The sequence below is a fragment of the Erithacus rubecula genome (genome assembly GCF_903797595.1).
Source record: "Erithacus rubecula genome assembly, chromosome: 1".
Lineage (NCBI taxonomy): Eukaryota > Metazoa > Chordata > Aves > Passeriformes > Muscicapidae > Erithacus > Erithacus rubecula.
This window is the reverse complement of record NC_136658.1, coordinates 15,402,688-16,417,905: the sequence shown is the minus strand read 5'-3', so window position 1 is coordinate 16,417,905 and position 1,015,218 is coordinate 15,402,688. Positions and strand designations below refer to the sequence as shown.

The window sequence follows — 1,015,218 nt, the reverse complement described above, 5'->3', positions numbered from 1 at the left end:
CCTGCTGAGAGGGGCTGGGGGTGGGAGGTCAGCTTTGGACAATCATGTGAAATGCAGCATCACATCATTGTCACAGCAGTGTTGGCAGTGGTTCTTGTCAGTGTGGGGTTTTCTTGTTTGTTGTCAACTTCTCAGAAGATCCATCAACATTTTTCAAGATGGAAAAAGGCTGAAGGAAAGCTTTCTGGGACAGCTTTTGAATGTCAGGGTGGACATTTCTGTGTGTTCTTCTTGATGTGCTGCTCCCCATTTTCATATTTTATTAGGGTGACTATATAAGTAGACAGGGTCTTGGTGGTGCATGAGGAATGTTAAGCTGATTTAATAGGATGTTTGAAGTGTTTGTGTGTGTTTCTGGACAAACAGCAAGCTAAGGCAGAAAACAAAACAGCCAGACAGGATATTAAACACATCCTGGGTTGTGGCAGGATGAGATCTTGGCAGTATTTACTTGGTGCAGAGTCACAGGGCCAAAGGGACTTGGAGACATCAGCTAGAGAATTTCCAAGGCAGGTTAAGCTATACTTAGCACAGACCTGATGGGTGTTGAACTTGTCCTTAAAAGCCTCTTAATAGTGGAGAATCAGCCACTTCCTATGCTCTTTTTTCCAGTGTTTGATTGTCTGTTTGAGGGTGGTTTGTTCCCCCAGTGCCTGAAGTACAGAATTTTAGGATATAGGAAAAAAAAACAGTGTCCTCAAATGATGTTAGATGGAGGAACATTTTAGCTGTTTTTATAAATGTGACCTTAGAACTAATGGTCAGATAAAATCTGAGACAAGATTTTCAAGGAGCGCCAGCCCAACTTTGCTCACCACAGGACTCCTCCATGCCTTTGAAAACCTCTTTCTTTGAATAGTGTGTCAGGTTGGTGGTTAATAGCCATATCAGAGAGGTTCAAAGAGACCTTTCTCCTCGTGCTGTGTTTTCTATCCAGTAGTTGCCTTCAATTTTTATTTTTTTTACAGAGTTCAGACAGTGAAAAAAACCAAAAGCCAAACCAAAAAAAATACCCAACCCCAAACCAACCCAGCTTGCCAGCCTTTTTCCTTGGTACCCTTTTCAGATACTACAAGGCCATCAGTAAAGCCATATTATGAGGAGGAAACCAAAGGAGAACAGCATCTATTTTGTTAGGCAGTGCTTTTGCCAGCCACAGTAAGAGGCTGGAGAGCCAACAGGGGCCAGAGCCTGCCCTTGGCTACAGCTTTTATCTATCTGCTGCTTCCTGCCTTGGAAAAAGCCTTTTTCCTGACTATCCTCTGGTGGGATGCTGCTGGCAAGGCATCACCTGTGTTTGCAGCAAGGTCCCTGCTGGGGTCTGATCAGCCTCTCCCTGAAAGATGTGGGGAAAGCTGCATGCAATGGTGTTGGCAGTGCAGGGACCAGGATATCCCTGAGTCTCTGCTTTGAGACATGGTTGTGCCTGCAATACTCTCTCCAGCTCCAAACCAGGACTGATTTGGAATGATTTTGAAACACTTGGGAGACTAATGGAGCAGGGCCAGTGTGTTACAAGAGCTGTGCCTTCCCCTGCTGCCCATGCACCAGTTTACCTGGGGCAGTGACGCAGTTTATTGAGGAGTCTCTGAGTGACAGAGACCCATTGCTGGGAACAGGCACCCAATGGGGAAGCAAAGGGGAGAGCACATCCCTCAAGCTGGGCAGTTTTCTTCATTTTCTGCCTTTTGTGGTTCATCAGGAAGCTCTCAGCCTGGACTCCTGGTCACTGTGCTTGGTGCCCTGGGTAGGGCAGGGCTTTGCCACACTCACCAGAAATTGCAGAAGTGGTCAGCAAATCTCTTACACTCTACTGGTCCAGGCAGAGATTGCCCCAGCCACTCTGGCATGTACTGGGACCTGCCCCAGACCAGCAGCCCTGCTCTTCATGGCCACACAGAGCTGGAGGTGAGGAAGGTGATGGCAAAGCCCCATGGCACGGGAGGCAGGCAGCACTGGTGCCTGCTCCTTGTAGCCCCACATTGCCAGAGTCCTGGCCAGCAGCACTCCCCAGGGCTGCTAAGGCTCTGAGCAGCAGCCTGCACAGCCATGGCTCCATAGGAAGAGCTGCAGGCAGTGGCAGAGGTGGCCCTGTTGCTGGAGGTGCTCAATGCCCCTCATATTGCCCCATTGAGCTGCTCCATGGGGTGGCACAGAGCTGGGCACTGGCACCCAGGGAGTCACAGCAAAGCAGCACAGGGACTGTGTGCTGTGTTGGGAGCTGAGACAAGTGGTACCACTGGCAGGACACAGCAGAGGCTTCCTAGAGATGCTCACTCCAGGTGACATGGCCCCAGTTATGGGCATGGATATGGCATGGAGCTTGGATGCATGGGGAGCCCAGGGCTGTTCAGTTCCAGTGTGAACCTTTGATGAAATCCCTGTGCTGACCAAAGACTGACTTTGAAGGGCAGTGTCTCCACAGACACCCCCTGCAGAAGCTGGCATTCTCCAAGCATGGAGAGAGAAAATATTTATTGGCATAAAAAGTAAAAGGGGGCAACAGAGCAGTCTAGAAAATGCAATTTCCTCAACAACTTTGTGATTGGAAGAATTGACACTATAAAAGGGGAAACCAAGCTTGTGGGAGGGATGAAATTATTTTCTCCAAGCCCAATAATCACCCTGGCTTAGTGCTAGGAGTTTTTCCTCCTGTTGCCACACACAGCCTGTGAAATATGGTGCCTGTTATCAGGCTGCACTTCACTTGCAAATTATCCAGTATGTTCAGCAGTCCTTGGCTTTCACCATCAATGTAGACGTTAGTGATGCCTGGGGAAGGAAGAGTGTTTTCCTCAATGTTTCACAGTTTTCTCCTGCTCTCATAGACTCTTAATCCTTCATGCACCCCCTGATTTTGTCAGTGCTGCTTGCCCCTGGGAATGCTACCTGGAATAAGCAAAAGCAAGTTACAGTGGAGACAAAAGTGACAAAAAAAGTTGCTCTTTACAGCAGATCAGCCAGAGTATGACTTCCAAATTGCACCCTGTTACTCAGTAGTCAATAAAACCACAAGAGCAGCCAGTATGGATGAATATTTAGCTGATTTTACAGTGTAATTGTTTCTCACTTAAAATTTGCCTTTTTTTTGTCCTTTCCTCCCAGCATAACAAGGTGTTTCCTGCATTTTTCCTGCTCTTGAGTATCAGCATGTGCTTTGAGTCCTGTAGAGCTGGAGAGGAGTTACTAACAGAACTGAAAAATAACTCTGATCCCCTTACCCTTGCATGCACAAAATTCTTAGCAAAATACAAAAAAAGGGCATTTCTCCTGTGTTGTGCTTGCACAGTCTGTGTCAATGGCAAAGCAAAGTCTAAGGGCATAAATTAGGTGAAGTGATGCTCTGTGGTGATGCAGGGACTGAAGTGACTGAGTTTTAAGCAGCGTTCCTACACATTGGCTTTCCTGATATGGGCAGAAGTATTTGCATCATGCACCATAAAGCTCAGCTTCCAGCTTTTGTGTGCACCCCTCTTCTTGTGGTACTTTCCTGCCTGCTCCCAGTGGGTACCTGAATGAGACAAAGAAGGAGACCTGCTGCTTGGATAGCTAAGACTGCTTCTGAGTTTTCTTGACATACCAGTCAGGAACTTTCTATCTTTACTGTTTTGTAACCAAAGATGCAGAGGGCACAATTCAGCAAGGATTGCTCTTGGGTACAGACCATCCTTCCTTCCCTAACACTGCAAATACATCCTGTTCCATCAGGGCATCCTTTCAAATATCTATTGTTAAGCTCCCATATCAAAATCAGAATTATTAGGAGAAACTGTTTATTATTACACTTTTCTGGATGCATGTCTATCAAAGATGGTTTTGTTGAGTGTGTGCTGTGTGCTCCTGGCCAGATGCTGGAGCTTGCACTGGAGGTGGTCTCTGGCTGGGGTGCAGGGGAGCAGAGTGGTCACTTGTGCAGGTGGGACCATGCTGAGCCACATGGGCTGGACCCTGGATTGGCAGGAAATGTGGCAGGCTGTGGGGGATGCCCTCAACACTGCTGGGACAGAGCACCTGCAGTGTGACCACTGCTCTGGGAAGAGGCTTCTAGAAACCCTCAGGCAGGGAATGTGCTGAGTGACATCTGTGTCATGAACAAAAGTGATGTGACATCTCTTGTGAGCAGCAAGGACTGGGCTGAGAGCAGTGGCACTGCTTACAGGAGTGGCCTCATCCCTCCATCCCCGTTTTTAGGAGGAAATCCATTGGAAAGGGTGTTGCCTGTCTGCATGGGCGTGCTCCCACTTTGCCTTTGGGAGTGACAAACAGGGAGCAGACTGGAAAAGGGTGGCACAAAAGGCACCCAGGGCCTGCTGGACCTTTGTGGTGCTCCCTGCAAATGTCTCTCCCTTCCTCATCCCCTGCTGGCAGCTTGGGCTTGGCTCTTGGGCAGCAGCAGCAGGCTTTGCTCCCTGCCTGCTGTGGGGAGCACGAGGCTCAAATGGCCCAGTTGGAGATTTCACCAAAATGTGTTAAAGGCATTTTCTCAAATAGTCAGTTTTAATTTTGATAAGTCATATTTAGTAGCCTTAAGGACACTGGCTGTGTGAGAGGAAAGGGTAATGTCCTGGGAACAAAGCTGAATGAATGAGTGCTGTGTGAAGGGCTGCTGAGAGTTTGGTGTGGGGTGAGAGGCATCACATCTTCCTTTAGGAGAGAGGAGCCCTTGCCATGTGGTTGAAAAATGTGGTGGGGTTGACAAGGGAAGCACTTTGACTGAGAAATGTTCTTTTAGATTAAACAACAAAATTCTGCATGCACATACAGACTAGATCTTCATAACGCAGCAGGCTTTGACAGTGTACTGCAGCATTATTGCTATTTATAATCAACAATTACTAACACTATAATCCAGTAAACTTAGTGATAGCAATTACAGCAACATAAATAGCAATCCAGATGACTAAAGGCATTGCTGTCAATGCAGGTGGCAGCTATAGCATTAGAAAAAGAAGTTGGAGGGAAGATATCAGGACTTGATATGTGAGCTTGGGTCTGCTAGTCTTTTATATACCATTTTTAATATACTTCCTGAAAATGAAGCTTCAGAAAGGTACACTGCCTCTTTAAAATTAGTCTAGGAACTACAGGTAGTTCACATTATTTTTAAAATAATAAATCTCTATATATATCTATATTAAAATATATATGTATACATAAGTTGGCTAGCCTACCTTGTGGAAAGGCTGCAGCTAAACTAAGTCTGAGCTAATATTGTATTACCATGGTCTTCTGGTTTGTAGATAGCCCTTCCTTATTAGATGAGGTTCTGTTCTTGCTCCACAGAAGGTGCCTGTGTATATAACTCCTTTGTATTGCTTTCTGCAGAGTCCCTTATATATTTCTTACTACTAATGCTGTGTAGAAAAGGAAATCCAGAGATTTTACTACTGATAATTAACCATATAATGGCCATTAGCAAAATAAAGATTTAGTTGTTTGGGAAACAGATTATTTATATTGTGTATGGTTTATTGCCTGATAACTTGTTTGGTGACTGGATATTCTTTTCCTTCTCCTGGTCCTTTTCTGCTTTTTCCAGCTATGGTGTTTACTCCTCACTTTGATTATCTAGCAGGCAATAAAGTATATTGTATGTTTTGAAGCCAAGTGGTGTGCTCCTTACTCGTGCACCGTGGGCAGCAGGTGCCTCTCCAGCCACAGCTGGCACCTCTCACAGGTGGGCACCAGGACAACAACCTGGCAGCTCTGGCAGGAGCTGTCACAGCCTTGCTTCCCTGGCCCTCCCTAAGGACATGAGGGCACAGAGGAGGCACTGCATCTCTTCTGAACTCACCACCCATTTTAACTTCTCTGGCATGGACAGCACTGGCACTGGCAGCTCCTGGCTCTCTTGACAGCCTGGTGCTGCTGGGTTTTCACTCTGGGGAATGAGCTCCATGCTCCTGCCAGGCTCAGGTCCTGTGACAGCAGGGGCCCTCTGTGCTTTCCTGCACTCAGGGCAATGCATCCTCCATGCCCAGCAGCACACAGCCAGGCAAACACTCACACACATGGCCCACACAGACCTGCTTCTTTGGGGCTGCACTGCTTTGGTTTGCTTTGCTTTGAACAGGGAACCAAGTTTCTGCATGGCAGTTCCTCCCTCCTGAATCTGGCAGATTTTTTTCTGTGGTTCAGAGATTTCACTCAGGGGTCACTGGTGGGAGTGCACCCTTGGCTGTGTTTGCAGGAGGAGCTCATCCTTCTCTCCTGCATTCCCTTCTTCAGCTGGGGCTGCTCAGAGGCCACCTGTCCCCTCCCCAGGGGACACAGAGCATTGCCCCGTGCTCTGCCCTCCCCTCAATGCTCCCAAAGCCTGCTCTTCTCCAGGAGCCACGGCCCTGCTCCTGTGCAGGGGCTCAGGGACAGGGGGAGACCCACCTCCCACTAAAGATCCTGGGAAACAAACAGCTTTGGCATCTGGGAAATGAACCTGCTTAAAAAACTCAGCCAGCATCATTTTCTGGTGTTTGTTTTGCCCCATTCCACCCTGAAGCAAAAGTCAAAATGGTGGCACTGCCTGTGCAGAAAAACTTCCCAAAAAAATAAAGCCCTCTCATTTGTAAGTGAAAACAGAATTTTTGTTTTAGTTCTTATCTTCACATTATTTGCTGCTTTTTGCATGGCTCTATGTGTGCATTCTACATGTAAGTACACCTTAGTGTCCATCCTTACTAGTAATTCAAAATAATGGAATTGTTCCCTGGGTACTGATGCTCTAGATGGTGGCAGCTGTGAACACAACATTATTTTTTCAGTTTTGCATTTGTGCAGCCCTGCTCAAGCTCCTGCCTGTGCCTCTTTGATCCCTGCACCATAGGCTGGGTTTCTTGGAGAGAGTGGACAGGACAGGCTGCTGCACATGACTCCTTGAAAAGTACAAATCTCCAGTTTGGTCCCTGACCATCTGCATCTTTCCTGCTGGGAAAAACAAAACAAAACAAAAAAAAAAAAACCCAAAAAAACCAAAAAACAAAAAAAAAACCCACAAAAATTGCTTTTAAGTATCTAGGATTTTTTATTTTTTTTTTTTTTTAATCAACAGAGAAAATGAACCAGAGACTTGTATCCAGGAAATGCCTGGCTTTATCTTGTGGTTGCTGCATGATGAGGGAAAAAGATCACTCCCATTTCTAAGTAGTGGAACTCCTCTCTTGGACCTTGACCCCCTCAAATAATCTTGTGTCCTCAGATGCCTGTGCCAGAAATTGGCCTTATTTGCACATCCCACCTGGAGAAATCAGTTGGTGAAGTAGGCAGCAGCAAAGCTGGTGGCTCTGAGTGGGCACAGCAGCCCACAACATCTATATTCAGCAACTAATGAGCACTGGAGAAGTCTCAATTATGAAGCATATTTTATATGCATGTGTGTCTATATTGTCTATTTTTTCCTTTTTAAAATTACTTATGATGGCATATTTATGATTGAGAGTTTAGTTGTTGTTTTATTTTTTTCTTCCACAGGGCAAATTGAATCCTCAGAGGCTTTTTATGCCAGCACAAATGAGATGTGTAAAAAGAAGGGTTGCTGCAGGTACCTGGGGAGGTAAATGCCTTCCTCTCCAGCTGGTAATCACAGGAATTGTTTGTACAAACAAAATGAACCTTGTGTTTGTGCCTGGTGTCCCCAGAGGAATCCCTGGTGCTCCCAGGTTTGAGGAGGGAAGGCTTGGGTGTGCTCCAGGCTCCTCCAGAGCTGTGCTTTGGTAAATCCCCAGCTTCAGCCACACCAGAGCTGTTCTGTCATTTCTTGCACCATTTGGTGAATGGTTTGAGCCAGCTTCCCAAAGTCAAGGTCATGCACCCCAGAGAACTAAGAAATGCTTTCAGGTTGACTCAAGTCTGGCAAATGGTGGTGAGGAGCTTCTTGGTTTGGGTGAAAGCAGAGTCAGGGATGCCCCAGTGGGTTCAGGAAACAGTGCTGCTGGTTATCAGCTCAGCTGTCTCAGGACATGTGGCTGGCAGGGTTATGGAGAGGTTCTTCAATTAAACAGCTGATTTAGGACAAAAAATGGCTTCTGTTTCAGCCTGCAAGGCCTGGGGCTCAGCTGTGTGAGCATCCTCACAGCTCGTGGGCTCCCATCTCCTGCACAGGGGCAGGGGCTCATCCTGACCAGCCATAAATAAAGCTGGGCACCATGGGCCATTTGGGGCAGGAATCATCATCCTCCTACTCACTGTATATCATCAGCTTCCTCTTCATTTAGGTAGATTCGAGGACACACTTGGGCTGGCACTTAACTGCCCAGCATAAGGACAATTAATTTAATTAGAAGCCTGATACTGCAAGGCACAGAGAAGAATCCTCAGTGATGCTCATAGATGTAAAATCTTAACCAAAGTGCTCCACCTTTTCTGGTCCTAATTTCTCCCTAGCTAACTAGAAGGGGCTTTGTCACTGATATGTCTCACTCATTGTACTTTCTTGAGCTTTCTATGCTCTAAATGGCTGATACAAAGCCTGATGGTTCTGATGGCTCACCATGAGATTTAAAATACCATGTGAGAAGACATTTGCCTGCAGACTTTCAGCAATTCTTTTTTATCCAGATAGAGCTGGGGAAAGGAAAACCAAATGCAAATATTTTCAGTGCTGGCCTTCCCTTGCTTTCTTAATCTCAAGATCACTGGTGTAAGTAAATGACAATCAGAAAAGATCTTTTTACAAGGAGGTCCTTTAAAGGTCAAAGGAAAATATTCCTAGGTATTTATGTGTAATAGAATGATTCCCTTGCTTTACATGTTACTAAAAAAAAAAATCCAGTGTATTAATAACTCACAGACTTTTAAGGCAAATTTTAGTTGTCTGAAAAGTGTGGATTAGTGATTTACTTGATTCATCCTTTGGGGGCTGGAGTATGGTTGATTCATCACTACAGCTTTAGCTGGGTGTTAAATCTCCTTTTACTTTTCTTCTTCCTCCAGCTTGCTTCGTGTCTAGTTCCTGTTGATTTTCATAGGAGTTGGAGCTGCTAATCCCTCTGAAATGTTTGAAAAATCTCAGAGCTTTCCTTAGGGAAACATGCAGAGCACAGGGATGTAAAGGATGGAACCATCAGCCACCCCACTGTCCCCCAGGGCTCACAGCCTGGGCTGCCACCCATTTCCAGTGTGCTTTGCTTTCTTATTCCCAAAGCTCTGGAAAACACCAGTGGAGAAGATGGAACCTGAAGGGAGGGGAAGATCCCCTGCAGCACAGTGGGGGTGTCTGCCCAAGAGGAAAAAACAGGAATAGGGAAGGGAAAAGGGGGGTAAATCCCTGGTGGGAGTTCAGTAATCCTGATGGAAGGTTTATTCCTTCAAAGGCTGGGACTGCAGAGCTGCAGTGGGTGTGAATCCCACCCCTGCAGGGTGCTGCCAGCCCCTGCTCCAAGCCTTGTCCCTATTTTCCAGGTGTCTGTGTGAGCACTGGCAAGGTTTGATATCCTGTGGTATCCTTTGGTATCCCCACAATTCTCTCCCAGGTCAGATCCAAAAAGGGTCTGTGAGTACTTTTCTGGAAAGCTCTCCTGCTTTTCTGTGCGTGCAAGTTTATTTCCATTGACTTTGGCTGAGGAACCACATCTGCTGCCTGGAGCAGGGAGTATATTCATGGTCTAACAACATAAAACCCAACAGGTTCTATTAATTCAGCAATGTTACTGAAAGGCATAATCCAAATTAACTAATTATGGCTAATTTTTTATTACTTTACCCTTTCCATGCTTTGCTACTGCCTGCCTGGTGATGTATCTTATTGCAGAGATTTAACCAGTTCCTGGCTCTGTCCCTGCAGAGGGCAATCAGTCCCCAAAATGTTTGACTTCAGGAGTGCCTCCAATTGATTTCCCTTTGCCAAGCAAAGCATTTCCCAAAATGCATCTGATTTTGAGGCAGCTTTTTCTTATATTTTTCCTTTTTATAACAAGTCACCAAAGGTAAACCACCTTCCATTATTGGAGGAAGAAGGACAATGACACACCCGTCCCACCTGGCTCATCAAACTTTTATCAGAGTCAGTTTAAATTGCCATAAGCCTGGGGAGATGCTGGGTATATCTCACTGGTGTTGCTCCAGCTCTCAAGAGTTGTTAAACTGGCACCACTGGTATTCATGTAAATCAGTTTACTTCACCCTCATCCCTATTCCTCAGACTTGTTTCAGACAGTGGGGTGATCCAGGCTGTGCCCCTGCCTGAACATGAAAATATTTTGGCTGCCTGGTACAGGCAAAGTTCAGCTACAGCATTTGGTGGCAATTCAAATATTTACAGCAGCCTGTGCAGGAAGTGGTGGTGCAAGGGCAGCTTCTCCCCAGTGAAATGCTTCAAGTGCACAAGCAGCATAAAAAACCCAAGCTCTGAGGCTCAGCTGTAGTTTCATCACATTTTGACACACAGATTTAGGGGTTATGCTTCTGACAGCAGCATCAAACATCAGGTGTGACACTCCTGGAGGCACCCTGGTGTTTCTATGGAGCAGCTCCCAGAAGGACTAAAATCAGTGCAGAATCATGAAAAATAACGCAGCACAATCCAAAGCTTTCTCTTCATTTTTAGTTATTTAGGAAATTCAGTGGTTCTCAAGCTGTGTGCCCATAGGTTATCAGTCTCCTGCAGACCCAGGCAAGCCACTGATGCTTTTCTTGTAGTACAGTACAGACTTGTGTGAGTACACTCCCTTCTTGGTGTCAGAGCTGCCTGTATCCACACTTTACACTGACTGGGCACTGTTGCAAACTAAGCCACAACAAGCTCTATCCTGATGCCCACACCAGATATTATTATTCAGGCTGTATCATAGGCAAGCACAGTGGACCTGGCCCAAAATACCCAGTAAGGGAGGCAAATCCCTTTCATACCCAAGGCACTCCTTGCAACCACCAAATTGTGCCAGATTTGCTGCAAAACTGGAGACTCAGTAATGCTTTGGCTCATGCTGGATCCTCCTGGCAGGAGGATGGTGATGCATGTGCATTAATTATTTTTTTTTCTGGCATGTAATGAGCTGGCAGCTCCATGCAGCAAACACAAGCCAGCTCTCAGAAGATGTACAGGTCCTCCTCTGGGACACTTCCAGCCTTGCATCTGCCAAGGACCTTCCATGCATGGGGCAGACAGACAGACAGACTACACCCAGTGCTATGTAAAACCCTTGAAACCTTAATACAAAGCCAGTGACTCAGCTGTCTTGTTTTAGTCCATTGCAGGAAATTACTTGCTAATGAGTCATTTGAAAAATCACCCATGACTGCCCTTGTCACACTGCTTTGCCTTGCTGGCTGAGGGGGAGGAAGAGGGAGCTCAGGGAGAGCCACCCTGGGCTCAGAGCCTGTCCAGGAGGGCCACCAGAGCAGTGTCAGTCATCCATGGGAGCAAAGGAGCACAAGCACAGGTGAAAGTCCAGCCTTTCCCCCCCTCAGCAGGTGCACACATGCACACATCTCAGTTTTGGAGTGCAGACTGTGCTGCAGAAAGGGGAAGCCAAAGCCCTGTGTGCAGAGTTGGCTCTGATCAGGGATGAAGCTGAGGGCAGACCCCAGCCCATGAAAATCAAAGCAGCATTTTCTCTGGCCCCTTCCCAGGGCCCTCCCATCTCCATGTGCTGGGGTCTGGTGTGCAAGCAGGGAGAGAGCCCCTGGCTGGGTCTGTGTGCTCAGGTCACAGCAGCTGAGCAAAACCCAAAAACCCACAGCAGTGGTGTCTCCAGTGGGACCATGGCACTGTGGGGTCTTCAGCTGCAAGTCTGGGCTCTCCTGTCCTGCTGCAGCACACAGACGTGGGGTCTCCAGCACTGCTAACTCAATAAATGCAGCAGTCTCTGACACAGATGCTTTTCCAGCAGCCAGTCTATTGCTGTTCAGAAGAAATGTTATTTCTGACTAACTGCTCTATGCTTCTCTTATGCTGCCTCCGTGGAAAGCTTTTATCAAATATTCATATCACATCAAGTATTTGTTGTGGGATAAAGGGCTGGTGGTGAAGACCCAGTGTCTAACACCACCAGGAACCAGCACCAGCAAATGTCATTTGAGATCCAAAGGAGAGAGAAAAAGCCACCCAAACCCCCTTGCAATTAGGGAAGGAACTTACTGTTTCAAGGAAACACTAGCTGTGAAGATGGGGTGACATCCAAATGCTCAGGAAGCACACACAGGTCAATGTTTTGAGGAACCCCCACCCCCACATGATGTACTTACACCCTGAGCAATCTGCAGGGAACTGAAATGTTTGCAAATGCCCAGGAAGCAAAAACCCCTTTCTTTTAAAACTTTAATTCATAGTTCAAACACATCTTGAAAATCTGCCCACAGACATTGTAATGTTTGGTGGTGTTGAAGCTGGGTGAGGTTTAATGCCAGCTCATGGAGGGAGAGTGAGCAAGTCAGTGAGAGACCACCCTGCCTTTGTCTGCACATAAACAGAAGAATAAAAGCAGTCTAAGTAAGAAAGAGAGATCATTCACTAAAATATTTGCCTAGACCAGATGGCTCTGGTGACTCAGACAAAATACTCCTCCTGCTACAAGCCAGCTGTAAAAGAACTGTGGTGTGCCATTTAGGAAAAATGACACAGCGTGGTGCAGAGCCTATCTAGGAAATGTGGAGGGGAAAAAAAAGCACTCACATGTCCCATTTAAAAATTAAAAAGGTTTATCTGGATCACTTCTCCAGTCTAGCACCAGCTTGGTAGTTGCCTATGTGCCAGGATGGGGTGTGGGACAGATCAGGGATTGGTTTGTTACTCAGCATTTTTTGCTTTAATAAGTTAAGATAAATGAGAACTTTTAAACACGTGTTTTTAAACTGCTTATTTTAAGCAGCTGAGTTTAAATTCTGGATCTATTTTTCTCCATCCATAAAAAAATGACAGTATTTCAAAAGCTCCTGTTCAAATGATTCACTCTGATGCAGATACCATCTGAATTAAAACAAAGCATGAACCCAACAACCATACTCACTAAGGAAGAATTAAACCACTAAAGACAGTTTTTAATGGGTCTTTATGAATAATCATGACATTTTCCCCCAGTTGCTCTTTTTTTTTATTATTTATTTTAGTAGATACAATCCTCTGCATAAGAGAATTCATGCCAGTTTGAAGAGCATTCAAGACAAACAGCCTCTGGAGGCAGGATGGGCTCTGCTCTCCCAAATGCAAGGACTGCTCATTAAAATGTAATGCTGACCATCCTCCTCACAGGCTGTTGGCCTTTTTGGCACAGGACATACACAGAATTTCAGTGCTTCCCAGGAAACAACAGTGCTTTTGTGAACTGAGGGCTGTACCCAAAGAAAAGGAGTCACAAAGCACTGTCCCCATGATCTCCCATGACCCAGAAGCCTATCTGGCCTCATGCATGGCTCAAGTCCTCATTCTTCTGGCAGCCAAAAGCACACCTTGCCCATCCCAGGAATCACAAGGGGTTAGGGTTTTTCCCTTTGCATGAAATTTCATTTCAGATGGTCACTGTATCCTTTCTCACACACTTCCCACCTGTAGTCATGTCTGTCCCATCTTGACAGGAGCTTTTTCCTGTAGTCAAGCTCCCAGAGCAGCAGCATCCATCCTGGCAGTCTGATTACCATTTTTACAGGTGTGTCTGACCTCCTGTGGGCTGAGATAAAGCCATGGGTGTCTAGAAGACCTGGGGCCATGGCAATCTCACACCTGGCATTGCAAAATGGAGAGGTCCAGCAGCCCCAGGTGCTGTGTCACCAGAGCTGTGTGTGTGTGGAGCCCTTCTGCTGCACTGATCTGTTCTTTGAGGAGTTCAGTCCATCCCAACCTTCTGCTTTGGTCCATTGCTGTGTGCTCCCAGCACTGCTCATGGCAGCAGCTCCCTGTGCAGGCAGATGTGAAGGTGGAAAATTTTTCCTTGGTTGCTCTTTTTGAATTGTTAGAACATTAACATGAGCATCAGCAAAAGGACTTTTAAAACTGGTCTGTCTCTCCATCCCTGTGCAGAGTCAGCTTTTTGTCTGCTCCTGCAGGTCTGGGGAAGTGATTCTTGCACCTTCATTCCTTGTGTTGTCATGCCCTGCCACAGACTATTTTTTTTTTTTTTTTTAATTAGTCTGTTAGTTCCAATCCTTCCTCTAAGGCCATGTTTCCCTGGACTTAGGGCCATTTTTATCCTGGGCTCCCTGGATGCCCTGAAACAGTCACATCTCCAAAAACCCAGCAGTGGCCTGAAGCCTCCACTGGCCCTTTTTAATAATTTTCTTCCATGTGACTTGTGACTTTCTCTTCCTGTGCCTCAGAGAATTCACTTCAGACTCAAAAACACTGACTGGTGTCAAAACCACAATATGTGAGAGACAATACCACTGGAAGGGACTAGAGATTCTACATTTCTTACCTACACTTGTCAAAGCTGTCAAACACCTTGCATTAAAAGCAGTTATGGATTTTTAATTTTATTTGCTTTTACACCAAAGCACAAATAACCTTTTGCTGCTATTGGCACGGGCCATGTCTTTCTGAGCAGTTTCAGTTCACTCCTGTGGTGCTAACAGAGACCAGCCTGCTATTAAATCAAACCCAAACTAAACCTTGCATTTGTCTGTCTTGAGGGGGTCTGGGTGTTTGAAGGGGCATCTCAGAGGCTGCACCTGGCAGAATCCAGGCTGAGCTGCTCTGGGTGAGGGTTAGAAACGATGGGACAAAACCTAAACCAGGAACCTGATCCACCAGCCACCCTTTAGAGACTCACAATTGTGTGCAGGGGCACACAAGGGAAGTGGGGAAAGCACTCCCCCACTCTAGCTATTTTAGGCTAGAATGCAGAGAAATTTACCAATTATTAACTCTGCAGAATCAGCAAGAGGCACTGTCTCTTTTTGCCAGGTGTTCCTTTGGACTGAGAAGCCTGGAATGAGCCCTGGCCTTGACCCACCCACATGGCTCAGTGGCAGTACTTCCAAAGCAGCTGCCTTTCCCCCCCTCCACTGGTCTTGTTTATTTTGGGTGACCTGATCATGCACCAGAAAACTGCTTTTTACTGTGTCAGGTAGGCCATTATTATACTTTGTTAAAACCCCTGTTGTGGCTGAGCTATGAATAAGGTGAAGGACATGGAGCTCTGCTCCCTGCCACCCTCCATGTTCCTTGTGCCTCTGCAATAACAACACTCAGCCCTCTTCTCATCTTTAGTCCCTCACTGGCAAAATTGGGTTTTGCATCTTTTGGGGTCACCAGAACACCTTCAGGAACCCAGACAGTAAGAGGAGATCTCAGAGTGCTGATGTTCTCTCCAGATGACCAGATACCAGGTGATGCAGATCTCAGGGAATTTCAGATGTCATCAGTTCTTCTTTGGCACATAAGGAACTTTGGCACCTAGAGATGCTTGGAGTCCAATGAGATCTGACTGTCACCTGCATTTATGGCTTTAAAAATATTTCCCTTGGCAAAGCTATTCTTTCATTTGGTTTATTTTCAGACCTGTGAGATCACTGTGCTGAGGAATGTTATGCTAAAGACATGCTTACAACAGCAAATCCATGTACATTTGCTTTAATAAAAAATAAAATTTAGCCACAGATTGATTGGGCTGGCAAAATTACCTATAAATCCAGAAAATAGTTCCCTTTAGGGAGCAAAAGGTTCACAGGTCTTCAAACTTGTATGTCCATTGTAGGGCAATGGTTTCAGAGCTTGCAGTTTGGACACTCCCCTTTAGTCATGTGGGTTTAATATCTCTCCAGTTCCATGGATTCAAGTGAAGCACAAGCCTTGCAATGGGCCCTCCCTCACTGGGGCTGTCACTCCTTGGGAAGAGGGGAACACTTTCCAAATATATTAAGAAGCAACCTGGATTCACTTCTGCTCTTCAGGAAGGCTGAAACCAACCTGGTGATGAACTGGTGATGGCACACAACAGGGGCTAAGCATCAAAGTAAGAACAGGTTTCTCTCACCTGCCAAGGGCTGGAACAGTGCTGAGGAAGTTAAAAGAGCAGGATGAAGGCAAGGGAAGGCTTTGCCATAGTTTGGTGAACTGTACCAGCTACAGCTGCTGCTGTGATCCCCCACAACCAGTTCAGCATGGAGGAAATACTGCTGGAGCCTCTCCCTCCTCCTCCCTTTTGCCAGCCCCTGCTCTTCTCTGCAGAGCCTGTGAGCTCCCAGTGCTTCCTCCTGGCTGTTCCCCAGCCCCTGCCCTGGCAGCTCCTGCTATGCAGGAGGTTGTTTTGTTCAGGTTTCCCAGCCCGAGGCTGTAATCTGGATTAAGAGCAGGCTCAGGGCATGTCACAGGCTCAGTCTGTCACCAAGTGCCCATGGTAAATGGGCTGTTTTCTGTGGTGGGTAAATAAACAAGTAGTGACTTGCACCTTTCAGCACAGGCTTTCCTCTTGTGCCGTTTGTTTTGTTTTAACATCTTTTCCCTCCTTGCCTTTGATATGCACTGTGCTATTAATTCACCCTCAGAGCATGTCAAGAGCTCACAGTGTTACCAATGAAACAGATGTAGTTCCTTTAGCTGTTCCTGGGGCACAGGAACCACCTTCTCCTTTGTCACCTTCCCTGTGACTGCCAGAGTCATGACGTGTTTTATCCCAGGTTAATTGTACTTCCTCATTGCTGCTGTAATCAGCTTCATTTCCTGTTCAGTAAGATATTTAAAGCTGTTTATGCTTTGGTGTTCTGGTCTACTGCCGCTGCAAACACCAACACCCATCTCATGGTTCAGGGGATGGTGATTTTACTCCCCAGTTGCCCATTACTATCTGGTTTATACCATTCCCAGAGAACTGGTATGAGGAAAAAAGGGCAGTGTAAAGGGCAACCTAACAGGGCTAGGGTAGTATCAAGGCATCACCTTTGTTAAATAAACAGAGCTGTAAGGGTGCCACCCTGCTCCAAGGCTTACTGAGCATCCGTCCCCACTCATCCCCCTTGTGGGAGCCTCTCCCCCTGCTGCAGGCAGGGGAGGAACTGAGTCCCTCTCCCTGCATCCTGTGGGAGCAGTGGAGGAGGCACCAGGGTCCAACAGGAGGCAAAGGCCCCAGTGCCCCCTGCTCAATCTTCTGATGGGATGAGGTCCTCCAGTGGCCACAGCATCAGAGGACAGGGCAGGTAAGGGGTACTGCAAAGAAAAAACAATTGCCCTCCTCCCCATAACCACCTTTTTAACACATATTTCTTTACACTGTCACATTAAATAACATGGCAGTAGTTTTCAGCTTTCTCAGTCTATCAAAAAGGAACTTTTTTCCAACCTGCAGACCAGGTAAGGGAGGACGGTTTAGGTTCTTACAGTGGTACCTGTTTATCTGTGCCAGCCAAAACCTCACAAACTTCCTAGAACAGAAAGTGCCTGGCCCCATCCAAGCCTGGTGCAGCAGCATTTTCATTCTTAACTGTAACTCCAGCTACAGAGGGATTGTTTCTGAAAACCTGTTTTATAATTACAGTGCAGGATACAAATAAATCTATTTGCATGCTGGGCTCCTTTAATTACAATTTATAACACTTTATTACAATCCTTAAATTCTCAGTGTTTCTTGAAGCAGGACAAATCAAAGTTTCCAAGTTCTACCTAGGCTAACTCCCACACCTGCAGAGCTGTGCAGACACAGTCCCTTCATTTCCACTTCATCTTCAACAGCTGAATTTTCTTTTTCACTGAGCTGAACTAAATAAGAAATGTCAGAAACCCCTGATCACCTTTTTCTTTAGTGAAACTATCTTAACTGGCTATGCTCAAACTTAGATGAAATTAATTGCAATGAATAGATCTTAAAGATCCCTTTTCTCCTTACTGATGTCTGAACTTCTCTTTGTCTTTGGATGAACCTGCTGGCTAACAGGTTCCACTGTGGATTTCCACTGATCAGTTGTTTTTTTTGTTTTCCTCTTTCCCATGTATCTAGTTTATTAAAGCATATAATGCTTTCTTACACATAAAAAAAAAAAAAAACAAAACAACAACAGCAACATCAACAACAAAAAAAACAAAACCAAAAAACCCCCCAAAAACCCAACAAAACCCTAACTGCCCAAAGTACAACTAAATACTCTTGCTCTATCCTGCAGCACTTCTGGAAGACAAAAATGAAAATTAATGCAACCAAATATAAGTACCCTCAAGCCAAGTTCTGAAAAATGTCTGTGTTTTTCCACAGGTCTGGTAACCATTCCAATTTTAACCCACCTATTGTGCAGCCTTAAAAGAAAGGCAGAGGGAGTGTGGGATGGGGTAGGAAAGGGGAAGACTAATTACTAGAATAGTTTCAAAATCTTTCAGTGTCTGCAGGTACCTGAATTGTGAATGACACTAAAATTCAGTACTTTAATTCAAATTGAAGGAGTGCCAGACCTTACTCTTCACTGAGCAGTTGCTGTGCCCAGGGGACATCACTGAGGTGTGAGGTAGAATCTGACTTGATGTGACAACTGCACATCCCCAAGGACCTCCACATGCTCAGCTGCTTGGTCACATGCAGACAGCAGCACTTTACAGAATCATGAAATTATTAAGGTCAGAAAAGACCTCCAAGATCATTAATGCCAACTTTTAACTGAACACCATGCTGTCAACAAAACTCTTATCACCATCGAATCCAATGACTCCACCACTTCCCTGGGGAGCCTGTTCCAATGCTTGACAACCCCTTCAGTGAAGAAACAGAAATAGTCCCGTAACTCTGGAGGGTCCAAAAGCACCAATTTTAGCAATGTTAGGAGAAACTTTTCACACTCTGCCAGCAAACTTGCAGTTCCTATGCTCTTTAGTTCTCCCACCAAACTTGTATTCATGGCAGACTTCTCTTCCCTTCACAGCACCCACTCTCCAGCCCAGTAATTTCAAAAGCCCCCATTCTGTATTCTTTAAAAACAAGCAAGCAAAATAACAGAAGGAAGGCAAAATTTGTTTCAACACTGCAGCTTTCCTCCCCCAAAGCAGATGATCCTTGTCTCTGTGCTATTTACATTTGTGCATTTAAGTTTCTTGGCAATCCATTATTTCATTGAAAAGTAGTCTGGTTCTGCCCTTTTCTTGTACTTTATGAGTACTCCCTGCCCTTTTCCCACAGCCCAGCTGCAGTGTGAAGGGTTTGGGGTACAGCTCCCAGCCCATGCCCTACCCCTGCTGCATTTCTGCCACAGGCACAGTAGGGAACCAACAAGGAAACTAGATGAATTCCAGTTCATACTTTTTCCATTGTGAAAGCTTTGCAAGAGTCCTCAAGGATACAGGAAGCAAGAGGTACTGAAGCCCAAGGCAGTACTGGCTGCATCTGTAACTAAAGCACAGAGTGGTAGAGCACAAAAGGATAATTTCCCATAGGAAAGAAACACAAATTCTTCTGCAAAGTAGAAATGAACCAGAGGCTGTCCACTTCTACTCTTAGGCAGGTAACTTGGTAGCAACTGCAGAATTACAGAGCTCTGAACCAGTCCTTTCAGAGAACTTCTGAACTGCTAGTTCAGGCTTGGGTTGGTTTTCCTGGTCAAAGTGACTGGAGCAGTCTGGATCACAGGCACTGGGCATCACTGATGGTACTGTGATGAGATATTTGCCAGTCACATGCATGACAAGACTAGCACCATTTCTCTCCAAAGTTCAAGCATGCAGTCTTCCTGAGCTTGCAGTTCTCCCTGCAGATGGGTCCCTGCATAGAGAATTTGAAAACTGTTAAAATTCTGTTTAATAGCTCAAACTGTGGTTCATGGCTCCTTTAGAGAAAAATGTGTGTCTAGGTGAAATCACACAACATTTCTGAAGAGGCACTGAAGTTCAACAGCCACAGTTAAAGTCATCTTGAACAAGCAAAGGAATTGCCAATGATTTCCACTGTTCCCATCAGCTCAGCTCCACTGAAGAGGATGTGTAAGTAGAAAGGCCATCAGGCAGGACTTGCAGCTCCTCTCTCCACAGTTAAACAAACATTAAAGACACCTTCAGGAAATCCAGAACTTATCCAGCAGTGCTTTAGCAGTAACATAAGGGATCCTCTTCTCACAGAAATACCATTCCAGGGCTGCAAAGACAGACTGGACAGAGGTGCTGCTCTGCTGTTTCTGAAGTTACAGGGGCAGCAGCAGCTTGTTATTCCTCATTTCCTCCCACAGCACACTCAGGTGACAACATTTGATGGCTGATGTTGGAGAGCTCAACTGAAGTTATTACAAGGCAGCCTACACACTTGTTTCACCATCTGGACGACCTTTGTAAGGAGAAACCCACCCAAAATCATCTGCAGCAGCCAATGTGGCACTGAGAACATTTCTGTAGATCCAGTAATACATAAGGGCAGGGAGAAGAGCAGCTATTACTATGAATTTATGGAAGCAGCTACAGACATTCAATGTACCAGCAACAAGAAAATCTCCCGCAAAAACAACTTAAAATGACTTTATTTTTTAAGTATATTAGCACAGTATTTACAAAATCATTTCATGTTTCATAAATAAAAAGTTTCTTGGGTAAAGACTATAGATCTATAGATATTTAAAATGTCTATATATTTATATATACACACATATGTACACACACAAATGAAAGCATACAGTTATGAACAACTTTGGTTTAAACTACTGGTGGGAAAGGGCTGGCTGAGTGTACCAATGACTTTTTAAACTCTCACTTCTGAATTCCCACCTAGAAGAAATCCAGCCCTTAACACAACAGGATGGTGGGGTTCTCCCATTTCTGGGGCCACAGTTCTGCAGCCCATAGACAGCCACTGAGCTTCTTATGTTTTGACAATTCCTAGGAACAGCTTGGCCTGATCCCACGGTGACAGAGCAGGGTTCTGCTGCAGTTTGCTTTACAAACATTAACATAAAGCTATTATACATAATTGTTTTTATAAGGCAGAATACCTCAACAGAATTCCAGCTGATTTGGTTTTATATTCCTTGGTTGCTAAGACTTTCAATTTGCCAGAGGGAATCACTAGTTATAAACAGGGAGCACTGCACAGTACTAAATTAGAAAATTTTTTATTTTGAATTGTAATGGAGAACCATCTCCCATCATTAGTTAGATATCACTGAGATTATGGAAAAACCTGCACTAAAAGATTCATATGTAAGAGCTCAAACCTTACATGAATACTCCCACTGGTAAAGCAGGACAGTAAGTATGAGCCATGCATGCTTCTCCCATATTTTATTGTATGGGTAACCCTCTTCCCTGTGTCCAGTTCCATTGACCCCAGTGAGGGCTGGCCCATGTCTTGCTTTAAATGGCTCAATCCTGCAGCCATGGCAAGAGGGATGATTACAACAGCACCTATTGTAAAATCAGACACTTAATTTTGCTTTGTTGAATTCTTAATGCAACTCAGAGCTCAACGTGCAGAGACCCAAATCCCTGCAACATGCACCCACAACATGGATATGAACCTTGGTTTGTAACATTCAACTCTGAGAAGTGCCAAATTACTCAGTATCTTTAAAAACATGGATTTTATTACATGACTGCTTGGCAACAGCTTTCCAAACCAAGTTTTAAATTGTTAGGAGAAAACCGTGTGTGCCTTTGAAATACAGTACCTTAGTACAAACAGGAAACAGTGTCAAGATTTCTACAAAGCATACACAAAGTCCAAGAGCAGCCAACTATATTGGAACAACTCTCAAAACAACTGTAAAACACAGCAGAATCTCATGGAATGTGCAAGTTCTAGTAAACTTATTTTTAACCATACCATTAGATATATACAGAAACTGAGATTCCTCACTCATCAGCTCCTCATACTTTTTATTTTATGTATTTGTGATGTAATGGCAGCAACACAAACCTGGGCCAGAAATTATATAGCTCTTTTCCATTCCACAAAACAAGGTTTTAAACTCTGTCAAAAATATACTAAATAGGACAACTCCTATTTTTATGAAGCATCCACGACTTTCACAAATTCACTGAGTTAAGAAAGCCTGAAATTGCTTCCATTTCCACACACTGCACAACATGAACACACACAAGAACCACATTCAGCATTAAGATTACCAGCTCCTGTGCTCTGTAATTCCAGTGCTGAATTAGGCTCCAACAGCTGAGCAGTTTCTCATCAAAGGATACAGAAGGGGCACGGAGAGCCCTCTCACAGGACAAAAATATCAGCCACCAGAGCACACGTGACTACTGTCCACAGAGAGGAATACTGAAGTCTCATGGAATTAGAACTCTGTTAATAATTTCAGGAGAGCTGGGAGTATACTTTGTACTTATGCAACTTCGTGTGTAACTTTTTATTTCTTTTTTTTTAAAATAAAAATTTGCTGAATGTCAGAAAATATGTATTTGTACAATCTCTACCTCCTTCTTGTATCATACACGTAAACCATACTTTGTCCATGCACACAAATAAAGAAAACAATAGTCTAAATGGTATTGCAATCTCTGGGCTCAGCAGGCCCATTATCAAAGCAGTGATTAATGATAGTTTTTGAAAATAATACCACTAAGGATTACTGCAGGGAGACTCTGTACTGGGCAAATAGTGCTTTTTATATCCTCACCCTCAACCATCCCATATACACCACAACAAAAGAAAATAAAGATCACATGTGGGCAAACACACATGTTCCTTGCTACAGCTGCTGTGACTATAAAATTATGTCATTTATATCAAAAGCACTTTTGCCACACATGCAAAACAACTAGATTCCTGAATTTCTTCTTGTTGAGTAGTGCATCTTCAAGGCCACGGTGTATCAACAACGGTGTACTTTTTATATACGCATCACATAACTCTGCAGTTCTGGGAATTCAAAAAGAAAGAAAAAGAAATGTTGTTTGGGAAGTACAGCAATGTTTTGAGCTGCATATGCAAGTCACAGCTTACAGTTTTTGCTTTTTTTTTTTCATTTCAAAATTGCAGGCACATTTAGCATTCAAATAGTAGAAAAATGCGTTACTAACAGCAAGTGATGTTTCAGCCTCTCCACAAAAGAAAGTGGACACTGTCTTGGAGCTTTCACTCATGAATTTGAATAAGCTGAAGTGGCTCGGGCTCAGCTGTCTGACCCACCCTGTCCATGTATTCTAATGCTAGTTTACTTTTTTTTGTAAGCTAGTTCAGCTTCAGCATCTGATTCATCCCTGCTTCAGTGTGTGTGTGAATTTTCCAGGGAAGGTTAACACAGAAGCAGGTAGAGCTCAAGAGGTTACTGCCTCCAGCATGTGAGTCAGAGCATTTGCCTTCCATCTGTAAAACCTTCTGTCACTGGTTAGGAGCCATCTTTCAGAGCAGAAAAGCAGACTTCTAGCTCTACCCTAAAATTAAACAGGTAATTGACAATTTCTGTGCTCCACCTCAGCACTAGAATGTAGGTTTTCATAACCTAAATGAGACCCAAGAAAAAACAGGCAACTTATTTAAAAATGGATCTCCAAGCAAAATTCTGCCTTGTTCTTCAGCAGCATGAGGTAACTGCAGAGAGCCCATCCTGATCTCCCTTCTGGTCTGCTTGAATGCAGTGGACTGGCAAATTTATTTCCTGGTCTCAACTCTCTCAAGAACAAGCAGCAGCCAATTCTGGAGAAGGCCCTGCCTTCCACTCCATGCAGCTCAGATTACACTAACTGGTACACATTTATCCATTGTCCTTTGTACTGTAGGAGTGCTTATATTCCTACTGGTTTAGAAAATAATTATATGGGATATTTGGATGAACCAAATGTAGTAGTCATAAGTAACACAAACCAAACAGCACATGGTATTTGTAAGGAAGCCTGCTTTAAAAACTCATACACCTTTTCCCAATTAGAGCTAACTAGTACCTCATTTATTTGCTCATTGTCAATTAATGCCTCCTAGAAATGGCATGATATAAAAGTATTTCAAGTGAGCTAACAGATTTGGAGTAGGTTTACTCTTTATCCCAAGCAGCAAAATGTTGTAATTGTAATTGAATTCAAGAGTACTAAGCTAAAGGTCTAGTGATGCCTCATGACAAGCTTGCTCAGTATTCAGGGAGAAACATAAGTACCAATAGCATCAACAAGTGCTTTTTTTATCCTATTCCCATGAAAAGTACAGCTGCTGAATAGAAGAGACACAATAATACTGTTTTTATTTTCAAACCTTATCATCTAGCCTAAAATTTAAGCTCTTCACTGAGAGCAATCTGAAAAATAATAAATTGCATGAAATCTGATTGGAATACAATCCAACAAAACCTAGAGAATTCAAGTAACACCTAAAGAGAGGGAGAGGGAGATAAAGTTAATTTTAAACCACTTTCCTGTGAATTTCCTTTGGAGATCACCAATTAAATGCAGAGAGAAAGCTTAGTTATATCAACAGCAATAAAACAAAACAAAAAACCAACCCAAACAGAACAACCCACACCACCAAGGAAACATTCCATGCATCTTAAATACTACATGAGCCTAAAGGAAACATAAAGCTATTTGACTTTCCACATTTGATCAGAACCATACTATTGCACAGTTCCCCCATACATTTTTCCTTTTCAATTAAATATAATTTGAATAAGAACAGCACCTGTCCTGAAACCTGTCCTTCAGGTTTCATTGAATTAGCACTGAGTAATTTTAAACATCAAAACCCTCAAATGCTTAGCCATTAAATCAAATATCTGCTAGACTTACCATCATTCTAACATCACTCCTTTTGCATCTTTAAAAGTCAAAAGAATGGATTAGTAATGAGCGAAATAGAAATAAATGCTTCATAGTTAATATTCAGGTCAATTCTAAAATTCAGGTTAGAATGCTACTACTCAGCATGCCAATTAGTGAACATAACAGCAAAAAAAAAGCAAAGAAACCAAAACAAAGTCATCCCTTTTCCACTGTAAATTTCCCTCACCTTAAGTGCTATCAGAATCTCCCAACACCATGAGAGTTTCCCCAACCCAAGGAAATATGAAGAGAATAGAGAGGGAAGAACAGATTTTGCTGCGATCATTAAGTATTTCACCTAAATAAATCTTTCTGAAGAATTAACATCAATTTTCAATACTAGTCCCTCTTCTTCCCTTAAAGCTGGACATTTTGCAAAGCAAGAGATAATATTGTGAGATACTAGATTTGTCCTAAAACAGTCAAACAGTGCCTCTGGCTAGCAAGCACAGTGGCATAAAACAGGGAGTCTGGAGCTGCAGGCAACATTTCAACAAGAAATCAAACTCTTACTGATTCACAGAGCCACATAAGTTGCCACACTGATCTGCCATCTTAGTGCTGTGGTATTGGGAATTAGAACCATCTTTATCCATAATTAATCCCCTAATGAGAAGATAAACCTTGAATATCACCTACCATTTAGTGGTTCTTCTACAGCTTTCTGCAAAACATTTAAAAATATATATATGTATAAAAAGCCTTCATGTTTACTTCTGGCTGGCCACAGTTAAATTACTCTAATTGACATATACAGTAAGTAGTGATTCTACAAAAACGAAGAAAGCTTAATGTTAATCAAATTAATGACTAAAGGTCTGGAAAAAAAAAAATGTAGCAATCAATAGCTGCATTCTCCAGGTGTTTTCCCTTACTGTGATCTTTACCCAGATGAAATACCCCTAGGTGGCAGCGGAAGCCATGCAGATATTACTTTTAAGCTCTAAAACCTAACTGATTATTTCTGTCATTTGATCAATGGTTAGTAACAAAGCAGCAGGACTAAAAAATTAAAAAAAATTAGTAGCCAAGCAAATCAAGTGGAATCTCCTCAAAGAGAAATACATGACAGTTGTGCATTTAGTCTAGTAGACAATCATCAGAAACAACACATGCAACCTTACAGAAATGCTTTAAAAAAAAAAAAAAAAAATCAGTACTTGGATAAGATGGCAAATTTCAAAAACACATCTTTTTGCCCTCCGACTCAGGAAAATCTCAAGAATAATTTTTTAAGTGTGCCTCAGTGTCAAAATGATGTCTTTCACCAATAATAAGTTTTCCATAGTCTTTAGATGACACAGAGTCAAAGTGTATTCTTAAAATTACTTCACACCTATTTATTGCCTCAAGGCACAGCAATATAGGCTGAACAGCCCTTGACAGAAACAAGCAGCATATTAACACACTCCAATTTCCACCAGGTCACAAATTGTATCACTTGAATTCCTCTGTATCTAGCCCTCAGCTAGATAACAACCCTGCAGCTGCATATTTGTACTTGCTGAGGTTTCCAATGACCTCTAAGTTTTGGAAACTTATTTTGTTTTCTTTTCTGTCCCCAATTCAGAGAACATCACATTAATTCCTGTGTTGCTGTGGCTATTTATTTCTCAATTCCTTGCTGCCATGGAAGACCACCTAGTGAGGAGAGCAGCTCATAAAGAGTACAGAGTTCTCATCAAAGGATGCTGATTTCTAGTTCAAAGCTTATTTACAACCAAAACTAAGTTGAGGAAAAAACCCCACCCTCCTCTTGCCCTGTTTACTTCCATTCTACAACTAAGCACAATGATGTTAGATAAAGGCAAGATTTCATTTTGAATAAAGCATATCTTCAATTCATTTTTCAGCTCATTTTTATAACATAATTATCTCTTAACCTCTTTTCCTTCCGTATTTTTTTCTCTCTGTGCACTTGTGTTCCTTCCATAAAGGAGGACTAGTCTTCTGATATACTGCTCTTTAGAATGAAAATGGATGACTAAAAGCAAAGGAAGTAAAAAAAACCTAAAAATCTCCTGTCCTAACTGCAGTCAGCTCTGTTAAAAACCATCTTCCTTCAACAGCTGAGTCTCAGGCTCTAGACTGGAGACCTGAAAATGTGTCTCAAATGATGGCTGGCATCCAAAAGGTGGAATGAGTTAGTATTTGCCAGATTCCCCTGCTACAAGGAAGTTTTACTGATATTCAACAGCTGTGCCTCTTTCCTTGCTTCTGGAAAACACCAGAAATCAGGCAGTTCACATTCATGGATCACCCTAAAGCACTGTGTAAGTCTGAAAATTACTGTTTTGGGAACTATTATTCTAAAATTCAAAACTACCAACTGGAAAACCTTATTAAAAAAAAAAAAAAAAAGTTATTTTTCAATTTGTTCTGTGTTATCTAAAGACAGGAACTTTCTTTTCAGAAGGTTTCATCAAATTAGGGGGCATTATAGAAAAATCAGAAAATGGTCAAGGCTATGCCATCTGTATAGCCAGGAACTGAAGAGGATACCAAAGGGTTCTGGTGTACAAGCCCATAGGAAAAAACCTTTTAATTCTTTGTTACAGGCCACCTAGATATTTTGCACTCATGTTAATGAAAAAAAACTTTTTAATAAGGTGAGCAAAATGGCTTTTAAATATTCAGGTGGAAGAGTGTATTGTAAAAAAATGCCAATCCTCCACCACCTTTCAGTGAGAGCAATGGGAACTCCATTTGGGCACAACAGTCGGAGCAGCCCTAGGTCAGGGTGGCAGTTACAGTACCACAGACACACTCAGTAGGGACAATGGAGACCACCAACTCACTCAACATTAGACATCTGTTACACAGCCAGAACTGGTGCTTGCTACCAACCTGGTCTGAATTCGAACTAGTGAAGAAAGGTTCAGTATCTCACTACAATCCCCTGAGCCATCTAGTCACCCCAAATTTATTAATTTTAAGCTTACCCCCGGACGAGGATGATCTTTCATTCTGGAACCTAAAATAATTACAAAAAAGTGACCAAGCAGATGAATAAATGCCACACAATCAACCAAAAGAAAACACAGAACCACAGAATTGTTAAGGTTGGAGAAGACCTCCCAGAATATCAAGCCCAATCCCAGCAGCATCACCACCTTCACCACTAAATCATGCCCCCAAGGGCCACACCTAAACATCTCTTCCAGTGATCATGATTTCACCATGTCCTGGGCAGCCTGTTTCAATGCCTGACCACCCTTTCAGAGAAGACATTCTTCCTAATATCCAAACTAAACCTCCCTTGCCACAACTTGAGGCCATTTCTTCTTATCTTGTCACTTGCAACCTTGGAAAAGGTATTGTCTACTGATAAAACTTACAACAGATAATTGAACACATAACTTACAACACATAATTGAAGCTTTCCCTCTCCAAAGCTATTTAATTCTATGATCTGGAAATTCTTAGAACTTCTAAGCATTCTTCTGTTTGGTTTAGGAACCAATCTTATAATGTACAGTGTGTCCCTCATGCACTCAGCTCTAAAGGTGAATTAAGCTACTCATTATTCATTGTGCTTCTTTTGGCATGCTAGAATCTACCCCAACAGTCATATTCTTCAACCAGCACAATCAAACCAGAAATGCAACATTTATGCAGACCATGAGCACACAGTATTGGAGTCAATACAAGTGCACACAAGTAAACCAAAGTCAATAAAATATAAATCTATTGTTGTTATTAAAAGGCTTGACTCGCATCTGCCATATTTTTTATTCATCTTCATTTATCTTGGATATCAAGTATTAGGCATTCTGCCTTAATATTTCTCTACTGGAAATTCTCCCTGTCTCAGGGTCTATTATTTCTGGCCATGGAGAGACTGCATGGTTCAGAGCAGACTTGTGACTGCACACACTGTGAACACTCCAGCTTGAGTCTGGAAGCAACACATCCTCAACTGCACAGTTCTGTGTCCACAGAAGGTGGACAACAACATGTTTGAAGAGCCTTGGTGCACAACTTGAACAAATATCACTCTGACCCAAGCTGTAGAGTCCATACATTATGCTGTGGTGTGGCAGCATTCCAATCACACAGCATAGCTGGGTTTTGCTTATTTAGCACATTTTTAAATCTCTCATCTTTTTGATATCTGATGAACAGATCAGTTTCTGAAACAGTTTATTTTCAGTTTCTTTTCTCCTGGGTTTTAAAATGAAGCAGGAAGAAAATCAGGGTTCACTAAAATGAAAGGTATGCATTCAAATTGCTCTCCTTTTAACCTACTTCTAACCAGTGCAAATCAGTAAGCAGATTTCTGCTTCTTTAAATCTATGTTTTGATAAGCTTTTGGCACCACTATCTCACAGTCCACTCTACAGAATCCTTGACACCTTTTTGCTCTCTTCATTCTCAAATTCAGCTGGCCAATTGTGTAAATGCAGTACTTGAACAGCAACATCCCTCCTACAACTGAAACACTCTTACTTAAGAAACCTGGCTATGTTAATCTTGAAGATCTTGAAGCAGTTTATGATGATAGACTGTGGGTTTCTTAACTCAAGATTTCCCACATGCTCTATGAAACAAAGCCAACACATACAGACAACTTTTCAGTAATTCTTAAAACTATGTAACTGTGAGATCACACCTTGTGCTCAAATAATTTATGTCTACTTGAAAGGAAAATAATGCAGAATATTAGGTGCTACTTACCCATAATAAACACGTAAGCCAGACTGAGCAAACTTGCAATAGCCATAATAGCTATGCCAGCAATCAGAACAGACCCATGTAATGGAGGACAGGCTGGGAAAAACACAATAAAAGAACTGTATCAACTGATACAAAAAAGTACAAACTCTTATTTTCAAGATATGACTACTTAGTAAAATATATAAACCTGATAAAGACAGGCATGATTAATTTCACTTTCAAAGCTATCCTACAACTACTCCTGCCTCTTTCTTTTTTTGTATACATTCTTTAGTGATACAAGGCATTATCCTGCTTACCTCAACTGTTCTAGGTGTTTAGGTACTCCAGTGTCATTCACTGCAATTGATAATGTTCTTTCATTAACAATATTTTCCGTTTAAATTTACATCCTCAATCCCAACTGTTTTGGACTGTATGTGACAGAATACAATACTGCTACTGTTATTGCAACTATCTGTCAGCTCAACCCAGTTCAAGGTCACTGAGCTGAACTCCTAGAGATACAGCTAACACTACCATGGATGACCTGGGAGAACACCCTGAAAAAACTAGGAACATTTTTCATTTACAAGCATTGTAAAAACATCCTCCAAAAAAACCCTGTATTAATGCTTTACCAGAATTCTCGCATCAGTTTATTTTACTATTATAACTTACAGAACTCACAAATACTTCTGTAAATACTGAACAATAAGCATAAAAGTCAAATCACAACTCCACTGAAAGGGCTATCATTTCACTCAGATTAGACAAATCTTTAAAAACCACTTCAAGGAGAAGTAGGTCTTAAATCTCCAACTTGATCAATTCCTAAAATGAAGTGTATTTGTACAAAACAATAAAGCAGGAGCACAAAGTGCCTACAAGGAACACAAATATGTATTCTCCTACTAAATATACTGCCAAGCAGTCCTAAACTGACCCTTTTTCTCTGCTGCAGGGTTCTCTGTGGCACAGGGGAGGGCAGGGAGGGGACAAAGGGAGGCCGCGTGGTTAGCTGGTGTTCCTTTACCCTGACAGCTCCTCAGCAATGAAACAGTGTCAGCCACAACCACACTTACAACTGCCTGAGAACACTTCCAAGTTTACTGTTTCTATATTTACCTTCTAAATGTGTTTTTAATTGTTTCATTTATGCTCAGTTGCATACAAGCGGAGATTAGCAAGGAATTTCTGATTTAATCACTGAACATGAGAAAATTATTATTTAATTTCTAATTACCTTAGGCCTCAGTAAGAATAACAGTAATAGTCACCCAAAATTAACACTAACATGCAAAATTAAAACAATTAACTATTTTTTAAAAGCAGCTGCTCACAGAATGCAGTCATGAAACTGATGTATGTAATACTTCCTTTAGGCTATTCTTTCACCAGATAAAAAAACATTAGCACAGTAGTCCTAAACTACACTTACAGAAGTTACTAGCTAACATTCCATGTAGTGGAGCCATTTTCACAGAGTTATAGTGTTAGAAATAAACAATTATCAGGTGTAGACAGGAGTAAAAAGCACACTTTCCCAGAAGACTTAACTGCTTACCTGGGACACACAGTGCAAAACCAACCAGAGCAATTATAAAACCAAGAAGTTTCAAACCTATCAGAGCCAAGGTTGCCTGAAGCTGACTGTCAAAAACTGGCAAAAAAAGAAACAAAATTGTAAAATTTTACTACAGAGACATAAAAGACAGATAATTGCATAAAGCTAGAAAACAGATTCTCCTAAATTCTAAACTCAGCCAGTCAGCATGATAACAAACTCACAAGTCACTGCAAGTCAAGGCTCTTGTATGTATACATACATAAAATTATGTATATAAAAATAGCATTATAAACAAACCACAATTAGAAAAAAATGGAACCCACATTCTCAGAGCTAGTTATTCAACACAGTTCCTAAACCCAGGAAGGGAGAGCAGAAATCACTCAAGAGGTGCTACCCTAAATCTTACTGTTCAAGCAGGTAAGTCCTACTTCCATGAAGCAACTCAGCCCAACAAACACAGGCTACACATTTTGTTTCAAGATATTATAAATGTGATGAACCCAGGATGCTACTGTAGCACCTGTTTATAAAAATTAGAATATCTTGTAGATCATGGGAGGAGCTCAGTTTTTTTTTATCCACATGTTAGTGTGTAAATAAATACTCACCAATTCCAAACATGACATACTGAAGTGGTACCAAAATCACTGCAGGGATTACCATTAGACCAAGGCCAGCCTGATTTTGTACAGTATAGCCATCTGCAAACATTTATGTGGGAATCAGTAAAACCAAAATTGTTAACTGGAGTACAGCACAAAGCAACAAACATAAATCAAATCACCAAATTTCCTGAGTCCAGAAAGAAATCCCACTGAAGGACCAGAAGTCACTCTTTGGTCTCTAATATTCACCCAAGGCAGTAGGATAGAAAATTAACAGATTTGGAGTCTGCATCTTCCTATGATCACTTGAGGACCTGAAAACTCCAATGCTGTTTCTGCTGTAGTCTGTATATTTTTATTTAAAAGTTAGTAGATGGCAACTAATAGGCAGTACTAACTTCCATACTACAGAATGGAACAGATTGTTATCTGCTCTTATTCCCTTAAATTAAGAGAACAATTTTATTCACTTACCTTGGATAAAAAGACCAGCACCCACAGCAGCTACTACTGCAAAGATGACAAGTGCTACAATCATGCACACTTTCCTCTGAGATCCAATTTCGTATTTTAATACTTAAAGAGACAGAGAGGGAAACAATCAGACATACAGATTCTCTTGCTGAAATCCACTGATCTATAATTTGGACTGTTCCTAAATAAACTCACTCAATCTTGCAAAAATTAAAGTTTTATACACTCCCAAGATTTAATTTGTTTTCATTGTTTGATATGGTTAATATGGCTTACTCAGAAAAATGACAGCTGGCATCAGTGCTCTGGTCAAATTCTTACTTTCTTCTTCCATACAATTCAGCTGATATGTTATCAAAGTAACTTTGAGACATGGTACAGGTTAATTCAGGTAGATGCACTGCTGGCATTTAAATGTTACAGGGAATTTGTTACTCAGCTGAGTGTCAGAGAAGGATTCAGAAATTTCAGGTTTCATTCTCTTCCTCATGACACTGGGTGAGCTCGGACACGTCACATCACCTCTGTTCCCAAAGGAACTTAAATCCTAACAGCCAATCCTGTAAACAAAAGTCCCAAAACCCTTATTTCAAACAAATTAACACAATACCACCCCCCTCCCCACCCAGTGCACGAAACCAAGATAACATACATTCCCAAATATTACACAGAAAAATCATGCCCCAATATAACAATCTATTTAAAGGCATAAAGTATCACTGGTGGACTCCCAGGTTATCCAAAAGAGTATAAATTAAAGAAAAAAAACATACCAACACAAAAAAATCCCAACAAAAAGTAAGTACACCCATATTTATTAAGTAAGAGATAGAACACTTCATTTCCCCACAGAGGCCAAGACCTTTCAATTAATTGCCCAGGTGCAAAAACATCCAAGCAAGCTAAAATTACTCTTATAAAATGGCAATGCTTCTCCATGAAATTATTACTTTCCTAAAAATGTTGAAGTTCTGCTATGAATGCAGGGCAATGGGAAGCCCTGAACAGATCAGAGCTTCCTGTATAAGATACGAAAATCAGGAATACAACAATACAGAGATAAAATAATTTTTTTAATTATGCATTAGTTTTCAACCTCGGACCATGGATGGACCTTTGAAAAGTCACCTAACACTTCCAGAGATTCATAAAACAATAATAAAGGAAGTTATATATAGATGGCTGAATACGTATATTATTATTAAAAATCTCTCCGAGTGAAATTACTTTCAATTTCTTATGGACTTGACTCTTAGCTGAAATGTTTCTCTTTTTTAATTTATTTTTTGGAAGTCTATAAATTGAAAAAGGCTGAAAAACCTCAAAGACTGATGTAACAAATTGCACCATCTGAAAGACCAGGACATAAAGCACACTCTGCATTGCACAGATGTTGGATAACAGTTCATAAAGAACATCTAAGGATGTCTTGACACTGGTGAATTGATGCACTGCTTCTAAAAACATTTAACAAAATCACCAATGTCAGTGTTAAATTATAATTAAGTCAGTGCTAAAAGACTAATAAAAAGTTTTACATTAAGAAAGCACACCATCCTTCTCTTATATTGATTTTATGGCCATATAATGAGACATTTTTGAATTATTCAATTCATGGTGAATCAACAGTGAAGAAAAGCTTCACACACACCACATACGTCTCTGTGTATTATCAGGATCAATTCCCACACATCTTTTAGATGTGGGCACCACCCTTCATTTTACATGGATGCCTTTATGCATGGAAGTGATTTCATCATTCATGGATAAATCAGTAACTGCAAAGAATTAAAGAGTAAATACTTACCAATAAATGTTAACTGAGCTGCACACAAAATAACAAGTAAGATCACCAATGATACGATGACAGCCCTTTCCACAAGAAGGAACCATGATCCTAGAGAAAAAACAAAGATAAATAGTAGGAAGAGAACAGAAACTGAGGCTTTTTGCTTTATATTTATCACTCTTCTTAGGCTATGCCCTAGATTATCCAATACTATATGCAATTTAACATTAAGAACTATAATTGGCTAAGAAATCTATGTCCTCTGCCTATGTACTTTTCACCCTGATCTTCTGGGTGACAACCTACTTTTTCAGTACTTCTGGTTATCCCAGTATTTTCCAAACTGGAAATATTAACTTCCACTGGAGCAGAGAATATGCTGGTGGTAACTTGTGGCACTACAAGCTACTGAACTTGTGGAACTATGAAAACATCTATAAATCAGAAAAACAGTATTTAGGCTAAGCAGAGAAGATATGAGAAGTCCAATTTGATGCCTCCTCAGCCATTCTCATCTACTTTCAATGGCAGTTGAAAGAAGAAATTCAATTGTGTGGTAAGGAATACAGGAGCTAGCCTAAGTGAGAGGGAAACATTGCCTTGTTAATTGTAGGTCTTCCCAACATCATCCATCTAGGCTTTTTTCCCCTGCATTTTGGATGCCTTAGGCTGTTCAGTCAGTCATGCTTTAAGACTCTGTAAGCCACCTTCCAACACAAAATTCTGAGAATATCTCCACTGAACTAGAAAATGAAGTTAATTCTTGCATCTCTGCTCATATATTCATTTAGGCTCACTTAGTGGAATCCAAAGTCTCAATTTCTTATTTTATACTTGCCACCATTCCTCTGCCTGCACATTTGCTTCCACAGAAATTTCTAATCTCCATTAAGATACATATTTGTTGCATTTTTCTCCATACATAGAAGTTAGATCTGTTGCTCCAGAAACATGTAACTAAGCAGAAATGCCTCACAATTTTCAATGACAATTAAATACCCTGAGGGCAGCTTTTAAGTTCAGAAGTCTCCCTCTTTCCCCTCCCTCCCCTCCTCCCACGAGAGGTCACAGAAGTAGATACAGTGCATACAATGGAAATACAAGGCACTAAGCTGAAGCAAGAAAATGGAGAAATAGCTGCTAACTTCTAACTCACCAAAACAAGGTTAATTTATTGAATTGTTTAAAGCAAGACTTTTTGCTTCATTCACAATAAGGAAAAAGCAACTAATATTGAACAGCAGCCACTCCTGAATAGGCCAAATCCCAGCAATGCTGTTCAATGCAACTGAGAATAGCCAAAGAAAGTAACTGCAAGCAGAGACTCTGAGAACCACTTCACTTCCTCTTTAGCATTTCCAGCTGACACTATCACATAAAAGAAAGCAGCCAAGAAGCCTGGTATCTGCTGGGGCTTCAGCGAGCAACACAGACCACGTGTGGTCCGGCCCTGGAGTCAAAGAACTTCCTGTAGAGAAGCTGCAGACACATGCAGCATGCAAGGAAGAGAAACTGCTGAATGCATTTATTGGAAATATACTTCCCTTACTCTGGCGCTCCACAGTAATCAACTAAACTCCTGGCATAAAGTAGTGCTTTGAGAGCCAATATAGGGCAGTCAGTTCCAAGCTAAGAAGAGAGATTTCCAGACTGGGGGGAAGGAAGAGTGAAGAGAAGAGGTAAAACGGGAAGAAGACAAGAAGAAACAAAAAGGATGAGAAAAGAGAAGAGAAAAAGCAGCAATAAAAGAATGGTAAAGAAAAAGAAAACAGGGAAACTTGACTGTCACTCTCCTGATCAGGAAAGAGTGTCTGTGCACAGAGATGAGGGCACTTGGCACAGAAATCTTGCTCACACTGCTACACACTGCCTAGGTGAATCCAGGAATTCTCTAAAGAGAGATGCAGGATAGCTGGCTCTTTGTATGACTATCTTTGTAAAAGCATCAGTTGGAACATGCTAGCAGTGACAGCATGAATTCATTGCTCAGAAATGACTGAGTGAAGACTGGTACAGGATTTCCAGTATCCACTAACCCTTTCCAAAACTCACTACACTTTCTTCTATTAGCTTATTGTCTCAAGAGTTTCTCTAGAGCACTGAGGAGAAGCAAGCAACAAAACATTGTGCAGAAGAACTGAGAGAGAGGGAGCAAGCAACCATGTTTCCTTCACCCTCAAACCTAGGTTTTACATTTTCAAGCACATAGTCTCAAGCCTAATGTAACCTCAAAACTATGAATTTTTCACCAACCACATTTTTCCTCTGGTGTTTCGTCACCGCAACTGGCAACTAGAAAATGAAATTAGAAAAATTGTATCAGTTTCCTGCTCGGTTGTCTTTATAGTGACTTCATAATTATAAACACAGAGAAAAATAAAACTTGTAAATGGTACTTGATTCTGCTGCACTCTCAAGACTTGCTTCCTATTCTGGAGCGTAACACTGAATTGCATGAACAGTCACAAAAGTGTGAGTAAGCTGTAAGAGAATGAAGGAAACAGAGACTGTGTATTTCCCCTGTTTTTGCAGAAATGAAGAAATGAATGATTTTCTAAGAAATTAATGATTTTCTAGTATTTTCACTTCTAATGGCTTTGCCCTTCTCAATTTCAGGATCATGTTTGCTTTGCAGGGTATATGGTTAACCCAACAACTAGACCTAACTGAGAATTACACAAATATCTGCAGCAGGACACAAGCAACTTTTGTTTGAGTTTCACAAATATTTTATTGCAAAATGAGAAAACTAATAGCAAAAGCAAACAAAATTCTAGAGTTCGTGGGAAAGGCTCTGTGTGCTACACATATGCAACACATTCAGTGCTTCTGAGCAGCTCTCCAGAGGCAAGTCTCCCACGCCAAACAGATGAACGGGGCACACCTATGTCCAGTGAAACTGTCACATCTGCATAGCACTTGACAGATAACCCCTGCACAGCAGAACCCCCTTATTCAACAGCTGAGGCGCTGGAGAGTGTGGGCTGGGACCGACAAGATAAAGTGAAATAGCTCTCTAGATGAAAAATTCATTTAGTGGATCTCATTCATTTTAACATCACTTCAAACACTACCTTTTGAAGATGATGCTTAGTTAGGAAACTACAAGTCACCATCTAGCAGTAGCATTTTCAACCTCGCTAAAAAACTACCTTCAGATTGAGCTCTAGAACTCTTAAACCAGAATTTCTGTTAGTTCTACCTGTAGTTTTCCAGGAGAGTTAAAGGTTGCAAGAAGCAATTCTTCCAAGAAAACATCTCTGCAGCCACTGTGATGGATGTATACATTTCAGTATTATGAAGACGATAAGAAATATGCCATGCAATAACATGAGACTGCTGAATATATCAGCATCTATATAATCAAAAAGATGTGGGAAAGCACAGATTGCCCTAAATCACACTCTGACATTAGTACAGAATAAAAAAATATGTTCAGATTTTCCCATGGAAGCACTCCCCTCTAACTTAAACCAAAATAAGCCACATTAGCTTACAAGTTAGAAGGTCTGGGTACTACATTTCTTGTATTTCACTTTAAAGGAATACATTGCCAAGTTCATTATTTTTCTCCTTCCCTTAAGGTTTTGCTTGCTTTCCCTCCCAACAGGTTCTGAAACAATAGCAGACAACTCACCTGAGCCGTTTCTAAGTTCCATTCTTAATTCTCCTTCTCTGTTTGATTCTGTTACTTCACAGCTGTAATTTCCAACAACTGCTTCGTTACTCTTGAGCACCAGTGAGGCATCACCATCGGTTAAATTATCGGGGTGTAAAAATGTTGCAGATGAAAACAAGGGAGCAACATTATATTTCTTGTTTCCTCCACGATAAGAAAAAATTGTATCTCCTTCCTTTTTCCATATAACAAACATGGCATTTTCATTTTTCTGCCTTAGATTAGTCACGTAACAAGGTAAAACTACAGTTTTATTACAGCCAGTTTTTTCTATAACATTTGTCCCAGTAAGTATCAACTGAGCAGAACCTATAAAGAAAAATGAGAATTGACACATTCAGAATTACTTCTTAATACTTGAGAACAAAGAATAGATAATTACAACAAGCGAATTGGGAAAACAAAACAAACTCTCCCATGAAACCACAAAAGGCAATCATGTTTTAAGGGATCAAGAGAAGACAAAAAATGTATAATTATAATTATATATATATAATTATATATATATAATATATAATTCTACTCTACACAGACTCAGCCATTCTCACATTCATTTAATTAATTTAACCATTATAGATACCATAACCTATAATACATTTTTTTTTAAAAATTGGGTTGCCATTTATTTACTTGGACACTTCTCCTATTTCACATGTGGAAATGCTGCCTGGCTTCTGCAAAGCATACAGATAACATTAGCTACAGGCTGTCCCACTGATGTTCAGCTTTTTCCTGCTGAACTAGAAGCTGAAGTCCAGGCATCAGCTCCACACAAGCTTCCTTTATAGTTTATTAAGGACACAGGGAAGAAAGTCTTAGTATTACACTTCTGAGAGAAGGCAGGCAGGGCAGTTTAGTCAAGAAAGCTTTGCCACTTGTTCCTTCTTATCTCTGAAGGTGGAGCCAAATGCCCATAGGTTTAGATCATTTCTTGCAAATTCTCTCTCCTTTCCAGTGGAGAAGGTGCACACACAACACCACATATTAAATGAGATTACTACTTAGCATTTAACTGCATACACAACAGAATTGAAAATGGAGAATTTGTAAAAATGACCAACCTGTATTACAAATCACTGTGATTAATGTATCCAACAATCACATTCAGTGCAGGTAAGGAAAAATAAACACCTCACAGGATTATGTTACCACTGCTGGGTTTTCCCATCTCTCTCCTACACTGCACTACAGCTCTAAAATAATAGCACTGACTGACCACTGTTACAAGAAAGACTTAAACCCTATACAAAGATTTTATCAGAAATGAATCCATTCATCAGTTCTTAAAAAAGTTCTTGTACAAGCACTATATAAATTACATCAGGAGCCAGAAAAAAAGAGGTTAATTAAACTAGCTTGTCTGTGAGCTATGAAGGCTTTGAATATTTTATTTTCTCTATTTTTCCTTGCTTGTATGAAATCATAACAAAGTTTAATAGCTTTCTTCATAGTAATTGCTCTCCAAAGTCCCAAAGACATTAATAATTCAAAATGCTTTACTACACCCATCTGATAAAACCAAATATGGAAAAGGATACGACACTCCCCTAATACTGTAAGCACTGACACTAACTGGAATAGCTCCAGGGACTTCTTGGGAACTGCTGATACTCACATGCATAAAACCAGCTCAGAATGATGATATGTATTTAATGACTAAACTTAATGAGGACAAGGGAAGAAAGAAAGAAAGAAAAAAAGGGAAAAAACCCAAAAAACTTATGTCACTATTTGCAGTAGCTCTTTCTGTTTCCTTCTCAAATCAAGAGTCTCAGATCACATTTAAAAAACACTCCTGTTTTAAATATCTCCTTAACAGTCTAACACTGTTTCCTGGATTACTACTGAATACCAAGACCTTAAAATAAACTGGCTTTGCATATAATATGCATGATGGCACTTCACGATGAAGGAAGAAGCATTTTCTGGTTTACTCATTGTGTTGCATTTTTTAACTAATAAACACAACAAAAGGAAACTATACACAAACCTCAACCTATGCCCTAATAAAAAACAAACGCACGCAATTAAAAGCTTCAATGGTTCTTTGTGAAATAAATTTCACATGTTTCCTCACTAAATCATGATAATAACTATTGGGATTTTTCTTCTTTTTCAGAGCCAGAATATTTGCATTTCAAGGCAGAGGTTGTGTGGCTGCTCTCCCACTGAAGGGAGCCCTACAGACGGCTTTCTACAGATAGTACTTCCACTACCAACTTCCCAACAATTCTGATGGTAAGAGAATGCCAAGAGAAGCCTCTCCCAAACAGCTACCAAATCCTGCCGGCAATAGATTAATGGGTGGGCTCTCAGCCTCCAACTTTCTCGTAGATTATAATTTTAAGAGGTGTCACATGAAGGTGACAATTTCAGAGACTTATACTAAGCAACGTGGGGGATTCCGAAGAACTTGCAATTGCAAAAGAAGCCACAGAAAGGTCGCTGCACACACACTGCAAATTCAAAATTGCCGCACACAGCAAACTGCTAAAGTTTGGTCATTCCACCCGATGGGAGCCGGCCCTTCTCACCTTCTCACGCAAACCACGCTGGGCACTTGACACTTAATCCAGTCTACTGCTAAGCCCGGAACCCAGCCTGCAATTTCGGCAGGTTTAAACACTCCAGTTTCGATGTGCTGCTTACTGACAGAACACGCTACAGCGCACCTGCACCTCGCTGAAATTTTGTTAACTGTCCCCCCACCGCGTTTCTTCTCAAGTCAGAGAAATAGGAATTTAAGATTGGGTGATGTCAACTGCATTTCGATGGCACACAAACCTAATATTAAAGATGAAGAAACGCCGCCAGCCCTAGACCAGCTGTTCCGGGAAGGCACACGGAGCTGAGCTGCCCTAAAGCACACGGAGGTGAGGAGCAAAGCTCCGGGCACGCTGTCTCTCCTCTCCCCCGCAACTTGTGCGGGGAGCAGCGCACCGCCGGCCCGGGGAGGACGCGGGCGGCGGCGGCGGGGGCTGGACGACAGCGTGCGTTGTTTGTGGGAGTGTGCATGTGCCCGCTCGTTCCCCAAGGATGGCGATCTACCGCTACGCAGTCCCACACACGCCGGCTACCAGCAGAACGGCCGGGAGCCGCGGGCAGGAGCGCCGCGGGTCCCCTCGCCGAGCGGCGGGAGAGGCGGCGGAACGGGCGGCGGCCGCTCCGCCCCGCTGGCCCCGGCACCGGCCCCCGCTCGCCGCCACCGCACCCTCCCCTTCCCGCGGCTCGGGGGGCGGCTCAGCCCTTCCCTCACAGCCCGGGGGCCCCGCCGGAGAGACACCGCCGGGATACCCGCGCCGGGATGCTCCTGCGGGCGATCGCTGCGGCCGCAGCCGGAGGAGTCGAGACGGCGAGGGAAAGGAGGGAGAGAAGGCGGGAGCGCGGGTGCGGCGGGCACTCACCTGTGCGCAGGGCGCCGAGCAGCACGGAGGCGGCCAGCAGCCACATGGCGGAGCGGCGGCGGCGGCGCGGCCCGGCGCAACGACAGCTCGCGGCGCCGCAGCGGGCGGGCGGCGGAGGCGGGGCGCTCCCGCTGCTGATTGGCTGCGGCGCCGCAGCGGGGGCAGCGGCCGAGCCCGCTCCCCCTCCTTCGCAGCCCGCGGGGTGAGCTGCGATAAGGCTTGGTTTTGGTGGCGTTTCGTGCCGTCTGAAAGTGATTAGCAGGACGTGTAGCCCACGCCTGCCCGAGCTCCGGGGCCGCGGGGCTGTGGTTCGCGTTTCCCCGCACGCATAGCGCGGAGGGTCGCGGTCGGGGCTCGGTAAAATGGCTGCCAGGGGAAGGTGCCGGCTCTAATAAAAGGGGAAGCGTTCGCAGGGTGACTCCTCCAGCGCTTTATTGATTACGAAAGAGCTTGATTTTTTAAAGGGTAAAGACCCCGCTGGGGTGAGCGGGGCCGCGGCCCGGCGGGAGCGCTGTAGTTTGCCCCGTCCCTGCCCCGCCGTCAGCTGGCCGGGCCTCAGCGCACCCTCCGTGTCGCCCGCGCAGCACCGGCCTGGCCACGGCAATGTTCGCTCCTGGCTGCAGCATACGCACCAAGTGCACGGGAAACACAAGGCTTTCAAAAACACGGAAGAACTTGGAGATGATCAATTGTTGCACTTCATTTGAAAGCGAGGATAAATGCTCCTTTTTCCTATGTTTTCAGTAATACATATATTTGACTCAGCATATGTTTCAACGACTTGTTTTGTTTGTTTTTTTCCAGGACTAGCTCTTATTAGAACTTTTAACATAGAGTTGTCTTAAAATTTTGAATCTGCATACTTTTTTCTCAAACATATGTTAGTGAAGCATTAAAAAAAAAAAAAAGTCTGCTAAATATATTTGGGAACACACCTTTATGTACGTTTATAGACATGTATATATTTACAGTGTTGTTACGAGTCCCAGAGTTCAACAGAGGACGAAAGCCAGGGCAGAATCAAAATTCTGTGAGAAGCTGATTTTTCACAGGTTTTGTGTCTCCTGTGGATTTATTGCATTTATGGGGGTTTGCAACATTTATATTGGCTCATATTGGGTGGGTCTACCCCACAAACATCCCCCTGCTTCCTGAGTCTGTATTCTCTTAAAATTTCTCTAGCCCTCCCTAAGTAATTAATGAGCACTGAGGCCTTGACTGCTGCATTTGTTTCCTCCAGATATTCACAAAGCACTCAGACATCCTCCGGCATTCAAGTTCAGTAAAAAGCCTTGAGCTGTGGGAACCATCTGACTCGAGAAACGATGGAGGGGGCTGGCACAAAGCTGCTGATCCTGCTGCTGCCAGACTGACTCAGATGATGTTCTCTGGAGGCCAGAAGAGATGAGCTGGAGCAGAGGGTACCAGGGAAGACATGTCTGCGTCAGCCGTAGCTCGTATCTGTGTCTGTGCCCTGCGTGCCAGCACGTTGGTAGCCACGGGCTCTGGGTCCCCTTTGTGGGGAGCAGCATTTTCTGTGAGAAAACCAGGGATGCTCTCCTGCTGCAGAGAGGAGAAGGCTACAGCTGCAGCACGCACTTTTCTCTGTTGCTAAGGTAACACATATCACACCCACGCTGGCCTAGAAGCAAAACAGCGCGCATGGGAAATTCGGTATGGCCAGGAGCCCCGCGTGGGAGAGCACTGCTCTCCAGGTGCTGCTGCCTCCTGTACTACTGAGCTGGGTCTCAAATCCCTCACAGGCAACTCTTCACATGCAGTTTCCCTGACTGTGTTGGAGGTTGCTGTGCCATTCAGCTAGGTGTGCACCTGAAATACTTTGTCTCGTAATGCTCTGCCTTCTGCTGCTGAGAAAGGTCTGTAATGCCTCTGCTTGCTGATGGTTTCAGGCAGCAGGACTGTGCAGCACAAGGCAATTAGATGCCCACTGAAACATAGGGTGGGCAGCTCTGTTTTCCATTCTGAACCAGGAACACAGAGCAACCTCTTCTGTAATACAAGAGCTGCATGTTTTTAAGCACTTTTTAACATAATTCTTGTTTTGCCCAGCAGTGTGTGCTGTCGAAGCTCACAGAGAAACACATCTCAGCAGCTGTGAAAAGCACATCCCTAATACTGAATTGTCTTTATGTCCAAGTGCTCCAAAAGTGAGAGGTCATATATTTTGAAAACTGCCTGACTCTCTCATTTATGACTTCCACGGCACAATTCTGGCTTTTAAATTAGGCAACTAATTTTATTACCACTACTAGGCATAGATCTGCCATTTTATACTGGTTTGCAGCTCTTTGGAGTGCCATTGATCTCTCTCTGGGGTCAGCAAGCTGTGACAGGCACGAGTCACATACAAAAGCCAATGAACAGGAGGCAGAAACTGCTGTGGCTGGCAGGAAACTGCTGCAGAGTGACATAAAAGCCTGAATGCCTAAAGCAAAGGGTGTCAGTAGCTGTGATTTGTCAAACCAACTGTGAGGGCTGTCTCCCTTGGCAAGAAATGCAGTGGCCAGGCCTCCATCTGTTCCTGGACTCACTCACCACAAGTACCTTACACAGAAACCACCAACACCCAGAGCTCACAGGGCAGCAACAAAGCAGTGGTGGGTAATACCTTGTTCTCCCTCAGGCACCACAAAGGATTCACAGAGGAGCCTTTTATCCCTCTCACTTCTGATCTGGAAACCTAAGCGTGCCGAGGTTAAATGAACTGACTAAGGCTGCATAATTAGCCAGTGGCAGAGCTGAGAATAGATACCATCTCCATTTTTCCAGGCCTAACATCTAACTCTTAGGCCCTTCTTGGGGGCATAGGCAGGGCTAGCAAAACTGTATACCACAACTCTATAGAATATGACATTTTTAGAACAGGCTCAACCCTGAACTTACTACAGTTACAAAAAAAAAAAAAAGGAAAACAAAATGAAACCAAACAAAAGCACGGAAAAAAAAAAATTAAAATGAAAAACAACAATATTTTCTTTTTAAGAGTGTTCCTGCCTGGGCAAGAAGGTAAAAATGGAATTCAAGTGACATTTATAAATATTAATGGAATTCTAAGCACTAGCACATTAAATAAGTTCCCAAGGGCCAAAGCCTGAATTAACTTTGAGTAATAGTTGCTGAAGTCCTAGGCAAAAATAAAGCAATGCTGTGAAGAAATGTTAACCTTTGACAGATGTTTGGTAGGGCAAAAATGCAGTCATTTGTCCTCCATTTAAAAACAAACTATTTTAGGCAAACAGTGCTTCTTTCATGCTCCCAACCCTCCCATTCTTCGCTTGCTCTCTTTCTACTCTTGTTGTATGCTTGAATATATTTTTTGCATTTTCCTTTTTTCAGCAGCTGCTATAGTAGCTGGGATTCACCAGGTAACTTAGTGGCATTAGTGACTTAGTGGGGGCATATGGGAGACAAGAAATCCTGTTCACTCTCAACAGAAAGCACTCTGGGGAAGGTTCAGCTAACAGTGAGATAAGGGGGAGGGGTGAAACTCCAGCCTGTGAAACTCCCCTGCCGTGAGGGCTTCTGAGCACAGATTTGTGTTCCAGGTCACTGAACCCCTGCTGCAGGCCACAGCTGAGACAGCTGGGTAGAGCAACCTGGGGGTTACCTGCAGCTGCCCTCCACTGACACAGACCTGGATCAGGTTATTGACAAGCCAAGGGGAATTACATGTCATGGTAGCTAGGCAGTGAAGATGGTGATCTGCTTTCACCTTAGGCATTTTGCTCCTTCCAAGAACGTCCTGTAATGGTGAAGCAGTATGTCTCATTCCAGCTAAGTTACTTTGTTCTCAGGGGTTCTAGAAACCTCTCATTTCAGGCAAGATTCACTCAGAGAGAGGGTCAATTCTTCTAAAATATTTAAGGAGAAATGGTCATAGCTTTGAAGCTGTTTAAAGACATGACTTCCCATGAAGTGCTAGTCAAAGTCCTTTTTGATGTCAGAGAGAATTAGGCTCTACCTGTCCTCAAATATCTGGCTCAGTCACCTAAATGCATTTACAAAGCTGGCATTAGCAGCTTTCATTAGTGGCTGGCAGGTCTCTGAGAACAGAGAACACACTGTCCCCCACACTAGGAGTCTTTGTTAGTAGTGCACCCATTATGTTCAATTAGTCTCAGCATGGAGCATATGCTGACCGTGCCTTGCACTTTGCCTGTCTGTCCAGCCTGGGGGCACCTCCCAGCCCAGCCCAGCCCAGCCCAGCCCAGCCCAGCCCAGCCCAGCCCAGCCCAGCCCAGCTCAGCCCAATCACCACCCAGGTTCTGCAGCCTGCAAAGGCCCAGGGCAACACAGTGCCACTGCCTCATAAACACAACGAGATCCCAGCCAGAAAAGAAGGGCTGTGCCTGCTCCCCCTCTCCACTGCAGCAGCCACAGTCACAGTGATGTCCCCTCTGAAATCACACCCATGGACAAGAACGGTCTGTGTTGTGAGATGTCTGCAGAGACACCCATGCCCACTGACTCTGCAGTGCTGCAGACTGGCTGCCTGCCTGCCTTCAGCCAGGATGGGCTGAGCATCACCTGAGGCCTCCCAGACTTCCTTTACATGGCACATTCTCAGTGTGGTCTTGTGCTTTGTCCTCTCCCTCCTTCTCCTCCCTAGCCCCAACCCAGTCTGCTGCCGTCTTTCACAAAATCCATAGAAATATAATTATCATGGAGGTGTCTGCCTCTGGCAGTTTTTTCCTTTGGAAATAATTATAATTGGCTGTGGCAGTTAAAAACTTATCGGTGTAGACAGATGACAGACAGTACAATCACATAAGCTTCCCTCTGAGAAAATAAAGCTAAAACCCATTTATCATCCTGGATGGAAACAAAAGGTCTTCCTTTGAAGAGCCAGGCTGTGAAAACACAAAGAGAAGACTGTTATGCCCATGTCTGTGGTAGATAACCAAGCACAAGAAGTCCATTGCAGCATGATGGCACTGTAGTAATTATAATATCACTGCTTTCATCTGTGGAATACCTAGATGGGGACATATCACCCCACTCAGAGGCAGTAACTGAGGTCTCAAGAGGATAGTTAAGCCACAGGGACCTGAAGAGTGACTGCACCACAAACAGAAAAATGTAAGCATATGCACATAGCATCTGTTAGGGCTATTTGTGTGGGGATCCACTGCTGGACATGGATCACTTATTCCTGGAGTAAGTCATTAACTGCCCTCTCCCAGAGAACAGAAATGTTTGATTCTTAGGTATATCTCCAAAGCACAATCTCCTGGAACCATCTTTCCTGTGGCAGCTCACATGCCATCCCCAGGAGGAGTGCTTGCTGTCTTCACTCAGCTTCCTAGCAGAACCCAGACAAGGACTGCAGCCTTTAGAATCACAGAATGACTTTGGTTGGAAGGGGCCTTAAAGATCATCTAGTTCCAATTCCCACCACATCTCTGCCACACACAGCAACAGCTTCCACTAAACAATGTTGCTCAAAATCCCATCCAGCTTGGCCTTCAACAGGAATGGCACATTCACAGCTTCTCTGGCCAGCCTCTTCCAGTGTCTCACCACCCTCACAGTTAATAATTTCTTCCTAACATCTAATGCAAATCTCTCAGTTTAAAGCTATTTCTCCTTGTCCTATCACTACTTGCCCTTGTCAGTAGCCCTCTCCAGCTTTCTCGCAGGTCCCTTTAGGTATTGGAAGGCTGCTCTAAATGCTCCCCAGAGCCTTCTTTTCTCTAGGCTGGACAACCTCAACACTCTCAGCCTTGTCTTCCTTCTGTCTTGGTTCATTCTCCAACTGGGCAGGATAATCTACCCACCCTACACAAAGTCTTTTTTTTTTTTTTAGTAGTCATTTTTTGCAAATTATTTTAGCATCTGGCTCCTCTTTGGCCTGAAGGTTTTTTAATAGCATGCAGGTTGGCATTCACTGATTTTCTTCTTAATGCATCCAAATTCTGGTTGGGTGCAATTGGGGAGGCAAGTGAGAGGGCTTCTCTCATTGCTAATTTAAAACAATTAAACAATTCATAAGAATTCCTGAGATGTTTTTAAGCAAGTGAAATCTGGGTGAGGAGAATGGTTGTCTTGTGGAAGTTGCTGACTACCCAGTACATATGAAACAGATGATAGCCTCAAATTCCATGAGACATGCTTGGATCTGATGGCATTTGCAGAAACACAAAGAAAAATATTGTTAGCATGCAACAGTTGTTGTATGGGAGAGGGACAAGACAGGAATAGAGAGGAGGGAGGATGGGAGAGATAAGGACAGAGAAATACCAGAAATGGAACTGCATAAAATGTTTTCTCTAGGTTTAGTTCTCAGGATTACAGACAATCCACCAATAAATTCACTAATTGACAGGCCACACATGCAGCCACATTAATGTCACAACTATGTCACTTGGTGAAGAGCTTGATTTCACAGACTTCTGTCTTTGGAGGAAATTGTAGATAGTTTCTACCTTTTTTTTTTTTTTTTTTTTTTTTTTTTTTTTTTTTTTTTAAATAATCTTCTTGGCTTCCAACAGCTTTGCTGGTTGAATTTCCCCTTCCAGCTAAAAAAAGAAATTAGACTGATTTCTTTTGGCAGCTGTGAAATGGTTGCATATTGTGTATGTTTTCTTGATAAGCTTGCATGAAATGGAATTGGTTTTCTTTTGATGGATACACCTCTTTCAGCACAATGTCCCCACAAGATTAACAAGTGCTTAATATTTTTAGAGACTTTTTATGTGCATCTAATGTCATGTATGCTACTTCTACAGAGCATTATGAGTAGCACATGAAGCTGTTTGAATGGGGAGGCTGAACTGACTGAGGAATGTTTCCCCAGTGAGTGTGCAACATGATTTGTGACAATGTGTAGTTTCCTAGCCACAAAGTTTCAGTCAATGGCAAGAACTTCCTGAGATTTGGGCCAAATTCAGGTGCTGTACAATACATGAAGGGCTGTGCTGGATGTACCCTAAAAGCAGTTTGACCCCATGTTCTATAATGACAACACCCAGATGCAGGTGCCTGGGGACAATGCAATAGTCCTTACTTTCTTGGATACCCAGCCTCCAGTCTATTTTAGCTCAGACTCCCTGAGCTCCCATTTTCTGCATATATTAGAGCCCACAATAGAGAGAGAGAAGAGATGCAACTTCCACTGAACACAACAGATATTACACTGAAAAGCACCGTGGGTGAATGTGATTGCTCTGACTGCTTGTATGGTTATGAGCCTCAGCCTACTCTGTGCTCAGTGCAATGCTATTATTAAGAATAAACTCAATGAATGACAAAGGAGATGTTCCAAGACAACAGAAAAAAAGGCCAAAATGAGTATAAAAGGGTAATAATATTCTACAAGATCTTAATTATTATAATAGTATGAGATAAAGTGGCTGGCATTTTGCCATTCTTTTCCCCAATATTTAATTTAGCCATGAAGGTCTTTCAAAACTATAATCATGAGACTCCAGAGGGGAGTGACCAGCAAGGAATCTATTCTTCTTGAAAGAAAAAACTTTTGAAAGGTGGAAGTAGGATAATTTAATCGTTTCTCTGACAGAACCTCTCAAGAATGAGGTCAAATGTAAGAAAAATTAAGTACTGGAATAATTAGCAGAGTATTTTAGTTATGTAATATTTGCCTGTCTGCATGGTGAAACTCTTCAGTACAGGTGGGACCCAATAATGGCTAATGGAGAATCACAGGCTGGCATTGCAGGTGGCAGCTAGACCACCAGTGCAAGCAGGTTGTGCATTGCCAACAGAAAATTCCCCCATGCCTTCCTTTCCCATTTCCCATTCTTTGTCTTCTCAAGGGGCTCCTGACCTGACTGCATGGGGTGGGTGGGCAGAGGGAGCTCCCACCAGATCAGTTTTCAGCCTGATCTGTGAGCTGTTCCTGCTCATCACACCGCTGTGCATTGGCAACTTCTGCAGGGAAGTGATAGAAACGTGCAGATGAGGAAACAAAAGGGCAGCTGAACACACCCACTGCAGCTTCTCATTAGCTCAGCTCGTTGCAGCACGAAAGGTGGAGTCCCAGGGCCATGTTTGTTTTTTCCCACTGTAGCTGTCAGGCAGAGTGCTTCATCTCTGGACAGGCTTCATCCCAACGCCTGCCTGTACAGCTGAGGCTTTCAGAGCCAGGGTAGGCAGAGCACAAGGCACTGCCATCTCCAGTTTGGTGGATCCCTGTGGGGCCAGGAGTCTTCCCAGGCAGACTGGCCCAGGCCCGGGGCACACAGACATATGGTTGGTCTGTGGCTCTGGGGCAGGATGCCAGGGACAGGCAGTGCTCCAGCTGAGCCCTAGCTGGAACTCTGCTACTGGTTTCTACAGCATTCTGGCCTCCTCATGTGGACGTTTTTCCACCTGAATTTAGTTATGCATGAGTATTTTCAACCAACTTGTCATCACAAGTCTTGAGTTTGGAGTAGGGACAAATAAGAAACAAGGATGAAATTAATTTTCTGAGTTACATGAAGCAACTTTAAATTTAGCTTATGGCTTTCCTCAAGGAGCTGGTCTCCAATAGATGCTTTGAACTAGGTTTTATTTAGCTGTAACTGTCTTTAAACCTGCCTGAAATGATAATTGTGGGTTCAGCCCTTTGACCAAATTTGAACTTGCAAACAGGAAAAAAAGGGAAGTGTTCAACAGGAACTCCACTGGAGGTACCACTGGTCAACTGATAAAAACGGTAAAACAGCTTCAGTTTTGTTTCAAGCTTCCCTATTAATTGTGAAAATTATACCAAGCACAAAACATTAAATAATTAATCCTGTTTATCTACCAACTAGCAGCAGTTAAATGCAGCTTATCTCCATAGAGAAAAAAAAAAAAAAAAAAAAGAAAGAAAAGCAAAAGCAAAAACAGTGCCCTGGAAAGGGTTACTTTAAAAATTCCCCCCTTCTCCTCGAGGCTGCAGCCAAACAAGGCTTGTAGCTGTTACGGGCAGGGCCTTGCTTGTACTACTGCAAGAGTTTACACCATGCTTAACTGTTTCATTGTGGCTGCAGCAAATAATGCAGTATCTGCCTGCAGAACAGTGGGAACTGCTCCAGCTATTCAGAGACCAGAACTGGAAGAGCTACTAACAAAGGAGTTTTATGTGGAAACCAGCACTATTCTCGCATACTCAGCTCACTGGTTTCTGTCTTACTCCTCCTCCCCCCTTCATCTTCTTCCGTTTAGAATTTCCTTTGCTTGTGTATCTGTTTCTGAAGTGGCTTAGACTCTTGTCCTCACCTAACCTTTTAACTCCCTCCTGGCTTTTCTCCTCTCCTTATTTAATTTCTTCTTGTGGCTTTTGGACACCAAAGTTAGCAGTGGCAAACAGGTTTGTTTGTTTGTTTGTTTGTTTGTTTGGGGTGTTTGTGTGTGTGCATAGCTGGTGGGAATGTCCAGTGACTTGTATTAGCTTACATTAAAGCTGTAGAGGAGTTCCATTTCTTATGTCTGTTCTCCTCACCCTCAATACCTCTTTTTAACCTCTTTGAATGAGCTGCACCTTTTTCTTATTTTGTGTTTTTCTCTCACTTTTCACTCTCATAACATATATGCTCATTCCAGTGCTATTTTCTTCCTTGCTGGCTTTTCTCTGCAAGTGCAGAAATCTGTTCTGCCCCTCTGCATGACAGAAACATGCTCCTCCACCTACTGATGTTTCAGCCTTACCATTTCCTTTTTGGAATTGTTTCTCTGCATGGGCAGGTCCAATTGTTTTTTTGTGTTCCCCAGCTTTGTCTTCCAAGTCCGTAGTACATGGGAATGGTGATTACTACCATGTCCTGAACTTTGCCTTTCCTCCCTCTGCATGCTGGTACTGTTGCAGATACCTGTAGTTCCATTTTCAGCTCTCTTCAAGGCAGAGGGTATAGTGTCTGCAAGTCAGGCTGGCCACTGAAAACAACATCCTGCTTTGCCTGAAACAACTTTATGTAGAAGTCCAGAGTCACTTCCTTCTGATAAGGTGGCATATATGCCTGGGAATATGACTTCTGGATAAGAGCAAGGTGTGGCTTAGTGATATAACTGCCCTGGCTAGTCATGTGCTAGGAACCACAAGCAACAGGAAAACTTAAACACTGTTGTTTCCTGCATGTCCTGGTAAGTGTAATGCAAAACAGTCACTCAAAATAGCAATTGTCACTTGAAAATATGACTCATTTTGACACTCTTGGATGTTTTAACTGTATACCATTTGTAGGGCTCTAATGACTCAGTGTGAAGATTTGCTTGAACAGCTTGTGAAAGGCAGGTCAGTGCTAGAATTAACCTGAGTCCACAGCAGCTCTTCTAGGGAGGTGGCCCTCGGTGAAAGGAGCCCCTGAGCACTGGCAGATGTATTCCAACATAGGGTGAAAAGCACCAAGAAGAGACTTCCAGTACTAACCTGACCAGCCACTGAAAACAGATGCCTTTTTGTCTGGCTTTTGTTTTGAAATGGCCAATAAGAACAGATCAGCACTGGCACCATTGTCTGTAATAAATGTGTCTTCACGCAGGGGAAGACTGTGGTGTATTGTAAACAGTCATGGCACTGAGTAAAGCATAATGGATCACACAAGTGCCACAAAGGATACATTTGCCAAAGCATGGTTTAAAGATTGGGATCTGTATAATAGAGCTGGCACACTTAAGACACGGAGAAAAGGAGCTATCAGCATTTTCTGGAATGAAATATAGGATGGATTGTCATAAGAAGACTTAATAATGCTCTACTGCTATTGCATTTTCTGCATCACAGTCAAGCTTTATCCGCTGCTTGTCAGAAGGTCTCTCACACTGATAAACTGGTATTTTGTATTCTGAGTCTCTAAAAAATAAATTACATGTTTCATCTCAAATGCAGATTTAGTTACTGTTGAGCACTGAAAGATCTTTCTGTAGGCCATGCATCTTGCTCACTGCTCTATTCTTCAAGCTTTATGCTGGGGTCACTCTGCTAAAATCAGGAATGGCAAATTCGGGTGTTTAGAGACACAATATACTGGCACAGGATAAAAATCTGAGTCCTGTAGGGAATATTACAGCCTTCTAGAACATACATTGTCTGGCCATATCTTCTTCTGTTTCTTCTTTTCTTCCACCACTGAACAGAACTGCTGTTCTTCACAAATGAAAGCTTTGCTCCTCCTAGCCAAACCTTATGATGGTAAAGGTCAAGTTAAACTGCTTTGAAACTCTGGGTATCAATACAACTCTTTGTGGTGCAGATAAAAAGGAAGTATTTTTGCAGAAGCAGGTGATTTTGAAAGGTGCAACATAAAAATGTCTGTCCACCAGACAAAGATAAATGATCCAGGCTAAATTCTGAGGCTTCAGGCATAAAGGTTATTCCATATCGAAAAGAGAGAAGTGGTGAAGAACTGGAAAAACACAGGTGAGATAGGAAAGCCCATCCTTACTCAAAAGCCTGACCCCAAAAACTAGTAAAGAGATCAACTCAATAAAAATACTTGAATTTGTGAGCAGATTCTGTTTTATTTTCTGCTGTTTATTTGATTCATTCTAGGCCAAAAGTTACCACTTGGCTTCTTCACCACTTCCTCCTCCCCCTGATTAGAACAATCAATGGGATGCTGAGTTTTGATTAGCTGCTTTTAGAAAGGTGACAAGCACCATGGTGTTCACCTTCCCTCTGTTTGTAGCTGCACTAGCAAATTCAATGTGTCCAGCCTTCTACAGGAGAGAAGCACAGTAGAAACTGTGGTTTTGCTGACAGGAAATGGGACCAGCTTCCTGCCTCTCATCTCCTGGCACCCACACTGCATCGGTGTCAGCAGTGGCTGCTCAGAGGTGGCACTATACAGAGACAAACCAAATCAGCTACACCCAGCTTAGCAGATCTCAGTTGGACTGACAACATCCGTTACATTCAGGTCATGTTGTCAAACTTCTCTGCACTTCAGAGAGATGCAGATCAACTAGAAGCAACAAATGGAATATACCTAAGTGAAGACATGTTTTGTACATTGAAGCCAAGATAGTATGGAAGAGCTTTTCAAAGGAAGCTCTTTCATTCTACCCATATGAATTTGTTACCTGTATTTCAATCCTGTTCACAACTGAGAGAAAACTGAGCTGGCTTTTAGTTGTTTCTCTTCTTTAACACAGTTACCTGCAATTCCTTTTTTCGATAAGAGCTCTCACAAACCCCCACACCCTAACTGGTATGTCCTTATTCAAGCAAAAGTCAGCATACTGGATTACTTATAGAAGAAACCCTCCAAACCTGCCACACCTTGCCACACCTAGAGTATGCTCTTCTGTTCCAGGAAAATCTCAGAAAAGTATTTTGTATTCTTTGTTGTCAATATTACATAGCTGAAGATGATGAAAATCTTCAGGAATGTTTTGCTTGAGTTTACAGGCACTCTACAGATAGCTGTAATTAAATGGCTGCTGGACAAATTAGTACAAAATTAATGAGTGACACTTTTAAGATCAGTTTTCGTTGTTATTACTGTTGCAAGACAGCATGTGATAAACTTGGCAGAAATTCTTCCTGCCGTCATACCAGGAACTTGTGCACCTCTTGTAAAAAAGGAAATAATGTTCAACAGATGCTGTCAAACCTTTTGAAACCTTCTGCACCATTTTTTTGGCACTAGTTTCCAGGAAAATTTGACAAACAGCCTCTCCCTTTTGGTCCGACTATTGGCTAGTATCCTTTCTCAAATGTAGGGAAATGGAGGCAAAATGCTCATGGACAAGCCACACTGAAGAAGGATAGGGAGAACTCCCTAAAACCTTACAAGATCCCCTGTGCCAAGATACAACAACAAACTTCTGCCCTAAAGCTAGAGAAGGGATAGGAAACTTTTTGTCCAGGAGATGTCTACACTACACAGTTTAATTCTTTGTGTTACTATTGAATAACACTAAGGTGTCATTTGAAATGTTGTCATCCTTTGAAAACCACAGAAACAAGAAAATATTTTTGAATTAATAATTTCAATTAGTGTGTTATCAAGAGTAATATTATTAGAAATAATTATTCTGTCCTTCTGACCTTACAATATTCACCTCTGTTGATTTTTAGAACAAGATGCATGTGAGCATCTCAGCTACTTCTGGGATGGAGTGCTGGAATACAGCTAATCCTAATTACTAAGACCAGGAGTGAAAAAAGAACGGAGTAAAACTAGGCAGTAAGTGAAAGACTAGCATTATTCAAATCGTTACTTACTCTCAATAAAAAGCTCTCAACCCTGCTCATTCCAGTGTTGTGTGGGCTGTTACTAGGAGGCTGAAAGACATTTCCAGCAACACCAAGCCCTGCAGCAACAGCTAAGTATTAGCTAACACACGAGAAAGCCCTGGTAATGGCACTTGCTGAATGAAAAATATATTGAAAGGAGGAAATGGCAGATGAAAAAAACCTTTGCTATCTCCATGCCTTCTGTGGAAAGTCCCTACCTATGAGCAGTATTCATGCAGAAAAGCCAGTACTCATATTCTGTTTACTTTAACGTCGCAGGTACTGATTAACTTTTCCCGAGCTTTGTTTGATGCCTTTGCCAGGTATCACCCAACTACTTCCTAAAGCCAATGGCAAGCAGTGGAGCTGCAGGAAGTAGGGCAGGGTTTTCACAGGCATGTTGCTGTGCTGCTGGTTCCAGCCCCGGGAGAGGCCGGCCTGTGCAGCTGCCCCGGGGGCACACTGCAGCATTGACAGCCCTGCGCGGGCACACGGCCAGCGCAGCATCAACCAACTCCTTCTTTTGCTAATTAACATTTGTCAAACTTGGACAGGAGCCCAGGGTGCAAAATTTGGATGCAAAATTCAAAGAGTGGAGAAGCTGGAAATGTTCACACACAGGCTCTTCATTTGTGCTTAGTTTTTTTTATAGGTCATGCACAGATGACTTACTTGCTCTTACTGTAACTTACAATTAGCATTATAGTGATTTTTTTTTTGGTATGTTGTAGCTCACAGTAGAGCTGTAGAGAAAAAAAAAAAAAAAGTTTAATAGTAGGTGGACATAAAGGTTTTCCCTTTTTCAAGAAAAAAATTTCCCTGAAGTTCCTCTTTTGGGTAGGTGAAGAGGGGAAGGTCTTTAACGCCATCAGCAGACAGGAGTGAGAATAGTTTGACCAGATCTGTGAGTTGTTTATAACAGTCATTTCTCAAACTCATGTGAACTCATTCAGCTTCCTGCACAGCACTCAACAATATAAATTCAAATGATTAATGTCTCTCAGTGCTGAAACAATAAATTGTCAGCCTATGATTGAAAGCCACATTTAAACTCTTGCAATTCCAGTGTTAAGTCACCAAGTCTAAAGGAGGTAGTCTGTGAGAGAAATGGATTAAAAGGTAAAAAAGCAGTCCTTTGCACATTTTATCAGCACAATTCCTGCTATCTGCTGACATTAGAAGAGAATGGGGAGCGGGGTACTATATTTATTAAAGGGTAATGAATGTAATCAGTCTCAAATATCCTAAATGACCTATAAACAGCACCTCTACTAGAGTACCTAGCACTAAGGCTATTTTCAGTTCCCAGCAGGCACTTACATCCTAGCCTAGACAAAAGACAGGGAAATAAGACATTGGGTCATGTCATGAGGCTCAGAGATACTTCAGAGCTGAAGAAACCCTAAGAAGTAATATGCTGCAAGTGTTCCTTTCCTGGAACTTTGAGGAGTACACGCAAGAGAGTGAGCTGGCTAATGATGAGCCTTCCTCAACAATGTTTCCAAGAGCCAAGTGCCAGCTCATACCAGGGCCACATACAAGACTGAACTATTGCAATCCTCACAGCAAAGACAAAACCCATGGCTTCCCTAGCCCAGGTGAGCAAAGGAAGCTCCTTCTTTCTCTCTGCACGATTTCTGGGTCTGTCTACAGGCTGCTTCTACTTGGCTTCTCGTAAAATCTGACAGTGACACTTTGCATCCATGCTGATGTTCCCGAGAACTGAAAATGTTAAGAGACCTTGGAAGAAGACAGCTGGATACAAAGGTTAACTCTTGTGAATAGTCCTGCTTTCCTAAATCCTCTCCAGATGAAGAGAGACTCTTTTTTTAGAACAGCTTTAGATGCATCCTACTAACTTAGGGACATCTTTGTTTTGTTGGTCTTCTGTTCTGACACTGCATAGATAATGAGCAGTGCAGGAAGTAATGTGAACCAAGTGATTTAATTTTAATGTGGCTTCTGCTTCCTGCACTGATTCAGCAGTGGAATAATTACACGGATCCTTGCTTCTCTAGAAGGGCCTTTCAGGCTGCTGATGGCAGCCCTCACTGCTCCCCTCTGCTTTTAAGGAAGGTGGTGTGGCCACTTGCTGAATCAGTAAGGCTGTTTTCAAAGCAGGGTCAAGTGCTTTTACTGTCTCAAGGGGCAAATACCACTCTTTGCTAGATGACAATTAAAGGCCATGTATCACTCATTGAGATAACAACAGAAGTGTTCTACTTAAATGAAGGCAGTTTCAGACAGTCCCATTAAAAATAATCAATTCCAGATGATTAGCACAATAGTTAGAATTACTTTGGCACAAAGGAGGTTTTTCTTCTGGAGATTTTTGTCACATTAGGGGGTTTTCAGCCATGTTTGTCATAACAGATTCACTGCTAATAGAATAAGAGGCTCAGTTCATAAGGAAAGGTTTTGATTAATCTTGTGTATTATATCAGCATGAAGGAGGAGTTTTTTTGAGGAAAGCATTTACATAAACAGCATTTATACAACACAACATTGCAATCCAAAAGTGTCAGTGAGCTGCTTTGCAGGCAATGCAAAAGGGAGTTGCTTTATCTTAAGTTGAAGTAAAGCCACTGTTAAAGTAAATATGCAGTAGCAACAGCACCTAACAAAGGGAACATGAATAATAACTTTTCTAATTTCAGCTGAATGTGGGAGGATAGAGGTAGGCAGCAAAAGGAGCTGGAAACCAATTTCCAGAGTGATTCATAGAGATTTTCAGCAGTAGCTTGCACAGGTAAATTGCAATAGTCGACATTTACAGATAGCTTTCACTTATTAAAATCCAATAGGTTTAGGGCTTTTTCTTTTTGGCAAATCAAATACTGAAACACAACAACCTTGCACTGGCTTATAGTACTGACTGTGTCAAGTATCTTGACTTTCAGACACAGAACTGATCCACTGATTCTGCAAAATACTGCTCACCTTTAAGTGAGAGATGAATGACAGAGCCTGCAGAAATTAGGCAAAGATTTTAATGCCACTGGAATTGTACTAACATTGTTCATGGCTCATAACCAACCAGAACCAAAAGGATGTACTAGTACTTTAATAAGGTTATTTCTTTGCTCCATACTCCTTCATTACCACTAACATCTAGAATCACTCCCTACCTACACATTTACTAAGACAAAGCAAGCTCCCTGTTGCCATTACATTCCCAACCCCTTCCTCCTACATTTTTCTTCTCATTCTGTATTACTCAACTAGATTTGGCAACATTTTTCCTTCACAGAAATCAAAAGTGGGTGTTCTGACACAAGAACAGAAAACAAGAATAATCCACATTATGTCCACAGAGCTCTTCTAAATACTATAAATGAAAGCAGCATTTGACCGAATGCTAATATAAAGTGATTCTGAAACAATGATGGCACATGAAAAAAATGAGAAAGCCAAGAGTAATTTCCAAACAATACTTTTCACCCTCTTTGGTCTTATATAGATTTTGGTACTGTTAAAGGAGTCTTGCAGTTGATACCAGTTTTGACCCAGTCTGTTAGAAAAGGTAATGCTGTATTATTTCAGTATCTTCAAACACTTTATCTAAATGTATGTCAGTGGCAATGTCAGATGTTTTACCTTCATTTCAAATCCTTTGCAAGCAATTTCCTTTCAGTACTGCAGAGTATCAAGATTACAGGCTGTCAGCATCACTCTACAGACTTTCACACAACGTAACATTTTCCAAAGAAATAAAGACATCTTCAGTAACAAGAATTTATTAGTATATTTGGAAGAAATATGCAGTAAATCTTAAGAGCACAGAACTAAACATGGCTCCCTCTAGAGTCTAAAGTGTGCATGCTACTTCTTTAAAAGTGCAACTTTTAACAAGTATCTTGTTCAAAAGGAACATGAAAAAAAACCCAAAAAACCATCCTCCTACCCCAACAAAAACAAAACCTCTGAGCTCACAAAAAAGCAAATGGTAAAAAATTGCATTTTGGGCAAACCAAGTCCAAGCAATTTTAATAGTCATCTACTGTGGCTTCTGGAATCACTGTTGCATGCATATCTCTAGTCATATTGGATTTCTCTTTCAGCTTTGACTGGAGCAATGTGTGTTCCATTACACCAATCTGTATGTCCATCTGAATGGTTTCTTGCCTCAATTTTGTTAAGGCCTGTTTAATCCTCACAAGAGGAGCTGTCCAAAAAAAGATAAACAGTAAAACTCTGTCAGCCACCTAACACAAAGGCATTGTTTGCTGTAATTCACTCCTTAAAAATGAAGGGTTGAATGAACAAAAGGGTGCTCTACTCCAAAGACATGATTGTACCGATACATAATTTTTAATATGCAAAACACTTTAAAGACAGAAATAGGCAATGACAATTTTGCTGTCTTCTTGACATCTAAGAGCTTCATAAAAATGTGCATCAACATTAAGACAGGTTTTTCAATGATGTGTTTTGCTCAACTGAAAGCCTTATCCCCATACCTGACTTGAGGTTTGATAGAGAACTGAAGACACCTTCAGCAGGGTGTGAAAATCTTACCTGTGAAAAGCTATTAAAATGTTTTGTGCCCTATATTTTGTTTCTAATCCCTCCCTTCCCACTAATATGATTTTGCTCCTTGTAATTGCTCTTATTCTTATTTTAATAAGGTACATATAATGAAATTGTCACCAAGAATAAAGGGTGTGTTGTCTGAAAGCAGAAATGTACTCACCACCATCAGTCATACTGCTTTCTTTCTCTTCTGTTTCCTGCTTTACTTTCTCTAATGCTTCTGTAACCTTAAAATAGATTTTTTTTTTCTTAATTAAGCCAGATGAATATCTAACTTTAAAAGTCTCTGGTGAATAACTGCTTTTATTAAAAAATTAATCTCTTACTTTTTAGATAAAGAAGAACAATTCTTCAAACATTCAGAAATTTTTAATTTAACTAAATTAATGTTGTAAAAAATTACAGAAAAAGGGTGACAATTTGACCAAACACCATGGTGTTACTGAAAATCTATGCATCCCCAATAACAACAATGTGTTTCAATGTGACACTGGATGGAAGAACAAAGGAACCAATAGCCCTACAGATCAAGATTCATCAAATAATCATGCTCACTGCCTTTCTGATGCCCAAGCATCAGGACTTCAGCATGTCACACTGTAAACCCGAGAATCAGCACTGCAGCAAAAGAAGGTGCTGGCACTGGCACAGGTACAGATATGTAAAATCCACATAAGAAGAACAAAAGTGCATTTCAACACTGTCTAGCAACCAGTTTGCCTTTGCAGACAATGCAGAAAAGCCAATGTATGATTCTAAAGTATAGCCAAGGTAATTATCCAGTATTCTTGTCTATAATGTGAAAATAGCCCTTCCTTAAGGCCTCAGTAAGCCTTTTCAGCAAGAAAAAGGAATCACTGCTGCATTGTTACTGGATGCCTGCAGTGGTAATGGTATTGCCAGGTGGGCTGAGGTCTGATTACATGCCTGAAAACAGATCAGTTCTAACATCCAATGTATCTGGTTTACCTCAGACATGTGCCACTGCACACAAGTGGTTAGAAGAATGCCAGCTAGTAACATATTCACCATTACTTATCAGTCAGTCAGCTCCCAAAGCACACACTGTAAATCTGAAGTCATCACAAAACACTTTGTCAGACTAATGTCCTTGAAAATAAAATAGCTCAAATTCTGCAGAATTCATACATTCAGAAATCTTTGCTAGAAAATTCACATTATACTGCTGTATTACCTACTGCAGCTGCACATGGTGATCACTATAGGTCCCTTCCAAGTCAACTGTTCCATTCTGTTCTAAAACATCTCAAACTTGTACAATTTCTAACACATTCTTATTGTGTGACCTATTTTATGCAACTATTCCTGAGACTTTATTGTCTAATAAATAAAGTTGGTTTCTAAAACCAAAACAGAGCCATTTAAAAAATTTCTGAATTGGATAAAGAGTTGAAGTATTTGGAAATTGGGCTGTAATTCTAAATGAAATGCTATGCAACACTCAACATGGGGAGGCAGGAGACAGGAGATGTTTGTTAAAATTTGGCAAAGCACCAATATAAAGGAAAAAGAAAATCTGCAACAGAAAACCAGATTTAGGTAATAAGATAATATGATGTATGGAAAAAAATTACTATTTAATCAAATATTGCTTTTAAGTGCCTGGAAGATAAAAATTTCAAATGGTTAATTTTAAATAAAAATAAGAGTTAAACTTTTCTTCTTCCAAAGAATTTATGGGCATGATTTATTAATCCCCTCTAATTCTTGGACACCTACTCCAAACAAAGAATAATCTTTAACATGAATCAAAAATAACTGGGTTCATTAAACTGCAACCACTAAATGCCAACTCTCTGAAGACTGTTTTAAAATAAAATGTGTTTTACCTCAGAAAGCACTCTAATCTTTTCAGCTACTCTTCCACTTCTCTCCTGGTACTTCTCTTTAGCCTGGAAAGAAACATGTCTTTGCTGTAATGACAGAGTTGAAAAGATGTATGCAGATAGCTCAGAGAAAACTTCAAGACTTGCTCTCATATGATCCAGTTCCAGAAACTCTCCCACAAAGCCCCAGTGAGTTTTACAGATGAGGACAGGCTTGAAACATCAGCCCCTCCAACGACTATCATTCAAAAATGTAAAGCAGTAAATAATCCAAATACACACTTGATAAGAACTATGTTTTCTAATAATTTACATGAGGAAATAAACATGAAGAAAATCTGCCATAATGCAAAAAGGATTGAATACTGAAATCCAGAATAATACTTCATCAACAGTAAACTACTGTATAGAAGATACCTTAACAGCAAGGCAAACAAAGGTACAGAGATCAAATTCTGTCAGCATTATTGTCACCATGACCACAACTAGCTTGCCAAAAGGCAGGGTATAATGCCTCCTAAACAGGGGATCAAAAAGCTTCTCACAAAACACTCTATTGGCATAGAAACTAAATGAAGCAAAGAAGCAATCAGAGTGCTTTGTGCACGTTAGCACCAGTACTCAATCTAAGGGATGAATGCTGGACTGAGACTGTAGTTTTTCCCCTCCTGACAGATGTGTGAACTTCACAGGGGAAGCAGAACTAGCAATTTACTAGCTGCTCAAGACTGGCAATAGCTATACATAATACTCAGGCAAAACCATCTATTTTCCCCTGCAGAATAGTTGAATAAAAATTGCTAGTTTAGCTTAGGAAGAACATAATTTGACAGCCAATCAACATTTCCCCTGCTTTATATCCAACAGCAGAATTCATAGATAGCTCACTCTATGTCATCTTTGCTTCTACCTTCATTTATAAGCAAGTTAATCCTGGAGAAGGCAACAACAAAAGATCAGCAATACCTCACTCAGCAAGGCTTGTGCTGAACGGTATTCTTGAACCAAGTGCTCCAACTGATTGTTGATGTACTTTTCCCTGCTATTGATCTTCTCCAGTGTTCTGCTGATTTCATTATGGAGCTTGTCAAGGTAACCCTAGAAAATCACATTCTGTGGGTTGACAGTATACAGACAGTATGCAAAGAGTATCAAAATGGTGCTGTAGTTAAGAAAGGCTATGGAAGCCTACAGAGAGAGGGAAAAATAGTACAGAAATACTGTGTTTAGCCTACAAAAAATTATTCCAAATGTGTTCTGGTTTGCCCACCTCCTTTGCATGTATTTCAGTCTTTACTGCTTCATCACTCTCCCCTCCTCAATCAATTACAAATGTCAATGTCAGCAAGTTACTCTAGCAACAGTATTTGAGAGTATATTGGGGATTTTAACAGAAGCTTCAGATTGTATTTTTCTATTTTGTGCTCCGTAGTCAGGATGTACTTATGGTAATGTATTAATTACTGGACTCAGATACCCCTGTTAATCCTCACACATACAACTCTGTCCACAAGGTATTTTGCCACCAGCACCACCCTTAATGATCATTATTGTATCTTTCCCTTTTTAATTTTACAGCAATAGCACAATAAAATTGTCAATAGTTCTTAATACATATCAAATAAAAGAGAAAATTAAAATGCTGACGGATTAGTAAAATATCCTCTACATGAAAGACATACCCTGGTTTCTTTCAAAGAAGAATCAATTGCATCCTTATGCTGATGCATTTGATCTACATGAATCCTCCAATCCTAAAAAAAGACATCACAAATTAAAACACAGGTAAGTACAACTTTTATCCTTCTCTGATTACTAAACAACAGAAGGTATGCAAAGCAGGGACAGTTCTCTTTTATACTATTGCCATGTATCATCCTGCCACTGCCATGTTCATAGCCAGGGGCACTGGCTCAATGTGACACAATTTATAAATCTCCTAAATGTCACATGTGACACTCAAATCCATAAACAAACACAGACATCCTCACTGATACCACAGTAGCTATGCTTTTTAGAGTCTGATCTTCATGGAACTATTTCTGCTAGAAAGCACTCTGGGCACAAATACTAAAAATATTGATTGTAGCTGCACTAGTTCAGCTTATTCTTACACAAAATGAGTGCTTTTGATGCCCAACACCTATCAATTCTGGTCTATCTGTTCTTTCCCTTCTATTTTAGATCTTACTGTTACCAGGAAAAGAATGGAGAGAAATGAAAGAGGCAGAAATACCAAAACTTGGTTTTGATAATGGGATACAATTAGAAGGGGGAAAATTATTTCCAGCTTCAAGACCATAGGAAACATACATGGACTCAGGGGTGGGAGATGAGAAAAGTGCTGTGAATTGGCACAGCACACCAGGTAATGAGCCACTAGAGAAAATGTGTTTATGTTCTGTTTCAGGTTTGCAGGAGACTCATGAGCTCTTATTGGTCTGGTGACAATTGTTCACAATTTGCCAAACTTTGGAGTTTAAATAAAAACAACAGGCACACAACTCATCCCCACCTCTGTCCAGGACTTTCCAGTAAATTCTAGTTTCTAGTGCCATTGATTAAACCATTAATACTCTCCTGGTACTATGTTTACATGCACAGCTTAGAAAACAGAATATGATGTTTTTCTGGCAGAATGGAAAAAGGACAAACACTTCTCTCCAATTATTTCTGAAAGAAGCCAGAAAAAGAATAATCCCCTTTTCATGCTCATTTTGACATATTCCTTAAGGTCAAGAGATGGTGCATTAAGCTGGAAGCTAGTAAACCTCACATCCTACAGTGGCTTTAATTTTTCATGTATCTCTTTATTAAGTTTTAATTCCTCACTGTGAGACTCAAGCATCATGTTCTCTGCAACAGATGGGCTTACTGAGGATCACAGCAGAGTGGGTCGAGCCAGGCAATTCTTCACACAGAAAAATGCAGTATGGTGTAAGACAGGCAAGCAGCTCAGCAGACAGTTGAAGGTTTCCCCTATTTTTGGCAAGATAATTATCTTTCATTGTATTCATGTATATGCAATGTATTGCTACAGATTGCTCCAACACCCCAGCTACCTGGGTCACTGCAAATGAACAATTTCAATACTGCACTGATCTGTGTGTGCTACACAAGCTCCTAGAAAGAATGCTTATGGCAATGCCAGGAGAAGGTCCTGGCATTTGGGTTTGGACTTGCCAAAGATGCCTACTTTTAAGCTGCTCATTCTAGACTCCTAGAGATAGACTATGGAGAGAAATACACAGTTCTAAGACCTTCACCCTTGACACAGTTACCAGGATATGGTGAACAAAAACAGTTGCAAAAGTGCTCACTTTTTTCACTAAACATAAGGAGAGTTCAGGATGACTAGACTGGGGTACAGATCTACTTTACTGTCATGTAAAGTTGACCAAAAGGAATTCCATACAATCAGCCTTTCATGTGGTTGAGAAATGGAAGAGGCGAAAGGTAAGACCATCAGCTGTCCTTCAAGAAGATGTTTTAACAGTTGTTAAACTGAGGATAAAATATTTTAGAAGTGTGAATACATTGGAAATGTCAGAGGACTGAAAAGAATCCACACTGAATAAATATATAGAAATAAGGTGCCTTGTAATCAGCAGGGAAAAAAATGTAATACTGAAAAAGCACCTTACTGAAAATTATTGCTTCTAGGGTCAAAGTAACTGACAAAGGTTCAATTGAGAGCCCATTACTCACAGGTCTTTCCATGACCAAAGACAACAACTGCAAACAGAAAGCAAACAGCATTGACTGAAATCACATTTTAATCACCATGTGTACACAGACAAATTCATTCTTCCATACCTTATTGTCAGTCCTGACTGTGACTTTCAGCTGTGGAAGTACACGTTCCACTTCCAGATTCCACTCTGCTGCATCTGTTGTGGACTGTAAAATCTCTTCTTGCTTTGCAGTGTCATTCATGTTCTGTGTAAAAACCACAAAGTTTATACATAAAATATCATTGTTATGCACAATGAGAACTGTTAAAAATCACTATAATGGCTTGTGGTGTTAATATTAGAAAAATATTTATATCCAGAATGATCTAGACTACAGATTAAACAGATTTGTTTAATGGTTCTCTTTGAATTCATAAAGAATTAAAACGAGTATATCTTCTCATCAAGTGAAACAATTAAATGTATATATTAAGAAATAATACATTTCACACATGTTGCATGCATGTAGAGTTAAAATATACTCATGAAACTAATAGCATGTTTCTCTAGAAGTCTCTGTAAAAAATTCTTGCAAATGTTCCCAGCAGCCCTTCAGTGATATCAGTTTAGAAACTGGCTGCACATTGTTCTTTCAAAATAATATTATTACATAATATCTGATTAATTTCAGATGGGGTGTTTTTTCAAGTAAAGACTATACAAGTAATTCTAGATTTAATAAATGTAAAAAATCTCTCAAGAGAGGACTGATGGGTAACAACTTACTGATCTGTACGTTTGTGCCTTTAAAACATTCAGGTCAATATAATTTTCTTCATTGTCTGACTCTTCTTCCTGAAGAGAAGTTTCAAAGTAAGGCTTCAGTAAGTAATGCACAATCTTTCCCCATAGTTTTATTTTGCAGGAGCCAAAACCAGACAGTATTAAGTTCTATATTTCTGAATAAAACAAGACATGGAGATTTTATGATATGGAACTTATGGAGAGACATAATACCTAGGACAAGCTAAAGATCAAAGCTACCCCACACTTCCTTCAGAGCACCACAGTACAAACAAACAAACCCCAAACCCTAAACCTAAGGCCTTTGACATCAAACAGCCCATTATCAATTGTTGTATGATAATTGTATTTTTAAAAGTATTTTTTAAAGCTCTATCTTAAAAATAAAACCCCATCACAACAAAAACGAAACCACAACCAGACCTCAACAGAGTTTTCAAGATTTTGTTGGCACTATATATTTGGAGTTACAGAATGATCTTCAGTATGCAGAATAACACAACAGAAATTGAGGTAATTGATTTTTTTCTTGCCCATGAGATCACACACTCTGCTCACGTATTCTATAACTGTTAAGGCCTCAAAATTTCTTCCTTTCATGACTACAATCAGCTGAGAGCCATCACCTGTAAATAATGATGCTTTTTCTGTGCATTAACCTTCATTTATCTATTCTGTATTTCATTTGCCATTTTACCACCCCTACACTTCACCTTACACACCTTGTCCCCCTCTTAAATGTCTTTTCCCACAAAATTTTTCCAAAATTTTCAAAGTGAAATTTTATCATCCACCTCCTTTCTAAACATATCACAAAAGCTGCAGCAACACACGTCTTTAGAGTAAAATTATTCAAGACTCAGTGAAAACCTTGGAGTTTATTCCTCTTTCCTCTACTTTACCCAGTTTTTAACTAACAGGGACCACTATTTTCTTCTGGCATGTTTGACTCCAAGATCCCTGAATGCTTGCAAGAAATCAAGACTAGATTGGGACTACATTTTGTTAAATGGACAATACACATTTGTGCAGCATTTAAAAAAATCATACCAGAGGAACAAAAAGACTGGTTATCAGAACTGAGAAACTGAGAAACCAAACTGTGCAGATTTCCTTGCACATCCAGCCTCACTGCCTACTGCTAGCCACCTAATACAGGCTATCCCATTCCACTAGATATACAGAACTAGGCTGGTCTCTGTCAGCCACATTGGTTTTATTCCAAAGAATCAAAACCAAAGAACAATCAAGGAACTTCATAATTAGCATAAATTGCTGGAAATATTGTTAATTCAGTTATGGACACAGCTAATATCAATATACTGGCAGCAACAACAGACTGGGCAAAAAAAAAATACATTGGCATTTAATTAATCCCTGTAGCACCACTAGGAGCTCTAACAAATGAGTATCCTTTTGACATAAACTTCCTGGTAATGTAATACCTAGTAAAGAAATAACAACTCAGTGGTTTTATTAACACACATACATTCCAAAAAACTAACAGAACACATTGGTTGTGAAAATCATGGCCTAGGACGATACCTGAGAGCAAACTCAGAGGTTCTTTGAAGGATTTCAACTGTGCTTTAGTTAACTGTTTCATCCCCACTTCCCAATTTAAGCAGCTTAGACCTTAACAAGATACAGAAAAGAGCAGACAGCTGATTGTTTTCCTATTTTAACCCTTTAGTTTAACATCGAGTAGATTTATCAGTAGAAAATAAATAATTCTGAATCTCTGTGTTTTTAATGCATAGTTAGATTCCACTGCACATAAGACCATACACTCTTTCTTGAAGAGTTAATCTTACCTAAAAAGCAACAAAAAGAGAATCTAACAATGCAGGAATGGAGCTGCAGGAAAAAACCTGAACAGCTAATTAAAAAGACTTCTTAAACAAAGTCAAACAAAATGAACATTGAATAAAAATTTCCTCGTAGTGGACCAATACTAATATAATCAAATAAACCTACTGCAACATCCTCTTCCAGTCTACTAAGTGTTAATTCTGCATCATCTTCTGTTATTTCTTCTTCTTCTGGCTCTTCTGTTGGGTATACTGGCCTGAAATTAATGCAAAGAACAGCACAGCCTTTAAACACAAAAATATGTAAATATCTCTGCAAACAAAACATTTCATGAGAAAAACAGATGATGTGGAACACAGTGATTAGTGTTTCACAACTTAAATAAATATACACTCAACCTTGAAAATCTTGTTCATCTTAGACTGTCTTAAAAGTAAAGGCAGTACAGTACATTCACACTACAGAGTCATGTAGGAAGTAAATTCTGGGGTTTTTCTCTATTGATCTAAGCTCTTAAAATTCAAGTGTAAGTCACCACAGGCTTATTTTCAGCCTACAGTGGAATTTGCATACTAAAGAAAAGCAATAGTAAAATATTTCCAATGTAGAAATTACTTTGTTATATCAATTTCAAAACCCATCAGAGGAAAAGAATAATAAAGAACACTTTTAAAGACATTTTCATATACTGGAGATTACGTGTCATCTAGTTTGTCCTAAGACTTCCTTCAGATTAAATAAAATTACTCTAGTTGACTTGCAACATGATCATAATGTGCACAACTCCAGGAATTTATTATTGATTTATAGAGCCTAAAAGGATATTAAATGTTTCAACTCAAATATCAGATTAACAAGGAGTTATGTGTAGGGAAGTAACAAAAAAAAAAGTCATCAGTTAAACCTTAATTAGCTAAGTCTATAATGGTCCAAACTCAGCCTTGCTGGTGACAGGCCAGTTGTGTGAAATTGCATTAGGAATTAATTGGCTGTCCTGCTTCAAGCCTAGTTGAATTTTCCAGCTCATGAAATGTCAAGTAAAACGCTTTTAGTCATTCCCATGTTTTATTTTACCACTACAACTTACATCTGTTTGCTGGAAAACAATGAAAAAGGGAAGATGCTTAGAAGTATACTGTACCTTTTCCAGCTAAACCCAGTGTGTTTCAAAGCTTCTTCAGCTAAACAATCAAGAACATAGCACACTTGCTCTCCGCAGCCTGTCTTTAATTTTGAGGGAGGAAAATCCACAGGCCTTCCCTAAAATAAAGAGACAAACTGTTTACTAATGGCCCAACAACCCAAATTTCCTTGTAGGGAGATAAGTTTCTGTACATTAAAAATAAAGTGTCCCTTGGGTATGAAAATTTTATTGATGACAACTTCCATTCTTCTCCTATGCAGCCCCAGTGAGGCAACAGAAGGAAAAGCAGACAAAGCCAAGGAACAGATGCAGTGTAGAAATCTCTAAGCACGTGGTAAGAGGATACTCCCAGGGAGCAGAAGAGACAGAAGCCACAAGTGACAATGCAAGGTAAGAACAGTTATACAGAAACTCAAGTAGTGAGACTTAACTACCAACTTTTCAACAGTGCCCTGTTTGCTCCAGATCTTATTTATAAAGTATTTTAATTAATTGCGGTCATGCAGAATAAACATATTAGTTTGTTACAGTTTAACTCCTTTAGAGAACAGCATCCTTAACATTATTCCCAGCTGCACTACAAATTAAGTCATTGGCTTTGGCAGGAGCAGGACCACAAACTGCGTAAACCTTCCAGATAAAATCTGTGAAAATGATGCTACTATAAATGAGCAACATATGTGGCACTGCAAAAGGTAAGCCTGGCTTAATCCATTCTACAGCCTGTAGAGCAAAACTAACTGGAATCATTTATAAAACCATTTTTGTAGTGCTAAAAAAATTAGCAAGTAGGTACAGCCTATGTAAACTTCCAATTAAGTAAGCAACATAATACAAACAGGTAGGAAAGGTGCTGGGAGCAGAGCCGGCAGGCGAGCAGGGTGTGGCTGCTGCTATTTCCAAGGGAATGCAGGTGTGGCCCGTGCGGCACTCACAAAGGACCGCAGCTCCGAGAGCACGTTTGAAATCACGGCGTTGGGGTCGTCGCTCTCCTGCGGCTGCTCGAAGGGATGTCCCGCCTTGCTGATCAGCCAAGCGGCGAGCGTGCAGAACATGAAGAACTGCTCTCCGGGGTTGGTGGGCAGCGCAAAGTAGTGCCTGTTCAAAAATGGTACGTGTGGTGAGCTCCTACAACTTTATAGGTAAGCAGAGGCTGCAGAGCAGTTTCTTTACACAGTTTTCTCAATGAGCAACCCATCTGAATGAAATTCAGGATGTCTAGTTTCACACATAACCACAGAAGAGCAAGTTTTCTACACTCAGCTGGCTTATTTCCAGCTTTGAGTAAGTTTTTAGTCAACACCAGACTTGGCTGCCAAGTTCCCCAAATCACCTCCCCTTCACACTTTCCTCAAGAGATGGAGAGGATGGTGTTTACACCCGTAAACTCAGCTCAGATCAGGAGCATGTTCTGAAGTGATCCTCCACCTGTCCTTACGTACTCCGTGCTTTCAATGAGAATTGGATCTGATTTGAACCACACCAAATTCAAATATGTGGACCTAACAAGAATTCAGTCTATAAAACCAGACCACAGTCAGCTATTGCCACTAGAGTATAAATTAGATGCACGCTGGATACTGAAATGTACTGACACAGCTGCTCACTAAGGTGCACAAAGGAGTGCTGCCCTGCTCCAAACATTCCAATGGTCCAAGAGCAGGCTAAAACTTACCAACTTACAGCCACTGTACTCATACTTGAGCCTCCTTCTCAAAAAGGGAAAACCTGGACTCCCGTACCACACTTTTGCTTATAAAAAGCTTAATTCTATAACCCTTAACTTTCCACCCTGCTGTGGAGCCTGGCTGAAATTGACAGACAGGTTTAAAAGTTATTTGGGCAGATGGATACTGGGAGCACATGGGTCCTGTTTCTCAGGCTTCCTGTCTCCCACCATAATTAAAAGAAAGGAAAAAAAACCCCCAAAACATTTCATATGAAACAAATATGTACCAGATACAAAACCCCAGCCTTACCAACAACGGGTCCAAGACCCTCTTTGTAAAGGGTTAAAGGGTAAAAAAATATACATGCCCCATGAAAAGCTATTCTGATATTCAAGACATTTGGAGTTATTTAGAATAACTTAGAATTTAGGCAGAGCTATTTCCTGGGGAATAGGTAAAGTTATTTCTTGCACAGGTACCCTGGCGTGCAGATATCCAGTACCTGCCGGGCGCAGGGATGGTCAAGGAACTATTTACTTATCGCATCTCAGCCTTTCGCGTTTTGAAAGCTTCCAGCTACCACGAGAAGCTTTACAATAGCTGGTTTTCCCTTGGGCCAGGCATGCTGCCATGCTCGGAAGCGGCAGGGATTCCCTGGCAGGGATTCCTTGGCAGGGATTTCCGTCCCCCCGCCCGCCCGCCAGGGCCAGCAGGAGCCGCGGGCCAGCAGCACCTGGAGAGAGGCCGCATGTTGTGGCGCCGCAGCGCCTCCTCCTCGTAGCTCAGCAGCTTTAGCTTGTCCAGCAGGTCCTCCATGAGCACGAACTTATGGAAAGCCGCGCCGGGGCCGCGCTCCGCCGGCCCTTCCTCGGCCCGCTCCCCGCGTCGCCCCACAGCGCCTTCCTCCGCCATCTTTACCATAGCGACAGGGGCGGGCTCGGGGCGGTGCCGGGGCGGTCCCAGCGAGGTGAGATCAAAGTTTCCAGCTTTGGAAACTCGCAAAGTTTTACGCTCTCCTCTCTGCCCGCTGACGGGCTTCGGGACGTCTCGCTCTGTGGGATCCGGAGCGGGCAGCGGCTGCACTCACGGGCCGGGATCGGAGAAGTGAGTCTGTGCAGCCGAGCGCTGCGGCGCTAGGCACGGGGGCCGGCTGGAAGCGCCGCGGGCGGGCTGGGGAAGGCAGCGGGGGGAAAGCTCCGTCTCCGGCTGGGATTGTGCTTGGCCCCGGTGAGGCAGGGCTGTGTCCACTCTGAACACCTCACCACCAGACAGGGGCTTTGAGGTGCTGCAGCGTGTCCAGAGAAGGGCGACGGAGCTGGTGAAGGGCTGTTGCCATGTAGAGCCCCTCAGAAAAAACTTTACCACTTTACCACTCTTTATAGCTGGAAGGAAGTTGTAGCAGGTCGGGGTCTGTCTATTCGCCCAGTTAACTACTAACAGGGCTAGAGGACATGGGCTCAAGCTGCGCCAGGGCACATTTGGATTGGATTCTGGGAGGAATTTCCTCACTTAAAGGGTTTTTCAAGCATTACCGTGAGCTGCCCGGGTTCATCACCATCCCTGAAAGTGTTGAACAAACGACTGGTGGTGTCACTTAATGCCGTGGTCTAGTTCAGAAATTCATTCATTCAGAGGTTGGACTCGATGATCTCAGAGGTCTTTTCCAACCGAAATGATTCCATGAATGCAAGACACACCTCACCTCTGTACTAGCACCAGCCAAAGGTCGTTGAGGGGAGAAACTCCTTCCAGCCACTTCTTCCTGCATTTTGTTTGTCTTCCCGAAAATACCTGAGTCGTTCTGTTCTGCTGGAAACCAGCTGGCACACACAAGTCTTGAATTGTCCAGGAGAGAATAAGTCACTGTTAAAATACTGTTAGAAGATAATTACCTAACCTAGCCCTAGGCACCTAATTCTTTTCAGATGACCAGCCTTTCGAGAAGTCTCATGGTTATTTTTACCTTGCATTCTTGTTCTGCTGAGCCCGCAGAGATCTGAGCCCGCTCCCCGTGCCAGATTCCTGCGCTCTGTCCCGTACGAGAATTGTCGCATTTCGAGCGCTATCGTGAATGTTTTAAACCATACATTTAAGTGTATTGCTCGCTCATTTCCTCTCTTACAGTCTGCAAGAGTTTTGGGCTTGACAGGCGAAGGAAATGATTAAGAGAAAAGGTTTTTTCAGCCCGAAGAAAGGAAGGCAAAAGGCGTGAAATCTTCGCGTGTGCTGGATCGCAGATCTGTCTCACTGTACGTAGAAACAGCTGCTTGCTTCTCTTTATGGGACGAAGTTGCACATGAATAACTTGAGCCCTGTGCCATGCGGGAGGGGCACTCGGAGTGCAGCCAGAGAGGCAAAGATCACCCGGGAGAGAGATTGTGGAACTTTCTTCCACTGGGAGCATTTCTCAACAACTAAAGTATGAAGTTAACATTTAGGTTGGAAGGGTTTCATTGTGGAGAGTCGGACAAATTTTTTTTCAGTTTTGCTATAGGAAATCGTCTGAAGATTCAGTGAGGAAGGAAATTCTAGAAAGATGGTATCATTGTGGCAGCTAGGAGATTTTAGCAGGATGTGATTAACGTGTTTTTAGAATTTTACATATTTGTTTTTCTTGTTTGCTTGTTGGTAAAAATTAAAATCTGGCATTTCCCAGTCCTCGTAAGTGTGTGTATGCTTAAAATGTGTTGTTCTTAAGTTGCATTGAAGAGGAATTAATCAGAATCCTTTGTACTAAGAAGTAAATAATTTTTTTTTTGAAAGGAGGAATACTTCAATATGCATATCTGTTCTCACAGAGGGAGGAAGTACACTGAACTGCCAGTGCAGGAGTGCTCTGATCAAGTTTCAGCTTGAATGTAGAGCTCAAAGATGAGGAAATACTTTGATTCAGTTTGGTCACTGATTAACAAGAAAAAGAAAGCATGTGTTATTTTCCTGTAGGGATCAAAGAAAATGCAGCATTCCCCCTACTATTATTTGAACTGTTCAGTATGTCTTTGGAGATGCATTTTAGCACCTTGTCTTGCTCTCAGAAATCCTGGCTGAGCTGCTTTCCAGTTGAATTTGTGGTGGTTCTGTATGAAATAATTCTCCTGAAAACTAGAGCATCAGTAACTAGCATGACTACAGTGATCTTAATTCTAGTTGGGCACTGTCTGTATATGTAATTCCATATTGATATTTCACTACAGAGCCTTAGGGCATGATTTCTTGGTTGTGCCACTTATATTTGTGACAAACAGGAAAACCATGGGTCTTCAGTACTTTGCAGTTTAACTCTCATTATCAGCATACACACATTATTCCTGTAAGACCCCAGAACTTGCTGAGAAGACTGGCCAGAACCTACACTCGTCAGATTTTTCTGCAGACCAGCACACATTTTTCTCTGATGGGAAGATCCAAAGCTAAGGTTTGTGCTGAACATGAAAATTTCCACCAAAGTAGTTGTAGCTGTGTATTTTGGAGCAGGGTTATGGGGCACAGCTAGAAGGTGGGAGGCAGTGTGCACTGTCCATGCAGCTCCCAAAGGCATCACAGAGGTACCTCTGGAGCCATGTCACTCTCAGAGCATCACTGCCAATGAAAGGTGGCTGTCAATTAAATATGGCAGATCCCTCACTAAGGGAAACACAGATTTGATTGCAGTTTCTGAAATTCAACATCAAGCATGGTATATTGTGTTGATCAAGTTGGAAGTGTAGGTAAATAAGCAAAAAAATTCCAATAAAATATCATGTACCCCATTTGCCAATGTGAGGGGTAAAGGAGGTAGATACTGGCAATTTTTGCTGACATGGAACAAAATTATAATTTTTTTTTTACCATGGCATCTACTTCTGTCTCAGATTTATTCTGGTGCCTCTATTCTTTTTTGTTTCATTCTGGTTTTTTTTGTCTAAAAGAATAGTGACAATACATAAAACAATCACACTAGCTTTTCAAAAGAAATATTACTCAAAAATCCTTGGGATTTAGGATTCACATCCACCACAGACACAGTCTAACACACCAGTCAAAATTATTCATAATACTAAGAAGTCTGACTAGCAAGCCTGCTAAACCTGTGTCCTATGTCATTTAGAAATGGTACCTATAGCTGCCTTTGGGGGAGAAAACAAGTCTTTTAAGTCTTTTCAAGTTACTTGATTCATGAGGTAGTTTCTCCACTGGGTATGCTGTATTTCAGGATAGTAAGACTGCATACTTCCTCCACTCAGGTAAAAGTTACAGTAAGATTATTTTTTTCCTGTTATGAATGAGAGGTTCCTTCATTGCTGTCTGGCAAAACAAAAGATATGGTGAGAGAGTCTCCTCCTCCTTTGCATTCCTACCCTAGATTTCCATGCACATGTTCTTAAAATTGTAAAAAGTGTGAGAAGTTCCCTATATCTGCACTATTTGCAAATGCAATCAAATTTCCCACCCCGGAAAGCCAAATGTTGCAGTAATCAGAAAAATATCTTAAGAAGTAAAGAAAAACAGGCTTGACAAGGGACATCCTTTTGCAAATTTTAGTTGACAAGTTTTCCTTGATGTCCTGTTCAGGAATGATGAAGATTTGTATTCCCTAGCCCTGTAAAAATATTGAGAGTAAACACTTTCTATTTATTAAAGTATTAATCTGCAAGGAGCTACAGGGTAATGAGAGGGCCTCCACCATTATGTAATGCATAGGATCATATAATAAATGACTTTAAAGGCCAAAAATCTGAACCAAGTCTGTTGCAAACACAAAAAACAAGCTGTGGAAAGGAAATTATATTATATGGGCATGTCTTTGATCTGCATTTAAACAGGTTTTCTCCCCTGCTTTTATTTTGTCAGTTTGACATGAATCTACAAACCCATGAAGAAACAAAAGGACAGAACATACCATCTGTTATCATCTCTTTATTTCTCATCACTGCTACACTTTGGGGTAGGTTTTCATCATTATGAAAAATAATAAAGAGGACCATTATTGCTAATTTTTGTTAAGGAGAGTTAATGAATTCAAACACTGTTTACTAATGGTAAATAATTGATTTTAGGTAATGTAAAACACTTGTGAAGCAAAAGACTGTTTGTCAGGGGGCTGCATGAATGGCTGTGGCCATTGGGCACATTGAGCCCCCAGACTGTTTCCTGCCAATGTTTCTGCCCCACAGCTCAGTAGGCAGTGCTTTTCAGTTCTGACTGAAATGGTTTGTAGCAAATTGGCTGACTTTGCATTGAGAAGACTAAGGAAAAGTAATTTGGTGGCCCATGGCAATCACTACCTGTCTAACAGGTTGTCTTACCTTGGCTAAGAAGATCGATGATGATGCTAAGTCAATGCAGTCAGTTTTCTAAACAATTAATTTAAAATTGCTCTTGTATGCCAGCAAGGCCTAAGTTAAATGTTGACAGAAATGAGATGCTACTTCTGTGAATTTGTGGAATGCACACCTTAATTATCTCAAGGGGCTGAGACAGAGCTTCCTGATGCTGTCTGTGATGGCAAAGCTGTTTCAAGAAGTTCTGTCCTTCCCATCAGTTGCAGTGCCATGTCTTTCTTTCCTGAGATGGTACAGCTGCTTGGCACTGTGTGAGGGTGGTTGGTAACATGGGGCATTGCAGTATGGCACTGTGGATGTTTGAACATGTAGGAAGCTGCAGCTCAAATGGCTTTTAAAGTCTAAGGTGGAAAAGATGTGGTTCAAGGTGTGGGAATACGTTTGAAGCTCAGGTGGTAAGGTGGTAGTGTGCTAATTTGAGTATGTAGGTGCTTACTTGGGATCTCTATGTAAACTGATTAGAAGTTCAAAGAGCAGAGCTCTGTGTTATAATCCTGATTAAACTGAATGGACACCCTTGCTGTCCCAAGAGACTCATGTGACAGAAAAGCCATGAAAGAGACGTTAGCACACCTGAAAGAGCAATTTTTGTCAGGGATAAAGAAGGGCAGAAATATACTTGTAGACTTGATTAAATTTATTCATTTGTACTTATGGGCTTTAGGTTTTACAGAACAGGTAGAAGTGACAGGGCTGTTTTCCAAGGATTGCATCCTCCCTTGTAGTTTTACACCTGGCCGTGATGAAGTAATTCACTGGAGCAAAGAGAACAAAATAGTGCACAGTTACTACCGACAGAAGGATCAGCTGGAACAACAAGATCCACATTACAGAGACAGAACACAGCTTTTCCATGAGAACATCCCTAGTGGAAATGCCTCCTTGAAACTTAGCAACCTGACTGTGACTGACCAGGGCTCTTACACCTGCTACGTGGGAACAACACAAGATCGAACAGAAGTGGAAGTGCTGCTGCACCTAAGAGGTCAGTAAGGCATCCAAACCCCTTTTTTTGCACCACTACAAATGGGATGGCACCAACAGATTTCCTTGTGTTGTTTCTCCCATGGAATCAAAATCCTCCAATCCTGCAGTGCAACTTTTGGGCCTGATGGTGTTATGAAGCAACTTTTTTTCTCTGGTGAAATGTTGTAACATGGATTGGAAAATTTTAGTGCAGCACTTGTTTTCATAACCTACTGCACCCTGATTTCCAAGGGGTAATTACATGGTGCATATAATGTGGCTTCTTAGAACAATACATATCTTGGCATTGTAAGCAGTTTTGCTTTCTTCTGGAATCAAACATAGATTGTTTTGTTCTCAGCTATATTTGTTCTCCTCAATGGTATTTCAAAAGAGCAATCACTTTCAGTTGAAAACTATTTTGTAAGTAGTAGGATTTACTTTTTTTTTTTTTTTAAATCTACAGCTCCTTCTTCTTTTGCACTGGAATACCAAAAGACAAACACAGAAAGGAGACTGAACTGCAATGCCTTTCTCACTTATCCAGCACCAAATATATTTTGGGTACAAGGCAATGTATCTGTCCAAGAGACAGACTGGAAGGAGACCAGGAATGGAGTTCTCTATTCTATCAGAAGTTACAAGGACATTATAAACACAGCAGATACTTACTACTGTCATATTAATTTCCATCATGATGTGTGGACTGCTGAATGGAAGATGATGCAAGGTAGGAATGAAATCTCTTCCTGCATTGCTACTGAATTTCACAGCTGGCTTCAGAGTCAAACTAAAGACAGTCTTTCTGCAGTAGGGCAACAGGGACATGGGACAGTGCAAAAGGATTTCTCTTTGAAATGCATTTGTTGGGATTGCAAGGCAGCATTACAAGTTACTTCCCTGAAGTAGGAATGAGAGGGGCTAGCTCACCCTTCTGTAAGTTAGCTTTCCTCTTAACATCTTTTCTATATCAGTTTCACATTTTAAGAGGTTCTTAATAAACAAACTTTACCCTCTATCAATAGAAGATTTTTGCCTATTTGGCCAATTTCATGAATACATGGAAACCTTAGAGAATTATGCAGGTTCTGTGAGGGAGGTGACAGTTTACCTGCTGCTTTAGCTGTGTATCATCTTCACTCTATCCATTTTCCATCTTTTGCCAGACTTTCATTGGCACTGTTTGATCCTTTCATTGTACTTCTTTTCCCATACATCCTCAAGTACCAGCCTGAGTGAACAGCAGCTCATTTTGTTAGTTAAGAAAAAGCAGAACTATGGCATTTCAACTCTGGTGTGTCTTCCTCCTGAATTTCATGGGAAATTCAAATCAAGTGAATATCTGGTGCTTTTCAACCTCTCCTGTTTCTTAGGAAATATTTTTAATTGAAGGAAGAGCAATGCAAGAGCAGCTCCCTTGTGAGATGTGCATTAATGTTTCCATCACCCTGCTTACCCCTAAAGTATACTCAGACACTCTCAGTTCCTAACCCACTGCATAAGCTCCAGAACAAGAGTGCAGTTTTTAATTTACATGGAATAGCTTACAATATGGAAGGTTTCAAGTATGGCATCATAGTAGCTAACAAGTGCACTGTATGTTTTGTTATCTGTGCCTCTGATCCGCAAATGAAAAAGGTACATTTCATTAATGGTTTTTTTTTAACATTTCTCTGCATCCATTTAACCCTTCAGTAGAATATTTTGAAAACAAACTGCTTTCCTTTTGTTTCTATAATAGCAGTGTAGGGTACAATTTTGGTTTTTTTGTCTCCATGATTTTTCAGCCCCACACTTCTGTTCATTAAACCCTCCCCCCAGAAATCAAGTGTAGTTATACCATGTCAAAACAATCTATTATCTTCCTCTCCAGCTGACTGCCAGCCACCATTGCTGTCAAATCAATAGTTGTGGTATGATGTTAATTTGTCTTGTATTAGTATTTTATATATTAGGTGTTAATTCTACTTACCTGCCTTCATCTTCCCTTTCCTGTTTTTTTAAAGCTATTCATTAATTGTTAAATGTTCAATATAGACAAGTACTTAAGTCCATCATAGCTGAAAGTTATTTCTAACTGCCTACAATGTTTTTATTCTTTTAGTTAAATTATGTTATGTTTTATCCTTTTGCTTCAGATGTGCAGGTATGTGGTCAGTTGCATTTTCTCTCTGCTCCCAGCATGTGGAATTTCCTGCTGTTTTACATAGTAGCCTAGACTAGACTGCATCACTTCTATTAATGAGCCCCTCAATTAGAAGAAAAATAGTCAAATTTTTAAAAAAGGATTTTTATAAATGTTGTCAGTACCAATTAGGTTTTTTAGTGTAAGATAGTCTTGTTTTTAAATCTTCAGATGCTTCAAGAAACATACTGTGATATTTTAATATATCAAAGTAATGAAATATGTTTTTGTATTTGTTCATGGTGACATCAAACCTCAGAAAAAAATCAGAAAATGTGTAAATAACCTTCATAGTATTTTCCAAAAAAGGTGCAGAGATCTCTTTATCTGTTTCAGATAAACTTTTTAAAAAGGAAGGAGATCGCGTCATAATTCCTTGTGGCCATGGCAGTGACACTGCAAGCACTGATGGTTTCAGTGTGGTCTGGACATTACACAGAAATGCAGAGACCTCAATCCTGGCCTCCTTCAATGGCACATTCCACTCTCCCCAGCCTCGAGTCCAGATTGACCAGAATGACTTTTCACTGATGTTGGATAATCTTACTGCAGATGACAGTGGAGAATATCTGTGCAACATTTCAACACCTCTCTACACAAAACTTACTGTGAGCACTTTGCTTGTTGGTAAGTTGCTGCTCCTTCCATTTCAGAGGATGAGAATCAGTTAGGACAATGTACAGCCAAAAAGCCAGAAATCTGTAAAATACTGAGAAAAAACCATCTTGATTGGTACAGTTGGCTCAGAAACTAAGGAAGCTACCTAAGATGAGTTTATTTAAAGACTAGAAGTTTATGTTTTTCAGTCAGCTGTTTATTGTGGTAAAGGTTATGAAATCTGTGTCTGCCTTCCGTTGCCACAACTTCTGTCATAGCTGAGGACATAGCAGGGCTGTCAGAATTCTGTCCTAAATGCTCTGCTGACAGCAAACATAGCTCTAAAGGTAACAGAGAGATGATGGGAAGCCCAAAGCATGTAGTGTAAGTTCAGCTGCAGAAGAAAGCTTGTTGAGAGCATACAGTTGTTATTTTCAAAGCTCTAATTCTACACAGCAGGCCTTTTTTAGGCCTGGGGATATATATGTTTAAATGCATGTCTGTGTTTTTATGAGCTATAGTAAATTCCCAGCTGTAAAATCTTAGTTACAGTTATTTCTTTGTCAGTAGCACATACAACAGTAGCACACAGACATTTCACAGAATTAAAAACAATCACCTAAAAGATTGAGAACTAATATAGGACACTTCTAAACAAAGAAGTGAACTTGAAGCAAGTCAGTAACACATGAAAAATAGATGCAACATAACAGAAAAGGGGGTAGAATAAGTGGTAATAACTACAGATGAGCACCTTTGTGGTCTTCAGTACAGCCTGGAAGCAGATAAGCATCTGGAGACAGCAGGGAATGGGCTAGACCATGTTGGATAGCAGTCATGGCACAGCAGCTGCTGAGCCATCTGAAGGGTTTCCAAGGACCAGTGGAAAGATGTCTTTAGAGGGAAAAAACGAGATTGATTTATAATCATCTCTCCCGTGTAAGGAAGGGTTGCAGCTTAAAGTTCCTCTTCTAAAGAGAAGCAGCTCCTCTTCTCTTCTGATTGTGGTTACAGAGTCAAGTTCTTCTGGCAGTTTGGTGCTGTGCAGAGGTTTCTTCTAGGTGGGCTTTGATCTCCTGTGGAATCCATGGTTATCACTCATCTCAGGATTTCTTGTGTCCACCTGGATTGCATGGTTGCACTATGAAGCTGGGCAATGTTTCATTGTTTTTAATTCCAGTTGCAAAGATTTTGCAGCAGGACTGGTGAGATTTATGATCCAGGCTGGATAATATTTACAGAACTGCTTACTGTAAATCAGCAGTGCTGTTCATGGCACTGAGCACCAAACCTGGAGACAGTGCTTAGCACACTGGGCAGTTGATTGGTTTTAAATGGGACTTGTATTAAGAAGCTGTCAAACCCTATCCCATGAGCACACATGGAATTTGCTATCTGCACAATTAAGTACAATAATCTGCTTTTGACTATTCACACTTAAGTCAGCAAAGTATCACTTCAAAATCTTACAGTATGAGTCAAGTAACTTGAATATTGTTGTCCTTGTCTCAGTTTCATTTTAATGTTTTTCTCCCTACATCTTACATTTTTGATTATAAATAAGAAAAAAATAATTGCTTTTATGTGTTTATTGAATAATAGTGAATATTTGTGATATAAATCACTTTTGTTTTGTATTTGTATTTTTAAAGAAAATTCAGGTAACACCTGGAAAATTGTGCTAGTAGTGCTTGCAGTGTTTGCAGCAGCAGCAGCAGTAACAGCAGGGGTACTTTACTGTCTCAAGGTATGTACAACCATTAGAGCAATTATTTTTAAGATACTGTTGGTACCAAGCCGCTCAAGATTTGAGTGAGGGTTTGAGCCAAATTTTGCAACTTTAAAAAAAATTGGTGGTCAGTAGCTGTAGCTAGATTGTTATGATTAAACAGCTGCACTGTTAGCATTGTTTGCTAGGCTGATCTTTTGTTTTAAGAAAAAGGAAGACAATCCCAATGTGAACAGGCTCTCTGGAAAAGGGCCACCGGGAGTGAAGTCAAAAGAACTGAGCAGTAAGTGGGGGAAGGTAATTCTGGCAGTGGGAGATTGAAACCCATTGACCACCTCCTCAAAAAGGACCCCCAACTCAAACTGAAGTGAAATACCTAAATCCAGACCTTGAATGTTTGACTAAAACATACATTTGATTTTCATAGTTTAAATCACACAAAAAAGATTGAAAATGTAGGAAGGTAAGTTTCAGCATAAATAAATTGTCCTCATGTTTGCTATTTTCTTAGTCTGAAGGCCCTCTGTGGTGCATCTCTGCAATAGTACTTTGATCATAACAATGTCAACAAGCGTTTGATCAGATGCTCTTCTGTGCTTTACAAAAGGATGAAAGAGTTGGTTACCCTTCACAAATATTTTCCAATAACTTGCTTAAAGAAAGATCAAATTGCTGAATTTTCTCATTTTTCTTTAAGACCAAAAAGAATCCAAAACGTGAAGTTTCTCAAACAGTGCTCATACCTGGTCTTCATTAGGGTCCAAATTGCTGTTTAATTGTATGCAATGTCAAAGCTTGTCAAAACCTCTGTTTGAAAAGTGATACTAAATTGCTTTGTGTAGAAGACCCTTAAAACCATATGGTCCCTGTCCTCATCTCTCTGCACACCTCTCCTCTTTACTAGACTACAGCATCTTCAAGTGGATGCATTTTATTCTCATGTGTTTGTAAGAGGTTGGCTCTGTCTTAGAATTTTGTCTCTTTCCTCTGGAATTGAAGTGAGCATCCTTAAAAATCCAAACTTTAGTTCTTAGTCCATCCTTCTGTGCCTGACCCTATCCATGGAGAGATTTACCTTCAAACTCCCTCTGTCTGAAGGTTTTGTCACAGTCTGGATTTGGTAAGCTTCAGCTGACATTTTATGAAGGGTATCATGAGGTACAGCAAAGAGACAGAAAACTGATATTATTATACCTCAGTCTTTTTAAATTTTTCTCTCTACATTGAAATTCACGTACATGCAGCTTATTAAACAGTTGTAACGTGCTTATAAGTGGTAATACACTTTGAGATGCAGTTGTCTAAACAATTTAAGCAAGATTAAGGTATCTTGGGACCTGTTGACCTCTCAAACATATTGTAATCAGAGGCAGTGGAACAGTTTACAGGTTAACTCAGCTCTGGTTATGTTGATCAAGGACAAGATAGAAAGAACGGGAATGTTTCTACACTATTTTGTGGGTGCTTATTTTACTCAGATAATGCTAAAATGGGAAATGCTGACTTATCTTTATAGTGAATATGTCTTGTTCTGTTCTCACCAGGGGATTAATTTTACACATCAGTAGTTCTTACGAGTATTTTTATTTTGTCTAGACAAAGAAGAGAGGTGTGCGCGCTCATAGGGGGCGACAGTCCCCTGGGCCCCCGGAGTCCGAGTGGATCAATGCAGAAAGCCAATGAGAGGAGCCCCCCTTGCCAAGCACACCCTGCCTGGCACCTGACAGCCAACACAACAGCAGAGCAGAAGGCAAGGGTGAGGAACATAGGCTGGGCCAGGGGCTTTAAGGGACAGAAGTGAGGGCAGGGTTTAGGGTCAGGAATCAATGACAATAGAGCTGGGGAGGAGCTTAAGGCAGGGTTTGCACTACAGGAACCAATGAGAATGGGCCAATAGGGCCTCCTGCTTTAGGGCATCTCCAAAGGGGATGTCCAAACAGGGGCTTGGCACAAGGGAGGAATGACAACTGGAGGGAGGAGGAACTGGGAATGTTCAGGAACAAAGGGTAGGGCTAGGACAGGATTGACAGGTGGGGTACAACTTTGGACAAAATCATTAACATGGAGGCCAACAGGACAAACCATTCACATAAAAACACACCACAACAGAGAGAAGTCCTATGAACATCTTATCATACAGGAAGAAAACAGCTTTCTGCACACAGGTACTACTGAGATTGGTGATGAAAAGAACAAATAGTTCCTCCATCTGCTCCCTTGAGTTATACTGAGAGCCACAGGGAAATGTCATCTTCTGAGCAACAGTAATGGACAAATGAGGAGGAGAAAAAGTCAGTGGACACTTGCTTGTGAAAACGCACATAGCAGGGCATCTCACCCCCATGTGAGATTATCTGTTGCTTGTTTACTTGTGAGTTAACTCAAACCAGACAAAGCTGTCTTGTAGTGAGTTATTTTGGCAGCATGGGATTACCATTGGTCTGGCATCTCCCAGCTGACAATAAGCATCTTACTGTGGAAGTGAGATCTTGTGGAAGCTAAGATTTAATTAGCATATGCAGTTTGATAACCAAAATGCCTTGGCAAGAGCAAACAGAGCTTTGAAGATTACAAGAAGATTGGATCAAGACTGGCGACAGGAAAGAAGATTGAACTAAGTAGAAGTGTAAAGTTTGTCTGTGTGATGTTTAACACAATGAATGAAGAAAAAAGTTACTAGTCTTCCTAAAAATGGTATATAAGCATATGTAGCTCGCAGTAAATTTGGTTTCTGATCAAAAATCAGTAGTCCTCCTCTCTCTCTCAATTGTCGATAGGATCTGGAAAGAGAAACTGGATTTCTGATTGAAGGCACCTACCTTTACAAACTGTATAAGCTACTTCAAACGTTCTCAAATCAGAACTCTGAATTTTCCTGGAAATGTGGAAGTTCTACTTAGAACCCCTGCTTTGTGGTTCTTCCTCTGGGGGATGGGTATTTCTTTTGCTAGTTTTAATATTGGAATCTTGATATCATGCAATGTTTTATGTAATTTATTGATAGTTTTTCTATTTCATACTGTGTTGTAAGTAGCTCTGATTAAGACTTTGATGTGTTACCTCCTGTCTGTTCAATAAGTAACTCATTTTATTAATAGAGCTGATCTGCCATCCTTAGAACTTGCAGGCCAGAGTGATTTCTTAAATTTAAGCTCTTGCAAAAATCTGAGGCTAAGATAGGGCTTGTCTGAAGCTCTGACTTGTCCTGTGACAAATCAGCATGCAAAACTGGATTTTCTAAAGGAAGAAAGAAATTTCTAGAGAAAAAGAAATTCCTAAATTTTGAGGGATTTTTTTTTTTTTTTTCAGGATGAGAGAAAGAGAGCTTACGGGTTTTCATTTCATTTAGTATTTTAAAGCAAAAATCATGTCTGCTGTGGCGAGTCCGAGCCCAGCTGAGTGGTGGGGGGAGCAGAAAAGTGTCAGAGTGGGAACAGCTGTGGGGAACAAAACAGTGGCAGACTGAGGTGTGAGAAGATGAATTGATGCCAAGCACAGCAGTCTGGAAAATGGACGGTGTGACATGGAGCATCCAGCCTCTGGGAGTTTGTCCATCATTGTTTTCAATTGTCTCAGGCTCAGGGGTAGGAGATGTTAGCTGTGGGAGCCTCCCCTTCCATGTTGCTTTTGTCCTGGGGGCCACATGGTGTATGGGAATGGAGCTGGCAGCACTGGAGCAGCTGTCACCTTGTCCTTGTCACGGGGGACCACATGGACATGACCTACAGGGAGTGTCTGCCATCTTGTCTTTGTGCCAGGGGCCACCTGGAGCAAAGGTGAGGTGGTGAGCACCTTTTTTTGTGGACAAACCATCTCTTTTTGTATACTTTTGTTATTAACATTGTTTGTCTTTAATTAAATTGTCTCAAACCACAGTCTGTTTCTGTCTCTCTCTTACCAGAAAGGGGTGTTAGGAAGGGGAGTGGCTTATTTGTAGTTCAAATTTAGGAGTGGCTTATTTGGAGTTTAATTGTCTGGCTGGCGTTAAACCACTATGGACCACTTCCCTGTTTAAAGGCAAAAAAATATTTAAGAGAATTATCTGAGCCACAGGGAGGAGTCCCATGTCACTATCTCCTGTGCTGTCCTGCAGCTGGCAAAGAGAAGTCCCTTGACTAGTGGTAGTGGAAGCTTATAAATTGACTGTTCATATGAAAATCTTTACTTTCTCTTCTCCTCCAAAGCTCAGGGTCCTGCAGGCAGGACAAATGGAAGCTGGGTTATCCCAGCTTTAAGGGCTGTCCTCTTCCACAGGTTTAATCAGTGCTGCTGTCCTGGTTGCAGCCAGGACAGGGTTATTTTTTTGCAGTAGCCATGACCAGAACCCTAATGTTATTTGGTACCACCCCACTTCATGGGGCTGGGGTGGGGAGAGGGATTCTTTTTGGGGTAGAAGGGGTCACGTCAAGGAGGGGTCTATGGTGAGCACCATCTCTTTTGTACACTTTTTTAGTTAATATTGTTGGTGTTACTATTAATTTTCTTATGTCATTGCTGTTTCCAGGAAATTGTTCTTAGCCTGTAATCTTTCACCTTTCATACTTTCAACTCCCAACTCCATTTCAGGAATGGGAAGGGGGAAGGAAGAGAGAGTGAGAGAGTGAACTGTTCATAAATCAGGACAGCTGCTTTAACAATCTGCATATGAAATACATGAGGCTCTGAAGCATGACTGGATTTGCCCTTAGTTTTGATTTTGTCAGAGATCTGCCAATTAGGATTTGTTCCAACATAATGAAGTTGGCTGTTGGCGAGATGTAATCTTCTATTGATCCCTGAGGCTTGGCAAAATAGAAACACAGATGAATTAAATACTCATACAGTTTATTTGAATTTTCAGTTGATGTTTATTTCTGTAAGTGCTTTTTTTTTTTTTTTTTTTTTTTTTTTTTCCTACAGCTTTCGTTGTGCCTGATTATATTTTTCTCATATCTGTCAGCTTGGACTGTTTTATTCCTCTTCGTGAACCTGAAATGAAATTGAGATAATATACATCTGTTAAAAATAGAAGTGTTAAGGGTTTTTAGTGTAAGTTCACAAGTAAATGACAAAAGCTTCACTAATGCTTCTGCTCCCTGGTATTAGCAGTTTGTATCTGAAATAGACTAGCAGCAGTCTAGCCAACATTGGCTATTTTATTCCAGCTAACAATGCAGGTATCCTGTCTTCATTCTAGAATATAGATCCTTTTGATGGCAGAGGACTTCTACAACCCTTTTTCAATAGATGGTGGTGCTCTGAATCACACACACTCCCCAGAGTATCCAGGAAATGGGTACTGGTAGCAGTAGACATGGCATTTCTAATGCTACAGGATTAAAGTAGTCTCTACAGTGCCCTTCTCTCCCCAAAGGAGATATCATGATTTTTGGGACAGGAGTCTCCACCTGAATGTGTTTCCTGGCAGACCCTTCTTGTGGAGCTGCCACCTCTACAAGCACCACTGAGCTCATCTTTTGGCAGTGCAACACTCTGCTGCATTGCCAGAGCTGCAATCAGTGTTGGCAAACACAATCTGATTAGTAAAAACAGGCATCACTTTCCTGTGACTTCTGCATATTTGAGGCAGAAGGACCAGTAAGGTGCAAGAAATAAACAGGAACCTTAAAAGTATTTTTAAAAATAAATTATTTTCCTGGTGTACCTATTTCAGTGTTTGTGTGATGCCATGGCTTTGTGAATCCTTAAATGAATCTATATTAGTTTGATAGGAGTAGAATAATTTAGAAAAATCTGTGGAAATTTTTTATCCTTAGAAGCTGCAGATCTTTTGAGGTTCACTACAGTACAGCTTCCATTGTAAATAAATGTGTGAGAAACCAGATATTCAGGTAGTTTTAATGTATCTTTGCTCTAGATGGTGGAGCAAAAGTGATTTATATCAGTCAAAGACTGATATAAGACTTAATTAGGCCAATATAAAAGCAGAAATTAAGAGTGTAAAGGTATTTTCTCCCTTTTCTTAGCCTGGGAGCTATCAACTCCATAAAATTTATGTGATATTAAGCATGGAAGTTTGTTTCACTTGCAAATGAAATAGATTTAGCAATGACCCAGCTCCTCTCTCTGTCATCTCTAAAAGTAACAACCCCACTCTTACTTGCCCTGTTTGCCACAAACAAGTTGATAAGTTTGCTTTCAGTTCCAGACTAGGTTCTTAAGTGCCTTCATTCTGCTGCTATTTAGTTAAAGTGCAAAATACCACAAATTACTTCCCAGCACCTAAGTGACTAATCACCAATATTTTCTTTTCAACCAGCTCTTCAAGTTGTATAATACAAGTTCATTGAAAGAGCAATGTTAAAATATCTGTTGATGTGGTAATACCCAGGCTCTACTACATACATAGAAAGGTGGAGTCTTTTAATATCTCTCATAAAAAGAAAACCCCAAAGAAATCCACCAGATCACCAGTTCTGCTTTTGCTGCTGAGAACAGAGGTTAAAAGACAACAAAAATACAGAGAATATATTTTGTCTAAGTGTCAGATTGCTCTCCTACGGGGTTACCTTAATATTAAAATAAAGGGCAGAGGGAAACAAAAAAAGTGTAGAAACACAAGAATTTATCCTAGTCTACACTACTTTCAGAGATGTAACAGATGCAGAGTTTCCACTATTGTGTGTTAAACACTCACATCTACCCCATACAGTATGTTCATACCTTTTTCATGCCAATGTCTCTTGACTTGCTCCTCAGCTTATTCACTTGAGATTCAGCTATTTCAGCCCTTTCTTCAGCATCATCCAGATCATGTTGCTGTTTTCTGTACTTTGAGAGGTACAGATTGGCTTGAGCTTCCTGGTGAGAAAAAAGAGAGCAGCTGATTTCCTCCTGTCCACATGAAACAAAGCTTTTAATTTCAAGTGGGATGGAAAGTGCTCAGCATGAGTAGGTAACAGCTGTATGGGCACCACTTGCCTCCTGCAGAACTGAGATTGTTGTTGTTTTACAAAGTTGATATTTCTAGTGGCATTTTTCATGTTAAGTGACCTGAAATGCTCTCAATGTGTCTTCTGAGGGGCTAGGAGGAAAAAAGTCCCTCCTGTTTTTTCCCTTCCTCCCCTTTTCTTGCAAATTATACTGCAGTCTTAGGATAAAATGGAATACTTTTTGTTAAATATAATCAACACATATACTATGTATTTTATTATATTTACTATATGTATGCTATATATTTTATTTATATATAATGTAAATATGGTTTATATGCAGGACTTATATAGATATGAAAAGAAATATTTATGGACACAAAATGTGTATTTGTACTGGAAGTTTTTATGGATAAAACATTGTGGGTTTAGAACAATGCATCTCTCAAAGGTAAAAAGGCCCAAATAGTTACTTACAGCTTCCTCTGCTTGGTGCTTGTAACTCTTCACTTTTAATTGTAGCTTGTCAATCAGATCCTGCATCCTGGCAAGATTCTTCTTATCTTCTTCTGCCTGTATCAAAACACCATTAATTGGATTGATAGACTAAAAAGGCTTAAAGCATCTCCCACAACACAATAATTATGGATGCCGTACATATTTTAGAAACTTAGAGCTCAAAGCACAAACTAGCCATGTCCTGTGTACCCATGAGAAAATTTTTATAGCATCATTGAATATGTGTCTAAGTGTGGAGGGGGAAGACTGAGAGTACCCTTCCCATGTATAGATTAATATATATAGATATATATGTGCCCACACTTTCTGAGGTGTGCAGATTCACACAGGCAGAGTTCCTTGCTCAGGGGTGAGGAGCACACTTGTCATTATAAAGCATGTCATTAGACATTGAAGCAGATAGGGGTGAGCCTAGAACTATGTAATTTGCATAATTTGAAGTTTGATTCTCAGGCATTTCTGGTAAAAAAAGCCTAGTTTGAGGTGTCACACTCCATAAGCAGAGGGACCAGCTAATTCTGCCCGCTCACTGTATTTGAAAAAAACAACCTTCAGCTTCTGCATACAAAAGTCAAAGTAAAACAACAGGTAGGAGCCCAAATAATCTCCTAAGGCAGATGGATGGGTTTATCTTCTTAATGCTGTTCAAAGCAAAAGGATAAGTGCTCTGTGCTGCAGGCCTTTTTTGAAGGGCAAGGATCATGAGCTGCTGTTAGCAAACCTGCAGGAGTCTCAAGACTAGACCCTGCTGCTCAATAATAGGTGACAGAGCCCTGGGACTCAGCAACCCTATGATGAGCAGGGTATTAGAGTCACCTGAGTCCTTCTGGCTCCTTTTAGCAACAGCAGCACAGCTGAGAGGGAGCTGGGCTCTTTCTTCCCTTGCATTGTAAATAGGCATTGGAGCCTGTTCCATATTAATACTGTGCCAAAACTGTCCAAACCCCAGCAACAGAGGCTTTCTAACATTAGTTACAGCAAATCAGGCAAGAAGATGATCACTGGCACAGGTTGCCTAGAGAAGCTGTGGATGCCCCATCCCTGGAGATGTTCAGAGCCAGGCTGGATGGGGCTCTGAGCAGCTTGGTGTGGTTGAAGGTGTCCCTGCACATGGCAGGGGTGTTGGAATGAGATGATCCCCAAGGTCCCTTTCAACCCAAAGCATTCTGTGATGGAAGCCCTAGGGGAATGTCCCTCCTGCAATCAGACAGCTCTGACTAGGGCCATCCTTCACCCTTCAGTGTGGCACTGAGGCTGTTTATGGCATTCCTTGCAGAGCCCTGGAGGTTGCAGCATACCTGGTAAGTCAGCTCCTTTATGCGCCTCTCAAACTTGCGGGCTCCTTTTTGGGAATCCGAATTGCGGCGGAGTTCAGCCTCAAGGTCATTCTCCAGCTCACGAACCTGCAAAAAACAAAAAACCTTGCATTACACTACATATATGTAAAGCAGCAGATAATTTTATTCCCAGTTCAAGAAACACTGACTTGCTAGGCATCTCCACAGAGTCAAATTTCAGGAAGAGATCAAAATGTCATCTTTCTGCTCTTTTTCATAAAAGTATTCCAGCTGCACCATCAGTCAGAGCTGCAGACATGTGCAAAGGCCAAAAAAGCTTAACCAAAGCAAGTATTGGGAGAGGCTTTTGCTGATTTTAGGTGCTGAGGTTTTTAATTCTGTTTTAGTCAAGGCTTTGTTCATCTGCTGGTCAGCAGCTTGTAGCTGGATAATTAAGGGGAAGCATGCCTCCCCTGCTCACCTGCATTTTGTGAAACAGAGGAAAGTTTCCATACTACCCCTTCTCAGCCTCTGTGAACTTATCAGGTAGCACTAGGCTACCAATCTGGTGCAAATTCAGTAAAGAGAAGGCAGTGGTCTGAAGCTGGATCACAAACTTACCCTGGATTCCAGTTTTTGGATCTGCTTCTTGCCACCTTTCAGAGCTATTTGTTCTGCTTCATCCAGTCGCTTCTGGAGGTCTTTAATGGTTTGCTCCATGTTCTTCTTCATTCTCTCTAAATGAGCACTAGTATCCTGCTCCTTTTTGAGCTCCTCAGCCATCATTGCTGCCTGAAAAACAACCACATTTTACAGGAAATCCCATATGCTGTTGGATTGTGTTTCAGAATAAATTGTGGAAGGATAGTCCTGAACTGTCCCTTATTTGGATAATTCACTATAGCCAAAGCTCCACAGAATACCTTCTGTGTGTATATCTTGCCTGGACAGAGAAAATGGAAGGACAGAAAAACCTTGGAGGGCTTTTATCCCATCTCTGTTCTAATGCTTTTACTTAAGATTCCACCTCTCCCTTTTTCTTGTTTTCTTTATATCTGTGCTAAACCACTAGGGCTCTCATTTATAATGCCTCCAGGTAAGCCTGTGACATTCACTACACTTCAGTGTCCTTAGACACTGTGGTATGAAAAGAAGTGAGCAAGGAACCAGCCTACTTACATCTGTGATTGCTTTCTTGGCTTTTTCTTCTGCATTCCGGCACTCCTGGAGTGCCTCTTCCACTTCATTCTGCATCTGGGAAATGTCACCCTCCAGCTTCTTCTTTTGGTTGATCAAGCTTGTGTTCTTTTATAAAGTTTTCCCCAAATTAATAGTGGAAAAGGAGGAAAAGTGATGATTAGAGACAATTCCTGTAAATACCATAACACACCAAGGTTTCTGATTTTTGCCACTGGTGGATTACTCAGAGCAATATTTGAGAGTGGAGACCCAGGTATATGGTAAGGGCTGGCTTGACTAGCATACATAGGTTCAGACTGAAGAAATATTAAAAATTGTCTCGAAGCTGTAAATATTCAGATTTGATCCAGATAAAATAATAAGCAGTAGGCCAAAATAGAAGAATGAATAAGGCTGTTCAATTTAGTAAATTAATGATCCTTAATCAGCCAGTGAGGTGATTAAAATGTCAGCAATGCAAAACAGCCTGTAGCATATTTTCATTTCTTTGTGACTACTATTTGGTGAAGAGAAGATTTGGGTTTTAGTAAAAATGCTGTCATGCCCTTCCATGGCACCCTAGAAGTGGCAGTGTCTACCTGGACAAAATCCATAGGCTGACCTTGATGGACACCTGCAGGCACAGAGAGCACTTTGGTGCCAGTGGGTTCCTGTGGTTTCCTACCCTGTTCTCCCTATTGTGACAGCTCAGCCCCTCAGCAACATCACAAAAGCAGAGCCTGCGTTGCTCTCCAGAGGAATGCCTCACTGTCCAGGGCATGGCTTAACTACAGCAGGAAACTGGTTTTGTAACAGGAAAGAATGAAAGAAGTCAAATTTACTCTTTTTATTTTCCATCAGTGTTTTTTTCCTGGAAGCTGTTTAAAGCAGTTGGATGAATCATCAGTTCCAGCTAACTTGGAGTCAGCTGGCACATCTCCTGAGTGACTTAACTCCTCTGCCCCATTTTCCCTCTGGGGGGATGGCAGGATGTGTCTGACTCGTTATGGCCACAGGCAGACAGTGTCAGTGACCAACAGAGAAGGCTCAGGTTAACCAGTGAGGGAGAGGGCACAGAAAAAGCCAACCTGACTGTGAAGCAGGTTCACACGTTCGGTGGCTTCCAGCAGTTCATGCTCTGCCAGCTTCCTTGCCCGTTCAGTCTGGTCCAGCAAAGCCCTCAGCTCATCCAGCTCTGACTGGAGAAGATTGTTCCTCCTGTCAGAGACTGCCAGCTGCTCCTTCAGATCTTCATTCACGTGCCCTGAATCATCCAGCTGCACCTGAAGCTCCTAAAATAAAGCATCACAATTTCATTTCAAGCCTCTGTCCTTATATCAGAGAAGCCCAGATTGCAGCAGCTACCTGGGACCAACCTCAAGAATTTCAGTGCTTTTAAAATTTATTATGTTGTTATTTTTTTTCAAGACTGTAAGATGAATAGCTTTTGTGGTATATGGTGCAATGGAGGAAAAAAAATCTGTGTGCTCAAATCTCTCAGAGCTGGTGATTCTAGGAGAGGAGACAACAAGAGGAAACACTTCCTTTTTTTTTTTAAAGCTATTACAAACATTGATGCAAACAACAAAGCTGAATATATACACACTCCCTGTACTCCAGACAGCCCACTTGCTCTCTGCTTCTTTTAAAAACCTTGTGAGCTCATGAGAAAATCACAGGTTTTCAGCTCCTCATGCTGCAGCTTTCTACCCCTCCAAGAGGCTGCAGCCAGCAAGGGTTTTATGACTGTATCTCATCCAGCTTGTGTGCAAGTCTGAGAAGAAATCCACATTTCAGTATTCTCTGAGTATCACCAAGGCTTTCCCTCTACATTGTTGGGAGTAGCTTCCCTCTTATTTACCATCCCCACTGCTGTTTTGCTCTGTGCTAAGGAAACCCAACCCAGTGAGTAACTCTGGGTGCTTGGTGGGGCACCAGTACCTTTATCTGTGTCTGCAAGACACGTGCTGACTTGGTTGCTTCTGCAGCATGCCTGTTGGCATGGCTGAGCTGGATTTCCATCTCATTGAGGTCCCCTTCCATCTTCTTCTTCAGCCGGATGGCCTCGTTCCTGCTGCGGGCTTCAGAATCCAGGGTGGACTGCAGGGAATCTATGGCACGTTGCTGGTTTCTCCTGAAAAGGACATGGAGGATGAACAGAATGATTTTCCTCTCTGTTCAGGGACATAGAAGTACTTGCAGAAGTATTTCACTTTCTCAAAGTGTCTCCCTTCCAGAAATAGTGTGTATCTGACTGACACAGGTAGCACACATACTACACACACAACACACAGTTTCCAGAGCCTCACTGCTGGTGTGCTTCACACCCTCAGCTGACTCCTGATCTGTCAGCATCTCTAGCATCCTCCTTCTGTGTTTTCTTTGGCAGTACTGGAGCAAGGAGCACTCTCAGAGCTCTTATGAACACAAACAAGTACGGATTTGAACCTATAAAAAGCACTTCCAGCCTAACAGTCACTTACTAAAATATTTACTGAATAATTTCCTGCAATTATTTGCATCTCAGCTTTTTGCTGAAGGCTTTAGTGGAGAGGATTAATCACATTGGAGGTAGGCTGCTACGTTCTAAGCTCTAGGTGCTCTTTAGAGTAAATGGCATGTTGTAAACTACAATTTATTGTGTCTTAAAATAGATGTTGAAAAAGCTTTTATTGTGGTAATTATAAGGGAAATGATTCATTAACACAAATCTGTGTTACAGACATCCAAATTTAGAAGTTATTAAACCCACCCAGTTGACAGCCTGGTCCCCCTGGGAAAGGCAGCTTAATGTCAATTTAAAGACAAAACAGATACAAACAGCCTAATTTTCTTGATTCTGTATCAGAGAAATCCTATAACAAAAGTTTTGCTCTCTTACAACCAGAAAGCAACTCAAAGCATAGAATATGACACACATGGAAGCATTTCTTTTGCTGCTGGCCAAGTTCTGCTGAAAGTGTAGGAGTTCTGGGAAGTTACCAAGTCAACAAGAAAAAACTTGAGGGCTTTATTGCTTCAGCAAGATAGTGAACTGTGCCCTAGACTCACAGAAAACAGCACAGAATGTCTGCTGAACACTCACTGTGAAGCTGAAGCAGAAAGCAGTGATTAGCACAGCTTGTCCTGACATCTCTGCAATCCAGACATCTGCAGGACACCAGAAGGTGAAAGGGCCAAAATATTCTTGGTTTTGAAGCACTTAACACATCAATCCCTCTTGATGTGCTGGCCAGGGTGGGCCTTGGACTTCCCCTTCCCTACCCTTTAGCCTATCAATGACCAATGGCAGGATCCTTGAATTAATGACATTACAACACTGACTAATTCAAAGTTTTCTGAATAACTGAATAATATTATTCTGAATAATAATAGACTAGCATGGCCTTCTCTTAAGGGTATAACTCTTCAGACTTGCATTTCTGCTGAGTGGGAGGGGAGAGACAAAAGACACCATTCTCCTCTCATCCAATTGGTTTCCATTTTTTCCTATTTATCCATCTTACCTGCAAGTTCCTCTCCTGTTCCATTCACACTTTCTGCACATCTGCAATTCTCACTGTTTACCCAAATGCTGTACACATAGCAGCAAGCTTCTCACATCCTCCCACACTCAGTGTAGCTGTAATTGCATAAATTAACTAAATGCCTTTAGAGAGCACAGGTTTGAGCACCACTGAGGCAATTACTGCTAATTTTGCCTGGGGGTCCCCTTGGGAAGCAGCCTAATCCACACAGGATTAGAAGATGGCAGCTCTCTAGATCTACTCACCTCCATACTGTCAACATACAGAGTTAGTGGCCCTGGTCTGCTGTGAATTGATTCTGCCAGCCAGTTTTTTCTACAGCTGCAGTGTGTTATGCATGATGGTTTTAATTGTACACTGTCAGAGACTGATCTGACAGGAACATCTAAACTGAGCAAGGGAAATGTGGCAGGGCTGCACTTTGGCAAATAGTCAGGACTGTAGTAGTTTCTGATACTGAAAGTATCTTCCTATGCTGGCATAACTGCCTGTGGTGCATTTAACTACCTTGGGTCTTGAGAATAGTTGCAGTCTTTTCAGATTTTAACTTAAGAAACATGGTGCTTCCTGCACAGTACCTTATATTTTCCATTTCTTCCTCCTTTTCTGCTAGTTTCCTTTCAAACTCTGCTTTAACCTGAGAAAGTTCAAGCTGAAAACGAAGGGTCTTGCTTTCTTCATGCTCCAAAGCTCCCTGAAATAGAAAACACCAAGAGCTTGCAAACCAGGAATTGATTTTTTTTTCCCCAAACCACAAACAGCTGCACAAACATGATCCCTTCACACTCCTCTTCCTGTTTCTTCCTTCCATTTCTCTCTCTTGGCAAGCCAAAACAACACATTTATTTGCCTTCTAATGCAACCTGACAGCTGGAAAATGGAGCAGCAAGCTCCTCAGAGGACAAATTGTCAAGCAGTCAGTCCACAGCTCACAAAAAACACCCAAGCAACACACCAACACCTTCAGCCCTGCCTGCATGGTTTTGACATCAACAGATGTTCCCTGCTCCACCTCTGTACAGACACCCTCTGAAAATTCACAGACTTGTAAGGGACAGGGATAAGCTGAAACAAGATTGTGGCTGGGAGAGTGAAGGGATCCACATATCCATCTCCTGCTGCTCACAAAAATCTCTCCACATAACAAAGCGTTGTAATCTGCCCCATTACATAACTTTATTTGGCAAGCTGGCTTCAAGGAAAGAAATAACAGAGATTACCTCTGTATGACAAAATGCAAAAACTCTCTGTCCTTTCTTTCCAATTAATACTAAGACAAGTCTGTGAAACTGGGATGATTTGTTCTTATGTTTTTATTCCCACATTTCTCTCATATGTGGAAGTGAAGCACTAAGCAAACAACAGCCTACAGAGAAATAACAAGGCCTCTGACTTTCAGGTCTTGCATAAGCCAGGCTCAGTGCCATTCTGTCTCCCTGCTGCTCTCACTGAACAGGAATGAAAGCACAGAACTAAATACATGATGGGAGGTGCTCTGTGAAGGGTGAAACTGCACAAGCTTAGCTGTGCTCCCCTCGAGAGAATAAGGAAACAGAATGAGGATTGTGAAAACAAAGCTGTGCAAAATCCCTGCTGATCTCCAGCCAACATGCAGCAGGTCTGTCATATACATACATCAAACCAGGAACCACAACATATTAATGGGAATGGCACGTGGAAATTCTTTGTCATCAGCAATGACTGCCAGAGGCCCAAATTCACAAGAAAGGGAGAAAATCTGCATTAACCTATTTCTTTCACATTTAGAATAAGATGCATCACTTCACTTTTGTTAGTTCCTAATAACACTGAGTTTTAGAAAGCCATTCTACACAGTCCAGGAAAGTAAACTTAGATTCCTCAAGAACTGATGTATTCTTCTTGGCAAGGGAAGTTTTTTGACAGTACATAATCATTCTCCACATCTCAGAGCTGTGAAAGGAAGACATAGTCTGGGAAAGTAGGGCAGATGAAAAGGATGGAAAATCCTGATAAAGACTCCTTTCCCCTTGAGCTTTTTTTCTTTACCTCTGCTTCTTCCAGAGCCAGCTGAACTTCCGACTTCTCTTGCTCAACCTGCTTCTTGATTTTTTCTATTTCATGGAGGCTTTTGTTTCCTTCACTAATCTGATTGGTCAGATCAGAAATCTCCTCTGAAAAAAAATAAAGAGGATGGATAGATGGATGGATGGATGGATGGATGGATGGATGGATGGATGGATGGATGGATGGATGGATGGATGGATGGATGGATGGATGGATTTAGCAAACAGTTTGGAACAGCCTGCAATTCATGGAGTGTTGAATAGAGGACCCATACTTAAGACTGCTGCCTCAAGGGCTCTTCTGTTCAAGAGTCTTGCCTTACTTTCACTTACAGCAAGATTTTTTACTTGTGACTTGAAGGCACAGCTTTTCTTGGGATTAATGCTTTTTGAAGTGGCTATAGTGACTCAGTTTTTATCTGTGATCTGCAGGCTAGGAGCACCATGCTCTGCTGTTTAGGCTTCATCCTCTGCACCTCTATAATCTTTCTTGTTCCTCCCCTGAGTCTGCCTCCTCTGCCAGTGGGTTTCATTGACAAAGGCAAGCCTTCTCTGCTCTGCCCATACCAGTCTCTGTGTTCAAAACATTCACTGGCAGCATCAGTGTCTGGAAGGCTCATCTCAGCATAAGATAAACACCTCTTTCCCACACTGCTGCTGCACCTCTCCAGCCATCTGCTGATGTGGCTGCAGGACATGAATGAAGCCTACCTTGGAGGTTCTTGTTTTCCCTCTTCAAAGTCTCCAGGTGGTCCAGTGTCTCCTCATAGGCATTCTTCAGCTTGAAGAGCTCAGTGCTGAGGCCACGGGCCTCCTTCTGGGAAGCCTCCAGCTCTGCCTGTGACTCTTCATACTTCTGCTTCCAGTCACTGATGACCTTGTCAAAACCCCGCTGCTTCTTGTCCAGCGAGGCAGCTGCTGAGTTGGCCTTCTCCAGGTCAATCATCATGTCTTCCAGCTCATTCTGCAGCCTGTGCTTGGTCTTTTCCAGAGAAGAGCACTTGGCATTGGCTGCCTCAATTGCTTCTTCAGCTTCTTGCAGGCGAGCAGCGAGCTTCTTCCTACCAGGTGGGAAGACAGAGTGAAATGACCAAGTGTCACTGCTGCATGTTATCCAGAAAAACTGACACCAAAGCAATAACTCAGTAAATCAGTTCTGAAAGGGAAAACAGGTGAAATGGAAGAGGTGAGGATGAGGACAGGGCAAGGGGAAGAGGAATAGAGAAGGAAGCTGAGCCTCTAGAGAGAAGGGACTATAATGGAAAAAAACAGCTTAAATTATGGATACTGGTATGTGGCAAAATATTTTGTGTGTGTCTATGAATATTTGCAATTAACTTCTGAACTCTCAAGCATATCAGCTAACTACTTACTAGCTGTAACCAGTATGGGCTGATTGTATATTTTTTATAAGACCTGCTCATTTGACAGTGTCATTTTCGTCCAGTTAAAAGATATGAGGCAACCACCACTTAGGAGGCTGGTCATGCCCTGGGCTTTTGTTCATAGACTATTTAGATTGGGAAAACAGGGAGTCCTGGCAAGAAGAGGTGCTGGAAAGAAAGGGCAGCCTAGAAAGATGATCATGGAGATATTAGATGAAGAAAATATGCTGAAAGTTTGGTAAGATCCTGCAGATGAGAGATCTGCAGAGGCAGAAGTTGGAGATGTTCAGAGACCTTGCCCAGCAGTCTGAGTCTGGTAACTGGGAGCAGCTGTACAGTGTGAGCCAACATGACTTTCTGCCTTACTTTTCCAGAGCAGCCATCATCTCCCAGTGGGAAAGGGAAGTCAAGACCAAGGAAACATAGTAGTGGGCCAGGGCAAAGTAAGAGAGTGTGACAATTAAGTAGGACTATCTAATTGTGTGAGTTCTCAAATAAACCCCAGTATCCACAGCCACTGAGAGACAAGCACTGAGTAGAAATATTGACCTGCCCAAGCAATATGAAGAACAGGACAGCCCCAAATTACAGCATTGAGTCAGAGGGACTTTCCAACCAGGAAAATTTCCAGCCCTATTTCCTTAGCACACAGGAAGGTGAGCACAGTCCTGCCAGTCAGGACTGAAGCCCACGTAACTCACTTGGCATCTTCCAGCTCCTCAGTTCTCTGAATGGCATCAGTCTCATACTTGGTTCTCCACTGTGCCACCTCTGCATTTCCCTTGGAGAGAGCCCGCTGCAGCTCTGCCTTGGCCTCCTGCTCCTCCTCATACTGCTCCCGCAAGAGATCACAGTCGTGCCTGGCCGCTTGCAGGGCGTGAGCCAGGGCGTTCTTGGACTGCAGGGAGAGAAAGGTCACAGCATTGCAAGGTGACCTACAGCAAAACCAAAACAAACAGCCCCTAGGAACTCAAAGGGAGGCTTAAGCTTCTTTTTTTTCCTTTTTGCCTCTGGCTTTGATGGCCCAGGTCAAGTGACATGAAAATTGTTGGAAGTCATCCCTAACTGGTGACATGAGGAGAAAGTTATCAGGACAATATCAGGATAATTTATCAACTTTGAAGAAACAACCCAAACTTTTAAAATGTAGGACCTGAGATTTTGGCTATCCTACTGGGTAAGTTTTATTTAGCATTTATGTGTGCTGATGACTTTCCCAAACTCTTCTCTTGTGACTTGCCTCAGTCAAGGGTGGAAACTTAAATCAGTACAATTAGTAGGAATCATTGTCACTCCTGCATCCCATTTCAGCTTTTATCTAGGCTACAATTGAACACTCTTTTTCCATTCCTTTTCAAGGAATGGGACAGAAAGCATTACCTTGGTTTCCTCTTCTAGCTGTCTCTTAAGTTCTTCAATCTGTTGTGTAAAGGATGTTTTTCCCCGGGACAGCTGACTTATCAGAGACTCCTTCTCCTCAAGTTGTCTAGTAAACTCACCTGCCACAAGATTTGACAAATAAAAAAGAAAAGAGCAAGATGATGAAATGACAAAGTTGCAGTCAAAAATCATAGTCCCACCTGTCTAATTCTGCTGAGGAAAAGAACTCACAGTGATTGTGATGGACCTGTTGTGAAGCTACTTCTGAAGTTGTAGCCATCAGGATAGTTTTTATTGGATTATTTTTTATTTTTGTTTTTTAGGGGTGAGTTTAGTGACTTGGGTTTTCTTTCTTGGTCGTTTGGGGTTTTTTGTACTGTCAATAGCTTGATTCATTAATTTTACTTCAGTTTTTATATCAGACTAGATTGATCCTTACTTTCACGGGCAGCTGTAGCTGGTTTTACTTTTTTCACTATTTTTTATTGCTTTTAGGCTGACTTTTTTTTTTAGTGGGTGCAAAGCATCCCTGAGAACTTTACAATGACCAGCATACAGAAAGATGAGCACAGGAAGTGTGTCTCTGCAGGGCAAAAACCACAGTCTTACAGGAGACACAGAAGTTACAACAGGAAATGAAAAATATATTTGAAAATACACAGAACAGTGATGTCTGATGAGTATGCAGAAATTAAACAATACTGCTCTGGCCAAAAAGGTAGCAAGAAGTTAGAGGATATGTGGTATTTAGAGGCTATGTGAACATCTTCTAGGGTGCAATGCTCAATGAGGAAGATGGGATTCACATAGACCCAACTCCTTTTCCTCTCTAGCATTTCTAGATGCACATATCCTTGTTCCTGAAACAACAGGTACCTAGGCAGCCTGGCACGTCCTGGGTTCTGAGCTGGCACATCCTATTTGGCTCATGAGACAATATCACTCTATGCTGATAAATGTGGGTATAGATTTGTTTTAAAAGCCAGTCCAAGGCAAGGTTTCCCCACCAAGGTTATAAGAATCCTGAAGATAGAAATGTCAAAAGACACAAAGCTACTGCTCCATTCAGCAATCCCATCCCTGCCACTCTCAGTGGAGATGCCATTGCAGAACACATCTCACTGATGCAATGCAGAGGTGCCCCATATAAATTCCTGGGAAACAGTCTATCTGGGTGGAGCATGCACATACCATTCTCACTCTGGAGTTTAGTCTTCTGAGTAGTGAGGTCGTTCATGAGGCGAGTCATTTCCTCCAGTTTTGTTTTTGTCTCATTCAGATGGTCTTCATAAGTGCGACAAAGCTTCTCTGCATTGGCCTAATGGGGATCAGGAGAAAAGACAGAGAAAGTTGCGGCCTCCAGGCAAACATTCGGAAGCTGTAGCCTTCAAAATGTATCTTTTTTTCTGTGTGTTTGTCTTCCAGGGGAATGGCAGACACAAACATCACAGCAGTAGAGCAGGAAAGTGCAGCCCTATGTCTATGATCCCAGGCCATGGAACTCCCCATAAGGCCTTCCACGTTTGTTTTTCCTGAATTGTGTTCTGAATGTAAGCACCAGTGTAAAAAGACTCTGCAAGAACTTTAGCAGCAGTCACATGCCTATGAAGTTCAGACATAGCTGCCTCATAATTGCTAGATGGGAAAATCACCTCCAATGAAAATTGCTCTACTGATTCTGCTTTAATTGCCATTTATCATAAATTGGGTTTGATGACAGCTTTCTAACTCTGAGAATACTGACATTTCTTTTTCCTCACTTGCACTGAAAGAAATCTATTTCAAGTGCTCTGAAAGCTACTGAGATTATCTACTTAGGAAACAAAATCCACAATTCATCTGTAGGAAGTGAAAATACATGGTGTGGCCATGCAAGCCTTTGCTTTGCACTCCATGCTGACATGGATCAAAACTGTGAACCAAGGGCAGGATCTGAGAGGACTCTGCTTAGGGTGAGACATATCCTGGCTTGGATGGCATCACTCCAGTTGTGACCAGCCTGGAGGAGCCTAATTTACATGACATGTTTTTGTGCCCTGAGATACATGGATAAATGGTATGCCTGGGACTGAGCATGCACTGTGTGTTTCAGACAGGCCATCTTAATTGCTGTCCCATCTCTAGAGAAGAAGGGCTGCAGCATCAGCTGGGTAAGGGAGACATGATGCAAGACACCACCTTCTAAAAAGCCTCAACCACACCAGGGTGTGTTGGGTTGATGTGGCCAGAAATGTGCATTCTATTACCATCTGTTGAAGCTGGGTGGGATAGTGACCCTTATCTCCATGGCACATATTATCTGCTAATGAGCCATCTTTAAGACAAGGTGAAACAATAATCTTTATCTTTTTCACAACCCATCCTCCCTCCAGGAAGATATAATCTGCTGCTGGGCCATTCAATCCCACTGTATGACTGATAAAATTACATCATCCCACTGGGAGATGTTCCAGCCACGGGGAGGAGCCAAGCCCTTCCTACCTAGATAAAAACGGAGATTTTAGACAACAAGATACCTTCTTTCCACTGGATTCCAGAGGAAAACCAGACCTTTCCACATCATCCCTGGACCTTCAGAGGAAAACTGCACCTTCTCCAGGAGCACTGCTCCAGCTGAACCACATCTGCCACTGCAGGAGGATGCAGCCACCATTGAATGGGACTGCTACCAACACCCTGACTGACTGACAGGGTGTCAGGCTGTATTCTGACTCTGTCAGTGTTTTGGGATTGTTCTTTGTAATACTCCATTTCTATTTTAATTTTCCTAGTAAAGAATTGTTATTCCTAATTCCTCTATCTTTGCCTGAGAGCCCCTTAATTTTAAACTTATAATAATTTGGAGGAGGGGGGTTTACATTCTCCATTTCAAAGAGAAGCTTCTGCCTTTATTGGCAGACACCTGTCCTTCAAACCCGAACACAGGGAAACCTTCAGACCAGCCTTATCTACCCAAGACTTTTAGTGTCTTTGGGAAGCCTCAGGACCCTTACTTTTCCCTTGACCATCTGCTCCATGTTGGATGTCAGATCATCCACTTCCATCTTCAGCTCGCTTTTCTCCTTCTCCAGCTTCTGCTTGACCCTCTGCAGGTTGTCCAGCTGCTCGCCCATCTCGGCCACGCTGTCGGAGTGCTTCTTCCTGAGCGTGGCGGCCGTGGCCTCGTAGTGCAGCGTGGCCTCCTCCAGGTCCCGCCGCAGCTTCAGGAACTCGGCCTCGCGCTTCTTGTTCATCTCCAGCTGCGCGGCCGTGGCGCCCCCGGCCTCCTCCAGCCGCTCGCTCAGCTCCTCCAGCTCCCGCGCCAGGTCCGACCTCTGCTTCTCCACCTTGGCCCGAGCAGCTCTTTCTGCTTCCAGCTCCTCTTCCAGTTCTTCTATACGAGCCTGCCACAGAAATGTGAACACTTTTGGGTCAGTTTTAGGATGACTCCCAGCAGAAGACCATGAGGCATTGTTGTATTTCACTAATTTGGTTTATATTGCAATGAGAAAAATGGTTTGCGCTGTACTCCCCTGAAGCTCTGTGAAGTTGTTTCAGCATTCATTCCCTTAGCTCCTCCCTGCCGGTGCAATCCCTTTGGCTGCAGCTCGGTTTCCCCTCCCCTCACCCTGGGTTTGAAATCCTCACCACTGCTTTGTTCTCCCTCATTTTCCCTTGGAAGCCTTCAGGAATATAGCTTGGATTGTCCCAGGAAAAGGAGCTGCCTTGTTTTTTGCTTTGTCCATGTTGAGCTCCCTCCATCTCTGACCTAGAGCTAGCCAGAAGAAAGGTTGGATAGTGGGGGAATCACGACATGTGGTGCCCAACCTGGGGCCTGCCACAAGGTGAGACCCCACGCAGTGATCATGACAAGGCACCTCACAAACTGTAAAACCCTCTGCCAGCCCACATTTTACCTCGCTGGCAGAAGCTCAGCAGTTTAAGGACTTGCCCATTTGTGCCGGTAAATCAGATCCTGAGCTACAGTAATGGTGATGAGTCACATCTAACTGGCAGTAGATTGCTCTGCAAGTTCTAGTTCAAGATATACAGGTCCAGTGCCTTCACCTTGTGTTCACTTTGTGTTTGACATTCAGCCAAAGTAAATGTGAGGAGTTACATGCTAGTAGGAGTAACAGCAACAAATTCTCATTTTAAGACCTCCATGACTGGAGTAATTTCGCTCTAGAAGTGTTAAAGCAAGGTTTCAATACAGCAGTGTGTAGAACTTCCTGGTTAACAAATATTTATTGGAAGCAGTCTTTTTTATTAAAGGATTATTTTCACCACTCTGCACTTTACATCCAAGTTATACAAATATTCTTTATTAACAAAAAAGGTGGAGCTGTTATTTTTGGGTCCAGACATTGTGTTTGGACCGTGCTGAATTTCTTTGACTTTTTAATTTCTGTTGAAAATTTCCTGTGTGTTTTAACCTTTTCTCTAAATTTGGAATCCTTGCTTATCACAGCTGAACTCCTCTCCAGCACCTACCTGGTTTGGAACAATATTATTTGTTTAAAACAAAACATCAGATCCTTTCTGCCTTGCCTGAAACCACTGCCATTCAGTGGTCATCTGTTCTGCTAGTGGGAGGTAACCATCCTCAGGGGGAAAAGGGATCTGTCTGGGAAGCTATGGAGATGTACCACTTTGTATCTCAAAAAGGAGCTCCAGCTAACCATGAAAAGTTTCTGCAAAGTCTTTCAGTGAGGCACAAAGAGAAACTTGTCCTAAGATATACGATAACAAAGCAAGCTGACCTGAAGCTCCTTGATCTTCTTCTGCAGCTGCATCACTATAGCTTGTTCATCCTCTATCTTTGAATTCAGCTGGCTCATTTCAAATTCTTTCCTGGCACAGAAAGGAAAATCCTGCTGTGACAATTTGCCTTGAAGCTTCAAGTTAGGATTTTGAAATTTTTAAAGAGTTGTTCAATAAAACTTCTAGCATATCTAAAAATGAGAACAATTGTCATGTATTGCAATTTGCATGAAAACACATTTTCCTCTGAGCAGCAGTTTCCAAGTCAAGCCTCTGCATGCATTTGTGCAATTATATTTCTGGTTCTTTGTATCATACAAAAACAACACTATTTTAAGATTCAATGGAAAAACATATTTAACAAGAGTCAGGTCTCCTAACAACGCTACCACAGCTAGTTAGGATGAACAGCTTTAGAGAATTTCTTCAGCTTTCTCCTCTAAGCAATGAAAAACATTAGTAAGTTTCTGGGTTGCTCATTTTTAATGTAAGAAAGTTTAATGAATTCTAATGTTTCAGGTATCGTGTATGCAAGAGTAATTTTGCCTCCCTCCTTGGCTACACGTTTTCATAATGGAATTTTCTTACAGCCATCAGAGCAGGATGACACCTGAAGGCTCTTAAATGACACTGTTACTGTGCTGCTTTATTTGATACAACAGAATCAACTTCTTACTTTTTCAGCTTTTCTTCCATCTGCAGCTTATCATTCTCCAAGTCCATGACACTCTCTTGGGTCAGCTTCAAATCCCCTTCCAGTTTGCGCTTTGCCCTTTCTAGATCCATCCTCACCTTCTTCTCTTGTTCAAGTGATCCCTCGAGCTTTAGGAGCAAAGTCACTTAATGAATATATTGAATATAGGTGGTTTACAGCAGTCAGATATAGGCTGTGCCCCATTCTGTGCTGTGTGAGCTGTGAAGTAGAAGCACTTAAACACAAGCATCCTAGTTTACAGGGTTTGTTTTCTAGCAGCCAAGTGAGATAAGGGCTAAAGAAATAGAACAAAAGGGTTAGTCTATGCTTTACATTTGGGCAAGCATTACAATTCTCTTAGCAGCAAAGTTCTGCTTGACTTCATGCCAGTTACACTGCAAGTGCAAGTTGGGACGATTTTCCCTTGTTACTGCAATCCTTTGAAAGGCTGAACAGAGATCAATTTTTGTGGTGTTCCTGCAATTATACATTTTACAGACGGTACAAGGAGTACATTTCTAAAATGAGAGGACTATATTTCAAAGTTTTGCAACCTTTCAGTCTCACAAAAGGTCCACTGTAAGTAGTGGTCAAACGAGCCTCCTGAAACATAAAGAGCCAGCTTACATCATCCACTTGCTGTTCCAGTTTCACTTTAGCTTTGCTCAGTGTGTTAACCTTGTCCTCTTCTGCTTGCAGGTCATCTAGAACTTGCTGATGAGATTCCTGCAAGGACTTTTTCTCCTTGGTAAGTTTGCTGATATTCTCATCAAGTGTTGCCATTTCTTCTGTCAGATTTTTGACCTGTGTGAGAAAGGAAGATGTGTTTGTAAGACTTTGAAGGAAGGGATTATTACAACATGTCTCAAATGACTATCTGGTCTGAACTTGTTAGCAGGAAAATAAGAGAAAGAAAGGGATCTCTCCCCTCTCAGCACCTCATGTCTTTTTGAATTAAATTGCCATCAAGGGAGTTAATGTCTGCCAGCTTTTAGTGTGAGGGTAGTACATTATTTCAAACATACTAAATTATTTTCAGAGTCACTCCCATTGTGATGGACTCCAGCTTCTGATTCTTTGTGGGAGGAGTAGGAGATGAGCTTTTTATATTTACAGGAAGAGAGATGGAGGAATTCATGGTTACTTAAAAATGCCCCAAATAGGTATAATTCTTTAGCTGTGAGTGCACTCACTTCTTTAGAAGTGCAGTAAGACTCACTTAAAAAAAAAAAAAAAAAGGGAAACCTAGATTCAGAGGTAAAAATTTTTACCTCATAAGGTCAAATTACTGTATCTACTGACCCTTCAGTGGCCTGTGTAACAGTGTAAAACCATCACAAGACCTGTATCATTTGTTGCAAAGGTAATCCATGCCCAGCCTCTTTTGAGCACGTGGTGAAGTTCTGAATGTACCTTGTTTTCAGTAGCATGTTTCTCCTTCTCTACTTTTGCAAGTGTTATTTCAAGATCATCAATATCCTTCTTGAGCTCAGAGCACTCATCTTCCAATTTTCTCTTCTTAGAAGTCAGCTCAGAATTCATCTCTTCCTCATCCTCCACCCTCTCTGTCAGTTCCTTGACTTTGGCTTCCAGCTGAATCTTGGATTTAATCAGCAAGTCACAGCGTTCCTCAGCATCTGCCAGAGTGTCTTGCTCCTGGTGTGGCACAAGGAAGAGGATAGCAATGATTGCCTGGCCTTTTTTCTCCCTCCAGCCTGTAACTGGCCAGGGAGCCTGATACACAGCAACAAAGCAGTGTGAGGAAAACTTCCCATTCTTGATTTTAGAAGGCAAGTAATTAACAGAGCAGGATGAGACAGTGGTGAGCATGACTACAAGAGTACTTGCATGTGTTACTGCTATGGACATTGCCTTGAACAGAATCTGTAAAGATTTGCATTGTTAGCCCACCTGGTTACATGTTAAAATATGAGAACTTCTATCCACTCAGAATTTTGGCAAGGCTCTGACAAGATCAACAGCTTTTTTTAAATTAAATTCCACTAACACTCTAGTCTGTAAATCTTTGAGTTTCTAAGAACTTCTAGTAAGTGTATAGATCTATGTGTCTACTCACAGCTTGGAGCTGGAGAAGCAAATCATTTTTTTCCTGAACTAAAGACACTTGCTTTTCCTCAAGTTCCTTTCTCCGGGCTTCAGATTTTTCCAGGGCCTCCTTCAGTTTCAAGAATTCTTCCTTCATATTGGCCATCTCCTTTTCAGTTTCTGCACTCTTCAGGAGAGGCTTGATCTTAAAGAAGAGCTTCATCCAAGGCCAGTTCTTGACAGCCATAAAAGCACGGATGTTCCACTGAATTACAAGAAGGGCGTCCCTGGTTTAAGAGAGAAGAAAGAAAATTCTCTAAATCTTAGCCTGGATTGAAAAAGTGAGTGGTTTCTTTTTTTCATTTTCAGTCAGTTTCATGGTTTTGTTATCTGAGCAGTATTAGGAGCCTGTGCTAATTTCCAAAAGATACTTCCTCCAGATCTCTTTATTTTTGGAGACACAAAAATTTTTCCAAATCTCATTTTCACCAAAGCTGCAGGCAACTAATATACAGTTGCTACTATTTTTATCACACATACACTTAAAGCTTTTAATTTAGGGTTATCTATAGCTTTAGGGACTGTAATTAATGGCTCTATTCAACTTATAATTAAATGTTAATTACTATTATCTGCTAAGATTTAAGGGGATGCCTTCCTACCTGCGCTCCACTATCTTCTGGAACTCAATCCGCATCAATCTGCCGCGCGCTCTTGCCTGGATCATGGTTAAGATTTTCGCGAGTCTCTCATCCCTCATTTCTTCCAGATGGCCCAAGAGACCAGCCTTGAAGAACACCTGGTACATGCACAGATGTCAGCTCACCACGAAGAAGGATTTATACCAGAGCTACACTGACCTTGCTGAAATACACTGGTATTCTCATTGACACATTATAAACTAGAAGAGTATAGAGGGCCAAATACCCCTTGCATAAGGGACTTCACTGTACAGTTCCAGAGTTATTTCAAAACAGGGTTTTATCTCCCCAGTTTTGAATAGGACAAACTATTTTACCACCACAATACCTTTCAGCTGTGGCAGGGTTCCAAGTAGGTCAGCTGAACCACAGCTCCTGACCCCCAGAAATCCCTGCTAATGGGATCATGTGGGAATTCCACATGGCCTCATTTCAAAAGATGCAGATGACCTTGTGGTCCATCTATGTTTGAATGTACCTATATTACACTAAATAAGCTACTGTTTTACTGGGGGGCATGGAGCATCAGCTGCTGCTGTGTCTGCTTACAGAGTTGCTCCAATAAAAGCTTTCTGGGAATCTGAGCCAGAGTGTTAAATTTCCTCTAGCACAGCTTAGAACCTACTATCATTTTGCTGCTATTCTCCTAGTTTCTTGTATTATTAAATCTCCATTAAACACCACCACCAGAAATTGCAGTGTCCTATTCTGCAAATTAAATACTAGATCTATCACTTTTCTCTTTACATAAGCAATGATAGTTACCTTGGTGTGTCCAAAACGATATTGAGTATGGTCAACATCTAAAGATGCCATCAGTTTTTCAGCAGCTTTTCTGCTGTCCACAAACTTATCCTCTGGAATTGCTCCTGGATTCAGGATGCGGTACCTGGTAATAACAAATTAAAAATCCATAAAATAAGCTTAGATTCTGCTTTAGTTTTTTCTCCCTCTTCCCCCAAAGACTTAAAAAAAAAAAAAAAATACAAAACCAAACCAAAATGCCCAGGGTAAACCACCTGCTTTATATCTACATAGAAACAAGGAAGAGCAGAATTCTGCCTTCCACATCGGGCAAACTGAATGGAAGATAAATGGAGCAGAAGACAATCACATCTGTGCATTACCTTTGTTTGAAGTCAGCATAAAGCACCCTGTTGGGGAAACCCTTCCTGCAGATACGGATGCCTTCCAGGACACCATTACAGCGGAGCTGGTGCAAGACCAGGAATGCATCCATTTCTCCTGCAGGGGGGAAACAAGGCTAAGTTAAAAGGAGTTTCACCTTCATTTCCCCAAGGAAACCAGAAAATGTGAGATGACATCTCCTGAGAGAGCAACATGATTGGATAAGGTAAAAAGCAGAGGCAGTATTTAAATACAATCTGGTGAGTCAGAAGTAAGTAATAGAATGACAGTGTTAAATATTCTAACATTTTAAGATTATTGTCTTTTTCATACCTGGAGTTTTTGATTCATTGGGGATAATGCATCGTACAAAGTGAGGGGCTGTAGATTTTAGGTTAGTCATCAGCTTATTTAAATTTTCCTAGAACAAACATATTAAAAATATGATTAGCTTGAGCAGTTTAGTGCAATTCCAATCATTTCTTTGGTTTGCTGGTTGCTAATTTAGGAAGCTCATTTTTCTAAAAAGTTCTCCAGCAAAACTATAAGCTTACCAAAATTATTACAGAGAAATATGTTCAAATAAACCAAAGTATGATTTAACATTATGATAGTATTCCACATCAGCATTAGCAAAGATATGTGTTTAATTACAACCCCAGAAACTCAAATCCCCAAATGAACAGCAAGCAAGACTCAGCATCATTTCTGTAAAACCAACTGCATCTTTGCCTAGTCACTTCCCCACTCCGTGGGGAGATCTCACCTTTCCCACCTGCTCCTCATAAAGGCTGGGTTTTTGTCTAATGGCCAAACATTTCCCTTTATTGGTCTTTATCCCAGGCAGATAGCAAGCTAGCTCAGAAGAAGCCAGCCATTCAGTGATCACCAGGCTCTGAGGAAAGTGTTTTGTCCAGTAAGTAGGAAATGGAGACTATGGGAGGTGGAATGCAATGCCATCAGCACAACTGTGTAACCTGCAGATTTCTCATACACTAGCCAGGAACACAAGCAGCCTGAGATGGATACTAGCAGCTGCTTGTGTGCTGGAAAGTGAGCTTCTATGTGTGGCTTATTAATTATTGTCTGAATGCTCCTTCAGCTGGTAAGATACAGGTCTCCATTTCCTGTGATTTCCCTTCATGGGGAGATGAGAAATGACATGACTAGTGGGTAACTGCATCCTTCCCAACCTGAGGTTTACCTACATTACACCTTCCTCATTGCTACCCATAGAAATGAGAGTAATGGTAAGAAAAAAAAGGTAAATAGCTCAGTTTTTCCTCAGGCACAATCCTAGTGACAGCTTCCACCAGGAGCACATGCCAGTCCCAGAAAAAGGAAATAACTGAGGAAACAAGGAGCTTTGTGCCACTTCATTCAACAACTTTTGTTTTCCATGACTGCTCTAACCCTAGGATCTAAAGCAGTAATCAGATAGGACTAGCAAATTACTTGTAATCAGTTCCTGTTCCAAAGACAAGCATGTAAGCAACAAAGTAAGAGATACAGGTTGTTGGCACCATTTTGTGATATTTTCTCAAACACAGTAAAAGAGAACAATTTCCTGACTGCAAGATGATGAAATGGAGCAGCCCCCGGCATGCAGTTTTAATAGCAGTGTATTTCCTTAGCTAAGGTTAATAACCCTGTCCACAAATCAAATTTCAGTGTTGGATTTCAATATTTTTCTTGTCCATTACAATCCTTAACATTCTCTTGCAACACATTGCCTTCCCTCAAAGCTCCAGGTGTGGAGAGGCAACAAACCTTGTGCAATGAGGACACTGTTTGGAAAGAAGCACCTTTCTTGCGTTTCTTTTCTCCACCCTGGTCACCTAAGGAGAGAAAAAGAAGCATAAACCAATCTGTATCTCAGTAAGGGGTGCAGGCAGAGTGTGGAAAACAGACCATTTTAATAGTGCTGCTCTATTTGACTAAAAGGCACTGATTGCTCAGTTTTATACAAGACATTCTGACAATCACACATTTTCAGCTCTCTGTCCATAGTTAGGAATGTTGTCAAAGACCACTGAAAACTTTCTGGATTGCATTTGCATTTCAGATCTATACTGCATCGCTTCTTATGCAGAAAAGCCCATAAATATGAATATGGCAGAAAAATAACTTTTAACAAAAGTAATTTGTAGTTTGTTAAAATGTCCATAGGGTTAGATGATGTAGAAAAAGAAAAACTTTAGGAAAAATAATGCTTACAGAAAATTTGTACTGCACATTGTACTGTATAGAAACTGGTTCTCTGCTATGCAGACACTGAACTTGTGCAAGTAAGATTTGTCTAGAATAGAGGGAAATAAGTATTTGTAATTTTAGATGTAGTAACTTTGCATCCTCTGAATTTTGCCTAAAACTTTGGAGTCAAAATCACTCAGGTCCTCTCAAGGAATGCTAGTTTCTGACAGGACCTTTACAAAATTTCACAGGTTCCTGAAATGACCCAAAAATGTACAGCAGTTGCTGCAGCTTTCCAAGCAATAGGCCATTAGATCATTCCCAAGAGATCTGTCATCGTGTCACCTGTCAACATAAAAGGAGAAGTGAAGAGTGCATGTGCTTGATGCAATTATCCACAGCCATTCCCCCTTCAGAAGGTGACACTGCTGAGACTGGAAAAGGCTAATCTGGACAGCCTGTTCCTTTCTCTTGTCACCAAAGAAGAGCAAGGTAGTATTTGGACAGACAGGAATATCCACAGGCAAATAGGCAGTGAGTAACTTGCAAGGATTTGCTTGTGGCAGGATGTTTGTTATTTACATTCAGCTTCCTCTCATTCACATTTCGAAGTCTTCAGCCTGCTGCTTCCTAGGAAGGTGTCATGTGGCTCATGACAAGAGCATCTCTTGAAATGAGGTTTCTAATAAACAGGCTGTAAGTCATTGCAACTTTAGGACATAAGAGCTACATCTTTGTAAGGAATACCAGTTATTTACTTTAAAAACCAATTGTACTTGAAAGAACAATATTCTGAATGTTTGCTACTTCCCTTCTCATAACAAAGAGTTATGAGAATAGAGACAGAGAATGGGATAGAGTTTAAATATGTCCTCAGATAGACATTATTATGTTGTACATTGGTACAATGTACATTGTCAAATTAAAAAAAAAAAAAAAAAAAGCAGCAAGCAAAAAGGAAAACATTGGCAAAGCCTTCTGCTGTGGCCAGTGTGGGATGGTGTTCCAGTACCTTCAGTGTGTACTTGCCACTAATCCAATAAAATATTCCAAAATTCTCTCTTAAACTTGGTATTTCTTCTTTATTTCAGGGGGACTAGCAAGGAGAACTACAGCAGGAGAAATGAGAGCTGTTCTTTTTTAGTTGGCATTTATGTAGACAATCTTTTGTGCAACACTTGGCTGCATATGTGAACCCTTGCATGCTCAGGCTTCCACTGGGCTGTTCACAGCACAGCTTTCCTTGCCACAGTTGCTCAGAGGTGCTGTACATTCAACCCAGCTGAGTTAATGGTCTTCTTCCCATAACTGGCTAACTCCTACAGCTGCTGTGCACATCTGAATAATTAGTCACCGCCTCAATCTAGCAGTGAGGCAATTGCAGGGGAGAGAATTGCTTCGTTTCTGAAATTCATTCCCAAGCACACATCCCAAAACCCAAGGAAAGGCCATGTGAGCTGGTTCTGCTTACCACTGTCAGCACCAATGTAGCTTTCAAACAAGCTTGCCAGGAGTTTGTTGGATGATTTCTGGAAAATGCCTACCACAGTTTCATTAAGTGGGTCCTTGTTCTTCTCCAGCCACCCAATGATGTTGTAGGGAACCTACAGCAAGGCAATGAAAACAAAGCAGATGTTGCAAATGTTGCCCTCCAGAGCAGCCAGGAATTCTTTGCAGTTCCGCTTGGAGCCAATGACCTTGGAGCCAATGACCTGTACTCAGAGCAGTACCAGCTGCCCTGGTTTTCATCATTTCCCCTCCAGTTCTCTGCTTCCTAATTCCCAAACCTCTCTTCCTAATAATCAGAGTGGGAATCCTACACACCCCTTCCAAACTATCTGGTCCCTACATCTTGTCATGGATTCTGTGAGGTTATCTGTGGAGATAGCCATTGGTGTTCCAGAAACCCTTTTAAAAAGTGCTGAAGTATAAATCACACAAGTAATAATTTAACATCAAAATAGCATGCTACACTGGAATAATTAAGGTTTTCTAATAGAATCTTAATGATTACAAACTAACTCCAGGACTTCGCCACAGCTCTGTGTAGTGCAAAAATATGTTCCATTATCAGTGCACGAGGGACTAGAAATTCTAATTTTCTTTGCTGAATGCATTAACAACTACAGATAAGTACCAAGATCAGCATAATTTCTTTTAATAATTACAAAATTAGCTTAATGTTCAATTATAATTTAAAATTAACAACATCAGGTAAATTCCTGCTCTGCTATGCTGAGGCTTCTTATCAGTTGTAGTTGGATTAAAAATTCCTGTGACTCTCTCAAATTCTTTCTGCCTGTCTAGTCTGAAAATAGAACTTCAAAGTTCATGTTTTGGCTCAGGTATCACAGTACTGGATTATGTTCTCACTCACCTCAACACCAATGAACCTGAAAACTGAACTACCACATCAGAGCTAACCACACTTCCTTTTGCTATTTTGACACGCTTGTCCTAAAATGAGTAAAAAGTGATTTTTTCTTTTAACCATCCCTTGAGTTAAAGAAGAAATTAGTTCACTTTTCCAGGAAACCAAGGTGAAAAGTTAGATGCTGCTGCTCTTTAATTACTAGTCTCACTCAGATTGGAGGAAAAGTGATAAATGCAAAGCATTTATTTATTACAGCAAAAGTACTATTAGCCCTCCTCAGTTTATTTCATTCTATTTGTGCATCTAAGGAGCAGATGTCCTGGAGTCTGGTGGCATCTCTGCTGCAACACTTGTGCAGAAGGAGTAGGTATTTGTTTTTACTGCTCACCTTTCCTTTCTCCCCCTCTTCATCCCCTCCCTGTTGTGTGCTACAGCCAAGCCCCACCTGGAAGATCTCTGATGCAAAGTCTACCTGCCAGCAGAGGAACTTACTGCACCAGCATAGTGAAGGAGTTCAAAGTGAGCTTCATATTTCCTTTTCTTATCAGGCCTGGGCTTCTGTAGGTTGGGTGACTTGCCAAGATGGTTGTCGTAGAGTTTGGATTTGAAAGTCATATCTGTAGCTTTTGGGAACATGCACTCCTCTTCAAGGATAGACAGGATTCCCAGGGGCTGTGGATTTAAGAGCATCTGTGTTGTGAAATGTTTAGGCTACCTGCCCTCAGTGGCTATGCAGCCTGGAAGTTTTATCTGATGGAATTTTAAGCTTGCAAAATTTCTTCTCGACCTGAGGAGGAAGTCTTTGAATATTCTGCTAAAATAGTAACCACCCCATTGACTATTCAGTGTGTGACCTTTGGCTATTCAGTATGTCACTTCTGCCTTAGGAGGCTTTATGATGACTTCCAGAAAGAGTTTGATTTCTCTTTCAGGGCAGCTGGACCAACTAGCATTTTATCATTCACATCTCAGGAAGAGATCAACAAACCTCAGAGCCCTGGGCAGATTGGTTTTGAGGGATTAGGATCACACAGATATCACACAGTAATAATGCACTGTGTGATATTAGGATATCACACAGAGATCCTGCCCTGGGACAAGAAAGGGATCAAATAGAAGACCACTTAATAATAAGACTTTCTACTTCAGGTGTTATGAATTTCCTGCTAATGCAAGATGCAAAATTTAATGTTTCCTCACAGATCAGCAGGGTTAGATGCTGTGCCATAAAACACAGCAGAAAGAGAGATACAAAGAGATACAGCAGGGGACAACTGTCCCCACCAGGACCATATTATACTCTCAAAGAAGGGAAAAGGAAAAGCATATCCCATGCTGGGGAAGTGGTGAGAGGTTTCTTTCCTTTTCAGGATAGAAGGAGCACAAAGGACTTTGCACATCAGCATGTAATGAGAGAAAGAAAAGCCTCCTGGGAGAGACATACAGGGCACAACACTGAAACATTGCATTTGCCCTGAAAAACTGACAATGAAACATAGGTGGTACAGACTAAATGGAGGAGCAGCAGGGACACACAAAAAGTGCAAACCAGGGAAGATGATACAGCCATACAAATTACCAATTACAGCTTGTTGGCTCTGTAAGGCAGAATTCCAAAGGTAAAGCTGAGTGGCCACAAATATTGATTTTCCTTTGATTCTGTATTGCAGATAGAAAGGCAAGAAACTTGTCCTGCTGCTTATCCTGCTCTGGGATAGAGTCCTGGCCCATGAGTACACATCCAAGGGAGCATCACAAATAAAACCATTTCAGTGAATAGTCCTTGGCATGTACATACCTTCTCAATTAGATCAATGCAGGCCTGCAGGTCCATGCCAAAGTCAATGAATACCCAGTCAATGCCTTCCTTCTTATACTCTTCTTGCTCCAGGACAAACATGTGATGATTGAAAAACTGTTGCAGTTTCTCATTAGTGTAATTGATGCACAGCTGCTCAAAGCTGTTAAACTGCAGAAAGGGATAAAAAAGAAGCATTTGCACTGCAGTCAGCTTGGTGGAACAGAAAGAAGGAAACTGTTTACAGCCCAAAGCATATGAGATGTTGTTCCCAAGAACTATTGTCATATCCAGCCAAGTGGTTTTTGTATCTATTCATGGGGAAAAAAATCCATGTAAAATCTTGCACATTATTTGCCTTATGGTTTTCTCAGCACTTTGTCTTCTGTTCATTTTGAAAAAGAAACACCCAACCAAGAACTAGGTTTTATGACCTTCCACCCAGTCCTCACATATTAATACTCACATCAAAAATTTCAAACCCAGCAATATCCAGGACTCCAATGAAGAACTGCCTTGGCAGCTTAGTGTCCAAGGTCTTGTTGATACGGACCACCAGCCATTTGAACATTCGATCATACACTGCCTTAGATAAGGCCCCAACAGCATACAGAACCTAAAATACATAAAAAAATAATATAAATAAAATAAATAAAAATAATAAAATTTTAGAATACTGCAGTGTGAAAAACAATTCACTGTGGAACACAAAGATTTTGGTGCAGTAGACTATTTCAATGTCTGTTTACAGTTTAAATGAAATTTCCCAATGGTTTATATAATCGCCAAGGCATAGTTAATACAAGACACAGTTTCTCCTGCTATCTCTGCTGAATTTCCTTCAAATCACTGTTAAATATATGGATATCTACTAACATGTATGTGAAGTACTCACAAAGTACATCTTGAGAAACAGCTGGACAGCAAGTTGCAAGTGTTTTAATCCATTATAATTCTGTGAAGTAAGGCAGCAGAAACTCACAGGCCAGATGCCAGCTATGATGTCCAGAGCTACTGCCAGAGTGGAGTGGAGGTTTATGCTCAAATTGTTAATTGACATTTGCCTCTAATTTTTGAGGGATTCTATAGCATGAGCAGGCAATAGGAAAACTCTGTCTAAAATCTCTTCTTTAGCCAGTGCATATCTTCATCATGAGGTTACACCTCTCTGTAGCAGTTTTCTAGTTTCTGAGCCTGTACCATAGGCCACTTTCAAACAGCAACTTTTATTGTAACCAAAATGCTGCAGCATCTTCTACAATATTGCTACAGCTGCAGCATAGCAACCCAAGGACTCTTTTTCCCTTAAATTAGGAGATAATTTTAAATGGATATTGGCTTTAGCTGAGTGAGGTCACACAGAGATTAAAATTACATGAATAATGAATGAGTGATGAGTGAATAAATAATCCATGGCTCAAATCTTCTAGGTAACTATTCTCATCCAGAATTAGCTCTCAATCCCCATGTGGTTTTACTGCTCCTGGTTTCCTGGAGTGGCTGCTACTAACATATCAGAAAAACAATTCTATCAAAAGTAGTGCTGGCCAATATTCCTTTGTCAGTCTCTTGCCAAGTTTCCCTCAATTTCACCATGTATTTCCCCAGGTTTGGGGATATACAATGAGAACAGGTACTAGAGGCTCATGTTAATATTTCTAGCAGCTGTCTGTCTCTCTGAGATGTTACAGGCAAACCCTTAAGGCTTGCAGGATACATATCCAAGTATCCTGAAAGTGTCTCCTTACCTGTTCAACACTTTGACCTTTGGTCACATACTCATTGCCAACTTTCACTCTGGGGTGCAGCAAACCCTTAATCAAATCAGAGGAGTTGATTCCCATCAGGTAGGCAGCTTTGTCAGCACCTGGTCAGGAGAAACAAGGTTTCAATAGGCTTTAAACTTCTGCATGGAAACATGCCCAGCTAAAAATTATATTAAGTACATTCAGTTCAAAAGACAAATTGGATAAAGACCTTGATGTCTTCGTTGATTTGTGTTAGGTATGCCTGTACTCTCCCTTGTGGTAAGTCATCTGACTACTTTATACCCCAGTTGCTGCAAGAATCTCACTTTAAAAACTCTTCAGGTTTAGGGAAAAGAACATATATCCACACTGTTTACAGACAGTTTCAGGTGCAATAGTAAATAAAGAATCAGGACTTAAAATCATGGAAGTTAAGGCAACAGGATTTCACAACCATTTTTTTGCAAATTGTATAAAAAATGGAACTTGATTCTGTTTGGCTGTGTCTGTTCATCTCCTGCTGGGTAGGGTTATCCACCACTGAATAAGCCTGCTACAAATAAAATACTCTTGGCTGATCAGGACCTATAGTGTGCAAGAACAAAGCAAACAGGCTGCTGCTTCCTCAGCACAGTGCCAGACTTTTGAAGCTGAGAAGTAATTTTAGTTGTTATTCTTACTTTCAGTGCCATCAGCCTCTGCCTGCTCTTCTCGGGGTCTTTGCTTGAATTTCATATTCCCAAAGTGCATGATGGCACCTGTGAGCTTGTAGGAGCCAGCCTTCTCATCAGGCACAAATCCCAAGATGTCCATGGCTTGCTGTGAAAAGCAAACACAGGTGTGTTGTCCCTTCCCTGCTCAAAAGCAGTGGTGTTTGCAGCCCCACAATCTACCTTTGCATGGCAGATATTGCTGTACTAACAAGGGTGCTATCATCCAAAGCAGCCACTGGAACACCCTGGAGACCCAGCAGTGGCAGGGGAGCCAGGGGAGAGCTCTTTTCGTCTAGCATTTTATATATAAAATATTATACAAGGTGTACATTTCATGAAGCAAGGCCAGATTCAAAATCTAACAGTTTACCAAGCCCTGTGCTTCACAGTCTGAATGCAGTTAAGACCCAATCCTGCTTTTGCTTTAGTCCCATAGTTTCAGGAACAGAAGTAAGGTTTCTCCCAGCAGTCTTCCTCCCCTGATCTAGGAAATCCAAAGTCAAATCCATACAGACTTACATCTGTTGCCAACAATTCTTCTCCATCATCCAAGTTGTCCACTGTAACTACTCCTTGTGAGCAGAAGTGGTAGTCATATGGGTTGGTAGAGATCAGTAGCATGTCTGTAAAAGAACTGCCAAGGTCAAAACTGCCATCCTTTCAGGCTATCCTCAAAAATGGAGATGGAAAAATCAACTGGAACCTACATTTGTCTCTGCGCTGCTGAGTTGTTTTGTTGTTTTTATTTTAATGACTGAAGGGCAGAAACCAGCTCTCTTATCTACTATGTTAGTCTGAAGATGTAGAGAAAGTGTGAATAAAAACAATATGGAAATACTCCATATTAACATCTACTATGCATACACTTCCATTGAGTTCATAATTTCCTGTATAGCCCTGCCTCACATGCTTTTAGGGATAAAAATCCCATCTAAATAGAGAGGAGAAAAAGATTTTGGTATGATCCAAGACAGAGAATTTGGGCATGGCTCCCCTTTTTTATGACAGACTCAGAGAGTAGTGACTTCCAGCACTCTTTGCAGAAGACAGTTTGGCTTTTGACAAACAGTAGTCAGAATATGGCTTGCTCCATTGTCATTCCTTCATATCAAAACCAAAAAATGCAGAGTTATATTCTACAAAGCTAGCTGGCTCTAAAAGTACAGCCAGAGTCCTGGAAGTTTCACCCACATTCACCAGACCGAGGTTTGGTCTAGATTTCCATCTTTTACGTGCAGACACACATCCCTGCATATCTAAATATGTATGTATGTATGTAAATAAATGGCTATCAATATGTGTTTATATGAAATATTATTCTATATAACACTGTCTTACTTTGCTATGTAGTCACCCTGATATATATTATTTATCTATAGTTATGCTCATCCATACTTATTATGGATATTTATACTTATCCATATTTAGATACAGATGTGTTTATATACAAGCACATGCTTTTTTTTTGTCTACAAAACAGAAGCCCCTGTTGGTTTCAGCCTCTTCAAGAGCCTGCAGACATGTTCCTGCTGGCCAGAAAGGCATGAGCTGTTGTGGAGCACACAGAGAGTTTATGAGAAACAGAGCATTTTCCCAGCACAGGGATTCTCACAGGAATCTCAGTGCAAAGCTTCCTTGAAATCTTTCCTGTAATTGCCATTAATTAGGCCACGTAAAGATTAGAGTGTTAGGGACTTGACCACGCACTGTCAAGATAATAAGACTTCAAAAGAGATTATGATTGCTATGGCTTAGTGGGAGTTTAGAAGAGCAATAAAGTGACTCTCCAAGATATTTTGCAGAATGTGTTCCTTCAGAGCACAGATTGAAGTCAGCAAAGCACGTCGTTTAAATAACTAGTGAAGGTTTTGTTTCCAAACATCTTGGCCCCTCTCTGCCCCCCTCCAGCGGGTCTGTGGGACCACACTGAGCCAGGGGAGGCTTGAAAGGGGTAATCACCACATAATCAGCAGCAGGCAGCTTTGAATATTCTCTCCTGCTACACAGCACGCTGGGGTGTCAGTTTTGTCACTTGGGGCAGAAAGGGAAAACTAGCTTTTCTTTGTGGACCTATAAGGAAATCTTCTCATATGTGAAAATCTGGATAATTAAAGTTTTATCACCACAAATGCTTTGGAGGCATAGTATTTTCCAGATGTTTTGAGACCTTGGATTACACAAATTCAGTGTGACACTTTTTGCCTTTGTAATGCTATGTTTTTAAAAGTCCTGCCTGAGACTTACTCCTATTAGATTAATCTGTAATATGAGAAAAAAATGGTCTGTGCTGCTGCCACTGGAACAACATCTCTAAAAGATTGTGTTTGACAGTGGAAGTTCAGTTTCAAGTGGAAGTATAAGGGTCTTTCTGCACATGGGTTTGCCTCCTAACCCCTTATCCACTGTCTATTCACTTTTAGGCTCCTAAAAGCTGTGGATCCACATAATGCTTACCTAGTAACTCTGGTTTCTTTCCTGACAGGATTTGGTAGAAGATGTGATAGTCTCTTTCACCAGGTTGCTGGAAAATCACTCGGGATTTCTCCAATAAATCTAGTCACACAAAAGAAAATTCAGTGAGAAAGGGTCTCACAGCTTTCAGATGAGCAATTATATTTTTTTAAAAAGAGAGAGTTTTCTGCTTACAAATCTCAATATCAGCAGATGACAGTTTGCCTGTCGTTCCAAAGTGGATTCGGATAAATTTACCCTAATTCACAGAGAAGAATATTCTAATTAGTGCATATAGTATACACAGAGGGAAACAAAGAATACAGCTTGAAGGCAATCATTTGGCCCAAAGAATCAATTTATGCAAACCCCTTGGCTTTGCATAGGCATATTTTCAACAAAAAATATCAAACAATGATATTACTGTCTTCCAAGCCTAAATCTGTGCATAGAGCTATGTAATCTGCTTGTGGAGAAAGGATAACAGTGTACTTATCTGCCAGGCTAAGACATGGCAAAGCACATGGATTCCAGTTGCATGATGCAGGTTTACTGTAATGCAGGACTCAGAGCATTAAGCCTGGGCTAAGACACAGAGGCTCCTTTTTTGGCTTCTCCACATTTGCTGTCCTAACTTACATGTGCCTATTTATGCCAGAAGAGTGCTGTGATTTTACACAGCCTTGCCCATTAAATTTACATATCCAGCTCTCCCAATTCATAAAAAATTAGTAGTTTTCATTTAGTCTCTCATATTAAAACACACAAACTTTTAAAATCAATTAATTTCCATTCCAGCTGACAAACTCCTTACACAACTGTGTAGCTTTGCAGATGATTGCAACCTCTGGTCCTCTTGCACCCCTTCCAGTTCAATTTTTAACAGAATTTGTTAGGGAAGCATGAGCTCCAAACTCAGGCTTGTCATCCTCATGCCAAGCCCTGATGTGTCAGAGGCAGAGCTCCCAAGAGGATTGCTCTCCCTCAAACCTCATGAAGAGGAGGAGAGCCCCAAGGCAATGGCAGCACAGAGGAACAAGCAGGGACTGAGCCAAAAAGGTAAACCTAATGACTCCAGGGCAGGAGAACTGCTGCAGGCAGTCTGCACAGGGGAGGATGTGGGAGGGAGCAGGGACTGTGGTGTATTCTGGCACTCAGTGGCAAAGTACAGCTACTATGGGAAGGGGGAAAGACAGACTAGTGGAAAAAGGGGTAGGAAAATAATGCAGAGGCAGTTCTAAGGAAGAACTACCACTGCTGCTCAAAGGGTTTCCTAAAACTGGGCTTTGTGTTCTGTTCATTTTGAACAATTTAAACAGTTTAAACAATTATTCATCTTTCTTTCTTTCTCTTCAGGTTTTTGTTAGATCCTACTATGTTATTTTTCCCCTCTGTGGAAAATAGTTTTAGTGGGCAAAAAGCAATTTATGAAGGTATTATGACATAGATGTTACTAACTGGCCATTGTTGAATAAGTTATCACTAGATTATGCTGCAGACTTACAAAACGTGAGGAATTGTCATTTCTCAGGGTTTTGGCATTTCCAAAAGCTTCGAGGGCTGGGTTTGCTTGAATGATTTGATCCTCCAAGGTTCCCTAGAAATCAAGGTTGAAATACTATTGAGAAACCTACATGCCACAGACTCAGCTGTCAGCTCTAGCCCAGCCATGCATTCACTTCCAGAGTGAAGCCTCTGTAGCAAAGTGATTTATTTGGCCTCACCCCAGGGGCAGCACAGTGTGAATGGCAGAACAGAGAGTCCATCAATCAATTATGAGTGCTTAAAAAGCCTCGAAAATTCTGCTGCTCCCTACTGTTTGGCTTTGTAGGTTTATATTTTGTGCCATCTTCATGAGAAAGAAATCACCAGTGTACTTAGGAGCATAGGAAGGAGGAATGTGTGTAGGAGAGGGGCTACTGAAGGCAGTGACAAGCACTAGGATGATGCATTTGATTTGAAAGCACTCAGGGCTTGTAGCATTTGGGATTTTTGAAGATGAGAAAAGCTTTAACTGTTGCTTGAGCGGGGTTCAGTTTGGGAAGTGAATGACTTTTCCTGCCAGGGCTTCTGGGATCATTCATCATTCAGCTGGGAACCACACAAACTGAAATGCTGGGGCTCGTGACACATCTGACAGAGCCCAACAGAGCTGCTAGGCAAAAATAAAAAAGCAAAGCTGATGACTTACCCCAGTTTTGGTAGCTGGCTGTTGACAAAATAGGAACAGAATGGAGAGAAAAAAAAAAGAGAGAGAATGTGAATGCTAAGACAGAGAACAAGACAAAACATAACAATTAGCAAGGTTAGCTGTCTTGTGGGCACCAACACACCAGCAGTGCTTTTTGAAGCCTTCAAAAAGCATGTGTGGCTGCTACTTTGCATTCACCACACACCACAATGTTGCAAAATCAGATATTGCAGCTGCAAGATGTTTCATGCAGTTTATCAGGTTGCCTTTTAGTTTTATTATCATCACCCTTTTTTCCCCCTAAAATTATCCAGCAGTTCAAGTGTGGCACTTATTGCCTAGAACTCATCTATTTGCATTTATACTCTTTTATTCTTGCCATCTAGCAGCAGGCTCTTCTCTCTGTTCACTTAGTTGGTGTTTTGGTCTATCATAGGACATCTGCAGAGCAAAAGCAGGCAGGTTTCTGCAGAGCAAGTTCAAACAACAAGCTCGGGGTAGGAGCACCACTGTTGGATGAGCACAGCAGGTTTTGGACACCTCAATGAGCACCAGCCTGACTGCATGCAGGAAGCTGGCTCTGGACAACTCAAGCATTTGTTAGGAAAGCCTTGCAGGGCTCAGGAGGATGTATCTTAGAGTTTGATGACGTGAGTTCTGCGCACAGGCTCGAAGCATGGCTGAAATTTTGGCCTTTATAAATACAACTCGTAGGAATCAGCCGATTCACCACAAAAGAGCACTGAACCCTTCAAGTGCAATGAAGCTCATAGCAAATAAGCTCATAACAACACAAGATAAAAAGCAGCATGAACACAGTATTCACTGTAACCTTAGAGAGCACTTGTAAGCAGAACAGCACTTATCCAAACAGAAATACAGAAAAGCTGATTGAAAAATAATATCCTTTGTCAAAACAATCCTTTTTTTGGAGCACAAAAAAGCTTTCAATGAAACAGTCATCTTGATGAGAAGTTATAATCCTAGTCTCTTTGAAGACTATTTTCCATTAAAAAAAAAAAATTTTTTTTCTTTGCAGTCTCCCCATCTCTTTTGACCAGTTTTAACACAATCAGAAGGACGTTTAGCACACGCAAAGATTGAAAGTACCAGGAAAAAAAAAAGATAAGTGGCAGCAACAAGCATCTGTCCAGAACAAGAGGTGGTGTTTCTGCCTCAACTGGAGCATGGTACACTCATGTGTGCATTTCTCCCTTCAGAACAGCATGCTCTCAGTACTGCAGACTCGTGAGGTTAGCTGTACCCAAGAGAGGAATCTTGGGAGTCTGAAATGAGTCAGACAGCAGCAGACTTACGTTCTTTTTGCCAGTCTCACCCAGGGCTGCCACTGTGGCGAAGTACTGGATGACTCGTTTTGTGTTGACAGTCTTGCCAGCACCGGATTCTCCGCTAGAGGAAGGAAAAAAAACCCCTTGTTCAAACAGCTGCAACTCATCCCTTTAAACCCTGCCCAGCCAGGTCCCCCCTCAAGGCTGTTCTCAGACTCACTGAGGCTGGTATCTGCAGCCTGTTGCTCAGCCATTTCTGTGGAAATACATCAAATTGACTGAATGAAGAGGTGCAGCCCTATGACAGCAGTAACTCGTTCTTTACACAACTCATCTCATAAGCCCTGTACAAACCCATGCTACACTGAGCTTCTCTTTGGGGCATGAAGTTTAATTACAAGCATCCAGACTAGCTCTTTAGGGTATACATATATACAGCTAATGAGCTAGAAAAAATAGAGGAAAGCTGCAGTAATTAGCCAGCATTACTCAAGAGCACATGTAACTTTGTAGAGACACCCAAGTCTCCATCCTTTTATGCTTGCCAGTAAATGTCACCTCTTCTTTTCTGCCTTGGTCATCTCCCCTCTTTTGATCCATCTATACAACACTCTGAAATATGACTTTCAGCAAGAGTAACCACACCGAACAGAAGGAGTCCTCTGTATCCAAAGAAGACATTCAACAGAAAGGCTAATCCTGCAAGGAGCAGTTTTAATTGCCTGCTGAGTTGTTTTCATGCCTGGAATGTTCACCAGATGGGGATCAGAAATGGGCCAGGCTCCATCAAACCTTTAGCTGCTCCTTTCTCATGGAGGCCAAGTTAACCATCAGGTTGCCAAATTGACAGTTACTCAGTTCCAGGCAATTTGGCTGAAATTTTAAGAGTCAACTTGTATTTTATCAGGGCTTTTTTCTTAAAAGTTTTTCATAGCAACAGTGTCTCAAATCAGTCAAAAAAGAACTTACGTGATCAGCATGGACTGATTCTCCCGATCTGTGGAGGGGAAAAAAAGAAAAAAGAGAGAGAAACTTAGTAGAGTGTACAAATCACTTATTATAATTGCAAATGAGTACCAGAATCAGTCATGCAAGGACAGGAGATAATCACATAAAGCAAAGACACAAAGATAAAAACTGGTATCATTTAGAATGATTTCCAGAAGTGCAAGTTACAGCTCTGCCCTGAATCCTTCTCTTGTGTTTTGCTCAAATTGGTATTAAATACCTGTCAGTTGTACACATTCATCTGTGTCTGGGAAACTATAATAAAGAAGGTAACTTCCTGTTCTGAAAACATTTATCCTCTTAATCCTCAGTGTGTCTTTGCTCATGTCTGACCTTTTTGCTCCTGCAATACTAGACCAATCCCAGTAATTTTGCTCATTTTTCACAGGCTGTTCCTTAAAATGCATGTGCATTCCTCTTCAGCTGGCCATGCTGCTGGAACTAAGCAGCCTATTGTCCACGCCTAATTGCCTGATCAGAAACAAGCATTTATTAGAACACTCTTCAACCCTAATATATTATTAATCAAGTTCAGCAAATGCTAAATCATGGCAGCTTCCCAAGTCATCGAGCCTAAATTCCTCTTTTCTTTTTATAATTCCAGTTATCATGGCAGGCTACATATTGAGCAGCCTTATCTGATTAAAGAGCATCTCTTTGCAGCTACACACACATCCTCTCTGCCTGGTGCTTTTTGTCCCCTCACAGCTAAGGCACTTTTCCATTTTGTCAGAACCAAGTGTCACAGGATGCCTTCTGGTCTAAGTCTCTTTTGGACCTGGTGTGAGCACATCACTGCTGCCCTCTGCTGATAACTCTTTTTTTCCCAGTAAGGTGAGGGTCAGGGTGAGGAAATTTCCCAGGGAAATCAGGAGTTCTCTGCCACAGTGTTGGTGCCACAGCAGTGGCTGTGACACTGCCACAGGTCAGGGTCATGCCAGCAGAGTACTCACACCACCCACAAGGCTTGGTGTCTTGGGTTGCAATGCAGGATCTGACCAAAAGTATGTATTCTAACATCATCTGTTGAAAACAGGTAGGGCAGTGATCCTTATCTCTGTGGGACATATTCTCTGTTAATGGGTCATATTTAAAGCAAGGTGGGGCAATCATCTTTATCTTTTCCACAGCCCATCCTCCCTACAGAAAGATATCATCTGCTGCTGGGCCATTCAGTCCCACGGCGTGACTGATAAAATTACATCATCCCACTGGGAGATTCTCCAGCCAGGGGAGGAGCTAAGCCCTTCCTACCTAGATAAAAACTGAGATTTGGAACATCAGAGCAGCCTTTTTCCACTGGATTCCAGAGGAAAGCCAGACCTTTCCATATCATCCCTGGAGCTTCAGATGAAAACTGCACCCTTCTGCAGGAGCACTGCTCCAGCTGAACCACATCTGCCACTGCAGGAGGATGCAGCCACCAACTGGGACTGCTACCAACACCCTGACTGACAGGGTGTCAGGCTGTATTCTGACTCTGTCAGTGTTTTGAGATTGTTCTTTGTAATATTATATTTCTATTTTACTGCATTTCTATTTTAATTTTCCTAGTAAAGAACGGTTATTCCTGTTCCCATATTTTTGCCTGAGAGCCCCTTAATTTCAAAATTATAATAATTTGGAGGGAAGGGGTTTACATCCTCCATTTCAAAGAGAGTCTCCTGCCTTTCTTAGAAGACACCTGTCTTTCAAACCAAGACACTTGGCTTCACTGGCCTTTGAACACACACATCTTATCAGCATCGTGATATGGAGAAGAAACTGACTGGAGGTTTGTTTCTGAGTTTGGGAAAGCATTACAGACCTTTGGGACCTGGCCCCATTTCCACTATGAGCTGATGGATTCACTCAGGCCAGGCAGCTCAATCTGACAGCCACAGGCAGAGGCAGGGCAGTTTAGGAACAAAACAAATATTTGGAAACACACTCATCTATAAAACCATCACGGACTGCTAAGCCTATGCCTGTGGGCTATTCCCTGTCAGTTCCATGCTGCAGAACTCCTGCACAGCTCCTGCAGCAGGGTCCCATCAGCAGGCAGTGATCCCATCAGCAGGCAGTGGCACTCACTCCGCAGCATGTCGTGGTAGGCGTTGTCGGCGATGGAGAAGATGTGCGGAGGAGCCTCCGAGCGCCGCTTGCCTTTGTACGCCGCCACAACCTCCGACTTGTAGACCGGCAGCCACTTGTAGGGGTTGATGGTCACGCAGAATAAACCCGAGTATGTCTAGAGAGTGCACAAGGGCAGAGTGAAAAAATCCACTCAGGTGGTAAGGAAAAAAAGTCTTGGTTAACCAGCAGGATGTGGCGTTGCCAGCTGATGATTTGGGTTTGAATTCTGACTTGAATTTCAGACTTTCTGAATTTCAGAAGCTACTGGTTTGCTAAGTGACTTCCTAATTGTAATTCATACCAAAACTACCAATACTAAACAGTTTTCAAAAGTGGGAAAGTGTTTTTGAGATGCCAATCACAAATGGAAACATCCCCATCAGTAAAAAAAAGGAGCAGCAAATAGGCTTGTGTCTGATTTTGTGCTTTTGTTCTTTTGTGCTGCTCCATGGGTGTTATTTCATTTTGAAAACAGACACTGCTGTGAAAAGTCACAGCTTCCCTGTTTGAACTCAAATTTTAGGTGGAGAAACAACCTCCCCTTATTAATTTCATGCAAGAACCTCAAGACAATTTCTGGTGGGCATTCAAAGAGAAAAACCACTTCATATTGTTGTACCCCAAAGCTGTGGAACCTTTTTCAGGTTTTGGAGATGCCATGTTGGTAAAAATCTCTTTATAGTTCCTCTCTGAATGATATATATTAGTACTCTGGGGCCTGGTCACTGAGAAAGAATGAGCTGTGGGTTGTAACCCTAGGCAATTGGTGTCAGCTGGTAACTTTTCAAGTACTTAGCCTAACTTGAGGCAATATCTTCAAAGAAACCAGATTACCATATGGGCACTATCACTACATGCACATAAATTATTGAATTCAATTAAGTTCTAAAAGTTTCAGGTGAAATCCAGGTCCCTTCCCCTAAAAATAACATTAGAGCATGCTCCTGGATGGCCTTGGCATGAATCCTCTGTCTGTTTTCTAGAAAGAAAAAGAAATTTACACCCCTACCAGTAAACAGATTAAGGCAAGATGTCAGTTTAATTTTCTACCTATACTGATCTGCAAACAAACCTATGCATTAGGCCCTACATGTCCATACAGGGGTTATTAGAGAAACACAGAAAATGTTTGACAATCAGAATTAAAATGACTAATGTTGGATTTGCTCTTCTAATGAATATCAAAAAACAGAGCCAGGATTGGGTAAAAAATCAATGGATTCCTTTGACTGATTTGAAACAACTGAATACAGCTAACTGAGAGCAAAAGAAATCTCCATGGCTGGAGACATGAATTAATATTAGAATGTGGAAAATAAACTGGGTCTCCCCAACACCTTGACTTAAGAAAAGAAATAGCAAAACTAGGGAGCCAGACACCATCTTGCTCATTCAGTTTTGTGTCTGTATTCAGCCAGCTCCAAGCAGCATCTTCCTTGAGGTGAAGAGCAAGACCCTCACTTTTGTGACTTATCAGAGTTGTAAAATGAACATGAAGTGCAGGACATGCTCACACACAGTGGCAGCACATGCCAGGTTGCTAAATCTACCCTTGCAGGGGTCCTTACATAGATCATCCAGTTGCTGTATCGCTTCCTCAGGTTGTACAGCACGGACGCCTCGTTCAGGTGGGTCAGCATAGACATGTCCTCTATCATGTCAAATTTGGGAGGGTTCATTGTCTGCACATCATCTTCTTTAATAGTCATGGTCTGCAAAGATAAACAGATACACCAACACTGGATTACACTGGGATGCTCTGTTGCTTCATACACCTTATGGAAGAAAACACATTTTTCCCCCAGCTGAGGGAAGTTCTCCAGCCTAATCCCTGCCTGCAATCCACAATACCGTGTATTCCCACAGGTGGCAGAAGAATGGGGGAAGGCTGAGATGATAAAAGCACGATGCTATGGCTGCAAAAGAAGCCATGAGATTTGGCTAGAGCCTGGGTTTTTAGCTCTGGGCACCAAACCAGAACTGGCTGGTTGCAAATCTCCAGTCTCAGCCCGCCCCCGGCTGTGCCGTGGCTGATGCTCACCCACCCATCACTGCACTGCTGGCTTTCCCTTGGTGGTTTTTGTGTGTTATCCTACCCTGAGCTGGCATCAGTTACTGGGGCCTCCCATTCACAGCCCATTTCATGAACCAGGCTGAAACCAGGACAATTCTGTAGCTTGCAGCTCTGGCCTTGTTAGTGACAGATCAGATATAAACAGCTGTGTACCCTTCCATCCGTTGTCTGCACGGTCACTTTGCCCTCGCTGGTTTCCGTAATTTCAGCTTCAACGTAAGCTTTCTTTTCATCAGGAACCCAACATTTCTTCTTCCCTGTGAAATTAAGAAGACTGAGAATTCACAGCCTTGCATCAAACAGCAGCACCATGCCTAGCTAAGTGAGACTGCTGGATTACTTTTTTCTGCAGAAGCAACACAAAACCTCTGGGATTGCAGCAGATTGGCAGTGCTGGGAAGCTGCATGATGAAGCAGAAGGCATAGGGCTCCCAAATGTTGTCTTCCTTTGAAACTACTGCTCAGCTTCCTCTAGATCCTTCTAGCACAAGGTGTCAAAATATTTCACAAATGCTGGCTAAGCCCCAGTCTCCATGGGAAATCCATAATCATTATCACCAGTGTGCAGATGGAGGGACTGAGATCCAAGCCCAAATTAAGGCGTTTGCTAAAAAGTCACACACAGAATTTCAAACTGCTCAGAGAATCCAGCCCACATTATTTGACTACCAGCTATCAGGTTTAACCTTATTCCTTCACATTCTTCTGAGATTTGTGTTGAAAAACAGTAATATTAATAACTCACATTGAGTTACATATGTGCCTTTTTAGAGTTTGGAGCAGCTGCACTAGGCTTTAGGTCTTTAGTTACAGCAACTGCTGTGAATAGTGAAAGGCCACAGTTATTGATGTATTCACACTTCCTACTAAACCTCAGGGCTCATGGAAACCCATTTAATGAAAAATAAAGTATGGGGAAATAAAGCTAACATCACATTATTTTACAGGCTGCAAAGCAAGTAAGACATCTAGTGAGGCCACAGAAAACATCAGTGTCTGTTGTTTTTCTCTAAAACTGACAGAGACATGATTCCACTTTTAGCAGAGCACAACTAATACACCTTGCTTCTAAATCTAGATAAACACTTATTTGCCATAGATTATTTTTATTTTTTACTATCTGAAAGTTTTTAACAGCTTTGCAGAATAAAGGAACCCAAACTTGGTTGAACCAGCTACCTCCAACAGCAGCAGCACAGCAGTGACAAGGGAGGCTTTGCATCCTGCTTTGCTCTGCATTTCTTTGACTGCATTTGCATGTAACCCTTACCCCTCTGAACCAGCCCCTGGCAGCACCAAGGGCTGTGAGCCTGCAACTCACCATCAAAGGCAACAGTCTGAGCCTTCATCAGCTCCTTCTCGCTCTTTCGGAGGTAGGGAGCAGCCTCCCCAAACTCTGACATATCGACCATCATCTTGGCAAGGGTTCAAGGGGGCACAGCTCACAGAGGAAAAACAAAGGCACCCAGTCTGCCAAAGAAAGAGGGGAAAAAAATCAAAATGGTTGTCTATTTTGTGAACAATTTCAGGCAATATAAAATGCTCAGCATAACGTGGCAGAACAAAGGCATGATTAATGCTAAACACAAATGCCTAACACAGATTTGGGACTATGCTGCACTTTGAGTTTAACCCTTCCTGGGCTCTGTTGAAAGTCAGACAGATCTTGAAGGGTTCTAGGCATCAAATTGTTCATGGTTATCTCCATAGGAGGATTTTGTCTCTTTTTTTGTGGCACAAATGGTGCTCAAGAGCAGGAGGGACCACTGGAATCTGTGATTTTAAAAACCACGTAGCAGGGGCCTCTTCTGGCCCCTTTCAAACTTGCCTGGAGCAAAGGTAAGCTGTCCTGCAGGTCTCCCTGGGGCTGTGCCACTCAGCCCATTCTAGTACATCCCAGGCAGGCTTTTTCTGGGAAACAAGGAGTGAGGCTTCTCTGCTGCAGGGATGAATGCCCACGCTCCCACTGCAGGCAGTCAGCACTGGGGCTGGAAACAGCTCTGCTCCCTGCTCTTCTCTGATTCAGGAATTGGCATGCCAGTACAAGCAGGACTAATATGGTCCTGTGCTGGTGCAGCTTCCCAGGTGCTGCTCCCTCTGAATTCACCATTCTGGGCATCCTCCTGCAGCAGGGCATGCTGTGAGCACATGGCTCTGCAGAGCTGGTGCAGGAGCTTCACATGTTTTCAGATTGCTTTGAGTTTATCAGTCCAGTCTAATTCCTACATTTGTTTTCTCAAATGAGAAGAGCACCGTGTTTAGGAGTCTTTTTTCATGAAAGAGAGGGCAGGGGACATGGGTCTCAGTGAGACTAATTTGATGCATTTGTACTGCCAAGTAATTAATTTGTTTTGTACTCTCTAAAATGATCAAACAGATATGCTGGGGTTTTTAATTTTGTTTTGAAATTTTTTTTACAGACACAGACATAAATAATTACACACACATAAACTATTCAGCATGTTGTCCAGAGAATGTCTAAAAGAAGTTCCACTGCTACAAGCTGCACACACACAATTTTAGAATTTCAGGTTTGCTTTTTTTAAGTCAGGACACCATTTGACTACTATTTAAAGCTGTATAAGTGACCCTTGGGTTAATCTCTTCCCTTATTTTATTTACTCTGCAATATCCAGGGCAGCTGGATAATTTTTCAAGACCCCTAGCAAGACAGACACTGTAGTCTTTCAAAATTTAATTCAGTTTTTTTCTAACAAAATCCTGGTAGAGATAAAAACTCCTCATCAACTCAGGCAGCTTTTTTCCCAACATGTTCCTCCCAGGGAATGTAAAGCCCTAAGACAGCAGAGTTGCCAAAGTGTTACATCCAGCCCTCTCCCACTGCTGCAGTAAAAGCTTGATACCTTCTGTCTTGTTGCTGTAGGGCAAAAAATTTCTTTCTGAAAACTAGCCTTAATTTTTTCTAGATTTTAAAGTAATTTTTTAAATCCTAGTCTTTTTAAAGTTTAAGCACCTGCATAAGCATCAGTATTGCTAATTATTTTAACATCATCTGAACTGACCAAAATTCCCAGTTGGAGGCAAAACTCAATGGCAGAGCCTTTCTTGCCCTCTGTGTGTGTCTCAGCTGTAGTGGAGCAATGAAATTTCATCAGTTCAGACATTTAACAGAATAGTTAGAGGACAAAAGTGTCATTTCACATCAAACATGCAAATGCCAGAGGGGCCACTCCAGTGTTAATCTCTAGAACCCAGGGCAGGTTCCCACAAGTCCTAGAAAACACTAAGGTGTTTGGAATCACTTTTGTGCAGCCTGGCTCCATTTGCAGACCTCCTATGGACAGTTCCTCAGCTATCACCTCCTTTCCTTTCCCACTCTCATGTTCAGGGTGGACCATGACAGCGAGTGTAAAGCAGCATCCTGGTGGCTGGGAGAGAATCCTTCAGCAGCCTGGGGGTTTGGAGTTAGGGCAGAGGCTCAGCCAGGCAGCACACACCTTGGGGTGCAGAGAACTCAGCAAGGCAAATCCATCAGCAGATACAAGAAGTGGGAAATTCTGGTTTTTTATGGATACAAGATTGTTTTTAAAATGCAGAATAGTCGGGAAAGACAAGGCTAAAGCTAAAGGTGTTCTCTGCTGTAGCTAACAACAAAAAAAGCCAGCTGTTGTACATCAGCTGTGGGTGATGCTTGAAAATGCCTGCTCCCTGGAATGCTGATTCCATCTCCAACTCCATCAGGGATGCTGATATTGTTGTTACACAAAGTGAAGTGGCACGTCCAACACCAACAGTTCGATGGTGCATCCAGACTTGGAAAAAAGGGACCTTGTCTGTCTTTACTGGAGCTGCTGGAAGTGACTGCAGCACTGAGGGCAGGCAGGGATAATGCAACAGCAGCTGCAGTGGCACTGCCTGGCCTGCAAAGGGAGCCCAGTAATGCTCCAAGGGCTGTAACTCAGGCTGCATTAAGGAATGCCTCCAACCAACAAGCTGCTTAAAATTGAAAATTGCATTTGCCATCATCTCTTGCAATGACAGAGAAGGCAAAAAGATGACTTGCAGGCACTGGCTGATCATTTCAGTCAGATGCATAATTACAAGGGACCTGACACTTCCCTAAGTGGTTATTCCAGCTGGTTAAATGAATGCACTGATGTTAGAGAAGAAACATGTATTTGCTTTTTTACCACTTGAGAAGCATCCTACAGTGACTACCACAGGTTAGATGTTTACTGATACTGAGGCTAAAGCTTTAAGCCACATGAAAACCTTAATCATATCAAACCCACAGTACAGTGTTAGAACACAGCACCCACACTTAAAAGTGAGAGAGGTTGGTACTCACCCTGGAGAGCACACAGAAAGTGTCACAGCTCTGCCTGGTCCAGACTTTATATGCTCCTATCTCAAGGTCACTGCTGATAACTGTGTAAAGGCATCAGCAGTTTCCCCCCATGCCTATATTTGTCCCTGGATCCCAGCTGAGGAGACAATTCCCAAGGAGGGGACACGTGTGGCTGTGCCCTGACGAAGGGGGGCAGGAATGTCAGTGGGGAGTGGCACTCTCTGTCCTGGCCACCCCTAGCCACACCATTCTTGCTCCATGACTTCATGGAAGAAGCCTTTCCTGCTTCTGTGTTTTCACTAGGGCAAGTATTGCTTTTCCAAGGCTTTTAGAACTTAATTACCGTGGACTTTTGCAGCAGGAATAAGTGATTATTAAGGGAATTTGGTTATGTGAGCCAAATTCCCTTCAAGCAACAAGGCTAGGATGTGGGTTCTCACATCCCAGCCAAGGGCTTTAAATCCCTTTTTGGCCCCCAGGAGTTTTAATGCCAAGACTATAGGCTCAGGGTTGAAATACACATGGGTTTCCCAGTTTATGAACAAAGCAAGACAGGGAAGAAATCTAAGAATGTATTGACTCTGTAAAGTGAATCACAGGTAAGAAACAAAATAAGCATCAATTTTAGTGAGTCCTTTGCTTCAGGAAACTAATTTATGAGTCTCGATTTAGGCAATGTCTGGCCTTTTTATTGTAAACTCATTTTTCCTGTGAAAAAAGCACCATGAGTAATTCAGGTCTCATTTCATTGCAACCCATAAATAACAAAACAACTGACACAGCCAGATTGATTTGTTTTTACCAGCACAGGTAGATATATAGGTTTTCTTTGGTTCTAGCATAAGCTGAATATAAAAGGAGAAAGGAAAATAAATATTGTGGATAATGCTTGCTGGCCACAAGGGAAGACAATATATTTATGCTCTACAAAACTCAATTCCAAGGAAGCAAAGGAGGGAGCTTATCCACAACTTCATTGAATTCCTAGATACCCACAGGAACAAGTGGCTTGGTTTGTGACCAGGCAAGAAGGAAAATGTCTGCATAGTGAGTCTGCTATTTTTAAAGCTGTTATGCTGATGACTGGACAGGGACAGGTTGTACAGACAAAGCTGGTTTGTAAGAAACAGGAATTTCTGGAAGTGATAGGCTCAAAGACAGGAGATTGATGTGGCAGCACTGAGGATTTGAGCACTTTAGTAACTTGGTATTTTTAGCATTTGGGGAATGCAACCAAGAGACTGAGAATCACTACTGCTGTGCTACAGACATGCTCACCTCCTGGCAGACTGGAGAAGAAAATGCTCTGCTAGGGAGCAGAGACAGGGCTAAGAGCTAGGGATGAAGCTTTCCATCCTGGTCTGGATTCATCTGTGACGGGAACCTGCCCTGGAGCTGAACACAAGCAGCTTGTGTCACATTCTAGAGTTTGGCTGTCACACTCACACCAGAACTGCTGCCTAGCCTGCTGCTTTAGAGGTGTTTGGTGCCCTGCAGCACAGATGTGTCAGTGTCAGATCTAAACCACCACCTTTTCGCTTTATATCTGGCAAAAATGAAAAATGAAGTGGCAATTTTGGCTGCTAAAGTGAACAGTGAGTGGTTGTGCAAACTCAAGCAGATGCTCCTGATCACATAGTCTGAAATAAGGTAAATCACAAGCATCATCAAGATTTATGGATATTATTAATCTACTGCAAAGGCTGAGAATATGATTATTTCAAGCCATGAGGATATAAAATGCTGATACTCTCTCCCTCTTGCTCCTCTCTCACACAGCCAGAAGCTTTATTTCTAAACACAATATTCCCATTTACCACCTAGATTGCTTAGAAGAAGCCATCTTCTTACAAATACCCTGCTATCACTTACATCTCTTCTGTTCTGCAAATATTCAGCTTTCATCAGTCCTGCATGTACACTGCAATCTTGCTCCCACGCCTCCCTTTTCTTTTTTGGGGTTGCAAACAACTGTTTCCATAGCTAATTCTAAAGCAATTTCAGCACTTGTGTTGCTTAGAAAGGGACACAGCTAACCAATTCAAACATAATCAATTTATTTTCTTTGCTAGCCTGATGAGAATGGCTACTGCACATTAATTCTGCTTTTCTGGAGTTTTTTTGCTTTCTCTTCGTATACAACAGAAATTGCAGCACATTTTCCTTAGATTAAATTTCTAACAGGGACAACCAAAGACATTTGTCTCTTGCAGGGCTACTTTTAGAAAGGTTAATGCTGGTCACTGTTTCTAGGGAAACAAGGGTCTTTGATAAGGAGCTCTTGTGTCTAAACTATTTTTAATAACATTACATATTGGAAAGGAATGCAATAACATTTATCAGCTCTAGACAGAAGATAGTGTCAATATTGTCTAATATAGAAAAGCTGTAGAAGCTCAGCTGTGAACCCTCTCTATTTTCTTAGACAAAAAGATCAACCAGCTAGCTGAGCTTTGACAAATGCTGGCCTTTAGACTACTCTTAATAGAATGTTTACTGTAATAACCTGGCACTCATGAAAAGCAACATCAATGAGAGAGAAGGACACCAGTTCAAGATACAGATGCTTGGAGAAAACATCTTTGGAGTCAGGATCCTCTGGGTTGTTCTACAAAAAAGCAGAAGGACTATCACTCCACAAGATGCATCTAAAGAGACTGAGAACCTATTGTTTACCTCAGGGGCTTTTTGGTCACTGGATCCTGCTGCTGTTGCAGTCTCTATTTAAAAAACAAATGGGAAGGAACAAAAATGTCTTAGCTGGATGAGAATGTTCATTCATCTGGGAATAATTTTAGGAGAAGAAAGGTGCTAACATCATATCCTGGAGTCAAACCAGACCCATTCTATACAAATGATGCATTTTGTCTTGTGAAGAATCATGGCTTAATTCTTCAAGCTGTTGATGGCCTTAAGAGAAACTGAAGGGGGAGAAAAAAATTAGATTTAAAAATAGTTGCACTCTGCTACATCTCTTAAGGATGAGAAAATTGGCACTGAACAGAACATTGAAAGTGTGTTTATGACAGCTAGATTCCCATTATTAGACTGGAGATTTTCAGGTCTCTGCCAGCCTTTGTGCTCCCCCTGCTGCAGTGCCTGTGCTCACTGTGCCATGGACACACATTCCTGCAGCATGAAGAGGTGTCAGGAGCATCTCTTTACCTTCCTTTCAGCAGCACCACTTGAAATGCTTTCCCTCAATTAATTCTTTGCTGACAGTTACTGTGTGGTGAGGCAGTAGAAGGGAAATTTAAATCTCTCTGTGGAAAGCATCCGCTTTCATACAAACACGCCTGGTGAAATCATTCCTAAGCCACCCAAAATGTTTATAGTGCCTTTTAAGCCACTGTAATCCGTGATCTACTGCTAGCAACATGCAAATCCCTGACACCTCTCCCTGTTTTGAGCAGCATGGGGTCAGCAGAGCCTGCAGAGCATTAACCCCCCAAACCACAGGAGTGTAGCCAATCCTCCCAGCTCGGTCTCAGCCTCCCATCCCATGCCAAGCACTGAGCTCTGGGATGAGCTCTGCTCCCAGCCCAGCCTGGGACAACAGACATCTCAGAGCTGTCACTGCTGCCTCTCCCCTGCTGACACTCCATCATTACGGTATCTGAAGGACGTTTAGATAGGTCAGGTTTTTAATGGGAGAGCTTGGCTTCTGGGAGTGAGACTGACAGCCTTTTGAGAGCAGATTAACAGCGCTGATAAATCAATCCCAGACTGACTCACAGCTGTAAGAAAAGTAAGAAGATGAAAAAGGAGCCCAGTTAAATAAATGGTCTCAGTTCTCTGGCTCTGGAGATGTACCAGGGGAGGGAAAGAAAGCTTTTCTCGTGTGCCTCGTCACTCTTCTTTCTCCAAATTTGACCCCATCCCCCACTCCCCCAATGCCCTCTGTGGGAAGTTCTCCATCTCCAGTGATCTTGAGCATCCCGCCCTGCCCATCAGGTCAGAGATTAATGGCATGTTTTCAGAATTGCTGTGCATCTTTTTCCCAGCTATCACATAGCCTAATCGCCATTAGTGAATTTTGGGTTCCCCCCTCACCTTAAACTACTCTGCATTATCCATAACCACTGGGGGAAGGCAGAGGGTTAAAAGCATTAATAATGCATGTAGGCAGTTCAGGTTGATCTTTTGAGCATTCATTAATGAAACATTTGTTTGCCTAGTATGTCATTGGAATTACCGTAGTCCTGCCACCAATTCCATTAAACCATCCTCAAGCTGATAGCAGAAGTATTTTAGTCTTGATCAATGCAAGGAAAAATAGAAATCTCCCAAGGGTTTGTATTACACAATCTGACTTCAAAGACAGGGCACTTCATTAGCCTACTTCAGCCTCTGATATGATGCACTCTGTCTGCTCAAGCAGCCTGAAAACCACATTTCCATTTCAATAGGCAGCACTGTCCTAAAATACTCCTAGGTCTTCAGACACAACATATTCTAGCTCCTGGTGCCAAGCTCCTGCAAGACAACTTGTCTTTTTTTTGCCTTTTTTATATTTCAGCTTCAAGGGTTCAGAGCTTGCCCTTCAGGTATGGGTAGGGGTGGGTACAGCCCTTGCTGAATGCCTGGCTTTGCTGCTGTGGAAGCTTATTTTTCAGAGGAGCTGAGGGGGAATGAAGTAAAATATTCATGCCCCTTTAGACACAGGAGGTTTTGTGATTTTTCAATTTTTCGCTGCTCTAACTCTATGAGTCATAACTCAACTTTCAGTCAAGGATTGTTTCTATCTTTTGTTTACCTTATGCCAACTGCAAACTACACTAAAATATGCAGAGACAGTTTAATTGGTGAAACAATTGTCGTGGGGATACTTTATTAACTTTGCAAGTGCTGACAGAATAAACTCAATGTGATTGGCATGATGCTAAATAGCAGGAAAAACTGCAGGAAGGAGACTGTGTGTTTTTTAGCATTTACATTCTGTAAGCAACAACAAAACATTATTTTCTTCCAAATACGGATACACCGGGCTGGTCACCTCTGCTGAAAACTCAGTCAGCAAAGCTCCTTGAAATATTAAGGCCAGTTTTTAAAGCAAATCCATTTCCAGAAGTATTATGTTCTGCCTGAAAAAGCACAAGTGTGTGCTTCTCACATGGCCTAATGATTTGATGCTTTTTGTCAGTTGAATTTAAACACCTCCAAAAATGGACACGACATCCTTCTCTCCAACAGCAATACTCTGGAGTGACTGGTGGTGTGTGCATGCATGTGTATATATAGGAGAGGCACACAGATATATATATTTATACATACATCTGTGTGTATATCTAGACATATCTATACATATATATAGACTTATAAACATGAAAACAAGTTTATTTTCTAACCTCTCCCCTCCCAGCTGTGATGCTCCCCACTTGGAGCTCAGTACTGGAACAAACCAGCTTTTCCTTGGGAGACCTGCAGGACTGACCCTGCCAGTGCTGTTGTGCCACAGCAGAGCCATGGCACACTCACCCTGCTGTGCTCCCCTGATGCTGGAGCTGAAATCCTGCCCCAGCAAACCCCCAGGGCAGAGATGGGAAAGGGGGCAGCTGTTTGGGGTGGGCAGAGCCAGGAGTGAGGAGGTGGCAGGAGTTACAGGAGAGAGGGCTGGTGAGAACAGTCTGTGCTGGACCACCCAGAGGAGCCCATGGATCCCACAGGAGCAAGGCTGCACTACCTACCTAGCCCAGAACACAGGGAGACACCATCACTGAGACCAGCCAGGCATTGCCTTTGAGGAGGACAACCCATTTTATCACAGCAGTGAGCAGCAGCTGAGATTGCCAGTGAGCCTACAGGAACAACTCTCTTCTGAGTCACAGTGGATCCCCTGCAGCAGCCAATCCTGTTGGAACAGAATCGACTTGAGTTGATTTTAAATACATATTTTTTTCTTTCAGATCTGAAATACTCACTTTGTCTTTACAGGAAAAAAAAAAATTAAGGAGATGAAACAAAAAAAAAAAAAAATCAGATCATATACTTGAGGCTTCTTGCACAAAGCCAATGTATATGTACATTGTACATATGTACAGCTCTGTATATAGTTTTAGGCACTTTAGGTCTCACCCAATGGTCTAGGAAAGAAAAGGGAAAGAGAATATTAACATATCCAGCATGATGAAGCAAAGCTAGATTGCTGAAGCTTCACTTTACCAGCAGCATGAAAACACTAAAGAACTTGTTTGACAAGACCACCAGCCCAGCTGAGTGACTCATTTTCACCAAAATTCACTCAACAGAAAATCTTGGATTTGGATCTGTGCAGCCTGTCCCACAGGAACTTCTCACCATCAGGTCCATCTATTAAATCTCTTCACAAACAGAGCATTTGGGAACAGTCTTGGTTGAAGGTCTGTTTATCACCCTGTGGGTTCATCTCACATTTTCAGATGCCATTCTGTAGGTCTGGTGGTTGTGCCTTGCTTCTGCTAGAGGAGAGAATGAGATCATAACAAAAACTCCTGCAGGGCAACAAAAACACATTTTTGTTGATATAGTGATAGAAAAATGTATATCATGCTTTAAAAACCAACCTGATGTTTTCCTGGGAATCCAAATTTACAGCAAGAGGCTAACTGAAAAATTTAACACAGAACTTTGAGAAAAATATGGGTTATTTTGGGGTTTGAAAATATGCTTTATAAAAAAAATATAAGGGGAAAGGAGGAAGGGGAGGAGAGGGAGAGGAAGAGGGAGAGGGAGAGGGAGAGGGAGAGGGAGAGGGAGAGGGAGAGGGAGAGGGAGAGGGAGAGGGAGAGGGAGAGGGAGAGGGAGAGGGAGAGGGAGAGGAGGAGGGAGAGGGAGAGGGAAGGAAGGGAAGGAGGAAGGGAGAGGGAGAAGGAAGGAAAAGGAAAGGAAAGGAAAGGAAAGGAAAGGAAAGGAAAAGGAAAGGAAAGGGAAAGGAAAGGAAAGGAAAGGAAAGGAAAGGAAAGGAAAGGAAAGGAAAGGAAAGGAAAGGAAAGGAAAGGAAAGGAAAGGAAAGGAAAGGAAAGGAAAGGAAAGGAAAGGAAGGAAAGGAAAGGAAAGGAAAGGAAAGGAAAGGAAAGGAAAGGAAAGGAAAGGAAAAGGAAAGGAAAGGAAAGGAAAGGAAAGGAAAAGAAGAAAAGGAAAGGAAAGGAAAGGAAAGGAAAGGAAAAGGAAAGGAAAGGAAAGGAAAGGAAAGGAAAGGAAAGGAAAGGAAAGGAAAGGAAAGGAAAGGAAAGGAAAGGAAAGGAAAGGAAAGGAAAGGAAAGGAAAGGAAAGGAAAGGAAAGGAGAAAGGGATCTATATTTTTTTGGCTGGATTATTCTGCCTCTTGCCTGTCAAGCAATATGGTCCTGGTAGAATCTCGGGTTCTTCTTGTACTGCAGTTGATGAACAGGGATTTTCCAGAGCAGAAAAATCTCCCCTGATGTCATCACCCAAATGTGCACCAGAACCACAGGGAAGGAACTTCAGATCTAAAGTCCAGGTGGTTTCCACTGGATTGCCAGCATGGCCTGGATGCCTGTCTTCATCCATTACTGACACTCCATAATTCAAGATATGCAGAAGCATCCATGATCAGAAGGACAATCAAATTAAATACACAAAAAGTGTGATGGAAGAATTGCTGACACCTAGGAAAGGGAAACTGAGGCAAAGGTAGGGGCTACATCCATATAAATAATGAGGCATTTAGTCACTAGCTGATTACCTTCAAAGAAGAAGGACTAGGCAGTGTGTTCATGGTCATGTTGGACCAGAATTGTCCAGGCAATAGGGCTGCAGGAATTTGACAATGCCCTCAGAGCAAATCCCACCCTTCTCCATGGGGAAACAGGCTTCTCATGACATGGGCCAGCTTTGTCACACTTACTTGGTTCTAAAAGGGGGAATTTTACCTGTGTGAAAACGAATAGCAAGTTGTTTCTTACCCAAGCAGCTTATTCAAGAACGAGACGAGCAGATTTTGGATGCTGCACATGTAAGGAGCAGTGCACTAATTGGCACTGCTGTTCACAACAGAATAGGAGATACATTCAAAGGCAATAGCAATTTCCATTATACTTCCAGTTACAGTGAAAAGAGATTGGCTCACTCTTCACTGGACACACAGATTTGAGTTTTAGCTATTTGCAACAATTGGAAAACTGTCCTGGATACACCTGAATGCTTACAGTTTTCTAGTGCCACATGGGATGTGTGTACCTTGTCAGGTAAAAAGCATGCCCATTAAAGTATGACACCAACTAGCAGAATTTATTGCAATGAGAGAACTAATCAGAAAGCAGATATATAGATTCATTCCCCAGAAATAATAAACCAAATGAGATTTAAGACCAAGTCCAACAGTAGGCACCATTCTGTCCCATATTCATGCAATTTAGACAGGTCTTAATGATTTTTTCATAGCATATACATGAAGTTCAGACCCAAGTACTTCCTTAACCAGGAGGGACAGAGTCTTTCAGACTACAGATTCAAGATGTGTTTTAATGAGAGTTTAAGAAAAGTATGAAGCTTATGGGAGAAGGTTCCAAAAGGACAAATGAAACAGAACCTTCCACACTCTCCCTATTCCCAGTGTCTCAGTTGCTAGCAGTAACAATGTGTGACATGTCACATGGGGCTGTGCTGAGATGAGCTCCACACCCCTGACCCTGAATCACTGATAAAGCCATGACATGGAAAAAAGGGCAGCCTGAGTGCCTTCACAACAGCCCAGCTCTGGGATCAGCAGAGCCTGCCAGAGCCCTGTTATCTCCAATAAGTGTCTCCTACCCCTGCTATCAGAGCCAGGAGTGAAGAGGTATTAGCAGCAGAAAGGTATTTTTGCACTGTGCCCCCTCACTGGAGGGGGCTGCTGTCTGTGTCCCCTGTCCAGCATGGGGAGCACAGATGTGTGGGGCAAGGGGACCCAGCCACAAGAGCTGCTGGAAGGGGACACTCAAAGAGAACCCAAACCAGTCATTCAGCCATACCTGGGCAAACTCAGAGCATTTGGTTTTCCCCAGAGTCACCTCCTTTCTGTCCCTGCCCTCATCTAAGGACAAGATGCTCTAGGAGGTGACCTGTGATCTCCGTTCACACCCTTCTCTTCTTGGGCTTGGGGAAAGCACATGGCAGAAGCAGAACACCAAGAGACCTCCTTGCCTGTGGTTCCACATTTACAAAGGCAGAAAAGAACAGCTAGCAGAGATTTGTTTCAATCTTATTTCTCCTTTATTCACTAATGTCTTCAAAGATATCCCCTTCCTCCCCAAAATGAACCCTTCACTGAAAGAACAGTGTGGACACTTCACCTACTCCAACCTGACTAAAGATATTAAGCACTGACATAATTCACAAGATTCAGCACTTGCCATATTTATAAGAGTTTCTTTGCAGATCTCAAATATCAAAAAAAGGAATCCAGTACTTGCTAAGAGAATATCTTCCTAGGCATAAAAGATTAGAGTCTCTAAATAAAATAAAAGCTTAAAATTCTGTGTGAACTGATGATAAGAACAGATCATTAATATTAAAAATGCAAATACAGAGAGTATATATACCACCCTCCCACACCAATGGTATTTCTGATCAGCCAGTGAAGTAAATCCAGCCCAGCATTTATGCACTCAGCTCGAAGTAAAATATTAAGGACAGAATAACAGTTAGGAATATGACAATGATGTTGCCTCCAATAGTCTCCAATCAAGCATCACTAATCCAGGAAATTAAGAGATGAGATAAAAAGAAGCCCAACTGAATTGAAATAAGAAACATGCAGCTACAGCCTTCAAAAATTCTTCATGTTGTGGCACAGTGAGGACAGATTGTGACTCAGGCATCTGCTTGTATTCCTATGAGCCTTTTTAGAGCTGATTCCACCTTTCTGGATTCACTGAATGAGTAATCACTAGCATTCATTCATTTTATCAGGGGTTTTTTTCCTTCCTCTTCAGGAAGTTCCTATTTCAAAATGTCTGTGTGGAGACTGAATGAGAGGCACCAGCTGGGGCTCCTGTACAAGATTTCTGTCCTCCTGAAGCAGCAGAGTGCTATTTTAAGGGCAGAGCCACTGGAGAAGTATAAGACAACCAGCAGTCACCAACCCCTAAAGAGGCTGGCACCTGGTTTGCCTGACTGAAGCATCAGTCAAACCTGCACAAAGCCCATTCCACATGGGTTTGGCTTTTCATATGGCTTAGGGCATTTTTTTCTCTAAAGGGAGAACATTTACATAGAAATGCTGGAGGGATCCTAGCAGCACCAAATGTTCTCTGTGGTTCTCCCTCATTCCCAGCAGCAGGCAAGGTCTCAGTGGTGTGAGGGGACATTTCAAGCAGAAACATGCAAGCCATTCAACCATTAAACTATTTAACCTTTAAAGACTAAAGCTAAGTGACACAGCTAATCCACCAGTGAAAGTCTGTGTGTTCTCTGTCTCCCCATAAGAGTGACATTCCAGCCACTGCAGAAGACTGATGGTAAATTGCATTATTTCCAATTTCATGGTGGAACTAGTTAAATTTTTTTAGGCTATACTCTAGATGTAACATTAAATACAGCCACTGCTAATAACTTAGCTTAATTATTAGCTGATTTATTCATATACATGCAGGCAGAAGATTTCAATTATTTTTAATTATGTGGAAAGTTCCAAGTGTCTTTTTTATTCCATTAAGATCATCCAAAACTCTGTAAAACCTGCAAGCGCTTAATTCTTTAAATGACAGTTTTTAATTAATTTGAACTCAGGCTAATTAAAATATTTGTAGACTGCAACAACCTATTTAATTTTTGAAAGGCAAGCTTTTACATCTCAGCAAATATGTTCTATTTGCCATTGGGATTAAAGATCCAGCCCCTATTTGAAGTGCAAAACCCTCTTCACCCTTAACAGTGGAATTACAAGTGGCAGCAGGTAATAGAAGTGCTCCATGGGCTTGGGCTGTATGCTACCAACCACCTGCTGAGCACACCCAAGGCCACTGCTCCCACTTGCATGAAAATCTGGGCACTGGAGACAGGAACAAGAGCTTCAGCAAGCCTTTGGTGGTAACAGCCTTGGCTTAACCCCTCACCTATCAAACTTACCTGCTTGTGCAGCACTGGATAAAGGAGGAATCCAGTGCCCCCTGTGGCAGCCACCAACAGCCACCCTGCAACACAATTTGCTAGGTACTCCACAGGACCTCTAGCTTCAGTGGGTAGCTTAAAAAAGGAAAGGAAAAGGACTTTAAATTTGTAAGCAACAAAAATAAGGCTGTGGTTGTGCTACAGATGTCTCACAATCCACACGACTTTTGCCTTCACTGATGATTTCTAATGCCATTTGACAAAGGAGAAGTGGCTCTGATCACAGTCCAACAAGTTAGTGGCTGGCTGCAGGCTGGACTATGAAACTAACACATTTAGGAGTAGTTTTTCTGTACCCCAGAGCCCAGGCTTGCTTGCACCTCCTTAATTTCCAAGCCAGCATCATGATGTGCCATTTCCACTCCAGTGGAATAATCTCCCCAGGGACAGGAGAGACCCCATTGCTGGAAAGTTGTAGGATGTGGTTGGACCAGGTGCTATACAATCCCACCTAGGCTCCCTTTCCCATGGCAGGGTGGACCAGGTGATCTTTCCAGAGGCTTCTATGATCTCTGTTTACTATGATCATTAAGGGCACAGAAAAGAAGAAACTTCTCTGCAGAGCAAAAAAAAAAGGCTTAAGGAGGACAAAGGAGCTGTTCCCAATAGATTTTGCTGCTTTCAGTCTGCAATGCTTTACAGGCATGAAAGTCACCAAGTCCTTGAGTGGCATGAGCCAAGTTGGGTTTTCATCACGACACCTTCACACAGCTGCTGGCAATGAGCTTCCTTCACACACAAATATAGCTGATCAACTATCACACAGTGATTGTTGGCTTGATTCCTCCCTTTAGAGTGAGCAATGCACAGAGCCATAGTAACCAGCTCCTGCCACCCAGTCCTCCTCTTCTGAAGGCAATCCATTTATGCATGGCTCTGTGAAGAGGAGTTCACATTTCCCCTGTCTGCAAGAGCAGGAGAGGGAGTTCTGGCTCTGTGGCTCTGCCACACGCTGCAGACATGACAAGGAGTGACCTTGGCTATTGTTCTCTAAGTGGTTTCCCAACATGTCACATGCATCTCTTACCCACTTATCGAGCCACTTGAGTCTGTGTAAACCAGCCAATATTCTCTTTCCTAGGCAGGGTTGTTAAAAATGCTACATCAGTGTGCAGTAATATCTCCAAACAAATTTCTCAGTCAAGGTATTAATAGCTTTAAGGTGTTGGAAAAACATTTTCAACGAGTTAATGGAGCTTCATAGCAAAATAGGCTTGTAGCTAACATTCACATTAGCATTTCTCCTGCCTAAAGAATTTTGAATCTGAGGACATTTAGCTTTTAATGCTTTAAAGATATGAGCATGCCTGAGCCTTTAACACAAGATAACAAAATCCAATTTCACTTGTCTTGATCAGCCTTTGTAAGTGTTGCTACTCAAGTGCTGAACTCCAGTCCCATATCTGATCTAAGCTTTATCCCTTCCTAAATGGGTAAAAATAAACACATCCTTTCTTGCCCTTTATGGACACAAAAACATTGCAAAGAAGGAAGAACACATGTACTCTGAAGGACTGAGCCAACCAGCAAAAATTATCTCAAAAGGGCATGCAGCAGACAGTACTTTAGTTGTTGAGCTCTTTATGGTAAATAGTGGTGCTTATATATAATATAAAAGATTATTATGGCAGTTTAGACTATAGACCTGTAAAAAAAAAAAAAAAATCTCACCTCTTTCCCAGAAAGCCCTTAAGAGGTTACAGAGACCTTTGCATAGAGGAATATGCAGAGACCAAGAAAAAGTCTAAATCTATAGTGATACTTTTAATTGCTATACAGTACTTTACTGAATGACTGAAAGGGAAGCTGACCATATGCATGAACTGTGGAAAGCAACTATTTTAGACAGATTAAAACAGGTTTGACCTAAATGCCCAAGCCCAAAATTTACCACAGCCCAGCTGGCATCAGTGGCCCATGGAATCCCTGAGCTGTGAGGCACAAGTGCAACTATCCAACAAAAAATTACCAGTTTCTATCAGTGCTGTAAATGGGTATTGTTTAATATTTCAGTCCAGCAGAGTTCTCATCCAAGCACATGTCCTTGTTAGATTTTCCTGGGACTGATGATGTTTTATGAGTCTGGGAGTAACCCAGGAAAATGTTATCACTGAACAACAGACAGAGACTAATTCCAGACTTCAGCTACCTGATATAAAATTGTTATCACACTTTAACAAATGGAAAATAGTGGCCAAAGATTAGGACCATTCATTCTATCTCTCTTCTAATTACTTTCAACTTTAAGTTCTGAGAAATGGAAGAACTCTGGGGAGGTGTTGGTGTAGGGAACACTCTGGTTTGTGTAAGACAAGCCCCATGCTTCTTAGGTTGTGGGGCAACCTCCACTCTTACATCCTTCTATCCATTTTTTAAATTACATGCATCACATGTGATGGTAAATTTCTTACAGATTTAAACAGTAATACTTTACTATTTAACACTTTCCCTCTTGGACTTATTTACATAAAACACCAGCTTTATCTCAACAGGTTAATAAGGAAAGATAGAAGGGACGTAACAAATATTACCCTCCAACAAACAGCAAAGTTATCACCTGGAGAGCTGCAGCTCAGGATTTACACTCACTTGGGCTCAGCCAAAAGGCTTCTCACCCTCCAGCAATGGTCACTTGCAATCCTCCTTGCAAGCAGAGTTGGTAAGCTAATAAAATCCTGACTGTAGCTTAGATCTAGCTATCTATCCTTTCTTCTCACCAGCTTATGAATAAACATGACAGAATCATCAGGCCTTGAGTAGTTAGACATATAATAAACAAGGTTTGGGAGCAGGAGGGAAAGAAGGAAAGAAAAATGTCATTTGAGTACTCCAGGCTTCAGAAATAGAACACAAATTGGAGACTGTGTGACCTCGCTCCAGCACCTGCGTGCATACGCGCTCTGCTTCCAGGGCTCTGATTAGATGCTATTTTTCCCTGGGGGCTCTGCCTGGTTCTGCATATGAGATAGGTCTGCGTGGGGAGGAAGGCAGAGTCAGGTGGTGAAGGAGACTCTGCTGTCTGCTTGTCCCTTTCCACTCTGTTGCAGAAGCTGCCTTCTGTCTGAGTCAGAGGTGGGAAAAAAAAAGATGGTTTTAAGATTCAAGTAATTGCTTGCTCCATTAGTATGCCAGGAGGAGTCACTACAAAGTACCTCTGTGATGGCAAGCAAGCCATTTACACCAACTTTTAGACAGACAACTACCATAACTGTTTGCATTTCCTGTGTAGCTAGAGGTTGAAACCCTAAACAGATTTACCTGGAGATGCTGAGTGGAAGCACATGAAGTACTGCAGCCAAAGCCATCAGGAGCAGCTTCTGGAGTGATGGGAAGCACACCCATGCATGCAGGTGTGAAGTGCTGTGGACCAACAAATGGGAGTTTTCAACTTTTTACATAAGGAGATCCAAATCAGCAGTTTATTCCAATGTGTGCAGGTAGCATGAAGGCAATTTATGTGAACACTGCAACAATAAGCACCCCACAGAAATGAGTGACTGAGAAAGGCTGCACACTGCGTACTCTATCTTAGGGTTTCATAGCCACAGGCAGGCATAACTTGGCACATACATAACCACAGAATATGCTCAGCTGTAAGGGATCCTCAGGGGTCACTGAGTTCAGCTGCTGGCCCTGCACAGGACACCCCAAGAGTCACACCCTGTGCCTGACAGCATTGTCCAAACACTCTTGAGCTCTGTCAGGCTGGTGCTGCCACCACTGCCCTGGGGAGCCTGTTCCAGTGCTCAGCCACCCTCTGGGAAGAACCTTTTCTAATATCCAACCTAAACCTCCCCTGACAGCCTCATGCCATTCCTTTGGGGGTGTTTGAGCACTGTCTGAGCAGCAGCAGCCTTTGAGCAGTTAGGGGCAGGCAGGAGCAGCCTCTGGCATGGCACTCCTGGAGCAGAGCAGCCTCTGGAGACTCTGGTTTAACCTCTCTGGGAGGGTAGCATGCATCAGCCAGCCCAGGGACTGTGAAATCTGAGCACACCTTGCCTAAAAACACAGAGCACTTTGGCCAGACACTAACCAGAGAGGATGCTGTTTACCGGCATATCCATACACACTCCTCCCCAACAAAAATGACTTCTGAATAGTGAAAGGCACAAAGGCATTTACTTGATTTTTGCAGAATACAGCTGAAGCAATAGTGATGCCTGGAAAGGATGATCTGGAACAGAGACTAGACAGAGCAAAAGAGATAAAATAGGTATTCATTGAAAGGATACACCTTGGGAAGTGCAAGAGCCTGGCTGGGTCTACATCCAAATCAAATCCAAGATGGATCCTGGTCATGAGTTTTTACACTAAGTTTTGGTTCATCTACATATTGGGGTCAATTGTCCAACCACATTCCCAGGTTATGAAGTCTCAGCCCCCTGGCTTGCCCCCTTCCCTTTGCTGTTGTTTCTGCTTTTTGGCTAAGGGGTGTCCTTGATTCTCCAACTGGGAAGGGATTGTTTTGTCCAACTACCATGTGAAGAGAACTTACTAACACCTAATAGAAAGTTTCACAGTTAGACACTAAGCAGAGAGAATTACACACTAAGAGAATCTGAAAAATACAAAAGCTAAAACTCAAGGCATCAATAGCACAATGCCTCAAAGCACATTCTGAGATCTTTGGTTTTGAAGCAAATTGCTGAACTGATACTGAAATGAACACAATAACTCTGAGATTTCCCACTGCTTTAGAAAGCCACAACAAAACTTACATTGTTTCACCTCATCCTGAATATAAGCAAGAAAATTAAATGCTTCTTTCAAAACTAGCTTCACTTCCAATCACTAGATATGTGACAAAAATAAACCAAAGATATTTTCCTCAGCTTTAGCCTCAAAGGATAAAAAGAGGAACAATTAAGGCACTCACCATGACCATGAACAAGCAGAGACAGTCCCCACACTCCAACCAAGATAAAACAAAATATATTGTAACTGATCAGCACTGGACTTTTTTTTTTCATTTAAATATCAGGCTTATCAGTAGTCCCTGGCTTTTTAAATTACAATAGCCTTATATTTCCTTATAGGACATCCTGGCTGTGCTGTAAAACATAGCTGAAATTCAATTTCAAAATTCAATAAGCAAATAACATACCCAGATAGATTATTCTGAAGTAAAACTGAATCAAAACAAGTGCTGCTTGATTACAAAATTAGTTTTTAATAATATAATACAGTGTAAAAAACCTAAACCAGATTGTTAACTCAGTTACTCTGAAGAAACATTTAACCAATACAGTATTTATACAGTATTTGTTCTCTCATGTAAAGGCTTAGCTACCTATGGGTAAATCAAGGGCTGGCCATCCCTGCTATGAGGGGGATCCCAGCAGTATGAGGTGCTTGTTCTGCATGCAGAGATAACCTTTTCAAACATGTACAAGATCCTTTGGAATTTAATCAGTGCCTATTCAGTGACAACTCACAGGCTGGACTAGAGTCTCTGTAACATGAGCCAGCTGCTTTCAAAGAAAACTGCAGTTAACTATGATACTACAGTAGCTTAGTCAAAGAAATCTGTGAGTTTTTCACTCCTGTCTTAGGACCTGGTGACACAATCTCCCCTTTCCATGTACTCTCTTCTTTCCTTATCCCAGAGTACAGGCAATGCTGGAGATGTCTCAGGAAAACAAAAACAACCTGCTGTCTCCCTAGGCTTGCCATGTTGCAATGAGGAATGTGCAAGCCACCTCCATCCCATTTCTCAAACACTGATGATTTCTGATGCACAGCTTTAGAATGAAAAGAAGTCTTAATGCCCTGCAAGCAATCAATGCTTTCAAAGTCCATCTAAGCAACAACAGTACAATGCCCACTGCCAAGGAACATGTTGTCCTTGGCTTGTTGCTTCTTTCTTTAAGGAGAAAGTCTGGAGCTTTGTATCACACACATGCACAGGATGCTGTGTTCAGGACTGAGATTGATTGGGTAGTGGCTGAAAAGATACTTCAGATCACTCAAAAATATACTTTAAAATCCTCTGGACCTCCTTCCTTCCTCCATACACCAAATAAAGTGTTTCACTAGCTGCTTTCCTCAAGGTCATGCAAAGGCTCAGCCATTGTCCCAGCAGCTTTGGATTCAGTTTTACAATGATGCACAGTTGATACACAGAGGTTGAATACTTCCTAGTGCCATTAAGACTTCTTGCTTAGCCTGTGGTCCCTTTTGTCTCTGCAGTCCATTTTCCAAGCTAGGCCAGGGCCTGCACTGCCACACTTAAGTTCTGTGGAAGGTGAACCCACAGATCTTTCCTCACAGTCAGCCTTATCCCCAACACTGTCCATTTTGTTTCTTTGTCTCCTCAGTCAGCATTGAAAATACATAAGGCTAACTAAAGGAGAAAGTTGTATACCAATAGTTTTATTACATTCCTTTCCCTTTTTAGGGTTTCTCCACAAACCTGTTCAGAAGGGAAGATGCATCACACAGTGATGCTGTTACACATTTCTCCTAGAAAGATGGGTCAGTGGGGCAAACACCACAAAAGTTTTAATAGTTAAGCACCAGGAGTTTGCATATTTCCATTTCCAAAGGCATCCTCAGTAACCAAACCAAAAATATTGTTGGCAAAATGCAAAGTGGCTGCAATGTTTGCTCAACACCCAACACAGTCTAAAAATAATGGGTCAGGAAGACACACTATACACTGGTAGCAACACATCACATAAGGGATCCTATAACTCCTGAGTTCCCATTTTTAGACAAAAAGCTAATGGCCATGAAAAAAATCCCCAACCTAGACCAAATTCCACCTTCTGCACTCAAATTGCCTCTTAAAGCTCAGTTAAAAAGTCACTTGGGCAAAGCCATGCAGGCATAAGAGGAAACACAGAGAGTTTCAATTGGAATGCTGAGCATGAAACACACACATGGACCCAGCTGGCTCCTCTCAGAAACTGCCCTTTACAGCAATCATTCATAGCAAGACAAAATCTTCCAGCTAACCAGCAGCTCCTCACCAAGATCATGAGGCAATCTCAGGTCACAGAGCAACATGTCAGACAGGATGTGAGGTTGTTCCTTAGGAAAGGTTTAACATATTGCAAATATGAGAACCTCAGGCACAGCAGATTTAAACAGAAGCTGGGCATAAAAACGAGGCTCATGCTACCTTGTTAGTTCTGCTCTGAAATGGATGTCCTTGTGGATACAGCTGGGCAGAGCAACCCAGACTGTCACTCAGGAGGTGGGGAAGTACCTGACCCTGGCCTGGGACTCCAGGGTATTTACATCAACAGCTACACAGCTGCCAGTGTGGCATCACTCAGCCTATTTACCCCTCATTTCTCTGCACTCCTAGGAAAGGATCCAATTTAGATTGGGCTGGGGTAGAGAGAAAAGGATGTGTCACTGGGGACATAAAGCTAGCAGACTGTTCCTAATTTCATCACTCTGCAGAAGGGAAACTGGTGAGGGAGATGGAAAGGAAGCATGCTTCAGTGAACAAATCTGAAGATTCAAAAGTAACCAGATGGGAATGGATGGAGGAGTTTATTTATATATAAACCAACTTTGCAAGGTTGAAAGCATTTTTAAAGAAATAAGTACTCGCCTAAAAATACTTCATCTTTAGCTGCTAACAATAAACTCTAAGAAAAAGGAGCAGAGAACTTCTTACAGATTCACAAGAGTGTTGAACCAAAGCTTTAAAGATGGGTGCCACAATTTTGGTGGAGTCTGTCCCATTTTTGGCCTGCACTTATTCCAGACAAGTGCACTGCTGGATCATTCTAGACATGTCCCTCTGAATCAGGAAAAATGTAAGCATAAAATAGAGCTGGCATAAATCCTGACAGCAACTAAAACTTTTGGCACTGCTGAATCCATAGCATACGTGGTTTCTAGATTTCTTTATTCAGATTTTTATGTTTTGTTTACACCATCACTAAATAAATCCTACTGGTCACCATGAGCACTAAGCATTTCCTGGAAAAGCTCTTTATTAGATTGCCTGTTTTAAACAGGCCTCCTTACCAGCCCTTATATTTAGGATCACTTTCTACTTCCTACAGCAAAGCCATGCTTTCAGTTTGTAAAGCTCCAAATTCTTACTGTTTGTAATATTGTTTGTATTAACCTTATCCTGAAGTTAAGAAAATTCCAGCTGAAGTTCCACAAGGTTGGGAGGAAAAGCTTTTTTTTTCTAGATTAAGTTGCATGTGCTAGCACAAATACCACAGCACAGATATTTTGGCCACACTACTACCACTACTAATAAAAAGCTCTGTCTTTCATAGATAAATGTGGGGTGAGAGGGACAATGGAAGCTGGGAATTGGTTCAGATAATCTTGCCATTCCATCTTCTATGTAAGGAGAGAATGATCAATTGCATTTTATTCAAAAGTGAGAGCACCATTCCACACATAGCCTGTTTTATCCCAGAGGTGGGAAAGGCTCCAATAATAGATCCAAACAGCACACAAGGAAAGCTTCCTAATCTGAAAGACAGATTTCACCAGGGAAAAACAAATGGTAAGCACTGTCAGTTGGAATCAGTGGTGAAAGAGAGGTGAAGAGATGGAGAAGAAGGGGACAGTGAAAGCCTAAAATGAACCACCAGGGAAATAGAAAAAGATCAAAGGATGCAGAATTGAGACTAAGTGCTGAAATGAAGACAACACAACAGGTGATGAATTGAAGACCAACTCCAAACCCTTTATTGTGTCATTATTCCCAGTAAGTAAACCAAATATGAAATAGCACAGAAAATACATAGAACAGAAAAATATATACACATTTAAGGGTATTTTTAGGCATAAATGAAATAACATAAAAAGCCATATAGAACCACATGCTAAATGGAAAACTTTCTCCAGATTATGTAGAGCAAAAGGCAGCTACTTTCAGATAAGAAGTACTGGAGTGCCTGATGTTGAGACATGAGGATGCTCAGAACTAAGACAGCACAAAAGTCTCTGCTTGTAGAACATGCAATTGACAACCTGACATGATGCAGATAATTAAAAATCGACTATTGCAGAGCTATTTTTTGTGCTGGTGCCTGCTACTCCCTGCACTAAATGAGAGAGCCTGTGGGGAAAGGGAAAAAAGTCCAATAGCACAGTGGATATGGCACACATGAATATGAATGGAACATGAACATGAATATAAAAACAGCAGAGGGGACTTCATTACAGAACTAACAGTAATATCAAGATGCCTAAAAGCCAAACCCCTTACACAGATATTTCTTTGCATGAATTAAGTACAAAAATCTCCAAGTTATTTACAGTAAAGAGATATATGTTTTAAACAAAAATTTAAACAGACATCAATTTATTTTCTAGTTCTATTAGCCACTATTCATTGCTATTTGGAAAAATACTGCCACAGAAGAAGACAGAAATGCTGTCAAAATGTCTTGATGTGTCCATGCATTTATTTGCTATACAACCCAGAGTTCAGCTACACTTAGCTTAGAATAGCATATTGAAACAGTACATTTTTCCAGTGGGAAAAGAAAAAAAAAAAATCAATATTTATATACTCTGGATTCTGTCTCATAAATGCTAAAGATTAATTTGCCATTTTCTGCAGACATGTACCTACCTTATTGCTGCCTTACTCTGATAAGCAGCTTAATGTTTTTCCCTCCCATTCCAACATCTGACAAAGTCAAACTGATATTTATCAATTTACTTATTAACATGCTTGGCATTTCCTACTAGAATTTGTTTACTTGAGCACTTTCTGGTAGAAAAGGAGGGAGAAAACCAAAAATACAAAACCCCTCCCAACATTTACTTACCCCTTCCCCATGACCAAGAGATTTAAAGAGAAAGAATCCATGTCTACAAATTTACTTGGGCACTAAAAGTTTTTAACTCATTACACTGACAGTTTCTTTCCCAACTGAGTTTGCAAAACTCCAACAAAACCCCTGAATTTAGCAGCTCTGATAACACTTTTTTTTGTTGCTGGCCTTTCTAAGCAATAACTGCATTATGGAAAAAGGCAACCAAACTGCATGTGTTGTGTATAAAGCTGGCAGTCACTCCTATAATTTAGCTCACTTAATAGAATACAAAGCACAGGAAACAGAACCCTACAAACTGAGGTTCACTGTTTCTGCTTGCCACCACTTAGTTTGTGAATTACTGAAAGCATGCTGGTGTATTTGTCCAATTCTTCCTTCTGCAGATTTACAAGTGCTTCTTTTTCTGCCAAGCATCCTTCCAATTGGGATATTTGAACTTCCAGAGAAGATGCCTGCAGAAACAAACAAAATATTATAGTTTCCTCCATTACCAACTGAAAAAACACACAATATAGTGAAAGCTGAATGGCCTGGTGGTGAACTTAAGCAAGTAATTAAAAGCCAGTTTTGAAATTACAAGCTTGTTTCAGGAATCTCCCTCAGCTGTACAGTCAGTGCACATGAATGGTTCCAGCTACTGCCACACTGCAAAATGTTGGATACCATGGGAAAGCACCAACCCCTTTATTATCATTGTGCTACCATCTACATTTAATTTCAAACATCCCACCAGTAAATATTTACTGAGAAAAAAAAATTGCTATATACTGGATAATACTGCCTGAGGAGATTAAACTTTTGCTTCCAGGAAATGGAAATACAATAAATGTGTCTGTCAGACTGCACATTTTGCATTTGCTGATCATTTTGCAATAAAATGAATCTCTGCCTTGTGATTTTAGAGGAAACCTTACCTGCAGTCAAGAACACATAGGCTGCACTGAAGCTTGGGGGATTTAGTTTGAGGATTTTTTTTGTTTGGTTTGTTTGTTTGTTTTTGGTTGGGTTTTTTTTCTGTTTTTTGTTTTGTTAACATTATCCTGTTAACTTTACACTGCTAAAGTCCCTCTTTTGAGGGAAAGAAAAAGACACTTTTTCTTGGAGATTTTTTTTTTCTTTTTTACAATTTCAGTGATCTAAAGAACTCCAGGTGCATTTTGGTGCACAGATATGTACCTTAATTCAATGCAAGAAAGGGAGGGAATGCAAGCTGATCCACATTTTCAGTAGTCAAAACTACCAAAGAGGAATTTGTTACACTCTGTTATTTAACATTATGCCTGTAATTAACAGGTTTGGCAGGCTTTTTTCCCTTCCCAATATTACATACACACACCATGCATCATAGAGGCTCATTAGGACTTGATCCTGAATTAAAACTCAAGAAGCACACAATTAAAGCTGAGAAAATTTGTTGTGTCCACTACTACATCAGTTACTCTAGGGTCTTTAGGTATTTAACCACCAAAATACTGATCAACCAACTGTATTAATTGAACATCTACCTAAAACTCCAGTCTCAGGATTGGAGGTGCAAGTAATTCCTTACCTTGACACTCAATTCTTCCCTTGCTTGCTGTGTTTCACTTAATTCCTTTCTAAGAATATTGATAGTTTGTTCCATATCTGTTTTTTCTTTCTGTTGAGTTTTTATTTTTTCTTCTAGAACATTTATATTCTGTAGCAAGGCTTAAGAAAACAAACACATTAAAAGATTGGATGCCAGCTTAGAAAACAGATACTGCATTGGTCTAGGGAACAAGGGGCTTTTTTTTTTTTTTTTTTTTTAGACTTAACATGGCTGCTAATTGAATTACTGAGTAGTGCCACCTACTGCTAAATTTTAGTTGTTGCTTCCAGTCATATGCAGAGAGAGTTAAATTAAGCTTTTCTAATTTCCAGTTCCTACAGATAATAGTTCTAATGGACATGTTGCAAGAAGATCCTGAAGGGACATGCTATGAAGAGATTCAGTGAAGTCTGGGAAATCAACTTCATGCATACTTTCTAAAAAATTAAAATTTGTATTTGTTTCATTCAACAATTAAATTATATATCTGTGGCCAATTTTTAAGGCTTAGAAATTGCTCAGTAAGATATAGCAGCTTATCTACAGCCCATAATAACAGCATCTAGTTAATACAGTTAGTTCTCTAGATTCAGTGACCTTTAGGTAGGTGACTTACTTTCTATTGTGCCATCTCTCTCCTGTAGCTTTTGCTGTAATTCATTTCTGTGATCTTCACTTTCTCTTAATTGTGCAGCAGTCCTAAATGTGCAGAGAAATAAATTTTTAATCATTAAAATGAGATATGCCACTATTTCCCTGTCCTAAAAAGCTAAAATGATTTTTGTATTATTTCCAATTGCTGTCAAGAGCTTCAAATCATCAAACCTATGAATGTGCATGGTGTGAGCAGAGATAGATCTTATTTCCTTCCTGCCACCACGACACAGTCACTGCCCTTCTCTGATCATGCCAGGAACTACTGAAAAAGCTGGAGCACAAAGTCCAGAAACTGGTGCCTTTGACCACAGCCACAAATAATTCAAAATACTGTGCAGAACTAAAATTGTCATTCAATACAGGCAAAAATTCCCTGCCATTAGTGATTAATGATGCTGGGGTTTTAGTTCTTACAATGCTCCTGAAGTGACAATCAGTCAGTAAAACCTGTTTCAGGTATTTTCCCTGCAAAGACATCTATACACAAAAAATGCAATTCTGAACATCTCCTGGATTGTCACACAACACTCAAAAGTGACCACACCATAAGACAGTGCCACAGCTTGTGTACAGGCCTGTCTCAGTTCTCACTAGTTCAGGTAATGCTCAGTTTCCACCCATTAAATGCAGAGGTACTGGCATCTACAGCTCTTAACATGAGCACTTCACACTCTCTGAAGCTAATCTACTTTTTCCATTAACAGCCTAATTTCTAAGGCATATTCTACTTGCCACTTGCCTTGCCTACATGGCATTTGCTGTCATTTTTGTTTACTTGTTTATTCACTTGCTATCTGCCAGTTTCTAAGCTGCAGCCTCTAGCAAGAGTGAGGGATGTGCACTTCCACAGTCTCCATTTCTGTGGCAGTTCAAGAGTATCTATAAAATAAACTGCTCCTCCAGACTGGCATTAACAAGGGTCAGTTTTCATCAGAATATCTCCCTAATAACCCTGAGCTGCATATTGCACCATTAGATTTAAGTAGCCAAATTTATTCAGTAGCAAACTAATGTATCAATATGAAAATTTTCCATCTGAATCAGAACTCAAGGCAGTGATTTGGACTGCTCTGATTACTGACAAGGCAAGAGCCTGGAAGGGTGAAGTGAACTTTGCAAGTTAAACCAAGAATAGCATTTTATTTCTCAACTGAATACAAAGCCTGCCTATGAACATATTTTAAAGACATTTCCTGAAAAATTATGCATTAAATAAATTTTATCAAGGAAGAGTTCTATATTTCCTTAGTTACATTGGTGAAAGGTATATAAGACCTCTATTTTAAGTCATCAAAAAGGAAAAACTACAATTACTCCTCAAGAAGACATAGGTAATGCTAGTTTTATAGTTGGAAAAGATGTTTTATATACCACAGGCAGAATACCACCCATCAGGACTTCTAATACAATTTTCAAACATGTTCATTTAGTAGGGTTGGTTGTTTTCTTTTTTTTCCCTAATTGACAACATTAAGAGAACACTTGCAGACTAAAAGAGAATACACAGAAATCTTTGGGTGATAAAAGCATTTAAGAATTCAACAACAACCAAAATTATACCTCCACACTCTCCCAAGTGCACCTTAGAAATGGGTCATCATTTTTCTCTTCCTGTTATTTCTCTTCCTGTTATCATCTTTCTATTCATGTTATAAAGTCTGTCAATATTTCCTCCCCATCTCCAACCAATTAAAGAGCAAATAAAATAAACCAGCAAAGTCAGTACTACAAATTCTCATCCAACACATCCAATACTGAAGCATCTTTGGCTTTCTCAAACTTCACTTCTCAGGTGTTACTTAAAGCACAGCTGAAAAACTGAGTGCTATTTAAAAGTGCTATTTAGTTTTACTGTTTGACTTGCTTTAAAAGGACTGAACAGAACTTACCTGTCATTCTGCTGCTTGAGTGATTCATTCAGTTTTGTCATTGCTTCCACTTGTTTATTTAGTGAATTGCATGTAATCTGTAGATCTTTATATTGTCTTTCAGTTGTTTCATACCTACAAATGAAATGCAATTGCTTTTGAAGAGAGCTTTAATAGTTTGCCAAATAAAAATACTTGGCATGATCTGTGCAATCATCCTACTCAAGCAACAATCAAGGTGTTTTTGGAAGGGGGGAGTGTTCAGTTGAGTGTGTTTTGGTGACAGCTGGCTGTTAGTGTGTTAGATTTTTTGAGGTTTATTTTTTAATTAATATACTTAGAATCCTAGACTCATTTATATTGGAAAAAATGCTTTAGATCATTGAGTCAAACCATTAATCCAGCACTGCCAAGTCCACCACTAAACCATATCCCTAAATGCCCCATCTACACATTTTTTAGACTCCCTAGGGATAGTGACTTAGCCACTTTCCTGGGAAGCCTCTTCCAATACTTGACTTGGAAGAAGAAAACAGACAAACCAGCCAAGCCTCAGAGGATCCCTTAAATATCCTGAATCATCCTTGATTAGGAAGCGACCTCCTTCCAGTAGAAAACTTTTAGGAATTGACAAAACTATAAATACCTTTAGAAATTTGCAAAGAGCTAATCTGTAACAGTTTGTCTATGTCAGTCAACTTTTAAGGAACCCTTTAAGCTAGTCTGTGACCTTCTATGAGCTTGTCTTGTGATACTAAAAACTGAACATACTGAAGACAATGCAGTGTGTAATTAATACAGGCTTACGAGGCAGATTTCATGCTCTAAGCAAACATTTTCCTATCTTCCTACCAGAAGGCAATTTCTATCCCCTGATGTTAATTGATTGTTTTTAAGAAACAGCATATTTGAAGTATGAAGGTTGTTTAAAAAAGTAAGTTTTTGTTTCAGAAACACATTGTAAGAATTAGAAAGTTTTGTTCCTATTTTGGAGAATTTAAAACTGTTAGATACTAGAGTGAGGCTGATTGCCTATGAACTAGGCAATACATATTCACAAAGTGTATGACTGCATATAATTCAAGCAAAAATGGTGGCACTTCCACAATGACCATACTAGACACTTATTCAAGAGATCTAGTAATGGAAAAAAGCTTTTCACATTTTCCTACCTCAATGACTCCTTTATTGGCAGCAATATGCTTTCAAAATTGTCTAATAATGCTTGTTCCTGTTATTAAGCAAGAAACTTGATCTCAATGTTATCAGTTCCTTTGCCTTGCTGACACCTAGTGACCAGATCAGTTGAGTTGAGAAGTCAAAGCTCTTTTAAGCCTTTATTCTTCCAAAGCACATTCTAATTTCAAATATTTTCTATCTTTATGTCCTTTGTGCATCTCACATATTCTTTTTAGCTAAAGATCTTAAAGAAATAACACTTATAAATAACTCAGGACATACAATGTGCCTCCTTCCTCCATACCTCACTTTTACCTAATTTAAGTCAAATTTGGTACAGACTTGAGCAACAATGCCAAGTCCTACATTATGCAAACATACTGATATTGGCTGTTTCTCCAGAACTGCATGTCATCAAGATAAGACCATAAGATCAAAGAGAGACACTGAGAGCATGGTATAATGCTAACAGAAACTAAGCATCTGTGTCTTAGAGAACAATGCTCCCTTTTTATACAAAGCTTGTTCTATGTCCTGAACTGGACCATCAGCACCTACAATTCAGTTCTCCTTCCACTGAAAGCTGAATGTTCATATATTAATAAATTTAACTCTGTTAAATGTAACATAAATTTGAGTTCCTGAATTACTTAAGTTAACCTTATTGACAAGCATACAGAAGAAAAAAAAAAAAGAACTTTTCACTTAAAAACACGACAGCATGTAATGTTGCTCTTCTAATGAGCCTAGTCCAGTAAAGGACATCATAACTCTTTTCAGATGAAATAGTTGTTTAGAGATCCTACATGTCATCTTACCTCTGAAGCAGATCAAGAGAGGATTTTTTTAGTACTTCATGCTCTTCAGCAACTGCCTGCAATTTCCTGTTGTGCTGAAAGAGCTGTTCAATATCAGCCTGTGCTCTTTCAGATTCCACCTGTTGAGCTTTCAGCAAATCGTTAAGCTCTTCATTTTTTCGTTCTGCATCCTTCAGCATTGCAGCAAGAGCTCTTGCCTTTGAGTGGAAAGATACACACAAAATAAAAATTAAACAAAAAAACCCCCAAACCCAAAACCAAAAGCCACATACATTAAAGGGAATTCTGTTTCTCAAGTTGTATTAAGCATGCTTGAGGCCATAGATCTAACAGCAAAATGTCTACATTAAGAGAATAAATTCTCTCGCCTAATATTAACTACAAATTAATTGGCTCACTAAATTCCTTTAGCTCATTTTATAGACAATGGGAGAGAAGAAGGAAGAACAAAGTAAAAGATGATACATTTTAGCTGTGAATTTAGTAACCTGTATCACAATCTTTAATATAACCTTTAAAGAACAGAAATTATTCTCACTTTTCAACATGCAGCTCAAATACAGACTCCACAAAAACAAGCTTTATTTGAAGGTTCATCTCTGACCAGTGAATCAAAAGGCACAAACAGGGAACAGTTCTTTATATACCAGCAAATTCTATAGAGAATTCTAGTAAGTGGGTTTATTAATTTTTAATATTGCTGAATAAACACTAATGGTTAACAAACAATAATGAGTAGAGTAAGTTGGTTTTGTTGACTTCCTGTAAGCAAAAGGACATTAAAGAAAACTGTGCCAAAGAGCAATCCAAAGGAAAAGAGGATGTTCATGGTGAAAATTAAGACTGCCCCAACTTGCAAGCACAGTTTAGAGATAAGCAGTATAGTTTCCAAAGCCAAAAGCTACCAAAGCTACCCAGACAATCATTACTCAGTCCCACCTTGAAGCTCCTCTACTTACCTCAGACTCAGCCTGGGCTCTCTGACACCGGTACTGAGCCATCAGCCTCTCAGCCTGAGCCAGAGCTACTGCCTTCACTTCCAGGAGATCCTGCAGCCTTGTTTCTTTGGACTGCATATAGGGAGAACATTTCTCATTAACATTTTCTGAAAGTACCAACTGCAGTGTCCCCATGCACATTAGGTTGCACTCACTGCTAATGCTGACAGCTTCTGCTCGTAGACATCCATTATGCCAGATATCCTCACATCAGCCAAAGGCTCCTTCATCTGTGGAAACATTTTCCAGTTACTGATACTGGAAATTTCTATTTACTTACACAGGTAATGTGTGCCTAGAGCTCAGTAGTTTTGTCAACTCCACCTGCCACTAGGCTTTTCGAATTTTCATTTTTGTATCTGAGGCTATCTACTCATAGATATTCACCTGACCCTTGAGAAAAGTCTGTGAACAATTGAACTGGTTAAGCTTAATAGGAGTCATCTGCAGAACACTGTCAGTCCAGCACTATAAAAAGGTAAAATCACCATTTAAAAATCATTCCCTTTGGTCTATGCTGGAGAATTAGCAGGCCCCTCATAGGACACCTAAAATAATCTACCCTAACATTAACAGCACAAAATACATATGGTTAAAACCCCTTGTTCATACTCTGTGTCCACTCAACATACAGATTAAGAGAAAAGGCCCAGGAAAGTTTCTCTAGGATACTGGAAAGGATACTATTGAGGACCTAGAAAATGTACTGTGTTAACCTAATGATGTGTATGGCACAACAAGTCCTAAGTGTTTATTAAAGTATATGCCTGAGTCAAGTGAGAATGCTACTTAGTGATTTCAGGATATTTTCTCTTAGGCAGTGCTGCAATAACACCAATTCTGAGCAGCTGTTCACAGATGCTGATACATAACCAAGTGCAAACTATGCCAGATGTTCACACATTGAGCACCTACAGAAAAGCCACCATCTCTGCACCATCCTGAACCACTACATAAGAATCCTTTTCACAAATTAACAGGAGATACTGTGGAGCTCCAGTTCTCAGCTCATTTTTCTGTCCCTAAAGTATGAAACATGTAGTTTATTTTCCTACTTGCAAACTTAAAATATCTAAAGGACATAGAAATTACTCTAAGAAAAGCTCCAAGAATGAAATTCCCTTCATTCTCTCTGAAAAATGATACTATGAAAGGTGTTTTCTCAATTATGTTTTTACAAGCATTTGAGTTTCACATATACAGACACATATACAGACACAACTCAAATACTGGATATTTGCAGTAAATGTGCATATTGATTTTGAATTACTAATTAGAAGGTCTAAGAAAAGAATCACTCAACAATTCACCAACAACTTTTTCCCCTAAAAAAAAAAAAAAATAAATCGAAGCAGGTTTTTTACTTTTTATTCTGTCACATTACTGGAAGCTGCTGCATTAGTGCTGTGTAGGCACCTGTGGTTGCTTTGATTTACAGTAATATAAACACAGCAATGCACCCACAGACTGTGACATGCAGTCCTGAAAAGGATGATCTATGGGAACATCCAGTGGGGCAGAGTAAAAAGTAAGCCAAGGAAGACTCACCTGACCTTTTTCACTGTAATTCTGGCAGCTGACTGGAACTGGTAGCTCTCTGAGTTTCACTTTTATCAGTTACAACAAAGAGATAAGAGTAACAAAGCAAAGGCTGGAGGCAATATCACTAATACAGATATCAAGCTGTTATCAAGAAACTTTCTATACTTTTTCCCAATTTGCATGCTGTTCTTTTAAGCCAAAAGAAAACAGAATCAATAACCCATCTCTAAGTCCAAAGCAGCTACAAAGCAGCTAGCTTGCTTTGAACAGAAAAGGGAAAGAGGAGATATATTCTCAGTATCTGCCAGGATGGCCCACAAAAGCAGCACACAGTATGCAGGGCCTGGTTGAGTCTCTCATTCACAATACAAGTTGCTGCAGAGGAAGGAAAAAATTCCTTCTGAAATAATACAGTACCTTTCCAAGAAGGCCACAAAAACTGACCTGCAAGTGCTAGAGTCAGCTACAGCCAACAAAAGGAGAATGTCAGTATGTGTGTTCAGGCACACAAGAGATGCACCACACTTTCTTAAAGCAGCCCTACTTCAGGTGCAGCTCAACATAGCATTTCTGAATTCTGCTCAGGATCTCAGTAAAAAGAGTATGTTCCAAACACACAGGAATCTAAACAAACCTGTTACACACATGGTAGTCTGACACTTGGATTTTAATTTCCATTCCTGCCAGTAAAAAAAAAAAAAGTCAAATGTTTCACAAGGGTATATAAATTCTACTAACCTCTAGTCCAGAATGAAGTTTTTGTATTAATTCCTCAATATTTGAAGCCTTGGATTCATTATTTGAAGGATAGGATGAAGAACACCTCACTGAAGTAGTGCTGATCACAGGTGACTGCATTTGGATTCTCTTAGCTGTGTGCTGCATTTCTTGCTGTCTGTAGGCATTATTTGCTGCAATGCTTTCACCCAGCCTGTACAAACATGAGGCTATTAACACAACCTGATACAATTAGCATTGCAAGGATTGAAGAAAACAATATCATAACAAAATTTACAGTCACATTTGCATTACCACACATTACAAAGATGCGTGCTGGGCATGTGCTCAAACTCAGATAGAGAAAAAGGGAAAAAAATTTATTATGGCTAGCCTTTAGAGACAAATACAGAATCTCATCAGAAAGGGAATAGTGCTCAGCTCTTTTTGAGCAACACATCATGTCTCTTATGAATCTGAGAAACAGGTTATTTCACCTGCTATTATTCAACTTAACTAGGCCACTGTTTGTCTCAAATAAGGCTGAGGAAGTATTTAGTAAGTTTTTGTTAGGCATAAAAATAAGATTGAATCAAGAAAAGGCAAAGTGCAAGCAATAAACCTAATTTTTTTCCTTGTCTGCAATTCTATTTTACAATACTGTATTGCATACAGCACATTTTTTAAGTTTTAACCAAAATTGAAGTATGCAGATAAAAGTGTAATCTGTGTAAATTTGTATAGAGAACTCAAAAGCTTAGAAAAAAATAATTTCAGCAGCTATATTCCAGTATCTGTTGTAATTTGTGGCTGGTATTTTCAAGGCAGGTACCAATAACATGTTTCAAACAAGAATGATAAACCAAAGGAGCTGATTTTAGAGGCAGCAGTTATAAATTTTTTGTTCTTGATAAATTCCTTAATTATTAAGCTATCCCAACCACTTCACTGAAGTGCTGTCTCAATTGCTTCCTAAGTGAGCATAGCCTATTTTTAACTTGCATTTATAAACATATTATTTGGCTGTTCCATTGTACAATTGCAGACATATTTGATTGTACAGATCCTTCATTCTTTCAGCCACACTATTCATTACTGGCCATTATAAAAATGTTTCATATATCCACAAACCCATAAATTATAGGATAATTAAGGTTGAAAGGGAACCATCTACAGACCACCTACTTCAACTCCCCTGCTCTTAGCAGGTTGCCCAGGACTATGCCTTGTAGTTTTGACTCTCTCAAAGGATGAAGACTCCACAATTTCTCTGGGCAACATTCTCCAGTGTGACCTTCCCTTGCAGTAAAAAGGTTTATTTTCTTATATTTAAAGATATCTAAAAGGTTTTTTCTTGTATTTCAGTTTGTGCCTACATCTGTCCTGTCAGTGTCACTGGCTCCATGTCTTTTATTCTTTTCTATCAGACATTTCAACACACTGATAAGAACCCTACAAGTCTTCCCAAAAGTAAGCAAGCTCAGCTCTTGCAGTCTCACCTTGTGTAATACATGCTCATACCTCAAACTCCTCCCTAGACTCACTCTAGGATGTCTGTATCTCTCTTGCCTTGTGTCTTGTCTGGAGAGCCCAGGCCTGGACACACTACAGGTGTGGTCTCACCACAGCTGAGCAGAGGGCAATGATCACCTCCTTTGCCCTGTCATCAGGACTCTTCCAAGTGCACTTCAGAGTGCTACTGATCATCTTTGCCATTCTTGAAGACAGAAGTTACAGAAGTTTGTTTTCACCTAGTCTTCAGGAACCTCTCTTAATCACTATGAATTTTCCAAGACATTCTGGAGTGGCTTTGGAATGACAAAAGGGAGCTCCCTAAGTACTCAAGGGCACATCCTGTCATGTGTTCTTGATCTCTGTACACCCAGCTATTTTAAATTTTCCATAACCTGACCCTGTGCCATCCAGAGTATGTCTTGCCTACTCTAGGCTTTCCCATTGCTTTCAGGCACATTGCTCTGCCTCTAGGAATCCTCAGTATGTCAACCTTTTCCATGCCCTTTGTCAAAAGGTCCCCTGGCCCACTCAGCAGAAAGGCACATATTTTCATGTCTGGCTTTTGCTGCTGATGAAATGATGTTTCTGGTTGCCTTGACATCCATCAAGTTCAACTCCAGGTTGTGATGCAATTTAAAATATTTTCTTAATGTATTTTATTGCATCTACAGAAAAAAACCTCCATCAAACAGCTTCTCAATACTTTATCCATTGTTTAAACCACCTTAAATACTACCTGAACTGCCATCTATCTGTGTCTTATCCTCATCTGTTCTTGCAAAACAGTGAGCAAAGCTTTAGGAACTGAAGAATGACACATCTGACAGAGTTCATTAGAGAGAAATCTGACAGTCAGAATATTAGATGCATCCTAAGTTTCAAGCACAGACTTCAGACAAATGAGCACTTAGGGACAGGAGTAAATTGCTCCTCTGCTGTCCAGGATCTGACATAAAATGAACACCATCAGCATTGCAATGGCTTCCTCTGGCCTCCAGGATCACTACTGTCTCATAAGTGCACATACAGCAGAAACAAGACAGTTTTTTCACAGTTCCTTGTCTATGATAAGCTGAAAATAGTACTCCAAAAAACATGAATATCACTAAGCCCATAAAAATGTCAAATCTAACAAGAGTATCACAAAAATACTTACACTATGGCAGGAAAATCTGGTAAGGGTGCAGCCTCAAACAAAATTTTAAGCCCCACTTGGACTCGCTCCCCATGGTTTGATGTTAAAGCAAATGTCAAAGGTGTAACCAAGCGCTGATCCTAAAAAAGAAATTAATTTGGTCAAAAGAAGAAACAGCAGATAACAACAACTACAAAACCCCATGAAACACAAACTACCAAAGCATCACAATATCAAGGCCCATAAGCACAGAAATGTTTTATTCAAAACTTAAGTTACCTTCTCAAAGTTTGCCTAAGTTTCTAAGCCTGAAGTCCATGGAAGACAAGTGATTTTAAAAATAGTTTATACTTCTGAGTATTTGAAATCATGTTTTACATTAAAGGCAACACAACAGGTAAAGAGGCTAGTTAATTCCTGCAAGTTTTCAAGTGCTTGATACTCAACATAAAAGGTCACTAGCTGAAGTTATATTAATCATGGACTTTAAAACTCATTGTTTGTTACCCATTAAATTACATAACTTCCATTCTAGAATGAAAAAATCTTCAAAACAGTAAGTGTTTGTCTGGATTGCTTTTCCACCTATAAAGTAAATTATTAAGGTACCATCTGACCAATGGGTACCATAAACTGCTTTGGCCAGGCAAAGTTCCAATTAGATGTACATATTTAATAGTAACCAGCCCCACAAACAGTTACAATGTTGTGGTAATTGCCTTCTAGTTTGCTACCTTTAAAAAACAGTCAAAATGCAGTCTTAAAAGGATAATTCTTACCAGGCAGCTAAAATACGATTTCATATGCATTACAAAGAAATGACTGCAGTAAAAGCAAACTGCTGTTATTTTGGAAGAATTAATAGTGAAACAACCTTTAGGAATTGTCCATAACGGACTATATTTTCCTAGAAGCTTTACCACTTCAGAGATAAGCATGCAAAACATTTATAACTAGAACTACTGTAGTGCAGTGACACTTTAGTTCACAGATACATTTCATAAAACATTTTAAACATACCTGTAATATTTTGTAGAAGCTGACCTTCATACCAGGTACATCCTCCTGCAATCTGCTCATAAGATCAAGCGTTTTCAAAATAATATCAGCAGCAAGTTTGCTTTTAAACATCCAAGTAGAAAGCAAATTGGGTTGGGGAAAAAAAAAAAAAAAGGTGAGATGTCAAATCAGCACTGACAAATTCAGTCAAATTAAAAAAAACTAATTAACACCTTCACAAGGAAAATAAATATATCTAGCAAGGCAACAATGATAGAACCAAAGAGATCATATTGAGTTCTCTGGATGTCTGCCTGAGCTTCTCCATCCAAGGATGGCAAACAGTGTGGACCAAAACTGTCACTTCCAGATTGAAAGTGAGAAGGGTTTAATTATAAGTCCAGTTATAATTCACTGGGTTTTGGCCATATAATGTATAGCTATACTGACTTTCAGCTATATCAACACTGAGCTGAAGGAATGCATATTTAATTTTCAGTGCAACAAGTGCCCTCCACAGTGATGTGTGACATTTTGGAACTCTGCATAAAAACAAAATGAGAAATCAAATGCCATGAGCAGTTCTAGTAAGCTTTAACTCGGATCAGCCTGAATTACTGCATGAGGTTTAAGGTCATTGTTGCATGTAAGTGGAATTCCAGCTTATGCCAAAAACATTATCTGAATGAACTGACCAGCAAGATTACTTTGTATTCCACAAAAAATACTAAGTTTGATTTAATACCAATATTAATTTATATGCATTTAAATGGTACTTTCAACTACCATATTTTTCCATTGCAAAAACATTGCAACTCTCACACCAGTCATGCTTAATTAGATTTTAGAGAAATATGTGTGCTCACCACATTTTGGAGTCCACCAATTTTGTCCCCAAACCAGTATCAATTCCACTATAAGGAAACTGGTGTTCTATCAGACATGTGCAGTGGCTGGCAGTCAGCATCTTTGAGACATGCATTTTCAGTGTGTCATCTCTGCAGAGCAGTAGGCAGAGTTAAGAATAAATTCAATAGACCTATGCCTAGATATTGCCACCAAAAGGCAACCTTTTGTAATAATAAGAGACACAAAAGCTAGGGCATCAAAGCACAAGAGCCTCTAAAAATGCTTTTAATACCCAACAACATAAAACATTTAAATCATGCTTAAGTCACAAGCCAAATCAGCTTCACATTTCAGTTAATACACACTTATTGGTGAAGGGAAACCTCAATAAAATGGGTGGCATAAAGAAACACAGTGAACAAAAGGCAGTCCCTAATACAAGAACCAGCTACCTAGAAGCAAACTAGCAGAGACTTCTCCACAGAACTCAGCTTTAATGCAGGACTACACCCTGCAGTCTTGTCCTCCTTACTAAACTTACTGTGGACACTAAGGACTCAATGAGAGTGTAAAACTATCATTCCACATTATTTTTGTTGTTTCTCTGATCTAAATTAGTATCATATTTAGCTGGGAGCCACACTTGACTTAGCTATGCATCAATACTACATGGATCAAGGAGATGGCTGCCCAAATTCCCCACATAATTTCAACAAGAAAACAGTCATTGCTTTTTATCTGCAAAGTGCTTCTGTTCTGTTGAATAGACACAGCATTTTATCCTGCACCACTGTATTACAAAATCATTTCACAGCAATCAGAATGCTACTTTAGATCTTGCAAGATGACACTCCTAAGTAAAATTAGGGCAGTTATTGTCATTAGAAGCTATTAAAATGACCCAAGGTGGACATGTCTTGTAACATCTCAGAGCAATCATGGGGAGGAATAATAAATCAGCTGCCAATAAGCACATAAAAAGGATATTTGTCAGGACATTAATAGCCTTGACCATTCTTTCACACTTTTTCTTCACTAATAGCTCATCCACAATCTGTTCTGGCATCTGAAGATGATCAAGAAGAACAGGCAGCAAAAGATCCATAAAGTGGTCAGGTGATTCGCCATTCTTATTGTTAATAACATCCTGTAATAAAGACATTTTATTTTATGTCAATATTTAAAAGTACAGTACAAAGAAGCCAAGCCTACTCTAGCCCCTCCTGCACCAGTCTGTGTTTCTGCTTTCCCAGCCTCTTGCTATTTCAGGTTTAAGATGGCTGACCCTTATCATACTAGGGGAGGAAGTATACAGGGAACTGAAACAGCAAGAACTTCCTCATTTCTCAAAGTCCTAGAAAGGAATTCTCATAGTTTTCTACCTACCTCATTACTTCATAAACTGCCATGTCTTACACTTACAACACAGACATATTTCTAAAATATTGCGTGTCTTTAAAAGAATGGTTGTTTTATGAAGCATTTTTATTTCAACATAACTTACAATGAACTTTATTACAGATATTTTTGTATGCACTATTTTTCAAGTCAGATGACAATAGTTGTTTAAAAATAATTTTAAAATAAGAGCTACTAAGTAGCCCTTTAAACTCAATTATCAGTCTTGGTACCTCAAAAATCTCTTTGAATAGTTGCAATGCTAGACCTGAACAGTCTTCAGAGCCTTCCAATGGTTGGTTTGACAAGTGCACCAATGCAACAGATGGCTCAAAGCTCTTTGAGCGAGTCCCAAGCCTGGTGTTTCCAGAGACTGGCAAAGCAGCTGGCTGCAGTATCGCCTGCCGCAGGGTGTGACGCAGTTCCAGCACAGAGCAGAAGGCAAGCAGCAGCTCTAAGATCTGTGGGAAGTGAGGAAGAGTTCAAATGCTTTTAAATCAAGCACTTGTACAGAAAGTGCAACTCCCATAACACAAGTCTAAAGAGATAAGCAAGTCCTATGAAACTCCTTTTAGCACTTGAAAGTTTTCTGAGGAATAATTTTCTTTCTTTGAAGCCAAGTCAGCAGCAGAAACACTTCATTGGACTGGTGAACGTTTGTGACAGTATTCAGTATACTGCTTTCTTTTCTGTGGTCGTGACTGCTGGTTCGTGGTACAGTAAGAAGTACAAACATGTATACACTCAGCATGAAGAAAGCCATCAAAGAGAAAACCACCCTGGGAAGCTCCTTGTCAACATGCCTCTCTAAATAAATCCAATAAAACACACCAAAAATCTCACAGAGAGAAATAGTAGCACCTATTCTTAACTAGGATGTGTAACACATTCATAGAGAGAAGCTCCAGATCTGTTTCACAGATATATTTAGCCCCAACATTTTCACATTTCATATTTTAGCCTGTAGTGACAGATAGCCAATGTTTCATTTGTGTAAAGTGGTAGTGAGACAAAGTTGAATGTAACAGTTCGCTGCTTAAACAGAAGCGACATCTATTTGTTCAGCTAAGGTGAGAACACATTCCTACATGTTTGAAATTAGCATCAGGGTTCCCTGATCACCAGTTGAAGTCTGAGTAGTATTAACTCAGAGAGTAAAGTGGGATACCCTGCTTTCTCAGTAGATCCCAAAATTTCTTATTAGCCAAAGCACAAAAGGTGTTTATGTTGGCTTTTTGCCTTTACATCTGCTGCCTGAAAGCAGACAGGCAATCTGGCAAAAACCCCAACACTACAAATTCTACCTGACAGCCTTCTGAATAACTAGAAAATATAAGCTTGGTGAATTCTCTAGGTCATTTAAAAGTCCTGAAGTCAGTGTATTTCATTACCAACCATTGTACACAAGAAACCTATTTATAACAACAGAAAAGCAACAAGATTAAGATTGTAGCCTCTTGGCCTTTAACTGAAGAAGTATACCTTAGAAGATGAATCAGGATCCCTTCCATGAAGAAGATCTAATACTTGACCAAGGCAAGAGGTGAAGTGCTTGTATCTACAGCATGCATAGAAAATAAAAAAATTATAAATAAAAGTGAATTTCAGCACATTTAGAAAATTACACCAAGTGATAAATGGAAGTGCCCCTTTCTCCTTCTTACCCCCAAATACTTCAAGTACAGTGATAGTTTTGATAATTTAATTTCTATTTGAAACAGCACAAGCATTCAAAATATTCTAAGAATTAAATCAAATTCCTTAAAATAAGCTATGATTTTTCAGCTATTCTTACTGTTTTAGATTGGAAATCAGCAATTTTTTTAGATTTTTTTAGATTGAAAATCTGCTAGTAGAATTTGCAGAATTACTAGTCAAGCTCTCCACAGAACCACTCTTACATCCCTCCCCTTGTAAAATAATTACTTCTTAAAACTTCAACCATACTATTCCACTTCAACATTATATAGCATGGTAAAAGGCAGGTTAAGTACTCATCTTGTTGTCTGATTACCAACACTGTCCAGACAAAAAGTTAACAGAACAGGATATTCAATATTCTTTCAGTGACAATGAAAAAAACAGGTTTTGAGTCACACTTCTGTGTCAAACTAGTAACCCAGCAACTCTTTAGGTTCAGAAATAGCAGTTATAATTATAATCAACTAGCAACATTCAAAATGCATCTTGGGATTGTTTTTCCTAGTGTTTGGTTTCCTATTAGGAAATTAAGCCATACCTGGTAAGATAATCTGCAACTTTGGGGTTCTTCATAAGATCCATAAGTAGATCAACAGAATATTTTCTTGTTAGAGGATCTCCATTTACAACAATATTGAATATTAACTGAAATGTCTGATGGATATTTCGAGCATGAAAGAGCTGAAAGGAAGAAGAAAGTTAAGTATAGGCACATACATTGCTTGGTGTCTTGCTTATTAAAACTAGCTGGAATTATAATTTTATATGGACAGTGACAACTGGTTTTATTTTGTTTTTACAACTTAGGAATAGAAACAAATTCAAAGACTCACTTACTTTTTCTCCTACTTCTTCATTTAGGGTAAGGCTTGATAATACTGAAAGTGCAAACACAACCATAGTCAAACTGCTATGGGCCAAGAAACTAATCAAGGTACGATAGAAACTCTTCACATTATTCTACAGTAAAAAGGAGAAAAAAAAGGTATTACAAACCCACCAAATTTACAGGTTTGACATATTTATACCTAAGCCATACAAATAATGAATAATACAAAAATAAGTTAGTATGGTAACAGTTGTCTAGGAAAGCTATTTCATTGTTCTGCTGCACAATACTGGCATTGATGCTAATGTTCTCTTTTGAACCTGTATAAGGAAAAATCAGAAAAAACACCCCAAAATCAACCAAGGAAGAAATTTTACCATTATTTTAAAGAAATATGAGAAAGTCACTTTGCTAAAGCCTATAAGAGAAAATAATCACTGAAAATTGACTTCCATCCCTTCTCTGATTAATGATCAGATCTGACAATAGTTTCCTTTTTTTTTTTTTTTGCTCCCTGCCTCTCTTTCAAGGTGAACAGAACAACATTTGCTTTTATGTGGATGAATTTCTTTCTGAATTAAAAAATGTTTGCACTGATTTATGAAGACACAGGAACCAAGTAGTTCTGATATGTATATGTATTTGAGGATTCAAGGCCCTGACACAAAGATCAGTGCTATTTTATTGATTTATCTTTTGAAAGGCAAATCTCTTTCTTGCTTACCAAAAATCCACCTACAGTCTTTATGTTTTAATGACATTTAATTTTTCTAAGGAAGAATGATCAAATTTTAAAATCACCTTTCAGCTGCAGAGAACAGTTGCAAAAACCAAATGCCTAACACAAGCCAGGGCAACAACACAGCAATGTAACAAAGAGAATGAAAATTCTCAGCTTCCTCTTCTATAGGTTATTTTCTCCACCATGGGAGAAATAACGGCCCATTGGGCAGAACAAGCAGGTCAGGGTTATCACTGCTGAAAGCAAGCTACCTAGAGTCAGTTAACTCTTACCTTAAGCCAGAGAATCATGACACAAAAGCAAAGCTCTTACCGAAGATTTTATCTGACTTTGAATAGACAAGTTGTGACGACAGAGGTTTGCCAGGAGTCCTAAACACGGTATTGTTAACTCATCTTCAGTGGATTGACTTAAAAGAAAAGCCCAAAAGATGTGTTCATTGAAGCATCCTGAATTTAATTACATGAAATTTTAGAGTGGGGGCTGAGAGAGCTGGTTGGTGGACTTTTATTTTGTTTTGTGTCTTGGTGGGAGCTTGTTTTTTAATGAGACACCATTTCACCATACAAAGCAAAATTCAGATTATAATCCATGCAGTGTGGGCAGCTTTTAACTGAGTATATCTGAAAGAAACCCCAAAGTATTAGAGATCACTGCTATCAGAGGTCATTTATTACATATACTTCTAAGATTCATCAGATTTATTTCAAGGACATTTGAATAAAATTTTTATTAATCTAACAAGTCTGCTCCTAGTGACAAGCATGAATTTTCTTCTAGTTTTTCTCTTTGTCAGCTCCCTGCTCCCAGAGCTGTGGAGGTAGACTGAGGCCAATTAATATTCCATCACCCAAAGTCCCACAATCATTGCATTTGACAATCTGTAACAAGTGCATACAAAGGAAAAGGAAAGTCAATTAAAAGTCAATTTCAAAGGAAAGTCTATTAACTTCAGAGCACAGCTCACTCTGGAGATTCAGGTTAGTACAGTACTCTAATGGCCTTCTGAAAGTTTAGCAACTTAGTTCACTGTTTCCCATAAGAGAAAACACCAAGTACACACTTACACGTGATGCATTAGAAACAAAATTAATCCATCGATGTTGGCACCAGCACAAAAGATGGGAATGTTGTAGGTTAGTCTCAGCAGCAACTGAATACCCTGAGGAAACAGAAAGCTGTTCACATGCCGGTCCTACACCATCTCAGGAGGAAACTTACAAAAGATGAAACTGAAAGGACAAGTATCAAGATGCCACAACTGAATTAATTTTCAGACTCTAACATTAGCATAACAATTACACAAGTTGCTGCAAGCACATTGTAATGTCCTACCATACTGATGTACTTAGCAAAAGCCCAAGATGATTATTGAGATTTTATTTTGACAGAGAAGTTACCTTTTCAGCCCATTAAATTCTCCACCTTTGCCTCACCAGCAAGTTCTTCATTCTGTCAGTGATAAACAGGCTTTGTCCTAAGGTCTAGAAGTCTCATCAAAATCCAGAAAGTAGTTTGCAAGCTCTTGCAGAAAGGATACTTACAGGAAGACTGCCAACAGATCTAAGGGTAGCAAAATCCTTCATACAGAACTCTTCTGGCACATAACTGAAGCCAATACATTCAAACATGACAGAAATCACAGCAGAGGTTAGCAGTTAAAACAAAACCTCACCATTTAGATATCTAAGAGCTTCAAGATCTTAAGATTTGATCTATCTGGTGACTACAAAATCTGTCCTATTGACTGGCCGGACACTTGGATCCCTAGTGGGACTCCTAGAGCTTTGAGAAACATGCAAACCACAAGAAAAAGGATCTTTACTGGATGCCTGACTTATTTTTCCACAGAACAAGAGCCACAGGACTGCTAGTAAATTAATTTTCTGCTTTTCAGAAAAAGACAAATGACAACAGGCAACTAGCAAGTACTTGCTGAAAACTTAGGGGAAAACCTGTGCATATTAGGAAAAAATACAGAAACCTTTAAGGGCAGGTTAAAATTGGCGAGTTCAAACTGATAGATGTCAGACATTCACTGTAAGCTTTGATTAGTACAGTGCCTGGCATTCACTGGCAGACAGCACTGACTAGAAAAGAGGAGACCACACATGCTTTGCAAACCTCCCATGAAAACAGACAGCCACAGCTTTCACTCATTCCCAGTCACCTGTCAAAGAACTGATTAGACAAAATGATCTCCAGGCTTGTGTTATGAAACAGGCTTGTGTCAGGAGAAACAGCCAAATACCTCAACTGGAAATCAATCTTCTGATTATTATATGCACACAGTACAATGTTTATTATGTAACAGTAGCCAAATATTATTAAGCATTAGCTCCTTTACCTGTAATAAGACTGGGTCACTCAGATTAGTAGAACATCGATGAACCACTCCTGCCAGCACGCTGGTCAGATTGTAGGTGTCCTGGAGAGCTTCTCTAGTCTCTGTGTCTGAAGCTGGAATTTAGGAATTATTAGCAAAAGCCCTATCTAATTGCAAAAGAAACTTTAGCTACCAGTTGAAGCAGAAGCCAAAGTCTCTGACCAGCTCTTCATGCATGTTTTAAAGGTAACTACAAATAAATGACAACTCCTAGGCACTTGCCTCTCTACCTCACTTCTGGACATACAGTTAATTATAATACTAATCCATTTTCTTAAAATGCTTGGACACTGAAAGAATATCTACCTCCTACCTACCAAGTTTCAGTTCTGAGATTTTGAAACCTGCACTTCAAAGGCTTAGCTCTTAAACTCAATGAGCCCAGTTTCTTGCCTCATGCTATGGTGGACAAGTAGACTCAATAGGATTAATAACTTAATAGGGTAATCTAGCAAAAGTTAAATACATAAATGGAAGCCAGTACTGCTTAGGAAATCCTCAAAGAGATGTAGCAAAGCAGGTAAAGCAATAGATCATTTGGAAGAGACTTCATTCTTAAAATTTTCCAGACTGAACCCCAGCAACAAATATAATTTTACAGTAACTGTTCCAAAAACATAAAAGAAAGCTCAGAGAGGCTTAAACTCCATGAATCAGAGAAGATAAATAAGGGAGCATCATAAAGGACTCAAATATTGAATAACTACTCACATATGATGAGAAACTAAGCAGTGCAGGGATAACTTTTCCTTGAATATGTAGGTTCTGCTCTGAGCAGAACCTGGAGCTCCCTGGACAATGAAGTCTCATTTCCATGAAATAGAGGGGCAACAAAAACCCAAAAAAGGCATTTCAAGACACAAATAAAAGGCAGTATAATCTCTTTTGCAGTTGAATAACTTAATGCACACAAGCCCAGGCTATTGGAGAGCCCACACTGCCAGCTAACACTCAAGAGGGAGAGGAAAACTGAGGTGATGACAGTTGAGGATGTGACAACTTCTCCCTATCCTTGCATGCCCAAGCCAGGCTTCTCACTTTAAAAGAGGGTAGTCTTTTCCAGCTTCAAAAAAAAAAAAACAGGACAAGAGAATAATTCCTCACCCTTCCCAATGGATAAACAAATTCTGACAAGCACGATCATTGTCATTCACAGGGATGACTTCAAATCTCCTTCTCACTGCAATTTAACATTTTAACAAGTGGCTTAGCCAAGCACTCCACTACAATGAAAAGTACTTCATCTTTCACACGTTATGCTTCTTCCAAGAAATCCATCACCCACAGCACAGAATTAGCATCCATCTTATCTTTCCTTGCCCAGAAAAAAAGATAAAAAGTTCAGATGCAAACCTTACCTAGCTGTGACAGCAAAGTAACCACGGACAAAGCCAGAGAAGGGTTTATATTAGTGTCCTCCAGGAGCTCTACAAGGCAACTGAGACATTCACTTGGTAGAATCTGGTTTGAAGCAAAAAACCGGGTAAGCTTCAGTCCAGAGATAACCTGGGGATGAAAGGAGAAAAACAAACTTACTTACTCAACTGCTACAATGTAATTGGCATAGAAGTGAAAGCACAGATTTGTATAAAAGAGATTTGGTCCTACTTGAAAAATTGAGAATATAAGTACCACTCTAATAGGACATTGGTATTCAAATCTGCTGGGGGAAAAAAACACTAATGGAAGAAATCTGCTTTTCATTCCTTTCTATTGGAAAGTGCGAGTTTTATTTATTTTGAAAGAACAACCCAAGAGATTCAAATACAAACACGTAGCAATCAGCCTGCCTTCCAAAGCCTGGACAGGGACACAAAGGAACCTGAGCTCGGAGAACCCTATATAAGAAAATGCCAAAAATTATACACCTTCACACCAACACAGGCAGACACGATTTACATTTTGCATAATGGAGACATTATGTCGGTTTTGCGTATTCACTCTGTGTCTCTTTACAAGGGACACAGAGAAGAAAGCAAAGGGAGATACTCTCATATAAACGTTCTAGCAATTAAAATAAATCTGCATTTGCAAAAGGCAACTTGGAGATTAATTCAAAGGCCACCATACAAGTTGTACACAAAGATGAAGCTTTAGATCAGAGAAATGCATTGGCCTTAGCAGAAAACACGTTTGTATGGGTGTTAGACGGAACTGGAAAACTCCAGACACAAGCCCAGTTCGTCATTCACACGCTATTTCTTAAGCGAAACGATTCATGCAGACCAGAATTTCGGGGATAAATAAAAAGCAAGCCCCTTGTAACACATACTATACAGACTCACAACACACCTCCGTAAACACACCGTAACACTTTATAATAACAGCCACCACAGCCACCCGCTCCCACCGCGGCCCCGGGCCGGGCGCCGCTCCCACCTCCAGGCTGCGCTGCAGCAGCGCGGCGTTGTGCGCGGTCTTGGCGGCGCGGTACTGCGCGGCTGCGAGGAGCAGGCCCTTCATGCAGCCCGGGGCGTCCATGGCGGCGCGGCCCCTCAGGCGCTCCGCACTCGGCCCGCTCTCGCATTTCCCGCCGCCGCCGCCATCGTGACGCAGCGGCCACTGAGCGCCAGCGGCCGCCGCGCGGCACCACGGGAGGCGCCGCCGCCGCCATCTTGCTTAAGGGAGACGGGAGGGCAGGCGCCACTTCACGGGGAGATAGCGGGAGTGCAGACGCTTGGGTCGGTGACACCGGCATTAGTGCCGGGGCGATCCAGAGGGATGCTTTTCCTAAGCGGAGTTCTGTATGGTTGGGGTGAGCGGAGTCTGGAGAGCCGCCTCCGATTAGAGCTGCCATCCGTTCCCACCTGGCTCCCGCAGCCCTGCCTCGCCTTCCTGCTTTCTGCCTAGTCCCCATTATCCTTTCTTCGCCTTCTAGGGAGGGCCAGAAGCCATGTTCTCTTTCCCGCCCGTCGCCTTTCCCGCGCGAATGGGAAGCTTTGGCGGTGTCCCGGCGATGGCGAGAATCGAACCCGCGGCCTCCCAGCCCTGCCGCTCGTCCGCCTCGCACAGCGCCCCCGCAGGCCGCGGCGGGCACAGCGCCCGCCCGCGCTGTCCGAGCCGCAGCAGGAATCGTTCCCTCGCAACCCGCGCGGTTGGAGCGCCTCGGGATCGACACCAGGAGCGCGCCCTTCTCGGGCCATGTTCTTCCTTACACCGTGTGCTCTCACCTTTCGAGGGTACGAGAGGTTCCACCCCCCCCGACATGGACACACGCACACACTCAGCCACGCACCTTTGGGATGTCGGCAGGCAGATGCTGCTGTGTGAAGCTTTTGAACGTATTTTCTCAGTTTGTGCGTGGATTGTTTTCTGCCATATTAGGCCTGCAAATGTGTGCAGGAATGTTCATATTGGCCTGTATATTTTCCTATACTGTTAATAGGAAAATCGTTGCTGTAAAGCACGGGTGAGAAATGTGAATGTACGTGTCATTGTGTCTCTTTTTCCTCTTTTTGATCCTTTTTGTGTCCCCTGCTTCACATGGCTGCTGCAAGGGAACACTGGAGAAGTGACTGGAGCATGTATTTGAACTCACCCTCAGTCCTGGATGCCACAGCAGGAGCTGCAGCCAGCACCACTGTTGTGAATCTGAGTCCCAAACACGCTGCCAGGTGCCACCTGAAAGGGACCCAGCCCTTGTCCCCTGCTCAGCCGTCAGAGTCACTCGGTAGGCACCGTGAGGCTGGGATTCCTTGTCACTTGACCTTTTCCCAAGGCTGAACGTCAGTGTGACAGGGTAAACACCTGGGGGACTGCTGAGACTCTCATTTCAGAACAAACCTGCAGTGTTGTGCTTTGTTAATGACCGTGCTGCTGGAGGTGGGGTGTCATCACAGCAGCTCCTCAGTCTGGTACCTGTGGTAACCAGCTCTCAGACAGGCTGCTGGATTCTGCACGTAGAGAGACGCATCACTTATGTGCTTCTACAGAGCAAGGGCTGCGGTGTTTGTGTCCCATAGTACTATTTTTCATGGACAATTCTTTTCTTTTTTTTTTTTTTTTTAATTTTTCTTTTCAATTGATGAAAAAAAAATCGAATATTACCCATTAAAATATATCAATAATTGGTTGAGGGTCTTAAACATACAACCAATACAAATGTCTTCCTAACAGTCTCAAAGGGTGAGGGAGTCTGTAGCAGTGACTGGAAGACTCAGGATATTCCATTTCTAGCTGTGGCTGCTAATTGCAGGCCACCTTCAGAACTAAAGTATTTATTAAATATTTAAAATTCGGAGTGATAGTAAAGCAAATTCTTACATTTAAAACAAACAAACAACAAAAGATAATATACATAATACAGAACTAATGCCAGTAGAAAATGAAATGGAGTAAGCACTCCTATATATACAGAACCTATTAAAAAGTGATGTGTTCATACTGACATAGATGTAGAACTTGTAGTCTTCTTGTAATCTGCCAGAACCATTTCTCAACATTGAAAGTATTTCACATAATTTTCCTCTGTTTGGTTAGTTTTTTATGGTATGGATTTAACACAGGATTTTTGTTTTAATTTGCATTATTCAAACCACGGACTTCTAGTATTCCTTGACATTGCTGAAATACTGTTCACTCCTCCAACAATGAGGCAACATGAATCATGTGCAAAATAACATAGTTTGGGGATTTTAAAGCATCTTACAATGCCAATAGTTTTGTCATCTATGGTTTTTATCAATACCTATCAATTCTGCCATAAATTTCTGCTTTATGCCCGTTCATTTAAGATATTTGTATTGCTGCCTTCTAACAGAATGCTCACTCTAGCAGTCAACATCTTGGACAATTTACTGGCTAAAAACCTCCAGAAGATACATACATGGACACAAGCTACCTTCCCCCCATACCTATGTGTGTGTGTATGTGTCTGTAACAAAAAGCATTTCTTTTATTGCTGAGCAAACATGCATAAAACTTGTACAGGATCTGCTGGTAGAAGATACAGCTACTCTGCAGAAGGAGAAGGGTAATTCCAGATCTGGAGCAAAGCACACCCAGCTAGAAGCTCTCTGCAGCTGAGGCACCGTGCTGGGGCACATCCTGGCAGCTTCCCCAACCATCAGGGTAAGACATGGACGTAATCACCGCTGTCATCAACTTCTGTGAAATAATCAATAAATAAATTTAAAAAAAAGGTCAATGTCATTGCAAGGCACTCTTCTGAAAGACCTGGGAAGCAGCACAGCCTGTGGCAGGGCAGGTATCAGTAACTCAGTTTGGTTTCTCTATGTTTTCTCTGCTATTGCAGGGCCAGTGTTTAGGCCCCCTGTCCTATGGACTGGATTCTCCAGGAACACACCTGCAGGCAAAGCCAGCAAGCACTGTTAACAGTTGTATCCACATGATACCTCCTTCTTCCTTAGCAATAGTCAAATGTTAGAAATTGTCCCTTCTTGGTAAATCAGATCAATAGCCAAGATATCTGTGACTTACAGAACACATCCTTTCTTCTGTAATTAAATACACAAGAGAAAAGTTCTCGTGCCAACTAAAGGAGAAGAGCTTGAAAAATCCTGTTCTATCTTACACTTTGTCAGATTGGTTATGGTTTTTGACATGCCAGGAAAAAGGCAGAAATTCAATGCTTGGAACTCAAAGCTGCACTGTGGAAACCTATTGCTCTTCAAGCAGCTGCCTTCAGAAAAGCTGTTCCTAGGCTAGAAAACAAAGCTCAAATATCTCCAACCACCAGGATTGTGACTCCAGTCCCCTGAGCACTGGTTGTGCTGGAGCTCTCAGTCCCACGTGTGCAGCAAAGGCAGCTGCTGGTGGCAGGTGAGGGACACAGGACAGGGAAACTGGGTGCTTGCTTTAGGGAGCACTGCCATGCTTTGGGTAGTGCCTGTTTCAGAGAAAGCCAGCATGACATTTTTATAAGCCCCTTCTGTGGGCATGTAATAATGCCCACAGTCTGAGAGGGAAGTTTGGAATGCTGTACAAGTAAAATTAAAATAAAAAAGAATTCTAAAGTAGTTTGATTACTTCTAAAAAGCTTCCATTTTTAATGGAAGACTATACATATTTTGACACTGAAATGAAAGGCTTTGTTTTCTTCCCTGTGAGTCCAGATGAGGACATTGTTCATCTTCAAGAAAAATTCCTATTGCAGAACCAAAAATAAAATACGTATTACACCCGATTTTTCCATCATCCATGAACGAGAGAGCTGTAGGCAGCTTTTTCATCATTGCGTGTCTCTAGCAACTTTAATTTGCTCATTTGTTGTGGGTGAGGGTAAGTAACCTGTGAATAACCATTTCAGTGAACATATGAGAGAAGGGAGGATGTAAAACTTCTGTCCATGCAAGAAGACATTTAGCAAGACATTCACCACAAACCTGTCAATTTTCTCATCTTTCAAAAAAACCACAAAGGCAGAGCTTCTCACCATCATAAATGCTGTCCATTTCTGACTTGCACCTCTGGCTTCTTCGCAAGTCCTTCGGTTTCTTCACTGGATAACGGAGGTTTATTACCAGTCCTTGGTTTGGCTTTTCAAAAGTGTATATTAAGTCCTTTAAGGTTTTGAAGGTCCTTTCTGGAGTACCTGCAGAAGTCTGTAAGGAAAGGATGACAAAATATGTTTGCAAGTTCCCTTCACATGGAGTCCCCTAAATGAAAAGAATGATAAGTTGTTTCTGTTTACCAAGGAGCTATTTTGCAAACAGGTTTGGTGACAGAATATTGCACTGTCCTTAAAACACTAGGGACATCCATTTGGAGCCATGGTTACTGCACTAAAAGTAACTTTCCCTCACCATCTTTTTTTTTTTTTTTTTTTTTTTCCAAAAAGAACATCAGTTAAATTATTGGTGTAGATGTGTGCTGTAGTGATCCACTACAGCAGAGTGTTGAAGAGCAACAGCATTACACACTGCACTCTGGCATCAGAGTATAGGGATAACGTATTTAGTTCTCACTTCAAATATTGCCTTTAAATAACTAGGTGATGAACAGAACCCAAACTTTTACAAAATATCAGCATTGGCAAGCAAATGTCGTGTGCACAAAGCTGTTCTTTAATTATGTGTTCATATGACAGGACTGAACTGCCCCTGCAGCTCAGCCCTGCAGGGATCTGTGTGTGGGCTTTACAGTGCTGTGACTTCAGGGCACTGACAGACAGTGAGCAGCCTACAAGTAGTCACTAAAAGAGAATGGGGCTTTGGTCTCAATCTCCTAGCTAACAAAGAAACATGTATGTATTTTCTTTGGTTTTCTGCATCCTTCATCTTCCATTCAGCCCTGGATGGACTGGGTGCCAATGCCTCTGTGTAATGGGTCTGGCTGGGACGAGCTAATTTCTTCACAGCAACCTACATAGTGCTATGCTCTGAATTTGTGATTGTGACAATGCTGATAACACAGCCATGTTGTGGGTGTTCATGCAGCATTAAGGATGCTCGTGCAGCATTAAGGATGTCTCTTGCACTTGGTTCCACTGGTGAGTAAGCTGGGAGTGTGCAAGATGCTGGCTATCCCATCTCACCCCATCTGACTCTGTATTCAGCAACAGAATCTTAGGGAAAGGGAGGATGTTTGTGGTTATGTGTGTGCTGAGGCCTCACTTTTCAGGAGGTCACTAAAGACCTGCCTCCTGATGGGACAGAATTACTAAACTTTTTTGCTTTGCCTGTGTACAAAGCACAACTTTACCTATTTACCTATTACACTGTATTTTATCTGCTCCAGGAGTTTCCTTAGTTTTGCTATTTGTGTTCTCTTTCCCCACCCTGTCTTGCTAAGGAAGGAGGGAGTGAGCAGCTGTGGGGGTGCTTAGCACCAGCCTTGCTGGTTGAGACCAGCTTGCTGTACTCTAGAAAGCTCATGGCTGAATCTGGCCTTAAAAAAAACCCCAAAGCAACCTCTTCTCCACCATCAATACATTATTTCAGCCAGTTATTTTAGTAAGCCAAAATAATCTGACTTAAAATTTTTAAAAACTGAATTCTTCTTTCACATTACTGCAAAACTTTATAAGGAAGAATGGGTTTAAAAAGTCTAAAAATATCTATGCTATATGCTGACAGAAATGACAGCATAACCCCAGTAGAGTGGCTAAGGTCCAAAGAAGAATATTTTTTGTCAGCAAACCATTCTTCATGGGAAATTGTGTCTTTCATACACAGGCAAAACCACTAATAAGCAATAAATTACCAGCATATGAGAGCTTGGAGTGTTCTTTATGAAGTGATTTCCTCATTCCACTTAAATGCTGCTTAATATTGGCAGTCCTCTTGGCTGTGCTACTACAAGCAGGAGAGTGAGCCAGCTTTTAGGTGTCCTTTCACATTGCCTGGGGATTTGATTGATGCATTAGTCTCTCTTACACTTGTTTTACTTAAATAAGCAGCAATTTTTGGCATTGTCACTTCAGGAGCCTCACAATCACACAGAATTATAGATTCTTTAAATCAAAAAGATCATTGCAATATCTCAGATTGCTGTGAGATGCTGCATGCATTAGCAGTGCTTTCAAGTAGAAAGAGGTAATTAGGAACAAGAGAAAGAAAAGTAATAGATATTTCATCAGTGCTCTCAAAAAGAAATAGTAAAATGAAAAAGCAGCTGGTTAACAAATTAGAGAGCCACTTAAATTATAAGGAAATTCTACAAACACAAGAGCTACCTTTTGAGTTCATCTATACTAAGAATCGAGTAGAGAGCAAACTTAGAAATATTTTCTACAGTATTGTGTTTATGGTTTTTTTTTAAAATCTATGATCGTAGACTAAAATGACAATAGATTAAAATGATCATTGATCATAGATGAATTTAAGATCTTTTAATATATAATTTTTTAAAAATCCATGATCCTTACTGCATTCTTTAGAGATGTAGTGAGAATCACTCACCTGTATTCTGAAATGTCCTTGGTGTTCCCTGAAGATGCGGTAAGTGTAGATGAGGTCCTCAAAGCTGTGAAAAACATTGTATACATAATACATCGCATTAGTGAAGTAGATATATCTGCAAACAGTATTAATGACCTGAGAAGTGCAGTACAATTGAACGAGGTAGACACAAAAAAGCAAAAGAGAAGAGATCCTAGAGACTACAAAATGAGTGAAGGTTTAATATCTTGAAATACAAGATTACTCTAACTCGGGGTTTGAAAAAACATATGAACTAAACCAGCCTAACAGAGTCCTTTTTAATAAGCATAATTTTATTCCACAGACATCAACTCTTCTCATCTCTCTCTTATCTTCCTACCACCCTAACCTTCATTTTGCATTTGTCACAAGAAGGCTGTTGAATTCTTGGAGAGATGTTGGCAGAAAATGGCCTCCAGTCACAGCACCCAGAAAATGACTGTATGGCTTCTGCTCCTAAGAATAATGTTCTTCCTTTGCATTTCCCAGGATTTTAGTTATTTTTCATAATATGCAAGTGTTTGAACACTGAGGCTATTGATGTCTCTGGATATATTTTGTCAACAGAAATAAAAGCTTTATCAGATTCCACAACAGCAGCAACTCAGGAGGTGAACTGGAGATTGTGACTGTGATCAAAAAAGGTAGCAGAGTTGCAAGAAAATATACATCACAAGTAAGTGAGGATGTTGGAGAGAGGGGGGAGAAGCATCTGAAAACAAGTGTTTTTAACTGGTATGCCTGTTCATCAGGAGGACTTCAGCTGTACCTATGTGGCTATGTGAATTGAATTGTCATGAGTAGGAGAATCTTGGGGCAAAAACCTGGTGCAGGGGATTTGTGTAGAAATGGAGGGCTACTCTGAAAATAAACTACTTTGTTCTGCCAAAGAGTTACTATGAACTGAGATCAGAATAAGGCTTCCAATTATAACGGGTTTATTTTAATTCAAAGAGTGGTATGACAGGGATGCATATTTTGGTTTTTGCTTTCTTGAGATACCTGTGGAAATCCACATATTCCTTGGTGAAGAGTACTTCTATAAATGTGAGTGTTCATTCTTAGCACAGAGACAGAGAAGTGAGTCAAAGAACTACCTGGAACTGATCATTTTTGAGACCTGTTCTTTACTGATCAATTACATTTTAAAATGTTACTGCCTGGATATTATTCAGCTACTATAATTTTTACTAAATAAACATGAAACTACCATTAAAATGGAAATTTCTGTTTCCTTATTAACTTCTAAATGCTTACCAAGAGCTAATAATAGGGTACAAATAAACAAAATGTTTGGTCTGGAAGAAAAGTGAGGTGAGAGGGAGAATGGCATGTTGAACAGTAAGGAGAACAGTAGCAAAACCAGCAGGTCTGAAGCGAGGCACTGTCAGAGACCTGGGGTAATTCTGGATGAGTGTGCTGTGGAGGAAGGTGCAGCAGCAGAGCTGTGCACCTTGCCTGGTTAAAGGAGAGATTCATTTGGACTAGTCCCACCATTCTGGCTCCCAGGTCCTCCATGGGAGCGCACTCCCCCCCATATCCCAGGAAAAAAAGACAAGAAGGTTTGTTTGCTGTAGCAATCGGATCAGTATCTCTGCCCACAGATCAGTTAATCTGAGAAGGGTTTATCAGTTTGCACATCAACCGTCTTAGGTGCTAAACAATGTGTTAAGATGCAATTCTAATTCAAAATAATAGATCTTTCTTTGAACATCACTAAGAGTTTCAGTGTTGATTGCCCCCAGTTTTAAGGCAGTTTCTGAGGCAGTTCTCAGCCAGTGCAGTAATATCATCCCATGTGCTGTCTGAACACAAGCGTTGCTCTGACCTGTGCAAGCCACCACCTGTGCACACTGCTGCCCCTCTCACAGTTTAACTGCATTAGTTCATGTCAGCATTATAGTCAAATCCACTAAGCACTTCAGTTTTTTACCAGCTTTTAACACTAAAACCCACAGAGACAAATGGAAGTCACGTTTTTTCACATGCCTGCACAGAATATTGTTGCCCTTAAAAAAAAAATTAAAATAAAAAGATGAAAAGAAAAGCAACTGTGTTGGTGTGGCACAAGGCTTAGCTCAAGTTCTAACTAACATTGTCATTCTTCCTCTGTGTTAGGTTTCCCATTTTTCCCTTCTGACAGAGTATGCATGCACATTCCCTCCCTTCTCTCTGACCTTCCCTCATCCCCTGCATTGTCTCATTCCACACCAGAATGAAAGCAGGTTCCTGTAGCTCCCTTGCTGTGGGCTCTGTTTGTCCCTCACTTGCTATTTCTCTTCTCCTCATTCTGTTATTTTGCAGACCTCCCTTCTTCTACCCACAACCCAATAGTGCACCATTTCTCTCTCCCTTTTTCTCCCCTCTCTGAAGCAAGGGGGTCAGAAGTTAAAAGATGATTGGTTTAGAGCAGCAGTTGAGACAAGGCATATTGCTTAACATTTGCTGTGCTTGCTGAAGCAAGATGAGAGAATGCCAGATAAGAAAGGTTCCTCAAACCCCTGGACTGGCCTAAACCAGCCTTGTGGTTTGAACTGTGACCAGGAGACCGGGGAGCATGTACAAGGCAAGATGAAAAGTTCAGCTCAGAGAAAGATTCATCTTGCTTCATCCTGACCACCACCTTAGGACCACCAGAAAGTACTGTGCAAGTACAGGAAGACTTTGTAATTCTAATACAGGGCTAGGTGAGGCTAGGGAATGAATATGCATAGATATATCATGAAGCTTGATGCACATGTAACATTTCATACTAAGAAACATTAAATAAAAAAGAGGGAATAAAAAGAGAGTTGAGCTCTTTGGCAGGCACGCACGTCTTTGTGGAGAGACCCCACATGCACGTGGTGCTGAATAGAACACCTGCTTTGTACCTTACTCTGTGAGTTATAGAACCTTTCCATGAATCATCTCCATTGATTTGCTTAATAAGAAATTCATTTCTAGTGATTGATAAAAGCATCCTCTCATATTTTTTTAATTAATTAGATGCGTAAAAGGTTTTCATGCCACACTCCAACGTATCCGCAGTGAGAGTGCAAAACTTCATAGGTTCAAAGACCTAGATTCTAGTTTTTAAACCTTGAATGCATTATGAACAGATAAATTATATATGAAAAGTGCAAAAAGGGAAATAAAAGTGCTATTCCCTACAGAAAAAGAAAATACTAAAATTTTAATAGTAGTGATTTAAGCTTCAGACTAGAAATAGCAGTTTTCTCTGCCCATCTTGTCTGTGGATTTGTCGTACGAATTCAGACAGAATTTTGTTATTTTCAGCCTCAGCCTGTGTTCTTATATCAGGTAAAATTCTTTTGAAACACAAGGCTGAGCTTTCATCAGACAGAAATTCTACAAAGGAGGAAGTGTTTTGTAACACACTGTGGGACTTCTAAGTGTCTCAACAGTGCTAAAATGCTGTTTACTCATCATTACAGAGGCAGTTACTTTGAGTAAGGTTCTTAGCATGGTTTGTCAGGCTGAACTATTTTCTCTGGGCTCCCCTTGTTTTCTGCAGATAGAGACCAGCATCACCAGATTATAGTTAATTTACCATCTGTTACATAAAAGGGTCTTTTGGAAATGCCACCCTCTCACTAGTCACTAAAGCAAACCTAAAGTAACCAGCACTATTTGAATACACAGACACACTCCCTTGGAGTCTGTTAATATCAGGGAAGAGCTATTAATGTTAGAGAAGATGATTGTTGTCTTTGGATCCAACTGAAAACTCATAAAAAGTCAGTGTTAGAGTACTTACAAAACACAGAGACACAAGGCTCCTTCCACACTCTCACTCTCCCGTATTAAATAGCTGCCATTCTGTTTCTTCCTGCTCAGCAGCTCTTCACAGGCTTTTCTTGTTATCTTCCCATGAAAAAATGGGAATTCCATGGACAAAAAAAAACAAGGTATCTTGCCTTTCAAAGCAGTATTAGAGCAAGTCAGAAGCCTGTCATGGAAAGAAGGCTTATTCCAAAGGCAGCTTCCTGCAGATATCTGAAGCTGGAGGGGCCAAGAACACACAGGAGTTCATCTGTGGTGTTTCCTGAGCTGTCTCCAGTGAGGTGGGTTAGGTCTGCAGCTTGACAGCTCATGTGCTCCGTGGAGGCAGGAAAGGGTTGGTCTACACTGCTCACAGTCCACATCAAAAAGGAAGACAATTTTGTCACCTTATACCAGCAGACTTCTGGGTTATGTATCACACCTCTACGCTATGGAATCACTAAGTTCACACTTAGGTGTTATAGTTATTTTTTTAAGTTAACTTTTATGTTTAAAGGGGCTCAATGCCCAGCAAATAGGGTCCTATGCTTCTGGAATAAGTCAGGATTGTATAGCACTAAAAAGCACTCTTATATTTTTTTCAGATAATTTTGAGAAAAGAAAATAAGTGTTTGTGATATTTTAATCACCTTCAGTCATGAAGCCATAGAAAGTGCCAGAAAAAACTTGGCTATTCTCTATTCATGCAGAGTTTTAAACAAATTTTGTCAAAATAATCTGTAGAATGACACAAGGTGTTTAATAGAGGAACAGTGTGAGATGCAGGGACTGCTGTCATCTTGATCATAGAGAAAAACAACCTGTGAACTGATGGAACACTTAAGCAAAACCATGTTTTACATGCAGCTGTTACATTCATACTTTTTCTCTGACAACTTTGTCCATACAAACATCTTAGGTTGATATTTGTGTGTTTCACTGCAAGTTGATCATGCATCACACTGAGACCATTTCCAGACGGTATTTTAGTTAGTTCAGGAATGAAGTAACTCTAAAAAGGTACTGGTTTGTCTCAAAGAAATGTAGAGACTTAAGGACAAAACACCTTCCAAGAGAGAAATTGAGAAACGGCAAGTCCAAGGTGATGCTGCTGCTGAGGTCTGTCCTGCAATGACCACAGGTTACTGATAAAACAAGTCCTGATCACCAAGGGGATGAACTTGTTTATGTGCTTAGCTCTTCAGACCAGCTTGTCTGGTCTGTCCAAATAAAGACAGCTGCATTTGGAATAAGTCTTGTTTTATCCTCCAATGGGATGGGGATAGTGATATTGGGAGGGAAACACCCCAGTCTTGTAAGCATCCTTAAGAGCATGTGACAAAGATTCTCCTTATCAAACACACTTGTATTTTCCTCAGGTTAAAACTGTTTGTAGCTTTTTTTCTACACATTGTATAAATAAGCAATTTCCATGAGGTTTTGTGAGGTGAATGGCTTTTCCAGAAGCCCAGCTCTGCAAATGAAGAGCAGCAGCTGCTCAGCACTGTCCTGCTTCAGGCAGGTTCTCTCCTTGCATTGAAAGAAAGGCAGATAGGAAAAAATTGCAAATTCCTCTTTCAAGAAGGTAATAAATAGATGTTCTTCACCATTTTCCATGAAGATGTCATTACCTAGGTGCAGAAATATAAGACAGTAGTTTCAGTAGATCTTGCAGGTCTGAGCGTAGAAATTACTTAAAGTGAAACGGCAACCACACGCTGCCTGCTGACATCTTAGCAGAGTGTTTGTCTGATAAAAATCAAAAAACCTTAAGAAGGAGAAAGTTCTTGAGGAAAAATGGAGCTGGGGTCTCCTTCCAGCAGCAGGCACCATCCACTGGCCCAATCACCTTCACCTCAGTTGTCTCCACAGCTCCCTGAGTGCATTCAGGAATTAGCATTCAGGAATTAGCATTGTCCTTTTGCCTCACCTTACCTGTCTGTGGCATTCAAATGGAGTTGAGAGTAGGAGCTTGACTGAAAAGCAGAAATCATTAAAATATACCAAAGAAAGGGGTCTGGGAGGGAGAAAGGAGAGGCTGTAAATATGGTGTTGTCAGTCACTAAATATGGTTGTGTGTATTTGTTTGAGGGCTAATCCAGGGCAAAAACACAACAGGACTTGCAGATCCTAGCCTGGGATACCTGTTGATGGATGCTGTGTAACACCTGGAAGGTTGGGAATTTCCTTGTCAGTCACCATAGAGCTGCACCATGTGCCTCACCACAACTTGTACCACACAGCACTGAATATTTACTGTGCATGTAGGAATCACATAACAATATATTTCCATGGGCTCAATATAGCTGTGAACTCTGAGCAAACTTTTCCTAATACAAACATTTCTAGTTTAGCAAATCTCACAAGTATTTTTGGCTTACACAAACCTGCATACCCTGGCTGCCTCCCCAGACAAGTGTGAAGAGTGGTAAGAGATATGACCTGATGAAATTGAGTCTGATTGAATGTGTGATGAAGGACCTGGGGAGCTGGAATGGCAGCCATGCCCCAAGGTCTGGGGTTTGGGTGGTTGAGCAGTTGCACCAGGCTGAGCCCCTGGGAATCTTAGCTACACCAAACCAAGCAATAGCTGTTTTGAATCTCTACTTAAAGTCATTTTACACCATTCCCAAATAAAATTGGGTTGTTTTTTATTTCTCATCCACTTAAGGAGATTTCACAGTTCCTAGAATAGCCTCCTGCAGTGACTATCCTTTCAGATGGCAGAGAACAGGGGAAAAACAAACTCCTTTTTCCTGAGAGTCTGCCTCTAGGTCTGCTTCTACCACAGCATGGGAAAAAACCCCAGAGTTTCGCTTCCTAAAAATCTTCTGGATGTCAAAACAATTACTTCCTTCAGTCAATCTTATCTTTTCTGAACTCAGTTCAATCACTTCCTTCAGTCATTTTCCACAAGCCACCTTTTCTTGCAATTCTTTTCTTTTCTCTGTCACAACTTTGGCTACTACTTTTATAAAATTTGATGCCTGTAAATAAGCAAAGTCTTTTGATTAGAAGAGCAGGATAGTTAGCCACTTTTCACAGAAGAGCTGCTAGAGAAACAAGACCTGCAACATTTTGGCAGCAATACCAAGCCCTCACTGACCTGAACTAATTTTCTTTTTTTATTTATTTTTTCCCTCCTGTTATTGTAAAACTTAGCAAGGCCATTTCATAGTGACACCTCACGTTAACAAGCAGTAGTTCTGGTTCTGCAATGCCTCCTTTGCTACAGCTCTAGCACAGCAAAGCTCTTGACTGCTCTTGACTGCCTTCTGTAAAACAGGAAATCTGGGGAGAAGCTGGGCTGCTTGAGGGTCAGACATTCACTGAATCACCAGGCAGAGTGTGGGATACCAGGGCTAAAAAGAAGCTGTGGTCAAAAGCAAAACCAGTGTGCTTGAACTGTTGTGAGTAAAGCAAGGAGCTGAAGGGTCATTTGTTATCTGGCCAAAAAGAAAAATAAAAAACAAAAAAACAGCCACAACATAAGAAAACAGGAAGAAAGTTGAGTTCTAGCTAAATCTCCTGAAATGTGAGTTCTTGTTGACCTGTGTCACTGGGCAGTCCCAGTCCTGTGCCTTACTCTACCAACAGAGCCAATGAGGTTTTTGCAAGAAGAACTGTTACAGCAAAAAATTACATTTAATTTCAATTTACAACTTTAGCATGGTATCTACACCAGGCTGTACTTTTGCAATTTACTGTGCCTGGATACAAAGGGATTTTTTTGGCCATATCTGTTGATAGCAAGATTTACTTGAGACTGAAAGAAAAATCATTAGGATGCAAATTCAAGAAGAAAATTGAACTAGTGTGTCTATTATTTAGAGATTGCTGCTACAGCTGTCTGTGGTGGCCCAAGGCATCAGAGCTCTGCCATTAGCTTTCTAATAAAATATAAACCTAGGAGGAAAAGCCTGTTTTATAACCCTCTTAACACACTGCCTATTTTTTTAAATACAAGTAAAGAGAAAATGATAGTTCAAAATGAAAGTGGTAGCTCAAAATGAACTGAGAATGATAGCCCAAACTTGTCCATGCTAAAATTTTAATTAAAAAGTCACAGTCAAGCAAATAAAAAAAGGTTTATAAGATACATGAATATGTGTAAGTAGTGGGTTTTGGTCTTAAAATTATCTAGCACTTTGCTTAAAAGTTTACTTAAAGGTCAGAGTCATAAAACAATAATTTAATAATTTCTTTCTCACTGGCAACCACATTGTCAGGATTCAGAGTGATCCATATTCAATTACTCTCTGGGCTTATAATAGCTGAATTGTTCATATTTAAATGTTATGATCTGCCTCTGAGGCAGGGCAACTGAGGCTCTTGTTAATAAATCCCTTGGAGTGAATTAGAGTGAAACAATACTGAATGACCAGTGTATATATGAGGCATACTTATTTTAAAACAATTTTCATTGCAGCAGAAAGAAGGAAAGTAACCATGTTAGTTCTTTTCTATAAAAATATATCCTGGAAATTCAGCTTCTAAGACATCATTCATTGGTCTCAAACATCACATAAATTAATTAAATGCAGTAAAAAGTTAATTCACGTTGTTGCCTGGAAAGGCTGACCTGGAACAGAGACTAGACAGAGCAAAAGGGATAAATTAGGTATTTATTGAAAGGATACACCTTGGGCAGTGCCAGAGCCTGGCTGGGGCTACACCCAAATCAAATCCAAGATGGATCCTGGTCATGAGTTTTTACACTTTTATAAATTTTGGTTCATCTACATATTGGGGTCAATTGTCCAACCACATTCCCAGGTTATGCAGTCTCAGCCCCTGGCTTGCCCCCTTTCCCTTTGCTGTTGTTTCTGCCTTTTGAGTGATGGATGTCCTTGATTCTCTAGCTGGGATGGGATTGTTTTATCTAACTACCCTACCCTACTAACACCTAATATGAAGTTTCCCAGTTACACACTAAGCAGCAGAGATTGTGAAAAATATAAAAGCTAAACTCCAAGGCATCAACATCATAATGCCTCCAAAGTACTGCCTTCCTGTTAAGAAATGTGCAAATAAGGCTGTAGGAAGTGACAAACCTTACTTACACTTAATCATGTTTCTATACTTCTGCTACATACTCCATCAGATATAACTGCACTATAAAAGTTGGAGCTTTTGTCTTAATATTTGACAAGACCTTGACCAGGGTGTTTATCTGCCCTTCACATCTAGAGTCATATTAACAGTATCATCATTTTTACCTTGTGAATTTTCTCTTACTAGTAGATCTTTTTACCATTACTAATATTTTCCTAGTCACTGACTTACATTGTTTTGTCCAGAATGCTGTGTGCATGGCAGTACAGCTTGCCACATTGGAACAGTGCCACCTTTGCATACTACTGAAAACTACAGTTATTTCCCCTCCCTCCCCTTCAGTAATCAGGCACTGAATAATGTAAAGAAAAACAGGATGACAACATATAAACTTCAGAGGGCTCTTGCATTGTTTTCTAAACCACTTGAATGCCAGCATTTAATTTGTATCCCACAACTACCAAACTTCCTTCACATAATCCTCTTCCTTTACTGATGGTCTGGGCAGCACTACAGAGAGGTGATCAGAGAACCAGACTCTCCAAGTACAGGCAGTGCATGCACAGGACAAAATGATGGTCCCAGCTCTCAAGAGTTTACAGGACAAGATCACACAGGGCTTGGATTCATATCTTGGGAAGGACAGACATGAATCCCCATACAGAAGCTTATGCTTGAAAGTATCAACTTTCTAAAGCCAAAGGCTAAAACACAATTGGAGTTTCAGTTATGGATAGAAAAAAGTGGGGTCAGAAGAATAAGCTAGGAGAACTGATTAAAGAAGAATTTGTGGAGCTTATCAGAAGCAAATAAAGCACTTAGGTTGACCATCTGGTTTAAGCCAAAAGCCATTTTTATATCCCAGTTCCAAAAATGGTGACGAGCAGATATGTAGAAAGAGTAGCATACCCCTTTTTGTGCAAAAGTGAGTACAGTTCTTGTACAAAAGAGGATAAATACTGTGAAAGGGCAACTAGGAAAAGAACCTTATCTGTAAAAATCAGTAGGAAAATACATGTCCTGCTAGACAGAAGCTGCAAAGTTCAGATGAAGGCTGAATATGGGAACCTACAGATGCCCCAGCAAAGGTGACATTCAGCTTTGTGTCTCTTTAGTTGTGTTGTGTGGCAGAGAACATAGTGGAGGAATGGTTTTAGGGGAAACTGGTAGCCCTAGATTCCAAGAGAATGCATCAATTAAATTAAAGAGGTCTGTCAGCCAGTTGTCTCAGTCAGAATTCTCTGTGATTCCCCAAAGGAAAACCAGCAAGAAGCAAAGGGAATCCCTCAAGGAGAGTGGAAATCCAACAGAGCAGGTGATAGGATGGAAGGGAGGCATGCAGAAAAAAGGGCACAGGATGAGCAGCAGGCAGTAGGAAGCATAAGTGAGATCCTGTAAGGAGTCCCTAAAGTGAGGGGCACTAAAGCCAGGGGAAGAGTGGCTGGTGTCTCAAGGCCAGGCACACTCATCCAGCAGGTCAGTGGCTGAGGTCAGCCACACAGGGAGGGAAAGGCAGAGGAAAGGCAACAAAGGAGGGAAAGGAAGAGAACTAGGGAAAAAAAAAAAAAAGATTAATGAATGAAACAAAACCTGATTTTCCTGAAAAACAATCAAAGGCTGATGAGAATAATAAAAAAGGGAAAATATCCAAGGACCGCTTGACCTAATTTATTTAAAGGCATATCAGCAAGCACTGATCATACAAGTGATTCATTAGGGCAGTATGAAGCACAGGTACCATGACTTTCATGTGAATATAGCCCATGAACTGCCCTGCAGGATGGTTTTCCCACACTGCTTCAGCTTCTCTGATCAAATTAATTTTGATCTTCTCCAGCACAGTTGTATTTGAGCTGGTGAACTTTTCTCTTTTTCAAGGACAGGTATAAAAGTGACCTGAGTGGAGACCCTATGAGGATTCCCAGCTTTTCTGTGGATTTCAGAGCCTAAGAGCTTCACTTTGGCAGCTTACTATTTGCCTGCAAAGGCACCTGCTTCTCTCCATGAGAAACATTCTCCCTAACCCTTCACTGGTCTCCTGCTAGTTTTCATTATTTTGAAAATAATTAGATGAAAATTTAAGAAATTAGATTGTAGTTTAGCATTTGAGCCTAAATCAGTGCTTATAGACCTCCAAAATAGTTAGAGAACCTTTGTTCTTTTTGACACAAAGGCCAACATTATCAAGGGCTTTGTGTTTTTACAGCATGCCTAGATTAGAAGTGCTGAGCCAGGCAGGAGCATGGTTTTTGTCACTTGATTAAGAGGGGAAAAAGGACTTGAACTACTGCAGCATAGCTATATCAGACTCTCTTGCTGATGGAGTTCTCACTTCTGCTCCATTTTGACTCCCTTTCTCAGATAAAGCTTCCCACTGCTACTGTTGCTACTATCAAATTCATATTCAAACCCAAATGCTCCATCTCACAGCATGAAAGCTGAGTGCAATGATTCTCTGGCTTGGTGCCTCTGAAAATAACTCCTCTGCACTGGTTAAAATAATCATGAAGAAGGAAGCAGAAATGAAAATTAATGGCACAAACACTTCAATTTTTCTTTGGAAGTCTGGGAGTTTATCAACAAAGTTTACTTAACTCCTGTAGAGGAGAGAGGGGCAAGAATTTGTGATTACATAAAGACTGTTATATCTGTATAGATATGCTCCATTTAAAAGGAGGAAAATACACCTTACTATGCAATTATTTGTGGTTCAGCTCTGCTCTGCAGCCTGTCCTATTTGCAGGTCAACACCTCACTCCTGTGATGTAGAAAATACATCAGTTTGGATATGGAGCCACAAGGACCTTTTTAGTCACCTGTGAATAAAATACTTGTTATGAGACACCACATAATATCTGCGCAAAAAATTTTTAAATGTTCTGCAGCTGTAATTAGGACCAAAAGAGAACAACTGCAGTGCAGAAACCCTTTGCATACAAACTTCAAGGGCCCTGAATGCAGCCCCCAGGGATGACTGCCAGCCCCATGGAAAGAGCCCTGAACATGACTCCAAAACTGTGCAAGTGGAACATCTGGACTTACAGCAAAACTAGATTTTATCCACAAATTTCCTTGCAAAATTGGAGATGGTTAGTCTGGTGGTAAAAGGTGATTTTTAACAGCAGAGCTTTCAGCAGACTATCAAGTAGATCTGTTTTCTTGCACACCCTCTGAGAGCCCTATTAAGCCCTTCCCTTGCTCTTTGCTACATGCTGGGCTTTTTTTGTTTTAGTGAGGAGTTTTTTCAGCAGTTTTACTGCTGAAAAATATGGAAGGTCTGTCATGCTGGTTTGTCACTTCATGATCCATTAAATTGCCTTCTCAAACTGAGAGCTGCTCTGTAGGTTTCCTCAACAACTTTCATGAAATAACATCTCACTCAGCTTGTTACAAACAAATATGCAATGGTTACATCTAATACAGGGCTAACAGCAGGTGGGGTAGACTTTGGCTTTAGAAAGGTACTCAGTTGTTAAACTTTAGATCCCCAAAACAAGTGAGAAATTCCTTTCCTAGTGAGAGAGAAAACAGATTTCTGGATAACATTACAGAATTTGTCCAGTTATTTGTTTTAAACTGCAATTAAATAATGTATAGAAAATAAGAAGGAACTAACAAGGTAACTGGTATAAATTGACAAAACAGAAATCTCATCTCTGTCTTAACATATTATATTTAGGCAATACACATCTCTATATCTATCTAAAGAGAGGCAGAGAGGGTTTTTACCACCAAGCTTAGAGTAACTCTGTGAAGGCATAGGACTGTAATTGAGACCAGTTTCAAGAGGCTTCCATGGGGCTCCCTTGTATCTATATTTTTTGGCTGGAACATACTGTTATTATTCCACTATTTTTAAATTTCAAACAGCTGAGTTAAGAGAGAGCAAAGAAAAAGAAGTTCATTTTGTCATCTTGTGAAAAAGTGAGGCTGATGGGTACATGGTCACCCTGTGTCCCGTGGTGATTGGTAATTTCCTGTACATTTCATTCCTTTTGTTTTGACTTTTCTCCCTGGATTGAGGGCCACAGCAGGATGCTGAGGCCAGCCTCAAATTTTGACATGTTCCATTTTCATGAATTAACTCCAGCCTTGTATAAGGTGGGAAAAAACACTCTTACATGTTAAAAAACAGGTACAGAGAAGAGCAAGGCAGGGATTTACCCATCCACCTCAGCATGGGGCTGCCCTGGTGTCCTGGTTTGGAGGACAGGTATCTGCCAATAAAGGCAGAAGACTCTTTGAAATGTAGAATGTAAACCCCCTCCCTCTGAATCATTATAATTTTGAAATTAAGGGGCTCTCAGGCAAAGATATGGGGATTAGCAATAACAGTTCTTTACTAGGAAAATTAAAATAGAAATACAGTATTGCAAAGAATAAACCAAAACACTGCCAGAGTCAGAATACAACCTGACACCCTGTCAGTCAGTCAGGGTGGTGGTAGCAGTCCCATTAAATGGTGGCTGCATCCTCCTGCAGACACTGAGAAGGGTGGAATGGGGGATTGCCAGGCCTGGGGAATTGCTGGGTTTTCCAAATAACCTGCAAAGCCTCCAGGCCTCCAAATATTCCTCTCCCTTGTCCTTCAAGGCACCAGGAATATAAAGTATAAGCACAAATTACAGCACCTCTGTGGGTTCATGGGTTTATAAATCCCCAGAAGTGAGGATTAAATGAAATGTTTGCATCTTCTCCACAGAGACAGGAGACAATTCAACTGGTTTTGGACACCTGACTGAATTATACAAACTGTGGCCATGAACCATGTCACCCAACTCGCAGAACTGACTCCTTCCTCTTGGGCTATCTGAATCCCAAATTGTCTGACACAGATGCAGGATACTCTTCACAGGGGCAGATTGCAACTCCTGCTTCAGATCTCAGGAAAATTGAGTGGCTTCTTGCAATTAGAAGGCATTGATTAAATCTCTTTGGTTTAATTTAAAGAAAAATCAGAATGTGTTATTTTTCTCATTTGCTAATCCCAGATTACCTTGGTCTTTCTGGTAACTGGTTTTTGTCAAGTGTCTTTTCCCCCACACATTGTGGAACAGAGAGAGGTAATGCTTTTCAGACACTCATACCACTCTGCCTTCCTCCTTCCTATAGGTGTGAAGGTTGTGTTTCCACAGCCAACACTGAGCACCACACAGGCTTCCCAACACAGCCCTGAACAGAAAGGCTGGAAATGCACATTATTTCCATACAGGAGCCTTGCCTCCCACCCCAGTAAACAGAGCAAGGGAGAGCATGTGTCACCTGCATTCACTCTGAAGCTCCCCCAGATTATCTCATGAGTGCCTAGTGCCTTCTGGTGTGTAACACCAGAGCTGCACTTCAGCCAAAAATACTCCAGGGGCTCAGGTTGGTTCTCAGGTTAGTTCTGCTTAAGCCTGTCTCCACCAGTCCCCATTCTTTGCATTTTCATGTTTAAGATTGGATTTCAAAAAACCCCCATGAAGACAAGGTAGGCTCGTGGTCAAAACTGGATATTAATAACCACAAAGCAAGCTGCTGTTTCAGTGAAATGCAGTGTTCTTAAGGCATAATATATTAAACCTAAGTGTGACGACAAAGCCTTCTCTGTTCCCCTGGCATTAGTTCTGAAAGCTGTCTGCAGTCTCTAGATGGCACTGTGACTCTTTATAATGATTAATCTAAAATTACCAACCCTTGTAAAAAAGTGCATTGCCAGTTGAGTAAGAAGTCACAGCCTCCAAGTGACTCTCTTCCATCCCTTATATATCAGACATGCAATCATAGCTGTGTTTATAGTGCCTGTTTCCTTCTTGGGTCACAGCACAAGCTTATGCTTTATAAAATTCCTCCCTCAGTGTGTTCACAATCAATACCAGACATACAATACAGCCAGCTGGTGCTGTTTTACTCATGTGCTCTTTCTTAAGTAATCTGAATTATCCAGTTAGAGATTTCTTTCCCTACCATTCAGTCCCTGTACTCTGGATGTAGCAGTACCTGTGGCCAGGTTGTTAATTCTGATTAGAAGCACATACCTGAAGAGCTGATCAGCCTTTCACAATTGCAGGGTGTTGGTGTGATCAATCAGTGATAGTGAATTTAGTGCCAGCCATCATGTTATTAAAGGCATGGAGAGACATATTATCCAAAGTCTTAAATTAATAGAGAGAACAATTTTTCCTGCTTCCAAACTGGAAATGAATATAATTTAAAAGTTTTCAAGTATAAATCAATTTTCTAATCTACATTACTATTCAAAATAGCCACTTGCAGAAACACAAGTGAAGGTGTTGGAGGGTGAGCAAACCAAAAGCACCAAAAGCAGGTTCAAGATCTCATGGATCTTTTGTATTATCAGAGACTGGCATTTAGTCACCTCCGGATTCATAATGATAAAAGCTTCTAACATGATTTCCTTAATGGAAAGCAGCATGATAGCTGTCATGATGAAAGATCAGGCTTAACATTTTGAATGAGCATTCTGTGTATTTGGGCTGCACTTGGATATTGTCGCTAAGAGCACTACAGAATTAGGATGAGAGAAGAACAGTTTTCACAAAGAAGATTAATCTGTTCCAACCCACTGAGAAGTCCAGTGCATTATATAATCCTTTCTTATTTGTAATACATACTTTAAAATACCGGTTGATGTTATCATTATGTGACCACACTATGTTTCAAAAAGAGATATAAATAATGTTATAATGGAGGAACAACAAGTTGGAATAAAGTTATCAAGTGAAAATGACAGAATTCTTTGTGGTCACACACCACAGAGGCCTAAGCTGTTTTACCCTCACTTCTGGGATGCAAAAGTATGCATCTCTCCTAAATTCAAGTAAAATGTTTCATATTTGCACAAAGAAGATGTCACTGCTACAAGGAGAAGCCTAAGCCAAGGCCACAGGGCCTGAGACAGTCAATTGGTTCAGTTTCTGTCCTACAGAGTGGATCCAGGCTCTACTCAGACTGGGTGTTTGTGATTTCTTAGCACAGCCATCAACAAAGATGGCAAGAGGACTGGAAGGAATAATAACCACCACTGAATTCCATTAAGTCCTAGACAAATCTCTCCATGTAGCAAATTTTTTTATAATATTCATCAGGGACCAGGGAGTATTATGGTACAAGGATGATCCACACAAATATTGCCAATAAATAATGCTGGCTCATAATTTTGTGTCTCAGATCTCAGTGGGAAAATGAGACACAACTGTAAGATATAATTAGTAAATTCATGAATAGTTGAAGTGAGGAAACTTTAAACTTTTAGCTTTAAGTTGGTTTTCAAGTGATGCGTTTAATTTTTCTAATATCCCCACTGTTCCTCCAAGATTATTTGTCTGTTTTGGACAATTTTCATTGCAACAGGGAATTTTACCAGAACAGCCAAGCCCTCAGAAGTGGAATTGAACATTCTCTGAAACAAACTCGTGTTACCTGGTGCCTGTGCAAGGGGGGAGAGGAGTGATGGCCATTTGGATCCTGTTCTGCAGGATGGAAATGCTCAGGCTCCAGTTGCTGCTGGTGCAGTGTGTGCATCTGCCAGGCTTGGACTGTGGCCCTGAGCAGCCTAGAGAGGAATGTTTCATATCAACAAGTGCATTTTGTGGTTGTTGTTGTGTAAATATGCTGCTGTACAACAACTGATTGAGTTCTGAAGATCACAAATCCTCTGCAACAACTAAGCACATGATGATGTGCACTTCAGCTGTCATGGGGCTTATGGAGATGGATGGACCAAGGCAGGCATAGAATTACAGCAATAAATCAGTTTATACCTGCTTCTTGCCTCAGTGTCAATGAGATTGTGTTCTGACCCACATTTAACTAGAAATTTGAACTAAATGAGAAGTTAATCTGAAATAATCTAGTTTCTTTTTTGAAAAATGAATACTATGTTTTTACCATCCATGTCCACAGAAGAAGCAAAGTGAAAACAGTTTTTTTAATGGAAAAGCTGTTGCATTTTTTGGTCCTCTCTCCTATTCCCCACATCTTCATTCAAACACAAGAATAAAGCAACTGATGGTGCACCCTACAGTAAATATGGCACTTCAGTAATTCTGCATTTCATTTGTCAGTTTATACTGTGCTCCTTGGAAATCTGAAGATCTATTGGTTTCATTCATACCAGAAAGCTACAAGAGATGAACTTGTCAGTAAGGTCTACCTGCTTCTGGTCCTCAAATGCCATTTGCTTACAGATTGAATGCCATTTTAACACTCCTGATTCCAGAACACCAACTCACATCTGTCTTCTTGCTCCATTACAGAAAATAAAACCCAAGCTTGTTCTATGCCAAGATGAGAAGTATATTTTATCTAGGGAATAGAAGTAACATTCAAAGACAAGTCACAAATCTTTCTTCCAAATTCGTGGAAAACAAAAAAGGTCCTTATGAAAGATGAAAGTTGTTTTGAGGAAGATTTGAAGGGGCTAAGCCTTATTTCTTATGTATTTGTGATATGAAGTTCCACTTTTGATTGCAACCCACTTGTTTAAGGGGGTACAGATTTTGATTCATAGCTTCTTATTTAAATTGGATTTCTGATTCTTTTATGATTTTAACTGAAATAAAAACAACATAAACATTTGTTTCAACTCAAAGATTTGAAAATATTATTTTTTTCAGGGTTGGGGATTTGAATATTTCAGAACTTTGCTCTGAGAAGCAATAATGATTTAACCATTGCCCTGCTTCACAGTAAAATATATAAATTTTTAGCTGATTTTCCTACTGGAAATTCAATTTCTTAAATGTCCCAATTTGCACTGTAATTTTCTTCCTTTGCATCTGCCTCATCACACACCCCAGGCACAGAGACAAGGAAACAGTTAAATATCTTCTTTGAGAAGCTTCTCTGATATCTGCCTGATGTTATAAATCACTTTGAGTGTCCTGGAAAAGTTGTGTTGGCTTTCCTCATGCAAAATGAGACTGGGAGTTTACACAGGGAGCAGCCTTTGTGTACCAGCTGGGATAATTTGGGTAATTTGGATAGGGGTACAGTAATCCCTCCTAGCTGGCAGCAGAGCATTGGCAGTGTTTGTCCTGGCCATCTGATTAAGCACTTCTGTGCTTCTGAACATGGGGCCTGAATATTTTCCTCCTTTTTCTGATTGTTCAGTTTCAAGTAATTTAGATTTGTTACAATTGAATATTTGTTATTAATTAAACTGTTAATTTATTTCCCTAAGGGAAAAATCTGCATTTTATTCTGTTTTGTCAGGACACTCTTCATAGACACAGGCTGTGTAAAATTTCTAAAATCAAGGTACTTAGTACAAGTTTTCAGCATTTTAACTTGGAATTTCCTTTGGCTTTTACTTGCATCTCATTATTTCTTTCTTTGCTTATAATATGAAAGGATTAGTTGAGTGCAAGTCCTTACTGCCAGTCAACAGTTCCTCTTGTTTTTCCAGCCTATTTGCTGTTCCCTGAGAGTCTCAGCAATTATTCTTGGCTCTTTTTCTGTCCATGTGTTTCCTTGTTTATCTGTAAGAGGTTCTGTACAAATCTTGATGAATGTTATTGAATCACCAATGCTCTTTGCTGCACCTCCTCTGTTTCCTTGTTATTCAAATGCTTCTGATGCATTTGGTGTCTTGTGCTTTGTTTTACATCCATATTTTTAAAATCTTTATTGCAGGTGTTCACAGAAAAAACAAGGCTCACCTTTGCTTGTTTACTTTCTTAATATAGATTTTACATTTGTTCATTTGAAAGTGAACACAACAGAACATCCAAGCCATTGGTTGATGTTTCTCACACGAGAGAATTCAGGGGGATTAGAATGTGCTTGTGAATGTCCAGCTTTTTGAAACTCGAGCCCTGCACTCCAGTATCACTTGAAATTGTTATGGTAACATCTTCTTTTATTAGCTGGTTGCCAGTAGCTGTCTTAGTGCTGTTTTGTTCCTGAAATGTGATTTTAGTTTTGCAAACGAGGCTGTGTTTGGTGTCAGCTCCTTTGGTATTTCAGACATGAAACCTCAATCTGCTGAAGGCCACATCCAGATCCCACGGGCTGACCCAGACCCCAGCATGGCTCTTGCTCCCTGCACTGAATATTCATGGTCCTGGCTGGCCACAAGAGCCCTGCCTGCTTTCTGGTGCAGGGCTGCACTGGCACAAGCACTAATCACATCCCAGGTGCAGCCCCCAGGTAGGATATAACTAAACTCATAAATATGTATAAAGGGTGTTTATCAGCTTCTGACCTTTATTTCAAGACTTCAGGGATTTGCAGAAACACAAGGGAGTCCTGTTTGATCACATTTTACACCCTGCTCCTAAAGAGGGAACAATCAAAAAAGTTTTTTCTGATTCTTTACTGCTGTGTAAAATACTGTTGAAGCAGCAGACAGATACTGCTTTGCTTTCTGGGCTGTCACTTCAAATCAGTTAGAGAAAATACCAGCTTTGGTTGTATCAATAAATAGAGGAAAGGTCTTTTGATTGCCAAATTTGGCAATCTGTAATTTGGGAATAAGATCTCTATCAATACAGATATCCAGTCGTAGTATTAGTCACTGCTAAATGGAGAGGGAAATTAAATTTTCCTTTTTTCCCACTGCAAGCTAGGAGGTGATCTGTGGTATTAAAATAATGGTGCAAACTTGCATAAATTAAGGGACTCAAGTGCTAAAACATTTGTCCTCAGTAATTTTCTGCCGTTACAAGGTAATTATTATTTTACATTTAACAAATTTCATAATTTTAAGCCTATTATAGACAGCTACAATTGAGTGCCACTATATACTAGTCAATCTCAAACATTTTCTATTACATAATTACAAATCTTTATTTCTGAATAATATTTGCTGTGGAGTCAAAGTCTAGAAACTGTAGGATAGTATTGTTTCCAATTGCAGTAAGGATGAGAACCAAAGGCTCTGTTTAAATGGACTATTCAGATTGCAGCATATTCTGGGTGTGTTATAGAGGGTGTTCAGGGGGGGAAACCACATTTTTTTGGTGCAGAGACAGCTCTGTCTCAGGTTTCAAATCAAGCTGTTTTGTATGAAGAACCTCTTTTGAGCAATCACAGTATTAGAGAAGTGAAAAATTATGCATCAAACTGAGGATGCTGGCTAGAAAAGCTAAAATGCTATTCTTAAACCTTTTTGAATGAATTATTTAACGCTCATTTTGCTTTGTAGGCACAGGATTCAACAGCACGACTGAAAATAAGGAGCTGAAATTAGGAATCTTTCTGATTTCTCAAGCTAAGCACTATTGCCCATTTTAAAGAGACTTCTTTATATGGTTCATAATGATCTCTGTACCCCCTAACCCAGCATTTGAGATACGTTCTCGGTACTTGGAGTCGGACTACCACACATAACCTTGCTTGTGTAACCAACAAGGTCAAAATAATTCCATCTTTCAGTCTTGACTTCCATAAATTATACCACCCTCGTGTTCTGAGGCAAAGAAAAAGCTTTCAGGCAGTGCTGCTGGTTAATGAATTCAGCCCTTGCATGTGTTACACAAGGGTCATCTTGCCATACACCATTCAGGCAAAACAGTGATTGGAAGAGCAGGCACAGCTTCTTGGAAATTTCTCTGACAAGCTTGGGGCACAAAGCCAGTGCTTTTCAAAAGATTTCCTCTCTATGTCAGTGTTCTAGCATGACACTTTCCTAACAGTCCTGTTCTGCCAGCTTCAAAAATGCATTCCCTATCAGTGTCCTAACCTTTTCTCTGTTGTCCAGAATGACTTCAGAGGCTGACTGTGATTATGTGCTCTAGAGCAGTAAGGAACAATTGGGGCTTTCTGATCCAATATTCACCATTTGCCCTTCATGTGGCCTTATCAGGCTGCCCACTGCAGACAAACACTGACTCCAGAAATAAATTCTAGTTCAGATAGAGCAAAACAGAGAAATATGGCAGAAAACCATTTCTACAATCACACAACATTTAAGGGTTTTCAAGACCTTAACTTACCCTTGCTTTTAAATAAAGCATACTCAATTATAGTACAAAAAAACCCAAACCAACAATGCAGATTGATGCTGGGGAATGTGCTAAGAGAAGGCAAGCAGTTACATGTCCAAGCATGGCTTGGAATTGTCCCCTATTGCTTTTGGAATGGAAGTGCCAAACCATCATCTTTCTGGCACCATTCAGGATCAGTTGAGTTTTGCTTATGCTTCCTGTCTATGTCTTGGTTGAAGGAAGAGCTCAGTGACAGACATAGTGGGCAGCCCTTTGCATCAGAAAGAGCTCCCTAACAGTTTAACTCTGCATTGCACTTTGTCATTCTCCTTAAGCACACAGATCAAAGCAGTTGATGTATCAGACTGACTGAGCTTGATGTGGCGTAGGCAACCCCAATAGTAAAATGTCCTCAATGAAGCAGGGCCATCTGAACTCTTTATTCCCTGTAACGGGACAACCATTACAATCATTGCCAAAACTCAGAAGATTGACTTCAAAGAGTTTGTCACAAATGTCTAATTCTGCTCTGAGTTGGGCTACAGAAGTAAAACATTTCTCAACACTTAGATTGAAAACTTTTTACAACTCAGATTTTAAAATGTTTTTTCTAGGAAGGAACAAGAAGTCCAAAAAAGACAACACATAGCATTAATGAAATTGGACCTTATGTCTCTTACCTTTGGCAAGCATGTAATTTTTTGTTACCAATCCCCTGTAAATTCAAGCATTTCAATTTTCAGAAGGAACTGCTTCCAGTAAATAAACAGCGGCTGGGATGAATGAGGATTAGATGATTTGCACTTGTGAGCTCTTGTCTTCTTAACTTGTATTGTTGTTGCAAAAGGTTGGGGAGTTTTCTGTGTGTTTCACACACCAGTCCTCCCTCAGCATCCCCCTTTGGACCATGCAATATTCTTACTGCAGCCGTGCTGAGTCCCATTGCAAGAGTCTTGCTTGAAACCTAGAAGCAAATGGGGGAAGCTCTGTTGGCTGAGCCATTGAATAAAAAAACCCCACAAACCACAAGCAAAGAATCAGAGCACAGCCTTTGGTTACATGCTAGACCATGAAATGTTATTTCAACATGAAGGACAGATCTGGGGTGAGTTGTGATCAAGTCAGAGAACCTCACAAACAATTAAAACTATGACCATTATAATGCTCAGATGTTTCCTTACCCCAAGAAACATCAACTATAGCTCACTGAAGTTTATCACCCCAGTGCAAACATTTCAAAAATACAGATTTTGACCAGTCATTTTCATTGCCTGCAGCTCTAACATTCAACATGAAAATAAATGGTAACCCTTGAGAGATGGATTTGCTGATGCAGCTGGCTCATTCTATGTCTAAATGAAACATGATCTCCCTAAGGCTAAAGGTTGTTTTATAATTATTTACCTAAAGATTGATGGTATCCATGGGCTTACTTCATTACTTATTTTAAGTTTTCTCTGCTATCTCTTACCAGTCTCTCTAACAATGGTTTAGCTTATTGCCTCTGTGGTTAGCACTGTATTTTTCCACTGAGAATCCCTGCATAAGCAACTGAAAAACGTTCTGCATAACCAACAGATTTGTAGAAAACAAAGCTTAGTTACCCTTTTGTGTTTATATGGGAGGTGCCACTTTTCTAACTTGGCAGCCACGTTAAACAATATATTCACAATCTGGTTTCTGTGACTAAAACTCATTGGAAGGACTTACCTGTGCAGTGTGAAGGTATGGGACTCATATACTTGTTACTAATATATATTTTTTTGCCTTGTTGGCACTGTCTGAGCTTTTATTTCATCATTACTATGTTGATTCTAATAAAGAAATTAGTATAATTAGTAGTTTATATATATTACTGATAGACGGGGCAAACTTAACTTGCATTCTTCTTAAGCATATTTAGGTGTTTTCTTCAGTGAAAGGGTAGATTTTCAGGATTCTTATACCATAAATTTGTTTATTTATTAGTAGCAGTCATTAGGCTAGTTGAATGTTCCTGTTCAATGTGGTATATTTAAACTTTGAGAATAGACTGACTTAAGAGATTTGATTTTTCATTTTCATTTTCATTCATATCATATAAAAATAATATTAGAGCTAAACAACATTTAAAAAAACCAAAACCAAACAAAAAAAAACCAAATCCAAAACCTGATACAGTAGTTGATTAAACAGATTTGCCTAATGTTTTGTCTGAAAATTCTTTCCCCTTCCACTTTTTAAAGGAAGAGAATGATTTTAGAAAGAAGGAAAGATTTTGCTATGAATTGCATGCAAGTCAAGAATAAAAGATCTAGAAGTAATTTTGCTGAATTAAAAAAAAAAAAAAACCAAAGGAAAAAATACATTCTTTAAGGAAAGTTCACTGATTAGTAGTGATGTGCTAACAGAAAAGAATCCAGCAAGATGTAGGTGGGGTGAGGTGGGGGTAAAGACATCTTCATTTGTACAACAGTGATCCAGCTCTCAGGAAACTGGTCCAGATCTGACCATACATATAGATTTATTTAGAATAATTTTCTGTGTTGTCAACACTAGCTGGATTTTTGTGTGTAGAAGCCTTTCCTTTGAAATTTATCTTATGAGCATTCAAAACTGAGAATTTAACTACTTAGTTGCATTGCAGTGTTCAGTACATTAATACTCCCCTGTGTGTTAAATAAATATTTATGGCCTGGGAGGAAGGCTCATAACTAACAATGGTTATATGTAACTAAACTTTGGTGGTTTCTGAAGAGTAAAGCAGTTCTTGACAATGACACATCTGTGTTTCTCTCTGGCAAGTTCTGCTACTTTATTTGCAGTAAACGGGTTCTTGAGAGCTGAGGATTGCTCTGAGTGTAATCCAGTTGAGTGCTCAAATGCATCCTTACCTTTAACTATACAAATATCCCTGCTGAATTCAAGAGGTGCATATAAGACAAAATATATGCTACTCAGTGCTTTGATGAATCATGACCAGAATGCACAAACCTGCAGGACTGCATCACACAGGGCTTATTTTCATTGTCCTTGATACACTGATATTTATGGGGAATATCACTTTTAAGGCCAATACAGGCTGGAAAGCATAACAGCTTGGTCTGTGAAAGTAAGCAATTTACAATTTCAGAGTTTATACTGCATGTTTGACACTAGGAAGCACACCTAGACAAACTGGGATTTTACAGTTTAGAAAAAGAATCTCAGACAGAAAATTACTTTTAAATGCAGAAGGCTACTCCTCTTTCCAATTGGAACCTGTTTTGTTCTTCTCTTGATGATCTTTACAGAACTGGCATAGTTAGAGAATTTATTTTACTTGACAAAAAAAAAAAAAAGTTTGATAAGAGCATCTATTACAGGTCTTATACAGTTATAGGACTTTGAGTCAAAAATATAGACTCTTTCTCTGCTGGTACTCACAACTTTAAACCTGTGAAGAGTACCATAGTGGATAGGAACCTGCTAAAATAGTGACAAAAGTAGCCAGTGACCCAAACTGAAGAGGATTTTAGGCTTTTGTCACATGAATAACACATAGGGCTAAAAGCAAGACCTTGACATGGCCAGGCTCGTGCATTCCCTTTTCCACAGCTGGAACAAGCACATTCCCCACAAACAGCCTATCTCTGGATCCATGAGATTCAGTAAATAGCAAGTCAATCCTCATGGCTGCAATCTAGGATGGGCCTTAATCTGAACTACTTTTTATGGGCCTGCTTGTAAGACAAAAACATAATTACAGCTACCTCACTAATGTGAAATGTTTCCACATGTGTAACTATTTGCAGAGCCATTTCTATTGGCACAAGTGGAAGCCAGGATAGACTTTTGTATTCATCTGTAAGAAAACAACAGCCTTCAAAAATTCTGCAAAATTAAAGGAGACATTTGTTTGGTTCAGGCTATCCCTCAATTTTCCAGTACCCTTTTCATCCCTTTCATGCTCTGAGGGACTCTACTGCTTACACATTACCTTTCCTTTTTGTTCTGAGCTTTTGCAGGAGTGCAGTAGAGAAATTTATCTGTTGGTTGAAGGTGGGAAGAGGCTGAACAAGCTTTAGGCAGGAGACAGTAGAGGTGAAATTAGAGGAGGGATAAATCAGACTCTTCCCTGCAGCTTTCACAGAGCTACTCATAATCCTACATGTATTTTAGAACTTCCTTTCAGCCACAGGTAGCATTAACTAAAAAATCTAAAATCCTCCCCCCTTTTTCTTATATACTCAGACATTCTGCTGTATGAGGTACAGCAGGGTGGAACTTGGATGTTTTTTAGCACTGGAGTGAGCAGAGAACTATTCTGCATTTCAGTTTCTATCTATAAACACCAATGGCTTTTCTCTGTATCATAAGAACATCATGGCTGTATGTGCACTTTACACCTGGATACTCCAGTGAAAACAGACCAAAGGTAGACTTTGTTCTGTGTAAAACTGTAGTACCTGGGGGGTAACCTGCTTCCTGCATGGAGTGGAAGCTCTCCTTTCCACTCAACCTGAGCAGCAGCTGCTGACACATCCCTGTTCCATCAATGTGGAGCACTGAGGCTTCTCCTGAGCAGCTCAGATGCTGCAGGCAGTGCTCTAAGTCCAGACCAGATTGCTCCTTCAGCTCCTTGATTTGGTGAAATGTGGGATGTATTCCTCTTAACTGACTGTGCCTCACTTGCTCCTACCTCCTCCACCCCACAAATTATCTTTCTACTTAATATGCATACAAAATTACAGTGAATTGATTTAATATGAATTTGAAATAGTCTCTGCATTAGCTTTGCTTTCTTAAAACGTTTTTCATTTTCAGCTACACCTTTTATGACCCAAGTCTGAGTCTGAGAGTTCTTTTTCTTTTGTAATAGGCAATACTGGTATTTCTTTGTAAAAACACCTGCAATAATGATACATTTATATTGTGAGGATGAGGCACATTTAAACGTCCAGGATTCCTCTGCACTTATATTTGTCCCAATTATGCAAAAAGCTCATGTTCTTCACCAGACATTCAATTTTGTAATAGAAATCTCTAATTTGCAACACTTCCACAGTTTCATAAGCCAAAACAAGACATTTTGTTGTCTTTGGAGTCTATTTAATTAGCTTGGCCTTTGGTCTGTCTACCTCTGGAGCTGAGTGTAAGAGTATTTCTTTCAGCTTACGGTTCTGCTGAGTTAACCTCCAGCTATTTCAAAAATCCTTACTAACTGTTGGGAATTTTGATCATTTTCATACATATTTTATAGACTGTTGAACTGGTTCCCCTTCCCATCTGCTATTTACTTTCCTCTAGTTCAGGTGAGCATTGTTATTCCATGTAGGACTAATGCAGTGTGCTGAAGGAACCCAAACACCAGAAATAATCAAAGTAAATGGTTTACTGATTACAGTGGGATGCAGATTCCTTCTCACCATCTGGGAAAATACACAGTGGCTTTTTTTTTTTTTTTTCCCCAGGATGTTTGCAGTGTAAGGGAAAATGCACAGTTTTATGGGTCACAGGAAATGTTAATCATCAAATTAAAACATCAAATATTGTCTGCCTTCAGACACAGCAATTCAGTAATTAAAAAGAGTTTATCAGTTCAAAAGGAGAAGTAGCATCACAAGCAACTTCTACTGTATAACTGCATACTGTATCCCTGTGCTATGATAGGCCATGCTTTTTCTGGGAAGCTATTTTAGAGCTTTAGAAGCAAATAAAAATAGTTTACCTCTGAATTATTTGTCTCAAATATTTTAAAAAATTACATTTACACTGTGTTTCTTTGTTGGTGGTTGTGGCTTTTTTTCCTACCACCAAGAATAAAACACATTCTGATTTAATCATGAGAGTCCAAGAGCTGAATGAGATTCTTGGTCTAGATCTGGAGCTCCTTTACTTCAAACCATTCAGCAAGGCAACTCTATAAACTCTATACTCACCAAGGGTATTGTTTCTAGATATCAATTCAGTTCTATCATCACATCTAAAATTATAGTTACAAACTGTTTTCCAAATGTCATGTGTGTGAGCTTTTAATTTATGCTGAATGCTTGACTCTATTTCACCAGCTTGTTTTTCAGAAAAAGAAACAGAAGCAGAACCTTCTGCAGCACTCCTCCTCACTCATCCACAAAGTAATTTGCAGACATCCCTAAGAAAGAAGCATGGAAATGAAAACCAATTAATTGCAAAATAATCAAAAAGTCATTGAAGTGATTTTCATAATCTTATAAATGAAAGGTAATTATAAAATGGAAGTATGACATACGTAATTAAATACAATATGATAAAAGTTTATGTTTGTTATTCCATTAAGCTTTTAGACTAATTACTATGCCAAATGTGGGAGAATTTGATTTAAAAAAATTGATTAAATACTGATTAAAAAGGGAAAAGGAAATAAATGATGTTTTCCCCATAGAAAATATGAGGAAACCTGTCTTGACTTTAAAAGCAGGAGTTTACTCCAAATCCTCAGTTCTCATGGGTTGGCTGAAATGCTCCATCTTTTCTCCACTTGCTTCTTCTTCCATGCCTCTTGCACAAGAACGTGGTGATTGTTCTGGCTATGAGCATTAAATGGGTAAATTGAATTTTATCTGTTCTGCAGAAGTATTTGTATGGTTTTTTTTGTCTGTTCTATATGCAGCCAGCTGCTTCCCATTGTCCTAACCTAAAAATAATTTTTCACTCATTGCAGTGATTATTGCACATAAATTTGAAAAAAACAATTATTTGCATCATTTTCTTTAGTTGCATGTCCTCTAAGGATCCATGAATTAGTTACCTCTCAGACAGTTCTGTAGTCTGTAGACTCAGCTTTTGCTAAAGAAGTCTCTAGGGTTTGGGGTTTTTTCCTATTTTTTTTTTTCTTCTAACATACATGCATAAAAAAGTAGAGTTTTCTTGAATCAAGAAGCTGTGTGTAGGGCTATTTCTAGCTATAACATTTGAAGAGGTGAATCTGAATTTAACATTTTCAGAAATTCTCCAGAGCACCAGGGGCTCAAAGGTGTGCTGACTGCTGTGGATATTTTGCTGCTGTTAAGTATTTCACAGTTCATGTAGCACAAGCACTGCCTGGTACTTAGAAGCATCCTTTGCAGCTTGACATTAAACTAAGTGCAGTGTTAAATTGCTTTGAAATATTTCACTTTGAAATCTCTAAGCCCTTGAGTAGCTTGGGAAAAATGCAATAGCACTCTCACCCACTGAAGAGACCCAGAACCAGTCAAAGGACTTTCCCACAAAGATACTCTGGCTTGAAGTTAAGCTTCTTCAGTCACTTATTCAAATTTGAGCAGGGTTTCAGAGTTTTGTTCTCTCAGTGTAATGTGCACATGCATACATCCCTCTCAGGTAAGAGCATAAAGCAGGTGCTGCTGCTGTGCCCCCAGAGGCCAGTGCTCTTAAAAGTGCTCCAAAAATCACAGTCCTACAGCACTTGGCTCTGTAGAAAGGCAGATCACCAAACCTCCTTCAGTGGATGATGGATAGAACAGGATTTTGGGTATTCAGCTCTGGTGCCTAATCAAAGCTGCACTATCCTTGGATGCGAGAGGTTTAGGTTATGTAGGTTCCCTAAAAAACTCTTTTTACAGAATAAATTGTGTGAAGTACAAAATGAACAGGAGTCTCCCACTGACCTGCACACAAACCAGTGATGTTAAACTAGTTGTTGTAGGACAAGAGTTGGGCATCTCCCCACTCCAATGCTGTGTAGTTGGCAACTGCTGTACAATATTAACAGTGCTGCTTCCAGAATCTTAACAGGGGTTTTGGGCTTAGAATAGAGGCTGGTTTTAAGTGATTACACCAGGATATAAATGATTCTTTAAGCTACCATGAAGACCTAGGAATAATTTTGAAACATTAACTGAAGAACTAGAGAAGGAGCAGAATGAGACACACAAATCTTTTAAGACTGGTTTCCCTGCACAGCCTGTGTTAAATATGGCACATCAGCACTAATTGTTTTTATATTCAAATCTCTGCCTACTTTATTTGAAGCCTACTGGAACAAGCAGCTCCTAAAAAACACCCAGAAGAAACTAACCCTGTATTCTGAGCACACATAGGCTGAAACTAAAGACATCATCTCTGAATATGATGGGGAAAACAAGTTTGAAGGCAATCTTCTGAGTGGAAACCGTGGGAGGGGAAGACTCTTCAGTAAAGAGAAGAGAGAAAACCTCACAACTAAATGGTATGCAATGAAAGTATGTTAATTTCACAATGCCCTTAAATCCTCAAATCTACAAGAGCAGTCATGGACACTGAAAGCCTGTGCTTATCCACAGGCTGAGACCCATATGACCATGAATAATTCCCAAGTTTGCTTACAGTCCTATACATCACTCCAGTTTGGACATGAAGGTGTGCTCTAATCACGGGCTTGGAGCAAGTAAGAGACCTGTGGCTGCTAGAAATCCTGGTAGCAGCAAGGTGGTGGACAAATCACATATTTCACATATCAGTTCACTCAAAGTCGCCTCTTATTTATCAAAGTTTCAAAAGTTTACATCTTGGAAATGAGATCCTATAATCATCACCACACTTATGCCATGCAATCAGCAAACAGTGATGGCATGTGTATGGATTTTGGTTTAGAGCTTGCCAAGGTGTCAGTCTCCACCAATGTCCTCCCTGCTTACTAATATTCAAATTTAACCAAGTGTTCTGAAGCAAAAAGGGTTTCTAAAGAAAAGGTGTGTACATTTGCTATTTATACACACTTATTTTTTAAAACATTCCTGTCATAGGTGTGTGTTTTCACCTTCTTTCTAATCTGTAGATCTGGTTTATAACAATGAAATATTTTCACCCATCCTTCCCTTTCCTCCTTATTTCTTGAATTTGGGCTCTGCTTGTAGCTGGGACCTAATTTTAAGAAAGTGTGGGAAAAGTTACCAGGACTGGATCTCAATCTTAAAGTTGTGCTACTTTCTGTTTAGGAGTAAAAGACATCACAAGCCTCTTCTGGGACATCAGATGCAGTTTCTTGTCTGCATTACAATTGTGGCAACTTGTGCATCTGACATAGTCACAGCCATAGGTAGTAACGGGCAATTGTTTTGCTTTAAAGTCATATACGTCTTAAGTGGGGTGGAAAAAACCCAACCAACTCTTCCAAGGTCTCAATTCACCTTAAAAAGGGACCCTATTAAGAAATTTTGGATACAGTTTTGCCGCAGTGAAATAAGGATGTAGGAGGTCTGATCTTTGAAAAGTCAAACTCCACAGATGTGATTTACTAGTATAGTTTCACTGCTTGGGTTAGATACCTGGGAAGCTTTTTACAGTTTGCATCCAAAAGGAACATTTTATGGGCTCCACATTTTCCTTTGTTAGAGAGTGAGGAACCCTACTCTGCTGGAGAACTGGAGACAGGAACACCTCACCAGAGAAAACACAGGGACTAAAACCTAAACTGTATTTCTGCATTAACATTGTCATTCCTCTCCTCTCTGCCTTAGTTTCCTTTGTGGAATGAGAGGCAGAAGTGACAGCTATGTAAATACTTTGCACTTCATGAATGGAGAGGCATCAGATTTAAAAAAACAAAACCAAAACCCCAGCCCCAGCAATTACCAGAACATTGACCAGAGCATTCTGCTGCAAGGAGTATCTGAAGGAACAGGGGCACCAGGTACCAGCAGCACTTCACCACCCTCTCATTCCTGACTAGTGAGTTACAAGATACATTGAAAAGTAGAGATAGGCACTCACCTGATCATATTCCTTGAAAACATTTTCAAATTGCAAAGCTCTGAGAAATACTTCTCTTCATTTAGCCAAGAAAGAAATACAATCAAACTACTGAAAGAAAGAATTCATGAAAACTTTGATGCAAAATGATACCCAGATCAAAAAGTCTCCAGTGGAATGAATATCTTCCCAAATCTGAACTAGACACACTTGAGTGACAGCCATTATGCATAAGACTAGGGGCCAAATAATCTTATATTCTTGTCACGTTCCCAGTGCTTTTCATCCTTCTTACCTTTTTTTTGCTCATACTTTCAAGCAGTTCAAAATCATTTATTTGGCATTTTTTATTGTGCTAGCTGCTTATTCCTGGTGTTATCTAATAGGATTAGGGGGATGCAGAAGGTGGGGATGTGCTGGCCCTGTAATACTTTGGGAGATTAAATGTTTTCTTTGTAACATTTTAAAGTCTTGTTTCATTTTGCACCAATTTAAAATGGAATGATTTCCCCCCCTCCCCTCCTTCCCCACCTCCTCCTATGTTTGAAGAGTGGTGTGTCACCTTGAAAAACAGCATGTGGGATCAAGATGAGAGAGGCAGGAGAGAAAAGCTTTCAGAAGCAGATCTGTTGTCCTGTGGGAATCAAAACTGTAAATCTGAAAAGCACAGGATTAACTATAATCTGAGATTTCAGAAGAGAAGTAAGGAAACTGCATGCTCTTCATATTCTTGTTAAAAGTAGTTTTCTCCTTAGAAAGAGAGTGACGTAAAACATCAGGTAAGATTTATCATTGCATCTCAGAAGCAATTCAAAAGGAAGTTGATACATTTGCTAGAATTATGCAGTTTATATAAATACATCCCTTTTCTTTCTATAAATAAATATTTTCTAACAAGTGGAATGGTGAGATATTAAAAACCCCACTGTCCAGTAGTAAATTAGAAGTACACAGCACAGGAGCTCACAGATGTATCCATACAACCTACTATGGAAATTAAGATGCATTACCTAAAAATCCTGTTACAGCCTTGCTGATGTTACTGTGTCTGAATGCAACATGAACAACGACAGATATAAGATGTTGTTCTAGGAAAGGGCATAATGCTGCAATGGACACCTCTGAAAGCCCTTGTCCCTTCCATGAGCAGAGCATTTGGCAAGGAAGAAGGATCAGGGAGTGGAATATTTAAAGATACATAAAGGCAAGAGCAGTCAGGCTTCACAGGAGGCATTGCTGACTCTAATTTTGTCTCAGCTGCTTTCAGATACAAAGCAGAGTACATGAAGTGAGGAAAGTGGCCAGGCTGCATCTGGCTTTCACCCTGACTAGCAACTTATGCAGCCTCGACCTCCCATGCCTGAGTCTCTCTTGTCACATCGAGCTGCTCACACATGACACAAGTCAGTGCTGGCAGGAAGCAGCCTTATTCCACACTGCAGACACATGCCAAGAGCTCTTAAAGAAATAAAACCAAATCTCTAGGGCTTGGTCAGAGGAGTTCCAGATCCAGGTTGTGATCAAGAAGGCTTAACTCTTTACTCACTGTTAATTCATGCATGGATTACTGTAAGAGAAAAGAAAAGCACCCCAGCTTTCAGTTATATGGGCTGTTTTGCATTTAAACTTTAAATGCATCCTTAGACCTTCCTGAATCCTGTCTCTTTCACCTTCACTTTCCTACCCTGTTCTCTACCCTGCTTCACGTTTTTTACCAAATCTGCTTTCTGCTGGAATTTAACTCCTACTGTTCCCTGTGATTTTGATCTGCACATAGGGAAAGTTAATGTTCAAAACCAGCAATTAGTGATATGTCAAAGCTGCTAAAATGAGCTGAATAATGCAAGCAGACATGTAAGAAACCTTCCTTGTATATATTTACTTCTTCCACAGCAGATTGATCAATTTGCTATTGGTAGGAACATGCTCAGCATAATTCTAAATAACAGATTCCCATTCATCCTCCTCCACTAATCTTCAGGAGCATTTGGCTTGGAGGAGTCATTATATCCCAAATTCATCTAACCCTCTCTATTATGCCATTTAATTAACATCTGTGATGTCAGTGAAGCACTTGGGGTTTCATTTGTAACCTGTACCAAACCTAGCTACAGACATTGATGATAAATGAAGCATCGGGTTCTATGTGAAACATTATTACACAATACATCAGTTTTATGCCAGAGTTACTGATGCTTTCATGGTCACTGTATTCAGAGAAATGGGCCTGTACTCACATGGGCTTCATAATTTGAATAGCAAGCATCTTTTAGATTGACAAAGTCATTTATAAAACCTGCACCATGACTCAGGGCAAGTTATGTAAATCAGTTTTTCGTGAAGTGAGCCTTGCTGCTGCTTTCTGTTGATTAATGTGGTCTGCATATTCTCTGGAGAAATTCCTAATCCCTACCAGTATCCTGAAAATAACATTATGCTAACAAAGGCCATTTTTCACTTGTAATCCTACCCAATTAAATTTCAGCAATGGATTTTTGCATATGGACATATGTAATTGATTTCCTAAGCAATTAGTAAAGGTTTTGCTGTCTGATGAACAGTCCAGTGAAGTGTTTCCTGGTTTGGGGCTGGCTTTGTCCAGGTGTAGTGAATGCAGGAGCCTCAGCCAACAGTTTTCACAGACATGTGGGTAGCCAGGAGAACCTGGAATGGTCCTTTCCACTTTTTCTTAAGTAGTTCATCATTCCACATGTGGATGTATACCTAATCCCTGGATTGATGAGGATGTACCTGAATGTCCAAGGCTGTTGAGGATGTTAAACAACAAACCTATGCAAAACTGAGAGTTCTTTTCCCAAAGATAATACACACTTTTTAAAATTACTGTTTCCTAACACATGGCTTTCTCCTGAGTTACTTAGTTTGATACAGCCTGCCTTAAATAACTTCATAAGGACTTAATATTTTTTTCAGTCTAGGCTAATAAGGTTTAATAAGGCTAAAGACAAAGCCTGAGGCCATTTTAGTGAAGTTTTTTGACAAATCTTACTTATTTGCCATTTCAAGTTTTGCTTTATCCTTCCTACTTTTCCACTGGACTGAGGTCTCTAAGGAGTGTGGAGATACCATGTGACTCCCAAGCACTTTGCATAAACTTCAAATTGTTTCAGCCACAGAGTGAAATTGTCTGAAGACAGGCCCAGTGGTAGCCCAAATCTGGATATAATTTCCTTTAAGAAAACTTCTGTTACTTTTTGAGTTTTGTTGGTGTGACAGACAAAGGCTTCTGGCCATCCAGAAAAACCTATCTACCAAGAATAATATCAATAATAATCTTTCCAGGGTAGTTCTAAAAAATAGGTCTTGGTTTAAGACAGTTTAAAGAGGTGGGCGCTTTAGAATGAGTAACCTCCCCTTACTTCCATCCAGTCCCTGTCCACCAATAAGGAACAAATAAAAACAAGTAGATGTAAGTGAATGGATAACAATTTATTGATAAGTGAAACAGCAACAGTCAAAGAAATAACTGAAGTAATCACTAGATAGTAATCCTTAGATAAAAAATTGCTAACTTTTACAAATCTCATGAGAACAAATCAACAGTAATTAATCACTAGATAGTAATCACTAGAGACAAAACTGCTAACTTTTACAAATCTCATGAGAACAGACACCCAAAATGGTGAAACACCTGCAGAGTACCCAGCCTCAGCTATTTGCTCAGTTTGCAAACTTCACTCCAAAGCAGTTTTTGATAGTATGCAGTAAGTAGTATGTAGTCACAGGGTCAAAGACTGGTGTCCACAGAGGAGCCCTGCAAAAAATCAACTTTATTTGAATCAAGGGAGAGTCTAGTGGGCCATAATCCTGCAGCATCTCTCAAGTTTTAGGAGGATCCAGCCTCCTTTGATCCTAAACGCCCAACTTCATGTTGCCCTCCTCCTTTCCGCATTGGCTGAGGTACTAGGAATGTACAAACCTCCCAAGCGCCTATTATATATATACCTTCCTTCCAACATCTACCCCCACACCCATTCTTCTAGAATATGGTTGGATCTTTCAGGTTATCTAGTTATATGGTCTGATCTCTCCAAGACTGTCTCTAGGAAAACCGGAAATTTTAAAAATTTTCTCACATGAACTAGGCTCTGTGGATCACGAACAGGGAAAGCTCTGAGTAGCTTGCTGCGGTAAGAGACTTGCTGGATTTTCTCTAAAACTTCAATAGTCTTGGCTTGTTGCTGGATTGTGGCTTCCAGCCTTGCCGTTTGAATTTGGAGCCTGAAAAAGAATTACAGGCCTTAGGATACAAGTGCACAAGAGAACAATGAAAGAGCATGAAAGAACATCTTCTAAAACAAAAGCATCTTTGAAAATCGAGCATTAGCATCTCACTAGGCTGCAAGATGACAGTCCTGTTGTGTTCACAGAATCATGCAAGGTGAAGCCTTGCTCCCCTGTCTTACCGTCGAATGCGCTCTTCCAGCCGGGGGATAGCTGCAGCTGAAGAATCCATACGATCAGCCAGGAGGCTTTGCATGCTCCTCAGAATTGTTACTACCTTATTCTCCTTTAGGGCATTCTTGAATGACTCAGCATAATAATCATTCTTGTGAGAAGGTTCTTTCAGGTACTTGAGCTGTCAAACCACAAGAACAATCCCCAGTAGAAAGCTTTTATATCTTAAAATAATAGGGTGCTTTGACTCTGATGATAACTTTCAAAACCTCTGTTACTTCATCTCTCCTACACCAAGTTCCTTGGCCAACAGCTAAGGAAATGATCTTTCATAAGCATGGCAAAATCGGTGCAAATGTGACAACAAGAGCAATGTTTTTACTGCTGAAATTACATCATTAGATGAGTTGGCCAGCAGGTTTGGGGAGGCAATTGTCCCTTTCTACTCTGCTCTTGTGGGACTCCACCTAAAGAACTGTGTCACCCCCTGAGGCCTCCAGCACAAGGCATATACCAGAGGCCAGAGTAGGGCCACAAAGACATTCACAGGGCTGCAATACCTCTCCCATGGAAAAAAGCTGAGGGACATGGGATTTTTCAGTCTGGGAAAAAGCAGGCTCTGGCCAAATCTTATTAGAGCCTTTTAGCACAGAAAGAAGGAGAGATATTTCTAACAAGGATTGTAGTGACACATCAAAAGGCAATGCTTTAAAATGAAAACACAATAGATTCAGATTAGATATGAGAAAGAAAATTTTCAAAGTATTGTGATGGAACACTGGACCAGGTTGTCCATAGGAGTTGTGCTCATCTCTGGACGTGTTCAAAATGAAGCTGAATGGGACTTCAAGCAGCTTCTTTTTACAGCTCTTCTGATTCAAATACATATGAAATTAGGTCCAAAATACAGCTCAGGTCCAGATTAATTATCTTCTCTCAACATTGTTCCAAAATGAACTTACTAGCAAGAACACATGCTTACAATGATAGGCTCTATTTAGGTATATTTGCATCTGTCTCTAGGAGTCACCTGTTTGTCCTGTTCAGAATCTATTTGAGTTGAAGAATCAACCTTTAGCTGAAGGTCTTCTCCGTGGAATGCAGGAAGCCAAGCAAGCAAGAAAAAAGAGAAACGAGTTGGGAAACAAATCCTCAGCAGGACTGCAGCATCACACCGCCTTCAAGCAGCGATCATGAAGAAACGTGAATTCTGCCAAGGGTAGTGTCAGAGCTCAGGAAGAGAGCTAAGTACCTTATTCTCAGAAAAGATGAAATATTCCTCCTGTTCTGCTCTTGCAGCTGATAATAGAGATAAAAAATAAGACTGTTGCGGCTGTATGTGCTTATTTCACTTTGTTTTCCAAAAATGAGTCACTCCAGAGAGACTCACAAAGGTAACCATGTAGTCCCTCTGAAATTACCTTTGATGGGCTCCATTGCAGCAGAGCTCACAATGACTCTGTTTTGGGCTGCAGCAGGAACCTGTACATTGGCCAACACTTTGCCTTCACCTTCAGAATCAGTCTGCATAATTTAAAAATGTCAGAACTTGCACAGGCTGCTTCCAACCTCAAAGTTTCTGCTTCAGGCAAGAGGCCTAACACTAGAGATATCAGGTAGTGGAAAGACACTCCATAAGCCTAAACCAAAAAAGGAATTTTTCTCTCTAGTGAATTTCAGTAGATAACTGACTCAAGTGGTTTCTGTAGGTTGTTGTTAATAAAAGTGGAATGAAGGAAGGGGGAGGAGGAAATAATCAAGAAATCTTTCTCTGACTTCTTTTTTTGTTATTAATAGATGTCTTCTTGTAATCTTTTAAGCCTGCCTTGAATCTGCTCCTAAATCCTGTCTCTAAAGGAAGCCAAATATAATAAAATTGGCAAACCCAAGTCACACCATGACACCTAGCTAGAGAGAACCTAGTCAGAAGAAATTCTGGATCATCCACAACCATTTGACATTGACTGAATCCCCCTGCTGGCTGCAAGACTCCATCTTCCTTCATCCCTTCTCCACATGCTGGTTTCAAGACCCCTAAGGAAAGATAAGCACATTATAGCTATGAGTGTTTCTTTTTCTCAGCTTTTCTGCATCTAGTTCACTCCAGAGAGGCTCACAAAGGTAAACATGTAGTCCCTCTGAAATTACCTTTGCCACATTCCATTGCAGCAGAGAGAGCATCCAACTTGTTGCTGCTTGCAGGGGGAAGCTGGACAGCAGCTGACATTTTCCCTTCACCTTCAGAATCAGTCTGTGTTAAGTAAAAAAAACAGCATACATGAGAAGTGGCACAGGCTGCCTCTCCACCCACTTCCACACCCAAAGCTTCTGCTTCAGCCAAGAGGCCTAACAAGAGAGGGATCAGGTGGTGGAAAGAACAAAAAGGGCAAACAGAATGTTTGGCATCTCTCTTGCATAGATCTTTCAAAACACGACAAAGTCCTGCTGCCCAAGCTAGAGAGAACCTAGGCAGAAGAATTTCTGGATCATCTACAGGATCATCCACAACCATTTGACATTGACTGGATCCACAGAAGAGATCTCTAATGTAGGAAAAACCAATTCTGACAATGCCTAGAAGCCTTCTAGGACTTCAGAGGACTGTAACCAGGAGAATTTCTATTTCTTTGCCCTAGAAATCCTACAACTATCACCTGTAAGGAGGTCCATGACACTAGCTGGACCTCACTTTGTCCCTGTCCCAACTGAACAGCTTGTCTGGAGGAACAGTAGTGTGTCAATGTCCAAGATATGAACGTGTGGCAGAAGCAAACACAAAGGAAAATGCAGCAGGTGAGTCAGAGAGACCCGCACTGTCTGCCTCAGGGAAGGTACCTCAGAATCCCAGGGAGAATCATTGTCTTCATCTATTGCTTCTCCCCCTGCTGGCTGCAAGACTCCATCTTCCTTCATCCTTTCTCCACATTTGTTTCAAGAACCCTAAGAAAAGATAAGCACATTATAGCTATGAGTGTTTCTTTCTCTGCTTTTCTGCATCCTCTTCACTCCAGAGAGGCTCACAAAGGTAAACATTTAGTCCCTCTGAAATTGCCATTGATGTGCTCCACTACAGCAGAGTGAGCATCAAACTTGTTGCTGTTTACAGCAAGAAGCTGGACAGCAGCTGACATTTTCCCTTCACCTTCAGAATCAGTCTGTGTTAAGTAAAAAAACACACATGAGAAGTGGCACAGGCTGCCTCTCCACACCCAAAGCTTCTGCTTCATCCAAGAGGCCTAACAAGAGAGGGATCAGGTGGTGGAAAGAACAAACAGGGGAAACAGCACATTTGGCATCTCTCTTGCGTAGATCTTTCAAAATTGGACAAAGTCCACCTGCCCAAGCATGCTGGTTTCACATGGAGGGGGGAATGGCAGCCGCCTGGGAAGAGCAGCACAAAAGCCTGGAAACGGGGGGGCTGTCCCCTCTCTGGGAACTTCCTCTGTGGGTAGTGGGAACCAATCAAGAACCTGATTTATTGGTTGACATCCCAGGTGGCCAATGAAAAGTTATTTCGCTTTCATAAATCACGTTGCTAGGGTGATTCGCCCTCTTTGTCCTTCTGGCTGTGAGGCCGGTAGCAACCCCCAGGGCCCCGGCCCCAGGCGGCCCCGGCTCTGCTCTGCTCTGCTCGGCTTTGGCGCAGCCCGGCTCGGCTCCCTGCTCCGGCTCAGCCCAACCCCCTGGCTCCGGCTTGGCCTTTGTAATAAACGGAGATGGAGCAGGGCCAAGGCCTTTATTAAATAGCAGCTCTTTTATTGAAAAATTGGAGGGGTCGTCAAGGACCAACACCTGCTGCTGCTTGCCTAGGCGATGCTGGGAGGAGGTTCTCAGCAATCCCGACCAAAGGTAAGGATGGGAGTTCCAGCCTCGTGGACACGTCATGAACTCTCTTGAGGCTCCTTGGTCTGGGGGTGTCACTCTTCTCAACAGCTCCTTAGTTCATGGCTAGTTAGTTTGGACTTCCACTGAAGAGGTGTTTCTTGGGAGTTCTGGAAACTTTGCATATGGGGCGGTGACTTTTGATTGACAGGGGGCAGCAGCAGGCAGCCGGAAGTGAAGTGAGGGACAGGGCGGAAGTAGGAAGTGATTGAACTAGAACTGGGATTGTTTGGGAAAGTACAAACAGAGGGCGAACTTGGGGATACAGAACATGCACATCAAGAACAGTATGTTGCTCAACATTTTAACAGAGGGGACAACTCTTAAAACTATTTGTAACCCTTAATTTTATGGCTGCTGAACCTTTTTATTTACCTCAGCCCTGGCCCCGGCCCTGGTTCGTTTCCAGCCCCGGCACAGCCCCGACACAGCCCTAACATGGCACGGCCCCGACACGGCCCTAACATGGCACGGCCCTAACATGGCACGGCCCAAACACAGCACGGCCCCGACACAGCTTGGCTCGGCTCCGCTGTCCACACAGCATGGTCGATCAGGGCCATAGGGGAGCCACCGAGGGCTCACCTTTCCCCCCGCCCCGTTCTGAGAAGAAAGGCTCCACATAACCACATGGCTCAGAGGTTTTCCAGCAATGGCCTGGCCCAGCTTCTCCATGTCCTGCATGCAGCTTTAACCCTTTTAATGCCTGGATAGGACTCTAGATCTTCTGAGCTCCCCGGAATGAGAGGAACGAAGAGGAATTCTACTGAAGTCACTGAAATGAAAGCTAACTTTCCAGATGGGAAAAGATTGAAGAGTTGCCACCGTTAAGTAGATGAAAACCATTTTTGTGAGCTATGAGGGGACTGTGACTGCACTAAAATTCCTTTAAACTGAGAAATATACCTGGGGAGGTTGGGTGCGTGAGAGGAGGACCTCTTGCCTCGAGGAAATGGGGCTCTCTGTTTTGGGACAGGAAATATGGACGGAGACATTTAATAGAAAAAGAGATGAAGAGAATTTTGATTTCAGCACCCTGCCTTTGAAAATAGTACCCCAAATGTAGTATAACACATGGCACAGCTCTGGAGGGACTGTGGAAATAGGAGGAAATCCATAGTTGGCAGTTATTCCCCAGGCTGATGCAAACTGTGAAGGTGAAGACACTCCCTAAGCCTAAACCAAAAAAGGAATTTTTCTCTCTAGAGTGAATAGAAATTATTATTTCAGTAGATAACTGACTGAAGTGGTTTCTGTAGGTTGTTGTTAAGAAATGTGGAATGAAGGAAGGGGGAGGAGGAAATAATCAAGAAATCTTTCTCTGACTTCTTTTTTTGTTATTAATAGCTGTCTTCTTGTAATCTTTTAAGCCTGCCTTGAATCTGCTCCTAAATCCTGTCTCTAAAGGAAGCCAAATATAATAAAATTGGCAAAACCAAGTCAGACCGTGACACCTAGCTAGAGAGAACCTAGTCAGAAGAAATTCTGGATCATCCACAACCATTTGACATTGACTGAAGAAGAGATCTGTGAGGTAAGAAAAACCAATACTGACAATGCCTATAAGCCTTCTAGAACTTCAGAGGACTGTAACCAGGAGAAGTCTTACTTCTTTGCCCTAGAAATCCCACATGGACATCACCTGTAAGGAGGTCCAGGACACTAGCTGGACCTCACTTTGTCCCTGTCCCAACTGAACAGTTTGTCTGGAGGAAGAGTAGCATGTCAATGTCCAAGATCTGAATGTGTGGCAGAAGCAGCATCAAAGGATAATGGAGCATTTGAGTCAGAGGGACCCGCACTGTCTGCCTCAGGGAAGGTACCTCAGAATCCCAGGGAGAATCATTGTCTTCATCTTTTGCTTCTCCTCCTGCTGGCTGCAAGACTCCATCTTCCTCCATCCCTTCTCCACATGCTGGTTTCAAGACCCCTAAGGAAAGATAAGCACATTATAGCTATGAGTGTTTCTTTCTCTGCTTTTCTGCATCTAGTTCACTTCAGAGAGGCTCACAAAGGTAAACATGTAGTCCCTCTGAAATTACCTTTGCCACATTCCATTGCAGCAGAGAGAGCATCCAACTTGTTGCTGTTTGCAGGGGGAAGCTGGACAGCAGCTGACATTTTCCCTTCAGCTTCAGAATCAGTCTGTGTTAAGTAAAAAAACCAGCATACATGAGAAGTGGCACAGGCTGCCTCTCCACCCAATTCCATGCTCAGAGTTTCGGCTTCATCCAAGAGTCCTAACAAGAGAGGGATCAGGTGGTGGAAAGAACAAAAAGGGCAAACAGAATGTTTGGCATCTCTCTTGCATATGTCTTTCAAAACTGGACAAAGTCCTGCTGCCCAAGCTAGAGAGAACCTAGGCAGAAGAATTTCTGGATCGTCTACAGCATCATCCTCTACCATTTGACATTGACTGGATCCACAAAAGGGATCTGTGAGGTAGGAAAAACCAATTCTGAGAATGCCTAGAAGCCTTCTAGGACTTCAGGGGTGATATTACTCAAATTGCACATTTTGCCAAGCCCTTGAACTAAATCTAGTATAAGGTTCCCAGTTTCTCCAGAGGAAGCTACAGGTCTTTGAGCTACTATTCTACAAATATAGAAATATGGTCTTCATTAAAGTTTTCATTTCACACAAACACTACCATACACTCTATAACTATCAAAAAATTCACTTGATTCCAAGTAGAGTTTATTAACATTTCTTTTCAATCTTTTCAATTTCCTTAGCAAAAGCATTACATGCCATAATCAGTGTAAGATCCCACAAATTCCAAGGCACAACACCTGCAACAGCTGTTCTGAGTCATGACAAAATACATGTTTCCTACTTTGTCCTAACATAATCTAAAAAATAAAGGTTGAGATAAAGCAAAGCATCTTCTGCAAAATATTTCTGAACTCTCTTAGGAAACCTGAGTTGAGCTGGTAGACCCTTTGTTAAACTGAAGAAAATGAGTAAAATATAACTAAGTAGCTGCTTATTTAATTTCTCTTTTATTTTTTCCCCCTAATTATATTTTTAAATACCTCTTAAATGTATCTCCCACGTGTAAATTAAGGAAAATTTGATTTAATGCACAGAGATGACCAGTTGCCAGCAATGCCAGATTTGATAATTAGCTCAAAATCTTCATTGCTCCAATTCTTCCAGTGGGTTCCTTCTTTTTTTTTTTTTTTTTTTTCTGAATTTGTCACATTTCCTGTCCTGTTGCTTTGCCAAAATCCTGATAATCCCAAAAAAGAGACACCCCAGCAATGCTATTGCAGGATTTCATGCTGTGTTCTCACTTACTGTCCTCGTTACCCAAATGCAAAGCAATTAAATTAAAATTTGGTATTGAAACTTCAGTGTAACAAAGCTGCCCTACAGTCTTTCTTTAATCTGCAAACAGGGAACTGGAAGAAAGTCCCTGCAGTTTATCATTATAGGCCACACAACCTCAAGTTTCTCTGTGACTCCAGTTTCTTCTGTTAATCCTGTTCTTCTGTTGTTCCACTAAGATGTGAAACAGAATTTCAAGACAGCTTTAGGAAAATGGTTGGAAGTTCTATGTCCATCTGAAATCCTAAAATATCCAAGTGGGAATGTTTTTTATTAACTGCTGATACTGGAGATAACAAATTCCTTTTTGGTGTGTGGCTAAGCAGAATAGTTCTGAATCACCCTTTCCTTCCTGCCAGTGAAGCAGCAAGGGTCTAACCAGTAACTACAGAACTCAACTCGCTTCCCTCTGAGCCTGTTGCAATCTCTGGTTTATTCATGGGAGGCAGGACCTTTCCATAATTTAAGATTTTACTGTATTCCCATGAAATACTCTGTTTTGGTCTCCTTTTATATTCGAGAGGAAAAAAGATGAGCTTTCAAAAGGCTTAGCTTAATTATCAGAAGATATTATCTAAGAAGAGCAGCTGTAAGATTTAAATAACTTCAAGTGGCCATTTAGAGATCTGCAAAGCATTCAGTCTTTTCATATTATTTAACTATTGTAGGACTCATTCAAACAGCCATGGGAGACTAGAAAATGTATTTCTAAATTAACGAGAAAGTTATTAAGGAAAAAATCTAGTAGGTTGATGGAGATAGATAACCTACCTACACTCTCTTCATTTTGAGTTAATTAGCACTTTCTAATGCAACACTATTTCACAGCATTTGCATTCTAAGTGCTGGAGAGGGAACAACGACTCAGATGAACAGGTCTTGAAATTAGTATGTTGAAGCTTTAAGGAATGTTTAAACATGAGGGGAACAAGAGGTACCATTTATAGGCAGCTATGCTGCTGAAGAAGACAAAGGTAAGTAGAAGGTATTTCAGCTTAGTGCTTTCCTAAAAGAAGATCACTTGAAAATAGATTAACAGATATTGCCTATGATCTGCAGGAGGCCCAAACCTTTATTTAATAGCAGGCCAGAAGACAAAGGAGTTACCTGTTATCAGTTCATTTTTAGTTCCACCTACTATGTGTCTGAAACTTTGCAGCCAGAGATAAATATAGTCCCTCCTCCAGAATCCTTTCTGCCATCAAAGAATGGAGCCTACTGGGCAGAAAAAGCAATAAATTGTGACAATGACATGACCTTACAAAAATATTATAGTAATTATGCTTTAAACTGCTGAATTATTCTGGGGGCCTGACAGTAAGAACTGGGACATAAAGCAATGTTTACACACATGTATACATGTAAGCATATATGCAAAAGAATATTAGTCCAGAGCACTAAGTACAAAGTAGTTACGTGGGTAGTTTGTGCAATATTTAGAATATAAAGTCATTTATTCCTGTTTCATGTTTTTGTAGTAATGTTTGCCAAGCAATGCAATACTGATAATTAATTACATATACATCTATTTTTTTGAGACATCATAAGTATTTCTGGCATCCCAGGAATTTTAACATCCTTGTCTAAAATATACACATAATAACTTAATTACAAGGAAATCTATCTCCAGTCTTTTAATATGTACATTTACCAATGCCACTATAAAATAATGCATGAAATATCTGCAGGTTTCCTTCACGTATTTTCCAGCCTCAAAGAAAATAATCTGCCAGATCACATTTACAGCCACCAAGAAATTCCTTATTGTATATAGATACGAATATTAGAAGACTGAGTGCCAAGAGTGAAAGATGAATGACCCTGAACTAAAAAAAATAATGTCCTCCTCCTATTCTTCCTGTACCTTGCCAAGAAAGTTAAAGACAGAATGTATTTTACTTTGAAAAACTTACTTGTTTAGCACAGCCTGCAAGTAGCAGAAGCCTTGCTTGCTTTTTTTCTTGAGAGCTTTAAAATTTGATTTTGTGTAGCAACTTGCAAGCCAGTCTCAGAGCCAACAGAGTATTTCAGTTGCCTGGAATAAAAGCAATCCTCAAGTCAAGTTTTGTCCATACAAAGTACCAGGAGTTATTATTCCCTTGTGTGAAGATCTGAAATGAACAGGTAAAACAACCTTGTGTTGCTGGCATGAACAAACTGCTGCAAAGAAAGCTCTGCATGGAACTGCATTTCACTGCACTCTGTTTTGTGTGTAAAACACTGGAGCAGGTTGCCCAGGACAAGGCTCTGAGCAATCTGATCCAGTTGAAGATGTCCCTGATTACTGCAGGGAACTTTAAACCAAATTCCTTACAACCCAAATGACTCTATAATTCTACAATTTAGGACAGGAAGACTTTCAAAAAACCCAAGTGCCACAAAAATGTAAATAAATATGAAGAAAAAGCTAAAGCTTCCTTGCTTTTCAGTCCAAGGAAGCTTCCCCAAAACATTAATAACTTTTAGTCCATAGCACACAAAAATTTTGAAATAAAGTTATTTTTGCACCGAAGTTTAAAATGTAGGCAAGAATATTTAAATGGGATTTTTTCATTTTGAAGACAGATGATCATCAAAACCAGGTATTTTTCACAGACCTTTTCAATATAGTGGCATTCTCCAATTTGCAGCAGTTTTGCCAGAAGTGAGAAAAAAAGAAACCCCAAACCCATGGACATATCTCTCTGGTTTGCAAGCTAATCTCTGTTTTAAGGTAGATTTTTAAGCTACTTGTGTGTTGAAGTAGCTTCTTAAAAGTAAATGGTCAAAAAAAGTATAGATATGTGCATACTGAGTAGTAATCCAGGTTTTCAGTTCCTCTTTGGACAACCTGGAATGAAGAGTGAACACAGGAGGAATCTGGTTGTGTTATCTATTTATATTCCCAGTTACAAGACAGCTATTTCTTGCAAAGCAAAGAGGGAGCAGGGTAGATAGACCAGCCATTTCCTTCAGTCAGAGAACTTCCAAACTTTGTCACTACCTGGGTAATGGATTTGTGCAAACCCTAGGAGATTTACCTAGCAGTACTCATGGGATTTGTATGCATCCCCCATCTTTTCTGCATGTATCTGTAGGCTTCAGACAAAATCTAGCAGCAAACCCAAGGGTTCTCCACATCCAGCAGCATTTCAGGTTCACTTAATTAAAAAAAAAAAAAATTTGCTCTTGATGCTCCCTCTTACAGCAGCACAGTAATGAGGTAAGTGCTAGAGCCAAGAAGAGCAGAGCTGGAATGTTGCTGCAAAGAACATACAAAACTATTTTAAGAATATTAAAGTCCTGGGTTTCCAGTACTGCCCAGATGAGGAGATATCATAATGGCTGAGTTCATCTTAAGTTATACCACGTGCCCTGAATTCAATATTTAGTATTTTAGGGGATCACATCCCATCTTTTCTGAATTCAAAATAGCTGACTGAAGGAGGAAATTGTCTACTCTGCTATATCCTGTTCTAGCCATTTGGGGTATTCTGTCACCAGACCTCCTGGAGCCTGCTCTCTTTAGCACAAGCCAGTTTACTCCTTCATTACAAATTGTCATTCAAAATAAATGTGTAGGTGAAGGAGGAAGCAGAATCCCAGTAGTGAAGGACTTGTGAATTAAATCCCTTTTTAGCCTAGAATTGCCATTATAGCCCTTCACTGTATAGTTGTTGCTGGTATTTGCTCCAGCAGTTAGTGAACCCACCAAGCAACTCCCTACATCTTTTGTGTAGCTGCTGCTAGATGAGTTTGATCTGGATTTGGGGTTCTTGCAGTTTTTTTCTTCCTGACCTTCAGAAGGGAGCTGATTTCTCACTGTCTTCCTTGACCTAAATTACTCAGGAGATAAAAGCAGAAAGACTAAGGTGCAGGACACTGGCTGAGAGATATTAATATGGAGCCTGGAACCCAAGACCCTCCCGAGGAAATCAATTTTCCAGGACATCACATCTTCAGCCACACACTGCTTTCACTATCAAAAGGACAGCTCACCTACTGCTGCAAGGAGTCTGCATGGTACAGTCATCTAGCCTTTAATTTGTGCATGAAAATTAAACAGAGGCTTTAGCCTTGCTTATTGCTTATGCAGGTGAAATAGGGGGTGGGAGAAGGCGACAGAAATAAGATTTGAAGAGGGTATAGTGAATTGTATTGGATTGAATTGCAAAGGTTCAAATGGGCTTATCAGTCAGGCAAGAGACATGAAGAAAGGACAATTCACTGTGCAGCAGTGCTGCTAACAAGGGCTGCATATCATGAAAGGTCAATGACCTTTTGTCATAGCTTTGGCATTCATCTTCTAAACCATTGCCTAATTCCTCTAATTTGCCTAGTTGTGTTCAGCAGCCCCTTTGTGCTTTCTGAGATGCTGCTCTTGCCCACAGGGAGTCCCAGAGCTTTTCTCTGGGAGCTGGCTGCTACCCACACTTCTTAATGTCCCCATAAAAGCATTTTCCATTGGAGATCCTCGGGCTTGTTGAGATTTCTTAGCATGCAGAGGTGGGCAGCATCCTGAACAGTGGAGAGGCAGCAGACACCTGTTGACTGAAGTCTTCAGCAAGTCACTTCACATCTCATAGGTGTTAACCAGTGACCCTACATGCTTGCTGCAGTAAGGGAGGGAAATGTTCCAGCTCCTGAAGGTCTGGCTTGAACCTGCTTAAAGAATCAACAGAAAATTTTCCCATTCTTCCTCCACTCACCTTCCTTTCCGTATAAATTCACCACGTTCCCTACATCTCTTCATGTCTCATTTCAACAGTGATAAAAAACTCTTCTTGCCTTTTGCTTTGAGGTCTTCTTTTTTCTTGTAAAAGCATCCCCTTTCATTCAGGTGTCTTCAGTTCTACTATTTGTTTTGATATATGTCTTTTGTTGCCCTAATTACTGCTCCTTGCTACATATTTTTCCATTTCCCTTACATGTATGTATAACTTTTGTTTCATAGCTTCCTGTGTCTTCAGTCCTTGCTTTGTTTAGTGTTCTGATTTTCCTCTGTAGACCCACTCGAATAAATAAAAGTTGTTTTCATTATAAACTCAGAAGAACATGTTACATTGTGGTGACACATTAGTCTGACTAGTCATAGCTACAATACACTTTGTCCTTTGAAGGAATCCAAGATTGCAAAGATTTTTGACCCCAAAGGGGATAAAAAGTCAACCATTTAAAATGAGTTTCTGAAAACTATGTACTATACATCCACATTTTTTAAGAGAAGAAATATATGATGACATGCTTCTGAAGCAGGAGATTCAAGAACGTATTCAAGAAATACTTGCTCAAGCAATTCCAAAATGAAACATCAAAACAATTTTAATGGAAAGTTTAGATCACATTTAAGATGACATTTTGGAAGAAAAATCATATGGTAAATGTTACCAACTCCAATTGTGAGCTTTCTAGACAAACTACTCAAACAGAGAAAGGTGCATATTGCCATTCATATAGTCATTGGGTAAATATAAAACTGGCTAATGTCAAGTTTGACACCACAAGAGAATGGTTTTATCTTGGGTACACACATCTGTAAAGGTCATTAGTGCCAGAATGAGATGCACATGGCACCGTGGAGTCACAAGGCTCTGGCAGAGCCCAAAATGACACAAGGAATCACTATCCTACTTGTTCCCCAAACTTCCCAGGAGTAGATTATAATAAAAGTAATTCCTAGAGTAGGTTCAAGTTTCAAGACAAAATTTTAAGTTTTGCAAGCCATTGCCATGGAAAAAAAGACAAATATACAAGCTAGAACACTTTTGTATTTCTGTTTAGCCTTACTTTGCTGGAGTGTGAAATTTTATAGGAAAAAAAAAATCTTACCTTGCAGTTTAAGACCAAACCCTTGAATTTTACAGAAGTTTCATGAAGTAGATTATTTCACACTTCTGTACCTGAAACATCATCTTTGCTGCAAGATCTTCATGAGTTTCAAACGTGAAGATAGAGATACAAAATAAAAAACTTCCCCCAAATGTGCTTTTTTTTCATCTACACATATTTTTTAGGATAATGAAACAGTTTTAAAAATTGAACTATATCATTAGTTTTCCCTAGTCAATATGCAGAGGTATAATAGCAGCACTGCTTATTGTAAAAAACAATATAGATCACAGAATCTTCTGCTCAGTCTGGAGATCAGTTTCTGGTCCTAAATATATTTTGTTGTGAAATATTAAAGTCTTCTAGCTGTAGAAACTGTCACCAATTCTCCATTTGATTTCCTTTACTAGACAAATCAGTTACTACCACCAAATTATTTAGTACAGAGAAAAGAACAACAAAGTCTTCTTTCAGTTCACTTGCTGGGTGAACAGTAATCTGCAATAAAGCCTTATAATAAAATAAGAAAATGGCCTAAATACACAAAACTGCCATCAAAATATTGGGATATTGTCCTTGTCCAAACTTAGAGCCTGGTGTGCCACAAATAATGATTTTTGCTGCCTGTTCTGTAGGGGAGCTCTGCTCAGGTGTCCTGTGCTCCCTCTCCTGGCTTGCCTTAGGCACTACTGTTTGCAAACAAGCTTTAGCATTTCTTGCTCAGAAAGTGGCCACCAAGTGCTCTCTGTGGCAATGAATGAAATAATTTGCTATGACACAGCTCAAGACTGTATTCAAGTGTCACCTGTGTAAGGTGCCAGAAGTATCATTTTGTACAAGTCTATGATGCATAAAAGTCTTACATATTTCTTTTTGCTCATGTTTGTTTATAACTTGGGGCAAAGTAAGACAGAAGTAGCTTGATCCAAGTCGTACATTCCTCTGACATTAGGAAGAACATGTTCATAAAAGTTGGAATGCTTCAATGGTTTTCCCTCCTAGAAAACAAGATACTACTATGATATTCCAGATATGTTTTTTTATTCAGTTCAGGACACAAAAAGATCCTTGCCCCTCTCTGTAATCATCTGCACTAACTCATCAGACTGTTCAGTTTCCGTAAAACAAGGTAAGAAGAAAATCTGTCTAGTAAATCAGCTGATTAATGGATGGAAAAAAAACCAAACTATAATTAACTCCAAGCTGGTAGCACTTCACTATCCTGAAGATTACTTCTGTATTTTTTTCACCAAACAGAGTAACCAGTTCTAAGATTCTGTCTCCCTTGTTAATATTCTGGCTTTATTCAATCTGTTCATACCTACTACATGTACAAAACTTAGAAATGCAGAACACCCAGAACCTTTAAATTTGTAACTGCAACAGTTTCTGGATCTGTAATTTTAGAACTGACTGGCTGATGGCTGGGAAGGGATGGCCCAAGACATGAGTTGTACCCTAGACTCCAGTGAATAAGTTGTGTACTTGCAAATAGAAAAGTAGAAAAGATGTTGTAATTTCTATAAAATGGAGATAGGGAAGAAAAATCAAAGACAGACCAAAAAATAGTTAAGTGCTAATACAAAGCTTCACAAATAGGGCTTCACTTAAAAATTGAATATGAGCATATATAAACATATTTTTCTATTAGTGATCTCTGGAGCATCTCATCACTAAGTGGTGCTGCTGTACAACAAAAGAGGGAGCCTTGTGCTTCTGTAAAATAGGAAGCAAAACCGTGGTCTCTCTTCACACATCACAGGCAGTAACAGGATAGAAAGATTACAACATCTGAGACATATCTGTGCAGGTCTAATCATTGCAGTCAGAGCTCCCTTAAGGCAAACTTAAATTAACTAACCTGAGATTCTGAATGATGCAACTTCATGCCTGATCTAACACTGAAAAAGAGGCCCTGATGATGGAGCACTAGTCAGTGATGAGGAAACAAGATAGAATACAGAGTGAGTCCTCCCTAGCAGAGGGGGCAGGTTGGGCTGACTGAGATCCAGAGAAGCAAAAAGTGCATTTTCATTTTAAGATAATTCCAAATTTCTCAGGTGAACACAGCACACCCTGTCTAGGAGCTGACAGCAACAGGACATTCATGATCCACTCCCATGCACAACAAACCATGACAGTGTCAAGTGCCTAAAGGATGAGGAATGTTCCAAGCATGGAGCACATAAAGCTGTCAGGTAAGTTTGTCACAAATCACTCAGCTCTCAGCTGGGAAGCTGAGGAGAGCTGGCACTGGAAAGAGACCATGATGGTCTGTGGCAGCTGAACATGCTTTTCTAAGCTGATACTGAAAGCAATTGCCATGACAATAAGGATTAGGCAGGCAGCTGATATAGTTGGCATGCACATCTATGCATATCAGGGATGCTAATGAGGCCCCTTCTTTGCTGGGATTGCTGAGGGTCAGAACAGACCATGTACAAATACCCTCTTCTCTATCAGCACCATTAGTAAGGGGAGTCAATAGTTAAAATACCTTGCCAGTGACAATCAAAATCCAGGTTAAAGTCTGAAGTCAGAAAGCCACCAACAACTTGTCTAAGAAGAAAAAGAAAAAGGCTTTGTTTACAAATGGTTCATTTTCTTCTGCATCAGTAGATGGTGCTCTTCATATTCTCTCAGAGGTTACTTCTAAACACAGTGCTTTTATGCCTGGGGCTGAAATATCTAAGTGCTTTTTCCACACCCCCTTCTTCATCTCCTTAAATTGCCAAACCCTCTTCCCTCTAAAGTGGCTGGACAATAATCATATTAGTGCTCAATGGGTCCAGTCAGGAACTTTAGAATTATCTGTCATGGTAAATAACCAAAGGAGGCAGAGAACATGTAGGATTTCTGTGCCTTTCTGGAAGGCTATCACTCAGTAAATACTAATGTGATCCTTCTGAAGGGGTCTCATGCTTCTGTCCATGAGCAGCAGAGTGACAGCACCTCTCACAAGTGCTTATAGGTGTACAGTATTTACAGCCAGCATATAAATTTAACACATTGGAGATGCATGAAAACCACACTGCACACCTCTGTAACACCACTTACTCCTGTGAGGCTTCTCAGAATCCTAGACACTGCAAACAGCTGCTTTCAGATAAAATTCCCAAGTGCAGAATGAGGGAGGACACATCCTAGGAAAGCAACACAAATACCATCCCATTTTCTGAGACCCAGACCAGACATGCATGATCTATCCAGCAGCAAATCCAGCTGTCCTCATCTTTACAGGCAGGCACAGAATTTCCTTACTCTGGAAATGGAGCATCTGGGCATTTGTTCCACTGAATTCACTGTAACTCAGGCAGGTGATGGAATATCACAGGGTCTGTAAATAGTCTCGGAGGCATGACGAAACAGAATCAATTTCTGGGATAACAGGAAGAAAATAACTCCAAATATACATACACATAAATCAAGGAAGCTGGCACACTTACATGAAAGTGCTGTAAATGATGCAGTACTGAGCAGAACTCTGTCCTTTCTGAGTGGTCTTTTAAGTCTACAGGCTTCTATAAACAGCATTCTTTTTTCATGGCTTCCTTCTGAGTCTGGCTCTAGAAGCTGCTCTAAAGACAATGTGTAGTATGAAATGACATAAATTTATGAAAAATATTGCAAAATGCAGCCAGTCCACAAGGTGGTAAGACCACAAACCACAAAAAGTGGCACTGACACCACTGAGGTCGCAATACATTGCAGTACTTGCCCATGAGTTTCCCCACCAGAGGGGAAACAAACTAATAAAATGAGCCAAAAATCTCACCCCCACCTGAAAAAAAATCCCCAAATTTCAAGGGGGCATTTGTAACCTGTACTGCTGCCTTAATTCCCTAGCACACCTGATCAGGAGGTGTTATTCCTCAGAGGCCTGAGACAACCCACAGCAAACCACACAGAATTAAGACTTCCTCAAGAATTAACTCCTCTGCAGCTGCTCCCTTTTTGTACCCAGAAATGCCCCTATTTTTTTGTTTGCTGGTTTGTTGTTACTCTTTTGCCTTTGTGTAGAGCCTGCTGTGTGTCCTTGGCAGGAGGCACAGTATTTCCTTAGAGCAGGTGAGGGGAAGAAGGATAGAGTGGCAAGATTCAACACCTCCACAGACTTTTTTTCACATAAATGAATAAGGTTCATATCTCCACTACCTGTTGCCCCTGTCCTGGCACAGTCCTTATGAAAAGGCTCAGTTTGGCTCTTGCAGCAGTGCTCACAAAAATTTCAGGAGAGATGCTGTCCAAGAGCTCTACCACAGAGCTTAGCACCATCATCTGAGGCTCAATGCCTCTGGCTACTTTAATGAAATATCTCCCACTTCATGGGGCCTTTGTTATCTATTCTTTACTGAAACAATTAGAGTTCTGCTCTGTGTTTTTCACCTACATATATTTATTTTTTACCTCTTTTTCATCTTGAATACTGTCTTTCTTTTCCCTGCAGTATTGGCCAGTTATCCTTTCCAGTAAGACTCATGATCCCATTCAACCTTTGATGTAACAGAGTCATTGTTAAACTCAAGTATCCATAACCCGAGGAATTTCCTGAGAGCAAAGGAATTCAGCTTCAATATGTGCTGCTGAAAAGCATGCACAGAGACTTTGGAACTTGCTGTCTCAGTCTGCATTTTCATGATTTCTTTGAGCTAGAATATTTGCCTTGAGAAAGCACTGAATATGAAATGAAGATAAATACAGCTTTGGCACTCAGTGCACTCTGCTTTTTCATTCCTTATTCTAATGAAACAACACAAACCCCAGTATTTTTCTCCCGACAAAAGCCATGTATCTGATAGCCCAGAAAATCCCTTTCTGTACCTTGAACACCTTTCTCAGAAATGCCACCCTGCTGTGGCAAACTGAATTATATATCTTGTCCTGATGTTTACTGAACATATAAATTGGTTTGTTTACACTCCATGCTCTGCTCTCTCTAGATAAGACACGCTTTGAACAGAGAAGGGCAGAGGAAATGGGAAAAAAAGAGTATGGAATTTACTGCACTGGGAAGATTCTAGTTCCTGCTGAGGGCATGGGACAGGTTCTATTCTTAAGGTAGAAAGATCAGTACAGAACAGAGCTGACCTGAAAGAAAGGAGCTTGAAAAACTCTCCAAATTAAACAGATGATTGCTAGAAGGATCTGATGCTCTGGCTGCTCAGTTTATCATCGTAAGAAAGTCTTTGCACAGGACAGATGGATGTATTTACCATTTTAAAATCCTCTAATTAAATCTTAGTTAGGGTTAAGCTAGCAGAAAAGCCATTATGCTTGCCAGAAATCACAGGTATCAGATATGAAACAACACAGGTATTGATTCCACTGCAGGATAACAAACATCTTCATCTCTGAGCTGCAGCAGGGCAGCTGCCAATTAATCAGCATCCTCAGTGTGCTGCTGAGGGAAGGGAATGATATGGCAAGTCTGTACAAAATAACCCTGAAGCAAGATAGGAACTCTTTGACTACTCAAGAAGCTAGTTGGCTCTAAGAAATGCTAGTTTCATGGGTGACACCTCACTACTTGGTTAGTGTTCTCTAAGTTTAAAAGATTTGCCTTGACTCCCCTCTGCCTTCCATTAGAAGACATCAGTGACACGCTGCTAAAGGCCTGTGAAAGCAGCCAAGCCTCTGTTCTTTGTCCTATTAAGGCTGTCAGGCCTCTCATCTGAGGTAAGACAACCTTGCCCAGTTGTCTCCCATTACATGCTTCTCTGCCATCAGAGCTTCCCTTTGTGAACCAGTGCAGGAGAGATGCTCCAGCTCTGCTCTTCAGCTAGGGAAGCAAGTCACATCAGGAAAGACAGTGCCCCAAATGTAACCTGCCCACAGCAAAGTGCCAGGGGGAGTCCCTCACCCAGCACAGCAGCAGGATGCTCACAGCAGCAGGTGTCACAGCAGGAAAGCAGAGACATGAAAGGATGGCACTCTAAGTGCTGCCAGACACATATTAGTGAGATGCCTGATAGTAGCTTTCTGCTCCCTCTTTTGCTTCTCCACACCTGAAATGTAACCATCTAAATCATCTATATGACATCTTTAAAAACAATGGCATCAAAGTGAGAAGTACAGTTAGTATTTCATAGTTTGTCAGGCTCTCTACAGCCACAGGGAAATATTACCCAATTAATACAATAAATCGTGTTATAAACCACAAGCCTGTTAGGTAGGGTAGGAACTACCTCACCCCAGGAATTGTAGAAGTGCTAGTACAATGCCCTTCCTGAAACCTACACACTTTTATCTATAAATGCATTGAATCTTCACATTTCTCTGGTGCTAAATTAGACAGGAATTAATGCTCTCAGCAAGTCACTGGAGACCTCAACTTGCAAATACAGCGATACTCATAGAAAACGCAGAGCCAAGACTGCATATATACCACAGATCTGTTTGTGCAAAGAGAAGCTGTGTGTGAAGGAAATTGTGTGTAATTACTGCACTCAGCAGAAGCCAACCTGCATTCCTCACTGGGTACCACCCTTCCATCATGGCTTTAAACAATCTCACAGAGCTGCTGCTGGGAAAGGTGTGCATTCTAATTCAAGGTTGGCTGTGTGATCATGCTCTGTATGGTGCACAGTATTTATTGGTTTCACTTTATAAAGAGTTTTGATGCATTTCAAAGACGGAGAGTCCTGTAATAATACCAGATTTTAAAAAGCACTTTCGTACAGATTCTTTTTTGTATGGCATGTCTCTGGATTTCATTGCCTGAAATAAGCAGGCACATTAAAATACAGAACTCCATTATATGATAGTAGTGAAAAAAAATAGCTTCAAATCACAGTATTAGTGTATGAATCATGCACCCAATTATACATTTAACCAGTGACAGAAAACTTAGTGAGGTCTCTGAGCTTTTTCCTCCCAATTGAAAAAAAAGAGAAGGTATCAACAGTTTCTTAAAGAGAATCTCCTTAGCCTCCAGTCATGGAGAAAGAAACTCTGGGTTTTGATGTCAGAATTGCATGTTTGTTCAACACTGTTACCAGTGCAAACTTTTAATGTATACTGAAAGCTAACAATGGTTAAAAGAAAACCAGTCATGTACATATGGAGAAGATCCCAGCTTTTCTCTGCAAGCCACAGTTTTGCTATTGGTACTGAGCTGAGCATGATCCAGGAAAACTAGTGCAAAGCACATGAGAACCTTTCATCTCTGTGTGATCCAGTGGCCCTCTGTGATCTATCTGTCCCATGATGTGCATGGTTTCAAACACAGAATAAAAGCATTCAGTAGGACAAAGACACAAACCAGAATGGCCAGCCTTTATCACACTTTTTTTCCTCCCCAAGTAGCTGGAAAACCCAGCCTGTGACTGTTCAGCTAAAATGGATAACTTTCCAAAACTGACAGAAAATAATTTGCACTCTTCTCTCTATTTTAGCATGGTGCTCTAACTCCTGAAAATGTTTTACGTCAAGTAAAGGCAGAGCAATGTTTGAAACTGCTTTATTTGTTTGAATCTGCTTTATTCAGGATGCTTGAGCCACAGCAAAGATGAACAGTTTTAAGCATGCATTTTATTTATGTGCTGAGAAGAAATTAGAGCTCAGTGCACAAAGATCAAACACTATTCTCTTGCTTGTTTCACTTTGCTTTCAAGCTTCAGGCATGCTTGTACTTTTTCTGTTCTCTCGCTGAGATTCGGGTACAGCATTTAATCCACCTCCTTTTTCCTCTCTACCCTCTTATACTACTTAAAACCATGCTACCTCTTTATTAATGAGGTGTAGAAAAGGTTGAAAAATGTCTTGATCTACCTGCCTTCTCTGCTTGAAGAGATTGCCACCAAATTCCTGAGTTCCATTGAGAAGAATTTTTCTTTTCAGCAGCTGCAGAGTTTGACCTAAGGAGTATTCTATGAACTATATAGCTATGGTACACTTTCTGCTGAAATGACAGCCAGTTTTCAAGATGGAAATGCCATCTTTTTTTGCAGTGCTCAAGCAGAGGGATAGCACTGCTGGCTGCTTTGAAGTAATTCAGCTCCCATCTCAGCCACAATATCTTTGCTCCCCCAGCCATATCTGACATGGAGAACCAAACCTACACAAACATAAGTGGTGATGTAGAAGGATGTGCATCTTATTTTATGCATCAATTACCTCAGTATCCGAACAGAAATCTCTAAATAGCAACCAAATCAAACAATTGGCTATCACCTTTAAACATTAAGTAATTTTGTTCTCTAGATTATAAAAAGAGAAAATCCACTCATGCAAATATTTCTCCATCCCTGGATAGTGCTACAAATAAAGCACTGACTAAGCAACCCATCAAGAATTTGTTGGCACCAATAATAGCACACAGAGCAACTCTTTCCTAGTTATCAGCTATGGAAGTGGGAGCTGCACACACACAATAAATAAGACAGAAAATACTCCTGAGGAGCAGATTTCATAAAAGAAAAACACCTTTCTTAACCAAACCCAAAATAAGCTATTAAGGATAGAACATGAATAAAAAGAACTTTAGTAGCCTAGATTATAAAGAAAACAAAAATTGAACTATTGGGATTATTTTGCTAGTTCAAGGTAGCCACAACAGAGCTTATTTAGAGCCTATCAGTGTTTAGGCAATGCCAGACTTTTGAAAGAATATGGTCTTATGTTAAACAGGAAGTTTAGTGAAATGTGCCATGAGATTTGTCTTGGGAAAATTATCTTGGAAAAGTTTGTCATAGACTCATGGAATGGTTTGGAAGGAGCATTAAAGATCATCTAGTTCCAAACCAAAGTCCTCCCTTTGCAGCTGCAGCATTTGTGCATGCCAGAGTAAGGTCACCCACGACACCTGAAGGAGTCCAGGACTGCATTTTTTATCTCTCACACAGAGACAGGAGTTCTGCCTGTGCCCTGCCTCCTTCACACAGACACTCCAATCCAGGACTCTCATGCTCAAAGAAAACTCCTGGAACAGAATCTACTTTGGCCTCTGAGAAACACCAAAATGTAGGACAGACTTTCAACGTTTTGTGGGACAAAACAGCCATTTTCCACACACCTGTGCTCTTATTTTCTGTAAATGCTAACAGGTCTCTGGCAGTTTAAACTACAAAAGAAGCAGTACACCCTTTGCTGAGCTCAAATGTGCTGCTCGACAGGAAGTAGTAAGAAAACAATGTTTTAACAGCCGTGGATGTGGCAAGATGAGCGCTTTTATCTGCTTACCAGAAGCTTCTTTAAATAGAGATGCGACCACAACAAGCTGAAAGGTTCAGTAGTTAAGTGATTCAGTTCAAATTCATTACTCCAATGCGTCACTGACCACTTTTTAAGGCTTAGCTTAGCTTCACAGTTATATCAAAACTTTTAACCTGCACATACACTAATTAGATCTAAGCAATCATTAAGCTGCACTGCAGAGATACATTGGCTTACTGGCAAATATTTACAATCAGATTAAGTTGAAGCAGGCTCCTATTTTTTTCATTTCCTTGCCACTGCCACTTGTCAGACATGTACATGACTTGCACTTTACTTCCAGTTCAGTGGTTCTCCTACTGCCCCCTGACACCTGTTCATGTGAGGGAAATAGTGTCCCTCTGGATAAAATGCAGGAGGGATTTTAGAGGGGAAAACTATGTAGTTCAAGTGTTTTCACCTGCAATGTCAGGGCAAAGTGAGGTATGAGCATTCACATACATACCAGAGTCTGACTTCTTACAAGAGCCCTCAACAAGACAGCCTAGACTAGGTCTCCACCAGATTTTATAGAGCTGAGAACTTTTCTTGTGTATAGAAGCACAGGCCAACATGAACCATGCTGCAATAATACAGGCTTTAAAAAGTGGTGGAAGAGACAGTGTGCAAATGCAGAGACAGCATCCTGAGTTACAGCAATTCATTACCTGCAATACCAGACACCCAGCAGAGTGCAGGGGTGCTTTTGCCCAAAGTAAGAGCTATTTCCATTCAGAACTCTGCCTGGGAACACTTCACTCAAGGTAGAACAAGTTTAGCTGACTGGAACACGAAGGACAAGCTTCTGACATTCTCGTGGCCATGATGAGAAAGCCCACCATGAAGGCTAAGCTGGTTAAGGACAGTCTGCAGAGCAGGAGTCAGCTTCATCCCTTCAGCAACGAGGACGAGCGAGGAGTCAGCTTATCAGTCCAGGACAGATTTGGGCTGCTCAGGGTGTTTTTCCACAAGGCTTCAGGTCACATGAGTTGGGATTTCTACATGGGCTCCGACAGAGCTACATGGACATGCTTGTGGTAGTCCCAAGAAACTTTTAAAAGAACAAGCTCGGTATTTTAGGGTTGTTATCTTGCTCATGAATTCTTCTTGCACTTTGGTCAAAGTTGATAGAGTTGTGAGCTTGCTACCAAGCACAGAGTGGAGCCTGCTGGCTTCACTAGGATGTCTCACATGAAGAATAGTTGCAGGGCCAGGCCTTTGGTTGCCCAGGGGAAAGTATTTGCCCACACTCTTATATAAGTGTGTCAAGAGAGAACTAAAAAAATCCTAAAACGGGTAAATGGATTATAGCACTTTAATAGGAAATTCATTCTTCTTGTAGCTATTGAAAGAAAAATCTCTAGAGATTACATCTCTCTCAGTATACAGTGTCTATCTGAGCTGAAAATAGCAGCTAGTGAAGTCAATGGAATAGCCACACTTTCTTTCTGCAGTTTTTGAATTAAGTGGCATCTGGGCTGTTTTCTCTCTGCTAAGTACACAGGGACTGCTCCTCTATCTCAAAGTGTGCAGCACAGAAAACACCACCCAAAGCTGCACAAGAATGCAGTGTTAGATTTCAAGGGACATCTTTCACTGCAGAATTTCCAAGATAAGAATTTTTCTCTTTATTGCCCTTGATAATAAGGTTTTCAGAAATAAAACCACCCAGTGGTTTCCCCACAGGAAACCCATGATACTGCTTTTAATAGGAGCCACAATTTCAGGGGCAGTTAATGAGATAGCATTTTGCTTAACACTGGTTTTAAGTAAAGCTGTGATTAAAGACAGGCCTGTCTACAATGCAAAAAGGACCCTAATTAGTTTTTTTAAAATTTTATCATTAAGTACAAAATTCACTGTAAGAGATAGTAGAGCTCTCTGCAGTATTTGAAGCTCACTTGAAAGGCCTCACTCCTTCTGGCAGCTATTTTAAACCAACCTCTCTCCTGTAGCACTGTTCTCATTTGTGCTCACTGCAAAGGAGACCAGGTCTGCACCTGACACTGAAGTAAAGCTTCAAAGAACAGCTTGAAAGAACACTTCTACTTCTGCACTTCAGCATAAACCAAATTGAAAACATTTCTGCTGTAGTTACTTTGCCCAGAAAATTCTCAAATTTCATTATTGAAAATAGATTTCCACTTCAATCAGAAACATAATTTACATCTTGCAGCAATACCTATTCTTTTCAAGACTTCTACTACAAATAGTGTCTCTTACATTCTTTGCAAGGGGATTTCCACTGCAACATGTAGCATAGGAAATATTATGATTTTTCAAAGAAAGGTTGTAATTTGAGTAGTAATAGAGAAAGTAGGCATTTGAGGCCTGATGGTGGTGTCAGTTGTGCCACTTATTTCACCTTCAGGAAGCCAGAACAAACATGCATTCTGCAGTTTTAGAAAAGCACAACTTGCTGGCAACTTACATACATTACAAAATGTACTTTATGTACTGTTTGACTCCATTTCAGCACAGACTCACTCCTTCATATACATCTGTGCACATCAGTATTTAGTTGTGCTCCATTTACCTTCCCCAAGAACTTCAGTAGCAGGAGCTATTCCCAGCCAAGGCAGATGTCCACTTGAGACAGACTCTCCTCGAGATACCAGCATGATGCATTTACCAAAGATCACATAAGCAGTTAAGCAGGCAGAGATACTTTCCCAGAACATGTACCCAGGAATTTATAGCTTGGGGACTTAAAGAGGAGGAAATACCCTTGTATGCAGTAGATGGGGATGAAGTAGCATTACCTTATGTCCTGTCTTTCTAAATATAGTTATGATTTGTCCTTGTCTCTGTTATCCTCAATAACAGCACTTTAGGCAGACTGCTGGCTCCCTAAGATTTTAAAGTAGCACTGATACAAAGGAAAGGGAAAAAAGAAGCCTCATATTCACAAAGGATTCTACTGCCTGAAGCGAATATTTTCTTACTATCTAACAGAGCCTTCTGTCTCTTGCAGGCTGCCCAAAATAGCATACCAAGTTCACATTTATTCCAACAGGCTTTGCTTTTGCAGCCATTTGAAGCTGATACAGTACAGCAATGATTTGCTCTTGGAGAGGAGATTTATTAACACACCAGAAGGGCTACAAGCCCAGAAATCCCCTGCTGCATTCTCAGTATTCACCTTTCCATTATGCTCCTAATTATCTCCAAAGGAGTTTATTTCTTGTAAGCTTCTTGTTTAGGCTGATAAGCATTTTATTCTGAATCCTCTGCAGATCTCAGATTTACTCCTCGTGCTCTTAGCTGAGAAATTAAGCAACTGTCTTCATTTTCACAATGCACCTCTTCCACCCTCTCCAGTTTCTCTCTCAGTTCAATATCCTTCTATAAGTATTTCCACCATTTTGAGAATTTTCAGATTAAGTCTTCCTGCTCTATTCACTACATTATGATAAAGCTCCGAGTAGTTAAGAGTCTATATCACCCTTAGACTTAAATGGGATATATTATATTAATCAGGACTAATCTGTTCCTTCATGTTCAAATAAAATGCTAATCCAGTAAATTATTTCTTAAGTATTGATCCAAGGCAGTTAATACAAAAATAATAATCCAAAGTAATAGCATGCCAAGTAAACACAGATTGCAGAGGACATTTTCTCACATGAGAGCCTTTCTTGAAGAGCAGAGTTTTACATTGCTCCTTAGACTACACTGAGGGCTATTTCAGTTTATGTATTCCAAAAAGACAAACAAGGTCATGTGATTTACATTTTTTCCTAATAAACCCCTCCTACTTCTACATTAGACATTGTAGGAAATCAAACCGTTTGCTCTGAAGAAAAACCCCAAAACCCAACCTATATCTAAACCATCAGAAGTTAACAAAAGGTTTCTATGACAGTGCTCAGCATGCAGGCTTCCTCTGGAAGAAGCTACTTTGATTCTGAGAGTAAAATGGTTTCTCTACCTAAACACAGACATGTTTCATTAAATTCTAAAGTAAAATACACACAGTAAGCCACATGCTGATTTATCCTTTCCTTCCACGACTGTACGGGATTGTAGCTCCAGATTCATAAACTCTAAAGAATGGAGGAATGACATGATGTTATTCTAACCTGACTTTCAAGAGCTGGCAGTGTTATAATTCCTTCATCACGCCTCTGAATCCTGATGTTGCTGAACTGTAGGTTCTCAGCAATGATTTCAGACTTGGTTTAGAAACTTCAAGAGAGGAAGAGCCATGTAGCACTCCTAGGTAAAACAGTTCTGTAATTTAGTTTAAGAGATACTAAATTCTTCTGTTGAATTCAGCATAACATTAAACCCAAGAAGAGTTAGAGTGTGAATATGAATATTACAAAAGTAAGTTTGCATCACATAAATGAAACTATTAGTCCTGTATATGTCCTTCTGAGACAAGACAGGTGGATAATAAATACAAGGGTACACAAAAAATACTTTAATTCTCTCTTGGAGGCATACACTGAAGGAGAATGCACGTTTGCTGGTAAAAGCTGAACCACATTTCCTGTTTGTAAGAAAGGAGGTGAAAAAAAAGACTGGAGGGATTTGAGATTGACGGCAGCTCTAAAGACAAGTTCACCCTGCCAGGTTCAAAACAAAAGAGTATCCAACATCTGCCAACATAACTTGATTTCCTGTTGGATAAAGGGGAGGGGAGTATTCCTAGAAACAGCAAAACCAGGTAAGCCTTATCTTTTAAACTTGTTAACATAGGAGCAGTAGAACCATGCTATGGTAGATTAGCAATCCTCCAAGAAGGTGGTTCAGGGTGCTAAACCTTCTTTAATTAAGGTTTGGTAACAAATATTAAGCACTGGATTAGTTTTATGCTGAAAATACAGTGCTATGGGCCTTCTTGTTTTACAATGTGCTGTTTCCTTTCTGAAGTACAAAGTTGGTATCTTACAAACCAATTTGTTGTGCACTAATTAATTGCAGTTTAAGGAATCTTTTCAGATAATTAATCCTGTATTTAAATCTCACACAGGTGAAAGCATTTTAAACGCTAATTTAACATTTATCAGTCTCTTTATGGGTTTCTTTTTCTAAGGGCCATTAATACAAAATATTATTTATATCAACATTTAATTAGAAGGGGGGAGGAAAGGCAGTTTTATCTAATCTTTAACAAATTTGTAGACAAAAACAGGAGAAAAGAAAACCATTTTGTGCTCAGATCATCTCCATAAATCTGGTAGCAATTAATCTGCCTTTGTGGATGACACGTAGATATACAGATGGCATGTCCAGCTAGATGGTGTGTGTTCCTCACCTCACATGCCTTTCCAGTACAAAAACCTGGTAGAGGTATGTCATCTCCCTGTTATCCTTTGTGATGGATTCTCTAAACAAAATACATTAGAGCAAGGAGGAGCAAAATGTAGCACTTCTGCTACCTACTCTTATGTTGTCAAGAGAACAAATATCCAACACAAATGGTTAAATCAAGAACAAATAACCAAAACTCTATTTATTCCCATGCTTTGTCCCTGTTGCTGGAGAAAGTTGCCAATAGACTTTTAAAGAGAAAAAACCAGAATTAACTACGTATTTAGAAGGTCTTCTGTTTGTCTGTATTTTGTGGTGTGAATATGGTACCTTCAGTTCATAATTGTAAAATATACTGAGAGTTGGTGAGTAACCCCATCCCTAAAGCCAGAAAAGTAGAAACATTATCCAAATAAGCAACTTACCTAAGATAGATGTTCTACTTGGATGGTACTCCAAGTTTAACTTGGTTTTCAAAGAGAAATGGAAGAACAGCAGCGTAAGAATATATCATTAATATTAGAGAGAGTCTGATATTAAATCAAAATACTGTCATCTTTATAACTATTAAATATATTACTTCTCCACTCACACATCCCAAAGCCTTTTAACAATAGAAAAAGAATTGTTGCCCCTTTCATGAAACCTTTGGGCATATAATGAATTTTTTCCTTTCGCAGAGCACATTACTTTGAGAATACTTCAATATTATTTCTCATAACAAATATCTACCCTTAACTACCGCCACAGACTATCACAGAAAACTCTGATGGAATTTGAGCTTATTGTTTTGGAATCATAGTGTCCTATTCCAAAGTAGCCTAATTATTTCATGCGACTTTTTTCAAAAAATACAACTAAAAAAAAAATATTTAATTTGATGGCTTGAATGAATACAGTGAATACACCCTGAATACAGAGTCATGAGTTCTTTGGACTAAATATACATTACATAAAAAGAATTAATATCATTTTGCTCCATTGGAGAATAGATGACTTGAATGAGAATTAAATTTAGAGAATGTAATTAAAGGCACCATTTCAAAATGGAATATTTTTAGTCTAATATACTTGCTGTTTATTTCTCACTCACTATCTACAGTTTCCTTATCATATTTTTGTCTATCTACAGTTTCCTTATCATATTTTTTGTTTTTAGCACAACCTGTTAACTGTGAGAGGTTGCATCTGCTATTGTTCATTTAGGGAGGGCAGTGTAATTATCTGTGGAGACAAATTGTTCTTCACACACTCAGCTTTCCTTCTAATGCTGCTGTTTTCAGAGTAGTTAATATTGAAATAATGGAGCTATAAATATAAGCAGAAAATCAGAAACACCTATAAGGACAAGAAGACTTGGGAAAGATCTGGGAGTTGCATATCTGTAAAGCAAGGATATAAAATTGGAATTTCTCACATTTTGTATCAGGGTAATACAATTAGATTGAAACTAATGTTAGACTGGCATAGAGCTCTCAGAACAGCACCACTACACCTCTGATCCAAGTGTTTACAAGGCTTTTATGGGCTAAGTAAAAACTGCTTCTCCCATACAAGTAGTGTTGACTGACAAATAAATAGCTAGTATTGCAAAAACAAGCAAACAAAAATATACTGAAGTCACACAAATGTTTGCATACATTCTACTGAAACACAAGCAGATGTTTAAGTCAGTGTTGTGGAAAATAAATTTAAAAATAAACGAAGTAGTGTTCATCTGGGTAGAAATTTAAATGTTCTTTTCTTAATTTACCCACACCCATGAAATTTCCTAAATCATGTTTAATAAAGAACTATAGATTGTGAGATTTAAAACATTGGTACCTTTTATGAGAAATCCAAGTTTCGTATCTTTTTTTTCCCCCTAGAATGTTTTTAAAGTTCTTGAGAAGTAGGATTGCTCAAATGCTATAGAATTTAAACTTGAAAACTAAAAAGAAAAAAAATTGTATCCAACCTCTACTATTTTCCAGATAATGATTTCAATTTAAATCAAAAGCTGAAACAGGAAAATAGTACTTGTCAACAAAAAGTGGGTCAGTTAAGGGTTGAAAATAGTCAAATTGAAACTAAGTTTTACTTCTACTCTGGAAACACTGGGGAAAAATTGAATTCCTGAATCAGAGAGATAAATGACAACATTCTATGTGAAGAAAAAGGAACAATATTAGATCATAACTGTACTTTAGGTACCTGCTCACTCTTTCCCTGGGGTGTTTCAGGAAAGACAGAGTGCCATGGTGTAAGGTGTTGTTCAGTCACAGGCTGGTGATTGTTGATGCACCCTGGTAAGATCTTCTCAGTGTAGGATCTCCCATGCTTTTAATTCTTTCCCTGAAAAATTGGAATGATGTAGAGCTGGGAATGCTGTCTGTCCTTGTGATTGTCCATATCTCATTGAAAAAAAAAAAAAAAAAAAAAATGCCTTTTAACACAGAAAGGAGTATTGCAGTGATAAAGAGCTCTCAAACACCTTTGGGAAAATTCAAGTGGCAGAAAGGAAGGGAAAGAGGATGTTTAGTTTAAAAAGAAGAATAAACGTTCACTGAAAGTAACATGTACAAAAAAAATAAAAAAAGAAAAGAAAAATTAAAAGTCTGTCAAAAAATTATAGCTTATTTGCTTTGCTTCGTTTCTTCTAAAAGAGTTCTGTTCAGGAAAGAATCCTGCATCCCAGAAGCCTGGGTGATTTGTGATTTTTTGCTATCAGTGCTTCTCTTATCTTGTTTTGTCATTATAAAAACATCTCAGGTTTGGAGTACAACAGAACAAAAAGAGCACTGGCAACACCAGCACAACAAGGGGCCAAAACCTGTAAAGAGGTTTTGAGCTGGAGCTGGTCAATCAAGGAACAAAGGTGGAGCAAATTGTCACTGTCCCCTGGCCAGCAACATGGAAAAGTGCATTCCTGTACTCCTTCAACTCAGCTTTACTTCAGAAACAAACAAAATGTCAGCTTCCCCAGGGAATCCAGATATGCCAAAAAACAGCCAAGTGCATTAAAGACCAGTATTGTCCAACCCAGCCCCTTGACTGCTCTGCTCCAGCTGCACTTTTCTTTTTGTGCACTATTAGAGGAGCTCATTAGCTCTGGGCATCAGGCAGGCTTCACCTCAAACCCTCCAAATCTCAGAGCATGGTGCATGCCTCTGGGGAAAGTTAAGAATCAAGCTGCAAGCTCCTTTCACCCACTTGTTTGGCTCCGTGTTTGCTCTGCCAAGGAAAGCTTTCACAGGCCATTCACAGCAGTGCTGGCAATTTTGGCCACTGGACAGCCACAAACAGGTTATTTGCTTTGGCATGGTTTGTGATGGGAAACTTGTATGAGCTGGGTTAATCAAAGAGTTAATAAATGAAAAAAAAAAATAGATTTGCTGCAGGGGGTTTCTTTCCTGGCTTTCTTATTGCAAGTTTAGAGCAAAAGAAAATTTTGTTCACATAAGTGGACCCACCTTTTACTGAATGATTTTCCAGGAGCTGTTTGAACTTTTCCTGCAGTAATACTGGTTCCCAGCTGATGCTTATCCTTTGCCACCACTTCCTCTGGTTTCTCAGGCAAGAAAATAAGTACAAGTAAGTGGTTTTAATAGCTGGAAAACAATGCAGGAAAACCAAATTTTGACTTGTTTTGCAGAGATTTTTAAAACATTAGTCTTATTATTCAGAGACCCATCCAGCAAATTTGTTTTGACTAAATTCAGAACTAATTTCATGATCTGTAGAATTAGCTAAGAATTTACTGACTTAAAGACAACTTCAAAAATAATTTCAAAACTGTCCAGTAAAATGACATTTTTCTTTATTAATTTCTGATTTTTACTACATCTTACAGTCAAACCAATAGCTTAATCTTTGGTTGAATTCCAACAAAACAGCATTTCTGCCAGCAGTTTATTAAAATTGCTTTCTTATTGTTTAGCATCTGGTTTTGATATTAATTATTTAGCTTGTATAGCAATAGTTGTCAGAGAGTAAACAACAAAATAGCAGCTTCGATTACAGAGAAAGCAAAAATCAGCCAAGCATGAAGAATATAGTAAAACTCTTAGACAACACAAATAGCAAATTTTCTTTCAGTTACAGGAATGGACTGCCATTTTTCTGTCTGGGGAGTTTTGGCCTTCCTGAGTTTGGCTCTGCTTGTTTCATTGTCACTGAATATTTCACACTGCATGAAAAAGAAGCAAGGTAACCAATGTCTCTTTGTAAGGAATCGAGTTTCAGTGTTTGAAGCCATCCCTGCTCAGAGATATCAAGTCAACAAATTGATTCTTCTGAATCTTAAAGTTACATTTTGGCAAAAATTATTTTACTAGAGAGGATTTAGCTTTTAAAAATTTTTAGGAGAGTCAGGTATGATTACAGAATGATTGCCCACTGCCCGATCCACTGCTAAAACCAGGTACCCAAATCCATTCTCTGAAGGCAAATTAGCAGAACAAGAAGAATTTAACTCTAAATTTTTATTCTTAAAGTATATTTTTAATACCTGCAATTTCCTTGCCTAGGAAGTATACTTTTCCTATAACTGGTTATTATTTATACTTCAATTTAAAAATTAAAAATTAAATTAAGTACATTGATATAAAATACATTAGAGAAAATTTTCTCATCCCCAAATTCCTAAATGCTAATTTCATTTTCAGATTTTATGTCCTATCAGTGTATTTTGGAAAAACATTCGAATTGTTTTCCATAATGAGATTCTACTGTATTTCTTAAACCAATGTGTCTCTTGTATGACTACAGTGATTCTTGGTTTTGATTTAAATTAACTTCTACTTTTTGGCAGATTGTGCCAGTGCAACCTGTCTTTCTGTGCAATTCCATGGTTAGGAAGTTGTACAATCCTCACCCTTCCCTTTACCCAGTGAAAACTGCACCTGTGCTGTACATGTAGGGATGGGCAGGGCAACACTGGTGACTTCAACAAGGCTAAATACAGCTGTGTATATAAACCACATAAACAGAAGGCATGTGCTCATAAACTGAGCTCAAGTATTAGAGAATCAGATATTCACAGGATATTAAGAGAGCTGCTGGAGTCTTTTGGGATGGGTGTGTATTGAGCTTTTGGTTTATTTTTTTTTTTTTGTTTTATTTTGTGGTTTAGGGTGACTAGGCAGGTATTTCTGTGAGGAAGAATCACAGTCATTTACAAAATTAACCTGACCAAGGTTTAGGTCAGAGTGGCTGGTGCTGCATCACTCATTGAATTGGAGCTTACTGTGGTAAATTCTGGAGTCCTGGAGCAGAGTTTGAAAATCAGGCATTCCTGAATTATTTATCAAGCTCTAGCATGAAATCTCTTTGTAGCCATTGCCTCTCTGCTTCAATTTCTTCATCTGTGTGGATCACAGGATCTCTTCTTCAGACATACCAGCAGAACTAGTAAAATAAATAAACCTGTCAGTTTGTAATATTAACACAATTCACCTCTCCAGACAGAGAAAACCTGAGAGGAAAAGATGAGGGAGAGGCAGAAGGTAGAGGAAATAAAGAATTAATCATATGTGTTATGATACATTTTTTGGCTACTGCAAGCAAGTGCAGACTTTGCAGCCACAGCACAGGGCTACAAGACAAACATTTCTTGCATTTAACAAAAGTTAAGTTACTTGAAAAAAGTAGAGGGACAGCTGAAGATCCTGAGAACCAGAGCTTTCAACTGTATTCTCTAAAACAAAATGAAAAGCATGCCTGTTGAGACAATTATCTGAAGTGTTGTGAAATAACGTTTTATTTTCTCTTAACTTGTTTTTTTTAAAAAAAATTCCAGCTAAAATGCATAAAGACTACGAAGAGAGCAATCCAAGGTAAGTTGCATTAAAAAGTTTCTTTCTGGCAAGGGTAAAATATGCAATAAATAATGAGAGATGGCTTTGAAGGAATAGAGGAAAATTCAATATCTGATGCAGTCTGCCTGGAAATGTTGGTTGTGGGAAAAACGTTTCCAAAAAAAAAACTCATGGAAAAAAATTCACATGTGAGATACATCCTCCAGTCATTTTATCAACAATGAAATAATTGCATGCTAATACCACAATTTTATCTGAAAGTGCAAAATATTGAGCTAAACCACCATTATCTATCACTTAATAATTCCATAATAATTTAAAAGAACTCTCAGCTCTCACAAAAGAGTGATAAATTATAGTCTGATAGTTAATATTTGTGAAGCAATAATTTACATGTATTTACATTTCATAACCATCTTTTACACATGGCCAAAAGCAATAAAACAGTCTGTTTACAGCTGCAGGATACCTCATGATCTGTTACACAAATCTGTTTCAAGTCTCTCTGTCTTATGCCATACAGAAATAAAACCCAAACCAAGCCCAAACTCTAGAAAACAGAAATGAATTAAGCCTCATCTCAACCCAAATATAAAAGGTCCTGGAAACAAAAATACAAAAGCCTGCACCTGTTACCCAAACCCAATTCTCAATTACAAATTTTCTTGAAATTGGGAAGTCTCTATTTGTCTATTACTTCCTGTTCAGATGAAAAACATCCCTGAATGTGGTGTTAGAGCACAACTTCACCCCCTTGAGGGGACACAATCTAGGGGTAGAAAAGTAAAAAGGCTACACAGTGCTTCCCACTAGCAATTCCCATTTTACAGACCCACCTTGAAAAATTTTTAGGTAACACTAAGTAATGAAACACAAATATAATTAAAAATACAAAGCTAAACTTGGCTTTGGTCTTCTCTGTGTCAATAGAAGCATTTTAGTTGAATCAAGAGGGGACCCTTTAAGAACAGCACCCCAGAAGACACACATAGTGCTTTATTTTGTATTGCAGAGTGGTCTCAGGGGACATAAATTGTGTTCCTTTCAGTGATCATTAATATTTTTTACTCTACCTCTAACTGTAGCTTAATGGTCTTGAGATTAACTTTGTGCTTAATGATGTTACAGGAAAGGAGAGTTCAGTTCTGGGCTAGGTAACATATCTCTCCTGAGAATACCCAGACTGCCATTTCTGCCCCTTTTAATACTTTTGGTCTTGTTTATAATATCACAAACAATTTGCTATATATTGATATACACATAGAATCTGCATATGTGCATAAACATTTACTAAAATAGAGTATGGAGGTGCTAAATAAATCATATTCTGTGAATTAAAAGTATTTTTTCATTCCCTTGTAGCTATGATGGCTATGACACAGAAGATTATCCAGTTTATGGCAATCTCAATCAAGATATTTTAGGTAAGCTTCATTTTAGGAACATATGTCTGTTCAGTGGCTATAAAAATGTATGATTAAAAAATGACTGACTGACATTTTTGCATCTCTCAAATGGCAAACTTGAGAATCAACATCTTTTCAATCAATGGTATCATTGAAATTATTAAAAGATACTTGGGATAGAAATGCAAACCTTCATACCGCACTACTATTTATAAGAGTAGATCTCATATCAAATTTGATTTTTTACAGTCCATATGGTCCTGTTCAGCCAAGTATCTCAAAACAAAGAGCTTGTCTAAATGTAAAGCTGCACTAACTGGAACAGCTTGATCCATGCCTATTAAAGTGATCTAAAGCACACATTACTCACAGCCCAAGGTCAGTGCTCCCACAGAAGCAGGCAGAAACAAACACATACCAGTTCTCTGCTGTGGCTATACACATATCACCAGCAGCACTGACAAATGTGCTGAAGCCCAGCAGCTGAATGGTGGGCAGACAGCTTGGCTTTGCTTTACTGTGCTCAAGTTAATCCTTGGCAGAGAGACACCACTTTAAAAACTGTAACATCCTATAACTGCAGCAAGAGCTGGATATGCTGAGGGTTTGTTTCTTGAAGCCTTTATGGAGTTAAAGCAGCATTTAAGTAGCAAGAACACAATTTTTTTCTGCAAGCCTTAATTGGGGCTAAGCAAAACTAAAGCACATGAACTTCAGGAGAAAAAAAGAAAAAAGCCCAAACAAACCCAACTTTTTAATACACAGTTTATATAAATTTAATCAAGTCAACACTCAAATGCAGTGACATTGTAAAAGTCTGAAAACTGTAACAAAGCAATCTGTTCTACTGGTTGCTAAAATGAGGTATAACGTGAGAAAATAACTAGAATCAAATTCACAGAAAACTGAAGTAGACTCAGGAATAGAATTTAATCACCAGCTGCAGCAACTCACAACCACTTTCTCAGCCAAAGAAAAAGGCTGCCTGTGCTGAAAAATTCATCAGTATGTGGCTACCTCTTAATTGCAAGAAGTCCTCCCACCACTCTAAAATGATGCCCATACAGTGAATAATGAGAAGCTTCTTCTTCATATGAACACAAAATGATTTTCATTTTCACAGTATGTGTCTGAATTTCTTGGCTATTTACCTTTCTATAATTAGAGGGAGAGATCTGTGTGTGATTTCAAAACAAACACAGATATCCTACCAAAGCAAATTGGGGGGAGTGCATTCTCTAACAGAGAATCTTTTGGTCTGATCTTTTAAGACTCAGTAGGATGTCTTAATAAAAGGTTTTTCTACTTTGATAAATTACAGAAGAATGTTGTTACGAGCAGATGAAGTCCCAGCCTCAAAGACCAGTTAACCAGCTACAGGTATTTTTAACTTTTGTTATGGATTTCTGAATTAGGGTAATATGGTCTGTCTCAGAGTTCATTTATCCTATAACAAAATATAACAAAAATATTCATTCTCTCACAAAAATTACCATGCATTAGTATCTCAGTTCATCACGGTATTTCACTTGACCCTCCATTCAATCTGATTCATTAATAAGGAACAATAATTATAGACAACTCAGTTCCACACAATACAGCATAATACAGCTCAGCCACAGGCATGCAGATCACAGGGCATTAAATTTGCATCCATAACCATGGCTTATGTAAAGAAATAATTTTATTTGTTTTGTTTATCAACCAAATGAAAGCACAAGTTTCATCACTTGATGCTCATGAGTTTGACTGGCTTTCTCCTGTCCAGTGCAAAATCTATATGCCTTAACCAGGAAAAGATTGTTTTCTATTGATTTATACTTTGTTGAGATACCTGTATGCCTAAGAACACGCAAGCTTCAAATGAAGTTTGCCTGTAATTGAAGCATTCCTAGCATCAATTTCCTGAGCTGACTGCCATGCACTGCATAAGAACTGATTTCCAGACTCTCACAGAGTATTTCCAGCAGGTAAAGAACAACTTTTTTCTTCTAAACATTCCAATGTCAATAGTCATTGATGGTCTGTCTTGAAAAGCACAAAAAACCAGAGTAAAGACACAAAAAGCATACATTGCTACAAAAAGTACTGGAAATAAGATTCTATATGCAGACAAGAATCATCCATCTGGTTTTCTGCACAGACAAACCTGTTAATAATGTTGTTAATAACTGGATTCTAACTAAAAAAATTAAAAAATGAGAAAAAAACCCAGATCAGTAAATGTCTTGCATCCCAAAGAACCTGGTCTTATTACATAAACTTCCCTCCTTCCCACAGAGGATCTTCCCTATGATACCTTAATGAATTTCTCCATATTGCCACTACAAGCCATTTATCATTAGTTTATAATTATCTGTTTTCCATTCTCCTACAGTTTAACAATTTGTACTTTTAATGAGTTACTTTAAAGTCAGTTTAGGCAAATTTCAGGTAGAATTATGATTAGAGTATAGACATACTTGAAGTCTTAGATATAAATTTAAAGCAAGGATAACTACTGAACGTTAAAGTGAATTTTCTTTTAGGTGGAGTCTGCCAATCAGATGTGTTATGCCTCACTTGATCACAGTGCCAAGGGAAAACGCAGAAAACCAAGGAGAAAGAAAGATCCTTCATCAGAAAATGATGAAGGAGAAAGATCATCTAACCCCACAGTGTCTTCCAAAGTTAGCATTTACCTCAATAGTGAGCAGTTGGCTGCTGAAAACACAGCAAATGTAGAAGCCATTCATGATGATCCCATCAGATTAATGGGCTTGATTCATAATAAAAAAGGAGAACCAAATATGTAATGAACCAAAAATGTAACCATTGTAAAATGTAAAGTGAGATTTCCTTTTTCATTCTGGAGGAGCAATGAAGCATTAGGGATAATATTCCAGAAAGCTGACATATAAACAGTGGTATGAAATGGGTAAGTTAAGTGTTCCAAACTGTCTGCCAAGCATATTTATAGACTAAGCAAGACATAGGTCCAGACTGCCACTCAGATGGATCTGCCTTTCAGAAGACAAAGAGCTGCAGAAGCTGTAGCTCACCATTCACATGATAGTGATTCCAGTAAAAATTGATCCTGTTTTAAACAATCATCAGCTTTCAAGCAATTCTAAAAGACCTTGTTGTCTATAGAGCTCTAGCAGACTACAATTCTGTATTAACTTCAATACTTTTGAAATGAGATTGTATTTCATACTTGCACACTGGGTGATTAGCTGTTTCCAATTAAGAACTGATCTGCTGCTCCACACTGTGAACTTTCTGACTGCCACTGGTCTATGGCAATGACTGCAGAATAATTTAAGAGCTGATTTGAAGTAGTAATCGTACATCTCATGAAACTTAGCAGTATCTTTATATACCTTTACTTTGCTCTAACAATACAAGAGTGCATCTCAAATCTCAACTCCTCTACTAGTGTAATACTGTGTACAGCTGCATTCAAGGATCCACAAATATATTATCAAACCATCAATAACAATAAATCTAGGGAGGATTTCTTCCTTCTAATACTCTATGTTATGTTTACATTCCCATTGGGTTTTCCATTGCCATCCTCACTATTTTAGAAAAACAAAAAGTGCTTTTTATTTCCCCAAATGCTTCCCTCACTGCGTGCACATTCATTTGAAGACTAAATTCTTTAAATGGTAACTTTTTAGTGAGTATCTATTCTTATATTCTGGGAGTCATTAAGTAGTCACATTAGGAAACAAAACAAGTTGATGTAATGTGTCTGCCTCTAGGTGTCAGACACTTCCAACTTCTCAAAAAACCAGTATATTGGAGCCTTTAAAATCTACACAGAGTGGTGGCAAGGAGGTGAAACTCTGAAGAACACAGAGCCCTAAAACTGTGTGAGGTCCTGAAAGAGATAGACCTGGAAACAAAAAGCTCATAGTACAGAGTGCCAACACCTTCTAAAAGCAGAAATGGATGGACACATCAGGGGATGAAACAAATCTATGGGAAAAAAACAAACAATCAAGAGTTAAATTCAACCTGTCATTTTAGTCTGATAACTAATTTAATGGGAATAAAGTACTCACTTCTCTCATGCAGTGTACATGTAACAGTAAGTCCATTTCATGGGATTTAAGTACATTTAGTCTCCTTTCTAGTCTCAGTCTTCATTGTTTAGTTCAGCTATGTGTTATGCCAATTTTTATCAGCTGCTTTCCCGTGCACCATAGTTTTTTCAAAGAGCAGGGCATTTTTGTAAATATTCGCTACATATATATATATACACACACACACTTCCTTTCCACATTTAATCACTGCCTCCAATAAATTGCTGATTGTGGCTCTCAGACATCCTATCAACTATTTCCAAGGCATTTGTAATGCTGCCACATTCAAATTTAGCGTTATTTTTTGGCTCTTTACCTCCCCATCTGCTTAAATAAGCAATCTAACATCCTAATTTTAAGGAGTTTTGGGGTAGTTTTCAAGTGACTAGTGAACCCAGGAAAAAACACATACAATATTGCTGAAGATCTTCAGGACATTAGAGAAAGACCTGCATAAACTATCATATATTGGTTTAATTCTTTACATGTAAAGCAAGTTTCAACTAACTACAACAGAAGATGAAGTTCTAGGTTTATACTGTCTCAATAACCTCATCTGTTTTTCCACTATTCCTTCAAAAAAGTTTATAACAAAGAGAAGTAGTGTAAGGCTCTTTTATTAAATTAGGTAAGCTTAACATTCAAGTTCAATGGAACAGTAAAGAATGAGTAAACAAGAGGAAATGTGGTGGAAAAAGCAAAACTGTTTGGAAGGGTAGAAGAATGGAACTCAAAACATGAGAGAGCAGGTAGCACCACTGATATCTTTGTAATTTGAGACAGATGTATTCCAGCAGTAATTACAGCATTTGATAATCATTGCATATGTACCTGGCTAAACAGTATCATTAGGAAAAACAATACAGACTTCTGCTTGTATCATACTATTAAGAGTCTGCTGACTCACATGATGTGGAAGGATCAGCTCTAAAATTACAAACTCTATCTCCCTTTTTTGCTGCTGCTAGCAAAACATGGCATTGGAATGATCTTATCTTCCAACACTTAAAAATTTTCCAAGAATGACCTCTTTAAATTATTTCAAAGGAATCTTCATGGAAACAATTGTGCTATATTGAATAAACAAACTTACCTTCCTTACCTGTGTGAGCTGCATTAAAGTTGCTGTGTAGAAGTCATACCTAGATTCAGAACAGTTCCAAACCCCAATTCCAGTTGACTTCTAAGTTACTTTAGGACAGAAAACAATGAAATATGTAATCTCTCAGTACTGTTGTATCAAGAAATAATGGGAAATAGATACCTCAACAACACCAAGAGGAAGATAGCTCATAAAACTTATTTCCTACAGTGCATCCATGTCTGGAAAGAGAAGAAAAAAGAGCCCTAAGAGAATTCCTAAAATACAGTATTTTGTTGCTGTCATGGAAAGAAAGATAACATCCAAATTGTGAAGGATGGAATGTGTGCAGAAGTTCTTACTGCAGAGAGAACCTCACTAGAGCAGGCTTCTTGTCCTATTCAAGAACAATACTTAAAATAAAAATATTTTGGTTTTAAGAGCTAAAATAAAACCCTCCTGTGTGTGTAAAAATAAACTAAAGCCAAAGAAAACCAATTTCTTCCTTCTGGATTTGCTCATGCAGGTATACAAACTCCTCCTGAGAATTCACATAGGTATAATAAAAATGTTGAAAGCAGATGTTTGTTCAGAACAGTTATTTATTTAGAACATGTATTGTATAACATAGAATTTAATTGAAACACAAAATACAATTATCAAACCTACTATAAAGTTTTATTGAACAATCAACTTTAGCAACTTACATAGAAACTTTTAACATTAACATTGCATAGCAGACTCAAGCCATAGCAGACTGCAGTGAATTTGGGTCTGTGTACATTCAGAAAACATGAATAAGAACCAATTTAGGTAAATGAGGTTGTCCCTTGTTACTAACACAATAACAATCAAAGCTTACATCAACTTTGGTGATCTATGAAAAAAATGTTAAAATTAACATGGCATACAACAGTGAATCTGGTTCTGTACTGATACACTCAAAAAACATGAATAGGCAGGAATTTAGGTAAATGAGTTTGTTCCTTATTATTAATACAATAAAAATAAAAATTTATTATCAAATTATAAAAGCAGATTATTTCTTTACAAATACTGCCAAGTATAAAATTCCAACTTGGTCATAAATTGAGTAAGAAGTGTCAAGTGCCCTGTCAAAAGGAACAAACTCTTTCCCAAAGATTTTATTACAAGAAAGTATAAACCAGAACTAGTTGTGTATTGCCTACATATAATTAAAAACCTTTGTCTCTTGGAAGAAGAAGCAACACTGAATAAAACCCAACCTATATAAAAGTGTCTTATCTCTATCAGTCCATGAATGTTTCTTGATGAGCTTTAACCAGAGTCATCCAAGGGATTCCTACAACTCATCCTCATCAGTGTAGCTTAGTTTTCTGTATACCCTAAGGAAAAAAACCCAAAACCTCTGTTTAGATGATCAAGTAAATTACACAAAAATACTATATTTGTTGAAACTGCAATGAACAGAATGAAATTGAAACAAGTTGTCAAAGCAAGGTATCTGAACATTTTGACTGTGAACAGCAACACAGCTCCTTGTCTGCTTTCCTGTGTGCTTTCAGATGGAGAGGAAGCTTTTCATGCTGTATCATTTTAATGCCTCTATAGTGCTACTACACCAAAGTAATGACTGGTGTAGTTATATATATATATATATATGTAGATATAAACTATAACTATATATATATATAGTTATATTTATATATATATATATAACTATAAATAGTTATATCTATTAAACTCTGAGATGCAATCTTTGAATGTATTCACAACTAGATAAAAGTTAAAGACATAAGTGAGAACATAAATGCATAAATTTTCTCTCATATTTTGAACTAATTTGGTTTATGTCTGACAATTAAGTGTAGCAGTAAAGCTGTACAACAGCATTCACACAGAGCTGAAGAAAAGTTCATTAGTTATAAACATTTTCTTTGCAGAAATCTTTTCTAATCAACTTCTAGATAAAGGCAATCTAGTTCCAGATAGAAAGACAATATTCCTTTTCACAGCCATTCATTAGAATATACAGCATTTTGCCACATGGCTTAGGCATTAAACTTCTGAGAGATCTGAAGCCATTAAAAAGCTTCACTGCTGGGAACCATAGAAAACTAAAAATATCACACCACAGGCCTCAGGAAGCTTTCCAGCTGACAGTCCATTTTGGCTACAAATCAAACACGTTTTTGTGCAATTAAAGAACAAAGAAATGGATTTTTATTCCAGATGACCTGGAAGAAAATCCTGAAATCTTGATTTCTCTACTTATATGCATTAAAGAAAGAAAAACCTTTTCCATTAGAACAGTAACTAATCTTAGAGGAATGGCTATTTTGTATGGGGAGACAGGATAACGTAAGGATTTCCTTCCAAAAGGAAATCCAAGAACTGCTCAGGTAAATGGACATACTCAACATCACAGAAATGTCCTTGCATATTCATCAGCTTGTCTCCAATCTTCCATTATATCAAAAATAATCCAAATATAATCTTTATCAATATTGTATGCATTGGTAACACAAGCCTCTAAATTTCAATTCCCTATTTCCTTAAACTGAAACACATTACAGTTAGAGCAAAAAAAGCATGTAAAAATGTTTTGGTAAAATTTTAGAAATTTTTAGAGAGCTTCTAATGATTTTTAAATCCTTAGAATATTAAATCTTGGTAATTAAAAATCCAAGAGAGCTGAGGCTTGATATTCTTTTAAAAGTTATATATATTCTAAGAAAAACAGACATATTAGGCCAGCATTCAGGGAACTGGAGAGTGCCATGCTTCCAGAGAACTAAAGAGACTGCCAGTAGTGACAACAGGAGGAGAGGATCTCTGATATGATCCAAGCAGAGCCACTGCTTGTTTACACAGAGCCAAAATACAGGTAATGATGACCAGATGCACAGAGGCCAACTTTTGCAAGTCCTTTTAAAAGACAATATGCTGCACTCCTCTCTGAAAGGACTTCTCAGCTTAAAGACACAGCCACAATCAAAACAATTCCATAGAATACCTAAAATAAAAAATGCCTCTAGAATGAACACCAGATAAGGACTACAGTAGGTATTCAGTTAAGTCATCTTCCTGTCCTGTGCTCAGCAACTCTCCTTGCTGGAATCTGGCTAGTTTAGACCAGACACTTGCCTCTCAGTGTTCAAGTCTACTGGTGTGATTAGCTTGGGCTCTCCCACACACATTTTCATTCTACAAGTATGCATGTCACCTCATATCTTTAATTCAGGCCAAGAGCAGTAAGAATTCATTTTGAAATCTCTTTTTGAAAGAGGCTATTACCATTACCTTCGGTGACACTTCCTCACATTCCTGGGAGAGCTGCAATTCTCTATTGCCCCAGGCCAACTAGGGTGCACATCTGCAGTCCCAGATTCTGGTGATGAGAAACAGTGGATGGAAAGGGCAAGAACAATGTTGAGTAGTCCAAAGATTACAGAATGGTGCTTAAGTATTAACCTATTTAAACATTGGAGATACTCCAATGGGCAAATTTTCCTTAAGAAAATACTCTCGCGCAAATTAATAAAGTGTCTGAAACTAACCTTGCAGGGAAGTGCCAGTATCAAGAAAAGTTTTATCTGAAGAATCATGAAATCCAGAGCCCTGAAAATAAAGCAGCAACACTTAACATTCATGAAAAAAAAAAAAAAATACTATTTCACAGCTTGCCTCAGAAAAAATGATAGTGAACTTGGAAACAAGAGTCTGATTTAAATCAACAAGTTCACTGATTCCTGTGAAACCATACAAATATTAATTTGTTTGTTTCACCTTGTCCATCTAAAAAATTAATGTCATCATTTCAGAAGGACATCACCATAACTGAGTCACTATTTGAGACCATTTTAACAAGTGACATTGTCTATTAAAATGGAATAATTTAAAACCACTTCAAATTTAATATTTATTGACTGCTTCCTCACTTGAGACAGGACACCTGATATTCTCAAGCCCCCACAACTGGAAAACATCCTTACTGATCAAAAAGCACTGCAAGTATGCTATCCCTAGTTCCAACAGCTTGCAGCTCCAATCCATTCTTAAACCCTTCTCCAAATATCTAAAGGTGCACAATTTTTTTTCCCCAATGTCCTTTAAATACCTGACAATGAGAATTGTGATCTGCAAAGAAGTGGGGGTTGCTGTAGTTGCTCAAAAAATCCATGCCAGCTGTCTGAAGATTACCCTTTTTATTGAGGGGAAGCTCTTGACATTTCTTTGAAGAAAAACAATGTCCTGGTATAAGTTTCAGTCGCTTTTCTGGTGAAAGAAGATAGTTTTGAAAATTTCCTGTTCTTTTAACTCTGGAAGTTGCAGAATAAGTTCGGACAGGAGAATTAACAAGAGCATTTACAGTTTCAGGCATCTGTATTTCTTCATATTTCCTGTAATTTGAAGCTGTCTGAAACCAAGGAAATTTTGGAACAGACTTGCTACACAATTTCTCACAGATCCTGCCATATTCTGTATCAAGCTTTTTAGTGGACCACCCAAAATTACTCTTCACTAATCTTCCTTTTTCTTCATGGTTCTGTGAGTTTATAAGAGGTCTTGTCAATGTCAAAGACTTTTGGAATTTTTCAGAACACACTTTGTAGTAGAGTTCATCAAATGCATCTTTGTATTTATTGGGTGTCTTTGAAGGATTCTGCTTCATAAACCAGGAAGAAAATGAGCCTTTGTGCTGGAAAGAAGTTTGTCTTTCAGAAATTATTTTTTCAGTATACATGAATGCAGTATTTGATGATTTTGCAGGAGAACAATTTATGATAGGCATAGAATTGTTACTATTGCCAGGGAAACTGCAAGCAGATGAATGCACCTCTGAGGTAACAACACAAAAGTCAGTTTTCTGAGTCTCACTCTTTTTTACAAAATGAAGTGCTCTTAAATATGAACTGGCAGTAGATGTTATAAAACTGGGTTCTGAGAAACGTTTGTAAGCCAGTTTTTCACTTTCTGCATATTCTGAATTCCTTGGTGAGGCAGTAGTCTGTAATTCATCTTCAACTAGAAATGTCTCTCCCATTCTATCCATAACATCAGGAAAAGCAGTGTATTTGTAAACTTCTTGGCCCTTTCCAGGGGCCAAATGTTCTAAACTTGAGTTAGAGTAGCCCATTTTGAGTGGATGTGTATCAGTATAAGGCACCAGATCAGATGAATTATTAATGAGGCAATTGTCACAAGAGAATTCTCTGCTCTCATTTCCAAAAGTTGGACTCCAGTTGTCTTCACTTCTACAGCTACTTGTGCTGTGAAACACTTTCTTTAGTTTAGAGGGTCTGAACCCTCTCATTTTGGGTAGGGTGACATTGAGCTTTGGTCTTTTAGAATGCCGTCTCTTGAACCTTAAGTGTCCCAACATGTACTTTAACACCTTCCTCTGAGAATGCTTTGTCATGAGCTTAGAAAATATCTCTACCATTGCTGGATACAAGTCTCCAAGAGTTGTGTTGCTCCAGGAGCAGTCCTCATCTGCATACTGATATTCTCCAAGAATACTATCATGAAAAGCCAAGCTCAGTTCTGGACTAGTTTTATGTCTGGGTGAGGCTATTGTATTTGAAGAACTGAGAGCACCAGAATGATGTAACTGTAGATATATGGAGGAAGAACATTCATTTAACAATTCTAGCTTCTTTCTACAAACAGCAGCTTGATTGCCTATTCAGAAAAAAAGACCAACAAAACAAACCAAGAATGACAATGAGTCAAAAAACAAAAACGGAAGACACAAAAAAAACCAAACCTATTAAGACACTCCCAGTAATCTACTGTATGACTTCAAAACAGCTGCATATGACCCAGATAGACTTACTGTAATATAATATTTCATTAAGTGCTAAGCTTAATTATTAATTAAACATCCATTAGTGCCAAGCTAAAACGGATGATTAACATGCAATCAATTATGGAAGAAATTAATACAATTCCTAACCACATAGAATTCACATATTATAGAAGAAAAATTAAATGTATTGGACAACACTCATTATGAAAAGTACCATAATATAAAGATATTCATTGCAGAGGAAGACTTCTTTGCTCTTTGTGACTCTTGATCAAAAGTAACAGTGTTATCCAAAAGGTTTTATTACTTTTTTTTCCTGTGTTCCTTGAAAGCTTTGCATTTGGAAAGTAAAAGGGCAGCTTTAGCTTTCAAAAACATGATGAAAATAATGCTTTTTGTGGTTGTTAAGCCACAAATATTTACAGCAAAACTCATAGGATTGCACCAAGTCTGGAAAGATTCTGAAGAAAGTTTAGTAGCAAAGTACCACTTTGACTACCAGTTATGGACAGACTCAAAGCCACTGTATTACATTCCCTGACTTTACAATAGGAAGAACTAAAAAATATTGCCTACAGTGAGATAAATAATGCTGAATTTTGTCACTAAAGCTGGATTTATGTATGCAAGTTATTTCCATTTTTCAAATACATTTTGCCATAACCAAAATCATGTCTAATTTCCTTCTGAAATCCAGCCTATTCCACTTCTTAGCTGGACAAATCATGCCATTGCATTTAATAGAAATGAAGTATTTTTTTCCAATGAATTTCAATAAAACCACATTTTCTACTTAATATATTTGACCAAGAGACAAAAAACTTCATTGTACCAAACGGTTCCTTCACTGGTGAAGTCAAACCATGACCTTTGGATGAACGTGGAGATGTTATCTGAAAAACAAAGAAAAAAAACCATCTATTCTTCTGAGTTTTTTGCATGTTAAAGATAACATCAAAACTTACTTGTGAATCCCTCTCCTCTTGCTATTCTGGGTCATGTACAGTTATGGCCTTTAGGGGCTCAGCCAAGTCCAGACAAAATGGAAGACATCTAGTCTAAGATGGCAATAAGAACTTTCAGGAGTTACTAGTTTAATCTTGGAAAGCTATTGATCATTTCTTTTCAACTTAGACATTATGTACCGTGCATTAATCCCCTTCCCAAATATAAGAACTTATCCATGGACATATATACACAGACCCCTGAATAATCTGGCTGTCTCTGGCAGCTCAAGGAGAAAGGACAAGCTGTACCCTGTATCACCACACATCACCTCTGATCTTCCTCACCCCCCAAAACAAAATAAAGCTAATTCTTTTTTTTTCACTGCAAAGCTCAAATTTAGATTTTTAGAGGATGTACAGCTCAAAGATCAACCTGCACATCATGGTTCAAAGAATAAAGCAAAAAAGTGAAGATGAATGTGTAAATCACTGGCTCTGTTTCTTCCATATCATAGCTGTCAAAACGCCAAGACCCTATAACTTTTACACAGACAACAAGCAGAAAGACAATGGCAGAACCACAGAGAAGTTGTGTTAGAATTCATTGTGCTACCCACTTAGAGCTCTTATTTGATTCCAAGTAGCTAATAACTGAGAAGAGGAGAAATAGGGTACCGTTATCCATTTGGGTATTTCTGTCTCATCAGCTTGTACTATCAAATCCACTTGAACTCTTCCTTTCTTTTGCATTTGTCCATCATCTACATTCAGATTCTTAGAGGAAAATAAAACTATTAAACCGTATAGAAACTACTGGCAGAGACAGCTCCAAACTGATTATTCAGATTTACTGCAAACTAGCAATCTTCACATGAGGATATACAACCAACATAAATTTATTGTTAATGTACACATTTTATGGAAAAAAACCCAAACCAAAAATCAACCCACAAACCCCAAGAGGAAAAGAAAAGAAAAAGGGGAAAGGGTTACAAAGCTCTGATAATTACAGCTGCAAATTTTTACATGTATTCTTCCCACCCTGTGAGAGCTCAAATACAAATTAAGGTCTATCCTGCAATAACCCTCTATGTAAAATCTAAGAGAATTTTGTAAGAAAAGGCAATTCCTTAGTCAAACTGTCACTTTCTGAAGCAGATTGTATGAGCTGCTGTCAGAGAGAGGACACTAGCACTATGCTCAACAAGTAAGGGAAGTAAATCCCATTTTTGGTAAAGGTGTTTGAGCAAGCAGAACACAGGATTAAAAGGGCTGCACACACAAAGTGTGTGTTCATTTTTCTTCAACAGTGTAAATACTCTGGGCAGTCCTGATCACAGTCTAGTTTGGGAAGCAACAGTAGAAGGGTCCAGTCTGCTTTTCTTCTAGCAGCCATTATTACACATTTACCATTTGCTTTAAATCATGTTACCAATATATGCTAGGCTCTCAGATCAATGACCATACTTTTTAGAGGTGTTTTCACCTTATGATCCATCTGGTCACTCTTTTTCTTTACCTATGAAAGCTTCAGAGTTGCCTTTTGGTGTACATTGCATGTACTAGTAAGCCATTCTATGGCTTTCTCTGCTAAAAATGTGCATTAAGATGGAGTCTTTTGCTGACTCTATCATCTCATGGGGCATGTGTGAACAATTCTAAGAGTTAATAGTTTCTATTGAACACAAAATCATTTGATGAACATATTAGACATCCAAAATTTTTACCTGGAGGTGAATGTCCTTAGGTTTTCTTCTTACTGAGACTATATCACCACTTCCTGCACCTGCAATTTGAAGGTAAACATTAAATAAAATATAGCTGCATTCAAAACAGGAATGTTTTTAAACACACACCATCCAAGTTATTGACTGGATTGTTTTCATTCTATAAAATAGTTTTCTACACTAAAAATTTTAGCTGTATTACATTCCCATTTCATTTCTAATTGAAAAGCATGGTTTGTGGGCTAATGAATGACTTGAGCAACAAAGGGTAAAGAACACATTTTTGCAAGCACTTCTTTAAGACTAGAATATTAAACATTTTATATAGTAAACATTTGTTACTATTTATAAAGACAAACATATATTAATATTTATATATTAAACATTTCAGGGAGTAAAATATTTTTTACAGCTCTTTCTTTTCTTGCTTTGTAAGGTTCATTATTCATTAAGGCATAATTCCCACTACATTCCTAAATATCCAAACAAAGATAGCAAGGACTTTCTATCACACTTCCTCTTAGTAGCCTCCTATTGGCAAAACCAGCTTGGAACTCAAAGTGAGAAATCAGGCACACTTGATATTATGAAAAAACAAATCTGAAACTTTAAACTCAGGTTTTAGGTGTTCTATAAATATTTTTGTGGATGAAACACAGCAATATATTTTTTCCTAGATGTAGCCAGACTTTCTAATTCATCATTAGCTAAAATCTGTCATCCGTGAGCATAAAATATATGAGTGCACTTTAAGCCCTGATTTCTGAATTTCCCTGGAGTCACCAGAGGGAAGGAAAAAGGTAAAGAGAATAACCCTGGAAACTGTGAGTGAAAAAAAATCTTGGTGATGATACCTACCACATGACTGCCTCATCATATCATTCTAATATTGCTGTTTTGGCCATACAATCGTCTTCCTCCAGTAGAATTGGGCACAAACCTGTCAGATTGCTTCCTAAATGTTCATCAAGATGAACAGACTAGACTGCTACAAAAATAGGCAGTTCTTGAAATAACAGAGCAACTCCTATGTCCAGGAACAATTGACTTCATCACATCAATTATAAGTTATTAGAAAACATCCTGTATCATAGAATGAGTTTATTTGTGGAATATTCTCCAAGTTAATCCTCCAAAAACTAATTTTAGTCTATCTTCAATGTACTGGCAAGCATACTTTCAAATCACTGGAACTTCAGTTATTAGCAGAGGTCTGTGGCAGAGAATGGAAAAATAAAAGTATTTTCTCCAGGGAACCTGAAAATGCTTTTAAAGGCCAAAAGGGAAATTCAGTAACTCATTTGCATCTCAAAGCAGAACAGAGAAGAAAAAAAGGAAAGTTCTCACCTTTCTCTCAAAAATATGACCTATAATACAGAAAGCTTTTTCACAGGAGATGCACCCAAACAGAATTATTACCTAAATTATAACTTATTCATCCCTTTGCCCAAGTAAATTCATTTTTCTGTGACAGTATCCTACTAGAAACAAGTAATTGTTCAGATATACTCTGCCATATTACTTCCTGTGAAAGCAAAGAGGGTAATCCTAATAACTACCCCTGTTAAGGATAGACTAATACTTGCAGGTCCAGGTAAAAGCTGTTCCACTTGACTTTTACCTGCTGTAGACAGGCTTTGCATACTTTCAATAGAAAAATGGCATATAATACCTGGAAGGAACTCTGCCCTCACTGAGATGTGGGAAGTATTCTAAATGAATACTAAAAATTGAAAACACATGCCAAAACTAAAATTTTTAGCCAAAGCAGCTAAGGACAGATTTTTGCTTAAGTTAGTATGTCCTATTGGTAACTTCTTATGTATTAAAAAAACCAACCAGAACCAAACCAAGAAAAAACAAAAAAAGCCCAAAAAAACCCTACCAAAACAGCCAAAACACCATACAGCCAAAACACCAGGGTGAACTCATTTCTTGTGTGAGGAATCCAATCCCATATCCCTAAGAATCTAATTACTACATCTTACAGTATTTGGAGGTAGCTGGAACTCATGGAGGTTTCAACAAATCTCTCCAGTGTCTTCACAGACCATTCATAAGAGGAGGAAAAGTGAATAATGAAAATACCAGAGTCTGAAGCACTTCACTCTCTTGTCCCAAAAGACAAACGACATGTACAAGCAGAACTAAAAAATATTTACTACAGTGACCTAATGCTACTGAAATTTCTGACCCTGCATATCAGCCCCTGAGGCTGCATATGAAAATCTGGATTTATGTATGCAAGTTATTTATTTCCATTTTTCAAATACATTTTGCCATAACCAAAATCATGTCTAATTTCCTTCTGAAATCCAGCCTATTCCACTTCTTAGCTGGACAAATCATGCCATTGCATTTAATGGAAATGAAGTATTTTTTTCCAATGAATTTCAATAAAACCACATTTTCTACTTAAGATATTTGACCAAGAGACAAAAAACTTCATTGTACCAAACGGTTCCTTCACTGGTGAAGTCAAACCATGACCTTTGGATGAACGTGGAGATGTTATCTGAAAAACAAAGAAAGAAAAAACCAACTATTCTTCTGAGTTTTTTGCATGTTAAAGATAACATCAAAACTTACTTGTGACTCCCTCTCCTCTTGCTATTCTGGGTCATGTACAGTTATGGCCTTTAGGGGCTCAGCCAAGTCCAGACAAAATGGAAGACATCTAGTCCAAGACCGCAATGAGAACTTTCAGGAGTTACTAGTTTAATCTTGGAAAGCTATTGATCATTTCTTTTCAACTTAGACATTATGTACCGTGCATTAATCCCCTTCCTAAATATAAGAACTTATCCATGGACATATATACACAGACCCCTGAATAATCTGGCTGTCTCTGGCAGCTCAAGGAGAAAGGACAAGCTGTACCCTGTATCACCACACATCACCTCTGATCTTCCTCACCCCCCAAAACAAAATAAAGCTAATTCATTTTTTATCACTGCAAAGCTCAAATTTAGATTTTTAGAGGATGTACAGCTCAAAGATCAACCTGCACATCATGGTTCAAAGAATAAAGCAAAAAAGTGAAGATGAATGTGTAAATCACTGGCTCTGTTTCTTCCATATCATAGCTGTCAAAATGCCAAGACCCTATAACTTTTACACAGACAACAAGCAGAAAGACAATGGCAGAACCACAGAGAAGTTGTGTTAGAATTCATTGTGCTACCCACTTAAAGAGCTCTTATTTGATTCCAAGTAGCTAATAACTGAGAAGAGGAGAAATAGGGTACCGTTATCCATTTGGGTATTTCTGTCTCATCAGCTTGTACTATCAAATCCACTTGAACTCTTCCTTTCTTTTGCATTTGTCCATCATCTACATTCAGATTCTTAGAGGAAAATAAAATTATTAAACCGTATAGAAACTACTGGCAGAGACAGCTCCAAACTGATTATTCAGATTCACTGCAAACTGGCAATCTTCACATGAGGATATACAACCAACATAAATTTATTGTTAATGTACACATTTTATGGAAAAAAACCCAAACCAAAAATCAACCCACAAACCCCAAGAGGAAAAGAAAAGAAAAAAGGGAAAGGGTTACAAAGTTCTGATTATTACAGCTGCAAATTTTTACATGTATTCTTCCCACCCTGTGAGAGCTCAAATACAAATTAAGGTCTATCCTGCAATAACCCTCTATGTAAAATCTAAGAGAATTTTGTAAGAAAAGGCAATTCCTTAGTCAAACTGTCACTTTCTGAAGCAGATTGTATGAGCTGCTGTCAGAGAGAGGACACTAGCACTATGCTCAACAAGTAAGGGAAGTAAATCCCATTTTTGGTAAAGGTGTTTGAGCAAGCAGAACACAGGATTAAAAGGGCTGCACACACAAAGTGTGTGTTCATTTTTCTTCAACAGTGTAAATACTCTGGGCAGTCCTGATCACAGTCTAGTTTGGGAAGCAACAGTAGAAGGGTCCAGTCTGCTTTTCTTACACATTACATGTCTGCCATTATTACAGATTTACCATTTGCTTTAAATCATATTACCAATATATGCTAGGCTCTCAGATCAATGACCATACTTTTTAGAGGTGTTTTCACCTTATGATCCATCTGGCCACTCTTTTTCTTTACCTATGAAAACTTCAGAGTTGCCTTTTGGTGTACATTGCATGTACTTGTAAGCCATTCTGTGGCTTTCTCTGCCCTACTGGTATTACCAAGACAATAATATCACTTGTCATTGCTCTTTGTGACACTATTTATTGAACTCCTCCTTGGCTAAAAATGTGCATTAAGATGGAGTCTTTTGCTGACTCTATCATCTCATGGGGCATGTGTGAACAATTCTAAGAGTTAATAGTTTCTACTGAACACAAAATCAGTTGATTAACATATTAGACATCCAAAATTTTTACCTGGAGGTGAATGCCCTTAAGTTTTCTTCTTACTGAGACTATATCACTACTTTCTTCACCTGCAATTTGAAGGTAAACATTAAATAAAATATAGCTGCATTCAAAACAGGAATGTTTTTAAACAAATACTGTTTAAACACACAGATTGCACTGTTTTCATTCTATAAAATAGTTTTCTACACTATAAATTTTAACCATTACATTTCCATTTCAATTCCAGCTGAAAACTATGGTTTGTGGGTTCATAAATGACTCGACTGGAGAAACGAAGGACAAAGAAATCTTGTTTGCAATCGCTTCTTTAAGTGTTATATTAAAGATTTCAGAAAGCAAAATATATTTTAAAACTCCTTGTCTCCCATCTCTTCCTAGACCATTTATAGGAAGAGAAGTCACTTACTTGTATGCTGCTGTGAAAATACCAGTCTGAAGCACTTCACTCAGTTTTCCCAAAAGTGCAAAAGACAACATACTCTTACAGGAGCCAAACTACAGCTGCCTCAAATTTTTTTCCTCTATTTCATTGAGCAGGTTAAGAAAAAAAAGTCTGCTTTCTATATCAGCATAAATTATTTTATTATTCAAATACTTATTTGACATTTTCCTGTCAAATAATAGTAAGAAATATTTCCCTCAACAGGGAAGTAATTGCCAGCTTTAGAGGTAGCTATGTATATGAACAAGTTAATTTAATACCTGCATATTTAAAGCCTAAGCTAACCATACTTTACTGCAACTGCTCTTTCCTCCATTAACTTCTAACTACTGCCCAGCCATAGCTTAATCTTTGAAAAATTAAAGTTTTTATTTGCTCAAGTATAAAAAATCTTGAATAATACTAGTTTTAAATACTAAAAAAAAAACCTCAAAGACTGATTCCACTAATTAATGCAATCAAATAATTATTTGGGAATATAAGGTCAAAACCTCTCCACAAAACTTCACAAGACTGATGTAAAAACCTTTACAAGCACAGCTGAAAAATTGTTGCAATTGACTCCAAGCCTCTGTTTACCACTCCCCTAATATTTGATGCATCTCTTTTAATACTAATAAAATTCCCACTGACATCCAGGCCAAGGTTTATATTTCACTGTTCCTTTCTTTACTAAGAAAGGACAGTTGATCATATTCCACACTGACTTTCCAATGTATCAGGGAATCTGTACTGAAATTTCAAAGAGGAATATTAATATTGCTTTCATAAAACTACCCATACCTCAGACTCTTGCTATTCCTTTTGTCTACCTTCTGAAACGGTACAGAATGTTCATAAAAACTAATTTTACTATATTAGAAAGTGATGAAAAATTTTCTTAACAAGTTAAAAGTAGTAAATTAAAAAAACCCACCTGAATCGGATGTATCCACACAAGATTTCTCAGAAGATTCCTTAAAAGCACATGAAAAGAATTTTAATACCTGATAACTTAAGCTATATTAATTAACCTGTAAAATTTTCTGCTTTCAGTACTTGCTTAATTTTTTGAGGGGTGGTGATAGTGAAACAAACAGTTGTATTCCATAAATTCTCTGCAAGTCACCATCTTTATTAACAAATCTATACACAAACTTAGAGTCAAAAGGAGCTATTCTAGACTATACAGATTTTACAAATACTTCTACAAGTTAGACCCACATATTGTCTAAATAAAAAGGCATTTGATGATTAAAAGCCTATATCCAACTGCTCTCTCTTCACCTTCAAATAAACCTGATAATTCAGCTTAGATCCACAACTGATATCGTGGTACAGGGCCACCTGCTCATAAATAATTTCTTAGCTTTTGACTACATAAATACATTTTCTCAAAGAGGCTATCATAGGATGGTTTGGGTCAGAAGGGACCTTAAAGATCATTTAGTACCAAACTCTCTGATGGTCAGACTGCTCAAAGCCTTCCACAGCCTGGCCTGGAACACTCCATAAAAACAGATGCAATGTGGTGCCCATACCTGTTGTACTGCTGAGTGTTCATCTTCAAAATCACTGCTCTGTTGCTTTGGTATTTCTTAGCATGAATGGGAGGGGAAAAAAAAAAAAGAAAAGTTCTATTACTTTTACAATATCTATCCCCTCTTGTAATTTTTGTTTTAAATTTCTTTTATTTTTCTCCCTATTTATGTCTTATCACAGTGACTTTAGTAATTGGTTTCTTTTTCTGACTCACTCTGGCCAATCACAGTACTATGAAACACAAACCAAAGTACTCCAGCACACTTTTTATCACTCTTGAACAGTGCAGGAAACCTGTTTTGTGTGCTTTGTGTTCAAGGCACCTGTGCCTATCTTCTAGCATGGTATGTGCTGTTTTTACAGTGGAGTGTGATACCCTTGGTTGGCTCAAGTTGCTTTCAAAATGGTCTCTTCAGCACTTGATTATTCCAAAATAAGTCTACTACTTTGAACTTCTTTGCAGGAAATTGAACAAATTTTACTTGAAGTTTTAGCCCACATTTGTCAGACACCTTTCCCAGTGGTCAGTCCTACCTGGTATCATCTGAGAGGTAATTAAGGGTATCCTCACTTCTGTTATTTACTTAAAGTATAAACCAATCAAGTGCACAGGACAAATCCTGCAAAAAAAATCCCCCATGTTTCCCTCAAGTTTGGACACAGACCACTGATAATTATTCTAAGCACAGTTTTCCAACCAGTGGCTATAAAACCATTCTCTCATAAAATTCATCAAACATGTAACTAGAAGGCTCTGGCTTAAGTCTGTAACCTTCTCTGGAAATTACTCTTCATTATTCTGCAAAACAGTTCTGCAGTACTTCCTTTACAATGTATTTTTAGAAGCTGAAAAGTGCATTTTCCAAACATATCTGGATTGGGGACACAGGAAATTAGAAGAACACAGTAGCTTCCAGTTGTCCAATTGAAATCCCTTACTGAGCAAGGTCTATGAAACACCACTGAGAATATTTTGTTTCAAAAAAAAAATTCAAGGAAAGAAACCATTTTAAGTGGCTAATATATGACAAAAATATTACTTCTCTTGGAGGCTGAAATTTAACATACCTGGTCCTCCCCTATTCAGAGCTGCCATATACTAAAAAAGAAAGACCCACCACTCAAAGGATTGTCATTTTAATCAGTGAAACTTGATGAGGGTGCTGGACATTCTATCCACACAGCAAAACTTGAATCTAGCAAAATTCAGAACTGTGAGTTGGAAAAAACACAACTTATATTCCAGGGGAAGAAGTTAATTGATAAATATTTGGTTTAATGTTTACACTTAATTGCACAATACTTTACGTGTCTTACAAAACACATAGGTCTACTTAAGAATAAACAAGTAAAATTCATGCATTAGTTTCAATAACCCATAGTAAGAAGTATCTTTTTCCTTTTTTGGGTTGAGGGCTTTAGATGTGTTGGATGTTTTGTCTTTTAGATTTTTTTTAAGGCTAACAGCAACCACAACCAGACAGCTCAAATCTTTACTCATGTGTCTTTGTGTTTCAAAAAAAGTCAGAGCAAGATAGGGTTTTCTTAACCTGGATACATTTGATGAGATTCTTTTTTTCATAGAATATGTAATATTTTTTTATAGAACATGTAAATATTCTCTAAATATATTGTAAATGCAAATCTATGCAGGCTTGTTTTTTATAAGGAAAGCTATTCATCCAACTTTAATATTTAGTTAGATATTTCTTCCTTAAGATAAGATAACTTAAAAAAATTTAAATAATACTTTTCTTGAGTTACATTAGAAGCTGCAAAAATACATATTACCCATTTTTCTGCTTTTCTATGTCATCTGTAATGCAATACACTAAATCTAAAATTAATAAGATCAAGACTTTGTAGCATTAAAGAATGCCAAGTAAACTACTTTCTTTTAAGAGCTTCTAAGACATTCAGATCTTGAATTAGACCAGCAAAGATTAGCAAAATATTTCTTCTAAAAGATGTCAAATACCTTATCTTTGAAAAAAAAAATTACTTTCTTTCCAAGTTTTACCACAGACTAGCCAAATATTGCACTACTTGGCCCCATCAGCTAAATGGAGCAAGAGGTAAAGGTCTGGACCATCTGAAACTTTTTGTACCAGACCCTTATTTGCCAGCTCTACATTTAAATTTCTTCAAAGCCTGTACCTGACCACTGTATGGAGCAATTTTCTGGTAGTGTTGTGGAGGAAGAAAGGTGCTAGGCAGTGCTTTGTCCAGTGGTGTTCCAAATAAAAGTTTCTCAGATGAATGCCATAAAATAACAGTGTAAAACCACCACTTCAAAATCCTGAGCAAATACAGCCCAACATATCTTTACTGAACTATACTGGAAAATTCCCTCTCCCCCATCATTTATCCCAGTAAAAATATATATTTTGTTGGAACAGACAACTTCTTTTCAGAAAAATGCTCAGATGTCACAAATCCCCCTAAGCAGTATCATATTTACACTTTGGTGTACAGACTTGTTTTGATTTATATCCTGGAACTTGATTTCTAATGAAGTAACTGTATCCTACTTTTTCCTGGATTCATTGAATATACTGAACAATCTGCTAAGTGTTTGATAGCCCAGTATGGAGATTCATTAGATTCTTATAGTACATATTTTTTAATATGCCCACTTATCTAGTAATTTTCAAAAAGCTAACAACATTCATATTTCTCCACTACATGCACATAAGTCAGGTTTGGAACTGTTAAGATTCCATGGTTATTGGACAAAACTGACAAATACAACAAAAAACTCTTTGATTAATTGATAAGGAATGCTTATTTAAATCAACTTGTTATGATAGTACCACAAATTATAATGTATTCACTCATCTTAAATACTTTAAATTACATTTCTGAATCCTTTTGAACATAAGTATTGCTGTTTAATTAGATGGTTGTCACACAAAACCCAGTGAGTATTCTAAAGGGTTTTGCATGAACCTGGATATCTTCTTTTAAGACAAGACTCTTTGGATAAGATAATTTATAGCAGGTTTTTTTTTAAACACTTTACCTGTATTCCATTGACTTGGCCTATTACGCTGCAATAAAAAAAAAAAAAAAAAAACCAGTCAGAATAATCCAAGAATAGCAAAATAATTTTAATTATTGCCTTTATTTACTTTAGAATAGCCCACAACTACATAGCCATTTGATTTCCTCAGGTTTTCCCATGGCCTGACCAGAAAAGCCACAAATATCTAGTAAAACTCACCTGACCACTTTTCCCCTTACTTTTGCTGCTAAAAATCACTGCAAGAACATCCCTTGGTCCACATAAGAGGCTAAGACAGAATTTCCCTTAGAGTCTTTAATGGATTTAGTTGGGAAACTGGTGCAGCAACGCCGAGTAGGCTGTGCAAGAGGAGTGGAAAGGGAGCCACAAATACATCCTCTTTTTGGTCTCTGTTACATCCACCCTTGTTCCCTTGGACTGAAATTCATTCCTCATGCCCTCACTCTGTGTTAACTACCAAGGCATACCACACAGGCCATGGGCTTATCTGACACACTGCAGAGATTCTTCAATTACTTTGATAATTAAATATTTCAGAGGGAAAAAAACCCAAAAACTAAAAGATCAGGAAGCCCTGTGTAATTGATGAGCTGATTACCTGAACCAAGAGAAATTGATTCAATATGTTAACTTCACTGAAAAGATTCTGATCAGTTCCAAAAATAGACATTCTCAGCAGACAGAAATTACAAAAAAAAAAAAAAAAAAAAAGCTGGTTTACAAGTGATGCTAACCACTGATAAATGGTCAACTATTTTAGTCTAATGCATCTGAACATCTTAAATTATTCTAAAACCCAGTTTTAAGGCAGAAATTGATCTCATTAATACTACCTAAAATATTATATAGCACGGCAAAATTAGAATATAATTCTATCTATCTACACATACATAAAGAAAAAGTGCTGCTTTTGGCTGCATGGTAGGACTGTATTATTAAATACCTTAAACATTTCCTTTTTCCATTTTTTAATTTCCTTTCTTGACACTTGCCCCCATTTTTTTGGTCCTAGAAAAAAAAAAGTAAAAATATTAACACATCTTTTCTTGTAACAAACAAACAAACATTTAGGAAAAACATGTTACAGAACAACAAAGCATTATCAAATCTGAACAGTCTCCACTACACTTGCTGAAATAAAAATTTAGGGGAAACCAACGGAATACAGTAATCCAAGTTAATTGAGAAGACAGCCAAGGCAATACATGCTGAGTCTAGCTTTCAACAATGCAGAACTGTATACAAGCTTTGCAGCTGAAAGAACTTGAGAGCAGGTGAACCTACAGACACCAATTCTCTCCTGAATCAGAGAATAGGGAAAGGTGAAGGCACACAAAGAGAGCAACTTAGGGACACTAAAGTCGGTGCAAAGGAAGGAGAGGGAGGAAGGGGTGCTCTGGGCCTTGGAGATGGAATTGTTCTACAAGCTGTGGTGAGGACTATAATACTTACAATACTTATTACTTACTTCAAATACAATACTTATTTCCCTGTAAGTTGTGAAGTGAATAGAAGGATGGAGAATTCAACTCACAGCCCATGATAAAAAAGTAATCCTGCTAGAACGTGTGAATGCTGAGAAGCTGTGATCTGGTGAGAGGCTTGAAGAGAGAGAGAGAGAGACCCTTGGTTCCAGAGATAGAGTAAGAGAACCTTGCTTTTATACTAGAACAGCTCATCCTTAAAAATTGCAGCCCATGAACTAATGGCCCAAGGAAAAAAAATAGTTGTGAGAAGACTGCTCTGCCCATTGACTGACCCACACTGAAGCAGGTTTTGGGTAAGACTGTGACTTGTAAAAATTAAAACCACGTTAAAAAAGTTAACAGAAAACTCTCTCCTGCAGAAAGGAACCAATGGCATAGCAAAAGAAACTCTTCTCCCTAAGCGAAATAAGAACAAATTTTAAAAGTGATTTGCTGACCAAAACTCCCATGTTTTTGTTTCCCTGTGGTGTTGTTGAGAAAGAAAAAAAGGCTGGGGGTGAGGGGGAAAGTACTCTAAAGGTTTTAGTTCACATTACCTTCTTTTCAGTTCTGTCAATAAATGTACCTTCATACCTTTTGAAGTGTTTTTCTACTAATCTTTATCTCACCCCACAAGGTTTTTAATTGTTTTTCCCCCTCCTCTGTCCTTTGCTTCCTCTCAGTCGTCTCCATTACGTTTCTTCTTATAAATCATCCAAATATTACCCATTTTTATCCTGAACTTTGATAATAACTATTGTCTTGTTTTAAATGGGAGCATGAAATAGACTAAAAGTGCACATATGAGTAAAGTAAACTCTTAGTATTATACCAAAGTCTACCTATGAAATGTCATACCTTAGTGAGCATCTGTCAACCTTATACTGTAGATGCCAACACTTGTATGCTTTACTAAGTCTAAAGATAAAGAATGTAAACTTGTAGCTTCAAGGAGTTCTTACCCTCAGGTGTTTGATAAGTGAGAGTATCCAGGGAAACAACGAAGTCATCTTCAAAAGGATGATTATACTAAATAAAAAAAAAAAAAGCATGAAATATTAGAACAAACGATCAAAACAACACCTTTACATTCATTTAATGCATTGTTTTTAGGATAATTCTTTGTTTTATCCTAAACACGAAGTTATCAGTGTGTTGTTTTATTGGCTAAGCGATCTGGATATATTAACTCCTAGAAGAAACCAGTGTATTTTAAACACGTGTGCAAGACATTCAAGCCTCAAGGTCTAAGCCAGCCAGTGCCAAAACAGGGCTCCAGAGAGTTCTCAAAAGCACTTAAGTCACTCTCTTACAGTTTCACACAAACTTGCATTGCAGAGACTAAAAGCAGCCCCCACCTAAGACGAGAAAAACCTTCTAGAGCCAGATTCAGCCCGGTGGCAGCACAAAACATCTCCCGAAATTCGGAATAAAAGGAGTAATGCCGGAATAAACGCGAGCGTCTGTGCACGGAGGAGGAGCATTCCCACACCTTTAACACAAAGCACCGAGGGAGTCTCCCGCTTTCTTTTCATGGAAAACTCCTCCTCTGACGCAAGCTGATCGCGGTTAAGGACACAATCAGGTCATCGCGCTCTTGTGACTCAGTCGCGTTCCCAGCCCTGGCAGCCCCAGGTGCCCGTTTTGAGGCTGCGTTCCGGGAGCTGCCTCTCCCGGCCCGCTCCTGCCAAAGCTCCGCACAGACCGCGCCGCTGCTCTCAGCCCCCGCCCGCCTCAGGACGGGAGGAGCTCAGGCGGCCCGCAACCCGCGGCCGCCCCGCTCGCACGGCTCACCTGTTCCAGGATGCGGCTCATGGAGAGCATGAAGCGGGCGTTGCTGTGCCGCAGCCCCTCCCGCACCGCCGCATCGTGCTCCGCGGAGCAGCGCGGCTCCATGGCGCCGGCCTGGGCGCTCGGACCCCCCCCGCTCGCCGTAGCGCGTTCGGCGGTTTCGTCCCCGATTCAAATCACGCGCCTCCTCCCCCTCGCCGCCTCCCATTGGCTCTTGCTCAAATCAGTCCTGGGGCTACAGCCAATCCAAGCGCGCGGTGGAGGGTTTTGTGTTCTGATTGGTTGTCGGAGCTGCGGAGTGCCCGATCACCCACCCCCCCCCCCCCAAGTCCTGGCTTTCAGAGCCGAGCCATGCGCGGAGGGGGGTCACTGTTCTACCTGGCAACAGCGGCTGCCCACGGACTCCCATTGGCTGCGGGGCCGACGGCTGCGGCGGCGGGCTCCCATTGGCTGCGGCGCACGGCTGGGTGCAAGGTCCGTGTCCCGCCGGCAGACGCGCCGCCGCGGGGGCAGGAGGTGGCTCGGGGCTGTTTGCGGCCTGGGCGGCTTGTGGCACACATTTGCAGATTTACAGAGCGTTGTGTCCCTCTGGGATTCGCACAGACGGCCAGAGGAGTCGGGGCTGGGCAATCTGGTGCTCTGCGCCCGGCAGTCACACCCTCCCCAGTCCCTCTGCTAAGGCGCAGGCTGGAGGCCCCTGGGGCAGAGTGGAACTAGCAAAGCCAAAGCGTGACCTGCTCTCCTGGTTTGGAGAACAGGTGTCTGCCAATAAAGGCAGAAGCTTCTCTTTGATATGGAGAATATAAAGCCCCTTCCGTCAAATTATTATAATTTTGAAATTAAGGGGCTCTCAGAAAAAGATAGGGGAATTAGGAATAAAAATTATTTACTTGGAAAATTAAAATAGAAATACAGTATTACAGAGAACAATCCCAAAACACTGACACAGTCAGAATACAGCCTGACACCCTGTCAGTCAGTCAGGGTGTTTGTAACAGTCCCATTCAATGGTGGCTGCATCCTCCTGCAGTGGCAGGTGTGGTTCAGCTGGAGCAGTGCTCCTGTAGAAGGTGCAGTTTTCCTCTGAAGGTCCAGGGATGATGTGGGAAGGTCTGACTTTCCTCTGGAATCCAGTGGAAAGATGGATAATTTGGTGTCCAAAATCTCAGTTTTTATTTAGGTAGGAAAGGCTTGGCTCCTCCCCCTGGCTGGAGCATCTCCCAGTGGGATGATGTAATTTTATCAGTCATACAGTGGGACTGAATGGCCCATTAGCAGATGATATCTATCTTCCTGGAGGGAGGATGGGTTGTGGAAAAGATAAAGATGATTGTCCCACCTGGTTTTAAAGATGGCCCATTAGCAGATGGTATGTGCCACAAAGATGCAGGTCATTGCCCCACCCAGCTTCAACAGATGGTGACAGAATACACATTTCTGGTCACATCAACCCAACACACCTGCCCACTGGCACTGGTATTTTGGATACCATTCCATTCCTTCCCAATATTCTTCAAGTAACCATTGTTTTTTTACAAATAAAGATTTTTTTTTTTAAAAAAGCAAAATACCATCTGCAGATCTAATTCCTTGGAACCTCCCATTACAAAAACATTTGCCATTTTGGTAATGTAAAGACAGATACAATTTATGTAATCCCTTGTTATTTAAAGCTGATTGGTGTTTGCTCATTATTCAGTGGTATTAATTTTTTTTTTTTTTTTTTTTTTAATGGTAGGACTTCAGAAGAATACATTGTGTCATCTAAGAAGCTGTCGCTAAGTCCTTACCCTGTTTCTGGCAGCTCTTATTCTTTTTCTGGCTCTTCATTGTGGCCTTACCATTTTTCAGGGTATGATTTTTTTTTTTCATGCCACCACGGCATGAAATGCTGCACTCTGTGTTTAAATAATGTGTATGCTAAAAGATTACTGAAGTGTTGATTTTTACTTGCAGGAAGATAAAAAATGAGTGTGGTCATTCCAAGGTGACACAACAGTTAGCAATCCTACATATGTCACTGTAATTGCACCAGGATGGCTGCAGGACAAATTATCTTAAAGAAACCAGAATCTCACTGATAAACACCTAATTCTATATTCTTTATTTTTCTTGATACACACCTAGGAGTAGATTTGCAAAGGCTCTCAATGCTTTCTCTTTACATTCACTTGGATGGAAGCCATTCTTTGAATATATCAAAGCTTATATAAACTTCCTAAGATTGAAAAATAGGGGAAAAAAGTATAACTACCCTGAATAAATTTGAATCTCTGTATCACAGATTGAAAAAATTGATGTGCACCCAGTGGTTTGAAGCAAGTCCCTATAATCTTTCCTTTCCCATCAGTAAAATATACTATTAATTTCACTTCCTTGAACAGGTGGAATATAATTTCTGTGATACTTTCAACATGTCAAATATTGGGATAGTTTGGAATAGTAGTAGGGATTTTATTAGTAGACAAGTAAATCTATACAAGCTCAGGGCAAGTTTTACATGATGTGCAGAGAATGAGATCTGGAGCCCCACATTTAGAGAAGGATAAAAGGAAGTAACAAGTGACTAACTATTCAACACTTCCAACTTTCAAAGTGCTAATCATATGGAAAGAAATTCATTAAGTTGCTTGTGGGGAAAAAAGAAGCATGAGAATATCTCTGTTTTTTCACTGTCAGGTTTAGGGTCATGATGGACTTTGTGGTGGTGTTCTGTGGTCCCCTTGCTGTGCTTTGGTAACTTAAGACTGAAATACAGTGCACACACAGGATAAAATTAACTACTTTCCTCTGGCATTTCCTAGCATAGGACTCACTCACTTTACAGCCTTAATGTCTGTTAATTCCTTAATATATGATTTTCTACTAGAAATAAAAGAAGTAACCCCTTACTTATATTATATTTGAGGTAATCACCAACCTTGGAAAACAAGGGTATGATCTAGTTATTTCAGTTTTATCTGGAAGTTACTTATGCTGTTTTGAATTCATGGAACACCTCAGTAGAGTGACAGGAGCACTCAAGTGCAAAAAAATTATTCTACCACCTGTAAGAAAAAATGAGATTGACATTCTGGAGCTGTGCATGAAAACTGTCCTAAACCAGCAGTAACTGGTATATTTGACAAGGTGTGACCAAAAACTTTTACACTGCATGACCTTAAGAACCACAAAGTCAACAAAGATTAGCTAATGTTTGGGTGAATTTATGTAGACTGCAGAGCTAGATTGTGGATCGAACTGTTGACAATCTAAAGAAAATTGCATAATGTTCACTCTTTATTTAGTAATAAGAGTGACCATTGTGTCCTTTTTTGCTAGAAAAAAGAATGTATTATGTACATGATACAGAAACATGTATATGATACAGAAACAGACACTTCAAGAAGAAAACTTCTTGGTGCTCTGTAGCACCAGAAGCTCATCCTCTGTTCTGTCTTAGCTCTCTATCTACTGCTTTTCTGTTGAGTAGGTCTGTGCAGAAATGTTTGATTGACAGAAGATTTAACTTCAACTATTCTTTGATTAATTTGATTAATTTGACTTGTGGAAGAATAATGAGTTGAGTGTGTCATTGTTTACCCTATGGTTTGCTGCTATGTGTAATTGTCTTATTCATGGTGTTTATTCATATTTGGAGAGGCCTGTGTCCTCCTCAGCTCATAATTTAGTCCAGCCTCAAGCTTTGATTTTATCCCTTTAATCCATTTATCACTTTTTAAAAAAAATAAATCAGAACATCTGCACTAAGTGATCATTTTTACTATTCTGCTCTGAACTTTCTCCAGTCAGTCAGTATCCTTGACTACCTAGGCATCTGGAATAAAAAATAATTTTCTGAAAGCAACCTCTGAAGGACCATATAAAAAGCAATTTACACATTTATTTTCTGTAAATGTTGATCTTCAGATACAGCCAAAACATCACATTGACTATTGAGATGACAAACTCCTCTCCCTTCAGCATATTTCTTCTGGATTGCACGCTGCTCTCTCTCTTTGTGCAAGGGAGTTTGAAGGCATTAAATAACTGCTCTTTTCCAGAAAGCCTTGCACAGCTCAGCTTGTGTCAAGCCAGTGAATATAATTAGAGTCAGAGACTGTAAAAAAACCCTGAGGAGAGTGGAGGTGGGGAGTACCTGTAGGCATGCAGGAGAGCTGTGGAAAAGGGAAGCGTGAGCATCCCAGGAAAACACCACAGTAAAAGAGTGAGCACAGGCCAGGTGCTGCAGCAGGCACTTTGTATCATTCCCTCTGCAAGGAGCCTTGCCTTCCCTGCTCTCAGAGGGGTGGGAGGGAAAATGCTGTTTTACTCCTCCTTACTCACAACTCCATCCAAAGTCATAAATTAATTTCTTCACATAAGGCAATCTCTGCATGAGTGTCTGTTACACATACAAATGTTTCCAAACCTTATCATAATTAAACACACCCAAGCACTCCATAACTCTGCTTATATAAAGCATGAAAGAAAACAAAAAAAAAACCCAACCACACTTGGCCATCAGGAAGGCATAAAAAATCTTGCTTGTCAAATCAAAAATGTTGCTGAGCTTCCAAACACAGTCCTGGGATGAGTAACATTATTTAGGTCCCGATTTCTGAAAATAGTGTGCAGTCCTGCTGAAAGCAGATTTGGAGCAGGCTCTAAGGCTGCACTTGCTGTATTGCTTGTTTTCTGAAGGCTTTGTTCTGCTCCCAGTTGTCAAGACCATGAGTAATTTTGTTTGGGAGTGATTTTATTAGTTGCAGTCTAATCACTCCTCTGCCAGAATGGGACTTCAATATTTTCATTTTTTGGTTGTGATCTACTGGATCTGGCTGGCATGAAGCTAACTCTTCATAGCATCCCTTTGGTGCTAAGTTTTGGGTTTGTGGCTAAAGAAGATGATGTTGGTAAGACAATAATTATGTGGCTACTGCTGAACACAAAGCTTCTGCTTTTTTCCCTGCTGTGCTGCTCCTTCCCCACTCCAGTGAGTATGAGTGGGCTGGACCTGTGCAAGAAGTTAGGAGGAGACCCAATAAGACATCTGACCTGAACTGAGCAAAGGGATGTTCCATGCTGTACAATGTTATGCTCTGCAATAAAACCTGGCGTAGAGGAAGAAGAAGATGTTGGGTCTTTTTTCATTCATGTTGGCCAATACTTACAGACTTCTCTTGTGGGAAATGATGAGTCATTGCCTTTGCATCACTTAGTTCTCATAGGATTGTTTTCCCCCTTCTGTCACTTATTCAAGTGTCTTTATCTTAAATCCTCAGTTTTCTTACATTTTTTCTTCCTATTCTCTTCTGTTCTGTGGTGTGTGTGGATGCTTAGCTACCAGCAGGACTCAACCTACAGCAGGTTATTTCTGCTGTATTACCTGGTTATTTCTGAAGCCTTCTGATCACTGAGATATGTCTGACTGCCAGCTCAGTTATAAAGACAGGTCCCAGGTTCAACCACTCTCCCTGTGGATAGAGAAATAAACAATTACTAGGACAATAATCACCATGAAATGGTCAATCCTTTTTCCGTCACATGTGGGAATGCAGAAGTGAGAACAAAAGTAATTTTTAATCATTTAGGACTCGGGGTACAAATCTAATGGAATCTAATGGAATTATATTGCTATTGAAGCAAAGAATGAGAATTTCCTTGAACAGGAATGAGCGATTCTTGTCCTTTTCACTACTCATTACTGTCCTCAGTTTTCAGCATCTGTTGAAATGTTTCAGCATCTGTCTGGATTAACTTTTGCTTCAAACTCTTCACTCTCTCTGGCGTTTTGTAGAAGTAGCTCTGTAGCTCCTGCGTGAGTTGGCAAAGAATTGAGTCACCAATGTGCTGAACAAATGGCACAACTCAACAGCCACATCATGCCTCTCTTGCATAGATATCAAACTGCTTCACAAAACATGGCAAGAATTATTAACTTTGCCTTGATAGACAGAAAACCCAAGGCACAGAATTAAGTGATTTGCCAAGGGTGTTGTGTGTGTGCACGTGCTGTTGGCACATCGATGAATAAGCTGTAAGCTCACCTTAAATTCTGGTCCAGCATCCCCTTGCTTGACAGTATTGACATTTAACTAATCATAGCCAGTTCCCCTGGGTGCTCCCACACAGGTCAGTGTGGAAGGCTCAGGATGTCCCCCCTGGATGCTGGTGCTCCTGAGGCATGCACAGCTTCTTGTCATGTCCCTTTCAATCTGCCTTTGAAGGAAAGGAATCAACCACTGCCTGTGACCCCACTCGTTCCTGCCAGCTTGCACAAATGGATGATTGCAGTCAGGAACATTGGAGGTGATGGAAAAGCACATTCATCTGTAACAGAGACCACTAAAAGATGTGCTGTAATCATCACTGCTACCTAACCTCTGTCCTGCATGAGCCGATTAAATCGTTTAAAATGTTTGAACACAGCACTCATTGTGATCAATGTCATTCTGTTGATCAGATCAGTGGGAATGGAGAGTAAAACCCCATTTACTGAACAACAAATATTGGCTGTGTTTCCAAAAACAGGCCAAGGGCTTATTGAAAAGAATATTGATTGAGCCAAGAAAACATCGAGCAGTTATAAAAGTTTAATCATATTCTCATTCAAGCCTGCCTTCAGTGCCAGGAATTAAAATTCTCCCATCTCCCGAGGATGGAAGATACATTTCCATAATGTTCTGTAAGCTTCCAATGCTTAGCATCTGTACTGAATGGTGGAATTATTCTTTGCAAGTGATTTAGCTGAGATACATGGTGCTTTCTGCACCTAGTGAATAAATTACACACAAACAAGCTGTAATTTCGTGAATGTTTCTTTATTTGCAATTGTTTAGCAAAAAGATGGGCAAGGTACTTTTGAAATGGTCAGAATAAATATTTGGTCTTCATGACTGAACAACATATCATGTCTCTCAAATCAGATGAAATTCCAATGATTCCTCCTCTAGAAAAGATTGGTTTCATTACAAGGGTGTGTCTATGTCTTAATTAGAAAACTGCTCATAAACATTTTCAGTGGGCTGAGAAAACTACTGTATGCAGGGAGCGAAAGGCTGTGTTCAGAATGGCACAAGTGCTGTGGCAGTGTCTGGTTATTGAGGCACTGTGGGGTTAGAGAGCAGAAGTGTTTGCCAGGAGAAAACAGGAAATTGTTTTTCTGGGCTCTGCTTGTGAAGACTTACACTTTTCTAAGCTAAGCTCTCTGCTGTGGAGAGCAAAACCAAAAGAGAGCTACGTGTAAGCTACTGTGGTATCTCAGTGGCTTCTAAATAACCATGACTGCAGCATTAGCAAGGATGGGAGGGTTACACAGGGCATGGACACCTCTACACACCAGGAAGTCCTCACACATGCTGCTGTATTCTCAGGTAATTTTGTATGGCAGGTACCTGGCTACGCAGAGTTATGTGGTATGTACACTTATGTGTTGTAAAATTGACTAATATCCTACCCAAAAAAAGGATGTGCTGTGAATCCTTTCCCCTTCACAAAGCTTGTAGGAATTCATGGCTGCAGGGTTGGTGGGTGGAAAAGCTTTACAGACATGTCCTGATTGTCTCAGTACTCTGAATCCTGATGACTTGTGAATTCTAAAATGAGGAGTTAAACCTAGTCTGGGCTCATAGGCTTCAATTTTCTTTGTCTGGACTGTCACTTCTGAAATGCAAAGGACAGTTGCATTGGTATGTGGAGTTCTGAATTTCTGTCTTCCTCTTTCTGCCCCCACTCTTCAGTTGCCATCTGTGAGATCTCTTCAAGGAAGTGGAGGGAAATTTCATACATGGAGAATACTTTAAAATTAAGTTAGTGCCTGTGCCAAGGTGGCTGAAAAATTGGGGTGCAAAAACAAAAAGAAAATAAAAATCAAAAGGGATAAAAGACCTGGCAGCAAGTGCTAAGTAGAAAATAAAAATGTGTGATATATTTGGTAGGGATAGCTTGGGTGAAGGTAGCTAAAATTAGAATCATGGTCAAGAGGAAGAGTATAAGCCTTGAAAATGTTGAAACATCAACAGAATCACACAGTGTGGATGCAGGAAGGCTCTTTTCCCAAGGCAGAAAGGAACAGCATCTTCCTACTTAAAAAAAAAAAAAACAAACAAAAAAAACCCAATAAGAACAGAAAAGCAACAAGGAGTTATAAACTAATTCTTATGATTTGTCTGGGAAGGGAACGGTCAAAGTAGCAAGTCCAGAGCAGAGGGCTCTGCAGAGCTGTGGTGTCCTGAGGCACCTTGCCTACATTCACTTATCCAATCCTGCATCTCACACTCATGGATTCATAGAACAGTACCCCTAGCTCCAGCTGTACACCCTCTGCACAAAGCCAGTGCAGTGCTTCCTAATGGGACCTGTGCTTGGAAATGCCCCATTTGAGGACATGTTCCCAGTCTACACTCTGGTACCATTGTTCTTCATATCATCCTGGAGCCTGTTGTGTAACTCTGAGCTACCTGTGTGTTTGTTAGGCTGCTTTGACAAGATGAATATTGTGCCCCATGTAAATTAACCCAATATTCTCAGTTAAAAATTCAGTTTCCTTTTTGGCACGGTTAAATCAAATAATTCAGAAAGAAAACAAAAGTATTGCTTTTTCTGCCTTACTCTTATGATGCATGAGGTTAACATTTATTTGCTTAGACATTCCTCTGTGATTAGAGGATGTCTGGTAAGGTAACACAGCCCTATACTGTGAAGTGGGGGATAAAATTATCTCAGCAAGGAGGTGGGTGCTGGGAGGGAGCAAAGCAGCTGCTAGTGAAGGGGTTGTACCTTTTGCTTATGTGTTTTAAAGGATTACATGGATTAGCAGTGCGTGGAGAAACAGCAACCCATCAGGAATCATTTACATATATGCAGTAGGTTATGGATAGAGGGGAAATTAGAGCTGGATTTATACAGCTCACTGTAGCTGGTCCCCATATTACTATGGAGGTTGTGAATGATCAACAAAATCTCCTTTAAGAAAAATTTTGCTTATTTGGACACCTCCATCTCTGTCCTCTTTTCAGTATCACAGAAACATGTGGAGATAGACTTGTAGCCAAATAATAATTTCACAAACTCCACAGAAGTTAACTAACAGCATCTGTGGCAGTTTTTACTGCATATTGCCACAGCATGTGAAATGATTCTCAGTGATTAGTAGTCTTGTCATGGGAATAGTGTCACAAGACCTCCTTGCACCGTGGCTCTCATTTCCAGATGTCTCTGTTTTAGATATATAGGAAAGGATGCTTGAATGTATCTCTTCTGTAAAAAGGAAGATTCTTCTTCTCAGTGTGCCTTGAATGTTAATGCAAAGCAGAAATGAAAGAAATTAAACCAAGAAGCATGAGTAGCACATATATAAGTAAAAAGTTTTCTCTGTCATAAAACTACTCCCCAGATGCTGACAAGCCATTTTTATCTGTCCCCTCCTGCTTGTTCTGAGGGTCTCTTTTCCTCTCCCTTTATCTTGCACTAGTACTTTGGGCAAGTAGAAGGAAGCAGAAAGGATTTGGAGGGGGAAAAACCCCACTTCAGCAACAAGCAGACAAAACAATGAGAACAGGAAAAAAGACACGAACAATGAGTGAGTCCAGAGGAGAGAACAGCAAGATAATTAAAGAGATGGATCCCATCTCCTAGGGGGAAGGCTGAGAAAATTGGACTCTTCAGCCTAGAGAAGAGATGGCTTTGAGTTGATTTCATTGCAGCCTTCAAGTACCTGAAGGACGCCTATGAGAAAAATGGAGAGAGACTTTTTACAAGGGCGGGTAGTGACAGGAGAAGGAGGGTGGCTTCAAACTGAAAGATGGCAGGTTTAGACTGAATATTAGGAATTTTTTTTTTTTCCTCTGTGAGGGTGATGAGACTCTGGAATGTGTTGCTCAGAGAAGCTGTGAGCACCCCATCCCTGGAAGTGTTCAAGGCCAGGTTGGATGGAGCTGGTAGGAGGTGTCCCTGCCCAAGGCAGAGGAGCCTGAACTGGATGGTCTTTGGGGTTCTTTCCAGTCCAGTCTAAGCCATTCTGTGTTTGTGTGATTCTGTGGTTTGTTGGACAGTTACCCTCCAACTTTTACACCTGCAGGATAGTAAATTCTTACACCTCCATACTCCTTTTGTCTCTTTGAGAACCACTGATTAGCACTTCCCTTTAATCCTGGCAAATTGCTTCTTGCTATTGTGCACATTTGGCTTCTCTCCAAAGGTGTGGCAGCATTTGACACTTTTCTAGAGAGGAAGGTGTGAAGGACAGCAGACCACATCCTGAGTCTGCGTGGGCACAAATGTGCTTTCTGCACCAATCAAAACCACCAGAAAATAGCAAATTAAGATTTATAATTGTGTTCTCCACAGGCATTTACTAACCCTGGTAGATAGAACAAGTTTCTGTGAGCTTCTCTTTTTGGAGAGCAAGACTGTGCATTTATTTTGCTTGATTTTTTTATAATTAAGCTTCTGGAGATGGTTGGTCTCATGTGCTGAACTACCACTCCAAGAATTTCCTCTTTCCATTGCTAATCTAAGAAAAAGCAGTTCCTAACTTGGGTACTTGGGAATCTCACCATCTTAGATAATGAAAAAATTGACTGATCCTTAAAAAGCTTGGTATCTTTTGTGTATTTTTGTGTATTTTTTAATGACTTGGAAAATGACTAAATTATTATATTCTTCCCTAGAAGCTGATTGCTAACTGACACAGCCATTAGAGGCTGAGCTGGTGAACAGGATATGAAACATTGACACCTAACTAGAAAATAAAAAAGGACAAGGGAAAAAGATTATCTTTTGAGATGAGCACCCTTAGTATAATAAGAACAATAAAAACATGTTTAATTGCAAATGTTCAACTTTTTAAAAAGTGAGCTTTTAAATCTGAGGGGATTTGAAATCCTCCAAGATAGAAGCAGTTTGTCAAATATTTGTAATTTAAATAAAAAGAGAAGAAAAAGTGCAAACTCTTCCAATATTGTCCAGAACCATTAAAGCTAAGTGCTGGAGGTATGCTGCAAGTGTGAACAAAAAAAATAAAAAAAAGCACATAATTTTTATTGCTTTGGGAACAAAAATGGAAAAGGCATGTGAATGGATGGTAAGAATGAAAAGCTGTCCCTGAAGCCTGATGGGAGTTTAGTCTCTTTTGATACCCTCAAAATTGTGTCAACCCTTTCCATGAATATTTCACTGTTTTTAAAAGGAAAATTATCATTATTCTTATGCATCACCTGTTTTTAGAAAATGTTTTCCCAATACTTCTTACATTCCTTCCCTACATCCTTCAGCAGTAGCCTACAGAAATACATAGAAGGTTAATAAAAGTGCTACATAAAAGGTTAATGGGTCCTACACAAAAGGTTAATAAGAGTGCATAAATCAAGAATTTGATGCATTCTTTAGATGTTGGTGAAAAAATTCTGTTCTGGTTTGCTATCGATGGAATCATTGACTTATATGGGACCACAAATGGACTTCAAGTTCATATTCATTTATCATTCTGAGTGTACTTTGTGTTTTCCAGGAAAGGTGAAATTTAGAACATCTGTAATTGCTATGTATATGCAAGTGACTAGTTGGCTCATGGGATAGGAGAGTAAAATACTAACCATTTTCTCTTTATGTCAATTACTCACTTAGCTGCCAATTGCCATTCAGAGGGCACTTGTGAGGAAGAATTTACTGTGTTTCCTAAATAAATAACATTTTCCACAGCATGGAAAATTCTCCATCCCAACATATCTAAGGTTGCTACCTTACTAACTTGCACAGCTAATGAAAGTAATCTAGGGAGAAGCAATGAAAAGTGCCTTTGTTTTATTGAGCTGTTGAACATTCTCAGTGAATAAACAGAAGATGTCTTGGGTGGTTAGTTCCCTTGGTATTGGAGAAATCAGGTGCAGTAGCAGTGCAGAAGAAACTGCTGGGCAGATTATCACTATTTCAGATTCTTTATTTGTAACATTGCTAATCTGATTTCTTCTGAGTGGTAGAAAATTTCAGAAGACTATTTTAGTTTGTACTTTGTACAGGAGATGATAAGTGATGACAGGCTAATTTGTCTGAGCTCTTTTGAACTTTGTCTTCAGTGCATTGTTGGAAAAGTTCTTTGGTTCTGTTAGGGCAGCAAGGAAAGCCAAATTTCAGACAGACCCTCAGATTAATTGCCATATATTTATGTTTTTGTTGTGCAGTAGTTGTCAGGTATTGTCTGAGGTACAGGACATGAACATGCCTCTCCACAGCCTCAGTCTCTTCTTCCTTTTTCTCCTTTCCATACTTTGCCAATTAGGCTTACCTTTAGAATATGTCCCTTAGGGTCAGAGATTGTCACATCATGATATTCCTTTGATGAGTCCTGATCTTTGCCACCTCCCTTCCCTTTTAAGGTTTATTCCCCTTTTTCTTTTCCTTACGGTTTTTGGGTTCCTGTGACTCCATCCAGTCCTCCCTCCCAGCATCTCCAGTATTCTGCACAGGACATGAGTTTGGGTAAACAGTGCAGCTTGAACTGAGGAAAAAAATTCAGGCCTTAATTTCAAACTGGAGCCAGATAGTTTAGGAACTCAAAAGTTATTGATTCAATACATTGTTGTCTTCAAGCACAGTAAAAACTGCCTAGAAAGGTATTTGAATTTGGTTGTAGACTTGGAGGTGTTCAAGACCAGGCTGGCTGAGTAAACTGGTCTAGTGGTAAATTGGTCTATGTTTATCAACTTACAAAAAATATTTAGATATAATCTTATCTGTAGTTGCAAACACATGGAGTTACTGTAGATAAATAATTTTTGGAATTATGTGCCACAGTGTTTACATTAAAATGCACAGGTTCTTGCATCCTAATTTCACAGGATTCTGCTAAATGGTTTTCTATTAGTGTAGGAAATGAGCATTTCAGCTATACCTTCCTAATTTAGTGTAACGAAACATTACCAAGAATTTCGTTACATACATTGTTTTATAATGCAATACAGAACTCTCCCAAAATTGGTAATTTGCTTCATATGATTACACTTATGCAGAAAAATTAGGCAAATTTAAATGGAAATACTCGTTTTTAAATCCACTTATATAAAAAAGTCAGCATATATAGATAGTAGTTATTTTTCCAAGTCTATTACTTCATTAGTTTAAAACAAAAAATCCCAAATACAGCTGTTTCCATACATCCAAGCTGCTTAGATTGAGTCATTGTATTTTAAATATTGTAAAGTCAGTTCTGAAGGACACCACCTTCATAGGGTTTAAATACAAAAGCATCAGACTAAGAACAGTGACTTTCTGAAGTCTGGGTGTGAGAAAACTGACAGTGACATATTTATGTATCAAAGATGAATAAATAAAAGAACTTAAAATTCAAAGCATCAGCAATCTCATACATAATTTTATTTTTTTAAAATATTTTTATTAAGGATATAAAAGATTCAAATGTCAGAACTATAATGTCAGAACTGTTTATAATGTCAAGTGATGCATGTTGCATATTTTCTCTATATTCCATTGATCAAACAAAACCTGGGATAATAATTGTAGATGATGGAATACATTTCATGTGCAAATGGACATGAATTTGAAGTAAATTTTGAAGAAAAACTCATGTCAAAGTCTTAATAAGTGCTTTGTTCAACCTGCACCGATTTGTGCATGAATTATTTTGCTTATTTCTGATGTTTCTAGCAGTAATTAGTACTAGTGTGATGCCTGCAGGGCATTGTCAGGCAATCAGAACTTAGTCTTATGATATAATACAGTAATTTGATAAAACTTGTTACAGACTTGAGAGAGAAACAATCCTGATAGAACCAGAACTATAGTTTTCCCTTTGCACACATTTCATGCCATTTCATTTCAGCTTGTAGAATTAGTTTTGTTATTTACAAAGTAAGGTTGTGCTTTGAGCCTCCTTTCCTAAAAAAAATGAAGACTATGTGATCATGTCATCTGCAAATGCCTTCCCTGCAATCCTGGCTACCATCTGCAGAGGCAATTGCAAGCCAGTTTGACAAGAGGTAGAAATCTCAGAAAGATTCAATTGCTAAAAGCTTTCACCTAGGTATTTAGACAGGGCAAAGATACCTAAAATAGTTAGGGAAAGGCTGTTTTGCAGAAGTACAAGTTACCCTATACCTCTTACCTTTTGTGTCATGCAGCCATGGCAAAGAGCCCAGTAAAGACATTTTTTTTGCAAAGGAGAACATACAAGTCAAAGGACAGAAATCTCTGGTAGTGCTTACAAAATGGTTTTGGCTTTGCTATTCTTTGAACTTCCAGTTCTGCTTTACAAAGACAACAAAATTTAATTCCAACAATTTTATAAAAGCTTAATTTGAAAGAACAGTGGATGAGCCCTTGAAAAAACATCAAAATATCACATTATTTTAATTAACATATATAATAAAATCAAGAGTAGTAGAGACCTTGTTAAGGAGGATCGTGGGAATATTAAGCTAACTGAAGTGTTTCCCAGAGAACTTAATCCAATTTTGAGTACTGATTAGAGCAAATGTTAGGTTAATACAAAGTAGGCTTTGTTCTTAATTCATCTGGATAGAACACAGTCCTACCTAAAAGCTTGTGCCCACACTTTAGATAATAGGTTAAAGAACACATATTTAAAAGAAAAATAGTAACTTTGTTTCTTCTAGAAAAGCTGTAGTTTGTGTTATTTTCATTATTTTGTTGATTAGTCTGAACAGAAGAGAACGTGCTGTTTTCAGTTTGGGTAATTTTCTTCATAGTAGCTGGTATGAGACTGTGTTTTGGATTTGTGACCAGGACAATATTGATAACACAAAGATGTTTTCATTACTGCTGAGAAGCTCTTGCACAGTGTCAAGTCCTCTTCTGCCTCTCACCCCACCACTGAGTGGGCTGGGGGTGCACAAGGAGTTGTGAGGGGACACAGCTGGGACAGCTGGCCCCAAGTGACCACAGGAATATCCCACACTGTGAGAAATCATGCTCTGCATATAAAGCTGGGTGAGAAGAAGGAAGGGAGGGGATGTTCAAAGTGATCTTCTCAAGTCACCCTTATGCTTGATGGATCCATGCTTTCCATGGAGATGGCTGAACATCTGGCTGCCTGTGGCAAACAGTGAATGAATTCCTTGCTTTGCTCTGCTTGTGTGCATTTTCTTTCCATATTAAACTTTATCTCAGCCCACAAGTTATCTCACTCACTCTTCCAATTCTCTTCTCCATCCCACTAGAACGGAGTGAGTGAGCAGCTAGCCAGGGTTTGACCACAACATGTCCACAGAGATCAAATAAGTTACTTTTACTGCATAAAATATCTTTTCTATTATACGCAGGAAAATTTTTTTCTTTTTTCCCCCTGTGGCTGCCACAGTCATTAACAAGGGAAAGAATAAAGAAAATAAAAAGAGATATATGAAGAGTGAAAATCGTTACTCCTGGAGAAGGCTGCTCAGTATTGCCCAGGCAGGCTTTGACAACACCAAGCCCTCTGAATATAACAAATGTTATCTTCCTTGAAATGATGACACAGAGACCACCTCCATGACTGGATCCTTCAGACACTGTTTCTCCTGCCGTTCTGTATGATTTTGAGCACGTTGGAAAGGTCAAAACTTTGTGTGATCAATTCCATTAGGCCCTCATCCTTTTCCACACCATTGATAAACTCTTCCAAAGTCAGTTCCCCTAAAAGAAAGTCAGATACTCTTTAGAAACTGAGAAACCCAGCAATCTCTCCAGCAAACAAAAACCCATCTATTTCAGATTCAACCCCTTATGAAAGTTGCTGATAGGCAAATGCAAGTAGAATATTTGCTAATGTTTTCTCACTTTGCATCAGTCAGATCCTAGAACTGACTCACTTGTTTTTCTGTTAAAACAGGTCAAATGCAGCTTTCACTAAGGCCTGAGACAATTATAAGTGCTCATAAGTGTGTGTAAAGAGGCTCTAATGAAGCCTATATCAGGGCTGAATTTAGATGTACTGGCTAACAGGAATTTATCTTAGAGCTGGTTTTAAAAGAGATTAGAGTGTGATTTGCTATGGATTAGTGGGCATAGTCCCTGTGTTGACTACTAGGATTATTTAGAGCCATGATCAGATATAGGAAAAAAAAAAAAAAAAAGAGGTTTGATGGATACATTCTTCTCAGGAACTGAAATGGCCATTTAGAGTGTGATTTTTGTTGGGCTCATATCAAAATAGGTTAATAACTTAGAAGTTTCAAGACAACAATAAAACTATTTTAGTCCTTTGTTGAAGAGTAGGAATATTGTTTAATGTTCTTTCTCTTGTCCTGCTCTTTTCCCTGTCAGCAAAGGCCAGTTCTAGGCATGTGTCTGTTTCCAAAGTACACAGAGATGTATGCAGTTCTCTGTCTATGGGTTGTTCCAGTGATAGTGTTTTACCTTGAGAGGAGAAATAAATCTTGGTTTAATAAGAAAAGCCAGATTGTTTCCTCTGAGAACGGTTTAAAGTTTCTTGTTAAATTCACAACAATGAATGATTTCTCAGTAATATAAGAGATGACAAGGGCCAGGCAAAGAGGAAAATAGTTGGATGAGTTAAGGCCCGAGGGTGCAGGGGAGCAGCAATTCAAGTCATGTGTATGTCTGGTGAATGCTTAGTATGCTGACTTTTGGCTGTTTTCAGGTTTAAGTACTCCCTGTAGGGGTTTTTTTGTATCTTGGTTTTTGTCCATGGCAGCCTTTGAAACTTCATCTGACATGAAAAAGGCACAAGATCAGCATTTGAAAAATGTGAAAAAGTTTGCTTTTGTTTTAGTCACATCTGTCCTTGCTATACTGGTGACAGGCTCATATAAAGAGGAAGATTATAATTGGACAGAAGTCTTGGTTCTTAGGCTTCCATGAAAGTACTAAGACCCTCTCCAGTAGCTAGCATGCAGAGCCCTGAGGAAGTTTGTACTTCTTTTTTCAATAACAGCCTATATAATCATTCCACAGGCAGAATCAGAACAAGCCATCTCTGTACACTTGCATGCATCATCCTGCTTTGTCACTCATCCACTCACTCCCTCTGAACTCTCCTGCTATCCCAGGCACTCCTCTTAGTTACCCTCTCCTTCCCTCTGTATTGCCTTTGACTCAGGTCTTTGTGTGGATGGGGTTCCTGGACTCATCCCATGGACATGATGCACCATTTTCCTCTCATTCAGGTCAGCTGGTCTGGGGCTCCCTCTTTGTATTGGGTTGCAATACAGGATGTGACCGGAAATGTGTATTTTGTCACCATCTGCTGAAGCCGGGTGGGGCAGTGATCCTTATCTCCATGTCACATACCATCTGCTATTGCGCCATCTTTAAAACCAGGTGGGACAAGCATCTTTATCTTTTCCACAACCCATCCTCCCTCCAGGAAGATATCATCTGCTAATGGGCCATTCAGTCCCACTGTGTGACTGATAAAATTACATCATCCCACTGGGAGATGCTCCAGCCAAGGGGAGGAGCCAAGCCTTTCCTACCTAGACAAAAACTGAGATTTTGGATACCAAGATACCTTCTTTCCACTGGATTCCAGAGGAAAACCAGACCTTTCCACATAATCCCTGGACCTTCAGAGGAAAACTGCACCTTCTACAGGAGCACTGCTCCAGCTGAACCACATCTGCCACTGCAGGAGGATGCAGCCACCATTTATTGGGACTGCTACCAACACCCTGACTGACAAGGTGTCAGGTTATATTCTGACTCTGTCAGTGTTTTGGGACTGTTCTCTGTAATGCTGTATTTCTATTTTAATTTTCCTAGAAAAGAACTGTTATTCCTAATTCCCATATCTTTGCCAGAGAGCCCCTTAATTTCAAAATTATAATAATTTGATGGAAGGGGCTTTATATTCTCCATTTCAAAGAGAAGCTTCTGCCTTTATTGGCAGACACCTGTCCTTCAAACCAGGACACTCCTCTTGATCCCCAGCTGTCCATTTTGAGGTACCAATAGCAGGCATACAAACCACACTGAAGTTACCAGGTGAAGTTACACAGGCAGGCCCAGACTCACTGCTGCTGTGATGGGCCTCAGATTTCTGTCAGATAATGAAAATAAATTGCAAAACCAACAGATTTGTTCTTTACAACTCATGGGATAATTTATTACATATTAATGTAAGGAAGGACTTTGCAATTTATTTGTCTATTTGCATTTTTCTTTAATAAGCTACAGGAAGGTAGCAGAGTTGAAGCTAAACTTGGTAAAACTTGGCCCATTGCTCAAGTTGAGGTAATCCTGTTGTTTTCCAGGAATTTAAAAACTTAGAAACTATGGAACCACTATGAAAATAACCCTGTATATGCCATGTTCTGGATTTTCCTTGTTAAAAGGTATGACACAAATAATGGTCTAGCTCAGATAGAGTAATTACTTGCCAGGAAACATATGGTCAAAGCAGTGAATAGTCATAGAATTTGGGTTAGATTTTGACTGTGTTGTTTGGACTACTTTCGTAATTTGTCTTCACCCAAAGAGTGGGCCAAGGAGATGGGTCAAAAATTATCCTCTAATGCATCTTCCACATGCATCACAAGACCACTGTTACTTTTATACACTCTTATTATATACTCTGATTATATACTCTTTTATATACTCTGATTATATATTGCAATCAACTTTTTAACCTCAATGCACCAAGACTTTGCCAAACTGCCAAAAATTCCTCTCTATGATCTGACTTTGCTCTTTTTTGCTTTCCTAATGTTCCTGATTTATCAATGATCTCAACAATTGCTGTAAAACATAGTTGCCAGTGGAAAGAGCATCTTCATGGTTGGAAGTATGAGGGGGGACTTCAACAAATTTTCAATTAGAAACAACTCTGAAGCAGTGAAATGAAATTGTATTCCAATTGCAAGACCAATTGGTATCACCTAGTATCTTGAGGAAAAAACAGGAGCATATCACTTAGCATGTGTTGACAGCCAGCCTTCCAGGAACATCCAATATGCTCACCAGTGTTTAGAAATTGCTAGAGCATGTGCAACCATGCATCTTATTTGGATCTTTTTAAGGATTTAAAATAGATTATACCAACACAAATATATTACTCCCCCACTGCCAATCACACTTTCATTTTGCTGTGCAGCCTGAGAATTGGCATTTTGGATGAGCAGTGCAGGACCTCTGTTTTAGCCCTTACTGCACGTAATTCCTTTGTCAGTTGACTTACACTTCACTGCAGAGCTGAAGTAAAATAGTGGCAAAGAAGAACAGATTCAGGATTTCAGTTATCTAAACCTATTATTCTTCAGTCACATGTAAATCCCTTCTTGCAGAGGAATCTCTGCCAAGGCCAACAAAACCTGGTTCTTACCGTCATTGTTCACATCTATCTTCTGAAATATCATGTTTGTGAACTCTTCAGCACTCATGTTGGTGTAGCCATTAATAGCCTGGATAGCCTGAGGGAAGAAACACAAATGTTCTTTCAGGACTTTTCCCATCAAGTTGTGAAAACAATACACTGGCAGAAGCAGTACTTGAAGTGCAACTCTTTAGTTCACAAACCCTTTCAAAAATCACTAAATAAATAGATATTTCAAGTAAATCTTCAGTAATGAGCACTGGAAATTTAATTAACATAACACAGCCTGGAGATTACAGACTAATTTGAATATCTCTGAAGGTCTGAAGAACCCTGTGGCACCTCTGCTCTGTAATACACTTTAGATTCCACATCAGCATTTTTATCTGCCCCTAGAGAGTTCTGTGCCCTTTGGTCTGTGTGATTTAAATGCAATATTGTTTTTTCCCAGCTGAAAGCACATGCAGAGAAAGCCTAAGTAATTTTTCTATTCAGGCATGTTTGATTTAGTAATTACAAATAAAGTCAGACGTGCAGTCCTTGAAGTTGGCAGAGTTTACTTGTCTTCCAGAGAAGTTAAGAAAACCAGAAGACTTCACCCTTTTTCTTTTTTTCCTTTTTTTTTTTTTTTTTTTTTTTTTTTTGGTGGTAAAATGACTCAATATTTTGAGTAAAAATATAGACGTACAATTTTTGAAAAATTGTGTCCAATTGAATGGGAAAATTTGTGCATATATAGACATGCAAATACATTATATAATGAGCACACTATAGATTTTGTTTTTCAGCACTTAAATTATCTTGAGGTGAACTCTGTTGTGTAAGATAAGTCACTGTATGTGCCACTTGTTTCTTTTGGTGCCTTTTCATAATATGTTAGACCTCATATTTTAGAACAATGAAAGTTAAGCCTATTCAGCACTGATATATAATTCTTTACCAATTGAAATCATAAAAATGCCCCCTCCAAATGCCCCAAATTCCTGTCTGTTTAAAAAAGCAGCAATAATTTTGCAAAATTGGTTACATAAACTTGTTTCTATTACTAATTTGTACTTTAGGTACTTTTAGTGCTTTATATGTCTGACCCTCCTGCAGCAGTCTTCAGTAGAAAGTTGTGTCCCTTCCACAGTTAAATTTATTGCAGTGCCAAGAGTAAATTAGTGGTTCCTGAAGTATTTGAGTCACTGACTACCACAGAAGCCCCTTAAAAATAAAATACTGGGCATTGAAAGGGTGCATGGTTGTCTGGAAGGGGTTTTGATGGCTGGTAGTGATATGCTGGTCCATAGTTTGCATAGCTGTAGAGACAGATTTAATAGCACTTGGGTGTTTTTAAGTTAATGTCTCAGATATGACACATCTCTTTGGACAAGCCCTTGCTTACTGATGCTTATTATAAGCTGGACACCCCTTAATGTCTGTGAGCTTGCTTGTTCTTTTTTTCTTTTAGGGCCCACCATTTTTAATCTAGTCTAAGTCAATGATTTATGCAGGTTTAAGTTAAAGTTCTTATACTCCAAATAAGATGAAAACACACAGAGGTCTAAACTGGTTTTAAAATCAGGTAAGTTAAAAAAGAAATATTCTTTACATTGAAAGGATTTAAATTTTAATTCTCATTTTGGATAAAACCCCAGAAAAACCACTGTTGACTCATTGGCTCTGGGTGAAAATTAATGGAGAATATTTGTGAAAGATGGATTTCGTTAGTCTCAAAGCATAAATCTGGAAGATTCAGCCTCTCCTTCTCCCTTTAGAAAGCTGCTCTTCAGGTGATCAGCTTTATTTGTTTGACCCAGTGGCTCCATCTGGCTCCAGTTCCTTTCAGTTTTAGCTGCAGCTATTTAAAGTCTCTAACAGTGACTGGCTTGGCACCAGCAGTAATGCAGAATCCAGGAAAAGTGTTTTCCTTGTTTGTTATGACATTAAAACTGTACTTAAGTTTGCTGCTCCCTGCAGCAAAACTTTGATCTGTAGTGAGTCTTGTACATTTAGGGAGCAGTATTGAGTCATATATAATTGTAAGGAGCCCTAACACACCTTTTGGATGAAAGCAGCTAATGAAGAGCACAGTATTATTTCATTAGAGCAAGTTGAAAATCATGGAGATAATTTTAAAGAAAGAATTGCACTTCTTTGGTGTTATGGGTTTGAAGTGGACCCATTTTCTCAAAATTTTGAAAGCATTTTTTATCCAAATATCACTGTGTGATTTAATAGTAAAATTATATTTCCATTATTTAGTTTTAAAATAGGCATAATGGCATTTGTAGTAAACAAATCTAAAAGTCTTTAAAAAATTAAAATATTGTAGTATTTTGATGCCATCTATATTTTTCTTGCTGCAAGATCAGTTTGAGGAGCCAGTTTTCCACAACAGACTGGCACATATACTTGTAACCATCTGTTTTATTCATTATGCTGCTACAGTTCTACCCTGCCTTATAGTATAGTTTATCACAGTAATGTCTCTACTGTTTCTACAGTATTTCACTTTCAGTAAAGTATTTTATCTGTAGAACTGTGGTTTAAAGTAAAATACTACTTAGATGTGTTCAATAAGGAAGAAACTAATGTCAGGAGTGTCACTACTAGACACTGTTAATTCTGGCTTTACAACCATAAAACATTAGATAAAGTACTGACAATCCATTTACAGCACATGATGAACCACTGTTTCAGGAGCAATGCACTATATCAGATGCTCTTGCTATTGGTCATAACTTGCTTACCCTGAATATGCTTAATAGTTCTTTTTTGTCAATGCATCCATTTCCATCAGCATCGTATAGCTTGAAATACCATTTCAATTTCTGGTCAATTTTCCCTCGTATAACCAAATTTATTGCAGCTATGAACTCCAAGAAGTCTATAAATCCATCCTAAGAGAGAGAGAGAGGGAGAGAAAAAAACACACCTATTTAACAACATTGGTTTTCTGTTCTTTCAGGCAATTGCACAGAAACAAGTAATCAAATTCCCTACAACACACATTGATTTATGAAGCACCTTAACATAGAAATCTTCAGTGGTGTTAGAAAAGGATAAAGGGATGCACTCAACTGGAAGAGATATAGAAGATGTGTTAGGAAGAAAAGTTTTGTTCTCCCCTGAAATCCAAGAGTTTTGGAGGTGAGGGGCAAATCTGTTCTGATCAATTGTTATTGACAGTTTTTAAGAGGAAAAGAAACAGTTTTGTGGCAGACTGCCATGTGAAAAAGAGGAGTTTGGGATATCTGGTTTGGTGCTAATGAGATAGCTACAGTGGAGTTGTTTACATCTACATTGCAGAACTATGTATGATTTCCATTGCCACAGAGCTGTTCCAGGTGTTATTCATCTGACATATCATGTAATAAGTGTTTTAAAATTGTAACCAATACTCTGGCACGAAACCTAAGTACTGTGGTTTATCCAAATAAAAATCAAGTTTCTCTGATGAACATTTTGCATGGGATATAAAGCCTTCAAGGCATGAGCCAGTCTCTATAAATTAAGGATTGGGGATATTTATGGGGAGAGAGCATTTCAGATTGATTTAATTCATTATTTTCTTACTGCTTTGCTCAAGCTACTGATAGAAGCCTGTCAAGGACAGTCCCCCATAGTCAGGTTTTTCTGTTTCTGTAAAAATGTGGTTAGGATGGAAGAAACAGTTGATGAATTTTGGAGCATATTTGCTCCAACTGTTTCTCATGTGCATACAAAAAGAATTAACAGCTGGTAAATTTAGTCTTGTGATCAGAATCCAACTGATCAGAATCCAATTGGTCAGAATCCAATTGCTCAGAAAACCTTGGAAAGAGTTGTCAATTTCAGATGGCCTTTGACTGAAAAGAGAAGGTTGGATGAATATCCAGTAGGTTTAGCATGTTACTTAGTGATTATTGTCATATATCAACAGACATCTTGCCAGTTGAAGTTTACAATCAGCAGGCATTAATCAGTCCTCAATACTGTACTACAGGAAAAGAAGTCCTGTAAGGATGTGGTGTAACTCATTGCCAAAATCAGAATCCTAAAATCTTTATGTTGAAAAAGACCCTTAAGGTCATCAGGTCAGTTAACTCAGAACTGCCAAGTCCATCACTAAACTGTGTCCCTAAGTGCCACACCTAACATGTCTTTTGAAGACTTCCAGGCACTATCAGTATATTTTTGTGACAAGGAACCAAAATGTGAGCATGCGAAGAATGACAACAAACAGGAATTTATAAAGGCTAGAATATACTGAAATTGAGAGCTCTGCTGACCAACATTCCATTGAAAATGCCTAAAATTATCCCCACACATCTACCTGTCTAGATTCAATCACAATAGATTTGTGGGAGTGAATGTGGGTTCTCAAAGACTGGATGTATTTTTTTAATAGGAGTCCATCCTCTTTTCTTTTTGCCCCTGTTTTTTATTTTTTTCATACTCCTTTTAGATTCCTCCCATTTGTGCCCTCATGATGCTGATCTGGGTCAGAGCTCCTGGGAGCCCCTTGCAGTGCTTGTTTTGATTTCTGTGCAAGGCTGATCAGCAGAGTGGCACCTAAGAGATAAATCCAGTGTATTCAAACACACTGAATTCAGCCTTCATGCAGAAATGGTGTGTGCATAGGTCGTGCAGACTGACCATTGCATCACAGACCCTCTGCAGGTTCTCTTTACTCTAATTGCAATCACCAGCAAATGCAGCAAAGACCATTCAACCCCTGTTGAAGATTAAATGAAATTTGACAGTAACTACATATAATTTTCAAACAAAATTAGGCCCAGTATTAAAAGCAGATGCTTAACCAAAAATGGCATATCACACACTACAAACTTAATCTTCTTTTTTGGCACATGGACTTAAATTTCCATTTTGCAAGTATTATTTCAAGAAGGATCACATAAAGTATTTTAATGGAAGTCAAAATGTATTTTGCTGATTGCATTTCCATCATCTGATTTGATATATCTATTAAGAATGTGGTTAAATGCATTTCACATTGCTGCTTTTTTACTGCATTTCATACTGCTTATTGCAACTACAGATTAATTTTAGGATTGCTGGATGTCCATGACCAGATTAATTTTCTTCTTTCTTCCTTACATTTCACTTGGGATTTTGGAAAATATTATTTTGTTTGCTTTCTTTCTGCATCTTGGTGTCACTATTGTTTCTCTGACAGAGCATCAGAAGTTTGGACAATGTAATAACCAGTCTAATGTGTTTGGATATGTAATTCTGATCTGCTGGATTATATGGTGTGTCCCAAATAGGAAGGGACTGAAAGCCAGGGTCAAAAAACTCCCACCTCTGAAAAACACCTGGGAGAAATTTGAAGCTGTCAGGAAAGCCCTTGCCACTTTCTGCAGTCGTGCAAAAACTACTGGTGACATGGTAACCAGCAGCCAGTTTCTTTTTCTCAGGAATAGAAATACTGAGAAGGTTGACATGTTTGTCTACTTGATGTGGAACCAGAAGTATTTCATAAAAGCATTGATGAAAAATGTGATGTTTTCCTTTCTACACCAAAACACATATATTGTAGGTAAAAAAGGGAAAAATTAATGGTATGCAGAAGGCTACGTGTGATCTTGTTACACATATACAGAACTTTCTGAGATAAAGAGAAATACTGCACTTTTTACAGTAGCATCTGAAAACACTACATTAAACAGTGAAAAACATCATAACAGTAACCTATACTGGTTCTGTGAGTACAACAAATAATGCAATAACTGTGTTGTGATGTTATTAAAAGAAAACTGCTGTGCTGATTTACCCATCTGCTGCTCTATAATCATTCTCAATACAAGTATCTAGGTAGGTCCTGATGTGTCTCTGGGCTCTGTAAAACACCTCTCTGCAGCATGCACAGCAATGTATCTGTTGCCTGTTAGGAAGTCATTAATTCACAAGCAAAGGGCTACTGTAAGAATAATAAAATAAATTTTTAAATAATGCCCAACAAGATAATAAGCAGAGTTGATTACCAGTGGAGGAAGATAGAAGTTATTTAGTTTTGATGTTTAACTCTGTAATTGTCAAATATTTGCAATATTTTAAAATGGAATTAATGCTAGTGAAACCTGCTTATTCATCAGCTTAGGGTACAAGACAAATTTGGGTGTATGAAGGTTTCTTTTCCATGTCTGCATGGTGCTGACTCTACCTTCCTTGTCTGCAGCACATTGCCATGGGCATCTATAGGGATGGTGAAGTCCTCCCCTGCCCAAATGAACAGAGGCACATGGAGTCAGTTCACAGGGTACCCCTCTGGGAATGGTGCAAAATAGGGACAGAACTCTACTAGTGTGGATCTGAGGAGTGGTCTGGAGACATACCAAAGAGATGGATTCAGAACTTCTTTTACCTGTCCCAAAGTCTTCTGTATTTCTATACATACTAGGCTTAAGAAAAATGTAGATATTTTCTTATTCTTTTAACAGCTTGACTGGATGAACTAGAGATTTAGGGACACTTAAGGGTCATGCATGTGTCCTTTGATATTGTGATTTTGTAACTTGTTTTGCTTTTGCTGATGAGTCATTTCTTAAGCCACTTGCAACAGATTGATTCACGCAACACAGACAAAAGGAGGCTCCAAAAGTGGAAGGAGAGCTTGCTGGTTGTATGAAATTGGTCCTCGGGGCACTACCATGTGTGGCTGCCTAGGGCCCAGAGCCCATTTCAGTGTTTCCTTAGCTACTGGATCTCCTGAGGAGAAAGGAATTTAATTTTGTCCTTTCTTATGAGAGGTTTTTGCTTCAGGCTGTCAGTCTACGTACCTTTACTGGTGGCTGCTCACCATTATTTGATGAGAGATGTGTGTCCCCTGGGGCAAAGCTGGGCAGTGAGGGACTGCCACATTATACAACAGCTATTAATACCCCAGCCCTAAAGCTGTAGGAGGGCATTACCCTTTGGCTCCTAGAATAGAACTGCTAATCTTCACAGATCCTTAAAAAACTCTTAGGACTTCAAACTACAGAGATTAAAAATAATTGACTTGTCATCTATGAATACACAGCTGATCTGAAACAGCATGGTTATCTAAGGTTGTGCCAGAGTGATCTGAACTTGGTGTTTTGGCTGCCTAGCTCTTCCCTGAGAGTGATTTCCTGGCAGTGACAGGGATCCCCTACAGGGATAGTCAGACATCTCACACCACATGCTGTGGCCAGGCATGTGGAAAGGGACAATTTCTGTCCCTGAAAACCCTATGGTGAAAGAACTCATCGTCTTACTTGGACTACTGTGTGCTCTACCAAGAGTCTGTACACAATAAGCAGTGCCTTGTTTCCAAAATTTGCTCCTGAAAAATCTCTAAACTTTGTTGGACAGCTGGAGAATAGCTCAAACTGTTTATCAGATTTAATAACTGTGCAAACATAGATGGTCCAGGTATTTCAACTTAGGCCTTAAGTCATTAAGCCACCTCCTTTCCCAACTGCTTGTCTTTCAGAATAGTCCTTAAACCTCTTAAGGCAGAAGGAGGAGGCATGGGTCAAACAGCTCAAAATAACTGTGAAATTTATAGCTAATCCTATGTACTTCTTTCTCTCTGGGTCCAATTTCAAATATAGCGCTGCTTTCTCTGCCCTCAGAAACCTAAAGGAGGATTCATTTCACTCCAATTCTTCTTCCCTCATTTCATGGAATCAGAGAATGATAGAATCATTTAAGGTTAGAAAAGGCCTTAAAGATCATTGAGTCCAACCATTCTTGGTTTGTTTTCATTTTCTGAGTATTTTCATCTATACTTAAAGGCTGCATATGATATTATTGAAGGAATAAAGATCTACTTGTAATTCTGTTACTTTGATATTTCCCTAGGATCTTGTATTGGAGTTTGGTCTTGGCCAGACTCACAAGTTTCCTAAGTAAATGGAGCTGGCATTTGTCATAGGGCCGGGTAAACATCAGCAAGCAAAGATTATTACATAAGGATGAAGAACAGAGCAGAGATTAGGAGCTGCAGATTCTTAAGTGGTTTTGTAATCGTTGTATTCTTACTGTTACGTAAAGAGATGAGGCTGTACTGACCAAACTGTTACACAAGGTTCTGCTTTGCACTGGTGAAGAGAACCTGCAAGGTTTGGGGACCTAGAAATTAGCAGGACATTTGTGTTGGAGGAGTTGGAAATGCAGAGCCAGCTATGTGTGCTTGCTCTCAGACTTGTAGGCTACCCTGGTAAACCTTGTGAAATCCAAAATGTTAAGATGGCAAACAACTTTATTTCTTTAAAATTAACGACTGCCCCCTAACTCCCTGAATGACTGAAAATTTTCTTTTAAGGTTACTAGAGAAGACAGAGAAGTCACCAGACTGGGGTCTCTGCCCACAAAGGCTGTACTGAAAAGACCTAGCCCTCTGCCATCCTCTCCTGCATGCTGGGATTTAGCTTTCTGCACTCCTAATTTTGAGCCTTTACCTGTGCTTTTAGGAACATCTTTCCCAACTTGAAGCAGTAGGCAAGAGAGGAAAAACACTAAAAAATACAGCCATGACAACACATTTTCCAGCAAATTCCTTGCTTATAAGGCTAGCAGATTTTTCTTGTTTGACAAATTCAAAAACATAGCAAGACAAATCACCAGGAGAAGTTGTCTTGGTTTGAAAGAAAGACATATGCCAAGGAAGGCAGGAAAAAATATGACCCCCTTCCCTCCAAATTATTTAACTTTGTATTTAATGGCCTTTCAGGCAGAGATATGGGAAAAGGAATAACAGTTCTTTATTAGTATGCATAACAAGACAGACAAACAAACAACAACAGCAGCAGCAACAGACAGAGCCAGAATCTCAAGCACAGCCTTCTCTGGGCTGCGGGCACTTTCCCCTTGGTGCAGTTCCAGTCAGAGCCAGCAGGGGCACTGGTGGCTCCCGGCTGGGCAGGACAGGTGTGATGATTCCTCCAAGCCTGCAGAGGGCACTGTGGCTTGAGCTCAGTCCTGTCTGCCTTACGGGATCTAAAACTTTTAGATCATAACTCAAAACTCATAGTGTTAAATCCTACAGTCAAGAATTCAACTGTACTTGCATTAAGGAAGTGATGATTTAAATGATAGTGTAGGCTTTTAGTTGGTAATGACAAATTATTACAGTACAAGTTTGTGTTGTCACAGCAGTGTTGGATTCAGACCCTTTGTAGCTTCTGCTCCAGAATCCCAGGGGTCGGCCTCGGGTCTCACCAGGCACCTTCTGCCAAAGGTTCCAGGACAGACCATGGTTCCCAGCTGCAGAGTAAAGCACATTCTTTACCTCTGGTCCTGTCCTGACTGGGCCAAGGGCCACTGCATGAGCGATTTCCTGTTTGATCTGGGCAAAAGCTTGCTGTTGTTCGGGGCCCCAATGGAAATCGTTCTTCTTGCGAGTGACCTGGTAGAGAGGGCTCACAATCTGACTGTACTCAGGTATGTGCATTCTCCAAAAGCCGATAGCACCTAGAAAAGCTTGTGTCTCCTTCTTGCTTGTTGGTGGGGACATTGCAGTGATCTTATTATGACTTCAGTGGGGATCTGGCGCCGTCCATCCTGCCACTTCACTCCCAGGAACTGGATCTCTCCGGCAGGTTCTTTGACTTTGCTCTTTTTAATGGTGAAACAGGCTCCCAGCAAAATCTGGATGATCTTCTCTCCTTTCTCAAACACCTCCATTGCTGTGTTCCCCCACACAATGATGTCATCGATGTACTGCAAATGTTCTGGACTCTCACCCTTTCCAGTGCAGCCTGGATCAGTTTGTGGCAGATGGTGGGGCTGTGCTTCCACCCCTGGGGCAGTCAGTTCCAGGTGTACTGCACGCCCCTCCAGGTGAAAGCAAACTGAGGCCTGCACTCTGATGCCAAAGGAATGGAGAAGAATGCATTTGCAATGTCAATGGTGGCATACCACCTTGCTGCCTTGGACTCCAGCTTGTACTGGAGTTCCAGCATGTCCGGCACGGCAGCGCTCAGCGGTGGAGTCACTTCATTCAATGCCCAATAGTCCACAGTCAGTCTCCATTCTCCATCAGATTTCTGCACAGGCCAGATAGGACTGTTGAAGGGTGAGTGGCTCTTGCTGACACCCCTTGGCTCTCTAGATCACGGATCATTTTGTGGATGGGGATCACAGCATCTCGATTTGTCCGGTACTGCCAGCGGTGCACGGTCATGGTGGCAATTGGCACCTGTTGCTCAGTCACTTTCAGGAGTCCTACTGCAGAGGGATTTTCTGACAGTCCAGGCAAGGTGTTCAACTGCTTAATGCTCTCTGTCACTACAGCAGCTATTCCAAAAGCCCACCTGAACCCCTTTGGGTCTTTGTAGTAACCATTCCTAAGGAAGTATATGCCTGGAATGCATGGTGCCCCTGGGCCAGTTACAGTTATTATTGGTTATTATTCCTTTCCTGGACTTACATAGTGGAGGTTCCTTCCAGGGGATCTGACAGAACATCCTCCTTGCTGTAATACCCTGCACCTTGCTTGTGGGAGGTTGAGGCTACCTTCATTTTAGTGCGGTTCCCTCGGTTAGCATTTCCCTTCCTGAGCTGACGCACCCGGGTGCCAGGACAGAAGTGGGTTTCACATCCCATTTTCCCATGTCTTCCCCATGGTCACACAAAAAGAACCACAGGTCAGCTTGTGGGGTGTACCCTCTCTCCTTTGCTGGGGGACATTGGGCTCTAAATTTGGGGCCTGTAACTCGCACTGGTGCTGCACTGGTCTTCTTCACCTCCTCCCTCATCCCTCTCATCTCCTCTTTAAACTCCTTTTTGAGTCCCTTAACCACAGCAGAGAAATGAGCCTGCATTGGGCCATTGACCATACTCATATCACACTCATGCTTCTGAGTCTGTTGTCGACATAACCCACTGTCTCTTGGTGGTTATCAGCATTAATTTTTGCAATGAAGGTGGTGTATTGTGATGGCCCTGGATTTGCCAGATTCCACAACATCTGCCCTGAGCTCCTGACCTTTTTGGGGTCATTACTGTGCTGTCCATCACTTCCATGAATTCTTCCACCTTAGTCATTTCCTTTGTTCCTTTTAGGTACCAGTTGTCACTGTGTCTTACCAACAGATGAGAACAGAGAGAAAGAAGCACATGGAAAAATCCTAACCACCAACAAAAGTGCACACTGAAGATGTGCATATTTTCTAGTGGCAAAGATTTGGGTGCTTCTATATAATGTTCTGTGAATCTCAAGTGTTGTATGAAAGACAGATCCTAAAAGTTACATGCATATACTATAAATGCCTTAACTACTTGTATTATTATAGCAGACTCTTACTTGTATTATTACAGTAGACTGTTACTAAAATAACTGGTTTATTCTTAATTAACATATAAAAAGACAGTTATGCCTTAAAAGAAGCCTTAAAATTTATTTCAATAAAAGAAGCACCTTCCTGAACTGTTTTGTATTAAAACTACTTTCCCTTTTACCTTCATCGTAATTTAAGAAGTAATACTTAAAAAAAATTATGATTAATTGTCCAAGGTTAATCTCCATTGCCTATTCACATAATGTGATAAAATTAGTGTTACCTGATAATGGTATATGCTCCAAATGCTTCCTAAGCTCAGTCAAAGCTACAGAACACATGAACTTAAATGAACTTTTCAAAGAAACTCTAACCTAATCCAGACCAGCTACATATCCAGGCTGTGTGATGCAAGGAAAAATCAAATGAAGTATTAGTCTGTAACACTTATCTGCTTGAATATTTTAAAATTTAGATTTTAAAGAGAAACACTTATTAGAAATTAGCCTTTTGGAAATGCAAAAAAACAACCAACAAAAACTCAAAAAAACCCCCAAAAACAAAGAAGGTCACTGAATTCTGCAATGCTGTAATAGAGATCTGAGACAGACATTTCTTTAATGTCCCATGTAAAGAATTGGCCTTCCATGCTTGATGATGCTGTGTCACTACTGGGGAATTACCTCTGGTCTAAAACTTTTAGATCTGAACTCAAACTCAGAACGTTAAATCCTACAGTCAAGAATTCAACAAATACAGTCAAGTATTTGCATTAAGCAAGTGATGATTTTAATGATAATGTAGGCTTTTATTTGGTAGTGATATTATTATAGCATAAGTTGGTACTGTCACAGCAGTGTGTCCTGTGACAAATCACTAGAAAGTAAAATTAAGATTATGAAATTGCACTGTGTGAAGTACTTATATTACAGAGTCCTTTTTTATTTGTTTTTTGGAACCAATATATAAAATTGAATGTAAAAGAAATTGTGAGGTAGATTAGAAGGAGAAAAAAAGCATTCTTCAGTATAGTCTGTAAATAAATAGAGTAGTATTTGCAAACAGGTGAACTAGTCATAGAGCATGGAATTTTTTATCAGGGCACTGCACCTTTCAAAGGCACTTAAGCATACTGAGAGAAATTAGGTAACTGTACTGCTTTGAACACAGCAAAGCATAATTTAACCTCCTCATTTACAGTAATCAAGCTAGTTACTTTACATTTGAGATAATTTTATGCAACATTACTCCAAATTAAGGAAGAGCAAATGACTTGGCTTTGTTGTTTCTGTTGCTTTTGTTGGATTGTGTCTGAAAGTAATGGGAGCAAGATTTTTATACGTCACCTTCAAAAAGTCCAGATATATCAGGAAATAAGAGCTGTAAATTTTTGTTACTTCTGACAGAAGACTTACTTCTGTCTAGGACATATCTAGAGCCTTGTTTTCTTCTAGCCCTTGGTTTGGAAGCTGATTAATTTTTCTTTTGACATACAATAATTTTTTTTATTGCTGACTACAATGTGATAGCAATTAGACAAGACAGACTATCTTAAAACAAAAATAAGCTTTCTAGGCTTTTCTTGTTGTGGAAGCATTTATGAGAGCAACAAAGCCTTCAAATTCAGAAAAAGCAAGTTGGGCTTCTCTGGGAAAAGTGGAAGTGCCTGGCCAATAGAAGAATCATGGAAAAGGGATAATGTAAAACATCCTGCCTCAATGAAATATCAGTTTTTATGATTCTTAGCCCCATGGTGTAATGCAGATGTTGATGCTGCATCCTTGTAGCTTTGGCTAGGCTGGTTGGTTGGAGCAGGCTAAGAAAAGTGTCCAAGGAGTCATTTCAGGATGAAGACTTCCCTGAAGTTATGTGTGTTGCTGAACTTATGTTTGCTCAATTATTCAGAGCTTTATGACACAAAAGGGGAAAGTAGTTCAGGAGAGTTAGGGAAACTATTTCTCTGATTATCATCCTTACTTTCTATCAGCTATTACACACAGTTTTATTGTGTCAGCTTTGGTAATGTCTCCAAACATGTAAGGATGTTGCAAAAAGGCTAAGTGACTCCTTAGGCAGCCTGACAATTGATATCACAGCTGCTATTCCCAGTTCTGAGGATGCAGCAGAGCAAGACACTCTGGGAAAGGAAGCCCAACTGAAAATTGTATTTTCCAGGGAAGGACAGTTAGCAAAGTCATCCTGAGCCATTATAGTTAATCCCACATGAAGAAGAATGCTTAAGATTCAGGTTCTTGGTAGTTTTTGAAGCATTGCTCTCACATTTTTTCATCCTTTAAGAGCTCTTCATACCTTCTGTGGTCATGTGGGAGGCAGGTAACACCTGCTAGGTAACAATTGCTCAGTTGGGCCCTGCAGTCTTTAACAAAATAATATCTTCACTAGAATTTCTGGAGTAAATGCTTCATAGAGATGAAAGAACATTCCTCTCTCTCTCACAATTCTTAAAGTGGAAAAAGTGGAAGGAAAAACACAACTGAAAGTCAAATGAAGAATAAATTATATAAGCAGTAAAAGACCTCTGAAAAATATATCATCTTTCTGTGGACATTTGTATGCTTTTCATGGGATAGGAGGTGCAGCCACTGCTTTAATAGAGAATTTCATGGCCAAATGACTCTCATTTCCTTCTACTGAAATGCCAAAAATGGTGTACTTGGCTAACCACACTCATGCCCTTATAATCAAAAGAAGATAACATCTATTTATATCCAGAACACAAAATCAGATGCTGAAAACTCTACATGAAAATATGAACTATAAAGACACAGCAGGACAGTGGGGAAGGAGCTAGAATGAGAAAAAAGGAAAGGCAGTCTGCCTCCCAACACTCCTTAGCTTTATTCAAAGTAAAAGGAGTGAAGGGAAACAGTTATTCTTCAGGGAAAAAAAAATACAAGAAAAAAGGAAAAAAAAAATTAATTTGAGATTTAGTTTACACTGCTATGTAGTCATCCCTACACACAACAAAGTTATATTGAAATAACATATTATTTGCATTTCTTATTATCTGTTCTACATCAAACATCCTTTTAAAACTTTCTTCTTTATATTTTAAATTGATTAATTTTAAAATCTTTTTTTATCATTCTAATCTGCATAATGTTGGTATATGAACTCTATCAGAGAACTACTTTACATTTTAAATGAAAAAGAGAAAGTATAAAAATGATTAAAGATTGACATCAGCTGGTGGCACCTTATCTAAAGATTTCTAAAACAGCTGTGGAGTGTCCATTTCTGTGAATCTACCAACTTTATCTCTGAATAAGAAGCAGCAGAAAACAGTGTTCTCTGATGTGGACTGTCCAATGTTTTATAAATTTTAATAGAAAATCCTTCAACTTGTGTAACTTTCCTTCAGTGCTACATACCTATTAATCTTCTTTACTCTTCACAGTCATCTTACCTTTTAAAATCCAATTTTCTTACAAAGCAGCAGACACTTATTCCTGCAGCTAGTTTCAATTAATGCCAAAAGAAGCAGTAAGAGAACTACAACAGCAGCATCCCATTTTCAGTCCATTGCATTAAGTGTTAAATGGCTATGCAAATTTTGTCCTTCAGAGGTCATAAGAACTTAATCAATCAATCAATTAATTTTTATTCTTCAGTTTTTATTTATAATGGCACAACCTATTTGCAAGCTAACAGGAAATGAATGACAGTGATCTGAGTTTCTGATTTAATGAAAGAAGATATTCCAGAATAAGTCTTAAATAGTAGCAGGGCTGACTGTAAAATTTTTCCTTATTTCTGCCTAAGAGCAAGTAACACTTCCAATGTATTATGGATAGGCCAGACATTATTTTTCTAGATATGTTTTCTCTAACATCAGTGAAACCTCTTTTTGATGGATGTCATAGTAATGAAATATTATACATATTCCCACTGTAAACCAAATATACATCAGTATATTTGGCAACTTGGCACTACTGAGATATTATAGGCGAACATAACTATTTCTTCTCTAAAATTCATCATTAGGATGCATGAACTAGGACTCCCAGTTTTGTGTGAGATGCAGGGGAAGAAAAAAAGGAGGAAGAATTAAATGTGTTTGTATGTTCTTGCACATTTGTCCTTTTAGCTTAAGGATGAAGAAGACAGGTAATTTTTCCCTAAGGAGGGACTCTTCAAATCTAGAAAAGGAATCCTTAAAAAAATTAATTTGGTTGCACTTGTATTTTAATAAACACATTATTTTTGAAAGTTTTCATTGAAAAGCTGTGGCAAAAGATAAACCTACCACTTATTATCCTGCCAATGTCATTATATAAATAATGCTTACAAGTATTAATGTATGAGTCATCAATGAAACGTTTGCTTGAAATGCTACCTTCTGCACTCCTTGTGATAATCTCAGGGGAAATGAACTTTGCAATTACAGTTCTGAATGTTCAGCATTTTTATTTTTCAATGCTGTTAAGAATTATGAAGAACAGCTTTCAACCTTCACTAGCATATTTATTCATTTGCTTGTTTTTGTGTTTAATAATTAGCAAAGCACCCCACAAAGAGCAAGGAAGAACTGGAAAAGCTTCACATGATAGTCCCTGTTTTTATAAACTTTAAAAAATTAAAAAGACATCTGTGTTCTTGGTGTATAGGGTCATTTAGTTATGAAACCACTGGTGGTCTGCACAGGAGGCACACTAGAAAGGGTTAGTGCTTTTTTATATGTTCCTGAGAAGAGTGTCTGTAACAGAATTCAGTTGGAAGCAGCAAAACTGATGAGAAGATGAAATTGACAACTGTAATTGCATCCCACAGTCCCACTGGCAGCCTGTGAGATTAATATTCCACACCTTACATGCTAGAGGTTTTAAACTGGGCACACATGGAGCAGAGGAGAAAATCTGTGCACCTTTCAAGAGTGTTTTACCATCTTGTTCTATGTTATATACCTCCAAAAATGGATGTCCTCAGATTAACTCCAGGCATTAGGCTGCTATAATGGGAATTGTAGATTAATCACAGAGCTAACTCTTTAGTAGAGCTTTCTGAGCAGATTCCTATTTTGAGAAAACGGAAGCCTACGTGTGAAAAAGATATTTTAAACTGAGAAGACCATATTAAATGACTCTGGTTTTCCATAACGGGTTTCTCTAGCTTTAGATAAGCTGTAAACTAGTTCCTAAACTATATGATTTTTATAAATTTCAGCAATAGAAGTAATAACAATTTAAAATTGCAAAAGTCCATTATTAAACCATGGTTAGAGCAGGAAAAAATCAGGTCATATATCTCTAAAAAGTCAGCTAGGGAAAGCATGGGAGAAGGTTCAAGTTTGCCAGCCATCTAATTATAACAGCCCTTTTATATGAAGGGCAATTTTAAGAATAAGGAAATAATTTCTATCAAGAAGTTTTGCATACTCCACCAGTCACTTCGAAAGCAAAACCCAGACAAGAATGCAGTGAAAAAGGAAACAAAATTTTGATGTTCATACCTCAGAAGCTGTTAAAGTGCTGAAGGAACTGAATGCAAGCAAAACCAACCAAGTTATTTCTGAATTTATGCATTATGCACTTACATCCACTAACTTCTGTGGCTTAGAGATGAAAGATTCTCATCTGCTCAACAGTGTCTAAATGTTCTACATAACATCACTGACTCCTTATTTGTACAATAACAGCTGCCATTTCAGAGCCCATAGTGTGATACCCCATCCCCATCAGCCATTAACTGACCACTCTTCATGCAGCTGTACTTAACTAAAAATTTTCAGGATCAAATCCTCCATTTTTGCCCAAAATCCAGGAGCAGAGAAAAATCTGTAGAAAGGTTATAGGACAAAAGTGAGTACATGAAGTAAAGAGATCCCCTTATTTTACCTCAACAACATACAACATTCCTTTCTTCCCACCCTAAGAAGCTGGCTGTTGCCACTTCATTCTCAGCTTAATCGTGTAAAAAACATCACAGCCATGTACTTGAAAAGCATTTGATCAATGCTTCTTGTTTCTAAAAGTATTCTTTAAACATAGCGGCCATTCATCTTGGTAATAAATAAAAAAATTAAATTTATGAAAAGAGTGCTTTTAACAATGCTAGAAAAAGAAGAGGAAAACAATCATTATACTGAATAGAGATTAAAATACAGCAAATCTGCAAAGCTCTGTATAAAGTTGCCATGGGCACAGGATATAAATCTTGCATCTTAAATTGCTCCTTTCCAATTTTTTTTGAATAAAAATATCTGTTTGTCTCAAATATGCCAGTTTTGGTTTCATTTGCCTGACATCCTTCCCTAGCAAGGTTGATCCTCTCAATATTTAACATACTTTTACAAATGCCCACAGGCTATTGATCAGCATACATTTCTGAGCTTTGCTGAACTCCAGCTTGATTCCCAGCTGCTCTATTGTTTAATACCTATTTCTCTACTTTGTTTTCTTTGTTTTTGTAATTTTTCTTTTAGTTTTCCTGGGAGACTGAATTCCTGGTCATTACCCTGGTCATTTCCCCATTCTGTAGTCTGTATTGATTTTAGCTCATCCAAGGCAGACAAAGATGAAGACAAAAGTTCAGAAAGATGCAGCAAGAAGAGAGGGAGTTCAGTCACACAGATGAGGCAGCTGAGATGTTTCAGGACAGCGATCCTGAAAGCTCTGCTGAAAAGGCAGTGACAGCCCTGGAGCAGCTCTTCATGCCTCTCTGATTTTTACACCATACCTACCTCCTGTCTACCTTTAAAATATGTAATAAATTCCCCCAAGCATCTGTCCTCTAGCTGTCATAAATAAAAGCAGTTGTTTTAGTATCTGGCAGCTTAACTCTTCGTGTAAAAGTGATGATAGCCTGCAGAGCAGAGTGATACAACTCTGATTATACAGAGAAGCAACAATTAGCAGATGATTCCTATTTTGTTTTAAGTTGTCTTTAGCCACTGCCACAGCAAAGGGTGAGCTAGGCAGTTTTTCTCTAACCTGCTTTGATCCCACTCTCCTCACTTTTGCATTAATCCAGAATCTGAAGGTCTCAACGATTCTGAAGGTTTCACAGGACTGCAGAGCATGAGCCCTAGGCTGCTCAGCATCACCTTGAGTGGGTCTCAAGGTGCCAGCTCCAGGACCTTACAAACAGGAGGCAGTGCTCAAGAAAAGGGTGCCACACAGATGTACCAGATGATGGTGTCTTCAGCCTTGTCTGTACTGCTATGGACAATATATCTTGTCTATCTGGGAGCCAGCTACATTACAGAGAGCTGAATGCAATCACAAGCAGTTATTGCAGTACAAAGAAGGGTAAATTAAAGTATAGTCTGGAGAAATTGCTTGACCTCTCCATTCAGTAGTATTTGGTCTTGTGACATACACTGAGTGTGAGCCCCTCATCTGAGTTGCTTTTCGTTCTGCCACACATTTCTCTGAGGAAATCCATTTATATTTTCATTGTCAGTTAAGTACAGACCATATTTCCCCTATGTCTAACATAAAAACATATTAACTTTGAGCACACCAACATTTTCATATGCTTATATACAAGCACAGGATAAGCAATGAATAGAAGAATAACCAATGAACTGGAAATTGCATATCTTTTTAAGAATTGTTTCCTGGCACTTTTTAAGTGTCTCTAGACTTCTAAAAAAAGTCCTAATTCAAACCCTCAAAGCACAGTCTCACTTTTTCACCTCTAGTGCACCTTAATGGCAAACCTGTCCACAAGAGCAGGTTTGACAGGATAGCACAAAGAGAAGCCTGCAGGCTACAACTCACAAATAAAGAAATAGTATGAGATTAAAACAAAATAAAGAAAAAAAGGTTTACCTGGTTCAGATCAAAGATATCAAATACTCGTTTAATGTATAGGTCTCCCTGTGGATCCAGCCCTTGAAGATCTAAAAGCTTCTTGAATTCGTGCAGACTAAGCAGCCCAGATGGACATTCTCTCATAAATTTTCTGTAATAATGGTGCATCTGTGCAGGAGCATCTGGCAATGATTCTTGGGAACCCATGTTGTTACACAGTAAGCATTCCTTTCTGTCTGTTCACGTTTCTATCTTCCAGGTTCAAAGTCCTGCTCATGACCACAACTCGGGTTAACAGAGCTTTTAAATGGCTACGTTAAACATCTTAGAGAGAAGTTTCTATTTTTACGTAGTGGATGTCTCTACTCATGAGATTATCTTTAATGCCCAGATCTGAAATAGATGGGATTTCAAATTGTGGCTAAAATAAAGCAAAGAGCACCATGGGCAAATTATAGTTCATCACTGTTCCATTGGCTACAAACATATCTGTTATTTAAAAAATAAAGAGGATATTCTAAAAGTGATTGTTTTCAAATTACAAACCATTAGCAACACATGAGAGTCTAATTCTGGAATAGCTATGAGGAATAGCTCTAATTTTTGCTGCAAATAAGGATGGAAAAGTTGAGAATGCAAACAATTACATTCTCTTTGCTGTAAGTGGATAAAGCCCTACTAAAACTTGAGCCCTTTGTACTCCTCCTTCATGTACTTTTCAATCATAAATATGCTGTGTGTTATCTTGTATTTGTGTGCAAATCACATCCTATTTCTTCTCACTCAGCATGGGTTTCCAGATGTAATACACTGTTTTGGTCATTAGCCTTGTCACAGAATTTGAGTGGAAGAGGGATATTTTACAGTAACTTCCTAAACAGGAATCAACATAGTCTGGTAAATAAATTAAAAACAGGTTTGCTCTTGGTCAGTGCTATAGTCCTGCTTTTTATTTTGCAGCCTTCAGGAGCTGATTTTCTTCTTCTTCATAAGCTCAGGGAAGGGGTTAGGTATCAGTAATGCTTCTATACTGATTAGCTTTTATACAAGGAGATGAGCAGCTCAGGAACATTACTATAGGACAAAGTAATGAAGACCTATAAATACCAGTGTAAACATACAGGGTGTTAGTGATGCAGAAACAAGACACTGCCACTCATCCTTTTCATTTATAATTGTGCAGTGGAGTTAAAGAGCACAGTCCTGTGAGGTGGTGCGTGCCCATGAAAAATGGCAACCATCCTCCAGCCTGGCTTCAGCCAGAGAGCAACCAATATTATAGGATCAGGTCAGTTTTTGAGAGGGTCTCCCATATTTCTAATGGTCTGTACTTCAACTCTCTCCTCAAGGACGTGAGTAAGTTTATTATCATAGAATTCAAAATATGCCATATGAGTAAGAAAGTTTGAACACTTCCCAGGTGCCCACGAACCTCTGAAGATAAAACAGAAAGATACAGACAGTGCCATCAGTTTAGCAAAAACTGTTCCAGTAGGCAAAGGACATAAATCAAAGTGGATAGCTGGTGTGTTGCCTTTCCTACAGAGACCACATCCCAGCCCTGGACCTGCTGTGTGATCCCAGTGACTGACAGAATGGGAGCACACCCTGTGCAGGCATTTAATCTGCAGGTGTGGGCTGGCTACAACACTGAGGGTGATTGAAGGTGATGTAAGGACAAGGGAGGTGAAAGGAAAGCAGACAAACCTCTTGGGATGCAGTCTGATGACAATTCTGAACTTCCTTCTTCACCCATCATGCTCTGTTCTTAAAGGAATGACCAGTGATTGTGTCAAACAGCAAAGACAGGTATTGTGATTGAACCCAAGTGGCAACTGAGTACTGTAGACAGCTGTGATCACTCTCACCCCACCCTGCCCCTGGTGGGATGGGGAGGAATATAGGAAAAAAACTGGTAGAACTACTGAGTTACTATATTTATTTCAATTATCACACTATAAGAATAGTTCAATAACTGAAATAAAATAAATATAGTTACTAATAATGATAATGCAGGAGAGGAATAAAACCAAAGACAAACAGTGTTGTACAATACAATTACTCATCACCCTCTGAACAATGCCCAGCCCATCCCTGAGCAACAATTGGCCCCTCCCAGCCAGCTCCCCTCAGTTTATATATTGAGCATGACATGCTATGGTATGGAATATCCCTTTGGCCAGTTTGGGTCAGCTGTCCTGGCTGTGATCCCTCCCAGCTTCTTGTGGACCTCTTCAGTGGCAGAGCATGAGATAGAAAGTCCTTGACTGAGGATAAACCCTACACAGCAACAACCAGAGCATCAATGTGTTATCAATATTACTCTTGCTAAATCTAAAACACAGCATTGTACCACATAGTAGGATGAAAATGACCTCTATTCCAGCTGAAACCAAGACAACAGAGTATCAGGAACAAGACTTAAGCAGGCTGAAAATATGATATGATATGGTTAGGTTAAGAGCTGTTAAGAACTCACCCAGTGCTGGTCATCCTTCCCCTTTTCTCCCTTTCACTTGGGCAGTAACAGCTCCCTCCCATCTCTTCACCTGACCTTGTACAGACTCTGGTCACTGAATTTCTCTCTAGGCACAGGGAACTTGGGAGTTGTCACATATACTGATCCCTCTCCCCTCCCTCCTCTTTTCTCCCCCTCAAAAAAACCATATATTACTTCTGCTTGTTGCTTCCAAATGGCAGGTCTTTGGAAAATGTGCCCACAGTGATTGAGGGACATGAGACTGCTGCACTGCCTTAAAGAAATTTGACTTTTTGTCAGATTTTGTGCATTCTGGCAAAAGGCTTACAAGAGAATATTAAGTAAAAGTTGGAATGCTTTTAAAGTAATACCTGTTTTCAGAATCCCTTTAGCTTAATAAAAATAATTGAAACACCTGTAAAGACAGCAAAAATGCCTGGGTAAAAAATTATCTGATTTATAGTTCAGTCTCACAGCATCCCTCACCCCTAGTAAGGGACTAGAACGGTATAATTTGGTTGATATAACACCTGACATAAAAAGAAAGGAGAGTTTTATGGGGCACAAAAAGACTAAAATTTATAACCCTCTGCATAGTCTGATGGCATTTAATGAGCTGCAGACAAAGCATGTGCTGAGGTTGTAGAAATTCTATAGAACTCACCTGTTCCAGAAGCTAAAGATATTGAAGCATTTCTATTTATAAATAAAAATAGAAAAACTAGTAACAACATGGAGCTGAACTGAATAAGTTAATATGGCAAAGACATTCCAAAGAATGCTGAAACAATGGGTGGAGAGACTAGTTTGTGTATAGAAAACCCAGTGAAACAATTCCTAATGAGTGATCTGTACCAAATGAGCTGATTCTAAAAGGTGAAGATAAAACTACAGTATCTACTGAGATGCCAAGAAGCTTTCTGTAATCTGTAAAATATTCTGGGAATAAAAAAAACAAAACAAAACAAAAAAACCCAAACATACAAAGAGGCAACAGTGGGACTTTGCACTTGCACCAAAAATGATAGTCCCATAATAAAAATTGCTGGTTCAAGGACAGTCAATGCAACAACATGGGCACACAGAAAATGCACATCGCAGATAAAGCAAAACTGTCTCTGTAGGGAACCATGAGAAAAAAAGATCAGATTCCATAGTTCAGCTCTGAAAATGGTATAGAAGCTCTTAGCTTTAGAAGGGATCATGTAATTTAGATTTCTTTACAAGTGAAAAAAGGTGGTTTTCTGACTGAGGTTGAAAATAGAGGTTGAGTCTTTTAGAAAAAGCCCACATCACAGCAAAATGAAACTTCCCAGCAGGGTGATCAGGAACTAACTTGAAATATAAAAAAACAGAAAACTATTAAAAACAGTGGTGCCTTGGCAGTTGGCAGCCCACATTACATCCCTGTGTTGTGAAACAAGGAGGACACACTTCTTTCCCCTCTGATAAATGCAGCTGAATGCTACCTCTTTAAAGTGTAATACAAAAAAGAGAACTGCTATCTCATGAAGTGGCAAAGGCCAAGTTTTACATATATTTGAATAAAAATCTTATCTACAGATTTTTGTGTAAATTCATGTCATCTTTGCCAATTAACTTTTTGCATCTGCTCCAGCTCAATCCAGCCCCACTTTCTGTTTCCTTCCTCAGCAATTTCTTCGTGGTGTTTTCTCTGAGAAAAGCCACATCTCTCACTTGTGTGACTCAGCTCATGCTTCTGTACTTTGCTCCATCCCTCTCTTTCTCCATCCCTTCCTTTCCAGCACTCTGTTGCTATCAGATGCTGGATCCTACCAGGAGATCTGCCACACTCATTTCAGTGCCAGGTGAGTGCCTGTGTGGCCAGGACCAGAGGAAGCACCAATACCAGGGGCATTCCCATGTCCCTGGCTTCAGAGCATGGTTCCTTCCCCCTATCCTGCCAGCTCCCTCTAGGACCTTCCAGTTCCCCAGGGGCATGTGGCCACTCATCATCTGTGGCCAACTTCAGAGTCCATTTATGTCCCTTAAGGTAGGTGCAACCTACCTCCAGAGAGACTACCTAGACTCAAATGAAAAAGGGTCATCTGGACAAGACACAAAATTTTGGAAAGAGAAAGCTGTCCTCCCAGAAGAGCTGGAATGGCCTATCCTAGTAATAAATTTTACCTATGAAGGCTTTCAGTGTTAAGGTTTGTTTGCTTTTTTTTTTTTTTTTAATTTTTAAGACACAAACTATTTGGTCCCAACCATCACTATCTTCTCCTTATGGACCAATCTACAATTTTCTAACTGTTGGAATGAGTGCTTAGCTTCTCAATTCTGCATTTCTTCTATGCATGATACAAGGAGGAAGACCAAGCTGACCTTTCTCTCTTTTATCTTCATCAGAATGTAGCTTGCTTTTAAGGGTTGTACTTCTCTCCTTTATAAATCAGAAGGATTTTGCCCAAATGAGACAATTTCTAGTAGGACACAACCCCCTAATCTGAGGTAAGAGGACTCACAAATTCTTGCTAACTCAAGCACGTGGATGGGGAAAAGAGATATCATTGCTGCTTTCTGTGGGGTTTAAATCTTGGCACCATTGTGGGACACAATTGCTGAATTATTCTCTCATTGAAAACACTGATCAAGCACTGGCCCAATGCTAGTTTACAGCCACATTCCTTGTGTGCCTGCTGCTATAGTTGTACAATTAACTCCTTGAGTTTTTGTATAGCTTTAAAACTGAGCAAGAAGGCAGTGACCATTAAAATAATATACCCATAAGAGCCTATTATGTCTGATTTCTTTTTGTAGTACTGCTTGATTATTCCTGACATGGAGATTATGAGTATAGCTCAATGATACACATCTTGGTGATGAGAAAGTCAACTGTGCTTATCTTAGTTGTTCAGAGCCCAGCCTAGGAAGACTTTTTTTTTTGTTATTAAATCAGTTGCAGATGTAATTTTGTGGGTGCTGTTAGCTACACATGCTACAGTGTGCCCATATCTATAAATAACCAGCAAACCATGCATAATGAAATAACAAGTCTTATCCTTCCCACAGAACCATTTGTACTGCTGTTCCTTTAGTTGTAATGATTATGGGAAGAGCTCTGGGATACCAATTTTCCACTTCCATTTGGAGTTCATGAGTTACAATGAGGACCCACTGCTGAAGCTGCTATTTTCATCAAGGTTTCTAGCTGCTGGAGAGGTGCACCCTCCTTTGTCAGGAGGGGAAGACAGGAATGTTTTCTTTAATAGCTATTGTGAATTCACTGCTTTTCCTAAACTCTGTGTGGGCAGAGCTTGGGCTGCAGCTTGTCTGGTGGGCATCAGGGAACTGCAAGTGGGATTAACAATCCCTGCTACTAATCCCTGCTGACCTGCTGCTTTTCAGTGGTCTTATTACAAATGAAGGGAAAGAGTCCTCTCATCAGGGAAAATATGAGAGGACAGTGAAATGTCCTGGCTTCATCTGGGAAAACTTTTCTATGCTGATGAACTAGATGGAGGTATCCCCAGAGATCTTCCTATTAATAGTAACAGATCAAAATTAACACTCACCCCAACAACGTTTTGATGCCACAGGCTGTTTTCATGAAGGGCTTCAGCTTAGACAAATTGGATTTTTCCAGTTAATAATGCTACATATAGATCCTTAAACAACTCTAAATCCTGGCTTCCTGTTTTTATCTGCCTACACAGCTCAACTATTTGGAAGAAATTTGAAATTATTTTTTAATTTTTTTTTCCTACTAGCAATAGAATCCCCTGAGTTAAGCACTTTGGAAAAAGGAAAGCCAAGCCAATAGAGTTATCAGCAAACATTTAATTAAAAGATGAGGCTGTTTTCCCTAATTAGGTGCAGCTGTTTTGGTTGGAAACGTTTTCCTTCCTGGGGCCCAAAGTCTATCCCAAGGTGAGCAGAGACTGAGCCACTGGCATCTCCTAGTGGCCTGGGCTTGCAAGACAAGGGCTCGTGTTCTTGCTAAAAGCATGGTGATATTTCTGTTCAGTAATCCCGGTTCCAGAGCTTTTCTGGGACACTGGAGAGGCTTTGTGCAGAGACACCTCCAGGGGCTGGAGCTTGTGCCACTGCCAGCCCCCTCTACAGTGAGCAAACAACCACATTGATTTATTTATTTATTGTGTTGTTTCTGTCAGCTCTGCTGCAGATGGAAAATTAATCACTTGTTAAGATTTTAACTATCTTTTCTACACTTTTTCTCCACAGCTGGAATTTCAGTTCCACAAGGGTTTCAATTAATGTCTAAAGAAGGGATGAAGCACTATTTCCTCTTTCCACTCCTTGAATATTTATTCCCATCTCTTTATACTTGTGCCTCGTTTTTGTAAATTTTACTTTTTGCTTTACGTTTCACTTGTTTCTTCCCTCTCCTCAAAAGCTGTTATCTACTTATTCCTGTCTATTCCTGTTTTTTTGACTGTACTTTTCCCACTCCATTTGTCAATTCTTTCAATTTATCTTGAAGTGACAATCTTCTTTCTGATATATGCAAAAATTTAAGTCTGCCTCCCTTCCACTACCTATTTTTAAAAGCTGCTTTTTTATAAGAGGTGAATAGAGAAGTAAAACAACTGTATAACTTTTTTACAAGCTTTCCAAATAAGAATAAAAATGGCAATGATAAAATAAAGAAGAAAACCAAAAAAGATTATTTGTAACTGTGTAAAAAGGCAGCTCTGAACAGAATTTATTTTAGAAATGTTGGGGAAAGTAATTTTTAAAGAGGTGAATGAAGACAAAAATATTCACACAGCCTACCAGTAGTGAAAGGGGAAAACCTGAGGATTTTAAGGCTCTCATCCATAGCCCCACATACAAGGAAACAAACTCATTTGGAGATGTTTGAAGAGCTTGTCAATAGGTGGCTCCTTCTCTTTGTCTGGAATGACCTTGACATGTTCCCAGGTGCTTCTGCAGGGACTCTCTTGAAGACAAAACATGACATTTATCCTCATGTTGTATAAGAGCTTGTGGCAGGTTTGCAGCCTTGGTACTCTTGCTAAACTTGAAATAGACTATGCAGCATCATTATCATTGGAAAAAAATGTTCAGATCTCAAAGAAATCTTCCACAGAAAATATCAGGTTATTTAAATGCTAACATGGGTGAAATTCACATGACAGCACCTGAAGAAAGGGTATAAATCAGAGCTAGAGCAATTTGGGAAGGAATCTTCTTACTGAAAACAAGACTCTTCATGACTCTCCAATTAAAAATACACACTTTGATTTAACATCCCATCTAAACAAAGCATGGTATAAGTACTTTTCCTGTTACAATCCTAAGGTTAAAAAGAACTAACAACACGTCTTCATGTATATAAATCTGAAACAGCAAGAGCATGGGGAGGCAGTAGAAAGTAATCATATTGCTTCATTTGCATAATCCACTTAACACACTTGTTCTGTTCACAGGCTCAGTGATGGATTTTCAGATAATAAAGTGATAGAAATTTGAATATTTAAAGCATAGCACTTTTGCCATCGTAGAAACTGGAAGCTGACAGAATCATCTTCAGCAATTTCAGGTTCAGGGAGAAGTTTGCATTCAGCTAAGTTTGTTGTTTGCTTGGAATCTCACTTCCTAAAATTTAAACACATGCATGCTACAAGAAATTTAATCTCAAATTATTTTCCTCATCCACTAATGTCATAGATCTGGCAGTGATTTTTACCACCATGGCAGCAGAGAAAATCTGATCCTCTAGCAAAGAAAATTAATGTGAAGAATTCAGGGTGGAGTATGGAGGGGACAGGGTGAAGAAAACAAAAGAAAACTAATGCTGAAATTTTTAACATCAAAATAAAATGGCATTATGGGTTTTTGCACCTGTACATGTTATGCCACTTCAAAACCTTGATTTACATTAGGATTTTTTCATAAGCTGATTAAAAAATTATCTTCTGGTAAGAAACACTGTTAGTTTCCACTGACTCAGGCAAGTTTTTTTTCCCTTGATGTATAGGGCAGGGCAGATAGTCTTGGCTTATCTGACTTGGAAAGAGCTGAGTCATCTTGAAGTAAGACCCTTTGTCTCAGCTGAACACAGAAAGGAATCTTGAGCTGGATTTCTGCATTAAGACCAGAATCCAGAAGATGAATGCTTGTCCATTGTACTCTGCCTGAGCCATGCTCTTGTCAGGAGTATTGATGCAGTCAGAATGACCAAGAATTCTATGAAGATACTGAGAAAGCCATGCCAAGCCATAAAGCTCCCACATGCATTTTTCTTGGCAAGCTGGTATGGCCACAGTTCATTCTGCTTACTCCCTAAGCCAGCCTGATGCCCCACAGAATGACTTCCCAGGAAACATCAATTACAACAGATAAATATACACATCATGTCTAACTAACCAGATGCAGTGTGAATGCCAAAGAGAAAATTTATGAAATCCTGGCATGTTGTTTGAGAGGTCCTGGTTTTTGTTTGCCACAGGGTTTTCAATGAGGCTTTCACAAGACTTTATTCAAGGCAAAAAAAGAGTGAAACTGAGCTAAAGCTTATCTAGATGCTATGTGTTGTATCTGAATAATGTAGATTTTTAAATTAGTATTTAAAGGGGAAAAGTAAAACATTCAGATAAAACATTCTGGTTCACTTGATTCATTTCCCTAGGATTAAGCCTTTCCAACTATTAAATTATACAAATAGATTGGGCAGAAATTAAAACTTGCCAGCCATTTTTCTGGGAATGGAAGCCCCATTCTTCATCTTATTTCCATCTCCAAATGGATATAGACTATACAATCTTATGTAATTGACAATTCTAAATGTGCCATTCCTGTTCTGCCTTCTAAATAACTCTGCCTGGTCCTATTGCTGCAGCTGAGCAACAGTTCAATTAAGAAAGCACACAATAAAATCTATGCCTCAGATTAGAAGTAGCTAGTGGAGGATTGTTACAACATCCTGCAGAACAGGAAATGAATATCAGATATTTAGTGGAAGCACATTATTAAATAATGAGATTTTAAGCCTAGTATAAGCAGTTTTACAGTGGATTTTATGAAGCCCTAAAGGCCAACTCATTGTTAAATTTCATTAAAATGGGGGGAAGACTTCCAAACTGATAAAAAAACTGAAGCATCTTTTTTTTTTTTTTTCTGTCTAACATGGAACATTAATTAAACAAGCCCTTTTGGGAATAGCAAAACAAAGGCCTAGACCCATACAAACTATCTCTTTTGTACCCCCAAATGCTGGTACCCCAGCTCCATCCTGTATTTTCTCTAGGCAAAAGGAAACAAATGCCTGATCATTTTGTCAGCCAACTATTGCCCTAAACAATGAATAAAAGCTTAATTCTGCATGATTCATCATTCTGGGTGTGTCTCTGCTACCCAACTGCCAAATTTTATGAAAACATTAGGAACTGATTAACCGAAATGCCTACTCTTTGAAATTTGTTGGAAATACACCAACTGAATAAAAAATTCAGGGGATAGCAGAGAAGGAGATGAGAGATTCATTGGTAGTAAGAGTCAAACTCAAGTGTATATAAACTAACAAGTTTAAGGCATACATCTTAATATTCCTCAGATAACTTGAGCAAACAATTCATGGGTGATAAGCTACTTCTAGTGGGAGAAAGGCAATTAGGAACTTCTAAAATACCAACAAACCCAAAGATATTCTCCCATAAAATAAAAAGCCAAAATCCCCAGCACCCAAAGCTCCCCACACTTTTCAAGAAATTTAAGTGTCAAGGGCTTTTTGCAGTACACATTAACTCTAAACTGGAAAAGCTCTTAGGTGAGCTCAGACACTGTCCATGTGCACTGTCTAGGAAGGTTAGCATTCATAAAGCTCTACTGGAGAACTTAATGCATCAAATTAACAATTTCTGCCAGTCAGGTTTCATATTTGTAGACTGGAAGTTTGCTCATCATCTGTAATTAGCACATTTATTAAGTTAGGTGGTAGTACTTAATCAAATTTTGATGTGTTTAACCATCTGGTAATTGGCAGAGGGAAGAAAAGAACATGCAAGGAGCTGATTTTATAGGAAGGGTCCTTGAGGATTGTGGAAGAATTACATAATTCCAAAAAAAGCAAGTGGAATTGGGAGTGGAGATGTGTATGGAAACACAAGAAAACAGCGTAATAGAGGTAATGTTGCATGTAAAAATACACAAGGTATCTTATACTCTCAGCATTTTCTGAAGCAAGTATAATTAATTCCATAATTATTAATAGAAAGGCAATGTCTAGAACAGAAAAATGTCTGGGGCAGTTATGGCTATTTGGACCAGTTTTAACCTGCTATTAAAGTAATTTTCAAAATGTAAAAACAAATTTTTCATTACATGTCTGAACTTATTGGAATAAGTAATGTGGGTAGATGACACTAACGCTTTATTGTTTTTTAAAAATATTTTTTATACCAAGATAGGCCCATCTGTTGTACTAGCTGAAATCTGAGTTTGTATTATTGACAATTCAGCCTAAACCTAATTTCTGTGATTTTTTAGGGAATACAGATGGATCACTCCTTTTGTCACATTTGGTAGAATGTGTTACCTTGGCTTAAGGGGAAAATAACTCTGGATGTGTCTCATGGATGGAAGGAACCTGCATGGAATAAAATTAGACAGCAGTGCATCTAACAGCCACTGGACATATCTTTAGCAGGACCTGTGTTGCTAAGCAGTAAAATTGGGATGATGTATCAAAACCAGATGTGCCTTTGGAAAAGGGGATTGATTGATACTGAATTAGAACACAGAAGGTGTTCAGAATGAATCCTGCACAGAAGGAATACTATTGTGCCTGTGTTGCATAATCTGAAAGCATTAATACCTATGGATCCAGCTGAACACTCACTGCCTTGGAATGATTTTTCAAGCATCTATATAAATAAAAATTTCAATCATTAATGCACACTGAAAATAATAATAAAAATATCTGGTTTTCAAAGATGAGAAACCATCAGCATGCACTGGAATGACATTTTAGTAGTGTAATTCTAGTATTAGTATGAAACTTTCAAATTGGCAAAATGTACTGGGAACAGAGCATTCAGCATTGTTTTCCAGCCACTCTCATTTATCTGCTCAGAGTTTCCATTGAATCACTTCCATTACCTCTGAGCAGGGAACTTGAACTTCCCTGAGACATCTCTGAGTGCATCAAACCCTCTTATAAATCCATAAGAAAGCCAGGAAGTCAAGAATGTATTCTTACCTTATTCATGTCAAATGTGTGAAATACTTGTTCAACATAGTTGTTAGCTTCAGGAGTAAGTCCATGCAGATCCAGGACATGTTTAAATTCATGCAGGCAAAGCTGTCCAGATGGGCACTCCTTCATAAATTTTGTGTACCAGTGGTGAATTTCCATGGCATTGATGTCATCTGCTGATCCAGCAGCACCCATTGCATCAAACATACCAGGTAACCTTTCTCAGTATTTATTCATCCAAATGCTGATTCTTGCTTCCCAGCAATGATCATTCAAACACCAGCTCTGCCTTTGAGAGCTACTTTAAACCTCTTACAGGTCACTACCAAGATAGGCTAAGTAAATATAGCACCCTAGAAAGATTACTGGCACCCAGTTTTAGTAGCCTGTGGTTTTAGCAGCTAATTACAGTCTTTGTGCACAGTCAGTCTGCAGAGCCTCAGATGAACTGATTATTCTGGTTCTCATCTTGCATCTGTGGTGCTAAAGGTATTTAAACTGGATGAATATTGAAAAAGTAACATGGAGGAACTTTGAGGGTAATTTCTAAATCTTAATTTTGATAATTTATGAAGCTTTAACTAAAACTTAGAACCATTAATACATTTCATGCAGCTGCTTTTGAGTAAATGACTTTTCTGATGGTTTATCTTATTTCTGTATATATATGGTGATCCAAATCTTACCTGACAGGTCAAAACTGCAACACATCTTAGATAACCTGGAAAAACTGAAAGCCATACACTAAACACAAAAAACTCACCTTTAGACAGTAGGTTCTACAAGCATCTGAATCTTCTGTAAGACAATGTTATCCTGAAAATTGCATTCCTCCTGCCATTGCTCCTTCAATCCCATCCTTTCCCTTCCCTTAGGCCAGCAGAAGTGTTTGTGGTTGCACCTGGGAGCAAGTGTTAGAACAGATCCAGGCAAAACCTTGCAATAAGATTGAATACCAATAAATACAGTCAGCTTTAGAAAATATTGCTTACATTTGTGCATTGCCTGGTGGCACAATACTGGGTTCTACAAGAGAACAGATAAAGTGAGGGTGGAAAAGGGTGGCCAGCAGTATGGGGAGTGCAGCTTCTGCTGCTTCAAAATTGTTTGTGGAAACTTGTAGTGCCATAATGTTTGTGCTGTATTGCAGTACACAGCAGTGTACAGGTTGACAGCATTTTAGCCCTACAGCAGATACTGTGGCATGCAGTAGAGACTAAACTGGTAGAATGTAAAATACAGCTGTTACACCTAAGGCTAGTGCAAAGGGCGTGTCCCACCAGTGGCACTGCAGTGATGTCTCACCAGAGGAAGGTGAGCACCCCTTGAGCAGCTCTGCCCTGGAGAGAAGGGCACAGTCCCACTGCCCTGGAGTGCATGAGATGGATTCTCCTCTGGGCCAAGGCTTCTGCTTGCTCGGCTACAAAAGCAGTGTCAACAGTCAGGAGAGACAAATGTGGTCTCAAGATGGCAAAGGAACTGAATGCTACTGTTGGATGTGTCAGGAGACCTGGTTTTCAGTGCCAGGACTGATGGGCATTGTGGTGGTGCATCCATGGGGTGTGCACTGCAGGCAGAACCAGCTGGCCAAGCTGGCCCTGGTACACAAGGTGTAGGGCCATGGCATGCAGGTTCATGTGCTCCTCCAGTATTTTTAGGTAAATAAAGTGCTGTGCTGTACTAATCATGTAAGATCAGAATTGCAAGGTATTTTTCAGAAAGGGGTACAAGCCTCCAGTGAAAAAGGGCCACAAGCTGGGCTGTTGCTGGGACAGACTTTCAGCACATATTTGCACCTACTTGCATAAACCAGAGTCTGCAGCCAGTCAGGGCAATGCTGCTGAAGAGGGAGAGAAGGAAGAAAAAAGTGCACGTGGATGTCTGGTGGACTTCAATAGAGACATATACTGTAGTTATCATTAAAATGTGATTTTTTCCTAATCTCTGCTCATGCCTTGCATCACTTTTAACAGTCTCCCCAGAGCAAAAATAGCTGCCCACTAACATCCTGTCAGTTATAAGATCAAGACCTTCAACAGCGAGAAGCAGCAGGGATTCTCTTTATGAAATACTGAATAAAACCAGAATCTGAAACATGTGAAGTGGTATTTGGAAATACATCTCTTCAAAATATCCCTAGCAGGCAAAGAATGCCATATATTTTATAACAAAGAATAGAAAGAAAAAGAAAAGCAGCTTAAAATGGCAATCTTCAGTCTTTTACTGTTTTCCATCAAATCTAAATTTACAATAGTTAGGAATTTGAGATGCCAATGCAGAATTTCCCAAGTGTATATCTACCAAATTTCTTGTTCAATGAAAAGAGGAAGTTTTAAAACACTCACATATTACTCCAAATTCTTCCCCTCCACTCCTCCTGCTCTCCCAAAATAACAGCAGTGCTCAAAGGAAAAAAATCAAAGGTTTGAACCACAGATTTCAGAAGCCCTTTTTTTAGTAAATAAAGTGGCCTGCAATTTGTTTTGTACATTTTCATTTTCAAACCTTCTTCTGAAAAAAGCAACAGCATAAATGGGAATATTAAAAAGACAAGCCATCTCAGTCCTTGAAAATGAGCATATTTCTTTCATATGGCATGGAAGACTCTCCAAACACTGTTGTTCTTGTCCTTCTGGAAGACAAGGTTAAAATGTTCGAAAAAAAATCTACATTTTATTTAAACAACTCTTCAAGATAATCGTCAAGCTATTTTAAATTATCAATTTGGTGAAGCTGACAAAACCCATCAAATTTTAAGGTGGAGCATTTGAAAAAATAAGTTTATGACTTGCTTATCAGCAAAGGTCATTATTTAAAAAAATAATTTAAGGAAAACATGGGAAGACTTGAAGAAGCAGGGCAATAAACCAGACTAAACTGGAAACATGGAAGCTAGAATTAGGTGTGAGTAGGAGAAGAAGCTGCTTTTCAAGTTCTTGGCCATGTTCCTGCTAGAATAGCTTTACTGAGGGATTATAGTGATGAAGTGCACACAGATTAGAAGGGCTATGCTGGCAACACTGTTCTTTTTAGCCATTTAATATCCTCACTTTCACTCTGAGTTAAAGCTCCTTCTCTATTTAAAGCACAATTTTCTCAGACTTATTGCATGTCCACATCCAGGTTAGCTGGGCAGTACATTTCTTCATGTGCATTACCTTCCAACAAAGGCCAGGAGCAGAATGAGGGAGAATGTAGAAGCAGTGAACTCTCATAGGTCTGCAGGCAATGTAGTACAAAAAAGGAAAAGCAGATGGAAAAGAGAAGCAACACCTATCAGAGGGACTGTCAGGACTTTGAGAATAGGGATAGGAGAGAAGGCAGGGCACTTCAAGAAAGGATGAAAAAATTATATATTAAATTCTGCCATAAATGTGAGGCCTGAAAAGAAAAAAACTGAATTTATGCATTACAGTAAAAAACAAAATTTAGTTCCAACAACTTAAATCCAGCATCAAGGGTTACACACACAGAAACCTATTGCCTGAGCAGTGTCCCTATCAAACAAGCCTCTGCTTATTTGACTCTGAGTTTGATTTTAAAGAACCATCCAGGTCACCTGGAACGTTCTAACCCTGTTCCAGATGGCACTTAGACCTTCATATTTGATGGTGGGGACTCAAGGCTACCAACACAGGTTATGAGATAAAAACCCTTAAGGATGTGATAGACTGTATCTAGGAAACTCCAAGTTTTCTATGGATTATGCTATAAAATATAGGGGAAAATTTAATGAAGCATTTGAAACTTAAGAATTGCAGAAAACAAGATCAGGACAGAGAAATCCACATCTAATACAGGCAGAAGCTTCAAGACACTAAACTCTGACCCCAGCTTTTACCCAAAATATTCACACTAAGTCTCTCTCGTTATATATTAGCACCATCAGTCTCTGCAAGCCACAGGAATAAAAAACTTGGACTTAAAGATGTAGGAAGACAGCACCATTTAAAAGTTTTATCTGATCCCCTTACTACAGTGACAGGCAATGGTCTTATCTGTAGACATAAAAACCAGAAGTTATTAAAATGAAAATTCTTATTTTCCTTTAACCTCAAGGGTGCCTTTCTGGAATTCTTTGAAACATTCCTGCAAAGTAATTTGAAAAATTATTGGACCTCTTTAAAAAAAAGAAAAAAGAAGAATGTTTGTGCAGTTTTAATGTGGAACTGATTAGCACAAGTATGGAGGCTAAAAGTAAATATGAGTTTAAAAAACCAGAAAAATTCAGGTAGGAAAAGCCTATTTAACCCATTTGCTGAACTTCTTTGAAAGAGTGGCCACAGGCTGCTGGAAGCAGTGAGGGTGACAGGGGTGCCTCTTCCCTGGGCATGTGCTCCTGGATTTTGCCAGGGACAGGAGAAGTGTGGCTATTTTTGTACCAGATATGATCCAGAGAGTGTTTAACTGGCTTGCTTTTGTCCAGATGGTGTTCAGACTGACTGACTGAAGATCAAGAATTTTGGAAAAATTATGGTGTTTTAAAGGTCCTGTCTTAGATGGATGTCTGAGTACAATGCAGGCAAACCTGATTTATTTTCTAAATTGCATATTTGTCATAAAGGCATTCATGTAAATTATATTTTTTCTATAGTTTCTATTAGCATCTTGCTATAATGTTTTTCACACAGGTTACTGCTTCTTTATTAGAGCACTTTCTGATTTAATTTGCTTATAAGCTTCTCATTGTGCTTGTATGTGAAAATACACAATCCTGAATACACAATAATAAACCTGTAAATTAGTGCCTTGTTACTGTTTTAGGTCCTGTATCTGTTTTTTTACATGACAAAAATACTTATGCAGAAATTTGTCTGCTACCAAAGTTATGAAGCATAAAGGGACAACAAAGTTTTACTGAAATCAACTAATAAGAGAACAGATCATTGTGCTAGTTTATACTGAGGAGATGACTAGATGGCAATTAAACTTTAATTCTTCCTCTTTTTATACTGAGTAATAATTTCTTGTGGTCCTCAAACTTCTTTAGATGCCTTTTAAAATTAGTTTTGTAAGTGGGTCCTGAATTGTTGTTAAGGTTAGTTAAGTAATGCTACTAAAGCCCTTTATAAAGTATTAAGGTGACACTGTAATCTCTCTGGGACTCTTACACAACACACACTACTCTGTATTAAAAAAAAGCAAAACAACAACCATCCCCTTTCCTACCTAAGTAGAAAAAAGAGATAGGAAAAATAAAACTTATTTCTTCTTCAGAAGGATAGTAAATATCATAAAATTCACCAATTTTATTTATTGAAATAAACAAATAATATTTGATAAGTGATTATATAAACTCAGTTTGAAGAACATGTACAACATGCTTACACCACCTTGCAAAGAATTCTGACATTTAATAAATCCCAATTTGATTTGATAGCAGTAATTGCATGTAATCTGTCAGTCCCTCCCTGAGATAGACCCTGGGATTATCTAAGTGACAAGATTAGTGCAATGGGAACAGGCAGAGGAATTCATGGCACACAAAGCATCAGATTCTCTCAGGAGCCAGAGGCACTCAGTGGGAAACATGAGCATGTTCAAATCCAGTGCAGCAGGGGATAACTATATAAACTACCAAAAATCCAAAGATGGATATCTGTGCTATCTGTGCTTATAGCTGAACGTGCTACTAACTCTGGAAGCCCAGAACCAGCCACATTTTGCTTATTTTCTTAAATAACAAGAAATTAAATTTAATGCAATTAAAAAGTCCCTGTGAAGGGACTTGAGTAATTCTGCCATCTTTCTCCTCAGTCTGCTAACTTTTCCTTGAAAAGCCATGTTTGCAGTTCACAGCTTTGCTGCAGTTTGCAAGCATAGGCTGCTTTGTGAATATGGCAATGGGGAGAATTTTAAAACATCTTTAATTTTAAAATAGTATGAGAACTTTTAAATCCAAACAGGGTGTTTCATTTTATATCCTGAATACAGGCAGCCTGAAAGTCCCTTTAGAATATATTTCTAGTGAAAACTACTGATGAATGTAAATATCCATTAGGATGTAGAGAATTACAAGCTAGTAACTCATCATAGTTAATAATCCCTAACAGAAGACATGCAAAGAGTGGCCTGTAAGGTCCATCCATGGCTTGTGCCATGTGCAGCAGCAGCTGATGTAGAATGGACTTGTGTGATTCCAGTAACTTACTTTGTACCATATCCAAAACCTTTGGCCAGCCACGATGCCAATTTTTTACATTAGTGAGTTCAGACTGAAAAAAAACAGGTAACTTTTGTTACTCCTGTATTTTTCTGTCAGAAGGAACCTGAAGAGTTGAGAGCAAGGTATAGTAATGGCATAGGACAAAGAAAACAATAAGGAAAATAATATCTTTTTATCTTGCTGTCAGCATTTGATATTACATCCCAAGAGGCAATGCACAAAAATAAAACCAGCATGGAATTTAATTTAAAAGAAAGATGCATGAAGGTCTTTCAACCTTTTATAGTTTATATTCCTCAAGAGGAATTTCATCACCACTGTGCTATGCAGCTCTGACTGTGCTCTACAGTTCTCATGCTGCCACAGCAATCTCAAGGTAGTTCCTGGCTGCTGTAATTCTTGACAAACTTTCAGATATCAAAAAGTACCAGCAGGCACAACATTTATTTTAATGTTTTTTGGTTTTTTTTAAACTGAGTATTGACAAAGAGTATTGCTGTGTGTTTTTAGTCTGAAAACCTGATAAAGGCACACATTAGAACACTTACAGAGAAGCTGTGCTCTGTGAATAAGAAAGAACAACTCCAGTGTATTTAGAGGAGGAATGCACATGCATAATCAGCACATGCAATTAAAATAAAGGCAAGAAAATCTGTTAGAATTTAGAGTGCAAAGATCATTGTTTCCAGACATTTTTGTTGATCTATTGCAGATTTCTTTTTCGCATTTTTAAATTGTTTTCATCATCATGGTACAGGTCATAATATCAGCATTCAGTATTAAGAGTAAATCACTTGGAATGAAAAATTTGGCTCAGACTTTTTTGAAAATTTTCAAATTTTGAAATTTGAAAAGAAACTAAGGGGAAAAATGCAGACTGGGATTCTAAAGTAGTCTTAAGAGTTAATTTTAAGCAAAGAAATGTGCCCTTTAGCCTAAAAAGTGGGAGCTTCATATTCTGTTTGTGCAACCAGCTGTTAGACTAAGACCCTGTAATAGACTAGTTTCCTTCTATCACAGTTCTTAAAAATCACCATGTTGATATGATTTGTCTAAAACATGAGATACACTTCTTGGAGCAATTCCTCTCAGTCTGAAGAGCTACCCAAAATTACTCCTTGCTTTTGGATTAATGAGTTTGAGACCAATTTTCCAGGCTGTTAGCAAAGAAATTAATGTATTCACTTATTCACCTCCTTCAAAAAACAAAAAAATCTCAAAAACCAGTTATGTGAAGTAAAATCTGTCTGTTAGTCTTTTGCTAATTTTGACTGCCAAAATATTTTGCAAGAATAACTAAAAGCTAAAGCTATGCTCAAGTTTTATGAATTAGCCTGTTTGTCTACTTCACATAATTTAAGAAACCTCTTTGAAGTATTAAACATATTTTTGTTAATAAATTCAGGAACATAAATAAAATCATGCTCTTTTTCCTTGGAAAGAGCGTCCACAAAACATTGCAACACCTATTCAGCAGCATGTCTTTAAAGAAAATTTTACCTGGACATGGCATGATTTCAGTTGTTTAAGAGGAATCTTATTTAGAAAGGAAAATAATTAGTATTTATATTCACAAGGTATTGTGTGTGTATAAAATGAGTGAAAAAATTTGTAAAGAAGAAACAACTGAACAAATAGAGAAAGGAGAGAACAGTAATTAAATTCAGGAGGATATAGAAGCCCTAGCTGAGCAAATTAACTCTTTATCATCAGCAGGTGAATAACAACTGGTGATTTGTCCTCTTATGCCTTAAAGGTGACATTGGAGTATTTAAAAATAATAAGTCTGCAGTACTGGAGTAAAAGGCCAGGACAATGGATAAATATGCCCTCTAGTCCTATTACAAGTTTTGTGTTCTTTGATCTAAAAGAAAACTCAAAAGAAGAAGGGTGAAAGACTGTCTAGTACTCTAGAGCACCTCCTGGAAAAGTTTAATAGTCTGAAGTTTGTTTCTGTGAAAACCCTCTAAGAATGTGGATGTGCACTTTGGACAAGCAGCTGCTGACATCTCCCAGTAACATAAATTCCCAGTAAGCACACACAGGTACTAAACACTCCTTTAAGTCAGCATAGGACAAAATATTAAAAGGTCTCTGAAAAAAAAAATTCCTGGGTCCTTGATGGGGAAGCAATTCAAACTTTGCATGCCAATATCTGATGTTTAATTTTTACCTTAAAGGTATCTGACAGTTTTTAATTCTAAATTGAATTAGCAGTTTGCAGAAGCTGCAGGAAAGCAGCTTATTGATGGGAACAGTGAGCTGCAGCTTCTCTGAATGCCTTCTGAGTTCACTGTACATCTGCACAGTTGTAGAAACAACTGGGTGGCAATTTGTCTGCAGAAGCAAAACATGACAATTAAGCACATACAGCTTGGAGTGGTAAAAATCAGCAAGTTGAGTAGCTGCACTTACCCAGAGTGACTCCTCAAGTGTAACAATTTCTGTTGTGATTGTGGTGGGCTGTCTCTCTGGCCAGCTGCCCACCCAACTGGTCTCATTTGACCTTGTCAGCAGGACAGGGGAGAAAAGAAAATGAAAAAGCTCCAGAGCCAAGTTAAAGAGAGGGAGTTTGCTTACCAATTACTCTCATGAGGAAAATATACTTGACTTGGAGAAAATTAATTTAGTTTATTCTCCATTAAAATGGATTACTAACAGAAAGACAAAACAAAACCCAAAGTCCCTCTTTTTGACATGCTCAACTTCACTCTCTCCCTCCTGACTCCTCTACTCCCTCCTTCCAAGCAGTGCAGGGAATGGGGGATGTGGTAAGTCCATAACAGCTCCTCTTTTCCTCTCCTTACTGTTCTGCAGGCTACAGTACTTCCCATGGGCTACAGCACTCCAGGATCAACCTGCTCCAGCATGGGTTCTCCATGGACCATGGCTCCTGCAGGAATGTCCACTGGACCAAGTGTGGTTCTTCCCACGGGCTGCAGTGGGGGTGTCTGCTCCAGCATGATGTCCTGCAGGGACAATCTCTGCCTGGACACCTGGAACATCTTCTCCTCTGACTGTGGTGTCTGCAGGGCAGTTTGTGCAGCATTTTGCCCTTTCTCTCCTGAGGGGCAGCTGCTGTGCTGCAGGGTTCAGCTGTGCCCTGTGGTCAGTCTGGTGGGATGAGCTGGAGGTGGCTGTGCTCAGCATGGGGCACTCCCACCACTCCCCACCAAGGACACTCTGCAGCCCCCAGCACCTGAACATTGCTTCAACCACAGTTTCAGTGCAGCTGAGGATGGGGACAAAAGCAGACTGTGTCTGTATGGAAAAACAGGAGAAACCAATCACTTCCCATACAAAAATCACTGGAAAAATTGTGACAATGCCACAGGGTCACCGTGGTTTCCCATGAAGCAGGAACTCTCCATTCTGAGTGAATGCAATCAGGCAGACTGCAGACATAGATGTAAGATCTCCAGGTGTGCAGGCAAACTGATCTCTTAAAAGCCTATGTTTGGGAAAAAAAAAACCCAAACAACAGCAGATCTCTGAGAAATTCAATAACAATAAAAGCAAATGCACATCAGTGATGAAGATTTCCAGAGCACCATGGCCAGGAGAGCCATTTCTTGGTCACTCAGTCAGGGCATCTGACTAAGAGCCTTGGAATGCAGCTATCCCCTCATACAGTGGAGGGAAAGAAACTGTGCAACAAATGAAACCAATGCTTTTAAATGCTACAAGGCTTTAACTTCTTGTAACTCAGTCAAGGCTTTTATGGAGAAAGATTAAAATCATACATACAAAGTGTGCTTACAAGACTTCAGTGCTTACCATTCCACTAGAAGTAGCAGAAAATGCCCTTAATGGGCAGTTTCTAATTTAGTACACTTTTAAGTAGCTGAAAACTTCTAAATTCTATGATAATTAATTCTGGGGTTTTTTTCAACCAGCTGTATAAAGTGAAACCAAACCATCTGGCCACCATAGTGTATAATTTGCTGTGATTAAAATTAAAGAACTGGACTGCAGGCCAACTCTTTTTGCAACCCCATGTGTCTTCACACTGTATCTGTACTATGTGTGTCTTCCACACAGTGCCAGTAGTAGTACAGAAAGCTTTTATATTTTAATTTTACTTCAATGATGGAAATAATCCATGTTTTAAAAAACAATTATTTTAGATAAGAAGCTGCAGCACAGAAAGAGATTTGTCTTAGATGTGCAGTAAAGCCATGCTGGTACCAGAGTGTGTGCAGATCTGACACCTGACTGAGTCACTTGGCATCTTGGGGTGGGGTCCCCTCCCATGACTCTGTCTCCATCCATGGAAGGGGTGATGAAGAGCTGCTTTCTGCTGTGGGGCTGCTGCAGCTCCCACTGGATATTTTAGGGTGTATTTACTCAAGGCTCTGCTTGCACAGTGGTTTTGATTTCAGCAAGGAGAGTAGGAGCAACAGCAGAGAAAAGGGGTGAAGGAGGAACTTCTTTCAGACAGAATATTCATGTTGCTTAATCTGAATTGCCTGATAACTCTGTTTGAATTACTGAATGTCTTAAGATAGATGCAAAGCAATCAAGGATGTCATTTCAATAAATGAAGTGCAACCAAAATCACAAATAGAGGCTAAACGCATCTAGAAACTGTACTGCAAGCTTGTGTGAGATCTTGCCTTACACACCGAATTATTGTGCCACTGTGCTCAGAGAGTAAGGGAAGTCAGCTTCTTGCAAGCTTAGTGTTACCTGCACCAAGTCTGACACTGGCAACACTTCAGACTCCTGTGCTTCTGGCCTTAAGGTTGCTGTCTTTCCCCACAGAGCAGTGTTTAAAGGCTGGGTTTATTGGCAGAAAAGCCACCTTAGGGAACCACTGATATTTCTGGCAATTTTATTGGACATCTGTTCAGTTTTGGGCACATAGTAATGATAAGGCTGCTATATCATGCTTATAACACATTTGAAAAGACTGCTTAATGCAGGAACTAAAATCTGATGGTTCAATGGCAGTTTGCCTTGCTCATCTACAAACTGCATTTACTGAATAAAAGAATAACAAAACAATACACAGCAGTTTTTCCTCAGTCAAAATCACTAAGATGTTTTTGAGTGACTTCAACATTTTTTTCTAATTAAGAAACTGTTTTTCTTTCTCAGAAAATAACTTAGAGTCATTATATTAAAAATCTTAATGAAATAGCTGGCCACAGCAGTCACTGGAACAGAAATATCACCATTTTGTTAATAATTACCTTTAAAACTTCTTCAGATCTCCACTTTTTTATTTCACAAGTTGATAATCCTTAAATAAGAAGCCTGGTTAAGATTTGACATTGCAAACTTAGTTCCTGACTATATATTTTCTTTACTTGAAGAAAAATGTACTAAACTATGCTTTGTCCAGTGGTTCAATGAAAAAGACTCCTGGAGAGCAGAAATCAACTGTGAGACTGGGTGCTCTTTAGACCTGACTTACAACTTCTTAGATTTAATGGTCAGTATTAACAGAGGTGTGGAATATGCCCCTAATTCTGTCATTTGGTTAGTATACCACTTTTTTTTTTTTTTTTTTTTTTTTCAGGGGGTAAATGGGCTGAATTAACTCTTGTTGCTTCTGTCTTCAGAACCTGACTTAACACTTTGCATTTTACTACAGACCAAACAGTGTTTTGAGACAAATCTGCCAAGTGAGTAAGTTTGGTGTTTTATCCCTCTGTAAAACATGCAGTGCATCACAAGCCAAATTAAAAATGCAGTAAAAAGTGAGTTACAAAGACAACTTAGACAGCACTTCTGCCACAACACATGCATTTTAAATTTTAAGTGCAATGTTTCAAAGCTACACTTTCAAATCCTCATTCCTCCTTCAAATCTGGGAGAAATACAACATCTGCCAAAAACTTACACGTTCAACTTTTACAATTTCCTGAGAGTTGAGTTCAGCACTAAACCACAGATTTCCTCCCTCATCCAAGGACAAACTACTTGCATCTTATTCAACTCACTGTCCTGAAAAGGGAAGAGTCTTTTGGCCCCTGAACACCATCCTGAACACCCACAGGAGGCATGACTATTACTGGCTTCAGAGACAGACACAGGAGGCAGTGAGGGATGAAAATCCTCACTTCACCCTGCTAAATCCACCATTACACTATGGTGATGTGACAGCAAAGAGCCAAATACCTGCCACTTTCATCCTGCTGAAGTGCTGAAACAGGGATTAGAGTTATATAATGCTGTAAAATAGGAATTCAGCATGTGAAGGGAGGAATCTCTCAGCTCCCTTCCTTATTAAAATCACTGCTCACATGGATGAACAGCACTGCCCCTATAGACAAAAAACCAGCTAAACCCTCAAAACTAACTCTCACCCAAGCATAGTGTTGCAAAATCACATTCCAGAGTGAACACTTGAGTGCCTGAGAATTTCTGCTTAGAATACAATTGTAGGGCACATGTCCTAGACAGCTGGAAACTTGGTCAGGTGTTTTTCACAGTGCTCAAATTTTGTTTATATTTGCCCATAAGGCTCTGAAGCAGACTGAAAAATTATTGAAAATTATCTGTGCACAAGGTGAGCACAGCAGGATTTCTAAAACATTTGCAAAGGAAAGCTTGTCTTGGATGAGAGGTTGGAATTTCCAGTGTTCTCCTTCCTACAATGCACAAGAAGATCCCAAGATCCTGTGAATGCTGTCACTGCACCAGTTTCTATGTGATGGTACAGACTTCTCCAGTACACTAAATAAGCAGAGAGAAGAAGAAGAAACTTAGAAACTTCAATAAAGTTAGAGGTCCTCTTCCTCAGCAGCTCTTATGGCTTCTTAGCTGTTAACTGAAGTTACCACAGTTGGTGTCAAACTGAAACTTGAAATCAGGGAGACCAGGCTGTCCTTATTTTTGAGTCAGGGCTCTGGAATCAGGTGAAACCTTTCCTGGGCTGAGAATGCTGTTCCCAGGGTTCTGGGCTGGGGGACTCTGATTTCCTACAACCCTGAAAGGCCACTTGGTCCAGAAAGCAGGGAGCAAGGGGTGACTATCCCAGCCACTTCAGCCAGGCAGAAAAAAATGAGGCATAACAGCAAAGTGAAGGCAAAGAGCTGACAGAAAACTTGCTAAGTTCAAGTAGATTTGAACCCTTCCAAGTGATGGTGTTACTAATACTTCTCTGGAAGAGAAAAGGTTGGAAGAGTTTGGAAGAACTGGAGTGAAAACAGCTCAGGTATTAAATGTCTGCTTGTGATTTGGGAAGAAGAGTATATGTTTCTTGGAAAAGCAGGGAATCCTTAACAGCCTGGCTGTGTCAGGCTAGAGTGTAATACACACAGTGCAAAACAAATAAATGTTGATTAAATAGTTTGTTTTGCCCACGGGAGTTCAGTAGCATCAGTCAGGGATTAACAGAACATATTCTTTCATCCAGCAGGAGACAGGTGCTTTTGTAGCAGAGAGACAAGTGAATTAGTTGTAAATTTTATTAAAGAGCAAATAAGAAGTGGTTGGTGGAAAGAAAGCTTAGGAATGAATTAACTTAAGCATGCAGAATCAAGCAATTAACAGATAAATGGCAACTTTTGCACAAAAATAAAGTTAAACAGACTAAAATTCTAAGAAACACCTAGTGTTGTGTATTTTGGAATTTAAAGAAGTGTTGGGTATTTCACACTAAAATATCTAGTATTTCAGTACCTTGGAAATATTCTGACAGTTGCCATCTTCAGAAATACTACATTATTTAAGAAATATGCTAAAACAAAACTTTATTTGGTGGGCTTTCTGTCACTGACCTTTAAGAGAAGCACATGAAAAAATTCAAAGCAACAATTCTCAGTTTTTATAGTACTGTACTGGTAAAGTGCAGAAATTGATGCTGCACGCAGCAGCAGATCAAGACACCACATAAAGATAAATGATTGAAGCACTGCAGAGAAATTATTTGTCCAGAAACTACCTCATTCTGATATAATATTATTTTAGTACCTGCATTAGTGTTACTGAAGTGCCTTTTCCATTTATCTTACCTCTGCACAGCCTACATGTTTTTACACTCATCCATCCAAAAAAGAACAAGGTAGTTGGCTGAATGCTACATTGCATTTAACCAGCCTGACAAGAGTAGGGTCAGACATCCAACACTCCAGCCTAGGGAGTCTTATTATAGCAAATTTATGAGAGCAGATGCTGCTCCAAGCCTTGCAAGACTCTGTGTTGTGTTTGGCACACTGGAGTTCAGCAGTTACATCTTCTTGCAGCTGCATAAAGTAGCAATTATATTGTTCTAACTACATGCTAAAAATGTACCACTGAAATTAAGCTAGCATGATTAAGGGATCTGAAGCCTTGGACAAGCTCTAGACTTTAATACACTGGGTGAATAGCAAGGTCTTAGAAAAAGACTTCTTTCTTTTTGGCAGTTTAGTGGATTGGTGTTTAATCACTGCTTTTAAAGTCTTCTTTCTGAATATAGTTGAGGCTGTTTTTTATCAACAATGTCAGATTTATTGTCTTAACCCTATATTTATAAGATAAATTACCAGTAAATGAAGAAGAATAAGAATAAACAAGAATTCTATAGACATAATTTGCATCAAGAGGGATTTATTTGCAGAAAAAAGTAAAATTATTCTTAGTTTTTCAAGATTGACTGCACTTATGATTTAAATCTTTAAAAGAATAAAATAGTTGTTCAAGTGGGTATAGAAGGCAAAATCCCATGTATAAGACTCAATTAAGATCACATTCAAATCTAGGAAAAGCCTCATTCCAAAGTAAGCCTTCAGACTCCTCTTGAAGCAAAGTTTACAAAATGCCATGTATATTAAATTAAGGTTTTCAAAATTAGCTTAACCTACCTCATTTTTGCTTAAAAAAGGCTGTAGCTTACAAGAGTGAAATGCTGTGTTTCATCAGGTGCAACTGCATCTTACTTTACTTTGGCTTCTATTTTCATCAGAAATAGGTCCACTGATGTTAATGGGTTTTAAATGGTGGAGCTGAGCTATAAATATTTCCTTATTAGTTATTTCCCATTTCAATCCAATACAGTTTCAAACACCAGCTCATCATTATTATAAAACAGATTATGACACTGTCTTTATATTGAACAACAAATTTTTCTCACTTTACCTATTCTCTCCTATACTCCTGGTGAATGGAGGTGGTGGGGGTGTGAGGGAGTAGCTGGACATAATATAGAAAAAAAGAGATATCTGTATATCTAAGTGCACCCAAAGCATTTTACTAGATCTGGTGAAAAAGATTAAACTTTTTTCAAGTGCTTTGACTGAATTAATTCTCTTAAATACATCTGTCTAGTGATGGTTACTAAATAATATCATAAATCATAAGCAGATATAGAGACCTCTAAGAGAAGTGGCTGAAGTAATGGGAATGTTCAAAAAATCTGACAGAGAAGCTCCAAACTCCCAGGGCAGTGCCAGCTCAGTCTCTTTGCTCATTCTGCCCTGGGGCATGCAGAGTCCAAAAGGAAGAAGCAGAAACAAGGCTGGTTTTGCAGGGTCTCTATTGGAGACAGAAACTGAAAACTCTTTTGATCAGAGGTGCAGATTCCTACTGGCCTACAATTTCCCATCATTTATCTATAGCACAGAACTGCTTCAACTGCCCTGTTTAATTGCCTCCTGAAAAGTGATTGGGTAATTTCACACTTTCTCTTAGATGTTAAGTTTATTATACAAAACTTTATCTCAGAGAACTGTTATATATTTCAGAAGACAAGGGTTTTGTAACAGAGCTGGTTGCAGGCCTTTATTACAGAGGTGATATGAGTTACCATCTGAGAATAGCAGATTCTCTTTCATAGTGTAATTGGCATTGATTATCTTCTGTCCATGTGCACTGTTGCTTATCAGTAGAGATGCCCCAGAAAGATGGTTTGCTGTTGTGTCTTTGTACAGTACTGAAACTTTCTTTGCCATCACAGAAATTTGATTATCAGCCACAATGAAATCAGATTGACTAGAGAAGTTAATCATGGAGCTAGATGTCTGGTGTAGAAGTCAAGGAAAGTCAAGAATTATTACATCACAAAATAAGACAGGCAAACTTCTAACTTAAACCAAAAAAAAAAAAAAAAAAAAATACAAACCAAAAAGCCAAAAACTCAACAACAAAAAAAGACCCTTCTCCCTACAAAAAAACCCTCAAACACAACAACAGAAAACCAAACCCAACACCAAAACTTACCTCCAATCCCCCAGAATTAAAGGGAAGGAAGCAATGTAATGTTTTCCAAGGAAGGAAAGGATCAGGACAGATGTAACTTACTCCAGTTCTCAACAACACATTCCTACAAATAGAAAGCAATGCTGAAGCTATTACTGTCACACTCAGGCATGATGATAAGTGTTAAAAATAATAAACTACCTATCTGAACACATAAAAATGAGGCAAAGTATGGTATAATGATTATCAGACATTTCAGCTAGTTCTGAAACAGGGATAATACGTGTTCTGCAAACTATCCATCAAAGCTATCCTACATTATTCCATGTGACAGATTAAATGGCTGATCTCAGTGTATGTGAAATTGCCAGATATCCAGGAACTTAGGAAAACACAAGCCAGTTTTCAAAAAGAGCTTGGTCTTAGTAGTAGTAAAAATTACTACTTTTATTCTGCCAAAATGCCAGCGTTTGCATGGTTTACAACATAAAAATGAGAGAAAGACTCTGTGCAGAGAACCAGGCAAGGAAAGGTAAATCACAGTATGAGAGGTGTAACAAGCTGAGACAGTGATAAAGGCTAAAAGGAACTCCCATGGAATCACAAAACATAAGCATTGTGGGGGTGGCATACCTGGGGAGAATTATGCAGTAATTTTGAAAAGTTAATGTTTAAAGCATAACCATTTGGGATGAGTTTATAGCTCTTCACCATTTACAGGGCAGAATAGGAATTAAAGACAGACTGGGATTGAATGAGGCAGGGTAGGTAAAACTTGTGTTATGGTGAATGATTGTTCAATAAAAAAAAATAAAAATTAATGTAACACAAAAAAATGTCCTAAAGTTGTCTTGGTGCTTGGTGCTATCCTCAGCACCAAGTACTGTGTATAGACTCAATTTTTGTTTGCACATCAGGAGAACAGGCCATCTATTACAGAAAGGAAACAGCTGGTGAGAAATTTCATTTGTAACATTTGGTACAATCTGCAAAAATCGGGCCAGATGATACTAATTTCTACTGCAATTCCATCATGCATATGCCTTAAAAATGAGTTTATTTGCATGCAGACAGGTATTCATTTGAAGGAAAAACATGGAACAAAATGTAAACAAAAGTAACACAACGATGGTTCATCTTGACAAAAAGGACTGACACCTAAACAGTTTCCTGTGACATCACTCCAAAATGGATAAATTCCAAGGTCTGATAATAGATGTAACACACCCTTTGAGTCTTGCTTAGTGCCAAACTTTGTATCCCTTATGAGAAACTATTGTGTGGTATAAGCACTCAAAGCTTTACTGACATTTAGCTTAATGGAATTATTTTTCTTTCAATCAGCTCAGGAATGTTCTGCTCTTAAATTAACTGCTAATTCCTAATGCACACCTACTATCCATACATACTGCCATTACTCCTTGACTTGAAACTCCTTCTCTTTCTGCACCAAAGTTGCCAGAAATTGATGCAGATTTCATTTGTTCAATTGAAAAATGACATTAGAATTTTGTTTTTTTTGATGCTCTTTGTGCACTAGAAATCCCATTCTTTACTGCAGTGAAAGTTTACAACAAATCAATGAACATAACCTGCTAATACTGCTTAAGCTTTGCCTGACTTTACTTCTTATGCTTTGCCTCTTGATTATGGAATATTTTTAGGAAATTACTTTTGCAGTATTTCTTCATGATTTTGGAAACTGGCCTCTGGCCTATCAAATTTCCATTTCTGAAAGTTAATACATATTAAATGTCTTTACCCCTCATTTACAGCATCAATAGGTTTTCTCTTTTCTTTTTTTTTTTCTTTTTTTTTTTTTTTTTTTTTTGAAAGGAGTGTAAAGAGAGAAAGGAAAAAATAAACCTGCTATTTAGAGGGTTTGATATCTTTCTAGGTCGTTTATATTTGTGCAACTACTTGTAAGAACATATTAATTGAAGTTATATATCAGATTTGTTGGTTGACTTTCACTGCATCACCAACCTTACGTTTTCAAGAGCAGTCAGCACTTTAAGATAGATGATCCACAAGTAATTAAGTCAAATGATATCCCAAGCCAGAGATTTAGAGTGCTCAGTCACCATATTAAGAGTATTACTGACTTTAAGACATTGAAAGTCCATCCCTGTTACTTTTCCTGCTACAGCACAGCCTTTTGTCATGGCTTACAAGAGCCATGGTAAATTCATATTTTTGCACTAATGTTTTCAACCTGGAGTGGTAGTACAGCACTGTAAAACACCAGTTTAAAAGACGTTTCTTTAAGCAGCAGGAGGTTTAGCATCACCCCTGTGATCAATTTTGATACAATTTGTTGCAATAGAACAGCTCTGGCATTTTAAAGAAATTCCTCACATAGATAATTTCTGGACCACTGTTTTTCACATCAATTTTAGCAGCATCTGCAGTTCACAAAACAGGTGATTTCCTTGAGATTGGGAAGAGGTACCTGCAAAATTACATAGGAAGCAAGCTAGGCTAGGTATTTTTACCTTAAAAAGATACATGTTGAATGCCTTCACATTTTGAAATCAATCTCTGGGATACCTCCCTCTCTGTGTCACATTGCAAAATATGTTTCCTTTTGAAAAAGTCTTGAGATTGTTAGAGGACATTCCAGATGGGACTTGCACTTCTGTGCTGGGGTGCATGGAGGAGATCATAAATCACATTTCTGGGTAATGAATGAACACACCTCCATGATAAAAAATCCCAGTTCAGAGTTCTGGTTTAAGTGACATGCTTTCAGGAAAGAGGCATCTCTTTAAAGCCCCATTTTCTTGTGCAACATCCTGCTTGTAGAAAAAATGTGAGTGAAACTGGATGCTTTTACATTGCACTGATTGACTGCTATAGGAAAAAGAATAGTTTTCAATTAATAGCTTATTGGCTGACAAGCCTTTATCTTTTTCCTAGCACTTAGGTTAATGACAGGTTAATCTTCCTAAGACAGATCTGACACAGCTCTTTTTCAGGAAATCAGAAAACCAATAAAAGCCTAATCAGTTCACACGTGGCCTCTCTACTACTTGCTGCTGATATGACCAGGCATTATTTTATCAGGTAAAACCAATATTTTATGTAATCTTCAGCTGGAGTCAACAATAGGGAAAAGCAAACAAACCAGAATGCAAACAATCATGCTCATACTCAATAAAGTTGCAGTGAAAGGAGGAAAAATGGGCTGCAAGAGGATAAATTTTTCCCCAACCTTTTTGAGTGATCAATGTGCATCCTAAAGCATGAAGACTGACAGCACCAATAAGTTTTTATCCTAGCCAGTTTAACTAAAAGCATTACTCATGTCATGCCTTATAATTTAGACTTGTATTAACATACAGCTTTATTTACTACTCTCTGACATCCTATTTGTTCTAGCACCACACAGAAATGTGGGGCAAGGTGAATTATAGGAGCTATAAGACCACATTATTTTCCAAATGTATATACATTAACATTCTATCCCTTTCTTTCAGGAATGAAATCTGTAGTGAGAGAGGCCTGGTCTCTATCCAAGGCAAAGACATTTGCTTAGTTCACACATACACTCTTCTTCTGTCTTTAATCTTTCAAGACGTGTGTGTGGGTGGAGTTTTCAGCCATCTGAAACAAAAGTGGTTCTATCATTTTGATACTTGAGGGAATGTGAGAACAATCTTATTGAAGAAAAGTTTTTTTTTTGTTCTGAATAAAAAAAGATAGCAAAGTACAGTGAGCTAACTGTCTCTAAAATGCTTTGGGAGCTATTCTAATGGAAAAAACATAAGTATAATCAAACTTTCACGGAAGTAATGTGATTAGTTCCCTTGTCAAAAGCATGACCTACAGTAGTGTAAGAGGTTATTGCCAAATCTAAGAAGCTTTAATCCTGAGTTGATCCAATCACCATAATAAAATTACCATTGCACAAGATGAGCTTCATCATAATTTGTGAGCTAAAAGATGAGTGGAAATATGTGTGGTTCAGCAAACAAATGCTCTTTCCAAAGCACTTGCTAACTATACAGTATTTACCAAACATGTGCTCCTGAATTTGGTATTTCATACAGCCTGTGTCAAAGGCAGTAAAAAAATCTTGCTCTGAACTACCAACTGGTTTCAAAATGTAGATGTTAAAATATATAGCTAGAATCTATAATTACAAGAAAACTTTTCATCAAGAAATGAGATATGGTAAAATTTAATCACCATGTTTACCATTTTAAGATCAGTGTGCAGAGTAAAGGTCCTAGGAGAGAAATTTTTTAATAGACACCAAATTCTGTATGCTTGAGGGGAAAATATTAATGGTTCCCTGAACAACCACTGTGATAAAAGCAGCTAGAGCTAACCTTACATTTGTGTTTTGATCTGCAGCAAATGTGAGTGAAACAATAGAAAGTGACATGAAAATAGGTGTGTAACCACAGCAAAAAGAGCACACACCTATTTCTAGAGACCTGGAGATTGTTCCAGGGAAGTGATTATCCATTGAAGTGCTAAGGAATGTCATAATTTATGCATTAAACCCTAACCAAACCAGCTCAACATTTAATGTGTTAATTCTTCCTATAAAGTCAAATACCAGTTACAGAGTACAGAAGTTTCTGCAACTGCACCATGGGCTGCCCTTCATTTGATCTGTTCTTTTGGTCTTTTCTATGTGGCATTTAACAGAACAAATTTTTTGTTAAAATTTTATTTTACTGTGTTTCCTCTTCCATGTACCTCTGTCTGTAAAATGACAAAAGGAAGAACCTGTGTTTCAGTGACACTCTGGCCTGTGCACACAAATGATCCCCTGGGGAAAATCAGTGGTTCTTTAATTATATTAAAACTACCTCAGAATTTGAAATGAGGTTTCTCATGTTCTTGGAAAAGAAAGCACAACAGCATTTATTACACACACTCCAACAGCATTTTCAGCCCAGGCTTTGATTTGTTTGTGCAAGAGCCCTTTTAAAAACACTGAGAACAATCCCTCCCTCTAGAAACTCACTCTTAATGAGTCTAAAACAAGCAAGATTCAGTCCATGGGACTGTCTTACACCAGCCCAGGAGACAGCTGTGGTGGGCACACCTGTGTGGCTCTCACCTGCCACAAGCTGTGTGCCAGCCAGTAAGCAGGGCTCTCAAAGAAAGAGTCAATGTTTTACTTTGAGTTAAGTGTCAAAATAACTTGTGACAACATTTGCACAATCTTCAGTGTTTCTGAAAGCAGATTTGAACCTGCTTGGTTACAAAAATATCACTTTGCAGAGCTAAAGGTAAGGTGGAGCATGAGAGACTGCAATGCTGTATCTCAGGAGCATGGGGATGATCCTCAGGCTCCAAAGGAAAAGACAATATGCTCATCCTCCAGGTGGTTTAGTTTCCTTTGGAGATGGAAAATATTTATCCTAATTACAGCACCTTTTGAACCCACTTTTTGCATGTTACCCTTTTTCTTCCCTACAGGTCTCTGGGCAGAGAAATGATGGAACTGAACCCTCAAGTAAAATTAGTTTTGGTGCTTGCTTTTGTGCTTACTCAGAGGAAGGAAGAGGCCAGCTATGCTGAGACCTGCACCCCTTCTGCTTGATTAGTCTACTTAAGAATTATCCATGTTTGATTTTACTGAGTATCTCATAAATAAGTGTAAAGTTTGACCTTTTCTAATTCCCTGCTAACACTAAATGCCTTTCCAATGAGATAGACTATCCCTGTGAGACACAGCATGACTTTTCTGGGGACAAGTTTCTATTTTGCACAATGTAAAGCCAGAAGCTGACTGTGTGCATGTAGTGTTTTCATTTTTATTCTAGGACTCTTTCATAAGAATTTGTCAGAAAGCATGAAACCAAACAAAGAAATTCATTTGTTCCTGGGGCTCTGCTGCCTCCAGAATGAAGAGCTAGCTGTTTGTGGTCCTGATGAAAAGCCCTCTAGGAAAAAGGTGCATGAAATTTTGGCACTTAGTTATTTATGCCTGTCATTAAATGGTAAAGACTCACTAAATGTCTATTCAAAAGGTTAGCTACTGACATTTTAAGTTAATGCTCAGATTCAGCATGCCCCCTGATGTAGCAGCACAAAGAAACAACTACAGAAATAAGCTGCAATCCCCCTTTTCCAAATGTGCAACTACCTTTAAAAGCAGGTGGGAAAAAAAAGGGTAATTTCAGCTGTGGACACCTCCTTTCTCAGAGATTATTCAGCCTGGGCATGTTCTGGTGATATCAAACCACCTCTCCCTACTCCCAGGCAGAGCAAACACACAAACTGAGGCATACAATTTCCTGGGCATTACCACCTGAACTCTGCATTTTCTGTTTTTAGGAAACTTAGGACATGAGAATATGAAATGTCCCATCATTTTTTCTTCTCAAAGGTCTTGAGGTTGGGTGTTTACTAGACTCTCCAGAAGACTGGAGGATGAGCAGAATGCAAAGTTATCTAAAAAGCTACTTATCAAAAACTGAAATAGAAATGTTTTAATATGAGCAGTTTGCATGGTAAATTTTAATAGATCACACAAGTTCAACAAGAAATTATATCTCACTTTTGGATTCCTTAAGAGCTATTTTGCATACATCTACAACACAAAGAAAACACACTCTCTGCAGAATTTTTTTTCCACAATATTCTTTGCATGAAGAATACTGGCTTTGTAAGAGTGGTCACTCAGCATTAAATTGGAGTTTCTTCATGGAATAAATGCATATATCAATTTCATAAGTGTGAGGCCAAAATACTACAGGTAAATTTGTTATCTGGTTCAGCACAGGGGCCTTTCTCACCACCTAGTCTATTCCCAGAAATGCTATAAGAAAATTCTAAAGGGAGAACAGGAAAAGGGTAAGTCATATGTAATACTGCTGCAACAGCTTTCAGCTACTTTCAGTTGAAATTTTTACATGAAATTTCTGTTCATTTTCTAGAAAATAGCTAAAGTATTTTTATACTGAAAAGAAACACAAATTCTCAAAAATATGAATGCATTTATACTTCATTTCTGGGAAAAAAATTAGTACCACTTAAACCATGTGTAATAATGCCTATTTTCTCTTCTTTTTTCTTTTTCTTTCCTAAGAATAAAGGTTTGCATTGCATTTTGAAAAGTATATATTATGCATCACTTTTCTGCATTTTGCTGTCACTACATTTTAGAAATTAATTTATTATTCTTTGATAAGTGATTTAATTTCAAGAAGCATGCAATAAAGAGCTTAACCCCTCCTTCACTTGGAAAACCTCAAAAGAATTTGTAGTTTGAGAATTTAGAAGAAAGGGACTCTAGTGAAAGCAATGGTGCTCTACTTGAAAAGGCTGTGGCATAAAGAGGTAGTACAAAGCCACCATGATAAAATGCACAAATTTGTCAAAATTCCTTTGGATCCATGCACAACTGAAGTGTTATCCTTATTCATTTGTACAGTGGAAAAAACATTTATCTTAACTGCAAGAGTGCTTTGAAAGTATTACCACTGAGAGAAAGGCAAATTCGGAGGATGGAGTTATATTTAGATTTTTCAAGAGAAATTGGCAAGGGATTTCAATCAAAGAAGGTACAATAAAATGTGGAATAAAAAAAGCTGTCCAAAAAGAAAAAAGAAAACATTCATAGCAGGAAGATTTCAGTTCAGCAAAGGTGGCTTCAATGCCTGAACCCTTTCTGCCATCTGGAAAGGCAGTTCTAGGAGCCAGAGACTGCCCTCAGACTGAAAAGCCAATAGTTTATTTTATCATTTTAGATAAATGTGAAAGGTTCTAAGGAAAAAAAATAGCCAGTATGGCAGTAACACAAGTGTATCAAATTAAATTTTAAAGTAAAGTTTCAACATTTCTATGATAGCTGGTGCATGGTGACTCATGAAACCTTTATTTGCCTCATTTATGGACCATCAGTGCATTCCTATATTCTACATGCTCTAAACTCTTTACTAAATCCTTGTCTCATAACTCTTTTGGGAGAGCTAACAACTTGGCATAAATAAAGCAGGATTAAGTAAGAACTGAAAACATTGGGCTAAATAGAACATAGAGATTATGCTACCAGGCAATTAAATACTGAGATATAGAAGATAAGAGCAACAAAAACAAAGATAACCAATGCTGGAATAGACAAGCTTCAGGGAATAAAAGAAAGCTAGATGAAGACAAGAGTAATCCAATTGGTGAGCTTGGTGACAAGCCACATTCCTGAATGAAGTTTTAAGGAAACAATACTAAGAAGACGTGTGCATTTGGCAATCAGAAGGAGAAATTCTGAAATACAAAGAATTCGGCTTGTAACTTAATCTACAGGGAATTTCTGATCAATGTGTCAATTATATAGGGAGATGTAATTTGTTCTAGAGAAGAAATAAATATAAATAGGAACTTTGATAATGAAGAATTTGCTTGTAAATCCTGTATGAAGAGCAGAAAAATTATCAAATATACAGATGAGCTGAAGGGATAAAAGAGAAGAGTATTTCCAGCCTTGCAAAGAACATCATTAGAGGTGGAGTCAATGTGCTTTCCTATATCTGGAGTGATTTCAGTTTTTCTATTAAAAGCAGTTTAAAAGATAATCCACACTACTGACCATCCTTATGTGAGCATGTTTCTGGCTGGCAACTTTTGCAAGACTTGAGATGTTTCCAAGCATCTGATTCTTATATAAACTGTGGTCAGAAATCCTTAATCAACCAAACCAAGATATTGGCCAGAGCACAGTGGTGAAACCCTCAACAGAACAAACTTCCCCAAAATGAAGTGACTTGAATGGAAAATCTGATGAAACAACAGGTCACTATGTCACTGTGATGTCACTAAGTCACTATGATGTCACTATGGAGATAAAAACCACATGGGCTATGAGACTGAGGACAGGAAAAAAGGGATAATTTGAAAAATCAGCCAAAGATGTGGTTAACAGTGAGGCAGAGAGAAGGCTCCATGCTGCAGAAGGAAAGCCTGATCTTCTGAAGTGATACATAATAGAGTGTATGGAGATGGGAAAGAAAATGAGTGTGAGAAGACATCAAACCACACCCTGCAGAACACCTGCAAGTATTGATGAATGGCAGAATGGTGCACTCTGTTATTCCCACTTTACCAAAGAGCTGGAAAGACAGCAGACATTTAAGAAATGATGTGCAAAATCCACCTTCTTCAACTGCCACACATTCAAAGAGACAAAGCACCAAGGAGTCCCAGCAGTGTAATAGGGCTCTGAAAAGAGAGGTCTTGCCACTCTGGAAAGCCTAGGGTGGAGAAGTCCCACTTTCTGAAGGAAGCTCCAGCAGCTGTCCCTCTGTCACAGAGCAGGCTGTGGTGCTGAGATCCTGGCTCTGTGCAGCTGAAGAGCAGATGGTGCTGTGGCACAAACACTGCAGATGCTGCACGGGGCAGGAGGCTTTGTGTGACACTGCACAGCCTGTGAGCAGACAGCACAAGGGACACAGGAGAACTGATTTCATGTGAATTAACAAAATCAGCTTAGTATTCACTTGTGGGGCTATAAAGAAAAATAAAATATGAAGCAATTTCCTGTCCTTTTATCACTACCTAGCAAAGGGCAGAAATTACCTGAGGTGCTGTGCCTTCATCTCTGATTAGTGATAACAACTCTGTCAGTCTTCTTCTTGGAAAATAGTGGAATAGTTTGAAAAAGAGCATAATGTGACAGAAAGATGGAATGAGGTAGTCTAAAAATGAACATGCCAAGCAATTTTTAGAACTATGCAACCACTGCATATCTAGTCGATAAGGAAAATTTCAACTGCTAAGAGAGCAATTAGACATTAAATATATTTAAGGAAAATCTTATGATCTCTTTTTCTCTCAAGAAAAGACAGATTCAGAAATCAGGATTTAAAGAATGGTACTATGCACCACAAAATGATAATTTGCTCAAACAGTAATTTTCTGTTCCCTAAATATGGCAGAAACAAGCAGATGTCCTAGTTCACACTATTAGAAATTTGTTTCTGAGAACAAGAACTTTGTCATCTGAAGAAGCACAAAACTATACAGTTTTGTGATGCAAATCCCTGTGAACAGCAAATGTTTGCCCCTTGATTTAATTTAACAGTGCTTAATGCAAGATTTCTCTTTGGAAACCATATGCTGGGCTTAGGCTCAAGATCCTGAAAGGCATACTTGAATTTGAACTACTCCTGGCCACTCCTTCCATGGACTAAGGAAAAAATTCTGTAACAGCATTTAGGAAACAATTCGGCTGTGAACTATTACTGTATCTTCTTCCTTAAAACTTAAATTCCCTAAACATGTTACTACTTTAAAGCAAATGCTGATTTCTGTATTTCAGGTTTAAGAAGAAAGTCTGCATCTTTCAAACTTGTCAACATCTGTTTCATTCTTAGCAAACTTGGTGTTTGGCAATAATGTATAATTATTTCAGATATTATTATTATTATTATCAAATGTACTGCATTTGGATAAGAGGTTATGGCAGCTGACTGCAGATTCCTAATGCCTATATGAGTTAAGGCAAACTTAAAAAACATTAATAGATTAAATGTAGTATCACTGCTTTAAATTTTGTACAGTCAGAATATTTTTTGTGGAAAATGGATTAAGAGATTTTTATGTTGTTTTTTATTTTTTTTTAATACAAAAAGTGTAAAACAAGTAATCTTTAAGTAGGCAATGGTACCCCATAGCTGCCATGGGACAAGTAACTGTGGCCCACAATACCTTTAACCCCTTTTTTCTCTTTCCTTCCCAGGGCCTAGAGAGGGAAGGGAGCCCAGAAAACAAACAAAAAATATCAACTTCTTAGTTCTCAAATCCAGACTGAGTTCAGCAGAACTTTTCAAAGACAAACTATAAATTAGTCAAAAGCTGGATAATCTTCAAGTAACAGCTCATCTGGGACTACAGATTTTCTAGTTGTTTTTGATGTCTCTCAATTGACTCTCCTAGCATGACCTTTTTTTTTTTTTTTTTTTTTTTTGTCATTTGACAAATGTAGTAGTTTCTTCAAAGTGCTCAGAGGAATAGAGGGTAAGCACTCTGGTCTATCAGACTACAGGACAGAGCCAATCAATACATGAGAAAGAAGCAACAGGAGCAGAATATTATGTGCTAACATTATATCACATTACCTGGCAAGAAGTTATGTTTAATGATTTAGGCCACAGCACTGTTCTCACACAGTTTTGTTCTCCAGAGTGACTGGAAGAAAGGCTTTGTTTTATACAATAGATCCTTCTCTGAATGCATTCTGCATCATTCCTGTTAACATCAAATGATAAAATGGGCATTTTTAATTTTAGCTGTCAGCTCTAGGAAGCACACACCTCAGACACAGGCACTGCATGCACAGCACCACTGCTTACTAGATCTGCAAGAAAGGCTGGCTGTTAATTGCACAGAAGGCAGGTAAAACCCACTTTTTTTGTAAAGATGGTGCTAAAATTATACAGCCAGAATTGAACACTGATGTGAAGAGACTGGCTGAGCATCACAGGGACAACAGCTTTTCCTTGTCCCTTAGTTTCTTTTAGTAAAGCAATCAGAAGTGAAACCTTACTTTTGTTTGCAAAATTAATTTTCAGACTAGAACTACACCATGCATGCAGGTCTCCAACACGACTTTGTACCATCAAAGAAAAGGGTCCCCAGCTCTCTCTGTGGGATCTGTCTCCTCAATTTCCCACACAGAACAGTTTTCTGGTAAGATCCCATGAAGCTGCCTGGTTTTCAGTCACATATTCATTTACCCTCACCAGGATGAGGTCCTGGGAAGTGAAATTATGAGCATGAGAGAAAGAGTTGAGTGACTCAAATATTTTAAGCTCACTGTTAGGCTGGGTCCAACAGGTGCCATCAATATTTGGTGTATTTTTGCAGAGATGGAAGAAAACCACAGCCTATTATTAGATCATGAGAGTGAATTTATCAGAGGGAATTTGCTGGCAGCTGTGCCTGGTCAAAAGAGGCTATGTACTTTATTCCTATAACTACATTTAGACATGTATAGCAATATAATTATGCAATAAGAGAGCATATCATAAACACAGTAATTCAAAATTTAGTTTTTACACGTCCTTTTACTGGGTGTGATTTATTACTGTAGCAACACTGCAGGTAGCTAATGGAGGAACACCACCACCAAAAGGACCCAAGTGATGAATTGAAAGATTTGTTTCCTCCAAAGCCCTGAGGATATTTGCACAAATCCTTAGAACCTCCACCTTCCACAGTAGAGGGGTATGTTTGAACTCTCCATGTAAGACACACTCTGGGGGACAACCAGAGAGAGCAAACCAAAGCAGTTACCAAATTATTGTAAAGGTGGGACTTAATGTCTAACCCTGTGCCCCATTTTTTCATTTCTTCTGAATAACATATTTAACCACATCCTTCATTACCAATCATTTCTTGGATTAATTTAATGCATCAAGATGAATGTAAGCACACAGTTGTTGTTAAAAACCTCCAGAGTAGCCCATTACAGAGGAGCCTGCTTTTCATATTCCCTGACCTACTGCCACATCCCAGAATGGGTAACACTCAGGGCAGATGAAGTGCCATGGCTTGAAGTGTCAGAGATGATGGCCCATCCAGGAGTAGGCATGACTGAAATCTGCTGTCAGCCTTCTCATTAAAAAGTTGGGAATTTGGACCATAAATCCTTCAAGGGGAGAAAATATGGCGCCATAGAAATGACATGACATATAAAAAGCTATCTGAAGTAGATCCAAAATGTTTGCAAGAGTGATGGCCCTAACAGGAGTCACATTACTAATGAAGACATCTCTCGTTTCATAGCTGGTGCCCAGTACAGAGTGCATTGCCATGCTGGCAGCAGTGTTGAGTTTGCAAGGCCTCAGGACAGCAGCTTCTCAAGTTTGCTTTGTCTAAGCTTCTCTTGAACTGCCTGCAATTTCCCAGCTTAACTACAATAGAATTTTTTCTAATGATCATGTGGCTATGCTTAATTTGCTTTATTATTGCTTATCTTTGTATGGTACAATAGTTTTATCCAGATATTCTCTGTAAAAGGCACCACAGCAGCTTGGAAAGTGGGGACACAGGAGATGGTCTGGAGAAGTGCAGGCATGGGATGGTAAGAGATGGGTCAGTCTCACACAGGAGCCCCAGAACTATCCACAGCTCACCACTGGTCATCTGGAAAATTGCAGACTGAGAGCTGAGCAGCACCTCAACAGAGCTACAAGGAGAATGGAGCACAAACATGCAGTTTGAATGAAATAGATAGGAAATGGATAGGAAATTCAGCTGCACCATGAACTACTTAGTAAAGAGCAAGCAAGGTGCATGACACATTAGCAAACACAGGAGAAATCAAAAAGATCATCTTCTTAATGGCTAAAGATTTGAGCTGCATGGTCCCCTTCCATTTCTGAAAGCTTCAATGCCCAAGGGGCACTGGAAGGCTGAGCATAATATCAGGAGAAGTAGCAGATACCAGGGAGCATGAATATGACAGCTCTATAGTATTATACTTTTTCTTTCAAAGTACTTATTTTTTTCCTATGACAACTTCAGTGGGATAATAAACATTATTCAATTAGACAGTTAATTTTCCATTTGGACATAAAATAATTTCTTGGCATTACACATTATGTGCTTCTTCTTTTGTCCTGAATGAAAACATGAGAATAATGATATGCAGGTATGATTTTGCTTACAGAGGCCTTTCCACAACAGGATTTAGCATAGTTAGTATGTTTTATTCAAAATAATAATAATTTCCTTCCTTCACGCATGCAAATTTAAAAGCAAAACTGGTCAATCATGTTATTTGCTTTTCCTGGTAGAATTTTTGCAACTCTATTCATATCTAGCAATAATTTAAATGCTCAAACTCTTTTGGTTCCTACTTGGTCAAAACTTTAACAGAGCTAATCTGTTGTATATAGGTTTTTTTGTGTGACTTAAACAGTAATTCACAGTCCAGAATGTTTTCTAAATTTTGCTTCCTGTGGAGAGAAATCAATATTTTTCTAATTATCCTTTCAACATCTTAAAGATACTTGAGAAATGACTAACCAATAACCAATTCTGCTGTCAGTATTTCATATTGCAATTCACACTGCTGGCTTTCATTTCCACTCCACTGAATTCCAGCACTCTCAGTGTCCCAGAAGTCACAGAAATGCACAAAGGATTGTGCTGCAGCTTCAGCTCAAGTTGACTACCTGTTCTACTGGTTTGGCTCCAGAAGGTGATCCATACATTTGCATTCAAGTGCCTTGGGAAAATCAGACAGATATTAAATTTTAGGACTTGCAATTTATTATTCAAGTAATTGTGTCTTTCTGAATCTGAAAATGAGTACCTTGCATGCTGCTTTGAGGTTGAGCAGCACAAAGTTCTGATAATCTAAGACAAATTTTGGTGAGTCCTGTTCATTTGGTGTTTGTCACTAGTTTTTCTGTGTCACAGCAGAGACTTTTCTGCTACTGATATAGGCTGAGCATTAAGTGCAAGTACAAGTCAAATATCTGGTTCTTTTGCCACAACTTTTCAATCTTCGGTGTATGAAACTATATGTATCTAATGGATAAAGAAAATAATTTTATATTTTTGACTCTACACTGAAGCAGAGGAAGATATATAAGATAGAGACATTTAAAATTTCATACACCATCTGTGCCTTTTTCCTTTTTAACTGTAAAGGCAATTTAAATGTCATGTTCTTCACTCTTACTGTTATTACAGTAGTCTCCTTCATGAAAACAGACAACCTAAACAAGAAAATACTGTATTTCGAGACATTGAGGGGAAAGAATACCCACCCTGCTGTAGTAGGTTTTCCTTGAAGAAACCTCTTACTAAACTTTGACTTGGAATTCCTGTCTCCTCAGTTCTTCAGAATTACTTGTGCTGCACTTGTTTAATCACTTTATGATAAACTGAGACATAGGAATAGCTTCCTATTATAAAGTCAGTAGGTGAAGCTGACCATCTGTAAAATAAAAATTGCCATGGGATGGCTGAAAGCTGTGACAAAAAAAGGCTGAAAATTAAATCTGAACTGAACTGGCAAGGCCTCTGCTCACAGTGTGTTGCTGACATGAGTCCAGCCCCTGGAATGCAAGGAAGAGTGAGACAGCTTTAAAGGGAGCACACTTCTGGAAGATAATACTTCCAAGAAGAGTTTAGAATGATGATTAATATTAGATTTATATGTGTAGACTTAGATTAAAATCTTTGTCTCCATTCTTCTTTTCTGGAATTAATGAGTCCTGGTATACTGTGATGCTCTGAACTGCTGCAGTCTCTTGTGTGTCTTCAGAAGTGACCCAACAAAAACTGACAAAAATGAAATTAGCAAATCAGCCTTTAAAAATTGTTGACACAATTTTTAGGCAGAGATGGAAAATTAAGAAAGAGGGTATTAAAAAATAAACCGTGGAAAAAATCAAATGAGAGAGCTGCAGTGTATTCTTGAGGTGCTGGAAAGAGCAGAAGCAAGGTGCTTTATTTTTATATTTTTAGGGGTACTACCTTGCTAAATTCTAACTGTTTTTTCACTTCATGTAGCTCCAAATACATTGGTTTACCACACTGAGTGACAATGGGAATTTCTGCCTGGCCTCATTAATATTAAAATGCCCCCGAGGCTTTTACAGAGCATTTGTCACCTACAAACTAAACATGTTCCAGAATGAAACCAAATGAAATTACCCTCTTTGGGTTTAGAAAAAAAACCTCAAACAAACCAAACCCCAAAACCAGCCAATTATCCTGTGCATGACCTCCATGTTTGAGTATTTTCAGAGTTTATGGCTGAAGAATGCACATATGGGAAGAAAATTTTTTTCCATATCAAGAAGCACACCTGGACAAGAAGCTCTCTGAAGCCAGCAGCTGCTGGGACACACACCTGTGTGACATTATGCTGCCCTCCAAGGGCTTTCTTCCAGAGGCCACAGAAGCATCAGGATTGTCTTTTTTTCAATTAACTATCTCCCTGACATATGGACTGCAGCAAGATTGATTATTTCATTTCTGCTAAGTCCTCTTAAAATCCTTAAATGCACAGGAAGCATTTCTTCATCACTAAACTCCACTAGGTAAGTTGTGAACTCCTGGATACCTATAATTTGAAGACATGTTTTAAGTGCCTAGTGCCAAATAGAAGTGGAGATGTGTGGATAGCAGAGCATTCCCCAGAGATGTGTTGTTATTTCTTCTCAGAATGAAAGCCATTCCTAAACCCCAAGACACAAATGTAAGGAAAAGATACTTTAGCATTAATTTGTAAAATACATTCCCTAAAAAATCTCTAGAGATTTCAAACTACATTTTAACTAGATCATTTTTCTTGAAGATAAATATGTTCCAGTCTCCTATGATGAAAAACACTCACAGACCAAGCAAGATTTTTGAATGCAGATGCATTTAAGTTCTGGAAAACTTTACAGAGGCATTAAAAATAAAATTTTGAGGATTTCTCATTAATTTGATAAGCATGTTTGTATCAAAGCAATTAATAATAATGGAGTCAAAAATTATGTAAATACTTTGCTTATTTCATTTTAGGGCTTAAATTCTACATATTTTAACTCAAAAAAATTAATAAATCTACTCATGGGCATTTAGGTTTGGAAAAGAAATTGCTGAGAATCTCAAGATCACAGGAAACAATGGAAGATTTAGTGTCAAAAAATACAGAGCTGGGTAAATTTCAGAAAAAATATTTCTCATCCTCTCCTTGTCTCCAACAGAATGTCTCAGAAGAACAAGGCAGTTTTGTTTTGGTGAAGCATGTAGAGCACACATTACAGGAAGTGTTTATAAGTGTGCATGGCATACATGGGTACAATTTGTTTTCTTACTCTAGGTTTGAAGCTCATTGAGAGCTGCTGAAAATTCTACCTTGGTGCCAGGTGAATGGACTTGGTTGCCCAGTTATCTGGGTGTCCAGACAGTTCTATCTGTTTGTGTTCTGCACAGAATGCCCCCAGCATTTCTGTGCAGCATAATGGGAAAATGGCAGGAAAAGTTAATGGCTGCACACCTTATGTGCCTGTTTCCCTGCAATTACCCCCCCTGCTCCTTGTAACTGCAGAACTGGTAGTTCATTGCCCCAGCCCCTCTCTTGAAACATCCTTGGGTGCTGCACACCTGACCAGGTTAACTATGGGCCTCTGTGCATTTTTTGAAGCAGGGACTTCTGCTTAATTTTATGTTTTACCAAAGCTGAATTGCTTTTGAGGTGATCTGTATGACTCAGCAACTATGACTAGTTTTCTAAATCTCATAAGCAACAAGCAAACAAGCCTTAATGCTGCACCCAGAGGTATTGGCAGCCTGAAAAGATGAGGAGCACCCTCTCCTCCACTCCACATTACTGTCCCTGAAATCCCAGTGTGTGCTTGCACAGGTGTTTGGGCTCTCAGAGCCACAGGGAAGTCACCAGAAGTGGGTTCTTGTTGGAACTCAAAAGCCTGAGAGTTCTGAACTTTCTGTGCTTTCTGACACTGACCCCCAAGGGAACATTGCTTTTGTGTTGAAGCCTTGGAGAAGGCTTCCAAATTTGAGTGATGGAGTTAAAATCATGGATGTGTAGTTAGAATGGAAGTGTGTAATTGCACATGGGGAAGGGTTTTGAGTTTGGGGTTTTAAAATATATTAGTAAGTATGGGACAAAATGAAGGTTCTTGAGCATTATCTCTTCCTTTATGTTTCATCTTTTTCCTAGTTTCAAGTACTAGGTTTTAGTTAGATAGTTAGTGCTGCACTGCACTAGCTAACTTGTGCAAGTCACAAGTGTTTAGTTATTAGGTCAAAAGTATAAATAATATCAATGTCAGCTCTTAATTGGATAGTTAGGCTTTAAAAGACCTTGTAACTAGCTAGATCCGCCTCCATTTTGCTCACTTATAGCTGTAGTTAGAAGTACTGCAAAAAATCTCTGCACTATAAATAAGATTTAATAAGCAACTGAGCCCAAACATGAAAAAAAATGTCTCTTGTGTATTCTATCCTGACTCTAAGTGAAAGAAAAAAAAATAACAACAAGCCACTAATTAAGTAGTGTGACAAACCTCTTACAGGTCCTGATTCCCTGGGATGACATAAGCAGGTACCCCACTTCAGTTTTTGTGATTTATACACTGGACCTCTGGAAGTATTTCCTTCCTTTACTCCTTTTTCCCCAGCTACTCTTGAGGCCATGGCAATGACAATTTTGTTTTTTTTTACCAAACTAAGAGATGAAAGTGGACAAGAGGAAAAAGATGTTTGGCCAGAGAAACTGACTGGGACTGTGTTTAGTGGGTGGAAGCAGAAACAGGGAGACTTAAGCTTCTCAATATATTTATAGAGACTTGTGTAATACCAGCAATTGAGAGCTTTTATAGCTACACAAATCTGTGAAACAACCACTTCAGTGATATTTCAGGAAGGAACTGGCTGAAAAGCTTTTTTACAGAGATTTTGGGGGAGTTCTGTCACACTTAATCTATTAGATACTGCTTTTAAGTATTGCAACAGCACCTTTGTGCCCAAGGTGGAAGAGGGAGGTCTATAAGAGAAACCTAAGCTGAAATAGAAAAGACAGCAACTCTGCTGAGGCAGCCAAAAGCTTCTCCCCAAAAAAACAGTGAAGTGAAGTGAAGGATGAAGCAAGAAACAGAGCTGAGTGATGCAAAAGGCCCAAACTATGAAAAAAATATTATCTGAAACAGAAGAAAGTTCCTTTTTAAAAGAGAGAAATTCATGCTTATCTTGAAAAAAAAGAATCACAAGATTAAAAACAGAACCTGTTTATTCCAGTCACCAGCATAGAGCTGAGGACTTAAGATTCTAAGCAAAACATAGTAGCATGTTTTATTTATAAGAAAGCCAGACTAAGATTGTTCATTATTTTCACTCCTGAGTTGTTATGAGAAAGCTTAGGTTTTATTCATACTGCATAAATTTGTAATACACACTGGAATTAAAAAATACTACAAAAACCAGATTACCATCTTTAAAACATTGCTTTTACTTGGACACACCAAGGGGCTTTCAGCTAATTTGCATGCATACACAGGCAGATTTTATTTAAAATTTGCATCTCTCTCTATCTGCCTTTCCTTTTCTCTTTCCTTGCTATTGGAACAGAAATGGCTTGATTTCACTGGCACCAAGGCATCATATGGGCAGGGAGGGTGTTCTTTCTCTCATTCTTGTCTTCACCTTTGTCCTCTCTTGATTGAGGGTACAAATGTGCTGCCCTTTAGGGTGACTCAGCTTCAACACCACCCAGCAGCCAGCTGCCCATTTAGGTTTGTACTTGCTTATCCCAGCCTTTCTGCTTCTTAAATTAAATACTGCTTAGGTCAAAAATAAACTGGCTGACCAGACAACGACCTTTCTTAGATCCCAGTTTAGCTTTTGACTTGCTAATATCCTTCTACATGGAATATGCCTCTTACCAGGTGTCAGGGCATTTACTGGTCTTTGTTCCTACACATATTCCCAGGAAAGGTGACAGCTGCACAGCAAGTACATCACTTATCTGTTTACCACTTATGCTCAGCATGCAAAAATTATCCAGAAATTGCCACAGGTACCATTTTTGATTTTTGCCCTCTACCCATGCTTCCCTTCTACTTTACCAAGTATTTTTAATTAATTAGCAATGGCATCCAGAGGGAAAAAACCCCCAAACAACAAGAAAAACAAGAACCTAATAAGCCCTGCTCATCTGGGATAAGTGGTCAGACTTTGTGGCTGTGCCCTGCCAGTGTTACATACATACATTGTGAGGATGATTCTGAGGGGTTCATTCCCAGTAAAATCCGTGTACCAGGAGCTGTTCCCAGCACATCCAGAGGCACACCCACCATAGCTATTACAGGAGCTCCATACCCAAAGAAAACCAACTGGAACCCAAAGCACTTGGAGCAGTGAATAATGCAAAAGCATGAAAATGTATAGCAGATGAGAGAAAGAAAGATCCTTTGGAGCCTGGGGGAGTAACAAAGGCATTGCCTCTGCTTTTATCTTGCCCCAGCAAAAATCCCAACTTGAAACAGCATAATCAGGAGTAACAACTTTATAGGCAAGATGACTTGGAAGAAAGCAAGAATCAGTTAGTTCTCTTTTAGCTCTCTTACAATAGATTTTATCCTGGCATAATTTTAGATATGCGAAATTTAGGATTTTGCAAATGTTGGTAAATGTCTTTTTACCAACTAAAAATTGCTGTTTCGTGGGAAAGCAGATGTAGGTTTTTAAGCAAGGTCTTATGATTAAAAACTCCCAAATATAAACCTTGCTAAGATTGTGGCTTATTTTTGGGTTGTAATTTTTCATGAATTTTGATACCACAGATGTTGTTACAGTTTAAATATCCGCCCTAAATTCTATTTTCTACATTTATTGCAAATATTTGATTGCACTTCTTTGACTTACATAATTTTCTAGATAGTGAAAAATGAACAGGCTGTTACTTTTTAATTTTTTAAATTGCTTTTCATATTTTCTGTTTAATGGCAATTGCCAAGTTGTGTTTGGAAAGAATTTGTTCATTGACATTGAATAGCTGTCTATGTGTGAGAGAAAATAATACCAAAAGCAAGAAAAAAATTACTAATCTACCCTTTCTGATATCAAGAAAAGTCAGAGGCTTCTGAATACTGGTAACTGATACAGAGAATATGAACCACCAAAGAATTCCTACTGCAATCTTGATGAAAAATCGAAGCACTTGGCTGAAAGGGAAGATAAATAGAGTTTTTAACAGATCACTGAGATAGATTTGGATTTCAGTTGTTCTTTCAGAGAACACAAAGTCCCAGCTCTGCTTAGGAGGAGATAAAAAGGCTCAGCATACCTACAGAATAGTGGTGTCCTCATGTGGTATTACCAAGGATATCCAACATCTACTCTGAAGATTACCTGGCCAAGGAAGACAGTCCAGGCTCTCTATTTCCTTTATGCTTTCCAAAAGAACACATTAAATGAATAAAAGTATTCCTAACATTAGGAATTACGAGCCAAGCTCATAATCATAAAAGTATTTTTTTTAACAGGACAAAGAAGTTACAGAGAAGTAAGTACAGGCTGTATTCAGAAACCAGTACAGAAAAATACCAGCTGGAATCTAGCAGCAGAATCTCCCTCTCAAAATCCCCAGTTTTATAAAGTACCAGCAGCCTTGCCTATTGCATCCTTGCTGTCCTGAGTGGCTTAGTTGCACTTAGGCACTCCAGAACCCACTTTTTTTTAAAAAAACTAATCTACCAGGCACAGAGGAAAATTTTCCCCCACATTTCTAACAAAGGGAACCAGAATGTTAGACATTGCTTTCTTTATGCATTACAATTATCCCAGAGCATTTTTTCTCTGTCCCTTGGATGGAGGAACCAATCTTTTCATATTTTGCACCCTGTCCTTGTTTCTCTTCAGGTTCCTGACACATTCTTTCTACATTTCCTGTGCAGATACTAGTAAAGCTGAGCAGGCTATTTTTTTTTCAGGGGAAGAAGGAGGAAAATAAATCTAATTTTGCATCAAATAAAACAGAGCAAGTTACATCCTCCTGTAAAAGAGAATACAATCTGGATCTCATGCTGGTAGCAAAGCCACCCCTTATTCTGAAAGCTGACTTGGTGCTTCTTCTTAATGTTTGTATGCTGGAAACTGAATCAAAATAAGTTTAAAAGGCTGCCAAGCCTTTGCTACCACCTTTCAGTAGAGGTGATGGAGCTGAAAGCAACAGCAGGATACATTGATGTTGGCCTCTTGAAGGAATTTTCTCTCCACAAGGAAAACAAACAAAGAGCAAAACCAGTCCTGTGAGCTGAGAAGATGAGAAAAAAAAAAAAAAAAAAAGAAAGAAAAAATTAAACCAATGGCTTTGACAAATAAATATAAAATAAACTGCAAAACACAGGTAGAAATGGCAGACTCCTTCTAAATACTGGAAAGTGTGAATACTGCAGAAAAAAATAATTTAGAAAGTAATTTTGTTCAATGGTTAGCATTTTTTTAGTTACTTACGTCTACTGCTGGTCCTCCTTTTCCATGTTTCTATTAATTCAGCAAAGTTGTATATATTTGTAGAGGAAAAAAGCCTTGCTGTTATCATCCCTAGAGAAACTGCAGAGAGAATTCTAGTCTGTGTACATACAGAGATAGGAGACTGTGAAAAGAAGTAAATAGGAAAAAAACAATTATTTGTTGTCTCCCACAATACAATTGATTTAAACATAAGGAAGTATAAAAAATTCAGTACATGTAAACTCAGGGAATTATAATCTGCCCAATTGCTTAAGATCTTGTCTTGGAGGATTGACAGAATTTGATCCCAAAGCTACTAAATACTTCCAGCTTGGTAACAGTAAATATGTAATTAAGAGCAAACTGTTCTGTTGATCTTCTCTATTGTTTAAGTCTACCAGAGGGATAATGTCAAGAACCTTTCCTTCAGCTTGCTCTTGATATGGTTTGGAACAATTAGATTAAAAATAAACAGAGTGCTTTTCCAAAAGCCTGCCATTGTTGATTTTCCACAGGAATGTCCTGGGTCCTATAAGCCAGGTGTTCCTGCAACATATTAGAAATGAAAGGCAGCAATTCAGGATTTGTATAAGTGATATTATGCATGCTACAGTGCCTCGCTGGGTTCGTGCAAAAGAGCTGCTTCCCAAAGCTTTAATTGGCACTTAGCTGCTTTTACAGCCTGTTCACCCAGACAGCCTGCACCACATAGTCTGTTAAAGTGTAGCTGTGAGTATTATAAAGCACATCTTTACAGGAAATGGGAACATTCATTTGATAATTGGCATGAAAACTTATTAGATTTAAAAGTCATTAGTTTCACATCTGTGAGATGCTGAGTGGTTTTTCACCTGAGGTCACACAGAGCCACCAGGAGCTGCCTGGAGGCTCCTGTTCCATTTTGCTGCCTGGAGGCTCCTGTTCCATGGAGCTGGAGCTGCCTGGAGACACCTGTTCCATTTTGCTGCCTGGAGGCTCCTGTTCCATGGAGCTGCCTGGAGGCTCCTGTTCCATGGAGCTGGAGCTGCCTGGAGGCACCTGTTCCATGGAGCTGCCTGGAGGCTCCTGTTCCATGGATTTGCCTGAAGGCTCCTGTTCCATGGAGCTGCTTGGAGGCTCCTGGTCCATGGAGCTGGAGCTGCCTGGAGGCTCCTGTTCCATAGATTTGCCTGGAGGCTCCTGTTCCATGGAGCTGGAGCTGTCTGGAGGCACCTGTTCCATGGAGCTGCCTGGAGGCTCCTGTTCCATGGATTTGCCTGGTGCTGAGTGTGGCTACAGTCACTGCAGAAGGCAGAGGGGCAGCACCAGCCTTCAGACCTCATGCACAACCCCAACAACAATTACCCAGGTGTTTCTGAGCAGTGTGCTCCCCCACTCCCATTGCAGGATGTCTCACAATAACCCCAGTCTGATGAGAAAGTGCAGTTCCTTTGCAGACCTAGAGATGAAGAGTAGCAAATAATGCAACCTGCAACAATCAGAAAACACCTGCTACATTAACTACAATGTGTTTTGGCTCCTTGAGAATTATTGCTTGAGAATTAGTTCTTTCTTTTTAGAAACCTGGAATTCAATTCTTTACTATAGTTATGAAGTAATATGTTGATTATTTGTAATACATACACGTGTACATATGTATATATATCTATATGTGAATATACACATTTCAAAGAAAGGCACTTTGGGGTTTTCCTATTATTTTATTTTATTTTATTAATGAGGAAAGTGACGGGGAAAGAGAAAAGAAAATAAATGTGCTTCAAGAGAAAAAGCAGTTGTTCATTGCTGCTATTAAAATTCAGGTCCATCACCATGGGGAAATTAGTTGATCAAAGGAAAAAGTTTGCTTTTATTTTTTTTAACTGAAAATTAACAGAAGAACTCTATGCATTAACAAACTGATACATTTTGTAAATTTTCATCTTCCTGTTTATACATTACACTTTCTCCCGTCCTTTTGCACTTACCAGTCCCAAGAACAATCACTACAGTCTCGCTTGATAAGCAAGATTCTTCTCTAAAAAAATTCTTCCCTAAATAATGCTCACTCATCACTGTTGATGCTGTTTTTAAACAGTCTGGAGGTATAGAGATCTATGAACAGAGTGTGAAGATTCACAAGAAAATGTTACTGAGTTTTAATGTCAGTTAAGCTTAGCTCACCTTTGTAAACCATAAACAGGTACTACACAGCAATGTGAGAGTGCACACAATGCAACAAAACAATGCCAAAAACCAGAGTGCACACAATGCAACAAAACAGTGCCAGCAGGTTCATACTGCAAATCAATCTTCAGCTATGTTTCTGCCTTTTAACTTCATTCACTGCAGCCTTTTTTATTGATGACTGAAGGGATATATGCTATGAAGGAGTACAGCAAATCTTTATAACTTTTTATTCAAAGGGTGGATTTTACAGACCCTTCAAGACAGTTGCAAGCACTTTCACAATGTTTCTTAATACATTCAGGCCTGTGCAATGGATTACCACAGTTTTGACTAATTTACCTTCTGACAAAGCCATAACACCTGGCTCTACAATGCACAGCACCTGCTGCAATAATGTTAAACAAGTTCCTCAAAAGGTGGTCTGCCACCCAACTCCAATGCAGAATCACAAGTTTTTTAATCTCTGCAGCATTATTTTCACAGGGATTTTCAGAAGTATTTGTGTATGACAAATTGCATAGGACTGTGGCAAAGTAATCATGATTTCTGCATCCAAACTATCCAGCACATGTACCTAATAAATATCATAGACAAATACACCAGGGCTGCAAGCTTCTCTGTGATTCATACAAATGGGTTTGCTAACTCAACCTGACAACTCAGCTGATTAGACAAATAAAGTGTCCTGGATAACACCAGTGTTGATAATTACATTTTCCAAATGGACAGCAATATTTCAAGCTGAAAATGAATGTGCAATTGCTGTTAGAGACCATGAAAAAGCTTGTACAAGAGCTAAGAAGAGAAAGCAGGTACTTTATGAAAGTCTGTCTCTTTTCTAGTCCTTGTTTATAGAGGTTTCTAGGGGATGCACACCTTAATCAAGAGAGATGTCAATGTACAAGCTGCAGGGTGTATGAACCCTGGAGCTGGCAACACAGGCTAGCCAAGAGAGACACTAAACCTGCAAATGAATCCTGCTTTCTCCCTCCCTCTAACCCACTCCCTTAAATTCCTCTCACCCCTGGGAAGTGAAGAGTGCCCAAGACAGGGCAGCAGCCTCACTGTGCATTGAGGGATGAGGGACTGCAAGGACAGGGCAGTGAAGAGGCAGAAAAACCCATGGACCTGAGAAACCCCTAGAAAAATAAAATGTGCACAGAAAAAATGTGTAAATAATAAAATGTACACTAGCGACTGCTGGGTTATACCGTGCACTGAGAAAAGATGAGAGCAGCCAGCTCCCCATCAGAGAAGCTCTTGGAACTCACAGGAGAGAAGCCAAAATCTGTAATGTTTCTGATGCCTGCTTGAAATACCAAGCTGCAACCAAAGAGAACTAGAAAGCACTCAAATTGCTCAAGGGAGAATACTAAGATGAAAGAAGATACCATTAAGATAATTTTACATACAGGAGATCTGTAGAAGACAGCTCTTCCTCTAAAAGGAAATAGCAATTTTGTGATCTTTAAAATTAATTTGGATACTCTCATTGCTTTTGCAGAAAGCTTCCCAGAGAATATTGAAATGGAAAAGGATTTTTAGAATTAAGAATGATTTGAGATGATGTGACAATGTTCAAATGGTGCTGTAACATTTGAAGAGTGAATTAGTCTCATTACCAGGCTCTTCTTTTTTTCACTAGCTCTGAATTTTTAAGAGCAATTTTGCAAAAATTATCAAAATGTCCATTTATACAATAGCGTCCTGTTATTTAAAGAACTTTCATTGGCAATATAAAGAGTAAACTGCTTGAGAAAATCAAAACTAACAATTGTCAGTGAATTTGATACCATTCTAAAGTTGAAAAAATTAATGAAATTATTTAATGAATTCTCAATTGTTCCAAAGAGTCTGTTTCAAAACAGCAACTGGCAAAATATGCAAAATGTACTGTACTAGAGATTATTTTTCCCCAAAACCCAAAATACTGAAATTGAGCCTAGACATGTTTTGTGTTCTTTTGAACAGCAGAAAACAGCCATCAGAGAGCTGATGACTGCATATTAGAAACAGAGACTGATTGCTTTTCCCAACTAGCAGAATGAGTGAAGAGCTTGAATTTCCTTTTTATGTGCAATTTCAATATGATGCAAAATGCCAACTTGTGTAAATGGGATAAATACATGCAGTACTGGGAAGTGGAAGCTGTTCTTGTCAGTGCAGCAGCAATGGCACATCTTGGCCAAGGCAAAACCTGAATGTGTTACAGCTCCACCTACTGAAGCAAGAATAAGTGGTTGGAAGGGATATAATTAGTCAGTGTAGTGCACTGGAGGAACTGAGGGTCTGTGTAGACCCTGGAGCAGATTTGCCACAGATGCCTGATCAGCACTTGTACTCCTGTTCAAGATCAGGTAGTATCAGATACAGCAAACCATGCTAAAGCCATGGAAGTCAATCAACTCACCCTGTTTGAAGCAGTAGCTTGATTTTGAAAAGACTGGCCAATGTGAAAATCACTTTGAGCTGGAGGAATACTAGGGATGTTTAAAAAAATTAACTTTGTAAAGAAATATAATCATGTAGTTACACTTTGAGCAAAAGATTAATCTCTTTAATCTAAGGACAGTAGGCATGAGTCAAATATGCTGTTTCAATGAATGCTGGTTTTAGATTATCTATCTATCTATCTATCTATCTATCTATCTATCTATCTATCTATCTATCTATTCATCTATCTGTTCATCTATCCATCTATGCCTTGTGGGTTCACAGAGTGACTCGGAGACAGAAATTCTGGCTATTGCAGAAACCTTTAAGACAAGAGTAGTTCAAACAAGTATTTCCTACACCTTGAGACCACGTTGACAGGGGAGAAATAAGTGAAAGATGTTGCAGCAAAAGTTCTTAATCAATAACTATTGTTTAGCACTTATTAAGAAAAGCACAAAGGAGTGTGGCAGCACAGCACAATAAGAGTATGAATACCATAAATGTTTCATGCTACCTGAAAGATTCTTATGGTTAGTCAGAATGACTCTCTTTAAGTCTGAAAGCAGCAGATCTAAATATTGGACCTGAAGCAATGCAGTGTTCAAGAACATGTCAGATATAAAATGTGAATGATGAGGCATTTATTTAGTCCAGAGGGTTCCCAGAGTCCAAACACCCACAGAGCACTGGCAACAGCATAGCTCAAAACATGCAGAACCTGGAATGTCAAAACAAAATGATATTTTTTAATATCATCTTTTTTAAAAAAAGAAGCTTCATGGCACATAAACCAAACAAGAAATGACACTGATAATAACTGGAAATTGAACATATGCCTAATGTTTTCATGGTGTAATTAAACAACTTAAGTTATGCTAAAAGAAAACATTTACATCAGTGGGTAGGGAATGTGGAGTCAGACTCTTTGAAAGGTAGACACAATTGTGAGCATCTTGGTCCTGAATGGAAAGTGTTTTGCTTGCCACTTGTCTGTGTGAAGGAATTTTCTTAACAAACACAGTCTGAAGTGCAGACTTGGATCCCAAGGCAGCAGGAACATCAGGCGTGGGAGGAACGAAGCGCAAAGGAAGCCAGTCCTGAAAGGGCCAAGAATGGATGAAGATGGCAATTTCTATGGACACAGAGAAAGAAGACTTATAAATTGGATATTTTTAGCATGAGTCACCCCTTTTCATCTTTTATTCTTATGGACTCAGTAAATAAAGAAAAAGAGATATAAAATCCAGGAACTCAAAACCTCAGTGTTTGGGTTGTTGAACAGCAATGACAGCATTCAGCAGAGACTCTTCTGAATTGACGTGTTTTGTGGAGGAGCTGAAGAATGTGGAGAGCAGATTGGATTCAGCTGACATGGGCACCAAACGTGACTCATTGTGACATTTCCACTATTGAAAAAGTTACAAAAACAATTTAAGAATTAAAGGCAATCGAGGACCAGTTGGATTGATTTTTTTATTTTTTTTTTTGCCTTATAGCTGCCTCTCCCCACTAAATAAAAAGATTTTGAAGTAGTACACATTGCTGGAGGAAAAAAAAGGAGCAAGTAAAGACCAACTGAACAAAGCTCTAAACTCTTGGGTAGGGGACATAATACATGGAGGTGATTAGACCTAATTCCATTCTAATATCTCTTTCTCAGTTTGTAACAAATGTAAGAATGTAAGCAACACATTATAAGATCTGAAGAGATTCTGATTTCATAGTAAAATGAAGTAAAAATAGGGAAATCAAATATGTTACATAAGAAAAGGGAACTGGCAATAGCTACTTAAAATAGAACAAATCACAGAAAAGTCCATTAAATATGACTGAGAATGAAGATAATGGGCTTAATATTTAAAAAGGGATTGAACAAAGAAGGAACATGCAAATGAAATGAATACTACTCTGAAAACTGATACGACTCCAAAAATGATGGGAAAAGTGAATATTGTCACTATTCCACATATTTAGAACAGAAGAATAGTCAGTTCATTTTAAGCAGGAATAATTTTTTTGGTGCCTCACAAAGTATTTTAATATTTCCCTGGCATCTGCAGCGGGAGTGGCTCTGGATGATTATTGTTCCAGGAGTCCCAGATCACAACGTGGCGCGAGCTGCCGTGGCATTGCAGCAGGGGCTCCAGCCTGCTCAGGAATTACAAGTGGCTTTCAGAGGTCATCTAGAAGACACCAGCTAACTTGCTTTGTGCTGAAGAAACTGAAAGGCTCAGGTTTCTGCAATCCTTTCTGATCCAGACTGCTTTCCAATTCAAAGCAGGAACCTGCAGTGACTCGTTTTTTGACGCTGTTTAACAGGCAGCCACCTTGAGATTTCAAGCAATGAAAAGCAGCTCCTCAGGACAGGAGCTAAAGATTTCACTAAGTTAATACCACAGCTCTTGAACATTCACTTTCTTCAAGCCAGCAGTCTTTAATGTACCTCTATATCCCAACAAGCCTGTGGTCAGCATTTTCCAAAATGTCACACACACTTTGATATTGCTCCCCTGACCAAGTGTATCTTTTAAGTTTTACATGTGCTGCTTTCTACTGGGATCAGCAGTTGACCTTAGATATCTATTTTCAGCTTAAATGTTTACAAAATTCACAAAAAATACTTGGATAAGCTCTGAATTTACTAAAAAAAAACTGAATCAACTGTACAAGTAGTTTACAACTCTGATTGAAAAAATTTGTCTAGCAGAAACAACTACTTTATTATTCTTCAGAAGTTATTATAAATAAGCAGTTATCATAATTAGAAAAAGAAGTAGAAGAAATGCTAAGACTGCTAGATAGAAAGTCATTATCAAATAAAGGTACAGAGCAAGAATTACTTGTGACAGGAAAACCACTGGGAAAAAATGAGACAAGAAAGAGGAAAGACACGAGTTTGTGATCCATTTTGAGAAGTTTGAGCTGGAAAGGCAGGTTTTGTGATTGAAATCTGGGTTTAAGGACAGGCAAGGTCATCATCCAGTAAAAACTGCAGAACCTTGGTCTTTTCCGATTTATACTGTTGGACTCATTGGGCTTGCTGAGTTTATAAAACACCTACTACAAGGACTTTTATGAAAAGTGCACTTGTTTGAAAATAGGTGTGAATCATTTATGAAATCCAGCTGTGTGTATGACAGGTACAATCTGCACCTCACCCCACAGCAAGCAGGCAGATTACAAGCAGCGGGCAGGGGAAGAGCACTGGCCAAACACCATTAACTTGAAAAGACAGAAATAAGGTCAAGGTAAAACTGTGAAAAATTTACTCCTGGACTCCACAGCTATAAATGATGCAAGAAAACGTGCATCTAAACAGCATTAAACCTAATCCTGATAAAAAACCAACAACCAGATCAAAATAAAAATAAGTTTGTTCATACATGACACAGGAAACAGCATGCCAACACTTGTAATTTATCACAAAGAGGACTGGAAGCAAGTCTTCCTAAAGACTTACTCAAAGCTCTTACAGAAGCTGTGCCATCAGCATTTATGTGTGTTAGAGCTGAATATATCTGACATAGGCTGAATACCCAGATAACCCAGTACCACACTGTGCCATTTGTCTGGGTTTTGAAATTCCAATATCTTCTTTTGGCTAAGCTTCATTTCACACAGTGGAAGCATTAGCAGAAGCTTTAGCAGAGCCCTTTTACTCAGGCCTCCTTGGCAAGACACAGCATTTTACATATGTACCTGTGGTATAGACTGGTAGGGCCAATGATCAGTCTTTCCATTAAGGGCCTGAATTAACAACTTGGCTGCTAAATAATGGATTGCTTCAGCTTGTACACTTAGAGTCTCTATGCTGATATCTGAGAGAGTTGGATCAGGTCCCAGCAGGAGTGGGAATCTGTCCACTAATTAGGTATAGAAAGATTTACTTCAGGAGTAAATGTGTAAATGATGTGTTAAAAGATTAAGGGTCTGTTTTAAAAGATCTGCACAAATGACCTATAATCTTGTGTGGCAACTTTTACATGCTTTTGACACAAGGGGGAAAAAGAAAGGGCCGTATTAAGGTGATATTTTGTACCATGTTTGCTGCCTTGGGTTGCAGTGACTGCCAAGCATTTTTTTTTGTCACAGATGGTTACGCTTAAACAGACTTGCCTGCCAATGTGATTTGAACTTTACTTACATTATAAGTCACCCCACCATCTAAGTCAATTCCCACTATGACAAAAAAGGTTATTTAAGCTTTCAAGTGCATTGGTTTGAAAATTAAAATATCCCGGAGTGCAACAATAATGCAAATCTGCTCACCTGAGTCTAGAGAGAAAAAAAAAAAGTAAAAAAGGCAAGTGATTTGCAACTGCCTTCTCAACTTGAAGAAATGTTCTCATCTGTGGGTCAAAACACAATGATAGCTACCCAGTCTTCCAGTGATTGTCATCCTGGAAGGCTGAAATGTTTAACATGTAAATAAGTTTATTTGCAGATCATAAAATGAAAACTCTATTGTATAGTGAATATGAAGTTCATAATAAGCAAGGAAGACACAATCATCACAGAGTTATTAGACTGAAGTGTCCTTGGTGACCTCCACAAGCTTTGCATAAATTAGAGGATTTTGTAAATTTTCCTCTCAGTAAGTTTCTCAGATCCTTGCAGGGAAGCTTCAGTTGAGCATTTTCACTAGAGCTGAATCTAACAGAAATAAACACTCACTATACTTGGCTAGAAGCAAATCTATAATGGAATACTGGGGCTATGCTGTGTGAAAATTTACCAGTTGGAGGGATTTAATGATAGATGGGCAGGTCCAAGGCATGGCTGTCCTGCAGAGTTACTAAATCAGGGGGAGCTGCTGTCAGCGTGAAAGGAGTCGCAGTGAAAAGCAAGCTGGAAACAAGCATGGGTTGCTGGGAGAGACAGAGGCAGACTTGCTCCTCTGCCCTGCTTGTGTTATTTTGTTAATCCCTTCCTGGTCACAGTTCTTGGCCACATTTGCTTTGGGAGGCTCACCACAAAGGACAAGGTTGTGTTTCCTGCCCAATGAGTGGCTTCAGGGAGCTCTTAGCCCATTTTCAGGGTGCTCTGCTCCAGGACCAAAGAAAGATTCAGCCCCCCTTCTCTCCCTGTCCTTGTGCTCACTGTTGATCCCTGCTGAAACCTGCAACAAAGCATGGGAGATTAGCATGGAGACTGCACAGGGCACACCAGAACCTGCCACAGGCTCTCCACAGATTAGTCTTTCACAGCTTCAATTCTTTTTATTTTTTCACAGCTTTCTTAGGTCACCAGGCACAGCCTTTCTGTTTAATCTATTTCTTCTCCCTCTAGGCTCAAGATTTCTAGGAAATTCCTTCTAAGAATTGAGAGTCAAGATTTATTGTCATATCTGACATGTTCTCTAAAGAAAAAAATCCCAGCAATTTTGAACTTTCCTCTAAAAGCATCACCAGATGATGCTGCTTTAAAAAACTATCTGAAGCTACACTTATGGGTCAGAAGACACAAAATACCACCAAAATAATGCAAAGATTAATCACTAAATGAAGAATTCCCTCTTTCCAAAGTGGCTTCCTCCTTTTGAGAGCTGAACCTGCCTTTTTTTAATCTCTCTAGGTAGTTCTTGTCAAAAAATCCTAGCCAACACAGGCAGTAGATTTATTTATTTATTTATTTATTTACCTATTAATCTATTAATTTATTTTACACATTTTTTCTAGTGTTCATCCAACCTCACTGAAAAAGGCCTGAGTATTGCCACAAAGCTGTCTCATTTATTTTCCACAACAGAGCCTTGTTACTGCCTCCATGCATAAATTCATTTTCACAACCAAGCCTCCATATTCCTTTTCATTAAAAAAGTAGCACCATTTCCATGTTATTTTTCACCTCCAGAGGTGTTATTAGCTTGCTGTAATAACAGACCATGCTCCTGCTGTGTGTGCTGAAGAAATGATCCCAGTATCCCAATGAAGCCATGCCACCTGCCCAGCAGCTCAGCAAAGTGTTTCTGTGTATAGTTGGGATATATGTTTCTGTATATAGCTCCATTGCCTCAAAGTTTAAGAAGTAGAAAAAAGTAAAGATCCTAGAGAAAAAAAACAAACAAAATTTTTCAAACACAAACAAAGGTCTATGGTCTTCTTCAGTTCAGACAGAACTGTGCAAGTACAGCTGATAGTTTAGGTCCTAGTCCTGCTAGGAAAGTTACTAGTGATGTAAATACATGTTTTACTGCTGCAGAAGTTGAGCTGGGGGGGAGGATGCACTCCAATTTCTCTTCCTAAATCTTGCCTCTTTTAGATGCCTGGAACACCATAAATAGGAAAACACCCTGGGCTGATTCAGGCCAAGGCAATGAGAGAAGAAATTTATAGAAACCATGAAGAATTTCAGATGTTTGTAAAATCAGACAGGTGAAGGAAAAAACCCAAGGATTTCTGTCACTTGTGTAAGGCACAAACTAAAACAAATGTTCTTGCAATCTATGTAAAGACATTAAAAAAAGAAAAACAAAACCAAACCAAACCAAACAACAACCCCAAAGGCAAGTGAAGGACAAAAAAACCCCTAAATGTCTACAGGGCATCTACATGAATTCTTCTCAAAATGTAGAAGGTTTTGCTGATCTCTGTTGTAGTAGCCTGAGTCACTTAGGCTTTTGTTGGAAGTATTGTAACAGTGGTAAATCTGACCAAAGAGAAAATTAAGGAACTGAACACTATAGAAAGAAATAACTACATGGCATCATAAATGATACTTCATTGTTACTGCATATTAAAATGTCTGCACATAAATGATATTTTAAGATCATTATAAAGCTATCACCATTAAAATGGGGGCTTTGTGTACTTACTCCTTTCACCACAGAAGGCATCAAACCATTGCATCAATTCAGGCTCAGTATTTAAAAGGTTATTTAAAAGTGGGTGGAATCTCCATAACATGAAGAAACACAATCTGTGATTGGTTCTTTGGCACTTGGTCACTCTAAAAGCATCAGGACAACTATCTAAAATATTTTAAAGCATACTCCATGCACTAGCTTTTAAAGAATAGAAATGTTCTTACTCTTCAATTTTTCAATTATTTGAGAAATCACAAATGAAAGAATTATTATCATGATATTTAAGCTCACAAAAGAAAGGATGAGAAGAGTGGCATTTGTAATGAGTTTTTGTTCAGGAAAATAAAAACATAGATAAATCTGCTGATAGTTTTAATTTCATTTTCAAGACATGTGACTTACAGTCTGGAATTTATGTTGCTGACTACTATTTCTGTGGAGATCTTTTCAAGGAATACTCCTGAAAAAAGGTAATAAAATTGGCTGGTTACCCAGATACCAACCTATGAATATCAGCTACAAACACAGAGAGGAATTCCTGGACTACTTTGTTGTTGTGATCTGGCACATAAAGAACTGGGTTCAGATCCATTCCCTACCACACATTAATTGAATGGCTGCAAATAAGAAATCAAGTGCATGACTAGAGATCTGCTGACAGCACTTTCCTTCTCACAGGGGTGCTGTCTTGGAAGGCTCTTCTGAAATTGTTGATTCACTCTAACTTCTATTTCACCTTCACTGCCAAATTCTCAAAATCTGTAGAACATTAACTAAGATAAGGATATCTGGAATGCTTGAAGCAGCTGCACTACTTCATTACCTCAAGGGGAAATGACTAAACAGCTGAGAGACACAATTTACTTTTCCAACAGAAAAACCCTTTTTCTCTTACAAAAAAAAAGTCTCAAACCAGGCCAAAATTGAAACAACAAAAACCAGAACCAAAACAAAACCAAAAACAAAATGAAGGAAGATGACTACAGCATGTATCCACAAAAAAATAAACCCTAAATGGAACTTGTACAACATCCCTTATATTTTTTGGATCTCAGTGCTTTTATAATGAACTGCTATTATAATTATTAATAAAATAACATTTTGTGGATCACACTTGCTGCTATACACAGTTCTTTCTCATAAGTTTATCCACACCCTTGTTACTGAGTTAAATATTTGGAGAAAGTTACCAAAGGCAACACAAAACATGTAAAAATCACATCTGAAATTTAGATCCATGCTTTGGTGTACTGCAAATTGTGACATGAAGCAGGGCAGAAGAAGAATATCTAAAAAGAAATTGTTCTTCTGCAATCACAGTTTCCTATCCTTGGTAACCCTTTTACAGAAGTATGATGCTTGTTTTGGGGTTTCTGGCTTATATTTTTTTCCCCTAACACACCTGAAATATTTTTTGAGGGTCTTATTTTTTTTTAATGACATCCTGTTTTTGGCAGCCACTAGTTATTCACAGACATTTAAACACACAAGTGTATGAACTGCAAGGATGTTGAGTCACATCTATGGAGAGATTATTTTGCAGACTTCTGCTCCCCAGGAGTTTTCACAGGGACACAGACCCACTCTCTCTTGTCTTTGTCAGAAATACAAAGAAATTATTGTGAAAATATAAGACTTTATACTACTGCATCTCTGCTACCTTTCTCTTTTCTTGTGCACAAAGGTCAGACACAGCCTGTTATGTCCATTTGATTTTCCCTCCTCAAACAGCAGACAGTGAGCCACCCTTTGAGCAAGAAGGGTTATTAGTGAGAGGACTTTTCAAACCAATATGAACCATTGATTTAGAAACACCACTCAAATACCCATGAGTTTAAGTTTTATCAGATTGAAAAGATAGTTAACTGGAAGCTTTATCCAAACCGCTTATGTGACAAATAAGGAAAATCAATTTGCCTCATTAAGATCTGCTTTCTGGGAAAACAGTTAAGGGTAGTATTTATGCCATTGTCTCTTCTTTTTCAGAGAATAATATTCACATGCAATAAAATTAGGAAAACAGATTAATCTCAAAAGCTTGTTATCAATATGCTACTCTATTTAAAAAAATGTGGAAATACATCTGATGCTTTTACTCTAACATGTTGAGGTTAAATTTTCAGTACTAGTGCTGTTGTGTTCCTTATAACTCAAGCATAATCAAAGTTTCTTGAGAAGGGAACAACCATTTTAATCCCAGGCTGCCCTGCAGAATTTGTGTACCAGTTTTTTCTATACCTAGATCACTTAGAAACTCTATCCATACAAAGCAAGGATATGAATAACAGCTGACATAATTCTTCTGAACACCTGTAATTCAGTGGGAAGCAGGATGATTAGACAAAATAAATTTCTGAAAGACTCCTTAGAGATAACCAGAAAATTATTAGCCACAACAGTAATCTAAACACTGAGTTAGATAACTCATTAGTTTTTGATTCAGTGTTTATATTACAGTTGTGGCTAATAGTCACATACTTCATTCTGCCTGGTTTACAGAAATTGGCACTAAATGAGCAACTTTTTAAAATCAGAGACAATTGTAGCTAATAATCTTGAAGCCTCAGGTCCATTTAGAAAGCTTTCCAGGATAAATGAAATAATTTGCTTTGTCTGTAATGCAAACAGGCTTTTCATTTACCGAGTTGTGCCTATGAGGCATTCATCAGATAATACCTCAAATTTTATTTGCAATACAGGATTTCAAAAGCATAAAGTAATTTTCTAAGTGCTATTATAATTCACAATACTTCAAAACAAAGCAGTTATCAGAACTCAAGTGGATTTTATTACCTGTTCAGCTTGGTGAGAATCTAACACATTTTCCTGCTGCTCAGCAAACACAGTACAGCCAAGTTCCAAGTTCCACTGCCCCAAGTCACTGACAGAAACTGGAGAAGAATTTCAGAGACAAGAGGCCAAATTCCAGTGACTGGACCCACTCCCTAATAATATAAACCCATAAATATTAATTCTATCTATTCTATTCTATTCTATTCTATTCTATTCTATTCTATTCTATTCTATTCTATTCTATTCTATTCTATTCTATTCTATTCTATTCTATTCTATTCATAGTATAATATATAATATTTAATTACAAGTTAGCCAATATTTCCATTATATTTGACACAATGTTCTGGATACTTCAGGAGCATGAGTATATTGACCTTCTGTATTCAGGCCAGTATTCCCATTTCTAGCATAAGGAAAAACACTGCTAACAGTGACTGTTTTCTTATGCTTGAGATCAGAGAGCTGAGTGGCCTCACAGAGACCAGCCTAATTTGCTGTCCTGTGGCAAAGGGAACATGAACATGCATATTCAGGAGCTCTTGGAGGTACTGCACCTGCTGAAGCTAACAAAGAGCTCTGTTTCTTATGAAAATCCACATACTTGGTGTCTTTTAAAGGCCTAAATGCAAAGAGCTGGCTTGCAAGAATATCTGGCAACACCATGTTAGGGACAGCTTATTTGCAGCCTGTGTCAAATTTATACCAGGAGACAGATTCTGTATTATTTACTCGACAGTGGTACAAAACAACAGAAATATCAAATAAAAAAGACACTGTTTTGATTGCAACACTATTTGGCTACTAGAAAAAGAGAGAAAAGGACAAATATTGCTTTAAAAGAGATATAAATAAAGACACAGCAAGAGAAAGCCAGAAAACACTTTTAAGACAACTAAGGACTCCCCACTACAACAGTGTGTAGCTTTCCCCCAGAGAGGAGCAACCTGTGAATGACAGCATTGTCATACCAGAGCATTTTAATGGTGTTCATATGTGAGCTTGCAAACCACAATGGCAAAATCATGCACATTTTTACAACAGAGCTTCAAACCAAAAGTTACCACCATTACAGCCATCTGTAATAAAAAACTTTAGGAAACTATGTGGGACCATTTAGAAAATTCTAATATGTAGCGATGCAAGTTTGTGTGGACTCTTTTCTCACAAAGAGATGTTGATGACAGTTTCCTTTAAAGTATTGGATTTAGATCTTATATAGCCTTGTCCAGATAAATGACCTTCAATAGTCACACTTTACCTGGTTGAAACAGAATAAAAGAATTGGAATTCAGGTGCCAGCCACACCTCAATAACAATTAACAATTAATGTTTAATCATGTTTCAATTAAAATTCTACATATTTTTCAGAAAGTAAATGAGAATCTCTTGCAAGCTTCTTCCTCCACTAACTTCAAAGCAAAAAGTCATATATATTCATTTATGCCATAATTTTTTTGGACGCTCTAACTGCACTGCAGCTTTCCATGGCAATAGCTGTACAGCAGGAGAGAGCTGGAGGATTCAGAGCATAAAGCTCTCTCTAGTGCTCTTTTGATTTTTCATTGTGGCTACCTCTCTGAGAGAGCACGAGAGTCCCAGATTTAATTCCTATACACCTGGGGGTTTTGCTAGATTTTCACTTTACCTCTTCTGCTAGAGGATCTCAACATGCAGAAATAAACCTAAAGGACAGCACAGCAAGGGCTGCAGCAAACAAGTAATGAAATACTTGTTTTTTTTGGTGAGAGGGCAATGCAACATTCAGGGAGGACTCTCTGCCACCTTATACAATTTAGCCACAGTATAAGAAATTACTTAAAACTGAGCAAAGAAGAATTGTAGGAAAGATATTTAGCTGGAAAATTATTCTGATTTGCAAATAGGGACTAATATATTGTTTTTATAGAATTAACAAAACTACTGAATATTTTCATTATAGCATACTTTAATGGTTTTTTATTTCCTAATCAGAGGATTAAGAGTTAATATGGTATTTTGCACCTCTGACCACTTCCTGACATGTGGTGGTGCTACTGTTTAAAGCAAGTCAGAGAGGTTTCTCTAAAGATCAATCTGACATTTCATTTCTTTAAAAAAATGCACAGTCATCTTAGAAACAATAAAAAGCAATTCCCCCAGTCTCATATTAATCTTTTTCTTCTAATAAACATAATGTACACATATTTATTGATCTAGAAATATTTTTCCTTTCATAATAAATTACTCCGTGTATGGTATTCTATTAATTTAAAGAAATTTACCTCTCATCAGCAGAGAGAAATTTACCTATGCAGCTCAGGACTTATGTAACTACCTTACTTGAGATCATATAATAGCTATTGCTTTTAGCTCACCTCTACACATTGGAAAAAAAAAATATCAGGAAATTAGCAGTCATTTGGTTACAAGTTTTCACTTACACTCACAGAAGAGGGCTGATAAAATGATGTGCTCTTCTACTTCCATTTTTTGCTGTTTACTGAAGTTATGTTTTACATATGGGCATATTTCATTTTGTTGCAGGCTGTGCAGAAAGGAAACTTTTCGTGACATCCCTTTCAAACCAGAGGAGAGCTACACAAACTCTGGCCTCTGTTCAAGGCCACATCTGATGCTCCTGGCAGCGTGCAAAGGAAATGACACACGTGGTGGAAGAAGGGAGGAGCACAAGGGAAGGCTGGCTTCTGACACACCACAGAACTATAAAAAGAGCTGTTTTATAAGTCTCTCTATAAGTGTTGTAATAGCGACAATAATAATAAATTATGACTGGATCTTTATGGTCAGAAAATGGTGCTGTTAGGGGAATCAATCAGATCAGCTTAGCTCCAGTTTCTAGCAAGATAACTGGGAGAACATGTCTGGGAGTGCTCAGCTCTGTGGAGCTGACATTCCTTTCTACCAATGACAAAGGACAGAAAGGCCAGTGGGAAACAGCTCACCTGGAAACAGTGTTTTCACCAGCCCATTGATGTCCATAATAACAAGAAATAGGCTTTGCACACAAATGGAAAACATACAGTTTTGCATGCTTTTTACTTGGAGCATAAAAACAGTTTAGAGGAAAAAAAAAAGGAGGGAAAAAGCTTCCTAACAGGCAAGATCCATATGACTGTGGGATAGTTTTCAAAGGGAAATGAAAATGTCATCACCTGACATTTCTGAAGCTGAGCTTTCAACTCCTGAGACAGAGTGCCAGCAGGAGTGTTAAATAGAAGAGCTGGTCACAGACCAGTACACTCTCCATATGTTTCCCTGGGGCAATTAGTGTCACTTCCCCTAAGAAGGGGCTCACTGTGCTTACCAGTGAATATGTCAAGTCTGGTCACTCTGAAAATAAACACTACAAAGGCACTGACAGGACCTTTAGGTTGAAAAATGAATCCTTTTAACTTACACATTCTCAAAAAAAAAAAAAAACAACACCCAAAAAGATCCCCAAACAATTTAAATTGAATATTCCTTTGAAAGAAAGTTCTTTGCACTCCCCTGTGGCATCCCCAGAGAAGAGAACCAGAACACATTTAACCAAAAATCTGTCTCAAGGAAACTTTTGGGCTGCCTAATCTATCCCCTCCTTTCTTGTTGCACAGCTGGGTCCTTGATGCACGGGCAGAAGGTTTCCCCTTCCTGCAAACACACAGGCACCATGCCCTGAGGGATCTGAAAGCACCAACCCAACACAGAGGTGCCCCAGGCAGTGGGATGTCAGGAATTGCCCCTTCCACACTGCAGCCCCCAAAAAGCCTGAGGACACACCAGGCTGCCTGGGGGAGCTGTTAGCCAGTGCTGGTGCATGACTTCAAAGGTTCAGCAAACAAAAAACTGTTTAAAATTACTTTTTTTAGAAATCCCTCTATGACTTATTGAAAACATCACCTCTGAGGAGCTGTGTAGATGTCAACACTAACAGAGTGTTAGCAAGGGGAGCTGGAGCTGAAGACCTCTCCCACACAGGAGTAATCAGAACAAACTCCTTCCCCTTTCACTCCCTCCTCCTGAGATGCAAACAGCAGGGGAAAGAAGCTATTTTCTCCTTTCAATCCTGCCACTGATGACTGGGTTGCTCCCCTTTGAGGAGGAGGGCAGCAGCAGTGAAGACAGGCTGGGCTTCCTTCCAAGTGCACCATCCTGGGCCTGTCCTCAGAAAATGCATGGCACCACTTACACAAGCAGGGACTGGCCCAGCTCTGTCCTGGGAAATAGCAGGAGGGAGCAGCTGGGATGCACATGGATGTCTGAACATCAAAGCTCTCTGCAGCATGTCACTGTCAGCACCTGGTGACCACTGACCGAGTGCCAGAGAGCTTTGTGGATGGCTCTTCCAGGTGGGGAGGGATTCATGGATAAAAGTCCTTGTTAAAAAAAAAAAAAAGTAAAAAAAAGCAGAACAAAAAGGAAAAAAAGCTTTAGCTTTCATTTTAACAAGTCATCTGCAGGAATAGAATAAAGCCACTCCAAGGAATAAATGTAATTTAAACTTTAAAGGCATTATTACCCATCTGTGGAAGCTCAGGGATGCTGACCTCTTCTAAGCAAGTGGGACTGACCAAGAGCTGTGACTACTGTGTGTCTGTGTTGTCCTCCACAAGATTTGTAGAAGAAAATTGTCATTCAGGCAGTAGTTTGCTAGGATTTTTTTTTTTAACTCCGAGTAGCAAGGTCTTAATACAATATCTGTTTACTACAATTCTCCAAGAGGCAAGATGTTTCTTGGCTTTTATCCAAACCATTTAATTCATATATATATTAGAAAAAGCTGTCACATCAGCAGCTAAGGTTGATATCAAGAGAGACAATGAGAGGATTAAGTGGTGGAAAGCTTTAGCAAGCAAGCTACTGAATATTTCACGAGAAATAAAGGAGAAAATGCCACTGATGCAAGGGGAAGGTCAGAAAGCTTAAACATCTCAGGGGCACTTTAGAAATAATAAAATAGCCCTTAGGCCTTCCAGGTGTTGCTCTGCAGCTTTTAGGATCCTGATATTTCAATCTAGTTTTCATACCAAGACGAGTGCTTCTCTAAATGTGCATCAGTGACATCCAGCACTTGCCAAGGGAATTTGCAGGGATGTGTCCACAGCATCACAGGAATTATGTGACATTTGAGGATGCCTTTGCAGGCTGAAGCTTTGTCATTATTGATCATTTTTATTAACACCTGAGTGCTGGTGGTGTGGGTGGAGTTTCATGTTCTTAACTGTGAGAGTCTGGTCAGATCCAAATGGGAAGAGATCTCACAAAGGTGGACTCATCACAGTCACTTTTTCCTGTCTCATCCTCTAATGACATATTCTAACACATCTTCTCCCTTATGTCTCTCCACCGTCAAGATCACATAATCTGGGGGGGGGGAAAGTGGACACTGGAAGAGTTTTACAAGGCATGACATTTATTTCTCAGGAAAGGGACAAGGCAGAGGTAACCCCAGGTGTTTTCTTAGACCCGTCAGTGACAAGAGGCAAGGCAAAGCGGGAAACTCTCTCCAATTGCTTCATTCAAAAGCCTCATTTATGAATTTTAGGACACAGTGTGACAATGTGAAACTTGAAGAACGCTAGCTTCTTACAGAGCAGAGAGGTGTTTAAGTATAACATTATTTATATTGACCCTTATTTCACAAGTACATCTAAAACAAACCTTGTTTTCCTCCCCTGCCTCCAGAATACCAGGAAGGCACTAAGAAGCTTGGACAATTTTTTCAATCTTTGAGCTCACTGATAAATTAACACCTTGTCAAAACACTGTTTCTGTTTACCATGTTTTCATGGCACGTTTACTTAATGACTTTCTGGAAATACTCAGTTATAAGAAATTTCTCTCCCACCTCCTGTTTAAATACAGATCCTCTACTGCGAAAGTTAAATAATTGTCGCTACTTTCTTTTATCTTGACATGATATTTCATGATACTGCATCCAGACACTTTGCACTTTCAAAGTGCTTGAAATATAAAGAGTAATTTTTTAGATCTTATGACTTTAAAAATATTGTTTTACTTCCTGAAGAAGATGAATTGGTTTTTGATTAAAAAGAAAATGGATATAGTTAAATTGGAAACTATTTTTGTTGTTTTTTAACATGCATTATACATTAACATATTTTAAAATTGCTATTTCCCCCTGTATTGCTGCTGAGCTGTTGTGCTCTCATGTTATGAAGTAACTTCAGCTACTGACTTGCACACTGTGCAATTTCTCATGTATTCTTGGTAGTTATGTTAAAAAATTCATCTCCAATAATAACAAAATGGAAAACAATAAGTTGGTATGCACAATAAAGCAATTTTAGACATATGTGCTGTTTGTCATTGGAGACAGGAAACACGTTAGACAGAACTGCTTCTTTGAGGAACTGTGCTAAAAGGGCAAGTCAACACAACTAGCAATTAACAACTGTGTCTCCTGTATGAGTTGAAATCATTGGTGGCCACTTCTTAGTGAAACAATTGCATGAGGTTATAGATAAACCTTGATTTCTGTTCCTGTTTATTGTATATGTAAAGGAAATTAAGATATGAGGCTCAGAGACTTCAACCTGTGTCTCCACCGTGCCAAAGTAGATTATACCTTCCCAGATTTAGTGCTGGTAATTACTGCAATTTTAACCAATCAGATAAATAATTAAAAAATATTGCAATAGTTACTTTTCCTAAGAAATGCAGAGAAAGTCTTTGGTATTTTCTTGAGATGGAGTGGCCACAGACACCAGTCATTGCTGAAATAGCAAAGGAAATACAATCATGGAGGTTGTGACCAATGAAATCAATGACCAATAAAACTTTTTCTCATTAGGAAACAAAGAAAAAATACCCCAAAGCTGAAACTCAAAACATTTGAATTATATTACCTCATTCAGATCCTTACCATTTCCTGTACCACTTTTGTAAGGCATGGCTGATTTTGTCAAACTTTTACCAACCAGCTGACAGTTGATATTTTCCTCACTCTGATGGTCACTTCAGATCCCCAAATACAAAATATGTGTCACCCTTAAAAACATAATAACAGCTAATTATTGAACATCTCTGCAGTCATTATGGAAATAATGAGTAGAGCTAAAATAAAAAAAAATTGAATGCTTTTAAAAATTAGAAGTAATTAGCAGTACTAAATAACTGTGCCATGTTACTGAACAGGAACAATATCCTCAGTTTTAGACCTACTGAGTCAGGTAAAAGTTGCTTTTTTTGGTGATTCAAACACATAATTCAAAGGGTTCTCTTACAGACTTCTAAACAGCAAAATGCAGACCAAGGCTTCTATTCCTCAATGTCAAACTGCATTTTTTAACCTGTTTATTAAATATTGCACTCTGTACATCCATTTACAACCCTTTAAATGGCGCTGCAATTACCAGGGCAGTTCTCTACTGAGTTTTAAGGCTAATACATTTTTTTTTATCTAGTACAACACCCCCTTCCTTTTGTGACAGTGTGACACAATGATCTATGAAGAACTGGATCTATGCAGACTTGTGCTATTGTAATTAGAGAGATCTAAGCATGTTTCATACCTGTGAAGCTCCATTCTTAGGGCATCTATCCCTGTTTTACCAGCATAATGAGATTTAAACCCAAGCCTTATCTTCCAAGAGCACATAAGGATCAGTTCATCCCACATTCAGCAGCAGTAGGTGACAGGAGGATCGAAGCCAGATTAACAGACGGACTTCACAGAACAAGGATTTAGCTTGTCAGTGTTAAATACACCTGTGGCATAAATCACACCAACAGTTAATTCTTACTGTAGCTTGTGACAGTGCTAAAAGGCTCCTTATATTGCTTGAGCTATAGATTTTTTCTTATTTTTAATTGGGACACTAATTTTCCCAACTGTATGACAGGACTATGAGAATGAAGGCTACGGTTTGATGCTCAGTTCTAAACATCAAAGTCAATTATTTTGGCTGCATGTTATTCAGTTTTTAAGAAGTAATAAAAATTGACTATGTGACAAGCTAAAACATTTGTTTGTTTATAGCTGTTAGAAATTGCTGTACTACGTAAGTAAAAAGGGGGTGACAGCACAAGACACTCCCTACAGCTTTATTGTTTTAGATGAGAAATGGTATCCACATGCTCTGTCTCCAAGGAGATCATGTTAGAAGGAGAAGATTCATCAGGTCCTGCCCTGCCTAGATCATCTTGACTTCATAAACACCATCCCAAATCTATTCAAAGGAAGCAATATATATTAATTTTCAGAGAAGGGAGGGCTTAAAAAATTCTGTATTTAAAATTGTTTCAAGTTGCAGCTACCACAGCTCCTACATCACTGCTGGCAGAAAGGCAAGAAAAACATACAGAAGATTGTGGATGTGGCTTTAAGCTACATCAAGAGGATCATGGGGTGTGTGTTTTCTCTTTGCAAGCCAGAGTTGTTCCACTGTGATGAGGAGTGATGGATTAGAATGGCTCCAAGAGCTGTCAGCTAATATCTACACTGCAGCAAGATCAGACAGTAGCAACCTCTCTGGAATGCTGTGACAATTTCTGGCTGCTGCCATGAGAACTGCAGGTCATGCTTCCATGAGTGATTTTAAAGTAGAAACCTGAAATTTAAATAGGAAAAAGGCACCCAGACTGCATAATCTTCTGCAGAATAGGAAGAAAGCATTCAGATGATAAGGTGCTGACAGCCTCTTGGAGATTTTGCACACTGCTCGACTGTCTTGGGCGCTCTGATGCCACTGTAGTTTCTTGTTACATTGGAACAACTGCATTCAGGTGAACTGAGAACAAGGCCAGTGTCTCAGTTATCAGTGAAGGTGACTAGGCAGGTCACTTGGTTACACCTTGGAATCTCCAGTTCAGTGGTTAAAAAAAATCTAGACAATCCACATACTTGTTGCTCCTCTAACTTCCCTCTGCATTGAAGACACCTATTATCCCATGAAAATTAGGCACTCAAAAGGTACCAAATTATTCATACTGTAAAGCATAATGAAGTTGCTGAAATTCTAGAAAAACGTTGTTTGTACCGTAGGAAATGTTCTGCAAAGAATGTTAGAAGTTCAGGCAATGTACTTTTCGGGCACTACAGTCAGGTATGAAGGTCATAGTTTTGGGAACTTGATGACAATTTAAAGCAGTGATTAACTTTCTAGTCCACTTTTCTGGATGTTGGCATCCTTTCTTAAACTTTGCACCAATTAGAGGAAGCAAACCTCAATCAGTAGTTGTGCTTACTGGTTACTCAAGACATGTTAAGAAGAGGTCTATGAGATTTGAGCCTAGGAGTGACACATGTAGGGGGCATAAAAAGACTGTGGCCATGGAAAGAATAAGGCTGTGAACTACTGTCTACTCCCAAAAACCCAGGAGATAATGAATTTCTGTAAGGGGGGAGTATTTTCCAAAGGCAGGTCAGGCAGCAGTGATGACTCTGGAGAGGAATCCTCTCCTGCTTGCCATGGCTGGAACCAGAGTGCTGCCCCAAGTTCATGTGTGGGTACATGCCTGCAGTGCCAGGCTGATGGCAGGTTCTGTCAAGATTTGCACTTCTCAGAGGCTCTGGGACAGGATATAGAAAACATTCACTGGAATCAGACCCAAAATGCTGAGAATCACATTTGAGTACATTTTCAAAAGTCCTGCCAAGGATCATCTTTTCTACTGAATTGCTGCAGCACTCACACTGAAAACAGGTCAAACTGCAACCTTCCTGTCTTTCCTCCAAGCAAGAAATGGGATGCAGAATTATGCCAGGCTCTTCCCATGAGACAAAAGTAACAGAAGAAATGTTGCCCAAATAATGATCAGGGGCAGGGTTCAGCGGTGCATCTAGTTCATCTGTGGATATTAAAAGTGGTAACAAAACTAAGGTGTTGAGGACCAGTCAAGGAACACTAAAGATGAAGCTACTGCCTCTGATTTCAAGTCCTGAGCTACAACATGGTGGCTGTACTGGTCATGATATCACAACAGCAATGGTCAGGATTTTCTTATCCCTCTCCCTAGTTCTTGTTCTTGAGAGAGGCTTTTCCATATGCTCCACGTTCCTTTAAATATTACCTAGCATGTGTTTAATCTCTACTCCAAAAAGATACCACAGGAATACAATAGGCATTTTCAGATACACAAAACCTGAAGTTAAACACTGGTGTTGGTATATCTACTTAAATCAAAGATTAGAGATGAACAAAGAGAACTGGTAAGGGTTAGACAAGCTAAAACAAATGAGAAATTTCATATTAAATACATCAGAAGATAACATTTTTCAACAGTTACATAGTGGTTTATAAAATCTTATAGATTAGCATTATACTTAGCTGGTGAAATTGAACCAAAAGAATTAGGTTCCTAGGCAGACAAGAAGCAGGTGCCTAAGAAGAAAAAGAATATGGATTTTCCAGCTCAAGATGTTCAGCTTTTTGTTCCCAACCCAACTGAGATTTCCTACCTGCCTTCTCCTTTCCAATAACTTTTTATGTTATCTGCTTTCAACCAACTTGAAGCAACAAATAATCTTAGAATATTCACCTACCCTCTCAAATATTTTACTATTACTCCACCTGTGAAAAATACATAAAAAAAATTCAAGCAGCTGAAGACATTGTATAGCCAGTCACCATCAACTTCCTCAGGATGTTTATGAGTCCAACCTCTTTTTATCCTTCTTTTGCTAAAACTGTTTCATTTATAATCAGCTAAGGAGAGGGGCTTTACTCTTTTTCCTTAAAGAAAAATAATTGATACTATTATGGGAAGAACACAGATTTTTCTAAAGTTATGAAATGTAAAAGGAAAAATGGTCTGACCTTTCCCTAACAGAGTTCTGATGTTTGAAGTCTGCCTTACACCTTATTCATAAATCTGGTAGCATTGTAGATTGCCTAAAATGTCCCTCCAGATAATCCTGCTTTCACTCACCTACAACTCGTTTAAACTTTTATAATTTGGTCTGAATTTTTTTTCCAGATATCTGCATCAAGCTGAATTTTTTGGAACAAATTTAACCAGTATCTCAATAATTTCTACAAATGAGATAAGGATGTATGTGGGGAAGTTTAATTTACACTGAATATTCTGATGACAACTCCTTTGACTAAGCTTTCTGTGCTTTAAAGTAGGGAATAGAAGTCTGACAGGGAAGGGGGAGCATTATAAAAGAATGATACAGTGATTCATTTCTCCATATGAAAATTTGAGCCATTGGGCCAAGTTACAAAACTTACAGCCTTCATATCTGTTAGTGATTAACAGCTAAAATTTTACATTCAATGAATAAATTCATGCTTTTCATGGGTTTTTAGTGATATCCAGATTGCCTACATAATGCCCTCAAAGAGCTGCTAAGAACTCATATGTCTTCTGGAAATTTTTGTATGTGTGCCAGTAGGGCATATGCAAGCCCCAAATTACGTATACATTACAGGGCTTCAGGAAAAACATTGGCTATTGTGAGCAGAAGTGAGACTTGGCAAGAGCAGGACTGGGGTAGGAGGCAGGGAGGGAGTGAACCTGAGAGCTGAACACCCCTCGTGGATATGGGAAAAAATTACCCAGGAAGGAGGAAAGGGAGAGCCACTCTCCTCATGACAAACTTATAAATTCTTCAGTCTAAAGATGTTGGTTTTATGGGCATAACATCATTTTATGTGAAATTGCAAAGTGCACAGCAAGAGGAAAGACGTGTCAGGGGAAGAATGCAGAGCTGGGCAGCCTGCACAAGACAGAGCCAAGAGCAAGGCCTGAATCAAAGAAACAAACAGGGCAGGATAGAGGATGAAACAAAGGAGAGCTGGAGGAGTGTTCAGATGTCATGCACCTCTATGTCCTAGGGGACATGCTATCTGTAATTTAGCTGCTTCCCAGATCTTGTATCACAGACTACTCTGGCTGGCCACTACTCCACTCTACGGCAGAGAAAACCTTGTGTTCTGAACTCAGAGCCAAATCCAGGCATTGCAACACTCCCACCATGTTTTGTGACCCTACCAGGAGATATTGTGTGCCTCTCAGTGAGGACTATAACAGACTCAAGTCTTCATCAGAAAAGGATATAGACAAGTCATACTCTCCAGGTTTTATTTGGAAATCATGGGAGCAAGGCTGTTTTTAGGTTCTGGGAGCCTGGACCTAGGTTACTCAGGATTAGTTGGGATCTATGGCCTTTAACCATTTTACCATCTCTTCAACTCCTGTTCCTGCAAAACCATTCTCATCTCTTCCTCTTGCTTCCTAAGAGGAAATAGGAGGAGTAGGTGATTTGGTCTTTGTTGCCAGTCCAGCATGCCTCCCTGTGATCAATTACTGGCTGCTCTTGTTTCTCCACCTGTGCCATCTCACTTGCAGGCTGCGCATTAAAGAAGACATAACTGCAATAAATGTAAATTGACACTCCGCCACGTTCTTCCAGTCATTGTATCAGGAACTGTGAGGAAATCTGCAATAGAAAGGCCAGCCCACTTAAGAGAAAAGTGTGGAACAGGTAGAGGCAACGGCCCACAAGTTTGTGAGGTGAAAGGATAACCTGTATGCTTTCCTGGAACTTATTTCTGGGGGATCTATTGTTATAGGGATCTCTGTGACACCTATTAGCAAATATCCCAGTCATTATACCTTTTTTCTAGTCCACAAGAAAGCTGACATCTAACATTTATAATAGTAACTCAGAGGTGGGGAAACTGATCATAAATTTGGATAATTAATATTTGTTATTGATATAGCATCAGAATACAGAACACCTGCTTCCATACTTAATTTGCTCTCTGGGGTGGATGGATGGATTTTTATTTTTTTTTTAGAACAACACTCAAATAATACTGAATTTGTGACATGACCTACAGCAAGGGTAAGGATTGCACTGTTAGACCTGCTGTTCAATAGCATCTCCTCCAACCCACCTGTGTGTAACAAAAAACTATTTGGCTTTGTAACCACATAACTAGGCGCTCTTTTTCTTCCCAGCAAACTGCACGCACTGTCTGGCCTGGGCGGCTGTCTGTGAGGATGAGGATGGAGTGCTGGTGCCCTTCAGGGAGAGCGGCCCCTGCCCTGTAACGTCACAGGGAGCGGTGCCTGGCGCGGGGAGTGCCCGTGGACTGCGGGCACAGCCGCCAGCGTGGGACACAGCTCAGCTCTCCCGCTGCCTTATCGCCCCTGGAGCTGCTGCAGATAGACTGCTCTGCAGACGCCTGCTGCTGCCAACAGGTGAGCTGTGTGTCAAAAGGCAGCAGGTAACTGGGCAGCAGGGAAAGGGAGGGCAGCATGAACTCCTGGTGTCCCACATTACAGAGTCCTAACACCGGCAGGAGGCAACAGGTCGCCCTGATTCAGGTCAGAAACCAGATTTCTTCCCTCCTTCCCTGCTTAGTGCTTTTCCAGTCAATTTTATCATACATTTATTTCCTCCACTCAAGCAGCATGCAGCTGAAATGTATGGCATACTCTGGCACTGCTCTCAGAGCAGGTGGATTCAGACACCATTGGTGTCCACACCAAACTATAAACTGCTTGAGCCTATCACTAGGATGAGGGGCAAATAGTCATGCAAAAGACTGCTTGACTGAGGCTTACAGTCAAATGCTCATAGAGCAAGCCCAGTGTGCTGTTTTGCATCACTGAACTTACAAAGAATTAAATATATCCAGACAATAATGAGCCATGATGGCTCATTAGAGGCTCAGCTTGCAAAGTCCAAAGTGTACAAACAGAGCCACACAGGACAAATCTGAACTAAGCATTGTACCCTGCCCTCTGCCTGAACCAATCCTTTACACATATCTGGTAAATGATTTATAAACCTGAAGATAGCAAAGTATAAAACTGTATCACTCTCTTCACTTCACAAAGGAAACCCTTTCTGAATAATTTGCCATGTCTCTGAAAATGTTTTCAATTTTGGTGTCTGCTCTGCTGCTTACAGGTAAGTGCCTGGCATCCTATCTCATGTCCCTTCAGGCTTGTTGAATAGTCAGATGGCAAAAACTGTTGTGTTACTACCAGAAAAGTATGGATGGAAGAAAATTAACTGGAAATCACTGCAGCAGGGACATACAGCAGAGTGGGTGAGCACAAGATTGCATGGCAATTCTGTGAAATACAGTTTGATTCTGCTCATGACTCCTTTTCAGCCTTTTAGTGCTCATGTATAAGAAGGAAGGATGCATTTCTGACTTAAAGGCATTCATATAGAATGATTTCCTGAACTGTAAAAATTGTAAAAAGAGCTTGATGCTGTTTCTGTGAAATCTTCCCTAGATATTATTCTTATCTCAACATTTATTGTTTGTAGGAAACAATTTCACATGCATTTATAAGGACCCAAAAGAATCTATTTCACAAGTGATTTTTTGAATGCCTGACTTGAATTTCTTAAGGAGACGATTGTTTTAAAGCACTCAGGCTGTCTCAATGCTGATCATTCACAGAACTGTGTAATCACAGCATCTACAATCAAGACTCAACCTGTAAAACTTGGACTAGAGGGAAAATGGATGGGTCAGGGCTACCACATGCTCTTCCCAAACCAGCACACGCTGGTACAGTGAATGACCAGTGATGCACATGCTGCAAGATTAATTTGTTTCTCACAAAATTAAAACAAACCAGGCAGGCAGTAAGTGACAGCTGACATCCCAAGTGATTGCTTGCATCTTGACAAGATGGTTTATCCACATGCATGCATTAAAAGCATTTCTTAGATTTGAGTGCTCCAATACACATGCAGTAAATATACGATGTGAATAGCTGAGGCAGAATGAGGGAGACAATGATTAATTGTGGATTATTGGGAAAGATTTTGTAAACTGGGACCACAATCAGGTATAATCTCCCTCAAGAATTCACTTCCATGCCATATGAACATGAGTTTTGGCAGCAGTGAGACTCTTTAGGAAAATAAGAAGATGGAAAGGGACTTTGTCTCTTCTGCAAGTGTGAGCTCACCTATAAACCTTTTCCCCTAATTTGTCCTTCCTGATATGAGGTTGAACTGGGACAACTCCTGAGCCTATCTTCTTGAACTTCATCTCCTTTTCACTGAAGGCAATTTATAACACTGTGTCACCTGAGGCCGAGCTGGGAGCACAGCAGCTTGCAGCCACCCCTCCTTTATGAAGACTTAACTTTCATCTCCTTTATGCTTCTTGTCTTGTTTACCCTCTTCCCTAGGTTTCTATTCTTCAAAATACATGAAGAACTACTTATTACTAGTTTTTAATGAGCTCTTAAAAGTTTCATTGATCACAATCAGTTCAGTTTTTCATTAACTGTGAATCCTTCCAGCAACAATGAAGGTGGTGGTGAAGTAAAAAAGAGACTATAAGATTCTTATGGGAACCTTATTCTTCTTCGTGCCCTCAATTCAGCTGCTCTAAATCACTCCCCATAGTAAACCACAGTCACAGAGGTGGGAATAGGCCCTCTGGACATTTTGCTTTAGCCTCTGGAGAGTGCAGCAGCAAGGGATGGGGTGGGAGCAGGATGTCTTTGCACTGAGATAATTGCTGAAGTCTCTCATCTGTCTGATGGGGCTGTTTTGCCACATATGGATGTAGAAAGGAAATCTCAATAGGACCCACTGAGTGGATCAATGGACTGGGGCTTTTTCTAATACTTTGCTGCAGTAGAAGTAGCTCCTTCACTAGGATTATCTAGGATTTCTGCCAAATTGCCTTGCTATTTACCCATAGTTGTAAACTGTCCTGACCCCTGGCATCATCACACATATTGAATATGTTCAGTAGCTAATTCTGCATTAAGTATCTGTAACTTCTCTGCCTTTGCTTTTGAGGGAATGAGGCTGATGCTGCAGCTCTAAGGACTGTTAATGACATCTCTTGAACCAGAGAGCTCTTGTGTCCTGTGATATAAAATTAAGAATTGTCAAACATTAAAATCTATTTTACTTCAAGCTTGAAAAAGAAACAGATGAGACCGAAATTTCAAAGACTGATTGATATGGAAAGAGTTGAAGCATTTAACAATCGGTGACTTTAAATCTTGCTGTCAATAGGAATTAGCAAATTGTACTGCTTTAATTATATTCCAAGGCTTGCTACCATCCAGACACTCCAGAATACAAAGCCTATGTACATAATTTTTTTTTAACAATTTGAAAAAAATATGCAGGTGTTAGACTTTAATATAATTGAACTTTTCAACTGAAAAATGGTGATATCTGGGCCAGAGGTGGCCTGCAGAATCCAGATGTCTATCCTTGCTGCAATTCAGCCATTTATGCAGTGTACTGACAGATAACCACATCTTCATTTCCATGGAATGCCACATAATCTAGAGAAATACTTGAGTGAGGAGAGAAGCAGGTTTTTTTCAGCTGTTGCACTGTGGTATTCTGAGTCCTCAAACTGAATCCTATGGCCTGACTGTGAATTCAGATTTAGAAAGTCAGATAGCTGTAACATTGTGGGGAGGTGGCCCATTCTGGCTCATTTCTAGCCTTAGGAAACACACCTGAGCTGCAGACTTGATTTACTTTTTCAAAGTTCCCAACACGTCAGCACCTGCCACCTCAGCAAGGTTGAAGTTTAGCTCTGTCCAAGTTTAGCCTCTGTCCAAGCTCTGTCCTAAAGTGCTGATAAGACTGGCAGCTTTACCTCCATGAGCTATTTTGACCAGAAAGTCACCATGGCTGATAATTAGAACAGTTATTAGACCTAAAGGAACAGAGCTAGAGCAGTTGCCAACTTTTGACATTGAAATTCCCTTTATTAACTTAAGCAATGTGTTTTCAGGTTGTCAGAAATTTGCAAGTTTTAAGAAACTAGGAAGAAACAATAGTGTGCACAGAGAGTGTTTGAAGTGCTGCTAAATAACTGACAGGGTTTTTTGGTTTTTTTTTGTAAATATCACACTAAATCAGAGATAAACCACTTTTCCCTGTGATAGATGCACACCAGGGAGAAAATTTTGGTCCTGAGCCTAGAGATGCTTCTTCTTATACAATACTGCTGATCTGGATAAAAAGAGGCTTTGGGGTAGTGAGGGGAAGAAGAAGCATATTTTATACTAAGGCAAGTTTGAAGATTTGTACTTTTATCATTAAATTCTACCATTAAATGTGCAAATGGTGGCCTGTCTGCTCTCTCCAGACCACTAAGCACACAATGGCTCTTGCTACTTAACTTTTACAGAAGAAAATGTATATCAATTAAATAGGTCCCTTAGCAGGCAAATGTGTAAAAAATTAATCCCATACTCACCTTTTTGACTCTGTGATGAAGTGGATCATTGCACATTCAGCTGATAGAAAAAGATGTCTTCCTGGGAAGATTTTGTGGCTGCACCCAGCTGAATATGTTGCTTTCTAGAAATCTATCTTTGTAAAGAGAGATATGCTTCCATTCCAGTCTAGGATGAAGAGCTTTTAAAGCACAGTAACTTAAGATGTATCCAGGTTGATTTTCTATTTTAAGTGCAGTTTGCTTGCTACACTGTGATATTTTTTACTATTACTTTGACATTCCAAGATATTTGATATGCCTTTTCATAATCAGACTTTTGTCATTGATTTGGATTTCTTTATATACTCAAAGCTGGATTAAGTGCACATTTGCTTTTTTTGACAAAGATGACAAGTAGCACCATCTCTCCTCAAGTTTAGTCTTAGATCATAGTAATCCAAAATTAGATGCTCAGAAGGCATGGTAGCAATAATGACTATTAACAGTTTTCCCTCTGGACAATGTCTTTGGGTCCACAAGATAGACAAAACTATCTGCTGAAGGCAATAATTACATGAGCTAAGCATCTGCTTGCTAAAACCAGCCAATTTTTTCTGTAATTTGCTTTTCATGTGAGAACACTGAGTGAATCTTCAAGAGATGAAGGAAGGAAACATTAACTGGTAACAGCTGATACAACCTCAGCAATAGTTCACCCTCCACTCACGTACCTCCTATTTTCCCACTGGGACATATATATCTAAAAGTGTTTTTCAAATCACATATCTAAGAGAGGAAAATAGTGTTGAATAAAAAATCCCCATACAATATGTCTGGTTGCTCTTCATGGTGCGCTAACTGTTTCGGTACTACTTGAAATTCTTCATCTTTTTTTTGCAGCTCAACTTTATGCACTATGAGCCATTTTATTAACATTACCCACCTGCTCCTAACTCCCTCTAGTCTCACATCAGATGCTCTGAAATTCCTGTCTCCTGGTTTGTATGCTAATCTTCTGCAAGATGCACTCCTTCAGGAATACTCTGTCTTTATAAAGCAAACCCTTCCACAATATTTTGCTAAGCTGTTCAAAAGGAGGGGGAAAATTACACCCAGTGCAAGAAACTTAGATTGATGCAAGACATAATTAATTTGATGAAATCTGTATTCAGAGGGGCTACTCAGATGGAGACAGCTGGTCTGATGACCCTAGGTCTGCATTAGAGCTAAGTGAAGACCTTGCTTTCTCTGAGCTCTGCCAGAGCACAAGCAAATGTACAACCTTATTTATCTGTGCAGCCACAGTGAAAGACCAACAGGACTAATTCTGGTTATGTTGGAAATTATCTTGCTGGAGTTTTTCCAGAGGTGAATAAAGTTTGCCATGCTCAGAGACTTACAGTGATCTTTACAGCAAGACAAAGAGAGAACCAGATAAGCCTGAAGGATTAGGTGATGTATAAAGGCACCTACCTGATTTTCTTTTGGTACTTATGCATCTTTGGAGTGCCCCAGCAGCTGGGGACAAGTCCTGAAAAACAGCTCCCAGGAGATGAAATAGCAGCTAGAAAAGAATAAGAACTGGGTGCCAACAGTGGCAAGAAAAGCCAAGAGCAGAGCTGGCATACCTGGCTCTCCTCAGAGCAGGCAAGTGCACTTCAGTCAAAGTGAATGCTTAGCATAGTTAGGGGTGGCATTTCTCACTGAATACAGATGCAGCCAGAGCAGGCTGTATATTAAAAATTGACATATAATATCCTGAATATGCAGCTCTCTGCACCACAGTAGCCAAGACAAAACCTCTGTCCCACCACTGGAATGACAATCTCATTTTTGAAGATACAGGCAGCAAAAAAACCAAAAAACAAAAAACCAAAAAACCACAAAAAACAAAAAAACCCCAACCAAACAAAAGACCCATAAGAAGAAGAGCTGCTTAATGATCTTTTTATTTGTTTTTCTCCAGAGCACATATTGGTGATAAACTGTAATGTTTAATGGCTCTTAGTAACTATATGTACATTTAAAGAAAACTGAAGCCTTTTAATAAGTCAATTTCCGATCCAGCTCATGAGCTTAAAAAATATTTAATATCTTAAAAAAACACCCCAAATCTGCTAAAGAGAAATTAACAGCTCATATATTTTTCTATTGGAAAATAGTAAATTGACAGAGAAATACTGAAATTTGGCACAAGCTTCATTTTCTCTTGTGCAGCTCTAGAACACAAGTATAGCACCTTAAGAGACTTTATGTATGAAATGCATTTTCTTCTTCCCCAGCCTTCCACCAAATGCATGAACTTACTTTCTTCCATAGAGCTGGTAACATTTTTGAAGATGGTATTCCTTGAAAGCTCCCTCCCCTAAAACTTCTACCTCCAGTTTAGGATTATAATAACTTGGAATAGGAAGAAACTGAAGTAGGGAGGAACTGCTGGGACTGTGATTGCTTGCTAAGTAACTTTTCTAAAGTACACTCTTTGACATCTATATTAAGAACAAAGATGACAATCACCATAATTTTATTTTTTGATCATTACTGGATAACCAAGACTTTTTTCATTTTCTTTTTAAGCATTTTTGTCACTGAAAAGCAAAGTGAAAGGGAGTAGCAAACACACTAACTCACATATCTTCTACCTATATGCATTCAGCAAACATTTTCTTCTATTTAAAAAAGTAAAAAGCAACTATATTGTGGATGATCAGGAAATAACAACAATGATTACAAATGAACTGGATTCAGCTAAACATTGCACATGAAAGCAAACATTTTATTTTTAATCCCAGTTAGATTTTCCCCCTAGAAATTCAGGAATCAGGGCACTAGAGAGCTGTGGGTGAGGTGATAGCTTGCCCTGCTGAGCTCCTACTGTAAGACATAATAGACAAGGGTTCAAGTTCTTGGCCCATCTGTTTCAAGTATGTGCAGGTCACCTTCAGGTGTCCATTTAAACCCACTTCACTAAATTGAAGCACAGCTGTTTACAGCCACTGGCCTCAGCTCAGCTGATGGATCTAAGCTCAACCTTAATCAGTGGTTCATTAAAAATGGTGTGATTTGGACTGACATGCTATTTTGGACTCTTTTAGCCCCAAATTAATTTATGTCTCAAAATTAATTTATGTCTCAAACACTCAAGACCAAAAAGAAAAGAATTTTTTTCTGTAAAGTGCCTTTCACATGAACCTGAAGAGGTATTCTGACCTTTTTCTTGTCAAGAATACGTTTTTCAAGATCTGCAAAGACTCCTTCTGCATCTGTGGTGAGCTCAGATGCTACCTGAAGCAATGCAATAACAAGATTGGAAGTTTAATATCTTCGGTTCAGATAGTAATTTCCAAGCATGCAATTTCTATGCTGATACTAATGAGAATAAATATCACATATAAGCCAGGAGGTTCAGAACCATAGATTAATTCATAGGTAGGGTTTGTGTTATTTTAAAAAACTTTAGGTTTTCAGCACACCTTAGACTAAGGCAATTACAGTCTAAGAGGATTTTTGTAACAAAGTGTTGCATAAAAATAAATTAGTGCCTTTATTAGATTGTGACTTTATTTACTTCAGATTCAACAGCAAAATAATGATTTAGAGCATTTGTTTTATTAACTCCAGACCTAAAAAACCAATTTCTTTCTGCTAATCTAAGGTAGGGCCACCTTTGATTTCTATGAAATTAACCACAGATTCGAAAGCATTTTCTGTGGATATAAGCATATTTTTGAAGTGCCTATTCTAGCATATTTTTCTGATAGCACAAATGTTTATCAGCTTGTGTATCAGGTGTCCTTGGAGCACCCTTCCGGACAGAAGAGTCACCGAATCAGTTCATATGGCTCAAGCGACACATTCCCTATTATCCCAGCCACTGGGACTCCAGCAGCCAGAACACCTGGGGATACACTGTGGCTGAACAGGTACCTTCTTCCTTCCCCTTGCACCACCTCCTGAAAAAAAGGAAGCTCAGATCTGGAAATAAGTGTAACATAAATCCTTTGGGTCAAGGGAGGAAAATTTTTCTGGTTTATCAACATGGGCAAGGCTGCTCGGCAGCCACAGACTGTATTTAATCAGTAGCAAAGCTCAAAATATTCCTTTCTGTTTTGATCTGCTTCAGATCAGTGACTCATTGGCATCTTTGAGAGAAACAGCACAATACTACATGGGCTTGGACCGTTTTGCCTTCGATCCCTCGACAGCCGCGCTCGATGGGGTTTCTCAACAGAGCATTTTGTAGACTCGTGTGCACCTCAGTAAGTAAAACTGACCCATACAACACTGCTGAGAATTGGTTTATAGTGTCATAACCCAGCACAGTAAAAACACAATTATACCTTGAAAAATTCGAGATTTGTTTCTACTGTCCAAGTTTAATAGTTATTTATATGCGGCCATTTTGTTGTGGGGTTCTTTTTTGAGTATATTTTGGGAAAGCTCATTAAGAGCTTAAATAATATATATTTCCTTTTAAAAGTCCACAGAAGCTAAACTGCTTCCTATAGAGTTGATTTAAAAAGCAGACAGAAAGCAATTCCTGAGGAGAAAAATAAAAGATAAAAAACTCCATCTATTTCAGTAACAAAACCGTATTCAGTGTGGAATAAAACCTCAGCAGAACAAAACAGAGAATGAGACATACCAGTTGGTGAAAGCAGTATTTATAGATCAGCACAGGAGTACATGAAATGAAGTGCTGCAAACTGTCTCAGAGAAATTGTTAAGGATTGTGCTAAAACTGGACATTTTGGGGACAAATTTTTGTCAGATTTAGGGAATAATTACTAAGTGATTCAGTTGGACAGGCACAATAAACACATTATTCCTGTGGAACACTCTTCCTGTGAAGATACTGCAGTCCTTAAAAATGGACAGGAGTGGGTAGAAATAAACTTTTACAGTTTCACTTCTTAAAATAGTTCCTAAAATAGCAATCTGTCAGTCTGACTGAAAGCACCAATAGGAAAATGGGTAAACTTCTTCTAATTTAATTGAATATGCTTTGAATTTTATTGTCTTAAAAATACCTTTCTTTTTGAAAATGAGTTTCATTTTGAAATGCAGCTTTTGAAAAGACCTTTTTTTTTCAATAAGATAGGAATTTGACTTGGAGAGATTCAGAGTGAGCTTTCCAGGACTGTTCCACCTGAAAGGTGACACCAGTTTCACTCACTCTCCGCAGAAGCCAAGCAGGAGAGACTAGCTAAAAGCCATAAATTACCTTCCCTCCTGCTGAGGCTTCAGCTGGTGCCCTTGGGCAACTGAAAGGAAGCACCAGGTTATTCACTTACAATTTCTAATGCTGATATGAGTAGATAGCAGCAGTCATTTCTGCCTTATCATAAATTTACCTGAAGACACTTTACCCAGTTTTCTGAAAAAAACCACACCACTGTCTTTCCCATCAGAAAAATTCCTCACAGAGAAAAGCCCTGACTGTGTCTAATTACTGGTTGTGCATCCATGTGCCTGATGTCTGTGATCACAGCAGCTGCCAGGCAGACTCCAGGATGAGTTATGCCTCCAGAAAGATAATCCTAATGATTGTCGTATGACAGGATTAAAGCCACTTACATAAACACATTTACAGGCACTCCCACTGAAATATGTTTATGATTTCAAAGCAAGGCTGGTTAACTCACAGACTGAAATAAACTTTCCAATGCTAATGTGACAGGAATTGACATCCAGAGTTTTTTGAGAAGCCATGTAGTAGAAAAGAAGCATCAAGCTAGAAGTTACAAAAACCATTATGGATAAAGCAGAACAATTATTTTCAAACCTATTTTTTCTGATTAACGATAGTTCTGAAATGGAAAGCCTATACAACCTATGCAGGAATCTGGTTCAGAGGCTGCACTTCCCGAAGAAAACATTTGCAAAAGCTGGCAGATCTGAAGACTGCAGCTGTTGACAGGATCTTTAAATTAATTCTGTGATTTTAATTTTTTTTTCTAAAAGTAATTTATTCCATCTTTTCTAGCAACAACATCAGATCCTACATGGAGCTACTACAGAAGTCTGGGACTCACCTGCAGCAAAAAGCTATTAAATCCTACACATCTTGTATCTGGCCATGTTAGGATTTGGCACATTATGTATTAACCATTGTGTATTAGATAAGATGACTTTATCTCATCCCACTTGGGTCTAAACCCAAAAGTAATACACTAACTCTCTGCATAAATACTGCATATTTTATATTCATAAGTAGAACTGAGATGTAGGTCATAGTAAATTGAATAAGAAGTTGAAGAAAACCACCCAAGAACTTTTAGCAGGTTAGGTTTAAAAATGCCTAGTGTTTTTAGATAAAACATTCTTTTGACTAAACAATTGTTTGAAGGTGTACATTCCTGCTTCTGTGACTGAAAATCACATTTTTATTTCTCAGTATTTTCCTTTAGTTACATTTTTTGGAGGAAAATAAGAATTGAAAACCATTGGATGAATGAGAAGTAGAGCAAGTTCAAGAGCATTTCCATTTTCTCAGGTACTAGTAGTAGGTGTTGTAGTCCACATCCACTCAAGTCAAAGTTTCTCTTTCCTCATTTAATCTTCTCTACTTGGTCTTCAATGCCAAAACCAACTGAACCCACAGCTACTGCTGTGAGTTTTTCCTCACTCCAAAGAGATAGGAAATGGTGGAAACATTCATGACTCCTTTCCCGAGAAGAAAATGTTGGTGACAAATGTTCTTTATGCCATGTTCCTGAGCTTGGAAGTTTCCTGGTTCCTATTCATTAATGTACCTTATTTCAGAATATCATTGAAGAGAGGATTAGGCCTCCATGTTTCTTTTGTATGTTGTTAATATAATGCTAACAAATAAAAGCTTTTTCAAACTTGGCCAAAATTTCTGCATGAATAAAAATGACCACTTGAGGTAAAAAAAAAAAAGTATAGTAATAACCTAATGGCAGGGGAGGTGAAGGAAGGCAATTTTTGCTTGCTTTTTATCCCCAAAGAGCATATTCTGCATGGTGTGCTTTCAGGATTATTTAGGAATATGGACTGTACACTAACTGGAACAAATCTAAAGATAATGTTGGATCTTCTAGAAAAAAATCCACATTCTGGCTTTTTGGCAATCTCTACCATGCTCTTAGGTATGAAACTATCCTTAGGCCATTATTAATTTCCCTGCGTAAGACAATGGGCCTGAAATTGCCATTATTCATTAGCTGAAGCTGAAAATTCATTAAACAGCTGAAAGAGATAAATGAGGTGCAAGTTCAGTATTTGCCATGTAGAATTTCACATCTTTAGTCACACTACTTCATTATGAACAGTTCATTCAAAGATAATGGATGACAAGTGATGTATAGACCGAAGACCACACTGGTTAAACACAGCCATGGCCTGTCCCTGCTGCCTGCCTTCTCTGCACTGTTCAGCCTTGGATTAGCTAGTGCTTCAAACTCTAAACATTCCAACATTTTCCTCAGTAGCAGCACAGGCATGACAGAGTTACTGGAACTCTTCCACTGATAGCAAAATGCAGGGCTGTAAGGCTATGCATCACCTTTTAGGTGGAAACGCAGTAAAACTCCAAGGATGCACCTGCTCCAGCTGAGAATCCTGGTGGTCCCAGAGAGGTTTCAACTCTTCAGCCAGTGATGCCCACACCACTTGTGAACCAGTTCCTGAAATACTGCTCTTTTCTTCCCATCTCTCTAATCAATGTTGTTGCTGCCAAAGGGTTTTGTAATCTATCTGTGCATTAGCAGCAGTTTTCACGTCTGCATGACAAGCTAAACCAAAATGGGGGTGGCTCAGGAGCTGGTTTGCAGAGAGACAGGAGACATCCCTGCACTGGGGATGGCAAAGTCCACCAGTGAGGTGGAAGGCAAAGTGAAGTGCTATCAACTACCATCTGCTATCAGCTAGTGAGGTAACTGCCCAACCCTTATGAGCCATTTTAGGGTTGTCAGAGCCATAAAGTTAGGATAACCACTGTCTATTACCACGAGCAAAGTCTTGCATAAGGTTGGCTTTGCAACAATGCCAGGGGATGCAATTTGACAGATCTGTTGTACTCAGACATGCCTAATTCCTTTAAAGAAGTTGTTGAAAGCCAGAGACTCAATTCTCAATCTACAAATCCATAGCTTCAAGCTAATGTCAGTAATTCAGATAATTAGTCTTGCTGAATTAGATGGGAAGAGTTGTGCATGCATGAGTAGCAGTGGAGAATGAGGTGCTTATTTTGTATTATCAAATACATGGCACTCATGACAATGAGCAAGTGGCTTTCACAGCATTTGGATATTAAACACCTTCATCTGCATTTATTAATAACTAGGAAAAATATTTACCTTGTGAATTTGCTCCCCCTATTTATCTTCACGTGTTGTTTCAGCACTTCAACACAAGTAAACCTGGATCCTTCTTTGCTGACTTTTCCAGCACATCTTTATGTTGCCACCTACAAATTTTATCTCCTTTCTTTTTCTACACAGCACAGATACACAGGCAATACCTTAGCAATGACAAAACCAAAGAATAGTGTTAAACTAAAGAACTTCAAGTACATCTGTGCTGATCATGGGAGTGGAATTACAGATCTCGGGGGACAGGGCCTTTGCTTCTGGTGCAATGGATGGCAGTATTTATTACCAGTTACTCAATACTGCAAGTTTTTTGAGGAAAAAAATACCTAAGCCACACAAATACCAGAGCTCTTTAAGGGCAGATAGAACAGAGTTCCTCTGAGAGTGGGGGAACAGGCAGAGAGGAAGAGGGGTCTCAGGAAGCTGGAGTCAGGTTTGTCTCTGTATGGATGCTAACTGGATAGATGCACAACATCCACCAGGCAGCCTGATTTTCCAACTCGTTCCTGACTCATGTGAACAGGGTGACTAAAATCAACAGAATGACAGCAGTCAGGATGTCCAGGTACCTCATGTTGATATCTAGCTCCAGCAGCAGCTTTTTGCCAGGCAAGGCCCTTGCAGGGTATCCCTGCCATGGGAGTGGCGAGTCAGTCATACTGCAAATCCTTCCTCAGAGCATTTGCCTATTCCCCCAGTTTCTTGTATCCCTAATTTTCCCAGTCTTAGAAGAATCAAACTGCCTTTGCAATCTCTCCTACTCTGTCAAGTTGAATTGAAAACAGCCCACAAGTAACAAAATTACTGTGGTCTAGATATAAGGGATAAACATGTACCTACTGAGTCAGTATGGCTGTAGGAGCCTTTATTTGTGAGGGAAAGAGAGAAGGTATTCACTGTAGTCAGATGTCAGGAGAAGTAAGAAAATGTGCCATTTCAATAATAATTGAAGGAAAAAGTTAATACTCTATGGCTTTCTTTTAATGAGAAAAACAAGTAATTCTGAACACAGCAAATAGTGAAAGCTGTTGAATTCAAGTAACATATATAATCTACTTTACAAATGTTGAGTATGGGATAAGTACTAAGATATAGTTTTCTATAAACTCAGCAGGTGAGTATATAGAGGTAATGAGAAAAAACCATTTATTTTATGATCTGAAATGGTTTCTTCAAACAGAACAGTGAAAAAAACCAATGAAAGTTCTACACACTTCATCAATGCTGCAGTTCATGTGGTTGAATCTGGTCCCAGATGATTTGAATGCATAAACTTTTTGAGCTTGCATCACACTACTGTTGCTCCTTGCTTTACATTTGATCTTCTGTTTTCTTAATTCAAACCAGAACAGCTGAGACAAAATATGCATCTAATCTACACCTGCTGCTGGCTGCCAGCAAGAGTGAGCTGTGTTCAAAGCAATTTATGTTGGCTGATTAAGTACATAAACCACCCACCTGAGGCAGGTGCATTGCCATAACCTCTTCATGTAGAGTGTGAAATAAATTGTTAGTGTGTTGCATCATCCATAGGAAAAAAAGGAGCCCAGTAGTTAAAATGTAAACATCAAAAGTTACCCAAAACCCAAAAAGTTCAGCCAGGAAATAAGCAGTGTTTGTATGTGACTATTATGTTGAGTAAACAAATATCAATAATTACTGTTCTGCCTCGAAGACTGTTGAGGAGATAGGCATTTCAAACAATATTACATCAAACCTGCAGAGCCTACTTTCCACCACCTGCAAAAAAGAGGAACAATTCCTTGTATGAGACATGAGTGGTATCAAGCTGGTTATCTGTAAAGGTGAACAACACAGACAACACAGCAAACATCTGTTCCCTTTGAGCCCAAGCCACATCCCACTGCAGCACTAGGCAGGCTGAGAGCTGCAGCTGACTGCCTCAGAGATAGAACAAGTACTCATTGAGAGTCATAATGCAAATTTAACCACCACCACCCAAGGGGAGCAAGCTTCCCCTATGCCAATGTCAATCCAGACAGGGACAGGGCAGGCAGAAGGGACAGACTGATGAATTTCAGCCCTCTAGGGTCAATCCCTAAAAGCTTCTTTCTCTGTGAGGCGTTACAGGATAGTCAGCTTGGAGTGACACTTCCTATTCAGCTCCTTATTCCTGGTCATAGCAGCCACTGCTAAGGTGATTTCATGCCAGTCACTGCTTCCGTGGCAGAACTGAATAAGCATGTGAAATCCCATCTGAATAATTCAACTATGTCCTTCTTGTGATTGAAAGCTGCTGTGCAGCAGGGAGCTCACTCAAGGAAGGCTTAAAAAACATCCTTACAACTGCTGTCAATACTATTATCATAAATCCAACTGTGCAAGGTGCAGTGAAAAAGCAGTTATTGTGGCACCTTCAAAAATGAAGGTAGGACTATCTAAGGGCAAGAAAACAACCACAGAAAGAAAGTGGCTAAAAAGACAGCCATGGATGGTGGTGGTGTCTGCTTAGCACTGAAATATAACTGATTTGGTAGTTATTTAGAAGAATTACTTAAAAACATCTTATTTGTAACTTCAAACTGGCTTTGGTTAAACACAGCACTGAGAATTATAAAATGCTGCTTCCTCTTGGTGTCTCTGTTGAAATATTTATAGTGCTACCCTTGCTGTGGAGTTCAGGCAGGACACTCAGTCTCAGAAAGATCCACCACAAACTTCCTGATGGCCTGGAACCTATACATCCCTACATTACACTGTGGGCAGGATGTAGTCTGAATTTTGCTAGGTCACTCATAAAGCAGCTATATTATATCAAAGCTACATGTGCTGACTTTTGGTTTTTCATTGAGAAGACTTGCAGTAATGAGAAAGAGCATATTTAAAACATTTCAATTGTGAACTTAAGAGGAACAAAATGTAAAAACCCCCATGCTTTCCCATAAATAATTTGAAACAATTACTTTCTGCTAAGTGCACAAACAATTCAATATTATAGTTTTGTGAATAACAGAAATTTTCTACAAATAAGAATAATTGTTATTCAGGATTACACAGTTCCCTACTCCTTTCTCAACCTCTCTGCCCCAAGCTAAGTTCTATTTTCATTGTCTTAATAATTGCCAGAGGATTAGATCTAGCCCAAGTACAGCTACAGGTACTGCTTGTAGCAACCAAAGATTACTCTGTACCTCACTGAAATATTCAGGCCACCTTGATCTATCAAGTCAACTGTATCAGGAGCAGCATATGCAGCAGCAATTACAAAATAAGAGAATTATAGAAGTACCTTCTCTTGAAATTACAGATTTTGTAGTTCAGGCATGTTATACTGAAACCAGAAATGGAAGCTGAAAGATTTTGAGAGAACTGCTCATCAGCTGGATCCCTCTTTCCCACAGTGAAAGCTTTGAAGTTCTGTTATTAGTGAGAGCAGTGACAACTAAGGATAGGAGCTTATTTGACAGAATCTTCCTTTTTCAGGTTTTAACTAAAATGTAAAATCAGATGTTGGAAATGGAGGGGCAGTTACCAACACATGCTGAAAATTTCCTCACGCCCTCCTAAAATCAGCTTCTGAAAGAACTATTAATGAGTTAGTAGAGATTAACACAGAAGAATATTTCATCACCTGCATTGTAGCCAGCTGATTAGAAGAAATGAGTCTCAGGAGAAACAGGAATAGATAACTCTATTTGTCTCAGAAGCTCACTAGACAGCCTGGGCAAGCCAAGTTTTCTCTGAATCTTTTTCAAATTGAACTAATCTCCCCTGAAATCTGCTACCTTGAGACTGCTGTTAATATTAGTCCAGAAAGGAAGATCTCAGAGAAATGTTTTGAAATTGTCAGTTCTGGTTTTGAGCAAGGATTGAAAGTAGCTCATCTGTGTCAATAAATTGGCTGGCAAAGACTGGATCTCTCCTTTGCATTTGACCCTGGTACAAGTGATATGTCTTGTACGAGTCCTGCAGCATCAGGACTCAATCAATTTAGAGAGATGATCTTACCACCCCCTAAAATTGGACATCCTGAAAAGTGTGTGCTTCAGGCTCACAGAAAATGCCTCACAGCACTGAAGAGGACAGATGTGAATTCATTACCTTTCTGGTACAAGATCACTCAGTGTGCAACAGCCCTACCAATCATTATGTCCAATGCAAAGAATGGATTGTGAGTGTTTCTGTCTCATTATCTTGTGACAGAATTATAAACTTGTGACTAAACAACAGTGTTGTAGAAAGTCTCCTCAAGAACAGGCTATATACATACATACATACATATATACATATACATATACATATACATATGATTAATATACATATTAATGTGTATATGTATATATATATATGTATGTATGATTAATTTTCTTATTTTCCCCACTGCCTAGACATTGCAAGTGTCCTTGATGGAATGGACCAATAAGAGATTGCTAAACTGTGGCCTTTAGAGATCTCCAAGCTTGGATTAATTCAAGTAAATACATACATACCACAGATTTTTTTTTCAAATCTAGAAAAGCAGCCTGTTAAGATGGCATAACAGTTCACAGTGAAAACACGGATTTCCACAAAAGGTTGGAAAGTGTCATTAAATTACAAGGTGATAATGAGGTCTGAGGTTTTCCAGTATGTGTGGATGTCCTGCTAATTTGGTATGGCAGTGCAAGACTGTGCCTCCAGAAATAATTAACAATAGCAGTTGTACAGGTACTTACTTCATCAGCAGAAACATTGGAGGGTGATGAATCCATGCAGAGATTGCAAGGGTAGAATAGAATGATTGCTACAATAGACAGATACAATAATAGGCTAGCAGTCTCTCCTTTGAGAGTGTAGCTCAATTTTTCAGTTTCATCTCCTACCTGGGCTCAATGTCACTGAAGAAGGTTTGAGTAATTTCAAGAAAATCAGAGTTATGACTTTTTTCAGTTGTGTTTGTGCATTTATTTTAAATATACAGCTTTTATATTTTTTAATATTATATTTTTTGAAATTAAAAGTTTATATTTTATCTTGAATGCCAAGCTGCAATTTTTACAGCAGATCCTGTTGTATTGTTTTTGCTTTTAGGAGGGATGAGCACAGGTCCTACCGGACACTCACCTTATTGACCAGCAGAAGAACAATTAAAATTTTCAGCTCATGAATATTCATGCATAGATGTACATGTCACGTGAAAGTTGAATGAAGAGAGGCTACTTGTATTTTTATTTACTTATGCAAGATAACCACCTGAATTACCTGAATTCCCTTCCATGTTCCAGTAGAGAACATGGCTTTTCAGCACTAGCCCTCAACCTTGTTGCCACACTTGACATAAAAACAGAGGAAATACTTTATTTAACATATTCAAAAGAGATCAGGTCAGTCAAAAGGATATGAAGTTAATTTAATCTGCAAAATGGCTTATTGAAACAGCCTTATTAAAATACAGCTACCACCAGGGAACTCTATAGACTACAGCTTCTGGACAGAGTTTCATCCTGTCCCACAAAGTTCCAGATTGTTTAAATTAAATTCACTGACTTTTTCTTCCTCTGCATAGTACTATCATAACTGTGAGAGAAAGAGATTCTTTCAAAAAGAGCCTCAAATTTTTCAAACTACATGGGATGACTCAAGAATTTCTTCTTGCAAGATGTCTTCAGTCCTGGAAGTCATTCAACACATCATTGAATAAAGCCCAAGTCTCAATATTAACACCTTCTGTAAAGCCCAAAACACCTCAAGTCAGCCAATAATCAGGCTAAATCAGTTGTTTACCATCGTGCCTAGTGACAAGAGTTAGTAATGAACTCCATGCATTTTTCTGATTTAGTGGTTTGCACAAGTATTTTAGTCAATTTTTGAGCTGCTATCCACTAGAAACTTTGGCAGATGAACACGTTTCACATTCAAAGGTTAATGCTGATATGTCTGGGAAGAAAACAGAGGAAAATGAAGGTGTAACTCCTTGGTAACTGTAGAAACAGTTAAATAACATACTTAAATATGGGTCATAATTTGCAACAGAAATACTCTTTGAGCGTCTCCTCCGAAAAGGAGAGCAAGTCTTTATTTAATGTAAACACATCTTCCTGAACACTTTGGAAAGAAATATGGCTTGGGAGAGTAAAAACTGAATTGAAAAATAAACTTGCCTCCTTCCAGGAGAGCAGAGCATTCATGGGAGTGAGTGAGTTTGGCTGGGAAGAGCTCGTGTCTGGCATCTGTGTGGAGCTGGGGCACAAATAAGCATAAAACAGGTGAGGAGGGGAAGTGTCTGCATGAGGCAGCTGGAAATAGGGAAGTGGAAGCACAGAGTGAGCTTTTACATTTAATTTCAATAGAACCACAGCAATTTGCTTGCATTTCCTTGGAATTGACTTTAAGAATATTTGTGCCAGTGTTTCTGTTCTTGGATGATGCAGATGAACCCTTTCGTTCAGTGGTTTGTGGGGCAAGTGAGATAACAGCCAAGTGTCCAGGCAGCTCATGCAAAAGGAGCAGGAGGGCAGCAAGGAGAAAAGATGAAGTGTGCCATGTGCAGGTGGAGGGGAATGGGGGTCACAGAAAAGACTTTGATTCTGATCCTGTTGTCTGGGAATCAGAATCTCATGTGGCCTCAAGACACAGAAGAAACTAAGTAGGAAAAAATAATGCACTGAAAGTATTGGAAAAATATTTCTCTTTCAAAAGTAAAATGTCTGGATTTTGGACTCCTACCTTTTTCCATGTAAAAGATCTTGCACACAGAGCATTCTTTCCAGGAAGTAAGTTCTGCATGCTTGCTGTTCCTGTAAAAGACATATTTTCTCCTCCTTCTTGAGACTTTATTTGGGCTTAAGGCTTTCATGGTGAAGACCAAGTGATTTAGTCACCCAGCAGAGTATTTACCATCACACAAGCCACAATAACTGTGTGTCACTCTGCTGCTTCCTTAATGTAAAGAGGCAAGACTGCTGAAAAGAGCAATGGAGAAGACTCCAGCCTTTATCCAAAAAGGACTCAGGTTGTGCTCTGGGATTACAGACAAGGCCATGGCCATTACTGTAAATATCTCCCTTCCTGGCAGGATGAAGCAAGAAGAAATCACAGAATCACAGGATATCCTGAGTTGGAAGGTATCCACAAAGATAATCACGTCCAGCTTCTGGCCCTGCACAAAACTCCAAAAATGGGAAGTGGCATCATCCCAAGCTGTACTTGATGGTGGAACCATCATGCACGTGGGGAAGGGCTGTGAGGTTTTGCTTATTTGCAGGCATGATATGGAGCAGAAACAGGCATCACACCAGCTTGGACAGAGGAGACTGGGATGGGGTCAAACTGGGGGTTGTGTTTTTTGAACAAGGATCACAAACAGGAACTTCAGACACAGCTGGGAGGCTTCATGAGGTCAGAGGAAACAGGGACCATCTACTTTTCATTTGACCTGGCAGAATTTGTGCAGAGTCCAAAGAAACCTGTTTTACCAAGGCTTGTGAGTGTCACTGAGGAGGAGACAGCTGTGACTGGGGCATCACTCCTTTCTGCTCCTGGCTGTTCCCCACCCAAAGGGCTCCAGGCACAAGTCAGGAAAGCCTCCCTAAAAGCATCTGAGACACAGAATTTGAGTTCTAGGAGGTTGGAGTTGGGTGGAAGTGGGATTATACACAGCACATAAATCTGTTCACAACAGAATATTGCTCATGTAGTAAAAACTCTAAATATTTTTTTAAAAGGCCATTTTATAACTTTTTCTATTCTCTCCTTTGGAAATCTTCGACCATCTCAAAAATCACTTCTTGAAAGAATGGTTGCAGCAAAGAGCAAACTCCCTATTTCTTCTTACACCTCCCACACAGAAGTGTCAGGAAGGTACTGCCAAAACACTTTCTACGATGACTGGCAACTTGCTTGCATGCCAAGAGAAATGAACTTGTGAGAACATGCAAAAGTGTAATCCTGCAATTCCCTGCCTTGAAAAAGTTTTTAAAAAATGGCAATTACTTTTAATTGAGTTGGAAGATGAGAGCACTATAGTTTTTATTTAAAGCAACTCACTCATGTCATAGTCTTCTTTCTATTTAAAACAGGAACAAGAGACAGAATGTAGCATGCAAAGGTAAAATTTAATTAACTAATGCCTGCTCATTATTCTGGACTGCCATTTGTAATCCCCATTTAGGAATTTGTAGTCCTATTTAGGAAATTATAGTTTCTTCTGTAGTTCAAGTGTTATTCTATACAGTCCCATCATAATTTTGCCAAAAAACCTGTCTGAGGTGAACAAAGAATCCTGAACAGTGCTAATTGCCCACCAATAGACAAGTCAAGCTTACCAGCCTTTTAAAAAAGTACTTATTAAAGACACTCTAGATGAGTATCAGCATCCTGCAAGAGCCATTTTAACTATTTCCTCCAGGTGATAAGCAGGTATTCTCATGGACAGAAGAAAGAGTAGCTGACATCCAAACCTTCAGATTTATTTTCTATAAAAGCAAAATATTTTATATTTCAGACCACAATTTAAGACTGTGGTCTAAATTATGTGCAGAGATAGAAAAGGTCTGTGCTTCATAAATGATGGCAAAGATGTTGAGATAAGACTCAGTGAGTCTTACGTCAATGTCTTTTGTCCAAATCTAATTTGATAGTGATGAAAAAGTGTCACTTAGTGATCTCTCTTGAAATGAATTTATGGTGAGAAACTTGATGGACAGGTGCTTAAAAGTGAAATATTTTTTTAAACCTGTCCCAGCTTCAGCTTCACTTTTTCTGTGGATAAATAGAATAGCACTGATGTCAGTTCAGACAAATAAACCAGCCCATACTGTTTTGAAGGATCAAAGGAAAACAAAACCCCCACCAAACTCAAAAAACCTCTGCACTCCACCCTTTATTGATACTGTTACAATGGAAATTTCTGACACATAATCCCCTCAATAAACCACTTTTCCATTGCAGGAAAACAACAATTGTTCTTCACACCTCCTAACACAGAGATGGTCTCGAGCACCATCAGAGGAATTATTCCCTTTCCAGACTGTGATCAGAGTGTTTTGTTTCTTCTGAAAAGTCACTTTACCTCTGAGTCCCCATCCAGCCCTTACATTTTTTCCCCAGCTCTGAGGATCTTTCAGCAATAGGCACAAGTTCACCAGAGGCTGGAGGAGGCACTTCCTGAGCCACAACATATCAGGGATGTGACTTCAACAGTGTGTGTTCAGACACACCTGTATAACACAGCTGCAGGTGAAGAAAGTAAAGCAATACTGCTCTTGATGCAGGCTTACCCTTGCTTTGGAGAAGTTAAGGAGATGCTGAGACAAATGCAGAAAAGGAGGAACAGAGATCAGTCACCACTTGGCTTTGGTTTGCAGCCCCTGCAGCTTTGTCTAATTCCTCTGCAGTGGACACATTAAGGCATATAAAAAGAGAATTAACCATATGAGTAACATTCTTTGTCCTGCCCTATTCAAACACCTGCTCAAGAGTTGGAGAAAAGAGAGGAATTGAGAGCAGCTTGAAATTGAGGTGTAATGAAGCTACTGGGGTGGTACTGACAACTTAAAAAAATCAGAAGGAAAAAAAAATGTTTTCACAATCCTCTTCTCTTTTCTGCTCAAGGATGTTCTTTCATTAAAATGAGTCATAATTAACTGAAGGAAGAGCACCAGGATACTAGCTAGTGCTTGCTCTCAATTATTGGGGAAGGAAAAATACAATGCATCCTTCTACACACAGCCAGCAGCACTCATGTTAGGTTGTCCCTGTTTCTGGTCCCTTACACTGAAGTCTATTGGAGAGAAAATCCACATGGAAGTGAGGTGTGATGGAAACCCAGGAAACACAGAATATAGCAGGTGTCCAGCTACATGAACAATAGGAAAATTATTGGCCCTGACAGTGGCCACTCTATTTTTTATTTTGTCTTCTGCACAGAATTAATTTTTAAATGGTTCATTTTCAGTTCTAATTTATATGTCTAATTGCAGCCAGCAAATTCGAGTTCAGAAGCTTGCATGTGTTTAGTATTTTTATGCTTCTTCACATAAGGCATCCTGTGTAGACAGAGAAAAAATTATTCCAAGTAGATTGCCTCTCTGAAGAGCTGCTTTAAGATCTTTTTTTTTACTGTGCAGATCCATATACTGTTAACAATCATAGTAGCAGACTGCCATGACTAGAAATGTCTCCCTATTTTTTTTCTAGCTTGTCAATTAACTGAGACCACACTATAGAAGGAAAGATGCTGTTGCTACTTTTTCATTCATGACCTAAGTAAATATCAGGAGGAAATCAGTGCCACCCAAACCCCACTGTCAAGTGTGTTTGTACAGATGCCACCAATTAGGGCAGAATTTGACCTGCAGGAAACGCCCAGCCCTACAGGCTGGAGAAAACTGACGAGTTGGTTTGGGATCTCATGGGGATATTTGTAAAGCTGGCTGCAGATAGCTCAAGGTCTGGGGAATGAGCATTTATTTTCCTTGTGAACTGAACATTCCTGTGTCTAGCTGGGATGGAGGTAATTTCCTCCATAGCAGCCCATTTGGGATTTGGATTTGTGACAATATCTCTGTTTCAAGTTCTTCCAAGCTCCTACTCCAACCCCTTTCCCAGAAGCTGCACATCATGGAGCTGCATCTCCTGCCCATCCTACCTGAGTGAGGGTTTCTCTTCTTCTTGGCATTTCAGAGGAGGTGGATGAACACATCAACTCATTTGTGGCACCCTTTTGTAAACAGTGAGGGGAATGTGTGGCCATATGGGATGCTGTGCTGTGCTAACAGACTGGTGTGAATCCTGTTCTCAGAAGCCAATACCTCTGACAAGAAAAAAGGCAAAACAAAGGAACTCAGCAAACAAGCATCCAGGAATCTCCAGATGACAGGAACTCAAAATAAGTGTCACTACTTCAAAGATGCAGTGTGTAAGCACAAGGACAGTTACCTCAGCTTGAGGAACCCACTGTCTGTAACTTTTCCAGTTGCACAGAGGGATTTCAGCTGTGGAGAGCATTCCTTGGGGCTTTGCTGACAGACTGGAACTCTCAACCATGAGCAGCCCTGCTCATTTCAAGAAACACTGCCTCACGTGCCACAAGTGATGATTTAAAATAGTATTTTAGGTGTTTTTCCCATTCCTATCAAAGATTAAAAGGTGACCATGAAGACCTACAGGAGCATTTGATTTATAGGGATGAGGAAGACAAAGGACATATAAATCTAGGAGAAAAAGTTTTTAAAGACAGGATGAGACTGGAAAATAAAAGGCTTACATGAAAAATGCCAATAAATATTTCAGTGAAGGAACTGTGGCTTTTTGAGGGCAGCATGGAGAGTATTGCTAATATTTCAAAACTAGCTCATAAAATTTAAAACTATGATGATGATGATAATAATAAAACAACATACTGAAAGAAGGGAATTTTAGGTAAAGACAGTCTTACCAGCAACTATCCAATCTGTTTGAGTCATATATCATAATAAACCATCTAATGTCACTTACATAAACTTACATTTGTTACCACTTTTTTTTAACAGCTGTGCCATTTCCACATTGAACTGCAACTTATTTATATAAGACCCAGAGACTGCAGTCAGAAAAAGATGTACAAAAGCTTTTTAAAACAGATATTGAGCAGAACACTTATTGTATTAGTTATTTCTGGTAAATTCTAAATTATCTTAATTATTAATATTTTGTTAATAATTACATTAGAATTAAAAGGCAAGGGTTTGTTCAGTTGCATAAATCAATTTTTCCACCATTCTACTGCTGGCTGTGCAATTCCCAACTTTTCCCTCAAATAAAGCACTTCTCTTTAGTCAGCAGACAAAAATTAAGTCTTAAAAGTTTCCATCTAAACCAAAAATATGTTTTACTTTTAAAATTAGGAGAACAATGTCTTGCATTTTTTTCAACTGTATGAATAGACTCAGAGTTCAAGAGAAAAAACCTGAACAGAAGCATCTGAGTTCAATCTAGTATTTTCTCACTTTTTTTACCAGAATTCTAAAAGTTTGTTCATTCCTCACAGTGCACAACTGCAGAACCTTAAAGTCATAAACTTAATTGTTTTGTAAAGTGCTTGTGTTTTCATGCCCTGAAGACACAAGTGGACATCCTTACTTGCAATTCTTCACTTATCAGCAGGAGTCATCCCCAATGCACTTTTCAAGACACTCCTGCCACATTTTGGCATGAATACCATAACCCAATTTTACCAGCTTCCAAAATTGGAAGCCTTCTCATCTTCATTCTTTGTGGCTCATTTCCTGTAGCTGTCCTTTTTTAAAATCAGCCTAACAAGTCTTTACCAAGGCCAGACAAATGCCAGAAAAATGCAATTTAAGGAACAATACTGCCTTGACCTGCAAAGAAGAGGGAGTGCAATGGATCTTAATGGCCCTTTTTTATTTAAGATTCTGAGAGCTGTGGAGGTATAATGCAAACATTGAACTGTCCTGAATTAAATGAAGTCAAGATAATTCAAGGACAAAAACTTGTTTGCAGCCGATATAGATATTTGAAATCTTCTAAGCAGTGCTTTAAAAATCTCATTACCAACTGAAATGAGTATTTCTTGTGGTGCCACAGCCAATCCTGAATTTCTTCATTGCTTCATTATGTGTGTTCTGAGTACAGATAGGTTCTCCCACAGATAAAATGCAGAACAGTGTAGCATAAACAATATCCACAAGTAATTATTTTCTTAGCATATTCACTAAAAATATCATTCCTGCTTGAAATATATCAATCTGATATCACTCCAAAGCAGGAACATTGCACATAGCCTTGGTGAGTTCCATAGCATTACAAGAAAATTGTTTCTACTTCAAGTTAAAATTCAGTGTTTGAACTTGACACTTAATTTTTTTGAAGAGGATGGATAAACTAGAATATATCTTCTTTCATCCCTTGTAAGAGCTACAAATATCCCACTAAGAAGCAAAGTGATGCTTTGAAATAAATTGCTGGGCTTCATGTTATGATCTTAAAAACAACAAAAAACTAATGACAACAGCAACACCAAAAACCAAAACCTAACAAAAAACCCCTAACCCATAAAAGTACTTGTAAATAATTGAAAGTACAGTTTTGCATTACAAAATGACCTTGTCTCACACTTTATAAACAGAAGGATTACCTTGAAACAAAAAAAAAAAAAAAAAGTGATGTGTCTACTATGCATGTATTCAGAACTTGCTATTATGGGTATGCTCTGGGAGGGATTTTTTCTGTTTCCTTTGGCTGTGTTCCTTAAGGGAGGGCTGTCAGCCAGATGAGACAAACAGCTGTCACTTGGGAACCCAGTGCAAGAGGATGGGGAACCTTCTGCCCTGTGGAAGATTGGCTTTTGCATCTCAGCTTAAACTAAGCTCCTAATAGGGACAGAATATTCTGTGGCAATCATTGCAAATTGAGTGACATTATTAATACAAATGTTCTGCAAAGATAATGGACAGACCTGCTTATCTGTTCATAGTAATTAAAAAGCTCTAATGAAATAATATTGAAATAAATTTCAACGCTTTGTATGATGGAGTTCCTCACAGGAAAGTCTTTTATACAGCTTCAAGTCACTACTCATTTTTGAAAGCTAATGCCATGATAACTTTCAATAATATGGCTAATGCACATTTCTATGCTGCATTAATTGTACATTTACAACTCCAAAGAAGACACCCACAAAGAGGAAAAATACAGGAGCTGTCATCTGAAACTGGAGACAAATGAGAAAGTGGCTATCACCCCCACAGCATTTTCATTAGATATAACAATTCTTGTCCAGCATTTGTATGCATTAAATAATCATCAGGCTTCCCAAGCTCTCCTCCTTCCCTGGAGAGGTCCATGGATCTAACTGACACTCTTGCAGGACTTACCACTTCTACAGAATACTAAACAAAGATCTAAATAATTTCTCTCTCCTGGCATCCTAATTAGGACAGCATGAAGTTCTATGCTCTCAAGTCCTAAAGTCAGTGAAGGAACTGAACAAAGTCTGCTACATTCATATCAACAATTACTTACACTTCTTTTTCCCCACATAACTTTTTCACTCCATGTCAGTGCAAAATCCTGCCATAACCAAATTGCAAAGATTTCCATAATCAGAGTGGAATATTTTTTGCTGCTAACACATAGCTGTTTGGATACCCCATCTCCTTTTTCTAGGACACTCCTGTTGCTAGAAAACCTCTAATCTTCAATCTTGCATGGCTGGTTCATGAGTGGAGCTGTGGCAGGGAACAGAAAAAGGCATTGAGGTACTTAGGGAGGGGGAATAAAATAGAATCTCAATGCCAGCAGGAACAAGCTGCTGACACAACTGATTTTAAATCTTCTTCCTAGGTGGGAGACTAACAGAAAATAGCTGAGATTGTCACCTTGAAGAATGCTGTTGAACTGGAAAGAATATTATGATACTAGGAAAATAATGCAGATTGTACTTTGCTGATATGGAAATATGCAATAACAGCAATTAAATCAATATGTTCCCTACTGAAACAACTGATTTTTTCCTTGCTTGCAAAATATTATCTATCAAAGACACCAGTTATGGAGAAAAAGGGACATTTTAAAGGAAATGGCACTTAACCAAGGACCATTTAAAGGATAGTCTATTGCCCCAGTTCCTACTGTGAATCTATGCACACACACACACACAGTTTGCCATCCTCAGGTTTAATTTAGAAATTAATGTCTACACCACTCTCTTCTCTGCAAATTAAATCTGTTCTTTGGATTAGGCTGAAAATAAAGAATACTAAATGAAGAACTCAAATGTTCTTATGAAACTTATTTATGACCTTCTAATAAGTTCCACTCATAAAAGACACCAGAATAGTTCAAAATGTTGAGAACACAACCATGAAATTTTATCAATGTGCTTTTTACACAGGCCTTTAATATACCCCAGTTTTGGAATTGCAACACTAGAAAAACTCCTCAATTCCTAAACAAGTTTTTTCAAATCAAAGTAACTTTGGACTGGCATGTAAACAGTGGTAGGATTAAAGATAAGGAAAGGGCAGCTGAAATTTGCTAACAAACAAGATTTTTTACATCCTCCAATGTTTGTAAGCTGGGTGGAGTTTTTAATTAATATCAACCTAAGACTTCACACAGCTTTTCAGTTTGATAGGGGGTACTAGGAGGAATTATGTGTACACACAGCTCAAAATAGTTTGCATGCAGGCACATGGGCTAATCACTAGCAATGCACAGCATCCAGTGTAAGGCCCCTCTCCCCCACACTTCAATTCTGCTGATTTTCCAGTCTACATCTAATATTGTCTCTCTTTCAAGTGAAAATTCCATTATGGGCTAATAATTATCAATGGCATTACTACTGGAATATTTCAGAAAAAAAAAAATTAAGGAGGTTTTAAAAACAACCCTAACCAGCAATTTATAATAATTTGAAAATTGAGACGTTTCTGACCAGCCCTTATTACAGCAACAAACTGAAAACACAAGAAATATCATCTGAGAAACAGAGGATGGGAAATAAATCTGCATATGCAAATAGTAGATTATGGTTTGAGTTTTTTTTGCTTTTATAGATGTCAAATAGACCTTCTGGACCATGAAATTCTGTTCCCAGGCATGCCTGTGAAAGCACTATCCATCTAATGAGGTTCAGTGCATAGAATGGAGTCACAAAAGCAAACAGAAAATTATTTGTCCCACCATTAAATCCTTCAGCAAAAAGTGGGCAAGAACTCAGAAATCAGATAAAATCCTAGATTCCCCTTCAACACAGGGTAGAAGATACAGCTCAGTTCTTAGCTGAGGTCTCTTCTGTTGTGGCTGCACTTTTTCCCCTGGTGAGCAGCTGTGTAGTGCTTAATTTCCAACTGGATTTGAACCATGACAGTTGTGCTGAGAGGTCTACAGTGCATTATAAGATAAATAGATTTTTGAGTTTCTACTGCCATTCACCTCTCATAACTCTGATTGCTACCTGAAGTGCACCTTTGCAAAATCTAATTAGTGTGAGGATTTAATCATAACCTACCACACCAAACTTAAATTGCTTCTCCCAACACTCCATCTCCATGCAGTCTCACCACAGTTGCTCCTCAAGGTAATTAAGTGACATAAAACCAGAATCTACAGTGAAAAAACTGTTAAATTTTAAGTAAGTACTAAATATACATAAAACCAGAATCTACAGTGGAAAATCTGTTAATTTTGTATGTTTTTTTGTGTTTCAGAGTGGCCTTACACTCTTTAAATATTTACCCAGGGGTCTATTTTAGCTGCTGATGGTGTTCTTCCCTGCATCCTCAGCATTAGAAGACTAATCACATTAGACACAAGGTATGCACTGCCTTCTATTTTGTCATTATTCCATTTGGCAGATGACAATGAACAATAGCTGAGACATCCTCAAAACTTCCTTTAAGTGCTGATCTCTTTTTTTTCACACAGAGGAGTTTATTTTTGGTAAATAGGAAAAAGAAGTAACATAAATTGAATATGGATAAACTGGAAACATTCCCTGATATGATAAAACTGAGTGTATTTAAAAGGTAATGATGAGGGTATTATCAATTTTATTTTGAGATGCAGCTTCTGTTGCATTCCTTGGGAAGTTCATTAGCTGTACCATAGGATTACACACAAGTCCCTGTGCTCAGACTTGAAAGGGTATGGAAATAGGTACACTAATTGTGTGAACTGAAACACAAAGACATCTGCTGCTGTGCTGGATGCACAGTTCTTATCCTCTTTGAAAACCATCATTCTGCAATTCATAATTGCTGCCTGACTTCAGCACCCTGTCCTGTGACTGGTTTTTCATGTGGACTCTTACCCAAGCACTTTGGGAACCTTGGAGGGTAAGATTTGAACAGAATCATCCAACAGTGGCTTCAAGGGCAAGGAGAACCTCTAGGCACCAATGGAACAAGGTCTATTCCTTGTCTGATAAAGGACTGACAAATGGCTCACAAGGATTAAAAAGGCAAAACCAAGAATAAAGTAAAAGTGGATCTAGCAGAAAATACACAGATTATTTTCAGAATATGAAACTTTGCAAAATAAAATATTTGTGTCCTGACTGCTCTGCAGATGGAACCCAGGAAAAACATATTTAAAAAGTAAGGGACAATGTCACTGAGCAAATTTGCTCTCTTTTGGGCTCACAGTGTACAAAACAGTCCTACCGGTCCAATTGCATTTGAAAGATTCAGGGCTTTACTTTTCTCCACAATATCTGGGACAGGCATTTTGGTTTAGGAAACATGTTATCATTGCCAATTTTAGTTGAAATGCATTTTGCTTCCAAACCCCATTAGCAGGAGAAAGGAAGTAGGTTCTCAGAGAATAGGTTTGTGACAGAAAACTAAAAGAAAGGAATTTTGTAAGGACAGGAAAGATGAAGAAAATTCATCAAGAGTACTCCAAGCATAGCTGCACATGAGATGCTTTCTTGAGATTAATGAATTTGTTGTACGTGCCCATAATTATTTCCATTCACATGGAACAGGTCCAGCTGCTTTCAGCATCCACAAATGAGAAGCAGAAGGAAGCAGAAGAGAAAACAACCATATTTTGCTATGTCCAACAGTTAAAATCACTGGATAGCAAATAAATTATGCTAAGCACAATTAAACACAGAATTAACAGTAATCATTTGTAGCATAACACAACAAGACAGCAGAGATGAATGAGAAACGGCTTTTATTGCATCATATTGAGAAACTGAATTATACCTTGCCAAGATACATGTTTACAGAAATATGAACCTGAGGTCAAATATCTGGTTGGCTTCTAGGGGAACATGTATTAATCTATGTCTTGTTTGTGGCTGTTTCTAATCCCTTCTCCTACTTTTGTGTGTGAGGAAAACTCCTCCTCTTGTAGTAGCTGCTATTTCAGCATCACACGGGGCAGGAATGCTAGTTCAAATCCAGGTTCATGCAGCTGACATTTGGTTATTAGTGAGTGGATTAGACATGCCCTGTGCCAGGTGAGAGATGGCACAGCAGCTGCCACTCTGCTTTAAATCCCTGTGACCTTCAGAGCTGCTGCTGGCAGCAAAGCAAGGCAAACTCAGCCAGGGTGTGCCTGTGCAGTACCTCAAGGGCAGATGGAAGCCTGGTCCACACAGGCTCCAGGGCAAAAGACTGTATTCCAAAAACCAGTTCCAGTTACAGCAGACCATGGGTTGGGCTGAGGATCCAAGAGGCTGAGATCTCAGACCAAAGCTTGGATCCTCAGTGAGTCTTGGAAGCTTGGGCAGCAACACTCAGCTTTAGTCAGTCTGAAGAAAACACACATGAGACTAAGAGGTACCATTTAGACTTTCTCACAGTTACAGCTATGTTAGAGTTCTAAAGTTCAGGTACATGAATTTGCTGAAAAAAAATCTTCTTCATCTGTTGCTATAACAACTCTTGGTTTTCTATTTAGCAACAGCCCTGGCCCAGACTTAGGGAGGGGGAAGGTTGTTATTTCTTTTATTGCATTCTATGCTATCTTTCAAAGGTATTTCCAACATGGTGAAACAGCAAAGTATCCCCTTTCATTGGGTATTTATAACTCAGCCAGACCATGCCCCAGCACTCTTGAAAAAATTTGGCCCAGGTTTACATTGTAGTGATAATTGCCCAAAAGTACTACAGAGCTGGGTTACTGCTGCAGTAACCTCCAATTCTAGGAGTTGAGGAGTGTTCCTGGGAGCTACAACAAGCAGACATCAGGACTGTGCCCCTAACATGCCAGAAGGATATGGATCATTAATGTGTTTAAAAGCTAGTGGGTGTGATATTTCTGCTTTGCCTTCTTAAGTTGCAGCCATTCCTGCTTAAAGCAAGAAAAAATCAACCAGCTTTCAGGAAAAAGCTCTTGGACATTATCCTCTGAGTCAGGAGGAGTTGGGGAATCTGGAGCCACTTACAGCTATTCCAGGCTCACTGCTGGCAATCTGTGGGATGCTCCTTTGAGACATGCAGAGGATACACCTTCCAGCTTTCCTGCTTCACTGAATCTCCACTAAGGAGCTGCTGTTCCCACAGCAGGTAGAAGGACTCCTCAGGCTCTGTCTTTCAGCAGTGTTTTACCTCCTGTCAGAGACACAGAAGTGCACTCTCTCTATCAAAACACAGCTATGCCAAAGGCTTTCCATGAATGATGGGCCAAGTAAAAAATTGATTTCTAGCTCCTCCTATGAAAAGACAGGCAGGTAATTTCCACAGTAGATGAGTGAAGGAAACAGCAGCTCTAAAGGAGAGGGGACTGGCAGGGCCACAATGAAATTTTTTCCTTAAGAACGTGACTATAACACTTGCCTATAGAATTCACTGGAAAATCTGGTTCAAAATAAGGAAGCCTAAATCTATTTGGTTTCTCCCTGCTTTCTTTTCTTCTAAAGAGTACCTGACAGGTGGAGACTAAGCCAAGAGAACAGAGTCCCTGCATTAATTGTTAATGGAAACAAATGCCAGGTGTAGATGTCAACTGCAATTTTTCATTCCTTGCTGATACCACAAGGTTCCACAGAGCAGTGCCAAAATGTTAGTGTAGAAAATTCACTCATGGCTCCCCCAGTCCTTTTGTGACTTTTTAAACAGCTTTTTGTTTTCAAAAAGCAATTTCACTCTGCTACTTCCATTACTCTGTGTAGCTTTGTCATAGTTGATCTTCATTAAAACTGAAGACACTATAATAGAAGGCACAATTTTAGAGTAAAGGTAATTGTTCTGTAGTCTGATTCACTGCTTGTGCCAGCATGCAAAGTAATGCTGTGCACTCACACATGCTGTGTAGTGTTAGATGCTGACACAAACAGCAGTGATTTTCCCAGTTTGTTTTGATTTAGAAGTTACAGTGAAATCATCTGCTAGGAGCATTTGTCTACAAATGCAGAGTTGCAAACAGAACCAAGACTTCATTCACAGACAGGAGAACCTGGAAATCTTTCAAGGTTTAGCATGAAGATGAGGCTTATTTCATTTTATTGACCTTATCAAGAGTATGACTTGCAGGAATGATGCTTTTTTTTTCTGTGAATTAATATGATTTCACTTTTGTGGAGTGAAGGGGAACTAAAGTCGCATGCATTTCTGCCTCAACCATCAAAAGAGGTGTTGCACTTTAAGATTCTGCAACTGCATTAAAAATGAATTGTTTGTTCTGATGCTCCAATTCTGTTCAATCTCCAAATTAAGACAGAGCAATTTAAGAGTACCAAAGTTCTCTCAATAGTTGTCTATAACTCTTCCTGCCCAAACCTCAACTATAGCTTCCCTCAGCTGTAAGATTGTCTGAAACCCACTGAGGATCATTCTAAAGTGGCTGATTTACAGAGTATCTGTTCTAAATCAACAACCAGTAATGGAAGGCATGTGCTCATTTAATGGGTGTTATTTGTCTGGAGTATATCTGTCCATTTAGTAGTTGATAATAAAATGCCTGAGACATTTCACATGAAATGTACTTCCTGAGAGGCTGTGAGAGCTGGGGAGCCAGGGAAAGGTATTTCCCTGGCTTAAGGAATGCCCTTAATAAGTTTAATAGAGGCAGTCATGTTCAGAAGATAGCACCTGATCTGCCAAAAGTTGTTTTAGTCTTTCTAAAGGGGATAAATGTTCAGTAATTGTCTCCTGGAAAAAGGGCTAGATTCTTTCTTTGCATTAATGTGGATTTAATGAGGAAGGAAATGAGAGGCAGATCTGAATAAATTTGGAAACCAAGATTTGAATATATGTAGAGACTCCAAGGAAACAGGTTTAAAGTCTAATGCAATTGACTCAGAAGGTCCTACATCTAGTGATACTCATGAGCCCACAGGAAATAACACCTTCCTGAGAATTTGAGCCAAAAATCTCCCAATACAGTCATCTCTCAGTACAGGCTAATACAGAAGAGGATGTTTCCTTTTGGTTAGCAGGTTGACAGAACAGCTTCCTTTTTACTACATATGCAAATTTTGTCAATATTTTAAATTATGCTCTCTATTCTGAACATTGTTAAAAATCTCATCCATCTGGACTTTATCTGTCTTAAGAATAATTCCTGGGGTTTTGTTTAACAGCAGGACATTCCTCATAGGATTGTGGTGATCCTTTAAATGGGAATATCTGAACACTAGCAAGAAAATCCTTTCTTGAGAGATCTAACTGTGCCTCCCATAACCTTCTAGGGGCTGCTCTTTGTACAGATATTACCATATTCTTTTTGAGGGCAGAGAGAAGGACAAATAATGGGAATTCTGGTAGAGATCTATCTAGCAAAGGTTATTACAACAGATCATGTGCCATGACAAAAGAGAAGGAATTCCAGAGAAATGTTGATTCTTAATTTAGCTTTGCTTTCAAAAATATAACAAGGCCTGTAACCGAACATGTTAACACTTTCAGCCCTATTTGCTCTTGAAAACTTCATTCAGGAAAGGAATACCATAGGTGTGGATGCTAAAGATAACATTAAGATACAAAGTTTGGCAGAAGACTTATCACAGTAGGGATCAGAAATGGCTCATGTCAAGCACACACACAGTAACAAAGCAAACAAAACCACACGTGTTTAATACATCACCTCAGCTTCTGAGAAGCAATTACTCCCACCTTCATATCTGGTTTTAAAGTCCAGTCACTTAGAGTGATCTGCTTATAAAACTTCTGCATGATAAAAAGTAAGGAAAATAGAGATAAACTTGGATTATGACTTCATAGAGCAAAAAAGAAGTAAGATGTTCAAAACAATCGTCTCAATTTTGTAAAAATACATATTTATAAAACTAATTAAGTAATGAGGCAGGCCAGGATTTTATGCTAGTATCTGCCTCTGACTAACACAGCTTTAATTTATCTCAAATTGCAGTTGTCTATGTCAAAAGATTAATTTTACTCTAGCATTGATGTAATAGATTGAGCTGACCAAATCAAACTTACACTCAAAATACATAGTTATGTGTGCACTTTTGATGAGCAAGGACAGTTCAGAAATAACCAGTCTGAATAATAATAACTGCATCCTTCCTGCAGACAGCTCATTGTCTCCAAAGTATTTCAAAGATTTGAAATTTTCTGCTTTGTTCATCAAAATTCAGAATGGTTACCAAGTATCACCCAAGAATTACAGATACAGTCCATAAATGACAGGTCAATTAAGAAGGCAACTTGAATTCCTAAAAATGCTGGAGAAAAAGGGTTGCACAGAATACATTACAAAGAAATTGCAGGAGTGACTTGATTTTTGAAATAGAAAATCAGAATGGAGGATGAGAAGTAGGAAAGTGCAGAAGAATGAAGATAGAGCTATAATGCCCTCAGTAAATACTTGCCTCCTACTGGAGTTGAAAACCTGTCAAATTCAGAAAAGCAAAAAAACAAAAACAAAACAAAACAAAAAATTTGAAAGCTGTGAAAATATGTAAGTTAGTAGCAACATCTAAAACTTAAGCATCCTCTGATTTTGTGCAGGCAGAGAGGATTTATTAGGATATTGTGGCAGTACCATAAAAACCAGCACAGGACTGTGAAGCAGCTACTGAACAGCTTGAAACGAGTAGCACAGATGGATCTAGAAATCACCTGCCTGCAGATGAAGGTGGTACACTGGCTGCAGAAATCAGCCACTGCCCTCCCACCACAGAGCATAGCATAGCTAGTCACTTTTTACATCACTGGTACCAAAATGGGCAAAATAATTCACCTACTGGGTTCAGACTGGGCCAAAGAAAAAGATGTCTCAACTCAAATAATTTGATCTGACTGAAGTTTTTCTGATAAATAAGGTCTTCTGAAATAAACACTTTTGAGCAGACCAAAATTTGCATGAGTTCAACTAAATTCCAAGGAATATTTTTGAAATAAGATAACTGGGGAGCAAAAAATCCCACCTTAAATAAAAATATTTATTTAAAAAATATAGTTTTGAATCAAGTGTTATGATTCACAATTTGTGTTTAGAAATCAGATTTTCCAGTTTTGTTGCTGAGGTCAAATAACATTATTGAAATACAGGATAAATAACATTAACAATAGAATTTTACTGCAGAGCAGAATTGGCTTCTAGTGAAACAATATGTTTGGACTTGATTTATTAATTCAGCCTTACCTTTTCTTTTGCACTTGCAACCTAAGTTTATTTGTGAAATGCAGTGATTTAAAAAAACAGTAACAAATAGAACTGGAATGAACTTCAGAGTCATTGCTTTTGAGATGCTGTGTGGGAGTAAAAGCAGAACTACAGAGTTCCAACAGCCCCTGGGAAAACTACATGCAGAATTAAGGAAACTTCTTCTCTACCTGTCCAGAACGAGGAACAGGGAGAACCTTTGGTGTACAACTCTGCTCCCTGCACCTTCAATAGCATGATAAAGGAACCAGTGTCTTCAGAGATGGCTGAGTTCTGCTCCTGCATCAAAAGGCAAGTGAGTAACTCACCTGATACACAGGCAGGACTCTTGCTGTGCACTGTCCAACATGAAAGTAGGATTAAACAAAACAAAAAGCTGTTTCAGCTTCTCCTGTAGCATCAAGAGTGGTCCAAAGTCACAGATGGAGATGGGTAAAAAATATTGGACAGAGGCTGGGCCACCTCAGAATTTCAGGTTTGGCATTTTCCACTTTTCTGTCTATAGAATGGAAATAAAACCAATTGAGTTTTATTGAAGTAAATATGCAGTATTGATTTCAAGGCACTCAAAGGCACTATAATAACCTCTTCAGGCACTATAATAACAACAGGCTCTGTAAAACCCATATGAATAAATATAAAGCTACCAAGTTGGCCAGAGTAGGCATTTTTCTGCTAAATGAAAGAAAAAGAATGATTTTAACATGGGCATAGCTAATGCAGTATTGAATTATTAACCTGTATGAGTATGCCAAAGTGATAAGTTCATTATTAAGGTTTCCATCTTTGAAAAACTGTATAAAATATTTCAATAAAATAATTTTGTACTTTCAGTCTAACTTATTAGAGAATAGGTAATAACAGTAGTTATGCAGTAATAAAATAATAATCAGATATACTCAAAAAATCTGGAAAAAAGGAACAAGAAATGCTCCAGGTGTGACATTCTCATCAAAATCATAGTTTCCCAAGGAACAGAACAGTAAGAACCTGATTGAAAATGTTTGCAAACCAATATTGGAAATATCTCTACCAGCCTCAGTTACACCATCTATGCTCAAAAATATTATTCAGTTAATATATCTCAGACTTTAACTTAGCAATATAAAGTTTAACTAAATAACTGAATTTCTAGCAAGAAGCTGACCAAGAATGGTATATTGTTGCAATAAATAAAAATAATAAGATCAAAACATTCAGGCCAATGCAACACCTTTGAGATAATTTAATTAAACTGTATCAAACTGAGATTAATTTTTTCTATGCTGTCACCTCTGGTAGGAACTCTGAAGAAAGAGAATATGTCAGGTTAACTGTGCTTTATTTGATGTGAAAATGGCAATAGATTCTCTAGGGATCACCAGAATGGTAAAACAACTTCTTAATTCCTTCAGCAGCCTCATCTCACCATTGCTTGGAGAAGCAGCCTGCCACAGCCCCTTGGCTGCTGTCTCAGAACAACACCTGTCCCACATGGCAGTGACAGAACTGCACTGGGATGTCAACCCCTGGAGTTCCCTGCATCCCTCTGAAGCACCCCACAGTGCTCTGTCAAGGAGAAGGTGTTAGTTTAAGGTGAGCACACCTTCTTGAATAATAGCACAGACCAGAAAGATTCTTAAGGAGAAGGAAATAAGAAATAAAGGAATTTCCATCCCACCTTCCTGACAGCAAACCCCTGAATGAGTTTTGGTGAAGAAAAGATATCCAGATCTTCCACTAACTGGCACCCAGTTGTAATGACATACCTAAAATAATTTGCCTGGTGTCACAGATGCTATGGCTGTTTCCCTCAGTGTTCATTGCATGTATGGAGCCAGGAAAGGTGAGGTGGCAGCAGACTTGCCACTGGAGCAATGAGGCTTCTGGAAGGAGCTGAGCTCCAGGATGCAGCTGAGCAACAAGGTCCCACCAAGCTCTGATATAGAGTGGGAGGCGAATGGGTTGAGAGCAGCCTTGCTGGGGAGAATCTGGGGGTGCTGGTTGACAACAAGCTTAACATGACCCAGCAAAGTCAATGCATCCTGGGGGACATCCAAAGCAGTGTGGCCAGCAGGGCAAGGGAAGGGATTCTCCCCTTCTACTGGTGTGAGAACCCATCTAGACTGCTGCATCTGGGTCCAGGATCCTCAGCATAAGAAAGAAGTGTACCTGTTGGAATGACTTCAGAGGATGGTCATGAAGGTGATCAGGGGGTGCAGCACCTCTCTTACAAGGACTGACAGAGAGGGAGAGAGAGAAACAGGTTTTTTCAGCCTGGAGAGGAGAAGGATCCAGAGAAACATTTTACCATCTTCCAGTACCTAAAGGGACCTGCAAGAAAGCTGGAAAGGGACTTTTTACTAAGACAGGTAGTAACAGGAAAAGTGGGGAAGAGATTCTTTACTGTGAGGGTGATGAGGCTCTGGCACAGGTAGTGATTGTCTTTGCCCACAGAAGCTGTGGATGCCCCATCCCTGGAAGTGCTCAAGGCCAGGCTGGAGCTCTAAGCAACCTGAACTAGTGACCAACCTGAGCAACTCTGGGCAATCTGAGCATCTCCCTGACCATGGCATTTCTCCAGGCCTAAGGAATCAAGATTAGTGAAAAAGATGCATGACGAGGAGGGAACCTCACAGAAGGAAAAAATGCCAGGTTGCTTGGCTGCAACTGCAAAATCAGTCCAGAGGGTCAAGAAGTCTTTATTCTAATCAAAATATTATTTCCAGAGTGGGGACAGCATGCCAGGGACAGATCTCATGTCTGGGCAGCAGTGCTCTAGGAACTCCCCTGCCCACTTGTGATGTATTGTCACAGTGAAGGAGATTGACTTTGTTTTTAGAACAACATGGAATTTCAGAATTGAGTCAATAAAAACTTAGTATAGACTTGAGGATTTGAGCACAGCAGCAGCAGCACTTAGGCACAGCTATCTTGCAGATGAAAGGGAGGTGTCAATAGACTTAGCCAGAGTAAATCCCATTTAACAAGATACATTACACTATCTGCTAGAGTGCATCCAAAAGCAAACATACATCTGACCTAAAAGATTCTTTCCAATCTCAAAAGTTCATCCTCTGGGACTCAACATGACACACTCAAAAGACTAGTAGTGCTGAATGAAATATTTCTGAGTTTCAGCTGTGTGAAGACTCTTGACACAGATCTAATATCCCCATTTTATTTAAAGAGCACTTTTCACAACTGTGCCACCTTTGATCTCACAGTCCTGATCATTAAAGTTCTCCAAAATGCTTTCCAAAGGTGAGCCTAAAACTAACAGTTGGAACTACTGGTCACCAGAAAACAGGGGTTCAACAGAGATTGATTTCATGTCATATTATAATTTCCTTTCCCCTCCACTAACCTTTCCATGTTCCACAGACTATAAATTATTTTTCCTTCCTTTCTCTTAGCAAGGTAAGTGCCTTATGAACTGTCTCTACTCTGCACATACTAATGACATTTTCTTATAGAGGTGGTTGCCTTGGTATGTACCTGAGCAATTGCTTTCATTTTGTGCTTAGCTTTGAAGTCTGCTAACTTTGTTTCATACCTGAGGAAGGCTGTTGAGTCTGAAATCTTTAAATAGAAGATGCATGTGCATATGCTCACATCTGGTTCTACCTGTTTCTAAAAAAACATAGACACATCTCCTTTATAAATATTTCTGGAGTTGGCAGATTAAGAGCATACAGTAAATAAAGCACAGCAAGTTAAGTAAAATATGAGACATGCTGAGACCCCATTTAACTAAACAGCAAAGTGGATCATTATCTGATGGTGGAATCATACATAATCAATATGGAAAACACTAACCTACATCTAAACCCTGTGGCTGTTCTACCTGCTGATTCAGGAAAGCAAGGGTCTTCTCTAGGCTCAGTGTCACATTACACAAACTTTTGTGTTTGTCTTGGAAATTAAGAAAATTCAGTCTAACCTAGAAAAGCTGTAAGCAGGGAGGGGCTCTGTCAGGCTCCTCCTTGCTTGCATGCAGAAAAAAGCCAAAGTATCTCTAAAATATTCCAGACAAATGCTACCTGAGGCAAGGTGCCCAAGACAGGAGTGTGTACTCTCAAACTGAGAGCTAGGAGTAGCACCCACTTCTCCATTCCAAAGACAGCCAAGCACCAAGGATTGGTGCTTCCAGTAGGACCTGGATGTCAGGATGCACAGTCCCCTCTTTTGTGACCTAATAGGATCAAAAAGGATGAAAACAAGTGAGACAATAAACTCAGAAAATTACATTATCTACTAGAATGTGGATGAAAGCACACATTCATCTGACCTGAAAATCCTTTCTGATATCAAAAGACTCTGTGGAACTCAGAGCTTGTGAGATCTTTGCATTTATTTTTTAGGAACACTGATACTTATTTTTCCTCTTACTAATTATTTCAGTTAATCGGTAATAAAAAAAATAGTCCCTGTAACTACTTTATTAACAGGACTTACAGTATTCACTACAATCATGAGGAATTTCTGCTATATTTTTGATCTTTCAAAACAAGTGAGCATTTGCAAAAATAACACAAATGGAAAATAATTTTTGTTGAATTTGGTTTTGATGGACAATATTCTTTCATACATAACATGCTACAATTTACTAAATGAAAAATAACACATAACTCATAGTACATTTTGACATGGTTATGATAAAGTAAATCTTTGAGCCAACCTTTATAATATTTTCAGAATTCAAAATATTAGATTTACCAGTGGAAGGCACTTCCCATTTTTAATTTGTTAGATTTTTAAGTCCATCCTTTGCTGCAGGTATTTTTTTACTGTGTCATTTTTTTGTATCCTTCAGGAGTTATTCACAGAAAGTGAACACCAGAAGCTATGTATGTGAGAAATTACAATTTATGAATGCAGGAAGTCAGCTTTTAGATTACCTGGCCAGCACAGTCAAATGGGAAATTTGAGTGTTTAGCACTGTGTTTTGACATTAAACAAATATTTATTTTTAAAGAGAGCAGTTACTTGTAAAATTTATGTACATTTTTAAAATAATTCTTAAAAATATAGACTTTAAAAAAATTACATCTCATGACTATAAGTTATTATTTTTTTGATTAATTAAAAAAATAAATAGATGCTGCATATAAACTGATTTTTAAAAACTTATATAACTTTTGTACCCCTAAAGAGAGTCAGTGGAGGGAAAAATTAGCAGAGTTGTTGATCATCCTATCAGAAAACAACTTAAGAGAATAAGAAATTGGAAGAAAAGATCTTGTACTGGTCAGAATCAATTCACCAATGCTTTGAGAAGAGGACATGTACAAAGAAAGAACTAAAGAGAGCTTTGATAATCCATGGCTGTGAAACCATATCACAGAATATCATTGGCTCTTGTACTCCATGAAAGAATAAAAATAAAATTATTACCTTTCCTCCTCACCACTCATTGTGTAAATAAAAAGCCAGGTGATTCATTAACATGAGTGCAGTATTGATTTGTAATGAAGCAAAGCCTTGCCTCTGCTGCTGCCTTGCTGTTACAGCCAGTGAGGAAGAGGATGGTTTGCATGACCCCTGCCTGTCCTCTGTGTCACCTGAGAGCAGTTCCCCACAAGCCAAAGCAGTGCTTGGGAGTTTAGGAGATAACTGCAAATACCACAATTTGCAAGAGTGTTGTTATTCCCTGGAAAAGAAACCAAAACAACAACCTGCTAAATTCAGTTCTAAGGCTCATGAAGAAGATTTACCAAGTTTCTGTGCCCTGAAAAGATCCTAAAATTTTAAGAGCATCTGGGAAATCAGTTGGAAGCAGAACTTGTTTAAGCATCAAGGCACAATCAGAAGTGACTGCAAGTCTGCACAGCAACACGTGCCCACTTCCATGTGTCAGGGCATCCACGCAAAATTACAGTGTGTAAGTTATTTGTTATTTGTCACACATTTTACCCCACTGATTCACCTACTTATCATTCATTACATGAAGGAATCAAACTGATTTTCTCTTTACTTAGCATGCTAGGTGTCAGCTGAAAAAACCCCTTGTCTGTCCATCCATTAGTAGTGTAGGAGTGAGATGCATAATTGATCTGACTTTTCTTTCACATTGTTGAAAAATAGAAAATAACCCTGCTGCCATCAACATACTACTCAACTTCTCAGATTTTAATGACAGACACTGATGCAGCTGTCATCTTTCTTGCTCATGGTGGCCTAAAGCACACTCAAATTTTAAAGAAAAATGAATCCAAAGCTCAGGGTGGCACAGACAGGAAGGTTGGTCACGCCCATGCAAACCAAAATGCATAATCTTGGCACACCACCACCAAAAACATTGGATAATTGATACTCACTGCTCACTGCTCATGATCTGAATGTAACACTCTTGCTTTCTGCTGACAGCTCTGTGAAAAAAATACTTCCTCAGTGGGGAGTGATCAGATTCAGCTGAATGCATTATTTAATTTCTCACAAGGAAATCAAACACCTCCTTCATCTCCTGGCTTAGTGGGTGCCTACGTAGGGCATGTGTAGAGGGGAGAGGAGGAGCAGCTCTGGAGAGTGATTCACCATCTGCACACCAGCAGCTCCACTATGCAGAGCCAGGCAAATATGCTGGCTGAGCAGATTTAAATTTCCAGAGCTCTGCTTTCTGCCTTGCTGGTATTCATTGCCTCCATAGCACAGAGAGAGAGCAGGAGCCTGTGCCAAACCATGCTTGGACATCAAAGTGATTGCACAGGCATACAACTGTGTTTTAACATCAAGCTGCCACCACTAGCACACCCCCAACCTCACTGTCCAAAAGGGAAGGGATTCAGTTCAACATCAGCAGGTGCTGTCAGCCTTTTCAGAAAACCCTTTGTGACTAACTCATCTCCAATAAAAGAACCCTGTGCTTCCAGAGCAGGGTGCAGCAGGAACACTTGAACAAACATCAAGTCCTTGTCTGCCACTGAGGGTGCAAGGACAGGATCTTGGCTGCCATCTGTAAAACCACTAAACCCTCAAAGTTTTCTTATTTTTTTCCAGAAGCAGAAGCTTAAACATATAGATCATTATCTGGTCTCAGAAACAGACATTTCAGCACTCTCTTTTAAACCTATTTTACCTCCTCAAGAGTTTTTCTAGGACTGGGAGAGCAACAAAGGAACATCCTCACTGTACTTTTATTTCAACCTTACCTCTGACACTGCAAAATGTGGAAAAATTTTGAATAGACACTGCCACCCTTCCCTAATGCATAAATGAAAATTCCTTCATTTTCTTGGCGTTACACAGGAAGAAATTACCTCACATCACCTCAGAATGCTGTTGGGATCTGATTGCAATGAGAAGAAAAGCATTATTTTGTCATTGGATACTGCTAGGAACCAGGGGAAAAGCAGCCTTGAAGCACTGGGTTTCTCAAACTGCTCAAGGACAAGAAATTATAACAATGATTAAACACCTGCTGGAGATGTGATGTTTTGCAGAAAGCATGTTTTCAAAGAGATGTTGCCTTCTTGGACCAATGAGTCTTTTTTTTTAACTACCCTATATAAAACTGTAGTGTTTCTTTAAATAAAACTCTCTCTTTTTGCTCCTCCATTACATGAAGAACTGTGTTGCATTGGACTTTCTGCTGCTCTCCTATAGCCAAAATGCAACATTTTTTGCCATAGTTCATAAGTATTCATCTAATATGTGAGAACAACTGACACAAACCTAGGGAGGTAAGGTGGCACAACTTTTAGGGGGACTGTAAGGGACATATGGCTACCTAGACCCAGAAGCAACTCTTTAACTTCATTGAAATAAAAGGAAAAGATGTTGTAGCAGAACTGATCCAGCCACACAACATGTGTCAGACTCACAACATTATGTATGTACTAACTTTAAGCACAAAGGATCATGTTTTCCTAATAAGTGTGTGCATATGTATGTATATATATATATGTATATATATATACACACACATATTTATATACACAAATGTGTACATGGGCTTGAGCCCAGACAGTAAACAAAAGGGGCTAGCAGTGTTCATACATTAGGAAATAAAACAGACCAGATTTAAGAAAAATTTACTGTAATGATGGGAAGATTGAAATGTATGGCTCACCCATACTATGTAATGAAGGGTCTTGGTGTTTTACCTGTTACAGCATCCTGATTACTTCTAACTGCTTGCCACAATTAATAGGTTATTTTTGCAGTTGCCATGCTCTGTTGTGTGACAGGGAATGAGCTCTGCAAACTCACCCCCACAGACCTCTGGCTTGTCATGCTATGAGCCTTCCCCTGGCCCTTCAAACATGTCAAGGAAACACATTCCAGCTTCTGGGATGCTCAGATTCATCTGCTGACACCCTGATGGGTTTGTTTGCAACTGTAATTTATTTAAATCTATTGTTTTGAAGAAAATAGGGGGCCCTAGTGCCTATGAGGCTTCACTTTGAGACTCTTAATAATGCAAAATAAGTTAATCTCAGTGAAGCAAAGGGGTTATGCTGGAGCAGTTACACACAAACTAAAACAACTGGCAGGGAAGCACAAATTGCTAGTCTGTCCTTAACTCCTGTCTGCTACCAAGGTTTAGAGAGCTGTGGTATGCTGAAGGCAGCTGAGACTGGCGCCACAGAGGCAGCTGTGAAATACAGACCTCCATATCAGACTGGGGTCAGAATAAAGGGACCTTTTCTCCAGAAGCATCTGAGTATGACCTGAATGTCAACATATATAAAATAATTTCAAGCACATTCCCTTTACTATTTGACTTTAAGGGACTATAATACCAATTGTGATGAGCCTGTGAATATGTAAACAGAAATGTTTTTCAGGCCTTTCTGAGGTTACACAAAAGCTTGACATACTGATTTCTCACGCTGCAATGGAGAGGGAACTGAGCTGGAATTTGTCTGGTTTTCCTTGTCCTGGCACCATGACTTACACTGTTGCATTTTTCATAGTCTGATTACAATTTATAAATATGTCAAGGAAACCACTACTACTAAGATGCTGTGTTTCCACAAAGACCACACACTTTAAAATAAACCAACAATACATATTAGTAAGTTGGCACATGGTATCTCCATTTTCCAATGCAGCATTGCAAACTGGGGCCCACCATACTTAACACTTATCTGCTTAATTTGAATCAGATTAATAAATTTAAAACATTTGAGGTTTAAATTTGTAACTGATTAAAGTAAAATTAACAGATGGATGAGCTTTATCCCAGATGGGAAAAATCCCACTGGAAAACTAAACAAACCATTCCTTAAACTTTCAATTACAATATGCAGAATGAACAAGTCATAGCTGATTTTAAGGTGAAAGGCTGTACTGCACTTCTCAAAAAGCTGGGTTTTGATATTTGAGTTTGAAAAAAAAAGGAAAAGAAAAAAGGAACAGACAAATTTCATACTAAAGGGACCTGTTTTGTTTAATGTAAATTGACTCAAATCTGAATTTCTCCTTAAGGAGCAAAAAAGGAAATAAGCATTAACCAAAATTGGTCTTTGATATGAAAGAAAATCATAGTAAACATGTATCTACACTGTGCATCCAGAATACACACTCAATCATAGTATAAACCCTGGGGAAAACTTAAAAAGCCATTTCTTCCTCACTTAGAATAGTTGTTATCAGAATCATTAAAAAAACTTCAAGAGCTATAAACTTGGAATTACTGATGCACTACTAAAAACCTCCAAGCCCCACCACTTTATATATAAAGAAAAAAGAAAAAAATTACCAAAACCCATTAAAATAATAAAAAGAAAAAGAAAATCCTACTGATAAGGACACCTAGTTGCAAGAATATAGAGGAAATGAATATTTAAAGAAAGGGAAAATTGAAGAAGCAGCTAAGCAGCTAAGTCATATGAGCAATGTATGGTAATTTAAAAACTCAGTGAAATCTCAACAGGCAAAACAATTAAGAACAATAAGATGGAATTTTTAATAAGAAGTGCCTGACCAAGGATTAAATACATTTAAAAGTAGAGAGATATGATGAAATACACCAGGTAAATTTTAAAATGTTCACTAGATATTTACTTCTATAAAAAGAATTATAAAATGAGAATTAATCTATTTTATATAATACCAAACATTGTAAAATAGCTTAAAAAGGCCACATCTGCCAAGATTAAACATGGCATAAGTAATCAACAAGTCTGGGAAACTTACTTGCACTTCACAATGCCTAAAATTGCTTAGCTGAAGGGTTCTCCAATTCATTAAAATTTATAAATTATTTATATTATAATCAATCATGGAAAACTTGAACAATTCCAATAGATGGAAGTACTGCCAAGAAAAAGAAAATTCTGGGGCTGGAAAACCCTGCAACATTCAGTGTCAAAAACTCATCTCAATTTGCTGAAGATTAACTCAAAAATTTGATCACTATGCAAGAATTATCTGACAGTCTGCAGATTTGTATTCTGTAACCATCTCTAGCAGGAATAAAAAAACAATGGAATAGCTAACAACATGGGCTAAAGGATGCTCTCAGCATGAATGTGTCTGGATGCTGGTTTGGTTTTTTTCTGAGCCATTTTTCTTTCTGCATCTCCTTAGGCTGGGAGCCTTTGCAGTCAAATCTAGCAGCAGGTCCCTCTGACCTCTGATTTTGTGGAAAAGGCTCCTGGAGTTTTCAAAGGCCTTTGGTGCTGTCATGCCAGTGGGCTCAAGAATGCAGTCATCTATGCAAACAAACCATCACCAGGAGGATGAAAAAAGGGCTCAGCCCATGGAGATTAAATGAGTGTTTGCTGATTCTTGTGATATCTCTGAGAACGAATGAAAAATCTGAAAATTAATTGAAAGCACAGCTTCACAGCTGAGACTTGAATGTGGCATTTCATCTGGAGCTAATGTTTATGAGCAGTTACACTCTCCCTACCTTGGCAAAAAGCTATAGATTCACAATTAATAATTGTGCTGCTATTAATCTTCGGATGAAGTGGAACAAAGTCATTAAACAGAGACAGCCTTTTACAAGGAGGTGGATGCAGATGAGTACAGAATCCTTTCAGTGGATAAAAGGGCAAAATTAGCAAGAAATGGTTTTAAAGGCTTGTTAGAAAAATGATCCTATTCTAGTCACAAATAAACACTTGAGTCTCTCCCAAAAGTCTCTCTGAGTCAGCTGCAGCATAGCCAAGACAGTTCCTGACCCCATCCTTTGAAGCTGTGCCTGCTTTTCAGTTAGATCAGATCAGATCTCACTGTCAGGATTTCAGTTGTCCCACCAGTAGTTCAAGCTCTATCCTCTGGCACTTGTATGAGCAGGTCAAGAGCTGCAACATTTTTCTGTTGCTGCTTTTTGAGGCTTGGGGCACAGAGATGGGGCCAGTACTGCATGTGGTCTGGAGCACATCCAGCAAAAAAGTCCATCTGGGATCTCAGCTCTTCCCTTACACTGCTCTTGGTCCAGAGCTGAGGCAGCCTCAAGATACTGTCTCAGTTCCCACTACCAAGGCACTCAGTGAAGATCAATTTCCCAGAGACTCTCTATCTAGATTATATCCTTTTGCTATAATTTCCCATCATCTGCCACTACCAAAAACAGAAGCACACAATTGTTCTGGAAGCCCAAGGAGCAGCTAAGGGTCCTCCTGATAACTCTTAAACCCAGTCTTTCCTGCTATGTTCTTTTTCTGTCTTATAAAGTAATCTTCCTGAGGATCATCTCCATGGAGCTTCCTTCAGAGATGTAATGGGCTAGAAAGAACAAATTTTCTACTTCAACTTTGACCTAAGTATAACCCCCAGATTCTAAAGTCTCCCTAAGGTTTTCTGAGTCAATTCTACAGATCCTATTAGAATCAAGTCTCTTGTGCAGTGTGAAGAGGAAGCAATTTTATCTATTTGTTGTACTATTGAATGATGTGGGAAAAATACGTTGGCTTCTTTAAATGACATATGAGTAAGAAAATAGAACTGGCAAGTGGCTAAATTTAGCCATCCATAAACTTGTAATTTAGCTATACCTTTGAAACCATCTTAGTAAAATAAGAACTTAATCAGGTGACACACTGTTACAAAACTTAATGGGGAGCAACCAAGCACAAGTGAGTTCATTAAATGGTGCAATGGGAAATGAAGTTAAAAATATTTATCAATCACTTTCTGGAAGATCACAGAGTAATGGAAAATTTTCATGAGTTTGACAGGCGTTGCTTTTCAAAAGGCAATTTATTACCTAAGAATGTGTGCTTTCACTGAAGAAATCATTCTTGCTTTTTAATGACTTCAGCATTAAGCAGAACATTTTGATATCAGTTTATTTACTACACTGCCAAAGACAGGATCTCCAGATTTCTGATGCTTTAATAGCTTCCATGCTTCAGAGCCCAGAAAGTCCTAATGTTCCCTGATAGCACCAGGAGAAAATCTTTTAACATCATGTGTAAAACATCTTAGTCGTTCCCCAGTGAACACCACAAGTTATCCAAGAAATATCTAATTAGAAAATGATTGAGGAATCTACATCAAGGCCACTAGAAAATGAAATTTTTGTTTTGATTGATTTTGTTGGGTAATGCAAGTGAGCCTCTAGTCTATGATAGGAATGTTTTATTGACTCCCCCACTCTCAAGGCAGCTTGACAGGAGTTAGAGAACAATGTAATTGTGGCTATAGCATCATCATCTCTTCAGAGGAAGCCTTATCTCTGTGTTCATGCCTTATCTGTGCCTGGGCTGTAACCATTTCTCACTGCTATGGTTAATTTGATAACAGTTGGTAAGGATTACAATATGCCTCTACAGAGGATTCAAGTAAATCATCCTTCCCAATCCTTCCATGGACAGATTATAACACTTCAACAAGGTGGTTTCTCACACTTTAACAGAAGGGCCTTTTTTCCTCCTGTTTCAAAAAGCTTGTGAACTGAAACAAGTTCTTCTGCTTTTACACATTTATCCCATGCACTTGTAGGCAGTTAATAGTTATTTGGCTGCATTGTGCAATTTAGAACTTTAAAAATACAATCTGCACAGAGCTAATACAAGAGCAAGGGTGTACGAATTCTCATCTCATTTGTTAATATATAATAGATTATTAAGAAGATTGATAGAGATTATCCCCAGCTTAATTGTTAGAAGCAAATGATCATTGCACACTGAGGCATAAAATACAAGGTGTATGAAGTCAAGTAGTGCTCACATTTTGCAAGGCCAGAGAAAATCTCATTATCTGTGGAGAAGAAATTGATTATTTTTACTGACTGACCTTCTAATAATATTCAACTTTCACTTGCATATAGTCACACAATGATATGAATTTTTTTAATTCCTGTCCTGACTCGACTCTGTCAGTTAAAGTGGTAACTGGAAGACAATGAGAAGGGAGAAGGCAAGTTGGAAACAACAGAAATTTTGTGAGTAAATCATAAATAAGTTATCTGAGGAAAACTGGGTAAACACAGTTAATTTCTTGTAAATTTTCCTGACACTGGTATGTAAATCTTCCTAATAGGAGAGAATAAAAGGGAAAATATCTGCTGTCAAGGACTCAAAATTCAGATAGTGCATACCTTGTGAGATTTTAGTTTGCTCTAGTTTGCTTCTGTGGACAAAGCACACACTAACTGCTGGAGAGCATCTTCCTGCTAGGTTTCAATTGACAGGAGTTCAGCTCCTGTGCTGTCACACCACTTGGCAAGGGGAAGCAAAGCCTGGTAGGGAGAGATGATAAAATTATTCACCTCAAAGAGGTGATCAGGAAGACCTGATCCAAACCAAATGTTCAGTGTGTTGCTATACAGGGGTTCAATGTACAGTGTAGCAGAACCAGGATAATGGTGCACTCAGTCATCCCTGTGATTCCTGGATGTGATTTCTGCAATGATGGTGACAGTAGTGTCTGTTCTGCCTGCTTTATCTTGGCTTTATCTTTGCTTCCAGCCTTATGGCACATGGGCATTAGCACTGCACAGCCTTTCTCTTCCAAGAAAACAGAGCAGGGGGTGCTAGAGATGCACTAAATTCTCACTTTTTCTTTCTGCCCTTCTATCAAATGCCTACTCTGGGTTTGTATAGGCACAGCAAAGCTGCTGGCTGGGAGAGCCAGCCAAGCTCCTGAAAGGAGCTGCCATCTGCAAGAAAGTCCTGTACTTGAAGGGCACAAGAAAATATTAACCAGCTTCTGCTTTCTGCAGAAGTGAGCAGAGATTCCTCCTCTCCCTAAGAACCTTCCTCTTCCTGGGCTCCACAGACCAGCAGAAGCACCCACCAGAACAGTTAATGATGCTCTGTAGTGCTGCAAGCTGGGAGAGAGGCAGGAGTGTCACTGTCACAGCAGATTGCATGGCACTCTCCATCACTAGGGACACTCAGCTGTCTCCGAGCAAGACTTAGACAACTCATGACAAAAAAAAAACCCAAAAAAGCTTGGCTTCTACTGAGCAAGGCAACTTTTTTACCTGAAAGAAGAATATTATTTCACCTGGGCTAATCTGAAGCAAGTACCATATTTATCTAAGCTTAATTAAAAAACACCTGAGCCAGTCAGTACAGCTGGTGTCTGCAGAGCACTTTCACTAAAGCATTTAAGTAACTAGAAGGTAACCACAAATCACAGGGAAGTAAAATTTAATGCAGAATAATTCAAAATCCATTATCAGTTTGCCTTGCTGTGCATACCTTCATCAGAGGAGGGGGTGAGAGGGGGGCTTAAAAGCCATTTTATTAGTGATGAGTGCCTTTTTATGCACACTTTTCTTTCTGAGATTTCTTCTTGCTAATAAGACACCACAGTTACACAAACCTTACCCAGACATCTTACAGAGTTCATCCTGGAATAGCACATACATATCTCCCTGGAATAGCATTCCATGAATTTGCACTCTGATGAACCTTCTTTCTCCTCTTTTAAAAACTCTGTGAGTCTGGAATAACTGAGGTGTCTACCCTGGTTTTACTTATAACATCCTTTTTTTGAGATAGAGACCAAAGAAGTCAAGGAACAGAAAACTTTCATGGTGAGCAGAACTCTGGGGTTTTAAATGACAGCCCATGTAGAGAAAAATGTAGAGAAAAAAATAAAGGTACAACAAACAGAAAATAGCTTTCAAAAATATATGAATGCCAAGTATCACTATTATATTTCCCAATTTTGGTCACCCAGGTTATGATGGTTTCCATCCTGTAAATAGCTAAACACATTGGCAAATTTCCATGTGAACAAAATGCAATCATCTATTCAGCATAGTCACCTGGCTGAAAATGGAAACTATGTTTGAAAGTAGCAGTTTTATCAAGGTGCCTACAGTAAGCAGACATACTGGGCACTACAGCTAATGTTTTTTCTAAACAGATGCAGATATAAAAGCTGTAACTGATCATCTACTTAATAAAATTAGTGAAATTACTTTCACATCAAGCCTGACACTGCTTTAGCTTTAAAATCCAATTTGAAATCCCATGTATGAACTCTTTATACATTCATTTTATTTTCTGTATATGATGGAATAAATATATATTTGAAGACTTTTGGAAAAAGAATTTTCAGGATTGCTTACATTTCTTATGAAAGGCTCTTCTGCAACCAATCTGGAAGCTGAGTCTTTTTCCCACTTTTCTGCAAAAAATTAGGGGCAGTGTGGGGACATGAGAGCACCAGCTCCCCATGCCCACCCTTTACAATATTCTTTCCCAGTATCTTTGCCCATGAACTGGAGTACCACACCTAGGCATGGGAAAGTATCTGGCTTAATCTGCCTGCACATTCTTGCCCTCTTTGCTTGTAAAGGCAAAAAGGTTATAAATAATGATGGGGAGAGTCAAACGGTCACATGTGGGGCTAAGACCTCAGATTATTTCACAGATTGCCAAACAGCTGCCTAAAATATCCTTTCTGTCCTCCTTTTCTTTCTCTCACTCATTCCTCTAGAGATTTACACAGAAAAAACAGACTAGAAGAGCTCTGAATCTTAAGAAACAAGAAGCAGCACCACATTTCCTTAAGAAGATCAATCTACCAACACAAATTTTCCTTTCTGGTGGAGAAACCATATGGAGAAAGCCACTTTATTGGTTAAGGGCTGAAGGAAAAATAGCACTGAATATGCCATTCACAAATAGCACACTTGGTGTATCACAATGGTGATGTTGCTAAGCACAAAGAATTTTCAGTGAAATCAGCATCTAAGACAGCTGATACTGTCCATACACTTTAAACTTAAAGGGATCTGTCTTGCAAGAGGGTGCTTTGCAGCTGTATTTCATCCATCTTCCCTGAGACCCTGCAGGGATCTCTGCAGTGACCTGTTCTCAGTGGCCACTCCATGTCCCTGTTCTCACCCTCCAGCATGTCCTGGGCTGAGGCTGGAAGCAGAGCACAGAGCAGCAATTAATCTCTGCAAACTGGACAAAAGGGGATGTTCAATCAGTTCTTCAGGGCTGTGAAGGAATTTGGTCTGTCTGAGGAAATCTGCTGCAGGAAGCAGATTTCACAGGAGATAGTCACACTCAGATGGGCATATTTCTCTGAGCTGGAGAGCATCTGGCATAGCATCAAGCTCCACTAAAATTGCTAATGAGCTAAACGAAAGTTTTAAGTAGCACATATGGGCCTCTTGGAAGGACCTAGAATGTGACAACTGAAGACAAGTCACAGGATGTTTAACTACTGCAGAACAAAATCTGTCCAGACAGATGCTCAAACTGTAGCTAGAACCAGAGGAAAACAGAAAAGCCTCAAGCATAGAGAATGTTCAAATCAATATTATGGGTATGATGGAGAACTTGGCCTGTAATGTAAAGATAAAAAAATAATTAATGCATTGCAGACTACATCACTTAAAGGATAGAAAGAAGGCTAAGTAGCTGAGCTTTTTGTCATTATATTATGCCCATGCTTTAAATTTTGCCCATCTCTAAGACCAGATGGAACTCTGCTTATCCACTACCACATAATTTGGCCTATGGGTACAAATATTGGACAGTTTCATTTCAATAACTAAGTCTGTATTGTGGTTTAACCCCAGCCAACAACTAGGCTTGCTCACACAGCCGCTTGCTCACTTCCATTAGTGGGATGGGGGGAGAGAATGGGAAGAATAAAAGTTAAAAATAGTAAAGGATTCAGATAAAGACAGCTTAGTAGGTAAAGCAAAAGCGCTACACATAAAGAAAGCAAGCCAAGGAATTTGCTCACCACTTTGCAGGGGCATGCAGTTGCTCAGCCATCTCCAGGAAAGCTGGGCTCCATCAGGATGATGGATCAGGCCCAGGAAAGCCAGCAGCAGCATCCCACCTTCCTCCTGCATATAAAGCCCCAGCTTTATGTGCAGAGCATGACAAGGCTCAGATGTGTGACCCTGGGGTCAGCTGTCCTGGCTCTGTCCCCTCACAGCTCCTTGTGCCCCCCAGCCCAGCTGCTGGTGGGGAGCTGAGAGAAGCAGAAAAGGCCTTGATGCTGTGCAGGTGCTGCTCAGCAATAAGGGAAACTTCTCACTGTTATCAGCACACATCTGAAACACAGAACCACAGGAGCTACCAGAAGAAAATTGCCTCTGTCCCAGCCAAAATCTACACAGACTGCAGCCCCTGAGTGTTTTACATAGAAGAACAGATGCTTATGCTACTTATTAGAAAAGGAGAGGTGACACAGCATTTGGGCAGTTCTAGAGTCCTTAGCAATTCTGCATCTCTCTCAGATCCTGAGGAACAAGTTTCTCTGGATTTTTTTTCTCATTTGTTACAAAAACCCTATCATCTTTCTTTTTTTCTGGTGTCTTTCACATTTGCCCTCACTACCTTGCAAAAAGCAGCCACAAAGCCAGGTGGACTGTGATTTAATACACTACTGAATAGAAAGAGTCTGGCTCAGAGGAAGGCTCAGTGTATATATGAGATAATAAGAAAGCCTGATATCAGTTCAATTAACACCAAAAATAATAACAAATAACACACTCTGATTAAAATAAACTGTAGTAGCTATGCTAAACACATGGAAAACAATTGAGAAAACAGTGCAGGTAATGTGTCACAGGATAATACCAAAGAAGTGAAAGGATATTTCTTCATTGCTTACATTATTTTAAATACAACACAATTCTTAAAGTTTTGGACAGAAAGAATCTCTGTCTGTAGCCTGTATTTGTCTTCAAGCTGTATTAAGCAAACTAGCTCAAAGTTGGCTCTTAATTTGAAGATATCCCTTGCTTTTGTTAATTTGTGTTCATTTTGCCAGTGGTTAATAACACCTGAATAAATATAATAATAAAAACTCCCTGTCTAATACTTAATTTTGAGCTTGTCTCTTTGAGTTTCCAGCTATTAGTTCTTGTTGTGTATTTTTCTGCTAAATTAGGAGCACTTTTGTATCCATTTGTTCTTCCCATGGAACATTTATATACAAATCAAGTAATTTCTCCATCTGTTCTAATATAAAGAACAACTTGATCTGCAAATATCTCATTATACAGCTTTTTCTCTTCCTCTTTAGTAAATATTATTGCTTTCTTCAGACTCTGCAATTTTTAATATCCTTTTGAAATGCATGAAATGGAAACCATTTCCAGGTTCTAACTTGTACTCACACATAACATTATGTTACTGCTTCCAGAGCATATGCCACCTTTCCTGTCATTGTAAGGATTGTCACACTGATCCAATGCCCCCTCTAATCTGTTTTTCAGTCACTACTTTTTCTTTCTTCCTATTTTTGAATGTTCCTAGAGACATTATTTGATTTCTTCTAATATGAAAATGTGTTTCATTTAAATGAACTCTTCTTTAGTATTCCTGATCTCTCTGAAGAACTGCTCTAGTCTGGTAGAGCACATCTCCAATACACTTGCAAATGTTGGGAGCAGGAATTTAACATTGGCTGTTGAATATGTTAAATACTGAATTCAGGGCTGACCTATGCATAGCTTCCCTCTAAGCGCATCTTCCTTCACTAATAACTTCTCACAAAATTATATTTTTCAAAACCTTCCAATTACTTTTTAATGCAATATTTCTTTCATTGGATATAAGAAGGACATTTTCTGTTCCTATGGCAAGACTGGAGGAGGCTGTTTTAGTTGTCTCTCTTTACCTTCCTTTATGGTGTTGTGTACACTGTTCTTAGTTCTTATTTTCATCTAAGGAAATCTCTCCTCTTGTACCAAAGTGGACATGGGTGAAGCTCAGTGTGATGCTTTTCTTCTCCCATGCAGCAGCATGTGCTTATGACATCTCATCAGGTGTCCAACATCCCCCTGCCTCCAAATACAACAACAGAGCTTCACAGCCCCACCCAGTCCTTTCCTTATGGTCCAATTCAGATTCCTAGATACTGTCCTTACTTCTTTACCTAGTTTGTGTAGCTGGAGGGGAAAGAACTGGAGGTGCATGAGAAGAGCACATGGCCATCCTGGCCACCAAAGCAGAGTCATGCTCTGCCTCAAGGGTGTGCACACCCTCCCAGGGCAGAGGACACCAGCACTAACGTGGGTCATTGTGAGCTGCCACAAAACTACCACACATCCAAGGAGCTCTACCACAAAAAAAAAAAAAAAAAAAAAAAAAAAAAAAAAAAAAAAAAAAAATCTGCACACACTGTGCCCAAGGCCTACTGCATCCAACAGCTAAAAAGTGCTGCCTAATCACAGCTGAACAGCTGTGGAAATAAACCTGACCAGTTGCAACTTAATCTGTGGAGAAAGGAATCTTAAGCCAGACTCAGGTCTGTCTTACACTGGGATCTTCCAATAACATCAAGTGCAAATATGTTGAAAGGCTCTTCCTAATTCTCAGAGTCAAATCTGAGTGATCCCATCCAGCCTGTCAGCAGCATATGACAAACACCAGGAATGGGACAGATGCCTTTCCTGTCAGCAGTCTCCTGCTCCCAGGTCATTCTCAGAGGGCTGCCAGTGAAAATTAATGGAGTTACAGTCACACCCAATCCATCAATCTTGGAGATCATAGCTGCACCTAGGAATCCTCCACCTGAGCTACCAGAACAAACCAAAAACCATGTAAATGTACACAGTTGCTTTTTAATAGATGGATACACCCATCAGAGGGAGATTCTAGCAAGTTCCCAGAATAACCCTGTCTCTGGATTTGGGAAACATGCCCAGCCTCAATCTTTTAAGCACTTGCTTTATTACCTGTCAGCTATGCAGTTAGTCTTGTACAACATGGGGTTAAACACCATGTTGACTGTATAGTTACACAAACACTTTTCTGGCAGCAAAGCTGGATCAAAAAGTTTCTCTGCTGCTTGGTGCATCTTTTGCTTCAGCATTTCTTCACTCTTCAGAGTCACCAGTGTGACTCTCTGAGGTGCTGTGCTCTTGGTGAGACTGCTGAAGTTACCAGAGTAAGAAACAAAGCAGAATAACTTCCAACATTGCAGTCTCTTCCTCTCCAGGAAGGAAAAACTTGTGTGGACGTCAGACAAAATAGAACTATAAAATTGTAAAAGTTTTTCCAAGTATTAAAATAGAAGAGGGCAGAAAGTACTTGAACTAACTTTGCCATTCTTACCAAGACCTCACACTTGTGGCTGCTCATAGAGAAATGTGTCTCAGCAGAAGAAACCCTTCACCCACCTGTGATAAAGCACTCAGAAACAGCCAGGAGACATCACACATTCCAGCTGTAACAAAGCTGCAACTTAAAATTCAAGGCAATTCAGTTTGAGATTTAGCTTATGGTTTTCTCAGCAAAAAGGGAAAAATTATAGTTACAGGGTGGTAGCATAACTGAATTATTAGGGAAACAGTGTGGATGAGAGAAGAGCTCCCAAGCTGTTCTTGCAGCCACCAGTGGCTCTGCTGACACAACAAAACCAAGAACAGACCCTGAAACCATCGAGTGTGGTCTGGCTTGGCTTCACTGCACTACAACTCCCCCTTGGAAAGCCTCTTTCAGAAGTCAAATGTCCTTAACCCAAGAGAAAGTAGAGAAAGTGAACTGAATTAAGAATCCTTGAATTCAGAATAAATTCCCAGGTAGTTTTCATTCTGATTACACGAGGACAAGAGTGAAGTTGTTGCTGGCTCTTTTAATTTCATGCAGTCTCATCAAAATTCCTTCTTCATTCATCACGTAAGGTCAAAGATTTCTGACCCCACTGCTCTGCAACTTGCTGGAAATTTGTGTAATATTCAGCCCAAATTAATTCATAGCTGATTTATCCCCATAACAACACTGCCCTTTTTTTAAATGTCTCTTTTCTCACATTGCTCCATGTATTCTAGGAAATATCTTCTTGCAGTCATGATTTTGCTAAATAAACAAGTCAAACTCTTTAATTTTTCATGTGAAAAGAAGATGTCTTTCCACATAACTTCTCCTCTCCTGCAGTAATTAGAGTTCAGCTTCCTTGTGCCCAGATGACTAGCACTGAATATAGTGTTTTAGGCATTATTTCACTGTTGCCCTAGAGGAGAAATAAATTTTAAATATTAATTTAGATTTAATTATCACTTTTATTATGTACAACAAGAAACTTAAAACATTTCAAGATCATTCTTACAACACATATCTCAGTATTTGGGCACAAATCTGGTAAAATTGTGACTTGATAATGTTTTCCCTCATGCTCTGTTCTAGGGCAACATGATCTGAATTGAAGACAAATGAAAACATTTCTCTCTATGTATTGTTATGTCAGGATTAAATAATTCATAAAACATACCTTAAATAATACAATCAACAAAGAAATAATATGATTTTTAGTCTCAATAATATTTTCTAAACATCCTATTCAGTGTTGTGTGTGGGCTCTAAAGATTGTATCTGTTTTCCAGATACTGAAATCTGTGTTAAAAAACATAGAGGTTGTGGAATGGACACTTTAGCATTCCTTAAAATGTACTTAATTTAATCTCTAAACTTTATTATTACTTTTTAAAACTTTTACTAAGCTCTCAAATTTCTGATAGTTTTTGTCTTCATTAATAAAATGATTCAATTGTTTCTATTTCTAATTTTGTTAAGTAGCCCAGCATGTTAAAACTGTTATGCAAAGTTTAGTGGCCAGAGTGTATTTATTGGTCTGTTTTGTTTCTAGACTCTTATGAATGCAACCTGCACCTGTCATCTAAGGAAAAATCTTTTAGGCTGTTTGCAGTGGAACAGGGCTTTGCTATGAGGAGTGATGCTGGTGGTGTGTGTTAGTTGATTTTTCTTATATTTTGTTATGGGGGTTTTTTACAGTAAGACCTCATATGGCACAATAAGGGTTTATATGGCACATGGATGTGTATCTTCAGCCCAGGGAGTAACTTGTGAAAAAGCAGGTCCCAGCTGAAGAAAGAAGGGAAGTCCTATTTTGATTTATATCACTATGAACCTAGAATGACTACTGAATAAGTACATTGATGTAAAAAACATCTACAGGTTTAGAGGAACATTAATTCCATTCCTGTGTGACTGAATGGTCACCTTCTGAAATTTAAGATGCTGAATCCCAGGGCTGCCATTTTAAAATTTTCAGAGCAACTTTTGTCCACAACTTCAATATTTTACAAGTGTTGGTTGTGAAAATGCATGTGTGTAAAAATTACTACCCCATCACCATGTACAAGTTTTTCTCCCTCAAACAGAGGAAATGGAGGCAGCCTATACACAAGCAAGGTAGGACAAGAGTTTTGGAGTCCTGTCTACCATAGAGCCACCTCCTCAGAATGAAACCCACCATGTTACATATACATTTAAAAATTGCAGCACTAAATTATAACATAAATTACTTTCTTACATGTCTGAAGGGCAGTTGGGCCTCTTGAAGTGCTTGTAGGAACAGATACCATTAGTCACCTAAATCAGAGAAAGAGACATAAAAAGGGATGCTCTTATAAGCTGTTCTGTGAGGATAAATTTGCATTCAATTGTCTTACCTACAGCTCTGAGCATATTCACATATACAATAGGGTTGACTAAGTTGGTAGTTAAAATGAAAATCCTCATAAAAATTACTATCATAACTTAGAAAAAATAAATTGTTGCTTCTCCCATCTTCTTGTACCAGTTCTAGCCTGCTGGAAAGGCAGCAAGGATGCTCTTTTATGGTGATCTACCTAAACAAAGCACTAAAATTCAGCTCTGTGAGTATTATGGATAAGAAAAATACAGGTTTTGCCTGTCTGGGTTTTTTTTTGGGGGGGTTTTTTTGGGGTTTTTTTGGTTTTTTTATTTAGTTTGGTTTGGTTTTTTTGTTTGTTTGTTTGTTTGTTTTGTTTCTTTTTTTTTTGTTGTTTGGGGTTTTTTTGTTTCTTTGTTTGTTTGGTTTTTTGTTTTTTGTTTTTGGTTTTTTTTTTTTTTACCACAGCATCAAAATGCAACTCTGCAGAATAGCAGGGACTTGTTTCTTCATGCCTAATGTTATTTACTAACTTTGTCTCATTTCAATATGTACATACTTTGCATGAAACAGAGGTACAGACAACAGGAGCTCTATATTCACAGGCTTTCTTTTCCATGTATTTGAGGGCTGCAAAAGTCATTTTATACCACTCTCTTGGCTTGCAGCTGGCTTGAAGTTTTAGGACCCAATTTGGGTGGCCTTCTAGACATGCAACTCTCTTACAAGTTAATGGAAAGTTTGATATTAGAATTGAGATAAAATGCTGGAATTGTGCCTAGCTTATTGCACTTCAAATAGTGACACTTCAGCTAAGGGAGCAGAGGAAATATTCCTACTTCAAACACAGTAGTCATCTTCTGTTTAGTGGACCAAAACTTTCACATCATTACAAGAAAATTTGAGCTACTCTTAGTAAAAAGGAAGTAGCACCATTGTAACCCCAAATATTTTAAGTTTCTAACATGCTTTGAGAATGTAGTCAGCAGTAGACAAACACTATATTTCTCCCAAAAATAAGTGTAGTTGCTCTACAGATATGTGTACATATATGTATTTGAAAGAAAGTTTTTAAAAGCACATTCAAAGTCACACCCTTCCCCTCCTTGTAACCAGGACAAAGATTGTGTAAACTGTGCCATCAATCATGAATCAAGAACAGGAATGCTGCTGACAGCAGTTGCTATTCTTTTGATTCACCAGACACATGCCTTGCATTCCTGTGGCAGCTGACACCACAATTAATCCTTGTATGGCTCAAAGGGGGTGGGGAAGCAGGGAGTTCTTCTGCAGAATACTTGGTTTCCATGGGTAAGCCTAGTTTCTTCATGGAAGTACTGTCAGCAGTCAGAATCATGAAACTTTTATACTCTGATGCCATTCATACACATCTTGTGCCTTTTAGTAAAGATTTCTGAGAGGGGAAAACTCAATGAGCTTCAACCTCGTTTTGCAAGATTTCCTGCCAGTAAAAATGGGGGGAGGGAAAGGGGGGAACAAATTTTCTCAGAGTCAAGCTATCTCATACATGAATGAAATACCTACCAAAATTTTGAGAAGGCTTTGTCTAGTAAGACTTTTGGCTTTCTTTTTATACTTTCCTTCTCTGTAAATTAATTCTGGCTAAGGATAGTGCAGAAGACTTGTGAGTTTATTAAATGCTTGATTTTTGTACAAAGCTATATATGGCAGAAGAATGTCTATAAATATATAACAGGTGTAAGAAAACTAATAGAGCTGGACACATATTTTACTCTTTAAAAAATCCAGTCCAGTGGCCACAACTATTTCATAATCTCCAATATCCATAAACAGTTAAGGGTTCTGCCTGGTCTCCAGTGCAAATATTTGAAAATATGCCCATAACCAAAGTGCTTTATAGGCTTTAAATAAGGATATAAACATATATACATATTTAGACAAATCACACTCTAGTGACTATCAACCTAACTTCAACTATTTCTATTGCATCATGATGAATGAACAATTTGTGCTTAGAGGTCAACATCTTTTCCATTCACTAAGTTTGAAGAGAAATAGGTGATGCAGAGCTGCCAAGACTGATGTTTCCTCTGCAGGCTACACAATTTTTGCCCTTTTCAGAAGCCAAAAGGGAAGGCAGTGAAATCTATTGGTTTCCCTCCAGCTCAGAGCTCAAGATGCATTGGGGTTTAATGATTTGTGTGCATTATGGAACAGCTTTGTCACTGATATGTTTTAAATAAAAGTCATGTTCTACTTCCCTAACTTAACTCATAAGTTGATTATCCAAATCCAGATTTTGCAGGGGTTTTCCTATGACATTCCAAACAAATATTTCCTTCCTTTTCCTCTTAGGCATGTATTTCTCACACTAGCTTATTCAGGACTGACATTTGCTCTGAGAACAATCAGAAGGTACTTTCTGTCCAAGAAAAGAAATCAACCATTTCAGTAGAATCCTTATCTTTCCTTGCAAACCCAGACCCTGGCATCTATCTCTTGTGAGTAATCACACACATCTATTAAATAATTTGGTCCTCTGTTTCTATGTTTCATGTTTTAAAGGCTGGAGGATAAACTAGGACAAAACCAACATATATTTCCCTTCCTTCTCATTTATATCCTTCCTGCTGACCATGAAACGAGAGAGAACTATGTCTGAAATGCAACATGCAGCTTTTATTACTTCTCATTTGAATTCTTACTTGACATGTGATATTTATATCCCAGGCTCTCCTTAAGAGAAAATGCTCATCACTACACCACTCAAATACAGAAATACCCAGTAAAAACTAGATTTTGCACACTTTCCCCTCTCCCTTAAATATTAATATATTACACAAGTGTTGCTATAGAGTCAGTATGACCAAATGGTAGAGCTGCAGGTGAGCAATTGCAGGTGAGCAATTTTCCATCAGACTGGAGTTGCACAGCACTGGCAGCATGCTCCACCACTGACTTTTCTTTCAGGGTCTATCTTCCACTGAGATTTCCTTCTACCTGAGCATCTCAAAGTCTTACACAGGGATGAAATCAGCCAGTGCTCTCTTCCTCCTTATTTTAAATTTGCTGTTCATGGAAAGAAGGTTTAAAGAGCTAAGTAAGATAAAAAGGGCTTTCAGAAACACTGTACACAGGTGTAGAAAAGTCAGAGCACAGTGTAGATGTATCAGAGCACAACCTGTGGCAGACCCAGACTCGCCTGCATCCCCCTGCTCCAGCAGTGACTCAGCCTGTGTGAGCAGGCTCCACACTCAGAACAGCAGAATTCACAGGTGTGAATGTTACCTGAGGAAGAAAACACAGTGTCTGAAGCCCTGGGAGCTGCCCAGGGCAGGCTGATCCCAGATCCTGGGGATCAGAGCTCACTAGAGGGAGCACACACACCACTGCCCAGAGGCACCAGCACTGCCACCTGCTCAAGGAGCCCGCCTCAGATTTTCAAGTCTTGGAAGCAAAATGAAAATAATAAATAATCCTAATGAATAGACATAAAAATCACCATTTCAATTTCCTTGGGAGGGTTTTCCTTCAAAGAAATTTGGTTTTAGAACAAAGTGTGATTGTTCTGATGGGAAAGATACAATACTAATAAAAAGATGAACTTGTTAATGAATAAATCCCATCTTGCTTTCCAGAAACAAAAAGGTAGTTTTTCCAGCCCTTTCCATTTTCAACATTTGGACTGGGATAATAAAATAATCTCATTACCATATGGTCTGAGGAAAAAAAGAGAAGCAAGGGAATCTTGACAGACTGTAAAATGAAGACTTGATTCTCTCCCGTGTTTCATCAATGTATTTTCCTAATCCTGTATTGCTCAGAGTTTCTGGTGTAAACAGTTGCACAGCCAAATGATTCAATACCATTGCCAATTTCTGTGGAGCAGCAGCAGCTCTTTTGGAAAGAACTGCTACAAGTTCAGGCTGAAGTCATGAAAAGAGGAGACTGTGCTATGGAACAGACATTCTCTGCTGCTTGTTGTACCCACCTTTCCAAAACAGACCAGTGATGGCTTTTCAGGTGGTTTTTTTTCAGAGATGTGTGCAAATATGTTGTTGATTTGTTTAAAACCCGAAGAGCTAGTGCATTCAATACAATATCTTTTCAGCTAGGAACTTTGCATAATTAGCTCAGCCTGATGGTGATGGCCATTCTCTGATCTAAAACAGCCCTCTGAAGGGTGAGATGCTATAGATCCCTTCAGACTGCATATTTGCACATCCACACCCTCCATTTCCTCCATCAGGCTCCAGGTGCTCTGGATAGACCCTTTGCTTTCCCTGCACCTGAAACAACTTTGCATGTTCCAGTCTCTGCTTCTGCTTTCTCTCCTGCCCTCTTCTCTTCACACTCCCCCTCTCTTTGCTTTTCCATTATAAATAGTTTTGCAAGAAAACTGCAAATGTCCTTCTAGGCTTCTACAACCCCTCCATGTAAAATTGCTCTTGATTCTCACTGGCACAGGTCTTCAGGCACTCCTGCATGAAGGAACTTCTCTTGTAACCTTTATGTGCTGTGTATCCCACTCTTAATTCAAAGCAGTCCAAAGAGAGGTCTCCTCAGGAGAAACACCAAAGTAACACTTAGTCAATCTTGCAAACAGATGCACAGAAAGAATTACTGACCATTTCAGAAATGTCAGGGTGTTAATGGCAATCAGCTCTAGTTATGGAGGCCTGTAAGAAAATAACATATTGTGTGTGTGTGTGTGTGTGTTGTTGGGAAAGAAGGGAGAGAAGAAGAAAAGACTTTGAAAAGGGCTAAAATTTATCCCTTTGCCCTAAAGGGCCACAGAGAAATACCAAGGCAGCCTGCACATCCCAGGAACTTGGAAGTGTAAGACCAATGTTGCCAAAGAGACAACCTTTAAAAAGAAACCACTGCAGCCCTCTCTAATGCAATGCACCATTCCAGCCCTTTCAGATTGCTGTGGGTCATGAGCTGAACATATTGAGGGTTTATTTCTCTAATAAAGGGAGTAAGTCGCTTTTCCTGCATCTGGATTAAAGTGATCTTTCAGCAGCTGCCAGAAAATCCTCACTCAGTGGTGGTAACTGGGAATCTTCTCCCTCTGCTGCTCATGAGACGTTTCTCCAAACAAATGTGCATATCCAATTTTTTAAAAATACCAAACAAAACCTAGTCAGTACAAAAAAGAAAGGCAATGTTTTTCAATACTGATGACAGTTTTCTCTATGTGCATTTTCTCACTCTTTTTTTACACTGGCTCTTTGACATTTTAAAATTGTCTTCAGTGCCAAACCCTCATTCTAAACAGATCAATCCAAACTGAGCGTGAGGTAAGAATCAATATGGCTTGGGAAGAATTAAACTCATGTCTCTCTTGAGTCTTTGAAGGCTCTTAAAATGCCAAATATTTTTTCCATTAACTGTACCATAGTCAACCTTTTAAGTAGCTTGAAGATGCTTCTTCATGTTTTTAAGCATTGCTCTGAATTAGGGAGAGATTAATCTTTAAGCACCATTGGCTGTTAAGGGAGCCTGATAAACTCCCTGCACAGATATGACACACAAGTATTTGGGAGTAATGGGAGACATCTTTATGCAAGGAATTTTCATTCTTCCACTCCTAGTGCTGCACACTCTGAGACCTGACAGATGAGAAACCCTTTTGTGGCAAAGATCTCAATTTACTAGTATTACATGGGAAAAAGAAGACATTGTAAATCATGACAGAAGCAAATCTTTATAGAGTGAAACAGAATTGTTTCCCTGAAGTTTTTTTTCCTGCTGCTTTAGCACTCATACAATTCCTGTCAGTTTTGGTAACTCCAGAAATACTTGGTTCAAGCACATCAGCTACTGAGTTGGCTATGTTGTTTGCTGAGAAACTTTCCTGGTGATTCCCCTTCAAAATAAAACAGTTTGTTACAAGCCAAGAAGAAAACATGGGAAATCATCATGATTTTGGGAGAGAACTGGATAAGAAAGCCTAAGATGACATCACACAATTCAGTTTTCATGAAAAGATGGTCTAAATAGCAATATGGTAGTGTTTAAGACCACATTTGAGGAAAGAGAATATAGTAGGAAACTAGTTTGCCTGTTAGAACCAAATTTTGAATCAAAGCTAACAGTAATTGAATGGGAGAAGCCAAAAGAATAACTGAAGGTTTTTATTTAAAAAAAATAACCAGTAATAAGCCACAATTAGGCCACCACATCCCAAAGATGTAAGATTTTCCTTCATCATGCAGAATTCCTGCCTCAGCAATGGATTAATTTCATACTCCTGCCCTCTGTGAGCAGTTTGAGGCATATCAGGACTATCCAGCCTCATCTCTGCATGTTGTTCCAGAGTTTCCCTTTCTCCAAGAAGAGGCACCTGAGCAGGCAACTATCACTGCATCCAACCTTTGCAGCAGCTCCAGTTCAAAAGCAAAAATGCACAAGGCATTTCAAAGGCAAGACCCACACAGTCACAACTCTTGTGTTGACCCCTCTCTTCACCTGAAGATGGATTTTGACCTTCTCATTCCAGCATGATAAAAACCTTTGATAAACATCACAAGCATCACCTTGGTTGAGAGGAAATTGGCTCATGTTGGGAGGGAGAGGAGAAACACCTTAGGAAGTTATTTTACTCTCAGTCCATTAGTAAAAGGTCTGGATAATCTACCAGATGAACACTCTCTGGTCTACTGACATGCCTTTAATTACAGCTCTCATAATTGAAGTTGCTGCTATAGTTAAAGGGCAAATGCTTGATCTGGCTTGCTTGAAAAAAATGAGAGTCCCATTAAAATTTAATCTCTAATAGCAGGCTTTGTTTTGATAAGGACACTTTCTTCCAGACTGATTTTATGCAATGCTGATATGTTTTTAGTAAGGGAATGGCTCTTCCTGTGGTGAATGTAGATGTGATGGGTGTAGAAAAGGTATCACTTCTGGTACCTTCTAAATCTGTACATTGCAGATTGTACATGGCAGCTGCACATTGCTGTCTGGCTCAGCCTCTTTTGCATTCAAGGTGGTTATTCTGGTAGAGTTTGGGCTGTTTTTGCTCAGTGCACATTTCTTGGATAGAGGCTTTGTTAAATTCATAACAAACTAGCACATCCAAGTCACTTCCACAAAATTCTCCTGAGTCAGAGAGAGATGCTGCTTTCACATCCAACCAACTCAAGAAATTTCCAATCTCACTCTACGGTTTCTGTCTCTCTGCTGGAGTTTCCTTTGCCAAAGACATCAACACTATATTAAAAGAAGCAGCAAGGAAAATACCTTGTCTCAGAGAAGCATTTTGGGCTAGCTAAATGCATATAGGAAGGAGGGGGATATAGATTTGGTCAAGAAGTTGATCATAAATAGGCTTCTTCAAAAAAACATCTTTCATAGCCAAGGGACCATATGCCCATGCATATTTTTTTACTGAAAATATATATACCAGATTTTCCAGTCCTAAAGTAAAAACTGATTAAGACAGTAACAATGTAAAAGTGGAAAGGAACTGCAAATTGTGGGAAAATTACTGAAAGTGTTAAAGATTATTGCAATATAACTTTTTGTTGATCCAGCCACATCCTTTTCTATCTTCAGGATACAACATTCAAAAGGCCTGTTTAGGAATAATGCTAAAGATCCGAAATCTGTCTTTCTGGTAGAGAGAAATAGCCCCTCTGAGTCTCTATATCCACCTGTTTCTTTAGCAAAACAGATTAGCCCTGGTTCTGAAGTAAGGCTAAAGATCATTGAGCTTCAGTGATCCACCTGGGGACATTCCACCTGCCTCAGCCACGGGCAAGGGATAACTCCTGGTCACACATTGACCTGAGCTACCCCACCAGCCACAATCAGTATTGATCACTGCAACTGAGACAGTTTAGAACTGCAGGGAAGACAGAAAAACTCTTCCCAAAGTGCAAGTATCTCTCATTGAATCCAATTACACATTTGATAGAAGGCCTGTTCACAAAACAAAGCGCTGGAGAGACTTTTATGGCAAACAGGAATCAAAAAAAAGACAAAAATACTGAATGAATAACTGAGCAGAAGGAAAAAAACGTTGAAACAATGTTAGTAAAAAACTCTGAGTTTTTACCTCCTTGAAAATTCAGTTTAACATACTTTTGTTCAAATTAAAAATTTCTGTGTTCTGGACCAGAAAATGTAGAACATCTAAAGAATTTTTCATTTATCTGTCAGATTTTAATAGGGCACTTGAGTCTTTCATGACAAATTGTGATGCAAACTCAACATTTTAGGCAAATAAGTGTATAAAGGATTCTTCTGTGTAATGTATAAAAAATAATTTCAAAAAGTCTCTTCTATCTATCAGTATAGTGTCATGTACTGAACACCCAAGAACAGCCTAAACTAATCCATGCCTAAGCTAATCTGAATGTGCAAAATAAAAGTGTTCTGGCCTACCCAATTCCAACAATTCTGCTTTATAAGCACCTGTGCTGAGTCCAGAAGGAATTATCAGAGCAGCTTGCAAGAGCTCTACTTGACAGAGACCTCTTCACATCGAACAGCCTTCCACATCTTCCACTGCACCCACATTGATCTGTTGTCAATGCAATATTTGGCCATAGATGTCCTCTGTGAACCTGGTCAAACTGCTGAGGGTTTTCTGTATGTTTATTTCCCATTTGTGTAATGGTAACAAGAATTTTTTTGCTTAGTGCATGTGTCCTGGGACCACACACGTTAAAGGATGAAGTGTTCATGTGACTCCAGCAGAAAAAATTGTGCCAGCAAAACAAAGAAAAAGCAAATCTGAAGTTAATCACAGATCTAGACATGACTAACTCTTAATATTCAGGCAAGGGCTGGAAGCCATGAACCATGCAACACATTTTCTAATTTGTGCTTTTCTGAGACTAGGGAAATGGATTTTGTGGTTGACAGGAGCTTACCCAGGCAGAGTAGGCTCCTCAGTCATGGCCCCTTGTGTTCCTTAGTAAAACTGATTTTGGTGACACAGTTATGAGGGCAGTCAGACACCACAGGGGCACATCAATACTTAGATACCAGAAAAGGAATTTTAGGAATATTTTTTGGCAGCAGATTCCTTACTCACATGCAGAGCTTCCCCAGGGACATTTTCTTCATTATTTGTCTGCTGACAGTAACAGCCACTTTGGAGAATCATAAAAACAGATGACAAATACTATCCTACCAGAAATAGTTACAGTGAAGTTTATATAAAGGAGATAACTTGGTCCCAACCAGGCTGGCCATTTCCATGTGCCAGGTGTTGCAGTGCCAGTCCCTTCACCCTGGAGTTCCCTATGACTGATCCTTTTCTCATTTCCATGCACTGTCTCCTGGTTTTCCTCACCTCTGCTGATGGTGCTGAACTTACCTGTCCTGCAAACACTTGTGCATTTACCCTTCTCATGCCTCCCTCCTCAGCTGTTCCTTGCTGCTGTGACTTTTTCTCCATTAATCACCAGAAAATCAGTCCTTGAAGTGTATCAATCATGTGTGCAGCTATAGGGCTTTTCCATAAAACATAAAGACTAATTTGACAGGCACACATTTTCATCAATTGTCTTAGTAAATCACTGCCATCCCACTTCTCCCCTTTGTCACTTAGCTTTGGCATTTTACTTTGTCAGCTCCACTTGCAGCCATGTCTGTTTAGGCTGCAAGCTCTTCAGAAATAAGAGCCTTGTTTTTCTGTGCAGCCAGACACTTGTTAAGTGTAAGGTTCTCTAAAATAATGAAGATTTTTCTCAAGCCTCCCTTGATACATTGGTGAATTCAAAGTAGTTCTAAATAGACAGGCAGACATTGGTGCTCTCAGCAGGGAGGTCAAGGAGTGAAAATACCTTAAATAGGATCTATTTTGATGCATTTGAGAACAGTCAGCATTGGTTCCATTCTCTTTTAAAGGATTTTTTTAAAAAACACCTAACAGCAGCCAAATTCTGCTCCCCAAAAAACTCAAAAGCTTTACAATTGAAATTAAACTGTGCTAATGTCAAGTCCTTCCCAAAGTTCTCTCCCACACCTGGTTCATATTCAATCCATATATATGTTATTAATATATATAACTTAATAACTGCACTTCAGCTAGCATTACTAATAAAAACAAAATAAAGCTGCAGAAGAAGCTACTATTTTTCAGCTAATTTTTATGATATTTATTAGCCATGCAGTCCTGTAAGTGTCACAGTATTTCCCAGTGCAAAATAAAATAAAGAATATAAACATAAATGAAACATTAAAACATAAAATAAATTTTAAAAAAAGCAAAAATATATTTTAAGCTTCTGAAATCAGAATACCAACTCTGTGTGTCCAGGATTAGCACAGCAGTAGTGATGCACCAGATTAAACTCACCTTGCTGTTTGCTGTGGAGCCCCTCTGTCTGACATTTCAAGGACCATGGAGATATTTCCCAGGAGGTGGTCACACATCCAAACCCACTCAGTGCAAGCAAAAGAATGGATGTGAACTCAGTACCTGCACATGTTGTGGAGTCAGCAGTAAAACAAGATCTAAGTCCCAAACATTCTCAGTGTTTATTAAAATTGCAGTTGTTGCATTTGCAGAGCAGGCAGGTATTGCATTAATGATGTGCAGAAATTCCCAGGGAAGTGGAGGCAGCACTGACTGCTGAATTTGGGATGCTATCTCCCTGCTCCTTTCTTTCCAATGTTACTTTTGCTCTCAGCTTGCTCTAACTTTTGAAGTGAAGCATCATTTGAGGTGCAGAGTGCTTCAGATTCTTTACTCTGTTTTGGAAAAGGAAATAAGTGGGCCCTCCCAAGGGAAGCTGTTACACCTCTCAATACAGGGATGAAATTTCCACCAGGCCAATGGCACTACTGCATTTTAAAATATGGTGACTCAAGGGAAAAGGGTGAAAGAGTTTTGTCTGGCAGAGTTTAAAACAAAGTGGAGGAGGAGGGAGGAGAGAATTCATTCCAGGTGGTACTGACATCCTTTAGTCAAATGGGTCTTGACAAATTGGAAAGGTCTGCCTTTCCAGGAGCATCTCAAATTGCAGGATACCTTAAAGGATCCCTCAAGCCAGACACACATAGGTTTTTGAAAATGGGAAGCCTCAGTAGAAGGCTCAGAAGAAGGCAGGCAGGGTGCAGGTGCCCTGGCAATTGACAGATAGGTAGAAAACACAGGGCAGAGGAAGGCCATAAAACCCACAGAAAACCAATAACAAAACATCCCCCTGAAATGTCAGCTCTGCAGGACAGGCTTGTTTTTGCTTTCCAGCAAGTGTCAATGCAGGATTTGAAAAGGTACTTGGTGATTATTTTCCCTTTCCTTAGCCTAAGCTTTTAGGCAGCTGAGATCTAACACTGTTGTGTGCCTCCTGTGAAGAGGCAGACATCAGCCTTTGACAGTACCTGCTGGGAGAACATGACATACTCTCCAGTAATCTTTTCTAACAGGGAGAAAATGACCTTTTGTGTAAAAGGCTTTCCCAGACTTATGCCTCAGTTTACCAGTAGGATAAATACAATATTCAGAAGAAATCTAAAAACAGTTCAAACTAAAAAAGGACTCTGGCTTAGATCCTTACTCACTCAGCAAGAGCCAGAGCAGGAAGACTACAGAAGCTTTTTGGTGAAGGTTTAGTGAGATATTTCAGCTGTAACCTGTTAAATTCCTTAGTGCAAGTAAGTGTGATAGTGCAAAACCACAGCATCCAGCACTCTTGTCAACTTGCAACATAAACTTTCCAACTATTTTTATGACATGAGTGAAGATATTCTGTAGAGAATTAACTGCAGTTACAAGGACTGGGCTTGATAGGAAAGAGCTCACTACAAAACATCTGCCCCAGCCTCACCCAGAAAGAGATGAAAATTAGACTGACCTTTCTGCTGCTCATTTTTTATTGCATGGAGGCATCAATCAAGAACTGGGATTTTATCAAGAGTAGAAATACTCAGCCAAGGCACATGATCAAGTTGCAGTACATAATTATCGACGTTTTCCAAGACTTTTGTTTTTCTGGTGAAGCAAGGGCTGAGGCAGGAGGAAATTGTCTGTGCACTGCCCCAGTGACTGCATGGCACAGAAATGCTCTGTCCTCTGACAGAGCTGGCAGGATTTGCTGAGCAGCAGGATTTGCTAATGCAGGTCCAGGTGCTGCTAGCCCTGCAGGTGAGCTGCTCCCTGCCCCTTCCACTCACTCCCTATCCCTTGCTTCCACTCTCCCTTACTCCCTGCAGGCTGCCCTTCATGCTCTGCTCCTCCTCCCTCTGCTAGCCAGTTTGGACAGGTATTTCTCTCATCCACTCATCCTCTTGCTATTTTCTTTCATGAATACCCATTAAAACTAACCATTGTATTTCAGGTCTGCAAAATGCTTAATTTAAAATCTCTCTCACTTCTCAATTAGATATCCAAAACCCTTCTCAGTCTCTGGATTCTCCTGTCCCCTGCATAACCCACAATCTCCAGGCTCACAGAAGGCATTGCTTTTAAACAAGTTTTTTACATGATTTCTAACTAGCCAAAAGTGAGCTATCCTGCCCTGATCTATGACTCCAGTGGGTCAATAGGCCCCTGGGCACAGTAATAGCTTCATCTTTAGATCTCATCTTTTCAGTCTTTTCATCCTGGCCTTCCTAATATTTAATTTCAACTCAGATAGATCAGACTTCCTTTTTTAGAATATCATTATTTTTCACTGCAACAGAGTATTTTTCACTTTCAAAAGCATCTCTGGGCAGTCAGAAGAACCACAGACCATAACAGTGTGTGAGAATGATACAGGCTGTGGAGTACAGCACTTCACTGCCTGCAACCCCATGTGTCTGTCCATGGGAAGGGAAATGGGATCAAGGGAACAATGGTCTTGAACATGCAATTGCCAGAAGTTTAATGGGGTATGGAGTTAAAAGGCAGTTCACTTTTTGCTATTTTTTCTCTTTATTATAATGTCCCTTAATTGCTTCACTTCCTGAAAGTCTTAAGACAGACTGGTGTCCCAGGGAAACATGCCAGGGAAGGGAGACAAAGGCTTTGCTAGCCAAAACCAGAATGCTTTCCTTCAGGAAAAAGCAGTTCCTGCTTTGCTGGGGAAGAAGTAGCCAAGGAAAGTTTCGTAGCTGTCCTCACTAGTGAAGTAGAAGTTAAAAGCAAATTAAAAAGAAATAAAAATAGACAATTTTAGAAATTGTTAGCTTATAATTTATGTAGAGGTGATAAGGCATTTTTAGGAGGCTAAGAACTATTAAGCTGTATATGTAGTCATTACTTGTTAAAACTACTCACCTCCTCTATTTTCCTGCTTCTCCCAAATTAGGAACCTACAAACACTTCAGATTCCTCTGAGTCCTTGGGAGTGTTCAGGTGCAGCATTCAAAACTCCTCACACTAGGCTCTGATGGAGAGGTATCAAACACATTGTGTATACAGGATTCCAGATTGGGGCAGTATCAGAACTGAGTACAGACTAATTTTATCCACTGATAACCCTTTATATTATTGCAGGTTCTAATGCCCTTAAATTCTAAGGGAATGTAAATCTGGCATCTTAAATTATTGCCTTATATGGGGAGACTGAGCTTTGCTGTCTGCTCCTGGGGTACATACATTTTCATAGTCAGTTAGGGATTTGGACTTCAGAATTAGAAAATGGAAGTTAACCTGGCTAGCCAAAAGGAGAAAGTAGTTTAAACACTAACAATGTATTTTTAAAAAAACAAACCCTAACCCTTCCAATTTTTTTTTCAAAACCACATTTTTCCACATGTATACATAATTAGCAAAAAAAAAGGCTGGAGCCAAAGCCTTTTTCCTGTACTCCTTCTTTTTGCTCTCCTGATGCTGATGGGCCAAACCATGAGATCTTTGCTGGCTCCTCTCCACAAGAGCTCTGCTGTTTTAAGGTGTTACTATTCTACCTTATGCTGCTTTTTACCATTCCATCACCAAAACTGGACTAAGGAAACCCCAGAGCCACCCAGGTGCCAGGTCCTGCTCCTCCTCTGCCACCAGGGTTTGACACTGATGTGCCAAGCTGTGCTCACAGCTGCAGGTGGGACATCAGCCTGTGGCACACACCTGCACACACCCATCTTCCCACCTCTGCAGATGTCTGGCTGCACACAGCTCCCCTTGGCTCTAGGCAAAGATCCAAACTCCCTTTTTTGCCAGCTGGCTGCCAGAGACCCTGCACATTATCTTCAGGGTTTTAATTAGTTGTTTGCTCCAAGTGCACAATCCATTCCCAGTCTAATCACCCAGTGGCAAATGTCCTGCCTAGGGAGTTCCTTTCCTACTGAACTCATGCTAAAGATGCCAATAAACACAAGGTCTTCCCTTAACTTTGGAGAGTCCTGCTCTTGACCAAAAAATGACTGAATTTCACTGAGACTATATCAAAGGGAATTGAAGCAACCCGAGACCATGAGTAAAAATATAGTATAAAAAAATACATACCTTTTTCACATTTCCCTAATCCAGTTGCAACCCTTAACACATTTACTTTTATAATACTTACTGTGTAGTTGAAGTGCAAAGGATACAGTTTTTTTTATGTTCTTATTCATATGCCATTTGTGCTAAAACACTAGGCAGTTAGGGTTTTGTTGTTTTTCATAGAGAACAGTTTCCCAATTCTTTTTAGGGGCAAAATTTCCATTTGTTTGATCATTTGTATTTTAATATAAAAGAATTGTTTTAATTCCAGGTGAATTTACTTGTTTTACACCCTTCAGTTCTAAACTCAGTGGATTTGTCTTGTTTCAGCCACACTTTCTATTTCACTGTGAGATCATGTATCACAGCTGAAGGAGTAATTTTAAAATGACATTTGCCTTTTGTAATCCTGTGTGGAATTGCCTAGATACCTAAACTTTGTTCAGCCTGTGACTGAAGCAGGAAGATGCAGATGTCAACAAAAGGGTGACTCAGTCTCAGATGGCTCCATACAGTGTTTCATCAGGAGCAGGAGTTTTCCCTGGATGTTGGCTTCAGTGCACTCCAAAGCAACACAAGGACCAGCATTGTGGCTTACCCTGTCACATTGCAACACCCTGGCTCTGCTAACATGAGTTTAATAACGACACACTATTTGCCTAAAGCACAATTTTAATTGACACTTACTAAATTTCAAATAATCCCTTGTCTGTACACCTTAGGTTTGATATTTAAAGCTGATGAGAACTTCAAAGAGCAGCTGACAGAGTCATGCTGACATGAATTGTCTCTGAGCCTCACCAAGAGAAAGGCACCTGAGGGCTGTGTAAGCATCTCAGGTTTGGTGTCTGGAGAGAGTGGGATCTGGTGCCTCTGTCACAGAGAGCCTTAGTGACACGTGTGACAGAGGAGTGGCTGCACACATGGCATGGGACATAGGAAAAAATACAGAGGGACCACTCAGGCATTTGCATGGAAATCCATACTGCAGAGAGTATCTGTTTTCTTAATCTTAATAAAAATTAGCAAAACAGTGCAAACAGCAGAGAAGTTATTTGCTCTGGATGTCTACACTGGGTCTGCAGAAAGAACTTTAAGGTATGATCTATTAAAGCACCGAGAGCTTTTAAGGTCAGGTGGAAAGTTCAGTCTCTACAGATGACAATTGTCCTTTGTCACCAGAGAGCTCAGAAGGAAAGTTTATTACTCTCAGCCAGAAATTTAAGCTGAAGTGGAATCATTCTACCAGAAAAACTGTTTGCACAGTTCTGCTTTAATAGTTATTGTCTTGATACTTGGGTGAGAGGCTAATAATATGACATGGTGTACAGCAGCCCTCTCCAATTTATCCACTTGACTTCTCACATCTTTTTTTCCCATCTGAAATCTTGCAACATTCTTAATCAAAGGTCACAGGAGACACTGATACAGAGGCAAACTTTATATATGGCAAGGCAAGGTTATCACACCTGATAAATCCAGACCCTCTAACATTTCAGAATCTCTCAGAATAGAGAAGCTGAACTTGGGGTAATTCCCTCTCTTTTTTTTTTTTTTTCAAGCAAATTCTAACTACATGCATTCATACTCCTATATTCTTATATATGTATGTTTACATACGCTGCACATATTTGCATAAATTTATGCATATACATTTACACACACCATATATACATATATACACGTTTAAATTCAGTAGGTTCTAGGAAGGCTACAGCTACACCCCAGTCAATTTTTTCAAGTAACTCAAAAACCAGTCTTGAGAAGTAAAATAATAAAATTCTTGCTTCCCATTTTCAATCCAAATGAATAAAATACCTCCATCTTACATTGCAAAACTGAATAATTAATTTTCAAAACAAAAACCTTTTCAAGTGTGTTTTGAAATGTTAGTGGGACAGATATCATGTTTCATTCTGCCCTAGCTTTTGCTGTCTTGCTCAATATGACAAAAGTCACCAGCAAAAGAACAGGAATAAGGTGTTTTCTCCTCTCACATCATTGCTGTGAGCCATCTGCCATGCATTTTTAAGCATCTTGCCCTAACATCAGTATTAAGTGGTTGCAGGAAGCACTCAGCATCCCTGGCAGGTCCCAACCAATTGCACAGATTTCTGGAAAACACCACTCTAAGAGAGCCTTGCTGGGGTGAATCCAGCAGGAATGGCATTTGGAAAAAAAGGGTCATCAAGTGGTGTGCCTTTTACAATGGTGCCTTCAATTATGCTTAGCATGTGAATATGTTACATTTACTACCTGAGGATTTTAAAATAATTTCAGCTTTAAGGGAAGTATTTAGCTGATGGATGAAATAAGGCATATTAAAGGTGAAAAAATGTCTCCAGCTGGTCTGCCTGGCTCTGGTAGATTTGCAGAAAGAGAACAAGACATGGGAGTATTTCCTCCACACCCATGTATTGCATGATTCAGTATGTAATCTTCAGCCTCCACTGCTCTGTTCCTTGGAAAGAGCCACATGATGCCCCCAAAAGCTGGGGATTCTCTTACTGGCATTACCACTGTAACAAAATTGGGCTGGTACTAAAAATCACCACAACAAATACTTCTTACAACTGGTGACACAAAACTTTCTTGAGCTGAACAGACAAATAATGGGAAAATTAAGTCTTTACAGTTCAAAATTCTGACAACATCATGTCAACAAGAAAAATGCTAGAAAATTTAGGAATATGTAGTAATCTTTTGTATTTAATCAGCTGCCATTGCACTTTATCATGAACAGTCCCTGTACTGCAGCCATGCTCATTTAAGCTTTTGTAGGTTTTTGTTTTGTTTTGGTTTTGGTTTTTTGGCTTTTTTTTGGTTATATTTCCTGTTCTGTTTATTGCAGAGAAGCATATTTGGTTTTTTCCTGTACAACACTATCTCAAATTGTGTTCTTTGTAGCTTTCCTGCTGTTTCTTTTCCTGTCACATTTATTACACTACTTTCCCTTCCACTCTTTACTTTTGGGCTTGTTCTGGTTTGAATTACAAAGAAATGATAAATCCTATTGAGTGTTGATACAAAAATGTTTTTTCTTGTATTCTGAGGTGTTGACCCCATTGTAGCTGAAGGCTCTTTTCAGATCTAAATGGTGCATTTCTTCCAATTTGACCTGCTGTCTCACGTGTCCTTTAGTAACATGATTGTAGAGCAGAAAAGACGTCAAGATCCACTGTAGGATATAGAAAAGATCATAACCTTGCAAAGTGAATTTCTTTCTATTGCCTTTGACTATGTGGGATTTTGGGGATGCTGCTTCTTTCACAGGAGCACTGAGAGATGCACAGGGTCTCACACTATGTGAAGAAGCATTTCTCAATAACAAATATGAATTTGGCCTCTCCTCCTCAAAGTAAATGACAAAATTCCAGCTGATATTGGCCACAATAGCAGCAGAATAACGTTTTGACACTTATGCAGAGAGAGGTATGCATAGAGACAGGAAATACAGAATCATATTGAGAAACATGTTATAAAGCTCTGGCATAGGAATAACTGAGCTGCTGAGCTCATTTGTGCTCTGCCAAAGAAAAACACCATTTCTTAAATACATGTAAAGATTCATGCAGGGAGACATTTGATCCTGGGAAGCTATCTCAGGCTCAATGGGTTAATTTTCTTCTTTTCTACATTTGCCCCCATTTCCTGGAAGAAAAAAAATGATTTTACTTAGGAGAGGCTGTGCTATAATTGATGCCACTGGTAAATCATTTGCCTCATGAGCATAAGGGAGTTTTCACTCTTCTCTGGCTCTAGAATCTGTTTTCTAGGGCAGCTGCCACTGCTTCAGGAAGCAGTTGATACAACTTTTCCTACTTAAAATTTACTTGTTTACTCTTTAAAAATCTCATGCTCAAAAAAAAAAAAACAAAACAAACAACTTAAATAGTGTAGTTTCAGTTTAGCTCCAGCTCACTTTTCTTGAAATTAATATCTTTATCCTCCATACAATATCAAAAAGCATAATTCCTAAAATTTTCTGAAAGCCCAGCAGAGTTATTAGTTATTAGAGTTATTAGTTCTTAATAATCAGTTATTAAACTCAATACATAGGAGTTGATTTCTGGATGCCCTGGGGAAATAATGCCTTTTCAGCACCACAGAAATCAAATTATCTGAGCTTTTTGCAAACACTAGCTTTGCCCCTAGGTCAAGATGACAATGACCTGGTTGACCCTTCTCTGTTCCATCCTGAAGCATGGTATAGCCATGCTGAAATAACTAACTACTTGGGCTAGAAATAAGAGAGTTGGTCAATGTGCAGCAAGCTTATGAGTTCTCCACCCTTTGACAATGAAAACCCAAAAAAATGTTCTGCTTTCAGTCAAATGCACAATTTCTGACTACCTGGAAGTGGGAATCAGTGGGTGAAAAAGCACTCTGAAGGTTCTTTTTTGCAGCCATGTGTTGCTGCTGGGAGATGACAGAGCTAATATGGTTAAGGGAAAGCTGTTTTCAGCCAGCAGAACTCTGATGTAAGGAAGACACAAATCATGACACCAATATTGGCCTATATTCAATAACTGATGTGAAATTTGCAGTTCAGATTACTGCTTCTTGTGATGTAATAATTCCCTGGGGTTGTGTGTGAGGGAAAGAAGCAAGAGAAAGGGAGAGTAGATGAAGAAACAAATTTTATCTCAGGCTTTCTCTTGCTGTAGCAAACAGCAAAACCTCCATATTTCCATTACCTGTGGTACCTTTCAAGGCTGAATTCACCATAACATTTCCTGTGTTCAAAGGTCACCACTGGCTGAGTTACAGAGTCAAGTTACAGCAAGCCAGACTCTGTTACCTCTCCTTAAGATTGGTAAAATGACTGCTTTGGAGTGAAAAACATGAAGATTTAAGAATAAACATATTTCTAGGTCCTGGACAATATGTGTGTGTGAAAGAGAGAGAACACCTTTCTCCACCCCTAATTACTTCTGATATGCTGAATATTTATTCAAATACTGTAAATACTTTCACTCTTTGTTTAGGATGCAGAGACTGTCATTCAAAACCTCATTAAGCAGCCAGTAGACATCTCCATTGCAAGGAACAAGTAATGACATCAAGAAAATCTGATAACTTGTCAAAGAAAAAGTGTACAAGACATGCAAGAACAGTGGCCTTCTTTGCTTCCCTGTGATGTGCTCTGTGACACACACACCTCTGTAGTCTGGAAGGGAAAGGCTGACATGGGGCAGAGGGCAACCTCTGGAGAAACAAACCAGATAAGAGACACAAACATGGTGATGTGAGCATACTGGTGTGAATGGACATGCATTCTAAACAGCCAGCAGTGAGCCCAGCTTCTTGCAGCCCACACAGTAAAATCCAGAGAGAAAAGAAGGAGTTACAGATGAGGAAACCAATACCCTGTGCTACCACTTTTGTGATACCAGGCCTGTGTGTCTGTGGCTGAGACTCATATCAGTGTTTCAAAATGCAAGTGTAAAACAGAAAAAATCTCTGTACAAGGCGGTTGGGGCAGACAGCAGAGCTAAGCCAGCAGCAGCCTCATTCAGCAGCATTCCCAGAGGGGGAAAGGCCTCAAATCTTTGTAACTCTTTGAAAGTATTTCTCTGAATTCATTGTGGTAGGCAAACAGCAGAGTTTCTTGCACTGTTTTCATTCCTGTGCTCTCCAATAAACTTACTGAACTTCTGAGTGAGATAAAAACTTCTTTTGAAATGCATTTTTAAAAAATCTGATTAAGCTCTCTTCTATTTCAGGGTCAATAATAACTCTGATGTTCAGAGAAGACTGCAACCATCAAGACAGCTCACCCATCAAGGAGATGACTCCCACTTTCTGGATATCCAAACCTGGATACCTAAGCATGCAATTAAATTAAATGCTTCCATTTAACTTAATGCCTCTGATAATATTTTCACAGAATAGGCTAGACTAGGTACAGTGAAATGAGATGCTGACTTTTTTTTATTTGTAATAATCTTGATTTGAAACAGGAAGATAAAAGAAGTTCCTTGAAGCAGAACTGTTTTCTAAATTTGCTCATCAGTAAATTTGTCTGATTCACCATAAGCAAGGTCTCTGTTTATTAGTTCATCAGCTAGGTTATGAATCCACTGTTTGACAAACCTGTGAAGAGTCCCATTAACAAGGTAAAATCCTATTGATACAATTGATGCAGCTAGGGAAAACCAACAAACTTGGATCCTTATATTCTTCTATAATAATGATTTCATACATTAGAAACTAATTAGGAATGTATCATTCTTCCACAATTTATATCTGGCTTATTACAACTTCACTATTAAGCCATCCTAAGCCATAACAGATGTACAAAGGTGTCAAGATGGGGTGACCTTGCTCAGAAGCATCAGAAAGTTTTCAGAGCTGTTCTAACCAAAACTTATTACTGAGAAGGTGCTCTAAAAGTCATTACTCAAGTGTGCCTCCCCTATAGGGGAGCAAAGGTTAAGATAAATAATTGGAGAAATTCAACATCCTCAGAAAACAGAGGAAAGAGGCAGAAGAAAAACCACCAATAACAGCATGGCCAGACATTTATGCATTGCTGAAACAAATTCTGTCTTGTTTGCCTCACCCAGACCCAAAAACTCAGATGAGGTAAATACTAGGAGCCAAAGCAGAGCCCATTGTGAGTTTCTTAATGTTCTCTTTGTGATGATTATAGACTTGGAACCCAGTAAATTTGAACCTGCTAACCACAACTCCCATAATTTCACCACAAATTACTTAACGTTGCTTTTGAGGAGATTTAACTGCAAGCTGTCCTTGAGACGTGACAACATTCTTCTTGAAGACTCAAACACTTATTAAACAGAAGACTATTTCATTTCTTTTTGGTAGGATTAATTTCTGCTGCTTTAACTCCTTGAATTATCTTCCCAAGTGCCAGACCACCTTTGGTGCCAGCACAAGAGAAGAAATGTGAGTGTCTGGTGCAGCTGGGAATGAGTTTGTTTTTTCAGAAGAGCCCCTGGAGGTTGGTGGCCCTGTACAAGGGCACCATCACACCCCTCTTGGGCTCACCAGACCCAATACAGGTGTCACCTGCCCCTACAGAAAAGCATCTTCATGGTGGCAGTGCTCTTTTGCTGCCTCTCTGTAAGTCAGAGAACTGGATATATTTGGAATGTAAACCACAATTTAAAAAAAAAAATTACTAATAGGAGCTACTTGTGACTGGAAGGTTGGTGCATTGCTGGTATGCTTTTGCAGCTAGGCAGATACATACAAATGGACCTTAGAAATACAGCTTTGGCAAGGATGAGCTCAAGGTTTCAGATTGCTCCTTGCTGTCAAAATATGCACTTGCCTCACATTTGCAATGGAAGAGTTAATGTAATTGTCCTGATCTAGTCTAAGGCTCTTTTTAAACAGGGCTTAACCAAGCTGCATCACTTTCTCATTTATACTAGAGCCCCCAAAAGTGTCTCCTGTTGCATGCTGTAACCACACTCTGGAAAGTTACTAATAAAAGTGTTTATTGTTTTAACCTTGAGTGACCAAACCCAACTTTATGCCCTGTAATGAGAGTTCTCTGAATGATTCAAGGGAAATTAATGTTATTTATCCTGAGGCTGAGAAGCAACAGGAGAATTAGCATGCAAGTCACTGTGTTCAAATCCCTGCAAAAGTTGACAATTCTATTTGCAAGTATAATTCCAGACTGTCCAGGGAGATGACAGACAAGCAGGTGCAAACTTGCCTGAAAAGGAAGCTGCTTTAAGGCTGCACATGTAACACAAACAGAAGGAATCTCCCCACTTCCCTGGAAAGATTTTAAAGACATGATTTGATGAATTGTTTGACACAAACCTGAGTATATTAAAGAAGAGAGGCAACAGAAGGCAAGCAAAGTATTAGCCTGTGCATCCTTTCCAAGCCTTCTGTTTACCAAGGCAGGAATAGCCTTGTTGTGTCCTCTGGAAACTGGGGAGCTGAACATTCACATTATAAAGCAATGAAAGAAGGACACTTACTATAATTATTCAGGGAAAACACTGATGGTACTGGAATTCACTAGCAAGGAACAGCTTTTGTAGCTGGCTAAATGCAGGAGGGAGGCTTGACAGAGGCCGTTTTGGCAGAAAAACTAGATGTTATGTTCAGTGTATTCTGAACGAGTACTTGGCACACAGAGTGAACTCAATTGAATGTATTCAAGAAGCAACAAGCTGTGAAATATGTGTTTAGCTTAGTAGATTGGAAACAGTGGCTTCAGTCAAAGAAAGGACCACCTAGTTTCTCCTGTTTGGAGGTCTTACCTACTACAGTCCATCACAGATAGATTATATATTGTTCAAATAGTTTGTATTTTTTCCTGTAATTTGTCCATTAATATTGGCAGGGTTGATTTTCCAGCGGAACATTTGTGTTATTCAGAAATTAAATAACTTGGTAAACCTCATTACAAACTGTCACTGCAGAACATGCTGCATTTCTGCCTGGTCATCCGTCTGGCATTGCTTTTTACCCCTGCCAGAGTCAAAGCCATGGCCACAGAGGTTAAAGGGTGTCCCTGCTACCCTTAGCACTGCTGAGGATGCCAAGTAGAAGGAAGGCTTTACACCCCAAGTGCTTGCAGTGAAACTTGCCTCTGAGGAAGAGACAGTCAGAGCTCCTGTTTGCTTTTATCCCTCAGTCTGTTTGGCTATGAGCAGCTAATGGAACAAACTGTAGGTGAGAGCAAACAGCAGCTCCAGACTGTGGCTGACAGGAAAGCTGAATGAAGCCAGATGTGCCTGTGCAGTGCACAGCCTGCATGGCACAATCACAGAATCACAGGTTTGGAAGAGACCTCCAAAATCATCAAGTCCAACCCATGCCCTACCACCTCAACTAAACCATGGCACCGAGTGCCATACTCAGCCTTTTTATAAACACATCCAGGGATGGTGAGTCCAGCAATTCATCAGGCAAAGCATTCCAATACTTTATTATTCTTTCTGTAAAAAAGTTTATCCTTATATCCAACCTCTATTTCACTTGGCACAGCTTAAGTCCTTTTCTCCAGACTGAACAATTGCAGCTATGAACAGCTATGGGGAAGTGTTTTCCCCAGGACTAATCTTTAATGTTTTTTCTCATCCATTAATAGAACAACACATTGATTTAATAATATTTTTACTCCTCCTTACATAAAAGGAGATGCAGGTTTGTATTTTGTTGTTGTCATGTTTTCCCCCTCCCCCAAAAAAATCTCTATTGAGAATCTTCATAGCAAAAGTATGAGAAAATCAGACTAATAAAACAATAAATAAAAAAATCTTTCTTATTTAACAGCATTTTTAAAAAAGCATAGTTCTGAATTTTTTTTGCTGTTTCTGTAAAAGAGGTAAATATTTTTTTTTCCAAAATTTTCATCACTTTCTCCAATATTATGATTAGATACATTTCTTCTAGTTAGCTATTGATTCCAAATTATTAACTAGGCTAGAAGAACCAGTTACATCTGCATTTTAGAGACAGATATTCTTGTTCAGGGTAATATATAACATTTGTCAAGTGACAAGCAAGAATTTTATATTTAAAATTTTACAAAATTCAAATACGAATTTTGGGGGTATTGCAACAAACTTGTAAATAGATTTATTATTTTAAATGACACTTTATTTCCAAAGGGGTTGGTTTTTTTCCCACCAATTGAGGAGAAAAATTATTTTTTGAAATTAAAAATATGACACAGAGCTGCACAAGCTTGAACTGTTCATTTGATTGCATTTTAAACTTCACGCAATGTTTTCTACAATTTGTTTTTGACTATCATGATCTTAGTTCTGTCATCTCTACTCCTCCACAAATTATTGGCATAGAATCTAATATATAAAACCAAAACCCCTGAAATGTCATTGGGATCCTTCACATTTGCTCACTAGTTTCTTTTGGTGGGTACTTAACTTCTGCAAGTCCTAAGACAAATCTCTGGGGCCACTTGATCTAAATATATGCCACAATTCTCACTTCATTACATGGCCCTGACATCTGACTCTTGAGAAAAACACCTACTATTAAAACAGATGTGATGCTATCATGATCTAGCAATAATTGATTAAACCCAGGCCTGAATTCTAATTCCAAGTGGCAGCACCTCTGTTTAAGGATGAGGTACTGACTCAGCACTGCTTAGGAATATGAATTTGACATCTGGATCAGTTTGCTATTCTTTCATACACCACCAAACTTAACATCCAAATCTGTTTTGGCTTCCTCTGAGAACTCTCTGGCTTTTTAGTGTGTTTGTAATACTTTTATAAACTTACTGACCTGCTCTAGTACTACATGCTTAGCACAGTTTATTCCATCCTTGCACACTAGAAGTAATTTATTGATTTGTTCTTTATTTGTGAAGCTGATTACTACAAGTGGATGTATATGACAGCCAACAAGACAAAGCAAACCAGGCACCATTAAAAATCAGTGCTGTTTGCAGGTTTCTAACCAGTGTAAAAGAGTGCTGGCATTCAGGCAACAGACAGTATCTTGTCACTTAAAATACAATATATTAAGCATAAGATTAGAGCAAACAAAACAAAATATTCAGCACTGTGCATCTTCCCAGGAATTCACTAGACCCAGTGCTATTGTCATGACATCTTATGAAACTCAGTTATTTAGCACTCACAGCAGATTAAGTGAGGACAGAAACTGCAGAAGTAGTCCACTTACAAAAGCCCCATTCACCCCATTGAGCAGAAGTTCAGCTCCTTTATTTGAAACAAAATACAGTACTCAACCAAAAAGCAAACCCAGACTCAACTACCTCAAGCAGCTGAAGCATTATTGAAAATTGTCATGTTAAAGTTCTCCATGAACTGAGCCAAACTCACCCCAGTGTGATTCCTTTGACTTCAGTGGGGTTGTGCTGGCAACCACCTCAGCTGTACTTGGCCCAATGCCATTATTTATGCAAGGCTGTGCTGTGTGTCTTCTCTTGATAAATGCCAGCACTGTAGAGCTCTGAAAGAGAAAGAAAAAACATTCTTCAATAATCACAACAAGACAAGAAACACGGACGCACAAACTGCAGCACGACAGATAAACAAGAATTTACAGCTGTGCTGTGTGCAAGCACCTAGCTGAAGTTTTTCTTGTGTTCTACAGAAAAATTTATTGTCATAACTAGCATGAGCTTCTTTCTGGCAAATGGACTACAATTTGACTCTTTCATCTCTGCTTTGAGCCACGATTTTTCAATTAAAAAAAGAAGAGGGATGAGACAAATTCTGACTGACTTTTTATGGAGAGACCCTGGCCTGCAGTTTAACAGACTTGAGGGAGTGTAGGACTTGCAAATGAAATTTCAACATCTTTAAATTTGGAAATATTTAGCACTGCTACATGAGGTATGAAGCAAAGCAAAATCCTCAAGACTCTAAAGGACATGATCATTAGTTTATATTCAGGTAACATGCCTGTCATGTCACTAGAGGCTGTTGCTCTTTACTAGAGGCTTTAGAAAACCTTTAAATATAAACATGAAGGGTCTAAACTACCATTTTGCTGAATTGTTGTAGGTGATCTTAAACACCTGTAAGGCAGTAGAAGGCACTAAACAGCACCTACAAAGCAGCCTGTGTGTGGCACCTGTTTCTCAGGAGCTGACTGATTTGTCAGAAATTCACTGTCATCACACAGCCTGGCTGAGAAGCAGTGGATGCAAATCCCCCCAGGAACTCCCTCAAGCCAACATTTTCCATTTCCTATATGCTGGTGGTTTTTTTAAACAAATCAGTCCAGTATGTGTATCTATATATACATATGTATGTTGTGTATAAGATCAGCTTACTTTTCTTCTCACATTTATCTGACCAATAATAATTTAAAAAAATTAGATTTCATCTGGAATCAATGAATGCATAGTCACATGTCTTACTTTTGTCTGCTTAAAGGCAAGAGTTAACCTTTGTGTATTCATCCATACATGAAATGAAATTTTCATGCCTTCCTGACATTGCAACAAATGAAAATGTGCAAGGGTAAATTATAAACACAACCTGGAAGAGTACATGAGCAGTTGTATATTCAGTATTGCTAGCACTGAATGGATCAGTAGTCTGCAAAAAAAAAGAGTTGGCCCAGTGAGTTAGGATAAACACAGATTCTAAGAAAATATATGAAGGCATATTTCAAATGAGAAATAAGAAAAGTTTAAACCAAATACTTACTGAAATCTGATTCCTCTAAATAGCTTTGTTACCTCAGGCAGCCTATTTAACTGCTGCCTCTGCTTACCCATTTGAATTATGAGAAAATGTCTCCTTATCTGAATGATAACTGGATTTTCCTGGGAAGGTAGAACAGCTTATGACAGAAGGGACTTTTTGACTTTATTCAGTCTCTCTGCTCAGAGCAGGACCTACTTTGAAGATCTTAGATCCAGCTTTAAAATGGAATCAGACCTCTGGACATTACCAAGTCACACTTCAAGTATCTCCAGTGGTGATACTTGAACCTGCTCTAATTCTTTATGAACGTTTATTTTCTCCAATTACAAATGTGAATTTCTTGCATTGCAGCTTGCACCCATTCTTTTATCCTGTGGAAAGCCACCTGTGTCTGTCTGCCCTACACATTCCCATCAGGCAGCAATCAGGGCTCCTTCCCTTCAGCCTCCCCTTCTCCAGGCTGAGCAATCCCAGCTCTCACAGCCTTTCTTTGTCCATCCTGTGCTCCTGCCCAGCCTGTGTCCCACTGCAGGGCTCCACCCAGTACCTCAGCCCCTCTCTCTTCCACTGAGGAGCCCCAAACTGGGAGCAGTGCTCCAGGTGCAGCCTCTCCAGCGCCAAGCAATGGGGAGGGATTGCTGCCTCAACACTGCTCAGTGCTGAGCTGAGTTCAGCTGGGCTTTGTGGTCCTGGTCCTGCCAAGACATATTTTGAACAGTTCAAAGTCTAAAAATAACTGCAGAAATTGTTAGGCAGTATTTATGCAAGAAAGAATGACAACTTGTGCTTTTTAATCCTACTCAAAAGATTTAGTTAGCTAAATTATCAAAATCTGAACTTTATCTGACAGAGAGTTCCTGTAGAGAGATGTCAGAGACCTTTTAGAAAGAATATATTTATTATTATGATGTACTTACACTGTTGCCAGATGGAAGATTTAGTCAGGGATTAAAAAACTTAATTTCATCATCTGATGTGACAACTGAGTTGCTTCTTCCTATTTAAAAAGAATAAATGAGAAGAAGGTATATTTAATTAGCGAAAATCAGCATTTCTGATTGCCTTCAGTTAATGCACAAGACTCTCCCTCCCTTAGTTTCTGTGTTGCTATCCTTCACTGAATCATCCACCTTAAACATGGTTATTTATTATTCCCTTAACACAATCATTCTATCAGCACAACACAATTACCTCACTTTTTTGATGCTTTATCATTTTTTTCCACTAGTTTCCTTCCAACAACTCCAGCTCCATCAATGTGTAGCTATTGTAAAAACAGATTTGTTTATTTTACCTCCTTTTCAATAAGCTCCTGGAGTGCAGCCTTGATGAGAATATTTTAAGCAGTTTTGCCATTCCCATTATATCAAACACATATATGTTATTCCTCTTTATCTTCTGCAGAGAAGAACACAAATGTGCATTTCTGCAGGCATTCTTTCCAGTGGCAACCAAGGCATTCATACCTGGCCTGTGTCAGATACAGCACCCTAACAAGTGCCATCACACCCTATCAGTGCTATCCCATCTGCAGTGGGGTAACACTATAATCAAACACACTTTTCTACTGTATGAATTTCTGGGCAAACTAGCAAACTAGCTTTTTACATTCCCAGTGATTTCAACAGTAGTAGTTAAATACACTTCTGAGGATTTGTCCAAATATAATTTTTACTTTTGATGGCTGTATTAATGGTAGCTTAAAAGCATAGGACTAAGATTTTCAGGTATACTGAATCTGCTCCTGCTATTATAAACAAGTTTGACATGCAATCTTGCTCATAAATATATCCCATTTCATTTTAAATATATTTTCTTTTTGTTTTTTAAATTCTCTATTACCATGGAAAGGCATACCTGAAGCTTACATCATGTTCTTCTCTCCAGCTGAAATGTACTCAGTGCATCTGCTGTTTCTTGCACATAATCCTTTCACTTAGACTTGTGGTTTTATTCTTCTCACCTCTTTCATTCCCTTTCCTTAAATGATATAAGGAGAGGACTTTCAACATCCTTTTAAAGAGACACTCTTCCCACATCACCTCTGCACCTCTTTTGTTTTACAGTTCATCTCCCACGATTGCAGAGGATCAGCACTTCAGACTGTATCCCAAATGCAGTGTTCTCCATGGACAAGAGAAAGGTACTATTAGCAACTTTCTCAGTTTTTGGAAGAGTTTTGCCTGAAATGTGAGAGATTTCAGTGGACACAGCTGGACTGTAACTGTCTCCTGTGTGTGTTTTAATTGCAATCAGAATATAAAGCCCAACTCTGGTGAGAGAAAGAGGTCTGTGCCCAGAAATATCCAAATGAGGGACTGCTGCAGCTAGCGGGGGCTGAGGAGATTTTTAGAACTTAGTTTGATGCTGGTTGAGAAAAACACATTGATGAGGCATGAGAGCAATTTGTAATACAATATGGCTTTTCCATATTAAGGTGTTTAAATTTCATGGCAGTGGGTGTAGAGTTACAAAGCATCAGATTGTGCAGCTCAACACTGCAGCAACAGCTGCCAGATGTGGTTACCTTCTGACTGATGTGTGCCCAGTGGGCTGAGAAAGGCAAATCAGTCTCAGCCCAGTCCTCACCTGAAAAGTCATCTTCATGAAATGCTTCATACAATGAATTCACACTAAGTGGTGATGGTAGAAGAGACAGAGATTGAATAGGTGTTTTGTGCCAATCCTTTCATGCCTCTAGGCAATCCCTCCTGGTCATGGTTGAGATATTTTGCTGAGAAATACAGACAGGGGTGTTTATCTTCCCTCCCTGTACCCAGCTGTCTTCTGGGGAGGAGCAAATAGAGATTAAATGCTTTTCAGACAGAAGTTAGTCAGGTGAATTCATTTTGTTTCAAATTCCTTTTATGCTTATATCTCACACTGTGTTCGCAGGGAGATATACACATTTTTCAAAATTTAAGATTGTTATTGAAGGTGTCATGTGAAAATTTTGCCATTTACATGCAAGACAGCCTAATAGACAGGGGCAGGGGGAGAAGAAGAAATTTCTGCAAACTAAAATTGCAGAAATCTCATTTACCTTTCCACAGAAGCTAGACTCCAATTATTTATTTTCAGTCTTTTAGCATGTGTGAAACATTATTTTGTGCATGCCATTACACCTTACTTGGTTGCATACTCATTTCCAAGCCAGACTAAGATATCTTATACTCCCTCACAAAGTGTCTTCAAGTACTAGTTGAATAAATACTTTGTTGTCTAAACCTTTGATTTATTTTTTTGCTCATCATCTGCTTAGCTTGCCTAGAGAAGGGGAGACTGAGTGGAGCCCTAACTGGTCTGCAACATTCTCAGGAGGGGAAGAGGAGGGGCAGACACTGAAATCTTCAGCCTTGAGAGCAGTGACAGGACTTGAGGGATTGGCATGAAGCTGAGCCAGGGCAGGTTTAGATTTCATTTCAGGAATAGGTTTTTCACCCAGAGGTGGTTCAGCACTGGAACAGACTCCCCAGGGAAGTGGTCACAGCACCAATCCTGACAGAATTCAAGTGTTTGGACAATGCTCCCAGGCACAGGGTGTGATCCTTAGGGTGTGCAGACCAGGAGTTGAACACAGTGATGCTTATGAGTCCCCTCCAACTCAGGATATCATATGATTCTATGATTTTGCATTTTATACCTCCTCATACACAGTTAAAATGATCAAGAAGGGAAAAAAGAAATGTAAAGATCATTCCTTGGGGATCTCTGGAAATATTCCACATATTAAATTTAAATTCACAAGGAAACCCTTTTCCAAATTTCCTGGTTTATTTTCTCAAATAATATATGCATTCCTTATCCACTAGAAATATAAAATAAAAGAGACACAAAAATATTTTAATGCTTAATTATAACTGTTTGTTGGATTATCTGTGTATTTGCTTTCCATTCTTGTTTTTAATGGCAAGTGCCTACACATAATATCCCAAAGATTTCCTAAACCTTCAGCTTCATAGTAATTGATATCAATGATCACAGAGCAGAGGAGATGAAGAGACAGTGGGTAGACAGAAATAGTGAATCATAGAATGATTTGGGTTGGAAGGGAACCTAAAGACCATCCAGTTTACACCCCCCTGGCCATGGCCAGGGACAGTTTCCATGAGATCAGGTCACTCAAAGCCACATCCAACCTGGCCTTGAGTATTTACAGGGATGGACATCCCAAACTTCTCTGGGCAACATATTCTGGTGCCTTACACCCCTCACAGGAAAGAATTTCTTCCATATCCCTAATCTAAACCTGCCCTCTTTCAGTTTGAAGCCATTTTCCCCCATCCTTTCACTACCTGCCCTTGTCAAAACTCTCCACCCTTCTCGTTGGCTCCCTTTAGCTGTGAGCTGTCCCTGGATCCTTCTCTTCTCCAGGCTGACCAACCCTAACTCTCTCAAACTCTTCTCATGGGCTGGAATCCCCTGCCTTTACCTGCTGTCCATAAAAAAGACCAACCAACAAACAAACAAATCAAACCAAATCAAACCAAACCAAATAAATCACCTCCCCCACAAAAAAAAAAAAAACAACAACCACAAAACACAAAACAAAACAACAAACAAACCCCAAACCACTAAATTTACAGTATTTTAAGTGGTATAAAAGAAAGAAAATTGGCCCAATTGGACTGAAATACAAAAAGCTCACAACGCAATGTGTTTAAGTGGAAAATCAATGTGTGTTGACAATAGCAGGAGTTATAGGAGAAAGAAAATAAAATAAGATTTTATCACAGTAACTGAGGTTAGAGAGAAAGAGTTATGGGGACAAAGAAATCACCAAAAGAAATTAATGTGTTGACAAGGCTGCTTCTGAAACCTGATTGTCTCATTCTTGGTATGAAAAAGAAAACCAGTATTAACAATGAAAGTTACATGTACAATGAATTGCAAAATTATATGCAAACTTCAAGGTGAACTTTTTGAATTACAGGACTTGTAAGGAGCTGCAGCAAGTTGATGTGCCAGGCTTATTAGCATTCCACAATCCCTGCATGGGAAACATTCCCTTTTGTGTTGTGAATTCAAACTTTTACACCTCCTAGAATGATTTTATTCAGAGAGCTCTATTGCTGGGGTATTTTTATTTTTTTTTAATGGATAAAAGAAATTGAAAAGTAAAGGACACACAATCTAAATGAAAGCTAGCTAACAGGCTCCTTGCTAAGAAATGCATAGAATTATTTCTAAAGCCTGTTTAGAGAGCTAAAAGGCTAAATTTTTCAAGCTACAAGATATTTCTTAAATCTTTGTTAGACTGTAGATGAATACATTTGCAAGGGGAAAGTCAAAATGAACAAAGCATCCATACTTAAGAAATCTCCTATGTATCAAGTCCTCCCAAATATTAATGAAGGAAACACAGTTTACCTCCCTTGGCAGCAAATAAAAATGAGGGGTTTTTTGTGACTATTTTAATAAATAATTTAATTTTATTATCTACTTCTGGAATTCTTTAGCCCTTTTCCTTGTTAACATATATTGACAAGAATGTGATAAAACATCAAAAATATGCAAACCAACCATTTCAGATACTGTGGTATCTCTGAATGATTCATCAATTCACAGAGATAAGAGATATCAAATGGGTCCTTCTCCAGCTATATATCAGGATTTTACAGAGCACAGGCTTAAATCTCAATACATGTACTGAAAAAGGTGGGGATGTTGAGGGGCAGGAAGAGGAAATCCATCCCTTGCATATTCAGATTGGTCTGAGCCATGGCCACATCAAATATCTGCCAGTTGATTAACTCCTGCTTGTGCAGTTCTGATCATACCACCAAGGGAGGATGGACATTGATCACCAGGCATTTCTCTGCTCTGAATTGGACTCTTTTTTGCCAGATGAATCTTTGGAATTAGGCTGTGCACAAACAGGGAATGACAAAATCCTGTTTAGCATATTTGGGTGGGGCCTGATTTTGGTTCTGGTTTGATTTTGCACTTAACCACTTTGGTTATGACCTAATACTTGTTATTAATCAAACCTCTAGGGTTATGCCCCTTGAACACTACTTGTTTAAAGATCTATGGGCTGTGGACTTTGCATTACCTTTAGATAACCCAAGAAGATTATGGCTTTGCAGAAATATCTATTTCACTACTTAGACTAAATTCAGTTTAACTAGTAAAGCTTTGTCTTTAATTCCTGCTGCAATTCATTACCTCCAATCACAGGGTGTAATAACCTATTTTGCCAATTATACCTTTTGTCATTTCTCTGAAATTCATCATTATTATTTGATTTTTAGGTATAAAAGGAAAAGCACTAACTAACAAAATTACTTAGGACCATAATGACCTAGCACAATGAAGCCATTCATCATCAGTACCAAGTCTCACTCTGAACAGATCCTACAAATAGTTTCAATTAATAGCTTTATACAAGTACTTCTGTAAAACATACATTAAACATTGTGAGTGATTCTGGGGGCTGCTGAGTTGGAATTAATAACAGCTGGAAGTCTTTTATGCCACTCAAAAGTAGCTGATCAGCCCAATCAGACCCACTTAGGAAAGACTTCACCCCAAAAATCTTTATGCATAGAAATGTCTCACACAATTTAGCAGAAAGACATTGAATAACTGTGGCTCCTAAACTAGAAATATCAGTTAGGGGTGCTGGGAGATGAGAAGAAACACTGAAGAGGAAGTTGATACCAATCATTAGGTACTCTTTCATATTGTTTCCATGCATGCATAATTATTTGTAATTTACATTTGTTTATAGTAAGGTACATAAGTGAGAGGACAACCTTAATGCAGAATTTCCTATTGGCTATCACAGAAACCCTCCCCCTAGACATATTATAATGAACTCATACAGGTATCTAGTTTGATAAGTTTGGCAGCAATTTCATTTCTTAAATTAATCCTGCTACCAGATCCTTGCACAGATTCCTTCTTTCACAGTACAGATAACAAAGTTTTTTTTATCCTCCACTTAGATATACACACAATTAATATATAGAAGCTTCAATAAGGACATATCAAAGGCAAACCATGACAGGCAACATTGTACATTAGCATTGAATAGTTCAATTTCCAAAGTTTCTATAAATGACACACTGCCCAGAGAGGGGGTAGATGCTCCATCCTCTGAAACATTCAAGGCCAGCTTGGATGGGGCTCTGAGAAAACTGGTCTAGTGGAAAGTGTCCTTTTCCATTGCAGGGGTTAGACTAGATGGCCTTTAAATGCCCCTTTAAACCCACATTATTCTGTGATTCTAAGATTTGAACAGGAGGTTGCTAAAAGGAAGGTGCATTTCTAGATGAGCGATGCTTAAATTGTATTTCAATTCACTGTTTTAAGCAACCAAATACTTCTGCCACACCTCACAAATAGGTGTTACTTGTTAAACATAATCTCTTTCACAACAGCTGTCCTGCCTTACACACAGTTACACGAAGTTAAATATTATATATGAAACCCTTAACTTTCTGGTTCTCAATGGATGAATTACTTAATATCATTACACAAAGGCATTAGCAAAGAACATATTTTAATTGCAATATCTGGCTAAAAGACCTAAAGACTTTTCTTTAAAGATACTGAACATCCTCTGTACAAACACCTCAATTTATACCTTACAGCATTTTGAAGACCACTAGAATATCCATAGCACAAAATTTTTCCATATCAACATGCAGCAAGGATGCTTTCTAAGCAATGAATTTTGCAGCTTTAATTTCTAACATTTTTCACGTGCATTGAAAGTCACCAGACAAAACAAGACATATTGGGCTGTCACCATGTAATATGATGACCATGAATTTGCACTGTGGTTGACTTAATATATTCTGGTTTTATGTGAGTTGTTCTGTTTCTTTTTAACAGTGTAAATGAACACAATCTTAGTATAAGCACAGTGTTGCATCAAAGATCAGGTTTATATGTACATGTCACATATGGGTCATATCTTTTTTCATACCAGAAGTAGAAAAAATAAGCCTCTTCTCTTTTAGTAGTGATGTATCAGCTCCAGTAAAACTGTTATCATTATTTCAGAGATCACAGGTAAATTCAGAGGTGCAGAGAGGAGAAGCTCAAAAAACCAGCCAATGGCTAGAGTTGTTATTTGAACCAGTTTTCCCACCTCCAGGTATTTGAGTAATTCTAGAGTATAAATCTTTCTCTCATACCTCCAAGGAACAAGATTTAGCCATGCAGGAATTCCTGATTCTAGGCTAAACTTCAAACTTTTTTGCAGTAAAAGAAATATCAAGATCTAACTACTCTATCCCATTACAAAGAGTAGCCAGGCAAAGCAATCTCCACATATATAAGCTTAATTATCTTGTGACCAGTCCAAGTAATTCCTAATACTCTGGTTGAACTATTCCTAAGAGATATGTACCAATGGAAAGGAATCATCTTCTGAAGGTTACTCTCATGTAAACCTGTTCTATTGGCATGTAGATTGTCCTAGGAAGGCAGCTTGATGGCATCCTCTTATTGGTAACATGCCTATTCCCATTACTTTGATTGAAATGAGCAGTTTAACTTTTTGTCTGCATGACCCTTGGGTCAGCACATCAGAGTTTGCCAAGCACAATGCACTTGCCCCTGCTTGTAATATTAAGGTTTCATGCATCAGCATTTCACTGCAGCCATCTCTCATCAACAGTGCTCTTCCCAGGATGTTCTCAACCCAAATTTTCTTGCCTTCGTGTGTGTGCTTCCATCACAGGCTCCACAGTGGAGGTTTTCAGTGATACATACTCAGAGGATATGATGCAAATATCAGAGAAATGTTGGTGGAAAGTAACAATCACGAAATTAAAGAGAAAGATCACGAAAGAAATCTAGGACTTGAATTTTCCACGCACTTAGAGGTAAATGCAGGTCAAGCACACTGCCATGGCACTCTTTTTGCTTTGGCCAAACAATCCAACTCCAGTCTCTGGAGTTAACTAGCAGAGCATTCACATAAAGTTCAATTGATTCAAGATACTTGCATATGCCAGAGAGACCTGATAGTTTTAGATCAGTCTGTGTGTTGGACATGCTCTGCACCTTTCTGAGATCTCTGCAACCAGGAAAGAAGAGTGATTGAGTGTGTAGGTGGTGTAGAAGTTGATATAGACAAATTGATGTAGAAGAATTAGGCACCAGGATGCCAGTACATCTGTTACCTAACTTAGGGTAAGCAGCAGGAAATGTAGGAAAACAGAACACACCTTTGCTTTTGCCATTCAGATAAAACAGGTTTTAGCTCTGTGTCTGAATTTGAGGGTGAGCAAAAGGCAATTTCATTTACAGAATGAAATGGGTTTTTTCTCCTCAGTGTAGATTCCACCTTAAAGATGAAAATATATAACAAACAATACTTTAAAAGTGACACCACACATGCAACAATTTTCCTGTATTTTTAAAAGACAGTCTGTGCCAACAAGAAGAAAATTTCTCTGAGAAGCTCTGATTTTCTGATTCATGTCTTAAGAAACAGCATGCCTGCTTGACAAAAAGAAACCATTATTAATACACTGGGGAAGAGGGCAGGAGATCTGCTAAAAGCCTGAGCCTGTCTGCCCTGGTTTATGACCAGGAATGGATTGGCTTTATCTTTAACTAAAGCTCATAACTCTTGCTCACAATAATAACAAGCAAACAAGCTCAGCTGCTAAACTGATAACCTCAGAAGCAGCCTAGCTTTACTACACAAATCCATTTTAAAACCCATTTAACACTGGTCCTAGCTATAAATATACACTGTAAAGTTTTATCTGAGGTCAAATATCTCTGAGAGTTTGTGTAGGGGTTGATATGGTTATAGCACTAGAGGGTTTTCCAGAAGCACACTGCTAACTGACCATCCAGCTATGCATTCTATGAAAATCAATACTAAAGCAGGTGCTGTTTTCAGTGCATAGTGTTGGCATTATCACTGACCTGCCATTGATCTGATGCAGGAGTGTCATATTGAAAGAGAGTTCATCTAAAATAAAGAGATTCATTTAACTTTCACTTTGTACTGGGTAACAACTACTGGAGTTGAAAGCATCTGTGTAAATTTTGAGCAGACACAAAAATAATGCTGGTAGCATTTCTTTCTTAACCTGAAATCTACAAGATCAAGCTTTTAGCAAATTTATTTAGACATTTGTGTATGAAGAAGTTCACTGGCAACAAGAACTAAAATAAGACATTTTTTGTACTAACCATGGATTTTGATGTAGCCTGGCTGCACTTTACCAAATAATTTCAGAATATATGTTATTTATAATATTCTACTATTAAAAAAAAACAGGTAATAATGCTATGTTTCTGAACATCATGCTACACCAAACTCTGATATTCAAATACCTGCAAAACTCTCTATATGAATTTATGAATCTGTGATTTCCAAAAGAGTTAATACAAATAACTCTGCAAGCAGTAATTCCCTTATCTGTGGTGGAAACTTTCTGAGCAAGGTACAGGTTAAATGCAGTTCTTAGAAAATCCTTCACAAAGCAAAGGTTGCGTTTCAAATTCTTTGTAAAGGAAGGAAAACAGATTCCAGATTTGCAGCACTTGAGAGCACTTACAAATAAGATAAAGTACAAAAATCAACTATAAGTTCATAAGCTCCACAAACCCCAGTTTCTATTGAATTCATTTTATTCGTTGAAGGCATTTTACAATTTCATCCCCTAAAAGTCAGCTTATGTTTTGTTTCTTTCATCCAGCTTTTTATGAATTTATGAGGTGACGGATTACTTGCAGTACTTTTAGTGCATATTAGTTTTACTAAGGCAAGAGAAATCCCAACTGGTATTTCACAAAGCTGGTTGAGGACTGTAGACACCAGAGTCAACACCAGAGCCTGTTCCCTCTGAGTATATCTCAGCTTCTCAAAGGCAACACAGACTTTTCACTTTTCACTGAAGCACTAGGCTCAGCTGTTTGTGAGAGACAAAATATTAGAGCTGATGGACTATCAGTGTTATCTAATATGTAAAATCATCATTAAAAAAGAAACACTCAAGGCAAAGAAAAGTGGTCAAAGTAGAAGGTTTCAAACATTTAAATATGTCCACATGACCTTTTAACCTGTTTCACAACAAGGTATTTATTATATTCTGAAAGAGTTAAGAGGTACCAGAATCCACTTTTTTTTTTTTTAACTTTTGGAAAGTACTTGTGCTATTTCTCACAATTGACTTTCTCTTTTGACAAGTAAGCTCTCAGCAAAAAGAATAAACTTTGAGGGATTTTCTTTGAGGGGGAAAAGGGAAAGAAGAGGATTTGAGCAAATGAAGATCAGATTTTCTAGTGGTGGTGGAAAGCTGTATGTGAGGAATTGAGGAAGAAAGAGAATTTGATGAAAATCTGATGTATAAACAGAAGCATGACGTAAAAAAAGCTGCTTTGCTCTCCAAAATGTTAGAATTATTTCATGGCATGGCAATTTCTATATAAAGACAGCTGTTTGAGGCACATAACCTTATCCTTTATGGGCTTGTGTGGCTTTGTGTTTTTTTTTTGTTTGCTTTGTTTTTGTGTTGGGGTTTTTTTGTTGTTGGTTTGTTGGTTTTTTATTTTGGTTTGATTTCTTGTTTTTTTGTTTGATAGCAGGCAGGAAGCATTTTTTAAATTATTTTCATTTCTAAGTAAAGTAAATGTTTCTATATGAAGAAAGACACACAGTGTGTCTTAAGGAACTGGTTATTTCATTTTCAAGAGGATTTTCATCCTTTCGTCAAACTCACCATGGTAAACATGGTCTCCCTCAACTCCATTCTCCATTCCTTCCTAGTTTATCAAACTTAAGAGAAAATATTGTTGATCTGCTGTTATCTACTTTCTGTGGTCCAGTAAAATTTCTTTAAAGATGGAAGGATGGAAAAATGGTCACATGATTTGAGAGCACACACCTTGTGATAAAGAGCAAATAGCCCCAGACACATGTATAATTTACTTGAAGATGATCCTAAGTTAAGCTTAATGAAGAGCTGTCTCAAAGTTTAGAAAATGTTTTCTGAGTGCATAGGTACAAATTAGAGAATATCCAGCTCACATTTGTGTTGTGACATGGTTAGAGGCTTGAAAAAGTCTTCTTTTGTTCCTGAGATTGTTCACTTCTTTATTGTCATTTGTTGCTGATGATGGAAATAGATGAGGAGACTAGTTCCTGACTTGTAGGAATGTTTCCTTTCCTACATTCATATGGAATGTACTGTCTGACCAAGGTAGAATGGTACTATGATGTCCAAGGAAAGATGAGGTACCAGCCTGATGAACAGGGCTAGTCAGGAATATTCTACACAATTATGCTTGTTTGCAGCCCCATGTCTGAAAAGAGAAATGTCTCACTCCACACTTGTCTCTCAAATGGGAACCCTTCCCTGGATTCATCACTTCTTTACCACATGCATTCAACACTGCCTGGCAATTTCAAAGCACTGTTACCAGAATCCTTGTGGCTCAAAATATAAAGTTCTGCATCAACCTCAGTAACATTTGCAGTTAAACAATACTTTTAAACAATAACTAACAAATACACAGATATTAAGCATCTTGTGATGACGTAAAACAGAAGGAGCTGGCAGAAAACTTCCCAACATCTAGCTTGTCTTGATGACTTATCCCCACTTTCAAATGGAAGATTAGAGAGCACCTACTTGCTTCCTCAAGAGACCATCTTGAGCAGCTTCCCAGATAGGTCACTTGAGCATTTTTAAAAGCATTTAATGGTAAGCTGAGAGACTAAGGGAATCCTTGTGATAGAAATCAGAACCTAGTAAATACACAAATTAAAATAGACAAATGCTAACACAATTTATAATCTATATTTCATTAAAATCAGAAATATTTGAAATAATTTGAAATAATGTGTGCAGAATAGAGCTTTTGGTAGCTGAACACAGATACTAGATTTTTGCTTTTCTTTTTCGGATTTAGGTTTACCATTCCTGATTTGAAGCATGCTTACTATGCAAAGGAAGCTTGTGAAGAACTGCCTTAATTAGGAACCTAAATCTCCTGTATGTACTCTGGAAGATGATCAAGACCTCATTCTATAGATATAACACAGACTCTTACCTTCTTCAAGTATGTAGTCCAACTGTATTTTATGCATTGGTATTTTTGGCTGCATGACTATTTTTAGGAAACTGTTTTTTTACTGTTGCTGGCTTGGGCTGTGTGCAATAAAGTAAGGGCAGACTGGAACCAAGAATTGATGATATTCAACTCATTGAGCCTGTGGTAGCACACTTTCCCCCTTCTGTTTGCATTTTCTGACCTTAAATGGAGATCCTATTGACAGCTGAGAGGATCCATGTTTTTCCAATATCTTAAGGACAATATACAATTACTATGTGATTATTAATAAAATGTCAGAGAAAAAGATGCCTATGCCCTTTAAATATTTATATCTAAGGAGATAAACTTGGTGAGCCAGAGATAGTGTGCATGGATGGGACCATCTGGAAAAAACAGACACTCTCAGGCTCGAGCAGGTCTGACAATTAAAAATCTCCTGCAAAACACAGGTTAAACAAAGGCACTCATCCTCTATTTAAGGTTTAGTTATACAGCTATTCTGTTGAGGCCAAAAAATGGTGGGTTTTTTTTCCCCTCAGATGGTATAAATAAGAGATAATAACTGTTTCTTTGTTGGGATGCTGTTGCATCTTCAGGCCATTGTCACAGATACAAGACAACAAACTTTTATATATTTATCATCAAAGTGAGTCTGACTAGAAAAACAGATAGAAATGTTCAGAAATTAACAAAGGATAAACAAAAACACAGATGAATGTTTGTCTAGTTTGATTTCAAAACAGATGAGCCAACATCCTATACCTAAAGTTTGATTAAACACTGAGTACTTGCTGTTTCCCTCAGTTAATCTAGCAAATAGCAGATAAAGTTCTCAAGTTAACTGCAGTTTAGGAGAGCTTTAATTTTATTTTTCGTGTTGTTCATTTTAAGGGTAAACCTCAGTCTGCTTATGATAAGACAATATAGGCTCTTTACATCAGACTTAAGACAGTACAAAACCAGTAAATTCATAGTTTCCCCTTAGGTATACATCTGGAGAGATGAATACTTCAATCTGAACCCCGCATTTCCTGAGACTGCTTTAGCATTGTTTGTAACAAATATTTAAGACATTTATTTGGTAGTAGGACATTCCATTTATTTCTCCTAATCTAAATCCCTCTTAATTTATGGAAAGGATGACCTTGTTTCTCAGGAGGAAATGTGCCTCCCTTTGTTTTTTCCTGCCATACTATTTATTCTATCATTGGTTTATTTACTGGAGGACAAACATATTGTGCCCAGTTACTTGTGATGCTCTGTCCCTGAGATGCTGGCTCTAAGCACAATATGAAGTTGAGGTTATTCCTAGGGTCAGTACTTGCCCCCCAGAGAAAAAATGTTTTGGTTTTTTAAATTCTGGGCAGTTGTGTCTCATTTCCTTATATTTTCTACACTTATGTTCCCCTTATTTACTAAGCTGCTGGACTACTTCAAGAGTAGCATCTATAAGGCCAAACTGATTTACTCATAGATTCTAATTAAACTTTGGAAATGGACATCACCATGGCTGTTCTTTCTTTTAGACTATTTTTATGTGAGCATTTGTACATAGGTACATGGGTATATAATTTTATTTAAGAATAATAATAATCTTCTTTCAGTAAAAAGCCTACATACTTCCACTGAAATAATCTAGTTAATATATTGTACATTTCTGCATGCATTGTGCTGCAGAAAATTGTACAGCAGGTGCTACCTCAGTAATGTTTCTAGTTAAAGGAAAAAGACTCCAGTCTGCATCACCTAAACATACACATTCCCTCAGCATTAAGGTTAGTAATAAAAATTAAAACAGAAGCCTTATGAGATGAAGAATTCCTGTATTCCTTCCTACACCTGACATTCATACTCCTTTTAACACACATCCAGAAAAACAGATGGTAACAAGTTAAAACATTTTCAGAATTCTGCTATGCTCATGTTGATTTCCTCAAAGGGTACCTTTTTTCCCCCAGTATATATAACTAAAGGATCCTGGGCCATTGTTGAGGCTTCTAGATGCTAATGAAATATAAATAGCTGGGGAAGAAAAGAAGTTTGCATCCATAAACAGAGGCACAGAGCACACAAGATCTTAAAATGCTGCCATAAATAAATACTTGAAGAACAGAATAATTGCTCTATACTACCAATATATTTCCTTCTTAGAGCTGAACCTCTGTGAATCATGAAGCCTAGTGTGATTGAAGGCATGACCTGCTAAACTGGTGGTGACAATTTTAGGTTTCAAAAAAGAAAGCTCTTAGAAAAACTTATTTGCTTGCTGAATGCAGCATCATAGAAGAAATGAGAGCTGTAAGAAAGGAAGCACAACATGGCTAGGGAAAAGATGCCACGATTTTAGGACTGCCAAGTTTTAGAACAGGAGCAGAGAGCAGCAGGAGGGCAAAGTGGAAATAAGAGTTTTGCTAACTCCGTATTCGTACAACGGAGCTCTGCTGAAATGACTAGCCAGCTGGAGAGAGGAAGTGTCTGCCCTGTGAGTGGGTTATGGTAATTCCAGCACAGGCAGGTGGGGAAAGGAAGGTCAGGAGACAGGAGTCAGGAAGGCATGTACAAACATTCTGTATTCTGCTTTCAAGTGTGCTGCTGGCAGCTCTGCTGCTGCTTCTCACCCTGCGCACTCGGCGTGTCCTCTGCTGCTCCCACTGCCCTGCCAGTGCAGGCTGCAGCCCTTCCTCTGCTCTGACTCTGCTCCTGCAGTCATCAGGCCCCCTCAGAGGGCCAGCATTTGCAGCAGGATGTCAACTCCACCTAGGAGTCTGACATTTGCGGGTAGGAATGCTTTAAATGTGCTTTAAACTGCTCCTGGTAGCATGAACAGGTGCAAGCATTGATAAACATACAGTAATTGTGGAGATGATTTTCATGTGCCACACTCAAGGGAAGAAAAAATTATTTTTAAAAGCAAGAAAATAGGGTTTCTGTAAGTTCTGAAATCCTTTCTTTGTTGCTCTGAAAAAAAAAAAAAAATTCTGCCTCACATCTTGCTCCTTAGAAGCTCAAAGAAACCTAAATAAAATATTGGCACTGCTAGTGACACTAATCAAGCTATGATTCAAGTGAAAAAGAGATTATTAATTTATTTTTGATTCTGATATTGGTATTTGACATTTGACTATAACATATTAGGCATTATCTTTATGAAATGTCTATTAGCACATTCAGCCTGTAAAGTGAAGTTATATCTGGTCCAGCTGCTGATCTGAGAGGTAGGAAATAAGCAAGAGGAACACTTTAAGAGAAGAGGGAGAGCTAGGCAGACTTTAATCACAAGGAAACATGTTACTCAGAAGTGCAGTCACTATTTTGCCATAATGCCATCAGGAGGGGGCCCTGGCACATACTGGGGTCATGAAGTTTTGTTCTGTCTGGGGATGCCCAGGGCTCAACACAGCAAACAGGCTTCAGGCTCTGATCAGATTATGCCTCATGCTCATCATAAGCATTTCTTACTTAATAGAGTTTGTCTGTAACAGAGCCTAAGAGGACTATTATTAAAAGATTAGGCTGCCTCCATCCTCTTGCTTAATTAATTTTTCAGTGTAGAAGGGAAACTCCTTGGTCCCCAGCCTATTGCTGAGGTAACACATTCAGTATGTGATCACAGTCAGACCACTGAGCCTCCTGGACATCTGTGTGATGAGCAAATCATTCTCTAGCCACTTCAGTCAAATAATGGATACATTAAAAATGTGCACTGAGCTAACCAGGGAAAAGAAAAAGCCACACACTGGATTCCTGAAATGAAAATAAAACCAATTAGCTTGGGGAAAGGTCTTGTACCAGGATTGTCTTTTTACAGGAAGTAAAGAATAATGCATGCGAAATTTTCACTGGAATATTTAGAGAAAATTTTATGCCAAACATCATTTTATGCTATTTCTAGGTGGAAATTTGCCTTGGAAAAAATCTGAAGCATAGGTAGGAATGAATCAGGCACTGCATGTTGTCCTCAGATGGGCAATCAATGACCCTGTGTGAAGGGCAGTACTTTATCACTCTTTATTACTTTATTGTCATTCAAGTGACATTAGCCAAGTCCTGACTCCTAAGCAATTAATTTAACTCTTCTTCTTCCTAGTCTCAGGTGATGGTTCTTCCACTAGTCTGTTGTCTCCAAATTCTCACAACAAACTGAAAGGTCTGGACTTTCTTCTGATTTAGCATAGCGACATTTCTGAAAGCTTTTCATCAGGTTAGCAGCCCCTTTCACTGTGGCTTCCTAGCCAACACATTTCACTGGGAAGCAGAAGGGAAGGAGAAAATAAGAATGTCTAACTTCTCAGTTTCAGCTCAGAGTGAACATTCAGATACAAGCTGTGACAAACAGAGAAGAGTCCTGCCCTTCATTTTTTTATTCCAGTTACTCAAGTGGATTTACTGGGGCACTTACAGGTGTGACATGGGATCTGAATTTCAACAGCTAACCAGACAGAAATTCTAAACTTTATGCATATAACTCAAAGAAGAAAATGTGAGGGATATCACGTTTTCCTGATATGTGACCTGGTGAAAGCCAACAAGAAGGTCAGTAAGGAAGACGACAGATAAAACCATTAGCTTTGTCTATGCACCAAGGAGGTAATTTCCTTTTGCCATTGATGTGACACCAAAATATGGGTCACCAACTGTTTCAATGCATCAACACATTGCTATATCAACACAAATAATTTGAAATTTATAAAAAACTCATTAAGCTGAATTATTCCTAACAACTGTAGCCTGAAATACCTATCTAATGAATGGCTGTCCAGAGCTCCTTGCAATTCCTTACCAGTACTTCATCTACACAGATAACCCCTCATGAAAAAGACCATCCAAGGACAAGATCTGTCAAGTTCATGGTTTTACTCAATCTAATAAATACTTGTATCTGCCCCAACAATGCCTCATAGGTAAAAGCAGTATTAATCTTGATGAAGCACTTAATTCAAACACTTAAATCTTTTCATTTGCCAGTTGCCTTTTTCAGGCAAAATGACATTATTTTCCTACATCAGAAGGATATAATGAGGATTTATACATAAATGTTCAAATATTCTTATACATTAGAGAAAAAACAAGCACAGAAATTTCTACAGAAATGTAAATCTAACTTAATAGACTTTCAAGATTCAAGTCAAATATCACTGATTATTCTTGTGCTCACAGTTCAGCTCCTCTCTGCAAAGGTAACTAAATTCATCTCACAACATGTACACAAAAATATAATCACAAATTTTACTCTTGTACTCTAAGATGTTAATGTTTTGCCATGAAAAGTGTGTGTTGCCTTGGCAGTATTTTTATTATTTCTGTCCCACCATGTGTTTGTCATTTGTGACAGCTTTCCTTCTTGAACCTGAAAATATGAAAAAGCCAGACTCCTGAAAAGCCACATGTAGAAAAAGGCAAAGCCCACACACATTTAAAATTTTGACAGTTTCAGTATAACATAATGGGCTGTAGAATGAAAAAAGCAAGTTACCTTTCCTTCCCATAAAAACCCTTAAAACTGCACATGCACAATCTAAATTTCAGGAATACAGGGAGAAGCCCTTTCCACTACAGCCACAGGTCCTGCAGGTGAGGGAGTTCTCTACTGAGCACCAGGAGTATCAAGAATTGTGTCTTTCTAATATGAAAAATTTATACTATGCCCATTATGCTTGTGAGCAGAATTAAAAAAACCAAACAACCCTTCAAGAAAAATTTCAGCAGCAGAAGGAGCACACTTACATTAAGTTCAAGTAAGTTTGCGTTACCAACATTTTTGTTTTGCTTTGTTTCTTGCTAAGTATAACTTGACAAAAGATGCTTTGACAATGAAGAACTTCAAAATGTATACTTCAAAATCTCCAATTACAAAACTGCCTAAAATTAGGTTTTTATCTTGTTCTGAATTTTAACTTTAAGAATATTCTTCCCTTATATTTTATAGTTTCCTTTCATAACAGTGATGACTAGAATATTTTCTATCTGTGCAAGTTCTACTATACATTTTATAAATTTAAATAGTTTCTGGGGAGAGCAAATTTAAAAAGACAACTTGATGGGATGCTTGTGATAAATCTTCAGAACTAAATACTTTCAGTCTTTCTTTTGAACACTGAAACGTCTCGGACCTTTGACCAAAAATTCCAAGAATCAAAGCTGAAAAATGCTTAGGGAAAGAATGTAAACAAGAAAGGGCCAAAAAAATCTTCAAGTCAGATATTTCCTAGTACCAGTAATGAGTAATTCTTCTCTGAATCCAAAGACCTAATCATAGTCTGCTATTAAAATGCTTCTGACAAAGCCTTCCCACAAACTACCCATTTACACAAGCCATTCTCCTTCTAGAATGAAAACACTCCTTTTGTAAGTTAAACAGCTGTGCAAGTTTGGTTCAACATAAAGGGAAAAGCCAGACCTAAGATTCTTGCAAGCAGCCAAATTGGAGAGCCATATCTCAGAAGTGTTATCATTTTCCAGCTCTGCCAGCTATTAACAGACTGTGATGAGAATGCAGCCGATCCCTAGGAAGTGACTCACCAAAGCATCGACCTGTGTTTGTGCTCTCCCTCTAGAAGAGCTCAAAGCAATTTGGAGAGAGACTTAATCTTCTGCTGCAGTGGAGCAGGATGTCATAGAGTGTGCATTTGTTTCTGTCTGGTTTGGTTTTTTTTAAATTAGGTTTAGTGTATGTGAGTCATCATAGATGTTTCCTTCTTTTTATCTTCCTTTTTAAAAAACAACAGCTTTTAACTATTTGAGTCTCTAAATTGGAAGAACTTTTAAAAGGCATTATAGACAAATGTTGTTAAGGCAACATGCTTCCTTATTTTCCCAGATTACTATGGCACACAATTACTCATTTTTTCAGTCTTATCAGTGTCAAGCCAATAATAAATTCCCTAAATTTCTGATGAAGCACTTTATTTAGAGATGTTTTAAGAGAAAAAATTTACAATAAATGCTTCTCTAACTATGCTATCATTCTTTGCTTGGATAGTTGTGCTTATTTATAATTCTGACTTTTGCACATGCACCCATTATGGTAAATAAATTTAAACATAACAAGGTTCAATGGATTATTTTTATTGTTAATGGAAAATTGTCTCATTGGAAGATTTTACTGTGCTTATATGATACTATTTTCCGATGAAAAGCAGATAAACTCTACTTACATTCTGTATAGTACAGTTAAAATAATTTACAAGTGCAGATGAGAATTTAATTAGCCCTAATGTTTAAATTTTCTTTTGTTTCTAAAAGAATTAACTTAACCTTATTGAGGTGTATATTCTTATATCAAGAGAGGGAGTTTTATTGTACTACATAAAGCATTAAATCTGAGCATTACTGTGTGTCAAGTGATCAAAGCATTCATAAATGGGTAACTGTACCAACATTATCTGTGTAATTAGAGTTCATCAAAATTATGGCTTCCCATCCTGCAGCATAATAGGTAAATCCTAAAACTAGATGCAAAGGTAGCAAATTCACAAACATATATGTCCTAAAAAAACCATTTATTTTAAATTGTTTTATCAACTCTTACTACAGTAATTTAGCAGCAGACAATTGTTGAAACAAGTGCAGTACTGTCCAAAGGGGTTGATGCCCCTTCAGAGCACAGCTGGATTAATCAGACACACTCCTGGTGGTGGGCTCCTCTATTGAGCAGATGTTTGACCCCCCACAGAAGGTTCAGCTATAAAACAAAGTGATATAATCCCTGTTCAGATACTGGGAAGAAAATTAACTTTTAGCTTCTGCAGACTTACAAAGGGCCTCTATCTCCTACTGATATCAAACCTGCCTTCTGTGAAAGTCAGCTCCACCCCATTGTTTCAGGAGGTACCTTTAAACTAAATGAAAATGCTTGTCTGGCAAGCAGCTGAGACAATCTGAGATACCTGTTAAAAGAAGGCACAGGGAGGGGACATTAGCCCCTCTTATTACTGCAAGTCATCTCTGGGAAAGGCAATCTCAGAGACCAGGGTGCTGAGCAGACCTAGCCCTGCCTGGGGCAGAATCCATGCTGGGGCTCCCTGTTCCCACCCCTGGATGCCCCCTGCCCCAGCCAGACAGGATGCCTGTCCTCTTCACTGCACTGCAGGGCAGGGCTCTATGTCCTTGAAACCCAGATAGGCTTTGCAGTCTGTAACTTTGATCCTGTTTTGATCAATTTCATAAATTCCAGATCCAAGCCATTTTCATATTTTGTGAATTTTTCAGAAGTGAGGTGTGGTCTTTTGGAAACTGAACTTTGCAATTAACCATTTGAGGGCATGAAGAATTATGTCATAGCATAATATTTGATGAAAAGAAACACAGCCTGCACTAGATAGCTTGTTAGAACAAGAAGACTAGTCTTTTTTTTTTTTTTTTTTTTTTTTTTCATAAAAGGATGCTTTCATGTTGGCCAGCAACACCTCTGCTCATATTGATACAGATCTTGTATTTTTCTCCTGACTCTAATGAAAGGAGAACGAGGCATTTCAGATTTTATTACCACAGTCACTGCTGAAATGTGTATTAAATTAGAGATGTGCCAGTGCTGGGATTTTAACAATAATTCAGACAACTATGGAACCACTACAGATATGTCAGTCTCTTCTCTATGCTTAACATCTGCTTCAAATAAATCCAAAGTAGATACTGACTCGTCAAGTCCACACTAAATCCTATGAACTTAAAATAAATACCTTCCTAAACTACCTCTTATTAATAATATATATCTATAAATGTGGATATATTCATAAGAAGGTAAGTTTCTCAGACCAAGAACTGCTCACCATTAAATAATTGTTATGCATAATAGTAGAGTGCCTTGATTCCTGAGCTACTTTTAAAAAAAGAAATTAATTATAATTTAAAGAGGAGGATAATAAATTAAAAAACACAGCTGAGAGACTTGTATTTCCTTGTTAAGTTAAAAGCAGAGTTGGAATGTCATTGGGTGTGTATGAGCACATATGCACCCCTCACTCATCTTTCCTAAGCCTAATCTTGATTTTTGGGAGCAGGACATCACAGTGTCTCACTAAACTCTCCCTACCAAAAGTAGGATAAAAAACATTTTAAATGCCAAATCACAATGCATGTCTAGAAAGGAAACTCGGAAAAGGGGGAAGAAAATTTCACCTCGTAACTTCAGGAAGATGGGTTTAAATTTATTTGATTTGCTGTTATTACTTTAATACTTTAACTGTGTCCCTACTACTCTTTAACTATACTAACTATATCCCTAACTATTCATTATGATGAATTTTGCATACAGCATTTTCTTTGATTCCTTTTTATGAGAATTAAACTTTTGTAAGAAGTGCAAATGACCAAGGCATTTGCACCAGAAATTCACCTACAACTCCTCAAATGTGCAAGTCCAAAACACCCTTGTGTCCTGCAGTAAAGGAAAAAAGAGCACTGTTGACCATCACAGGAAAGCAGAGGGCACAGAAACTGAGGATATCATAGCATGGATATCATAGCCATTTCTCCAAGCCACTGGGGAACAGACACAGTGACACATGGCAGGAAATTTTTCTGTGGTGGCAGCAGGAGCTGCTCTCTAGTGTAGCAACTGCCCTCAAAAATATAAGGCCTTTTAAAAACCAAGTCTGTGCAGGGAGGAAGCTCCCTTGACTTGCACTGCCATTTGAATTCTGATATTTCTCCTGCCTGCATAATTTGCTACACATTTCCAGTTTCAGTGTCTCATATGAATGTACACGTCTATGCAATAATCATAAAAATTTTTAATCAACTGAGATTGATTTAGCCCCACTTTTTAATATGTGTTTTATATTCTACACCCTTGTAAAGATTGGTGGCAAATTGCTGCAGTTGGAAAATATGTTACCATAAATTTTGAGGCAGGCCAAAGAAGAGTTAACAGTCATTCCATGGTCTTATAAACACTCACTTTTTTACCTGCTTTGAATATCACAAAAGGGCAGAACAAGCCATTTTGGTCAAGGGAAAGTTTATGACAGCTGGGAGATCTGCAAGCACTTCAGTATGCTCTGCTCAGTTCTGCCCTGATGCCCAAGTAATGTCCAGGCTCAAGTGTTTTACTGACTCAACTAGTAATTATGGGCCTCTCTCTAATGAGCAGGATGGTGACATGTTAGAGATGACCAAGAGGGAGCAGCTGGTGCAGGAGTCCCCAGAGCAGGGGTGCATTGGCTGAGCTGTGCCAAGCAGCCCCAATGCAGTGACATGGTGAACTGGCTGCTGCTCCTGCTTGTCCTGTGCAGGGCAAACACACACCCAGTGCTGCCCACACTGAGCTACCCCAATGATTTTCAGCTCTCCTAAAGGTTGAGTTGAGACTGTGTGATCCTCCAAGTATTTGGTATGCTCACTGGAAATATCCAACCCTTATATTCTTTTTTTTTAAGTGAAAAATCGGAGGAGGGAAAGATTTTATTTTTAATAACATTCTGTCAAGCCTAAACACATATGGGAACACAACAGCTTTCCAGAACAAAGTTTTCTTTAGAAAACTGTTCATGCCTCGAAGGCCTGAACAGAAGAAGACCCTGATAATCACATCAGGGTATCTGCCTGGGAGGAGGTGTCTAATAGCAACTCAAACCCCACATCCTAGGTGAGTAACTCAGCCACTAAATTGTTAAGTCTTCTGGTATGGCTTCCATCTCCCAGCAGAAACCTTTAACATATCCTGTTTTATTTCTGCTTGGAATGGGAAAACTTTCTGAGACCATCAGTGTTCCCCTTCACCTCTTGTTGAAATGCCCAGGGATCATAGGACTGAAGTGGCCATCAAGTTTCCTGGGTGTTTGTTTGTTTGGGGTTTTGTTTTGTTTGTTTTTGTTTGTTTTAAATTCTCACAGGACAGTAGTGAAAGAACATGACTTCACTTTACAGACTACAGAGTTTTAAAGGACTGAAGCAGCAGGACAGGAGAGAGGGTAGAACACTGAGGGGCAAAGAAAGTCCTTCTTTCTCTGCTGGAAAAATCCAGAATCTAAAGCAGGAAAATGTAGGAGTAGCTGGGGAAAAAAGCCAAGTTTAAACATTTTGCACTTGCTCAGATTGGTGAGACCTACTTAGTTAACACTTCCACAAGGTGCTAACCAGCTCTGATGATAATCATCCTTACCTTCTGAAATGAGAAATGTTCTAGGGCAAATTTCTTTCACCTTCTCCCATATAGCTCCATAGCTTGCTAATTCAGGGTAGAAGCAATGCATACAGCACATACAGGCTCTTGTTGGGGCCATAGATTATAGATTGACCCATATTGGGTCATAACAGGGACAGGATTTCCCACTTGGTCTTCTCAGAAACACCTGCTAAAGGAGCTATTGAAGTCTTCATGCTAAAAGTGGTATAAGACAGCTTTCCAATAATGATTAGAATCATGAAAAAGAGATAAAATATTTAAACAAACAGTTTATAACACAAAGCCAGAGTGCCTCTTCTCATTTTTTCAAGTCCTTATCTCCTCAAGTTTTCTTTCTTGGAAAAAAGAATCATACAAAGGCAGAAAGCAAGTGTAACTAAAAACACAGCAAAGTGATGGGGTATTTGGAAAAAAAAAGAAATTGTAATGAATAAATAACAATTTATAGGGATATTCAAATATTCACATTCTTCTAATGCTGCTGCTTCTAGAAAACTCCTCTGCAAAAGGAAGAGCTCCCCACAACAGCCAAAAATCATTTTTCTTTGAACACAACTGTGCAGGTAGCAATGCTTATGCATTTCAGCTAATGGAATAAGCTTTAATTATCCAAACTCACCCACAAACTAAATGCTCAAAATTATAGATCATTTAGCAAGCTCATGAGAAGGCAGCCAGCTGAATTTCAGCTTTTTCTTTCCAAAACATAGGATGCAATATGACAGAACTATCTGTAAATGCTCTTAAGTTTCACACAGAAAGCATCAGCATTCATTAAGAGATATTTTAAACATGAAAATGTAATCTTTGGGTATTCTATAGAAAGATATTTTACAGAGGTTCTTAGCAGTATGATGCAGAAAATTTCCATCATATCAGGATCCTTCACTTGAACAAAAACTCTTCACCTCTTCCTGAGTTTAATTCTATTTCTTTCCTCTAAAACAGTGTGGATGAAAATTTGAAGTAGTGTATTCTGACCACAATATAAGATATCCATACTTTCTGATGATGCAGATTTATGTGTGTAATGTTTTTTTACAAATGAACATGAAGATATGTGTATATACATATAAACAAATGTACAATTACGTCTCTATGTGTGTGTATATATATATTTGTGATTTTCTCTTCTGTTTAGGTGAAGTGCAAACTGAAGAAGTTGCTTAATCAAAGCACTACACAATCACATACAGTTTTCTTGCTGCTGCTAGGACAACACAGCCAAAGTGGGAGCCTGGTTTTTTTTGTGACCCAGCACTCACAGCTCTGTGTGAGTGGCCTGAGAACTCACACCCTTGCCCTCAGTCAGGGCTCCAGACCCTCTGCCCACCCTCTGCTTTGGCCTGCTGGGCAGTGGCAGGTGTTAAGCTAAGGCTGCTGCTTTGCAGATTGTTTCTCTGAAAGAATCTACCAAAAAAAAAAAAAAAAAAAGACAGCAAGAGGAGAGATTTTATGAATCTGGATTCTTCAGTAACCACTATACTTTTGTCATACCTCAAAAGAGGCAATTGAACTCCCCAGGCAGTATAGAGTTAGTAATATTTTAACACCAGCACCCAAAATGTATTAGGTATTTCTGAAATTTTTGGACAATATGCCACCATCACCCTCCTCCCAAACTGTAATTGAAAGATAACTTTCTCTGTGAGCCTAAATTGGCAAGTTTCTGTAAACAGCTTATGGCCAACACAAAACCCCAAAATAACACAATTAGTTCACAGTGAGCATCATAGTTGAGTGAATTTAATTCAGCATAGCTTGAGTGGGTTGTGGTCTAATTCAGTTTATGCTTGGACTTAATCCATGAAGAACATAGTATATGGCAATTCTCAAATTTTGCAGTGTTAGGCTCACTGTAAAACAAACTGTGGACTAGCACTGTTCAGGCCTGCTGCTTCTTATTGGGACCAAACCCACAGTTTTTTGCCTTAATTTATTCTGTAGTGTCCAATCAGATCATCTGGGTCAACACTAGAATATTTTGAGCATTATGTCTATTTGTCTGAGACTTTCTTTTGTTGCCTGGACAACATCTGGATCTGTGAAGGATTGTTTTGCACTATGAGACAGAGGTTCAGGGTCTCGAGTCAAGCCAAAACAATACAACTCTCACTGAGCTGGGGTTTTTTGTTTGGTTGGTTGGTTTTTGCTTTGTTGTTGTTGTTGTGTTTGGGGCTTTTTGTTTTGTTTTTGTTTGGTTTTTTTGTTTTGTTTTGTTTTTTGTTTTTTGACTGAATTTTACACTTGCTAGCAAAAGGGTTAAGGAAAATGACAGCTGCCAGACTGAAATATTTGCTGTTGTGCCATGATGATAAGCTCTGCAGTCAGTCATTTGTCCACCAGCACCACAGTCAGCCCTAGGGACTGCATTTATCAGAATCCAAGAAGGAACATCTTAAGATGTAGTAGCCACAAGATTAATTTTGACAAATGTATACATAAAGTACTCAGTCTGCAAAGATGGGCTGCTCATTCCAGCACCAAGCAGCTGAGACAACACACAACATACTTTATTTCATATATTTCTTATCTCAGGATGGGAGATCCCCTTGCACTGATACTTACAGTGCCCATACAGACACCTTCACTATTCTAGAGGAATTACCTATAAACTCTACACCTTGTACATGCATTTAAATATGAGTTACTAAGGCTCAGGACACAGCACCAGTTATGATTGTTCTTGTTGACATAAATGCCAAAATCTTAATTTCCTGAGTTTTCTGCCTCAGTAATGGCTCCTGCTCCAAATAGACTGACAATTATCCAAGTGCCCATCTTTCACTCAAGAATCTTGTGCTGCAGATGTTGCAAATGGCCTGGCATATGCAAAATCCAAATCCAGTATATGACTGAAGGACTGTTCTGCCAAGGCAGAACACAGCTCAGATACAAGGTACAGTGGCAGAACTCTCTGGATGTCTTCACCCACTTAGAGCATGTCTGACCTCAGACAGAGCTATCAGCTCCCCACTTCTACAGCAGCTGTGCATGCAAGTCTCTGTACCTCATTGCCTGGATACCTTGGAAAGTCCTGACAGACTGCCTGAAAACAGGATTGCAGATAGAAAATGAGGCACATGGCCTAAAACAAGCATCAGCTTGATGTGGCCTTCATTCTCAAAGTTCTTTGGAATGATTTCTTGAAAAAAAAAAAGTACAGAAATTGATATCAAAGTATCATCACAATTACTATCTCCTTTTAATTTTTCAGCAGCTTACTTCTTCAAATATTTGGGACTTCTGAGTACACTCAACTAATAGTTTTCTGTGGGACACTGTGGCTACCAGTCAGTGCTTGGCACACCAAAGAACAATGCAATTTCCCTGATACTGATCACCTTTCAGAAAGCATAAGCATTAGATAAAAGGGTGAAATAATCCTGAGAGCCCCCGAGTTACCCATATCCCTTTGCAAGGCTCAGTACTGCAAATTCTATTTTCATTTGGGTACTCACATATTTCCCTGGACACAGAGTTGAAGTGTGCTGCACAGCTCATGAAGCCTATTAAAAACCAGTCATTCAAAGAGGGGAGGAGTCCTCTAATAGCACCTTTCTCCATTCTGATAAATCTTCACCAGCATCAACTTCACAGACAGAAGTTGTGAGACCTGTTCTGTGGGCATGTTCTTCAAGGGCCAAGTCTCAGTCACTCTTGGCTGAGCTTCCTGGTCAGTGCAGAGCACGTACTGATAGCACAACAGGAAAGAGAAAATACAGCACCTACAGAGAATCCATAGCTCAATAGTCATTGGTAAGGCTCAGGAAAAACTCAAAAGAATGAGAGAAAAAAGTATGCTAATGTTCCCAGCACTACTTTTTACTTACATCTAATGCTGGGAAGCTCACTTCAAAGCATTTCTGTAGCACTGCCACCAAAATAAACTTCCACAATGTTTGTGGAAAGCTTCCAATTACAAACTATAAACATACCTTAAAAACAATTTTCCCTCTACTGTGAAAGATGCTAAAGAGTACATACATTTCTTCCAAATTATTTTTTGACGTATACAGTTAAACAAAGTAGGATCTTACTCTCTGGAAATGACTTTTTCAGGATAAGTGAACATGTACTGGTCACAATGTTTTTTATTGATTCAAAATAGCAGTAACAACTCTTCAGTCAAATTTGAAAAGAGTAAGTTTTTAGTGATTCCGACAGTAATTCCATTTTACTTTCTGTTCTGCTACATTAAGCCTCCACACTCATCAGAGTTCTGTGGGCTGAGTTCCTGGTTATATTTCAGTGTTATATTCCTGACTAACATGCTTTAAGTAGAAGCAATAGGTTCTCCAATTAAAAAAAATTATATATATATTTGCAGATAGAGACAACAACAGGACAGCCACCGTATGGGCAGCATAACAAATTTAACAGTTACAGTACTTACCATAAAGGATATTGTTGACTGATAACAAATAGACTATGCTTTAATTGATAGAACAGATAAAACCACTCTCCTGTCAAATTAAACTTTGGCAAATGAGTCCATCAGCTCTTATAAAATACAGCTTAGGAAGATTAAGGTTCATGTTCCAGATGGCCCAAAAATAACCACTAAAAGCTTCCAGCTAGGCTTGAATTAAGAAGCCACTATATACATCCACAAATGTAACATAGTATGAATTAAGCACACAATGATGGGGAAAGGGAGAAAATGAGGGTATAAAAACAAAATTGGGAACGTTCCTTTGGCTTTAGATATCTAATTTAGACACTCAAAATATAAGGGTAATTTCCCATGGCATCTTTTATTATCAGGAAAATGGGAATCTGTCCTACCACTTTCTGTTTTCTGGAGGAGTCTGTTCTGTGCTCTCTTCAGAATCCCATCTGGTCTGGCAGCTCCATCTAACACTTGAATGTGAACAACACAAATGATCCCCTAAGATTTACAAGAACCATCACTGACAATGATCCTTTCAGATCATTAAATGTGTTACTGGTGGCTATTAAGGACATTTAAACAAATAGATTTGTTATGGCATCTAATTACTCTTTTTTTGTTTTACTTGAGAAGGGGACACTAAATTCCCAAGGAAATTTTTTTCTTCTTTTACTCCAAATAACTGAAAATATCAGATGAAGGTAACATGATTTTCAAAGGAATTTTCAGAGATGTGGTAAGGGAATGGAGACCAAAAGAGTCTATTACAAGCAGTTTTACACGTTTTTCATTCCAATTCATGAACCACAGCTGTTCATTGTTTCCCAGTTAGCTAAATTGCCATGGATCTACCATTCAGATTTACAAGGAGAGAGAAAAATTAGGTGTTTGTATTTTATAAAACTACAAAGATAGAGTAACAATTTAGTATGCTCTACTATTTAAAGTACTTAATATACCCAGCAGAATAAAAAGACAAGTACACCACTGAAATGGGACATGCATTTCTACAATTGTGCTATGAAGCAATCAACAGGGATAAAGAATAATGCCTAAATAGCAGATGCAAACTTTACCCTGAGTTACATCCCTGATACATTTTTCTGCAAGCCCACACCTGATGGTAGCCCACATTATGGTTCAAAATCCAGGTATCAAAGATCTGACTCCATCAGAACCAAGACATTTCTATTTGCACAGATAATTAGCAAGTCTTCCCAAGGCCTGAGCAAAACAGTGGCAGCTGGTCAGGAAATACACTCTTTCAAACTTAAACAAATAAAACAACTTTTGCCTTGAAGGAGATAAAATGAGGAAAAGCAATCAGAAAATTATCAAAAGGGAGACATACTACATTTTGTACGTTTTGAATAGTAATTTGGAGAGTATTTAAAAGGAATATTCTCATATTTTGGAAAGAGCATTGGTAAAGAGCTGTCATGAAAAAAATATTTAAAACAGCCATATTAAGGGGAGAGAGAAAAAGAAAAATAAATAATCCACAGAGAAACACAGGAGGAAATGACAGTAGTTCTAAAAATAAAGTCCCCTTCCAATATGTCAAGGAATAGACAACTAGGGGAGGTATTAGTTGCAAACAACTCCTAAGAGGAAGCCAGGGATTCACAAAAATTCATCTTTCTACAGGAAGGAAACAAAAAACAAGCTGAGAAACTCAAGCATAGTAAAATGCTAAATTAGAAAACTATTTATTCATGTGTTTGGTCTGAATAAAAAGAGGGATGAAATAGCAAGTGAAGACAAAGCACCAGACCACAGACATTTCTGACTGTGTAGAGCCTGCAACATAACATTCATTTATTATAATAAATAACTCAGTATAGAATATGCAAGCTTTGCCACAAAACCTGATAGACATTTTAGGGTACAGCACTGACATAAACAGAATTTGATCTGGTTTTTGATTGTCATAGTTTTGGTTCAGTCTCCCTGAGGAGTCATAGCAGCATGTTTTACCAACCTGGAATACTTAAGCACTTCCAGTTTGGAGATCGTGGTGTAGACTAAGGTGACACAAATATTGAAGTGAGCTGGGAACAGAGTTAAGTGAGCAGAAACCTCAGAGCTGACACAGGTGTGCCTGTGGGATCAGCTCTTCATGCCTACTGTTTTGTACAGGAATGATCAACACAGCAAAGAGCAATTTGGGAGAATTTGATAATGAATCACATTTTTTTCTTTAACAAAGATGAAAATTCGTGAACACTCTTCAAAACACCATCATGCTGCCAAGCTCCTCCCTTTAGCATCCTCACTGATAAAACTTTCAGATGTGAGCATAATGGACAAACTTGAAACCATCCCCTTTTCAAGGTAAGAGATTTTATTTTTGGCACACTCTTAAATAGCATTCAGAACACAGAGATTGAAAACCAAAATGGTTCCAAAAAGTTGCCCAAATTAACAGATGATTTTTTCACTGCTTTCTTGTCCAAAGCATTCAGGGAAAATTCCACCACACTACTAAGCAAGGTGCTGCATACCATGGTTTTCTTTCTTGTCCTTTGAACATTGCATTAGACAACCAACAGATAACCAGTGGTCAAATGGACTGTGCTCTGTTTTGAAAAGCTTTTATATTATCATCAGAAGAAAATAGTATTTTAAGGAAGGCAACTGCAAAGGCACTCTTAAAATTATAAATAGATGAGAACAGCAGGCAAAAGAAGCTCTAAAGCCCCCAAATTAGTTATCCCAAGAACAAGAGAAATAGGTATGTTTCCTTTGTGAGGCATTAGAGAATTTTCCTCTGACAGCCAGTATTCCTTTTTTCCTTTCAGAAGTGCACAGCAGTGAAATTTAAATCTAAAGAGAAAGAGAACATTGCTTCCAGCTATTCACACTCATAATCTGTGAAATTTATAGCCTGAGAAGACAGCATTGAAATTAGCCATTCCATCTTTAAATTGAGCTCAGGGTTCTAGGGCCTATGTAACAACTTTACGCTTTCTAATGTTAAAATACAGTAAAATACAGGCAATCAAGAACCATAAATGAAGACATCACAAGAGCAAAAGTTTTAAGACCTCTTCTTCCTTGATTTAAAAGGATTAATCCTCAGCAAAACCAACACTGGTCACAGGTGGAAGACTTTCTTTTTTCTGCAAAACTTTTTTTCCTTTTTCTCTACTGTGACATTATATTCTTACATTTTGTTATTTACACCAACAATAAACCCAAGCCAAAAAAAGAAAAAAAACACTGCACCAGCTCAATAGACATTAAATGGAAAGGTATTAAGTTTTGCATGTCACAACTGAAATGCACATGGTTCCATGACCAAGATAAATCACAGCTGAGGAGCAGAATGACCATTTTTACAGGGCACTGACAAACTGCATTTGCTAAATTAACCAAGGCTGTTGAAAGCAGATAACTTTGAAATAAGAAATTAATTCAGTCTGATGACAAAAAGATGAAGCAATTTCCTAGCTCTATACAGCCTATTATTGCTCAATTTTGACTGAATTCTCAGTTGGAATGTAAAAAATATAAGCAAACCCCCATTGCTATCACAGCTGTCAGTTAAAATTTCAGAAATCAGAAGTTTCTGCTTAGTTTCAAATACAATTTGCATGTGCATAATGAGTATAAGTAGTACTTCTAATGGATTTTTTTTTTTTTAATACGTAGTGGAAGATGGGAAATACATGACTTGGGCAGGTTTTAATGAAAAACTTTATGATGAAACTATAGCTGTACTCACTTCAGTCAGGAAGCAAGAGAAATTGAAGTTACTAAGTATAAATAAAGAAAGAGCACAGAAAGAAAAAGGGTGAGCTGAAACTTTGCATCATTTAATCATTTTCAAGTAGAACTGTCACAGCCTTTTTACAAAATAAAAAACCTGAAAGAAAATAACAAAAGCAGCTCAGCAAAATTGTGGTTCATTCCATCTCAAGATGCCATGTTGTTTTACTCTTCCACATCTGACTGAAAATTTTTTGGCCAGTACAGTACAGTACTCATTGAGAGAAAACACCAGAACAGTGAACATAAAATCTCCACCCAAAAGTAATAGTGCTAGCTCATTACTGCATATATTAATAAGAGATAATTTTTGTATGCTCCACGTGGTTTATGTGTGATTTTGTCTTGGAACAACAGAAAATGCCTTCACAGGAGTGACCCCAGGATCTGAGTGTTACAGCAAATGGAGCAGGAGGCTGTGTTATAGCTAAGAAATTAAATCAATTTTTATCTTCAACAGCTGCCTTAGCAGTCTCTTTTGTATTCTACTCTTGATTTCAGGTGCTTTGTAAAAATAGCATCATGATGTGGCCCAAGTTTGTGAAAGGTGGTGTTGAGCTTGGTGCCAAGGACATTTGCATACAAGTGCATGAACATTTAGCAACTGGTTTTACACCTGCTAATCCTTATGCAACACAGCTTGGTTCATTATTATAAAAAATGGCAACTAGTCTCCTCCTTACTCCCCTCTGCCTCCTCCCTCCCAAAAAAGAAGCTGGTTATTAAAAATGAAAAAAATTATTACTGAGTAGCAAAACCATAAACCTTAGTGAGTCATATAGTCCCTAGAATGAAGAAAATTCAATACTCAAAAATTCCAGTTTTCCTGATGGTTGGATACTGAAGGAGTAGAAGCTGAAGGAGAAAAACTAGCAAAGTTCAGCCTTTAGACATCTTATAAAAAATGTTCCCCATAAACACAGTGTGCATATAGAGTATCTTTTCACCTCTTAAGGTCTTGCTCCAGAGTTGGATTCTCTATCCAAAGTTGCAATTTCTGAAATAATAATTTAAAAAAAAAATTTAAAAAGGTCAGGTATGGCACCATACATGTTTTTCAATATGTTATCCATTCACAAAGTTGTCATTTGCAGTGGGGTGTTTTCTAAGTCACCTTTACCAGCAACAGTGAAATTCAACTATAAATGAGCTTACATCTTCAGAACTGGACACTTCCAATAAGGCACAAAAACCAAACCTCACAAGCCCTAAGAATTCAAGGTTGGGAGCAGTTGTGCCTTTCTCTAAAACACTCAAGGAAGAGAGATATTGCTCTTCTGTTCAGGCTCAGTATCTCAGGAAGACTGCCATGGTCTCCTGAAAGCCACTTCAGCCCTGCCCTGCCCTTCTTGATCCCCTGGATCCTCCTGATGCTTTTGGCTCCCACATGCACATCTACAAATATCTGAGAATTACAGTGTTGTTTGACAACTCAACACAAGAAAATTACCCACTCCTTTGTCTAAACAATTTACTTCTTCAATCTGAGGGTGATCTGACCTTCTATGTCTTGCATTTGGGGAGGATTGTTTTTGTTTTGGTCAGGAATGGGAGTAAGAGTGTTATTGTTTCCCTGTTCTCTAGGTCAGGCAAACAAGCACTGCAATTGCTGTGGTTAACAGCTGTCTCAAGCTGGTTTATTCTAGGTATTCCAAGAGAACAGGGGCAGTACCATGAAATTAAGCAAAGACACTGGGAATGCTTCTTTGGACCAAATTTACCAGTTCTTCACATCTCCTGGCTGGGTAAAGAAAGCTCTCAGAAATCCTGTATTCTCCTTTCTGTCTCCAGCATGCTGCCATCCTAAACCTTTCTCAACTGGACTCTCTTTAGTGAGAAGGCAGCACTAGAGGGGTTTTTTGTTTGTTTTTTTTCAAATGTTCAATCCCAGCTGCTGTCCCAGGACACTAGGGAGCCCTTTTGCTTTGCTGCAGTGCTGAAGTTTACCAATTCATAAGGCTAAAGCAGAAGAAAAGCATCTTGTTTAAAAAGCCATAGCTGTTACCATAGTACTTTTCATTAAAACATACTTTGTGTGTAGAAATCCTGAAAAAAATCTGAACTTTCCTAGTAAAAAAATTTACCTGGTTTCTGCTCATCAGAAACCTTGTGACAGGGTCTATATTAATAGGATTCTGCGGGGCTGAAAAACAGCCCCTCACCAGCACTAAAAAAGATAAACTAGAGTTGGCTCTGAGGTTATCATCAAGCTTTTAACACTAAATTAACTCTAATAACTATTAACTAATTAACTCTTGCTCAGGTTATTAGTTCTACCTGCAGAATGTTTCAAAGTGGAGGTACCTTGCTAGTTTCACTCTGAGTAAACAAGGATTACAGAATTATATCATTATTAAGAACCCTGAGTTGCTCTGACTGGGCTCATTCCAGTGGGGTATTCACAGATAACAAAATTATCTATGACAGACCTAGATTTTTCCTCTTTTTGTTAAGTGCTTTCTTAACAACTATGCAAATTAAATTCCAAGACATTTCTCTCAGTAAACAGCTTAAGTTCTCAGAGAGCACAGTAGTCAGACAACTGATAAACTCTGGCTAGCTCTTCACAACTTCTTTTCACAATTAACAAGCTCACCACACACCACAAGAAAAAAACCCAAAACAACCAAACACCTAACAAACCAACCAATCCACCAAAAACCTAAACAAACAAACTAACCAGAAAACAAAAGATCACAGAGGAACATAACAAACAGCTAGGAAATTTTGACCCTTTTTCTCACACATTTCCAATTTGTAACAAGTTCAGAATATGGACACACTTAACTTGATCTCCTTGAGTGACTGCTTATCAGGAAAATAACAAAGGAAATAATTTAGAGAACAGTATTAATCAATCCTTAAATTTTATTGCACTCTCAGTTTGTTTTGACATAATAGGTAACATAAAAAACTATTTTTTTTTCTTCATTCATGCACCTTCCTACTTTACCAACCAATGCCTTAATATTTGATAAATTTATTTTAACTCTACAGCAGCATCAACAATTGCCTTTTAATTTGACAGATAAACCCATACCTAAAAAAGACTTTCACTTTTCATAGCTGTTTGTAGGAAGTCTGCTTCTTTGATAAACTGGTAGAGTTATCACTGATACAGCAGTTACTAACATGTGCCATCAGCCACTGAAGCAGAAATATTCTGTTGTTTCAGGTCTTTCATATTCCTTTGGTTTTCATACACAGAACAGCAAAATAAGAAATACTGAAACAGCAGCAGAACTGCCAAAAAAACTGAGGTCTCTACTTCTTCCTGTTAGAATAATGATGATAATATAGTTTCTCATACAATAATAAACCCAAAACTAATATTACTAAAAGTAATCTTAGAAATCTGTACTGAAGCAATACTTACAACCTTTAAATAATTTCAATCTTTTACAAATATTTTTATCTTCTAAAAATTTTGTTTAAAAAAATTATTACAGCACATTTGATCTTTGGCCTTTAATCTTCAATGCTGCAATAGAAAAGGTCCTAAGCAGTTGATGGGAAGATCTAGTCAGAGTTTATCAGTTGTCTGGCCACAGTGCTCACTGAGAGCTTGAGCTGATCACTGAGGGAAGTGGCATGGCATTTATTACTTAAGCAACTAAGTAAAATGTAACGTTAGACAATGTGAAAATCAGGGAAAAGGAGTTTCAAACTATATTTTAAATTTTATTTTCTTCCTGCTTGTACAAGTTGACTTGCTGTGTTTTCTTTAGTAGGGGAAATTCTTATGAAATTATTTTTATACAGTTGGTTAAGTCTTGTGTAATGTAAACCACAAAATTTTGATATTAATTTGTGTCCAGTCTCCTCATGTAGAGGTTGGGTTGCATTGCTCAGACTTTTTGATGGGCCAAGTAACAGGACAGTACTTACAATGCTTGTCACATTTTTGTTTCAAAAAACCCCCAGATCAGCATTATTTCTTATCCTTTCCTGAGTGTGTGTGAGAGGGAGTCTTGGGAAGTTTTAGAAAGGGCCTAAGCAGCACTGTTGCCAACTTCACATAGTCAAAACTGCCATTCAGACACTTCTCATTTTCCAAATGCCTGATAAGTGTAGCTTCAACATTTTCCTGGTGTTTTCTGCCAGAAACCTTCATATGTTCATATTCCCATACCACCAACTTCCAGTGAAGGGGCAGCACTCTGGCACCTTGGACACAGAAAGAATTAATCTCGTGTCCTCTATGCAACAAAGTAAAAAGTTTCAGAAATTAGGTACACAGTAAGGTGTAGTGTATTGTGAAACAGTTTTCTGGAGCAAAAGAGAGATGAATGTTGGAAACGTTCTACTTCAATGAAAAAGGGACAATGGCACTGGAAAGATTTATTGCAGTCTGAATACTGAGAAGCATACATGACCCCAATAGGAGTTTTCTATTATAGATTTTTATTATTCAAGTGTTTCAGACTTCTTCACAATAGAGTTGTCCAAGTTCTACAGCTGACATGACAAGTAGCTTTGCAGTTGTTGACATAATACCTGGTATATTCTACAACTTCTTTTTCTCCTCTACACACATCCTTTCAAGTATGTGCTGTCTCCAGAAAAAGAGCAAAACAATGCTCTTTTCAGACACAGAGGAAGAAGCTGCCCTTGAGATATTTCTCAAATATAGCTGGAGTTCTTGGAGTCCACAGGGATGCACTTAGGGTAATGAGTTATGCTGGGAAATACAGACATTTTAATGGTCCCAGAAAAGCTTTGCATGTTCACATGGGCTTTTATGAAGGCAGATTATATGTTTTTAATTTATAGTGGTTTTACTCTGGTTCTTCAGTAGAGAACACCCTTCCCCACCATCCAGCATGTTTGTGTACCCGTACTTAAACTACATTTCCAAATTGGTGTGATGTTAGTTGACATAGGACTACTGAATTGATGGTATGGGAAATTAAGTGACTGGAAAACCAAACAACCTGTTCACTAATTGTTACTGTTGCAAATTGCTTATTTAAACTGCTTCATATATCACACATCATAATTTCCCACCAGAGAGCATAAAGCATTCCACATGCCAAAGAATTTATGTTTAAAAAGGAAAAAAAATAGATTCCTCAGCTATGCCTAAGATTTCCAGTCAGCAGCCTTTAAATTTTAAGACTTTTTTCAGCTGAATGCATGCACCTCAAATGCTGGTGATTGTCAGAATTTACAAGATGTACTTTTATTGTTTTCTCTGCAGACATCCTGACTGTGATTGATTTAACTGTGCTGACCTCCCAGCTGTGACAACTGCCTGTTCCACTGTCACCTGCTAATAACAGTCGTATATTTAGCTGCATCCCCCAACTGCATACTGCTGGTAGATTCTAATAAGTTATTCAACCTGGATTTAGGCAAGACATCAGCGAGTTTGTGTCCTAATAACATTCCCTTAAGCCATCCACCTTCTTTGCCTTTTAAGTTGTTTACTAACGAAGATAAATGAGCCTGCCTAGGCAGGACAATGACAGTAGTTGGCAGATACATTGCTCACACAGCTGACCCTATTCAATTTTAAAGCAAAATAAATCTATGCTGTTTTGTTTTATGTATGACTTATTAAATTACTGATATGGAACTTGTCTGCCCCAGATTGCAGGGCACCACTAATGCATCAAGCTGCAGACACTACGTAGCCTTAAAAAAAACCCCAAACAAAAAAAGGTTTACATTAGAATTAACATGAAAAAGAGACAGGTTCAGATAGAATGAGAGATGAGGGGAAAAATACAATAAAGTCTTGTCTAATTGCTTTCTGGGAACCCAATATGCTATCAACTGCCATGATTTACAAAGCAGCTGATGACTGGGACAGACAGCTATGACACATTAAAGCTATTCATTCACAAGGTGGAATCACAATGCTTCAGAAATTGCAGTATCCAAAGAGTTTTTGTCGAACCTCCATAACTAGAGGCACTCAGAAACATCCTGTGAAAACATTATAGTTATTGCTGATTAGAAAAAGACCCATAAAAAAGACTCATAAAAACTATTTAGTTTGAGGCTAAAAATTTTTCATTGGGAATTTAGGAAGTCATAGAGTCGTATCATAGAAAGGCTTGGGTTTGAAGGGACCTTAAATTAATCTAGTTCCCAATTCCCTGTCAAAGGCAGGGACAGGTTGCTCAGGGCCTCATCCAGCCCTCCTCTGCTGAGATGCTCTCAAATGATTTCATCTCTCAGTCTGGTCTCACATCTAGGATTGCCCTGAACCAGGTGCAGTACCTTGCACTTGGACTTGTCAAACTTCATAAGACCCTTGGATTTTTGTTTTTTCTTGTGAAAGGTGCAACATGCTACTCTTAGAGTCAACAAAAAGAGATCTTGCAAACTTACATGCAACCACAATTCTAATCCAATTCATGGGGGAATGACAAATAATAATTAGTATGAGCTCACAAAACAACCCTAAAACTATTTAGCATTTTACTTCCAGGTGGGCTGGGCATTTGGTCCAGCCCTTACCACCACAGGCCCTGTGCATTTCTTTACAGCAGCTCCAAATAGAGAAGGTCAGGATGCAGGCAGGAAAGGTCTCTATGACACAAAGATTCATTCAGGAAAAACTGTACAAAATAAAAGTATAAAGAAGCCTTATAATTTAACCCTTGAAAAATACCAGCAATCAGAACATATAAAGGCACAAAACATGGATTTTGCTGAATTTTCAAGGGTTTTTTTCTACATTTCTAACAAAAACAAATTGTTCATTGTCCATTGCATTTTAAGAGAATGTTCTGTAATCATGAAATTAGAGAGATTAAGAAATAAAACACCTATTGCTCAATCTGTCAAGTAATTATCATTTACTCCCTTTTAGATCAGCTAAGCAGCATGAGCCATCCCATTTTCTTGGCTGCAATAACTCAGATTTTGCCCCACATTTCCTCAACAGTGGACTTCCCTTATTTCCCAAGGTAACAGTCAATTCTGAGACACTCTAGTATATCTAACTAAATACCAGTCCAAGAAATATTGATATTCTGACACAAGACATAGTCAAGCAGAAGCTAAAATGTTTAAAGCTATAGAAACATATGTAGAATGGAACACTTTTGATTCAGTTTTTGGTAGCTGAACAATTGATGCATGTTAACACTGATCTACTCACTGTTAGTCTAGATTTCACTAGCCTATGTCCTAACAAAGTAAATGCTGCCTGATATAACACTTGATTGCAAAACCATTGTCTTTTTACAAATGGGGGCATAGATCCATGAACAGATCTATTATCATATTCAATTTAAGTTTCTTTGCACATTATTTCTGAAATAGGACTGAATTTTCCACCTCATCCACCAACACATGCCCAGTGAGAATCAGTAATGCTACTTCAAGCCTTGCTGTCTTAGTAACAAAAAAGGAACTCACTTGTGCTGTTTCATCTCAGTTTCATTGCAGAGGCCAGTCTGAGCAGAAAAAAACATCATTCCCAACCATTTGGGTACAGGAACCTGCCTGCAGCTTTGCATACTTGCAGACAAAGGTGTCAAGCAGGGTTTTAAGGAGCAAATAAGGAAAACTAATGAAAATGCTACCAGGATTTCCAGACATCTCTAATTCCAGCACTCCTACTTTTTCCCTCCCTTATTTTCACTATCCTTGTATTTATTGTTCTGTCAATAGCATTATCCTCAGAAGCTGTCCTGCCTATCAAGCAAAATATTAAGGTAGACATGGTGGTATGAACACACTGAATCATGAGCTTTTCCTCACTAAATGGTCCAACTGGCTTAGCAGGAATAATAATATTAATTAAAAAAAAACAACAACAACAACCAATTGTGTGGAATACAGAGAAGACAGGTGATGTCAGGAAAGCCAGAAAGAGAAATCAAGCCTCCTGCTTAAGAACTGCTTGATAACAACTCAATTTTTAATGAATAATTTCCTTTTTGTGGCTAATATGAACTTTAAATGAACTTCAGACAAAGCTAAGTAGATTTTTCTTAATTGCCATTCAAATTATGCTCTCTGTCTGCTGCATCCTTTCCTAAGCTAAAAGCTGTGTTGCTCTATGGCAGCTTTACTGGGAAATTCATTGTTCTGTTTTCCGTGAGTGCAGACTAATACCCTTCCAAGATCCACTTATATTACTTTACCATTTTAGACCATTCCTGCATTATAGTTCCATACAGTAAAGCAAGTAATCTTCACTCATGGAAGTTCTGCTGCCTTAAAGAAAGTGGCCATAAAAGTTACTCTGATAAGATGAGTTTTGTGGGAAAAATGAAATAACAAAAAGATTGGCTGAACTAAAAAGGAATAGTATAAGAGAAGAAGCAAAATTTTTTCTGACACTGCTGAACTGCATTTTATCTTACTGAAAGACATAGCTGAATAGAGTATATTGTTTTGTTTACAGGATATATTTGATATATTCATTTCTTACATACATCATACCAGGGATGTGTTCTGCACATTAAACAATTCCTCATGCAGGAAGACTGTGTTTGCATGGTGTAGAACAACAATATAAATGACAACTTAAAATACAAATTCCCTTTATTCCCAAATGAGACATGTAGTTCAAATACATTTTTAAAATTTAATCTTTGATTGAATTGTGGATATACTGTGGTCAGTACACAGAATGAAGACTGTTTGTCAAAACAGAGCCCAAGAAGTGACAGAGCTCTGTGTGTGATTCCCATTTATTCTGAAAATCCATTCAGATTGAAAATACAGCATCAGCAAAAGTCAGGATCAATGCTTAGAATCTCCATATTCAGCTCTGAGGCTGTATCAAAAAGCAAACAGCTCCTGATCAATTTCGTATTTTTAAATACTCTCCACTCCCATGTATCCTTTTCTTTCAATAGAAAATGCAAAAATCTAGTTTTTGAAAGATTTCAACGTCATATCTAATGGGCAAGACAATTCAAAATCTTACAGTGCCTTTTCCCTTCACTCCATTCTCTCTGAACAGGCCAATAGTTCTTGTCCAGGAAGACCATCCATTATCACAGTGACAGTTATTGATTTTAATTAAAGTAGCAGAAAGAAGCTGAAAATATTAAGCCCTATTCTTTCATATTCCAGGAATCAAAATAAATGGTACTGAGAATTTACACAGACATATTTATGCCTATGTCCAGAGCTACAGCCAGTCTGCACAAGAGATGCCAAGAGAGAGCTCCAAGAGTTTTAATTAGTATAGAAAGCTGATTTGATGATAAGTAAAACATGTAATAGTCTTGGCACCAGCAACTCACCAGGAGAAGTGAGTCCCTGTTGCAGTGAAAAACTTGATGGGCAGCAGTAGTCACTTGATTTGTTTATATAACCAAGCAAGCTGTTTTGCCCCTTTGTTTTTTTCCCCCCTATTGTTTATTCCATGCCTGCAGACAAAGAAAGTGTTTGGGTTAACATCCAGCAACTCACAATTACAAGTTGAAATGCCTGCCAACTGCATAAATCTCAGGACACATGAAAAGGAAAAAGGGTTTTTCCTACAATAAGAGACCCAGGCACACATACACACACAGAAAGGAGTACAGTCTGCTCCTAAGCTAAATATTCTTGCATTTATATCCCCAGGTTGCAGAAAAATATTTCAGTTCCAGACTTGAGAGAAGTAAGCAGGTTCAGAAAGGCTGTGTTGCACATAAGCTGGCAAAACATTATTTTGTTTTGTTTGTTTTTTTTTTTTCCTGGCCCATCAAAAACAGCATCTTATAAAACAGCTTTGCTGCCCTGCAAGAGCTGATGAGATGATGTTCACAAGGCACAGGGAAGACCATTGGGTAAGTGCCAGATACAAAGGACTGCTACTCTAATGATTAAAAAAAATCCATTCATCTCTCAACCTCCACCTGATCAATGGGCTAAAATTGGTTTTAAATGTGATGCCTCTATATTTCAGAATAAGCTGACTAAGGACAGACTTATGCACTCTATCTTCACCCTTTTAAAGATTTCATATCTCCATTGTTATGTGGATAAATTAACAGAAATTTTTATATGTGTTACATTTTCTCTGTAATCTCTGCAGTAAAATAAAGTGATTTACCCCAATGATTGTCATGTGTAAATGCTTAGATATTAATCAGCAGTTTTGTATATCAGGGCAATTTTTCCTACTTTCTTTCAAACAACAGAAATATGATATTAAATCCATAACAGCCCTGTTCCATCTGTAAACCCATCTGGTTTTCTTAGTAAGTGCCCTTGAAATACTGATACATTTGGGGAAAAAACATGTTGCAAATAAACAAGTTTCATATAAGCATTTCAGTTTTGAATGCAAGAATTCATCCTTTCAAACTGAAATTCCTTTGCATTCCTGTAACAGATATCTCTGTCTTGCAGGTTGTAGCACATTGTTATAATCTGAATATTTATCCTTTTCTCTACAATACCTTTTGAACAGATACCTCCCTTCAATCAATGAAAGATGCAATAGAGAAGTTATTTGGAAGCATGAAATTTATCCATTTTTTTCCCCCTCTAAATTGAATTTGGCCATTTCCTTGGTGTTCCTCTTCCATTTGGTTATCTGCACCTTTGGGCACAGAGATTTCAGGGGCCCTGGTGTGACTGTGGCTCCTTTTGGAGCAATATGCTGAACAAGCTTTGCTGTCCTGCTTTCTGAGTGACAGGTACTCAGCACAGGTGTCTCTCTTATGAGGGTCATAGAGGAAAACCAGCTACTTCTGATGCACCCTGAAATAACATAAAAGCAATTCCATGCTAATCAGGAGCATCATCTGAACCTGTGACCCTTTTCCCCAGACAGCACTAAGAAATGCACCACGTACAACAATCTCCTGCCACCTAGAGTGAGACTTGGCAGTAAAATGATATAAAATTAACAATTATCACTTACTCAATTTGCACAGAAAAAAAAAAAAATTGTTTCCACTCATTTTGAGCTTTAACAAGGGAAGCAGGATGTTAATGTTTCCAGCATGGATTCTCTGGGGTAGACTGCAGAATAAACGTTCATCAATTCTGAAACCAATTACTGCTCTTCTATCCATCAGAGCAGACACTATTTTCTCTGCATGAATATTCATTAATCAGGCCACTATGCACTGCAGGTGAGTTCATTTCATCATGAAATGCAGGTTAAAACTTACTACTGCAGAAAATACATTGTAATGCACATTGTTGGATTTTGCCAGTATATTTCAATCCACTCGCAGCATCACTGGAAATTATCAAGCCATGCCAATTCTTGCCTTGGACTTAGTTCATGACTGAAGGAGAGGACACAAAGGATTTGAGGAAGATGTGCAAGTATTTACCCACCAACAGGTGTCCCATCATACATGCTTGAACTGTGGTATGAACAGTAGAAAAAGAGTTATTTGGAAACCTTGTGCAACTAAGAGATGATTATGCCAATAAATGAAGGGAATGAGGAATGCTAAATTTCATGCTACTCTGTAGGATGCATTGAAAAAAAAATTCCCAAAGACATGAATCTTTCCAGGTTTTCAAGAACTCCATGTCTCACTCTCAGCTGACAGAATACTGTCACCTTGGGGTTATATTGAACAGAAATAGCTATCGATTAGAAAAGTGTTTGCAGATTAGAAGCTTTGCAAAAGAGTTGCTCAGCAATCTCTATTAATTGGATATTTTCAACACTCAAAACTTAATTTCTATCTCCATTTAAGTGGGTCAATATTGTGGAAACATCTAGAAAACAGGCCTGGCACAATAAAACTGCAGCTCGCTTCCCATTTGTTTGGATCAGTGTAGGCAAAAGCAGAATGTATCTACCTTCAGGCTAAATAACCACTGAAAGGGCTGTAAAAACACAGTAATTGTTTCCATTTGGCACTTTGCCAGGGATTCATGGCTTGTACCAAGTTTACAGCATCACAGCTTGTCTCAGAAAGGAATCTCTGGTGATCGTCTGGTCTAAACCCCTCAGCTCAAGATACAGCAAGTTGTCCAGAATCATGAAAAACTGGGTTTTGAATATCTCACAGGGTGGAGACTCCACAACCTCTTCAGGCAGTAGAGTTTCTCTTTATTCCAGTGTCCTGACTCTCTCTGTAGCAAAATGCTTTCCTTGTGCTGAGCCTTCTTTTCAAAGGTAAACCACCCCAGCTTTAGCTTCTCTCTCTGTGTCCCTGTATGTACTCCCTCACTCATCTTTGTGCCCTTTGCTCCAGTATATCCATGTCTCTTGTACTGGAGAGGAAAGATCTGGACACTGAAGTCTAGACTTGGCAGGCATGACTAGAGCCAAGGGTCACATTTCAAGCTGCTGGCAATATTTTTCCTCATGCAGCCTTCTTTGCCACAAGGGTTTATTACTCATGCTCATGTTTAATGCTTTTTGTCCACCAGGCTTCTCAACATCTTTTCTGCAAAGTTCTTTCTCAGCCCCTGGTCTGTGCTGGTGCATGGAGCTATTCTGCTCTGGGTCCTGCATGTCTTTCCTGGGTCCATTTCTCCAGCCTGCCACAGTGCCTTCAAACACCAGCACAGATATCTGGTGCATCAACCACCCCTCACACCCTCACATTTCCTTCAGGCTTTCTCAGGCTGCACTCTGCCCTGTGGTCTAGGTCAGTAATAATAGTACTGGCCCCAGTGTTGACCCCTGGCTATCCTACCAGTGACTGGCCTCCAGCCAGAATTCAAGTCCCCATCACAACATGTTGAGGCCAGCAGTTCAGCTTCTTTCCAGTCCATCTTTTTTTCACTAGTCTAATAAATTGTTTCACCAATTTGTCTACTTCTGGATATTTTTTAGACATCAGGATCCCCATAAAAATCAGGTTGTATGAAATTCTGTTTCTAGGAGGATGAAGCAACCAATTCTTACAGACTGTAACATGAATACTCAAATTGGCTGTGCTGAAACAAGATGACTGGTCACAGTAATCTTGTCAATTTTGCTCCTCAGTTCTGTAGGAAGTGCTGAATACGGATGAAGAGCAATTAGACCACTGAAGGAATCCCACTGTGTGTCTGCCCTCAGAGGTTAATATCCCAATGTGACTAAAGGAGAAATACTGAGGATTTTTCTGAAAAACAACATGACCTTTAAGAGGAAAAGTCTTCTTTTTCTTCTGCTACACCAAGCAGAGAGCGTCTGCTTGAAATTGCAGTGAATCTGAGCCTTAAGCTAACATCTGGAACCTTGCACATCTGTAGTTAACTAAGAATCAGAGCATTTTTGTTAAGTAATTTACAATATGCATGTTCTTCTACTGCTGAATAGCAAGACATAACTTTTCAGGACTAGCAAATGTAGGATGGATACACCAAAAGAAAATACTTCTAGTTTGAGTTAATTTACTTATTCTCAAGGTTAGCCAATTTTTTTAATTCTTAGAAACACACCTATTTAAGGCTTAGAAATACCTGAACATCTTATGACAATTCCAGTAGGAAAAAGCTTTTTATAGCTCTCCTGTACCTACTGAAGAGCAGGAATAACAGATTTCCCATAAACAAAAAACATGGGCACAAACTCCCAGAATCCAAGCCTTTCTGATCACTGGTCTTACAGAGGGAGAGATATCTTTTCACATGTTTGTAAACACCACCTGCTCACACTTGCTGAGGCATGGAGTTCTGCAGGAACATAGAAATTACTGTTCTTCTCTCATTCTGTATAACTGCTGTAAATGGCAGTGCTTTGTTCATTCAAGTCCCACTGAACAGCTAAAGTTAGTAGAAAGCATTAGTATCAAGTGAAGATGAAACTCTGCTAAAGCTTGTTTATGATGAATAATTGTGCCCTTTCTTTCCCTTGACAGATGTAACCATTTCATCCATACCATTACCAGCAATGAGAAAAACAAACTGTTTGAATGCACGTCCCCTAAATTCTTAATCCCTTAGTCTCTCAACAAAGACTTGGTCATGCTGCTTTTGCTGTGACAATATTATGTGTGCTAATAACTTTCTGATTTGCTGCTACTGGTGTCTCAGCAATTGTTTTTTCAACATGGAGTTCTCTTTGAAGATTATTAGTCACTGTCAAGGGTGACCTGCTAGCTCTATTGTTAGTGGTTAATAAATGATTTTTTCTTTACATAATTTATACCAAAAATTAAACTCTAAAGGTTATGCTAGATGTTACCATTCCTAAAGACCAAGTGTAAAAGTGCAGGTATTAAAAAGGTGAGATGCACGAAGCAGCACAGCTATTCTTGGGCAAGCATTAATAATTAGATATTACTTTGCAGAAAGGGCAATGCTTCATCTGAAGATGAAGTATTATCTTCAATATCTCTTTGTGCAGTTGGTGGAACATTCCCACTGATTGTGCTTCTAATCTCAAAATAAGTTGGCAGGTTTGCCCTTTTCTAGCTGAAATATAGTCTCTTCTGGGAAACCTTTACCAACACATCTGACAACTGTTATGTCCTATTAAAGGTTGTTCACTGATATTTGTAGTATCTTAAATACACACTGCATTATTACAGGTGAATTCTACATCTGCTTAGAGTAAAGATTTTGCTGGAAACAAAAGGCAAACATTTCTAGGGGCTGTCTTGTTTAGGAAGCAGACTAATTGCTGTGCTAGACTATTGCTGTATTTTATGGAGTTGCTTCAGGAGCAGCAAAGTCAGCTGGGGATGGAAAACAGGCAGGTGTCAGACTTCAGGAGAAATGTGGTCATTTATGATCTCCTACTCTCCAAGAACGAAAGGGTTCCACAGTTGATAGAAAAGGCAAAAAAAACCCAGTATGGCTGAGCACTGCATCAGAGAATTATGAAAAAAAATTTAAAAAAATTCTTTAGGAAATTCCTCTTTATATGGTAGGAGTGTTTTAATTATTTTTGTTTTGATGTAGTTTTGTTTGGTTTAAAAAAGAAAAAAACAAACAGCCAAACACTGATCACATGAGAAAATAGAAGATTTCATTGTTTTATGAAGAAGGAACATGCACTTTAGCCTCATTTAATTGTTGGAAAGACTTACCTTGTTTTCAATCAAGTAATTAAAAAAAACCCCAAACCTGCTTGCTTGCATTATTGAAGAAAATATATCAGCAACTAATGCACTCATTAAATTATCCCTTTAGGTCTGGCAAAACAGTCCACTCTCCATTCTTGTCAAAAATCTACCCTGGAACATCTCATGTCAAGACAGTTTAGCTTTTATGTTTGTTGTAATTTAAGGAACCCATTTGTGCTTAGCACTGTAGAAAAGGACTCCAACAGTGAGTTAAAAAAAAAAAAAAAAAAAAGAAAAGAAAAAAAAAACCAACACAAAAAACCCCCACAATCCCAGAAGCTTCAAATTCTTTTGAGAACCAGAAGTTAGAGTTTAATAAAATATTTCCATTAGATGCATTATTGCTGAGAGTGTTACAATATTGGCTAGCAGACAGCATACTGATAATATCCACCTGTCACAATTCAGAAAAATATATAAAATAAAAACACATCACATCTGTCACACATTCCTGGGCCAAACGGCAAGGGTCACTGGAAGGTAATTGCATATAAAGTGCTATAGCATGCAATTATTTAATCCCTTTTATGTTAATATCCACACTCAATCATTAAGGATGGTCAAAATAGTTCTGTCAAACATATTTTGGGTAACTACAAGCTCAATAACATATTCTGAAGACAATGTTAGCATGAAAGGAAAATTACTTGCCCTTGTATGCAATTGTGTAAATGGATTTAGAAACAGCACCAACCTGTTTCTATTCAGTCTTATTCAGAAAAACTCATCCCATCTATTTCTCTCTGTGAGCCAGCACATCCTGCTGAGGTGTATCCTGTGCTCCTGTGGCTCTCCAGCAGAAAAAACTCTCATGTGTATGGTCAGGAATTCAGCAAGAAAAACAGAACAATGGGGCATTTGTAGCTTGTGACAGCCTTAAATACTAGGCACTCAGCTGTAAAATAAAAAACCCCATTAGCTTTTTCACTTGTGAAAGAAACATCCCAACCTGACACAAGTTTTAGTTTGTTTGCTTACCCATCACAAAAAAGTATTTTCCCATATTTATTGCAAAAGACACAGCCTTTATTACTACTAGTGATCTAGCCACAGCCTTTGAAAATCATCCAACCCGCATAGAGTATAGATTTTAAACAAGGATTAGAACTTCAATATAAACTTATAATAGTGACATTTGCAAATTATCCTCTAAGACTAATTTAATGACGGGAGTTGAATACATTGTTAACTTCAGCTGAAAAAGTATTCTCTTTATCTTTTGCAAGCCCCATTTCTTTGTATGTCCCTTGCATAAAAAACCTGTACTTACTAAAGAACAATCACAGGCAGAAAAATCACAGATATGCATTAATACAAGTGGTTTATTTTCATGTGACACTTCAAGGAAATGTAGTTTACTGTGTGGGATCTGAGTCTGTGTGTCCTGAGAATTCCCTCAACAGCAAAGACATGTAAGAAGTCACTTATGTCCTGTCTCTGAGAACACAAACATGGTTTCACATCTCAAATTTATTCTACAAAATAAATTAAATTAGATGCTGCTTACTTTATGAAATAATTGAAACAACACACCCACACAAGTGACTTTGAGCTGCCTATTTCAATAAATAAGACTGGCTTGGTTTCAAATGGAACAGATTTCTGAAAAAAATTAAAAAATATTCAGCCTTTGGTCTTCTTTCATTTGTTTTACTGGGGTGGGAAAAATGTTGTGAAGAAAATATTAATAACTAGGTAATAAATTTTGGAATTTCAACATCTCCAAAAAATTCTAAAAGTATAGATTTTATGTACCATATAGTATAGTATGGTATAGTATAGCATAACATAGTATAGCATAGCATAGTATAAAACTTTCACTTTTATATATGTCAGATGGCTGAAACTGATGAAATTTGATGGAGCTACTTAAAGCCAAAAATCACAAGCACAGTGCACACTGAGCTTTAGTTTGCAGGAGAAAGAAGAAAGTGTTCCAGGACTGTAATTGCAGAATAAAATGTAGGTGCTTACAATGTAAAATGTGAGTCAGTCTACAATCCAATTAAATATGTCTCACTTAAAAAATAAAAAAACCCCAACATTTTGCAGTAACAATAAGTACAAGGTAATTGAGCCTATGAGAGACGAGCCTAGAGCGTGAGTATGACTGTGCATCTCTAAGTGCTTATGAATTGAGAAGATAATTTAAAGGGTTTTCTAGGCAGCTGGAAATCAGGAGTCTGGTTTTGACAGCTTAATGGGGAAATGGAAAGAAAGAGAGTGTGTGTGAAAGGTGATGTGCAAGAGGGCATGAGAAGAGTGAGGGTGAGTGAGACAGCATGAGAGGGGGAGAGAGCAAGAAGAGGGAGCAAGAGCAAGTGGGAAAGAGCGTGGGGAGAGCAGGGAAGTGCACGAGAGCAGGCAACAGTGACTGCAGGAGTGACAGTGAGGGCAAGTGCAAGCAAGAAAGCAAGCAATGAGAGCATGTAGGAGAAGGAGACCTTGTCTGAAACGTTCAGTAATGTCAGCCATTAATAACAGATGTAAGAAACTATCTTGTCTGCAGTGAACTGTGTTTTGACCCACTTACCACAGAAGTCAAACATGACCTAAGACAGTGGGGCTGGAGCACTGAAGTTCAGCTACTAACACTGTGTTTAAAAGCAGTATCAATTAGCTGGATGAAAATAAATTAAAAAAAAATCAGCAGAACCCAAGAGGAGCAAGTAAAATCTGATAAAGGGTGTAGGTTTCTGTTGCTGGTGATTCACACTGGTGCATTTTGTGCTGCTTCTCTGCCTCCTTTGCAAAGCACAGTGTGCAAGCAATGGTTGATTAAATGATACCATTGCCTTATATAGAGACTAAACTGTTGTCCTGAAGCATTCCCACTGATGATTCCTTTTGGTTTTGAGGCCAAATTCACAGTAGATTCCATGACAGAGGAATACACACATGAACCCTGGACCATTACATAGATCAAATAATTCTAAAGGGTATAATCCTCTAGTCTGTTGCCTACTGTCACACCCCAGACTCAGATGGAAATGGCCTTCTGGGCCAGCTTCTCAGAGCAAACATGTAGCTCAGGTCAGTATTTCCCACACGGAAAGGAAATCTCTCATACTACATCCTTAAAGAAAGAAAAATAAGGTAGGGCAGGAGTAGGAGTGGGTCTAGAAACACAGCTGGAAATTAGCCAGCTCCAGTACTTGCAAGAAGCAGTTTGGGTTTTGGTTTCACTATGGATGAGTTCCTGTATCCTGTTACATACTTTCCTGTGCAGGTTATCAAGTCTGATGTCCTTTGGAGCATATTTGTGACCTGAAAGTGCATCCTCCCTCTGTCTGTCCCATGTGATGCCAGGAGTCCCAGTACTCCTTGTTGCCAGCAGACTTTTTAAAATTTTGCTTTAAAATAATTTTAGCTTGGCTTTTAAAAGTAAGAATTGAAAACATAAATAATTACCAATCCAAGCACTGAACAAAGTTAATGTTTCCTCACTTGTAGCTGTGTTGCACAGAATAATATTAAAGAGCCAACCCACACTGAATAGAAGTCTGCTTGCCTAGCATCCTTCAGCCTTCTGGAAGCAGAAGGCTTCTGCCAAAGGCAGAATAATTCTGAGAGAGTTAAAAAAGACTTTTCATAGCTCTAGGATTAATGAGCTAGGTAGCTTGTCACTATTTGCTCATTATAACCAAAGCTCAGAATGGCAATGGCTAAAAGTCATTAACTTCTGGCAGCAGCTCAGTGACATATGGGAAGAGCTGGTGGCCTCAGCTCACTTCTAAGAGCATGCAACATTTCTCATTTGTCAGCCCCAGCAGAAAGATCACAGTCTGAATGCAGACTGCAGAGCTGCATTCTACATCCCAACTATTGCATCTCATGGAATTTGGAAACTACCAGAGGAGCTGCTGTGGCTGCTGAGATCTCTCTTCTCTGAGCTGCACACATCAGTTTCAAATTAGGTAATTTGGCATCTGGATGCTGACTTCAAGGCTAAGGGATTCTTAAAATAAAGCAATTCCCAAATCACTGTATTTCTTAAACAGCCACAGGAACACAGTCAACTGTACTTACTGCTCAATCATGCTCTTTATCTTAAATCATGGCTCTTCAGTTTTCTCTCTTCTATTTTGAAGAGCTGAATAAAACCTCACAGCATTATTTTTAATCATAACTATACCTGAAACCAGTTGGAATTTACAGCACTTGGGATTTACCTAGAAGTGCTAACACACAACAGCCTTGAGCTACTTCTTAAAAAAGAAAAAAATAACATGCAGACAACTGGATAAGTTTGTATTAAGTTTAGTTTGGGGTTTTTTTCATTCATAGGAATATGCATTCAAAATCACAGTAGTCTGAACAGAAAATTCGTAGTTTGATCAATTGTTTGATTCATCCAGTGCTGAAGTACATTTGTCCCTTCAGAGTGAGCAGGAGCACTGCCAGACTTGTTTCAGCCTGTGAATTGAAAGGTATGAAATATGGAGGGACAGAGAGGAAAACCCACACCAGAAATGCTGAAAAGCTTTTGAGTATGTAAATTTTTCTTCCAGTAAGCATTGAGACAAGCAAGGGCTTGAGGATCTTTGCAAAAGCCTCTACCATATTTCATCTATTTAGGTAGCAGTGGTTGACTCCAGAATCCAAGTTACAAAGCAATCCTTGTGCAATTCCCATTTACACACAAAATGTGTCATCTTTCTATTAGGAACAGACAAATCAAAAGTTTCATGGTGATGCAAAAAACTAGCCTGGGCACAAGTTTCAGCCAGTTTTGCACTATGTTTGAAATAGCTTTAAGTTGTCCTGCCCTATACTCTACCCTGATGTGTTTACATGTCTGCATTTATCCCAAGAAGGAATAAAATCTAAACCCTTAAACCCAAACAAGTTAACCCAGCCACTTTGCCTTAGGGTGTACAGTTGCTGTTCCTCAACACTTCTCTAAATAGCTAAGCCACTTTGAGAATCAAAACAGCCAGTGACAGAAATTGCCACAAAATTCTGGTCATGTTGTTTGTGTTGAACTCAAGTCAAAAGCTTAGGGAAAAAAAAAATACATGGTTTCTTTGCTTTATCTTTTTTTTTTTTTTTTTTTTTTTGCAATGAAATACTTAGTATGAAAAGCATGTTTTACTTCCATTGCTGTTCATTAACACCAAATCTTTTAACCACTGAGTAATTCACTGCTGCCTACACTGAGAGATAGCAAGCCTGACATCCACAGCTTTGTTTCTGTGTGGTTTAATACATGGCAACTGAAAATCTTGTACTCAGTCCAAGTAGTTCAGTGTGAAATCAGGACAACTATTTTTCTACAAATTCAGAATCCATTGCTGAAACTTTTGCCCATTACTATTGCTCAGATATCAGAGAAGATATTTAGATATAACACACTTTTACCAGCAAAACCATATGTTCCTGCAACTTTATGTTCTAAGAAAAGGTCAGCTGCATTTTAAAAGTAGAAATGTAAAAAAAATAGAAGATGAATTAGTGGACAGACTTTAAGCCAAGGACTTATAGCTGAAGTTTCTATTTCATTCTGTTAACTGTAGTAAATACTGAGCAAAGGAAGTCATTAAATCCAGAACATCTAGACAGGGCAAAGCAGTAGCTTAAATGGCACACTGAAAATATGAGAAGAGCCTGAGATAGGATGAGCAGCCTCAAAGGACAACAGCGGGATTTTCAACAACAGAAACAGATTTCAGTGCTGCCTCAGAAACCAGAAAGGCAAGAGTAATGCCACGTTTAATTAAAAGTTAATTGTAAAATCATGCAAATAGCCACAAATATTTTGTTGATTTGATAGGACAGGTCACAGTCATTTCAGCTTAAGACCATGACATGAGCTCCAGATGTTCACAGGAATAGGAGTTTGCTGGTAAAAACCAAAATGAAAGCCACACTTGAAGCTGTTCTATAAAGTAGCTATGCTTAAAAGAGGAAAGCATAACAGCTCACTTAAACCACCAATTACTCACAAAAGCCTCCCCTGTACAATGATGAGAATATAATTATACCCTTTCCTGTATTTTGTAGAGAGCTTATTTGTCTTTTTAATTTACGACAAAGATTTTCTCAATTTCAGGTAAACTATAAGGCATAAAAATAAAAATCTAAAAATTCCACATAACTCCAAGGCCTCTCCCCAGGAAGGAAATGAGGAGTAACTTCTCACCAGTAGATCATGCTCAGTGTCTTGATAGCCTTCTGGGGAAGTATTTTTAAATATGAGTTTCATTACCAAACTGCAAGGAGAAGGTAACCCTAGCTAAGTTTTATGTACTTATGCATGAGCATTGAAATGTGTCTGTGTATATGTGTATATATAAATGTAAACTTCCTGATATTTTAGAGCAGTTTTTCTCTATCCCTTCTCAGAAATGTTGAGAACTTTCACTGAATTTAAAATTCTGTTTCTGGTGGAGAAAGACCAAAATGCCTGCAAGGCCTGTTAGGACATCACACCTGAGGACTCACACTGTCCCCACCAGTTGCTACAGCAGATAACTGAGTCAGACAGAGGAGGGGCAGCTTCTCCTGAGGGCAGGAGAGTAATGAAAAAGTTAATTTTTACATTGGCAAAACACAACAAAAAACAACCATTGTGCCAAACTTTTTGGAAGTGTGGAAACACAATTGTTCCAGCAACTGTCATTTAATCTCACACAGCTCCAGCTGAGGCTTTATTCTGACATTTTTGGAAGAGGACTGGCAACAGTGAAGGACACAAAACCTCAAAGTTCTCCAACTCAGCAAAAGGTGATTGCAATCTACAATCAGAAATAAATGAGCAGTTAAAACTGATAACTGCTTTGAAGATAATAAAAACCTTAATAATAGCAGTTAGATATGTCCAAAAAATCTGTCAAGGAAAACAAGAAAAAAAAATAATCCTGTTGCTTGATTTTGTTTATTCATAGCTTTAGGCTTGGTGTCCCTAGGTTGTGTCTGCACCCATCAATTTAGAATCTTGTTTTTAAATTAGACCTGAGACCACTGGTATACTAAACTGAGACTAAAAGCAAATATACTCAACACTTCAATTCACTGACAAAAACTGTCAGTGAGTCACTGACAGTGCTCATGTCAAAAGTCAGCCCAGGTGACATTTAAACCCCACAGGATTTCATAAAATCCAACAGGACCCAACTTTGGATCACAGTCACTGATCTAATAGGAGGCCTGATTATCTCATTATTCTGTGCTTCACATTGATTGCTCAAAAAATACTAAAACATACCTTTGTTCTCAATCTACTGCTGTATGCAAGTGCTGTAGCTGTTTCCTTTAGAGTGCAATACTAAAATACATTATAATACTCTTGGGACATAAAACTCTAATGGAGAAACCTATTAAGATTAAACAAAAGCCTGTAAGGGCAGCATGAAGTAGACTTTATTATATTTTTAGACAAATCAAGAGTTAGTATTAGACTGTTAGTTAGTATTAGACTGTTCTTCCCAGTCTAGTGAAAAGAATATTAGCTCATACTTTCAGTTTTAAAGTATCCTGTGAGACATTATACCTCTAAAGATGAACAATTAGCAAAAGAGATTCATTTGCAACTCAAAATGGTCTAATTATTTTCACATTGTTCAGAATGCTTTATAAAACACTACTAAAGGAAATAAGACAATTTTAGTGATTAAAATTAGTAGCCTACATTAAATAATTTACCTTTTGATATGAAACAATCCTAGAATAACAGAAATTGTTTGAGCTTTTTGGGAAATACTACCTTTCCACAGCGAATTTTGAAAAAAATCAAGCTAATTTTATTACACAATCTTTCTGCAGATGCTTATTTTTGTCCAAGAATCAATATGTTACAGAGCTTAATTGTGACCCTCCACTGAAGGATGTGGTTGAATTGATTTACAGGTTATCAAGGGACAACACCTTTCCTTCTCATCTGCCCTCAGATTTCCTATGGGTGAAGTCCTGGCTATGACCATGTAGGAGAATGTGATATGCAGCCAAATTATATTGCAGGCAATATATATCCTGTGAGCTTCCATTAAGTATCACACACAGGACAGGGCAACATTTGTTATTGAGTAGTCTTGCTAAAAGATAAAATTTTATTTAAGTCAGGATACATTTAGTCACAAGACCAAAATGTATTTTTCATTTAATTAAAAAAAAAAAAGCTCAGTACTTAGATGAAATTCACAAAATAGGGATGCTATTCATCATCATGTTCTCTAAGTCAAAATTTAATTTCCAACAGAATCTCTGTCAGCCAAAAATTTCGATTTGCTCAAGTGGCAGATAATGCATTCAAAAACACACACCCAGTTAGACCCCTTATCCTGGGAGCAGCCAGATGCTTTTTCCTGCAATGTGCCATTTCCTTCTAAACAAATGAAGTTTCAAGAGAGATTCACCACTCATATTTAAAAAGGGAAGGAATATGAGAAAAAAAAAAAAAAAAGAGCCAGTCTCATTAATTCTCCTCTTGGGCCATCTATTTGCTTAGACAAGGATCCCTAGTCACTGAGAAAACTAGAGCCCATTCTCAAGCATTCCAGATTTGTTCCCACAGCTCCAGACAGAAGTCCACAGTAACAACTTCAGTTGGAAAGCCCTTTAACTTATCATCAGACCTGAAAATTTTTGCCAATGCAAAAATGCCAATGCAATGAGATGCTATTGATGATCTTACAGAAACCTAAAATGTCAAGTTATTCATGGGTCTAGGTCTTCAAGGAGACAAGAGCAGTTGTAGGTTGCTGTAAGGTTGTTTATTGTAGAAGCACATCAGTCTCGAAGGCAAAGAGTTCAGAATGTTAAAGCCCATGCTAAAGATTTCTGGCATAGAGTCCCAAGCAGAGGCAGGAGCAGCAGCTCCCTAGGACCTTCTTCTTCTTCATCTTCTTATTCTTCTACTTCATCTTCATCTCCTTCTTCATCTTCTTCTTCTTCTCCATTTTATCCTTCTTCTCCTCCATCTTCTTTTTCATCTTCTTCTTTCTCCTCCTTTCTTCTATTTTTTCTTTTCTTCTTTCTTTTGCTTTCTTCTTTCTTCTTCTTCTTCTCCTCCATCTTCTCCTTCATCTTCTTCTTCTTCTCCTTTCTCCTTCTATCTTTTCTTCTCTTCTTCTTCTGCTTTCTTCTTTCCTTTCTTTTTTCTTCTTCTTCATTATCTTCATCTTCTTCATCTTCTTCTCCATCTTCTCCTTCTTCTCCATTTTCTCCATCTTCTTCTTTCTTCTTTCTCCATTCTCGTTTCTTCTTCTATCTTTTCTTTCCTTCTTTCTTCTGCTTTCTTCTTTCTTTTCTTCTTTCTCCTTTTTCTTCTTCTTCTTCTTCTTTTTTTCTTCTTCTTCTTCTTCTTCTTCTTCTTCTATCTTCTTCTTCTATGTGTAGAGATAGTGATGATGGTGGCGGAAGATGCTCTTTCTCACCCCAATACAGGGATTTTTATTCATAAATAATCCAATGAGCTAAAAATACGAACCCAAACCATTCCTTCTTCACCTATTAAAATCCTGTTTGTATAGTACCAAGTAGTGTTAATTCTTACACATAACTTACATATACAGCTCTATCAATTCACATAAATGGTTCTATCTGTTCTATCTAGAAAATGTAAGTTATGTTCTTACCATGTTTTCATTATATCTGGGGCTAAGTTTTTGAACTTTCCACGAGGCCTGAACCTTAGATTCTAGGGCTTTTTACTCTCTTAAGGCACCTAAAGCATATTCTTCCTTACTTCAAACTAAGACTTACACTTCTATTTCATATCTATGTAGCTTAATAATATTTCTACTTGCATAAAACTAAAGCTTACACTTCTACTTCATGTCTGTGTGGCTTAATATATTTTAATTTCTCTAAAGGCTTGAATTCAATCCCTCCATTCTCTTCTCTCTCAGAGGGACTCAGACAGGCTTCTGTTTTAAACACTCCAACACTAAAAGAGTTGTGAATGCTTTGATAGAGGCACTTCATATTATGGGTTTGTTCTATCATTCGAGATAGAGAGGATATAGATAGCCCTCAGAAAATGAGTTATTCAAAGCCAGTATCCTTTTATATTACTCCTGGCTTTAATTTGAAACCCTGCATAAAAATGTATTATGAAGATGAAACCTAAATCAATGTTTCCTGCCAAACACACAATAAACAGCCCAGTGGCAAGTATTTCCAGCTGCACTACAGTTTTGCCCAAATGCATCCATCCTGAGAGCTTGCCACACCACAAACAGCTTTAGTTGAAGAACTTCATTCACAGAAAGTCTTTAAAACATGTTGTCTGGATACTTTTTCCTTCCTCTTTCTTTCCACTATTTCTTCCGTTCGCACTAAGACCCAGAGTCACCCCTGTCCTTGGGGATGTCACAGATTTGATATTCAGGGAGCCACTCTTGTCATGATACTGCCTTGGCCTTCAAACACAGCAAACTTACAACTGGCAGAACATTAGAATTGAAAATTTATAGGTCTAAGAAATTATAGTTTAAGTTGCTACTCATTGACATAATTGGATGTTAATAATACGGTGTACGGAGCTGGCATACTTATCAGGTACACACACTATACATTTATTAAGTATAATTCATTCCACTGAACTTCTAATAAGGGCTGCTTAATTCCAGCTTAAATCAAATGTCAGAGGAGCCAGAAACCCAAACAAAGACTGATTTTCACAGGTGGAATTTTGTGAATAAGTCAGACAGAGATTTTTTAGTGCTAAATGTGATTATAGTTGGCTTTATCTCTGCTGACATACCTTCTCTTCCCTGTTTGCATTTATTTTTCTTGCAACTGAAAATAAATGGAACTCAGTGTTATGTTCTGGCTGCTTGTTCCACTGATAGTTCTTAATTGTGCAATTAACCTTAATGGATGTATAATATATATTTTAAGGCAGGTGGGGAAAAAGGTAATCTGGAGATTTTCAAGCAGGCTTTTAAGATATTTTCAAGCTACATATTTTGTGAGCTTTTTGGCTGCCTATGAACAAGCTGATACACAATTTTGAGCCATTATGCTGAATGCCATGATCCTGCTAAGCACTCCTTTGACAGAAAGTTCTGTCATTGGGACAAGAATAAAAAATTAAGGCAAACTAAAACCAGCTCTTAATATTTGCTGATCTCTGTCATCCACCAACACCAGCAGTCACAATCTCAATGCAAACTGGTACAAAGTCATACTCTTTAAAAGGAATTAAATTTATTGATCACAGATTTACTGCATCCAATCCTCTTGAGAAGACAATTCCAACCCTTTTCTTTGGCACATCCTATGCAGAAAAAATGGATATAGTATGACAAGTACCAAGAAAAACCCAAAATATAGCAACATTTCCATCACCTGCTTTGAAGGAAAAATTTTGTGTCTTTGAGGATAAACTTAGCACATTCAGATGACATTCTGATTATCTTCACAAATTTATTTCATAAATTTGGAATCTCATCTTCTGAATGAGCAAATTTTCTATACTCCCTTATCACCATCAATTTCTCATGTATGATCAGCCACCAAAATGGTTTCTTGGAAGTAGCAATATACATTAAAATAATAAAAAAATCCAAAGGTAAGCATATTTATTCCTGTTAAAAACCCAGTAAGTATCTGAAACATCCCCAAATAAAATCCCTTTTATACACCTATTCAGGCTCCATTTTGCTCTGAGAGGAATATACTTACTGTACAACCAAGAGGATGATTACACAGCAGGACACTCATCTGAGGAATTAAGACAGATTTTGAAAGAAACACCAAAATACTGTGTAAGAACTTCAGTAAAAGCCTCTGGTCCCACCCTGAATTTTCTGTGTCTTAATCTGAACAGCCATTCCAAACCAGACTAAAATCATACAGACAAAAACGTCTACTTGCCAGTGAGGGAACAAAAACAATCCCTTCATTTTCTTGTCTTCCATTCCTGAGTAATAAATCACAACTCTACTGGGCATCTTAAATCATAACTTTATCCATCCCATATAGACAATCACTTCATCTCCTTTCCCAACCACTCTGTGCTCTACAGGTATAACACACTACTCTGTTTAAATCAATCTCACTGCCTTCCCAGTGGAAGTCAAAAAGATTGTTCCCAACATGTATTGGGTTTTGGGTCTTGCTACTACCTTTTCCAACTTGACAAGCAGCCTGTGCACCTACCTGATAGCTTGTACGTCTTTTCCAAAGTAGGTTAAGTTTGTCATATTTAAAAGTGATCTCCTCTAACTTCATAGCTTTTTTGTTTTGTTGTCCTTAAATCAGGAGTTCAACAAAACTTCCACTAGAAACCTGACACATGACAGGACAAATTCTCTTAAATATTATTTGCAGAAAACATTGAAATTTGCTATAATGGTTTTTATAATAGGCATAAGATTTAGCAAAACTTTTTTTTTCATTGATAAGCAAATAATAGCCACAGAAAGTATCCCAAATGCTTTTTGATCCTTTTTGCTCATTTATTTTTAAAAATTTTTATTCTACTTTCTATTTTATTCTACTTTATTAAAATCAGGCCATTAAATAAATACACATTGTTACATGAATAATTCCTGCATGTTAGCATTTGTAAGTCATGTTGTCGTGCTCACAGGGATGCAAGACTACAAGGTCTGCATTTTGGCATGTAATTTGTCTTGAGGAAAACTGATACAAAAGCTGATGAAAAATTATGCCCATTTTGCAATCATAGTAGTTGTAAATACACACTGAGCAATCTTAGCAGGAGTTTAACAGAGCCAAGGAACATGAAAAATTGCATCTTGGTAACTCTATGTGTCATCTTCATAATTAAATGCCACACTGATTAGAAGTCTAAACTATCAATTAAAAATTAATAAACTTCCTGTAAAAAAGCAAGAGGGGACCTGACAATCCTGGGGAATGTGTGCTTTTTCATCAATATGCATTTTGACAGCTGTTGCACAGTAGTTAACTATCATTACATTCCTGGAGAAAAGCAATTCTTCAAAGGGCCGTGACACAGCTGCCAGCAATGAGGCACCAATCATCTGATGCACAGCTTTTCCTTGAGGGCTCTACCCACTTTATCTACTCCAGATTCTTTAAAAGTAACCCTGAAAACTGTTTGTATAGCCTGGTTTCATGCAGACATTAGGTTTTTGGTTTTTTCCCTTCTGGTAATCATACAGTTTACAAATCTGGGAAATCCTGCTGACTCTCAGCATTGCACATGAGGTTTTAGATTTGGCTCCAAAACCAGCACTTAAACTTTTTCCAGCTATTTCAGTGTGTCAGAGTCCTCTGTAATCATCCACATGTTTGATGAAGCAGGGAAAAAAATTAATCAGAAAGCCTTTAAGGCTCTAAACGACACAGAGAGATAGTTCCAGTACCTGAGTCTGACACAGAAACAAAATATCAGTGTACGAGGTGGTAGAAAAACTCAGGGGATTTTGTTTTGGTTTGCTGTTTGGTTATGTGGGGTTTTTTCTGCTTTGTTTTTTCTTTCTTTTTTAATAAATAAGTTGCTAAAGAATTTTAAACCAACACACAAAATATGTATAATGCAGGAGAGGTTTTTCCAAGTAGCAGTAAGAAACAGGCTATATGACAGGCAATCCAATGGCACCATAGCACTGTACCTTAGGTAGAAGAGAATCTGATGTTGAGGATACACCTAGAATCCAGAATATGCTGTTGGAAAAAAATAAACTGTACTGCAAACATGCCAGGCCTGTCATCTCATAATTATTCTTCATCCAGGAAGCAAAAATCCAGAATCAACCTAGCAGAACCAACCTCCAGTTCCCTAGAGCCAGATGAAAAGAACATTTAGGGACCACAATAGCTTCCAGTAGTATTTTGTCTTGTTGTGCTCAGAAAATCAAGTGGGGAGTACTAATATCTCTTTAATATTTTAGTTTTCTACCTGCTTTAAGTTTTCATAAACACTGGTGAGAGGAGACAGAGAAAGCTATTGCAGGAAACAACTGGAGCTCTACAAAACTACATTAAACTCATTAAACTTAAGGTTCAACCAGACCAGAGTTTAGCAGACCTGTGACGAAAACAAATATGCTCCTATCTCTCTGATAGGTCATTTTAGCACTTTATCAGCTCCATTTTTTTGAAATAATGCTTTGGTCCAGAACAGAGTGATTCTGAATCTGGCTCACATACTTCACAGAAGCTACTGAAATCTTGGAACTATTTGGAAGTCTAAGATCCTTGTCACATGCCTAAGTTTTACCCACAGTAATCTCTGTAAGACTTCCCATGCAGCCAATCTACAGCTGCAGTTCTCCCTTCTCAAAATTCCACTGTTTTCCAGCAAAAACCTCAGGGAGATATATTCCCTGACAGAATACATTTCCCCAGTGAATAGCAGACCTATCTAGCACAAAAAAAGCACCTCTGCTCTCTGACCTGTAGGTCAGACAAAATGGAAAAAACTGTTCATACTCTGGCAAAGACAAACCTGGTGTAGTGTTTTAAACTTATTGTTTTAGAGGTGCACCTGTGACAGCTGTCACACAAATAATCCTATGAAAAGAGTTTTACAATCAGAATTGCTATCAAGAGGCAGCTTAAACTGCCAGTGACACACAGGATGTTTTATTTGAAGAATTTTGTGTTTCATTGTTTTGGGAAACTTATATCCCAAAGGGCCATTAGCTGCTGCCAACTAAAGTGTATTAGATGCTACTAAACAGCCACTCCATCCAGGCTTAATTGTAAAATGCCACCAACCCTCTTCTGCAGGGATTCCTCTTCTGTGGAGAAAATGACAGGTCTATTTTGGATCCCTCATCTACTTTTCCTCCCTCCCCCTTATTTTTTTCCCTTCTTGATCCTTAGGACTTGGTCTGATAGAAAAGTTTTTCAGTTCATAGTACCTTCTCTGTTATAGTTGTTTTGAAAGCAGACTACTCTGGTGAAAAAAGTCAAATTATGTCTTCATTCTACATTGCTTCCTTTTAACAGTTGTCTTCTCAGCAGCTGAATCTTTGGGTCACAATAAGCTACAAGTCCAGAAAACAATTACATTATTCAGCAGAGTGTTCATTTGATTAAACCTGCACTCTCTGGACCTTAGCATCCAGGTTACTGATCAAGACATTGATGACTATCCAAACATGCTTTTTAAATAAAAATTTACATTGGAAACCAAGCAGGTAAGTTTGCTTTCCTGTTATAATATGTCACATAGAACTGAACCATACTGTATATTTTTTGTTTCTAAGAAATGTATTAAAATGAGATCTGAACAGTACAGAAAAGGACTGTTTAACAACAGATATTTTCTACTAAAAAATTTATCTCTGGCAAAAGCTTTGATTTCAATAGTCAGCAGGCAAGTTAGTAAAATAAGACAGGGAAAGCAGATCACAGAATTGCTGGTTCATTTCTCCATTCCAGTGCTCTGCCCTGTTGTTGTGGTTCTGGAAACATGACAGCTGGAGGCACTCATATGACACTTTGGGTACCTCATTCTGTGGCTGGAAATCATACACAACATACACAGCTGCAAAATCATTGGAGGGATTTCAGATGACCCAAGTGTACCTATGTGTCAGCATGGTTGATGCTCTTTGTTCTGCAAGAACCTGGAGTAATATATATAGACAGGTTGGCACACAAGCACAACTTAAAATGAGTGAAAAATATACTTAGCTCAGTGTTAAAATAATCACAGTTCAAAGAGTCTTAGTTTGAACTGAATTACTTGGAGTTTCCTCAATTTACTATGTAATTACTCACATTTTAAGATTACATCATCTAATTCAGACACATTCTCCCCTCTAATATCTTGGCTTCTAACTTTCAACATCGAGTCTGTCAATGCCCGTGATAATTCACAATAAAAATACAGTGACATTTCTAAAATCTGAAAGCACTGCTGCATGTATACTATCTGTTACACTGATAAAATAGACACTTTCATTCTGAAGTGCAGACATTTTGACATCTTTTAGTAGAACTAAAGAGTGACACTAAGAAAAATTAATCTCCCTTATGATGTTGAAGGCAGGAATCCTTCACTGAAAAATTCCTTGTCAAGTTCTTAGGAGATCAGATGTTACTATGCATAAAGGATCTTGACTGAGGAAAAAAAAGCAATAAAATCAACGTGGAATGTAAACTTCTGCGATTTTTTAATCAAAGCACAATCTTATCACCAATTACAGAATTTATCCAGCTACAATATGTTTACATCAGATTAAAAAAATTATTAAGAGAAATAGCACTATTTAATCAAATCTGACTTCCAAACAAAGTCTGGAAAGTAAGACCAATGCAAAAGAACTGATTCATACCTCTTTAAGTGGAATCTTTTTTAATTCAGTGTTTCAGTTTTATTTTGAAGCACGTCAGTGGAACACATGAAAAATTTTACTCATCCTCTGTGTAACAGAGACAGTCCATCATACGTGGTATTTCTACCCTTGTGGCAAGCCTCAGCAGAAAAGAGACTGAAACAACAACCTTAATCTCAGAGGCAGTCTCTCTAGAGTAAAAAAGAAAAGAAAACAAAACCAAAAAAAAACCCAATAAGTGGAAGAAACACTTCGGTAGAAGTTTAGAATAACCCTATCACACTGGAAAATACTGTGTTCTGTAGCAATTGTCCAGGGAGACTTCACTGCTGCTTTGCTAGAAACACACAACCACTGTGGAAGAATATGGGGTAGATGCAAGCTATGCAGCAGGTTTATTTTAACCTGACCTTTATCAGACTCAAAATGTGGAGGTGTGCTCCAAAATGCTGCAGCTCCTAGGCTGATGTGTCTGATCAGCCTGGGTTAATGAAAGCTCAGTGATGCAGAGCTGAATAAAACACCCACCAAGGATCTCCAGCAAAAGAAGTATGAGGAACCACAAGAGGCACTCCCACAAAAGCTGAGAGAAGTGGCACAGCTGCCTGGACCAGCCTGGCTGTAAGAAGCTTCTTCTCAGAATCATATTTAAGTCTTTCTATACAGCAAAAAGAAACATTTCCAGGAGACTGTTCAAAATATCAGAAATAGTGATTTACCCTCCCAAGATGCTTTATTCACTGCATTACCAGAGGATAAAGACTAGGATCCTGAAATTTCTGCAATAGGAACTAAGGTTAGCATGATCAGTATTCAGCTAAGAACATAGTATTGATATAATTCTAATCTGTCAGAAAATATGAATTATAGTGACATTTGATATTTTTTAAAACTTGAATGATGCATGCAGTCATGTTAAAATATCAATGAAAGAAGCAATTCATGTTGTCACTGACTATGGCATACAAAAGTAAAGAGCAATGGAAAAGTATTTGTGGCCAAAAGCAGCAGAGACAGGTAAAATTAAGGGTGAAAATTAAAACATGCACTCTTTCTCCATTGGGGAAAGAAATAATTCCATGTTTTCCCAGTTCTGAAAGATCAATTAAATGTTTGTAGTGCACCAAAAGAACTAGGAAATAAAAACAATAAAGAGAGGAAAACAGAGAAAAAATAGAATGGGCACTTTTAAGAAACATGCTTAAATATGCTTCCATTTTTAATCTTAAAAGGTCTGTCTTATCCCATATTAATCTATGAATATTAGAAATCATATAATGAAATACTGAAAAAGTAAGGGAAGTTAAGATGTTAGAAGTCTTGAATTTACTCTGTGTCATTAAAATATTATCACAGGGGTAATATTGCACTATGGAATCTGGCTGATGTAGGGTTTAAGTACTTTCCAGATCCAGGCACTTAAAACCTCATTCATAAAAATTAAACCTACAATCTGACGAAAACGATGCATTTCAGTCATCAGTTAATGCAACAGTAGTATATGATACATACATACTGATTTCAGTGCTTCAACTTTGAAAGGTCTGCACAAAGATTAATTGCATATTTCGTCCCTGAGGAAATGTCTTACTCCAGCATAAAGGAGAAAAAAGACAGAAACAGATGACAAAACCCCATAATGCTGTATTTCCACTCCTGAGCTCTGTCCAGCCTAGAGCTTCGTGCTGCTTCATAAAAATTTGTGATGAGAAGTACTAGACATGGGACATGTTTTTGTTCAAGTCAAAGATTCTCAGAAGCACAGTGTGCTGGCTATTGATATTTGACAGCCTGTCAGAGGTGGCAGCAGAAGTTGCTGTACCCAGCTGCTCTCCCCATCCCATCCCATCCCATCCCATCCCATCCCATCCCATCCCATCCCATCCCATCCCATCCCATCCCATCCCATCCCATCCCATCCCATCCCATCCCATCCCATCCCATCCCATCCCATCCCATCCCATCCCATCCCATCCCATCCGCACTCACAAGAGCCTCAGCTCCTCCTTGGGACCACATCACACATCAGCTACATTTTAGAATACAGTGAAATCCTGCAGACTAGAAACATTAGGCACCTGGGCTGCAGGAGGAGAAACTGAACAAAAATATTGCTGTATGTGTGGATTTGTTTTCACTTATATTCAATATCTTAAAATATCGAGTGGTGTGCTGAAGGAGGAGCAATGATGAATGTGTTTAGGTCCCAGAGATTCCTGGAAATATGCAGTGTTTGGCAATATCCAGCCTGTACCTGTGACATAAATATTTCTTGGAATATTTCTTCAAATTAGCAGCTTCAACTCATTCTCCTAACTTCTGGAGCAGCTCACTGGACAAAGCTTGTTTCTGACAGCAAGGGCTGGGTTGAACAAGAAGATGCATTTTCTCCCTACTCAGTCGTAACTGGATTTGGCTGGAGATTCACAACACTTGCATGATACACTGTGGGAAAAGGTCACACCAGGCACAGCTTCCAGGGCTCCAATGTGACAGGATTGCTTAGCTTTTATGGATGAAGGATACATATTAGTCTACCAGGATCACCCTAAATTTCATTCAATATGCTTCAGGTAAACAAGAAAGCTGATTTTGAGGGGCAAGTCAGTTGTTGCAAATCCTTTTCCTACACAAACCCAAGATGATTTAATTGAACTCTGCCTTCTGCTACAGAATTTCCATACGTATTGAAGAGCAGTCTCAGGTTTTTTTTACCATTATTTGCCCTTTGTTACATTATCTCTCTGCAGCTCCTTGCAGCCATATGAGCTCACGTAAAAAATACCAAAGTCACCAACAGCTTCAGTGATAAATAGTCCTAGGACAAAGTAATCTAAGTTTCAAGATGAGCAGGTGTTAAAATTACATGCATCTGGCAGAAATCAGCATTCTCCAACACCCTGTTATAAGGCTTGCATGCACATTAGCAAAAACTCACCACAGCTCCTTAGGCACATTTAATTTAGCATTAACAAAACTATGGAAGCTGGAGAAAAAGGACAAAAACCTCCATAAACCTAAGAACAACTTCCCCCATGCCTCTTGAGATGCATATACTACCATTTCCCCCTAAAACAGTGATCTTTGATAAAGACATCCTTTTATGCTAATATAAAAAGTTATTAGTATTCAGCAGTGGAAGCTCTGGAGAGCTATTTCTAACAGTTTAAAAATAGATTTTAAAAATGTTCCTTTAAACATCACCAAGGGAAATTGCACAGTCAGGAGAGAAATTGCTTACAGTTATGCACAAACCCATGGTACTTAAGAAGAAATAAAGGCCTTCAGTCACAGAACATCCATTTATGTCCTTGGGAACACAGGGAAAGGAGAAAAGGAACTTGAAGCTAAGCTTCTGCAATGTCTTTTTGAGAGTGGGATTGAAGGACTTGATGCAAAACAATTATTCAGATACAGTAAAGAGAGTATAGACCTGTGGGCAAGGAATGAACAACGGACAATCAAAGGCCACATCCTTTGGATGCCCAGGTGGGTCAGAAATCTTATAATCTGTAGTCATTCAAAGAAAATTATTTCCTGAAAGCATCTCTGTCTTCTAGACCATAGGAAGCTTCCAGGTAACTGCAGTGACCATAGACCTCTCCTGAGAATGTTTCTCTTCATGCATCAAGAAGCAGTAAAGTATAAAGGTACAGGGACTCGTGGCTCAAAGGTCATATCCACTGATGAACATTATCTACTAGAGCACTTTTCTACCACCAGATTGAAAGGCTCCTCAAGATCCTATGAAGGTGAGAAGCAGAGCATATAGATCAAATCATGCTGTGGTGGGTACTGATACCTGTGTGACCCCTCCTCCTAAGTCCTCATCACAAAATCATAAGTGTGTATAGACTGCAATGAGCTATGTATGGTAGCATTTTAGGAAAGAGGAGGACAATTATTTTTAAAATAACATTTGTCTGTATTTCCTAAGGGTGCAGGATAGCTGACACTTTCTATGTCCAGAGTCAAGAGAGATAAAAAATGCTGCTCACATTCCAAAACCAGGACTCAATGGAAGCCAACTCTGGATATCATGGGATTTCTTTCCTTCCCAACCATTTCTTTTTATCCCCTACGGCCTTAATTCACTGTTTAATGGCATATTACAACAATACATTTTTTTCACAAAGCCACTTAAAAAGATTTATTATAGTTCCACATGATACCATGTGTTTATTTCTCTTCTGAAATTATGTTTTCTCTCTGCTAAGATGAGGGTAATAGCTGCTGAATGCTGATTAGGATTTCCCTTATTTGATTACTGTTAATTAGAGTCAAGCATGTAGTGCATCAGACAGGAGGACTGCAGATCATCGTGACACTTCAAACAGCCTGTTTGACTTCAGCAGAGCCTGCTGGAAGTTTGGGGTCAGAATAAATCTTCAGCAGAGTTGTTTATGCATAGTTGTGTAACATTACACAGCATGGGGTACTGGACTGTTTGGTTAATTAGTTTAAGAGCCTGTCAGTGGCAGCTCACCTCCAGGTTTACCACTGGAAATTGCAATTAGTATGAAACAGTTTTCCTTTTTGGTCCAATTTCTCCCCCACAAATCATTCTCACAGATGTCTCGCCCAAGAAACCCAGGACTGTAGCCAGCCAGCATTCACTCACCTCTTCCACTGGAGTCTCCATGGGATGTCTACAGCAACATCAAAGGGCTAGGCTAATCCCAGCTGAGCTTGGAAAAAGTCCAGGCTTTCCTGAGGCTTTAAGGCTGTGATTAAAGACTACACCTGTCTGCCCCAGTAATGAGGTCAGACTATCTTTGCCAGCACCAGGCTGCTTTTTTCCTGTGACACACCTCCTGCAGGAGCTGTCAGGTGAAGGTGCATGTACCAAGCAGTCAAACAGCAGCAGGTAACAGCCTCTACAAAACCACAACTATTACAGAGCTGCTCTCCCTCCCACAAATCCCCAATCAACTCCCTCTTCTTCATATGACATAGACTGTGAATGACATTTGGTGCTGAATTACTTCATAAAAGGCTGGAAGTTTTTGATATTGTCTGGGTTGGCTGAAGGTAATGTAACCTATACACAAGGTATTTCTGCAACAAAGACAAAATTTACTTAAACTCCAAAATTAAATTCTTCCCCACATACTCAGGGATAAAGGCAATTAACAGTTTATCCATAACTATGAAGAAAGTCCACAATAAAGTTGCTACTTCAGTGTATAACTAAGCAATGTCTTTTTATATATTCTTGATACTAGACAGCAATTTACCTTGCAGCCTTATCATTCCATCTTACCAAATTACAGGTGTTAAATAACTAAACTGATATCCTTCTCACATCAGCCAACCATGAGACATTAAAAAAGTGAAACTGACTGGAAAGAGAAATGGATTATTTCAATCAGGAAAATAGTTTCTCACACACTACATGCTACTGACTGCATTAGTGGTCTCTTACCTCATGTCAGCTTCACTATCTGCTTGGACCCATCTGCTTGTGCTAATTTCAGGGTCAAGCAATTAAGACATGAAAGTCTTCTCCAAATATGTGTCACAGTTATTCAGGAGAATAACTGGTGTTCATTAGCCACATATAAAACTAACTTAATTATATGCTAATCATAGACAGGCCCATCAGATGGTACCAAAAATAACCCTCTCTTGTTTCCAAAGGAATATAATATTTATTATTAAAAAAAAAAAACTTTAAAAGAGATGGAATTAAAGATAAAGACTTACTCTGGAGAAAAGTCTCAATTTCTTAAATAAGTATATCTTTTGTGTGTATTTAAATCAGTTTCACCCTGTTCAGAAATTGCAGGAAATTCTTCTGTTAATTTTTAATCCCAAAAGTTAACCAGGTTTTATAATCGTGGTGCAGAAATCCTAAAATCCTGATCTACACATTGTCTAAGCAACAAAAATTGCTGTCACTTTCTCCTTTCCCACAATTTTCAAAACACTCAGATGTGGGACTAAAGATACTCTGCTCATTATTCTCACCTCTAGTAAATATTCTATGATTCTGCTATACTAAATAATCTTCTCAAGAGTGTTGCTTGGTTTTCTTTCCACATTTGTTAGTTATCAGTTAATTAACATTCCCTTGATTCTGCCATGCCTGCAGTCATGGAGAGTTATTTGTATTCTAGCAGACAGCTAAACCCCAATCCACTCACAGACACCAATGCAAGGGTGAACAGAGCCAGATCAGTGTGGTGATCTGCACTTCAGACAAGGAGACATTCTCAGGGTGAGAATGAAGGGCATGATTCTCTTATTTCCAGTAAGATGCTGCTGGGGTGAATTGTCTGCCACCATCACCAGAAGGGAGAGTTTATACAGCTCTACAACCAAAGGCAACTTCAAAACCAAATGCTGAAGTCACAGACCATAAACTTTGCTTTATGTGTGTTTTGTTATAGTTTATTTCCTAAGGATAATTACAATTACCTTTTTTTATGGAAAATACATATGATGCATTGTTCTAATAGTGCAATAAAAAGTCACTGTGAAAAAGAGTGGACTTTCAACAAGCTAAGAAAATAAGGGTAATATATTGGCCATGTATATCATTAAAAGATATTGGATGATCCAATAGTGTCAGTATTTAATTTAGAATTAGGGAGAGAAGATCTCTCTTTCAACAGACACCTACTTGACTACACAACTCAAGACTACAGAAATACCTAATTTGCCATGAATTCAACATTTCAATTCTTAAATCTCCAATTATGCTTTCACTGCATTTGCAACATTACAGAATTAATTTTAGGGAATTTCTTCAGTCATGTTTTTGTCACCATGAGTGTATGAGCTGTCAGCATATGGTATTTCCTACAAAACTTTGGATGATCTTTTTTACACCAGTCTCAGGAAACTCCAGGATCAGCAGACTGAGGTAAAACATATATTTGGGGCAATTGTGGCACAAATTTCATCCAGTTTATGATTAATGGCTAGCATGATGAGCCTTTCCCCTGACCCAGGTAACTGATTTTTGCAGGCTTTCCCTTGAGATGCCAGAAACAGGCAGGAGAGCAGGGCAGATGACAGGATCCTCATTAAGTTCATTCTCCCACCCTATTGGCAGCTCCTTCTGCTTCCTGCTACAAAACTTCTTACTGCCAGCCATAACTTATGCAGAAAAACAGTTTTACTGCGCATCTACATGTCAAAAGTAATATTTACCTGAAAAGTTCCTGCACTTCAGGACCCTACTAGTGCTGAGCAGAGAACATGCAACTCTCAGTATACACCACTGGAGATATTTGCCTTCTCCTCATCAACAAAACTGTTGATTGCCTCTCAGCTTGTGAACCCCTCCAAGATCATGCTGTAGGATTGATAATTCATTTTTCTACAAAGAAATTCCTCCCTCTTGAGAAGCATCTTATTTGTCACAGCCAGTTTCTCCATTTTGTAGAGATAATTTTCAGTATTGACCTTGTCTTCTGTCATTCTTGCAGTCCATCTTATCTTCAAATCTGGTAACACACAGGCTATTCCATCAGGTCATTAATAAATATGTTGAATTGTATTAGAGCTTAGGCAGGTCCTTGCAGAATTCCAGTCAGGTCTTTCCTGCATTTTTATAGCTGATCACCAAGAGTGCTTTACAATTTTCAAAACAGCCTTGCATCCTCCTTATTAATTTCTTCCACATTATATTTCCCAAGTCTGCTAATGAGACTGACATATAGGACAGTATACAAAGCCTGAGCAAAGTCAGGGTACATGGCAACTACCATCTCTTTTCTAACCACAATGTCTCTTACCCTGAGAGAATTTGAGAAGAAAATTAGATTGGTTTGACATAATTCTTTTTCAACAACTCCATGCTTAACTGTTAGTCATTTCCCTGTGTTCTTTTCAGGTTTGTTGACTTGAATGTTCTTGGCAAAAGTAACATAATACTGATATTAATAGCAGGATTCATCCCCACAAGCTTCCACTAAACTCCTTTATTAAAATTTTACAGAATGTGAGAACTGACATCACCCAACTATAGAGAGCATAAACATGGACATATTCAGTTATCTGTAACTTTTAAATTAGACAAGTGTGAGGGCAAGCAAATAAAAAACTCTCCAGTGTATTAAAACAGACAAAATTAAACTGGATGAATAATTTCAGTTGTCATAATTATGGATTTAGAGTATTAAGAAAAAACTGAAAAGACATTGCCAAGAGTGCTGAGGCTCTCACTGAAATGCTATTAAATGAGAAAAACTCATTCAAAGTGGACTAACAACAGTTATGTCCTGACCATCTTTATTTGGGGTTTGCTGTTTAACCTTGTATTTACTGCAGGCTTGCCCATGTTTCTGATTACCAGAAATGTCAACTAAAAGCACCACCCACTTTTACTCTATCAGGAGCACACTACAGAACAGAGAACAAGGATCCCAGATGGAGGCCCAGAAGGCCACTAGAGTGTCCTACATGGCTCTGAAAATCTTTCCCAATTTTTGTACAAAATTTATGCTCAGGAAACATGTTCCAGCATGCAAAGAAACTCTCTCAGATCACAGCTCTTTTGTGCAGCCTTTTGGAAATGAAAAGCAATATGGCTGTGGTTGTAAGATCAGTTCTGGCAATTTCCTTCCTGATGACCTGTTTGCCAAGAGCCAAGACCAGGCATTATCATCTTGTGCCACAAGAACCCATAAAATTTCAACAGAGGAGTGTGCACTGCAAATGGAGCCATAGGGTTACATGAACACTCTCAATTAATGACTCTACTCTTCACATTCCCAACATTCATTTCAGCCATGGAAAAAATGCAACTTCAATAAGGAGATTACCAGAGGACTTCCAAAAAGTTCTATTGCATTTCTACCATGAAAAGCTGAGTATGTAAGCAACAATTGTATGTGTCAGTTACAGCCAAGGATGTATCCTCAAAGAAGCATCACACTACCAAGACAGCTTGAATTATTCATGAAAGATTGGATTTTAACCCAGCATTCAAGTCAATTCGAGGTCCTTCACAGTTGAAGTTCTATCCACTGATAATTTTACACTCACACTTTCTCATCTAGAAAGATGTTGCAGAAGAATAAACTGTTCTGTGAATACTAAAATCCATGAAGTCCCAAAATAACAACACCACTATGTATAGAGGTAAGGTCTACACTCAGCAAGAACTGCTTTGGTTCTTTTGTATATAAATAGAGGGACTGAGAATAGCTGAAAGACACAATCTCAGAAAGAAAACTTGATGTAGACATTGTAAAAGAAGGCTGCAGGGCTTTGTTTGCTTTTACATTCACAGGCACTCTCACCGTACTTTTAAATATGCTATCAGAACAATTTGTTTCTTTACCTCTGCAGCTTCAAGTTTTTCCTCCAGCTGCTGTTCTAAAAAAATTTTGTGTTTGAAATCTAATCAAGCCTGAAAGTATCCAGCTCACAGCCTGTGCTTTTATTGCTATTTAGTCTAAGAAATCAAAGAAAAACTGACTACAGTTTTCCCTTAAGACAGCTCTGATCTTGCAGAGTAATGAAAGGTGGTGTAGGAAGGAAGGGAGGCATCACACATGGAGACAATGACAACAAAGAAAGATGATGCTAAGGATTAAGCTGAAGTTAAGGACAGAGCTTTGAATTGTTCTCAGTGTGGAAGATATGACACTCAATAGGACTATGTCCGAGAGACACAAAATTGAACCTGAAAACAGGCTCTGAAATATTTCAAAAAGAATGTCACAATCAATGATGATAGTGTGTGAGTAGGTCTGGTTCAACTGCAAGGCCAGAAATAAAAGAATCCACTCAAAATGCAGGGAAAGGTAACGATGGAATTCCTGGAAGATGTAGTGCTGTGCAGAGTACTCCTGTGTAAATGGAGCTGAGAATAAAGCTTTGAGAAGGCTAACTGGGCAGAGCTCCAGGTGATGAAGAGCCCCTCTTTCCCAGCATCATGGCTGCCCTGAGTCATCAAAGAGATATTGAATGGCTTCATCATCTGCTGCTGCTGGCCTGACTGTTTGTATGCCCAGCTGAGTGAATGTTTATTCCAAACCATGTGATATCTACTAATATTAATTCAGAAATAATGAATGGACAGTAGTCTCACAATCACAAATGGGGGTAACTTCTTCATGAAACAAATAGAACAAGGATCTCTTTGAAATATAATATAAAAATTCCTGAAAAACCTCTTCATTTTTGGCACATTCCCTACACAAAAGGGAGGCCAGGTATTTACCCACCATTTTCAGGGTTGCATCCATTGAAAGGGAAAACTTGGTCATTCTCACATGCTCAACAGTTCTGGAGAGTAATACCCAAAGGGATGACAAAAGGCTTGGAGAGCTGGGGTTGCTCTGTCTGGAGAACAAAAGGCTCTGAGGAGACCTTATGGGGCCTTCCAGTACTTAAAGGGGTCCTATAGGAAAGACAGGGACACACTTTTTAGAAGCTGTGATGGAAAGTGGGGTGTTGGTTTGAAACTGAAGGAGTGTTGATTTAGATCAGTTATAAAGAAGTGATTTCTTACAATGAGAGTGGTGAAACACTGGAACAGGTTGCACAGAGAGGTGGTGGATGTCCCTTTCCTGGTAACTCTCATGGTCAGGTTGGACAGGGCTCTGATCAGCCTGATCTAGTGGAAGGTGATCCTGCTCATTGCAGGAAATTTGGACTAGATGGGCTTCAAAAGTCCCTTCCAACTCAAACCATTCTATGATTCTGTTATTCCTGTAGATGATTTTCATCCATGTACACAGCACCAAGAGCTGCCATGCATATTCTCAAGGTTTGTGCTGATCTGAGAGAATCCTCCAGATAAGACACACTAATGGTAAGGATCAATTTCAACAATCAAAATGACTTTGTTAAACAATTTCATCATGGACATGTGCATTTTTCCCCTGCAGACATAAGAAGAAAGCAGAGCTGGATAGGCAGCATTCTCAATTTGTGGTAGAAGAGGCCTTTGCCTGTGTTTCATTAATCTTCCCAGAAAATAAATTATTTCACAGCATAGATTTGTTAGATTATGATTTTTTTTCTTTTTCTTTATAAGGCTGTGGATTACTGCCTCAGCAGCTGAGGGCACAGAACTAACTTTTGCTCCAAGACAGTGCAGCTGCTTTCTGAAGAAGTTCCCTTCAGGTTTGGTCAGCAGCAGACTCTTCCCCATGCTCCTACACACCCTCCCAGAGCAATAAGCAGAGAGATGCTTTTAATACAAGAATTGCATCCTCTGCTGCAAGGGTGCAGGGCAGGGGAGCAGGGCTGCCAGGAGGGATCATCACAGCCTCCCCAGGCAGGCACAGTCCTTGAGGATCCTGAGCTGGAGCCAGCCAAAGCAGGTGGGCTGGGGTCCCTGGCTCTGCTCAGGGCAGGATTAGAGCACAGCTGAACCAAAATGCCACCCCTGGGCTTCTCAGGAGAGGCTGGACTCAGAAATTAAAGCTTAAGGATGCCTCCAGAGCCCAACAATTCCTGACAGCCAAGATTCCAGCAGCTGCCCCTCTTGTCACTCAGACTAAAAGGAGCCGTGGATCATTTTAGTCAGACACTGCCAGGTCTTAAACAGCTTGTTTTAACCAAAACTCTCTTCATTTGTCCTCACTAAATATACCTTTGGGAAGCAGCTTAAAGAACTGAATTAAGTAAAATAAAATTCAAACTTCTCCTCCTCTAAACCAAAGCAAATTTTTGATGTGGCCTGTAAGCCAAAATTCTGAATTAATTCTGCCTTTAAGCATGGACACAATCTTTGGGCATGATGACCAGCAGGCAGTGACTCAGCAGCTCCTCCTCCAAGGTAGGAAACTTGTCCCTGACCAATGCATGAAGCCCAAGGCAGAAGTCTGAGGGAAACCTAATTCCTCATCTCTTATCATGTTTCTTTTAGTATGTCCTTTCCAGCAAGGTTTATGTTGACTCTTTAAATTTTTGTGTATCCTGTAGCATGGAGAGAGCTTTAACAAACCTCTCCTTGAAAGATCTGACATGCTTAAACTCAATTCCCAAAGTCAGAGAGTGACCACAAGTAATCAGAGGTCTGACTGCCTTCCCAAGGTTTCAAAACGAAATCTTTAGCAAAAATTTTAAACTGCATAGTAGTTTTTCAAGTGAAAAATAAATAGTATTCAATTAATTGTAATATTAATAAGGTAAATCTATTTATCCTATTTTACAAATCAAGTACCTCATATTGATCTAGAAGCACACTCTGCTGAATGTATTTCTCAACAAAGAACCCTAAGTAACAGATACTTCCCTTGATGGCTGATGATAATAAGCCCATTTAAAACCTGTAATTTTATCTTAAGTGCACTTAAGAACATGACATTTTATCATATTATAGCAGGTTATATACAAGTTTTTTTCTAAATTGATACCTACACACAAACATAAGCAATTAAGCTGGTATTATTCTACTAGACCTTAATTAGCTGCTCACATTAGAAATATCCTGAGATTTCTCTCAGTGTAAGGGCCTGTAATTAGTGTAATTAAGATAATATTTCGATTACATGGCTTCAATCTTTTAGGCCACATAATTAGAAATGGAACACATTATAAAGTGACTGTCCTTTGGAAAAAAAAGCAAATAAACCAATGAGTCTGATGGACTCATTTGTTCTGCATCATCACACTTGCCCCTCACTCACACCATGTTACCACTGCCTGGCAAGCTGCACCCAGCTGCTAAAGGAAGACAAATTTGGGCTTTCTATGTGGAACAGCTGGCTCACAGCCAAAGACTACCACAGACCTATTAGATCTGAACAGGAGGGTTAAGCTGACTCACAGCTTCATCCTTTACAGTGGGTGGAATGAGCTCCAGCTCCCCACATTTTCATCCTCAGCTACACCCTCCCTTCAAAGTTTGGTGCTTAACATAAAATACCATCACTCTTCTCCTTTTATTTTTGTCTTTATCCCCAGTTTTACTAAGAAATGCAGCACACTTATGAAAACCAGAAGCAAGAGGAACCTCAGAGGAGAAATATACAACAAAGGGGGAGAGATATGGCACCTTACATTTGAGTCAGTGTTCTTTGCCCTGACTTAAAGCTCAAACTACCCTTGGGGGAGTCATCAACGCATAATTTTGTTCCTCCTGAGTTGTCATTTTTCTATTTTAGACTCCTGCCCATGACTACAGGAGAGCTGCAAAAGTCTGGATTGTGAGTCAGAGTATGTGACACATGACTCTTTTCTCCTCTTAATCTGAGAGACATTTTTTCTCTCTTTTACAACTTCTTGTTTTAAGAATGACACTTCTGTCTATTACATAATAAAGAATGCTTGACTAAAACATTAGGGCAAGTGGCAGTAAATTAATCCTCAATACTCACAAATTGATGGCAATGTGCATATGGAATTCAGCTGTTTTCTTTACTCTGAGTAATAATTCAGCATTGCATCTGTAAACACAGGTCTTTGAATGTTTGCATGTAGGCTTAATAGAATGCAATAAAAATATTTTTTTAAATACATATATCCTTAAATCCCTCACAAATTAAGAAATACCAATGAGGGAGAAATTAGGAACATCTAATTAAAGTTCTTGGAGTTTTGAACTTTGAGAAATTAAAATTCAGACTAAATTCTGTGAAAAAAGCAGACAGCAGTCCTTGGTATCTTGCCTGGTTCAAACCTTAAAATTACAAGGGCACTTGTGATACAGATTTTAGGGATCCAGAAGATCAACACTTGTCTCAATGCCTTTCCATGGAATGGACTGTCTTGCTAGAATAATAACTTATCCTCAGTTTTTAAAAGTCACCATTAAAACCAGGACAGCCAAAAAATCAATTCCCACTGCAGTTTAAAATGCTATCTAAAATTTACATAATCTTTCTCTTTTTCTCCAGTCTGTGAGGCTGGAAAGGTACAGACCAGAGTGGCTGTGGTTGAAAGAAAACTTTCTTTTTCCCAGTAAAGTCTAGGCTAACAAGCATTTTCAAACCTGAAACTTGCCTAGGGAAGTTTTGCTTCAATATCTTCTTCTCTTAATTTTCTCTAGCCTGACCCTCAGCACAGTTCTCCCAGCTCTCATCTCCAGCTCCTTAGAGCTACAGCTGCACAATGCCATTATGAGAAAATCAACATAGAACTGTCAAACACTCTTAAGAATATATTAAGCTATTTCTTCTTCAGAATTTATTTATTTTATTAAAGGAGAATTTGAAAGAGTTTTTATAACTGGAGCCAAGCAGCAAAAATGCCTTTCTCAAACTTTTATAAATCTAAATCACTTGAAAAAGCAGTTAATCACATCAACCACTTCTCTACTTGCTGGCTATCCAACAATTCTTATTATAGTCTCTGGTCAGATGAGTAAACATCTGAGAGACACTGAAATGTAAATGGTTATTGCAATGGGTATTGTAATGTAATGGTTAAAGACTCAAAAATTCAGCCATCTGCAAAATCAGTGGGTGCTCTACTGAGGGCAGGTTCACACCTCTCAAATGAGGGGAAGGAGAAGAGTTTTTTTGGGTGGTGGCAAAACCTTTGATCTGCACAAGACAGAGGAGGTGAGCATCCCTCACCAGAGAATGACCTCAACAAACCAAGCTTTGTTCAGCAACAGAGGGTTGTTTAGTAACAAAGGGTTCTGAGCCAGATAAAGGAAAAGGCAGATTCTGCTAGGGGGGATCATGGTTTTTATTGTGCCAATGTTCTCCTTACACACCTGGCTCAGGTGGAAAGCTTCTCCCTGGGGAAGCACCAAGAGGTTTACACGCAGGTCTGAAGGAATTCATCCCTTCTGATGGGGAATAACTGGCTCAGTGAGGCTGCCCTCACACCTTAGAAGGGATCATAAATCATTTAAGATATATGAAGTGCCTCCAGACTCATTTCTGGGGTCTCCCACCAGAGGACTCAACATGTTTCACAGTGTTGCATCAGTGTGAAATTGCTCCCCCAGGGGAGGCAGCTGGGTGTTCCCATGTAAAACTAAGTGTGTATTAACCCATTTAACTTTGTGTTTCATGGGCTTTTCCCACCTGTGACAGATAGACTGTGAGCATCACTTCAACCAACAGACATTAAAATTGCAAACAAGTCTCATCACCAGAGCCACAGTGGTGATATCTTTCCTCTCTGCTATCTACTCTTACCCTATCTTTTTCTTTCTTTTCCTTACACCCTTTCTGAAGTGCTTTCTTTTATATTTTGATATTACTGTATTTCTATAGAAAATTATGAAAACAGCTACATACCTCTTTTGCTTTGCAACCAAAACATATATCTATTTATGAACACCAATCACCCAGTCTCATTCCATTCTAATCCACCCCAAAATAACCTATTAGCAAGAACCTGAGTTACCCTTGCCTTCAGAAGCAGATCCTGTATAACCTCACACCATTTTTATGCTCCCGTGGCGATAAATAAAATACTGTCACTGTACACATCAATATCCCCCTAAAGTTTGAATTATAATTCTGAATATTCCAAATCTGGGGAAAGTGAGCATGAGGAGGCTGGTTTGGTCCTTTGCAAGCACAAAGCTAGCTTAAGACTACACTTACAACTCATCTACTGTTCTAGAAAAGGAATGACTTATAGTCCATTATATCTAGACACAATTAGTCCACCCAGAGGATTGTCTCTAGGATAACTCTAAGAGTATTAATAGTGAATGGTGGTAGAGAATTTCTGAGGAGAGACCCAATTCCTTCCACAGTTTCTTTAATGAAAGACTGCAGGTGATTGATTCTGCTTCTCCCACAAGTCTGACATTTTTCTCAGCCAGGGATAACCCATTCCCTGTACCACTGCACAGCAAGAATGGACATTGTAGGTACCTGCCTTGAGTAATTTAGCAGTGGCAGCCTGTCAGGCACCTCTGACATATACAGACAAGTATTTAGTCCAGTTGTTGGGAAACTAGTGTAGCAATACTAAATGATGTCATATAGCAGGATTCAGGGCCTAAGGAAATCCTTTGAAATGGATGCCACTTTCTATCCTGAATCTCATCAGCAGGCATCTCCTGAAAAGGCTTTAGCAGAGACTAAGAAATCTAACATACCTAAGAAAGAGAATTCCTTCCTCATGAAGGAATAATAACACATTTTATTCTGTAACATTTCCCCTCAAATCTCTGGAAGCTCAAGAGGTGAGTATAAAAGTTACAAAAGCTAAACCACCCTGCCAATAATATCAGCAGAAAGAGGAGTAATTGCAAAGCAAATGAAAGAAATATGCAGCACATCTGGATTTACCACTCAGATTATTCATCCTTGTGCTCCTTGGACTCAGCTCTCAGACTCCAGAACTAACCCAGGTGTTTGTATATTTTAGGTGAGCTGAAGTTGGCTTGGGTTCAGCATAGTGGTCTTCCAGGTAATGTTTGACTTTGTGGATTTTACTGTCAGCAAGACTTGCCTTTCCTGAGGATGAGATGTACTACATGCCTTAGACACTGATATTTTCATGCCTGCCTGGCACATTGCCTGCAGTTCACTGATCTTTTCCAGACCATGCAGTGCTTGTTGCCACTCCCTGACAACACCTACAGACAACATTAAGAAGGATTTTAATTTATCCACCAAGTATTCAAATAGAAAAAACCTTAAATATCCATGTAAGAAGATACAATATTCAACCCACTTGTTTGCTTCCATCCTATCTCATTATTAGCATTTCTCTCCAATACTGTAATGACATTAGGAGTCAATGCTTGATGCCCTCTATGAATACAGAAAGATTTCATTAGTGTTTCTCTTAGAGTTCTAGTTCATACCACACCTATCCAGATGCTAAAGCATTCCTAAAGCTCATAAAAAGCTGACTATTTTCCAGATACATTAAGAGTTGTTGTGCCTAAATTTTGATAAGAGGACACTACTTTAAGTAGTATTAAGATACAAATATTATGCATCAGCAATATTCTTGACTGTCTTCAGGGTGGCAGTAAACTAAAGAGGCAGAGAGCAGTACAAGAGCCACCTCTCCTACACATCTTACTTCAAGCAGCTTCTTTATTTTATTCTAAGTCAAAGGTAAGAACTCCCAGATTTGAGTTTGCTGATACTTTACTAACAGTGTGCTAGTTACATCTGCTCTTACAAGGATTCAGGTGTGCTGAGACACTGAAAAGTCCATGATGCACTTTCCCAGCAGAACTAAACTCCTCAATAAATAGGGCAATGACCAAAAGGTGAAATCTAAGTCATTAATTGTATACATATAAATATTTGTCAATTTGGATCCATTTGCAGCAACCCATTTTTTACTAAGCAGAGGTAAAAAAATGCCCCATTTTTTCAGTTATGAGTAGTGTAGATGCTAGACTGATTTATTAGCAAGAAAGCTCATGAGAAAATAATTTTCTTTTTAATATCTCTCTCAAAGCCCAATACTTCAGACAAAGCAATAACATTTTATTATATGCATTCAGAGGCAGAGAAACAGTGTTTTCTCTGCTTTCATATTCCTTAAAATGTGGAGGATGATTTAAAAAGTATGAAGATTTAAAGTCAAATGACACAATTATATTTTTCTCTATATTATAACCTATACAGTCTATATTCTAGAAAACTTAATCCTTTGGGGTTAATGACACTTTAGAGATCCAATTAAAATCAAATGTTTGTTCTGCTGTCATCCACAAGGTGCTTAGTGCTATAGTGAGAGTAGATAAATTGAAGCTATATCATCTATATCATCTCCAAATATCTTACATAATTTTTTTTTCATTGAAAAGTTGCTAAAGCACTGCCATATGAAAACCAAAACAATCAAGCCATTTTTTACCTTCTCTAAAGGGTTTTAAAATATCCAGGATTAGCATTTGTTACCAATCCATCTCAGCCCCTATCACTCCTGGCAGAAATAAAAGAAAGGATGCTGTCAGGGCAAGTCCATTGACCCAAATATCTTTCCAGGGACTGGGCCTTTCTATTCTGTTCCATTAAAGAAACTCAGTCCATTGATGCTGTGCTGCAGAAGAATGAATCAAAATGATGTACATAGGAAGGATTCCTACCCTGGCACCTTCCTTTGTGAAAGTGAGCTAACAAAAATAATGCCAACACCTAACTCAGGCATTACAAATACACTGAGGTTGGATGGACATAAAATCTTTCATTACTGAATTAAAGTATGGGCTGACTAAATTGATATGAAATTACGGACTTTCTGTTCTACTTTCAAAATCATTTGAAAACTGAAATGAGTCCTTTCCCAGTGAGCATTTATCATCCTATTATATTCACCCTGGGGGATGTTAATGGTTTTGGACTACTGCCTCCAGCCCTTACCTCACCTCCAAGTGGGTATTATATGATGGCAGTGCACGTTTCATCAAGATGTATTGCTGATTATATTTCCATTAAAGAGTATAGCCAAGTCTGACTCCTAATTTTTCCAGACTAATCCACCACTCTGAGCTTCTGTGCACTGATGAGTTCATCACAGAGAAAGGATTCCTTTCTCCTCTTCTTGCAATTTCCATAAATACGTGTCCAGAGTATGAGACTAAGTTAATCAGTTTTGCCCACAATAATTAGAATACTGACACAGCCTCTCTAGTTTAATGGAGTGTTGTTCATTCAATTACTCTTTTTGCTTCATAGTAGCTCAATGCCCATTTCTAGCAAAATTTCTCAAAAGAACTGTGATTTTAGACTACACACTCGTATTGCCCCACAAGGCATTCAAGGATGTGTCTGAAAGTACTGCACAGACACAGCTGGAAAATTATAGGCTTGCACCTAGTTAAAATAACAATTTTATACTGCACACAGATTCTTTTCCTTTATAGTAGTGCTCAATTAACATGTAGAAAATACAGCAAGGACTCATAATACTTTGAGAGTATCACCCTTGTCAATCAGGTACAAAATTCACACATGCAGGCATTAGCATTTGCAGAAGGAGAAAATTTCCTTATCCAAATAATGGTCTTGAAAGAGAAGAAGTCACCTGCTTTCATTTCTGCTGTTCTTCTCCCAAATTTTCTGGTACAAAATAATAGCCTATTGAGCATCCCAGTGCCTGCAGTTTGGCTGCAAAGATAAGCTTGCTTGCTCTGGGCTCTATCTATTCTCTTCTCAGATCTGTATTTGTATTATTTCATTATTACCTTTTATGAAGGGCAATTCAAACTTGTGCTGCTTCTGTTGAAAGAAATGAGGAGTATTTCCTATTGCTGGACTCAGCTAGAAGTGGCCATGCTGTGTATACAAAAGTGAGGATGTGCTCAAAACAGCAGACATTTCTGATCCTCACTCAGAGCTAGCTATATATAAATAAGGGGCTCTTTTACTTGAGTCACACTTGCTGCATATGGTGACACCTCCTGAGTTATGTTCTACCATTTGTTTTTAATTATTAATGTGTTTTTCTCTGTTGTTTTTTATTTATTTATTTTCACAAAACTCATCTCACATTAGCCACGCAGATTTCTTGTCAAGACTGTTCTGCATACCCTACTGTTTTGGAACATTAACAATCAGGTGAAATATTTGTGTTTGACACACTTTTATAGTTCCCTGAAAATGTAAATATATTACTTTAATTGTCTTCAAGTAACAGTGAGTCAGGGAAAAGAAGCAACATTCTGTGTCATGCAACACAAAGCAAACAATTATACTGCACAGCAGCATGGAGAACAGGGAAATTTCCACATGGGAAGACATATTAAAATCACTTTCCTTTTTTTCTTTATTTTTTTAAATATTCTTTCTCCGTAGATATTTGCATGAATTCATGTTTGTCCCAAACTGGCAGAACACACCATATCAAGTCCTAAGGCAAAATTTCCAGTAAGACAGGGTTCTGTGTAACATCTACATGTAAATAATGCTTCAAGAAACCAGCTGAATCCAGTGCAAGCATTGGAATAAACTGGCTAACCTGGAGGGCTCTTAAGAAGAATTCCCAGACTGGTTCACCACTGAGATCAGTTTCATGGGACTCTGGAAACTTTGGTGCCTCTGTAGCTGTGTGTATTCCTGCTAGAGATTACTGGTCTCTACCATTCTCTGTGCCTCAGTTTCCTCATTTGTTAGAGGCTCATACTGCTCTTCACCTTATAGGGCTTTGAGCATAAAAAAAAAAAAAATTAAAAAGAATGTCTATGAGATGGATATGTATGAATTTGAGAAACTGGAAAAAAATTGTTTTGTCTATAAAGCCCTGAAAAGAAGAGGAAAATCCTTTTGCAAATTAAAACTGACACTTTGGATGGAGTTGTGTATTCTGCTGACCCCAAAGTAATATACACAACAATTGTGGTCTTCATTTTCCAAGTTACAAATCATTACTAGATGATTAAGTATTATTTAACTTATCAAGCTTGTTAGCATTGCAGAGACATGTAAAAGAATCATAGATTTCCAACTGGGCAACAAAAAGTCCATTAAAAAATAAGAAGAGAAAGATAAAAGAAACTAAATGGTGTCAAGTCTGAATATCCATCATATCTTCCAATTAAGTATTATCAGTGTTTAGGAGCTGGAAGAAGGAGTATTAGTGCTGAACTATGCTGCAATGTCACTATTTGTTGAGTTTTGAAGGCAAGAGATGGAGAAATGATCTGGAGCAGAGGTACATAAGTCCCATTAAAAAACACTTAGCATTGTAAATAATTAAAAACTATCACATTAGGGACCTGCCTTGCATTTCATTCTTCCTGGAATCATGGCATATATGATGAACTCTGTGGTCACACAGAGCAGTCAATGTTCTCTGTACAGGTTTAGCAAGAGAGGAACCCAAGACAGACTTTTATAGATTGAATAAAAAATTATGAGCTTGAAGAACTGACTTATTTTCTGGAAAAAAAAAAAAAAAAAGCAAATTAAGATAATAAAAGAATAATAATTTAAGGGTGTTTTTAAGGTTTTGGTAATGCTTCAAAAAATACAATACAATTTATCAATGCTTTTTATAGGATGACTGTAACACTGCACTTCCAGGATTTTCTATTGACTTCTCAAGCTTTTCCTAGGGTTCTCAAGTAGGCAGTGATTTTGAAAATCTGATGAAAATCTGGATTTGGGAAAGTAGTTACAGGCTTAACTGCATATGATCTAGATTTGCCCATGTATACAAACACTAGGCTGATCAAAGACAACTCATCCTTTTTACTGGTTGGACTGAAAAGCTGAAAACAGTTTACTCTAAGACAAGAACAGCATCCAGCATAATTAGGTCAGTCTTTGCACACACATCTCTTAACTTTTATCTTCATGCTTCACTCTTCCAGCTAAATCTTGAGAGTCATTGTAACTTCAGCAGGTTAGAACTGTGGAATTATCACAGCATTTTCTTAGGACTAGAATACTAATAAAATATAACTTGGCTAGTTACAGTGTGTTAAAAGGATGATTCACTTTTTCTAGGCCCATTTTTACAGGCTGGAACACACAGTAGATCTCAGTTGGATTTCCTGTGTGTATAATTTTTAAACCAATTCCTTAAGATGTGCCCATCCACATGTACACAGATATACTTGAAAAGTGTTATTCTTCTACAGTTTGCAGATATTTAAACAAAGCTGAACCTATTTGAAATAATCTTTAACTTAAAGAGAAAAGGAAAAACTAAAAAAACTATTTCAGAATAGTTTTTTTTTTTTTTTTGTGCAACAGCTTAATGAAGAATCAATCAATAAATGAGAAACTGCACTCATGAAGGAGAGAAGGAATGAGAAACAAAACACTGTAAGGACAATTCACAGGAGCACCCTCTCTCAGCTAGAAAAAAGCTGACTAAGAAATTTTTAAAATAAATAACATCTAGTTCAGATAGGCAAATTTTTAAAATTCTCATCTAATTTTTTATTATCAAGATCTACTTAACCCTAACCCAAAAGCCTATTGGCCAGCCTTTTCCTACTGTCACTAAGACCTACATCTCTGAACTCAAAGAGTCAGAAAACTAACACAAGATCCCACCACAAGCACAGAAATCATGTCTAGCAATGCATCTCCCTCTTTTTGGCATCCTACAAAGAGAACAACAATGAAACTGAGCTGTTGTAAATTATGTTTTCTTCAGATAATATAATTCCTGCATCTAGAGGAAGAATTTGTTATTCTTGATCAATAATACTCTGGTGCTGTCTATTAAACAAGATGGACAGGATGCACTGGAAGAATAACAGTCAGGAGCCTGATGCCTTTTTTCAAGTCTTTTTCAATCCCAGTCACCACTGTGAGTTTTTAGGGTATGGAGGAGAAGGTCACTAAATCCAGACCACTAGACTAACATGGGAAAGACATTCCCATCTCGTGCACCCTAAACAGCAAAACATAGTCTGCAGAAGGTTTTCCATGTGGAATTTATGACACATGATACAAATATTCGGATACAAAAAGCTCAATTGTGAGGCTCTGCATCACTTCTTCAGCAGCCTGTTGATAGCTGCAGTGTTTTTCTTTATCACAGCTTTTCTGCAGACTGCAACACCCAGCTCATCCCTCTGGGAAGCACTGCCATCCCCAAGCCCCTGAGGCTGCCCAGGTACACCCTCAGAGGACAGACAATCCAGGAGGCTGACAGCTCCTTGTCAGTCAAAAGCAGAGGATGGCTTTTATTTATCTTTTTGTAACTTCAGTAGCAGTTAATGGGGGCAGAAAAAGGTTTTGACATTTACTGTCTAGTGTACATCAGGGCTTTTCAGAGCCTTCAGAAAAATCAACAATATAAAGGCATTACCAAGCCTTTGAGCTCATGGTTTGGATTCTCAAGCAGGTGCAATTCTTCTGTTTCCAGTCACAAGAATGATCCCTTTAGCTGAAAAATATATTAAAGAATGCCAATACCCAAGGAAACAAGAAAACTTGCCCTGATCTACAGTGAAATTGTTTCCTAAGGTATCCAGTGTCTGACAATTTGAATACCTTCATTAATTTGCACACAAACATGGAAGCTAACTTTTTTTTTTTTTTTCCCTGTGGCTAGATTAGGAAAACTCAATATTGCTGCAGCTTGGTTACTGCAGGTGAGTAAAGTGATACAAACCTGTCAGAGAACTTTTCTGTGTCAGAGCAATACTACTAAGGAACATGGAGCTCCCTGTACTTTCTGATGTGCAGACTTTTGAGTCTCTAAGTGAGATTTTTTCTGCTACAGACATTTATTTCTTACTGCTTTTATTTGCTTCCACTGAAGAGAAGTAATGCTTAACTAACACAGAGATTGTCTTTTTTCCAGGGAGCTGTTCACAATATGAACACCTGCCATCTTTTAGTAAGTATTTCTTAAAATATTTAGAGAAAATTTATTTCCAACAAACAAAATTTAATCTAGAAAAGAGTGTGTCAACTTAGAGATTTATTAACTTAATGAAATGAATAATGTGGGTTGGTCAAAAAAGCAGTGCTGTAATGTTGTTTTGAAATAAGTCTTCAAATCCTTTAAAGAAAGTATTTGTTTTCCTTAGGCAAGAGCTCTGATAACTCAGGGACAGTCCAAAGTTATTGTGAATGTCTTAGTGCAGTTTTTCATTAATGCAGCACGTCCTGCCAAATAAAAAATAAAAGACATATAGTCTCCATAGATGATAAAAAAATCCAAGGAGGGGATTCACTTAAGTGTCTCAATAGAAAATATGATTTGCTTATTCATTTTTAAAAAGTGGTTTTGTCTAATGCTTGCACTTATCAAATGCTGAACGGCAAATTTTAGGAATACAATATTAAGCACTTATGTAGTAACTTTGGTGCTGCTACAGAACCATTGAGGTTGAGATGAATTTTCACATTGATTCAGGCTGAGAAAGGTGAAAAACAACACAGAAGGCTGAAAGAATTGAAGAGGTTATATCAGAGTATCTAAACACTGACTGAAATATCAACTAAGCTATTAGCAAATGTTAATGTATTAATTGTTCATGGCAAAAGGCACTGGGTTTGGAAAAGGACACATTTCTTCAAAAGAAAAATATGTGTCTGGACTACCAAGTGCTTTAAGAGAAGCTTTTGCTGTGACCATAAATGCCACACAGCTCAAGTCTATGACTCACATTTAGTCAAACCAAACCCAAACCAAATAATAGACAAGCAAAAGGCAACTAAGAAACATTTCTTCATTTTCCTTGGGTATTGAAATTGGCATGTGTCCTGGCTATGCTAAGATTAGTCTTCCTTGATGTGAGACAAAATGTGATGAACTTTTAAAATATTATCTTTTGCTGTTCAGGCAAGCTACAATCCAGATTAATATGCAAATGCCTATTTACTTAGGATCAGTTTTTATAGACAGATTAGATGGCAAAAATGTATGTCAATACGGATAAACTGAGTTTTCTTGGGTTTCTTTGGGCATATGGATCAGGTTAATCTTGATGCTATTTACATAACATGCTGTTTCCTCCACAGGTAAGCTTAGATTTAGCACTTGATCTTTAATCTAAAGTTTGCCCATGACTTTTCATTCTGCAGCAGTACCTCATACACCAGCTTTCCTTAGTATCTCACAAATCGGAGTTTCTACTCTAAGTAACAAAAAATCTAGAAAATTTACTTCTTTAGAGTGGTATGAGAATGTTCTATAGCTCTGAGGAGCAATTGGCTGGCTTAGAGTGAGCCCAGGCAGGCTTTGTTGATTATATGGAACCAAAGATGACAAAAAAAAAAAGTACATTTCCAGTTTAAAAATTCAATGGAAGTTGCAAGCTGTGCTTCTTTTACATTAGCCCTCTTTTCAAAACTGTTGGATTAGGTGAGAGCACAGATTACAGAGTTGATATGATCTTTCTACTATCATCCTTTAACACACTGGGAACCAAAAGGATGCTTTCCCTCAGTTTCTGCAAAAAATATTAGCCTCTACCCAGCTTTTGAGGAAAGGGCACACAATTATCAGAGACTGAAGGGCAGTTACCACATAAGGCAAATCACAGAAATAACCACACAGAACCAAACCAATATTTCTACCACTTTTACACACACACACACACAAAAAAAAAAAAAAAAAAAAAAAAAGCGCTATTTCTGTGCAGTCTTGAGGTATTAAGTTCCATGCTGGTGGTACCTGCAATTTAGTAATTGGCAGGGATCATAGCAGCAAACAAACCTTTTAAATATAGACAGCAAAGTGCTCATTTCAACTCTTAATAGGTGGTAGGGCTAGTTTGTAATCCATGTATTTTATTCATGTGTTCATTTATTGTCTTCTCTTATCCTCCCAGACTGCAATACTTGAGCAGACATATAGGCTAGTTATTTTACACAAGCTGGGTAGTAAAGTTAAAATAAATTGAAGATAAATAGGCCATCAGAGCATGATATCAGTCATATGATGATTATTATTATGAAGCAAGGGTGTTATATGAAACCAAGGTCCCTTAAAAAAAAAAAAAAATCGAATTCCAGCTTAGCAAAGCACTGATGTTAACAAGATTAAAAAGGTGTGTGAGACTCCCAGGACAAAAATTGTGCAATTAGCAGAATCTCTGACTACATATCCTCTGCTGCCAAACTTTATGCTTGTTGCTGCCATAGAGGAATACATTTTATATGTGTTCACAGTTGTGGCTGAAATGTGAAAGCCCTGAGCTTTCTTCCAACAAAACAGTAATTTCTAAGTGCAAGAAACCTTACTTGTGTGTCACAATATGTTAGTCATGTCAACTAAAAGCTCAGTTGGATAAGATCTTTCAAGTAGATATAAGAGCTTCACAAAAATAACAAGGCTCAGTTCTGAACAAGTTCTGTTCACAGAACACAGGAGAGAGCAAAAATAATTTAATCAAAACACAGCCTATATCATACACCTTTGAGGCAGTTCCTTGTGTTTGGTTTCCTTAGCAACTTTTTTCTCTTACTAGCTTTTCCTTGTTAATGACTGAATCAATCAAGTAATGTTTACCCATTCCAGATAACATTAAACTAAACACTAAGTTACTTGTCATTTTGCTGATTGAAAAATAAGAAAAAACCCCAAAGGGCCAACTGGGAAAAAACCACCTCACACCAGCAAGAAAGAGATCTCAAATGTGACTGGCACTGTGCAACAAGCAATAAAATGAATGAGACTTTATAACATCAGTCAGACATCAAAGTTCAGAGCTTTTTATAGTTGTTACACTTTGCTGTCTCTTTTATAGGATAGCAGATCTGCAGTACAGGCTCCTTTACTGAGACATGTCTCTTCTGTGTGTAGAGATACATGAAATTATTCAAGTTATGTCCCAAGCAAGGTCTCTTGTTCATAGAGTCTAATGGAAAGCAATTAATCCCTAGCAATATAAACCTTTAATCATATATGAAAAACCCCTAGCCACTGTGTTTATAATCTCTTGGAGCAGAATCTAATGCTGAAACTCAGTGTTCAAGTGCTAACTTTCCTTTTTAATGAAGGTCAAATCCTGGCTCCCTTTGAAGTTTAAGGGCCATGTTAATTTTAACACACATGCTTCTGTGAAATGTCTGAGACAAGCACTGTAAACTCAATGGGATTATAATGTTGATTACAGGCTGTTGACTAGGGCAGTGAACTGCCCTGCTGCAAGTCTTGCAAGGATTTGTGTATTGCTCCTAATGAGACATTCAGGGACAATGAGGTTCAGAGAAAGGCTCTGCAATTTTTCCCCCTTTCCTGATTTATCAGGTTTTTTTAACATAGTAGCAAGATTATTAGCAACAATAATGTTCTAAAATCCACTGGAGTTATACACACTAAAGGGAATTTCTACAGTACTTATAGTTTCAAAGTTTGCTTTTGAGTTCAACCATGAATCTCTGAGAACTTCAAATAAGATCTGGACTCCCATACTCACTACCTGAAGTTGTATTCCTTCACAGGAGCAGTTTTACTTCTGAAGTGACAAAAGATTATTCCCTGATACCATCTCAGCTGGTCCTCTATTTTCTCTCCATTCTCAATAGCAAGAACAGTCACGCACAGGAGATCATACAGTTCTGGGTACATCTCTTAAGATTGCATACAACATCCCTGAACATCAGGGGGTTTTTTCATCATGCAGGCAATTGTTCATCAGCAACTGGACTGAAATAACCAGTCTTGGTCTCATGTGCCACACATTGCACAACTGACCAGACAAGGCTGAAGAGTTTTCAGCTCCTGTTGTGGGAATCTATTTAAAAGAGATGGTTCATTAAATAAAGAATTTCTTATCTATGCTCTCTTGGTTTTCCATCAAGAAGGAATTAGCTCGAGCATTTACTTGACAAATGCAGCTCTGGATCATCAGTTTTGTCCAGTCATATTGAGGAAGTTTGAGTTCATTTTCATGACTGCATTCACTTTCACCAATTGTATTATATTTCTGTGGCAAGGTTTTAGAGTGGGGAAGGCTTCTCTTTTGTGAGGACAGAAATTTCATCCATGTCTGAAAAAACCAGTGCCAGCCAGCTGCAGAACAGACCCACTGTTGGGCAAGGCTGAGCCCTCAGCAGCAGAGATATTGACTCAGGGGTGATGTATTTAAGATGGGTAAAATGTCTTGGTTTGAAAGACTGGTGTTTGTTAAGAAAGGCAGGAGTTTTTCTTGAAATGGATAATGTAAACCCCCTCCCTCCAAATTACTATAATTTTGGAATTAAGGAGCTTTCAGAAAAAGATATGGGAATAGGAATAACAGTTCTTTACTAAAAAAAAACAACAACAACAACAAAAAAAAAACAACAAAAAAAAACTCAAACCCAAAACACTGACAGTCAGAACACAACCTGACACCCTGTCAGTCAGGGTGTTGGCAGCAGTCCCATTCAATGGTGGCTGCATCCTCCTGCAGTGGCAGATGTGGTTCAGCTGAAGCAGTGCTGAAGGTGCAGTTTTCCTCTGAAGGTCCAGGGATGATGTAGAAAGTTTTCCTCTGAAATCCAGTGGGAAAAGGCTGCTCTGATGTTCCAAATCTCAGTTTTTATCTAGGTAGGAAAGGCTTGGCTCCTCCGCCTGTCTGGAGCATCTCCCAGTGGGATGATGTCACTTTATCAGTCATGCAGTGGGACTCAGTGGCCCATTAGCAGAAGATATCTTCCTGGAGGAAGGATGGGTTGTGGAAAAGATAAAGTACACTGCCTCACCTGGTTGTAACAGATGGTGATAGAACACATACTGCCGGTTACATCCTGCATCACAACCCAAGACAAAAATAATCCCCATGTAGAAACAAACACAAAGAGAAGAGAGAATACATGAGAGTATCAGCTCTGTAGACACCAAGATAAGTAGAGGAGAGAAAGAAGGTGCTCCAGGGGCCAGAGTTGAGGCCATGCTGCAGCCCATAGAGGACCACGGTGAGGCAGGAGGTGCCCTGCAGCTCATGGAGGAGCTCACTCAGAGCAGGTGGATGCCCAAAGGAAGCTGTGACCCTGTGGCACTGGAGCAAGCTCCTGGCATGACCTGTGGGGCCAAGGAAAGAGGAGGAGAAGGATTGCTGCCAGACTTGGGACCCTGTGTGGAATCCATGCTGGAACAGCCTTTTCCTGAAGACCTGCAGCCTGGGGAAAGACATTCACACTTGTGCAGCTCATGAAGAGCTACAGCCTGTGAGAATGACTGCTGTTGGAGAAGTTTGTGGGGGACAGTCTCCCTTGAGAAGGACCACACACTGAGCAGGCAAAGAGTGTGAGGAGGAAGCCACAACAGAGATGTTTGATAAACTGGCTTTGGCCCCTATTCCTGATCTCCCTGTGCCACTTGGAGGGAGGAGGTAGGGAAAACTGCAAGTTAAGCTGAATTCAGAAAGAAGGATGAAGGGGGCAGAAGGTGTTTTAGGTTTGTGTTTATTTCTCAGCATCCTAGTCTTATTTGATTGGAAATAAGTGTAATTAATTTCCTCAAACTGAGTTTGTTTGCCTGCAATGGTACTCAGTGAGTGACCTCCCTGTCCTTATCTCAACCACAATGTCTTCTTTTATCTCCCCAGTCCAGCTGGGGAGGAGAGTGATAGGGTGGCTTTGGAAGGTACCTGGAACCCAGCCAGGGTCAATGCTTTCCATTGACTAACATTCACTACCTTTTCTTTTACATTCTGTAAGTCTTAAATATCTCCAGGTTCAATTGAAGTAATGAGATAAGACAGGTTGCAAAGAAAATATTCTCTTACATATTTTTGCTCTTCTAACAAGAGTAACTAAGAGATCTCACTATAAAGAGGCCTTCAAAATGGTCAGCAATGCAGACCTGGAGGAACAGGTCTGTGCTGGTCAGGAATTTTAACACGCCAGCTGCCCAATCCAAGATACCAAATCTAGTGTTAAATATAACACAACTCCACTAGTGTTTTCATGGCCGGTGGGTAATATTTACTCTGCTGGCTCTTAAGCAGCAACAACTGAAAAGGAAAGCAATAGCCAATTTTCTTCTTCCTACAGCTGACAGTTTTATGTGCTATCCAGTTTTTGATGAACAGCAGAATTTCCTTTTTTCCTCCTTTCATCTCTGTTCATATGTCAACTTCTTGAGCTCAATGCTGAAAAATGTCACTTGTCATACCCAGGCTGTAGTAACACCTTCAATTGGCTCCAGGCAGTTATAGCAATGCTGTTTAAATGTATATTGACTTACCTGTAGCACAGACACAGCTTTCAGTTTCTCCAGTTTTGCACTCTCTGATGACACTATTCACTGCTTACAGTCTTAAGTCATCTCTCAAAGGCTACATCACACATACATGTCAGAGCTGAAGAAGATGGATGTTTACTGCAAAAATGCCTTTGTCTGAATAATGTTTTTCATTTTAAAATCTCAAGCTGCTGTATCATCTATTAGATTGATTAGGCAATAAGAAAATATATGTCCCCATGTTTTACTATTTCATAAATTTTCAATGCATATTCTGATACTGAAACAAACTATGCCACTCATTCTCTCAGGGTAACTACTCATCATACTCCTCCTCATGTTGTTCTACCCCTTTTTCTACACCAGGCTTTGCATAGGATGGACACTCCATTAAAATACCATTGCTTCTGAGATACTGAGATTCCTGAAGGAAATATTTCTCACTGAAATACCTGTGTTAATTTATTTCAGCAGCATTCATACTTACAGTTTTAGAGTGGGGTTTTTTTTTTGGTTGTTTTGTTTGGTTTTTTTTGCCTCCAATAATAAGTTGCTTTCGGAAAGTTGCTTTTGACTATCTTTCATGTTTTCTATTCTAAAAAACCCAGAATACATAATTTAATTTTTTTTCTTTGGTACAGAGCACTCAGCTAGTGAAGTTCACAGTTGAGTTGACAGCTTTATTATTCTTCTTCCTCATCACACCTTTTGGTCTTAACAGGGCTCTCCAAAAGTCAAGATTGTGCTGTTAAGTGTCAGTTTAGTAAAATTCATCTTTGGAGATTAGAGATTTCAAGACCAGTAGCCAAGACAACTTTTTCAGATGTCTGCAGACTAAGTACACACTGTGTATTTGTACAGAGGCACTTGCACATCAGGAGGCACTGCACTGTTTGCCAATATTTCCTCCACTCCACTCCTCTGCACCAATTAATATCACCATGCAATCTACAGCACTAATTATTTAAAATTAATATTATAATTAAGATTCCTGTAAACATTTGTGATAACAGTCAATAAAAAGCCATTTGTGTCATATTTTGTTTGCTCACATGAAAAAGCTCTGCTCTTTTGATAGATAACAAAAGTATCACTATCTGTCTAAAGTGGACAAAATAAAAAATGAAATATTTCCACATGGCAACATCATCAGACTATACCAAGTTTCAGTCAGTCACAAGAATCTTTCTTTAATCTAATAGTCTCAAATAATTAGTCTCTTCATGATTCAAAATGTCACTTAATGTCATTTCAAGATCATAGGTGACTTTTTCTTTGCTGAGCTTTTATACTGTCTGAAAATAGTAAATATTACCACCCACACTCACTTTTTAAACCAGAACAGGAGTTTTACTATTCCACATTTTATAAGTAAAATGTAGAGTTTAACTATATTCTTATATCACCATCTGACCATGGATTTCAGAAGCATCATGTAGATTACTCTTGTTTTTAATTAAAGCTAAATAAAGTTTACATTGTAAAAATGCCTCTTGCTTGATTGAGAATAAAACTTGGTGTCCTCAGAGGACAGCTCTTGACCCTAAGTCACTGTGACTACATACAGACCCATTGGCTTTGGATACATATTAAATCTCTTACCTGATTAGTCTTTAATTGTATAATTAGATAAAATTCTTTGCCATACAAATTTGTTTCTGAGATAACCTCCTCACAAACTTATTTCTGCATTTTTATAATGTAGCAACTGATTTTGATTATAAAGACAACCTTTGCAAAACTACAAGGTCATCTTGGGCAGTTAGACTGAAACTGTAAATTGCTCCTAAGTTAAATCCTTCAGGTCATACTGCTGTAAGATCCTTTGATTAACTTCAATAACAATTTTCCACAGTTTGAGATTTTGTTACAACAATTGCTTATGCTAAAAAAAAAAAAAAAAAAAAAAAAAAAAAGAAAAAAAAAGTCTGCATGCCTTTCCAGCTAATTCAGCAGTGTTCCTGGCACAAGAAAAACATGCTGGAAGGGCTGCCTGTGTTGCCATTACATCTTTGAATGCTCCTGGGCTTTTCAGGCAGCAACAGTTCCCACACTGACAATTATTAATGACATCTTGAAGAATTCTACAACTATTCCATTAGGGAAAATCAAGTATCATCAAAGGATTGCCAATTATTCCTCTTCTTCTATTATACAAAGATGCCTGTCAGTGGGTGCCAAGGGGGATATATTTAGGTCTTTTACAGTCAGATGATAGGACTTAATATAGGGACATCTTTTATAATGAGGGTAGAAAGGGAATCAGAAAGAGGTTGGGCAGATTTTTCATTTTATTCTCTGTTAATGACGACAAAAAGAACACTCCCCCGTCCTTTTTTTCTTTTTACAAAAGGAGCAAAAAGCATATAAACTCCATAAATCTCATGAAGGAGGTCATACTTTGTTTGTCAGCCTGAAGATTATCTTTTTCTAAAATTTCCTCTTGAATTGCTGAAGGTACGAAGTGGGAAGAAAAAAGAGCAAATAGAATAACAGGACAAGGTGCTTATGGCCAGAGGAGATGCGAGAAGGGACTTTCTTATCTTCCTTTTCCCATTATTTACATGCTCATATCACAGTAACCATTTCCCCATTGATGAGCTTGTCTTCTTCACATCCAAGTTAAAACACCATACAGAATTCTGTAACTCCCAGAATACAGATAGAGCAAGCCTGGCTTTGATAGGGATTCTATAACTTAAGACATTATACTATAACTTAAGACATTATTTCCTTAAATATAAGCAGTTCAATCTTGAGGACAGATATGAAATATTTTTGAGCATATATATCAATTTCTTATGCAGTACTATAATTTAAAATAAAGTTTCTCAGTTCAAGTTACTAGAAAATATGAAATTAATAATACAATTGACTGAAAAAAAATCCCTCTGAAGGATTTCTATAAAAATTCTTTACACTTTTCAGAAATCCATTTTAGAGACTTTTCATTCTCTTCTTTTACAATTACCTGTTTCTAAAATGAAAAAAACCCCAAACACCCCACATCTTTCTTTATCCTTAGCAATACCAAGTGTAAATTATTCCTTCGTTCCTCAAGACCAGTCTATCAAAACCACTATGAAAACAAAGGACATTATTTGGCTTTTCCATTGGTGGAGTTCATTTTTTTCATTTCAGGATATTTTCACATGTCCTCTAACTCAGCTGAATTTTTTCAGGGGTGGGGAAGAAAAAAAATTGGTCTGCAGGAAAGAAGAAGTACCAATATGCAACTTTTTCATCCTTTCATTTAGAAAACAAGGTGGAAAAATATGAACTCTCACAAAGTCTAGTTTTTTTCCCATGGAATTTTGAGGCACAGGGCAAATAATCAGGTTGCAGAGTAAAGAGTTCTGCCCAGAAACCCCAGTGCATCAGCAGTCTCCCAATTGCAGGCATACCTAAAGGAGTCAAGATTAGATCTTCCGTGATGATTTTCAAGATCATCGATTTTTTCTAGAAGGGAATGTTTTTATTGTGTTGCTGTCAGCACTGTCTGCTGAAAAGCAGTTTAGATTGTCCTTGGCTCTTTTAATTCTTTCCTCTCTTGCAGCTACTCTTGCCACTATATCAGCCAAGGTCATGTAAAGTGTTTATACATCTGCTTTAATTGAAGGCACAAGACACATTAAATGGGAGACATTACTTTCTTTTGATACAGCTGGAAGTGCTGTGTTTTTGATTTAGTCGTTTCTTAGGTTCATTTCTGACTAAGCTGCTGAGTATATTAAGATCACTGCTGATGCAGACACTCAATACCTGGAAGAAAATATCCAAATCACAACTTCTGAGGTCTGCATTCTATTGCCAGGACAAGAACCTCAATGCTGATTATTAGGCAAATGGTTGAGTACTAGATCCCTATAGAAATAGTACATGCAGCACTGTCCTTCCCATTTACACACATGAATGGTACCTAAGAGCACATCAAGACATGGATATAGTGTGATAAATACTGACTGCACCAAGAATTTTGACAGCCATGGATGGACATGTGATGGCAGCAAGCCATAACACCATCTTCTCCTAGCACAGTATGCTCTAGTTTTTGCATTATATTATCCCATGTGAGAAAGAAACTACACATGCACATTTTGTTATTTCAACAAAAGACTCAATAGCCTGAGTTAAATAAAGAATTTAAAGTAGTTAAGAACTTAACTTGAGACCTATGATTTTTCAAAATAAGTTGGCTAAAATTTTATACTACTCCTTGCCAGAGATTTAATCTCTGAAACAGAAAAATGGTAAGAAAACCTTTCAGTAGAAAGGACAAGCTTAAAAAATGTAATACATTCCACTTGTAAACAGACTGTGAATATAAGCACCCTCTCCACCCCACTCTAGCTTTGACATTATAATAGCACAGGGTACCACTCATTGATATTCTCCCAGCTGCCACCGACTTGGATGCCTGATACTCAGGCAGGCCAGTGTTCATTGAAGACATATGCCTGAATTTTACAGAATATAGGATTCAGCTACTTAAGGAAGAAGGAAAATGCAATGGACAATAAAGGCAGCCCCAACCCTTACAAGCCCCAATCAAAACAACAATAAAATACACCCTTATATTTTTCAAAGAACATTGAATAGTTGTTATGTGCCCACATTTCTCAGGAAAGTTTGATTTATCTATAAAATTATCATAGAATTTACCATGTTTTATCCAAAACTGATATGCCTGTCTTGTCTTAATGGTGAATATTTCAAAGTCTAAGGTTATATTATATCAGAAAGAAAAAGGATGAAAGAGTAAGGCTGTGATCACCATGGAACCAGACATACCCAAGCCATGGGAATCGTGTCTTGCAGGAGGCACACACTGAAACAAGATTTTCCCAGAGCCAGCTACACTCCATGCAGCTTTGCATTTGCTCTCTAGAGCATCTTTAAGTTCCAAGAAAGTCTAGCTGTGTACACTGACATCCCCTGTTCCCTGAGTGTGTGTCTGAGTAGAAGTCCACTCTCAGCTCAGCTCTTAAGCAAATACTCCAAACAGTGGAGTATTGTGCCTTGTGCTGGTCTGTGTGGAGCTCAGCAGGCACAGAGAAACCCTCCTGAGAATCAAGGTAACAGTGGCACAGCTCACCTCTGCCAAGGTCCTGCTGACAGATCCATGCTGCTGCAGCTTCACAGCTTACTGCAGCCTCTGCTCTGAAACATCCTCTGCTCTGAGACGTGGTTGAGTTTTCTCTACATCTTTAACCTGAAAACTAATCATGGTCTTTAAATTTCATAGGAGATATCATATCTACATGTACTAACCACTTTTTCCTCAAAATTTATTGTGAGTCAACTTCTGAACATCACAGAACGGTTTGTGTTGGAAGGGACTTTTAAAGGTCATCTAGTCCAACTCTCCTGCAATGACCAAGGACATACTCAGCTAGATCAAGTTGCTCCAACATGACAATTAATACTTCTGCAGATGGTGCCTCTACCACCTCTCTGAGCAAGCAGTTCCATCATAAAACTTTAGTGTTTATATCTAATCTGAATTGAACCTCTTCAATTTTAAAACCAATACCTGTTCCAGTGCCATAAGACTTGTTAAAATAACTGATCTTGTCTTTCTTATAACCCTCCTTTAAGTACTGGAAGGTGCACCCTGGAGTGTTCTCTTCTCCAGTTCTGAACCACTCCAACTCTCTCAGCCTTTCCTTATAGGAAAGCAGTTACAGCTCTCTATCACTCATGTGGCTCTCCTCTGCCTCCACCATAACAGGTCCATTTCTTTCTTATACTGAGGAATCCAGAACTGGGCACAGAACTTCAGGTGGGGTCTCACCAAGGTGAAGGAGGAGGAACACCCTCACCCTGCTGCCATGCTGCTTTTGATGCAGTCAAGGATACTTTTGACTTTCTGGGCAGTGAGCACATATTGCTAAGCTATGGACAGATTTTCACCTATTAGTCCTTTCTCAGCAGGGATTCTCTCAATTTCTTCATCCTCCAGCCCATACTGAGGGGTAGCAAACTGGGGTTTGAAGGCTTTTATGATGAACCTCAACAGCCAGCAGAAATGAGTGTTCCTGTTTATTTCAGCTATTTTTTCCTGGTTAATTTCTAGTCTGAACACAGAGAAGAATCAAGAAATGTAGAAATATGGTTAAGGATATTAAGACAGAATAAGTTAAACTTAAGTACAGGAAACAAGTACTTTGTTTCAAATGCTCTCCTAATCTTTACTATAGAATAGGGGTACAAGCAGTGTTCCTGATCAGGCTTCAGCAATTTCTCAGTCCTAGAACAATCTTTGAAGAAGAAGCAGCAAAGCATGATTCTTGTTCTAACACTTTTAATCCCTGGATGCCGCTCTAAACTGCTACATAGATCCACTGCTTTACTGTAGATTTGCTAATGCATATATGGCAACATATCAATTGCTCCAAGAGTTAACTGATTTCTCATCCTCAGTAGATGTTGCAAAGTTTTGTCAGCATAAACAAAGCTAAGGTCTCATAAGATCTAAATTTGGCTTGGCTCTATTCAAGCTGGCGTCCTTAATCAGCATCACCTCAAGGCATTCAGGAACTAGAACCTGCTGTGCAGGAAGACTTTGGCACAGTATTTGCTGTGTGGGAAGGGTTATGCCTGCAGACAAATCTGGCTGGAAGAAACTCAGGGCATTGACAAAGAAGGATGGTTTAACACAACATAAAGAAGTACACAACCTCGAGAGAAAGATACTGAGGGCTGTTGAGAGTGACTTTGGTGGGAGAAGAAAACAACAGTTTGGGGAAGGAAAAGTCATCCTGTATGTATAAAAAATGACACTTCTACTATCTCTTCAGAAGCAATGGCAATGTGACCTATTGGAGTAGTGCAAGAAAGCACCCATTCAGATAACCCTGTGTATTGGGTTTGAGTTACAAGGTTTTGGAGTGTTGGGAAGGGCACAGGGCTGGTTTGTATGAGAATATGCCAGAGGTTTTCTCCATATTTGACAGAGCCAGCACCAAAGAGATGGTGGCAGCACCTCTTGGATAATGTATGCAAGAAGAGGAAAAAACATGCCCCTGTGTCAATAAGAAGGTAAGGCAGAAAATCTGAGAGTTCAGTTAAGACCAGGGAAAAGGGAGGGGTGGAGAAGGGGTTTTAAGAATCTGTTTTATTTGTCATTATCCTAGTCTGGTTGGTAACAAATTCAGTTGACTTTCCCAGGCTGAGTCTGTTTTGCTCAATATGGTAACTGGTGTGTGATTTTTCCCTGCCCCTACATTGACCCAAAACCTTTCATTTTATCTTCCCTACCCTGTCCAGCTGAGGAGGGGAGTGATAATGCACCTTGGTGGGTACTGGTGTCCAGCCAACTCACCACACCATGTAGGGGCAAAAGGATACAGGATCTACAGGATAGATCAGGCCCCTGGTGTCAGAACTCATCACCAATTCCCATGCACTTTTCTCCACTTTGTGTAGAAATGCAGTTTTAGAGAAATGTTTTGCAAGCATCCTCACAAACATGCCTGTTGCTTTACCTGAGGGAAAGTCCTTTTCTTTCTTTTCAGCCTCAAACTCTAAAGTCAAACAGAGCACAGAGCTCTGAGTATGCTTTTCTCTTGTTTTCTTTTTTTTTTTTAAGCCTTAAAAACTCAAGCTATAGGTATATTTTTAATTTACTGAATACTATAAACATTTCTATTAGCAGCAGGATACACAAGTACACTATAAATTGAATATATCAAGTTCTTCTTTTGTTATTAATCCACTTCACTTTGACACAGATGACCCATCTTTTCTGTTTATGGGTAAGAATAAACATGAAGCCTTGGCTGGCTATGCTGCTGTTGTAAAAACTGACTGAGGTGAAGTTCACCAAGTGCTTTGCAAAACATACATTGCACTGGTATTCATTTAGTGAAACATGGGGAATTCTGGCCTACAGCAGGTCTTTCAGCTGCTCAACTTGTGCTGTACTCTTTGCTTATCATTAAAACACAAAAACTGTAACTCTCAATGGTAACTCAGAAGGTTTCTTTTAGACTTTTCATGAACCAAGTGAAGCAAGCAATCACTGTTGAAATAATTTTACTGCCTTCATTCTAGATACTGGCACCTGTCAAATACCAAATCCTTGTGTGTTGCTTGAGCTATTTGCCAGAAGAAGCTTATGGAAAGATCCTCCACTGTGCCAATTCAATTCTCTCTTTCCATTTATTCTTTACCAGTATTGCAACTCTGGTTTGGAATTAGAGCAAAGGCTGGTGAGATCTGCTCTGTGGACATGTGTTCAGGAATTAGATATTAGTAGTGGCTTAAAACTGCTTCCTCATCTGCCACAGCAGTATTTCAGCTGGGGCTTTGTAAGTGTGCCAGGATATTCCTGGGCTGAGCTGAACCTTCAGTGGTATTGCCTCTGCTAAGATGGTGTCTCTCAATAACAACTCATACTGGAGCCAAACATTTTCACAAATTCCCTCTTTCCTAGACAGTGTTTCTCCCTGCTGTTTGACCTCAATTTGGGTGATGAGTGTCTTTTACAGGAAGGAGAAAGGATTGTGACCACTAGTAATTTCTGTATATTTTATCAGCTGTGGGATTTTCTAAAAATTCTCCATGGCTCCAGTGTTTCAGAAACACAACATCATGTTTTACCTCATTCCTAGCTTTCTGAAACTTCTAAAACAGGGAGCAGGTTTTTCTCATATTGGATTTTGCTTACGATTAGTTCCATCCTCCAACATTGGATGAAAATATACATCAACTTTAAGGAAGTGCTTTCACATTAAATTTCATATTTCTGCTTATATTGGAAGAACAATAATTTAATATGAAAGGGTGCAACTGTCCCTTTATACTATATTTTATCCAAGAAAACTGGAAAACAGGAACTTAAACAACTATATTGGACATTTCGATAGACTGTTGAATCAAGGATAAGACAAGGAAAGGCAGAATAGATGTAGAAAGACAAAGCAGCTTTAAACCATGGTCATTCAGCAGGTCTGTGGCAAATTCAGGAGCAAGCAGAACTCAGATTCTTTGCTCACCATGCAATGCTCTCTGCAACAAACCCCAAAAGCTCTGTGCATGCACTGAGCCCCCAGCCCCTAACAGTTCTCTTCTAAAGTTTCCCATTTTTCTGTACTAACAATGCCAGCACATGGTGTTTAGTTCCCATTCCTCTGTGACAAAACTTTCTCTCATCCTCATCATTGCTCTTACACCTACACTACATTACAGTCCTAAAAAATGGTTCCACTTCACAACATAGGGGCAAATATCAAAAACAATCAGGTATAACACTCTCCAGGTAAAGCACCACATGAGAATTCAATCTTTTCCCAAATTTGGCTCATTGTCTTTAAATGAATCCATTTTCTACTATGCATAGACTTTTTAAATCCCAGTTTTTCAGCATTGATGATAATATTTAATGCAGTACTATATTTTAAGTTCCTTCTTCCAGAGTTCCTTCTAGTGTTAAACATCTCTCTTACATTGGTGTAGCTGGGAGCAACCCTGGCATAAGTTTTTCTAATTTGCAGAATTTATTCTTTGCACTGGATCTGAGATTTATCATAACATCAATCTGGAATTCACAGTTCAATTAATTTCTCATTTTATTTTAATGACCTTTCTGGAAAGCAACTCACTAGCATTTGTTTTATTATTATTATAATCTTCTACTGTTTGGCTTCCACAATCAAAACACATTACAAGACAATTTATTTTCTCTTCATGATTTAGATATGGTTTAATGGCAATAAATGAAACATTATATTATGAGAACAATCCTCCTCAATCAACAGATTAAATTCTTAGAGATCCAGATCCACAAAGCATTTTCAATTCTGTCTCTTACTTTGACACCTCCACATTCATAGAAGGTTCCACTTACAATAAAATCTGTCACACATGGAAACAGTCAAATATGGTTGCATAAATCAGTAGGTGAGCATTCTTGTAAGCACAGAATGGAAAGAGCAGGATTTCATCATACCTTACTTTCTTTAGCTTGCCAGGGGTAATTTAGGAATGAAACTTTCCCTCCCCAAAAGAAAGTGTCTACATACCAATCTGGAATTGTAGGAGATAAGCCCCTGACTTTCTGGGAGACTATTCTGTCTCAACAAACTTCCACTCACAAAATCTGTTTCTGCATATTTGGAAGGCGTGTTCTCTATTCAGAATGAGTGATTGAAATGCAAAGATGAGGCTAAAGTAAAAATCCTGCAATTTAAAAATCCACAGCAGAAGGATACCCAGAATCTGCTCTAACTCCTTGCAGCTTGAGCCCTCTTGAATCCCAAGGCAAAAAGTAGCTGTGCATTTATCTAGGGAATGCAACCCCCACTTTGTGGCATCTGAAGTTACTTGTCATCAATAGCTATTAATCACCCTGGCTGGGATGATGGAGTCAGCTTTGAGATTTGGCTTGCACAGCAATGTGATACCCAGACCAAGACAACAGCCATCCACAGATCAAGTAGCTCTCAGACAACACAGGAGAGGAACGTGGTCTGATTCCTCTTGACAAGATTGCTTGATGATTGCAAAGTACTTTGTGTGCTTGCTGCCTTCTAAAAGACATTGAGAACACTTACTAAATAATACATGCACAAGTGCAACAGAAGTCTGGCCCTTCCCAAACAGCATTCTCCTTATTGAGGCTGTGATAAAAGATGAAAATGTTTAAATATTAAAAGATTGAATGAAAGGGCTCCTATGGAACGAAATATACAGATATATATACACAAATATGTGTTTTATGGTAGCTTGTAGTCAATTAACTAGAAAGGCAGTGAAGTAAAACTGTCCCTAAAGTGGTTTATAGAACTGGCAAAGATTGATGAACCTTGGAGTAAGAGACACTGCCAAGCCACTTGAAGCACACCTGAACATGCATGTGTGTAATAGCTGTAATAGAGGGTACCATCTTCCCACCTATAACCAACTTTACAGAATGCTAAGGCATTTTCCAGACAGGAAACTCAGGAAAGCCTAATGTTTATAACTAGTCATATTTGGCCCCAGCATTGCCAGGCTCTTAGCAGAAAAGTCAGGAAAACCTGAGCAAGGAACTCTGCTCTGCAGCTGTGAGCATGCACAGCACATGACTGACTCCTCACCTTCCTCCTGCTTTGCCTTTCTCAAACACCACCTATTCTACCTGCTTGCTCCATGTGAAACCTGGATCTGAGTGTTAGCTAGGAGTGCTGAATAAGGCCTCTCACACAGGCAGGTGTTAATTTGTGCAAATTAAGGAAAATCAAGTCATCAGAATATCCTGGCTTGTTTCCACTATAGTTTAGAAAAGCTGAGTCTAAATTCTCTAATTCTGTTCTTAAGCTCCTGCTATATAGCTTTCCAACCACATATTTTCCCTCAAATTTGAGATGCTATTGGAGCAAATGACCAGAAAACAAATCTGAGAGGATTTATCTCCAGCTACAGGGTCAGCAAAACTTTATATACACCTGACATTTCAATCCCCAGTTAAACATGAACCTGAGAAGAAAAAATGTATAATTGCCAAACTAACTTCCAACCATGGACAACAGGGAAGAAATTCTAAGCAGATCAAACTCACAGCTGTGCACCACATGTTTATCTCTAGATTTCTTTTTATCTGTACCATAGCAAGATCAAACATGAAAGCTACTCTTTGGTATCAGTCCCAAGGCCTCAAAAGTTCACAGAGTAAGAAGCCCTTTGTCTCCTACCTGCAGAAGACATCTCTCTCACAAATAGCTACTTTTAAGGTGCTTTACACAGAGCTTCATGTGTAATGATGTGGAGTGACCCTACCTCCTCCCCTCTTCAGTGTCATCTACTCTAGGTTTGTGGTTTTATTAAAGGACTAGGAATTTTACATGAATACATTGGACTTGTGATGAATTCAAGGGTTAATTTTACATAAACAGGTTAGAGAGTTTGCTTTGACCATTTTGGTAGGGAATTCTAGGTTGAGGGTGTTTTCCAGTTTTATCAGAGTTAACACACAGATTGATATATATTTTTACCTCAGTATTTTTGACTCCTATATTCAATGATTACCTAAATAAGAGATTTTAAATAGAGTTCTGATTCTGGTGAACTTTCCAAGCTTGATTTTTCAGAGAAGCTGTAATGAAAGGTTAAATTTCTACAGCAGCATATGCTGAGGTTAAAACACAGCTTTGCAAACACATTATACTCTAAAATATAAATAAAAAAATATATGTGGAAGAAATGAAGTTTTCAGAGATTTCCTTTACATGTTAAAAATGAATATAACTAAAAAAAAAGTACAGTGTATTGCTCTGTGTATAGTATTGCTCTGTGTATAGTTTCTCCCTGAAAGTCATCACCTAATAGGTTTTTCATGAGGTAGAAAGTAAACACAAATGAATAAAAAAGCAGTGCTGTAAAATAACGTTGGTGTAGGGGAACTAGAAAGTACTTTGGTACTACTGGTGTTGGAGAAACTCCAAAGTGGCAAGACATTGTAATGGTCAACAAAAAACTATTTTTTCATTAACAGTTGCATTTTTCCTGACATTTTAGAGGGGCTGTCTCCACTGGGGTACCCTGATGTGATATCAATCTGTAGACATAATCTATAGACAGGACATAATTCCTACTAGGATGAAAAAAAATTGTTAGGTTAGATCATCAATTCTCAGTTTGGACCGCTGCAGAGAGCAGAAACCACCTTTGTTTTGAGCAAAGAACCCCATCAGTATTGCTTTAAGGGCCTATTCCATAAAACCTTAAATAGACTTGCTCATTCTTGTCCAGATCCTTTTCCATTGTTCTTTGCTTCTTTGCTTTAAATAAATCCATTTAATCTTACCCTACTAATTAAGTAGAAGAAAAGCCCAAAAGTAAAACTTGAATGTAAATCAAAAGTTATTAATTCAGGAAAAATCCTACAGGGCTATTTAGATAAAAGAATGACTCTTTGTGACGGGGATTCTGGAGGTTGCTTGGAAAGCATTTTTTTCAAACCTATGATACTTCCACGTTATTTGCTAGGCAGGTGTTACAAAGGAAAAGAACTACTTCCTTATACAAGCATCTAAATGTGGCTCAAGAATATGCACAGAATATTACTTGGTATTAACATTCAGCTCACTGACTTCTGTGTTTACACACTGTTCCAAGTGGAAATATGAATGTGACTATGGGAGTGCTTCCTTATAAAAGAGTTAGTGTCATCCTTTTGGGAAAATATCACCAGGATTTGCACAAAATTACTGAGTTTTGTTGGCAAGGCTAATTCAAACTTCAGTTTTACCCAGAGCAGTGGGTGCTCTTTTTTCATATGGTGACAAACAAAAGCAAAATCATGGTACTATTATTAGGCAATTTCCTGAGATGAAAATCAGTTTTATTTCCATCTATGCAAAGCTATATTGTTTGTTCATAACAGAATAGCATAAGGAAAAATAAATTCGAGACCCACTTCAGCAGAGAGACAAATGCCTTACAATGATACAGTTGTATTTAATCTTATTAGGCTCACATACACTATGGCAGTGATTGTATTAACAGATGCACAAAACACAATCTGCTAGAACACTATTCTTTTTGTCTGCTGATGGTAAATGGATACATTCTCTTCTTCAAAAAGGATATTAACTTTTCTTTCTGAGAAAAAATTAAAAAAAAAAAAAGGCTTAAATAAACATCTTTTCCTTGCTACATTACTGTCGGATGAGGGACTCCAAGCCAACACATTGCCTCTATCTCCAGAGCTTACTTTCAAAAAGAAGGTGCTCATCATGCCAAATATTCAGTATATTTAAAAAATGTTATCCATTTAATAGAATATTTAAGTGTATAGAAAAGAAAGCCTGAAGCAATGACACAACAGCACATAAAGCACATACAGATTTGCTGTTTTCAGATATATCCAATTTCAGAACCTGTCTCAGAAACATGGACAATAAATTATTTTATTCTTCCTTATCCACACTTAAAGACTTTTTCTCATTTAAATCAAATTAAACTCAATGTCTAATTCAACCATTCCAGAGGAATTATTACACAATATAAATGCCAAATTACCAAACACACACAGGCTGTGCCCTGTCTCACACAGAATAAAAGTACCTCTGCTGATAAGATGGCTTTTATTAACCTTCCATCTATATATTCATTGTTCAAGGCAATCATTCAAGGAGAGTAATGAAAACAGAAAAGAGTGAATTTGATTCAAAGCTAAATAAGTTTAGTTATCTTGGCAAAAGCAGTACTAGCACAGCTTCTAAAGGACTACTGAGTAGTCTACAAGTTACTGCTTAAATTTACTTTTACTCCTGATGACTCGATGACAAGATCATTACTTCATGATACACAAACAAATAATATTAAATAACTAAAACCAAGAACTACTTTATACTGGTCCCAGTAAAATTATATTCTTCATGCTTCAGAATTATGAAGGAATTTGTCATAGAGCTGGTAGTAGGTGTTGCTGGGTTTAAAATACTCACTCAATCAGTAAAACTAATTTCTGTTGAATGACAATAAAATAAGCTGGTAGCAAAAGCAATAAAGCAGTTTAATCAAGTAGTAGTCCTATACAGATGGTAGAGAAAAAAAACAGTTTGGTGAATAAATGGAGAGGGAAGGTAGATGGAGAAATAAATGCCCTAAAATTTCATATGCAGCTCCAGAAGAAATGCATAAACCAAAAGCCATGCAAATTCATGAAGTTTAATATATTTGCCTTGGGGTTTTTTTTTATTTTTTAAAGTATATAAACAGGTCTTAATGACTTTTCAGCTGTAGCACTTACTGCTGAACTTGAATCAAGTGTTTGTATAGAGAAATCAGATTCCTTACAGCATCATTCAACTGATGCACTTCTACTGGATCAGAAGAAACAAATGCAGTTCCTATGCCATGTCACCATCAGCTGTCACAAAACAGCTAAATTCATTACCAATCAGGGAAAAACAACAAAGGTGAAAAAACCCTTGAGAACAATAATCTTACTGCTGACAGAGCTGCTCTGCTTTTATCAAAAGCTGGTAGTAGGGTGGCCTGAGAAGAAAAATACATTCTTTCTGCCTCTAGAACTTATCATGCATAGTAGGAGACACTTTTCAAATGAGTCCAGTAAAAACAGACCCTTTTATTCTGTCACAGGAATAAAGTGCAATGGCAAATGACAGAACTATATCAGTTTACACCATCTCTTGAAAGCACTATTTTAAGGCACCACTTTCAGGCACCCAATTGCAAGTTAAGAAAATGCCAGCAGCTAGCAATTATAATTGTTTGCACATAAAATAGTGCTGGCACCACTATGTAAAGTTACATAATTTTCATATCTTCTTCTCTTATTTTCCTTTTGATTTGTCAGAAGATTTTAATACATGTTTAAATCAATCATAGTAAATTCAGCAAATTAGATGTAAGGTAAGTTTCGAGATAAAATATTCATTTGCACTTGTTAAATTTGTTAAATTTGAATGTTTGAAGTCTGTATTTCTCTCTTAGTGCCACAGTCCAGTGGACATGGTGGTGCTAGGTCAAAGATTGGACTCAATGATCTCTAAGGTCTTTTCAAATCTAATTGCTTCTTTGATCCACTGTTGAAAATTGCTGTTCTATGCTCCTACTCAACCTGAGAGCAAAAAAGGTGCATTGTTTTAATGAACTAAACTTTACTACATCATTAGCCTACGACCAAGAAGATACACTGGGTTTGATTAGCAAGAAAATACTAGATCAAAACATCAACAGGCTTCCATAACATTGTGATTTAGGTGTATTCCTACCTTTCTGTTAATAACATGGAATTCGTGTTATTCATACTCTTGAGTACACAATCCTATACTTTGAATTCCTTTTCCTGCAACCCTCTGTCCTGATTTCAGCTGGAATAAATTTATTTTTTCTTTTAGTAGGCTGATAAAGGGCCATATTTTGGATTCAGTATGAGAATAACATTGATAACATTGATGTTTTGGTTGCTGCTGAGTAGTGCTTTCTCTAAACCAAGGACTTCTCAGTTTCCCATGTTCTGCCCACAGGCAGGTGCACAAGAAGCCAGGAGGGAGCACAGCCAGGACAGCTGAGCCTAACTTGCCAAAGGGATATTTTGCACCATGGAACATCATGATTAGTGTATGTCCTGGGGGAAGTTGGCTGTAAATGACCATTTAGTGTTCAAGGACAGGGCAAACATCAGTCAGAGGGTGGGGAGCAATGGTAGTGTGCATCACTTGATTCTCTCAGGTCTATTTCTCTTTTCCTATTATTCCCATAAGTAGTAATAGTATTTTTTGTTTGTTTCAATTATTAAACTGGTTTTATTGCAACCACAAAGTTTAATTTTTTCCCTATTTGAGCAGGGGGAGAAGGAGTGAAGAGCTGCATGGTACCTAGTTGCCAGGGGGGCTTCCTTATTTCCTAGATCCTGACTCTCACCTTCTCACAAAACAAACACCTGTTCTACACAGGCTTATGTTCAATGCCAAAGGGCTGCCCTTCAGACAGGATATGGGAGAGGCAGAGTTGTGCCTCTGACTTGGATCAAAAATAAGGCCTGGAGTGCCAGAGAATAATAAAGGTTTGTTATGCTGCAAGTGAAGCATAGTAACTCAAAAATTGTTAAACAGGAGGCTGTCATCAGTTGCATTGCATTTTAAACATGGACAATTTCTCAGTGTGCTTCTTGATATTTCAGATTTTTGCAGTTCATGTTGTGATAGGTGACTTCACAAAATGAGGGCAGCACAAAGCTGAGCTCACACACAGTCAGGGTAATAATGAACTGCATGGGGGTGAATCCTTCCCAATAAAATGAGCATATAGTGTCTCAGATTCCACCAAAACTCCAAGCATTAGGTAAAATTTAGTATGCTACTGACAGGAAAGTAGTACAAATTAACAAACACATGGAGAACAATCACAGACTGGAGAGAAAACAGAGCAGAATTTATGGCAGAATGAAACAATGCCAGGAGCAGTGGAAAAGAAACAGCTAGACACACAGCTACACAGGAGAAAATATTAGGACAGGAATGAAGCCCTCAAAAAGTTTATTATTGACAAAATGTCTTTGCAGGTTTTCCCTCTCCACTAAAACAAATCACTTTTTTCTTGTGATAGATACCTGTTTGCACAGTAGCAGTACTGGCACATCATCACTGCTGTATATCAGGGAGGAGCAAGGCTGAGCCTTAAAGCTCTTTAGCAATATAAGTGGGAAGAAAACAAGCTCAAATCCCTAGAAACAGAGGAACACCTTAATATATATCAGTTAAACTCCAGAAGCTATAAGGCAAGTCTGAAATACATGATTATTGAGCAATATAATTTCTACTGTTCCTTTTTGTAGGACTTTTCTGCTCTTAGTTATTACATGTATTACTTCTTACCCCATCAACATATCTTTACTGAGTGCTTTTTTGTACCTTGGTTGTGTCAAGTCATGGGTACAAACGATTCTTCATCCTGATATGTGATATTTCTCCAAGTTTCCAGTCCCAAATAAAACGTAAGATTTGCATCCACTTGACTCTGAACCATCAAATTGTCATTCAGAGCAGAAAGACAATAAGCTAGGAAAAAGAAAATACTCTTGATGTGGGAAAAATACATCCTTCCTATGTGGTTTAGTCTTGTAATTCAGGCAAAATAAGAGTAGGATTCAGAAAAATTTAAGCAGTGTTAGTCAACACCAAAGAATGATTGACAAGTAGAATTCTGAACGTTGAGAAAAAAGGATAAATTAGTAGGGATCAATTAAAATACAGAAAATTCAAAACTTAGGAAGAAATCTAGCACACAGCCTTTACAAATATGATTATTTGTGAGTTCAAGTTAGACAGAAGGGTACCTAAGCAAGTTTCTAAACTCAGCATTTTTAAGTGCATTCACATCCAGTAGTTCTGTTTGGACTCAGCTTGATATGACTCCAGCAAATAGCTGCTCCTAATCTTAGCAATTAGCTGTTCTCAATCCCCCTGCCCTCAGTTTAGCTTTGAGGAAGATCCACTAGGGATCAGCTTGTCCCTAGAACTTTGATAATGAGCCTCTAAAATCACTACATGCAAGGAGCATGGAGAAAAAAAATCCCTAAAAACAAGACCAAACAATGAATCATTAATGCTCTTATAAAAATGTGTTAGAAATATCTACCATGAGAGTTTTTAGCAGATGTCACAATGACGACCAGTAAAATCACAGGATGAAACCAATCTACAAATTTCATAATATCAAGCACTGAATTTCAATAGGCAGCTGTTCAAGTTGTCACTTTTTTTTTTTAATTCTCTGCATAATTTCTATGGAACCAGAAAGCATATACAAATAAAAATTGCCAGTCACATTTATGTTAGCTGATGTGCTACTACCATTAATTTTCCTTATCTCATGCTATTTCTCAGTACACAATGTTAAAGCTGTCAAGATATATTTTCCTAGCTCTTTTCCTGTTAACATACTAGTTCATATATGTGACAGACCAGCTTTTATGGCTATGGCAGAGAGACTGAAGTACTTCTAAAAATATATATTTCTGGCAAAAGGAGTGGGAGCTCTAGAAATTACTTTATAAAACTCACCAAAAAAAAAAAAAAAAAAAAATTTAAAAAAATTCCAGGAAAGAAAAAATAATGAATGTAAAGAAGGAAAATCAGCACATCATTCTCTTGCTAAATTCTGCAACATCCTTAAAGTCACATTCAAATCTCACCCTATTTATGGCCACTTTTGAGCAAGATCTTGAAGTGATTTTAGTAGGGAGTTTACTGGCTTGTGTTTTATCCCAGTTCTCAACCCCCGCCCCAGAGCACTACTTATAAAAGAATATCAAGGCTTTGAAGCAGAAAAAAAAAAAGCAGCTTTTGTAGTGTATTTCAATTTCGATGGCTCTGCTAAAATTCCTTTCTTCAACTTCCTAAGAAAATCTCTACTCTTAAGAGATGCAGCATTCAGATGCAAGAGGCCCTTTGCGTAGATTTGTAAATTCAAGCTCTATATGAATCCCTTTTACTGTTTATTAAAATAATCCTTCAATTGTGTCAGAAATACTCTACTTTTAGTGTTCTTTACTGTAATACAGCTCTAGGAGGAACAGCAGTCTCTTGCTAGTCATACAGTTTTGTGTCTCTTAAAACAATGTCAAGAGAAATGAAGGCAGAACTAGGAGGAAACAAAATCCTTCAGCAAAGCCTCTTGAATTGCTACATTGCTCTTGCCAGCATCCACTGGCATGCATGACTTTTCTGACCAAGGCCATTCATTACATGGTGCTAGTCCTCTGGTTGTGTTTAAACCACCCCATCTCTGTTTGTGCCTGTTCCCTCCATTAGTTTCCTTTGGCCCTCTCTGAACCAGGACAAATCTACTCCTTGTTTCCAGCATTTTTTTCACTCCAGAGGACTGTTCAGACAGCCCAAATGAATGATTCCACATTAAATATTATATTCAACGTACTTTGAGGAGGAAAACCTTCAAGAACAATCCTTCAATGGCCTATTTTTTAGGGCTTTTTGGACAGTGGGTAATGTTTTTATTTCTTACTTTCAGGTCAGAAATATTGCATTATCCATTTAAAAAACACTTTAGGTTCTGTTTAAGCTATTACCAAATAAAATGCCTCTGAAGAGGACTTCAAGCAGTAATCACATGTACTTGATTTGCTCCAGCTTTCCACATTTAATTTTATTTGCTTCAAAAGCAGCATCACAGTTATCATTCAAAATAAATTACTTACACAGTAACATATTTAAAAAACCAAATGTATGTAAGCTGTACCACATATCACTGATTTTCTTATTCACTACTTTAAACAGCATTAATGTCACCTAAAGACCTTTCCAGCTGTCAGTGTCAGGTGTCTCTTAACCATGCCATCTTAAAATCACTTTTATTCCTCAATACCCTTCAGAGCTACAAGCTGTCATTGCATTCTGGGTCTGACAGAAAGTGCTGTCATTGAACCCCAGGATTTCAGCATCCCACTGCAATTTTATCAGCAGCCTGCAACACCACATCCCACAGGTGCTTCTGTGGCTGCAGCAATCCCATGAAAATTTTCACATGCTTTCAGAGGAGAATCAGAGAAAACAATACAGATATAAACTGCTAATTTATCACATTAATTTTATGGGCACCTGCCAGGGTGGTCCTTGAGCACCAAGGAGCCCCAAATTGCCAGGACCAGGTTGAAACTGGCCTGAGGTGGCTCCTGCACTGCCAGCTGATGGAAAGTCACACTGAAGGCAGCCAAATTCTCAGCTATCTGTTGACTGGCTTTTGTTAGGGAACTGGGGAAACTGGTTCTGGAGGGAACTCTACACACTGGGTCGTCTCCTGATCTGCCAAGACTAAAAGCATTTCTGGGAGCTCATGTTCTTGCAAAATAATGTTATATTTCCCTGCCCACTCTGCTTTCTGATGTGCAGATACATTAGAAAAGCTTTTAAAAGCAAAAATCACATATGAAAATAAGGTGGCATTAAAAAGTCCAGTTTACTTAATTTTTCTCACTTTGGTATACTCCTTCTCTGCTTGCCTCACTGTTCTGGAAACACTTTCTAGTGTTAAAAAGCAAGGAGATTTCAGTCTTCTCTAGAAGCAGTGGAAACTGATGTTTCACTACATGGAAGAGAGAGTAGAGGGTGAAAAGAAATGGGTTATGCTTAATTTTCACCATGTTTTCTGATGTATTTGTTAAACTGTACTTAACTGGTTTATTTATTGTTCTATTCTTAAGGCAATCATTCTGCTTTCTTTACACAGCCTATGAAAAGGTTGTAGAGAGACTAAGGCAATAATTAATACAAAAATATGTATTTGTGGAAACAAAGACTAGTTGGACACAAGCAGGAAGAAGTATTTTTGGAAAAAGACAGTGCAGCATCTGCCAACATTGTTGCAGTTCACATGGGTAAACTGCCAGTCAGAATGTCCATCCTTTTCAGCATATGAGCTTGAAATCAAGGATCAAAAATTGAATTTTATCAACAAATACTTGTTCAATAAATAAATTCAGACATATTGCAAATTCTTTTCTAACACTAAAAATCTACCTCTCTTCTCCGTCTCCAGAGGAAATTACTGACCATTCTTCTTAACTGCCTTCTGGAAACAGGGGGAAATCATACCAACTATTTTAAAACAGCAAGTCCTCTGGAAAATATTAGCATCTCTCTTACACTGATGCAGAACACAAACTCAGTTTACTGTGAAATTGTGCTGTTTGTAAACTATTTTCACTGGCTGGCTATACCAGTGAAAGAGAGAGGCAACACAAAACTAATCAAAAGTAGTTTAGCTCCCTGCTCTTGGGAAACATGAAAGCCTCAGCTCACAGCCTAACTTACTTGAGGAGGACAGGGATAGGGGTTGCCCCTTTTTGGATCTGATTCCTCTCTGCTTGCAAGGTGCTCTGAGGGGCACTGGGGCTCTGCACTTGACATGCTCCCTGTGCCCGAGCTCAAACACCAGCCTCAGGCTCTGAGGCTTGACATGCAGAGGTGACACAGCCTAAAAGCTCTTGGAAAAATTCAGTCCTAGAAATACTGCCTCAGGACAGCATATTTTCATTAAAAAATAAACAGAAAATCCTGAATTAGCGATATCACAGTACTCCAATTTTTTAACTCGCCTCAATTTAAATTGCTTTGTTTAGTACATGTGATTAAAAATGTGTAAAAAAACCCCCCACAATCCCTACTTAAATAATTTCTCAAGACCTTGTGCTTCAGTTTGCTCCAGGGTTGATCCCCCTTGCCAGTCACTGCAGTTCAGACATTCCCATCTCCTGCTTCTTATTGCCCAACCCTGAACATGAAGAGCAATTTCTCTGGATGACATGGCTATATCTCATCAACATCTTGTTGCAAGAACAGATGGATTTAATCTTGCTTTGCTCACTTCTTTTAACACAGATTTGTACAGTTAAATCATGCTGATGGATCAAGAACTTAGCATGTGCACGTGTGGACTGAATTGCACAGTTTAGGAGAACTGAGAGATGGGATGGAAAGGAAACTGCATCAGCCTTACACTCCTCCCAGTATTTGTCCTCCCTGGTTTTACCTCAGGCTTGCTGTTCTTTTCACAGGCTTACATATCCTCCTGATGCTGTAGTATCCCAGAAGTAATTTCATTAACAGGAAAAGGATCAGCATCATATGAATGAGTAAAGATTAGTAACATTAATGAAAGTGGTGAAAGGACAGCATCCTGCTCTTTCATTAGACTAGAAATTTATTAAATTATCCTGCTAACTGAATTTAATAATCCTTGTTATAATCCTTCCTTAATTCTCATTGCATATTCAATTTTCCCACTACATTTGTAAGTTTCCTGGAAGAAATCCAACTATTTCATTCAGTTCTGATTTATTTTACTTTTGGGGCTCTGTCACATGAGCAAATTTCTTTGGGGCAAGTATTTTCAGCTAAATGATAGAAACATTCTTTCTGTAAATGTGGCTTCCCAATTGGAAACAGCTCCTGTTTATGAAGTACATACACGATTAACTCAGATACCAGTTTCATTTTTATGAGGTATATTCTAAGCTTGTTGGTACCTAAATACCAAAGCTGAGCTTTAACTCACCTCACATTCATATTTTGGAAGCCAGAAATTTAAACTCCAGCACGACAATGACCAAATGCTTGACAACTTCAGGCCAAACGCAGAGCAGAAAGAGGCTCAGCAGATTAAAAAAAACCAAAAAAACCCAAACAAACAAAACAAAAAAAAAAAAAACCAACCAGCTAACAACAAAGCAATCAGACAAACAAACAGGAAAAAAAAAACCAAAAACCCACAGTGTGAAGAAACTATTCTCTCTCATCTCCCAGTTGTTCACTGCCTCAATTTAGTGGTCTCTGTTAATATTTTGATGATTGTAGAAAGGTTATTTTCAAAATGCATGAAAAACCACAATGTGATGCAAAGAAACAATAAGAAAAAAATAAGTAAAAAACTTCAACTTCTGCCAGCACCTGGGTTAGTTTAAATAAGTAGTAACTCAATTGCAATTTTATTTGTAATATCACCTGGAAAGCTTTTTTAGCAATTCCACCAGAAGGCTGTATTCATAACACTGGCTTAATGGGAACCCTTGGGCCCAACCAGATTTATAGTAAAAAGCAAACAAACAAGCCTCATGAGCCCTCTGGGGAGTTTTTCAAAGTAAAATGCATTTATAGTACTGATGCAGATAAGCATCATTCCCAAAAGCCAGTTCTTTTTACAGTCAATGAGTCTTTTGTTTTCTGCAGCTGAATTCAAAGGTTTTATATTTCCAAGTGAAATTGGGATTCATCTATTTGCTTTGGTAAGTTGGCACTCTATAACTATGTTTTAATTAAATAACTGCACAAGATAATATGCATGGCACAGAGTGCTATATGAGTAATGGATGAATTATTACCTGACAATATCTAGAGCAATATTTTAATGCCTGAGGGAAGAAGAAAAATCAGAAGCTAGTATCAGAAACAGACCAAACAAAAATCAGAAAACCCAAAATAAAATTATGAACAAAATCTTAAGAGATTTACTGGCAGTCCTATTAGTAAATTGTTCAGTATTTCTCACAAATATATAGCAAATCAAGAGGGGTACAGATGAAATCTTGCATGTTTTTCACTCAGGATAAAATGTTATTTGCAATGTTTTGCACTGGTTCTCAAACTGATATGGGCATTCTTGTGAAGAAGAAAAAAGTATTACAAGTATTTTTAATTTTTTTTTTACATGGTGAACTTTTCAGTATATAAAATAAACAAACAAAACCCCACAGAACAATCACAAAAAACCCAAATCCACAAAACAAAACACCAACAGATAACAAAACAACTATATGCTTCTAGTCAAAGCATACCAGACATGGAGATCCTGTTACAAGCACAGAGTTAAATTTTGTTCTGCTGAGGTGATTGCCTCTCTGCTCCAGCTAAGAGCTCATCTGTTTGCAGAGGTGTACCACCAAGAGACAGCTAATATCCTAACAAAAATAACAACATTAATAATGAAATAAAGAGTGGGATTTTTTCTTAAAACCCTTAGTACACCTGGATAAAGTGTTCACTCTGATGTTTACATTCTTAATGGCACAGTCCTATACCAGACTACTTATCACCATATCCAAATAGGATAATTATATCCTAAGATGCTTGATATAAATATATTAAATACAAGTTTAGGCAACAACATCCTAAATTAGGTGCATAGAGACAACCAAAAAATTATGTCCTGCTGATTTTAGTCACTAACCACCAGCTCAGACACCATGCTGGCTCACAATTACACTTTCATATATAAATAACGTGTACTTAATAAAAGTTTTAAAAGGTGGGAAATAATAGCACAGGAGGTTTTTGGTTGATTGGGTTTTTTTGCTATTAGCTTTTACACTGAGGCTGAAAATGCATTTAAGTTTACAGCCATGCTGGGCTATGGGAATGCACACAGTTACTTAAGGTGTCAGCTGGCAGATGGTAGCTTGGGAAACGTTTAAGAGTCACATTCTGCCACACATCCATGCCTGAATAATCAAAGCAAACAGCAGGGTAAGCGTGGTATGAATGACAATGTCCTAACATGCTAACTCCCAAAAAGTAAGGACAATGCATAATTTTAAAAAATAATTTAAAAAACCAAAAAAATACCTTCACACAGTTTACATCTCTGTAATTATTGCAAAAATCATCAATATGTTTATATATCTTTTTCTTAGGCATCTGCATCTCTCTAGTGAAGATGTGGCTGCAGCCAGATATTTATCCTGTGAAGTCAGGAGCTGCCATCCATTCTGACACATTAGTTCTTGCACTCATATCTGAAAACATCTCTTAGCTCAGAGTGCTGCAAGGGAATCTCAAATCTCTCCTTCTACTGGTCAGATAGGAGATAAAACTACAAGCACTTAATAAAATGTGGGTTACATCTAGATGCAGAGAAGCAGCAGAAATATCAATTTCTCTACCTTGCAGAATCAAAGAAAGTGCAGCTGAGAAGCTGATTTGACATCACTCAGAGCATTTGATCCTTTTGTAAATAAACAGTAATCTTTACATCTCCTGGAAGCCTACTGCAATTACCCAAAGAAACACCTCACCAGCTTTCTGAATTTCTCCAAGGTCTGTAAGAAGTTTCCACCCTCATCTTCTCTATTTCCTTATGTCCATTCAGCCTATCCCCTTCGGGTGGCACTGGCTCCTGGAGACTGTCTCTCTTTGGCTTCTTGGCCTTTGTCTCACTCAGTGAGTGCAGAGCTCAATGTGGCAGGTCAGCTCCCAGGGTCATACTTACAATTTCTGCTCTCTTCGAAGGATGGATCAATTCTGTTTTTCTTATTTTATTTTTTTTTAATATAAACTTATATTCTTCAATGTGAAACCTTGGAAAGTGACAATATTCATTAGAAAACATTTTACTGATTTATAACTGGTGCATCCTGAGGTATCTGAATAGCTTACTTCAAAACATGGAATGCACCCAAGTGCAAGAAATGAATCTATTATCTGAAAAAGTAACACCCTCAAGTAGAAGTCTCTGAGTTAGCTCCTTTTACTAGGAACTGAGATACAGTTCCTAGTAAAAGGTTGCTTTTAGAAAAATCACACAGCTTTTGTCATCTAGGGAAGTCACCAAGTTCAAAGAGGACCTGTTCTAACTCTTGAAGGTTTTTAAAAGATTTTACAAAATCAAGGGCAAAAGTACTGCCAACTTTATTCAAAGTTCAAGAAAGAATAGCATGCATGCCTCATGATAAGCAGTGGTAGTGAAGCCTCAGTTAAACTAAAATTTAAAAATCAACCACTTCAATTGCTTGTCATTGGAAACAATTTGGAAACAAACAGGGAACTTCAGGTATGCAGAGATGATGATACTGAGGTTTGTTCACTTCTAAACTTTCAAAGGCAGCTTTGCTCTGCAGACAAAGAAAACTAGTATCTGATAACTACTGACAAAGTTCTGATATTTGCTACCTTTTTCTCACAGGATCTGATTGAAGGAGCTATTGAAGGAAATATAAAACAAGAACAGAAGTCTTCACTCAACGCAATTAATAACTCATGTATTGAATAAATCCCTTTCCCAAGCACCAGAGGCAACTAAACAGAACAGTGAATGGTTGTAGTTCTCCACCTCTTCTCATGTTCTCCAAAACACACTTGGACATCACTAATTCTATCAAAAATTTAGAAACTCAGTCCTCCTATTTCCCCCTATTTACTTGGTGACTATATTTTGGGATAACAAATGTCTAAAATATTGCTGGGTTTGATTTCAATCCAATTCCACACATTTATAATGATCTTCATTTGTCATACACAGACAGCTTCCATTACTTAAAGATTTGAGTTCATGGAAAGAACAGAGACAGAAATAAATGAAACCATGGCTCAAATCCAGATCACCCACAGACTCTTCAGTTTCAGAGTATAATTCAGGTCTCATCTAAACTGTTAACATACTGAAAAGCTAAACTCAAATATCACTGCACAGAAGCCTAGAAATATTTTTGGGGACTGAAATAATCTTTCCAAGAACAGGAAAAGTTGCATCTTGGTCTTCCAGGTTTATTGATCTGCCATATAGATTTTTCAGCATATATTGCACTAGGAAGCAACAAAACCATGAGATTTAGCATCTTTCCTCTTTAGCTCTAGGATAGTTCTTGAGTTTTTAAAGGGACTCTCCAGGTAATTTACCCTCCCCTTCAACTTTATGCAGTGGGTTTTGGCAGTTTCATAGGGCATGTACAGAACAGATCAAAAATAAAGATTTTAGTCATGGCACCTGAAGTTAGGATCCCATTCTCCATCATGCACATCTTACAATGATTCAGAGCTCATGTGTAAGTCCTTTGCTTTGTTTGGTCCCTGTAATAAGGTACCACCCATCCTCACACAAAATGGTTTAAATGCAGAAAGGCCACATTATTATAAGCTGTATTTTCTGATTATTTCTTACTAAATTATCTCATACTTATCCTTAAAAAAAAAAGCAGAAATGCATACTAGTTCAATAGCTCATATAATGAAATACAACCATTTCAACGAGCTGTTTTACATAACATACGGTGAAGCAGGTGATTTGGGGTTTGAAATATTAAAATTTAGGTGTGCATTTTTAGTCATAAAAATTTAGTTGTAAAGTCACAGTGTAAACACCTATCCCTGGGAAATCAGAGGGAAATTTGACTAGATACATAAAGTTTGGAGTAATTTTAAATATAATGAGCAGTTCATGTTGAATGCTTTTGGGTTTCTTTTTAACTGCAGTGTATTGTGACAGACATTCTTCTCTCAGCTTGTTTTTACGTAGAAGAAAAATATTCCACAAGGACTTCATATTGTGCTTTTTCTTTTCTAACTCAACTTATCTTTCACTATCTTTGTAATCATAACTTTACCCTGATAAAGCTATAAGACTAGAAAACTGGAGTACTATGAAGAGGGATCAAAATGGGCAAAGAGGAAAGGCCACTGGGGAATACACAAGCACATTGATGTATAAACAAACACACAAAAAGGCATTCCAATGTATCTAATTCAAGACCATTTACCACTTTTCTGCCCAAATACTAGTCCTCAATTCATACAGAAAGCACTGCATACTGGCTAAACAAAGAAAGCAGCAGGAGAAACTGAGTGACAAATTTTTCTTCACCTCCTACTTGTGTTACTCTCTTCCTTCCTGCCACTCACAGAAGGAGATTGTGCAGCTGTCAGTTCATGGCAAAAGGCAGGTGTGCCAGATGAACAGAGCACTGCCAGTACTTGAGCTGCCTAAACAGTGACATCTCTTGCTGAAGCAAGAGACTTGGGATGGCAGGCCAATCATTGAATTTTAAAAGAAAGATTTTACAGAGATGATTAACAGAAAAATATTAATTGAGCCATTCTAATTTCTTGCTTAAACCTATTGTTGATTCATTTAAACTGAAATGGAAAAAGGATTAAGTGGTCAAACAAATAAATTTGGTAAAGAGAAGAGTTGTGGCACCTTGCACACTGAAAAAGCAGCAGAGAATCAGGTTTCCTTTTTCTTTCAATTGTTCAATTTCCATAATTTTCCATTTGTACATCCCTGTCATGAAGGGAAAATTCCAACCTCTCAAAACCCTGCAATCCATCTTTATTCTGTTTGTGTCCCCCAAGACCAGTAAACTTCAGACCTGAAGTCAAGTTCAATGAGCAACTGCAGCCATTGTGGAAACCGAGGCACCTCCTTACAGCTTTAATATCACATTTCCAAATTCCTTGCCCACAGACTTCACTAGAAAACAACCATATATCTGGTTGCTGGCAGCCACATCACACAGCACAGTTTGCTGTCTGATTCTCCATTGAGCAAAGAGCCTGAGCCCTGATGCACTAGAGCAAGTAATGCCCCAAGACTACAGGAAAAATAAGTCAAAGTCTAAAGTAAATCTAGAACTTCAATTGCAAGAGCTGGGGTGATGCTGCATTCAATACATGAACAAACAGATCAGATTCTGTTAGCAGCTGAGGGCAAAATGTAATGATGAGTAAACTGAGGTAAAATCCATTAGGAACAACAAAAAAACCCAGCTTAATTTCACGTTGGAAAAAAAACAAACCTGCCAGAGTTGCTCTATCTGTAGGTAACTCTGGACTGACTGAAGGCAAGCCATCAATTACAACAAGAGATCTCTTGGTCTAGCACCATCCCAGGGTCCCTACATTTCTAAAACTGGACTGATGTTTAGCTCATGAGCTCACAGACCCAGCACAAGGGAAAGGTTTCACACATGCCATGAGACTTGAGATGGGCTCTGGAGCTCTGATGGAGAGCCAAGACCCCAGGACACTCTGCTGACTTAATGCACAAAAGAACACTCTAGCACTGTGAGAACATTCTATTAACATACAGAGGAGCCTGGGTCAGCTACAGATTGTGTATGGTCAGGTCAGTCATTCACAGCACATTGTGCAAAGCTGCACTTTGATATTTACAGTTTACTGGGTCATCTATAGCTTGTGCCTAGGAAAGCAAATCATCCGTAGTGTGCTGTATGCCAAGGAATGTTCAAATCTGTCATTTCAGTAGTCCTAACAAACCACATCCACACACTGACAGGACCTATAGCTAGCTGCTACTTCCATCTGTCAATTATATCACCTTCAGAAATATTAAAATGCAGAGTGCTTCAGGGATTATGTAAACCAGTGTTAAGATAACACATTTCCTATACATCGTCAAAATATAAAAATGAACCTCAAAGAACCACATTTGTAAGAAGAGAAATTAGCATTCTCCTTAATAAAAAGTAAAATTTCTTGCTCTTTTCTACCTATTATCAGGATTGTCCAAAGTCTTCTTCATTTACATCAAAACCAGTATTTTATAGAGAGCTCAGGAATGTTATAGAGTTCCTTGCTTATTTTATTAAGTGGTTCCTCAATAATCTACTAGCAGTAATTAACTTTCAATTAAGTCATCAAAGTATCTCTTTCACTTGGAAAAGACTTGGAAAAAAAATTGTGGGCACCACAACATATCAATGTATCCAACTTCATCCAAATTAGTTTCTAAATGAGAAGAAAATTGAAAATATAAAAGAAAATACATAAAGAAGTCCCAAGGTTCTGTGAAAATAGACCTTGTCTAATTTCATTCCTTCTCTGGCATCTTCAAATATCAAAAATCGACTCAAAGAGACTTTTGTTAAGAAGCTAATACTGGTAATAAACAGAGTGCCTTGCAACCAGCAGTAATGCTGAGAAAAGCAGCAAGATACTGAGAAATCACTAGACAGTAATGAACTTCAAAAGTAACAGAAACTATGTGGAAATATTAATATGAGAATTTAGAACATAATATCTTGCACCATAAACCTGAGTGTCTTAAATTAATGAGAAAATATATCTATGAAATAATGCATTGCCATTTATTCTCATTTAAGAGGTTAATATTTTACAGGAAAGCATTAGCAGTCTTCACCAGAATTTTTGTCTCTACTCACACAAAGTTTAGACCATTTCTATTATAAATATATATTATTAGATTTTTTTTTTTTTGCCTAAAAAAATATTTTTAAGTGCTCTTGCATGCTATGACAAAGCTTCCCATTGCCAAAACCTTCAAAACGTTGTTTTGGTGTTTGATCCATAAGTCCATCACTAATCATTATGCTGTAGAACAAAAATCACCAAAGCAATTTCAGTCATATTACAACGAGCTTATGTATCAAAAACCTTCCTAACTGCATTTTCTCTCATTATCTTCTCCGACACTTGATCAATTATATCCTTGAGACAGGATAGATTTGTTTTTCTGTATAAAAAGCACTGTGTATGGCACCAGGCAGAACTGCATCCAGATTTATTTAGGAAATTTCCAACTGTAAAGCCAGTTTTGTTTACCATTTTTTCACTACATTACTATCAATTTCAGTCACCTTAAAGAAAGTCTGTTTAGGCATAACAAAATTAACTTTCTGATTTTAGAGACTTAAAGGACACTTCTGTGAATAACATTTCTTAAAAAATAAATATTTTTGCTCAAGCAAAGCACAATTAATGTCAAATACTTTTTGGTATTTTTCACAACACTGACATGCTGCTAAATAACAAATTGTCAGAAGAAATAAACCATTTAACAGGCAAATCTGATTTGCAAGTAGGAAACTGTTTCTTGTTCACTCATCATCAAAATAACTTAAACTGCAAATCTCTGTGTGAAATGCTTCTGAGGAACAAATAGCACAATGAAGATTCATTCAAAACTATAATATCCACATTCATTTTGCTTGCTTTTTACTAAAGGATGTCAAGCACCCCCAGAGTACAGTTCATGAAAGTGGACTCCCGCTTTCTGTGTATGAATTCCAAGGGAAAATGTCATTTTCCAAAAACTGAATATGCACTATTCTGTCCCGCAGGAGACTTTTAGACAATCTTTTTCATTGCATGAGGCAAGAACAGCACAGTAACCTCACTAGAGTGTCACAGGTAATAGTTAAAATTTGAACATGTTATCTGTGCATTTCTGCTTTTGACAATTGCCTGTTCAACAAACTCAATCAGCTGAGGACAATACGAGCTGTTTGTACACAGATCCAGCAAGACAAGATAAAAGAAGAATGTCTTCCTTCTGCAAGTTGTATTCTTTCCTAAAATGAAAGGGTAGAATACTCAGCTGTACCCTTAATCCTTGAGAGAGATGAGTGAGATAATAGCTGAGTTTTGCAAGACGCAAATAAAGGACAGTGACTTTATGATTTCTAACAATTCCACAGCAGACAATGAGCTCAACACAAAGTAGGGCGTGATTAAAACTCCCTAAATCACCTTGATTCGTTCATCGGCATTTCTTACCAATAGAAGCACCTTTGATTTTTATTGCTTTTGTTTCTCCAAAAAGAAACAGTTCTGCAAGTTGAGCTGGAGCAGGAGCTGTGGCTGTGGAGCTGAGGCCCTACCATGAAGCACTGATGGAAGCATGGCTGCTCAGCATCCCTGCAGGGTACTGAGCTGCTTCCCTGAGCTGACAGGACACTGTGAGCTGCCCCTCCCCAGCCCTGCCCTGCCAAGCCAAAAAAGCATGACTGGGCCACAGGCAGGGATCTCCAGAACCATACTGCAAAATGCAGCTCTGAGAAGTAAAAGAAAAAAGCACCCCAGGAGTGAGTTAATTGTTTACCTCAAAACACAAAGGTATTCGAAGACTAATTTGAAATTAGTTCAGAGGTATAATGGAAAGGAAAACTGTTTATGGTCGGAAACAAGCAAAGAGAAATTCTAGAAAAGAGAGTTCTTTCTCTGATTGTTTCCTGACAAAAGTTAGGCTCAGGCTAGGGGGAGAAGAGCTTGGGAGAAATACAGCCAATATTCACCCCTTTTGTTCATGATGATTTGTGGATGACCAGAGAAGCCAAAGCATTCCTTACAGCAGAAGTCACTGGGTGCAGCTCTCCCATATAAGGACCCAATCCAGAGGCTCTGCAGAGACCATCCTAACGCACAGCTGTACATCGTTATTTCAGAATCCACTATTTTTGCTGCTTCTTTGTTTCAAAACAACAGAAATGCTAATTTAGGTCAATAACCCAGACATGCTAGAACAAAGTCTTGATAGAACAAAATCTACCAGATACATAATTTTATGCAAATGGAATGATAAATCTGTGATAACATTTATCCATTTCCTTTCAACTTCTTTAGCTTTTTAAAACATCAGCCTTTACCAACTTCTTGAACCAAGTGTTACTTACCTATATTTAATTTTCAACATCTCTCCAAGTTGCTTGAAGCCACAAACCATTTTAGTGGAAAGCACCAACTATTAGGTTTGAAATCTTTACCAAATATGCTGATGAAATGCGTGCAAGTACAAGCACACACAGTGTAAGGTACAACAACCTGTCCTGGACCATCCTTAGCACAGGATGCCTAATGAAGAAAAGTATTCCATGCTCCAGAGATGCCTTTTCCACATTCCAGCAATATGCTGCTGATAACTAAAAACACACAGCCCTGATTCTAGGGTGGCACAGGGACTGCCTCTTCCTCCCCTGGGAGATTTTCACTTTACACATTCTCAGCCATCTCAGTGCTGTGATTTAGAAACTGTGAACTGGCAGATTTAATTCTACACTGTGGAGTAAAGCCAAGTAAACAGCTAAGGACAGTCAACCACCCACTAAACACCTCTGCTGCTCTTGGCATGTGCCACAGACACCATGGTAGCCCTCAGCAGCAGGATGGATGCTCACAGTTTCAAGAGCAAATCTAGGAGGAACAAACCACTGCCTGAGCCACAGCCCAGGCTGCTCTTTTTTCTCAGAGTTTTTTTGCACACCCTGACCACATAATGGTAACGTGAGACATTTTAAAATGGAAGAACAAACTTCATTTCTAAATAAGTAAGAAAAAAAACAACCCCACATTAAGTTTTAGGCCTTTTGTTTTATCCTTTGCTCGGACTAGGAAAAAATAAAGAAGTACACTACAGAGTATTTGGAGGAAGTGTTTTGAACATCACTGAGCAAGGCTAGTCAATTCCACCTTTCCTTTCCCCCATGTTTAAGACTTGTCCACTGTACACACATGAAAATATTTAGGAGGAATGCTTTTGACATCTGACACATCAGTATGTGCTGGACACTATTTCCCCAGCAACATTCCTTTTCTCTTAGCAACAAAAAGAAGAGCAAATCTATTTCAGAGAGGAAAGAGTACAGACATGAAAAGTGAAAACAGCAGTGCCCAGTGTCAGTAGATCCTTTAGTCTGGATAATGAAAAAAAAAAATAGATCTTAACAGAAAACACAAGTTTTACAGTAGAGCTCCAAGAGCGATGGCTGCCTTAGATCTCTACAGCACTGGCAATGTAGGAGCCCCCAGCTGAGTTCATTTGTGGACATCAACATAACAAGAATGTTAAACAAACTTACAGCTAACCATTTAATTAGTGCATTTTATCTGCAGCTCTAATAAGCCTTTGATTTCAGGAATGGTTGCATGTGTCATAAATACTTATCCTGGGCATTTGAAATATCCATGGGGAAAAAAAGAAAGTTGTTATTTTTGCTGTTTCTCTGTTCGTAAAAGTTCTAATACTGTATCTGTGTGACAGCTCCGAAAAAAATCATTTTCTGGGTCCAAGGAAAACAATTCAAACATACACTCTGCTAGTTTTAGAATGAATTTTTAAACAAAACTATAGCATAAATTATAAAGAAAACCAGAACCATGTTTCCCCCCCAGTTTTCCTTTTCAGCCATCCATCCCTTCAATACATCTTGCTTCATCTTGTAACACTCTCATCTTCCTGCACTTAGGGTGCAAATTTTTTCTGTGCTGATTCCTGGGATGTTCATGCCAGCAGAACAGCACTACTCCTGTTCCATAGGTATGGTCACAGTTAAGTGACTCAGGCACCCAAGTTTTTGGTTGAGATTCATTTTTTGATTTTAATTTATGTACTAATTAAATGTGCTCCTGGAGCGTTACAGACTAACTCAGCTTTATTTAGGTGATTTTCAAGAGGGACCTCAGGATCTGTCAATAGGCTCATTTATTCAGCTGTCCTTCAGCCCTGTCCTGGAAATCATTAGAGCAACCTGCTAAAATCCTGAAATGCTGTGCAGCCTTTCAAAAGGACAGAAGAAGATTCAGGAGCTGCCCAAGACATGCAGGTGATGTGGGATGGGGCAGAGCAAAAAATCTTTCTCCCAGGCATGCAGAGATAAGACAAGGGGGATTGGCTTTAAACTGAAGGAGGGTATGTTTAGATTGGATATTAGAAAGAAATTTCTGACTCTTAGGGTGGTGAGGCCCTGGAACAAGTCAAACAGAGAAATTGTGGATGCCCCATCCTTGGAAGTGTTCAAGGACAGGTTGGATGGTGCTCAGAGCAACCTCATTTAGTAGGTATTCCTGCCCATGGGAAATTGGAAGGAGATGATGTCTAAGGGTCCCTAAAAACCCACACCATTTTATGATTATAAGAGAAGCCAAACCTTTTTAAGTCTAGTTCCTTTGAAAATAACTCCTAGACAGTAAAGCTGCCTCTGTGTTTGTCTCCCAAGACATTTCTAACTTCGTTGCTGAATTTTATCCCAACTGATAAAATAATTCTTACTATTAGTAAATCATTATATTCCTACAGCTTTTTACCAAGTAGGTACCTAAGCAGTGAAAAGAGATTTCATAGACTAAAGCAGAAGATCAACTTTTCCATGGTACCAGAAATATTTTTCTGAAAGTCAGAGTATAGCACTTCATTCAGAAAATGCCTTCTCAGATAACAGAAAAATCTATCCACAAAATAAAAATACATGGGAAATCAAGGTACACCACACTTGGAATTAGGTTTTTTGAAGATAATTTTTACTACACAGATTCATCACAAATACTTTGGAAAACCAAAATAAAAGCAGCATTTTGTTTGTTAATTTTTTGTTAGCATTTTGGTTAACATCTAGAAAGTGCCAGAAGAAAATCCAGAAAAACACAAAAACACAAACACTAGTTAATATCAGAGGCAAAGGACTTCTAGGATTAGGAGAAAATTAAAAAAAAAAAATATATCTTTGCAACTCTTCTTTGTAACTGGAATGAAGTGGCTGGCACTGCAAATGCACTGGCATTTTTTTCTTCTGTCCAACAGCTTGTACAAATTCTAAGGGAGTAAATGGAACTACCAGCAAAAAATTACCTGTCACTCCATTACTCAAGCCTTGAAATAGATACAAAAATCTGGACTTACAGATCTGAATTTTTAGCAAGACTGTGATTCTTTTTACAACTTTACTTTCCTACCTATTCTGTGGATGTAACCTGTAGAGCTAGATCCCTTTGTCAGCCAAAATTGGCAGAAATACCTGAAAGCACATTGTGCTTCATCCAACTGCAATCACATTTTAGATTTACCACAATCATTTATATTCTACAGACTTGTATTTTCCCTTATGAGTCCCAGCTGCACAACAAGTGAGGGAAACACCTGAAAAGTAAACAGGAGTGAGTGAGAGGACAAGGATGAGCACCACTGCCCTCTCCAGAAAAGCCAGCAGCAGATGACAAGCTGACAATACACTGGGGCTAGCTGTCAGGAGAAAACAACAGAGGGGAGAGAGAATTTATTTCTTGAGCTGCAGATTGCTACAAGTGTTAACTTGATTTTTTAAGAAGTTTTTTTTTTAATTTGTATGTGGCAGAGATTTAGAACTGTTTCATGTCAAGTCAGATGAATTTAGGTAACAACACCTGTGAAAACACCAGGACATTCTGACATGCAAGTTGTCACTTCTTACACTTGGAAATCTTTTTTACTTATCAGATATTTCATTTAGGGATGTCATTGACCTCCTTTGGTGCCTTAATATTAGCTCAGTATCTGCTTTTAAACAGGGGTTATGGATAGACCATTGGCACAAATCACATCAAAGTTTGTCTTACACGTTGAGGGCTTTTATCTTTCCTCATGCAAAATCAAGTGAAAAGGACAGAAAAAGACATTCAGAAGATATGCAAGTAGAAATATGAACAAATACAAATTTGCATCTTAATAACATTGAAATATTGAGCTCAGTGTAACTGTTTGCATTATTTGCTCTGTATAACTCTTTGCTTTATACACCACACCCACTTGTTTAAAACCCATTATCAGATACAGAAAGGTAGCTGGGGAAATATTTTCTGAGGACTTCGATTTAACAATTCCTAAAAGGCTTTTCACAAGTTTTTCTGTATCAACGTGTCTGGGCCAAAAGATAAATAAGTATTTTTTGTATGATATGATGGCAAAAAACCCTATGCAAGCAAACAAACAGACCAACCAAAACCCTCACCCTCTTGTGATGAGAGAATTGGATGTATAGATAGTGACACAGTCACCTTCATAGAAAATATAAATGCAGCATGTATTATATCTACAAATAGCCATGCATATGTGCTGTCCATGTCAGGGCCCCTGTCAAAATCAAAGGGGAAAAAATTAGGAAACATTTAAAAATGCAGCAGAAATTTAAAGGCAAAAGACACCCTCTGCTTAAGAGGGGAGCAGAAGCAAGTTATAGAAAGACAGCTTGACTAAAAAGGGTGAATTTATGCACTCTGAATATAGATGTGCAAACAGTGTTATTCAGAGTGGGAAGATAAATTGTGGGAAGATACGGAACTAACTATGCCTTCAATTTCCCCACTTGTTTCTTAAAATTAAAGTTTTGAAATAAAAACTACTTTACATACTTGTTTCCACCCACAACAAAAAAGATGCTTTTTACTAAGTTATGTTACATCTTTTTCACTCTAAAAGAGAATGCAGAATGCAGCTCAGTACAAGAAACATAAGTTTATTACCAAATATATTTAAACAGCTATCCCCAACCTTCGAAAATTTCAGAAATACTCTTTCTACCTTATTGAAGCACTACAAAGAGACCCATAAAGTAGATCTTATCTGTTTTTATTCTGCTGTTTCTCATCAAATCTGTTTGCTTTATCAGATCAGCAAACCACAGGACACTTTCTATCTTATCTCTCATGATAAAGATTACAGACGTGGCATGAATTAATGTCAGCCTAAAAATTGCCCAGCTTCTACTTAAGGAATATCACAGTTCTGCAAGTGAGCTTTTTTTCTTTTTATTCATTAAATTTTTGGCACCGAGTAAAAAAATTAATCTACCTTTTATTTAGAAACATGCAGTTATATGTCTTCCTGTATAGGATATTTTTTAAGAAAGGTCTTGCTTAATAAGAAGAAAAATCTTTAGAAAATACCCTAAGTAATCATCTGCTTGATGTGAAAATCCATAATCTATTACTTCAAAGATATATTTTGAAGGTTTCAGTCAATGGACTTTTATATCAATGAGTTTCCATGAATTTTACAAGTTTATTTTTTTTTTTCTAGTCTATAAATTGAAAAACCCCATTCCTACTATATTTAAACCAACCTTCATATGTAAACAACTCAAAATCATGATTTTTTCTTAACTCACAGAGAAATTTTTGAGTTGTTCAGCTGCCTTAGAGGATTAAGAACAAAATCAAAACAGAATCCAACTCTCTCTTTCTGAAACAGTGGGGTTATTTAACCTATCATGAAAATGGATGGTGGCTATCAAATGAAAAACACAACCTACACTGTATTTTCATATGCAGTAAGAAGCAAGATTTTGTAGTGCTTGCCAAAGCAGCATCTGGTAAACTAACGACAAAACTGATAAGGGAAAAAGCCTTTTATGTCCAACAGTGAGAAGCAGGAATCAAAACCAAGGAGCAACATCCAAAACTTAAAAAAAATCTGCTTTTATAATTGCAGCAATCCTTTGAAATTTTATTGGGTGTTTTCTGTTTTCTTAAGGGCATTTTTATGTTATTTCAATTCATTGATGATGCATTTCATCTGTGTGCAATGCTTACAAAAATGTGGAATAAAAGACAAAGGGATTTTTATACGCAAATGACTCACTGATATGATAAATTTGCCAACTAATCAATATCTTTGCAATGCCCCCATCTGGTGGCCAGGTGAGAGAGATTTTCCTCACCCAGGTAAGAGATGCTGATGGGGCAGTATGTATATATATATCTACACAGAAGTGCCTTACTCCCTATTTTTCTATCTGAAAGCCTTTTTAAAAGATGATTAAGCAAAGAGGTTTTTACAACTCAATCTACCTGTGAACCACCCAGTTCCTTCCCAAAACACTCACATCCACCATAAATGTCAAGAGGAGGTGGAAAATATTTTGTAGAATAGCTGCTCAGTATGGTCAGAGGGAGACAGCTTTTTTATGGGATTGACCTGGGCCAATTTTTTTGAGGCTGGCAGACTATGTCTCAGGTCTTCAAGTGAACTAAAGCTCCTGACACCAAGCTAGTGACTGGAAAGTCTCAGTAAAAGGATGATCACCAGTTTTATTTAATCAGCTAAATAAGTAAGGTCTATGTGATCTTTCCTTGTGAATCTGAATCATCAGGGAAACAAAACCAACATAGCAATTGCAAATTCTTTAAAAAGTAGATTTGTCTCTACTCATTTCAAGGGGATTAATTTTAAAGATTTTCTAAAAGACGGATAATTTTGTGGTCACATGCCAGCCAGCTCTAAAAAAGCTGAAGAATAGTACAACACTTATCATTGTAAAGACACAATGCATCAGCACCTACATTTCCTAAATTGCCAGTATCGTATATTTAACTCAAAAGACTTTCAATTTCCCAGTTCCTTTCACCTCCAAAATGTTTCTTTTTTGTCTAACATCTTTTGGTAGTAGCTCAGAAACTCAAACTCAAGGTTTATTTGCATTTGAGCATTCAAATATGGACCCTAGATAAGTGGCAAACTTTTTGAAAAGGAAGAAGCTCTTGCAGAATTGATTTTGCAATTGTTTCTGGTTCACAGTCGTTTTCAAGGCTCATAAGGTTCTGAGACACATGGCATGAATAAAATCCCTTCCAACACTGCAGATAAACAGAGGCTCCAGGCAGTGTCTGACCATGGATTAGATGTTTATTATACTAAAATAAATAAAATTACCTAGATTGCAAGGCTTCCAGCAAAAAGATGTTTCACTCATTCTCATGCTGTACTGATGTAACCCACCTGTCAGACTGAATAAATGAATGGAATTAAATCCGCTTTATTGCAGGAAACAAACATGAAAAGAAAAGGCGGTGAGAGGTTACAATTACTCAGTCTGAAACTGTTTACTGTGTTTGGAAACCAAAACTGCAGCAAGGGAAAGGGACCTGGCAAGCAGAGGAGTACAGCTCTTTGAATTGGTTAAACAAATATCTACATTGTTTTCAATTCTAAAGTAAGGATAACAAGAAATTGAAACAACAGTAGTAAAATATCAAGGAGGGATTACTCATAGTTCATACACTTATTACTGTATTAGTGATAATTAGCTGTGTTTGTCTTCCATGATTTCTGTTGCCTTTGGAAATGTTCTGATATTTGAGATGTCTGAGGTTTTGTTAATTTGAAATTAGTTTAGTGCACATACCAAGGTCAAAGCTCTGCCTCCCATCTCTTATCCACATGAATTTTATATTACATTTAAAAAAAAAAAAAATTAAAGCTACAGGTGTCAAACACTTTCACAGCCCATGCTTAGCTACTACTTAGATTTTTAAGAACAAACATTTTCTCCTAAGGGTTTGGTTTCAGGTTTTTGTTCACAAAAAGGCCTCATTTTATCTGCCATTGCATCAGTTTATAGGAGTCTGTTGGTTTGCTGTAGTATGGTTATAGTAAGCATATTACAATTCCAGTACTGTCTAGCATAAAGAACCCTGAGTTTCACATTTGAGAAATATTCCATCTCCAAATTAATACTTAGTAAACTGGAAATATTAAAACAAGTCCTGTGGTTCATAGAAGAGAAAAACCTTTACAAATCCAACATATTTCAGAAAACAGAAGTGTGCAACAGAATTTTTATTTCTAGATTAGGATCTTTGGCTAACCTATGCAAACCCTTGCCTGAATCATAGTAAAAGAAGTAATTAAAATATAGAGAAAATCTAGTGTTGGTCTTTCAGGAGATAACTGACTGGCTTTTGTAAAAAAATAATATAATCACTGATTCCTCAGCTTTTATTAGGACTAATGTAATTCTGATAAGAAATACAGTCATTCTGAAGAAAAAGTTTTAGCTCAATTTCCAATGGTGTTTTGTTGTTGCTGTTTTGAGGTTTAGTTTTTTAAGAAAATTTATGTCTGGAAACTTTTAATTTTGAAAAGAAAGTTGTCTTGGTTACTTTCTTCAACATACAAAATTCTGCCAACTGTTGCAATTGCAGAAGGAAATCTAGAGGGTTTGTCTCCAAAAAGGCAGAAGAAATAACACAAAGCCACGTTGCCATGACTGAGAACATCACAGTAACGTCTCCAACCAGACCAATGCTCTGCAGCACTGATTCCTGCTGAGAAGTCCAAGCCTAATCCCAGCTTCAATATAAGATGCTGGTTCTCCCTTGCTTCCTGGTGCAAATTTAAATCCAAGGGAGGATGATATGATTAGAGGATAAATTGGGTTGAATGGGAACATCCAATCCAGTCTCCTACTCGAAAACGAGTCCACCACCACATTTGATTCAGCTGTTCAGGTCTATACAAAATTATGGACTCTGGTTGTGTCCAGGGATATTTATTTATCCTTTTATCTCATGGGATATCCATCCCATCCATTCCATCAAGCAAGTGCTGGATCCTGGATTTAATCTAATTCAAACATCCAAACATAATGCAGAGCCTGGAAGCAACCAGGGACACTCATGTTTGAGGGGGAATCCAAGAAGGCAGGACATCTAATCATGGATGCTTCAGAGCCCAAGGGCTTCCCTGAACATGGATATCTCTATCTGCTTCAGAGGTGAAGGAAAGCCACAACGTTTGATGCTTAGAATCTTACATAGCTCTCCTCAAATCCTGACTCACTAGAAAACTCACAACCAATGGCCCATAGTCCCTTCTGAATAAAGCAACATTTTCCCAGTAGACATCCAGAGAAATTAAAAACTGTATTTTAGCAAATGTGTACTTACATCTCTGCAGCGTCTCCTCAGAAGTAATGTTGACACTTGATGGCCAAGAAATCTTTATTAATTTAATAAAGGCATAAGAAATGACAAAAGTCTCAGCCAATGAAGCCAAGGAAATGCAACAATTAAGCTAACTCTCCTTCCAAGTTCAGCATGCTTAGCTGATGTTATGACACAAAAATAGAGAGGTAAAAACACACCTGATTGCACAACTGTATCTATGGCAAGATATTAAAACCTACAGTTCAGAAAAATCTGTCAAAATTCTCATAACATATATGTAAGTTTTAGCCAACTTTTTTTAGAAAAAATAAGAGAACAACAGCAACAGAGCTACAACAATATTCGTGCTATTCACTCTATTATTGGGCTGGTTTTTGTACTACATAATGATTAATTGGATCATATGGTATTGTTTCACTTTTGGCCTCCAAATCTCTCCCCTTCCAGCTCTGATATTAATCTTCCAATTTTCAAGTTTATGCAGTCATTCAAGCATTGTGTATGCTGACTCATACTCCTGCCAAGAGAGATGTAAGGTTTACAAATACTTTGAAGTTAGCATTTTATTTTTTCAGATCAGCATTCCTTTGCCCACAGAAATAAGCTGTATGGGTCCATACAGGAGGGTCCAAAAGCCTTCAGGCAGCTTAAATGTGAAAATTTTTCATAATGCTGTTAATTTAAGAGCCCATTTCAAGGCTGGCATGTGAGCACATATTTACTACAATTAAGTAACACTCACCTCTAAGAATCATCCATGGCCATTTTCTGGAATTGAAAAGCTGCCTTTGGCATCCATTAATAGAGTTGAAGACCCATGGCCACATAGTTTGGGTTTTACAGAAAATTCTTCTTCATTTTCAAATACTTTCAAGCCCTAGCAAGTTTTCTGATAAAAAATAAAACTTCTGCATTACCATATAGTTTTTTCACCCACCCACAGTAAACAATTCAAGGCCAGACTCTTAAGAACTTTGCTATTTTTCTCCCCCATATATGGTGAAACTTGCAATGATGAATAAAAATTTGCTTCCACACCTCTCTGCTGTGCAGCCTCCTTCATCAAGGCAAAATTTTTCAAGCAATTCTCAGAACTATAAAGTCACCCTGTGACTCTCTAATGTGACCAAAGAGCAGAAATTTGGACGGCACTCCAAGTCAACTTGGGCTTGTTTCATCTGTTTGAGATTTTTTAAAATTCTTGTCAGCTGATTTCAGCACCATCAGAACTTTACAAAAACGTGCTAACAGAATCATTCTCTGCTTAGGGACCTCTGCAAGCCCCAGAGCAAGGTGTTTTATTGGCTGTATAAAAAGCTGCTACTAAATACTCTGTGACACTTGTTTCACTTCAACATATGAGCAACTTTACTGGCCTTGTATGAAGTTCTCATATATTGGTCAAAAAGGGTTTTCCTTACCATTTGACTCATGATTATTTTGACCATGTTTTTCAAGCATGGTTATGTAAATAATGCAACCCCCTGCAAACCATAAATTAGAGGATTTCCATCCCTTGTCAAAATATTAGGGAACTGGGAAAAGACTGGGATGGTGATAGTACAGCAGATCAGAGACCAGCAAGGCAAAAGGTTATTCCCTTTGATATTCAACACTACTCCATTTAAAAGGAGATTGACAAGTCAAGTTTTAAAAAAATCCCCCAAGGAAAAGAATATCAGCATAGACAACTGACAGAGCTGTTGCTTCAGACATGAGAAAAAAGACTGAAAGTTGGGGCTTCCAAGAGAAAGTTATTTTTACTTTTTTCTCCAGCTGCTTATTTCCATGTTTCCACCACAGCCTGGATGTAGTTGTTTCTTTACATCCCTACTGCCCTGTTAACTTCTAGTTTTACTGCCATTCATAACATCCAATGATGCTTGTCTAGTTAGTGTGTTACATGTTTAGCAGTCTTTTCCACAGACTTGGGGAATAAACCACATCAGTGGATATAATGAAGATAATTACACTCTTAAATTGTCATTTACTGTGCTGCAAGAAACTCCAGTTTAAGGCACCATTACTCTTATTTCTTATGTACTTATCAAATGCAACTCATCTTTCCAGACCACACATAATTTCCCACTCCACATCACTATATTTAATGAATTAGTCAGATAGTTCATTCATTCACTTTCATACACAGTTAGGATATTACCATCAGTAATATATTGCTCAGTGTGGTGTACTAGAAAGGCACCACAAATCTGTCACCAAAATAAACTCCAGCATTTGACACTAAGCAAAATGTCTGACAGATCCTCTTGGACAGACATTGTTACTGCTTACTTCATACTCATAAACCAGTGCAGGAGTCTATTAGCTCATTAGGGCATCATTAGAGCTTATCTATTTTCCTAAGCCTTTGGAACTACCTACTTTGAAACTTAAGACAGCTGTAATAACAGCTGAAAAGATTTATTTATTCTCAGACTTCTGCTCATCCCCAGACATAATGTCTTTCCTGGTGTGTACACTATGGATTTTTTCCCCTGTACCTTCTTTATATATTTCTCTGCAGATAAAAGGGATTACAGCAAAACAGAAACAATCCACTGACCATACTGAGCTCTAATGTACTTTAGCCTGTATTATCTTACCAAGAAAGGCAGAGACAGCTATAGCAAACCCTTGCACAAATTTACAGTGAAAGCAGATAAAAAACTATTATCTGAAGTAGAAGAGTGTCATAGCACTCAATCTGAGTTCTACAGTTTTTTGACTTGCTAAGTTTTAGATGAGCTGTCCCCACTAGAGAGAGAAAGCATCAAATGATGCCAGGGGACCTTCAATATGAGACCATAGGGCAGAAGTGAGACTTGTCAATCAGATCATGTCTTGAATATTTTCCAGTGAAAATTTCTAAGATCAGGCATCTTTTGGCTCAGCTTCACTTAGTATGCTGTATTTTAATGTAATGCAGCTAGCAAACACATGGAAATGCAAAAATTATCCATATTAGACAAATTGTCCATTAAACATGTTTTGTAACAACTCAATCATAAAACATAACAGAGTATAAATATGAGCTAATCCATTTCTACTCTGATGAAACAGCAGAACAGCAGCACAACCACAGCAGGAAAAAACATATTTAGGACCAACTTTGATAGTAATTCCTATATCAGTATAAGTTTACCAAGAGAGTTACAATATTTTGCCAGTACATTTACGCATCTGTTATACTTCTGAAGGAAAAAAAATCATTAAGTGGCACACAACTCTACATCCAAGTAGTCTAGGCTTTTGAATACTTAGTGACATCAGAATACTTAAAAAAAGAGAAGTGGCAGAATTACTTGGTTGCAAACACAATGTCTTGGTTTGATCATGTGAAAGAAGTAGGCTGAAAGTCAGACATACCAGAATCGAGAAAGTAACCAGCTAGAAAACAAGCTAGGAAGCATCTCCATTCAAGATAATCTGGAATTTTACTGCTAGTAATGTGTGAATTTGCTAATCCCCAAGTACTGTTTTTCTCTAGTTTTTTAGTACAGGAAAGCCACACTAAGACATCTGTATTTGTGGGTCGACTCCAGCAATTAACATTGGGTCACCACATAGGACTCTGACATTTTCATACAGTTGGTCTTTGCACTTTATTAATAATCTTAAAACAAAATTAATCACATAAGCAGTAATTCTGAGCAATATTCTCTGCTTTCTTCAGACAACAGATCTGTAAAAGCTGGCTTTAGATATTCAAATTCAAACAATTGTGCACAATTTCTTAGAATAGCTTGCTGCTGGTTCCACAATGAAACAGCTGCATTGAAAAAGTAAAAATAAAGACTCTTATTTTCCCAAGAAGAAAAAGTATTTCATGTCCATTTTCCAGCAGTTTTACAGATGCTGAAACAATAACACACTTCATGAGGGAAGAGACCTTGTTCTTAATGTTCACCTGCAATATCAAATTCAAGTGAGATATCTTTTATGAAAAAAGAGCCATTTGAAAAAATTAGTCCAATATGAATATTTACCCCAAGACTGAAATTAAATATCATGATATCAAGCATAGTAAGAGATGCCTTCATATCAAGCACAAAAGCAAATATGACTGAATTCTCATTTCAACAAGTTTGGGGTTTCATTCTAGTAAGCAAAATGGTTATTCTGAAGCCTTTTTGTCATTGTCTTCTTGTACTGCTTTAAAAGCAGTATTTTCTTTATGATTTTGAAATCCTCAGTATCACCAGTCTCTTGGTGATACCCTTGCAAAATTCCTTGTGTAGTGCATTCATTACTAGCATTTCTTATTTTTATACAACAAGCACCTATCCTTAGTCAGGGCGCATGGAGGAGGAATTTAACTTGTCTTAGTTACCTTGAATTATTCCAAAGTGAAGCCCAGCTGAAGGCACCTCAAATTGTAATTTTCACATCAACAGGGCAGGTAAATCTTAACAAAAGATCATAGATGCTTTCTCAGCCTCCTCGGTCATACAGAAAGTACTCTTTTACAATGTCTTCACTAGGATTTAAAATCAAATTAACTAACTCAAGTTAAAACCTTTCCCTACTCCCCAGTTTATTTTAATCACAAGGAAGCCAAGACCCAATTGTAGCAGTGATATTTAGACACCAGCTGGTTTCCCTCTGCAACCTAAATTCCATTTAAACACCACGTTTAAATACAGTTTTTAACTGATTTTCTTCAGTCTTCCCTTACAAGATTCATCCATTAGATTTTAACAGATTAACTAATTTAATTTCAGTCCTACAGCTTTTTCGAGCCAACCCTAGATCAAACCCAAAGCTTTTAAGGTTAAAAATTTATTTCCTGTGACTTTCTATGTACAGTTTCTACAGAGCCACCCGTTAAGTTCCTTGAAATTAGTTAGAATATACAAATTTATGTGCATTTGCCTAGCTAAAAATGACCTGTCAATAATCTATCTTTAATTAAAGGCTCCATTTTCATGAAAGATTTCATGAACGGTTTGGGGGAGAAAAAATAACTTCCCTATAAAAGTACACCAACTGTATAGATGCATTTGTTATTTTGTAAAATAAATATATAAAAAGTATTCTTTAGTGTAAGAATATGGACCATTTCTTATTTGACTTCTACTTTCTAGCTCCTCAGGCTATAATTCACATCTCATTATCCTATTGTTCTTCACAAGGTTTTACATGTTCAGGTAAAACTTCTCACTGAAAGCCAAGTGTTTTCATATTCCTTTCCTTCCCCCTCCCCCCCTCCCCCCCCCCCCCCCCCCCCCCCACCCTGCATCTCTCAATACTTTAAATGTTATTAAACTCTACCTGGGATTTCTTCTGTAAGTGAACCTGTTCAAAAAAGACTTCTCAGTCTGGCTTGGAGAGTCAATTGAAAAGTTAGAAATAAGAAAAATAGAAATTAAATACATGTTACCAAGTCAGATACTAACAGGGGATACTTCTTTTTTCCCATTTTAGAAGAACAAATTTTAGAATTAGAGCTATTTCACTTCTACCTAGTGTAGAATAATAAACATCCCACCTCTTATGAGAATTAAGATCACCAGGCAACCTCTTTGGGTAGAATTATCATTGCTTACAGAATTTGTATCTTTTCTGAGCTTCAAACTCTGTAAAATTAAAGTAATCTCAACAGTTCACTTTTATTTCTAGTTATAAAAGAAAAGACTATTTGACTTCTTTTCCACTTCCAGACTAAGAAAATTAGAAGAGAATTCAAGAAAATTAGACAAGACACAAAAAAATAGGACCACTTATCTATATGAAAATAGAGAGTAGATAAATTATAAACACTGAATTTTTGCAGCAGAAAAAACATGAAATTGGATACTCTGTCCTACCTGTCTCAGAAAAAAAAAAAAACCAAACCAGTAATAAATTACCTCTGCATAAAGCAAATGCATGACTTACTCAATACCAACATTTTGCATCTAGTTCTCATACTTGTGGAACAGCACAGAACAAAAGAAAAAAATTCTTTTCAAGCCCAAAAACAACTACAGAATGAATTTACCGAAATTTGTGTAACTAGACCAAATTCTGGTACAAAAGGCTTTCAAACAAAATTATTTACTCCGTTTTACTTACTCTTTCAGCCAAAACAAATTTCTGTAACAAAAGCCATGTTTCAATACTTTAAACACCTATTCTTTCAGCCTTCAGGACTCCTGACTGATTTTCATTGTGCTTACATGAGGGCAAGCAAATGCACAGCAAATGCCTCACACTGAGCAAACCTTGGCAAAATCAGGACAATCTTCATTTTCTATGTTTGGTTTAAAGTCTGCACACTTGTGTTCAACAAGGTAAGAAAAGGAAAAATTTCAGTCTCTAAGTAGCAGAGGATGTGAGTGGCTAAAACACTTCAGCTATGCATTTGAGATGATCTTTATGGTATATTGGAAAGCATATTGGATAAGCTCCTTTTAAATCATGGCACAGAGAAAAGCCCCCATTTCCATCTGAGATCTCACCTGTGTACAAAGCCCAGCAGTACATTAAATACAAAACACTCCAGAAAAATTCCATGTAAACTGGCAGGCAAGCACCAAGGCATCCATGACATGGATAATCCTCAAAGTCCAATGGGTGATTCAAAGACTGTCAGATCAACCATGATTCATTCACATGGAGCAATTTCCAGAGGCAGCTGCCTTCCTAAACACTAAGGTCAATCTGACACAAGTGGGTCTTAAAGTAAGAAATGATTAGTGTTCTGAAAATTGCACAAATTTCTGCAGAGTTCACAGTTAGAATCTCAGCTCAGGGTACATACAGCAGCAGCTATCTTTAATGAATGCACTGATTAATTCTCCAGACCCCTTGCCACAGACAGGGCCAAAGATATCACTGGGCCTGTGTCTAGGTAAGTGGCTTTTTCATCCTTGTTTTTAATCTGAAACCACACACATCATTGGTGAAATTGGAAAGATGCTCTCCCAGTACAGGCTTCCTGATGGGCAGTGAAATCCTATTCTCCAAAACCTGTCCTCAGTACAAATGGTGATTAATGAGGACAACGAGTATCAGACAGTAAACATCTGTTATCTTTCTTACCACAAATAGACTGGAATTAACAAGTAATAAATGGTCAGGGGAACACTTGAGTGTAAATGAAGTTGTGACTCTGCTTTTCACAGCTAATTTACTAGTTCGGGGGAAGAAGTCAGAGCAAAACCTGCAAAGTTATATAGTGAGAAGCTCTTAGAAACTGATTTGAACTCAGGTTTAAAGAGGGAGAAGAGGTTACTTTCACTTGCTATCCCCTCATGCTTCACTTGGTTCTGATTTTAGAGTACCCAGCAATTCTTTTCCACAGACAGGGCTGAGTCACTGTGGCCCCTGCATTACCCACAGTGTGAGACTGGGCAGAGTGATTCTCTCTGCCTGCTTACCTTAGGGTCAGGGTTATTATTCCTGTATCCAGTGCTTCCCAAACTTTCTTCTGAGAGCAGTTTGTGCACCATGAAACATATTTTATGCTCAGGAACATCAACCACTGCTCTATGCACAAAGCCCTTTAACCATCCTGTGAACAGACTGGGCTGCTCCAACAGAAACTCTCAAAAAGAACATAATGCTTCCAGCTCAGGTCCAAATTTTGTTTGGTGATTTGCCACAATATTCTCTCTACAAACCATCTGACTGGTTAATAATCTGGTTGCTCCCCATTTTCAAAGACCAAGCCTTTTGTCCAGGTTTCTTGGATACCAGCTATTTTTGAATTAACTTCAACTGTTGCATTTCATCAACCAGATTATGTTGCAGCAAAAAGTAGGTTTTATGATTAAATCCATTTAAAATACCTAAATTACCCAAACAAACTACTAGTTAAAAAGCTTTTGTTAAGAGCAAAATCGAGACCAAAGTAAAATGACCAGTTAAAAACTAAGTAGAGAAAAAAATTATCATAAATTATTAAAAACAAAGCTACAAATGCCAAGTAGACACCATATTTTCAATAGCATCCCACAAAACCTGAGCACAATGGAACAATCAGGGTGCATGCTTCCACAATCAAGGTGTCATGAAACTCTTCAGCAAAAATGCCTCAATTTATTCTAAGTATCATCCCCCTTGTATTAAAGGCATATCGCTTATTTTTCCTTTTCAAAGACATATATAAAAATCTTGCTATCTCCTGTTCCTAATTTCTTAGACTACAGATTATTGCTGCTGTTTGCATTATGAGTTACTTGACAAGTACTGTATCTGCTTTCAGCACACAAAAACCTGAAAGACAGGTTGTTGCTGAGTTCTACACACTGGGAAGCCCTGATTATTCTTCCTACACAGGGGAAGTTGAACAAATGTAGTTGGGAAGTGCTTTTGTGAGCAGGTTCCCCTTCTCCGTTATAGTAAATGAACAGCAAGTACTTACATAAATATATTTTAAAATATAAGCACTGAAATCAAATAAAACATACCTGTCCACAAATGTATCTTATCAATTGCTAAGAGATATGAAATACTAAAGCTTGTTAGCTCTCCAGGAAAGCAAAGCAATCTCCACCAGATCTCAAATCAAATGTATGCTAGAATAATAAATTTCATGTACAATACAGAGTGACTACAATTTACGTAATTTAAAATTTTATGAACCCAGACATTTTCCTTATGTTAATAAAAAGTTTTCTCTCCTGTGATAAGTATATGATGCATGAGCTAAACTGATCCTACCTATACAGAGGAGTACAAAATGGAGTTTTTTAGGGAAAGAATCTTTTTTCCCATTTTAGGCATGCAATATTGAGAAAACTTTTTCTAAAGCTTTTTCAGAGGTGAGAGGAGCTATATTTTTTTGCCACTGCAATGAAATATGCTGCCCCATTTCTTTGCAGACAGTTTTGGGAGAGTTGTCATAGTCACTTCAGCCCCCTATTTCAAATGAGACTTATAATAACAGTTAACTCTAAATCCCTCCAAACAAATAATAGCATGAAGTTATACAAAAATTAATTTCATAGAACCAGAAGGACCCTTTGCTCACTGGGCTTCTGCTGGCTCTCAGGTAACTCAAATAGTTACTGCTGCATTCTCTATCATATTTGACATTATGCTCCACAGAATAAATATGCACTAATAGGCAAAATGCAGCACAGTCTTTGTTGGCTCATGTGGGAAAATATCACAAATCTCTGAAACAGGAAAAAAACCCAAACTCCCTAAAAATTATCATTTTCATGGAAATTTTTGTTTTCTTCTTTCCTCCCAATGTCACTAGTTTCCACTTGATAAGTACAGAGGAAAACCTTCATTTGCACAGGCATTTAACTCTCAGTTACTGAAAGGATTTATGGAGCATAATTATCTTTTCAAGACATTAAAAACACAGCAAGATACAGGAGGAAAAAGATGACAAATTGAGATGTAAGCAACAAGTTTTTGGGTGGTCTTATCTTTGTTCTTGCACTAAAAATCAAAGATTAAGAATTCCCATAATCTGTTTATCTGATTGATGTTGGTAAGACTGTACAACAAAAGAAATTAAATATTTTCAGCAGGAGTCTACCAACTTACAGAGTTATATACCCAATTCTAACAATTTTGATGGGGGTTCATAGAGAATGTTTTTTCATGTTGCACTTTGGAAGTGCCTTTAACACAAAAGTTACATTTGCAGAGTCTTTCCCTGGAAAAGTGGTTTGGCGAAAGGAGTCAAGATCTAGCTGTGAAAAAAAACCTTTGCTGGTAAGTTTTAAATTTTTTCTGATATATATTTGTTTTTCTGCCAGGCCACCCCCACCCATCCATCTCTTCAGTGTGGTTCCACTGGATAAATCAGGTCCTCTGTCTCATGGATACAGCAGTATCTGTATTCAGATCAGTGCAGCATATTCAGTTTTCCTTTTCTTGACCACTTCTTATGCAACTCAAAGAACCCTAAGTGGGCAATCATCCCCTTACCTGCACTGCCATAGAAACTTGTGTGCCTTACCCTACAAGCATAACCTTCCAAAGCAATTCCCTCTGGATCTGGGGTCTGCAAAACCTCTATCCATGGCACTGAAGCCAAGGAGTGCATCCATGCATCCCTCTTCCTCATCTTGAACAATTAATGAAGCTGCCAAATGCAGCTGAGGATGTCAAAGAAACTCTAAGCCTAATGATTTTTACAATTTAAACACCTTTGCAGGAAGTCCTTAACATGTGGCATTGCTTTGTAGAGAGAGTTCTGCATGTCTTGAGATAATGTATTTGACTAGAGCTGGGAATGATCACGTCTCTATCTGTATATCAGTAGACAGACATCCTAGTGATTAATTCTCTTTTTATCACATCTTTAGTTGTCTAATCTGTTCTCAGCACATTAATTTGTGTCTTTCAGGGAGTATTCAAACAGTTTGTGCCCTTTAGAATTCCTTCAGAACGATCACCATCAACAAAAAGTTGTTGGGCTTCCCCTAAAATATTAACTTATTTAGATAACCAGATTAAAGAACTTTCTATCAATAGTGAAAATCTTGTAATCCAGCTGTGAATGGAACAGGAATATATTGAAAATTGGTTCAAGACGGTAGCAAGCTTTAGCCACTAATTTATTAAAGAGGATGTTAAGTGTTATAACAGAGACATGCAGTAAGATATATTGAAATTACTGAAAAGCTGAAATACAGCTGATTTTACAAAGCAGCTGTTACACTTTTTGTCCTGAGATCTATGCAGTTCAATTTCTGAGTCATAGGAGAAACCTTTAACCCACAAGTTATATGACTGATTTTTATGATTAATATTAGGCTCTGCAAACCTCTACTAGGTAGAATTCAGTAGGTTTTCAAGCTTTTTGAAACAACTGAGCCTGTAAGTGATATATTAATTTATACTTGTTAGATGATCAGCAATTTACATTGATTCCGAATTTACCACTGTAGAAAGTTATATTAACATGATAAAATATGAAACTTGGGCAAAACACAAGATTGCTACTTGAACTGGTACATGACAACAATTCTCAAAATATACTGGATAAACCATCTCTCCCTATTTGGTAAAGCCCTTATGGGTTTTATAAAACAAACAGTCCACCACTTGTGAATGCACAGGATGCAGATGCCCAGGTGAGATCAAAAGGGAGGAAAAGCAGCAGCTCCAGGCACTGGAGCAGAGATTCCCCTGAAGCCTGCTCAGATCCCACAGCAAAGGGAAAATGGGAAAAGGAAGGAGCAGCAGAGAGGAACAATTATGAACTGACCATAACCCTGCTTTTTCCTCTGCAAACAACAGACCTGGGTGTAGAGGAGCTGAAGGTAGAGAAAGGTGAGACTGGGAAAAGCAGAAGGAAAGGTGATACTTTAACATTCAGCTTTTTGTTTCTCACTACATTAATCTCTTTTACAGGGCAACAAATTATTTTTCCAAGATGAGTCTGTTTTGCAAACAGCAGTGGCTGGTGAGGAATCTCTCTGAGCTCTCCTCCTATTTTCTCTGCTGCATTCTACTAAGGTCAGGGAGCTAAGGGGAGGAAGGAGCAGCTGGTTTGTAGTTGAGCTGTTAATCAGTGTGGGTCCCATCACACTGGGAGCACATTTGGGGGAGAAATCAGCTGTGGCAAAAGACATTACCATTCTGAGCAGCACTTATGTATGTATATAAATAGTGATAATTCTTGTGATTTGGAAGATAGAGTTCTATATCTTTTGGGTTCTGGTTTGGGTTTTTTCAGACACATTTAGATTTTGGACTCAAATTACACACACAGATTTCACTCCATCACAAATTAAAAATCTAAATACACCATTTACATTAAAATGCATTTCCATAAAAAGATAAAGATGAATTTTGCCTGTGACCAATCGCTATCAAAACCAAATGGTCCCTCAGTCCTGCTTCACACTTGTCTAATTTTAGCTTTAGTTAATTTAATACTGAAAAATCACGTGGCCACCATAGTTTCCACACTATAGGCCTATCATGGAGTTCATTTAAGGTAACACTCAACAGACACACCTCTTAGTGAAACTGCAGGCAATTTACATAGCTGTGCTATCACTTCTACAATTAGAAGTTTGTGGATCCAATCTGGTTTTCAGGAGGTTAACATAAAGAAAGTCAAACTGCAAGGTGCTACATCAGTCATGCTGACTTTGTAGACATAATCAGTTCATCAATGTCTGCTTAAGCTTTTGATCCCTGAAGACACTGTGAAAATAGACTGCAAATTAAAAATTCCTGGAATTTGTTAGAAACTAATCTAGAATGCTTGCAATATATGAAAGCTGTTCTAAAATCAGTTTGTATACTGTTATAACCCCAGGCATGTTATCAGTACACTTAAAGGGACATCACAGCTAGGACATGTAAACAGGCATAGATGAATTTCTGTTCAGGCCCAAAGCCAAAAGTTAATTCTTTAAAAGAAGCTGCTGTGAAAGTACATAAGTTCCCAGGAAAAATTAGGGATACTGAAGTGAGTTCAGCCATTAGAAAGGTTCAAATGTCTATGGTTCTGTGTCACTTGTTTTACAATAAATAAGCTTGTTTCTTAGTTCTACCCAAGTAGTTAGAAGATAGTCTGATGCATTTAATTAAGTTCTTCCTTGCCAAACTACAGACTACATAAACAGTTATTAGCCAATCTCTAATTACAGCTAAGTAACCTATGAGATGAAACAAATTCCAGTGCAGCACTACAAATTCAGGAACCTTTCATTCTGACTAGTTCTCCCACAGCTCTCAGCAACCAGGCTCTTCAGAGTACAGCTTCATCATTACTGGTTTATGGCTGAAATTCAACAAAAACTGCTGCACTAAGCAATAGCAATTTCCTGATCCTAATATAATATCTGAGAGTGATACTCTGAATGGAAAAATGCTCTAAGTGGTCCTATGTGCAACTACCACAAAAGCTGGTGTTGCAAAATAGTTAAAAACACTGATGGATAAAATATTTGCTTTTCCTTTGTTTCTGCATCTATGAAACACACAACCAACTTCTGTATGAAGGTAGATTAATGTGGCTTTTATCAAGATAGAAGAACTGGGAAAACTGAAGTAAAGGACAAAGAGATTAGAGGATTAACTACTAAGATAATCAGACCCTCCTAACTTAGGCAAGGTTTCAATCTCTTCATCCTGCAGATTATGATATTTGATAAAAAAAACAGGCTGCAAAATTATAAGTATCACTTAAGTTCTTTTCAAGAGATGTGTTCTACAGCCTCCTGTAGCCATCCATAGAATGTTTATTGCAAAAACCTGCAGGACATCATACAAGTTCCAGGCATAAAAAAGTATATATATTTCTGTCTCAGGCAAAGAAATTTCCATTTTGAAAACAGGAAAATGTAGATGAAGAGTTTCATACTTTGCTATTAAAAAAAAAACAAAAAAAAAAAACCCCAAAAACAAAACAAAAAAATCAATAAATTCAATTAAGAAATATTTTCAAAAGAGAGCAATCACCTTCAGCTACCCTGTGAAAGCCAAGTTGTGGTGCAACACTACTCAAATTAAGCTGCCAACAAAGACCACCTCTACATTATTGTCATGTTAAACTGATAACCAATGCTCCACTTCTCTACTACTAAACACAAAGGTGTGCTAGATCCTACATTACTCCTGCTTAAAAAAAAAAAATACCAACAGAACTTTTAGAAGGAGATAAGAGAATTAGTAGCTTTTTAAAAAATTGAATATCCTCTAGATTTAAATTGAAATGCCTTTTAGAGCAATTTCAATTTGAAAAGAAAAGTGTGTCAGGGCTACAGCTAACCCACTTGCTAACACTTTCTCCTTAATTTTATTATTTCATACAAGACACAAAATAGCTACAGAAAAGATTTATGGAGCCTGCTAGAGAAGAAAACTGGATTTGGAGGCTGACAGCACAGAAGATCCTTAAAAGCAATTTTATGGTCATCTTTTGTTTTCTATGTACTTTTTCCTTCAGTCAGCTGTGAAAGTTCATTTTTGTAGACATTAAATTCTTTTTTTATATTCAGCAGAAACAAGAAGTCTAAGTCACCACCCACAGCTCATTGCATTAAAATTGCTACTAACAAGTGCATTTTAAAAAATATATTTCACAGTTCTTTGCGCCCAAAAATACTCTTTTTCTGAAAGCTGTTATTTTTAAATGAAAGAGATCCCTGCAATTTTATATATCTTAGCTGTATTTATGGAGGGAAATTGGGAAAGGAGACAAAAATTATAATATTTCTTTAAAAGATCTGAAGGCCCTAGAACTTTGTTTTCCTGCAACAACAGCAAGATGCAGTTTATTAGCATTTTCCTGAAGTAGTTTTCCCAATTTACCAACAACCTTCCCTGAAATAATGTGTTCAGCCAAAAATTGTGGTATTACTATGCTTTTAACACATGCATTAGTACTGCACTTATATATGTATAATATATATTCATTTATAAATTATATATATAATGTATATAAAACTGAATAGATCTAAATCTTGCAGAAGATGTGGACATGGTTTTGTGGTTCTGTGTTGTAGATGGCTCTGCATGAGTGGAGGGTTTGGAGCAGATGACTTTCAGAAGTCTCCTCTAACCCCTACCCTAAGGCTCAATGTATTTTACATAACTTCTCCTGTGCCAGACCATCCAGATTTGATAATATGCAAATGCATCCATAATCTACAGAAGGCATTTACCCAGGCTTGATAGACACACACTGCAATCTCATTGAGTTACAGCACCAGCAAGTTTCAAACAAATCAAATCAGAAAAGGAATAAAATGTAAATTAGTAGGTACAGTCATAGCTTTGAGTACTACCACTCAATTTCCCATTGTTTCACCTACACATACTTATTTTTACAGTTTCTCTCACTAAAAGCTTTACATCTTTTTGCTCCAGAAATTTCATTCTAATCTCCAGCCTAAGTAAGAAAGCTCAGTTTTCTATCAAGCCATGTTTCAATATGTTCAGCTCCATTAAACCTCTGGTTGTCTAATATTGTGAGCTAATGATGCAGTTTATGCTTTTCATATTAACATATTTAATGGTTTTTCTCTTCCCTGCCCACCCAGTTTCACATTATAAAATGTCACGAATCACCTAAATTTAAAAAACTGGTGAAAACATTTAAAAGTTACTGGGAAGAGGAGAGATCAAGACAGCACAACTTTGTAAAATAGTTTTCTTTTGAGAGCCATACTGAAATCACAAAATTAAAAGATCAACTTCATTGCTATTCCAAACTTAATTAGAAACATATCAATGTGAATAAAGTACATAACACTACTGGGGGTTTTTTTATAGCTAACTCACACTTCTTAAAAACTGGAACACCAACTTTTCCTGACCTCTCTGCTTAAAAATAAGGGAAAAAAAAAGTATATTTCTGTTCTTGCATTCACCAGTTATAAGGAGTAATATGTAAAAACCTAACTCAAATTGTGGAAAACTGTAACAGAGTTACTGTTTGTTAGTAAATTCGTCACCACGCAGCTTAAATGTCCTATAAAATATTGGGATCTTAATAAAAACTATTCAGAAGGCCTTCACTATCAATGCACATATTTTGCTTGAGCACAAGCTTTGCATTACTTAATAATGAGCAGCCTAGAAAATATTCCTGCAAATCCTGGATTTCAGAAAGTATAGATAGTTGGAATATTTGTAGTGTTCCTATGTCAAATGTTATTTCATCATATCTACCTGTCAGCTCACTTCAATAAAATAACAATGAATTTAAAAGGAACAAGAAAGTTAGAAACACAAGGAAATAATAAGTGAAAAGAAACTACTTTCTCTAGCTCATCTTCAATCAAATAATGAAAATGTGGTCACAACAATGAAATCAGGCCAAACATTGAAAATATCAAATTATATCAAACCAGAATTAGCCATAAAATTGAAGACTCATTACTTCATCTCCACCAACCCAACCCAGCCTGGAAGCCCATGGCATGGACTGTATCTAGGAGGCAGATCTGACTTTCTGATCCAACTAGTTAACACCCTGCATCTCAAACCAGTCTAGCATCCCTGGCCTGTTGAATGAACTGCTAAAACCATAAAAGCATTGACAATTCATTTTGCAAGGCACCTCTGAAGGTTATTGAGTTCAAACCTCTGCTCAAACCAGGGTCCGTTAAAAGACATTTTTCCACAAGACATCACTATTTGTGGCAAGTTCTGGCAAAGCTGCACTGACTAAAAGAGTTTCTCTGCATTGTCAGTATTTCTACTTGCACATTTTTCATGTAGAGTCTGAAAATGTTTCTGGTTCTATATAAGCATTAAAACCAAATGAAACAAAACCACGGAGCTAATGATGCTTGGCACAAAAAGGGAAAGGGAGGAAGGAGGGAATTGCTAGAGCAATCTTAATTCAAGTCCATTGTTTCAACAAGCTGAAAGCATCATGGACAAATCTGTTCTTATTCTTGTGACCCTCTAGTTTGAGACACTTACATAACAGCTTCTCTCCCAGCGTGGTGCAGCACAAGTAATTGGCAAGAATTGTTTTATTTCCCATCTGCTGCCAATATACTGGGTTTTCAGGCCTCATGAGTGATACTCTTCTTAAAGGCCCAAATCTTCAATTCATAACACTAGTTGCTTTGGCTTGAGTGGAGTTGTTCCTTATCCACATTCCTGAAGAAGCACTGTAAAATGAACAAAAGTACCAAAAGAGCTATTCAGAGGGATCCTACATCAGCAGAATAGTGACAGAAATATGTTTATCCCTCATGCAAAAAAATTAAAAAGCAGCAAGATTGTGCAGGGCTATACTTTGCTCACAAACTTTGACCTGTCCACAGTCTGCTGTCACTAACACTTCCTTGGATTCTAATCATCTGTCCCAACAATGCAGGGAAAACCCATTAAAGCCACCCATCACCATCAGGTTTCACACATAACCAGAAGAAAATGCAAAGCACCCACATTCTTAAAATACATTTTTTAATTACTTCTTATTTGTGAAAAATGGAGTTTGAACCAGACTCTCAGAACCAAAGTCATAGCACATTTTAAGCAGAGAAGAGAATGCCAAGTTTCACATTCGGGAGTGGCTGAAAATAATTGTTCTGCTAACAGACTTTTTGGTTTAGTCCCATCTCTCCTCTCCACAATTTTTTTTTTTGTTTGTTTTGAGAATGCAGAATAAATAGGATCATTTGTTTTAATTAACATGCAGTGTGCTCTGTGCATAGGGTAAGAGTGATGCATCACCCTAGTGCTCAAAACAGGTTATTTCTCTTTGTGCCAGAACTGGACTATGAGTCAGTGGCACAAAAATGAGTGTTAAGACTTTCAGAAGGAATTCTATTTGCAAAAAAAAACTCATAGAGAAATGAAGTCCAAAGAAGATTAAAATATGTCCATCTCTAAAAATCAAAGGGCAAATATGCAAGTATCTTCTATTATTTCATTAAGGCAACCCATTGTCAGACATATTTTAGGGTTTTACCTTTTTCCATTATAAAATGTCACGGGCTTAGAACTTGAAAAAAAAAAAAAATCCCTATATTCCCTTCTCTACTTCCAAAATGAACCTTCTTATGCTTAATATAAAATGGGTAAAACAGCAGCCTTTTTGGATTTTTCCTAGTAATTCAGCATTTATCACATGTACTCATTTACATGTTGAGTGAAGTATTGAAATGCTGATCTCATCTTTCTCCAAGAGGTATTACTGAGATGCACAGTCCACTTGCTAACTTCCTGATCTAAAATCTTCTTGCTATATTGAGTTAAAGTAATGGTGCTGCAACTGTTCTGCAGTTTTCTCTCAGGAGTTCAAGTCTAATGCCTGTTGCTTTATTTTACTGTCATGTAGCCAACAATCCTTCTCCACACAAGGTCCTGAATTTTGCAGAAGTGCTTTTCTTTTTTATTACAGCTCTTTTCAGCCCTTGTTCTGGTCAAAGACCCCATGGCTCTTTTACAGAACATGGGTATTGTCAAGTTCTGTTCAAATATCAACTTAATTTAGTTTTTAAACCCCACAGTTTACAAATATATTCCTTCCATGAGTTCCAGTCAGTTGTCACTTCCCACTTCACTGCTGCGAGCTAATGCACGACGGCTGTGCTGATCCACCCTCTGAGGCATCTGCAGCTCAGGTTTTGCTCCAAAAAATGGAACCATCAGTTAAGTGAAGCCTTTTTTATCCACCTCTCAGACAGTCTCAGGGTATCAATGACCTTTTGATTGCAAGCATTGATATCCAATACAGTAAAACTGACTGTGAACAGATTTGGTATCAAATATGACCAGTATGTGTACGTGTTCATACACACACACTTTGGAGCAAGATGGTCACTTAGGCCTTATTTACCTCATTGATTATGGCAGCAGATGGAACTCTGCAAAACTAATAAAATACCAGTACTAGTTACTAGAGTCTGTTATAAAGTTGTACAAAAATTATTACTTGCTTATTTTGTCCTATAGTTACTTACTTTCTTGGAAAACTCTTTTATACAGCAATATTAATACTGTAGTTACTTTCTTCAGCAGCCAGACAAGAAATGTTCAACCTTCAGCAACAGTTAAAAGTGTTTAAAAGTTTGTCTGCTTATTTCAGCAATGTCACAGCAGTTCCAGTTAAAGACGTCTCCTTTATCCATACATTCTGCCTCACAAAAACCCCCATGTTCTAACATCATAACAAAGCTGCTCCTTTAATCAGTGTTTCCTGTCCTCCCCTGTAATTAATGTTTTCATCACACTTGACTATGGAGGAGAAAATCACAATCATGTGAAACTGTCACATGTTGCCTTTTATATTCTGGGTCTCTATATGCATCTGTAACTTTGGTTACTAAATTTCTGACTCGTACCCAGTGGCACACGAGAAACAGCCCCAAAGGTAATAATGGAATAAAAGAGGTATTAACAAGGGCTTGATTTAGCCTCAGAGATTGATTTGGATATTAAGTTAGGTAGAGCTGCCAAGTGGAAAATCAGAATTCTCTAATCTGTAAAGTACACAGAATTAAACCTAAGGAAGGCTATTGCTATTGAAGTAGTTACATTGATTATCATTTTGTTCTGACAAACAAGAGTTAGCTTTCCTATTTTCACAGGAACTTCTCCCAGCAAGTGTATTATTTTATATCAAGAAGAGAAATTATAGAGCATTTAAGACGTTGTGAGCTTGACTTCATACTATTTATAAAACCCCCTCTTTTTTCTCTAACCATTCTATCTGTTACTGAATCTACTTTGGTTAAAGCATGAGCTTCCTAACTACTTAAATATAATCAATGAGCTAAATGTAATTCTAACAAAAAAACAAGAAAATAAGAAATAACTGTGCAGTACCTCCTCTTTAATCCCAGTGCCCATGTGAGCATGTCCCATGTCCATTTAAAGCACAAGATGAGTTCATTCCCACTGAAGTAAACAATGACAAGAGAATTCAGCCTAATTCAGACAAGAATTTTAAAAATAAAGCAAAGTATTTACAGTAAGAATGCATGGGGATGTACAGAGTATGATGGTGATATTTAAAAAGAATTTGATAGTTTGAGTCAAGACCAGGAGTTAAAGCCCAAATATAATCCCATTCTTCCAGCACACAACACAACATTAAGATAATGCTCAGCATCAGGATCCAGCAGCCCTATGAAACGAGCAGCAAGTAGTTATAGTAGTTATATATTATATATACATATATATATATATATATGTATTCCTTATTGGTTCACATTCAGAAGTTTTCAATTCAGTACAGTTGGCCAACAGCTACTTTGTCAGTTCCTCTAAATTTTCTTTGGGTAGCTAATCCAAAGAAGGTTCACAAAGAACCTTCAAGAAACAAATTGAGATCACTACTTTTACCAGAATATAAACCATCAGACCAATTTTAATTTTGTTTACTGCAGGGTGACACCATTATCTGGTATTTTATGACTTAAATATTTCATAGATTATGATTTATTCCTGCCTAATTCAGGCCAAATAAAATCCATTAGAGATACTTTTCTTGGATCCATTCTATCATTTCTGAAACTTACATGACTGAAAACAGGGAAGGTTGTCTGGGAAATACATGAATATTTTACAAACACTCAAAGAGCTTTGTAACCTTCTCATCGAAACCTCAAGAACTCATCCCCTATCCCTGCAAAATTGTCTCAAAGGTTAATTTTCCCACCCTAGCCTGGCCTGATTGAGGGCAGGTGACAGACACCTGGTGTAACTCTGACCTCCTTATCACAGGAGCTCCATGCACAAGATGATCAATTCACACAGAGCAAGCATATTTTGGAAAGAACCAGTCTTCATTTTGTATTTACAATGGATGTGGATGTCCAGCACTAATTTCAAACTTGTCAGAGTAGCTCAGTGTGCAAAGCAGCACTGATACCTAACCAGAGAGTTCTCATAGCAAGGCTTTTTCTTAATTTGCAATTTTTGTCACTGGCTTTGGTAACTGTTGGTCCATCTTCCCACTGTTCCTAGTGCCTGCTGCATGACTGGCTTGTGCAGCATTCATTGCCACAAAGAGGATGCCCAGGAGGCAACTTCATCTTAAAAATTATCAAATGAAATATTGGTGGGTTTTTAACACCCTTCTTGGTCAAGGTCAAATGTTCACATCAGCAAAACTGTGAAGCCAGAGAAGAAACTCCCTGTGATACTCATTAGTTCTTACTACATATATCTAGCTACTCTTTCATGAAAAAGTTAACAGCAATACAATATAGTTGAATACACTTCTTTTATTTATTGTTTAAAAAGAATAAATATGTCCCTACTTATTCTCTGTAAGCAGAAAGAAGAGTTATTGGCACAGTTAGCAATCCCATCTTTACAAAGATGATGTAAAGGCTGTTATAAACCAATCTGGAATTTTCTCACAAAATTAGCCCTTTTCATGTTTCTTTCTCATACCACATTGTCTAAGTTGTTAAATGATAACTAACAACTAAAGCTTTGCTGTTGAATTATTAACCAAGACATAGCTTTCCTTGTTTCATGGTTAATTTACTTCATACTTTCAAGTGAACTTGTGCCTGATTTCCAAATACTGCAGAGTGGTTGCAAGTCTAACCCAGCAGAAACAAGGATCTCTGTTTTGTATCAAAAAAGCTTCATGACTTGTGGCTGTTTTAAACTAGAGTTTATAAAACAGGAAAAACTTGTCTGCATGATTTGCTTTCTGCATGAATGGATTTTAAAAATATACGGATGATGGATCAAAAGTTACAGAACTAATCAACGATGTTTCCTAAAATACTTGAAGTTTCACAATGGTTCAGTGGGAAGACAATATATCAAAAACCAAACAAATATATCAAAAATAAAGATGAGAACCATTCATTTAAGAACTCACCACTGTAAACTTCCCAGTTAACTCATGGCAATACAAGAGGAAAAAATAAAAGAAAATAAAAAAAGAACTATAATGATTCTAGTGCAGGCACATTTGAACCTGCCGGCACACAAAATATTGATTTCAACTGAACTAAATTTTATTCTTTCCTCCATTTTTTTATTACTGCACTTTGAGATTATCCAGGGAATACACGTTGATATTCATCTTACTTCTAAAATACTTTATCTTGAATTAGAAGCAGAATCAAACTTTTCAAAAAGTGGATTGGATCCAAAAATTTATGCCAAAAATAAAAATAAGTGTGAATTTTTTATATTTCAGCATTCAAGTCATTGATTTCAAGTCCAAGGCTCCTAACTAGCTTCACAGGTCTGCTTGTGAAGACTACCCCACTTCTCTCCTATACCACTTTGCCTAATTTGTGAAGTTTAGAAACAGAACCAAGGATTTGCTTTGGGCAACATGGAAGTCATGCCACTGAACCCATCCTTATGCACACAGCATGAAAAGCAAAGTGTTCCTTTGCCACTTGCTGCAAGACTGAAAAGTGGAACACATTTCTCTAAGATGAGGGAAAGATACAAAGGTTATTTAAAGACTGGGTCCTAAGGAAAGATTACTTAGAAGATTGAACTATTGATCTAATTCTCCTCCTTGCCTCCCAGTAACCTGATCTCTCCAACAATTTTGCTCTCATTAGGAAATTTCGGCACCATTTATCAGAGAAGAGACAAGAGACAAATCCTACATGTTCTGAGAAAATTTGCTGCTGTGCAGAGGACACAAAGCCCAAGTCATTGCTTCTAATGAGAGAATGACCAGAGCTCTGAGCTCTGTTTTCAAATCTGTCTGACTCAGTTGAGCAGCCAGCACATGCATAGGGCTTTGAAACAGCTATTGCATGAGCTGTGACCTGCTCATCTTCCTTAGCAGCAAAAAGAGACATGAGGGCACACTCATATGGATATTAAAGGGAGAAGGGATAGGGAAAGCACACACCTATTTAAAGATTTTCAGTGCAGTGTTCTGCAGATCTCCCAGCTTGTGCCCAAGCCATCCACCAACTCACAGTGTACTTGCTGAAGGAGAAGGTCAGACCAAACACTCTAGCCCAATGTAATAGTTCAAAGGGCTCAATCAGCCATCCAGTTGGGTCTCAAACACTTTTGAATGAACTGGACCCATACTAGCTCAGGGACTGCAATACCGTGGTGAATATTGAATGGGAATGAATGATCACACCCTGAGTGCTGTGTCCAGTTCTGGCCCCTCAGTTTAGGAAGGATGTTGAGATGCTCAAATGTGTCCAGAGAAGGGCAGCAAAGCTGGTGAGGGGCTTGGAACACAAACCCTGTGAGGAATGGCTGAGGGAGCTGGGGGTGTTTAGCCTTAGAAAAGGAGACTCGGGGGTGACCTTATCACTCTCTACAGCTCCTGAAAGGTGGCTGTAGCCAGGTGGGGATCGATCTCTTCTCCCAGAAAACCACTGGCAGAATGAGAGGACAGAGTCTTAAGCTGCAAAATGGGGAATTAAGATTGAACATCAGGAAAACATTCTACACTGAAAGAGTAAACAGGCACTGGAATCGTCTGCCTGGGGACATAGTGGAGTCACCATCCCTGGACATACTTAAAAAAGACTGGAATGTGGCACTCAGTGCCATGATTTAGTTGATGAGGTGGTGTTAGCTCATAGGTTGGACTTGATGATCTCAAACATCTTTTCCAACCTAGTGCATTCTGTGATTCTGTCATTCTGTAATCATGGAATTCTTCTTCCAGGCATGATAACACTATCTCCTTGTGTGAGCACCCACCTTTACCTAGAGAAAGCCTGAAACTGCTGATAGCTCTTGATGATCTGCTCTGGGTATGACCTCCAAGCAGGCACTCTGACTCACTCCAGGAGTAACAGCAACTTTATTCTCTACTGAGCTTTTAAGTCAAGAGCCCCTTGTTACAAATACACATAAATCTAAAGACTCTAATAATAAATGCAAGCTTTTCATCCAGTGTGCGATGTGGGATCTGCTCATAATAAAAGATGGAGAGTGAAGAAAAAAGGAAAGCAAGCAGGTCCAAACCTACTTGTACATTCATGTTCCTATATTTTCTTTTCCGACAAATTTGAATCTGGATTTATTAATGCCATCATTTCTTGTGTGCCTACTTGGGAATGTGAACCTGATCCTGCATGCTTGCAGTCTCAACCTAAGAGAAACAAAGTGTGTAGAGACCAGTTGAACTTCTTTTCCCAGACCAGTATCAACCTTGCACTCCAGTTGTATGTTTATCTCTTACTCACATACAAAAGCCATACACTGAAGAGTAGGTGATAAGGGTATATCAAAGATTATTGGAAGGCAATCCATAGGCAGTTGGGCCGACAGATTACCTGATTGCCATGCACTTAACTGCACAGTTAATTTAAGGTATGCCTTGTAATCAATCCATGTTTCTTGCAGCAGCTCATTGCAGAAATGCATTTTCAAGGAAAAATGGTAGCAAGTCCTATACAAGCAACAGAGAAGTCTATTCCTCCATGCTATTCTATTTCCAACAGCTGCTTCATACCCCTGTATTTGAAAAGACACACTGGTGCTACTTCAAAATCTCTAGGATTAAAGCCATGATCTAAAAGCTTATTCAAGTCCTGTTGAAACATAGCAGGCTGTGAGTCTGAACAGTCTGACAACTAGTCTAATGCAGATATTAAAGTTATTTTTAGGAATCTAGCATATATGGCCTACATGTAAGGTCAAAGTGGGTAAATCTCAAAGTTACTTCAACTCGTCTCACTCTACTGCATCTAGCTGCTCTCACAAGTAGGATTTTTGGAAATACAGATTGTTAGTAGGCTGATGAATTGTTTCACAACTAATTTTGGATGGCTTATGTGCTGCCATCATAGGGATAGGCTTATTACCCTCTTGAAACTTTGCTCAGACCAGCAATCTATCCTTTGTAGTTCAAATATTTCAAGCTGTGATAATAGCCTTTTTTCTGCAAATGGGATTCCTAAATATACACCTTTGAGAATGAGAACATCATGACAAATGGTCATACTTGCAAAAATCAGCAGCTCTTCAGATGTTTTCTGTGAATTTCATTTTCAGAGACACTTAAACACTTCATCTATCATTAATCCCAAATGCTGTGTCTCATATCAACACTTTTGAAGAGATAGAAGCTGAAGGAAAATGAAGAATAGAACATTTGTCAAACTGAACTCCCATGCCAAGCGAATGTGACAGTTACCAGAAAAACACAGAATCACTTAGATTGGAAAATACCTCTGAGATCATTGAGTCCAACCTAAAAGCTCCAATTGTCAAGATGTTAAAAAAAAAACCCACAGGGTTTATGTGAATACAGTTGGTATATGCAACTAGAATATGCAAAAGTCAATGGCAAGCTGGAGACAAGCAGAAAATCTTGGATTTATAAAATACCTCATGACTGACTGAACTTGCTTCCCTTCCTCTGCATCTGTATTATAGCATCTGAAGTGATGAAGCTACAAGCAGAAACATTGCAAAAAATGTTTTATACTTTTGTAGTTTTTTTTCACTACAGAAGCAGAGGCCCCAGCAGAAGACCTTTGTTTGGTGTACAAGTACATCAAAAACTGCTGGGACTATTTCCCAGGTGAATAGTGGCTGCTTCAGTTTCCAAAACATGGCCACAATAATGTCAGAACTGTTCTATACAAGATTTCTAGACAGCACCCACCTCAAAAGCTGGGCTTATCAATTATAACCACAAATGCCTCTGAAAATTTGGGTTGCTTTGTTGAGTCAGTCATCAGAAAAAAATGGACATCAGTTTCTTCTGGGAATAAAAAAAAATAAAAAACACTTAATTTTGAAAGATTCCTAGTTCCCTCAGCCCTATAATAATTTCTAAACAGGATACTTGAAAAAGAAGACTAAAGTTCCAGATTACTTTAAAAACCTCCAAGAGTTTCCAAAATCATTTCAGCCGGATGTTGAGCTGGCAAAGAACAAGAGTCCCTGTCACACAGAGACAGTACAATCAGGATAGTGCATATCAATATCTGACAGCTGAGTACTTAAATGTGAAACCAAGCCTGAAAGAACAACCAGCTATAAGGATTAATTCCCTAATGTAAAATCCACAGTGCTATGTTCCAGCCACTGCCTGCAGCCTTGTTTATCTTAACTTTACCTTATTTTTTCAAATGAAGTGTAGCTAATGGCATACAGTTCTCAAGACCATTCTAAAGTGGAAGATTACATCACAATTAAAAATAAAAAAAAAACATGTTCAAACAGACAAAGGTGTCTTCAGGCCAATAAACCAATTGCTTTTGTCTATAAAATGTAGTTAGGAGTATAACAATATTGCCTTGGGACAGACCTTTGTCCTTGGTTGACTCATTTGTCATCACAGAGGGCACCCACAAAGTACAACCAGCAGCCAAGCCTCGCCCAAAGTACAAGCAGCACCAGCAAAGAGCTCTTTCAGAAACAGAAATGAGAGCATAATATTTTTGTAATTTTACTGTAGCTAAATACCATAATTCATAGGTCCAGCCACACTAATGTAATTTCCTGATTTTACTTTATGAAGACCCCACTTGACACCTAGCAGCATTGATTTCCACACCTTAATTATATGATCTCATGGTAAGCTTTTCTGTTTCCAACCAATTTTAGCAGAATTTCTTTTTTTTTATTTCATCAATATCTCCTGATATTTTGGTTTCTGAACAAATAATGTTCTTCTGTTCAAGTAATCTACATGGTACACTCTACATGGTGATTATTTTCACGTCCTATTTAAAGGTGTTATTCAGGTCAACAGCTGACAATGACAGGAGGTAATAAAAACAGCTATTCAACATTTCAAACACTTCTTCACCAATACATCAGTATTTTAAAATTAAGCAAATAATATGTTTGTGCTGTTGCATGTTAGAATGAAGGACTTTCAGTGATGATCTGCACTAACTCAGATTTCCTTGTCCAGGCCCTATCTTTTGGTACTGGGATAAACTCTGTGAGCAGCAAAATTGTGCACAGGTTACTTTACTTACTGGGCATCCAATCCTCAAAAAAAAAAAAAAAAAGAAAGAAAGAAAAAATTATAACTGCTTAACCCCATGAATTATGCATACCTCTCAGTATAAGACTTCAAAGTTTTCAAGTAGGTAAACTTTATAATTTTGATCATGTTTTAAAATTATTTTGCCCATATCATCTCCAAATTAGGTCCTATGCCAAGGTCAGGTCTGTTGAGAGAAAACTATTCTTGGCAGTAATAACTTTTCCACTCAAACCAATAACTGCAGTCAAGTTTAGCACATCAGTAAAGCACTCACAGAAGCAGACACTGGTCTCAACAGAGAATTCCAGTCACTGGTGTTTATCATCATCATCAGGTGAGGGCAGGTGTTTGCCCAAGAGCTCCTCTGCCATCACACTTTATTCTCTGTGATTTGACTAAAAGCACCAAGAGAAATTCTGAACTATGTACTCACACAGTACAAAGAAAAAAAGAAAAATCTCAGCTGGGAAGTAGCAAAAGCAGCCTTGCCTTCCACCCAAGTCCTGAATATCTCTTTTCCTTATTCTCTCCTTGGCTGAAAGAGAGCAGCAAGCAGCATCACTCAGCTGAAAGAAGGCAAAGGTTTCCTTTGCTGCCCAGTGAAAGGGCAGGAGACAAAGCAGTCATGGAGCCTGACTTTGATCACATCAGGACAGCAGCAGGTACAGGGCTGACAGGCAGCCCCTGCCCACAGCTGCAATCCACCATTCTGTCAGTACTGCACATTAAAATGGATGTCACTTTTGGGCCTGGGATTTCAAGCCACGAACCAGCAGCTCAGCTTCAGTTCACAAGAACAATGACAGCTAAGGGAAACAAGCTGGGGCCCAAGCTGAAACTGTGCGTTAAGTTCAAAACCCATCTTGGACTTCAGCCCTTCCTCCCCAGGGGTAAAAATCCCCAGTGATCACTGCACTAATTTTTTCACTGTTTTGTTCCATGGAGAGCCATGCCCAGTGGCAGGAGGGTACACATGATACTCAACATTACACAGAGTCCATCACCTTGGTGCTCCTCTAGCACCTACAAGAACTGGATTATGAACATTAAAAATATCCCTGCTTACTCCCATCTGTTTATGAACCAGTCATCCCTCACAGTTTGTCCATCTTTTTCTGCATCTGTTCACACTGTATTTGCCTCCATGACATCCAGAAGTCCACTATGCACTGTATTGAAGCATACTTATGTGTTTCAAATCTATTTTAATTCATTTCCTAGTTCTCCTGTGATAAGATTTAGTGAGTTCTTAGTGAGCCTTAGTCAATTTTATAAACCTCATCTTAGCCTACAACAGATAACTCTGCTTCAAACTACAGCTACTGATTTTTCAGTCTCAGCTAGTGCAGTCCCTTTGTCATTTTGACTAGTTACAAGAACAGCAATTAAATCCCCTGTGCCTGCCTTTGAATGCAGAAGCCAGGACAGCACATTACCTCCAACTTCTGTTAGTATTCAGCTGTAACTGCCTCTAGTATTCAGCACAGTTGGGAAGAGTTCTTTGGAAGTAGGACTGTTATTCATACCAGCACAGGATTGAGTGGATCCCTGATAAGATTTTGAAAAATTCATTTTAAATAGTCCCAAACCATGCCTAGTCCTCACTTTTGAAAAACACCCCAAACCCTATGCATTTAAAGCATCTTATCCTAACAAGGAATAATTTTTATATTTTTATCCTTTAGAAGTTTCACAAAATATATTATTCCCTTTTCAAAATGAAATCAACCTTCCTGTTTTTCAAGAAAATTTCATTCTCCAACAGTTGTCTTTCATACAGCAAATTGAACAAAATCCAAACAATTAAGAATCCTATAATCAATGTCTCTCTACTAACTGAAGTGCAACTACATCTATACAAAATGTCTGTAAGAAAATGCCTTGATTGATTCAGATTGGAAAAAAAAGAATGCTCTAAATGAATGCTTCACCATTCGGTGAATTATCAGAATTGATTTATTGTTGTTCCTAAGCCTGAAAGATGTGTAAAAGAGATTCCAAAACAAACCCAAAACTACGGAAGCAATGTCACCCCCTACACCCATGCATCAAAAAATCAAATTAAGATAGCCTTTTAATTTCTCCAAAGAGTTCCACTCTCAGCCTCTGGCACAAGAATCAGGACTCTGTGATTTGCTGAGACAGAAATGCACATAACTTTTTTGCAGGTGGGCATTGTTCTTACATCTACTTTAACTTGAATAAAATCTGTGATTACAAAGTATATTAGAGCAATTGCTACCCTGATCTCTTACAAAGAGGAAAAGTGAATCAGAGCTAAATGATGCTGGATGGTACATGGCAGCACCAGACTGTGGAGCTGAAGACAGACTATGGACCATGAAGATAGGATAGGAAGGAAAAAGAAGGGCAGAAATTCACAGCCTTCTTTGCAGTTTGCCTTTTCTGGACACCTATCTAGAATAAGAGAAGACTATTTGCATGAATGCATTCATCTGAGGCAGTGGAAAGGGTTGCTCAAACAATCTGTGGATGCCCCATCCTTGGAGGTGTTCAAGGCCAGGTTAGATGCAACTCTGAAGAACCTGGTCTAGTGAATGGTGTCCCTGCTCTTCGCAGGTGGGCTGGAACTAAATGATATTTAAGGTCCTTTCCAACCCAAACCATCTTATGATTTTGTGTAGAATTCTCTTCTTTTTTTCTATATCAGTCTGATTAAAAAAAAAAAAGCCTCCCCCAAAAAACCAAGAAAAAAACTCAAACCACAATTTTTTCACTATAGTGCTGTTTAGTTACATTATTTTTAAAAGGGTTTAGATGCCAGTGAGTTGCAGTGAGTCTTTTGCCTTCTAATTGCTCAAGGTTTACTCTTTTGTCAGCTCACACAGCATGCTATTTCCTTCTGCAGAAAATAAATGTGGGTGTTTGCTACTCTGTAAGATATCTTCCTTGTTCTCCTGGATATCAGTAAGAACACAACCAGGTTGGAGAAGCCTTTATCCAACTCTGAAGAAAAACTCATGAATATTCAATCACTTCTGAAATTACTTCAAGTGAGCAGTAGCATTTACTTTAGAAAGTAAATAGTTATCATTAATTTTCAGACCTGTCCTAGTAAACAGATTAACCATATCATGTCTGGGAGTAAAAGTAGAAGAGCTTTGAACTTTCCTTCATTTCTGTCACGTTTCTCCCTTTCCAGTGTGAGGTGTGCCTGACCTAGAAATAGATTTTATTCAGAGGATGGAGACTAAAAATCTTTGTGTGGCACAGGTGAAGAAGCAGAAGAGAATGTCAAACAGAAAAGCTTCATTTGGTCACTCACTTGGAAAAAAGCACAGCCACTTGAATTCTTATCAGTCAGAGATAGCCTGTGGCTATGTTGCTTCTTTTTAAATCTTTTCTTTTCTTTTGTTAGCTTTCGACATCCTTTTCCCTTTCAGATATTCTGCTTAAATAAAAAAGAAAGAAAAAAAGAAAAGAAAAAGCCCTCAGAGTGATGGAGATCCCTCAAGACACAAATATATTTGACATTTGTGATAGAGGCACAACCTTGAAAATGGACCAGAATGAATTAATCAATTTATAGTCATCAACACAAAAACCTCAAGCACCCACATCTGAACAGAATTCTAAAATCCAGCATTAGAAAAAGTGATGTTAACCTTCCTGTAATGAAGTAAATCAAACCCTATCCAAAAGAAGGATAAATTTAAGCAATCAAAGAATGCAATCAGACCACACTGTTTCTTCAGTTAAGCCACTAGTTCGTTCAGCACCATGTTTTTATTTGTCTTCTATAGTTAAATAACTGAATCCTCACAATTTGAAGATGTCACTTTATTCTATCACCTAAATCAGAAAGCTTTATTTCCTAAATGGATGAAAGTTCAATTTTTGTGTGTCTTCAAGTAAGTGCTCATTCAATTTTCACAGAGCCTATGTTTGTACTTTTGCCAGTAGATTTCAGCCATACCCTATCAACAGACTAGCAAATGCAGAAGTTCACAATTTCACAAACACACAGATTTGCAAAGCACCATAGTTACCACATTTTTGGTTTGATATAAACTCTAGCAGAAGGTTAATGTAGGATGGACTCCCAAAAAGTGAAGCTTAAAGACAGATTTGAAGTAGGAGGAGCTGTTGATCACATATGCCTGTTGTTAACAGATTTTATTCTTTTAAGTGGTGGCAGAGGGTAAGAAAAGAATGAATGCCTTGAAAACTATTGTGAGGAAACTTAGAAACAGGATACTCTCTCCAGATCTTTCTTATTTCCATGACATTACAAACAAAAATGTGAAATACAACTTCCTTGCTTCACAAATATAGGCATGTGGAAAAAACAAACAAATGTGATTTACACTACTATATAAATGTCATAATGTGCATCATCTTCTTTCAGCTGGAAGAGGAAAACAAAACAACAAACATAACTCAGAAGGGATAATTGAGTCCAACTTCAGGCTCCACATAGAGTAATTTAAAAGTTAAACCTTACATTTAAGAGTATTGTCCAAACACTTCCTGAACACTGACAGGCTTAGAGACTTGGTCACTTCCCTTGGGAGTTTCTTCCAGTGCTTAAAACCTCTTTCAGTGGTCCTAATATCCCACCTGAATTTCCCCAGTGGAGGCCTAAGCCATTCCCTGGAATTCCATCACCAGACAGAGGGGAGCTATGGCATTTCCCCCTCTGCTACCACCCCAGGGCAGGGTTGGCCCTTTTAGCCACCAGGGCACACTGCTGACTCACACTGATCTTACCATCAGCCAAAACCCCTGGACTCCTTCCTGCAGGGCAACATTCCAGCCTCTTGTCCCCCAGTCTGTATCCAGGATGATCCCACCCCTGATGCAGAACCTGGAATTGATGCTTGCTACATTTCATATGGTTGGAATGGCTCAGTGCTCCAGTCTACCAAGATCTCTCTGTAAAGTCTGTCTATCCATGAGGGAATCAACAGCTCAGTTTAGTATCACTGGCAGATTTACTTAATGTGCACTTGACTCCTATGTCCAGGTCACTGATAAAAGAAGAAAACAGTTCCTAAAATTAGGCTGTGGGGAACACCACCAATCTTTCAGCCAATTGTTCATCCATCCTATTGCATATAAACAAGCTTTATGCCTGCCTAAAAGAATACCCAGACAGTAACTAAAGCTTTCTTAAAATAAAAAGAACACAAACCAACGCAAACACCAACACATTCCCTACCTTCCTTTTGTCCACTAGGTAGATAACATTCACATCAGAGGATATTAAGTTAGTAACCTGACTTTGCTTTTCTTAAGCCATATTGGCTTTGAGTGCTGACTGCATTGTCTTCCAAACTTTTTCAACTAACTCCCAGAACAATTTTCTCCATAGTTTTACCAGACACCAAATGAGACGGAGTCCTACAACTACTTTCTTACCCTTCTCAACAATGGAACAGATTTTCCAACTTCCAGTGGACCTATCCAGATTCCCAAGACTGTTTATAAACGAGAGAGGTCTCACAATAATATCAACACTCTGCTTTATCCCCATTCCTATTTGCAAGCTAATCAACCTCATCAAGTAACACACCAATGTTTCACTGAATCCTCCTTTTGCTGTTAACATGATTAAAGCCTATTTGTGATTCCACATCTTACTGCCCATTTTCAAATCCAATGGAGTTTTAAGCTGTATTAATTTTCTGCCTTCAGTGGTGGTATGTCTGTCATCTTCCAGTGAAACCTGATCTTACTTCCAAAATCCATATACTTTCATGCATTGGAATTACCTGTTCCTGTGATCTTAGACATTGACCAGCATTTTTGGGCCCCAATTCCTCCAAAAGCAGACTCCAATGAGACCTTACTAACTGGATTCTTGAGCAGCCTACACCCTGCTCTTCCAAAAGTCATGGATGTTTGCTCTGCTAACAAAGTTCTTTCATATCACCTAAGATTTTAAACTTTACCTCTTTGTGGTAACTTGGGCCAAGACACCAAACATCATATCATCCATGGACACACAACAGATCCAGGAGGGCATTTTTGCTAGCCAGTCCCTTGGTACCTGTATCAAAAAGTAATCTTCCAAGTGTTTCAGGATTTTCCTTAACCCTTTCAGTCTTCTGTATGATAGTCCCAGCTAATATCTATGAAGTGGAAACTGCCCATAAGAACTGATGTAGTGATTTCCTTTAATTTCTTCTAGAACAATCCATTGCTGTTACCTTGCTAGTACAGTGATCTTTGGTAAACTCTGACAATAGTTGTTTTGTTAATTTTTGTACTGGTCCTTACCCAGAAATTCTCACACATCACTTTTAACTGGGATTGCTGCATAGTCCAGACTGTTCCTTATGTACAGCACTCCCCTTCTCCTTGCCTGCCCCACCTACCTCTCCCTGAGGAGCCTGTGTACACCACAGCACTCCATCTCTGGATTCTTCCCACTGAGTTTCACTTATGTCTTAGCTCTGGGACAGAGACAAAGCCATCATCTCCTTCTGTTTTTCCCACATATTGCCTTCCTTCACACACAAACATTCCAGATGTGCTCCAGTGTGCCCACTTACATTATGGTGCAGCATGAAAGCCCGCATTAACACACAGGCATTGATAAGCTACCTGTTTCTTTCACTGTCATTCCTTACAACTGGGAGGACAGAGGAAAACATTACCTGCATTTCCAATCCCTTTTCCAATCTCCCCAAGGCCTTGAAGTCTCTTTTTATGACACTTGGACTTCTAATGACATTCATTGGTACACACATGAAAAAGCATCTATCAGGCTAGGAAGTCTCCTGTTAATATCTTTTAACATATGCTCCAGAGAAGGAGCAAGATTCTCTTAAAGGCAGGCTTGGTCAGTAGATCAGACGTGCTGGTAGTCTTCTAGTATATAATTTTACATTTGTTTCTTCATGGAGGCAATCATGATGTGGGTGTTAAGAAAATATTTCAGTCCAGTCATCCAGGAGCCACTTGCACCATCTGAGATGGAACTAAAGCCCCTTGATAGCTACACATCCCACAGTCACAGTCAGATCAAGCTTCCTCACCAGTCTGATTTTAGGCTTCTTGCAGTAGAATCTCAGACTTCCAGATCCTTCAAATAATTTAGTCTTGGTACAATAATTAAATAACAACATAACAACTCAAATGTTTCTTGTGCCTCCAAGGAGGGACCCAAAACAAATGAAACCCTGTTTTTATACACTTACAGTCTACGTGTGTGATAGTCTGGGGATTGTCAGCTCCTGTCATGTGAGTGTCATGTCACCTGGCTGGTGCCACTCTGCAGCTCACACCATGGCTTACAAACAGATCTGCTTGCGCTGAATGTATTTTTCCACAGGGGAGATAAGCTGACTTGACTTTGGTGACTCCTCAAGAATGTGTGGGACATCCTCAAACTCATCATGTCCCAGTGCATCCAACTGCAGAGCCTGATATCTGTTGCATAAGGGCACATGGAGAGGCAAGAGACAAGAAAGAAGTTCTCTCCCTGGCCCCAGTAGAGTCCTGATCTCCTTGAGGGATCTGTCTCCCAAGTCATTGCCTTCTGCCTGGGGAGAGACTGCAGGATACCCCTTACCAGGTGTTGTACCTAATTAACATTTTTGTTCCAAAAAGGACACAGGGGTTCGATCAATCAACCCACCTCTCAGACTTGCAGATGCTCCTCAACCTGTTCATGCATCCCAAAACTCAGTCAACAAGCACAGCAGCTCTTCTACCTGCATACACCTCCCACAGACATTGTCACTGCTGATCTCAGACAGCAACAAACACCTGGCACATCAAGCATCTGCAGATCTAGAGAGCTGCATGCTCCCCTAGGATCTCTGTCTGGCTATTTTCCTCCATCCCAGCACACACTAATACCAGAGGGGGCACAGAGGACGTGGCTGCCTGTTACCAATCCTCAAGACCCCTGCAAGGCTGGTGATGAGTGGTCTGGCTAGCAAAGCTGCTGTTGTCCAGTGTCTTGCTTCCCTCCAGCAGCTGTCCTTGCTGCCACCTGGTTCCTCCCCACACACAGCCCAAAGTCCTTGGTGACCCAGGAACCCTGTCAGGCATTCACAGGTTCATTGCTACCCCAGTGCTTCCCTCAGCACAGACAAGCTGCTGCCACTGCTGGTACTGCTGCTATTTCCCTCCTCCTGGCACACAGCAAGGGCTGCCATCAGCTTCCTGGGGTTTTGACTGTTTATTGAAAACAGATTAAAACCCCCTGCAAGTGACTGAAATGGAACAGTGTAAGGACATTGTTCCCTCATCAGTAACTCAGAATTAATTCAACCGTGCTAATTTGCTGAGAGTCAATAAGTGCCCAATAAACAGGGGCAGAAGTGCTGAGCAGCCAGTGCTGCTCCTTGCATCAACCAGGGGCCTCAAAGTGAGGAAAAGTTTCCTTCTAGGTTATACCTGCTGCCTCTGTAATGCCTCACAATAACCAGATAATCTTGAAAAGCAAGACAGACAAATAAGAAGGAAACAAAAATCAAGCCCATGACACGTGCAGCTGATTTGCCCAAAGTCTAAGCTGAGATGAATATTCAATTCTAAAATAATTATATGCATTAATTTTTAAAACTAAGTGATGGAACACTTGTTCTTGTGCCTTGGAAGTTAGTTCCTTGGAAGTTAGTATTGAGGGTTTGCAAGTGTCAGGACTACACTTAATATAAATCCAGTTAATGGAGGCCGCAGGGCCCAGGGGAAACACGGCGAGCGGGGAACCCGAACGAGATCAAACTGCTCGGCACGGCGGGGTCCTGTGGGAACCTCTGAACTGGGGGAGCTTGAGGGCAATGGCACCTACAAACAGCAGTTTCTCTTCTGCCAGAGAAGAGGAGGAAGTGAGGACACGTGAGGGAAAACAACATGGTGGCACCAAGGTCAGTGGGAAAGGAAAGAAGGGGAAGAGGTGCCGCAAGCATCAGAGCCAAAATTCCTCTTCAAGCCATGGGGAGGATGGTGGTAAAACAAACTGTCCCTCTGTAATCCATGAAATTCATGGGGGATGCAGAGATCCACTCAAAGCCCATGGGAAAAGTGCTCGTGCTGGAGCAGGTGGATGCCAGAGAAAGCTGAGATCCAGTGGGAGACCAAACAGAGAGAGAGGCCTTGATTCCAGAGATAGAGAGAGAGAGACCTTGATTCCAGGGATAGAGAGAGAGGGGGCTTGATTCCAGAGACAGAGAGAGAGAGGGGCCTTGATTCCAAACTAGAGCAGCTTGTCCTTAAAATATGCACCCCATGGATGAGTGAACCACACCATGGCAGTTTTGGGACAACTGTTTGCCCGTGGGAAAGACGCACAATGCAGTAATTTTGGAAGGACCACTGCTCATGAAATCAGAGCCACATTGGAGAAGTTCAGAGAATTGTCTCCTGTGGAAGGGATCTCATGGCATAGCAGAGGAAAGACTCCTCTTCATGAGTGAACAGAAAATGATCTTAGGTGAAGAACTGACCAAAACCAAAATCCCCTGGCCCTGTCTCCCTGCACTGTCAGCAGAAAAGAGGGAGGGACTGGGGAGAGAAAAAATGTTTTAAAGGCTTATTTTACCTCTTATTCTTATCAGAACCAGAGGAGGATAATGAATTTACTTTAAACTTTTAAATCTGAACCTTTTTTTTTGCCCTTAGAGTGTTTTTTCCTGCTCTTCATCTCAACCCACAAGCTATTAATTAATTTTTTTACCCTCTCCTCTGCCCAGGTGAGAGCAAGAAAGGGTGAGCAAACGGCTTTCATGGGGACCTGGTGTTTGGCCAATAAATATCAAACCACAACAGACATGTACCTTAAATAAGTAAAAAAATCCATGTTTACTTCCAAGTGAAAAAAAACATCACAGAAGCCAGTGCTTGCATTATTTTGGACTTCGAAAAACACAGTTATATATATTTTAAAAATAAACCAACCCAAAATAGGAACAAATTCCTTTCTGGTTCTTATCTTCCAAAATCACACACAAAAGTAACAAATAAGGAGCAATGAGCACTCTTAATATAGCAATGCAATCATCCATACTTAGTCAAGAATTACTGCCTCTAAATTAAAAGTCTTTCCTTAAAGAGGGGTTGTAAAGGATGTTTAACACCCCTTGCCCCACATCTTGCAATCCTTTCCCTGGAGCAGCCACTGTCTGTGTGTCCCATTCCAGCCAGGCTAGACCTTGGGGTGAGTGCACTTTGCTGGGTGCCATCAGAGAGGGGAAAGCCCTGCAGGGTGCAGCTGCCAGACAAAGGTAAGCACGGGGACCAGAGCAGATGAGCTTTTGCAGCAGAGGTAAAACCACCCTTCCTTTGGGAATGGTATGCATGTAAACATTGACCAACAGGATGAGGTCAGGTAATCTCAAGCTCATAAAAAAGAGTGCAAGGTACCCAAATCAAACACTGAAGCCTGGAAAGAGGCTTTGAGTGTGCAGTGAGTATCCCAGAACTCTGTGCACAAGTTCACTGTCCCTTATTCACTCAGGGGCATGGTCACACCTCAGGGACCTATTTTTCAAACAACAATTTGCAAGAACACAGCTTTTCATAGAAAATAACGGCACTTGGAAAAATAAACACCTCAATCAGCCAGAAGGCCGGTAATTAACATTTGGAATAGATACTGGAAGTTATCATAGCATCTCATGCAAATGCCATAAGATGCATTTGCACATAATTCTGGACAATTCAAGGTGCTGGCAGGTGAGGTGATGAGTGTTCCTGATGAGCTTATAAAATCCTGCCCATCTCTTTCTCCGTGCCTGCGTATTTTGTTCCACCAAGGAGCTGCTACTTAGCTTCTACTGCCAGTTTCAGCCCCCAGGAAAAGTGAGAACAGGACTGGCAGGTGGGTCTGAAGCTGCAGGATCCTGAAGCCATCCATCTTCCCCGAAAACCGCTGGGTGCAGGTCTAACCCCAAGGACACGGATTCCTCCGGGATGCTCGGCGCGGCCGCCAGCTCCCACTGCGCCGCGCTTCCCGGCGGTTGCCATAGCACTGGAAGGCAAACCTAGCAACAGGCACACAGGCCTCCCGAGCACACAAGTCCAAACCGCATTTTTTAAATAAATTAAATTATCCAGCCTTGCCTGCTCCTCCCCCCCCCAATAAAAATTGTGCAACATGTTTCAAGAAGCTGTTAAGAATGCGCCGTTTCAATGCACTAGAGAAGGGGTTTAATTACCACTAAAATTAAACGGTAAGTGCTGTGCTGTGCCAAAATTAAAGTAGCTTGCAGGAAAATTTGCTTTTTAATATGCCTTTTGCAAATCTATTTGTCTGGCAGTTATTGATAATATAAGCAGCTATGTTAGGCATCAGAAAGCAAAATAAGAGTTTAGCTTTTGTTTTATACTTTCTCTTGCAGTTCTGATTTCTTTGCGAAAAAGTGTGGTAGTACAACACTTTATTTGTTTACGTTAGAATCACAATCAGAGATTATTTTTGCCTGTTAGAAATAAACCCCACTACAGCTCAGGACCTTTACCCTCCATTTTCTTGTGCCTATCAACATGACTATTCAATACATATCCTAAGTGTCTTCAGAGGTGTATAAATGTTACTTCCAAAATTCCCTACTTCTTTAGCTTCAAATCCTTGCATACTAATATTTTAACTCAGTGACATGTAAAGAAACAGTCTATGGAGGCAGCTAAGAGCATAAAACATTGGGTTCCTGTGAATTTCACACAGTTAAGTATATTATATGCAATAAAAAGAGAGCCACTTCATAAAAAGGATATAAAGTTCTATAAGCCAAATAGACATGAAGGAGGATTGAAGAAATAGAGGGATGTCCTGCTGTTATTACCTTCTCTGCTTTGAAGGGTTTTTCCTTGGCTCAGATTTTTTTTTCATGAACAAAACATATTTACAGAAGGAGCCCTTTGAGTAATCATTCTTTCCCTCTGAAATCACAGCCCCTGAACTCTGTGAAGAGCACTGGAGGGATAATTCCAACAAAAGTGCCCTACCAGGTTTTGCAACTCACTTCTTTAGTGAAATTCAGCCTGAATGAAGTGGTTCCTCTCACTGCCCTTAGAAATTTCTTTGGGATTGATTTGACTTGTTTATCTGTTATGAAAAATTACCTACATAAATAAAACACTTTTCATCCAAGAGTCAGAATGGAACACAATGTTGTACTGACTCCCTAAGGAAAGCAATTTCATCCTCATCCTGACAAAATTTATCCACATATCAGCTTGGGGAGAGGAGGTGAGCAAGAAGGGACAGATTTTCCAAGTGCTAAGGAGCAATGCTCCTCAGAGGAGAATGCAAAAACTGAATGGAGTATGTCTGTATGTCAATACCAAATAAAATAAAATTACGTATTTTAGAGGTTCATCATTTAAGTACACTTTGAAACTTTTTTTTTTGCTCCTGCCTGTCCTCAGTGTGGCCATGAGCCTGCCCACAACTCCAAAGCAGCATGCTCAAAGGCTGATTAGAAGTTTTTGAAGGTTGTAATTTTATTCAGTATCTCCCCTGATGAATGCTGACTGTTCACATGCATGTTGATATATCTGGAATCACAACTCATTAAATTGTTTCCATCTGCAATTGGTCTTTTCAGGGAAGGTGCCTGTGAATTAGAAACCCTTCCCCCTCACACACACTTACTACAGACAAATATTAGAACCAAGATAGTAACACTCGTGGCAAGTCAAGTACACACAGAAATTATACCATCTGGCACAATTAGTCAGCCTGAGGGCTGCTTAATGAACTGTAATATACACAATCGAGCATGCATACTGAAGTTGCAATTCTTTATGATACCCGTGGACATGTAAATTCAGCAGGGGACATAAGAAGCCTTTCTAGCATATAATTTATTTAGGGGTTTCTTTTGGTATGCACAAGAATTGGAACGAAAAGCTTTTCTTAAGACATTTTGATATGTCTCTTGCTGTTTCTGTAGCAGTAAACAAATGAATTTTAGGATTTATATATGGCAGAAAGAATAAGAGACATCTAGTTCAAACAGGTTTTGATAGCTTTCAGCATTACACAAACACAGACACACAGAAAAGAAATTTGGGGATTCCACCACCAAATTGTGATTTAAACATTGCCAGCTGTGCATGAAAAATGACAAAAATATCACCTTCCTCTGCACCTAATTCTTCTCCATACACCAGTTAGCAATGCCTGAGGAGTCAGCTCTAATATGGTTATCCACCAAGAGAAGAGAGCAGCTGTTAACTCCCCGCCACAGATACCATTGCAGGACCCCATCAGCAGACTGCCACTGAGAAAGTTATCATCTTAAATTGTCACTTCATGGCTTCTCCTGCTACCTCAGCAATATTTCTGTTTAAATCCTCCTTTATTCAGGGCTTCAATACCCATATATACAGAGAACAGAACTGTATGTGCCACTGAGAGATCCTGACTTCATCAAAACCAAGAGTTTAAAAAACCTCACAGAGATTCTCACAAATTAACCATGTGCACAATTGTCCTATACAATGGCACCAAATTAACTTTTGTGTAGCCTCTGATACAGTGTACACACATCTATAAGCAAACATACATCTGTGTTGGAAAATCATATTTATTAAACTCAATTACATATATATATATATGCATGTATGTATGCACACATTTTGTCCCAAGCACAGGATTTAAAATTATATCTTGCTTATGTCAAGTACTTACATTTCTTCAAAAGACACACAAATATTACACAAATATTTCTGGCACCTGTGAGGTGCTAAGTACTTAACAACTGAGTGGGCAATGTTAAAAATGAAGAGAATTCTCCATGTGCCTTACCTAGTGCTTTCTCCACTGTAATGTGTGAATTTCCTCAAAAGAAAGACTTTTTTTACCAGAATTATGTAGCAACAGGAGGAGCCACGAAAAAAGAGTGAAAAATAAAGCAAAACACACTGGTTTATGAAAATTTAAGCTGGCAGGGCTAGAGGGCTGTGTCAGCACATTTCACCTACTGGTACAGGTCAACACTCGTGCATATATAAATTGACAAAATAAATTAAAAACTCTGCAAAGCAGCTATAGGTAGACACCTTCCCCCCTCCTTCCCCCTTCCACAGCACTATGTATGTCCTATATTTTCATCATTATTTAAATGCTATTGAGAAAGGTATGTTATGTGAAACTGGTCTGTTTGAGAGAGGCTCTTTGGGTCAATTTTTATTTCTCATTTAAAGCAAAACCTGTCTTAGAAAGCCTCTTTTTAATCCCTCAGTGGATACTGAGCAGCCCTATTTGGAAGCCCCAAAGGGCAACAATGCATCATCTTAATTAAAGATTGAGATTCATCCTCTGAAGAAGGAAGAAGAATTCACCATCAAACACTACTCTGGCAGACAAAATCCCACTTTCATTTATTAAGTCCCCAGAAGGTTGATCTTTGCAGGTAGCACTGATTCCCAGCACATGACTGAAAGGAAGGTATACAGAAGGTATATGCCCATATCTTTAACCACTGCATTTATTTGCAGAAGGAGAGTGGGCAATTATGCCAGGCTCACCTCTACACATTAGCACCAGGGAGCTACTTCAGTCTAAAGACTACAGACCACGTCCAGCCCTGCTCCCCTGGAGCTAAACAAACATCCTTCAGCCCCAGCAGCTCAGGGAGTGCTCCTGCCAGCTTACTGTGAAACTTTTCTCTGCACTCAGAGCTCTGTAAATACATGATCAGTGCTCCTGCTGCTCTCTGTGAGCTGCCTAACTCTGCCAAGGGAGATGCAAGTCTGCTTTATAGACCAAAAGTCCTTTACTAATGCGTGGGTTATTTGTATTGATCAATTTAGTGCAATTATTCATATTAATACCCATATGGAGTTGCAAGAAATGCAAAGGAAGAGATTGCCACTGACAAAGTTCAGGGCAAGCATGGGGATTCCATGGGTGACTTCAAATTATTTTGTATGAAAACCAGAAGCTGTTTCATTACTTCATTTACATGTTGAAGGTGGTGGTGAGAAGTCCTAAAAATTTCATTTTGAATAGGAATCTGTACCTTCAGCTGAAACTAGAACACTACTTTGAAAGACTGCTTAAAGATAGGATTGAGTTATTCCAGAATTTTTGATTAGAACACATAATTCAGAGCTTGCACTCTTCACAGAGCAGCATGCATGCCTAATTTCCTGCACTAAGCTAAATCTCAAGGTTTTCATTTCAGAGTCTTCACTATGTTCAGTTTTTCACTTCAGCGTGCATTATTTTAAATACAAAAGTACCAAACTGATTTTAGAGTTAAAACATTGAAAATCTCTCTCTCAAGCGAAAGTCTAAGTCTAGAATGTGAAGGATCAAAAGCAAAGATTAAATCATTATTTCCAAACCAAGGTACAAGTCTTCTCTTCATTTGGTTTTAGGGCAAATTTTGCCAATTTACATGCAATATTTCTGCTGGCCTGGTAACACTGCAATGTGATGAAAGCCTTACACTCCACACTGAAATTCACTCAAGGTACCAGGAAATTGAAGTAGTCTGAGTATGATTACCAAGGAAGAACAAAACAGAACACTCCTTAATTGCCTTGCTCCATCAGAGGCAGAGTGGCACTCACATTTGACTGAATGGCATTTAGAGCATGAAACCTGGGTCTTGGTCCAGGTCCTTGTCACTTGATAATCAGCTGCATTAGTAGGAAATCATAGTTATAAACTGAGATAACTAAACATTTCAGCAATAGGATTTGAAAAAAAGACATTTACCAAAGCTTTAAAAAAAAAAAAAAAAATCAATCTATAAATTGCATCTACAATATAAGTTAACTGAAGTTAATTACATGTAGTTTTGTCTGGTATAAATGGATTTGTGATTAAGATACTGACAGATCTTTAAATCTTCCCTGACACATTGTGTTTTGCCCTTCTGCTTTCTTCACTTCCCTTGTTCCAGTGCCAGTTCACAAATTCCCAGCTCTTCATAATCCTTTGTTTCATTTGAAACTATGGACTAACCAAACAAAATTCATTCTGCTTTATAAACAGCCCTTCTGGTGTCTGGGCATATTGTTGTAGGAGTGGCTGCATGGGTGGGGTTAAGAAAATATCCCCTGAATTCATTTTATTTCAAAGTAAGCACTGAGGAAAACCAGTTTAGGAAGTAAGGCATGTACAGAATGATTCTTCTTCTAGTGTATTCTCTAGATTTGGCAAACTATCTGTTCATGGTCTGAAGATTGCTTTCAAATCTCATGTGTTATTGCCTCTAATGAATTTCTTCCTGAAACTATTGTGTTGATCTTATTCATTTTGCTGTTGTGGCCTTTACAGCTTCTTAGAATATATTCCACTATTTATTTCTTAATTTTATTAATAGGTGTTCACCATTGGTAAATTATGAAAGAAAAAAGAAAAACTTTCCATCAAGCTGAGTTGTTGTTGAAGTGTTTAGAGGAGTTTTTATTTCCTCAGCTTATTGTCCATTTGAAGTGCCAGATATTTACATGCTCTGTCTTTACATTGTGCCAGTCCTTTCAGAGGGAAGCTGTTGTTCCAAGCACTAAAAGCAACTGATATGTTTGAACACCAATCCAGAAAACTTCATAAACTCTTTTAAGTATCTTTCAAGCTATATTGTATCACTGAGTCAAAGGGCAAGCACCTCTTATGGATGCAGTAAAGAGTACTTCCTATTATACTTTTATTTTTCCTGGAAGTTTCCATACAAGTCTTGACACACAGTGACCCTCATTAGCTCATAAAAGCCAGCTAGATCCCAGCTCAGGATTCAGTTGCACAGAGGACACATATTTGATCTGCTTTCTATGGATTTTTAGAAAGCAAACCTTTTTCTACCATCACAGATATGCACTTACAGAAATGGCATGCTGATGCATGCAATATGTAGATGATGGGAAATGCATCCCCCTTCAATTACTGAGATGCACCAAAGTGAAGTAGTAAAGCCAGTTTGCCATGAGAATGAAGATTTGCCATTTGAAAAATGAAGATAGCTTAGCTAAACACTGAATAGCTTCTCTTTCCCAAAGAAATCTGTCTTCTATTAATTTGATTAAGATACTATATCATAATTTCTCTTCTTTCTTTCCCCTTTGTTCATTATGGGAAACTCACATTTAAGATATATCAGCAGTGGCAATACTGTGGTAAACTTATAGATAAAAACAGGGAGGGAGCAGGAGGGTCCTGATATTTGAATAGGATTGCAGTGGGAGAAGTGACTTTAATTTTGCAGAGCTATTTCCACATGAAATTCTGCATTCCCTTCCTTAAAGCTTCTGTCAAAAACATTCATCTACAAATAAGCCAGGTAATTACATTTCCAAGCAACTTGTTCTGACAGATTGTCCTACATCTTGTTTGTAACAGTTTGTGAGGCACTAAGACAAAGCTAATTGATAACTAAATTATAGGGAGATGCATTTAGAGGGTTAATTGCTTACTGCTTGCAACCAGATTTTTAAAAGAGCTGGAATCTGCATACCTATATTAAGATTTTAAATAACTAGAGAAGCAAAATAGTGGTTTTTCTCTCTCAATTTCAAGTCTTCAAAAACAAACACTGCATCAATCTTTTTCACAAGAATCAGAACAAATCACTCCTGCTGCTTGCCAGTCTTTATATGACACTGGAAATTATTCAGGCTCATCTCTGAGGCTTGCTCTGAGATAGTGTGATAGAGAGGCACTTGGCAGCAGCTGTTAACCCACCTGCAGAGACAACTTCTGTCTCATTTCATCTCCTGAATTGCTCAAGCCACCAGACTAATGTTTACTTGTTCACAATTAAAGGCACCACATGGCCCTCTGGGACTGTGCAAGAAAGGAATGTTAGAGCTTTCAGGGCCTGAAATCCAAGCTGTTCCCCATGTTTAAATATTGGGCAGCTATTAAGCTGCATATCCTGGAATGCCAAAATAGCTCACCCAGGGCTACAGTAAACCCTCCCTGACAGGGTGTACATGACCACTGTTTGCTAACAGCTGTTTCTGTACTGGAAACCCTAAATTGCATGTTCATCAGCATCCCGATTTATGATCATCTTTGTAGGAAATAACCATTGAATCACCAATGCTCAATACTGAAAGCTGTATTGTAGAGAATTAATTTGCCTCAGAAGTAGTTAATCTTAAAAAAATAGCATATATTGAAACCTATTTAAACAACTGACACTCATCTCCTCTTAATTGTTATATCCTTGGGAATTATCTCTGATAACAGCTCCTTTTCTTTTTCTGGACAGCTAAAGGTGACAATAATTCTGAAAAGTAAACACATTTAATACTGACAGGCAGCATGTTAGCATGAAGTCCTGCAGTGCATTTGTCTGTTGGTGTCACTTCATAGCAATTATCACTACCAAATATCGACTATTTTCTTATTCCAGTCATACATAAGCTAACAATGGAATGATAAAAAGAAAAAAAAAAAAAAAAAAAAGAACAACACAATCTTTTTTATATTATTGGTATTGGCCACCTTGGGAAACCTCACTACACAGAAAGCAATTCTACCTTGATTCCAGAGAAATTACAATAAAACAAAGCTTAAAAGTGAGCTTCAGAAGCTGAGAGTAGTTGTTATTTTGTTTATCAGAAAACAAAGTGCCATGCATAGAATTTACTCATGAAGCTCCAGAAATCCAGAACCCACTTTCACTCTGACTACTCAAGGAAATCAAACCTGAGGGTCACTGGGAACTGTTGCTTTTACTGGGCCAGTACAGCCCAATGTGGAAGAGGGGTAGGAATTTCCCAGGCATGAAGGTCACTTCACTTCATGATAACAAGCAGTCTCAAAAGCAAGAATGGTCCAAGCTGCTGTCTTAATGGCTGAAAAGCCACAAGACTCAGAAATTTCTAATGTAATTTTTTTCTGAGCATCCCCAGAGTCAACACACAGCAAGTCCAAACCAACCAAATCCAGGGTTAGTTTCTACACAAAGGACAGAAGAACAGGCCAAGAGAATCACTCCAGCCTTGACTTTGAGCAAGAGCTAAGTTGCAAATCTTTTGTATCATCTTACTCCAGATGCAAAGGTTGCAAAGTATAATTTCTAGGTAGGATATTTGATACCTAAATACTAAACTGTTGGAAAATAACAATTTAGCTACTTGGAGAGGGTAATCCCAAGAAATTGAGCAAATTAACCCAGCACCTACATTTCTTGGTATTTTTCCTGTATTTGGTGCAGATTTTCTAAACTGCTGTCACAAACACACTGTTTACCAGGTTTTGTTAATTTGTTCTATTGTAGGAAAATTTCCTTTATAAGACAAAAGTAACCATCACCTGACTTTTTGCTGAGTGACACAGGCTAACTATGGGAATTCTCTTTTGCTCGGTGTAGTGACTAACCAGTTTCTACTGCTCCCAAAATCAGTTGTCCACCATAATATAGATTATGTGTTATTTTACATTTGGGAAACTTCTTAATTAGACTGTGGAAATGAAAGAAACACAGTAAAAAGGAATGAGATTACCCAGAGAAAAGCATTAAACTATTTGGTGCTTTAAATGTATACCAGCATTTCAATCAAATCACTGCTATTGAGTAGTTCCTGTTTCGGAATTCTGCTCATCAAGTTTGCCAGCTTTTATTCATGATTTCTAATGTGGCTAATAAGCCTTTTCTCAGAAGCAAAGTCTTCCACCTGTTTTATAAATACCAACTGCTACCTGGTATGCTACCTTGCATTCAAATTCCTAAAGTTATTTCTTGACATGTAAGTAACTGTTTTCCCTAACTTTCACCCAGGAAACAGAGGCTTTGGAAACAGAGGTTTTGGAAATTATAAATGAATGAATAAAAGAGTGATCACTCTTTCATGCAAATCACACTTTGTGGTCCTTTAGTGAAGGCAAGTAAAAGACATCACTCTAAAACATGCTTGTGAATGTGCATGCAGTAAATTTGACAATAAGGACTTTCCAGAAAACTGTAGGACAGTAAAATCTCTACTAATAAAACTAGTTGATTTGTTTTTAAAGTTACAACAAGAAGATTACCTTATGTTTTTTGTATTAAACTAAAAGAAAAAACACTGCTTTTGATAGAGAAATTGTTAATTAAAAAAAAAAAACCATTGTGTCCATTATATTTTCTTATTTGATTTTTTCAAATGCATTATACAAAGCTCATATACATGAGATGAGGCAATTTTGGTACTTATTAAGAACATCTTAGTATAAATATTCAGCCTTTTGGGAAAAAATTTTATTGCAGGGATTGTCTATTCCCTAAATTGCATTGGGAGTAGCTGAGGAAATGAATCACCTAAGATTGATGCTCTCTGTCTTTGGAGTAGCTTATGCTGGATCTTATCTGGAAACATTGATCTATAAGGTCACTTAGCTTTATAAGAAAGTATTTTTTAATCTGATTTATGAAGAAGTCCTGTGGGCTTCAGACTATGATTATAAAAGTGCTGTGCAGTAACACTTGGTTCTCTTAAGAAGCAAGGAAAATGAATGTTTATTAACTTACCTATAATCATGACAGGCAGACACTTCAGTGTTGATTTTCCAGGGACTTTTAATTAAAAGCAATTTATGAATAATAATGTTAGAAGTGCAATTCTTTGCCTGACTACAAGATAAAGATGGCCAAGTCAGATGAAAGGCTATGTGAGGATTCACAGCTGATGAGAAAGAAACAGTGATCTAAGAAATGGTCTATACTGAAACTAACAAAAGCCACTCAGGAATTACCTAATAAGCTTAACTTCTATAGTTTCTCAATTAAATAGAATTTTTAAGCCTGTGATCATACTTCCAGGGAGACTTACTTTAAAATAATATTTGAGAAGAATTTTTGGGATGGATTCATATTTTTTGTAGAAAATTATACTGATATTCCAAAACATTGAAGTCACTCCTTGCTCATCTTTGTCCACCTTGGTTGCTGAGATTTTTGCAAAAGATCATCTTCCCTTGAAACAAGCATTAAAGAGCATCAAAGTGGACAAAAGACAGGAGTGGGAGGAGGATTCTGATGCCTTTCCTCTGTAGCCTGCCAGGCAGTGATGTTTGCTGAACCACCCTGCCTTCCACTAAGCAGAAAGATAATTTCCTACAAGTCATCCACAGAGCTAAATGCTTCCACGTTTACTCAGCATTATTACAGAACTCTGCATATTTATGTGTGTTTTAATGTTCTGTAATCTCCTAAAAACAAATCTCAGTGGGGAGCACTTGGGCTTTTCTTTATTTGTCACCCTGTGAAATCCCTGCTTTTCACCAAGATGCATCTACAAACAAGTCTTTGTATTTGGTGCTAAATAAAACTGTTCCTTTCACCTTCCCAGTATTTACCTACTGATTAACAAAATAGAACAGAGATCAGCATGGATTTTAAGGGAAAAATGAAGCTATTCTGAATACATGTGTTCTGCTAGATCTCCTTGACATCTAAATACTTATAAAACCAGCATATTTCTATCCACAGCATTTAAAACTTGCTTTTTTGCAAATTCCTTGCAGGGTAAGGCAGCATTGCTAAACCCTGAAATTCAAGATGCTGGCAGCCAGACTAGCTGTTGTTTCCTTCTTCCTCTCATACAGTGTTAACACAACTGTCACCCTTTTGTGTTGCAACTAAAAAAGCATTCAAGTCAAGAGAGTCCCAAATGCCACCATCAGCCTGGTCTGTAGGAGACAAATTTCCCAGGTGAGGACAGAGCCCAGGAATGAGACAGTGGCTCCTTCAAGGCACTGCTCCTTGTACAGGCTGTTGTCAGCTGCAATTCCAGCATGACACACCAATACAAAGCACCTCATTCCAAAGGGACACGCTGTCTGTCCCCAGCCTCAGACACAAGCCCCCCTTGCCTCCATCTATTACAATGAAATCAAAGTCCTAACATGATTTAGAAAAACAATTCCTGGTGCAGGATTAGCAAGTGCTTTTGCAGCAGCAGTGAGCATTAAGGGGCTGGCTGGCATCCCATAGAGAGCACCATTATTCAGCCTGGTTCAGCACAATTCTGCTTGTACAACACATTCACTGTATTTCTGTTCCCACATTTCATCATTATTGGCTATATTAGCATGAGAACAGGATTTCTGTCAGTTAGAACTGTATGAAAGTTTCCAGATTTTCCACACAGGGCATCCTGCAAGTATTGTCTTTGATTTTATTCTAATTTATTCTGAGTCTGCTCAAGTTTTGTTTTGAATTCCCAGTCAAATTCATTGAAGCTAACAATGTCGACCAATATGGCAAAAAATCCCACAGCAGTGCACGTCTTTTCATCTATTTTGCTTGAAAGCTATCACAAAATTCGTAAAAGTGCCTTCTGTCTTTCAGAATATGCCCATCAAATCAATTAGTGCCCATCACAAACATCACCTGCCCACATAACAGGTGCAACCTAATTTCTATCCCAGGAGCCTTGAAGAGAAAAAAAAGGGCTCAGACAGTGAGTTTGGTTTTCTAAAAAGGCTGCAATAAAATTTAAAAGTACTCAGCTGACATTTTTGTTCACTCCTAAATGCAAAGCCTATCATTCCTGCTTGTTCATAAATATTTTGAAATAAGAATCACCAGGAAACCTGGCCATCTCCATACAACAAGTCATCTAAATCGTGTAATCATCCATCAACAATCATCAAATTCCTAGTTTTCTGACACAGTTATTGATGTACTTCACTGCTGTATTGCTGTGTTTTCAAATGGGCATTTGAATTCAAAAGTATGAAATGGTTGTATTAAGGCCACCTTTCAAGGCTCGGACGTGTCTGGGAATCCAGAAAAGAGGCAAGCTCTAGTAATCAAAAATGTGTTGGAAGGGAATGGAAGACCCAGCTGCCCTAAGCAAGGCCTGCCAACAGGACCTAGTTTGCACTGCTATTGTGCTTTCTATTCCCTTCTGACCTACAAAGAATATTTTAAAATTTATTTTGTTTGCCACTACTGGAATTTGTTTTCTGGCCTATGACAGAACTGAAATAATTGCCTAAACAGTGCAATTTGAGGTCATGACAACAAAAGAGGAAAGGACATTTAAAAACTGAAAGGCTCTAAAGCACTGAACAATGTGCAGGGTTTTTTCACAGACATTTGTTTATTATTATCTTGATTTTAAAACACTGCAACAGAGGGGGTAGTGAAACTACCTTCTAACCAGGTGTGAATTTAACACCTCACAAGAACCTCTGACTTGTGTCCTGCTCCCTGGGCATGCTGAGTGACCACCAGAGCCACAGGTGTTTTTAGCTAAGGAGCTAAAACCATTGTTTTGTCTCCTCTTTCAGAGATATGTCTTGACTGCTCTGAAGATGGGGAAGCTCAATCTAATTCACAGAAAGGATTTTACATAGCAATTATAGATGCTTCTTCTGGTTCTGTTCTACATTTAAGACCAGATGACAAGTACAAGATGAGCGAATTAAAAGGAAAGAGCAAATGTTTCTCCATAGCTATATTGTGCTATGCATGTTTTCCTAAAAAACTTGGAAGCTTGAAAGTCGTTTCCCTAAAAACATGCAGATGTCATCTGCTCATAGAAATGAACACCTCTCTTGTAAAGAAAATGGTAATTCTCTGCTTAACACCTCATACTTTCATATTGTGCATTATATAAATATTTGGACTAATGTAAATAGCTATAATCACAACACATAGGGCACTCCAATGACATCACAAAAGCAGACAAAGTTTTGACTATTCTTTTTATGGTTTGTATTAAACCCCTCAGGCTAGTTGCTTGAAACACTGCTGTTCACCAGATTTAATAAAAGAAAAGCATACGTAACAAAGAATAAACCGTTAAAATCCTGGAAAAAAAAAAAAAAAAATCACTCAATCATCTAAAGAGCTATCCTAGGAAAATATTTTTTACTAGCTCATTCATATAACTTTGCAATACATAAAACTACATACCAGTATTTGAGATTTCAGAAGATGTTACTCAGAGGAAAGTACCATAACTGATTACTGATTGACTATTTATCCTGTTTGACTACTGATTTCATATTATCCACAGCTGGGATATACTTAAGCAAAAAACATAAGAAATAAGGTGCCACTCATAAGCAGTTCTAACAATATATTGGATACCTTATTTAGTATTTCTTATAAACAAGAATTTGATTGCTTTATTTTTTTGGAGCACAATTGATTCACAATAACAAGCAAAACATCTTTTGAAAAGGAACATTAAAAAATCACAATGAGTTATTCAGCCTCTATTTCAAATGAGTGAAGTTTGGGGAGATTTACAGTGAGGTCCTGTTCTAAGAGGCTCATCACACAATCATACAATTTCAGATTCTCATCAACATAGAGGACAAAGTATCACAAAGATATTTTAGATCAACTGACAGAGTTATATTTGAGAGATTTTTATTTCCAGGGCCAGCACTTCATATTTGTCTATTTAAAAATACTTTATCTCCATGGACAATTACAGTGTGAAGCAATTATAACTTTAAGTTATCCAGCATAGTACTTAACCTAATGCCTAAATTTTCAATTCATCTATTTTCTACTTCCAGCCATACTGTTAATGTCAAACTGAAAGATGTTTCAAACTACAGAGTGCTAGAATTGTTGCCAAACTCAGTCTGCTTTTGTCCCATCCAGACTAATAGAACATTCCTTTTAGATCACCTTGCAAACAATCATGTTTGTATATTTTATTAAGTAGAAACTACATTACAGAGACCATCTCAAGCATCAGTCTCCAGTATCATTATGAATCAACAAGACTACAAAGAACACTGTGTTTGGGTGTTGGACCTCACCTCCAAGAGGGGCACAGATTGCAGATGGTGTCACACACCCCAGTCAGAGAGGACAGCAAGCAGCAGCAAATGCCTGCCATGGAAAACCTGTGCCTGCTATCAAGGGAAAGAAGCTGCAGATAAAGCACTACAAGATCTTTTCAGGAGTCAAGAAAAATGCCTGGGTGTGCTGTTTGCAATACCTTACCAAAGGAAATTCTACCTGTATTCATACACATTGCAGAAACTGCAGTTGGTGCAACAAGACTCTAAAAAAGAGAACTTCAGAACAAACATTTATTTTTTTCAACCCAGATGATCTCTTGCTATGTCAGTGTGCAAGGTCAGCTTTGCAGGAGTGAGTATGGCACTTGCTCCACGAGTATGGCTTTGTACCATCATTCAAAAGTGAAGGCAAGCAGCCAACAATCCTGCTCCAGACCACCCCTGGAGCCTTGCTAGTGCAAGGGAGAGTAAAAAGTTATCCACAGCAAAGTTAACATCTTTAGAGAAATTCTCCCAACTGCAGGCTAAAATTGACAGCAGACACCAGTGTTTCCTGTAGGTTAATTTAGCTCCTGCTACCTCCAGGCACCAATGGCAGGATGAGTCAAGCATCTGGGCTCCTCATCTCTAGTGAAATAACAGCTGCCAGTGCCAACCTTACTGGGACAGGTCAGAGGGTGCAGCTCAGCCAGGAGCTATGGCTCTCCCTCTCTGTGTTGGGGTTTGCCCTGGCAGGGGCTTTTAGAGAAAGCTAGGGGTGTTTCAGCCAAAATGTTGGCATTTAATAGTGTGGATATAACAAATGTCAAGGACTTGACATGTAACATGCTTAGAAAGTTTGCTCTGCTGGGGCTTCCTTTCTTAAAGGATGCCCAGGGCATCAAAACACATTTATTTCAAGGTAATACTAGGATCAAGAACCTATCAGATATTGTCCTGAGGAAGCTTTAACTATGATGAGAACCTACCAGTGAGGCAGCAAAGTATTAGAATCTTTCAATGCCCTAGGAAGTAAAGGTGAAGCTTGAACTGGCTTTGCAAGAAGCTTGGCTACCAGTAATTCTGGAAATAAAGTAACGTCATGGCAAGTACTTCAAAAACTTCTCAATTAATTCCCAAAGTAACAATTCATGGATATTAGACAGAACAATATTCAGTATTCATCCTTCAGAAAGAAAAACTTCAGATCTTCCATAAGAAGCTTTAGGATTAAGTGTATATAGGCAGATGAGACTGCATTGTGGCAAGAAATGCCTTGGAATTTAATACCTCCTTTGTGGAGACATCAAGTAAGGATGACAGATAAACAGAAAAGTCAGTATAAAAATGTTAATTATCCAGGGACTGTAGCTTGTTTTACAAGCATCATTATTTCAATCACAACAATATTACAGGCTATTATAAGTGGCACATGCTAATATTGATACAGTAATTCTTTAGTTGAACAAACAAAAAGCAAGAAGATACAAACATTTATTCAGATTGAACCCATCTGTCTAAGGTAATGTCTAAAGTAGGAATGCAACATTGCTTAAAAAAAAGCTTAAAACCCAGTTTGAGTTTGTAAGTGTAAAGCTCAGCTTAAGAAATGTTACAGAAATTGAGTTAACGATGGCCAGTGATGGTGATGTTAATTTACGATTAATTTCACAACAACTTGTGGTAATATGTCAGAGAGGCCAGAAGGTGGGGCTTGGAGTTGCTAGAACATTTTTAGTTTGGTTTTGCTTTGGTATTTTTTTCTTTTGTTTTTGAGTAAGTATTTCATCAATTTGATTTATGTATCTAAGAGCAAAGCTGCAAGGTGCACTTTAATGTCATGATCACAGATACCCACTACCAATCATTACTAAAGAAAACACAACTCAAATTTAAGCTTGGCAAAATTTTAAAATATTATAATGCATCATTGATACCTTTAAATTTAAATATAGGTTTTGTTTGAAGCAAAGTATTTCATAGGTTTGTCAAGACCACATAGAAGAACCAAGGATCACAGAGGACACCTCCATCAAGACACAAAGGCAATAGAGTGTTTTTGGATTACTGTTAACACAAGAGCAGCTCATGATTATTTGCTGTCCATGCCTGTGAATATGTTGTCATGAGAGAGAGCAGAAACACTTCCATGCCTCTCAGACAGCATATATTTAAATATGGGAATTCTACCCAAGCTAGCTTGTTTTTAAGCCTGTATTTCCCAGTAAAAATAAGTTGAACACATTTACATCTACAAAATAAAGAAGGAGGCGGAAGAACCTGGAGATTATAGTGGCATTCAAAAATATAATTAAAAAAAGAAAACATATTAAAGCCAGTTTTATAACAGACCTATTAGATTTTACTTTTTCACCATAGCCAAGATAGAAGGTTGGGCTTCAGTTGTTTAAAGTGCTATAAAACAGAGATTACCACAGCACATTTTAGTGAAGGCCACTACTGAAGGAAACTAATGCTTAAAAACCCACAAAAAACTACAAATAAAAAACCCAAACAAACCAACCCAAAAACCACACTATCATGTGGTTATGTTTGAATCCTTGCCCTTCAACTACTGGAAAATGTATTCCTGACACCTGATGAAATATTAATCCATAACCATTATGTGATTCAAACAGAAAGTTTAAATGCTAAGAAATTAGTCTGAACCATACTAAAGCTAGGAGAAATTTCAACTTGCAGAGTTGTAAACAGCAGCCTGAGCTCTGTGAGTAAAATCAGTACATATTTGGATGCTGTGAAACATAAAATTACTGCTAATATGATTTTCTGGCAGAACTTAGAGAGGACAGAAAGATATTAATGACAGAAAAAAACTGAAAATTGAGAAAGAAAGAGCAGAAGCAAGTGCCATAAGAGAGCAGCATACTTGAGCTTGAAAATATCACAATCTTCACATCCAATTTAGTGAATTCCCCAGAGGGCAGCAATAGAAATAATGATCCTTCCTGTCATGTCACTTGTACAAACACTAATTCATCCAAGCCCTGCATGAAAAGGCCAAATAAATAAAAAAATACAGCTTCATGTTTAGAACAATGACAACCATTCTTCCTTACCAGGAATGTGTGAAATTAGCAACAAATGTAAAACCTTTTACGATCTAACAATAGGGAAAGAAAAAAATTCGAGGTTTAGAATAGAAGCTACCAATGTAATGTCCTTGGGAGACACAAAAATGTTAGAATGAAAGTGGACTAGTCAAGGAAAAGAGCCAAGAGCAGACATTTTTGTATTCAGAAATAAAAGACATGTGCTAAAAATCTTCACAAAGTTAAAAAAAAAAAAAAAATTAAATACTGAAACCAGGAAGATGCCAAGAATATATGTAATCCTTTTAAGGGCCCCCAGTGCTGTTCCTATGAGACAGTACACACGTCTTCCCAACTAACAGAAAAGGAAAAGTCATATTTTATACTAACAAAGACCTTACAACAATGCAGAGCACCACACTACGTGATTGGTCTTAGGGAGCCTGGTGATTACAGGTATTTCAAATCTGTCATTTCATATTAATCAGAACATTTAACTGGGAAGAAGGAAGGAAGCTGCCTTCAATTTGGCTGGGAATTTCAGTTTCATTTAAAAAAATTGCTTTGGGTCAAATCTAAACTAGTATATAAAATAGGTGAGAGAATTCCATTTTTTCCTTAACAGTGGGCATACTTGAAATGAATTTGCACATTTCTCAAGCTTCTAGCTTTCTTGACTTTAGATTTATGTTTTTAAACTCTCCTTAACACTTACTATTTCAGGATAAAGTAGTTGTTTTAGAAGGAAAAACAACTCATCAAAAGGAATAAATGCAACTTGAAAGTGTTGGTGTGAAAGCAAATTGTCTTGGGAACATTCAGCAGGAGAAAATTGCAGTGCTAATAGCCAAGTGTGAGTTCCATTGGTTCATCTGAGAGGGAGGAAGGGACACTGGAACCTCCTACTCAACATGCCTTCCAGAATATGTTCCTCTGCAGCACACAGTGATGTTCTGAAAGATTTAATCACTGCCAGCACAGCTGTTGTGCACCCAAAGTCTGATGCAGTGCATGGTGCTCATCTCCCTTTAGCCTGCTGACATAGGGCTTGCCTAAAAATAGTCCCGGCAGTTGATCCAGGCATATGACCTTGGAACTCAAATTTTAGCAGCCCATATGCCATTACAAGATGACAAGAAGTTGTTAGTGACAAAAACTCCAAAAAACAAAAAATTCCCTTTTTTTTTTAAAGTTTTGTATTTTTTCAAGATATAAATTAAGTGGCAAAGGGGAAAATGATCATTTGCTATAAATAGAAAGAAAATGAAAAGGCTAAGAAGAAAAGCCCCATATTCCAGTTATTTCAATAATTTCAGTTTTCAAGCTTTTGAAGTACACAAAAAATAAGAGTGCTAAAGACAAAGCCAATGCACAGTTAAACAACAGCACAGAGTGTTCTAATCTGCACAACTTAAATAGCAAAGAGTCACTTAGGAACACAGACTGTTCTCTGCTGGAGTTTTTGGCTGTTCCTTCATTCAAATAGTGTGTTACCTTTTTATGATTCTCCAATCCAAAGTCTTTTTCACTTAATTGATATCTATTTCCCTGTATGCCTCACACACCCATTATATTTTTAGTCTGATGAATAGGATCCATTACAGCACATAACAATGAAGAGCAACTCTGAATCTCCAACAGGTGAGTGTGTTATCTTCTGCTCTCCCTAGGCTTTTATCTCTTTCCTCCTTCAGAGATTGCATCTTTCTTATTAAGAGAGGCCAGGAGAAATGTGCTTGCAACCTGAGTAGCAAGCTACTAGGGATTTTCATATTCCTAACATATTCTAGAGAAACGTGACTGATGTTTTACCCTTTTCAGCACTGATGTGTGTATAAACAGCAGAAATCATGTTAGCCTTTGTCTTTTTAAGCTTATGTAAAATATTTACATCTAGATGGATGCTTTTGACAGCACAACAGCAGACGTGTCCTATCATTAACTGCACGCATTCAACCATTTCCCCTGGTAAAAACACTTACCAGTGTGACAAAATTAAATCTTGCAGCAGATGCCTTGTGGGTAGCGATATCAGACTGAGTGCAAACACAGTTGAAACCAATGACATTTTGTTCTGTATCACAGTGATAAAAGCTGGTAGTGAGCTGAGACCCTTTTGCTACTTTATTCCCTGTCTAAAGCCCTATGGTACTGCCACATCTGCCCGCTGAAGAGATTCAACCCTGACCACATTGAAATTAAGGAGAAAAAGTACTAAGATAAGATATGAAATGTGTTTGGTAGGTCTGACTGAAAGGATTTTACAATGTAATTCTTGCATTAATGGAAAATTACTGTCAGCTTCAAAGGTGAAGACAGATGTCTGTCTGATACAGCTCTGCTAAGACTGTGGTTAGTTGCTTCCTGTTGAGATTCCAGAATATTTACCACATGTGTCTTCAGACCACTCTCTTCCAAGCTTTTATGTTCCTATCTAGAGAGAAACAAAAATAAAAATCCTACAACTCCTTACTAGGTTTTAATCAGAAGCTCAAGAGCTAATTTCTCACCAGCAGAAAAAACACTCTTCTTTCCCCCCACAACCCAGAACTTTCAACTGTCTCCATTAGCAGAAGTATCATTCTGTCACTGGAATTTGCATCTAGGAAAAACTATTGATGAACATGAGAGGAAAAGCCTGACAGCATACTAAACTCAGGAAACCATTTGTTTCATAAACTGTGTAGCGAAAAAGGAGTTAGAATTTGACAAGACATATTTTTCATCATGGTCCCTCTGCCTTAACACCTGGAGTGAATTAGCAGGATAGAAAAAGTGTAGGAATTCTAAGCTTTTGCACCACCCCTAGTTGCTATCTTTCAAATTTTAAAGCAGCATTACTTCACTTTGCATTACAGAGAGGATTTCCAAAGAGTAGTCCTTTATTTTCCACATGGAAGCAATCCTGGAATTTGGATCCTGACTGAGAGCAGAGTTTTGGGGGACAGCCACCCTAAAAGGATGCTGGTGCCTACATCTGCCTGCATCCACACAACCACATCCTCCAGCCCATCCCACAGATCCTTTGCTTGCAGTCCTACAGGATTTTCTTGAAGCTTCCTTCATCTTCAAAATGCAACAGAATTTATGCCATCCACCTGTTCCCAGATATTGTGGCCATTGATGTAAAGTGCTCCTGTAAAGAGAAAGCAGCATTTGCACTGTGTATTACCTGTGCAGCTGTTGGTATTTTGTTATTCTTCATGGTCTGAAAAGTCTGAGTATTTGTTAGGTATCTTCAAAACAAACTTTTTCCAAGTTTTTTTCTTAAGAAAGCTTCAGTTTTACTGGCCAAATTTTAGTTAATCACTCTGTTTCAGACTGTATATAAGTGTATGCTAGATTACCTAAAAACCCTCAAAGTGTTAGGTTGGTAGTCTGAGAAAAAAAAAAAAGTTTAACCAATTTCTTCCTAGATTGAACATGAGCAAGAATAATGAGAATTGCTCCAGATGCACATAGTAGTTACTATTCTGATATTTGGTGATGTGATAGATGTATTCTAGATAGCTTAATGTTTTATATAAACTAATATTGAAGTGATAAAAGGTGGCACATTTTATAAGCCACAGGAAAAAAGCATAGATGTGCTGAAATCCAGTCCTGTACCTTCTCTGAGTAATAACCAAAAAAAATTTTCATACCCATATTTGCATGATGTAAGCTAACAAAAGCTGTTTCCACCCCAAAATAAAAATTACTTCTCTCTAAAAGACATGAGCAGAACTTTCTTCCTCAGCAAAAGCCAACATTTCTAACTCCTATAAACTTTGAAAAAAAATCATGATGCAATTTCAACACCATTAATCTTTTCTGTGGTTTACATATGATAAACAATTACTATTGGCATTCCTGGTGAAGATACCATTGATAAGCCAAGTAGTTAATTGTCAGTTTGCTGGTTAATATTTTTTCTTTAAGGCTGGCAGCAGCTAATAGCTTCTACCTTTAGGTAATTACTAGCTAAACAGGAAACTGTTCTGAAGTGCTCTAATCAAAATATCAAAGAATTATTTAGGACATTTAAAAGTTTGAGAGTAATGTAAAAAATTCACTTTTTACAATTTCATTTCAGCACTTATAAATATTCAGCAGTCACTTTAAAAACAAGTTATTTGGCTTAATTATTTTGACTTGCAGTATGTTCTATGTTCTTAGATTAAGATTCAGCTTTGCTCTTCTACTTACACAAGAGATAGTCAAAATTAGACTGAATAGAAAAGAAACATGCTAATTTCCACAGTAATTGACTACATATATCAACAATAATTTGACAGCTCTCAAGAAATTTTCAATGAATTTAAAATCTGTGCTTTAGCTTTTAAGCACAGTTTCCTCAGCTGCACATGCTTATAAAATTCTGCTCTGTTCTTTTGCTTCTCCCAGGGCTCATCCCACCTCATTTTCATTAGCTGGCTACAACCCAGTGCATTAGCCAGTGGATAATGGTCTTACAAGACAGACAAACCTCTGTCAGCACCTTGCATTTCCAACCCACAAAAAATCCCACCCTTTAAAAGGTGAGGTTGCAGAGAGTTGCTATAACCTACATTAGCAAGGGGATAAATCAATTTTAGGCTACAAAAACTCCATAGGATTCCATTTACATTTTTTCACTTCTGTATTTCCATTATTCACTAATAATTGTCAGCATACCAAGGCAATGTGGTTTAGAAGTTCTAATGAGCACACTCAATTCTGACAAAAAGGTACTAGGCTATAGAAAGCTCTCTCTAAGCTTCTTGTTAGACATGTCAGCTTCCCTTCTAAGAGCTTTCCATTGAGATTAAAATTCCTAATTCTGAAGTCTTCAAATTTCTTCAGAACAATTTTATAATGACAGTTGCATAATATATGCATAATTTAGATAAAACGATACTTGACCTAATGAATTGAACTTGTTAATCAGAAATCTTCACTGAACCAGGGTTAATGGTATTAATCACCAGTCATAAAGCTCAATTTTTTCTTTATCAGGCTGCTTTTGTTGTTCAGATGAAATTGGTTTCAGTGAGAAACCAAGCTGAGTTTTGCAATAAAGAATTGTTATCAGAAAACATTTGTCAACAATTGAAGTATATGTGATTTGAGATTAACCATGTCACTGCTTTAAAGTTTACATTGTACCAAACAAAGAAATAGAACAAAATTTAAGAAACTGAAAGGAATAGGCATTTTAAGTCTGACTTGGTATACTTATGGGTTTGGGATTTTTTGGTGTCTTTTATTTTTTATTCTTCAAGTTCCTTCTGGCCAGATCTCCTGAGGGGTATTCAGTAGTGATCAGTATTTCACCTTATCATGCTTTTAAGGCTGCAAGAGGGATACAAACTCTAATTTTTATGATTACAAATAGTAGTGAGGTACTTCTCTATTTCACATATCAGAAACACAGCTGCTAAGATTTCACTTAAGAAATACATATTTACAGTCTGTACCAAATATCCTAAGTCTTCCAGTACTAATATTTTTGACCATATCACACTGTATCTTTTGGCTGAGGACCATTCAGTACTTCAGTCACCCCAAGACCTTGCCTATGCTGAAAAATGTTAAACAGTTTTTAAGTCAAACTGATGGGCATGCATATTGCTAGATCAGTATAAAAGCAGAACTTACACTAGATGGATTATTTTTATTATTGACTTTCTCCACATGCAAATAGAAACTTGACCTGATTAAAAAAAATCCTCTAATGAGAAGAAAAAACCTGACTCTTGAAATTGCCTGCATTACCTAGTTTTCATAAGTTTATGAGTTATTCCATGTAAATTTAAGAGTTAGTTCCAAGCTGCAGAGTAAGAATCAATCCTTTATATCCCTTTTAGACTTAATTACAGAACGAAAATTAAACTGGATTCAACTAGAATATTCAAGCTTCTATACAGATTTTCATGGAAAATGCAAGCTGGGGGGTGTGAAAGGCTTGGGAGATGTATGGCCATAACAGATTGCCATGGATTAGCAATGGTGCAGGCAAAGTACCATATGAGAAGCCATAAGCAGAATTCACTGGTTTAATTCTGGTTTTATCCTGTATCAGTAATATTTTTATGGGTATTCCTAAAGCTACCATATTTATTCATGCAATATATCAAGGAAGCATGACAATATGAATTTCTGTGATCAACATGCTAGTTTCCTGCACTGATTGCTCTGTAAAGTTATTTAAACATGGTGACATGAAGTATATTTAGTCATGACAGAATTTTGATTTACATAAACGTGTCTAAACAAACATTTACCAGATTCATTTAGTATTCCATATTTTATTGCATAATGGCACTAATTGCCAGACTTTTTTAAGCACTTGCATTTGAATAACTTGACATCCTTTGCAATCCTATCAGCCACAAAACTCTCAAAAGCCTTGAACACTTTACTGGAAAAAAGCTTAACACTTGCACAGGTGAGAAACAGCCAAAGTCAATTTTTCTTGCCTGAATGATGAGTACAGAAGAATAATTGGGATGCATACAAGCTGTGATCTGGGTCAAGCAATCTAACCATGTATTGTAACACAGATTCCTATACTCTAAAAGCTATAGCATTGTGAAACTCTGAGCCTGACCTCTTTGGGACAAGCCAAGTGACTTGAATATTTCTGCCTCAAGTCTGTAAGTCAAACCTGCAGCTCAAAGAAATGTTTGAAATTAACAATTTTTCAAAGGTCAAATGAGATTAAAGTGAGCATATCCACAGCTAAGACATTTCTATGGTTTGCTGCTCATACTGTTAAATACATTCCTCATTTCTACACTCAATTTGTCTATGTTCACCTTTCAATGACAGAATTCATCACTTACTGCTATATTAAAAACAGTCTCCAGTCAAAAGACTCTTCCTCCCAAAAATACTTAGATTGAAACAAGTTCATCTCTCAAGCCCTTCAAATAATACATCTTAGCCTCATTGGAAGGCATACCACACTTTTATTCTTTTTTGAATGCACTGCAGCTTTGGTTGTGTTTTGGGTGGTTTTCCCCCTGGGCTCCTGATGTTGCCATACCTGTACAGCTAACACAGTTGAATGCTTGATATTCACAAGATTACACAAAACTGCTTTCAGCAGAGGCACAAAACAGGGAGCAAATCCTTTCAGAAGCCTATGACAACTTCTGCAGGACTGGGTGGTGCCACTTCTAATTGTTATTTGAAAACCAAAGCCCTATTCAGAGTGATGTCCCACAGCAACTCCTATGCATGGGTCCCACTCCAGTTTTATTTTATTTGCTTATTGCTCCCCCAGGTCTGTCTAGTGTTTGCAAGCTTTTCTAACATAAAGCAATTCAAGACCAAACAATGATCAAAAGCTTTCAAGAGCCCACAGCTGCAACACCTACCATAAAACTACACACTAGAGGAGTCCATCCTTTAAGAAAATGTATTAATTTTATCACATAAAATCACTGAATTATTTTATCGTTTTTATTTTTTTTAACTTGGACTGTGTTGCTAGTCTGTTCTGCCTTTTAGTAAAAAGTCAGTTGAGCTAAACCTTAAGAGCACTTACAACTATGTAACAATCATGTGCTTGAGAAGATTTACTTTTTATGAAGTATATTGTCTAGAATTGTTATTGTTCTTGAGGGAGTTATTTACAGATTTTTGCTATATCACCTCCTATCCAATACCTTCCTAATGTTCTAAGTAATGAAACTATTTTCTCCTGTTGATGGAAATTTCCCCTCTTTAAAAAATGAGCTAAAGGCACACTTCAAAGAGTTCTTTCCCAGTTTCTGAGTGTATCTGGCTAAATTGAGTAGAAACTACTCTAACATCCCTCAAGATCATAACTGAGGAGAAATACTATGATGAAAAATTACAGCATCTTTAAAATGTCATAGAATCATGGAACATGCTGATTTGGAAGTGACACACAAATATCATCAAAGTCCAAATCTTTTCTTAAAAGTGGTGAGGAACTGAAAACCTTAGGCAATATCACTGTTCCTTGAGATCTGATAATCTCATTGCAGGCACAGTGCAGACACTTTACTGGGCTGCTCATTTGATGCATTTTGTGAGCAGTGGGCTGCTCATGTCTTATGGATTTTGTCACATATCAATGAGACCAGTGGGGAATGGTCACAGTTCTACCTCTCTCCAGCCTCCTAGGCAAAAGATAGTATTTGCACCATAATCACTCTTGTAAGTCTCTCCCTAGTTCATTATGAAGTTTTTCAAATAGTTTTCAAGTGTATTTGTACTACAACTTACTGGATATGTCATTTGAAATTTGCAAAACCTTAATTTCGATAAGAAATTAAAGAACAAATTTACCAGTTTCCTTTATAAAAAGAGTTTTGCAATTGCTTTGTCAAGTCACTAATATCTTAGTCTTTTTCCTACTAGCATTTATTACTGTGTGAAATCCAGCACTGTATGGTAACTTCTTCATTCTGACACAGAAAATCAAAGGTCATGTTGCAGCTCTTTACAGCATATTTCTTAGATGCTTGAACATCTTACAGCTGAACACTCTGAGCTTAAGAAGATGAAATTAAATTGTATTATTAAAAATACTGTATTGAGAGCACAAATCAAATACAGGTTGCATAAATCACTAGGCAGTGTTTTAAGGAGAGAAAACTTTTTGAGAAAGAAGCAGCCTATTGTGTGCTTCTTTCATGGCTTGTAAAAATTGATCCAAAAGTTTATTAAATTTGTTTTACATTTCAAAATATCAACCATACTTTTTTGTCCCCCAAAGCTTAAAAAAAAAATAATTCTTAAAAGTGAAATACAGATAATTGAACTAATTAACAGCTATATAAAAAATTATTATCCAGTAAAGAATTTCAACATTATTTCTAATTACCATCAGGACTATCAGGAGAGGATGGGACTACTTTGTCCAAACTACTACAAGTTTTGGAAATTAGTTGAGTACAGATTTTTGATCCAACTACTTATTCAATTTAGAGAAAAAAAAAAAAAAAAAAAAAAAACAACTATGAGAAATTTAGGACTAGGCCAATAATACAGTGCAGGAATTGAGGCAAGATAAGCTTTTATAATTCAGACTGCCCCTATAAAAGAGCCTGCCATTTGAGTCCAGATTTTCCTTGGAATTATCAAAAATGAAATATTTCATTTTTTCTCTTGTGAATTTTTGGTATCCACAGCAGTCCAAAGGAGTCAGAAGTGAAATATGTTTATGCATCAAAATTGAATCTACAAGTTTCTAGTGCAATTGACAGTTCAGATTTTTGAAGGACTCATTCTTACCAGGAGACTGTTTCAGGGAAGATGGAGAGACTGCACTGAAAAAACTTTATGACTGCTTGAACCTGAGCAACATCCTGGATGAAGCTGTCTTCATTGAAATGGGGGAGTTTGAAACCAGGTGATCTTAGAGGCCCCTTTTAACCATAATCATTTGTGAAATGACAAGTCAAGACAGCCAAGGTGATCATTATCCCTGTATTTCCCTCTGGCTCCTTATCCAAATGTTGTTTTTTAGAAACTGTACCACATATGAGCAGGAAGCTCAGAGCCAGACCCCTCCTGGTCTCATGGGCAAATCTTTCTCAGTCATGGACATGACTTTATTGTTTCTGTAAATTCTTCCCTGGCCTCACTGTTCCTATGTTCTTCTGAGGAAAAGCTGCTAAAATTTCCTTCCCATTCTTCCAGCATCATTGCACCTCCCAAACCTTACACTGGTTTTAATAGGTTTGTTCCCTGCTTCTTCCCTTTTTTGCCATTACCACAACAGAAGCACAAAGACATTCTCCTGCTGCATGAAAGTCATGACAGGAGAGAGTGGCTGATTTTGTTTCAAGTTTAATTTTAACCTCAAAATTTTTAGCAGTTTTATCTGTAAAGAAGTCCTGTGAGACAGTGCAACAAAATAAGCAACTGCTTACTCACCAGACAATAAATAACTTATTTGTTAAGTAGAAAATTATTGTCCAAGTTTTTTCTGTGCTGTGTCATCACCTCACCTACTCATCAGTTATTTCACTTTCCTCCCCAACTCCAAGCTTTTGCTCTGCTCTTGCTATTCAGTCCTTGTCTGATGAGGCACTTCAGCTTCACACTGTATTTTATTCAGCTACAATTTACAGGATTTAAGCCACTGAAATCTCCTTTCAATTGCTCTGGCTTAAGAGATGTATTACTCATAATTCTTGAGAATGATATACAAACAAAGCAGTGAGACCTTGAAATGAAAACTTATATAAGTTAATCTTTTAGCTCCCTGCCTGTGCACATGGCACAAAAGTCCCATCAAATGCAAGACATTATTTAGGTAAATGCTACTTGTGATTATATTTAGCATTAGATGCTTTATGATACTTAGGAAAGACTGACAACACTCCTGAACTACAAAAGAAAAGCAGCCTCCTTTCTAAGGCAATACAGTATTTCAAGTTTTTATGTTATGTTACTTCAGACACTCATTACTGGCATAATAGGCCAAGCATTAAGCTCTGAACCCAACTGTGCACACATTTTACTGTGCCATTTACTTACCTAACTGCATGAATCGCAGACCTGCTGCGTGTGAGATTTTAAATCATTGTTCCAGACTCAACATGCACTAAAAGTCAGAAAAAAGGAAAGCAAAATGCTGAGATCTTTTGTGAAGAAGTGTTATGTGCTCAGCTAAAATCTCATAAGAATATCAACAAAGAAGTGGTGTTAGATCATCTATGGCCCCCAGTATAAGGGATGGTAATGGCTAATATTACACAAAACTGAAGAGAGCTTTTATAGAAATCTTAAGGTGGAGGTAAGATGAGCTCAACGTATTTTTCAATATCATTTTTACTGAGGGCCTTCTGTATACTCAGCTGACATGTTCAACCTGGCCAATATCAACTTATATCCTTTTAAAAATTAAGTAAACAAGAAATATCTGTAGGAGGAAGTAACTGGAAAGGTGTTAAAATCTACTAAAAAATTACAGAAAGCAATAAATGCAGTGAAACATCCTTGATTTAAGCATTCTCATTCATCTGCTTAATTATCAATACTATGCTCTCAGTTAAAGCATATACTGACATGTCCAAAGATTTCTGCATCAGTTTCTGCAGTTAAGATTATAGCACCCAAAAATCAACCTTTCTGTGAAAGCTTCATTCCAGTTAAGCTTAACAGATTTATTCTAGCAAGCTGGAATATTGACCATCTCCTGGGGTCTTAAATTCTTCACATCATGTTTTTAAATTTTTCTGTTCAGGCTAGAATTTAAAGTTTCAAAAACACACAACTTATTTCTGTGCTTTGAAACCTCCATGTCTATACAGCTCATCTGGTATCTTTTTCTTAACCAAACAAACAAGTTCCTGGAAAATTTGAGATTCCCTTATTTACAGTACAAACCATGGTTATTTCCATATTCAGCTGCATTTGCCTACGTTCCCACAGAAATCCACCTGGATTGAAAAATAGGCAACATGTTGTGTTTAAGAAGTTACTTGAAGATATTTAAATAATGCTGTGTCCTCTGGTCACTTGTAACAGAGGTGATGCTTTGTAAACTATAATATGAGAAACTATCCAAGATAAACAGCAGCTACTCTTTTCAACTGAAGGAAAATATTTAAATGTTATGCAAAGAGTAGGCCAAACCCACAATATTTGAAAGGGAATAATCCTTTAAGAGATTAAAGCATCAAACAACTTCACAGGTGAAAAGTGAAACCAATGCTGAATGTCATGTTTTACTTGCCATGCATGCCATAGTCTCAAAGCAGTGAGTTAAGATGTGACTACAGCAAATAATGTTCCTGTAAGTATTTCCATTATCTATTTTTTTGTGCAATATGAAGCAATGGTATAAAAGGGCTTTTTCTGAAACTAGGAATATTTATGGGACCATGATATTAAAGTATTACATATTGTATGAACATTTCAAACCAAAAGTTATAAACATAATTTAGATGAAAGCTTAGGGTAGTTTTGTCCTGTTGCTCACCAAAATGCCCATTCATTCTTTGTTACTTTTCCAGTACACATAGCAGTAATTTGATCTATAGACTTGTGCTTGCTAAATCCTTCTGATTCACATTATACCAGTTCCTACAAATAGCAAATGGCTTGAATTTCTCTGGAAGTTAGATGTGGCCAGGAAGGGAAGTTTGCTTTAGATCACAACTAGGACTCAGATATAATAATATCAATTAAATCAGATAGATATTTATACCAGATAGCATGAACAGCAGGTTTTTACCCTTTTAATTTCCTCACCTGCTCAGGAGAGATCAGAAGAGCTACATTTGATGCATTATCACACCAAACATGAGAACAGCCCCTATTGGTACCTTCCAGTAGCACTCAGAACAACCCCACAGATCTCTGCTGGATCCTCTGTGAGCAGAGGGATGGTCAGTGCCTTGAGAGAACACACCCCCACTTCATGCTCAGTGAGGGTGGCACAGCTCTGGTTCCTTCCATCCCTCACTCTGTAATCAATACCCAGCACAGCACAGAACATTCTGACAAACCCAGAAATCCAAATCAGGAATGGGTCAGTAAATTCTAAGTGCCCTTGAAGGTGCTTTGCATTCTACAACAGCAATATCTGATGGAGAAAGAAGATAGCAGGAAGGTATCATAGTGTGTCAGGACAAAAAGCCTTGTTTCACAGCTATCTCATTTATTATTTAAAAGGTTCTCATGTGGGTAATTGAGATTTTATATTTTCTGAGCAGGATCTCATATACTCCCACTCAATGCCTATTATTTCAAAGGGTAAAAATAAAACTACAGAAATGCTGAGCAGACAGCATCTTCTCATTAACATGGATATATCTTGGTTCCAGGAAGCCCAAAATGTAACAGATTTTAAAATTAAGTGCTGTTGGTCAGGCTCTGTCCTCAGGAAAGACAAGTCTTAATCAAAATAAATTCTAATGAATGAGATTATTAGTACTTCAGGGTTTAAGTGGTCTATTTCAAGAACTAGCCATGTTTCATTCTCAATTTTAGTGTTGCTTTCCTTCAGTTCTTTCTATTGAATTTTGTGTGGGTTACACAAGAACAAAGAAATTAAAAAGTCCTCTCAAAAATGAGAACTTTGTGGGAAAAATCTCATTGTATTGAAATTTTATCCTCATTGAAACCCTAAATTTGGAGTACCAATACCTACCAGCCTGTCAAAAATGAAAACCTGGCCGCCTGTTATGGGATATAATTTGTAATGAAATTGTTTGATTTTTGGGGGAGTAAGTTTTTGCTACCATCCTCAACGTCCAAGAATATTTTTTTAAAACATGAAGTAAATTATGTTCTTGATAGAAAATACTAAGTTCCAAATAAGCAAAACTGCATTTAAATTTTGCTTTTAACTAGCCTTTTGTAGGCATATTTCCAGTTGAAGCAGGAGGGAACTGCCAAACCACTAGATTATATTAGGTGAAAGTTAACAATTTTAAAAATGTGTGTATGTGTCAAGTTAATAAAATTCAGCACCTCACTGGGGAGCAACTAGGAAAACTCCATAGGGGCATGTGACCAAGCAGTCATACCTTGTGTCAGAATCAGGTTTTTTAAAAATTGCTTGAGCTCTCAAAGTTGATTTGGATATCATTTAAAGCATCGAATTTGTTCTTACAAATTCACTTATATAGAAATAATCCATTTCCATGTGCCATTTCATATCAGGGTTCTTTGGTGGAGAAGGAAGTTCAGTTTATGCAGGTGTTTTGACCTGCTTTGTACTATTGAGCTTTAAGGGTTTTCAAGTATCTAGTTCACAGTCCTCATAATTTACTTAAGTTTCACTTGAATTTTATTATTTGTTATTTCAATCTACATTATTACTGCTAGAGAGAAGCAGTCAGACATTGTATTTATAAGTACATACTATAGCTGTCAACTTTTTGGCCTTTCTGTTAAACTGATAGCCTGTGCAGAGCCAGAAAAACCCAGAAATAATATTAAGTACAGAAGAAGATAAAAAAATTTAAAAACAACTGAAGGAAAGCAAAAAAATGTGCTTTATCTCTTCTGTTCTTTTTCAGGGGAAAACAAAACAAAACAACAAAAAAGAAGATACCTAAGAAAAAATTGTGCCTGCAAGTTTTAACCCGCTATTAAATCTAGTCTCAAGTTGGCCACTAACAATTTAGTACTCATTAAAAATGTCTTTAGAAGCTAAAATTTAGGTGAAACAACTAAAGAGTGAGAAGCACAACAAAGAATATCTCTGCTTTGTCTCACTGGTCTCTACAGGAAATACTGCACAATTCATTCAGTCATCAATAATACTGGATTTGCTTGATGCCAACATAACAGCCTAGGCCACTTCCTGAAAATAAACCATCTTTGACACCATGGAAAATTATTTTACATAAATCTGGAAAGATAGTAATTTTCTTAACTTCATTGGCTTATTAGTTCCTATTGCAACTCAAAATACTGAATTGAGAAATGAATGTACAAAGAGATCAATTAATACATTCATGCTGATCTCCACAATCATTTTGCAAAAAAAGCCTAATGATCATCACCATAAATATAGCAGATTTGTTATACTAGGAGATAGGTAGCTTTACACATTTGGAACAATTAATAGAATATAATGTTCCAATAATCATACCTAAGGAACAGTGCATTAACATGTGTGAAGAGATCCTGGTAATAAGCATGACTTTTTCTGGTATACTTGGAGGCTGTAAGCTCATCTAATTTTTATTTTCTATTATCAAAATTTCTGGCTCTGTCAATAATTGAGAATGTCATTCAAACAACTTATATTGCAACAGTCCAGGTACAGGAGAGCTGATTTTCTCTATTTTTCACATTTCATTTCCATTGCACAGAATAAATACAGAAGGCATAGATTTTCTTAGTAGTCACTTAGATTACACCTAGCTATCCATAAATATGCTTCTCTACTTAATCATCAGCAGCCTCCACAGCCTACTGCATTAAATCAAGATAAAATTCTGCAGGACAGGACATAAAGTGTGTTTTTGTAAATGACAGGAAAGCAATGAATAATTTTTCTTCCCTATAAATAAAGGTCTTTGAATTTTATTTTTTTTCTTCCCCTTCTATGACCAGAACAGTTCTGTCTGCATTCTTTTAAATATATTTATCCTTATGCTGTCTGGTGGAAAACCAGTAAAGAAACAGTCTGTCTGTATGATATAGCTCCAACTATGATACAGAAATTTTAAGTGTTTGATTACTGAGCAGGTCTTAAAGTGGTTTCAATGAAAGATGCAACAGATAAAGCCCAGATTTTCTGGCTGCTGGCAGTGTAGCAGAGGATCAAAGCACTCCATGTACTCATTCAAGGTAAGTACAATGCAGTCTGCCTTATGGGCACTAAATATTATGTAGCTACTCCAAGAAGCTTGTTATGCTGGGCTTTAGTATCAACATAATTCATACACACATTTTCAACTCCTGTACAGCCTCAGAAGCTTTATTTGTGTACAATGTTCTCACTTGCCTCAAGCCAACAGTCAGAAGCATGTGTTTCCACATTTTTCCCTTGGACTTGCTGACAATGATGCTCTTGTCTGTACTACTATTAAAAGTAACACTGCTGAATTACTAAAATTTGCCTGATGCACATTGTCAAACCAATACACAAAACTTGCACCTTACATCTGCACCTTACACTTGCATCTGAAGAAATACACAAAACATTATAAGAGACACATGCAGCAAACTGACTCAAAGCAAATAAAGTACAAATATTTTTCTTAAGTAGTTTAAACAGAGTATGGGGACACTTTTCTTGCTGAAAAAAATGAAGAAACTTAGGTTAGAAAGACATGACAAGCATGTCCCAGCCAAGGGATCTGGCTTGACTTGTGACCTTAAGTCCAGCCTCTTAGCCTCTTCCTTGTTGAAGATTAACAGCAGAAAATAAGTCACTCAGAATGTAAATTAACTATTCATCATAATTTAATAGAAATATTGTCATTACCAATGCATAATTCAGATTTGTTCTAAAGCCAAGAATATCAATTTAGGAGTTGCAAATTTCTCAGAAAGTGATACAAAAATAATCAAGCAGTGAAGTTTTTTGGGGGTTTATTCTAGTGGATTCAGCACAACTCAGACATCCCTGAGAAGCTGATATTAGAATTTGGAGCAAAGTTGCATAAATATTAATTCTGAAATATTAAATGATAATATTACATAAAACAAAGCCCTTTCCTTTTTATTTCAGGGTTACAAAACAGCTTTTCTGTGTTTGACCTGGACCCGCAGACACATTTCATGTGTGATCAAAACTGATGCAGGAAAATAAGTCACTAAAACAGAGAAGAAAAATCCACAGATTCTCTCTCAATAGTTCCTGGTTGCCATTTTTTACCAATTGCAAGAGTTTTAACTTGTACATTTAAGCTTTGATTGAAGTTTTGTACTTCAACTACAAAATGAAAAAGTTACATGGGAATTTGTACCAAAACAAACAGGTAAGGGATGGATGTTATGGTCCTGGCTAATCTGGATTTTGAGAACCTCATTTTGTTGGTTAAGTTAGGAGCACTGAAACAAAGACAGTATTGTCAGGAAACCAGAAATTCTGCACAAGCAGCTGATTCTGCTCATCCCTCTGCCTCCAAACAAAGTATGGTCAATCCCTCCTTGTCTAGACCCAAGTGGGACTCAATTTCCCAATTTTAATACACTGAATGCAGAGCAGCTACTGAGCTCTCAAACAGACCATGATGCAGGCTTGATTAGTCTCACTCTGAGCCATTCAAGTTTCAAGCACTGGTTCATTTACTTGATACTGAGACTCTGACTAGGTTCTGAAGTGCCTTGTCACTAAGAAATTTAGTAAAATATTGAAGATTTTCCCAAATTCACATAGCCATAACAGGATGGTAAATGCAGCTGAGCAGTAAAATTTACTAATAATAACTTGTTCTGTCACAAGAAGTGCAAAAATAAAGCTTCAGCTAGACTTAAAGTTTCAAATATTTTTCTAGATTGCAAACCTATTTGAATTTCATGGAAACAAGCAAATGGAGCCTCGCAATGTTTTACATCATCACAACATAGCTTAATTCTTTCATCTCCACTTACCTTTCTTATATATGTCATGTCAATTACCAAACTTGTCAAGCTATTTCAACCAATTATTCACAGACACTTGGAGATGTTTTGCTTAACTTAGTACATTAATTAGGTCAATAGGAAAAGAGGTTTGAACAAGGGAACACCTTAGAGGGAAAAAAAAAAAAAAAAAAGACTAAGTATCTCATCCATATTGTTCAACATAAGAAGAAAGGCAGCGCATGTGGTTGTTATAGTGCAGCCCTTCAGCTTGGCCTAAGACATACCATGATCATGCTGAGGATACTCTAAAATGCAAAAGAAATGTCACAGAGCCTTGGAAATTGTCCCGGGAGACCTCTTACCTCAGGGAAGGCCAAAATTATCCAAATAATTCACACTGATGGAAGTGAAAACTCTTCTCCCACCACTTCTACTTGAGATTGTACCAGCTCAATAGAAAACCTAATTCCATGTGTAATTAGCTGAATCCTTAAAAAGTTTAACTCAGTCCTACCCAAGACATATTTTGCTGCAGCTCTGGCTTATGACTTCTTTACCCATGGGTGTAGGGCAAGAGTGGGTCATTGCTTTCATCTTCCCAGCAACATTTTACACTTATTTGAAGGCTTAAAGTCCCTCAATCTTTTCATTTATCAAAAACTCTGGTTTTTTACTATGTCCTCATAACCTCCTCTTCATTCTTCACTTCTAATCAATCTTTTTGCTGCTGTCTGGGCAGTAACTGGCCCACTTGACTCTGGGTCCTTACAAGTGTGACAAAATTCATACCAGTGGGTGGGGGTTTTTGGGGAAGACAGTGCACTTTTCTTTTGCACAGCCCAGTATAAAGCTTTCTACTGTTGAAATGGCAAGATACTGAGTACTTGTGTTGTATGGTTTTTTGGACCAATTTACATGACAAATAATGCCCTTTGGTCTTTAAAAACATTTCTTTCTCTTCTCAGATGGGAAGAATACAACAGCATTCTCATACACTGCCTGTGTACTACCTATGGATGAAATTACAGCTAAGCAGAATAAACTAAATAAGTGAAGGTGAGTTAACACTTCGAATTGAAAACTTGCTAATAAACCAAATTTTTGTGCACAGAAACTGTTATCATGAATAGCCTCTGTCCATCTCTTCACTGTGTAGTGTTTTCCTGCTCAGACAGGCCTTCCACTTGCTTATTGGCAAGCTCATTTTCTGATGAGCATTTTAGACCTTGTGTGACTTAATTTATACTAGCAAGCATCTGTGGCATGCTCATTAGTATTCACCCTCTGAAAACACAACATTAAAATAAATATGTGAAGGAGTTGATAATAGATGAGGTTTTCTTACTTGACTTGTTCTGCTGTTCGATGCAACCTGCAGAGGATGACTGCACAAAGCCTTTGGAGGAGGAACTCATTTCCAGGAGGGAAGGGGAAGGGCTCCCAGCCAGAAAATCCTGGGCTGCATCCATAGGAGCATGGCCAGCAGGTCAAAGGAAGTGATTCTTCCATTCTACTTTGCTCTTGTGAGAAACCACCTGTAATACTGAGTCCATTTCTGGTCTCTCCAACAAATAAAAGGATGTGGAACTTGAAGCAAGTGCATGGGAGGCCACAAAGTTAGTAAGAGGACTGGAACAACTCCCCTACACCAGAACTGGGCTCAGTACTCCAGGCTAAGAAAGCCAGGGCTGCTCAGCCTGGAGAAGGAGACCTCTCAGCATTTTCCAGTGTCTGAAGGGGGCTCCAGGGAAGCCAGAGAGGAGCTCTGCATCTGGCACTGCGGTGATACAATGAGGAATAATGGGCATAAATTGACAGAGGGGAAATTAAGGTGAGATATTAGCAAGAAATTCTTTACTGTGAGGGTGGTGAGACACTGTACTCAAGGCCTGGTTGGATAAAGCCTTGTACTGTCTGTCCTAGTGTGGGGTTTGGACTAGATGATTCTCAAGGTCCCTTTCAACACCTTTACATTCCAGAATTCTATGACTTAAGTAGAAAAGCCACCCTGCAGTACTGACAATCTTGTCCTTCTCTTTCCTTCCCTATGCCCAGTGTCATCTTACCTTGCAAAATCAAGAATTTCCTCCCCCTTCATCCATTCTAAAGTGGCCATCCTAAAGTGCCACAGTACATTCAGCAGGTTTCTGAACATCTTGCTCAGATCTTTCCTGCCATATCAAAACATGTTTTAAGAGATGGAATTCCTCTTCTCTACCAAGAATGTTTTTAGTAAATACCCAACATGGAATTTTCAACTAGACAAGTCTTTACAATCAATTAAGATGATTAATATTAAAAAAAAAACTTGAAAGTTCTACTATGAACACCACAGGTATTCTCTGAATAGCTATTTCAAGACCAGACACAGGAGCACCTTGCCAAGACCAGAGAGTACATCCATGCCTGTGAGACAGGCCAGCTCCATTTAATGGGTGAAGTAGAGCCTGGTAGCAGCACCACCTGCCCTGTCCTGCTGATTGGAATCAGGGCTAGAGGCTCTACAGCCACCATTCTTTCCTCCATATTTAAGAGCCTGGCTCATTAAAAAATCCCTGATTTCAGGCTGCTCAGTGAAAAATCTCAGCAACTATTTAATTCATTTAACAAAACTACATGCCTGGTCTCTTCTGTTCATGTTTTCTACTGCATACTGAATTTGCCCATTTTTTAAATTAACAGATGTTACACCAAAGGGAAAATAATCATCAACTCAATAAAACCCACAAACTCTAGCATTTTGTGAGCTGCTTGTTTGACTGTGCTTTGCTGCTATTAGTAGTTATTAATTGCTGTTATTAATACAGTCACTTCCTTAAGTTATACAAGTATTATGAACATGAATCAAATTTAGGAACTAAATTCTGCATTTTTTTCAGTAGGTGAACTCTTTCAAGTAGGTAATTACACAAAGCTTATGCTTTTGTTTGCTAGTCAGTTTACCTTGTGTAAGAATAACTTATTCCTTTATAGTTTATATTCATTCACAGCAGCTGGAAAAATTATTTCACTTTTATTTTTCATTAATTTCTTTTTTCTCCTCTAATTGTATAACTGCCTGAAGAGATAAAAAGAAAATTTTGCTTTTCAGAAAATAAAGTCTCAAGTCAAGCTAAACAGATAACTCATACCTTGCTCAAATCATACAGCCTAAGGCTGGGAGTGTAAGAGCCTTTTCCTTCAGCAATTAGCTGTCTGATTAGATTGAGAATTTAAGGAGCTAGCTATTCATATGCTCCACTGTACAACCATAGCTTACAGATACCATGCAGAAGTTAAGGAGAATTGGAAAAAAGTGAAGTACAAAAATGTTCAGACTGCAATAGCCTAGTTTACTTCATTAAGCACTCTCACTGGAGTTTTTTAAGGAAGGAGAACACATTTCAATGACTGTTCTCTCAGGTTTCCATCCAAGTTTGTCTCTAATCACCCTAAGTTGTCACTGATGGATTTTAGCAGTATAATTCAAACCTTTGACACCATTTGTCATTTAGAGCAGAACTGACACCAATAACTAAACTGATGTCATGTTCTTTCTTGCTTTTAATCAGATTCTGCATCCTTTGTAGCCTTATCTCCAGGATGACTTCAAGAGGTGGCAAGTGGCATCAGACCTGTTTTGCCTCAAGGTTAACATGCACTGAGCTCTTCACCTCAATCCAACGTGACCCCATAAATGTAATTCACTTACCAGCAGCTTGCCCTGACTTTCAAACAGCAAACCCAGCAGTCCAGGCTGAATATGACTGTAGGTCTCAAGTCTCAATTTCTGTTTTTAGCAAACACTTCTGAAGTACTTGAAAGGGATGTTTTTTGTGTTAAGATCAGAGAAACAGTAAGAAGTTAGGAACCAGCAAAACTAAAATATTGCCATTTTTCTGTGAGATCTGTTTTGTCTCTGAGATTTGCTTTACAGTTACAATTATTTTCCAGACACCCTTCATCCTTTACAAAATGCCTTGCTTTGATAAGCTCAATGATTTTTAGGTTATCAATAACAGTTCACACAATATTTGAAGAACTATTTATACTTGACAGCCAGGAGACAGTACTATAGAAGAATCATCAGCTTTTATACTGTTCTTTTCCAAGTGGTCTCTCTTATGTTAGATAAACCACTGGATTTTTTTCCCTCATATTTTTGCTTTTCAAGTGCATAAAATTTGTCCTTATAATGTGAGGACACACTTGTTCAAGAAAAAGTGGCTAAACACAAACACCAACTGAAGAACATCATGAATACTTCTGTTTCTATTAATGAAAACTTCATGAACTTCTGGTGAGTATAAATTGCTCTTCTTCCTCATTTTCTTCCCACCTTCAAAACACTGAGTTCCTATCAGTTGCTGTATTGCTACCAGTTTGGAGGGAATTTATTTTTTCTTACACACATTTTCATGCTGCAGAGGTGTTATTACCTTTTGGGTAAGATGGCACATGAGCTGTACACCATTGAGCTTATTTTGCTGTGTTGGGGTGGCTTTTTAAATCTTGCACTAATTCTAGCACTTACCAGTTAAACTGGACTTTGAATTGTAAAATGATCTTGACTCTTATCAGCTTTACATATATCAGCTGCTTACCTACTCCTTGCTTTTCTCCCAGATGCCACACCAGCAAATGTCTGTCATTTAGTTTGAGACCAAAACAAAAGTCAAAAGAAATTTTGTTTTCTTCATTGCACCATTTTAAAAACTGACTTTTTTTTCTAAATATCTATAGATAAAGAGGACTACAAAATTTGCTCACAAATTTAACGTCTTCCATAATACTAGCGGCTTAAGTATTTTCTTCAGTTAGCAGGTTTGAAAAGTGACCCAACTTAAATGTATTTCCCTATATTACCAAAAAAAAAAAAAAAACCAAAACCAAAAAAAACCCAAAAAACAAAAACACAACAATCACTCCTGCTCTCTAAGGTAGTGTCAAGAGGCACCATCAGTTCCAGCCCTTCCTTGAATCTCTTTGGTGTATTGAGATGTCTAAAGTAGGGAGAGAGCCCCAGGTGGGGCAAAGCCCTTGGTGTGATTATTGCCAGATGCTTCTCAGAATTAAGCTGCAGGCAACAAAACTTTGCAACTAGCAGGTCTTCCTTCCTTCCCATTACTCAAAGACAGAATGTTGATATAGTTAAATATTTTCTAATTAAGATGAAAACATAAAAAAGCCAATACATCAAACAAGTTAATGTAGTCAACTACAACAATTACCTTAATCAAGTCTTGAAATGTTGCATCTGAGATGAACTCTTTTCAAACAACAAGGTCTGGCTGTGTTAGAAGCACCTATTCATCATTTAATGATCACTCAGACTACAACCATTAAATTAAGTGTGTGCTTTGCATTACCCTTGCTGTAATTTACAGGTCAGGTCAGTGAGCAATAATGTTACTACAACAAAAAACCTGCAATTTCAGGCTTTATATTTAATTTCAAAGCTTCAGTTCCATGTTAACACAATAGTCAATGTGATTTAATAACACAAATTCCTCTGTTCTCTGAAGATACTAGATTATACTTTTCTTTTCCCATAAATCATATGAAGGAGCATTTTTTTCCTAAAATTACAGGTAGCAAGATAGCAAGTTCAACTTTATTCATTCTACTAAAGTCCCCCACAGCATAAAATTAAGAAATATCAGCTTCTGTACACTATTCTGAGGCCCATTCTTAGAGAAAAGACACCAGTAGGAGTTTATGAGCATTGCACAGGCTTATTCTTCATGTCTGAACTCCTATGGGGGCAGCAAGAGCAAAGCAAGCCAAAGAAAATACAACATGCTTTCAGAGACATATTCAATACTGCTAAACTATGATAAGATCTGAACACTGGATTTAAAAATGTACCAACCAAAAGAAACCAAACCAAACCAAAAAAAAAAAAAAAAAAAAAAAAAAAAAACCCCAAACAAACAAAAAAAAAACCCCAAAAAACCCCAAACAAACAAAAAAACACCAAACAAGTAGATGCTTTAATTGCAAATTTTATGCAGAAACTGGTAATAATATCAAACTATTTCTTGATTCTTGCTTTAAAACTATTTTAACAATGTCATCGAAAGGGAGCACAAAGACTATTGTACATCCTTTGAAAGAGTTTTTACTATAGAATTATAAGCATATATGATAAACTAGACCAGCATGGGAAACTTCAGAGGAACAGAAAAGGCAAAAGTACAATATTTTTCTAAATGCTACTGCTTAAATCTTAAAGCATGTTGATAGGTAGCAATTACTAGTAGCACATTAATGGCTTTGTATATAGAAATCATTTACTAGGACTATTAACATGGTAACAAAGAGGTCAGACTAATCATACAAGATATAGCTATGCATATTTTTAATAACTAACAATTTTCCTAATGAATTTTAATCAGACAGGCATTCCAGGTAAGCACTAATTCGACCATTGTGTCAAACTGTTTTACACCTACAATGTAGATATAATAGGTAGCAATTTTGGATAGTCATTGCAATTTCTTTAACAGCCAAAGAAAAAATATATAGGTGTTTCTAAGGAACTGATTATTTCATCCTAAGGTAAGTGCACCTGTAAGGATCAGACAAATCCCATTTTTCAACTGTTTTTTTTTTTTTTCTGCTAGTGACTATAAAGGGATTACAGCCAGCTGCCTCAGTGGCATGATGCCCATTCTTGAGGATTCACTTCACCTTAGCAGCAATTCTTCCATAATCACACAAACTCTTGAAGTAGAAAACCATGTCAGAAAAGCAACCAACTACACTTAGAGTTACTTGGTCTTAATATTATGGTCATGCACCTTGAATCATAGAATCATTTGGGCTAGAAAACACTCCTTAAATCTTACTGTAAGCCTAATGCTACCAATTCTGTCACCAAATCATGTGCCTAAATGCCACATCTACACATCTTATAAATACCTCCAGGGCCAGTGACTCAGCCACAGCAGCCTCCTCCAAGGCTTGACAACCATTTCTGTGGAGAAATTTTTCCTGTTATCCAATATAAACTTCCCCTGACACTACTTGAAAAATAATTCTGAAAAAAATCATTCAAGTCCCATGCAGAGAAAGCAAGCACTTCCAGTTTAAGAAGAAATCCAAGAGACTAATAATTTGGAATATCAAGTATAGAAGGAAGACCTTAGTGTTACCTCCAAGAAGCACAATGCTTAAGCTCAATCCGCCCATATTTTATTGAAACAGTGAAAACTCCCATAGCCTTTAAGGAAATGGAAAATTATTTAAGAGAATTAAAGAAATACATCCCATCAAAGACATCCACATCTCTTTCCTTCCAGCCCAAACCTCTATATGCTATTCAGTTAGAGCAGCCCTCAACTGAAGCAAGGCCTCTGTCCTTTACAGGGTCTTGTTTAGGTGGAGAGTTCACTCAGATATCAGATTCAGACAAAAAAATAGTTGTTCTAGAATTCCTGAGGCTCCCCTGCAAATACAGAAAGCACCTCCAGCATCTTCAGCTGATGCTGAAAACAATAAACACTCCACCATGAAAGAATCAGAATACAGCCTAGTAAACCTCTTCCAAGACACCTCTAACCCCATTAAATTACATAAAGATGTCTCACCTGGTGTTCCACTGCTAATCTAGTGTCATTCCTGATGACTGGAGCCCAATAACAAAAGTCTTGCAAGAGAGCTGACAACCAGCAAAAAGTTCTGGTTCAAGTGCCCCTGTTGCAGCTGACAGCAGCAATTCCACTCCTTTACTCTCTTTATTGCATGTGATTCAAGGCAGCTGCTCTGCTCAGCCACTAGCAGCACAGCTGGTAAAGGGTGATTCTTTCTAATCAATTAATTAAGATAGCTCTATCATGTTAGTAAATAGTTAAAGGAAACATTTTACAATCATCTTCACAGTAATTCCCACAGTTAGTGCTGTTTTGGCATTGTGGTTGTAGCCATCAGTCTTCAAATACAAGAAATAGTAGAAATTTACCTTCAGCACACAATGATTTGGCCAAGTAGCAGCACTTGGGTTTTTGTCTTTCAATCCAGTTATTTTATATCTGCACCCATTTGACTTTTCAAAAGGAACTAAAAGGTAACTGTAAAGGAAAAAATATGGTTTTATCACACAACACTTTTTTTTTCCATTTTAGAACTGTTACACCTTCTTTTTTCCATAGGCATATAGTAAGGTCAGAGAGCTCAGGGAACCTCAAAAAGGTTTTCAACTATCAGAGAGGAAAAATTCCACCAGCTTCCAGTTGCAAAATGAGGTAAAATAGAACTGACAAGATTAATATAACAAAAAAGCCTGTTGGAAACAGCAACTGATAGTATCAATGTTTAATTCTATGTATAAATGCAGTTCCATGGCTCCAGTATACTGTAATTTTTTTGACATTTATCACAGAAAAAGTGACTATCTACAGTTGCTAAATGATAGAGAAAAAACCCTGTTCTTTGTTACTTTTACATAAAGATTGAATCCCTGCTGTATACAATATGCCCAAAGATAAGGGTGCAACACCAAACTCCTTTTATTTCTCATCCATCATAGATGAGTGCAAGGGCAACATTCATGATGATTGGAAAAACTCCATGTAAAACTCATGTTTAACTTTTCATGGACTATGCAGGAGGTCAGACATCTGCATCTAAGCTCAGTCATTGCTGTGCCAACACACATCTTCAAATGGCATCTTTTCTTTTTATTCTAATGAAAACTCAACCATAGCAGTATCATATCAGTGTATATTTTAAGCACATATTGCACATAAAGAAGCCATAATACTAATCAGTAAAAAACCTTAAGAACATTTTTCAGAACTAAATGAAACAGAAAACTAAGACAACAATTTGAAAATTGGAGGAATTCTAGACAGAAAGAAACAGAAGTCATTTATCCATCAGATTTTGGAAAGAGGCCAAACTGACAGAATAAAATGTAATTTAAGCAATTTATTACTTGTCTTTCCATTGTCTTTGTGTAAGTTGACAGTATACTTGTGGTGCACAGGTAGGGGAGAGAGCATAATGTGCCCTGAAAGAACAAAGAGCAGACAATTTGAACTTTGCCTTTCTGTGGGTTCTATAATCACCCTCACTTTTCACTGGATTTTCCTCAGAATTTTCCATTCTGCTCCCAGACACATGCTGTAATTTTTGGAGCACCTCTTTGGGGTTGTCCTGTGCAGGGCCAGGATTTGATCACTGAATATGCTGAGTTGGAAGGAACCACCAAGATCATTGAGTCTGACTGCTGGCCCTGCACAGGACACCCCAAGAGTCAAACCTGAGCCTGGGAGCATTGTCCAAACACTCCTGAGCTCTGCCAGGCTGCTGCTGTGGCCACTGCCCTGGGGAGCCTCTTCCAGTGCCCAAAAACCCTCTGGGGGGAGAACCTTCTCTAATATCCAGCCTGAACCACCCCGAGGATATTCTGTCATTCTCTTCCATCACAAATCAACTGAATAAGGAGTGGTGCATTACTTCTAACACTTAGGCATTAGAAATGGTTCTCCCTTCCAAGGTTTTAATTTTTTCAAGTTGTGCAAGAATAATGCAAAATACTAGCAAATTTTTCAGCTAAGATACCAAAAGTTTAAGAAGAAAGCAAAGTATAATCAAATATTTTTCAGTAATTTCAAAAGCCTTGGAAATTCTGTCTGTTTCAGCATAACCTAAAAAACTAATGGGAATATAGGAATAGAAAGAATTCAGGCCTTTGAAATAGTAGGTTACAAAAACTGCTACAAAATGGCATTAGTCATTTTTTTGACTGATCTATCTTTTTGAGTTTAGGTGTCTAATAAACAACCTTAAGTAAAATCTTGCTACTGGCTTGATGCTTCCAGTTGTTCTTTCCTCACTCATTAGTTGTATTGAGCACAAGGAATTAAATCTATACTGCAGCATTCACACAGTACTGGTATTTTACTCAGCAGGTCCCTCCCTGCTGAGCTGCTATACTGCTGATCATCTGTTAACTGATTCTAGCACTGTACGAAGGAGTAGGACAGCACCAAAACCTACCACCCACACCACTTTCCAGTGACAAGGACAACTAATACTGTATTTCTTACATCCCAACCTGTAGGTGTTCATCTCCATGTCATGGCTTTTGCTACAAAGAGGTGCCAAAAACTCCATCTTGTCATTATCCCTTCTGGGAACCCACATCAATAGCTCTACACTGATCTGCATCACTCAGTGCCTTGTAAAACCTGCACCATGTACAGAGCAGGTTTTTTTTTTCAATCATTTCTTCTTGAAGTGTTCCCCACAAACATGTTTTAACGACCTGCAGAAGTAGGTTTGGTTTTTGTGAAGCATCAGTAACCTATATGGACCCAGATTAAGTGACAAGCAGCTGTGTTACTAAATACTAACCACTGTCAGCCATAGCAGTGGGACACTGACACAACCTTCAGGTATTTCCTCTTCTCCTTATTTTTAGTAAATGGCACTTGCCTTCCACTGAGCCACTCACCATCCTCTGCTCCATCACACACAGAGCACCCCAGGCAGTCAGTGAGGTTTGTGCCAGTGATCAGGCTCAGAATTCCCACCATGACCTTCACAGGGACAGTTAGGCAACCTTCCAATGTCCTTGTCATGGTAGAGAATCTTTTCCTATAATCTGATATTTTTGTCATGTTGTCTTCTCCCTGTCCTTCATGTCCAAGCTGCCAAACAACAATGGGTTACCAGATTGTTTGTGAATGTTTTCATAAGAGGTCAGGTGGCCTGTTCTTAGCTGTGGTCAAGAGCCATTGCTTTTAGGGTCAAAAGGATCATGCTGCTACAGAAAAACTTACTTCAAATTTGTGAAATAACTACAGACCTCTCCTGTGTCTTAGAGCCATGGTAATTTATTTGATAACTTCAAAGACATTACAGGAAGCAATGAAACCTTGTTGTCAGAAATCAAGATTTCAAGAGGACAAGTATGGGCTTAAACATATAATTCCTTCCCCTGAGCTTCAGCTCTTGTGTATCTTTGTGTGTCTTTAAAAAGACATTTCACCTGTACTCATATTTTCTACAGCACTTCTTTTTTAAAAACTCAGTTTGTCTCACATGAGTCTACTCATTATGCTTACAAAGTTGTTTCCATAGTGTTATTGCCAGTTCAGTGTTTGAACCAACACCACTGTTAGTTTGAAGGCTAGAGGAAAATTGAATAATGTATTGCCTTAATTACAAAATATGGTTTGGTAAGAACAAGAGAAGGCAGCTCAGATGCATTAAGAATTTGGCACTTTCACCTCATTCCTTTCCTTAATCCTGTTACTGCAGGGTACACACATGTGGAGTTGTAGTGACAAACCTGTCATTGTTCTGTTTGACAAATGGGTTAGCCTGCATCAGACTTAAAGGGTCCAATAGGCTCTTATTTTACACACAGCTTATTATCTAGAAAAATACATTTTTGTTACCAATTTCTAAGGCTTCATTAAAAGGTTTGACCTTTTCCCACTGGTCTCCTTATTAAAACTAACAAGTAGGTTTAAAAACTGGCAATAATATTGATTCTTTAATGTGACAATTGAAGTACTAATCTGCATATTCCTCCCTCCAAAGCTGAGTACATGCTCAATACCACTCAAGATACCTAATCCTGCAATCCCTCTCCTTTATATTCTGTACTTGAATGATTTTACGACTTGTTTTTTAACTTTGCTCATTTCTAATCCTCTTGTCTCTTACATTTTAAAGTTTGTTCATATTATATTATCCTCTTGCCAAATATCTCATGTGTGTTGACTTGTCTGCTTTCCAGATTCTAACAGAAGCCTAACTAAGGTATATCTCCCAGATGTTTCCTATCTCACCAGAAAAAAATCTCACTATCTCAGAAGGCAGGTGAATTTATGGAAAAAGTGGTACAGCCCATGGAAATATACATGGCAAGAGATCCCTCAGCAGGCACAAGCAAGAGAGGTACTTTTTAACTGGGTCATTAAACACCAGAAACATCCTGATTAAAGGGTTGTGATATCCAGGGAGTTTAGGAACACAGCCAGCCACCAAAAAGTACCATTGAATCCCCTTACTTGTACTCAAGAGCCATAAAGCTGTGAAGGACTTAACAGCAGACACTGGGAACGGACTTCCTTGTCTACACAGAGAAGGAATCACCTAAATTAAAAGCTTATTTTCAGGCTCTGTAAAGGCACATCAATTCTGTAGCTGGCCCACAAGGATGTTCTTCACCCAAATATAAGACCATAGCTCTACATGCTTGATCAGCTAAATGCTTTGCTTTCATTTTTCTTTGTTTTATTGACTGTTAAATGCCACAATGTCACATTGCAAGGGCAATTCTCTGCTGAGTTCCTACTGAGGCAGAAGAGCTTTTGGTTTGCTCACATGAAGCTCTGCTGACTAAACCATTTCTACAATTCTGTCCCCAATACTCTTCTCACACAGAAATCAGGTAAACACAAAATGAGGTACCACAAAGCCAAGGAAGGTGCTGATTTAAGGTTTAAAACATTTAAACAAAGTTTGTATTTTGGGTTCAACTCATCTGCTGCAAACTTGAACTTGGCAGAGGACATTGCACTGTCTCAGATCACCAAGTAAGACGAAATCCTTTTTGCTATGTGGTCATTCAGATTCATATTTCTGATTTAGATGCCTACAGTGATTCACACAGCTGAGAGATCATATTGACTCAAGAGTGCAAATAATACTGCAGAAGTTCTCTGATAAGGTTCTCATCTAGCTGAAGTCTTCACACAAGCCACTCTTACAGAGAAACCACTGACAAACACCTTGACTGCCTGAATTTTCCAGATTCACTGCTCATTTAAAAATTAAATTCCACAGTAATTCTTTCTGTACCCTAGGATGCTGCTTAATGCATCACAGCCACACATTGGGCACTGCTCTCTCATTTTTTCAGTCTAACTTAAAGCAGCCCACTGGTTCCTGAGGATATCATCAGTCCACATCAATTTGAATTTCACCTTTCTTTTACCAGCAGGTATTTAAGCACATCCTGCTTTGAGTACCTGAAGTCACAGCTCATTTCATGCTCCATTAACAGTACAGGTAAGCTTGTGGATTTACAAGATATATGCAAGTACAGAAGGCTGTTCCAGCCAATGCTTTTAGTTACAGCTCCAATTGCATTCAGGTTCCTTCTCTCTCTCCCCCTTTCTCCCCACAAAATAGAAATTTGCTAACTAGGTGTGCTCATATGCAGGTCATGCTCTGTGATACTTGTACACCATTTGAACAATGTTAATAGGACTGGTCCCAACCTATTCCCTTGCTTTTTGCTGCTCTTTGATGCAGCATGAAAGATAAATATTTCAGCACACCTTAGGCATGTGACTGCTAATCCCCCTAAGTCTCTATGAACGTCCCTCTCACTTGCCACAAGTAATGAAATTCATGACATAAGATACACCCTATATGCTAAAATTTTGGGCATACAAAGTAAGTTGATAGGTAGAGGCCTCTACCATCAAATAATTTCATTTTTTTCTATTGCATGGTATGCAATAGCATAATATAGAATTATGTCTCAGCATAGTATAGAAATAAGTGCTATATACACAGTCTTGGTCAAAAGAAAGCACAGGACAGAATATTCTCCTCCAAGTTAGATATTTCCTTTCTTGATTGCAAGGATCTCCATTGGAGCTTACGAATTCAAATCATACCTTTAAAATAGATAAACATTGTTATTTTTTATTTTTCCTTTTAACTTTCTTCCCTATCCAAAGCCTACTATTCACTAGACTGATTAGACAACTGCTGTATTTCTTCTAAATACTTTCCATTAAAGACATTTTTTAGGCAGCTAAGCATCAATATGGCAATACCTGAAACACAGTATTTGCCTTCTGTCTCTATGGGTGTTCAAGCTATGCAAATGTTAACAGTTTACAGAATCCTGGTAATTGGAATGAGCTGTGCAATGAACTGATGGATTGAGCTGTCTTTTTGTCACCCTTCTTTAAAAGCCCTGTAGCACAGTGGGACCTTGCTGCTGGTGTCTCAGTAATGTCTGACCATGGCACAGATAACCACATCCTCCAGCTTTACCTCCCTACAAGGCTGGCAGCTGATGAATCCATGCTGCATTTAGCACAGGTGTTGGAAGGTGGTGACAGCCCCTAACAGCTTTCAGGAAGCATCATTTGAAGTGAGATAATGACTCATCCAGGTAGCTAACAAAGGAACTTTGCATCAACGATTCCTGCTCAGTACTACAGCAATTTCTCCATTCGAATAGTGTCTGTCCCATTCTGACTGCTCCTAGACAACTCTTCTTCCTCCAAGTTCACTCTGCATTTAGGGAGATATAATCTGCTTCACTAGTAACAAAGTGACATGTGTTCCTCCTCCATATACTTTTCCTTAAAAGAAAATAAAAGATTCATATCTATTATGCACTGAATAGAACTACAGAGAGACTTTTCTAGCTTTTCAAAAGTATCTCAATTGTTCAAGTTTCATTCCCTTCAGTCCTAACAAAATGTAAATATGCTTCTAACTCAGGGTCAAAAATAAAAAATAAAAGTACTTCAAATAGCTTCAACTGCTTCATAATTCCCTGCTTGCTTATTGCAGCTGGTAGCACCACAGAAGACTACATCTCTTACTTTGTAGGATTTGTAGGTGCTTCTCTACTAAATGTCCAAGATTGATGCCAGAAAAACAAGTTAATTGTATAAAAAAGCTTTGACTTGTCACAGATCCTACTTGTCTCCTAGCAGCTCAAGAGCTAGCAAGGTCAGCATTATTTTGCAAGTATAATTCATCCATGCTATAAATCACAATATGTTCTAAGACATGTACAAGGCTATTTAATGCTGTTCCTTTTAAATTACTGATGTTTCAAGTACTGCATAAGACTATTTTTCTTGTTTATTTTTAATTTTGCTGTCATAGAGGCAACCCAAAGTCAACTTAATGAGTGCATAATGTAATTTCACTGCCATAAACTGAAAGACATTTGCATATCTTCAAGCTTCCCCATTTTATCTTCATCTAGTATTCACCATTATGTAATATACCCTCTCAAGATCCTCATTACCACTTAACTGTATACAAACTTTCTTCATTAGGCTTGAAATATGAGCCAAGCCTCTTAGTCTTCAAGTTATACATGTGATAGATAGGATGCTTAGTCCTACTCTTCTTCCTTTCTGATAAATTTGAAAAGCTTGGGTTCCTTTTTACACCTTAGATTAGCCTTCACTCATAATTTCTTGCAGCATGTATCTTTTCCTAGAAGGCTTAACTGGCTAGATTGCTCCCTCCCCCTTTCCTATTTATAACACCATCATTTATCAGACGGGATCTGTGCATTTCAGCAGAAAATTTAGGCACTCTGTGCTGGGTAAATCCAGAACTTACTAACAATCATAGCAACCTCAAACTGTGCCAGAGAAATGTCTGTATTTTGGATTCCATTTAATGAGGTACACTATCACCCCATATTTAACTTTGAGGGCATTATCCTTTTTCTGTAGTTACTTGTAAAATTCAAATGGGGAACTGGTAAAAGTTAGAGGCAGAACCTGCTCCAAAATTTTGATTAGCAAAACAAAAGCAGTGAATTTTTCTGGTAAGAAATTGTTAATTTTAATTTCAATTTTACTTCTTGTGTATAGGAATATCGAATGTTTCAGATAATTTGTAGACATGACACAAATGCCATGTTATTAACAGGAGGTTATTGAGCTGCCAAGTTATACAGAGCCTTTGGTAACTCACCCCAGGATTTCTCTGTGTGTGGAAAACAGCTTGCACTGATGCAGCTAATCTTCAGCTACACACACTGAAGGCCAGCTTCTTTCTAATTTTTGTGGTCAGGTCTTCATTTATTCTTACACTTTACTTAATGTTTAATAAAGTTTTAAAGTCAGCCAAGGCATTTCTCTCTGCAGGTATGACTATGCAGACAGGTGCAAATCTGCTCCCAGCAATGCCAAGTGCAATATGTGAATGTTGCAGAGCAAACACTTGAGTGAATTCTTCCTCCTGTCCTGTACTGCCAGAGTTTTAACAGCAGCACATCCCCTGCTTTCTGGGAAAGCTTATATCTTTAACTTCTAGACAAATCAAGAGAGGAAAAAACTCCTATACAAGTCATTGTTTTTCAACATCATTTTGCTGATTAAAATCTAGGAAAATTAGGTAACCAAATCATGCTTAGTGCTTTCTTTGGAGGAAGGACCCAATCAAAGACTGACTTGTGCTGATCTGAATCTCCATGTGGGACACCCAGTTAAAGTGAAGCAGCCAGCTCAAGTGACTAACACACATGTGAGCCAGTAGTCCTTTGGATACTGGTTGGGATCATGCCCCAAAACATATGACCACTGATGTTAAAAACCTCTTCTTCAGGAAGAAACCTTGCTTATATTTACAAGATTGACTCTTGTGTGTATGTTGGATCAGCAATTCCATGTTCTCTGCTGCTTTTCATCCAGAAATGTGCCTTTGTACAGCAGATTGAATTTATTGTCTTTAAATTTTCACACAGTTTTTGATTTTGCTATTTGCAGTATTCAGGATCCAGGGATTTTAGGCCAGAATTTAAACATTTTGGATTGCCTGATGCATTTCAGACTTATCTATTTGCTTACCTTTGTACTGCTTCCCTTTCATCTTCCCATCCCAAACATGACTGTCTTTGACCTTGTTGGTGCACCTGCCATTTCCATGCCACAGGTTTTGCATAATTACTGACTATTAGAAGTAATATATAACTGAAAATATGGAAAAAATAAATCATTTATAGACCCTAGAATACAATGTTTTGTATTCACGGATCTATCACTGTATTAGCTTCACACTTGCCATTTTGCCTTGTATCCATTTCTTTAATAATCATAAAAAACCCATATATAGTGTATCTAAACTGATCAGAATTAATAATGTATTTACAGCCTTAAGCACAGACCCTACTTCATCCAGCAATATTTTTTCAAGTCCATGTACAAACCTCTGGATATTGGATACTTTCAGCCTCCAGCACTATACATTTTGAGCAAAGAAATGGAAATTATTTGAGAAAGAGTCCATACCTGCTTTTTGGTTTTGTATTTTACAAAGTGCCACTGAAGCAGAAGAGACACAACCTGTAATTCCAGAGATTTCAACTTCAGTCAACAGGCATGTTGATCTGTTTGGGGGATTTTGTAGCTAAGCCTTGTGAATCATGCAGCATTTAGCTGATCTCAGTTTGTATTCTGCAATGCAGCTCTGTTACAGGTGAGAAGTTTTGAAATAAAGAAGCTACCTAAAATATTTCACAATAAAATAGGAATACCTAGTTGCATTGGGCTGTTTATGCCCAGTATTAGTCAGAGTGCAACCATTTTATTTCAAGCTCCAGAGACTTGAAAGACATTTTATGAGTAATAATCCCTCCTATCCTATGTAAAAATCAGTGGCTGAATTTTGAACACAATTGCCTTTTGCTTCCAATATATTGTACATGTTTGTAACTTCTCTGTCCAAATTCAGTTATCTTGCTATTAGCTGCACACCCTTTTGTCACCGCAGTACACTCTGTTTCTAAATTTGAGGAAATTATCTAAACCTACACATTATATAGTTTATAGGAAAAAAATATATGGAAAATAATATTAAGCAAACCACTTGCTAATACTAAAGTAATTTTATGTCCAGAATAATACATCATGAATTCCCTTTTAACCACATTTGAGTCCTTCTCAAATTCACCTTTGTTCATGCATCTCCATCAGGCTCTTATTTAAAAAGTTCCCATTATCATTCAACCACAGTTTTAACACCTGTATCCTGTAGGATCAGACAGAGGTAAACCAGCAAATTCCAGCTTTTGATGATGCTACTTTAAATATTTATTGCTAGCATTGCTTATGGCTTTCATGAAAAGAAAAAATTACTTTAGTTACATTACCATGATTGTGGGAGAATATAAAAAAATGGCAGATTATAATTAAAATTATGAAGAAACTATTGTATACCATAAAAGATACTAAGTCAATCATGTCACAGAGAAAAAACTACAAGAACCCAGTTTGGAAACTACTTGTCCTGAACAAAATTTTGCTTTATAAATTCCCATCTATCTTTTTACTTTTTATAGGTTTTTAGTTGTACTTTGTATTAAAATTAAAAATTAAAAAAAAAAAAAAAAAAAAAAAAAGGAAGAGTTCAGAGTTATTTTTTTTCTTCTTTCCTTGTAAAATACACTTTTAAAGACTAAAGTATCCCAAAATTTTATGCAGGGCTATAGCCAGTATATTTTGTTTATTAATGATTCTCATTTCCTTAGGTCTTCCTTTAGAACTAGTGTTCCTATTCATTACAGAACACTTATCACCAGCAGTTCAAGATGGAAAAAAATTCAAAAAGAAGCTTGCTTGCTTATTTCTAGGATATCAGATATGCATTTTTCTCAACGTGTCTCTTCTCACTAGAGGTTTAAATTTGCAAATCAGTTTCTTTTGTTCTCTAACAATTTCTCAAGTGCAGATTTTTGAATAATGTTAAACCCTAGCAATATCAGTAGGGTGGTCTGATGGCCTGTGATATTTTGATAATTCAAAGCAGCAGTACAGTCTTGTAGCAAATGAAGCTGCACATTCATTTCCTTCAATTCCACCCCAGCAGAGCCAAAAGCTTTTTGCTCTGCACTCTCTGAACGAGCAGATTCCCAATCAGTACATAATTTTACTTTCTTAGAAACCTGCTGCTTACACAGTTTTACTCTGCATTTTCAGCCATCCAAACAGAAAAACTAAAGGTAGCCAAAAAGCCAGGACAAGCAGGTTCTGGGAATATCAACATGGTTGCCATTAGCTTTCCAGTGAGTTGCTGGAACCTGGCTAAGTGACCTTTATCTGCAATGACACAGGGTGAAGGTAATTCTGTTTATATTATGGCTGGTTGTTTTGGTTCTTTTTAAGATGAATATGAAGACTTGGATTGTGGTGGCTGCTAACAACAGAATACTGATTATCCCTAATGCTCCTTAGCTGTACCTCTTTTTTTTTTTTTTTTTTGAGAAATGCCACAGTCTTGAAATAGGTCTGACTGCCTTTCTGCTTAATTTTGCTATCCAGATGGATGATATAGAGGGAACACAGATCTTGCTGATTATTTTTAAAGCATTTCAAGAAATGAGACTAATCATAGCATGAGCCGTATGCCACAGCTATTTTATACCTCTGGGTGTTGAGCACACAATTAGGAAGTTTGGAAAAATTTCAGTTTATAGACCCTTCCTTGTGATGTGGGATTCTGAAGTCTCATTGTTCATGCTATAATAGTGACACTAGTAACTTCCATTTCTCCCAGTCCATCTTCCCAACATTACAGTGCCACATGCATGCTTTTATTCCCTTAACTGCTTACTGCACTAAGCATGGATAAAAACAGTCTGTCCTGGTCTGAGATAAAGAGGGAAAATAGTTACTTTCAAACATAAGATTAATATGGAGGTTTTTGTAACTGGCTTTCCTGAGTTTAAGTTTATTTGGGTTTGGTTTTTTTCTTGTTTGGTTTGTTTTGCTTTGTTTTAAACAAGGTAAAATTCGGTGGTATATTAGACCCTGTACTTTCCTAATGCATGTACTTCCTCAACTTAAACAAATTCAGTGAGAGTTCTGGAAATTTTTACTAATTTATTTGAGTTTTCCTGTATTTCTCAGCATTTAAATTTTGGCCTGCATTTTCAGTGTGTAGATTATTAGGTGGAATTACACTTTATCAATAGATATCTGAATAGTTATCTTCTGAAAAATAAACCAATAACAAAAAAAGGAAGTTTTAGGTGAGCATTATAATGTGTCTAAGAGACCAGTGACTACCTTTTTATTCATCAGGCACAGGAGGGATGAATATCTCATTGTGGACGTCACAAACCCCTCTATATATGACTTACCATGGTGATTCATTTCCTTCAATATAAATATGTATGTTGGGCTATGCTCATCTTTGGTTTAGCTCAGCTGAGGCACAAAGGGAAATTTAAAATATACTTTGATCTCAAAGATATTCTCAAAATGTTCCAATTGGCTTTTCTACAGCAGGAGAGCAATTCTTTCATTTGTCTCACCTAGGGAGATGTGTCCCTCTGGGGACCCAATCATTTTTTTAATTAGGTGAACAGAGAGCAGCCTTGAAACATTTCCCAATTACATCAGCAAAGATTTGACTGTCAAGGAGTGAGACTAAAGAGAAACATTAAAACAAAATAGTTCTGATTAAAGGCCTCCTTCACAACACTCTGTTGAGGATGTGGCACAAGCGTTGAACAGCACAAGGTAATTCATGAAGCAAAACCAGCACAATCAAGTTATCACTACATATTAAATTTCTTCATTGAAATAGAGGCAGTTCAGTCTGACTTCTATTACTGCTGATAAACCAAGAATCTTATCAATAATAACCTCTTTTGAAGGCTGTCAAACATTTTTATGGTAAATTTCTGTCCTCAAATGTCATCAGGTATGGGGATCCTCCCTGGCTTTCTAACCAATTGTTCCAAAGTGATTCTGCTTTACCCTTTATTCACTGCAGCTCCTCCTCTCTTCTATCCACAGAAGCTCCCCTTTTTCACCTCTTTTGCTCCTTTGCTCATTCACAGGAAATATTTTCCAAATTTGTGCATCTCACATATTCAAAGCATTCAAAGCTGGTAAAGACAGGTATTTTTTTCTGGCATTATGGTCTGACTTTCTGTAACTTTTCTACTTGAATGACACTGTAGGAAAGAATTGAGCAGCACTAAATTAGGATAGCTAACCACTGGCACTGAAGTTCTTCACCAAAGGTATTTTCCCCTCAGAGCAAGTGGCAGTTTTGGAAAAAAAAAATATAAAGGTAAGTAGAAAAATATTTTAGCAATTACTCTTGATGTCTCCTATCACAATTTACCTTGGCCATTTTCCTTCTAGTAATTCAACAAGAAGAAACATATTTACATGTCACAGATTTGAAGTACGGTTTAATTTAACTAAGAACCCCCATTCTTCACTATGTGGAACTCAGGAAGGTTTTTGCAATGTAACAGTAACACAAGTTGGCATTTAAAAATCAATTTCACCTTAAAACTATTGAACTTTTTTGTTCAATTCTCAGTGTCTGGCTTTGTCTCCAAGTCATTCTTTCCAGGGAACCCAGCTGTTGACCTGGCCCCTTCAGCTTCTACATGGAGCACCAATGTGAAGGGCCTTGCCTATAAGCTGAACCATTATATCAGTTTTGAAGGCTAAGCTGGAAAAAATTACAGTTATTTATTTCCTCTTCTTATTGTAGTGTATTTCCTGTAATAATATGAAGGTATTTCCCACATCTTGACAAGGGCAAATCAGTGCCAGTGCCTGGGAGCATCACCCCTCCCCTGCCACCCTCCCCAAGGAAGTCTCTCATCACTTGTTTCAGAGAAAATTGGTTTCCTTCTGGTATTTTCCCCAGGCCTGCCCCTGCTAATGTTTTTAAGACTGTAAGACCAACAACATTCAGTGCGGGGTTTTTTTTTGGCATTTATTAACTTAAAATAAAATGCAAAAGCCCAAAAATAATTATTTAAAAGAAATATCATTTATGCCCTGCTTTAATTCAAGTTTTTGACAAGCCTTGGAAAGGCACTATCAGCTACTTCAGTACATAAATACTCTGAGAATGGAGACAAGATAAATTACCAGCTATCTTATCTAAAGTCCTAAAGAAGGAAAAATCCTCCTGAAGGGACTAATAAAAATGTAAGGCACACAAGAAAATATTGGCAGCCAAAAGACTGAGCTATTTCCTAGTCAATTATCCATCTCAAAGCATGATTGAGGCACAATAACAGATTACAATTCAGTAACCAGGTATTTTATATCAATTTGTACAGATTAGTTCATCTCAGAGGTGTGGTGCTGCAGTGGGCAGGGCTTCATACCAGAACTGCAACTGGCAAAGTCAAGAATCAGACTGTGCACTTTTAAACCATTGGCTATATGCAAAGTCTAAAATACAAAAAACATTCAGTAGCAGTAGCTTGACAGGAGGTGAAAAGCCACAGAAATTGAATGACAGCTTCAGCTGATTGTATTTCATTTAGAAGGGGCTACATGCAGAATTTTTGCCTTATTGAAAATCAGTGAGCTTTTATGGCAGGCTTTGTTTCTAAAGGAGATAAGGTGAGCATTTCATGACTCTTAAGACCAGTTCAGATACCAGTAGCAGTTCCTTTTCACTCTATTTCTACTACTTTCCAATTTCTGAGACTATAATATCCTGCATTTTAAAAGCAATCTTCTGTAGCCTTCCAATCTTCTATTGAGATACCGGACCAATTTTCGAGTTTCATTTGATTGCAGCCCTATTTCTTGTGTCAGGAAACCCACACCCATCCTGCACATTTCACCAAGGATTTTCAAGGCTATTATACCTTGCCTGTTATCTCCTTCCTTCATAGAGAAACTCTTTCTTGTACAGGAGCCTTTCCACATTTTGTGTCATTCCTTGGTTGGTGATTCATCCTGTGAAAATTAACATTACTTTTAAATGAACTATATTTCCACAGCAAGCAGAGGTACAGCACTTGGGTTTTATTTAAGCATCATTTCTCTTCTCCTAACTATGCAACAGGTAGATCCACAATATCAGGGCAGTCTGAGCACCATGGGTTGTCTGAGAATAGGAGGAAGTGATACTGAATGTTTTTCCATTGACTACATTGCTAAAAATATAAACAAGGAGCAGAGTTCATTCAGAAATTAAAAACTGAGGGTTTTGTTTAGTTGGAGTTTTTTTGTTTATCTTATACCACCATCAGAGACCAGCAATGAGCCTCATTAGGAACTTTCTGCTGTTACACCCCCACCTTTTCCTTTAGAGGAACTCTTTCCTGAAATAATTTTCAACAGGTTTGGTTTCTCTGCAGAGGGACACATTCCACAAGATTTAAGTGCTAAAGTGACTTCACACACCTTAAAAAAATTCAGCCAGCTGTTACTGTACTTGTCATCTGACAACTCTAAAGATTTACATCTTAAATAAAGGGAAATTTAATATTTACATCCTCTCCTAAAAGAAGGAACAATTGTGTAGAATAAGAAGTTGAAAAAAGGAGTCAGCAAAATTGACACCATGTAATATGGTTCTACAGCCCTGTAAATTATTTTGGCAATAAATCAATATCATATACCAGTGCAAAAAAAAAAAAAACCCACCAAACCCCCCCCCAAAAAAAAACTAACAAACAAAAAAAACAAAACAACAACAACAACAAAAAAAACACAACAACAAACAAAGCAATACAAAAAAAAAAAATTAAAAAGAGAAAACAAAAAAAAACCCAACTGTCTCAATGTAACAATGTGGGTTAGAAATACTTCACTCTCTTTAACCTCTGTCAGGCTAAATGGTAGCTTCAAGCTGGACTGCTGATTGTTTGACATTCATTTTACAGCAACAATAAACCTCCAGTCAAAACCTCTGCCTTCAAGTTGTATTTCACACATGCTTATGATAATACAGCTGAAGGTATCCTTCAATTAATTTTCCTCAAGTCCTCAAACTTCAGGTCCATTACAGATTTTGGCTAAGGCACATTACAGCAAATATTTATTGTGAATTCTTTCTTTGACTCTACCTATACTCTTTCCACATTTCCAAAACTACTAAGGAGCAGTTAACAGATTCTTTCATGTTTTGCCACAGCTAAAAAATCTTTACTGGTGTCAATTGAAACTTGTAAGGCTCAAGCAAAACAAAAATCAAACTAATAAATTACTCCTTTCTACTAGTGAGGGTTCCTTATTGAACTCTTGACTTATTGAGTCCTTGACTATCACAAGCCTAAAAGGAGAAAGGCAGCACTTTCAAAAGCTGCTCAATGGGAGTTGTTACAGTTTAACTGCTGCATGGCACAGCCTTGGAAGGACTGCCTAATTCTCACTCTCTAGCCATATTTCAAGAGCAAATAAGCTAATAATAAATTCTCCTATAAAAAAATCCCCACACAGGATTTTTTTTCCAATTTTTTTTTTCCTTTGCAATTGCATCAGTTTCATTATCTGTCAAAGCAAATCATAATAGCTAGACAGACAAAAGCATTTATGCAATGACTATTAAGATACCTAAAAACCAAATCTGACAACAACCCTTTTTCCCCCCTTCAGAAAACTGTACAAAGTATTAGTTTCTGACTGAGAAAAAAACCAAAACCAAGACAAAGTCTCCCACACTGCAATTACACTTAGATGTACAATACCATCTGCCCATATCAAAATAGAAAAGCATCAGTTGTTTCATTATTTGTCACTGATGGGATTAAAAACTTAGCAGTTATTCCTACACATGTGATAACAATTTACATCATTTAAGAGACTTGAAAAGAAGAGAAGCTTTCCTGGTTAATTCTTACAGTTCCTTATGTTGCTACAAATTCTGCACTGTGTAAAATATTTATCAGAAGGCCAAAATCAATCATAGAGTTTCTTGTCCAAAGTCACTGAATGAGGTAATCTATTTGGTTTCAAAGGTGGTAAGGAAGTACACAGATGGCCAGGTCCCTACATGCCAAAATACAAGTTCTATTTTTTTGTTCAAAAAATGGCAACATGCATGATTAACTGTTTTCTTTTTTGAGCAATTTGTTGTAGCCATTCTGGCTCTTGACAAAAGGATAATTTTCACCCCTTACCTTACAGAGTAAAATGTTGCAATTGACTTTATCCATCAGACTCTTTCTTTCCTCGTGAAGCTTCTGTTACTTAAACTCCTTTTAAGAATGTAATGCAGAAAACTACTAAAGTAGTTCACATATGAGGAATAACAAGAGTGGTTAAGTAGCAATGGCATTTTCCTTCCACTGTAAGCTAAAGAGCATGCTTAAGTTTTCTTCATCTATGGATACAGGCACAGAGCTGCTTTATTGACATAACCAGTAAATGTAACACATGAAAATCATGAATTCATCATAAATGAAAGGAAGGCATCACATATTCTCCAACTAATCTCAAATTAAATTATTCTCCAACTAACCTCCAATTAAATTAGTATTCAGCAAAACACTGAAAAGTTGTGATTCATGAAGACAGTAAATTGGAAGGCAAGGTGTCATAGCTGTATTCTATAATACTTCACACAAGTTCATTAAATTCAAGTTCAAACAAATTAAACCAATTTGAAAAAAATTCAACTATGTTGCTATCTATAAACCCAAAGAAAAGATAGTTATATTTATGCCATTACCAGGAATTGCTAATTTCAGGGAGTGATAGAAGAAACAGATTTTTTTAATTGAATTGCTGTATTGGGACAAAACTTCTGTATTGTCTGTGCATCCACTTTTTGTTGAAAGAGCAAATTTGAGCAGGTGAAATGAATCTCCAAGGGAAATGATGGAATATAAAGTGTGTTTACTTCATATCAAGCACATGGTCTCGTTTCAGTCTTCTAACAATAGGAATTGCCTACAAACCTTCAAGAAAACACCATGTCTACTTAAAGCCATCTAAGTATACACTATTGAAAGTATGATCTAACCACTTCAAAGCAAGGAGAACAATGATCAAGTGGCCAGTTTCTAACCTAAGGTCAACTATGAAAATTCTGGTTCAAAAGCAATGGTTAAATGGTTAAGTAACTCAATACCAGATGATTTGCTTCCTCTTCAGACAGGAAAAGGAGAGCTGGTACACAGCACAGACTCTGGCTACTGAACTGCTTTTATTTCCATTGCAAGAAGTGATGGAAAGGAGGAAGGCAGCAGGTTGGGAAACTGCACAGCTCTACTGACAGCAGAGGACTCCAGCATGATGCTGGCAGCCAGGGTGTGGGGTCAGAGCCAGCAGAGGGGAGGTGTGCATTTACATGCTCCAGCAAGGACTGCCTCACCTCAGACCTGACCAACCAAGGCAGTTGTACAAGGTGACAGGACAGCCTCCCACAGGCTTTGAAAGCTTCCCTGCCCTTTTATCTAACCAGCTTGTTGGACCTGGCAAGGACAGCAGGATGGTGGAAGTGCAACTCTGCCATCCAAAGCATTACACACACAAACCACTGGATTCTCTTGCCTCTGGATTCTCAAGTGATATACACTCCAGCTGGACTGTCACCTCCAGAAAAGCAAGTGGCTCTCACTGTCTGGTTGAAGGTGATCCCACCTATGAAATTACAGCTGGGGTTTGAGATCTCTGTAGGGAATGCACGTGTGGACATTGCATGAAATCAATTCCATACTGAGGAATGGTGAGGTTTTTCTCCATAACAGCTTAAGCTTTATCTGATGTATAAAAAGGTGCCAGGCAGCTACACAAGAGACCTTTGAATCTTGTTCAACAGTGTATAGTTCCTTCTAATACAAGCTTCCTTCATGCCTCTGTTCTCCAAACCCCTGCCTAACCAGCATGACTGAACATGGAGTGCAGTTGCCAAAAGGCTCACAAGAGGCACTTTGTGTCTCTCCAGGCTGTTGTAAGGCTGCATATATCAATTGCTACATGTTCTTCTCACTGAAGTGAATGGCCATGTTCTGAATTCCACCAGCCGCACCTTAGCTAAGCCTGAAAAGTAGTTTTGTATAGCTTTCTATATAAAGGTGCTGCTTTGTGTTTTGCTAAAGTTTCTCAAGCACCTAAGAAAACCCTAACCCTGGGTAAGCCTGATGACTTCTGCACAAATACAGTCTCTAAAATGTGATTGTAAAACCAAAACACAGATATGATCTTGTCAATCTCACAGCTGGGAGCACATAAGACATCAAGAATTGAATAAAATTCTGGTTTTGTTCTTAGCAGTTGCTCCTAAACGAGGTATTAATTTAAATGTAGACTGCCTAAATTGGCAGAAATGAAATGCTCTTTATGAGAGATTGATTAATAATCTGTAATTTGGCTCATATAATTTTGCTTAGTAATAGTTTTTCTTCAATTCTGAAAAACTGCAAACTCTTATGGTCATTCCTGAAGTACAAAATGACGCAGCATAGTTTAAAGCCTCTACTGTTTTCCTGTTTTCTCTGAAGTATTGTTTGCACCTAGTGTTATGCAGCATTAAAGAACTTTTGTATAATGCAAACTAAGAACTTGGAACAAACAACCAGGAAATTCAAAGACTCAGTATTCAGGAATTATGTCTGACACTGTTTGTAGCAGCACACCATCCTAGACTGTGGTTAATTAGCAGGCTCCAAGGAGCCAGTACAACCAGTGCTTCCCTGTGTCTGCAAACTAATGTTTTATGCAAATTGAAGGAGCACACAGGGAATATACAATTCTGCTGATTCCAACACAGAAAGCCTAAAATATAATAGGCAAATTTTCAAAAATTATTTTGCTGTTAAATAACAGTCCTCAGAGGTGCTTTCCTCAGACTTCTTCAGTTTTTGTTTCTATCCCATGCCAAGCATTGTCTATAGACAGTCAGAAATCCAGCAGGGTGCCCAGATTATGTTACTTCACCTTCACCCCAACCTCTACATAAACTTTCTTAAACAAGACAAAGAAATTGGTTATTTTTAAACTGCTGATCAGTTTTACTTCTGATGCAAGGCTACCAAAAGCATCAAGAATTTCAATTAATGCAAAAAGTATTAAAGTTTAACCAATGCCTCCATGCTGTTTAATTCACAGTAAGGAGCCTTTGAACACTTTCCAAGTGAGGACATTCAGAAGAATTGAATTATTACTAAGAGTTTAAGAGCTGTAAGCAACTGGAGAAAAAAATGTGAATCCAATCAGCTTCCAAGTTTAAAGACAATGCATTTGAAAGCTGAATTCTTACCCAACTCAACCCCCATCATCCCATGATATTTCTTAGAGATTGGCAGGAAGAAAAAAATTCAATTATTCAGAGAAAAGAAGGTTCTTAATTTATTTTTCTATGATATCAAAATATATTTTATAATATATTACGTATAATTATGTAAACTATTATACAATTGTATACTCTTAGGCCCATTTTTCTTGTTTGTTTAAAGCCTGCTATTAAAGAGCTATCTGCTATGCTCTGCAGTTGAGTAGCCAGGCTGTCAGTAAGAGATGCAACCCTGAAAGTCCAAACTTCAGGTCATTCATTAACTGTACAACTTTCACCTTTATTTTGTGGAACTTATCAGTGCAACTGAGATCTTTCAGGTTACATCTCTACACTCAATCTACTGAGTTAGGCCAAGCTGTCACACTTAGTTACAATAAACAGCCAGTAGAAAAGAGAAACATGGTTATTCTGTATTATGATAGAACATTAAGATTGTGAATATTGCTAAAATAGTGTTAAAGAAATACCTTATGGTTTCATACCCTTTTAATACAAATGTATGCATTTGGGAATTTTGGCAATTCAGAACCACAGATTCCATTTCTCTCCTCCCTCCCCCAAGGAAATACTTGAAGATTGAAATGGCAGCTCATCAAATGTCTTAATAATAAGGTGAATTCCATGTACCAAGGCAGTGACATGACATTTAGAGAAAACTTGTGTCAAGTGTCAGGTCTTGGAATGGCTAATACCTGAAGTCTACAAGTTTGGGAACCAGCAACATTGCAACTACTCTCATCTCCAGATTTTTGTGTTCAGTTACTTCCTCTGAAAAGCAGAGTTTGCAGCCTGATCAAAGACTTTTCTTTTCTCCAGAACAGCATCAAGCCAATTTTTCCCATAAGGGAAAGAACCCCCAAAAGCATGAAACAAATATCTCCCCAAGTATACAAGCCCATTTCCTTCCATTCACCATAAAGGCCAGTTTAACACAACTCAGCTCAAAAAAACAAAACAAAACAAAAACAACAACAAAAGAAACCCCACCAAACAAACAAACAAAAGATAAAAAAAACAACCAAAAAAGGTGGCTACATATGAAACTTGGGGTTTTTAGGTTTACATCACTGTTTTCTCTTAAAATACTGTTTCATTATATAGAATGTTTTGCTGTTGTTGGTTTTTTTAATGCAAACTTTTACAGAGAATGCTTGCTGGTAAATGTATGTTCAATAGATTCAATTCTGAAAAATAATGAAGTCATGAGCTGGGAAGCAAGAGAGTGTAATTGGCAAATCCTGGATGCAAATTTAAACACCTCTGTGTGTATATCTATATATATGGACATGATATTTAATTAGTGCACAGAGTTTTGAGTCCATATCAAAGGTTTCTATTATTTCTTCCAAATGCAGACCTCTAGATCCTCCTGCTCAGTCACTAAAGCAATATTAGACACAAGTAGAAACTTCAGTTCTGGGAAGGAGAACTCAGTCTTGTTTGCAGTGTCACACAGGACAGGTTTCCATTTTACCTCAGACTGGAATATTAACCCAGCACAAACTTCATGATGCACATCAAGATGCACAGAAATGAAGGTGTAAGGTTTGATTTCCTAGCTGTTTTTAAGCTATCTGGTTTCTGGGGGAAGACATTCACTCACTTGCAGATGAGTTTCTTTCTTCACTTCTTGATTCAAGTTGAACACCAACTCGTCTCATCCCCAATTTAACATGGGCTTGCCATGGAGCAAGGCTGAAACATTAGTGCACCCTCATCACACACAAACCACCTGAATTTACTGAGCCACACATTAATTTAAGCTTGTGCCTGTCATCATGCTGAGCCAAGCACAGCTGCCACCTCCAGCCCAGGAGCAGCCCTGAGCTCTCATTCCATGGCATTCCCATCACACACACAGCCATTCCCTCTCCCTGCTCTCAATAACCTGACATGCAGCCCATCCTCAGAGTGCATTGGCACTGACATGCTCATCCTGGCCCATCTACTCTAGCCTGAAAAAGCATTGTCTTCTGCCCATCCTCTTTAAGGGCTTATCTCTAGCTGTCATTTTGTCTCAGCTAACCCACATGAGGAATCATAATGATCCTCAGCATCCAGGACTAGTGATCCTCTTACAAAGCCACCTCAATTACAGTGCTTTTTTTTTTCTTAATAAAAAGGAACAAGGTTTACATGAAAATGAATTTATTATTTAGTAGATGTCAATAGCAGCAACAAAAGTTACCTACTTTTTCTATTTTTATACCTATTTTTTAAGATTTTTCATACCAATTTCAAATTCTGTCTGAAAAATCAACCATGCAATTAAGTTAGAAAGGTCTCTTTTCAGTTTAACTGAACAGAGTTATGTTTTTTCTCTTTCCCTTAAGAATTTTATATAGATCAGCTCCACAAGCTCTAAATCTCTGTAAATATCACATTTGCTTATTCTTCAGGATTTGAACTGGCAGTGCTGCTTCAGTGATCAAGAAGAAATATCTGCAGCTCCTCATAATGTGTATACATTGTAAGCAAGGTATTTTGTTACCCGTGTTACTCCAGTGCTTCTAACCAACAATTCATGTGGAAACCTTTTATTGTAAATAGGGAAGACCAGCCACACCAACTTATTTTGGAACTTATAAATTCATAGAATTGCAAGTTCTGTGCCGAACTCTTGCCTTCAGCTGTTCGAATTTTGAAAACAAAACCAAGCTCTCTTTCCAATCCACATTTATCTTCCAGTTCTAATTTGGTAAAAGAGCCACTCAAAAATATGTACAGCATTTTTCAACTCTTCAGCCTAGAATGATTACTCATCAGCTAGCTCAGTTTGTCCAAGGGTCAGAAAAGTATCTTGCAAACAGAATGGCATCTCCTTCTTACATCTGCACTTCTACAAGTCCTACATGGAATAAAAACCAACCAGTGACACACGAATTTTAGGACAACATATTGCTGCCTTATTTTCATCTTCTCTTCCTTAGCACTGCTTTCTGCCCAGATCTGGCAGCTGGCATAAAAGGTGGCAACCCCTGTTTAAATCATGCAGATGAAAGAATCTGTTTTGTCCCTTGGGGATTTTGTATCTCTCTATTGTGACCCCAAAGCCACTTGAGCATAAATTATAGGATTCATTTCAAGGAACAGGTGTGACCCTGTAGCCTTCTCTCTTCAGGGACTGCAGTGGACACAACAAGCACAAAAGCTTGACAAAGCTTTAAGATTTGCTTGGAGGTCCCTTCAAGTTTTAAAATAGGATTTTGGATAGCTAACAGATGCATGTCTACTTTCTGAAGGCACAGTGAGATTCATGATTGGCTACACTCTTGCAAAACACTAGACATTAATGAAAATTACTATTTCCTATAAACCACAGCCCAAAATTCTGAAGAGTGTTTAGGTCCTTGCCATTGTTTTGTGAATATCTTACTTAAAGCAGAAAAATATACTACTGGAGAGTTTTCTCTTGCTTGTAAGCAGAATGCCAATTTTTCAATTTGTTTGCAACACTTGTAACCAAAGAGCCAAGGTTTTAAAAGGCAGACCTGTAATATTAATACAAAGAAATATCTAAGTCAGTGCAATAATAAGCCTGATACTGAGGTTCTGTTTTAAAAAGGTCTAATTGGGCTATTCAAAACTGGCAGAGGAAAGAGAATCAGAATGAAATCCAGAAATCAGTCATTTAAATGCATTTAGAGCAGTAATCTAGAATAGAAGATATGCTTTAAAAGGCAGTTCCAAGCAGTTTTAAAACAATTGGCAAATTATGTCTGAAAGAGGACTTGTACAAGCATCAAAAACACATGTGATCCACACCCTTTTCGATGGTCCAAAATACAGTCAGTTTTTCTTTCATGAAGGCTCCTAAGGAAATCCATATTTGTCTTTCCAGCAACATTCTGAATGGCCTTGCTGTGTTTGAAATACCTGTACCTTAGGAAGGTGAAATATACATATAATAAGCAATCTAAAACAGTCTATCTCTTTAGGAAAAAGAATCTTGACTAGTATTCTCTCACTGCTTGGTCTTTGGGCAAATTAAAACTTAAATTTTTTGCCTACAGAGGACAGACAATTTTACATATGAACAGTTTACATGTTTAATAAATGTCAGCTATACTATTCATACTCCATACCAGCTATAAAAGATATTTCACTGCATCCACATAAGCTTTATCTGCATGAAGTCTGAGGTACTATGCCCTTTTACTGGGGCTCCTGTACTGAAACTTCCAGTACTGGAATAATTATGTATGCAAGTTGCCAAACTACTCTCAATGCCCCTTTCTAGTGAGCTCCAGATGTGAATAATGTGTTCCCACCCTGAGAGAAAAAGAAGTTTTAAATCTAGGATTAGCGTCTACCACACAATGATAGTACACATTCACAACCCTGAATATATAAATATAACCCTTAAAACATGTTGGGATTTTTTTAAAGCTTTGATATTCATAAATGAAAGAAATTTCTCCTGGGACTGAGGGGTCGTGTATAAATAGTGGCTACAGTCTCACCATGTGTCTTGCATTTCTTCCATAGTAGTAAGGGTGCATTTTAAGAAATAGCTGAACAGCTGTTAGAGTCTCCCTATCTGGTTTCAAGATACTTTGCTCCATTTCTGTCATTAAAGCACCTATTTGTCTATTGAAAGCAACTTCCTTAACACACAGAGTGCACAAGCTACCACAGACTTCACTGCACACATATGCTGTCACTTAAAAATGTGTCTGCTGTAGTTCATTGTAACTTCTTCCACTAGTGCCTGCATTTATTGTAATGCCAGCCATGGATTTTACCCCTGTAAAGCTCACAGGCTTGTGTCCTATCTGCTGGGTCTGCATGAAGGGATGCAGCTGTTGGCTATGTGGAAAACATCTAATCACAAAATGCACAAGAGTCTTTCCAAATTCATTATTGATTCATAGAAAAAAAGGAAAAGTCTTTCAAAACTTTTTCAAATTCTTACTAACTAAAAATTCTCCTTAGAAGTACGTCTGAAAAGTTTTGGTCATAAGTTAGTTCTCTGCCACCTTGGTTAGAGCCCCCCAAAATGTTGCCTGTGAATGCTTTCAGAGCCTTTTTTTATGAATGAGTCACCTGTATTGCAAGGCAGAGGTTTACAATTTTAAATTGTGCTTAGTCCCACTCCTCATTTCTAGAAAGAACGATAGGAAAGCAAAACACAACTTAGAAACCAGTCTCTTCTGAGTAGGGCTCTGGACTACAAGACCTAAGTTATTATCTTATTTTGCTCTTTTGACTTCAGGTCTATTTGGTCACCTTTTCAGCTCTCAGTAAAAGGTAGTCCCAGCCAAATTCTGGAAGACTCAAGTCTTTCTCCAGCTGTAGCTTTAAGCCTAGATTTAAACACTCTTTTATTTACACAGTAGGTTTGTAAGCCCTTGGGGGGCTGCTGGTATGTTCTCTCAGTTCTCCTCCAAATGAGGAGCTGTGCTCTTACTGTTACCCTCTTAATGCACAACCTAGATGACATCATGGCAGACCAAAGCCTATTTTGCAGAATACAGACAAAAAACCATGTCAGTCCTTTGCCCTATATCCCTGTAGACAGGACTCCTAATGGAATAGTTATAACTATTCTCACAATTTCATTTGCACCTCTTTGAACACATGGCTAAGATTTCAAGCTGTGATTTCCTGAAATATTTCAATACCTGATGATCATGGGAAACATCAGCAGGATGTGGAAAGGAGGCAGGAGGTGAGAGTAGGAACTTCAGCTCAGTTGAAATGGATGGCATGGACAGCAACAACGGGTTCCAAATAATCATGTTGCTTGAAGCCCACACACCTGCCACCTCCTGGAGGCAAACCTGCCCTTAGAAACACCACCTTACCCTTAGCAGGCCATGCCAGCATAAAGCCATGTGGCACAACCAAAACTCACTTAGCTGCACAATGAGATATACTCATGGGAATTATTTTTACTCAAAATCAAGGATAATCATGTCTGATTTTCCAGCCAACAGACCTGAGATAGAAGTGATGGAAAGAGTGAGAAACAAGGAGATGAAAAGTTATCCCCTTGTCTCTGTCACTTAATAGTGGACAACTGACAGGAGATATCAGATTAAGCACTACACAGGCAACACAAGCAATTATGGTCAGTATGCATCCTGGAAAAACACCTCCCCTGCTTCCTGTCCCACTCCCCCTTAGGGCTCCACTCCTTCCCCTGTGCTTCCACAGTCAGCTCTGATTGAAATAAACCATGCTGGGAATGTAACCCACATTAAACAAAGCACACCTGACAAACATGGACATGGGTATGCAAAACTGACCCTGATCATTTCTCCATTTATCATGGACGTGACTTCCTGACACAAGAAGAAAGCAACAGGCAGAGGACAAGTGTCTGGAAGGGAAGGTGGAAGGAGGCAGACTCTTCTTTAAACTGCAGTTGCATTTTTCTCCCACTTGCAAAGAGAGTAGGATTAGAATTACTGTCCATGATTAATGACATATTAGTTTTTAAATCCCTAGGTACCTACCAAATTTTAAACAAATAAGTTAATTATGGGCCAATGGATAGGGTAAATGCAGAAACCAAGAATAAAATGGAAAACATTTGGAGTCTAATGATATTGCTTCATTTCATTGTTCATTAATTTGTCTTTTCACATCTCTAGAGAAAACCTGCTTCCCTTAATGGTAAGAAGGCATGTACCATACAATTAGAATCAGTTCTGCCCTTGGTAGCCTGGCTGTTAGTTATCTGAAACACTAACTCCTTCCCCACTTCTCTCTTTATATTTCTCTGTTCTTGTGAGACCATACCTGGGGTGCTACATCCAGTTCTGGCATCCTCAGCAGAAGACAGACATGGACCTGTTATACAGTGGGTCCAGAGAAGAGTCACAAAAGCCAGAGGGCTGGAATATCTCTTTTATGAGGACAAAGCTGGAGTTTTTCAGCCTGGAAAAGAGACAGCTCCAGGTAAACCTTACTGCAGCTTCCCAATATATAAAGGGAATTTATAAGAATCAGTCTTTTTGACAAGGCTTATAATAACAGGAAAAGGTGCAATCACTTTGAACAGAAAGAGTGTAGTTTTAATTTGGGCCTAAGGAAGAAGTTATTCATGATGAGGTTGGAAAGTCATTGAATAAAGTTGCCCAGAGAAGTTGTGGATGTCCCATCCTTGGAAATACTCAAGGTCAGCTTGGATGGGGCTTTGATCAAACTGATCTAAAAAAAGATATTCCTGCACATGGCAGGAGAGTGAACTAGAAAATCTTAAGGTCAAGGCCAAATCCTCCTATGAGTGCAATATACATCCCAATGTCACAAGTAGTGCTCTAATTCCCTGTATGGGGTAAGCAGATGAATTAATATTATTGCATTTGCCTCTATGTTTTGTGTTCTGGTGACTGTTAGCAGAAAACTGTTTGTTACCTTCCAGTATTTCACTTGATCATACTTGATCTATGCATTTTCATGATACATAGAAGAATTCAAAGATAGGCTCAGAACAGAAATCAGGACAATGCAGTCTGACTGCTTAATTCTAATTGCCACCCTAATTACTTGGGTTGTGTTCTTTGAGTAATTACAAGGTGTAATTAAAACATGAGGCCTAGTTTCAAATGAAAATTTGGATTAACTTAACATGTCATGAAAGTTCTGAAATCCTCCTAAGAGCTTGTTTGACCATCAACTGTTTGGCCCCAAAACCTTCCTCCCCTATCATGAAACTGCTCAGACAGTGACCAAGGCAGAGGTGAACACAGGTATATCAATCACATGCTGTCCCAGAGCTCCACTTGAATAGAGATGAACAAACAACTGAGCTTCCAATCCCTTTATAATTAAACAAAGGGTTATGGAATACAGAAAAAATGGCAAGTTATTATTAGAAACCCACTTTCAAAGATTTGGCTTTGCCATAGACATCACTGCTGTATTGTAGCCTAACAACTTTGACAAGTGCTACCTAATCCCACTGGCCAGGAGATCCACACAAACCCTCTGTAACAGTTCATCCCTGCACACTGTTTTTACTTCTCACATTGCCCTCAGTGGAACATTTTAATTAAAAGATTTATCTTATTTAAATAAAATATAATAATTATGAAATATAATAGGCTACACATTCATGAGACAAGTGCTTGTACTATGCAGTTTTATAGCACTAAATTAAGAAGCCAGTAAATTACAGGAACTTTCAGCCAAGTCAAATGATCTGACTGTGCCTGATTAGTCAAGGACCTATGTTAAGAACAAAAGAAGAATGGTATCTGAATGTTAGACTTAAATTAGCAAGTTGCTGCTTTCTCTTGCATAGCAACAAAACATTACAGCATTACAAGTCAAATACCAGTCTGGGCTTTATTAGCTCAGGAGAATCATTCCAGACCTCTAGTGCATGGGATAATTCTGCATTTTAGAAGACACAGAGGAACATACATGGCTGGAAAGTTAGATAAACTCCCAAGAACCTGTAATCATTTAGAGATAAACAGAGTTCACAATCTCCCACCAGAAAATCTTCTTCAAATAGAACAGTTTCAATTTGAATTCTGAATGCATTCTGATATTGGACCAAAGTGTAGCTTTTATATGCCATATATCAATTATACTGTTTCCATCCACATAGAAGATTTAAAATCCCAGTTTTTTATGAGCCAGTAAGTATTCTGTCCAATAGATTTATTGTCACATACCAAGTCTGACATTTTGTAAAGGAAAAAGTGTTCCTGGTTCTAACCACCTAAAGGAATATCTACTAATGATCCTTTTATGATCTTATATCAGATCTCCTGATATAATTTAATTCTTCAACATTTATAATGGACTCAATAAGTAAAAAATTCTGCTGGCACTAAGACATGGGGGGGGGGGGAAGCAGTAATTTAACTGTCAGATTAAGAAAGATCCAGCATTGTCTGAAAACAAAAGTATCCATGAGTAAAGGAAATTTGACATCAGAATCTGAATGTCCATTGCAGGACTGTTGTGTACAGGCTATGCCAAACGAATTGGCTATAATGCCTCATTCAAATTAGAGCAATTGGAACACTGCTCTGTTTCCTACTCATTAGTCAAGCCCAGATTAACAAGAATTTTGTATTTGAAGAGTTTCCACATTGCTATTAGACAGCTGGCACAAAAAATAAAAATATCTTTTATGAAATTTCAAGCACTGTTTAGTCAACTAAATCAAGTAAATGATTTGCAGCTCACATGTTCACTGTAATCTCATAGTAACATCTGTATTGAGTCCAACCGAACATCACTCCAACAGCAACCATCAACAAATATTAAAATTTATATTATTAGTGTAACATATGCACATAAAACAGATGTACATAGAATGATGGCTATGTACACCTCTCCTTCCAGGAAAATAGTTACCTAGTAGTATCTCAAATAAAACTATATCCAAAACAGCTCACCTATACACTTAAACTCCATAAAGGGAATCAATCTCACTCTAATTAAATTTTTACATTTGACTTTCACTTGATTCTATGAAGATTTCTGCACCTTTTTCCCAAGGACCAGAACAACAGGAGCTCAAACAGTGCACAACATTCAGAACTAGGGGATGTAATAAGATGCACTAAAAAATAAACAGAAAATATATTTTACTGTTATTTAATGAAATACTGATTTTAGTATTTCATTTGCTTTCTTATTGACACTATCAACCTTTTCATGGAACTTGCAACAGCAGCCAAGACATTTTCAAAGTAGGAAGGCATCCACTTCTTCCTATTGAATTCCAGTTGCTTCCTTTGTTCCACCTCCTTTGCCTTCTCCCTTACACCCAATTTGGCTGACCTTGGACCCTCCCATCACATTTAATCAGCCATGGTTCCCTCAGGGAATCTGAGCACCCAGGTCCTGGGTAACACTTCTCCCCATGTCATAAACCCATGTCTACCTATTCTATTATTTAGTATACACCACTAAGTGCCACATGCAGGACTGCCCTCAGTTCTGCAGTTCTTTGTATCTTTGTATTTGGAATGATTTTATGAAGTTGTGTTTAATCTGTGGCCTCCTGCCTTAATTTGTAATAAGACCTGCTTAGGTGTTGAATTACATACAACACTGATTTCACACCTTGATACTGGATTTCCACCTCATTCTGCCTACCTGTCCAGCCAAGCAACTGACATAACTGATCCAGTTTCTAAACTATAAAGCATTTAATTAAGATAAATTAATTACATATTAAGAACTCAGAGAAAAGGCAAGAGTTGCATTCACATCAGATAGCAAAACAACTGGCACGAGGTGCAGCTCAGGCTGGTGTCACAGCTGAGAGGTTCTTGCAGCAGTCTCCTGTTCTTCACAGGTATCTGCAGTTTCTCCCCCTACTCTGCAGCACAGCTCTGCTGCTCCAACCAGTTGCTGGGAAGGCAAGGAGCAGACCATGCTGAACTGAAGAAAATTATGCTGGTCCACTAAAACCCAGCAGCAGCAGCACACAGTAATCCTATTACCAACATCTTGACAAAAAATCAAATGAACAAGAGTACAATTATTTTAATTGTTTCCTTTTGCACATAAGAAATGTCAAAAGCTATTAGACCAAATCTATTTACAAAACATTTACTGCATTTATAAGATTTTGTGTTGGCATAAAACATCAGAGGATACAGCAATCACAGCCTTAGCCCTTGATAGGAGGCCTGATATGGCTTTTCAACCAGAATAACTTTCTGCTTATTAATGTAATTCTGTGGGACAGCAGTTAGCTCATTTTAGACACAGCCTAGGCTGGGATTTAGCAAGGCCATACTATTTCCTGGATTTTCATGGAGGCATTCAACCTGGTTTCCCACCACTCCTCACTGACTCACCCCCAGGTCTTCCTGGAGAAGCTCAATTATTCACCCCAGCCTGGCAGCAAGCCTGACACAGGGCTTACAGTTCTTTCTTGCTTGGTTTCTAGAACATAGCACAGGTATAAGGATTGCTTATAAAGAGAAACAAAAATATTGAAAGCTAATAACTGCAGTAGCTCACCTAGAAGGACAGAGGGCTTGAAATAATACTAGGAAAAAACCCAAGATTTTCTATTAAACATTTAAGTGGCTCTAGTGCAAATGACTATACTCATTCTACTCACGTCACATGTGATCTGCTCTTTTTAACAGAGCATTGCATGGTGTGAACATGCAAACTGGGAAGCATCCAAGTGCCCTTCTAAATGCATTCAGTTCTGTGATGGCATTAAATTTAGGACCTCAAGTATGTGCTTAGGGTATCTAAATAAATTAATTAACTGAAAATAATATTAAAATCACAATGGATGACAGCTGCAGAAAAACACACACTTTTGGTTAACTATTTAATATGCAGAAAAGGAAGCTGCAGATAAAAGACAACATGCTGTCACCTTTGTACATGCCATCCAAATTCAACTCACTACTTCTAATAAATAATTTGGGGCCTATTGATATAAAGATGTACTCTTTTTACAAAAGTGACCTACCAAATACCACCACCATGTATAAATTTCTGCTAGTGATTATTTATGTCTGTAGTGATTATTATGTGTCCATATGATATGCAGGTCATTATGCCCATTTTTATTTACTAAGACTATTCCTTAGATCTTGCTACAATTTTGAATTACAGTGTCAGAAGAAGAGCAGAATATTTTCACATGCAGAAAACACAAGGAATAAGACTTATTGTTTCTTTTGTGATACCAAGATCTCTTATTAGGCCTGTTTCACATTTTAACTGGGCAAGAGGAAGCAGTCCCACAGTCTGTGAGCAATCATCAATGCCACTGAAGTAAAATAAAAATTTTGCATCAGAAAAGTCTACTTGCTGTTCAGCTCCTCTAATCACACACTGAACCTTCTGAAGTATCAAATCTTTGGACATCTTCTTCCACTACACTCAATGAATGTTCCACCCTCTTAAGACATCACATCAAAACAAGGTTGACCTGGAAGGTCTGACAGTGCTTAAAAAAAAAAAAAAAAGAAAAAAAAAAAAAAAACCAACAAAATCCAACCACAAGCAAACTCAAAAACTCAAGCACTGTTATTATTATTGACTTTAAAAAAATTAAAAATATTGTGAACTGCATGCTGTTAATACTTCCTCTGGGACAGCAACAGAGCTCAAGCTGGTTCAGCCCTCAGTGATCTGCTACCACCTGTTACAAAATCCATTAACCAAATGTGTTGACAAGCTCAGACACCATGCTGGGTGTCAGCACCAAATGGATATTCCCGCAGCAATCCCCATGTCCAACTGACTCAAACCTAAATATTAACATTTTTGCTACACAATTATCCTTATTCTGTGACTAGACTAGAAGAAGGATCCATATTCTGTGCACTAGGTGTCCCAGGTGTTAAAACTGGAGAAGTCTGAGAGTTATTTTCATTTGAGATGGATAGAGATGATCCAAAACCAATATCAAATTTTTAGACCCAAGGAAAAAAATCAGTATAGAGAAATAAATTCACTTGGAGACAAGATAACTGCTCCAGTTTCAAAGAAAACTTCATAGTTGTCTGTTCCTTGTACAGCAGACCCTAGAGCATTTCTCAGCACTCACAGGTCCACATTACACAAGCAAAAAAAATTTAACTATATGCCCATTTTACAGTGAGCATGCATTTTCAAAGACTACCATCATACCTGTTGCCTGGGTATAATTGAACAAATTAAGATTTGGAAAATAGAGTGATCTTTTGACATTTATAAAGATCATTTAAGGAGATTACAGGTATATAATTTGGCAGGTACTTTTAACAATCTGCAATTATTAACAATTGCACAGCCTATAGCACACAAATGACTTTTTCTATGCACTCATTACTGGTGGGGAACATTATACTTTCAAGGTTAAAATACCTAATAATACACGTTTTATTGTAGTTTTAACAGTATTCTTCTAGGAGACATGAAGATGAGTAGTACATATAAACTTAAAGAAAAATTGGCAAAGGAAAGGTCATCAATAAGGTTTAGGAAAGATGAAACTTGTTTTGAAATGTGTTGACAGATATGGATCATCCTGGAATTGGCTGAATAAAAATGACATTATTTACTCCTTACTTCACAGCCCAGGTAGACACATACAGGCCTAAACAGAGCTGAAGATACCATGGTTCTACTTTTGAGAAAAACTGCTTAGCAGTAACCTGCAAAACTGAGAAATAAATGCAATTTAGTGGAATCAGGAAGTGTTAAGACATTTTAAAAATAGGGAACTGTGAAAGTCTATTCCCCCAGGAAAATTTTCCTACATGGTAACTTCTAACTGCATGAAACAGACACGTGATTCATGAAGATCCAATCACTAATCCTAGATTTAAATTTCTTCATTTACACTGATATTTTGGTCAATATGAAACATCAGTAAGTGCTATCAGAACTAAGGCTTGGAACACATTTAGACCTAGCCAACCATTACACACAAAGCTGAAAAAAATTAATACTTGGAAATTACCTTATCACTAATTTATCTTTATGATTAAAATTATAGTCAAAGAGTTGTGGTTGCTCTAAATTAGCACAAGCAAAGAGACCATCACAAGTAAGATCACCCTGAAGCTATTGAAATTTGTTGCAATATAAGAAACAAAATATTAATATATCAATTGTTACTTATTAATATATCAAAATGCTACTTTAAATCAATGTTCAGTGTCTTTATAACTATACAGAAAATATTTTCCTCTGAGAAATCCAGACTGATGATACTAAACAATCTGTTCCTTAGTTAAGTATGAAATCACTTGAAAATACCTAAGGCTCATCAGAATTTTAGTTGAAAGAATGTAGATAAGCTACCAAAGTTATTTTTCATGAACTCACCTAAAACCAAAATATTTCTTGCACAGCATATCCTTTACTGCAGGTTCAAAGCAACTATTTTAAGCTCTTGCACATGTATACAATATTCAGAGAAGAAAATAATTTTCATCAGCCTCATGCAATTCCATGGATACTTAAAGCTTATGAAACGTGAAGGTTGATGTATACACCCTTTTGGTCCTTTATATGGGACACTCAGATGACTTTCAGTAACTACCCTCTGTAGCTACTTCTCATACTTCAGCTTGCCTGATTTAAATACAGAATTTCAAGTGTACTATTTTTTCCTTTTCCCAAAACATCCTCCTGGCATTTCTTCCTGTAGCACAGAAATACCTGAACATCCTCTAAAAGCTAATTTGTGCCATGTTTGAAGACTTGATAGCCTTTAAAAAAGGAGAAATGTTTCCAAGTTGGGGACACAAATCAACATGTAGATTGTTTTTACACATGCCTTTAATCACTTTCTCCAAATAGGAGTTTGTAACATATTACTGAAGAAGGAACCGTGCAATTCCAAAGGGAAGCAATAAATGGAGATGTTAAAAGTTGTGTTTAAGAGCAAGGAAGAGGAAAGGATTTCATCTTAGGGTTGCTGACCTTCATACCGCAGCTCATCTACACTCACATAAAATTATGGGCTGATTTCAAACAGCAGAAAGTTGATGAGCCACCCTGTGTTGTGGCCTCTGTGTGACTACTTAATATAACCCTTTATGGTGACTACAGTTTTTTTATTCACAACACAGGAAAAAGCTCATCCCAAACCCTGCAGATCAGTGGCTGTTATGCAACACATGATTAAGCAGTACATTCAGCCTGAAGAAACGTGTGCTCACAAAAGCTCCCTGCAGATCTCAAAGCAGCTGAACTGCTGCTGGTGTCTTAAGAAAAATCACACACCTGAAAAAACACAATGGATCTGATTTCAGGCTTGAGGCTTTATGTGTTAAAATATATTGTCTTCCCAAGCCTTTTGTTTTGTACTTGTAACTAACTCAGCTTCAGAACAGTGTTTAAGAAAAATAAAAGCAAACAGAAGATGGGTTTTCTCAGAATGTATAATAAAGGATCTCATAAAATTTCTAGTAGAAAAATGATAGTGAACTCTTTCAAGAGTTTCAGTCCACAGAAAATAGAATTGGACTTCTGAAGGCCTTCATGCAAAATCCTGCTTTGAAAAAGTAGCACCTTTCTTATAAGGGGTGTAAGACAGCAAAGAAAAACACAGGTACACATTCCTCTACAGTGAGATCCCAGGAAATTGTCACAACTCTTCTTTACATTAATTTAGTTTCCTCAAAAGTATGTTCCACAATCAGCATCTTAAACCAATACATCCTGCCCTCCTAAAGCATTCACACAGCTAAAAATTTGCATTAAACTTTTGCAATATATAAACAAATGTTTAAATTATTTTCTTTCCAGAATTTCAAAATATCTGGTATATATGTAACTATTATTACACAGGCTAAATACTGTCTCACTGCAGTTACTGGTGAGTGTTCTGGCAGACTCTTGGCAACAAGAACATGGTGCAGCTTGCCTAGATACAACACCAAGCACAGGCTGTAGCCTGAGTGAGCATGTCTCTGTAAGGCTAAGGGGAGGCAAAAAAATACAGCAAAACAGGCTTATTCCAAAAAGCAGAGCAATATATTGCAGGAGTAGTCACATTTTTATAGACTGGTTTGCAGAACCAAGGATAGAATTAAGCTCATTGGTCCAAGGAAGGCAACACCTCTTGTAAGCACACTTTTACCAAAACATCACATTCATCATGCACTCCTCCTGTCCACAACACCAGGTGCTGAACTTTGTTATTAATTCTTTCCCTTCTGTTTTGAATAGCTTGGGAAAACTCAAACTGCTGCTTTCCCTGACTGTCACCAGCATCCACATGAGGAGAGCCCCTGGATCAAGCACAAAGCCAGAATGCAAACCACAGAGCCACAGAGCTGTGCCCTGATCAGCCACAGCACACACAGGTTACTGACTGTGTGACAAGTCTGCTCCCAGCTCATCAGTTCCTTTGTTTTCTGGGTCTGTGTGCCTCACTGGGGTACCAGTGTCAGGACATAATGAAATTACTCACTGGCTGCATGTTTCGTTTTCTCCTCTATGGGATTCAATAGAAAGACACATCTGACTCTGGTTGCTGTGAAAACCCCTCTACATGTGTCTGCCAGCACTTAGCAACATGGATTAGGTAATAGAAAAAATGTAAGAATTCCTTAAAGACTATCTAAAAGACAACACTTCCTTCTGTCTTTTCTGACAAGCAGATCTTTCCTGCAGGTCTCCTTCCAAGAAAAGGAATCTTGGTAATTCCCCCTTTATCCACATGAGGATGACAACTGTATTTTAAATTAATTGCAACACAGTTGAACTGTGGTGAGAAGAGGTTGAAGCTAAACATGTTTTCATATCTGCCTCATGATGATATTGATACTTTTTATTCCATCAAGTTCAGCAAGACATGAGTGACAGGCTAAAAAAAGGAAACAACTTGGGGAGGCTTTGCAACCTTGGCTGCAAAGAAAGCCTCCAGCCCAGGAAGACCAAAGAGTCAAAGACCCACTTTGTTCCAAAAGACATTATATTTTAATTTTCAATGTTTTTTCCCACCAGACACAGTCCCACATTGTATGAATCCAACCATGCACTTCACCAGGTAAATTAAGCAAGTGCAGAGCCACAGGCAAGTGACAAGACAGACACATGTCTTTTGAAGGGAGATGTAGCTTCTGCCCATCCCTCCCCTGTAGTCATCCTCCATCAATCTTCAGCCCCAGCTTCCCACTGGTTTGGAGCAGCTACTCCTGTTGATATTGTCAGTACCACATGTTTCATGCAGTCACCCTCAGGAGTCCAAAGAGGCAGAGCAGCTACTTGCCCACAGGAGATTGTAGCCCTCCCAAATAAATAATTTTTCAGGTAATTAAAGACTTTAGGTCACCTAAATTATTGTAAGTTAATCAGGAATACTGACTACATGCATTTCAAAACATACACAGCACAGGAGCTTACTTGCACTTGGGGAATTTGCTGTACCACAGAAGCACAGGAGCAGGTCAGCCCACCAGCACAGATGAGCTGGGAGTGAGAGGCAGCCCCAGCAGATGCCACACTGTCACTGTCAAGGAGTGACACCACTGTCCCAGGGAGCTTGAGCTGAGCAGGACAGATAACAGCACATCCCACAGCAGTCTAGTGATGACCAGGCACAGGAAGCCAGGTCTGAGACCAACCTCAGGAGACAAACCAGCAGCAGAACTGGGCACAGGCATGGCTTCCTCCATGTCCAGCAGAGCCAGCCCCTGGCAGCCCCAAAGATGGATGTGCTGGGCCGGTTAGAAATAGTGGTAACTCCTCTGTCATAACAGATTTGAGAAGAAAGAAAATAAAACATTGCTGCAGAGTAGAATGAGAACATGGGAGTGGAACAACTCTGCAGACACCAAAGTTAGAGGAGAAGGAGGGGCAGGAGATGCTCCAGGCAGGCTGCAGCTCATGGTGAAGACAATGGAGAAGCAGCTGTGCCCCTGCAGCCCATGGAGATCCACCCACAGCCCATGGGGGAGCCACCACCAGAGTGGGTGGATGCCTGGAGGAGCCTGTGACACCTTGGGAGACCCATGGAGAAAGGGGCCCTGCTCCCAAGCTGGAGCAGCTGTCCTTGGAGGACTTCATCCCATGGAAGAGAGACCCAGGCAGCAGCAGCCTGGGGAGAACTGTTTGCCATGGGATGTACTCACCTTGGGTAAGTTCATGGAGAATGTCTCCCCTGGGAGTGGGAGCAGGGGAACTCCTCTGCCTAGGCAGCAGCAGAAACCTGTGATGGACTGACCATAGCACATTTCTCCCTGTGCTGTTGTTGGGAGGAGGTAGAGTTGGGAAGGAGGGAGGGCTGGGAGAAAAGTGTTTTTAAGGGTCATACTTTACTTCTCATTATCCTGCTCCTACTTTGATAGTAATACACTCAGTTCATATCTCTAAGCTGAGCCTGTTTTCCCCATGGCTGTATTTGGTGAGTGAACTCATCTCAACCCTTAAGCCCTTTGTTAAATTTTCTCTCCCCTGTCCAGCTGCAGAGGGGAGTGACAGAGCAGCTTTGGTGGGTGTCTGGAACCTGGCCTGGGTCAACCCACTGCACACCTATTAGTGCACCTGGGGCTGTGTCACAATTCTTAAAGTATTTACAGACAAATAAGGGACTAAGAGGTTTAGAGGGAAGAGGGATGCCCCACTCCTCAGACTCAGTCTCAGAAACTCATCTTGCAATACAATTTAAGGATCAATAGATACATCCCTTCTCCTTTCATGATTCCAGCTTTGTACATAGTGGGCCCACTTTATTTCCACTTGTGTTAACCTTGGCTTTCCTTCTTTCTCTCCCACGTATTATGTTGAGAACAAAATCTTGTAAAAAAACCAAAAAAACAGCGAAAATAAAAAAAAAGTCCTTCAATAGTTTAACCTAAAATTCATTTTCACGTTTGACTTTTCTTTTACAAAATAAGCACAGATTTCAGGCTAGAAAAGATTGTTCAAGAAATTAATTCCCCTAAACCACCTGGGACTGGTCAAGGCAATCATTCCTTAAAGCTTTTCTCATTCTTGCTGAATTTTCAAGCCATTACTTTAAAACTGATCCTCCTGTGGGAAAAGCCAAGGCATTGGGATGCACCTGGCACTTTCCCAGGTGTGGAAAGGGGGCCACCAAGCTCTAGGGACTTCCTTGTTAAGGTTTTCACATTTGTCCCAGAAACCTCAGAGCTATTTTTCCAGGTACAGGGATGGGGTGCCCCCTCTTGTTCTGTGCTGCTTCTCCCTGCTTAGGCTGGTGGTTGCCAGCTGCCAGAGGAGCAGACATCCCACAGTTTTTAAGATCCAATGAAGAGGAGCAGCAATGTCAAGCTGGGCTTTGCTCAAACCCCACTGCCCCCATGGAAGCAGCAGAAGGGGATAGAGCAGGACTGTCACTGAGTGTTGCTGCAGCCCCACATCTATCAGTGGCTGACCCAGGCAGGACAAGCCACAGCAGCCCCAAAAATGAGCATGCTACCCCTCTTCTGAGCTTCTGTCCTTGTAGTCAAAAGCCCCAGTGCTTCCAAAGTGGCAGAGAGATGAGGATGCTTCAAGGTAAGACAGCAAATAAACAAAAAGTCTCACTGAGAAACAGAGCTTTAAGGACTCTCCCATTTTACTGTAGGCTAGCCTTCCACCTGGTCTTTACTGACCTTTCCATTTATTCACAGTCCTGCAGGTGGTGATTAAGTGTTTACTAGGAGCTTCATCAGAATGCTACACATGTAGACAGTGGTGGCTTCATGCATACAAAGTGCACCAGCAGCACCAGAAGCTCGTGAAGTGTTTTTGTATCAGCAACTGCATTGCATGGCATATTGGTGCTCTGCTGCAATTTAACTGCTTCCCATTATATTAAACACACAGTGTGGTAAAACCTCACCCCACACTTCCAACTGAAAATAAATGCTTTTCACACCTCATCTGTGGACTGTTTTTGCTTGGTCCCACACTTGCCCCTCTCCCATTCCTTCTGTCTCTTTAAAATGTGTGTAGCTCTCCATGGCTGTGGAGGTAGGGTGACAAAACACAGCCTGAATTTTATGCAAGTTTTCTGAAAGCTTTCAGGTCACAAGCTATGAATGTTTTTTAAGCAGTTAGTCTACCCACTGTGATATGAGCTATCAGATGCCTACAGTAGGACAGTTTGAAGAACTAATTATGTATGATAGCACCTGTAAGGAGTGCTGTAAGGAGATTTTTAAGAGCAAGGAAGTTTGAAGCATTTCTTGCTAACTCCTTTTGACAGCTCGTATCTGTAGTGTGCTGTTTTTCTAATGTATGGGTTTCACAGTCTCACTAATTCAATCAAAGTAGGAAATTATCTCTGTTCAAAGGTTACATTTTGTTAGGTAGCTACAGTTTATCTAGTTATTTGCAGTAATTACATGATTTTCATAAGGATTAATTTGAAAACAAATTTTCAAGCTATACTTTATTTCTTTCTTCTTGCAAATAAATTACTGGTTTTTTACCATAAACACTCCTTGAGATTTTGAGTTTAGCTAGGCTTTCAGTCCTCAACCATGCTGTCAGGGAAAGCAGATTATCCAAACAAAATCAAATCATTACTATCTTGGCAAAATTAAACCTATAAGGGGTCTGTAAGCAGAGTTCTTTGAAAACAAAACAGCCAGCTGAACCATGCTAAGTGGTGCAACACTGTGCTGGAGGGAAACAAATCCATCCTGGGGGACCTTGGCATGCCTGAGAGCTGGGCCATGCAATCCTCAGTGGGTTCAAGAGGGTCACATTCAAGGTCCTGCACCTGGGTCAGGCCAGCCCAGGCACGAGAACAGGCTGGCTGTGCTTGTGATGGAAACTCAGCATCACCCTGCAGCAGGCAGTGGCAGCACAGAAAGACAAACACATCCTGAGCTGCTCCACCAGTGAGGCCAGCAGGGCAGGAGAGGGGATTCTGCACCCCACCACCAGCTTTGTGGTCCCCAGTACAAGAAAGACATGGATCTATAGGAATGAGTCCAGAGGAGCACCTGAAGTGATTGGAACACCTCTCCTATGAGGAAAGCTGAGAGAGTTGGGGCTGTTCCCTCCGGAGAAGACAAGGCTCTGAGAAGATGTTACAGCACCTTCCAGAACCTGAAGGAGCCTGCCAGAGAGATGGGAAGGGACTTTGCACAGGTAGTGACAAGGGAGAATGGCTTTATTAAATGGAGGGTAGGTACAGATTAGGCTTAGGTTAAGGTATTAGGAAGAAATTATTTAGTGAGAGTGGGAAGACACTGGAACAGATTGCCCAGAGAGGTTATGGATACATGGAGGTGTTTCAGGCCAGGCTGGATGGGGCTCTGAAACACCTGATTTAGCAAGTTGGCATCCTGCCCATGGTAGGGGGTTGTAGCTGGGTGATCTGTGAGGTTCCTTCCAACCCAAGAATTGTATGATTCTCTGATTCCATGAGATAAAAAATGAGTCATTTCTTCAGTGTATGTGAACATGCTATGGAAGGGCAGATGGTTCAAACAAGTTTCAACACCCTTCAGTCCAGAACTTTAATCTAACCCCACAAATTGTTAATTCAATAAGCAGTTTGTCTTGTCCCTATTAATTTATACATTCATATTATTTGACACACGTTGATCTGCAGTACATTATCAGAGACATAACTGAGCTCAGCATTCTCCTTCCCCTGCATTAGAAATTGGTACATTAGAATAAGCAAAAAATAATAGAATAGCCTGCTCATCATATTGCAGAATTGAGTAGCCCTGAGATGTAGAGAAACGTGTGACATCTATGTCAATTAAAAAATGCAGCAGTGATGTAATATTACTGACAAATTTGCAATTCATATAGTTTTGCTTGAACAAGGTCAGGAGTAAACCCAGTTTTTCACCCAGTGAAAACACAATATATTACTTTCAAATTAGAGAGGTTTTATGTAAATTTTCAAATACAGCAGATCTATCAGGTCTACCAGTAGCACCCATCAGAGAAGTCCAAGATGCTGATTTTAATCACTTTCACTTGTGCTGGTCTGTCAGCACTTCAGCCAAGGTCACTCACTCAGTGCCTCACTGTTGGTTGTTAAGTATTTGTCTGCTCTGGAAGTTTGTGACACCTGGGTTTATGGAAGATTTATTTTTTCTTTGCCAGGAAATATTCCACTACACTTTGGCTGCAGTATGTTTATTCTAATCATATTGTTTGCATAACTGGCATAGTGTTTGCAGTTGATCTTCATCAGACTAAAATATCCAAAAGCAGCTTAAAGTCTTAAGAATTCTAAAATTTAACAATTTAGTGAGGTGAAAGCATGTAACTGCCGAATAAGTAGACTTTTCTGTAACAAAAACCATCACTGCAGGTTTTCAGGATAGCCCCTTTAACTTCCTTCAAGCCATTTCACATATTAATTTTGATGTATGTGTCTGCAAGATAGTTGTTAAAGAATTTTGCACCATGGAAAAAAAAAAAATGGATCAATGCTCATCTTATACTCAGTAAGCTGAGATATTACAAATGGAAATTACTTGCTACACGTAGAATTGCTGAAGATCATCTTGCATGTACCTTCTTACTGACAAACAACTTTGAAATGTCATCAGCAGCTTAAGCTTGTTCTCCTTCTTCTGTAGTTATTATAGTTATTGCCTTCTTATGAGAAAAGGAGAAGTCATAACAATCCAAACCAAGATAATTTCCTTTCCTGTCCTAGCCTCTTTTTTTGGTTGTTACTATCTCAAAAGAATAGAAACTCACCTATAGTTACCAATTGCACACCCACATCTTCTTGCCTGCAGAGGATTTGCATGTTCAAAAGCCACCTCACTGACACTGTGCATCGATGTGCCTGGCCAGTCCTGGTCCAAGGGGGCCAGTAATACTTTCCCTGCAAGTGACAGTCAACATCCTTCAGAAAGTAAATGGACATCCTGCTTTTCCAAAGCTGACCAGAGGTTTGAGAGGGAGAACTTGGCATCAAAAGCTGAATTGGCTTGGGAAGCAGAGTGAGACTCCCAGTTTGGGATATATTTTATTTCACTGGGGCTGTGACAACTTGCTCTCTCCTCATTCCTCATAATCAGCAGCAATATTCAAAATGACCCACTTTTTTTTTTGTATTTTTCTTCCCCAGCTAGACTTTTTTGCTCATCTGAGTAAAGGGAGTCACAGCAGCTTCAGCCAACCCAACCTCATGTCTACAAAGGAAAATATCACAGATGCCTTCATCTTTCAAAGCCTAGTCCATGTCTAAAGCATGTTAAACTGGCCAAATGAAGAAGAAATACAAAGTAGGAAATGCTCTTGGGTACACAACATCCCCACAGCCATGCAGAATGGAGCAGCAAAGGGCTGACAAGGAGGGGTGGATTGCAGGCATCACTGTTAGAAACAACTCCTGCAGCAGAGAAGACAAAGCACTACCATTGCTCACAATATAAGGGCTGTAATGTCTTTCTACATCTCCCAAATCCAGTTTTACCTAGGAATTTACCAGCTTTAGCTAAGTCTACCCACAAGGAAAAACTGAGCCAACTTTTTATTTTAATCACAGACCAGCTGTAACTGAATCATAGCTCAAAAGCTACAGAAAAAGCAACTGAAGAACAAGTGCTTTTGTAGGTTTTCTTTAGTGCAGCTCTACAATTACTCCTGTCTTCAAAGTAACTGAGCTTTGATTTGAATTTATTTACATCCAGAGGAGCTTTCTATAATACTAATAACTGAGATCTTAAAAGTTACTCAGTACAACTTCTCACTTCTCACATTTAAATGCATTAAGAATGAGTTTTGCTTCCCATTAATATTTTTGGTGCCAGATTTCTGTTCCCATTCTTACAGAACAAGGTGGCAGTCAAACCCCTTTCAATAACCACACAGGAAAAACAGGATTCAGGGCTGCCAATAACATTTTTTTCTTCAGCTTGACAGAATATAGACAGTACAGGTAGTACTAAACAAACACATATGACAGCACTGTCAATCCCCTTTTTTTCCCTTAAAAAAATAAATTGTTAAAGCTCTACATTTATTAGCTATAGACTATTACCAGCTGCAAGTATAGTACTGTGAAAGGAAATGTTAACTGCATAATTTTATTGATTATATTTTATAAACACAGCACTGTGTAAAAAAAATACTACAGATTTTGGTAGTATCACTGTGCTGCATAGGAAGGGAGTAAGAAGGAGTTGACACCAGTGATAATTTTTCCTAGTTGAACCTTGAAATATTTATTCTTTTAAAAAAGTCCTGGGTTCCAGTGTCTCTAAAATGAAAAATTAACTAAGTTAATATTTTATTAGACAATAGCAATATTATTTTTAAATGAAAAAGTCCTTTAGTACTTTGAGTTCCCATTTTAGTAAACACTATATGATTGCCTATCCAGAACTGAGCTACTGATAATCTGATTATTTTAGATAATTTAGACCATTTAAGGCCAGCATCATACTTAGGCAATCTCAAAAGTGTGGATACCGAATATCTTCAATTTCTTGCTAGAAAATAGTAAATCTTATGTAAATAGTGATAGTGGTACCAAATATTTTCTCCCTGAGCTCTGCTCCAGTTGACACCAGGACTGAGAGGAATCCAGTTTAAATTCTAATCTCTTTTCCAAGAGCCAGGGTGAGGCAGAGACAACAAGCACTGAAGAGACAGGCAGTGCATTCACCAGCTAGCAAAGGGACACACTGTGTGCAGTGCTTACAGAGAGAAAAGCAAGAAGGAAGCTCCTATTCAGGGCTTGGTGATGAGGTACATGCTTTAATCAATACATCTGAATGAGCATTTTCTTGTGCACAATGAAATAAACATCTTGCCTGCCTTCCCCTATCAGCTCAGTCTCTCCCTTTCCAGGTTTCAAATTCAAGGGGCTTTCTTCCCTTGTCAAAGCTTAATTATATCCCCTCAGTTGTTTGTCACAGCTGGTGAGGACTGATCAGAAAGAGTTGCAGGTATGAATAAGAAATCCCTGGAATACATGGTAAACTGTGGAGTCTGTTAAATTTTAGAATTTGAAAGGAGCCCACTTAGGGTTAACATTGGCACCTTCTTTGCCCACTCTCAACTGTATATTCTTTTAAATAGGCCATCACTGAAATAGCTCAAACTGAAGTTCCCATTGAATCCATGAGGGACTGAGGGAAGATGGATACTGCATGTATTGCAGAACACTATCTGATGAGATGGTTGCAATTTGTTCCACCCTTCAGACACAACTTTTCCTGACAAACCAGAGAACAAATGCAGAAAAACAGATTACCACTACTTGTTTCCCAGCCTTGAACAACAAGCAGATGAGCTGATCTATTGAAAGTCTATTGAAAACACACTGTGCTAGTCTATTATCCTTTCCAAGTCACAAACACAGTTTCAAGCAGCTGAATTTTAACCTCAAACACAAAACTACAAAAAATGTGCAAAACCACAGACCTCAATGATGCACTCTTTCACTTACAAAGGAAATAGTTTTTTTCTCTTGCCACCACATTTATGGTAAAAGAGGGTTTGATTTAAACCAGGGAAATCATCTTCAGTGCAAATAATGTAAGCACAGTCAAGCAGATGTCTTCTTTATATGTATTAAAGGAATGGTGAAGACATCACCTTAATAAAAGTGTTTAAGAAAATTACTTGATTTTTCACCTCAGAATGATACTTACAGAAAATTTTCCTGAGACCAGCTGTATTAAAACTATGCATCAGAACAATGTGAGCACAGGGTAGGGGAAAATGGCTCTTCACATTCTCCAGAAATGCCCAATTATCTATTTAGTTATTATTTTATCTAAATAATTTCATCTTCAATGCAACAAACTGTAGATCTTTTTTCTATTATATAGCTAATCCCAGGAACATAACTTAAAATAAATACTGATTGCATTTCCTGATTAACAAGGTGGGGAAAAGCTAGGCATATGACAATATGACCAAATCCCTTCTAAGAGTATTTTCACAGTTTAGAAAGGAAGGTTGCTTGAGTGGGTGAAGAAAAGAGATCCAGTTATATTATTTAATTTTTACCAAATAAAGTATCTCATTCATTACTGCTTTTCCTAAAACAAATCATGTTTCCTTTCTAAGTTAAACTTCAGGATTTCAAATTTTTCTTTTATGTATTAGTCTAGAACTTCAATAAATGAGAAATAGTCAAAATAAATTGATTATGAGTCAGTAAAATTATTGTTTCACAAAATTAACACAATTTTCTCACCTTTTGTTGGCATCTTCAAAGGTAGATTTGCTTCTCTTGATCATTATCTGTTGTTTAAATGGCTACTTTGATATTCTGATGCTTTTATGTTTGTAAGTAATTCTTACCAGCTACAAAGGCAGTTAGTTCTTAAAGTACCATAGAAATAAACATGTCAGAGAAAAATGTAGAATCACAGAAATGTAGACACTTCAAGGAGCACAAATAATGGCCTGTGTTACTGAAACTTCATCTCTTTCCTAAAGGCTGCTAGCACCCTTCCAATTTTTACTGCATTACTCCCTAAGTACTGCTGGTTGAATCTAATTTTGCTTTTCATTTTCATTCCTCAATCCTACCACGGCACATCAAGTAGAAAAATGATTTCCTATGTGTCTTTTCTCTCAGACTTGACAGCTCAATATGCAGGGCTAGCCTTAAGGTAATGTTACAACACAAGGGGGTTCCTCCTGCTGCCCCCACCCTGCCCAGCTCCAAACCCATTTAACACACCCCACCTGCACTCTCATTACTGCATTCCTTCCCTCCTGTGCCCTGGGCTTGGCAATGCCAGGAGAAATTTTTGTTCTTGTAACAGTGCAACCCTTTGCAGCAAAACATGCTCACAACCAAAATCACTCACAGCTCGGACAGGACCTGGGGTGTAAACACAAAAACTGCAGATGGAGCCACAGCAGTCATGTCCTTTTCTCTCTGGGTTGAAACTTATCTTCTGCTTCCTCAAGTTCGTAGGTGGACATTGGATTCAAAAACCTGTCTTTCTGATACTACTATTTTAAAAACTTTTCGACTTCCTCTAAACTTAAATAGATTTAAATCTTAGAAAAACCTTTAAATCTTTAAAGGTGTCCACCCTTTTCCTCCATTTCAGTTAGATTAACCACTTCTCTCTGTTTTGACGTGCAATTGTTCCTTGGGTCTCAGTTCCATATAATAATTTTTCAAATGTGCACTTTTTTTTTTTTCTATCCTTTGGCAGAGTTATGTGTAAAGATACTTGAACTGAAGTAGGATAAAAGTTCATTAGGAAATTCCAGGTGTATACTTAAATTCTATCTCTCGAACTCTAAGTCAATATTTAAAAGAAGGTGAGGTTTATTTCATTGTTTTTATTATTGTTACTGAAATTATAAATCCATGGTTCAACTATTAAACTAATTACAATTTGAACTAAAGGTGATTAATCACCAGAAGTAGTAGCACTAACTTCCAACAATAAAATGGTTGTATGACAAGAAAAACTGAGTGCACTCTCTTATTCTATGCACCATGATTTAACTATCTGTGTTATTCTATCTACCAGCCTTTATAAACATGATTTTCTTTAAGCAATATGCAAGAAATGTGTTGAATTTGCCATCCTGAGAGCCTGGTCTGTGCTGCAGACTAAACCCTGGACAAAGCTCTGCACTGTTATTGGAGACCCCCAGGGTGAGGTTATAACTTGGTTAATTCAGTGTTCTTTCCATATAATCTTTAACTGCATCATTCAATATCACAAAGTTCAAAGATTATAGTTCTGCTACAGGCTCATGTCTTTGTTGACAAGGGGTCAATCAGTGCTGCTACTTTTTGAGCTGCAGCTCCTCTCCAGACACCTGTGAACTCACATGCACCTCTCCAAATTGTCACTCCCAACTTCTGGAGCCTTCCAGGGCTGAGCTGCACCTCCTTTGAAACCTCCTGTATCTCCTGTCTGCATTGGCTTCACTAAACTTTAGTACCCACCTGTGTTTTCAGCATCAATATTCCAGAGCCACCTAGTGAACACAGGATGTCTCCCTCTCAGTTCTCCTGCATGAAGAAGACAATAATAAATAAATAAATTCATCTGGCTGGAGTAAGGGAGGGTCTGTCACGTGCAGATGTGTAAATAGGGCATGCTCATATGGCAAGTGTAATATCCAGTGTTTAAATTTAAGCTTTCAGTTTGATTTCAGGCTATGTCAAGCACAGGACAGAACCACAAAAAGAGTAACTGAACACCCTCCATGCTGTTTTGAAATGGAAATATAATCACAATTGAAAGTGTCAAGCAATATTTGTCTACAGCCACAGATGCCTCAGCCACAGCTAAGTAGGTCTTGCCAGGGTCCTTGAAAATAGGCCACATTGGCTCTAACAATCTGAAAGGGAAATCCAGATTAATATAAACCTTTTTATCACCCTGTCTCTGTTCACAGTCAGTAGAAATTCACAGTTCTTCAGCCTTTGTATTTATAGCACATAGGACTTTACCCACAAGAAGCAACTTCCATTTCTGCAAAGGTGCCTGAACTGTGATGATTCTGTTATCTGAGCAAGAGTTCCTAACTTTGATAGCTTTTGTATCCTAAAATACCTTTAATATACTGGTCCATCAATTCAAATACAAGTTATCAGTCTGACTTTATAAAGAAATAAAAGTGATAGAGAGATGAGCATTTGGCCTAGAAATTCACTTTGAATGTCATTTTAATGTTTTTGATGGTATTCACGGGTGCTGTTCTTTTTGATCTGAGGATATGAAGGACTCTGAGTCCTAAAACACACATTATGACAATGGCATGGCAAGTTATCTCTCAAAATGCCCAGGTAAGGTGAGATGCAGGAGGATGGTCAAGGGCTTCTTTTCCAGTGCCCAATTCTCATGTAAGTTTTGAGAGCACCAGCCACAGGTTCTGGGTTCTTTTCCATGACATAACACAGAAGAGTTTCCACCAGCTCTGTGACAGAAGTGCTTCACCCATGGCTATGAGTTGAGGTGTGTTTCTGGTGGACCCACAGCTCATCCTGAAATGAACTAGCATATTTTTAATAATTAGAGGTCTGCTTTTCCTCCAGCACAATTAGCACACATGCTACCTTCTCATGGGCTTGTAGTGTGCCCACCACTCTTCCCCATGTTTCTGGGAAACAGATTTTGATACATTTCTGGCAACCAGCATGAGTATAGATAACAGGACATAACACCATCTGTTCAGAACTGATATTTTCACTGCAAAATCAGTTTATGTTGTGTATCTGATTCTTGTCATCTGTTATCTCAAAGCTTCTAATATTTCACTTCAGCTTTAGCTTTGAGCACACTTATGAGATGCAGATTTGTGACTGAAGAAGCAGATCAACAGTTACTGGCTGGCTGCAGTTCTACATTCAAGAAAAGACAAGTTACTTCCACCCAGCTCAGCCAGGAGCTCTCTGAAGCTTTTTTGTGTAAAGAGTATTGCCACTCCTATCAAATCTGACAAAAAATATAATCTAGAATGTTCTCCTGCATTGCTGTGTTTCATTGCCCCAAACACAAGTTCAGAAAATCATTATTTTTGCTCTTCATTAGAAATTATTTGTCAAATATTTAACTACCAACAGATATACTTCCCAACCCTTATTAAATAGGTTAAATAATTTAACAGTCAATGGCACGCAATAATTTTGCACTTCTCCCTTTCCTCCTGATTTTTAAACATTTTGGGTTTACAAGGGCTCTAAGCCCAGAACTGTGACTCAGTTTTGGTTTGAAGATTTTTGGGAGGGTAAAGTCAATAAAGACTGAGTTTAAACCAATATGAGCAATGCATTGGTGCAAGAAAGAACAGTACTCAATCTGAGTATGTTGATTATTCCTTATACTTCACCCATTTACAGAGTATGTCACCTGGCAAGTATCTGTGTCTTAGAGTAAGACTGGAAAAATATATTTTATAGCAAGAGTAAATTGTTAAATTTGGATAGTCATACTTAGAACAGAGTGACACTGTTTGTCTTGACAAGATGGATGCCTTCAGCAGATCCTGGAGAAAGAGATCCATAAGCAACAGGGATTTTTAATCCCAAATTCTTGTTATTTAGATTTTTGACTGTGATTCATGCTGCTTTTATTCTTACAGCATCAATCTTAGCTGGGTGGCAGAAGTGCTGCTGCTCTACAGACCAACTTTCAGGGAATTGATAAAAGTAAGTAAACTGTGCCCCTGACAATGAAGATTTTTCCTGTTTATTTGGGTTCCCACTACAGTCCTTAGACTGTCCCACAGGCTATGTGCTATGTGCATGCCTCCTTGCCTCTCCCTAGATTTAGACAACAGCATTGCAACAATTAGTTTCACAGTCATCATGCCTGGCTGGCATTGTCAAGGCACTTGGAGAATTAATTTCATACATCTCTGGTTTAGGCCATGCTGCCAAGACAGAAGAGACAGATACCTACAGCTTCATCACTGCTGCTGCTGCTGGGCTGGCATTTGCCCATCAAAAGAAACATTGCCTCAAGAATTTCCTCTGTCCAAAGATAAAAGGAATACAATACTTTCATGGTAAATTTGTCTGAGTTACTACTCTTTGGGCATGAAATAAGAAGCTGTTTGTGGAGATCATATTCCCAAACAAAGTACCCTGTGGGAAGAGCCAGATGCTCAAAGGTAGTTAAGTAAAGCATCTTTATCGTAGCTGTCACAATATTCCCAAGCAGAATATATTTTCACAGCTCCCTACACGCTGAAGTAGCTTCTGCAGCTATTTCTCACATACTGGTCAAGCACGTGCAGCCCTCTCCTATGGTGTGACTGCAAAAGGCACACAGATATACAGAAGTAGCATTAGTTGCCTGTGCAATGTTTGTTCCTCCTGCAGTGGGTCAACAAGAGACCCCCTCAAGCACTGAAGCTGCAGCTGTTGCAGGGATTAAGAAATCTTAAGCAAAGTTTCAACTTCTGGATGAAATGTGAGTTCCTCTATTACTGTGTTCCAAAGGCTTTTGAAAGCCTTGGGGCTAGTATGAGTCATACCAATGGCTTTTATACCAAACTTTCTTTTTAAAAAAAGAAGGTTTAATTTTGTGTTAAGCACTTGTAAAAGTTTCATCATGACTGAGGACTATCTCTTGCTATTCTAGCACCAGGTCTCTGCTGGGCCCTCCTAGCAGTCCCTCTGAAAATCCCATCAGTGAGAAACACAAGGCTCAGCAAGGATTTGGGGATACAAGCACCTGTCACTCTGCCTCACTGCCCTGACTCAGGGCTTGGCTCCTCCAGTATTTTCACATAAAATGTAAACTCACTCAGGTTCAAAGCCTTTGAATCCCAGCAATGAGGCCAAATGTTTGAGTCATTTAAAACCTGATGGAGAAAGGAGAAAAGCAGCCACCCCCTGCCAGCTGGAGCCTTACTTAATTCACTTACACTCTGTTTCAGCACGCTACTTTTTCAGGTAAGCAGAGGTGACTTTAACCATGCCATAATTTGTTTTTCTTCTTTTAGATCCCTTTGACCTGACCCCTTAAAACCTTTTGGACCCCAGTTAAATACCTCAAAAGTTTATCAATGGTCATGAGTACCCATCTTCCAGCCCTCTGTTTTACTAAGATTCCTTCTGTGATTGCTGGTTCTAGTATATCTATGCCTGTCAAGCAGAGAAATGGCTGCTCACAGCAAGTAAAACCAAGAATAAAACCAGAAAGAGTGGGTCAGCCTTGATGTGACTGCCATGCCTAATGCCACAGCAACCTGACACACATTTTAAAGTTTCCATGGAGGCCTAGAGAAGAACTCTCAACCTTTGAACAGAGCAAAGCTAATTTCACTTAGGTACATTTAAACAATTTCCATATACGTGATCCTTGAAATATCTAATCTTATGTTCTTGTTTGAGCTTTTCCAAGAGATCCAGGGGCAATCTGTGTTTGCACAGCAAGATAGACAGAGACAAGTTAGTTTTATAACCAGCCTTTCCTAATTGCCCTGTTTTCAACCTTTTCTAGGTTTTACTCATGTATTTTTCCTTTCATCTCCCTCTCTTTAGCTGGGAGATAGATGAAACACAAAGACTAACAAAAAGAGGGATGTAGTCCAAACCCCAAGCCTGTGGTTGACCAAGAGCAAATATGGAACCTCTTGTGACGCACCTGAGTTCCAGCTTTCCCCAGTGTGAACAGATACACTGCCTCATCCTTCTCATCTGCCTCAATTGTGGGGCAGAAAAATGCTTATAAATATTTTGCTGGGTTGCAATTGTCCTTGCACTTATGACACATATCTTACTAAAGCTTGCTCACTGTCTTTGGGAAATGGGAAAAATGAAAACCCTTGTCATGATTAGATAGTTCATCAGAACTACTGTTTAAAGTCTCCAGATCACAAAAACACACGGTGAATCTTACCAAACCCTTACCTTCCCAGTGTTTTGGCCTCACACTTAGAAAAACTTTTCTAAATTTAGAAAGCCTGTCATGTTGATGACACCAAAACTTAGCCCTTCTGTGTGTATAAAAAAGAAATTTGCATTGCATCAGGGGAACTTAATCCACCACAGTTGGGTCAAGCTTATTCAAGTGGTTTCATTTGACATACATTTATCTCCTTTATCTTATCCTATCCCTTCAGAAACTGTGCTTTGGCTTAAAAAATAATACAATACTATTAAAACAAATCCTGAGAGTATAATTTCTAAAATGTGGCTCCTGAAGGCAGATGACCTTTTGGTTAGGGGAAAAAAAAGTTATTAGTCCAACCAAATGTAAATAACTTTTGGGTTAAACTAACTAAAACGTTTAGACCTGCAAGCACTAGAATTCCACAGTTGAAACATCATATTTAAATTCCGAACTGCAACACACAGTTTCTGTTTCAGTGTTTCCATGACCTTTTCTCCAATCTGTAGCAATTCCCCAGATTGCAGGTGCTTGCCCTAGACCAGCTTCTTCTATTAATTCTGTTCTATGCTTGCCACAATTAATTTATTATAACTTTGATATTTACTCCTCCCTCCACTTTCCCACATGATTCATTACCACCCTTGAGCTCAACCTTACAGATCTGCCAGTGCAGATATGACCAAAAGGAGTGGGCCCAATGCTTCCCACATCACACTTGCTGCACGTGAAGAGCACAAAAAATGAAAATGTGTGCACAAGCAGTAAATCTCCATAATCTGCTGCAGAATGTGTTACTGACAGCAGGTCCTTTTGTAGCCAGCTCTGTTTAAGGTGACCTCAGTATCTAGATTGGAGAAAATCTGTGTGTTCTTTAGCATGGACACGTTACCTGTGTTTTTTCAGGGCATTTTTTCCCAGTTATTTGGTGTAAGTTATTGTGTTCTTTCACAGAGCAGACAGAAGTTGAGAAATTAATCTTTACTATTAACCTTTATTCATTCTTTGTGCATACTCCTCCAGACCTTGTAGATATTTGAGTAAAGTATTTTTTTCGAAGGATCATCTTAAAAGGACATTTTTTTTTCTATTTGTGTTATATTGTTCTTCTGAATAATAAACATTTTTCCATTGATATCAATCATATTTTATGGGGGGGAAACAAAGGCCTAAAATGTAAGGATAATAATCTATGAGTCTCTAGTTGGTTGCAATTATTGTATCTTCTTTCTTTATTAATAACTCAGCATAAATTTTTCCTGACTCTCAGTGTAGGTGACAGAGGGTGAAGAAAGCAATGGAAGCTGCAATGTCCTGGCTAACAGGACTCCCAAGGGAGGTTCACAAGTTCTGTTGGACTAGACCTGAATTTTGTCAACTACAGAAGCACAAAAATTACTTCCATCCTGCACTGATTAGCAATAGTATTCATAATCAGGTTCATTACTCTTACTTGTTCTTTGTTAAAAAAGAAATAGTGTCATTTCAATTTCTCTTGCAAATCAGTGTCTAACTAGAAATTACTATAGCTGACAAAAAAATATCTTGGTTAAAACTGACTGCCCTCCCTCTTCACTCTTTAGCATTTTGTAATTAGCAATTTACAAAAATGCAGTTGTGGAAGCAGGATACTCATTTCTTCTCTCTTCACAATTTTTCCTGATTACTGTGGAACCTATGCAAGTAGTGCTATAGTTCCCAGCCACACAAGAATTTTCTCTCTCAACACTCAGGAGCTTTTCCCCACTGGGGCAGATTAGTAAACCTTACCTTTTGGAGTTTTCCTACAATTCCTTTTGCATGTCTCTTTGTGATCAAAGCTAAACCTGTCCAAGTCAGAATTCAGAATGACTTAATTTTTTAATTAAGACATTACACACAGAAGAGAGAGCTTTCCTTGGAAACTTGGTTCAGTTTGTTATTAGCCCCACAGGGTGCCTGAGATCAAGTGAAGTTCTAATTATATAGCCCAGTGACAAAACACCACTGCCTTCAGGGCAGAGCAGAGGGATGAAAAGGTCATCCTAACCTTTTCAACCCTCTGCTTTGCCCTGAATGGACCTTTCCTGCACGAGTCTTAGATAACACACAAAAATGGAGAGCTGAAGTCTGTTCTGCTTCCAAGAGGGACCAAAGTGGAGGAAAAGCAACAGCCTTAAATGACCTGTTGTTGAGGAGAAAGGTTATCAAACCAAAAGGTGAGAGTTTATTTACCTTTAGGCTTGAAGCAAAACACATGTAACTGCTTCAAATGATATTAAGCATCATATTGTCTCAACAGTTTACTTAAGACACTTTTTATCAGCATTTAACTGATCAAAGTATTAACTCAAGAATTTAGCTGTACATTTTCAACATAAGCTATTTATCTTTGCATGTACAACATAAGGTATCTAATTAATTGAAGAGTTTCTTGCTGTATGCAGCAAACATTTCTTTACAAGTCAAATCACTTTTGCTATCTAGGGACAGTGTTTCATATAGGGAATAGTTTCCATCACATATTTAATTAACACTGAAGTCCTGCATACCTTAAGCTTTGGCTGGGGATAAGATGCAATACAGGAGCCTGCCCATTTCTAAGAGGGAACAGGCAGAGAATTAAAGTGCAGCTTGGTAAAGATATAAAATACAGATTTTTTGATTATTTTTGGGTTTTTTGATATACAATAGGAGTATTTCTTCTTTGTGTCATCTATTCTAGAGAACAGAGTTGCATTGACAGAAATCAGTCCAGAAAGACAATGATTAGGGAGGTGTGCAAAGGCAGACAAAGAACTTTATTTTTACACAGACCTATCAGTGTGGTAAGTTGTGTGACAGCAAGTGACTTCATGCACTATTTAATTTGTGGAGTTCTTCAAAGAAAATAATTAATCCAAATGCACATTTCTGTAGCTTGTCTTTTGCCTTTCTTTTGCTTCACATGCTATTTCAATATATTCATTTTCATATCTGTTATAATTCCAACACCAGTACATCATTAATTAGTGGCAACATAGTTTTCAAATTGCAGACTGAGGACAGTTATTCAGAATATGTCCAAGACATCCTCCTTCACTGAAACGATGCCTCAGGTATCATACTCAAGAAAGCAAAGGCTGTTTGCTAATTCAGACTTAAGATAACTGCTCATTAATTGCTGCCTGTGTGAGATACAGCAGAAGTTTATTGGTTTTCTTCTAGCTAAAATTTTCTAAAGAGTGTAATTAGGGAATTTTTTTTACTAAGTTCTTCATTTATTAAATATACCTGTTCCTCAGAAATGCCAGAGAAGCTTGTTACATGGATAATAGTCTTAAAGTAATTAAAGTTGATAGGAGCCTATCAGAATTCATTTTCTAGTTAGATGGTATTTACTCTGGTCCTAAGGGCTTACTAGTTCATTTCTGTGTAAGATTTTTGATCTGTGTTCTTATCATCTGGGAACATGTTTGAGCAGTCAGCTAAGAACACTTGCATCAAAAGACTCACCTCATTTGGAAGCAGAACCAGTTATTTTTCTGCTGCTCATTCTATTGCTTGATGCATGTTGCAAAAGATCCACCTCTTCAAGCTTCAACAAAGGATGTATGGCATGAGAATAATTCATGTCTTAAATTTCCAGCTATGGGTTTCCACCTCTGCTTCTTGATTTTGTTTCAGGAACTTACAAGTTAAGAGTTTGCAGGGGAAAGATCTGTCTCTGTCTAGATATTTCCTGATAGACCCTGCCAGTGGAGAGACTTCATATGGCGAATATTTCTGGATATAAATAATTTAAATATAGGACCTGTACATATACACAGAAAGGAGGAGAAAGGGAGAAGCTTTTCAGTGAAATTGCAGCCACCTTCCCATGGGCTGGTGCATCAGCAAGCTGTCCTGGGACACCCTCCCACCAGCCAAGAGGTGTGTCAGCAGCCTGGGAGCTGTAACCTGTGAAAATCCATCTCCCCAAAAACATGCCCTGGCAGCTGCCCAAGCAATATGTTCCCAGGTTAAATTGTGCTCTGAGCAGCTTGAGGACCAGCAGCAGGATCAGCTGTGCCCAAGTCAGCTTTGGGAGCTCCAGCAGGCCTGATGAGACAATGCCCCTTTGATAAATGCTCCTGAGATTGCACTCCTGAGCAATCTGCTGCTCTTGTGGGCAGTGGAGATGGGCATTCTCCATGGCAGGGACTGCAGTGTGTGCTCACAGCTGGCAGAGCTGCACATCTGTGCCCCTGCTGCTCCAAAAAAAGGCTTTCCACTGCCAAGAAGAGGAGGAGTGATGTCTGCAGTACGTAACTGAGCAGGGCTGGGGCCAAGAATTCTGTCTTCACATCTTCACTTCCGAGGCCCTGAGAGAGCTCCAATCCTTGCTCATCTCCAGCATTACCAAGACCTCCATTATGAGATTTCAATTAGTTTTAGATAGGGCTGCCAGTGGTTTTCTAGTTACCTGACTGAGAATAGAAACTTCACTGACCTTCCAGCTTCCCTATAGCCTACTACACCTCAGGCTTGAAATCTACTTTTGAAAAGCCCGAGGTATTGCATACATTTCTTCCATCAGTAATTTCTTGCTGCTAAAGAGTGAGCTCTTCATTCAGCTTACCTCTAGGATTACCTCCTGCAAGCTTCTCCAAAATAAAAATAAATCATGGTTCCAGTATCTCATAGCTACCTATGTGCCTACCAATCCAGAAATTCTTCCACTTAAAGCACCTCCAGCTTGTACAACAGTCATTATAGTTTAAAAAAATCCACAAATCTGGAGCCATAATTACAAAGGGCTTACAAGCTTCACATTCATCTGAATCACTGAAGAGGTCACACTAGTTGGGAAGTACCTGAGGAAGGTCCTGTAGCACAGGAAATTTATTATTTTGTCTTCAACACAGTTATTTCTCCTGGCAGGAGCCAACAAATTACTGAAATACAAATCTAAACAATGCTACTTCAGGGCTCAATTTAGAATAAGAGCAGATTTGGGAATGCCTACACAGACTTTATACACTTACTTCAGTACAAATCATGGAATGCATCACCTTTAACTCTTTCAGTGATTTATGTGAAACACACAGTTTCCATGAGCCTAACCATGGATTTAGACTCTGCACCCAGTGTTATACAAACTCTACAAGACTTGAGTCAACAGAGATAAGTCAAGAGACACAAGACCACAGCTATACGAGTAATTCAGAGAAAGGGCCTGCTCAGCACCCAGTCTCTAACCATGATCATATGTGGATATCAAATCAGTAAAAATACAAAAGAAAAGGGCAAAACCAAGGATCTTAACTATTTCATATTTAATTTGCTTTGCTTCTCAGTGAGCAACTGGTGGAAGGAAGCCACTTCAGCAATTCCTTGCTGTGAATGGTCCTGTAATTTATACATAATCCAAAGCTCCTAAAGCTACTGTGTGTGCTATATATTTTATAAACTGCACTTGTTTCACTGGAAGATGATGGGACATAGAGTGTCTGAGAAATGTGACTGTGCAGCAGGAGGTGAATATTTGGCTTCCACCTGGTGCAAAGTTTCATTAAACTTAACTGCTTTCCTCACTTATTTTGTGTGTTAAGAAGTATACAATTAATGAGACATCATTTATTCATTTCATGCTTATGGCAGTAGCATCTACTACATGGTACTAATTGTTGAAGTGAGCAGCCTTTGTATAAGTCACTTTGTTTGGTTTTCACTCTTTAGCCTGAATGCCGATTTTAATTTTATCTAAATAGGGCATTTTTTTCTTATTCAAATAGCACCTACCAAGCTTAGCAATTCTTACACTTTATCAACTTAACCAAATATTTTTCAGGTTAGATTTGTCCTCCATTGATATTATTTCTTTTCCAAATGTTTGTGATGAAAGTCATTTCTGAAAAATTACTTTTAAATACTCTGGTTCTGACTTTAATTTATTATGTTGCAAATGACAAAGATTTGCTGTTGCCATTGGAAAATTACCCTTTGAAGAAAAGGTCTGACGTGTCCCCCTAATTTTGTTTTCCTCTTTGCCCTTGCAAAGGAAAGTAAATGAAAACTAGGGACAGCTGATTGAAGCACAGTGCATCCAAAAATTAGGCATAGTACACATGTTTGATCTTAAACTTTTATACTGATACTTCTTAATGACATTGGGTTTTTATGGTTTTTAGTTTGTTCTAAAAGTAATCTTATATACATATATATATATATATATATAATTTACAATTTTTTGTCCAGTTTTAATGTCTTTGGAAATTGAAGACAGTAATTGTAATAATTTCAAGACCTCTTAAAATTGTGCATTACATTTATAGTCATAATTTTAAAATATCTGAATGTTAGGCTGTTTTGAAACTACACTCATCCAGGGCTGTGGGGAGGAAAAAGAGTCGTTGCTGTATTATAAAAGAGTGTGTGATTACAGGTTGCTAAGGCTGTCTTGAAAGCAACCAGTCCAAAATGTCAGAAATAGTAGTGAACATGTATGAATTATTGCCCAAGCAATGCAACCTTTACCTCTTTTCTGTTAGTCTGAATTATTTCCTATTTCTTTAATCTAAAAGTTGTCTGTTCCTGCAGTTGTTAGAGTGGAATCTTTTGCTAATAAAAACAACTTTGTATTTGTCAGTTAGAAGAGAGTACACTTGTTTAACCAAGTAACATTTTAAAATCAGAATTTGCTGTCAGCCAGCATCTCATTAACACATACACAAAAAGCACAGTAGTATAATAGGACAAAAATATGAAGAATTTAATTGGTATTCTTCTGTCATTAGCAACTTTTTGGGACCTACTTTCCTGTAAAACAGTATTATATTCTCATCAAGGGGTATGATACATTAAACTCGATGTTGCTTTTAAAATTGTTAGACTAAATCAAGACAAAGATCTATCATATAACAAGTAATGTTCAGCTGTAGCAAAATAGCAGAATAATTACTAACCCAGTTATGAGATGTACAGACAAGTGTACAACCCAGCTTATTAACTGCCATAGGGAATTGTTTAAAAAGCTTCTCATGGATAGTTTATTTCAGAAACAAAGACAGCACCAGAACTTGCATAGCTTCTTCATTTTCATTGTCTAGAGATACTTTACTGTCAATTGCTGATGGTATGTTTATCCACTTAACTACATCAAAAAATAATCAAGAGTTAATTAAACCATTGTTTTTTACTCATGGTTTTTTATTTACAGTCCTACAATCATGATGTTTTTGAGTCCTCACAGGATGAGCTGATGTTTCCTTGCCTCCTGGAGATCTTTTGACTAGTTGCCTTTATCAGATGGCACAGGGAAGTGTTCACCTGGAAAAATATTGCTGCAGATGCTGGCATTCAATGCACCTACTCACAAAGTTGGGTGAGAAAACTCCTCTGCCATTCTCTTATTTTCTGAGATAGCAAGCAGTCAAAATAATTTTCTTCAAAACTCCTATTTCTCCAGGAACAGTGAATGCCAGTGAGATGGATCTGCTGGCTACATTATCCCAGGTAATAGGATGCCAAGCAAGCTTAAGGGACACAAGGGACCAAGTTCTTGATCACAACTTGGAAACATTACAAAAGTACTTTTTTGCTTAGAGGTAACCTTAATATGTAGCCAACATTAATCTCTAGCTATTATTTCCATTTGAGATATCCCTTAGCCATGGAAATAAATGACCAACTGAACTGCAGTCTGTCTTCAGAGGGCTACTTTTAGCATGGGACCCCAGCTCCTGTTTTATAGCTCCCATTTGTCTGGGGTCATAGGTTTTCATTGCTATGGAAGCAAACAGATTTTCAAATGCTGCTTGGCATGTGTTTGTATGCCAAGGAAATACTCTTGAAAGATTGTCAGAGACTGATTCCCCTTCCATAGAGAGAGGGATGCTTGGCATTCTGCAACAACTTCCCACATTTACCTTCTTTTAGGGAGACAGCTGACACTACTGCATGGTGACACTACAACATTGCTGTTATAATTAACAATTTGCAAGTTGCATGGTATATTTCTTACATTACAGGAGATTCAGTGCCTTTTCCTACTAATTTTCCCAGTACAAGATGAATAACTAACACTTCATTTTAAAGATGTTAGTACCGTAGATCTCATCTTATTTTTGCATTTTCCTTTTTAGCCTTGGCTCCTCTCTCTTTCTCTTAAAATTTCACTTTGTAGCTGTGTGTTCCCATGGTTTGGGTAATTTTTCTCATTTCCTTCTAAGTTACAGTTGTCTGACACCTAATGGCTTATTATCTCTCTGAAACCTTTCCCCCTTAATATATTTCTCATCCACCTGAGAGAGAGACTCAGAGCTTAGGGAAGTGCTGTTCAATTAGCCTGTGCCTGAGATAGCAGGGGTCAAAGGTGGTGTGCTTCACTTGCTTTGCAACAGCTTCCTAAATGTCCACAGCTAAAGCTGACCTACCTTGAACTCTTGGTCAGCTCAAATCTGGTTATAAATCAGTGTAATCACATCTAAGAGGAGGTTTTGATTGAAAAACTCCTTTTTTTGATGAGCAACCATATTATGTTAAGCCTCCCTGAATTCTGTTTAAATCTTCTAACTAGTAAAGATGAGTCAATTTTTTACAATGAAATTGAAGTCATGTTTTATTAATGGCATGCTTGGGATCACTTCACTGTTCCTTCAGTTGATTATATCTATGGTAGCTCTCTTTCTAGGTACTCTATTTTAGGTAATTTTAATATATTTATAAATGGCAATTAATATCTTGCTGCTTCTGTAATATTTAGCAACAGGTGCATCAGTTAATTTTTTAAGCTAAAAATCAAAATTTTATTCCTTTTTGTTATTTATTTTGAAAAATGTCAGCTTTTAGGACACAGTTCATGAATAGCAAAGTTGTTTTTAAGACATTCAAATTGCAAAAAAAAAAAAAAAAAAAATTATTACTTAATAATATTATTGGAGATTTTGGACTAAAATAGTAGCTGGGCCCAGTTTATAAAAGGCATTAATCTGCATGTGGTTTTTGCTGTCTAAAACTTGACATGGTCCCCAAAAAGAGTTTCTCCTCCTTTCTGGTCATACTACTTGCTGCAGTAGAGTTTGGGTATGTTTTTCCCATTCTACTTATAGCACCTCCTTGCTGTTAAAGTACCATTATAATCTTTCATTACAGGCTGAAGCTAACATAATTCTACAAGGCTTTTCTGAAAGTTTACTGTCTTCCTACAGGGTCACCTTCTCAGAGTCATTCTGTGACTCTCTCAAGCATGAGAAGTGCAGAACACAAAGGCCATAATCTGAAGGTAATACTGAAGAGGGAAAAGTGCAGAATAGTCTTTTAAAGTAGTATGGTTAACTAGAATCACTGAACTAAAGGAGGCTTTTATTCAGAAAAGGGATGATATGAAGATTCCTAACTAAAATTTTCCTATATACTTGCTCTGAGAGAAATGTTCTGTTGCTTATTCTGTAGGAGTTTGAATATCAGTATTTCATTAGCTAGCTTTTGTAAGAGGGCACTGCCTTCAGATGTTAGCATAATTAAGCTAGTTCAGTGGGAAGCACAAATATGAAATTCAAATGGACTTTACAGTCCTCACCTATTAAACCTTCCTAAATGATGTGCTTTACCTCCTAAATGAGGCAATGCATTTACCTCAAAATGTAGAAGATAAGATACATTTAGAAAGAGCTACCTATTTGCATTGAAATCAACATACCTATAATTTCTAATTTCCTGTAAAAGGCATGACTATGGGGAACACAATGAAAATTAATGCAATAAGAATCTGGTAATGCATTCAGAAGGAGAGATAAAAGAAGAATAATCCAGTGAAATTCTTGGTCTCTGGAGATGTGAGTTGTTTCTTCAAAGTGGGAGTAATACGGCAGCAAACCCAAAATGGTTTTTTCTTCAGATTGCAAAGGAATCACGTATCTAGTGTTAGATGGTGGCAATAAAGTAAGTATTTATATGTGCATAGCACTGAGAATTCAAGCTGGAAGAGACAAATTAACAGAGTAAAGATTTGGCAAGTTGAAAGAACCTGAAGGGATATCCACTTGAGTAAAGCTAGGTAAACAGTTTTCACTCTGAAATTGAGCCAAAACTTATAGGGAAATGGGGAAAAAAATGTAGAATAAGATAGCTGTTCTTTCAAGGCTGGGTTAGTAGCTGGCAAACATTTGGTTATTGAAGAGTAAAGGAGAGCTGACACACCTGTGAAACCCACAGACCTGGACAGTGAGTTCACCTAGGGGTTCTTCAGAAAGGAATCAGAAAAGCAGCACAAGATTCTGAATAGGCACACAGGCTGTCTGATTTTATCAGTCTAATGTTTCAATTTTTAAAGAGGATGAATGCACTGGGCAACCTCAAGGTGGAATGCTAATGGAAAAGTTTGGGAAAAAAATTAATAATGATAAGTGTTAATTCTTTATGAAGCACTTGAAAGCCCCAAGCTGCAGCTTCAAAAATTCGGTCCTGGTAGTCTTGTGACAATTTATGTGCATTGATTAGGATCTTGACTGGTGATTGCAATTAAAGGAGAATCAGAGCCCCAGAAATGTGATTTTCCTTTCAGCTTTTTTCAAGTGTCCTTTTTGCTGCATTCTTAAATTGATTCCAGTGCCTCTATTTGACATCTGTCTTCCAGACCAGAACATGCAGGAGTCAAAATTCAGCACCATCTTTTCAAACAGGATAAGCAGGTTTGCATGATGTCCCCAAATGACTCAGAATTGCAATGGAAATGCAGTGGCCCCCAGTTCCTTCTCTGTATTGCTGAGCAATAGAACTCCAAGTCTGTGAAAAATGCAGGCATGCAGCTTGTTCAGAACAAGTAGCAAAGAATTTGATTTCTTAGCAGATGCAGGGAGGGCAAAGAAATGCTTAGTTGAATTTATTAAATTTTCCTAACTGGGACAAGGTATTCTTGTTTCCAGTGTCTAAGCAACAGAATATGATAAAAGTGTCTGAAAAGCACGATGGAAAGAAGTCTTAATTTAATTCAAGTGACTGTGCTTATGTATTAAAAAAAAAAAAAAAAAAAAATTAAAAGACAAACTAAAGCAGCAAGAAAAATTGAATATCAGGCTCCTGATTTGCAAATTGTTTAAATTATAAGGCACTTTTTTCTCTTGCACCTTGGAAATCTTAATCAAACCTGTTCGGTTCTGCCATCACAAACCCTGAAGAAGCCATTGCTTAAAACTGTAAAATTTTAAATTGTTCTTGAATGGAAAATGTGGATTAATTTTACCTTTAAGAAAAAATCTATTATAAAAGTTGAGAGAAAAATATAGGCAAAATATAATGTGTAAGTGAAGTTAATTCAGTGGTTTTGACAGGAACACACAATATTTTTTGTATTTTAATTTTTTTTGTCTAGTTTTTTTGTTTGGTTGGTTGGGTTTTTGTGTGTGGAAAGAAAAGCCTGGAAATGTAGTGCATTAGGTCTGTCAAATTTGTCAGCACAGGGAGATCATGCAAATCTTTCCTCAATAGTGGTATAGATGGACTATTGCAAGGGATCTACTAGTATGGATTTAAGAAAAACCAAAACCCACTAGGAATTCAAGGATAAAATTTCTCTGATGTCATATTCCAGTTTAAAACTTCCTTTCTAATGGAAAAATACTCCTTGTAACTGGGCATGGGAGGAATGTTCAGCCTTTCCCTGGCAAGGTTCTGATTGTCAGATTGAAGTTAGGTATACTGCCTTAGAAAGCAAAGTATGCTTTATCTCCTCACTCCTTTATCCTTACACATGCTTTCAGCTGTGGGAAGGGCTCAGGAAAACTGGCCAGATTGGTTGTTTATTTAATGGAGCTAACACTCTTCTAATTTGGGCAGCAGAGCTGAGTCATGGCTCACATAACTGCTTAGCCCTATTTCTCTCTTTGTTATTTACAACTCAGGGAATAGAAGCCCAATGATGCTGATATTGAAGATCAGATACCTGATCAGTGGGGCCCCAGCAGTGGAAATACCTTTAGCTGGAAAATTAAACTAAGAGATTATACCTGTCACTAAGCAGGCTCATAAAAGTATTGTGGTTAAATCTCTCCACAGGACTAGGGAACTAATAAATTAGCTACCTCCTTAAATGAAAACTAAGTATCAAAGCACAGAATGAATCTCACCACTAAATTCTGGATTATTTCTCCCACTTCAACTAAAAGCAAATAACCTGAATATTTACTTCTCTGTCTATTCCTAATTGTCTGTCAATTAGAGAATGAAATTTGAGTGTGAAAAATGTTATTCAAAATCTTGCTCAGCCTCAGGCAGGTTTCTTGCTGTGCCACTGCTCATGCAGCCACTGTGTATTCAAGAACAGGGTAAGGCATGTGGAGCTGGAGGAATGCAATATGCTGGGTGATGCCCAGAAATACCTCCTAGTGTTTTTGTTTCAGAATAATAATGCAGTGAAATCTCAATAAGCCAGGGTGGACCAGCTTGTTGCAGAGTTTATGTAGCAAATGTGTCTCTAATATGTCCAAGATTTGCAGACCTGCACAAAAGCTCCTGAGGCTATTACACTGCTCAAACAGTTGAAAAGAAGCAGTTTCAGCTTATTACATCCCTTTTCTTTCAAATTCTTGCCTGAATTCAGAGACAACATATGAAAGAGTTGTGGACATGATAGGTTCCTTTGAGGAAGGTAATGGGACAGTCAAGGAGGGACTGCATCTCTGGCAGGATAGTCTCCTGGGCTGCTGCATGTATGGGAAAAAAACACACAGGGTAGTGGGTAAGTGTCAAGTTATCTGCATTTAAAATCTTTCATGGTTCTCACTGCTGATGTCACTTTTAATGAGAGTCTTTTATTGTGTCAGAAGAAGAAAAGAGAAGAGCTCTCATGTGGCTCAGGATGAGCTGGAAATGAGCAGCACTGCAGATAAAGCTATTCTGTCTTAGAGGTGATGGGTGCATGGTGCAGGAGGCAGCAGATGGGAAGGGACTCCTGGCTGTAGGCAGCTCCTGACACTATCCAGCCATGGCAGGGCTGCTGTAGCTGCACTGCACTGCAGCACAGAGCTGGCTTCTCTCCTGGCTTCTCCTGGAGTGCTGCAGGAGCTCCTCAGTGCAGCGACTGCCTGTGCAGAACAACCTCTGTAGGAAAGAGCAAGCATCCCCTTGTGCTGCTGCTTGTTTTCCAACTTATGCTAGCATTTACAGATCTCTGGCACTGGCTGGTATTCAGAGCGTTACTAAAAGTCCTCCTGCAATCTTTGAAATGTTAGGAGTAAAAGGAGAGCAAAGGTTTAAAAATGGGACTAGCATGAGAATCTCCAGAGGTAAGTGACTCGAGTGGGGGACAATGCTTCATTTTCTCCATAGAAGAGTGCACATCCCAGAGAAGCTGATGGATAGCTGGGTGTCATGCACAGCTCCAGAGGTTACCAGCCCATGAGTCACCTGCAGCCCATGGATATTATTAGCATCTCCTACCACTGAACCATGTGAGCAAAATGATCCAGTGCAGGGCAGGTATAGCCCAAATTATCAGTGCAGGTATGCTGCAGAACACTGGGCACCATTACACAAGCAGGGCCAGGAATGTGTAAGAGGATAGCCAATACCAAATTAGCTGACTGCTCCTCTGGAGACCACTGCACACAGTGGAATGGAGTGCTAAATAAAACACTGAGATACTGACTTGTCATGCACGCAAAGCATGTGGCCACAGAGACCAAAAGTCAGTCAGGTGTGCCTAAATCCCAGGACTCAGCTGAGAAATCCTGGATGCTCTTCTGACACATGGATTAGCAAACAAAAGGCATCAAAGAAGTCAAAAGTTCAAGTGTGTTTCCACACAGCTCTATATTGTGCTTGTCTGTGCTTTTAATTGGTTCTGTTCATTACTGCATCTTTTTCACAAAGAAATTATAAATTAGTAGTGAAGGGCAGAGAAACTATTTTGATCCAAGATATCCTTTGATTCACTTGTATCCTACAGTGATTACTAGCTCCTTTGTTCTCCTTATTGCTTATTCTAATATGGATGAGAACACACATATTTTGTTTTTATTCTGGCTGACCAGATTATCACAGCAATGTTAAAAAGTACTTTAAACAGCCTGTGAATTTTAGTTTCATCACCACTATAGCAAAATAAATGACAGCAATATATCTCATACTTAAAACAATTCATCATTAAAAGGCATATACAGCAAATGGCCTTTCCTGCTTACATGATTTTGCCCATAGATTTAACCTCTTTCCTTTACAGACCTGGTAGTATTTTATGGATTGGATCTCTTGAAACTTCACTGTTTAGACAATTAAAATATTTGGATGAAGAACTGTGGGATAATACCCTGTTTTTTCTTCTCCAAGTTGCTCTGTCTCATTTGTTTTTTAGCCAACAGCAAATAATGTAGATTGAGAAGACCTAGAGAGAGGGACTGAAGTTAACAAAAATTATAAGTAGCATAGACATTGACAAGCATGAACAGAAAATTATTTTAAGGATATTTTCATTTGAAATTTGAGTCAAGCCTTCTTTTATCCTGTAAAAAATACACAGAGCTGTTGTCAATTCTTTCTCAGTTTCATTTCTGTGCCTGCTTGCTTGAACTGGAGTTTTTTATGTTACATTTCACAAACTGAAGATTCATTTTCAAATTTTCGCACGTACATTATTTTCTTGCTTCCAGTACTTTAACACTTTGATTAGTGCATTTAATAATTACAGATTTTTAAATTAAATATATTAAAATCTCTATTATAAGCATTCTCATTTCATCCAACAAGTCTGGTATAAGTGCAGTTCATATTTCCACAGACTGCAGTGTATTAATCCTAAATCATCAGGATTAATAGGAAATTCTGCTGGTTTCTTCTGCTCTTCTATATGAACACATTTTACTGCAGAAGGTTTCTGGCAGCTGGTGCTGTCTGTACTACTAGGAGAAGTGAACTTGATCTTGCCCTTGGCTATCTTATATGAAGGCTGTTCAGGCTTTTCTAAATCCAATCTAGTTGGCTTTGTTTGTATAACAAGATGGACTTCAAGCTTCATTATTTAAGAAAAAGTTACCTATTTATCTTTATTCAACAATATGGAAATAAAGTGAAAGCAGATGGGGTTTATTGCAGTCACATCCAGTATCCAGATTGTCAAAGGGAGTTTTATGAAAGCCCAGAGAGGCTCTGAAATACCACACAAGGCTGCCTAGGCTAGAGGTACAAGTGGCCAATCATCCATGGCTGCAGTGCAGTCACAGCTTCCCAAGCTTCACTAATATTAACTATCCCCACTTTGTTTAACAAGTGCTTCATTTTGTGTGACCTGCAGCACTTTCCATGAAAAGTACAGATTATAGGCCTAGTTTAAGCTTTTAAGCTTTTAATTGCCAATAAACAGCTCTTGGTTCATTTGACTTATTGCCACATTAGCAGACTTTGCTTTACTTCCAAGTTTCACTTGAGATCACCACTGATTCACAACTGCTGTCAACAGGACTGTCCTTGATGCAGTGGCTCCAGAGAAATAACCTAGGGCATTTGCAAGCAACATTTCTGGAGAGCTGAATCAGGATAATTATCCAAAAAGGTTGGAGTGTTGCTGAGATCTTAATTGGGTTGAGGATGGGACTTGTGTCCACAGGCAGCAGGTCCTTTAAAGATTTATTGCAGGAGGTCACTAGAGAACCTGGTGACGTCACTGAAATTCAGTGCAGGCGAAAGTTTTGTGTGAATTTTATATTAGAGAAAAATAACCATGGAAAAATACCAGTGTCCATCAGGCCAGCAATGAGGGAAAAGGTCAGAAAATGATTAATTTGCTCACCAGACCCAGGGGTAAGCCTCAGGTGATGATTTTACTAACAATAACAGAAGGACAATATTTTCTAATCTGTGTAATCAAGAATCTAATCCTTTCTCTTTGCTAGTAAAAAGTATGAGGTTTTTTCACTGTAAGCTTGTGTAAATGTATGAAACAGAATAAAATCAAATTGACAGGCAGTAAGCATCCTGTGTTTTTCCAACACTACAAAATGCAAACCCTAAAGGACTGACCATTCCAAACAAATTAGAGCCTCTCAAAATTTGGTCTGTCTCTGCAGAAAGGGTTCAGAATCATTTTGAAATAAAAGCTCATTAATAATTCTGATCTTCAACTACTTGCTTGTCACTTGGGTGAAATATCAAAAGGTAAGCACTACTGTTTCTTCATAAGAAACATAACCTTCTCTTTTATTAACTTTAGCTGGTTAAAATATAAACTTTTAAGTTTTGCACCTCTTTTATGTACTTCCTAAAGTACTGTCCATTAGTACTAACCATGAACATGCTTGCTCTTATAAACATGGCTAAAAGAACTTAAGGTTCTCCCCTGCTTAGGTATCAAGATCATATTTGTGCCTCTCATCTATGTAGCTAAATGTGTTAAACTCATTCAGGAAGGCTGAATTTTAGGATTCAGGTTCCACCTCTCAGATCTTTCTGAATAGTTGTGTGATCTTTGGTTGATTCTTCATTAAAATGGTGGGATTCCTACTGAATGCAGAGGACAGAAAGGGTTGCTGGTGTTTGCTAGCATAGTTTCAGGCAGAATTTTCTTCCAAAACCTGGGAGCAGAGGAGCATATGTGTTGAGGAGGAATGTGTTCTTATGAACTTCACTGTACTCAGGGATGACTGGCTTTGGTGGCTCCACCTCATAGTGCCAGAAGCTGTTTCTGGTGGCACATCTCCCTTCAGCTCCCTGCTAATAACCCCTCCTAGCTCAAGCATGGTTTAGCCAAGCTTAGTGTATGAGCTCAAATAACTTCCATCAATTCAACAGGAGCTTGAAACTACTGAGAAGCTACTGAGGAAGGGTTTTCCAGTTATTTCCAGCTTGTGGGACATATATTTATTTCTTCTGTAGAGTTCAACCTAAAATAAATCTTCATCACCTTACACTGTGTTGGAGTGAATGAAGATGAAGAAAGACATCATTTAGAGCCAGGGTTTTGTTGTTTTAGTTTTTCTTTACCTGAAAAACACATTTGATGCTCAAGGAAAGAAAAACCCTAGTCAGGATTGACTACTTTTTATAATTTTAGGGAGTTAAGGTGTTAATTTATGCTATGTTCACTATCTGTAAATTTGCCTTGTATTTGTACACATATCCTTCCTACATCAAATTATGAGGCCAGCTGTCCTCTTCCTAAAATCCAGTTTGCTTCATTATATGAGTAGCACCTACCTACCTCACCAGGCAGGTGCTACTCATCAGCAAGGTCTCCTTTGTGCCTTCAGCTTGTCTCTGCCTCTCCATCCTCCCCTGTGGCTCTGCAGCTTTGAGGGATCCCTGGAAAGCCATGGGGAGCAGCTCACCAGATCCCCAAAACACCTCCTTGTTTTTATCACCAAATTGAAAAATCTGGTCACGAAACTGAACACTTATGCCAGGAAACCTTCAGGCAGCCTCTGCTGTGACAAAACCAAAGATATCCCTCCTCCTCCCTGCTCTGAACAGGCAGAACACAAATAAAGAGTGGTGGGCTGCTCCTAACATATCTGTCCCTGCCCCTCACCAGCCTGCTTCATCAGAACTGTGAAGTCAATCCTCAGGGTGATTTCACACAGTGGGGTCAGGGAGAAACAGAGATGTATTCCCAACAGGCAGGCAGTAAGTAATACCACTTTTGGCAACACTTTGTATGATATATTTATGGTAAAAGTCCTAAAGAATACATGAGAAGGTACCTGTCTTTCTGGCAAGTTGTATTTCATCAGTAAGCAGAGATCTCTCCTCCACTCAAAATGTTCTTGGGTAGTAGAACCATGCCTGAGGTAATTTATAAATAAAGCATCCTGCAGTCTTAAGTGTTTGCAGTAGCAAACTTTGAATTCAAGATCATAATAATTCTCATGCCTTTAAAAAGACCTGCTATTTCTGTATGAAGTCAAGATCATTTCAGCATAGAAATCCCAAGTTTGGTTAGTCTTTATCTGAATTTCCCACTATTTTTCACAGTATTGGTCCAGCCCTCATGTTTCAAGTAGTGTTATCCTGAAGCTTAAGTAATACCTGCCCTAAGAAGGCTGGAGTTGGGGGCCTGCTCTACTGAACAGAAGTGTTGCAGTATTACTCCAGATACTTTCATTTTCCTTATGCATTTCAGTAGCAGAATGAAATTACCAAGAGTAATTTTTTTTCCTGTGGCAAGTGCTAGGCAGTGGCATCAATGTATTCTTTAAGCCAGTGAGTCAGATGGATGCGCCCTTGGAGATCCCTACAGAATCTTCTTACTGTTTCATTTCAAGTAGCTTTTTCTTTTTTAAATAGTTACTTTTTAATGAGAAACAGTGTGTAGCATTGTTAAGCTTGATTAGGCAAATTTAATTGGCTACAGTTAATGTATTTGTGCAAAAGAAGTACTCAGTTTAAGCGTGGTCCTTAATCTCTCAGTAATTTAGAATAAGTTAAATAACCACAAAGTCTTTAACTTGTAATGGAATGTATTTCAAGTAACGTTTTCTATTGTCCCTCCAACTGTCCCAAACACTCAATACTTCCATTTCTGGCATTGGTGCTCCTCAGTTTCCATGTCTCTGATAGACACAGCCCTGAAGATTTGGGCTCCTCGCCTGTAGGCTCTGCTATCAAGAACACGTTTTATGATTATTTGGCATTCTCTAGTTGGGAGTTTCACCATTCTGGATTACAGACATCAGATGTAATTAGTTTCTCAGGACACCAGCAGTGCTTGCTCTGATATTTATCTCCTTCATCTTCCTGTTCATTAAGCTGCTGCATTCCCAGAGCTCCTTCCACCATAGGAGTCTGCAAGAACAAGGGAATCAGATCAATTGAACCTTATGCCATAGAGCTACATCAGTATAACAGATTTGCTTGAGGAGTATTTCTAATCATCACTTTCCCTCCAGGAACTTCTCTTCCTTCTTCTTAAATTCACCCTGCCTCATTTTCAATTTGGTAATGTTCAGCAAAGACGTGGCAATACAGCAGGACTCGACATTTAAATAGTCAGCTACAAGTGTCTGCAAAAGAGCAATCCTCCTTAAAAGCAATTGTTTGCTTGATTGTTATTTCATACTTCCATCCTAGCTGTCATGACACATCTCAATCAATATCTGCTCCAGCTACTCAATTCTAGTTATTATTTCCTCTCAACAAATAACACTCCTGTTTCTGGTTCTCCTTTTTTTATCTTACAGGCTTGTGTTAATTCTCACTTAATGGCTAAAGGTAAATGCCTTCTGATGCCTGTGATTTCATTTTCTACTGTACTTTATAAAAAGAGCACTTCAATCAGCAAACTTAAACCTTGTCTTATTGGTAGCTTGCAGTGTGGATGCTGAAAGACAAACAGCTGACTGAAAATGTATCTCTGCTTCAAAATATTCTGCATAGTTCATCCCTAATCACAGCCTAATTGGAACCAAAGTGAAGCAAAATCTAACCAGAATTTTCCTTCACTGCTGTTTGAATCCTCTGTCCATGCCTGTTGTTTTTCAGAGTGCATCTCTGGTACTTGTAACTAAACTAGCCAAAGTTGACTGTTGCAAGGGGCTGAAGGTTTCAGTTTGCTAGATGTGTCCCCCTGCCTTCAAAACAGAGCACAAGCATGACATTGCCAAAGGGCAAAAGTCCTCTAAATTTCCCGTTACAAATAACAGTTTTAATACCAACCATGTTTGGTATTTATTTTCCTTTCTTTTACAATTAAATAAGGAATAAACAGTACCAAAGCACTTTTAATGATCAGAGTGACACTCAGGTTATTACAAAATCTACCATTACTGATATGTCTTCTGTGCTCCCATTATTTTCAACCTGTGTCCTGCAAATGATGGGGAAAAATATGTTCTACACCATGTTCATCATAAAAAAACCCTCCAGGCATCAAATTTAGCATATGCTATCATAGACACAGTGCAGAAAACATCCAATTCTCCCTTCTCATTTATATTCTCTCCTGTGGTGTATTTTTAAATGTACCTGTGCATTAGAGACATCTAATCCTATTATTTCTGCAAGGTTTCATTAGTATATGAAATAAAACTCCCAAGCATTATGCTGGTCATCCCTAACCTCGTGCAAATGAACAACATTTTGAAGCAACAGTGCATAAGCTTCTCTAAATGAGGTTGAAGAATTCTCCTAACTGCAATAGACAGTGTCATTATTGCTTCATTCTCTACCAAGAACACCTTTGGCAAATTCTAGAATTGTCTGTAATAACCTTTGTTAGAGCCAAGTTTTTCTCTCTTTATGCCATAATAGACTGAGACTACCATCTTACATTATCCCCTGTCATAAAAGTACAAGACCTTGCCTTTTGTGCTGTGAATTTTTTTTTCATTTTTACTATATCAATTTTTTGCAAAATATTCCACTTTTGCTTTCTATTAAAGATGCCCTCAAGCTTTGTCTTAGTGCATTTTATTACCATGCTCTTAGTACTTTTGCCTATCTTATTCAATATATATATTTACTAAAGGTCCCATGACAGATCTTTGCTAAAGATAATTAATTAACTCCCTCTGGAATATCTAACATGCTCTATTTTTTCCCATTATTATGGACTGCTTATTAAATACTTCTTCTAACAATTTCTATCTTTGTCTGCTCTGCATCATTTTGATTTCTTTGATTTGTTTTTTTGCATGTTGACAACTGCCCTGTGCTTTTAATAACCTATATTCACTCCTTTGCTACTGCAGGACAAAAGTGGCCTGAAAAAATTTCCTTTCAAACATTCGACTTCACCACCTACCTTCTTACCCAGCTTGGAAATACAGTGGGTTATTTGTAAGATTTGGGTGTGGGGGGTTATCTTTACTGTTTCTTTAGAAAGAATTTAAGACCTTTTTTTTTTTTGTAACACCACTTTCATTTATGGTAGAAGTTCCCTCTAAAACAATACATGTATTTTATATTCCTTTCATACAAGACTTTACAAAATAAGTTCTTCATAAAGGGTCTTTGGTGCCTGTGAAGAAAAACCTCCATGCAACTCAGGAAACATCAAGGTGCTATAAAAAACAAATCCTCCAAGTAAGGATTGCATGTTTCCCAAAAGGAATAAAGAACATCCAATAATTCATTTTCAAACAGACCAATAAACTGTTTTGTGTCATGTTTACAGAGTTAGTAGGAACTCAATAAATCAACTTAAAACTTCTGATGTGGGTCATTATTTCAGTCTTTTAAGAAAATTATTCAGAAAAACATTTTTATATTCCTGTTGTGGTCACTGCATGGCCCATTGTCTGAAACTTTAAAGCTTTCCATAGTCCAAGGCTATGTGGAGGTTTCTGCCAGGCTGCTCTTCCATTTGCCTTCTTCTTTAGTTATGCACTACCTTACAAACCAGTATAAATCATGAAGCTGCTTTTAAAGAACTATTTATTCTGTCAACCCATTAAATTTCACACCTTGTCAAAGCAAGTGATGCTCAGTCAATCAAATTATGTAAGTGCATATGTTAGTGTACAGTTTTGAATTTTTCATTTTATTAAAAGTCTAATACAAGTTGTTTTCCTGGTATCAAACATTTGGTTATTGTCAAGCATTTTTCCCTTAAGTTTCCTGTTTAATCCCAACCTGCTGCATGATTTACCTTGCCTATTTCCACAAACTGTGGGGAAGTTTTGTCTACAACTGGTTCTCATTACAAGATCAGTTCTAGATATGCCTCAGACAAATAGGCCTCACCCACAAGATGTAGACACTTGTTAAGCAAAACTATTCTAAACAAGTTAACTATTGAAGTGTGGCACACAAATCAGATAAGTGAGTCCCACTGAAGATCTGTCACAAGTTTATCAGGATACCACAAATGCAGATACCATTTGAGAATGCCATGCTGTGATTTGTGACCTCCTTTTCAAAGCTGTGTCTCTGTATTCTAAGATTAATGGAAATAGCCTTTGAGCAACAAGTTCCTTATTCTTGATAGGAAACATACTTTGTGTGTGTTTGAACTATTGAATTGAAGTGGGTTTTACATAAATCTATCACAGTTACATATTCAACATTATCAAGGATGAACATGGAGCCATGTGCATCCAACAGAAAGCACGAAATTAAAAAAAAAAAAATCTTATGCTTGTTGGTAGACCTTTTCAATTTTTACTAATTTCCAAACACTCTATGGTGGAACTGACTAATTGACCCTCCTCTGACCATCCTGCCACCTCTTCTGTAACTCCTTCATCTGAGGGTCATGGCAGGCTGAGGTTTCTGCAAGATCTATAAACTCTTGTTTGCTCTTGCACACAGCCATCACTGAGGCTGCAATGCCTGCTCTCTGTGCCATGGATAACCACACAGCAGCAAAGGGTGGCTCTCACCCTTCCTGCCACAGGTTGCAGGTGGAAATTCCTTCTAACCCTGGGTCATCTTGTCTTCCTCCCTCATAATCCTGGGCACCACTCTAGGAAAACATTGCCTATGCTCTCTCCCTGCCTGGCATGCCACAAACATCTATGTACTCTCTGCACAAATATTTTAGTTTCTGGGTTGAATATCCTATTGCAAATCATTCAGTCTCTGCATGTGATAAACACTGGAGGTTTTAATTTCCAGTTCTTTTGTCCTTCCCATTCCCAGGACAGCTCTTCTATTTATTGTTGCTTTTCTCAGTTTACAATGTGCCCCAGAAAACCTGTTCAGCTAGTTTTTCAGTTTCTTTGATTGATTAACTTTTCTGTTACTAAGCCAGGATCAAGTCTGCTTTCTGGCAGTACTGTTCTGTCTTCTTGTGCTAAACTTTGCAATAGGATCAATCATACTCAAATGAACCAGAGAACAATGGTGGAATATGCATTTTTTGGTGGTCTGACACCTGATTATTACTTCTTTGTTTCATCAAGCTCCTTAGAAGCATGCAAGTTTTCCTAGAACAATGAATTTAGAATTCAAATTGAAATAAATGGCTGTACCTCTTTGCAGAACAAAGATCTTTAGTTTTTCGTGGTGACCTTAACATATCACCTTAGAACTTGTCTAATTTTCACTTTTGCTGTATCCCAGAGCTTTCATGCCGAGCATTGAATGACAATAATTGGCAGATTCTGGAAACCTGGATGATACTAGATATTTCCATAGGCATCCTGACTCCTTGTCTTTTGGGGTTTTTTTTTCTGAACAGGTTTCTCACCAGGCCCTGCTGCTCCCCAAGCCAGAGGGGAGGGGCTGGGAGGGGTTTGGATCCTACAGCACAGGAATTCTGCCCTAACATCTCACAAGTGACGTGGAATACTGCAGCTAAAGTTGGGACGCCAGAGCTCCACCTACTAAAGGTGCTCCCACTGTGCTCAAAGCATGAAGACAAGCAATGTGGAGAGCTCCCTGAGCTCTCTGGGTCCTGGCAGTCCTGTTTTCCCAGAAGCCTGGGCTAGTGCTTACAGGAGAGGATCCTCAATCTAAGTTCCATCTTCCTCCATCTCGGTGCCTCTGGACATTGATGTTCCCAAAGATGGTTAGCTGCCACTCCCATTAGTAGTGTGTCTTTGATAATTTTCCCTATAGATTTCTTCCCGCCCTCTGAGCCATGTTAAAGAAGTTGTTATCCATTTGCAACAATGTTTATACTGAAGGATTGTGTATTAATTTTGCTAATGGCACAAAATCTAGGATGACTTTTCCCCCCTGTACAGCTTTTAGGGCTGTTAGCAGCTTTCAAGTGCTCCAGGTGTGTCATTTTCAAGAGTTAAAATTGGGCAATTTGACTTTGACAAAAATTTCTCTTTTGTATCCTGAAGTTTAAAATGTTTGCCCTCTCCTCAATCCTGCTCTTTAGTACATGGTCAATTTGTTTCTCTTTTGTGTTACTTACATGCACAAAGCTCTATTCTTAACCTTTCCCAGAATTTGCCTACACAAACAGTCACATTTAAATTTTATAGCTCCGTGGTATGGGAGGGCAATGAATGTTAAACTTCCAGTTTAACCTCTTTTACAGCATTATGTGATGTTTTTTGTGAAATTTTGTTGGGCATTAAAGCATACAATTTTCTCCTCTCACTGCAGCAGCAGCAGTCATTTTTTTGCTCTTATTAAGTAACAGAAAAGCCAAACCATATGGTCCTTCTATTACTTTTAGAGATGCAAGAACACACGAAAAAGTATCTGGTTTTTCATGCCCTTCAGGGAAGGGAAATACTATTTTTTTCTGATGTTTATTTTGTGGTGAAACGGTGGCATATTAGAATATTCCCTCAAAGCTTACCGGAAATATTAAGTTCCAAAAGTCTTCAAGTAAAAAAAACCCATAATGAATATGATAAATCCAAGTTTCAGTTAGTTCAGGTGCTCAGTTTGGTCAGGTGAGCAAAACAGAATTTGAATACTGCTTATTTTTTACAGCACAACACCAGAATTTTCAACAACATTTAAATATTTGCTGATAGTTTTGGTTAACCTTTAATACAATTCTCTGCAAACTAGACCACAGTATGCCTAACATGTCTTGATTATTTCTTAGGCTTAATCTCTGAAAAGAATTTTTTTTGTCATGTGCATGCCCATTGTGCTGATACTTTCATACATTTCTAAGTCCCACAATAATGACATCTCTTTGTCTATTAAACAAAAGTATCAATACCTCCTCCTCCACCCCTCAACATTGTTTCCACATTTTTTTAAAGATCAAAATCACCCAAAACCAGCAAACCACACATTAAGTATCTTGGCATTCAGTATTGCTCAATCTTTGGTTGCCACTTAATGACACACTCTAATTGTCACTAAGACAATGCAAGCTCAGGGCATTTATTCCCAAAATCTGCTTTTTGCATGTGATATATAGCTAATTAGCTGTCGTATTTAGGGGGTTTAAAGTCACTATTGCACAAGTTTTCCCTAACATCTTCCTCCCTGTTCCAGCAAAATTCTTTCAGTGCTTCAGGACTTCTGGAAACCTTCTGGAGTTCAGGCAGTGGCTCCACCTGGTCCATTTAAGTCCATGATAGGCACACCAAAGCTTCCTTGCTTACAGGCTTGCCACTTTCCATGTTTACACAGTAAGTTAGAATATTTGCATGAGTTTTCTGCAACATTTCAGGTCAGAGTAACTCAGAGAGTACTTCAACATTTTAGCTCTGCTAGAGGCAGGTCAGGTTCAATGCCTGCAATGGCACAGTCATTTTGTTGCCTTTTTTGCTCCTGTGATGGGAATTCAGAAGTTGTCTTCCATTCCCTGCCACATCCCCATCCCTTAAGCTGCTTTGCTTCTCTGTAGAGAATTTTCACATCTGGGAGGAGACTGAGTGACACACAATATTTGAAGGTAGTATATGCAGACCATTAATTTCTGGCTCTTTGCTGGTGCCCCAAGGTTCCTTCCTAGACATCTAGGATGTTGGGTCCAAACTTTTCTAATGCATGTTTTTCAAGTTTATAGTGCAGAGGGAATGCAGAGCCTGGCATCCTCCTTGGCTCCAAGGGTGGAACCAAACCCTCACAGGAAACACATCACACCCTGTGTGCATGCAATGACTCCACAAAGTCGCCAGCAAGATGCCATGCCCCAAAACTGGGGACAACCCCACCCAAATATGGGATTAACAGCCCAAAAAAGAATACATCACACAGTGCTGCCAAGCAGAAAACATCAAGGGAAAGAGCACAATAAAAAGCAGGTTTTAGACACTCTCCTTATAGCCTTAGTGTGCAAATTAGATTTTGACACACATTGGAGGGGAAAATATCCTCAAAAGGAAGAGTGTGTAATGATCTATTTTTTTTTTTATACAGAAGTAATAGTTACACTGTAAAACAAACAAACAAAAACTCCAAATGACCAAATTTTATGTTTGGGCTTCCCAGAGAATAAAAGTTGTAACAAATGTCTCTAACCTCATTTATGAAGATGAACTAATGGACTGATTAACATTGATTTTTTCCTCACAGAGGAAATTTTTGTCTGCAGTGAGATATTATTCTTTTGTTAAAGTTGCTGGTATGGCAGTTATCAAAACTTTAAGATTTATTCATCCCTTGGAGCCAGCCATTCTGGTTTTTCCTGGCTTAGGTACTTCCTCACACAATGCATTCCTTGTTTTTATCAGCAGATGATAGTGCACTATTTCTGAATTTTCAGCTCTCAAGGACAAGCTGGTGTTTGAGGGCTGGTGACTCCTTTTTCTCTGCTTTGTGCCAGCCCTAGAAAGGCCTGTGAGCAAAGGAAAGCCAAGCTGCTCCCCAACCAACAATCCTTTAACTTACAGCAAAAGTGACTTTCAACACAGGCAGGAAGAGAGTTGTAACTTGTCAAAATTTAGCAGGGCTTGCATCTTAATCTGTATGCATGAAAATAATTTGAATGTCTGTTTTATGTTGAGATGCAGTGCTGCATATGGTTCTCTACACTTGTTTTATTGTGTGGATTTGAACAGATCTTAGGCAGCCACTCTCCCTGTCCCCTTTGTGCCTCAGGGCTTTATTAATTGTGAACAATAGGTCACTGTCTCTGAGAATGAAGAGAGGCTAATGCTTCCTAAGTACATTATTGCCTATTCATTTGCCCTTAAAATCGTTTGGCTGAATTTCATCTGTTCTTCCATCTGTGAAATCATCATTTAGCTGAATGGTGATTATGCAGAGTTCCTTCTCAGTTCTTCATTACTGTTTAATAGCTGTGCTGTCTTTAAAAGATTGTCTTACTTTTACTATAGCTCAAATGCTTCAAACTACTGTGCCTTCATATAAGATGAACCCTCTCCTTTCCCCAAAACTGAGTCCACTGGTGGGAAAGCTGGGGGAGACCCAATGCCAGGAAGCACTGGGGATTTTTTTGTCCCCTCTATTCAAAGTGGAAGTTTAAGGTTCTTTCTCTACCCTGAAGCCACCACTGTGGACACTGAACTATAAGTGAATGATCAGGGTTGTAAGTAACAACAAATTTACATAATTTTAATGTAATTTACCCACCATTCCATTTCTTCTTTAATCACAGCAACCTTCTCTGGTCCTAGAAAGCCTCAGATTAGAGGAAATTAACTCCTGTCTAGTACTACATTTTAATGCTTGCAGGGAGTACTAAGACCATGCTGTGAAATTTATTTTTTCACTGCCTGTTTAAAAACCCCATCTGCACAGAATATTTCATTGTGTTAGTATTTGCAATCTATCATCATATCATGCTTTTGTCATCTATTGAAGAGAGTTGAAATCTGTTCTATCTTCTTTTCCTGAAGTTAGTGAAGAATTGCATTCCCCTATTAATACAACTAATCTATCTCACAGGTGATTTCCTAGGAAGAGTAAAGAGCAAGTGAAGGCTGTGTTGCCCTGCTTGTCCTACAGCAGGCAGCTTCAGGTTATTAAGCTGTTAGCCACCAGCAGCCTGTGACAGGTACATTGCACTCCAAAGGCAACTCAGCCTCAGCCAACAATCCCTCCCCCCAAATCTGACTATCACTTGTCTCATGGCTCAGTTCCATCAGCAGCTTTAGGGCACCTTTACTGCACAGACAAACACAAATACCATCTCCTAAAACTCTCTTGCAAGCAGATCTCTGTTTTCTAGATATATGGCATTAATAATTAACAAAAAGTCAGAAAACTTTGAATTTGAGTTATATAGATTCTGCATTTTACCTTGTCACAACCTACCCTCACATTTGAGAAGCATGATAAGAAGCCAAGTGCTTTCAAACAAATGAGCCACAGTCCTCAAACCAAGAAAAAAAGTCTCCATTTGGGGAGGAAGAAAGAGTCACTTTGTTCCCTGCCACAGGCTTTCCTACCCAAATGGAATTTAGGTCTACACTGCAAAATCAAAGAGAATGTGATTGCAGGAAAATAAGGCACATCTTATGCAGCACAGTCGATGTCTCATGTCAGGATTAAAACCACTGAGGATCCTGGGAACTTGCTCTGGGAGTGGGCTCTGGTACCTGCATTTCACAGTGAAATTACACAGAGTAGGCAAAGCTAATTATCAATAATCACAGACTCTTTTCCACCCTTTAGTGGCATTATTTGGGGTTCTTCAAGGAGGTATAAACACAGGCATTAACTTAAACTGGAGTTCTGCTCAGTTAGTATAATCTTAGAATACATGTACATATGCATAAATTATTCTAAACTTCATAAATTGAAGATTATCAAGTATTTGGTAGAGAATAATGAGGTCTACTTCAGATAGCCTATCTCCAAATAGTTTTGTTGCATTAATACAGATATTCATAAGCCAACTTTGAGTTAAGCATATTTTGAAATTTGTCTTGAATTTCAGACAGTCACATCAATGGTCCACTGCACTCAAAACTATATGCATATATTTCATATAACAAACTAGAAAAGGGAAATACTTTTCCTCTTTTTTCAAGGTCTATGGTGGGCCTGTGCAATTTTTTTTTCTTTTTGAAATGCAAGCATCTATTTTTGTGGGACTGATTCCTGACTACTGGTATATTAGACAATTAATTGCAGGGAGATTATTATGGCATACTACAAGCTTCCAAATGGAAATTTATTTGTACTGCTTGCTGATCACACCCCTAGGATGCACAGAGATAAATGCAATATGTCTTGTACTTATAGCAGTCTGAGCTTATATTTTCATATGCACATTTGGCTCTGACCAAATCAGCTCTCTGAGCAATCTGCCTTGACAACTCAGCAGCAAGAGGCTCAACAGGTTAAGGATTTATATTTTATCTTTATTGGCTGCTAGGAAAATTAACATCAAGCTTTAAAAACTTCTGTCTGTGAAGAGGATAAGGAAAACCTGAAAGTGGTAAAGGTGCACATTTACCAGTGAGTCAGAGTGAAAGTCAGCAAACACCGGTGAGATCACAGGAGTCCTCTTCATAATTCCAGGCTAAATCAGTGTAATCAGAATGTAATTCTAACTGGTTTGCTCTGGAACACATCCTTCCCTTCCTCTTCCTACAATAAATGTAATGATAAGGCTTCTTTTGATGATATAACTTTGTTTGTCTTTACTGACGTAAACTCCTATGTTGAAGTCCAAGTTTCCTTAAAATAACAGACAAAGGCCACTATCTTTTATCAAGACTTGTTCTTTTCATTAAAAAGTGCCACTGTGAACAACTCCATGGGCTCAGTATTGTTTTTTCATTCAATTTGGCTTCATCTTAGAACTCTTAATAAACATTCAGCTGTTTCTGCTAACCACACTTTATCCAAATCTAGCTATAAACATTATGTATGCTCCAGATGAACAATGTGAACTGAAATGATCATTAAAAACATCCATGTCAATGTAATTATTTTTGCATCAAATATCACTGATAGTAATGCTTATTGCATATCTGCAGTCTTGTGAGAGAAATGTAAATATTGATAGTCCAGCCCTGACCACTGACAAACACCTTCTCACCCTCTTCATAAGAAGAAATGGGGACTTTAACAGGAATGGGTGTTCATTAATAGTGAAATTTCTTTTGTAGTGCGCTACAAGATGTTATGAAGTGTATCAATTATTCCATTTGTGTCAGAGTACAACTCAGCAGAAATTGGTTGGTAAGCTAACATTTAAAGCTCTTTCTCCCAGCCACCAACAATCAGCCTCCCTTCATCCATTCAAATGAGTTTATCAGGGCTCCTTGTCCTTTTTAAATGGACATAAATTGCTTTATCCTTGGGACATTTGCTTATGACTGAAGCAGGCTGGGAAGCCTCTGGTTACCTAGTTCCAGAAAGGGTTTGGCAGGCTGTAGCTAAGGCTAAAACCTCTGTGCAGGAGGTTTTTTCTCAGCTGCTGTCAGTTTACCTGCAATGCTGCTGTCTGCTCTCCATGGAGGAACCAACAATGCATCCACTAACAGAGATGTGGCTCCATCGGTCTTCCAGGTGAGCAGTGCAATTTGGCATAACCTGCCTGGCTGTGCCTCTTGATTTTGTCTCTTTTGGGGCTTGTTCATTGTCAGGTCTCATATCACACACGAGCAATAGCTCAAAGTGCTCAATCCTCAGGCTTTGGACAAAAAAACCCTTTAAGAAGAGAACTGTATTATCCCACAGTTACCAAAATAACCATACCTGAGTTTGTAAACCATCAAGCCTGTAATATGTGACACTGTGGAGCATTGGGGAACAATTTAGAGAATTTTAAAGAGCTGGTGTTAGAAAAAAACATAGAAGGGAATCTGTGACTAAGAATTTTTTTTCTTTAGTATTTTTTAACCTGGTCATTTGAACAAGTCTGCTCATTGTCCACTGCTCATCAATAACCAAGTAACAGCATCTCTTATTGAATATTTTTGTATTATCATAAATCTCCAGCACATTTATTTATAGGAGGTACTTGAAACTTGAGGAAGTTTCAAGCAAAAAATCTATAATTAAAATCATCAGTTAAAAGTCAGCCATTACACCAGGTAAGATAGTCAACTTCCAAATAAAAGTAGCATTTTATCAAGAACAATGTTGCAATATTTATTTCCAGTCATTTCATGAAAAGCCTTGAAGTTTGAGGTATTGTGTCAGCACTTTTAAAACAACTATCAATTAAATGGCAATAAATAATTCCCTGTTGAAGACAGAAAACTCCATACACTCAAAATATGAATGCTTTAGGGAGCTGGAAGGACTGGAGAAATGTTCTTTCTGATATGACAGCTGAGTTCCAGGGACAGCAGAAAACTTTACACATGAGACTCACATTAAGCAGCTAATCTCTCACCACAAAATAACTACTGCATGGTTTTATATTTTATTAACATTTGCTCACATGAAGCAATAAAAATTAACAGATAACTATTTCTTCTTTTTCTAATAGATACATTTCACTTCGTTCTTTGTGTTACAATGTTGGTATGAGAATCTTGGCTTGCACAACATCCCAGAAAAATAGAAAATGAAAGAAAAACATTTGGCAGGAGAGGAAAAGAAACTGCCATCTTTTCAAAGCCAGTCACCATGCAAACCCTCCCAGAAATAAAGTAATCCCATCAAAAATCTGTGCACTGGAGCTTTAATTTTAACACTGAGGCTTCGAAAATTCTAGCAATGGGAAAGGAAGAAATTTATTATTTTTAAGGAAAAGAACAAGAAGTCATCAATGTTTTTGTCCCTGCTATATCCAAACATGGTTTTTGCACCTGTTCTCAATGAAAAAGAGTTGTTCTATTTGTGTCTGGTTTTCAGTGATACAGGATCAGTTTTGCAGAGAGCATGCTGGAATAAACTTTTTAACTCTAAAGTCAGCTGACTTCTAAAGAGAATCAGGCAATATTTTCAGCACGAAGTATGAACATATGTTTTCCCTTTCTGAATCCAGAGGAAAAAACTGCTTTTGTTTTTTGTTTAATAAAATTTTATGTTTGAGCAAGCAGCTATCTCCTTAGAAGCTTTGTTGTTTTTACAGTAAAATATACAGTGCAGAAGAAAATATTTTAAGCTTATTAGAAGGAAATTAATTGTAATGTCCTTGAAATATACACACACACATGCTCAAACACATGCTTAAGCTGAGCCTAAAATCAACACATGTTTCTGATTTTGGTAACATTTCTGTCTTTTTGAAGAATGTGTTTCCCAAACTAGAGCATACCTTCCAAACAAACTCAGAGTGAGAGCATAGATCCTCATCACAAAATTTTGAAATGTTTACATTTGGGAACCCAGACTATGGAGCCAACTAATTCACCTCCAGTTTATTTCACATGACTGTATAACTACTAAGCCAGAAAACTGGGTTGCATTCCTGATGAATGCAGCAATTAGACATAATTTTGCATCACTGAATTCTCTCACAGTCATTTATGTTCTAGCTGATCTGGTTTTCTAGGGAAAGCAGTGATTTTGTGCTGTCTCCATCAGCCACCTCAGATGTGTCACTCACTTGTGAGTGTTAGCTGTCCACCACAGCCCCAAGCTCCAGGGGTGGAAAACAAAGTACTCCACTATTCTGCTAGCCTAATTTTCTTCTTTCCTTATAAATGCTGACTTACATGTTAGCTAAAATTAATTATAAAGGCATTTCTAATAAAGAAAATAGAAATTTATCTAAAATTGTTATAAGTCAATTTTTAATAATGTAATTTGGTTTGGCTTGGTTCATTTTTTCATGTAAATGCTTCAAACTGATTCCCAGGAGAAAACAGAGATTCTTTATCCACAGTTATATCCATAGCATCTGTATATATATATTTTAGTGGGAAAATTGTGTAACAAACCAACATTGGATTCTTTTTTCACACAGAAAGCCAGTAGCATTATACCAATGATTTCAGTGGAAGAACATAGACAGTTACCTCTCAAAAGCCAATATATCAAATATCTATCCACAAGTAAAATACTTTACCTGTTGAAGGTTCTGTCCCTCTAATTTTGCTGGAGTTTAACATGTGTAATTGGAGGAGAGTGTCACCTGAGCACAAGCATCATAGGCAGCACCTCCTTTCCTAGGAAAGAAATACTCTCAACCAGTGCACACTACATTCAATGACAGGACTGAAGAAAAAAATGAAGAAATTGAAAGATGACTCTTTCATCACAAAATAATTCAGAATGGGAGGGGAATACCTCATTCAAACAACAGCAAGAACACTCCTGGGGAATGAAGGGTTGAATATATTCTTTTTGAGCAACTTTTCTGGCTCCCTTTGTAATAATGGAAATTATTACAATGTATTTTGATTGTAGGAAGGACTTTGCCCATACCTCATGCAAAGCACATGTAAGTTTGTTCTCCCATGCAGTGAGAGGTGTGAAGTGCATATTTTACTTCAGAACTCAGTTTTAATACTGTTTTAATTGTCCTGGATTAACAATGTGAAAAACCAATGTTATACAAATGTCCTTCCCAGAGTGGCAGGAGTAGAGCTCCCCAAAGGTACAAGACTTACACAGACCAAGTAACTCAAATTAGAAAAGAAGTTTTAATGTAATTTATGCTGTCAGCAATGCTCAGGTCCATTTTTTAAAAGATTTTGACATAATAAATGGGTCTGTCAGAATGCATTGACAAGTGAAAATCTCACCTAATTGAATATCTCCATTTGGACTTGAGCTGTTCGCTCTTATCAGGACTGATTTATCAGTTCACATCACAGAAGTCTCCAGGATCCTGGAATAATGTCTTGTCCTGTATGTATCATCTGTATGAGCACATATGGTATCTCACAAAACACAAGATGAAAAAGGTATTTTGCTACTGTGCATCACCAGTAATCCATCTGTTTTCAGCATGGCTGCAGCAGAGACACTGCTACTCAAAGCCCCCAACTCTTCTAAGAAGACTTTATTTGAAATGCTGTTTATTGCAAGCCATAACCAAGCAACTGGTAGATCAGGAAAATAACTAATACAGTGGCCAGCCCCATCATCTGCCACTCAGTGATGAAGTTTATGACAGAGCGTGATGCTTTTCACTAAAAGGGATTAAATAAGAACTGCTTGTGGGATTACTCACAAGGTCTAGGAAGACAGTTCTGTTCTGGAATAACATGGAATGGGAGAACCTCTATCATTCTTTGCTGTCTTCCTTAGGTCTCTCCAGAGCCAGAGTGAATCTTTGTCATCTTTCAGACTTTCACTGTCTTCCCACTTTTGACTATTTAGAGTAATTTTTTTTACTGATGACTTTGAGAACTTTGGAAAACTTGGCATCACCAGCCAGAGAACCCTTCAGGTAGGCACAGGTTAAAACACCAAATCCATAATTAAAACTCACAGGACTACAGATTCACTTTCCAGCACAGTGCAGTTATATATGCATGGATTTTAACTTCATTTGTTAACACAGAGGAAAAACCATGCCTTGTTTTTATGCAGTCCTGTAATTTATCTTCAGTAGAACTACAGCTTCATTTTGCACATGAACGAGTGCCAGGTGCTGGCATTTTAACATAATCATTTCTATCTAGCTGTGATTCTAGCAAGGCTGGTAAATGTGTACACATTTTATACATAAGCAAAGAAACACTGTCGAGAGCTTATGAACACAGTGATGAATTTGTAATCTAAAGCCAAGCCACGGTGTGCTAGTGTAACAAGAGTTCATAATTCTTTATGCTGGCTAAGGAATGTCAATAGGCTGCTTCATAAAATAATGAATGTTTGTAGTAATAATTTCATGGGTTGACTTCAATTTAATAGCCTTTATTTCAATACAAGCTCATGAAGGATATAACTGGTAAACAGGTTCCTATGAAATACATTCAGTCAGAATTACCACTAAGCCCTTGTTGGTGTATTTGGTGCAGTTTTTACATGCTGTCACTGTTCATGTGATTATTCTGTTTCATAAAATTTTATGTGCCAATTAAAAGCTGGACATTTGCAATGGCTTTACTGAATATTCTTATTGATCAGCTAGGAGCTGGTGTGACTCTGTGTTGTATCAGCTTTATGCTTGTCCAATACAAATTACTTCTGAGTGGCTTTTGATTTACACAGCACAAATCCATAGGCACTTTGCATCCTTTCCCTCCATCTGCCTGAATTTGTGGTGTCAGAGGGTGTCACGTTCACCACCCAAGGGATTAATTTTCTCATTATTCAACAGGGACAAAGCAAGCAGCAGACCTGCCAATGTGCTCAGCCTTGACCTGCCTCTAGGGCAGAGCGGGTGATGCATTCCCTCTGCTCTTGCCTCTTTAATAAGAGACCTAAGAGCAAAAATCAGTGCTATTAGCACTCCCCTGCAAAGAAATGGACCTCAGATCTTTTACTTGTGATTTGAACCAGTGACCTGAAGATAAAGAGTTTGCATGTTTTTCACTGAACCTTTGCAATATCTGAGTTAGCATTTAAAAATACATTCTTGCTTTATATCTGGCATGTCCAGGACACAGCTAATTCACGGAAATATTCATGTGTTTTTTATGGCTAGCAAAGCTGGAGAGGGCAGTTCCCACTGCCCATTGCCACTCCCTCCCTAAATACCACTCTCTGTTGTGAATCAACAACTGTTTGTGCAGTGAATCAGATTTAAAAATGGAGCACCATGAAAATGTTATACAAGAGAACAAAGTGAGAGCTACATAAGCCAGTGCTGATGTCAAAACCAAAATATGTGCTACAAGTTCCTTGTTCATCCTTTACTAGTTCTAATAAAGCTGGCCCTAATTATTTGCAAATTACAGTGGATAGTACAGAAATTATTTTTACATTCCAAAGCTTGCAGAACAAATCTATATAATGAAATGGCAAATCATTCTACAACTGCTGTAAACTTATCCTCTGTATGCAAACAGCAAAGAAACCCAAACAATAAATTATTAAATTGGTAGTGAAGAGGATGCATCAACATCTGACAATGACAGCAAGAGACTGATTGGAGTCATGACTCAACTCTGTGAAAGCAATTTCCAAGTTCTTCATTTTTTCCTTTAAAATGTATGGAAAGAAAAAAAAATACCTTTCACTGTTAAGACACTGAGCTCTGGAGGGCATGAAAGGAGTTATATAAGGGCAAATTGCTGTGCTTACTCATTTACGTTAAGAAAACATCAGTTTTTCATTAAATGCTTTTCTTTGTTCAGGAGTCCATATCTTGATCTAACAAACCTAACTCAGCCCACTCAAATGACCAGAATCTGTGATTCATTCACTGTGTGCAGTAACACTAAAGCTTTGCAAGAGCTTTGTCTGTGCCCCATGGTGAGATGGGCTATGATGTCAAAGCCTGGCAGCCTAGGGCATGATGTGAGCTTGGATGGGAGGTCTTCAAGAATCCACATTTTATGCTTTAACATTTACTGTATCCTATGACAAGTGTCATGTTTCCTTGAGTCCATACTGAATTAAGACCTCAGTTTGCAGTGTGCCTTTGGAGATGCTCTTTACTCAATAGCAAAGCAATGCCAGAAACCCAGCTGGGCAGGCAGGGTTCACTTTCTGTGGTGCTGTAATAGCAGGGATACCAGTAGGGCTCAGAACCCTTATTAGCTGCAAAAAACCATCATATACTTGTTCTCTCTTAGAGAAACACCATATATTAGGAGGTCTTATCTTAATTGCCTTATCTCATCTTAATCCCCACGTGAAAAGCAGGGTTTCTACACCTCCAGGCTATTCCTACACAGAGAGCACCGCCCAGCCTGTTGCTCAGTGGTTCAGAGGTTGATAGCCATTCTTTCCTGATCTAGTCCATTTTTATTACTTTCTCATCTCAATTCTATCAGCAACCTTGGATTTGTTCCTCCTTAATCCACTTTGATGTAAGACCAGCCACTAACTGACTCACCAGTTAGCAACCACTGTTAGATAAAGTCCTTTTTTCAGGACATCTGTTTCCAGCTCTCTGTAGGAGGATTATCTGTAGTGCTAGTCCAGAACCATTTATGAACTGAGCCTTCCAAGTATTCATATCTTACCTACACATGCAGGTTTTATTTTTTAATCATATTTTATCTGGGCTACACCATGTCTTAATAATCAGCATCCTCTAATGCAATGTATAGTAATATTGCCAACAGTAAAAATGAGCTGTCCTTACTAGAATGGGCTCAAAAGGTTGAAATACTGGGCTGAGAACTCCTCCAAAGCAGTTACAAAGTACTACAGACAGAACATCAGAGAGGCAGAATATTCTCAGCTTGCTTGAAGTGAATTTGAACCTACCTTGTGACCTGACCCATCAGAGGTCAATCTCAGCCCTGGTGCATCAGAATAGCCTCAGAGATGCTAACAGGAGCTGTTCATAGCTGAGCAGAGTGAACCTACCCTAACAGAAAAATAACCTAGAAGGAGGGTGGTATCCCTGGATAAGCTGGGAATTCAGCTTATTCAGTGGAGGGAGGGGCTCTACAGGGACAGACACACCACACAGAGGAGTCAGGAGTAGAAGGCTGTAAAGAAGCCTGAATTTCACTCACAGATCTCTCATGCAAAATGTATTTTGGAAAAAAGATGCATAAATGCAATGTATTGTCAGGTTTATCCAGTGTTACTTAACTTCTCATTTTTCCAATGTTTATGTTATAGAATGCTGTAGATGTGCTCAGTATGCTAAGTAAGCCTACTTATCATTTTCAGAGACTTGCTGTTGGTATCCAAAAGCACATCCTGTTCCATCTAGCAAGTATATGGAGTATTAAAGACTTCCATATTACATATATTATTATTATATATTGCATATAGAAAGCTTGCTTATCCAAGCAAGTAACACTTAGCTGCTTAACACTTGCTGTGTAAGTTGTTGAGCTTGCTGGCTCTTTCATCAGGCTCAAGAGAGACATAAAATCCAGCCTAGCAAAGGTCAAACACCTGCAAAATGATCTGTGTCTCTTAAACCAGTGGTACTGATGCAGTTTCCTGTGGATCTATTGGTGAGACTTCTGCAAAGACATCAGAAAGATGGTAAACCTCATTTTTTCTTCCTTAGGATTGCGAAGTATGCTCACAGCTGATGGTTTCCTTGAGATGCTGAGATAAAAATTAGCGAAACCATCCACAACAGGATTTTCTAAATGTTGTGTAGAAAACAAAATGTAAGATATGTCTCACTTCTGAAGGTGAAAGGGGGTTTATACTTAAGGTTTGAGCCCAAATATGGGAATAATGTTTGAGTGTGTCAGTGATGATATATGTCCTCACAAAGGATTTTGAACATGAATTAAATCAGTGGCAAATGCAAACAAATCTTCCAAAGACAAATAAATCTTTCCGTGCACCTTAGATGAATAGAAATCCAAGTTTGGAGTTATAAATGAAGTTCTGTATCAGTTGCAATCTGAAGTAGATTTTGAACTGAATCCAAATCTGAAATTTCCATCTTGCCCTTCCCCACATCTGCTTTTGTATCTGAAATTCTGTGAAGTCAAAATGTTGACAACAGTACTGTTGAATCCAAAACTATTTCCTGTACAGGCTTCAGAGTTGGTGTCCCTACCCAAGAACAGCAGATGTATAAATAAATGCTGGTTCTGTCTGCAGAAACACCACCAGGGATGGGCATAAATGGCATTGCTTCTATCAGCCAGGGGGCTCATTTAAACTGATCATGACATTACAGAATTTCCCCAAATTTAGTCTTCAGAAACTGTTTAGTGAAATAATCATACTGCATGAATCAGATAAATGGTTTGGTAATGATTTAAAAGCTGAGGTTTGGGCCTAGCAAGTTTTTTGTTAAGAAGTCAACAAGTTTCAAGTCAGCAGAGCAAAACAGGTATGAGTGAAAACATGTAAATTAAACCCTTAAAGATCCCTGTGATGGGGCAGGACCTGTAAGTCTTCACAGGCCAAGTTGATGCCTTGAGAGGCTACCCAGAACAGAGGCCAGAGTTAAAGAAATAAAGTAGGTATTCATTAAAAGGGCTTCAAAGGATACACCTTGGGCCCTACAAGAGCCTGGTCTTGGCTTCATCCCAGATGGACAACAGGTCCCAAGTTTCCACACTGTTGTAAGTTTTGGTCTATTTACATATTTGGGTTAATTGTTCAATTACAGCTTCAGGTTATGGAGTCCCAGATTGCTCTTCTCAATTCTTTTTTGTTTGCACCTTTTGGGCACAAAGCTCCAACAGTGTCCTTGGTTCTCAGGCTGGAAAAGAATTGTTTTGTCTAACTAAACTGTGAGGGGAGCTTGCTAACACTCCGTATGAAGTTCAGAGTTACAAACTAATGCAGTACAGAATCTGGAAAATATGAAAGCTAAAACTTAAGGCATCCAAGTGACCCAATGAGCAAGAAGTCTGAAGATCTCCTATCTGTACCTGAAATTGCTGAAGGTGTTGCCAGTTGTTAAGTTGCAAGTTGGGAAGTTAAGCTGATGCCCTCTGCCAAAAATTTTGGGTATATTTTGAACTAAAAAATCCTTACCAGAGTAGCCTGAGGCCATCTGAAGTAGTTAAATAATGGTTTGTAACATGCACATGACACTTTGCTGACTTCTCCTTCATTCCTACTGCTGGCAGGAACTTGTCAAATCAATGTGATCCAAATGTATCAGGTCATACACTGTGGTGTTTGTGTTTTTATTAGGAATACACATGTGAGCTCTCTTGTCCTCTCTTTTGTTCATTTTTTCCCAGCAGGAAATCTCAGCATACATGGCATGCAGGCACATCAGCACAGAACCACCTCCAGTGAGCACCAAGAGCTTTCCAACCTGAAGCTGATGAATCCACAAGACTGAAGAAAGATGTGAGAGGGAAAGTTTGGTTCAGTTTCATCCCAGTGCTCACTTGGGAGATCATTCCCAGGCTGTTCTGTCCCTGTCTCCCTGATGCTGGAGCTCCTGTGCCAAACCGGCTCTGCAGCTCCCACTGCCCTGTCAGGGCATCTCAGGGGCTGTGACAGCAGGCAGGGGCAGCCACAGGGACAGAGATAATTACTCATTAGCAGGAAGGGAAATGCCACTGACAGGACATTTTGCATCAGTTCTTTGCCCTGTGGATGTCCTGTAGCAGTCACTGCACTGCAGCCCTAATTTATGGCAACCCTTAGGATAAGAATTTCTACTTTATTATTACAGTATTTCTGCTCATTCTAGTGGTGTTTGCTCTCCTCAGGTCCCAGGAAAAAATAGAGAAGCACTGGCTTCATCCTTTTAGTGCCTTCATGTGTCACCATGTTCAATATTTGTGTGCTGAAAGAGTCCTTGGGCACTTCTGGACATTGACACCAGTCACTTCCCCGTGCTTTGCTGGGTGTTTCTGTTTGCACTCAGGTATTGCTGCCTCGTTCTTTGTATTGTTTTCTGCAGTGAGTAGAAAAGGCACATTGCCCTACAAGCTAAAGGTGGTGCAGACTGTTCCCAACAACATCACTAACATAAACCTGTACAGGCAGAGATTTTGGGTTTGTGTTCTGATCTGCTCAGAACTTTCTCTGTTTTGCTGCTGCTGTTACCAAGTGTGCAGCTCTCTGAAATGGCTGTCTGCTTGCTAATAGCTTGCTTTCAGGGGGCAGGAATTAGCATTTATCATTCTTTCCAGCACAAGGCTGTAAAGGAAAAGGTGCTTTTTGACTCATTTTGAACATGCAGCTTTTGATTTGTTCTTCCACACTGAAGAAAAGGTTAAAATTAGACAACTGCAAGACAAACATGTCACTTCATTTTCCCAAATGCTGTATTTAAGCCAGATATTTTTCTGCTAACCACATCACACTAAGACCTACTACAAAATAAATGACTGGCTTTATTGATGAAAATGTTTGTCTTTTTTTTTTTTTTTTTTCTTTTTGCTCATGGTATTCTCTTATTCGGGAAAGGAAGATATAAAGAGGGAAATAAAATCAAGCCAGAAAATGATGAATGACTTCTAAATTAGTTGCATGGGAAAGTTAGAAAGTTCCAAAAATAAGGGCACTGAATTAGGATCACATGTGTTAAGAAGAAAATGTAATAGAATTACAGCAAGATGTAGATTAGAAGTTCACATTTCTGGGGTATAGCACAAAGGAGATGATAAGTGAAACAAAGATTTGAGGAGGCAGCTATGAATGTTAAAGTTAATATGGTTTGAAGAGAGAGAAAATTAACAGCTAGGATGAAGTTTTTTTGATGGGGTAAAGAAAGAAAGAAAGTGGTTTCTGATTGCTGTATGCCTTCCACAGGAACGACACAATTGAGGATCTGAAAAAGCTGCTACACTGATGACAAGGCAGAAGGATTAAAAAGAAAATTGCTGTATTCTATTTGCCTGCCTTTGCCACTAAGTGCATAAACTCTGATTCCTTGATGGCACAGCTTCAATGTGGCTGTGAAAGGGGCAGGAGGAGAGCTAGCCTGGGCTCTGAAAACACATGAACTGCTCAGGGGGCACATGCCAAACAAGGAATCAGATCTCTTTCCATCAGATCTTAAGAGAAAAAGCAGCTTTGGTCAGGACAGGGAATGGCTTTCATTTACTTTATTTCTAGCTGACAGTTCTAGTTAATTAATGGTCAATGTAAAATATCCAGGCAATATTTTCAATTTTAGGTGGCTAAATGAAGGTTTTTAAGTCCATTTTCATCACAGAAAGGAAGGAAGCCTGGTTTTCAAAAGCTGTGACTTCAGTGGGGCTTACTGGTGTTCTGTCAGTTCCCATCTAGCTGCCAAAATATGGATTTAGGAGCCTGGCCATAGGCAGCCAACACAAAAAGTCTGGCCACAAAATGTACTGCTGGGCTCTCTGTGAGAGCCTTAGCAGCTCAGAGCAAAGCTTTGGAGAAAACCACCGTACATAAAACAACTTTTGTTTTTTGTTCAGCTATCTGGGCTGATTTAGATGACTATTTTATGTCTTACACTACTGCATCAGTGTGTGGATGTTGTCCCTTCAAACAGGTGGATTTTCTGTCACCCTCACTAAGTCACCTTAAAATTTTGGCTTGTTAGAATCCCCAGGGGGCATCTATGGCAAGAGAAATTAGATATTAGCACAGCCTGGGCCATTGTTTCCTAGTGCAAGGCTCTATCCCAGCCCAGCCTGCTTCTCACACAGCTCTCATTCCCTCTCCTCAAGTGAAGCTTGCTGGGTTGTGCCAGCAGCACAGAGAGGATGCTCAGCACCTTCTCCCTGAGACAGGGTCACAATGACTCCCTCACTTGCACAGACCAGAGGTGGGGATGGGGAATGGACAGGGAAAGGGGAGAAGCAAAGCAATAGGTAAAGTTGTTACCTGTTTGAATTCCGTGCTCCTGGGAACACAATACATGATAAATCCTAGAATTGCCTATCTCAGCTTTTTCCCTAATGTATTCTCTTAAATAGTCTTGTGTTTCTCTGTACACAAACAGCTCAAGAAAGAAATTAAATGGTTACTTTTTTTTACCTGAATTTCATTTCTGTTCTATGGAGAATGAAGGTTCCTGTATGCTTCTCTTCTAATCAATAAGGAATGATCAACAAATTAAGTGAAAATATTTAAAACCCCCACACAACCAAACAAGAGAGTAGTGGTATCATTCAGTTTATCTGAAACAACTGTAATTGATTTATTCTACCTTAGTAAGTTTTGGGTTGCTAAAAACCTAGGATGCAGTTATTTGTGAGAAAGATTAGATTATCACTCCTTGCTGACTCATGAGTTTTTCCCATCATCAGAACAAGCCCTCAAAAATATTGAAGCTTTTTTTAAGGAATTTCTAAGATTTATCCCAAAGCAGTGTCAAACTCACCACTTTTTAATAATGATCTATCTGAAAATCACTGAGGAACACTCAGCTATCTAAAGTCAACAGCAGGTAAACTTAGGGATCAAAAAAAGAAATATTGGTTCATGCTAGGCTTGAACACTGATTTGCTCTTTTGTCAAATCAGGAGAAGATCACTGATTTACAGGTCCTGGCAATGCTGTCAAGGAGCTCAGGGAAGTTGTGAAGCTGCAGGAGTGTCTTGTAGAGCATGATGCATCTGATCAATGGAAAGCTGGCAGCATTCACACTGCAGATTACACTGGTGGTTCTGCATCTGGGCACATCTTCTGCCAAAATCTAAAGGTCCAGGTTAACATGTTCCTTTTACACATCAGCATTTGAACATCTCTTTGTGGAGAAAATGAAGGGCAGCAAAAGAGAACAAAGCAGTCTGAAATGCAGATGAAACAGTCCTGCAAATGGCTGATGGAGGTTTTTGATAAAGACATTATCCACACAAGTGCATTAAAAGCCACACTGAATATCTCCAGTATAACTATCTGCAAGATGAATTTAAGCACCAGTTGAAAAGACAATCAGGACATGATATCCGTGTTTGAATTCCTGGATCAGTCCCACAGTTTATATAACACAGTCCCTGAGGTCCACTTTGTAACTGTTTCTCATCATCCAAGGATTTCCTTTGGATTAATGAAAAGATTAATGTCTGGAAATCCTTTGAATTTCCTCTCAGCTGCATGAGGAAGAAGTGAAGTTATTTACCCAATTAAACATCTCTGTTTGACTTCCCACTCTTATTTTACAAGTGGTGATTTGGCAACACAGATAAATGAATATTAATGACAGTTGTCCACCCTTCCTTAGTTTGTCTGTGCTTCATCCTCAGCCATTGCTAAAATGATTTGCAATTTTATTTATATTTAAATGTATGTAAATAGAGGTGCAAATTGGAGTGGCAGTTTCTGACACAAGGCCTATAAAAACCTCATTCCAGAGATGTTTCTTTTTAAATGCACGAATGTGAACAACTTTCTTTTCACAAAGTCCTCCCTAGACAGTGAACTGCTGCTCTCCCTCACAGATTTCTATCAGAGGATCTTTCAAACAGCTGACCACTTTCAAATCCTGCTATTGTCCCTACCTGCTACAAATAGCTTAGCCAACTTTGAGCCAAAAACAGTCTTTTCACTGGATTATGCATTGCAAAAGGCTTTGGATTATTTTGTGTGACTGGACCCCTTATTTATTACAAGAAGATTATGGTTTTAAACAATAAAGAATTTTTGGACTCATGAGGATTGAGATCTTTTAATTAATTTGCTCAACACTTCAGGATAGAAGGCTCTTGGTAATCTTCTAGTGCAATTGATACCATAGCAATTCCTACATTTATGAACACTTAAAAATACTATGTGCAGCCCCTCTGATACCCTAGGTGGTCAAATAAGTCCCACTCATTTATGCTATGTAGATACTGACTGCAGCACTCAGGCTTGTTAACTTGGCTAGTAGATTTTAAAAAAACCCACTTGAGAACTCATAAATTCTAGCATTAGTTATTACTCTGTTTTTATAATACTTGGCTGTCTCACAATCTTTTCATTTATTCATGATTATTTACCCATGGGATTTGTAAATCAGATGACACTCATGGTGGTAGAAGGTCCCCAGCAAAAAGTCCATTGCACAGGAGGCTCTACAAGCACCAGACTGATGAGGCTTCATTTTCTGTGAAGTGTTGTCTGGTGGTTAATGTCTTTGGCTTTTTCATTCTGAGACCAAAGTGAAATTTCTGCCATGGACAGACATTTATTGCACTCTTTATGTGTGCATTTTCATGCAATTTCCATATTAAGATAGGATCTTAAATGGTAGCATTTACCATAAAAAAGTGCAAAAAGGGTCTTGTTCACCCCTGTGACCCCTTATTTTCATTATGTTTGTTGAAATTGAACTACCTTTTAAGCCTGCATCTCTATTCAAGATTATTGAAATTTTACAGCCTGATTCCAGTGGTAGGAAAGGATTTTTCTTTTTCAGGTGGAACAAGAGCAAATGCCCACCAAGAATGCCAACTACTTTATTTACAGCACCATTGAAAGCTGCTGACCCAGTGCCCTGCAGGAGTTTTGGTCCAGCCTGTGCTTTAATGAATGTGGCCCCACAGGGCAGCAACCTGAGAAATGCTGCACCATGCAAACTGCACTGCCTCCCAATCTCTTACTATAATAGCAGCAACCTTGGAATGACTTGAACTGTAAATAACTTCTGGGGCTTATCAGAAAAGAAACAGTGTGGAGAATGATAAAATTGTTACTGTAAATAATAGTCTGAGAACTCCAGGTCAGCCTCACCTCCAGTGAGGCAGCTACCTACCTCCTCATGAAAAACAACAGCAGCTCCCTTCCCTGAGACAGGGATCCATGCCTTGAGAACAGATGGTGCTACTTTCTATGCCAAGCATTCTGCACTTCACTCTTTATTAGATTGGCCAGAGAAGACTGTAAGATCAGCTCTCAAACAGCACATGAGCCATGATGCCTGCACTGTGCACATTGACCCTGTGCACTCTCAGCACCTTTTACACTGCACAGACATGGAATATGCACAAGTGGAAATCAGGCCCTCTGGAATTTTTCCTCCAGATGATTTTTTTTAAGCTCTGTTTCTATTTTATTCTTAGATTTTTAAATTTTTTTTAATTAAATAGTTTCTGGAAGATCATGGCAACTGCTTTATAATGACCCCACCTCACATCTTTCAGGCTCCCCTTTGACTTAGGTACAGAGTTCTTCATGTCTGCTCTACTTCTTCCCAAAATGTGCCAAAACTCTCAAGCCTTCAACATTAGCATGCCCATAATTTCCAGCAGAGCAGAAAGCAAACCTCCTAGCTTTCCCTCTGCTCATCTCAGCAGTGACCCACTGGGCTGAAGCCTGGGACACTCACACAGGTTACAGATATTTGGTGTTGCAGTAATTGAGACATTTACATAATTGGCACTTCTCAGGATTCAGATTGGTTAGCACATTCATCCTTTCAATTTCAATTTTCTTTACAGCACTGAAGTGTACCACAGTTTTATGATCCAAAAAACAAATAAAAACAGAGACACCAAACAGTTAATTTCTGGGAAGCAGTAGTTTCTGGAAAGAACAATTACTGTTATTGATTTTGACTATTTGGTATTTTTGTGATTTTAGAGATTGCTCTGAAAAGAAAGTTCCACCCTGAAATAGAAATTTAGAGTGCTTCACCACAGCCTCAAGTAATTGACAAGTGCAGTTATACATAACTTGTAATCATCATCTAAAGGGGGGTTTAACTCTTCCCTGAGCTGTGAAAAATTACACACTGTTCCTTTAGGAATGCCTGGCATTGGTAAAGTTCCTGGGAGAGGCTCTGGACTTTCATCTTGTGTGTGTTGACTGCTGAAAGATGAAAGTTGTTTAATAGGGCCTATGCCCTCTGACCACTTCTGCACCACCACTGCCTTGGCTTCCCTTCCCTTCCTTTTCCTTTTTTTTAATTTAAATTTTAAAAAATCTGCCTTGTGATGCATTAAATACCATGTTTGTGTTTTCAGTTTGAGGACTGAAAATGAGTCTCATTACAAATAGACATACATTTTTGGACAACCTATCTCTTCAAGTAAAGGTTTTCCAAGTCTATGGAGATCAAAGTGGTTATGAAAATACTAAGTTAGGGAAGTTGTTTGATGGTCAAAGTTTAAGATTTACAAGCCAGCAGAACTTGTATATTCAAATCATGCCTCTTACAGTTGGTTCCAAAGTCAGACCAGCAGGCAAGTTGGAGAATCTGCAGGATGGGTTATTGAAGCCTCTGGAAACAGCAAGCAGCAGTGAGAGGGGAGGGAGAAGGGAGACAGCAGAGTCAGCAGGGCAGCAGCAGAGCAGCTCTGACCTAAGATTGCTCACTTTGTTCCATGTGGCTGGAATCCATTCTTATTTCTGGTTCATTATTCTTCACCGGCCAGAGGACTTCAGGAAATCAGCTTTTTTCTTCTTTAGTCAGTTCCTGGCTAATGCACAAGCAGAGCTTTGCTTGCTAAAAAGAAAAATTATTTACTAGGATTTTGGCATAAGGTTGGGTTTGCATGGGCAATCAAATCTACCAAGCTGACAATCAGCCACTGGCCAGCAGCAGTGGGGGTGCTTCTTGCAAGGGTCCTGGCAGTGTCATCTTCTCCAGGATCAGGACAGAACCCTACACCCACAGATTTGCTCAGTTCCTATAATCCAGCAGTCCAGGATCCAGCACAGTACATGCATAAGTTGTTGCTAGTTTAACATCCTACATAGCAAACACCTCTTAAATATCATCAGACATAAGATGTTCCACAATGGCCATTTCTGGAGGAATGGTTTCTATTGTCTATTTACAAATGTTTTATCTATGTATAATCCAATCACTTTAGCAACAGGGACATGTTGGTACACTCCAGCCAGGATGTCAATAATCACATTTAGGTATAGAAATTAGTTTAATCAGGGGCAATATCTAGATCAGTCCACAGTTCCCACTGGGTGGGCTCTGGGAACAATCAGCCAAATATTGCATTATGGAGGTCCAGTTAATCACTCAGTTTCAGTTTGGACCATTGACAGTTGGGATATTCCTGAGCCACTCAAGAAATTCATGATTTGGTGTTGCACATAGGTGCCCTGTTACCAAGCTGCACCACAATTATAGCTAAAGAATAAGCCTGCTTTCCCTGTTTATAACTCACAAATTAAGTCCCATAGCTCTTGTCACACCTAGTTGTCCTGGATGGAAGGGAAAAGACATGGAATAGTTTTCCTGCTCTTGATGATAAACAATTCTCTGTATTAGAATATCTCACATGCAAAGAATTTCATCAGCCAAAGTGAGGGTGATCACTCAGATATTTGCCTGGCCTCCTTCATAGTAGCTGTGGGGAGCTGAACTTCGAGCTGTAAATTGGAATGTCTGATTTCTGTGGTTTGAAGGGAAGACAGCAGTTCTAGCATACCCATTATTTCCTCTGCTCTAAGAAAAGAAAGAATTGAGAGTATGATCTGAACTTTGATTAGGCTTCTTTAATTAAAATATACTGAATTTTTCAGCTCTCAGCCAGGCTGAAAGAAAACTCAGATTCAGTGTTCATTGGAGATATAATTTATTAGTATGAAGTTAGCTTCTTCATATTTGAGAATTACAATGTCCTATAAAGTCTATTACTCTCAATACTCATATTTCATAATGAATACATTTCTAAAAAGCCACCCAGAAAATAGTCTGAGGAGATGAGAAGGAGAGGAAAAGGAGGGCAAGGAAAGGAAGGGAAAGGAAAAGGAACAGAAGGTTAACAAGGGAAGAGGAACTAGGGATGGAGGGAGAAAGGATGGCAGATGAAAGGAAGGGAGGGAAGAAGGCATTTTCTATATATTTCAATGTAGTACCATTTATTCTAGCTAAACTACCATGCTTTATACTAAATGAGAATCTAAATTGAGGTGACTTAATTGGTATATAAGCCTGACTCAACTAAAAACAAAGCAAAAATCCCCAAACTGAGCACCTACTGATCCTGGCACTTTCCCTTTTGATATGCATTTATGTAAAACAAACATTAAAGGTTTTTATGGCAATGCATTTACTTCTTTCTCTCCAAATAATGACATTCCCATGGTAATCTTTCTTATCTTCAAAGCTTTTATCCTAGCTTTACAGGATTTTTACTTACAGCAGCAATGTTCACTGAAAGCTATCAGCAATGATATAATTCATCAGTAGATATTCCAGTAAATGTTCATTGGAACAGTAATTTTCTAACATGAGAGGGAAGATGTAGAGAAAGGGAAAATAATATGAACCTCTCTCCTTAGATCCACATTCTGCAAATACTTAAACATTCTCAATATTAACTGACCAAGGCATGAATGTGCAACACTCAGCTCCTCAGTGGAAACAATCTGCAGCTCACAGAATCAGATATATTGCTTTAATGTTAAAGCATCTTACATAAATCACACATAGCCAAACAACATTCCCCATTCAAAAGTGTATGAGTGATTTGTATCAAAACAACAAAGCCTTAACCATAGGTATTCAGGCAGCTGTGTCTTTTTACATGTATGTAAATGTTCATTTGAATGTCTAATAGCTTCCCTGGAAGATTAATGATATTTTACTCTGGGGTTGGCTAATAAAAATAAACTGCTGAAAGAAAAGAAAAGAAAAAACAAAGCAAGAATAATTGTCAAGGGAATTGGACAAAAATATTCTTGATACAGTTCTTGGGGAATAGCTCCATTCCTTCCTCCTGCAGCAATCACCTCCTGAACAGTTCATTAGTCTGAGTACAATGTTGTGTGTGATTTCACAGGGCCTGATATCAGTGTCTTGTTTCTACTAATTGCTAGCACCATATGATGGGATGCATTCTCTTAAAATACAAACCTATTGCAAGTGATTCTTATCTCAACCTAGCTGTCAACAACATAGTTACAGAAGAAGTAACTTGATTTGTCAGTATTTTACTTTCTGCATGTCTGCATTTGTCCAGCTATAAAGAAATTATATTCAATTATTAAATCACCTCAAATAACCAGACAAATTTTGCTGGAATTAACAATATGATATCAGGAAAACACTTTAATGTGTAACCAAAAATATGCTTTCATTATTTTAGTGTTTGTATTCTATTAAAAAAATATTTTCTTATATATATGTTATATATTCACAATTGCTATAAGTCAAGGTGATCAGTCCCAGCTAGCTAGTTGTTTTAACTAAAATTCTTTCACTAAGCTTTTGGTTTCTGCTTTTCTGTCCTCGTTACAACAAAGGTCTTCAGATTTGAAGTAATAAAATGCCGTGCATTCCCGTGGATAAAACCAGAGCTTAAAAAAAGCTCAGAAAAGATTTTGCACAGTTCACATGTCAGACAAACTTGTACAGGCTCACGTTGCAGCAGAAGACAAAGATCAGAAATTCCTAGCAGTCTGTACATATGCATCCACTGAAGTGGTCTGTAATTTTCGAGTGATATTGGCACAATGTTGCACAGGCACAGAAGAAACCATGAGCAGTTTACAAGAATCTCCTTTACTAGGAGTCTGAGAAGACAAAAGCAAGCAAAGATAATGAGAAGCCTGCATGCAGATTCCAAAGCTATTTCAGTCATGGGAATGCAAACATGGGTCAGTCGTGTTTCTCAGTAAGATGTAATGAAGTGACTCAGAGACCGAGTGCAAATGAGCATGGTATTACAATGGTGTGGATACTGAAAACGTGAGAATTACATACAAATATTACTAGGTGAAAGAGAAGCCTCCATTTGCATTTAAAAAAATGTATGTACACCATATGTAGACTCCCTGTCCCTGACTTCTAGAACAGAAAAACTTGAAGAGAATTTTTTTTTATCCTCTTTTACTTATACTTTTTCTTATGTTGAGCCACTTTGTCCTGCCTTCAATCCCACAGAAAGGTGGTACAGGTGGTTCCATCAAGAAAATCCAGTCACAGTACACTGAATGGTGAATATAAGGGACTTTCATCTAGCAGATAATTTACCTAGGAGGTTTCCTTCCTTTAGGTACCAGTTCTGCAACAAACATCCTTCAAATGATAATCAGAAGGGCTGGGGGACACTATCTTTTCTATGACTATATAAAGCTGTAGGACTGCTTCAAAAACATGGTCTATTACAGGGCTCACAACCTAGATTTTGATACTTTGATTGGCTACCAAATTAATGTCTCCTAGGAGAATTTCAAAGCATGGCCCATGCTTTCATGATGCAGGAAATATTGCCAGTATTATCACTGCTGCACACTGTATAAGCTGCATCGTACATCTCTGGGGTCTCAGTGAATGGCAAGATAATAGAATGTTTTTATATAGTGCTTGAGTGTGCACTTATATTTCCTGCACTTATTCTGAAGTCCTGGATGCACCTGTGATATAATTGATAGTGATGGCAATGTAAATTACAGTCTGGATAGAACATAATATATCCAAGGTAGAGATCATGTTTGTACTGATGTGGCTTCAGAGTTATATCAATATGGTTTCAGAGGTCTGATAAATACCAAGAGTAACTCAGTAACACTAAAAGTCTAATGGCTGCATGGCTTTTTTGCGCAAGAATTGCAAAAAGAAACATAAATTTTATTCTTGAAGTGCACTTCTTTCTCTAATACATATGAGCATTAAGCTCATTAAGCAGGACTAGACACTGAATTGCATTTTTCCAACTGGTCATTTTGTAATTTTGCCACACATTTCTTCATCATGAGAAACACAAATTAGACTCATAGTTTTTACAGAGGTATTCACTGTAATATTTATGACTAGAGCACTTTCCTATTTTCACTTAGCATCCCTGTGTGGGAGATTGCAGCTCTGTACCATCATTACTCTGAACAGTAATAAAAAATGTTTTTACTTAAAGTGAATATCACTTAGACAATACAGATTTTTACCTGCTATACATGAGAAGTAATGACCCAAGTGAAAATAATGAGAATAAGCATCTGGTGTGATGAACATAACATTTTAATACACCTTGTCAAGATACTGATTTAGCTTGAACCCTGGAGTGACTATGGCATCTTTTTATATATCAGTACTCTCTATTTTTTTATTGGCCTATCTTTTAGATTTCTGAGAAAGCAGTGACCATAAATAGTAACAGGATAAAATATGTTAGAGCATATTTAAGAAAGGATAAGATGTTCAACCAAGACATCATTCTGAGACAGTATTGAATTAATTCTATCATAGAAACAGGAAATCATCTCTGCTTAACTTGCCATGTTTTCCAGACAAGCTTATCCAAAGGACTCAAGCTTCTGGTCATTAATGACCATAAAGTGCCTAATTAATTAGTTACACTCACAAATTTCAATATTCTGATCAAACCATATTTTAGAGATATGTTTCCATTAAGTCCTCTCAAATTTTTCCTTTGGGGTTTTAATTTTCACTCCTTTAAAGTATGTCAACCAAGGTATCCCTTCCAAACACTCTTGCCTTCACTTGGTTAAGTTGATGTCATAAATTTGGAAAAAGTCTTGTGAGCACCTGTGAAACATCACCATGTTTGATTGCAGTTTGGTAAGAGTTCTTAATTATTATTTTACTTCCTGTTACTGTTTTTTGCAGGTGTTTTTTTTTTCTTCAACAGAAGGTGTTTGCACTTCATCAAAATATCAAGACATATTCCTGATTGTCTCAATATTAATCATATTTGTGGTAAAATGATGAAAATATTCCCTCTGGAAAGTACAGAAGAGATGTTACAACAATCAATGGAGTCAGTTGATACTGAATCTATTGTTTGAGATGAGTGAGAAATTTTCATAATAACCTGACAAGTGTTACATGGCCCAGGTTCAGAAGCTACAACTCAGTGTCATGACTGAAGTTTTAGTGTGTGGCACTAAGCTGGGAAAGAAATCAGTAGGAGGTCATAAAAAATTACTTTGATTGTATGTCGGTGTGCATAGGTCTCCCAAGTATATCCTTCAGTGGAACTAAAGGCTTTGTCATGTGGATTAAAAATGTAAGGGTATGTTCTGCAAATTACTTCCCTTGTGGGGTGCCAGAAAACAGAAAACACCATCCGGATTTCACATTTGAGATGGATGCCTCTGAACAGAGAAGCCTTAAAGTGGAAAATTCGTTTGTAGCACCAATTTTTATAATTAGTCAAGGGTAAATCTGAGTGCTTTTACACATGAACTCATGTGCACATGTACACATATGTCCTCATACACATGGAGAGAAGATCCAAATGAGCCTCTGTGTCCTTTAGAGCCTGCCACCCCTGTACATGTGTCAGTTTAAAAGATGCATATACATAGCTACACAAAATATGCATAGTTATGCTTGGGATTCATGTCAGACAAAAGCTCAGTATGGAAAGAAGACTGATGGTATTGGAGTCTCTAAGGTTTCAACAGATGCTGTTCCTTACTTCTTTTGTGTTCCATGAAATTGTTGCTCTCAATAGCTTCCCTGTATGCTAATAGTGTTTATGTTCTTATAGGACAGCAAAATAATTTAAAAAAAAACCAAACCTCTCAGGAATAGAATAACTTCAGATAACTAGAAATAAGTAAGAAAATCCAGAACTTCCAGAGGGTAGAGCTACTGTATTGCTTGTGCATGTGAGCAAACAGGACCTGCTTCTGGTGATTAGTGGAGTTGGTACTCCACTGTGGAGATGCTCAAAGATCCAGCACTGGGACACAGATGGCAAAACATCCTGCACCTTCCCCTCTGCAGCTGTTGTGAGTCTGGGCTGGTTACAGACAGTACAGCCAGTGGTGCCAACAGCTGGCATTACAGCACAGGGGACAGCACACACAGCCAGCAGTGACCACAGAGGGTGTAACAGGGTGAATCAGAATTGATTAGAAAGGGTGCAGCATCTCTCCCCTCTGCCTGGTAAACTGTGCCCATTTCCACTTAAAGGATGTCCACACACTTCTCAATTTCCTCCTCATGACTGTGCAGAGGACACTGAGGCTGTCTCCAGCCACATAAAATCTGCTCAGGTGCAAACTTCATACACAAATGACTTGTATAAATTGTGGTGAATCTCGGCCCAAAACATATTCATAAGACTTGTGTCTCCCTAATTTACATGTCTATAATGCCAATGCCTGCACCTGAGCTAGTTAGTTCAGCTCTTCCAATTTCTCAGTGTTAGAAGCAGGACCTTTCCACAGGTATGTTCATCTACTTTATTGTGATTGTCCACTTAGGATGAGATGCCCTGCACCACAAAGATGCTTTTCCTCTACACTGTCTTTGAAGAAAATCCAGAATGGAAATAATAAATATATTTTTCATCAGATTAATCCCGCTATGTTTTTTCAAGTCAAAGAAATATTGTAAAAAACACTTCCTCTAGGTGTCCATAGGTTCATCCTGAGCCTCAGTCTTTATGCACAATCTGTGTGGCAGTTTAATGACCTTAGCTGAGTTTTCCCTATTCTACTGTGAAATTTTTATTCTGGAGGGTTATTATAGGAGAAGGGGGTCACTCCTTGTTAAATTACTAAACTTTTTAGGAAGCTATTAACTGTTACATGACTTCCACAAAGCCATGTAATATACCTTCAAGGGAGGTTGCCATAACCACCTGAACAGGCAATTAGCCATAAACCCTGGCTGCACTTTTACAAGGTTTCCTAGTGGCAGTGGATGTGCTATAGAGATGCAGTCCATGGGTAGGAAAGTGCAGATTCCCAGCTCTCTGCTGTGCTTCTCTCCAGGAAGAAGAATCTGTCTCAGTCATTCAGAGGCTGAAACTGGATCTGTTGAGTTGCTGGGGCTCCATCCATTAATTACCCTGAGGATTAAGTTTAAGGCCTTCAGCTGACTTTGGAAATGGTCTGGAGCCAAAAGGAAGGTGGCATGAACAGAGAGGTTCATGCAAATGTTTATTTGCAAATGTCTGAAGCTAATCAGCAGAAGGTGCTACCCCTTACAACACATGGATTAGTCATCTTCGCCCACACCTGCAAATTCTGTGAATTATAGTTACTCTGCATGGAGGGAAACAATGTAGGAAACATTGTTCTATTTTTTTTTATTATTCCCATGAATTTTTACTCATCTAAAATATCAGAAAGTTACACATTTGCACCTACATGTTATTTTAATATGATTAGTTGTCTACTCTGAATGCATCTAATTAACTTTTAGCTGAATTTTACATAGAGAGCAACAAAGTTCTTTTTGTTAGCAGGAGATCTGGTTTTGAACGTTCCTGTTTGGAGTGATCTATGTGTAGTCTGGAATCCTGTAATAGGGAAGATTTTGTAGCAAATAGCTGGCTGCCTGATGGAGTCAAAATGTAGCTGCTGCAGCAGTAAATCTCTGCCATAGTTTAGCATAAAGACATATCTAAACAGGGAAACAGAGCCTTGCATTTTAGAGGCATATATAAGAAATGAAAGTGTCACAGGTGACAAAAAATGGCTATTTCACCTGGGAAGGGGTATATATAAAATCAAAACATGCCAAGAAATTGGATTCTACAATACATTTCAAAATGAGGGGAGAACCAGCAGATTAATGTTATTTGTACATTTTCAGCAGTCCTGCAGTCACCTTGTACTTAACATTAGCCATGAAACTATGGCAGAATCAAACTCAGTAAATATTTATTTAGCTCTAAGGTATTAAGACTAATCCCTTCAGTTTCCCCCTCTGTTGTTCTTTCACACAAATGTGAAAAAGCTGGCACATGCAAACTTCAATTCACTAGTGGTAAGCTAAGGGGATATAGAACAATTTTAACTTACAGAGGCACTTGCATAAGCAGTTATAAAATCACTATGGTGTTGTTGTAATGTAGGAGAAAAGGTTTAAACCTTGTACTGTGATGGCTCTTAACTGACTGGTAGATCAGAGGTTTTCTGTACAAAGGCCTGAACCCCACCATTTCATGAGGAGAAATTTTTCCTGAGGATTTTGGTGCTGCAACCAGGAGCTGACATATGCTTGGTGGGGTTTTACTGGATCAGCTTTACATCAGTTCAGAAAAAAATAAGTGAAAGAACATGGTCCAAATCCTTTTTGTCTTTTGCATCAGCAGAGCTTTTTTAATAGTTAACACTTGTACACCCTGGAATTGTGCCATGTATCCTAACTCTTCTGTGCCCATTTTATGAGCCCTGCATGCTCCATTTCCATGCCAAAGCTCTGAAGCTGGGGTTTGGTGCGTTCCAAACACATCTTCTAGATATTCTCTTCTGAGTGCCATGAGCTTTCTGCTGCTCTAGCTGTCCCATTCTGCTTCTTCAGCAGATCCCCATGAATTCAGGAAATACAGCAAGCTCAAGCCTCCCCTTCTATCTGTGTATGCAGGATGGCCTTAAGCCAGTTTTTCAATGAACTCCGTGGGCTCTTGGTGAGCTTCTTACCATGGCAGGTTTTTTCTGCAAAGCTGCCTGGTCATATCCTATACATCTTTCAAAGGACAGTCTGAATTAAGCCAGGCCTATTTGCAGTCTTGACCTCATTCCTTGCTCTTACACACTTTAGTTCTGGGGACCTAGCTAGACTGGTCATACATTCACAAATGGTCTAGACACCTTTAGTCCATTGTGTTACCTGTGAACATTGAAAAAACAAATTAATTGCATTGTCACACATTTATGAGGTGTTTTTTTTCTTCCAAAATGTAATTTGGTCTAAATTGATATCCATACACTGGGTTATTGACACCTACAATTATTACGAATACAGCAGAGCAAATTATGATTCTATTTAGTTCAATAATTGCAATAAAAACATGGAAAAAATCTTCTACATTGAAATAGAAATTGACTTATTCTGTGTATTTTTCATTGTAATGCTGCATTTTGTTCTCAGATTATGTGCGTCCAATTATTTTGTCTTTAAAAAATACAGACCACTTGCCAAGAAAAAAAATGTTCTTTGAAAGAAAAAAACCAAAATGATTCATTAAAATATGTCAAAATAAGCAGTTGGTGATTTTAAAATGAAACATTTCAGGGCTTTTTACACTGCTTCCATATTTTTTCAGCTGTAATTATTTGCTAAATTACATTCATTGGTGTGAACAATTTTGGTCACTTTAAAACCATACTTTCAGTAACTTTCACAGTAACTGAAAAAAAAAAACCTTTCCCTGCTGTTATAACAATAAAGGATGTAAAAATATTCTCTGCAAAATGGAGCAGGAACAATAGACACAGTCATAACAGCTGAATAAGAAACAATATTTCTGTTTCATGAAAGTAATCCAGTAGGCATTTTCCAACCTGTCTGCATTTAACAGTTGTGAGTGGTCTACAGCTATATTTAAAAGCTTTCTAACACCTCACACAAAACATTTATTCATCTCCCAGGCCAAGGTTCCAGAGTCTGCATTTGAGCCTCAAACACATATCCCTGCATCAGTACTTCAGGGACTTCTCTCTTTATCAGGGCCCATGCTGTCTTCTCTGTCTACTAAAGATGTTTAATGTAATAAACATAATTTGGTAAATAGGGAGTTACATTTTTTACTTAACTTTCAGTCTTGGAGGTTCTCACTCTCACCAGAAATTTCAGCCTTTTTGAAAATGGTGCATACTCCCTTGTGAGAAAAATCTGACTTGAATTCACCTACATTTTGTGATTGTAACAAGAGATTTTGGTGTAATTTCCCAACTCACTGTAATCAAGTCAGCTCAGCACTTCTGTACTGTTAAGATTAACACATAGGCTGAATTCTACATGTGCCAGAGACATTGTTTTGGTCATACCAGGCATATAAAATAAAACATATGCATAAGCCTTTGCAGGATCAGGTTACTCATAAGAAAAGTTGCATCTAACACACCTTTTAGATAAATATATTCATACACGGGTAGAAAGATGCAACATATGAGAATGATGACTGGGTTGCAACTATAATTCTGTTTTGCATAGAACACAAGTAATGTTCCTCTGGTAACATATAACTAGAAAACCATAAATTACTGTCTGTCTTCTACCTCTGTGACCTTAACTTTTAAAAGACATACTTATGTATTACTGGTCAGGGACATATTTAATGGCATAGAGCTCTGCTCATAATACACCAAAATTAAGGACTACAGCATTTTCCTCCTGGAAAGGAGTTGTGCAGTACATAATTTATCCTATTTTCTACACATACAGTTGAGGGTACAATGTCTTCTGTTTACTGGCCAAACAGACCATCAAAATCAGCTTTTTGGCAGAGTTCTAACACCCCAGTTCTCATGCAGGGTTCACATCCTTACAGGTGAAGTTATTTATTAGCACCTCACTTAAGTTGTTTCTTCCCTCATGGGTTCCTTATGGGCACAAGTTACTCCTGAGCACATTCTGATTAGACACAAGATGAACATTTTTCACAGAGAGAATAATCAGCCACTGAAATCCTGCCAGGGACTCCCCAGCACTGGACAGTTTTAAGATTCAGCTGGGCCATCTTTTCCACACCATGCTTTTGCCAGAAAAGATTGGACCATGCAATCCTATGATTCTATGAATCTCATTTCTGAGATTATTAATAAGAATATTATAAATCATAATACAAGTCAGTTTGACTTTGGAGAAGCTTTTTTATTCATTTGCCTTTCTGAGAACTTAAGACCTTGATGGATGTAGATGCCTCATGGGAAATTGAATACAACCAACAAACAATACAGCTAAAAATGGCTGTCAGGGTTTAGACTGAGTATTTTAGATCAGAGTCAGCCAAGAATCCTTGGAAATTTGATGACAATTGGCTACATATTCTTTGCTAACAAAATATGAAACTTTTCTGGCCTGGAGAAAATGTGCTTGGTTTCTCATTGAGTATCTACATGTTTTTGAGGGCTGCTGGCATTTATGCTTGAACACCCCCTCTCCCCAACAAGATCTGTTAGAATCACTCTGTTAGTGATATAACCACAACTGTTTATGCAGTTTATTTAAACCCCATGCTAATAAAAGCATTGCACCATTATACAGTTCATGACAAACCTTCCATTTCTGATTTGTTCAGAAGAGTCAGACTTGGGGTGTCAGGAGTTCAGGATGACCAGGACTATCTGCTGCTTCTCTGTATTTCTGATTTTACTCATTGTGAGTTTCATTCAATTGGCTGCCAGCAGAGAAGATCATAACTGATTAAAAATAAAGAATCACTAGAAATTAGAAATAACATAAAACAAAAATTGCAGTTTTAATGAGTTAAATATCCAGCCCACTCAAGGCTAGTGGCAGTAGTCTACAGTGGAACATGTAATCTTTCCTGGAAATGCAGTTCATAACTGGATGCTGCCCTTCCTGAACCACATGAAATCGTTTACACAAAAGAACTGCAAATATTAACAAGTTTTTTTGTGATCATATTATCATAAACAGTCAAGAAATAAAGAAACTATGAGAAAAAACCCCCATGAAGTTCCATGCGTTGCAAAGCTATGAGGTAATGGTTTTTCTCAGATTTGTCATTCTAGGTGTCTCTGCCTATGGCGGGGGGGATTGGAACTAGATGATCTGTAAGATTTTTTAACGCCCAAACCTTTCTATGATTCCATGATTCCATGATTCCATGATTCCATGATTCCATGATTAGAGGGCCGACAGCTCCCATTGCCCCAAAAGTGAATACAGCCACCATGGTGTTTCATGATGGAGTAACTTCAGGAGAAAAATCTGAAAAACAGGATTTGTCAGGTTGGCATTGTTTTTCATGCTCATCAAACTGTTTAGAGAGCTTAGCTGAAGTAAATGTGAAACAGCATAGTAGCTGGTGCAAAAAGATCCTTAGACATTTGATAGACCATGTACGTAAGAGAAAGCTTTGCTCTGGCTGAGAAAGGGAGAATTGCAAGGCAACAAAGACCCCAATTTATTTTTGCCATTCTGGCCATTATATCTAGGATTACAGCAGAAAACAAAGAAGTGATGGCGTTGTTCCTTTCAAGTGCAAAGCGTGACTGACTGCATTCCATTCTGCTCCATCCCTTCCACAGATTAAAGCTCAAGAGTGACTACTATGCTTTCACACCAAAATACAGACACATAAATAAATCACTGAATAAAACTGATCATCTGCTGCAGGACAGATGTTAACAAAACACTTGTGGTACAGAAATGAAATTGATATTAAAAACATTTGCAAACAACTCAATGATTGGCAAGCACCAGAAAACCAAGAGATTCATATTTAATGTTGGTACTTTTCGCTAATTCAGAAGTATTAAAAAAAGAGACACCATATGCTCAGGGGTGGGAACAGGGTGGATACACTAAAGTGACATTATATAGAAACTATAATAAAATCACTGTTGAAGAATTGATCCCATATGACATGCTGTTGGATGTGCTCGGATGTAAAGGAACTGACAAAACATAAATAATTAAATATATAATTAGGCCTTAAAACTTGCTGTGAAGGATAATATTGAGGATGCAAATAATTTTATGAGACATTAGCAGGTGTGAGTGTGTGGGCAGGAGAAATATGTTTTACAGCCTGTATTTCTCAAGGTATTTTCATCTTCATGTCACTTAGAGTGAGTTTTCTTTTAAGTGGGTTCCTCTCATTCCTAAAGTCACATAGGAGTGTGTTCTACTAGTCAAGCCTCAATTCCTCCTGGATCATATCTGACAAAGGATGACATTAGAAGAAAGTCAGGTGTTTCAGCTTCTGTAGACCTCATGTAGAACATTCCTTTAAACCTATATATTTCATGTAACTTGAAAAGAGAACTGTGTTACAGGATGGGCTGATTTGGATTATTTAATCCTTTCTGAGTGGATTGCTAAAAATTAAGGGGGGAAAAACCTCAGGCCTTGTGAACACTCCAATATGGTGTAGGTGTACCCTTACTCCACCCTCCACCCCCACAAGCTAAAATATTACCAATCCAAACCTCATCTTTGCAGAATCTGAAAACATTTGTGAATTTGGGACAGCTTCCAGAAACTTGCAGAATGTCTCATTGTGGAGGACAAGGCAACAGTAAATATTTCTGAAATGAAATACTGATACTTCACATTTAAATTATGCTTTTGTTTAAAAACTGACCTAATTTGAAGGGGTCAGAAATGTGCATAAAAGCCAAAAAATTGAGCAATTTTTTTTTGGCACAACTGAAATTACATTTTTTCCTGGATGACCAAATAGAAAAATGCACTACTATGTGCTCTTAATCTACTCAGATTTTGTTCTTGTTACATAACAATTTTGATCAGGAGGTGATTTCTACATAAAATAGCTACATAATTACAATTTAGATGTAGCTATTATCAATAAAGACTTTTTTTTTTTCTTACAGGTATAAGACTTTTTGCTTCTTCATAAATGCAGCTTTCTCTTGTATATGGGAATAATTACAGAGGTGCAAGTTATTTACATAGATGAAGACTCCAGCCTCAGTGATGTCTTCATGCTCACCAGTGTTGCTTCTCTTGGTGTAAAGACACACAGATCTCAGGTTAAAGCAGAGTTTTTGAGGATTTTCGCCTGCCTGTAACTGTATATTAAAAAGATGTGTGGGAATGAAGCAGTCTTTGTGCTCAGAGATTTGTTTATAAAGTTTATAAGGTTAGTTCAGTTTTTTTTTTTTTTCCCCTCAAAGGATCAAAAGGTGTGTAGGTGCATTTCGGGCCAACCTTTTCAGAGTGAAAGTAGAAGGGGAAATTCAGAATTCAATTATATACCTAAATGTGTAAAAGTAAAGTGTAAAAACTGTCTAAAATTAATGTGTTCCTCTTTGCCACTCAAAGATTTAAAATACTTGATCTGTGAGATAAAATATGCTCAAAAATCATTCAGAGACTGAAACCTTCACTTAGTTTCAGCCCAACATCAATTTCTGTAGATCCCCAAGAAAGGCAGTACAGAAAATGTAATGCACACAGGCTTCATACAGTAGAAACCTACAGGTATAACAATGTGACCTTTTATTACTGAACCATGCTATATTTCAATCTTATGCTGGTTTTTTAATTCAGGGAAGTTAAGATGGTTTCAAGTATCAAGCATGGATGTAAGCAGCAGGAATACAGCATGTTACTGCAGTTACCTTGTGACTTTACCTTGATGCATCTTTCATACACTGCATCTCCAAGCTGTATCCCTAAGGCACAGGCAGGCATAACCTTTGGGTTCATGCACTCCACTCATCACACTGTGGAAAACCTGCTACATTTAACTATTAGTCCACAGAGGAAAAGATGAGGGAAAAGAAGAAAAACAAAGTTTACATTATTTTTAGTAGTTAAATTCTTGCCAAGATGTGCTCATTTATAAGGGGAAGAATAAGTGCTCTCAAGGAAAATGAAAAGACTAAGGGAGGAGCAGTAGAGAAGATGAAGAGAGCAAGTCTTTTTCTTTCTAAAAAGAAAAAAGAGCAAGCTCCTCCAGGGAATTCTAAACCTGCTTCTACTCCCATAATTAAGTGGAGCTAGTGTAACAGAGCAGATACTAAAAATGAATAAATGTTCACACTAAAATGAATGTTAAAACTCTCTTTTCCTTTTCCTTGAATCAGGAACTAACCTCCTGCTGGGGCTGAGATCATGTCAGTGAATTGGTATAATGAAAATATCATTGCAAAACGTAGGCATGCACTATAAAATTGTGACCTCATTGAGATATATATTCCTTTATTGGAAGTCATCTTTCTTCTTTTTGACACTGTAGAAAAGAAGACTGATTTTGGTTATCTCTAGCTGTGGGAGAAGCCTCTGTGAAGACAGCAATAATCCTCCTACAGAGCTGGAGCAGGACCATCTTGGATAACCATCCCTCCTCCACCACTGTGCCGCAGGGTCTGGATGAAGCAGGAGGTCAGTCTCTCCCTGGAGCCAGGAGGTCGGCCAGGCTGTGGAGGTGTACCTGGAGGAGTGTTTGGCCACTGGAGAGACCAGTGCCAAGGGCAGGGAGCTGCAGTACAGGGATGTCCAGCTGGCAGCAAGCAGATTGGCAACACCCTCATCTTCTGGCTAATGGTTTTAGCCAGGGAGCAGCTCAGGATGAGTGACACCACTTAGCATCCTCCCTCTGCTGCACCAGCTATTCCCTAGATACAGACTAGGGCATCATCCTCTGGGTTTCTTCCCCTTTCTAACTCCTAACCACACACCTGCTTTTAAAGTGTACCATAGCAAGCCCTCACTCCTTTGTTCTCTCCTTTTTTTCTCTTCTCCACCCATCCCCTTCACTTTTCTCTTGCCCTCTGTGCTCTTTCTGCATATCTTAGGTATACAACGCTTGTGCCTAGAAAGGTTGTAGTTTTAGATAAAAGTATGCAAATTGTGCATCTGTCCAAACAGACATGTATGAATCAAGGATGTTTTGTATTTATTAACATAATATATAACACTTTGATAAAAATACAAATAAATAGTCGAAGAAAGAAAGGCAAGAAAACAAGCATACACAAAAGCAGAGCAAGAGACTACAGTAAAGGGAAGCAGAGCAGAAAGAAAACAGGGAAGCATTGTCTTGCAAATATGCTTCTGCGAGGAACCCTGAAGTTTTCTGTTCTCTTTGTCAATGAGATAAGTGGAGACAGATCTAGAAAATCTACCATTTCCTCACCTATTATTTTTTGTCTGCCAGAAATGTACGAGGAATTTACTTGGTTGGCTGTGAGTTTTAAATCTCTTGGCTGAGACAACAGGAATCACAGTTGCACTGCAGATTGGATGATATGTACTCCTGATCACGGGTACGAAACACAATGCTGGAGAGTGATTATTGTCAGTAACTGCATTACTCTTTTGTGACAAAAAGCCTGAGGTCTGGAACTTTTCTGAGACACATCGAGAGCTTGACCACTCTGTAAGCAAGAGAAACAATTTTCAAGTTGTACTTTGCAATGCAGAAGGAGTCAGATACTCATATTTCTCCTTAAAGGGATAGTCTTTGATTGAAAAAAGATTTAAGTATGTCATCTTTAACAGGATTGGCAAATAGATTTTAAAAATATCATATACCATGCAACTGTATGTATGTTATTCTTGGCAAAGGTTGTTTATGATTTAAATCAAAATATTATGACAGATATTTTATGAGGTGACAACACATTGTTTCTCATTATACTATATGCAGAGTGGGAAACATGAGAATAATCCAGCTTTATAATATATTCCTAATTTTAATCATTTCTGCGTAACAGTCATGATTATAGAGCATCCTTCCCCCAAAAATTCCTCAGTGTTTCCAACAGCATTAAAAACACATTCTAACAGTGGTAAGCCAAACTGTGTGCTGTGGGGTGTTGTCTGAGCCCTTCCCAAACACATCCATGGATGATCAGAGCACTGGGTCAGGAAATGCAGGCACATAAATATGCAGATCATGTCCTTTGGTCTTGCTGGCGCTGCTGTCAGTCACGCCTGCTGCACAGCCTACAGAGATGCTTTTCCATCTCTCTCTAGACAAGGAATTGGACAGGCACCTTTCTCCATACAGCACAGAAAACAGTCCCTCAGGCAGCAGTTCTGCTGAGGCACACCCAGAGACAATTACTCTGGCTTCAGCTGGAGGGACGATGCAGAAGCACAACCACCTGTTAGCAAATCACAGAAACTCCGTGCAATAACAGGCTAAATATCTCACCCAGCTGGAAACACATGAAAAAAAGAGGCAGGTTTTGTTTGGGGTTGGTTTGGTGTGGTTTTATTTTAAAGGGTCATAACGGGTGGTGGTGTGCAAGCATCGCCAGGGAGGCCCCGTCCCATCCATTGGAATGGAGGAGAGAGTGTTGAGAAAAGCACATTGTTCTGCCACAAATCTATTTGCCCATTCCCACTGAAGTGAATAGCCCTTCATTCCACTGGGAATTTGTGCCGTCACTTCAAATGTTATGCATATAAGTTAATTTCACACTGCTTCAGGACTTTGTTTTCAAACTACCAAAAGGGTTAAGAACTGAGAAGGAAACACTTGCCAAACCCCCCGGTCTAAACTAAGGGTAAGGGATTTTTCTTTTTTTTTTTTTTTTTTTTTTTGCATGGGGGGGAAGGGCAGGTGGGTGGACAATGGCCAGAAAGAGAGGGAAATAGGGACTGGAAATAAGGTACAGTCTTTTGTATTTCTACAGCTCAAAGATGCTTTTGAACAGGACTGCTGCCAACTGTGGAAAACCATCTTTTTATGGAAAAAATATGCCAGTGACAACGGATTTACAAGAGCTGAGCCAGTGTGTCCTATGCACATTTATTCCATATTATGCAAGATTAATTGTTTGGAGCATCATGCCTTCAGGAGTGTTGTAAGCATCGGGGAGCCAAATTTAGACTTGATATCATGAAGTCAAATTTCCTTTTGTACCACAAAGTCCCCAGGATGCCTGATTACAACAGTGCTGAATCTGGCACTGGAAGATGTTACCTACAGACTGGGCACAGTTCTGCTTAAATATGACAAATTGCATTTGCTTCCTTAGCCTGCATGAATTGATGTACATAATTTGGTGCTAGACCTTCAAAACATTTTATTTTAAAAAGACTTAATGCTTTTTGTCATCTTGGAATGAGAAGGAATAAAAATATAGCAGATGGCAATTTGAATATACTTGTCACAAACAGGATTTTAAGGTTGCACTCTCAATTACACTATGGCCCCATTATATTTCCTACCCATCCTAAGAATGCCTTAAACTCAGTGTAAATGTAATTACGAAATGTAATTTGTTTCGACTGCTAACTATAAAATGGGTTTTATCTATATAGGACTCGTCTATACAGGGAAATGGAATAATTACATCCAATTAAAACATCTACCTGGGATGTTACATCAGCAAAGCCATAGCAGTATAAATTATTTTGCTACAATTATGCTCGTTAGTTTTCCTGGGTAAAAAGGCTCTTATCATAAATAAAAATGGGACTCTAATGATTAATTCAGTATTATATTTATCCAGGTTTATTGGCATGGGGGAATACATTGGTTACCATGGAATCAAAAGGCAGAGTCTAACAGCAGAGTAAAGGACCAGGCATCAGAAGTATCGGCAGAGTGAGAAACTCTCTTTTAAACAAAAAGATTTGCCATATTAGCATGTCTGTGAACCTTTGGGCAGCATCCTGTGTATCACCCGAGCGACCCTACATTCCTACTGCAAATTGGAATGAGAACACTTCTACACTAGCTGAGAATTAGACTGGCAAAATTACATTGATTTCATAAAACTTTGAGTCCTTTCAGTTATGTTGGTTTTCACAGCAAAATGTTGAGGAATGTCCAACATTCATCATAGCCAGCAATTTGCTTGTAGTAACACTTCGCCTGAATTCTGTTTTGTTTCACAGTTACAAATTAATTGGGCCAGTTAATTGGCAAACAGTGTGGCTGCAGACCGAATGAACATACTATTGTGAGCAACTGATAAACTTAGCCATACATATCTTTGAAAGAAACTGCTCTTCATGCCTACTGTCTAAAGAAATCATCAAATATTACATAATTTTGGGGAATATGTGAAGCACGTTTGCCACAGATGTTTCAGCAGCAAGTATGGATGGTATTTATAGCTTTTAAGTATTTTCCTGGAGATTTTGCAAGGATAGTGCATCCGAGATGAAAAGGCACACCTAGACTGTAGAGGCAAGACTCTCAAGCCACTTCTTTTAAGGTTCTGTATTGTGCTGTTGAAAATCTCATCTGGGGATAGATCCATTGACACTGCACCCACAAAACTGACGAAGATGCAGCAAAGAAACTGCACTTCTTTAAAAAGTCACCTTTCGTTTTGTGACCTGGTTACAGACTGCTCTAATTCTGAGACAGCCCATCGCTGGACTCCTGGGACCTTGGGCAAAGGCACCAATTCCCTCTTCGGCCACTCCGCCCTGACAATAGCCGGAGCATCGCTCCGCCCGTGGCTGGGGCGCACCGCTCCCGGACGGGCAGCGCTTCCCGGAGAAAAGTTACGCGCTGTGCCACAGCCAAGAATCCCTGCAGGGGATTGGCGTGACAGAAACGCCGGCTGTCCCCGGACCCCTGCCGGGCTGCTCAGGGCCGTGTTTGGTATTGCTCGGTGAGCCCGGCACAGGGCTCGCTCTGCTCCCGGATGGTTTCAGACCTCCGCGTCCTGCCATCCCTCCCGGCTCGGCACCGCCCGGAGCCGCGCCCCGCGCCCCCCTCGTGGCACCGGCCCCGTCGGGAGGCGCTGCGGCAGCGCTGCCCCTGCCCGGCACGGGGCTCCGCCAAGGGCAGCGAAAGCCACGCCACGACAACGCCGGGAAAGTTTATTGTTGGCAAAACCGCGGGGCACGGGCCGCACGCCCGCGGCCAGCGGCCCCAGCGCGCGGTTCCAGCCCAGCGGCCAGCAGGAACCGTCCCGGGAGCGGCCCCGGCCGGACCTCCCAGCTCCCGGCAGAGAGGGCTGCGGCCGGTCCTCCGCCGGTCCCCGCGCTGCTGGCTGGTCCCCAGCCCGCGGGGCAGCGGCCGCCCCGGCCCGGCGGCGGGTAGCGGGGACCGCACGAGCCTGGGGGGCGGCGGCGCGAGCGGGCTACCGGCTCCCCGTCCGGCCGAGCGCCCCCGGCCGCGCCCGGGTGCGGGCGGGAGGGGCGGGGCGGGACGTACCAACAGCCACCCCGGGGGAGGACGCCGCGACGCCCCCTCCCACCAGCCACCCGCGGCGCTCTCGGTACCGCCGGGAACCCCCCGATGCGCAGGGCGCGTCTGCGGGTCCCACGGAGCGGGGCGAGGCGGGGCGAGGCGACTCGTCCCGGGGCAAGGGGGAGGAGGTGGGGGTCGCGGTGGAGGCTCCTGGCACACGCGTCCCGCCTTCCCCCGGCCCCCCCTCCCTGCGGCGGGTGGTGCGGCCCGCTCGGAGAGGGAGGGAGCGGCGCGCCCCGCCCCGCTCAGTGACACAGGCACCGTGTGGGGAGGCGCCGGCGGCGCGGGCAGCGGGACCGGGCGGGACTGACCGGGCGTCGTAGCGGCGGCGACTGCGAGCCGAGCCCGGAGCATGGCAGGGGCTGGAGCCGCTGCGGAGGCTGCCGCTGGTTTCCCTCCTTCGCCGTCTCCTCCCGCCCGCCGGGAACTTTTCCTAGCGGCTGGTGGCGTTGCCTCCCCCCGGTGGTGGCAGCGGCGGCGGCGGCTGCTGCGTTCGGCGGTGCCTCCCGGGCCGGGGCTGGGGCTGCTGGGTCTGGTTTTCTCTCGTTTCTGCTGCAGTAAGTGGAACTTTTCCCCTTGGCGGACGGGCGAGGGGGCGGGTGGAGGAAGAGGAGGAGAGAAACCCGAGCCCCGGCAGCGCCGGGGGGACGCGGCCGAGTTGAGGGAAACTTTGTGTGGCGGCCGGCGGCGGGGAGGGGCGGTGGGGGCTACCGGCCGCCCTGCGCGGGGGAACCGTGCCGGCCGCGGCCGGGATGGCGGAGGAGGGAGGGATGCGAGGCGGGGTCCGAATCCAACCCCGCACCCACGGACACCCACGGACTCTTTCCCCCGGGAATGTCCGCTGCGGTCCCCGCCGGGAGAGCGGGTGTCCCGGGAGGCTGAGTTTCCCCGGCGGGCGGGCTGGGGTGGCCGCGGCCCGGGTGGGGCAGCAGGGGAAGTTTATTCTCCATGACCGGGGCTTCCCCCGGCGGACGGCAGGTTATCCGCTGTAATTCCCGTCCTGAGCGGCGGGATTTCGCTTGTTTGCGGGAATTCACGGCCGCTTCCCCCCCTTCTCCTTTCGTATCCTGTAGGAAGGACAGCAGGATTTCGGTGTTGCCTGGGGGCAGGAATAGTACGCGCTTTGCCTCCGGCGGTGTGGGCTCGTGTCATTGTTTCCTCTGACCGAGAGTGAAACCCGTGCTGGTTTCGGTCACTCGCTGCTGAGCTGGGACCGTGTGCTCGCTGTGCATCACCCGCATCCTGAGCAGCTGCTGCCGGGCACTGCGCAGCGGGCCCCGCAGGAAAATGCCATCACCGACCCCCCTTCCCCTTCATCTTCCTGTGGGCAACAAACATGAGACGTAGCAGTTGGAAACTAAGCAGGAATTTAGTTACTTAGTTATGTTGTACTGCATGCGGTGTAGTGTCTTTTTTTTTTTTTTTTTTTTTTTTTTTTACAGCAGTGGAAGATGAGAGGGGATAAAAGTAGACTTGGACAAGAGCAAATCGAAAACCCTCATCCTGCCGTTGTATTCCCAATGCAGTAATGAATAGTTGGCAAGGATATTTTATTATAGGAGACGCTGTGTCCCTTCCCTCTTTAATGAAGGAGGAACAAGTTAGAGGAGGTAGTCTCTGGAGGTTCATGTGATAAAAATACCCAGGAACGAGCAAGCCATGCCGCCGTAAAACACTCGTGTAGTATCTGGGAATTGCTTTCTTAGGGAGGGAGTTGAGGCGCTGTAGGATTGTGCCTCGTGCATGTAATAGTCTCCCCCCTCTGGCAATGATGTAGCTCTCAAAAAAGATGATTGTTACTAAGTTTGTAAATATTGAGAAGGCATCACGTTTCAAACTTTGTGGCTTGAAGACTTAGTATGGTTGGCAAACTTTTTTGCACTAGCACTTTTCCTTCCCTCTCTTTGTTCAGGGTTATTTCTGCTCTTCTGCAATTAAAAAAGCAAAGTTGCAGACTTGACATAACCTTGAGAAGCTATTTTTACATCTAAATGTGAAGTTAATAGTAACAATGAAGCTAAGAGCATCCGTGCCTGGTGTCATACAGCGACTCAACCATTTTAGTCTTGATGAGTGTAATTCAGATGTCAGTCTTCCCAGAGTCTTTTTTTATTTTTGCATAAGTGAACTTGACTGATAACACTTCAGAACATCCGCCAGAAGCGGCAATGTTGTGTTGAAATAATTTTGTTCTTGATAATCTCTGGATAAAAGGGAAAACTTTAAAAACTGCTACAGACTTTTGGACTTGGAGATAATCAGCAGGGGAAGAGGTTTTTTGTCAATATCTTAGGGTTTAGTTTTCACCTTGAAATTTCCCACAGTTGTTTTCATTATTTCAGTAACTGCAACATGCGACTGTGAAGGAAAAATATTATTACTGTGGCTCTTAAGAGTGCTCTTAAGTATATTTTGAGCACGTTTACATGTTGATGGAGCCCAAAACTGCTTGTAACTTTTAGTTGCCTTTTGTCCTGCTACTCAGCCAATTCAGGTAATGCTAGCAAAAGGAAGATTTGAAAATGGTACCACAAAAAATCCCAACCCTAGTAGAATAAAATCACTACAAAACCAAATCAATTTTTATCCAGTCATTTTGATTGACTGTTAGAAACAATGATTTTTTTTGATCTGTAACTCCTCAGAGAAATACTGCCAAGAACCTCTCAACACTCACACCAAAAAACTGGAGGGGGAAAGAGAAAATATATCAGTATATGGAATAACAGCAACTTTTCTCTTTTTAAGTAAAAATAGACCTGCTTTAATAAATGTTGCTTATTTTACAAAGGCAAGGCTACTGACTTCAGGTTGTATGTCCAAGTACTTCTTCCACTTCCCAGTCAAACAGTGCACGATGCAATGAAGTGAGCACTAAACTTAGAGGATCAAACTAGAGCAACCTTGAACTAGGGGACATGTATGGAATCCCTAAGAAGCATCATCAGAACCTTTAATCTATAAAATAACTTATTTTGTATTGCAGTGAATATTTTTCAGCTGTGCTGTAAATGAGGACCTGTGTGCTACTAAACAACGAATTCCTCATAATTCCAGTGCCTTGTTAGTTTGCATACAGTGAAAAGTTTTTTGCAAAATTTTTTTTAATGTAAGCATGAATTAAAAATAAGCAGAACCGTGAAGTGAGGTGAATGGAAAGGAAAGATGTACAAGATGCATTTTTCAGGTATTTTGTTGAAGAAATTATTCTTATTTTTTAATTTAATTTGCTGGTTATGTTAAGCATCTCAGACAAAGTATATATATGTCTTCTAAGATTTCAATGATTTTTTTTTTTTCTTAAAGGAACCTGGAGTATAGAACTCCAGACTGGTAGTAGACCTGGAAGGATTGGGTTATAAAGGTGTAGATAATATAAGTGTGCAGTGTACTGTGTACCAGAATAATTTTAGAGAATTTCTAAGTAATTATTGACAAGAACAATCTGATGAGAAACGTTTTTACTAATTTTTCAGGTTAAGTCATGGCAAATCAGAATGTCAAGCAAAGCAGGTTACTGAATTGGGAATGAGAAGGTGTAGTAGACTGATCAGAAGGACAACAAAATATGTTTTTTTTCCTCATTGAATGTTAAATTTTATGTTAATAGTTTAGAAATCTGTGTCTAAATATGTTTGGGTTTTTTTAATGGTATGGAAATAAATGCCCATTTGAACAGGTGTTTAGTGAAGCAATATGACAGCAGTGAAAGAATAGCAAAGGAATAGGAATGCTATAGAAGGCATTTCAAAAGTTGGAATGACACAGTGAACCATGTAGTAGGTTGGGCAGTGTATGAAACTGCTGTGTGAAGAAACAGCAACTGCAAGAACAACTGAAAGGACAGTTTAAATCTAAATTGTTTGACAATTAACAGAAATTTTTTTAAAAGTTGCCAGAAGTTTATCAAGCCTGTACTTGAGGATAACTCCTTGGAATATGAGGTGTGATCTTTTTAAAAGAATTCTTAGATGTTTAATTGTGGTAAGTCTGCCATTTTCAGTGTTACTGGTACACTGTGATCCTTTTGGTATGCAGGAACTTCCATATATATGGAAATGAAGTACAATGTTGTTTGAGTTAGGATCTGAACACTTGGAGTATCTTAAAAGAATTGTGATGATTGCTTAGCCATTTGTGCTACATAGAAGTTGAACAGTTACTTGATTTAAACAGTGTTTCTCTTTTGCTTTCTTAAACAGCTTAATTTTGTGGCATGGAATACCAATACTGTTTGGCAGTGAACAAAAGGTAGCTCTAGCAGGATTTACTTTTTGTGAGATTAGAGAGTCAAGTATCTTGTTTGGAAATATGGTCAAATCTATCTTGTTTTCTTTCTTATGCCTTTTATGTAGTATTGCTGACAGGGTGATACTGAGAAACAAAGAGGCTGTTCTGTAGCAGGTGAAGCAAAAATATGTAACCTTTATAAAGCACCTGCACCTGATTACCCTTCAGGTGCTGGTAGTAGAGCTTTTAATGTAGGCACATTCTGATGCTAATTGCATCTGATGTGAGGAGGTTGGGAGTGTGTTGCTTTAGAAAGCAGTGTGTGGGACTAGTGAGTGAAGCATTTGTGAAGCTCAAAGGAAAAATAAGTTGGAAACTCTAGACTCAAAAGTCTAAATTTTAATTTGTAGAAATAAAATCCAGAGTAAATGAAGTTAAGAGAAAAATAAACCGTGTACACAGAAGATAACCTTGCTAACTCCCAGCTACCTGCATTACTATTGGTAAATGTCCTTTTTTAGTGTTGATTTTGTTATCTGTTGAAGAGCAATAGGCTTTGCATCCAGTGTTGCACCAGCCTGTTGCTGTGGAGGTGGCCTGCCCTGCTGTTGTGTGGCTCAGTTCAGCTGTGTCCAAACTGCTCTCTTTCAGAAGGTATGGCTGCAGGCTGCTTGGATATCACTTCACTTGCAGAGAGTGCTGAGACTGTGAGTGTTGTCTGCTTGCTCTGGAGTCCCTGTGCTCTGGCTCTTAAAGGTGGCTCTGATGACAGATTGCTTTGCTCTAGCACAGTTTGTGTTTGTACTTCTTGTTTCCAGCTTTGAATGTGTCCTCTATTGAATGAGGATTATTGGAACTTTGGCTGGTTGGTTTTTTTTACCCTGATGACTTCTGTTTTGATTGGTATGTAGATTGTTATGCAGAAGTTTCTGTTAAGAATTTTCTAAGGCAACTGATAGTTGGAAGTGAGTGACCAGATTTGCTAAGTGAAAAATAGGTATAGGTGCAATTATTTAATTACTATTACTTTGTTATGGCACATATTCTTGTGTTTTATGGTCATTAGAGGTGGAGGTCTTTGAAGGTACTTTTAACCAAAACTCTTCTGTGTTTCTGTTTTTTGTTTTTGGTAGCGTTAGCCTGTTTAAAATAAGATTTTTGGACAGTACTTATTTAAAGATCAGTTGTATTCAGTGCCTCAGAGTCCATAAGCATCAGAAATGCAGTAATGTATTTTTATTGAGAGGATGGAGATGATGACTTTTTGATTAGGCATGAAATAGGTTGATCAAGCTTTCTTGTTAAAGGTAAAGGGGTCATTAGTATTATTCTTTATTCCTGCTTAGAAAGCAGAAGGATTGCCTGGAAAAGAGTATCATCTGAGTATGAGAAGAAATCACAAAAAAAGCTGAGAAAGAAAAGGTGGGAATGGCTGGATGTGGAAAAATGCAAGGAAATACATGGAAAGCAAATAAAGAGTTACATGTGCAGTAAAGTCTGTGTGAGGGAAAATAATTATTGTGTTTCTGTCTTTTTCATGGGGTGAGATGATGAAGCTGTTGGGTGAAAGCTTGTCTTACTCTGCTGGATGTCCTGGATGGTGGAGGTGTAAAACAGTGCCTTGAAAGGAGGTGTGTATGAGTGAGGCTCCTGAGGGGGCTCATGGGCAATATTTGCATTGATCCTAGAGAAGCTGGCCCATGGTTGCTTATTACACAGCTTAGTACTTAACCTCATGATGAAGAGCTTCAAGGTGCAGCACAACTTCCAACTCATGGTGAAAACACCAAACCAACTTTTTTGTGCTATCCAATACATGAATGCTTCAGAAGTTACTTTTCAGGTAATTAACTTTCAGACTTGGGTCTGTTTCAAATGTGAACCTAAAAACTCGTCTTTCTGTCCATAAGTTAACAATAGAAGAAAATTAGCAGCAGGAATGAAAAAAAAAAAAGCTTCTATTGATGTCCTCTATCCTTTTACCTTGTTTTTTCCAAGTGTATGGGAAGGTAAAGTTTAGCATATTATCAAGGAGGTCACTTTTAGTTTAGGTGATGAAAAGCATTAATGAGCTTCCAGACAATCTCTTTTATCATAGCTGCATTCTTTTGTTCAGTATTTCTGCTTCTTTTCAGTTGTTTTTCAAGTAGTGTACAGGAGTAAAAGCAATTTTAAATTTTAGTAGTGTAAAATTGCATCCCTCTTACTCTCAGTGTGAAGGCTTAGTTGAGTGTAGCTCCTGAGTTGACAGAGATACTAAGATTATCTGCAGCAGTAGACAGCTCTTGCCCATTTCCCTTCCCACATCAGATTTTCATTATCTGGCATTTAAGATAACATTATATGTCTACAGGGATTCATTGTTTTCTCCTTTTCCATTAGTCAGGGTTTGTATAACACGATAGCTCTTAAACTAGTCCTGGGATTAGTTTGTACAGAGCAGAATGTTTTCCAAAAGTGACTGTTGTTGTTTTGAATGCTTGGCAGGTGCTAGTGCTATCAGTGTAATGCAGTGGCACATGCAAAATTTGGAGTCATTCAAATGGCAATCTCCTGCTGAAGGTGAATAAAGACTAGTCAAGCAAGTCTCCATTACAGATGAGTTAAAAAAAAACACCCAATGGAGCTGGCTTGATGAATTGATTGTTTACTTTTGGATTTGTTATTTTTATTAGCCCCTCAATTAGAAGATTACAGATTAGAGTTGGATTTAACTTTTTCTTATTCCTATATTGTGTGGGCATTCTTTGCCCACTTCTTTTGCTTTTTTTACTTGAAATGCCACCTGTGCTGCATGTGGTGTATTAGTATAAGCTGAAAACTAATTATTGCTGGGACAAACATTACCAAAACCAGCCTATTGGATGAAGAGGTGCTGGAGAATGAATATGAAGAAGTTAACATCATGTTCAAGATGGGTAACTTAATTTCTTTTCAGTGTTTATAGTTTGGTAGAAAAATAGTAACTTTAGTCAAGTATGAGTTAAATTACATCAAATACCAAGTAACTTCTGCATAGCAACAGATTAATTTAGGGAGAAAGTCTTCTAACCCATATATTGCTTTGAGATAATTTCTTTCCCCAAATTCCTTTAATTTCTCCAACATTGTCTGTTGGCCCTTGCCACAATGAATAACTGAGTCTGCTGAGGTTGATTACCAACAGTTGGAGAAGGGAATTCTGTTATGCTTAACATAATTTTTTAATATATTTGTAAGGATTGACAATTGCATTGTAAACCCTTTTCTCAGCCCTTCACCAGTGCTGTGGTTCCTGTGTTTTAAACACTTCAATGCACTTTTAATTTCAACAGATAAACTTTCTTGAGACAGAAAGTCATAATGTTATTATGACTTCATTAAAGCACTGTCTCATTTAAAAAGATGCTGTAGTCTAAAGTAATCAGCTATGAGAAATTGATGTTTGTGACCATACTATTAATCACTTTCTGGGAAATTTAAATGTATCCTGTTGAAAGTTTCAATGTGTTACTGGTAGCTGAGGTAGCATGAAATAATCTATCTCTTGTAATTAGCAAGTGTAATATAGCCATTTATCCAGGATAGGGTCTGTAGGAAGAAGCATACTTAGTTCTGTGTAGCTGTTTGAGGTATCAGAGGTAGTTCAGGCTTCTGCATGTGGCTTCTGTGGTCTAGTTCCAATCTTTAAGGTTCCTTTCAACCGAAGCCATTCCATGAATCTATATGGATAACACAACTGTTATGTTCAACAACTGTAAAATAGTAAGGCTCTTTTACTATAACCAGATTATCACAACTGATGTTTCAGTGTTTTCACCTGAATATTTAATAACTTATGCTACCCCCTGATAAATCAGAATGTAATCTGTTGTGGAGAAACAGATTTGTGTAAGCTTCATGGAAAATCTTTAAACAGTTCTACAGAGTGTTCTACCTTACAGAAAGAGATAAGGACTGTGTGACTCTAGAGAACTGTTAGTGAAAGTTCTTTTTGTGGTGACTTTCCAGAGCTACTCTTCAGCTGTGTATTCTGAGTCTCAAGAGACATGCTTTAGGTATAATAAATTGATGTGGCTGCAAATAGGTGAAAACTGAAGTGAATTGAGGACAAGCAGTTATGGTGTTGTCTCCACAATCAGTCTGCTGTGAAAAGAGCTCCTGAATTGATTGCTGTAAGTACATGGGACAAGACACTGGACAAAGGAAGAACAGTGAGTGTTATTAATCTTAAAAGGCTTTTAATAGGACTTCCTAATATTTCCTTGTAGCCAAATTGATGAATATGTTTTGGGAAGTGGATTGTTAGATGGGTGGAAATGTGTGTCCTGCTGAACGCAGATGTTTCTGATCAGCTGTATGGAGTCTGCCTGGAGTCTTGTTGCTGGTGGCACCAGTGCAGGGGCAGTCTGCATTCTGACCTCTCTTTTGGGTTGTAAGGAACTTAAAGCAAGTTTGTGGATACTGTGGATGACTGTGAGGACAAATTCATCTGCTGGAGACTGGGGATAATTGAGTGGGATGTCCACAGGTCAGAAATAAGTATAGGAAACCTTGTGAAAATCAAAAGCAAGTGCCAAGCCAAGTCTCTTGGTGGGGATGACCCCATGCAGCAGCAGAGATGTGGTGCAGACTGGTGACAAGTACCTTTACAGAAAAGAACATTGTGGGACAGTATGTGCCTTTGTGGTGCAAAAGGTGATGAGCACACTGGGCATGGTCAGCCAGTTTGAAAGAAACTATTTGGGCCTCTACTATTTGGGGCTTCTGAGACTGCATCAAAAGTACTGTGCACAGTTTTGTGCTCTCACATGTGAGGTGGGTGCTGACGTGCTTGTGAAAGGCCTCTAAGGTAGGGAGTCAGCACATGATCTACAAAGTGGGCTGGAGAAGTGAGTTTGTTCAGCTTTGAGAAATGTCTGAAGTGGGGCATCCTAATTGCTGCTGGCACTGTGTAATAGGCAGTGAGAGGGAAAATGAAGGAAGACTTTCCTTATGCACAGGGAAAGGATAAGAGGCAGCAGACACAAGCTACAACGATGGAAATCACTATGATGTGTTAGCAGTATGTTTTCCCACACAGAGAATGAAGCACTGAAACAGGTTGTGGGATCTCTGTCCCTGAAAATATTCAGAACCTGACTATGGCATGACCCCTGAGCAATTTGATCTGACTTCAAAGTTGGCCCTGCTTTCAGTTGGGGATGGGATTGGATAACCTCCAGAAGTCCCTTTCAGTCTAAATGAGTCTCATGGTGTGCATGGGCAGGCAGGAGCTAGCATACTATAGTTGCTAGCCCTGGAAGAAAAGTAGTAGTTAAAGTCTTCTATTTAGATTAAAATGTCAAAGTAAAGTCTGAAACAAGTTTTTCCTATAAGTCAATTAGACTGATAAAAACTTCAAAATTGGATCCCATTGTTGCTTCCTAATGTAAGCTATATCTGTTAGAGAATTTGTTAAATAAAGATCCGGGTAGATCTTTTCTGTTATTTCATTAAGTAGCCGATAACACTAATCCCATAATAGCTTAGCAGTAAATTGAGCAGCTATTAAACAGCATTCCCTAGCCTTACTGTCCTGATGCAGTTCCTGGACAAAAAAGGGTTAACTTTCTGGAATGGCCTGCAGTGAGCTGGCCTTAAGAGCTAAAAAAAAGCCAGCAGTGTCAGCAATGCAGGGGGCAGCAGGCATCCCATAACTCTGTAATGTAACTAGTAACTCATCAGATTTTTTTTTTTTTTTTTTTTTTTTTTTTTTTTTTTTTTTTTTTTTTTTTTTGTGGACAGCTGAGATTTGCTGCTCCTGACAAAATAAGTTTGTTTCATATTTCACTGTATGACCACAGTTGTTCAATACTGGCAGATAACACTAAAACTTTACAGGTAATTGAAAATGTGAAGTTAATATTTAGCAGTCCTTCTGAAGTTGTTTGAGACTTTGCAACATTGCCTAGTGCAAAGTACAACTTCTCTTCCTGTAGACCTCAGTTCTGCCCTGTGTAGGTGGTGTGTGGAAAGACAGCATACAAAGAGTGAAGGAGTGGTCTGCTTAAGGCAGTTGGAGCTTTCCTAGGGATTGAAGGTCGTGTTCCTTCTTCTAGGAGGATGTCACACATGCAGCAGTGCTCCTGACCAGTTTTTAATGGCTGCTTTCAGTGTAGGAAGTACAATGCAGGGGACAGGGAGTGCTGTGTGTCTACAACTGTTACTGAATGCTTAGAATTTCAGGTACCACTTACTAATCTCACAGAAAAGCCAAAAGATAAACTCCCCAGAATGCAAAATCCGGATAACAGAGTGTTTATTTAAAGCAATTCAGAAACTTTGCTTGTGCAGAAGCTTTTGGTAGTTACAGGGCCATGTACCCTCATACCACAAAATGCAGTGGGCAGTCTCTGATTCTGTGGTGTCCTTTTCTCCATTTAAAGTTCAAGTGATGTTCAGTTCTGTGTGACTTGAGTTTTTGCTTTATTGTTCCTGTGTAAAAGTAGTATTCTAGTAGAGACAAAGATGTAATACAACAGTATTTTTTCACTTGCCTTTTTCTCCCCAGAATGGCTGAAATGCCCTAGATAGTTGGCTTTGTGGTGTGGATGTTTTTGTTTGTCCTAAGTGATCCCGAGTCAGGAGGCTTGTGCTTAAAACTTCTTGGTTAGGTTGGGAGTTTCATAGACTTTGCTTTTCAGTCTGGCACACCTTTGAATGTCAATAGTTTTGGTTTGTCAAAACCAGCCAGCATTTCTGGTGGTATTTGCCAGAGTTCATTGGGGGTTTTTTTGTTGATTTGTTTTTTTTTAACTGCGTTGTTTATACTGGATGAACTAAGACAAAGGAAAGGAACCTGAGTACCCTGACTTCATTAGCTTCATTCATCTGAACTGAACAGTTCAGAAATCCTCCTTGCCACCCCTACCTTTGAGGAGCTAAAATATGGTGTAGTTCTAGGACATATAGCTTGAATGTGATCATGTTTTTATTAGACCTTATGTCTAATAAAGTTGAACAGTTATTGTAAAATACAGAAATTGACAGTTAATTAACTCTGAGTCAACTTAAGTTTGCCTTGATAATGAATGGAGAGGTGGAGTCTGAGAAGTGCAGTGTAGTATTGGAAGAACAAAGTATATATATGTGGGAAATTACATTACTGAGTAACAAAATAATTAAGTATTGATATAGCACTGCACAAGTCTGTAAATACAGGCACAGAAATATGCTAATTCTTGATTTATATCTTCATTGCTTCTCCTAGCCATCTGGGTTGACTGTCATTTCAGCATGTGTTCTGTGCAGTCTTATAATTAATATGCAGATTCTGGCTGACCATTGCAGCTTTCCTGTGCTGCCTGGTGTAAATACTGTGAAATGCATGAAAGATCAGGTATTAATTTAATTTGACTTCTCTAGTCACTGAACTTCCCCTGAGGAGCAAAGACTGAACCAGGGGCAGGGTCTACTGATGAAGTAAGATGGAGGGTTCTTTCCCAAAAGCATCCCTAGCTTGTCAGGAAGGTTTTAAACTATGCATGTTGAGATGGCCTCTGATTTTTCTCTAATCTGAAAAGGAGCAATCAACAGGTGTCCAAGGGGATACAATGGAAATTGTTTTTATCCCTTGCATTGTGAAGGCAGCACAAACGAGCACAATCACAGATTTAGGATTTCATTGGGATTCCAGCAATGTTGTGGAATACTTGTGTGACTGGAGTCAGGAATTAACTGGATTTGTGCCTTTCAGAAAAGGCAGGCTGGCAAGGTGGAAGAGTGTCTAGAATGCTTGGAGCTCGACTGGTATGGCTAAACAGAGAGCTGGAATTCAGAAAAAGGAGAGTTCATGAACTTTGGAAGAAGGGGCAGGCAACTCAGGAGGACTACAAGAATGTGGTGTTTGCAGATGGAAAATTAAGAGCCAAAGCCCACCTGGAACTTTATCTTGCTACTGCTGTAAAAGAAAGTAATTATTTTTTGAATACACAAGCAACAAAAGAAGGGCTAAGGAAAATCCCAATCCTTTATTGAATGTGGGGTGAAGCAGTGACAAAGGGTGAGGTACCTAATGAGTTTTTTGCCTCAGTGTTTAATGTTGTTCTCTGGGTACCCTCTTAGCTTGGAAAACAGGGATAGGGAGCAGGATGAAGCCCCCATAATCCAAGGATGAATGGTAGGTGACCTGCTGTGCTACTTGGACACACACAAATCTATGGGGCCAGATGACATCCACCCAAGACTACTGAGAAAGCTGTCAGAAGGGCTCATCAAACTACTTGGAATCATTTACCAGCAGTCCTGGTCCTAGTTCACTGGAAGTTAGCAAATGTGATGTCCAGCTACAAGAAGCGCTGGAAGGAGGATCGTGTGGATTACAAACCTCTCAGCCTGACCTCAGTGCCAGGGAAGGTTATGGAGCAGATCATCCTGAGTGCCATCACCCAGCACCTGTAGATGTGGCACTTAGGGACAGAGTTTAGTGGTGGGCTTGGCAGTCTTAGCTTAATGGTTGGACTCAGTGATCTTAAAGGTCTTTTCCAGCCTAAACAGTTCTGTGATTTTTAAGTCCTGCATCTGGACTGCATTCAATAGGATAGGCTGTGGTCCAAGGGGCTGGAAGGCAGCTTGGCAGGCACAGGTGTTGAGCCCTGGTGAACAACAAATTGAGCAGCATCAGCAGTTTGTCCTCACAGCAAGGAAAGGAGACTTCATCCTGGGCTCTGCTAAGCATGACAGCAGATGGAGGGAAGGGATCCTTTACCTCTCTTTGTCACTGGAGCACTGTGTCTGATTTGTGGTTTAGGGTACCAGGGGTACACTGAGCTACCAGAGCAAGCCCAGAAATGGGTCACTGTGTTGGCTGGAGCACGGGGTGTGCAAGCAGAGGCAGCACGAGCTGGACCTGATCAGCCTGGAGAAGGGAAAGCTGCAGGAAAGGAACCCTTATTTGCTGCCTGAGGAGAACATATCAAGAACATAGATCAGTGCTTTCTTCAGAGGTGCCCCACACAAGGGAATCCAAACAAGCTGGAGTATGGGAAGTCCTGAGCCTATAAAGAAGTAAAACTCTGTGAGGGAGAGGGTGTCCAAAATACTTGAATCAATGTCCTGTGGTGATATTCCAAACTTGACTGGATGGATCTTCAAGCAGTCTGATATAACTGGACCTACTTTGAGCAGGACTGAGTGGCCTCTTGAGGTCACTTGCCTCTTTACCTACATGAAATCATTATTCTCTACATCAATATTATGTCTTGTTTGACTTTGCCAATGATAAATGCATTATGAAGAAATCAGTGTCTAGGAGTTCACTTGTGTTTGTAGTAATTGCTAGGTGACCTGGTTGGAAACAATCACTATAGCTTGCATCACTTTTTGACATGATCTGTTGAACAGGAGATAAGACAGGATTTCTGTGGAATTTTTGGTTGGTTGGGTTTTTCCCTCCTCTCTACAGGATGGTACTGATGAATAGCGATTCCTGTGACTTGAGTCTGAATGCTTCAATCTGACAAATAAAGTCAGAGTGATTAAGTCAAGAATATATTAATAATGCTCATAATTTATACTCTGGGATAGACATGAGCTTTTTTGGTAATCTAGCAAGATGCACATTATAGTTACACTTGTGGTTAGGATGGCAGCTTATATAAATACTGTGTAGCAAAAAAGTGACTTGCTTCTTTATAATGAAAGAGAACAAGCAGCAGTGACAAAATCCTATGCTGAGCACTGTATTATATTTTTGGGTTCTGATTGAGTTGCCTTGTTTTTTTCCTGTTAGTCTGTGAAATGGCAAGTTTATTATATGGTAGCATTGAAACAACAGCCATTTAACTTGGAAGGAAAGCTGGTTTTTTGGGCTGGGTTGGCATCAGGAGCACCAACCCATGTTTTTGCAAGTTTGTGGCTCAGTGGAACAGAATATGCTGCTGTGTCATTGGTAACTTCCACAGTCTGAAATGAAGCAGAAGTGATGGGCAGTAACTCATCAGACTTCTGTGATATGTAGTGCTCAACTCCTCACCCACAATTTTTCTTCCCCTCAAAAAAACCACCAAGAAAACCCGAAGGTGGATATTATAATTGCATTAAATTGCTTTTCTAAATAAGGAATGGCAAGGTTTGGAGTCTGGAAGGAAGTGGCAGGGCAGTTATCTGACCAGACCACTTAGCAGTCACCATGGTCTGGAAGAATTCATGTGTTGGAAGCTATAGTTGTAGGTGGTGCTAGAGAATAGTAGTATCTTGTCCATTGCATTTCTTGGAGTATGGGGTGCCCTAATTATATATAGCTACTAGTTACTGATAGCTAATTGGGATAAAAAGGAGTTACAGAGTTTTGAAGTTTTTAAGAAACTGAGGGATTGAATAGTTAAGCAAGCTGAAGTGTAGATAGTTGTTCAGAGATAGCCATGAACATCCTTTGTGGAGGAGAGTATTGAGCTTTATATGCATGAATTATTATAAATATGTATTTGTATAATTGCAAAGAAGGCCTTGAGTCTGCGATGGCCATTTCTGTGAGCTTTGCCAGAGGTCTGGTTTGAAGGAGCAAGGTCTGAACTAGGCAGTGCACTGTTGGAAAGCATGTCCTTTATCATGTTGTATTGGCATCCTCTTTAAACTTGAAGTGTAGTAATTTCTTAGCTCTGAAGAGTTTGCTAAAATTGAAGCCTTTTAAGAATAAACTGATGTCCAGGAGTGTCAATTTTTGTGTAATATGCAACATCCTGTATCATGAGAGACAGTTTATATATAGAAGTCAGAAAAGCTGGAGCACTAGCTGACTGAAACTACATGATTAGGTGTTCCTATATATCTCATGAGCGGAATTTCTCTCATCACCTTAAACTCACAGCCCTGAAAATAAGTGAAGAGATTGAGCTTTTAAAATAAATTATAAAGTGAGAAACATTAGAATTATGTCTAAGTGCAAGGTTATTACTCAGCTTATTATTGAACATGCTCAGAATGAGTTACTTTTCTCAAAGCTGAAAGTTGTCATTTGTCCCAAATCTTACTTGTTGCTGAGAATAAGACTTTGTAAGGAGTGATTTGAGGATGCCACAGTGACTCAGATGGGGACAAGCTAAGGCTAACCAAGATTTCATGGAGAGTTAAATATACAACTTTGAAGAGTTACAAGCTTTTGACAAAGCACATGACAAAGGATGAATCTGCTTGTCGATCAGAATAAAAAAAGTCCTGGAGTAGACTGGTCACCTGCTGGGAGCTGGCTGTATGTCTGATCAAGAAAAGAACCTTTACTGAAAGAAGTTACTAAAGGATACAATTAGAAGGAAATGAGAAATACATTCAATAAGAAAGTAGCTATTTATTTTAACAAGTTGCTATAGTCAAGTTAAACCAAAGGCAAGCTGACCTGAGGATGAAAAAAGTATCTGAAAGTGCTCTAAGTATGTGTTAGCTGAAAACGCTGGTGCTCTGTTTCATAATATATTTCAAGTTCTACTTACTGAGCACTGAAAATGAAATGGATTTGCCATTCTAGATATGGTCAGTGTTAATTTCTATTTTGTGTTTTTCTTATTTCCTTCATGTATAACTGGGTTTGTTTCTTGATTTGCAAAGCAAGTGGAGGATAGTCTTAAACATAGTTGAAGAAACAGCATTTTTCTAGGAAGAGGTCTGGAAATGAGACTTGTAAAAGCAGTGTATTCTGAAGTCTTCTCACAGCAGTGAGGTCTGGGTGAGCCAAATGATCATGCTAGAGCAAGTGGTATAAGTGTATTGGATGGAATGTTGCAAGTAAGTTCCTGAAATGAGAACTTGTCATTAAGTCCTTCAGCATGCGTGTCACACTGGCTAACAAGAATTTTAAGGAAGATTAGATTATTACTTTACTAAAAGTGTCTGTTAATCTTACTATAGCAAAGCCAATAAAATCCTTGATCATGTGCAGGATCAGTTTAGGTTAATTTGGGAGTTTTTTAAAATTCCTAAATATCATACCTTTCTAACAGGTGTGGAAGTTTGTCATATTGGCTAGGGTGTTCGTTTGAGGAAGTCATGTTCTGTAGCATCAAAGGTTATTTTTATTTCAGTGGGCATCGTTGCTTGTTTTTTGGCTTCTGTTATTGTTTGGAGTTTTTTGTTGGGTTTTTTTGGTTTTTTTTACTGCTTACTGGTTTATCTCCTCCCTAATCTTTGCAGGCATTCTCTTTTTGCAGTGTAAGTACTTTCAGACCTTTATTGATTGGGTTACCTTTCATGAGAATACTTAAGAGTTCTTCCAGTCCTTTCTTGTGGGCCATGTTTTCTAGGCCTTTGAGCACACTTCACTTTCAGACTCTCTAGATGGCTAATATATGATGTGTGCTGTTCAAGCTGAAAAATTCCAGATGGAGCCTCACTGATGCTGGCTAGAGTATGTACTTCTATATTAGCATATTCTATAGTGTCACTTCCAGTTCTTGAAATGTAATCGCCATACACTTGCTGTGGCTTTCAGAACACTCTTTGCTCTCTAACCATTTTTTTTTTTTAACATCCTCGATGTGCTACTTCAACCTGCTCCTGCTGGCTGCTAGTCTAATTTGGACCCACTGCAGCTTGAAGGTATTTTTCTGCCTGACTGGGAAAGGTTTGTTAAGTGTAACTTCACTTGTTTCCCTGTGTATATTGCATTAGTCATCAGCCCCACCAAAATTCAGATGTGCAACTCTCCTTCTGACCTCCAGTATTCAGCAGAATATTTTGCTAATGTGTTTAAACTAGATGCCACATAGAAGGACTTCAACCTTTCCCACCAGGTCAGTTTGTCAGAACTATTGACTCATCTTCAGTGTTTCAAAAGATTTCTAAGATCATCTGGAACTCTTTAACAAACTTTCCAGTAAGAGGTTTGAGTTACATTACAGACTGCTTTTTTCAATCTCTTCTGCCTATTACTCTGATAGTCAAGAGTTTGAATTTATTTTAATGGGAGTGTGAAGCATTTTGTGGTGATAGGCAGTAGTGGTGTGTATATGGAAAACATTTGAACTACCTGTTTACACTTACTACTGTTTTTTTTTTTTTTGAGAGAATGGGACTTTAAATGAGATGTTCTCTTCCATTCCTGCTTTTGAGCCTGGTGCATTTATTGGAAAAAGAGTACCTCATTGTCCTTATTGCCTTTTAAAGGAGGTGGCATTGGAAGATTTGGTGGAACAGAGTTGGAAATACTCATTACAGAAGAACTTCCCTCTGCCTCATGGCATGCCTTACTTATTAGTTCAGCGTATTTTATAAACATCTGAAAGTTTGGTGTCGGGATAAACATGTGTCTTAATTTGCTATGTGTTAATATGTACAAAAGATTATAATGTAAGAACATGTAAAATGGACATTGGTGTTAATATGGTCTAAGTCAAAATTGTGGGTAACAGCCATGTCTGGCTTCAAGGGCAGAGCTTTTCTGAAGCTTCAACTCCTGTCTTTGAGTTGGGCTCAAGCTAACTCTGAGTGACTACTTTTTATTTGACTTTTTGTTGAATTGGAGTAAAGTGTCACTTTGAAATCAGTTTCTTTGCTTTCCGTGTTGTAAATGTCAGTCTTGTAGATAATTGTTTATTGTGGACCTGAAGAGATTTGCATACTTTGTCATCTTTGACTCCATTCTACTGGGTTCTTTGTCCAGTATTGCATTACCTGGCCTTTTAACAGGCAGTGTGAGTCCTCTCTGGGCTCTGGATGCTATCTTATGCATGGTAGCTGTAGCCTTTCAGCAATTATTTCTAATCCTTGCTCCCTCTATGTAGATACACATGTTGATTCAGCAACTAGAGGGGGATAACTGACAGCCTCTTCTATCAGCTGTGGGGAATGAAGGAGCAGAGTAACACAAGCCTCCTGGCTGAATGGTATGGTATCTTGTCAGCTGTACCCTTAGGAGCAGCCAGATGGAGGCTCAGAGTGTTTCAGAATTCAGCAGAACATCCTGTGATAGCACTTAACTGAGAATCCGTCTGGAGCTTGATGTTAGTAAAACCCTTCAGCAGCAGCTAACTTTTGAGACAGCACTGAAATTGAGACTGACCTCTTCAGGCAGTTCTCCTTGCTAGTTCTATGATTTTTAGGTTGCTTGGAAGATGCAACTTTGCAACTTCAGTTTGTAATTTTCAACCAGAAGTTATGTTCCCCTTTCCATGGGTTTTGTAAGAAGTCAGACTATAGTCACCTAGAGGAGAGCTGCCCTTGCAATAAACCAAGTCAAGACTGGAACCTGGTTTTGGGCCATTTGCAGATGTAGAAAGTTAGCACTCAAGAAACTAATAGAACCATTTCCAAGTGGTGGATTTGCATGAGCTATATCATAATGTTTTTAGTTTCCTGTTGGTATTAGGTAAAGTTTACGTCTGATTTAAAAGATAGAATCCCTTGAACTTCAGTAAAATGAAAAAGCAATCTGAGAGAGCCTGAGAATTTCAGTAGTCTTGGCTTCAGAGTATGGAATTGCTATGCCTCATTTCACCAAAACCTTTTACATTCTGGTAGGCTTTTGTATGCCTATTATATTGTGTGTTAAACACTGAACATGGTTTTAAGTTTTGCTCCCTGAGATGGAAGTAATGCATCCCTGTTTTCTTCCTTAAAAAATTAGGGCAAGCACTGTACAAAATAAAAGGGAACTTGAGCTGAGTACTGTAAATGCAGTTCTTATAGAAGCTAATCTCATGCTGTTCCTGATTCCCAGCTCACTTGCCCCCAAAAAACTGATTGACGCTCCACTTCAAGCAAGGATTTGACAAAGCAGATTCTTAGGTGAAAGTAACACTAGGTTATAACACTATCTCTTTGATGTATGTGCAGTTTTTTCCTAATTACTTGCTTAGCACTTCTAATTGGAAGCTAGTGTTGAGGCATTTTGTACTATTTAATCTTGAATCTCTTCCATTCCTTGGTTCTGATCTTTTTTTGACACAGTAATTTGATCGTGCCCTGGTGCTCAGGAGACACACTGACTTGTTCCCAGTCATTTAAACATATATTTTTATAAAGCCTCAAGTTGAGGTTTCAGCTTGTATTCTGCAGTATCTTCAAGTGATTTGCTTTTCTAGCTAAACAGATCTGAAAATGCCTCTACATTTGTGGAGCTGTGCTCATTGCCTGTCTTGAGTTGCCACTTGGGATTGACTGAGCTAATTCAGAAGGTTAAACTAGGAAGAAAACAAGTGAGTTTTTGTAGGTAGGGGTCTTTTAGTACCTGGTGAGTGCTGACACAGGAGGAGGAGGACTGCAAGAATAAGCTTTCTATTGTCAGCTGAAATTAAACTGGCCAAACAATAATGACCTTGAGTGTTCCATTGGAAGTTCTGCTGGTGCAGCAACTTGCTGTCAGCGAAATGGGATGTTCTTGTTGTTTTGCTCCATTCTTGATTGGAACTCTTCTGAGTTCCCTGCCACTAGTGTGTGCTAAGGCCACTTATACCCATGTGCTGAATAACTTGCTGATAGAGGGGAAAAAATTGTTTTATGCTCTTCTGTAGTTTGCCTTTCTCTTGTGGAAATTGTTGGCAGGTTGTAGGAAATCGTTGGCTAGAAAGTGTCAGTATGGTCACCCTGTCTTGCCAGAAGTGTGCTGTTAAGTGGGTAACAAAATGCATTGCTTTTATAATTAGACTTGTGCATGGCTGCTTCATATAGAAAATCTAAATGTGCTGTTTATTGCAACAAATAACAAGCCTGTAAATGTGGAAAGCATTGTCATTCCATAGCATGATTACTTAGTTGTGTTAAGAAGATTGTCATATAATTCCTCAGTATCTTTTTTTTTTCAGTTAATAGTAAAACTTAATTCAGAATTGATGTTGAACAGGTTGTTATTATGGTCAATATTTGATACCACCTAATTCTGTGGCTTTTAATGTTGCAAGTGAGCTTTAGGGATATTTTTGTTTTGTTTAGAGTAAACTTTGTCAAGTTACATGAGTAGAGTCAGTGCCTACTGTTTCAGGTAAGATTCTTGTCTTTATTGCCAAGCATGACATTGGATCACTGTGATCAAAAATCAGTTAGTGCATAGGGACTTAACTGAAACTGAGTCATGTTAAAGTGCTTGAGATGGCAATCTCATCAGGCTGCATGTGAAACAGTACAGGACAGTATTTCAAGGGAGCAAAAAGGAAAGGGAAGGCAGATCTGTAAAAACTTGAACAAATATAAAGAAAAAAGGAAGAAAACCTCATCATGTGTTTACCTTGAAGTTGAAAAATAACTTAATTGCTAATGAAGTACAAAGCTTATCCATAAGGTTTGTTGAGCATGACAGACTTCAGTATTGTGAATGTGAAGCAGAAAAGGTCAGATTTCAAGAGGAGGAGAGTTAGGCCTCATTAAAACAATAAGTGTATGTCCTATGTGCCAGTACTTTGGATCAGTTAAGGACCTGAATAGTGAGCTCTTGTAGTGTCTTGTTCTTCAGAACCTTGTGCTTTGTGAGCCTCTAAATGTGTTTTTAGAGGAGACAGCTCCTTATTCAGTGTAATCTGTGAGCAGAATACTGACTCTGGTGGAAGGCTTCATTTCAAAGGAAATACCTTAAGAGTCTGAGTCCTCAATATCTGTATGGTTTGAACTATTAGCTTGATTGCTCTGCAACTACAGCTAGTTAAATAGTAACTGGATGGAGATTAAAACAAGAGATACTGTTCCAAATTAAATACATAGCATTGGTACTTCAGATTTAAACCATTTCTAGTACTTTAAAGACTTTGGAGTCTATGTACTGCTGTGTGAGCTGCATGTAAGTTAAATAATGCAAGTTGATAAGTTGATTTTTTTTTTTTGTCATCTTTGGAGTCTGAACATGTATCAGATGTGATAAATGTAAAAATGTTAAATTTGGAGTAGTGATGTATTAGCTCTATCTCCCTTACTGAAGAAGGTGAAGGAGAAAGATCTAACTAATCAACATTCTATAGCTGCAAGTGTGTTTATGTCTATAAATATATATGGGTCCTGCTCAGTTCAGTCTGTAAATCTTGAAAATAACAGCAATGAAAAAGTTTGACTTCTGAAAATATTAATGTAATTCATGTGAGAACACCTGAATTGGTGGGAAAATGGTTGAGTATTGACTTTTTTAAAGTACAATGGCCATCTTTAGTAGCTAAAGCCTCCAATTATTGGGAATAGAGTTGTCAAAAAACATAAAAGAAAGCAAAAGAGCTCATGTGTTCAGTTAATTGGAATGTTTTTTCAGTTGTTTGTTATCTTCCTCAGAAGTCTGAGCAGTTTTTGTAAGTTCATTTGTGGGACTTTTCTGTACTGTGTTGCTTGGGATTATATACAGCTAATCCCTATGTTAAAAGTTTAATATAGGTTAAGATTCAGCAGATTAAACTGTTGCAAAAAGCTGATTCCTGAATAAGTGTGTTTTTCTTTGTTTGAATTACATTACAGAAATGTATATCCTATGCATTCTGAAATGCATTTCACGAATGTAACTTGTGAGCCTTATAAATAAGGTAGAAAGCAATAGTCAAATACTTTTTAAGGAATTTTCCACCTTATGTTTAAATGTATCAATGGCAAGTCTCAAAGGAGATGAAGTTTGGGCAGAACTCTGCATGCTGGTTTGTAAATAGTTGCCCTCTTTCCAGTGTCCATCACAATAATGTGTTAGATAAAAGGCATGAGGAGAATAGACAGAATGTTCTTGCACTACTTGCCATGGCAGATATTCTCTATATGAAACATGGTATGGTTTTCTTTTTACTTTTCTTGGTTTTTTTTTGTCCCCTCAACAGCCCCACTTAGTGACCAATGTATCAACAATATTGGTCTAAATTTCTGCCTTAGTTTGACTTATTTGTGTAACTTCAGATGTTCATACTATTGATGTTAGTCAGTAGTTTTGTACTGAAGAGATCCATAGCTAAATCACGTTTTTGGGTGACTTCATTGACTCGGAAATGGTTTGAACAATGAAAAATCAATTGATGGGAAGCAGAAAGCTTTTAACAATGGACTTGTAGATTAAGGCATATAAAGACTTCTTTCCTGAACACATGGCTTGTCTTGAACTTGCTTGGTGAAAAGGCAGCTCATGTCTCAAGTTGGATGACTTCTTCATGTTTACAAGAATAAGGCTAATAAAATTTATACTTTTGCTTCATTGGTGTACTTCCTCAGTAACAGCTTAAGTACTGATTTGGTATCTGAAGAGAGAATCAGAGCATTTGAAATAGCTCTGTTAGAAACTGAGCACAGGAAGAAATACATTGTGGACTAAGACTTTGGTTCCTTTTCATCAGGATAGTTTCCTCTGAGAGAATTAATTAGTGAAGTTGCTGGAGCATCTGTTTGGCAAAAGAAATTGTCAACCTGTGGTATATTGAACTGTTTTGTCCTAATGGATTTCCTTTTTTGAAAGGAGGGTGGTGTAAAATGCTTTACTCAGAATGTAGTTGCTACTGTGGAAGGCATTTTAGGTATTAAATGTTGAAAATACACTGAATCCTAAGCAAGTATTGACTGTGCCTACTCTTGCATATTTACTGTCTGAGAGATCTTGTGTGAAGACACCCCACTACACTGAAGCAGAGAGATTGCATATATATGATGGTAAATATCTTCGTTAGGAAGTGGGGTGGGAAAGTTCAAGTTGAGGTCTGAGTGACTGTCACTGTAAATGTGGAGTGCTTTGTGGGATTTTTTTATAGGGGCTTTTGTGTTTGCTTTTTAATTGTTGCTTTGTTTAAGTATTTACTGGTATGATAAGGGCTAGAGGTTTCATTACTCCTAATAAATGATATGACTTAATATTTTGTTTAAGGAGAAACATGTAAGTGCAGTGACTTAACTCAAGTTTTTGCTTGATGCTCTGTATTGCTCAAAAGTACCATGTCTTGGTTTTTTTCTGGTAAATCTGAATTCACTAAATGTTCATATCTAGTTAAATTCCCAAAAGGCTGTTATACTAGTTACACAATTGTCAGGTCATTTTTGTGTGACATTGTGTGTTAGTGGTAGTATTCTCTGAAAAATAATTAATCTGTGCCTAGATTTGATGTTGTTTGAAATGTGTTTCTGTAGTATTTCCACACTGTTGAGAATCAGTTATTCAGGAAAAAAAAAATAGGAATTCTCTTCTGAAAAGATAAGCTAATTGTGGAAGAAGGCTTACTGTGAAAACCAAGTGGCATAACTTTCTTGTGTAGCCACTAACAATTGCTTTGTTTTCAGGTGCCTTAGCTGGACCAGTTGTTGATCCACATGTGACAGCAGTTTGGGGGAAGAAGGTTGCACTGAGATGCGTAATTGATGTAAACGAAACAATAACACAAGTTTCTTGGGAGAAGATATATGGTAAAAGTTCACAGACTATTGCTGTTCATCACCCTGAATATGGAATATCTGTTCAAGGAGAATACCAAGGAAGAGTGGCATTTAAAAACTACTCACTTACTGATGCAACAATCATCTTAAAAAATGTAAGCTTTTCTGATGCAGGAGAATATGTTTGCAAGGCAGTTACATTCCCACTTGGAAATACACAGTCGTCAACAACTGTAACAGTCTTAGGTAAGTCAACTTCTTTTTGAAAGGAAACTTCTGCAAACTTACTAGTAAGTTGTATTTTACCATTTAACCCAAAGAAAATGCAAAATATGTATGTGCTGGTCTCTCATTACAGGTGTGCCGCTTTTAGTAATGTCATAGAGGAGACTTCTTTTGGGTCTTGCTTCTTTAGAACTTTTTATTTTACTGTCTAGTTATTAAAAATAAATAACCAGTTTCTATGTGGGCATTTTGCTAAAGCAAACATTCAGTTTGTATTCACACAGTGTTTTAGAGCTTTGACAGACAATGCTGATACCAGGGACTTGTGTGTGTGCTGGGAAGCTGCTGAGCTTGGCTTTAGCCACTGCCTTGGCTGAATTTCCTCAGTACTGAGGTGTCACTGGTCTTCAGAAAAAGCAGGTATTTCTAAACCCTGTTGATTACTGGCTGTCTCAGTGAAAGAGTCCATCAACTGTAATGAGGTTAGAGAGTTCCCAGGGAGGGTTGATGCCCCATGTCTGGAAACAGTCAGATGGGACTCTGAGCAACCTGGCATAGTTGATGACATCCCTGCTTATTGCAAGGGCATTGGACTGGATGACCTTCAAAAGTCCCTTCCAAAGCAATTTTAATGATTTTATAAGTGTGCTGATAATATATGATAATTTCATATAGCTGCTTGGGTCTGGTGATGCAAACTGTTCTTTGAACAGTGTAAATGTAAAGCAAAACTATCTAGATGACTGCTGGGAGTTGTGGGAAGTAAGAGTCAATTTGAGTTCTTGACTGTTTGTGGGTAGTCATAATGCTTTTATAGACTTGGGAGTTTGTTTATACTAATTTTGTCCTCTTGAGGGCTGAGTATTGTTGTCATAAGGAACTAGTGCTGAAGTGCAAGTAACTCAGGGGTTACACTGCAGTGTGAGGTAAAATGATTACCCTGAAACTTGAAAGCCTGTTATTAACTTGCCCTCTCTTTACAATAGTATTCCTCTTGTACTACTGTGCTTCTGTATATTCTGCCAGGAGTCAAATGAGACTTTCTGTAGCTGAGACAGTCATCTGAGCACAGACTGTCGTCAGTGACAATTTCTGTAAGCAGATGTGCTTGTTAGAATCATCTCTTAATCTTTTACACCAGCTTTTCTTAGTAGTAGAATACTCAATGGGATTAATCAAATGGCTGTAGCACAGTATGTAAACTGGTTTTCACCACAAGGGGGGGCAAAATAAATGCATCAAAGCATATGGCTTAATCCAATTTGAAACCAGTAACTTGACCAAAATTCTGTGGTGATGCACAAAGCATGTGGTCTTAGGGCTGTCTTTTTTGCCTGACTTCCATCTCTACCGCAAGTGGTTATGTCTGTGGTTATTGTAGCAGTCTTTTGACTTCAGGTTTCAATTATTGTTCATTAGCAATAAGCAGTGGGAAGTTCTTTCTACCTCCCCTCACCTTTTCTAGGCAGTTCCTCTTTCTAAGATTGTTTCGGTTTTTTCAGCATTAGTAATTGTGTCCATTTTGCACTCATAATATCAGGAGGAACTTGGGAATGTATGTCCCATGTGCTTATTATTTTATGTTTGAAAGAGTAGAAGGACCACAACTTGTTTCATTAGATACACATTATGAAAAATTGCACTTAAAATAGAGAAGTATTAGTCAGGCATGCAGTGGTTCTGATCATTACTTTTTTCTTCATTGGTGTAGATGGTTGCCAATTGTTTTAAGTTTCTCAGGACTTGGTATCAACCTCTAAATGGCAAAATCCAGCTGTTATTTGCAAAGATGCCTTTCCATCCTAGTTACCAGCAGCTTAATTTTGCATGGACCACTAGGTAGCCAGCTCTCTGTTAGACTGAAGTTATTTGGCCTTAGCAGTGGATTTTCTGTTCTTCTAGAAACTTTTTGCTAAACTGACTTTTAGGCTTAAACTTAAAATACTGGGGTAGTAGTAATTTTCAGAATATGCTTGTAAATTAATAACTTTTGAACTTTGCTGGCCTGAACTCATCAGAAGCTCATCAGAATCTTAAGGCATGCAATAGCTATGATTTAAATCTTGATGTAACTTAAAATCACCTGCAATGATGTATTGACTGCATTTTCCCATTGGTCTAAAAAACTCTCCCTTAAGTAAGGAAAAAAGTTCCTGTCCTAAAACTGAGGCTGTTTCCAGTTGAAGCAGGATTGCCTTTTTTCCTAGTCCCTGTCTGTTCTTATTTAGCAAAGAATTAGTTTCCTTCCATATGTATAGTGGACGTACTTGGTCATGTACCAGATGCTTTTATGCTGTAAAGTGGAGACACTGAAGACAAATGGAATAGAAAAAATAACTACAAGATAAAATGCCCTGTGTTTTTCCACAGTGCACTGATCACTTAAAACCATATCTAAAACCTCCTATGTGCCCCAAGTTTAACAGAGTAGCCATGTTTGACTATGCCCACTGCCAGTTGGCTTTGTTTAGTGCTTCATGTTGTCTTAAGGAAATTAATGATAAAAGAAGAGGTTAAGACAGTGGAAATATGAAAATGCTTTTAGGGTCTAAGAGATATATTGAACTTTTATAAAACTTTGGCTCATTAAATTTGTGCAAAAAATGGCAAGTATTTTTGTGTCAAGCTGTTGGTTTCCCCAAGATCCCAAGATGCTGACCAAATGAGGCAAACTGGTATCTCAGGGCAAAAGAAATGGCTTGTCAGCAGGGTAGCTTGCAGAGCTGACATAATTTTTGTTATTAACTTGAGTGCTGTCCATGATTTTTTTTAAATACTTGGTTTGTTTTGACTCTGTCTTGCTAAGTAGGAGTTCTCATCATGGGCATTCATGAATTAGGTCTTGTTCCTCTGCAGCCTGGCTTTTACCAATGCTTCAAGTGAGGAGTGAGTTGTAGAGTGTCAAAGGTGTAGGTCTGTCAGATTAGATCCCAGACACTCTAAAACAGAAAGTCTTCCAATTAGGAATTAAAAATTATGTATGTCAGGCACTATAGACACTGGATCCACTCAGACAATTCTGATGAAGTAATAGTAATCTAGAAGTGCTAGTAGGTGAGATGTACATGTTCTTAAGTACTACAGAATACTCTGGGCCAATAAAAAGTGTAAAGTAGATGACAAATTAGTGAACTGACTGGCCTTAAAACAAGCAAACACCTCAAAAAACTACTAAAACAAGAAAACCCTAATAAGTTTATAATTAAGCATTAATTAGCAAACAGGATAAAGTACACAGATAAAGGTTCTGATTTTGAGGTGAGAGAAAATAAAAACTTGAAATGATGTTTTGGAAAGTTAATCAAGTACATGTCAGTTGTGATGAAGGGGATCACAATTCCCAGTGTCATTCTAGTGCCAAGGAATTAGTGAATTTAATGTCAGGAGGAAATAATCCTGTTTGTGTTGTAATCATGCCAACTTCATCCAGACCTCCTGTGCCCAGTGTGTGCAGAAAAAATAGTTTTAGAACTAACAAAAACAATTGAAAAAGTCTTTTAAAGTACATGAAAACCAAGAAGCTGCTTTTTGTCCTCAAATCTTAATGCAGTAGGATTTAAGGCTCTTGTCTGGATGCTGTATTATATTCCTTTTCTGTAAAGAAGTGTAAGGACCTGAGCAGTCAGAGATTTCTGATATGTCTATGTTGAATGTAAGGTGAAGGTAGAAAAAGCTGGGTTAAATTAGGTGGTGGTGATGAGTCAGTAAAAGGAATTTGCCACAGATTAGCAAATTGTTGAGACATTTTGAACAACTGCACATCTAGCTTCCATGCTTCACCCATCCTGTCTTGAATATTGAAGTTTAATTCATGCCATAATGTTGCTTTAGGTAGAGCTCTTACACTGTGGGAGTGGGTCCTGCTTTTGGGTCTTGGGGGATTGGTGGCTTCCTTTTCCACACAAAACCTTGTCCTCACCATGTTTTTCGTTTGGCCTGAATAGAGCACAGTGTTTCTACTGAGTGGGTGTAGCAGTTTCTCTAATGCTCTCCCAGCTGCCTCTTGTGTCCTCCACTTCCACTGTGAGCAGAGAAAGTAAAAATCACCTTAATGTGACATGCTGAATGGTCCTGGGATAAGAGGACTGCATATAGAAATGATACTTTCAAAAAAACAAAAAATTACCTTCAAAAAAATTCTAGAACCTGTACTTTGGGTACATTGAAAATGATAAAGCTGTTTCACACTGTGAGGCAGAGATGCCATGGCTCCTTGTAATTATGGATTCATTCACCAGATACTTCTTAATCCATAACTGCAATATTTAGAAGGGCCATAGAATAAGTAGCTGGACTTCTGCTGATTTTGTTTTGGTTGCTGGGAGAAAGTAGTCCTGAATGATTAACTATAGAAATAAGTATCCTAACAGCAATTGCTTTCCATTTTTCAGTAAGTGGCTATTTTATTTATCTTGCAGTTTGTATGTAGTACAAGAATCACAATTTAGGGGAAGATATGACAGCAAAAGCCTAAATATTTGTGATGTATAAAAAACCTAAAGCTTAGAAACACATAGGACTGGGAATAAGTATATTTTATTACACTGAGTAGTTTTAAATATTTCACCTTTGTGTCTACTTGACAAGTATAAAACCAAGTATACACAATGAGCTCAAACTGACAAATCTCTTATCCCTTGAAAAAGTAGGGTTTTTTTAATTAGTCTATCATGCCTTTCTGACTTCTTGAAGAACTTCTTCTAAAAGTACAGTACTGAGTAGTCTGCTTTGGGTCTGGACATCTCTGCAACTTAAGTTGCAAGTTAAGAGTTCTTGTTTACTTAAGTATCCCTTCACAAAGACATAGAGGAAAAATTGCAGAGTTACCTGCTTTTTTTAAAAAACAAAAATCAAAGTGATGGAACATATCAAGCTTTTATTTCCAGCTGAAATTATTGGAACCTGCAGTTTTGGCATGAAATGCTAATGGTAGGTGCTAATTTGATTGATATTACTGTTATGGAGATCTTGGGAAGGGAGGAAGACAGCAAAAATTAGTATTTTCATGCATGTAAAATTCTAAATATAAATTTGGATGCTTATTTCTGCATTTTAGTAATACCACAGAAGCTATTGAAGAAGTCCCTGTGAGTGGTTTGGGGAGAACAAGGTCATGTTAATCAGAAAAACCAAGTTGTGGGTCAAATCACAAAGCTATGTGATGTTCAAGTTCACATAATGTTTTAAAGGCTTTTTTTGCAGATGAGACAATGCTTATGCATATGTACATCAGTTCAGATATAAAGCTTACTGCAGAAAGCTGTAGCTATTGCTGCTGTTGGAAACCAGGGAATCAGATTTTGAAAGAAGCTGTGTTAGAAATGCTTCAGATCTAGAAGAGTGAGTGCAACTTGGCAGAAAAAAACTGCTATTGGTTTATTTTCAGCAGGGTTACTAACAAATCTCAGAGGGTAGGCATTCAGAGAAATAAAGCAGAAAATAATTTACTTTCAATATCTGCCCAAACAATCTTCAGTTTCATAACAATTTATATTCTTCAAGAAATTCTAAGCATAGAACAGAAAACACACATTTTTATAAGGTTATCCATTTAATAATTGCCTTTTCCTTTAGTGTAATTGAGCAAATAATAAACCAGCTTGTTCAGACATGAATAGTGTTAGACTGAGCAGAAAACAGTCAAAAACTGATCCTGGCACTGAATGGGCTGAAGCTGAAAATATTTGTTACCCAGTTATCTTTGGAAGGTATAGGTAGTTGGAGAACTCGCCAGGTACAGTGAACTTTGCTCTATTCTGTTACAAGATGTGTCTGTGGGTCAGCTTCAGTTTATTGGAAAGAAATTCCATGAACTAACTTGTCTCCTTCTGATACTGAAAGGCACAGATGTTGCAAGACTTGTCTCTGCTTTGTGATTAGTGAGGGCTGATCCACTGAGGTGGATTCTGAAGCATTATGGTGAGTAGCCATGACCTTCCTTCAGAGGACTCCAGTAGCCAGGTTAGAGCAACAGACCAGGGCTGTGCAATAGGCTGGTACTACTGCAAACCTGTCCCTTGCAGAGCTGGTGGCACAATTGTCCATCCTCAAACAGCCCAGCCATGGTTTGCATCTGAAGCACCAGGCAGTTTTCCTGGCTTGGGCTGCTACTGGTGGGTGGCTTGTACAGGGCCAAATTGCATTTGCTACACCAAAAGGAAATTTTTGAAAGTTTTTTAGTCTATGGCCCTCAGCAGTAGACTTGTACATTAGGAATGCAACTTCCTTGTAGAAAAGTGTTCCCCAATTTTTAATATTTTGGAGTGGCTTTACAAGGAGGTTGCATCCTTGCATGTCCAGATTTTTTTAGTCTTAGTATTGAATTCCTTTTTTTTTTTAACTTTTATGGGGATTTGTACACAAGAGTGTGTATCTATAGGCAAAATTGTATTTATATATAAACCAATAAATTTTATTTTTATTTTATTATTGAAATTTTCTGTATATGTAGATTACTTTGTATATCTCATGCATTTTACATACAGTTGCATATTTCTGTGTACATATTAGATCCTTTATTCACTGTGTGGCATGTGCATGTATATATAATAAAGATGCAGCTTGGAAATCATTTGTATCAGTGTGATCAAGAAAAACTTGAACTGTTGATGATGGGTGTTAGAACACTGAAGTAGCTCTCAAGTGACACAAATTGACGGTATAGATTAGTTCTTGAACTCTTGTAAATGCAGCAGAATCAAAGCTTTTTTTAAAAAAACCTGCAGTGTAGTTTCAATCTAATGTCTTAAGCTCTCATGTCAGACACTGCAGATGGTGTTTTGGACCTAACCACTCTGGAATTTCCTGTCAGTGCCTTAAAAGTAGTGGATGAACAGCACTGAACTTGAATGAGTGGATAAAGGGGGATAGTGTCAGCAGGACAAAACCTTGTATAGCTGTCATCTCTTGAGATATGCATGGTCTTGTATCTGGGATGTCTGATTAACATGAGCGTTTGCAAATGGATTAGGTCTTGCCTAACTTTTAACTAGTGACACTTCCAAAGAAGTGGAGTTCTTGTTTAAATCTCCTTCTTTTTACCTCTCCTTAGTGGAACCTGTTGTGAGCTTAACGAAAGGACCAAACCCTCTCATAGATGGTGCAAATAGGACAGTAGCAGCCACTTGTACAGCAGCCACTGGAAAACCTGCTGCACAGATTGACTGGGAAGGAGGCCTTGGTGAAATGGAATCCACCTCCACCTTGTTTCCAAATGAAACGGTGACAGTTGTGAGCCACTATGTGATTGTCCCTACACGATTTGCAAGAGGAAGACACATAACTTGTGTTGTGAGGCACCCTGCCTTTGACAAGGAGATACGATACCCTTATGTGCTGGACATACAGTGTAAGTATTCTGTGAGGTAATTACTCCTGGTATGTATCTTGCAACCTCTCCCTTAATCTGTGTATACTTCCACAGGAAGGAAATGAGCACTTTCTGCTTCAGGAAAATAAAGATGGAAACTGTATAGAAAAGCTGTGATCAGAGGCAGGTCAGGCAGGAGTAAAAACTTAGGTCTCTGTATTGCAAATAAAGTCATTAAGTTAGAATACTGTTACACTTATACTGTTTTGGAAATTGAATCATGGGTAAACATGAGGGTTGATCCATAAGCTGTTTATAATCTCTTAAAATTTCAGCATTGTTAAAAAAGAATGCTAATAATGATTCATGTTTGAGATGCTAAGTTGAAAATAGGTCTTGTGGTGGTCAGTAAGTTATTTACAGATTATTCACCAAACTCATGAACTTTTTGGTAATTTCCTAATTACCTGGTTTCTCCCTAGGTTGTTTCTGATCCTTTGCTGTATCTTTTTAGTGAGAAGTAGTTCCAAGTTACCTCACTTGCCAAAAACATGAAACAGATTCTTTTCTTCTGAAGTCCTTTCACTTCCTCAAGGTGCTGTGTGGTTGCTGAAAGCACACTGGGAATGTTGCACCAATTAAGACAATTTGTTCACTGATGCATATTAATGTTGTAGTTTGGAACTGTATCATATTCTCTGTATATTTTGGTGGTGGTCTTTAAATTTATAGCAAAAAGGCAACCAACAACTAAAGTACACATTCCCCTCAAAAAAAAAAAAAAAGGAAGAAAAAGGTACCCTTCTCTTCTATTGATCTTACACACAATTTACACTTTTAATTGTAATTGTGATTGTTCATAGATTAATTTTTTTGTTTGTCAGATGCCCCAGAGGTTTCAGTAACTGGTTATGATGGAAACTGGTTCATTGGAAGAGGAAATGTTCAGCTCAAGTGTAATGCTGATGCAAATCCATTACCTATGGAATTTACATGGAGCAGGTAAATATTGATGATTCAATCATGTGGCATATAATCATTTTGCTTACAGTAAATGCATGTTTTGAAAACAAAGACTATATGACTTGTATTGGTTGTAATGGTTTTATCCAGCTTTTTAAATGGAGAATACAAGATGTGTGTTTGCATGAATACAGGTGAGTAGATATCTTGTAAATTTATGTGCCTAAACAGTTTGTCATTACTCTGAATAAAGTCTCTTTAGTTGCTCAAGGTGGACTAAGTTGTGTATTGCAGCATGTAGAGCAAAGACCAATAAATCTAGTAAGGATCCAACTGTTACTTACATATGCCTCTAATGAAAAAAATTTAAAACTTACATAGCATCCACATTTCATGCGTCTGTGGTCTGCCATCCCCATCTCAGGCTTAGCTCAAAATCACTGTGATGAGAAACTTCAGCATATAAGAATTCCTATGTTTAAAAAAAGTCCCTAACAGCAGTACCATTTGCTTCTTCAGATGCACTGGGTTCTCAGTTCTCTCATTTGAATTTGAAACATATGTAAGAACTAATCAATGCTATCACTTTTCACAATTCTAGAAGAAATAAACCTATTTTTATATATCTAAAGCCATTGAAACTTGAGATCACAGTTAGATTTCCTAAACTTAAAATGGAACAAACTTTTAAAGGAAATCTAAATTTTCTGCCATAAACCTAGTGTGCCTTTCTGAGCAAAAACAAAACCCATCCAAAAAGCTGTAGTACTGGTGAATGAGGAACTTCATGTGTAGGGGGGGGAAATCCATGTAAAAGAAAAGTAGCTTGAGCCTGGAGAAATAAGTACTTTGTTGAACTGTGTGCTGTTTGACTGGTATCAGAGTACAATAGGTTGTAGAACTACCTTACCAACCAATTGTATCCCTTGGAATCCAGGATGACATTGTGTTTACTGGGATAGTGATATTTTCATGGTTAGTAATATTTTTTAAGTGTTGCATGTATGAGAGTTTTATTAGAATAGAGCTGTCAAACCATTTGACTGTTTTATAGTGTTTCTTGAAATTAATATTGCTGGTACTATGGATTATGAAGCATGTCCTTGATTTTTATCAGTTTTATGTGGCTGAAGCAATTCTGGGCAATAATCACAGTGAAGAAGTAGGAATGTTGTCTTCAACCATATTTTTTGAAGATTGCATTTAGTGTTAACTGTGAAGTGTTTTTCTTTTCCTTTGAGCACCTGTTTTAAAGTGATGGGTGCCTTTTTGTTCAATACTATTTTAAAAATCACGCATGCTAAATGCTTTCAAGATATTGTCATCTAGTGATCTAGTTTAAATATTGATTTAGGATGCTTAGCTGTTAATAGGTACTTAGATAAATCAAAATGTGTCTCAATGGCATGAAATTACACAGGTGTTTAATGGGCAGTTGGCAGCCCTGTTAGAATAGTTCCAGGGCCTTTGCCCTTTTCCCTTTTTCTCTTGTGTTTACACAGTTGCTACTGCAATCTCAGGCAGAATTGTACAGGGAAGTGATAGACTTTGAAAAGTCAATTGATAAAAAATAATTTTTTTAACCAGTTGTTTCCCCAGATCTATCATCACATTCCATTTCAGTGCTGTAATTTAGAGAGAAAAATGATGGGAGATGAGAAAAGGCAGCTTAGGAGAGGAGAAACTGCTTGAATTCTTGCTCAGAAGTTCTAGTCAAAATGTCCTCTAAATTAAGCATGTATGGACAGAAATACTTACTGGATGCAAATGAACAGGCAGCTAATCCTGACAGCAGAAATGCTTCTGTGTCAGACTGTTAGTTTCCAGAACTTGGGTTGTCTTGTTTATCCAAATTTTTTTGAGATGCTGTTTTCTTAGCTGTAGTAGTGACAATTTTAGACAGTTTGCTCTTCCAGCAGATCTGACATTTAAAGGAATTGGCCCAGAAATGAAATACTAAATAAACCTTCAGGTGTACACTGAGAATATTGAAGGAAGGCCCACTGGAAGTGTCAGAGCACAGTGAAAAATTATTTATCTAGATTATTGGCAATATTTTAAACTACTTCTGTTTAAACTAGTTGTAAATGTACACATTTGAAATATAACTGTTCTTTTAGGTTGGATGGACAATGGCCTGAAGGATTGTTGGCTGTTAACAATACTCTGCAGTTCAGCAGCCCTTTGACATACAACTACACTGGGACTTACATCTGCAAGGTGACTAATGCCCTTGGTCAGAGAAGTGATCAGAAGACTATCTACATATTAGGTAAATCTTACTTCTTAGGAAAGACAATATGTTAACTTGGAACTTTTTTTTTTGTCAGTTATTGAATTAGCAAACTGATGAGGCAGTTATTGCATGAAATAGACAATTTTCTGTGTGAAAAGCTGTTGAAAGTGTGGATTTAAAAACTACAGCACAATTTGGGATTAAACTGACTCTTGAATAGCAACATATAGTGGAAATTCTCACGGTTGAGGTGCTTCTGAGATGATAATTTTCTCTTGGTAGTTAATGTTTTTTTGCAGTGTTATTCTGTGTTTGGCAAGACATATTGACTGCAATAACCAGTACCTTGTCTGTTATAAATTGAGAAAACAGATGTTGGTGGAAGGGAACAACTACATTTAGAAAAGCTAAAAGATGCTCTGTTTTAAGGAAGTTAGGGTTATGTTCTGAATGTGTGCATTTGCCACCAGTTACTTGTGTCATTTTCTTGGAGTGCAGATGCTCAGTAATCATGTTAAATACCTCATGCAGAATTCTTGCTGATCTACTTAGTACCATATAGGGTACTATATGTGTGTCTGTGTAGTACTACTGCTGTTGGAACACTCATCCTTGTATCATTAACACAATGTAATTAAGTGTTTTGCTGTGACACCTTTTCTGTGAAAGAGCAGCATGACTTAGAGTAAATATGAATACTTCTGTAGAAGTGTGGAAAAACGGTTCAAATTTCCTTAAGTGATTAAGTAAATTAGGTTAAACTTTAGCTTGATCAATAAATGCCAGTATTATAGGGTTTTTTAAGGAAGATAATAGACATGCAAATTAAAACTTCATTCTGCTGTATTGTTGCTGCTTTTTGTTAAGTTTTTGACATTAGTTATTTCATTAAGCAAATTAAGTGTCAGAGCACATTCAAGGAACAGGTGAGAGCCTGTTCAAGGATAGAGAGCCAATAGATACAAACATAGATGGCTTTATTAAAACTCCAGATGAACATTTAATTTCTCATTTTAACTCTTAAGATGAAAACTTTAAGTACAAGATGTTTGAAACCACATCAGTCAGAATTTACTTTTGACAGTTGTCTGCATCTTTAGAATGAAAGATAATGCACTTAGTGATATAAATACACTGTAGGCCACTGGAAAGCTAATAATTTCTAATTAATTGTCTAGTCAATGAGCTGGAATAACTGGAAACTTATAAATAATTTGAGACAGATGATATAAAATTTTAGCTATTAAGTAGTTTACAAGTAATTCAACTAAGATTTCAAGTGCTGCCACTTGTCATGAAAGATATTTCTGTGAGTTACTTTTGGATATTTTACATGGTTCTAATGCTGCTTCTATGGAGAAGATTTCATGGCTACATAGCAGTTTCAAAACAATTACAAAAACTGGCATGTTTTAGGAAGTATCAATTTGAAAAATGTCATCATTAAATAGGGTGAAATGTTTGACTAAAGTGTAACTTTCAGACACTTGCTCAAAAAATACCAATGCAGTTTATAGCTCTGTTCTCAGCCCTATTCTAGCTCTAAGGAGTGGGGAGAAGTTTTTTCCAAGTTCACTATTATTCCCATTGTCAGTTCTGTGATTATCATATGCTATAAATAGACCTCATGCTTTTTACCATGACTGTCATGCATGAAAATTAAAGGCTGTCCTTCAAATTACATTTTCAACTAACAAACTAAAACAGGCCAACCAGGAAATCATAGATATTTCCTAAAATGAATCGAGTTTTTGAAAAGTAGTGTGGGCATACAGGCTAATTGGGCTCTGGTGATGATTTACATTCTAGCCTAATGCAAATGTTACAGAGTTTAAACCAGCTCAGTGCAGAGATAGTTAAGTTTCTGAGGTTGGCTTTTGCTGTGAACTGATGGACACTGTTTATAGGCATGCTGCTTTTCAGCTGTGCTCAGCAACTTTGTTGTACTGTAGCAATTTAACTGCAATTAGCAAACCTTAGCTGTTTTCTGGGAGCAACAAAACTGAGTCTCCCTTAGTGTAGAATCATGGTTCTGCCTGTTAGGTGCACCAGTAACAATAAAGGTTTTAGCTGACAGTAAATTTCAGTTTTTTAAAGTGTTATGTTGATCATGCTGACAAAATGATTAAAAGCACTGTGTACAAACTTTTTGTATATAGGAGACTTGATAAAAATGGGAGAGGTGAAATATTAGTGTAACACCTGTATTGTTTTCAGAAACAAATACTAACCACATTTTGTTGTAACTCTTGAGAATAATTTCAGAGTGATTGGTTCTGAAATGCCCTTAAATGATGCAGGGTGGGCAAATGACTAATAATCTATCCACTTACCATGTTTAATATTTGACTTAACTCACCAGGTTTCTATTAGTGGTAAACATGGCAGTGATGTACTGTAGAGCAATAAGCTGAAATAATCCATTAGCTCTTTCTTCTATCTTTTCTCTTAGCCACTGTATAAAACTTGGCATAAAATGTGAAGTGAAACTTGGAAGCTAACAGACAAAGCTGTATAATCACAGCATCTTTCAAATTTTAATTATGAAGCTGTCAAAAGGATTTATGAAGTTAATGTTTCTGAACAGTCACCATGCTCGTAGTTGTTAAGCTTTTCAACTGCAAAAAAAACCCCACCTATTAAGTTGAAATGTGTTGTAAGTTTGGAATGTGGGCTGAGAAAAAAACTGGTTTTGGTTCTGATATTCATTGTTTAAAAAGTCAAAGCTGTATTTTTAATAAGTTCTGTTGTGCTCCTAAACTTAGTTAATATTCTTGAAGTGAAATGCAGAAATGAAAGAGAAGTAGTTGACAGCAACTAAAGGGTAAATTTAGCTTTCAGTTTCAGAAGATTCTACATCTTTATAGGAACAGAGAAATACTCAAATGGTGTTTGAATCCTGATACTTTTTTGTATTGCTTTTAAGGCACAACTACCTTTGCTATTTTTATTAATTCAATGGTGTAAAGTTAAACTTTTTCCATAGCTATCCAGCAAAAGCAAGTCATGCTCCTTGTGGAGTTCAAGTCCTGACGCAACAGTTTTCTGAAACAAGCTGTCAGCTTGATATATAAAGCACTTCCTCATACAATATTGATTTACTCAGTTTTCTTTCACAAGGAATTGAACTTTGTTTTCTTGGCTTGGTGTTCTTCACCTTCATGCTGTTCACTGAGGCTTTCGCTTTCTCCCCTTGCAAGGGAGAAGGTGACCTGTGGAAGTTGCATTAAGGTAGGAACATACTTCCTCTGACATGACACCCTTTGGAAAAGATTACTTTTGTTAAAGGTAAAGCCAGCATTTGTTGGGCAGCAATTCTAGGAAGGTGTTGTTTGTAAGTACAGGGTCACCTTCTTGTAGAGTGGACATTGTGAGGATTAACATAGCAGAGACTGATCATTTGGTTTTACTTTTTGCTTCTTCATATACCAACATCTGTTCTGAGAGTGCCTTGTGAATACAGACACTCTTTTATTTTCTAAATTGCACATTGGAATGGATGTTGACAAACTGCTCTTTAGCAAGGGGCTTTTGTTCCCTTGTCTAGCAGGCTTTAGATTTTCAGTGGTTTTCCTGAATATTCTTCCATGCTGGAGGTTGCTTTAATAGTAAGTTTCTCTTGTGTCTCAAAATATACCAAAATCTTTTATTTGGTGCATGAAAATCCCAACTAGAAACCACAAAAGCACAATGAACTTTGAAAGTGAATGATTAAGAGAAATTGTTGGTACCAATCTTAGTATTATAGTGCCAAAACAGAGGTGGGGGAACACACACTGAAAATAATCCAAAGGAAAATGTATAGCACCAGTGTGGAACATTTGTAGGCAAGACACTGTGGGGAGAGGGTTATGCAGTGTCCTCACCAATTACTTGATATGAGAGTAGCAATGGTTGGAGAGAGAAAGAATGATAAATTTCCAAATAATGTACAGACATTGAGAGTCTTCTTCCAGGGAAAGCTGACTTTCCCTGTCACAAAGGAGTTGCTACATAAGCTTTTAAGCAGTTGAAAGACAGAGCCAATTTTTAAGACCCTGCTGCACAGAGTTATTATTTAATTTTTAAGTACTTAACATCTAAGGATAATATAGCAAGTTAAGACACAATAGTATGTTTGTATCTTTGCAAACATACAAGTAATACATACACAGGCAGATATTTGCCACTCAATACAACATGTGCAAAGAGACATCTTGCAATTTGTGCAAAGCCAACTCCCTTTTGGATTAGAAGTAATTGATATTTGGTCCTTGTCTTGTCAGAGGCAAAAAAAAAGGGACATTTGCATTTTGAATGATGCAGGATTGATTTTTTTTTTTTTTTTTTTTTTTTTTTTTTTTTTTTTCCAAATAGGTAGAACTGTTTTTCAGCACTCTATTGTGGCTTTTGGAACCAGACAGACTTTGACTGTCTATGTTAACACTTAACAACTCTCCAAGGAACATTTCCTTCCAAAACTTTGTTTCTGCAATGCTTAAAGGACAAATTTTAACCCAAGGAGATTGTGCCAGTATTGAATTAACTTGCCTGTTGTAGGTTGCTCTACCTCTCAAATACTTCATAGTGGGCTAAATCCAAAATAGTTTATGGTTTAAGAACATGGTGTTCTCTAGTTGTTGGTTTGTTGTTTTTTTGTTTTTTTTTTGTTGGTTTGTTTGTTTTTTACCATGATAAGCTGATGGTACCAAGACAGGACTTTAAACCTAAAACTTCAAAGATAGTGGTCTGGTTTTTAGGGATGATTCATCCATCACTTTCTACTTCCATCTCTCTGACACTTGGCTTATTGATGGCTTTGAATTGGCACCAGGAGCAGAGGTGAGTCCCAGACATTTGAAAGGATGTGGTACTGCAGGAAGATGGAAACAGGGAGATAGATGTAGTGTTTGGGATGTGAAACATCTCATGTTAGTTGGATGCCTGTACTAAACTTAATGGTGAAACTCCCCTGCCCAAGATAAGTTGTTGGTCTTGTACGAGCTGAGAAAACTATATCAAGAATAGTCATTTAAGGGAAAAATAAAAATACCAAGCTGACACTGTTGAAAATTGGTACTGACTTTGATGGGAAACATCTGGAAAATAATTAAGAGTGTGAAAACTAGCAGTGCACAGGGACCATGGTCCTTTAATTTGAGGTATCAGAGCTTCATTTGAAGTCAAGAGCAACTCTTGCTTTTATTGGCAGAAAACTGTGTCAAAGGCTTTGAAACCAAGTAGGAAAACTTGGCTCCTTTGTGTATGGAAGGAGCCAATTGACTTACTATATTCATACCAGAAAATTGGGTTTTGCTTTCTTCAGTTGTGTCTCTTATTTTAATGGAGGTGGTAGCTATGTAAAAGTAGAAATTTTGTTGGGATCTTAGCTTGTCCTTGTCATTATTGTAGGGTACATGTAATAATGATTTGAACAGGGCCCAGAATCTAGTAATAGACAAAAACTGAAATCAAGATGCATTTAAATTAAACCCAAATATTTTCCAGAATTTCTGTGACTTTCAGCTCCCTGACCCACATGGATATTTTAATATGTTGTGCTTTGTGCAACAACAGAAGCCTACATCAGTGAAAGAGATGAGCTGTTAAACATTGGGTCCAAAGTAAAATGTTAAAGGAAGTCATCAGTAGGAAATTGTTGCTTTTGAATAAAGTGCCATATAAACCACAATTTAAATTATGCCCTTAATGTTTTGTGGAAAGCATTAAGAACTCAAACATGTATCAGTGATTATGTGAAATATTATCATTAAAGAAGTTACTGACATGAAATACTGGTCTTGCATAGCCACAGATAAGAGTGACACTGCCTTGATTTGGAGATGGCATTTGAGATGTGATTTGCAAGCAGAATGCCATGAGGTAAACATCAAACTTGGGCATTCCTCATCTTAAAGTTGTTCCCTATTTGGGAAACTTGTTTGGTGCAGGAAGTAAAAAAAAAAAAAAAAAAAGTTTGTTTTACACTTATCTCTGATATCAGAAGTGAACTCACATATTCTTAGTTATAGTTGGCCTTATTAACAAGAAGAGACAGTTTTAAATGAGTCATTCCTCAACAATAAAAGGTACCAAAATAAATAACCTTAGATGTATCATGTATTACTACAAATACATATAAACACATGCTTAATTGATCCTGTGTTTGCATTGATTTAATATGTTAATTAGTGCTTGTTGGTAGTGCAGCTGGACAACCTGACAACTAGTGGATGAATGGGAAGTTTTGAAGGGAAAAAATCCTTTGTAAAACACTGACTTTCTAATATATTAATAAGACTATAATTGCCACTATGCTTATTTCACGTATGCAATGGTTAAATTTGCAAGGATGCAAATACTTGAGGATGTGGAGGGATAGGACTTAAGACCTTAGTATCAGAGGCAAAACAATTACAAAACCAGTTAATTAAAGCCAAACAAGTATATATAGCTTGGAAGAATTTTGCTGGTACTGTTTGAAATTGTGTTTTAAGGTCTCAAATCTTGTGTCTAAAGCAATACCTTTTCAAGGAAGAGGGATTTGAACTTCATGACCTAGGAGTGTGTGAGACATAGAACCCTGGTAAACTTGGATTCCTTAATCTCTACGTCCTTGTTAAATTATCAAACTCACTTTAAATCAATTTTTACTAAAAATCATAATCTGAATCGTAATTCCTCTTACTCATTTTAGTAGTGCATCTTACTTGTTCAGTTTCCTGTCTTCTGTCAAATTAATTCCATTTATGTATAGCTTCCTAACGAACCATCACTTTTTACATAGTTAAGGAATATAATTATGCCCTTCTAAAATCTGTGTTAAGCTTATGTCATGCCTAAAATGTTGCATTCAGCAGCAAGGTGTGTAGTAATCATGACAAATGTGAGAATTCTGTCTAGTATGAGAAAATTGTATGTCTGTCTCTGAGTAGTGAAATTAAAAATCATATTTATGCCTATTTGGTTGTGATTTGTCAAATAACTGAAAGAGCTCTAGTTCTATCTGTTTTACTCTTTGTGGTGGTAAATTTAGGGTGCCTCTAATGTGGTGGTGCTTTCATGGATCTTGCTTGTGGGCATTTAACTAAATAATATGATATAATGAGCTACTTGGCTGTCCATGTAATATTCTCTCTGAAAGGTTCAAGCTATAATACATGTTTAGAATTGCTTTTTGGATTTTAAAGCAATTAACTTGGATTGGGCAAGGCAAAAAGTAATTTCTTTTCAGCATGGCATAGAAATAAGAAGTGGAGTTGTATCTAATATTGTGATTGACTGGTATAGTCCCAATGTCATCAGCCCATCACTTGGAACCTTGTCTGCAATACATGCAATGTCTCCAGCAGACCTAAAGAACAAAGGAAAAAGCTGCATGCTGGAGAAACTTGGTATCTGACAGTCACTTGTTTACATGCATAACCTGACATGAAATCAGTTTATATTTTATATTGAGAAATGAATATGGAAATTTCTTTGTGTGTGAAGGATCAAATGGCTTATAGAAGGAATGCATAGAAATAATTTTTTGTTCAAATGTTCCAGTTTTTTATTAATTTAAAAATCCGAAGGCTCCCTTGCTCAACATAAGTGTTACTTTGAGATTAATACATGCCATTTTTAACTATGCTTCTTTCACTAATCCCAAGGTGAGGCTGAGTAAGTTTTATTAATGAAGCAAATGTTTTTGGAGAGAATAGCTTAAAAATCAGTAGTTCATGTGACTGAGCACACAACTCATAGTTTTTCATTCTTATATTCAGTGCCCTGAATTATTTCCAAAGGGGGAATTAATTGTGGAATAATTGGCTCTGTGGCATAATCAATTAATTTGATTCAGAATTCCCTATAGCTGGATGGAAAGTTAGAGGACTGCTTAAGTTTTTCTTCCTTGGAGGAGGTAAATAATGATGAACAGTCAACATCTGAGTGGGAAAACTCCATCTCCTTACTTTAAGGAAGGCAAATTGTCTACCTGAAGGTTATTTTTATTCGCTCCCCACACTTTCTGTCCTGCTGCAACTTAATTCAAAACCATATGTAAGGAAGCTAGTTCAAAAGCTTGTAATTTAAGACTTTTATAGTGCCTTGAACTTGAGAATGAAAAACTATTCTTGTAGAACATATCCATCAACTTTGCTTTCTTATAAACCCTTAACTGATTTAGCTCGCATTGACATTCTGTGCCTTTTCTGTGTCTTGTCTACTTCTTTGCTCTTTCCATTAGATCCTCCTACTACTACCACTCGACTGCCCACGGTTCCCTGGCATCCTTCGACTGATGGCACCACAGGTTTAGCAACAGAACCTAGAATAATAAATATCCCAACTTCAACCTTGCCAACAAAGCAGGACGACACCTGGGGCATCGTCGTGGGTTGTGTGGTGGGTGGGGTTCTTTTGCTGTTACTTCTTGGTACTCTGGTTGGAGCTGTCTACTATAAGAGAAGGAAGACGTTCCGCGGTGACTACTTTGCTAAGAGCTACATTCCACCATCAGATATGCAGAAAGAGTCCCAGATAGATGTTCTTCAGTCAGATGATATGGGTTCTTACCCTGGCAGTATAAAAAAAGAAACAAAGCACCCAATGAACTTAATATCTAAAGATTATTTAGAAGACCCTGGAAAACCTGAGTTGAACAATATAGACAGTACTGGCAGGTACCAGGACCGTTATGAAAGACCAATGGATTACCATGAAGGTGGAACATTTGGAATGGGTTTTATGCGTGGTGAATTTTACGAGGATGATGACTTTGTTTCTCACTTAGATGGTACGGTAATATCTCGAAGGGAGTGGTATGTGTAGTAACCACTGAAAATTAAACATGTACCTGCAGTTCACTTCATTGGCTGGTCACTTTCAGATTGTTTATACTTAAACAAGAGTAGGAATAAACTTTTTGAAACTTTTTTTTTTTGAAGGTTTTTATATTGTGACTTGACACAATGGAAATACTGAATCTGGGGAAAATGTATTTGAGCTGCTTTTTTTTCCCAATGCTGTACTACTGTTTAAGATTTGAGTTTTAATGCAGAGTGCTTATATTGGTCTATGTCAGAGTTAAAAAAAAAAAAAGGATGAATTAAACTTGCCATACAATATTGTTTAAGAATAAAAAGTGGCTGTCTTGGTTCTCTGATTTAAAAATAAGTTTACCCAAGGCAATTATCAAATATAATCTTTGGGAGCTTTGAATTATTCCAATTTAGGTACCACCCACATAAACTTAATGCTTCTATATATCAAATACTTTACCAATTAAAGTGAGTTACAGCAGAATTAAAGCTTTATTTTCTAGGGTTTTTTCTGCATAAAAATGAATACCTCTTAGCATTTTAATGAGCCTTCTTGTAACTATATACTTAAAAGTTAAGTCATTGCACTGAAACTAACTTATGAACAACATTTTGAGGAGTAACTGTACACAGGTCAAAGGCTTGTATTTGAATAAGATGAAAAGTTATTTTTTTATAGTCATTGATTTCTAAAGCTTATTCTAGTGTCTGTATATATACATACAGTAAGGTGTTTAGTTAGGCCTGTAATTGGCAGGATGTCAAAACTCATTAATGCATACAAGATGCTCTTTGCAAGTTCACAGGGTGCAATTTTTGAGAACTGTTCTGGAGGCTTTGTGGGAATCATACCATTGAATTTAAAAGCTGGTTAATTGGACACAGCTAAGGAGCAAACACCCATACAGATTCCGAAGCTGGAGGCTAATGTGAATGTGCTTATTTTCCCAGGTGCCAAAAAGCATTAGAGTTTCTATGGCCAGAAGTTAAAACAGCGGTTTTACGCTGCTTCCAACTAAGTTACAATGCCTGCTTTGAAGAGGGTAACCAGAGTTTCAGATTATTAGTAGGGAAGTGGACACTTGCACTGCTACTTCAGGTATTGAAAATGCACTCTAATGGTGCAACTAAAGAGTCTATGAAACAGGAATTCAGATGATTTGTGCAGTCTCTGTACCGCAGTGGATTTGTTTTCCCTGCAAATAATCCATACTGATCTCGCAAGTTCTTTAAAATGACACTGTATCCATTATACGTAGGAAATCTTGTCTGATGTGAAATAGTTCTACTTTGTCCTGAGCAGATTCACCAAACTAAATCTGCTGATTATGTGAGGAGGAATGAAATAACTTTAGATTAATTGCAGAACAACATAAATCCATAAGTAGAATAGTAAATCTTTTGAAGTGCCATTTTTAAGTGTTTAGCTTGAGGAAATTGAAGCTGATAAGACTATTAGTATTTGAAACCTGAAAAAGGAAAAGTCTCTGCTACCGTTGACGTGAAATAGGCTGCATAATTACAGCTGCTTCATGAGCATTGATGCTGGAAGTTCTTTTCTATCTTCATGATGTTTGGTAGCTTGCAGCATTTAGAGCTTCACAAAAATAGTTGTATTGAGCATTGTAGACAATACACTGTGATTGCATATGACTGCATGTCTCTAAAAAAGATGAAAACAACAGCTTTATTTGAAGTTCAAATGGAAAAGCATCCCTAAACAACTTAAGTTTGGGTTTGGATTAATGGAGTACTGATACATGATTGACCAAAGTCTCAAAAACAATAGCAAGTAATATTGTGGTTATCTGTAGTTTGAGTGCAAACATAAGAAAAGGAGTGAAATTTCTAGCAAAGGGTTCCAAATTATCTCTGGAATAAAGAGATTATACCTCTCTTCAAATAAAAACTTGATATGTCATCTTTAAAAGATGGTGTTACTTGGAAATAAACGTAACCATAAACCAGTTTTCCACATGGGATATCTTTTGTCTCTGTGGATTTTTTGCTTTGATTTTTAAAATATATATATATTTAATTCCTATGGGTTGAGAAGTTGAAATGTTCTGGAGTTGAAGTTATTGATAGGGATAGGGCTTACGCGCGTTGCAATGTTTTGTACATTATGTCTACTGTAAAAAGAATTGATTGTACGTACAAATGGCTGTTGTGTGAATAAACTTTTTCTTACATTCTGGAACATAGGTAGTGTTCAAAAATGTTTCACAGGTATGTTTTGACAAGTTGGAGATGGAAAAGCACAATAAACCCAGAGGCTGGATAGAATGAAGTAGAGTGTTCGAGATGGGCTGTTTAGTATTTCCCTGTGGAGACCCTAAGCTTGTAAAACAAGTGTCTTCAGGAACTCTTTTAAGAAGATTAAGAGAGATAAATGGAGGTGGTTGCTGTCCAAAACATTTCATTTCAAGAACAGCTGATAAACTAACTAGGAGTTGCATACTTAATAATAGCCTTGTTTTTTCATTCTAGTATCTTTGTCTGCTTTAACTGTATTTCTTGGAGTTAATCAATTCCCATCCATTTCTGACCATCTGGTGGTTAAAATGCTTTGTAGGTGGCACCATACATCTTAGATGCTCTCTGGCTTGTTCAGCTTGGCATGATGGTCTGGGTTTATGATCATTCTGCTGGCTGATGCTTTGCCAAAGCAACGCAACAAGCCAAATTAGGTGGCCCTGTGGTAATTGTACTTAAGTTCCTCTGTGTCACTGTTCTGGGACATTACTTTTTTTCCCTGCTGTTCAGAAGCAAATGAGTGTATATTGTCATCTTCCCCAAAATGAGACTCAGTGGGTGGACTTGGATGAAAGTATTAATGATGTTTTAACATTATAGCAGAATTTACTCAAAGAAAAGACACCATGAAGTTAGGATGAAGCAGTCAAGAAACTCTTCTGATGTAATCACAAGACCAAAGCATCGTCAAGAATTCTGGACCTAAGAATGTGTATTAGTTGGTTGAGACTTTCTCACTTAAAGAGGAAGACTCCCAGTGTAAAATAAATTTAAGCCAGTTAAAATGCTGTGGTTTGGTGATCCTTCCACTGATTCATGTGCCCGTTCTTCAGGAAAAAATACGAATTATGCTTGTGTTGTAGTTTAGGCCCAGCTTGCAGCTAAGCTCCACACAACTGCTTGCTTTCCCCACCCCCCTCTCCTCCCACTCCTATGGAATAGAGAGGAGAATCAAAATAGAACTTGTAGGTTGAGATAGGAATAGTTTATTAATTGAAAACAAAATAAAATATAGTAATAATAGTAATGGATAATGAAGGGGGAGGGAACAAACCAAGTGATGCACAATATTTCTTTCTGGGTAGTTTCCCCAGTTTATATACTTGGCATGGTGTTCTGTGGTGTGGAATATCCTTTTGGGCAGTTCAGGTCACTTGTCCCAAATATGCTCACTCCTGGTTTTCTTTTGTGCAGCTGCTCACTGGCAGAGCGTGAGACACACACACACAGGTCCAAGTCCTTGACTTAGGATAAACACAATTTATCAAAAACCAAAGCATGGATGGGTCATCACCATTATTCTCATGCTGAATCCAAACCATTGTACCAGCTCCTGAGAAGAAATTACCTCTATCCCAGCCCAAGCCAGGACAGTTTATAGTATCTGATGGACACATGGAGCTTATGCCAGGAAAGCTGTTACGTAAATCAAAGGTTTAAGGCATTCATCTTTGAGTTGTGAAGTAATTTCTGCAAGTTGTTACTCTAGGACTTGATTCCTTAACATTAGGGAAGTCACAGAAAAAAAAAAAAAAAAAGCTTGCTTCAGTTTTTTTCATGTTACTTAAATATACATTTGTGATTGTGGTCCCAGGGGAATATTTTTCAATAGATTTTTCATAAGCAGTGAGGGGACAGGAATTGCTTTATTAGAGTGCAAGTGTTGTACTTTGAGTTTGTTTTGTGGTTTTTTGTTTTTTTTTTAATTGAGGGATTTTTCTCAGTTTTCTAGCATAAAGCAGAACAACATTAGAAATATGAGGAATTGATAAATCATATTGCATAGTTTCAGGGTTTTTGAATAGACCATACAGCTGAAGAATGTCTCAAAGTTTCCTTTGGTAAGAGATTAAATAGAGAATTGTTGTTGCATTTGGACAATAGGTGAAGTACACTGCTATAGAAAAACATTGCAGATATAGAACTATATTAATTTTCAATTCCTGTTAAATTTTCTGATTCAGTAATTAATGTAAATGAGAGCATTATTTAATGTATGCTGCCTAAACTTTGTGGGTAAGTGTTTAGTGCAGCTGACGTGAATTACTCCAATTGTGAAACTTTTTGTTGAGCCTGTTGGTGCAAGTTTGAAGCATTGATGAGCTTAAGTGAAAATATGTTAGCAGCTTTTTCAATTTTGAGACTTACACATTTATTTCTAAGCATAGTGAAAGGAATGGCCTTTAAAGACTGACAAGTATGTTAATTCGGTATGAATGTTGTTCAGCATTGGATTTGATAATGCTAAGGTCAAAAGAAAAATGCTTTAAGAGGAAAAAAACCACAGCTTTTTCTTTCCTCTTATTAAAATTTATTTAAGATATTTGTAACTTGAAGTCCTAAATATCGTTGGTGGTGTTAGGGTTTGCTTTGATCAGTGTAAGCCATGTATTTAGTGTTTGTTTGCATGTTCATTGCTCCTAGTAGTATATGGGGTTTTTTAACACCGATTTTAAGTTTTTCTTTTTTGCTTTCTGCAGACCTAAGGTCTTTAAAGAAAGATTGTCAATAAACCATAGTTGCCCAGGTTTTTGAATTAACTCCTTGTTAGCTCATGCAAGTGCAAACCATATATTTTGTTATGTCATCTTACCTTGAAAGTGAGAATGAAAGCATGCTGCTAGTAGTTAATAAAAGTAGTCCTTGAAATCAGGTTTAGATTTCATTAATTCTCTTAATTCCCCCAGTTTCTTAGTTGGATAAGTTGAGGCAATACTACAAAAGTGCTGCTGCAGGACAAGGCTCTGTTTGGCAGTGGAAGGAAGAAGCATTTCTCAGAACAACCCTGAAGTATCTTATCTGAATATTAAAAGTATATGGACTTCTTAAAGTTGTAATCTATGCTATCACATTGCAGATGTGCCCTTTAAGCAGACATCTTCTGTTGCTGTAGCAGGGGCTGTGATTGGAGCAGTCCTTGCTCTTTTTATCATTACCATCTTTGTGACAGTGCTGCTGACCCCAAGGAAGAAAAGGCCAGCCTATCTTGACAAAGTGTGAGTATGTCTTGGGCTTTTTTTTTTACTCAGTTGAAAGCAATGTTCAGAAAGCATTTGTTCTATATGGGAATTTAAGTGTCTGACTTAACTTAGCAACTATTCAGCTTTGGTAATTCAAGGCTCTATTTTCAGAGTAAACAAATGTGAAATCACACTTTCATTTCTGAAAAAGAAATGAGGAAGATGAGAACTACTTCAGAAGTAGTAAAATGCTTTATCTCTTGAGAAGTTTGGGGGTTTTTTGAAGGAAAACTACTAATGGATTTAACTGGAGGGCAAGTAAAAGTTCCCTCTTGACTGATGCCAGTGACTGCTAGTTTGTTGTAACTGTGGGTCTAACTTGCAAATAAATTTGGCCATGCTTTGCAGATGTGAAGACCCCCTAAAATTAATCCTGAAACGTTTGTAAAATTAAGCAGGCTCCCACAGATAAGTGCTTAGAAATTACTGTCTTGTGCTTTCTGGAATGTTGGTTGTTTCTTCAAGTCTCTGGCACAGACACGCAGTTTACTTTATTCAATGTGATCAAACACAAAAGAAGGAAACAAAAACATCTGAAAAGATGTTATCAGTTAAAGTGGATGATGTCTAGATCCTGTTTGGAACACACAAAAAAAAGTGACGTGGGCTTAGAATATTTGTGAATGAGTTTTCTTACATCCTATATATAGTTAAAGTGAATGAGAAATGTTATTAATGTTTGTATATAGTTACTAGAGTCAAATAACTTAGAGCCTTCAGCATAAAATAAGTTTCCTCATTTGCACTGAGCTAGCAGGATGAGTCAAAAGTCTTCTTTTTGAGCAACTTCTAGCATGGTTAGAAATGCTGTTTCTTGTTTGTGTCTCTTAAATTCTGTATCTGAAACATATTTATATGAATGATCTTACACATTTAAATTCTTTTATAACCATTTGCTTTCACTGAGAAAGTTAAAATAGAGAAAGTCTTGCTCATGAGGCTTTCTCAAAGGCTTGTTAAGGAAAGACTATAGCTAATAATGCTGTTCAAGCTGTATCTCATAATTTAGAAACATTGTTAAATACCAGTATTGTCTAATCCTCCTTAGTGGGAGTGTATGGGGGGAAGTTCAGTCTGCCTAACACAGGATGCAATAAATTACAGGTTCTGGGTGGGACTTTTCTACAAAAAAGTGTGTGGCTGAATAATAGCCAGCAGTAGACATGTTCATTACAATATATCACATCTGAGTCATTGCTGGCTGAAAAGTGTTTGTCCCTGAGTACTGAGTGTTGGGTGATTTGGCAGTTAATGTCTGACCCTTCAATTGGACTTCACAAACATGATGTGTCATACTCATTCCCTCTTTACTACAGGATTGATCTGCCACCCACTCACAAACCAGCCTCATTTGAGGAGAGAACATTGTCAGTACCACAGAAAGAAGCTATGCTTCAGGTGAGTAATTGTTTATATGCATCTTCAATTGACTCAAGAAAAGTGTTAACTATGTTAATTTGGTCTGGTTTTGCTTTCCTGGTAATATATGGAACCTTTCAATGGTTTCACAACCAAGCTGTTTCCCTACATATGTGGTATCTAAGGTTCTTATCTGTATTGTTGAAGTTATCCTTAGAAGTCAGGAAACTGGTAGACAGATCATCTTGTATTTCTAACAGCCTTTGATAGACACAGCTCCTTTTGAATTAGAAAAACCTGTATTTGAAATTCAGTGGTGAGAGATATATATAGCTTTATAAAGCAGTCTTCATAAGGGGGGAAATGATGCTTGGTAAACTGAAAAAGTGATATTATCATCAGCTCCCTTGCTAGTAGCAACTGCCATTCTTTTGAGTTACTAATGTTTGAGGGGTGGGGATAGATTGGAATTTGGGCTTTGACATGGCTAATTTACCAAAGTATGATTCTCGCTGAAGATCACTATTTAGATCACTTTTAAATACTTGCAATTATGTAACTTCTGTTGTCATCTTTTTGCACTTAATCAGCAGCAAAAGACCCATACCAGTTCTATGACAAACAGTTGAATTTTTAGTGTGCTTTTAGGGATAGCTTCTTTTCATCTAAAATAATGCTGTCCAAGCAAGACAGCAATAGGATAAACAGTATTTAGTGTTTGTGTGGGTGTAGTCTGATGAAACAGGCTCGTAGAAGTCACACTGGAAAGCTAATTCTAGCTAATAAAACAGTTTGAATGTGTGGGGAGCAAAGAAGGGTAGGGCTATATTCTTCCTTACAACATGGTTTTGAGAGGGATTGGATTGCTTGGGAAACTCCTGGTGAATTCAGGCTTCTCTTGCACTAGGCATTATAGAGAAGATCTGTTCTTGAGAGATGACTTAAGCTAATGTCATTGTTATTACACTTCATATAATAAACCAGTCAGTTATAGATCCTGGCCATGGCCTCTGAAATGTCTTTTTGTGTGTGTGTTTATAATAAATTAATCAGTTAGATTTTTAGTTCTGCCTACCTTGAAGAAAACTTCCATCATCTGTGTGTGTTTGTAACATTAGATTGCAATTGTCAGTATGTACCATAAATAATGTGATTCTAACCACTGAGTGTTGAATTGTAACACTGAGCTAATTAAAACAATCATTTATTTGTAAGAAATACAATTTTTCAAATACTATGGTGTATCTTTGCAGCTTTAAGGAGCTATAAAAGTACTTTTGCCTTGAGAAGAAAAATCTTTACCTACCTTTAAGAAGAATTTTGATGGAGTTCTTAATAACATTGAAAATATTCTTGTAGATTTTCTTTGTGATTGATGGTTACTAAAGCTCACTAAATATCAGTTGCTGATAAAAGCTTTCCTTATGTCATCAGTGTTACAATGGGTAATACTTGTGTATATTGTTGTTGGGTGAAGCAGGAAACTATTCTGAGATTGCTGCCTTTAGTAGCAGCCTGATGATTATAACATTGTGAAAGTAGAAAACATTTTGTTGGCATAAAGAAAAGTAGGTTTTCATCTTCTTAACTTAAAGGTGGTATAGCACCGAATATGACAGAAAAGAACCAGTGCTTTTCTGTGCTCAGCTTGGGCATCATAGTTATTTCTTATGTTGCTGCAGTGCTCAACAATTGCAATTGTTGAATCATTCTTCTGCCAATATTCCTGCTTAAAGTATTTGAGAAATATTCTCTTGCTTATAGAATCAAAAGATATGGTCTATTGTGGTATTTGTGCATCTGTAGTGCTGCTAGATGACAAAATGACAAGACTAGGAAATGCAATTGTTTGTCCTTTGCAAAGTAACTTATAAAGGAGGTAGACATAAGAAAATGTCTACTTTATTACTTCTTCAGAACTTTGCTGTCTTTGAATTTTTTTCTAGGTTGTGCTTACTGTGGCTTCTGCTAATGGGTACTAAAGAATTTAGACTGAAGTTGACTGTAGTCTTGGAATGTTTGATTAAACATTTTATGAAAATGTATTTTGAAAATAGAGAAAAAAACCATAAAGAGACTGAATCGAATATTTGTTTTCCTCGAGTTAGATAAACAGAGTTTTAAGTTGTTTTGAGAGGAGAAAGATTCCTCTCCAGGTTAGGTGTTAGCTAGGCTTTATTTAAGAAATGGATGTTGGCATAACACTGTTAGTGTACCTGTACCTCTCTGTGGAACTCCAGAACTGAAACTACCTGGAGCTGGAGGCTGTCTTCCCAGCTGATACTGCCTCTAATCAGTATGTACTCTGTTATGCTTGAGGCAAGAGCTTAATTTTATCTAACAGAAATAAATGTCAAAATACTGGCTTTAGCCAAGAAGTGATTGGTTGCATTGTTTTGGTGTAACAAGACATTTGGATAGCTATAAAGAGACAAAAGAAACAAATTAGCCTGTCAGGCTGTCTCATCCTGTGTGACTGAATGTCTGTACTCACCACTGTACTACCTGGTGTCCCAGTTGCTGCCTTTCCTACCCAGAATGAGATACCAGGTGAGCCTCTCACTGGGTAATTCAGATGTAAACTCGTGCATCTGCTGAAAACAGCTGTAGGGGAAGTGGCACTGCTTTGTCAACCCCAATAGATGATCAGTTCAGCCTGGATTTAAATCATAGGCTGCACAAAGGTGCAAAGTAATGAAGAGTGAATTTAGATGGTGTCTTCTGCATACTCACAATAACTTAGAATTGAAAGTGGATTTATTCAATTTAGGCTGATTCTGGTAAGTTGTTATAAATAATGTGCAAGTTTTTCAGTCATCTTTACTGTTATTGTTCAAATCATGGACAGTAGCTTTTTTTTTTTTTGATCTTGTAAAGTATTTGAGATTCAACTGATGATGCTGAAATTCTCCTGTTTGTATCCCAGCAATCACTATTTAATTATTTTTATGCATATCTGAGTCAGCAGCTGATGGTATTAAATTGAAAGGAAGTATTCTGGACCTCTGAAAATACTGGATAGCCAATGTCTTTTATGGACACTTCTTGAGATTTGGAAACTTTGTTTACTTTAAATATATGTTATCATTTATATGCTAGTGTTAATAATGAACTACCAGTATGTACCAGTACTATCTTAGTGAGTACTTGTAATTTCTCTGTACTGGTATTTGCAGATACCAATTCATGTGAATCACTTCAGATCTGAAAAAAAAACTGGCTCACTTATGGCCCTAAAAGCATGAGGCAGAAGCCCAAAACATAGGAATACCTTGAAAAAAATTGCATTATAGCTTTATTTACTATGAAGACTGTAAGTTCATCTTTGTCAACTCTTTTGTCAACAGCACTGTTGCTTTTGTCCGGGTGTTGTTTTAATAATCACTGCCATGGAAATACTATTCTGTTACTCAGAACTATTCATTACATGTAATGTGAAAGTGGTGAACAGCCTGAAGGTTATATCCTTGGTGAGAGAGGAATCTCTGCTTGGCAATGTGGTTTTTGAGGTGAATCAGGAAGAAGCTGAGCAATGGGAGAATTCCAGTGGCTTAAAGAGGAATTTTTCTATTGCATAATATTTTTAAAAGGTGTGTAAGATGGTCCATTAGTTCCAGCAGTCCTTGGAATCATTATAGTTCACTTCACTGTTTCAAACAATATATTACTAAGATGCAAAAACTTCTTTACTTTCCTCTACACATGCTTGAGATGGGCAGTCTTTGACAATGTGAAAGAACTGAAGTTATTGCTTCCTTGACAGGTGGTTCTGAAGGAAAGAGAAAAAACATGTTTTGCACAATGCAGTGCAACATTCAGAGTTGTTGAAGGATTCAAAATTTAACAAGGCTCTTCTGCACCAACAGGAGTAAGAGTGGGTAAAGGAAATGCTGCCCAGTAGATATGTCTGGCCAGATTTGTAGCTTGGAAAAGTGCCTCAGTTACTTAGCCAAGCAAAGCTTTTTACCTGTAGTATTTGTATTACTGATCAAAACAGTAAAGAAAAAGGTGAAGTTGTCTTAGCACCATTAAAAGCATAAAATACCATTTAGCAAATGATGATGTTTCTGAATCAAATTTGAAAACATCAACCACTGAACTATTAAGTGTAGTATAATACTGATTCATTTATAGATTATGGCTCTCTTGCACTCTTCAAGTTCTTTTTCCAAGGCTTTTCATGCAGGTGGGAATATCTCTTCTTTGATGAAAAAGGAAGCATTGTTATTATTTTCCTTAAACCAAAGAACTGTTTAGACAAATAAGATTGAATGGATGGGAGCACAAAAATGCACATCCATAAAATCATCTGTATTGATAAAGGACCTTGCAATAGGGGAAAAATTTACCAGATAGGAGTTAAAATAAGGCACATTTTTTTTTTTTTTTTGTTAGTGGATGCCTTTGTAATGGGATTTCTAAACTGGAAGAGATAAAAAAAAGTAAGGTGAAGTTTTTGGTGAGATAATTGATTTTAGCCATTTGAGGAACTGTTCAAGAAAGAGAATTCATAGAGTAAAACTGAGATTTTATGAAATTCTGTAAAATGTAATGGTAAGATTGCAAACTTCTGTTAGGAATCCAAGCACAGAACCCCAGATAGTTTCTTGCAGGAAGAGACAGGCTGTGTAGCTCAGCACCAGTTTTGTTTGACAGAATCCAATGATTTCGGTTGTCACTTGCTCCGTGGCTGTAAAATGTATCATTTCATTATCTTGCAAAAGTGTTTTCTTTTCATGCGTTATGAGATGATTTCCTTTGACTTGCAGTTTTAATTGAATAACCAACTGGACTCTTCTGGTTTTCAGTGTGTTTCTAAATCATGTCCACATCTACTATTGGTAGAATTTCTCAAGCAGATTTTTTTTGTTGTTGTTTTCTCTTATTGTGTGGTGAACTCATGCTCTTAGCTCAGGTATGAAAGAGCAATGCTGCCTGCTAAGTGGTAAATCACATATTCTCAGAAATTCAGACTGCACTTCAGGACTTGAGAGGCAAAAGCACAGTGACTTTAAGGGCAGGAGGGGACACTTTGAAATGGAATTACAAGATAAGTTTGACAAACTAAAGTTGGAAAAACAGACCTGTGAAGATGGTGAAAATAACTGTTGGAGGAATGGAGACGGTTAGGAAATAATTAGATTTTTACCCACTGAGTGGTCTACCCATCAAATCCATGTCTTCTCAGTTTAGAGACAAGGATGTCATGTGACAAGGCATCAAATGCTTTGCACAAGTCCAGGTAGGTGACATCCATTGCTCTTCTATTTTCCACCAACGCTATGATCCTGTCATACCCACTAAATTTGTCAGGTTCAATTTGCCCTTAGTGAAGCCATGTTGATGGTCACCAACCACCTCCTTATTTTCCATATGCCTCAGCATAGTTTTCAGGAGAATCTACTCCTTCATCTTGCTGGACACTGAAGTGTCACTGACCTGTAATTCCCCAGGTCATCTTAACTTCCATTTTTAGACCTGAGGGTTTTGTTTCCCCTTTCTAGCCAGTGGGACCCACAGGCCTGCCAATACTTCTAATATAGGATGGATAGTGGGTTAGTCACTTCTAAGTGCAAGTGTCTTCAGAACTTGCAAATGTATCTCATTAGGTCCCATGAACTTGTTCACCTTCAGATTCCTTAGATGATCTTGACCCCCATCTCTTACAGTGGGCAGTTTGGCTGGGTGGAGCTTTTGAATTGTAATAAGGATTTTAAATTATAATCAGTTAAGACATTTCCGAAGGCAGAGTGTATTTTGGGATGACTGGTGTTTTTGTATTAACCAAAACTGTTCTGCAGTGTTGAATCTTGACTTGTTTCCCCTGTAACTTTTCTTCTTTCAGAAAGAACATTTTGCTTTGCAGAGCCAGTACATAGAGAGAGATGCTGGAAACTTGCAGCAAATGGTAAATAATAATAATATGGCTTGAATTCCCAATTGAAGCTTTGATTTCATCTTATTCCATAAAATAAACTTAAAATGTTGGTTTTCATAATTTGAAAAAAAAAAAAAAATTGTCCGTCCTGGTCAATAACTATTGGATTGTGTGGGTTAAGTGAAAAGTGGCAGTACCAGTTTACTGATTAATTTGAATACTTTAACACTCCAGCTTTCATTTCTTGGTGAGTAACATAAAGCAGAGGTGTGCCAACAGACATTTTTGTAGTTGGTGATTTGCTCTTTGGACTTATTGAGCTTTGCAGTCCAAATTCATTTGAAATCAGGTTACCTCTGTCTGTTAGTGGAATTTTAAAGTTCCTGTTTCTTTATTCATAGGATTGTCTTGGAGATCATGTATCTTTGATTTTGCTTAAAGTTCTACCAAGAATAGGAATTGCAAGTTCTATGCATGAACTATGAAACTTATTACTTCTTGTGTGCATTTAGAATGCTGTGAATGGAAGGCAACTTACTTGTGGGGATGAAGAGCCACAGGAACAAGAGGGTCTTCAGCCTATGTATCCTGTTTATCAGCAAACTTACTGCAAAAATTGGAGCAAGAGATACCCACAAAACTCAGCACCTGGAAGAGTCTACATCAATCCAAGGGAACATTATGTATGATTCTTTACCCAGATGTCTTTAACAAGGATTTAAATTCCCATTGAATATATGTCCCTCATGCCTTGTTGGCTTTCTTCCCTAAAATAATTGGAGTTTTTTTCATGTGTGAAGAAATTGTATGAATAATTTTAAATAGTTAAACTATTTGAGACTTGCCTCTAGTCTTTGGTATGTCTGTGTTTTTGTAGTAATATCTATCTGCCAAATGAGGAAAGCCACTTAGCTTAATTAGCCTTCACAGTTATAAGCTGTATAACCTGTATTAATTGGTTGGCACATGCCAATATGTAGTTGAGCTTTTTGACTGGCTATCTCTGGGAGCATTTTCTCTAGATATTTTTCAATAACCTTACCCATATAAAAGTGAATTAATATGAGCAAGACAACTGAATCCCTTGTGTCATGTGCAGTCTCAGGCTGAGAAATTTTTTTTCATCTTAGAAAACTTGGGATATGATTTTGACTGTCTTAGCTGTTGATTTGTCAACCAGCTCTACCTCTGTCAGTCAAATGAACAACTAGACTACCTCTCAAATACTGGCTGGTCCATAAACTACACTGTTTTCCCACCTTGTTAAAAGTGAAGCAATTGCCTTACATCAAAAACTTTTTATTGTCTGTTGATTCTGCCTGTTGCTGGCTTTGCTTATACAGTTAGATCTACATGAAACTTAGTTGAAGGCAGTAGATGACTAGGCAGACAGAACTTTCTGTGAGTGTCTTTTGTGAAGCTACATCTTACCCTTAAACTGCTGTTTAGCTGTTTTCCCAAGTATGACTCCTATTTTAGATGCTGCAGAGTTTATTTTCCTTGGTAATAAATACATCCCTTGTTTTTTCTCAGTTTGCAACACAACTGCCTGTGCTGTGTTCTTATGTCTTAGCAAGAAAAGAAAAGTTTCAGTCAACTTCAAATGCTTGTCAGCACTGTCATTTAATCTTAGCTAGTAGTAACTGGCTAAGAAGTAACTGGAGAATGTTCTGATGTTACCAGTGCTAACAGTATCCCACATGAATCTTTATGTGTCTGTGGTAATGCTTAAAAAATTAAGCATATCTTTCTAGAAAAATAAGTTTTCCTGTAAACTAAAAGGTAAATATTTAGCAAGTAAAAAATATGTATATTATGTGTTAGTGAGCTCATAGGACAATCTTACAATATTTTAAGACAGTAGAAAAATGAGTTATGTCTAAAATTTACCAGAGAAACTTAACAGACTTGAGTATTCTCAAAGTATGTATGCACATAAGTACAGAATGATGATTTTTGGTCAGATGATATGAAGGACAAAATGTTAAGGATGGCTGTGTCACGCTGAACTAGCTGTTGTACAGAACTGAACATTACTTCTGGTATATTAGTGTGTTTCTCTGCAGATGGTTGGATTTTTTTAGAGGCAAGAGCCAAGCAGTAGAAGCAGCAGAATTGAAAGCTGGCATAGGTGAGTGTGCTGCAGGCAGGGGCCATTGTTAAACCTGCATTCATCTCCATCACAGTACAAGTTAGAGATCCCTGTCCACAGCAGGGCCAGGTAAATTAAATGCTTCTAGCTTGCTGCAGGTAGCAGCTAGATTATGGCTTGGGTACCTGTGTTCTGGGCACTGTAGAAGTAGATATTAGCTGTTCTCTTGTAAGCAGCTTTCTGTTAAATGATGTAGTTGAAGCTGACGACTGAAGGAATGGCAAAAAGAAAGGTTGGACAGAACCTGCTACTTGGGAGATGTATTTGAAGCATTGTCACCTTGCTTTTCTGTTAGGAACTGGGCACATTTATGTGAATTGATCAGTTCTTTTCAATTTTAAAGTTTTCTGCTGTATTTGAGACCTAAAGAAGGGCTTGTGTCCTCCAAAAATGTTTTTCCATGATATTAGTTTAAGTAGCTACCTCTGCACATGAGCATTGCCTCACCTATCCCTACATTACTGCAGCTCCAAAAAGCATCAGCTGTCAGAACATTTGAAACAAAACAGTGTCTTAGCCAAATGAATGACAGAACATTGAGATGAACTGTATTGCTTAAGATAATTTGATCAATATTACTGAGCAAAACTTGATACCAAAAATATTTGAATAGATGTTATAGAATGGTTCAAAACTGTTGCTGTGGCAGAGCTTCCTCTGCATTCATTAGTACAATGTGGTATTGAGCAGGTGATCATTTCAATCCCTTTTGTAAAAAACAATTACTTTGGTTTCAGACTCAGACATCTTCTACTGCTTTTTATAATTATTTGCAGATACTTTTTTTTTTTTTTAGAGGAGTTAAAACTTTGGGGGAAGGAAGAATGCTATCAACAAAGCTATAATTGTTTTTTTTAATTTGTAAAAATAGATTAAAAAATAAAAATTTAATCTGGCTGTTTTGTCCAAGTTACATATCAAGAAACTACAGAAAGATTTGCAAACTTCCCATCAGGATGTAGTTTGCCCTGAAGTCATTAGGGAAGTACATAATCACCTACAGGTTTATTACCTGTGAGAAATAGTTTCTTTGTAATCTGTTCAGGGACATTTAGTGTATTAGGTTTTTGAAATGTTGCTTTTAGTTTTAAGTGTGGCTGGATTTGGGGGGAGGGCATTTGGCATAGAATGCTCAGAAGAGAACAGAAAAAATGTCAGCTGATTAGGCTTTCTCACTGAAAGGATTGTACATATAAAAGTAAGTCTGATCTGCTTTTTTAAGATGTAGAAAATGTCCTTTTTTATTTTTGTACATTTTCAAATGCTTGTATTTGTAATTTGATTGGAATAAAAACATTAAAAACAGAACATTTTCTTCTGTTGTTAAGATTGCTTAAAATGCAAAGTCTGGTAAAATGCATCCACTTTTTTGGTGGTATGTTTCTTTTGTGGTTGTATATGCAGAACATGTTTTTTGTCCTAACAGTACCACTTTGGAATATTGTGGTGTTGCATGCTGAAATCCTTTCAACTTTTGTCTTACATAACAGGAAGCATGTGTGAAAATTCTCCACTTAGGTGAACTGAACACCCAGAATCACTGGTGAGGGAGGTAGGGAATGAGAGGAAAATTAGTCATTCACATCTCTAGCATTGGTAAATGTAAATTGTCCTCTGCCCAAGTATTTTTAAGTTCTACAAGGTAGCCTGATTATAAAAAGTATGAGATTTAATGCTTGGAATGTGTTCAAAATGACTGTGGATACAATACAAATGAAAACTAAGAAATTGTACTACTAAAAGTAAGGAAACACTTAACAAGGTATTATTAAAAGACTCCCACTGTTCAGTCACAAATTATCTAGTGTATTGAGTATTGAGCTCAAGGAAAACACAATAAAAATGTGTGATAATTTATGAAGAGTGAAAGGAAACTTTTCACGTTCTGGGTTGTTAACTTTTCCTTTTTTCTGGCAATGTTTGCTGCTCTATTGTCCTCTGAGGGATGCAAGTTCAAGTGCTATGTTGTTATATAGGGAATTAAAATTTATTGCAGTAACTTTTTAATGCCACAGACCTGAAATCACTCTATCTGAACCACTGTGTTGTGTGAAGGCTGAGTGCTTTACCAACAAGTAGCTGCAGAGCAGATGAAATTGTTTGGACAACTTGGGCCACTTCAGAGGTTGCTGACGAGGACAGGTAAAGCTCCAGGTGAAAAAGAAATGTCTGTGTAGTTTGCTGCTTGTCTGCCCTGTGGGAGGTGGCCTGGGGTTTTTTGTCCACCTGTGGCACATGTCCAGAGCATTGGGAGACTGGGTTTGACCTTCTGACAGAAGGTGAAGATGTGATATTTCTGTGATGTGCATTTATTAAAAGGTATGTGGTGAATATCTTAATACCTTTAGCTGAATTATATTGAAAATGCACAAAAAATACCTTGTGAATCTTAGTAGTGATAATTCAAACAATGTGAGGAACCCATGTAGGATGTGTTAGGCATTTTAATCTGCATCGACAACCTCACAGTGAAATTTTTTCTATACTTGTTTTGTGATCCTAGTTTTGGTTTTATGCAATATCTAAATCAAGATCCTTCAATTGGCACCAGAAAATAAATTGTATTTAAAAGCCTACAAGTCAAGCTGTGACTCTTCTACACCTTTGTGGGACTAGTAATCAGGACTGTAAATTGGAATTTACTTATTTTGAGACCAAGTTGGAAATCAAGCAGACTCCAGCTTCCTCATCAACTATGATAAATTTGTATTTCTGTGCAAGGCTATGCACAAAATGCATAGAGTGTGCTAAATATATTAAAACGTCATTTTAATTTGACTGAGTTTAGCCACAGATTTATTACATTCTCGTCTGAAATTTTATTAGGTTAAATTAGACTTATTATCTTTCAGAGATTTACAGGAAATAACTACTCTAGTACTCTAATGCTGATTGTCAGAGGAAGAAGTTTAAGATATGCTGTAAGAGATTCCACCGTCCTTTTTTTATTGTCTTTTTCCCAATGTTAGATTTTATTTGTTCATTACTGTCTTGGATCTCTGAATTATTACTTCTAATAGTGTTGCCACATTAGATCCTGTTCTTAGGAAGGTGTGCCTGCAGGTTCATTTTCCCTGATACTTTATCTTGGCTGTCCTATTAAGAAGTCTCATAGTCCTCTGTATGACTTCAGATATTCTGTGCTTGAACAACTCCATTCCTTGACAGCAAAATATTTTGAGCTAGTATTCTTTACCCAGTTCAGCTTATAACAAACTCCAGAAAATGACACTGTCCCTGCTGATGTATGGCTATATGAGCAGTGCAGTGGTGAACCCACAGGAAATGCTTCAGCCCTGCCAGTTGCCTCCTGGCTGGTCAGTGGAGAGGCAAACAGCTGTCCAGGTGTGGTCTCTGCTGTCATCATAGTGCTTTGTACTTACAAGAAAAAAAATTCAGAGATATACATAACTTTTCTGAACTGCTGTAATAATTTGGGAATAATTGCTTTCTGGCAGTATTTGTGGCAAAAGCTTAATTCCATGTCAAGCAGAGCAGTTGGATTTCTGTCTTATGTTTGACTGACCTGGCTCTTTTAAGATGAGACTTCAGCCACTGATGTGATTGCTCCTATTAAGCACAAAAACTGAAGGAGCCTGACTTTAATCCCACAACTAACAGAGTTCATTGCTTCCCTAACGTGAATTGAAAGGCAAGAGAGAAATGGCTATGGGCAAATAAAATGTCTTTGTTTTAGCTTTGAAATTCAGATTGCTGGATGACATCAAATGCAGATTGGTTTATCCAGCTAGGCTAAGCAAATGGACAAAAGGCTTAAGAGGTGGCCAGGGGAAGGAACACACTATTTCAGAGTGTGGTGCTTTGTTAGCTATGCTTGTGACATCTCAGTGTGTTGCTTACTTTCGTCTGGATCAATTTCCTGTGCCCATAAATGCTGCTAATGACCTTGCATTAGTGGCAAGAAAAGACCAAACAAATATTGGGCAAGGCAAAACGTTTCACCTGTTTGGATGTGGTTTGTCTTGGTACTTCAAGACATTTTAAAACTGACTACTACAAGACTGGTTCTTAAAAGTCCCACTAGTTTTAACTAAAAAGTCAAAAAAGTCAAACCATCTGCTTTGTTTCCCCCTACCCTGAATTCTTTCTGGGTGGACTTCACACCTTAAGTCACACGGTTCAGATGTATCTACTGCATATAACAGAACTGAGTGGTCTCTAATTTTTTAGAGTTGGTGTGGCCCTTACCAAGTTTTCTGTGAACAGAAATATGGTTTTCCAGAATATCTCACTGTGGGATAGTGATCAGCCAGCAAAGCCCTTAGTGTCCTCTGACTTTGTACATTCAGTGGTATAAACCAGAACTTGCAAGTTCTTCTTGCCTCTGTTCTTTCACTGTATGTTTCATTCAGTTTCATTGAGTATTAGTAATGAAAGTGTTTCACATCTTAAAAATGCCTGCTTGTTTCTGTTAATTCAGCAGTTTGTCTGTCTCCTATCCCTTCCCTATAGCTTTGTTCCTTCTATGTCCTTTGGGTTTTTTCTTTGTTCAGTCATCTCATATCTCTTTTTTCCAGCTGAGAGAGGTAGCAGTCTCTTCCCTGGGACTTCCATTCTTTTCTATTTTCAGCTATATTTTTTTTCACTAATACACCTAGTTAGGGCTTTATTAACAAGAAAATACCTAATGGAGTTCTAAGAACCAGAATAGGTTCTATTTTGTTTTGTATTTCTCTTACCTTTCTGCTCTGAATTCTTGGGACAGTTAGGTACTTTTCAACTCCATATGGAAATGGTTGAGATTCTGTGCTGCTGAATTCTTTTTCTCCTCTTTCATGTTCTGTAACAGCTTGAGGGATGTGCTGTGTCTATGTTTAACTCCAAGTAATTTTCAAAGTGGAAAATGGGAAACTTGTTGACATCAGATATTCTCGTTATAGCTGCACAAGTGAAGATAATGTGACATTGCAGATGGTTGAATTACCTGACTTTCAGGTAATAGGTGATGTAGAGTGAGCAAGAAAAAAGTCAAACATGAAATGGAGTTTGGAGGAAACAGTTCCTGCTTTGATATTTATGACATGATATTTAGTCCATTACTTGCCTATTGCCTTCTTGAGACAGGATAGCTGGTGATAATAAAGTATTGTATAATAATAATGTAATAGTAGGGCTAGGAATTCTCTGTCAAAGCAGTGACTGTTTTCTGAAATAATTTTAAATGAACCAAAGGTAACCATTGTCTAGAAAGCTCCTCAATTTTGGATGTGTCCTAATAGCAGGAAGAATCTGGTTAATTTGGATGTTGATGCTGCTTAGCTGATGGTTGCAGGTTACAATATGTTATCCCAAAGCCAGTTTGGAGACAGAGAGATTTGGAATTGTCACTTTCAAATGCATTGAAATCACATCTGACTTTCGCCCTCTGCTTAACATGAGATCTGTATACAGATTAATTAGCCACATACCTTTGCCCAGTCTTTCCAAAGATTCATCTAAAAAGCCAAAGATAATTGAATTTTTAGTGCCACTGACCAGACTCAAGTGCGTGATTTGCAGAGCAGGTGTAATTGACCTCATGGGTGTCTATCTGTAATAAAATGCCCAGTGGATACTTGTATCTAAAAGCATTGATTATACAGTAAGTAGTTTGAGCTACTGTATTGGGAAATAATTCAGTCTTTTTAACTGAAGAAAATCGAATTGACTAAGAAAATCTATTGTTTTAAAGAATGCTGAGGGAGGGGGGTGGAAGAAGCTGCTGTCAACACCCCAGAATACAAAGTGTCAGCTGAAAGTAGAAAACAAGTTCAACTACAATGGATTAGTCGCAGCAAGTAGTGGCATTGGCTTCTGCTGTAATGGAAGTTTCAGCTTTCAGGGAAGTCTTCCTCTTGCAATAATACCAGAAGACGATTCAGAGCTTTGCAAGCTTTTTGACTTTGCTTGGAAATGCCATCAGCCTTTTGTGTCTAAAGACAAAGCTGGGAATGCACAATGGAGATGCCTGAATGTTGCACGTGCTCACTGCACCTGGGAACCTCAGCAGAAGGACTTCTGCTGCCATTCAGCTTCTCTTGACATCAGCAGTTGGATTTAACTCTGGGCTGCTTTGTGCCTCCCCTTGGCCTATGCTGATCCTTCTAGCAATATTTGGGGGGGGGGGGGGGGTTGTTTGGTTTTTTGGTTTTTTCTGTGATTACTAATGTTCTAAAGTTAAAGGAGCTGATGTTGATGAGCTGCTGAGATGGTGACTTTGACAAACTATGGCAGATCATAGTATGGTTATGTAGTAGGCTAAAGGATGCCCTGAAGTGTTTGGAGCTGCTTTGGACCTACCCCAGCACCATTTGGCAAGTACTATCCTGAAACAGTGCATTAAAAGGAAGAGCTTCCTTAGGAAATTCCATGCAGTCATGGAGGTAGTAGGTTTGGGGTTTTTTTCTGCTCTTAATGTTTGATTACAACTCACAGCATAATGTTTATAGGCAGGTGGCATCTTAATTTGATCACATACAATTCATGTCTTCCAATTCCTGAGTAGATGTTTGGTGAAGGGGGGAAGAAGAACCCAGTGAGGTGATATGCAAGTCAAGTTGAATCTGAAATCAGCACATTAAGAGCTATGCTTAAGCACTTTATGTGGGATCTCCCTGATAGTTTAGATAAAAGTTGGACAAGCTGGGCACTTACCATTATGTGCTGAGCTGTAGAGATGCCAAACCTTACAAAAAAACTGGGAGGAAAGTTTGTTAAATTGCACTGAACTAACTCCAGCTTGCCAAGTTGCTGCTTATGCAAAAAAAAGATTTCATTGATCTCACACAGTAATACTTCTTTCTCTCTTTTTTTTTTTTTTTTTGTTGTTGTTGTTGTTGTTGTTGTTGGGGTTTTTTTAAGATTCAGGGAAATAAGCAGAAGAAAATTCTTGTAATCTTCCTACACACAATATGTGTATGATGAGATGCCTGTTGATTGATGCAGTTCAGGAAACCTTCTGTTCGCTGTCACAAACTCCATCTTGGCATTTCTTACGAGTTTAATTGTATCAATAATAGCACACTCCAACAGCAAATGTTTGCTGGCTTTTTAAACTGGAATTTTGGAATTCTCTAGGAAATCTATGCATTTTTCATATTTCTTCTGAAGCCTGTTAGCTACTTCCTCTTACAAAGATAGGCTTGCTGCTCCTCTGCATCTAACTAAGCATTGCTTTGTCTACTTGGAGATGGAAACTTTATTTTGAAATATCAGTTATTGTTGCCCATGCTTGACTTACATAACAAGTTCTAAACAAGACCCCTCTGGTGCTTTTGATTAACCTGTTCCCTTCCCTTTGTGATTTGGAATCTGAAGTCTTTTTACTGAGCTTTGTATTTTCTGTAAGTGTGTGCATTTAGCAGCTGTATTTGTTTTAAATTACAGTTAATTTAGACTTGCCTGACATTTTTGAAGATGGAACTGAAAAGAAAGGAGGGAGAAAAAAAAAAAAAACCTCATAAAATAAATTACCAAACTGGACGCTGGTATGTGCTACCACCAAAATGCCAAAGGACCACTTTAAGGGTTGCCACTGAAGTCCCACTTGTTTGCTGGAGCACTAAACAAATAAGGCTGAAGGGAATGGTGATTGTTGAGGACTACTGTGCATCTGGATAGCACTCACCCTATCTCAAGATAGCTTCCGTTGTATTAAGAGCTTGTATCTCACCCTGATTAGCAACAGGAAATAATTAAAATATAATCAGGCTCTCTTCATTAGAAATGTTCTTGAATACTTTGAAAACTGTCAAATAACTGTCTTCAAAACTGAATGCTCCTATAAATAAAGTAAAAGAATAATGTTGTGTCTCCAATATTTTTTTGTGCATGTTTGGCTCTAATACCAGGATAAGCACACATTGGTTTTGTAAATGCAAAAGACTGAAGCATTTTGAATATTTATACAGACAGGCCAGTTCTTCCATAAGGCTGAAATTCCACAAAGTCACCATTTGAAGTCAGCTGGTGAAGGGATAAAGATGAAGTTGAACCTGAGTGTGGAATGTGTTTGACTCTGAGCTGTTGGCACAGTAATACAGGTGAGCTGCTTGTCCTGCTGTTTGCATCTCTCCTGCCTTGGGCTAGTGCCCAAACTGAAGTCTTTTGTTTAGTTAAAAACTACCAAAGGTACCTTTTTGTCTGTTCCCCTCTATGAATTGCTCTGCTATTATTGAAATGCTTCTTGTTCACAAAATATGTTCAGTGAGCACATGGGGCTGCCCATAATAGGTTTTATGTATCTTCAATTAAAACAATAAATGTCAGGACAAAGTGATTGTGCTTCCCCTTAGGCTCATACAGTCAGTTAGCAGAGGAAGCTGGTGGTTGCTGCCAGGTAGGTGGTCAGTGCTGCTGCCCTCATTAGGTCTGTGATTGCCTGGAGTAATTATTGTGCAGCTTAACATTTGTGCAGCCAGCTGGAAGATACAGAGGGATATAAAATGATGTGACCCTCATGATGGAATGCTGCTGTGCCCCTTCAAGTGAATGTTCTCTTTTGAAACATGGCTTTTTCCTGCTTTTTCCTATTTGAGAGAGCACTGTATGTACAATGAAGTTGCTTAGACGAAACTGAAGCACTTCGTTGTTTCCCAAATTGCAAACCTTGGAAAAAAAGCATAGATTGAATTCCAATTTGAGCTGATATTGAAATTTTTCTTAAGAGATCCTACTCTTCCATTCAGCCTTTGTGAAATCTGAAGGTGCATGATTTATTGTGAAGTGAAACCTAGTTGCATTTTGCAGTCTTCTGCAAATTCTGCTTATCAGATTACCTGGAAAAAAGGTCCTGCAACACAAGTAAGTTTTAGGTTTATTTCTGTTCTGTATCAAGTTTTTGTTCTTTATCGGTATCCTCTATCACTCATGTCTTTGCTCTTAATAGCTGTGTCTCAGAAAAATTATTCAGCTATAATATTTCCTAATAATTAAGGGGTTTTTTCCCTTGGTAAATGAAAATTGCAGTCTAGCCAGAGAATAGATCTCCCTTTAACTGCATATTTGTTAATAATGCCACTTCTTCCTGTTCATGTGAGTGCACCTTGGCATGCAAGAAGGAACTGAGGAAAGAAAATCCTTTTGCATCAGGATGAGACACCTCCAGCAACTGCAAATGGTACTGCAAGGGCCTCTGTGCCCAGAAATGTGCTCCTTGTGTGATGTGGTCTGTCACAGGTACAGAAGCTGTGAGACAGCACAAAGGCTCTGTCTGAAGCTGATGGCTTAGCAGTGATTTCGGTTAGTGTGTCACCAGTGTGAGCCACACTGAATGTGCCCTGTGCACCCCACACGTCCCTGCTGAATGCCAGGATGAGCTGTCAGCCCTGGCAGGCTGCTCCTGTGCCTTTGAAGCTAAACCATATGGAGTGTGAGTGCAATTAAGGCACTACTGCTTTTGCAGTTGCTTGCAGTTCCAAATGACTAAAGATGCCCTGAGTGCTTAAGGAATTGCTTAAAATATAATGATGATCATCTTAGTGAACACAGGAGAAACTGGTGGGATGCTTTTCCCAGATAGAATCATATATGGTGCCAGAATTGCCTACCAATACTGAACTGATGGTGTGAATTTACAAATGAGGAGAAGGTTTTCTGAAAAAAAAAAAAAAGTGTCCTAGTTTGGCTTCAACTGTACGCTTGCTTCATTTTGGAAGTCTGGGTTTTTTTGTCACCCATAGTCACTACAAGAGACTTGCCAGTTTCTGTCTTTTATTGGAAGGGCCAAGGTAGAGTGCTCCAGGAGGGGCTTCACAAATAGAGGGTGGAACTGGCTTTTTCCCTGGGCCTGCTGACCAGGGCACACTGCTGCAAGGTGGAGTTCACTAGAGCACTCAGATGTTTTCCTGGCTAACCCTTGCTCTGTGCTTTCCCAGTTCCTGCATTTTTTATTGTATGGATCACCCTGAGCTTCTACAACTGAGGAACTGAATCCTGCCATAGACCTGGTCTGATACATTTGTGCTGTGCATAATAGCTTTGATGGGTAGTGGCCACTGAACTTCAACATTGATAAAAAAGTTGATTCTCCTATAAAGGGAATATTTTCTTTGTGTGTTTGGTCACACTGTGGGTTTGTGGTTTATTTGTCACACTGCAGGGGCATGGTTCACTCTTTGCTGCCATGGTAATGAATCAAAGGTTATCAGCAGCCCAGCAGTCGTGGCAGATGTAGCTGCACTACAAGCCTGGTCTCTCATAGTGCCTTTAATATTACTTAAATATCTCCAGAGACCTGCTCTGGAGATTGTATTTCAAAACAATCAAAATAAATAATTATTTGTAGATAGAAAAAGGAGCAATGATGTCATTTATTGCCCCTGTTTCTTCATAATTCTGTTGTAAGGACAGAATCACTTTAGCAAGTGATCACAGAGCTTGGCTTATTGCAACATGTAGTTTCCTAACAGGGATAGTTACTAGTAAATATATGTATTGAAGAGTATAACTGGTCTTCTACCTTTCTCACACATCTTGGGTAATTCGTAATTTAGACATTTTCCCCAACTTTTCACAGCATTCAGGAAGCTGCCTCTAACTTGCAGACTTATTAAACTCCTTGTACAATAAAATCGTATTTCACAGTACTATCCCTGCATCTGTTTATTTTGCTCAGAGCTGGAAAGTGGAGGCATGTGAAAGGCAAAGCAACCTTATCCAGTGAATTCTGCTGGCCTGTAGGTATCCTTCCCTATTGGCAGAACTTGGATATAATCTGATTTAGGTTAAATCACAGGTGGATTTTGCTCTGAGTCACTGCAACACCCAGATTCAGGGTTTATGGAAAAGGAAGACAAGGGGTTATGAGTGGAAAAGGATGTGGCTCACTATTTCTCAGAAGAAAGGCTGATGTACCTCTTTATGTGTGCAAAGTCTAGTAAAAAAAAAAAACAAATAGCAATGTGGGATATACACACCCTGAGTCCCAGGAGACAACCCCTGAAAAAGCAGGATGATGGGCTGTGTATTATTTGGCTTCATAAATAATTTTGTCAAGGGGGAGGAATGGTCCACTCCAAAAGTGTAGAATTTTAAATTGTGCTTTTTATTCTTTCCTTAACTGTTGATCCATTCTGGAGTTTCTGAAAACATGAGTTTAGACCAGCAAGGAAAGAGTAAAATGTGCAGTTTGCTCCTTTGGATGGGTGGTCAGTCTAAGAGACACGTTCATCCCAATTGTAATGCTAGCAGTGAAAGAAGGCTGTATCCAGACTTTACTAAGGCTGCCTGAAAGTGACAGTGCAAACAAGCTTCTGAATGATGAGATGAACAGGGAAAGAGGAACATGGATTAGTTTTAGATTGCTAGCTAAACATGAGGCAGACTTCTGCTGGAAACTCACTTAGGTAACATTTATGAACCTGGGGACAAATGCTGTCTGAACTGACAGCAGCAAATGAAAGCATGCCTGCTGAATTGCCCAAGCTATAAAAGAAATCAGAGAGCACAGAATACTTGTTGCTTTGGGTGTAACAGATATTGCACTATGTACCTCTCCAGCCTTACAAAGTGCTTACTGTGACTTTGAAATTTTTTTGTGTAGTTCCAGATGTTTTATCTGTAGAAACCCTAAGTAAGTAGTAGCTGTGCTTCCCAGAGAGCAGCAATGCTTTCATCTCTCTGGTTTGGATGATGGGTAGATCAAAAGCCTAGAGAGTGAACTGCTTCCCTGTTGTTAAATGCTTGAGCTCTGAGACAGTGGTGTCTGGGGGAGGTGAGTATGTGAAAAATGTCCCAGTAAATCTGCTGGGACATATGGAGTACTTAAGAACTTAAAACTAAGACCTGAAGGATATCTCAGGCTGTGAAAGTAAGCTTCCCTGCTGGCACTTCGAGTTGCTCATATATTCACTTTCACTGACTGGCATTGCTTCACGTGTAAAGCTGTTGTTTTGTGGAAGGCTGTTTAAACATGTGACAGCTCTGCTGGCTGGGACATCCTGATTTCCAGCTTACAGGTGTATTTGGTAAATCCATACTGTTTGCTCCTATGGTGAATTGTCTTCAGATTGAATTCTTCCTTCCTGCTGTTATGGTCTCTGTAGCTGTATTCCCTGGGCTGGTTAAGGAAGTTCAGCTGTCTGTTGGCAATGCCAGATTATTGCATGTGACTCCCTAATAGATAAATAGTTCCTGAGCCTTTGGCTGGCCTGCTTTGTTGTGAGCACTTGTAACTTTGGTTCTTAAGTCTCATACCAGATACCCCATCAAATCTCACACATAACATCCATGCTTTAGCTAGTGTTATTTATTAAAATGCAGAAGAGGGTGGGGGTTTTTTCTCCAATCCACACACATGGGAAACAGCATGAGGTTCTTTACCTGCATGGGGTCCCTTTGCAGCATGTGGTGGCATTGTAAGTGCTCCCAGTGGCTAACAGAGTAATTAACCTGGGTTTAATTATTTGAAATGCTATATTTGCAGGAGGAGGATACATAATATGAACAATGAGGCATTAGGATGAAATTAATTCCATCAGAGTGGCCAGGAAGTCCTGCAGAGCAGAGTTGTAGTGCACTTGAAATCCTACCAATTAGTGTGTGAGCCCTCTGGGCCTTGCTCCTGTTGCTGCCTGGAAATCTGTAGAGCAGTAGAGCACCTTAAATCAGGCATAGCTGGAACTGGAATTGCCTGATTGCCCTCACCCAAACTTCTGTGACCTGCAGGGCACCTGCTGCCAGGGGCTTGCTCAGTGATTTGTGCTGCTTTTAGAGTCTGGGTGGTTTTGTATTTGGAGTAGATCATAGTTCTACATAGATGCTTTGTTCACCAACAATGGGGATGGGAAGTTGGGGGTTCTAACAGCAAAGGGATCTTTGGAGGAGACCCTACTTCAAGGGCACATGGCAGGATCTGAAGCTGTTGTTTAACTCCCTTAGAAGGCCCTGCTGTTAACAGTGCACATGGGTCTCAATGGCTCTCCCCACCCTCAGCATTTTTCACAGTAGAGGTATGGGAAGATCCAGGGATAAGTCAGTGCTTCCAGGGACTGTGAGGAAACAAGCCACAAGGAATGGGAAGGTTTCTTCTGGTGGGGATCTGCTATTTCATACCAATAATGGGGTGTTGCTATACAGGAAAGAGAATTTAACCACCCTCATTAAGCTACTTGGTGGGCAGAAAGCAAAGCTTTTGTCTCTGCTACAGTTAATTTTTCAAAACAGAAAATCTTCAGTAGGGGGTGTTCAGAACCAGCTGGAACAGAGTGGCCATTATTTATCCTGAAGTTTAGCAACCACATACAATGGAGTTGTATGGAAAATGAAAATTTGGGATTGACTTTTTAAACTCCATAGTCCGTATTCTCATATTACTTATTAATTCTCCTGAGGTTTAGTGTCTTCTTACAAAATAGCAGTAGTTCCTCAATTTATAGAAGTAATGAGGAAGTATTTGCAACTTCTGACTTTTTCAACATCAATAACTCTTTACAACGCAGGTAGAGTCATGGTAATTCTGTCTGATTTTGCTATGTGAGTTTAATGCTTTGTGGCAGCTTTGATGTCTGCTAAGCCTCTATTGTTCTGCAACTCAGAGGATTTAAGTGCTGGAAAAGTTATTAGATGTCTTCAGTGTGTTTCAACGATGTACAGACTGTCTTAAGATATTCTAACATAGAAAACAGCCTAAAGCCTAGGTGCTATTTCTTATTATAAATGCAAAGCATTAGATGTCAGGGGCGTGGTCAAGCCAAACAATTGGGAATGTTTTAAAACAAGTCCTCCTGTAAAAGGGCAAGGAAGAACTGGCCTTTCCCCAGTAGCTGAGCTGCTTAGATGAGGATGGAACCCACAATGCTCTGTCCCTTGCTGTTGGCTCTCTCACATGTCTGAGATAATGAGAGAGCACTAATGAGCTGCAGGCCCCTAGCAGAGGCCAGGGAGGCACTGGGCAGTGCTCAGGCTGCACAAGCAGCTCCTGGCTCGTAGGGTTTGCAGCCCCAGTGCCCTCACTGCTGCTCTAGCTGAAATTTGTGGGTTTCTTCTCTTTCTGGAACTAAACTTCACAAATCAATGTTGCCATGGAGAAGCACCTCCTCATCATCAAGGGCAGACGATGAACTAATTAATTGCAGAAATCTGACTGCAGTAGTGATAATACCCCTGGGATATAAAACAGTTTCCATTAAATTCAAATAGCCATTTTCAGGGAAGCAGTATTTCCTTCAACATAATGTAGTGCTGGCTAATCAACTATGATATGAAAATTTAGGCACTGATGGATGTGTAACCAAGAATGTGGATGCTCCGCTAGTTATGAGTGAATAGATATTTCTAATTTCTGCCTTCATTTCTACAGATGTGGGTATAGCAAAATAATGAAAAGGTTCTTTTATGCACATTTGGAGCACAAACTGAAGATACATTAATTTTTTTCCATTCTTTGACATTTTATTATTGGTAAAAATGTGATACTCTGATGCAAGGAAGTTTCTGATTGCCATAAGATTCCTACATAACTGTTGTCCCTCTCTTTTTTTCTTTCTTACCCATTTTGCTTTTGTCTAGGAAAGTCCTTAGCCTTGTCTCTGCTGTCCTAAGCTGCTTGCTGAAGAGCATTATTAAGGAGCAGAATGTAACAGGTTTAAATAGAAGTGATATTTTAAATCTTGCTAGCATGAAGACATTGATCATTCTCATATCAGGGGCACATTAAGAATGTCAAAAAACTGGAGAAAGAGGTAAATACCAAGTTGCTTGCAATTCAAAAATGGATTTTTAGTTGTTAAGTAAAGCAGGTTAAGCATGGGAGGGAACCTACCTTTGCAATGGCTGTGGGAAGAGGCAAATGGAAGATGCCACCAACAGCAAGGGGCTGGTGTGTCAGGAGGAAGCTGGGCTGCCCTTTCAGGGCACTCTGCAGCTCAGAACATGCAGGCTCCTCAGTCACTGCAGAAAAGGACAGAGAGCTTTTCTTTACCTCCTGCTCAGAAATGCCTCTGAAGCAAAGACTGAACCTTTTTTAGAAGGATGCAGGGATGAGTCCTTTCTGGATATAAGTCTAAAGTGGCACATGTCATGCTTGTCCTGGTCTGGTTATATCCCATTCATATCCTTCTGCACCTTAGTAAGCAATGTCAATCTGTAATTACAGTGGCAGAATCTGGAAAGCCAGCATCTGGACCTTTTACCGAATAATAAAGGAAATTTCAACTGATCTAAAGGTCCACAAGAAATCCTTCACAGTGCCATGGCACGTTGAGTAGGGTGCTTGTAAAGCTCTTTAAAATGCTGGGTGAGCTGAGAACTTGCCCAGAGTGTCTGAAGATGCATTTCCACAGCTGCTTGAGTGTCTGAGCTCCACTTCCAGCTCTAAAGGCAGATCTGTGGATGCCTAATGAGGCCTGTCTGAGTTCCAGCTGTGTGTGCCACTGCAGACAGGGCTGTCTCAGTTCTCTGGTGCTCAAATAGGAAAGCAGTGCACTAATGAGGGGGCTTGGCTGTGTTTCCTGCCCCCCTTCTGCAATTAGGGGCTGCCTGGTTGGGCAAGGAGGGCAGCTGGGTGCTGTGGGTGGGTGTTGGCTAAAGGCACATGGAGAGGGGTGACCTTGGAATGCAGGGAGGAGGGAGTCCTCCTCAGTAACACCTCTGTGCCTTGATCAGAACATTGATTTTGGGGAGTACGTTCAGCAGGGAGGGCAGGGCTGGAGTGCATGAGGACTGGCTGACATCAGGTGGCAAACCTGTTCTGTTCTGCATGTGTCTGCAGCAGGAGGAGCTGGCTGCTGTCGCAGTGAAGTTTCTGGGCTGGATTAACCAATGGTTTGAACTGGAGAGGTAAAGGGTGCTTTCTCAGGACCAACTGTCCTGAGAAATTTTTCCAGCAGTTTTTTTTCCACTGTTTGGAAAACTAGCCCATTTGTAATGAAGAAAGGATAAGAGAGCAGCCATTTTCAGCAGACCTTCCTACCTGGAGGTCATTTTACTTCTAAAAAAATATTTTTACATTAAAAAAAAAAAAAAAACAAACTAGTAGATGCCTTTCTCATAGTTGTCTGCTCATTTTGCCCAGTTATTGCAGTAGGGCTGAATGGAAGTGCATTTGCACAGGATTCCTCTTCCTTATCCTCTGTATCCCTTCCTGGGATAACTCTGAGAAAAGGGAAGTGCTTGTAAACTAATGGAAAAACTAGTAGTCATTGAAACACTTTAAGGGTAGTCTGGTCACAAGACAACATTTGAATGCAGATGAGTAAATAACAGAGCGAGAAATTTATGAGAGGCTGCTGCTTGCGGTTAAGGAACAGTGAAAAGTCAAATTAGCATAGAAATGGATATGCATAGATTAGAGGAATGAGGAAACTAAAGTTGCACCTGTACTAAACTGAATTGGTAGGATAGAGTGTTTCTATTGACTGTGAAATAAATAAATAGGAGTTCCAACCAAGGTCATGTTGGAAAGCACTTACCTAGAGGCTAATACAGCCTTTGTGCTGCCAGAACAGCTCTGTTGGATTCAAGGCTGGGAATTAGATGCCCTAGGTAAGCTCCTTATAGAGAACAGCAATAGAAATGCTGAATTCAAAAGTTGTACAGTGCCACATGATAAAGCAGTAACAAAAGCAGGTAACAGTCCCTGCAGTTGTCTTGCCTGATAAGACAGAGGGGATTGCATCACACTGAGTTCCAGAGGCTAAAACGAGTTCATCACTGTCTTGCTGCACACCAGAGTGATCTCCTGGAGACCTACCCTCTCCTGTCCTGTGTCACACCATGCCTCAAAACAATTCAAACAGCTAGCAGGCTCATGAAAATCTTCCTCAGGAACTGGAAGTCCTACAGGATGTTTAGATCTGGCCTTCCATCATGTTCTCTGCACGGAGTACATTTGTGCCAGCAGGCAAGAAAAGCTGAAGAGAGTCCTGGGCTACTTTGTGTTAGCAGAAAGAAATTCTTTAAGAAATAGGTGATGTCATTAAGATGTTAAGGTACAGATGGAGTGGGGTTTCTTTTCCCTATTAACAGATGATTTCTTTAAATTCTTGACATAGTTTTCATTGTCAAGTATCATCTTTAATTCAGTTATAATCAACTTCTCCTCACCCATTTTCAAGAAAAGCAAAAAAAGCTTTTTCAATGGAGAGGATAAAGTTACTTAGGTGGAGTGTGAATAAGCTTGAATCTGAAGCACTGGGGTAATTGTCTCTGTGGTCAGGTGATGGCTTATCAGTTCTGTGTTCACCTAGGACAGTATCTGTTCTGTTTCAAAATTTTTATATTTGTGAGAATATACCCCATTTCATTTGACTGTGTGAGACAGAAGTTGCTATTTTTCCATTTCAAAAATGCTAAAATTGCTTCTGATTTAGAATTTCTGACACATCAAGTGCAATTGTGATCTACTCCCTGGTAATACTCAAGATGTAGGTGTATCCTCCAATGTTTTTATTTCATTTAAATTGCTTAGGCAGAAGGAACTGGAGTAAAAGTTGCTGAGCAAGAGCAGCTTTGCCCATGGAGCTTTCTGGTTGCTCAGTTTGCTTGCCTTGCCCTGCACCTTCAGCAAAGACCAACCTCTGAGAGATGATTTTACCAAGCAGGTTCATCTCTTCCTGTACTAAGCAGCTCACCAAGATTTGCTCATCCTCCTGTTTTGCCTGCTCCCTCCCACTGCCTCTCCATGTTGTGCCTTGCCATAACACTAAACAATAATTTGAATTCCACTGTGTAGTGACTGGTTTTTGAAAGAGCCTGTACCACTCTCCAGCTGCTTCCTTGCACTGGGCATCAAATCCAACATTCATCTTGGCAGGAAACTGACAGCTGAGTTCAATCTAATCATGGGTACTTTAAGGAGGTGTCATTTTTCTGGCTGGATCAAAAGTTTGCACTGCAGCCACCTGACTGTTCAATCCAGTCAATGGGAAACAATGTGAATATTTAGGCAGCAAGAGGCACATTTGGGTAGCCAGATCACCCCTTTGGCAATTTGGATGGATTGGGCAGGTTCAGTCTGAAACATCTCACCACTAAGATTTATTCACCTGAAGCTTAAAAGATATAATTAGTAAAGTCATTTCAGTAGTGCAAATCCAGAGACTTTATTGCTCCTTCTTGATAAAGACCAGAGACAAATTAATTAACCTGATTGGAATTACTGGCCCTCAAAATCTTTCTTCCAGGACGACCAGTAATTACTGAAAGAAAGAGATAGAGGAGGATCTTGAGCATGTTAAACTTTCAAGACTTAGTCTATCTCTGCTAGAAATTGAAAATACTCCATACTTTGGTAATTCTTTAGAGGGCTAAAAGTGGAGTTGCTTCTCAAAGTAAAGAAACTTCATTAATATAATAGTTCAGGTTCATGTTTCTGTTCCCAAGGTGAGAATCTGGCCAGGATGTGCAATGCCTTGTATCAAGTACAGTCAGAAGAGACTGCACAATGCACAGACAGGTGGAAATGGGAAGAGAAATTAATTTTCCATGTGCAGTTCTGAACCCTTTTAGATGTTCTGTTGCATTTTCTCATAGGGGTCAGTAGCAGAAAAGTTAAGCATGTGTCAGTGACTGATTTATTCCCCATGAAAATATTAAAGCTCACTGGAAATTACAGAAAAATTCTTTAGAGGCCAATGGTGTCATGAGGTGATGTTCTCTGATGCATGAATGTTAGGTTTGAGCATAAAGTTGCTACCTGTAAAAGTTTGATTTAAAATCTCCTTCCTTACCAAGGAAACAAATCTCTTAGATTGATTTGTTTAGGCTTGAATCTGTAACATCTATTATCTCTCCTTAAGCTTAGCAGAATGATCTCTGAGCTCCAGGCAGCCTGGTTTGTGATTCATGTTGTACAGGAAATTATGAACCCCCTGAGTGGTGCAGCATTTTAGAAATGTGAACATGCAAAACAAAAGACCCACTTTTGTCACCAGCTCTAAAATGCAAGCTATACAATGCGGTCCTTGCACAAATCACTGGCTGGTAGAAAGTCTGGCCTCCCAGAGGTGTTCTCTGAAAAATTTTTCTTTCATAATAAAATTAATTGTAGTGAATGGCACACTTGCCATCTCTCCTACTGAATTATTTATTCACTTCCAGCACTTAGTTGCTCATTTGAAATCCTGTGCTGTCATGTATGCATCAAGGAAACTGTTCAGTCTGAGGAACTGCTCAGGCTGCCCACATCCAGTTTAACCTTTCTTGGAAAGAGGATGTTTTGGAAGAGGAAAACATATCTCAAAGAAGTTCCTTCCTCTCATCTCCTTTGGAACTCAGGAGAAAAGAGGAAAATGTGGTGTGGAGAAGTGATGGGTTTGGATCAGAATGGAAATAACTGTAGAAGTGTTGGATCCTGCAAAAGGCTGAGGAGCTGATAAATCTGTGTGTGTCACTGCTCTCATGATGTGGTTGTGATGGCTGCATAGAAAAGCCAAGGAAGAAGCATCTGTGAAAGACAAAATCCGACATATGAAACCTCAATTTGATTCACACTTGAAATTATGGCTTGGGCTCTGGCTGATAGCTCTGGTGAAGGAGTAACAGGAAAGCCTTTCAGGATAAAAGTGATGCTGCTGTTGTGAATCCTGCTGTCCAGTGTTCTGTCATGATGAGCTTGTTCCAATAGTTTTTGGACTGAAGTCTGAACCTGCTTAGTAGTTTTCTGATTTGAGATAGGTCCATTCAGTGTCATCATGGGTGTTTTTTATTAGCTCTTTTAAACCCCAAGTGTTTGTCGTAGAATCTGCCACTTGTGCAGACTAACATGATTTATTTTCCCTGCACTTCAAGCATGTCCATTCTGTTTCCTTTCCTTAACTCAACACCTGGGAAGGAGGGACAAATTTCCCATCATGTATAGATGTGTTCCAGAGGCTGTTGAGTGTCTCAAATAAGATGTTCAGACTCTCACAGGAGTGGTGCTGGAATGTGAGCCTTCAGGAAAATGATCCCCTGGGCAATGTGTCACAATCTGTGCTCCTGTGTTTTGCAGCAGAGTAGTTCCAGGATGGATCTGCACCTTTTTTCATCACCTTCCTGCTGAGTTCTGTGCCACCAGCAAGGACTGGAGTAAAAACAGAGCTTAAATGACATAATTTGAAGGGGTGGAGGGGAAGAAAAAAATATCAAGCTCTTTGTTCTTGCGGTTTTGTACTATCTTTTGAGCATGATTGGTGATTGACAGCATTTACAACTGGTGTGCTCAGGACACTGTCCTGGGGAAGCTGGTCTGCAGGCAGAGGCTCTTGTGAAGGGTGCAGGCAGCCCTGGCTTGTCATGGCATCACAGGGTGCCAGGAGTGCTTGTAGATGAGGTTAATGCCATGTGAGCTGGCAAACAGCAAATTCTGCATGAGTGTGAGCTAAAATGATTAATAATCAATGCTGTTGAAAAAGAACTGTTGAAAAACTAGATTTCACAGCATTTCTACAGGGTTTTTTGAAGGTTTCCTGCCTTGCTGGGGAGGATGATGCCAGCAATTAAACTTCACTGGCACTCTGAAGGTACTGCTGGTATGCTGGGCTTGCAAACAAAGATTTGTTTGTGAAGATGCTGGCTTAATTCCCATTTGAATTCTTCTGAAAAGATAGTAGGGTGATATATTTCTTTTTTTCTTTTTATTTTTTTTTATTATTAAATTATTCCCTGGTAGAAATGGAAATGTGGAAAAAGTATTCTGGCATAAAAACATTTAAAATAGCGTCTACCTGGAGTCAGCAACATTTTTTATGAGCCAGATAACAATTAGCCTTGCCAAATTATAGGTGAAACATGCCCATAAACAGGGCTGGAAGCTGGAATATTGCCTCTTGGCTGCCACTCAGCAGCCACAAAGCAGAGTGCTGTCCCTAGAAGGGCTCCTGGCTACCAGAACGTGCCCAAAGCTGGAGGCTGCTGCCTCTCCCTAAGCTCCCCCCAGTGCAGAATGCCACTCCAGTCTCCTCACAGGAGATTGGGCAGGCATTCCACAGGCAATAAAACCAGAGACTGCATGGACTGATCTCTGTTGTGAAGCTGGATCAAGGCAAAATTGCAGCACAGGGGCACTTGCCGAAAATGCCAGTCATGGAACTCATATGTGTAGTTGACTGTGTGGTTGCCAAGTCTATGAGATCTGGACACTTAAAGAAACTGCTTGGAAAACTGTTGCTCAGGCTGGAATAGATTTTCTTGTAAAAACTTAAAAATTAAGATTTTGGGAGAATGGTAAGCTTTTCAGTTTGTCCAGATAATGATAAGGAAATCATAAAAGGTAGTTGCAAAGCCCAGGCATGTGTTAAAAGGGATGAATCATTGTATCTGGCTTCTTAAAAGTTATTGTATTAATACTCAGAGTATTGACATAATCTCCAGGAAGTTTTCCAGCAGTGTTTTGTCTCTAGCATTTTTGGATCAATAACACAAAATTAGAAATGGTAAAGCTTTTTCTCTAATGGCCACTGCTGACGGGCTCAAAAAGAATTCCAGTCAACAATTTTATTCAGAAGCCATTGTCTCTAATTGTAAGATGCTGATTAGTTATAATAATATGCTGCCAACAATTGATGAGTCATGCCAATAGTCAGATCAAGAGGTTTGAACAACAAACCTAAATATAGCAGATACAAACAAATTGGAGAGTCTGAAGCTTATTACCAAGGGCATTGCTAGCACAGCTGTTGGAATACATGGGGGAATATAATAAAAATTGTTTGCAATACAAAAATGTCATTAAAAACCTGTTGTTCCTTACAGGGATTGATCTGACAAATAACTGAGAAACTTCTAATTCAAACCCTGGTCCCAGGCTGTTTATTGCACATGGAGTTTAATTTTTTGCTGCAGATGATCAGATTGGTAGCCTCAGCCTCAGAGCACGTATCATGAAATGTGATGCAGAGCCCTGAGCAGGCTGTGGGAGGGCTGGTTGGGTGTCCAGAAAGGGGCTGCATGTGGACAGCAGCTCTCCAGAGAGCAGAGGACATGGCCCAGGGATGCAGATGTCTCAGTCAGCCCTCGTGGGGCACAGGCAGGTGATGGAGTCTGTGGATGGATCTGTCACACACACACCCAAAAGCCTCCTGGGATAGAAGAATAAAGGAGTAGCAGCTGCAAAAATTCAAGCAAGAAGCCTGGAAGAACAAAAATTCAAATGGTTAAAAGAAGAAAAGCAGGTGAGCTGCTGGTCCATGTGGTAAATAAGGAGGAGAGGGAGAGCCTGGAAAAACTCTAACTGGTGATAATGGAATATTTGTGGGTATAAGAGGCTGGAACATGGAAACACTCAGCTTCCTCTAACAAAACAAGTATTTACCAACCTGTCCAAACATTAGGGGAATCTTTATATGTAAAAGTGCTTCATCTATTATTCACTTTGCTTTCTCTACTGATAATTTAAGTGAAGGGCTTGTGTGGATCCAGGTGATGCCAGTGCAGGAGAGAAAATATTAAAACACTAGGTAAAATATAATAATGTTCTTTTTTAGACTTCATATCTGAAACTCTCTTGGAAAGTAAAAATGTTTCCAAACAGTGACATCACATTTGTGCTTATATGGGTGTAAGGGAAATAAATATGTGGCTGCAGAAAAGGCTTTGCTGTGTGCATGTGTTAACTCAGATTATCTAGCAGGGGCTCAGGCTGTGTGCAGGCAGAAGCCTCTCTGCCTAAAGAAAATAAGCCAAAATAAGTGTTTGAAGGAGCAGCTATTATCTTAGAAGAAAAGATTGCATCCCTCTCTTCTTCCTTTAGAGAATGGGACTTGCCTGAATTCCAGCCTTCCATTTCTGCTGGAGAGTTTCTGTGCTTTTTTTCCCTCAGCTGTGCAGCTGAAGAATTTGGGTAGGATGCCAGATGAATAGCAGGCTGAAGTGAGCCTGTTCTCCAGGAGTGTGTCTGTGCACTGGCTGCTGCAGGAGCCTGGCTTGTGTGGCTGCAGGGCTCAGAGGCTGTGGAGTGCCAGAGTGCTGGTGCTCCTGAGAGGCAGAGCTAATTCCCTGGAGAGCCTGTGGCCCCAGGACAGGCCATGGCTGATGCACTGACAGATTCCTAGGTGTTCCTATATCATCCCTGGGCACTCCGGCAGTGGGAGTTTCCTGCTCAGCCTCCTGGTTGTGTGCCAAGTGGGTGGATGGGTTATGGCAGTTATTTCATGGCACATTGATCAAAAAACTGTGTTGTATGAGGGAGATGAGGAGTGATGGCAAATTTTACAAATTCAGCTTAGATCATGCAGGAATTACTTTGGATGTCATATGGAGTTAAAGGTTTGAAGGGCTTGGGTGTGGAAAGTGTGATTATTTCAGCACTGGAGCTATGCTGAAGGGAGAGGAAACATGCTCATTGCACATCCACAAGCCTCTGTAGGTCAGGAACACATTTGTTTGATGTAGATGATATTTAGCTTTGTAAATTGAAGAAATACAAGTAATGAAATATTTTCTTTGAATGCTACATTGATCTCATGTTGCCTCATATAATGAAAAAAGGAAGATGTTAAGGCAATAAGACAAATGTTAATCATAATTTTCTTTCTTGGATCACTCTTAAGCAGCTGTCTTATTCATTGCTTCATTTCTACTAGAGGCCAGTGAATTGGAATTACAGTACTTTTATAGCTGCATCTGCCTGAGCCCACTTTGGAAATGTTGGCTCATTAGCAGGAAGCCACTCTAAAATGCTCCACCTTGTTTGTCTCTGGCTCAGCACAACCAGTAAGCAAAGAAAGCACGAATTTTCCTCTTGGATAAAATGAAAAAAAGGGTTGCTGTTGAGTTTTGTGTGGATGGCTCATGCAGGAAGGGCTCAGGCCCCCATGGCATGTGGGGATTGTAAATCAGTTCCAAGCAGTCCACGAGGGTGAGTGCTGTGAGTGTGTGGGAGGATCCACACAGCTCAACTGGAAACTTGAGATCAAACTGTTTCATAATGTTTCTGCTGTTTGCATTTTCCAGCTGGGCTGTTTACACTAATATGTCTGTTTTAGTGTTGCAAGATGTGTGCTTCCCTCATTATTTTCCTCCGCCACCTCAGTGAATCAGCTATGACTTGAATAAAAATGAAAGGAGAAACAACTCGGCAAGTACTCAAAGGCTCTCAGGGTTTAAGAAGGGATGGAAGCAGATGCTCAAATGTGACTAATCCTGCTTTTTGTCCTTTGTCAGCAGTGGATGTTTTCAGCCTGGTGCTGCTTCTGAGTCTGAAGCACAGGAAATAAACACAGTGTGGGCATAATGCCATACCAACTAAGGAAGTTTTTTTGCTTAAATGCAGCTCTTTGAGGGTTCCCAGGTTGAGATTGTAGGTGGTTTCAATTGCTGTTAGTAAGTTCAAGGCATTTTCTCAGCTTCTAGATCAAGAACTCACATTAGTGCATGTAAACCAGGCATGTGGACAGGTGTTCATTGGCTCCCTGGAAAGAGTAATTTATACAGAAGACCATGGGAACAGTGTTTTAAGAGAGGATCAGCCAGTTTTAGTTGAAGCAATTTCCAGCTGCTCCCTGCACTCTTTGGAGGAAAGTAAATTGTACCAAGTATCTCAAGGACAATGAATGAAAGCCAGTGCTTGCTAGTCCAGCCTTCTTGTGCCATCATCCCAGTGTGACACTGCCACATCCTCTGGACACGGGTGGTCTCTGCAAGAAACAAGGGCTCCCTGTCCTGCACTCAGGTGAGTTCATGGGCTCAGATCACAGGCAAGGATCAGGGAGTGCAGGACCAGCAGGGTGCTCCCCCTCTGCCCAGCACTGGCCAAGCTGCATCTGGGAGAGGTGTCCAGTGCTTGGAAATAGAAGAGAGACAGGGACATACTGGAGAGAGTCCAGATAAAGGCCACAGAGATGACTAAGGGGTCAGAGCTTTTTCCATGTGAGAAAAGGCTGTAAAAGAGCTTTGTGACTTATCAGCCAGAAGACAAAGCTTGGGAAGATCTCATCAATGTGTATAAGTTTCTGAGAGGGAGTGAAGAAGACAGAGGCAGACTCTCCTCAATAGTACTTAGTGGCAGGACAAGAAGAACTGAGCACAAGTGAAACACAGAATTCCTTCAGAACCACTGTTTTGTTGTGTGTGTGGTCTCAGAGACATTTTGGAGTCACGATTTTTGGACATATTCAAAGCCTGGCTGGATGCAGTCCTTTGCAATCCACTCCAGCTGACCCTGCCTGAGCAAGGGTTGAACTAAAGGATCTCAAGAGCCTCATTCCCACCTCAACAGTTCTATGAAAATACAGCTGGATTGTGTGACATGGAAGCTTGAATGAGGACAGCTTTATTTAAGTATAAATTGGATTAAGGTGAATAGGTTTAGCTCAAAGCAGAGCAATCATCCTGGTTTTGTGAATATATGTAACAGTAGATTTCCTCACAGTCTTCAGTCTTCTACAAGCTGCTCTCTGCGTGGTGCCTGGCATAATGAGGATGTAGCACTGCAGACACTGCTGAGCATAGAAAGGTATGTTCTTCAGTGGCTTTCTTCTTTTCTTCTACATCTCAAAAGTGCTGTAGGCAATTACTTGCTTTCACAGATTGGGTTTTTCTGGATTTCAACAAGTATTCCACTGTGCAGGCTCTTCAATATGTATCAAGACTCTGTTTTGCCTGGAAAAGTGGCTTTTTTTCCTCTGCCAGAAGGTGGTAACATCTGCTTCTCCAAACTACATTACACTTGAAAAAGAATAATTTCATTTGGTTTACACTGTCAGGACTTGACTGACTTTTTCACAGCCTTTTAGATTAAGATCCACTATATTTAGTTTCTGTGAAAGCTGCTTAGTGTAGGCAAATGACAAGAAAATCTGCAAGTGCTTTCCAGACTTTAGATATTTCCCAGGTATTCAGGAGGGGAAAGCAGAGCAGCAGCTTCCCCTCCCAACTGCTTGGAGATGGACCTTGAGGGGATGTGTCACAGGGGACATGAGATTGTTTTGTGCCCTCCTAAAACTGCAGCTTACCTTTCTTATGGCATATTTCAGCAATTTTGATGAAAAATTGATGACAATTTTGACTAAAATTTGGTGCCAAACTTGTGTAAAGTGAGGCCATGTCAAGATGAATGTGAATTTACGTGAATGAAACCTCATCATAATGAGTACAAATTACAAACACATCAACAAATGTTAAAGATCTTGTACCCAGCAGAAAAGAAAAAGCATAACTGGCTGACTAACATGTGTGATAGGTGCACAGGCAGGAGAAACCATCTCAGACGTGTGACTGACCTGTCCTGGGTGTTTGTAGTCCAGCTACTGTGGAGGAGATGCAAGATTTCCACCTTTCCAGCTGCTCACCTCATGATCTCTGTCCCTGTCAGCCTGATCCATACTCATGGCAGCCAAAGCAAGCCCAGTGACCATCTGGAGCAAAGGCTGCAAATTAGAGAACCTGGTGCATTTGCATCAATTTATAGCTGCACCTGTGTGGTTGGATTTGGAGTGTTCTTAAATCCTGTTTTAGTTACCTCCCAAGCATTTTATTTGCCTTTGAAGGGATGCAATTGCCTGTATGGGACTGGAAGCAACACAGGCAGGTTCACTTTGCCTTTCAGTGCAGCTGTGCAGGAGCTCCAGGACACTGAGACCTGAGTTTTGGGAAGAGTGGGCATCCTGGTCATTACAGTCCTGTAACCTCAGGACTGACTCTTGTTAGGCTCTTCCTGATTTTGTCTTGGCCATCCTAGTGCTTTAGGTATTTTTTGTTAAGCAGCAACATTTCTTTATTATTTTTTAATTATAAGGAAGCTGTTAACTAATTTGTTTTGCTCTTGCTTAATTTTGTATAAGCATGTGGAATTAGCTTAATTTTATATAGGCAATTATAAGAAGCAGTTATTAGAATTTAACACTTATTACCATGGCATAAATTAACATGGGATAATGTAAATGTGGTATGACAGTAGAGGCCACCAGAGAATTAGAAGGTGTGGTGCAAAGGAGTGGGGTGACAATGGAAGGAGCAAAGGATGATTGATACTGGAAGCCCTAAGGCTATTGACAGCCCAACCATGCTCAGGTAAAAAACTGGAGAACTTGAAAAAGCCAGTTATAGTTGTTACAAAGAGAAAAGGAAAGAAAAGGAAGGGGTGTTCAATTTATGGAGAGAGTTTCTCACCTATAGCAAATCTGGATGTAACAGCAAATTGCCCATCAGTGAAGAAAGATTGAAGTTTAGAACTGTCCTAGAAAATGTATTAAATAACTCAAATGGGGGCCCTGGAGGGAGAGGAAAGAAGCCATTGATGGCACAATCCTCAGCAAAGGAGAGGAAGAATCCCCATCATGAACACCCTTCTATCAAAGGACTGGGAACGCTGACAAAGTGTTTCACCCCTGGCCCCCTGTCCTTCCCCATGAGCTGATCTCTGAGGCTGAACTTGTGTCACCCTTGAGAGCAGAGGGGCAGGGCAAGGGAGAGCAGAGCACCAGGGAACACCCCTCTATAGCCATCTTTGCACCACTGAGCTGTGCATTGTGTTTAGGTAATTGGGACTCTGAAGGTTAGTGCCACTGCAACTGCACTGTAATAACAGTTTATTGTATTTTAGTTAGGCTGTTAAGATTTTAATTAGTCTAACATAGAATTCCTGCCTTCCCAAAGAGGCGTTTCCCCTTCTGCCCATAATAACACTTTGAGTGTAATAACTTGTCACATGGGTACTAGAAGGATTGAAAAATGATGAGTGTGTTCACAGAGAACAAAGGACTGTACTGGAGCAGTGAAAGAAATCACAGAGAGAAGCAGACAAAGTCAGAATGATCCTCTTCCCTATGACTAATGATAGAATACTTGTGCTGTATTACTTATGTTGTTTTAGCAATCTCCTGAGAAACCCAGTGGGAGGTGTTCCTGGTGATGTACAAAAGAAGCCAAAAAAAATAACAGCTGTCTGAAAGAGTTTTCCTGCATTAGGTAAAGCAGGGATATGATGATGGGGAAAAAAGTTCAGCTGAGATATCTTGGTAGTTCATGCCAATTTCTGCTCTTAGTTTAGCTCACAGTTGATTGGCTTCATTTGCAGGGAGGGGAAGAGCTGGATATTCCTAGGATAGTCTTGCTAAGTTGGCTTTTTTTTCCCCCCAGATGGGCAATTTCAACCATGTGATAGAATTGGGAATTGACATGAAGTTGGCATCAACTAGAACCAGACACAACTTTAGGCAAAGCCAGCTGACTGATCAGGTGCAGAACTGTAATAAGGCAGCAAGAAGATGTGAAGGAGACTCAATCCAGCACTGTCCATGTGGATTCTGACCTCCTTGAGAAGTATTCCAGCTCCAGAGCAGACATCTTCCACATGAAAGCACTGTGTGTAAATAAATTCCAGTAACCATGATATTTTAGGGTGATTTAGGTCTAACACGTGTCTTTACCTTATGCTGATACCTGAAATTACTGAGTAAAATAATAATTACTGTGTCAAATAATTTATAGTTACAAATAATTTATAGCTACATACTGTGACTATTCCTAATCAGCAATCAAAGCCTGATGTGTTGTCTGGATATAATAGAAGGCCTTAGACTTCTTGGGAAAGATATTTTTATGGTTTATAACTTGACTGGCTTTTACTGAGACACCCTAACAGAAACTGAGGGCTGTTACTTAAGGCTATAGATGGTGAAATGTTTCTTGTTTACCCTGAAAATATTTGGAAACTAATTATTCCTTTTATTCTCAATATCTCACCATGAATTTGGGGAGTGTTTTATACATAGTATAGAAACCTTAAAAAAAAAGAAACCAAAAAACCCCAAAACACATCCCTCAAAGAAAAACACACTCCCCCAACAAAAACCCAAACAAGAAACAACTCCCAATCCCCAAACATGGCAAAAGTAAACAACTGCAGAGTAGTGGCAATGAGTTTGAGGTGAGTGGAAAAGGTAAATCTGGGAGTGTAACTTGCATTCTTGGATATTTTTTTGCTGCGTGTAGTTAAATATATATATTTCATATTATCTCTCTAAAAATTTTTTTAAAAATTATTAAACTGAAATTAAGATTTTTATTTTTTTTTTCACACTGGGGACTGGTCTCAGCTGGGTGGTGGGTGCTGGTGCAGCACTCCAAGGTCTCTCTGGTGGATGGTGGGTGCAGGGCTGAGCCCTCCTGGCTCAGTGACACCCCTAAGCTTGGGGCAGGGCAGGGAGACCCCAGGAGCATCACTTCTCCCAGGGTGGGAGATGCCAGTGTCCCCAGGAACAATGGGGCCAAACTGGTGTGTTTAATGTGTAGAAGGCAGCAGCTCTAGATCAGAGACTCCATTGGCATTGCTGGGACATTTCAGCAGTGGTTGGTACAAAACCTGGCAGGGACCCTTGTGCTGTGACAGAGCTCTTTGTCAGGACCCTGCTTGCTGGAGAGACCTGAGCTCCACCCTCACAACCAAGACAGCACTTCAGGCTCTTTTCTTGAACCAGGAGGGCTCCTAGAATATAAAAATTTCCTCTTTGCTTACAAAGCAAGCACAAGGGAATTGATGTGATCTAGCTGGTACTTTCTTGTGCAGAACAGCAAAAATTTTTGTTCAGTATGTGTGGAAGAGGGTCAGACAGACCTGCTTCACTGACTGGTAACAAAAACCAAAAATATTGATTTCCTTTTGCCATATACCAAGCTCCACAACAGGGGTTGTGGGTTTATCTGTTTGTTTTCCCCCCTCATGCAGAGATGGCTCCAGGCTGAAGCTGTGGCAGAAGTGCACTCTGCTCTTCCCCAGGAAATGAGGTGCTGACCTCAAAGTCTGGGGTGAGTGATCTACAGTGTCTCCTCCTCATGAATTATCCTCAATCTAGACAAGAACTTTTGCCTTCCAGTGATGCATCTGTTTCTCTTTCCCAAGCTGACAGTGCTGCTGATCAAGTGTGTTCTTTGGTGCCACAGGAACGTCGTTTAAGAGAAAAGTGAGTTTATAAATTATTGTTAATCCCTCAGCATCCACAGGTGCAGGTGGGTGGTAATTTGGTCTCCTCCACTGCATGAATTATTCACAGATTTGTTAGAATTTGTAGGCAGACATTAAATGATTCTTCTGTACCCAGGTGAATGATGGGAACAAACATAAAAAAACACAAAACAAAAAAACCATGCCTCTCCTCCAAAGTGAAAAGCCAATACATATTCTCATAATGATTTTGGGGGTTGTATCTTAGAGCTTTGGGTCATGGTGATCTGTCTGATGAATTTGAGGAAAGCAAAGGTGTTTAATATGATGGAGAAACACTTATTAAAAAATAACTGAAAATTTAATAGGAATTAATGAATTTAGTACTTCCTGGAAGCTGATCTGACATAGATATATATTCCTTCTGCAGACAGTTTGTTGGAGAGAGTCTATTTTAGAGGGAGGTGTTTAAGCATAAAGTATGGCATTAAGTCTCCAGCCTTGGAGGTATGATTGATTTATTTGGAAATGATGAGTGATCATGTCCTAACGATGTTTTGAAAGCCATGAAATGAAGTGTGTTCCACTTTGTGGATGACCCTTGGCTCTAAATTCCAATAGATGACAGTTACTGGGAACATCAGTGAGGGGCAGAGGGAAAACTGGCACACTGTGCCCCTGTAATCACAGTGAAACTGTGTCATCTGTTCGATTTTAGCAGCAGACTCTCCAAGAAACCCGAGGAAACTGGAACTAGGGCTGGGTGGGAATTGATAAGAAAAAGTGCTTTCATTGTTCTCTATGGAAGGAGCTCTGATGTATTTTTATAACTCCTGGTTTTTGCTGAGGTGCTGGGTCATGTGAGTTGTCTGGTTTGCCCTGCATGTATTTTTTTGTGATTGATTTCTTCTGGTGGTTTGGTTATTGCAGCCCAGCTCCTGTGCCTCCACTAATACTGTTGTGTTGTAAGAGAATCCACTCAGCTTGGTAGCTCTGTGACTGCTCCTCTTTCCCACCTCATTTTTTGATGTAAAGATGCCAAATAAGCAATAGTCATGATTCTTGCAGATCTCTGGGGGTGTGTTTGATCAGAAATACCCTTGAAGACAAGGATTTCCTTTGAAAATAGATGCTGAGAGGAGGTCAGACCTACACCTTAGAACTCCATCCCAATAGCATGACAACCCGTGGGAAAAACATTTGGAAGTCTTCACTGTTGGAAGTCAACTCTTTACAAGACAAAGAGATAGAATTAATGAATCAGCTTGCCAAAATACTGAGAGTCAAGTGTGAGGCTAAGGGATTTTAAATTAAATTTATAGTGCAAGATCTGATTTCAGGTTACACAGTCCTGTTGTGTCTTCACTTGCACTAACACTGCAATGAAGATGCAATAGTCAACAGGGGAATTAGAAATACTGTCTGTAAAGCTGTTGGCTGGCAGATCATCTCTTTTCTTACTCTGGTAAAGGTGCTATATCCAGATTGAACATCGCACTTGCAGGAAGAGAAGGATCAATTAGAGGGAGCTTTGAGGAGAAAACTGAGAGGGCAACATCTAGAAAGCTTATGGTCACTTAAAAACACCCCAAAGAATAGACTAGCAGGGCACACAGTAGTAATCTTCAAATGCTCAAAAAGATATTGCAATATATAGATTTTTTTTTCCTTGGTGGACAGGATATTCTGCAGCACAGGAAGTTCAGGATGGACCTTGGTAAAGTTTTGCTAGTGATACAGACAGCAAAGCCTCAGCAGAAGTGACAGGCAGTGGCATGGCTGTGGAGTCTACATTAATGAATGTTAAAAACAAGCCAGCAAAGAGACTGGAATAGCTGTAATTAATAGATGTTGTTATCTCTGCCTTGCTGCCCTTAGTCCCTTCTTAAAACATGATATGATATTTCTCTGTTATATATAATGTATTTTTCTCTTAAAACATTGTTAGTGGGTTGTGTGTATTAAATTACAGTCATTTGTCAGTGAATTGCCCTTCCATGTTCTGTTATTAATGGTATTATGCAGCTCTAATGTGAAGGCCATAATGCAGAGTGGGAGCTTTATCAGGCCATAAAAGCCTGTAGGAAGCCCTCATGCTAACAAGCTACAGCTTGAATAATAACCAGGTGCAAAGCATGAGATGGAATATAGTAATTTTTGCAGAAGGCCAAGTTTTCCTTAAAAAGCTGTGACTTGAAAGATGTCTTTTGAGCCAGGTATCAATATGGTCTTTGAGGAACGTTGAGTGAGGCTGGAGATGGCAAATTTTACAGGGTTTCTTTCTGCTTAGTGATGGATTATAGCTGAAAAATCTTAGCAATTTAGTGCTCAGATATTATCTGTTGAGAGAGATGAGAGGAAGGAGAACAATGCAACACAGCCATATGGGCTTTGTTCTTACACATGGCTTGACTCTGTGGGGGACATCATTCTCCAGCCTGTCAAAGCTCAGCAAACAGCAAAAAAGTTCTGATGGAACAGATATTCCTTTATGAGCAGACAATGCCCAAAGGAAAATTCTCTACTGGGGAATGACTGCAGACAAACAGCACTGGAGTTCTAAGCATTTCTGGAATCTCTGAGGGATTTGGGTCTCTTTTAAAGTATCTTAATTATAAAGGCTTTGCTTTTAGGCTTGCTCTTATTTGAATGCATTGGTTTAAGGTATTCCTGCTTTCCCAACTCCAGCCAACACTGGCTAGACAGAGGTGATCCCTGCAGGCTGAAAATCACTTAGATTTTTTTTTATTACATGCTTAACATTTTGTACACCAATGCATGTATCAGCTGTTTGATTTGAATCCATCAAATGAAGATATCAAATTATCCTTATGGGTCCCTTCTAACCTAAAATATTCTATGACTTATCTTCTGTCTAGAAGGATCACTAACAAGAATGCACACTTAAAAGCTGGGCTCACAGCTCCTACTCTTCAGTGTTCTTTCACAGCTCGAGACTCAAGCTCAGAAGGATGGGGGTGAAAACTGAGACAACCTTTAACGGGAGATATTTGCCTGATTTGCAAACCCTTGCAGTGGTGCTGGAACAGTCCTTACAGGAGAGTGAAGAAATGCAGTCTGCACTGGGAACAAACACTGCAGCTAGAATCAGATGCCCACGGTGTCTTCCCTTGGCACAGCTTCCTCTGAGCTGGCACAGGAGTCTGATGAACAAATGTCTCTGATCCCAGGGGGGAAATTTCCATCCCATCTGGTGCAGCTCCATGCCTGTCAAACAGGACACTAGAGGTTGCTTAGCACAAATGACTTTGCCCATGGAGATTTTTTGTTGCACAATTCCCTTGTGGTGCTGCACCTTCAGCAAAGACCAGCCTCTGAAACTGGTTTTTACAAAGTCCTCTGTGGAGGAAAGAAAAAGTGTGGCTTTGGATAAATGCCATAAGATGGAGAGTCATGTCTGCTTCTTGTTTTGATCCCACTGCCTGGCCAGTTTAGAGGCTTTATGCAGTTCATCAGAATACACTGCTTTCACTCCATCTTAGGGGAAATAGAATAATACTGCTCATCAACACATTGCTGATAAAAGAAATTTGTCTCTCATGGTCAGGAATATACTGAAGCCTTGCCTGAAAGACTTTTATTTTTGCTTTAAACACAGTGAAGGGAACAGAAGATGGAAAAAATGAAGTAATTTTGATTGTAGCAGAGTTATCTGGTTTTATTGCTTTGACTTTTTTACACAAATTGACCAAAAAGGGAAATGAAAATTTACTGCTGTCTTATGATGGAGTCAGTAAATAAGCAATAATTTTTTGAAGTTTAGATTTTGGGTAATGAATGCACCTAAAAGCCTTGGAATTTGTCATTTTTGTTTGAATTATCCTCTCTCCAACTCCACAATAACATAAAGTAAAAAAAAAAAATTAAAAATCTGTGTTTCAGTGCTGCTTCAGAGGCTTTCCTTTTAGCTCTGAACAGGGTACTAATTGCATAGATTTGACAGCTCTTGGATATTCATCACATGTACTTGCCCTTACTTTAGATATTTAATTTAGTTGCAAAATAATTCTTCGTGAATTAGTAATTGCAATAATTGCTGTTAATAACCTGGCAAGGTAGTTGGCCTTTGACATTACACCAGGGGGAGGAAATGATAGTAAGATAGCTCTTGCCTGAAGACTTGTTCAGCTGGAGAACATTAGGGGCTGGGGGTGGATGGGGGGTGGTGAGGAGCAGAATACCAGGAATGAGGCATCATGACAGGCACCCCGGGGTGTTTGCAGGGGGGATTTGTGCAACAGGCTTATGCAGTTTAGCTGCACTTCTTCACAGAAGAAGAAGACAAGGTGTCAGATGCAAAAGAAATAGAAGGGAGGATGAGGAAGGTGAAGGCCGGAGACTGTGACAGGCAGGCAGTTGGGAATATTTTGGAAGCAGAACAAAGCCAAGTGCTGAGAGCACCATCATCGTGGCTCGTGTGACAGCACAGCAGAAAGTGTTTTTCCATGGCTGGGCTGCCCATCTCAGCTGGAATAAGTAATCTCCACCAAGCTGTGATGATCCTACAGGATCCTACATGATCCTATATGATCCTACAGGGCAATGGAATGGGTGGGCTTCCCAAAGCAGTCAAACAGGAAGAATTACAAGACCATAGGATTTTTAGTGGGAACTGTTACCCTACATCTGTCTCCTATGTTGTCTTCTTTTTTTTCTGAGGCTAGCTCTTCCTCTGCTTCTCCCATGATGCCTCCTAAAGCACCAGTGATCTTGAGAAGCCAGCTCCAGGACATGGTTTTGGATAACAAAGGACAGGGAGGGAGAGGTGCCAAAGGCTGGTCCTGCTGCAGCCTTCTGGGCACAACTGGGGTTACCTGAGCCAGAGAGACTGGAAATGGAGGCCAGGGTTCAGTGAGGCTCTCAGGAGCTGTGTGCTCATCCCTGTGCCCCTGCCAGTTCCAACCCTTCTCAGGCAAGGACAGACTGTCACAGCCTTTACTCAGCAGGTGCTGTCTCTGCCTTGGGACATGTGAGTGTGATGGTTTTGTTCTAACCAAGGATCAAGGCTGTTCCCTCTTCTTACCCATCTTGCTTGTCTTGTGTGGTGGCTAACAAAGTAGACAGAATACAGAGAAGAAGGACATCAGGGACTGCAGACTAAGCCTTGTTTGTCGCCCAGCCCTCCCCTGCCCTCATTGATTCTGTCTGAGTGCTGTGCTCCAGAGGCTGGAGAGGTCACCCTGTATCTGGCAGCACCTGGCAGCAGGACACTCTGGCTCTGGCCTCAAACCACATCCAGACTGATGCAGCCAATGGCTAATTAGGACACAGAGATCCTTGGTCTAGCTAATGAACTGCTCAAGGTAATTTCTTTCACTTCATTAGAAGGCAGAAGCATCTTTCCTCACTTTTTGGCGAACTTGGAAAAGTGCAGTATCTAGTTTTTCTTCTACCTGAGAGCAGAATTTAAATCCTATTCTATTCTTTAAAACAAGAGTATGCATCTCATTCATAGAAGTTGAAACCTTCCTTATTCACTCAATGATGAAAAAAATTCAGCTCTGCCTTTCCCAAGCTGTCAAAGCGTGCAAGAGAAGCTTATAGATTGTGGGTACCATTAGAAAGCATTAGTGTCTAATTGCTTCAACATGGTCCACAAGGGAAGATGAAAGTTATCTATTCCTGGGACTGCTGTTGTTTCATTTGTCAGTAGGCACATCAGCCTATGGCACTCACTGTCTGTGAAGGAGTATGATTGATTAATAAATGTGTGCTCCTTTGTAGACAATCACAGAATGTTGGAGTATTTCTGTAGCAAATTCTTACTGGAGAATCTCAGAAACAATTTTTTCCTTACTGATACAAGGGGAATAAAAATCTATTTTTACACTCCTCAGTTTTTAAAACCTTGGCTGCTAAAGCCTTTGTATATCTTTTTTTGCTTGCAGTGTAGTCATTTAATATGTGACCTCCAAGTTCTGTACAGAAGTTGTAGCTTGAAAGGGGCCATATGATCCAAGAGATGGCAAGACCAGGCTATGTATAGAGCAAGTGGAAATGTTCCACTGGCTTTTAAATCCAAAGCAATGGCCTTTGTGTGGCTGTTGAGTTTGTGAGCAATGAAAAGACAATGGCTTTGATTTTAAAAACATTGCAATACCTCAGTAAAACACAGCAATGTGTCCTGTAATGCTCTGGAACACAGCAAGTGTTTAATATGATTTTCTTCCACCTGAACAAATACTGCCAATTTGTTCTTGGACACTTATAATTTGCTCCTACATAATTTCTCTTTCTTTGCTTCTACCTTGCTCTACTGTATGTCAAGCATTCCTTGATGAAAAGGGGTACTTAATGAAAAAGAAATCTGATCAGGAGCGTAAGCCCTTAAAAAATGAGACTTGATGCTGTGAGAGAAAGTTTGTAGCAGATCAGAGCAATGGCCTGTGTAATTGCCAAGTCAATCAAGCCATGAAGCAGAAGGCAAAGCCTTTGATTTCTCCTGCTCCCATTCACAAGTACATGCTGGGCTGTCATTGCCTTCAGCTCCTACCCTTAAAATCTCTTGAGCTGCCTTTCTGCTGCTGATTCATTCTTGTAGAAATAAATTTGCAGTAAGAGCATTAATGTATGTTTTGAAATCATACCCATTAAATTATTTTTCAGAAAAAAGGAGCAAGATTTAAAGGTGAAAAATTTTCTTTCCCTGATATCTGACAAGAGACACCTTGCATGACTTTGTATGCTTCAATATTCAATTATTAGAAGAGGTACATTTTGTTTTCTTTTCATTATTTTTTCCCAGTGAGACAGTCAATCTTATCAGTTGATTTCTCTAGGTTATCAGGGACATGTTTAGATAGAGGGCAGTTTTTGAAGCAAATCTACATACAAAATGTTCTGCTGCTGTCTGATCTTTAACAGTCAAATAAACTTGGTGTACAGGATCTGTATTCACCTTTAGATTGATTCCTTTCACTTATTTCTTTTTTTCTTTTTTTTTTTTTTTTTAAGTTCCTGTAGAAAGGAAAACATGGCAAGTTAGACAATGTTCCTGAACTAGCTCAACTCAGCAGAAAAAGACTAATTGCTTCTTGACTCCTGTGGTCTATTTTATCCCCAGCTAAGTTTTTAAGGAATGATGTAAAAAGCCTTTAACATTGTCACGTTTTGTGGTAGTAAATCATCTCCTGGGCAACCTCACAGAGCAGACACAAAGGCTTAGTGCATAAACTTAACATCCCATGGATGACTTTACAGCTTATTGCCCCAGACAATAACCAGGGAAGGGTTAGTATTACAAAGCTGTTCAGTTCACTCTCAGAAAAAAAATTAAGGGTTTTGGCAGTCAGCCTAGGACCTTACTAAACAATCTGAGAGGAAAAAGATTTCTTTCCTCTGCTGCCTTCTCAAGGGGTGGATGGAGTGAGTGCAGCTCAAACGAGCCTTGGAAGCAGGAGCTGTCTGGGGCAGGCTGGACTAAGGCAGGCAGCCTGCAGCAAGTGCTGCCTCATGGACAGGGTTTAGCCATTAGACAGAATCACACAGAGAAGGCTGAGATTGGAAGGTTCCTCTGGAAACACCCAGCTTTGCTGCCCTGCTCAAGGGGCTCAGCCAGGACAGGCTGTCCAGGGCTGGGGCTCCAAGGAAAGTGGCTCCACAGCTTCTCTGGCCATCGTGTTCCAGTGCTTGACCAGCCTCACTGTAAAGGGATTTTATTCTTCTTGTTCAAGTCTAATCTCCTCCATTTCAGTTTGTACTCACTGCCTCTTGTTGACAAATAATGACAAACTTGTTCCACGTTGACGCATCTGCTGACATTAATTTTATTTTCTTTTAGGTCCTAATAGTTCCTCTCCTCTATTTACACTCCTAGCCTTTTATTCCACTGTTGGGTTTATTGATTCAACTTATTCATTAAGGCTGCAGTAGTGTAACTTCAAAATTTCTTTGTTTTGCAGGAAATTTCTTCTCCTGGGAGGTGAAGGGTAGCAGAAAGTGTAAAACATACTTTTTCCATGTACAAGCAGCAGAACTAAAGGTCTGGGTCCTGCAATGAGTTGGTAGTGTGTAAAAAACAGCAGCCTTGATCATACTTACCAAAGCTGCTTTTGTGACAGTGAAAAGAGAAAATGCTGCTTTCCCTGTTTGTTATCTTTTCCTTTAGAATTTGTCTCTCAGTCCCTCTTATGGTTTGATCTTTGCATATGACCATTCAATTCTTTTCTCCAGACTAGAGAAGATTTTTGCTATTACTAGCACTGTGGGGTGTACCTTTAAACCTTTTATATATGACTGTATATGTTTTGAGAAGATTAACAATGCAGATTACCTTGAAGACTGCTTATTTTTACTGTCAGGTTAAAAACAAAATCAATTTTAGAAAATACCAGGTAAAATCTTAAGCACTCTTGGAAAATAGCTTGCTTCACTTGGAATGGAATTTAAAAAAAATCAATCTTTTTTTAGATTTCATCAGAGTGATTCTGCAATGTTATATATATTTCCAGAAAAGCAGGAACAGATTTTAACCCTTATTGTAGGATTTGTCTCATATTTAATAAATGTAAAGGTACATATTGATTTTTTTTTAAAAGGTAATTACCCTTGCAGAAGCCAAAAGGATTGCTGCCTTGACTTTGCTTCCTTTAAAATCCTAATAACCAATCTGATCCGCCAATCAATTTGAATTTGAAAAAAATATTAACCACTTAGCTTGGACCTACATTTCCATTTCCTAGAAATGCTGTTTTCATTCTTTCCCTTTTTTTTCAGGAAAAAAAAAAAAAAGAAAAGCAATAACTTCTTTTTTTTTTGTGGTTTAACTAATATTTCCCCATCTGTGCCTTGCTTCTGCACTCTCTTTGTAGGGAAACTGAAGTCACAATCAGAATGCCTGGCAACAGAAGCAATGGACTTGATATTTATATTAGCACAGTAACACATGGACATCTGTTCTCTCTATCCTTTAGAAGACACTGCTTCCAAGGACTGATATTTGGCTTTTTCAGCTGTGGGCTGCTGCTGGTAGGTGAGGTTGGTGGGAGCCTTGGGAAGGACTCCCTGTAGCCCATGGGACAGCCCCAGCCCAGCAGAACAGAAGGGAGATGGATGGACAGACAGAAGGGTCTGTCCCAGCCCAGGGGCTGAGGCAGTGCTGGGTTGGGCTCCTTGTAGTGCTGGGGCAGACCCAGAGCCCTCTTTCCAGATTAGCAGGGATTGGGAAGTAACCCCTTCCTTCTGCCTGTTTCCTTACACTTAAAACAAAAACACTGGAACCAACCTATTTTGATCAAATATTTTGAGCTCTACTGAAGGAAAAGTGCTGGTGGAAGAGCTTTTCATCATTACAATATTCACCTATAAAAGACAGAGGACCAAAGACATGTCAGTAGTAGAGGGAGGATGCATTAAACCAGAAATTAGTATTCACCCTTAGTATGTGTAAGTGCCTAATCAGCTCAGTTATCTTCCTGCTGATTTAGGGTGAGATTTCCATGGCAGTCAGCTTTCTGTAAAAAGCACATTCGATTGAACAGGTGGGCTGGTGTGTCTGCCCTTTGCCTTTTCCTTTGGGAGCTTAGTCCCTGCTATCCCAAAATACCAGCTCCCTTGTTAAAAGCTCCATAGGTGCTGAGTTCCATTCCCAAACACACAGTCATACAGCAGCTGAATTACAGGGCATTGCTGCACTATTCCTTACCTTCTTTAAAGTGTATTTAGGGCCTGGACCCTGCACTGTGATGGTGCAAATGCCTCCCAGCTGGTCCCAGGATGAGCTGTAAATCCCTGTGCTGCTGTCCTTAGGGCAAATGCAGCACATCAGCCTGTTCTCTTGCTAAAGAGGCGTTGGGTAGTTTTGCACACCTACTCCTGCATTATTACAAGCAGGTAACAGGTTCAGTTACCCAGATGCAAAACAAAACTTGTGAGAGGACCCAGTGCACTTTTCATAAGCCATAGGAACCAGGCTGCACCCAAACAGGTGCCCTGCCTTACAATGCAGATTGATTTGGGCTTCAGGAAGTTTATTTGTGGCATTTCTGTCCAAGTAAGAGCATTTTTGAGGTGTAGGCTGAGGGGTAAAATGTACCTCAGGGAAGATGGAAAGAATGTGTCAGCCTGTTTTCTTCCCACAATTATATTACTTAGTTTTCAAGTGCCATCTAAGAAAGCAACTAGAGGTTGTGATGCCCAGATAATTGTCTAGGAGGGGTTAGCTTGTTCTGGCTGTATTCCTTCCCTCCTAACTACAGCACTGTGCATTGCCACCACCTCTGCAGAACTACCCAAAAATGGAACATCTTGAATGAGCACCAAGCATGGGGATGAGGGGAGGCAAAATTATTTCTGTGCAGTGAGAGATGGGGGAGTTACACCATTCCTGTATTGTAAGGGTGGCTTGCAGTGCTCAGGCAACAACAGCAGGAAAGAAAAATGCTGCATGAAAAGTGAGACAGGGCATTTCACAATGGCTGTGATTCAATGATAACCTTGACATGAAACGTTTGGGAACTGACTCACGGATTTACGACACATATCACAGAAGAAAAAAAAAAAAAAAAAGTACAGACTTCTCTGTGAGGAGCTCTTGAAAGCATTGATGTGCTGCTTTTCACCTTGGGAAAGCTTTCTCTCCTCCCCTGTACACACTTATGCCAGCTGGTAATTGCCTGAGCTGGAGATGTGCCACATGCTGGCACCCTGTGGTCCTTCATCTAGTTCAGAGGTTATTCATCCCTAACTGAGTGTCCTAGAAATTACAGCAGGCACAGCAACAGTGCAACACAGCCCCTTCCCAGCTCAGAGCCTTGGGGAAGGAGGGGGCAGAGCCCAGGAATCAGGGTGCTGTGAACATCTGTGGGATTGACTGCCAGCTGCAGCTCCCCTGTGATGGGGACACCCACTGCATGCCCTCAGCCTGCAGCCAAAGGGCTCCTGTGCCTCCCTGTGATCCTCTGAAACCTGGCTGGAGAGGGGAGAAAGGGCACCAGGCATCAGTCTCTTCCCTGCCCTTTCTTTGGTGACTCATGCTTATGGAATCTCAATTGCATTGTGTGGGTTAAAACCATCAGCATGGAAACATAGCAGCTTGTTTCAGCACCAACAAAACTAACCTACTTTTCTCAATTTATTGGACTTTTTAAAAGACAAAGGTATAATCCTTCTAATTAGGGGCAAAAAAAAAAAAAAAAAAAGTTAAGTTAGCAACCCATCTGAGAAATCAGCTATTTGTGTAGCCTGTTTTCATATCCTTGTTGCAGGTGGTGCCAAGCTGATTTTGTTCCATTTCATTAGCACAAAGTGTAATCTTAGCCATGTTAGTCTGGAGTTTGATTGCTATCTTTAAGCCTCTTTTGTAATCTGCAAAATTCTGAGGAAAAAGCCTATGACAGAAGCTTCCAAATAATATAATTGCTTGCAGACAGCTAAACAAATCTCTGCCATAAACAGGTAAATCTTGTGATAGTAAATAAATGTAAAATGGTGAATAGGAACTGTAGATTGGCTAGTTCATCAACTGAACAGTTTAATGAAATAGTTAATTTAGAATTCTGGCCACAAAGCTTGGACTAAAACTATCATGGTAAATCTGCATCATGCATTGATGCCTTGGAAAAATTAGTTCTATTGTTTTGTGGGATTTCATATGTGATGAACAAGAGAAATTGAGTTGATACAGTTCACTTGCATTTCTCTGAGACATTTGGCTACAAATGCTATATGACATCTAATTTTTGGCTTTGGATAAAAACTCCAAAACAAAAATACCCTAGTTAGATCATACAAGGTGTTTACCAAGAAATGGATAAATTCAAAACTGGTTTGTTTACTGGCATCCCTCAGCCTGTCAATGGGAGGTCGTTCATGATTCATAGTGATGATTTTTTTCCTGATTTAGCATTGCTGGATGTTTCTGCCATTTTGCCAATGATTTGAAATCCAAGGCAATATATATCTTGCAAGAGATGGGGTGGCAAACATTAAATATGAGGTTAGAGGCACTAATCAAGATTGTCTACTTGTGAAGGTTCAAGTGGCAGAGCATCCCTTCAGTTCTGCAGCTTTATGTCTGCTCAGGGATTGCATCAGGCCAAGAGGCTGGGGCTGTGAGAGGTGTCCTGGCAGCCAGCTTTGGTGTTTGCTGTGCTAGGATCCAATAGGAGAAATAGCATCCCTCAATTTTGACAAAGTTACAAATGCACAAATTAGATTGTGTTTTATTTATGACAAGCTTGGCCACTATTATAGTGGGGCATGTTGTTCTGAGGCAAACACACAACCTTGACAAGCAATGCTTTCTGGTTAACTGGATGGATTTTGAAGTAACAAATGCTTTGCTCTGTATCCAGGCAGATATCTTGGTCATCATTTAAATTTCCCTCTCATATAAACCCCAGCTGTTTTCTCATGGCACATAGCTCTGTGTTCATAGTCTGCCACTCCTCTTCATCCTCTCATGCCCACATTCTGTGTTCAGAAGGTGCAGCACAGTTCCCTCATGGTTCAATCCTAAAGTGACTATGGTGGAATCACACTCACTGATGTGTTGTGTATAGTTAAAACAAAAGCAGTCACTACACTTTTTACAGGGTCATGTGTGGAATTGACCAAAACCCACCAAGACTGGAGTTCTCTTTTTGAGTCAGAAGCATTATCCCAAATAAACTTACAAAACTCAGTGGGAAATGTTCCTTCCCCACTTCCCTAATAATTGAAGCAGCCACTTATTGCATCCACAATTGCACTTGTGTGCACCCAAGAGCCAAAGAAATGTTTTCACTAGCTGTACCAAGAGCATTGGTTGCCAATTCATGATCTCGTTCTTCCATGTTTTCCCACTCTGGTAATATCTGGGATAATTTCCACTGGCTAGTACCTAATGCTAATAAAGATGGTTGTAAGGGTTGCTGTAATTCAACTATGTCATTACCAGTCAACTAGTTCATTAAAACCTCTGAGTCCATTGTGTTTAAACCTCCAATCCTGTTCCCAATTTTCCTGTAAAGTCTCTTTTTCATGTGAGTGTGATCATAGTTACAGTTTTTAGTTCCAGGCAACCTTTGGGAATATCTTGGCATTGGTCTTCCAAACTAACTTTGTTTACTAATAATGTGCCTGCTTTGTGGGAAGAGTTCCTTATGTATCTTGCTTGTAACACCCAAGATCTGAACTCTACTCTCTTCATCTCCAAAGTCCCTGCAACTTCCTAAGCTGAAGGAAAACACACATTTCTGCAAGAAGCAGACTTTGTAGGCAGCACAGAGATAGAAGTAAAGATTTGTTACAAAAGGCGTGATAAGTTTGGTGATTTTTCATTGCTTTCTTACTTGCCTTCCAGGGATTAGAAAGAGACATTTCATGGAATAGGTTGATGAGTGATGATTGGAAGGAGACCAGGCAAATCTAAGACTGTTTCTTTTGAGAAGCAGATTTCTAGCCACTGGAACACTTATTTAAAGTTGCAGCTGGTTACAGTTGCACACCTTTCTACATCTTTATTTCAGTAGCTGATGTAATTAAGCTATTTTGATGAATCACTTGCTAATTTTGTGAGTACAATTGCTTGATAGAACATATTTTTAGAGATGTGACCTCTCTGAAGCTCGTGACTGCAGCTTAGGATGTCTGTTCTCATGATGTGTGGAAAACATTTTAGTCCATTAAGGTCAAATGAATTGTCACAGGGGCAGGGTCTGTAGCCAAAGGATTTATACTGATTAACTGCTTTTTGAGGACCACCTGCATGAATTTCCAACTTTCAAATAAGTCACCACTTAGGAGATCATTGATGACACAGACACTTGTCTCAAAATTCAGCTGCTTGATCTTTATTGAACTTGATGGGCAAACATTTAAATGATAATTGAGATACTAATTAAAATGCTGTGCCTGTACTTCTGGTTCAGTATTGAAGGGAAAGACTAAATTATTAATGACAATTTGAGGAGTTACAGGTACAGACCTTTAGCAGACTTGTAAGAAAGAAGGGTTTATTCAGATGTTTAAATTCTGCTGCTGCTGTCTACTGCTCCAAACATCCCAGTTCATCCTCTGGCTTTACAAAGGCATTGCTAAGACCCCACTCACCACAGCTTTCTAGCAAGTGCTAGGACATTATATTTACTCTGGTGAGCAAAACTGAAGTGTGAGGCCTTGGTTTTGTTTTGCCCTTTCTAGTAATTCTCATTGTGCAGTCTTGACACTTTTAATCCATGTCTGCATTTGTGAGTTCAGCTTTGTAGAACATGATCTGGCTCGTGACTACAATCAAGTTGTCTAATTCTATATTTCAAATTATTCCCTACTACCCTAATATACATTCCAAATAAATTAGTTGCTTCTTCCTACATTTTCCATCCTTTCCATATCTTTATTTTTGTTCACATACATCCTTACATTTCTGATTTTTTTCCCTGCTGACACACTTGTAGCATCTGTTAAGGTGTGAGGATATTAGACCTAATCAAAATGTCTCAAGCTCTTTAGTAAGTCATGTATGACTGTATTCACAAATTAATTTAGATGACAATTCTCCCAATGCAGTCACTTATCTCTGCTCCCCTGTCCAGGAACCAGGAAAATGAAAATCATGCTTGGCACTTCCACAGGGATCTCAGGGGTAGGTAAAAATTTCATCATTGCCAGTGATTTGTGCCCTGCACAGAACAGATTTGTCAACAGAGCCTGCAAAATACTCACAAGCTTGGTACAGCACCAATTTTACTTCCTCTTTTCCTATCCTTTCCATACCAACAGTGTGCAGCAGATCAATTTCCTTCACTGGGGGGAGTCAGGAACTGCTAAGGGAACAGATGCTAGGGAAGCAGATGGGGCAAGAGTTGGTTTGGAGCAGGGACAGCTCTGTAACCTTTCTGTGCCTGCCTGGGACTGCAGCTTCCCCTCTCTCGGTGGCAGAAGGCAAGCCCAGGCACAGGACAAGGGCCAGGTTGGCACTGTGCTCAACTCTGGTAGGTGGCAGCTGGGCTTCTCAGGCACAGCGTGGTGGCCCTGGAAAGGCAGCTCATGCTTGAGCAGGGCTTTTTATGCTCCAGGTTACAGCTTGTACTGCAGGCAGCACCTCGGGGTTTTTAGGAGTTTGGTCTCACAGGGCTTGTCAGCACAGCAGGGCTGTGAGTTCTTATTTCATACATGCTGAAACAGATATTGTGCACTGAGAAAAAGTTGCTTCTCTAGTAAAGGACATCAATTCCTACACTGATTTGTCAGCCTGAATGAGAAGTGTGTCCCCCAGGCCACCCAGAAGGTCTGGGCAGAGCAAGGTGTGACATGTAGGTACACAGCTTCCCAGCCTGGACAGCAGGCAGCTCTCCTGCTCTTCCACAGGGAAAAGACAGGATTTTGTTCCTGTTTGTCTTTTGTTAGGGGGCAAGGGCATGCTTGGTGTTCGTGTTTGCACATTTTGTAGGAAAAAAGGAAAAATAACAATATGGTTCTCCACTATGATTTATCTGGATGGTTCATAGTGTAGTGGAGAACTTCAGAAGTCTAAGGTTGTAAGTTTCAGCAGCAAAATTAAATTTGTTCTTTCAGCTAGGTAAAATGCCATTTAGATGTACAAGGTTAAAAATCAGGATTTACTAAGGTTACAGGCAGATATCCTGTGTGTGTATCCCAATATCCTAGGTAGTTTATCCAGGATATATTACAAAAGATTTATTATGTCTAACTGCAGGGTTAAGGCCAAACAAGTGCTTTTTGGATCAAATATTTATTCTTTCTGGTGATTGATAAACAAGAAAATTGTTAAGATTGAGAGGTACTCTGCATTTTATTTAAAAATGTACTTCAGACCTGGCCAAGTGATCATCAAAATAATTTATATTTTTTTCAACTTGATCTTTACCTTGAATATGTTTTAGTTAATGGAATTTCCTCTTCTGAAGTTGAATGACTGTTAGCACAGAATCTGACTAAAAAGCTGCCTTCCTATTCATGATTTACTTACCAGGGAGCCAATGATAATGTATTAGAACACACCAGAATGTGTTTGGTCCTGCTGTGATGAGAAGCCTTAAGAGCAATGGCATAGATGTGATGGGACTGAAAATAAAAATGTATGTAATTGTGCATTTAGTGTACTTGTCCACGGAGCTCCTGTAGATTTTCTTTATTAAGTGACTGTCACTTGAGAAGCAGCAGAAGAGCAAAAATAGATGACTTTGTACAGCACACCTTGGCTGCTGTATTACTCTTCAGCATAAGACTTTACACAGTGTCTCAGGACCACATGAATCACAGTGAAGGGAAGCTGACAGCTTCCTAATGCTCTTTTTGCATGTGCCTCTCTATGCCCTTACCTTCCATTCACCCAAAAAACAAAATCAAACTAAACCAAGCCCCAATGAGATGCTTGCCTGAAGTGATTTTCTGTAGACCTAAGCCGGAGACTTTTTCTAGGGTGCTGTGTGTTGGGGAAATTGGAATAAAAATGCTGTCCAGCTGATGGCTCGTGCTGCTGGCACCTGTGATCTTATCAAACCTCAGGCTCTTCATGGTGCTAAGTGGAAGGTGATGCCAAGTGTGCCTGAGTGTGTTACCAGCTGCCAGGCTGAGCTGGAGAAGCATGATTAAGGCATTTCACTGCAGGAAGCTGGGTCACAGTGTAGGGTTGCTGTGATTTTCTGTGGTGGACACAGAGCAGGCTCCTCTGAGCAGATGTGACCAGAACTGAGCTTTCCAGTCCACTACAGTGGTCAGAGTTCCTAAAGTGAAACTCGTCACTGGCCAACTCAGAAACATGCTCTAAGGTGGAAGAGCAGTTTGGAGAGTTATTACAGTATTAGCACCATATTACAATATATGTCACTCTCAGACTGCTGATTTACAGATTTTAAAAAATCTTTATTGCTTGAGAAGCTTAATATCAGCTGATAAAGCTGATCTGTGTCATTCTGAGAAGCCCAGTCTCATCCTAAAAATTTGTGGAGGAACAGGGATGGGTCAGCAGTTTGGAGAAAAAGTGTCACAACCTGTGAATATGTTTTCTTACATCATGATTACTATCAGACAAGGATGAAAACCAGCTGATAAGGATACAGGCAACAATTACAGAGGAAATGCTGGGTGTCAGAAAAGGGGAGGGGAACAACACCAGGGTGTTGTTTGGATGCTGCAGCCACCAGAAACCTGAAATCGCTCAGCTCCACTCAATCCTCTCTTAGGAAACAGATAACTAAAATTCCAGCAGTGCCTTTATAAAGCCTCTTGGTTGCAGAGGAGTGGATCACAGTCTGACAGTTTGCTGGGAGGTTGTTCTTCCAAGGTTGCTTCCTCCTCCTCGGAGCTGCTCGGGGCGCAGCGCGCACGCTGGCAGGCTGTGCCAGCCAGGCACTGTGCACTCCTACAAGTGCCACCTGCTCTGCTGGAAGCCTTGCTGTGCTCAGCTCGCCAGCATCTTTGTGCCTGATCTGCAGGGCAGCTCCTCACATTGGGCTTGGCTGCTCGCCCATGGCAAGAAGAGTTTGCAGAGCCTTTTGGCTCAGGAGCACTTGGCAACTGCCAGAATGCATTCCACTGGGCAGCAGGCACACACACATCCCGGGGTGATGCTGTGTGCTGCATCCCAGAGTGATGCTGTGTTCCACATCCTGGGATGATGCTGTGTGCCCCATATCAGGCTTCTGCTGTGTTGCCCATCCCAGGTGTTGCTGTGTTCCCCATCCCCAGGTTCTGCTGTGTGCCCCATCCCAGAGTGATGCTGTGTGCCCCATGCTGGGTTCTGCTGTGTTACCCATCCCCAGGTGTTGCTGTGTTCCCCATCCTGGAGTTCTGCTGTGTTACCCATCCCAGGGTTCTGCTGTGTGCCCCATCCCAGGGTTCTGCTGTGTGCCCCATCCCTGGGTTCTACAGTGTTCCCCATCCCAGGTGTTGCTGTGTGCCCCATCCCAGGTGTTGCTGTGTGCCCCATCCCAGGGTTCTGCTGTGTGCCCCATCCCTGGGTTCTGCAGTGTTCCCATCCCATGGCACTCGCTGTGCAGCTGGCACAGCTTGCAGCCATCAGGCAGCTGGAGCAATCACCACAGAAGGTTTAGCAGGAGAACACATCACAGCCAAAGCTGAAGGCTGAATTGAGATATCAGTGGGGGAGGTGGCTGTTATATTCCAGCTCTCTTTAAAAACCATTCTGAGACTTGTAAGGCATTGTGTTGTGCTTGCTGCTGGATTTAAGACTGCTGACTGTCAGGCAGTGAAGGTCACTTTGTGCTTTCCTCTTTAAGGCAAGCTGCTGTTTATATTACCAAGAGACCAGCAGCGCTGACTAACTCTTGGCATGTTAACCTGGGAAGTGTGCTCTCTCCTCGGGAAAAGGTCTCCCATGCACTCCCTCAGGACCTGTGCAGTTGAGAATTTTGTATCATGTAGGTGTCAAGCCCAATCAGAGCTTCCTTGTCAGGATGTGTTAGGGCAGCTGCCTGCAATTTGTGTGACAGTGCACATCTCTGCCAATAAACTACTTTTTGCTCTCCTTTCTGCTGTGTCTGCTGTCTGCAGGGCTGTTGGAATGCTGCCAGGGAGAGAGCAATGCATGCACAGAGGTGTCTGGGTGGCACCTCTTGTAATCTGTGTTCTGCACCGTGTATTGATTGGCTTTGTGGATGGATCCCATGGGCTGAACATGAGCATCACGTACCAGAGCATGACATTTTAATCAGAGACACGTTTAACTACTGGGAGCAGCTGGGGTAATGTCTAGTTAAAAAAAACAAACAAACAAACAAAAAAAACCCAACATCAACAACAACAACAACAAAGAAGGAAAGGAAAGGAAAGGAAAGGAAAGGAAAGGAAAGGAAAGGAAAGGAAAGGAAAGGAAAGGAAAGGAAAGGAAAGGAAAGGAAAGGAAAGGAAAGGAAAGGAAAGGAAAGGAAAGGAAAGGAAAGGAAAGGAAAGGAAAGGAAAGGAAAGGAAAGGAAAGGAAAGGAAAGGAAAGGAAAGGAAAGGAAAGGAAAGGAAAGGAAAGGAAAGGAAAGGAAAGGAAAGGAAAGGAAAGGAAAGGAAAGGAAAGGAAAGGAAAGGAAAGGAAATTGCAACAAAGGAGAAAGAAAATGCATACTCTGGTTAAGAGTTATGTGTAGTTACATGTAGAATACAAATAAGTAGGTTGTGTCAGGGCCAAGAGCACTTTGAAATAAAGTCAGTGATAGAAGTGAAGACACTGAAATTGGGTTTTTGCACGTCCATGTGCACAGACCATGGCTAAGCAGCAAAGCCTGCTCAGTGCAGTGCCATTCCTGTCTGCCAGCTTAAAACCACTTGGCTCAGAGGATAAAAAGGTGTTCTGCAGGATTTGAAGTTGGCAAGCAGCAAGAGAGATTTTAAAAAGGTAGATGGAGTTTTCTCTGTATCTGCAATGATAAAGAGTTGTGAGAAAAAACAGAGCTCTTTTGGGGTTGGTGTGCCAGCTGGTCCCACCAACATTTTGAGGAAGGGTTGAAAAATGACCAGCTCAGAAAACATCAGGGAGGGTTATCCTCCTCCTCAGCCTGTAACAAGGGGTGTAGTAGAGTTTACCCTTCTGTAGTAAACTCTCAGGGTCCCCAAAGAGCTCTGTTAACCTTGAAATCTGTGTAGTATGTTATTTTCCACCTGCAAAGTAGAAAGCACCGCTAATTCACAGGCATGAATGACACCAAATCTAATCCAGAGGTAGACTTGAAAGGAAATTCATCTGCTGTTTGTGGGAATTTAACTGAGAGGAAGCTTCTGAAATAACGAGAGAGAGAGAATAGTGAAATTATTCCCCAAGCGCTGCCTGCCTGCTAATTGCCGGCCATCTCCTTTTGTAAAAAGAAACGAGATAAAGAGTTCACACAGGCCAAAGTGATTGCCGACTTCTGGGGAAAACTGTTCTCTTTCTTCTCTTGATTTCAGATGCTTAAAATGAGGGAAGCAACAAATCAGACTAGAGAGGGAGGAAAAGCAGTCAATGTTACCTTGGTACCTGATGATCAAAGGTATGACCCCCCCTCTGCAGAGCCCTGAGAGGGGTTCTTGAGGGAATTTCTCTTAGTTCAGAACAGGCAATGTCCCCTCTCTCCCTGTGCTGCCACACGGATCAGGAGCTGCCTGCCTGCCCTGGGAGAGCAGGATATTTCACTTTTCCCAACAGAAACAGGGCAGCTTAACCAGTTATCCTCTGCCAATGAAAAGAAGCAGGAAGATAAGTGTCAGAGAATGATTATTCCCAGGGTGGTGACATGGCTGACATGTATTTTGTGGTGAAGATCCAGTGAGCTACAGCTATTAAGTGGCAGGGATTTGTGAAATTTGTGGCCAGCTTTCCTATCCAGCTTCCTTTTGTCATTTTAAAAGTCTGTGATTTTGTTCTGACTACTGTACTTTAAACGCAGAAAATAATAGTAGCTAAGAGGAAAATGGTTTGTTCTTTACATTCATTTAGCACTTTATTGTGCATTTTAACACCAAAATGTACTGGCTCTGGCTGACATTTCCATCATGTTGGAGTGCCTGTATGCCCCTCGTGTTTCTAATGATGCATAAAATATAGAGAACATAAATGACAGGAAATAGGCTGCAGTTTTTTTAATTACCAAATTCATATATATATTAAAGCTCTAGCTTAAGGTTACAGCACAACATAGCAGGCAAAGTCTCTTTCATCTGCAGTTTACTTAAAAACAGGACCACATTTCAGTCTCCCCAGGTGACAGAAAACAAGAGTCCTCAGCACAAAAGTAGATCCAGCCAGGCTCCACCCAGCCCTGCAGAGTCTATTCTCCAAGAATCCAGTGACACCTTTATTTGAAGTAAAGCATAGAGGGCAGGACAGTTAGAGAGACAATGAGACAAAAGAAAATGGAGAAAAAAATTAAAATCAGTCAATACTGTGAAGACATTAGGTGAGGGTGTTACAGTACCTGATATGAGACCTTAATTGGGACACACATAATATTTTCCCCACCTCACCAGGCAAAGGGTTGCACTGACTTTGCCATCAGAAATGATGAACAGCATCAGCTCATCTGAGGTCTTAATATACATCACACCTTTTGTATGAATTTTTCCCAGAACTATGGGCCAATTTTCTGGGATGAGAATTATATTTTGTCACCTGTAAATTGCACTTTTGTGAGGAGCCATACTGAGGAAAAGGTAGGTGAGATGTTGGTGGGGTGAGCTGATGCACTGAGGCTGCAGAGCTGACAAATGAGATTTCTGGCTAGCAGAGGTGTAGACAAGAAGGAAAATAAAAAAAAGAACCAAGTTCAATTCCTGGTGGTTTGAACAGACTGCTGAAATTGCAGGCTATCATTGGGAAAATCCTTTTTTCAGGCACAGATGGACAGTGGACATTGACATGAAAATGCCACTGTGAATCAGTCTCTGAATTATGTTTTTAGGTGGAAATAGTCCTTACCTGGGTCTTGGCAAGGGGTTAAGGCAGGGTTTTAGCAAGCTCATGGTTACTGCTTGCATTACAAGGTCTGTTCAGGACCCATAATCCCAGCTGGAGTTTTCACAAGCAGTGTGCATTGTAGCTGTTGTGTAAGTACACATAAATACATGTATACATGGTGAAGTCCCCTGAGAACCATTAAATCAGTTTGGAGAGATTAATGGCAATCAAAAGAGCTTGCTCACAGTCCACCTGCAGAGTTGCATGTGGGGAGGAAATAAACAAAATTAAACACTGTCTAAAGCTCCAGATTTCTCATTCCTTGCTTCCATATCCTTTGTATTTTACCAGAAGGTGTTATTGGAAATCTTCAGTGGCAAAGAGTCTGTACAGTATCAAGATTTTTTCTGTTCTTTCTGGTGCATGGCAGAGGTGGTGGATGATGATGGAAAGAAACAGCCCAAAGGGTTTTTGGACACATGGTGTTGGCACATTAATCTGTTCCTTGGGCTTGAACTTCCATTAAGTCAACCCACGCTGTAGTACTAAAAAAGGAACAAAATTGAATTTGGGGAAGGCAAAACTGATAAGAGATTTGCTGCTACTGGGGGTGTGAATCAGAGCTTTTCTGCAGCAAAGCTGCAAACATTATCTGAATGTTGAGTGCACAGAGACAGTGACCTTCTTTTCTTGGTGATAGCTCTGATCTGATAGTGGGGAGCACCTGCTTGTTTCTGTACTCCAGTGATTGTCTGCAAACTAGCAACAAAAGGAGCTATCCAAGATGCCTTTGATAACTTTGAGGCAGGACAGCACAAAGAGCACAGCAGCTACAGATGTTTGCTCTGACACCAAGCAGTGAGTGCTTTTTGAGAGAGTGAGGTGGATTTTGTTCCTATTTAAGCAATGCCTTGGACTATCATTTCTGAGACATTTTCATGTCTACCTTTGATCTGAAATGTGTTAATCTAATGAGTGGGTAGGGAAAATGAGTTACTATGGGAACAAGGTATTTCTCTAACTTTCTGGCCCGGCTGGTTGCTCTGGCAATCCGAGCACGCAGAGAAATGGAGCGAGGCCACCAGAGACAAACGTGCACTTCAGTCTCACAGGAGCACTTGGGTTGGGAAGGACAACAGCAGAGCTCTGGGAGCTGCATCCTGTGCTCCAGGCAAAGAGAGACACTGTGCTGGGATCTGACTGTGATAAGGAAACAGAACCTCACCTGGTGGGAAGGAAACAAAGGCTCTGCTCTGGGTTTCTTGGGGCGTGGCTGATAAATGATAAGGACAGCTGTTAAAGCTTAAAGCTTTTGAATCTGTTCTGGTGGTCATCAGTAAGGTATTTCACCATCACACAGCTCTGTGAGCTGCTTTTGCTCCCTGTTTCTTCCTGCAGCGTCACAGGAGAAGCCATGAGTATGAAAAGCATGGGTGTGTCCTGCAGGGCAGTGGCACCTGCATGGTGGCTCCTGACCCCTGTGGAGAAGTTGTTGGCTGGGAAGAAACATCCTCTACTGGTATTGAATTTCCTCTGGTTGCACCTTCCTAAAAACATAAGGCATGGGGAGAGGAAAAAGCTGAATTTCTTACTGCTGCTCATTAAGGGGAGAACTTTTCTCTGAGTGGGAAAGTCTTAATCTTCTCTTATTTGTTTCCTGTCTTTGGCCCATTGCCTGAACAAGGCAAAGGGAAAAACCTGTGGGCATCCTGCCTCCTTTCAGCTCACTGCCTTTTGGCAGCAGGTGAGCATTTGTGTGAGTGCTCACCCCAACTGCAGGTGAGCAGGAAAGGGTTCCTTTGGGCAGTTTTCTTGATGCCTGCATTCCTCACTGTGCAATGTGTGTCCTTTTTTTTTTTTTTTTTTTTTTTTTTTTTTTTTTGCTTATTTTCTCAGGAAAAACACTGTACAATTTATCTGGCTAAATCATATTAGGATCTAAGCATGCTTTTTTTTAATTTAATTTTTAATTTAAAAGTAATTGAAGAACAATTAATGAAACACACTCAGGATCAATGTCAACTATGAAATACAATACTGGACATGCAAACATTATCAAACACCTAGGATTTGCTGGATTTTTAACTGGGTGTTGACCACCACTCTCCTATTCCAGTGTTTCTCTCCACAGTCACAAATTTTTGTACCTTCTTATATTTTTCAAGCTGATTCCTGCCCTCAAGCTATCTTAGCAGAGAGCTTGCTTGCTGGCAGTCAACCTAAGGCAGGGGGATCATTGGTAATTTCCTCCCAGCACTGTGAGCTTTTGGGTGATGCCTTCTCAGACAGCTGCAGGTCTTACACTGCCCCAAGTTATGTCAGTGTTGTTCTCCTCCTGGCTCTGCTGTGCAGGAACCTCTGTGGGTCTGTGGATCCCTCAGACTGCTCCCTGCCCTATTTGTGTCACTGGGGCTCTGCTGCTCTGCCCGTGCCCCTGGTGCTTGGATTCTTCTGATTTCTGTGTTCATACTATTAGAACTTCATCTCCCTGGTGCTGTTTCTGTTTAATGTTCTGCTCATTGCTTGACTCATTTATTTGCTAATTTTGTCTGCGTGCTTCTCTGTTGGAAACCTCAGGGACTTGCCTAACTTTGAGCTCAGCTGCCCAAGAGCTCCTGGCTGGGGTGGGCTTGGCTGCTTTTTCAGGTGTAGGTGGCAAGGGAAGCATCTCTCCCTTGTGTGCCACAGGCACATCCCCAGGCCAGATAGGGTCACACTGTGGGTTTGAACACAGCCAAGGCTGCCTTTTTCCCAATTTGAGCCCCACTGATGAAAACAACAGTGATAACTCAGCACCCTGAGCTCAGTGCTGCAACACCTGCATTCCCAGCCTGCAGAGGTGCAGCTGCAGCATCTCCCTGCCTGCCTTCTGCAAGTGTGCCTCCCCACCTCTGGCTTGTTCCCAAGCTCCCCTCCAGAGAGCTTTCTGTGATGCAAAGAGGTCAATAACACAAATAATTAATGTCAAGTGGCTGTCAATAGATGCTAGGTCTGAAAACACAGCATGTGCAAGCCCGTATTAAGTAATTGCATCCCACTCTGAAATTTGAACATTAAGCAAACTGGGAGGATGGTGTGGTGATAATGATCAATGCTTATTTTTTCCTGGGAGATATTGAGAAGCAGAGTAGCTTTGACACAGCTAAGTCCTTACTGAGTTGGTTTATCTCTCCCTTCTTCTGAAATTGAATTTTTTAATGTTTGGCAGTTAATGGTGTAATGCTTACCTTACAGAAAGTTGAGGTGCACAGTCATAATATTAAAAATTCCTTTAATGTATTTATTTAAAATACAGAAAGAATTACACAGGAAAGCAGCAAATGAGAAATTAATTTTTTATCTTGATATACAGACTGCTTTTTCATGTGATCTGATCCATGTTCTTGCTATTTATATTTCATACTTAGTCCTTGCATCTGGTGCATTTAGCTCAGTCCAATTCCCTGCCCCCAGAAGCATTTCAGCAAGGTGCAGGAGCAGGGATCTCATCCTGGCACACACAGACCCTGAAGAGGGTAATAGCAAACAAGGCATGCCCGACCAACACCATGTTAAAAAGAGCCCATATAAAAACCTCTCTTACACAGACATATTGATGTCTATATTGACTTTTGGGGGGAGCTGTTGGATTTTTAACTAATATTTCTAAAGCAGATACCTGATAGTGTCAACTTCTCTATGTTGCAAAACTTTTTTTTTTTTTTTTTTTTTTTTTTAATAGGAGGGAAAGAGCCACAGGAATAAAACCAGAAGCTTTATAAAAGCCTTGATTTTTAACATACTAAATAATCTCACTAGAATGAGCAGGAGGGGATACATGGGGAAACAGATTGAAGTATTTTTACTTCAGAATAATACAGATTTTAGTCAAGTGTAGAAACATTTCAATAGGAGGTTTTTTTTTTCTTTGCACACTCCATATGACACAAGTCCAGGCTGATGCCCACACCAGTCCCTGTCTCTCTTTCCTGCCACTGCCCTAGAAGGTCTAGTGGCAGTGAGGGTTTTACCCTTTCCAGGGCACAGAGCTGTCACCATGGGGAAGCTGCAGGTGGCTGAGGGCAGGGACAGCCTGGAACACATCCCTAGGAGGTTGAGAGTCAAGGAAGGAGCCTGTGAGCAGCCACTGAACTGAAATTACTCTGCTGCTATGAAAATAAGAAAAGTTCTCCAAACCAAGACCTTAACTTTGGTCATGCTGGATATTCCTCCAGCTAAGCAGCAGAATTGTTGAACACATCAGCTTCTCAGAAATTGCTCTGTGAAGTCCCTGTGGATGCTGAGGAACTGAGCAGTTGTTCTTCAGTCTCTGGTGGAGTAGTAGTGTTATCAAAACATGGTGAATTGCAGTAATTCCTACAATTACTCCTGACTGATTTATCACTTGATTGTAGAAATTCAGTTTAAATAGATTTTTTTTTTCCCATCTCCCTTGCTCCCTAATTGATTATTTTTTTGAATGCTGAATCTTAGAGTTTCTCTCATAAAGTAGATTAAAGTCATTATAGCTGTGTGCTTTTTAATCATTCTGCTGTATAATTACTGTTGCTGCCACTGTCTTCTGGTTTACACTGCTTCTTTATTAGCAACTCATATTGCCAGAAGCTTTAAACATTTAATAATCTGTCAAGGTGGTAATTTGTTGTATTTTCTTTTTTTTTTTTTTTTTTTAACTGAAGACCTTTTCAGTGATGTCTTCAAGCACCTGGCCTTCCCAGATGCTTTAATATTCACTTATCTCTGTCTGGTTGGCCTCACATTATTTTTAATTGCCCTTCTTCTGGATAACCAAAGTTACCCATTCATCATAGAGAGAATGTAAATAAGTCACATATGACTGCATCAGTAGGAAAATAGACCATCCAGGAACAGTAATGGAGCTGATGGTCAGATATGATGCACTGGCTGTCTGCAGGCATTAGAAAAAAATCATTGGAGCCTGATACTCATAGTAAGTGCTGGTTGCAGTGGTTTCCATACCATGGAAGGATCATATCCCAGTTTCTTCTTTTTAATGCTTTTTGGGGTTTCCCTTGAGGGTCTCTGCAGGGATACAGCCATCCTTCTCCCTGAGCTCCCAGAGGCTTTTCCTATATGGCATATACCAGATCTGGAGTAGCTTGGAAAATAGCCAGGAAAAGCCAAACAGTTCCTAGGTGGTATTTTCTGTCTGCAGGAGGCCCTTGGACTGCAGTTCTGGCTGAGCCGGGTGGAAGTGGCTGGGCTGTGGCTCCCTGGGGAGCCTGTGGAGCCCAGTTCCTTGGCAGCTGTGTCCATCAGCCTCCACTTGTCACTGAGGGACAGCACTGCAGGGTGATGGCATCCTGCAACACCTGCCAGCAGTGTCCCTGGGGTCACAGGCACGAGGGACAGCACTGCAGTGATGGCATCCTGAAACACCTGCCAGCAGTGTCCCTGGGGTCACAGCCACGAGGGACAGCACTGCAGTGATGGCATCCTGAAACACCTGCCAGCAGTGTCCCTGGGGTCACAGCCACGAGGGACAGCACTGCAGTGATGGCATCCTGAAACACCTGCCAGCAGTGTCCCTGGGGTCACAGCCACGAGGGACAGCACTGCAGTGATGGCATCCTGAAACACCTGCCAGCAGTGTCCCTGGGGTCACAGCCACGAGGGACAGCACTGCAGTGATGGCATCCTGAAACACCTGCCAGCAGTGTCCCTGGGGTCACAGCCACTGCCCAGCTCCCACGCAGGGCACAGCCAGCACACCCTGTGTCCGTGAATGGTGAACATTTCTCAATAGGAATAATTTTAACCACGCTCCGATCTCATTCAAGAGTCAATAAGTAATAAATTTTCCAGTGCACAACATCCCAGAACGTGTATGTGATAACAAACTTAGGGTCTACTTAGGGCCCACATTAAAAGGTCTTTCAATTCATCATCCTGAATATTAATATGAGGTTTAGTAGCAATAATTTTCTTTAGTCAGTGATAAATGCCTCATTTCTCAATAGACAAATCTTGTCCCATGATTTCCTTTCCCCAGAGCTCACCTTGACTCCCCACAAGGCATCTTCCTCAGCTCAATCCTAGGGTGTCCAGCAGCCAGGAAGAGACAACAATAATATCTGTTTATAGGATTATTTGACAGAAGTCCCTTTTAACTACCTGGAGATTCCAAAAGTTGTTTCATAAAAGAAAACAGGGCACCATCATTGCTAGTTGTGGGGTATTTTTTCTCTTATATTTGCACATATATTTATACAAACAACTGGATGGGAGCAGTTGAGTTGAAGCTTTATTCCATCACAATCAGTCTCATTTTGCAGAGTCAAGCAGGGGAGATGGAACAGCTCCAGCTGCTAACAACAGCAGATGAAGTTCTCTCTCTGTTACAAAGTCTTTTAACAACTTTCTAGCCAATAGCATAATTCTAAGAGCTGACAAGCATTTTCTCAGGCCAATTAATAAAGCTGCACATACATCTTGCTTTGAACAATGCTTGCCTGTAATAGCTTAAGACAATGGATAATTGTTTTAATAATTTTAAGCTTACATATTTCTGCTGTCTTGCTTAACATATTTTCCTGAGTCCTGTCTCTACACAGTTCACAGCCCTAATGTTTCTTGTCCTTGTACCTTCAGCATTCTTGCATTTCTCCATCCTGAGATTTGCTTCCACACAGCTTTCTCAGAGTTTTATACCCAGAGTATTTCCCACAGTGAGGTGCTCAGAGTTGGGACACCAGCAGGAAGGGCTGGAAGGGGTGAACAGCTCAGCACAGATCATTGAAAGGTGGCTGTGGGGGGGAAAGTGTTCAACTCTCCCCATCCTCGGGGGCAGGACAAAATGAAGTGAGACCCTCTGGGCTGGAAGTAATAATAAAATTCTTGGTGAGGAAAGGAGGTGGAGCCTGGGAACAGAGCCTGGGGACCTGGTGGTGTTTCAAAGGAGTGCCTGAAACAGGAGTGTGTTGGATCTGACACACATGGGATGGGCTCTTCCCTTCCAGCAGGCACATGGGGCAGCTGGCCCTTGAGAGAAATATGGGATTTGTCTTTACAAACAGGCTGTGGGTCTGCTGATAGATAAAACTAGCACTGAGAGAGATTAAAAAAAACAATGGGATGGATTCCACTGATTGATGAATGGAAAAAGATATTTGCCTTTACAAACAAACTGCAGGTTTGCTGATAAATGAAACTGGATATTGAAAGATGAAAGAAACAATGGGGAAAAACAATGAATTTCATAAGAAGTAAAAATTAAAAGGGAGGGTTATACATTAGAGGGGAATCTCAGGTATCAGGCATTCCAAGAAGTCTGTACCTCTCAAGTACCTCAGACAATGAGGAAAAAAAGAGGGAAATGCAGCCAGGAAATTGGGATAAAAAGGAGGCTGCATCCTCCAAAAATTTGAGAGATCCCAGGGGAATGACCCATGGCCTCTCCCTTTATTCAAATAAGGTAAAAGGACCCCTCTGTCTCCTTTTTGGACATAAATCTCTGGTGTTTGTGGCTTAATTTTCCTGACAGTCCTAGTTCTCTCTCTCCTCTGCTCTCTGTCTGTGGAAGTGCAAGCCAGAGGGAACAGCAATACATCTCCCCTAAAGATCAAAAAAAACCCACAGTAAAGGTTTTGACACATAGAGAAAAGAATAGAATCCAAAGACATCAATCATTTATGACTGAAAAGAAGGAACAGTCAATAATTGCTTGTGGAAAATGAGATATTTACTTCTATTTTAAATGACATCTTACGGATTTCTATTTTCTTTGCTTTATAGTTGTTTGTTGGGGAAATTGTTACTTCACTTCTTCCCAGTATTCCTTCAACCATTTTGGGATAAGCTTTTTCATTAATGGCAATACTTGTCTGCATTTCTTTTAGAACCTTGTCTGTGCCTTATTTTATCTTGTCAGAGGGAACTAGCAGATAGATAGCAATTCTTCAGGTTTTTCTTGTCTATATGATTATCTAGACAGGATTTTGACAATTTCAGTACAATAGCCTCCTCTCAGGAAGTCTTTGCACTAAAGCATACTCTGAAGTGCTAATTTCTTAGCCTTCTAGAGTTCACTATTTGGACAGATAAAAATTGAGTTTAAAATGACCTAACAGGTCATCTTGCCAAGGTATAATCTAGTTAAAAAATTTCTCAAATTGAATTAAGTGGGCTGTATACCATGTATTGATTAAAAAAATCTTCCTAATGTAGTCATATTATAAGACTCCTGACATGATTTTATTTTTCCTGCTTTGACAGAGCTGGTTTTTTTCACAGAAACTTCAGCATTTTGTTTTGTAAAACTGTCAGCATCCTGATGACTTCTCAGCTGTACAAGACTTTGACCTGGACCAATCCTGGGTTTGGAGAAAACACAACTGCAAAATTATCTATTCCTTTGCCACTTGTGAAGAGGTTTCTCACATTACATTGACATGAAGAAGCTGAAGGCTGCTTTGGATTATCTTCTGAAGGACTGATGTTGTGGCCTTAATTCAAATGCATCCTTTGCACTTTCAAAACAGAAATTTCTGTAAGTTCTGCTTTCAAATGTTCTTTTTGCCCTGATAATTATAACTCTTAGCTCAGTTCTTTTTTAGCCTGGAACAAAACCAAAGAAAGAAATAGTTAAATACATGAGGAGACAACTACAGCTATGACTCATATTTCTGGAAGGTGGGCAAAAGTCAGACAAGTTGAATTCAGGAGCTGCTCTGTGGTGTAGGATCCCAGTTTTACAGTTTTATCACTGCCTTATCCATTCCCATCTATGGCTTTCCTCTGCAAAATCTTTGTTTTGTGGATTTGGGAACATTTTTTTTTTTCTCCAGGACTTTTGGGCCTTTATGTCCCTGGGCTGTTCAGTGAGAGAACAGGAAAAGGTCTGATGCCTCAGCATCAATTAATTGCTAAAATATGTGGCAAAAGTGAAACAAACAGAAAGAGGACTCTGGATGTCTCTGCAGGGACAGTGTTTTAAGTCTTCCTGTGGACCTTAAAATGAAATTTGAATATCCACAAGCAGGGTGAGCATTTGAACTTTAACCTCCTCCAGTTGCTTTGCTTTTAAAGAAGGTAATTTCAATAATGATACTGGTTTTCTGATGGTCTTTGGCTCTTCTACAAAAACTGTTCATCTGAGTTGGTTGAGGAGGAAGGGAATAGGTTATTCAGGTGGGAGGGAGGGCTATTATAATACATAAATAATTTATTTGGTTTTATATCTTAAGTGTTGAAAATACCATACAAAAAAGCTTTTCTGGTATTCAGATCCTGGTCTTTTAAACAAGACAATGATTTAGCTTCAAAAAGATTTAAAAAAATAAAAACTCAGTTGTCCTTTCTTTAGAAAAAGATATTTTGTTGCAAACTTGAAGTTGACAGTATTTGTTCAATTCACTGTAATTACTAGAAATGCTTCATCTATTCAAAAGTTTTCATGACACCCTCAGGGACTGTTAGGCTTTAATATAAGCTGCTTTTATCTCTAATTTTTCTCTCAGATGATTTCCCCTTTTGTTTTTTCAACATGTCTAGATTTTGTTATTATAGTGTTAATTTTTTCACTTGAAAAGGTAACAGCAAAGCAATGGTGTTTCAGATCTTTTATCTAAATTCCTGGGGTCCAGTTCTTATGCAGAGCTAAGCTATTTCTTGCTAAAATAATGTTGCAGGTTTGCTAGTGAACAAGCTCATTCAATCAATAGTTTCTGTTTGATAGACTAAATAAATGATGTTGTGCTATGTGATAATCTCTGAGTTTTCCCTCCACCTGACAGAAGGAAGTGGGAGTGCAGAAATGGAGGAATTGACAGGCCCAGACAAATGAACAATTAAGTTGGTGTACTGAGGTCTGTGGCAAGGCAATGGAATAAGATGGGATACGTGCCTGGAATATCAAAATCTCACACACTAGTTTAAAGTGTCCCAGGAGAGCTGCTGGATGGATACTGCATGAAAAGGGGATGATGTTCCTGTTACAGCAGATTAGGTGGTTTATCAGCAGCCTCAAACTTGGAAATGTGGGGAAAAGAGGCCAGAACACTTTGGAAAAAGGAACTTATGTATATCTATTTCTAAAGTAATGATCTGCCTATTTTCAGCAGATGTGTTTTGAAGCAGCCTCTGGTCAGAGAGGAAGAGACCTGAGGAGTTGCAAGGAGTGAAATGTGGGAGTTCTCAGCAGCAGGATTTCTTCCCAGGTTGCAGCCTGGTTGGTGGTGCCAACAATTACACAAATCCCAGATTTCAAATACTGCCATTATCCAGCCACATCTGCAGTGTCACAAGTGGCAAAGTGACAATGAGAGGTGGGTATATTCAAGGCATCACCTGCTTCTGTCTTACATCCATACTGTAAAATGTTTGATTTCCCACCTCAGAAAAAGAAAATGTGTTATCAACAGAGTGCACTGCCTCACACCTTTGGTTGGGACAGAAGAGATGCATCAGCAAATGCTTTGGCAGATGTAAAAGCATTGCTAAAGAAATGGGCCCTTATGAGGATCTCATTTCAATTTGGGGATAAGTAAATGTGTTTGCTTTGGCATTACTGTTTTTTCTTCTGGATGTATTTTTTCCAGTAACTGCCAATAAACTGCAAATAGGATGATAGAAAAGAAACTGCATTGTGAGTCATAAATAGGATTATTGACTAAATAGCAGTTGTAGGATCTAGGCTGCCAATGTGTAAGCCAGAGAGCATATCTTGACTGTACAATTTTATTTCTATTTTCATGGAAGCAGCAGTTAAAAAAATCATTATTGCATGCTTCTGAGCTAATCATGTTTGATTTGGATGTTACTGGGATGCAATAAACAGGAAGCCCCAGGGTGCCATTTTACTAAGACAGTTTTCAGAGAGGAACCACAGTTTCTGCAGCAAAGCACCGCTGATTTACATGGATTTTCTTGTCACATGTTTTGGCAAAATGTATCAGCTTGTGCTTCTTAGCATCAACAAATAATACTTGACTTGCAAACGAGCTCCTTGGCAAGTACCCAGCCACAGGAGGCTTGGAGACTTGACTGTATATAAAAGACTTTCATTTCACCAATTTCTGAACTGGCACTGTCCCTGCCATGGCTGTCTGCAGCCACTGGCTGATCCCTGCTCTTGATTCTTGGATATTGAAGCTGTTCAGCCTGTTAGCCTTTACCAAATTCCAAGCAATGAAAATTAAACATTTATTCTTTCAATTTCCATGTAAATGCCTTAAAGGGCTCTCAAGCTCATTTGTGCCCTCATGTTTGAAATTAATCTCTTCTACCATGTGACATTGGTATCTTTACTCTCACAATGTAGGCCTTTCAAAATATTCACCTTTTGAAGAAAAGAGGCAGCTTACTTTGTATTTTTCTTGTGCAGCCTTCTTGTTCCTAATGAGCTTAAATATAAGGAACATAAACCCATCTGGAAATAAAATTATGCACTAGGTTCACTAAAAAAAGTAATTACATTATAATCAAGCTGTCACTTTATGTGATAGTGGGAGATGAAATACACTACACGCTGACAAAAGAAGAGGATGGCTTGCTCTTTTAAACATCATCCACGGCACAAAGCAGTGAAAAAAAACCTGAATTCCATACAGTGTAGCCAGGAAAGCACTTGGAGCCAGGCAGGAAAACCTCAGCAGCAGGACCAGGGAGGCAGATCTTTTTTTCTGGTGGGACAGGAGAACCTTCAGCCTATGCAGCTCAGAACCTGTGCAGGCAGCCCCTGCCACCAGAGGGACAGCCCAAGGGTGCTGGGAAACACTGACCTGTGCTTAGGAAATGCTCTGCTCCTGTAACACTTGCACAGAATTTCAGTGTGTGCTGTGGCAGCTCTTGCATCCCTCCCTTGTTTGCTCCACCCTAAGCACTTGTGCCCCACCAAGCAGCCTGTACTCAGCAGAGGCTGAGCCCTGTCTCAGCTTAAACACCTGAGGGAATTGGGGCAATCTGGATGTGTGAGGAGCTGTCTTTGTTCATGCTTTGCTGTATTTATAGCCCCCTCAACCTGCCTACTGTGACTGGAAATGCCTTGGTTTAGGTGAAATCCATGGTCCTGTGTAGCCCCTAGGCAGACAGCAGCATTCAGGAGTGATTTTCTTCAGTCCTTCAGACCCTTGTCTCATGAGCTGTTGTTAAATTAAATCCTTTTCCCCTTCTGCCTTAATTTCTTTGAGATTCTTGTTCCCTGTTAGCAGTGGATCCTTTTCACAGGCTGTGACACTTGGCAGTGGGTTGGTGGCCAGAGCTGGGCAGGAGAGTGGGGCACAGAAAGGGAGAGGACACATACATGGATACTGTGATGGGAGCCTGGATGCCAGCCTGTTCTTCCAGCAGGAGCCAGGGAGGGCACAGGGGGGTGGCTGCAACTTTATCCTCCTGGATGGACCAAAGCTGGTGAAAGATTGGTGCCCAGAACTGCTCTTGCTGCCTGTAATGCATCTAATGAAAGAGAAATTTATTCAGAGATTGGGGCTTTCTTCTGGTAACTGGAAAAAAAAAAAAAAAAACTTCAGAAATATGAAGGGGTTGAAATTCATGTTTTGTAGCCTGGGTTGTTTTTCTGTTCTAGAGATAGAAATGGTGACATACTGAGAGGTCTGTGCTGTGTAAGTGGCACAGCTGATACCTTTATTCAGTGTCTTGCTTTTCATGCTATGAATGCAGTGACAGAGCAGCACAGCTTGCTGTGCTGGCTGAGCATGGGATTACTTTTTCTACACAGTGGATAAGACCCACTTTGTATATTCATGACACATCTATCTGTCAGGGTCCTGAGAGCCTCAGGAAAACAGAAGGTGGGGGAGCTCACTGGAAACTTCCTGATACTACACCTTGATTTTTCAAATTTGAATCTCTCAATTGTTTAAGTGCAATTAAATTTTTTTTTTTCTGAGAAAACTGGAAAGATTTCAGTTCCAAGGACAGGAGCTTGAAATAAAGCTTCATCAAAGAGAAATAATAACAAAACCTTGTCCTATTGCCTATGTAACTGTGTAGCCTCTGTTTTGACAGAAATAGTAGCTTTTGTCAGAAACAGCTTTTGACAGCAGCTTTCTCCAGATAAAAGCAACTATTTTAAAGCTACTGTTCTTAATTCACAGCACCATATCTCAGCACAGGCAACCCCACTTATGATCTGCAGTGGTTTACTGATGAGCTGTTAACTTGTGTATTGAAGGCATCATAGACTCAAATTTAGCATCTTCATTCCATATTTTGTTGCTGCTCCTAGCAAGAGACTTGATTCAACTGCCACAGTCTTCTTTTAATTAAATTCATGCTACTCCTAGGTTACAATGTGAAGATGTGACCAATGGTATGTATTCTATCCCCATCTGCTGAAACCAGGTGGGGCAGTGATCCTTATCTCTGTGGGAGATATCCTCTGCTAATGGGCCATCTGTTAAAACCAGGTGGGGCAATCATCTTTACCTTTCCCATGACCCACCCTTCCTCCAGGAATGCATCTTCTGTTAATGGCTCATTGAATCCCACTGCATGACTGATAAAATTACATCATCCCATTAGGAGATGCTCCACCCAGGGGGAGGAGCCAAGCCTTTCCCACCTAGATAAAAACTGAGATTTGGAACACCAAAGCTTCCCTTACCCACTGGTTTCCAGAGGACAAGAGCTACCAGACCTTTGTACAGGATCACTGCTTTAACAAGACCACTTCATCTGGATTGCTACCACCAGCCTAACTAGCAGGGTTTCAGGTTGTATTCTGACTCTGTCAGTGTTTTTTCTTTTGTTCTATTGCAAGTATTTTTTTTCTCTCTTTTTTTTTTTTTTTTTTTTTTTTTTTTTTTTTTTTTTTTCTTTCTCTATTAAATTGTATTTCTGACTTGGAGTCTCTCACTGGTTTTGCTTTCAAGTGAATACACTTGTATAGCCACCTTCATCATGCAAGACTTGTAAGAGATTTTGAATTAGAAAAAAACAACCAAAACAAAAATCTCTAACAAGCCTCAAACCAACCAAATAAAACAGTCATTTTTCTCATGACAGAATTGACAGGTAAGGTTTTTTCTGTCTGTGCAGATACTTCCATGTGCCTACTGTGGCCTGTTGGGCATTATGAGGTGTTTGGAGCAGAAACTGCATTCATCCCAGTCTCAACTTTCCTTGTTTCCTTTTTCTGTCCTGATGCAAGGATGAAGGCAGGGGTGCTGGCTCATCCCCATGCCCATCTTGCTGCACACAGCAAGGCTCACTGTTCAGCAGAGCCAAGGATGGAATTTGTGCTTCCTGGTGGATTTTAGTCCTTTCGAAAGTCAAGGAATTATTGTACACCATATTCAGTGTCGTTGGGACGCATTACTTTGTCTCTTTCTGCTCCTATTTAAATTGGCCTCAAGTTGCAACAAATGCTGCTAAAAAGGCTTCCAAATAGATTAGATGGTGCTCTTCTTTTGGTTTCTTTTTTGTTTTGTTTTTTGGTTTTTTTGGTTGTTATTATTATTACTATTATTATTAATTTGGGGATATTCAGTTGTTTGTTTAAGGGTTTTTTTTCTATAAGGCTGTTTAAACAGCTGTGGCTTGAGTTAAGCTGTAGGGGTCTGTCTGTGGCACAGGTAAGCATCATTGCTTCCACAGGGAAAGCTGAGTGGAACAAGGGGTATAACCTTTTTGAAAACAAACACAACCTCTAGATCTAATCTTGCTTACCTCTGGCAAAGAAATATGCAAGGTTTTTCCTTCTGCTCCTAGTCAGACACAGAAGGTATGTTGTTCAAAGCTAGCAAGCAGCTTGGGAAAAGTTGTCAAAGAATTAGAAATATGCTGTATTCTCTGGCTTTTGATTTAACCTGAGCTGGTCATCATTATAGTCCCATTTCTGTTACTTTATCTCCTTGCCCTGTGAAGATCATAGCAATGCAATAATTTAGCTCGATTAGATATAATAATTTAGACACTGTAAGGCCAAGATCTTTGTTTTACCTGTCTGCAGTAGCTTCTGCCTAGCAATGTAAACACCATGCATGTTAAAGAAGAAAATTCAGTTTTTCTAAATATTAAGGCTTTGGGGTTTTTTATAAGTGAAGGCATGGAGGAAGACAAAATTACCAATTTGGGCCTGGAGTGATGTTCTTGGGATATATCATCGCTCTAGATGATATCAGGTGACATAGCTGACTCTTCTTAGCCTGAAAAAATTGTCACAAAATTACTGTAGTAGGTTCATTATGCTGCTGGTATTTAAGAATTCTGCACAAAAGTAATGAATTCTGGCCTTACTCAATGAGATTGGTGTTAGATATTGACAGTATTATTAGTTTACTTTCTTTCTCTTTTTGTCCCCCTCAGCAACTGTTCTGAGTGTAAAACAGACACCTGTGTATGAGCTGGTCTTTAAGCTCTTTTCAGGGGCTGGTGATTTTTCCTGATCCTGAAAGGAAGAGAGATATTAGACCTTTTTATTCCTTCTCTGCAGGGGCCAGGGCACAAAGTCTCTGGCACAGCTTGACACTGAGGGACAGGGACAAGATGTGCTTAAAATGTACTGACAGAGCAGGATTGTTTTCCAGTATCTGGATGCATTTTATCCACATTTTCATTGCAGGTGCTATAGGTGTCTCGGCTGTCTCCAAAGGTCTGCACTTCTCCTTGTAACCAGGCTTTTATGCACTAGTCCTTTTGAGAGCTGAACCTGCATCCCCATTTCTGAAATGGCTGAGCACCTCTGTGCCCTGAGATTATTTATGTTGCCCTCTCCTTCTCCCCCCACCCCAATGCTGAGGTGCATCCTGTGGGCAGGGAAATGGCTCTGAAGCTGCTTCACCATTCTCTTTGCAAGAGCCCAGGTGAAGAGTGGTGATGCTGATGAATCACATCACTTCTTTTTGGCTTTTCTTCCTTCAGGCATACTGAGATGAGGAAAATTAGTATCACACTTGTTATAAACCTGTCTTTGTGGCAGATGCAGACCCTTCTAAAAGCATGTCAAAACAACTTACTTAAGTGTGGCAATTTGCTAAAAGGTAATATAATGGAAAACAGGACAAAATCATACAAAGACGCAATTTCAAGATTTTAAATAGAATATCAGCTCAGAGGTGTGTGATGAGTTTTGATTGCAGAGAAAGCAAGGATATAGGTTTTAGGATCCAATCTCTGACACATTTTAAAAATCCATCTGTGCAGTGTCTGCCTGCAAAAAAAGCAGCCTTCTATGTGATTCCTGCTCTTCAGCAAAGGCAGCAAGGATTGTTGGCCTGGATGAAAGAAATCACTGGTCTTAGTACAATATTGGGATGAAATATCCTCTAAAATCTAACCTGCTTAGACCTAAACCAGCTTTCACCTGCTTGAGTGAGAAGCTGCTGAACTGCTTGCTTAGTTTTATACTTTAATTATCCTTGTCTTCATAAAAATACATAACTTCAGTTTTTACTGTAGACTAAAAAAAGAACTGTTCATTTCAGTAAGTCAGGATTTTATCCTGATTAATAAAACAAACTTTTTTCTGTCTCATTATAAAATGCACACAGCTTCATTAGAAACAATGTGGGCTGTTTACACTCCTCATCTGATTTAAAGTGTGTGTGTGAAGCAAAACAAGAACAAGAGAAGAATTCTCTCATTCCCACTTAATGTGTTTGATAAGGAAGGAAAACCCCTCCTTTGCAGCACCTAATAATAAGTTCAACTGAAAACAAAGAAGCTTGAAAAAACCCTTTCTTTGCATTACTGCAAACTTTCTTGGTCCTTTTGGCCAGCACTGGCACCAAGTTCTCTCTAATGCAAATCCTGCAAATTACACAGCACTTCAGTTCTGGCCTTAGAGGTAAGTGGAAAGCTGACCTCAAAAACATTAATAAAATTTGTTTGGTTCGTTTTTGGGGTTTTTTGTTAGGACTAAACATATTTTTCCAATGGAGACATTGCACTGCAAGCAGGATTTAAATTTCCTAGTAGAGGCACTGTCCCAGAGTTTGGCTTGTGCCTCCAACTCTGTTCAGAATCCTGTGTTTACCCTGTCTTTATTGCCATATAAACTTCAGTTCTTTGTCTCCACAACCATATCTGACCAAAGTGTGCAATTGTTATCCATAACAATGCAAAGGTGAGAAATAAGTCCAAAATTGGAGACACAGATGTAATGACTGTGTGGGATTTTGGGGGTTTTTGTTTTACATTTGCATGTCCCAAGTGCCACCATTCCAAAATGGGAAATAAGAAAAATAGAGAAAATTCAGGAGTCAAAATAAGAGTTTATTCAGAGGCTTAAAGTCCCAAGGGAGGTTTTTATGTACAGAACACAAATCTAGCAAGTCATAGTTGCTAAGACATTAATGTAAAGGCTCAGGAGGAGTGACTACCTAGACCAGAAGTAATTCCACCCAGATGTGAAACTGCAAACACAGTCAGTGTTTATCCCTTAAAAATGTTTTGCACATTAGCACCATAACCTTGAAATTCATCTTTGTTCCTTCAGCATTCTCTATTGCAAGTAAAGTTGCTGGTTTGGCTGAACTATCTTCATTCCAATGCTTTGTGGCAGCCATGCTGAGGAAGAAGAGAATTAATTTTAGATGGAGCTGGTGTTCCACATTATCTTGTCCAAAGGAAACTTGATTTTTTGGAAGCTGCCAACAGACCTGGTTGAAAAAACACAGTGATCTGAAAGCCTTGTCTTTCTCATGGTCTGCTTAATTAAAGAGCTAATTGAATATCAGCTCAGTATGACCTTTCTCCCTGCAGACATGATCTCTGCTCAGACATCAAGTGGTGCTTTTGAAGCATCAGTATAGGTAGGCAGTGGTCAGGGACCAGGTCTGAGAACACACAGCACCCATTTGAAGCCTCAGCAGGACACATTTGAGAATGAAAACCTGGACTGATTTGGTCTTTATGTTCCCTAAAGGCAACTTGGAAACACAGAGCAGTTTATGGCTTTTCCATCACTGAGACAGATCTGAAAGCCATTGATATGGAAATGAAATTTCAGGTTACAATAATGAGAAATATATCATGGGGACATGGTAAGTACCCAGTAAAATTCATGAGGTTTTGAATGGCCTCTGTAGGAAAGAAGCTGTTTTAGGGAAGCCATTGTGTCCTGAAGGCTCTGTACCAGTTCAAGCAGCAGCCAGAGAAAGGTAAGTGAGGTCAGATGGTAGAACTAACATTTTTATAATAAAAGAGTGACAGAAGACAACCTATAAAGAAGGAAATGTTGCTATTGTTGTACAAATTTCCAGGTGAATAACTGTGATGGAAACCACCCAAATCCATGTCAGCCACTCTCTGAAAGTCTCCCCAGGTTAGCAGCCTGAGCTCTGCAATATTTCCTGTGAACAATGTGCCTTTTCACTCAGAGCTACATGCACAGTCTGTTTCAGAGCCACAGAGGATTGGGTCAAGGGTGGGGTTGGCCAAAACATCCATCTGTGATAAAAGTTGTTGCCTGTGCAGTAGGACCATGTGTTTTTGCTCCCAGCGCACAGCGGTGCAGCAGCATCTTACTCACTTTTGTTCAGGTTTTGAACCCTCCATCACAGACCCCACTTCAGGCAGGAGGTTGGACTGAAGCACCTGGGTTCCCCTCCAGTTTGAATTATCCTGTGGCTCTGTATCAGTTCCCACAGCAGAAATGTTGGCTTGAAGCCAGGCTGGCTTTGTAATTGGCATTTTTGCCTGGTGTAGCTTAAACATGAGGCTTGTGAGGGATATCAATACCTAGAATAACCAGTTCTGTCAGGCTTGGTGGGTAAGATGAAGGGATCCTGTTCTGAAGGAGAATGGAGGGGAAATAGCAGCTCAGTTTTCTGTGTGGGAAGCTGAAGGATGGAGAGGTGAAGCTGGCTCATCAGGCTTTTACCAAGCCTGCAGAAGTTGAGAATTGGGATATTTGGAGTCTGAAAAGTATCTGTGTTTCTTCTTACACATACAGAAAACCAAATTTCTTTCAGGATTACAAGCTCCCCCACTTGCTTGTGGCAGGGCAAACCATTTTCAGAAGCAAGGAAAATTCTGCAATGATTTGCAGCTGAACTTGTTAAAGACTGAGCTTGTTAGTTGTTAGTTACCTTATTTAACATATTTTAGAAGAGCTGTGGTAATGTCTGTGGAAGGAGTGATGCATAACAGTCACTGATTTATGCAAATTAGAAGTAGGAAAATGGGCATAGGTAATGGGAATGTCATAAATATCTCTGAGTTATGAAGTGGTGTATTATCAGAAAGGTCAGGAGCAGGACACAGTGATTGCTCACGACCTCATATTCATCACAAGTCCCTTCAATAATACCTTTGCACTGTTCCTTTGTACCCCTGAAAAACACACTGATAAGCAGATAGCAGGAAATGCTGTATAGAGAGGATCACACCACAAGTTAAATTAACTCTACCAGAAGTGCATAACTCTAATGGATAATTCTTTTCTGTGTTTTGGTGCTATGGTATACAGTGTACATTCAAATTCTCCAAGGAGAAGCGAGGCCAATGAGTGATTGTTGTATCATAAAATCAAATAGCTATTTTTCAGCAAGCTGCAGTTTGGTTGCCAGGTACAGGGAAAGCAGCAGTGTGTGCATGAGAACCACCACAGCAAACCTGAGAGCTTACCCCAGGGTGGGGGATGAGGAAGGGGGGCTCTGTGAGCAGCCCCAGCAGTAACAGCTTGCTTTAGTGGGTTTTTGTGTTGGTCTTCTCGAGATGCTGGTCTGAGATCACACCCTGCCTCTCCCAGGAAAGCCTGTGGTGGTGGCTGTGATCCCTTCTCTGTGTTTGGGTTAAGGTGATGGCTGTAAGGAAACTGTTATTAAAGGACTCTCACTTGAGGTGTCCCTGTAGGGAAGGAGTTCAGATGGGGAAGGTAAAGGGGAGAGATTCTGGCTGCATTTCACAAAGGAAAGCTGGGCCAGCAGAGCCCATCAGGAGGTGTGCTTACACCTTCTGTCCTGAGAATGCATCTGGTGTGGAAGTGCCACAGTTTTGGATGCTCATAATGCCTATCACAGATGTCCAGAGGTATCTGGAAAGTGTCTTAGACTGAGAATACATTTCTAATGTTTACAGCACAGACTGCAGAACTGGGGTAAAAAAAATACAGTTATTACACACATTTAGAAATAGAAATGGCATATGATGTTTAATTGCCAATTGCGTTGTCAGTTTTTGCTGCAATGTGTTAATTAGTAGAATCTTTAATTGGAAATTCTTATATGCAACAATATCTGTTCATTTCTTCTGAATTTTCCTTCATTGGCTTTTCCCAATTATTTTGTAGCACAAAGTACTCAGAAAGCATTAAGTAAATAAAAAAAATTAAAACACTGTGAGGATGGCCACATATATAAATAGCTCAGTATTTGAGAATGCATTTTTGTACAAAATTATTTAACTTGATTTCTGAATACTTTGTTGTATTTGTGCTTTATTTTGCTCAGTTAAAATTTATCATAATTGAAAGCTGTGCCTCAGATCTCACTGAGGGGCATAACTTTAATTATTGACTTTGTCTCAATGAGAACTGAATCACTTCAGGAACCTCGAAGTTTACTTTAGTGTTAACAAAGGTAACAGTGTTCAGCTCTACAGAGATCATTTTGTTCCATGTCAGTTATTAAACAATTAGGAAAGTGTGGATAGTCTTTGAAAGGGACTATTCTATTCTATTCAAGAAGCTGATCATGAAGATCTGGTGCCCGATGTTTAGCAGCTAGTTCAAAGTCAAGGGTGATCAATTTTAGGCTATGCAGATTTTCTTAAAGTTTAAATTTGTGATTGTGATAAATAGATTACCTATTTGTGATTTTTTTTTTTTTATCATTGCTTTGTTGACTGTTGCATGCTCTGGAGTATGATTTATGATAAGTAGATGTTGATGATACATATTGAAATTAATTAATTATGTGAAATCAGGGACCCTTCTGGGATGTCCCAGTTCAACAAACTTCACATTTCTTCATTTTGTTTTCTTAAAAAGCTGGTTTTTTCACGATTTGTTTGCCTTGTCTGACTAATAGAAAACTCTGCTTAACATAAGACTTGTAGCACATGCACGGGATCTCTGACTCAGTGGAGGAATTATCCAGAGGAGAGCAGATCAATCCTATTGCACTCAGGTGATGCAGATGTGAACAGACTGCTTAAAAAAACAGATCAAAACCAAACCAACGTTGAGAACTTTTTGCACTGATAGGTGTGAGTATCCTTTGAGTACAGTATTCTTGATCTGCACTTTCATGTGGCAAAGGAGTAAAAAGCCAAGCTAATGTTAAGCAGCCTAGGCAAACACAAACGAATGTGCAGAAGCCACACAATTCAAACTGACATTTTCTACAAACAAAGGAAACTCTAGACTGTTCAATAATTGAAAAATCCCTGTGGCATGAACATACATAATGATGGGCAGCAAAAATGCTTCATCTTTCTTGCAGTGCTTGCTGTGGGTTTCATGGCTGGAGCTTGCTGAATTATTCATTGGAAACTGTTAATAGTTCCTGTGGATATGGCTGCTTTTTGCATCCAGAAGTCAGGGATGCTATGGCTCAGTTAGAAGAGGATGTGATATGATACTCACTGGGTCAGCTCCAGTGCTCAGATGCATAACGTGGGGATGAGAGAATTCTTTTGTAGAATCACAACTGGAGCGTTTCAAAATCCTGTCTTTTCCCTGTTTGTATTTAGTCAGTGGTTTATCACACAACTAGGTGCCATTCTTTTCTTCCTATGTGCTGCACAGCTTCCTGTGTGGATTTATTGCTCCCTGGGCGTGGGCTGTATTTGGATACTCATTCATGGATCCTCATGGGCACATTTAGTGGTGTGAAAACATAAAAAGGACTGAACCCAAGGTGTGAAGCTTCATCATCATTGTGCTTTCCCAGGTATGCTCCTGACTGTTGGCAATTAACAGAGAGGGGTCTCCATGGTTTGCATACATGAGGCCAGTTTATTTATCTACAAATCAGTTTCTTTACTTTCCCAGCCATACCTAAAAATAGCAACAATCACACAATTGGTGTTTCTAAGTAACATTACTTAATCAGACCCTGCACAGACCTGCACAGGCATGTACAGCATTGCATGATTTATCTTAAAGCACACCAAGCACACCTTTTGCTTCATTTTCATTATTCCTTTTTCTGTTCAGGGTTCTGCCTTGGCTTTCCAGGGCTTACATCCCACAGACCTAGAGTTAGATTTAGCACATCCACTTCAGTCCCGAGTTGAGCAGTGCTCTGAGTCTTGTTCTCCAGCTGTATTCCCATACCTGACCAACTCAAGGCTTTCTTTGATAGACTGAGACACACAAGTAGTTCTTTATTTTAAACCTGGTCTCCCATTACCAGTCTCTACCATGCCTGTTCCAGCTAACCATTGAGGAGTTTTGTCCTATCACAGACAGTTTTGCTCAGGTCACCAGCTTTGAGCCATGGCATTCTTGAGGATGGAAACTACATTCCTCCAGTCCAACCAGTAACCCAGTGCTGTTCTGTTCACTACTAAAGCATATCCCTGTGTGCCACATCCAGACATTTTTCTGAATGCTTGCAAGGATGGAGATTCCACCATGTCCCTGGACAGCCTAATCCAATGTCTCACTATATTTTAAATGAAGAAATGTTTTCCTACTATCCAATATAAACCTTTCCCACTAAAACTTGAGTCTTTTTTTCTACCAGCTCTCTGAGATGCTTCTGACACAGCCTCTGCTGCAGACCCTTCCCCAGCTCCACTGCCCTTCTCTGGCCTCACTCCAGCATCTCAATGCCCTTCTTGTAGCATGGACCCAGAACTGGACACAGCACACAAGGTGTGTGTGGGTGTGTGGCCTCAACCCCTGCCCTGCTCCTGCTGATGCAGGCCAGGTCCCATTGCCCTTCCTGGACACCTGGCAGAGCCAGGCTCACATTCAGCTGGGTGTCAACCAGCACCCCCAGCTCTGTGCTTTGGAGCACAAGTTCCTTCTGTTAAAGGAAAAGTTGTAGAAACTCCCTTAAAAAGTATTGGCAGTGTTCTGCTGGTCATCAGGCAAGCAATCCCTGTCAACCACTGCACACCTCCAAAGCAAAGAATCATCCAAAAAACTAGTTCCTTGTGGCTGTCAACATCTTTGTTGAAGTATGGTTACTTTGGGACCATCTCATATCTAACAGCACATTCAGTCAGTCAGCATTGTCACAGGGAAGTAGGGGAAGGTCCATATTTTTGGTTATGATGCTAGCAAAGAACTTAAATATGTGCATCTCTTCCATTTTAATTTGTAAATAAATGGCCCACAAAAACCAGATTCTTGTTTTGAGTAGAGCCTTGTAAATCAGGAGGAAACTTGACAGAGATAAGATTACCCACTGCATTTTAATAATTCTTGTGTGTAACTACTTATCTTTTCCTAGTGAAGCATTGTTAAAAAGGGCATAAAATCTTCTATCATTAAACTTCACCCATCCCTCTCTGCAACTTGTCTTTTTTAAATTGAAAACACTTTTTTATTTTGACACATTATTGAAAGCAGGACGTTTTTTTAGTATGTGCTGGAGTATCTTGAGAACTGCATGCTAAACTACAGCAGTCTGCGAGATACCTGAATTTTCAGAAGGGTTTTTGTGCTATTCTCACACAGTGTCAATGATTATTTTCAATGTTTTGGATGTGGGGAGGGAGAACTCTCCATTTCTTCTAGTTCTTTTTTTTATAATTTGGTAAGCCATTAGATGCTTGCTCTGTATTACAAGCAACAGAGTTTGATAGTTAAGGAGGGAAAAGAAGGTCAACACTAACAAAACTACATACTGTAATCTTGAATGACAGCTGTAAAAAATTATTTCTATTCTTTGAGAGGGAGAGGAGACCACATCTTAGAAAAAAATTCCCAGCCCAAGGAATCTCTTTTCAAGCCCCGAACATTCAAATACATTCTTCATTGGTTGTCCTAAAATTTTCTGTGTTCAGTTTCTCAGTGCCCTATGTTATGTGCTATTACTTTCCTTGTGCCAAAAATCACAGACAGCTGCTCTTGTACACATTGGTCAGTGAAGCTGGCAGGTACAAGATGTAAGGATTCAAATGGGAATATCAAACAAAGCATAGGAAAGGGAAGGAGATTTACAGCACTTGGGACGTACAAGAACTTTTTTTAAAAAGTCATTAATGTTAGCAAAAGATTCATAAGGAGTTTCAAATAAATGTTTGAATAGATCAAGTAATTTAAAGATGACCAAAGTAATTGAGAAATCCAGCTTTTAGTTTAATGTGAGGAAGGGAAATACTTGTTCAACAGAATGTTACTTTTCAATATATGAAAAAGAAAATTACCATATACTAGTTCAAGCTGCTTTTAATATTTTAAACCATACTAAATGCAGAGCTTTTCTTTACATGAAGCCAAATTAGTTACTTTTTCCCCCTCCATTTGTGGGTGAGATGGATGCAAAGGGGAACCATTGTTTTCCAGACTTTACTAGCTAGCAAAAAAATGGTCTGGCCCAGCTCAGTTCTGATACTTCATATACCAAATCCAACTGAAGCATAACTCTATCTGTGGTGGAGCAAACCTACAGCTACTCACTGGTGCTTCTTCACCTTGTCATTGTGAGAGGAGCCACCAGGGCACAGCTCTGTCTCTGAAAAATTGTTCTGTAGCATATTTTTATCTCTTCATCTTGCCATCCCTGCAAGTTCCCTCTGTCATGAACACCGTGACCAAGGAGTGGGAGCTGGCTGTTTGCTAGGGCTGCTTCTAGGCGCAGCTTAGCCTTGATGCTCTCTTGTCTTTGGACTTTGTCTTAGCATCCAGCTCTCAAATGTCTGTGAACTTTCCCTGTCCTCAGAGCATCACTGCCGGCATGGAGGGAGGCCCTGGGACCTCAAACACCACCAAAAACACAATAGGAAACCCTGTGAGAGAGACCTGGTATCCAAGAACAGTGCTGTGGTTCCCTGCTGTATCAATCAGACCCCCATGTACCTCCTAAATCTTTTGTTCAGTGGCAAGAAACGAAAGGTAAATAAGCAAATAGCACAGTCCATGTACACTTGTGAGTGTAGCAGCTGAAATTGCCTCATAGGGGACCATAAATCCAGCATTTACCACCGACATTTAAAAGAGCACAAGTAGTAAGTTCCATTTGAAATAGCACTGTGTGCCAATACCAATGACTCTATGAATGTCAGGAATGGCATTTGAGCACCATAAATCAATCCTCTAGATTGCTGGAAGGAGAGGAGGTTTGGTCAGAAGATGTCAAGAGATACCAGGCTGTGTCTTGGTTTAGGTTTTTACTTTTTTGTTGTTTTGGGGAGGATGCTTTCATTTGTTTTGTCCCGAAGGAGCAGTAAAGGAGAGATGCTGCCTCTAGTGCTGCAGCCTGCTGGAAAGGCAAACATTGGTGTTCAGACAGCATTTTGAGCCGTAAGTTTAGTAGCCATGAAAAGGGGAGACTTCCCTCCTTTCACCACCACCACCCCAGGCAATGTGGACACACAGTAGTCATCAAGACTTTCTTTACCATGCCCTTGCAGCACATTTCAGCACTGGTCTCTTTGTTTTTAGAACCAAAGGCATTAGTTCCCATTAGTGTCATGTATCAAGAGGCAGAAGACGTGAAAGGTGTGGATGCAGATTTCAATATTAGGACACAGAGCAAGGGAGTTGTTAAGTCTAAATGCTGGCCTGAGACATCTCCAAAAGAGTTCCAATTGAAACCTAGGAGTAAAATGCAGTAAATTGTCTTTTCTACCACACAGTAAAACCTACTGGAACCTTCATGTGGTAAATAGAGGATCTGGTGCAGTAAAATGCCAGATTTTCTAAAGCAGGACTTCACAAGTACCCAGCACAATCCAGACCTAAATTAACATGATGACCTTTCAGTGACTTAGATCTGGCTGTTATGAAATAAGTTTTTTTGGAGGCGGCACATCCCTTGTAGAAAGAGAGAGGTTATTGAATTCTCATTGTACAGGAAATTCTATTGATCCTTTCAAGGATCCCAGAGAGGTGTCATGAACTGGAGCAGGCCCTGGAGACTGTGTGTGCTCTGAACACTCTTCAGAAGCAGTTCATCCAGGGTCAGCATGAAGGCATGTTATTGCCTTTCTCCTGCTTTCTTCTAGGGTGAATGAATATTTCTTCACTTCAAAGCTGTCAGTCTAATGACCCCCACCAGAATTTATACATCTTTCATGGAAAATATGATTTTGTTTAATTGCACCATGAGGGAAATGTGACAATAGAGGAAAGCAGAATGGTAAAATGATGCCTTCAGAGATATAAATATAGCACATAGCATTTCTAAATAAAAGAGGGGGTGGGGGAAGCACATGCAATTTTTGCTGACATTAGGATTAAAACACCTGATTACATTTGTGCAAGAGGCAGTTGTGGTTGCTTGAGCGAGGCTTCAATTTTTTCTATAAACAAATGTTATTTAAAAAAAAAAAATCTTACAGGAAATGTCTCAGAAAAATGATATTTCAATTTTTTTTTCCCTGATAGGGGGAAAATTTAACGTCAGGAAAATGATTGGAGCTGCAGCTTTCCTGCTGTGGGAGAAAGCAGGATATCTGAAACACGTTCAGGTCAGCTGTTGAATTTACTTGCTACTCAGATTTTTCATGAGTATTAATTCAAGTCTTGAAATCCTGACTTTTTGCTTTTTGCCACAGCCTTTTTTTTTTTGTTTTGTTTTTGATTAATGGTGCTTTATAAGGATGTTTTAGGCTTTAAAGCAGAAGGTGGTGGAAATAAACAGGTTTTACATACATCCACAAATTTCACACATGTAAAGCAAACATGGAACAAAAAAAGAAGGTAGCATGTTTCTTTTCCCTAACACTACTGCAAATAAAATGATTGTTTATCAATAAATACATAAAGTACTTTATGACTGCATTATAAACAGTGGGAGATGAATGAATTTCAATTACTCAGACCAACGATATTGTGCCATTCATTATATAAATCAAACCTAGGCAGGGGCCTATAAGCTTTTGCTGCTTCACTGATTTTTATTGCCATACAAAATGATAACTGGAAACCATATAGAACAAGGCAAATTAAGAATCTATTGGGGGGAAAATGCAATTGGAAATTAACATCTTCCTGGAAGCTACATTCACGAGTCAAATGCCTTGTGAGATTTTATCATCCATGCAAAATGTGATGATATTCCTGGGCATATATGGTTAAATTAATTTTCCATTATCAGCATAAAAATGTAGCTGGCCAAAATAGATTAGAACTGCATAATATGTTGGATCACATTTTATTTAGGTGGAGAAGAGGAAAATATTTAATTTCAGCCTGGAATGAGATTGAGCAGAATAAATGATTGAGTTCAAACAAAGAGATCGCACTTCCTGGGTACTTCTTCTTTTGCTGCATGCACGAGATGATCAGTAAATTCATGACAAAATTATGATTTTCTCAGTTGAAAGTGACAAGAAAATAAAATTATTTCTCTGTGGTCTAATAGAAACTTTTGCAGCTGCTGCAGTCCAGTCTCACTTTTTGAACGATTATTAGTTCAGGAATTATTATTCAGGAATTCAGGGTTCCAGCCAGTCAGGTTGTGCCTTTTAGAGCTAAGGTGGGATGAGGTGACCTGTGACCTGTGTCCTGCAGGATTTTCCTGTAAATAAGCTCATCTTCTAACCAGCTCACCTGTAACCAGTCTGAGCAAGTGGCCTCAGGGCCATTGTCCCAGGGGTGCCAGGTTTGTCCCTCTGCTGAACACATCCAACTAAACACACCCTGGGGACCTGAGGCTGCCCTTACACACAGCCCCACATAATCCTGAATGGAAGTTACAAGTTGGAAAAAAAAGTAGGAGGAGGGTGGTATTTTTGTTGGGGAGTTGTGGGGTGTTTTTTTTTCATTATTCTACTGTTTTACTTCTCCTTGCCATCTAAATGTTTCTTGAGGTTGGTCAAGGGATTTTTTTGGTGGTTTGTTGGGGTTTTTTTTCCTGCAGACACAATGCTGTGGAGAATTATTCAGCCTTCAGCTATTTTTTTATAAACTTTTGAAGAAGATATCCAGCACATGTCTTAGATTCACGTTTCAATGACAAAAGCACCTTCAAACACAACAGGCAAATATCTGCTGTAGAAGGTTTATTTTGATGGCTGCTTCTTGTTTCAGCCACATAGATGTTATTTAACCCTATATTCACATATTATTGAACTGGTGATTGTTTAACCCTAAGCTGAGATTTAATTGCTTTTTAAAAAATGTTTTTAAATGTAATTTCTGGTTTTTGGTGTTAGATATTTTTACCTCACCTCTTCAGTAAGACAGATTTAATTTATACCTGTTTCTATTCCATCACTGAGTCAACAATACTTTGTCTGCTTTGCCCAGTTTTCCATTCTGTGGCCAGAATTGAGTTTTCTCTCTATCCTAGGCTGGAAACATCCCAACATCAGTCTGCATTAAGCCCCTCAGAGGCTGATGGCACAGCCCCCTGTTCCTGGCTCCCCACAGACCTGAATGATATCTCAGCTGAGGGGGGCTGGGAGCCAATTCTAGCTGACACCACCCCATGAGGATGAACAACAACCTCTTAAAAATTCACCTAATGAGACAGGTTTAGCCTGAAAGTGCATTGAATAACTCCTGTGCTGCTCATTGTGCAGGGGTTCATGAATGAGTACTTGGGGTGAGTGGAGCCTCCTGAAAAAATACACACCCCTCCATAAGCATGATGGAAAGAGGCATTTTCTTAAAATTGTTACATCTCTGTGCAAGAGCATCAAAGCAGTGGCAAGAAGGCTTCTGAGCCATGAAAGGGCCAAGCTGTTGATATTCAAGGAGAAAAATGTCAAATGGCTTTAACAAAACAAAATGATTCCTTCAGATTGTGGGTTTTACTGAAGCATAAAGGGAATAGATACTGCTTTGTTAGACTAGACTGTGTTTATTTAAACAACAGATCCATTTGGCTGAATAAAATAAATTAAGATTAATGAAACAGTGGCTTGTCCACTGTAATTTCATTCTTAAATATTTTGTGTATCATCAAAATTAAAACTGTTCATAGATTTTTATGCTTCATACGAGAAGTCTCAGTGCCTGGTTCTTGTGGGTTTTTTGTTGTTTTATCATCTGGTTTCATGAAATATATTCCTTTTTCTTGTAGGCCTCACTTATATCTACGGACCACAGTATTTCTAAGAAAAAATAGTGGCTTCCTAATTCAGATACATCCTATTTGGGCAACCAGATGCAACAAGAGACATTGGAACACACAGAAAACAATGGTAATTCACCTAATTTTACCAGTGAAAGCAATGTCTTAGGGTAAGTTTAGTAAGTTAAATCTGGTTGAAATAATTGTCAAAAAATTTTTTTTCAATTTAAGTTTTGATATAAAGCAGGTATTTAACAGCCCACAACTTATTTTAGCAGAATTCTAAATGTCAGTTTAAAATGCTGATTCCTGTATTTGAGGGATAAGAAATTAAGAAACCTCTTCAGGGCAGTAAGGATGTAGTATATAAAAGTAGAGTTAATTTGAAAATTAAATTTAAAATTCATGGACAAAATCCCCACTGTTCCTCCCTTCCCCCTCAGCTTAGCTCAAGTGAAAAGTGGAAGTGGCACGCTATTGTGGTAAAACATTCCTTGGTCCATCTATGTTGGAGTAAATGAAAAACCATTAAATGGATAATAGAAAAGTAGTGCAATGAGATGCTGTGAAAAATCCATCAATAAAAGGATGGCAAGCAATTGCTAAAAGACCAGCCCTTTCTAAATGTAGCTTTATTGCCAGAGGATGGAAAATTGAGAGAGAATGTGTGAACAATTGAATTTATGGTAATGGCATATCAGTGTATTGTGTCACCAAAGCAAAGCTCGGAGCAAGAGTAACAGGCAAAATACACCAATGTCTGATGGAAACCCTGTGCTTCACCATTATCTCTTGGTGCTGAGAACTGTAATATTCTGATATTAAAACCTAATTCATTGCAAAGTGCTTTAGGAGGCAGTGAGGGTGATATTCTGCTCTGTGCCTGCTTTAAGGTGAATTGTTGGACTAAAAGCCATTCAAGCCACGAGCCACGAGCAGATTGTTCCTGTGACTCAAAATAGCTTTATTCCTTTAGCTTCAGTGATACTGGGCAGTCTGGTGCTCTACCTTGCAGTTATGGGTAAATTACCTTGAGATAATCTGAGTAAATTTGAATTCTAAGCCTGTTTGCAATGCACTGTCACTATTGAACCAGCAGACAGGCAGGAAGAAAACAATTCACGGGTGGGCTCAGAGATGGAGCCTCCCAACAGCCAGAAAAACTAAAGAGGGGAAAACCAACTTCTGCTGCAGGTCACGGATACTTTCTGTGGACAAAGGCCCAGACAAAGGCTGAGTGAGCTAACCCTGTGGCTGGAAAACCACAGGCACCAGCAAACTCCAGCCTTGAGATAGACTGCACTCAGCAGCCAGGCCAGCCTTGGGAGGGATGGGGAAGGCTTTCCCGTAAGGCTTGTTGTGATTTTCATGTGCAGAGAAATTGCTGGCACGTTTCCAGAGGTTATTTGTGTGTGTTTGGGTTTTTTTACTCCACGTCCCCACCTCGTGGTGCCAGCAGGCTGTTTCAGGAGCTGTGCCTCCCCTGATGACCATGGGAGCTCCAGCTGTCCCTGCTGCTGCCCTGTCCACACTGCTGCTCCCATACAACCTACCATGCACAGTACTGCTGGCTGGACCAGGGAAATGCCCCAGCATTAAAGGAAGTCTGGGTTAAATTTTTTTTTTTTATTATTTTTTTTTATGTGTAGAGAACAATCACTATGTGTTTGGATGTACTCTGGATAGAGCAGTGGGTATGGATAGGGTTACCTGACAGGGTTCCTACTAATCCTTGATGAGTTGAGAGACTAAAGATAGTTCTCTGCACAGCACTGAGGGGATGCAGTGTTTGCTGGGTTTATCATGTGTAGATTTTCGGTTGAGAATAGTGCTTGGAAACAGAACAAATAGAAATAAAACATTCCAGCTCAGTACAGGTTATTCAGGAGCACCTGCTCTCCCAAAAAGGGCACAGACACTGCTGAGCCAAAGTTCAGCTAAACTGCTTGCTAAGTCCTCTGCAAAGACTGAACCTGCAGACAAGTTTCCCACACTAAAAAGTCCTAAATTTGATGAACAGAACAAATCCATCTTTGAAAAAGAATAATTAAAAATCTGATTTCTGGGGGTTACTCTCCAGATTTCAATAGCAAATACTAAGAATAGAAGATGGAGAGTTTTGAAAATGGCAGAAGGTTGCTATGAGGTAACCAGCAGTGAGAAACTTGGGGTTTCAAAGCAGTATGGACCCAAGAGGAGCCCAAAGAACCTAGTTGGGGAAACAAAAGTAAGAGGAAGCAGCTGGTCTCAGCCCAGACTCATGGAGAGCTGAGTTCAGAGAATGCCACTAAGTGTGAACAAAAATCCAAGAGTGTCCAGCTGATGGCCCTGCTGAGATGGAGGGAGAAATTACCATCAGGCAAAATAGCTGTAAACTAAGCCTCTGTTTTAAAGGTAAAGCCTTGAATGTTAGTGGCTTGGGCTGTGGCACTGCCTTGTATCTCTTTCCAGGAAAACCTTCACTAAACTTGTCATTAAGACATATCACAAGGTTGCTGCTTTTAATGACTCTACCCTTCTTGAAGGAAAATATTTCTGATTTATGAATAAGTTTTTTGTTTTTGTTTTACATGGTTTTGCCTGAAGCATAACAATTACTATATCTCTGAAAAGCCCATAAATGACAGAGGCACAGCAATGTGAGTTCTCTTGAAAGATTTAAGCCTGTCATTCCAAGAATTGTAGTTGTCTTGGCAGCAAACAAGGATTTAAGTACCTTTGAGACATTTGCCTTTAATTGTAGAGGAATGGCATCGCCAGCTGCAAAAATGTTTAACCTTCAGAATTGCTTGTCTTACTCATTAGCATCTCATTGAGGCAGTGATTGCAAATATGAGGGCTGGGAGAGAGACCTGCAGGATGACTGGGGGCAGGCAGAGCTATGGGGTTCAGCTGAGCCTGGCCTCAGGGGACCCCAAGGAGTGGATTTCTTTGAGCAGCTAAAGGTCTGAGCATGGCAGCATAGTGTTACAGGCAGCAGATAGCTGTACCTTCAGCTGAGAGGGGGACAAGTCACATCCTGTGGGGATGCTGAGGTCTGGAATGGTGTCTGGTCATATCCCTTTTTAGGACACAATGACTGTGTCACGTTGCTTGCCCCATCTTCACCTTGGGCAGGCAGGAGCCGGATGCATCTGTTAAGTACGTCAGAGCCCATGGGGAGTGGGGAGGAGGCACTTTGGATTCAGCCAGAGCAGCTCAAGATCTTTCTGTATCCTTTTTCTGTACCACCAGAGCTCTTGTGACAAAAGGTATATTCCTGGAAATTATTTTTTTTTATTTTAAATTCCATTTTCCCAGTTTATTTTCTATACTAAGAACAAAAGATTAGGTAGCCTGTCTACCTTTTTTTTTTTTTTTAATCACCACCAGAAATTCAAGTGGATAAAAGCTTTATGGCTGTGCAGCCTCTCTAATTATGAATGCTTCAAACCTTGCTTGTCAGGAAGCTGTGCTGGACTTTGCAAGTGCTGCTATGCAGCCCCAGCTCCTGCTTCTCCCCAGAAACCACCTCCCCCCAGTCAGCACCAGCAGGGTGGTGATTTGATGAGCTCTGCCAGGCTGGTCATAACGAGTGCTCAGCAGGCTGTCCTTGCCCCTTCTGCCCCCTCCAGTTCCCCAGCCAGGATTCCTCATTTACTCAGCTGTCTTTTAGCTCAGGTCTGATTCAGTATTGTATTTGTCTTCCCCAGCTTTCTTGATTCACTGGCTGAAAAGCAGCAAACACAACACTGCACCTGGCAGGGTCCAGCACCATAGAAATGCCTGTCTAAAGACTAGAGTTGGGCTTTCCTTTGATATAAATTGAGTAAGTTATTTACAGGGAATCTCTTCTTACAAAGAACACACAGAGTGTGTCTTGGGTGACAAGAACACACACTCTGTTTCCTTGTCAGTAGCTGACTTCTGCCAAGTGCTCAGCTTTCATTCCAGCTCTGCTCACCATCAGCCCTGCCTTCAATTCATTCCATAGAAGTTGAGATGCTGTAATTGGACTTCTCCAAGCCTACACAGCCTTGTCTTAAAGTATGCCAAATCAAAATCTTATCCAGGCTTTGATTACGGACTACAGGCATCCTGTTTGCTTGTTTGTTTATTAGGCAGCTGCTTATCTCAGTTGTAGTCTTAGGAAACTCCAACATCTCAGTTGCACAGCTCCAGCAATTAGGCTGCTTGCTTTTGTGGTCTGGCTGGTTCCTTTATAAAGATCAGGAGAAGGAGGTGTAAGACAGAAAGCATCACTACTGGGAGCAGTCAGCAGAATAAGGTAAAAATCCTGGTCATACACATCCTATGCTGAGTCCTATGAAGCTGGGGTGTTGAGCAGAACAGAAAGGTGATAACACAAGGCTGGCAAGCAAAATGATCAATAACATAGATTACCATTTCACATATTAAAAAAAAAAAGGTAGGTAGATTAGAAAAAAAATACTTTCCCCCCGCCCCCCCCCCCAGAAGGACAGGTTGAAGATTAGCAGAATGCCCCATTCCTGGGAAGTAAATCTGGTTGGGTGGGGCTTTGAACATCCTGACCTAGTAAAAAAATGCCCCTGTCTATGGCAGGAGGTTTGACTAGATGATCTTTGAAGGTCTCTTTCAACCCAAACCAGCCCGTGATTCTGTAAAAATTTTGCTTATTGTCTTTTTCCATTGTCAACCCATACCAATTACATATTCACTGGAAGATGAGCCTGGCCTGGGGTTGCAGATGTACATCTGAATCTTCATCAAATGGCAACATACACCTAACAGACTGCTGAAGTACAAATATACTGATTTTTCACCTGCATTGATACTAGAAGTTAGAGAAATATTGAGGATTTATAAATGCCATTTATCCCCTGGAAAAGGGAGCCTGACTTGAATGCATTTGAAGGCACTGCAAATTAGAAATGTTTTAATCATGTATTCCCATTGGTGAGCACGCTTAACAGCAGCAAATATTTATCCAGATGGATGAATGCAAGAGTCAGTTTTGGCCTCAAGCTGTCACTGCTCATAGCCAGTCACATATGTCACTGGTGGCTCTTCTGACATGTCATCTTCCTTGCTGAGAGCATCTGGGTGTCTTCAGCTGCTTGCCAGCCCTTCCTTCCCCTCACTGGGGTGCTCCCAGTCACTCTTCAGGCTGTGCCAAGTACATCAGCCACTGGAGAAGGTCCATCTGCCAGCCTTTCACAGGGGAACTCTCTGGGGCTCTTTTTCTGGAGGTCAGCAGTACTGCCAGGATCTTGTGTGATTTCAACAGGCTACAGGAGCCTGACAAAAAGGTTAAATCAGACACTTGCCTGGCACAGTTTTAATTGCCCAACAGGACAGGGCAGGGTACAGCCTGCCAGTGCTGCTGCTCATTTATCTGCCCTTAAATGTTGTTCAGGCAGTAAGGAGTGTTAATAAATTATTGCTGAGCAAGGAGCATGGATACACTGCTGTGTCATAGAAAAGGACATTTTTAAACAATGTCAGTATTTCTAGACCACAGTTCAGCTTCTTTCCTTTGAACTCTTGAAGGGGAATCCAATCTGCACCATGTGAAGGGCTCAGTTTTCTGAGCCCTTTTGACAGAGCCATGAATGCCATAATTTTTCATAGAGAGCCTGATCCCATGAGGATCAAATGAGGAAGCTACATCTTAGTCATGACATGAATCAGAAGGAGAAACTGGCCTTTATATGCAGGGTCTGAGACCCAAAAACTGTGACTTCCGTGTAGTTTCCTTCCTCTTGATAAGTTTCTGCAATAGGATTAACTGTAGCTGACATAATTTTAAGGCTAAATCCTGAAGAATTCTGGAAAAAGGCAGGTGAATTTCTACTATTAAAAAATGCAATGGGCTATTATGGAAGAGCAGTTTGAGAATGATGGTCATAATGGCAACAAAACTGCATCAGGACTGAGTTGTCAGAGCAATTTCAGGGTAAGTTTTGTTCCTGCTTTCCAGTAGAAAAAAAAATTCCTGTGTTCTGGCAACAGTCAGGCCCAGAAAACTGGGTGCTTAAAATTGCTTGAGAGCTATGTAGTTATGGATTAAACTACACAGGCACAAAATGTTTCCTTCAATTGATGCTCCCTGTGAAGGGTGGGAGCTTTCTCACTTGAGAGTGGAGTAACCAGACCTTCTCCCCACACCACAGCAGGAGCACAGCCTTGGCATGCAAAGCAGGACCTTTCAAAAGCCGCCCCCCCCCAACAGCAGCTGCATAATTCAGAGGTGTTTTTAGGTTGTAATACAGGATGTTCCCAAAAGTATGTATTCTATCACCATCTGCTGAAACCAGGTGGGGCAGTGACCCTTATCTCTGTAGGAGATATCCTCTGCTAATGGGCCATCTGTTAAAACCAGGTGGGGCAATCATCTTTACCTTTCCCACAACCCATCCTTCCTCCAGGAGATATCCCCTGTTAATGGCCATTCAGTCCCACTGCATGACTGATAAAATTACATCATCCCACTGGGAGATGCTCCAGCCAGGGGGAGGAGCCAAGCCTGTCCTACCTAGATAAAAACTGAGATTTGGAGCGCCAAGGCAGCCTTCTTCTACTCAATTCCAGAGGAAAACCAAACCTTTCCATATCATCCCTGGAGCTTCAGAGGAAAACTGCACCTTCTACAGGAGCACTGCTCCAGCTGAACCACATCTGCCACTGCAGGAGGATGCAGCCACCATTGAATGGGACTGCTACCAACACCCTGACTGACAGGGTGTCAGGTTGTATTCTGACTCTGTCAGTGTTTTGGGATTATTCTTTGTAATACAACTTGTTTGTTCTTCAATTTTAATTTTCCTAGTAAATAACTGCTATTCCTATTTCCCATATCTTTGCCTGAGAGCCCCGCAATTTCAAAATTGTAATAATTTGGAGGGAAGGGGTTTACATTCTCCATTTAAAAGAGAGGCTCCTGCCTTTCTTGCTGAGAAAGCAAAACAAGAGTTCTCTCCAATAATGACATCTCTTTAATGTCCTCTGGTAATATAGGCAGGGCACAGTCCCAAATGCCTGGAAACCAAGGCAGAGACTGGGAACAGCCCTGGTGTTGCTGGCCAGAGCAGGTGGCTGTTTGCACATGGCAGGGGCCAAATGTGCTCCTGCAAAGTTTACTCCCAGTGACCTGGCAGGCTGGGCAGTGGCCCTGCTTCTTAGCCTCTCTCTGGGTTTGCTGCTCTGGGCTTGAAATTAATACAAGTTGTCATAAAAAATATGCACACTGACCATCCATGTTAATAATTATCTTAATGAGGATCTAACAGCCTCTAGCCCATCCCAGAGAAGTTAATTGAGGGGATTGTGTTTATAATCTGCCTTGAGAGTCCTAATCTTCTCTTCCGACTCCGCCAAGTCACGGATTGATTGATTGATTTTGGTCTCCTGGAGCAAAATAACAACCTCCTGAGACAGACTTTGGCAGTTTCCCAGAGAGAAGGTACACAGCATGGGGAACCAGGAAAAAAAAATAAAAAACAGGCTTCTCTGTGGTGTTTAAATGTGTGTTGCTAAATCCTGCTTCCTCCAAAATGTGAAGCAGTGAATGTCAAGCTTTTAGGTGCACTTCAGGTCCTATGGACAAGTTGTAGTTTTTGGCAAGGAGCTTGTGCTGTTTTGTACAGATGCTGGATGGTGAAGTTTTTTCTGATAATTGGTGTGGGGGATTAATAAAACAAAACAGAAGGTCATCCCTGCCTGTTGGAGGGTGGTGGGTGAGGTCTTGCAGAGGTACCTCCCGAGCTTGGGAATCTCCTATCCAGAGGAATGGCCTGGCTGCTGGAGCTGTTCTACACAGAGCAAGTCAGGGGTTGGAAAACATGATTCTGGTGAGGGAAGGAAAGGTCAGCCATAGAGAAATACTGCTAAAATGACAACTGAAAATGGGACATTGCAGGAAAACATGCTGGAGAGCCTGTCAAGGGATCTTCATGTTTTACCAAAGTCAGACTAACTGCACCTAAGCTATTTTTGGTCAATATTTTTTAGAGGTAATAATTCTGATAATAAGATAGCTAATATACTTGCTCTGTTCAATGTCTTGTCCTTTTTGAAACAGCTGACTGCTTCCCTGAAAAAAAAAAAATCCTAGCTCATTCCTGTGGGCAACCAGTGTGCCGATGCCATAAAGCTGAGCATGTACTTTTTCTGTTCAGGAAAAGTAAGCAGTCCTCCCTAGGATCCCAAAGCATACACTTGTTGCACCCAGTGTTCACAGATCTGGGCAGGACCCACACTGGTATAATAAAACTTACCTTCTGGGTGAATGGACCACATTCTTAGACTGCTTCTTTCCCTTTTTGTTTGTATATAGGTTGTTCAAGGCTCCTATTGTACAAGCCACTGAACCACATATGAATTGTCTTTGAACTTACATTTCTTTCATTATTCACTTCACTCTCTTCAGCTTCTTGGGAATGAGAGCCAGTGCAAAGCAGGAAGCCTGTCAGGGAAGTGCAATATCTGAGGATGTTATGAGATTACAGCCCCAATCTAATACGGATAGATTAGTTTTATTTCCAATTTAGCCACAAGCATTTCTGTTTGAAACAGATATTAAATCAGACGTCTAAAATTGTACCTGTACTCAGAGCAGCTGGTCAGCTGTACTGATCTCCAGGCTCAGTACTTGCTCTTGCATCTTGAAAGAGCACAGCCAGGATGTGACAGAAGCACTGTGAGCCAAATGTGTCTCTAGTGTATTCAGGTAAATCACCAAAATGAGCCTCAAGCAATTTTGATCCAGCCTTCTGAAAACAGATCTATGCCTTCTAAACTTGTGTTTTTCATGCAATTCTGGGATGGCTTTTTTTATTCCTCCTTGACATGCTCTTTACTTCACCATGTGAGTCAGTGCAATTTTACAGGGAGAAGAATGACCAGTAATGACCACAGCTGCCATAATTTGCATGATGTTTGGTGCTGCAGCTGCCATGCAGCTAAGCAGAGGACAGGGGAGGAAAAGGCTCTCTGGAGAGTCTGATTCACACAAGTCAACTTTGTTTAGTTTTGTAATGAGTGATATTTTTTTTTCTTATTTCCAATTAAAATGTCAAATAGACTTTTTGATTTGTGCTCGGTCACAGTCCAATTCTCCAGCTTACTGACTTTCATAAGTCTTGCTTTTTTTTTTTTTTTTCTTTTTTTTAATCTAATTACAGTAACAGACTGAAAATCATTTACTGAAATCATTGATTTTCCACGTGGCAGAAGGTGGCTTCACCCTTTTGGGAAAGAAGGCTTGGGTAACATGAGTGGCTTTCCTTGTCTACAGAGTCTTGCTCTTTTTGGGATGGTCTGGAAGCACTCAGCAGCCACCCATCAACTTGGGCTGTTAAACCCACCAAGCCACTACATATTCATTTTGAAAATGGAGGCAATCATGCAAAATAGAAGTTAACTGCTCTGCTAGAGGTCTCAAATGATTTCATTGCCATTAGCAGCATGGCTAAGCTTAATCAGCTGTGGAGAAGTTAAAGCCTAACCTCATTTCAGGCAGAGGAAGAGCAGTGTTCAGTCGAGTGGTGCCTGTGTGTCAGTGGGTCACAAACAGGCTCCTGGGAATGGTTAGGTAACACATCAGTGACTGGGATGGAAATAGCATTGAGGACAAGGGATCAGACTGGGAGCAGGGCTTGAGGAAATGACTACTAACCTACTCTTTGTTCACAAAACTCCAGTTCAGGTGACATTCAGGGATGAATTGCATCACTAGATTATCCTTGCTCTGTTTTATGCAAAAAATAAGGGATCAATGGCTTTTTAAATTCCCATTAGCTGGGATATGAAGTATCACTGAAAGAAGCAGCAGCAGTGCAGGCTCTGGCTAGTATAGTTTTGGGAGGTGACAGATTCAGCTAGAAACTGAGCATGTATTTTACATGGACAGTGACTCTTACAAATCAACCTAAAGTGGAAGTCTTTCTTAATTTTAGCAGTGGTTCAAACTTCTAGTAAGTCATATTGAATGGTAAAAGAAGGGGGTTCTGTTAAAAACCATCTTAATTCTCTCTTCAGCTGCTTGGCCAGGAGCACTCTGGAAGGACTCTGGTGTTCAGCACACGTTGTCAGACTAAAAACTCCCTGAGGCTCCTCAGGGCACATTCACTTTCTGCCTTTGAGCTCAGAGTGAGCCAAAAGGATTCACATCTGCAGTAGCTACATGCTACTCTGCTTATGGTGTGGAAAATAACATTATGCAGAAATATCCAAGAAGTTTCCTACTCTCTGTTTTTCCTGGCTGCTGTGCTGTGTTTATCCCACCTGACTGCAGCTGCTAATTCTATTGAGGTACCCAGATTCAGGAATGCTTGGTCCCCTGTTGTGCTCATACCAGGAGCACTCAGCTCTGCACTGCCTTCTGGATTTGACCCTGCTCTTCCAGGACCTGGGTGAGGTTTCCTGCTATGCAAGGCTCCAAGCTAGGGCGCCTCTAGAATCCAAGCACAGGCTCCACTGAGATACACATCTGCTTTGCTGTTCTGATTGTACTTCACCACCTTTTCTAGAGAGACAGGGAATTATGGTTTAGTGGACAATTTAATAGATGATGGATGTGATGGGAGTAGTACCTCATTTTCCTGTGGTTGTTTCTGACATGCTGACAACGTGGAAGGTATTTATAGATACTTCATGCAAACAAATTCATTAACATCTGATGCTTTCAAAATAGTCTGTAAAAAAATCCAAGTTATGGTTCTCAGTGTCACTGTAAACTTGGCCTTTTATTGTCATGAATTATTTGATTTCTTTTCTAATAAAAACAGCTGTGCTGCCCTCAAATTGTCACTGCTACTGTATCTGAAGATAACTTTCACACCTTTAATCTTTCTATTTGTTCACACTTTTAATCTTTCCTGTTTGATGTGTTTCCTCAGTGGTGAATTCTAACCAGTGTGGCATGCTGTGCCCTGGCCAGGTGGCTGTGTGCCTTCAAGAAGGTGTTTGCATACAAAAGTATGGATGAATTTAAAGTAGTTGGGGAACACCATCCCTTGGAGATAGTCAGCTTGTGTTGTATCCAGAAAACAGAAAGTACCAAAGAAAGCAGGGCTGGTCTCAAGTGTGCCTTCCTTTTCATTTTAAAAGTAATGGCTGTGTAGATTCTTTAATTTTGATGGAAATACCTGCCAGGTTTTCACACAGTGGTATTTCATTAGTGTGTAATGAAATGTAATTAGTGTTGGGTCAATGTGCTTGTCATTTGTTTTGTTTTGCTCATTGGCTGAACTTTTTATACTCTGCTTTTTCAGCAACTTGGGCTTTGCACAACATCAACAGAACATCAGTGGTCAGAAATGGCATTAAACAGGAGCAGAGGACCTCAGGGACCTGTGGCTGCAATGGCAGAGAAGGTGAGGGAGCTCATTCTCCTCCATTTGTTCCCAAACAAATGCTCTCTTTATCTGAAACGTGATCTGTAAGCTATTCCTTCTAATTAGAAAAAGTAATTAGAAAGTTGAAGTAGGAAAGGTACCTAGGGCTGAGCTGTTCTTGGTCTTGGTCAGTGAGGTAATAGGAAACAAAAAACTCACTCAGAGCATTAAACATCTTTCAGATGGAGAAACTGCTGGTGAGAGGGAAGTGTGTTCCCTGGCTGGAACTGGGCTGGATTGTGTCCTACACAGAGTGTAGGTGTGCACATGCAGCTGTGAGGGAGGAGGAGGAGGAGGCAGAAGAACAAACCCTGTTCCCTCTTGCCCCCCTCATGCAGAAGAGGCAGTGCTGCAAGCAGCAGAGAGGCACCAGAGCCAGGGGTGGGAAGGGGTGATAGGGGAACCAGGGGGTCACTGGAAAAGCCCAGTGGGTGTCCTCTGTCCCCAGTCCCTTCCAAAGCTGCCCCCCCCCAGCCCATGCCACCCACTCATCCAACCCCCATGAGGAGCTGTGGCCAAAGGGGCTGAGAGCCATTAGCACAGGTTTCAAAGAAGTTCAAAACCAAAACACAGTGATGAAGTGGGAGTTTCTGTGCCAAGTGAACCTGAAAGGTTAGTTGAGTCTTTAATGAAATTCCTGCTTCAAAGTCTCCCTCTGTTTTCCACCAGGGACCTGTGCTTTCTTGAAGCAATGTTTAGAGGACACCAGTCTGCAAGGGTAATCATCCTCGCCTCTGGCAGAACGGCTCGTGCACCAGCATCTCTAAAAAGGCTCTCTTTGTGAATAATTGAATTTGTCTCTGGAGTTCAAGATTTCTTTTTCTGTGGGACTGACTGTAGCTGTGCTTCCTCCTTAGGTACAGCTGACTGTAATTGAGGCAGAAGAAATGTATTGCAGCAGAGGGCTTTATGAACATGACACATAATAGGGTGATTGCCATGGAAAGAGTAATTTATGGCATTTAAAATACTTCCTCCAGTGGTGAACAGATCTGCAGAAAATAATGTAAGGATCTCCCACTGTCATCTTCTACTCCCACAGGAATGGAAAAAAATTAACACTGCATGAGATGTCCCTGTGCAGTGGGCACAGCCCCTTGCAGCACTGTCAATGACCCATCCTTGATGATATTCAGAGTCCATCTGTTCCTGACACCATCTGGGACACCAGGGGCTATTAACCAGGTCAAATACTTGTCCAGCCTAAAACAAAGCGCTGTGGTTCACACATCCTCTGACAAGGTGTGTCACTTTCTAGGGCACAGCTTCTTTTCCTCTGAAACCTCCCAGCCTTGCAGCAATTTCTGGGTGTCTCTGGAATGGCAGGAAAAACCTGCACATCCCAGCTCTGAGACAATCATCCCTGTAGCTTCCCCACCAAGGAAAAGCCAAATACAGGTGAGTCCTCCCTCCAGCTACCAACGAGGTCCACTATCCCTGGAAATGTTTCAGGACCTCCTCACATCCTCGCCATCCATAACATCCAACCTTGGCATTTGCAAAGCTGTCTGTAAGTAACTTTCCAGGGAGGGGTAGTGGGGGAAGAAACTCTCAAAGTAATTTGCTGTGAGCAGGATCTCAAGTCTGGCTCCAGGGAAGAGATGTCTCCCTGCCAGGAGGTAAGTGGTGTGTCTCAGAATGGGGTTTGCTGTCATTTGCAGAGGCAGGACTGTGCTGCTCACACGTGAATGTCTGCAGCAGGGTGACTATTTCAGGACCTGGGCTTAAGGTAGGAATTGGGGCAAAACCCAGCTCTGAATGGAACAAAACTATATCATGCTGGGAGGTTTCTTTCTTGTCTGTCTTTAATCACCAAGCACAGCCACAGCGCTGGGTGGCTGCATTCAGCTAACACAATGAAACATGGCAGCAGTACATTTTTAGGATGTTATTTTAGGGAGGGAAACAAATTCTAAGGACAAGATACAGTGATCTAGTAACTCAAACAAGCTGCTCAGGGATTTCTTTGTCTCTTGAATATGTCACACAGCACTTGGGCTGTCTTGTCAATTTGTGATGTGTGTTTCAGATCAATGAAAAAGCTCATTTAAGACAAAATGGTACATTCTCTCATGGTACAAAGCTTACATGACCTGACCAGCAGGAGAAGCTAAGGTAACTGCAACCATAAATGAAAATCCAGATTTTAGACTGAAGTCAGATTTTCTTGGACTCTAGTATCTGCAGGTAATCCCTGCGTTCTTTGTGGTCTTTGCTCTGAAGTGGAAACCAGAACATATCTCTTTAGTATTTTTACTCCCTTCTGTGGCTGTCAATTACAATGGCTTGAATATTCTGTTCATCCTCAACTTCAGGACTTCTTGATCCTCTGGGACAGATCTTTCTCTGTCAGGTTTCTGATTGATAAGCAGAGATTTCATCCCCAGGGAAAATTCCTTTAGCAGTAACTTGGGCATGCAGTGCATTTCCTACAAGTGCTCTTTGTGCATTTCCTCAGGTAGAAGAGCAATGCAAATAAAAAAGGACTGTGCAGCAGCATTTATTCCCCAAGATGTGTGGAACCCTGAGCCAGCACTACTAGCTCCAGCTGGAGCCTATTTAAATGTGACACCAAAATTTTGCATATGCACAAAATAGGGAAGTGGTATTGTTGTTAAGACCTGGCACGTCACAAATTAGGAAAATGACAAGATAATTTTATTTTTTTTTTCATCTTTAATTTGTACCTTGCATGCTGGAGGTGTGGGGAGCTCCAAAAGTTGGCAGTCAGGAAAGCACATGTCAGGACTCAGCTCAGTGAGGGACTCCCTCCCGAGGGAGGGCACTGCTGCTAGAGAGAGGTGTCTGGTCTCTTCCCTGAGGAATGGGCTGTAACAGGCTCTGTCCCAAAGTCCAAATGCTGGATTGCTGTCCTTGGGCCCCCAAGGATGGTGCTATCAGGGGCAAAAAGCATTCTGCCCATCTGTGCTGCCAAACATCCACACTGTGACGAGCCAGCCCGTGACACATCCACGCTGGGTACGTGAGGTGTCCTGCCCTGCTCTTTTTGGCTTGGGGGAAAGAAGCATGATAAGCAAGACCTCAAACCTGTTTCCTTCTGAAAAGCTGCCAACAGCAGCAAATTTGCATGGCTTGCCTGCAATGAGATGCTTTGCTGGCAGGTGTGTGCCTAGCCTATGGAAATGCATTGTGCTTCCAGGAGAGCTGGAAGGATGGGCAGGTGACCTGCAATAAGGACAGGTGACAGAACCATGCTCCTCCACCTGAGGGGGCTGCCATTACCAGAACTGACAGCTGAAGGACAGAACAGGGATTAACCACACCAAGGGACACTGTCACGTGTGATATTGGGGTTTGTCAAACTGCAGAAAATAATTCGTGTTCTTCTTAGAAGGACAAGGAGGGGGAAAAGTGAATGTAGAAACTCTTACTTCAATCTGTTTAAATTTCTGGAGATGGTTTTTGATGTTTTGCTCTGCTTTTTAAAGATACTGAGTAGACAGTAGAGAGTATAGAAATAGTACATATGAGACTAGCACAGGAAGGAAATGAAGGAATCAGAAAATCAGCTTTTTTGTATGCTATCTACCACACAGAATACACAGAATCATCAGGGTTTGAAGAGACCTTCAAGAACAATTCCAACAGCTAATCTGGCACTGCCATAATCATCTTTAAACCCTATCCCCAAAAATAATATATTGAAACATATATTAGGTACTTAGCATGTTTTTGGTAGTGTATAAACCAGTCAACTGCTTACTCTGAGTTAATCTGAAAAGACAAAGCAAAACTAATTAGTTTTCAACGTGGGCTAAAATGTAGGTAATGTTTTTGTCTTAAAGCTTTCACAAGATGTACTTATTTTATCACTGTGGCAGGAAACTGAGGCTTTGGTTTAATGAAGCATTTCTTTGAAGTCATGCTGAGTGACTGTGCTGCACATCTGCCTGTCTGCACAGGGCAGGCCACTCCAACTTCCTTTTCTGAGAGAGCACCACGAGAGCTACGTGCTCACCAGAACTTCATCAGCTGAAGATGAAAGCAAGGTGGCTCTTCCCTCTCTTTTGTTTGCTCTCAGTGCCCAGTGTCACAGGTAAGAGTGTCAGGGGGACACCTTGACTCAGATTATGGTGGAGGGTGGTGAGGGGCAGGCTGGGATTTGTGGGTCTCACCAGGGTGAGCTGTAGCTACTGGTGATGATTTTCTGTTTCCTGACAATTTTCTAATAAGCCTAGTTAGAATGTGCAGCTAGTGAATGGCTTGTACTGGGTAGCAGATTACTTAATTCAATATGCCCAACCTGCCAGAATAATCCCTGATGAGCTCACTTGAAGTTAGGGCAATGTGTGCTCCTCTCAAATGGGCCAAAAGGAAAACTGCTTTTTGTGGAAAAATAAAAATTACCTATCTCTCTCTCTGTCATACATACCTGTGAATGCAGAGAGAGGAAGAATAGAAACACTTCAAGGCAAGAGAAAATTGTACAGGTGCAGCCCCTTAAACAGATTCTTTCATTCCTCTTCTCCACCTAGCCCCATGTGCTAATGCCTGGAGAAACAAGTTTGTCATTTAAGTTAAACACTCAGAAAAATTGACTAAGGGAGGGCTGCATCTTTGTCAGAGGGAATTTAAACCAAAAGCAATCTGAGGAAAACCAAGAAAAAACTATGATGTTCACAATCCCCCACTCCCACTCCTTCAAATTTCTGACCATGATAAATGCAGGAATACTTATTATCAGCTAAGAAGAACAATTTTGTAGGATACACAATTTTCCAGCTAAGAAGGGAAAAACTACATGTATTTGACTAGCATGGAAGGATGCATCTCACAATCTGCAATTGGCTGTTCTTTTTTCTACATCACTGAGGCAAACTGGTTCTTAAAATAAAAATAATTCATATGTGTATTCATGGAAAATAGAAAATCTTAAGTGCAAAGAAAAGAATAGAAGCCTCAAAACATGCAAATGTAAGAAATAAATGACAATTACAGAAAAATAGGAGCTGGAGATTTTTTTTTCCCTGAGGATAAAATCCTCACTGAAGTCACTCAGAGGTGAAAGTGGAAGTCTCTATGCCCTTTGTGGAGATCAGACACCTAAATGTCTGGGAGTTACTCTAAGAAATTTCAGTTCAAGCACAGGTGTGCACTAATGGACACTATTTGATTTTGAAAAATAAAGTGGACATAAAATGAGATTACTTACATTGAGATGCTAGCAAAAAGTTAAGAACATTTTTGCACAAAATGTTTGCAGTTAAAATAATCTAATATGCTTGGCTACTAAGAAATAATGCAAATTAAAATGTTGTTTCAACATATATAACATTTTAACTCAATATAAATTACTCAAGTGATTCTTCATAGGCATTCTTTATATGATCCTTAGACCTAAGGCAGCATCAGCATGAATATAAGAGAAAAAAAAGCTGTGTGTCTTTTGCTTGATAGTCTGATTGCAAGACTCCTAATTGCTTTTTCCTTAACTTTTACTGATGCAAAACTTGTGGTGAAATCAGAGAGCATTTCCTATAATAAACTCCTTAGACTAACAAAAATAGTTTTAGTAATTTTTCTCACAGCACAAGGCTGTGAGACTTGTCATTTAGGCTTATTTTTATTTACCCTCTTACATCATCCCATCTTTTAGAATAAAAGATGAGCAGAACAGGTGCAGCAATGAAGCAGCAGAGGTTGGTGCTGGCCATGGCCATTCAGCAGCTTTGTTCTCCACACACCCAGTCTCCAAGTGTCCATGTCACCACCCACCTGTTATGATACACTGGGAGGATGAAATGGAATGTAAATGGGGGTCAACAAGTCTGTACCTAAGGACAATTGCACAACTCATTTTTTTTCTGTGGGCCTACATGTCCTTTTGGAAAAGGGACTTTTCCTGTCTGGCTCTCTGTCAGTGACTGATTACTCATCTCACTGCAACAACCCCCTCCATAAATTCTTCATCTCCTTGAGTTTGTCAGTGCCCTGCACTCAGGGGTTTGGGGACTGCAAGGCTCTTACTCATAGGAGGGAGAAAAGGATATAAATCAATTCTGCTACAACAGCAGCTAAACCAAGTGGCACAGGCTCCTGCAGAAACCCCCTCATTTCATTGATCCATTGCTCCTTTATATTGTACACTGAGGACTGCCACCTGCTTTATGAAATTAATTGAGGAAGAAACCACACACACCAGAGCAGCCTCTCTCTGACACTGAGACAGGCACTCCTTCAGGACAGGCAGGAGCTGTTTAATAACATGGAAAGTGGCTTTCTCTGCTGAAGCCACAAAGGCAGTGGGCAGGGGGATGGTGCAGGGGATTAGCCAGCGGGGATGGCTCATTTATTCTTGTAAAAAGAACTGGGGAATAACTGCACCCAGCTTCTGCTTTATTTATATTACTTGAAAGATTTTCATTTTCACAGAGGCCCTCAGAGCTCTCATTTCTTTCCCACAAGTGTGACAGGACCTCCCTGGCCTCTTCCAGACACACATGCATTTGCTCTCCCAGTTTTTCCTTTGCAGTCTATGCTAGTGGAGATTTTTCTTGCTGAGAAACCTGTGTTTACAGCTGTAGGGCCTTCAAAGTTGTCTGTGGCTAGGGCACCAAATCATGTCAAAGATGGACTAGGAAAAGCTTTGTTTAAACACTACTTGCACTGAGAATGATCCTGTTTGTTTTTCAGGCCAGACTGCAGATGTCATTACCCAGACAGAAGCAGTACATGCTTTGCCAGGTACTGATGTGACCCTGGTGTGCATGTTCCCAAAACTGCACAGCACCCACATCATCCAGACACAGTGGTCCAAGACTGATGGCAGCTCATCTGCCAAAATAGCTGTGCATCACCCCACCTATGGCACTCATTACTTCACGTTTTCTGAGGCTCCTTACAACTTTTCAGTGTCCTTCAGCACAAGGAGGTGCTGCAGTGGAGGTGGCACAGGGTCCTTGTGTTCCCCCAACCCAAATGCCACATCTGAATGCCATTGGTGGGCTCTGCATCTGGAAAATGTTACCCTGTCCCTTAGTGGGCAGTATGAATGCACTTTTGCTACTTACCCATATGGGACAAAGGCTGCAAAAATTCAGCTTACTGTCAAGGCAGAAGGTAAGTGATTGTGAATGAGAATTTGCTGTTTCTTGATGGGGTGGGAGGAAATATCAGGATAGATAAACACTTCTTGGTTGGTGATGGTGACTTGTTTGGAATTTACATTGATGCCACTTATTATGGTGCTTATACAGTTTCCTATTTACCAGGCAGTCTTTAGTTGTTTTATCCAACTCATGATTAGGGAACCTTATTTGTTTTTGGTGGAGTAAAAAGTGAGTTAGTAAAGTAGAAAAAGGTGGTGAGGTGGGCAGTTGCTGCATTTTTATTTTGGAGAAACATTGTGGAGGAGCCTGGATTAGCAGCTCAGGATGTGGATCTTCAAACCATGTTGTGCTGATGCTTGGGCACCAGAAAGAGAAAATACCCTTGTGTGATTGAGGCTGAGGGCTGGCATCTTCAGGGCATGTTGGGTCTTAGCCCCATGGAAGGATGTGTGTCCCCACCACCAAAAACACACCGGAGGGAATTGCTGAGGAGAATCACAGCAATGGAGATTTGGCTGCCTTCGTCAGGCCAAAGGAAGCTGGAAAGCAGCATGACTGCTCTCAGCAAGTAAACCTCAGGGGAGAGTGTGAACTCCAGGGAGGATATTCAAATTATCCTGGTAAAGGGACAAATTTATTTAAATCAGATGAGAGTTGATTTGACAACAAATTAAACAGCAGTGGCAACAGTCAGTGTGACAACTTTGGGAACAGCTATTTAGTGCCAGCAGTGAGGGCAAAAGCCCAAACTGCAGTGAAGATGGAATTTGGCAGGGGTGTAGAGCAAGCTTGTTGTTGTGCACACGGGGAACTGGATTTGATGACCCCAGAAACCTCTTTCTGACCCAGGTTTCTGCTAACAGCTCAAGGAAGATTAAAGTAAATACAACAAACCTGGCCAACGTGCTCACTCTGCTTGTGCCCAGGGCTGCAGACATTCAAGAGTCAGGAGCAGGGTGGGTGCAGGTTATTTTAGGGCTATTTTGCTGTGCTCCCACTGCCCTTTTACCTACCTCACAAGGCCAGACTGGTAGTCCCCACCTGGACCCTGCTGCCCCTGCAGCAAGAGGAGATCCTGTGCCAGGCTCATGCTCAGGGATGTTTAGCACTGATGGCCCCTGCATGGCAGGGGTTCCAAGCATTCTGTTATCCTGAGACACACCTGGGGCAGCCCTGCAGCACCTGCCTGCCCTGGGGAACTCCCAGAGGCAGAGTGAGAGCCAAAGGATGGCTGTGTTTAAACAGCAGACACTGAATAACTGTGCCAAAGCTGTACTACCCCTTTGGAATTTCCCTGTGCTCCACAGGGCAGAGGGATCCAGGGGAGTGCAGTGAGGTGCAAACCCTGCTGGTGTGAAACCCTCCTACGCTTCTGCTCTTCATGCAAAGTTTCTCTGTCTCTTCCTTAATGCCTTAATCAGGCACTGCTTCTTTTCTCTTGCCCTTGGTTGATACAGCCAGGTTTCAATGCTGTTATTGCTGTCTACAGCCCTTGTTCATATCAGCAGCATTGTGGCTTTTTTCAGTAACTGATGACTGCTTGCTAGAGAGAACTAAAAAATGTGCTACCTTTCACAGGTTTGTGTTTTAAGGTAACCAGATTCTTTTGCAATGAACCACTTTGATTCAAAAGAGAGCAAAAAACCTTAATCCAGCCTATGAGTGGGATGGATAAAGGTAATAGTCTGTGATGAAGTACAGTTTTCATTTACATCCGAGTGAAGGGAATCTAGATGCACTCAGCTTGTAAAAAGCTCACAGAGCAGCAGACCTTTATAGAACAGACAGACAGACACAGGGGTCTTCAGCCAACATCTGGACCACAGCAGTGCACTGTTCACTCTGCCCAGCCTCCACAGCTGGATGGAGCCCTGGATTGACAATGGGTAGGGTAGGAGGTGGTGAAATGGCTTTTGAAATGGATGAGAAAGGAAAGAGTGACAAGTTTTGTGGCAGTGGGATGGTTGGAGAATAACAAAAGGAGCACTTACACTGAAAAACGGGGTTAATCTTAACCTAACTGACATGCTGAATAGCTTGCTTAGTGAAAAGAAGGTCTGCAGGTATCTTCAGAGAAAAGGAAATAGAGGTGCACAAAATTGATGTGAAGGTTTATTGCCAGAGGAAAAAAAATTGTAAGATAAAAATTGAATCTTCAAATTATTCTCAGCTCCAAAAGGAGACATCGTGATCCTTCAGTTACGAAAAGCTTTTTTAAGAATTGACAAAAAATTCAGGTAATTCTGTGAATTGAGTCATGAAACTGCAACTAGAATCAGATGCAGGGCTTTCACTTTAAAAATGTGTCTGGGGCTAATGGTTGAAAATTGCAGCTCCCTTCTAAACCAAAAAGTGCCTGTTCCTTGAACAGAAGACTAGCCAGCATTGGTTTTCAAAGCACAATGAACATCATGTTTCTGATTTTCCTTCTTGGGTTTTGTTGTTGTTGTTCCAATGGTAAAAGAGGAGAGGCACTACCTGAAGAAAGTGTGGTTAAAGCAGACTTTAGAAATTCCATGCCTTGAGGACGTGACCTCAGAAAATTTGTCCACTTATCCTTTGAAATGGCTAGTGGTAAGTATTTTTCACCTCAGATATAAAGTTCAGAAAGAACCACAGGGTATTTTTGCTGATTGAAGTGAAAATGTTCTTCTCTACTGTGTCCTGCCTGCAGAATCTGCTAAAAAACTTATCAGTCATATTGGACTGTGATAATAAAGTGGAAAAGTATAACCATAAGGTTGCAAAATAAACATTGTAAATAATAGATGTTAAGGAAACAAAGAGGGAAAATTCCATCTTAATTGCTTTGAATGTTTCAGGAGCACATACAGAGCAGGTCTAGGGAAAGAGGCCAGTACAACAAAATTAAAATATTTCTTGTTGTTCTTTTCTGTAGTGATGCTTTAGTATCTGAAAAATACATGATTACTGTGAAGATAGTGAGATATCAGGCTGCTTTGACATTGTAAAGAAAGGTGCTGGCTAATGTTCTTGGTTTTGTGAACCTCTGCATCACAGATGCCACTGAAGACATGCAGGCCCAGTAATCAAGATAACCACATGAAAAACTATTTTTAAGCAATTTTCTGTCATATATGAAGCTTGCTATATTTTTTTACTATATCTCACTTTCTGGATAAATATTTATATGCATGTTTTAATGTAACCTTTTAGCATTCATTTCAGTGTGTACAGATAAGTATAAGTGAGCAGTGTCCTTGAGCTTTGCCTGTTCATTTATATATGAGAATCTGTAACTGTTGAAGATTTCCTTAAAGGTGACTTCAAATAGTTTAGATTTTTTTAACCTTCTCTCCTGGTTCATTATCTATTTAGATCTCCCTTATGCAGGTCACTCTTAACATTAAAATTTTAAATCCTTTTTGTAGGGAACACCTTTACCTTTACTTTGCAAGTTCACTTTACAAAGTAGCAGAGGAAAAGGGAAAAAACCCCAAAGGTCAGCACAATGATAGATGTGCATTGCCATGCATTATACAGAGTAAAGCTTGCAAATATGTACTGAGGCACAGATGTCCAGGACATGCTGGCTGTACTTATAGCCAAGGCTGGCTGCCACACAGACAATAAGAGAGATAAATTTTTGTTATTATTATAAGGTTTTTCTACTTAACATTCTGAAAGAGCAAAGCTTTCCTTGAAATTTCAGTAATATTTAATATGTATGGGATGTTCAGCATAACTTAAAGACTGGTACAGTGAGAAAGCACCTCTGTTGGTCTCTCTGCAGGCTACAGAGATCAGGACTCATAAGACACAGCTATTTATTCTGTATTTTATTGTCAAGATGATGACTGCTCTTGGTATTGAAGTTCTGACAGAGAATATATTTGGGAAAAAACCCCAGATGTTGCAAATGTCCACTTACTACACAATGTGCAAGGCAAGCTTTTCATAGTGAGAATAGAGCTGACTTACAAAAATGTTTCTCTGTGTATGTGTCTAGACTTCACAATTGTGTGGGTTTTTCTGTACACAGGGTGAAAATGAGAGGAAAGAGGAGCTTGTGACCAAGGAGCCCTCCTGTCCTGCTGTGTACAGGAACAGCAGCTTGCTGCATGGGCAAAGAGTCCTCCTGGGTTTGAGCAACACCCTAAAGGTTTTCCCCACCAAAATCACTGATGATGGCAGAGTCTTTTCCTGCCACGTGCTGTACCACCCAGAGAGAGTCCAGAAGAGCAGCACCACTGTGAGAATATTTGGTAAGGGGCTCATGCCAATGCCTGCTGCCTTGCACTTGGAAAGGTGACACTCCTGTCTGGCTCTGAAGCCAATAACTTTTGACAGATAGTGGGGGGGGTTTAAAATATAAACATATTTATCTTGTCATTCTTTTCATCTGCAAAGATGTAAAATGTTAGTAAATAACCCTGGAGTTCTTAGAAGAATTTGAGTTCATTCCTTCAATTTCTAGCAGGAAAAGTTGCAGATTCGTTGCACATATATCAATCTCACTGTAATGCACATGGCAAGGATCTTGTTGGGATTTTGGGATTTTGTGGGTTACAGGGAAGCACACTGGTCATCAAGATTTCTGTGTCCCAATGATCATACTGTCTGTGGTTAGGAAATCATGGCCAAAATTTAGTAAGCAGTTTGGGATTACAGCTGCAGCAAAATCATATCCTCAAAGGCATGTGGCATTCAACTGCTGCCAAAGGCTCTGGCTCTGGGAATGAGGGTCCTGGTGGGGTCTCAAATTGGTCAGGAGTGGCAAACATGTGAGCTGGCATTTTATTTTGTAAGCCTCCTCCATCTTTAGTCACTCTCCTTATTCCCTTTCAAGTGGCTTAGAAACTGCTTTACTATCACTAAGGTACAACTGAATCAGGAAATTGCTGCCCACTTGAAAATCAGGCTTTATTTTCTCTTTAGAGAGCAGTTGGTCTGGAAAACATATTTCCAAAGCTCTGAAAGTAAATGAGTATTAAACACTGGGCCTGTCAACAGTCCCTTGACTGCAGCTGATTGTCCAAGGAAGCCCACAGCTTGAGGATGGCATGGCCACTCAAGGCTGATGCTCTGAATTTAAAGAAAGGTTCAGTAGGGAGCAGCTGAAAAAAAGCAAAATGTGTCTGGGGGCTGTTGGTCACTGATGTAAAAGAAATAAAAATAGAAGCTTAATGATCTGAAACCTCCTCTTGCACTTGCATGATTCAGACACCTTTTAAAATCAACATTTTTCAAATGGCAACAGTGTCACCTGGGTAAACATTCAAGGATACCCATGTACTTGAACTCTCTCTCTTCCATCACTGCTGATGCTCTTGCCTAGATTTGCGTGTCTCTTACTAAGAGGGTTCTTTATTTGGCTTTTTCTCTGAATTACTGTGAGATGTGTGCTTAGCTGTGGATGAGCCCACATCAAAATATCAGTGCAGCAGGGTAGGGAGGCAAACCAGAGAGAGCATCAGTGTCCCTTGGTGGTGAGCATTTCCCAGTAAGTGCTGCAGGCTTTGGACAGGGTGCTGTGCCTCCAGCCTCTCTCAGGGTGCCAAGGGCAGAGCTGGGGGCAGGGGGTCCTGAGAGCCCTGAGGTTTGCAGTGGGTGCTGAGCAAAGTCTCTCAGACCTCAGGTAAGTGAAGTCCACCATTCAGAGGAGGTGTGCTTTTGTGCTCCTAGCCCTTTCATGTCTGAATTTCACAGGTGAAATAATTATTTTGCCCCAATTCAGCCCACATCCCTGTGCAACACTGCCCAGGAGAATCCAGCCCCCTCCAGGTGACATCTGGAGACAAAGAGTCTTTTCAGTTGGCAGCACCTCTCTTGCTCCTTGTGCTGACCAGAGAATAAAGAAATGAGTATTTGTGTTCTGGCAGTTAGATCCAGCCTCAAATGGGTGGAACCTACAGATAGTATACACATACAAAATCAACAGCACCTTATGTTGGCTATATCTGCCATGCTGGCCATTTGCAAGGACACAGACAGAGAAAAAGGCCAGCTGAAACCCGGCGAGGTTTTCCCATCTTGGCAAGCCAGCATCTCCCCTTCACCTAAACACTCATGCAATTAAACCCCTGGGCTGGGTGGCTTTAAAGCAGGGCAGGGAGGGCAGAGCTGTAAAGGACAGAGGGGGGAGAGGGAAACTCCTCATGTAGGATCCCTCTGAAAAATACTTCAGGCAAGGCTAAACACAGCAGAGACAGCCAAGTCTGTTGCTTGAGGTGGCCCAAATAAGGCTGAGAATTGGACCAGAGAGGATGGAGAAGGCATGAAAAGATCTCTTAAGGAAGTTGAGAGTCTTAGTATGCTGGATAAAAACAGACATTCAATCAAGATGTTTTTAAGAGGGTGCTTTTGGATTGAAATACTTTAAAATATTTCTACTTCCAGAGTAGAGTTCTTCTAGATACAAGTGGCTGTGAAAAGGTATGGCCTTTCCATGTCTAACTCTGCCAAATATTGATTTCTCCTTTTTGTCAGAGTAAAAGCTCAGCAGCAGAACTAAATATTGAATTTCTGCTAGATCCAAAACATTGGTAAATATCCTAGCAAGACAAATGAATGTCAATGTGATAGCAGGGGCTGAGATGTTAATTGGAAAAGATCTATTAGACCATTCAGAGCTATGCATGAGAGCTGCCTGCCAGAACAGCTATTCAGCAAACAAAAGTCTTCTGAGAAAGCAGAGGACAGAGCTCAGTACAGGTGTGGAAAAGCATACCCATTCTCAAAAAATCAAAAGGAAGAGCATGCACCAGACCAGACATCATTTAGCCTCCCAGCCAACTTCTGCAGTGATTAGAGGATCCAGTTTACCAGACTTTCCCCTGTATCTGAAAAAGTCTCTCTGTCTTCTGCCAGCTCCACTGCCATCTGCATAGTTTTGGCAAAGAAGAAAGAATGAAATCTTAGGGCACTCATTTCCTGATAGGAAGAATCTACAACTCCTGCCCCAGCCCGCCCTTCAAAAAAGCAAAAAAACTCAAAACTTAGAAAAGATTTAAAAAAAACAGGAAATTCCACTCAAAAAGTACTGTAAGTCCAGAAAATCATAAGGCCATGATAATTAAATGTAAGTCATGCCTAGACAGAATCCATCAGTAACATCAGGCAGAAAAAATGGAAATTAAAAATAAAATCAGGAGAGTCCTTGGTGGATTAGCTGTATAAAGCAACAGGGAAACCTGAATAGTTCACCTCAGGGGGGAATGTAATTAAATGAGGTGGTCCTGTATCAATTAACATAAGAAAAAGGGAAAATTGTATTAATGGTAGAGATTAAAGTACAGTTTACATTGGAAAGATAAAGAATTTTGGATCTCTTAAGTAATTCAGGGAGAGCACTTGTTTCCAGTCCAGTTTCAGGGTTCAGAAAGGGCCAGAAGCCAAATTTATCTGAGGCTTTTGAGATTTGTTATAGATTAACACAGTTTCAATAGTCCTTACTTAACAAGTCAGTCAATATTGCTCCAAACCAGGCATCCCAATGACTAAAGTTTAAAGAGGCTTATGGTACCTGATAGCTTTAATTTATACAGCTATAAATATAAATATACAGCTGTGCCCAGAACCAAAATGCTGCAAAAACAGAAGAAAATAGTTTTTGTTTCATGTGGATGTGGTCACCTCACACAGTGAGGGTGGGCTCTGGGCTTCCTGGCAAGGCAGAAAACATCTGTGGGGGACACTGTCACAGTCTGTCCAGGCAGCAGCAGGTGGGCAGCTGGCACCCAAACCCAATCTACATTTTGGGATGGCTAAAGCCTTTGGAGATACCTTTGGAAAGCACACAGAGGAACCAGCAATTTGTGTTTGATTTCATGGGAAGGGTGGCTCTGCTGTTACTATAGGATGGTTTCAGTTTGTTTCCCCAGCAAATCCACCCAAGTCTAGCTGGGGTAGGTGGTGAAATGCATCCTGGATCCTGTGGCAATAGCTGCTGATAGTCTTGTAAACCACTTCCTTGACCTCAAATTGCAGCTGTGCACACTGATCTTGCTTGATGTGTGGCTGGAGGTAGGATATAATTTCCACCCTTCTTATGAAACAAGGCTGTTAAGTGCCATTAGCAGCTGTTACTGTGATCTGCAGTGTCCATTTCACTAATACATTTATGTTTGCTTTCCAGCTTTTCCTGAGATCTCCATCAGCCTGCAGGAGGGCTCAGCCAGCACCTTGCAGAAGGTGAGAAATTTTGGAGCAAACAGTGATGCCAGTGACTCCACCCCAGCAGGGGCAGGAAAGCTGAGCTGAATCAGGACAGGAGGGACCTCCACAGTGACTGAGCTCACAGGGCAGCAGCAAGGCCTTGAGCACAAGCCAGAGCCAGCTCAGGATTCTCTGTTGTGCAGGGCTCTGCTTCAGTTTTGGCAATGGCAAAACCTAAAAGTCTGCTGGATTGCACTGGTCATGCCTGGCATAAGAAGTATTTATATGACTGACTAGTTAGCCTCTCCTGCTATCAGCTGTGGTACTCTGATTCCTGTTCCATCTCTCCAAGTTAAAGCTTTGGATCTGCAAGTATCAAATTAAGAAGGTTTTCCTTGGAAACAGAGCTCGTGGGGAGGCAGAAGCTTTTACTATCCATAACCACCCATTCCACACAGTCAGTGGGTTCTGCAAACTGGTGCAGCTTTCCTGGTGACCTGTTTCTGGGGGTGGTGGTGGACATTGCAGCTTTTGTCTGCACTGTGCTGATGAACAGAGCAAGGGGTGCTGCTATCACAGGGCTGGGAAATGGAAACTCCCCCAAGAGCCTCTGTCTGTTCCTCACCTCCAAACAAACACTGACTCTCCTTTACTTCTCTTTTCTGCCTTTTTTTTTTTTTTTTTTTTTTTTTTTTTTTTTTTTTTTTTTTTTTGCAAGGCTTAAATCTAGTAAGAATATCAGATGTGTATTTCTTCATAGGAAGAATTTATAAAGTATTATGACCTAAAAGTGCCTGAAAAAATAAGGGAATAATGAAGAGGGAAATAGGATAAAGCAATTACACTACAAGCTCAGGTGCTGTTTAGCATGGCAGGGAAAGAGTTTCAGCTGGATACTTTCACTCTTCCTACTGAATGATTGACTTCTGCTGGCTTCAATACATCAAGCTTGCTTTCAACTAAATGTGGGAACCACTTTCTTTGAATGAGGGAGCAGGAGAGGTTTGTGCTGCATGAGTAGCACATGCTTTTTTCTTCTCTTGAAAAGAACAAGGCCATTTCTCTTATAACAGTGTTTAGTACTTAGCAGTGTCATAAACTGCTAAATAAACATACTTGTGAATATCTGGGCAGCATGAGGATGAGACCTCTCACCCTGCTAGTGCCCCACCCTCCATCTAGCCTTGATTTTGAGGTCCTGCCCATCTATTGTTTGCTGAGAAATTAAACTGAGCACAAACACACAAATTGTTCTTTGGAACAATTGGCATAGAACCAGGACTACTGCATCTAAAGTATTCAATTCCTTGTGATTTCTGGAAATCTCTAACATATTGTGTCTGCTAGAAAAGTATCCAGTTTTGTATATTCAAGATATCATTGGGCTAGACAGTCTTTTTTAATGGGAATTCTCTCTTTATCTGCCTAATGAAGACAGGATTTACATGGCAATCAGAAAGTGTCTCATTCTCCTCACACACACTGTGCCCTTACCAGTTCAGTGTTTTTCCATGTGAGTGTTTACTCTTGGGAGCAGGACAGTGGAAGCTGGCAGCCAGGGGAGAAACATCAGAAGCTCACCTAAGATTCATACAGATATATATGTGTGTGTGTGTGTGTATAAATATATAAATGTGTAGCCTAACAAGTGCCCTGTGCTGCCCCACAGCCCAGTGTGAGCTGTGTGGTGAGAAAGGCGTTTCCCAAGCCAAGGCTCCTGTGGTACATGGACAGAGCAATCCTGACAGAGCAGCCTGCAGGTAAAGCAGCCTCTCCACAGGGAACCAGCACTGCTCTGACTTATAGCTTGGAGGTAACAAGAGGGTATTTTCTTTTTTTTTTTGTCTCTCCTCAAGAAATTTCTGTGGTACAAGAAGACTTGCAAGACAGTGAAGGTTTCTATGAGTTGAGATCAACGCTGATGCTGCAAGGGACCCATGAGACACATAAGACATTCTGGTGTGTGTGTCTGTTTCCCTCCCCAGGAAATGAAACAAGGAATATCTCATCAGAAGAAATACTTGTTTCCTTCGGTAGGTTTTTCATAGATAGGACACATCTAAAATGTTGAGAACACCAAACCCATGTGTTCTCCTGTTATTTAAAGTACAGAAACAATACCAACAGTATAAGCTTTATTGCATAAGTTCATCACACAGCTTGAACTCTCTGGCAGGTTTTTTGGCTCAAATCTTTGCTCAAGCCTCTGAATGAGCTAAGAAACTCCTGCACAAACAGAAGACATTTGTTTGTTTGGGCAGAATCTTGCTGTACTTCCCATACCCAAAAATACACTAGCATGGCACCAGTGAGTTGTTATAAACATTTGCTTCTCAGAGAGCACTCCCTGGGAAATCAAATCCTCACACACACCTTCAGTAAAACATGTAAAAGGCTGCACCTCTCTGGATAATGGAGAAACTCCCCTATAAACTGTGCTGTCAGAATTAGCCACATGATTAAGGAAGTGGGGAGAAATCTGTCCTGCTTTTTTGGTGAAAGCAGGGGACTTGGCAGTGCAGTTTTCAGCACCTCTGAGGATGCAGGGTGCTGGTGAGAAGGACACACAGATTTCCTTTAGCACCCTCTTGTGCATGTCTCCTCTCCAGGTGCAAATGCATATTTATATATTTTAAATGTTTTAAGGTATGCATGCTACCTGCTGCACAGACAATAGCACTGAGCTGCTGACCCCCTGGCAGCACCTGGGGGCACATCACCTACTGTAGCAACTGCTTAGCTGCCTTCTCTTGTGGCTCTGTATGTTCCTATTGAGATGTTTTTCCACAAAGTAAGACTGCAGCAAAAGCCACAGCTTACTCCTCTGGAAACACAGCTTCACAGGGGAGGGAGATGAATAATTTTTTCTTTTTTTTTTAATTACTAATTTCCCCCAATTTGAAGTTTTCTAGAAATGTATTCACATTGAAGAGCTGTCCATTAAATCAGTCTATGGTCTTGCCTGCAGACTATGCTGATGCTATAATACATTCACTCTGTATAAAATATTTAAAGTATTTAGATGTGACAGAAAGGAAGGAACTACATTAATATCTTCTGTGAAGGTGCACAGTATGACACAAGCCTAAACTAAATTTTCAGCCTTTATAACTGCTTTTAAGAACTGCTTTAATCTTTCTCTTTTTTTTTTTTTCCTCTTACAGACAATAAGTCTAATGAAGCCTCAGCTGAAGTTTTTACTACCCCAGCTTCAGATGGTAGGATAAATTAGAGAATGAAATAACTTGGGTTGTGTTTGAGATGCATTTACAACATCCTAAAACTGTTGTAGCATTTACTACTCTAAATGGGTAGTAATGAACTCCTTTCTGCAGCTTTGACTTCAGAGAAAATACTATAAACCAGTATTTTGGTGATGAAATCTATTCTAATTAAAACCAAGCATAATTGAACTCCAGCCTTGAGGGGCACTTAATGTTATTTCTGATGCTTCAGCTGGCATTTGAATATAGTTCTTTCAGTACTGAACTAATAATTAAAAATAACAGCCCTGCTAATGGTTCTACCTTCTGCTTAAGTACAGAGCCAAGATCCTCAACACTTTTGCCATGTTAAAGAAATGAAAGAATGTTTCTCAATTTGTGTAAATTTGGTAAATCCCTGCTCTTCCCCTGCAAGTTTGTCTTATTCTCAGCTTACTGCAGACAGATAAATGTTCTCTCCACACCTCAGCTGTTTCCCTTTGGAAACATCTCTCCTGGAGCAGTTTGCTTTGCTCTGCTCTGCCTGGGAGGCAGCTGCACTTTAGCAGGGGTTACATGAGTGTGCCAGAGAAATGATGTAAGTAGATGGCATGAAAAAAGTATGGGGTTTGTGGGAAAAGTACAGGTTGTGGCAGGCCCTGGGGGCTCAGCCAACGCCCCACTGGGCAGCAGAAAACCATCCCAGATATTGGGGGGCCCTGAGAGAGGGAGATTTTTTCCTCTGCAAGGTGCCCTCTCAAGGGAAGCCTAGCAGCCTGCACCAGTTCAGCTCTCTGCTTTGCCTTGCACATCTGCAGAGCCCTCTGGGAGCCAGGCACATCTCAAGGAGCCTCACTGCTCTGGCTTTCAGACCTGTTGCATCTTTGGTAAGGAGTCCTTTATGTCAGGCAGCTACTGTGAAATTCCTGTTAGGGCAGGCAAGGCTAAGCTGGAATGGAAATGGAAGAGCAGCAGCCAAAGGAGGTACAAGTGTTAGCCCAAAAAGCAGCTGCAGGTGCATGGTTACCTGTCTGTGCTGAGATCCAGTCCCACCCAGTGCCCTCCACATGTGCCTGACCAGACAGAAGCACTTTCTGGCTGCCTTCCCAGATATGTTTGTCTAATGAAATTTGTGAACTTTAGTAGCTCACTTCCTTCATGGACCTCTCTGGGAGATAGAATCCATCCTCCTGGCCTACTCAGGGAGTACTTTGCCTCTCCTGCTGGGAAAAAACAAAAAACCAGGCATCTCAGGACATATATGCTGCTTGGGCAGGATGGTGTCTGCTGAGCTTGCCTGTGTGGCTAACAGTTTATAATTAGAAGGAATAATTCCTCCTCCTCTCCTCTGAGGACTCAGTGAGCCCTTTTCAGTGCAGAGTGTCTCTGAAATTCCCTCTCAGAGCTGCAGCCTCTGAAGTGCCTCAGGGATGAAGCTGTGCAGGTGCCACCACCAGGTCTTAAATGTTATCTCAGCATCCTCTTTGTATGGGATAAACCCATGTGATTCACTTCTGATTTCTAAGTTGAGGTGCCAGGGGCTCCAAAGTTTTTTTCCCCAAAACCTTTGTTTCCCTAAGGATTTCTCAGCACAGTTACCTCAGGTACTTCATGTTTCTTCTGGACAGTTGTGCATGGAAAGATTATTTGGAAATTAGGTGTGATACACTTTCTTGCTCCTGAATCTTTCAATCACCCACTTTCCTAAAGCAGAATAAACACCTTTCTCATGCTGAATGTTTGCTTTGATCTGTTATAGCCTTCAGCAATTCAACACTTAGATCAGCTGTCACAACAGCCTCAGGTAAGGGAGAAAAATACTTTATTACTTATTCAATATCTGTAGGATCTCTACTTGACCACTGCCCAAATGTCATGCACACAGAGTCAGAGATGTGACAGGCAAAGGTCACTGTGCTCTGATACTGACAGCACCAAAGTGCTGCTGCTTGGGAATTTGTGAGCTGTGAGGTTACCCAAGCAGAGATCTGACAGAAATCTTGCTGACACTGCCCTGTTAGGACAGTCATGCTAAATATTAGATACCATTCTTATGTATTTTTATAAAATTGAATAATATGCCTGTAAAACTGTAAATAAATTTGTCCTGTGGTGACAGAGAGGTGCATGTGATAGGAAAGTTAAAGCCATTGCTTTTCCTCAACCCAACAGCAGGGAATAATTCCCATTCATTAATCATATCACTAACTCTGTTTTATCAGAGCATGGATATGGATAATTACATAAAACTATCTTCAGCACTTGAGAGGAAAACTCACGAGAGCAGGTGATCTCCTGGGCTGATATGGCTGTGGCCTCTTGTCAAGGACCATTTTTGGCAAGGCTCTGGCTCAGCTGGGAGCACCACATTCAAGTGTAAGATCCACCCCACAGCAGTCAAAGTGAACCCAGTGTATAAAAGAACAAATAAGCAATGCCTGCAGCCAGGCAGCAGGAAAGGGTCAGCACTGATAACATCTGCCTGCAAGTGCCCACTGGAGCTGTGAAATGTGTTTTGAGCATTTAGCCTTAACTCCCACAGCAGGATTTCTGCTGCACAGCCTGCATTTACCCAACAGCAAGCTCTTTGATCCAGGTTGTTTCGTGATTTATTAACATTATTTTCTAGAGAACCTATCGACTAAATGTGATACCATGTAAACTGTCTTTAGAGCACCAGTCGACATCTGTGGCCTCTCTGGGTTTCACAAGTCAAGCAAATTTGGCTCCTGCTTCCACAGCACAAGGTAATCAATTTAATCAAACTGTTTCCTCTATTGCTTCAATGATGCAGAAGAAAGACACATAAACACAAAAACCATCTTGCTTTTTTTGAAGCAAGAAATTTAATGTCCATTGAAGTTCTTTTCCTAGTGGTTTACACACTAGGAAGTACACTAACCACTGTCAGTGTAACCACAGTTCAGGAATAAATGAGAAATATGAGAAATATGAGAAAACACTGTCTTGATTTTATCTTCTTTTAATAGTCTGTTTAGGATACAGTCGTTAATTTTGGCAGCTGAACAGACATTGAGTGTTATTAGTGTTTACAAAGCAATTAGTGTTATTATAGTGTTAACAGAGAATACCTAATGTCTTTAGTTAAATATCATACCTAAATGATATTTATATTATGATATTTATTTTATAAATAGAATATTGGAGGAAGATACTAAACACAAGGCTTTGGCCTGCCCCAAAAAAAAGTGCTCTTTGGGAGCTGAATCACTCAACAAAAAGCCCAGGGGCTTGCAGAGGCTTGACTGAGATATGCCAAGGCAGGAACACAGATTGCAGCACTGCTGAAATTTAATTTGCTGCTTCTCACGCTGCCTTTGCCATCCCCAAAACAGAGACACTTGCCTGGCTGACAGCAGAACAGCAAAGTTGCTTGTCTAAGGGGACTGAAAGCCCTTCCATCTCAATAGAAAAATTCACAACAAAGGCTATAAATATTCAATGTGAAGAGAGAGGATTCTCCTCACTGAATTATACATTTTCTCTGGCTGAGGTGGTACGAGGTCAAACTCATCATGTAAGATGGAGCTGAGCCATTTTTCTTCTGCAAGTAGCCCAGGAAGCAATTTTCCTTTCAACCAGTGGTCCCAACGTGTGCCAGTCATGGCATGACAACCCTGGGTTAGGGCTCCTCCCTGGCTCCCTGCTGGTCCTCACAATCCCCACAATTTCTCCATCACTGAGCCAGAGATGCTTGGCTTTGAGTGATCAGTCACAGCTGCAGCTCACCTGTGCAGGTTTGTTCAGATGGCTTGGTATTTTTCCAAAAAATGAGACAGTTGTTAAGAAATATGGATTCTTTGTAGTAAATGTGAAGTTGTTCTCTTGGGAAAATGAAGGTCTGTGTGCTAGCCTCCATCTGTCTGTGTTTGAATACCAGATAAACAGCTAGCTGAGCTCTAGAAATCTTAGCACTTAAAATAATGCTGAAAGGAAAATATTAAATAAGTTGGTATTTGGCATAAAACATTGCAGGTGTGAATCTTGTACTCTAACTTTTTCAAAACTTCCTTTTGCTAGTTGGGAAAACAATTTTGTTTTACTGGAGCTGGTCTAAATTCTGATTTATACATGTTTGTTTATTGCTCTGCTGGTTTCAGGTTGAAACAAGCCACTGCACTCAGGCTCCTGAGGTTCACCTGAAACTAAGCTGAAATACAAAAATGCTTCAAATGTTTTATCTAACTTTATTTACCTGTCAGTAAAGATCCTCTTGAGTTTCTAGCTTGTGATGGGCTTTCAGACCAGACACAGTGCTGTGTAGTGCCTGTCTGAGGGCAGCCAGCATCTCACCTGTTTAATCTCATTAGTCAGAAAACAGGGAAGAAAGAAAGGGGAAATGAAAAACAAGTGATACAGTGCCCTAAAGCAATTTTTACAAGCTGGTGTGGTTTTCAGCAGGAGCAATGACTTCTAGCAGAGAGGCAAAAGGCTACACCAGTGCCACAGCATTCAGTGAGACTTTGGAAACAGCACATGAGGAGGCAACACATCTCCTGTGCTGCACAGAAATGCAACAGAGGAGTTATGAAGCAAGAGTGCAATGTTCCACCAGCTTAGTGAATGCTGGGTTGCAAATCTACAGTAAAATGGAGCATCTTGCAAAAACCACAGCAGCAGGTCCTCAGGTCCTCAATTTGTGATGGGTTTTCTCAGAGCACTGGCTCTGTGGTGCTTATTTTCGGCTGCCAGTTGAGAGTCACCACATTACCATGCAAAAAATATTATTGAGCATGGGAAAGTTGTGTCTGAGCAGAGGCCAAAGTCATGTGGAGTAACATGTACCAGATTTTCAATACTTCACAGAAGCAGTTTCCCTGTCGAGTTCCACTGAGGTAGAAGATAAAGGCTTGGGTCTCCAAGCTGACAAGGATTTGCAGTGGCAAAAAAGGAATGAAAAAAAAAAATTTAGTATCTCGGTTTCATTAGACATATTTATTTTAATAATATTACAATTGAGATAGTTGCTAGGCAAATGCAGTGAGTGCTGAAGGTAGTTTATAGATGAAATAAATTGCCAGAGAAGCTAAATAAAATCACAGAGCAGCAGTGAAATAATGAGATAATGTGGAGTAATAAAGGCTGGCTAATAGAACATTGAAAGACAGCCTCATTAAAGAGCAATAAATCAATAAAAAAAAACCCTAGAGTGAACATTTTTTCACTAGTCTTTCCCTTTAGAATATCTCTGCTCAGCAGTATAAAGCCCAAAGTGACTCTTTTTTAACATCTTGGTTTGCCTTTGTGCTTTTGGAACAGGCAGGTCCTGTCAATGTGCTTTTGCATTTGCATGGGAGCTGTCTTTTGGCTGAGGCACAAATGTAGCAGCCACTTTCCAAGTTGTGAATGTATTTTTGGTAGCACTCTGGTGCTTATCTACCCTCATCCAACCCAGAGCCATGCCTTTATACCACAACCTGGTGACAGCATCTAATGCTTCACAATTCTGCTCTTGCACAGCTTGCTGCTTGGGATTTTTGCTAAAAGCATGCTGAATTTCTCTTCTATTTGCAGGGGATGCTCCACTCATCCCCACATCCCTGCCACTGCTCTACACCTGTGCCTGCCTGAGCATCAGCTAAGGGATAATGGCCTCAAAGGGTCCTTGGTCCAGCAGCTGTAATTGAGGGCAGTTTCAGAGCACACCAGTGAGCCTGCTGAGGCACACAAACACATCCCTCTGGCCTCCCAGGGCCACTGGGCTCCTACAGCAGGGATTTCCATTATCATTTTGGTCCTGGGATGGTCTAACACAAGCCATTATGTAAATAAGTATAAGTAGTGTTCATCAATGTGCTGTGTAGAGCACAGTGCTATCAGATCTCTAAGTCTATGCCCTTGTTTTTTTTGGTATATACCTTTGGAAAATGCCATGCATTTTACAAATGTGAGATGTGTGTCATACCTGTTCACATAAAATCAAATTCCTAACAAGCACATAGAAAATAATTGAATTAATATCCAAAAATGTCAGTGAATTTTTAGAGTGCCCTAAAATTGGACTGATTTTCATACATCTTTTTTCATGCATATATACATACACACACAAACTCTCTTGACCTCTCAATTTCAGTCAAAGCCAGCAAGCATCTCACACTAAAGTGATTTTCTTGGTTCTGTCTGGTTAGTCATTAGCCTAATTTAAAGCTGGGTTTTCATCTTGGATTTATAAATCATCAGTTATATCAGGGACTCTCAGGTTCCTCTATTTTCATTTGTTGTTTGCATCAGAGAAAGTCAAAGAGTACAAAACAGCCACAGTAGAGCCTAATGAAGTAGTCATGTACAGGCTTGTAAGATAATTGAAGGTCATTATTTCTTTTTGTACAAATCTGAATGATTCCACCACTGAATCCCCACATCAGAAGTGCCATGGGAGCTCTGGAAATGTTGTGCCATTATCTAGTTGAGTATTTTAGCTATTATTTCAGAAGCTGTGAATGAGGAGATGGCTAAAAAAACCAGAAATGTATCCTTATGGGGCACTGATCTTAAACATCAGTAGCTTAACTGTATTAGAAAGGGAAAAAACTGTCTATAAACAGATGATAGATCATTTTTGTGGTTCAGACAGTACTTGACAGAGGAGACTGAGGTTTTGCTCAGTCATGACAAAGGCAGACTATGTATGTTGCTGCTAAGCCACTTAATATCTTTATGTTTCTCATTGCCATCAAAGAGGTAAAAAGCTTATCACTCTCCCAGACAGCTGTGCAGCTCAAAGAGCATTGAGCTCCTTCCTTCCTTCCTTCCTTCCTTCCTTCCTTCCTTCCTTCCTTCCTTCCTTCCTTCCTTCCTTCCTTCCTTCCTTCCTTCCTTCCTTCCTTCCTTCCTTCCTTCCTTCCTTCCTTCCTTCCTTCCTTCCTTCCTTCCTTCCTTCCTTCCTTCCTTCCTTCCTTCCTTCCTTCCTTCCTTCCTTCCTTCCTTCCTTCCTTCCTTCCTTCCTTCCTTCCTTCCTTCCTTCCTTCCTTCCTCTTCCTCCCTTCCTCCCTTCCTCCCTTCCTCCCTTCCTCCCTTCCTCCCTTCCTCCCTTCCTCCCTTCCTCCCTTCCTCCCTTCCTCCCTTCCTCCCTTCCTCCCTTCCTCCCTTCCTCCCTTCCTCCCTTCCTCCCTTCCTTCCCTGTCTATTTTTCCCTTCTTATAATATTTAATTTTATAAAAGCACATTTTTTCCAATACCAGGTTGTAGGCCAAAAATGTTGGTATCTTGCCAAGTTAATTTTTACACCCTGATCCTGAAATTTGATTTCCTATTTTCAGCAGGGTGAATAATAGAGGGTTCAAGATACAACTTTCATTTAAAAAAAAAAAAACAAATAAGTTACTAAAAATGTTCTGTGTCCATATATTTATAGGTAACCTGTCCTACAACATCACAGACCAGACAATTTCAATTTCCAGAGGAAAAGATTTCTTTCCTACCAGCAGCCTGCTGAACAGTACTGGTGAGACATTATCCTACAAATCCTCTTCTTTCAGCATGTCACTGCAGAAGCACAAAACCTGGAGCATCATGTCCATTCAACCAGGGAATTTCAAAAAAAGGGAAAAGCGATGACAAGAGGAGTCACAGCTGCTGTGTCCTCACACTGCAGGTTGTCACAGGCTTTTGGCATTCCAGCCTTGTCCCTCCATCTGCAAGCAAAGCTCCAGTGCATGCTTTCCTACAGCAGCAAAGTTTGGCCAGTGACACTTGTTCCCCAGGGAATCTCATGGCTCACACAGAGTGGGGAACTGGCCATGGGTAAGACTGGACTGGGTTAGACCCAGCCTGGTGCCACACCAGTGTGGCCAGACTTGCACAGAGTGGTGACACTGAGGCACATCACCCATGGAAATCTCTGCCACCCAGCCACTGCTGCACCCTCTGGCAGCTGGAGGAGCACTGTGCTCTGTCTCTCCTTCTTCTCCATAGCCAGGAGCTGAGGGCACCTCTGCCAGCACCCCCAAGGGTGGCTGTGCAGGAGGAGAAAGGAGGGGAATCCCAGCACTGCAGTGGGGAGAGGCAGCTGGAATGGGACTGGGATGCTGTGCTGCTGACAACAGCTCACCTCAAAAGGCAGCTGAGCCCTTGGCCAGATGTTTTGGCAGGGTCTGGCACCAGTGGTGTGAAAAATCAACCATTGCCCATCTGTGGCATGCAGCTCCTCACAGGGCAGCTCACAGGGGAACAGAGAAAGCCAAACTGAAAACCCAAAACCCAAACTGGGTTTTGGATGAAATGCTCTCTGGACTGCGCCTAAATAATCTTGTCAAGCAAACCAGTGGGTGGCTGAAACCAGAACACACACCCAGACAGAACAGAAGTGGGCTAAGTCCATAAATCAGAGATGCAATGCATGGAATTTGGGATCCTGGTGGTGGGGGCTGCACTGACACCAGTGCTGGGCAGGGCAGGGAGCAGAGAGCCACAGGCAGCAAGCCTGGATCTCCCTCCTCTCTGAGGACACAGATGAGCTCTGTGTGTCCCTTTCAGGTGACAGGAGGAACACCAAAGCCTTCCCCTGGCCAACAGTGGTGGCTGTCCTGCTCCTCTGCTGCAGCTCTCTGGTAGCCTTGGGCATCAGGAAATGGTGCCAGTACCAGAAAGAGATGTAAGTACCAGTGAATGAGCCACAGGGGTGGGCAGGGTACCAACTCTAACCCAGCTGTTTGGGTTTACACCTTTCCATTTGAGATGACACAGCACACAAGGCCTTTAAGTACATGGATCAATAATGCCATTTTTTTCATACAGCAGCATGTAAAGTGCAGTGTTCTCAGTCCTTTCATCTGTTCTGTGGGTTATCTTTAAAATAAACTTTAAGAAAAAAGCTGCAGTGCAGCTTCAGGGTGTAAGGGAAAAATAACAGCCAATTTTTGTCCCCAGAGCCCCCCATTTCTATTAGCCTCTCTGCCAGCTGCTTTTGCTGTCTCATTTTCTATGGTTACTTGGGGACATGTTTTAATGAAATTGTACTTCTAGGGCAGCTCTATTTGAGTTTTGAATAATATATATGAAAGTAGGCTACCTGAAACTCAATCCCAGTGAAAGAAGCAATGAGTTTGTAATTGTTACCAAAGTTAGATTCCCTACTAAAGCACTCCAAGATCTACTGGTGAAAGCAATATCTAAGAGAGAATTTTTTTAAATCTTACTAACAATACTAAAATACTAAAAAAATCATAGTTATAATTAATCATCTATGATTCTAGAAAACCCTCTTGAAACACAACTGCAAATCCTGTATATCAAAGGTCAAAACAGGACTGATTTTTTAACTGATTTGAGATGGGACTTTAATTTATAACTTGATCCCCCAAAAAAGTTGCAAGTCTTTAAATATACTTTCAGAGAGCAGTATGAGCAGAAAGCCTGTGTGAGGCTTTTGAATGGTTCATCAGGATCATGCTCTGTTCTTTTAAAACATGAATGAAGTAAAACTGTGAGGTGGGAGCTAAGAAAGCCAAATGAATAACGGGAGGTGTGCTGGAGTTATAAAACAGCCTCAGGGAAGTCACAGTATGTGAGAGCTGATGTCAGGTGAGCTTATAATGACTTAGTGTCAATCCACCTCCTCCCATGAACATTTTACAACTGTCTTTTATGCTCCTTTTGTGTGACAGAGTATTTTCTCTCTCCTATTTCAGTATGAACAGGCCTCCATCTTTCAAGCCATCAGCACCTCCAATAAAGTACACCTCCATGGTAGAGCCTGATGGGACCCCCCCACCCTGCCACGAACTGGAGAACCTGTAACATCACCTGCACCCCTTGGGCAGCACACAGAAGACTGGCACAGTTAAAAGGCTCAGCCTTCAGAGCAGCAGCTTGGTGTTAATGACTCATATTAAAATTCAAAGCTCCTACATGACATTTATTTTGGAAGCTGAGCACTCCTTGGGACACTCCTTTCAAGCCCTGTATCTCTGTGTGTGCACTACGTTAACAGAGTGTCACTGGGAGATGACATGTGCTTAATTTGAGTTGGGTGATCAGCTGGGAATGTGCCTCTTGTCCATGGCAGCAGATTAACACATCCCTCTGCCAGCCTGACTGAAGAGTGTTGAAGCTTGTCCATCTATTAAATGTACAGGGATGACAGCTCTGCTGCATTGACACCATGGTTACACAGGAAACAGTGGATGAACACAAGATTTTGAGACCTACACAAGCTGTTCTTGCAATTTTGTATTCTTACTTTGGACTAACGTAGCCCAGCATGTAATTTTCTATCAATGTGAAACCAAAAGAAAGAATCAGCACCATACACAGAAAGAAAATCACCTGCATCTCTTGGCACAGGATTGCAGCATGGATCATGGAGAGTAGCTGATGAGATGAAAGGTCATGGTCTGGTGCAAGTGTATGCAAAGAAATCCCAGCTGTCATTGGTGAAGTCACAAGAAAGTCAATTTTGGGCCAGAGACTTTAGGACTGAAGCAAGCCTAAAGTTAATGGAAAATTCTAGTCCTTTTGGAAGTGCTATGCCTTTGAAATACTGCTTACTTTAAAGTCTGCTTTTCATGAATTATATTTACAGTATATGTGAAGAAAAAAAAAAAAAAAAAAAAAAAAAAAGATGTACTAATTTTCTTTTTCTTTGGTCTTAATGAGCTTCCATCATTTGCTGTTTTCACATTTTCCAAGACCTCAGGGGTAGTTTCCCAGGTGGCTTAAGCCTGTGAAAGAGATCATCCAGTCTTTCCCCTGTCCTGCCCAAGCTACAGATTTCCTCATATTGCCACTAATGAATAAATGATGATGCAGAGGGTGGGCTGGGTTTGGCTGGGCTTGGCCCTCTGCACAGTTCTCAGCCAGGTCAGCAGCTGTGTGATCACCAGTGCAAGGCACCAGAGCTGCAGAGGAGCACTGATTTTGGCAGCAATTACAGTACCTTCAGGCTGACAAGAAACCATCCCTCTAAGCTTGTTTGGAAATGTATTGTTACCACAATGGTACTTCTGTAATTAATGCAAATCAGCTAAAATTCAATCATGTTATGGCTTAAAATTGATATTCTGATTTAGGAATGGGATTTGCTTTATTTATTGCTAAACACTGGTCGATGAGTGTCAAGGTTCAGAGCACTGTATTTCCCAGGACTTTAGAACAAATGAATGGCTTACTGGAAAGAATGATCTAACAGACCTTTTTAGAGTATTTCGTTGTATTATTTATGTTATAGCACAAGCAGTTCTAAATCCATCATCTGTGCTGACCAGAAAACACTTTGCTTCCTACAAAAGTATACTGACCTTCAGCACAGAAGGGTCAGTGTTAACGTGAGCATTTCTTGTTTGTGTTGTAGAAGCACAGTAGTTTAACTTTCGTCATACTATCCACCTCTAAAAAAAAAAAAAAAAAAAAAAAAAAAAAAAAAAAGAAAAAAAGAAAAAAAGAATAGCAATCCTGGAGGGGCGCTTCCTCTCCCGAGGGTTTTCCTCTCGCATCCCTGCGCTGCCGCCGCTCACCAGCAGGTGGCGCCGCAGCACCGCGCCCGGCGGCGAGCGGGGCCGCTCCCGCCCCGCCCGGTCCCGTCCCTTCCCTCTGGTCCTTCTTTCTCCTTCCCTCTCGTTCTTCTCTTCCCTTCCCTCCCGTCCCACCCTGTCCTTCCCTCTCTCCCCGTTGCTTCCCCGTTCCCATTCAACCGCAGCAACTTCAGCTGCCCGATCCCTGGAAGTGCGGGATGGGGCACTGAGCAATCCTGTCTAGTGGAAGGTGTCCCTGCCCATGGCAGAGGGGCTGGAACTAGATGATAACTGCGGGATTTCTTTAAATCCAGACCGTTCTACAATTCGGTGATTAGTTTGGCAGCTGCTGCCCCGCTGTGTAAACTGGAATCGTTGGCTCGGGCTTGGGTTCTGTCAACGCTGGAATTATTCGGCCCAGATCAAGTTACCAGACGCTTGAAGGTGGCTGTGGGAGTATTGGATAAAAGTTTTTCTTTAAGTGGAAAATGTTCAAAGCTTGCTGTGTGAGTATAGTAAAGATTTTTTTAAGATAGTCTTAAATGTTTGTTGTGGTTTAACCCCAGCTGGCAGATCACTTCCACCGGCAGGATGGAGAGAGAACCAGAAGAGTAACAGTGAGAAAAATCATGGGCTGAGATAAAGACAGGTTAATGGGGAAAGCAGAAGCTGCACACTATCAGAGAAACAAGGAATTTATTCACTGCTTCCTACAGGCAGGCATGTGTTCAGTCAACATCAGGAAAGCCAGACTCCTCCAAGTGTGATGGTGAACTGGGGAAGCAAAGCACCATTGCTCTGAATGTTCCCCCTTCCTTCTTCTTCCCCAGGTTTATTGCCAAACACGACACGATATGGTGTGGGACATCACCGTGGTCATTTGGGGCCAGCTGTCCCCCTGTGTCCCCTCACAATCCCTCGTACACCCCCAGCCACTCAGTGGTGAGGAGAGAGGCAGAAAAGGCTTTGACACTGTGTAAACACTGCTCAGCAGTAATGGAAATATCTCTGCATTATCAACACTGTTTCTATCATAAATCCAAAACAGCAGCTCATAAATCCTCATACCAGATACCATGGAGAGAATGAACTCTACCCTAGCCAAAACCACACTGCTAAATACAAATCCATGACACAACAAAGCCTCTAAAGCAGACCCAAGTCAGAATCTGAGGTCACATAATAACACATAAAGTCATACTGTGAAATTAGCTGGGCCTGCTCTATATGGTCTTTAATACCTGTGTTACACAGCTGTAAAAGCCACACACTGGGAAGCTAAGCAGCTAGGTGGTTTTATGCACAAGTGATTTTCATCTGCTTCTGATGCTGCAGGGTGAGAGGAGAAAAAATGACAAAAGGAAGGAATTTGTTCTCAGTGTTTGTTTGCAGTTGCTAATGTGCCTTGTGAAGTCAATGGCAAGGCTGGGGATTTCAGTGGAGTGAGTGACCTTTCCCAGCACTCTGTGGTTTGTATTCCTGCCAAGGCAGTAGGGTGTTGGAGCAGACAGGTGTCCTCAGCCTGGTTTCCACCTCTCTGACAACAGAGAGGACAGCTCTGAGCTCAGAGAATGCCCTGCTCCTGGCACACCTGACAGCCATCCCAAGCCTTAATCCCACTGAACTACCTTTTGCCTCACTCTGAATCACACACCCTTTTTAAACAGCATTGCAGAGGCATTTCTTACAAGGCACCTTTTGGTCCTGGCATATTAATTAAGCTTGGCTTGTTTATTTGAGAAGCAGCCTACAAACAGTTTGCACTCGGAGTGCTCCAGTAATTGGAATGCAGGCAGAGGTGTGGCAGTGCCCGGGAGCAGGGAGCAGGCTGAGGGAGAGCACAGGCTCCCTGGCCATCCCAGCGCCATTAGATAACATTAGATAGGTAATTAGATACCATTAGACTGGGTAGATAACAGCGGCTGATAACAGGCTTTGCCCCTTGGGATTTCCTGGCATGGGCTGTTTCCTCCATCTTAATACAGATGTATGCAGTTTTCTCTTTTCAGGAATGTTCTCCTCCTTGCAGCTGTGTTGAAAGCCTTGAGAAGTGCTCCAGCTTCCTTTCAGTGAGTGCTTTACAAAGCTGTGCCACAAATTATCCCAGTTAACCAGCACAAGGTACTGGTTACTTTACATGGTCTTTGCAGGATTTAAAGCCATCATGTGTTAGAAGTGGCAAACATTAGAAAGATCTGTGTAGGCTTTGACTCCAGAAGAAGCAGGATACAAAGGAGAAAATTTGTTTTATTTATTGTTTATGCTAGTAAGCAATTCTTGCTGACTTTTCAATTAACTTTTGAGCAATAAACCATCTGAAAGCTCCTACAAAGCTCTGTAGGGGGATAATGACTGCTTAATCCTGTCTAAGGAAATTTTAATAGAAATAATAAGAAATCATACTATATTTGAAATTATTCTTTAAGGACAAGACAAAGCTCAGGGAAGTCCATGGTAATGATTATTTTATTTCAGGAAACATCTCATTATGTCTTTAAAATTCCTCTTCTATCTGTTTCCTAGTTTACGATAGTTCATCTTTTTCCTTTCAAATTCTCCTGTACCAGTTTGCCCTGACAAAACTTTTAATCAGTGGCAAAATAATGTGTCTGTTTGCCCCTTGGTTCCTTTCCAAACGGGATGACTTCCAGATTGATTCTGGCATCCTGCACAGCCTGAAACACCCTCGTGTGGTGTAAACGAGGAATTGAATAGCTCGCTATTGTCAAACATATGGCTCGCAGACGCCAGGGCTTGGCTCCCGGCGAACAAAGGGGGAGAGAAGCAGGCAATATATTGATAGAACTGACACTGAGGCTACGAGTGGATGGCAGAAAAGGGAGAGGAAGTCACTATTATATTGTATGATAGAAATCTAAGTATTTGCAATGGGCTTAGGAAGTGCAAAAGCTGCTGGGATACTAACAGTGGCTTTCTGACTTGATGTAAAATGGCAAATGAACACCACTACTTTTGATGCACTTGAAAGAAGTGGTGTTTTAAACGCAGTGATGTCTGCAGAGCTTTGTGATTGAGTGTGTCTGATGGTTTGAAATGTTAAATAATTCCATTGCAGTCAGGGTAAAAATGGTAATGAACAGCTTGCAAGAGTCTGAGTACACTTACATGAAATGTTGAGCAATTAGCTTCTCCCTCTGCAAATGAATCCTGCAGTTTTCTTCTCATCGTCAGCAAAGTGACCTTTCTAATACACAGAAGACACAGAAGCCATTCCAATAACTTATTTGATCTCTTGCCTTCTGATAAATTGCATTGTAAGGATTTGGAATTTACATGGCACTGTAGACTTTGAGCTGAAAAGGGAGATTTTTAAAACACTAACAGAAAGCTTTCTAACAGTGGAAGTGTATCCTGTTTAGTGTTATCAGGGTATTCGATGTGATAAGGAGAAAGAGGCTAAGCTCCCTGTAGCACCTGATATTATCAGCTTCTTTTCTGTTCCTTTAAAGCTCTTTTAAAAGTTCATTGTTCTGGATTTATATTCTGTATATGGCAGCCCGCGTGTTAAAATTGAAATAAACCACATTCGTGTGTTTGGCATGGGCTAACAGTGAAAAACCACATGCCTTTTAGTGCTTAAATAGCATCAGCCTGATCTGCACAGCTAATCTTTTTACTATGCATTTGAAACAGGAGGGTTAGGAGGAGGGGAAGGGGATTTGAGCTGCTAGATTGTCTGGGCTGCCTGTGACATTGGCTTGTGCTCTGCACCCAGGCAGAAGGGGACAGCTGAGCTCTCCATAAATCCACATAAGGCATAAATGTGACTATATAATCTGTGGGGGAAAATTGATAGTAAGGCTTTAGTCAGGCTATCCTCATTGCTGAATGTGATTTCTATAGGAATGCTCTAGCAACATGGAAAAATACAACAACCTAGTGACCTTGATACGGAATTTTAAAATGTCAAAATTGTGATGTTTTCCCTGTCTGCCTAGGCATTCATTTTTGCAGCCACTTAAATGCTTGCTTGAAGTGGAGCATTTGAATGGTCTCAAGTGAAAACACCCTACATAATTTGTAAGTCTGTAGTCGGTGGAAAATAAAACTGTATTATTAATGCAATTTGTTCCCTCTAGCTATCTCAATTAATGATCGTGATAGCAAGGTTTGATACTGATTACAGAAGAAAATTACAAAGTTTTTTGTAGATGAAAAGAGGTTGAGGTCTGGTGGAAGCAACAGGTAGTTTAATACTCTGCTTTCTTGACAAGTGTCTGTATGTCACATCTGATGCTCACAGCTGAAGTCTCAGCCACAATGTTGAAGGGATGCATGTCCTCCTTCCCTTCCCATTCTGGCTGTGAGCTGGTGGTGTTCCACACAGTCTAAATGTCCTTTGCAGAATGACAAAACACCATCTTAGCCACAAGAGCCAGGGTGTGCTCATCCTGCACATTATAGCCTGGGGGTGCTGAAACTACCGTGCACAGGGGAGAAAGTCTGTGCTGTGGAAATACCCAGATGCTTTCACATTCTCCAGTACCATGAAAGAGCAGTGGCAAATGCTTAGAGATTTTGGGGAGGCTCTGAAGGGAGAGGGTTTGAGACTCTTCTTGCTTCAGCTGTAGCCCCCTCTTTTCTATCTGATCTGATGGCAGAGGATTGCTAAAACCTGCTCTCATGGCAGATGTGGTTAGATTCCTTCTCCCATGTCAGAGCACACCATACTGTTCCTCTCAGACTGTTGCCTGTCATACACACCCCATCTTTATGTCCTTTGAGAGAAAGGAAATGCAGGATGAAGCCTGGCAAGGACACCCAGCTGTGTCAGTAGTCAGCCTTAATAGTTTTAGTTCTAGATTTCAGTGTTTACAGTTTCCCTGCCCAAAGGCACAAAGATGTGCCTGGGAACATACCAACCTCTGAGAAGTGGCTACCCTGGAACTTTCTCATCCTGGAAAGCCAGACTTGGCACAGCTGTGGCTGCCAGCTGCATTCCAGGTGTTCACAAGTGCCCTTTTCCTGGACAAACTGCAAAGGTGGGGGCGTGAGAGAGTGAATAAAGTACAGCAGAACAGATATTTACAAGAGATAAACTTGCAGGGGTAGGTACTGTTTGGAGCTCCTACATAACATAACTACTCTCTTAGTTGAAGATATACATTTATTTAGAAGAGAGAATGCTCATGATCTCATACACATGGCTTTGAAGAGTGTGCCCTGCTGTCTCCTACATCAAGGCAAGTGTGGGAAGGGGGAGCAGGGCTGCAGAACAATGGAATGCATATCAAACTACTCTCCATGTTCTTCCTCCAGTGTGAGGGTCAGCAGTGCCTTGTGAACATTCATAATACAGATTACACTGGGTTTAAGGTTGTTCATTATCAAAGATCTAAAAGCAAAATGTCTTTGTTGGCTTCCTTGAGAAGGAAAATGCTGACTCATGGAAGGAGATAGATTCTGGTTGTATTCTATGAAAATATATAATTAATGTGTATTTACAAATACATTAACTTTATGTATACTTTAAATATATGCTTCAACCAGCAGCTTCACTGTATACCAATTAAGGCATTCTGTGAATAACATGCAAACCATAATATACCAAATGAAAAATACCTGCTTAATTAAAAAATACTTCCTTACAGACAAAGGAGAGGACTTCCAAAATACGTGTCTTTGGTATTTTGTATTTAGCCTTTAGTAATTTAACAGTGAAAAAATTATCTTTCAGTATTATATTTGTGAGTTTCTTGTTTTTTTCCCACTGATGTGATGGAGTAGGTCTCAGTGTTGTATATCTGGTCATCTCTATATCCTGTGGGAAGAGAAAGCAAATAGTATGCACAAATTTTCAGGGAGCAGTTAAGAGAACTTGCTCATTTAAAGACATGTAATAATGCAAGGGAGGAAAAGTGTACCTTAGAGGGTCAATTTTGTGTGTCACAGCAAATCCAGAAATTATTCTGGAGAAAGTTGTTTCCCCAACAACCAAATGCAGTGAAAGGTCAAATGTGAGACTGTCAGGGAAAGGGAATTGTGGAAGAGCAGGTGGGGGGGATTGAGCCTGTGCTGTCTTGATCCCTAAACCCTCTGTGCCGTGTTTTCTCTCACCAGGCACAGCGTGTAAATCTCTCCAGATAACACACTAAACTCACCAGCCAGCACAAACCAAGGTGCTGCTCCTCTGTGCCGGGCTGGCTTCTCTGCTGCTGTGGTAGAGGTGAGAGAATGTGGGATTTGTCTTTACAAACAAGCTGTGGGTCTGCTGGTAAATAAAACCAGCACTGAGAAATAAAAGAAGCAATGGGAAGGATTCCACTGATTGATGAATGGAAAAAGATATCTGCCCTTACAAACAAACTGTAGGTTTGCTGATAAATGAAATTGGATATTGAAAAATGAAAGAAACAATGAGGGGAAAAACATGAATTCTATTAATTAAAAATTAAAAGGGAGGGTTATACATTAGAGGGGAATCTCAGGTGTCAGGCATTCCTGGAAGTTTGTGCCTCTCAAGTACTTCAGCAAGGGGGAAAGAGAGAGGGAAAAGCAACTGGGAAATCGGGACAAAAAGGAGGCTGCGTCTTCCAAAAATCTGAGACACCCCAGGGGAATGCCCCATAGCCTCTCCCTTTATTCGAATAAAGCAAAAAGGACTCCTCTGTCTCCTTTTTGGACATAAACCTCTGGTGTTTGTGGATTCATTTTCCAGAAGGAAATTGACAGAGGGAATGGAGGAATGTTAGGGGACTGGAGTCTCCGATGTGGAGCGGCTGAGGGAGCTGAGCCTGTTGGTCTGGAGAAGCCTGAGGGGCTTCAATGCCCATCGCTATCTGAGGGAAGGTGTCACCAGGCTGGAGCCAGGCTCTGCTCGGTGGCGCCCAGCAATGGCACAAGAGGCCATGGGCAGAAACTGATGCACAGAAATTCCACCTGACCACGAGGAAGAACTTCTTTCCCGTGCAGTGACCGGGAGCTAGAATAGACCGTTCACAGGGGGCGCGGAGTCTCCCCGTGGCAGGCACACCTGCCCTTCGGGACGCGATTCTGTGCCGTGTGTCCCGGGCTGACCCTGCTGGAGCAGGGCGATGCCGGCGGTGCCCTCAGTCTCAGTGCCCGTCCCGCTGGGATCGCACAGATCCCGCCGCTCCATGGATCCCGCCGCAATCCCAGCCCACAGACCGGCCGGAGGGCGGGGCCGGGAGCGGATGACCAATGGTGAGCCGCAGTGCCCGTGACGTCACCCCGGTTACATAAGGGCGGCGGGCGCCGGCGCTACCCCGGCGGTGCCGGGATGCCGCCATGAGGCAGCGCCGGCGCGGCGGCGCCGTGGGGGTCATGGCCGACGGCAACGCCGACTGGATGGGCTCGCTGCCGCCCGCTCTGCGCTCCCTGCCGCTCTCCAACCTCGCCATCCCGGGTAGGGCGGCGGGACGGGGTGTGCGGGGCCGGGCGGTGGTGGGGGAGTCGCCTCGGCCGCGGCGTCGCGTCTCCCGGTCGCAAAGGGCTGGGGCTGAGGGGAGCCCCTGTCCATCGCAGCAGAGAATGGAGGGCTTCATCTCCCGTAGGTACCAACTCTAACCATTGACCTGCAGCTTTCACTGCCTGTAGGAAAGGTAGCTGTGACCGCTGGCGGCCTCCCGAGCATTTGCAGGTACTTCAAGCAGGGCTGAAATGGGATAGAGAAAAAGGCTCGGCTGCGGTGACCCCACAGCTGGAGGTTTATCCCGGGAAATCTGCTGGGATGGGGCTCTGAGCAGCCTGCTCTGGCCAGAAGTGTGCTGCTCCTGTCAGGGGCCTTGGAACTACGGGATCTTCAGGCTCCCAACCCAGACCATTATGTGATATGTCTTTTGTAGATCTGCTTTACAGATAAATAAACTTACGACGAAAGCAACAGATAACCTGAGATTTATTTAGGCTGTTTTTCCGTCTGTAAAGGGCAAAAAATACTCTTCCTGGTAGATGTCTGGATGTTACACTGGTACAGGCTTGGTTTTCGTTTTAGCGCTTTAGCTTGTCACCAGCGCTTTGGGTATGTCTTGTGGCATGTACACAGTCTCAAGCCGTGCCTGGGGAGGTCCAGGATGGGCTTTAGGAGGAGTTTATTCACAAAAAGGGCGATTAGACACTGTATGGGGCTGCCCAGGGCGGTGGTGGAGTCGCTGTCCCTGGATGTAGCACTCAGTGCCACGGTCCAGCTTAGCTTGGATTCTGATTTCAGCTGTGTATTCCAGTCTAATTGATTCTGGGTCTATATAGCAGACATTCAGAGATACTTCCCTAGTAACTTTTTGTGTCAGAGAGAACATAGCCACTTCTCTGCATGCCCAAATGCCCCTGAAGCATGTAGAGAAAGGGCTGTGCACCTCCCGTGCTACCTGAATCAGAACAGTTAAAATGCCAGGTTTCAATCAAAAATTATGCCTTTTCCTGTCCTGACAGTAGCAAAAGCATTTTATGTGACCTTGTTCTATTGGACAGGGAAGCAAGACAGAAAGGAAATTCAGTGTTCATATAAAATTCAAATGCCAGCAGACTTTGGAACTTAAAGAAAGGTTTCTCTCTTTTAGTGAACTCATGCATCAACTTCTTGTTGTTGTAGCCACTTAAACACTGTGCAACCATGCAGAATGTTATGATTTACATTGCATTAGGTGACATGCTTCTGTAACTTGCAAGCATCATGCAGCCAGTGTTGCAGCAGAGAAACCATGTAAATGAGTTTCAGTAATGCCATGGGCAATGTTGGTTTTTTTTCTTAAATGCTTGCAGTGTGTGTTTATTTGTGATCAAGATTGGTGTTTCTCCCCACCACTTTCCTGTAAATATATACCAGTGAGCAGGCAAAAGATATTTTGGGTAGATTTTTGTTGTTTTTTATTACTGTCATTTTAGTCCAGTGATTTTTTTTTTTTTTTTCCTGAAATAGGGTTTTGGTGGTGTGCTTGACAGAGTGACCTTTTTGAGAGCCAGGGGGTGTTCCAGCAGTGTGCAATACAGGTTGTAATTGAGGAATCTTTGCAGATGCTGAGCAACAGTGGAGACCAGTGTTACCTTCAAAAGAGAGATTAAAAGTCAAATGAGAAGCAATTTTGTCTGTATTTAATGTCTGTGTGTGCCAATGACAGGAGTGGCTGCTTTTGTCCTTCTAGGGATACACTTGTTTTCTCCCCTGGAATGATGGACTCAATTGGTTTTGATTTGGGAAGTTTTTTTCCTCCCCACACACTCCTTGTCATCCTTTGTACCTAGGAACAGAGTTGAGCTCCTTAAAACTTTTTTTTTTTAACTTGAAATAAAATCAACACTCAAAATCATGAAACTGTTGTTGTTTTATACTTCTTGCACTTTGAAGAATTGCAGCATTTAAAGAATTTTACCCCTTTTTTTTTTTTTTTTTTTTTTTAATAAGAAAAGAGCAAAATGATGAGGCTATTTAAAGTGAAAGATCTGGGAGTGTGCATACAAAACAAAAGTCTTAGATTTAATTTATTATGTACTACTGTGAGTGTGAAACCCCTTGTATATTGCCCAAGATATTCCTCATGGAGTTCTCCTGCTTCAGCTGTTGCAAACATTTTGCTTTTGGAGCTGCTTGTTTTCACTGGCTTTAGAAAAGGTAGCTGTGACTTCTGGAAGTCTTTTTAAAGCCACATTATTCTGAATTCATGAGCTATTGAATGATGGTAGAGAAGGCCATTCTTTCCTCAGGCCTTAGAACCAACTGGGTTGAAGATGGGTGTTCATGAGGTGTATGGGCTGTTTACGTGATTATTTAACTCTGGTCAAAATGAAGAGAGACTTTAGAAAAAGTTTCTCCAAAGCTTGTGTGTGATCAGTTCCCATGTTTGGGCTTTTCTGTTACTTCTTGGGAGTTGGGAAAAACTCTAGCCAAAATGCTAAACCAATATAGTCATATGAAAGGAAAAGAGTTGAGGTTTCCTGTGCAATGTTGTGAGAGGAGGGATCTTTTGCAATGGAAAAATTGTCAAATATCTAACTAAAATGTCATCAACTTTACAAGCATGCAATATAGTCAACAAAAATAACTCCCCTCAGCAAGTGGTGACCTTGTGTGAAAGTCTAGAGGGTTTTCTCTTAATTATAGTAATCCTCTTTCGTTGTGGATTTAAAAAAGAACCCTTAAACATTTTGATTGTGGACGTGACCCTTGAACAGGGTATTGTAATAGTGATTGTTTAATCTCAAGCTTAAAGAATTAAAGAATTCTATGAAACCACAGCTGTGGTACTCACTGCTCTCCTTGGTCATCCTTTCATCTGCATGTACTCCTTTTCTTATTTCACCACATAGAGATGGAACACAAAAATCTGGAATGCTCTCACTGATCAGCTTTCAAAATGAATCAGCTGTTTAAATAATCAGCTGGAGAGCCTAGTTGTTCCTTGCTTGTACTTGCATCCTGATAGTTGATAGCACCATGGTATGTCCATGCTTCATTTTAACTGCTGCAGAAATTTTTAGGAAGGCAAGTATCTTGATTACCTTGGGCTAGAGTCTGGAGTCTCTGCATCTAAAGGCATGGCACCATTTTCCTGTTTCATCAGACTTTTACATGAATCCTTGTATTAGAACAGGTGAAACACTTTTTCTGTCTCAATCTCCACTGTGGGAGGTCATGATAAGCTCATGCCTTTTGGTTTGAGACAGCAGGGCAGTCTAGCAGATGTTCACTGCCAGCTATCAGTGTTTGTTTGTTGTTTCATTAGTCCAGCCTCCAAGCTGCTGGATGAATGTCATGAGGAGAAGAGCAGGCAACTCTGTTTTCCTTTGGGTCATGGTAATAATACATTTACTTAATCCTGTCTGGACTGTTCCAACTCTAAATACCTAAGTCATGATGTCACAGGTATACTTGGAGTTCTGGATCAATCTGTATCCCTTGATTGCTTCCCAGTTCTGGTCAGGATAGCCAGCTGTGAGTTTTTCCATGCTGCTAATTTTCTTTGTCTTCCAGAGAAAACGTATGATGGCTTAGGTAGGGATCTGCTGCTTGCAGGAGCACCCAGAAGAGTTATGGATGCCCTTTTGTAAATAAAGTAAAGTAATAAAAAGTCTCTTCTGTCCCTCTCCAAATGCATGTGTTCCCCATGCTAACCTGGTGGGCAGGTTTTTGTGGTGATGATGGTTTAGAGGGATTCTTTTATTTTGAGAAGTGGTTCTTGTCAGAAAAGCTGCTTGCAACAGCTGCTCAGAGAGTTGGGCAAGCCCCAGGGTGGGTGCTGGACTGTGTGGGTGTTCCCAAGGGAACACCAAGGTAAACCTGGTGTGTCATGGCACTGCAGATACAGACAGGAAAGAACAACAGGTGGAATGGCTGTATGTAGAATAAATTGGTGTTTTCTTTCACATAGTTTGGCTGAAATAAAGGCTATTAGCAAAAACTAAACTTAATTGGGTACAATTAATTTGAATCTGAACTAAGTTGTTTGAGAATCACTGAAGAAAGAGCTAAAAGATTAAAAATTTGGGAGAAGTAACGTGTTTTACTTTAGCACTTTGAAGTGTGATACTAAGGAAAAAAAAAAAACCTTGCACCAATGGTTTTCTTCTAGAGTGCAAGATTTCTTTTTAAAATTCTGAAGTAATGAGGTTTGTGTTGTAGGTCAAACTTGGTATATCTAAGGCTGATTTGAAATAGTAAGGAAGCTTTTGCCACCAGAAGTCAGTTTTTCAGCTGCTGGTACGCCAAGAGCCAAATGTCACACTGAGCAGAGTGCTCTGCTGCTGTGGGACACGCAGGCTGGCCAGGCTGCCTTTCCAGGGAGAGGTGGGACAGCTCTCCACCTGTGGCTTCTGGTGGTGTACAGGGCCTCTTCTGTCACCTTCTAGTGATCCCAGCTGGTGTGTTCTTGCTTCCTCAGAAAGCATGTGGAAGGCTGGCCAGAATCTCTTTTCTAAGTGTGAAGCCATTCCTGTCAGCATCAGGCTGGACAACTGCTGAGGAGTTTCCTGTGGGATGCTGGGTTGCAGGTAGCCAGAGCTGACCAAAAAAAAAAAAAAAGGGGGTTTTCAGTTCCAGCAACATTTTACAGAGAAAATTATATTGACTTTAATATGGCCAGAACAAGACCATATTGGAGACTCAGAGCAGTTGGTAAAGCATCTTCAGCTTGACTGTTCGCTGATCCCAAGGAGAGATGTGTCCTTGCTCTTGTAAAATAATTAAACTTTGCTGCTCCAAACTATAGCATAGTCAAGCTGCCTAATTCCCCCCATGACACAAACACTCTTTATTTTCTAGCCAACTTTTAATGTAATAACTTCCCATAGTTTGTTTGTGGTAGTGTCACTATGACTAGCCTAACACTTGCCACAGGACAGTGTGCCACAGTTTCTGCCCTTCTCTGAGAAATTCATCCCAAGAGCCTCATAAGAAGCCTCCTGATCTTGATATAAATGATCAAAGTACTATGAAATGATCATCCCTGGAAAACAAAGCTTTGCAAATACAGCAGGCTTAACAAGGAGAGCCCTGCTGGCCAGGCCCATGGTTCAGCTTAAAGGGGGGACAGAAGGCATGGAGAGGTGTTGCTGTGTTGATAACCTGCTGTGAGTGACTGAGTTGGTGCATGTCCTCATGTTCACAAGGAACACCTGGAGGTGGTGAGGCCCTGAGCATCCTCTGTACAGGGTGCCACCTTCCCATGCACCAGCTGGCCAGCTCTGCTCTCCTGACAGTGCAGCTGTTGCCCAAATGCCCCATGAGCTGCTTGACTTGGAGTTGGGCAAGCTGAACTGGAATGCTTCTGAAAAGAAGCAGCAGCAGCAGTATCCAGAGAGCTGGCCACTAGGCTCTCACTGGGTTGGGTGGTTTTTCTCTTTGTCTACATGACCCTGAGGTGAGCTGCTGAGCTTGCTACTGCTGTGATTTTCTTGTTTATTTGTTTTTGGGCTGGTGTGGGCTGTGGACGTGCAGGCTGAGAGGAGTGGTAGTGACCTTGAGGCTGCATCCTCCTCCCAAACAGTGTTCCTTTGGAGTTCTAATTAAAGGGATCATTGAATCAGCTGAACTGGCCATCTGTTGGGTTGAAGTACAAAGGGAAGAAATAAAAGATTGATGTTTTGTTTCACCAAGCTTTATTTTCCTTCTCAATTCAGTTTGCATCTGCCAATGATTCAGGTGGTAACCACTTGAAGAAAGTATTTGCATAACTATAGTGATGTTGAGTATGATTTATAAACACAGAATTTTCTGAAAAGACAAGTTATTTTATTACCTTGGTAGGCTATTTGATTCTAACAGCAACTCTCAAATATTTTGAGAGGCTTTTAAACTATCTGGACTGTTACACTGCTGAGAATACTTGATGGAAGTTGTTCCATTATTCTTAAGTAACCAATTATTCCTTTTGTGTGTCCCTCTGTGAAGAACTGATCTAGCAGACACTGACTGAGTCTGTGCAGGAGTTCCTCTGAAAAGCCAGTCTTAGGGCTTCTCTTTTTAGAGAGCTTCTGTCATTTGTTTAACCAAAACCAAATTACTTTTGAAATGCCACAAAATTTTCTTCAGACATTGTACAAAGGTCCTATTTTTATTTTTTTTTTATCTGAAAAAAATTTCTTTCTGTTACTTACTAAAATCTGTATCCGAGAGAGGGACTTAAGTGATAAATGAGTCTGGTGAAGTGTCTTCACCTTGACTGTTCCGTGGTCTCCAAGGAGAAATGTAAATGGTAAATGAGTATAGAACATGCCAAAGTTTTACTTTAAATGGAGAATATTAGTCGTAATGTTGATAGAAATGGTTGTTGCTTTCCTTCTATGTTGTGGAATTTTGTTTGCCTGCTTTTCCAGCAAAGTTGCTGAAAGAGGGAAAAGTACCATGTACTTTCTCTAGAGCCTTCTCAGAAGAGAACCCTTAGTCCACTCAGTCCTGAGTGGTCACAAAAGAGGAGTTTAGGACTCTAGGCTGAAGGTTTTTTTCCTTTTTGAGCATGTGGATCCAGTCAGGCTTTGAAATGGTAGAGACATGCTGTATCTTTATTGCATTCCCATTGCAGACAGCTGAGATTGTTGATAAATAGGAAATCATTGCTAAATGACCTTCAACTTCTATGGCAAACTTCACTGGCAACTCCAACCAGTGCCAAAAGGATTTCTTCTGTCTGGAAAGAAAAGCAAACTGTTCTGTGACATTGTATCTGACACTTTTAGGTTGTCTTTAAGCTCTTGCATCCCGTTGCACTGCCTGAAAGGGGCAGTGGGGGAAATCAGGGTAGTTCTTAGATAGAGAGAGGGAGTTTTCCTAAGAGGATTTGGTCTCTACTAGGATTTGCCTTTCTTAATAGGACTGCATTAAGAATGTCTAAAGGGTTCTTGTAGGTTTCTTAAAATATACTCATCTCTATAGTTTTAGATAATTGATAATCAATGCAGTGTTTCTTATTTCTGCCTTACCTCCTTTTGCTGGACAAGTTAGTATGAACTTTTATTTGCTTTTCATTAGTGATGAACTTCTAAGATGTTAATCTTCTAATAAGAAAATCTGGATTGTTAATGACCTGAATCCTGAAGACTTCTAGACTTTGAGAGACACTTTTGCTTATCCTGTTTTTCCCTCAGTTTTGGCACATACAGTTCAGTTGGTTTAAAAGTGCACTAGTGGGATAGCCTTGACTTGCTAGCACTTACATTCTGTGTTTTTGGAACTTGGTTTCTGTTCTGCCCACCTTGGCTGTGTAATGCCTGCTGTGCTGTGTCATGTGCAGTGGTTTGTCATGGGTGGGGAATGTACTTTGTCTAGTGAGCAAAGCTTGTGCTAAGCAGTTTAGTGTCACTGCAGCTGGGGTGATTCTTTGGTCAGAAGTGAGCCTGTAATGCTTTTAAGGGACAGGTATGGGTTTTTTTTAACCTTGTTTACATTTGTTTCTTGCAGTTTTCCTCCTGTTAGTGTTCTATTTGTGTAGAGATCACTCCAGCTTCTTCAGATCAGTATAAGCTTACTGACAGCACACTCATGTGCCCTTGTGTTTTCATGTATTGCTTCTTGGTTGACCAGATGTTTGCAGAAAGTGTCTTGAGCTGCTGCTTCTGACTAGTCCACAGCCTTGAAACTGGGAAGGTTTGCAATATGCTAGGAGACATGCTTGTATCCAAAAAACCCCAAGAGTTTGTCTTGTTTTCATGTGATTGGCAATGCACAGATAATGTTCTTTGTGGGAAGATCTCTGAGCTTTACATGCTGTGTAGTCACATGTTTAATGTTCCATGGAGGTAAATTTACAAGGGATTGGTGACATGATGCTAATTCCTGTCCTCTGCTGCAACTGTATTTGCAGAAAGTATCATGTGGAAACAAAAGATAATACCAAATGATATAGAATCATAGAATATGCTGAGTTGGAAGGGGCCTACAGGATCATCAAGTCCAGCTGCTGTCCCTGCACAGGACACTCCCAGGAGTCACACCCTGTGCCTGAGAGCATTGTCCAAACACTCCTTGGACTCAGACAGCCTTGGTGCTGTGACCACTTCCCTGTTCCAGTGTTCAGCCACCATAAGGGTGAAGAGCCTTTTCCCAAGATCCAATGTAAGCCTCAGCTTTGTGCTGTTTTCTCAAGTTCTGTCACTGGTCATGAGAATGAAGAGCTATAGCTGGTGTTTGTTGACATTGGAGGCTTGATAACATTCTATTGATGAATGTCATTTGTTTCAGCTCCACCATGGGTTACTTTGACTATCTGTAAGTAGCATTACAAATAAACACACCAGGAAGTTAGGTTTTACTGCAGATGTGATGATTAAAGGCTGTTTTCTAACAATTAGCACAAGGGCTTCAACAAAATGTCATCCTGAACAGGGAAATACAGTCTTTTTAACATATAAATTAAATTGAAAAGTGAGCTGTTCAACATACAATTAACTTAAGGAATTAGTATAAGCAGAAAAAAAGGATGTTTAAGTATAGGAATGAAATTTAGTCTATAGTTGCTATTACTGGGATAAAATTAGGAGGTGTATCCATAGTTTTAAGTCTGGCATCTGGAAGATACCTATGTAATACTGTTCTAACTATAACACAGCCTTTGATAGTTAAATATCTGGGCATTTGATGGCATGTCTTTCCTTGAAGCTGCCAATCTTTGTCAGATGAAAGAAATGAAACTGAAATAAAGCTGCCAGCTGATAAGCAGTCCCCTAATTTTTGTCTTTGAATATACAGTCTCTTTCATGATTAATTTAATGCTTGCTGCTTCCTGCTGCACATCTTCACCCAGTTGGAAGCAATTGGCATCTTCCTTGTATTTCCTGTGCCTGACTTGGTTTTGGGAAGGGCTGAGCACCAGCCTGATGCCATGTCACTAGAGTAGCTCAGTAAGGTTTGCAGTCTGAATGCTAATCTGGTCTCCTCTACAGTAAATCTGTGTCCTGCACATGCAGGAGCATGCTTTTGAGGCAGTTCAGGCTGGGGCTCTGGCCTCTCCTTACCTAAAGGACAATGAAGACACAGTTTCTTGGCTTTTCTCTCCTTTTGACTTCTCAGTGAGAAGTTATAAAGGTTATAAATACCTAGTTTTGTTAGTTGCTTTGTCCACAATCACCAGGTTTAGGCAATAGCTTTACTGAATAGGGTGTTATTTATATTTAAGTCGTTAATTGTGTGAAATGTTTTGCTTCAATAATTTTTGAGAGTTTTTTTTTTTCCCAAGGAAAATACTCAGCATAATTTGAGGCAATGCACATTATTTGTGTGGTGGAGAACAACAGGTAATGAAGGATTTTTTTACACATGGAAAAGACTTTACAGTGTATGTTGCTATGAGAGTTTTGTGGTTCCTGCTCTGCCCAGGAACTGCCAGCCTTGCTGCTGTCACTGGGCAGTGTCTAAGTGCCTTCACACATCCTTGTGTTAGACATGAATTGAGAGTCTGCTTAGCAGATCTTTCACTGGGCTGGTCTGCTGCACTTTTGCAGTGTAGCCTCTGCCCTTTGCCTTTGATTTTTTACAGATTTGGGTTGGTTTAGGTTATGCTTTTTCAAAAAGATATGCTGTATCACATGTATCAGCAAACAGCTTGGCTCCTGCCATAGCACACAGAATGGTGAGACTTTTTATGAGTTTAGGGATAGAGCAAAGGAGAGCAGGGATTATTTTGACATCATGATGCAATCAGCTTAGCATGTACTTAACCTTGCAGCTAAGCTATATTAAAAGGCAGTGCCTGAGCTGGTAGTATATCACTGTGATCTTAAATTAAAGAAGGACCTAGTGTATGATGTGGGTCTTTACCTTGCTGTTACCCTACAGCCCCACAAGTATCCAGTGCTGTTGCTGCAGGGCTTCTGTTTGGGTTTTGTTCCTCTTAGCAGAGTCAAAGCATTGTGGGTCCAGGTTTGGCCTAGATATTGGTGACTGGCCTTTTTAAGTGACCACTGAAGACCTAATTGAACTTCTGCTGTCTTTGCAGCCTCAGTAGTGATGATAGAATGATCAACAGAATTGGTGATGCTCCTCTGCTCTCCTTAGAAAATGATGTGCTACCAACAGGGAAAAGGAGGAAATGTTTTGCAAATGCTTCAACTCATGTTCTGCTGGGTTATATCTAGGTGCACATGTTGACTTTGATGTAGGAGGGAAGCTCCATTTCCTAGGCCTTTAGCAGAGCCATGGGGCAGGAGATAATAGGCTCTTCTCTAACTATAGAAGAGTATCACACATAGTTCAACTTGCTGTTAAGGAGTGCAGTTTTTAAACTACGTGATGAAAAATTTCCCATGTGCTGACTTGTTTTTTTTTATTTTTATATTGCTTCCTAGTGCTAGGCTATAAATAGAATTTGGTTTGTGATAGCACAGGGAGAAAATTTGCTCTTTGTATCCTTAAAAGCACCTTGTAAGTAACAAGCTGCAAAGTAAAGACTTTTACCTGTAAAGTGAATGATCAGAATTAGGAAAACAAGTTGGTTTTTGGTCCAGATTTACTTAGACAACTTGGGGTGACAACAATATATTAGTGGCTAGATAAAATTGTCATTCCTTTGTAAGGCAGATTTATCAGTCTGAGGGAGCATAATGGTGGAGTGACTCCTGTTGGTCTCAAGGCTGCTGCATTGTCTTAGCTAAAATGAAAATATTTCTTATGTCATTATTCTATGGTGTTACACAGTCTTCTATAGTGACTTAAACAGAAGAAGAAATAAAAATTGATGGAATTAAGAACTAGGAAAAAAATGAAAGAAAACAGAACCAAATGAAAAATTTATTTTTGCAGAGCTATTAATTCCAAGGTAGAAGGCAATCCCCTTGTCATTAAAGTCTACTTTCCAAATACTGCAGAAGCTTGAATGACTCATTCTGCTGTTCAGGGGGGTAGATGAAACTCACATATCTCTGTAAACTACAGTTTGAAGCATCATATGGCTTCTGTAATGTTTGCTCCTGGGTTTTGATTGGGGTTGCATGTTTGGAGATGGGGGGAAAAAAATCTGGGTGTTGCTCCACAAATGACAGCCACTTTGTGATGTAGTTTACTGGGACAGGTACTAAAAAGCTGCTTAAGCTGGCATCTTTGCCACTTCTCACTTCTGTCTGGAAAACCATAACAGAGACCCACGTATACAAATGCTGTGAAGAATTAATGGAGAGTTGGTAAAAATTAGATTGAGTGCTCATTTGTAAAGATTGAAAACTCACCTTCATGCTCCCTGTTCACTGCTTTTGAACTAGTTGAAATCCATGGAAACAGAGTGCATTTAAGGTTATTGAGAAGTGATGTTTAGTTTATGCACAGTCTGTTCTTTCATCTGGATTAAAAATGCCGACAAGATAATCCAATTGAGATCATAATCTTGTTTGTAGCCCTGATCTTGCATCACAGGGAATGCATCAGTGTTCAAGTGAAGATTGGTGCACAAATAAAAGGTTCGGACAAAGGAGGCTGTGACTGCCTCAAATGTTGTCTTGAGATGGAATATGAAAAATTGGAATTTTTGAAGAGTTGTCGACTGATATTTCATTGACTCTGAAACATTTATTTTTGGAGTTTTGTTGCTTCTCAGGTTTTTTTCCCATTTACTACTGGGTTTTCAGTTGGAGGTTTTTTAATAAGCAAAAATTTTGTATTGGACATGCAGCATCTCTACCAAGGCACAAACTGTTACAGGAGCTTTTTTGGACATGCATAGTTTTGGTAGGGACTGGTGATTTTGATTGTTGGTTGTATTTTTTTGATGAATTTTCTGTTCACCACGCCTTTGGTCACTCCAAAGCATGCCAGGTAAAAGATATATTCATGGATTTGTTTAGCATGAGCTTGGTTTCTATTCACACTGTAACTGGTGGTGTGTGCAGTTATTCCACCTCTAAGTCCAGCCAGTCATTGCCCACTGTTCAAACTATTAATTGTTTATCTGCCATCTCAGGGCTAAAGTGAGATGTGGAGGTACAGATCCTTTAGTCCAATAAAGATACTTGTTCCAAGATCTTTGGTGTATAAGAAGGTTACAGTTGGATTTACCAGATAGAAATAAAAAGTCTCAGATTCTTAAAATTAGTCTGGAGTCTCATCCTAGATCAATCATATAGCAGACCCTGGGGAAGCTTATGAGGTTGATTTGTAGTTTATAAAGGAAGGAATGAAGGAAGGTTAGAGGGAAGTTTCCCTTTATCACAGATGTTTGTTTTGTGGTGTTCAGAGAGCACTGAAATTGGGAGCTCATGCAAGAAAGCTCAAACTGAGATCCTTATGCTTAACTCTTGTTATACTGTCAGGGAAAAGTAAGGTGTAAAGGATAGTCTGAAAGACTCACATGAGCATAACACTTCTGCATGGCCGTCATACCTGTAGGGCTTAGTTCAGTTTTCAGGGCACATGGGTATGTGTGTTTTGGGAGAGTCACTTTTCCTAAAATTAATTTTTCTTGGCTTTTTTCCTAGGATCACATGATTCTTTCAGCTACTGGGTTGATGAGAAATCTCCTGTGGGACCAGATCAAGCAACAGCCATCAAACGTTTGGCCAGAATTTCCTTGGTGAGAAAGATCATGAAGAAATGGTCAGTGACTCAAAATTTGACTTTCAAAGAGCAGTTGGAAGGTGGGATCCGCTACTTTGATCTCCGTGTGTCTTCCAAACCTGGGGAAGTGGGAAAAGAGACTTACTTCATACATGGCTTGTTTGGCATCAAAGTATGGGATGGGCTGAAGGAGATGAATAATTTTCTTGAGCAGCACCCTAAGGAAGTAATCTTCTTGGATTTCAATCATTTCTATGCCATGGATGACGGCCACCACCACTTCTTGATCAACAGGATCCGCTCAGCGTTTGAATCCAAACTTTGTTGTGTTGAATGTGTAGAATATGTGACGTTACTGTACATGTGGGAGAAGAAACACCAGGTAGGGAAAGGATGTTTGGTGTTTTTCAAACTCAAAATATTAAGGTTTTAAAGATACAAGCTGGGTGTAGCTCCCACTCACAGGTGTTGGACCAAGGATGCTGCTGATGGTCAAGTTAAAGCCTACTAGGGCCTCCTCTATGTACTGTGTATGTTTTCCTCCATTTACATGCTGCTGTCTATCCCCTCATCTATGGTGTGGCCAGTCTGTCCTGCTCCCAAACATGTTTGTTAAATAAACAAATTATATGTCCTTGGAGCCTTGTGCTCCTCACAAAGAGTTTTCCCTTTGAAAGGCCACATAGTGCAGGCTTGTGTTCCTGAGGATTTAGCTGTTGTATTTCTGGCCAATGCAAGGCATGTAATCTTTAGCAGACTAAGGTATGGACTAAATTTCTTACCTCCTCTGCAGCTATCCTGATCTTCAGAGGTGAGGTTAATGCCTCTTCTCTGTGGTAACTGCTCCCATAGGTACACAAAAACTGAGAACAGAAAAGGGTTTCAGCAGCAGCATGTCATTGTTAAACTGGAAATGAGGCTTTGAGAAATTTTTCTAAGCTGGTGCTGTCAGTGCTATGGTTCAAGATGAATCTCCTGTAAATGTGGGTGTTAGTAAAAAGTGTTGCCTTTACACTGTAGAGAATCACCTTACAAGGTATAAAATGGTAGCTTTGGATTTGATGATTTTTCCTGACAGCAGGGCTGGCTTTGGTTTCCCATGCAGCACGTATGAGCATGATGCCAGTATGTCAGTCATGTGCCAATCAGCCCAGCACACTTCACCCTCTTAGTAGGAGGTACTCAGAAGATGGCAAGACTGCTAAAATCCTTAACTTCAAGTACAAATATAGTAGTTTCTGCCAGTGACAAGTTGCAATGCATTTAAGCCGAGCTCTTTAAATGACAGAGGCAACTTTGTCACTGTAAACTGGTGACCCATAAAGCCTGAAGCAATCCTGTCCTCAAAGCAGAACAAAATGATCCCCATCTCCTTTGGCAGCAGTGCAACAAATAAACTGACACTCGTGACTCAAGAGCAACTTCTTTTTGCTTAGTCTTCTTCATTGCTATGTTAGCTACACAGTACTGTATGAACAAAAACCAATGCAGCAGCCTGTTCAAATAAAAATATAGTAATTGTGATTTTTGCTTTATTTTTGGTGGTTTTGCTGGTTTGTTTTTTTTTTTTTTTAATTTTGGGTTGTTTTTCTTTTGTTCTGTTAGGTTCTCATATTTTACCACCACCCTTTGTATCAGGAATATCCCTTCCTGTGGCCAGGTAATAAAATGCCAGCACCATGGGCTAATACCACAAATGTGCACAAACTGCTGCAGTTCCTGGAGACCACACTGGGGGAAAGAAGTCGTTATGGGACTTTCCACGTGTCTCAAGCAATTCTCACACCTCGAGTGAAAACCATTGCACGGCACCTAATCCGTGGTCTGAAGAACACCCTTGTTCATAGGTGAGGACTTGTCTTGAGCTTCTCAGTTCTTCACTTAGCATGTGTTGAAAGAGGCAGTGAGCAAGCAAGAAAATAGGAAATGTTTGCTTAGGCGTGCTGAAAGCATCCAGATTTGCTCAGTACTGCTGCTCATGAGAGATATTTGCAATCATTAAAAATAAAGAATTAGTGCAAATAATGAAGTAATATGTCTTTCCTGGTAATTGGAACTTTTTCTGAATGTAATATGAGTTTGTAAAATATAGGATGGATGTGTGACTTCAAACTAATAATTAATTTCAAATTGGCTGAAGCTGAATTTAGGGGGGTGAAAAAAAGTTTGTGCCACAGAGGGAAAATTGCTTATTTCTGGAGTTAGTTTTGCATTTGTCCATACAAATGTCTCAGCAATTTCAGTAATGGCCAGACATGCATGACCCAGGACAGTGCTTTACCTTGTTGGTTTTTTTAGTGTATTTTTGGGGTTTTTTTTCGGGGGGGGGTCAGGTTTCCAAAATTAGATTAACCATTTGACTTTAATACCAGTGACCATTGTACAATTAATTCTCCTATATAAGAGGGTTTTGCTTTGATTAGTACAGAGTGACAGTGGTTTTTAATAATGTTAACAGCATGACCAGGATAGTTCCTTATGATTTATTTTATGAAATTATAACCTTGCTAAAAATTACCAGAATTTAAAAGCCCTCTTGTGTATTAGAAATTCTTTACTGTGAGAGTGGTGAGATGCTGGTACAAGCTGGCTGGGGTTGTGGATGCCCCATTCCCTGGAAGTGTTCAAGGCTGTGTTGGTCAGGCTGTCCAGCCTGGTCCATCAGGAGTCCCTGCAGCCAGCAGGCGCGGTGTTTGTTCGCGGCGCGGTGTTTGTTCGCGGCGCGGTGTTTGTTCGCGGCGCGGTGTTTGTTCGCGGCGCGGTGTTTGTTCGCGGCGCGGTGTTTGTTCGCGGCGCGGTGTTTGTTCGCGGCGCGGTGTTTGTTCGCGGCGCGGTGTTTGTTCGCGGCGCGGTGTTTGTTCGCGGCGCGGTGTTTGTTCGCGGCGCGGTGTTTGTTCGCGGCGCGGTGTTTGTTCGCGGCGCGGTGTTTGTTCGCGGCGCGGTGTTCGCGGCCTTAGTGCGGCACGGCGCTCTCGGCACCAGGGGGCGCTGCGGGCCCGCCGCTCCCATCGCGCGGCATTCCCGGGCCGGCGCTGCCGGAGCGGCCTGGCGCTTCCCGGGATGGGCGAGCAGCGCTTCCTCCCGGCTAGACTGTGCTCTGAGCCACTGTTACCTGCCTTCAGTCCATCGCTTTGCCCTCATCCTCACCGCTTGCTTGCAGCTAAACGGAAAGCTGTAAACAGGCGCTGCTGTTTGCATGATTGCTTGTGTGTGTTTGCACAAGCTAGCTGATATGCAGATCTGTCTTTGCAGTTTTATGTAGATGCCTGCCTTCTTGTATGGAAATTTTGCCCTGAATTTGATTTTTAAGTGTTCTTGAGCACTTGCTAAAAGAGACTTGCCACAAGTCACACTTAGCTGGCTGAAGTCTGCTGTGTCCCCTGGCAGGAATTATACCTCCACTCATAGTTCTTGATAAGTTTTTTTTTTTTTTATTGTCCTGATGCAGCAGGAATGGATTCTAAATTTTTTAGGTTTGTCTTTTTCTCTTCATCATCCTGATAGCTAATTTGCTAGCCTACAGTCTTCTCAAATAATGTATACATGTTACTGCACTAATCTAAATAATGCTAGCATATTTAGCCATTTGTATTTAACTGCTGAAAAGCGTGGTGTTGCATGTTAGAGTGCAAAAAGCTGGTGCAGACTCCTGACTTGCACTGTGTCCAAGAAATTACTCCATGGTAGAATTTCTAGCTCAGTTTAACTCAGTTCCTGACACACCTCTCCTTTATCCAGTTATAGTGATGTATAGCAGGATGTTCAACCCCTGTGGAGCTGGCAGCTTCATTCTAGGTTTGATTTCCCTGACCCCATTGCTCTGAGTGGGTCTGGAGCCTGGAGAGAGTTTGGGAGAAATGCAATGCACTGCCTCCAACAGCTCTTTGCTGCCCTGAGGCAGAGAAGGGCAAGGGAGCATCGTGGGCCAGGTATAGCCTTGCTATGTGTTACACTGCTCTGCTGTGAAATTGTTTGACTTGACAGTGTGCTGGGGGAAATTAAACCACAATGGAGAAAATTGTATTGCAGTGTTAAATCCTGAAGCACAGACTGCCCAGTGAATATAGAGGGATTTTGTATGCTTGCCAGTTTGGATTGATGACTGACCAGTGTGTCTGTTTGATAGCTAATGACCATGTGCTGTGTTAAGGACTTATCAGCCTGTTGCATTTAGAGTGACAGCCAGGCCCTGATCACAAATATGAGATAATGTATTTTGTAAACAACATGTGTTGTGTTTGAAATGAGTAAAGTATGTAAAGTGCCTCTTTCAAAGTGTTTAATTTTCTTTATTTCAATTTCCTTAGGAACCTGCCGATGATTTTGAATTGGGTGAAAGCACAGAAGCCTGGTGTTATGGGTGTTAACATAATTACATCAGACTTTGTGGAGCTGGTTGACTTTGCTTCTACAGTTATTGCACTGAACGACCTCCTTTTGGAAGAGGACTGATCTGCAACTGAAATCCTGATTGCTGTGTCCCATTTGTGCTCCTTAGTGGACATCCTTGAACTATGCTAAATGTTTTACTTGTCAAGTGAAACCTATTGTAATCTCTTTATGAAAGAGTTTCCTAGAGGGAACGTGGTTAAACATCCGTACAGCCAGGTCCCTTCTGGAGTCGTGTGGATGTGAGTGCTGCTGCTCTGTCTGTGTGTGCTGTTTGGCTGAGCTGTGCACACATCTGCTGCTGACAGGGGCTGGCCTCTGGAGCAGATGTCCCCCTTTGTAGTGCACGTTTCCCTGGTGACCATCTCCCAGCGCCCCTGTGTGTGCATCCTGCCCCCTTCCCATGGCCAGGATCGCTGCTGATCCCTGGCAGTGTCACCAGGCTGGCTGGGGTGGCATTGTTCTTGGGCCACCTCTGCCATAGCTGGGCTCAGCTGGAGGCTGCTGCTCTGTTCATTATGCTGTTTCAGACACTACCTCTGACTTACTTGAAGAGACAATACTGCTGTTGTTTGGGGAAGCTGTTAACACTGTGTTAAATATCCAAATTGTCCTGTGGGCCTGAGAGGTGAAGGCTTGGCACAATCTTTCTTCTGGGCCTCTTTGTTTTACTTTATTACTTCAGTACATTAATTGCAACGGTGTTTAAGTGTATTTCTTTTGGCATTAATTTGGAGACTATTTCAATCTTCAAGTCTGAATTCCTGTTTCCTGTGGCATATGGGAAACACTCATTTTGCTGAATTTCTGGGCATTTAGGAAACTACAGCATAACCTTTCTCTTTTACCAGTTGGTCACTTGGGTTTTTTTAGTCCAGTTTTCTTTGGGGAAAGTCTCTCACCCAGGCAGGCCTTCTCTGGAGGGAGATGAGCCAAGTGGGGGCTTGCTTGACACTCAGATCTGGAGCTGACAGGCACTGCTCAAAGCCCAGATATTGGATCACTGTGATTTGTGATGGAACAGTGAATTCTGCAGTCAGACCTGAAAGCTGTGCTTGGAGACAGAGAGCCACACCTGTTAAGGGAGAAATTTCTCCAGCCTTCACCTGCTTGTGAGAGAGTAAGCAATAATCCCACAAGCACAGGCAGGTGTTAGTACTGTTTCTTTCTTTAATCATACTAGTATTTGTGCTGGTTCACAATGAAATGTGACCATACATATTTGAGTCAATGCAATTATATGTTGGTACATATCAGCACTTAATTTGCTAGCTGATACTATCCTGTGGTCTGACTTATCTTAATTGTTTTTTTTAAAAAAAAAGCACAAAAGGGACTGATTAGCAGATACTTCCCTGTTCAATCATCTTCCTGAAGCAACTGTTGGTGCACTAATTATTCACTGATTATGAATTTGTATTTATCTGCAAGATTATTTATTATAGAATTATTGTCTTTATATGTATTTAAATCAGAGGAAAAAAATTATCTCCAGATTTGTTATTTATTTTGTTGTTTTGTCCTGTATCTGCCATCATGGTCTGACAGCTATGAAAAATTCCAACCTTCTTTGTTTGCTTGTCACAACTCAGGAGAAATGTAAAGGTTTGCAAACCTTCCATGTGAACCTTGGTCGAGTTCAGAGCAGACTGTAATCTGATTTATCTGTTGTTTGCATGGCTTTCATTAGAGTTCCTTGAATTTTTTAACTGAATCATTTCTTGAAAGGAGTTGGGGGTGGGGGAACTGCCTGTCACTTGCTGTCTTTCTCCTTTCTACTTGTGTCTCAGTGATAGGGGACAAGTTATAAAAGTCAGAGTTTGGGAACTTTGTTCAAATTTCTAGTTTAATACTTCCTTTCAAAACCACAGCAGAAGATTTTTATTGGATTTGTGGGTTTTTTCTTGTTGATGAAACCATCAGAACCTGTTTCGAACAGTTCTGTTCAGTCTGCAAATTTATTAAAAATACCTGGATTTTCCTTAACTGAGTTTTATGTTTACTTTACTACTTTATGTGGCCCCAACTGAAACTCCACGTGGATTTGGTTTCAGTGGTTTTCTTCTGCAAACTGTCTTGGTGCTCAGAGCTCAGCTGGGTGTTAACACCAAGGCTGTGGGTTTGATCATTTAATGGCTGCATTCATGACCCTTAGGGGTTCCTTCCAACCCAGAATATTCTGTGATTCTGTAACTTGGCTTGAATGCCAAGGAGGCAGAAATAATACCTCTGTAAGGTTCCCTGCAGAACCAGAAGACAAAGCAAGGTGAAGTATGATGTTTGTATTTGACCCTTAATATATTTTGTGCTGTATATATGTATCTGGCTCAAAGGAGATTTGCTGGGCTTAACCAATATTTGTATTCTGTGTGCACAGTAATGACTTATTAGTCCTTCTGCTGTTTTTTATTTGAATACAGGTGGGATGGGCTCAGGGCTTTGATCAGACATTTTTAAATGCAAACTCAGAAGTTTCTCTAACATACTTGCTGTTAGTTCTTGCCTCTTTAAACATGCTGGATGTTAAGAGTGTTAGCAGAGGGAAAAGAAATGGAAAATACATTTGGTATTAATGGTTAAGTATATGTGGAGGGAAGCATTTCTCTAAGTTTGGCCTGTCAGAAGAGATTTGTGTGTCATTTCAGAGAGTGCTTGGTGGTGTGCTTCCAGTGTGAGGATCCTGACAGTCTTAAATGGTGAGTTGGGCAGTTGGCAGGTGACACTTGTCTGTGACATGACATATCCTTTGGCTACTCTGGGCAGCCAGCATTCATTCTGGTGTTTAGAGTTGGTCCTAGGGTTGTCTGAAACCATCCTAAGCAATATGAACTGCCTTTCATCTATTCTGTTACACAGAGAAAAACTATCCATATAATGGGCTTATCTTGCTTACTCAACACCAAAACATGTCCAGACTTCCTCATGCTTTGCAAAATGGAACTCATCTAGGCTTGGACTTTGGGCTCTGGACTCTATTTTCCAGCATTACAAAATTAAAAGGTG

General features: G+C 39.3%; 13 protein-coding genes and 6 long non-coding RNA genes across 31 annotated transcripts in view; 7 read left to right on the top strand and 12 right to left on the bottom strand.

The window, feature by feature from the left end:
- Positions 1 to 20,316: 20,316 nt before the first annotated feature.
- CD47 (CD47 molecule) lies at positions 20,317 to 40,917 on the bottom strand. Of its 9 annotated transcripts, XM_079318584.1 has the most exons (12): positions 40,767 to 40,917; positions 37,321 to 37,671; positions 35,937 to 35,975; positions 33,702 to 33,791; positions 31,895 to 31,996; positions 31,424 to 31,516; positions 30,810 to 30,905; positions 29,264 to 29,356; positions 27,529 to 27,560; positions 25,226 to 25,250; positions 24,554 to 24,581; positions 20,317 to 22,697 (listed from the first exon to the last, which is right to left on the bottom strand). In XM_079318584.1, exons 1-11 carry the CDS (start codon positions 40,810 to 40,812, stop codon positions 24,556 to 24,558), a joined length of 993 nt encoding a protein of 330 aa, XP_079174710.1. In that variant the 5' UTR covers positions 40,813 to 40,917; the 3' UTR covers positions 20,317 to 22,697; positions 24,554 to 24,555. The 9 variants fall into 9 exon arrangements, with proteins under 9 accessions (XP_079174710.1, XP_079174709.1, XP_079174713.1 ...); XM_079318583.1 differs by lacking the exon at positions 24,554 to 24,581; XM_079318587.1 differs by lacking the exon at positions 25,226 to 25,250.
- A 16,756-nt stretch (positions 40,918 to 57,673) lies between these two features.
- IFT57 (intraflagellar transport 57) lies at positions 57,674 to 70,384 on the bottom strand. The gene is made up of 11 exons (XM_079318539.1): positions 70,170 to 70,384; positions 68,702 to 68,864; positions 67,764 to 67,882; positions 66,788 to 66,878; positions 64,793 to 64,861; positions 64,149 to 64,271; positions 62,015 to 62,086; positions 61,299 to 61,430; positions 60,336 to 60,398; positions 58,646 to 58,712; positions 57,674 to 58,117 (listed from the first exon to the last, which is right to left on the bottom strand). Exons 1-11 carry the CDS (start codon positions 70,355 to 70,357, stop codon positions 57,939 to 57,941), a joined length of 1,266 nt encoding a protein of 421 aa, XP_079174665.1. The 5' UTR covers positions 70,358 to 70,384; the 3' UTR covers positions 57,674 to 57,938.
- On the top strand, positions 61,976 to 68,673 carry LOC306808332. Its single transcript, XR_013775970.1, has 3 exons — positions 61,976 to 62,117; positions 68,027 to 68,156; positions 68,372 to 68,673. It is a non-coding gene; the product is annotated as an uncharacterized lncRNA (long non-coding RNA).
- Positions 70,385 to 71,710: 1,326 nt separating the features above from the next.
- On the top strand, positions 71,711 to 569,700 carry HHLA2 (HHLA2 member of B7 family; the record flags this gene model as incomplete). Its single annotated transcript, XM_079316293.1, has 7 exons — positions 71,711 to 71,855; positions 74,267 to 74,360; positions 75,422 to 75,742; positions 76,190 to 76,453; positions 78,245 to 78,535; positions 80,158 to 80,214; positions 569,636 to 569,700. Exons 1-7 carry the CDS (start codon positions 71,733 to 71,735, stop codon positions 569,698 to 569,700), a joined length of 1,215 nt encoding a protein of 404 aa, XP_079172419.1. The 5' UTR covers positions 71,711 to 71,732.
- Positions 84,125 to 132,109, bottom strand: MYH15 (myosin heavy chain 15). Of its 2 annotated transcripts, none has more exons than XM_079318372.1 (43): positions 131,994 to 132,109; positions 129,006 to 129,154; positions 127,838 to 127,941; positions 127,179 to 127,322; positions 125,569 to 125,725; positions 123,457 to 123,484; positions 122,515 to 122,608; positions 121,199 to 121,216; positions 120,512 to 120,604; positions 119,203 to 119,266; positions 119,011 to 119,109; positions 117,076 to 117,179; positions 116,524 to 116,662; positions 115,844 to 115,962; positions 114,562 to 114,711; positions 114,096 to 114,266; positions 112,790 to 112,969; positions 111,395 to 111,527; positions 109,501 to 109,568; positions 108,064 to 108,151; positions 107,730 to 107,847; positions 107,368 to 107,491; positions 106,564 to 106,700; positions 105,933 to 106,188; positions 105,269 to 105,511; positions 104,483 to 104,659; positions 103,838 to 103,983; positions 103,161 to 103,251; positions 101,412 to 101,801; positions 99,610 to 99,736; positions 98,419 to 98,537; positions 97,740 to 97,936; positions 96,365 to 96,714; positions 95,637 to 95,761; positions 94,187 to 94,302; positions 92,023 to 92,215; positions 91,170 to 91,373; positions 90,082 to 90,207; positions 89,524 to 89,694; positions 88,924 to 89,028; positions 87,584 to 87,679; positions 86,898 to 87,035; positions 84,125 to 85,202 (listed from the first exon to the last, which is right to left on the bottom strand). In XM_079318372.1, the coding sequence occupies exons 2-43, from the start codon at positions 129,097 to 129,099 to the stop codon at positions 85,185 to 85,187; spliced, it is 5,814 nt and encodes a 1,937-aa protein (XP_079174498.1). In that variant the 5' UTR covers positions 129,100 to 129,154; positions 131,994 to 132,109; the 3' UTR covers positions 84,125 to 85,184. The 2 variants fall into 2 exon arrangements, with proteins under 2 accessions (XP_079174498.1, XP_079174499.1); XM_079318373.1 differs by lacking the exon at positions 131,994 to 132,109 and adding an exon at positions 130,708 to 130,729.
- Positions 136,689 to 145,196, bottom strand: LOC306808320. The gene is made up of 4 exons (XR_013775965.1): positions 144,976 to 145,196; positions 143,043 to 143,159; positions 138,384 to 138,463; positions 136,689 to 137,844 (listed from the first exon to the last, which is right to left on the bottom strand). It is a non-coding gene; the product is annotated as an uncharacterized lncRNA (long non-coding RNA).
- LOC306808326 lies at positions 141,895 to 155,028 on the top strand. Of its 3 annotated transcripts, none has more exons than XR_013775968.1 (4): positions 141,895 to 142,432; positions 142,804 to 142,869; positions 145,577 to 145,743; positions 154,757 to 155,028. It is a non-coding gene; the product is annotated as an uncharacterized lncRNA (long non-coding RNA). The 3 variants fall into 3 exon arrangements; XR_013775969.1 differs by having other exon boundaries at positions 145,563 to 145,743; XR_013775967.1 differs by lacking the exon at positions 145,577 to 145,743.
- CIP2A (cellular inhibitor of PP2A) lies at positions 151,412 to 176,310 on the bottom strand. The gene is made up of 21 exons (XM_079318500.1): positions 176,137 to 176,310; positions 175,116 to 175,263; positions 173,719 to 173,831; positions 172,439 to 172,533; positions 171,684 to 171,780; positions 170,638 to 170,760; positions 170,339 to 170,481; positions 169,582 to 169,657; positions 168,333 to 168,560; positions 167,689 to 167,848; positions 166,719 to 166,860; positions 165,874 to 165,973; positions 164,875 to 164,993; positions 162,225 to 162,417; positions 160,100 to 160,174; positions 159,906 to 160,016; positions 158,947 to 159,143; positions 156,971 to 157,084; positions 155,041 to 155,123; positions 154,404 to 154,543; positions 151,412 to 153,306 (listed from the first exon to the last, which is right to left on the bottom strand). Exons 1-21 carry the CDS (start codon positions 176,236 to 176,238, stop codon positions 153,157 to 153,159), a joined length of 2,709 nt encoding a protein of 902 aa, XP_079174626.1. The 5' UTR covers positions 176,239 to 176,310; the 3' UTR covers positions 151,412 to 153,156.
- SH2D1B (SH2 domain containing 1B) lies at positions 178,823 to 186,754 on the bottom strand (the record flags this gene model as incomplete). Its single annotated transcript, XM_079315566.1, has 4 exons — positions 186,400 to 186,754; positions 182,619 to 182,682; positions 180,152 to 180,320; positions 178,823 to 178,863 (listed from the first exon to the last, which is right to left on the bottom strand). The coding sequence occupies exons 1-4, from the start codon at positions 186,531 to 186,533 to the stop codon at positions 178,823 to 178,825; spliced, it is 408 nt and encodes a 135-aa protein (XP_079171692.1). The 5' UTR covers positions 186,534 to 186,754.
- LOC306806906 (uncharacterized protein) lies at positions 216,807 to 220,392 on the bottom strand (the record flags this gene model as incomplete). The annotated part of the gene is made up of 6 exons (XM_079316057.1): positions 220,313 to 220,392; positions 219,626 to 219,728; positions 219,363 to 219,511; positions 217,486 to 217,658; positions 217,156 to 217,300; positions 216,807 to 216,833 (listed from the first exon to the last, which is right to left on the bottom strand). Exons 1-6 carry the CDS (start codon positions 220,388 to 220,390, stop codon positions 216,807 to 216,809), a joined length of 675 nt encoding a protein of 224 aa, XP_079172183.1. The 5' UTR covers positions 220,391 to 220,392.
- TRAT1 (T cell receptor associated transmembrane adaptor 1) lies at positions 244,230 to 257,309 on the top strand. Its single transcript, XM_079317740.1, has 6 exons — positions 244,230 to 244,361; positions 249,026 to 249,136; positions 250,728 to 250,764; positions 252,109 to 252,170; positions 253,474 to 253,532; positions 254,681 to 257,309. Exons 2-6 carry the CDS (start codon positions 249,034 to 249,036, stop codon positions 254,945 to 254,947), a joined length of 528 nt encoding a protein of 175 aa, XP_079173866.1. The 5' UTR covers positions 244,230 to 244,361; positions 249,026 to 249,033; the 3' UTR covers positions 254,948 to 257,309.
- HJURP (Holliday junction recognition protein) lies at positions 258,026 to 278,493 on the bottom strand. The gene is made up of 13 exons (XM_079316046.1): positions 278,399 to 278,493; positions 277,567 to 277,633; positions 272,113 to 272,168; positions 271,509 to 271,548; positions 270,157 to 270,215; positions 268,226 to 268,286; positions 265,772 to 265,830; positions 264,720 to 264,818; positions 263,930 to 263,990; positions 261,406 to 262,970; positions 260,846 to 260,906; positions 260,589 to 260,676; positions 258,026 to 258,670 (listed from the first exon to the last, which is right to left on the bottom strand). The coding sequence occupies exons 1-13, from the start codon at positions 278,426 to 278,428 to the stop codon at positions 258,628 to 258,630; spliced, it is 2,289 nt and encodes a 762-aa protein (XP_079172172.1). The 5' UTR covers positions 278,429 to 278,493; the 3' UTR covers positions 258,026 to 258,627.
- GUCA1C (guanylate cyclase activator 1C) lies at positions 293,895 to 328,541 on the bottom strand (the record flags this gene model as incomplete). The annotated part of the gene is made up of 4 exons (XM_079310411.1): positions 293,895 to 294,025; positions 297,672 to 297,759; positions 300,398 to 300,547; positions 328,338 to 328,541. The coding sequence occupies 4 exons, from the start codon at positions 328,539 to 328,541 to the stop codon at positions 293,895 to 293,897; spliced, it is 573 nt and encodes a 190-aa protein (XP_079166537.1).
- A 119,831-nt stretch (positions 569,701 to 689,531) lies between the features above and the next one.
- LOC306806143 lies at positions 689,532 to 691,067 on the bottom strand. The gene is made up of 3 exons (XR_013775412.1): positions 690,935 to 691,067; positions 690,267 to 690,321; positions 689,532 to 690,066 (listed from the first exon to the last, which is right to left on the bottom strand). It is a non-coding gene; the product is annotated as an uncharacterized lncRNA (long non-coding RNA).
- A 117,955-nt stretch (positions 691,068 to 809,022) lies between these two features.
- On the top strand, positions 809,023 to 865,799 carry NECTIN3 (nectin cell adhesion molecule 3). Of its 2 annotated transcripts, XM_079317117.1 has the most exons (9): positions 809,025 to 809,342; positions 832,177 to 832,515; positions 839,546 to 839,842; positions 840,688 to 840,805; positions 842,887 to 843,038; positions 856,899 to 857,037; positions 858,378 to 858,459; positions 864,266 to 864,328; positions 864,811 to 865,799. In XM_079317117.1, exons 1-9 carry the CDS (start codon positions 809,138 to 809,140, stop codon positions 864,985 to 864,987), a joined length of 1,572 nt encoding a protein of 523 aa, XP_079173243.1. In that variant the 5' UTR covers positions 809,025 to 809,137; the 3' UTR covers positions 864,988 to 865,799. The 2 variants fall into 2 exon arrangements, with proteins under 2 accessions (XP_079173242.1, XP_079173243.1); XM_079317116.1 differs by lacking the exons at positions 856,899 to 857,037; positions 858,378 to 858,459; positions 864,266 to 864,328; positions 864,811 to 865,799 and adding an exon at positions 851,212 to 853,985 and having other exon boundaries at positions 809,023 to 809,342.
- On the bottom strand, positions 865,642 to 869,707 carry LOC306807596. The gene is made up of 2 exons (XR_013775750.1): positions 867,286 to 869,707; positions 865,642 to 867,229 (listed from the first exon to the last, which is right to left on the bottom strand). It is a non-coding gene; the product is annotated as an uncharacterized lncRNA (long non-coding RNA).
- A 92,152-nt stretch (positions 869,708 to 961,859) lies between these two features.
- On the top strand, positions 961,860 to 987,754 carry CD96 (CD96 molecule). The gene is made up of 13 exons (XM_079318526.1): positions 961,860 to 962,073; positions 964,671 to 965,096; positions 967,551 to 967,660; positions 969,090 to 969,312; positions 973,185 to 973,240; positions 974,874 to 974,964; positions 975,061 to 975,237; positions 976,369 to 976,422; positions 978,167 to 978,211; positions 979,080 to 979,154; positions 983,783 to 983,872; positions 984,904 to 985,021; positions 986,058 to 987,754. Exons 1-13 carry the CDS (start codon positions 962,016 to 962,018, stop codon positions 986,164 to 986,166), a joined length of 1,632 nt encoding a protein of 543 aa, XP_079174652.1. The 5' UTR covers positions 961,860 to 962,015; the 3' UTR covers positions 986,167 to 987,754.
- Positions 987,755 to 995,123: 7,369 nt separating this feature from the next.
- On the top strand, positions 995,124 to 1,014,199 carry PLCXD2 (phosphatidylinositol specific phospholipase C X domain containing 2). The gene is made up of 4 exons (XM_079318660.1): positions 995,124 to 995,265; positions 1,007,748 to 1,008,208; positions 1,009,432 to 1,009,673; positions 1,012,134 to 1,014,199. Exons 1-4 carry the CDS (start codon positions 995,148 to 995,150, stop codon positions 1,012,276 to 1,012,278), a joined length of 966 nt encoding a protein of 321 aa, XP_079174786.1. The 5' UTR covers positions 995,124 to 995,147; the 3' UTR covers positions 1,012,279 to 1,014,199.
- LOC306808338 overlaps positions 1,013,594 to 1,015,218 on the bottom strand; it is a 2,538-nt gene continuing 913 nt past the window's right edge. Inside the window, exon 2 of the long non-coding RNA XR_013775978.1 lies at positions 1,013,594 to 1,015,218. This exon is cut by the window's right edge and continues 830 nt beyond it. This is a non-coding gene — a long non-coding RNA (uncharacterized lncRNA).

Coding starts and splice junctions, on each gene's coding strand:
- MYH15 (XM_079318372.1), bottom strand. CDS start 129,099: ATGATGGTCGATATGTCAGAGTTTGGGGAGGCTGCTCCCTACCTCCGA. Junction 109,569..111,394: donor CTACATTGGTGCTGACAGTG/GTAAGCAGAACC, acceptor TTCTCTCCTTAG/GTGACCAGGGTGGAGAAAAG. Junction 108,152..109,500: donor CAGTGTCCTCATTGCACAAG/GTTTGTTGCCTC, acceptor TGTTTGTTCTAG/GAAAATTTAAATAAGCTGAT.
- TRAT1 (XM_079317740.1), top strand. CDS start 249,034: ATGGACTGCCATTTTTCTGTCTGGGGAGTTTTGGCCTTCCTGAGTTTG. Junction 250,765..252,108: donor TACGAAGAGAGCAATCCAAG/GTAAGTTGCATT, acceptor ATTCCCTTGTAG/CTATGATGGCTATGACACAG. Junction 252,171..253,473: donor TCTCAATCAAGATATTTTAG/GTAAGCTTCATT, acceptor GATAAATTACAG/AAGAATGTTGTTACGAGCAG.
- PLCXD2 (XM_079318660.1), top strand. CDS start 995,148: ATGAGGCAGCGCCGGCGCGGCGGCGCCGTGGGGGTCATGGCCGACGGC. Junction 995,266..1,007,747: donor CTCCAACCTCGCCATCCCGG/GTAGGGCGGCGG, acceptor CTTTTTTCCTAG/GATCACATGATTCTTTCAGC. Junction 1,009,674..1,012,133: donor AAGAACACCCTTGTTCATAG/GTGAGGACTTGT, acceptor CAATTTCCTTAG/GAACCTGCCGATGATTTTGA.
- NECTIN3 (XM_079317116.1), top strand. CDS start 809,138: ATGGCAGGGGCTGGAGCCGCTGCGGAGGCTGCCGCTGGTTTCCCTCCT. Junction 809,343..832,176: donor TTTCTCTCGTTTCTGCTGCA/GTAAGTGGAACT, acceptor CTTTGTTTTCAG/GTGCCTTAGCTGGACCAGTT. Junction 843,039..851,211: donor GAAGACTATCTACATATTAG/GTAAATCTTACT, acceptor TCTTTCCATTAG/ATCCTCCTACTACTACCACT.
- IFT57 (XM_079318539.1), bottom strand. CDS start 70,357: ATGGTAAAGATGGCGGAGGAAGGCGCTGTGGGGCGACGCGGGGAGCGG. Junction 61,431..62,014: donor CTTCTTTGAAAGAAACCAGG/GTATGTCTTTCA, acceptor GTGATTTTCTAG/GGTTACCTTGACAAGCTCCA. Junction 60,399..61,298: donor CACAAGCCTTGCTGAGTGAG/GTATTGCTGATC, acceptor GTTTCTTTCCAG/GCTAAAGAGAAGTACCAGGA.
- CIP2A (XM_079318500.1), bottom strand. CDS start 176,238: ATGGACGCCCCGGGCTGCATGAAGGGCCTGCTCCTCGCAGCCGCGCAG. Junction 168,561..169,581: donor ATCCTGATTCATCTTCTAAG/GTATACTTCTTC, acceptor CACTTCCCACAG/ATCTTAGAGCTGCTGCTTGC. Junction 164,994..165,873: donor GCTTCTACAAAATATTACAG/GTATGTTTAAAA, acceptor TTTCTTTTTTAG/GATCAGCGCTTGGTTACACC.
- CD96 (XM_079318526.1), top strand. CDS start 962,016: ATGAAAGCAAGGTGGCTCTTCCCTCTCTTTTGTTTGCTCTCAGTGCCC. Junction 973,241..974,873: donor CAGCCAGCACCTTGCAGAAG/GTGAGAAATTTT, acceptor GCTGCCCCACAG/CCCAGTGTGAGCTGTGTGGT. Junction 983,873..984,903: donor CAGCCTGCTGAACAGTACTG/GTGAGACATTAT, acceptor TGTCCCTTTCAG/GTGACAGGAGGAACACCAAA.
- HJURP (XM_079316046.1), bottom strand. CDS start 278,428: ATGCTCTCCATGAGCCGCATCCTGGAACAG. Junction 272,169..277,566: donor CACTTATCAAACACCTGAGG/GTAAGAACTCCT, acceptor ATTCATGCTAAG/AAATACCAAAGCAACAGAGC. Junction 265,831..268,225: donor ACCAGTGAAGGAACCGTTTG/GTACAATGAAGT, acceptor TTCAAATTGCAG/GTGCAGGAAGTGGTGATATA.
- CD47 (XM_079318583.1), bottom strand. CDS start 40,812: ATGTGGCTGCTGGCCGCCTCCGTGCTGCTCGGCGCCCTGCGCACAG. Junction 35,976..37,320: donor GGAACTTAGAAACGGCTCAG/GTGAGTTGTCTG, acceptor TTCATTTTCTAG/TTGCCAGTTGCGGTGACGAA. Junction 25,251..27,528: donor AAGATCATCCTCGTCCGGGG/GTAAGCTTAAAA, acceptor AATGTTTTGCAG/AAAGCTGTAGAAGAACCACT.